Here is a 1,153,433-nt window from a genome sequence, read left to right as displayed (position 1 = left end):
GACGAGGTGGGCTCGATAAATGCGACCGATGAACTGCAATGTTCGTCAAGCAAGGATTTCTGGACGCGCCAAGTATCAGCCGAATACGGACATTTATTTACTTCGATTATGCAAGACTGTGTATCGGGAAGCAACAGCGGAGACTGACGGCTACAAATTCATCGTAGCGGCACTTCGTCGGTGGGGCGTGGAACAGGCGACATGGCGGGAGCGTTTACCGGTCTTCTTCTCGTTACGCAGGTCTTCACATCGCACGTATCGCTTGCAGGAGTCCCTTCAGTGCCCACTCCAGACGACGAGGTGTGCTTGATAAATGCGACCGATGAAGTGTTATGTTCGTCAAGCAAGGATTTCTGGACGTGCCAAGTATCAACCGAATACGGATTTTTTTTTTACTTCGAGAGTGCCACACTGTGTACCGGGTAGCGACGGCGGTGACTTACGCCAACAAATTCATCGTAGCGGCACTTCGTCGGCGGGTCGTGAAAGCGGCGACATGGCGGGAGCGCTTACCGGTTTTCTTCTGGTTACGCAGGTCGTCACATCGAGCGTATTGCTTGCCGGAGCCCCTTCAGTGCCCACTCCGGACGGCGAGGTGTGCTTGATAAATGCGACCGAGGCACTGCTATGTTCGTAGAGCGAGAATTTCTGGACGTGCCAAGGATTAACCGAATATGGACTTTTTTTTACTTCGAGTGTGCCACACTGTGTACCGGGTGGCGATGGCGGTGACTTACGGCTACAAATTCACCGTAGCGGCACTTCGTCAGCGGGGCGTGGAAACGGAGAAATGGCGGGAGCGCTTACCGGTCTTCTTCTGGTTACGCAGATCGTCACATCGAGCGTATCGATTGCAGGAGTCCCTTCAGTGCCCACTCCCGACGACGAGGTGTGCTTGATAAATGCGACCCATGAACTGCTATGTTCTTCAAGCAAGGATTTCCTGACGTGCCAAGTATCAAGCGAATACGGACTTTTTTTACTTCGAGTGTGCCACACTGTGTAGTGGGTGGCAACAGCGGTGACTGACGGCTTCAAATTCATCGTAGCGGCACTTCGTCGGCGGGGCATGCAACCGCCGACATGGCGGCAGCACTTACCGGTTTTCTTCTGGTGAGGCAGGTCGTCAGATCGAGCGTATCGCTTCCAGGAGTCCCTTCAGTGCCCACACCCAACGACGAGGTGTGCTTGATAAATGCGACCGATGAACTGCTATATTCGTCAAGCAAGGATTTCTGGACCTGCCAAATATCAACCGAATACGGACTTTTTTTTACCTCGAGTGTGCCACACTGTGTACCGGGTGGCAACAGCGGTGACTGACGGCTACAAATTCATCGTAGCGGCACTTCGTCGGCGGGGCGTGGTACCGGCGAAATGGCGGGAGCGCTTACCGGTCTTCTTCTGGTTACGCAGATCGTCACATCGAGCGTATCGCTTGCAGGAGCCCCATCAGTGCCTACTCCCGACGACGAGGTGTGCTCGATAAATGCGACCGATGAACTGCTATGTTCGTCAAGCAAGGATTTCTGGACGTGCCAAGTATCAACCGAATACGGACATTTTTTACTTCGAGTGTTCCACACTGTGTAGTGGGTGGCAACGGCGGTGACTTAAGGCTACAAATTCAACGTAGCGGCACTTCGTCGGCGGGGCGCGGTGCTGGCGACATGCGGGAGCGCTTACCGGTTTTCTTCTGCTTACGCAGATCGTCACATCCAGCGTATCGCTTGCAGGAGCCCCTTCAGTGCCTACCGGACGATAAGGTGTGCTTGATAAATGCGACCGATGAAGTGTCATGTTCGTCAAGCAAGGATTTCTGGACGTGCCAAGTATCAACCGAATACGGACATTTTTTTTACTTCGATTATGCAACACTGTGTACCGGGAAGCAACGGCGGTGACTGACGGCTACAAATTCATCGTAGCGGCACTTCGTCGGCGGGGCGTGGAACAGGCGACATGGCGGGAGCGTTTACCGGTTTTCTTCTGGTTACGCAGGTCGTCACATGGAGCGTATCGCTTGCAGGAGCCGCTTCAGTACCCACTCCGGACGACGAGGTGTGCTCGATAAATGAGACCGAGGCACTGCTATGTTCGTCAAGCGAGGATTTCTGAACGAGCCAAGTATCAACCGAATACAGACTTTTTTTATTTCGACTGTGCCACACTTGTACCGGGTGGCGACGGCGGTGACTTACGGCTACAAACTCATCGTAGCGGCACTTCGTCAGCGGGGCGCGGAACCGGCGACATGGCGGGAGCGCTTACCGGTTTTCTTCTGGTTACGCAGGTCGTCAGATCGAGCGAATCGCTTGCAGGAGCCCCTTTAGTGCCAACTCCGGACGACGAGGTGCGCTTGATAAATGCGACCGAGGGACAGCTATGTTCGTCAAGCGAGGATCTCTGGACGTGCCAAGTATTAAGCGAATACGGACTTTTTTTACTTCGAGTGTGCCACACTGTGTACCGGGTGGCGACGGCGGTGACTTACGGCTACAAATTCATCGTAGCGGCACTTGGTCGGCGGGGCGTGGAACCGGCGAAATGGCGGGAGTGCTTGCCGGTCTTCTCGTTACGCAGGTCTTCACATCGCGCGTATCGCTTGCAGGAGTCCCTTCAGTGCCCACTCCGGACGACGACGTGTGCTTGATAAATGCGACCGATGAAGTTTTATGTTCGTCAAGCAAGGATTTCTGGACGTGCCAAGTATCAACCGAATATGGACTTTTTTTACTTCGAGGATGCCACACTGTGTACCGGGTGGTGACGGCGGTGACTTACGGCTACAAATTCACCATGGCGGCACTTCGTCGGCGGTGCGTGGAACCGGCGAAATGGCGGGAGCGCTTACCGGTCTTCTCCTGGTTACGAAGATCGTCACATCGAGCGTATCGCTTCCAGGAGCCCTTTCAGTGCCCACTCCCGACGACGAGGTGTGCTTGATAAATGCGACCGAGGCACTGCAATGTTCGTCAAGCGAGGATTTCTGGACGTGCCAAGTATCAACTGAATACGAACTTTTTTTACTTCGAGTGTGCCACACTGTGCATACCGGGTTGCAACAGCGGTGACTTACGGCTACAAATTCATCGTAGCGGCACTTCGTCGGCAGGGCGTGGAACCGGCGAAATGGCGGGAGCGCTTACCGGTCTTCTTCTGGTTACGCAGGTCTTCAGATCGCGCGTATCGCTTGCAGGAGCTCCTTAAGTGCCCACTCCGGACGACGAGGTGTGCTTGATAAATGCGACCGAGGCACTGCTATGTTCGTCAAGCGAGGATTTCTGGACGTGCCAAGTATTAAGCGAATACGGACTTTTTTTTTACTTCGAGTGCGCCACGCTGTGTACCGGGTGGCGACGGCGGTGACTTACGACTACAAATTCATCGTAGCGGCATTTCGTCGGCGGGGCGTGGAACCGGCGACATGGCGGGAGCGCTTACCGGTTTTCTTCTGGTTACGCAGGTCGTCACATCGAGCGTATTGCTTGCCGGAGCCCCTTCAGTGCCCACTCCGGACGGCGAGGTGTGCTTGATAAATGCGACCGAGGCACTGCTATGTTCGTAGAGCGAGAATTTCTGGACGTGCCAAGGATTAACCGAATATGGACTTTTTTTTACTTCGAGTGTGCCACACTGTGTACCGGGTGGCGATGGCGGTGACTTACGGCTACAAATTCACCGTAGCGGCACTTCGTCAGCGGGGCGTGGAAACGGAGAAATGGCGGGAGCGCTTACCGGTCTTCTTCTGGTTACGCAGATCGTCACATCGAGCGTATCGATTGCAGGAGTCCCTTCAGTGCCCACTCCCGACGACGAGGTGTGCTTGATAAATGCGACCCATGAACTGCTATGTTCTTCAAGCAAGGATTTCCTGACGTGCCAAGTATCAAGCGAATACGGACTTTTTTTACTTCGAGTGTGCCACACTGTGTAGTGGGTGGCAACAGCGGTGACTGACGGCTTCAAATTCATCGTAGCGGCACTTCGTCGGCGGGGCATGCAACCGCCGACATGGCGGCAGCACTTACCGGTTTTCTTCTGGTGAGGCAGGTCGTCAGATCGAGCGTATCGCTTGCAGCAGCCCCTTCAGTGCCCACTCCGGACGACGAGGTGTGCTTGATAAATGCGACCGAGGCACTGCTATGTTCGTCAAGCGAGGATTTCTGGACGTGCCAAGTATTAACCGAATACGGACTTTTTTTTTTACTTCGAGTGTGCCACACTGTGTACCGGGTGGCGACGGCGGTGACTTACGGCTACAAATTCATCGTAGCGGCACTTCGTCGGCGGAGCGTGGAACCACCGACATGGCGGCAGCACTTACCGGTCTTCTTCTGGTTACGCAGATCGTCACATCGAGCGTATCGCTTGCAGGAGCCCCATCAGTGCCTACTCCCGACGACGAGGTGTGCTTGATAAATGCGACCGATGAACTGCTATGTTCGTCAAGCAAGGATTTCTGGACGTGCCAAGTATCAACCGAATACGGACATTTTTTACTTCGAGTGTTCCACACTGTGTAGTGGGTGGCAACGGCGGTGACATAAGGCTACAAATTCAACGTAGCGGCACTTCGTCGGCGGGGCGCGGTGCTGGCGACATGCGGGAGCGCTTACCGGTTTTCTTCTGCTTACGCAGATCGTCACATCGAGCGTATCGCTTGCAGGAGCCCCTTCAGTGCCTACCGGACGATAAGGTGTGCTTGATAAATGCGACCGATGAAGTGTCATGTTCGTCAAGCAAGGATTTCTGGACGTGCCAAGTATCAACCGAATACGGACATTTTTTTTACTTCGATTATGCAACACTGTGTACCGGGAAGCAACGGCGGTGACTGACGGCTACAAATTCATCGTAGCGGCACTTCGTCGGCGGGGCGTGGAACCGGCGAAACGGCGGGAGCGCTTACCGGTTTTCTTCTGGTTACGCAGGTCGTCACATGGAGCGTATCGCTTGCAGGAGCCGCTTCAGTACCCACACCGGACGACGAGGTGTGCTCGATAAATAAGACCGAGGCACTGCTATGCTCGTCAAGCGAGGATTTCTGAACGAGCCAAGTATCAACCGAATACAGACTTTTTTATTTCGGCTGTGCCACACTTGTACCGGGTGGCGACGGCGGTGACTTACGGCTACAAATTCATCGTAGCGGCACTTCGTCGGCGGGGTGTGGAACCGGCGAAATGGCGGGAGTGCTTACCAGTCTTCTTCTCGTTACGCAGGTCTTCACATCACGCGTATCGCTTGCAGGAGTCCCTCCAATGCCCACTCCGGACAACGAGGTGTGCTTGATAAATGCGACCGATGAACTGCTATGTTCGTCAAGCAAGGATTTCTGGACGTGCCAAGTATCAACTGAATACGGACTTTTTTTACTTCGAGTGTGCCACACTGTGTACCGGGTGGCCACGGCGGCGACTTACGGCTACAAATTCATCGTAGCGGCACTTCGTCGGCGGGGCGTGGACCCGGCGAAATGGCGGGAGCGCTTTCCGGTCTTCTTCTCGTTACGCAGATCGTCACATCGAGCGTATCGCTTGCAGGAGCCCCTTCAATGCCCACTCCCGACGAAGAGGTGTGCTTGATAAATGCGTCCGATGAACTTCTATGTTAGTTAAGCAAGGATTTCTGGACGGGCCATGTACCAACCGAATACGGACTTTTTTTACTTCGAGTGTGCCACACTGTGTAGCGGGTGCAACAGCGGTGACTGACGGCTACAAATTCGTCGTAGCGGCAGTTCGTCGGCGGGGCGTGGAACCGCCGACATGGCGGGAGTGCTTACCGGTTTTCTTCTGCTTAGGCAGGTCGTCAGATCGAGCGTATCGCTTGCAGGAGCCCCTTCGGTGCCCACTCCGAACGACGAGGTGTGCTTGATAAATGCGACCGAGGCACTGCTATGTTCGTGAAGCGAGGATTTCTGGACGTGCCAAGTATTAACCGAATACGGACTTTTATTACTTCGAGTGTGCCACAATGTGTACCGGGTGGCGACAGCAATTCATGCAATTGGCAGCAGCGGCATTGCATGACCCAAAGCTAAGCCAGAATCTTCTGTTTGCGCAGCTCTCTTTGTCGGCCTCTGTTTCTTCGGCGATCATCTTCGTGGTGCTGTCCCACCGCTTTGCTTCCTGGAAGGCGCTGCATCATCCACACGGGGTGAATCTGCGATTGCGTAGCCTCATCGGGGCCTGCGCCCAGCATCGGCAAGATCACCACTGGAGTTCGCTGCGATCGCAGAGTGCCCTATAAACAAGCCGACTTCGACGCCTGCTCTTCATTGGCAGCAGCGGCATCGCATGACCCAAAGCTAAGCCAGAATCTTCTGTTTGCGCAGCTCTCTTTGTCGGCCTCTGTTTCTTCGGCGATCATCTTCGTGGTGCTGTCCCACCGCTTTGCTTCCTGGAAGGCGCTGCATCATCCACACGGGGTGAATCTGCGATTGCGTAGCCTCATCGGGGCCTGCGCCCAGCATCGGCAAGATCACCACTGGAGTTCGCTGCGATCGCAGGGTGCCCTATAAACAAGCCGACATCGACGCCTGCTCTTCATTGGCAGCAGCGGCATTGCATGACCCAAAGCTAAGCCAGAATCTTCTGTTTGCGCAGGTATTCAGACTTTGAACTTTTTTATTTATTTTTATTTTTTTTATTTTTTCTCTCCGCTGCTGCTGCTGCCATCAATCGCGTTTTTTTCTTTTTTCTCTTTGTTTCTATCTGAGCCTGTTTTTAATACGCATACCATGCCGACGAATGCAGAACTATCGAAAAAAATTGAGGAGCTGGAACTAAGGCTTAACAACATGGCTAAAAACACGCATGAACTCGTCTTTGGCAAGATCTTGTTGAGGATGAAGGAATCTGGGATTGATGTTGTGGAACTAAAAAAGGAAGTTGATTCCTTGAGTACAAGCACTGAACACTTCAATGGCCTTATAGAAGAACTACGTAGCCAAAATGCTACACTAATCGTTGAGAACACCAAGCTGAAATCTCAGAACCAGTCATTGACTCGCAAGGTTGAGGAACTAGAACAGTACTCTCGCCTTAGCAATGTCGAAGTCAAAGGCGTTCCCTGTTCCCAAGGAGAGGACTGCGTTACAATTATGCAAACGGTAGGGGACAGAATTGGCTGTCCAGTATCGCCTAGCGATCTGGACATTGTTCATCGCGTTCCCACCAGATCTAATGACCAGAAAAACATCATCGCTCGTTTTCATTCTAGAACGAAGAAAGCTGACTTTGTCAGTAAAGCACGTAAAGCTAAACTTTGTCTTAGTGACATTGGATTTTCCGGCTCTTCCAACGCTCCCGTTTTTGTAAATGAGCATTTCACCCCATCTAACAAGGCTCTCTTCTCCAAGGCTCTAACTTTGAAGAAAGAAAGAAAATGGATGTTCCTTTGGACAGACAACTGCCAAATTAAGGCTAGGAAGACCACTAACAGCAAAGTTCTGCGTATTCGTGACGAATCCGACTTAACCAAGTTAGACTAGGCATAAATTGTTTAACCAGTTGACACAACAAACATGGCTTCTACACTGGAAACCAATCAATTGAATTCTTTCTTAAATGGATTTCATTCCATCATTCATTTTAATGCTAGGAGTCTTCGTAAACACTTCGACGCTATCGATAATTTGCTCGCATCACTAACTAATCCGTTTTCACTAATTGCCATTACTGAAACCTGGTTATCTGACGATGACAAAAATTTGTACTGCTTCCCTAACTATAAAGTGGAATACTGCAATAGATTGACGACTAATCACGGTGGTGCTGCTATATATGTTTCTTCTAATATTGCTTATCAAAGAAGACATGATCTATCTTTAACCGTTACTAAGTGCGAATCTGTTTGGATTGAAATCAGTAACTGCCTTTTTGCTCAAGATAACAAGAACTTCATATTTGGCTGCATTTACCGTTCTCCCTCATCGTCAGTCAATGAATTCTGTACCAATCTCGATCATATTTTACATACCATATCTCTAGAAAATAAAAATGTTGTTATAATAGGTGATATAAACATTAATTTACTCGATGAAACATCTCCCATCTGTATTAACTACACTAGTATATTCCACAGCTACGGATATGATTGCTTAATCAATGTGCCCACACGCGAAGTCTCTTGTGGTACAGGCTCACTTATTGATCATGCTTTTTCTAACCTGCTTCATTCACCAGAGGCAAAAGTTTTGCACATCGACATCAGTGATCATTACCCCCTGCTTTTACGTTTCAATTCTAATGTACGACCTTACCCAATTTCACACACTAAAGACGTTCTTGATAAAGATGGCTTCATAACTGCTGTTGCTAATACAAACTGGTCTGAAATTAAATCACTACATGACCCACAGAAAGCTTTTTCCAAATTTTTTTCTCTAATTACATCATACTTCCGTAAGTTCACCTCCAAAAAGAAATGCAAAAAAAATGTGTCATTTGTTCACAATCCATGGCTCTCACAGCAGTTATTAGCACAAATGCGCAAACGGGATAACTTATATAGAAAAACTAAAAGACAACCATTTAACATGAACTTACGTGCGAGATATAAAAACTTCTGTAACACTGTTAACTGTAAAATAAAAACAGCTAAACGTTTTTATTTCGAGCAAAGAATTTTACAGGCAGGTAATAACACTAAAAAGAAATGGGAGGTTGTCAACTCCTTTTTAAATAACACACGACTAAACCAGGTAGCCAGAATTTTAAAGGATGGAGTAGAGCTCGATTCCCCTGCTGAAATAGCTGAGGCATTTAGTAATTTTTTCTTTCCTAACAATCCACCTAAACTTGCAGAAAACATTAACATGAACCGTCTACCTCATTCATTCTTTTTATTTCCCACAACGCCAGAAGAAATAACTGCCGTTATAAATAACCTAAAAGTGAAAAGCGCTGGAATTGATGAGGTCCACCCTGCTAACATTAAACTTATCTCGCACCTAATTTCAGACATACTTTCATTTATTGTTAATTTATTATTCAGAACTGGTTTATTTCCCTCTGAACTTAAGCGTGGCAAAGTTATCCCAGTTTTTAAAAAAGGCGACAACTCACTACTGCACAATTACAGACCTATTTCCATTCTGCCGTTCTTTGGGAAAGTTATTGAGAAACTAATTGAAGTACGACTAACAAAATATCTCTCTAAATTTAATATCATCTCTCCATGTCAGTTCGGTTTTCGCCCCGGGTATTCCACAGAGCTGGCACTTATTCATCTTACGGACCAACTAAAAAAATTTATTGACGAGGGATTTCTCACCGCCTCAGTTTTCATCGATCTAACGCAAGCATTTGATAGCATTAATCATAATATCCTATTTTCTAAGCTCGAAGCAATAGGCATTTGCGGTCCCGCCCTTTCGATACTAAAAAGCTACTTATATAACCGGGTTCAAATTGTTTCAATTTCCAGTGCTTATTCTCGACAGCGAACTACTAACATCGGTGTGCCTCAGGGCTCCATCCTGGGGCCACTCCTGTTTTTAGTTTACATTAATGATTTGCCTAACTGTCTTTCTTCGACAAAATGCATTCTGTACGCTGATGATACCACTATATTTACTTTTCATAAAGATATCTCATCTCTCGTTAACAAACTAAATGCTGACTTAGAAAATATTCGGAGGTGGTGCAACGTTAACATCTTATCTATTAATGCATCTAAGACTAAATTTGTTGTATTCTCTTCACATCAGCGAAACATAGCGTCCATTCCATCTATCAGTCTTGGTCCCCACTGCCTTCATCCAAGTTCATGTTCATCTTTCCTTGGCGTCCTACTTGACTGTAATCTGAAATATCACAATCATATTGCTCACATAAAAAAGAAAATAGCTTATGGTATACGCATATTAATTAAAGCACGCCCTTACTTCACACGTACCACATTGCTCTCACTTTACCACTCTTTCGTCCACTCTCACATTACTTATGGGATCATATGTTGGGGAAACACCTATAATACTCATATTAAGTCTTTACAAACAATTCAGAACCGAGCCATCAGAATAATTACATATAGTTCATGGTTTTCTAATGCCACTTCCCTACTACACGAGAATAACATCCTTACTATTTCCGGGCTCACTACATACAACCTCGGTATATTTTTCTACGGATTTCTACATAATGAGCTACCGTCGATCACATTTTCACCATCTAACTTGACAACTAATAGTACCACCAGATTCGCGTTAAATAACAATTTTCTTTTACCACAAATCCGCACTAACTACGGTAAACAAACCGTGGAATTCACTTCCATATCAGTATGGAACACTCTTCCTCTCATCATGAAAACTACAAGATCTTTACACCAATTCAAAAGGGAACTGAAAATGCATTTATTATTGACAAACTAATGAGAAAATTTACTGTATCCGTTTTTTTTCGTTCTTTCTTGCTTTTTTGCCTTTTTGTTTGTTTTTGTTCTTGTAAATAAACTACTGGTATATGTTTCACATGCAATTTTTTATGTTACTCTCAGATAAGCTAAACCTTGTTATTATTTGTAATGAATTCTGTATTTTGCTCTGTTAACGTTCATTTCCTGATGCTTGTATAATACCTTATAATATGCTACTGTTGCTTTGCGATGTCAATTATCATAACTATTTCTGTACAGGAGGTCCCGATACAGTCTTTGACTATGGGACCTCCTCCTGCATACTAAATACATGTAATTTGACCCAAATTCTAACAATAAATTCTGATTCTGATTCTGATTCTGACGGCGGTGACTTACGGCTACAAATTCATCGTAGCGGCACTTCGTCGGCGGGGTGTGGAACCGGCGAAATGGCGGGAGTGCTTACCAGTCTTCTTCTCGTTACGCAGGTCTTCACATCACACATATCGCTTGCAGGAGTCCCTTCAGTGCCCACTCCGGACGACGAGGTGTGCTTGATAAATGCGACTGATGAAGTGTTATGTTCGTCAAGCAAGGATTTCTGGACGTGCCAAGTATCAACCGAATACGGACTTTTTTTACTTCGAGGATGCCCGACTGTGTACCGGGTGGTGACGGCGGTGACTTACGGCTACAAATTCATCGTAGCGGCACTTCGTCGGCGGGGCGTGAAACCGGCGACATGGCGGGAGCGCTTAGCGGTTTTCTTCTGGTTACGCAGGTCGTCAGATCGAGCGTATCGCTTGCAGGAGCCCCTTCAGTGCCCACTCCCGACGACGAGGTGTGCTTGATAAATGCGACCGATGAACTGCTATGTTCGTCAAGCAAGGATTTCTGGACGTGCCAAGTATCAACCGAATACGGACATTTTTTACTTCGAGTGTTCCACACTGTGTAGTGGATGGCAACAGCGGTGACTGACGGCTACAAATTCATCGTAGCGGCACTTCGTCGGCGGGCCGTGGAACCGGCGAAATGGCGGGAGCGCTTACCGGTCTTCTTCTGGTTACGCAGATCGTCACATCGAGTGTATCGCTTGCAGGAGCCCCTTCAGTGCCCACTCCGGAAGACGAGGTGTGCTTGATAAATGCGACCGAGGCACTGCTATGTTCGTCAAGCAAGGATTTCTGGACGTGCCAAGTATCAACCGAATACGGACTATTTTTAATTCGAGTGTGCCGCACTGTGTACCGGGTGGCAACAGCGGTGACTGACGGCTACAAATTCATCGTAGCGGCACTTGGTCGGTGGAGCGTGGAACCGGCGAAATGGCGGGAGCGCTTACCGGTCTTCTTCTGGTTACGCAGGTCTTCACGTCGCGCGTATATCGCTTGCAGGAGTCCCTCCAGTGCCCACTCCGGACAACGAGGTGTGCTTGATAAATGCGACCGATGAACTGCTATGTTCGTCAAGCAAGGATTTCTGGACGTGCCAAGTATCAACTGAATACGGACTTTTTTTACTTCGAGTGTGCCACACTGTGTACCGGGTGGCAACAGCGGTGACTGACGGCTACAAATTCATCGTAGCGGCACTTCGTCGGCGGGGCGTGGAACCGGCGAAATGGCGGGAGCGCTTAGCGGTTTTCTTCTGGTTACGAAGATCGTCACATCGAGCGTATCGCTTGCAGGAGCCCCATCAGTGCCTACTCCCGACGACGAGGTGTGCTTGATAAATGCGACCGAGGCACTGCTATGTTCGTCAAGCGAGCATTTCTGGACGTGCCAAGAATCAACCGAATACAGACTCTTTTTACTTCGAGTGTGCCACACTGTGTACCGGGTGGCGACGGCGGTGACTTACGGCTACAAACTCATCGTAGCGGCACTTCGTCGGCGGGGCGCGGAACCGGCGACATGGCGGGAGCGTTTACCGGTTTTCTTCTGGTTACGCAGGCCGTCACATCGAGCGTATCGCTTGCAGGAGCCCCTTCAGTGCCCACTCCGGACGCCGAGGTGTGCTTGATAAATGCGACCGAGGCACAGCAATGCTCGTCAAGCGAGGATTTCTGGACGCGCCAAGTATCAACCGAATACGGACATTTTTTTACTTCGAATATGCAAGACTGTGTACCGGGAAGCAACGGCGGTGACTGACGGCTACATATTCTTCGTAGCGGCACTTGGTCGGCGGGGCGTGAAACCGGCGAAATGGCGGGAGCGCTTACCGGTCTTCTTCTGGTCACGCAGGTCTTCACGTCGCGCGTATATCGCTTGCAGGAGTCCCTCCTGTGCCCACTCCGGACAACGAGGTGTGCTTGATAAATGCGACCGATGAACTGCTATGTTCGTCAAGCAAGGATTTCTGGACGTGCCAAGAATCAACCGAATACAGACTTTTTTTACTTCGAGTGTGCCAGACTGTGTACCGGGTGGCCACGGCGGCGACTTACGGCTACAAATTCATCGTAGCGGCACTTCGTCGGCGGGGCGTGGACCCGGCGAAATGGCGGGAGCGCTTACCGGTTTTTTTCTGGTTACGCAGGCCGTCACATCGAGCGTATCGCTTGCAGGAGCCCCTTCAGTGCCCACTCCCATCGACGAGGTGTGCTTGATAAATGCGACCGAGGCACAGCAATGCTCGTCAAGCGAGGATTTCTGGACGCGCCAAGTATCAACCGAATACGGACATTTTTTTACTTCGAATATGCAAGACTGTGTACCGGGAAGCAACGGCGGTGACTGACGGCTACAAATTCATCGTAGCGGCACTTCGTCGGCGGGGCGCGGAACCGGCGACATGGCGGGAGCGCTTACCGGTTTTTTTCTGGTTACGCAGGTCGTCACATCGAGCGTATCGCTTGCAGGAGCCCCTTCAGTGCCCACTCCCAACGACGAGGTGTGCTTGATAAATGCGACCGAGGCACAGCAATGCTCGTCAAGCGAGGATTTCTGGACGCGCCAAGTATCAACCGAATACGGACATTTTTTTACTTCGAATATTGTCACGTGGTAGTGACGGTGAAGAAAGAAGCAATAACACAGCAGCAATACTGTGAACGAGAAAACTAACTTTTATTGGGCGAACCTGTGCCCACAAAAACAGGCTACACTTATAGCACAACGATAGCGGCGAACACGGTCGGCGATCGTCGGAAAAACTGATCAGCGGGTCAAGCGCGTCGGCTTTTATAGATCAGTCGTCGAATGTTCCAGATTACCTGATGGGACCCGCGTGTCTTCCACAAAGTTCTACACCATTCGTGTCACGCGGATAGAAGCATCGATAACTTTCCAGAAACTTCGGATACATGCAAGCGCGTCCCGCGCTGCGCGATAAGATTTGTTAGGCGGTGAAACCTGGTCGCCCGATAAATATAAATACACGTGTCAATACCCCCCTCTTAAAAAGCATCGTCCCGATGCTACAAAGAGAGCGAAACACAAAGGGACACTTATTAAACATAAGTAACAAAACAACGAAAAGAAATAAAGTCCAAAGGTCAGTTACGCGAAGTCCCAAAGTTCGTCAACGCTGGTGGTACGGCTTGAGCCGCACAACGTGGACAATTTCAGGTCGTGAGCGGCGCCGCTTTGACAGCGAAATGCCGTCTGGCACGACCTCGTAGTCCAGTGCACTAATACGTCGGATGATCTTGTACGGTCCAAAATAGCGACGCAAAAGCTTCTCGCTCAGTCCTCGTCGGCGTATAGGGGTCCATACCCAAACACGGTCGCCGGGCTGGTACTCGACGAAGCGTCGTCGGAGATTGTAGTGTCGGCTGTCGGTCCTCTGCTGGTTCTTGATTCGCAGGCGGGCGAGCTGTCGGGCTTCTTCGGCGCGCTGGAGATAGGTAGCGACGTCAAGATTCTCTTCGTCCGTTACGTGCGGCAGCATGGCGTCGAGCGTCGTCGTCGGGTTCCTGCCGTAAACCAACTTGAACGGCGTGATCTGTGTTGTTTCTTGCACCGCCGTGTTATAAGCGAATGTTACGTACGGCAGGACGGCATCCCAGGTCTTGTGTTCGACGTCGACGTACATCGCTAGCATGTCGGCGAGGGTCTTATTCAGCCGCTCCGTAAGACCATTCGTCTGCGGGTGGTAAGCCGTTGTCCTCCTGTGTCTTGTCTGACTGTATTTCAGAATGGCTTGGGTGAGCTCCGCTGTAAAGGCCGTTCCTCGGTCGGTGATGAGGACTTCTGGGGCGCCATGTCGCAGCAGGATGTTTTCGATAAAGAATTTCGCCACTTCGGCTGCGCTACCTTTCGGCAGTGCTTTTGTTTCAGCGAAGCGGGTGAGGTAGTCCGTCGCCACGACGATCCACTTATTTCCGGTTATTGACGTCGGAAAGGGTCCCAGCAAGTCCATCCCGATCTGCTGGAATGGTCGGCAAGGAGGCTCTATTGGCTGTAGTAATCCGGCTGGCCTTGTCGGCGGTGTCTTGCGTCGCTGACAGTCTCGCCATGTTCTGACATAACGGGCGACGTCGGCGGTCAGGCGCGGCCAATAATACTTTTCTTGTATCCTTGATAGTGTCCGGGAAAATCCGAGGTGTCCAGCGGTCGGATCGTCATGTAGGGCATGCAATACTTCTGGACGAAGTCCTGACGGGACAACAAGAAGGTAATTGGCGCGGACTGGCGAGAAGTTCTTCTTCACGAGTGGACTGTCTTGAAGCGTGAAGGAAGATAATCCGCGCCTAAATGCCCTGGGGACAACGTCGGTGTGCCCTTCCAAATAATCGACGAGGACTTTAAGTTCCGGGTCCGCTCGTTGTTGTTCGGCGAAGTCTTCCGCGCTTATTATTCCAAGGAAGGCGTCGTCATCCTCGTCATCTTGCGGCGGCGGGTCTATGGGGGCGCGGGATAGGCAATCGGCGTCTGAGTGTTTTCGTCCGGACTTGTATGTTACGGTGATGTCGTATTCTTGTAGTCTGATGCTCCACCGTGCCAGCCGTCCTGAGGGATCCTTTAAATTCGCTAGCCAACACAAGGCGTGATGGTCGCTGACGACTTTGAATGGCCTGCCATATAGGTAAGGGCGAAATTTCGCTGTAGCCCAAACGATGGCGAGGCATTCCTTTTCGGTTGTAGAATAATTGCCTTCCGCTTTTGACAACGACCGGCTAGCGTAAGCTATCACGTGTTCATGTCCCTCTTTTCTCTGGACCAGGACGGCGCCGAGGCCTAGGCTACTGGCGTCAGTGTGGATTTCGGTATCGGCGTGATCGTCGAAGTGCGCAAGTACGGGCGGCGACTGCATGCGTCGTTTGAGTTCTTGAAATGCCTCGGCCTGCGGCGTTTCCCACTTGAACTCGACGTCGCATTTAGTTAGCTGCGTCAGCGGCTCAGCGATGCGTGAAAAGTTCTTGACAAAGCGCCTATAGTAGGCACACATGCCAAGGAATCTGCGCACTGCCTTCTTGTCGATCGGCTGCGGGAACTTTGCGATGGCAGCTGTCTTCTGCGGGTCGGGGCGTACTCCAGATTTGCTGATGACATGGCCTAGGAATAGAAGCTCATCGTAAGCGAAGTGACACTTTTCCGGCTTCAGGGTGAGCCCTGATGACTTGATGGCCTCTAATACTGTCGCAAGCCGCTTAAGGTGATCGTCGAAATTTCCGGCGAAGACGACGACGTCATCCAAGTAAACAAGACAGGTCTGCCACTTCAATCCTGCTAAAACCGTGTCCATCACGCGCTGGAACGTTGCAGGCGCCGACCACAGTCCAAACGGCATAACCTTGAATTCATAGAGGCCGTCTGGCGTGATGAAGGCGGTCTTTTCGCGATCCCTTTCGTCGACTTCTATTTGCCAGTAGCCAGACTTGAGGTCCATCGATGAGAAGTATTTAGCATTGCAGAGCCGATCTAATGCGTCGTCTATCCGTGGGAGGGGGTATACGTCTTTCTTCGTGATTTTGTTCAGTCGACGATAATCGACGCAGAAACGTAGGGTTCCGTCCTTTTTCTGCACTAAAACAACTGGAGACGCCCACGGGCTTTTCGACGGCTGGATGATGTCGTCGCACAGCATTTCGTCGACTTGTTGTCTTATAGCTTCGCGTTCTCGCGTCGAAACTCGGTAAGGGCTCTCGCGTAGTGGTCGAGCTCTCTCTTCGGTGATTATGCGATGCTTTGCGACTGGTGTTTGTCGGATCCTTGATGACGTCGAAAAGCAGTCTTTGTATCGTCGAAGCAGACTTCTGAGCTGTTGCTGCTTAATCACGGGGAGACTTGGATTTATGTTGAAGTCTGGCTCGGGAACTACGGTCGTCGGGGTAGATGCAACGGGATCCGAGAGGACGAAGGCATCGCTGGTTTCCTGTATTTCCTCGATGAATGCGATCGTCGTGCCCTTGTTGATGTGCTTGAACTTCTGGCTGAAGTTTGTCAGCAACACTCTCGTGTTTCCTCCGTGCAGTCGAGCGATCCCTCTTGCGACGCAAATTTCACGGTCGAGTAGTAGACGTTGGTCGCCTTCGATGACTCCTTCTACGTCAGCGGGTGTTTCGGTGCCGACCGAAATAACGATGCTAGAGCGAGGCGGGATGCTCACTTGATCTTCGAGCACACTCAAGGCGTGGTGGCTACAAGGGCGCTCCGATGGTATCGCTTGATCTTCCGACAGCGTTATTGACTGCGACTTCAGGTCGATGATGGCGCCGTGTTGGTTCAGGAAGTCCATGCCGAGAATGACGTCTCGTGAACACTGTTGCAGGATAACGAAGGTGGCAGGGTAACTCCGGTCATGAATGGTAATTCTTGCCGTGCAGATTCCAGTCGGCGTAATGAGGTGCCCTCCAGCGGTCCGAATTTGGGGGCCCTCCCATGCAGTCTTAACCTTCTTCAACTGGGCGGCGATGCGTCCACTCATTACGGAGTAATCGGCCCCTGTGTCGACCAAGGCAGTGACTGCGTGGCCGTCGAGAAGCACGTCAAGATCGGTGGTTCTTTGTCTGTCGTTGCAGTTAGATCGTGGCGTCGGATCACGGCTGCGTCGTGTTGAACCGAAGCTGGAACGTCGCTTCGTCAAGTCGTCTTTCGTCGGTGTAGTCTTGGCTTCCTCACTTCGTCGGGACGGCGGCGTGTCGTCATTAGGTCGTCGAGACGGTTTCTTCGTCGTCTTCGTCGGCGGCGGAGGATCTTCGTCAATTCGACGAACAGCAACCGCACCTCCATCGGTTGCTGCTTTTAGTTTTCCGGATATGGGCTCGCAGAGCGGCCCCGGGCTGGGCCGGTGTATGGTCGGTGCTGCGGCGACAGGTAGCGGCCTGGTGACGGCGAACGGGACGGTCGTCGAGGGCTCCACTGAGTAGCGGCGAGGTAATCGGCGATGTCGCGAGGGCGTTCACCTTCCCTCGGGCGCTGTGCGTTCACGGCGAAGCCTCGCAATCCCAGGTCGCGGTATGGGCATCGGCGGTACACGTGCCCGGCTTCGCCGCAGTGGTAGCAGAGCGGGCGGTGGTCGGGGGCGCGCCAAATGTCCGTCTTCCTCGCGTAGGTGCGCTGGGCGACGGGTGGGCGTGCCGGCGGCGGCGGCGGTGGACGACGGAATTGCGGCGTTACAGGGACCTGGCGTTGTCGCGGAGGGGGAGCTTGACGGCGTGCGATGGCGGCGTAAGTCATCGCTTCTGGCTGGGGCTGCGGTAATTGTGGTTGCACCTCAGGAACTCCTAGCGATCGGTGCACCTCTTCTTTCACGACGTCGGCGATCGAGGCCACTTGAGGCTGCGACGATGGCAAGACCTTGCGCAGTTCTTCGCGCACGATGGCCCTGATGGTCTCGCATAAATCGTCCGTGGCCAGTGATTGAATTCCGGAGTAGCTTATTGGCTTGGTGCGTCGGTCAAATTGCCGGTTCCGCAATTCCAGCGTCTTCTCGATGCTCGTCGCCTCACGAAGAAACTCGTCGACGGTCTTCGGTGGACTTCTTACCATACCGGCGAAAAGTTCCTCCTTTACGCCACGCATCAGTAGACGTACTTTCTTCTCCTCGGACATTTCTGGGTCGGCGTGGCGGAACAGACGGCTCATTTCCTCAGTGAAAATCGTGATCGTCTCATTCGGCAGCTGCGCTCTTGTCTCCAGTAGAGCTTGGGCTCGCTCTTTTCGCACGACGCTTTGAAATGTTTTCAGGAAGCCGCTTCGGAAGAGGTCCCACGTCGTCAAGGTGGCTTCTCGATTCTCGAACCACGTCTTGGCGGCGTCCTCCAATGCGAAGTAGACATGTCGTAGCTTGTCGTCGCTTGCCCAGTTGTTAAACGTAGCGACCCTCTCATACGTTTCGAGCCAGGTTTCCGGGTCCTCGAATGTGGATCCGCGGAACGTCGGAGGCTCCCTGGGCTGCTGCAGGACGATGGGGGACGCTGGGGCTGCCATTGCGGTTGCATTGGCCACAATCTTCTTGGTCTTCTCAGGTAGAAGTCCGTGCTCCGGGGGCAGCTGTTGAAGACGGCGGCTTGCTCGGTGGTCCGGGATTACGTTGGTGTTCTGTTCGCGGTCTGGGCTGGGATCACGGCTTGTCGGGGGCGTCCTGTACATGGACGAAAAGCACCTCCACCAGATGTCACGTGGTAGTGACGGTGAAGAAAGAAGCAATAACACAGCAGCAATACTGTGAACGAGAAAACTAACTTTTATTGGGCGAACCTGTGCCCACAAAAACAGGCTACACTTATAGCACAACGATAGCGGCGAACACGGTCGGCGATCGTCGGAAAAACTGATCAGCGGGTCAAGCGCGTCGGCTTTTATAGATCAGTCGTCGAATGTTCCAGATTACCTGATGGGACCCGCGTGTCTTCCACAAAGTTCTACGCCATTCGTGTCACGCGGATAGAAGCATCGATAACTTTCCAGAAACTTCGGATACATGCAAGCGCGTCCCGCGCTGCGCGATAAGATTTGTTAGGCGGTGAAACCTGGTCGCCCGATAAATATAAATACCCGTGTCAATATGCAAGACTGTGTACCGGGAAGCAACGGCGGTGACTGACGGCTACAAATTCATCGTAGCGGCACTTCGTCGGCGGGGCGTGGAACCGGCGACACGGCGGGAGCGCTTACCGGTTTTCTTCTGGTGACGCAGGTCGTCACATCGAGCGTATCGCTTGCAGGAGCCCCTTCAGTGCCCACTCCCAACGACGAGGTGTGCTTGATAAATGCCACCGAGGCACTGCTATGTTCGTCAAGCGAGGATTTCCGGACGTGCGAAGTGTCAACCGAATACGGACTTTTTTTTACTTCGAGTGTGCCACACTGTGTACCGGGTGGCGACGGCGGTGACTTGCGGCTACAAACGCATCGTAGCGGCACTTCGTCGGCGGGGTATGGAACCGGCGACATGGCGGGAGCGTTTACTGATTTTCTTCTGGTTACGCAGGTCGTCACATCGAGCGTATCGCTTGCAGGAGCCCCTTCAGTGCCCACTCCGGACGCCGAGGTGTGCTTGATAAATGCGACCGATGAAGTGCTATGTTCGTCGAGCAAGGATTTCTGGACGTGCCAAGTATCAACCGAATACGGACTTTTTTTACTTCGAGAATGCCACACTGTGTACCGGGTAGCGACGGCGGTGACTTACGCCTACAAATTCATCGTAGCGGCACTTCGTTGGCGGAGCGTGAAACCGGCGACATGGCGGGAGCGCTTACCGGTTTTCTTCTGGTTCCGCAGGTTGGTCCTGTCACTAGTTCTCTAAAGCGGCAGTATCTTGTTTTGCCGGTTCCACCCCAAACTTTGTTTACCGAACTAAGCTCTCGTCCATCCGGAACTGCCCAGACAAAGGCACAACAGAAAACGAATTTTTTTTCTTTTTCGGAGACCCGCTTCTGCCTGCTGCTTTTATTATTGTGTGGAGGGGATATAGAAATAAATGGAGGGCCTACTGAACAACTGCTTGCACATTTGCTTGAAGGGCAAAATGCTATCATGGCAAAACTAACGTCCATGGAAGAAAAACACAATAAGCTCACGCTTGATGTTACAGATTTGAAAGCTCGTTTTCTTTCGTTGGAACTTAAAGCTGCGAAAATTGATGGCATCAGTACTGCATTACCAGCTATTGACGTTCGGCAGCGCTAGGATCACGAGGCACTGGCGACAATTAACAAAAAGATATATGACGTTGAAATTAGGGAACGACGCAACAATTTTGTATTTTATGATTTTACGGACGCTGTTGCAGCTGAGGCAGCTTTAAAATTTGAGGAACTTGTCGCGAATTTGTGTACCTCAAGGCTTGAACTTAGTGTTGTCAGCATTGAACGTGCGCATCGAATAGGACCGTATCGTGAAGGCAAACCATGTCCAATAATATTTAGATTTTCTTCTTTGAAGGCTCGCCAATCTGTGCTGTCAAGAGCACATAAGTTAAAGGGAACAGATTACAGCATATAGGAAGATTTTTCGCGTTTTGTTCGTGACGAGAGAAAGAAATTGTGGGTGTTTGCAAGGGAGCATAAGCAGGAAGGAAAGAAGATCATTTTAAAGTTCGATACGCTGCGCTTAGACAGCAAACGGTATCACGTAGATAGCGCTACAGGGTGCGTGGTCCAACAATGACCAGTTTGTAAGCCTTGAGTTGCGCAGCCGCTAACCGTTATGGTTATCAACTGTCAGAGCATGAAAAACAAAGTCGACGATTTTTTTTATTTTATTATTAAAATTATTTATCATTATTAAATTATTTTATTATTATTATTTTTTTATGGTGGTTCTATCGATGACCTCAATCATTTTGGGCACACAGTCGTGGTTTGATTCTGCAATTGCGGATTCTGAGGTTTTTCCTGCTGGGTATCAATGCTTTCGTCGCGACCGAAGTGCAAGGGGAGGAGGGGTGTTTATACTTGTAAGTTCCGATATACCTAGTATTTTGTTGGATTGTTCTGTTACTGATATTGAATGTTTTTTTTCGTAAAATTTGACTGCAGAATGGGAATGGTGTCGTAGTTGGTTCATATTACAGGCCTCCTAGCACATCGTCCGAACAGGTATTCAAATTGTCGGAGTGTCTTGAAACGATTAAAGCTGATCATATTTTGATATGGGGTGACTTTAACCTTTCGCATATTCATTGGTCAAGCAGTGAACCAAGGTATACTTCATTTACTGCCGGAGGCCGACTATCTGCGACTTTTTTGATATTCTGGACGAGTACACAATTAAACAGTATGTCCGTGAGGCATCTCGAAATGACCGTACAGGTCATGTTCTTGACTTACTTCTTTGTAATATGCCGAATATTGTATAGAATGTTCATGTTTTATCCGGTGTTAGCGACCACAATATGGATGTGGCTGATGTAAATGTTGAGACTATATCTGTTCCCCAAAAAGCTGCCAGAAAGGTGTACGCATATAGTAGAGCAAATTAGGACGCAATTATTTCGGCATTTGAAACCTATTTTCCTACTTTTGATACGCTAGCAGCCGAATTGAATACTGAACAGCTATGGAACGTGTTTAAAGAAAAACTATTGGATCTGCATGAAAGTTTCGTTCCCATTCGAATCTTGTCAACTAAACGCATAAACGCACTAAAGATAAACCATGGTTTAACACTCGGCTGAGTACTCTACTGCGACGTATAAGGCGAATGTACAGGAAATGTTAAAAAAATACTTTGGAAAACAAGTGTGAGCTAAAAAGAATGAAACCTAATTTTCAAAGTCTAACTAAAGTAGCTAAGAATTCTTACTTCTCGAGTATTGGTAAGAAACTCATGGAGGACTCGAAACAGTTTTGGAAATACGTTCGTCTCAATGGTAAAGAACATACATGTATTCCTCCTCTAAAATATTCTCACACAATCGTCGACGATGATGCGTCTAAGGCAGCCAGATTAGCAATAATTTTTCGTCCCTGTTTATTCAAAGTTGTTCACGCGTTGTTAACATGGTTTCTTCAACTAAAGCAGAAGTAATGCCTGAGGCAGGCACGTACCAAGGGGGGGGGGAGCCCGGGGGGGCCCGGGCCCCCCCCTAAATCAAGTGGCATAAACCCCCCTCCCCCCTCCCCACGCACGCCACCACTCCTCACACATTCCTAAAGCGCCACCAGATCAATATTGAGACTTGACAGCTGTTCATTGGTCAGCATTATGCTGCCTTTTTCACTCCTTTTAGACGCCGGTAGTTATCGGCACCTCTTGTAATGTGAAGGACAGGTTTCTCATAGGCTCCGCACCCGCGCGATTAACTCGCGATGCGTTCAGTTGTCACCATCTACTCAACCGTCACGCGCATAGCTGTTGCTTTTGTTAGTTCAACCTTCTTTGTTTAGGCTGATCCTGGGACCAGGAGAGGGATGCGGCTGTTACTCAGCTGGTCTGTACTGTCATGGAACGAGTTGCGGCCGGAGAAAACGCCAATTGCGTTTAGCTTTTCCCTTTGCTTCATTATTTTCTAGAGTTACGGCTCGCCGCGACGCTGGCAGATGGCCGGAAGCATATACACGTGATATGGTTTAGACAAGGTGGGAAATAAAATAATGTGAAAGAGCGTCCATCCTGAAACCCTGCAATAATACTTAAACCCATAAGCACGATGACTGTCGCCCGTTACCTCGTCTGTTTTTCCCTAGCTGTATAGCACTTTTCGTGCAAAATTGGCAACTGGAAACAAAAATCGCAAGGAGTTGAGAAATTAAGTGATATACTAAGGGAGAGAGCCAAGGCAACAACCAAACTGCAAGCAAAAGCGAATAATAAAAAAGGTAAGCGTTGTTTATAAGACTATTTATGGATCAACATATTTTTATTGAAAAAGGAAGTAGAGAAAACGCCGCCGGAAGTGGAGAACAATTACTTGTTTTGAATGACGCTTCTACAGTTATCGGTCGAACCGCCTCACGTAGCCACTTCTCTGCTATGCTTATGTGGGTGTTTTTCTAACCTTTCGCCGTGAGCGCAGTACGTCTAGAATCGCAATTCGTCTAGGCGGCCGCACAGCGTTACGCAATTCGCGGAACTTTCAAAACTGATCAACAAGGCGAAAATAACTGATATTCGAAACTATAACATGAGAAACACTGAAGAAGCCGTAAAAATGAACGCAGCCTGAAGTCAGTAAAAAAGAAACCTGGCATAGGACAAACCATGATGTATGCACTAAAAGATAAAAAGGGGAATGTCATCAGAAATCTCGAAGATATAGTAAAAGCAGCGGAAAAATTCTAAACTGACCTGTATACAATACCAACAGGAGTCACGATACCTCACTTCGAAACAGTAATGAACAGGTTACAGAAACTCCTATTTGACAGAAACCACATTTGAAACCCACAGAAACCCAGAAACCCACATTTGACAGCTTCTCCAGAGTATAAACACCTGGCATTTCCCTGGCATAGCGAATCTTGTTACACAAAGATTCTTGAGGTCTGCCTCACCAAATTACGCTGCCGCATTCCCTCCCTAAATTTCAATTGATACAGGTCGGGTTTGGTTCCCTCTCCCCTTTGTTCTTTTTGTGAGAAAGAGGAGACGATACAGCACTTTCTTCTATCTTGCCGCCGCTTTGCTGCGTTAAGAAAAAGATTGTTGGAGGTACCTTTTCGAAGAATTGGCCTCGACTTGACAGAACCTGCAATTTGTTTGTTCGGGGCGTCCAATCTGGGATTCAGCCACAGGGATGTATGCTTCGCTGTCCAAACATTCCTTACAGAATCTAAACGAATGCCCTGCTAAATTCTATTTTTTTATTACTTTTAAATGAATTATTCCTCATTCAACAGCATCTTCCTGATTTTATTTTAGCCGGTAATTCAACCCTATTCAATGCTATTCGCATAGATATTAGGAAATTTATGCTCTAAATTATTTTGGAATAATCCACCTATTTCTTGGCCAATCCCCCATCGTGGGTAGGAGGCACACGTGCCACAGGCTACAACAACAACGACAACAAAGGAACAAGAGATCAGGATCGCCAGTCGGCCACTAGAGACTGTGAAGGAGCACGTTTACCTAGGCCAATTATTCACAGGCAACCCTGATCATGAGAAGGAAATTCACAGTAGAATAAAAATAGGTTGGATCGCATACGGAGATTTTGCCAGCTCCTGACTGGAAGCTTACCATTATTATTAATAAGTAAGGTGTGCAATCAGTGCATTTTGCCACTGCTGACGTATGGGGCAGAGACTTGAGAGCAAGTTAAGGACCGCGCAAAGAGCGATCGAGCGAAGATTGCTAGGCATAACGTTAAGAGAGAGAAAGAGCGGATTGGATCAGAGAGCGAAAGGGTATAGACGATATTCTAATTGACATCAAGAGGAAAAAATGTAGCTGGGCAGGTCATGTAATGCGCCGGTTAGATAACCGTTGGACCATTAGGGTTACAGAATGGTTACCAAGAGAAGGAAAAGGTAATCGAGGACGACAAAAGACTAGACGGAGCGATGAAATTAGGAAATTCGCGGGCGCTAGTTGGAATCGGTTGGCGTAGGACAGGGGTAATTGGAGATCGCATTGCAGGGAGAGGCCTTCGTCCTGCAGGGGATATAAAACAGGCTGATGATGATGATGGTCATGATGATGATCATGATGATGATAATGGAAGCAGTGGACCCCCCCCCCCCGAAAAAATATCCTGGGTACGTGCCTGGCCTGAGGTCACTTTTAGTGTGCCTGGTATTGTTAGAAAATTGTTAGAAAATGGCAAACCAGCTAAAGCGTGTGGCCCAGATGATATTTCAGCAGCGATAATAAGGAACTGTTCGGCAACTTTATCGTTGTACTTTCACTGTTTATTTCAGGAGTGCTTAGTTGAGACAGCACTACCTCGTGATTGAAAGTTAGCACGTGTTACACCTGTTCATAAGTATTGACCAAGAAATGACGTTGAGAACTACAGGCCGGTGTCGTTAACTACCACAACATGTAAAATATTTCAACATGTTCTTTATAGATGTATAATGACACATTTGGTTAACATAATATTCTGCATCCTAGTCAACACGGATTTCGGCAAGGTTTTTCTTGCTCAACGAAGCTTGTTGAGTTCACGCATGATTTGGCTCTAGAAATAGATAAGCGTAAAGTAGTTTTTTGGACTTCAAAAATGCATTCGATGTTTTCCTCATGACCTTCTTATTAGTACATTACGGGCCTATAAACTGAATCAAGCTGTAATTGCATGGATAGCCGAATATCTCTCTCAAAGACAGCAGTCGGTAGTTCTCAACGGTTGTTCCTCCGGATATGTTCCCGTGACCTCAGGAGTTCCCCAGGGCTGAGTTCTGGGCCCTCTTTTGTTTCTGTTGTATATAAATGATATTACTATTGGCCTCAAATCTTCATTCAGAATGTTCGCGGATGACTGCGTAGTTTACAGCACTATAGAGAATGAACGTGATTCAGAATATCTGCAGCATGATTTGAATGTAATACCATCCTGGTGTGCCCATTCAGAAATGTCCTTGAATGTTAAAAAGTGTGTTCACGTCACCTTTGCAATGAAACGTTCATACCAGTTGAATACGTATACCGTAAATAGCACTACTTTTAGCATCGCCCGGGAATACAAATATCTGGGAGTCGATTTAAAGAGTGACTTGAGGTGAACTAGGCACGTTCACCACATCAAAGTTCAGGCTGCACGTGATTTCGGTTTTTGAAACGAAATTTCAGCGAACTTTCATTTAACTTAAAAGAACAACTGTATTTCACTCATGTGCGCTCATTGTTAGAGTACACATGCGTTTGCTGATATCCGTATACCAAAGAGCTGGGCGATACGCTTGAAAAAATACAAAATAGGGCAGTGCAATTCGTTCTAGGTAATTGGGATCGGCAACTTAGTATGAGCGAAAGCAAAAGTAAACTTGAATGGGAAGACTTGAAAGATCGTAGAGTAAAGCTCAGGTTGAAATTTTTCCCTAATATCTACCATTCTAAAACTGGAATCGATAAGGAGAAGTACATCCAAGAGCCGTCCTATATATCCCAAATGGACCACAGTCTCAAAGTAAATGAATTTTCCTTTAAAGGTGGCGTCTTGCACTATTCATTTTTGTTAGATGTATAAGAGAGTGGAATGATCTTTCGCCTATGATTGTGTCCATTCTGTTGAATGATGATTTTTACCACGCTTTGTGTAATTAGTTTCTTTATTGGTCTCAAATACGATGCTTACTTTATGTATCTCCCTGCTGTAATGCCTGCAAAGGCGAAGCAGGTATCTAATATACAAAATAAATATTAAATAAATAAATAACAACTTCTAAGCTCTTCCTTAGCCTCCCATCTTCACAAAGTGAAAAATGTGCAGAGACAGCTCTAGAAACAAACGTGTACAAAGCAAGGGATAAGCTTTGATACAATGCCCGTATTGAGATGTATAAGTGTATAAGCGACCAGCGATGCTTCTGCAATGTTTATTACTTCAGAGCACATGCATTGACAGGAAAAAATTACAGACGATCACGACACTCCCTAATATGAAATTTTAGTGCAGCTCTGCACGTGTAGTCACTTCGCTGGTGTCGACAATCGGTCTCGTATGGCATGTTGCAAACGGAGCGAAGTGTGGCACAACTGCCTTGCTAATCTGCAGATCGCGTGAGCCAGCGCATGGGTGATCCGTGGGCGTGATTCGCAGAAGCCACCACCAGCAAACCTCCCAGACATTGCATGCTTCTCTGGCACCATCTCGTAGCTACCGTCACAGCACTTCGCTTTTATTCGCACACTTCTCTGCCTTCGGTCTCATGGTTCTGCTGCACCTTCCTCTCAGCTTTTCTCGTCAAACCTCTTCTCACTTGCCAATTTATTCATCTCACACTGCATGCTGCGATCGCTCTCATCTTTTGCCGAACTCGTTTGCTCGATTAAACTGAGCGAACGAGTGGTCCTCACAGCACGACAAAAGCTAAAGGGAATTTGCTCAAAAGTAAATGGAATGACCAGCGAAAGGAATACCCTGAATACATGCACTACAAACTACGGTAAATGATTAATTGAATGCACGATAGACGTGATCTACAAGATACCTTTGACACATGGGGCTGATTACGTGGGCCAAACAGACAGGTGCGTAAATGATTGACTGTGCGAACATTGATAAAACTGCAGTCTGACACGAGCACCTAGAGACCTTGCCATATATTGCGTTTCGTGGCGTATCTTCCACAGGATGGAGATCTTGCTGAAGTGTAGTAACCAAAAAAAAGAAGTCGAAGAAGCCTACAACATCAAGATGACCCCATGTGTCATCTATATCACTCAGCAAAGAGATTAGCTTAATGACTGACAATAGATGGCATGGATTGACTGGGAAGAGCATCCCTGCTCATGCGAGTAGGCTATATGAAGTTCTTATTTCCCCAAAAAATAAAACAGTTGTTAATTTGCACACGCGTGTCGTGCATTGTTTTTCTGCCAAAAGCCCTCTCTCTTCGTCACTTTATGCAACAGTGTTATGCCGAAGCAACTAGCCCACTGGGAAATTTTATTTAATGATATATGATATGCTCCAAGTGCACATTTATATGAGTCTTGTTTGCAATGCACATGCGAAAAGCAGCACAAAAAAGATGCAATATTACAGGTGAGTAAATAAGAAAGGGGCTGGCAGATGGAATGGCACACTGTGGTATAAAATTTTTTAAACAGGGATGAAGTACCTCAGACAGGCTGGCCAACGTTTCGATAGGTGGACCTATCTTCGTCAAAGGCGGCCTCGTCATCCTGGGCATGTTAGTTTTAAAGGGTTAGTGCAGTGACGTCACGTGCGGGTGTTGTCGCTGGCGGCTGGTTTTAAAGAGAGAGATTACAAGAGGGAACAGGCGCTGTCGTCCGACGTCTGTGAGCCTCATTCTCAAGACGAGGGGACAAGAGCGTGAGAGTGGGCACGCGGGGAGGAAAGAAAAGAAATAGAAGCAGAAAAAAGGGGAAAAAAGGAAAAAAAGGAGGAGGGAGCCAGGGCCGTACCAAGACGCAACAAAGGGGGGGGGTGAAAGAAAAAGAAAGAGAAAAATGAAATCTTTAAGAAATACGGGGGCTTGGGAGCGTGTTGGGGATGCGAAAGGTTAGGAGGTATTCAGGGGGAGTCGTTGGCGGCATGTTTTTGAGGCATTAGAACGGCCGGTCAAGCAATAGGTCGAGTAATTTTGAAATAGTTAAGGTGGCGACGAGGAGTCTGCGGTGCAATGTGTGGGGTGACTGAAAGGCAGCGGCATGGTCTTTCAAGGGGCACTGCCCCACGCGCTTAACGTAGGTGTCGTTACGGCGGCATCCAGAAGGCGATACTCTGGGTTGAGGCGCCGAAAAAGGCATATTGACTTCGGAATGTGTTGTCGAGGGGGTTTAAAAAAAAAAGACTAAAAAAGGGGGCAGGGGGAAGGGGGGGGGCGAAATCGGTATAGCAAACAGGAGGGTGACGCGTGCAGAAGCGGGCGCGGGCAAGTGTACATGGAAGAAGGGGATCGTACAGTTGGTATAGACGTAAAATCCTGAAAGAGTACATTAAATTGAGTAGTAAGCAGGAATTTTTTTTCCTTTTTTCCTCCGAAATGAAAGAGAAGGTGAGGTTAAGAATTAAAGTTGGCTGGTGGCCTAATGTGTTTTGTGTATTGGTTGATGATATGAGAGTTTCAGATTTAAGTTACAGCTTTTAAAGTTTCTAAGTTGCCGCGTGCCAAATTAATTCCTGTCGGGTGTAGGCAATTAAACTTGTGTATGAGGTATGATTCCGTGTACTTCCTTTCGCGAGGGGAACGGAAATTTGTTTGTAGTATATAGAGCCTTGCTTTGTCAAACATATGTCCATGTTCATTAAAGTGGCTGGCTACTGCTTTGGGTAAATTGTGTTTTGTGTCCGCGCGGTGACCATTGAGTCTTGTATTGATTTGTTGTCCGGTCTCACCTATGTATTGTTTGCTACAAGCGGCGCTTTCTAGACAGTAGACTACATTGCTTGATGTGCAGGTGAAAGCCGAAGTTACCTTGTGTGTGTAATTCGACGCTGTACTTTTTACTGTAGTAGTGGATTGAATGTGTTTGCATGTAGAGCACCTGGGGCGACCACAGGGATTGGTTCCCAACTTCTTCTTTTTCTGTAGTTTGGCGTGCACAAGAACATCTTTAAAATTAGTGTTGCGTCTGTAGGCCACTCTGGGAGGGTCGGGAAAAATCTTCTTAAGTTTCTGGTTGCTGGTGAGAATCGGGTAGTATTTACTTAGGATGTTATTCACGTTTGGGAGTGCGTTTGAGAATTTAGTAGTAAGAAGAGGCGTTGTTGTTCTTGTGATCTTCGGGCGGGGCTTGAGGACCTCGGCTCGATCAAGTTTGGTTGCAGCGATGTAAGCTGTTTGAAGGTCACTGTTTGGGTGGTTCCTGTTTGATAGCGTTTCTTTAAGGTGATCAAGTCTATCTATGCAGTCTTGGTTTTCAACGCAAATGCGACGTAGTCGTGTGGCTTGGCCTTTAAAGATGCCTTGTTTGCAATGTCTGGGATGGTGGCTGGTATATTCTAGGTACTGTTGTTTGTCGAAAGGTTTCCTATACAGCGTTGTCTTTAGTTCACCATTGTCAATGTATATTGCTGTGTCCAGAAAGTTTATGCGCTCAGTTGAGGATTCTGATGTGAATTTTATTGTTGGGTGAACAGAATTTAGAAAGGATACATATTTATCTAGACTGTCTTGGCCATGTCCCCAGATTATGAGTATGTCGTCTATGTATCGTAGGTATGTGTGGGGCTTGGTAGTGCAGCGCGATAGGAAATCTGTTTCTAGAATCCCCATAAATATATTCGCGTAGGTTGGTGAAAAAGGCGTACCCATGCTTGTACCATGTATCTGTAGGTAGTAACTCTCTTCAAATTCGAAGTAGTTATGTGTGAGAACTAATTCAAGGAGAGACAGGTAAACTTCAGTAGAGTGTTGTGCACTGTGTTTAGACAGCGTTTGTTTTATCGAAGATAAACCATCAGGGATTGGAATGTTGGTGTACAGCGCCGTGACGTCTAGTGTTGCGAGAATTGTGTTGTGGGGTAGTGTGCCTTTAGTATTAATGTCTTCTATAATTCTCAGCAGGTGGGGCGTATCTTGTACAAATGACGGAAGTGTTTTCGGCAAGTTACCAAGGTAGTGGTTAAGGAATGTGGAGATGCTCTCTGTCGGGGTGTTGTTGTTTGATACTATCGGACGGCCTGGGATAATAGCAGTGTATAGTTCAGCGGATGGAATTTTATGAATTTTCGGAAGGAGGTAAAAACGTCCGGCAGTTTTGTTGCTTGGTTTAAGAAATTTGTATTCTGATGGTGTTATCAATTCATCAGCCAAAAGTGATTTCAGCCTGTTGGTAATTGTCACTGTATAGGACAATGTCGGATCGTTATCTAGTTTGCGGCAATGTTCTGGGTTGTTTAGTTGTCTGTAAGCCTCGTGCTTGTATTTTTCTATTGGCCAAATAACTATACTTCCACCCTTATCTGCTTCCTTAATAACAATGTCATTCCGGCAGCTCAGATTTGAAATGATATGACTCTCCGACGCAGTTATGTTTTTAGGTCGCTTAGATGTCTTGGATTGGCCTATAATTTCATTAGTGATAGTTTTAAGGTATATGTCAAGTTCTATGGCTTGTTCTGGTTCGGGAGTCCAAGTGGATTGGGCTCTAAGTGGTGTCGTCCTGGTGTCTGGTGTGTCTGCAAAAAAGTGTCGGATACGCATTCGTCGGGAGAATTCTGAGAGGTCCTTGTGAAGCTCGAATTCATTTATTGTGTTGTTCGTGGGGCAAAAGTTTAAGCCCTTGCTGAGTACGGCTATTTCTTTTTGACTTAATGTTTTAGAAATGTCTATAACATTGGAGCGGTTTAGTTCTGTGGAAATTTCCTTACCGTCTGGTCCTTCTAAGCTCGAGGTCCCTCTTGTCTGGGTGTGGTGGCTGTTTGGCTGGAAGGTTGTTTTTTGATTAAAATTTGCTTTTTTCCTTTGTTTTTGAACCCATTTTCTAGATTGTTTTTCGCCGTAATGTTCTAAATCTCTCTTCTCATCTGGTGTCAAGGTTATGTTGCTAAGTCTGTGGTTAAAAGTTTCTATTTGCTCTTCGCAGTGTTCTTTGAGGATATTCAAAAGTGAAAGTGAGGCATTATGTAATGTTGTTTGCCAGTTTGCGCGATGGTGTGGTGGGAGTGTTCCTAGAGCTGGTACAGCCTTGAGTGTTAGGCCTTTAGGAATTATATTTTTCTCGGTGCAGCTTGTGTAGGTTTTCAGATGGGAGGTGTAGCTCACATGTTTTTTGGTAAGTTTTCTAGCCTGTAGGAATTCGGTGCTTCGTGGCATTGAGGAATTATTGATTTGCGATGTCTGTCATTTACTTGTCTTCTTGCGGGCAGATTTGCGTGGGGTGTTTTTCCGTTCGGCCGGTTTATTATCGTATGCCTGGCTTAATTCGATCTCGGTCTCTGTTTGAGTTTGTGTGTGTGCAGGCAGGCGTGTGGGGGTCTGTGTGTAGACTTCGGTGGTGGGTTTTCTGTTGTCTGTTGCCATTGTGTCTGTTTGCATGGTGGTTGATGTCATTTTTGGTGGTGTGTGTGCCTTCTGGTTCTTTTCACATTGCACTGTCTGTGTTCCAACTGTTCTTGTGTTGACTGTTTCACTTGTGCAGTGGCTTGCTTCACATTCCACTGTCTGTATTCCCTGTGTCCTCGAAGTGAGTGTCACAGTTGTGTTGTTCGCGGTTGCACGTTCCGCAGAGTTGGTGGTGGTGGTATTTGAGGTGGAATTTAAAAGAGTTTTTCTGTACTTGTCCTTAATAAAGGACTTGATGTGTTGGGAAACTAGCTCTATTCCACTGCGGTTCAAGTGGAAGCCATCCCAAGCTAGGTGTTCGTGTGGTGCTTCGTGTATTTCCGCGTGGTGCATGGTGTCAACGTTCTTATGGACGTTCTCTAAGTTGAAAATTAGTGAGTTTAGCTTGTTAATCTCCTCATTGTGTTTCATGAGTGCATTAGTTTGGTAGAATAGTGGGCGGTGTTTGTTTTGTAGGCGGGGAGCGACAGTCGTTATGGTTATGTGTGCGTTTGGGCGAGCGGCTTGAATGGTTCTTATTACGTCGCTCATGGACTCTATCGTGTCCGCGGCGCTTTGTGTTCTTAGGTTGTTTGTGCCTACATTGATAATAAAGTGTGTGGTGTCAATTGGCGCATCACATACTAGCGGTAGAATATCTGATTTTATACCACAGTGTGCCATTCCATCTGCCAGCCCCTTTCTTGTTTTTGGACTTCCATGACAGCTGACGATGACGGAACAGGGTAAGTGCCCCTTGTTATCCTTTGCCCATGTAGCAGTCCTTGGAGACAGCCAGTACAGATACCTGAAGGAACATTTTCCACCAGGTCCACACGCGCCATACATAAAACACCTTAGTGGGGCACAAACATCAGATATTCTACCGCTAGTATGTGATGCGCCAATTGACACCACACACTTTATTATCAATGTAGGGACAAACAACCTAAGAACACAAAGCGCCGCGGACACGATAGAGTCCATGAGCGACGTAATAAGAACCATTCAAGCCGCTCGCCCAAACGCACACATAACCATAACGACTGTCGCTCCCCGCCTACAAAACAAACACCGCCCACTATTCTACCAAACTAATGCACTCATGAAACACAATGAGGAGATTAACAAGCTAAACTCACTAATTTTCAACATAGAAAACGTCCATAAGAATGTTGACACCATGCACCACGCGGAAATACACGAAGCACCACACGAACACCTAGCTTGGGATGGCTTCCACTTGAACCGCAGTGGAATAGAGCTAGTTTCCCAACACATCAAGTCCTTTATTAAGGACAAGTACAGAAAAACTCTTTTAAATTCCACCTCAAATACCACCACCACCAACTCTGCGGAACGTGCAACCGCGAACAACACAACTGTGACACTCACTTCGAGGACACAGGGAATACAGACAGTGGAATGTGAAGCAAGCCACTGCACAAGTGAAACAGTCAACACAAGAACAGTTGGAACACAGACAGTGGAATGTGAAAAGAACCAGAAGGCACACACACCACCAAAAATGACATCAACCACCATGCAAACAGACACAATGGCAACAGACAACAGAAAACCCACCACCGAAGTCTACACACAGACCCCCACACGCCTGCCTGCACACACACAAACTCAAACAGAGACCGAGATCGAATTAAGCCAGGCATACGATAATAAACCGGCCGAACGGAAAAACACCCCACGCAAATCTGCCCGCAAGAAGACAAGTAAATGACAGACATCGCAAATCAATAATTCCTCAATGCCACGAAGCACCGAATTCCTACAGGCTAGAAAACTTACCAAAAAACATGTGAGCTACACCTCCCATCTGAAAACCTACACAGGCTGCACCGAGAAAAATATAATTCCTAAAGGCCTAACACTCAAGGCTGTACCAGCTCTAGGAACACTCCCACCACACCATCGCGCAAACTGGCAAACAACATTACATAATGCCTCACTTTCACTTTTGAATATCCTCAAAGAACACTGCGAAGAGCAAATAGAAACTTTTAACCACAGACTTAGCAACATAACCCTGACACCAGATGAGAAGAGAGATTTAGAACATTACGGCGAAAAACAATCTAGAAAATTGGTTCAAAAACAAAGGAAAAAAGCAAATTTTAATCAAAAAACAACCTTCCAGCCAAACAGCCACCACACCCAGACAAGAGGGACCTCGAGCTTAGAAGGACCAGACAGTAAGGAAATTTCCACAGAACTAAACCGCTCCAATGTTATAGACATTTCTAAAACATTAAGTCAAAAAGAAATAGCCGTACTCAGCAAGGGCTTAAACTTTTGCCCCACGAACAACACAATAAATGAATTCGAGCTTCACAAGGACCTCTCAGAATTCTCCCGACGAATGCGTATCCGACACTTTTTTGCAGACACACCAGACACCGGGACGACACCACTTAGAGCCCAATCCACTTGGACTCCCGAACCAGAACAAGCCATAGAACTTGACATATACCTTAAAACTATCACTAAAGAAATTATAAGCCAATCCAAGACATCTAAGCGACCTAAAAACATAACTGCGTCGGAGAGTCATATCATTTCAAATCTGAGCTGCCGGAATGACATTGTTATTAAGGAAGCAGATAAGGGTGAAAGTATAGTTATTTGGCCAATAGAAAAATACAAGCACGAGGCTTACAGACAACTAAACAACCCAGAACATTACCGCAAACTAGATAACGATCCGACATTGTCCTATACAGTGACAATTACCAACAGGCTGAAATCACTTTTGGCTGATGAATTGATAACACCATCAGAATACAAATTTCTTAAGCCAAGCAACAAAACTGCCGGACGTTTTTACCTCCTTCCGAAAATTCATAAAATTCCATCCGCTGAACTATACACTGCTATTATCCCAGGCCGTCCGATAGTATCAAACAACAACACCCCGACAGAGAGCATCTCCACATTCCTTAACCACTACCTTGGTAACTTGCCGAAAACACTTCCGTCATTTGTACAAGATACGCCCCACCTGCTGAGAATTATAGAAGACATTAATACTAAAGGCACACTACCCCACAACACAATTCTCGCAACACTACACGTCACGGCGCTGTACACCAACATTCCAATCCCTGATGGTTTATCTTCGATAAAACAAACGCTGTCTAAACACAGTGTACAACACTCTACTGAAGTTTACCTGTCTCTCCTTGAATTAGTTCTCACACATAACTACTTCGAATTTGAAGAGAGTTACTACCTACAGATACATGGTACAAGCATGGGTACGCCTTTTGCACCAACCTACGCGAACATATTTATGGGGATTCTAGAAACAGATTTCCTATCGCGCTGCACTACCAAGCCCCACACATACCTACGATACATAGACGACATACTCATAATCTGGGGACATGGCCAAGACAGTCTAGATAAATATGTATCCTTTCTAAATTCTGTTCACCCAACAATAAAATTCACATCAGAATCCTCAGCTGAGCGCATAAACTTTCTGGACACAACAATATACACTGACAATGGTGAACTAAAGACAACGCTGTATAGGAAACCTTTCGACAAACAACAGTACCTAGAATATACCAGCCACCATCCCAGACATTGCAAACAAGGCATCTTTAAAGGCCAAGCCACACGACTACGTCGCATTTGCGTTGAAAACCAAGACTACATAGATAGACTTGATCACCTTAAAGAAACGCTGTCAAACAGGAACCACCCAAACAGTGACCTTCAAACAGCTTACATCGCTGCAACCAAACTTGATCGAGCCGAGGTCCTCAAGCCCCGCCCGAAGATTACAAGAACAACAACGCCTCTTCTTACTACTAAATTCTCAAACGCACTCCCAAACGTGAATAACATCCTAAGTAAATACTACCCGATTCTCACCAGCAACCAGAAACTTAAGAAGATTTTTCCCGACCCTCCCAGAGTGGCCTACAGACGCAACACTAATTTTAAAGATGTTCTTGTGCACGCCAAACTACAGAAAAAGAAGAAGTTGGGAACCAATCCCTGTGGTCGCCCCAGGTGCTCTACATGCAAACACATTCAATCCACTACTACAGTAAAAAGTACAGCGTCGAATTACACACACAAGGTAACTTCGGCTTTCACCTGCACATCAAGCAATGTAGCCTACTGTCTAGAATGCGCCGCTTGTAGCAAACAATACATAGGTGAGACCGGACAACAAATCAATACAAGACTCAATGGTCACCGCGCGGACACAAAACACAATTTACCCAAAGCAGTAGCCAGCCACTTTAATGAACATGGACATATGTTTGACAAAGCAAGGCTCTATATACTACAAACAAATTTCCATTCCCCTCGCGAAAGGAAGTACACGGAATCATACCTCATACACAAGTTTAATTGCCTACACCCGACAGGAATTAATTTGGCACGCGGCAACTTAGAATCTTTAAAAGCTGTAACTTAAATCTGAAACTCTCATATCGTCAACCAATACACAAAACACATTAGGCCACCAGCCAACTTTAATTCTTAACCTCACCTACTCTTTCATTTCGGAGGAAAAAAGGAAAAAAAAAATTTCCTGCCTACTACTCAATTTAATGTACTCTTTCAGGATTTTACGTCTATACCAACTGTACGATCCCCTTCTTCCATGTACACTTGCCAGCGCCCGCTTCTGCACGCGTCACCCTCCTGTTTGCTATACCGATTTCGCCCCCCCCCTTCCCCCTGCCCCCTTTTTTAGTCTTTTTTTTTGAAACCCCCTCGACAACACATTCCGAAGTCAATATGCCTTTTTCGGCGCCTCAACCCAGAGTATCGCCTTCTGGATGCCGCCGTAACGACACCTACGTTAAGCGCGTGGGGCAGTGCCCCTTGAAAGACCATGCCGCTGCCTTTCAGTCACCCCACACATTGCACCGCAAACTCCTCGTCGCCACCTTAACTATTTCAAAATTACTCGACCTATTGCTTGACCGGCCGTTCTAATGCCTCAAAAACATGCCGCCAACGACTCCCCCTGAATACCTCCTAACCTTTCGCATCCCCAACACGCTCCCAAGCCCCCGTATTTCTTAAAGATTTCATTTTTCTCTTTCTTTTTCTTTCACCCCCCCCTTTGTTGCGTCTTGGTACGGCCCTGGCTCCCTCCTCCTTTTTTTCCTTTTTTCCCCTTTTTTCTGCTTCTATTTCTTTTCTTTCCTCCCCGCGTGCCCACTCTCACGCTCTTGTCCCCTCGTCTTGAGAATGAGGCTCACAGACGTCGGACGACAGCGCCTGTTCCCTCTTGTAATCTCTCTCTTTAAAACCAGCCGCCAGCGACAACACCCGCACGTGACGTCACTGCACTAACCCTTTAAAACTAACATGCCCAGGATGACGAGGCCGCCTTTGACGAAGATAGGTCCACCTATCGAAACGTTGGCCAGCCTGTCTGAGGTATTTCATCCCTGTTTAAAAAATTTTTAAAAAAATAAAAAAAATTTATACCACAGGTGAGTAAATAGGTATTTTTGGAACCGAATAGAATAGTGCCGGAAGCAAATTGAATCAAATACTTTTCTAAGAATGAATAGCCATTATCATTTCTAATATAAACTAATGTTTACATCCCAGTATTTTTGCAGTTAGCAAGTTTCTGTCGTCATATAGTAACTTATTAAGTATTGTATCTGAAAAGCAGAAACTCAGCATTACGAGCAAACAAGTACTTTATTCGCATGCACAGGGCTCTTCAGAGGATGCAAATGGTCAGTGTAGAGCCTGTGAAGTGTGGCTACCTGAGTGACCTAACCGGCTCCACTACGTAAGTACTCATGTTTTATAGCTATAACATGCCTGTCATGGTGAAAATTTACCATACTTTTCTGCAATTTATTGTTTTGTGGGTGCGGTCGGCATGTTGAAATAACCGAAACATATGAAAACATGTTCACATTTATAAAAAGTGACCACCGAATCGAATAGGGCACTATTCGATGCATAAATACAAAGCTGCAAATATTCGCACATCCCTATGCAATATCAACAGCTTAAAATAATGGTTTTGACAGTTACAGACACACTACCTACTCCAGCAGCCAACAGATTATCATATATTGACAGAAGGGTGTTTAACTGGGCTAACTGGTTCATTCTTTAAGGATTGTAGCAGAACTTAAGGAACATGGACACAGAAGGAACGACTAGACGAGTACGCAGCTGCACTGTCAACTGATTTCTTTATTGAAATTCCCACTATTATTTATTTTGTAGCCATATCTCTTCTATTATCTATCTGAGGCTGTCTCAAAAAGATGACTTCTTTTCTTGTCAAGGCGACTGACGGTGTGCTTACACATTGCTCTCCTGTTTTACTTATCTCAAATGTCTCAAGAATCTCCCGAAACAAGGGAAAAAGTATGTGCACAAGAGTGAACCAGGAAAAAAAGAAACTACAATGCCAGATCACACACCAGAGCAGATATTGCAATTGCATCAAAGGAGCAGTGTATGTCATCCCCCTGCCCTGTGGAAAACAATACATAGAGCAAACAGGAAGATGCCTTAATATTCGAGCAAGAGAGAACGCATCATCACTTTCAGGGACCCCTGGCAGGAATCTGGCCTTGCACTGTAAATGTTGCCAAATTAACAAAAGGGACAATATAGATAAGCAAGCGCATGCACCCCCGAATTTCATCAAGTGCAAGTCCTGAAAAGGAGCAACAATAGGCTAACTCGGGAGATTCTTGAGCCGTTTGAGATAATTAAAACAGGAGCGCAATGTGTAAGCACACCGTCAGTTGCCTTGACAAGAGAGGAAGTCACCTTTTTGAGAGAGCCTCAGATATATATGAGAAGAGACATGGCAAGTAAAATTCTAAGAGAGCAAATTTTAATAAAGAAATCAGTTGACATTGCAGCTGCGTCCTCGCCTACTAGTTCCTTATGTGTCCATGTTCCTTAAGTTCTGCTGCTACAATCCTCGAAGAATGAAACAACTAGCCCAGTTAAACATCCTTTTGAAATTCATTTTCAGCATTCTGAGCGTTTCTACTTGTTTCCTGCATCTGCTTGACTCACGACAAATATGTCTTCACATTGCCTTCTTCATTTGCCGAGCCTGCTTATTCTCATGTTGCATCAAGAAAAATGCTTTGGTGGAAGACGTTACGTTGCTTCTTGGGATGTGGTCACTTTCCCAAGGACAGGCAAGAGGAATCATGAAGATACGGCGGGCTGAAATGTGGAAATAGATTCGCCTACTCACCGACTTCCTCAAGGTGAGATCCTCTACCAAAATTCCTATCGTCTTCACTTGTCCAGCGGCAGTTTTAGCACTGAACACGTGTGGAATAAGTGGCACCTGCCAATTTTGAAGTCAACAACAAAAGGTAAAAAAGAGTATGAGAAGATAAGCAACAACCCAGTGGTCACAGTAGGACAGGTGCAGCTCTCACAACCTTCTAAGGAAGTATTGGAACTCAGTCCAAAATTTGCGCTTCCCCGAGACTAGACGCAGCAAGGAAGCTTGCCATTATCAGACGAGTCACAGAAAAAGTGAATGAAGAGGACGCCAGCAGAGTTGTGGTTGAAGGAGTATATAAACTGGCTCGTTCAAAAAAATGCAAACGCCGTGTGAAGAGTTTCTTTAAAACTGTAAAGGAATAGAAAAAAGAAAACTTCATATTTTGCCTTTCAGACAAAGAAGGGGGACTTGTAGTATTCGATGCCAGCAGCTACAATACAAGAGCGTTAAAAGCCATCAACAAGAACTTACGCAAGGTAGAAATAAAGACCTGAAGGAAGCGAAAAGAAAGGTCAAGAAGCTTCTTGGAGAAACAAGTAATGGTAGCCGGCTGTACAACAAGGTTAAAGCAGCAAAAACTACCACGCTCTCGGTGTTCTTCAGTGGAAAAAGCCATAAAATTGGTACCCCTTCCACACCTTTTTATCGGAAGCAGACACGTTGCAATCGCTGCTTATGGCACACCTTTTCAGGCAACTTTCCCAAGTTAGGGTAGAAGATGTGTTCATGATTAGGAACTCTGAACAACTAACCTCCGTGATAAGAATGTACGAAATAATTTATTGGTGCGGGTTCTCGATTGACATCGAAGACATGTATTATTCAATACTGCAAGCGGAATTGATGAATGTAGTGTGAGAGACCATCGAGGAGCAAGGAGCCATTCCATTTCAAAAATCGGTAGGAATGTCTGTATAAACCTTTTCATTTTCCCTTTATTCATTACTTCTCTCCACCTTACGGGTTTCCGCAGAACTACTACGTCAAACTCTTGCCTTTCTTCGTGTTGTCGACAAATTCAACTTCGCCCTGCCATCTGCTAGCCACCTGGTTAGCTCAGATGGTAGAGCGGCTGCCCCGGAAAGGCGGTGGTCCCGGGTTCGAGTCCCGGACCAGGACGAATTTTTCTTCAACTTTGAGGCCTTTCTTTCGAGGAACCCGTATGGGTTTCCTTTGTAGCAATAGCTACAAACGGGTGGATGTCTCATTTTCCCTTTATTCAAACCTTTTTGTAGCTGTTGAGTGCCTATCTAGCTTCCACCATAGCTGTACATGACCGTACTTTGTTTGTCAAAAAAGGGGTCTACATTGGACCAAAAGTAGCACCAATCCTGAGTGACTTGTACTTGGCAGCATGCCACAAGAAAATTCAAGAATCCATCAAGTAAAGGCGCGTCACACGGATCTACCGATACGTGGGCGACTTCTTGATACTGTGCCAAACAGAGAATGCAGCCAATTACCAACAACTTAAGGACAGCGTACTCGAGTTCTTTCGATCAACGTGCCCAGAGCTGAACTTCATTTATGAGTGTCGGAACCACAGTTCCCTGCAGTTCCTCGACATTTTACTAGAATTCCAACCGGGACATCTACGCGGGGGGGGGGGGGAGGGTACAATCTTAGAGGACAGAAATAATGTCTTCCCTTCATGTCAGGCCATACAAAGACTGTAAAAGGGGCAATAGTGAGTGCAGCGTTTAGTTCAGGACTAAAGAAATCCTGCCAGCATCAAACTAAACAAAGTTTTCGGCGACAGTTAAGAAGGCTGAAAAATGCAGTGTACCCCGTGTCAATGCTATGCAGCATAGCTGAAGGCCTCGTAGAGAAGATTAATAGAAAAGAATAAAGCAAAAGCGACCTGAAGTTGCGGGTGCCAAAAAGTATTCTGCGAAAATTCCATATGTGTATGGACTGACCCACAATCTCATCAAGATTGGTTAAAGACACGGTGTCCGAGTAGTGTGCTCAGCACCAAACAAGGGAAAAACTATGAGCACTTGAGTGAATTAGGAAAGAAAGGAACCACAATGCCAGATGACACACCAGAGCAGATACTGCAATTGCATTAAAGGAGTAGTGTATGTCATCCCCCTGTCCTGTGGAAAACAATACATAGGGCAAACAGGAAGATGCCTTAATATTCGAAGAGAGAACACATCATCACTTTCAGGGACCCCTGGCAGCAATCTTCCCTTGCACTGCAAACGTTGCGAAATGAACAAGAAGGGACAACATAGCTAAGCAAGTGCGTGCACCCGCAAATTTCATCAAGTGCAAGACCTGAAAAGGAGAACAAACAGGCTAACTCGGGAGATTCTTGAGGCATTTGAGATAATTAAAACAGGAGCGCAATGTGTAAGCACACCGTCAGTTGCCTTTATAAGAAAGGAAGTAACATTTTTGAGACATTCAGACTGGGATACATAGCGCAAAAAATTACACAGGGACAAGCAGAACACAGGACGAGCACTAACTTTCAACAATTGATTTATTGCAGCTGGTGAGTATATATATACTCACTGGGACGCCACTACAATAGAACACACTGAAGGGAAGGGGGAAAAAGACAGTCATGTGACTATTATGCCCAAAAATTCAAGCTCTTTCCTTGATAAAAATATAGACGGCGTGCTAACGCACTCGTCACCTGCTCTGGCTATCTCAGCTGCTTCCACAATTTCCCTCGTAATCTTATTCTTGTGGCGATAGACAACAACAGTTCGTTCTAATAGCGGGAAGCATGGAGCCTTCGCGTCACATTTTCTACAATGGGCAGCCAGATGCCCATCTATTGCGATGCTCTCCACTTTGTTACTATGCTCCGCCAGACGTACGTTTAAACATCTGCCCGTCTGGCCCACGTAGTACTTCCCACACGAGAGTGAGATCTTATACACAACATTGCGAGTGCATGCAACAAAAGGAACATTGTGCGCGGTAGTGCAACCAGGCTTTGGTTTTCTCATAGGACAGCTCATCACACTCAACCTCAAGAGTTTGTTAGGTGCTGTAAACACACACAGATTGTTAGGTGCTGTAAGCCTCACACAGATAAGAGAAGAGATATGGCGACGAAATAAATAAGAGTGGGAATTTCATTTAAGAAATCAGTTGACAGTGCAGCTGCGTCCTCATCTAGTACATTCTGTGTCCGTGTTCCTTCAGTTCTTCTGCTACAATCCTCGAATCATATATTGACCATACCAGTTGTTTTGTCGTCACTGTACTTTGTTACGTGCATATATATTTTTATTAAAATGCTAATTTTTGAAGAATCAAAAGGAAGTATTTAGTCTTCATACATTATATGCTCATCATGCCATGCCGCCGGTGTTTCCACAAACAGTGCGTACTCGGACACCAACAACAAGCAGCTGAATTTTTTTGCATATGCAAGGCGCTCACATCCCTCAGTATAAGACTGTATACTTTGTTTAGTCTAGAAATACGCCTCAGGATTTCTGCTGTTCACACCAATGTCCACATGACAAAAATGAAATGCGCCCGAAATTTTTGTTCATGAGAACCGTGCATAAGCGCGTCCACATTTCACGACAGCGCGCATGTACTCATGTACTTTTTAAGCTGTTCCCTCACTGATTATAAACACCTTCATAGCACAGAAATAACTTCTGAAAAACACGAAAGATACGTGTGCGAGGCAGAAAGGGCTGGAACCGAATCTCGCCCGCAACGCTTATGCACGGTTGACTTCAGAACATATGCATATTGAATAAAACGAACACTTCTACGCCTAGCACTATGGTAACACATTGCACGTACGCATCACAGTACACTTACGCTTCGTAAAAGTAAGATCCCTAGCGCTCGAACGTTCTGTACATGTTCGCGATCACCAATGCGCATCGCAGCCCGCAAAACAGCTCACATGAAGCAAGACACAAACAGCACATTACGAATGACTGCGATGACACGACAATGAAGCTCATCGCGACACATCGTGTCATCACTTCTGAAACACAAACCAGCACTGTACAAACTTACAATCTTCGCATCAATGAAGCGCGCACAGAACACTTACGAACATCATATGCTGAGGTGGGCGATCACAAATCTTCTCATTCTGGCGCGTACCGAACTAGTGTCATGCTTAGAACGGAGGTGTATGCGATGGCCTTCGTGTTTGTAATGCGCACGCAAAAAACGGCCTAAAAAGACACGAAATTGGCGGCTTCATTCCTTCCCACCGTCGCGTAAACACAACACACATCTCTGTGTATCCTTTGGCGATCGCACTTACTGAAGAGATCGGGAAGAGCACAGCGGCTTGCTGCGTTCCACAAATGGCTTTGCAGCTGCTCAATAGCTATTGCAATGATCCCAATAAACTACACAAAAAACAAACTGCTGCTGCAGCCTATAGGGGCGTAGGCCCCCACTCCGCTTCGCTACGAACCAGCGCCAACTTTATGCGGTTGCCGCACGGAGGCAAAATTTCACGACAGCCTCGTGACGTCACGTCGGCCATTACTGGAGGACCGCTCGCTTGCAGTGCGGCGTGCAGCCATGGGTGGTTTCAGCGTAAATCGGCCCTAAACCAAAAGATCGTCCACCAAAAGAAAAAGGTTAAAGGCGTCGTCTCCAAAAACAGCTGGATGGATGGATGTTATGAGCGTCCCCTTTGGAACGGGGCGGTGGCTTGCGCCACCAAGCTCTCGCTACTATGCTGCCTAATATCCTACCTAGGTTAACCCATGAGAAAAAAAAACACACTATGAACTACCACGTCCAAATTTTCTGATACCCTATTGCGAACTGTGCTTTTGTACGTCTACGTCCTTTGTCGTTTCCCTACTTTTCTTCCACCAATCCTCCAATCGCCTCTTACTGATGTCTATTGCGGACCTGTTTGCTTTACCACTGCTCCCGCTGAACCCAAGGGCTTCAAGGAGGCCAGTGGTGCCTAAATCGACCGCTGGATAGATGTCTTCACATTCTAATAAAATATGCTCCGTCGTGCCGACTGTCCGGCGTCGCCGACTGTCCGGCGTCGTACATCGGGGAAACAAAAAATCTAAAAGAAAGGATCAGACAACACGAGAACGACGTCAAGACAGTCAACCGTATACGCAGCGCCGTCACCGAACACTCTGAAGACACCGACCGCAATATGGCTGTCCAGGAAACTGAAATCCTTCAAACAGAGGTGAACTCGCGGAAGAGACTACTACTGGAGTCATGGCACATTCAGAATGCGGTGGGGGGGGGGGGGGGGAGTAACATAAACCGCGTGTAGACCAACCTACCCTCGGTGTATGTCCATTGCCTTGGTAACATGACGGTAGACTCCAAGTAGACTCCCACACGGCTCACCAACACAAGAACGTCGACGCGGCCCTGCAATCTCCCCCACCCCCTCGCCTCCCATAAGCGGCACTCTTGAGGGCCAAGCTTCCCCAGCTCCAGTCATCCCCCCCCAGAGCCACGGCAGCCTTCAAGACCTCCCCCGCCCCCTTTTCTTTCTCCCCACCTTCCCATCTGTGAAGTGTCTCCCCACCTTCCGTGCTCCCCCTTCCTTTCTTTACAAAAGAACCTTTAAAAGCTGCACACCACCGCCCTCCGAAGATTAACCCCCTGAGGAAGGAGCCGAATGGGCTCCGAAACGACGGGCCAATAAGATGCAGTTATTTGGTTGGAGCCAGTCTGAAAGTCCTAGACATTAAGCTGCATGTCCCACAACACACAAATAATGATCTACTATAGTTCGCTCCTCGCAAAGAGCGCTCGAGTTTCCAAGCCCTTGATTTTCAGTCAGCACTAATGTCTTGCTGGCAGTAATTTCTTCCCAGCTAGCCGACTTATCCTGAGGCCCCAGGCTGACAGTACCGATGTGTTCAAATGCAGATTTTTGAATTAAAATTCCTTGCTTTGCAAGTTTGTTTCAAGGAAAGATGGCACTTACAGGTTTCTATTCTGGATGTGAGTGAGACGAACCAGTAGGTCTCGGTTACAAGGCTATGTCAATAAGTTCGATAGATGGTATTGTGAAGGGTTCAACCGAAATTCATTTAGTCCGGTAACATGATTGGGAATTTGCGGTCACTGACCAAGTAGGTGAATATCACCGCATTAGAGACGAGTCCAATTTTCGTCAAAGCTTTAGCTCTTACACACCTAAACATAGCCAGTTTGTTTCACTCATATGTATAATAGCCACCTGTGAGTGCCACCTTTCCTTCAACCACACTTGCAAAGCCAGAAGCTTTATTCTGAAAAGTCTGCATTTGAAGGCGTCTGTAGCGTCAGCTCGGTTCCTCAAGATAATTCAGCAAGCTGAGAAGAAATTTCTGACAGCACATGTGTACCAACAGAAAATGAAGGCCATCACAGCCAATCCCTTCTTCACGATGTGCCAACTAAAGAGTCATTGTTCACGAGTTTCCGCATTCACAACTTCATGGCAACTTCATGCCAATGCTAAAGAAGCACTAGTGCAGACAGTTGCAACAGAAAAAAACTTCATGCCATAAGAAAAATGCGCCCACTCAAACCGTAGAAGTTATGTTAAACACCTCTTCGTACAACTATACTGAACCTAAACCTACTGTTTTGGTCAATGCAAGAAACATCAACCCTGGTGCCTTGCCTGACTAAATGAGGGTCATCTACGCCGTGAATGGTGCTGTCGGTGTACCTCCTTGCGAAGATGAAGCCCACATCTGAACTTTTAGTGCGCTGTGCAAACCGCAGATGCACGTCCCACAAGCTTGTCTCCATTAGCGTGAGCAAAGAACCCGTATGGGGCTCTAAAACACATCGAACCAATGTACGCAAACCGAAACCTACAAACCTGGCTTGTAAAGTGCTGAGAAAAGCCTCACGTCGGGTTTTTCTACAATTCATTCTCAGCATGGCAGAAGCTTGCTTTTCTTTGTAGGTGCGTAAATAATGAAGAGGCATGCATCACTACCTGTGACAAAAAGGCCTGCAAATAGAAAGTACGTAGAGCATAGATGTGTTGATGGATATTAAATACCACTAGCGTGCAGTAGACACTACGTCGGCAAAACAGGCGACTGTATAAATGATTGGATTTGCGACCACGTTAACTTGATGATTAGGTCATAGCTTGATGCTCAGGCAGTTCTCAGGCAGTGCTCACCTGTGTTACTCTGTAGGAAAATTGTGTGATTGCGGCAATCGTATAATGATATATATAGAGCTGGCGAGATTTGTGAGACTTTCCTTATATGTGTCAAAGGGAACCTCTGAGTTTATTCTCCTGCATAGGATTATTAGATCTCAATACTGCTTATTTATTATTGTAAAACAAGTGTCATAGGAGCCATGCCATGAGTCCTTTTCGCAGTTGTGCGAGTAATATTCATTGCCGATTTATGTGTTCTCTCCGTTTCACCTATCGCTTTATATTGTTATGCAAGCGTTAAAATGGGGTGGTTGTGAAACTTATGTCCTGTCACCTCCTTACCTTTCTTACGAATTGTGCGTTAAATAAGGCTTTTTTTGTGAAAGAGTGCTACCTTAAGGCAGTTTAAGCAGTTGGGAGCTGGTGCACGTTTCGAGCACTGACATGGACAAAAGAAAGGTGGCCATCATCCCCTACTTACACGGGTTCTCCCATAGAGTAAGAAAGACTGCTGGAAGGAGCGGCATCAACGTTGTCTTTTCGGCACCTAATAAATTGGTCAGCCGCTGTAAAAACACAAGGCCAGAAAGAATCGCACGTAGCGCATGCGAAAAAGAACATAAAAAAAAACAAATTCATTGGTTGCATCGGTGGTGTGGTATATCGTATTCCTCTCGGGTGTGGACGATCTTTCATTGATCAAACAGCCAGATGCATAAATGACAGGCTGCAAGAACACAGTGACAAAGTGAACAACTTGGCCGCTGAAGGCTTTCTTGCCATTCATTGCCAGAGATGCAAATGCAAACCAAGATTTAAAGAAACAGTCATCATGAGTAGAAGTAGGTGTGATATGACGCGTTTGATTATAGGTCCAGACACATATCAACATTCGGCAACGCATACGTTAGTTAACCTTCCATTTCATTATCCTCAAAAGAGCACAATTATCTTTGTTTGTGTTGAACGTGTACATGTCTGTGAATATGGGAGTCAAGAAACTGCCTAGGTGTGGTCCCTATTTTATATTTTTTGTACATTTTTCCAAAGACTTTACACGTGCTGTATGACGGTTCGAGGGTGTATATATAGCGACGAGAATGAGAAATAAATCTGTTGTTGAAGGTTAGCGTTGTGTGTCAGATGTGCCTGCTGTTGTCCTTGTCAAGCTTGCGCTATAACAAAACAAGATAGGCCCAGCCACACCTGCATTAAAACAAAAGAGCTTAGTCTGATGAGAGTATAATATAAAAAGTGGCACGTGAACAAAGCAATTCTTAGGTATAAATAGAAATGAAATTCTGATATTCGCCCACAGAAAGCTTTGAGTAACAAAGCCTGCAAGATAAAAAAATGCAATGTGTGAGCCCCATCTGTGCAGAAAGATTAATTGAAGGTCCCGTTTTTTTTGCCTCCCTGCTCCTCCTCGTGCATAGGTGGCAGTAAGGTTCAGTAAATTGGACCAGACTGCTACATAGTGTAAGCAAATGTGGTCAATTCGTGGGCCAATTATGGTACTGCAGCACGACATGCATCCTTGCAGTCGTTTTATTGTTGTGTTATGCTAACCATCCTGTAGGCCCTACAGTGTCAAAGAACCCATAAGCTTAACACCATTACTCAATAAAGCTAACCAATAAGTGTTCGCAGCAGCATACCTCAGCATATTTATCAGGAGGCTTTGATTACACTTTTGCAACTGCCCTACTAAGGCTTCAGCCCAATTTTTAACAGTATACAAGCTTGAAGTATCTGCACAAGCTGAATGCACCAGGGCACTATAAAACATACCGCGATAGCTTTCTACCCTATTCTTTGTTTAATACAACTCTGGCTAGTTCAATAACATGTGTAGAACAAATCAAATTGTTCTGGAATCAAGTAATCCTCTTTTTTTCATGCATGCAAATAGCACCAACACTACTACTGACATTTGGGCTTTTTGTGGACAAAAATACAAATTGCAAGAGCTGAAACTTGGGCAAGTTGGTAACAGGACATTTTCATAGTGTTCATAGTGCACACACCCAAAAATGAGGGACAAAATGAGACTGATAAAGCGCTCTCCCCTTTAGCAAACGGCGTGTCCCTTATTTCCTTGGAACGTGCACGCTGCACGTTCCAGCATCTGCCTGCCTATTATCTCTTTAGTATGTGTGCACTGTGAATAACATGGAAAGGAACACTGAGATTATATAATGCTACAATGCATACATAGAGCCTGAATCACGGCGTCTGATGGGGTATATCTTTAAGGAATGTAATTTTTAAATAACATCCCAAGCCTGCTACTGTGCAGAAAAAAAGCTTGCTCAAATTGCTGTGCAACAAAATAGTTTGCTTTTAGAGAAAATATGGTTACGTTTATTCTATTATTTCGGCAAACCAGGGGTTCTGCACTATTGTGAAAAGTGGCCTAATCAAAAACCGGCTTAGTTCTTCAGTAATAAATAAGCACACAGTCAGCTACAGAGGTCCGGCTTGATCTAACTGTGCCACAGTCAACACGGTAAATCAATCTTTCCATGATAGTTGAGGCAAAAACAATCACCGACATATTCCTGACAAATTGTAAATGCTTTGAAGAAGACAGTGCTTTCCTGCTTCCATCGTCTACCAGAGCTCGAGTAAAGACATTGTAATTTAGTGCAAGAAATGAGGAGCAAGTGCAGTGACATCTCTGAGCACCTCAAACATAGCACTGGTGATTACATGGCAACACAAACTGCTAACATGCAAAATAATTTTCTGGCAGCGTCGTCGCATGCTAAATCATTCTGACAAAGCTTTAAGAGAACACTGACGACAAAAATAATTGCCTGAGCTACATTATTCAATGCAGCTCAAGCAATTATTGTTGTCAACACCAGAAGCAGACTGCATTTATCAAAAGAGGAAGCTTGGTATGCCAGAAAAGGCGCAAAAACCAAATTGAGGTGCTGAAACCAGGACAAGGTTACCGCACTTGCTCACCAACTGCTAAGATTTAATTACTTTGTTTTTGGCAAATATTGACTATATAGCCTTCTAACAGAGACAAATACTCAGCAATTTTTGAGTAAATATACTGAGCCGCAATAGCCAAAATACAGTAAAATACTCTGGAATGCATATTGTCCCCCTGACGTACCTCCAGTGAGGTGTTGGGGTAAAATTTGGCAGGAAATGGAGCTCTGACCTTCACACACTATTCTAAAAATAATCTCCTACCAGAAAATTAGCACAGAAAGGCAGAATACTTGATGCATCTGAACTGATTTAGTGCTTCTCTACAGTGTTCTTTAAGGCCAAACCCATAAGTTTATTCAGTGAAATAGGTACTCCAACTCATATTGTACACATTCAAACCACTTATCTTCGGCCTTGCTTAAGGTGTCTTTGTATGCCAATAAACATGAAACTGACTAACAGGAGTCACTGTGAAGGGAGAAATAAATGGGATTCCCCTAGTGCGATACAAATGCACAGGCTAAAGATAAACGTGCCTCCATTGCCTAAATGAAGCAATAAAAATGAAATTAAGCTTTGCGTGGGGCCCCATATTACGCTACCGTGGTACATATTACCTCAATATCTTTGCACGTGCTTATTCAGTCTGTTCTTATCCCAAAAACTTGTTATTGGCATACGCCTCCCTTTGTACTACGGATGTCTATGCCAGAAGGGACTAAGGCTAAACTTTAGGTAGCCACAACGTTTTACCGTGAAATTTAAGTCCGCTGTCGACCTTGTTTGCCACTTTCGATGGTGTACACCTGCTTACATAGCAGCTTTGATATAATTATTCTTGGACAGTACGGCTTGAGCATGGCGTGCATAAAATGCTTTTGTTAGGTGAGAAAATGCGAATAATGCGTATATACATTATTTACAACAAAAACATTGTTTATCTGAGAATGCCACAGCCAACTACATACTTCAAATTTACCATGTTGAAAAGCATGCGAAGTACAGCATGGCTTTGAGGGCACCACAAACTACTGAAATTCACATCAGCAGTCAAAACCATAACGAAGCCTCAAGAAGTTTTACATATTAGCAAGTTGACAGAATAATAAGGAAGAGAAGGTGAGAGACATGGTGCCAGTGTAAGAAGAGCAATAGCATAGTTCAAGCTCTATCCCACGTCATGTGCAGAAGGGCAAACCATACCCAGCTTTTGGTTATACTCACCGGCGACCACCGTACCAGGTTGACTGTTATGCGTACGCAGCAGTTCGTGATACCAGGTTATTACAACTTGCAATTGATTTGACATCAGAGAGTGGCTTCAAGCTTGATGCTTAGTTGTACTAGGGATGCATTATAAACTGGCTGCATAAAATTCTAAAGCAAACGTGTTGTACATTTTTATGCTAAACCCACCAGCCTGTGCACTTTAAAGTTTGCAAAAAGCCTAGACAGAAATCGTGTGTTGGAGTAACAGCAAGCACTTTCTTAAAGCTTTCCCTCAGCACCGATATTTTTCTATGCCCCCCTCATATATTATTAACCGTTATTTACTTTGACACGCTGCGCACAAGTAGCAAACTAGGAACAGCCGAAACCGATAGTATTGTTTTTAGATCAATGAGTTTTGCTAAGTGTTTTCGCTGCTGCCAATTTAGCCTGCTTCAGGAACGTATTTTAATAAGCTTGGCTAAAGCAAGTGCCCCTCTTGTATTTTCGTTAGGGATTTTTCCTTGCTAATCATTAAGAAAGCAGCGCAAGTGCCATGATCATTTATTTTTAACATGCATTTTCGCAATCTCATCCCACCCCATCTCTCATCAGCTTTAAAACATCTTCACCAATAGAGCGTTATTCTCGTGACTTATGCAAGATTCGTAAAATTGTAGAACGAGCAAGAATTTGTCAATTGCACGGAAGATTCAGGAAAGTTCGCAGGTACCAAATACACGAACAGAACCCAGAACTCATAACTGGCAGTGACCGTTTTGTACACACCTTTGTATCTTCGGGAACGGCCCGCGCATGGGGAGTGCTTAACGCCTGCTTCACCTCCGCCGCGGGTCGGGCCGTTTTTGCACTATCTTCGGGAACGGCAGGCGCATGGGGAGTGCTGAACGCCTGGTTCACCTCCGCGGCGGGTCGGGCCGGTATTGCACTCTCTTCGGTATCGACCCATGAATGGCGGTTGCTCAACGCCTGCTTCGCACCCACCGCGGGTTGGGCCTGCATTGCACTATCGTCGGGAACGCCCCGCGTATGGGGAGCGATGAACGCCTGCTTCGCCCCCGCCGCGGATTGGGCCGGCATTGCGCTATCTTCGGGAATGGTCCGCGCATGGGGGTGCTTAACGCCTCCACCATCTCCGCCACGGATCGGGCCGGCATTCCACTATCTTCAGGAACGACCCGCGCATGGGGAGCGCTGAACGCCTGCTTCGCCCCCTCCGCGGGTCGGGCCGGTTTTGCGCTATCTTCGGGAACGACCCGCGTACGGGGAGCACTGAACGCCTCCTTCACCTCCACCGCGGGTCGAGTGGGTATATTGACACGTGTACTTATCTTTATCGCGCAACCACGTTTCGCCGCTTAACAACTGTAATCGCAGAGCGAGGAACGCGCCTGCATGTATCCGACGTTTCTGGAAAGTTATCGACGCTTCTATCCGCGTGTCTGTTGTCACCGAACCTTGTGTTATCAGATTTCATCGCGTGACACGAATGGTGTAGAACTTTGTGGAAGACACGCGGGTCCCATCAGTTAATCTGGAACATTCGACGACTGATCTATAAAAGCCGACGCGCTTGACCAGCTGATCAGATTTTCGACGATCGCCGAGCGTGTTCGCCGCTTTCGTTGTGCTATAAGTGTAGCCTGTTTTGTGGGCACAGGTTCGCCCAATAAAAGCTAGTTTTGTATTCCACCGTACTGCTTCTTTCTTCACCGTCACTACCACGTGACATCTGGTGGAGGTGCTTGTGCGTTCATGTACCGAACGCCCCCGCAAAGCCGCGATCCAAGCCCAAAGCCCGAGGACAAAACTAACATCGCCGAAGATCAGCGTGCTAGCCGCAGACTGCAAGGACTGCCCCCAGAGCACGGACTTCTACCTGAGTCGACAAAGAAGATCGTGGTCAAAACAACCCCAATGGCTGCCCCAGCGTCCCCCGTTATCCTACAACAACCTCGGGACCCACCGACCTTCCATGGAGCAGCGACTGAAGACCCAGAATCCTGGTTGGAGACCTACGAACGAATCGCGACTTTTAACAACTGGGACTCCGACGACAAGCTGCGGCATGTATACTTTGCCTTAGAAGATGCCGCCAGAACGTGGTTTGAGAACCGGGAGTCGACCTTGACGACATGGGACCTCTTCCGTACCGGCTTCCTGCGCACCTTTACGAGCATCGTGCGCAAGGAAAGGGCCGAAGCCATGCTGGACGCCCGAGTGCAGCTACCTAATGAGAACGTCGCCATCTTCACGGAAGAAATGAAACGTCTGTTCCGCCATGCCGACCCGGATATGCCTGAGGAGAAGAAAGTCCGCCTTCTCATGCGTGGTGTGAAGGAAGAACTTTTCGGCGCAATGATACGAAGCCCACCGAAGACCGTAGAAGAGTTCCTTCGCGAGGCCACCAGCATCGAGAAGACACTCGAAATGCGGAACCGGCAATTCAACCGCCGTACAAGCTCTACCCACTACGCCGGAGTTCAGTCACTCGCCGCCGACGACCTACGCGAGACTATCCGAGCTGTCATGCGGGAGGAACTACAAAAGCTGTTCCCATCATCACAGCCTCAAGTGGCTTCGATTGCCGACGCCGTGCGTGAGGAGCTCCATCAACAACTTGGAGTAGCCCCTGAATCGCCGCAGCGTGAGCCGCAAGCGATGACCTACGCCGCCGCCGCACGCCGTCAAGGACCCCCTCCGCGACCGCGCCAGGGCCCTGTCACGCCACAGTTTCGTCGTCCGCCGCCGCCGCCGCCAGCACGACCACCCGTCGCCCAGCGCACCTACGCGAGGAAGACGGACATCTGGCGTGCTCCTGACCACCGCCCGCTCTGCTACCACTGCGGAGAAGCGGGTCACGTCTACCGACGATGTCCGTACCGGGAGATGGGACTGCGAGGTTTCGCCGTCAACGCGCCGCGTCCACAGCTTGGCGAGCGCCCACGTGACATCGCCGATTACCTCGCCGCTACTCAGTGGAGCCCTCGACGGCCGTCCCGTTCGCCATCACCAGGCCGCTACCTGTCGCCGCAGCGCCGACCATACACTGGCCCAGCCCGGGGCAGGTCAGCGAGCCCATACCCGGAAAACTAAAAGCAGCAACCGATGGAGGTGCGGTTGCTGTTCGTCGAACTGACGAAGATCCTCCGCCGCCGACGAAGACGACGAAGAAACCATCTCGACGACCTAATGACGACACGCCGCCGTCCCGACGAAGTCTGGAAGAAAAGTATACGATGACGAAAGACGACCTGACGACGTCACATACCAGCCACAGGTCAACGCGACGCAGCCGTGATCCAACGCCAAGACCTAACTGCAATGCCAGACAAAGAACAACCGACCTCGACGTGCTTCTCGACGGCCACGCGGTCACTGCCTTAGTCGACACAGGGGCCGATTACTCCGTAATGAGTGGACACATCGCCGCCCAGTTGAAGAAAGTGAAGACCGCATGGGAAGGCCCTCAGATTCGCACCGCTGGAGGACACCTCATCACGCCGACTGGGATCTGCACGGCAAGAATAACCATTCATGACCGGACTTACCCTGCCACCTTCGTTATCCTCCAACAGTGTTCACGAGACGTCATTTTCGGTATGGACTTCCTGGACCAACACGGCGCTATCATCAACCTCAAGTCGAAGTCAGTAACGCTGTCGGAAGATAAAGCAATGCCGCAGGAGAGCCCTCGTAGTCACCACGCCTTGAGTGTGCTTGAAGATCAAGTGAGCATCCCGCCTCGCTGCAGCATTGTTATTTCGGTCAGCACCGAAACACCCGCTGACGTAGAAGGCGTCATCGAAGGCGACCAACGTCTACTGCTAGACCGTGAAATTTGCGTCGCAAGAGTATACGAGACAAGAGTATACGAGACAGGTCTGCAACTTCAATCCTGCTAAAACCGTGTCCATCACGCGCTGGAACGTTGCAGGCGCCGAGCACAGTCCGAATGGCATAACCTTGAACTCGTAGAGGCCGTCTGGGGTGATGAAGGCGGTCTTTTCGCGATCTCTTTCGTCGACTTCTATTTGCCAATAGCCAGACTTGAGATCCATGGACGAGAAGTATTTAGCGTTGCAGAGCCGATCCAATGCGTCGTCTATCCGTGGGAGGGGGTATACGTCCTTCTTCGTGATCTTGTTCAGACGCCGATAATCGACGCAGAAACGTAGGGTTCCGTCCTTTTTCTTTACCAGAACAACAGGGGATGCCCACGGGCTTTTCGATGGCTGGATGATGTCGTCGCGCAGCATTTCGTCGACTTGTTCTCTTATAGCTTCACGCTCTCGCGCCGAAACTCGGTAAGGGCTCTGACGGAGGCTCGACTGCATGGCTCGACTGCATGGAGGCTCGACTGCATGGAGGCTCGACTGCATGGAGGGAAAACTGAAGTGTTGCTGACAAACTTCAGCCAGGACTTCAAGCACATCAACAAGGGCACGACGATCGCGTACATCGAGGAAATTCTGGAAACAAGTAATGCGTTTGTCCTATCGGATTCCGCCGCATCTACCCCGACGACCATGGTTCCCGAACCAGACTACGACATTAATCCAAATCTCCCTATGATTAAGCAACAGCAGCTGAGAAGTCTGCTCCGACGATACAAAGGCTGCTTTTCGACGTCATCGAGGATTCGACAAACACCAGTCGCCAGGCATCGCATAATCACCGAGGAATGCGCTCGACCACTCCGTCAGAGCCCTTACCGAGTTTCGGCGCGAGAGCGTGAAGCTATAAGAGAACAAGTCGACGAAATGCTGCGCGACGACATCATCCAGCCATCGAAAAGCCCGTGGGCATCCCCTGTTGTTCTGGTAAAGAAAAAGGACGGAACCCTACGTTTCTGCGTCGATTATCGGCGTCTGAACAAGATCACGAAGAAGGACGTATACCCCCTCCCACGGATAGACGACGCATTGGATCGGCTCTGCAACGCTAAATACTTCTCGTCCATGGATCTCAAGTCTGGCTATTGGCAAATAGAAGTCGACGAAAGAGATCGCGAAAAGACCGCCTTCATCACCCCAGACGGCCTCTACGAGTTCAAGGTTATGCCATTCGGACTGTGCTCGGCGCCTGCAACGTTCCAGCGCGTGATGGACACGGTTTTAGCAGGATTGAAGTTGCAGACCTGTCTCGTATACTTGGATGACGTCGTCGTCTTCGCCGAAAATTTCGACGTTCACCTTAGGCGGCTGGCAACAGTACTAGAGGCCATCAGGACATCAGGACTTACTCTGAAGCCGGAAAAGTGCCGCTTCGCTTACGAGGAGCTTCTATTTTTAGGCCACGTCATCAGCAAATCTGGAGTCCGCCCCGACCCGCAGAAGACAGCTGCCATAGCAAAGTTCCCACAGCCCATCGACAAGAAGGCAGTGCGTAGATTTCTTGGCATGTGCGCCTACTACAGGCGATTTGTCAAGAACTTTTCACGCATCGCTGAGCCGCTGACGCAGCTAACTAAATGTGACATCGAGTTCAAGTAGGAAACGCCGCAGGCCGAGGCATTTCAAGAACTCAAACGACGCATGCAGTCGCCGCCCGTACTTGCGCACTTGGACGAGAACGCCGATACCGAAATCCACACTGACGCCAGTAGCCTAGGCCTCGGCGCCGTCCTGGTCCAGAGAAAAGATGGACATGAACACGTGATAGCTTACGCTAGCCGGTCGTTGTCAAAAGCGGAAGGCAATTATTCTACAACCGAAAAGGAATGCCTCGCCATCGTTTCGGCTACAGCGAAATTTCGCCCTTACCTATATGGCAGGCCATTCAAAGTCGTCAGCGACCATCACGCCTTGTGCTGGCTAGCGAATTTAAAGGATCTCTCAGGACGGCTAGCACGGTGGAGCCTCAGACTACAAGAATACGACATCACTGTAACATACAAGTCCGGACGAAAACACTCAGACGCCGATTGCCTATCACGCGCTCCCATTGACCCGCCGCCGCAAGATGACGAGGATGACGACGCCTTCCTTGGTATAATAAGCGCGGAAGACTTCGCCGAACAACAACGAGTGGACCCGGAACTTAAAGGCCTCGTCGATTATTTGGAAGGGCACACCAACGTTGTCCCCAGGGCATTTAAGCGCGGATTATCTTCCTTCACGCTTCAAGACAGTCTACTCGTGAAGAAGAACTTCTCACCAGTCCGCGCCAATTACCTTCTTGTTGTCCCGTCAGGACTTCGTCCAGAAGTATTGCACGCCCTACATGACGATCCGACCGCTGGACACCTCGGTTTTTCCCGGACACTATCGAGGATTCAAGAAAAATATTATTGGCCGCGCCTGACCGCCGACGTCGCCCGTTATGTCAGAACATGCCGAGACTGTCAGCGACGCAAGACACCGCCGACAAGGCCAGCCGGATTACTACAGCCAATCGAGCCTCCTTGCCGACCATTCCAGCAGATCGGGATGGACTTGCTGGGACCCTTTCCGACGTCAACAACCGGAAATAAGTGGATCGTCGTGGCGACAGACTACCTCACCCGCTTCGCTGAAACTAAAGCACTGCCGAAAGGTAGCGCAGCCGAAGTGGCGAAATTCTTTGTCGAAAACATCCTGCTTCGACATGGCGCCCCAGAAGTCCTCATCACCGACAGAGGAACGGCCTTTACAGCGGAGCTTACCCAAGCCATTCTGAAATACAGTCATACAAGGCACAGGAGGACCACGGCCTACCACGCGCAGACGAATGGCCTTACGGAGCGGCTGAATAAGACCCTCGCCGACATGCTAGCGATGTACGTCGACGTCGAACACAAGACCTGGGATGCCGTCCTGCCGTACGTAACATTCGCTTACAACACGGCGGTTCAAGAAACAACACAGATCACGCTGTTTAAGCTGGTTTACGGCAGGAACCCGACGACGACGCTCGACGCCATGCTGCCCCACATCACTGACGAAGAGAATGTTGACGTCGCTAGCTATCTCCAGCGCGCCGAAGAAGCCCGACAGCTCGCCCGCCTACGGATCAAGACCCAGCAGCGTACCGACAGCCGACACTACAACCTCTGAAGAGGCTTCGTCGAGTACCAGCCCGGCGACCGTGTTTGGGTATGGACTCCGATACGCCGGCGAGGACTCAGTGAGAAGCTGCTGCGACGCTATTTCGGACCCTACAAGGTCATCCGACGTATTGGCGCACTAGACTATGAGGCCGTGCCAGACGGCATTTCGCACTCACAGCGGCGCCGCGCACGATCTGAAGTGGTCCACGTGGTGCGCCTTAAACCATTTTACGGACGCTGATGAACTTCCTTAGTTTGTTGTTTTCTTTGCTACGAGTGCTTTTCTTTGTTACTTTCGTTTGTTTGCAGCATCGGGTCGATGCTTTTTAAGAGGGGGGTAATGACACGTGTACTTATCTTTATCGCGCAACCACGTTTCGCCGCTTAACAACTGTAATCGCAGAGCGAGGAACGCGCCTGCATGTATCCGACGTTTCTGGAAAGTTATCGACGCTTCTATCCGCGTGTCTGTTGTCACCGAACCTTGTGTTATCAGATTTCATCGCGTGACACGAATGGTGTAGAACTTTGTGGAAGACACGCGGGTCCCATCAGTTAATCTGGAACATTCGACGACTGATCTATAAAAGCCGACGCGCTTGACCAGCTGATCAGATTTTCGACGATCGCCGAGCGTGTTCGCCGCTTTCGTTGTGCTATAAGTGTAGCCTGTTTTGTGGGCACAGGTTCGCCCAATAAAAGCTAGTTTTGTATTCCACCGTACTGCTTCTTTCTTCACCGTCACTACCACGTGACAATATGTACTCTCTTCGGGAACCGCCCGCGTATGGGGAGTGCTTAGGGCCGATTTACGCTCGAGCCGCCCATCGCCGCCAACCGCACCGCACGCGCGCGGTCGCGCGAGAAATTGCACGTATCCAGCACTTGTGCGCAAATTACCATTTACACTGTGTGCACAGTGTATGCCTTACACATTGTAAACCGAAATTTGTGCACAAGTGTTTGATACGTCCAATTTCTTGCGCGACCGCACGCGTGCGGTGCGGCTTGCGGTGATGGGCGGCTCGAGCGTAAATCGGCCCTTAAGGGCCGATTTACACTCAAACCGCCCATGGCCGCACGCCGCACCGCAAGCGAGCGGTTCGCCAGTAATGGCCGACGTGACGTCACGAGAGGCGGTCGTGAACTTTCGCCTCCGTGCGGCGACCACATAAGCATGGCGCTGGTTCGAAGCGAAGCGGAGCGCGAGGCCTAGACCGCTAGGTTGCAGCGGCAGTTTGTTTTTAGAGCGCAGCTCTTTGGCGTCCGTTCCTGGGTTTCGCGTCGTCGTCGGCGTCGTCGTCGGCGTTGTCGTCGGCCTCGTAACCAGCTCGCCGACGAATCTGCTCCGCCGCCGCGCATGCGCGCTGTCGGCTCTCCGGGCGAGGGAGGATGATGGAAGGGAGGAGGAGAGACTGTGGAGGAGGGCTGGCTACACAAATGGCTCTTTGGCGTCCGTTCCTGGGTTTCGCGTCGTCGTCGGCGTTGTCGTCGGCCTCGTAACCAGCTCCGCCCCCCTTTCATCCCCCCAGCGCTAGCAGCGACCGACTGATACCGCTTTCGTGAGTCCGCTACCGCACTCACGAAAGACGTCGTGCACTTCCTGCAACTCTCATTAACCGTCCATCGATCCACACCGATGTTAGTAGTGGGGGACTTTAATGTTGACATAAAGACAAACAGCAATTTGCTAACACATATGCGGGAGAACATCCCGTTCCTCTCGCTCGTAACGCGTCCCACGGCTGTGACAACCTCGCGAGGCACTTGTATAGATCACGTCTTTGAGAATCAAGCATTGGTGTACCAAGTCGAACATATATCAGTCTATTTCTCCGACCACAAAGCTTCCTTCATGACTGTCAAGAACTGTTAGTGGAGTCTTTGTTAAAGGAATACGTGTGAAAAATAAAAAAAAATTCTGTGACAGCGCACACATGTGTTGCTCGATTTCTTTGCCTCAATCTATCGAAAAGGTGAAACAGCTTATTTGCTGCGCTCAAATTTCGCATTAGGAAGTAACGTAATCGTCGGTAATTTTTTTTGTACGGTTAATTGTGATCATTGCAAGAACTATTCAGCACCTGCAAAGCTATTTGTGTAACGCAACAAGCAACTGTACTCTTCCTGACCTCTTCAGTTCGTGCGATCGCCAAAGGAAACAGACGGATGTGTGTTGTGCTTACGCGAGGGTCGGAAGGAATGAAGCCGGCGATTTCATGTGTTTTGCCGTTTTTTGCATGTGCATTACAAACGGGAAGGCCATTGCATACACCTGAATTCTAAGCATGACACTAGTTCGGTACGCGGCAAAATGAAAAGATTGCGATCGCCATCCTCAGCATACGGTGTTCGTAGGTGTTGTGTGTGCGCGCTTCATCGATACCAAGATTGCAAGTTTGTGCAGTACACTGGTTTGTGTTTAAAAAGTGATGGCACGATGTGTAGCGATGAGCTTCATTATCGCCTCATCGCAGTTATTCGTAAACGTGCTGTTTGTGTCTTGCTTCGTGTGAGCTGTTTTGCGGGCTCCGATGCGCATTGGTGACCGCGAACACGTACAGAACGTTCGAGTGCTAGGGTTCTTACTTTTACGAAGCGTAAGTGTACTGTGATGTGTACGTGCAATGTGTCGCAGTGGTGCTAGACGTATAAGTGTTCGTTTCATGCAATATGCATATGTTCTGAAGTGAACCGTGCATAAGCGTTGCGGGCGTACCTTGTGCGTTTTTCAGAAGTTATTTCTGTGCTATGAAGGTGTTTGTAATCAAAAAGGGCAATATAAGGAACAGCTTAAAATTTACATGAGTACATGCGCGCTGTCGTGAAATGTGGGCGCGCTTATATGCACTGTTCTTATGAACGCAAATTTGGGGCACTCTTCATTTTTGTCATGTGGACATTGGTGTAAACAGCAGAAATTCTGAGGCGTATTTCTAGATTAAGCAAAGTATACATTCTTATACTGAGAGATGTAAGCGCTTTGCATGGGCAAGAAATTCAGCTGCTTGTTTCTTGTTAGTGTCTGAGTACACACTGTTAGTGCCAACACCAGTCGCACGGCATGATAAGCATATAATGTGTGAAAACTAGATGCTTCATTTTGATTCTTGACAATTTGCATTTTTTGATAAAAAGTCATATGCATGTAACAAAGCATGAAGATGACAACACAACTGGTATGGTTAATATATGATTCGAGGATTGCAGCAGAAGAACCTAAAGAATGCGGACACAGAAGGAACGATTATAGTCGGATACAAATTTAGAATAAAGAAGAGGCCGCGCCCAGATGACCAAAGCGCGATGTCCGATTGCCTCCGTGACTAAAATAATTCCACTCAAAAAATTGTGCTTCTGAAACGCGCAATTGTTGGTATAAATAAAGACTTTTGTATTTTGATAACTGGTTTAGTAGAGCTCTCATGTGCTACAGCACATGCCAGATCACGACCGAAAAATAACCCCTTACCTTCCACAACGCTGCCCGTCGTCTGCTCTTAAGCTTCATTGCAAGTGACAAAAGTAGAGAGCAGCTCTGACTTTTGCGCTTGTTTACATGTACACCGCACATTTACTACTCCTGTTCCGAGCTTCAAATGAATCAGTTGCTATTGAACAAGTACTTATATAAAGCAATGCATTTATCGCAACCTTTACAAACTCAAGATGCTCGGTGTCAGCAAAAGCAGTGTTCAATGTGAGGAGGGAGGTCGAAGTTTTGCATATTTTGGGTGGCAAATTGTCGATGCCCTCGCGAAAGCGCCCCCGAAATGCGGAGAAAAGAAGACGCAGCACGAAGTATGACACGTTGTGCTCGCCGAGGTCGTGTGCACCACTTCTTGCGCCTCAGTGAGATACCGACGGTCGACAAGATCGCTAACGAGTTCTCGAAGCGTATGTGGTGTTATGTTTGTGCTCTGTGATTTGTCTGACGGAAGGCCAGTGCTATGGTGTGTCGACCGTGGAGGCAGCATTCATCCCCGCATGGTCCCTGCTTTGGGCACGCGACTACGTGCACGGCTCGAGTTTCCTCGCGGCTGCACGGCGTCCACGACGGAAGCGGCCACCGGATCATGGACTGCTATTCGGTCCCTCCCCGTGCCGCAGCAATGCAACCTCCCCTTCTTTGTCCGGCAGCACCCGCACCACGAACGACTCCTGCTATGCTTGGGATGGTTTCCAAAGGAGGGCTGTGTTTCGACCCTGTGCCTTGCGGTTGGTTCCCTTTGTCCAATGCAGGCCATAAAACATCCCCGGCGCACCATTCTGACCGACGGCCAGATCGGCCTGATGCCGCAGCGCGGTTCGAGTATGCGCCGGCCACCGAGAGTGGCGTTAGGACCATGGAGGCTGCCCGGACCCTCTCTCTCTCAACCTTGTTTCATCCTTAGGGACTGTATGGGGAATCTGTGGACTGAGGGGTGTTGTTTAAGCAGCTTGCAGCTGCTCTGTTCGTCTCTCTCCTGATAACGACGACAACATGTAAACATTGTATAAAGAATTCTTCACCGAGAAAGCTCTCCTCATCTCCGACTCTGCGTGAAGTGGGGTCCAGACCTCCTGCCGGCTACACATACCTCGGCACACGCAACAATGGATCTCTCATCCCTGAAGCAGTGTACTTTGCGTCGCCTGCTTGTTGAGATCTGATTCAAGCACGCGAAGAGGAGCCGCAATTCGCTGCTGATCGACCGGGATGACATCGCTGAATGGCGTAATCGCTACCTTCGTGACGTGGAGCGCTACGTGCAGAAGGCCGAAAGGTCTTTTTCCTGGATGAGACATGGGTGACAGCGGTACACACTGGGTTGATCGTGTGGACAGACATTGTGGTGCAGAAGCGCGGACACCTACATACTCGAGCAAATGGCCTGTCGAACGGTCTGAAACAACCTTCTGGAAAAGGCCAGCGCCTGATTGTGACGTACATTGGCAGCGAGGATGGCTTCGTCGACGGCTGCTTAGATATATTCCGAGGCCAAAAAACAGGCGACTACAACGAAGAAACAGACGGCAATCTCTTCAAGGATAGTTTAACAACGTTCTGCAGAAGTTGCCTACTGGTAGCGTCATTGTTTTGGGCAATGCACCTTATCGTTCCCGGCGAGAACAAAAATTGCTGACAACAGCTTGGAAGAAGGAAAAATTACAGGAGTGGCTCAAAAGCAAAAACATCACCTACAGCGAAAGGGTGGTTAAAAAGCAGCTGCTTGAGTTGGTAACATCTGTAAAGCCACGCTTTCTGAGCTACATCGTAGACAATGCAGCTGAAAAGGCCGGTTGCATTGTACTCGGGCTCCTACCGTACCACTGCGAATTTCATCCTATCGAGCTCGCGTGGGCAAAGGCGAAAAATGGCATAGCTGCGGACAACATAGACGACAAGTTGTCCACGGTCGAAGACGTCTTGAGGGAAAAAAATCAAGCACGTAACGGCGGAAGACTGGAGGAAGAAACTTCACCTTGTGATGGACCTGGAGGCAAAGTTCAGGCTTGATACGTCTGGAAGTGACCGCATCCAACCCATCATCATCCAAATGGGTGACGATGACAGTAAAGAAAGCGACTCAGACTGCGAGCTGTCCGGCATTGAGCCACTCGATGAAGCTTAACAGCTTATTATGAACGAAAGAACAGCCCTTATTAGGGCTACCAAAATATTGCCGGTGGGTTCGCAGCAGCTAAGCATTCTCAAATAAATAAGCAGTTCATTTGGTGACATATTCCTTTTAACGGAAGCCCAATTCTGAAAAGGCAACATCCTGCACAGATCGTGCTCACTATAAGTATTGGCATGGAAACGTGCTGAAATGCTGGAAAATCAGAATGCAAATGCAGTTGCTAACCCTGAATAACTATGTGGGGCCCAAAATGCTCCTTCAGGCCGCCACTGTCCAGCTTCACATGAAAAAGCAGTAGTTAATGTGAAACTGACAGCCACATCAATGTGCACGCCAAAGTACATTGTGCTTTGCGTGCAGTTGTGCTGCGTCTACTGTTATTTCGAGCCCGTTGAGATGAATAATGCCTATGCCAGAAGGCCCAAAATACTCTAATGGGCAGCCATCTACGAGCATGACGGGCCCTGTGATGAGATAACAGTCGTCAGGGCATGCTTGAAAGGCACCTTTGGCATTTGCACTTCAAAGCGCAGCCATGTCGTAGCCATTGTAGGTGAAACCGCAGCAGTCAACGCGAAATTGACCGCCACTTTTAGCAGTTTGCATGCAAAAGCACACTCATGTGGTCGCATTTTTATTTTGGTTCTATGGCTCAGGCAAGTAATATGGACAAGAGAACAATTATCAAACATCATTAGCTTAGTTAGGCCCAAAATACTCATTCGGGTAACTATTAATAGCAGTAGTCGAGGGCACGCTTGAAAGGCACCATTAGCCATCTGCACGTCAAAGCACAGTCAAGATGTCGCCACTGTTGGTGAAACAGCAGCAATCAATGCGAAAATGACAGCCACTGTTTGGCAGCTTGCTTGCAAATACACATTAATGTGGTGGCATTGTTTATTTTGGCTACCTGGTCCAGGTAAGTAATGCGAATAAGAGAACAATTATCAAACATCATTAGCTTAGTTAGGCTCAAAATACTCATTCGGGTAACTATTAATAGCAGTAGTCGAGGGCACGCTTGAAAGGCACCATTGGCCTTCTGCACGTCAAAGAAGAGTCAAGCTGTCGCCACTATTGGTGAAACGGCAGCAATCAACGCAAAAATGACAGCCACTGTTGGCAGCTTGCATGCAAACACACATTAATGTGATCGCATTGTTTATTTTGGCTACCTGGCCCAGGCAAGTAATGCGAATAAGAGAACAATTATCAAACATGATTAGCTTGGTTGGACCCAACATACTCATTCGGGTAACTATTAATAGCAGTAGTCGAGGGCACGCTTGAAAGGCACCGTTAGCAGTCTGCACATCAAAGCGCAGTCAAGCTGTCGCGACTGTTGGTGAAACGGCAGCAATCCACGCGAAAATGACAGCCACTGTTGGCAGCTTGCATGTAAACACACATTAATGTGGTGGCATTGTTTATTTTGGCTACCTGGCCCAGGCAAGTAATGCGAATAAGAGAACAATTATCAAACATCATTAGCTTAGTTAGGCCCAACATACTCATTCGGGTAACTATTAATAGCAGTAGTCGAGGGCACGCTTGAAAGGCACCACTTGCATCTGCGCATCAAATCACAGTCATGCCGCAGCCATTGTTGTATTTGTTTATCTGACCGGGCAGGTCACACCAAAGTAAGCACAATTATTCACGCTGAATAGCTCTGCTAGCATTGTTTGTACTAAAATATGCTGAGTGAAGTTGAGTGTGTTTTATTAAGGCAATTATTTATTTCACAAGCCATCGGCATAGCGATCGACGGCCAGGTTTAGACAATGACATTTGTTTTTGGAAACATTGGTTGCGCTTTTTTAGACAAGCACAAGGAAGGAAGACAGGACAGGCGCAAACTAACAACTGAGGTTTATTCGAGAAAAACACTTAAATATCAGACCAAGCCAGCGGAGGCGCTTCAGGGTGTCAGCGCCTGTCCTTTCTTCCTTCCTTGTGTTTGTCTAAAAAAGTGAAACCAATGTTTCCAATTACAATGAACCAACTTGCCCAACAACGCATTCTGCTAAATGACATTTGTGAAGTAATAAATGGTGAAAGTTGCAAAAGCTCTCAGTGCACTGCTTTGCTGGGCTCCATTCCCAGAAGAATGTCTTTGCGACGACGAAAGCGTCAGACAGGCAATGATACCCCACTGCACAATGTTATTCGTGTTGATTATTTTTACCATCATATGTGATGGGCAGCGAAACCGTCTGTTTACTAAGACTGATTGCATGAAAAATGCAACAGCATAGCAAGGTGTTGTTTCGCAATATGCAGCCTTTCATGTGCACTTCTGGCGAGCTGCCACATGCACTGATGCATAAACATGAACAGAGGTAAGAGGCAAAGTTACTGTGCAACCCACATGACGCTTTTAAGAAAATATATCTCTAAAGCTTTCTGTTTTCATAGGTGATCAAAATTTGTTTTGAGCAAGTTGGTTAATCACATTGCAGCAACAACACAAGAAGCAAGGACAGAAAACACAGCGAGTAGGCAGATTGAGAATACAAGGTAGACCAGTGAGACAGGTTTTAATGAGATGGAAGAGGCCAGCCCAGCAGTGTACAGGAGTTAGTGCTTTGAATGAGATTGGTTAATGAAAATGTGTGAAGACTTTCCTAAAAAAAAGCTAGCAAAAACAAATGCTAATATAAAATAAAAGGACAGAAATAAGAGTAAGCGCAAACACGCATGGAAGCAGCCACGTATTCACACACAAACGCGAAAACTAAGAAAAACTCAAATATAAGGAAATGTGGGAAATAAAAAAAATTGACAAACGCAAGAAAACATGCACACATTTACGAACAGACCAGGGTAGAGGCATTATAGGCGCGGGTTCACAAGCTGCGGTGCCTACCTTCTCGTATGTTTTTTTTTTTTGACCGCTCTCTTAACACTGTCTTGGGAATTTTTAATTGAAACATATCACGAGAACCGAAAAGCAGCGCAAAGCTATGTTGTGGGAAAACATATCGAGCAATGGCAACACAACTTATGCGTGACTGTGCCACAGCACGTATTCTACAGCTTGCACGCGCGGTAAGCACTGGTGGAAAGCAATCAATCGACGGTGCTACACAATGCTTGAACACCGCTGTTAGACGCTCGGCTATCTCACTGCTGACAACGATCATTCACACTAAGTTGACGGCGACAAATATTTGCGTTGGAGGCTTCTTTTGCAAATATTTTCTGTTGAGACGCTTGTAAGTTTGTTTCATGCACGCACGCTTTCTCATTTCTCCTGAGAATGGTTTTACTCCACTGCTTCACCCCGTCCGACGAGAAACGCGGCCACACTACACAAACACACTCGCCGCTGACAGTAGGCACCAGACTTTGGCAAACTTTTCTCATCGTAACTCATAATTTCATGAAGTACAAGTCCTGAAAAGGAACGACTATAGGCTAACTAGGGAGATCCTTGAGGCATTCGAGATAAGTAAAACAGGAGCATAATGTGTAAGCACACCGTCAGTGGCCTTGACAAGAAGGAAGCCGCTTTTTTTAGACAGCTTCAGATATATAAGAAAAGAGATATGGCAATGAAATAAATAATAGTGGGAATTTCAATCAAGAAATCAGTTGACAGTGCAGCTGCGTACTCGTCTAGTCGTTCCTTCTGTGTCCATGTTCCTTAAGTTCTTCTGCTACAATCCTCGAAGAATGAACCAACTAGCCCAGTTAAGCACCCTTTTGTCAATATATGATATTCTGTTGGCTGCTGGAGCATGTAGTGTGTAAGTGTGGAAACCATTATTTTAAGCTGTTTATATTGCATAAGGATGTGTGAATATTTGAAACTTTGTAATTATGCATCGAATGGTGCCCTATTCGATCCGGTAGTCACTTTTTGTAAATGTAAATATTTTTTTTTCATATGTTTCGGGTATTTCAAAATGCCAGCTGCACCCACATAAACACTAAATTGCAGAGAAGTATGGTAAATTTTCACCATGACAGGCGTGCTATAGCCATAAAACATGAAAACTTGCGTAGTGGAGCAGGCTAGGTCACTCAGGTAGCCACACTTTACAGGCTCTACAGTGGTCATTTGGATCCTCTGATGAGCCCTGTGCATGCGAATAAAGTAGTTGTTTGCTCGTATGCTCAGTTTGTGTTTTTCAAATACAACACTTAGCAAGGTACTATAATATTACCGAAACTTGCTAACTTCGAAAATACAGTATGTAAACATCAGTTTATGTTAATTATAATATTGGCTATTCATTTTTAGAAAAGTATTCTATTCAATTTGTTTCTGGTACTATACTATTCGGTCCCGAAAATTCTTATTTGCTCACCTCAAATATTGCGTCTTTTGGTGCTATCTTTCACATGTGCATCGCAAACAAGACTCACATAAATGTGCACTCGGAGCACATTACATATATATAAACAAATATTTCCCAGTGGGCTAGTTCGTTTGACATAACACTGTTGCGCTAAGTGACGAAGGGACAGGACTTAGGAGAGAAAAACAATGCACGACACCCGAGTGCAAACTAAGAACTGTTTTATTTTTCGGAAAATGAGACCTTCATATAGCCTACTCGCATGTTCAGGGATGTTCTTCCTAGTGTAACCACGCCATCTATGTTCAGTTATTAAGCTAATCTCTTTGCTGAGTGATATAGATGGCACACGGGGTCATCTTGATGTTGTAGGCTTCCATGACTTCTTTTTCTTTGGTTACTATATTTCAGCAACATCCCCATCCTGTGGAAGATACGGCATGAAGCGCAATGTATGGCGAGGTCTCTGGATGCTTGTATCAGACTGCAGTTGTATAGATGGTCGCACAATCAATCATTTACGCACCTGCTTGTTTGGCCCATGTAATCAGCCCCACGTGTCAAAGGTATCTTGTAGTCCACATCTATCGTGCACTCAGTCAATCCTTTAACGTGGTTTATAGTGCATGCATTCAGGGTATTCCTTTCGCTGGTCATTCCATTTACTTTTGAGCACATTTCCTTTAGCTTTTGTTGAGCTGTGAGGACCACTCGTTCGGCCGGGTAAACGGAGCGAACGAGTTCAGCAAAAGATGAGAGCAAAGGCAGCATGCAGTGGGAGATTAAAAAAGCGGCAAGTGAGAAGAGGCATGAGGAGGAAAGTGGATAGGAAGGTGCAGCATAACCATGAGGCAGCAAGGAGAGGAGTGTGTGGCAAAAGTGGTAGAATAAAAGCGAAGTGTGGTGAGGGTAGGTACGAGATGGTGCCAGAGTAGCACGCAATGTCTAGGAGGTTTGCTGGCGGTGGCTTCTGTGAACCACGCCCACACGTCATATTTGTGCTGGCTCACGCAATCTCCAGATTGGCAAGGCAGTGGCGCCACACTTCGCTCCATTTGCAACATGCCACACGAGACCGATTGTCGACACCAGCGAAGTGACTACACGTGCAGAGCTGCACTAAAATTTCATATAAGGGAGTGTCGTGATCGTCTGTAATTTTTTTCTGTCAATTGCATGCGCTCTGAAGTAATAAACATTGCAGAAGCATCGCTGGTCGCTTATACACTTATACATCTCAATACAGGCATTGTATCAAAGCAGATCCCTTGCTTTGTACATGTTTGTTTCCAGAGCTGTCTCTGAACATTTTACACTTTATGAAGAGGGGAGGCTAGGGAACAGCTTAGAAGTTATATCACTGCTCCACGTATTGCAATTATTCATTTTGTGCTAGGTGTCATGTGCTGTAATGTAAGCTTTGCAAATAATGCTCCTTATGCAATTTTTTGCACATGTGACGACACAGCAAAACACCTTCTCTGCCACTGCCCAACTGTCGCATATCTGTACACGTGCACATGTGTGATAGTGTTTCGCTTTCTGTTACGCGGGCCATATTGCGATCACATCACCCTCGCTCACTATGTGTATATAATCGCTGGCCGCCACGCTGTGGTGTACTTTTCGTTCTTATATTCCTTGGCTGTCATTATGCCACGTTAAGTTGCTGTCATGCAATAAAACATGTTTCAAGTTCAGTCTGCCTTTTCGTACACGGATACCCTGGAACACGAGACCAACCTTTCACGCTAACGATGCGTTCTGTGAGCTGTACTCCATCTCAGTAGTTCCTTGCCGCACCGGGGAAGCTGCAGGGCTCCTTAGGTAATAGGAAGGCTGAATGCCCCTCAATATGTCTTCATTGCACCGCACCGTCTGCTCGGTGTCTGCTTTCCATCCTGTCAGTACATGCTGCATGGTTGGAGGATTGACGAAAAAAATGTTTTGACGCGATAACCAGAAGCTTTGTTTACGTGCGTGCGACAGCGGAGCTTCGCTTCACTTGTACACTTTACCTCCATTTACCTTGCAGCCACCTTAATAAACAGCAAGTATGAACGCCCTCATAAATGTTCACTTGCGGCGCAGCGTCTGCTCGGCGTCTACTTGCTGGAATGAAAGCAGTTTAGAAAATAATCTAAAGCTCTATTTTACTCACTGCAGCATTTATCATGGGGGCCAAGAGGGTGTTGCGACAAATAGCCTGTCTGCAAATACAAGGAAATGTAGTAGGATGCTGATCGAAAATTTTATAGGTGTATTGTGTAAAACCACAATTACATACAGGAGTGACATGACACTGGTCATAACTTAAAGCAACGGTTCATGGGGTACACATATATGGGCACATAAGCGTGATGCTCAATGCAAGTTTGACTTGAAATGATAGTCACTTTTCAGATAGAAGTGACATGATGACATACCGGTAATCAATGCCTGTTATTGCTTTATTCCCAGAATGATCAGTTGTACGATACTTGTATTCAGATACAATAACGTATCTCCGAATCACAAGATGTCCCATCCCATCTGCCCTACGCAACTTTGCCACATAAAATGGCCAACTCATTGACATAATCAGTAAACCCGCCGTGGTTGCTCAGTGGCATGGTGTTGGGCTGCTGAGCACGAGGTCACGGGATCGAATCCCGGCCACGGCGGCCGCATTTCGATGGGGCGAAATGCGAAAACACCCGTGTGCTTAGATTTAGGTGCACGTTAAAGAACCCCAGGTGGTCAAAATTTCCGGAGTCCTCCACTACGGCGTGCCTCATAATCAGAAAGTGGTTTTGGCACGTAATACCCCAAATATTATTACATAATCAGTTACGGATTATGTTAAAGTGTTATACTGTTTCTTGAAGTTTTGTCTTTCGCGAGTATTTACTTAATGTGAAAAATAGTACCCTGATGTTCTAAATGTTATGTATACTATAAGACAATTCTATTCTTTTTCCGTGATCAGAGGAGGCTTGTGTGTCAATATATAAATTGGAAGTTTTTTAACAACGAATATGTGACAAGTACTTGCATGTGAACAAGCGTACGTGCCCTCCCAAAGGCAACCACGGTGACGAAAGTCTTTTAGCCATATTGACACAAAACTTTCCCATAGGCTTTTTTTGCGTAAAAGCCAACCACACATCTTTATTCTTTATTCTTTATTCAGACATATCCCCGCTTTGCCCGAAAGCGTTACAGCAGGGGGGTTACAAGCATGAAAAGAATACATCTTGATTCTCACTGCACACCTGTTCACATGACAGTCTATTTCAATGAGCGATAGTTTTTACAAAAAAAGAGTTGGCATACAGGCCCGTCCTAGCCCGGTATTCTCTAATTTTGCACTGGTGGTCAGTGCGAGCCGATATATAGTGTGGCGGTTTTAAGTACATTTCCCTATCAATTCCCGTTTTGTTATGATAGATTTCATATAGAAGCTTTAGCCGCAGCCTCTTTCGACGAGACGACAGGGACTCCCAGTTGAGCTCTGTTTTCATTGCTGTGCAACTGTGCCTCCTCCCGTACCTATTCAAGACGAACCTGGCTGCTCTGTTTTGTAGTTTTTCTAGTTTATTTATCAGACATATCTGTGACGGGTCCCATAAGGTACTAGCATATTCCAAAATAGGTCGTATACAAGTTAGGTACGCCGTGCTTCTAAGGTTGGAATTTGCACATTTTAAATTTCTTTGAATGTAATTCAGAGCAACTGCCGCTTTGCCAACTACATAGTCCACGTGTGCCCGCCAAGAGCAGTCGCCCGACAGCATTACGCCCAAATATTTAGCCTTGGATTTAGTACTTAATATATTATTCATTAGACTGTAGCTGGCATCGATTACTTTTTTCTTCTTTGTAAACCGCACATGGACGCACTTCCCGGTATTCAAATTCATTTTCCACTTTGAGCACCATTCGCAAATACGATCTAGGTCGGCCTGCAGTTTGAGAACATCGTCTTCATTATCGATTTTTCTATACACAATACAGTCATCTGCGAAGAGCCGCATGTTAGAGTCAATACCTAAGTTAATATCATTATTATATATAAGAAAAAGAAGAGGCCCCAGAACTGATCCTTGCGGGACGCCTGATGTGACCTCAAGATAATCTGAAGTAGTACCATTTAGGACCACACGTTGACGGCGACTTGACAAATAGTTCTTTATCCAGCTAAAAACACTAGAATCTATACTTAGCATTCGAAGTTTATGAAGTAGTAAAGAATGGCAGACAGTATCAAATGCTTTGCGGAAGTCCAGAAATATGCAGTCTATTTGTCCACCCATATCAACCACTGACGCCAGGTCATCGTAAAATTCAATCAGTTGTGTCGAACATGAAAACCCCTTGCGAAATCCGTGTTGTCTATTTGTAAGCAATGTGTTGTCCGTTAGATGTTCCATGATAGCCTTATATATTATGTGCTCCATGATCTTGCACGAAATCGAGGTAAGTGAGATAGGCCTATAATTAATAACTTCTTTTTTAGAGCCCGCTTTGTGAATAGGGACTACATTTGCAATTTTCCAGTCCTGTGGCATCTGACCAGTAGTTAATGACTTGTGAAATATTAAGTAAAGGTAAAGCGAGATGGCGTGAGAACACTGTTTTAAAATTCTCGGAGAGATACCGTCAGGGCCAATAGCCTTACTTTCATCAAGGTTTTTTAGCAGAGATTCAATGCCGCTAACGCTGAGTTCGATTGGTTTCATAAGAGGAACGTTGCTTTTGGATGATTTTGGGCTGCATGCCGATTGAGAAAGAAAGACTGATTGGAAATATCTGTTTAGGCATGTCGCTTTTTCTGCATCGTCAGTAAGAATGCGTTCATTGTAAATAATTTCATTTATTCCAACAGGATCAGACCCACATCCCTTCAAATATTGCCAGAACGGTTTAGGATTTATTTTCATTTTGTCATTTAATCGTTTAAGATACTGTTCTTTTGCTTTTTTCGACAGGTCTTTGTATTCGCGTGTTAATTCTTGCAGCCTTTTAAAACACGCGTGTGTTTTTGTTCTTTTATATCTTTGAAACACATGTCTTCGTTTTTTAATTAACCTCAATACACGAAAGGTGATCCACGGTTTCTTACGCTTTTGGAGTCTAGCCGATTCAATACTTGGTACGAACTTCTCTGTAAGGTCAAACAGCTTTTGTTTAAATGTGCTCCATAAAAATTCTACTTCATGTTCCTCCGCAAAGCATTCAAAAACAGGAAGAAAATCAAGAAGTTTATCAGAAATTGGTGAATAATCGCCCTTTCGAAAGAAGAAAATTTTTCTGCTGATGCACTTTTTTATGCGCCGTACTTTCGTTTTGATCTCTGCAGCCACAACCCGATAATCACTGATACCTGGAATGACATCAACATTACCAACTAAATTTGGCGAATTACAAAGGAGAAGATCTAGGGTACTATTAATTCGTGTGGGTTCGAGGACATACTGAAAAAAAGCCAAAGCTATCAACCAGGTTCCTCATTTCTAGATTAATACGGTTTGCACTCATTAACTCGCATGTACCGTTTTCCCACTTTAGGTCGGGTAAGTTAAAATCACCCGCAAGCAGTATTATTTGCCCAGATACCTCCGAAACGATATCGCACAGTAATTCTAAAACACTGAAATCCGTACTTGGTGATCGATAAAACGCTCCAGTGACAAAAGAAAGATTATTAGCCAGTGTAACTGTGCACCAAACCGACTCGACTGAGTCATGACCGATGTTCAACATCGAAGACGAAAGGGACGAATGAACTAATATAAAAACACCACCGCCATGACCCGGCCTGTCGTTGCGATAAGCAGTATAGTTGCATGGGAAGACCTCGCTATCAGTAATGGATGGGTTTAGCCAGGATTCAGTACCAAACACTATATCTGCCTTTAATGACTCAACCAATCCGGCAAACTCATCTATCTTGTTGACTATGCTACGGCAATTTACCACCGCAATAACTAAATCACGATAAATAGAGCAAATATCATTTGTACGTCACCGTTTTGACAGGGCAATAACTTCTTCCTTCTCATCGTCCCATGTAAACGCTCTGCCATTTATGATCAGTTTATCGTCCTTCAACTTAACCTGGTTTTTCTTATCCGCCTTCTTTACTTTGCCGTATTCCCAAAGTTGCTTTCGCACTGCTCGAGTTTCAAATGAAAAGTCCTGTTCTACACTGTAAGAGGAGCCCTTGAACTTGCTTGCATTCTTCAAAACGGCCATTTTTTTCTTTATCGGATGAAAAATTTACAATTATAGGTCTTTTCTTCCGTTCATAAAAACGACCAACCCGATGTGCCCTTTGAACCGACTGCAGTTCGATTCCCAAATTTGTAGCGCAGATACCCTTTACCAAGGCTTCAGATTGTTCCCATGTTTCGGACCGATCATTGTCATCTATTGTTTAAATGATATTGCGCGACATAAAAAACGACACGGACGTGAAGGAAGACGACACACCAAGCGCTTGGTGTGTCGTCTTCCTTCACGTCCGTGTCGTTTTTTATGTCGCGCAATATCATTTAAACAATGGATTACCAACTTGCCCGGAATGCTGCTCTCATTGTCATCTATCCCGTAAAACACGAGGTTCGATCTACGGCTTCTGTTATCGAGGTCTACATTTTTCTTCTGCAGAATTCTTACTTGATGGCTTAGGTCCCTAATTACAGTTGCTTGTTCCTGTACTACCTTCATAACGTTTCCTATCTGGTCTTGGGTTTTGTCAAGCTTGCTGTCCATTTCAGCCATTTTGGCATCGTGACTAGTTATCCTGGCATCAATGTTTTCTAACTTATTCATAATAGTATCCTGTAGCATCTTTAAGAAATCCATTTCACCTTTATCAAAAGGCCCAGGGTTGAGCTCAATGTCGCCGGAAAGAAGCAAGAGCAAAACGAGCCATAAAACTCGGTTCACAACCAAACGAAAACGTCTATCACGTCCAGTGCACTGTACTCGCGCTGTAGATGCAACACATGCCCGCGTGGGAAGAGCCGGCAACGCCATGACTGCTTTAGAAATTTCAATTAGGTGAACAGTACTAACCTGCAGAAACAACAGTGGCGTAAGCTGCATGTCGGCATGCGTGCCGGCTCTAAATCCCACGCAGTCAAGGTGATGTGCAGCTATATAGGCCAGTCCTGGGTCACGTGCTTCGCAATGCTCGACGAGCCTGCCGTCGACGTCATGGTCGAAGAAACCATCCCAGTGAGCCTTGCAGCGTTCTTCGTACAGCGATGAGCTTGCGTCGATTGTCGATATGTGCGATGATGGGGCAGAAGATTGCTCGGGGTAGCACGGATTAACCGCACGCCCACCAAGCGGTCGATGTGCGATCACCGTCCAGGAAGCACCGAAAACCTGCAGAAACAACAGTGGCGTAAGCTGCATGTCGGCAAGCGTGCCGGCTCTAAATCCCACGCAGTCAAGGTGATGTGCAGCTATATAGGCCAGTCCTGGGTCACGTGCTTCGCAATGCTCGACGAGCCTGCCGTCGACGTCATGGTCGAAGAAACCATCCCAGTGAGCCTTGCAGCGTTCTTCGTACAGCGATGAGCTTGCGTCGATTGTCGATATGTGCGATGATGGGGCAGAAGATTGCTCGGGGTAGCACGGATTAACCGCACGCCCACCAAGCGGTCGATGTGCGATCACCGTCCAGGAAGCACCGAAAACCTGCAGAAAGAACAGTGGCGTAAGCTGCATGTCGGCAAGCGTGCCGGCTCTAAATCCCACGCAGTCAAGGTTATGTGCAGCTATATAGGCCAGTCCTGGGTCACGTGCTTCGCAATGCTCGACGAGCCTGCCGTCGACGTCATGGTCGAAGAAACCATCCCAGTGACCGCACGCCCACCAAGCGGTCGATGTGCGATCACCGTCCAGGAAGCACCGAAAACCTGCAGAAACAACAGTGGCGTAAGCTGCATGTCGGCAAGCGTGCCGGCTCTAAATCCCACGCAGTCAAGGTGATGTGCAGCTATATAGGCCAGTCCTGGGTCACGTGCTTCGCAATGCTCGACGAGCCTGCCGTCGACGTCATGGTCGAAGAAACCATCCCAGTGAGCCTTGCAGCGTTCTTCGTACAGCGATGAGCTTGCGTCGATTGTCGATATGTGCGATGATGGGGCAGAAGATTGCTCGGGGTAGCACGGATTAACCGCACGCCCACCAAGCGGTCGATGTGCGATCACCGTCCAGGAAGCACCGAAAACCTGCAGAAACAACAGTGGCGTAAGCTGCATGTCGGCAAGCGTGCCGGCTCTAAATCCCTTGATCCCTTGATCTAGCAGATTTATCTCTTATGCGACAAGTCTGTGCTGTTTTTCTTGCGACAAGTCCTTTCACATGTGTCTGCAAAACATTGGCCCTTCATTAGGTTTATTTTTTCTACAACTTTCATGTTTTTTGGTAACAATTTATTATGCATTTTTGGAAGCTCTTCATACAGCAGCCATTATTTCTTGCAAAGCTTCTTTGCAACGAGGCTCTAAAGTTGTTGATAGACTATTCAAGTAGTTTTTTAATATAACACTTAGTAGCCTTGCATTTAAAGCTTATCCTTTGTCCCCAATAGTTACCTCTCTTTTGCACTATTTGGTGAAGAGGTAGTACCTAAATATATGGAAATAAATATTGCTACTACAAGTACTTACGTCGTCGCGTCACTATTCAATATTTGATACTTACTATTTCTGTTCAATATGCGTTTGAATAAAATTAACGTTCGCCCACCTCTACATCTTATACAATGCACACAGATGCACCAAAGCCATATTTGGGCTTTATGAAAGCTTACTTTGCTGCATATAATAGTGGCAAAAAGCAGCTTTTCAGAGAGAACTTTATTTTGTTGTTTTGTGTATTCTGTTCTTCTGCCATAAGTATAGTGAATTGATAATTATATCGCACACAAATACACAGCCTCGCAATGGAACAGACATTTATTTGATACACATTAATTCGCACCCTGTTCAGCTAGATTTCAAAATTATGCTGATTGTGGCCAGCCTCTAGTATGTACAGAAGCATGCCTACGATGTGGTGTGAGGGTACCATGTGCAGTGCTACTGTGAAGCTAGTTATAGTTCTCACAGCAATGCACCAAGTAAGGTTGTTGCTTAATTGTTATAAAAAAGACAGCATCAGCTAGGCTGTAAGGGCAACAAAAGTGGCTTATTTGTCGTGTCAAAACATAGTCTGTGTAGTTAACATCAACATGTATAAGTTGTCAACACGTCTAAGTATTTAAGAAATTGGGGAGGTGGCAGTGAGACCCCCTGGGGAAGCAATACCTCAGTTGTACTAATGGTATGGCTTGACTATATAATTTCATCACTGCTTGTTTAGAAATATGAAGGTGGGTTAGAACCTATGAAATGCTACAACAGCAAGGCTGAACATCCATCCTTACTTCTCAGAGGCTTAAAGAATGATAAACAGTTATGCTTCAGAGAATATTTTGGTATGAAATATATGCCATGTTCATTTCAGTGGAATGGAAAGAGGTGATTGAGCACAGCCATGCTATTGTAGCATGCGTGAAGGAATACAGGAGAGCCTGGGGGCTAATATATGTTAATAGTGTGAACAAGTAGCTGTGGCTTGCAAGGTTATCTTACTCTACAGAGGATGCTGCAGTAAGGTTCATGCAGCTGTAAGCAATACGAGAATGAGTGAAACATTGCTTGTAATATATGGATTTGTATGACAGATGACCATGTTCACCCAATTTGGCACTACGAATTTTTTTCTATTTTAAGTTCAGCACACAGTGCAAGTCACTATGGCTTCTTAACTGCAAATTTCTGCATACCGTTTCACAGTGCTTATGGGGCTATCTGCATTCATTTGACTACTTAAGTGATTGGATAATAAAACATGTCCGCATTGCAGATTTACACAGAACATATTATGAATTTGTCACAAAGCTCCACCCAAGAAACTGTCTGTTGGTTATGAAAATAAAAAAATGGCAATAATCATTCCCTTACCTTCTTGTGCTGCCCGCACACGGTGCTAATGAACTAATGTCTACAATGCAGACATTCTGTGCTTTCATTAGAGGTAGGTGCAAGTTGCACTGACACAATGAACATGCATTCATTGGTGTTACAGCAGGCATGGCAAATGTTCTCCCCTACTTCTGTCTTGTGCAGCATATGAGCCAGCATTTCATTTCATTTTCATGTACCTGTTTAAGCTGTTGCTGATTCAGAAAGGCAAATATAAAACGACTTACTACGTTAACCATTTCATATGCAAGATCACTGCACTCATTGCAAAGCTTATTAGAGTTTTAGATCAGGGGAAGGCAATCATTGAGGCCTCAAGTACTACGGGGCCTCAACGCTTGCGTTCCCTTAATCTAGATCTATACAGTCGCTTGATAATCTTGGTTTGCTTTGAGATGAAGTACAGGTACTGCGCACCTGTTTGTTAGCCGATGCACTTCTCTTTCTTTTTAATGTAGCTGTGCATTAGCTAGCTAGGTTGTCACTACATGAATGGGAGATTTGGGCCATGCCCAACGCGATCAAGTAACTTTACTTTGCTATAGCTCACTGAGTGTACAAGCTTTTTTTTATCTAGGGAAAAGAATAAAAAGCGAATGCATGCATAAATGATGTTGGCAGCTGCAAACGGCCTCAAGGCAATCTTTCCTTGATTGTCACCATTGCTGAGAGAGCAAGCATGCCTGTATTTACTTTGACCACAGGATGTACATTGTTTAAATGCTGATAGAGGTATGGATAAATAGTGAAGGGGCAGCAGACTGGCCACCCAGGCCTTTATGCATGGGCAGTGCTGCCTTGTGTGCCCCGCAAACCTCTGTCATCTCTTAAGGCATGGATGACATAACACTACTTCTAATTGCAGGATTGCAGGGACATTTTTAGCACCAACAAGAAATGGAAACATTACGTGAATTCACGCCTTTATGGGGTGTCTTTTCAGCAATGTGCAGTAATATTTGTTTTCATGCAAACATTCTTCTCTTGCAAACATATCTGACAAGCGTCTCTACCTGAAGAAGTAACTTTGATATGTACATATCACTTTTATGTCTGTCATAATTGTAATCAATTACTTAAGACTTACTTGTGGGCTAGTTGGTTAGTCATGACTTAATATGGTAGTGCATTTTGAAAACAGTGACTTCACAAAGAATGAACAAATACTAGCTCTGTGTGTGTCAAACAGCGCTCCTGTATATTCATTCGGTGCTACATCATTGTTCCAAAGTGCGATGCCATATTACATCATTTAATCAATTGTAGGCCCACTATATACAGCTACTAAAGAGACCTCAGCAGCAAAGTGCAAATAAATCAACAAGCCATTGTTGATTCACACGCGTGCTCGGTGATGAAGTGACTTATCAACCAACACAACTGTATTCCGTGATAATAGAACCATCTCTATAGGAGTATCTTAATAGATAACGCTGCAGTGCTTCAGCGTGCTACGCTGTTGCTGCGACAGATGCCTTGCTCGTTGACTTAGATACACCTGTGTGTTCGTCTATGCGCGTTCTTGCAAGCTGTTACGTACAGGATCTGGCCTCATTCGTGAAAGGAATGCGCATTGGTTTGTGGTAGAAAACAGACGGAGTTTATTTTCTACAAGAGACGCAGAAGAGAGCCGCATGTGTTTGAGGGGGCAAACTCTCGGTCCCTGTCCAGTGGCCGACACACTGGGGGTGATGGAGAATTCTCGGAACTCGACTCGGGGTGGAGTCGCTTCCTGTTTCGTCCGCACTGGTGCTTTGTCCAGCCAAGGAGCGGTGGTGCGTTGCTTGTAGACAGCACTTTCCTCCCTTAGATGGAGTCGCCGTAGTGATCCGGAGGGCGTCGTTCCCGCTGCAGACATGACTCTGCAGTCGTTTTTGGCACGGTCTCAGGGGCAGTGCCAATCTCTGGTTTTGTCACCGATGATTGCGAAGGCTCCAGCATTCCTGAGAGAGTGGCCTCTGACGACGTGGAGTTATCTGCTTTTATCCCAAACATAAATGGGAGTGGGGCACTGCTCGCGGTTATTGTACAGCCCTTATCCTGTCGCCGAATCTTCTTTGTGGTGTCTCAAAGCACCGGGCTTGATGTGGTCACGTTGTCACTGCACTAACCTGTTAGGGCTTTTAATGAGCCACGATCTGTAGCCTAGCTTTTCCACAACCATTCCCTCCGTCCAGATCAGTTTCCCTCTGAAGTTTCGAAAGAAAACTGCTTGTCCGACAGCGAGTACTCTTGACTTTGTGTTCCTGTTGCAGTTGGTATGGATTTTGTTCACTTTTGCTTGGGGTTCAATGCACGTGAGAGCTGTATTCAGCTCAAGCCCGAACACAAGTGCAGCTGGCATTTTGCCCACTGATGTGCAGACAGATGGTGGTGTGTTGCTTTAGCAAAAACTGGGCCAGCCTACACGCGAATGTTCCGTCCTTGTTTTCGTCTAATGCTCGTTTTGTTTCAAAAGCCATCCTTTCTGCTTGGCCATTCGTTGTAGGATGATATGGTGCACTTGTTACGTGGGTCACCCCATTCTTCTTGGGGAAGCTCTCAACTTCTACTGAAATGAAGGATGGTTCGTTATCAGTCACAAGCTTTCTGGGAAGCCCAAAAGCTGCGAAAAGGTTCCAGAGTTCCTCAATCAATGTGGCAGACTGTGCATTGTGCATGGAGCACACTTCTAAACATTTTCTGTATGCGTCCACAACAATTAGCCAGCATTCTGCCTTCTACGGGACCAACGAAGTCTGCGTGAACTGTGTCCCAAGGCGTTCTTGTGCGTTCCAATGTGGGCACTAGTGCACTGGCTGGTGCCCTTTGGTGTTGACAACAAGTTGCACAGTTTCTAGCGAGCCGTTCGATATCTACGTCAATGCCTGGCCACCAAAAGTACCTTCGTGCACATGCGTTCATGGCCACAATTATTTGGTGGTTTGCAGGTCCGTGTTTGGGAAGGTGATTTCTCGCCTTTGTTAGAGTTACGATCAGGGAGCCTTTAACAAGGTACCCTTCCTGCGCTGAAAGCTCAGTCTCCAGTTTCCTGCACGATGAAAACTGTTCTTTTGGCAGTTTATGAACTTCACCGTTTGAGACATCCTCCAGCACTTGGGACAAAACTGAGTCCTCTCGAGTCATTCGTGCTAGTTGACGCGGTGAAATCTTGAAGCTGGGCATGGTAGCCAACAGGAGCATGTCTCCTGGGGGATAAGGCTCATCAACTTAAAACCCCTAAAACCCCTAAAATTTTCTTATTCTATTGGCCAAGATCCCTTGGCCGAAGTGAGCGAGTACAAGTATCTTGGAATTACAATTACTAACAACCTAAATGGGAATAGCCATATTGCTACTACCGCCTCCGCTGCTTTCAGAAAGCTATGTCTACTTCGCCATAAGCTTAAACATGCATCCCATGAAGTAAAATCCTTAGCCTATACCACATTTAGTCGACCCAAATTGGAATACTCGTGCGTTATTTGGGACCCGTTTACCAAAACCAACATTTACGCCCTTGAAAGAATACAGAGAAGAGCCATACGTTTTATTTTTTCCAAATACGGCCGAGAAGAGTCTGTTTCTGAATTACTGCGTACAAATGGCTTTCACACCCTTCAAACGAGGAGAAAAATAATACGCCTGCAGTTCCTCTACTCCTTGATAAACCGTAAATTTTCTTTAGATCCTAGTCCATACATAACACTTTCCGCATCCAGGAAAACCCGTCATTCTGACCCCCTCGCTCTCTCCCCTTACGTTGCCAGGACAAACCTCTTTAAATTTTCATTCTTTCCTCGAACCATAGAAGAATGGAACCTCATCCCTTTCCACCATCTCAACTCACCTGAATCAATCTAAACTCATATTATTAATATTTCCTAACTAACATTGCTGTTTCGTGTTATATTGTTTCATTTCTTGAATTTCATATTTTTGCAATTCTGCCTTTTATACATGTACTTTTATTTGTTACCATGCCCCTCCTGCTTGGGCCACACGGCCTGCAGTATGTTGTAAATAAATAAATAAATAAAATAAAACTTGTGCTAGTAGTGGAAGTCAGCTTGGAGTGTCCGCATTTTGGTGGAGTAGGCCAGGCCTGTACAGCAACTTGTAATCGGATGTTGCTAGCTTAGGGCACCATCGCATCATCCTTGACGAAAAGACCCGGGGTACTTGCTTTGCTTCACTCACGATTCCAATCAATGCCTGGCAATCTGTTATTATGGTCACATGCCGGCCAGCTATGTACATATGAAAATGACTGATGTCGTAGATTACTGTTACATTTTCTTTGTTGAGCTAGAAGTAGCTATTTGCGGCACTTCCCAGGGTTCATGAACCGAATGCAATGGACGCCCCTCGGCAAATAGCATCATCCCGAGCGAGGACGGCATCAACGCCGTACGGCGATGCGTCCACGGACAAAAGAAGGGGCTTCGTCTCGTCGTAGTGAGCGAGCACTGTAAATGCACGGATCATCTCCTTAAGTGCCTCGAAATTGGCTTGATGCTTGCTCTTCCACTTCCAGGGCGTGTTTTCCTCTAGGAGCCTATACAATTCCACCACGACCATTGCTCTGTTCTCCAAAATGCAGTCATCAAATGAAATAAGGCCCAGAAAAACCCTTAGGGGTTTCGTGTCAGATGGTTTGGGTGCTTGAAGTATAGCCTCAACCTTTTTCTCGGTGTTGCAAACACCATTGCCATCAATTCGATGTCCCAGAAACTAAACGGACGAAATTCCGAACCTGCACTTTTCTTTCTTGAGGCGTTAGCCTTTCTCAGTTAGTCTCGACAGAACCTGATCCAGACGCTGTGCGTGCTCATTTGCACTATTCCTGTTGACAATGATGTCGTCAAGGTGAACAGTCGCCACTGGAATTCCAGGTATCTTTGTCTCCCTCAGGCACTGGAAGATAGCTGGTGCAGCGGAAATTAAGAACACGAGGCAGGAATAGTCGTTTTGTGGTGTTTACTGTGAGCAGTGCTGTTGTTTCTTCATCAACTTTCAGTTATTGATATGCTTGAGAAAGATCCGAAATTGAGAAGAGGGCTCCACCATGTAGGTTCGCAAACATTTCACCTGTAGTTGGTAGCGGTTAAGATGCCTTCTTCGCTGCTGCATTAACAGTAACAGTATTAACAGTACTCCTGTAGTCACCACAGACATTGAGTGTGCCGTCGGTCTTCTGAACAAGTACCAATGGGGTTGCGCATTTGGTATGCTGCGTTAGTTTTAGGATGCCTTGGCGCTGTAGATGGTCAAGCTTATGTTTTATAAGCGCCTGCAGCGCCACTGAAATCGGACGAGCCTTGCAAAACATTGCTGTTGCATTGTCTTCGAGTTCCAGGTGAACTAAAGGACCTGTATAGCTTCCAATGTCTTCCTTGAAGACATCTGGGTGTCATCCCACAACCTCTGTAATTTCTAGTGCTGGCTCTCCATTGTGGTTGATCCCCTTCACCTAAATGTCAAGTGAAAAAAACCAATCTCTTCCTAGGAGGTTGCACCCGGTGCCCTTCATGACCAACAATGGCAGCAGATAGTCCTTTGATCTCAAGATCACATGAACTTGTGCAGAGCCCAGGACGTGTAATTTTTTACCTGACCATGTGCGCAAATCGAGCGGCTCACATGAAAGCCACGGAGTGTTTTTCTGCCACCTTCTGTAGTCCGTGTCCTCGCTTATCAGTGAGCATGCCATACCTGTGTCCCCCTCAAGCTGGACTGGCTTTCCCTCCGCTATCAAGTCCACGAGGAACTTGGGGCAGTCTGTACGTAAACTATCTGTGTGCAGCTTGCAGCAGGATTTGCTGACAGGTGGTGGTCTGACACTGTTTGCCCGTAGCTGCTAGTTGTCGAAGCATGGTTCCATGTTTTTCTTTTTCTTCGAGATGCAGGTATGCCGGACGTGACCTTCCTTTGAGCAGAAACGGCACTCGGCTGTCTTGAATTTGCATGTTTCAGGGTTGTGCAAGCCGTCGCATCGATAGCACTTTCGCGCTGACGTATGCTTGCCTCCTGGCTTGAATTGCGACGTCCTGTTAATTTCCCCCGAGTTTGCCACTCCCTTGATATCTCGCTGATGCCTTGACGCACTTTCCGCTGACATGGCTAAGTCCACAGCGCATTGAAATGTCAGGCTTTTTCTGCGAACAGTCTCTGCGGAAGATGTTCGTCCCAGACGCCGCGGACGAACCTGTCCCACAGCGTCATATCTTGGGGCGGCATAGTTGGGTTCGCCGCTGAAGCGGTCGTTTGGGTGTCAGGTGACGTCGTCGTTATAGTAGCCGAAGGCAGCGCTCCGAAGTTGCAGTCGGCTGTCAAGGTTCCGAGGGCCGCAGCGTAGCTGCCGATCGACTCGACTGGCCGTTGGTAGGGTCTTTGAAACACGTACGGGCTCTACAGCTCGGATGTCCTGTTGTCGAAGTTCCGCCTAAGAAGAGTCACTAAATCATTTAAGTTGACTTCTGCCGGAATCTTCGGCGCTATCAGCGCGCACACAGTGTTCGAAAGTGTCGGCTCCACAAAGCGTGAGGAGAAGTGCCCGCTGCTTCGCTGACGTCCCTCGCCACGAAGTAAAAGTCGAGGCGCTGGATCCACGATTCCCATGATTTGCCCGAGAAAGGCTCGACAGCACCGTGCGTTCCTCCTGTAGCCATGGCCTCAACTTCGAAAACGTATACATTCGCTTAGCAACTCCTGCCTCATCGCCAGTGTTACGTGCGGGGTCTGGCTCCATCCGTGAAAGGAGTGCGCATCGGTTGGTGGAAGAAAAAAGACTGCGTTTATTTTCTACAAAAGACGCAGGCGAGATCTGCATGTGTTCGTGGGGGCAAACTCTCGGTTCTTGTCCGGTAGCCGAGACGCTGAGGTCGACGGAGGATTCTCAGAACTCGACTCGGGATGGGGTCGCTTCCCGTTTCTCCGCGCTGGTGCTTCGTCCAGCCGAGGAGCGGTGGTGTGTCGCTTGTCCACAAGCTTTCGCTAGCACAGCTACAAGAAGTGCGCCATCGCGCCGTACACAACCGAGCACATAGTGACGTATGTTGTCGCAACATTATGCGGTAGCAATAAACAAATAATAAAAAAGCGGCGCAGGTAAGACGACCGCACAGTGTTCCAAAAGTGGGTCACCACGTCAACGCCGCACATGCAGCACAGAATCTGACAGTGCAGGAGTCGCGTTTTCAGCATGACGCGGAAGCTTCAACTACATCGACAAAAATATGCCAGTGTCGTCTGCTGTTGGCAATAGTTGCCGACTTCGAACAGTGTTGCTCTGCGCACTGCCGAATGTTTGGCAGCTTTCAACAGATGTCGCATCCCCAAACCGAAGGGCGTATGTAGGCGCATGCGTACCGCTCGAGCTAACTAATAAAAAAAATAACTAATAATAGAGCAAACGTAATAATAAAATCCTAGCACGATGCGAAATATTACTGGTCGCCAGCACACGAGGCTACCAACTCGCTCATGCATGTTGCCAGTTGCTGGTTACCTATTCGGACAACCAGAGGGCGCATGCGAACCGCACCGCATCATGCGGTTTCAGCGTAAATGCAATTTTGTGACCGATCGCGACAACCACCCGTTTTTCACGATCCGCATGCATGCGGTGCTGCGTGTGGCGATGGGCGGTTTGAGCGTAAATCGGCCCAACGCCTCCTTCACCTCCGTCGCGGGTATGGCCGGCATTGCACTATCTTCGGGAACGGCCCGCGCATTGGGAGCACTGAACTCTTGCTTCACCTCCGCCGCGGGTCGAGCCGGTATATGGACTATCTTTCGGAACGGCCCGCTTATGCGGAGTGCTGAACGCCTGGTTCACCTCCGCCGCGGGTCGGGCCGGTATCGCACTCTCTTCGGTATCGACCCCTGAATGGGGAGTGCTTAACGCCTGCTTCACCTCCGCTGCGGATCGGGCCAGTATTGCACTAACTTCGGGAACGGCCCGCGTATGGGGAGCGCTGAACACCTGCTTCGTCCCCCACCGCTGGTTGGGCCGGTATTGCACTATCGTCGGGAAGGGCCCGCGTATGGGGAGCGCTGAACGCCTGCTTCACTTCCGCCGCGGTTCGAGCCGGTATTGCACTCTCTTCGGGAACGGACCGCGTATGTGGAGTCCTCAACGCCAGCTTCGCCCCCGCCGCGGGTCGGGCCGGTATTGCACCATCTTCGAGAACGGCCCACGCATGCGGGTGCTTAACGCCTGCTGTACTTCCGCCGCGGGTCAGGCCGGCATTGCACTACCTTCGGGAATGGCCCAGGTATGGGTAGCGTTGAACGCCTTTTTCACCCCAGCCACGGTCGGGCCGGCATCGCACTATCTTCGGGAACGGCCTGCGTATGAGAAGCACTGAACGCCTGCTTTACCTCCACCGCGGGTCGAGCCCGTATATGCACTATCTTGGGGAATGGCTCGCGTATGGGGAGTGCTTAACGCCAGCTTCGCCACAGCCGCGGGTCGGGCCGGTATTGCACTAGCTTGGGACGGCCCGTGCATGGGGAGTGCTTAACGCCTCCTTTACCTCCACCAAGGGTCGGGCCGGCATTGCACTATCGTCGGGAACGGCCTGCGTATGTGGTGCGCTGAATGCCTGCTTCGCTCCCACCGCTGGTTGGGCAGGTATTACACTAACTTCGGTGACGGCCTGCGTATGTGGAGTGCTTAACACCTGCTTCACCTCCGCCGCGCGTTGAGCCGGTATTGTACTCTGTTCGGGAATAAACCGCGTATGGGGAGTCCTCAACGCCAGCTTCGCCCCCGCCGCGGGTCGGGCCGGTATTGCACTACCTGCGGGAACGGCCCGCGCATGTGGAGTGCTTAACGCCTGCTTCACCTCCACCGCGGATTGAGCCGGTATGGCACTCTCTTCGGGAATAGACCGCGTATGGGGGGTCCTCAACGCCAGCTTCGCCCCCGCCGCGGGTCGGGCCGGTATTGCACTATCTTTAGGAACGGCCCACGGATAGGGGTGCTTAACGCCCGCTGTACCTCCGCCGCGGGTTGGGCCGGCATTGCAGTATCTTCGGGAATGGCCCGTGTATGGGTAGCGTTGAACGCCTGCTTCGCTCCCGCCACGGGTCGGGCTGGCATTGCACTATCTTCGGGAAAGGCCCGCGTAAGGGAAGCACTGAACGCCTGCTTCACCTCCACCGCGGGTCGAGCCGGTATACGCAATATCTTCGAGAACGGCCCGCGCATGGGAGTGCTGAACGCCTGCTTCGCCTCCGCCGCGGTTCGGGCCGGTATCGCACTCTCTTCGGTATCGACCCATGAATGGGGAATGCTTAGGGCCCGTACATGGTCGCTCCGCCCGTCCGTTCCGCCCTCGTCCGGCCGCGTGCGGAAGCCCGAAAGACGGAAGGTGTCGCAAAATTCGATGCACGCTCAATCCGCACGAGCGGAACGCACGTGCACTCCTATTGGGCGACGCGGCCTGTTGACAGCTGGCAACCGTTCGGCGGAGCAAAGGTGCTCAAGGTTGGCAACGACCTTTGACAGCAGACGACACTTGCATATTTTTGCAGATCTGATTTCAAGTTTCCGCGTTCCGGTGAAAATGCGACTCTAGGCTGCCACATTCTGTCCTGCAGCCGTATGTGTTGCATTGGCACCGTCATCCTTCTTCGAAACATTGCACAGTCGTCTTAACTGCGCCACCTTTTACAGATGTATTGCAATCGCATCACGTCGCAGCACGCGACGTATTCTCGGATGATTACTTTCAGTGCGCGCTGCCTTGGCTGGTTGAACAAAACCTCTCTAATTATCCAACGTGCTGCGTTCTGCGTCACGCGAAACTGATAGTGTCGCCGGGAGCGCGGTGGCGCGGTGTCTGTAGTGTAGTGACAGCTTGCAAGAATACGGAACACACGCACATCTGTCGCGGAATGCATTTGCGTAGGTCGCCAAGACGCACCTTTTTACCACTGAGCACGCGTGTGAGGCTCCGAGTACAGCTTGCTGATACGCTTGCTCGTGCTTTATTTTTCACTCTGCCAATTTTAAGACAGTGCTTAAAGCAGTTGGATTAATGGAATGCCTTTTCCTTGAATTATTTGCTCAGCGATAACTGAAGTTCTCACCGTGTGCAAAAAAAAAGTTATGCATAAGTGGTTAACTTCATGCAGCAAGGAATTGAAGGTTAAGCAGTGAATGTACAATTCATTATGACTGGCTTAAAGCAATATGTATGTATAGCAGTGACCTTATGCAGATATATGCATACTCATGAGATATGTTTCCAAGGGGAGTACTTATTTGAAAGCATATAATTTACATTGCTCACAAGAAAACTTATTTTGAATGAAATAAAACAATTGCATTCTTTCTTGCCAGCCTGGCTACCCAATATGTTGCCACCTTTCTACTTAACATACCTAATTTAACATTTCAACAATGTACAAACATTACCAAAGCGCACAAAATTAAGCAGTACCTTGACAGGCATGCTCCCTCTCTCACCCATGGCACCAAACAAGGAGTTTCGACTTGAGATTGTTTGATACTGTCGGCATCATACATGCGTGTTCTATTTTGATTGCTCTACATATAAAAAATAAGCTCTACTCAGGATATATGGGTTAGTTGGGCATGGGCTGCATGTTATTTAAGTATTTATGTAGTAAAACCTTGCTAGCTCATGCACAGCCATATTTTAGGAAAATGAAAAATGCATAGCATAACATGAACAGCTAGCCAGTGCCTGCATTTGTTTGAAAGCAAACCGATATTATCAAGTGTAGCTTAGCAGTGAGTTCAGTGACCTCTTGTGGTGTGAAAGGTTGATGTAGTTAGTAGCTTTGTGTTTGTCTTGCTTACTTAGTTGCTGTTTTAACATGCACATGACAATGAAATGAAGGTGCGTAGGGCAGAAGACAGGGCCACACAAAAAGCGAGGAAACATTCATTGCCATTTTTTTATTTCCATAACAAACCAGCGAATAGTTCCTTAGGTTCAGTTTTGTGAATAATGCACAAGGTGTTCTGCGTAAAACTTAAAGATTGTAGTGCTCTATTACCTATTCACTATTCGGGTAGCCAAATGAACGATACTCCTATTAGCACTGTGAGAGCACCGAAATTTGCAGCCAAGAGGCCGTAGTGGCTCAGCCTCTGTGGCAATTATCAAACATCATTAGCTTAGTGAGGCCCAAAATACTAATTCGGGTAACTATTAATAGCAGTAGTCGAGGGCATGCTTGAAAGGCACCATTAGCAGTCTGCATGTCAAAGCACAGTCAAGTCGTCGCCACTGTTAATGAAACAGCAGCAGTCAACGCGAAAATGACAGCCACTGTTGGCAGCTTGCATGCAAACACACATTCATGTGGTGGCATTGTTTATTTTGGTTACCTGGCCCAGGCAAGTAATGCGAATAGGAGAACAATTATCAAACATCATTAGCTTAGTTAGGCCCAAAATACTCAGACGGGTAACTATTAATAGCAGTAGTCGAGGGCACGCTTGATAGGCACCATTAGCAGTCTGCACGTCAAAGCGCAGTCAAGTCGTCGACACTGTTGGTGAAACGGCAGGAGTCAACGCGAAAATGACAGCCACTGTTGGCAGCTTGCATGCAAACACACATTCATGTGGTGGCATTGTTTATTTTGGTTACCTGGCCCAGGCAAGTAATGCGAATAGGAGAACAATTATCAAACATCATTAGCTTAGTTAGGTCCAAAATACTCAGTCGGGTAACTATTAATAGTAGTAGTCGAGGGCACGCTTGAAAGGCACCATTAGCAGTCTGCACGTCAAAGCGCAGTCAAGTCGTCGCCACTGTTGGTGAAACGGCAGCAGTCAACGCGAAAATGACAGCCACTGTTGGCAGCTTGCATGCAAACACACATTCATGTGGTGGCATTGTTTATTTTGGTTACTTGGCCCAGGCAATTTATGCGAATAGAACAATTATCAAACACCATTAGCTTAGTTAGGCCCAAAATACTCAGTCGGGTAACTATTAATAGCAGTAGTCGAGGGCACGCTTGAAAGGCACCATTAGCAGTCTGCATGTCAAATCACTGTCATGTCGCAGCCATTGTTGTATTTGTTTATCTGACGGCAAGTAATACTAATGTAAGCACAATCATTCACCCTGAATAGCTTTGCTAGGATTGTTTGTACTAAAAAATGCTGAGTGAAGTTGAATGTGTTTTATTGAGGCAATTATTTAATTCACAAGCCATCGGCATTGCGATCGACGGCCAGGTTCAGACAATGACATTTATGAAGTAATAAATGGTGAAAGTTGCAAAAGCTATCAGTGCACTGCTTTGCTGGGCTCCATTTACTGAAGAATGTATTTGCAACAACCAAAGCATCAGACAGGAAATGACACCCCACTGCACAATGTTATTCGTGCTGAAATTTTTTGCCATCATAAGTGATGGGCAGCGAAACCATCCGTTTACTAAGACTGATTGCATGAAAAATGCAACAGCATAGCAAGGTGTAGTTTCACAATATGGCACCCTTTCATGTGCACTTCTGGTGAGCTGCCACATGCACTGATGCATAAACATGACCTGAGGTAAGAGGCAACTCCCACGACGCTTTTAAGAAAATCTATCTCTAAACCTTTCTGCTTTCATAGGCGATCAAAATCTGTTTTGAGCAAGTTCGTTAACCGCATTGCAGCAACAACACAAGAAGCACGGACAGAAAACACAGCGAATAGGCAGATTGAGAAGATGAGGTAGACCAGTGAGAAAGGTTTTAATGAGATGGAAGAGGCCAGCCCTGCCATGTACATGAGTTAGTGCTTTGAATGAGATTGATTAATGAAAATGTGTAATGACTTTTCTGAAAGAAAACTAGCAAATGCAAATGCTGATTTAATACAAAAGGACAGAAATAAGGGTGAGCGCAAACACGCATGGAAGCAGGCACGTATTCACACACAAACGCGAGAACTAAAAAAACTCCAATATAAAGAAATGTGGAAAATAGAAAAAAATTGACAAACGCAAGAAAACATACATTTAGAAACAGACGCGGGTAGAGGTATTATAGGAGCGGGTTCACAAGCTGCTGTGCCTACCTTCTCATATGTTTTCTTTTTTAACCGTTCTCTTAACACTGTCTTGGGAATTTTCAAATACATTCATGACATTAGTGCTCTCAGGCGCGTCCACATTTCACGACAGCGCTGAACGTCTTGACGTTATGCAATTATTATGATGTTCCCTAATTTCCCCCCACCGATAGAAGCATCTTCAACCACGCAGTAACAACTTTTGAAAGAAACGATAGATGTACGAAGCAGAAAAGGCCGGTGTGATAGGGCTTGTCTGTAAGGGTACCAAATATGAAAACGCCATCGGCAACACTTATGCTCAGTTCACTTCTGAGCACACGAACATCGCGTAGTACGACCACTTCTACACCCAGTAACGCTGCAACACATCGCACATACATATCACGATTTGTAGCTTGCAAACGCACTTCATAACAGCAAGAGCACAGCTCGAACGTCGCGGTCACCACGGCGCATCGCAGCCGGCAAAACGGCTCACACGCAGTATAGCACACGCAGAATGACAGCGATAACGAGGCGTACTGATCGTATCATTACTTCTGAAAGTTGCGAAGGGTTGGCGTTCACCACTCCGCGGCAACCATCCGCATACACAGAGCAGAAACCAAACGTATACGCCGGGTGCGCCAATCGGACGCTACTTATTTCGCCATGCCTTGAACGTGTGTGCTGCTCAGAATGCACGTGTATGTGATGGAGTTCTCGTCTGCGACGCACACGCGAAGCATGGCACAAGAAATCACGAAGTCGACGGCTTCAAATGTTTCTTCCGACGCTCTCGTAAACACAACACACACTTCCTGCGCTCCGTCTGTTTCTGTTGGCGATCGCACGCACTGATGAGGTCTGGAAGGGTACACCGGCTTGCTGCTTTCGATGACTATCTCCGTGGGTGCCAGATAACTCTAGTAAAAATCACAAAAAGCATAAAAAATAGACTGTTTCTGACGCGGCTGTAGCTCAGGCCTTACGTCCCCGCTTCGCTTCGAGCACGCGCCATGTTTGCTGTGACGACAGCCGAACCATCCGCCTCGGACCAGCCAATGAGAGACAAGCAGGCGTGCGGACGCGAAAGTTGCGCCCGCTCCTCGCTCACCAGTGGAGAACCATCAGCAGGCGGGCGGACGCGGGCGGAACGGACGGGCGGACTGACCACGTACGGGCCCTTAAGGCCGATTTACGCTCAAACCGCCCATCGCCGCACGCCGCACCGCATGCATGCGGTTCGTGAAAAACGGGCGATCGTCGCGATCGGTCACAAAATTGCATTTACGCTGAAACCGAAAGATGCGGTGCGGTTCACATGCGCCCTCTGGTTGACCAAATACGTAACCTGCAACTGGCAACATGCATCAGCGAGTTGGCAGCCTCGTGTGCTGGCGACCAGCAATATTTCGCATCGTACCAGGATATTGTTATTACGTTGGCTGTATTATTAGTTATTTTTTTATTAGTTAGCTCGAGCGGTTCGAATGCGCCTGCATCCGCACTTCGGTTTGGGGACGCGACTCTGCTGAAAGCTCGCAAACATTCGGCAGTGCGCAGAGCAACACTGTTCGAAGTCGGCAACTATCGCCAGCAGCAGACGACGCTGTCATATTTTTGTCGATGTAGGTTGAAGCTTCCGCGTCATGGTGAAAACGCAACTCTTGCACTGTCATATTCTGTGCTGCATGTGTGGCATTGGCGTGGGGAGCCACCTTTGGAACACTGTGCAGTCGTCTTACCTGTGCCGCTTTTTTTATTATTTATTTATTGCTACCGCATAATCTTGCGACGACATACGTCACTATGTGCTCGGTTGTGTACGGTGCGATGGCGCACGTTTTGTAGCTGTGCTAGCGAAAGGTTGTGTTGTGGAGAAGCGACGTACCATTGCTCCTCGGCTGGACGAAGCACCAGCGCGGAGAAACGGGAAGCGACCCCATGCCGAGTCGAGTTCTGAGAATCCTCCGTAGCCCTCAGCGTCTCGGCTACCGAACAGGGACCGAGAGTTTGCCCCCTCGAACACCTGCAGCTCTCGCCTGCATCTTTCGTAGAAAATAAGCGCAGTCCGTTTTCTGCCACCAACCGATGCGCACTCCTTTCACGGACGGGGCCAGACCCCGTACGTAACACTGGCGATGAGGCAGGAGTTGCGAAGCGGATCTATAAGTTTTCGAAGTCCATGGCTGCAGGACGAATGCATGGCGCTGTCGAGCCTTTCTCGGCCAAATCATGGGAATCGTGGATCCAGCGCCTCGACTTTTACTTCGTGGCGAGCGACGTCAGCGAGGAAGCGAGCACTTCTCCTCACGCTTTGTGGAGCCGACACTTTCGAACACGGTGTGCGCGCTGATAGCGCCGAAGTCAACTTAAATGATTTAGTGACACTTCTTAGGCGGCACTTCGACACCAGGACATCCGAGCTTTAGAGCCGGTACGTGTTTCAAAGACTCGACCAACGGCCAGACGAGTCGATCGATCAGCAGCTACGTTGCGGCCCTCGGAACCTTGACAGCCGACTGCAACTTCGGAGCGCTGCCTTCGGCTACAATATCGACTACGTCACCTGACACCCAAACGACCGCTTCAGCGGCGAACCCAACTATGCCGCCCCAAGATGTGATGCTGCGGGACAGGTTCATCCGCGGCGTGTGGGATGAACATCTTTCGCAGACACTGTTCACAGAAAAAGCCTGACATTTCAATGCGCTGTGGACTTAGCCTTGTCAGCGGAAAGTGCGTCAAGGCATCAGCGAGATATCAAGGGAGTGGCAAACTCGGAGGAAATTAACAGGACGTCGCAAATCAAGCCAGGAGGCAAGCATACGTCAGCGTGACATTGCTATCGATGCGACGGCTTGCACGACCCTGAAACATGCAAATTCAAGACAGCCGAGTGCCGTTTCTGCTCCAAGGAAGGTCACGTCGAGCATGCCTGCATCTCAAAGAAAAAGAAAAATACGGAACCACGTTCCGACAACTAGCGGCTACGGGCACACACTGTCAAACCACCACCTGTCAGCACTTCCTGCTGCCTCCTAGGAAGAGATTGGTTTTTGGCACTTCAAATTCAGGTGAAGGGGATCAACCACGTTGGAGAGCCAGCACTAGAAATTACAGAGGTCGTGGGATGACACCCAGATGTCTTCAAGGAAGACATTGGAAGCTATACAGGTCCTTTAGTTCACGTGGAACTCGAAGACGGTGTGACAGCAATGTTTTGCAAGGCTCGTCCGATTTCAGTGGTGCTGCAGGCGCTTATGGAACATAAGCTTGACCATCTAGAGCACCAAGGCATCCTAAAACCAACGCAGCATACCAAATGGGCAACCCCATCGGTACGTCTTCAGAAGACCGACGGTACACTCAATGTCTGTGGTGACTACGGGAGTACTGTTAAAACTGTTACTGTTAATGCAGCAGCCAAGAAGGCTCTTACCCGCTACCAACTACAGATGAAGTGTTTGCAAACCTACATGGTGGAACCCTCTTCTCAATGTTGGATCTTTATCAAGCATATCAACAACTGAAAGTTGATGAAAAAACAGCAGCACTGCTCACAGTGAACACCACAAAACGACTATTCAGGGTGGAATGCCTCCCGTTCTGAATTTCTGCTGCACCAGCTATCTTCCAGTGCCTGAGGGAGACAAAGATACCTGGAATTCCAGGGGTGAGTGTTCACCTTGACGACATCATTGTCAACGGGAATAGTGCAAATGAGCACGCACAGCGTCTGAATCAGGTTCTGTCGAGCCTGAGAAAGGCTCACGCCTCAAGAAAGAAAAGTGCAGGTTCGGAATTACGTCAGTTTAGTTTCTGAGACATCAAATTGATGGCAATGGTGTTTGCAACACCGAGAAAAAGGTTGAGGCTATACTTCATGCACCCAAACCATCTGACAAGACATCCCTAAGGGCTTTTCTGGGCCTTATTTCATTTGACGACTGCGTTTTGGAGAACAGAACAATGGTCGTGGTGGAATTGTATAGGCTCCTAGAGAAAAACACGCCCTGGAAGTGAAAGAGCAAGCATCAAGCCAATTTCGAGGCACTTAAGGAGATGATTCGTGCATCTACAGTGCTCGCTCTCTACGATGGGACGAAGCCCCTTCTTTTGTCTGTGGACGCATCGCCGTACGGCATTGATGCCATCCTCGCTCGGGAAGATGCTGTTTGCCGAGAGGCGCCCATTGCATTCAATTCATGAACACTGGGAAGTGCCGAAAAGATCGAGCTACTTCCAGCTCGACAAAGAAAGTGCAGCAGTAATCTACGGCATCAGTCATTTTCATAAGTACATAGCTGACCGGCATGTGACCATAACAGATCGCCAGACATTGATTGGAGTCGTGAGTGAAACAAAGCAAGTACCCTGGGTCTTTTCATCAAGGATTACGCGATGGTGCCTTAAACTAGCAACGTATGATTACAAGTTGTTGCACAGGCCTGGCCTACTGCACCAAAATGCGGGCACTCTAAGCTGAATTCCACTGCCGGCACAAGATGAACCTTATCCCCCAAGAGACGTGCTCATGTTGGCTACCATGCCCAGCTTCGGACTTTCACCGCGTCAGCTAGCACGAATGACTCGAGAGGACTCAGTTCTGTCCCAAGTGCTGGAGGCTGTTTCAAATGGTTAAGTTCATAAACTGCTGAAATAACAGTTTTCATCGTGCCGGAAACTGGAGACTGAGCTTTCAGCGCAGAAAGGGTGCCTTGTTAGAGGCTTCCGGATGGAAACTCCAACAAAGGCGAGAAACTACCTTCTTAAACTCGCACCTGCAAACCACCATATAATTGTGGTCATGAAGGCACGTGCACAAGGTACTTTTGTTGGGCAGGCATTGACTTTTGTTGGGCAGGCAGGCATAACGGGCCATCCTTCGTTTCAGTAGAAGTTGAGAGCTTCCTAAAAAAGAATGGGGTGATCCATGTAACAAGCACACCGTACCATCCTACAACAAATGGCCAAGCAGAAAGGATGGCTTTTGAAACAAAACGAGCATTAGCCAAAAACAAGGACAAAACATCCGCGTGTAGGCTGGCCCACTTTTTTTAAAGCAACACACCACCATCTGCACATCAACGGGTGAAATGCCAGCTGCACTTGTGTTCGGGCGTGAGCTGGATACAGCTCTCACGTGCATTCAGCCCCAAGCAAAAGCGAACAAAATCCATACCAACTGCAACAGGGACACAAAGTAGAGAGTACTCGCTGTCGGACAAGCAGTTTTCTTTTGAAACTTCGGAGGGAATCCAATCGGACAGAGGGAACGGTTCTGGAAGAGCTAGGCCACAGATTATGGCTCATTAAAGGCCCCAACAGGTTAGTGCGATGACAATGTGACCACATCAAGCCTGGTATCAAGCCTGGTATACACAGGATAAGGGCTGTACGCTAACCGCGAGCAGTGTCCCGCTCCCATTTATGCTTGGGATAAAAGCAGATAACTCCACGTCATCAGAGGCCACTCTCTCAGGAATGCTGGAGCCTTCGCAATCATCGGTGACCAAACCAGAGATTGGCACTGCCCCTGAGACTGTGCCAAACACAACTGCAGAGTCATGCCCGCAGCGGGAACGACACCCTCCGGATCACTACGGCAACTCCATCTGAGGAGGGAGGCAAGTGTTGTGTACAAGCGAAGCACCACCACTGCTCGGCTGGATAAGGCACCAGTGCAGACGAAACAGGAAGCGACCCCACTCCGAGTGGAGTTCCAAGAATGCTCCATCACCCCCAACGTCTCGGCCACTAGACAGGGACCGAGAGTTTCCCCCTCGAACACATGTGGCTCTCATCTGCATCCGTTGTAGAAAATAAACTCGGTCTGTTTTCTGCCACCAACCAATGCGCATTCCTTTCACGGATGGGGCCAGACCCTGTACGTAACAGCTTGGAAGAACGCGCATACACGAACACACAGGTGTATCTAAGCCAATGAGCAAGGGATCTGTCACAGCAACAGCGTAGCACACTGAAGCGCCGCAGCATTATCTATTAACATACTCCTATACAGATGGTTCTATTATCACGGAATACAGCTGTGTTGATTGACAAGTCACTTCGTCACCGAGCACGCATGTGAATCATCAACAGTGGCTTGTTGATTTAGTTGCACTTTGCTGCTGAGGTCTCTTTAGTAGCTGTCAAATTAATAGTGAGCCTACAATTGCTTACATGATGTAATATGGCATCGCACTCCTGAACAATGATGTTACACCGAATGAACGTACTGGAGCACACAGAGCTAGCATTTGTTCATTCTATGTTACGTCATTATTTCAAAGTGCACTGCCATGTTAAGTCATGACTAAACAACTAGCCATCAGTACGTCTGGAGCAATTGATTACAATTATGACATACATAAAAGTCATATGTACATATCACAGTTACTTCTTCAGGCAGAGATGCTTGTCAGATATGTTTTCAAGAGAAGAATGTTTGCATGAAAACAAATATTAATTTATATTGCTGAAAAGGCGTGAATTATAGGCGTGAATTCACCTAATGTTTACATTTCTTGTTGGTGCTAAAAATGTCCCTGCCAATAGAAGTAGTATTATGTCATTCATGCCTTAAGAGATGACAGAGCTTTACAGGGCACACAAGGCAGCAATGCCCATGCATAAAGGTATGGGTGGCCAATCTGCTGCCCCTTCACTATTTATCCGTACTTCTATCAGCATTTAAACAATGTACAGCCTGTGGTCAAAGTGAATATAGGCATGCTTGCTCTCTCAGCAATGGCGACAATCAAGGGTGATTGCCTTGAGACCGTTTGCTGCTGTCAACATCATTTATGCATGCATTCTCTATTTATTCTTTTCCCTAGATAAAAAGAAGCTTGCACAGTCAGTGAGCTATAGCAAAGTAATGTTATTTGATTGCGTAGGGCTTGGCCCAAATGTCATTCACGTAGTGACAACCTAGCTAGCTAATGCATAGCCACATTAAAAAGAAAGAGAAATGCGTAGGCTAACAAACAAGTGCACAGTACGTGTACTTCATCTCAAAGCAAAGCAAGATTATCAAGCGACTATAGAGACCTAGATTAAGGGGACGCAAGCATTGAGGCCCCCTAGTACTTCGAGCCTCAACGATTGCATCCCCCTGATCTAAACCTCTCTAATAAGCTTTGCAATGAGTGCAGTGATCTTGCATGCGAAATGGTTGACGTAGTAAGTCGTTTTATATTTGCCTTTCTGAATCAGTAACAGCTTACACAGGTACACGACAATGAAAAAAAATGCTGGCTCATATGGTGCACAAGACACAAGTAGGGGAGAACATTTGCCATGCCTGCTGTAACACCGATTCCAACATGCAGTAGCTTGTAGGCAATGAATGCATGTTCATTGTGTCAGGGCAACTTGCACCTACCCCTAATGAAAGAACAGAATGTCTGCATTGTAGACATTAGTTAATTAGCAGCATGTGCGGGGCAGCACAAGAATGGAAGGGAATGTTTGTTGCCATTTTTTTTTATTTTCATAACCAACAGACAGTTTCTTGGGTGGAGCTTTATGATGAATTCATATTATGTTCTGTGTAAATCTGTAATGTGGGAATGTTCTATTATGCAATCACTTCATAAGGAGTCAAATGAATGCAGAAAGCCCCATAAACACTGTGAAATGCAACGCAGAAATTTCCAGTTAAGAAGCCATAGTGACTCGCACTCTGTGCTTAACTTAAAATAGAGAAAAATACGTAGTGGCAAATTGGGTGCACATTCTCATCTGTCATACAAATCCATATACTACAAGCAATCTTTCACTCATTCTCGTATTGCTTACAGTTGCACGAACCTTACTGCAGCATCCTCTGTGGAGTAAAATACCCTCGCAAGTCACAGCTACTTGTTCACTCTATTAACATATATTAGCCCCCAGGATCTCCTGTATTCCTTCACGCATGCTACAATAGCATGGCTGTGCTCAATCACCTCTTTCCATTGCACTGAAATGAACATGGCATATATTTCATACCAAAATATTCTCTGAAGCATAACTGTTTATAATTCTTTAAGCCTCTGAGAAGTAAGGATGGATGTTCAGCCTTGCTGTTGTGGCATTTCATAGGTTCTAACCCACCATCATATTTCTAAACAAGCAATGATGAAATTATATAATCAAGCCATACCATCAGTACAACTGAGGTATTGCTTCCCCAGGGAGTCTCACTGCCACCTCCCCAATTTCGTAATTACTTGGACATGTTAACAACCTAGACATGCTGAATTTAACTTCACAGCCTGTGTTTTAACATGACGAATAAACCAGATTAACCCAACAGCCCTTGTATCATTCTCTTAATCACTTGAAATACTAACTAGCACAAGGAGAAGAAAGGGGGTTAACCGAGGGGCCCGATTTTTATTAGTCATATCATAAGAAGCCAACAAACACTGACACCAAGGACAACATAGGGGAAATTACTTGTGCTTAATTTCATTTATTAAGCGCAAGTAATTTCCCCTATGTTGTCCTTGGTGTCAGTGTTTGTTGGCTTCTTATGATATAACTAGCACAAGGTATTAGAGTCATATTATATTCTGTTTGTATGTTTGGTGAATTGCACGAATAATTTTTGTCGCCCTTACAGCCTAGCTGATGCTGCCTTTCTTTATAACAATTAAGCAACAACCTTGCTTGGTGCATTGCTGTGAGAACTATAGCTAGCTTCCCAGTAGCACTGCACATATACCCTCAGACTACATCATAGACATGCTTCTGTACATACTAGAGGCTGGCCACAATCAGCATAATTTTGAAATCCAGATGAACTGGGTGCGAATTCATGTGTATCAAATAAATGTCTGTTCCATTGAGAGGCTGCGTATTTGTGCGCAACATAGGTATTAATTCACTATACTTATGGCAGAAGAACAGAAGTTCTCTGAAAAGCTGCTTTTTGCCACTATTATATGCAGCAAAGTAAGGCTTCAGAAAGCACAAATATGGCTTAGAACGACAGAAAGCTGAGCTAGTTGATAAGGATTCATTATGCAAAAAAGAGGTGAGGTGTGCAGACAGGAAACAAGAGTAGAGTAGACCACTTTTCTACTCTTCTGTCCTGTCTGCATGCCTCACCTCTTTTTTGCATCACAAATATATTGGCTTGGGCACCGCTTGATGCATTGTGAGGTGGGCGAATGTTCATTTGTTTCAAACAGAAATTGAACAAAAATACTAAGTGTCAAATATTGAATAGAGACACGACGACATGAGTACTTGTAGTAGCAATATTTATTTCCGTATATTTATGTACTACGTCTTAACCAACCAGTGTGAAATAGAGCTATCTATTGGGGACAAAGGATAAGTTTTAAATGCAAGGCTAATTGTTATATTAAAAAAACTATTTGAATAATGTATGAACTACATTAGAGCCTCGTTGCAAAGAAGTTTTCCAAGAAATAATGGCTGCTGAATGAAGAGCTTCCAAAATGCAAAATAAATTGTTAAAAAAAACATGAAAGTTGTAGAAAAAACAAACATAATGAAGGGCCAATGTTTTGCGGACACATGTAAAAGGACTTGTTGCAAGGAAAACAACACAGAATTGTCGCATAAAAGACAAATCTGCTAGATCAAGAGATGTGTGGTTGGTTGGCTTTTATGAAGAAAAAAAAGCCTATGGGAATGTTTTGTGCCAATATGGCGAAAAGATACTTTCGCCACTGTGCTAGCCTGCTAGCCTTTGGGAGGCTTGTCACATATTCGTTGTTAAAAAACTTCCAATTTATATACTGACACAAAAGCCTCCTCTGATCACGGAAAAAGAATAGGATTGTCATATAGTATACATAACATTTAGAACTTCAGGGTGCTATTTTGCACATTACACAAATACTCGTGAAGGAGAAAACTGCAAGAAACAGCATAACACTGGCATAATCCGTAGCTGATTATATCAACGAGTTTCCCATTTCATGTGGCAAAGTTGCATAGGGCAGATGGGATGTGACAGCTATGATTCGGAGATGTGTTATTGTATCTGGGTGCAAGTATTTTACAATTGATCATTCTGGGAATAAAGAATTAACAGGCATTAATTACCAGTATGTCATCATGTCACTTCTATCTGAAAAGTGACTATCATTTCAAGTCAAAGTTGCATTGAGCATCATGTTTATGTGCCCGTATATGTGTATCCCATGAACCGTTGCTTTAAGTTATGACCAGTGTCATGTCATTCCTGTATGTAATTGTGGTTTTACACAATACACCTACAAAACTTTTGATCAGCATCCTAGTACATTTCTTTGTATTTGCACACAGGCTTTCTTTCGCAACTCCCTCTTCGCACCCACAATAAATACTGCAGTCAGTAAAATGGAGCTTAAGATTATTTCCTAAACTGCTTTCATTCCAGCAAGTAGACGCCAAGCAGAAGCTGTGCCACAAGTGAACATTTATTAGGGCATTCATCCTTGCTGTTTATTAAGGTGGCTGCAAGGTAAATGGAGGGAAAGTGTACAGGTGAAGCAAAGCTCTGCTCTCGCATGCACGTAAACAATGCTTATGGTTATGGCATCGAAGCATTTTTTGCGTCAATCCTCCAACCATGGAGCATGTACTTACAGGAAGGAAGGCAGACACCGAGCAGACGGCGCAGCGCGATGAACACATCTTGAGGGGCATTCAGCCTTCCTATTAGCTAAGGAGCCCAGCAGCTTCTCCAGTGCTGCAAGGAACTACTGAGATTGAGTAAAGCTCACAGAACACATTGTTAGCGTGAAAGGTTGGTGTCGTGTTCCAGGGCTTCCGTGAACAAAGAGGAAGACTGAACTTGAAACATGTTTTATTGCATGGCAGCAACTTAATGTGACAGAATGACAACCAAGAAATATAAGGACAAAAAGCACACCACAGCTTGGCGGCCAGCGATTATATACACATAGTGGGTGAGGGTGATGCAATTGCAGTATGACCCACGTGACAGAAAGGGAAACGCTATCACACATGTACACATGTACAGATATGTGACAGTTGGGAAGTGGCAGAGAAGGTGCTTTGCTGTGTCGTCACACGTGCAAAAAGTTGCATAAGGAGCATTTGCATAGCTTACATTACAGCAGATGACACCTAGTGCAAAATAAATAATTGCAATACAATGTGTTCTGTGAGCTGTACTCCATCTCAGTAATTCCTTGCAGCACTGGAGAAGTTGCTGGGCTCCTTAGCTAGTGGGAAGGCTGCATGCCCTACAAGATGTGTTCATCGCGCTGTGCCGTCTGCTCGGTGTCTGCAGTGATACAACTTCTAAGCTGTTCCCTAGCCTCCCCTCTTTATAAAGTGTAAAATGTGCAGAGACAGCTCTGGAAACAGACGTGTACAAAGCAAAGAATCTGCTTTGATACAATACCTATATTGAGATGCATAAGAGCATAAGCGACCAGCGATGCTTCTGCAATGTTTATTACTTCAGAGCACATTCAACTGACAGAAAAAATTCAGACGATTACGATACTCCTTAATACGAAATTTGAGTGCAGCTTTACACGTGTTGTCATTTCGCTGGTGTGGACAATCAGTCTCCTGTGGCATGTTGCAAACGGAGCGAAGCATGGTGCCACTGCCTTGCTAATCTGGAGATCGCGTGAGCCAGTGCATGGGTGACGCGTGGGCGTGATTCACAGAAGCCACCGCCAACAAACCTCCTAGACATTGCGTGCTACTCTGGCATCATCTCGTAGCTACCGTCACTGCATTTCGCTTTCATTCGCACGCTTTCGACATACACTCCTCTGCTTACTGCCTCATGGTTCTGCTGCACCTTCCTCTCCGCTTTCTTCCTCGTGCCTCTTCTCACTTGCTACTTTTTTCATCTCCCCATGCTGCGTTCGCTTGGTTAAATGAGCGAAGGAGTGGTCCTCACAGCACGACAAAAGCTAAAGGGAAACCAGCGATAGGAATACCCTGAATGCATGCACTATAAACCACATTAAAGGATTGATTGAATGCACGATAGACGTGGTCTACAAGATACCTTTGACACATGGGGCTGATTATGTGGGTCAAACAGACAGGTGCGTAAATGATTGACTGCGCGAACATCGACACAACTGCATTCTGATACAAGCACCCAGAGACATTGCCATATATTGCGCTTCATGCCATACCTTCCAGAGGATGGGGATCTGATCTTGCTGAAATGTAGTAACTAAAGAAAAAAAAGTCATGGAAGCCTACAACAACAAGATTACCCCATGTGCCATCTATATCACTCAGCAGCAAAGAGATTAGCTTAATGACTGACAATAGATGGCATGGCTCGACTGGGAAGAGCATCCCTGCACATGCAAGTACGCTATATGAAGGTCTCATATTCCAAAAAATAAAACTGTTGTTATTTGCACTCGGGTGCAGTGCATTGTTTTTCGTAACTCCTGTCCCTTCGTAACTTTGTGCAACAGTGTTATGCCGAACCAACTAGCCCACTGGGAAATTTTCTTTAATTATATGTAATATGCTCCGAGTGCACATTTGAGATCCTCACAATCCTTTGAGACCGTGTCTTGTTTGCAATGCACATGTGAAAGACAGCACAAAAAAAGATGCAATATTAGAGGTGAGCAAATAGAAATTTGTGAGACCGAATAGAATAGTGCCAGAAGCAAATTGAATCGAATACTTTTTTAAAAGTGAATAGCCATTACCATAATTAATACAAAGTGATGTTTACATACCAGTATTTTTGAAGTTAGAAAGTTTCTATCAGATAGTACCTTATTAAGTATTGTATGTGAAAAAAAAACAAATTGAGGATTACGAACAAACAAGTACTTTATTCGCATGCATAGGGTTCTTCAGAAGATGCAAATGACCACTGTAGAGCCTGTAGTGTGTGGCTACCTGAGTGACCTAGCCTGCTCCTCTACGCAAGTTGTCATGTTTTATGGCTATAGTATGCCTGTCGTGGTGAAAATTTACCATACTTATCTCCAATTTAATGTTTATGTGTGTGCGGTTGGCATTTTGAAATGCCCGAAAGGTGTGAAAAAAATATTCACAATTACAAAAAGAGACCACCAAATAGAATAGGGCACTGTTCGGTGCATAACTACAAAGTTGCAAATATTCACATATCCCTATGCAATACCAAAAGCTTCAAATAATGGTTTCGACACTTACATAACCAATACATGCTCCAGCAGCCAACAGAGCACCATATATTGGCAAAATGGTGTTTGTGCTGCGACATTCTTCGGAGAATGAAATAACTGACCCCGTTAAACACCCTTTTGACATTCATTTTCAGCACTCCGAGCGTTCTTACTTGTTTCCTGCATCTGCTTGACTCACGACAAATATGTCTTCACATTGCCTTCTTCACTTGCTGGGCCTGCTTATCCTCATGTTGCATCAAAAAGAATGTTTCGGTGGAAGACGTTAGGTTGCTACTCGGGATGTTGTCGCCTTCCCAAGGACACAGCAAGAAGAATTATGAAGATACTGCTGGCTGAAATGTGGAAACAGATTCGCCTACTCACCGACTTCCTCAAGGCGAGATCCTCTGTGAAAAAATCCTATCGTCTTCACTTCGCCAGTAGCAGTTTTAACACTGAACACATGTGGAATAAGTGGTTCCTGCCAATTTTGAAGTCAACAATACAAGGTCAAAAAGAGTACGAGAAGATAAGCAAGAACCCAAAGGTCACAGTAGGACAGGTGCAGCTCCCACAACCTGCTAAAGAAGTATTGGAACTTGGTCCAATATCTGCGCTTCCCCCGAGATTAGACGCAGCAGTGAATCTTGCTATTATCAGACGAGTAGCAGAAAAAGTGAATTAAGAGGACGCTAGCAGAGTTGTTGCTGACGAAGTAGATACACTGGCTCGTTCAAAAGAATGCAAACGCCATGTGCACAGTTTTGTTAAAACTGTAAAGGAACTGAAAAAAGAAAACTTCATATGGTGCCTTTCAGACAAAGGTGGATTTGTAGTATTTGATGCCAGCAGCTACAATACAAAAGCATTAGAAGCCATCAACAAGAACTTCTGCAAGGTAGAAAATAAAGACCTAAAGAAAGCAAAAAGAAAGGTCAAGATGCTTCTAGGAGAAACAACTAATGGTAGCCAACGAGGTTAAAGCAGCAAAACCTACCATGCTGTCGGTATTGGTACCCCCTTCCACGCCATTTTATCGGAAGCAGACACATGGCAATTGCTGCTTTCAGCACACCTTTTCACGCAACTTTCTCAAGTTAGGGTAGAAGATCAGTTCATGATTAGGAACTCTGAAGAACTAACCTTCGAGATAAGAATGTATGAAATGAACTATTCGTACGGGTTTTCGATTGACATCGAAGATATGTATTATTCAATACCGCATGCGGATTTGATGAATGTACTGAGAGAGACCATCATGGAGCAAGGAGCCATTCCATTTCAAAACTCCGTACGAATGTCTGTGGAGACCTTCTTCGAGCTGTTGAGCGCCTATTTTGCTGCCACAATCACTGTACATGATGGTACCTTGTTTGTCCAAAACAGAGGGGCCTGCATTGGATCAAAAATAGCACCAACCCTGAGTGACTTGTACTTGGCAGCATGCGACAAGAAAATTCAAGGATCCATCAAAGAAAGGCGTGTCACACGGATCTATCGATATGTGGACGACTTCTTGATACTGTGCCAAATAGAGAATGCAATAAAACACGTTGTGGGGCTAGTTGGTGCATAGCTTTGAATAGATGAAGCGCCAGTAGTGATGGCACACTAGGAAGGAACAAAGACAGGACAAGGCGCTACTTGCAACTGTTTATTGAAGTCAAAGGTGGCTGATTATATAGCCATGGGAAGAGGGGGGCGAAAAAAGAGGAACACTGATTATGTGAATGCGCATGTGCGAGAACACTGAAGATATATATGAAGGAAATCGTGTTTTATCTAAATCTAAAACTTATCGATGTACATGCTTTCATTTATGTAAATATTCAGAGACGGGGTGCTGACACAGGCGTCCCCTCTTTTCTTAATCTGGTTGGTCTCCAAGAATTCATGCACCACGGAATCTATTGAAAGAGAATGCAACCGATTACCAACAACTTGAGGACACCGTACTGGAGCCCTTTCGATCAACGTGCCCAGAGCTGAACTTCCCTTATGAGCATCCGAACCACAGATCCCTGCGCGCTGTGCCTGTGTATCTGTTTCTTTCTTCGTCCTCGTCCAGTCGCGCTTATACACACTACCATGGATTCTAACCAACTAGCCCGCGAACGTGTTTTAACCAGTCCCCTGCAGTTGCTCGACATTTCGCTAGAATTCCAACCGGGACATATACACTGGGGGTACGAGCCCAGAGCATAGAGACAATTTATTCCCTTCACGTCAAGCCATTTCAAGACTGTAAAAAGGGCAATAGCGAGTGCAGCGTTTAGTTCAGCACTAAAGAAATCATGCCAGCATCAAAATGAACAAAGTTTTCAGCGGCAGTTAAGTAGGCTGAAAAATGCAGGGAAAAACATGCCGTGTCAATGGTATACAGCATAGCTGAAGGCCTCGTAGAGAAGATTAAGAGAAAACAAGAAAGCAAAAGTGGACCTGAAGTTGTGGATGCCAAAAACAATTGTGCAAAAAATTACATACGTGCATGGACTGACCCACAACCTCATCAAGATTGGTAAAAGAGTATCCGAGCAGTGTGCTCAGCACCAAACAGGGAAAAAGTATGTGCGCACGAGTGAACCAGGAAAAAAAGGAACCACAATGCCAGATCACGCACCGGAGTAGATACTGCGATTGTGTCAAAGGAGTAGAGTATTCCATCCTCCTGTCCTGTGGAAAACAATACATAGAGCAAACAGGAAGATGCCTTAATGTTCGAACAAGAGAGCACGCATCATCACTTTTAGGGACCCCTTGCAGCAATCTGGCCTTGCACTGCAAACGTTGCGAAATGAACAAGAAGAGACAAGATAGCTAAGTAAGCCCATGCACCCCCAAATTTCATGAAGTGCAAGTCCTGAAAAGGAACCACAATAGGCTAACTTGGGAGATTCTTGAGGCATTTGAGATAAGTAAAACAGGAGCGCAATGTGTAAGCACACCGTCAGTCGCTTTGACAAGTAAGGAGGTCACCATTTTGAGACAGCCTCAGACAGATAAAAGATATGGCAACGAAATAAATAAGAGTGGTAATTTCAATTAAGAAATCAGTTGACAGTGCAGCTGCATCCTCATCTAGCCATCCATTCTGTATCCGTGTTCCTTAAGTTCTGCTGCTACAATCCTCGAATCATATATTCACCATACCAGTTGTGTTGTCATCTTCAGGCTTTTTTACATGCATATGGCTTTTTATCAAAAATGCAAATTGTCAAGAATCAAAAGGAAGTATCTAATTTTCACACATTTTATGCTTATCATGCCGTGGCACTGGTGTTGGCACTAACAGTGTGTACTCAGATGCTAACAAGAAACAAGCAGCTGAATTTCTTGCAGATGCAGGGTGCTCACATCCCTCAGTATAAGACTGAATACTTTGCTTAATCTAGAAATATACCTCAGGATTTCTGCTGTTCAAACCAATCCATTTTTGTCCACATGACAAAAATGAAGAGTGCCCGAAATTTGCGTTCATGAGAACAGTACATTTAAGCGCGCCCACATTGATTACAAACACCTTAATAGCACACAAATAACTTTTGAAAAATACCCAACATACGTGAACGAGGCAGAAAGGGCCGGAACCAAAACTCGCCAGCAACGCTTATGCACGGTTCACTTCAGAACATATGCATATTGAATGAAACGAACACTTATACGCCTAGCACCACTGCGACACATTGCACGTACAGATTACGCTTCGTAAAATAAGAACCCTAGCGCTCGAACGTTCTGTACGTGTTCGCGATCACCAATGCACATCGCAGCCCGCAAAACAGCTCACACGAAGCAAGACACAAACAGCACTTTACGAATGACTGCGATGACACGACAATGAAGCTCATCGCTACACGTCGTGTCATCACTTCTGAACACTGCACAAACTTCAATCTTCGTATCGATGAAGCGCGCACGCACAACCCCTACGAACACCATATGCTGAGGAGGGCGATCGCAATCTTTTTATTTTGACGCGTACCGAACTAGTGTCATGCTTAGAATGCAGGTGTATGCGATGGCCTTCGCGTTTGTAATGCACATGCAAAAAACGGAAAAACACGAAATCGGCGGCTTCATTCCTTTCGACCATCACGTAAACACAACACACATCCGTCTGTTTCCTTTGGCGATCGCACGGACTGAAGAGGTCAGGAAGAGTACAGCTGCTTGTTGCGTTGGACAAATAGCTTTGCAACTGCTGAATAGCTCTTGCAATGATCACAATAAACCACACAAAAAACAAACTGCCGCTGCAGCCTAGCGGTCTAGGCCTCGCGCTCCGCTTCGCTTCGAACCAGCGCAATGTTTATGCGGTCGCCGCACACGGAGGCGAAAGTTCACGACCGCCCGTCATGACGTCACGGCGGCCATTACTGGCGAACCGCTCGCTTGCGGTGCGGCGTGCGGCCATGGGCGGTTTGAGCGTAAATCGGCCCTTAACGCCTGCTTCACCTCCGCCGCGGGTCGGGCCGGTATTGCACTTACTTCGGGAACGGCCCGCGTATGGGGAGCGCTGAATGCCTGCCTCGCCCCTGCCGCGGGTCGGGCCGGTATTGCACTATCTTCGGGAACGGCCCGCGCATGTGGAGTGCTTAACGCCTGCTTCACCTCCACCGCGGATTGAGCCGGTATGGCACTCTCTTCGGGAATAGACCGCGTATGGGGGGTCCTCAACGCCAGCTTCGCCCCTGCCGCGGGTCGGGCCGGTATTGCACTATCTTTGGGAACGGCCCGCGCATGTGGAGTGCTTAACGCCTGCTTCACCTCCACCGCGGATTGAGCCGGTATGGCACTCTCTTCGGGAATAGACCGCGTATGGGGGGTCCTCAACGCCAGCTTCGCCCCCGCCGCGGGTCGGGCCGGTATTGCACTATCTTTGGGAACGGCCCACGGATAGGGGTGCTTAACGCCCGCTGTACCTCCGCCGCGGGTTGGGCCGGCATTGCAGTATCTTCGGGAATGGCCCGTGTATGGATAGCGTTGAACGCCTGCTTCGCCCCCGCCACGGGTCGGGCTGGCATTGCACTATCTTCGGGAAAGGCCCGCGTAAGGGAAGCACTGAACGCCTGCTTCACCTCCACCCCGGGTCGAGCCGGTATATGCACTATCTTCGAGAACGGCCCGCGCATGGGAGTGCTGAACGCCTGCTTCCCCTCCACCGCCGGTCGGGCCGGTATTGCACTAACTTCGTGAACGGCCCGCGTATTGGAAGCACTGAACGCCTGCTTCACCTCCACCGCAGGTCGAGCCCGTATATGGCCTATCTTCGGGAACGGCCCGCGTATGGGGATTGCTTCAGTAACGGGATTGCTTAACGCCTGCTTCACCTCCGCCGCGGTTCGGGCCGGTATCGCACTCTCTTCGGTATCGACCCATGAATGGGGAATGCTTAACGCCTGCTTCACCTCCGCCGCGGGTCGGGCCGGTATTGCAATAACTTTGGGAACGGCCCGCGTATGGGGAGCGCTGAACGCTTGCTTCGCGCCAACCGCGGGTCGGGCCGGTATTGCAATCTCTTCGGGAACGGCCCGCGCATGTGGTGTGCTTAACGCCTGCGTCACCTCCGCCACGGGCTGAGCCGGTATTGCACTCTCTTCTGGAATAGACAGCGTACGGGGATTCCTCAACGCCAGCTTCGTCCCCGCCGCGGGATTGCACTATGTTCGGGAACCGCCCGCGTATGGGAAGCACTGAAGGCCTGCTTCACTTCCGCCGTGGGTCGAGCCGGTATATGCACTATCTTCGGGAACGGCCTGCGTATGGGGAGTGCTTAACGCCTGCTTCACCTCCGCCGCGGGTCGGGCCGGTATTTGTACTATCGTCGGGAACGGCCCGCGAATGCGCAGTGCTTAACGCCTCGTTCACCTCCGCCGCGAGTCGGGCCGGTATTGCACTGTCGTCGGTATCGACTCATGGATGGCAAGGCCTACTAGCCAAAGTGCACGCGCAATATAAACGCTCGGTGACCCGCACGTCGCTGGTACTCGCTTCTCAATGAGCGCAGAACTTGGACCGGACGCAAAAGGCTTCGACCAGCGGCCACGTGCACGAGAACAATGACTAGGTACACAAAGTGGGAAAATAAAATCGTCTACAGCACAAAAAGAAGCGCATACACTTGAAAGGAGCGCATACATGTCATCAGAACAGCGCCGCTCACTTGGTGCAAAGCTAGACCACAGCGACCTCACAGTCCTTAGGATCAGGCCACTCCCGGCATGAAGGGAAGATTTTTGGGACTGAGAAAGTATTATAAACCTCGGTCTGCAAAGCAGCGCTATGGACTGCCAACCAAAGCGGGAAATGACGTGATTTCCACGACAGAGGTATGGTATGTTGTTTACATCGGCGTCTCTGGCTTCGGTAACCGTGATCGCATGGGTTGTAGCCACGTAGTATTTCCGGTATGCGAGTCACGTGGCATGTGTCAACAACGTTGCCGACATTGCTTTCAACAACGAGGACAGCAACCTGCGAAGCAGCCATATGCAACGGTGAGGGCCATAAAATTTTTTCGAAATTCGCAGCACCATGTCGTTTGGTTTGCGAATGTTCTAAGGAGCTTGTGTTCCTCAGCAGTGTAATAGACGGCGGATTTGGAGTGGAGTGGCGTCATCGACACACATTGCTCCAGCAGGTTGTGCGCCGTTCTACGGATGTGTACTGTTCATGAGTGGTGCCGTTTGTGCATCGGGTTCTGCTGCCACGCCGGCTGGATTTCCCTTCTTGTAAGAACACCCATACCGTCTTTCGCGAGTGCTTACGGAAACTGCTCGCGTTCTGTGTGCGTGTGTGTGCGTGCGTATGTGCCCACGCGTAAGAACGTCCGTCCGTACGGAGGTTCTTATGCGTACAGTCCGTATGCGTACAGTCCGTCCGTACAGTCTGTACTCCGTACAGTCTTTCGCCAGTGCTTTCGGGAGCTGCTAGCCTTCTGTGTATTTGTGCGTGCGCGTCTGACATACGCCGTTATTGTGGCAGCGCTGTGAGAACGCGTTTTTCATTTGTTGACTGCCTTCGCGATTTCCAAGACGTGCTACATGTTGGTTGTTTAGAAACCCTGCTTCAAAGTAGGGCCATTCATATTTTGGTTGTTTTGAGGTCAGATTTCAACGCTTCGCAAGGCATTGCCTTGCGCTTACCTATCGTTGGCACACGAATTATGTAATTTTTCCGTCAATTTCACATTCAGTTGTGTGTAGACAGATAATGATTTCAAAGTTCCGACGCTTGTGGTATCCTGTGTTGGCTTCCTGTTTCGGTTTCGAATCGTTTACGTCAGTGCGCCACTCAGCGCTAAACACAGTAAGTTGCCTGCTGCGTTTCCCCTCGCTGAAAGAAAAGCATTCTTTGTCTGGTCCCCGACTTGAGCCGTCCGGCTCTTCTTTGCGGCGCTGCGCACCCCGGTCGTTTAGACCTCATGCCGTAGGTCCTCCATCCGGCCGGCCCGGCTAAGCTACTACAAACTGGCGACGAGGATGAGACAACGAATCTCGTTTTTTGCCACTGCAGCGCGTACATGAGCATTTCTTACTAGGTCAAGCTCTCTCCGCAAGTTGTGAAAGGCTTGGTGCAAATAATTTTGCATAGCAGTAATTGTGCAAATTGGCATTTTTAGTGATTCTTGGTTACCTAATTTCTTTATATTTATTTATTGGTGACAAGGTGCGATGTATTTGACGGCTATTTTGGCTATTTGAAGTAGTAAAGGCAAGGCGCAGAAGACCAAGACACAAGAAGAACACAAACGACAGGACCCGCCCCACCCACAACTAAGTTTATTTCCGCAACAAGCCTGCCTTATGCAGGTTATTCACGCCGAGTCACGCACGAAACTTCAGAAGTAAAACACAGCAATCTATCGACCACTCAGGACTCATATCTGGCACATAATATCAAATGAGCAAACAAGAACCACACGTGGATCAGCGCGGGAGGCAATGGGTCTAGTATAGCCTTTTCTAAGCCAACGGGGACAAAAACCATATATAAAAAGTACCGTCTACGCTTCACTATCAAACTATCCACAACATAACACACGTCAAACGCCTAAAGCCCAGTCAGTGATAAAACGCGCACGACTATGGGAATAATGACCAACGAATAACACAGAAAAAACATGAAAAAGGCGTCAAAGTACAGCGTCTGCGTCAAAACTTTACCCACATATTTTATGTGGGCGAATATTTTAAGTGGGTAATGTGGGAATTTTACCCCCATATTCACAAACGCACCTCGACTTGACCCTACACTCGAAATGGTCCTTGAGGGCGGTTTTTCTTTTCAGAAATCATCGTCCACTCGTGACGCGTCTTGAGTGTTGGAAAGCTCAAGAATCACAAGGTAATCCCCCAGCTACATTGAACTGCTCCTCTCGTTAAGTTAGTGCGCAAACATGGCTGCCTTATAATGTGCCGCTCGCCTCGTCAGCTTTTTCCGATGGATGCCAGTTGCCTCCGTATCTTTTCTTTAGTTAACGATGCTGAGCATTTTCAAGGGCTTTGTTTTAGGGACTGGTGCAATCATCTTGAGCGCTCTGGCAAGAAAATTATTTCACTGCGGCTCCGATACAGATCGGGCATCCATTCAAGAAGACTGCGAGCTAGTGCAGTGAATGTAGACTCTTGGAACACCTCACAGCTGATCTTTTGTTTCTACAACGTGCTCACCAGCACCAGTCGACGGATCTTAACGGGTGAAATCTTTTCAGACCAAGATCTCCCAGATCCGGTGAGACCTCGGCCCTTGGACATTTCGAGGCGAGCAGGCCGCAGCACTAGGCCTAACGTAGGCGCCGCGATTACGGCGTGACAGCGTCACGTACCGCCCATGCTCACGGCAGTACTACCGTGACGATGACTGCCCGAGACCCCCTGTCTGCTGCAGTATTGGACGAAACACACCAGCCGCCGCTATGGATCAAGAACCGAGCCAAGACAACGAAAAAGGGACTCGGTGTGATGTTATTGGGGCCGGATCACTGCAGAAAAAGGGAGAAGCAGCACGCGAAAGCAAAAACACACACCAGACTTGTATTGACGTACACGACACAGATAACGGCACACACACGTGACAATGTCCCAAAATGCCTCATAGGCGACATGCACTATATCTATGGATCGGTGAGTTATGATTGGCCTACAGTTCCGGCGGACGCGTGTGTCGGCGTGTCTGAGACCTCGTTGAACCGATGCCAGCCAGCGGATTCGGACAACAGTGTCGGCCGGCGGGTCGGACAGCCGTGTAGGACGGCCGGGACGGTCGGCTGGGTCGGACAGCCGTGTTGGACGGCCGGGTCGGACCGCCTCGCGGGGCTCAGGTAGCCGGCCGCAGTCACCGGGTCGCGTCCACAGCTCGCGGGGTAGCCTTGTGGCCGCTCACCCGAACGCTCGAGCGCCCCGGTTCCGGACCGCCAGCCCTCCTGGACCAGTGCCCAGCGGAAGAGCGGGGCGAGGTAACCTTCCAGCGGGCAGCAGTGTTGCTTCAGGTGTGGCGTATTGGCGCGGTCGGCGATAGCTCCTATGGGCCAGACGCCCAGCGAGGAAGCTGTTTTCCGTCGACCGCCGAACCTCGCGCACTGCTCACGCCACGGGCCACGGGCCACACTCTCGCGCCACGCTTTTTGAGGCGCCACTGCCGGCGCTCCCAAATCGGTGTCGATGATGATGATGGTCCTCTTCGCCACCGCACGGCGCACTGTCTTCATATGTTTAGGCTTCGCACTCCCGCGTACCATATATTATGACGCTCGGTTTCTCCAATAAAACTTGGTGCTGGGCTCGTTGGTGATGCATTCTTTAAAACTGAAGGCAGCGCTAAAAAGGACGAACACGCTGTTAGTGGCTCGAACACACGAGAACACACGGTTCTCGTGGCCCGAAAGCGCAAGAAACAGGTCCAAGCTACGTCGAGCTTGCCACCCAACACCGAACCCGCACAGCAGGACCACCTACATCTGACATTACGCAATAAGAGTTTGCAGCTGCCCCCGCTACCGATCGACGACTTGAAAGTAGTATTCCGACGGAGAGATGGTCTGAATCTCCGTGAGTGGCCACGGCACTCTATAGCCACAGCTATAGCAGCAGCTCAATTAAACGAGAGCACGCTTCACCAGCTAACCATTCGCATACGCCGAGAGCAGCACGTCGCAGTGGTCAGCACACCGGACGAAGAACTAGCGGCAAGACTGCAGCTGATCAAGTCTATATGCCTGGAAAACAAGCAGTACGAGGTTCAGGCCTATGTGGCTCCTCCGGATGCTTCTTGAAAAGGAGTGATCTCCAGCATAGAAAAGAACCCAACGCCGACAACACTGATGACAAATATCCGATCGCCGATAGCTCAGGTCCTGCATGCAAGAATGATGGCAAATTCAGCCACGGCCATCATCACGTTCTCTGGCATTCGAGTTCACCGGTACATCTACTATTACGGAGCAGAATACCGGTGCTACATACATAAACCCCGATAGCCACTGTGCAGCGTGTGCCTCTTCACGGGTCATCGAGTGGATGTTTGCCCAACCCCGTATAAACCCTGGTGTGCTGCGTGTGGAACTTCTAACCCCCTCCAAAGGACATGATTGCACGCAGAAATGTTTTCATTGTGGTGGTGAGCACCCTGCCACATACTCTCGATGTCCAGTAAGGTAACGCAAACCCCTTAACAAGAGCCACTTGTTCCGAGAGCAACAGAAAATGGCGGGGCAACAACTTCAACACGACAGCAAGGTAACGACATTCAACGGTACGACACCTGCGACTACTGACGCAACACGTGGTCGTCCCCACTACCGATTCCGGTGACATAGCCAGTCCCAAAGTCAGAGTAGGTCCAGGTTCAGCAGGCCGTCCAAGGACCAGAAGCAACCACGTGGTCGAAGCCGATCTGGGAGCCCCAGCCTGACGCAGCAGAAACTTGTTCCTGTGGGTGGGCAGTGCAACCCGAGTGAAGGACGAAAGGAAGTACACAACACGAGCGCAATGTTGTGTACTTCCTTTCGTCCTTCGTCCGGGTTGCGCTGCCCACCCACAGGAACATGTTCAATCACCAACTCGCCCAGCTTGCCGTTTTAATGCAGCAGAAACAGCTACCGAAGGAACCTCAGGCCGCGTGGACGAAAACGCCCGACCGTCACACCAGGAAGGTCACAGCGGTGAGTTGGTCAGCGCAGTTTCCCACACTTTCTTCCTCCCTTCCTTCTCCGTCCGCACAGCAAACAAACAAACAAAACAGTCTCCCACAGCAGCGCTTTCACTCACCCAGACACACACACTCGCACCTGAGTAACTCCCTCATAATTCCTGCACCAAACAAGATGTGTGCAAAATGATAGACGAAATGGCGGCTGTTTTGAAAGCGGAGATGCAAAAAAATGAAGGAAGAGATCATGGCTGATGTCAAGCGCATGCTACAACAGGTCATACAACAAGCCATGACTGACATGAAACAATTCATCAGTGCAACTGTCAGCTCAACCTTCAGCCATCCAAACGACTCACTTCCACATGACACTAACGCCACTCGGGAACCAAGAAGGTCACACCCTTATACCCGTCCGGTTCGTACAACACCTGCCCTCACCACCGAGGCGGTAACAACCAATCATGGCCAGCAAACCTAAGAGGCGCACTACCGCCACCTTCCTGGTGTGGCAATGGAATTGTAGAGGGTACCAAAGGAATAGGGGTTCCCTCATACAGTTCCTAGCTACACAGCATCACCCACCAGACGTTACAGAATTTCAAGAAGTACATTGCACTTCCACGCTAACTGAATACAATGCATACACCGACAAGCATGACACCACCAAACAACCACTAGCTGCCTCCCTTGTGTCGAAACAAATCACTGTGATCGAGCACAAGCTCGACAGCTCCCATATGCCGCATGTGCTCTTAGAAATTGTACCTAGGAATCGATATGAAACCAGCTTGTTTTCACGTAATACCTACAGTGCACCCAAATCGCGACGAGACGACTTCAGACAACTTTTCCGGCCGCCAGTAAACAAGCCAAACCATTGATTGTTCTGGGAGATTTCAATGCGTTCCACCCAGCCTGGGGGTACCAAACAGAAACTCCAAAAGGCCGCCGTCTAGACCACGCCATGAACCTTCATCAATTCACTCTGCTGACAGAGCCTGACACCAACCAGAACGGGCAACAGCGCAAGCAGGGATACGTGCACTGACCTAGCAATGGTCAAGGGGTTGACTCAATGCTCCGGGAACAACCTAATGGAGAATCTGGGCAGCGACCACAGCATTCTAGACACAGACGTGCAACTGGGGGCTATACGCACCCCAGAACGTCCAATTAAAATAACGAACTGCGACACTTTCCGGGACAACAGAACCGAATCTCAACAACACGACCCGCCATCTCGACATGAGTGGACACAACAGCTACGAGCAGATTTTAAAGCAGCCACTAAGCAACTTACTGCAACAACGGAGACACCGGATGTGGACAGACATCTGCTCCATCTCTGGGATGCTCGAAGAGGCCTGAACAAACGATGGAAGAGGCAGCGGCACAACCGTAGGCTGAAACAAAGTATCGCCCGGATCACAGCAGAAGCTGAAGAATACGCCACCGGCCTCAATAATAGCAAGTGGCACAACTTCTGCGACCGTTTTAATGGCACACTAAGTGGTTCCAAAACGTGGTCCCTCCTCAGAGCACTACTCAACCCAGCGCACACAAAAATTCACACAACGAACACAGTCCGCACTATCATCCACAAAGAACAAATGGATGATGACGCGCCCCTCTAATCACTGCAACAGAGATACATTGCTAGAGGCCACCGACTGGAGTACAATGACTACCCACACAAGGACGAAACCCAATTGGACGGTGATATTAGAGACAGAAGTGAGGGCAGCCCTACATGGCATAAGATGAAACACGGCGTCCGGAGCAGACGGCATTCACTATGCAATGCTACGGAACCTCGACGACCAAGCCATACGGCAACTCACTGCATATTACAACGACAATTGGGAAAACGGAATGCTTCCACAGGAATGGTGGCACGCCGATATAACCTAAATTCCGAAACCCGGGAAACCGCTGTCCCTCCAAAATCTCAGACCCATTTCCCTGACTTCACGTATTGGCAAACTCTTCGAGCACGTAATTCAAAATCACCTCCAGCCTCACCTCGAAGCGAACCAATTCTTCCCTAATACCTTATTCGGCTATCGACCAGGTCTGTCTGCGCAGGACATACTCCTACAACTTAAGGAAGATGTTGTGGATATTCTAAGTAACGCTCAAACAAGAGCCATTCTGGCGTTGGACCTCACAGGTGCATTCAATAATGTCTCAGATGACATCATTCGAAGCAATCTTGCATTCTCCCGATGCGGAAAACACATCTATGACTATGTCCGAGCCTTTTTATCTGACCGTACAGCCACCATCGGTTTAGGGGATATTCGGTCGGATATCATAAATCTTTCCGGCAGAGGGACTCCCCAGGGTTCCGTTCTCTCACCCACCCTGTTCAACGTGGCGAACGCAAAGCTACCACCGCTCCTCGACAAACTTCCGAACGTGCAGCACGCCCTGTACGCCGATGATGTTACAATCTGGGCGACCACAGGGTCAGACGGCGCCATTCAAGACGCACTACAGGAAGCCGTAAATATAGTTGAAGAGTATGCAAGAACCGTAGGACTCACATGCGCAGCTGAGAAGTCAGAGCTTCTGCTTGTATTAAAAAAACGGAACAAGGCCTATATTCCACCAGCCATCACATTGCATCTCAATGACAACGTTATTCCACGGCTGGACAGACTACGTGTACTAGGCCTTCACGTACAACACAACGGGAAGGCCACACATACCCTACACGTGCTCCGCCAACAACTTACCCAAGTAACGCCCATGATAAAGCGCATTGCAAACCGCCGACAAAGACTCCAACAAAAAGACGTACTCCAAATTGTGCAAGCCCTCATAATTAGCCAATTAACCTACCACCTCCCCTATCATAATCTGACTCAGACTGCAATGCACCAGATGGACACCCTCCTCCATACGGCACTAAGGGCAGCGCTGGGACTACCCCAACATGCGTCTACGCAGCTCCTACTACGACTGGGGGTGCACAACATAATCCACGAACTAGTTGAAGGTCATCTTCAAAGCCAATTGCAACGTCTGCAACGAACAATGCAAGTGTTCCACATTCTATCCCGGCCAGGATACGAAACACCAAGACAACTACAACAGAAAAACCGCACACTTCTTCCGCTTAGCATTTGCAGCAACATTCACGTGTCCCCGATTCCCCGGAGTATGCACCCTGACCGTCATAAAGGCAGAAGAAAGGCAAGAGCACAAGCCCTGGCTCGGCTCTTTGGCGATGACACATAAACACACCAGTCCTATACACCGACGTGGCCCGCTACCCACTAAACGTGTCCTATGTTTAGTCGTACTGGATAGTGTAGACATCCTGAGGGCTTCGGCCTCGCTCAACACTGCGGACAGTGGCACGGCGGAAGAGGCTGCTATAGCCCTAGCCATCGTACACGCTTCAACCATGCCGGCGCCGGATGGACCTATCACAGTGGTCACTGATTCTCAGACCGCCTGCAGGACTTTGGCACAAGGCAGGGAGACACCCTACACACACCGCATCCTTACATCATTACACCCCACAGCGTTACACAGGGTGCGTATCGCCTAGGCACCTGTACACGCCTCTCTCCATGGTAATGAACGCGCTAATGCGGTAGCCCGAGAGCTCGCTAACCGGGCGCCATTGGAAGAGCTGTCCAACCCAGACGACGCACCAACAGAACCACTGAACTACGCTGAAAGTCTACAATATTACAAAGATACCAGGAGACACTTCCCTCCACCCCATATATCCCTTAATGGCGAAGATGCCGTCGCGTGGCGACAGCTTCAAACTAATTCACTTCCCAGCCTCTTTTATCTTCACCTCTTCCACTCCCCACAATATCCCTCATACTGTTCCTATTGTGGAGCAAAGCCCAGAATATATCATTGCACCTTGGAGTGCCCACACCCTGCGGGTTACCCCTCTATTCCTTTACCTTCACCTTCCTCCTGGGAGACTGCGCTGACCAGCTCAGACCCGCAAGAGCAGCGACATTATGCAAACTAGAAGTGAGGCGTGCAGACAGGACACAAGAGTAGAGAAGTGGACAACACGAACGCCGACTTTCAACTGAAGGGAGCACTGAGGCGAAAAATGAAAAATGAAAAATGAAAAATGAAATGACACAAAACTCATCTGCGCATGCTCAGGAATGGTAACACCATGTGTCAATCGGGTACACGTGCTGGTCTACGTGAGAGATAACTGTTAAGACACTTAATCTCTTCCTTATGTAAAGTAATCGAAGGCTGACTCACGCACGCACTTCCACCATTATAGATATGCCATGCCTCTACCATAAGACGCGTATCTTCATTCTTATGCCTGTACAGTATCGCGCATTCATCTAACTTTGGCTTGCAGTTACAATCTCGGCAATGTAGCGAAAGATTAGAAGGCGATCCACCGGTTAACGACCTTTTATGCTCCATTAGCCTCTGATTGATACACCGTCCCGTTTGCCCTACGTAGAACTGGCCACAGCTAAGGGGAATTTGATATACCACACCCATACGACATTCTGTAAAACTGTTGTTCTTATTGTGCTTCACTGGACAAATATCTGTTCGTTTTTTACCTTTAACCCGCTCCTTTTTATTCTGTACGGCAGCGCATATCTTACCTAGCTCATTGGGAGCAGTGAAAGCAACATTAACATCATATCTACTAGCAACTTTTTTAAGCCTGTGCGACACTGAATGAATATACGGAATAGCCACTACTCTTTTTTTGCGATTACTGCTTTCTGTGATTAAGTCCGTCCCCCTGGAAACCGACTTCTTTAGGCGCTCAGCTACAGTGGCCACCGCTACATTAGGATAACCTGCTTCTAATAGGCGCCGGACCTGCGCATTAAAACTGGCGCTCATTTTGTGCGTGCAGGATCTTGTGAGGGAAGACTTAAGGCACGACATGGCGATTCCGTTTTTTACTAATTTAGAATGCTTGGATTGAAAGTTTAGCAGCGGCTTCGAAGATCTTGGGGAATACTGCCAACAAACATGATTTTGTTCGAAGATCAAGGAAATGTCAAGAAACTGAATTACGCGTCGCTGAGGTAATTCCTTGGTAAACTTTAATCCTCCCCCATAAAGTTTAAATTGCTCACTTACTGAGGTAGCAGCCGAGTCTAATTCTTCCCTATTGCAGAAAATCAGGTAATCATCAACGTAACGAAATATCTTGATAACGCTATCACCTAAGGCTTTCTCTAAGCAGTTGTCAACCTTACTCAGGTAAATGTTGCTAAGAATAGGGGCAACCTTTGAGCCGATGCAAATGCCTGATTTCTGCAGAAAAACGCCATCTCTCCACCCAATCAGCGTCGACTTCAAGTACATTGAAAGAATTTCTAGAAAAGCTCCCGTGGAAACACCGCATCTGTCAATAAAAGCCGACTCTTGCACTTGTTCTTTAATGCACTCATTTACAGAATTTAGCAACCCGTCATGCGGCAAGGAATAATACAAGTCTTCGATATCCATACTAAAAGCTGTACAATCACCCGGATTCTCCTCTCTTAAATAGTGAACTAGCGCCTGAGAATTACGTAGGCAAAAGGGATCTGAAAAAATTAGTGAAGCTAGGCAGTTCTGTAGGTAACTAGCGACACAGACCTGCCACGTCCCTTTCTCTGACACTATAGCACGAAAAGGAATTTCTTGTTTATGGGTCTTGGCCGAGAAAAACAGTTCTAATGTGAGGGATTTAGCTTTCTTGACATTACAAACAAGCCTATCAAGATTATGTCTTGACAAGAGGTCAACCGCACGTTGCTTAACTACCGAAGGCTTGAGTTTGACTGGTTGCAAATTCTTTTTTATGGCTGAAATCGCTTTTTCTGAAAACACGCCATCTGGCATAATTACGAAATAAACTTCCTTGTCAGATATTACAGGTCTAAGTTTATGCTCCACAAGGTAATCAACTAACGGTCGGACAGGGTCAGGCGTCTTAAAATGGGAATTAGATTGTTTAAGGCTAGCAATGCAATCCGAAATACAGCGTGAGCGTTCTTCTTCCGGAACGAACCTAGTTATGCAGCGCGGTAAGCTTAAAACTTCAACGGGTTTTATGTTTGGCTTAAAACACTAGCTTCACTAATTTTTAACGCGATAGCGTTAAGGAGCTCGTGTCGCAGAAAAGCCGGTGCCGTCGGCGTCGGGTGTCGGCGTCGGTGTCGGCGTCGGCGTTTTGCCGCGTTGACCGTGAGCGATAAATCACGGCAGGCACTCCATAAATAAAAAGCAACTTCCAAGATGTTGGCTGGGTGGGAATCGAACCAGGGTCTCCGGAGTGTGAGACGGAGACGCTACCACTCAGCCACGATTTCGATGCTTCCATAAGGTACAAACGCGCCTCTAGTGAATGCGGTGTTGCCTTCGAAACGAGCCGTGGAAAGTTATACTGTGGTGTATATCGGTAATTATGAACATGTAACTTACAGAAGTCGCAATTACACGAGTAGCGAAGTGCGTTTCGCTGCATTTCTTCTGCGCTTTCCGCACACGGAGAGCCATCTTGCGGCAAACACAGAAGACCCCCTCCTCTCCATGTACGGCGCTGCCCCGACAGATGGCGCGCCACGCGCGCATTGGAGCTGTCGCGGCTCGGACTCTCTCCCTCTGTAGAATCAAGCGTCCTTCCTTTCTTTAGATCACTATCTCTCTATCTCTCTGCCCGTGCCGATCACGGCGTTTGGCTGGCGTGCATCATTTCCCCCTCCGGGATACCGAGTTCTTTGGTTCGCTCCGCTTGCTCAGGCGCACGTTTCGTTGCTGCGCCGAACGCCGCGTTGCTCGACCATATGGCTCGACGCTCACCGCGTCTGATGCGGGGCGCCTCGTAAGTGATGGCTGCCCTGTAGCCCATTGTCTTACACCCATTGGCGGGTCGACGGGAACGCTATCGCGTTCCACTCTTGAAGGCGAAGCTTAAGCGTCCTCCAATTTTTTCAGATCCCTTTTGCCTACGTAATTCTCAGGCGCTAGTTCACTATTTAAGAGAGGAGAATCCGGGTGATTGTACAGCTTTTAGTATGGATATCGAAGACTTGTATTATTCCTTGCCGCATGACGGGTTGCTAAATTCTGTAAATGAGTGCATTAAAGAACAAGTGCAAGAGTCGGCTTTTATTGACAGATGCGGTGTTTCCACGGGAGCTTTTCTAGAAATTCTTTCAATGTACTTGAAGTCGACGCTGATTGGGTGGAGAGATGGCGTTTTTCTGTAGAAATCAGGCATTTGCATCGGCTCAAAGGTTGCCCCTATTCTTAGCAACATTTACCTGAGTAAGGTTGACAACTGCTTAGAGAAAGCCTTAGGTGATAGCGTTATCAAGATATTTTGTTACGTTGATGATTACCTGATTTTCTGCAATAGGGAAGAATTAGACTCGGCTGCTACCTCAGTAAGTGAGCAATTTAAACTTTATGGGGGAGGATTAAAGTTTACCAAGGAATTACCTCAGCGACGCGTAATTCAGTTTCTTGACATTTCCTTGATCTTCGAACAAAATCATGTTTGTTGGCAGTATTCCCCAAGATCTTCGAAGCCGCTGCTAAACTTTCAATCCAAGCATTCTAAATTAGTAAAAAACGGAATCGCCATGTCGTGCCTTAAGTCTTCCCTCACAAGATCCTGCACGCACAAAATGAGCGCCAGTTTTAATGCGCAGGTCCGGCGCCTATTAGAAGCAGGTTATCCTAATGTAGCGGTGGCCACTGTAGCTGAGCGCCTAAAGAAGTCGGTTTCCAGGGGGACGGACGTAATCACAGAAAGCAGTAATCGCAAAAAAAGAGTAGTGGCTATTCCGTATATTCATTCAGTGTCGCACAGGCTTAAAAAAGTTGCTAGTAGATATGATGTTAATGTTGCTTTCACTGCTCCCAATAAGCTAGGTAAGATATGCGCTGCCGTACAGAATAAAAAGGAGCGGGTTAAAGGTAAAAAACGAACAGATATTTGTCCAGTGAAGCACAATAAGAACAACAGTTTTACAGAATGTCGTATGGGTGTGGTATATCAAATTCCCCTTAGCTGTGGCCAGTTCTACGTAGGGCAAACGGGACGGTGTATCAATCAGAGGCTAATGGAGCATAAAAGGTCGTTAACCGGTGGATCGCCTTCTAATCTTTCGCTACATTGCCGAGATTGTAACTGCAAGCCAAAGTTAGATGAATGCGCGATACTGTACAGGCATAAGAATGAAGATACGCGTCTTATGGTAGAGGCATGGCATATCTATAATGGTGGAAGTGCGTGCGTGAGTCAGCCTTCGATTACTTTACATAAGGAAGAGATTAAGTGTCTTAACAGTTATCTCTCACGTAGACCAGCACGTGTACCCGATTGACACGTGGTGTTACCATTCCTGAGCATGCGCAGATGAGTTTTGTGTCTTCTTTCATTTTTCGCCTCAGTGCTCCCTTCAGTTGAAAGTCGGCGTTCGTGTTGTCCACTTCTCTACTCTTGTGTCCTGTCTGCACGCCTCACTTCTAGTTTGCATAATGAATCCTTACCAACTAGCTCAGCTCTCTGTCGTTCAGAGCAGCGACAGCTGATCCGGCGGGCACGCTGAGTGGCGCGAGCCAAGGGGGCGCTGAACTAAGGGCTCCACCCTGCAAGGAAGTCGCCCAATCTCATGACAAATAAATGTTTTCTCTCTCTCTCTCTCTTGACCTGCATACGGGTTTTCTTCGTGCGAGTGCTTCAAACCTACTATCAGCGCCAGTGCATTCACGTGCTTCTCACGGCTGATCGTACAAAATGCGTCAGTTCGTGCACGGTACGATACATAACTGCGGTGGACTTCAAAGCTATAAAAAGAAAACAACTGCGAAGATTCCTGGCATTGGTGCGTGTATTGACTTTGTGTGTGTATTGCTTGCACGAGCGCCGGCAGTCTGCGCTCTTTGTGCTCGGGTAGATCGTCACTGACTACGCTAATCAAAGGAGAGCGAAGAATACCGCTGCAAGGCGAGCATCTTTATAAACTAGCAGGTGTCGTCACTTTAATTTTTGCGATTTTCTTTCATTTTAGGAGAGTTGACTGTTGGACTAGTTGATCATCCGTATTTGAAGTAGTAGCTTGGCGCGAATAAAACTACGGACACAAGGAAGACAGACTAGGACAAGCGCTACTCACAACAGTTTAATGGAAGGAATGATAGTGCATATATATGTATATATACATACACTCACGCATATATATATAAAAGTAAATAAATTGTAAAGGGGGTTTATTCGGCTCGTAGAGCAGCAGCGACAAACTCAGCTCCAGCAGGTAGGGCGCAGCCAGCGAACAAACTGGGTACGTGCCACGCGATGGCAACGGGGCTTTTCAGCCTGCCGATCATCTTCGTCACAATCACCCCCGGAATTGAAGAGGAGCCATCCTGGCGACCTAGGAAGAGGTGGGCGGATCGTAATACTGCTTCAGCCGGTCAATGTGCACAGTCTCTCGCCCCCGACGACGCAGATCGGAAGATGGCGATACGGGTTCGACCACGTAGTTCACTGGTGATGTTTGTGCAACCACGCGGTAGGGCCCGTGGTACTTCGGGAGGAGCTTGGACGAATGGCCAGGAGCAGCAACAGGCCACACGAGTGAGTCGACGGGGAAAGGGTGAGGGGGAGGATTGAGGTCATGGCGTTCTTTTTGGCGGCACTGTTGAGCAGACGTCAACGAACGGGCCAGTTGGCGGCATTTCTCGGCGTGCTGAGCAACCGTAGCAACAGGTGAGCATTCAGCAGGGTCTGGCCGGTACGGGAGAACCGTATCGATGGTGCTGGAGGGATGGCGTCCGTAAAGCAGAAAAAATGGGGAGAATCCGGTAGTGGCTTGAGAGGCAGTGTTATATGCGTAAGTGACGAACGGAAGTACAAGGTCCCAGTTGGAGTGGTCAGATGCAACATACATTGATAGCATGTCACCAAGAGTTCTGTTGAATCGTTCTGTTAAGCCAGTGGTCTGTGGATGATAAGCGGTAGTAGTGCGGTGAATAATTTGGCATTCAGACAAGAGTGACTGCAGGACATCTGAGAGGAATACGCGGCCCCGATCGCTCAACAGTTCACGTGGTGCGCCATGGCGGAGAACGAAGTTGTGGAGTATGAACGAGGCGATGTCTTTTGCTGATGCGGCAGGCAAGGCGGCGGTTTCAGCATACCGTGTCAAATGATCTACGGCGACAACAATCCATCGGTTGCCAGCGCCAGTAGATGGAAGAGGCCCATATATAGCAATGCCGACACGGTCAAATGGCTGAGCTGGGCAGGGAAGTGGTTGGAGAGGAGCGGTGGAGAGATGCGGGACACATTTGCGTCGCTGGCAGGCAATGCAGGAGCGTACATATTTGTGGACGAAGGTGTACATCCCTCGCCAATAATATCGTAGGCGAAGCCGTGTGTAAGTTTTTGACACTCCGCCGTGACCACACTGCGGGTCAGAATGAAAAGCGGAGCATACCCTTATGAAAATATGAGATGAGTTTCACAAGAAAGTCTGACGAGTTTTGACATCAAAGCCATTAGACTTTCCGATGAGTTTCTTTGGAATTTTCTGATGTATTCCTAATGTCATTCTATAACATATTGGCCACCGTCTTTCTGTAGAATTCTTGACGAGTGTTTTTCTTGTGAGCATGAAATGTGTTTCTAATGTGCGCTCCAAAGCAGTTTTCTTCTGACTTTCTCACGTCTTCCTAATGAATCTCTAATGAGCTTATACATTAGACTGCTGGTGCTCATATTACTCCTATAACAAAATTGGCCACCACGTGTGGTAACATTTTCTCATGTGTCCCAATGGCAGTCAGACCTTATTTAAATATGTTACCTGTGCGTGACTGCCTTTGGTGCTTGATATATGCAGCCTGTATGCATGTATGCATGTCCAGCGAAGATGCAGTACTTTTGTCAACATTTACATGGGCCCTACATATGCTGCATGTTAGACATTACTCAAAGAAAGATATTTAACAAAAACATTTATTGGGCATATCAATGCTTCCTTAAATGCAGAAGGAGGTTAAATGGAAGGAAAACAGTATCAGTCTGGTTACGGATGTGATATTTTCCTTTCATTTAATCTCGCTACTTATCACTGAGGAGAGGCTGTTCTTGAGGTGGAGTGTCGTCATCTTGAAGTAAGTGCACGTGTACCCTGCATGGTAGAAAGCACAGAAAATTAACAAAGCTTGGCAATCAACCACAGAAATACACGCTGTATCACTTGCTGCAGAACGATCTGGAGATCTTATAGATAGTTCTGCGAAAAATTTATGTGGGGTCGGTTCACACAAAGTTGTTGAGGAACCACTGTGTGGCCTTTGGGTGGAGCAGTAACTACAGTAAGCAGAAATTGCTCTTGGCTGTAAAAACGTGCAACGTCGATCAGCTGTGGCGTGTGTACATTTCGTGAACTACTTCAGCTATATCGGTTTCCACTTGACAAAGGACAGCAGTGTCTGTGGATTGCTAGCGTGAATGAGAAAATCTCACTAATTACTTGGCTTGGAAATGAGCGTAGGAGTGTTTGTGCACGGGCAACCCAATGCATCCCAGAGACATCCAAGTGCCAGTCGTTACAGAATATTTGCATCAGCTACGGGCACAGTTCTCATACATTCCAAGCCTACTATGTCATGCATGTGTTGGCCTCCTGAATGACGGCATACATCCAATTCAAGAAATACACCCCACCATGTCTGGTGTTTTTATCATTTAAACCCGAGCGCTGCTTTCAGAGGAAGGGCACAAGTTGAAAAACAAATGCGTAGAAGCATGATGGACAAGCTTGCATAAAAATAATTTAATAAATAAGCATGGTGGTTGCTATCCCACGTCATTATTGAGTATTCCTCTTTGTCATGCAATCATAACGAGCGTTGACTGACACATGTTCCATTTTTGGATGTGGTATTCCTCACTGATTTTGTTGTATCAATCGGTTGCCATAGGCGAACGAAACAGATAAACAATCTAAATCTAGTGCACAGCTTGTCGTGTCAATGCATGGTCAAATGGGACGAGCACACTGGTCCTTTGAGTGAATTATGGTGCTCTCCTAGGCGCATGCTGAGGCACCGGCTAGTCAGCGTGCCCAATGTACATTGGACCAAATATGCACGTGATCAAAAGAATAGCCTACATTGCCCCTTAGAGATACAAAACAAATTTTGGGTATCTTTAACTAAGCAAGCCTCCAATGCCTGGGTGCCTTTGTCGATTCACTTGTGGATTGCAATGCACATATATTTCCAGCAAAAATTAATTAGGCAGCATATGCACAACAGTCATGTTGTGTGGTCTCCCATCCCTCGCTGCGCAAATTTTGTCCTGAAAAGTTACATGAACTGATTGAATTGAATAACGTGGAAAGTTGGGCTAGTTGGTGAGTGATCATAGTACCTTGCTGGTGAAGCAGCGCACAAACACGGACACAGTGAAGACAGTGAGTGTCGTCTATTCCTGCTTGTCTTCACTGTGTCCGTGTTTGTGCGCTGCTTCACCAGCAAGGTACTATGATTGAATTGAAAATTGAATCGAGAAAGGCAAGGAGGCAAGCGAGGGTTGCTTGGTTAAAGGTGGCACCAAATTTGTCCAGTACGTGTCAGAGGCACTGTACTGTATTCCTTTCACATGTGGTCAAATGTACATAGTGCAGACTGGCTGGTGCCTAAATATGTACCTATGAGATCACCATATTTCACTCAAAAGACCAGTATGCTCGTCCGACTTGGCCACACATATCCGCAACGGGGCTTCAGGCCGGATTAGGATTGTTTATGTTTTCACCCATGGATGAAAATTGGCAAGAGAAATCAGTCAGGCACACCACAGAAATAACAATAAGTGTCAGGCAGCCCCCATTATCAATGCATGAAGAAAGGCATCCTTTGTAGATTACAAGGGATAGAAACTAGTGTGTGCCGTTTCACTTACTTCTTTTTATGCAAACACCATTTATCATGATTTTATGCCTTTGTATTACAACTTCTGCCATCCCTCAAATTAACTGGTGCACAACGAGTGCTATTTTTGTTAGTCCTTCCTACAACTTAAACAGTTGTTAGCCAAGGTCATGTTGCGTGGTCTCCCTTCCCTCGCTGCGTAAATGTTGTCCTGAAAAGTTACATGAACTGATTGGCAAATTCAAATAGACACTACAAGTTTTGCCGAGTGGACACAGCTGGTTCTCAGAAATGCACAAAAACAGTGATGGGTATCTGTTGGTATCCTGTAGTGTGTGCAACCTAGCTGTGACATTGCTGCACTAGACACACTCACAACTGCTACAATGCCTACCAGCATAAATAGGGGCAGCTTGCAAAGAAAAGAATAGGAAGAAAGTGAGAGAAAAAATAGAAAGCTTACAAGAAAAGACCTCACTACTTAAGTAACTGCAGCACAATGAATACTGGCCTTCCTATTTCATTTCAAGAAATTCGAGTTCATCAAATGTGTATTTGCCAGTGACAGTTATTCTGAGAACAAAACAGACATAATTGTAAATATCAATGTTAAACAATGGTATGCACACTGCGTGCTTAGACCTGTGATATATATGGCACACTACACTTCGAATTCTTACATGGACAAAAACAGCACATGTGTGTATCATAAGCAGAAAGGAAAACAGGGAAATATATGCTACAGCATACGAAACAGTTCCAAACAAATAAAACCAAAACAAAAATGAAACATACTGCGTAATAGGCAAAAATAAAATGGACTTGCAGCCAAGCAATTGATGCGAGAAAAATACTAAACGTGAGGACATGCGAGGTGTAGTTTTAACAGAACAAGATTACGTGTGCATAATGTCTACAAACACAAATAAGCAGCAAGTGGAATAAAGTTGCATAAATATTTAGCCTATTTAGCAAGATTCATTAGGTAATATGTCGATACACTTATCCACTAATGATACCGAAACCCACTTTTGTGAACACGTACACTTAAAGCATACCTGATATGTCCATCCAGATTACATGCCGTGCTGCTGCAGACATGGCCACGGATTATGTGGACACTGTTGTGGGTCACGGCTTCACCACTACAAAGCGAATTCTGAGTTAACTTATAGCTGTGGCAGAATAAGACCATCACATCGTGAACACATGCAAGGAGCATGTAAAAACAGTCACGAAAACAATGCCTTCACTGGTGCAGGGTGGCAACAGAGCACAAAGTCGAAGTCACTGATGAATGTCACGATAACGGGGACCCCTTCAACAAGGCAAAATTTTACACGCAGCAGCGCATTACATGAATGTTTGTTTACATAACGATTCTAGAGTTTTTTTAATGACTTTATGTGACTATCCCTTGTAATGTTTAGTTACGTCAAAGTTATGGCAACACCCCTTCAAAACAAACCTGTACCAGTAGCACGCTGTGATTGCTTACATTTCTTTTCTCCTAATACTACTCCTAAATCGAAAACTTTGTAAGCAGAGATTATCTATAACGTAGAATCATTTATAAGCGAGGAAACGTCACTGCAGTGAGAATCGGTCAAGAGGTAGATGAGTCGTTATTATGCGACATCAGCAGAAATGCGGGAGCTCACGCACAAGCGCGCATTATGAACACGATTATTTCCGAACTTAATCTTTCTCATCAGAAGAAAACGCTTATCAAGATTTTCAATTCCGCATCATGGCAATAAATTCGCGCAACTAAACTCTGACACCCAGCAAGCATCGGCATAGGTTTCACTGTTGTCGTGGGAGTTCTCTTTCCTACGTTCGCAAGGCAACCTATGCCCACACCGAGAAGCACGCACAACACGTGTGTAGTTAGCAAGCACGGTTACTCACCTTTTGAATGGCACGACGCGGTCGAAAAGCGCCCTCCAAGTTGCCGATGCTTCGATGTTACTCCCAGCAGACATACCGGTGCATAGTGGAGGAGCAGTGGCGCGCTAACAATACGCATTATTTCTTGGCGACGTCCACCCAACTTTCCACGACAACCAGAGACAAAGGGAACGCACTCCACGGCATGAACATCGTTGGTCCACATTTGGCTGGCGCGCCACGCACACGGCGAGTTTGCAGCGAGACACAAGCTGTCTGTGGCACTTATGCGCACGCGAACTAAGTCATATTTAGTTACAGCAAACACAAAAACACACGATCAAACAAGCACATCGCTGCAGCTGGCACGCCCGACCGACTCGTAAACAGAGCGACAGGCTTATTGGATTGGGTTGGATAGGAAACGGGATGGTGGGTGGCGCCACCAACAGGTCGGCTGGGGCCGGCCAATGCCTCGGCTAGCGTCATCTGAGGATTTGTGCGGCTGCCTAATTGCGCATAGCTGTTGCAAGACAAGCAGAACCGCAGATAAGTCTATATTGTAAGCTATAGTTTGGCATAGAAAGAAATTCTATAACGCATTTTCAATTTGAATCGTTTCTGCTATCTGCAGACAGCAAAAGCATGGCCTTCGAGATCTGAAAATGTTAACCCTATAGAAAGCCATTGCGGTGACGTTATTCGAACGATTTTCGCTTCGGTTACCTCTCATAAAACCCGTGAATTACGCACTTCGCTGCTCCCCGTGCTACCTGCGCCGTCACTTCAATTTAAATAACTTCCTGCTGTCGTTAACATCAACTATATGGCCTCAGACATCGTTGAGGTGATCTCCGAGGGACACATGTGTGCAGTGTGCGATGTTTTAGTGCCAGTTGCAACAGTGTCAGTTGGAAAGCGTCAAATCTGCTCGTGTGGCGCAGTTCACGCCCCTGTCGTCCGTATCTTGCTTTCGTGTTAGTGCGTTTAATCTGCGCGGGTTGCACTACTGTCGCTCGTGCCTTCTGTGTTGATCGTGCTATCCACGAAGATTCCTCGAAAAACCCACATGTCTCGGTAGCGTGCATTTGTCCTATGTGGTATATGCCAGAAATGTGCGCTGGCGTACGATGTGCTTTCAACCAAGTACTACAGTGCGTTCCAGCAAATAGACGCTTACGCGCAGTTTTTTTTTCTTTTTACCCGTCGTGGTTGGTCAGTGGCTATGGTGTTTCGCTGCTGAGCACGAGGTCGCGGCATCGAATCCCGGCCTCGGCGGCCGCATTTCAATGGGGGCGACATGCGGAAACACCCGTGTACTTAGATTTAGGTGCACGTTAAAGAACTCCAGGTGGTCGAAATTTCCAGAGTCCTCCACTACGGCGTGCCTCATAATCAGAAAGTGGCTTTCGCACGTAAAACCCCATAATTTTTTACGCGCAGTTTTCCATGTCATGATCATGTCAATCTGCACAATTGTCGGTTTGCCACTTAAAGACTAGTAACACATCCGAGAAATCAAACTGCTCAGAACAAGGCATACGCTATAGAATTGCACTGTTTACCAAATGTGATAACGGGGTAACACCGTCTTACAGTGCTCTTTAAAAAAGGAAAGAAAATAACGTCGTTGTTTTGTGCCTAGCCCTGATATATCGGAAGCGTTTCCTGAGTACTCGGCGCTCACGCTGTGTTATATCGTTTTCATCATTTTTGTCTCTTAGACTGTCCCTAACGATGAATCGGAACCACTTCCACCAAAGGCCAAGGGTCCGAGTGACTTAATTAACTGTATCCTAATTAACGGTTCCTTACTTAACATCGTCATCATTAACACCAATGGTCACGGGTTGGACTCCCACCAATAGTCATGTGTCCGAGTGCTTTCATAAACTATATCTTAATTAGCTGTACATTAATTAGCATCGCCTTCATTAACGACAAAATTCGTGGGCACAACTCCTACACAAGATCACGGGTTCGAGTGCTTTCAGTAACTATATATTAATTGAATATGCCTAATTAACATAACCTTTAACAACAAACGCCGTGCGATCCAGTGCCTTAACTGACTATATTAATTAACACTACCTTAATTAACATCGCCTTCATTAACAACAATGGTCGTGGGTGCGATTCCCACACAAGGTAATGTGTTCGAGTGACTTAATTCCGAGATCGTAATTAACTGTACCTTACTTAGCATCGTCATCATTAACAAAGGTCGTGGGTTCGAGTGCCTCAAATAACTGCATCTTAACTGCGCGTTAATTAACAGCGCCTTCATAAGCACCAAGGGTCGTGGATACGAGTGTCTTAATTAACAACATAATAATCAGCTGTGCCTTATTTAACATATTAATTAAAAGGCTTCGACTTCCACTAAGGGTCGTACGTGCGTTCGAGTGCATTAATTAACCATATCGTCAATAACATTCTTAATTAACGGTGCCTTAATCAACACCAAAGGTCGTGGGTTCGTAGCCTTAATTGCCGCCAAAAGTAGGTTAGTTCGACTCCCATGAAAGGTTGAGAGTTTGTAACCTCTTTGTACATCGAGTGCTCACGCCGACAATGCCGGATTTTGCGGCTCATGAGCAATTTAATGGTATCGCATTACAAAGAATTTTTCGCGACTTGGCATCGTACACATTCATATATGATGTACTTTGACATTAGCAATAACACAAAAAAGCTGTACACTCCTCTCATCAGAAATCCTAAGGTGCATTGTCATTTGAGTCTCTGATGTACTTGTGATGCCAAAAAACATTAGACGATGCATTCCTTATGAATGTCTGATGTCACCTTAGGAACACATCACGTCCTCCACAGAAACTCATTGTTCATTTTCATGAGGGTATAACTCTTGTCGTAGGTGGCGAGGCACTACTAAAAGCCATTTGCGGCCGTCATTGTGGTAGTTGCGGCGGTATAAAAGTCCGTCTTGGATTCTGAAATGCTGCGCCTGTAGGCGTAGCGCTCGAGGTGCCGAAGTTGCCGGAGGATTTGACAAAAAGTCGAACATCATGACGATCCATGGGTCTTGTTGTTGCTCCGATGCCATGTCGAGGATGTCAAGTGGTGAGATGTCATGTCTGTCGGTAGAAGTGCTGCTGTCTGAAGTAACAGGGGAGCGCGAGAGGGCATCGGCGTCGGCGTGTTTGCGTTCAGAGCGATAGACGACTCAGATATCGTATTCCTAAATTCGGAGGGCCCACCGAGCGAGGCGGCCCGACGGGTCTTTTAGGTTGGACAACCAGCAAAGAGCGTGATGATCCGTCACAACGTCAAAGCGTCCACCGTAGAGATACGGACGAAATTTTTGAAGAGCCCATACGATAGCCAGGCACTCTTTTTCTGTTACTGAGTAATTGGCCTCAGGTTTCGTGAGGGCACGTCTGACATAGGCGACGACGTATTCCGCATTAGTGTTCTTGCGTTGTGCGAGCACGGCACCAAGGCCGACACCACTGGCGTCAATGTGAAGTTCTGTAGGTGCGCTGGGATCAAAATGGCGCAAGATTGGCGGAGACGTGAGTAGGTGACGAAGAGTCGTAAAGGCATCATCAGAGTCTTCCGACCAAGCAGAAAGTTCATTGTCGCCTTGGAGAAGTTGGTTTAGTGGTGCGATCACAGTAGCGAAATTGCGAACGAAACGTCGAAAATAAGAGCATAGGCCAATGAAGCTGCGTAGTGCTTTCAAGTTAGTGGGCTTTGAAAATTCGGATACGGCGCGAAGTTTAGCAGGATCAGGAAGAATGCCTTCTTTGGAGACCACGTGGCCTAATATGGTCAGTTTTCGAGCTGCAAATCGGCACTTTTTTAAGTTAAGCTGGAGACCAGCATTCCGGAGACAGGTCAAAACTTGATGTAAACGCCGAAGATGGGTAGGAAAATCAGGAGAAAAGACGACAACGTCGTCGAGGTAGCAGAGGCAAGTATGCCACTTCAGGCCGCGTAGGATGCCGTCCATCATGCGTTCGAAGGTGGCGGGCGCATTGCATAGACCGAACGGCATCACAGTGAATTCATATAAGCCGTCAGGTGTTACAAACGCGGTTTTCGAACAGTCAGCGTCAGCCATGGGCACCTGCCAGTAGCCAGAGCGGAGATCTAAGGAGAAAAAAAACTCCGCTCCTTGCAAACAGTCAAGGGCGTCGTCAATACGTGGCAACGGGCATACATCCTTTCGGGTAATCTTATTAAGCCTTCGATAATCGACGCAAAATCGTATGGAGCCGACTTTCTTTTTAACTAGGACGACTGGTGATGCCCAAGGACTACTAGAAGGCTGGATGACACCGCGATTGAGCATATCGTTCACCTGGTCATTGATAACGCGCCTTTCTGTCGCCGATACTCGGTAGGGACGCTGTCGAATTGGTGCATGGCTCCCAGTGTCGATAGCGTGCGAAACAGTCGTGGTGCGGCCGAGTGATGTTGCTTGGCAGTCAAAAGACGAAGAGAAGCCGAGGATCAAGCGAAGAAGTTCGTCGCGCTGCTGCGTCGTAAGGTCACTGGCAATAGCTGGCGTAAAAGAACGCGGCAGTGACTGAGGAGGCGATGCCTCGAGAGCAGCAAGATCAGTGCAGTCGTCCAACGTGTCAAAAATTGAAGATGAGGTCAGTGGCTCCGCTCTGCCAAGGCTTTCACGGCGGCGTAGAATAATTGGTTCAGCCGATGGGTTGGAGACGCACATGAGAGAGGCACCAGCTTTGAACTCGAGGAAGGCGAACGGCAGTGGTAGTGAACGGCGGCGAACTAAGAGTTCAGACGGAGCGAAGAGTATTGTGTCGTCATCTACAGATTCGCAAGAGATACTGACAAGAGTGGAAGACCAGGCAGGTATAACGGTGTCATCTGAAACAGCGATTTTGCGACAATGGTCCTTATGGTCAGTGATAATATCGGGCGAAAACTGAAACAGCTCGATTTCAGCGCGGGCGCAGTCAATGATCGCATGATGTGTGGAGAGAAAGTCCCAACCTAATATGACGTCGTGTGAACATGATGGCAACACGATGAATTCTATGATATAGAGGACCTCCTGAATTACGACACGAGCAGTGCAGGCGCCGGATGGCTCGATGTGCTGCTCATTGGCAGTTTGAAGAGACAGTCCAGAAAGCGGCGTCGTCACTTTTCCGATCTTGCGGCAAATACGGGCATCTATCGCTGAAAGTGCAGCGCCGGTGTCGACAAGTGCTAGCGTCAATGTTCCTTCGATTGCGACTTCAATAACATTCTTCGGAGAAGTGTGAGGCCTTATACATTTCGCTGGCACCGCAGTTCTCGCCTCCTGAACTGCGATATTTAGTTTTCCTGGCGCAAAGGGCTCCGCCGCCGGTGCATGGGGGAAAGCGAGCGGCGGCGAGGAGAAGGTGAACGGCGAGCGGCGGAGAATGCGGTGTCGACGGCAGAAAGAGATTCAAAGGCGTCCGAATAGTTACGGCGTTGTTGGAAACGTGGGGCATACGGACGCACATTGTTCGGGACGTTCGGTGTAAGCAGGCGACAGTGACGTGCAACGTGTCCAGCACGGCCACAATAAAAACAAATCGGACGGTTGTCTTCCGTGCGCCAATGGTCTTGTGGTCGTGCATAGTTCACCAGTGGACGGACTGGAGGGGATACGGGTGGGCGCAAAGGTAGGCGAAGGGGGCCATAGGTCTGTGGCGCAGGCTTCATCGCGACTTCGGCGTACGTCAGGGGAGCGGCCGTCGGAGACTGTTGAAGAGAAGGCGAAATGTGGTCGGCTACCTGCTCCTTGATGATAGATTGGAGAGCGGGCGCCAACGGAGTACTCGGCTGGCCGTGTGCAAATGGAATCAAGGAAAGCTGACGAGCCACCTCAGTTCGTCAAAGCTTTGACACAGACTGACGAGTTCAGAGAGTGTCGAGGGATTTTTCGCCAACAGCATCTGGAAGGCGTCGTCTTCAATGCCTTTTAAGATATGGCGGATCTTCTCGGCATCAGGCATTGCGACGTCAACGCGATTGCAGAGGTCGACAACATCTTCTATATAGCTCGTAAATGTCTCCCCGCACTGTTGCGCACGGCCACGCAAACGTTGCTCGGCGCGAAGCTTGCGAACCGCGGGGCGCCCGAATACCTCTGTCAAGTTAGTCTTGAAGGCCGTCCACGTCACCAAGGAAGGAAGGAAGGAAAAAGTGGAGAAGGAAAGGTAGGGAGGTTAACCAGTATGGCTTAACCGGTTTGCTACCCTACACATGGGAGAGGGATGGGGGAGATTAAAGATGCGGAAGGGGGACAGGGAGAGAGAGCACATATCACAGCACACACACATCGTCCGTTGGAGTCCATCATTCTGGCATGGTACGCGACGTCACTATCACAGCCGCTTGTCCAATCCCGTCTCTTTCAAAAACCGAAGTAGTCCCTTTGTCGCCTTCACCTGCGATATCTTCTGTCGGCGGCATGTGAAAATCGTGTCGAGCGACAATGGTCTACTGTCAAGGCGCGCTAGAACAGATGCCAGGGACTGTCGCTGAACGTTATAGTCAGGACAGTCGCACAGAACATGTTCCAGCGTCTCCTCGCAAAGACAGGCATTACAGAGATCGTTGTCGGCCATTCCAATGCGGAAGGAGTAAGATTTGGTGAAAGCCACCCCCAGCCATAAGCGATAAAGCAGAGTCGCCTCTCTTCGACGCAGTCCAGTTGGCATATAGAGATGCATCAAAGAGGGCAGGTGGTATTGACGGTTGCTCTGGGTGGTCTGGCTGTTTGGTGTGCACCATAGAGATAGCGTTATCTCATGTGCAAGCACTCGAAGTCTGCTAGCTGCGTCGGATCGTGAAAGCGGTATGGCCTCTTCTTGTGCGTCTTCAAGAGCTGCCCGAGCGGCATTATCGGCGTCTTCATTTCCAGTGACGCCGCAGTGACTTGGCAGCCACTGAAACGTCACATGGTGTCCTTTCTCCTGTGATGTATGGAGTAGGCATCTAATATCGAATACGAGCTGTTCGAATGGCCCGCGATGCAGAGCTGATAGTACAGATTGTAGGGCTGCCTTTGAATCGCTGAAGATTGACCATTGCCGAGGTGGCTCCCGATTGACGACACGAAGTGCAGCGCGAAGAGCAGCTAGTTCAGCAGATGTCGATGTTGTTGGGTGGTCAGTCCTAAAGCTGATGGTAATAGCTTTTGCTGGGACAACCACAGCACCGGACGAACACTGGATGTTTGTGGAACCATCGGTATAAATGTGTTCCCTGTCCGCGTACCTCTCGTGCAGAAGAAGCAGAGACAGTTGTTTGAGCACAGGCGACGACAGTTCAGACTTTTTTCCGATTCCTGGTACACTGAGATGGACTGTAGGGCTGATAAGACACCAAGGGGGTATCCATGGTTTAGATGCAGCGGTGAAGCCCGATGGCAGTTTGTCGTTGTATTTGATGATAGTTTTAGCGAATGATGATTGGTGCCTGTCCGAAGGTAGTGCTGCAAGGTGGTGATAGGTGGCACGTGCAAAATGTCTGATGTGCGTTCTCAGGGCTTCTACCAGATCACGTTCGTGGTTGCGGTGCCACACGCTGGCGACACCGCTCAAGTAAAACGACACGTAATTAAGTTTTTGGGTGTCGTCCCAGTGGTTGTGGATGCTCACCCGGTCGTAGTCATCGAGCCAGTCTTCGACATCATGGTCTTCTGTACCACTGAAGATGGGTGGGTCACGTTGCCCCAACGGGCCGGGGCAGACCACGGTAGTCACAGGGGCAGCGGGTTGTGGTTGTGGTGGTCCTTCTTCCTGCATTATGAAGACGGGCTGCAGTGTCCGATTACGAAGTTCCAGAATTCTGGTTGTACCCAGCAGCGCCACCAATTGTAAAGGGGGTTTATTCGGCTCGTAGAGCAGCAGCGACAAACTCAGCTCCAGCAGGCAGGGCGCAGCCAGCGAACAAACTGGGTACGTGCCACGCGATGGCAACGGGGCTTTTCAGCCTGCCGATCTTCTTCGTCACAAAATATATATATATATATATATATATATATATATATATATATATATATATATATATATATATATATATATATATATATATATATATATATATATATATATATATATATATATATATATATATATATATATATATATATATATCTTCGTGTTATCCTTTTTCCCGCCCAACATTGTACTTGCCGCCATACCACATTATCATCGCTTCCCCACCTTTATGTTAAACTGCAAATTTGAACCGTACGTTGTACACCGACAAGAAACTTTCTACTTTCTTTATTACCCCCCTTACTCAATGCCCTGTAAAGGGGCCTGTAAGGTATGTTCAATAAAAAAATATATATATCCTCTTGTCACGCATGCGTATACCAAGCAGAAGAGAACAGGTACATGCACATAAAAGGCGGTTGCGCAAGAAATTAAATTCGGCATCCAGTAATGTGATTGCAGGCTCATTCACACATCTATCTCTATTCTTCTTGATAAAGAAGGCCTCGAGAACGAGCCTGGAAGAGGCGTTGCCGCTCCTGCCAAGAATAGTTGTCGCAGAAAATCGAGCGTCGTAACCACACGCGGTAACATGGGCTTCCAAATGTGTGCCCTTATCCTCTTTTTTCTTTAGTTTTTGCGCATGTTCCCTTAAACAGTCATTCAAACAACGCTCGGTTTGACCAATGTAGAGCTGCCCACAAGGGTGCAATGGAATTGCATAAACAACCCCTCGGGAGCACTCAACAAAGGGCTTCTCATGCCTAGTGCGGCAGCCCCACCTGCTCTTACAGCAAACTCGAGAACACAGCTTCGAAAGCTTGTTGGGCGCAGAGAAAACCAGAGGAATCCCACGACGGTTAGCAACCTTTTTAAGGTTGTGTGACACCTTGTGTACGCAGGGAATACCCTCTGGTCTTACCTTCGGTCGTTTGACCTCTGCTCTCGCCCTTCGTGCTCCAAGCTTGACTTTTTGCAGAAGAGACTCTACTATAGCGTTGACGACCATCAAATGGAAGCCAGCTGCCAAAAGGCGTCGAACTTGGTTCTAAAACTAGACTGCATTTGATGTACTCACGATTTCCGCAAAGCCGATTCCTAGCAAAGACTACCAACTGCTCGCTTCACCACTTTAGAGTGTGCAGAATCGTACGGCAGCAATTGCTTCATGGCTCGCGGTTGATAAGACCAGCAGACATGGCGAACATCAAAAGGCAGTTTTAAATCTAGGAACTGCAGGCCTGAGTCCTCCGGAAGTTCATGGGTAAAAACGAGCCCTTGGCCTTGGTTGTTAAAAGCTTCTAAAATGAAAGCAGGGGATGTAAAGTCACCCTTATTGTTTAAAAGCACTACAAAATCAACATACCTAAAAACTTTTAAAACCTGCCCCCCATTAAAAACCTGCTCTAAAGACCTATCGAAAAATGACAAAAAAATGTCGCACAAGATATGAGCAGCACACGACCCAATACACACTCCCCGGCATTGCAGATATGGCTGCTCGTTGAAAAGAATAAAAGTCACACCTAAATAAAACTCGAGCAATAGTTAAAAACTCGAGTTAAACTCGAGCAATAGTTAAAAACTCAATAGTTAAACTCGAGCAGTTAAAAAGCTGTTTGTGGTGTTGACAAAAGGTCGGTTTGACGAAAAAGCGCAGGCAGTGGTGAATAAGAATCTCGTTCCTATAAGTAAGAGTGCAGTTAGAGTCAAATCAAAATTCATCGCGTTCTGCAAAAGTTTCAACTTGACCACCCTTGCTAAAGGTATCAAGAATAGCAAAGAAAGCTGTTTGTGCTCTTTACTGAGAAAACGCACAAGCCTGATGTTCCTTTCAGAACTGTCGTTAGCGAACGCAGGGCGTGGCAGCATCGCCTGAGCCTTTTTCTTTTGAGTAAGCTTAAGACGCTACAAGTGCATGACCCTTTCCGTGTTAGAAGTTCTTCGGAGGTCGCGCAATTTGTTAAATGTAATGACGGCATTAAGTATGGTTTTTCCATTGACGTAAAAGATCTATTCAACTCAATTCCTCAGGACAAGCTTCCGGTTTTCTTAAGAGAATGTATTGAATACAACGACGTGGTCGACTTCCAGAACTCAGCGGGCCTTTCAGTGGACAGCTTTTTACATTGCTCGAGCTTTATTTAAGTGTGACTTTTATTCGTTTCAACGAGCAGCCATATCTGCAACGCCGGGGAGTGTGCATTGGGTCTTGTGTTGCTCATATCTTGTGCGACATTTTTTGTATTTTGTTAATAGGTCTTTAGAGCAGGTATTTAATGGGGGGCAGGTTTTAAAAGTTTTAAGGTATGTTGATGATTTTTAGTGCTTTTAAACAATAAGGGTGACTTTACATCCCCTGCTTTTATTTTAGAATTTTTTAACAACCAAGGCCAAGGGCTCGCTTTTACCCATGAACTTCCTGACGACTCATGCCTGCAGTTCCTAGATTTAAAACTGTCTTTTGAAGTTGGCCTCGTCTGCTGGTCCTATCAACCGCGAGCCATGAAGCGATTGCTGCCGTACGATTCCGCACTCTCTAAAGTGGTGAAGCGAGCAGTTGGTAGTCTCTGCTTGGAATCGGCTTTGCTGAAATCGTGAGTACATCAAATGCGGTCTAGTTTTAGAATCAAGTTGGACGCCTTTTGGCAGCTGGTTTCCATTTGAGGGTCGTCAACGCTATAGTAGAGTCTCTTCTGCAAAATTCAAGCTTGGAGCACGAAGGGCTAGAGCAGAGGTCAAACGACCGAAGGCAAGACCAGAGGTTATTCCCGACGTACACAAGGTGTCACACAACCTCAAAAAGGTTGCTAACCGTCGTGGGATTCCTCTGGTTTTCTCTGCGCCAAACAAGCTTTCGAAGCTGTGTTCTCGAGTTTGCTGTAAGAGCAGGCGGGGCTGTCTCACAAGGTATGATATGCCCTTTGTTGAGTGCTCCCGAGGGGTTGTTTATGCAATTCCCTTGCACCCTTGTGGGCAGCTCTACATTGGTCAAACTGAGCGTTGTGTGAATGACCGTTTAAGGGAACATGCGCAAAAACTAAAGAAAGAAGAGGATAAGGGCGCACATGTGGTGGCTCATGTTACCACCTGTGGCTGCGACGCTCGATTTTCTGCGACAACTATTCTTGGCAGGAGCGGCAACGCGTCTTCCAGGCTCGCTCTTGAGGCCCTCTTTATCAAGAAGAATAGAGATAGATGTGTGAGTGAGCCTCCTACACATTACTGGATGCCGAATTGAACTTCTTGCGCAACGGCCTTTTATTTGCAAGTACCTGTTCTCTTCTACTTGGTATGCGCATGCGTGACAAGAGGATATATATATATATATATATATATATATATATATATATATATATATATATATATATATATATATATATATATATATATATATATATATATATATACACTATCCTTCCTTCCATTAAACAGTTGTGAGTAGCAAAAGAGTACGCATTTGGGCTGGTTGGTTCATGATTACGAGCACTAAAAACAGCGCTAAACGACGGGACGAGTGAAGGGACACAGACAACTGCGCTGACTAACAACCAAAGTGTGTTTATTCCGCCAGTCAGCATATATATGCTCCGCCGCTATCTGAAACCACAGAATCTACAGGATGGGGCATGCGCAGGGGGAATGCAATTAATGTGATAAGAAGGCAATCTCCTTTGGAAGGAGAGAAATGGACGGGAGGCTTACACATGCATCACCGTCCCCCTGCGCACGCCCTATCCTGTAGATTCTGTGGTTTCAGATAGCGGCGGAGCATATATATACTGACTGACGGAATAAACACACTTTGGTTGTTAGTCAGCGCCGTCGTCTGTGTCCCTTCACTCGTCCCGTCGTTTAGCGCTGTTTTTATTGCTTGTGAGTAGCGCTTGTCCTTGCCTGTCCTCCTTATGTCCGCGGTTTTATTCGCGCTAAGCTACAACTTCATATATGGACGACCAACTAGCCCAACAGTCAACTCTTCTAAAATTCATTTCTCGTACAATGGGCAACTCCTTTTCCGTGTATTCTCTGCAGTCCTCTGTCACCGAAGTTCTTATTTCCCACATCGTCGAAGCCACATGCCGGGCCAGGTTTTACGCCTTCTGTGTCCGGAAAGGGCTATACCCTCGAGATGTTTGGGTTCTGTTTGGTTTGGTGAAGCCATCCCGGGGACACCTCAAGAGGCTTTGCAAACTCTTGAAGTCTGAGCTCTGGCGCCAAGTCCGACTTCTGCAAGACTGGCTGCGCGTGGTGTGCCACCAGGGTAATCCGGAATGGCTAGCAAGCAGTAAGTTGCGTGAGTGTAGAAAACTTGCGGCTCAGACCACAGAGACAAGGTGGAAGACCATGCTGAGCTTCCTTCTGAGGTCATCGACCACCATTCATGCACAGGGAAAACCGGTGGTTGGTTTAGGCAAAGTATCGCTCCCCGAGGACGTTTCTAGGCTACTGGATAAAGGTCCGAAGTACGCCGTTCCACCCTCCGTCCTGCCCCACGACCTGGTAAGTCTCAACCGAGACGTTTCTCCAAGGTGTAGCCAAGAGGAGCATGACCAGTGGCTGAAGGAGGGACTTTACTGCTTCTCAAGGTGTTCAAGCAGGGCTTCAGGCGTTCATGCTAAAAAGAGCTTAGAAGGTCTCGTAAAGTATTTCAAACAAAATGAGCTTATGCTGTAGCAGTCAGATAAGGAAGGGGGGTTTGTTGTGTTACCAAAAGGTCGGTTTGACGAAAAAGCGCAGGCAGCGGTGAATAAGAATTTTGTTCCTATTAGTAAGAGTGCAGTTAGAGTCAAGTCCAAATTCATCGAGTTCTGCAAGAGTTTGAACATGACCACCCTTGCTAAAGGTATCAAGAATACCAAGGAAAGCTGTTCGACTGTTTTCTTTACCGCGAAAACGCACAAGCCCGATATTCCTTTCAGAACTATCGTTACCGAGCGCGGGGCGTGGATCACCCTTTCCGTGACAAAAGTTCTTCGGAGGTCGCGCAATTTGTTAAAGTGTAATTACGGCATTAAGTATGGTTTTTCCGTTGACGTAGAAGATCTAATCTACACCATTCCTCAGGACGAGCTTCTGGTTTTCCTAAGGGAATGTATTGAATACAACGACGTGGTCGACTTCCAGAACTCAGCGGGCCTTTCAGCCAACAGCTTTTTAACATTGCTCGAGTTTTATTTTTATTCTTTACAACGAGCAGCCATATCTGCAACGCCAGGGATTGTGTATTGGGTCTTGTGTGTCTCCTATATTGTGAGACATATTTTTGGTCTTTTGTTGATAGGTCTTTAGAGCAGGTTTTTAATGGGGGGCAGGTTTTAAAAGTTTTTAGGTATGTTGATGATTTTTAGTGCTTTTAAACAATAAGGGCGATTTACATCCCCTGCTTTTATTTTAGAAGCTTTTAACAACCAAGGCCAAGGGCTCGTTTTTACCCATGATCTTCCTGACGACTCAGGCCTGCAGTTTCTAGATTTAAAACTGCCTTTTGAAGTTGGCCATGTCTGCTGGTCCTATCAACCGCGAGCCATGAAGCAATTGCTGCCGTACGATTCCGCACACTCTAAAGTGGTGAAGCGAGCAGTTGCTAGCCTTTGCTTGGAATCGGCTTTGCGAAAATAGTGCGTGCACCAAATGCTGTCTAGTTTCAGAACCAAGTTGGACGCCTTTTGGCTGCTGGTTTCCCTTTGACGGTGGTCAGCGCTATAGTAGAGTCTCTTCTGCAAAAAGTAAAGCTTGGAGCGCGAAGGGCTAGAGCATAAGTCAAACGACCGAAGGTAAGACGAAAGGTTATTCCCTACGTACACAAGGTGTCACACAACCTTAAAAAGGTTGCTAACCGTCGTGGGATTCCTTTGGTTTTCTCTGCGCCCAACAAGCTTTCGAAGCTGTGTTCTCGAGTTTGCTGTAAGAGCAGGCGGGGCTGCCGCGCGAGGCATGAGAAGTTCTGTGTTGAGTGCTGAGTGTTGATAAGGGCGCACATGTGGTGGCTCATGTTACAGCGTGTGGTTGCGACGCTCGATTTTCTGCGACAACTATTCTTGGAAGGAGCGGCAACGCCACTTTCAGGCTCGCTCTTGAGGCCTTCTTTGCCAAGAAGAATACAGATAGATGTGTGAGTGAGCCTTCCATCAATTTACTGGATGCCGAATTTAACTTCTTGCGCGACCGGATTTGGTGTGCATGTGCCTGTTCACTTGGTATTCGCTTGGTATGCGCATGCTTGACAAGAGGATATATATATATATATATATATATATATATATATATATATATATATATATGCACTATCCTTCCTTCTATTAAACGGTTGTGAGTAGCGCTTGTCCTTGTCTGTCTTCCTTGTGACCGTGGTTTTATTCGCGCTAAGGTACCACTTCAAATTCTTTAATTTTATGCAGCTAGTTGCGCTAGAGAAAAAAAATTTACTGTAATTCTGCGTGGACCGTATGCAGTGCACGGAATTGAAAGTCATAGACAGTAATTACGTGAGTCTTGCTTCAAAATATTCAGTTACCTTAACATGCCTATGAACATTGGTGCCCAAGACGGAAGTGATTAACCATGAAATAGCCTTCAGAATTATACCTGCATGTATACAAAGGTGAGTGGGAGATGTTATTCGAGTAAAAAACACAGAATAACAATACGACAGAGTATCGTTCATGTACGCCACATTATTTTTATTTATTTATATATTTATTTATTTATTTATTTATTTATTTCATGAATACTGCCAGCTTCTGATCAGAGGCGTTAAGCAGGAGTGGTTACGTAGATGACAAACAATGCATTGAGTGCAAGGTGCGAGGCGTGAGCACAAATGAAATAGCACTTAATTAGAAAATATGAAAAGCGTGTCATTTGCGAAAACATAGCATTTAGCGCTAACAATGTGAAACTATTCCAGAAGAAGAAAATGGGGACTTCTCTTTTAACATTTAAGAGACAGAAAAACAAAACTTCAAGAATATACGTATACAACGCGTGGCAAACGATTTGAGAACATACATCCCATCAGACATAATGAAGTACTTTGTGCAAAAATATGCAGCAGTGGTAGACACATCAGAAAACACGTGCGTTCAATTACGTGGCAGGCAAGGCAAAAAACAAGTAGAAAAAATAAAAGGAGGACAGTCGATGTACCTCGTTCATTTATACAATCTCTTTAAGCAGTTTTAAGGATGATTCAATGGTCTCGCAAGCAACCACCGCAGCAGGAAGTACACTCCATTCCCTAATGGATCGGGGGAAAATATGAATTTCCTAACGCTTCTGTTTTTGAGTACTACTCCTTAATCTGCTTAACGCAGCTAGACCGAGTTGATCGACGAGCGAGAGGCTCGGTATACGTGTCTTTGTATATGCCTAATTTTCTATGATAGAGCACATACACGTACTTTAATCTTTCCTTACATCGCCGTTTCCCTAGGACAACTACTTCTGCTGTTTCGAGCATCGCACTTGGTGATGCATACCGGCTATAGGAATTGAATACAAATCTTATCACCTTTCTCTGACTGTTTTCCACCTTTGTTATGTTAATATCGCTGTGTGGATCCCAGACGACTGCCCCATACTGAAGAATTGGGCGGACGACAGTTTTGTAAGCTTGTAGCTTTATCCCACGGCGTGAATTTCTTAAGCAACGTCTCAAGTAACCAAGCTTCTGCATGGCTTTCTTTTCTATGCATGACACGTGCTCATACCACTTTAAGTCCGAGCTGATAGCAATGCCCAAATATTGATGGCGTGTCGCGCTGCCTAAAATTTGCCCATCGATCGAATGTTTAAAGGATGTCGTTTTCGCGTCACCGTCATCGCGACAGTTTTTTTCGCGTTGATTTTAATTTGCCATGCGGTTCACCGTGATTGCAGTGTAGACAGCGCGGCATTTAACAGAGATTGGTCAGTGGGACTACGAATTTTTTTATATAAAACGCAATCGTCAGCAAACAATTTTATTTTAATTGGCAATTCCTGTGCAATATCATTAATGAAAATTAAGAAAAAGAAATGCCCAAGCACTGATCCCTGTGGGATTCCGGATAGTACAGGTCTTGAACGTGAATGTGCTCCGTCTATATTTACAGTTGCCATCTCGAAGTAAGTTATGCTCGAATACAAGAAAGAAGTGACTCATTTTAAGTATAAGTTTCAATTTTATCACAAGTTAGGCGTGTCATACCCGGTCAAATGCCTTCTCGAAATCTAAAAAAAATATTACCAATTTGCCCTTGCTCATCCAGTAAAGCTGTGAAATCATGAGTGTTTCTAAAAGCGGAGTAGTGGTGATAAAAAAAGCTGTCACACTGCAGTGACAGCTCCTAACACAAGCATTGCTAGCAAGTAGTAGCCCGTACATCTCGCATATCTTTGTTGTGAAAATTCCAGCTCTCTAGATGGTTCATTATGTAAGCGTTGCATTAGATCGCTGTATGTCGGTCTGGCTGCGTAGGCGCCGGACCAGCTAAAAAAATGTTTCAGCAAATATATATGAAAGCAGTATAAGCTCATTAATGTAAATAAATCGCTAAACTAACGTAACTATTATGAAAAGCCAACGAAGGAAAACGAATACAGTACCTAAGCTTGTTTTCATGCGCCTTAACATAAATGTAAGTTGATCATCAACCCCTTGTCTTATGGAGGAACGAGGCTGTCAACACAAACACGCAGAGCAACTGCCTTTCCAAGTGTGCTGTCTGTGATGCGCTTGCATTGGTGTAAAAGTGGAGAAGAGCTGCAGATAATGTGTTTCGTTGCACTACAATAGTTGTCACACTATTCTGGCTAAGACGACTCTCCTACCGCACCGGACATCCTATCAGCTCAAACATCACCACTAAAGGCAGCTTGACTGCATGCATTTGCCTTCATATACACATTGTAGCTGAAGTCATTGTATTTTAGAGCGCAGATCTTTGGCACCCGTTCCCGCGTTTCGCTTCGCCGTCGGCCTCGCTGTTGTGCCTTGCTGTCACCAGCTCCGTAGCGCGTGCGCTCCTCGCGCCAACTCACGCGCACGGCGGGAGCCTTGCTCTCCCATAGGGACCCCAAGCTAAAGTTTGTCGCAGCGCCACTGCTCGCCCCGCGGACAGATTCGGTACTACTGAGCGGGCGCGTCGCCGGCGCAGCACAGTCACCAAGCAACGTTTCGGCGGCCGCGCGTACTGCTCGTGCTCAATCTTTTTGCGAGTGCTCGCGGCGGTGCCTCGCAGGCGTACAAGGAGGAGTTGTGGCTCATTCTGAAGTATGGCTGGAACGGTTTCGCGGCGGTCGAAAAGTGGGGAAGTGTACTGTTGTGTTGTCGGCTGCCACAACAGCTCCATCAACACCCAAGGCAGAGAACCACCCGTGAAGTTCCACCGGTTCCCGGGAAAATGGTACGAACAAAAGAGGCGGCAAGCCTGGATTACTGCCGTCCGCAGAGTCAAGTGAGTTTTATTTCATTTTCTAAACTTGTCAGGTGTTCATATGTACTGCTTTTTAACGTGTGACGATTCTGCCGAGGGTACCGACGAGTGTAAGCCGGCAGACATGAGCTTACATTGTAATTCAGTAGGCAATACTTAGTAACCAACCTCTCGTCATGAAGTTGTTATTTGACAGGTTTTTGGCAGTAACAAGCGCATTGTGCTGACGTGTATGAGACACGCAGGTTACCGCTTCAGCTGTTCAGTGCTTGTGATTGTGTGGTAAACCGCGGTTACATAAAATGGACTTGGGTCCACGCTAAGCATGAGGCGATTGAAGCAGTGTTGAGTGTTTATTTTAGATATGTTTATTTAGGCCATCTGGCTCGATGTGGCGTGCGGGATTGCTGATGTTGGGCTCGACATTGCTCTGGCTGTATCAGCGTGGTGTGGCACGCGCGCGATGATAAGCTGGTGGTACCGCGGTAACGCTGGGGGCTACCTTGAGCCTGCTCTGCCCACGCCTTCGGCTGGTCGTTTTCGCTGTGCTGCCATGCGATGCATTGGTGGAGACCCTCTCGAGCGATGGCTAGGCACCGTGCTCTCAGATGGTGGCGTAGATTTCGTTTTCTGCTTTGTTCTGTCCGACCGTCTCGCCCGCTCGCTGCGGCACTTCACCTTCGTGGTCTCCCTCATTGAAAGCCTCGGTTTCTTGCCGTTCGGTGTGCCCGCCGCCCCTCCTTCACCATAGCCGCTGGCCACTGTTTTCGTCTCCGCGGCTGTCGGTGGCTGCCTTTGTCCCCCTCTTGGTTTCCATCAGTGTCGTAGGCAGTTAGGCGCCGCACGAAAAGAGTCGTCAGCAAATTCAAGCGTTCCGCAGGGACACATCGACAGGATGGTGCGATTAGTAGCGTAAAAATGCCTTTGTCCTAGGGCCTGTCCCGGAGTACGCGCACGAAGCGTACCACTTGCGTGCTCATTTCCTTCCAGTAGCATTTCGTCATTGTATCGAGTAAAAATATTAATCGATAATAACAGCAATAATATTTAAAATTATTATTTCTTATCAATATTTCGCCTTTCAAGCGTTTAGCTGTGCTACTACTAGGGAACCTAAGGAGCTAAAATAGAGTTCACCCCTTTACATTTTTTCTGCAGCAGTGTTTCAGATATATGTATGTATTACTCATAAAATAAAGGAAATTATTCGCCAATAGCACCCAGAGGTGTAATTTTAATCCATTTGTGGGAGAAATGCATGCTTCGAACGGATATGCTACTTGACATTGAATGTTGTATGCTTGACTTTAACAGTGTTTGTTTATTCCTGGTGCAGCCCTGATGGAACTCCATGGATGCCTACTGACGCGGCACGAGTTTGCAGCAATCATTTTGTGGGCAACTGCATAAGTAATATGAGTGAGCATCCCTCGTACATTCCAACTATTTTTCCACCTGTGTACAAGAAGAAAGCGCCCGACCGGGAAAGGACGCAAAGGTAATATTGCCAATCAAACCGAGAATAGAATTTGCAGTTACTTTTGGTAAACGTGTGTGTAAATGTGTAAGTCTATGGTGTATGCACATTGACAGAAGTGGTTATGCATTGCACTAGACACCAGTGCATGGCAGATATGTGCCTGCTACTTCCCCAACAGAGCTGTTATATTTCATTTTTGTCTTTATTTTTCAATGCAGGTGCCAGCGGCGCTTGATTCAGCCAGCTACATCAAGGCTAGATAGTATAAAAAAGAGACGGTTGCCACAAACCACCACAGACGCAGTGCCAACAGCACCTACACTTGAAGTTTCAGTCAGTGCAGACAGGACCGAAGAGGAACATGAGCACCAAATGGACTGCAGTGACAAATTTGAAGATGATGGGATGCTAAAAAGTGACACGGATGATCTGAAGTCTCCGACTGCAGGAGGCCTTTCAATAGTAACAAAGGCTGATGTAGTAAGCACCCAGTATAATTCTAGATGTTGCGATGTAAATGTTTTTATACTCCAGCAAGTCGTCATTATGATTACACTCTATCTGGTCTTTTCCTCACAACACTTTGGAGCATACCAAAAACATACTTTGCAAACAGTTTTTCTTTTTGCTATTTCAGGCATGCCAAACAGAGTCTTCAGCCACTGGGAAGCTTACTATCTTTCTCTCAATGACGAATTGTGATGAAGCATCTACTCAAGTTACTCACACCGAGCAGACTGACAAGGTTGAACCTTCACTGAACTTTTCATTATCTGTTCTGTTTCTACGTCTTTGGTTGTTATTTATATAGGAACAACCATTTTTCTCTGCTTAATGGTTGAACTTCCAGGAAAAAAATTATCTTCTTAAAGTTGCTGCAGTTTTATCAGTATGTAATGTTGATGTTCACTCTACTTCTCTACAGGTCACTGGGACGGATGGAAGTTGGCGAAGAAGCTGTAATTTTCATGGCTTTAATTCACTGCAAGGAAATGAAGAAGCACTACAAGATATGTGTGGTGTGACACTCCCAGTATTCAGCCTGTTGTTGAGCCTGCTACCTACCTCTAGATACAAGAGCACAGATGTCACACGGGAGGATAAGTTATGTTTGTTCCTAGCTAAACTTCGCCTTGGGATAACATACAGCGCCTTGGCAGTTATATTCGGAGTGAGTGCGACAACTGCATCAAACATCTTCAAGAAAATACTCGAGATCTTGAGTGTGGTGCTGCAGGAATGGGTCTACGTGCCACCAAGAGAAGTCATCAAGCTGTCCATGCCACCTGCATTTAAAGTAAACTACCCTAACTGCAGTTTCATCATAGACTGCAGTGAAATCCGTACAGAAATGCCGTCAAAACCAGATTGCCAGCATGTTTTATATTCCAACTACAAGGCAGGCTACACCGTAAAGTTTCTTGTAGGCATCATCCCCAATGGAATGATAACCTTTGTGTCTAAGGTGTATGGCGGGCGGCATACTGACTCCTTCATCACGCAAGACTCTGGATTCCTAGAGCTCATCAAACCTGGTGATCTCGTCCTAAGTGACAAAGGGTTTCCTAGCATTAGGACAAACGTAGAAGGAAAAGGTGGAGTTCTACTCATGCCCCCATTTAATTCTGGGGGTCAGATGTCTGAAGAGGCCATGGACAGTACATACAAAATTGCAGCTGTACGCATTCACGTTGAGCGCGTCATTCAGAGGTTAAAAATTTACAAAATATTATCGAACAGACTACCTCTAAGCTTGGTCCCCCACATGAGCAAAGTGCTTTCTGTTTGCGCTGCCCTTGTCAACATGCAGCCGCCTATTATAAAGAAATGAAACAGTTAGCCTCAGCTCACTCGATGGCTACCTTCTAGAGATTGTGCTGTGATTCAGCAAATTAAACTGTGCATGAAGCTTGTTGCATGGAATAACCTACCATCACACATTGCCACTCAAACCGATTTCGCATCCTTTCAGGAACTACAGTGAAAGCTCGTTAATTCGAACTTCAATAATTCGAATTTATGGATAATTCGAACTGTACCATTTGGTCCGGCCAAGCTCCACAGAAGTCTATGTATAAAAAAGTCCGTTAATTCGAACGCGAGAAGGTTCCCTCACGGATAATTCGAACTACGCTCGCCTGGCACACGGCCAGAGAAACGCGCCTACTGCCTACACACAAGGCTGTATTGCCTCCGAAACGGAGAGAACGGCGAGAGAAGGCAAAATCGGAAAAAAATCTAACCGACGCGGGGTCAGCCAGAAGGCAGCGGCGGCTGCCGCTTCTCCGTTCTACGTAACCTCCGAGACTTCTTGCCCGTTGCGAATCTCGGAGTCTTTGTAAATCTTGTACAGCTGCTAATGTGCGGAGATGGCACGGCAAGCTCCAAAACACAGCGAATCAAGTATGTCGCAGCTGCGGTTGCAATCAAGAGCCAACGAATCAGGGCCTTCGCCACCTTCACATGTTCAGCGTCTTTGTCTCGGCAGTCTTCATCGGTTGTGCACCTCTGTTTTCAGCTTAGGAGGTATCGGCCGTCGCGATTCATTGTGATGGTGTTAAGCCTCGGCGAACGTTCGTTTCGATGGACATCGGTGGTGTGGCACAGTCGGACCCAGAGCTTCAACTTGAAGATGGCGTGTGCCACTTTCTGACACGCCAAATTTCTGACATGCCCTACTGCTTCCGAATCGCAGTGTACTGTTGCCCTCCTTCACTTTCGTTAGTTCGAACTTTCGTTAATTCGAACTGAAGCGGCTTCCCCTTGAGGTTCGAATTAACGAGCTTTTACTGTATTACGCAATAGTTACGTGTAAATATCCATTATGTACCGTTTCTTCATACGTTGTTCAGTGTATATATTGTTTTGATCATTTGTCTTACCATTCTGCGTGCACATTGTACAAGTCGATTCATGTCTTATTAATTTTTTAACGTGACAACTGACGCATTTTCGAGCAACACCCCGTTTTACTTCTTTTACATTGTACCTATTTTATTCCCTTAATTTATTTTCTCAGACAGTTTTGTATTTTCTGAGTTTCACTTGCCTAATGTATTTCGTATATTGTTTTACTTGTGTATTTTGCTAAATATCGTACTTTTGTATAACTTTTGTGTTTTCTTTTGTAAAAATTTTGTATAACTTTTGTGTACTTCAGTTGTTTTTTTTTCCGTAACGCGCAAAGCTCACATCTTTTTCATGTATCTGTACCCCCTATGTAATACCCCTCCGGGGGCCTTTAGGGGTATTATGAAATTTAAAAAAATAAAAAAAATGAATGCTCTGTTTGACTTGCATATACGAGTAGCCCATTTGGGACCTGCACGGACTTTCAGCTAAGTCACAAAGTGGGCTGCGCTAAAACTGCATGGTGCTCCCATCACAAACATGGCTATACTGGGTGTTTTAGGGAACACTAATTTTCAAAAATAGGCTTTTTGAACTATGAAGACTGTTTTGGGGCATAATAATTGTACTAACTTCATCAACTATTAGAGAATAGGTGAATAAAGGCAACTTGTTAGCCAGTTAACTAATTTGTGATAAGTATCGCCTTAATGATCACAGAAACCTGGCTGCAATTAGAGATTTGTGGCCAGTCTTCAGTGATAGCCATATCAGTTTTTAGCAGACAAGAATGGAAAGAGGCGCTCGTTATGGTATGACGGAAGCCTACAGCTACCGAAACCAAGGAGCAAAGGCGGATGAAGGCCTGTTGCACAAGGTAGGAATATATTTTATTGCGATAAACAACACAGCCATGGCCGATTACTTTGCAAACATCTAACACACCAATTTATACCCATTCCCGCGCACACAGGTAATATACTGACTTAAACATTATTTAACATTGATTCAAGTGATCACAGAAGCAGGATATCAACATACTTTATCGAAAAATTATAAACATGGAAACAAAAATCAGAATAGGAAGCTAAAACAATGCTGGAATAAAGAACTTGAAATAAAAATGTTCCAGCTTTGGGATAACCTCCCAAAGGAAAAGCTCACCTCGAGTCACGCTTACTATCACTGACTGATTCGGTGAATAAACATACAGGAGTGCTCTCTGTAAATTGAGTACATACAACGACACTTGCACCTGTGTGTAGTACTGATGTGTTTTCTTGAGTGTGATTGTGTCATCGGTGAATGTGAGATAGGGGAGATGGCATATCCTTTCTTCATAGTTAATAAATGGACTGTCCTTGAACTTGAAAGTGCACTTTATCTCGATGAGAACTGTTTTGCCCCCAAGTTTGACAAGGCCATCAGGGCTACAGCAAAGCCAAGGCTGCTGCGGCAGAACCACCAATCCTGTCTGGAAAGCGGAAGATGGCTATAAGCACCTCTCCAAAAATCAGAATGAACACATTGCTTAATAAGAGTGAAATGCATGTATAGCAAAACGAAGCAGCTACATACCTGGACAATGCGTGCTTTAAGTTTCTGTTCTAAGCTCTGTCGAGCTGCACCTTCTGTCTTGATGCCTGTTAAACAGTAACGCATGAGAGTCACTTCAAGTACTAATTATTTGGTCTGTAAATCGGCTTCTCTAATGGAAAAAATCAAGACTCGCAATAGACTGCAATACTCTAACATCATGTTCATTTTACCAGGTTCTCATGCATTCAGGAAACCAACCGTAACACATTGCAGCACTTGCGTAGGTGGTGGCCTTTGATAGTTGCTGGGCAGCCTTCTGAAGTCCGGCGTCGCATTTTTTTGTGACAACTGTGTGGGCTTTAGACCCACTAATCCTCAGCCTGCGCTCCACATGCCATCTAGATAAAGGAAAAAATTGCAATGTTGACTGTCTGATATTCATGCTGTGTGCAAGTTCTCTGTTAGAATCCACAATACCGTGCACAGTTCGCCTGGCCCTGAGTAAGAATAGGCAGGTCAGCAACACTCCCGTGGAAAAGTATCTTCTGCTTGTATTTTTCTTTCTGGTCGGAACTCAGTTCAGACAAGAAGTCCTTTGGGTGCGTGCTCTTATCTATAATTTCCAGGTGATGGTATACAGGCCTGGTCAACATTGGAGCCAACAGGTCTTCCAGGAGCTCTCTTTCAACAGCTTTGGAAGCCCTCTCAACAAAATCATCTAGGACGTCTTTGCAGATCAATTTGTCTGCGTGTTGCGTCGTGAGCGCTAGCACTTCTTGCAGTGAGCATGTGATCTCTGGATGCTCGAGCAGTATAGTGCGTGAGGCAGGCTTCACGTCTAGGTAACTGGATTTCTGACCTGTTTAAGAATGCGAAGATGAAATGACGTCACACTGTGTGTTTACAAATTAAGTGTTCAGAACATAACGTGGGCTGAATGCGCTAATCTATTGAGAGGAGTAACCATATAAAAGTTGTCTATTCGGCAAAAACCTGTGACCAACACTACACAAATGTGGTTATGGGAAAATGAGAAACTTTTTGAAAAGGGCTGCCACAGCAAACTCACTAGGGAATAAGTCCACCACGTCCTCTGATAGCCTCATTTTCTTGCTGCTTGGTTTGCCCCATTGTTGAGGCTGGCTTGTGCAGGACTTCTCTTCGTGAGAGTTGATGAAAAAGCACACAGCAGCAGCGTGCTTGCAGTGCCCCTGGATACCAGCCCTGCAAGTACACTTGCCATGGCGAATCTTAAGCTGGCGCTTTAAGGGGCATGACCATGCAAGCTGTAAACAAATTACAGAGTACAGTTAAGACTACTTGCGTGCTGTGAATGCGAAAGCATTTGTGTCTCATTGTGGCCTACAAGCCACATATACTTGTTTACTAACTGGTGCTAGCCTCAAAGGCCTCTAGAGTGAATGCATTTATGCTAAAGGCCTTGATGTTGGAGATCTTTAGAGTAAAAGCCCTCAGGTTGGGACCTTTAGGTCAATGTCATTTACCCTGACCGTCTTTACACATACATTTACCCTGACCGTCTATCTTGACACATACACTAAGCGCACAGAGTGGTTCCGGTCACCCTACAAAGCTGAACGTTTGCTCAATTGACCATGCAAAAAGGTGAAATAGTTACCTCAAATTCCACGTCGTAAACGATGTTGTCGTTCACCTGCGACACACACTTCGCCTTGACGAAGACGGTGTTCTCTTGAACAATCTGCTCAACACAGTGCACATGAGCCACCAACAGGTGTCCCTTTTTTATGTTCGCACTGCGAAAAAAAGCATCACTGTCGGCTATCTTCTTGAAACCACATCTAAGTGTGTACATCGCTGGACACCACTTCACGCACTACGGCGTTCAAGCGTGGGCGAACGAGCACGCGCAAGACAAGCTACTTTTTCAACTCTGATGTCCAAGCGCCGCAGAAGAAAGCAGGAACGCGCGCACGCGAAAGAGATTTCGAGCCTAACCTGCAAACGTCAGAGCGCGCGCGCGCGCGAATCAAATTTTTCTCGCCAAGTCACCAAGCGCGAGCGGAGCGAATGAGAAAGGACGAGCGCGCGCGATACGGCTTTCTTTTTTCACGTACTGTGATGCAGACACACTCAACTCAGTAGAGGAGCTCGTCGGCCTGCCCGATCAACTAGGAGGAACCGCTCGGTGAGGGCGCTGTTCACTTCCGTCCGCAGCGCCCCCTGGCCCAGGTTGTGTCCCCTATTGTCCTCAAAACCGGATCACGCAGTACCTATATAAACTTATAGAAGGGAAGCTGTACCTTCCGCCTTGTAACGGAAATAAGAGAAGTGATGGCGTTGTGAATTAATATATGCGACCGAGAGAAGGCGCTAGCAAAATGAAAGCTAAAGTCCTTATTATTGTGTAGTCAGCAATATGGCTGCTACGGTAGCGGCTGGTGGGGCTCGTCGCGCACCTCGCTCGCTGGTTTCGGGCTCTTTGTTACAGTTTTCGGGGCGGTATTCATGTGCACGATACACTAACATGACTACAGATATATTTATTACATCGCCAGGTGACCGAGAGGCCTCAAGTGGCAAAAAAAGTACACTTCAAACATGTAAGCTTACTTCGTTTATTGTCATGGTGAATAAAGGAGTAGATGCCGCTATTTCCGTACAGGTCAGGTAGAGTTAATTGTTACATCCTTTATTGCCGGAGGCAGGGTACAGACTGGCGGGAAGCCGCCGTCCCGTCACACATGGTAACACAGGGTTACTTAGCCCTAAGATTGTCCCGCTATAACACTCCTCCCCCCTACGTCACGAAATCCTTCAGATACGCAGGACGGCTGCGTTGGCGCTGTGGTCGCTGGACTTGAAGGGATGCGCTCACTTCACTGTCCTCACCACAGGAACCAGGTTCGGTACTGGGTGTTGCAGCCTCATCTCGTATTTCTCTTTGGTCCCGTCTTCCAGGGTCCTCTGGGCTTGAAGGAATGCCAATTTGGGAACACTCGGCCGGGGAAGCACCCAACGGTTCCTCCTCTTCGCACATTCCAGAAGTGGAACTGTCCAATGCGTATCTGGCAGAACGACTTCTGAGTTGGTCAACATCCCGTCTCCACCGACGTCCATCCTTGGTAACGACCAAGTAGGACACTCGTCCAGTGACAGAATCCGCAATGCATGGCAACCACTTGGGCCCATAGAGATAGTTGCGCACAAACACTCGATCCCCCACTTCAAACAGTCGCACTGCCTGGTTACGGCACTGCATCACCTGCTCTTGTTTCTGCTGCACACTGGACTGCAGGTCAGGATGCAGACGCACTAACACAGTTGAAAGTTTTCTGCCCATTAGCAATTCGGCTGGGCTTTCGCCTGTTGTAGCATGAGGCAGGATACGCTGGGTCATTGAAAACCTAGCCAGACGTGTGTCGATATTCCCTCCAACCATGCGCTTGAGTATTTCCTTCGTTTCGCGCACCATCCGCTCTGCTTGACCATTTGAAGAAGGGTGATATGGAGCAACGGTCACATGTCGGATTTGATTTCGGCACATGAAGTCTCTGAACTCCTCCGAACAGAATGCAGTTCCATTATCCGACACAACAGTTTCTGGGATTCCATGTGTAGCAAAAAAAGAAACGAAGCTTCGCACAAACTGCAGCTGCCGACATGGAAGTCATTCGGCACACTTCCAACCACTTTGAGGGAGAGTCCACCACATTGAGGAAGACGTTGCCTTGGAATGGCCCAGCAAAATCGATATGTAGTTCTTTCCAAGGACGCTTGGTGAATTCCCAAGGGTGAATTTTTGCAGCTGCTGGCGCAGACTTGGATTCTTGACAATGTGCACAGTCCCTCACTTTCTGCTCAACGTCTCTGTCAATTCCTGGCCACCACACGGCTTGTCTCGCGAGCCGCTTCATCTTGAAAATTCCTGGATGAGCTGTGTGAAGAATGTCCATGACATATGGTCGAGCTGGCTCCGGAATGACCACACGACTGCCCCACAGCAAACAACCTTGGTACACCGACAGTTCATGCTTGCGGTTCACAAATGCTGCAAACTCTTCCGGTAGCTTGCCCTCTGGCCACCCATGCTGCACCCAATTGCAGACTCGACCCAACAGCTTGTCCCTTGACGTAAAACTTGCCACCTTCCTAGAGTTCCATGTTACTTCTGGCGCCATTTCTAGCATCCCTACTTCCCAAAGACGTTGCTCCTCTTCCTCCGCCTTACTGGCCCTCAGTGGTAAACGACTGAATGCGTCAGCATTGGAAAGCTTCTCTGCTGTTCGATACTCAATTTCATAGTCATATGCTGATAACATGAGGGTCCAACGCAGCATCCGTGGTGATAGCACCTGAGGAATGGGCTTGGCATGGTGCAACAGTCCTAAGAGGGGTTTGTGGCCCGTCACAATTTTGAAATGGCTCCCATACAGAAACCGATGGTACTTCTTAACGCCAAAGCCAATGGCGAGCGCTTCTCGGTCTGTTTGGGCATATTTCCGTTCTGCCGCGCTCATAGTCCTTGATGCATATGCAAGTGGTCTCTCGCTACCATCTTCCCCCATATGCCTCAACACAGCACCCAGTCCATACGGCGAAGCGTCACAGGCCAACACTAGGGGCCTGTTGAAATCACAGTGCACAAGAACATGCGATGATTACAGCAGCTCTTTCGCCTGGCGAAATGCGTCTGCCTCGGCTCCCGTGCAACGCCACTCGCGACCCTTGTCCAACAGCCGGTACAGTGGCTCCAAGGCATGTGCTGCTCCGTTAAGAAACTTGTTGTAAAAGTTCAGAGCTCTCAAAAAGGCTTGAAGCTCTTTTTTGCATGTTGGCTCCGGGGCCTCGTGAATAGCACGCACCTTCTCTTCTGTAGGCTGCACACCTGCAGAGTTCACGCTGAATCCCAAGTAGCACACTTCCTCAACACAAAATTGACATTTGTCAAATTTCAGTCGCAGACCGTCTTCGTGGATTCTTTTGAGCACCTCTTGCAAACGAGCATGGTGCTGTGCCTCATCCCTTCCACCGCGTGCCTCATCCCTTCCACTAGCACACCATCAATTCCATGCAACAGTTCTTCCATGTACCTCTCAAAAATAGACACTGCCGCTGCCACGCCAAATTGAAGACGGGTTACGCGGAACAGTCCCCGATGTTCCGTAACCGTGAACAAGTCAGCTGTTTCTTCATCAACAGACTTTGTTGATACGCTTGTCCGAGGTCTAGCCTTGAAAACTTCGAGCAACCTGCCAGCCTGGCAAACAGCTGCTCTGGTGTTAGCTGACGATACGTTTCCCACTGCACCACACGATTGACTGTGCTCTTGTAGTCCCCGCAGATCCTTATCGATCCATCTTTTTTGACAACTGGAACGACAGTCGTTGCCCACTTCGAGTGCCGTACAGGCTGGAAAATGCCTTGGCTCACCAACATGTCCAGTTCTTCGTCGACCTTCGGTCTCAATGCAAACGGTACTTGCCGTAGCTTCAGAAATCGCGGCGGAGCTGCTGGGTTCACCTCTATGCGTACAGGAGGCCTTTTACTTGTCCCAAGTCCAGGCTCAAAGACTGAAGAATATTTCTTGAGCAAGGCCATTGTTCTTTTACTGCCAGTTCTACTCGGCTCGCACACACTGTGAACGCCGCTCAGACTTATTCCCAAGGACTTGAACCAGTCCCGACCGATAAGTCCGATACTAGCACCCTTAACCACCACCAATCGCAGGTGATGTTCCTGCCCCCTAAATTCCACCGTCATGGTCAGTTCACCCAACACTCGTAGTTCCTTGTTATTGTAAGCTCGGAGGTGAAAGCTACTTGGGCGCAACGCTCTTTTCGGTATTCGCAGCTTCCGCATAGTCCGGTCGTTGATGACTGAACACACTGCACCCGAGTCCACCTCCATCTCTAGGGGACTTCCGTTGACGCGCACTTCCACTATCACGGCTGGCTCCTCACCAGACAGTACGAACACGTCGTATACGTCCCACGCAGCATTCTTGTGACGGCCTCCATTGGCCCGTTTTCCGTTCGGAGAGTTCGGTTCAGCCGAAGCGCGAGCTGTAGCCATCCTCCTGCATGCTCTTACTATGTGCCCTCGTTGCTTGCAGAAGTGGCACTGCACATTAATGAATGGGCAACTGCTTGGCGAATGCGCACCCTTGCAGCGGAAACATCCACTTGTGCTCCCAGGCGAACCCGCCTGCTTCTGGGTACCCTCCTTGGCTGTCACTGGCGCAGAGACCTTCGTAACACATGGGTCGAAACGCTTCCCGCTCACGCTGCAAACTTCAGACGATGTGGCACTGCCGCGAATTCGCTCAGTCTGTCACTGCGCAGATTCCATGGCAATGGCTTTCTCCCGAGCTGTCGCAAACGTAAGCTCCGGCTCCGCCAGCAACCGACGCTGGAGTCCCGCTTCGCACCCCACACTCCTGTCGGGCGCGCAACATGTCGAGCGACGCACCGAAATCACAATGTTCCGAGAGACGTCGCAGTTCTGCGATGTAGTCGGCAATTGACTCACCGGGCTGCTGCTGACGCGTGCCAAACTTGAAACACTGCACTGCCACCAACAGTCGCGGCGAGAAGTGGTTTGAGAGACGCCTGACGATCTCGGGTGCAGCGGTGGCGTAGAGGTAGAACACCCGCCTCGCGTGCAAGAGGGCCGTGGTTCGAATCCCGGTGCCGGCAATTTTCCACCGGATTTAAAAAAAAAGAAAAGATGCACGTGGTGATAAAATTGCATAAAACAGGCCTGGAGTGTGGCCTGATCCCGGTGACCAGAACCGGTAACGCACTCCCTCACCAGAGCAGGATTGGCCACCCTGGTGCAGTACTTGTCCAAAACCTCCTATATGAAAAACACAATCAAACCCCGGCCCTAAGTCCCCAGCAGCTGTGAAGCAACTGACCACGGCGGTGGTCAGACCTGCGACGCAGCAGAGGGTGCTAAGAATCACTGGCCCCGGACAGGCCGCCATTGGAATATGAACCTGGCAACGTTTAACGCTAGAACGTTATCTAGTGAGGCGAGTCTAGCAGTGCTATTGGAGGAATTAGAGGGCAGTAAATGGGATATAATAGGGCTCAGTGAAGTTAGGAGGCCAAAAGAAGGATATACAGTGCTAAAAAGCGGGCACCTACTGTGCTACCGGGGTTTAGCGGAGAGAAGAGAACTTGGCGTCGGATTCCTGATTAATAAGAATATCGCTGGTAACATACAGGAATTCTACAGCATTAACGAGAAAGTGGCAGGTATTGTTGTGAAACTTAATAAGAGGTACAAAATGAAGATTGTACAGGTCTACACCCCTACATCCAGTCATGATGACCAGGAAGTCGAAAGCTTCTATGAAGACGTGGAATCGGCGATGGGTAGAGTGAAAACTAAATACACTATACTAATGGGCGACTTTAATGCCAAGGGAGGCAAGAAGCAGGCTGGAGACAAGGCAGTGGGGGAATATGGCATAGGCACTAGGAATAGCAGGGGAGAGTTATTAGTAGAGTTTCCGGAACAGAATATTATGAGGATAATGAATACCTTCTTCCGCAAGCGGGATAGCCGAAAGTGGACGTGGAGGAGCCCGAACGGCGAGACTAGAAATGAAATAGACCTCATTCTCTGCGCTAACCCTGGCATCATACAAGATGTGGACGTGCTCGGCAAGGTGGGCTGCAGTGACCACAGGATGGTAAGAACTCCAATTAGCCTATACCTGAGGAGGGAACGGAACAAACTAGTACATAAGAAGCCGATTAATGAGTTAGCGGTAAGAGGAAAAATAGAGGAATTCCAGATCAAGCTACAAAACGGGTAATCGGCTTTAACTCAGGAAGAGGACCTTAGTGTTCAAGCAATGAACGACAATCTTGTGGGCACCATTACGGAGTGTGCAATGGAAATCGGTGGTAACTCCGTTAGGCAGGACACCAGTAAACTATCGCAGGAGACGAAAGATCTGATCAAGAAACGCCAATGTATGAAAGCCTCTAACGCTACAGCTAGAATAGAACTGGCAGAACTTTCGAAGTTAATCAACAAGCGTAAGACAGCTGACATAAGGAAGTATAATATGGATAGAATTGAACATGCCCTCAGGAACAGAGGAAGCCTAAAAACAGTGAAGAAGAAACTAGGAATTGGCAAGAATCAGATGTATGCGTTAAGAGACAAAGCCGGCAATATCATTACTAATATGGATGAAATAGTTCAAGTGGCTGAGGAGTTCTATAGAGATTTATACAATACCAGTGGCACCCACGACGATAATGGAAGAGAAAATAGTCTAGAGGAATTCGAAATCCCACAGGTAACGCCCGAAGAAGTAAAGAAAGCCTTGGGAGATATGCAAAGGGGGAAGGCAGCGGGGGAGGATCAGGTAACAGCAGATTTGTTGAAGGATGGTGGGCAGATTGTTCTAGAGAAACTGGGCACCCTGTATACACAATGCCTCATGACCTCGAGCGTACCGGAATCTTGGAAGAACGCTAACATAATCCTGATCCATAAGAAAGGGGACGCCAAAGACTTGAAAAATTATTGACCGATCAGCTCACTGTCAGTTGCCTACAAACTACTTACTAAGGTAATCGCAAATAGAATCAGGAACACCTTAGACTTCTGTCAGGCAAAGGACCAGGCAGGATTCCGTAAAGGCTACTCAACCATAGACCATATTCACACTATCAATCAGGTGATAGAGAAATGTGCCGAATATAACCAACCCTTATATATAGCTTTCATTGATTACGAGAAAGCGTTTGATTCTGTCGAAACCTCAGCAGTCATGGAGGCATTGCGGAATCAGGGTGTAGACGAGCCGTATGTAAAAATACTGAAAGATATCTATAGCGGCTCCACAGCCACCGTAGTCCTCCATGAAGAAAGCAACAAAATCCCAATAAAGAAAGGCGTCAGGCAGGGAGATACGATCTCTCCAGTGCTTTTCACGGCCTGTTTACAGGAGGTATTCAGAGACCTGGATTGGGAAGAATTGGGGATAAACGTTAATGGAGAATACCTTAGTAATGTGAGATTCGCTGATAATATTGCCTTGCTTAGTAACTCAGGGGACCAACTGCAATGCATGCTCACTGACCTGTAAAGGCAAAGCAGAAGAGTGGGTCTAAAAATTAATCTGCAGAAAACTAAAGTAATGCTTAACAGTCTCGGATGAGAACAGCAATTTACAATAGGCAGCGAGGCACTGGAAGTCGTAAGGGAATACATCTACTTAGGGCAGGTAGTGACTGCGGATCCGAATCATGAGACGGAAATAATCAGAAGAAGAAGAATGGGCTGGGGTGCGTTTGGCAGGCATTCTCAGATCTCGAACCGCAGGTTGCCACTATCCCTCAAGAGAAAAGTGTATAATAGGTTTGTCTTACCAGTGCTCACCTACGGGGCAGAAACCTGGAGGCTTACGAAAAGGGTTCTACTCAAATTGAGGACGACGCAACGAGCTATGGAAAGAAGAATGATAGGTTTAACGTTAAGGGATAAGAAAAGAGCAGATTGGGTGAGGGAACAAGCGCGAGTTAATGACATCTTAGTTGAAATCAAGAAAAAGAAATGGGCATGGCAGGACATGTATTGAGGAAGGAAGATAACCGATGGTCATTAAGGGTTACGGACTGGATTCCAAGTGAAGGGAAGCGCAGCAGGCGGCGGCAGAAAGTTAGGTGGGCGCATGAGATTAAGAAGTTTGCAGGGACGGCATGGCCACAATTAGTACATGACCGGGGTTGTTGGAGAAATATGGGAGAGGCCTTTGCCCTGCTGTGGGCATAACCAGGCTGAGGATGATGATGATGATGACGATCTCATCTTAGGCCACCGCCGACGGCGCATCCGGAGAACAAAGCGAGCGAACGATGGCATACGTTGCTGGGCCGCAAACGCTGCAGAGCGTTGCTCGCTTCTTCTCGTTACTGTCGATGTCGTTTGCTTGAAAGAAAAATTCGAGGCGCTCCAAATACAAGGGCCAAGATGACGCCTCCGTCAGAACGAACTCCCCGATTGTGGCCAGTGCAGCTGCCATTTTTCCTACCGCCAACCGCTTCGGCTAGCCCCACGCCTAATCAGGCCTAAATTTCGGTCCTCGTCGCCAATTACGTTACATCCTCTATTGCCGGCGGCAGGGTACAGACTGGCTGGGAGCCGCCGTCACGTGACAGATGGTAACACAGGGTTGCTTAGCCCTAAGATTGTCCCGCTATAACAGTTAATGCTGTCAGTCACTGACTTTACGATATATACAAACACAGATAGCCATCTATTTAATGAAATTGAAAGCTGGAATTGAGTTTTCTCATCGTGCACGGAGAACAGGGAGAACAAAGCTTCAGACAACGATATTTATGCTGCACTACCCTCGTACAGTGCTGCTTGACGTGTCTCATAGTATTTTGTCTGCGTTCAACGATTTCAGCGATATCAAAAAAAAGAAAATGTGCTCGGCAAAGATATACTTCCCTGCAGGATAAACTCGAGCTGCAATGTCCAATTCTTTTCCTAACACATTGGCCAGAGGCACGAAGTGTAGGGGTAAAAAAACGTTATGCTAAATTTTACATCACACATTGTCTGCTATTGATATTTCTGCTGCACATTTAATGTTCAGGTGCCGCAGGAAAGGCTTCGACACAAGTGGAGTACTCGTGGGAAAGCGCCGAACATTGAGGAGACAACAGTGCATACAAGGACCTTTGTAAATATTGTGTGAAAAAACAAGGACACTAAATAAACATAAAAGGCAAATTAATGCTCAGCGATCCTTGTAAAATAAATTTATTGTTTCATATTGAAAAAAAAAACATCTCGGTTTGTGTATTCAGACCAGTCAGAGAGGTTGCAAGCAAATGAACATTTCAAACCAATAATAGAGGTTAGCCACGAAATCCAAAATCAAGAAATGGGCTGACAGTTGGAATATAATTTTATTTATTTATTTACTTATTTATTTCCACAAGCAAGGACGTGCATTGTTGTGGCGGAAAAACAAGGGAGAAAAGCAGCAGAGAAAGCAACTTGACTGGCCCCAGGTTCCGTTTACAATGGCAGCCGCATCACAGGTGGGAAACGTGATACGGAAAAAAAAAGAGGGGAAAACAAACAAGAAAACAGCAAGAACATGAAGGGCAAAAATCACAAAGTACAACCATATACTGTCAAGATCGCAGAAACGTTTCACGCAGATTTTTCGCCGAACAAGTGAGCACATCGATATTGCCTCTGGTGAGATCATTGAGTAAACTGGGCAGCCAGTGGCATAACATTTGCTGGCCATAATTAGTACGCAGTTGAGGAACCCATCAAGTCTGAGGAGCTCGAGTTGTGTAAGGGGTTTCTCGTTTTGTGAGATTAGCGAGAGCGCTGAGGGCGCCAATATTTTTCGCATATCTTCTGTAAGTAGACAACAAGCGCCTGTTTATTAGGGCAGGCAACTTTGGGGCTCTAAGCGCGCTGAATTTTTTTTATTTAGTTTAAATAGGTCATTCGTGACCCGCGGTTTGCGAATTCGGGAAGCGCGAGGCTTTCGTGAACGGAACAGAAAATGTTTCTGAAAACTCGTGCTAAAGGTGTCAATGAACAGCTCATACGCGTTGTCAGCACATTGAGAATCGTAAGCACAACTCCAGTCAACTTTACACAGTTCTTCGCGAAAACGGTCATAGAATATATATATATATATATATATTGTCACGTGGTCGTGACGTCAAGGAACATGGTAGCAATACTGTGAACGACAAAACTAACTTTCATTGGGCGAACCTGTGCCCACACAACAGGCTACACTTATAGCACAACGATAGCGGCGAACCCGCTCGGCGATCGTTGAAAATCTGATCAGCGGGTCAAGAGCGTCGGCTTTTATAGAGCAGTCGTCGAATGTTCCAGACTAATCGTTCGGACCCGCGTGCCTTCCACAAAGCTCTACACCATTCGCGTAAGGCAACGAAATCAGATAAATAAGGTTCGGCGACAACAGACATCGGATAGAAGCATCGATAACTTTCCAGAATCTTCGGATACATGCAGGCGCGCCCCACGCTGTGCGATTACATTTGTTAGGCGGCGAAACGTAGTTGCCCGATAAAGATAAGTACACGTGTCAATACCCCCCTCTTAAAAAGCATCGACCCGATGCTGCAAACTAACGAAAGTAATAAATGAGCACTCGTAGTAAAGAAAACAACAAAATAAGTAAAGTTCGTTAGCGTCCGTAAAACGGTTTAAGACGCACTACGTGGACCACTTCAGGTCGTGCGCGACGTCGCTGTGAATGCGAAATGCCGTCGGGCACGACCTCATAGTCCAGTGCGCCAATACGTCGGATGACCTTGTAGGGTCCGAAATAGTGTCGCAATAGTTTCTCACTCAGTCCTCGTCGGCGTATCGGGGTCCATACCCAAACACGGTCGCCGGGCTGGTACTCGACGAAGCGTCGTCGGAGGTTGTAGTGTCGGCTGTCGGTCCTCTGCTGGTTCTTGATTCGCAGGCGGGCGAGCTGTCGGCTTCTTCGGCGCGCTGGAGATAGGCAGCGACGTCAAGATTCTCTTCGTCAGTTACATGCGGCAGCATGGCGTCGAGCGTCGTCGTCGGGTTCCTGCCGTAAACCAACTTAAACGGCGTGATCTGTGTTGTTTCTTGCACCGCCGTGTTGTAAGCGAATGTTACGTACGGCAGGACGGCATCCCAGGTCTTGTGTTCGACGTCGACGTACATTGCTAGCATCTCGGCGAGGGTCTTATTCAGCCGCTCCGTAAGACCATTCGTCTGTGGGTGGTAGGCAGTTGTCCTCCTGTGCCTTGTGTGACTGTATTGCAGAATGGCCTGGGTGAGCTCCGCTGTAAATGCCGTTCCTCTGTCGGTGATGAGGACTTCTGGGGCGCCATGTCGCAGCAGGATGTTTTAGATGACGAATTTCGCTACTTCGGTGGCGCTACCTTTCGGCAGTGCTTTAGTTTCAGCGAAGCGGGTGAGGTAGTCCGTTCCCACGACGATCCACTTATTTCCGGTTGTTGACGTCGGAAAGGGTCCCAACAAGTCCATCCCGATCTGCTGGAATGGTCGGCAAGGAGGCTCGATTGGCTGTAGTAATCCGGCTGGCCTTGTCGGCGGTGTCTTGCGTCGCTGACAGTATCGGCATGTTCTGACATAACGGGCGACGTCGGCGGTCAGGCGCGGCCAATAATACCTCTCCTGTATTCTCGACAGCGTCCGGGAGAATCCAAGGTGCCCAGCGATTGGATCGACGTGTAGGGCGTGCAATACTTCTGGACGCAGTCCTGACGGGACAACAAGAAGGTAGTTGGCGCGCACTGGTCAGAAGTTCTTCTTTACGAGTAGGTTGTTTTGAAGCGAGAACGAAGATAATCCTCGCCTAAATGTCCTTGGGAACACGTCGGTGTGCCCTTCCAAATACTCGATGAGGTTTTTCAACTCCGGGTCTGCTCGCTGCTGTTCAGCGAAGTCTTCTGCGCTTAAAGTGCCCAGGAAGGCGTCGTCATCTTCGTCATCTTGCGGCGGCGAGTGATTGGGGGCGCGTGATAGGCAATCGGCATCAGAGTGTTTTCGTCCGGACTTATTGCTTACAGTGATATCATATTCCTGCAGTCTTAGCCTCCACCGCGCAAGCCGTCCTGAAGGGTCCTTTAAGTTAGCTAGCCAACACAATGCGTGATGGTCACTGACGACTTTGAATGGCCTGCCATAGAGGTAAGGGCGGAATTTAGCTGTAGCCCAAATGATGGCGAGGCATTAATTTTCAGTCGTAGAATAATTGTTTTCCGCTTTTGACAGCAACCGGCTAGCATACGATATCACCCTTTCAAGTCCTTCTTTCCTCTGGACTAGGACGGCACCGAGGCCTAGGCTACTGGCGTCAGTGTGGATTTCGGTATCGGCGTCCTCGTCGAAGTGTGCAAGTACCGGCGGCGACTGCATGCGTCGTTTGAGTTCTTGAAATGCCTTGGCCTGCGGCGTTTCCCACTTCAACGCGACATCACATTTAGTTAGCTGTGTCAGCGGCTCAGCGATACGTGAAAAGTCCTTGACAAATCGCCTGTAGTAGGCACACATGCCAAGAAATCTACTCACTGCCTTCTTGTCGATGGGCTGCGGGAACTTTGCAATGGCAGCTGTCTTCTGTGGGTCGGGGCGAACTCCAGACTTGCTGATGACGTGGCCTAGGAACAGAAGCTCATCGTAAGCGAAGCGGCACTTTTCTGGCTTCAGAGTGAGCCCCGATGACTTGATGGCCTCTAGTACTGTCGCAACCCGCCTAAGGTGATCGTCGAAATTTTCGGCGAAGACGACGACGTCATCCAAGTAAACAAGACAGGTCTGCCACTTCAATCCTGCTAACACCGTGTCCATGACGCGCTGGAATGTTGCAGGCGCCGAGTAGAGTCCGAATGGCATGACCTTGAACTCGTAGAGGTCATCTGGCGTGATGAAGGCGGTCTTTTCGCGATCTCTCTCGTCGACTTCTATTTGACAGTAGCCAGACTTGAGATCCATCGACAGGAAGTATTTTGCGTTGCAGAGCCAATCTAATGCATCGTCTATCCGTGGTAGGGGGTATACATCCTTCTTTGTGATTTTGTTCAGTCGACGATAATCGACGCAGAAACGTAAGGTGCCATCCTTTTTCTTCACCAAGACAACAGGGGATGCCCACGGGCTTTTCAACGGCTGGATGATGTCGTCGCGCAGCATTTCGTCGAGTTGTCTTATACTTCACGTTCTCGCGGCGAAATTCGGTAAGGGCTCTGGCGGAGTGGGCGAGCGCTCTCCTCGGTTATTATGCGATGCTTGGCGACTGGTGTTTGTCGAATCCTCGATGACGTCGAAAAACAGCCTTTGTATAGTTGGAGCAGACTTTGGAGCTTGGAGATCACGGAGAGACTTGGATTAATGTCGTAGTCTGGTTCGGGAACCATGGTCGCAGGGGTAGATGCGGCGGAATCTGAGAGTACAAACGCATTACTGGTTTCCAGAATTTCCTCGATGTACGCGATCGTCGTGCCCATGTTGATGTGCTTGAACTGCTGGCTGAAGTTTGTCAGTAACACTTCAGTTTTCCCTCCATGCAGTCGAGCGATTTCTCTTGCGACGCAAATTTCACGGTCTAGCAGTAGACGTTGGTCACCCTCGACGACGCCTTCTACGTCCGCAGGCGTTTTGGTGCCTACGGATATGACAATGCTGGAGCGAGGCGGGATCCTGACTTGACTTTCGAGCACACTTAAGGCATGGTGACTACTAGAGCTCTCCGGCGATATCGCTCGATCTTCCGACAGCGTTATGGACTTCGACTTCAGGTCAATGATTGCGCCGTGTTGGTTCAGGAAGTCCATGCCGAGAATGACGTCTCGCGAACACAGTTGGAGGATAACGAAGGTGGCAGGGTAAGTCCGGTCATGAACGGTAATTCTTGCCGTGCAGATTCTAGTTGGCATAATGAGGTGTCCTCCAGCGGTGCGAATTTGGGGATCCTCCCATTCAGTCTTAACCTTCTTCAACTGGGCGGCAATGTGTCCACTCATTATGGAGTAATCAGCCCCTGTGTCGACTAAGGCAGTGACTGCATGGGCGTCGAGAAGCACGTCGAGGTCGGTGGTTCTTTGTCTGGCGTTGCAGTTCGGGCTTGGCGTCGGATCACGGCTGCGCCGTGCTGAACTGAAGCTGGAACGTCGCCTCGTCAAGTCGTCTTTCGTCGGTGTAGTCTTGGCTTCCCGACTTCTTCGGGACGGCGGCGTGTCGTCGTTAGGTCGTCGAGATGGTTTCTTCGTCGTCTTCGTCCTCGGCTGAGGATCTTCGTCAGTTCGACGAACAGCAACCGCACCTCCATTGTTTGCTGCTTTTAGTTTTCCGAATATGGGCTCGCAGAGCGGCCCCGGGCTGGGCCGGTGTATGGTCGGCGCTGCGGCGACAGGTAGCGGCCTGGTGACGGCGAACGGGACGGTCGTCCAGGGCTCCATTGAGTAGCGGCGAGGTAGTCGGCAATGTCACGTGGGCGCTCTCCAAGCTGTGGACGCGGCGCATTAACGGCGAACCCTCTCAGTCCCAAGTCGCGGTATGGGCATCGGCGATACACATGGCCGGCTTCTCCGCAGTGATAGCAGAGCGGGCGGTGGTCGGGGGCTCGCCAAATGTCTGTCTTTCTCGGGTAGCTGCGCTGGGCGACGGGTGGGCGTGCTGTCGGCGGTGGCGGTGGTCGACGAAATTGCGGCGTTGCAGGGCCCTGGCGTGGTCGCGGAGGGGGACCTCGACGGCGTACGACGGCGGCGTAGGTCATCGTTTCGGGCTGGGGTTCCGGTAATTGAGGTTGCACCTCCGGAACTCCAAGCGACCGCTGAACCTTATCTTTGACGATGTCAGCCATAGAGGTCACTTGAGGCTGCGACGACGGGAAGATCTTCTGAAGCTCCTCTCGTACGACTGCCCTGATAGCCTCGCGCAGGTCGTCGGAGGCCAGTGATTGAACTCTGGCATAGTTTGTAGAGTTGGTGCGGCGGTCGAATTGCCGGTTTCGCATCTGGAGTGTCTTCTCGATGCTAGTGGCCTCGCGAAGAAGCTCGTCGACAGTCTTCGGTGGGTTTCGTACCATAACGGCGAAAAGTTCCTCCTTTACACCACGCATTAGTAGCCGGACTTTCTTTTCCTCCGAAATTTCCGGGTCGGCGTGGCGGAATACGCGGCTCATTTCTTCTGTAAAAATCGCGGTGGTCTCGTTAGGCAGCTGCACTCGGGTTTCTAGTAGTGCTTGGGCTCGTTCTCGGCGTACGACGCTTGTGTATGTCAGCAGGAAGCCGCTTCGAAAAAGGTACCATGTCGTTAAAGGGACACTAAAGGTTACCTGATAGTCAAGTTAAAGTGGTAGAGCAATGTTCTAGAACGTCTAAGGCGTCAATATAATCGCGAACAGAGCTTTAGTAACCGAGAAATCGAGGTAAATGCATGACACGATTTGAGACCCCCCAGCGACATTCCGGTACTAAACCGATGACGAAAGGTCTCCCCGTAATTTATGTTACCAATACTCAACTACTCGTATTAAAAATATTATTTCATTCGATTATAAGACGGAAGAAAATGCTACTTGTCTACGTCTACGCGATTCTAACAAAAACTAAGATTTTGACGTTACCCTTCAGTAGTATGGGTGGTCGAAAGGTTTCGTTTTCGCTCGACTCTGCGCGCACGACTCTGCGCCGCGCACGCTTTGGAGTTTCAGTACTTTCGTTATCGCGTCGTGCTGTGAGGGTTCTGCTGGCTCGCGAAACTTTCATTTGGAACAAGCAGCGAGAATGCCACGTCCATGTGATGTCGTGGGAAGCCCTCGGCGCTTTCCCGCTCCGGAGAGCCGGTGTCGAGGCCGCCGTCGTAGTACGCAACGACGCCGGCAGTGCGAGCCGTCAGCAGCAGGTCGCGCTCGTCGGTGCTCAAATCGCTGAAGTTGAGCCCACCATCGCGAGCCAATCTGTCGGTGTAAGGGTCCATTGCGACGAGCGTCGAAGTTGGCGTCATAGAATGAAGTACCAGCTTATGGGCGTCTTGCGCTGGAGCTTGAGGTATAGTAGCGGCGCCTGGTGGCGGTGCGGGAAACGACATCTGGGTTGGCTGTGGTGAAGCACGTTTCTAGGCCGAGTTTTGCGTCGATTCGCACTTTTTTATGCCCTGTTGCGAGTGCGGAAAGGCTCGTCACTTCTCACAGACCACGCCGACCACGCTGCGAGCTCGCCGCAGCCTATAGTTTAACGAAAACGGACTTTCCGTGTGCCGTGGGACGTAATGTGGGACGTAATTAGTTTCTCCTTCCGCTAGCCACAATACTCCCGCTTTCGCTCTGCTGTCGGCTCTGTCTTGCATAGAGTTAGTAGAACAACTCTAGAGGAAAAGCTGGGCCGGAAAAGTGGGAACCTCTAGGGCGCCGCCCTGTTGCTACTGGTCAATGTGGCCAGCGCAATTACTATTGAAAAGGCTGAAAACAAGTACAGGTCACCTTATGCTTTGTCATCTAAAAACGCATACCTGATGGCTTTATGAAGGTGGTGCGTTAATATTAAGTTTACAGAAAGCGATCGCTAAGTCTGTGACTTATGTAAATCACGATGTACGCATTCATGCAATAAAGGATGATGCGAATTTCGGTTTCGAATCTGTTTTTTGGAGGCGTAGTAGTTTCGTTTAGGTATGACATGCGATCGCGCGTCGACATCGGACGCTATGGAACAATCGTGCCTTATGTGCCACCGAAGCCCCGAAGTGGTCTGGCATATACCTTCACATGTAAGTAAACGAATGTATCTCCTTGTTGAGAATATCACGCGAACAGGCAGCTCTTGTGGTACATCACATTCGTTTGAGAAGCATCACAGTAGATCATTTTTCTGCATGCGGAGCGGTGTTTTTATTTGCAGGTTTCCCTTCAGTAGGAAATTGCTGGACAGGCGGACCAGCGCACCGGAATTGTACTGGCGAAGCCACAAGCAACTCAAAGAATCTGTTTAATTGTTGCACTTTGAACAATCATGCTTCTACAAAGGCCACAGCAGAAAAACAGCCTGATGCCGAGTATTTCTGTGCCACGAAGTAATCAAGAGGCGAGTGCCTAATGCGGACGAAATCGAGTGCATCGAGACTTAGAACGATAGAAAGCTGAGCTAGTTCGTAAGGATTCATTATGCAAAAAAGAGGTGATGCGTGCACACAGGACACAAGAGTAGAGAAGTGGCTGGCGCTCGTGTTGTTTGCTTGTAAATACTCCACTCTTGTGTCCTGTCTGCACGCCTCACCTCCGTTTTGCATAACGAGTGCATCAACCCACATATTATTAGCTTAGGCGTTTTATTAACTGTACAATATTTTCAACACTTCCTTGCATGCCATTTCATGTGGAATACCTTTTCTGGTCACAAATTTGTGCAGCGAATCTATTTGCATGATCGACTCCGGGTCTGTGGGACCGTTAACTTGCACTTGATGCTGAGTCTTTACATGTATCCATAAACTGCAGATATGCACATCAGATCTCTGCGAGCATTTTCAAAATTCAATTATTTTCGACAACAGGCACATATGCAATACTGACATAATCCCGAATACCACTAAGCAGCTGGGACACATTTTTGTTGACCATACTCGCAGGTAAAATAAGTACATCATGTGGACAGCTCCAGCTCATTTTCCTTAAGTCAATGTGTACAAGGGTTATGCAAAAATAATTTTTTTCTCGCGCACCGATTATTTTGCTGTATAAGCAAGAGAACCCACCACGTTAGTGTAACGTATCTTGTGCATCACACTAATATGTGCTTTCATTTACCAAGTGAGATGAGTTACTTTTATGGCTCAGTCAGTCATATCACACTGCAAGCTGCATTCATCAATCTTCAATTGGATTTTGCAAATGTTTAATGAAACATGTTTCCCTTTTATGCAGATATGCAATGGCAAGCCCTTCCATGTGTTCCAAAAGTAAAATTTAAGCTCTAAATTAAAGAAGATATTTCTAGTCAGAAACAAGCAAAAATGGTGACTGCAGAGTATCAGAAGCCCAAGGTACAGAAATTATGAGAAGTGTTGAATGATCTTAAGGAAAGAGTCGTATTTGAAAATGCAAGACTCTTTAGGGGAGGTCAAGCAAGTCAATATAGGTAGAATACTCTGCAAAATTATGCGAGTGAGGGGATGTCAAACAATGGGTCAGGAAATGCATAGTTTTTCTGCAAAACAAAAGCTGATTGCCATTACATAAGTCACTTTAGCATCATGATAAATTCAGAAATAAACCAAAAACAAGACACGCATAAATAAAAAAACCATTTAATGATATTCCACCAAAACTTTTTGTTGGGCTAGTTGGTGCATATTACTGAAGTACTATAGCGCCAAACAGACGACACAAGAAGAAGAGGCACGGACATAAGCGCTCGTCCGTGTCTCTTCTTCTTGTGTCGTCTGTTTGGCGCTGTAGTACTTCAGCCATTTAATGATGCTCTCTCCACACTGGGATAAATAAAAACAAACACATCACATCTAATGTGGACATATCAGATGCCTTGTGAAACACTAAAGGAACAATTCAGTTTCGAGCTATGGCACTTGCCGCATAGATGTGGGGGGGCCTTGCACCAATAGTGATAGTTACCACTGCATTTAGAAATTGAAAGCATTCGTGCAAACAAGGATGATTCTTTATATTTTTGGCTACCACTTCAAATGCCTCCACCAAGTGTTACAATGCTGCACGCAGCCATACTAAGGATCTCGCAGCAACACCTGCAGGTAAAAAGCAGAAGCAGTCAAAGTGCTGGTGTGTTCTGGACACTATGTTTGAAAACATTTAGGCAAGAAGAGTGCAAGAAGCAGACATAACAACTGCATTTATTTCCATAATTCCCCATTTAAATGGCCTTTTCTTTTTACTTAGACAATGCCTACGCCTAGCCACAGCAGCTCCCTCATACAGACTCCGCAAGCCAAGAGGCCGTGCAGGCAAATGCAGGTAAGAGACAATAAGCAATAGCACTGGTATCGACATTCATCTAATTTCTTTTTATTTCGTTTAGGCAGCCAGCACACCTCGAACAGCCACCTTGACTGCGGGTGTGTCACCCTAGTCGCCAAGGAAACATTTGAGGGAAAGTGACAGGCAATGTGAACAGCCACTTCTCCATGTAAACAATACTCTTTCTCTCGGATGACTCCTACGCCTCGCCACGCCAGCACACTTGTGCACAAAGATGCCGCAGAGGCACGTGCAGGTCAGAGGCAAGAAGCAGTGGCACTGGTGTTGACATTTACCCAATTTCTTTTTCTTACACTGAGGCAGCCAGCACACCTCGAACAGCCTCCTTGACTGCGGGTGTGTTAGTAGATTCCTGTTGTACATATGCTCATAATAAACTTCAGTAAACTTGAACTTCATAATAAACTTGAAGGCAAATGGGACATTGATGCATTGTATTTTTGAACATTTATTGTACACATACAATATATGTTATACCTTGCAGCGCTACAGAGCATATTTTGAAGCTCCCCCCTATATTTTGCACCTTTAATTACGTATGTGTTGTGAGGCCCTCAATGCAGTTCATGTTGTAGCAGCTGCTTTGTCTGTGTATCGCACATTGGCTTAAGCTCGTGATATCCACATACTTCTCTCACATATACAAAATAAAGTTCTATGTAGTCCTCAGTGTTACAACAAAAAATGAAAGTAAACAATCCGCTCGTGGAATTGTGTTTATTACAGTGATTCCTACGACAGTTACTGACAAGTTGACAACTTGAACTGGTCAATCGGTCCATAGCCTCCTCTATTTTTCAAAAATAAAGGAGGCTATGATCCGTCATGGCAAGGAATTGTATGTATACATAAAAAAAAAGGGGGGGGGGGGTATGTGTGTGTTTGTAGTGGGGGTATAGGATTAGGGCGGTACGAAAAAATGTTCCAACACCGTCCTCTAGACCCATTCCGTTAAGGTACCGTAACAAAGCGTATTATGCATAAGGTTCATACAACCAACTCTAATATTACTACAGACGCCAGGCGACGCGAGCTACATTTGTCATGATGCATCCGCGACTGCACCGGATGCCCTCCACATTATTCTCGTTATCGTGCTCACTGCGCCGAGGCAAAAGAAAGATCATGGGCGCAGGTGCCTTTAAAGTATCTCGACCTTGCGAGGCACGGCTGCGCGTGCCAGGGGAGCTGTCCGTGCGAACACTCCCTGGCACACACCTGCCTCGGCGGCCCCAACCTACGTACCATTCTGCTTCGAGCTTTGATCCCCCCACTGTCCCTCGGGTGCCCTGGAGTTCCTGCGCCGCCTGCTCTACTATCATCTCAGGTGCTCTCCTGAGACTTCCGTTTGTCGGTTACATGTGCCCTACAGCTGGATCATTACTTATAATAATAAAAAACCCGATCTATCGTCACGACGATAGATCGCGAAAGCGGCTTTTGCAACATACCGCGCCCGTGCGAAGAGATTTACGGAACGCCAACGAGGAATCTGACCACAGCTTCGAGCTCGTAACGTCGTCGAGTGACACTCCTGCAACAGGCGTGACCGCTGAAAACCGCGTACCGCCGGAAACTTGAACAGGATCATCCCTCGGTTGCACAACTGCCAGTTGTACGGCCAACATGGACCACACCCACACCATCCCGCAACATAGAATAAAGAACCGACTTATAAAGCCCAAACATACGGCTGCACGCACACATCACAACACTACAAGCGAGACGCCATGCTGCTACGCTGTTACTGTTGCCGGATTAAAACTGACTACTGTCACTAAGTCTAGCAAGCGTCTCAGGAGCTGGCAACCTCGGCGCGTAGCAACATGGCGGCGCCCTTGCGGTTCCCGATTTTAATGCATGGGCCCTATGGGTAGCTTGTCCTCTAGAGTCAGTATAGTAACTCTATGCTGTCTTGGCTCTGTTTCTGGCCGCGCGTTTGCGTTTTGCGCAAAAAAGCCGTAGCGCCGTCTGCGGACGCCGTTCTACTCACCGATGGCGCAACGTCACTATGAGACCATGATGTCAGTTCTCCTCGATCGGAGGGCGGGCGATTTGAACTGCGCTAGAGGTACGCGGACGCTTCAGAACGCATTTTCTCTTAAAATAAGTCTTTCCTTGCCACGAAACAAGCGTTTCGAGGTTTCTGTGATGGTATTTCAACAGTCCACGTTGACTTAATAGTAACCTTTAGTGTCCCTTTAAGATGGCTTCTCTGTTCCAGAACCACGTCCTGGCAGCGTCTTCCAATGCGAAGTAGACATGTCGCAGTTTGTCGTCGCTGTTCCAGCTCTTAAATGCAGCGACCCTCTCGTACATCTCGAGCCAGGTTTCGAGGTCCTCGAATGTTGAACCGTGGAACGTGGGGGGCTCTCTGGGCTGCTGCAGCACGACGGGGGATGCTGGGGCTGCCATTGGGGTGGACTTGGTGGCAATCTTCCTGCTCGTCTCAGGTAGATGTCCGTGCTCTGGGGGCAGTCCTTGCAGTCGGCGGCTAGCACGCTGGTCTTGGGCGACGTTGGTTTTCTCCTAGGGCTTCGGGCTTAGATCGCGGCTTTGCGGGGGCGTTCGGTACATGAACGCACAAGCACCTCCATCAGATGTCACGTGGTCGTGACGTCAAGGAACACAGTAGCAATACTGTGAACGACAAAACTAACTTTTATTGGGCGAACCTGTGCCCACAAAACAGGCTACACTTATAGCACAACGATAGCGGCGAACACGCTCGGCGATCGTCGAAAATCTGATCAGTGGGTCAAGCGCGTCGGCTTTTATAGAGCAGTCGTCGAATTTTCCACACTAATCGTTCGGACCCGCGTGCCTTCCACAAAGCTCTACACGATTCGCGTCAGGTAACGAAATCAGATAAATAAGGTTCGCCGACAACAGACATCGGTAAGAAGCATCGATAACTTTCCAGAAACTTCGGATACATGCAGGCGCGTCCCACGCTGTGCGATTACATTTGATAGGCGGTGAAACGTGGTTGCCCGATAAAGATAAGTACATGTGTCAATGCATATATGTATATATATATATATATATATATATATATATATATATATATATATATATATATATATATATACAAAGAGAGAGAGCAAGAGAAGGTTATAAACAGGGATAACGTGCCTCAGAAGGCAGGGTGTGAGACAGGGCTAGATGGTGTTCTACGCTGAAGCGAATAGCGCAGTAATCCAACTGGCGTTTATTACAAAAACGTAAGTATATATACTCTGGCGCATTTGATCATAATCAGTTGAAATCGTACAAGACAACATGGTCATCATAAATAAACAAGACAGCACCAAGGCCGCGCCAAGGCTTAAGGCGGCCTCCCACATGCAGACCCGACGAATGCAAATTGTTTAGCAATCAATGCTACGGATGGTTTGCTAAGATAGTTGCCTTTTGCAATAGCCCCTGCCTCAATGATGAGTCCAGTGTTTTCCTGTTCGTCACTTGCTATCATTTCTGTTTTTTTCCCAAAGACTGGATGACATTTGCATTGGGAGCAATAGATCCCTAGGAAAACCTCACTCTCTTTTTGAACTTCCTGATTGTGTTCCTGTAGTCTCACGTTTAGGCACCTTCCCGTTTGTCCCACACAACACTGCCCGCAGGAAAGAGGTATGCCATATACACTACTCCTCTTGAGCATTCGACGAAACCCTTTCTGTGCGCAATGTTGCATGAATTTGATTGTCTGCTGACAGGGCTGGTTTTTACGCTTAACTGGGATAACTTGAGGGGCGCGGAAAAAACGACCGAAACCCGCGCCCTTTGGCCGATTTTCTTTAGTTTTTACGAGATAGCGCGGATATATGGGACGACTCCTAGATTCCTGCGAACTGTACCACGTGGGCTGGGAGGGGCATCAGAAGATTGCAACTTCCTACGCAGCGTATCTGAAACGGTAACAATAAGGCAGCTGGGATAGCCAACAGCTATCAAAGGAGGTACCTGCGAGTTAAAGCTCTCTTGTGCTGAGTGGTTTCAGCTAGGCGTTTTTCAAGCATGCCTGAACAATACCGTGTTTGACCAATTTACTATTGGCTGATGTAAGAGGCACCAGGTGTGTCTTAGCGCGTGGCTCATATTTCCAACAGGCATGCTAGCCTGAAAAGGACAACCTCATATCGAGAAACTTTAAGGCGCCATTCTCAGGACGTACGTGCGTGATAGTGAGAGTTTCCAGGCATTGGCTGAACAGCGTCAACGTCTGGTGGATGAATGAATCAAAGCCGACATCATTACTGTCTAACAGAATGAGGTAATTATCGACAAACCGAAAACACTTAACTATATCCGTGCCAGATGGAAGAGCTTAAATCTTCCTATCTAAATGCCCCAAGAACACATCACTCCGAATAGGGGCAATGCCTGACCCAATACACACGCCGATTTCTTACAGATCAGCTTTTCGATTCCATTCAGCGAAAGTAGTGTTAGGATAAATTGTTAGAACATCCAAAATATCCTTAACAGTGACGCCACACTTATTCTGGAACGCATTTTCTCCAAATTCAAAAACGGTCTCTTCAACGATGCCTGTGAGCATGTAATGTGGAATGGAATAATATAAATATTCAGCATCAATAGAGAAACACCTATACGAACATTGATGGACGGGGGTCCAACTATGTTCAATGGCCTAGGGCGGAGATCCGCGAGACGGATCCTGCCCTAGGCCTCATGTTTGTCTTCGAAAGACGCAAATCGCCAGCGGAACGGCACACGTGGGTTCACGACGTGTCGAAGCAAGCCCCGGAGTGGGAAGAGGAGCGCTGTGTGTCTGAAGGCGCGCACGTGCTGTGTCGGCATTCCCATCGTGTAGGAAACATTCCTGTTGGAAGGGTTACGTCTTACCTAAAGAGTACCCGCCGTGGTTGCTCAATGGCTATGGTGTTCGGCTGCTGAGCACGAGGTCGCGGGATCAAATCCCGGCCACGGCGGCCGCATTTCGATGGAGGCGAAAACACCCGTGTACTTAGACTTAGGTGCACGTTAAAAAACCCCAGGTGGTCCAAATTTCCGGAGTCCTCCACTACGGCATGCCTCACAATCCGAAAGTGCTTTTGTCACGTAAAACCTTATAATTTATTTTTTTCCGTAAAGAGTATTAGCCTGTGTTTTTGGCCTCAGACAAAGAAGGTGGAGGTGAGCAGGTGCAGCGCAGGCGTAGAGGTAGATTATCCGCCTCGCGTGCAAGGGGTTCCGTGGTTGAAATCCCGGTGCCACAAAATTTTCCACCGAATTAAAGAAATGCGCGTGTTGATAAAATTGCATAAACATGCCTGGAGTGTGGCCTGATCCCGGTGACCAGAACCGGTGACGCACTCTCTCACCAGAGCAGGATTGGCCACCCTGGTGCTGTACTTGGCCACAATCTCCTATATGAATACTACAATGAAAGCCCGGCACTCAGTCCCCAGCAGCTGCGAAGCAACCGACCACGGCGGTTGAAATCAAGAAAAAGAAATGCGCATGGGCCGGACATGTAATGAGGAGGAAGGATAACCGATGGTCATTAAGCGTTACGGACTGGATTCCAAGGGAAAGGGAGCGTAGCAGGGTGCGGCAGGAAGTTAGGTGGAGGGATGAGGTAATAAGTTTGCAGGGACAACGTGGTCCCAATTAGTACATAACCGGGGTAGTTGGAGAAGTATGGGAAAGGCCTTCGCCCTGCAGTAGGCGTAACCAGGCTGATGATGATGATGATGACGATAATAATGATGATGATGATGATTAAATAAGGTGGGTTCTATGTCACCAGTCACGCGTCCTTCTTTAGAAAAGCTGAAGTTGCCATGGGTGCGCTTTTTAACTTTCTTCCAGATGGTAATCCAAAGACGGCAAACTCTAGAGCGAAATGTCTGTTAACGAAGCTGAATCTTAGCTCACTCGCTCAATCCGTTGAAAAGAAAGCAAGCACACCCTGCAAATGTTTTGCTCAGCATAAGCTCAATGAGCGCTATGCCATTGCACATGATTGTCTCCGAAAGGGGAAAGTGGCAAAAGTCGATTGGCTGTGGGATCCACTGTTACCTTAGAATGCTACAAATTAATGACCCGTTCTTAGATATTAATTCCTATCCGTTAATCAACATCATAAGGAGAACATCAATGTTTCGTGTGAGAGTTTCTCTATTAATATTAAACATTTATATAATTACATTCCACATTAGGCGCTCACAGGCATCGTTCAAGAAGCCGTTTTTGAATTTAGAGCTGTGGCGTTCCATAATGAGTGTGGCGTCACTGTTAGCGGTTTTTTGATGTCCTAACAATTTATCTGAGCTCTACTTTTCCGGAATAGAATGAAAAAGTTTATCTGCAAGAAAGCGGTGTGTTCATCGCGTCAGGCATTGTCCCTATTCTCGGTTATCTGTTTTTGGGACACTTAGATAGGAAGATTGAAGCTCTCTTGTCTGGCACACATACAATGAAATATTTTTGGTTTATCGATGATTACCTCATTCTGTTAGACTGTAATGATGCCGGCTTTGATTAATCCCTCCAGCAGACACTGACGCTGTTTAGTGAATGCCTGCAACCTCTCACTCTCACGCACAAACGTCCTGAGAATGGCACCCTAAAATTTCTCAATGTGAGGTTGTTTTTTTTAAGGCGAGCATCTCTGTTGCAAATATGGGCCCCGCATTGAAAAACCTCTGCGGCCTTTTGCATCAGACCATAGTAAATTCGTCAAACGCGGCATTATTCAGGCAGGCTTGAAAAACGCCTTGCTGAAATCGTGTTACCACTCAGTACAAGAGTGCTTCAACTCGCAGCAAGCTGTTGGCTATCCCAGCTGCCTGATTTCCTGTCAGATACGCTACGTGGGAAGTTGGAATCTTGTGATGCCCGTCCCAGCCCACGCGATACTGTTCGCAGGAATCTAGCAATCGTCCCATACATCCATGCTATCTCGCATAAACTACAGAAAATAGGTCAAAGGGTGGATTATCTTATTTTGTAATAGCAGAAGCTTGGCACGGACAACAGAAGGCACATTTGACACACAATGTCCGTTGTCCGTGTCAAGCTTGCGCTATAACAAAATGAGATCTGCCGTACCAACAAGCCCCTATTGCTATCCTCACCAGAGGGCGGGAGTTTCGGTCGTTTTTTCCGCGCCCCACAAGTTATCCCAGTTAAGCGCAAAAACCAGCCCTGTCAGCAGACAATCAAATTCATGCAACATTGAGCACAAAAAGGGTTTTGTCGTATGCTCAAGAGGAGTAGTGTATATGACATACCTCTTTCCTGCGGGGAGCGTTGCGTGGGACAAACGGGAAGGAGCCTAAATGTGAGACTACAGGATCATAATCAGAAAGTTCAAAAAGGGAGTGAGGGTTTCCTTGGGGTCGATTTCTCCCAATGCAAATGTCATCCAGTCTTTGGGAAAAAAACAGAAATATTAGCAACCAACCGGCAGGAAAACACTAGACTCATCATTGAGGCAGCGGCTATCGCAGAAAGCAACTGCGTTAGCAAACCAGCCCTAGCATAGACTGCTAAAGAATTTGCATTCTTGGGGTCTGCATCTGCAACAAATGTAAAATAATGGGAGTATCCACATCTCTTTCTAATCCTTACGATCTCGACGACGTTCTGTAATAGTTCATCATGTCATATGAACATCTAGGTTTACACATTACAACATAATTGGACTATTAATATAAAATGCATCATTAATCAGAGGCTCGGGTACTTACGATGCAAAATTTTCGACCCGACGTCTCTTTTAAGATTACAGCTTTACAAGACTAACACACTGGAAACATAAATGTGCAACCGCAATATGGGATCCTAGTAGCGTTAATCATAGTACTCGTTTCATTCTTTCTCATTTTAGCACTACCACGAGTACCTCAATGATACTTAACCTAGCGCTTAATCCACTAGCTAACCGCTGCAAAGTCGCCCGTTTTTGCTTTTTCATAAAGGTTTTCATCACAACACACTTCCCGACGACTTAATACTGCAACCTCAGTACATTTCAAACCGCCTTGATCATCGCAGTAAGATAGGAATTCATGTTTTACGATGTTTTCTTTCAATATTTCATCTTCCGTACATCTCTGGAATGAAACCACCTTCCCTCAAATATGGTAGCCATCACCAATAGCAAACGTTTTTGCAAAACATTGGCTAACATCGTATACTCCGGAGAATCATTACGTAGCAGAATAGCGGCAACCATTGAACACTGGTTCAAAAGTTGCCCAGATTCTTATTGATATTTACCTGAGCGAGATTGACAGCTGCTCAGAGAAGGCCTTAGGCGATTCATTAAGGATTTTCGTTACGCTGATGATTACCTGAGTTTCTGCAATAGGGACGAATTTCATTACGCTACTATCTCAGTAAGTGAGCAATTTCAACTTAATCGAGGAGGATTAAAGTTTAGCAAGGAATTTCCTCAGAGAAGCCTAATACAGTTTCTAGACATTTCCTCCGTCTTCGAACAACATCGCATGTGTTGGAATTGCCATGTTGTGCCTTAAATCTCCTCTCACCATGAATACTTTGTTTAGCGGTCGCCCCCTTCAGGCGCACGCGGAGGAATGTCTTTCTCCGCATGCGCCTCAGGGGGGCGAGCGAAGAACGAATACATCGTATATGATAAATCATAATAAAATACCAGGCCCACTAGAACAAACCATACTAGACACTTGAAAGAGTATAGATACCACAATGATGCATTTAAGTTCTCATCTTTCCCACGGACAATTACAGAATGGAATACACTACCTGAACACGTCATTGGTAGTAGTTCAACTGATATGTTTCTCTCAAGTGTAACCAATTAAATTTCTTTACTGCCTTAGCCTGAAACATTAAATGTATATATCGGTGTTTTCCATGCCAGTAATAGTTCGTGGCAAGTTGTCTTTCTTTTAAATATGTTTATAGTGCTATTACTACATTTGTGTATACGAATTGCATACATTCATATTACTTGCAGGCAGGCACGTACCCAGGATATTTTTTCGGGAGGGGGGGCCCACTGCTTCCATTATCATCATCATGATCATCATCATGATCATCATCATCAGCAGCAGCCTGTTTTATATCCCCTGCAGGACGAAGGCCTCTCCCTGCAATGCGATCTCCAATTACCCCTGTCCTGCGCCAACCGATTCCAACTAGCGCCCGCGAATTTCCTAATTTCATCGCTCCGTCTAGTCTTTTGTCGTCCTCGATTGCCTTTTCCTTCTCTTGGTAACCATTCTGTAACCCTAATGGTCCAACGGTTATCTAACCGGCGCATTACATGACCTGCCCAGCTACATTTTTTCCTCTTGATGTCAATTAGAATATCGTCTATACCCTTTCGCTCTCTGATCCAATCCGCTCTTTCTCTCTCTTAACGTTATGCCTAGCAATCTTCGCTCGATCGCTCTTTGCGCGGTCCTTAACTTGCTCTCAAGTCTCTGCCCCATACGTCAGCAGTGACAAAATGCACTGATTGCACACCTTACTTATTAATAATAATGGTAAGCTTCCAGTCAGGAGCTGGCAAAATCTCCGTATGCGATCCAACCTATTTTTATTCTACTGTGAATTTCCTTCTCATGATCAGGGTTGCCTGTGAATAATTGGCCTAGGTAAACGTGCTCCTTCACAGTCTCTAGTGGCCGACCGGCGATTCTGATCTCTTGTTCCTTTGTTGTCGTTGTTGTTGTAGCCTGTGGCACGTGTGCCTCCTACCCACGATGGGGGATTGGCCAAGAAATAGGTGGATTATTCCAAAATAATTTAGAGAATAAATTTCCTAATATCTATGCGAATAGCATTGAATAGGGTTGAATTACCGGCTAAAATAAAATCAGGAAGATGCTGTTGAATGAGGAATAATTCATTTAAAAGTAATAAAAAAATAGAATTTAGCAGGGCATTCGTTTAGATTCTGTAAGGAATGTTTGGACAGCGAAGCATACATCCCTGTGGCTGAATCCCAAATTGGACGTCCCGAACAAACAAATTGCAGGTTCTGTCAAGTCGAGGCCAATTCTTCGAAAAGGTACCTCCAACAATCTTTTTCTTAACGCAGCAAAGCGGCGGCAAGATAGAAGAAAGTGCTGTATCGTCTCCTCTTTCTCACAAAAAGAACAAAGGGGAGAGGGAACCAAACCCGACCTGTATCAATTGAAATTTAGGGAGGGTATGCGGCAGCGTAATTTGGTGAGGCAGTCCTCAAGAATCTTTGTGTAACAAGATTCGCTATGCCAGGGAAATGCCAGGTGTTTATACTCTGGAGAAGCTGTCAAATGTGGGTTTCTGGGTTTCTGTGGGTTTCAAATGTGGTTTCTGTCAAATAGGAGTTTCTGTAACCTGTTCATTACTGTTTCGAAGTGAGGTATCGTGACTCCTGTTGGTATTGTATACAGGTCAGTTTAGAATTTTTCCGCTGCTTTTACTATATCTTCGAGATTTCTGATGACATTCCCCTTTTTATCTTTTAGTGCATACATCATGGTTTGTCCTATGCCAGGTTTCTTTTTTACTGACTTCAGGCTGCGTTCATTTTTACGGCTTCTTCAGTGTTTCTCATGTTATAGTTTCGAATATCAGTTATTTTCGCCTTGTTGATCAGTTTTGAAAGTTCCGCGAATTGCGTAACGCTGTGCGGCCGCCTAGACGAATTGCGATTCTAGACGTACGTCTAGAATTGCGATTCTAGACGTACGTCTAGAATTGCGATTCTAGACGTACTGCGCTCACGGCGAAAGGTTAGAAAAACACCCACATAAGCATAGCAGAGAAGTGGCTACGTGAGGCGGTTCGACCGATAACTGTAGAAGCGTCATTCAAAACAAGTAATTGTTCTCCACTTCCGGCGGCGTTTTCTCTACTTCCTTTTTCAATAAAAATATGTTGATCCATAAATAGTCTTATAAACAACGCTTAACTTTTTTATTATTCGCTTTTGCTTGCAGTTTGGTTGTTGCCTTGGCTCTCTCCCTTAGTATATCACTTAATTTCTCAACTCCTTGCGATTTTTGTTTCCAGTTGCCAATTTTGCACGAAAAGTGCTATACAGCTAGGGAAAAACAGACGAGGTAACGGGCGACAGTCATCTTGCTTATGGGTTTAAGTATTATTGCAGGGTTTCAGGATGGACGCTCTTTCACATTATTTTATTTCCCACCTTGTCTAAACCATATCACGTGTATATGCTTCCGGCCATCTGCCAGCGTCGCGGCGAGCCGTAACTCTAGAAAATAATGAAGCAAAGGGAAAAGCTAAACGCAATTGGCGTTTTCTCCGGCCGCAACTCGTTCCATGACAGTACAGACCAGCTGAGTAACAGCCGCATCCCTCTCCTGGTCCCAGGATCAGCCTAAACAAAGAAGGTTGAACTAACAAAAGCAACAGCTATGCGCGTGACGGTTGAGTAGATGGTGACAACTGAACGCATCGCGAGTTAATCGCGCGGGTGCGGAGTCTATGAGAAACCTGTCCTTCACATTACAAGAGGTGCCGATAACTACCGGCGTCTAAAAGGAGTGAAAAAGGGAGCATAATGCTGACCAATGAACAGCTGTCAAGTCTCAATATTGATCTGGTGGCGCTTTAGGAATGTGTGAGGAGTGGTGGCGTGCGTGGGGAGGGGGGGGGGTTATGCCACTTGATTTCGGGGGGGGGGGGGGGCCCGGGCCCCCCCGGGCCCCCCCGGGCCCCCCCCCTGGGTACGTGCCTGCTTGCAGAAAAGTGTCTGTACTACCCTTCATTCTTTGTCCACAATATTTGGAATTGCTGTCAACAGAAACTGTTGACCATGTTTGATACCACTTTCACAGTTGTATTTGTGTCCAAACCCTGCTACAGCCCTATATATAAGGCTAGCAGTATGTAATAAATAAATAAATAAATAAATAAATAAATAAATAAATAAATAAATAAATAAATGAATAAATAAATAAAGTATATGAACCGTTCTTTAGCCCAAACTTCCATGCGCCTTTTCTATGAGAATATAGTCTCATTTCTTTTGCATTCTGCGATGCGTGCGTTATTTTTATTCGCATCTATTGGTTTCATTTACAACGCCACAGTAATGTCTGTACCGATTGTACATTTTCATATGTCATACATTTTGATCATGAATTCACTCCAGCATAGCGCCAGGCGTGCCTGCAAGGTTGTAAAATAAATATATAAATAACTATGCCTTGGACTAGTGCTTTGTTTTTCTAAGTGTGTCCAATGGGGTTGCTGCATCAGGGCAGCATGCTATCGTAGTACAAATGGAGATCCAGCACTTCAAGCGCTGGAGGTCACGGTATAGTTGCATCCTTCTAGTTAAGGCATCTTCAGAAATCGGGCGTGTAAGGGTAGCCCAATACGCACGGAAATGCTTCTCCTGCAGTCAGCGTTTGCTCCCCGATGTCCTCTAGCGAAGCAACAAAACGGCCTGTTCTCTTTTTCTTTTGTGTGTGTGGACGACACCTGATAACAACCTACCTTAGCACAAAGTGGTTTCAAGCGCCGCCTTTAGGCTGACGGACTCAGTTTTGCCTCAAACATGGTCACCAAAGGTGGCTCGAGAAGCGCTCGGCTAACGAGGACCGTTTTCCGTTCCTCTCGGCCCACACCGCTGCTTCGTTTCCGGCACCGGGAGACGAGCGGCGCCGGAAGCTCTTCGGGGGGCGGGGGGGCAATTGCGCCGCCCCCAGCTGATCCTTCCGGCGCACATCTGGCGCCGCTGCTCGTACGGATTGACGCTCGATAGAATTCGAGCGGGAAACCACTCTTGAACGGGTTTTGTGACACAGAGGAGGATATCTCCAAAGCAGAGAATGCTTCCAGAGGCTGCACACGAGGCACTTTACAAGAAGGACGCTAACGCTTTACGATATTTCTCAATTAGGTAGGTCTGCGGGTTGACTTGCAATCATATTATCGAAATCTCACATCAAAGTCATCGCATTTTAGCAGTAAGCTTTCTGCACTTCCTTCGAACGGTGCTATAGGTCATTATATACAATTCCTCACACAACGAGTTCTCTACGTAATACAATTTTCCCCGATGTATTTATGGCTATGCAATGCATATGCGGAAAGTGAATTTTCCTGGGTCTAATAACTGCATGCCACGGTAGCTCTCATTAGGCAATCTCAAGAGAAATATTTCATCTTTCCTTCGGTAAAAATGGTTCAGATTCATAACAGTTTTCTCGTTATTGTGTTTCGAACATGAACATTCTTGGCTGCTTATTTCAAATAAATTTTCGCCTTCCTAATGCCGCATATACAGCATCCACGCTCTATTTTTCCCCGTCCCCTTGTCATATACCATATAGCACTGATTGAATAAGCGAGCACATTGTTTCAGTGTTCATTTATTTTATGACAAGGACAGGTAACGCTAACCTATTATGGAGCCAATTCATATAAACTGCTAGCGGACGCGTGAGAAATATGCGGATTGCACGTACTATGGTAATCGATGTTTGACGAAGCATTTGCCATGCTCGCTGCACAGCATCGTTCAGGACTCTTCAAAGAGTTACCTGATGGGTAATGGGGTTTGCATAAAGTAAGCAAATGTTTGTTTTACCCGAGCCTCCTTGTGATAAGATAAGCGCAACACGACAGCATGTCATGTCGCGATTGTCAGATCATTCATAACATTGATGTTGTTATACACATGTCATGCATATCATGAGACACTGTTATGTCTGTGGGTGTGGTTAAACATAGACGTACGTTTGAGTCGCGGTAATCCAAAAGGCGTAGATACAGAATCTTAAAATTTGGAAGAGATACTAACACAAAACATGAACCAATGGTATCAGAATTTCTATAAATAAACGAAAAGCAAATAACAGAGATTTCACTAAACATAAATAAGAAACTGTAGGCGTTTCCTACAACAGTTTCGAAATATATGGAACTGGCTCACGTTGTACAGCAGGAGATAAACAGACACGAATGAAGTTCTTGGATTGGAAATTGTAAACCATCGAAGTGGTGGAACAAGGAATTAAAGCAAGCTATACAAAGGCGTTACTAGGCGTCCAATGATCAGCGAGAAGCCAAAAAGGTTGGATCACTCGAAGGAGAGGAGCTCCTTGAATGGAACACGTACCGAGAAAAGTGTGACGAGTGAGCTCGTGCAAGAGAAAATTATTTCACACTTGAACGTTGGGTGTATAACATTCGCAAAAGAGACGAAAATGCATCAAACAAAATTTGGAACCCTGTAAAAACTTTCGGAGCTTGATCTAAAAATTCTCAAACGGCTATGAGGGATGAAGACGGTAATACTTTCGATGGAGACGATGCGCTGCGGCTTACCAGGGACGTTATTAGGGATAACTTCGGCACGAAGGAAAGTGAAGTTCACACTTATACAGAAGTAGCAGCAACAGAGAAGCCTGAGTTCATCAAAATTTAGTAAAGAGCTGTTTTGCAGAAAAAAAACAGAAGAAAATGGCTCTAATAACACGACCAAAGGACCAATTTCTTTAATCAAAAACCTCAGCCAGAAGAGCAAGGCAGTTCCGACTAATGCAATAGAGCAAATGATTAGAACGAAGAAAATTCCGATTGGATGACGAGAAAGCAAGATGAACCTCATCTACAAAGGTTGTGGGCTTCTCACACCCGTACTCTTGGGACAAAGGAACGACAGTACAGTAGTGCAAACAATCACAAGGGCATTTATTGCACCTTTCATAGATCAATGCCTGCTAGCCGAGTTGCTATCCACAAAACATGCCGATGGGCGCGCGACAAATCTAGAAAGTCCGACTCACCGCGACCAGGTAGCGAGCCAATATGTTCGCCCCATGCTACATCCCAACGCCTGGTCGTTTGCGTGTACAGTCACGCCAACGTTGGCGCGTTCGAAGGCGGCCACGCGAGGCGGTCTCGCAGAAACATGGGTCGCCGCGCGCGCGCGGGACGTCCACGCGGTTCGCCGACCCACCGGGAAAGAGACAGCCTGTTCTCTCCCTTGCACCCCTAAGTAACCCTGACGGGAGGCGGCGTTAGCAGCGCCATCTCTCGCACTGCACCCCAACCACATCCACCGCCGCAGGCATCACGCAGGCCACGCGGCGAAGCCGGATTACAGGAGACGCGCTATGCGGGATAAACATCAGGGCACGCGCGAGAGTCGCGCATCCCCACATCTCCCCAACCTTAAGTCACTACATACTCCGGCGAAACATGTCACTCGGTCTCACATCAACGCGTGCTTCGCGAACAAGGTAGTACATGCAACATTGGCCGCGCTGAGGAAATGTCCACACGCTGTCCATAACATGCGAGCCGACATTGTCCTTGGGTACACCGCTGGCGTCCGCCGGTCACAGCAGCAGCTTTGTAGACTCGACGGCACGATTCCAGGCCAGGACTCCGGAGACGACGACGCAGTAGTCGGTAGGAGCAAGCGTCGCTCGCGCCGACGCGCCCTGCTGGGAAGAGCCGCCGTAGCTGTCGGTGACCGCCGGCTCTTTAGTCCGCCGCCGAGGGTTGTGAGCTGGATGCAGGAGGCCGCCGAAGTCGCTGCGCCGAACTGGCCAAAGCATCACCATCGCCCGGTGTGACTCGATCGTAGTCCGTTACAGCAGCGCAGACGATGTGCAGGTGACAGCAAGCCAGGGGTGACTCCAATCACGCTGCGTAAACCTAACACACTCGGCAAACACTAAAGTAGTGCAAGGGAGAGGAATTCTGCATGCGTATCGCCCACGTGGTACGATGTTGAAGTCAGCTAGCAAAAGATCAGGCAGCTACTCAGATGCTAAATTCTCGTGAACGAAGCTCGCTTCCTTGGGTCGAACGAGTAATTTCAATTCGTGCGCGGCTAAATAGAATGAGGGAAGCAACTTGCAACACCTCAGCGCCACGGTCCACCAGGTTGTGTCCCTCCACGTGCCACAGGCAGCCTCGTAAAGCCTTAGGCCTAAAGCGTCGCTACCCTGACAACAACCGGCATCCAAAAACAACACCCAAAATGAGCGCAAAAGAGGCAGCCGCGAGGAGACGTCAGCTCTGTGAGGTGGTCCTACTCCGCTCGGTGCACGCAGCATCCGAGTTGACGGTGTCGGAGCGCCCGGTGCCAGGCCGCAATACCAGTCAGCCCGTAGGGGCACCCGTGGCCCGCGGCCACCCGGCTCCCAGAGCCGCGACTTCATCAGAGTCAAAGAGATAGAAGAAGCTATTTAAATAAGAAATTCGGACCACCCACGAGGCTTCTGTACTCACTCGCTTCAGGCCTGCCAATATGCTCCGCGGGCGCTATGCCTCGCTCTCCCAGGATGCAGACCACGTGGCTCTCGTACCGACAAATGCCATTGAAAAAAACACTTACGAAAAGGCTTAGCATGTTGACATGTTCAAACACACTACAGCCACCATCACCTCGCTCAAGAAAGCACGCCGCCGACGCTAGCGATCAAAATTCACGCTAGGCCTACGCTTCGGTTCAAACAAAGGTCTCGAACGAAGCAAAACTGTTAAATCTATTGTCCGATGCCCCAAGAGGTCCACGTTGGGCAGCCAGATGTGGGCTTCTCACACCCGTACTCTTGGGACAAAGGAACGACAGTACAGTAGTGCAAACAATCACAAGGGCATTTATTGCACCTTTCATAGATCAATGCCTGCTAGCCGAGTTGCTATCCACAAAACATGCCGATGGGCGCGCGACAAATCTAGAAAGTCCGACTCACCGCGACCAGGTATCGAGCGAATATGTTCGCGCCATGCTGGATCCCAACGCCTGGTCGTTCGCGTCTACCATCACGCCAACGGTGGCGCGTTCGAAGGCGGCCACGCGAGGCGGTCTCGCAGAAACATGGGTCGCCACGCGCGCGCGGGACGTCCACGCGGTTCACCGACCCGCCGGGAAAGAGACAGCCTGCTCTCCCCTGCACCCCCAAGTAACCCTGACGGGATGGATGGAATGGATGGATGGTTGTTATGAGCGTCCCCTTTGGAACGGTGCGGTTGGTTGCACCACCAAGCTCTTGCTACTATACTGCCTAATATTCTACCTAGGTTAAACAATGAAAAAAGACAAAAAAACACTATGAACTACCACGCCCAAATATTCTGATCCCCTATTGCGAACTGTGCTTTTGTACAGTCGCCCAAATCTTTAACTGGTGTGCGGGAGCGGCGACTTTTCCGGGCGTCAGCGCCGTATGACGCGGCGAGGCTGGAAACAGCCTAGTAGACGATGGGCCCAGCTGAGCGCGCTTTGTCCGCATGCGCTTAGCCTCAGACTGTTTCCAGCCTCGCCCCGTCAAACGGCGCTGACGCACGGAAAAGTCGCCGCTCCCGCACACCAGTTAAAGATTTGGGCGACTGTACGTCTCCGTCTTTTGTCGTTTCCCTACTTTTCTTCCACCAATCCTCCAGTCGCCTCTTACTAATGTCCATTGCGGACATGTTTGCTTTGCCACTGCTCCCTCTGAACCCAAGGGCTTCAAGGAGGCCAGTGGTGCCTAAATCGACCACTGGGTAGACATCTTCACATTCCAATAAAACATGCTCCGTAGTTTCCCTAGTTTTACCACAGCAAGCACATGCTTCTTCTTCCTTCTTATATCTCGCTTTATAGGTGCGTGTTCTAAGGCATCCTGATCTCGCTTCGAAAAGTAATGAGCTTCCCTTTGAGTTATCATAAATGGTTTTTTTCCTGATTTCGTTTTTTCCTCTTAAGTAGTTACTCATGGCAGGTTTCTTTTCCATTGCCGCCACCCATGAGATTAATTCAGCTTCTCTGACTTTCCGCTTGACCTTTCTTGTTGTGTTGTCCACCCTACAGGCCGCATAATTGCTGATTTATAGCAAACAACCGCATTTCCAAAAGTAAGTCCTGGAACCATTACACCTTTCCACATACCTCGGAGGACCTCGTACCTATTGTATCCCCATAGCGCTCTGTGCTTCATTATGGCTGCATTTCTCTTCCCCTTTACTGTTATAGTTTTTTCCTGTGTTTCCATATATCCATTGCCTTCGTTTATCCATATACCAAGGTATTTATATTCTGTTACCCGAGGTATTTGTTGACCCTGTATCTCCACTCTCTGTTCACTATTTTCATTGAATACCATAACACCTGATTTTCTAACACTAAACTTCAAACTTAAATCGTTGCCTTCCTGTCCACAGATATTAGCCTGACGTTGCAAATCACTTTGCTTGTTAGCTAGCAACACAATGTCGTCCGCATAAAATAAACCTGGGAGTTGCTGCTCTATTAGTGTACCCGCCTGTTTGTATGAGAGATTAAACCCGATATTACTTCCTTCTAGCGCCCTCTCCATCCTCACCATCTACATCATAAACAACAGCCTGGATAAAGGGCACCCCTGCCTCAGTCCCTTGTTGATATGAACTTTCTCCTCGCTCCTCATTCCTTCCCATTCAACGCAAACGGTATTTTCTAGGTAAATCTCTCTCAAAAGCTGTATACAATCGTTACCTAAGCCTTCCCCTACCAGGATATCCCACAAAATGTTGCGGTCCACGTTGTCGTAGGCTCCTGTAATGTCTTAAAGGGCCACATACAACGGTCTGCTTTCTGCTTTTGATATTTCAATACACTGAGTAAGAACAAACAAGTTGTCATCCAAACGCCTACCTATTCTGAAGCCATTCTGAAGCTCTCCCAAAATGCCATTATTCTCTGTCCATGCTTGAAAGCTTTAATTTGATTGCCTGCATTGCTAGCCTGCATATTACCGATGTAATGGCCAACGGTCTATACGAGTGAATTTTGTCTTTCTCCCCCTTGCCTTTATAAATCAAATTCATTCTACTTTGTCGCGAGCTGTCTGGTATTCGTCTATCTTTTAAAGTTCTTTCCACTGCTTTCACCAGAGCTTCCTTACTTTTTGGTCCTAGTTCATTTATCAGCCTAATGGCAAACTCGTCTAGACCTGTGGCTGTACGCTTAGGAATTTCCTCTTCCGCTTTCTTGCAGTTTAAATTTGTTAGCACCAGCTGCTTTTCCCTTTACGTCTCTTTCATGCTCTCTTTTTCAACAAGTATAACCTCGTCTTTGCCTTGGAAAGATTCGGCTGTTGCTTTTCGGATGTAATTTATTGCCGCTTCTCCTTCGAGTCTGTTTTCATCTTCGTCTAGGATATGTTGTTGTATTTTTGTTGACTTCCTGCCTAATAATTTTATGTGGTTCCAAAATATTCTAGGTGCGGCCTTCTGTTTCTCACGCATTTCTGACAACCAACGTTAACTTTCACCTTTTTAATTTTGCTTGCACCAGTATTTGAAGCATAGATTTTTCTCCTGATATATTTCCCATTTACTAGTTACTTCATCCTGTGTTAATTGCGCCTTCTTTGCCTGCCTGTGCTCTCGAGATGCTTTCTGTCGTTCGGCGATCGCTTCTCGTATCTCCTTCTTCCACCAGCTTTTCGGTTTCTTTTTTCCTTTCCAACGAACATGTTGGTTCTCTTTCCGTATTTCTGTCTTTATTACACTTATAACCTCACCATATTCCCACTCTTTACTTGGCCATTTGCCAAGTTCTTCCTCAGCTCTAGTGATTGTATTTGCTATTTGTTCAGCGTTCAAATTTGGACTGGCCATTTCGCCCTCTTTGCTCTCTTTCCGAACTACATATCCCATTTTCAATATGATGCGTTTATGGTCACTCCCTATGCTGTTAAACCCTTCCTCATCGATGACTATTTCTCTCAAGTTATCATGAATTCCTTCTGTCATAAGACAGTAATCAATGGTCGATTGCCGGTTTCCCACTTCCCACGTGATCTGTCCTTCACACTTAGGCCCTGTATTCACGATCACGAGGTTATTTTGCTCACAAAGGTCCAGCATTGACTTCCCGTTATTGTCGGTATAGCCATCTAAATCCTGTATGTGGGCATTCATGTCACCTTATAGGACAATTTCAGCACCACTCCCGAAACCCTTAATATCAGCGCTTATGCATTCCAGTAACTCTTTATTCTTCTCAGTGCAATTTTTTCCGGTCCACAAATACATGACGCCCAGCCAAGTTTCTTTCCCACTCATTGTACCTGATAACCAAAGATGCTCTTGACATTGTGAATTTACTCTTTTCCATTTGGCTCCCTGATGGATGAGCACTCCGACTCCCCCCCCTTCCTTTCCTACTTAATTCTGTTGCACCCTCCCCAAACATAATTGTCAATAACTGGTGGCTCTTCTGAGTGTCTAAGGTGCGTTTCTGTAACCGCATACACCCCTATTTGTTCTCTCTGTAACTGCTCCTCAATCTCTGCCCACTTTTCCTTTCTTCTGCCGGCCTGCATGTTTATGCAACCTATTGCATGGCGGGCTCTTTTTCTTGTTTTCCTACTTTTTCTATTATCGACGGCGATGCTCTTCTGATGTTCCCCTAGGGGACCTTCTTCATTACTATCTACTCCGACCTCCTGAGCGCCCGCGGGCCCCCTAAAAAAGCAACAGCGCGACCACCAAGTCGCCAGCCCACTTCTCGTGCTAACCTGTAATTGAAGTGGATCCCGTCTCGTTTAAAACCACCGCAACTTCTCACTTCCCTGTTTACTTCGACAACCTCGAAGCCTTTCTCTCGGCTCATTTTCCATATTGCCTCATTAGCAGCCACTACGGCTCTTTGTACGTGACTGTCACGCACAGGCACCTCCGGCACCGTGCATACCACGATCTGCACCTGAGGGGATAGCTCAGGCAAGTCGTCCACCCCCTTCGCCAAGCGCTGGGCTAGTCCTGGCCCTTTCCTGTTTAGGACGTCATTTAGCCCACCTGCTACTATGACGAGGTTGCGCACGTGGGCATTTTCCGCGAGCTTTTCTTTTGCTCGCTCCATGACAGAACCCAGTGTGCGCCCTGGAAATGTCCCTACCGCCACTCTTTTGTCGCCTTTCACCCTCTCCACAATTGCTTTTGAGCACCCAGCCAGGTTTGAATCGCCTGCAGTAATCACCCTTTCACTCTCCCCTACCTCGCCCTGCTTCCCTTTGTCATTTTCCGCGTGATTCGGACTCGACAAGGGGAAATTGTCCCCTCGGCTCCTGCTCTTTCCGCGTAGCGGCCTCAAGGTAGGTGCTGCTCTTTCCAGCTAACCCATCATCACCCTGCCTGCGTTCCACGTATTTCTCTGACCCTCCCGCGCCTGTCGCGTCGGGGGTCTGCGTTCAATTGTCACGCACATTCTCGGTCACAATGGCGGCCGTGTTCAGCTTTTCCTCGGCTGCTTCCAGTCTCTTTTCAACTACCTTCCGTGCCTCACGCTCCGTGTTTAGCTCATTTTTGAGCTCTTGCACATGTTTGATAAGCTCTTCCTGGAAACTCTCCATTTTCTGCGGCCTAATATCGACATCACATAGTGTGCCGGTTGATTCGACGCACTCTCCATTCTCACTCGTCTCCTCATCTGCCTTGAGGGTCGCCCCCCGTACTGCCTGCTTTACCGGCTTTCTCGCCATGTATTGCACGGCTTTTTGCAAATACTATAATACTATATCAATGCAGAGCACATGCCTTCTAGAAAAAACCGATACGCACAGGATCCAAATCCTCAAAATGCCGCAAAGCAACTCTCACCACTGTTTCGAAGACAACCAATGCCGTGGAGACCAAAGGTATGACGCGCTCAACCACGCGGTCACGCTCTCACTTTTCCACCAAACACGCACAGTAAAACCACTAATAGCTATTTCTCTTGCCACTTCCAAGCTACTACTCAAAGACTACAAACACTCAACGTTCCACTAGGCTTCACATGCTGGAACACATGGAAAACAAACGCAAAACAAACGTGTTCCACATGTTGGAACACGTGGAACATCCTGCAAACAAACGTACACGAAGCACACCCGCGCACCCGAAATACGAGAGAAAGGAACAGAGAAACCCCCAATCACTATTTAAATGCAAAAAACCAGCAAATAAAAACAGAAGCAAGCTCAAAGCATGCACAAAAACTTATGATTTCGTCGTCGCCACGGAGCCCCGAAAAGCGCACCCATTCGCCACAAAATCCAAACCAACGCCCGCCCACGGGAGGCGGCATTAGCAGCGGGAGGCGGCATTAGCAGCGCCATCTCTCGCACTGCGCCCCAACCACATCCACCGCCGCAGGCATCACGCCGGCCACGCGGCGAAGCCGGATTACAGGAGACGCGCTATGCGGGAAAAACATCAGGGGACGCGCGAGAGTCGCGCATCCCCACAAGGTAAAGATGATAAGGATAAGACGAGCTGGTACAGGCCAGTTAGGGTAACGCTGGTTATAGATAGAATGGTAGCGCAAGCCATAAAATTAGAACTGCCGCGTGGGTTAAAAAAAAAAAGTCGTGTACTGGGGATTTGCACAATGCGCTCAGACCAGGCGGACGCTTAGAGATTAATACGTTTGAACTAACTCAGTGCAGAAATATTTCAGTAGCTCTCAACAGACCTCTATGAATAGCATTTCTGCATATTAAAGGAGCCTACAATAATGTAGATATGGAGTTCTTATTAGATATTCTCAAGCGCGAAGACCTAGAGGAGGACTTTGTGGAGCTGCTGAGGGATGTATATCGAGATAACCGAGTAGAAATTGTCTGGGTAGGATGAAAATGTAATAAACTGGTCTTCTGTATCCATTTTTTGTTCACGCTTTATGTTAAGGGCGTAGAAAGACGACTTGAAAACAGTGAATTATGGTTTTATTTATTTTACTTGCGTAATGTACAAATGGTGCAACAAAAGGTTCCCAGACTGATGTACGCTGTCGCGGACGATGCAAGAGGTTTGCAGACACCTAGATCTGCATCAAGGCAGCAGCAGATCTAGGCCTTAGGTTTAGCACACAGATATCGGGATTTATGATCTTTAATGAAGAGACAAGTAACTACGTGGTGTCATTTCAACACCAAGCCATACCTACACTCAAGCAGTATGAATACCTCCGCCTATACATCATTCTTTATTCGAGCAAAACTCGCCGCGTCATTGAGAATATTGTGAGCGGCGTAATACAGGTTAAAACAAATCAACAGAGCTTTGGCTCACAAGCTCAGCCGGTGACGAACTCCACATCGATATGATTCGCGGAAAGAAAAAAAAAAGGTCAGTCCTGGGGGCATGCTCACGAACTTTAGACATATGGTCTTTTCGGGTAGATAACTAATACGTGGGACGCAGATATGACGAGGCGTTGACTCCAGTTTGAATATTGCATGGAGTGTATATTTGGCTAAAAACCTTCATATTATGGTTTTTGAGGCGCTCGCCTACAAACGCCCATCCTAGATTTCTTTTGATACACATTGCACAATAGAACCGATTGTACCGTCCCAGGACATGCCTTGCAGCACTGGACTGTATGCGTTCCAATGCTTTAATTCGTACAGAATGGGGCGGATGCGGCTCAGGACCGGCGTACTCAAGTAATGGCCTTGTGTAGGCATTGTATGCGACCTCTTTGACCTGACATTGCAGGTGCTTGAGATTCCTCCGAAGGAAACTGAGCGAAGCTCTGGCCTTGCACACAATGCTGTCAATCCTCAAATAAATCACTCCGAGGTAGCTTTACGGATATTCCTGGCGAACAACCAGATTATCTAGATAGTAGCGATACCGCAATTTATGAACTTTTCTGGGGAAGCTGACATGAGCGCATTTATTAATGTTCCAATCTATTCTGTTTAAACTGCGCCACACTTCCATACGATGGATATCTTCCTGCAGCTGTACTCAATCCGCCGCACTGGCCACATTACAGTGCAATGCACAATCATCAACGAACAGACGTACAGTTGACTGAATTTCATTAGAGATATCATTAATAAAGATGGGGACAGAAAGTGTCCGAATACGCATCCCTGTAGAACCCCAGATGGCACATCAACGCACTGAGAACATTCGTCGTTTAGAACAACGTGCTCTTTCCTCAATGGTAAATTGTCCGTTATCCCTTTTTAACAGAGTTATCAATATTATTGTACACAAGGTTTTGAATTAGTAACTGATGGGAGACAGTGTCGAAAGTCTTTTGAATACGTAAAAATTAATAATCAATCTGTACTCTACAATCGAGGCTGGAGGCTATACCGTGGTAAAATTTGCGTAGCTGACTTGTAGAAGAAAAACCTTTTCGAAATCTACGCTGTTGATTATTCAGAAATCTCATCGACGTAATGTGTTTAATTAAGGCCGTATAAATAATCTGCTCGAAAGTCTGTGGGGTGTTACGTTTCGCCTACCACGCGCGGTGTAGCCGGCGCGGATGCAACGGACCCCGGGGCTTCGTTCAAAGCGGCGGACATTTTGGCCCGTTCGGAGCGGCCGCGACGCATCCCCGCCGAGCGCGTCCCGGCATGTTCAGTGCCACGTGTTTCTGTGTGTGCGTGTGTGTGTGTGTGCCCACGCTTGTCAAAGCGCGGCAGCCGGGGAGAGGAGCTCCCCAAGTGTGAAGCGAGGAGGTCTGACCGGCGCCGGCCCGTCTGATGCGTCACTACACTCGTCTCTACATGTCTCTCAGTCCGTCCGTGCCTCGCTGTCACGTAGTGTCGTCCCATGACTTCCTTCTTGCCCGGGACGCCGAGAGTATAAGAGCAGCTGCCCCCGGACGCCAGGAGAGAGGCTCCGATTTCTTCTGTTGAGTAACGTGCTCTCCCGTCTCTCCACTTCGGTCGACCTGACCGGCCGCTCTTTTGCGATGCCAGAATAAACAAGTTGTTCTGTTAGCAGTCGACTCATGTTTTGCCAGGACCTTCGGATGCTTCCAGTGGTGCCCCAGGCCGCCAGGCCAACGCTGCCCTTGGGGCTTGCCACCCATTTGCAACAACGGGCGCCAGCGGTCCGATTGCAATAACGGGTGTCAGCACTGAGGTTCCAACAGCTGGTGGCAGCGCTGAGATTCCAACAGCCGGTGCCATCGGTGAGGTTCCAACAGCTGGTTGCCAGCGGTGAGATCGCGACAACGGAGGCCAGCAACGAAGATATGTGGTTGACTGTATGCTGAGCAGCACAACGACCATCCGGGAGCAGTGCAACGAGCCCTGTGTGATGACTGGTTGCCTGCAACGGAACGACTGCGCTGAATTCTTGGCTGCGAGGTTTGGTGAGTGCGGGACTTTCTTCTTCTGAGTTTTGCCAGGCTTTTGTTAGTGTCAGAAACAGAGCTGGTAATTGTGGTTGTCGTTGCTGCCGGGTTAGTTTGCGGCAAGACAATAGTAGGCAGTAGAGAAAGCAGCATTGAGAGCAGCCATGGATTTGAAGTCGTTGCGCAAACCGAAATTGTTGGAGCTTGCAAGGGAGTTGGGTTTGGATGTCTCAGACAAACTCAGAAAACCAGAACTGCTAAGGGCTATTCTTGAGTTGGAAGCTGAGGATGACGAGCTGTCTGAATGCCTTGAGACCATTGAGGAGAGGGGGACGGCAAAAAGACAGGAGCGCGAACTTAGAGAGCAACAAGAGAAAGATGAGCGTGAACGAAAAGAGCAAAAAGATGAGCGCGAACGAAAAGAGCAGAAAGAAAAAGAACAACGCGACCACGCTTTGGAAATGAAGCGTCTCGAGGAAGAGATGGAACGCGCTCGTAATGGAAATCAGGCACACGGTGCAGGAGAACGAGTATTGTTCAAAATGACTGACCTGATGCGGCCGTTTAAGCTTGGAGAGGACATTGGTTTGTTCCTGGTTAACTTTGAGCGAACATGCGAGAAGCAGGGGTTCTCTCGGGAAACGTGGCCACAGCGCTTGCTCACTTTGTTACCCGGCGAGGCGGCCGACGTAGTCGCTCGCTTGAATAGAGAGGAGGCAGAGGATTTCGACCAAGTGAAATCGAGTCTGCTAAAAAAGTACAGGCTGTCCGCGGAGGCGTTCCGTCGGAAGTTTCGAGAAAATGAGAAAGGCAAAAGTGAGTCATATACAGAGTTTGCCTACAGGCTAATGTCAAACATGCAGGAGTGGCTCAAAGAAGAGAAAGCGTTTGGTGACCACGAGAAAGTTCTGCAGTGTTTCGGGCTAGAACAGTTTTATAGTCGGTTACCTGAGAACGTGCGCTACTGGATCTTGGATAGGCCAGACGTTAGTACGGTGGCTAGAGCCGCTGAGCTAGCCGAAGAGTTTGTGACGCGTCGGGCTCGCGGAGCTAAGGACGGTCAAAAGGGTGAATTTGGCTCCAAGTTTGAGAGGCCGAAGTTCACGCCCATGAGAGCAAAGGGGGACACACGTAGTGCGGACGCGAGTGAAAGCAGTCCGACCGAACGTAAGGAGACGGCGGCAGCCGAAGCCGAACGCAGAAAGCGGTTCGAGGCGAGGCAAGTGCGCGTGTGTTATACGTGTCAAAAGCCGGGTCACTTTTCAGCGCAGTGTCCAGAAACAAAAACAAAAGCCGTGTTTTTGTCATTATGCAGCACTGACGAGAACATGAAGCTTCTCGAGCCTTACATGCGAGACCTCCTCGTGAACGGGAAAGAGTGCCGAGTGCTTCGCGATTCCGCAGCTACGATGGATGTAGTTCACCCCTCTTACGTAGAACCCGATATGTTCACGGGCGAGTGCGCATGGATCAAGCAAGCCGTGGAAGCTCATAGCGTGTGTCTGCCCGTAGCAAAAGTGCTTATTGAAGGACCTTTCGGAACACTTGAGACGGAGGCGGCAGTGTCATCTATGCTGTCCCCCCCCCCCCCCAGTACCCATACCTATTTTCGAACAGGTCCGATCACCTCCTGCGCGAGAAGGGGCTTTTGTTTGGTGAGGCTAGCGTTCAGGCCTTAACCAGATCGAAGGTTCGGGAGCTCGCTGCAAAGGCGGTAGTTGCGGGGCCGACGTTGTCGAACGATGCGAAAGGGTCAGAGGCGCAGCAAGCTGATATTCAGAGCACGCCCGAACTGAATAAAATTGAGCCTGTAGCGTTAAAGGCACCAGATACTGGAGAGAAAATTCCCGATGCGGGAAAGTTAGAAGAGCTATCTGCAGATTTGCTCATCGTGCCTTCGTCAGACGGACTTGATAGGTTGCTAAAAGTCAGCCGGTCGGCTTTGATAGCCGAGCAAAAGAAGGATGGCAGCCTAGAAAACATACGCTGCATTGTCAAGGAAGGTATCGCCAAGAAAAATGCTCGCTTTGTGGAAAGAGGTGGGGTCCTGTACCGGAAGTATCTAGACCGCAGGGGAGTGGAGTTCGATCAGCTGATCGTGCCTCAATGCTATCGTCAGGATCTGTTGCGCTTGTCGCATGGGGGTTCGTGGTCCGGACACCTAGGAGTTAAGAAAACTAAAGACCGTCTCTTGCAAGAGTACTATTGGCCAGGGTGTTTTCGGGACGCAGACCACTTTGTGAAGACATGTGACACCTGTCAGCGGGTGGGCAAACCAGGGGACAAATCGAGGGCGCCGTTGAAGTTGGTACCTATCATTACGGAGCCTTTTAGACGGCTCGTTATTGATACAGTGGGACCTCTGCCGGTAACAGCCACGGGGTACAGACACATTTTGACTGCAATCTGCCCAGCGACAAAGTTCCCTGAAGCAGTGCCGCTTAAAGAACTCAGCTCAGTTGAGATAGTCAATGCACTACTGTCCATATTTGCGCGAGTTGGTTTTCCTGCGGAAATCCAATCAGATCAGGGCACAGTGTTTACTAGCGCTTTGACGACAGCCTTTCTCGAAAGGTGCGGGGTAAGGCTGTTACACAGCTCAGTGCACCAGCCCCAGCCGAATTCCGTTGAGAAGCTCCACTCCGTCATGAAGCGCGTGTTGAGAGCATTGTGTTTTGAACACCAAACTGACTGGGAGCTGTGTCTGCCTGGGGTGATGTTTGCATTACGGACCGCGCCGCATGCGGCTACGGGGTTTTCACCAGCTGAGCTGGTGTACGGTCGCTCGCTTCGGTCTCCGCTTCGCATGCTTCAAGACGGATCACTGCCCTCTCCAATGGCTGCAGACTATCTCTTTCACAAATGGCCGCCTCCTGCACTGGAGCCTCGCTTTGCAACAATATTCCTTTGAGGTGCGTTACAAAAAGGGGAGTCTCAACGGTAACACCGATGGCTTAAGTCGAAGCCCCTAACGTGGGAATCAGCCTCAAAATTGTTTGTTATTGATGTTTTTCTTCCTGAGGCAGGATTTTTAACATATTGCTTTTGTGTAGTGTTTCAAAGTGATGATGTGCTTTGTAGTGCAATTTTCCGATTTGTGGACGCATTCTGAGTGCTGCTAGACTACTGTAAGGAACTAGGCAGTAGTATAAAAGGGGAAAGAGCCTGGCATGGCTTAGTGAGGGTTGTGCCGTGCTTGCTGACTGAGCGGCTGAGTTTCGGCGTAGTTCTAACGCTTACTGGGAACGAGAGAAAAATGGCAACTATCCCGAAGTCACTTTGCAGTGTCCTGTGCGAACCTGAACGTGAGAACGAGGCCTTCTCGGTGCGCTGCGCTCAAGAAACGCCGAGGGACGACCGACTTCGGTTATGAGCATCATCGAGCGACATCCCTCCGGACAGCGGATGCAGTCCCCTGACCATCGGGATCTCCTTCCCCCGGCGGGGCGGTCTGTTACGTTTCGCCTACGACGCGCGGTGTAGCCGGCGCGGATGCAACGGACCCCGGGGCTTCGTTCAAAGCGGCGGACATTTTGGCCCGTTCGGAGCGGCCGCGACGCATCCCCGCCGAGCGCGTCCCGGCATGTTCAGTGCCACGTGTCTTTGTGTGTGCGTGTGTGTGTGTGTGCCCACGCTTGTCAAAGCGCGGCAGCCGGGGAGAGGAGCTCCCCAAGTGTGAAGCGAGGAGGTCTGACCGGCGCCGGCCCGTCTGATGCGTCACTACACTCGTCTCTACATGTCTCTCAGTCCGTCCGTGCCTCGCTGTCACGTGGTGTCGTCCCATGACCTTCCTTCTTGCCCGCGACGCCGAGAGTATAAGAGCAGCTGCCCCCGGACGCCAGGAGAGAGGCTCCGATTTCTTCTGTTGAGTAACGTGCTCTCCCGCCTCTCCACTTCGGTCGACCTGACCGGCCGCTCTTTTGCGATGCTAGAATAAACAGGTTGTTCTGTTAGCAGTCGACTCATGCTTTGCCAGGACCTTCGGATGCTTCCAGTGGTGCCCCAGGCCGCCAGGCCAACGCTACCCTTGGGGCTTGCGACCCATTTGCAACAACGGGCGCCAGCGGTCCGATTGCAATAACGGGTGTCAGCACTGAGGTTCCAACAGCTGGTGGCAGCGCTGAGATTCCAACAGCCGGTGCCATCGGTGAGGTTCCAACAGGGGTGAGAGATATACGTCTATAATTTCACACGTGTCATTGGTACATGAGGGTGGCTATAGGGACTTGTTGTTACGGCATATCTTATTTTGTTGTAGCGCAAGCTGAACAAGGACAACAGAAAGGGACACCTGACACACACAGCACTGTGTGTGTCAGATGTGCCTTTCTGTTGCCCTTGTTCAGCTTGGGCTACAACAAAATAAGATATCCTTTGGTACCTTGTTTAAAAACTCGTACTACGTACGCTAGCTTCCAGTCGTCCGGCAGAAGGGCATCACTGAGAGACTTGTTGTAAATTACAAAAGGTATTAGCTACCTCTCGAGAGTAGTTTTTCAGCATCTTGCCGAACAGTGGGCTGGAGGGAGTGGCAGCCATGCAACCGCTTCAAAACCCGTTCTTGTTTGTTGTACAGATTCTCGCGTTACTCGGCACGTGGCAGCCGTTGGATTCCTTTTGCGAATCTATCGTCGTGCCTTTATCACCATGTTACGTTAGAGGTCAACACTATGGCGGAAACGCTGCATCATCAACCCTTGACGCGGCGTACATTGTGGCCCGATTTGGCTGGGCACTCCCATCGCCTACGACACCAGTCAGCCGGGCGTACTTAAGAGCGACGCTTTCATCGGGGCCAGGGGGGGGACACTCCCCGGTTTCGGTGGCACAGGAAATTGGCGCCATCTCTGTAATGGGCGAACGCAAAAATCCGTTTCCATTACATGGCCTCGTAGATCGTCGCGCGCACGCGCGCCGATCCAGGTGGCCAAGCCCTTCCCCCCGCTCAACTCCTCTCCCCATGCCCTCTCTCGTAACGACCTCGCAACTCCCTCACCTTCGACTGTCTACGCGCCCGCGCCGCCGTGCCGTCCCCACCGGCCCGGCTGCTGCTTAGTCCGCTACGCTTTATTTTTGTTATCTACTGTCATCAAGATGTGCGCGCTGCTGTGCGTTGACCGACGTGGCTAGTTTCGTCAGTTCTGTGGTCCTCGGTAGCTGTGTGCTTGTGCTCCGCGATGTTTCACCCGTTTCACGACTCGTACCGCTCGTGCATCGTGCAGTGGTGCACAAATACCTCAAAAACAAGTCCTGCAAGGTTGTTCCGGGCGCCTAAAGACAACAGGTGAGCGCTCAGACCCAAGGACATCAGAAGGCGCATGTACACGAACACAGCCCTGTCCATTTGTGCGCTTCATGAGGCTCCGGACGTCGTTGCGCCTTGATTGTGCTACACTTGCCTCTTCCCGGTAGAGAAAGCTGACCAATAGATGTTCCTCCTCATTGTCACCTGGTCTGTGACTTGTGTTTTTCTGTGCCAAGTCTCATTCTGCAACTTCAGTAACTTGCCCAGCTTTCCATACCACCCTCAGTGCTTTTTCTGTGTATCACGTTCTACAAACCTACTAACAGCTGAAAAATTACTGTTAGTGTTTGTGTACTATCTCAGTAACCCCCGATGGGAAAACTGCGCGAACAACCTTCATGTGTAGGCATGATACGCTTTTTTTTCTTCTGGAAAGCATGAGCATTGCAACTGTCCTACATGCAGATTTTTGCAGTTCCTGTTTATTATACAAAGAAGAGCCCAGTAAGTAGGACTTACTGGCTTAAGTTACGTAATTTTATTGCTAAGCATTGCATTCGGGTAGAAAGAAAAGTCGTGTTGGCTTGTTTTACATGGTCTTTGATTGAGGAATAAGCCTTTCTGCGAATGTTTTCTATGTGCTGCTGCAAAAGCCGACTTCCTTCTGTTCCCCTTGCCACCGTTACTCAAGTTGTGGCCAAGTGCAAAATAATGTGATAATGTGTGTTTCAGTTTAGTACAATGTTATTTTTTTCTGCCATGTTCTTTTTTTCAATTTGTTTAGCAGTAATGAACATGTCACGCACTTCATATACTTTCGTGCAGATTTATAAATAAGCTTTCTTTTGGTATGGCTCTCAATCAATGTTAGCATTTTATTCTATCTTTCAGGTATTTAGCGTGTCATTGTTTTTGCCATTACCAGTGAGTTTTCCCTTTTTATAGTTGTCATGACTATGTCATACATGTCGTCCAATTTTGTGCAATATCTTAGTGCACATATCAGGAGCTCGTCTACATTTAGGTCTTGAGGACGTTATATAAAAATCTTGTTTTTTTATGTGTACATGAAACAGCCTTCGCGTTTTCTAGCGATTTCTTTTGTTATTTCACCATCTGTGAACTTTTGTCTTTAGTACTCTTGTATATTTTATGCACCTTTCACTTTTGCTCATTTTTTGAGCGTGTATCACACCACGTTGTAAGAAAAATCTGTTTTCGGAAACGAAGTCAATAAAGCGAGACTAAACATCTGTTGTGTTGGAAGTGGAATTTTTTTTATGTCCCGGCACATTCAATTCAATTCTTTATTCAACATCGTCATGAGGATGTTGGGTGCATCGACAAAACGCCAGAAGAAAGGCTTGACAGAGGTCGACGCACCCTACAATGACTTGGCAACAGTATCGCAGTGTATGATACAGCATGTGAAAAGCATTCGCAATAACAACATTGACACAAATGAAACGGTATTTTTGAACATCACAGGCAAAAAACAAAAGCAAGCACAAAGCACTATGACATATGTGTCAGTAGTACATAAATTAACATCAATTCACAGCGCGTTATTTAACGTCTGTGGAAGAATGTAGCTAAGCATTTGGCGACCGTAATTCGTTCGCGTTTTAGGCACAAACCACGTGAAGCCAGTGCGGGTAGCATACTTAAGTTCCTTGCATTTAAAGGTTGCCAGGTCTAACATGAATGTATTATTCTGTCTTATACTTGTTTTCTACCACTTTAACAGTAAATTTTCATGCAGTGGGGGAAGGGGGGTGATGCCAAGTGCCGCAAAGATCGGTGCGGTATGTTCAAATCTCGAAGCATTAACAATATTTCCAACAATTCTCTTCTGAAGCATGTGCAGCCGTCTGATATTGGTAAATGACGTGGTGCCCCAGACCAAGATACAGTAATGAACGACTGAAGAAAACAGTGCATTGTACAGCATTTGCTTAACACGCTTCGGCAGGAAATATTGCAGTCGAGACACGATACCAACAACCTTTGACAACTTGCCCCTGACCATTTCAACGTGATTGTCCCACGATAAATTTTCGTTAAAGAAAACACCCAGACTTTTGACCACGGGGACTATTTGAATGGACGATGAACCCATTTCTAAGCAGATCTGTGGAGCAGAAGCAATCTTGTTACGAGGCCTAAATAATACAGCTTTACTTTTTTTGTGTTTATGATTAGCGAGTTCGATTCAGACCATTCATGAAGTCGGCGCAGACAATCTGTTGCTTGCTGTTCAAGATCTCGTACATATGCTGCTCGGAAGAACAGAGTGGTATCATCTGCGTAGATCACAAATGTTGGGATCATACTTAAGCAGACTATGTCGTTGACATAAAGGAGGAAAAGCAGAGGTCCCAGAACACTTCCTTGGGGAACACCAGAAGATATATGTTTAACATCTGATAGTGCGTTGTTTACTGTTACTTGTTGGACGCGAGAACTGAGGTAGGATCTAATTATGTCAAGACATTTTCCGCGAAAACCATAGTGTTCGAGTTTGGGTGGTAAAATATAATATAATGCTGGTATAATATAAGTATGGGCAAGACTGCGTGCGTGTCAACGCATAGCCCACGGCACACCACGCGCCAGCTCGCAAGCAATGCCAATGCGCGGCGTAGCGCGCGCATTGCTTGCGAGCTGGTGCGTGGCGCGCCGTAACGATCACGCGATAAAAAAAAATGGCTGTGGCTTAGCTAAGGTTAAGCCCAGGATGCGAAGCATACTAGCCTTTATTTTAACGCGACCGCGTTAAGGAGCTCGTGTCGCAGAAAAGCCGGTGTCATTGGCGTCGGCTCAGGCGTGCGGCGCTAGCTCAGGCGCACATTTCGTTGTCGCGCCGAACGCTGCGTTGCTCGATGCTCACCGCGTCCGATGCGGGGGGCGACGCCGCGAGTTGGAGCCCTGTTTCTCCTCTGTCGTGACGTCACGGTGTCACGTGGTATTGAAGGCGACACCGCCGCGCCTGAGGAGCTGGGTTGAGCTCTCGTAATATGCTTCGCATAAAAGAAGAAACGCGCTGCTCACGGGTAAAAACAAAAAAAAGTGAGCGGCACGCACGGCATGGGGGAAAGGGGGTGGAGCGGGTCGGCATAATAAAAACAAAAAGGAAAGAAAAACGTTTGGGAGAGGAGGTGCCGCACGGCTGCTGTTGCTGTTGCCATGACAACGTAAACACTCATGTGCGCCGCCATTTTGCTTCTGCGTCGCCCATTGGTTAGGGCCGTAACTGAAGGGGACCTTGGCGCTAGCGTCGAAAGAGCGTCTGCTCGAAAACGGCCAATGGGAGCCGTACGGAGTGTCCCCCCCCCCTGATCGGGTCACTTCAGTGGGCTGGACGGAGCGGCAGCCATGCAACCGCTTCGAAACCCGTTCTTGTTTGTTGTACAGGTTGGTAAACACCCGTGGTTGCACGCTGAGCGATCCAGTAATATCTGTCTGCTGCTCTTCCCAGGCCCACTGGTAATTCTTTGTGATTTTTTTGAGTGTATATATGTTAAATTGCTTATCTTAGCTGGGGATGTGGAACAGAGCCCTGGTCCTCAAAAGGAGACTCTAGACGCCATTGCCGCCTTGTCGGCTCAAAGTGACGCACGCCATACCGAGGTAATAGGGATGCTATCAGTGGTCCGAGCTAACCAGCAAAAACTTGAGGAAAAAGTTTCCAGCTTAGCCAGTAGGCTCGCAACAGTTGAATCATATGAAGCTTGCTTCATATGATTCCTGGTGGAGTCATATGAAGCAAATCAGAATGGTGTTGATCTACCGAGAGTAGTCGATGAAGCTGTGCGAGACCAAACTGCAGCAATAACTTCTCGGTTGGACGAGTTGGAAGACCGCTCTCGCCGCGACAAGCTTATATTCTACGGGATTCCTGACGTCCCAGCTGAGAACTGGTACGAATCTGAAACTAAAATTCTAAACTGTCTTACCAGTTTACTACAGATAACTTTAATAGATGAAGCCATTTCCCGCGCCCACAGGCTGGGTTCCTATGCAGTAAATACATACCGGCCCATAATCGTACAATTCTCGTCCTCAAAACTTAAGCAAAAGGTTTTCACTGAGCGACAAAAATTCAGAGGTTTGGGCATTTCTGTTAGCGAAGACTTCTGCCGCTCCACACACTTGTCACAGAAAAAATTGATTGAATTCGGAAAGGCTAGCGGACAGAAATAATATGTGCTATGGCTTAACCGCCTACAAATCGACAAAAAAACTTACGTTTACTGTCCGGTAACTGATCGAGTCTGCGAAATCCACACAAACGAGCTTCGTTCAACAAATTCTGTCCCAAATGCACCTTTTTGAGGTCGCGGGATGGAATCCCGGCCGCGGCGGCCGCATTTCGATGGGGGCGAAATGCGAAAACACCCGTGTGCTTAGATTTAGGTGCACGTTAAAGAACCCCAGGTGGTCGAAATTTCCGGAGTCCTCCACTACGGCGTGCCTCATAATCAGAAAGTGGTTTTGGCACGTAAAACCCCATAATTTAATTTTTTTTAAATGCACCTTCTGATGGCCCTCGCGATTCACATACATAGTGGAGTCATGGCCCGGTGGCAAAACATATTTCTTTTGTATTCAAATATTCGCAGCGTATGCAACAAGCGCGATGCTTTATCTTCTGTCGTCGACACGTGCAGTTCCGATATTGTTATCCTGACAGAGACATGGCTTTCTAGCAAAATTTAAGACCGCGAAATTTTGCAATGCGAGGGTGTTTACCGTTTCCATCGACATGACCGTGATGTGCGGTGTGGTGGCGGTGCACTTATCGGTGTTCGTGATTCGATTATAGCTGCTGCAATTGAGTTTGCGTCGCCATTAGAGCTATTGTGTACGCGCGTAGGCTTCGAACGCAAAAATTGTATCATTTGCGTCGTTTACAGGCCGCCTTCCTCGACTAACACATTTTGTTCAGACCTTCACGATGCCTTAAATAGTCTGATTTTACGGTTCCCTTTCACGCCACTAATACTCCTTGGGGACTTTAACTTTCGTGGCATTCACTGACGTACTGATCCCCCTTCAACCCAAGAGTGCTGTTCTGAATATTCCGAATTCATCAGCCTTTGCCTCGATTTTAACCTGCACCAGCTTGTTCTGAAGCCTACTCGATATTCTGCACACGCGGCTAATATCCTAGATTTAATCCTTACTACATCCCCGGAATTTGTTTCGCCCCTAATTTACCTTCCGGGTATTAGCGACCATTGTATAATCCAGTGTAATTTGCAGTTAACCATCCCATCTGTTACCTCGTCGAAAGTTATACGTGATTACAGAAATGCTGATTTTGCCGCAATTAATAAAGAACTAGAAACTTTCATCACTGACTACATTCCAAGTTTCTACACTCGATCGGTTGAAGAAAACTGTTCAATATTCAAAGAAAAAGCCAACTCCTTAGTTGACCGGTACATCCCGCAAAAACGTACTTATTCTAGTTCTCGCGCACCCTGCTTCAACTCGCATCTTAAACGCTTACTGAACAAAAAGAAAAGGCTTTTTCGACGAGCAAGAATAACTGGCAATCATGAGCGTTGAAATGCTTACACAATAGCACTGAGCGACTACAAGAATGCTGTAGCAGAGTCCAACACAACATTTTATGAGCACAGGTTGCCTTCTTTCTTGAAAGACAACCCACGGAAATTTTGGAGTGTGGTCAACGGTAAAAAATCTAGTGCCATTGAACTGTGTGATCTTAACAACGAACCTGTCGATCGCAGTGTCTGTTGTGAAGTATTGAATGACGCGTTCATCTCTGTATTTTCGGATTCTGTGCTGTGCGCAAGCGCTGTTTTTTCTGATGTGCATTATTTTCCAATGCTTCCTATTACCATTGACCTTGATGGCGTTGCAAAGTTGATACAGACCTCAAAAGTTTCTGCATGCAGTGGAGTAGATGGTATCAACACGAAATTTCTTAAGGGAACTATTTCTTATTCATCTATAATTCTGAGCGAAATCTATGCTCCAATCACTTCAAACTACCATCCTTCCGAATGATGGGAAGGCAGTGATGGTGGTTCCCGTACATAAGTCTGGCAGTGGGTACTCCCCACCTAATTACAGACCTATATCCCTAACCAGCATTCCCTGCAAATTAACGGAGCACATAATTTACTCACACCTGGTTTCATTTCTCGAGTCAAACTTATTTTTCACCTCCTACCAACACGGATTTAGAAAACACTATTCCTGCGAAACACAGCTTTTGTCATTCACTAATGATTTATTCCAGGCGATGGATGCTAACGTTATTATAGACGGCATTTTTTTAGACGTCGCCAAAGCATTCGATACTGTTTCACACGAATTACTTTTAACTAAATTAAGTAACCTCGACGTTGATCCTAACGTGCTTGCTTGGATCAAGTGTTTTTTGTCTAACCATTTCCAATTTGTTTAGCTAACGAATACTTGTCTTCCACTGGTCGAGTAACCTCCGCTTTACCGCAAGGCTCATTATACCATCACACATACCGTCACGCACGGATCATTGTTTTATGGTTGAAGTTCCAACTTGTCGCACCAACGTTTATTTTGATTACTTTTTACCAAGAACGAAGAATGACTGGAACCGCCTCCCTGCCTCCATCACTGCCATTTCTGACGCCACAAACTTCAAGAATATTGCTAACGAATTTGTTTGCAATAATCACCACTCCTCTCTGTAATGCCTCCGGGCCTTGAGAGTATGACAATAAATAAATAATTAAATAAATAAATATATCCCATCCGGTCCGGTAATTTTTTCATCGATACTGTAAAGAAGCTTTATTATACCTTGTATGAAAAAACCACAGGCTGCATTGCTGCATATTTCTCTGTCCATGGGTGAAGCACAGTTAATTCTCGCAGTGAATACTGATTTGAAGAAATAATTAAATAGAGCAGCTTTTTCTACGTCATCGGTAATTATCCTACCTCTATGTGGTAAAGTTTGAGCGCCGGAACATTCCGTACTCTACCTCTTAAATAACTGCTAAAATTTATGTATTTTGAAATAAGTATCTGAGCTTTGAAATTAACCGTCGTCGCACTCCCCTAGTTTAGCTTCATAGAGAGCTAATTTGTTCAGAGAGAATAACGTTTTCATTTTGCTATGTTACGAATACGCTCTCCTGCATCGGTAGACCAGTCGAATTATATATTTCGTTTTCTGAATTTAGTTTTGCTGTGTTACTTCGAACACTAGTGACGCAACTTTGGAGAGTAGCTGATATTTAAAGATCAGCTACAGATCATTCAAACTTGTTAAATCAGCTAAACACTGGAACGATGAATAGTGGTCGTCCAACTCTTTTGAAATGTTTGTGCAGTTTGCTTCCTGGTAAAGTAAGTTGTACGGGACTCACTAATTATGGGGGGCAGTAAAGCACAAGCCAATCTATCAAAAAGAACGTCACGGTCGCTTATCCAGGAAAGCACTTACGTTTAACAAAAAATATAGAACATTGCAAAACAAGTGAAGAAGATTGGAGCCCCAGTTGGCTCAGAAATGTGCTGATAAAAACCAAGAGAATGTGACAATGGTTTCAATTTAACATGGGTTCCAATATTGGAAATAAATAAAGACCTTTCTTACATGTGACATCCGGAAGGTTGAAATCACCACTTAGTATAATGAACTCATTACAATATATTCGTGTAATTTGGAGCCACTGGTTTAGAATGTTAGGGTGAGAAGCAGGCGGGCAATGGAAGGCTCTTCCAACAAAATTTATGCCATTGTTTTGTGTAATTTGACACCAAATAGGCTCTGTAGGGCTCTGGTCAACGCGACGAGGGCAAGTTTGAAGCGATAATGCAGTGATTTAGGCTTGTTGGAGTTGAAGCGATGCCTATACAAGCACAAAAACACCACTGCCATGCGGAGATTTGTCCTTAGGATATGCGGTGAAATCGCTGTGGAAAAACCTCGTCGCATTGTAGGCTGAAACCAAGATTCAGCGCCAATAACGATATCATCACCCAGACTGCTTATCAAGCCTTCCAGTTCACCAACCTTATTTTTCATATTCCAGCAGTTGGTTAGTAACAGGACAAGATTATGTGGCTGCCTAACAATGCGATTTCATCACTATCGCCTCTATCACAATATCTCATGTGCTTCAGAGTTCCATGTAAACGTTGCACCATCAAAAACCTGCTGATCGTGGGTAAGCTTTACAGAGTGCCCACCCTCTTCCCTCTTCGCTTTCGCGTGTTCCCATAGAGGCTTTCTTTTTAAAGTAACTTCATGAGAGTATTCATTATTGATTGACTGGCCAGAATCTTTTAGTTTATGCGCATGTTTGAAAAGTTCATTTTTTATATTTTAATCATAGCACCGTAACATCACTGGTCCTGTACCGGTTTGCTTTTAGTGCCGACTCCATGAATTCTTTCTACGCAGCTTATCTTCACGCCCATCTTACTAAAGAACACATCATTGATCACCTATTTTCTTAGCGATGCTGTCGTTTCTTCATGTTTCCTTCAGCTCATATATATCTAGATTGTTTCACCAGCTGCGATTGTCCAGGTTGTCAATTTTAAAGGGCAATGTTGCAAAATCTTGGGACATTTGTGCCAAAATTTAGTGTGCCTTTTCCCAGGGGTCAAACTGCACACTGTAGAAGAAATGCGCTATGGTTATCTTTCAAAGAAATTGAGACGCTAGTCTGTTGGGGCAATGATGTCATTAAGCTTTACAGAGAGTGCACCTATCTTTCCGAGAATTTCTTTTTGGCAACTAATGAGACTAGATAAGTTTATCGTCAGGACCTGGGGCGCGATAACGTAACTCTATTCCAAACAAAAATTGTTCCAAACTCCGGACGTCAAAATGACGCGACAGTTTCTGCGTATGGGGGCGGGAACCAGCGACGTTTTTCAATCTGCGTTTTTCAATTTTTTATTCATGAAGTGCCTGCTGGGATTTATCGCTCACGGCCAACGCCGTCGACGCCGACGACACCGGCTTTTCTGCGACACGAGCTCCTTAACGCTCTCGCGTTAAAATATCATTATGGCCGTGTCATATATAAGCAATTTAACATCTGCCAACGGCCCATTGGTAGTGTACTGGGTCCCATGTAGTGAACATCACATGGCTATTTTGGCTCCATGAAGCCATGCTCTGAGTACTTGTCTGTCATTTGCTTTGATGAAAGATGGCATTGAAGATGGATCACATGGTTTTATTTACAATGCAGATATAAATAAACGATTTTAAACAATACAAGTGGCACTTGAAATGAATATTTACAATTTGTGTTCCTTCGATTTCAGAACTCTATTTACATATGTACACTCTCCCAAGGCAGAAGAACGCGCGTGACATGCCAGGCGATAGTTTTCGGCATAGCTTGGCCTTCTGTCAAGGAACTGTGCGGTGGCTTGTTTGGCAAAACAGTGCAGGGCCTACAAGGTGCTTGAGAACAGTACACATGGTGGAGCGAGAAGTGTTGTGCTTGGCAGGAGCCCAAATAGGAAGTGAGGAGACGAAGACCAGCCTCCCATGCACAGTGCAGATGGCAGTGACAGTGTCGGTGATGACAGAAGCAACAGCAGCAGCAGCAAATCATCATTTGGCGAACCCCAGCTACCCAGAGAAGTGGCTACAGCATTCTGCTGATGAACACAAAGTGTTCTATACACAGGTACTAAATAAAAGGCTCTCATGTAGTGTCACAGTGGAATGATGCAATCATCTCCGGTAGTGACAGCTAACTGGCAGAGGACACGTGAAAACGCTGGTTATGATTGAGCAGATTCTATAAAAAAAAACAGCACGCTACCCACTAATTGCACACATTTCTTCACATTGGTTCCTGGATAAAGATAAATGGTTCCTTCCTGCTCTCTATTAGGTGTGTAGACAGCAGTAATAAACATCTGCCTGCAGTGTCAGGCACGTGTTTATTGCTGCCGTCGGTGCTGCTGTCGACGCAGCCGCCTTCGCACCCTCTTCAGGTAGTGCTGGTGCTGCTGCCGTGTCGTGCCAAATGAGCTAATAACATTATCCCGGGCAGCACAGCCTCTCAGGTACATCATGCGTGCTGCCCTCACTCGGGGAACTCTCTGTGGGGAGGGGTTGCCACTTTCATTGTCACTGCTGCTGTTGCTGCTGTCATCACTAACATCATCTAACAACACGTCACCTTCGTCAATACACAAGTTGTGCGACACTGCACATGCTGCAACGATGTTGGCAGCGCGGTCTGGCTCGTAGTGGAGGCCATGGTACCGCTAAAGGCAGCGAAAGCGGCTCTTCAGAAGCCCAATGCACCGCTCCACTACGGACCGCATGGCAGCATGTGCAGTGTTGTACCTGCCTTCTGCAGTGTGTATGGGAGGGTTGCCTGTGACTGCGGTAAGGAGCCATGGTTCCACGGGGTAGCCGCTGTCACCTGCAGGATCATAAAACATTTTATGAACTCTGCACAAAGTTTAGTAGGCGAAGCATGGGTCACGTAAAATGCACCTACTACAGAAAGGCTGCAATAAAGAAATATACAGGCTGAGCACCTGACGCAGCTGTGATCACAGATAACAATAGCTGGGACATAGCATCCCTATTTGCAGCAAGGCAGCTCTTTGTGTAGTCTCCATTCACAAATGACTGTCAGAGTAAAAAAGAATGTGACAACGCGTGCACTGTACACTCACATAAAAATTAGTTTAAAGTAAAACGCAGGTGTGTTGTCACTTTGTTTCGTGCAGATACCATTGGAAAATTCCTAGATCTCACCTATAGTTAATAACGTGACTATAACATAAGGGGTTCGGGCTTCAATATTCTCTTACGGCGCGAGCACGCTTTGCTGCCAGAATTGCAACTGTACAAAATTTCCCTGCTGCTCACCGAGGAAGTGTTCGCCGGCCTTGGCAATATGTCCCTCCAGGAACCGACGACGCAAACACGTAGTTCTCCAGACGTGGGCGTCGTGGTCTGACCCCGGTCGCAGAGCGTCGACGGCGAGGATCCGCATGCCTGCAGTCGCACATCTGACGAGAGCGCGCACAGCATGAGCCACGCGTTGCCATGACGGGCAAATTAGACAAAAATTAAGATACTTACGAACATTGTGTTGAGGGCGTAGTAGCCTCTGCGGCACATGAATGCCGCCTTCTGCTCGATGATGGCTATAAGGCTGCCGTCCACGCATCCGATGACGCCGGGAATGGAGCCGCGTCGAAGGAACCCTTCCTTCCCGGCCGCCTTCTCCTCCGATGTCCTCGGGAAATGGACCCACTTGTTGCGGGCCCCGGCGTGGACGATTGCCTCCGCCACGCGTCGCACACACTTGCTGACCGCAGGCTGGGTCACGCCGATCGTCTCCTCGCTCCCTACCGAGGCTTGAAAGCTGCCCGCTGCGAAGAATCGCAACGCGCAGAACACCTGTCGCTCCACCGACAGCGCCGTGTTTCCCACGCCTCCGAGTTCCTCTGCCACTTCGTCGCACAGCCACCGCACAGTTTCTTTCTTCAAGCGAAAGTGCCGCCGAAACTGATCGTCTGGCATGTCAAACGCATCCTCGGGCTCCCTCCTCCCGCGCCCGGGCTGACGAGCCGCCGCCGCCGCCGCCGCCAAAGCAATCAAGAAGGCCGCCATTTTTTTCTATTCCAAACGGAACACGGCACTCACCGGTTATTCCACGAATTTGCCGGGTTTGTTCGGCATAATTTAGCATAATGAGTGCCTAAACGTCACTTTGACGTTGCAGTTTTTGTGCATACCTGAAGTCGCTTGACAGGCAGGAAAAATGGGCGCAGGCTCAAAAAATTCGACCAATGAGCGAGCGGTGTCGGCCATGTTGGAATAGAAACAGAACGGAATAGTTTTAGGTTATACCGACCCAGGATTCGATTCAACATTACCGCTGAGTAATAGCACAAGCATACGTAAGCTATCGAAGCCGGCGGCAATGCACACACAAAGAGCACTTGTGCAAGGCAGCAGCACCAGACACCTATAAATCGTTTTGTACTTAGACTAACAAGGATATGAGCCAACTTACAGTAAAAACAGGAGAGGATTTAGCTTTGGCCACATGCTGATGGTGCCACCTTCGCAATTCACAACACGGTCATTCAATTCGCAACACCTTCGCAACACGGCGGTGTTGCCGAGTGGACACGGCAACGCCGCCGTAGGTATGTCGCCTGACACTCCGCTTTTTATGCAGGGGCTTCTTGGGATCGTTTCTCTTGCTGCGGCCTGTGGGAGCTATGCTTAAGTAAAACTCTTGCTTGGGCTAGTTGGTTCATGCTTGAAGTAGTAAAGGCAAGGCGCAGAAGACCAGCACTTAGGGAGAAGAACACAAACGACAGGACAGGTGCGTTTGTGTTCTTTTCCCTAAGTCCTGGTCTTCTGCGCCTTGCCTTTACTACTTGGAGCTATGCTTACCAACGTCACGGGCCTGCGTACAACGTGCCTATGGTGGTGGTTTCTGCAGACGTTTACGATCATTCAGCAGGAATCAAGACTGCGTATTCACTGCACGTGGATACATCGTACGGCGAAGCTAGTTCGAGCAGGTTGACGTCAATTGGAGACTACGTGACATTCTTGCTGGCAGCTATAAAGGACGGACTGGGCTCGTCGCTCCTCAATGGACACGGCAACAGCACCGTGGCTATGTCGCCTGACACTCCGTTTTTCCTGCAGTTTGGTCACAAAAAATGCGGCTTTCATAGTAATTATCAATCTATTAAAATTAAATTATGGGGGTTTACGTGCCAAAACCACTTTCTCATTATGAGGCACGCCGTAGTGAGGGACTCCGGAAATTTCGACCACCTGGGTTTCTTTAACGTGCGCCTAAGTATAAGTACACCGGTGTTTTCGCATTTCGCCCCCACCGAAATGCGGCCGCCGTGGCCGGGATTCGATCCCGCGACCTCGTGCTCAGCAGCCTAACACCATAGCCACTAATTATCATTGTATAGTAATGTTGCCGTGTCCACGCACGCTTGAAAATTGCGCGAGTGAATGTTTCTCAGTAGCATGCCTACTTCTAAAGCTATCAGGAGATGTCGAAGATAATCCTGGGCCCCTTGAAGATATGGTGAAAGAGATGCTAAACACGGGGGCAGAAATCCTTGCTAAAATTTCTGAAATTCAGGTAATGCAGTTAACCTCAGAGACAGCCATTGTGGTTGTCCAGAACATACTCGAAACAATCGTATATAAACTACAGTGCGCAGACCACGCCAACATCCGACATGTTAGTGTTGAAGGATATCACAGTGCCCGAAACTTATGGGCATCGACTTTTGCAGAAGTTTCATTCCGTGAACAGGAAAAGCAACCTATTCCTTGTTAAATTATCGTGTTTAGAAGAACGTGTCCCCTCACGTTTCACAAGAAACACAGAACCCTGGACAGTGCACCGTTTTACAACTAATTACAGCTCACAAGTGCTAAAAAACAACTTACCAAGACTTTTAAATGCTTACAACGAATCTGGAATTGATATATGTGCCCTTACCCCATCAGAATTTCTTCTACTTAATCAGCAGGACTAATATTCATGTTTACAGGTCAGCTATTTCAGGAGTGCAGATTAATTGATTGTACATTTTCTTGTTTATATTTGTTCTATCTAAACAGCACACAGACGCTTCGGTGGCAGCAACGCAAAACGACCTTTATTCAAGGCAGCAGCGTACTTTTATAGATAACGCTGCATGCCGGTCAGGCACACGTCATTCACGGTACAATCTTATCATACCGCCTGGCCGATACAGAACATTCCTTCCTCCTTAATTAAAGCTAAACGCGTTTCTTTCCGCGCTCATAATTGGAGGCTTGATAGCGACTAGGAGGACGCCTTGTGCGATTACTTCTTCGCAGATGGACCTCTTCAGGTGATGCCATGGTTGATGGGGTGATACTTGCAGGCTGCGCTGCTGAGTGTGTTGCCTTAGGCTGCGATGCCGGTTCCTTAGATGAAGTGGAGTCATCTAAGCGAACATCCTCAAACTGGTCCGCAGTAGGACCACCAATCATGTAGTCAGCAGGGGGATTTTCCTCGGAGGGTGTTGATAGAAAGTCTCGCTGAATACGGGCACTTGGAGTGGACTCAGGATGCGCTTCTTTTGCGACGTCCGCATGGAATGAAATCTTTGGTCCCGAAATCCAGCTGGGTCTCATGTGGTCGATATGCACAAAACGAAAATGATCACTGAATTTGACCACAAATGTAGAGTGGCTTACGCGTTGCACTACGACAGCTTCCTCCCATGACAGGGTTTGCCCTCTCGTAGTCTTGACGAAAACTGTGTCACGGCTTCCATCTGCGGGTCCCTTCCTCAGCCCTCGTTGCGATGGTTGGTGTCTCTGTCTTGACGGCTGCGCATATGCTGCACAAAACTTGGTTTCAGGAGTGAAAGCTTCACTCGAGGTTGTCGTTTCAGGAACAACTCAGCCGGCGTTCTTCCTGTTACGGAATTCGGGCTGTTCCTGTAAGCAAGAAAGAAGTCGTTAAGTCGCTGATGCAGAGTTCTGTTGATGCAGTTGATGCAGTTCTGTGCTAGAAGGAACAAGTTGGAACCATCCTTCATAGCGAAATCGACATGAACTCTCTGCCAAACACGGGTTGGATGAGGCCATGGATGCAATGGTCCTGGTGCCTTTGCAGGCATGGTCATTCGGCACACGGCGGACAGGGTCTTCAATGTTCTTGTCAATCGATGGCCACCAAACAAACGACCTAGCAAGCATTCTAATTCTTTGCATTCCAGGGTGCTCTTCATGCAGCAATGTTAATACTGCTTCTTTAAGTTCGTCCGGAATGATCACTCGCTGGCCCCACGTGACACAGCCTTGCTCGTACGACAGTTCGTTTCGACGAACGTAAAAGGACTGAAATTTATCATCGCGGTTCGCGGGCCAGGCAGATAAGGTGAACTGCATGACTTTCGAAAGAAAGCGGTCCCTTTTAGTCGCAGCAGCAACCTGGCTCGCAGTTAGAGGCGTTGCCTCAAATAGTGCAAGACATTCTTCAGTGTCGTCTTTATGCTTGATCTGAAGTGGAAGCCTTGAAAGTGCGTCGGCAACTTCCGTGCTTTTGCCGTTTCTGTAGCGCAGTGTGTACTGATAAGCTGCTAAGGAGATAGCCCAACCATAGAGAAAGAAACTCAACAAGAGGGGACACTCTTCAAAAACTGGCAACAGGAAACACGTCACGCCTAGTTTCAACACCATCCGTTAGTTGACGCGACCATCAGAAAAAAACAATGTGAAATAAACTTCCAGACAACGTGTTATTTTTTATTCCTTTCCCCTAAAAGTGAAAAAGTTTTGCGTGTACATGAACTCATACTTTGCAACTTTTTGTTGTGTTGCCTAGCAACAAGCTAGCGGCACGCCAGACGCACGTGCATACGTCATGCGCCAGACAAGCCGCAGGAGTGAGCGAGGACGGTCGTACGTGCGAAGCTCGCGTGCTCGGCGACCCGTCTGTTTCGGATATAGCCCATTTTTTTTTGGGCTCCCGGCCTTCTCTATGCTTCTCTTGCGTATCGTCTGCGTTTCGACACGGCGCCACTGCACTACTGGACTACGGCAAGGTGAGAAATTGTGTTTGACAGTGTGCGGTGCATTTTAAGCACATTTAGGCGTAGTTGGAGTGGAGCAGTTAGCGAAAAACAGCTCCGCCGTCCTGGCGCAGTTAATTTGAGTTAATGCCTCGTCCTGGGAGATGTTTGCGACGCTTTCTATGAGCCCCAACATTACTGTAACTTATTTCGGTAGTTTTTGGGCACGCTTGCCGCGCCCGGCTTATTGACGCAGTAAGCGAAAACCGCCTCGGCCGTGTGACGCATTTGCGCGCGTCAGCACATGCGTGTACTACGTCGTAGCGCCTAAGACAGACAAGTTTTCGCGCATTCTGTGGCCCCCAGCATTATTGTAACTAACGTCGTTTTATATGGGGTAGTTCAGAAGCACGGTTGCCGCGCCCGGCTTATTGACGCAGTTAGCGAAAAGCAGCTGGGCTGTGTGCCGCAGTTAGTTTCGCGTGTACTGAATCTTACTGGTAGAAGTTCGTGACGCATTCTCTGACCCAAAAAACTATTGTAATTTATTTGGTAACCTTTTGGGATACCTTGAGGCTTGCTCGCCGCGCCTGGGGTTGTGAAGCTGTTAGCAAAAAAGCAAGCCGGCCATAGCGAGTTTTGCGTGTACTGAATTTTAGTGGGACAAGTTTGTGACGCATTTTATAGCCCTGCAACAACATATATCTTATTTCGGTACTCACGCTTCTCGAAAACGCGACGAGCGATTGCCGAGAGTGATAACACGGGAGTGTTGCATGCGCCGGCAGGACGCGTAAAAGATAACACGGAGGAGCTCAAGAACATGATATTTATGTATTCCGAGCGAATGAAAACACGCTTTGGAGCCACGAGTCTGACTTGAGTGCGATTAGAAGGCATTCTGCGAGCGGGTAACATGGTCTGGCTGAGCGAGTGTTGTAGCCACCTTTGTGTACTTGGCGTACCATCGTGTCGACTGAGGCCAAGTTGTTTTGGAAACACGCAGTCACCCGTGTATTTGTGCACTTAAGGTGCAGGAAATAATGCCCGGGAAAGGAGGGGTGCTTGAATATCGGATGTTCAGATTTTATGGCATTGTTTGGGAGGAGTCTTTGCTGCGAAATGTATGTACGTAAAAGTGAATTTATCTGTAATGTCGCTCATTCACCACTTAAGCACGGTTTGCCTCTACACGTATTACTGTTAGGTCAATATACCCAAATGATACATGCTTGTAATTTACTTTCAGCTGATGGCATCCGGTGGAGCATCGTACGGCAACGACTGCTGCTTACCTGGTGCCACAACTTTGGATGGATGCAGAAGAAGCCCAGAACGAGCATTTATATAGAGCAAAATAAACATTTCAGAAGACGTCTTTCGTTTTCTTTATGAAATTGCACCTGATAGATTCGGCGCAGTCTTGTAAAGGTCAATCGCAATCATTTCTACTTAATAATGAAACGATTCCACGCCAAGGCCACGCGAGGTTCAGCAGAAGTGAAAAAAAAAAATGAATGCCGCGCCGAGCAGCGGAGCCGGCGCGGCGTTTACCAACTGGTGTTCAAAATGCGCGCGCCCAAAACTGAAACCGGAAGGAGTCAACAACATCCGCTTAGTGTGCTACAGTCAGTTCGGCCGCTGGGCTCTATGGGAGTGTCCGCTCTTGTTGAAATTTCTTTCTCTATGGCCCAACGCTGAATCCTCGCTGCGGCCAAAGAAGGAATTGGTTTATCCGATGCCAAGATCCCCAACAGCGGTTGGTGGTCTGTATACAGCGTAAATTTGCGCCCGTATAAGTATCTATGAAACCTGCTTAGACAAAAATTTAGGGCCAGGAATTCCTTCTCGCATTGCGCATAGTTGCGCTCCGCTGCATTTAATGTTCTGGAGGCAAATGCGATGGGTCTTTCCGAGTCATCGGGCATGACGTGAAAAATTACAGTCCCAAGACCGTAGGCCGACGCGTCGCAGCTTAAACCGATTGGCTTTTTCACGTCGTAAAAAGTCAGAACTTCACTGCCGATGAGGCGCTGCTTGGCTTCCAGGAATGATCTTGAGCATGCGTCCGTCCACCCCCAACTCATGTCCTTTTTGAGCAGGTCCTACATTAGTGCAGCTGCTGTAGCTAAATCTGATGAATTTTGCGTAGAAATTCAGCAGGCCCAAGAAGGGTCGCAGTTCAGTTACGTTGCTTGGCTGAGGTGCTTCGGTGATTGTCGTTATCTTTGTTGCGGTTGGCAAAATGCCATCTGATGTCACTTTGTGTCCCAGATAAACAACGGAGGGTTTGAAAAATACACACTTCTGTTGTTTTAGTGTAATATGGTGCTTTGACAGCCGTTGAAGCACCTTTACCGCGGTTTCTTGACAGTCATCTATGTTCTCGCCTACGACGATGACGTCGTTGATATAGCAACCAACTTTGGGATTCCTTCTAAGACTTCGTCCATTAACGACTGAAAGATAGCGGGTGCGCTAGAGATACCGAATGGAAGGCGCTGATATTAAAATAATCCAAGATGAGTGTTCACCGTTAGCAACACTTTGCTTTGCTCAGCAAGCGGCAGTTGTTGATAGGCTTGCGATACATACAAGACGCAAAAGATTTTGCCTCCCGCGAGCATGGAATACAAATCTTCCGACAATGGCAAAGGGTAATGGTCCGTTTTTAGAACAGGAATAACTGCGACCTTGTAGTCGTCGCATACCCTAATCCTGCGCCGCCTTTCTTCGCCACCACCACCAGAGGCATTGCCCAGTCACTTTTCGTGACCCTCTTTAGTATTCCGGCTTGTTCGAGCTTTTCCGACTCCTTTGCTACGTCCTCTTTGATAGCAAAGGGTATTGGCCATGCTTTTGAGAACACTGGTTGAGCCCCTTTCTTAACAAAGATGCGAGCTTCGAAGTTTTTGAAGACACCCGGGGTGCTCTTGAAAACCTCGGGATACTTCTTCCGTAAAGATTCTACCCTCAGCTCCAGTGGCCTATCCGTGGACAGTCTGTATATTGCTTTCCAGTTTATGTGCAGTTTTTCCAGCCAGTCTCTCCCCATGAGAGCGGACATCGGCATTCCTTTTCCCTGCACTACCAGTAAGGGCAAAGAGATCTCGCTTCCTTCCTGTTTGACTAATACGTTTGCTGTTCCAAGTACCATCAGCTTTTCTCCTGTGTAAGTGCGCAACGATACCTTTGATTCCACACATCTGACATGCGGGAAATACTGCTCATACAACTGCTCTTGTACGATTGTGGCCGCTGCACCGGTGTCAATTATCAGCGAAACAGTCTTCTTTTCAATGTTAAGGTCGACGCTCTAGCCCCTTGAACTTTTGCCCGAGTAGAACTCAGTTTGACAACTTAAGTCTTCAGATTCGTCGTCCGTGGTGTCGACATCTGACAGCTTTTAACGCGATAGCGTTAAGGAGCTCGTGTCGCAGAAAAGCCGGTGTCGTCAGCGTCGGTGTTTGCGGCGTTGACCGTGAGCGATAAATCACGGCAGGCGCTTCATAAATAAAAAGCAACTTCCAAGATTGGCCCGGTGGGAATCGAACCAGGGTCTCCGGAGTGTGAGACGGAGACGGTACCACTCAGCCACGAGTTCGATGCTTCCAAGCGGTGCAAACGCGCCTCTAGTGAATGCGGTGTTTCCTTCGAAACGAGCCGTGGAAAGTTATACTGCGGTGTATATCGGTAATTATGAACATGTAACGAGTCACAATTACACGAGTTGCGAAGTGCGTTTCCGCTGCAATTCTTCTGCGCTTTCCGCACACGCAGAGCCATCTTGCGGCAAACACAGAAGACCCCCTCCTCTCAATGCACGGCGCTGCCCCGACAGGAGGCGCGCAGCGCGCGCATTGGGACCGCTGCCATGTGCGTCGCGGGACTCCTTCTCCCCTTACGACGCTTCGCCGTGCTCCCGGTTGCAGAATCAAGCGCCGTTCCTTTCTTTAGATTACTATCTATCTCTCTGCCCGTGCCGATCACGACGTTTGGCTGGCGTAGATCGTTTCCCCTCCGAGACACCGAGTTCTTTGGTTCGTTCCGTTCGCTCAGGCGCACGTTTCGTTGCCGCGCCGAACGCTGCGTTGCTCGACGCTCACCGCGTGATAGGTGGGCGCTAAGTCCGATGCGGGGCGCATCGTAAGTGATCGCTGTGCCGTAGCGCATTGTCTTATACCCCTTCGAGGGTCGACGGGAACGCTGTCGCGTCCCACTCTTGAAGGCGAAGCTTAAGCGTCCTCCAATTTTTTGCTCCTCTTTTGCAAACGGCTTGCAAATGACCTTTTTTGTTACAATTTCTGCAGGTGTGATTCCGATACCAACATTTTTCTCCCGCATGACGCTTTCCGCAATGACTGCACGCACTTCCTTGCTCTCCCTCTCGCTTATCTTTTGACCATGCAAACATCGTCAATTTCTTTTGCTTATCACGGTGACGTTCGTCCTGAATGACGCTGACGCTGCACGGTTTTGTGTCAAACTCATGCATTTGCTTCGCCTGTTGCGCAGCTAGCTCTTTTTCTAGCGCGGTTTTGCACGCCAGTTCGAACGTTAAGTCAGCCTGTGCAAAAAGAGCCCGTTGCGTTTCCTCGTCACGCAAACCAGCCACTAGTCTGTCCCTTAAGGCATCATTTAAAAACGTGCCGAAATTGCAATCTCTTGCAAGATGCTTCAGTTCAGTGATGAGATCTTTGACACTTTCATTTTCTTGCTTCATTCGGCGATTAAATTTACAGCGCTCTATGATAATTGAGTGAGCTGGGCTGAAATGAGCTTCCAGAAGCTGCTTAATTTCTTCGAAAGTCTTCTGAGAAGGCAAATGAGGAGCAGTAATCTTCTTAGGCTCTTCATACGCTTGCGCACCATGTACGTTCAGAAACAACTTCAGTTTCTTCTCTGCAGGAACATCATTTATGTCTACGTAGTTCTCGAAGCGTTCAAAATACGAGCGTATGTTTTCGATTTTTTGGTCGTATTCTGTCATTCTACCGAGCTTCGGACCACGCCCAGGTTCTGCCATCATGAGCAAATGTCACTTATCTGCCCAGCCGTTTTCCTTGATGTGCCTTGTCCGCACTGTCGGTTCTTGTTCGTTTGCTGCACCGAGCCGCTGAAGCCCATGCAAGGGCTCCGTGACGCCTTGCTTCTTGACGTTCTTGCGCTGCTCCAGTCGATGAAGTCGTGGCTGGAAGGGCTCCGTGTCGCCTTGCACCATAGGCGGTTCAGCCTCGTAACTGCTGCTGGCCGGCGGTGGTTTGCTGCGCGCCGGATCCCATCCTCGTCGCCATATGTTCTATTCTAAGCAGCAGACAGACGCTTAGGTGGCAGCAACGCAAAAAGCCCTTTATTCGAGGCAGCAGCGTACTTTTATAGATAACGCTGCATGCCGGTCAGACACACACCATTCACGATACAATCTTATCATACCGCCTGGCCGACACAGAACAATATTGATCTTTGATGTGTGAAGCGTTGTGTACTTTCTCTACGCGCAACTACTCACGTTTCACCTAGTGCTTTTCAGGCATTCTTGCAAAACTGTGTGTCTTTGTATTTTCATAAAAACACAGCAGCTCCGCGCTGCACATGTCTTGGTATCATAGGGGGCAGGGTGTTTTTACAAGCTGCTCTTGCAGCTTTTCTTCCCTGTCTCCCCCAACCTGTTCGAAATAGATATATTCAGTTCAAATTCAAGGTTGTGTGAGAAATCTTGATTATCAATTCCTTCAAATATCAGAACAAATCAACGATTTCGAAAATCGTTCAAAGTGCAATAACTTTATTGTTAGAGGAATAGAAGAGGCCAGACTTGAAACTGAGGAAATACTCTTACGAAAGGTTAATGACGATATGTTTGGAAACATTTTAAAACAAGAACTTAACTCTATCGAAAGAATTCATCTGTTGGGCAAGAAGGTCCAGGGAAGACGTCGACCAGTTATACTGAGTGGGGGAATGCAGGGAAAAATCTAAAATATTTGAAAACTGATCGAACACAAAGGGTACCCCATTCAGCGTGCAAGAAGATTTTTATATTTTCTAAAAGTGTTGCTACTGCTCGTAAAAACTTGTGGAAGTCGACAGCTGAGGAGAGGAAAACCGGAGCCAAAGTGACATGTGCTTTTGACAAGATAAAGGTTGACAATGTACTCTACGCCTGGGATGATGTTAACAGTCGCCGATACGCGTACTCGGCTCCTGCGGCCGCACTTCGTTCGGCTTCGGGTACCGACTTACTCGACCAAAATAAATCTGCATGCTTTAGGATCATTAACCTGAATGCAAGGAGCGTACCTAAAAACAAGAAAGCCTAGAAAGCGTTGTAATAAAGCGCGATCCAGATGCAATGGTAATAAGAGAAACACGGCTGCATCCGGATGCGATTGATGTCAAAGTAACGCCCCTCGGTTATTCTATAACAAGAAAGGATCGGCGCACGAGAGGGGGTGGGGTAGCTACAGTTGTGAAAAGCGACATTCATTTTACGGTACTTAACGATCCAAGCAATCTCGAAACAGTCTGCATTAAAGGTACCTTGAATGACCGTAATTTGCTAATTGGTGGTGTGCACCGGCCTCCCAACTCCCCTGTAGAAGTACTAGATAATTTGGGATAAGGTGAGGCGTGCAGACAGGACACAAGAGAAGTGGACAACACGAACGCCTCTTGTCTTGTGTCCTGTCTGCACGCCTCACCTTTTTGCACCATGAATCCTTACCAACTAGCTCAGCTTTCTGTCGTTCTAAAACTTGTAAACCTTTATTAACTTTCACGTGCATCCAGATGACAACATATGCCTTGTGGGCGATTTTAATTCGGTTGTAATTAATTGGGCGTCGAATTCTTCAGAAGAAACCGAAGTACAGAGTTCTATCAGTTATTAAATATTGCATTTATATAATTAGATATATATAACCCGACTCTAATTGTGCCTGGCTTCACAAGAGTGCAAATCATATTGACCGAAAAAAAAGACGGGGACAGAGGAAGGGAACACGTAAACAGCACGGGCGGTAACGATGTAACTGATGAGGGATTCTTCATTTGGGGACACGACGGACGAGGGAACACAGAAAGAGGGGCCAACTGTACGAGATATATGCTTCAGAAGAACTTCAGTTTGGCCTAGAGTGGGCGCGTTCACAAGAGTGGGCGCGGAAACTTAGACGCTTTTATATCTTGTTTTCATTTAAAATCATCTATGTTCTTTTATTATAAGCTGTGACATCGTTCATGGTATTTCGAACCATAAAATGGCACTGATGTCTTTAAATTTGTCTGTGCGCAAACTCCTCCATACATCAAAAATACAGGTCTTGGATTTTAAATTAGCCAATGATGTATCTATTTTAGATTATCTCGAAGTCTCGTTAGATAAGTTCGTAGGTCTTGTTCACTCTGGCGCAAGCGTGGACGACCTACGGAATTTTTTTCAAACATGGTCGAGCAATGTGTGGAAAACTTTGTCGCAAAACGTTTAAAAACAACTTAACGAAAAAATCCCTGGATAACCAGAGAGATAATTCATGCAAAAGCGAGAGGCGTCTTCAAATAATTGCGGCCAACCGATAAAAGCTGCATTTCTACTATGAGTCGAGAGCTAAAAGAGCTAGTCAAAGAATCTAAAAATAGGTCCTCTAATGCCACATTACAATCTATTCTAAAAATGACCCCGGAAGTTCTTGGCGATATATTAACTCCCCAGCTGCGTGTCGTTCGCATGAAACTGGAAGTAGTGCTCTAAAGAAGGAACAGGATTTTAACTCGTTCTTCTCGTCAGTCTTCACACGCGATAACGGCTTTTTGCCCGATTTTACAGGTGAATCTGGAAGGCCGCCTTTTCAAGATGTAAAAATCGACGAACCTCTTACTTAACCTCTTACTAAACATAAATACTAAAAAAGTACGGGGCCTGACGGAATTTCTAATGAATCTTTACAAAGGTACGCAGAGTGGGTTTCTAACTTTCTAATTTTTCAGGCATCTAATAACCAATGTTCCTTTCCCATCGCACGGAAGCGTGCTAAAGTTACCCGTTTTATAAAAGTGGCCGCAAATCCGACGTTAAATTTATAGGCCGATCTCCTTCAATAGCACTTGTTCGAAACTCCTTGAACATATAATATCGAAGCAACTATTGGTCTACCTTGAAAACTACCATATCCTAAACAAATACCAACTCCGGTTCCGTCTGAGACTCTCTACAGTGACTCAAATAATAGAGACTGTTCATGATCTCTCACATACAATAAATAACCGAGGCCACACAGACATAATATTCTTAGATCTGGCCAAGGCTTTCGATAAGGTGCCGCACTCTACGTTGCTATTAAAAATTAAAACTGTATTCAAAATCCTGCGCTTACCTCAATGGTTTTCGTCCTACCTAAGCCAAAAAGACCAATTTGTCACATGTGAGGGATACCGGTCTTTCTTTTCGCCTGTAGATTCTGGAGTACCCCAGGGAAGTGTATTGGGCCGCCTGTTATTTATCATGCTATTATCTGCTATTTATCTGATTATTTATCAGTGACGTGCCACACGACATTACAGTTCCCATGAGAATCTTCGCAGATGATTGCGTATTATATAAACGTATTGAATCACCTGCTGATGAGACCTATTTAAATTCAAATTTGCAAAAGGTAAAAAATTAGTGCAGCAGCTGGCAAATGGTTTTGAATTCGGAAAAGCGGTTTACATGTCTCTCATTAAAAAACGAAGCATTATTGATTACGCTTATTCCATTTAAGGTGTCGCGTTAAAAAAGAGTATAAACATTTAAACACTTGGGTTAAAACTTTCCTCGGATTTGCATTGGAATGAACACGTTGATTACGTATCTACTAAGGCCCAGAAAGCATTATGGTCGCTTAGAAGAAGTGTATACAATTGCACCACTGAAGTAGAATGCATGACATATAAAACTTTGATTCGACCAGTTATGGAGTATACAAAAATTGCGTGGAACCCATACACTTCGTCTAATCAGTCTAAGCTGGAACAAATTCAGCGGCTCGCTGCACGATTTATTTTTGACAAATATCGCCATTCCCACTCTCCTATCCAGTTACGTGAACTTGCTGAACTTCCTTCTCTAGAGTCTAGAACTGAGTATGACCATTTGAAGTTTCTTTTTCCTAACAATCATGGCCATGTTAAAATTGATAAAGATGACTATTTTCACTTCTCTCCTAGTAACTCTTTTCGTCATCGCCACAGCATGTATATCCCCCCTCGTACCACTCGCAATGATTGTTTTAAATACAGCTTCGTTCCGAGAGCAATAAAACAATTCCATCTATTATCAGACTCAATAGTAAGGACGTCATCTATACGCGACTTTCGTGAAAATGTCAAAAGCACATGTGTACGCATACCATAGCTCGGCCAAATATGAATATTGTAGTCACCTGCGTATTGTGATACATGCTGTATTCCCCATTGTATTACTATCAGTGCATTCCCCCAAATGTACTTTTATTTTCTTTATCGTGTAAATGTATTGTTCCTTGTATTGTCACCTATCACTCCTCTAATAGCCCAAAGTTGGTCTGACAGTATGAATAAATAATAACTAATTACAAAAGGAAAGATGGACGCGGCACGCTAAGCGTTCGCTGAAGCTGACGATGTGGCTGCCATCGGACCCACGACAATATACGAAAAAATGTCCCAGCAGGGACAGTCTGGTGATCCTTCGGGGAAGTTTTCAGCCTCCAACCAAGCCTGTGGATGGTCAAGGGAGGCTCAGCAACCATTTCATGTGGATGTTCAAACGCAGAAAGTGCTCAAACACCCACCAAGATAATCTGAAAGTAACGGCGAAGCGGAATGAAGCAACAATAAACATGGTCGCGTGGTAGTGATGGTAAAGAAGGCAGCAAAACTGTGATTTTCGAAACGAGCGTTTCATTGGGCGAACTTGTGCCCTCAAAACAGGCTACACTCAAAGAACAACGGTAGCGGCAAACACGATCGGCGGTCACCAAAATCTAATTAACGGGTAAAGCGCGTCGGCTTTTATACATCAATCGTCGCATGTTCCAGACTAATCGCTGGGACCCGTGCGCCTTCCACATAATTCTACATTATTCGCGTCGCGCACACATGCAATCAGATTACACAAGGTTCGGTCACAGACAGTGAATGGAACCATCCATAACATTCCAGAAACTTCTGACACATGCAAGCGCGTCCTGCGCTGTGAAATAACAGTTAGGCGGTGAAACGTGCCGTCGATGAAGACAAGTACACGTGTCAATATCCCCTCTTAAAAAAGCATCGACCGGATGCTGCAAACAGACGAAAGTAACAAAGAAAAGCACTCGTAGCAACGAAAACAACAAAATAAGGAAGTTCGTCAGCGTCCGCAAAAGAGGTTAAGATGCACCGCGCGGTCCACTTGAGATCGTGCGCGGCGCCGCTGCGAATGCTAAATGCCGTCTGGCACGACCTCATAGTCCAGTGTGCCAATACGTCGGATGAACCTACATGGTCCGAAATAGCGTCGCAATAGCTTCTCACTCAGTCCTCGTCACCGGATCGGGGTCCTTACCCAAACACGGTCGCCGGGCTGGTACTCGACGAAGCGTCGTCGGACGTTGTAGTGTCGGCTGACGGTACGCTGCTGGTTCTTGATTCGTAGGTGGGCGAGCTGTCCGGCTTCTTCGGCGCGCTGGAGATAGGTAGCGACGTCAAGATTCTCCTCGTCAGTGAAATGCGGCAGCATGGCGTCAAGCGTCGTCGTCGGGTTTCTTCCGTAAACCAGCTTAAACGGTGGGATCTGTTACGTACGGCAGGACGGCATCCCAGGTCTTTTGTTCGACGTCGACGTACATCGCTAGCACGTCGGCGAGGGTATTATTCAGGCGCTCCATAAGACCATTCGTTTGTGGGTGGTAGGCCGTTGTCCTCCTGCGCCTTGTCTGACTGTATTGCAGAATGGCCTGCGTGAGCTCCGCTGTAAAGGCCGTTCCTCTGTCGGTGATGAGGACTTCTGGGGCACCATGTCCCAGCAGGAAGTTCTCGATGAAAAATTTCGCCACTTCGTCTGCGCTGCCTTTTGGTAGAGCTTTAGTTTCAGCGAAGCGGGTGAGATAGTCCGTCGCCACGACGATCCACTTATTCCCGGATGTTGACGGTGGAAACGGCCCCAACAAATCCATCCCAATCTGCTGGAATGGGCGACGAGGAGGTTCGATCGGCTGTAGTAACCCTGCTGGCCTTGTCGGTGGTTCTTTGTCTTGCGTTACAGTTAGGCGTTGGCGTCGGATCACGGCTGCGTCACGTTGACCTGTGGCTGATACGTGGCGTCGTCAGGTGTTCTTTTGTCGGCGTATTCTTTGCTTCCACTCTTCGTCGGGACGGTGGCGTGTCGTTGTTACGTCGTCGAGGCAGTCTCTTCGTAGTCTTCATGGGCGGCGGAGGATCTTCGTCAGTTCGACGAACAGCAACCGCACCTCCATGGGTTGCTGCTTTTAGTTTTCCGGATATGGTCTCACGGATCGGCCCCGGGTTGGGCCAGTGTATGCTCGGCGCTGCGGCGACAGGTAGCGGCCTGGTGATGGCGAACTCGACGATACTAACGACGCGACGATAACTCAGCTACGGTCTTCGGTGGTTTCGGATTACTCCGGCGAAAAGTTCTTGCTTTACGCCTCGCATCAAGAAACGCTCTTTTTTCTCTTCGGACATTTCCGGGTCGGCGTGCCGGACAAAACGGGTCATCTCTTCTGTGAAGATGGCGATGGTCTCATTGAGTAGTTGGCCTCGGGTTCCCAGCAGAACTTCAGCCCTTTCTTTTCGGACAACGCTCGTGAACGTCCTCAGGAAGTTACTGCGGAACAGGTCCCATGTTGCTAGGGTGGACTCCTGGTTCTCGACACAAGTCCTCGCGGCATCTTGCAAGGAGAAGTACACGTGTCGTAGCTTATCCTCAGAGGTCCAGTTATTGAAGGCAGAGATCCTTTCGATAGTTTCGAGCCAGGTTTCAGGATCCTCCGACGTAGCTCCACGGAAGGTAGGAGGCTCTCTGGGTTGTTGAAGTACGATGGGCGACACTGGGGCAGCCATTGTGGCTGTCTTGGCCACAATCTTCTTTGTTTTCTCAGGTTTTCCCGTGCTCCGGGGGCAGCTATTGTAGACGACGGCTCGCTCGATGGTCCGTGACTACGTTGGTGCTCTATTTACGGTCCGGGCTTGGATCACGGCTTGTCGGGGGCGTCCTGTACATGGACGAAAAGCACCTCCACCAGATGTCACGTGGTCGTGACGTCAAAGAACACAGTAGCAGTACTGTGAAAGGCAAAAGTGGCTTTTATTGGGCGAACCTGTGCCCACAAAACAGGCTACCTTTAAAGCACAACGAGAGCGGCGAACACAGTCGGCCATCGTCGAAAATCTGATCAGTGGGTCAAGCGCGTCGGCTTTTATACAGCAGTCGTCGAATGCTCCAGACTAATGGTTGGGACTCGCATGCCTTCCACAAAGTTCAACACCATTCGAGTCACGCGATGAAATCAGATAACACAAGGTTCGGCGACAACAGACAGCGGATAGAAGCATCGATAACTTTCCAGAAACTTCGGATACATGCAGGCGCGTCCCGCGCTGTTCGATAACATTTGTTAGGCGGCAAAACGTGGTCGCCAGATAAATATAAGTACACGTGTCAATATATACATATTGACAGGCGCATTTATATAAACACACTTGTACATATGAATACACACAAGCATATGCGCATACATATATGCAAGAAAACCCGAAATGACAACTTTCAAATAGCAAAGAGATACTTTTCAAGCGAAAAACGAAAAAGTTAACATTCAAAGAAATTTTTGCAGTATTGTGCTCTTGGATATATGGCTCATGCTTACATCACTTAGAATATATTTGTTAAGTATTGAGGGAAGACACTAGGAGAGTGCTTGAAGGCGATTGTTAGTCCGAGGGCGCGGGACTTCACAGTATTCAGTGTATCGATTTAGGCGAAAAGAAGGATTCCGCTGCAAGTTCGCGACGTTCATGATATGATTAGTACCCTTAATTATGTCACGTTTAAAAGAACACATAAGTTGATACTCGTAAAGGTGGCCTACTCGAAAAATTTTATACTTCCGGGATATGTCACGCGTATGTGCATTGTAAGGCAAGTCTGAAATAGCACGTAATGCATTCTTTTGAACTGAAACTGAGTTACCTAATTATTTCTTAGTACTATTTGACCTTAGTCTTTTGAAGCGAGAACGAAGAGAATCCTTGCTTAAATGCCCTAGGGACAACGTCGGTGGGCACTTCCAAACACTCGACGAGGTTTTTCAAGTTCGGGTCTGCTCGCAGCTGTTCAGCGATGTCTGCTACGCTTAAAATGAAAAGAAAGGCGTCGTCATCTTCGCCATCTTACAGCGGCGAGTCAATGGCAGGGCGTGATAGGCAATCGGCATCAGATTGTTTTCGTCCAGACTTAGAGGCTACAGCGATATCATATTCTTGCAGTCTTGGGCTCCACCGTGCCAGCCGTCCTAAAGTATCCTATATATTCGCTAACCAACACAAGGCGTTATGGTCGCTGACGACTTTGAATGGCCTGCTATTTAGGTAAGGGCGAAATTTCGCTGTAGCCCAAACGATGGCGAGGCATTCCTTTTCTGTTGTAGAATAATTGCCTTCCGCTTTTGACAGCGACCGGCTAGCGTAAGCTATCACGTGTTCATGTCCATCTTTTCGCTGGTCTAGGACGGCTCCGAGGCCTAGGCAATTGGTGTCAGTGTGGATTTCGGTGTCGGCTTCCTCGTCGACGTGCGCAAGTACGGGCGGCGACTGCATGCGTCGTTTGAGTTCTTGAAATGCGTCGGCCTGCGGCGTTTCCCACTTGAACTCGACGTCACATTTAGTTAGCTGTGTCAGCGGCTTAGCGATGGGCGAAAAGTCCTTGACAAAGCGCCTGTAGTAGGCACACATGCCAAGGAATCTACGCACTGCATTCTTGTCAATGGGCTGCGGGAACTTTACGATGGCAGCTGTCTTCTGCGGGTCGGGGCGGACTCCAGACTTGCTGATGACGTGGCCTAGAAACAGAAGCTCATCGTAAGCGAAGCGGCACTTTTCAGGCTTCAGATTGAGCCCTGATGACTTGATGGCCTCTAGTACTGTCGCAAGCCGCCTAAGGCGATCGTCCAAATTTCCGGCGAAGACGACGACGTCATCCAAGTAAACAAGACAGGTCCGCCACTTCAATCCTGCTAACACCGTGTCCATGACGCGCTGGCATGTTGCAGGCGCCGAGCACAGTCCGAGTGGCATGACCTCGACCTCGTAGAGGCCATCTGGCGTGAAGGCGGACTTTCACGCTCTCTCTTGTCGACTTTTATTTGCCAGTAGCCAGGCTTGAGATCCATCGACGACAAGTATTTTGTATTGCAGAGCCGATCTAATGCGTCGTCTATCCGTGGTAGGAGGTATACATCCTTCTTTGTGATCTTGTTCAGTCGACGATAATCGACGCCGAAAGCTAAGGTTCCATCCTCTTTCTTCACCAATACAACAGGGGACGCCCACGAGCTTTCCGACGGCTGGATGATGTCGTCGCACAGGATTTCGTCGACTTAATTTCTTATAGCTTCATGTTCTCGCGGCAAAACTCGGTAAGTGCACTGGCGGAGTGGTCGAGCGCACTTCTCGGTGACTATGCAATGCTTGGCGACTGGTGTTTGTCGAATCCTCGATGACGTCGAAAAGCAGCCTTTGTATCGTCGGAGCAGACTTCTGAGCTGTTGTTGCTTAATTATGGGGAGGCTTGCAATCCGAGAGGATAAACGCACTACTGGTTTCCAGAATTTCCTCGATATACTCGATCGTCGTGCCCTTGTTGATGTGCTTGAACTCCTGGCTGAAGTTTGTCAGCAACACTTCAGTTTTCCCTCCATGCAGTGGAGCGATCCCTCTTGCGACGCAAATTTCACGGTCTAGCAATAGACGTTGGTCACCCTCGATGACGCCTTCTAAGTGGCCAGGTGCTTTGGTGCCAACGGAAATGACACTGCTGGAGCGAGGCGGGATGGTGACTTGAATTCGAGCACGCTTAAGGCATGGTGACTACGAGAGCTCTCCGGCGATATCGCTCGATCTTCCGACAGCGTTATTGACTTCGACTTCAGGTCGATAATTGCGCCGTGTCGGTTCCGGAAGTCCATGCCGAGAATGACGTCTCGTTAACACTGTTGGAGGATAACGAAGGTGACAGGTTAAGTCACGTCATGAACGGTAATTCTTGCTGTGCAGATTGCAGTCGGCGTGATGAGGTGTCCTCCAGTGGTCCGAATTTGAGGGCCTTGCCACGCAGTCTTAACTCTCTTCAACTGGGCGGCGATGGGTCCACTCATTACGGAGTAAACGGCTCCTGTGTCTAGAATGGAGTGACTGCGTGGCCGCCGAGAAACATGTCAAGGTCGGTGGTTCTTTGTCTTGCGTTACAGTTAGGTCTTGGTGTCGGGTCACAGCTGCGTCGCGTTGGCCTGTGGCTGATACATGGCGTCGTCAGGTCGTCTTTCGTCGTCGTATTCTTTGCTTCCAGACTCCGTCGCGACGGCGGCGTGTCGTTATGTCGTGGAGGTATTTTCTCTGGCGCCTTCGTCGGCGGCGGAGGATCTTCGTCAGTTCGACGAACAGCAACCGCACCTCCATCGGTTGCTGCTTTCAGTTTTCCGGATATGGGCTCGCAGACCAGCCCTGGGCTGGGCCAGTGTATGGTCGGCGCTGCGGCGACAGGTAGCGGCCTGGTGACGGCGAACGGGACGTGGCCGAGGGCTCCACTGAGTGGTGGCGAGGTAGTCGGCGGTGTCACGAAGTCGTTCTGCTGGTTACGCTGGTGGCCTCACGAAGGAACTCTTTTACGGTCTGCGGTGGGCTTCGTATCACTGCGCCGAAAAGTTCTTCCTTCACAGTTGCGGTCGCGGCGCGTTCACGGCGAACCCTCGCAGTCCCATCTCCCGGTATGGGCATCAGCAGTAGACGTGACCCACTTCTCCGCAGTGGTAACAGAGCGGGAGGTGGTCAGGAGTGCGCCAAATGTCCGTCTTTCTCGAGTAGCGGTGCCGGGCGACGGGCGAGTGGGCTGGCGGTGGCGGCGGCGGACGAGAGAATTGCGGCGTTATAGGGCCCTGGCATGGTCGTGTATAAAGGCCTTGTCGGCGGGCGACGGCGGCGTAGGTCATCGCTTCCGGCTGGGGCTGCGGTGATTCTGGTTGCAGCTCAGGAACTCCAAGCGACCACTTAAGCTCATCTTTGATGATTTGGGCGATTGAGGCTGCGACCTGTGGTACAACCTCTGCAGTTCTTCCCCTACGACCACTCTGATAGTCTCGCGCAGATCGTCGGTGGCCAATGATTCAATTCTTGCGTAATTGGTAGAAGTCGTGCAGCGGTTGAATTGCCTGTTCCGCATTTCGAGTGTCTTATCGATGCTGGTGGCCTCGCGAAGGAACTGTTTTACGGTGTTCGGTGGGCTTCGCATCATTGCGCCGAAAACGTCTTCCTTCACACCCCACATGAGAAGGCGGACTTTCTTCTCCTTTGGCATATCCGGGTTGGCGTGGCACAACAGACGGTTCATTTCTTCCGTGAATATGGCAACTTTCTCGTTAGGTAGCTGCACTAGGGCGTCCAGCATGGCTTCGGCCCTTTCCTTGCGGACGATGCTCGTAAAGGTGTGCAGGAAGCCGCTTCGGAACAGGTCCCATGTTGTCAAGGACGACTCCCGGTTCTGAAACCACGTTCTGGCGGTGTCTTCTAAGGCAAAGTGTACATGCCGCAGCTTGTCGTCGGAGTCCCAGTTGTTGAAAGTCGCGATTCGTTCGTAGGCCTCCAGCCAGGATTCCGGGTCTTCAGTCACGGCTTCAGGGAAGGTCGGTGGGTCCCGAGGCTGTTGTAGGATAACGGGGGACGCTGGGGCAGCCATTGGGGTTCCTTTGACCACGATCTTCTTTGTCGTCTCAGGTAGAAGAGCGTGCTCTGGGGGCAGTCCTTGCAGTCTGCGGCTAGCACGTTGGTCTTGGGCGATATTGGTGTTGTCCTCGGGCTTCGGGCTTGGATCGCGGCTTTGCGGGGGCGTTCGGTACATGAACGCACTAGCACCTCCACCAGATGTCACGTGGTAGTGACGGTTAAGAAGGCAGCAAAACTCTAGCTGATTAAAGAAACGGGCGTTTTATTGGGCGAACTTGTGCCCTCAAAAACAGACTGCACTCAAACAACAGCGGTAGCGGCGAACACGATCGGCGGTCGTCGAAATCTGGTCAACGGGTCAAGCGCGTCTGCTTTTAAACGTCAATCGTCGAATGTTCCAGACTAATCGCTGGCACCCGCGCGCATTCCACAAAGTTCTACATTATTCGCGTCACGTACACATGCAATCAGATTTCACAAGGTTCGGTCAGAGACAGTGGATGGAACCATCGATAACATTCCAGAAACTTCCGACACATGCAAGCGCGTCCTGCGCTGTGCGATAACATTTGTTAGGCGGTGAAACATGTCGCCCGATGAAGACAAGTACACGTGTCAATATATATGAGGTGGTGCGTGGAATCTGTAAAGGAGTAATGGTGCTAGCGCTAACGTTCGCAAATGTCATTATTTGCTTCAAATCGGATTTATTGTCGGAGTTCGGAGTGAATCAAATGTTGGTAGACCAGTGGGCTTACAGGGCCCACGGTAAAACAGCAAGGGAGGCAGCGCAGGGTGAAGTGGGTTGGGCCTCTGCTGAAGTCATAGAAGCGAACAGCAAAATTAGTTTTAAAGAAAGACTCAGGAACATTAATCAAAATTAATGGAGGTATAAAGAGCAGAAGTATCTTTGTCTGAGAAGCGCAGACACCTAATGGAGGAACAAGTCAAGAAAGTTGTCAACCAAGTACAGGGTAGTTGGAAGGGTAAACAGATGACCAGGAATTACCAGAAAGGACGTGAGATAAACAGGGACAACGCAAGGGATGCAAACAATGAAAACAACATAGACCATGGAGATTTGCAAGAATGGGTAATAAGAAATTAGAAGACGAAATCTTTGCGGTAAGACAAAGCGCAGTGACCTGCTATTCGAGGCGCTAGCTCCTTGCCTAAGGACAAAGACACACCGGAGCAAATATTCTCAACAAGGTCAAGCGTGTGATACCCGCCATGGTTGCTTAGTGGCTATGGTGTTGGGCTGCTAAGCACGAGGTCGCGGGATCGAATCCCGGCCACGGCGGCCGCATTTCGATGGGGGCGAAATGCGAAAACACCCGTGTACTTAGATTTAGGTGCACGTTAAAGAACCCCAGGTGGTCCAAATTTCCGGAGTCCCCCACTACGGCGTGCCTCATAATCAGAAAGTGGTTTTGGCACGTAAAACCCCATAATTTTTTTTAAGGTCAAGCGTGTGTACGCTTTCGCAAAAATCCCGAGACAACACAGCACATCGTGATCGAATGCGAAGGGATTCAAGCAGTGAAACCGGGAGGTAACTTGCACCTTCGAGAAGCGCTTCCATTTAAAATGAACAGAAGCCTGAACCACTGAGCAGTAGAAATAAACTAGACATAATTAGAGTACTATTGAAAAAAGAAACAGGACAGACATTGATTCGATAGATCGATTACTGTCATTGGTAGCGATACAAGGTAGATACAGAAGTTTTGAGGAAAAACAGACTATGTAGATGTATAGAAAAATGCAAGAATGCAGATCAAGTGCTGTATACCTGATTAAGTCAAGCAGGCGAGGTAACTATTGTCACCGACGCGTTTCGAACATGATGTTCCTGATCGTCAAATAGATTTACTCTATAGGCCACCAAAAGTAAAAGAATTGCGCATCTAACCTCAAGACACAGCTCGCGCCTCCATTGGCAAAACGCCTTCGCGTGGTTTCCAAGCAACCATGTACTGCGGAGAACCTGGCGCTCAGGCCAGTTTTGCATTTCCCGACGCCACCGCTGGAGGGAACTGGATTGACACTAGTTAACGCCAGTGAAGGTCAAAGCGAGCCTGGCATATCATACCTTCATGGTTGAGATGCGCAGCACCTCGTTCTACGGTTGTTCAACTCTTTGTTCTCTGGTAGTTGCATAACAGTTCTATCGGAATGAGATAATGCGGGCGATCGCCGAGGAAACCAGACGGAGTGCAGGAAGTGTGTTGTGCTACACCAGCGTCAGAAGCAGCGTTTCATGTCGTTGTCTTCGTGCTTTGTTGTGCCGTGCAGCGCGTGTCATTGCAAACGAGAAGTGTATCACAAATACGTGCATTCCAGGCACGATACATGTTAAATGCGCACCGAAATGAAAATTTGGGGTCGCTCATGATTGTGTAGCGACCGTCCGTCACTACGTTGCCCCCGCTTCAGGGATATTCAGCTTACTTCGACTTGCCTTACCATGGGGGTCATTGCCCTGGCCAGTGTACCTCGCCTCGTCTCGCCCTGGGGGTCACTACTCCCATGTCTTTCTTGGAACCGAAGCGGCTGCCCGACTGGGGCACCACCACTGCCACTCGGCAAACATGCATTTACTTTTGAATAAAGACATTTGACTCTCAGTTCTGAAGCTCTCAAAACTTGTATTCCTTACGTCCGTTAAAGCCAGCTCCCAAGAAGTGGTGACCCAGTGTGCTTACATTTTTTTGCGAACACTAGCCCTGGACGACGCTGCTCCTACTCTGGCTGACAGAAATAACGCCGCGCTTACGTCTCCTGTAATCGCCGCAGAGCTCCAGCTTCTCAGCTTTTCGCCCACGTATCTCCGAGTTTGGTTTATGCGAATAGAGGCCCGTTTTCTACTCCGGCGTATCATTTCACAGACACCAAAGCACCTGAACGTCATGGCCAGGCCACCCTCCGACATCGCCGATGCCATTGAAGACTTGCTAGCTGTTACGCCTACGGCCTGTTGTGTTTGTGCCCTGGGGTTTGCCTGACGGGAGGCCAGTGCTATGATGTGTAGACCATGGAGGCAGCTTTCATCCCCGCATGGTGCCCACTTCGGGCAGACGGTGACTGCTTGCACGGCTCGGGTTTCCTCGCGGCCACACGGCGTCCACGCCGGAGGCGGCCAGAGACTGCCATTCGGCCCCTACCCATGCGGCAGCAATGCATGGACCCTGCGTCTGGTGGCTCCCACACAGCGGAAGACTTCAGCTGTGCTTGGGATGGTTTCCAAAGGAGGGCTGCGTTTCGACTCCACGCCTTGCAGTTCGTTCCCTTTGGCCTATGGCGGGCCATAAAACTTGCCTGGCGCACCATTCTGACCGGCTGCCAGACAGGCTGCCAGATTCCAGTAAGTGCCGGCCACCGAGGTTGGCGTTAGGACTACGATGGCAGCCCAGCCCCCCTCTCTCTCTCTCTCTCGACCTTGTTTCGTCCTTAGGAACAGTGTGAGTGGTGTTATTTATTTAGGTAGCTTGTAGCTGCTCTGTTTCTCTCTCCTGACAACGACGACAACATGTAAACAATTGTATAAAGATCTCTTCACCGAAAAAGCTGTCTTCGTCTCTGATTCTGCGTTAAGTGGGGTAAAGACGTCCTGCTGGCCACGCATACGTTGCCACACGCAACAACTGGTTGGTGAGCGGTGGCATCAAGCTTGAAGTATGACGGATGACAGCACACCGAGATCACAGTGACGTACAGCTTAGGGCTGGCGAGTGTTAGTTTTGCCCTTTTGAGTGCCCAGGCTGACTGGGCAGAGGTGTAATTCTGGTCGCAGGTAGGGGCCCACTGCAGAAGCGTGTATTTTCGTACTTATGGGTAGAGACCGAGGCATTGTCAAACCTGTGTTCCGCGATGGATGTGAAACGGTTGCTTAGAAATCAGCTCATACACTTTGGCGACTAGGCGTTGAAGTTCCGCTTCAAATGACGAAAGCACGTACCATTGAAGCGATTGAGGGCACGGATCTTGCGAAAGAGGAAGTCGTAGAAAAGTGGAACGAGATCCTAAGGCGCAAGGCGGACAAGCAGAAGCTAACAGGGCTTCAGACAGAGAAACTTTGACTTGAAGTCAAGTTGAGAAAGACAGGTGGTGCCCAGGTAGCACACAATGTCTTCAAAACGTCGTTTTAACAGATTCAATGTCTCACAGAAATTTTTGACCAAACTCGACGCATTAGGAACGTCGCAAGCAGGATAGCGTAAAAACTAGGGGTAAATATGTCTGGAAAACGTTCTCATAAGTCTGGCCGTATCTGTTCAGTTAGCGTGCTGGGATTTCGATGGTGCCATTCTTCGCGGGAGAATGATCCATTTATCAAGCGGCACTCATATCACTTGCTGCTGTATTCACCCTGAATTAGCATGAGTTCAGCTAGGAAAAGTAAGCCTTTTGTGGTGTTGACCTCACGTCAGAAGAGACGAACCACTGCAAACGAACTTGACATTGCAATAGGCCTCGAAGGAGTGGTGCGCGAATGCAGTAACATCGAAGCCGCTCTTTGTGACGCGGACAATGGCTCCAGTTCTACTTCGGAGGAGCACTGCCAGTCAGTAGACAATGCGGGGGTTAGTGCTGATTTCGACAACGCATCCTCTACTCTACAATAAATTTTATCATCATTAAATTTTTTCTGACTATTTTTTGAGCGCCCTGCAGTAATTTTTTGCCATTTCCACTAGTGCAAATGCGAAACGATCGATATGTCTCATCATTTTGCAAATTCATTCATACCGCACAATATCGTAGAATGGAACAACTTGCCATCACACGTTGGCTCTGAAGGATGCGCAGCAAAATTCTAAGAGCTGCTACACACTGAGCGCAGTGCCCGACTTAATTGATTTGTTTACTTTTTACGCGTTTTTCTCACAGTTTCTTACGCACTGAGATGTATTTTACCGATGGCATGTTGATCTTTCTCTTGTTCCATATTGTGAGCATTCTCATGCGGTATATAGGTACGGTCATGCGGTCATGCTATCATGCGGTCATGCGATTTATAAGGCTTTTTCTATAGTACGACTGAATAAAGAGACCGAGTTAAAGCGCGAAAATCACTTTCGATGGCACCGAAGGAATGCATCAGTACATCCTTTACTATAGGAACGGTGCTCTGAAGATAGTGTTGCGGTGAATTCTACTGTGAGCACAATGCGTACAAAAACAATGTCCAGGAACCACCGTCGATGAATGTCAGTACAAACGAATAGCCCGAACGAGGGAGCGAACGAAATAACGTGAGAGAGCTGGCGACATATAGTGGGCGAGAGCGAAAGAACGAACGAACGTGTTCCTTGCTCATCAACAGTGCTTACGGCGGACCACTGGCCTCAGTTTGGTGTGATCACGCATAGTCTGACGGGCCGATCGTCTAACCCCAATGAACGACGGCGTCCAAAATGACAGGCCTGCGAAATGCACAACGGGAACGGCCAGCTCACTGCTCTAGTTTGAGACTGAGCGGCATATCGAGCAAGCGAGCCAGCGCACGAAAGAACGACGGAAGAGAGGGAGGCGTCTGGCTCTGCGCGACATGATTCAAAGTCGATGCTCAGAAACGCACAACGCGCACGACACGCCGACGCGTACACCAAGCGCTCACACCACGGCGCTTCAACAGCCCGTCAACACAATGCAGTCTTACGCAAGGTGGCGATACGATACCGTCGTCACATCGGTTACATGACCAAGCGTGTGGCGAAGGCTGCCGTGGCTGCCGCTGTGGCTGCCGTGTGAAGGCGGTCTTTGCATAGTTCCGAAATTGTGCTCGTTTGGGCAGTGATGTGATTCTCACTGTTTTCGGTTGCTCTGCTCATTGTGAAGCAAGTATTGTGCTTTGCTGTCTTACTTCGCACTGCGTGTGCAGCGATTTGTTTGATATTGCCTTCCTTAGTAACTCAAGGACCAACTGCAATGCATGCTCACTGACCTGGAGAGGCTAAGCAGAAGGGTGGGTCTAAAAATTAATCTCCAGAAAACGAAAATAATGTTTAACAGTCTCGGAAGAGAACAGCAGTTTACGATAGGTAGTGAGGCACTGGAAGTGCTAAGGGAATACATCTACTTAGGACAGGTAGTGACTGCGGATCCAGATCATGACACTGAAATAATCAGAAGAATAAAAATGGGCTGGGGTGCGTTTGGCAGGCATTCTCACATCATGAACAGCAGGTTGCCTTTATCCCTCAAGAGAAAAGTATATAACAGCTGTGTCTAACCAGTACTCACGTACGGGGCAGAAACCTGGAGGCTTACGAAAAGGGTTCTACGTAAATTGAGGACGACGCAACGAGCTATGGAAAGAAGAATGGTAGGTGGAACGTTAAGGGATAAGAAAAGAGCAGATTGGGTGAGGGAACAAACGCGAGTTGCTGATATGTTAGTTGAAATCAAGAAAAAGAAATGGGCATGGGCAGGACATGTGATGAGGAGGGAAGATAACCGATGGTCATTAAGGGTTACGGACTTGATTCCAAGGGAAGGGAAGCGTAGCAGAGGGCGGCAGAAAGTTAGGTGGGCGAATGAGATTAAGAAGTTTGCAGGGACAACATGGCCACAATTAGTACATGACCGGGGTAGTTGGAAAAGTATGGGAGAGGCCTTTGCCTTGCAGTGGGCGTAATCAGGCTGATGATGATGACGATGATGATGATGATGATTGGTGCAATGGCCGGTCTGCACCTGCAGAAAAGTAGTGCAGTGGCTAAAGTTAAAGGTCAAAACCTAATGAAGGTACACAGCAAAACTATAAGTTTGCAACTGTCCCCCATAACCAGAGTTTCGCTTAGAATTTGAAAAAAAATTGACATCCTGCAAAGGGGTGAGAGTAGCTTTGGGCACCAAGTGAACTGCGTAGCACCTGTGCTAGAGAACACAACAAAGCAGAAAATCACGCCAGATAGAAATGGCAGTGGTAAGTGAAGCGCAGATGTTTTATTTCACGGACCATTAATGTGACTTATCATCTGCTCCTGTTTTGTTTTGTGGGAACGCATACATTGGGAAGACAATTTTTTGCGCCAATCTTACCTTAGCGGGACACAAGAAAAAGTTTGAAATCAAGAACAGATATTCACGCTTGGTTGCCCACAGTGTATTATCTGGATGTGTTTCACTCTACAAAAGGCTACTGTGGTAGATAATTGTAAAAACAGACAAAAGAATTAAAAGAGATATGTATCAGTCATGCTTTAATGACCTCCAGTGTTTCTTTAAACACTTCTTTCTGTATATGTGCCAAGCCGTAGGGAGGTTTTACGTAACTCAGTCATGCTTTTCAAGTTAAATATCGGAATAAGGACAATCACAAGAACATTGCAGGAGTGATTTGTAAATGTGGCACCTAATGTAACTTATGTATGTGCTGAGGGTAGATTACAGCCAGTGCATAATCTGCTCTTACAGGATGACTTGTGATGAGTAAAAGAAGCCTTGCTCACATCTTCATCTTTGTTTCTTTTGGATCTTGGTGCACCATGTGTATTGTTACAGCTGCGTGCATGCAGCTGGCTTTAGTTTGTTTTTGTGTTCTGCTTCCTCCCTTGTCCTCATCATTCATGTGCTATCTTAGCCGCAACAAAATACAGCTACCTGTGCTACATATTTTGTCAGCGTGTTTGCATTATGGCAAGTTTTGTATTAGTGGTTATTGCAATCTGTGAAATTATCTGTGTCAGCTATTATACTTCGTATTGGAAAAGTATGTTTGTCAACATAAGTAACCGATTAGTATAAATGTTGCTGTATTTATTTTTGTAATATTGTCAGTTATGAAGTTTTTATACACTGTGGCATGTTGTATGACAGAATAAAATTGATGCACAACTTTTTAATGTGGAATTTTTCCGATCAATTTTCAACTGACGCTAACACGCACAAGTTGTGTGGGAAAAGTGCCAACAAGAGTACCCTAAGGTAAGACAGCTGTTTTTACTGTTAGATTGGATTATCAATTGCAAACCAGTTGTTTTCAGCAAGCATAGTATAACGCAGAGATTATGTAATCTAAGTTGGAATATTGTTTTTATTGCACTTGATTATCTGGGTCTCCTTTGTACATAAGTGCAGCCTTTTTTATTTGTTATGCGTAGCTTACTTGCTTAGGATCTTAAATCGTTAGTTCTAAATAAAAACACGTCTCGGAGAACTGTGAAATAGGTTTAACTTATAGATATTTTGACATATTATAAGAGAATTGTGCAGTGGTGAATTGAACTTCTACATGAGTTACATAATATTTTGTGGTGTCATTATGGTTCTCAGTGGCATTGCAGTGTCATGCATATGCACCTGCAGGCTACATCATCATCATCATCAGCCTAGTTACGCCCACTGCAGGGCAAAGGCCTCTCCCATACTTCTCCAACTACCCCGGTCATGTACTAATTGTGGCCATGTTGTCCCTGCAAACGTCTTATTGTCATCCGCCCACCTAACTTTCTGCCGCCCCCTGCTACGCTTCCCTTCCCTTGGAATCCAGTTCGTAACCCTTAGTGACCATCGGTTACCTTCCCTCCTCATTACATGTCCAGCCCATGCCCATTTCTTTTTCTTGATTTCAGCTAAGATGTCGTTTACCCGCGTTTGTTGCCTCACCCAATCTGCTCTTTTCTTATCCCTTAACGTTACACCCATCATTCTTCTTTCCATAGCTCGTTGCGTCGTCCTCAATTTCAGCAGAACCCTTTTCGTAAGCCTCCAGGTTTCTGCCGCATATATGAGTACTGGTAACACACAGCTGTTATACACTTCCCTTTTGAGGGATAGTGGCAACCTGCTGTTCATGATTTGAGAATGCCTGCCAAACGCACCCCAACCAATTCTTATTCTTCTGGCTATTTCAGTCTCATGATCCGGATCCGTGGTCACTACCTGCCCTAAGTAGATGCATTCCCTTACCACTTCCAGTGCTTCGCTACCCATCGTAAACTGCTGTTCTCTTCCGAGACTGTTAAACAATACTTTAGTTTTCTGCAGATTCATTTTCAGACCCACCCTTCTGCTTTGCCTCTCCAGGTCAGTGAGCATGCACTGCAATTGGTCTCCTGAGTTACTAAGCAAGGCAATATCATCAGCGAATCGCAAGTTGCTAAGGTATTCTCCATCAACTTTTATGCCCAATTCTTCCCACTCCAGGCCTCTGAATACCTCCAGTAAACATGCTGTGAATAGCATTGGAGATATCGTATCTCCCTGTCTGACGCCTTTCTTTATAGGGATTTTGTTGCTTTCTTTGTGGAGGACTACGGTGGCTGTGGAGCCGCTATAGATATCTTCCAGTATTTTTACATATTTTATTTTTATTTATTTATTTATACAATACTGCAGGCCTCATTGAGGCCCAGGCAGGAGGGGCATACAAAATACCGAATAATTGCATTTGCAGACGTAAGAACAAAAGGACCAAATTAGTGTGCACAATAGCAATGGAGTCCACCAGCTGCGAGAACCAAATGGGTAAAAAGAACACTCGGTCTTGTAACCAAACGATTCCCAAAACAAAAGTGAAGAGTAAATGTACAAATGAACCGTCAGTACAATTTTAAGCAATGAGAAGGAATGTAACACAAAGATAAATTTCAGTTATTACTATGAAATCAGTAGTTCAAACGGTCAATGGAATCAGTACTGTTTAGTAGCGACTGAGGTAAATTATTCCAATCAGTTATAGTGCGTGGGAAAAAAGAATATTTAAAAATGTTAGTTCTGGCATTAAAGGGAGTTAGAGAGTCAGCATGACGATGACGTGTTCGGCGTGCTGTCATTAGCGTTACATAAGGCTCAGGAGTGAGGGCGAGGAGATTATTTTTAAGAAGAAAAAGAAATTTCAGCCGTTGTATTTTTCTTCGTATTTCCAATGTCTGAATGCCATGTTGTCTCATTATTGCTGTCGGGGAATCAGTCATACGGTATTTCGAAAAAATAAATCTGATTGCTTTACGCTGTACTCTTTCTAGTGCACCAATGTTCGTTTTTGTGTAAGGGTCCCACACTATGCAGGCATACTCCAGTTTTGGCCTTATTATTGATGTGTAGGCTAAAAGTTTAGTTTCAGCGGGAGCTTGTTTTAGTTTATGACGTAGAAGACAGAGTTTACGAAAGGCTGAGTCACATACGTTAGAAATGTGAATGTTCCAGTGCAGGTTATGAGTTATTGTGACGCCAAGATATTTGTATTCCCTAACCTCGGTTAATGGTTCAGATCCGAGAGCGTAAGGAAAAGATAGGCTATTTATTTTTTTAGTTATCTTCATGTAAACTGTTTTGTTAGCATTTACCTCCATGTTCCAACGATTGCACCAAGAAAGAAGGTTTTGAAGATTATTGTTCAGGGTTATCTGATCATCGCAACCGGTTACCTCACTGAACAGAACACAATCGTCAGCGAACAGTTTTATTTGAACTGGTGCTGAGACAACACTGGCAATGTCATTAATATAAATTAAGAATAATAAAGGCCCTAAAACACTACCCTGAGGGACGCCTGAGGTAACTGGAAGTTCATGGGAATGGTAAGTATCGATACTAACAAACTGTTTTCGGTTAGTGAGGTATGCTGAAACCCAATTAACAATGAAACAAGGAATGTTAATTAATCGTAGTTTTTCAATTAACTTGGAGTGTGAAACAAGGTCAAATGCTTTCCTGAAATCTAAAAATATTACATCTACCTGGCTGGATTTGTCTAGAATATTCGCAAAATAATGAATAACCGATGTTAATTGGGTGACAGTAGAAAAACCTTTTCGAAAACCATGTTGCTCAGGTGAGAGTACACTGTTATCACTTAAGAATTTAGTAATGTAGTTAGCTATGATGTGTTCTAGCATCTTACAGCATGATGACGTTAGCGATATTGGGCGATAATTACTTATCAGCGTTAGGTCCCCTTTTTTCGGTACGGGTACTACGCGTGCAGTTAGCCAGTCAATAGGAAGAGTTGCTGTGGATAATGAAGCACGAAAAATGATCACAAGAAACTTGGACACCATTTCTGCGTATCGGCGCAGAAAAACATTCGATATATTGTCAGGACCAGGGGTTGATTTGGTTTTTAAGTTAAGAAGCATAGAAACTACGCCAGGTACAGATACAAGGTCCGAGTTTGCAACGGACAAAGAAAAAATGGGAATCGATATATCACTTGTATTTGCAAAGACGCTATGGAAGTATGTGTTGAAATGCTCTGCAATACATTGCTTTTCGACGATAAGAATGCCGCCATCCACTATTTGTTCAATTGGTTTGTTTTTTTTACTCGAATATGTCCAAAATTTTTGGGCGCGGTACGAATAAAATTGGGCAGAGTGTGGTTAAAATATCGCCGTTTAGCATGCCCAATAGACGAGCTTAATTTAGCTCTTGCGGTTTGAATTTGCGTTATAGGGGCGTTCTTTCGTCTCCAGCGTTTAACCTTTCTTTTCAAGTGAATGACTTCCGCGTAACCCAAGGGTTAACTTTCGCTGTTTTCTTTGTCTTGTTTGGTACAAAATTTTGAACACAACATGTGCAAAGTTCTTTAAACCTGTCCCAATGTTCTATAACATTGTTTCCTTTAAAGTTGCTGAGGTGAAAATCTAGATAATCTAAAATAGTTTCATCCCTGGCACGTGAAAAGTCCTTTACTACAACACTTTTTGCATTACTGCGATTGCATTTTTCCAAGCAGCATGAAAAACATACAATTTCATGATCAGATATGCCGCGTTCAACAGACACTGATAACTTTTCGACATTTCTATTCACAAACACGAGGTCAAGTATTGACGACGAAGATCCGTATACTCGCGTGGGTAAAGTTACAACTTGATGTAAATTGTGGCATAGAATTATATCACGCATATAATTGACATGGGGAGTAAGTTCAGTGCAAGAAGTATTATCCTCCCAATTAACTCCTGGAAGATTGAAGTCTCCTATCAGAAATATTTTTTTTTGTGTGTGTGAACGAAGTGATATGCGTACGCAAATCACTCATGAATTGAAGCGGTGAACCGGGTGCTCGATAAACGGCAAACAACAGGAAAGATTTTCCCCAACAAGAAATTTTTAGGCTAATAGTTTCTATATCGTCAGCCTGACGCAAAAGAGTGGACGGCATATTTTTCTTTACCAGTACAGCTACCCCACCTCCTTTCGTTGGTCTGTCGCGTCGAAAAACACGATAAGAAGGCGGGAACACGACTTCATCTTCTATTCCGCTGTGTAGCCATGTTTCAGTTAGAACAACTATATGCGGACTATAACCTATAATAGTAGCCTCAAGTTGATCACATTATTAACGATACTACGGGCATTGATGTTTAATAAAATTGGGCAGAGTGTGGTTAAAATATCGCCGTTTAGCATGCCCAATAGACGAGCTTAATTTAGCTCTTGCGGTTTGAATTTGCGTTATAGGGGCGTTCTTTCGTCTCCAGCGTTTAATCTTACTTTTGTATGGCATTCTGGTCTGGGGGACAACGACAAAAGGGAACTACGATAGGCTACAGCTGCTGCAAAAACGTGTCCTCCGGATTTTTGTGAACCACACCGGCCCTATTGGTTTGTTGCCGACACAACCACTTTTTCCTAGATTTGATGTTTTACCTGCAAATAAAGTCTATTTATGGATACTGGCACAGCGAATTTATAAACAGAAACTCCACAGTATTTACACACCTGTCTTGGCGCAATATGATATCCGTAACCCCCAACGGAGAAATAAAAAAGTCAGAACAAATTATGGAAAACAAGATCTGGAATATCAGGTAATAGACATGTTAAATAACTGTGCTTCTATTCTGGATTTCTGCCTACCCAGAAAAACGTTCAAACGTGAACTGCGGTTCATTTTGTTTTCCGTCGATTCTGTTTTTGGTTGAAAGTGTTAAGTTACAATGACAAATGTAAATTTCCCTTTCAATTGTTGACTTCCTTTTAAGTATTTTTGTGATATGAGCGAATCTTCAATGTGATAAAAAAAATAAACTGTCCATAGTGTTTAAGTACACCCATATTGTATAGAATGTATGATGTAGGCTGTATGCATGTACTCTTTGTAACACCGCTTCTATTTTGTTACCAGCTCTCTGCTGTACTGCTGCAGACTGCTCCTTTTGTTACGGGGGCAGAGACCTCGTCAGGCAATCCTGCCTTTAGTCTCTGCCACCCGCAGGATGATGTGATTTTCCTGCAAATAAAAACTGACTGACTGACTGACTAATACGGAGTTCTTTATTATCTGCATAGTGAAGTCAGTCATTCTTAGAAATGTTGTACTTTCCAATTTTTACTCGAGCGTTTTCCGTATCATCCCAAACAAAGACGTTATTATCAATGCGTAGTTTTTCGTGAATTAAGTTTACTTTCCTTTTTTGTTGTCTTTCCTCTGAAGCACTGTGCCACAGAAGTTTACGCTTCCTGAGCGTATCTCGCGAGTAGTCATTTTGTACAGCTGTATTGGAACCTTTTAGTTTGTAAGCATTTTTCATAATCTGGTTTTTTTCTTCGCAATCCTGAAAGTACAAGATGACTGGTCTGGAACTGCCAGACCGACCAAGACGGTGAATTCTGCCAACTGATTTACATGTGACTTCAAGTTTAGTAGAAAAAATTTCAGTTAGAATTTTGTTCCGCAAATCAGCCTCTGTTTCATTTTCGTCCTCAGGCATGCCAAAGACCACTAGATTTGAGCGTCTACTCCTGTCCTCTAAGTCAGTAATCTTGGCCTCCAAGGATTTTACCGTTCGTTCAAGGCTGTCCACGCGCTCAGTTTGCTTTTCTATTTCTAGGAAGCGGGAATCCCACTCCGCAAGACGTTTTTCCATATTTGTCAGAATCAGAATCCACTTTAGTTCCAACACACTAGTTGGGAAACAATAGTGTGTTCCAACACACTATTTGTTTGCTGTGTTCGGAGGGCTGCCACATCCTCAGCTAGCTTATTCTGACCTAAAAGCAACTTTTCCAGCAACTCGCGAGTGCTAGACTCCTCTGGATTAGGGCCTGGATTTACTTCAACGTCTCCGCACAAGAGAAGCAAGCACATACAGTACACATCATAAGCCATTGAGACACAGTGCTGTGAGCACGGTAGGACCAAAAGATAACGGCAGTCACTTTTTATGGAGCTGTAGTAGGGACTAACCTGCACAAGGCAGAAGAATGGCTTGTTAGGCCACATGCTCGTTCCAAGTCCACCGTGCCCACTGAAGTTGAATGCTTGTAGCTGCTGGGTTATAGCTCGATGCGGTGAAGTCACGTGAGGGCTAGATGGCGCTGTTGGAACGCCACGAGACAGTGAAGATATGATGCCAGGGAATCGAGGCGCTGAGCACTGCGACGATTGTGACGCAGCTGTAGACTGGGATTGCGTGGTGGTGATAAGCTCGATGAACTGTTCGTCTTCTTTCGCTGATCCGGCAAGCCCAAGAACAAGCACCTGCACAAGGCAGAAGAATGGCTTGTTAGGCAACATGCTCGTTCCAAGTCCACCGTGCCCACTGAAGTTGAATGCTTGTAGCTGCTGGTTTATAGCTCGATGCGGTGAAGTCACGTGAGGGCTAGATGGCGCTGTTGGAATGCCACGAGGCAGGCTCATCTACACCCTGATTCCGTAATGCCTCCATGACTGCTGAGGTTTCGACTGAATCAAACGCTTTCTCGTAATCAATAAAAGCTATATATAGGGGTTGGTTATATTCTGCACATTTCTCTATCACTTGATTGATAGTGTGAATATGGTCTATTGTTGAGTAGCCTTTACGGAATCCTGCCTGGTCCTTTGGTTGACAGAAGTCTAAGGTGTTCCTGATTCTATTTGCGATTACCTTAGTAAATACTTTGTAGGCAACGGACAGTAAGCTGATCGGTCTATAATTTTTCAAGTCTTTGGCGTCCCCTTTCTTGTGGATTAGGATTATGTTAGCGTTCTTCCAAGATTCCGGTACGCTCGACGTTATGAGGCATTGCGTATACAGGGTGGCCAGTTTCTCTAGAACAATCTGACCACCATCCTTCAACAAATCTGCTGTTACCTGATCCTCCCCAGCTGCCTTCCCCCTTTGCATAGCTCCTAAGGTTTTCTTTACTTCTGGCGTTACCTGTGGGATTTCGAATTCCTCTAGGCTATTCTCCCTTCCACTATCGTCGTGGGTGCCACTGGTACTGTATAAATCTCTATAGAACTCCTCAGCCACTTGAACTATCTCATCCATATTAGTAACGATATTGCCGGCTTTGTCTCTTAACGCACACATCCGATTCTTGCCTATTCCTAGTTTCTTCTTCACTGTTTTTAGGCTTCCTCCATTCCTGGAGGAAGCCTATTGGATGCCATTGGAGGAGCCTATTGGAAGCCATATTGGATGTTTATTTATGACTGCTTTGCTTGGTTCGCAATTCATTCCAGTTTAAAAGTAATGAGAACTGCCTTGCTTTCATGGTGATTCTGTACTGACTGATACATTTGAATTTTCCAGAAGACAATAAGAAAGGGTGATGAAATATTAACTTTTTGTTGCTAACCTGCCATGTCCTTTTTGGCAAGCTTGCTATGGATTCTTTCTTGTATGTTGTCTTTTCACAATAGTCATCTTGAGAACTAGTCGTACTCGTGTGTACTTACAGCAAAAGTTGCTGACACATTTTGAAAAGCGGCTCGACACTGCCATCCGAGAGTCAAACGACTTACATGGATTAGCTAGTTTACTCAATTTGGAAGAGTCCTGCGCCACGCACTAAGGGTAACTTGACACACACTGCTGGAGTCATCAGACTCATCAAGAATAGTTACCCGAATCCCTCAGCAGTGGTCATGTGACCCTTTATCTTGAGTCGTCTGACTCATGTAAAATACGGACTCCTTCAGCACTAGTCGTGTAACCCTTTTAAGAGGGTAAGGAGACTACTAAAAGAGAGTGCGCATGACTTGTGTGTGGAGTCACGTAACCACCTTGTATGGAGCACAGATAGTGTCGGGACTCCCTGCCGAAAGAGAGTTCGGGTGTCTCCCACAAAGTGTGTCGTATACGTGGCGAGTCCAGACTCTCCGAAAAGAGTAAGAGATACTCTTTTTTCTCTTAGTGTGTAGCCTACAGCGCACTGCTAGAATATTGTGTAAACCACACTGCGCTGTCATCGTTTGCGATTGAGCTTTGATTGTACTTCGGCCACAGCATCGGGCTGGTCATTGTTGCACCGTCGTTGGTAACTGTTGCCTGCACTGCTGCAGCAACAGGCAGTCTGAACACGGGAGGGTCTCCTCAGAGGCAGCGGCTTGTGCGCTGGTGCACTGGAGTCAGCTCTCTGGATTCCAATCGCTGAAGGTCGGTGCTCCACTCTCGTACGAACTGAGTAATGAAAATCATACGCCGCACCTCCACCAGAAATGTAGCACTCTTCAACTAAAGAAACTGGTTTATTTGGGCGAACTTCTGCACAAAAACTCAAGCCTAGAGCACTTTCGCGCAATCTGCAAGCCGAGTTAACAGGAGCCTATCATCAGTGAACCTCCTCTCAACACTTAACACTCTCACGCGCCCCGAAGACCAGGAGCGACGCCGTGACTTCTCATTGGACGGGGGGCCCCGGGGGCTGCCGTGCGCGCGTCCACAAGTGACACGCGCTGTCTCGCCATCCGTGAGCCGCTGCTGGAGCTTGGAAGGTTACCTCCGAAGAGTGCTCGTAACTGACGTGTGGAGAGCTGTCAGCGGCAATATGGGCTTTTTGCCCAGCAATTTTAGCCATGTATTGCGGAATGGATTTGTGCATGATTATTTACATATAACTGTCCCTACCTGGCGGTCTTAGTTGAAAATGTGATTGCAAGACGACAGTGTGCCACTAAATGCAGCCATATGAAACTATGGCTGCATTTATTTATTTATTTACTAGACAGCATGCTTGGTAACTTAGCATGCTGTCTTGAATGGTAGTAAACAGATGACAGGTGACATAAAACGCGATAATATCCTAAGTACGTAGTGGATTTAATTCATGCTTCATTGCAATGTGCGAACTGATATTATTCATACCGCTGGCGTCAATGCAGTGGACCCTGGTAAAAGGGCGGGAGAATACGTGGATATACATCAGGGCTTCTTCCCTCATCTGCTTTTAAGGACGTTCTCCAAACAGTTTAAGAAATTCAAGCAATCACATAGCTGGCACAATAAAGGCAAGTGAACGCAATGTTCATTGTCATTACAGAGTTGAAATGCTTAGTATACTTATAGTGGAATCTACATATATACCCATGTCTTTGAACAGCCTGTTCAAAACAATTTCCACAATAGATTTTTATAGTTGGCATTGGTTATGTTCATTTTTATGATCTAGACACAGTGTTGTAGTTCCATATTTTGTGCTCATATCACTTTCATAAGTCATAAAATTTTGCATATCTTTCACACTGTAGTTTAAGTGTGCTGCTATCTGTTTCATTAAAAGCTGCAAAAATTTGAGTGTGAGGCCTGCCCATTCATCTGGAAAGCACACGGAGTGGGAACACTAAGTTCAGTGCTACCAAATGAAGAGTGAGCGCATATTTGTCAGAGATGGTATGTGGGCAAATCGTCCTGGTGAAGCTCACTGCACCTACATTCAAAACGTTTCAACTACCAGCGTAATGTAAAATGTGTCCACTTCGACGAAATGAAGCACCAGTGCAGATATCTGGGCATACCTGTCCTGGGCAGCAAGTGTGTCTAGAATGAAAACATTTCAAGTACCAGCCTGTACGGCAGTGCCATTTCCAACGGAACTGTAGAGTACAAAATTGTGTGCTCCCAAGTTGTTTATCAATGGAACTCTGCCTGGATTCTGTGCTAAATATTTTTAGATGTGAAAGTGAGGGCGAACTGTTAAAGCATTGGCTCGGGGCTACATGTGTCAGCGGTTTTGTCATTCCGAGTGCTTTTTGCAGCCAAGCTGTTAGCTGCTACTTGGCCGGCATTTTTTGTGTCCTTGTCCGTTACAGAAAATGTGGGCCGATCGCGGCGGCAGTGCAGGGCCAGAAGCGATGGCTCGTCCGCCCATAACGCAGGGGCTTCAGCAAAGTGAAGCGCACAGTGCATACATTCTTTGGGAGGACAGATGAAGCATATAAAACAACATACCTTTGAATAAAGAACAAGCGCAAAACAAGTATCCAAGCGACATAATCGATAAGGTGCGCCTGGTAACAACGCGAAGCACGCACCGCTACCCGCATACATTTCCCGATAGCGAGTACTACTGCGCAAGCTGCCGCGGTGACGGCAGCTTGCGACCTGGGAAGTGACGTTCCTAGCCTTGCGTTTATGCAATAACCAGCCTAGCACCTGATTTTAGTGTTCTTGCAGCCCTGCTACGGGCGGCGGCATGCTCTCAATATTACCATCACTCTAAAGCAGTAAAGCATTGCACGCCCTCGCTGCAGTTCTACCGGTGGTATTAAGCACCTTTGCTGGACATACACTTCCACAGGGCCGGGATGGCGAGCGAATTTCTTTTATTTACTTTAGGAGACTGGAGATGTGTGCAAGGTGTACTAATGTAATCATGGGTTTGCAAATGATTAATTGCGACTTTATTCCTGATTTTGCGAGAGTGTTACATGAGTTCCTTTTGTACAATGCTGTTTATATAAACGGATTCGTATTTATTATGACGATTGCTCTCTTGGTTACTAAAGCGCAGCTTCCTGTGCATTCCAGTTAATTTCCAGATTCAAAACATTCAATTATGGGGTTCTTTGTGCCAAAACACTACCTGATAACGAGGCGCGCCTTAGTGGGGTACTTCGGAAATTTGGGCCATCTGGTGTCGTTTAACGTGCAACTAAATCTAAGTACGTGGGTGTTTTCGCATTGAGCCCCTATCGAAATGTCGCCGCCGCGGCAGGGAAATTTCCAGGTTTATACAATTTTCTAAGAATGAGGCTTGCACATTCATTTATCGTGTACAAGAGTACTATGCTATATTTAGTTATGCATAGCGTTACTCCGTCTCATCGTACTCTCCATTACAGTGGTGCTCACTTGTTAGATTTTCTTGTTCGAGTATTCTTTAGATCATTCACTAGATTGTTTTTAGTTTAATGGTTATTTTAACTCTCTCACCATTATTATATTTGGTGTACCGTACAGGCAATACTTTCAAGTTTAACATGTTCCCGTTGTTTCGTTTCTATGACAGGATTGATTTTCATGGTATGTGTCATTATTCCTTTTTGTGTACTTTTCAAGCTTCTAGATCGCTTGCAGGCAGATACCATACAAATAAATTTCGCATTTTCATTCTGCTTCTTGCAGTTGCTGTAATGTTACTTTCTAAATAACTCTAGTCTGTTCATCTGATAGAATGTACTCTTTACTGTGCAAAATGAAAAACTTTACCGCACTTCACGTGGTTGGTGTTCGTCATTCTCTGCGTACTTAGGAATTTCGTTTATGCATGTTCTAGCCAGTGTTAATCAATTTCTAGTTCATTAAGTATTGTTTCTGGTAGTTTTATTCATTCATGATGTGCTTTTAATGCGATGTACTTTGAATTTCTCATATATTTTGCTCAAACCTTCCATAAGTATTATTTTTGCAATAAAGTGTTGTTTTGCGATATGCTCATTTCATGCGCTCTTGGAACAAAAGCCCTGGCCTGGCCGATAGTCAAGAGGCGCCCATTTGTTAGCGGGATGTCATTCCCATTTTGCTTATAAACGTCGTTACTGCATACCGAAGGTAGCATTGCGGATTCATATTCGTGGGCATGTGCTTTTTCAGATGATTTGGTCGAGAATGCGTCAGCCTATAGCTATAGGCAACAGTGCCAGGAGCTCAGTAGCACTGGACACCGACACTTTGACTCATTTGGAAAGCACGAAAAAGAGTTTCAGATAATCGTAAACCTTTCAAGACTACTTCTAGACCAGCTTTTAGATAACGTCTTAAAAGCGTTTAGAAATCATATACGAAGAGACCTGGCGAAGGGATAATTTGTAGATTTCCCAATCCTATTTCACGACCAACTTTTCGAATACGTTATAAAGAGCTTCTCTAGATCGTCTGAAAAAAGTAAGTAAGCCCGACATTAGCAGGCATATACGTCGTTTTACCAACGAAGTTGTCTTACTGCTGTCTTCTTTAAACCATTTCTTTCGTCTCGGATATACGATATAAACGCGTCATGTATCTCTTCTGTGCAACCTGGGTGGTTCCGGACTCAGAGGGAGCAGGTAGACATGTCATTTATATTTCTATCTAAATTATGCAGCCCTTCAAATGTGGCCAAGACATAGGCCTCTATCTCGTAAATTTCGAGAGAACTTGCGAAAAGTCAAAATTTGTTCGCCGCACTTGGGCGCGGCGCTTGCTTAGTTTGTTGCCCTGCGAAGCAGCAGATGGGCTTGCGAGGTTGTCGGCGGATGATTCTTACAACTATGATCAAGTGAAATAGAGCGAAAGCGGTTTCATTTGTCAGCAGAGACATTCAGGCAGAGATATCGAAGTCTGAACAAAACGCAGGGCGCCACTTTTGCCGAGTTTGCTTATGAGTTAAACGTAAATTAGGCCGAGTAAGTAAACGGCGCCAAAGCTTTTGGCAGCTTTGAAAAGGCGGTAGAGGTGTTTGCCTTGGAGCTGTTTTGCTCAAAGGTGCTGGAGGCATGGAAACTTTGGATCCAAGACAGGGATCGTGTGGAGTCGGTGTAGTCAGCCGCGGACCTGGCGAATAAGTATCCCTCACGCAGAGGAATTAATGAGGAGGCTACGATTGCCGTTGCGGTGGAAACCAGAGGCTGGGAGGGTATAGTTGCGCCCAGTAATATGAAAGGTGCTGCGAAAGAAGTGAAGCCGAAGCTTCGCGAGAAGCCGGCAGGAGAACAGCGGAGAAAAATTCGTGAGAAAGACTCAAAGAAGAGCTTGCTCGAAGAACGGACGTGGGTGACGTGCTTTAACTGCAACGAAACCGGTCATATATTCTGCATCGTCAGTATAAAATTGATATCACACAGTACATTTCATATTCGCAATCTACAGGTTTTCCCGCTCAGTTTAATCCAAACGCCATCGGAAATAATCCAGGTGCCAGCCAATTTAATCTGAGCGCCAGCATTTTTTATCCCAGTGCCAATAATTTAATCCAGGCGCCACCACATTTAATCCCAGCGCCATCTGGATTAATCCACGTGCCAACTAATTTAATCCTTGCACCAGTCATTTTAATCCTAGTGCCAGACATTTTAATCCCAGTGCCAGTCAATTTAATCCAGTTGGCAATTGATTGAAAAACAAATAATTTTTGCAGAAGAGCTTGTAACAGGCGCCATGAATGCTGTCTATTCATTGATGTGATCACTATATTGGCGTCACCACTATAGAAGCACAGTTTCCACGCTACCGGTGTTGTCATGGTTGCTTCAGAAACACTTCCATGTGTTATACCGCTCGATCATTTCCTCCGTTTCGAGGCGCATTTCCGAGTGACAAGAGACTCACATAAATTAGGCAGAATCCTGACAGATATTACGCGACTTTGGTTGTGATCATGACATGCGATTGCCTTCCCTATCGTCTTGCATATCGATCGACATCGTTCGCAAGGATAAAAACTTGCTCACCATTACTCAGGCACTTGGCATGATCACTAAGCGATTCAATATAGCTCAGTTTTCTTGTATTTTGCATGCACTCTTATGCTTCTGACATGCATACCAAACGAAATGGTTCTGAGAATGTAACAGCTTATTTTTGAGTTTTAGGGTCGCTGCAGCCTCTCCTAACCTGCCTACTAACATATCAAAGGAAATCGCTTTCAAAGCTGAAAAACCTGCTTCATATCACTGACTCAAGTGGCGTGATCACTTGTGACTCGCGTGACGTCAGCACGCTTCTCACGCATGCACTATCCTAAACTGCCGGCATGCATATCAAACGAAATGACTTATAGAGGGTAATAACCGGCTCACTATCATCAAGCCAATGAGGTGATCACTATTGATTCACGTTACGTCACCGCGGCTCTTACCCAACCGTGCCGACATGCATATCATACGAAATCGCTTTTGAAGAGCAAGAACCTCCTCATTATCACAAAGTAGAATGAAGTGATCACTAGTGACTCACGTGACGTCACCACGGCTCTCACCCAACCATGCACTCTCCTAATCTGCCGATGGAAAGGAAAGAGGTTCTCACTAAAAACCAAACAGAAGATTGCAGTCAAAAAGAGATAACGAAGACACTCGCGCGCAAGAATGTCTGTTTTCCCTTAAGAAATGGCGTTTTGAATCACCGCTAGCGCAGTGCTAAGGGTGGCATGTTTGATCAGGTTGTTGTGCCTACTAAATATCGATCTAATATCCTGCACCTTAATCACGGAGAAGGCTGGTCAGAACATTTGGGAATTAGAAAGACTAAGGACTGGTTGCTAACAGGGTTTTATTGGCCAAGGTGTTTTCGGGATGTTAACAATCATGTAAGGCCATGTCACACCTGCCAACGAGTTGGCAATCCCAACGAGAAGAGCAAGGCATTTTTAAAAATTGTGCCTCTCATCTCTGAGCCTTTTCGCCGTCTTGTAATAAATGTGGTATGGCCGCTTCCGGTGCCAAAAACTGGAAATTGTTATTTGCTGATTGCGCTTTGCCCCGCCAAAAGTTCCCGGAGGCAATACTCCTAAAAGAGCAGAATTCTGTTGAAGTAGTAAATGCGCTGCTCTGTTTTCGGAAGGGTAGGGTTTCCTAAGGAAGTTCAGTGCGATCAGGGTTCACTCTTTACCAGTGCACTGACTTCAGGATTCCGAGAGCAGTGTGGCATCCGTGTCGTTCATAGCTCGGTTTACCATGCCCAATGAAACACGTAGAGCGCTGTCATTCGGTAATGAAGCGAATGGTGAAAGCACTCATTAGGGCGAATAAATGCCAGTGGGATGCATGCATTGCTGCCTTTCTGTTTGCTTTGCGGACAGTTTCTCATGACGCAACAGGTTTTAGTCCAGCAGAACTGGTTTGCGGACGAACTCTGAGTTCACCTCTGCATCTTTTGAGAGAATCATGCGAATCACCGGGTTCCGATTCCTGTGTAGTAGAGTACATTTTGGAGTTGCTAGGACGGCTTCATCGCAGCCGCGAAATAGCGGAGATAAACATGCAAGAGGCTCAAACAAAGGGCTAAAGCCTACTACGATCGAAACGAAAAACTACGATCGTATCAACAGGAAGATGAGGTACTCCTGCTTCGGTCCTCGCGAGCTAACAAGCTCGAGGTGCAATGGAAAGGCCCGTTTCGCGTGCTCCACAACCTTGCCGACACGAATTGTGCGATTGAACGGAAGGGAACGAGGAAACATGTGTCATCACAACCTCATGAAACGTTACGTTGTACATGTGCAAACAGTTAATTTAGCTCTCAACGTGACGGAGTAAGATGCGACTGAAATTCCGTGCCAAAGTGGTATGAACGAAATAACGGATGCGGCAGATGTGATGAGGGTCGCTGCAACTCCGAAAGGTTTGACAGACATGCAGTTGGCTGATTTAAGAAACTCGGTAGAACAGAACACGAATTTGTTTTCTCAATATCCAGGAAAAACGGAGTTCATGACCCACGACACAGAACTCACATCCGAGACTCAAGTGAAGTCACGTGCTTACAGGATGGCACTGAGACAGCAGGAAATATTAAAAAGAGAAGTTGAGCTGAAAGCTAGAGTTTAAAATAATCGAAACTTGCGAGAGCTCCTATGCTTCTCCGCTCATCCTTATAGATTCGTGTAGGTCTTAGATTGATTATAGGAAGCTGAATGCAATAACCAAAGATCAGGTGCATCCTATTCCACATAGTGAAGAGTTGATTGAGAACGTGAGTGCTGCGCGGTATGCATTCACTCTGGACTCAGAGGCTACCGGCACGCGCCAATGACGAATCGAGCCAGCCAGTGTGCTGCCTTCGTGACTCCTTTGGGCATATTTAGACCCCTTGTGTTGTGTTTCAGGCTCAAAATGCAGCTTTTTTTTCAAGGTTAGTGGACAAGATGATAAAGGGCGCGGAGGAGTGCACCCGTCCTTATTTAGACGATGTAGCTATGTTTTCTTTCACCTGGAAGGCGCATATCTATCACCTCCGTGGCGTTTTTCGGCGCTTGAGAGATGCAGGTCGCTCAAGCGCCTACGAAATGCCAGTTATCTCACGCCGAGGCCGTACTTAGGCCGTATTGTAGCCCAAGGCAATGGAGACCCGACAAAGTAAAGGTAGAAGCAGCGATGGTGTTTCCGCAACCCGATAAAAAGTCGGGCATCAGAGCGTTTCTAGGGTTGACGGGATATTACCAGCGTTACATTCCCCAATATTCAGAACTAGAGGCTCCACTGACCGATACCCTAAGAAAATTAGCTCCTGAAAGAGTAATTTGGTATGACACCAAGCAGGATGCGTTTCAGGCGCTTAAAGCGGCTCTCTCGGCTTCTCCTGTGCTGCGTGCACTGAACTACGACCGATCCTTAGTTGTACAGTGCGATGCAATGTATCGTGGGTGGGGGGCTGTGCTGTGTCAGGATGATGACAATGGGGAAGAGCACCCAGTGTTATACGCTAGCCGATAGCTCACGGTACGAGAGGAGGCCTATTGCGCATCGGAAAAAGAATACCCATGTGTTGACTGTTTTAGGCTTGTAGCGCAGCTTGGAAGAGCAAAAAAGGAAGGAGGTAGGGGTAATCAAAGGGAACTTCCGAGCTGCGCTACAAGCCTAAAACAGTCATGACATACCAACTCGCCCAAACTGCCACGCTTTTGGCCCATGTGTTGTTTGGCCATCTCAAAAAGTAGCCTGCTACCATTACGGAACGACATTTGTCTTTGTGGCTGATCATTGCCCGCTAACGTATATATAGGCGGCTGAAATGTTAGGAAAGGATCCGCGATGGTTAAGGTAGAGTCTAGCACTTCAAGAGCGGAACTTCAGCGCACGCTATCGAAAGGGAGCAGCCAATGCCAATTCCGATAGTTTAAGCCACACGTTTTAGTTTATCTTGCCAGGCTGTGCTAAATTTATGTTGGCTGAAACTGTACAATTTTGCTTACTTTGCCTTGTGAAGGAGCAAGAGCACTTGTGGGACTGCCAGGAGTTAACGAAGTATTGGCATTTTCAATGCCAATGTCAGCTTGTTCGCTTGGAGAATATGGCTGGCGCTTGCCGAGCCAGTGGTTTCATTGTACGTGATACAGGAGAAAGTCAAGAGACAGGAGGCGAAGCAGATCTCTTCCGTCCAGCAGCTGAGACTTCTCACCATACGAGGTCTTCCCCGTCGGCGGAGGATCTGTTATCTTTGTGTCCAGGGTTTGCTTGAGGGGAGGCCAGTAATATGGTGTGTCGACCGTGGGTCAGGATTCATCCCCGCACGGTGCCTACTCCGGGCACACGATGTCTACGTGCACGGCTCGCGTTTCCTCGCGGCTGCACGGCGTCCACCACGGAAGCAGCTGCAGGCTCACGGGCTGATATTCGGCCCCTCCCGGTGCGGGTAGCAATCCCCCCCCCCCTCCCTGCATCCGGCGGCGCCCGCACCACGGACGACTTCCGACGTGTTCGGGACGCTTTCTGAAGGAGGGTTGTGTTTCGACACCGTGCCTTGCAAGTGGTTCGCTTTGGCCTATGCAGGGCCATAAAATTCACCCGGCGCACCATTCTGACCAACCGCTAGATCGGCCTGACGCTGCGGCGCGGTTCCAGGAAGTGTGGGCCCAGGAGGGTGCTGTTAGGACCATGGAGGCTGCGCGGACCCCTCTGTCTAGACCTTCAAGAGGGGAAAATTTGGGCGAGTTGACCCGACATGTTTAAAGAGGAAAAAAACCGCGACTCCAAACTGGACGTGACGAAGGAGTGGACAGGACACGCGGTGACTATCAACTGAGGTTTATTACCATGGAACACATAGCAGCAAAATGTCGCATCTGCGCGCAGCGTGCCTTGACATACTGATGAACAATATGAAACACGTGGCAGAAAGCACCGTAGATGCCTATGGAAAGTGCCTAGGGGCAAAAAGTCAGCTATCAGGGCGCAGAAGACGCGAGTCGAACTCATGTTCTTAGCCCCCTGCAAGTTATCCCAACTATATAGGTGTGTAGCGGATGGTCCGCAAAAGGTCGCCTGTACTACTAAGCCCGCGTACCATTGCGTGCCCTGTGCCACCAATGTGATGCACCTGTTTCCGCGTCAATGCGACAGTGTTTACGTTGGCCAAAGTGGCCAACGTATTAATGCTAAACTGCGGCAGAATTTCCCCTCTTTGAAAGGTGATAGCGCTGCCAATCTCCCCCGACACACTAGGGAATGCAAAGGCTGCTACACCAAATTCTACCAAGCCATCATTGTAGGACGGGGAGACTCTAGACTTGAGCAAGAAATCATGGAAGCGGCAGACATGCGCAGACTTCGGCTAGGCACGTGTGTAAGTGAGCCTTCGGTGGCTCTCCTAGATAAAGAAACTCGGTTTTTGATTAACTTGTGATAGTTGAATTTTTTGCCCCTTGGCACTTTCTATAGACATCTAGGGTGCTTTCTACCACGTGTTTCATTTTGTTCATGAGCATGTTAAGACACGCTGCGCGCAGATGCTACATTTTGCTGCTATGTGTTTCATGGTAATAAACCTCAGTTGCTCGTTACCGCTCGTCCTGTATACTCCTTCGCGACGTCCCATTTGAAGTCGCGGTTCTCTTCCTCTTTAAACACCTCTTCAGCTTGTTTCATCCTTAGGGTTTGTCTGGGGAATCTGGGGACTGAGGGGTGTTAATTAACCATCTTGAATCTGCTCTATTTCTCTCTCCTGATAACCACGAAAACAGGTAAACATTGTATAAAGACTCCTCCCCCGACCAAGCTCTCCTGGTCTCTGACTGCGTCAAGTAGGGTCTCGGCGTCCTGCCGACCACGCATACATCGACCCACGCAACAGTCCACAGCATATGACGACCTGAGGCGAATGGTCCTGCAGCGTCACAACTCATCGTAATAGAGTAGGCTCCAGCATCTCCTCTCCGAGGAACTCGGCCACCGACGATCGTCACAACCAGTTGCGCCAGAGACCGCTTGTACCGGTAACAGACGTCAGAGCTCCGGTTGTGTAAGGTACTTGTTGAGCACTCCGCAAACGAGAGCCAGCTTTCAATCACGCGCGAGCTGTTCTTTCAACGCCTGCTGGAGTCAGCACGCATAGTATCGGCTGGTTCCGGCTAGACGAGTCTCGATGGGCAAGCTGCACTCGCTCAGCGCATATGCGACTGCTTGTCTGCGATACGGATACCTATCGCCACTGCGAGAGTCTCCGAGCAATGAGATCCACTCTCACACCTGGAGGAAACAGTCGACCGCGTTACCAGTGCATTGGAGAAGCTGACAACCGGTGGCAACATTGGGGACCAGCCATTCACCTTCACAATGTTGCAGGGCACCTAGAGACTCGCCATGGCAGTTCTGGTGGTACGAGCGTCGGTTTACCAAACAAGCAAGTCTCTGCATCCAGCCCTGTGCGTGGACAGGAAATGCACCGACCGGTGGCATGCGACATGGGCCCTGGCGCAAGTCTCTTATTCTTCGCAGTCAACCGCATAACCGGCACCCGCCTCCTCTTCAACACCGAAGCCGAGCTGACTCGTTCCCACCACGGCCGCAGATCGCTAACACGCCAAGTCCACACCCACGCTGAACACAGCGAACAACATTGCCATCGCGCAGTAAGTGCTGCGGTCAATAAGTGTAGACATTCGACTCGGCCGCTTGCACAGATGGATGTTTGTGATCACCGACGTCTGCTTTGCCATACTTTGAGCGGACTTTCTCAGCCATTTCAACCTACATGGGACTGTTCACGATCGGCGTCTAAAAGATAACGTCACATCCCTCGATGTACTTTGCCTCCAGTCCAACCTCACCTCAAATGTTATCCGTACGTTTCGGCCGGTCTCAGTGTGCGACAAGATACTTGCTGAGTACGCGCAGGACACGAAGCCCGGAAACGATGCGCTGCCTGCGAAACACTAGATGACGCACCATATCGTTAAGGGCAGAAAATATATTTATTTACAAGTTCCCAATAGGGCCAAATCGTACGACCAAGATAAATACGTGATGGAGCAGATCACTGATGTTCCCATGAGAGAAAGACAGTTTTCGGCCTTTTATTGCTTACACACAGTGGATGATCAGACACCGAGAAGCTCAGGCTGACGCATACGTCACAATCTGTAAGTAGCGGATGCAGTTTTAGTGCAGCTGGGTGCGTACTTCAAGAGAGGGGCACCTGCCTTCGTTGGAGTAGAACCCACGGCATTTGGTGTTTATTAAGGTAAAGTTAGGTAAGACACCTTAAATTAAGATGGCGTTAATTAAGGCACTCTAACCTAGGACCTTTGTGGGAGTTGAACCCTAGACTTTCGGTGTTAATTAGGGCCAAGTTTATTAAGGCACAGTTAACCAAGATAGAGTAAATAAGGCACTCTATGCCACGACCTTTGTTGGGAGTCGAACTGGCGACCTTTGATGTTAATTAAGGCTGGGTTAATTAAGGACAGGCAATTAAGATACAGTTAGTTATGACATTCGAATTCTGGACCTCTGGTGACAGTCGAACCTAGCACCTTCGGTGGGAGTCGAACCCTCGACGTTTGGTGGGCGCGAAATTCAATGGCATCATAATGAATGGTGCCACCATTGATGGTCGAACGTACGACCATTTTTGTGATTGCAACGAAGGCGCCAAATGCAACAACGGACGAAGGAAGGAGACAGGAGACAACCTAAGACCTGTGGTCTCAAGGCAAAGTTACCCGAAATTCAATACGACCGAAATTGATGGTGCCTTCATTGATGGGCGAACCCACGACCTTTGGTGTTAAGGCGAAGTTAATTATGGCACACATCATTAAGTACATTTAATTAGGGCACTTGAACCTATGACGTTCGGTGGGAGAAATGTGCTAGGAAGTAAGAACACATTCTGCAACAGAACTGCTTGTTCGCCTAGTTGGTGCTTGCTAAAGGAAGTTTCTTGCCCGAAGTTAAAACACCGCCGTATTGTCTTCTATGTGTCTTCCTTTTGTGTGCGTTTTACTCGCGGCAAAAAGTATGTCTTTTAACAACAGATTGGAATGAGAATGCCAGGTAATCTAATGAATGTCTCGTGAGCGTGCATGCTTTCGTATTAATCCTCTTTAGCGTATGCTAATGTGATGGTCAACTTAGTTGCCTAATGCCCTGCCTATATTTAAACAAAAACTCGGTGCCCTCCCACTCTCTAAAGAAGGATGACCAGCGAACCTGTGTATGTGGGCCCCTTAAGAGGAAGCTTTAGCTGGGGCCTAACTCCGACGCGGCCTATTCAAATAGCGAATGTATAATTTATTGATCGTTTAGTCGAACGAGAGAGCGGCGAGTTGATATTGAACGTTACCTTCCGTGCACCAATGCTGTTTGTCTGCGCAGTACAGAGAACACACAAGGGGAGGATTTTTGGCTTGAGGCCTTGTAGCGCAGCATTTTTTCATAACGTCTAACAGGGTTGAGCATTGTCATTCCTTGGCATGGCAAATCGCATCACGGTAGAAATGTTAAATTTTAATTGGATTGCCAAAACCACAATCAGATAAGGAGGCATGCCGTAGTGGCAGACTACAGATTAATTTTGACACCCTGGCGTTTTATAACGTTGCACAAGCTTTTTTGTGTTTGGCTCCCGTCGAGATACGACTGCCGTGGTCGGGATTGCATGCGCGATCTAGAGTAATGTCATAGCCGCAAAGCTACCGTGACGTGCACATAAGTGTTGATTTGACCTTCGACCGCTTCCATTGTGTGGCCCGGACCTACGGTAATTACTTGCGGCTCTGCGTCTACACGCCCTGCGTCAGTCGTCGGCTTATCTGTTTCATTTTCAGACAGAGCAGAAATTTACAGCATTCTACCTTCAGTTTGCCCGCAACCGCTGTCGTGCCAACAGTAGTACCCGTCCCTTGCCTTCTCACGTTATATTTTTCTTCTCCTGCCCTCCCCCTGTATAGGAGCTGCGAACGAATACTCGTTTCATGACTGCGTCGTTTCTATCTATTATCCGCATCCGCCATATCTACCTACCCTGTGGAATCTAACGTGAATAAAAGGATAAGCGTTGCACTTTCTGCAATCCTTTTGGGGGGCTCTCGATCAACTAGAGCTTTCAAGAGGCTAATGTTGCGACCCTTCACGGAGCACCAGAGGGCATTGTGCACATGCGACCCGGCGGAAAGGTGGAAACGAATTTCCCGCGTTGCCTTTCCTCTCTGCTTCACTCCTTCCATGCATATACACGCTTTGAAATACTCTTCGACGCGGCTTGCAAGACAGCCACAGCCGCAGCCATGGAAAAGTCGAAAAGGCAAAGAAAGCTTCTGTGAAATATATGACCGGAACGTGTGCAACCTTCCTTTCAGTTCTTCATGGAAGCAGTACCGGAAGATTGAAATCAGTGGCAAGAAAGGCAACACAGAGCACATGGGCTGCCCGAGCTTCTGCCTTCCTTCGTGGGCAAGCGAATCGAATTTGGATATGAGAAAAAACTGATAGGGACAAACCATGCGGTACGGTTTCCATTCAAAACGCTGGGATGTGTGTTAAACTCGTGAGAGTAAAGCAGTTAGTCTTGGCGAATTTAGCGTCTGCTTAAGACGTCAGTCAGGCGTAATAATTAAACATAATTTAAATTACTAACTAAATTACCTATGCCTAAGCACTGTTCTACTTGCGTCGCATTCTAGTTTTACAAATTGCGTAATAGTAAATGTTTTATGTAATAATTCTGTGGAAATCCGCAAGCTGTAGAGAACGTCCACCCGTTCAGACGTCACCGTTGAGACGGTGACGTCGGGTGTTCATTAAAGGGTAAATCAGAAACCCATCCGTTCGTAGCAAATACTAGAAAAGAAACCCATACGGGTTCCTCGAATGAAAAGTCTCCAAAGAACAGCCCCAGAAAGGCGATGGTCAAGGATTCCTGTCTCGGACCGGGACAAATTTTTTTTCAACTACGAGGCTTTTCATTCGAGGAACCCGCATAACTTTCCTTTGTAGCAGTTGGTACGAACGGTTGGACGTCTAATTTTTCCTTTAATAATTACTTCCCTCCACCATGCGAGTTTCCGCAGAACTATTACATCAAACTTTTGTCTTTGCTTCGAGTTGATAACAAATTCAACTTCGCTCTGCCATCCGCTAGCCGACTGGTTAGCTCAGATGGTAGAGCGGCTGCCCCGGGTAGGCGTGGCCCCGAGTTCGAGCCTCGGACCAGGACGCATTTTTCCTCAACTGCGAGTCCTCAAGGGGTGTATGGTAGCGGGATTAAAAGACGGAACGAAAGAAGACACACAGGGACAGACAACGCGCTAACTTCCAACAATGGCTATTATAAAAAAAAAAACAGGTCATACACTCAGCCAACATGAGTCACAGCCACTTGAACAGATAAATAATCACAGCAAACATTTTTGTAAGTGATATGTTAAACCATGCACAAACATTTCAGTTATTTTTCAGAAAGGCAATGAGGGTTTTCTGATGCATGAAACCCCTAGGACATCAATATGCTCGGGTTCTACTATATGTCTAGTGAGTTCGCACTTATTTCTACCACTAATGTTTGTTGATTAGAAGATAGGGGAGCACTTATGTTGCTTACAATGAAGGGAGAGAAACCCATCTGATACTACTTTGTCGACCTTATTTTTGTGTTTGCGCAGTCTATTATTGATACATCTGCCCGACTGCCCCACGTTATACTTCCCACACGATAAAGGCATACGATATATAATTGACGTCTTAAAATCTCTAAACTTCTTCCTGTGTTTAACTTGGTAGCTAGGAGCACTTTCTTTCTTTTCTGGTCTAGTTTTCCTGCACAAGCTGATTAGTTTGTTACATGCAGAAAAAAACACATCAGTGTTACCTCGGCGGGCAATTTTCTCTAGGTTGTGCGACAAAGGGTGGTTATAAGGTATCACTGTTAGTCTTTTTTCTCGTGGTCACTATTTCCTCCTGCACATTGAGAAGTCCCAGATTGCTGCACCTGCCTAAGTATTCTCTCTGCAACTGGTGCCAGTACATGATTGGGATAACCTGCTTCATGTGGCCGCATGCCCTGTTGTGTGAACGCTGCGTCAGTACAATGGTGACATGATTGAGAAGTTCGTTAGTGAAACACATTTTCGCAATTCCTCTTTTTACCCGTTCAGAATTGGCTGAATGATATAACAACAGCGGCGTATTGGCCCTGGGACTGTAGCACCAGCAAGTTAGATCATGACCGAAGCTAAATTTAACATTAAGAAAGATATTTGTTCTATGGGCACTTCGAACGTACAGTACCTTCCAGTGGACAAAGGCACTCGCGTATAATATTACTAACAGCTGACCACTCTGTTTCAAAGTTGTCTAGCTTAACATTCATAAACACTAAAAAATCCCCAACAAATCTAAATATTATAACAACTTTTGCATCATTGATGCGTGAACACAGGTCTCTAGGTTAGCTAAGTACAGCTTGCTTAAAACAGGCGCTAAGCAGGATCTTATACAGACCCCTTGTTTTTGAAGTTACGCAATGTCATTTCGTTGCACAAATGTTGATTTCATGTACAAGTCCAAAAGTTCTAAAAATATTCAACGGTTGCACCCGCTTTCATACTACAGTTGCATGTTACAGGCCCAAATTCATATATACATGATTGAACACAACTAAAAATTCATTTTTCGGCAAAGAATAATACAGGTCCTTCACATCTTCTGAGAAGACCTTTAGTCCCGCGTTACAATCGGCCTCTACAAACGCTAAAGCTTCCTCGGAATTTTTCGTGATGAAGGGATCTTTAATGTCGATCAGGTTAAGTTTGTCTAATAAATAGACTGCAATGAAGTTCTGCCATGTGCCTTTCTCTGATACTACACCCTGAACGGGACGCCTTCGTTACATCGAGGCTGTCATTCTTGCTTTTTCCTATTGCTTTCAATACCTTATCTAGGATCATGTCCCGTCACATTGCCACAGCTCTGCTCTTAACTTTCGCCAGTGAAATTTCCTGGTGTTCATTTAACACGGCTGTTATTGCTTCATTAGCTTTTTTGGTTCCCTTTTCCACTTTTCATCTGATAGCCAGAGTATAGCTAATGATTTTAACGATTTCGTTTCCAGAATATCGGGTTTTTCTAGACCACACCCGGATACATGTAAACTAAAAACAAGTAACCTACAATCGGCTTATCTACCGTTGCTGGCTGATTGCGACCTGAAAACAATTCTTTTTAGTTTTAAACTCAACAAGTCCGTAGGTGCCAATGGCATCTCTTTCATTGAGCTTCGAAGAAACTACAGCTACATCAAGGACGTATTGATAGCAATAATTAATCATATCTTGTGATGCGGCGTTATTCCAATCAGGCTGAAAACGGCAATCATTATACCACTCTATAAGAAAGGATCTCGAGGCAAAGTTGAAAACTACCGCCCCATATCAGCATTACCTTCCATAGCACAAATTTTAGAGAAGCACTAAAGCTACTGTAGTTCACTATCAATAGCTTCCTTGATACAAACAACATGTTATCACCACAGCAATATGGCTTTATAAAAGGCAAATTTAGGCACTTAGGCACTTTTGGATGATTTTTCCGATTTCCTAAACTTCTGTTTTGAAACTAACCAGGTAGCGTGCGCATTGCTTCTTGACGTAAGCAAGGCATTTGACAGTGTCTGCCATGACTTGTTCTTAACAAAGCTTTCTATGATGGGATTCCGTGGTTTGTTTCTGTCACTTCTCGATAACTTTGTCCGGTACCAGTTTCAGTACGTGTCAGTTCAAAACTTTCACAGCAGCCTTTCTCCAATCAAAGCTGGTGTTCCACAAGGTTAAGTATTAAGCCCTCTCCTATTTAACATTTACGTTAATGACCTGTGTAAGGCAGTCCCCATTAAGATATTTCAGTATGCAGACGATACAGTGTTAGTTTCTCATGCAAATCAATATTGTGATGCAGCTTCTCATTTACAAGAAGCAGCAACTAAGGCAATGGACTGGTTCGCCACAAATTTAATCGACATTAACGTATTAAAAACACAACTTGCCTGCTTTCAAAGTCCATTAAAGAGAGTACACTTGACTAGGGAAGTAATATTACATAATTCACATTGCAATCCATTTTCTTGCGCCCCTATCGACTACACATCATCCGTAAAATATGTCGGCTTGCGTTTTGACAGCGATCTGTTTTGGAATTCGCATGTTTCTTATGTCTGTCAGAGGATTCGCTCAGTGCTTTGCTTACTTTATAAAATCCGTCACCTCATGCCCATATCAGTCAGGAAAACCACCGCGCATGCGTGTGCTACAGTGTCGTCTGATACGGAATTACTGCCTACGGACATTGTGCTCTTCGTTATCAAAAAAGAATTAACTCACTATAATGCGCTCCCTTTTAAAAGCTATAGGTTATGACATGTGTCTTGAAGGCAACACCAACATTTTTAAGGCATTATCCATGCCAGATTTTTCTTCGGTTCTACTGCACACAGTAGCCCTGAGACATTTCTGGGACAATCGTTATAAAGTACCATACGTAACTCCCCGTAGACTTAGACCAAAATGGCGTTATCAAATACCTCGTTGCGCAACAAAATACCGCAAGAGAATGCACGAATACTATGTTCCTGCGTTGTTTAATTATTTACCCCGTAACGTGCTGCAGTCAACATCAAAATAGAAGCTCAAGACAGCACTAAAACGTGCGGATTTAAGCGGCTATAATATGTAAAGAAATAGACTTCGCTTACCTCCTTCTGTATTACGCCTACAGAGTGGCTTTGATTAAAAATGTGATCAGAAAGTTTGTTCCTGCACAGCTTTTATTGAAGCATTTGTGGTTTTGACTCATTTTGTTATTTATAATCATCTACTCATTTTGTGCCGCGCAAAGTAATCATGAGCCATGGTGATACTTGTACGCGCCAGATGTCTTCTCAAACCTGTATATGTGCATATACGTACACCTATTACAAATGCGTACAATGTGAGTATCAGTGTATGTATATACATTTATCGCTTCCCTGTATTTTTTTTTCTCTTTCTTGATATTGTAACAGTTTGTACGCTGCCTGTCACGCTCTGCCAGTCAAGCCCAATGTGGCTTTGGCAGGCCTGATGAATGTATTTGGTTTTATAGATATAACAAAAGAGTTTATTATTATTATAATTATTGTAGCAACAAAAAAACTAATGAAGCAATAACAGCCGTGGTCAATGAACACAAGGAAATTTAGCTGGCGAAGGTTAAGAGCAGAGCTGTCGCCAACGAAAAAGGTAATTGTAGTGACCGGATCTGCGGCCATTGCACACGGCAATGAAGACACAGTAGCCACTGTGAGGGCCGTAGGCACACTGACCGCACAGGTCATGCGCTCTACTTTTTATTGTACATCGCACACCCCCTGGTGGTGTCAGTTACCACACTTCCTCCCCCCTTCACAGAACAGATTAACCGCCTATAAGCAGTTATGGTTCAAGAAGAAAACCGAAGCAGCCGACGGCGTTCCCTAGTGCTCCGACGAAGCCGAGGTGGGGAATAATAATAATAATAATATTTGGGTTTTACATGCCAAAACCACTTTCTGATTATGAGGCACGCCGTAGTGGAGGACTCCGGAAATTTTGACCACCTGGGGTGCTTTAACGTGCACCTAAATCTAAGCACACGGGTGTTTTCGCATTTCTCCCCCATCAAGATGCGGCCGCCGTGGCCGGGATTCGATCCCGCGACCTCGTGCTCAGCAGCCCAACACCATAGCCACTGAGCAACCACGGCGGGTGAGGTGGGGAAGGAGGCGGGGAGCAATGGGTGCGTGTTGATGTTATGGTATCACTGGCCTCCAGTTGATGGGGCTCGCCGCATAGTAGAAGTTGACCCTCCAAGCTTGTCGCTGCTTCAGGTAAACCTCCGGGCGTGTGGTAGAAGGGCCGGAGCACCGGCTGTTGTGCTGGTCGGGCATCGACGGTGACCTGACATGGTCGAGATGTCGGGTCCATTGCCGCCCATCATGCAATTGTAGCTCCACCTGTGACTTGTGTTGCCTGGTGACTACAGCGGAAATCCACCTGGGAACCGGCCGAAAATACCTCGTGAATATTCCGTCTCCTGGTTGTTCTGGCACCCTCGGTTTCCTTCTTTGATAGCAGTCCATCTTCTGAGCTAGTTATTTCTGGAGGACTGTTTTTCTTATGTCTGGCCGCAGCAGATTCAATGCTGTCCTTAGCCTCCGTCCAATCAACAGCTCGGACGGGCAGCGCCCGGTGACCTCGTGGGGTGTCGACCTATACGATCACAGTATTCGCGCAGTTTGTGCACGAAGGTCCCCTGGGCCAACTTTCGGTAGTTTTTTCTTTCATAATGCTACGGGGTATGTTCCCATTGACGAAGAGCTGAGCAGGAAGAAGACGACGACAACGATTGGAGGCTAGCGCGGGCTGTGGCCTCTTGGCCAAGTGCGGCGTATTACGTTGTAAATATACTTGTATATAGCTTTTCATTTGCGTCTTCTTACGTAACATATCTGGTGGAGGTGGACGTTCCCTGTACCTCGTCACGGAGCTTCGCACTGGATGGTACGTCGAGCCTAGCTTCATGGCTCCCGGCGATGACAATTCGACTCAGCCGCCTCCGACCCCTCCTGCCACTTCGACGACCTACATCTCTCTCCCTGCTCCTCGTGATCCTGGCGTGTTCTCGGGCAAAGATGGGGACGACGTCGACGACTGGATCAGCCTGTACGAACACGTCAGCCGCAATAACCGGTGGGACCCTACTATCATGCTCGCCAACGTAGTCTTTTACCTCGGTGGCACACCTCGAGTTTGGTTTCGGACGCACGAAGAGGAGCTCACCAGTTGGGATTCGTTCAAGCAAAAGCTCCGAGACTTGTTCGGCAACCCCTACGGTCCCAAACTTGCCGCGCAGAAGGCGCTTTCCGGCCGTGTGCAGACGTCAACAGAGCCCTATGTCACGTACATTCAGGACGTCCTGGCTCTGTGCCGCAAAGTTGATGCACACATGCCTGAGTCAGACAAGGTATCCCACATCCTCAAAGGCATTGCCGATGACGCCTTCAACTTGCTCGTATTCAACAACGTCGCGACGGTGGATGCTGTTATCAAAGAGTGCCGCCGCCTGGAATTCGCTAAAAGCAGACGTATCGATCAGTAGTTTGCCCGTCTGCCCAACACCCCAGCGACTTCTTCCTGTGCCGACGCTCCTCGTCCCAACAACACCGGCGATATTACCAAGATCGTTCGGCGTGAGCTTGAGGCCGCCTATCCGGCTGCCTTCGACTCCAGCCCCACCAACGCACCGGCAGTCCCGGTTTCCCTGATCCAGGCAGTTGTCCGCCAGGAGTTCGAAAACATGGGCCTTCACACCATCTGCTCGGCCCATCACCCTGATACCCATCCGGCTTCTTCGATTCCGCCCCGTCCCGCATCGTCTTACCCACCACGTTTCCGCAACCCAGCTGAATGGCGCACTGCTGACGACGAGCCCATTTGTTTTCACTGCCGTCGCATCGGGCACATTTCTCGGCACTGTCGAAGTCGCTGGACTTCCCCGACCCGGTATGCTTATACTGCCTATTCTCGCCCCTCGGGTGGCCCTTCTCGTCCTTATGCCGCACGCTCCGATAATGCCGCCACTGACTCTCCTGCGCCGAACCGCCCCTATTCTCGTTCACCTTCGCCCCAAGGACGACAATCTCGCTCTCCCCAGCCCCGTCGCTCCTTTTCGCCGACTCCCTTCGGACGCCGCTCCCAGCCGGAAAACTGAATGATGCAGCGCCTCGAGGTGACACTGCATTGCTCCCTACGCCGCCAAATCCTCCACTGACGTTGCCCACTCATCTGAACCTTCTTGACGTGCAAGTCGACGGTGTTCCTGTATCTGCTCTTATAGACACTGGGGCTCATTTGTCGGTAATGAGCGCGGACTTTCGTACCCGCCTGAAAAAAATAATCACGCCCGCCACGACGCTTGTTGTCCGTGTCGCCGATGGCGGAACAGCCCCCGTAATTGGTATGTGTGCCGCCCGCGTCTCCTTCGCCGATCGCTCAACAGTCGTGCTATTCACAGTCATCGCCCACTGTCCCCACGACATCATCCTCGGCTTAGACTTCCTCTCCGCACATTCTGCTCTCATTGATTGTTCCGCCAGTACTCTCCGCCTTGACCTGCCTGTTCTGGATCCCGCTGAACCACACCCCAGTCGCCTCAGTTCCGTCGACTTTGTTCGCTTGCCACCTACGGCACTGACTTACGTTGACCTAATGTCATCCCCACCAGTGCCCGACGGTCACTATATCGCGGCTCCTATACAAGACGTCCTCCTTACACACGGGATCACGGTACCTCATACCGTTTTATCTATTACGGCTAATTGCGTCTGCCTGCCAGTGGTCAATTTTGGCTTGACGACACAAGTGCTGCCACGCGGGATGTCTCTGGCCCAGCTTTGCTCATTCGAAGATAACTCAATAGCATCTATTGAGGTAGACAGCAATTCAGCCGATCCTCCTCATACCATCCTCAAACCAATGGCCTGACAGAGCGGTTAAACCGTACTCTTACCGATATGCTGTCAAAGTACGTTTCCAAGGACCACCCCGACTGGGACATTGCCCTTCCTTACGTCACATTCGCTTATAATTCTTCCCGGCACGACACCGCCGGATTTTCTCCCTTTTATCTGCTCTACGGTCGCGAACCGACCTTGCCCCTTGACACGGCACTTCCTCCTACTTCGATCTCAACAAGCGAGTATGCGCGCGACGCCATCGCTCTCGCCAACCATGCACGCCAGCTTGCCCGTGCTCGACTGACGGACTCGCAAACCACTCAGCAGCGTCAGTACAACGCCCGCCACCGTGACGTCCAGTTTTCGCCTGGTGCGCTCGTGCTCTTGTGGTCGCCCTCTCGTCACGTCGGACTTTCACAAAAGCTCCTTTCGCGATACACAGGACCCTACCGCGTGCTGCGCCAGGTGACGCCTGTGACTTATGAAATTGCTCCTGTGAGCTCAACCTCGTCATCTACTCTGGCGTCTAGTGATGTCGTGCACGTCAGTAGGCTCAAGAGCTACTACACTGCTTCAGAGTCCAGCCTTTAGTCGCTCCGGGACGGCGCTTTTGCCGCCGGGGGTAGTGCTACGGGGTATGTTCCCACTGACGAAGAGCTGAGCAGGAAGAAGACGACGACAACGATTGGAGGCTAGCGCGTGCTGTTCTAGTTGTAGGGTTAGAGGCTTTCATATATTGGCGTTGCTTGATCAGACCTTTCGTCTCCTGCGATAGCTTAGTGGTATCGAGTCTAACGGAGTTGCCACCGACTTCTATTGGAGACTCCTTAATGATGCCCATAAGATTGTCGTTCATAGCTTCAACACTAAGATCCTCTTCCTGTGTTAAAGCCGAATGCCTGTTCTGTAGCTTGATCCGGAATTCATCTATTTTCCCTCTTACCGCTAACTCATTGATCGGCTTCTTATGTACCAGTTTATTCCTTTCCCTCCTCAAGTCTAAGCTAATTCGAGTTCTTATCATCCTATGGTCACTGCAGCGCACCTTGCCGAGCACGTCCACATCTTGTATGATGCCAAGGTTAGGTGAGACTATAAAGTCTATTTCATTTCTAGTCTCGTCATTCGGGCTCCTCCGCGTGCACTTTCGGCTATCATGCTTGCGGAAGAAGGTATTCATTATCCGCATCTTATTCTACTCTGCAAAGTCTACGAATAACTCTCCCCTGCTATTCCTAGTGCCTATGCCATATTCCCCCATTGCCTTGTCTTCAGCCTCCTTCTTGTCTACCTTGGCATTGAAGTCGCCTCTTTATGCAGTTGACTGGAATTCTGCTCAGTGGCCGTGAGGCTTCTTGATGCAAAGGATATCCGTCGGTCTTCTCCAGTTTGCTCTCTCTGTGCCAGGACTGCCCCCAGGCCATGAGGGGAAGAGTCAGTAATCAACGACATGGCTTTGGAGGGGTCATAATGGGCCAATACACGGGCAGATACGAGTAGCTCCTTGCTTTTCGTGAATGCACATTGCTCAATTGCCGTCCAGCGCCATTTTGGTCCAGTGGCAAGCAAGCCGTTCAATGGCTGCAGTACATCTGACAAGTTGGGGAGAAACTTTCTCGAGAAGTTCACCAAACCGAAATACCTTTGCGATTCTTTAACACCTCGAGGTTTGGGAGTAATCGCTACTGCTTCAGTCTTGGCGGGATCTGGATGTAGCCCGGCAGCACCTATTATGTGGCCCTAGTGCTGGACCTCAGGCAACAAAAACTTGCAATTTGCAAGTTCCAGCTTCAAGCCCACCCTTTGCAAGCGCTCTAGTACCTTGCAGACGTTTGCCCAATGTTTGTCGTCATTTGCGCCGGTTACCAAGATGTCATCGAAGTAAACTGTGACATCATCAAGCCCTCGCACGGGGTTTTCCATTTCCCGTTAAAATATGGCTAGGGCGGAACCAACCCAGGATAACAGTCTCGTGTATGAAAGAAGCCCTTTGGGGTATTTACAGTGACGAACTCCTGTGACGTTTCTTCCAGCTCGATCTGCTGGTAGGCGTCCTTTATGTCTAACTTTATGAACTTACTCCTCCCTGGAGCTTTGTGAGCAATTGCTCTATGAGTGGCACGGGATACGTGTTTACAAAAGTGCTATGCCATCGACAGTCAGCTTGAAATCGCCGCATATGCCGAACTGCTCATCTTGTTTCAGCACTGGAAGGATAGGTGCTGCCCATCTGGCCGTCTTCACTGGTTCGACCACGTCTTGGTGAAGCAGTCTCTGCAATGATTCCTTAAACTTGTCTTTCAGAGCAAAAGGCATCCGGCGGGGCATAAAGAATCTGGAGTTGGCATCTGGCGGCACCAAGATGCCAGCCTTAAACCCAGGAAACGCGCCCAAACCATCTCAAAACACCTCTTGAAAACGGTCCACAGCTTCTTCTGCAGGCTACACAGGCAAAATATATTCCGGCTAGCTGATTACCAACTGGAATTCCTTCATCCAGCTTCTACCAAACAATGCTGGGCACTGCCCCTTTACCACAAACAGAGGTAGCCGTCTCTCCTCCTCCCCAAGCTTTACAACGGCCGCAACATTCCCGGCGACGGGTCACGTGTCTCCGCAAAAACTCCTCAGCACGTTGTTCACCGCCTCTATGTCGGATCGTTCCAAGGCGGCCGACGGGAACAGTTGCGTGAACATTGTTTTACTTATGGTTGAGGCACTGGCGCCCGTTCCATCTCCAGTGGAACGCATTAATGATAACCGCAATGGGCATAGGCGCTGGCCCAGCCGCCTGATGTGCCCAAAGGTCGTACGCTTACAGCGTTTCATTCACTCCGGGTGCCCCAAGCACTTCATCCACGGTGTTCAGGCGCCCCGAATCTACGCGCAGCGCCTGTCTTTACTGACTCGGTATCACATTCGCACTCTCTTGGCAGATGGCCTTGCCGCCCCTGTTGGTAGCAAACTGAGTTGACGTGTTGGCACTGGCGCGCTTGATGGATACCACGGCAGCGGATACACCTGCGTTCGCGACGCCTGGGTTGCACTACATTTGTTGCCACCATGGCAGTTTCGACTGTCAATTGGACTGACTTCGACTGTGGCGTATGGTGAGCACTTAGCGTACGGGAATCCTTGCAAGCAGTCTCGATGGCCTGTAACGCACTCATTGCGGTTTCCAGGCTTAAATCAGCTGTTTCCAGTAACCGCGTTTGCATTGGCACGTTGTCAATGCCCCTGACGATTCGGTCTCGTAGCATGCGGGCTCGGAATGACCCAAATTTGCAATCATCGGCCAGTCGCTTTAACGACGCGAAGTACTCGCTCACCGCCTCACCGTCCCGACTATGTCGTGAGAAGAACTTAAAACTTGCTACCACTTCCAACACCCTTGGCGCGAAGTGGCTATTGAGGGCCTCAAAAATTGCCGCTAAGTTCGCCGCGGCAGCTTTTTCAGGGGCTAGTAGGCTTCGCAGGAAGGAATACGTCACGGCCCGATGGCACCTTGGAAATACAGCCGTCTTCTTACCGTGTGGCACGTCGTTCACCGTCAGGAACAGTTCCACCACTCTCGTTACTCGGTCCAGTCTTCAGTGTCCGTGTTGAACTCGTCTATCTTTCCGATGACCGGCATGCTTGTTCTTGCATCACCGTCACCGGTGTCGTTTACTTGAAGCATTTTCCCTCGTCACAAGTTCTGGTGACCGGACCCGCAGCCATAGCGCAAGGCAATGAAGACACAGTAGCCGCTGTCAGGGGCGTAGGCACACTGACCGCACAGGATATGCGCACTGCTTTTTATTGTACATCGCGCACCACACAAAGAAATTTCACTGTCGACAGTTAAGAGCGGAGCTGTCGCGATGTGCCGGGGCATGAACCTAGATAAATATTGAAAGCAATAGGAAAAAGCAAGAACGACAGTCTCGATGCATTTTTAGCGCAAAAATGCACAAAGAAGGTGCCCCGTTCAGGTTAATAGATCGGAGAAAGGCACATGACAGAAATCCATTGCAATCTATTTATTTGACAAACTTAAGGCACTCCAGATTAAAGGTCCGTTCATCACGAAAAATTTCGGGGAAGTTTTAGCATTTCTAGAGGCCAGCTGTAACGCGGGATTTGCCTTCTCAGCAAATCTGAAGGACCTGTATTATTCTTTGCCGCAGAATAAATTGCTAACTTGTGTTGAATCATGCATATATAATTTGGGGCTGTAACATTTAGTACAAAAGCGTCTACAACCGTTCAATACTTTTTGAACCTTTAAACTTGTGCATGAAGTCAACACTTGTGCAAAGAAATGACATTCCGTACCTTCAAAAATAAGGGGTCTGTTAATGACCCTGCTTAGCGCTTGTTTTAAGCAACCTGTACTTAGCTAAGCTAGACAGAGACCTGTGTTCACGCATCATTGATACAAAAGTTGCTAAAATATTTACACTTGTTCATGATTTTTTAGTGTTTGTCAATGTTACGCTACACAACATTGACACAGAGTGTTCAGCTATTAGTAATATCATACGCGAGTGCCTTTGTCCATTGCAAGTTACGTTCAAAGTGCCTGTAAAAGAAACGATCAAGTTTCTTCATGTTAAATTTACCTTCGGTGATGATCCAACTTGCTGGTGCTACAGTCCCAGGAAAAATAAACCGTTGTTGTCATATCATTCAGCTCATTCTAAACTATTAAAAAGAGGAATTGCGAAAATGTGTTTTACTAACGCACTTACTAAATCATGCCATCACTGTACTGACGAAGCGTTCATACAACTGGCCATGCGGCTACATGAAGAAGGTTATCCCAATCATGTTCTTGCATCAGTTGCAGAGGAAATACTTAGGCAAGTGCAGCAATCTGGGACTTCTGAACGTGTGGAAGGAAATAGTAACCGCGAGAAAAAAAGACCTACAGTGATACATTAGATCCACCGGTTGTCGCACAACCTAAAGAAAATTGCCCGCCGAGGTAGCACTAATGTGGTTTTTTTCTGCACCAAACAAACTAATCGGCTTGTGCAGCAAAATAAGACTAGAAGAGAAACAGTGCTCCTAGCTGCCAAGTTAAACAAAGGAAGAAGTTTATAGATTGCAAGACATCAATTATATATCGCATACCCTTATCGTGTGGGAAGTATTACGTCGGACAATCGGGCAGATGTATTAATGATAGACTGCGCGAACAGAAAAAAAAAAGGTCGACAAAGTTGTATCAGATGGGTTTCTCTCCATTTACTGTAAGCAACGTAAGTGATCGCCTCTCTTCGAATCCACAATCATTAGTAGTAGAAATAAGTTCGAACTCACTAAACCTATAATAGAAGCCGAGCAAACTGATGCCCTAGGGGGTTCATGTATCAGCAAACCGTCATTGGCTCTCTCTGAAAAACTGAAATGTTTGCGCATGGCTTAACATGTGACTTACAAACATGTTTCTCTCTCATTGTTTACCTGTCCACGTGGTGGTGACTCATGTTGACTGAGTGTATAAGCACGACCTGTTTTTCAATAATAAACAATGTTGGAAGTTAGCGCGCTGTGTGTCCCTGTGTGTCTTCTTTCGTTCCGTCTTTTAATCGCGCTACCGCACACCCCTTGAACATGCATGGCCATGAAGCCTACATTGCAACCCTCGTCAACTGCGAGGTCTTTATTTCGAGGAACCTGTATGGGTTTCCTTTGTAGCAATTGCTACGAAAAAGTGGATGTCTGATTTTCCCTTTAATAATTACTTCTGTCCACCTTGCGGGTTTTCAGAGAACTATTACATAAACTCTTGCCTTCGCTTCGAGTTATTGACAAATTCGACTTCGCCCTGCCATCTGCTAGCTGCCTTGTTAGCTCAGAAGGTACAACGTATGCTGCAACGTATGCTGCAACCTCGAGGATTTTCTTTCAAGGAACCCGTATAGGTTTCTTTTGTAGAAATTGCTACGGAAGGGTGGATGTCTGATTTTCCCTTTATTAATAGTACATGTTGTTCATTAGAAGAGAGAAATCTTGCATTCAACGTGGGCGAACGACGAATTATCGACCGTAGCCGATGAAATGTCTTAAAGGACTCATAAAATGCATTGCTCACCTGCGTTCGGAGGAGCAGCGTCATGCTTGAGCGGTGCCGACGTGACCCACACGTGGAGCACCGTGCGCATGGGGATCACTTCGCTGTAGCCCGGCACGCGCTTCACGTACTACCACGTACAGCGTCGGCTCGCATGCACTGCCAGCAGCAGCACGGCTAGCGCCGACGTGCTGGCGACAGCTAAGAGCAACAGCAGCCAGTCGACCGTAGACTCCCAACGCCCTTGCGTTGGGAGTCTCCCATAGACCATAGCAGAGTCGACCATAGACTCCCAACGCCGTTGCGACTTTGTCGCGCGACCTCGAGGAGGAAAAGCGCGCAGCTTGGGGCGAAATGCCTCTCCGCGAATATGTGTGCACCCGCTCATGCGCCACGCCCGATACGAGGCGCCACGTGTGGGCTCTTGTTTTCCTCGATTGCTGAAGGTTTTGCACGGACAGCATCTGCGCCAAATCAAGAAAACTGCACGTTTGTGCCCATCGTTTACCTCCATGTCTCTGATAATTCGTCAGTGGCAAGGCGGAAGCCTCGCTTTCTCCTTTAAAAAATTTAAGCGCTGCTGGTGTGCTTAGTAAAGGGATATAATCAGCCTGGTTGAGATTGGGTATTGGCTTGTTCGGCCTCCTCTGTCGCCGTCCATTAACTGCTCAGTTAATCGCGGGCTTTTTTTTAATGCACCGTGAGAATGTGATTGGTACTCGATCTCCTGTAGAAGCAGCCCGTCTTTGTTGTATGAATACAAAGAAATCTTATACCGTCTTGAAGCCTAAGCCAAACTCAAAGCATTACAAACTTCTTGCTCGCAGCACACGTATTCTTTAAGCAACCAAGCCCCACGTTTCTATACATAATTGACTATTTTCTGCGTTGAGAAAGCTAGAGAACTACTATGTAAAACACTTGCCTTTGCTTCGTGTTGTCGACAAATTCGACTTCGCCCAGCCATCTGCTAGCCGCCTGGTTAGCTCAGATGGTAGAGCGGCTGCCCCGGAAAGGCGGTGGTCCCGGGTTCGAGTCCCGGACCAGGACGAATTTTTCTTCAACTTTGAGGATTTCCTTCCGAGGAACCCGTATGGGTTTCCTTTGTAGCCATTGCTACGAAAGGGTGGATGTCTGATTTTCCCTTTATTCAAGAGCTATCAACGCGTGAAGCATCTGGAGGCATGCTGTATCCCGAATAACTATCAATCTAAGATTGGTGTAGAGTTCCCTAACAACCCTCTGCAAGAAAACGAAGTACCTGAGGGAGCAATACTACGATAGTAGGCAACGTCGATTCCCTCCGCATCATACTTCATGAGTGCATTTCCCATTATGCCTGTCAATAATGCTCATTATTGTCACGTCCTGTAAATGCATATAAGTGAGCAGGGAATTCCTCGGTAGTGAGTTAGTTGTATATGCTTGCCCGAGCAAATTACTTTCTGTTTAATTAGCAAAAAAGAACGCGTTTAACTACTGAAAAGAAAGAGATGTGCATAGTTATTCTCTCACTGAGATGAACGCGAAAAGTTGTGACATAGAACGTAGAACAAAGTACGCTTTTTGGGCGTCACCTTTGACAGCTAGCTCAGAATGGTCCGACATGTCAAAGACATATAGATGAAATCTTAAGATAACTAATATATTGATTTATTCATAGAAATAACCAGGTACAAAGAGCTCTCTGCTGTATCTTAACAGTGCTTGTCCCATTTCGCACGGGTTAGAAAAGTATTGTTCGACCGCTAGAAATAAATAAAGCATTTGAACTACTCAATCCAGGGAGTAACTTATTCGTTCGATTATGAAGTTATCTCTAGCCTACAAACCCTATCTGGAACAAGCCCGCGCAATCAATTGCCCCTCGAAACGCAGCGATCGTGTGCGATAGTATAGGCCGATGGCGGCTACTTGCAACAAGGAAAATACCGAGAAATATTTGTGCAATGAGGCACAGAGCCTACAGTTAAGCGTAATCCGCACCTAAGTGACACCCTGCTTCTGTGGAAGTGGTTTACTGCAGAACCGCGCATTACATCAGGGCTGCAATCATCGCGCATGCGTGACGATTTGTGTTGAAGACGTTGCGAGATAAGCAAAGGGAGACAGTCCTGTGCCAAATATACTGACCATGGGCATCGGCCTGAAACATTCCAGAACGCTGCACTCTGTCAAATGTGATGGCGAGCACACCAAAAACGTGTAGTCCTGCACATTCTCGAAGAAATTAAAATAATTGTAACAATTAAAGACCAGTAAAACTTATGTCGACCATGACTACAAGGACTGGGACTGGAAAGTCAAGAAGACCACTGAGTCTATGCCCTTCAGGGCCCCTATTTGTATAATGCAGCCTGGGAACGGGAAAGTGCGCCCTAGGAGACAGCAATCGAAGCGGAAAAACGTTTAAAATATGCTTGCCTCAGTACCCCATATGTCGCTCTCACAAACAAGGGGCATGAAGTTATCTCAATGTTAACAAAATAATGCTGTGTAATGTCCCTTGATTGTCTGCTACGTATGACTGCCGTCCTTCTGTGTGGCATGTATATATGATAGTGCTTCCTGAAAAGAAAATAAATTGCTGGAAATTCAGCGCGTTGTTCACGTCTTAGTCACCTATTGTGTTTTTTCCGCTGCCTAAACTATAGGCAATAATCCATCAACAGGCTAATCATATTAGGTTATGCAAATGCACTTTTCTCCCCCAAACTATTCAAAATCAAAGCAAGCTTCCCCGGGATATTGTAAGTACTTTCCGCCAACAGTTTCCTCCTGGCTTCAGCTTTCTAGAAGGGTTGAAATCTGGGCCAGTTGGTACATACTTGAACGAAAAAACCAGTCAAAAACACAAAGGACAAGAGGAGAAGTTCACATCACAACGACTGGGTGATGTGAACTTCTGGGTGATGTGAACTGGGTGATGTGAATAGTACCAGTCGTTGTGATGTGAACTTCTCCACTTGTCCTTTGTGTTTTTGACTGGTTTTTTCGTTCAGCTTTCTTCTTCAGCCAACCCGGTTAGCGTTTACCGGGCGGCTTATGTTTTTCTGTCTTTGTCATTTTCAATTTTTTCTCCGAAATTTTGTTGCGTATTGGTATTGCTAGCAGAATTGCTTGAAAGAACTGCTGTCCTGCTTTTTGTTATGTATATTTTTTGCTGTATTTCGACAACTTTATTCCTATAATGCCCGTACAGACGCTATAGGTACTCTAAATAAATGCATTAGATGCCAAAATTCGGCCGCAGTTCATATAACAGCGAAGGGAGACATTCCTGTGCTTAATATACTGACCATGAACATCGACGTAAAACATTCTAGAACACTGCACTCGGTCAAATGTGAAGGGGAGCAGACCAAGCACTCGTTGTCCTGCACATTCTTAAACAAATTGAAGTAATTGTAAAAATGAAAGACAAGTAAAACAATGTTTGACCGTGACTGAAAGGACTGGGACTGGAAAGGCAAGAAGACCACTGAGTGTATGGCCTTCAGGGCCCTGTGTTCATTGCAGCCTGGGAACGGGAAAGTGCGCCCTAGGAGACAGCATCCAGGGCCTCTCAGGAAGCAACGTACATAGCATCGGCGCCTAGGGCACCGAACGCTCTCGCACAAAAAACTAAAAACGAAAGTTGTTGATTCCAGGCGAGGATCCCTGAACACGATTTGAATTTTTTACGGACACCAAAACAATTTATTATAAGTGTTGTCATTATTATTATATTATTATTTTTTTCTCATCCACATTATCATTATACCTATGGCTATGCAGATAATGTATAACCTTACCAAGCGGCTTATTTGTAACCTTGATGACTTAACATAACTACTATCTGAATATGAGACCAAGTTGTTCCTTGGCCAGGAGACGCATCTAAATTCTAAATTTTCTAATTTCCTGAAGAAGTATGCGGCCTCCTGAAAAGACCACGACGATGCTACGGTCTCATCCGGTTGAGTGTAAATTACTGTGCTCAAGTCTGTTGCCTGGCATCATTGAGCACTTCAGACGCGGCTCACGGCAGTACCTACACTAGCAATCCAGTTGAACAAGTTACCAATTGCGCCATATACGTTGCACCTACATATCCACCAACAAAAGCATAATTTTATAGCCCGATCTACCACTATTCGGGACCTTACACAACATATTTTACAAGTAGCAATACTACAAACATGAGTACGGAGAACAGCTGGAGACTTCTATGCTCGCAATACTCTCTGAAGAGAATCCCGCAACTGCACGAGAAGTCGACTCATGAAAAGCTTTCTGGCATGATCCGGTGCATGCTTATTTATTACGAAGGAGCCCATTGCACTGCTTGGCTGTGCCACGCTTCTTCTCCATTTACAATGCAGTACCACAAGAAAACCCTTTGTAATTGCTCATTTTCTAGTAATGTTAAACTTAATGAAGGAGCACGACTGCCCTCCGCATCTCCCTCGACGGAACTTTGCGCCGGAGGATACCAAGAGGTTTAAACACACTACCTGCTTAGCACGACATATTATTAGCAAATTTAGCAAAGATGATGAAGCAGCGTAGTATTTCTTACAACATTTATTTCTGACGCCGCCTAGAAGTTCATTGTATAAAGAAACGGCAGTTCATGCACAAAACTACTCTTCTGATGAAATGGTGATTGCAATCAGGGCCAACGAAGCAAAATAAAATATGGGGAACACTGCTTCGATCATAAAAGGCAAAAAGTCTTATTTAAACGCGTTCTATTAAAGGAAAGGTGGAAGCGACGGCAGGCTAGGAAAGCAAGCTGAAAGTGCTTTCTATAGTGAATCAGTTCATAGACACACAAAACGAAAGTATATGGACTGAGAAAGTTAAAAGGTCAACAAATTCATCCGTCGCGGGTGATTCAATAACCAAGAAAGTACCTTAGAACGCCAGGCTGACGCTCTTGGGAAACACTTTGAGCGCGTTTCTACTTCTATGCGTTCTTTATATTTCTGCTTCAAATCAAGAGAAATAGCAGATGTAAGGCACTCGACATCCCGACAAAATGAGCCGTGCAATGGTCTTTTTTAATAGCCGAGCCAAGAGCTACCTTGAATAGTGCAATGGTACAAATAAGATTTAATAAAAACACAAAGTATACCAAGGAAATTGTAGAGAATGCATCTGCATCCATTTCCCGAGGTTAGCTGGGATCGATACTTCTTAATAGATTCAGAACAAAAAAAGACAATAAATAACGTATACAAAAATACATTAAAATAAAACTTATAGCGCTAAAAACCCATAGGACGTAGAAAAAGGAAAACACACCACACGCGCTCACACACAGCTGATGTTTAATGTACTACTAGAAGAATACATATAAAGAAAATGGACGCATCGCGCATGTCAAGATGACGTACAAAAACGGCATGCATCTAAGGCATGTGCGAATATCGAATAATAAAGTTGAATTCTTTATCATGTAATAATAAGGATGGTTGGCTTACACAGAGCACAGCGTGTTTGGCGATATGATAAGCTTCTGAGATTTCTCGTATGGTTTGGTTAGGGTGACGGAGCAAAATGACTGTATTTTCGAAGATGGGTTTACAAGGACATGATTTTTCAATGTAAGACGAGATGAGAGGATGGCGGGCCATTTAACAAATTTCAGTGCTCTCTGAGCCGTATGCTGACACATCGACCTGTTTGGCCAATGTAGATATGACCACAGCGTGGGGAATTCTGTATACCACGCCTGAGACACAATCGACAAAGCGATTAACATATTTCTGGTTGCACCTGCTATCACCCACGGAGGTGGCCTGTGCCCTTCTTTTCTTAATGGAGCAAATGCGACTAAGCCTGTGTAGTGCAGAAAATGCAACCGGAACACAATTACGCTTTGCCACATTCTATGTGGCAAAGAACGCCATGATGTTCTTTTCTTTTATTATAATGCATCACCAACTAGCCCACCTATCCATCTTTTTACAAAAGTACATATTCATAGAACATAAGGCAGGCTGTTTCACATAAGTACGACAAACATATAATACCGCTATGTATTTGAAAGTTAAGCATGCCCAAGAAGTAACAAAAGCAGGCAAATGCCACAAACGGAGTAGTACCCAAAGCAGATATTACCCATTGGACCACGAATATTATAACGGGGATGCCACTGAGCACGTGCTGGTGGACGAGTTGGTTATGCATGATTAAAACGAAGGCTCCAAATAGAACAACGCACGACCGCTGTTTATTTGGCGCCTTCGTTGTAAGTTACGGGGATGTTGAGAGTATAGACAGACTGTATTTACAATATATATACAAGCAGACTCAATGTGGTTAAGATCGCGGGCCAGCAACAACACGCAGCAGCCAGCGTCTTGAAATCTTCTTGCTTTCTGTTCTTTTATCCTTCCGTAATAGGACCCCAGGTGCTGGAGCGCCATCTCGGCACATGTTAGGCGAATAACTTCGAGTGAAGTGTGCCTTCAGCCGCGAAATGTGCATAACATCAACAGGCGTCGGACTTGAGGATGGATCAAACTGTAATAGCGAGATGTCGCAATTGACGGCGTTAACTTGACGTAGGACTTCATAAGGACCTATTTAGCGAGAGAGAATCTTCTCAGTGAGGCCGACCCGAAGACAGGGTGACAAAGGCACCAAATCACTTGGGTGGAACTAAACATCGCGATGGCACTGGTCGTAACGCTCTTTTTGCGTATGCTGCGACGATCATAAACGAGATCCGCCGACTTGACGCGCCATGTGAGCACGATCGATGACTTCACGAGCGTACTTTGTTGAAACACGTGGCCCAGAAGGTAGGATGCTGCTAAACGGCAATGTGGGGTCGCGACCATACAAAATATAAAAGGGGGGATATTCTATAGTGTCATATCGGAACGAGTTATACACGAATGTCACGTAGGCCAGCATGGCGTCCCAGTCGCGATGATCGTCGGAAACGTACATCGACAGCATCTCCGCGAGTGTTCAGTTGAGACGTTTCGTAAGACCGTTCGTTTGAGGGTGGTAGGCGGGGGATAGCTTGTGCTCAGTGGTACAAGAGCAGATGAGGTCATTCACAACTCGAGACAAGAACAAGCGGCCGCGGTCTGTAAGTAACTGTTGAGGTGCGCCGTGGTGGAAAATGACGACGTGTAGGAGAAAATCTACGACGTCTGTAGCGCAACTAGTCGGCAACGCCTTTGATACCGCGTAGGTAGCGATGACGATCCACTTATTCCCTCTATTTGAGGTCGGAAAAGGGCCCAGCAGGTCAAGGCGTGCACGAAAGAAAGGTTCAGAGGGAACTTTGATTGAGTGGAGTCATCATACAAGTGGCAGGGGAGGTTTCTTCCAGCGCTGACACATTTCGCAAGCAGCGACATAACGACTCACGGAGCGGTAGAGACCCGGCTAGAAGAACCGGCGTTGTAAGCGGTCGTATGTACACAAAACTCCAAGGTGTTTGGTCGTTGGTACACCATGAAGGTGTTCGAGAACCACGGATAGCAGATGGCGAGGAAGGACAACAGCCAAATCAGGGCCGTCAGGGTTGATACTACGGCGGTAGACGATGCCGTCGTGAAGCTCGAACATGCGGCGCGTGCCATCAGTGCTGCCAGATTGCACTCCGGCGCTAATGGACTGTAAGGATGCGTCACGTTGTTTCTCAGCGCGCATGTCGGTCATGTCAGTCAAAGCCATCAAGCAGGTCACCGGATCATGTGCAACAGGATCGGGAGAATCCAAGGGGTGACGCGAGAGGCAGTCAGCGTCCTTGTGCAGACATAATAGTTGACAAGAAATGAAAATTCCAAGAGCCGCAAAGCCCAGCGACCAAGGCGTCCTTTGTGGTCCCGGAGTGAAGACAGCCAGCAGAGGGTGTGATGGTCTGTAACTACCGAAACCATGCGGCCGCACAAATATGGCCGGAACTTGGCGACAGCCCGCACTAAAGCCAAACACTCCCGCTCGGTGATGGAGTAATTTCTCTCAGCAGCGGACACAGGTGGCTGGCGTAAGCTATTACGCATTTGGTCGTCATCATCATAATCATCATCATCATCAGCAGCAGCAGCAGCCTGGTTACGTCGACTGCAGGGCCAAGGCCTTTCCCATAGCGCCCGTGGTGTTGTCGTCTTTCTTGTGTGTGTTGTGTTTTTTGGCGCAAAATCTTTTCAGTATGCAAGATCACCAAGTAGCCCAGCAGTTAACTCTTCTAAAGTACCTTTCCCATACTTCTCCAATTACCCCAGTCATGTACTAATTGTGACCATGTCGTCCCTGCAAACTTCTCAATCTTATCCGTCCTCCTAACTTTCTGCCGCCCCCTGCTACACTTCCCTTCCCTTCGAATCTATTCCGTAACCCTTAATGACCATCGGTTATCTTCCCTCCTCATTACGTGTCCTGCCCATGCCCCATTTCTTTTTCTTGATTTCAACTAAGATGTCATTAACTCGCGTTTCTTCCCTCACCCAATCGGCTCTTTTCTTATCCCTTAATGTCACACCCATCATTCTTCCTTTCATAGCTCCTTGCGTCGTCCTCAATTTATGTAGAACCCTTTTCGTAAGCCTCCAGGTTTGTGCCCCGTGCGTGAGTACTGGTTAGACACAGCTGTTATACACTTTTCTCTTGAGGGATAATGGCAACCAGCTGTTCACGATCTGAGAATGCCTGCCAAGCGCACCCCAGCCCATTCTTATTCTTCTGATTATTTCAGTCTCATGATCCGGATCGGCGGTCACTACCTGCACTAAGTAGATGTATTCCCTTACCACTTCCAGTGCCTCGCTACCTATTGTAAACTGCTGTTCTCTTCCGAGACTGTTAAACATTAGTTTTCTGCAGATTAATTTTAGACCCGCCCTTCTTTGCCTCTCCAGGTCAGTGAATATGCATTGCAGTTGATCCCCTGAGTTACTAAGCAAGGCAATATCATCCAGACTGGGATACATAGCGCAAAAAATGACACAGGGACAAGCAGAACACAGGACGAGCGCTAACTTTCAACAATTGATTTATTGCAGCAGGTGAGTATATATATACTCACTGGGACGCCACTACAATAGAACACACTGAAGGGAAGGGGGAAAAAGACAGTCATGTGACTATTATGCCCAAAAATTCAAGCTCTTTCCTTGATAAAAATATAGACGGCGTGCTAACGCACTCGTCACCTGCTCTGGCTATCTCAGCTGCTTCCACAATTTCCCTCGTAATCTTATTCTTGTGGCGATAGACAACAACAGTTCGTTCTAATAGCGGGAAGCATGGAGCCTTCGCGTCACATTTTCTACAATGGGCAGCCAGATGCCCACCTATTGCGATGCTCTCCAATTTGTTACTATGCTCCGCCAGACGCACGTTTAAACATCTGCCCGTCTGGCCCACGTAGTACTTCCCACACGAGAGTGGGATCTTATACACAACATTGCGAGTGCATGCAACAAAAGGATCTTTGTGCGCGGTAGTGCAACCAGGCTTTGGTTTCGTCATGGGACAGCTCATCACACTCAACCTCAAGAGTTTGTTAGGTGCTGTAAACACAACGTTTACACCAGAACGTTGCCCGACCTTTTTTAGGTTGTGGGAAACCTTATGAAAGTAGGGAATTGCCGCCACTTTTCGTTTTTCCCTTTCTTCTTTCCTTTCTCTTACGTGGTCCGCTCTCTGCTCATCGCTCATGCGTGAAGTTAGTTTCTTTTGACGAATTTTGTCCAGCCGAGTGTTTTGTCATCGTTAATAATTTTACGTAGCCTAAGAATACTTTTCTGCGGCACATCATATCGAACGCTTTGCTATAATCTATGAAGATGGCATCAACTTGACTTCGATTATTTAGAGCCGAAGTGATATCATGAGTGAATTCAATGAGTTGAGTAGTTGTAGAAAAACCACAGGGGAAACCATGTTGATTCTGCCACAATGTTATTAGCAGTGAAATATTGAAGGACATATTTGTGAATCATGTATTCTAAGAGTTTCCAACAAGCACACGTTAATGAGATAGGCCTGTAGTAGGAAATGAGTTGCTTATTACCCGATTTAAACACAGGAATTATATCAGCGATCTTCCACATGGCCGCTATAGTACATGTCTCTAATGATTTACAAAAATTATGGTTAGGTAATGAGCATTCCATTCTGCATAGCGCTTCAAAAACGTTTTTGCTATACCATCCGGTCCGGCACCCTTAGTAATGTCGATGTTCCAGAGAAGGTTATAAATGCCGGTATAGCTCATTTCAGTTCTTGGAAATGGAGCCATTTCCTGGATAATACCAATGTCGGGGGTGGTACAATTGTCATCTCCAAACACAGATTTGAAATAGCCATTAAACGCCTCCGAAATTGTCGAAGAGTTCGAACAGGACACATCATTTATTACGATGGATGACGGGCAGGAGGTGGCAGGGTTGATGGTTTTGCAAAACTTAAGTGGATTATTTTCCATTATTTTCCATAAAAGAGGATAAGGTGGTATTAAAATAGACCTTTCTAGCTTCACTCATTTTGGCTTTTAGTTCAGATTTAAGTAATTTATTTCGGGACTCTCGGCCATTATTGTGCGCATTCCGTTGTTTTCGCAGTGGCTTAATGCGACGTTTGAGCTGTATAATTGGTCTGGTACACCACCAGTTTAGAACAGTTAAGCTTTTGTCCGACAAATATAATCACCGATAGCCGAAAAAATATCAGGGGCGAAATTTGGGGGAAGGTAGATAGCACCGATAACAATAGCAAAACCATCAAGTTTTAGTTTACACTATATTGACTCAACATTTGGAGGTTTGGAAGATCTAGCTGTTTGGAACATGTACCTATTTTCGCTGCTGTTTATGCTTATGCTGTGTCGTGGCCAATTCGTCGATGCAAGCCAAGCAGCAACGTGCTTGCGAAGGCCACGGCGCTTTCTTCGTTCCGTGATGTGATTGTTTCTGCAACTTATCTACCAACTGCGATGCAGTGTCGTGTGAAGTGATAGTGATTTATTATTGGCGCTGTCCGTGCTTTAAATTGCGCAATGCACAAGTGGCGAACAGCTGTTCCTCAAGACAGCACTGTGCCGAAGTATTGGCGGTCTTCAAATTGAATGAACGGTATGCTCTTTTCTATAATATTTCATAAACATATCATTTTATGTTATTTTGATTTAAGTTTCCTAAGCCGCATTTGGCAGGTTATTAAAGCGCGAATTGTAGTGACGCGAATTGTTTTACGAACGATTTTCTAACTTTTTTGTACTACGCCGCGTCCTGCGGTTTGCTTGAATTTGGTATAAAGACGAAGGGAACAAGCACTACGTTTTCACAGTTGACGCGATCACTTAATGTGTGGTAAATATTGTCTGATCATGAACTCACCCTATGCTCTTTTCTACTTTGGCTGTACAGGATGAGAAGTAGTGAAATATTGAGCGTATAGTTTCACGGTTCCCAATGACATAGGTTCCAGTGACTCGGTTCACAATGACATAGGTTGCACTGGTTAGACAAGTGCGAATGTGAATGAAAACCATTCGCGCTGGTCTAACCACTGCGACCTATGTCACTGTGAACCGGTATTGTTTGACACTGATATTGTGTTTTCGAAAAAAATGAACGAATACGTGAAACTTCAGAAGCGTTCCATATAATAAGGCGCGCTTAAAGTACTTAAATCAGCCATTGGTTGCTAGCCCTGAAAAATAATTGGTATCCTCGAATACTGCTACAAGCTTTGTTTTTGTTTATATAAGCATTGATGACTAGTTTTGCAGATACGCGGCGCAGCTAGCTGGCGCTTTTATGCTCTGTGTCTTTCCAAAAGTAAATACCTGTAAGTAAGTACTCGTGTGTCCACCTTTCCTACGTCCTTGTCCTTGCGCTACAGATTTCACGATGAATAAAACTTGTAGTTGACTTTTTGAGTGAGTAAATCATTTGTGCGAAAAATTGGTTAAGAAAACATTTTGGGAAACTGAAATTATTCAGGCTACCAATTTGGGGCTATGATAATATCTTTAGGCTGTGCCTCCTATTGTGGAAATGACCTTGGAGACTTTCGTAATTTTAATGACACGTAGTAAACAGAACACAGCAAAAGATATGCAGTGCAAAATGTACCCCATCCTTGTCATTTTCTCGGCAAGTATAGAGGGATGACGGCTACAATTTTAGCATTCATGTGAACTTGCACGCGAACCTTGTTAAAAACTGTTCCAAGTGATGTGCTAAACTGAACATGATGTTAACACTGACCTGTGCAGTGTTTCTGTGCAGGGTTCACTCTGCAAGCTTGCTCAGAGACATCAGCTCTGAATGTGAAAATGTACACTATCATCGATGCTTGCTAGACAGTGACACCTGTCATGCCGTTATCAAATGTCATTTTTATTTATTATTTTTATTATTTCGCTATTACATTTCTCATATTATTGTGTAAATATTCTTGTGTGAATATACATTTAGTGCCAACTCGCATCTGTTTTCAATGTACACGCACCTTCTAGGTATCATATTTGCCTCTTATCAAAGTGTTCACACACTTTCATCCCCCTAGCTAAGGCACCATACATTTTTGAAAATGAGGAAGGTCCGCGCCTTGTGTGTACGTTCTGCTGGCACAGGCGCAGTACAAACACTTTCTCTCCTAGAACGCCTGAGCAATGGTCCCTCTTTACATTTTTGCTCCTCAGATCTGTAATATCTCCTTCCGGCTCACACTTCATTGCGCTACCCCCCTCCCTATGCCACGATAATTCTTCGGAATGAAGGAGCTGCGCGCTTTGCGTGTATTATCTGCTTCTACAGGTACAGCGAAAACTCTTGCGATCCTGGAACGCTTTGGCGATGGCTCCTCTTTACATTTTTGCTCCCCAACTCTGCACTTTCTCCTCTTCCGCTCGCTCTTTATTGTGCCAGCCCCTAGCCTCCACGCCACCATACTTTTTCTCAAATGAGAGGTTGTGCTTGCCTTGGGTGTATGTTCTGCTGCTATATGCGACACGCAACTTCTTGCTCTAATGAAACAATTGGGCGATGCTTCTTGTTTACATTTTTGCTCCCCATCTCTGTACATTCTTCTGCTCCGCTCCCTCTTCACCACATTACCACTCTAGCTATGCCACAATACCTTTTCGGAAATGAGGGAGGTGCGCCCCGCGCGTGTATGTTCTGCTGCTACAAGCGCCGCGCAACTTCTCACTCTCGTGGTACACCTGGGCGATGGTCAATGTTTACATTTTTGCTCCCCATCTCTGTAATTTCTCCTCTTACTCTTGATTGTGTGACCTCCTAGCTATGCGACCATACCTTTTCTGGAATGAGGTAGGTGCGCTCCTTATTCGTATGTTCCGCTGATACAGGCGCCGTGCAACTTCTAGCTCTACTGGAATGCCTGTCTCATGGTCCCTCTTTACATTTTTCCTCCCCATCTATGTGCTTTCTCCATCCTGCTACCTCTTCATTCCGCTACCCACATAGTTATGAACCATATCTTTTCGGTAATTAGCAAGGTGCGCGCCTTGGGCATATGTTCTGCTGCTAAAGGCACCGTGCAACTTCTTGCTCTCCTTTAGCGCCTGGGCGACGGTCCCTCTTTATATTTTTGCCACCCGTCTCTGCACTTTTTTATCTTCCACTCACTCTAGCGATGTAGCAATACCGTTTGGGAAATGAGGGAGGTGCGACACTTGCGCGTATGTTCTGTTGCTACAGGTGCCGCGCAACTTCTTGCTCTCTTAGAACGCCTGGGCGCTTGCCCCTCTTTATATTTTACATCTCGCTGCTCATCTCTCTATTTACTCCTTCCCACTCACACTTCATTCCGCTACCCCACTACCCAATGCAACTATACCTTTGCCGGAATGATGTAGGTGCACGCCTTAGGTGTACGTTCAGCTGCTACATCCGCCTCGCACCTTCTTCCTCTCCTGGAACGCCGAGAAGCTTGCGATGAGAACGATGAGAAGTTTGCTTCTCATCTCAGTACTTTCTCCTGTGCCGCTCCCTCTTCATTGCACAACCCCCGTAGCGATGCCACAATAACTCTTCTGAAATGAGGCAGGCGCGCCTATTGCCTGTATGTTCTGCTGCTCCAGACACCGTGCAACTTCTTTCTTTATTTTGCTCCCCATCTCTGAACCGTCTTCTGTACCGTCTTTTGTCTTCATCACGCTAGCCCCCTAGCTATACCAAAATAATTTTCCGAAATAAGGGAGGCGCCCTCCTATTCTATATGTTCTGCGGCTATATATACCGTGCGAATTCTTCCTCTCCTGGAACGCCTGGGAGATGGTCGGTCTTTAAATATTTGCTCCCCATCTCTGTACTTTCACATGTTCCTCCCGATCTTCATTGCGCTACCCCACGAGCCATGCCACAATAGCTTTTCGCAAATGAGGGAGCCACGCGTCTTCATTGTATGTTTGCAGCTACAGGCGCCGCACAATTTGCTCTCCTCCAATGCTTGGGCGATGGCCCCTCTTTACAATTTCGCTCCCCGTCTCTGAACTTTCTCCTTCCCACGCCCTCTTAATTGCACTACCCGCCTAGCTATTGCACCCTACCTTTTCTCAAATGAGCGATGTGCGCGGATTGGGTGTATGCTCCGCTGCTAAGGCACAGTGCACCATCTTGCTCTCCTGGAACGTCTCGGCAATGGTCCATCTTTATGTTTTTCTCGCCATCTCTGTTCTTTCTGATGCCCGCACCCTCTTCATTCCGCTACCCACCTAGCTATGCTACCATACCATTTCTGAAATAAGAGAGATTCGCACCTTGGCACTATGTTCGGCTTCTACAGGCGTCGCGCAACTTCTTGTTCTCCTTTAACGCCTGTGCGATGGTCCCTCTTTAAATTTTTGCCACCCGTCTCTGTACTTTCTCCGGTTCCTCTCCCTCTTCATAGCACTAGCACGGAGCTATGTTATCATTGCTTTTCTGGAATGACGGAGGTGCGCGCCTTGGGTGTATGTTCCGTTGCTATAGGCGCCACGCAACTTTTTGCTCTCCTTGAGCGTCTGGGCCAGTCTGTACTCTTCACTTATTGCCCACCATTTCTGGGCTTTCTCCTTCTCGCTCCCTCTTCATTGCGCTACCCGCCTAGCTATGCCACCCTACCTTTTCTGAAATAAGGTAGGTGCGCGTTTTTGGGTGTATGTTCTACTGCTTCAGGCACAATGCAAGTTCTTGCACCAATGGAACGCTTGGGCTTTGGTCCTTCTTCACACTTTTGCTCCCCATCTCTGTACTTTCTCCTATACCACTCCATCTTGATCATGACATGACAAATGACACAGTCGCAGAACTTTCAGTTTTCGCGAAACTTTACGCAGATGACTGTATTTTGTATGAAAAGATATCTTCTGTTGACGATCAGGTGCGTCTAAATAATGACCTGGCAAAGGTCACTACTTGGTGCGAACAATGGCAAATGTCTATTAATTTTGAAAAATCTGTTTTTATGAGAATCAGACATAAGAAAGACCCTCTTCAATTTGCATATAATGTTGACAACGTGTCTCTATCAGAGGTAAGAGAGTACAAATATTTGGGCCTATGGATAACCAATGAGCTTTCCTGGACGAAGCACATAGATACTGTTGTTGCGAATTCTTTGTGTAAACTGTTTTTCTTGAGGCGCTCACTGAAATCATATACGTCTGATGTTCGTTTACTGGCGTACAATTCCTACATTCATCCGTTGTTGGAATATGCCGTAATTATTTGGGACCCATTCACTTTAACCAATATTAAAAAACTGGAACGTGTACAGCACAAGGTAGTTAGGTTTGTTTTTAGTTCATACGGCCGCGCGTCTGTTGGTGAACTCGTAAGGCGCAGTGGATTACCCCCTGTGACTGTGCGCAACCGTATCTGTCGATTAAAGTTCCTCTTTCAACTTGTAAACGGCCATTATAAGGTAAACACTTCCAAGTTCTTTACTTACTCATCAGGTTATAACACGAGACGAAGGCATGCTTTATTGATAACCCCCATCAACGCACCGAATAACTGTTTCAAATATTCTTTTTTTCCTAGGACAATAACAGACTGGCATAATCTCAATTCTCATATTGTTACCCAGAATTCCTTATCAATGTTTGAAAAATGCTTGCAAATGTTATGAATTCGTGTGCGTTATCTGCTTGTATGTTTTTCTTGTATATTATGTATTCTTCACCAATGTCTGAAAATGCCTGCATATGTGATGGATTTGTATGTGTTTACATGCTTGTATATTTCTATGTATACCCACCCTGCTATGATCTCATTTCAGATCGCAGCATCTATAAATAAATAAATAAATGCTACCCTCCTAGCTGTGCCAGCATAACGTTTCTCGAATTAGGGAGGTGCGCACCTTCGGTCTATATTCTGCTGCTCCAGGCGCTGTGCAACTTCTTCAACTCCGGGAATGCCTGGGTAATGGTCCCGCTTTACGTTGTTGCTCCCATCTCTGTACATTCATCTGCACCGCTCCGTCTTCATCACGCCACAAGCCTAGCTATGCCACCATACCTTTTCTGAAATGAGGGAGGTGCACACCTTGGGTCCACATTCTGCAGATAAATGCGCCTTGCAACTTCATCTCCTGCATCGCTTGGGTGATGGTCCCTCTACATTTTGCTGCCAATCTCTGTACTTACTCCGGTACCGCTCCGTCTTCGTCCGGCTACCCCCTAGCTATGCCACCATAATTTTGTTAAATAAGAGAGGTGCGCCGCTTGGCTGTATGTTCCGCTGCTACACACGCCTCACAACTTGTTCCTGCTGGAACGCCTGGGCAAATGTCCTTATTTACATTCTTGCTTTCCATCTCTGTACATTCTCCTGTTCCGCTCCCTCTTGATCACGTTACCCCCCTAGCTATTCCAACATACCTTTTCTGGAATGAGTGAGTAGCGGACCTTGTGTGTGTGTTCAGCTGCTGCAGACGCCGCGGAACTTCTGCTCTCCTGCAACGCCTGGGCGACGGTCCCTCTTTTCATTTTTGCTCCCCATCTCTGTACATTCTCCTGTTCCTCTCCCTCTTCATAGTGCTAGGCCCTAGCTATGTCGCCATTGCTTTTATTGAATGAGGGAGATGCGCGCCTTGGGTGTATTTTCCGCTGCTATAGGCTTCATGCAACTTTTTGCTCTCGTTGAACGCCTGCGCGACGTTCCCTCTTTGCATTTTCGCTCCCCATCTCTGTGCTTTCTCCTTGCTGCTCCCTCTTAATTGCGGTTCCCGCTTAGCTATATCATCATACCTTTTCTGAAATAAGGGATGTGCGCGCTCTGGGTGTATGCTCTGCTGATACAGGCCCCACTTGAACGCCGGGGCGACGGTCCCTCCTTACATTGTTGTTCGCCATCTGTGTACTTTCTGCAGTTCCTCTTCATAGCGCTGTCCCCCTAGCTATGCCACCATACCTTTTCTGAAATGAGGGAGGGGCGCGCATTGGGTGTACGTTCTGGTGCTGCAGGCACCGTGCAACTTCTTACTCATATAGAACGAGTGGGCGATGGTGCCTCTTCACATTTTTGCTCCCCATGACAGTACTTTCTCCTGCTCCGCTCGCTCTTTACTGTGCTACGCCACTAGCTATGCCACCATATTTTGTAAAATAAAGGACGTGCGTGCCATGGCTGCATGTTATTCTGCAACAGGGTCCGCGCAACTTCTTGCTCTCCTGGAAAGCCTGGCGACGGTCCCTCCTTACATTCTTGCTCCACATCTCTGTACTTTCTCTTGTTTCTCTCCCTCGTTTTCTGCTACCCCCTAGGTATGCCACCATTCGTTTTCAGAAATGAGGGAGCTGCACGCTGTGGGTGTATGTTCCGTTGCTACAGGTAGCTTGCAACTTCTCCCTATCCTGGAACGCCTGGAGATGGTCCCTCTTTAGATTCTTGCTCCACATCTCTGTACTTTCTATTCTTCTTTTCCGTCTTATTGTACTACATCCTAGATATGCCAGGATACTTTCTCTGAAATCAGGGATGTTCGCGCCTTGTGTGTATGTGCTGCTGCTACAGGTGCCGCGCAACTTCTTGCTCTCCTTGAACGCCTGGGCGAAAATCCCTCCTTACATTTTTGCTCCCCATCTCTGTACTTTCTCCTGTTCCTCTCCTTCTTCATTGCGCTACACGCTAGCCATGCCACCATACCTTTTCTCGAATGAGGGAATGTGCTCGCCTTAAGTGTATGTTCTGCTGCTACACGCGCCATGCAACTTGCTGTCCGTGAACACCTTCTCTATGGTCCCTCTTTACATTTTTGCACCCCATCTCTGTACTTTTTCCTGGTCCGCAACCTCTTCATTGTGCTATCCCCCTAGATATGTCACCTTACCTTTTCTGGAATGAGTGAGGTGCGCGCCTTGTGTGTATGGTCTGTTGCTACAGGCGTCGCGCAACTTGGTCTACTGAAACGCTTAAGCAATGGTCCTCGTTAACATTTTTGCTCCCCATCTCTGCTCTTTCTACTTATCGCTCTCTTTATTGTGCTACCCGCCACCATACCTTTTCTAAAACATGGAGGTGCGCGCTCTGGATGAACATTCGGCTGCTACAGGCGCCGCGCAACTTCTTGCTCTCTTTGAACGCCTGGGTGACTGTATCTCTACATTTTTGCTCCCCATCTCTGCACTTTCTCCTGTTCCTCTTCGTAGCGCTATCCCCCGAGCTATGTCACCATACCTTTTCTGAAATGCGGGAAGTGCCCGCCTTGGGTGTATGTTCTGGTGCTACAGGTGCCACGCGACTTCTTGTTCAGCAAAAACGGTCGTGCGATGGTTCCTTTTTACATTTTCTTGGCTCGCCATCTCTCTGCTTTCTCCTGTTCCATCCTATTTTGATTGCCCTATCCCACTGGCTATGCCACCATACCTTTTCTGAAATGAGGCAGGCGCGTGCCTTGGGTTTACGTTCTGGTGCTACAGGCACCGTGCAACTTCGTACTCATATGGAACGAGTGGGCGATGGTGCCTCTTCACATTTTTGTTCCACATCACAGTACGTTCTCCTGTTCCGCTCCCTCTTTATTGTGCTACGTCACTAGCTATGCCACCATAATTTTCTGAAATAAGGGACGTGCGTGCCTTGGCTGTACGTTATTTTGAAATAGGCTCCGCGCAGCTTCTTGCTCTCCAGGAACGCCTGGAGATCTTCCCTCTTTACATTCTTGCTCCACATCTCTGTACGTTTCTTGTTTCTCTCCCTCTTGTTCTGCTACCCCCTAGGTATGCCACCATACGTTTTCGGAAATGAGGGAGGTGCGCACCTTGGGCGTAGGTTCTGCTGCTACAGGTACTATCCAACTTTTTGCTCTCCTGGAACGCCTGGGCGATGGTCCTTTAAATTGATGCTCCCCATCCCTGTACTTTCTCCTCTCCCCGTCCCTTCTTATTGCGCTACCCCCTAATTATGCCACCATAACTTTTCTGGAATGAGGGAGCTGTATGCCATGGGTGTATGTTCCGCTGCTACAGGCACCTTGCAACTTCTTGCTCTCCTGGAATGCGTGGCGATGGTCCCTTTTTACATTTTTGCTCCCCATCGCTGTACAATCTCCTGTTCCTCTCCTTCTTGATTGTGCTACCCCCCTAGCCTTGCCACAATACCTTTTCTGAAATGAGGGAGGTGCGCACCTTGATATTATGTTCTGCTGCTAAAGGCATCACGCAACTTCTTACTCTCCTGGAACGCCTGTTTGATGGTCCTTCTTCACATTTTTGCTCGCCATGTCTGTACTATCTTCTGTACCGCCCTGTCTTCGTCATGGTAACCCCCTAGCTCGATACCTTTTCTGGAATGAGGGAGGTGCCCGCCTTCGATGTATGTTCTGGTGCTACAGGTGCCGCGCAACATCTTGCTCTACTGAAACGCTTGGGCGATTGTCCCTGTTTACATTCTTGCTCGCCATCTCTGCAGTTACTCCTTTTCATTTCATTTTGTTTCCCTAAAGACCCCGTAGTAGAGGTATTACATGAGGGTTGGGAATACAACATATACAAATAAATGTTATAATGAATTCACTTCTTCAAATAAAAGTTGTTACATATTGAACAAATTGTGAAGAGCAGGTGATGGCAGCGAGTTGATGAGGAAAGCCATTCAAGTCTTTAGATGCTGGGTAAAAAAATGAGGCTCAAAATGCATTTGTCCGTGAATCTGGTTGTGCTACCTGCTGGGGATGGCCAATGCGCCGTGACCGGCGCGTCGGGAGAACAATGTATGATGGTCGATTGAGCACCGAATAGTAGAACCTGGTAAAGAGGGAAAGGGTGGCAATGCGGCGACGAAGGGACAGAAGCCATAAGGAAGATTCTTTTTTTAAAGATGATATGCTGACGTTGTAAGAGCATGTGGAATGAATATTCCTGGTGGCGCGATTTTGAACTGCCTCGAGGGCATTGGGGAGATATGCTTGATGCGGATCCCAGATGGCAGATGCCTATTCGAGTTGCGTTATTATCAATGATCTATAGGCTAAGAGTTTTACATGCAATGGAGCGAGGCGGAGGTGACGTCTTAGAAATCGCATTGTCTTGTTAGCCGATGAAATAACATTAGCAACATGCGCATTTCAGGTTAGATCATTAGTCAAGGTGATACCTAGGTATTTGAAGGATTCCACTGATTCCACGCTGAGATCACCAATCCGTTAAAAAAAAGCGAAGAGGGTGATGACGACGGGTAAACGAGACAAGTTTGCATTTATTAGAGTCGAGTGTCATCAGCCAAACATCACACCATCCATGTACCCGGTTAAGGTCAGATTGAATAGTTATTTGGTCAGTGATGGTATTGACTGCGTGGTAAATAACGCAGTCATCAGCAAACATACGGATATAGCCGGACACATGCAAGGATACGTCGTTAATGTAAATTATGAAAAGAACAGGACAAAGGACGGACCCCTGTGGTACGCTTAATGTGACGAGTGCAATGTTTGGAGCGTTGTTATTAAATGAGATATTGTGAGCGGTTAGTTAAAAATTGCTCAAGCCTTTTTCAGGCTATCAGGATGCAAATATTTAGTAATAGGTGTTGATGAGCGATTTTATCAAACGCTTTCGCGTAATCCAAAAATATGGCGTCTGCTTGTATGTTACGGTCAAGATTAGCATGAACATCATGAACAAATAGTGCAAGCTAGGTCTCGCAAGAACGGCCCCTACGGAACCCGTGCTGTGAAGGATGAAAGAAGTTATCTTCTAGAAAGTTCATAATATGAGAGTAAATTACATGCTTCATGATCTTGAAGGGAACAATTGTCAGTGAGATGGGGCGGTAATTTAGGGGATAATTTTTGTGGCCCGATTTGTAGACTGGAGTAACCTTTCCGCATCTTCCACTCGTCACGGTGCCTGTGGAAAGCGACTGTGAAAATAATAAATACAGAAACTCTACAGAAACGCGTTTCATGTTTTTTAGTAGTTTAGAGTTAATGTCATCGATGCCGGATGATGAAGACAACTTAATATTTTCTATCACAGATAAAAGCCCACGTACTGTGACTGTGATGGCCGACATGTTGCATTGTAAATTTGTGTTTGGCGGGGTTGGAAGTGTGTTAATTTCATTAGTGAAGACGGAAGAAAACGCGTTGTTGAACATATTAGGGCAGGTTAAATCTGTAACTGATTCACCCAGCTTGTTAGTAAGGTTATTGACACGCGCTTCTTTAGGGTTTATCATCTGCCAGAATTTTCTTGGATTAGTAAGCAAAATGTTTAGCAGGTCATAGTGAAAAAAGGTTCGCTTGGCATCGCGAATTTCCATTAAGTACGCAGCTTCGGCAGCGTAATATTTCTCCCACGTAACTGAGCTTGCCTGAACTTTAGCGTGGCGATAAAGACGTTTTTTTATTTTCTAGTTCTTTTAAGAATCTCGTAAACTATGGTTTTTGTCGATTGGATCGAATGGTTATCCTGGGAATAAATCAGTTCTTTAGTTCACATAGTTTTTTTTAAATTAACAGCCAGTTATCATGAATCGAATGGTTATTAAATTCATCTGCAAAGATACAAGAGAATGCGTTTAATTCAGTATTTATAGCCTCATAGTTGCCTTTGTCATATAAACAAATTGTCTTCTCGTGCATGTCGCGTGGAAGGGGAGCGAAAGTGAAGGCAGCATCAATAACTTCGTGATCACTAATCACACGAAGATATATAAGGGATGTTAAGCTTTGAGGATGACTGGTCAATATAAGGTGTAAAATATTGGAGATTTCCCCGGCACACGGGTTGGCTCCAGTACTAGCTATGTTACATTGTCATTTAAACACATTTCTATAAAGTCACTCGCTTCAGTTTGATTTGTTAGTAAAGCAGTGCCATTGTGCCAGTTAATGTCGGGAAAATTAGTGCCAGTTAAGTCGGGAAATGCTTTGAAGTAATTTCATTTAATATGTTGTTTAAGAGATTAGAAAAGTCCGGTTGTTGGTAAGGGGGTTGATAACAAACAACTAGCAGTACTGTTTCTGGGGAACATTGACATTTTAACCACAGTGTTTCCAAGTGGCTGTCAATGTTAACTCGTGTGCACGGCAACTGTTGGTTCACGGCAATCATAAGGATCGACATTTGGGCGAGTTGGTACTGGTTGAACATCTTGCCTCCCGAGATGAGCGCTGTCCTGTGTGTTCCTGCCTTCTGTCATCGTCTTTTTGCGCTGCCCCTTCAAGATGGCAATCAGAACACCTCCGCCATCTGCGTCCTCCGAACGCATCGATAAACGTCGAAGTTGGGAAGATCGGCCAGGACTTCTGCGTTAATGATTTCTTTTGTAAGCCACGTTTCTGTTAGTATCAGTAAGCTACTGGTGGATGATGACATAATATTTGATACGTGTTCACGCTTTGGCAGAAAGCTCCGTATGTTCGTGAAAATTACTGAAAAAGACAGATTATTACGTGAGATCGGAGGGCGAGTTCTTATATTAGTGGGATAACGCGATTGCTATGCTGTTTATTTGACGGTCTGTGATGTCTCGTCAAATATTTAGCGATAGCTACCTATGTGCAATGTTTTGTAACTTAATGAAAAGCGAGCAGATTTTGTTTTCGCAAAAGCAACAAGGTGTCTGCGGGCGTTCTGTACAGCCTTAGAAAAATCTTTGCCGACATTGTGTTCAGTGCCATTGAACTTACGGCCATTTGATAGGATAGTCTGTTTTGTTTTAAAGTACGTAAATTTAACAATTATAGGGCGACGGCGCCCAGCGGTATGCCTCCCGAGATGATGCGATCGTTCAAATTATTTTGTATCTATGTTATGTTATGGTGCTGAGAGCACAGCTGGGTTACGGCTTCTTCAGACTGGCCGAATGTTTCCGAGAGATTAGTATCAGGAACACGATAAATAAATAAATAACACGATAAATAAAGGTTATTTCTACGTAATCGGTTTTCAGCGTCATCCATACGCCGTTCGAAGCAAGTGGTCAGGTCAGTAATTTTAGTAGAGTCTGCTTTACGGCTTCGATTTCATTTCGTAACGGGATGATGCTTCGGCAAAGTTTTTAGAATACTGTCACTCGAGAAGTCAAATCGGACACCATCGTATTCGTTGCCAGTAGTAGGTTCTTAATGCGTTTTAATTCTGAGATCATTTATTTTTGTAGTACAAGGTCAGCAATATAGGGACATGGGTTAGACTCGATGTCTCCTGACAAGAGAAGCAAGGGCCGAATGGCACAAACACTCTCAACAGCAATAGCGACACAGCACCAGGGGCTCGGCAGCTGCACAAGAACATAATTGCTAGACTTCTTTGCGAAAAGAGAATACTTGTGACTAACCTGCGTGGCGAAGAGTTACGGGTTAGTTGTCTGCATTGCGGTACAGCAACCGAGCCCACAGAACGGAGTCGACCATCGCGGCAGCTTTATACTTGGCGGGAGCCTTAGTGTCAGTGCTGATGGGACCTTACACAGCGAATCCAATATCCAGGTCTCGCATGGTGGCGCTGACACACATGAGGTTGCACAGTTGATTCCTATGGCGCAGGCGCCAGATGGCGTACAAGGTGACCACGTGCCGGTTTCATTGATGAGGGTCAGCAGCGCACATTCCACTGCCGTGTTGATAACCGGAGTTATCAGTGATGACAGCTGCTCGTGGATGACGATAGCTACGAGCACCTGCATGGCAAAGAGCAACGAGTTAGTTGGCTGCATTGTGGTACAGCAACGGAGCCCACCTGTTCTGCTCCCTTTAAATTGCGCTACCCCACAAGCTATGCCACAATAACTTTCGGAAATAAGGGACGTACGTGCCTTCGTTGTATGTTCTTGTGCAACAGGCTCCGCGCAGCTTCTTGCTCTGCTGGAACGCCTGGAGAGGGTCCCTCCTTACATTTTTGCCCCCCCCCCATCTCTGTGCTTTGTCCTGTTCCACTCCTTCTTGGCTGCCCTACCCTGCTATCTATGCCAACATACCTATTCGGAAATGAGGGAGCTGCGCGCCTTGGATGTATGTTCTGCAACTACAGGCGCCGAGCCATTTCTAGCTCTCCTGGAACACCTGGGCGATGGTCCTTCTCTACATTTTGGCTCACCATCTCTGTACTTTCTGCTGTACCACTCTGTCTTCATCATGCTAACCCCTGAGCTATGCAGCCATACTTTTTCTGGAATGAGGGATGTCGCCGCCATAGGTGTATGTTCTGCTGTTACAGGTGCCGCGCAAACTCTTGCTCTACTGAAACGCTTGGGCGATGGTCCCTGTTTACATTTTGTTCACCATCGCTCTACTTTCTTCTGTTTCGCTCCCACTTGATTGCACTGCCTGCCTACCTACGCCACCGTACGTTTCCTGAAATGAGGGAGGTGCGCTCCTTGGGTATATGTTCTGCAGGTACAGGAACCATGCAACTTCTCGCTCTCCTGGAAAGCGGGGCCAAAGGTCCCTCTAAAATTTTATGTTCACCATCTAAGTACTTTCTCCTGTTCCGCTCCAACTTGATGTCGCCACTCCCGTATCCCATGCTAACACACCTTTCTCAAATGAGCGAGGAGCATTCCTTGGGTGTATGTTCTGCAGCTACGGGCGCTGTGCAACTCCTTGCTTTCCTAGAACGCCTGGGCGAATGTCCTTCTTTACATTTTTGCTCGCCATCTCTGTATATTACCATATTGCGCTCCCTCTTCACCATATGATACGCCCCTAGCTCTGCCATAATATCCTTTCGGAAAAGCTACAGGCGCCCTGCAAATTCTTCCTATCCTGGAACGCCTGGGCGATGGTCCTTCCTAGCGTTTTTGCTCCCCATCCCGGTTCTCTCCTGTACCACTCTGTGTTCATCACGCTAACCCCCTAGCTACACTATCATACCTCTACTGGACTGAGGGAGCTGCCCGCGTTCGGGCTATGTTCTGTCGCTGCAGGTGCCGCGTAACTCCTTGCACCACTGAAACGATTGGGTGATGGTGCCTGTTTACATTTTCGCGCGCCATCTCCGTTCTTTCGCCTGCTCCGCTCCCTCTGGATTGCGCTACCCCCTATCTATACCCCCATACCTTTCCTGAAATGGGGGATTTGCACGCCATTGGCGTATGTTTTGCAGATACAGGCGCCATGCACCTTCTTGTTGTCCTGGAATGCCTGGGCAATGGCACTTTATACATTTCTGCTCGCCATCTCAGTACTTTCTCCTTTACCACTCTGTCTTCATCATGTTAGCTATGCCACCATACCTTTTCTGGAATGAGGTAGGTCTCCGCCATGGGTGTATCTTCTGCTGCTACCGGTGCCGCGCAACTTCTTGCACTACTGAAACGCTTGGGCGATGGTCCCTGTTTACATTTTTTGTGCCATCTCCGTACTTTTTCCTGTTCCGCTCCTTCTTGATTGCGCTCCCCCCAAAAATATGCTAAAATTCTTTTTTCAGAAGTGAGGGAGGTGCGCGCCTGGGTGTAGGTTCCGCTGCTACTGGCGCCGTGCAATTCTTGCTCTCCTGGAACGCCTGGGCGATGGTCCTTCTTTACATTTTTGTTCGCCACTTTTGTACCACTCTGTCGTCATCATGTTAGCCCCTTAGATATGCCACCATACCTTTTCTGGAATCAGGGAGGCATCCGCCTTGGGTGTATTTTCTGCTGCAACCGGTGCCGCGCATTTTCTTACATTACAGACACGCTTGGGCGATGGTCCCTGTTACCTTTTTTTTGCCAGCACTAGTTTCTCCTGTTCCCCCCCCCCTCTTGATTGCGCTACACCCCCCCCTCCAATCGGTGCCACCATACCTATTCTGAAATGAAGGAGGTGCGCGCCTGGGCGTATGTTCTGCAGCTACCGGCGCAGTGCATCTTCTTGCTCTCCTGGAACGGCTGGACGATTGTTCTTGTTTACAATTTTGCGTGCCATCTCTGTATTTTCTCCTGTACCGCTCCCTCTTCATCACGCTATCGCCTAGATATGCCAATATACTTTTTAGGAAATGAGGGACGTGCGTGCCTTGCCTGTACGTTTTGCTACTACAGGCGCCGTGCAACTTCTTGCTCTCCTGAAACGCCTGGGCGATGTTCCTTCATTACATTTTCGCTGGCCATCTTTGTACTTACCCCTGTACCACTCTGTTTTCATGACACTAATCCCCTATCTATGTCACCATACCTTTCCTGGAATGAGGGAGGTGCGGGCCTTAGGTGCATGTTCTTCAGCTACAGGCACCATGCAACTTATTGCTCTCCAGACACGCCTAGGCGATGATCCTTCTTTACAATTTTTGTTCGCCATCTTTGTACTTTCTCCTGTACCACTCTGTGTTCATCATGCTAAACCCTTAACTATGCCACCATACCTTTCTGGAATGAGGGAGGTCCCCGCCACGGGTGTATGTTTTACTGCTGCAGGTGCCGCACAACTTGTTGCATTACTGAAAGGCTTGGGCGATGGTCCCAGTTACATTTTTGCTCGCCACCTCTGTATTTTTTCCTTTTCCACTCCGTCTTCATCAGGCTACCCCCTAGCTATGCTACAATACATTTTCGGAAATGAGGGAGGTGCACGCCTTGGGTGTATGTTCTGATGCTACAAGCGCCGTGAATCTTCTTCCTCTCCTGGAACGCCTGGGCGATGGTCCCTCTTTAAATTTATGGTCCCCTCCTCCATACTTTTCCTGTTCCACTCCCTCTTGATTGTGCAACCACCCTGTCTATGTCACCATACCTTCTCTGAAATGAGGGAGGTGCACAGCCTGGGTGTAAGTTCTGCAGCTAAAAAGGCCGTGCAAATTCCTTGCTTTCCTGTAACGCTTGGGCGATGGTCCTTCTTTACAGTCCATCTCGACATGGCTGTACTTTCTCCTCTACCGCTCGGTCTTTACCACGCTAACCCCTTAGCTATGCTACCATACCTTTTCTGGAATGAGGAAGGCGCATGTCTTGGGTGTATGATCTGTGGCTAGAGATGCCGCACAACCTCTTGCTCTGATGAAACGCTTGGGCAAAGTTCCCTGTTTACATTTTTGATCGCCATCTCTAATTTCTTCTTTTCCGCTCCCTGTTCATTACGCTCATGCTCGTGCGATGGTCCATATTTACATTTATGCTCCACATCTCAGTACTTCCTCCTGTAACGCCACCATACTTTTCCTGAAATGACGGAGGCGTGCGCCTCTGCTGTATGTTCGGCAGCTACAGGTGCCGTGTAACTTCTTGCTATGCTGAAAAGCCTGGGCGACGCTCCTTATTTACATTTATGCTCCACATGGCAGTACTTTATCCTGTTGCGCTCCCTCTAGATTGTGCTACCCTCCTATCTATGCTAACACACTTTTTCTCAAATCAGAGAGGTGGGCGCCTTGGGAGCATTCTGTAGCTATAGGCGCTGTTGAACCCCTTCCTTTCTTGGAACGCCTGGGCGACGGTCCTTTTTTCATTTTTGCACCCCATCTCGGCACTTTCTCCTGTACCACTCGGTTTCCATCAAACTAACCCCCTAGCTATTCCACAATACCTTTAGTGGAATGCGGGAGCTGCCTGACTTGGGTGTATGTTCTGCTGCTACAGTGCCTATTGTGGCTACAGACCGTATTTTTGCTCTACTGAAAGGTCTGCGCTATGGTCCCTGTTTACATTTTTGGTCGCCATCTCTGTACTTTCTCCTTTTCCACCCCGTCTTGATTGCGCTACCCCCCTATCTATGCCACCATGCCTTTCTTGAAATGAGGCAGGTGCGGGCATTGGGTGTATGTTCTGCAGCTACGGGTGCCGCGTATCTCCTTGCTCTCCTGGAACAGCTAGATGATCTTTAAATTTTTGGGCGCCATCTCTATATTTTCTGCTGTTTCACTCTGTCTTCATCATGCTAACCCCTTAGATTCGCTGCAATTCCTTTTCGGAAATGATGGAGGTGCGCGCCTTGCCTGTACGTTCGGCTGCTACAGGTGGCGTGACACATTTTGCTCTTCTGGAACGCCTGGGCGAGGGTCCGCCTTTAAATTTAGGCTCCCTATCTCAGCACTTTCTATCGTTTCACTCCCTTTTCATTGCGCTACCCCAACCCTAGTTATGCCACAAAAAATTTTTGCAGTAGGGAGCTGCCCACCTGCGGTGTATGTTCTGCTGCTACAGGTGCCACGCAACTTCTTGCCTCACAGAAACGTCTGCGCGATGGTCCCTGTTTACATTTTTGCTCGCCATCTCTGCACTTGCTCCGCTTCGGCTCCCTCTTGATTGTGCTACCCCAAATCTATGCCACTTTTCTGAAATGAGGGAGGTGCGAGCCTGGGTGTATGTTCTGCAGCTACTGGGGCCGTGCATCTCTTTGCTCTCCTGGAACGGCTGGATGATTGTTCTTTACATTTTTGCGTGCCATCTCTGTATTTTCTCTTGTTCCGCTCCCTCTTCATCACGCTACCTCCTAACTATGCTACCATACCTATTCTGGAATGAGGGAGGTCCCCGCTATGAGTATATGTTCTGGTGCTACAGGTGCGACTGAACTTCTTGCTCTACAGAAACGCTTGGGCGATGGGTCCTGCTTACGTTTTTGCTCGCCTTTTCTGCACTTCCTCCGGTTCGTCTGCAGCTTAAGGCGCCGTGCATCTTATTGCTCTCCTGGAATGGCTGGATGATTGTTCTTGGCATTTATCGTGCCATCTCTGTATTTTCTCTTGTTCCGCTCCCTCTCCATTACGCTACCCCCTAGCAATGATACAATATCTTTTCGGAAACGAGGGAGGTGCGCGCCTTGCCTGTGCGTTCTGCTGTTACAAGCGGCGTGCAACGTCTTGCTCTCTGGAACGCCTAGGTGATGGTCCGTCTTAAATTTATGCACTCTATCTCACTACTTTCTCCTGTACTGCTCCTTCTTCGTCACACTAATGCCGTAGCTATGCCACCATACCTTTTCTGGAATGAGGGAGGTACCTGCCTTGCGTGTATGTTCTGTTGCTACAGGTGCCACGCAAGTTCTTGCTCTTCTGAAACGCTCGGGCGATGGTGACTGTTTACATTTTCGGTCGCCGTCTCTGTACTTTCTCCTATTCCACTCCCTCTTGATTTCGCTATCCCCTATCTATGCAACCATACGCTTTTTGAAATGACGGAAGTGCGCGTCTTGGGTGTATGTTCTGCAGCTACAGGCACCGTGCAACTTCTTGCGCTCGTGGAACGCCTGGGTGATGTTTCTTCATTACATTTTGCTGGTCATCGCTGTACTTTCCCCTGTAGCAATCTGTTTTCATCTCGCTAACCCCTTAGCTATGCCACCATATTTTTTTTCTGGGTGAAGGGAGGTGCCCCCCTTGGGTATATACTCTGCTGCTACAGGTGCCACGCAACTTGTCGCTCTACAGAAACCCTTGGGCGATGGTCCTCCTTTACATTTTTGATCCCCATCACCGTAAATTCTCCTGTTCCGCTCCACCTTCATCATGCTACCCCATAACTATGCCACAATGCCTTTTCAGAAATGAGGGGGGCTGCGCGCCTTGGGTGTAGTTTCTGCTGCTACAGGTGCCACGCAACTTCTTGCTCTACTGAAACACTTCGGCAATGGGTCCTGTTTTCGTTTTTTCTTGCCATCTCTGTACTTTCTCCTGTGCTCTCACTCTTCATTGCGCTTTCCCCCTATCTATGCCACCGTACCTTTCCGAAATGAGGGAGGTGCGCGACTTGCGTGTATATTCTGCAGCTACAGGCACCGTGCAACTTCTTCCTCTCCTGGAACGCCTGGTTGATGGTCCTTCTCAACATTTTTGCTCCCCATCTCAGTACATTGTCCTGTACCACTCTGTGTTCATCACGCTAACCCCTTAGCTATGCCACCATACCCTTTCTAGAATGAGGCAGATGCCCGCCTTGGGTGTACGTTCTGCTTCTACAAGTGCTGCACAGCTTCTTGCATTACTGACACGATTGGGCGATGTCCCCTGTATAAATTTATGGTCCCCACCTCCATACTTTTCCTGTTCCACTCCCTCTAGATTGTTTAACTGCCCTATCTATGCCACCATCCCTTCTCTGAAATCAGGGAGGTGCTCACCTTGGGGGTATGTTCTGCAGATAAAGGTGCCGTGCAACTTCCTTGCTTTCCTGTAATGCCTGGGCGATGGTCCTTCTTTACATTCCTTCTCGACATCTGTGTACTTTCTCCTCTACCGCTCTCTCTTTATCACGCAAACTCCTTAGCTATGCTACCATACCTTTTCTGGAATTAGTGAGGTGCCAGCCTTGGGTGTATGTTCTGCGGCTACAGGGGCCGCACAACCTCTTGCTCGACTGAAACGCTTGAGCAATGGCCGCTGTTTAGATTTTTTATGGCCATCTCTGTACTTTCATCTTTTCTGCTCCCTCTTCATTACGCTCATGCTCATGCTGAGGTCCTTATTTACACTTATGCTCCACATCCTATTACTTTCTCCTGTTACGCTCCATCTTGATTGCGCTACCCTCCTTTCTATGCTAACACTCCTTTTCTGAAATCAGACAGGTGGGCGCCTTGGGAGCATGTTCTGCGGCTAAAGACGCTGTACAACCCCTTCCTTTTTTGGAACGCCTGGGTGATGGTCCTTTTTTACAGTTTTGCTCCCAATCTCGGTACTTTCTCCTGTACCACTCTGTGTTCACCAGACTAACACCCTAGCTATTGCACAATGCCTTTACTGGAATGCTGGAGCTGCCCAACTTGGGTTATGTTCTGCTGCTACAGTGCCGCGAAGCTTGTTGCTCAATTGAAAGGCCTGGGCGATGGTCCCTGTTCACATTTTTGGTCGCCATCTCTGTACTTTCTCCTTTTCTACCCCGTCTTGATTGCGCTACCCCACTATCTATGCCACCATGCCTTTTCTGAAATGAGGGAGGTGAGGGCCTTGGGTGTATGTTCTGCAGCAACGGGCGCCGTGTATCTCCTTGCTCTCCTGGAACGGGAGGATGATCTTTACTATTTGCGTGCCATCTCTGTATTTTCTCCTTTACCACTCTGTTTTCATCATGCTAACCCCTTAGCTATGCTACAATACCTTTTTGGAAATGAGGGAGGTGCAGCCTTGCCTATACGTTCTGCTGCTACAGGTAGCATGCAACTGTTTGCTCTCCTGGAACGCCGAGACGATGGTCCCTTTTTAAATTTATGCTCCTTATCTCAGTACTTTCTCCTGCTTTGCCATTGAACATGGATTTAACGAAGAACACAGAAAACAGCCCGATGTTCTAGACATTAATTTCACCATTGCCATTTGTTGGGCGTGTTGGTAAACTGAAAGCATATTTAGCGCCAGCAAACAACGACGGAAGGGAGACAACACCATAATGCACTAACTTCAACAACTTGATTTTCAGGAAGTCCACCTATATAACCCATGCACAATGGCGCCACCTAATTGAAATTTTAACCATCCAAAATGCCGTTTCCTTATCCAACAAGTCGACCGAAGGGACACTAACACAAGTATCACTATTACGCCAGATAGCCTGAGCCTCAATATTCTCTCGAACATTTTTATCTTTGTGCTTCGCAAGAACCCGTCAAGATCCATACACCGGCGCACAGCCGCATTCCTGACACTGATTTGTCAGATGACCGTGTTGCTTATTTTTCACGTTAAGGCTATGTTCTTGTAATCGGTCATTAAGACATTTCCCTGTCTGCCCGATGTATTTTCCCAACGGACAGAGGAAGCTCATATACAACAGCTTCTACGCAACCCAATGGTGCTTTTTGGTGATTCGCAGAGCATCCGGCAGCTGGCTTATGGTACGGGTCCATTAATCGACATATTTTTGGCAGCTTTTCTGGTGCTGAAAAGATCGCTTCTGTGTCCACCCGGCTAGCCATTCTCTTAAGATTATGTGCCATTCTATGCAGGTAGGGCACTACCGCTACCTTCCTTTTGCGTTCCGTCCGTTGATTTGCGGCGTCCCGAATAGTGCTATCGGACGTGAAGCTTTTTAGCAGCCCATCGACGACCGACACTTGCACTGATTCCGGAAGCACTGCTTCTGATAACCTTGCCGACTGATCCATAAGACTCGTATAGATCTTATGGTGGCAAGACTTCTTTAGGGCATTTCCAAAGCATAAGTTGACAATGCTCCTCTTGACGAGCTTCGAGTGGACTGACCGATACGATAACAGGGGCTTATTAGCTGTAGTTTAAACTCCCAACACGTGCCGTTCCATGAACTCGGGCTTAATATCTAGGAAACACCGCACGTTATCGGTGGGCTTTTCAATCGTGAGAGTAAGTGGGCTAAGGCCTGCAGAAAAAACTTCGTAAAGCTTGCCTACTGTAAAACGTGCGTCGGGTTCAAAAAGGACGAGATAGTCGTCAACTTATCTGACAACTTTAACCACCCTGTGCTCCAACAAGGTTCGGGACAGGTTTTTGTTATGGTGAGCTAGAGAAAGATCACTTAGTATGTGCGCGAAACATGAACCGATGCAAATCCCTTGCTTTTGTATGAATATGTGGTCATTCCATGTTGCATATGTAGAGTGAAGGTAGCAACTAAGCATATCTAAAAAGCCCTGAGCGAACAAACCGGCTGAATTTTGGAACGAAACCGTGTCATACTCGTCTATGCACTCTTCTACGCAAGTTATTAGTTTCTTTTGAGGATAGGAGTAGCACAAGTCCCTTATGTCAAAGGAGCAAGCTGATAAGCTTTTGTCAGAATTTTCTTTCAGGAAATATACAATTTCTGCAGAGCTCCTAAAAAAATGGATCGTCAATATGAAGAATTCTGAGCTTTTCTTGCAAAAAAAGAGCTAACTTTTTCTGCCATGACCCAGTTTCTGAAAATATTACCCTTAATGGGTAATCGTGTTTGTGCGTCTTCGCACTAAACATAATTTGGAGGCAACCAGACTTCGCGTTGTCAATTTCACGAACCAACTGAATAAGGTCTGCCTTCTTACAAAGACGCTTTGCTTCTAGCTTGATTTTTCTGAGAGATACATTATTACACTGGTAGGACACAGAGGCAATCGCAGAGCAGGCTTTCCTATTAAAATCACCTTCCTAGAGGACAACAAAGCCACCTTTCTTGTACGCTGGCGAAACACACACACTGTTCTGCCTCAAAAACGAAGTTGCGCGCTTCACTGGTACACGTGAGACAATCGCTTTGTTGCGCAAGAAAACATCGACCCCTTCAGAGATACATCGGCTCGCTTCACCTTGTGGGGCGCACTTTGAAATCCTTCGCACAATGCTTAGAAGTTCCGCCGCGCTCAACCTTGGTTCTACGGCGAACTTCGGGCCAAGTTCAAGAACACCTTCATCGTAGTCTGGACGACAAACCTCGCCGAAGGTTCTGACGCCACAAGGTCCGATAGGTTTCTTATTAGAGACGTTGGCGCGCCGGCCGGGTAAGGTCCTCTGTCACAGAAATTCCGTGCCGCTACTGATGATCGCCAGGAAGTCGCTCCACTTCATGCAGGCACCTTGTTATCCCCCTGGAGCGTCCAGTGTCGCTCTCAGCAAACCTTTCACCACCCGCGCTTGCCTTTGCCACTCACTTCTCATTATCTTTAGGACTCTGATGCCACGGCCAACGGAAGCAGCAAGGCCACGAAACAACCGCAGGACTTCGTTGGGCAAATGCACGCAGATAATGTAGAAGGAAAGTGACTGAGCTTGGCAATTGGCGTAGATGAGGAGGGGGGCCACTGAACATGGATTTAACGATGCTTTCACTTTCTGCTGTTCCGCTCCCTTTTCATTGCGCTACCCCAACCTATGCCACCAAACCTTTTCTGGAATGAGGGAGCGGCCTGCCTGGGGTATATCTAGTGCTTCTACAGGTGCCATGCAACTTGTTGCCCTACAGAAAAGCTTGCGCGATGGTCACTGCTTACATTTTTGCTCGCCATCTCTAAACTTGATCCTGTTCCGCTCCATCTTCATCCCGCTACCCACTAACTATGCAAAAATACCTTTTCGGAAATAAGGGAGGTGCGCGCCTTGGCTTTACGTTCTGCTGCTACAGGCGCCGTGCAACTTCTTGAACTCCTGGAACGCCTGAGTGATGGTCCCTCTTTAAATTTATGCTCCCTATCTCACTTGTTTCTTGTGTTCCACTCCGTCGTGATAGCGCTAGCCCCCTATCTAAGCCACCATGCCTTTCCTCAAATGAGGGAGGTGCGCGTCTTGGGTGTATATTCTGCAGCTACAGGCCCCGTGCAACTTCTTGCTCTCCTGGAACGCCTGGGCGATGGTCTTTCTTTAGATTTTCACTTCCCATCTGGGTACTTTGTATTTGAACACTGTATTCATCATGGCTATGCGCCTTAGCATTGCTAAAGCCTATGCATATGCTAAAGCAAAGCATATCCACCTTAGCGTTGCTAAACTTTCAATCCAAGCATTCTAAATTAGTAAAAAACAGAATTGCCATGTCGTGCCTTAAGTCTTTCCTCACCAGATCCTGGATGCAGAAAATGAGCGCCAGTTTTAATGCGCAGGTCCGGCGCCTATTAGAAGCAGGTTATCCTAGTGTAGTGGTGGCCACTGTGGCTGAGCGCCTAAAGAAGTCGGTTTCAAGAGGGACGGACGTGATTACAGAAAGCAGTAATAGCAAAAAAAGAGTAGTGGCTATTCCGTATACTCATTCAGTGTCGCACAGGCTTAAAAAAAGTTGCTAGTAGATATGAAGTTAGTGGTGCCTTCACTGCTCCCAATGAGCTTCGTAAGATATGCGCTGCCGTACAGAATAAAAAGGAGCGGGTAAAAGGCAAAAAAAAACGAAAAGCTATTTCTCCAGTGAAGGACAATAAGAACAACAGTTTTACTGACTGTCGTATGGGTGTGGTTTATAAAATTCCCCTTAGCTGTGGCCAGTTCAACGTGGGGCAAACGGGACGGTGTATCAATCAGAGGCTAATGGAACATAAAAGGTCGTTAACCAGTGGATCGCCTTCTAATCTGTCGCTACATTGCCGAGATTGTAACTGCACGCCAGAGTTAGATGAATGCGCGATATTGTAAAGGCATAAGAATGAAGATAAGCGTCTTATGGTAGAGGCATGACATATCTATAATGGTGGAAGTGCGTGCGTGAGTCAGCCTTCGATTACTTTACATAAGGAAGAGATTAAGTGCCTTAACAGTTATCTCTCACGTAGACCGGCACGTGTACCCGATTGACACGTGGTGTTGCTATTCCTGAGCATGGGCAGATGAGTTTTGTGTCTTCTTTCTTTTTTCGCCTCAGTGCTCCCTTCAGTTGATAGTCGGCGTTCGTGTTGTCCACATCTCTACTCTTGTGTCCTATCTGCACGCCTCACTTCTATTTTGCATAGTGAATCCTTGCCAACTAGCTCAGCTGTCTGTCGTTCTAAGCACCTTAGCTATGCACCTTAGTTCACCTTAGCTATGCAACCATAACTTTTCTGAATTGAGGCAGGCGCCCCCTTTGGGTGTATATTCTGCTGCTAAAGGTGCCGCTCAACTTCTTGCTCTATCGAAACGCTTGGGCGATGGGTCCAGTTTCCATTTTTGCACGCCGTTTCTGTGCTTCCTCCTGCTCCCCTCCCTCTTGATTGCGCTACCCCCCTATCTATGCCACCATACCTTTCTGAAATGTGGGAAGTGCGGGCTTTGGGTGTATGTTCTGCAGCTTAAGGCGCCGTGCATCTTGTTGCTCTCCTGGAAGGGCTGGATGATTGTTCTTCTTTACATTTTTGCGCGCCATTTCTCTATTTTCTCGTGTTCCGCTCCCTCTTCATCGCACTAACCCCAAGCTATGGTACAATACCCTTTCGGAAATCAAGGAGGTGCGTGCCTTGCCTGTACGTTCTGCTACTACAGGCGCCATGCCACTTCTTGCTCTCCTTGAACGCCTGGACGAAGGTCCCTCTTTAAGTTTACGCTCCTTATCTCAGTACTTTCCCCTGTTCCAAACCCTTTTCATTGCCCTACCCCCACTAGTTATGCTACCATACCTTTTCTGGAATGTGGGAGTTGCGCGCAAGCGTTTATGTTCCGCTGCTAGTGGTGCCGTGCAACTTCTTGCTCTACTGAAACGCCTGCGCGATGGTCCCTGTGTACATTTTTGGTCGCATCTCTGTACTTTCTGCTGTTCCACTCTTTCTTGACTGCGCTACCTCCCTATCTATGGCACCATACCTTTCCTGAAATGAGGGAGGTGCGCACCTTGGGCGTACATTCTGCAGCTACAGGCGCCGTGCATCTCCTTGCTCTCCTGGAACGCCTGGCCGATGGTCCCTCTTTAAGATTTTGCTCCCCATCTCCGTAGATTCTCCTGTTCCTCTCCCTCTGGTTTGCGCTACCCCCTTTCTATGCCACCGCACCTTTCCTGGAATGAGAGAACTGTGCGCCTTGCGTGTATGATCTGTAGCTACAGGCTCCATGCAACTTCTTGCTCTCATGGAATGCCTGGGCGATTGTCCCTCTTTAAATTTATGCTCCTTATCTCAGTACATTCTCATGTACCACTCTGTCGTCATCATGCTAACCACTTAGCTATTCCGCCTCACCTTTTCTGGAATGAGGGAGGCCCTCGCCACGGGTGTATTTTCTGCTGCTACAGGTGCCGCGCAAATTGTTGCTCTACTGAAAGGCTTCGACGATGATCCTTCTTGACATTTTTTGCTGGCCATCTCTGTACTTTCCCATGTATCACTCAGTTTTCATCACGCTAACCCCTTAGCTATAAAACCATATTTTTTCTGGATTGAGGGTGGTGCCCCCCTTGGCTGTGTGTTCGGCTACTGCGGGTGCCTCGAAAGTTCTTCCACTACTGGAACGGCTCCATGATTGTTAGATAGATAGATAGATAGATAGATAGATAGATAGATAGATAGATAGATAGATAGATAGATAGATAGATAGATAGATAGATAGTACTTTTATTCATGTCAATTCTCGTGCACCAAAATCAGGCCTACCAAAGCCTCACCAAGGGCTTGAGTGGCAGCGCCTGGCAGACAGCGAACATTAGCAAAAACAAAGGAAAATAGAGATGTTGCAACGAACTCGACAAACAAACAAAACAAAAAAAAAGAAAAATTTAACAACTCATAGAGACAGATATAGAAACATAATTGAAACAGCAAAAGGATGACAGTAATGCGAAATCAAAAGAGTAACACTCGATTAAATCATTATGGGGCAGGAAGTAATGCGGAGACATACCGCAAAATTTTTTTCAGGGTGTATTTTGTTCTCATGCGGAATGCAGTAGGTGGCATACTATTGAAACAGGCAGGTACGTAGTATTGACGTGTGAGCTTTCCGTATCGGGTTGAGGAGCGAGGAATGCAGTAACGGTATTTTGGTCTTAAATCACGTGCAGGAACATATGGAATGGTGAACTGACTGTACCAGAAATGTTTAAGCACAATAGTTTCTGTTAATAAAGCGTTAAAATTTGGAAGCTTTAATCTTCTAAAAATATCAATGTTATTACCAATGAGCAGGTCGTAGGCAATATTCTTTAAAAGTAAACGTAGAAGCGAATTCACCCTGCGCTGCCAGCGAACCTTGCAGTGAACATAAATAGTGATTCCGTATTTAAGCACACTATAAGCTAGAGCGTGTGTAACACATTTACGGACATAAAAAGGCATAAAATATCTAATATTATACAGGACACAAGATACAGCGCGAAGTCTTTGACAAACAAAAGAAAGGTGCGAGTTCCAAGACAGATCACTGTCGAAGATCAGGCCAAGATATTTGACCGAATACGCATATTTTACTGGTACACAGTTACAATGAGAACAGGAGGAAGTGTGCAAATAAACAGGATGACTCAACTCAATTTTTTAAAGGGTTATGAAAACATATAAGTTGCGTTTTAGAAGTATTAACACTGATAAGGTTAGACTTAAACCAGTCCATGGCTTTAATAGCTGCCATCTGTAATGCGGTAACAGCATCAGTGTATTCCTTTGCGCGCGCAACAATGACAGTGGCGTCGGCATACTGGAACTATGAAACAGGTACATTGTTAGCAAGATCATTAACGTATAGATTGAATAACAAAGGACTCATTATAGAACCTTGCGGGACTCCGGAAGTAATTGCCGTGAAATCGCTATGGAATCTTGAAATCGACACATACTGGCGCCTATCTTGTAAAAAGTTAGTAAGTAAGTGTAGAAACGAACCTCGAAATCCCAATGTATAAAGTTTATCAAGCAGAAGAACGTGGCAGATGCTATCGAAGGCCTTGCTTACGTCAAGAAAAAGAGAGCATACGACTTCATTCTTATCAAAAGCTGAATTTTAGTGTGTCAGAGAATTCTTCAAGAAGATCTGTTGTTCCTTTTCCTGGTATGAAGCCATACTGACAAGGTGATAGAACATTGTGCGTATTCAAAAAATTCGTCATGGTAAGTAATACATGCTTTTCAAAAATTTGGCCAATGCATGGCAGAATAGAGAAAGGTCGATAATTAGTCATCATGTTTCTGGAGCCACCCTTATACAAAGGCATAACTTTAGCAGTTTTCATTGAAGTCGGTATTATACCTCTGGAAATGATACTATTGACACGTGTACTTATCTTTATCGGGCGACCACGTTTCGCCGCTTGACAACTGTAATCGCACAGCGAGGGACGCGCCTGAATGTATCCGATGTTTCTGGAAAGTTATCGACGCTTCTACCCGGCTGTCTGTTGTCGCCGAACCTTGTGTTATCTGATTTCATCACGTAACGCGAATGGTGTAGAACTTTGTGGAAGGCACACGGGTCCGAACGATTAATCTGGAACATTCGACGACTGCTCTATAAAAGCCGACGCGCTTGAACCGCTGATCAGATTTTCGACGATCGCCGACTGTGTTCGCCGCTATCGTTGTGCTTTAAGTGTAGCCTGTTTTGTGGGCACAGGTTCGCCCAATAAAAGCTAGTTTTGCCTTTCACAGTACTGCTACTGTGTTCTCTCTTCACCGTCACTACCACGTGACATCTGGTGGAGGTGCTGGTGCGTTCATGTACCGAACGCCCCCGCAAAGCCGCGATCCAAGCCCGAAGCCCGAGGACCAAACTAACATCGCCGAAGACCAGCGTGCTAGCCGCAGACTGCAAGGACTGCCCCCAGAGCACGGACTTCTACCTGAGTCGACAAAGAAGATCGTGGTCAAAACAACTCCAATGGCTGCCCCAGCGTCCCCCGTTATCCTACAGCAACCTCGGGACCCACCAACTTTCCATGGAGCAGCAACTGAGGACCCGGAATACTGGCTGGAGACGTACGAGCGAATCGCGACTTTCAACAACTGGGACTCCGACGACAAGTTGCGGCACGTATACTTCGCCCTAGAAGACGCCGCCAGAACGTGGTTCGAGAACAGGGAGTCGACATTGACAACATGGGACCTGTTCCGTACCGGCTTCATGCGCACCTTTACAAGCGTCGTGCGCAAGGAAAGGGCCGAAGCCATGCTGGACGCCCGAGTGCAACTACCGAACGAGAACGTTGCCATCTTCACGGAGGAAATGAAGCGTCTCTTCCGCCACGCCGACCCGGATATGCCCGAGGAGAAGAAAGTCCGCCTTCTCATGCGTGGTGTGAAGGAAGAACTTTTCGGCGCAATGGTACGAATCCCACCGAAGACCGTAGAAGAGTTCCTTCGCGAGGCAACCAGCATCGAGAAGACACTCGAGATGCGAAACCGGCAATTCGACCGCCGCACGAACGCGACAAACTACGCCGGACTTCAGTCACTGGCCACCGACGACCTGCGCGAGACTATCCGAGCTGTCGTGCGGGAGGAGCTACAAAAGCTGTTCCCATCATCACAGCCTCAGGTGGCTTCGATTGCCGATGTCGTGCGTGAGGAACTCCAACAACAACTTGGAGTAGCCCCTGAATCGCCGCAGCCCGAGCCGCAAGCAATGACCTACGCCGCCGTCGCACGCCGTCAAGGCCCCCCTCCGCGACCGCGCCAGGGCCCTGTCACGCCACAGTTTCGTCGTCCGCCGCCGCCGCCGCCAGCACGACCACCCGTCGCCCAGCGCGCCTACGCGAGGAAGACGGACATCTGGCGTGCTCCTGACCACCGCCCGCTCTGCTACCACTGCGGAGAAGCGGGTCACGTCTACCGACGATGTCCGTACCGGGAGATGGGACTGCGAGGTTTCGCCGTCAACGCGCCGCGTCCACAGCTTGGCGAGCGCCCACGTGACATCGCCGATTACCTCGCCGCTACTCAGTGGAGCCCTCGACGGCCGTCCCGTTCGCCATCACCAGGCCGCTACCTGTCGCCGCAGTGCCGACCATACACTGGCCAAGCCCGGGGCCGGTCAGCGAGCCCATATCCGGAAAACTAAAAGCAGCAACCGATGGAGGTGCGGTTGCTGTTCGTCGAACTGACGAAGATCCTCCGCCGCCGACGAAGACGACGACGAAACGATCTCGACGACATAACAACGACACGCCGCCGTCCCGACGAAGTCAGGAAGGCAAGACTACACCAACGAACGACGACTCGACGACGCGACGTTCCAACTTCAGTTCAACCCGACGCAGCCGTGATCCGACGCCACGACCTAACTGCAACGCCAGACAAAGAACCACCGACCTCGACGTGCTTCTCGACGGCCACGCAGTCACTGCCTTAGTCGACACGGGGGCTGATTACTCCGTCATGAGTGGACACATCGCCGCCCAGTTGAAGAAAGTTAAGACTACGTGGGAAGGCCCTCAAATTCGAACCGCTGGAGGACACCTCATCACGCCGTCTGGAGTCTGCACGGCAAGAATTACCGTTCATGACCGGACTTACCCTGCCACATTCGTTATCCTCCAACAGTGTTCTCGAGACGTCATTCTCGGTATGGACTTCCTGAACCAGCACGGCGCAGTCATCGACCTGAAGTCGAAGTCAATAACGCTGTCGGAAGATAAAGCGATACCGCCAGAGAGCCCTCGTAGTCACCACGCCTTGAGTGTACTCGAAGACCCGCTCCAGCATTGTTATTTCGGTCGGCACCGAAATACCCGCTGACGTAGAAGGTGTCATCGAAGGCGACCAACGTCTCCTGCTAGACCGTGAAATTTGCATCGCAAGAGGGATCGCTCGACTGCATGGAGGGAAAACTGATGTGTTGCTGACAAACTTCAGCCCGGAGTTCAAGCACATCAACAAGGGCACGACGATCGCGTACATCGAGGAAATTCTTGAAACCGGTAATGCGTTTGTCCTCTCGGATTCCGCCGCATCTACCCCGACGACCATGGTTCCCGAACCAGACTACGACATTAATCCAAGTCTCCCAGTGATTAAGCAACAGCAGCTCAGAAGTCTGCTTCGACGATACAAAGACTGCTTTTCGACGTCATCGAGGATTCGACAAACCCCAGTCGCAAAGCATCGCATAATAACCGAAGAGTGCGCTCGATCACTCCGCCAGAGCCCTTACCGAGTTTCGACGCGAGAACGCGAAGCTATAAGACACCAAGTCGACGAAATGCTGCGCGACGACATCATCCAGCCGTCGAAAAGCCCGTGGGCGTCTCCAGTTGTTTTAGTGAAGAAAAAGGACGGAACCCTACGTTTCTGCGTCGATTATCGTCGATTGAACAAAATCACGAAGAAAGACGTATCCCCCTCCCACGGATAGACGACGCATTGGATCGGCTCTGCAATGCTAAATACTTCTCATCGATGGACCTCAAGTCTGGCTACTGGCAAATAGAAGTCGACGAAAGGGATCGCGAAAAGACCGCCTTCATCACGCCAGACGGCCTCTACGAGTTCAAGGTTATGCCATTCGGGCTGTGTTCGGCGCCTGCAACGTTCCAGCGCGTCATGGACACAGTATTAGCAGGATTGAAGTGGCAGACCTGTCTCGTTTACTTGGTTGACGTCGTCGTCTTCGCCGGAAATTTCAACGATCACCTTAGGCGGCTTGCCACAGTACTAGAGGCCATCGAGTCATCAGGGCTCACTCTGAAGCCAGAAAAATGCCGCTTCGCTTACGACGAGCTTCTGTTCCTAGGCCACGTCATCAGTAAATCCGGAGTACGCCCCGACCCGCAGAAAACAGCTGCCATCGCAAAGTTCCCGCAGCCCACCGACAAGAAGGCAGTGCGTAGATTCCTTGGCATGTGTGCCTACTACAGGCGCTTTGTCAAGGACTTTTCACGCATCGCCGAGCCGTTGACACGTCTAACTAAATGTGATGTTGAGTTCAAGTGGGAAACGCCGCAGGCCGACGCATTTGAAGAACTCAAACGACGCATGCAGTCGCCGCCGGTACTTGCGCACTTCGACGAGTACGCCGATACAGAAATCCATACTGACGCCAGCAGCCTAGGCCTCGGTGCCGTTCTAGTCCAGAGGAAAAACGGAGTCGAACAGGTGATATCTTACGCTAGCCGGTCGCTGTCAAAAGCGGAAGGCAACTATTCTACGACCGAAAAGGAATGCCTCGCCATCGTTTGGGCTACAGCTAAATTTCGCCCTTATCTTTATGGCAGGCCATTCAAAGTCGTCAGTGACCATCACGCTTTGTGTTGGCTAGCGAGTATAAAGGATCCTTCAGGACGACTGGCGCGGTGGAGCCTCAGACTACAAGAATACGATATCACTGTAACCTACAAGTCCGGACGAAAACACTCCGATGCCGATTGCCTATCGCGCGCCCCCATTGACCCGCCGCCGCAAGATGACGAAGATGACGATGCCTTCCTTGGCATGATAAGCGCGGAAGACTTCGCTGAACAGCAACGGGCAGACCCGGAGCTAAAAGGCCTGGTGGAATATTTGGAAGGGCACACCGACGTTGTCCCCAGGGCATTTAAGCGCGGACTGTCTTCCTTCACGCTTCAAAACAGTCTCCTCGTGAAGAAGAACTTTTCACCAGTCCGCGCCAACTACCTTCTTGTTGTCCCGTCAGGACTTCGTCCAGAAGTATTGCACGCCCTACATGACGATCCGACCGCTGGACACCTCGGTTTTTCCCGGACACTCTCCAGGATACAACAAAAGTATTATTGGCCGCGCCTGACCGCCGACGTCGCCCATTATGTCAGAACATGCCGAGACTGTCAGCGACGTAAGACACCGCCGACAAGGCCAGCCGGATTACTACAGCCAATCGAGCCTCCTTGCCGACCATTCCAGCAGATCGGGATGGACTTGCTGGGACCCTTTCCGACGTCAACAACCGGAAATAAGTGGATCGTCGTGGCGACAGACTACCTCACCCGCTTTGCTGAAACTAAAGCACTGCCGAAAGGTAGCGCAGCCGAAGTGGCGAAATTTTTTGTCGAAAACATCCTGCTTCGACATGGCGCCCCAGAAGTCCTCATCACCGACAGAGGAACGGCCTTTACAGCGGAGCTCACCCAAGCCATTCTGAAATACAGTCAGACAAGGCACAGGAGGACCACGGCCTACCACCCGCAGACGAATGGTCTTACGGAGCGGCTGAATAAGACCCTCGCCGACATGCTAGCGATGTACGTCGACGTCGAACACAAGACCTGGGATGCCGTCCTGCCGTACGTGACATTTGCTTACAACACGGCGGTGCAAGAAACAACACAGATCACGCCGTTTAAGCTGGTTTACGGCAGGAACCCGACGACGACGCTCGACGCCATGCTGCCCCACGTCACTGACGAAGAGAATGTTGACGTCGCTAGCTACCTCCAGCGCGCCGAAGAAGCCCGACAGCTCGCCCGCCTACGGATCAAGAACCAACAGAGGACCGACAGCCGACACTACAACCTCCGACGACGCTTTGTTGAGTACCAGCCCGGCGACCGTGTTTGGGTTTGGACACCGATACGCCGACGAGGACTCAGTGAGAAACTACTCCGACGCTATTTCGAACCCTACAAGGTCATCCGACGTATTGGCGCTCTGGACTATGAGGTCGTGCCAGACGGCATTTCGCATTCACAGCGGCGCCGCGCACGATCTGAAGTGGTCCACGTGGTGCGCCTTAAACCCTTTTACAGACGCTGACGAAATTCTTTATTTTTTGTTGTTGTTTTCTTTGCTACGGGTGTTTTTATTTCGCTTGTATGTAGCATCGGGTCGATGCTTTTTAAGAGGGGGGTATTGACACGTGTGGTTATCTTTATCGGGCGACCACGTTTCGCCGCTTGACAACTGTAATCGCACAGCGAGGGACGCGCCTGAATGTATCCGATGTTTCTGGAAAGTTATCGACGCTTCTACCCGGCTGTCTGTTGTCGCCGAACCTTGTGTTATCTGATTTCATCACGTAACGCGAATGGTGTAGAACTTTGTGGAAGGCACACGGGTCCGAACGATTAATCTGGAACATTCGACGACTGCTCTATAAAAGCCGACGCGCTTGAACCGCTGATCAGATTTTCGACGATCGCCGACTGTGTTCGCCGCTATCGTTGTGCTTTAAGTGTAGCCTGTTTTGTGGGCACAGGTTCGCCCAATAAAAGCTAGTTTTGCCTTTCACAGTACTGCTACTGTGTTCTCTCTTCACCGTCACTACCACGTGACACTATTAAGCATAACTAGTAGGACACCCTTAATCGCTTCAAAATTTCTACACAATTCAGAAACAGTGAGGCCGTCATGACCAGGAGGCTTGCTACGTTTAAGACTGAAAAGTATACACCTTAAATCACTTTCGGTAACGTCAGGAAGGAAAGCAGATTCCATCACACTGGGAGGCATAGGACAGTCGTTAGGCGGGGTACGAGATCCACCAGAGACCAGAGAAAATAGTTTGTTAAAGTCATTCGCAATGCTCTGTCCATCTTTATGGAAATGAGATATGAAATATGTATCATTATAGATAGCAGCGCTCACTCCTTTCAGGTTATTCACCAATGACCATGTTTTCTTGCTGTTAAAACGTGCGTCGTTAAACTGACACCTAAAGTGATTGCGCTTCGCCACACGGATCATGGCATTAACTCGGTTTCGTTCATGTTTAAACTGCAGTCGTAGTTCAGAACAGTTTGGAGCGCGTCTTGATCGAGCCCAGAGCAGATCTTTCTCTTTGATGGCTTCCAGTATTACGGGTGACATCCACTTATTGTCTGAATTTCGTTGCTTAACGATCACCACGCGTGAAGATTCGGCTTTGTGTGAACGAAAAACCGACGAAACTGTCATATACAACTGCAGGGGACACATTGTCAATAAAAGAATCCCAATTGTGCTTTGCTATTCTTTCATCGAAACGCTTATAATCAAGTACTGATACGCTTTGCTGGCTGCGCAAAGGTGCAGGGCGGCTGGAACCATCCGTTAACGAGCAGCAGACGAAATAGTGGTCTGCAAGCTTGAGTTCAACAACAGCAGACCGCACCAACAGGTTTTGAGAACGCACGTTTATGTGGTCGATGCAAGACCAGACTAGCTGCCCAGATAAGTATTCCTCACGTGTAGGGCTGTGGATTCTAGTCTCTAGTCCCCACTTTGATAAAGTGTCAAGATAATCTGCAACCGTTGGTACAGTTGGGCGTAGAATATCGATATTCATATCCCCAACAATGCACACGTGTTCTTCCCTGGAAAACGAAGATATTGCAGAATCAAGCTCAGCTAAAAAGATTCGACCGTTACAACACGGAGGGCGGTAAATTGCGAGTAGAATCAACGACAACCAAGGTGTACTTAGGCGGAGCGCAACTACTTCTGCTTGAGTAAATGGAATACGAATTTCGGAAACGGACCAAGAATCTTTAACAAAAACTGCGATTCCTCCTCCTGTTTGTTGTAGGCGAGTATAAGAATGCAATTGGTAACCTGGCAGCGAGAAATTTGGTAACACATCTGACGAAACGTTCACTTCCGTGGGAGCAACAACGTCAAAATTTGAATGAAAAAGGAGAATCAGCGCACAAAAATGGTCTCAGTACTTCCGTATACTGCGAATATTAACGTGAGTAAACTGAAATGAATTGCCTGTGTGATGCTGAAAGAACTTCTGGACTTCAGAAAAATTAGAACACTTCACGAAACCAATGTGAGACATGGTTATGTTAGTTTTTCAGGATCAGAAAGCTTGTTGACACGAATGAGAGGCGCGCCTTCGGACTGTTTTGCAAGGATCTTCCCATTTTTGGTCCAGATGAACTCAAAACCCTTTTATTTGCCACGAGACCTTGCTAGACGGAACAACTCGCGATTAGCCCGAGACAGGTTATCGTTGAAAAAAAGCCGAGGAGACTGATCGTCATGCACCAAATCACGAAGGCCCTTCCGGGCCCCGAGCCATTTCTGCTTAACAGTAATTGGGCGAGTTTGCACTAGAAATGTTGGAATATAGTCGCCTCTGGATGGCAGCCGATGCACTGCCGAGTTATCTGCTTGTTGAAAATCGGTTATCTTTAGCTTGCCTGCCAAAGTACTTAAGAAAGAGTGTAAGTTTTCATCAGATTTGACAGGAAGGCCGTGAATCTCGAAGTTACATCTTCTACCATATTGTTCGAGGTCATTTATTTCCCCACTCATCCTGTCAATCACCTGTGTCTGGGAAGCTACTGTTGAAGAGAGCGATTGAACTTGTGATCGAAGGTATGCAAGCTCATTCTGATTAGTGGCCACTGTAGCAAGCACCGAGTCATACTTCGACGAAAGGAAATCAATAGCGGACCGTATGTCCTCGACTGCCGAAGCAACCTTTTCACTAGCTTCCCTGACCAACAATAGTTCCTCGATTTTCACCATCAGTGTTGAAACAGTTGTAGTCAAAGAATCTAGTTTCATATTCAGAGCAGACAGTTGCTGTGAGAATGAACTATCACCTGGGTTGGATGCCTCGTCTGGTTGCTTAACTGAATCAACCTTGCATGAAGGACACTTCCACGTTTCACGTGTCACTGTACTCATCTTCCTGTAGGCGCTATCAGAAACTGACGAGCAGTTTTTCCCCGGGTGGAATTCGCACTCACAGGTAGAACAACTCATAAATCTTCCATCTCTCGGTGTAGCTTTTGAGCAAGAAGTACATAAAGAAGACATGGTGCAGTCAGCGGCAAAAACTGAAAACTGATGAATTACAACAGGTGTAATCAACACTCACCTGCCAAAAACGAAGCGAACGTTTAGTCTAGGACAAAGGTTTGCCGCTGACTGCAACGATCCACGAAGTTGACGGCCTTTAAATAGTCGGTGATCGACGCCAGGGGGACATTATTAGCAGGTCCAGAGCCAATGAAGTCAAGGATGGCTTGCTACGTCGAAACTGCAGCTTCCCCGAGATCCGCATGCGTAGATCAGTCACCAGGAACAGTTGCGAAGATGATAGCCATTGAAGATACGGGCGGTTTTCCAGCTGATACTGTCCCACAGCTTGCAGAGCCTGCCAAAAACGAAGCAAACGTTTAGTCTAGGACAAAGGTTTGCCGCTGACTGCGGGAAACCTTTGTTTGGGAGATGGTCGCCTGGGAGATGGTCCACCATTAAATTTTTGCTCCCCATCGCAGTACGTTTTCCTGTACAACTCTGTGTTCATCCCTCTAACCCCCTAGGTATTCCACTATAATTTTACTGGAATGAGGGAGCTGCCCGCCCTTGGGTGTATGTTCTTCTGCTACAGGTGCGGCGCAACTTCTTGCCCTGCTGAAACGCTTGGATGCTGTTCCCTGTTCACAATTTTTTGCGCCATCTCCGTTATTTCTCCTGTTCCGCTCCCTATTGGTTGTGCTACCCCCTATCTATGCCACCATACCTTTCCTGAAATAAGTGCTTGGCGCACCTTGGGTGTATGTTCTGCAGCTACGGGTGCTGTGCAACTTCTTGCTCTCCTGGGACGCCTGGGCGATGGTCCTTCTTTACATTCTTGCTCACCAACTCACAACTTCTTCCTATAACACTCTTTGTGTATCATGCTAACCCCTTAGCTACGCCGCCATACCTTTTCTGGAATGAGGCAGGTGCCCTCCACAGTTGTATGTTCTGCTGCTGCAGGTGCCGCGCAACTTCTTGCTCTACTGAAGCGCTCGGGCGATGGTCCCTGTTTACATTTTTGGTCGCCATATGTGTACTTTCTTTGTTCCACTCCATCTTGGTTGCGCTACACCCTATCTATGCCACCATATCTTTCCCTAAATGAGGGAGCTGCGCGCCTTGGTGTATGTTCAGCTGCTACGTGCGCCGTGCAACATCTTCCTCTCCTAGAACGCCTCAGCGACGGTTCCTCTTTAAATTTATGCTCCCTCTCCAAGTATTTTCTCTTGTACCACTCTGTATTCATCATGCTAACCACTTAGCTATGTCGCCATACCTTTCCTGAAATGAGGCAGGTGCGCGCCTTGGACGTATGGTGTGCAGCTACAGCTGCCGCGCAACTTGTTGCTCTACTGAAAGGCTTGGGCCATGGTTCCAGTTTACATTTTTGCTTGCCGTCTCTGTATTTCCTCCGGTTCTGCTACATCTTAATAGTGCTAGCCGCCTAACTATGTCACCATACGTTTTCTGAAATGAGGGAGGTGCCGGCCTTGGGTGTATGTTCTGCAGCTTAAGGCACCGTGCATCTTCTTGCTCTCCTGGAACGGCTGGATGATTGTTCTTCCTTACATTTTTGCGTGCCATCTCTGTATTTTCTCGTGTTCCGCTCCCCTTTTATCAAGCTACCCCCTAGCTATGCTACCCTACCTTTTCGGAAATGAGGGAGGTGCGCGCCTTGCCTTTACGTTCTGCTACTACAGGCGACGTGCAACTTCTTGCTCTCCTGGAACGCCTGGGCGAAGGTCTATCTTTAAATTTACGGTCCTTATCTCAGTACTTTCTCTTCCTCCGCTCACGTTTAACTGTCCTACCCCCTCTAGTTCTGTCACAATACCTTTTGTGGAATGTGGGACTTGCGCGCTAGGGTGTATGTTCCACTGCTAGAGGTACCGTGCAAGTTCTTGTTCTATTGAAACGCCTGGGCGATGCTCCCTGTTTACATTTTTTGGTCCCCATCTCTGTACTTTCTCCTGTTCCGCTCCATCTTGATTGCGCTACCCTCCTATCTATGCCACCATACCTTTCCTGAAATGAGGGAGCTGCGCGCCTTGGGCGTATGTTCTGCAGCTACAGGCGCCGTGCAACTTCTTGCTCTCCTGGATTGCCTGGGTGATGATTCTTCTTTACATTTTTGCTGGCCATCTCTGTACTTTCTGCGGTACCACTCTGTCTTCATCATGCTAGCCCCTTAGGTATGCCGCCATACCTTTTATAGAATGAGGGAGGCCCCATCCAAGGATCTATGTTCTGCTGCTACAGGTGCCGCGCAGCTGTTTGCTCTACTGAAAGGCTTGGGCGAAGCTCCCAGTTTACACTTTTGCTCGCCGTCTGTGTATCTCCTCCGGTTCCGCTCCCTCTTCATTGTACAACCACCCTATCTATGCCACAATACCTTTCCTGAAATGAGGGAGGTGCGCGCTTGTAAGTATGTTCTGCACAAATAGGCGCCGTGCAACTTCTTGCTATCCTTGAATGCCTGGGCGATGGTCCTTCTACACATTTTTGCACGCCGTCTGTGTACTTTCTCCTGTACCACTCTGTCTTCATCCTGCTAAACCCTTAGCTATCCCGCCCTACCATTTCTGGAATGAGGAGGTCCCCGCCATGGGTGTATGTTCTGCTGCTACAGGTGCCGCGCAACTTGTTGTTCTCCTGGAACGCCTGGGCGATGGTCCTTCTTTAAATTCATGCGCCCTATCTCACTACTTTCTCAGGCTCCGCTCCCTCATCATTGTGCTATCCCCCTATCTATGTCACCATACCCTTCCTGAAATAGGGAGGTGATAGCCTTATGTGTATGTTCTGCAGCTACAGGCGACGTGCAACTTGCTCTCCTGAAACCCCTAGGCGATGGTCGTTTAGAACTTTGCTTACCACCTCGATACTTTTTCCTGTACGACTCTGTGTTCATCAGGCTAGCCCCTTAGCTATGCCACCCTACCTTTTCTGGAATGAGGCACGTGCCCGCCTTGGGTGTATGCTATGCTACTGCAGGTGACGCACCACTTCTTGCTCTACTTAAACGCTTGGGCGATGGTCCAAGTTTACATTTTTGCTCACCATCTCCGTTCTTTCTTCTGTTTCGCTCCCTCTGGACGGCGCTACCCACTATCTATGCCACCATACCTTTCCTGAAATGAGGGAGCTGCGTGCCTTGGGTGTATGTTCTGCAGCTGCAGGCACCATGCAATCTCTTGCTCTCCTGGAATGCCTGGGCGATGGTCCTACTTAACATTTTTGCTCACCACATCTGTACTTCCTCCTGTCCCACTCTGTCTTCATCACGCTAACCCCCTAGCTATTCCACCATACCTTTATGCCATGTGGGAGGCCCTGCCATGGGTGTATGTTCTGCAGCTACAGGCGCCGTGCAAATTCTTGCTCTCCTGAAACGCCTAGGTGATGATCCTAATTTACAATTTTGCTCGCCATCTCTGTACTTTCTCCTGTACCATTTTGTCTTCACCATACTAGGCCCTTAGCTATTTTATTTAATTTATTTCACAATACTGCAGGCCAGATCGGCCCAAGCAGGAGGGGCATGAAAACACAAATCATAACAGCACGCATATGCAAAAAAAAAGATTACATTGCATGTAACATACAAGAGAATCAAAAATTAACAATGACAGAGCAGAAAATAAAACAATGAACATTGAAACTGCTTACTTTCTATTGAAGAAATAAAGGTTGAAGGGCCTGTTTTACGTCAGGAGAGCGAAAAATCGATTCAGGAAGCGCGTTCCAATCAGCTATTGTTTGAGGAAAAAAACTGCGCTTAAATGAGTTTGTTTTAGCAAATATAGGCTGTAATGCGTGTTCGCTATAATGTCGAGTCCTTCGAGTTGTGGAGTGCCTGAGGAATGAGGGGGGAGCAATGCTAAGCTTTCCTGCCAAAATTTTATGAAGGAAAGAAACGCGGCTAAGTTTTCTACGTGTACTAAGCAACGGGATATTATTGTCCTTCATAAGTTGTGTTGGGGAGTCTGACCTTCTGTATTTATGAAAAACAAAACGTACTGCCTTTCTCTGAATGAGCTCTAATTGATAGATGTCTTTCTTAGTGTGGGGGTCCCAAATTACGGACGAGTATTCAAGTTTGGACCTGATGAAAGTTTTATAAGCCAAGAGCTTAATATGGCTAGGAGTATGTTTTAATTTTCGTCTCAAGAAACAGAGCTTCGAGAATGCAGTAGAACAGATCTCAGAAATATGAGTGCCCCAGGTTAATCGGTTGTTAAGAGTTATTCCTAGGTATTTATACTGTGAGACCTCTATAATGTGACTGTTGTGGAGGCAGTATTGGTAACAGCTAATATTTCTTTTTCGCGTAACTCGGAGAAGTACACTTTTATCAATGTTTAAATCCATGTTCCATTCTTCGCACCAGTGACATATTTTAAGCAAAGATTCTTGGAGCAATTTATGGTCTTCTATTGATGTTATTTCTTTATATACAACGCAGTCATCTGCGAACAATTTCACTGACACTGACCGCGGAATTACATTTACTAAATCATTTATATATATTAAAAACAGCAGAGGTCCCAACACACTAGCTTGCGGAACACGGGAAGTAACTGCAAGCGATTCAGAAAGGGTGCCATTCACATCAACAGACTGCGTTCTACCACTTAAGTATGCTCTGACCCATTCTACAAGATACAGCGGAAGACCAATCAACTGCAATTTATAAAGAAGCTTTGAATGCGGTACCTTAGCAAAAGCTTTCGCCATATCAAGAAAAAGAACATCGATCTGTCCCGAGTTATCCAGTACGCTGGGAAAGTCATGAACCGTCGTAATTAGTTGAGTAGTGGTTGACATGCCTTCCTGAAACCATGCTGAAAAGGTGATAGGATGTCTTTTTCCTTTAAAACGTCATTTATAAAGCGGGCCACGATGTGCTCTAGGAGTTTGCAGGATGCAGAAATAATTGATACCGGTCGGTAATTAGTCACGAGTAGCTTTTCCCCTTTTTTATAGATTGGTACAACACGAGCCTTCCTCCAATCCTTAGGTAACTCACTGGTTTGCAGAGATAAAGTGAAAATTTTAGCAAGATGCTCCGAGATATGGTCGGCATAACGCTTTAAAAAAGCATTTGGAATGCCGTCAAGACCATGACCTTTCCGGATATTTATTTTACGAAGCAACAACAAAACCCCGTCTGTGGTAATGACAGGAACCTCGCCAGGATCGATGGATTGTTTCGGTGCATCAAAAACCATATCTGAAAGGCCCCCAAAAACAGTTTGAAAGTATCCATTGAAGAGCTGAGCTATTTCCTTCCCGTTGGTAACGAGGCTCCCATCATCACTTTTAATTTCTTTTATGACCTCTTTTTGATGGCCAAGGTAATTCCAAAACTTGCAGGGATCTGTTATTATGAATGCAGGAAGAGTAACCCTAAAATAATGCGATTTCGAAGTGGACAGTTTCTGTGCTAATTCATGTTTTAAATTCAGCAAATACTGAGGAGATGTAGAATGATGTCGCCTAAGACGTTGAAGTCTCCGCTTCAAATGAATAATATCACGACTCACCCAAGGGTTACGACGCTTATTTCTCACTCTCCGTTGAGGTACAAAATTTGTGATAGAAAATAATATGCCTTCCTTGAGGCGTTCCCATAAGATGTGTACATCGCCCTCATTAGTACGCAGCAGTGCATCATCCAAATAATCAATAATAGAAGCGTCGTCAGCGCGGTCAAAATCATGGACGTAGGCAACACAAATTTCGAGTACTATCAACGCAATTAGTACAACAAGAAAAAAAAAGCAAATGGTGATCAGAAATACCAGGCTCAACTCTGAGTTCACCATTAGAGAACACTTCGCTGGCAAAGAACAAATCTAACACAGCATTTTTACGGGTACAGTCACGCACAATTTGGTTAAGGTTTAAAGCTAACATGGTGTCCATAATTACATCACCAGAGGCACAGCTCCCGTACGCTAAACTCCTCCAGTCAAAGCCTGGTAGGTTGAAATCCCCCGTCATAATCACATTGCTTTCACGCTTGGTTAACAAGTGGTCATATAAGCTTTTAAGGAATGTTAATGGAGAATCAGGAGCACGATATACCGCGCATAATAAGAAGGTCAAGCCCCAATATGACACATTTAAGAACAGGCTTTCGTGCTCTGGAATTTGGTGAAGAACAGTGACCTGAACAAACGACTTCAAAATAACTGCGACACCGCCACCCCTTGAACCACGATCCCTTCTAAAAATATGATAGCCAGGGGGAATAATTTCATCATTACTTATTTGATCATGTAGCCATGTTTCTGAAAGAACAAGAATGTGCGGGTCATAGGAAAGGAGTAGTAGTTTAAGGGCGTTAGTTTTATTCTTAATACTTCTGGCATTTAGAGACAATATCCGTAGTTCTTGTGCTTGGTCCTGCAACCGCTATCTTTTAGAACTATCACCTCTGCTGATAGGTGCTGGCACCCGTGTACTCGATACATCATCCCACACGTAGCAAGTGTTATCAATTCGCAGTTTGTCGTGAATAAGGGAAACCTTCTTGCCACTATTGCTTTCATTTTTTGCACTATGTCAAAGTAATTTACGCTTTTTGACTGTTTCAGCAGAATAGTCGTTTTGGATAGACACGCCGGTTCCCTTTAGCTTGCCAACGTTTCGCCAAACGTCCTGTTTTGCAAAGTAATCCTGAAAATACAAGATAACTGGTGAATTCGCAGCTTGGCGACCTAACCTGTGAATACGCGCTACTGAAGAACAGGTAAGTCCAAGTTTATGGTGAAAAATTTCGTCAATAACCTTATGACGCAATGTTTCTTCAGTTTCATGTCCTTCTTTTTTGATGCCAAACACAATCAAATTGTTCCTTCGACTTTTATCCTCTTGGTCAACCAACCTTGCTTTCTGCGATTGCAGTGTTTCCTGGACTAATGCCATGCTTTCATGTAGGTGCTCAATTTCTTGCGTCTTTGCCGATATTTCGTTCACCTTTTTGTCTAGTTCGCTTACGCGTATGCCAAAGTTTGCGAGAGTTTTTTCTGTCTGTTCTAGCCTAGTAATAACATTGGCCAGGTCACTACGTATAGCTTGCTGACCTTCAACAAGTTGCTTAAGCAGTTCTGGCACAGAGGGACCAGGCCCAGGGTTTTGCTCAACATCTCCGCAAAGCAGTAGCATCAATGCACAGAAGCATTCAGAAGCAATGGTCAAAACCTTATGTGGGCTCGGCACAACTACAAGGCACCTCTCGTCACTTCTGTACAGAGACACTACCAACCTGGACAGAAAGCAGGAAACGTTGCATTGGAGACATGATCCCCGTCGCCTCGCCGAGGCCACTGCCGAAGTATCGCTGAGGACAGTCTTTTATAGGCCATGCTGGTGACGTCACTGTCGCAGGAACTTCTTGAAGTGGTACACTGCGCATGTCGGGCAGCAAGTCCGTTTCCGATAAAGGGCAGCTTTCACTGATGAAGCCATCTTTGCTGTCGTCCGATCCAGAGTGGCGACACGTGCTTGAGAATGTCGACGTACCGGCGATGGCGAACAGGGCAACCTGGACAGAAAGCAGGAAACGTTGCACTGGAGACATGATCCCCGTCGCCTCGCCGAGCCCACTGCCGAAGTATCGCTGAGGACAGTCTTTTATAGGCCATCCTGGTGACGTCACTGTCGCAGGAAATTCTTGAAGTGGTACACTGCGCATGTCGGGCAGCAAGTCCGTTTCCGATAAAGGGCAGCTTTCACTGATGAAGCCATCTTTGCTGTCGTCCGATCCAGAGTGGCGACACGTGCTTGAGAATGTCGACGTACCGGCGATGGCGAACAGGGCAACCTGGACAGAAAGCAGGAAACGTTGCATTGGAGACATGATCCCCGTCGCCTCGCCGAGCCCTCGCCGAGAAAAGGTATGGCAATGCTGCCATACCTTTTCTGGAATGAGGGAGGCGCCAACCTTGGGTGTATGTTCTGCTTCTACAAGTGCCACGCAACTTCTTGCATTACTGACACACTTGGGCGATGGCCCCTGTTTGCATTTTTGCGAGCCATCTCTGTACTTTCTCCTGTTTTGCTCCTTCTGCATTGCGCTACCCCCTGTCCATGATGCGCGCCTTGGGTGAATGTTCTGAAGCTAAAGGCGCCATCCAACTTCTTGCTCTTCTGGAATGCCTGGGCAATGGTCCTTCTTTACATTTTTGCTCCCCATCTCTGTACTTTCTCCTGTACCACTCTGTCATCATGCTAGCCCCTTAGCTGTGCCGCCATACCTTTTATGGAATGAGAGAGGTCCCCGCCATGGGTGCATGTTCTGCTGCTAAAGGTGCCGCGCAGCTGTTTGCTCTACTGAAAAGCTTGGGCGAAGTTCCCAGTTTACATTTTTGCTCACCAACTCCGTTCTTTCTCCTGTTTCGCACCCTATGGATGGCATTACACCGCATCTAGGTCACGATAAATTTCCTGAAGTGAGGGAGCTGCGTGCCTTGTGTGTATCTTCTGCACCTACAGGCCCCGCGTAACTTCTTGCTCTCCTGGAGTGCTTGGGCGATGGTCGTTCATTACATTTTTGCTCCCAATCTCGGTACTTTCTCCTGTACCCCACTGTCTTCATCACGCTAACCCCCTAGCTATTCCACCATGCCTTTACTTCAATGAGGGAGGCCCCGCCATGGGTGTATGTTCTGCAGCTACCGGCACCGTGCCAATTTTCGCTCTCTTGGAATGGCTAGGTGATGATCCTTCTTTACATTTTTGCTCGCCATCTCTGTACTTTCTCCTGTAATACTCTGTCTTCACCATGCTAGCACCTTAGCTATGCTGCCATACCTTTTCTGGAATGAGGGAGGTCTCCGTCTTGGGTGTATGTTCTGCTTCTACAGGTGCCGCGCAACTTCTTGCATTAAAGACACGTTTTGGCGATGGTCCCTGTTTCCTTTTTTGCGCCCCATCTCCGTTCTTTATCCTGTTTCGCTCCCTCTGAACGCGGCTCGCCCTGCTGTCGCCGCCGATTGTCCGAAGGAGGCGCATGGTGGGTTAGCACTGTCGTCCTTGCTGGTTTTCTGAAGGGCGCCAGCACCGCGGGTCGATCGAAGAACGTGCAGCGGGCTAAAATAGCTTTGCAGAGCAGTACCCCTGCACGCCGATGCTAACAGTGTATGTTCTGGAGCTACAGGCGCGGTGCATCTTCATCTGTCCTGGAACGGCTGGATGATTGTTCTCCTTTACACTTTTGCGTGCCATCTCTGTATTTCTCCCTGTTCCATTCCCTCTTCGTCACGCTATCCCCCTATCTATGCCACCATACATTTCCTGAAATGAGGTAGCTGCGCGCCTTGGGTGTATGTTCTCCAGCTAAAGGCGCCATTCAACTTCTTGCTCTATTGGAATGCCTAGGCGATGGTCCTTCGTTACATTTTTGCTCCCCATGTCGGTACTTCTCCAGTACCACTCTGTCTTCATCATGCTAGCCCCTTAGCTATGCCGCCGTACCTTTTATGGAATGAGGGAGGTCCCCGCCATGGGTGTATGTTCTGCTTGTACAGGTGCCATGCAGCTTCTTGCTCTACTGAAACGCTTGGTCGATGCTGCTTCTTCACATTTTTGCTCCGCCTCTCCGTACATTCTCCTGTTCCGTTCTCTCTTGATTGTGCAACCACCCTCTGTATGTGACCATACCTTCTCTAAAATGAGGGAGGTGCACGCCTTGGATGTATGTTCGGTAAACACAGGCGCCATGCAACATCTTGCTCTCCTGGAGCGCCAGGGCGATTGTCCTTTTTTATTTTTGCTCCCCATCTCGGTACTTTCTCCTTTACCACTCGGTGTTCATAACTATAATTCCCTAGCCATGCCGCCTTACCTTTTCTGGAATGAGGGAGGTCCCCAGCATGGTTCTATGTTCTGCTGCTATAGGTGCCGTGCAACTTGTTGCTCTACTGAAACGCTCAGGCGATGGTCCCTGTTTACAATTTTGCGTGTTATTTCCTACTTTCTCCTGTTGCGCTCCCTCTTGATTGTGCAACCACCCTACCTATGTGACCATACCTTCTCTGAAATGAGGGAGGTGCACGTCTTGGGTGTATGTTCTGCTGCTATAGGCCCCGTGGAACTTATTGCTCTCATGCAACGGCTGGGCGTTGGTCCTTCTTTAAATTTATGCTCCCTATCTCATGGCTATATCATGCTCCGCTCCCTCTTCTTTGCGCTGTCCCCATATTTATGCCACCATACCTTTTCTGGAATGAGGGACGTCCCTGCCATTAGTGTATGTTCTTCTGCTACAGGTGCCGTACAACTTCTTGCTCGACTGAAACGCTCGGGCGATGGTCCCTGCTCACATTTTTCGTCGCCATCTTTGTATTTTTTCCTCTTCCACTCCCTCTTGATTGTGCTACCCCCCTATCTATGCCACCATACCTTTTATGAAATGAGGGAGGTGCGGGCCTTGGGTGTATGTTCTGCAGCTGCAGGCACCGTGCAATTCCTTGCTCTTCTGGAATGCTTGGGCGATGGTCCTTCTTTACATTTTTGCTCGCCATCTCTGTAGTTTCTCCTGCCCCACTCTGTCTTCATCATACTAGACCCTTAGCTATGCCGCCATACTTTTTCTGGAATGAGAGAGGTGCCCGCCTTGGGTGTGCTCTGCTTCTAATAGTGCCGCGCAACCGCGCAACACATTGCATTACGAACACGCTTGGGCGATGGCCCATTTACATTTTAGCTCGCCGTCTCTGTACTTCCTCCGGTTCCGCTCCCTCGTGATTGTGCTACCGACCTATGTATCCTACCATACCTTTTCTGAAATGAGGGAGGCGCGCGCCTGGCTGTATATTCACCTGCTACTGGCACAGTGCAACATCTTGCTCTCCTGAAATGCTTGGGCGATGGTCCCTCTAAATTTATGCTCCCTATCTGAGTAATTTCTCCTGTACCTCTCTGTCTTCATCATGCTAGTCCCTTAGCTATGCCGCCATACCTTTTCTGAAATGAGGGAGGTGCGCACCTTGGGCTGTATGTTCTGCAGCTACAGGCGCCATGCAACTTCTTGCTCTCCTGGAACGCGTGGACGATCGTCCTTCTTTACATTTTTGCTCCGCATCTCGGTGCTTTCTCCTGTACCACTCTGTGTTCATCACAGTAATCTGCTAGCTATGCCGCCATACCTTTTCTGGAATGAGGGGGGTCCCCGCCACCGATGTATGTTCTGCTGCTACAGGTGCCGTGCAACTTGTTGCTCTACTGAAAGACTTGGTCGATGGTTCCAGTTTGCATTTTTGTTCGCCGTCTCTATACTTCCCCCGGTTGCGCTCCCTCTTGATTATGCTAGCCCTCTATCTATGCCACCATAACGTTTCTGAAATGAGGGAATTGCGGGCCCTGGGTGTTGTTGGAGTTGTCGTACGATCGCACTGCTGTTACAAGTTGTGGGAGTTGTCGGACGATCTCACCGCTGCCACCATTTGTAATGGTTGAAGGTCGTAGAGAGGAACTTGGGAGGAACTAGGCGTACAGGGTTTATTTAGAGTATTTACAGTTTCAACAACAGATACATTCGACAGTCTAAGCGTGACTCCCAAATGGAGCACGCAAGACGAGTGTACAGCACACAGCTTACGAGCACACAGCTCACGAGCATAGAGCACGACGACGAGCACTTTACGAGCACGATGACGAGTACATTGACGAGCATGAGCAAATTCTCGAGCACCTAGACGAACACACACTAGCATCCGATAACAGCCGCTTATAAACACCCCATTGGTCCCTATTTTCCTAGGTGAGATAACCGTTCGACCAGTCATCGAAGTTGACCCGCCGGTTGACCATTACCTTGGGTCTCGAAAGGCGCGTCGGTTCGCTGAGCTGACCCCTGCAGCGCGGCTGCCCAATATCTTGCGCGTCTGAATTCCAGAGCTGCCTTTCTCCTGTAGTCACCACGAGTGTCAGCAGACTGACGAATCCTGGGGCCCACGTACCACAAAACACCCTTTTGTTCGGGAAGTTCTTCTTGCTGCATAGAGAGACCATGAAGACCCGGCAAATCAACCAACAATACGTTGGGTGCCAAACGTGGCCTCCACTGCTGTTGTCACCGATTCTCCGAACGAGGGGCATGGTGGATCAGCGCGGTCATCCTTGCTGCTCTTCCGAAGGGCGCCAGCACCGTGGGTCGATCGAAGCCCATGCAGCGGGCTGAAATAGCGTTGCAGAGCAGTACCCCTGCAGGCCGGTCCTAAGAGCTCCTCCATGGCCCGGAAAATCTCGCCAGGCCAGTGCTGACAAACACTGGGCAGGAAGAGAATGGCTGGCGAGCAAGAAGATGGCTTTGCTCTCTGCAACCGATGCACACTTGGAATGTCTTCAATCATCTCACAACAACCGGCACAGAAGGGTCGATCCCGGCAACACAATACCACTCAGCGTGCAAACGCCCGCAATCAGCTGTTAACCCACCACGCTTCCTATCGAAATTTCAATGCAAGCCACTCAACTGGGAATTCCCAATTTCGCCCCAAAATTTCCTGCCGCAAAGCGAGCGTTCACGTTCCCCCTTAGTTCGACCAAACCTGGCCGTCGCGCTGCATAAGAGTAAACGTTTGCGCAGAACTAAACCGAAGGCTCTCAACCACCAATAACCGAACATAAGCAGCCTAAGTTCACGAACAGCCTGTTCTTCCCCAATCGTAGTGGCGTACTTATCTCACATACTGTTGCCACTGAACAGTCTGGGCAACTCCGCAGGCACGTAATCACAATCGCGCTAGCTTTGTGGTCCCTATTGCGAACACGTGCTAGCGTCGCACGCAAACGTTCTCTAGTCCATACAGGACACGTACCTTAAACGAGCAACTAAACTTGCGTAACTCACGCACTCCGCAGAACCCTTAAAAATGCGTCTTCTAACAATAACTCGTTCCACGCACGCCCATTAGAGAAGCCAGAACACGGCCACCCTTAACACATACGAGCAACCCAGTCATAAACCTTCTGCTTCCTTCCGTTCGCACAGGACACGTGCTAATGGAACTACGAACACTTCTCAGTGAAAATGATGCATTAACTGAAAATCTACGCGCTTAACCTTGTAAAATTTCAAAACACCTTAAAAAAAGAAGGTTAACTAATACACACGCGCGTTACCATAGGCCTCTCAACGATAACCTTGAGCTTCAGGTTACTCACACACAAAAATGAACGCCTATCTACTCATTATTTAACACCTCGCGAGACTAAATGTTTACATAAATACCTTTTTCAAAGCTCAGAGCTTCTCAAACGAAAACAATGAAAGCTCATATCTTACATAGTTAAAGAAATTTTTGTCTCAAATCGCGAAAATTTTCCAATGCTCAAAAATAAAACAAAACAAGACGTTTTACTTCTACTGAAGCTCTCTTGGCCTCCCGTTTCAAACGTTTTCAACTGACTCCTACTTTTGAGCCGTATTCGAGGTGGTCGCGGTTCGAAAGCTATTCTGGCTATCCAGGAACAACAAAAGGGCTGACACACTATCAGCTCCTTCAAGACATTACAGTCTCCTGCCAATTTGAGTCGTGGCGCCACGCTTTCATCATGAACTCGACTGACCGCGTCGCGACTCCCTACCACCTCATCTCGTCTTGCCACCTTGCGCTCATTCGCGCTACCTGCTGCCCTCCGAAAAGAAGGACGGAACGACGAGGACGTAACTGCCCGTGCCCTTTGTCCGCGTCCGTGCAGAACATGCTTCTCGGTCTCTTTTTTACCGGTAGCTCCAACGTGCTTGATGCGCACACATCGTCAAAGACAACCGCATCTTTCTTTTCCTCGCGCCCTGGTTTTTTGCCTCTGTCTGTGTTTGGCTGCGCTACCTTATTCGCCACATTCCGATTTTTACGGCGTTTTTTTCCTGCGGCGCTTTCTCTTCGAACCTGCTTTAATGCCGCCCTCTCTCGCCTCGTGCAGGCCGGTACACATCTCTTCGGCTCGAATCGGTCTCCTACCAACACAGTCTGAGTCATTATCATTTAAATCAACTCTCTCTCTGTCTCGACTGGCGGACAGCTCAACCGATTCTGGAACAATGCAGCAGGCTTTACTCGAGCTATGCAACGCGCACTCTTGCGAATTGCCCTCTACTGCCCCGCCCAGTTCACGCTGTGCCTCGGCACAGAGCCCGCCGGTCTCGATCGCTGTCTCACGCGCACTGTCTGAATGATTCCTAACTGAATCATCCCTCTCTTGGCTACCTCGACTGGCGGAGAGCTGCACCGATCCCTGAATAATGCAGTTGTCTTCTCTTGAGCTATGCAGCTCGCAATCCTGAGAACTACCCTCGACTGCATCGTCCAGCTCGCACTTCACTTCGGCACGCAGATCTGACTCGACATGGGTGCTCGCGTCTGTCGGGTCAACAGTACTATGTACCTGGCTAACGTTACAAGCGACGCACACGTGCGGTAACTGTGCCAATTCATTCACAGCTGGCCTAGCTGTCTCTACAGTGCTCTGTTGGCACAGCACCTCGTCGCTCTCACTACGGCCTTTAACGGCCTCTGTTGCCACTAAGTCATCGTTAGCTGCTAGCACTTGGAGTTCCCTTATGAACGTGCTGCTAATCTCGCAGGCGCTACTACTTCTGTCGGCCTTCGACCAAAATCTGCTATCTACTTCCTCCCACTTTCGCTGCGTCGAGCCTACAGATTTTTCAGGCCGCTGTTGACTTTGCTCAATTTCCTGCTCTAAACCTTGAATCTCTTCGTTCAATGCAGCAACGTACCGGCTCGTTACTTCTGTTAGGCCTTCTTCCTGCGAAATCCCTTTCAGTTTCTGCCTAGCTTCTTGCTGTTTCTGCTTAAATTCTTCCTGTTCATGCCTAATTGCTTCCTGTTCCCGTTTTTTGCTTACAATTCGTTTACCCATTTGTTCGATGGATTTCAAATCATTGCCACTTTACAGAATGGTCTTACGAATCTCTGATTCCGTCAAGTCCTCGTTTGCGTCTACCTCGATCACTTCACACAACCACAACAGCTCAGTTCTAGTCAAACTCATTAGGACCATGGTCGCTACTTTAAGCTTTGGCTCTGCTGTCACACAATACTTGATGCGATACCCACGCAAATCAGAATACAAGTAAAGGATCCCCAGTGATTCAAATCAACGAACACACTGAAATTGAAGCCTGGTAAATCTTACAGCCAAGACCAAACGCTTACCCACTGAAGCAGCACCATATCACCAGTCCTTCCCCGCCGCTTCCACTCAGTTGCAAGAGGTGGTCACTCCCGAGTCACCTCCAGCTTGATCACGATACCGGTCGGTCACCATGTGCCAAAGTTCGTGAGCTGCCGTTGCTGTCTCCCGAGTCGTAGACCGATCTACGAGCCGTAGGCCTATCTCACTGCTGCCATTCATTTATTAGAGTTGTCTGACGATCCCACCGCTGGCATAAATTTGTAGGAAATGTCGGACGATCTCACCGCTGCCCCCATTTGAGAGCGTTGAAAGTCGTAGAGAGGAACTTGGGAGGTAGTAGGCGTACAGAGCTTATTTACAGTATTTACAGTTTAAACAAGAGATACATTCGACAGTCTAAACGTGGCTCCCAATGGAGCACGCAAGACGACCATGCAGCACACAGCTTACGAGCCCACAGCTCACGAGTACATTGACGAGCACACTACGAGCACGCAGCTCACGAGCACAGAGCACGACGACAAGCACTTTACGAGCACGATTACATTCTCGAGCACCTAGACGAGCACACACTAGCAGCCGACAACAGCCGCTTATAAACACTCCATTGGTCCCTAGTTCCTTAGGTGAGAGAACCGCTCGACCAGTTATCGTAGTTGACCCGCCGGTTCCCCATTATCTTGAGTCTTGAAAGGCGCGTCGCTTCCCCGAGCTGACCCCCGCAGCGCGGCTGCCGGTTGCCCGTTGTCTTGCGCCTCTAAATTCTAGAGCTCCCTTTCTCCTGTAGTCACCACGAGTGTCAGCAGACAGTGACGAATCCTGGGGCCCACGTACCAAAAGGCACCCTTTTGTTAGGAAAGCTCTTCCTGCCGAGAGAGACCATGAAGAGCCGGCAAATCAACCAACAATACGATGCGTGCCAAACGTGGCTCGCCCTGCTGTCGCCGCCGATTGTCCGAAGGAGGCGCATGGTGGGTTAGCACTGTCGTCCTTGCTGGTTCTCTGAAGGGCGCCAGCACTGCGGGTCGATCGAAGAACGTGCAGCGGGCTAAAATAGCTTTGCAGAGCAGTACCCCTGCACGCCGATGCTAACAGTGTATGTTCTGGAGCTACAGGCGCGGTGCATCTTCATCTGTCCTGGAACGGCTGGATGATTGTTCTCCTTTACACTTTTGCGTGCCATCTCTGTATTTCTCCCTGTTCCATTCCCTCTTCATCACGCTATCCCCCTATCTATGACACCATACATTTCCTGAAATGAGGTAGCTGCGCGCCTTGGGTGTATGTTCTGCAGCTAAAGGCGCCATTCAACTTCTTGCTCTATTGGAATGCCTAGGCGATGGTCCTTCTTTACATTTTTGCTCCCCATGTCTGTACGTTCTCCAATACCACTCTGTCTTCATCATGCTAGCCCCTTAGCTATGCCGCCGTACTTTTTATGGAATGAGGGAGGTCCCCGCCATGGGTGTATATTCTTCTGCTACAGGTGCCGCGCCGCTGTTTGCTCACCTGAAAGGCTTGGGCGATGCTCCCAGTTTATATTTTTGGTCGCCGTCTCGGTACTTCGTCCAGTTCCGCTCCCTCTTCATCACGCTATCCCCCTATCTATTCCACCATACATTTCCTGAAATGAGGAAGGTGCGCGCCTTGGGTGCATATTCAGCGGCTACTGGCGCTGTGCAACATCGTGGTCTCCTGGAACGCCTAAGCGATGGTCCCTCTTTAAATTTATGCTCCCTATCCGAGTACGTTCTCCTTACGACTCTGTGTTCATCAGACTAATCCCCTAGATATGCTATCATAGCTTTTCTGGAATGAGGCAGGCGTCCACCTGGGCTTTATGTTCCGCGGCCGCAGGTGCCACGCAATTTCTTGCTCTCCTGGAACGCCTGAGCGATGATCCATCGTTAAATTATTACCCCCCATCTCAGAACTTCTTCCTGTACCACTCTGTGTTGATCCCGCTAACCCCCTAGATATTCCACTATACCGTTACTGGAATGAGGGAGCTGCCCGCCTTGGGTGTATGTTCTGCTGCTACAGGTGCGGAGCAACTTTTTGCCCTACTGAAACGCTTGGATGATGTTCCCTGTTCACATTTTTGTGCGCCAAGTCCGTTCTTTCTCCTTTTCCCCTTCATTTTGGCTGTGCTACTACCTATGCACCGCATGCTAGTAGTGCGCCGTAGTGGGCACGGCGGCACTACTAGCATGCGGTGCACTAATCCTCTCATCTTCGTTGTGCAGCTCGCCCTTGGTCTGTGTTTTCATGGCGCCAAGAGCAGCATCCAGCCTCCCGGGATAACCTTTGTCTCCCCACCGGTGAATGAAGCGCCCGTCCACGTGTGGGATACGCTGACGTCATCAGACTATCATCGGCCAAGTCACCTTGGGACGGCAACGTGCGCAGACTGTTCGGCGCATAAGCCGCTACGAGCGCCACCACAGGAGTGGACCATATATATCCCGCACGGGCACTACATCGGCAGTGGGCACGGCGGCACTACTAGCATGCGGTGCACTAATCCTCTCATCTTCGTTGTGCAGCTCGCCCTTGGTCTGTGTTTTCATGGCGCCAAGAGCAGCATCCAGCCTCCCGGGATAACCTTTGTCTCCCCACCGGTGAATGAAGCGCCCGTCCACGTGTGGGATACGCTGACGTCATCAGACTATCATCGGCCAAGTCACCTTGGGACGGCAACGTGCGCAGACTGTTCGGCGCATAAGCCGCTACGAGCGCCACCACAGGAGTGGACCATATATATCCCGCACGGGCACTACATCGGCAGTGGGCACGGCGGCACTACTAGCATGCGGTGCACTAATCCTCTCATCTTCGTTGTGCAGGTGAGAAGGTCTTTTGGAAAATGCTTCAGCTCTAGCGACCGTTTTTTGGTAGTGCTGCCGTGCCCGCAGCTATGTCACGGGGTGTTTGATGTGGCTGTATTTCTGTTTAAGTTGCTACTGTTATCAGGAGACGTCGAAACGAACCCCGGCCCTGAACTAAAGGACATCGTTAAGCAACTGAAGGAAATTGCTGCTGATATCAAAGAAATAAAGGAAGAACGTCTTGCAGATATAGAGACCAAATTAGATGCTATAGCACTTCTAGAAAGCAAACTACAATCTTGTCAGACCGAGATTTCCCGCATGAGTCGCGTAATAGAAACAATGGAACAAAAAATCGATGACCTTGAGAACAGAAGCAGGAGAGCTAACTTGATAGTTTATGGCATACCAGAATCGGAAGAAGAAACGAGCGACTGTCTTGAGCAGATAGTTAACAGAGATATCGTACAAGATATCCTAGAGTTGGACCCAGTTACGATAGAACGCATACACCGGTTAGGCAGACCGCAAGCGAAAAAGACTAGGCCGGTAATTTTTAAACTTCTAAATTCCCGCGACAAATCGGCAATATTGAAAAAAGGTTTTAAACTTAAAGGCTCAAAATTTGCCATTGGGGAAGATTTTTCTCCTAAAATACGGGACATTAGAAAGAAACTGTGGAACAGTGCCAAAGAAAATCGCGACAAACACGACAAAGTCTCCCTCGCCTTCGACAAACTATACATTAACAGTCGCGCCTTTGTTTGGGACGACGAAACTAATGACAAAGTACCCCTTAAAAAAACGAAGCGGATTCAAGCAAAACAAACGGCCCGCCAATGACGCGGAGAAGAGCTCGATAAGACAACTAACAATCGTAAATGTGAACGCAAGAAGCTTACTAAACAAAATAGAATCTTTCGAAAACCTGTTAACTGATCGCGAACCTGATATAGTCGCCGTCACGGAAACGTGGCTTTCACCGGATGTTTCCAACCATGAAATCATTCCACCGAATTATTCAGTCATTCGAAAAGATCGGGGTTCCCGTGGGGGTGGCGTGGCTCTTCTGATGAAGAAAAACCTTCCATTTGTTTTATTGCCAGATGTATCAGGTGCTGAAAGCGTGTTTTGCAAGATTCTTTGTAACAACACTACTATTTGTGTGGGTTGCTTCTATAGAAGCCCCTCTTCGGGTGATGAGAGCATTTCTGCCATTCATGAGTTTCTGCACCGATATGCTAACAACTGTAGAATTATCCTTATGGGAGACTTTAACCTTCCAGACGTAGACTGGGTAACTATGCATCACACATCATCTGCTTCAGAAATTCTGTTTGACCTAATGTTATCATTTAACCTTCACCAAATAATCCTAGAACCGACGCGTAAGCAAGGTTCAGCAAACAATATCCTTGACCTTATACTAATCAGTGATCATTTTTCTGGGCACCAACCACAGACAGAAATTATTGAAGGCATTTCAGATCACAACATACCGCTATGCTTGTTGCCTCTGGACTGCTCGATAAGAACGCGTTGTAGTACGTCTATAGTAACCAACTTCGAGAAGGCCGATGACGCCAGCATACTAACCCACCTTGCGCACGAATTTCAAGCCTTCACTGAAATAACCTCCGACCCGTCAGTCGATGTGAACACAGCCTGGCTTCATTTTAAGAATATGGTTTGCTACTGTGTAACTAACTATGTGCCATTAAAAAACAAGCGGCCGCAAAGAACAAGCCCATGGATAACTCGGGAAGTCATCCACGCAAAACGTCATGTAAAAAGGATACGTAACTCTATTAAAAATCATGGATCATGCCCATCCAAAACTAGCAAACTAGCATGCGCAGTAGCACATTTTCGACAGACCGCCAAAGAAGCTAAGGAACATTATTTTCATGTAACGCTGCCTAACTTTCTGACAAACAGCCCTCAGCGATTCTGGAACCACTTCCGCCCTACTAAAGACACGTTATCGGACTTGTCTCCTGAGGAAAAAACTAACAACGCTAATGCGTACAATAACTATTTTCACTCGAACTTCACAAAAGATGACGGTAACCTGTCAGACTTGAGTAGCAGTTCAACATCGCGCATCGATCCTTTAATCATATCTGACGCGGGTATCCTTAACATGTTGCTCACCCTTGACCCTAAAAAATCATGCGGGCCAGATGAAATTCCAAACCATTTTCTAAAGAGATACGCAGAGTGGTGCAGCCGATACTTGGGCCTCATATTTCGAAAATCCCTATCACAATCATCCTTACCCGACGACTGGAAAAATGCTAAAATCATCCCAATACACAAAACAGGCGACACCTCATTGCCCTCTAATTATCGACCAATATCTCTTACTAGCACCGCCTGCAAGATGCTCGAGCATATCATCCTTAAACACCTAACAAACTTTCTTGACACTCACAACTTATTAACGCCACACCAGCACGGATTCCGCCATGGATTACAGAAGTTGTGCATGACCTCGCATTTAACATCAATAACTGTAGCCAGACTGATATAATATTATTAGACCTTTCCAAAGCATTTGATCGCGTATGTCACAGTAAATTATTAACAAAATTGCGAGGTTTTATTGGGGATGGGGAAATTTTAGACTGGGTAACAGATTTCTTAACAAACCGGACACAATTCGTACTATTTGAGCATGTGGAATCTGCGACAGTGCCTGTCACATCAGGCGTCCCCCAAGGATCCGTGTTGGGGCCACTGTTATTTTTAATTTTCATTAACGACATAACCAGAAATATTGACTGTAACATCAAACTGTTTGCTGATGACTGCATCCTCTACCAAACAATTAACACCTACGAAGATCATGTTTCGCTTAGCAACTCACTAGACCAGCTAAATGAATGGTGCAAAAAATGGCAAATGACGATAAACACAACTAAATCAGTTTGCATGACGGTAACAAGAAAAAAACAACCTTACGACTTCCCATACTTTATTAACGGCACAATGCTAACGAAAGTTCACCAGCATAAATACTTAGGCATCACCCTAACTTCTGACCTGAGATGGGACGCGCACATTGCCAACGTGACCTCGAAGGCATTACGCAAGCTATTTTATCTCCGAAGATGTCTCCGCCTTGCACCAACGTCGACTAAGCTTCTCGCGTATACTACTTTCGTTAGACCGGTTTTGGAGTACGCTAACACAGTTTGGTTTCCCCACTCAGTAACTAACATAACGAAACTGGAAAAAGTACAGCGAAAAGCGCTGCGGTTTATTCACAACAAATATAAGCGTACCGATTCACCCACTAACCTTGCGGCTATATCGGGTTTAGGGACGCTCTCATCAAGGGCGAAGCAAGCACGGCTAAAATTTTTATTTAACTTGATTCACAATTATTATAAGATTGACCTAACAAAATACATATGTTTTTCGCAGTCACGATCATCGAGACATAAACATGCACACGCTTTAACAGAATATTCATGCCATAATGACACATTCATGTACTCTTATTTCCCCCTCGTGATAAGGGAATGGAATCGCCTCGATCCGTCAGTCATTTCTGCAGACTCATTATCTCAGTTCGCATCACGGTTAGAATCCACATCTAGTAATCAGTAACGCAGTCTCATTCACATAATATGCTTTGTAATTCTTGTAAGTCATGCTGATTATCGTGAAGGTGTTTACTGTTATTTTTGTTCCCGTTTGCTGTTTCTTTTTTTTTCATGATGTATTATCTGTATTGCTGCGCATGTCTCCTAGAAATGTGTTATCTATATTTGTTTCTTTTATGTATTTTTACCTTGTTCCTTTACGTTCCTTGTTTGGCTTATTGACACGCAATTTGTATGTGCACGTGTATTACCATGTCTTTCATTTCTGTATGTCCACCTGCTATGGTCCCTGATGGGACTGGCAGTATTGAAAATAAATAAATAAATAAATCTATGCCACCATACCTTTCCTGAAATGAGTGAGCTGCGTGCCTTGGGTGTATGTTCTGCAGCTACAGGCGCCGTGCAACTTCTTGCGCTCCTAGAACGCCTGTGCGATGGTGCTTCTTTACATTTTTGCTCACCATCTCGGTACCTTTCCTTGTAACGCTCTGTTTTCATAACACTAACCCCTTAGATATGAGACCATACCATTTCTGGAAAGAGGGAGGTCCCCGCCTTGGGTGTATGTTCTGCTGCTACAGGCGCCATGCAATTTCTTGCTCTCCTCGAACGCATGGGCGATGGTGCCTGTTTACATTTTTGCGCGCCATCTCCGTACATTCTCTTGTTCCGCTCTCTCTTAAATGCGCTACCCTCCAATTATGCCAGAATAGCTTTTCAGGAAGGAGGGAGGTGCGCGCCTTGCGTGCATGTTCTGCAGCTGCAGGCCCCGTGCAACTTCTTGCTCTCGTGGAACGCCTGGTCGATTGTCCTTCTTTACATTTTTGCTCGCCATCTCTGTAATTTCTCCTGTTCCGCTCCCTTTTCAAATAGCTACCCCACTAGCTATTTGGAAATAGTGAATGCGCTTTGCAGACGATCACAAGAAAAAAAGACGGGACAAGCGCAGACTAAAAACTGACGTTTATTCGAGGGAAACACTTAAATATCAGTTCATTCCAGCGCACGCACATCAGGGTATCAGCAGCGGATAAGAGGAAAAAAAAACGCAAAATCATGAAAACCCCAATTGCGTGACTCAGATAAACAAATCTTCTAGTAAACGTGCCGTTAAATTGCAAAGTGCGATCGACGTGCCACTGATGCATGCTTGTCCCTTCTTTTTCATATAATAGGCCTCTAGAAGTTCCCGTGCTTTTTTGTTACAGCACTGGCGCAGGATCTTAACCTGGTTGAGCAGAGGCCTGTATTTATGATCTAGGCAATGCACGGGTGAATGATGTTGCTGTCAGTCTTTAATAGACCTTTCGTAGTCACGGATTCGCACGTTCAAACAGCAGCCCGGCTGGCCTATGAAAGTTTCGCCACATGTCAGGGGAATCTGATAAATAACGTCAAGTTGGCAATCTACATGGGGGCTCTTGTGTTTCACGCCACAGCCACCTTGCTTCTTTCTGGCGTGAAGTCTCCCAATGCGGCGCAAAGGTGACTCAGGTAGCAGGGAGCCGAGAACACCAGTGGAACACCGTGCTTGGCTGCTATTTTCTTCAGATTGTGTGCAGTTCTATGAACATAAGGGATTACGACCTGCTTAGAATCTTTGTTGGCAACATCAGTGTTTACATTTTGAGGCGCTTTTAGCCTCTCTTCGAGCATAACAACTGCCAGAACCACATCAGGGAAGCCAGCCTCTTTAAGCCTAGAAATTTGCATGTTGAAGCTGGCCTGCATGGCATGTGTGCATGACTTTTTCAGAGATTGCTCTATAATCTGTTTAGGAATAGCCCTTTTGGTGATTTTAGCGTGAGCTGAATCATAGGGCAACAGTTGCTTTTGTGTGCGGGGGCAGAAACAGCAACAAACATGCTCTTTACCAAAGGTAAGTTTTGAGATCAAGGAGCTGCAGAATGTTATTGACAGGGAGCGCATGTGTAAAGGTTAGACCTAAGGCATTATGCTCAATGAGATTTTAAATGTCTGCAATGGCGTCGTCATACATAGAATGATTTCGTTCCTTCAGCAGCACAAGAAAATCGTCAACATACCTAAAAACATGTACTACTTTCTCTTTGTCGAGTACGCCAAACAAACTGCGGTCAATACTCGATAAAAAGATATTGCAGAAAACTGGTGCTACGCACGCCCCAACGCACACTCCCTGTCGCTGCAAAAAGTTTTGGTTGTCAAAGGTTATAAAAGTAGCACTGAGATAAAATTCCGAAAGAGCCAGGAAACTGTCTACCGAGATGCCTGCCGAGTTTTGGAAACCTATGACATCGTTAGCTTCAATGCAGCTGCGCACTGATTCAAAAAGTGGCTGATGTGGTATGGAGTAGAATAAACATTCTACATCAATGGAGAACCCAAATTCGACTGAATCAACTGTCTGCAGATGCGAAATAACATCTTCCGAATTCTTAGTGGCAAAGGGATCATCCATCTGCAACACGTTTAAGTGCTTCTGCAGAAAGGTACTAATTTCGTGTTGCCATGTGCCTTTCTCGCTAACAATGACCCAGAAAGGCACATCAACCTTGTGCGTTTTGCGGTAAGAAACACAAACAGGCTATCGTTCTTACTATTGTTAACAACATCAGACAGTTTGGCTAGTTCTAGGTCATCGCACAAAGAGATTGCGGATTGTTTTACGCGAGTATGCTTCACGGGTACCTTTTTAAAGTTCTTGAGCACAGCTGCAGTTGCTTTTTCATTGAATAGTCCGGAGGGCAGAACGACAAAGCCACCTTCTTTGTCCGATTCCACGAGCTGGAAGTTGTTCCGTACAAAGAAGCAGGAAAGAAAGCTTGTTGGGTCTTTCTCGTTACCAGTCTTGTTCACTGATTTTGCCAAGCTGTCGACGCCGTCCTTCGTCTTCCAAACCTGCTTTCCTTGATATCTGGCGGTTCGTGGCTAGCCATTCATAGGGTTCTGAGGTTAGTTCGAAGCAACAAAGCACGGTGTCCCACTCGTTTTCTCGGCTCCTTACTAGCTGATCAAGGCAGAAAGCTGGGCTAGTTGGTGTGTCATCATTATTCAAAAGACAAGCGCAAAACAGCAGGGACAAAGATAGAGAAGACGACGGGACGAGCGCTAAACATAGAGCTAGCTGAGCTAAACTGAGCTAAACAGAGCTAGCTGAGTCACCTTTGCGCCCGCATTGGGAGACTTCACGCCAGAAAGAAGCAAGGTGGCTGTGGCGTGAAACACAAGAGCCCCCATGTAGATTGCCAAGTTGGCGTTATTTATCAGATTCCCCTGACATGTGGCGAAACTTACATAGGCCAGCCGGGCTGCTGTTTGAACGTGCGAATCCATGACCACGAAAGGTCTATTAAAAACTGGGAGCAACATCATTCACCCATTCATTGCCTAGATCATAAATGCAGGCCTCTGCTCAACCAGGTTAAGATCCTGCGCAAGTGCTGTAACAAAAAAGCATGGGAACTTCTAGAGGCTTTTTATAGAAAAGGAGAGAAAAGCATGCATCAGTGACATATCGATCACACTTTACAATAGGGAGGCACGTTCCCTAGAAAATTTGATTAGCTGAACCACGCCATTGGTTTTTTTTTCTGATTTTGTGTTTTTTCTCCTCCTATCTGCTGCTGATACCCTGATGTGCCTGCGCTGGCACGAACTGATATTTAAGTCTTTCCCTCGAATAAACCTCAGTTGTTAGTCTGCGCCTGTCCCGTCTTCTTTCTTGTGATTGTCTACAAAACGCATCCAATCTTTCCAAATACAATGAACCAACTTGCCAAACAAGGCATCCTGCTAAACCCACTAGCTATGCCACCACAATTTTCTGAAATAATAAGAGATGCACCCCTTGGCTGTATGTTCTGGTGCTATAGGCGCCACACAACCTCTTTCTCTCTTAAATTGCCTGCCGATGGTCCCTCCTTACATTTTTGCCCCCCATCTCTCTACTTTGTCCTGTTCCTCTCCCACTTGATTGCCCTACCCTCATATCTATGCCACCATACCTTTTCTTAAATGAGGGAGGTGCGCGCCTTGGGTGTATGTTCTGGTGCTACAGGCGCCATGCAACTTCTTGCTCTCCTGGAACGCCTGGGCAATGCTGCTTCTTTACATTTTCGCTCGCCATCTCAGTACTTTCTCCAGTTCTGCTCCTTCTTCATTGCGCTACCCCACTAGCTCTGCCACCATAATTTTCTGAAATAAGTGCGCGCCTTGGGTGCATGTTCTGCAGCTACAGGCGCCGTACAACTTCTTGCGCTCCTGGAACGCCTGGGCGATATTTCTTACTTACATTTTTGCTCGCCATCTATGTACTTGTACCGCTCTGTCTTCATCACGCTAACCCCCTAGCTATGCTACCATACCTTTTCTGGAATGAGGGAGGTGCCCACCTAGGGTGTATGTTCTGCTGCTACCAGTGTCTCGAAAGTTCTTGCACTACTGAAACGCTTGGGCGATGGTTCCTGTTTTCATGTTTGCTCCACATTTCAGTACTTTCTCCTGTTCCGCTCCCTCTTCATTGTGCTACCCCACTAGGTATGACACCATAATTTTCTGAAATAAGGGAGGTACGCCCCTTGGCTGTATGTTCCGGTGCTACAGGCGCCGGGCAACTTCTTGCTCTTCTGGAACGACTGACGATGGTCCCGCTTCCTCTTCTTGTATATATACACACGATGTGGCAACGCAATAAAATATTGTTGAAGTCAGCGCTGTGTATGTCGTCTATCGCTGTCCTTGTCCTTCGCGTATTTTTGCTCCCCATCTCTGTACTTTTTCCTCTTTCTCTCCCTCTTGATTGTGCTACCCGCGTAGCTATACACCATACCTTTCCTGAAATGAGGGAAATGCGCGCCTTGGGCTTGTGTATTGGTGCTACAGGCGCCGTACAACTTCTTGCTTTCCTGGAACGCCTGGGCGATGGCCATTCTTTACATTTTCGCTCGCCATCTCTTTACTTCCTCCTGTACCACTCTGTCTTCACCACACTAACCCCTTAGTTATACTACCATACCTTTTCTGAAATAAGGGAGGTGCCCCCTTGGATGTATGTTCTTTTGCTTCAGGTGCCGCGCAACTTCTTTTTCTACTGAAAAGCTTGGGCGATGGTCCTTGTTTACATTTTTGCTCGCCATCTCTGTACTTTCTCATGTTCCACTCCCTCTTGATTGCGCTGCCCCCCTATCTATGCCACCATACCTTTTCTGAATTTAAGGAGGTGCGCACGTTGGGTGCATGTTCTGCAGCTACAGGCGCCGTGGAACCCCTTGCTCTCACCTAGCGCGATGGAGCATCTAGTGGCAATAATTCATCTCTGCAGTAGATACAAGTCGGCATTAAAACACTCTGATGCCGATTGGCTCTCCCGCGCTCCTATTGAAATGCCGCTGCAAGTCGACCAGGACGACTACATTCCTATGGACAATAATTGTCGAAGGCTTCGCCGAAGAGCAGCGAGCAGACCTGGAACTAAAAAGGCTTGTCGACTTCTTGGAATGGAAGACCGCCCTTGTACCAAGAGTATTTAGGCTCTGTTTGTCCTCGTTTTCATGGCAAAAGTGCGTATTCGTAAAAGAAGCACTTCTCACCAGTCCACGCCAACTATTTTCTGGTTGTGCCTTCAGTACTGCGGCCAGAGACTCGACATGCCCTTCATGATGATCCCATCACAGGGAATCTCGACTTTTCCCGTACGCCCATGAGGATTCAGAAGAAGCGTTACTGGCCCCACCTGAACACCGACATCACCCATTACGTAAAGACGTGCCGAGACTGCCAGTAACGGAAGACACCACCGAGAAGGCCAGCGGGATTGCTACAGACGATCGAGCCTCCTTGCCGACCGTTTCAGTAGATCGGGATGGATTTGTTGGGGACCTTTCCGACGTCAACATCGGGAAACCGGTGGATCGTCGTGGCCACCAACTATTTTTTCCACGACGTGGAAACGAAAGCCCTGCCAAAAGGTAGTGCGCCAGAAGTAGCGAAATTTGTCGAGGACATCTTGTTTCGAAACGGTGCGCGAGAAGTCCTCATTACCGACAGAGGAACGGCTTTTAGAGTGGAGCTTACTCACACCATCCAGCTGTATAGCCAGACAAGTCATCAGAGTACAACCGTCTACCACCCGCAAACGAATTGTCTAACAGATATCCTGAACAAGACGCTCCCCGACATGTTCGAGATGTACAGTCGCGATCAATTTGAAGGTGATCGCGCGAGCATAGACCGGCGGGCCTTCCAAGCAGCATAGCGGCCGATTTCGGAACTGCGAAGATAAAAATTGCGCTGCCTTCTTCCCCTATTATGCTCTTCCAGGCTGCAACCATCACCCCCAAGACCAACTTGCCATATTTTTGTGTTTGTTTCACTTTCATGGCAATGATCTGTGTGCGTCGCTTCCTCATGCATATCTTGGCTAACAATGACGCCTCTGTGCAAAAGCTCATAACGGAATCAAAAAGAATTCGCAGATTATGCCGTGAACGGTGACGGGAGTGACAGCTTTTCAGGGAACACCAAAAGAGAGAGAGGAGAGCTATCTGATGTTTCCGTCTCGACCGACGATGATGACGTAACGTGGCGTTGCTCCTAGTTTTGGTCGCCGCTCAAGCGATCACCTTCAAATTGATCGCGACTGTACGTCGATGGCGAACGCAAGACGTGGGATGCCGTCCTACTCTACGTAACCGTCGCTTACAACATGACTGTGTAATAAACAACGCAGATCACGCCGTCCAAAGTGGTTTACGGAAGGATCCCAAAGAATCGAATCTCGACGCCATGCTGTCACACGTCACGCACGAAGAGAATCTCGACGTTGCTGGATATATCTGCAGCGCGCCGAAACGCAACTCGCCCGTCTGCGCATTAACAACCAGGAATGGACGGACAGCCGAGAATACAATCTTTGACCACGCTACGTGGAATACCAGCCGAGCGACCGTTTGGATTTGGACCGTGATTCGCCAACGAGGACTTAAGAGGAAGCTTTAGCTCGGCCCCAACTCCGACGCGGCCTATTCAAATACATGTAAAACGCAAAAACCTTTCTGAGACAACCCCTAGACCGATTTTAATGAAATTTCTTGCATTTGAAACAAAAAGTTGAATTCTAGTGACTGTTGGAAGCGTAATTTCGGTTTAGGGCTTGAATTTTGTTAAAAAGATTTTCAAATATTCGACCGTGCGAAAAAAAAATAGAAGCACAAAGTTTACAAATTCATAGCTCTGAATCAAAAAGAGATATCGCGATTTTGTAAACGGCATCCATTAGATCATTGAAAGCGGACAGATTCGATATGTCATTTTACATCTTACATGCCTTTTTTTACGTTGTTTACAAGGGTTCTGCAAAAGCTGTATTTCCAAGTTAATAAATTTTTTGACATTTATGTGTAACATATAAATTTTGTCCGCTGTGTATGTAGCATTAGATGCATTTCACAGAATTGTATTATCGTTTTTCCTTGATGACTTACAGAGTTGTAGACTTGATAGCTTCGTTTTTTGAAAATTTTCGATTTTTGTCAATTTTTTATAAAATAATGATGACCTAAATCGAAAATTCGAAACCAACAGCCACTAGGTTTTTAGTTTTTCCTTTAAATGCAACCAACTTAGTCAAATTTGGTGCAGTGACTGCCGAAAAAAACAAATTCTCCTTTTACATGTATTTAGATAGGAGCACCAGAGCTAACGCTTCCTGTTAAGAAACTTGTGCGCCGCTATTTAAGACCCCACAAGTTCATCCGACGTATTGGCGCACTGAACAACGAGGTCGCGCCAGACGGCATTACGCAATCACAGCGACGCCGCAAACGAACTGAAATCTTCTACGACCGCTGACGAACTTCGGGACTTTAATCAATCAAATCAATCAAAGCAACTGTATTTCGCAACTTCACAAGGCGAAAAAGGTGGCCGAAGAAAAAGCTGCTACACTGCAGCTTGACTGGTTCACTAGGGTAAGGATTGGGCGAGTTGGTATTGCTTTCTAGAACTGGTACAGCGCAACATACAAAGAAACAAGCCGTGCCATCTCGGCTTGTTTTTTTCTTTGTATGTTGGGCTACAACAGTTCTACAAAGCTTGACTGGGCTCCAGCCACCCATCAGCAATGGAGACGAAACACATTTAGCATTACTAAACCTTCATAACAAGCACTGTACCAGACATACAATGAATCCAAGCTTACATTACAATTAAACACGCCTCTCTAAGGACATGTAGGAAGTAAGAATGAAATAGAAAGGCTAAATACTGATAATATACATACATAATACAATGGCTAGACACAATCAAAGAAAACACATTTTTTTTATTGCGTGAATAAACTTCTTATGTCTTTCTTCGCTAACGTTGTGGTGTGAATATTTAGTGTGTCATAGGGATTTAATGTCGTCGACAATGTATGCCGAATTCTCTGTCGGCCGAACTGTGTGCGCGAAAAACGAACGTGTCATGGTGGTTGATACCGAAAAGGATATGTTGTCGGGGTGTGCTCAAGTTGTGCAATATCGAGAAAAGCATCTAATCTACCCTGAATTGCTTTCTTATAGGAACACACTAGAGTCTAAGTGTACAACTCTCGAACTTGAAGTATATTATGTTTTTGAAAAATAGGCATGGTGTGTTCTAAATAAGAAGCACTTGATACCGCGCCGACTGCCCTTTTCTGTACTAAAACGAGTTTGTGCAGGTTCTCAGCTGTAGTGTTACCCCAAACAAGCACACAATAACACACATAAGAAATAAACAGGGCATCATAATGTAATCTTCTAAATGCCACCGGCAGATCTTGCCGGTACCTATTCATAATGCCCACTGCTTTGCTTAGCTTCAGCAATACTCACTGTGCTGGTTCCAGGACATATGTAAATTAAATATAGTGCCAAGTGTTTTTACACATTTTTCAATCGAAACAATGAACGGGCCATGCATAAGGGAATCAGGTATCTTAACCAATGTTCCGAACGCACGAAACAACACACACTTTGTTTTCGATTCGTTCAGTGTCAAACAATTTGTCTTGCACCATTCGTTCGGTCTAGAACACAACGCATCTGCCTCGACAGTAACGAGCACTAGATCTCTTCCTGCAAGAAATGCGGAGGAATCGTCTGCGTAGATAAAACATTTGCAAGTTTTATTTACTCGTACTGTATCATTGATATAAAAGAGGAAAAGGATAGGCCTCAAAATACTTCCCTGTGGTACCCCTGATATCATCTTTATCATGCGCTATTTGTATCTTCCCATTTCAGTATAGTGTGACCGACCCGCGAGGTATGAACGAATTAATTCCAGCGCTACACCTCTAAATCCATAGCGTTCCATTTTATCTAATAAAATGGTGTGATTTACACTGTCAAAAGCTTTGCTGAAATCCAAGTATAGTCCTAGTGTCATCAATTTATTTTCCATGTTCTCTAAAATAAGTTTTTTTTGCAGCAAAAGAGCACTCTGTGTGGAACGATGTTTCCTAAACCCAAATTAATTTGTTATAAGGTTATGTTTGCTACAGAAACTGTCAATTCATGCATCAATCACCTTTTCAAGCTCTTTCGAGAAAACAGGTAATATTGAGACTGGACGATAGATAGAAAAAGTGTTTTTAACTCCACCTTTATGGATGACGGTTACCTTAGCTACCTGCATGTTATTTGGAAAAATGACAGTAGAAATTGCGATAGTAAAGATATGTGAAATGACAGGTGCCATCTCATTTAACCCATACTTAATACTCTTAATTTATAAGTCAACGGCATCTCGACAATGGCTATTCTTAAGGCCACCAAAAACCCTCATAACTTCTGCGATCGAAGTAGGCTGAAAGAAGAGAGAATGCGGAGTTCTAGGGATACAAGCAGCAGATAAAGAAGTGTTCGCTGTGTTACCTATATGTGCAAAAAAATTCATTAAAGCGTATACTTTGTGGCGCAAAATACATTTCTTGAAAAGGGACAGAAGAAAGGAAGACAGTGAAGCGCTTCACTGTCTTCCTTTCTTCTGTCCCTTTTCAAGAAATGTATTTTGCGCCACAAAGTATACCTAGGAAATCTAAGCACCAACTTGCCCAAGAAGAAGTCCTTTTGGAATATTTTTCATTAAAGCGGTTCGCAAGTTCCTCTCTTTTAAATATGGTATTATCAGCGACAAGTGGATCAATACAGTTAGACATAGGCTTTCGGTTTAAGATTGTATTTAATTTCTTCCCAAGAACAACACTGTTATGCAGGCAATCATTATCAAAAATACGTCTGTAGTATTCTTCCTTCGACTTTTCCATTGCCTTGCTAAGCTGATTTCTAAATGACTTAAATTCTATAAACTTACTGGGATAACGAGACTGAAGAAACGCCTGAAACATTTTTTCTTTAATTTTAATCATTTTCGGCAGGTGTCGAGTAACCCAAGGTTTCCCTGATTTTTTACTCTAACGAAAAACTTTCAATAGAAAAGAGGCACAATAGCACTGTTTGAAAAGATGTAGGAATATCATAGGATGCATTTGCATCTGTAATCGCCAGTAGTTTGCTCCAGTCAACATGCCTGACGTTTTCTAGGAAATTTTCTAACGTGAATGTTGAAATATCGCGATACTCTATTTCTGCAGCTCCTCGTTTCTCGATTGGCTGCAGTCTCTCCATCATTAATACAATGGGTAATTCATCACTCAAATCGGAGCTTAGGACTTTGGAGATAGATTTTTCGACACGGAAGTTCGTGATAAATATGTCTGTAGAGATGTGCATGAAGTCGTAATTCGTGTTGGATATGCTATTTCATTCCGAAAACCATTGCATTGTAAAATCAGCAGTAAATCTTTGTAAGGTCCGGAGTCACTTAGGATATCAATATTGAAATCACCACCTAGTGTTAGCGTGTATCCATTTTCATTTGCATGTGAAAACAAATTGCTAAGGAAAATAAAAAAAATGCTGGAATACTGCCATTTGGTGGCCCATACACAATGCCAAACATGTTTTTACCGTTTCTAATGCACAAAATTTCAGTCTAAAGTAGTCGTAGTAAAATCATTCAATTGGAAACCTGGAAGATTTATCTGTAATGACACCACCGCCACGTCTGTCCCGCCGATTCAAATAGAAATGGCTATAACCCAGGAGCACAAAATGCTTAGAATCCTCACTGTACCATGTATCGGTAAACATCATCACATCAAAATGAGTACTACAGGAATCTAAGAGAAGCAGTAGGTCATCCCGTTCTGGCAAGACAGACCTTGCATTTAAATGGTAAAATTTCAACCATGTTCTTGCCTTCTTGATTCTTATGATATGCGCAAGTTCTGGGGAAATGCTGTTTTCAGCCATGACCCTCTAGAGTGCTGACGTCTGCATACCTGGACGTAACAGCCTCAGTGAAATGTCTGTGCTAATAATCTTCTCAATGTCGCTCTCACGCTGAATCGACAGTACAGGAGATGTGTCGGTGCAACGCGCGAAAATGGACCCATTTTTTGTCCACACATAGTTCCATGCGCATGCTCGCTATCGCGCGATGCTAGCTCCGAACAGCTTTTCCATAAATGAACAAAGATGCTCATTTATGAAGATGGGCGAGTTTTCTCGCGCACCCTGCGCTTCTTGGGAAGATGAAGTCAAGCCCAGAGATGCATTGGTTAGTCTTTTCTGTCGTGCATTTTCTAGCACCTGGTCACGCTTATTGCGTTTTTGAAACTGCACGATTAGGTTTGTTTGTATGTCGTATTTTGTGGGTACTCTGCGGCAGACATCAATGTCAGTATGAGATATGAGCACACCTTCACCATCGCCTATCTTTTGCCGCTTTGTCGCATTTATTCTTTAATACAGGTGCTTATGTTTTAAAGCGAAGCTTTCTTTGCCTATTCCTTCCACTTTCCCACAGCTGATGCTAATGTGGGCTGCTGCGGCTGCTGCTGTACGGCACGCCGCTAACGTCGGCAACGTCAGGACGTAGTTGAGACGCACGCTAATAACGCCGGCCGCGTCGGGACGCGGTCGAGATGTGACTATGTCACGAAAACTGAAACAGCATGCGCTGCCGGTGTTTTGTTCCATGACATTTGTTTATGAGCAGGCATTCCCAAATTTCCTAAGAACAACTTTGTAAAGAATGTAAGGCAAGGTATGCGCCACGTGGAGGGCCTGCGCGGTTGTGGTTCAGAACGATTATTCGTCATGCGACCCCTGTGACGTCGACACCGGATTTTCTACGACACGGGGCCCCTAACGCTGTCGCGTTAGTACATGACAGGCGTGTGCCACCAAGGAAAGACGACCAGAGAAGCTCGTGTCGAGATTTACGCCGCGTCCCGTCTGCAGAATACCCTCTGGGCGCCCAACTAGGCGTGACCCCTCACAAATGCTATGCAGGAGCAGCCGCTCTTGCCTACGTGCTCACTCGAAACAGAAACGACAGTAGAGGGAGGAGGTGGGGAGAATGTTAGCGATGAAATAGAGAGAGAGGGGGCAGTTTTGTGGGCTAGAATGCTACAACCCAGAATGGCACCGCAGCGTGCACTTATTGCCGACGAGACAAAAGCGCGTATAAAGCGTCGAGCGGAGAAAGAACAACAAACACAAGCGGAGCAGGCAAGGTAACATTTCACACCCCCTCACGACTGTCGTATGCCATCAAAATACCACCGCCAAATAACGTCAACGAACGCAAACGGCAAACAAAGCTCCGCTTACATCGATTCCCACAGTGCGTGGGATCTGCACATTTTTTTTCGCATTTGTGCTTGTTTGCAGCATCGGGACGATGCTTTTTAATATACAGGAGCCATTGGCACGTGTACGTATTCATCTTTCTCTAGTGACCGCTTTTCACCGGCTCCCAAATATTAAACGTTATCGCTCAGCGCAGGACGCGCCTGCATGTATCGGAATTTCTGTTATCGATGGTTCTCTCCGTTGACGCCGAAACTTCTGTAATCTGATTGTAGGCGCGACGACACTTGTGTAGCACTTTCTCGAAGGCGCGTATACATCAGTGATTAAGCTAGTGACTATCCTACAAGTCACATATAAGAGTCGATGAGCTTGACCCAAAGATCAGATTTTTGACGATCGTCGACTGTGCCCGCCGCTATCGTTTCGCATTGAGCTTCACTTGCTTTTGTGGGCAAATGTTACCCTAAAAGAGTTAGTTTCATGATTCACAGTTTTCACTGTGTTCTAGCTTCACCGTTACTACAACGCGACAGTACGCTATCCCTCATTAGCATGGTGGTAATGGTTACCACGATCCGCCCGGGTTCGTTAACGAGGGAGGGCTCGAGGCACCGTCCGTTAGACAGACTCTCTACAGTGTGGTCGTGATGAACGATGACTGACCGCCGAGCAGCTGTGCTCGTCGGTGTTGATTTGGTGCGGTGACCAATGTTTCCCACCAAGCCTGGCGGGCCAACGAGGATTATGCCCGAGGGGACGTCACATGCTTCTTACACCCCTTACCCCCCGTTTGTTTGTTAAATACAAAAAAAACGTCCAAGCTCAAAGCATAGGGCTCTGCCGCCGTCCCAGCCGAGTCAACGGTGTCTGCTATTCAGGCGAGTAACGGCCCGGTGGCCTCCGTGGTCGATTACTCCGCCTGGGCACCGGTGTTGACGGGCCGGGTGTTGCCTTAGCCAGCCTCGCTCCATCCGGAAGGTCCGCCGTGGCCGGTCTTGCAAGTGGTGCCGGACTTGACACCGGCCCAAAGAGTGCAGCACCACGGGCAACGCTTGTCGCCTACGAGGTGGGCGGTGCTTCCCTGTAAGCGACTGGTGCTGCCGCGGGTCCTCCTGCAGGCTGGACTTCTGAAGCGGCAATTGAGGGCGGTAGCCGGGTCCCGAGGCGAGGATTAACATGGTCTGCGTGTCGGCGCCAGGTGGCCCCACCCGGCGTACCGACGAGCAGCGATGAAACACTTTGCAGGAGATATAACTTGTCCGGCGGACCAGGATTGGCCAGGACGGAAGTTCCTGGCGAAGACTGGAGCTCCCAACTCCGACAAAGGCCCGGCACGGCACCCTCGGTCAGCAGCCAGCTTGTGCTTCAGCTGCTTCAGGAACAGTGCGCATCGGAGGTCCGGATGCAAGACGTCCAAGGGTGTCTTGACCATGCGACCCAGCAGGAGCTCACAAAGGGCACGGCCAGCGGGCTTGGTCCGGTACTGAAACAATGCCCGGGCAACCTGTGTACGGAAATCCCTAGACTGGCTCTTCTTGAGCTTGTGCTTGATGGTCTGCAGCACCCGCTCGGCTGCACCATTCGAAGCAAGGTGGTACGGCGGAACCATCATTCGGCGGATTCCGTTCTTCGTCAGCTAGGCCAGGTGTTCTGTGCTAGCGAAAGCAGGACCATTGTCGGACACGATGGCGTCGGCAACCCCTGGGCGGCGAAACCTGTGGCAGCGCCGTAATTGTCGCGCCTGCTGATGGAGTGGTGACCGGTATAACCTTCACCCACTTCGAAAAGGCGCCCACTACCACCAGGAAGTTATGGCCCGTTAAGGCACCCAAAATCCAGATGCAGGCGGGACCAGGGTCTCTGTGGGAACGGCCAGGGGGTGATTTCTACATGAGTGAGGCCCGCTCTGATGCTAGAGGCAGACTTGGCAGCTCTGCACCATGCGAGCGATGTTCTGGTCCAGGCCAGACCACCAAACGTGGGACCAAGCCACCATCTTGGTATTTTCCACGCCAGGATGACCCGCGTGCAGCAACTGCAGCACCCTGGACCAGAGATTTGGTGGGATCCCGACACCGGAACCCCATAGTAAGCAGCCCTGCTGGAGGCTCAGGTCAGTGGCCTCCTGGTAACCTGCTCCACCATGAACACTACAGCAGGTTCTGGAACAGCAGCAGGCACCTGTGGCAGGGGCAGGCGGCTCAGGGCATCAGCAGGTCCCAGGTCCTTTCCAGGACGGTAAACCAGCTGGTAACTGCAAGCTGCCAGTCTCAAGCCCCAGCGTACCACTCGAGATGATGCCTGCACGGGAACCGCCTTGTCAGACCCCAGCAGCCCCAACAGCGGCTTGTGGTCCGGGACCGCCTCGAACTTCCGGCCCCACAGATACTGCTGGAAGCGTTCGACACCGAACATGAGGGCCGGGCCTTCCTCTTCCAGCTGGCAGTAGCGTTGCTCTGCAGCATGAAGCCGACAATAAACAAACGATACAGGGCGTTCCTGGTCCTCGTTGTCCCAGTGCGCCGGGACGGCTCCCACGCCGTGCAGCGACGCATCTACAGTTAGGAAGACAAGCTTCGCCGGATCGAAGTGTACCAGCACTAGAGCCTTGGTGATTATCTCTCCTGCGCTAGAAAACCCGGTCCTGCTCCTTTTTCCAGGCCCATTGATGACCACCTCGACGCAGAAAATGGAGTGGCTGTAGATGCTCCAACATGTTTGGCAGGAAACTCCTGTAGAAGTTGAAGAGGCCGAGGTAGCTCTGAAGGGCGTTCTTGTTCTGGGGTTTAGGCGCCTTGAGCACAGCATAACTATGCGGGGAGCCGGGCCTAGGCCCACCTGGGAAATGACATTTCCCTCGTACTCAACACTGGGGGCCAGAAAATGCACTTTTCCAGCGTCGGCGTCCTGCAGTCGTGCCAGTACGTTGTGCAGGTTGTGCAGGTGGTCCCCGTCGTCGCTGCCAGTAACCAGGATGTCGTCCAAGTTTACCACCACGTGCCTCATGCCCCTGAAGAGGTTGTCCACCTCCCTCTGAAATACGGCTCGGGCCGAGGCCACGCCAAACGGTAAGCGCGTGTACTGAAAGAGCCCCAAAGTTGTCGATATTGTGACATACTTCCGGGAGGCATCCTGGAGCAGAAGCTGCTGGTAAGCATCTCTGAGATCGAACTTGGTAAGCTTCTGTCCACCAGACAACGCTGACCAGAGATCTTCTATCCGGGGCAGAGGGTACTTCTCGACGGTAGCGACGGGGTTGATGGTAACCTTGAAATCCCCACATATCCTGACACTGCCGTCTCGCTTGAGGATAGGTACAATGGGAGCAGCCCATTCAGACGTCTTGACGGGCACCAGGGTGCCCTCTCGCTGTAACCCTTGTAGATCCTGGGCGACCCCGTCCTTCAGGGCGAACGGCAGTGGGCGAGGCTTGAAAAAACGCAGTCGGGCTACCTCAGATACATAGATGCCAGCCGTCGTACCGGCGAATGTGCTCACCCCTGGTTGCACCAGGGACATGAACTCGGTGAGGAGGCTGGGGACATCTTCCACCACATGCAGGCTGGTTTCCTGGTACTCTGGCAGACGAACGCCCAGTGCATGAATCCAGTTCCGGTCCAGCAGCGTCCGCGACGACCCCTTGGTTATGTAAACTGAAAGGATTGCTTCCCTGTGGCCAAAGCGAACGCTGACCTAGACCTGGGAGCAACCACACACAGAGTAGCTGTGCAGCATCACGCGCGGGACCTGAACGAACACACCGGGGAAGGTACGCTTCAACAGTTTCCCGGCCGTGACCGACACCCTGGTCCCTGTGTCCAGCTCCATGGAAATGGGGTGCTCCCAGACTTCGACGGTCACCATTTTGGTCGGCACAGACGACGGAACAAGGCCTGTGTGCCGCATGTCGAAAATCAGCGGGTGCTCGGCCATGACGTGGAGCCTGGCCGCAAAAGAAACTTAAGTTTGCATGGACAACATGGCCACAATTAGTACATGACCGGGGTACTTGGAGAAGTATGGGAGAGGCCTTTGCCCTGCAGTGGGCGTAACCAGGCTGATGATGATGATATTTCATACGTAAATGTAACGCCTTTCTCAAATACACGTCCGCTCAACAGAAAAGCTTCTGCTACGGCTGCTTTCATTTAAGCGGTGCGCTTTCGTATGAAGACAATAATTAGGCAAGTAAAGGAACGGCATTCCTCACATACACGTAGAGATATTTGTAGTTCTGCCGTGTTCGTTGAAGAAAAGTGTGGTATCACACCGGGCACCAAGTTTTAATGGGTTTCAGATATGGTGAGGCTGTCAAAAAATGTTTTCCTTGCCATAATCAAGTCAGATTTAGACTGCCCGAGAACGGGGCGTTTATTGTGAATGACAGCTAGGAACTTGTTCAGGGGAACCGATTAGCATCCGCGTGTTAATTCTCTCCTGAAGTGGTACGCTTCGGCGAAACAGCCACGGCTCTCCAGCAGCACAATTATTCCGAATAGGAGACCTCACTTCCATCGGCCCCTCCCCGTCAACACTTCCAAAGTGCCGCTATGCGTTGCCTTCGAACGGAAACGGGTATTCGATAATTTATTAATAGGGAATTTGCAGTCAAATACGCTTTGAACAGCAAATACCATTCCATTCATCATCATCATCATCATCATCAGCCTGGTTACGCCCACTGCAGGGCAAAGGCCTCTCCCATACTTCTCCAACTACCCCGGTCATGTACTAATTGTGGTCATGTTGTCCCTGCAAACTTCTTAATCTCATCCTCCCACCTAACTTTCTGCCGCCCTCTGCTACGCTTCCCTTCCCTTGGAATTCGTTCCATAACTCTTTATGACCATCGGTTATCTTCCCTCCTTATTACGTGTCCTGCCCATGCTCATTTCTTTTTCTTGATTTCAACTAAGATATCATTAACTCGACTTCGTTCCCTCACCCAATCTGCCCTTTTCTTATCCCTTAACGTTACACCTATCATTCTTCTTTCCATAGCTCGTTGCGTCGTCCTCAATTTAAGTAGAACCCTTTTCGTAAGCCTCCAGGTTTCTGCCCCGTACGTGAGTACTCGTAAGACACAGCTGTTATACACTTCTCTCTTGAGGGATAATGGCAACCAGGTCTTCATGATCTGAGAATGCCTGCCAAACGCACCCCAGTCCATTGTTACTCTTCTGATTATTTCATTCTCATGATCCTGATCCGCGGTCACTACCTGTCCTAAGTAGATGTATAACTTTACCACTTCCAGTGCCTCGCTACCTATCGTAAACTGCTGTTCTCTTTCGAGACTGTTACACATTACTTTAGTTTTCTGCAGATTAATTTTTAGAGCCACCCTTCTGCTTTGCCTCTCCAGGTCAGTGAGCATGGAATTGCAATTGGTCCCCTGAGTTACTAAGCAAGGCAATATCATCAGCGAATGGCAAGTTACCAAGGTATTCTCCATTAACTCTTATCCCCAATTCTTCCCATTTCAGCTCTGAATACCTACTGTAAACGCGCTGTGAATAGCATTGGAGAGATCGTATCTCCCTGCCTGACTGCCTTTATTGGTATTTTGTTGCTTTCCTTATGGAGGACTACGGTGGCTGTGGAGCCACTATAGATATCTTTCACTATTTTTACATACGTGTCATCTACACCCCGATTCCGTAATGCCTGCATAACTGCTGAGGTTCCGACTGAATCAAATGCTTTCTCGTAATAAATGAAAGCTATATATAAGGGTTTGTTATATTCCGCACATATCTCTATCACCTGATTGATAGTGTGAATATGGTCTACTGTTGAGTAGCCTTTACGAAATCCTGCCTGGTTCTTTGCTTGACAGAAGTTTAAGGTGGTCCTGATTTTATTTGCGATTACCTTAGTAAATACTTTGTAAGCAACGGACGGTAAGCTTATCGGTCTATAACTTTTCAAGTCTGGCGTCCCCTTTCTTATGGATTAAGATTATGTTGGCGTTCTTCCAAGTCCGCTCGAGGTCATGAGGCATTGCGTATACAGGGTGGCAAGTTTTTCTAGAACTAGTTTTTCTTCGAAAATCCGCAAACCCTAGATCACGACAGAGTTGCTGCGTAAAATGAAGGTTAAAATAAAATTATATAATTTATTAATACCCGGAATCCATATGACCTGCAGGTTTTTAATCATTTCGGAACCAATTAACAAACGAGCTGCGCCGCACTAAAGACCGCTATCATCTCGAGTACTTTCATTCCTGCTGGAATGACAGCCTGAAATTGTGGAAGCGTGTCAAAGATTGGTGGTGATATATTCGAACTCTCCGAGCCAGACGGGATGGGCCGACAACAAACCCACCCCGCCTGATCGACCGTGAACTAGAGGCATGAGACGGGAGGCGACGTACAAACATACACTCAATTTAATAAAGTACAATCATGACCGAGACACAATGATAAAAAGAATATACAAACTACAAGCAGATGGTCCTAGCTTAACGGAAGGCGTGCGGGTCACACACAACACATGCCCTGACGCGACGCGCGACACAAAGCCCACCACGTGGGAACTAGTAACACTCGCGAAATAACAAAAAAGTACGTGACACAAATGAAAAATACACGTGACAATAAACGCGGCAAACACTACGCTAACTAGACATACAATAATTAAGACGCGATGAATAATTAGATGAAAGATGAAACGCGATTAAATAAAAAGAGTGCGGGGGAAAGTTGTGAGAGCGGGCTGGAACACGAGGCTTATCTGTGGCGTGCTCGCCAAGATCCCGATCTGAAGAGCGTCGGGCTGCTGGCCCCAGATCTGACGAACTTGCACCGTCTGTCGATCGACCGGCGAGAATTCCGCCTGGAGATTTCAGCCTGCCGACCGCATCTTCAGCTGTCTCTTGGTGCACGACCACGCTGCTCCGTTTTCCAAACCCCTCTGCCCGCTCGCCGAGCCGCCTCATTCCTCGTCACGCTCAGGCGACCCACGTGACCAAGCGGTCACGTGGGTCACGCCATCACCGTGCAAGTGGCATCGCAGCTGCAGCGGTAATGGCGGCCATCTCGAGAGGGGCGCGGCACGCACTTTGTGACAAAGCGGGCCCACATTTTGTTCAATCGTGTGCCTGATTATCGGACTCCAACAGGTATTTTGGAAAATGGAATGTAGTTCCAGACGTGTTTTTGCCTGACACGTTTAATAATTACTTTACCAGTGTTGCATCTGCACCTATCAACATGAATGCTAGTCGCTACTTATCCGTCGATTGCTCCGATTCAGTTTTTTTGCACGTACAGTAAAAGCTCGTTAATTCGAACCGCAAGGGGAAGCCGCTTCAGTTCGAATTAACGAAAGTTCGAACTAACGAAAGTGAAGGAGAGCAACAGTACACTGCGATTTAGAAGCAGTAGGGCATGTCAGAAATTTGGCGTGTCAGAAAATGATGGCGTGTGCCGCGGGCACACGCCATCTTGAAGTCGAAGCTCTGGGTCCGACTGTGCCACACTACCGATGTCCACCGAAACGAACGTTAGCCGAGGCTTAACACCATGACAATGAATCGCGATGGCCGATACCTCCTAAACTGAAAACAGACGTGCACAACCGATGAAGACTGCCGAGACAAAGACGCTGAACATGTGAAGGTGTCGAAGGCCCTGATTCGTTGGTTCTTGATTGCAAGCGCAGCTGCGACGTACTTGATTCGCTGTGTTACGATGGCGCTTGCCATGCCATCTCCGTACAACATTAGCAGCTGTAGAAGATTTGCAAAGCCTCCGAGATTCGCAACGGGCATGAAGTCTCGGAGGTTACGTAAAAAGGAGAGGCGGCAGCCGCCGCTGCCTTTTGGCTGACCCCGCGTCGGTTAGATTTTTTTTCAGATTTTGCCTTCTCTCGCCGTTCTCTCCGTTTCGGAGGCAATACAGCATTGTGTGTAGGCAGTAGGCACGTTTCTCTGGCCGTGTGCCAGGCGAGCGTAGTTCGAATTATCCGTGAGGGAACCTTCTCGCGTTCGAATTAACGGACTTTTTTATACATACACTTCTGTGGAGCTTGGCCGGACCAAATCGTACAGTTCGAATTATCAATAAATTCGAATTATTGAAGTTCGAATTAACGAGCTTTCACTGTATCTGAAATAATATGCAAGTTCCGTGAACTCAATAACAGCAGCGTTTTTGACGTCAATGATATTCAGATTAAACCTGTGAAATACGTGCTAGATTTAATTGCGCCTGTATTAATGCACGTCTACAATGTCTGCCTTTTTGCCGGTGTATTCTCAAGTCAGATGCAAACGGCAAAAGTCTTAGCTTTATTCAAGAAAGGAGTTAAGAAATTGTTGACAAATTATAGACCAATTTCTATTCTCCCCGTATTTTCAATAGGAGGAGGAATAAACTTTATTTGTGCACAGCAGATTCGAGACCTAGGCCTCTACCTAAATGACGGCCTCGAGCCCGTGGGCCCTGGCGGCCTCTTCGGCCTGCTGGATTGCCTTGAGTTGGTCTTCCGGTGCACAGCTGAGCAACGCGGTCTCCCACTGCTTTCTGGTCTTAATTTTATTCTGTATGGGTGCACGAGGACAAGCCGAAACCATATGTTGTAGGTCCGCCCTTTCTTCACAGAATCTACATCTATCCGTGTAAAGGTCCGGGTAGTAGCGGTGGTAGGCCACCGGGTTCGGATATGTATCTGTTTGTAAGAGGCGCCATGCCGTCGCTTGCTGTCTATTTAACGAGGAGTGTGCCGGGGGGAAATGGGCCCTTCCCAATTTATAGTGTTTGGTGATCTCGTTAAAGCTGGTCATCCGGTCTCTCTCCGTTCCCAGTATTTGTTACGTGTCACCTGCTCGGCCTGTCAGTTCTCGAGCCAGGCTGTGCGCTATTTCGTTCCCGGGAAGGGAGGAGCGTGCGGGTGCCCATATAATGTGAATGTCGCGATCTTCACGAAAGTTGTTTAAAATTCTCAGTGCTTCCGGCGAGATTCTTCCTTTTGTATAGTTCTTGACGGCTGTCTTGCAGTCGCTTACAACGATGTTAGTTTCCGTGGAGGCTATTGCCAGTGCTAAGGCAGCTTCCTCCGCCACCTCTGCCTTCCATGTTTTTACCGTCCCACTAACTCTGCAGTCACCCTCTAGACTCGTAGCAACTATCGACATACTCTGTCCATTTGCGTACTCCGCCGCGTCCACATAGACCACGTCCCTGGCACTACGGAATCTTTTGTGGAGAGCTCTCGCTCGTGCGTTTCTTCGATCTTGGTGAATCTCCGAGTGCATGTTTCTGGGAATTGGGGGTATTGATAGATTGTTTAGAAAAAATTTCTTTTCAAGCATTTGTGATTTCCTCGAAAGCAAAAATTTTTTAACCGATTATCACTTTGCCTTTCGTAAAAATAGGTCTACTCAACTTGCCCTGCTTCAGGAAAAAGAATTTATTTTAGATAATTTAATAAAGGCCTTCTTATTCTAGGTACTTTTATAGACTTTAGCAAGGCATTTGATTGTATTAACCACGAGCTTATGTTACATAAAAAGAATCGCTATGGTATTCGTGGCATCGCTTTAGACTTGATTAGGTCATATCTGTGCCATAGATGCCAATTTGTGCAAATTAATGATTTTATCCCAAGTTAAACCAATCTATAATGGCATTCTGCAGGGTAGCATTTTAGGCCCTCTTCTCTTTAATATCTTTATTAATGATATTGTTACTGTAGATTTCCACACCAAGTTTATTTTATATGCTGATGATGCAACAGCGTTTTCTTCAAGTAATGCTGTAACACTGCTTACAGTTGCGAATTGTGTGCTTAAAAAATTGTATACTTGGTCTGTCGAAAATGGATTCATAATCAACACAGGAAAAAGTAAAGCAATTTTCTTTCATGCCAAGAATAAGAATGCTCTCCTGAAGGATGACAGTAAGCTTGCTTCTTAAAAAATCATGCTCGTGAATTCCGTTAACGCCCCATGGATTTCTCTGATCTCCGTGCTTATGGATTCAGACGCTCTTGTGGCTTTGTATATTACGCTATATAATCTTGTCGTAAATTTCAGCGCAATCTATATTCTTCGAAGTGTAGAAGACGCCGGGAACACGTAAAATTGCTATTAATTGCAACGATTGAGCATGTCCAGGTGGCCAAATCGAAACGCGCCAAGCGTCTCAAGGCACTGGCGCACCCGTGATAAATTCATAAGGGCGTTTCATTCGATTGTCGATACATGCGTCCGTGGCTTAATGGTTTCAATATCAGGCTTCTGTGCTAGAGTTCCCGTGTCCCACGTAGAGTTTCTTACAATAATTTCTAGAGGGAACTCTGGCTCTAGTGTCTATGGGAGCTGCAATGAGAGCGGTTGTACCGGCATGGGAATGATGGGAATACATGGATTTGCCTCATCTTCGTCCTTTTGGCTTCAAACGTCCTTGTGACTTTGTAAACTCGTTATTTTCAACAATGTACTGCGTAATAAATAATTAAATGGACATCATTAGAATTCTCCGGCGGCAGGATTCGAACACTATGGAGTTTCCTACAATAATTACTAGAGCGAACTCTGGCGCTACAGTCGTTGTACCACCATGGGAATGATGGGAAGTACATGGATTTGTCTGATTGGCGTGCTTGCGGATTCAGACGTCCTCGTGGCTCTGTATATAACGCTATATAAATCTTATTGGCGTAAGTTTCAGCGCAATCAGCTCTGTCTCAAGGGACTGGCATGCCCCCGATAAATTAATTAGGGCATTTCATTTGCTTGTCGGTGCATTTTAAGAGTTGTAGGACGATTTCACCGCTGTCATTCACCTGTAGTTGTAGGTTGGAGGGAGGAAGTAGGCGTACAGGGTTTATTTACAGATAATTACATTAGAACAAGAGATACATTCGACAGTCTAGCATGATTCCCAAATGGAGCACGCAAGACGAAACATACAGCATACGAGCACGAAGCCCCAAACACACCGCTTGTCGAGCACACAGTTCACGAGCACGATCACAGAGCACACACTAGCAAACCACAAACAGCTGCTTATAAACATTCCGTCCTCCCTAGGTCCCTAGGTGAGGGAAAACGGCAGTTCACCGCCAATTCGTAGCGTACAACGTCATCGTAATTGACCCGCCTTTTTGGAGGAGGAGGGCTCGCACACACACACGTACGCACTCGTTTCACTGCCTCCACCAAGGTGAGACGGCCTTCGCAGAACTCGGGGCTTACGTCTTGAAAGGCGCGTGGGAAGGTGCCGCCAAATACCTTCCCTCGGGAACTCCCCCGCTCACGGCAGACCAGGTTGGCGGTGCCGAGTTCAGTAACAAAGCGTGGTTCGTCGAGCTCATCTCGGCCTCCCCGCGACGGAGTCACTGACGCGGCGTATTGTCCTCCCTACACAGCAGACATCGTGGCGCCAAGAGGATGGAGAAAAACGGTCGGTTCCTAGAAAACGCCAACCCTCTGGCTGCAGCTGGCTGAGAAACTTTGCATGTCAGCACCTCGGCAGGACACTCCTAACAGCATGCGTCCGTGGCTTAACGATTTCAATATCAGGCTTCTGTGCTAGAGTTCTTGTGTTCGAATCCTGCCGCCGGACAATTTTAATGTTTATTTAATTATTTATTACGCAGTACATTGTTGAAAATGACGAGTTTACAAAGTCACAAAGCCGTTTGAAACGAAAAGAACGAAGTTTAAGCAAATCTATACACTTTCCATATTTCCCATGCTGGTACAATCGCTATCATTGGAACACCCGTAGACACTAGCGTCAGACTTCCCTCTAGTAATTATTGTACGAAACTCTGTGGTTATGAAGACACGAGTTGAAGGACTGCCAGCCGTTTGTGCGCAGGCGCGAGTAAGAGCGGGCGCGAGAGAGAAAACCTGGGGGCTTTTGCTCCCTGAATATGACTCTGCCTAGGCAGGCACTCTGCCTAGGCACTCGGGAGGTTTCTTAGCGCGTGTTGTAGGCGTTTGTCCTTAGGCGTGCCCGCATTGCAAAGTGGGGTCGAGTTTGCATACGCTCGGACGCTGGCTGCCGGCGCAATAAAATAGGTGAAGCAGCAGGCACGGACGGCCCGATTAGGCGAACGCTGTGTCGGACAGACTGTCTCAAATGGAGGAAAAAAGGCAGTAGAGAGCATTACGTCACGCAGCCAGCCTTGGCAAGCGAACGCTCTGTGAAGCCGCAGTGGCGGCCTAACATGTCACCTCTCGCGTCGAGATCACGGAGGAAATTCGAGATTTGCCGAGACGTTTGGTTACCGGTAGTTTTTATTCGGTGCGCGCTCGGCCGGCAGCTGCTAGCTGATCAGATAGAGGCCATTGGAGGCCTCCGTGGCTGCTCAGCCTCTCTGCCTGTATCTCTGTCGCATTTTTCTCAGGATGCCTGTTTCGCTTAGGTCGTTTCCTGCAAGGCATGTGTTACGCAGTTTGGGCGAGTTGTGGGAAGTTCACAATCCAACGTCGTCAGCGCATTTAGGCTGCAGGTATAATTCGGCAGAAGTAAACAGACCGTTGAGAGCGATAATAAGCGATATGTATCAGGCCATCAGGTGTGATGAACGCGGTTTTTTCTCTGTCCATATCGCCAACAGCAATGTGCCAGCATCCAGAACGAAGATCAATTGAAGAGAAATAGCTGGAACCATGCAGGCAGTCAAGGGCGTCGTCTATACGTGGAAGTGGCTAGACGTCTTTCTTAGTAATGTTGTTCAGATGACGGTAGGCGACACAGAAGCGCCAGGTGCCGTCCTTCTTTTTAACCAACACCACCGGTGACGCCCAGGGGCTCGAAGAAGGTTCAATGATGTTTTTATCTAGCATTTTGTTCACTTCACTTTGAATTACTTGGCGTTCCGATGCAGAAACTCGATACGGTCGTCGGTGAATAGGTGTAGCATCGCCAGTAAGAATCCGATGCTTGACCGTGAGTGTCTGGCCTAAAGGGCGATCGTCGAAGTCGAAAATATCTCGGTAGGACGATAATACTTGGCAAAGATCTTCAGTCTGCGCACGCGTGCCGATGCTGGGGTGAGGAGGCTGGCGCGGGGGCCTTGCTGAGCTCGCAAGAACCATCGGTCGATACCGCTGCCACGTGATGGTCGCCGACACAATCAACCTTGGCAAGGCAAATACCTTGCGGTAGAATTCGCTTTGCCAATCCAAAGTTAAAGACAGGCATGCGAGTGCGGTTTGCAGTAATAGTAAGTATACTGTGAGGCACGGTAACGTCAAACTAGTGGAATGTTGGGCAGAGGAGTGACGAGGTATTCGCCACCAGGAACTGCTAGGGAAGACAACAGTTCAATATAGGCTAATGATTTTGGAGGCAGGCGAACAAAGCCGGTGGGTCATAAGCGGCACTGGGGTGCGTCAGAAGGTTCGGCGAGAATCGGTAACTCAAGGCGAAGGGTACTGGCAGAGCAGTCAATAAGAGCAGAGTGCGCGGAAAGAAAATGGAGGCCGAGAATTAGGTCGTGGGGGTAATAAGCAATCACGGTGAAGAGCACAGGAGTGAGGCGGCCGGCGATGCTGACACGTGCCGTGCACATTCCGACGATTCCGACATTCTGCCATCTGCAACGCGGACGACGCGTGCCGATGCTGGGGTGAGGAGCTTGTTCAATCGTCATCAGAAGGCAGCACCCATAATAGAAAGATGTGCGCCTGTATCGATGAGTGCCGTGACAGGATAGCCGTCAACGTGAACGTCAAGGTTTTGGTTCGTAGGTAACGTGAGCAGAGGATTTGAGGGCAGGGTCGACAATGGAGCTTCACCTCCAGAAGCTGCAGTGCCTAGTTTTCCGGCTGGACCCGGGAGGCGATAGGCGGCGAAGAGAAGCGACAGGGTTGGCGCGAAAGAGACTGATACCGTCGAGGTGAGGGCGAGCGGCTGTAGCGAAGGTTCGGAGCAGGAGCACCAGCGGCGGTTGGTTCGTGGCGGGTAGTATAGGGAACAGAAGGTCCAGAGGTGCGGGAAGCAGCGCCGGCGTATGTCCGAGGAGGTGGTGGCCATCGTTTGCGGCAGTGACGAGCGACGTGGCCGATGCGACAGCAGTGGAAGCAGATCGGCCTGTCGTAAGGGGTACGCCATTCATCATTATCATCATCATTTATTGGACCCTTAAGAACCCTTTACAGGGTATTACATAGGGGGGGGGGAAGTCATAGATATACATAAGTCAAAGATGTTACATCAAGAATGAATTGAAATAGCGCAGGTTAAGAAATGCAGCAAAACAAAATAGGAGTACAGGCAACTTCAAATGCAACAACACTTGGAATGAAAAGAGAGATTGTTCAATCGTAGTTTCCAAAATCTGAAAGCAACCGCTCTTTAAATTCTTCAGGATCATGCTCCCTGACAATTGCATCTGGGAGTGCATTCCATTCCTGGATTGCTGTGGGTAAAAATGATTTATTGAAGGCAGCAGTTGATCCATACAGGCGCTGTAAACTGAGTGAATTGAACAGGCGTCGTGACGAACGTGCTGGTGGTAGAAGAAGTGATTCGCGCAGATGTTGGAAATGGTAGTACAACTTGTGGAATAGGCATAGACGTGCTATCTTGCGTCGATAGACTAATGTGGGTAAATTGAGCGATGACTTTATACTACTGATACTAGTTTTGTAGTCATATTTTGAAGATATGAATCGGGCAGCATGGTTCTGGACCGATTCTATTGCATTGATTAGGTATGTTTGATGTGGACACCAAATCACGGAAGCGTATTCAAGTTTTCTTTGAACAAAAGTTTCGTATGCCAGTTTACGGACGGAAGGGGGTGACAACGATAATGTTCTTCTGATGAAGCCTAATGTTTTAGAGCTGTCGGCGATTATTTTCGTGATGTGTTCCGACCAGTTAAGATTGCTAGCGATTAGGATACCGAGGTAGCGATACGTTTGTACTTGGGAGATGTTGACTGTGCGTAATGAGTACTCATGGGTGATGTTAGTGTGCTTGCGGCAAATTTGAATAAATTTGCATTTAGAAATGTTAAGCTGCATCAACCATTTGGTACACCAGCTATCTATTAAATGCAGGTCGTTCTGAAGAAGGGCCTGGTCAGACTCAGTAGAAATTCGACGATAAGGGACACAGTCGTCCGCGAAGAGGCGTATGGATGATGAAATACCACAAGGGAGGTCATTAATGTAGATGAGAAAGAGAAGGGGACCAAGGACTGATCCTTGTGGAACTCCAGAAAATACCTTGCTTGAGGCTGAAGAACATCCACCTATAACGGTGTACTGGAGGCGGTCGGTGAGGAAGCATTTAATCCAGGCTAGAATTTGCGGGTGTAGGCTGAGAGAAGAGAGTTTGCAGATTAGTCGTAGATGGGGAACACGATCGAATGCCTTTGAGAAGTCTAAGAATATTACATCAGTTTGAAATAATGAATATAGGTTTAAATGAAACTCGGTGGTAAATTCAAAAAGTTGCGTTTCGCAAGAAAGACCAGACCTGAAACCGTGTTGATTGGCGAAAAAGAACCCGTTGTTATCAAGGTGTAGGGCGACTTGGGAATAAATTATATGTTCCATTAGTTTGCACGCAATGCATGTTAAAGAAATTGGGCGATAATTTGAAGGATCAGACCGGTTACCACTTTTGAATACTGAAACTACTTTGCTGACCTTCCAGTCATCTGGAAGCGCGCCTTCATTGAGGGATTGGGTAAAGATTATTTGTAGTAAACGACTTGATGGGACTACGGTTGCTTTGAGCACTTTAGCAGATATGTTGTCGGGGCCGGGACTGCTTGATAATTTCAACTTTTCGATCAGCTTTGCAATGCCTTCCGCCGTAACTGTAATGGGCAACATCTGAGAAAATTTGGGATCAGAAAAGTTCGGAATGTTATGATGCGGTTCATGAGTCAATATCGAAGAAAAGTAAGAGTTCATAACATCAGTACGTTCGTCAGGCGACACATGCGAACCATCCGGGTTAGAAAGAGATATGTTGTGCGATTGATAGCTAGAAGGGGAAATCAGATTCCAGAATTTTTGTGGATTTTTGCTCATTATGTTCAGTAGATCCTGATGAAAGAATTTCTTTTTGGAGGTCTTCAAGAGGCTTGTATACTCTTTCAGACATGTGAAGTATTTTTCCCCCCTGAGGGCTGAACTAGAACGCCTAGCTATACAAAAAAGACGTTTTTTTCTTCCGGGATAGCTTAGTTAGGGCACTACTGAACCAGGGTTTGCCAGCGTCGCCACGAATGCATATGACTCGAACACAGGCTTCAATTAGTGCCAAGAGTTTGTGCTTGAATATTAACCAGTTTTGGTTGACAGTCCTGGAAGGAGCGAGCTGTTTGAAGGTGTGATAAAGATTCATGAGTTCAGCGTTCATAGTAATGAAATAAATCTGCTTTGTTATAATCACGGATAACTTTAGTGGAAGGGTTACGGGGAGGGTTCGATACTGATAGGTTAAATAAAATTATATTGTGATCGCTGAGACCGGGAGCGCGGGACATTGAGTAGACCATTTCTGGGTGCGAAACAAAAACTAGATCAAGGGTGTTGTTGATCCTAGTTGGCATATTTACTGTCTGAGTAAGGTTATACATAAGTACAAGATCGAGGAATTCTTTGGATTGGCCAGAAATAGCGCATAAAGTGTCCCAGATTATATCAGGGTAATTGAAATCATCGCAGAGAATAACGTTGGCTCTAGGAAAGCGGTTGTGCAAACCGAGGTCAGTGTGTAGTTCTTTTACAAAGAAAATGTCAAAGTCAAGCGCACGATAGCAAGCGATGAGTATGTTAGTGCTTCCAGGGAGAGATATGTTCACGCAGAGAATTTCGTGATGGCATTCAATATCGAGTGCAGAGGAAGGTACGTTGGGATTCACGAGAACTAGAACACCACCGCCTTTCCGTCCGACCCTGTCACGTCTGTGCACAGAAAATGGCATATTTGTCAGTAGCTCGTCGGATGAGATATCAGGGGTTAGCCATGTTTCTTTGAAAACAGCGATGTCAGTAAGGTTATCTTGAAGAATGGCTTCGACACGTTCCCTTTTAGGAAAGTAGCTATGGATATTGGTAAGTAGAGCTGATATTGTTTGGTCTGCTGGTGCGCTGACAGGGCGATGTACTGGCCGATACGACGTTAACTGTGGAAGCCTTGGAATACGCGGTAAACGCTATATTTTCAATTCGAGTACAGAATCCGATCCGGCATCGTAAGTGTATTGCTTGTTACGAATGACTAGTTTATCAAAACCGATCTTAAAAGGCAGCTTACTATTGAGGCCATATGCGTATAACTTTGCTCGAGCTTTGCGTACACGTGTAGAACAATCTTCTCGAATTGAAAATGACGTGTTCTTCAGTTTAGATCCAGCTGACAAAATATTCGATTTCGTTTTAAAGCTGCTTAGTTTGACTATAACGGGACGTTGTTTATTATCGCAAAAACGGCCAAGCCTGTGAGCTCGCTCGATATCAGAACTAGAGATTGTTAATTCAAGGTGCTCCGCACAGAATGATATGATATGCGACTCAGACTTTGCCCACGTTTCGCCACTGGCGTCTGTAATTCCGAAAAACAACAGGTTGTTTCGGCGAAGGCGGTTCTCTGAATCGTCCCATTTCCCGGCAAGCTCCTTGATTTCTGAGGACAGCTTTTCGAGGACAGTATTAGAGATGGGTTGGTCAGTGGATTGGAAGACTTCAACTTTTCTAGTACATCAACACGGCTGCTGAGACCACTGACAATGTTTTCTGTATTTGCCTGAGCAGAGCGGATCAAAGCAAGTTCGGACAGTATGGTGTTTTGCGAGAGCTCCATTCGGGCAATGGCCTCTGATATAGACTGAAGGGTTGGGGGTCCAGGGTTCAATTCAATGTCGCCAGACAAAACAGGTAAAAGAAAAACTTGATGGCCATTGATACAGAAAGAACAAAGCGTCAGGCCTAACAGCCACCGCCAATCGTGAGGGCGTCCAGGGGGCACGACACCGCAAATAAGAAAGGATCATTACATCGGATGCATTTCGCGTTCGGGAGATAACCTGCAGCAGAATAGGCATCTTTGAGACCCTGCTCGTTGCGGTAGCGTGCCCCAACTGGCCTCCGGGCTGCGGCCGTTTATGTAGACCAGGCGGATCACGCGCGCTGATAGTAGCGCTCGGTTGCCAGGCGAAGTAGTTGTCGATGCCAAGAGCGCTCGGTTGCCAGGCGAAGAAGTTGTCGATGCCAAGACCAGGTGCGTGCGGAGTGCCGTTGCTGTTCGTCGGGCGGTGTTCGGGAAACCGGCAGTCCGTGTCGCAGGAAAGGTAGTGCCTGGGTGGGCTCGGCCGGCCGAAGATTGCTGAATTCCAAGGGGAACATCCACAGCAGAAAAACCTGCACCAGAATAGGCATCTTTGAGACCCATCTTTGATTCGGACGGGTTGCGGTGAGATGTGGCACACAAGGACTGCCGGGGACGAAGAGGGCCGCTGGAGAAGTGGGGAACACTGGGTTGAGAAGTTGAGCAGACAGAGTTCAGACCCATGTTCGCAAATTCCTGTCTGACGACGGCCTGAATCATCGCAATCGTGGTTGCTGGTGGATCGGGAGGCGTCGCTGAGAAAGCTGGCGAACAGGCGGCCTCGAGTTCGCGGCGAATAATACGGGTTACGTCGTCACAGGTGGTAGCCTGACGCGGTCGACCCTCACATGTCGGCGTAGCAGCAGGGTTGGGTAGCCGCGTAATGTGGTGTGAGATACGGCGGCTCTTCACATGTTCAAGGCGACGACATTCTTTGATGATGGCGTCGATAGTCTAAACGTTGCCGAAGACAAGCAAATTGAAAACGTCGTCGGCGATGCCTTTTAGCACATGCGCCACTTCATCTGATTCAGACATAGCGTCGTCAGCTTTGCGGCATAGAGCCAAGACGTCGAGTATATATGAAACGTATGGCTCTGTAGGTGTCTGAACACGAGACGCAAGAGCCTTTCTAGCGCAACCTTGCGCCTAATGGGGTCGCCGAACAGTTCCCGTAGCTTTTCTTAGAAACTGTTCCAACTGGTTATCTCGTCGTCATGCGTTTGGTGCCACACGCGTGGGGTGCCGCCGAGATAAAAGATGACATTGGCGAGCATAATGGTTGGGTCCCACCTGTTATTAGCGCTGGCATGTTCATAAAACTTGATCCATTCGTCAACATCCTGTCCCTCCAGGCCAGAGAACACACCAGGGTCGCGATGTTGGGCAACCGTGATGACTGGAACAGTCGGACAAGCTGAAGCCGTTGCAGAGGCGGTCTCGTCACCGGGAGGTATGGTGACAAGCTCAATGTACCGACCACTTCGGAGTTCCGTGGCGAGGACGGGGACCGCTAACCTCCAGCAGAATGTTACGTGTGGAAAGACACAAACGAAACAAGCTATTTACAGGCTATTGACAGCGGAGCCAGAAAGCCAGGCCGACACTCGCTCGCGCCAAGGACAAAGACCCACTTCGTCGTTCTCGCAGCGACTCGTCTCTTGGGCGTCTCGCGGGTAATATAATATTATGTCAGTGGTATACAATACCACTCCATCTGCGCATGCACGAAAGGGTTCAGATGTTTTTTCTGGCACCCTTTCGGCTTTTTACTGAAAGGCTCAGTGAGCTTACACAGGTAGCTTAGCCATTCAGGTGCTGAAAAAGGCACCTTCAGGCCGACCTGACTGGCCACTTCAGCTATGCGAGACCTTATTATGGATATATGGAATGACTGTCAGCTTCTGCTTTTTCCTGGACGTGTTTCGCAGGGACACCATCTGGGTTCCGCTCTTTCTCAAGCAAGCTGCTTGCAAGTTGCAAGCACTCCCGTTTATTCATCTGTGTGCCTTTCTTCGAAAGCACAACCCATACCAAGATGCAATTCCAACTAGCCCAAGAAACAGCACTCCTGAACTTTCTCGAACTACTGTGCTATTATTAGTGCCGTACTCTACGCTATGCAATCAACAAATGCATAAACTTGAACTTGTTATCGGTGGGCCAGATTTATACTGTGCAATAACCGTACCTTTGAACGAAAAAATCTGAGAAAAATGTGTTACGTTTCACCCACGTATAAACTAAAGAATTTCAAGACTGCAAATGCTCGTTCCCTGCGGATGACCTTTGCAGCCTGTGTAAGTCTATGAAGTAAATTTAGTTTCTGAAAGCATATTCTTGCAAAATAAACCTGTGTGCTTGAATCCCCAACTTTCTGACTGAAACTATATGAAAACACCAAGGTGACCTGGTGTAGAAACACTGGAGGAAGCTCATTTCCAAGGAGTTGCTGGAAAGGAAACAAAGCATTGCGGCTTATGCAGGAAGGACACTGCAGTTTATTACGCCCAGGCGGAAGCTGCTCAAAAGTTGCGCAGCTTCCCCTGGCCAAAGATAAAAAGACAGGTGCGATCGACAACAAATGCGCAGACAAGGTCGAAGGCCAGCACTTGCAGAATGATCCGCTGCATCTGAAAAAGAGCAACAATGGAGTGGGCGGCCATTCAATAAAAACACCCCCGGCTCTTGGCTCAGTTTATTGCCAAAGCAGATTGCCTGCAAGCAATGGAAGGGTCATACCCGCATTCTTCTATAGAGTACTAACCGAGAACTGCCCATGTTAAAGGGCCCCTCACAAGGTCTGGCCATTTTGAGCTGACAAGTGCAGAGCATACAATGCGCGCCAACGATCGTGTTTGCAAAGAATTACATCGCTTCGCGCCGCGGTGAGGCCTGAAATTTCAATCCCAACGCCATTTCCCTCTTCACTCGCGGCGAATCGGCTCGGAGAAGGACGGTGACATAGTCTGGCTCCTGTGCCAACGTAATCGTGTCCGCAGTGTGACGTAGGTCGTGGTGACACGTGACTTCGAGAATTATTCAAGGCAACATCTGTTATCTGTGCAATCTGTTGCTTGAATTGAAGAATTGAAGTTTAGAGAAATAATAAAACACACAAGCAGAATGTCTGTGTGTTGTTAGTTTTACCTCGCACCGAAACAAGCGAGATGTACTTCCGCTTCGTCTGCTTGTTCCCACGGTCCTGAGGTCGCGTGCGTAGGTACCGAAACTATGAAATTTTCTACCGTTTTCAGCGCGTGATCACGCTCTGCGATCCGCTTGTTCTGCCTCTGTAATCGTGTAGCACTGAATTATACCGCAAGTCATGTTTCTTTATGCACAGCGCACCGAATCGTGCGCTGCGCGAACGAGACAACAGCTCGCACGCGGCGCGGAAATGCGTAGCGCAAAATTTAAAAAAGCGAGGAGAAAAAAAATTAAGCCGGGGCCTGTGACGTATACGTCACGCGATCCTTGAGGTCTTGTTGGGAGAACGCAGGGAAGGAATTTAGCTTGTGAAGGCTACACGGGGCGAGTGGAGAGAGCGCCTTGCCTCGCAATGGAGCCCGCCGGCTGAAATCACGGGTTCGCGGCACTGAAACATTTTTATCTTCGCTATTAATAAGCAGATTTGAAAAATTTTTGCGGCAGAACGCTCCCTAGAGGACACATAACTACCGGCGTATAGCCTAAATTTGCCATGGGGCCTGGTGAGGGGCCATTCAAGGAATAACACCTGCACAAAGTAAATTGTGCAATTTAACATATTGCAAACAAGCACACAGATTATGACAGATGCTGTCACCCAAGGCTCTTTAATGTGCATGCAATGCTCGGCACATATAGTGAACAGTGCAAAATGACAAGGCGACACACATACATGCGCGGCAGGTCGAGGACCTCCTTTCGCACTGATTTTCATTGACTATGAATCAGAACCGTCCAAGCTCAAAGCATAGGGCTCTGCCGCCGTCCCAGCCGAGTCAACGGTGTCTGCTATTCAGGCGAGTAACGGCCCGGTGGCCTCCGTGGTCGATTACTCCGCCTGGGCACCGGTGTTGACGGGCCGGGTGTTGCCTTAGCCAGCCTCGCTCCATCCGGAAGGTCCGCCGTGGCCGGTCTTGCAAGTGGTGCCGGACTTGACACCGGCCCAAAGAGTGCAGCACCACGGGCAACGCTTGTCGCCTACGAGGTGGGCGGTGCTTCCCTGTAAGCGACTGGTGCTGCCGCGGGTCCTCCTGCAGGCTGGACTTCTGAAGCGGCAATTGAGGGCGGTAGCCGGGTCCCGAGGCGAGGATTAACATGGTCTGCGTGTCGGCGCCAGGTGGCCCCACCCGGCGTACCGACGAGCAGCGATGAAGCACTTTGCAGGAGATATAACTTGTCCGGCGGACCAGGATTGGCCAGGACGGAAGTTCCTGGCGAAGACTGGAGCTCCCAACTCCGACAAAGGCCCGGCACGGCACCCTCGGTCAGCAGCCAGCTTGTGCTTCAGCTGCTTCAGGAACACTGCGCATCGGAGGTCCGGATGCAAGACGTCCAAGGGTGTCTTGACCATGCGACCCAGCAGGAGCTCACAAAGGGCACGGCCAGCGGGCTTGGTCCGGTACTGAAACAATGCCCGGGCAACCTGTGTACGGAAATCCCTAGACTGGCTCTTCTTGAGCTTGTGCTTGATGGTCTGCAGCACCCGCTCGGCTGCACCATTCGAAGCAAGGTGGTACGGCGGAACCATCATTCGGCGGATTCCGTTCGTCGTCAGCTAGGCCAGGTGTTCTGTGCTAGCGAAAGCAGGACCATTGTCGGACACGATGGCGTCGGCAACCCCTGGGCGGCGAAACCTGTGGCAGCGCCGTAATTGTCGCGCCTGCTGATGGAGTGGTGACCGGTATAACCTTCACCCACTTCGAAAAGGCGCCCACTACCACCAGGAAGTTATGGCCCGTTAAGGCACCCAAAATCCAGATGCAGGCGGGACCAGGGTCTCTGTGGGAACGGCCAGGGGGTGATTTCTACATGAGTGAGGCCCGCTCTGATGCTAGAGGCAGACTTGGCAGCTCTGCACCATGCGAGCGATGTTCTGGTCCAGGCCAGACCACCAAACGTGGGACCAAGCCACCATCTTGGTATTTTCCACGCCAGGATGACCCGCGTGCAGCAACTGCAGCACCCTGGACCAGAGATTTGGTGGGATCCCGACACCGGAACCCCATAGTAAGCAGCCCTGCTGGAGGCTCAGGTCAGTGGCCTCCTGGTAACCTGCTCCACCATGAACACTACAGCAGGTTCTGGAACAGCAGCAGGCACCTGTGGCAGGGGCAGGCGGCTCAGGGCATCAGCAGGTCCCAGGTCCTTTCCAGGACGGTAAACCAGCTGGTAACTGCAAGCTGCCAGTCTCAAGCCCCAGCGTACCACTCGAGATGATGCCTGCACGGGAACCGCCTTGTCAGACCCCAGCAGCCCCAACAGCGGCTTGTGGTCCGGGACCGCCTCGAACTTCCGGCCCCACAGATACTGCTGGAAGCGTTCGACACCGAACATGAGGGCCGGGCCTTCCTCTTCCAGCTGGCAGTAGCGTTGCTCTGCAGCATGAAGCCGACAATAAACAAACGATACAGGGCGTTCCTGGTCCTCGTTGTCCCAGTGCGCCGGGACGGCTCCCACGCCGTGCAGCGACGCATCTACAGTTAGGAAGACAAGCTTCGCCGGATCGAAGTGTACCAGCACTAGAGCCTTGGTGATTATCTCTCCTGCGCTAGAAAACCCGGTCCTGCTCCTTTTTCCAGGCCCATTGATGACCACCTCGACGCAGAAAATGGAGTGGCTGTAGATGCTCCAACATGTTTGGCAGGAAACTCCTGTAGAAGTTGAAGAGGCCGAGGTAGCTCTGAAGGGCGTTCTTGTTCTGGGGTTTAGGCGCCTTGAGCACAGCATAACTATGCGGGGAGCCGGGCCTAGGCCCACCTGGGAAATGACATTTCCCTCGTACTCAACACTGGGGGCCAGAAAATGCACTTTTCCAGCGTCGGCGTCCTGCAGTCGTGCCAGTACGTTGTGCAGGTTGTGCAGGTGGTCCCCGTCGTCGCTGCCAGTAACCAGGATGTCGTCCAAGTTTACCACCACGTGCCTCATGCCCCTGAAGAGGTTGTCCACCTCCCTCTGAAATACGGCTCGGGCCGAGGCCACGCCAAACGGTAAGCGCGTGTACTGAAAGAGCCCCAAAGTTGTCGATATTGTGACATACTTCCGGGAGGCATCCTGGAGCAGAAGCTGCTGGTAAGCATCTCTGAGATCGAACTTGGTAAGCTTCTGTCCACCAGACAACGCTGACCAGAGATCTTCTATCCGGGGCAGAGGGTACTTCTCGACGGTAGCGACGGGGTTGATGGTAACCTTGAAATCCCCACATATCCTGACACTGCCGTCTCGCTTGAGGATAGGTACAATGGGAGCAGCCCATTCAGACGTCTTGACGGGCACCAGGGTGCCCTCTCGCTGTAACCCTTGTAGATCCTGGGCGACCCCGTCCTTCAGGGCGAACGGCAGTGGGCGAGGCTTGAAAAAACGCAGCCGGGCTACCTCAGATACATAGATGCCAGCCGTCGTACCGGCGAATTTGCTCACCCCTGGTTGCACCAGGGACATGAACTCGGTGAGGAGGCTGGGGACATCTTCCACCACATGCAGGCTGGTTTCCTGGTACTCTGGCAGACGAACGCCCAGTGCATGAATCCAGTTCCGGTCCAGCAGCGTCCGCGACGACCCCTTGGTTATGTAAACTGAAAGGATTGCTTCCCTGTGGCCAAAGCGAACGCTGACCTAGACCTGGGAGCAACCACACACAGAGTAGCTGTGCAGCATCACGCGCGGGACCTGAACGAACACACCGGGGAAGGTACGCTTCAACAGTTTCCCGGCCGTGACCGACACCCTGGTCCCTGTGTCCAGCTCCATGGAAATGGGGTGCTCCCAGACTTCGACGGTCACCATTTTGGTCTGCACAGACGACGGAACAAGGCCTGTGTGCCGCATGTCGAAAATCAGCGGGTGCTCGGCCATGACGTGGAGCCTGGCCGCAAAAGAAACTTAAGTTTGCATGGACAACATGGCCACAATTAGTACATGACCGGGGTACTTGGAGAAGTATGGGAGAGGCCTTTGCCCTGCAGTGGGCGTAACCAGGCTGATGATGATGATATTTCATACGTAAATGTAACGCCTTTCTCAAATACACGTCCGCTCAACAGAAAAGCTTCTGCTACGGCTGCTTTCATTTAAGCGGTGCGCTTTCGTATGAAGACAATAATTAGGCAAGTAAAGGAACGGCATTCCTCACATACACGTAGAGATATTTGTAGTTCTGCCGTGTTCGTTGAAGAAAAGTGTGGTATCACACCGGGCACCAAGTTTTAATGGGTTTCAGATATGGTGAGGCTGTCAAAAAATGTTTTCCTTGCCATAATCAAGTCAGATTTAGACTGCCCGAGAACGGGGCGTTTATTGTGAATGACAGCTAGGAACTTGTTCAGGGGAACCGATTAGCATCCGCGTGTTAATTCTCTCCTGAAGTGGTACGCTTCGGCGAAACAGCCACGGCTCTCCAGCAGCACAATTATTCCGAATAGGAGACCTCACTTCCATCGGCCCCTCCCCGTCAACACTTCCAAAGTGCCGCTATGCGTTGCCTTCGAACGGAAACGGGTATTCGATAATTTATTAATAGGGAATTTGCAGTCAAATACGCTTTGAACAGCAAATACCATTCCATTCATCATCATCATCATCAGCCTGGTTACGCCCACTGCAGGGCAAAGGCCTCTCCCATACTTCTCCAACTACCCCGGTCATGTACTAATTGTGGTCATGTTGTCCCTGCAAACTTCTTAATCTCATCCTCCCACCTAACTTTCTGCCACCCTCTGCTACGCTTCCCTTCCCTTGGAATTCGTTCCATAACTCGTCATGACCATCGGTTATCTTCCCTCCTTATTACGTGTCCTGCCCATGCTCATTTCTTTTTCTTGATTTCAACTAAGATATCATTAACTCGACTTCGTTCCCTCACCCAATCTGCCCTTTTCTTATCCCTTAACGTTACACCTATCATTCTTCTTTCCATAGCTCGTTGCGTCGTCCTCAATTTAAGTAGAACCCTTTTCGTAAGCCTCCAGGTTTCTGCCCCGTACGTGAGTACTCGTAAGACACAGCTGTTATACACTTCTCTCTTGAGGGATAATGGCAACCAGGTCTTCATGATCTGAGAATGCCTGCCAAACGCACCCCAGTCCATTGTTACTCTTCTGATTATTTCATTCTCATGATCCTGATCCGCGGTCACTACCTGTCCTAAGTAGATGTATAACTTTACCACTTCCAGTGCCTCGCTACCTATCGTAAACTGCTGTTCTCTTTCGAGACTGTTACACATTACTTTAGTTTTCTGCAGATTAATTTTTAGAGCCACCCTTCTGCTTTGCCTCTCCAGGTCAGTGAGCATGGAATTGCAATTGGTCCCCTGAGTTACTAAGCAAGGCAATATCATCAGCGAATGGCAAGTTACCAAGGTATTCTCCATTAACTCTTATCCCCAATTCTTCCCATTTCAGCTCTGAATACCTACTGTAAACGCGCTGTGAATAGCATTGGAGAGATCGTATCTCCCTGCCTGACTGCCTTTATTGGTATTTTGTTGCTTTCCTTATGGAGGACTACGGTGGCTGTGGAGCCACTATAGATATCTTTCACTATTTTTACATACGTGTCATCTACACCCCGATTCCGTAATGCCTGCATAACTGCTGAGGTTCCGACTGAATCAAATGCTTTCTCGTAATAAATGAAAGCTATATATAAGGGTTTGTTATATTCCGCACATATCTCTATCACCTGATTGATAGTGTGAATATGGTCTACTGTTGAGTAGCCTTTACGAAATCCTGCCTGGTTCTTTGCTTGACAGAAGTTTAAGGTGGTCCTGATTTTATTTGCGATTACCTTAGTAAATACTTTGTAAGCAACGGACGGTAAGCTTATCGGTCTATAACTTTTCAAGTCTGGCGTCCCCTTTCTTATGGATTAAGATTATGTTGGCGTTCTTCCAAGTCCGCTCGAGGTCATGAGGCATTGCGTATACAGGGTGGCAAGTTTTTCTAGAACTAGTTTTTCTTCGAAAATCCGCAAACCCTAGATCACGACAGAGTTGCTGCGTAAAATGAAGGTTAAAATAAAATTATATAATTTATTAATACCCGGAATCCATATGACCTGCAGGTTTTTAATCATTTCGGAACCAATTAACAAACGAGCTGCGCCGCACTAAAGACCGCTATCATCTCGAGTACTTTCATTCCTGCTGGAATGACAGCCTGAAATTGTGGAAGCGTGTCAAAGATTGGTGGTGATATATTCGAACTCTCCGAGCCAGACGGGATGGGCCGACAACAAACCCACCCCGCCTGATCGACCGTGAACTAGAGGCATGAGACGGGAGGCGACGTACAAACATACACTCAATTTAATAAAGTACAATCATGACCGAGACACAATGATAAAAAGAATATACAAACTACAAGCAGATGGTCCTAGCTTAACGGAAGGCGTGCGGGTCACACACAACACATGCCCTGACGCGACGCGCGACACAAAGCCCACCACGTGGGAACTAGTAACACTCGCGAAATAACAAAAAAGTACGTGACACAAATGAAAAATACACGTGACAATAAACGCGGCAAACACTACGCTAACTAGACATACAATAATTAAGACGCGATGAATAATTAGATGAAAGATGAAACGCGATTAAATAAAAAGAGTGCGGCGGAAAGTTGTGAGAGCGGGCTGGAACACGAGGCTTATCTGTGGCGTGCTCGCCAAGATCCCGATCTGAAGAGCGTCGGGCTGCTGGCCCCAGATCTGACGAACTTGCACCGTCTGTCGATCGACCGGCGAGAATTCCGCCTGGAGATTTCAGCCTGCCGACCGCATCTTCAGCTGTCTCTTGGTGCACGACCACGCTGCTCCGTTTTCCAAACCCCTCTGCCCGCTCGCCGAGCCGCCTCATTCCTCGTCACGCTCAGGCGACCCACGTGACCAAGCGGTCACGTGGGTCACGCCATCACCGTGCAAGTGGCATCGCAGCTGCAGCGGTAATGGCGGCCATCTCGAGAGGGGCGCGGCACGCACTTTGTGACAAAGCGGGCCCACGTTTTGTTCAATCGTGTGCCTGATTATCAGACTCCAACAGGTATTTTGGAAAATGGAATGTAGTTCCAGACGTGTTTTTGCCTGACACGTTTAATAATTACTTTACCAGTGTTGCATCTGCACCTATCAACATGAATGCTAGTCGCTACTTATCCGTCGATTGCTCCGATTCAGTTTTTTTGCACGTACAGTAAAAGCTCGTTAATTCGAACCGCAAGGGGAAGCCGCTTCAGTTCGAATTAACGAAAGTTCGAACTAACGAAAGTGAAGGAGAGCAACAGTACACTGCGATTTAGAAGCAGTAGGGCATGTCAGAAATTTGGCGTGTCAGAAAATGATGGCGTGTGCCGCGGGCACACGCCATCTTGAAGTCGAAGCTCTGGGTCCGACTGTGCCACACTACCGATGTCCACCGAAACGAACGTTAGCCGAGGCTTAACACCATGACAATGAATCGCGATGGCCGATACCTCCTAAACTGAAAACAGACGTGCACAACCGATGAAGACTGCCGAGACAAAGACGCTGAACATGTGAAGGTGTCGAAGGCCCTGATTCGTTGGTTCTTGATTGCAAGCGCAGCTGCGACGTACTTGATTCGCTGTGTTACGATGGCGCTTGCCATGCCATCTCCGCACAACATTAGCAGCTGTAGAAGATTTGCAAAGCCTCCGAGATTCGCAACGGGCATGAAGTCTCGGAGGTTACGTAAAAAGGAGAGGCGGCAGCCGCCGCTGCGTTTTGGCTGACCCCGCGTCGGTTAGATTTTTTTCAGATTTTGCCTTCTCTCGCCGTTCTCTCCGTTTCGGAGGCAATACAGCATTGTGTGTAGGCAGTAGGCACGTTTCTCTGGCCGTGTGCCAGGCGAGCGTAGTTCGAATTATCCGTGAGGGAACCTTCTCGCGTTCGAATTAACGGACTTTTTTATACATACACTTCTGTGGAGCTTGGCCGGACCAAATCGTACAGTTCGAATTATCAATAAATTCGAATTATTGAAGTTCGAATTAACGAGCTTTCACTGTATCTGAAATAATATGCAAGTTCCGTGAACTCAATAACAGCAGCGTTTTTGACGTCAATGATATTCAGATTAAACCTGTGAAATACGTGCTAGATTTAATTGCGCCTGTATTAATGCACGTCTACAATGTCTGCCTTTTTGCCGGTGTATTCTCACGTCAGATGCAAACGGCAAAAGTCTTAGCTTTATTCAAGAAAGGAGTTAAGAAATTGTTGACAAATTATAGACCAATTTCTATTCTCCCCGTATTTTCAATAGGAGGAGGAATAAACTTTATTTGTGCACAGCAGATTCGAGACCTAGGCCTCTACCTAAATGACGGCCTCGAGCCCGTGGGCCCTGGCGGCCTCTTCGGCCTGCTGGATTGCCTTGAGTTGGTCTTCCGGTGCACAGCTGAGCAACGCGGTCTCCCACTGCTTTCTGGTCTTAATTTTATTCTGTATGGGTGCACGAGGACAAGCCGAAACCATATGTTGTAGGTCCGCCCTTTCTTCACAGAATCTACATCTATCCGTGTAAAGGTCCGGGTAGTAGCGGTGGTAGGCCACCGGGTTCGGATATGTATCTGTTTGTAAGAGGCGCCATGCCGTCGCTTGCTGTCTATTTAACGAGGAGTGTGCCGGGGGGAAATGGGCCCTTCCCAATTTATAGTGTTTGGTGATCTCGTTAAAGCTGGTCATCCGGTCTCTCTCCGTTCCCAGTATTTGTTACGTGTCACCTGCTCGGCCTGTCAGTTCTCGAGCCAGGCTGTGCGCTATTTCGTTCCCGGGAAGGGAGGAGCGTGCGGGTGCCCATATAATGTGAATGTCGCGATCTTCACGAAAGTTGTTTAAAATTCTCAGTGCTTCCGGCGAGATTCTTCCTTTTGTATAGTTCTTGACGGCTGTCTTGCAGTCGCTTACAACGATGTTAGTTTCCGTGGAGGCTATTGCCAGTGCTAAGGCAGCTTCCTCCGCCACCTCTGCCTTCCATGTTTTTACCGTCCCACTAACTCTGCAGTCACCCTCTAGACTCGTAGCAACTATCGACATACTCTGTCCATTTGCGTACTCCGCCGCGTCCACATAGACCACGTCCCTGGCACTACGGAATCTTTTGTGGAGAGCTCTCGCTCGTGCGTTTCTTCGATCTTGGTGAATCTCCGAGTGCATGTTTCTGGGAATTGGGGGTATTGATAGATTGTTTAGAAAAAATTTCTTTTCAAGCATTTGTGATTTCCTCGAAAGCAAAAATTTTTTAACCGATTATCACTTTGCCTTTCGTAAAAATAGGTCTACTCAACTTGCCCTGCTTCAGGAAAAAGAATTTATTTTAGATAATTTAATAAAGGCCTTCTTACTCTAGGTACTTTTATAGACTTTAGCAAGGCCTTTGATTGTATTAACCACGAGCTTATGTTACATAAAAAGAATCGCTATGGTATTCGTGGCATCGCTTTAGACTTGATTAGGTCATATCTGTGCCATAGATGCCAATTTGTGCAAATTAATGATTTTATCCCAAGTTAAACCAATCTATAATGGCATTCTGCAGGGTAGCATTTTAGGCCCTCTTCTCTTTAATATCTTTATTAATGATATTGTTACTGTAGATTTCCACACCAAGTTTATTTTATATGCTGATGATGCAACAGCGTTTTCTTCAAGTAATGCTGTAACACTGCTTACAGTTGCGAATTGTGTGCTTAAAAAATTGTATACTTGGTCTGTCGAAAATGGATTCATAATCAACACAGGAAAAAGTAAAGCAATTTTCTTTCATGCCAAGAATAAGAATGCTCTCCTGAAGGATGACAGTAAGCTCGCTTCTTAAAAAATCATGCTCGTGAATTCCGTTAACGCCCCATGGATTTCTCTGATCTCCGTGCTTATGGATTCAGACGCTCTTGTGGCTTTGTATATTACGCTATATAATCTTGTCGTAAATTTCAGCGCAATCTATATTCTTCGAAGTGTAGAAGACGCCGGGAACACGTAAAATTGCTATTAATTGCAACGATTGAGCATGTCCAGGTGGCCAAATCGAAACGCGCCAAGCGTCTCAAGGCACTGGCGCACCCGTGATAAATTCATAAGGGCGTTTCATTCGATTGTCGATACATGCGTCCGTGGCTTAATGGTTTCAATATCAGGCTTCTGTGCTAGAGTTCCCGTGTCCCACGTAGAGTTTCTTACAATAATTTCTAGAGGGAACTCTGGCTCTAGTGTCTATGGGAGCTGCAATGAGAGCGGTTGTACCGGCATGGGAATGATGGGAATACATGGATTTGCCTCATCTTCGTCCTTTTGGCTTCAAACGTCCTTGTGACTTTGTAAACTCGTTATTTTCAACAATGTACTGCGTAATAAATAATTAAATGGACATCATTAGAATTCTCCGGCGGCAGGATTCGAACACTATGGAGTTTCCTACAATAATTACTAGAGCGAACTCTGGCGCTACAGTCGTTGTACCACCATGGGAATGATGGGAAGTACATGGATTTGTCTGATTGGCGTGCTTGCGGATTCAGACGTCCTCGTGGCTCTGTATATAACGCTATATAAATCTTATTGGCGTAAGTTTCAGCGCAATCAGCTCTGTCTCAAGGGACTGGCATGCCCCCGATAAATTAATTAGGGCATTTCATTTGCTTGTCGGTGCATTTTAAGAGTTGTAGGACGATTTCACCGCTGTCATTCACCTGTAGTTGTAGGTTGGAGGGAGGAAGTAGGCGTACAGGGTTTATTTACAGATAATTACATTAGAACAAGAGATACATTCGACAGTCTAGCATGATTCCCAAATGGAGCACGCAAGACGAAACATACAGCATACGAGCACGAAGCCCCAAACACACCGCTTGTCGAGCACACAGTTCACGAGCACGATCACAGAGCACACACTAGCAAACCACAAACAGCTGCTTATAAACATTCCGTCCTCCCTAGGTCCCTAGGTGAGGGAAAACGGCAGTTCACCGCCAATTCGTAGCGTACAACGTCATCGTAATTGACCCGCCTTTTTGGAGGAGGAGGGCTCGCACACACACACGTACGCACTCGTTTCACTGCCTCCACCAAGGTGAGACGGCCTTCGCAGAACTCGGGGCTTACGTCTTGAAAGGCGCGTGGGAAGGTGCCGCCAAATACCTTCCCTCGGGAACTCCCCCGCTCACGGCAGACCAGGTTGGCGGTGCCGAGTTCAGTAACAAAGCGTGGTTCGTCGAGCTCATCTCGGCCTCCCCGCGACGGAGTCACTGACGCGGCGTATTGTCCTCCCTACACAGCAGACATCGTGGCGCCAAGAGGATGGAGAAAAACGGTCGGTTCCTAGAAAACGCCAACCCTCTGGCTGCAGCTGGCTGAGAAACTTTGCATGTCAGCACCTCGGCAGGACACTCCTAACAGCATGCGTCCGTGGCTTAACGATTTCAATATCAGGCTTCTGTGCTAGAGTTCTTGTGTTCGAATCCTGCCGCCGGACAATTTTAATGTTTATTTAATTATTTATTACGCAGTACATTGTTGAAAATGACGAGTTTACAAAGTCACAAAGCCGTTTGAAACGAAAAGAACGAAGTTTAAGCAAATCTATACACTTTCCATATTTCCCATGCTGGTACAATCGCTATCATTGGAACACCCGTAGACACTAGCGTCAGACTTCCCTCTAGTAATTATTGTACGAAACTCTGTGGTTATGAAGACACGAGTTGAAGGACTGCCAGCCGTTTGTGCGCAGGCGCGAGTAAGAGCGGGCGCGAGAGAGAAAACCTGGGGGCTTTTGCTCCCTGAATATGACTCTGCCTAGGCAGGCACTCTGCCTAGGCACTCGGGAGGTTTCTTAGCGCGTGTTGTAGGCGTTTGTCCTTAGGCGTGCCCGCATTGCAAAGTGGGGTCGAGTTTGCATACGCTCGGACGCTGGCTGCCGGCGCAATAAAATAGGTGAAGCAGCAGGCACGGACGGCCCGATTAGGCGAACGCTGTGTCGGACAGACTGTCTCAAATGGAGGAAAAAAGGCAGTAGAGAGCATTACGTCACGCAGCCAGCCTTGGCAAGCGAACGCTCTGTGAAGCCGCAGTGGCGGCCTAACATGTCACCTCTCGCGTCGAGATCACGGAGGAAATTCGAGATTTGCCGAGACGTTTGGTTACCGGTAGTTTTTATTCGGTGCGCGCTCGGCCGGCAGCTGCTAGCTGATCAGATAGAGGCCATTGGAGGCCTCCGTGGCTGCTCAGCCTCTCTGCCTGTATCTCTGTCGCATTTTTCTCAGGATGCCTGTTTCGCTTAGGTCGTTTCCTGCAAGGCATGTGTTACGCAGTTTGGGCGAGTTGTGGGAAGTTCACAATCCAACGTCGTCAGCGCATTTAGGCTGCAGGTATAATTCGGCAGAAGTAAACAGACCGTTGAGAGCGATAATAAGCGATATGTATCAGGCCATCAGGTGTGATGAACGCGGTTTTTTCTCTGTCCATATCGCCAACAGCAATGTGCCAGCATCCAGAACGAAGATCAATTGAAGAGAAATAGCTGGAACCATGCAGGCAGTCAAGGGCGTCGTCTATACGTGGAAGTGGCTAGACGTCTTTCTTAGTAATGTTGTTCAGATGACGGTAGGCGACACAGAAGCGCCAGGTGCCGTCCTTCTTTTTAACCAACACCACCGGTGACGCCCAGGGGCTCGAAGAAGGTTCAATGATGTTTTTATCTAGCATTTTGTTCACTTCACTTTGAATTACTTGGCGTTCCGATGCAGAAACTCGATACGGTCGTCGGTGAATAGGTGTAGCATCGCCAGTAAGAATCCGATGCTTGACCGTGAGTGTCTGGCCTAAAGGGCGATCGTCGAAGTCGAAAATATCTCGGTAGGACGATAATACTTGGCAAAGATCTTCAGTCTGCGCACGCGTGCCGATGCTGGGGTGAGGAGGCTGGCGCGGGGGCCTTGCTGAGCTCGCAAGAACCATCGGTCGATACCGCTGCCACGTGATGGTCGCCGACACAATCAACCTTGGCAAGGCAAATACCTTGCGGTAGAATTCGCTTTGCCAATCCAAAGTTAAAGACAGGCATGCGAGTGCGGTTTGCAGTAATAGTAAGTATACTGTGAGGCACGGTAACGTCAAACTAGTGGAATGTTGGGCAGAGGAGTGACGAGGTATTCGCCACCAGGAACTGCTAGGGAAGACAACAGTTCAATATAGGCTAATGATTTTGGAGGCAGGCGAACAAAGCCGGTGGGTCATAAGCGGCACTGGGGTGCGTCAGAAGGTTCGGCGAGAATCGGTAACTCAAGGCGAAGGGTACTGGCAGAGCAGTCAATAAGAGCAGAGTGCGCGGAAAGAAAATGGAGGCCGAGAATTAGGTCGTGGGGGTAATAAGCAATCACGGTGAAGAGCACAGGAGTGAGGCGGCCGGCGATGCTGACACGTGCCGTGCACATTCCGACGATTCCGACATTCTGCCATCTGCAACGCGGACGACGCGTGCCGATGCTGGGGTGAGGAGCTTGTTCAATCGTCATCAGAAGGCAGCACCCATAATAGAAAGATGTGCGCCTGTATCGATGAGTGCCGTGACAGGATAGCCGTCAACGTGAACGTCAAGGTTTTGGTTCGTAGGTAACGTGAGCAGAGGATTTGAGGGCAGGGTCGACAATGGAGCTTCACCTCCAGAAGCTGCAGTGCCTAGTTTTCCGGCTGGACCCGGGAGGCGATAGGCGGCGAAGAGAAGCGACAGGGTTGGCGCGAAAGAGACTGATACCGTCGAGGTGAGGGCGAGCGGCTGTAGCGAAGGTTCGGAGCAGGAGCACCAGCGGCGGTTGGTTCGTGGCGGGTAGTATAGGGAACAGAAGGTCCAGAGGTGCGGGAAGCAGCGCCGGCGTATGTCCGAGGAGGTGGTGGCCATCGTTTGCGGCAGTGACGAGCGACGTGGCCGATGCGACAGCAGTGGAAGCAGATCGGCCTGTCGTAAGGGGTACGCCATTCATCATTATCATCATCATTTATTGGACCCTTAAGAACCCTTTACAGGGTATTACATAGGGGGGGGGGGAAGTCATAGATATACATAAGTCAAAGATGTTACATCAAGAATGAATTGAAATAGCGCAGGTTAAGAAATGCAGCAAAACAAAATAGGAGTACAGGCAACTTCAAATGCAACAACACTTGGAATGAAAAGAGAGATTGTTCAATCGTAGTTTCCAAAATCTGAAAGCAACCGCTCTTTAAATTCTTCAGGATCATGCTCCCTGACAATTGCATCTGGGAGTGCATTCCATTCCTGGATTGCTGTGGGTAAAAATGATTTATTGAAGGCAGCAGTTGATCCATACAGGCGCTGTAAACTGAGTGAATTGAACAGGCGTCGTGACGAACGTGCTGGTGGTAGAAGAAGTGATTCGCGCAGATGTTGGAAATGGTAGTACAACTTGTGGAATAGGCATAGACGTGCTATCTTGCGTCGATAGACTAATGTGGGTAAATTGAGCGATGACTTTATACTACTGATACTAGTTTTGCAGTCATATTTTGAAGATATGAATCGGGCAGCATGGTTCTGGACCGATTCTATTGCATTGATTAGGTATGTTTGATGTGGACACCAAATCACGGAAGCGTATTCAAGTTTTCTTTGAACAAAAGTTTCGTATGCCAGTTTACGGACGGAAGGGGGTGACAACGATAATGTTCTTCTGATGAAGCCTAATGTTTTAGAGCTGTCGGCGATTATTTTCGTGATGTGTTCCGACCAGTTAAGATTGCTAGCGATTAGGATACCGAGGTAGCGATACGTTTGTACTTGGGAGATGTTGACTGTGCGTAATGAGTACTCATGGGTGATGTTAGTGTGCTTGCGGCAAATTTGAATAAATTTGCATTTAGAAATGTTAAGCTGCATCAACCATTTGGTACACCAGCTATCTATTAAATGCAGGTCGTTCTGAAGAAGGGCCTGGTCAGACTCAGTAGAAATTCGACGATAAGGGACACAGTCGTCCGCGAAGAGGCGTATGGATGATGAAATACCACAAGGGAGGTCATTAATGTAGATGAGAAAGAGAAGGGGACCAAGGACTGATCCTTGTGGAACTCCAGAAAATACCTTGCTTGAGGCTGAAGAACATCCACCTATAACGGTGTACTGGAGGCGGTCGGTGAGGAAGCATTTAATCCAGGCTAGAATTTGCGGGTGTAGGCTGAGAGAAGAGAGTTTGCAGATTAGTCGTAGATGGGGAACACGATCGAATGCCTTTGAGAAGTCTAAGAATATTACATCAGTTTGAAATAATGAATATAGGTTTAAATGAAACTCGGTGGTAAATTCAAAAAGTTGCGTTTCGCAAGAAAGACCAGACCTGAAACCGTGTTGATTGGCGAAAAAGAACCCGTTGTTATCAAGGTGTAGGGCGACTTGGGAATAAACTATATGTTCCATTAGTTTGCACGCAATGCATGTTAAAGAAATTGGGCGATAATTTGAAGGATCAGACCGGTTACCACTTTTGAATACTGAAACTACTTTGCTGACCTTCCAGTCATCTGGAAGCGCGCCTTCATTGAGGGATTGGGTAAAGATTATTTGTAGTAAACGACTTGATGGGACTACGGTTGCTTTGAGCACTTTAGCAGATATGTTGTCGGGGCCGGGACTGCTTGATAATTTCAACTTTTCGATCAGCTTTGCAATGCCTTCCGCCGTAACTGTAATGGGCAACATCTGAGAAAATTTGGGATCAGAAAAGTTCGGAATGTTATGATGCGGTTCATGAGTCAATATCGAAGAAAAGTAAGAGTTCATAACATCAGTACGTTCGTCAGGCGACACATGCGAACCATCCGGGTTAGAAAGAGATATGTTGTGCGATTGATAGCTAGAAGGGGAAATCAGATTCCAGAATTTTTGTGGATTTTTGCTCATTATGTTCAGTAGATCCTGATGAAAGAATTTCTTTTTGGAGGTCTTCAAGAGGCTTGTATACTCTTTCAGACATGTGAAGTATTTTTCCCCCCTGAGGGCTGAACTAGAACGCCTAGCTATACAAAAAAGACGTTTTTTTCTTCCGGGATAGCTTAGTTAGGGCACTACTGAACCAGGGTTTGCCAGCGTCGCCACGAATGCATATGACTCGAACACAGGCTTCAATTAGTGCCAAGAGTTTGTGCTTGAATATTAACCAGTTTTGGTTGACAGTCCTGGAAGGAGCGAGCTGTTTGAAGGTGTGATAAAGATTCATGAGTTCAGCGTTCATAGTAATGAAATAAATCTGCTTTGTTATAATCACGGATAACTTTAGTGGAAGGGTTACGGGGAGGGTTCGATACTGATAGGTTAAATAAAATTATATTGTGATCGCTGAGACCGGGAGCGCGGGACATTGAGTAGACCATTTCTGGGTGCGAAACAAAAACTAGATCAAGGGTGTTGTTGATCCTAGTTGGCATATTTACTGTCTGAGTAAGGTTATACATAAGTACAAGATCGAGGAATTCTTTGGATTGGCCAGAAATAGCGCATAAAGTGTCCCAGATTATATCAGGGTAATTGAAATCATCGCAGAGAATAACGTTGGCTCTAGGAAAGCGGTTGTGCAAACCGAGGTCAGTGTGTAGTTCTTTTACAAAGAAAATGTCAAAGTCAAGCGCACGATAGCAAGCGATGAGTATGTTAGTGCTTCCAGGGAGAGATATGTTCACGCAGAGAATTTCGTGATGGCATTCAATATCGAGTGCAGAGGAAGGTACGTTGGGATTCACGAGAACTAGAACACCACCGCCTTTCCGTCCGACCCTGTCACGTCTGTGCACAGAAAATGGCATATTTGTCAGTAGCTCGTCGGATGAGATATCAGGGGTTAGCCATGTTTCTTTGAAAACAGCGATGTCAGTAAGGTTATCTTGAAGAATGGCTTCGACACGTTCCCTTTTAGGAAAGTAGCTATGGATATTGGTAAGTAGAGCTGATATTGTTTGGTCTGCTGGTGCGCTGACAGGGCGATGTACTGGCCGATACGACGTTAACTGTGGAAGCCTTGGAATACGCGGTAAACGCTATATTTTCAATTCGAGTACAGAATCCGATCCGGCATCGTAAGTGTATTGCTTGTTACGAATGACTAGTTTATCAAAACCGATCTTAAAAGGCAGCTTACTATTGAGGCCATATGCGTATAACTTTGCTCGAGCTTTGCGTACACGTGTAGAACAATCTTCTCGAATTGAAAATGACGTGTTCTTCAGTTTAGATCCAGCTGACAAAATATTCGATTTCGTTTTAAAGCTGCTTAGTTTGACTATAACGGGACGTTGTTTATTATCGCAAAAACGGCCAAGCCTGTGAGCTCGCTCGATATCAGAACTAGAGATTGTTAATTCAAGGTGCTCCGCACAGAATGATATGATATGCGACTCAGACTTTGCCCACGTTTCGCCACTGGCGTCTGTAATTCCGAAAAACAACAGGTTGTTTCGGCGAAGGCGGTTCTCTGAATCGTCCCATTTCCCGGCAAGCTCCTTGATTTCTGAGGACAGCTTTTCGAGGACAGTATTAGAGATGGGTTGGTCAGTGGATTGGAAGACTTCAACTTTTCTAGTACATCAACACGGCTGCTGAGACCACTGACAATGTTTTCTGTATTTGCCTGAGCAGAGCGGATCAAAGCAAGTTCGGACAGTATGGTGTTTTGCGAGAGCTCCATTCGGGCAATGGCCTCTGATATAGACTGAAGGGTTGGGGGTCCAGGGTTCAATTCAATGTCGCCAGACAAAACAGGTAAAAGAAAAACTTGATGGCCATTGATACAGAAAGAACAAAGCGTCAGGCCTAACAGCCACCGCCAATCGTGAGGGCGTCCAGGGGGCACGACACCGCAAATAAGAAAGGATCATTACATCGGATGCATTTCGCGTTCGGGAGATAACCTGCAGCAGAATAGGCATCTTTGAGACCCTGCTCGTTGCGGTAGCGTGCCCCAACTGGCCTCCGGGCTGCGGCCGTTTATGTAGACCAGGCGGATCACGCGCGCTGATAGTAGCGCTCGGTTGCCAGGCGAAGTAGTTGTCGATGCCAAGAGCGCTCGGTTGCCAGGCGAAGAAGTTGTCGATGCCAAGACCAGGTGCGTGCGGAGTGCCGTTGCTGTTCGTCGGGCGGTGTTCGGGAAACCGGCAGTCCGTGTCGCAGGAAAGGTAGTGCCTGGGTGGGCTCGGCCGGCCGAAGATTGCTGAATTCCAAGGGGAACATCCACAGCAGAAAAACCTGCACCAGAATAGGCATCTTTGAGACCCATCTTTGATTCGGACGGGTTGCGGTGAGATGTGGCACACAAGGACTGCCGGGGACGAAGAGGGCCGCTGGAGAAGTGGGGAACACTGGGTTGAGAAGTTGAGCAGACAGAGTTCAGACCCATGTTCGCAAATTCCTGTCTGACGACGGCCTGAATCATCGCAATCGTGGTTGCTGGTGGATCGGGAGGCGTCGCTGAGAAAGCTGGCGAACAGGCGGCCTCGAGTTCGCGGCGAATAATACGGGTTACGTCGTCACAGGTGGTAGCCTGACGCGGTCGACCCTCACATGTCGGCGTAGCAGCAGGGTTGGGTAGCCGCGTAATGTGGTGTGAGATACGGCGGCTCTTCACATGTTCAAGGCGACGACATTCTTTGATGATGGCGTCGATAGTCTAAACGTTGCCGAAGACAAGCAAATTGAAAACGTCGTCGGCGATGCCTTTTAGCACATGCGCCACTTCATCTGATTCAGACATAGCGTCGTCAGCTTTGCGGCATAGAGCCAAGACGTCGAGTATATATGAAACGTATGGCTCTGTAGGTGTCTGAACACGAGACGCAAGAGCCTTTCTAGCGCAACCTTGCGCCTAATGGGGTCGCCGAACAGTTCCCGTAGCTTTTCTTAGAAACTGTTCCAACTGGTTATCTCGTCGTCATGCGTTTGGTGCCACACGCGTGGGGTGCCGCCGAGATAAAAGATGACATTGGCGAGCATAATGGTTGGGTCCCACCTGTTATTAGCGCTGGCATGTTCATAAAACTTGATCCATTCGTCAACATCCTGTCCCTCCAGGCCAGAGAACACACCAGGGTCGCGATGTTGGGCAACCGTGATGACTGGAACAGTCGGACAAGCTGAAGCCGTTGCAGAGGCGGTCTCGTCACCGGGAGGTATGGTGACAAGCTCAATGTACCGACCACTTCGGAGTTCCGTGGCGAGGACGGGGACCGCTAACCTCCAGCAGAATGTTACGTGTGGAAAGACACAAACGAAACAAGCTATTTACAGGCTATTGACAGCGGAGCCAGAAAGCCAGGCCGACACTCGCTCGCGCCAAGGACAAAGACCCACTTCGTCGTTCTCGCAGCGACTCGTCTCTTGGGCGTCTCGCGGGTAATATAATATTATGTCAGTGGTATACAATACCACTCCATCTGCGCATGCACGAAAGGGTTCAGATGTTTTTTCTGGCACCCTTTCGGCTTTTTACTGAAAGGCTCAGTGAGCTTACACAGGTAGCTTAGCCATTCAGGTGCTGAAAAAGGCACCTTCAGGCCGACCTGACTGGCCACTTCAGCTATGCGAGACCTTATTATGGATATATGGAATGACTGTCAGCTTCTGCTTTTTCCTGGACGTGTTTCGCAGGGACACCATCTGGGTTCCGCTCTTTCTCAAGCAAGCTGCTTGCAAGTTGCAAGCACTCCCGTTTATTCATCTGTGTGCCTTTCTTCGAAAGCACAACCCATACCAAGATGCAATTCCAACTAGCCCAAGAAACAGCACTCCTGAACTTTCTCGAACTACTGTGCTATTATTGGTGCCGTACTCTACGCTATGCAATCAACAAATGCATAAACTTGAACTTGTTATCGGTGGGCCAGATTTATACTGTGCAATAACCGTACCTTTGAACGAAAAAATCTGAGAAAAATGTGTTACGTTTCACCCACGTATAAACTAAAGAATTTCAAGACTGCAAATGCTCGTTCCCTGCGGATGACCTTTGCAGCCTGTGTAAGTCTATGAAGTAAATTTAGTTTCTGAAAGCATATTCTTGCAAAATAAACCTGTGTGCTTGAATCCCCAACTTTCTGACTGAAACTATATGAAAACACCAAGGTGACCTGGTGTAGAAACACTGGAGGAAGCTCATTTCCAAGGAGTTGCTGGAAAGGAAACAAAGCATTGCGGCTTATGCAGGAAGGACACTGCAGTTTATTACGCCCAGGCGGAAGCTGCTCAAAAGTTGCGCAGCTTCCCCTGGCCAAAGATAAAAAGACAGGTGCGATCGACAACAAATGCGCAGACAAGGTCGAAGGCCAGCACTTGCAGAATGATCCGCTGCATCTGAAAAAGAGCAACAATGGAGTGGGCGGCCATTCAATAAAAACACCCCCGGCTCTTGGCTCAGTTTATTGCCAAAGCAGATTGCCTGCAAGCAATGGAAGGGTCATACCCGCATTCTTCTATAGAGTACTAACCGAGAACTGCCCATGTTAAAGGGCCCCTCACAAGGTCTGGCCATTTTGAGCTGACAAGTGCAGAGCATACAATGCGCGCCAACGATCGTGTTTGCAAAGAATTACATCGCTTCGCGCCGCGGTGAGGCCTGAAATTTCAATCCCAACGCCATTTCCCTCTTCACTCGCGGCGAATCGGCTCGGAGAAGGACGGTGACATAGTCTGGCTCCTGTGCCAACGTAATCGTGTCCGCAGTGTGACGTAGGCCGTGGTGACACGTGACTTCGAGAATTATTCAAGGCAACATCTGTTATCTGTGCAATCTGTTGCTTGAATTGAAGAATTGAAGTTTAGAGAAATAATAAAACACACAAGCAGAATGTCTGTGTGTTGTTAGTTTTACCTCGCACCGAAACAAGCGAGATGTACTTCCGCTTCGTCTGCTTGTTCCCACGGTCCTGAGGTCGTGTGCGTAGGTACCGAAACTATGAAATTTTCTACCGTTTTCAGCGCGTGATCACGCTCTGCGATCCGCTTGTTCTGCCTCTGTAATCGTGTAGCACTGAATTATACCGCAAGTCATGTTTCTTTATGCACAGCGCACCGAATCGTGCGCTGCGCGAACGAGACAACAGCTCGCACGCGGCGCGGAAATGCGTAGCGCAAAATTTAAAAAAGCGAGGAGAAAAAAAATTAAGCCGGGGCCTGTGACGTATACGTCACGCGATCCTTGAGGTCTGGTTGGGAGAACGCAGGGAAGGAATTTAGCTTGTGAAGGCTACACGGGGCGAGTGGAGAGAGCGCCTTGCCTCGCAATGGAGCCCGCCGGCTGAAATCACGGGTTCGCGGCACTGAAACATTTTTATCTTCGCTATTAATAAGCAGATTTGAAAAATTTTTGCGGCAGAACGCTCCCTAGAGGACACATAACTACCGGCGTATAGCCTAAATTTGCCATGGGGCCTGGTGAGGGGCCATTCAAGGAATAACACCTGCACAAAGTAAATTGTGCAATTTAACATATTGCAAACAAGCACACAGATTATGACAGATGCTGTCACCCAAGGCTCTTTAATGTGCATGCAATGCTCGGCACATATAGTGAACAGTGCAAAATGACAAGGCGACACACATACATGCGCGGCAGGTCGAGGACCTCCTTTCGCACTGATTTTCATTGACTATGAATCAGAACCAACAAGCCTTAACTCAGTACACACCTTTTTCAGCATTCTGCCTTTATTGGTCACTGCGGTTGAAAATCAAACCAGTGGCCTGAGCCACAGCTGCACTCATTATTCTTGTTACTTAGTATTAATATAAGCAAACAAAAAAATTTCATGACTGTAATCATAGAGCATAACCAATGCAACCATAATAGAAGGCCACTGTGAACATCTTCAACCACCAAATTACTGTGCGCCAGCTATCATCAATTGCATTATACTCCTGGGCATGATCACATAAGCACAGTAACTACTTTCATTTTCAAAAATCTTAAATGGAGAACAAAACCACACATTGTGCCTTACCCAAGCTTGTTTTTCAAGGAAGTTGTGTGCTCACACACCTTTCTCTGCATAAAAAAATCTTCACTCAGACAATATTTTAAACGATGGCTAATAAAAGTAATGCTTTCACATTCGAAATCTGCGCATGAAGAAAGAAAGAACCATTTTTCAACACCAAAGCTTGTACTATTCTACAAAGACAACATTGTGGCTGCAAGTTCACCAAATTCGTTTCACAAGTACTTATACGAACAAAAATGATATTTGGCATTGCTAAAAAAATTTGACACTTTCAACGATTTCTTTTTATGCACTACAACAATATTATTTTCCAATTCTGCGTATGCTTTCCTGGCATCCGCCTTAATTTGGCTATCCAGATTCAGAACTTAACACTCGCAGCCAGCAGGTGAAGTAGAATAACAAAACACCTTTATTTACAAAAGAAAAGTGGTATACTATAAAGAAAATTAAATATGCATCTGGCTCCCTAACTGAAGACTAGTTGCGATAATAATTAGAGAAAGAAAGAACAGCGCTTCAAGACGCTACACCGACGGTGTGTGGTTCCGCCTTTGTGTCCCGTGTTGAAGCGCGGTTCTTTCTTTGATACATTAGAAGTTCTACTGTAATTCACATACAGTAGAACTTTGTTGATATCTTCCTGCTTAGTAAGATTTCCAAGCATGAATGTTTACAATTGAGAACAATAGATATTGTGACGCAATATACGGACACTCCAGGCACATTTACGCCGTCGGTATTGGTATCAAGTCCCGTATAACGTCCAGGCACATTTCCGCCGTCGGTATTGGTATCAAGTTCCGTATAAGGTCCAAGTGCGATAACATTGCGGCCGTGCACTGTATGCTGTAGGTGCGAGTGAAATCGTGCAAGGGTGAGCCTAGGATGGCGACTTGATCTCTCGCACGTGAGATCGAGCCACAACATACCTGACCCCTATGGTGGCCCCAAAGCGCGACCCCTTTAGTCGCAGCATCTCTCTCAGCACAGCTTAGGGACAGTGAATGTGTTTAACACGCATCATCACCCGTCCAAGACGCCTATTTTCGGCCAGCCCAGCCTAGCAAGGTTTTCAAGCAATAACAGTAGTTCACAATGTCTGATTATAGCATTTACCCGATTATAATGTGTACCTCTTTTTCTTCAGGGAAATTGGGCTGTAAATTACCCGCACGGTGCAATCGGACATGAAACAAAAACTGCCCTTGTGACGTTTATATGCTTTATTGCATAAAAAGTACGCATTGCGGCAAAGCTGACCTTAAAACTATCGTGCGGCGAAGATGACCTTAGGACCCCAGCCGCCATTGTGCATTAGACACTTGCCTATTTCTCTTGCTAAAAAATCGGATGTGCCTTAGATTTCTATTTTGTTTATTTATTTATTTATTTATTTAGGGATACTGCAGGCCTTAGAAGGCCCAGGCAAGAGGGCAAAGGTGCATACAAAAAAGTAGTAGTTAGGAGCTTAAGTTAGGAGCTTTAAAGTTAAAGTTAGGTGCTTTAATGACATTTCTACATTAGTTTTCCGCTTTGGACACGTAAAAAAGTGCGCGTGCAGTTGATTTGGGGGCGTGTTGGAGTAAGGCGAATACTGTGAAATGATTCAGCGGTACGTACAGACTTCTGGATATTCCTCTGGATCATTCAACCCGCCGGTTCTTGCTGTTAGAACATCCCATGTGACTGTCGTACATTTTCTGCGCATGCCTCTTTTTGTATATATACACACGATGTGGCAACACAATAAAATATTGGTGGAAGTCAGCGCTGTGTATGTCGTCTATCACTGTCCTTGTCTATCGCGCTGTACGTTATTTTGATCATTAAATCAATTAGTTCTGTTGGTCACGTCAGGGTCGAATTAACGGAAGTCGACTGTAGAATGTTTATGCCCAACCTTTCCACAGTTCTACATTCTTTAACAGGTTGCTGGTAGCTGGGTCCCCCTGACGCTGGACATATTGTTGCAGTACAACGCGGACAGTAGACAGGGAGACGTTCTTCAAGAACAGCAGGACAACATGCTCAAAAACAAAAAGACAAGACACACGTCTGCTTCGTCCTCGCCGAATCGCACTGACCCACTAGACGAAGTCCGTTAATGTCCCGATCATCGTTGTCTTCTGCATAGAACGTTACACGCGTCATTTGTCCCTCCCTAAGAGAGCATCGCCCTGATGCTAGACCGGGGGGGGGGGGGGGGTGTATTCTGTAAGAGACCACCTAGCGTACTGTCCATTTCGGCCGCTGCTGATTGGCTAGGGCCGCTCGTCTTCTCGTCGCTCGTACAGCTGCATCCAATCAGCAGCGGCCAAAATGGACAGTACACTAGGTGGACTCTTACAGAATACCCGCCCAGAAGTGTCACTTGTGGAAGTAAGGGTCTCTCGCATAGTTATTCGCTCACATACGGCTTCATACGGACAACGTGCACAAGTTCAAGACGGTGCGTGCGGCGCCGCGTACAATTAGGACTATCGGGAACGACCTCGTCTGTGACATCACTGACATCACTCGATATCGTCCGAAGTATCACCTTAACAGCTTTTCGGAGGCTTCGCTTCTGTATGTGTGTCCAAACCCACACTGTGCCCGACGTCATAAATAACTATTCGACGGTGAAGATCATAGCGCCAAGCGTCGTAGTCTTGCTGCTGGCAGATCCGCAAGCGTGCGAGCTGCCGAGCCTCCTCTGCGCGTTGCGTAAACACATCGGCGTCCGTGTCAGCGTCGTCAAAGTCGTATGGAAGCATCGCATCCAACATCGTACATCCGGTCCGTGAACAAGAGTGAATGGAGTCATGCGCGTAGTCTCTTGTTTCGCCGTGTTATATGCAAAGGTGATATAAGGTAGGATGTCGTCCCAATTTTTCTGTTCAACAACACGTACATGGAGACCCCGTCTTCAATTGTTTTGTTTAGGCGTTCTGTTAATCCGTTGGTTTGTGGGTGGTAGGCGGTTGACTTCCGATCAGCCGTTCCATTTAGCAGCAAGACGTGATCTAAAAGCGCAGCCGTGAATGCCGCTCCTCGGTCTTTTATTACGACGGTTGGTGCGCCGTGTCGCAACACAACATGCTCAATGAAAAAGCGCACCACCACGGCTGCTGTACTTCTCTGGATTGCCTTTGTTTCAACGTAACGTGCGAGATATTCGGCTGCGACGATAACAAAGCGATTCCCTGCAGTAGAAGTAGGAAGTGGGCCCAACACATTCATTCCGATTTGATCAAATAGTCTTCGAGGAACTTGGACGGGTTTAGGAGGCCGGCTGGTTTCGATGGAGGCGACTTGCACCTCTGGCAGTCGAGTCAAGTGCGAACGTGATGTTTTCGGTGGTGGTAAGTCTCGGCCAGTAGTACTTCTGCTGCACTCTGGCCAACGTTCTCGTGTAGCCTAAGTGACCAGAAGTTACCTCATTGTGACAGGCTTGAAGTACTTCCGCACGAAGAGGTGCAGGAATGACGAGCTGACAGGGGGATCCGGTCGAAGCAAAGTTTCTTTTGTAAAGGACTTTGGCCCACAACCAAAACGACAACAGTCCTCTTGCAAAAACTCTAGGCGGTTTCGCAGATCTGCCCTCTAAGTAACTGATGAGTTCAAGCAACTCAGGGTCGTCCCGTTGTTGTTGCGCGATGGTGGATGTGTCCAGAACACAACGAAATGCTGAATCTTCTTCGGGTGAAGCAGACGACTCTATCGGCGATCGAGACAGGCAGTCAGCATCCGTATGTCGTTTCCCCGACTTGTACTTGACAGTCATGTCCAACACTTGCAGCCGTAGGCTCCAACGCGCCAATCGTCCCGATGTATCCTTAAGGTTTGTCAACCAACACAGTGAATGGTGGTGTACGAGTTGGAGGACAATCCACCGCTGGCAACCAGTTGTAAGGTTTAGATGTAGTTTAAGGGAGGGACTTCCCATCGCTGGTTACCAGTTGTACGGGTTGTGGTCGGGGATGAAATATGTGGTAGCTGTGGTAACTCACCCAAGCTTGCGACGTGGTTGTAGGGAGGAACTTGCTCTCATCGAGAACTAGGAGTACGGGATCTATTTACAGAATTTACATTACGACAGGAGGTACATTTCAACCGTCTAGCATGACTTCCAAATGGAGCACGCAAGACGAAGCACAGAGCACACGAGTACGATGCACACTAGAACGAGAGCACGAAGCCCCAAGCACAAAGCACACAAGCACACCTAGCAGCCGACAAACTGCTGCTTGAAAACCCTCTGTCCTACCTAGATCTCTAGGTGAGAGAAAACTGCTGTCCAACCTTCGTCCAATCAGACCGTCCACAGTCGTTGGAGGCGTAGTCGACCCGCCTTTGAGGGGGAGGGCTCACACACACACATACGCACTTTGGATTCCCAGAACCCACCTAGTTGAACGGGTCCTCGTAGACAGGTTGTCACGCTTGATCCCAGTGGGCGCCTCTTGATTCCAGAGCTGACATCTCAGGCAGCCGCCACAACTGTCAGCAGACTCTGACGAATTCTGGGGCCCCTAAAAACGCACTGCAAAGCACCCTTTTCCAGCAACTCTCTTGCTGCAAGTAGACCGTGAAGGCGTCAGCGAATCAAGTAACAATACTCGGTCCGCCGAACGTGGCTAGCCTTGCTGACGTCGCCGAATCTCCGAAGGAGACGCATGGTTGATGAACTTTGCAGTGGTCTCCAGTTCTCCGAAGGAGTTGCATGTTCGGTTAACTTTATTGGCATCGCCAGTTCTCCGAACAGCGAATCAAGTAACAATACTCGGTCCGCCGAACGTGGCTAGCCTTGCTGACGTCGCCGACTCTCCGAAGGAGACGCATGGTTGATGAACTTTGCAGTGGTCTCCAGTTCTCCGAAGGAGTTGCATGTTCGGTTAACTTTGCTGGCATCGCCAGTTCTCCGAAGATCGCCACTCCCGCAGGACGATCGAGGACACTGTAGCGGGCCGGAAAAGGTTCGCTAGGTCAGTACCCCTGCAGGCCGATCGTAACAGTGGTCGCTGATAACTGTGAAGTGGCGGCCATACAAATGTGGGCGAAATTTCATAACCGCCCATACTACAGCGAGGCATTCTTTCTCGGTTGTGGAGTAATTATCCTCTGTGCGTGAGTGTTCTACTTGCATATAGGCAAGTACTCTTTCTGCGCCCTCCTGCCACTGCACAAGAACATGCTCCTAAGCCAACAATGCCGGCATCAGTGTAGAGCAATGTGTGCAGCAATGCGAGCAAAGTCCGCAATAGACCGCCAGTAATAGGCACAGAGGCAAAGGAATGCGCCTGACAGCCTTTTTATCGGATGGTACGGGACACTGCTACGGCGGCAATTTTCTCAGGATAGGGCGAACACCTGCGTGGCTGACTACATGACCGAGAAACTAGTTCTGCGAAGCCAAAGTGGCACTTCGGCTTTAGGGTGAGGCCGGCGGACCGTAAGGACTGCAGAACCACTTCAAGTCGTTCGAGGTGTTCTTCAAACGTTACAGAAAACACGATGACGTCGTCCAGGCACACTAATCAGGTTTTCCACTTCAGACCCGAAACCACAGTATCCATGAGGCGTTAGAATGTAGCAGGGGAAGAGCACAAGCCGATAGGCAAGACTTCAAATTCATATAGGCCGTCTGGCGTCATAAAAGTAGTTTTTTCACGGTCTCTCGGGTCTACCTCGATTTGCCAATATCCGCTTTTTAAGTCCATTGAAGAGAAGTAACGCGCGTGACGAAGCATGTCGAGTGAATCATCTGTACGGGGAAGCGGGTACACGCCTTTCTTTGTCACCTGATTTATTTTTCGGTAGTCGACGCAGAAACGTAAGCTGCCGTCTTTTTTCTTGACTAGAGCTACAGGAGATGCCCAGGGACTCATTGAAGGTTGGATCATGTCTTCCAGCATTTTTGTCATTTGTTGTTGTATGGCTTCACATTCTGCTAGAAAAAAGTAGTTGCGTTGCGGCGATAAGCAATAGACTAAACCACGGCTCTCATAAAACGTCACCATGCGGTCCGGGATGTTAATTACGGCGCCATATTTTTTAAGGAAATCCATTTTAATAATCAAATCGTTACAGCACACAGGAAGAACGATGAAAGCGACCACGGAAGAAGAATCCCGGATGCTAATTCTAGCAGTACACCTTCCAGTAGGCATCAGTAATGAGCCGCCTGCCGTCCTTATGTGAGGTACCGCCCATGGCGTCTTTACTTTCTTCAGGCGCAGGACGAGTTCCTGACTCCTTATAGAGAAGTCGGCACCACTGTCGACTAACGCTGTCACCGGCTGTTCGTCCACCAAAACATCAATATCGGCACTCAAAACTTCTTTGGTGTGAGGGTTAAAATTATGGGGTTTTACGTGCCAAAAACACTTTCTTATTATGAGGCACGCCGTAGTGGAGGACTCCGGAAATTTTGACCACCAGGGGTTCTTTAACGTACACCTAAATCTAAGTACACGGGTGTTTTCGCATTTCACCCCCACCGAAATGCGGCCGCTGTGGCCGGGACTCGATCCCGCGACCTCGTGCTCAGCAGCCCAACACCATAGCCACTGAGCAACCACGGCGGGTTCGGTGTGAGGATTTACCGGCTCCACGTCGTTCTGCAGCGAGTGTTGAAAGCTTTTTATTGTCTTGTAGTGGGCCTGCAACCTTACCCCCAGAGGTCGCCGCCTTCAGTTTCCCCGGCGTGGGCTGGGCGACCTTCGTCCTCGGAAGTCAGCAAAAGTACGTGCAGTAGGGGAAGGCATCTGACATAGAGGGGTTGGAGAACGCGACCGACGGCCGAAATCGGATTGACCATGCAGCACAGACTCGTCATTCGGGTGCGCAATAGGAGGTCCCTGAAAAGCAGTTTCGTCGCGGTGTAGCATGGAGTCATTTGCACGTAGACCGTAGGACCACGGACGAAAAGGTCGAAATGATGTGTCGCGATGCCAGCAATGACGCGGAATGTGGACGGCGCCTCCGCAGTGAAAACAGAGTGGGCGCCGATCAACGGTGCGCCGTACGTCGGTTCTCCGAATTTGCGGCCGTCCCGTAGTGTCGTTTTGCGGCGTTGACCAAGGCGCGGTGAACGGCGGCTGGTGGCATGACTGTAGCTGCATAACGGGTGTGCGCCTCGAAGCCTCCTCTTGCGGCGGCGACCAAGGAGCGACTGTCGAAAGCTGGTGGTACGGCGGTGTATTTGTAACGGGTGGTGGACATCGGACAGCGGCCGCGTAAGGACGCTAGTGATCTTGAAGATCGGCTGCCGGTATGGTATGGTATGATGAACTTTATTTAATGTCCTGAAGATCAACCCTTAGGTTGACGCAGGCGGCTCCCACGTCGGGACAGTAAGGTTTAACCTTACCGCCGTATCATGGGCCTTCTGGACGGCCTGTACTTGATCGAAAAGAATTCCACTGTGTAGCACTCGCCGCCACCAGTCTCTCTCCTTGTCACAGTCCGTGAAAGTCACAGGACACTGCCAAAGCATGCGATCTAGAGTAATGATGCCATTATACTTCTCGCAATTAATTGGTACCTCTCAAGATATATCTTGTTTATAAAGTTTGGACTTGGATGAGTTCTTGTAACGCCTGCCTGATTCCGTCACGCACCACTCCGGCGATTGACGCTACGGGTCTATAAACTGTCGGTGTCAGAATCTTTTTAATTTCATCTCTGACGAGTTCTCTCATAAATTCACGCAAGGAGTTCTGATACTCGCCAGTCACTGCGGCGGCATTGATTGTGGTGCTGGTGGACAGTCCATAGTACTTACTGCCTGCATCTTTGATGAAGGGCCCGCTCAATAGTCGTAGCCTCTTTAAAGTCAGCGACGGTGACTGGTGGATTCCGCACAAGCCCCGCGAACAACTGCTCTTTTACACCTCGCATGAGGTAGGGTAACTTTCTTTTTTCAGTCACATTCAGGTCGGTTTTACGAAAGAGGCGCGCCATATGTCCTCGGCGAACACTGTGACCGACTCATTAGGCTGTTGTTTCCGTAGCTCCATCATCTGCTGGGCGCGGTCGCGTCGGTCGGCACTCGCAAAAGTATCCGTGATTTTCTGACGAAAGTCACTCCATCTCGTTAGGCTGGCTTCGCGGTTCACGTAACAAGCACGGCCTCTGTCATCAAGGGCGAAATAGACGTGGGAGAGCTTTTGCTGCTCAGTCCACTGATAATTCTGTGCGACGCGTTCATACTTGTCAAGGCAGTCTTCAATGTCTTCGAAGACTGCACCGCGATAGCGATCGGGAACCAGAGGATGCAGAACGGTTACTTGTGGACTGGAAAACCGGCTCCTTTGGGGTGCTTGCAGTGGGCGGGTTTCAGCCATTGCGAGATGTGTGGAGCTCGTGAAGAGAGGTGGTTTAAGAGGGGAGGATTCCTGGGCAAGGCCTAGCAGTCGACACGACTAAAGCGACGCTTGGGTGTCGCAACTGGTGATAACACGTCCGGGCTAGATGAACGACTCTCAGAAGGACTCCGCAGCATCAGGCGCGGTCAGTACCCTTCGCAGTAGAACGCCGACAGTAGACAGGGAGACGTTCTTCAAGAACCGCAGGACTTGTTCAAAAACAAACAGGCCAGAGACACGTCTCCTCCGTCCTCGCCGAATCGCAATGACCCACTAGACGAAGTCCATTAATGTCCCTATCGTCGTTGTTTTCTGCATAAAATACGCGCGTCAATATGAAGAACAGTCGGCATTTGAAAGATACAAGGTACTGCTAGCTTCTGACACTGTCTTGGCACACTTTGATTCATCAAACCCATTGGTCCTAATTTGTGATGCATGGCCATGGTCCGCTCCTGGTGCAGGCGAGAACCCCGTGGAGAAAAATGTCCTGTTGTCTTTGCATGGCGAAGTTTAGTCGCTGCTGAAAGAAATTACAGCCAGCTGGACAAGAAGGGAATAGGTGGCATCACCAGGACTAGGCTTATTTGCGGGGGCGACAGCTTGAAGCCATCACAGACCACAAACTGTTGGTAGGCTTACTGGGAGCAAATGCACCCGTTCCTGAACGTTGCTCTCCAAGAGCGCTACGGAAGGCTCTGAAACTTCTCAGGGTATTGTTATACTCTCAGTTAGAGGGCGGGCCCAACACTGCACATGCTAATGGATTGAGCCCTCTGCAACTGTAGAATGAAGAATTCACTGTCCAGCCAATGTGTTCATGCCTGAAGGGGTTTGCCCCAATGTTCTGTTGTGTCCAATGCCGCTGCAGATGCAAGAAATCCAGCACTGCCAAGAGTCAAAGAAGTATTGTGGAGTGGTCACAGGCTAGATTTGGGTGAAGAAGGAAACTGCATGCCAAGGGGTGATTGTCCCAACATCATTTTACAGTAAAACCTGCTTCATCAAGGAGTGTCAAAGAGGACAGCAGTGAAAAAAAGTGTGGTGGCCTTCACTGGGTATAACATTGCATGCCGCATCTGCCAGGTGCAGCGGCGTGCAGCACAAGCAGTGCCTGTCATGCCATGGTCAAGACTCCATGTAGGCTATACCAGACCTTACCTGATTATAGACTTTATCATTGCAGTCGATGCTTTCTCAAAGTGGATTCCACTTTCACTACCTTTCACAAAAGGCACTATAGCTTGACTGAGAAGCGATGTTTGCTAGCCAGGAGCTGCCAGACATTGTGGCGCAAGATAATGGAGCCTCATTCATATGTGAGCAGGATGAAGCATTCATGAAAAGGAATAGGTGGTGTATTGGTGCCACCTTAGCACATGGAATCCAATGGAGCTCCAGAATGGGTGATCCAGACCAAGAAAAGAAAAAAAGAAGCCGAATGGCTGTGGATATATTTGCAAACGCAAATTGCTCGCACACTACTGCCATGTTACAAGTAGGATACTGCCGATCTGAGTTCGCGACTGCCAAAGGCCTGCAACCTGGTCAACAGTTCTACAAAAGCTTGTCTTTGGATCCAATATAACCTACCAGGCGTGCCACGTGAAGCTGGTCTTGTAACGGGCGCAGGACCGCTCCAACTGCACATCTTTTGTTGCGTTTTGCTCCTAGCAGATGATGTGCACGGCTTCAAAATAACTAACTGCATGGCGTCATTCTGACGTTACCAAAAATGTGACCGCACCCAGCGGCTGGCGACATTGCCGTAGCCTAGGCCAACCGTGCGCGGCGAAACTGAAAGCGTGCTCCGAACAACGATCTCCCACTGCACCTCCGAAAGCCCTATTTTGATCCTTATATTCGATATGTGGTGAATAAAGTATTGTTATATGTGCATGTTTTCTTCATAGCCCTATTGCATAAATTGGTACTCTTATTGTCGACTCTGGATAAAGGTATAAGGAGTGTTGGTGAGCCAGCCTGGGCACGTCGGGCAGCGTCATCGGCGAGGTGATTACCAACGATGCCACAGTGTCCCGGCAGCCACTGAAATATGATATCATGTCCTCTTTCAGATGCGCAATGGCAGGTTTCATTGATTTGTGACACCAGCTGTTCATAATTGCCACGTCGTAAACTTCGCAAGCTCTGGAGGGCTGCTTTCGAGTCACAAAATATTGCCCATCTGTTGGGCGGTTCTTTTTCAATATATTCGACAGCAGCGCGAAGAGCGGCCAGTTCAGAACCTTTAGATGTCGTTACGTGTGAAGTCTTGAACTTGATGAGGACCGATTGAGATGGTAGAACAACGGCGCCCGTAGAATTTTCCGAGACGGAACCATCCGTGTAAACATGAATTCGGTTAGCGTATGAACAATGAAGAAGTTCCAATGTGATCTGCTTGAGAGCCGCGGTGGTCACTGCAAGAGAGCTTCGCAGTCTCGCTCGTGCAATCACGTTAGGTTACTGGCATACACCACAGAACTCTAAGTGTCGTTTACACGGCCTCGACCCTTCACTGAAACTTACATTACCAGCGAACCTTCCACGACGTGACGCAACACTGCTGTGTCGGCTGCGGGTAGGAGTAGCATTCACCAACTCCTACAGCTACCGTATTGGAATGGCAGATTCACCAATATGCGCTAAGTGCAAGTGTGAAGAGACCATCAGTCACCTTCTGTGCCACTGTTCTCGCTTCGATAATCAACGTGAGACTCTCCAGTGTGCCTTAAATAGACTGGATGACAGGCCATTTACGGAAGCGAAGATCTTGGGAGCCTGGTCTCACAGTTCCTTGGCCCAGAAAGCCGTTCGAGCGCTTTTTCGCTACCTGAGGGCAACAGACTTGAGTGCCCGGCTATAGACATCCTACACTTAAGTTCTCTCTCTTCCTCTTTCACTCCCCATTCCCCTCCCCACGTGTAGGGTAGCAAACTGGACTCAGTCTGGTTAACCTCCCTGCCTTTCCGTCTTCCCTTCTCTCTCTCTCTCTCTTGGTACTCTTATATCGTTACAACCTATACATCATTGAATGAGGTTAGAAGAGGTCAAGTGGCGGCTCCTAATGCAAAAGCGCAGCGACCGGGAACGGCGAGACAGCCCGAAGCACTGTCCAAAAAGACGACAGCAATCAATAGCGCGAGCAGAGCCAAGCCGCGTGTTGGCGATGCGGCTGTGCCGCGAGGCGCGTCTTCTTTACAATTTCCCCCGGACAAAAAGAGCCATCCTGGCGCCTTAAGAATCAGGAGACAGATGGTCGTGATAGGGCTTGAGACGCGAGACGTGGAGAATGTCACGTCCACGCCGGAGCAAGTCTTCAGGTGGTGACAGTGGTTCAATTAGAAAATTCACAGGAGATGTTTGCTCCAAGACTCGGTAAGGCCGTTCGAATTTTGGGACGAGTTTCGAGGAAAGCCCCGGCGTCTGGAAAGGGACAGACAACCACGCAAGAACGCCTGGAGCGTAGGTAGTGTTTGGAAGCGTGTCAGTGCGGTTTTCTTTCTGGCACTGCTGTTGCTCTGCCGTAAAGGAGCGCGCTAGCTGGCGGCATTTTTCGGCTTGTCGGGCGACGTCGGGCACAGGTAGACACTCGGAGGCGTCAGAACGGTATGGAAGGAGCGTGTCGATGGTATGCGTAGGCTCGCGGCCATACAGGAGGAAGAAAGGTGAGAATCCCGTAGTGGCCTGGATCGCGGTGTTGTATGCGAGCGTGATGAATGGAAGGATGCGGTCCAGTTACCATGATAAGATGCAACGTACATCGACAGCATGTCACCAAGTGTGCGGTTAAACCGCTCTGTGAGCCCGTTAGTCTGGGGATGGTATGCCGTGCTTGTCCGATGAATAATATGGCATTCCGAGAGCAAACTTTCGACGACTTCGGAGAGGAAGGCGCGACCTCGATCGCTGAGGAGTTCTCGAAGTGCGCCGTGTCGAAGCACGAAGCGATATAGGACGAAAAAGGCTACACCCCGCACTGTAGCACTTGGTAAAGCAGCAGTTTCGGCGTAGCGTGTCAAATGGTCAACAGCAACTACGATCCACCGATTGCCGTCTGGTGTCATAGGAAGCGGGCCGCATAGGTCGATGCCGACGCGATCGAAGGGTGTGGCAAGGCACGGCAGCGACTGCAAGGCACCAGACGGGCGAAAAGGCGGCGATTTGCGGCGTTGACAGTCAAGACAACACCGAACAAACTTTTGTACAATATTGTACATGCGGCGCCAGTAGTAGCGGTAACGAATTCGTTCGTACGTCTTGAAGACTCCGGCGTGGCCACACTGCGGATCATTGTGGAAAGGGCACATATTTGTGACCGTAAGCTGCGGGGAATCACCAGGAGCCACCGACGACCTTCAGGAGAACAATTGCGTCGGTGGAGCAGCTGGCCACGAATGACGAAATGAACTGCCTGGCGTCGGAGGGTTCGGCATACAATGATGGTTGATGATCCAGATAGATAGTCGAAAAGAGAAGCGATCTATGGGTCACGACGTTGTGCGGTGGAAAAGGAGTCCATGTCGAGAGATGATATGGAGTGCGCGGAAGTGGTTCCGCAGGCCGAATCTGGAGGTAAAGGTGAACGAGATAGGGCGTCTGCGTCGGAGTGTGTTCGGCCGCTGCAATATACGACGCGAATATCGTACTCTTGGATGCGTCATGCCCAACGGTCTAGGCGGCCAGTGAGATCTTTAAAGTTGGCAAGCCAACAAAGCGCGTGGTGATCTGTGACCAAGTCGAATGGACGCCCGTACAGGTATAGCCGGAACTTGCCAAGTGCCCATACTAAGGCCAAGCACTCTTTTTCGGTCACGCTGTAATTTGTCTCAGGCTTCGTCAGCGTGCGACTCGCATAGGCGACTACGTAATCGGGGTAGCCGGGCTTTCGTTTGGCGAGGACGGCGCCGAGACCGACCCCACTGGCATTTGTGTATACCTCAGTTGCAGCGGACGGGTCGACATGGCGAAGAATAGGTGGGGAAGTGAGAAGACGACGCAGCGTAGCAAAAACGGAGTCACATGCAGGGGACCAGGAGAAGAGGGCGGTGTCACCACATAGAAGCTGAGTCAATGGCGCCATGATCGATGCGAAATTCCGAACAAAGCGCCGGAAATATGAGCATAGGCCCACAAAGCTTCGAAGTTCTTTCATGGTCTGAGGCTTCGGAAACTCAGCGACTGCTCGAAGTATATGTTACGATTCGCCCGGGTTCGTGAACAAGTGAGGGCTCGAGGCATCCTGCGTTAGACAGACGCCCCGCAGCGTGGTGGTGATGGACGATGACTGACCGCCGAGGAGCTGTGCTCGCCGGTGTTTATTGGTAGGGTGACCAATGTTGACTACCGAGCATGACAGACCACCGAGCATGGCGGGCCAACGAAGATTATGCCCGAGGGGGCGTCACATGCTTGTTACACCCCCTTACCCGCAGTTTGTTTGCTAACTAAAAGAAACAAACATCCACGTTCAGAGCATAAGGCTCTGCCGCCGTCCCAGCCAAGTCGACGGTGCCTGCTACCCAGTCGAGTACCTCACATCGATACCTGGCTAGCACTCTCGAGTGCCACTTCAGAGTTCCAGCCCGCAGGAGGACTAGTGGCAACACCAGTGGCTTCCATCGGAGCACTCCGATGGAAGCGATAGAAGATGTTTCGGTGACCTCCGCCGTCGAGTACTCCGCAGTGGTCGGCCTTGTGAGTAGTGCCGGCCTCGACACCGGCCCAATGGGCGCCGCACGACTGGCAACGCTTGCCGCATCCGAGGTAGGCGGTACTCCGATGGAAGCTACTGGTGTTGCCGCTAGTCCTCCGGCGGGCTGGAACTCTGAAGTGGCAGTCGAGAGTGCTAGCCAGGTATCGATGCGAGGCCTAACATGGTCGGCGTGTCTGTGCCATGTGACCCCATTTGGCATGCGGACGAGCTGCGATGAGGCGCTGAAAACACCTGTCCCGCCGACCAGTGTGGGTCAGGACGGAAGTTCCTGGCGAAAACTGGAGCCCCAACTCCAGCAAAGGCCCGGGACGGCACCCCCGGTCAGCAGCCAGCTTCTGCTTCAGTTGCTTCAGGTGCACTGTGGATCGGAGGTACGGATGCAAGACGTCCAAGGGTGCCTTGACCATCAGACACAGCAGGAGCTCATAGATGGATGGATGGAAGGTAGGAGTGTTCCCTTTGAAACGGGGTGATGGCAGTTGCCACCATGCTCAGCTTTTTTTTGTTTAACTGTGTTGCAAGTTATTAAAGTTCGCAATCCCTTTAAACACGTCTTCTTACACTTTTAACCTTATGTCACCTCTCTGCTATTGAGCCACCAATCCACCAATCGCTTTTTGCTAATTTCCAACGCATATTTAATTACATTACTATTGCTTTCTCTGAACCCTAGAGCCTCAGGAAGCGTGACTGTGCCCGCATCGGGATGGATACCATCGCATTTTAGTATGAGGTGTTCTATTGTTTCTACAGATTTAGCACACCCAGTAAATGTGTCTTCGTTAAATTTAATTTTTAGCTGCGCGTTTTAAGACATCTTCACCTACCTTCAAAGTGTAGGGCACTGCCTCTTGAGTTATAAAATGCGTCCTTCTTGATCTGCTGTTTCCAGTACCGATATAGTTCAACACTATGCTTCTTTTCCACTGAATTTATACAATTTTTACCTTCCGCGTTTTTAACATTTAGTTTTATGCTCTGTCTTTCCCCGTATTCGTGTCTGGCATACTTACTGGTTAGCTACCTAGTTCTTTTCCGTCATTGGGAGTCAACGCTCTTAGTGTATAGGTATTTAAATACCTTATCTGCCCACCTGCTAGCGTCAGATTTTTTCAGGCGTTTTTCGTATATGATTTTATTCTGAGCTTCCCAGGCTTCGAACGATGCCCAGCCCATAGCCACTGTACTGCTTCATTCGTGGTTTTCCCGTGGGCACCTAGGGCTAATCTTCCAACAGCTCACTGATTTACTTCTAGTCTCAACTGAACTTCTGCCCTAAAGCACAGGACCGCATTCCCGAAAGTAAGCCCCGGCACCATTACTCCCTTCAAAATACCTCTCAGTAACTCATGCCTGTTGCACCCTCACAATGCCCTCTGTTTCATTATCCCGGCATCTCTTCGCCCTTTAGATATAAGAGACTGTTCGTGCTTTTCCGTGTATCGCTGCCCTTTGTTTATCCATACCCTGAGATATCCATACCCATCTTAATCTACTTAATCTTATTCTCATCCTTATCTTCTTAATCCTAATCATCCTAATCTCATCCATACTCCTGTATGAGATTAAGAAGTTTGCAGGGGCGACATGGCCACAACTAGTACATGACGGGGGTAGTTGGAGAACTATGGGAGACGCCTTTGCCCTGCAGTGGGCGTAACCAGGCTGATGATGATGATGACCTAAACATATTTGCATTCGGCCACTCGGGGCATTTCACAGCCTTGTAGGCGGTACGGGTACCGGGGGCACGGCCAGTGACATCGTGGGGCGTGGTCCGGTACTGAAACAGTATCCGGGCAATCTGTATCCGGAAATCCCCAGTCTGCCTCCTCTTGAGCTTGTCCTTGATGGTTTGCACCACCCGATCGGCTGCACTGTTTGAAGCAGGGTAGCACGGCGGAGCCATCATCCGGCGGATTCCGTTCGTCGCAGCCAGGCCAGGTACTCTGTGCTGGCGAAAGCAGGACAATTGTCGGACACAATGACGTCCTGCAATCCCTGGGAGGCGAAGACCTGTCATAGCGCTGCAATGGTCGCGCCCGCTGATGGAGTGGTCACAAGTTGAACCTCCACCCACTTCGAGAAGCCCACCGTTACCACCACTACCAGGAAGTAATGGCCCTTGAAGGGCCCCCCAATATCCACATGTAAGCGGGACCCCGGTCTCAGTGGAAACAGCCAGAGGGTGATTTCCACGTGACGTGAGGCCCCGCTGCTGCTCCTGGCAGTTTGGCAGCTCTGCAGCATGTGAGCGATGTCCTGGTCAAGGTCGGGCCACCATCTTGGTCTTTTCCACGCTAGCATGACCCGCATGCAGCAATTGCAGGACCCTGGAGCGGATACTTTGTGGGATCACCACGCTGGAACCCAACAGTAGGCAGCCGTACTGCAAGACCAGCTCAGCGGCCTTGTGGCTATAGGCAGGCTGAACCAACTCCTCCCCACGGGACATCGCCTTAACTACCTGAAACAGGGCTGGGTCCCGGTTGGTCGCTTGCGATACTACGGATCTGGAGAGTACCTCCGGGTACGCGTGCTCCAGCAGGAACACTTCAGCAGGTTCTGGAACAGCATCAGGCACCTCAGGCAGGGGCAGGTGGCACAGGGCATCAGCAGGTCCCAGGTCCTTTGCCGGACGGTAAACCAGCTGGTAACTGTAAGCTGCCAGCCTCAACGCCCACCGTACCACACTCGAAGGTGGTGCCTGCACAGGAACTGCCGTGTCACGCCCCAGCAGCCCTAACAGTGGCTTGTGCTTTGTGGCCGCCTCGAACTTCTGGCCCCACAGATACTGGTGGAAGCCTTCGACACCAAACAAGAGGGCTAAGCCTTCCTTGTCCAGCTGGCTGTAGCATTGCTTTGCAGCATGAAGCCGACGACAAGCAAATGACACAGGGTGTTCCTGGCCATCCATGTCCCTGTATGCCAGGATGGCTCCCACGTCGTACGGCGAAGCATCTACAGTCAGGGCGACAGGCTTGGCAGGATCGAAGTATACCAGCACTGGAGCCTCGGTGATTAGCTCCTTGCTGCGCTGGAAGGCCCGGTCCTGCTCCTTCTTTTAGACCCATTGCTGACCATCTCGAAGGAGAAGATGGAGCGACTGTAGACGTTCCGACATGTTTGGCAGGAAACTCCTGTAGAAGTTGATGAGGCCGAGGTAGCTCGGAAGCTCCTTGTACTGAGGCTTAGGCGCCTTGAGCACAGCAACAACTTTGCTGGGAGCCGGGGCTAGGCCAGCCTGGGAAATGAGATGTCACAAGTACTCAAAACTGGGGGCCAGGAAAATCCACTTTCCGAGCTTGAGCTTGAGACAGGCGTCCTGCACTCATGCCAGGACATTGTGCAGGTATTGCAGGTGGTCGCCATCGTCGCTGCCAGTAACCAGGATGTCGTCCAAGTACACCACCATGTGCCTCATGCCCCTGAAGAGATTTTCCATCTCGCTCTGAAATATGGCTGGGGCAGAGGCCACGCCAAAAGGTAAGCGCGTGTACTGGAAGAGCCTCAAAGTTGTCGATATTGTGACATACTTCCGGAAGGCATCCTGGAGCGCCAGCTGCTGGTAAGCATCTCTAAGGTCTAGCTTGGTAAACTTCTGTCTACCGGACAATGCTGACCAGAGATTTTCAATCTGGGGCAATGGGTACTTCTCGACAGTAGCGACGGGGTTGATGGTAAGCCTGAAATCCCTACAGATCCTGACACTGCCATCTCGCTTGAGGATAGGTACAATGGGAGCGGCCCATTCAGATGTCTTGACGGGCACCAGAATGCCTTCTTGCTGTAACAGTTGCAGCTCCTGAGTGACCCCATCCTTCAGGGCGAACGGCAGTGGGCGAGGCTTGAAAAAACGTGACCGGGCTCCCTCAGGTACATAGATGCCAGCCGTCATGCAAGCAAATGTGCCCACCCCTGGCTAGAACAGGGACTTGAACTCGGTCAGGAGTCTGGGGACATCTTTCACCACATGCAGGCTGCCTTCCGGGTACTCTGGCAGACGAACGCCCAGTGCATGAATCCAGTTTTGGCCCAGGTGTGTCGGCGATGACCCTTTGGTTAAGTAAAGTGGAAGGGTTGCCTGCTTGTCACCAAAGCGAACGCTGACCTGTGCCTGACCCTGAACCTGGGAGAGCTGCCTGGAGTAGCTGCGCAGCATCATGACCGAAGCCTCGATGGACATGCCGGGAGAAGGACCCTTGAAGAGTTTCCCGGACATTACTGACACGCTGGCTCCTGTGTCCAGCTCCATGGAAATGGGGAGCCCGCAGATTTCGACGGTCGGCATGCACGGCGGCACAGACGACGGTATAACACCCGTGTGCCACATGTAGAAAATCGGCGGGTCCTCGGCCAGGACGTGGAGCCTGGCCGCGGAAGAACTTGAGCCTGCTGCAGCACGCCCCCGCCACGTACTCTGGCGACAGCTACCCTGGCCGCGGGCTTGAACGAGGCTGCTGCTGCTGTCCGCTGTTCGTCCTCCCCCATCGGCATACACATGCCAGGTGCCCAGTTTTCCCGCACGTGAACCATTGCGCTTGAGAGAACTGGCCCTGTGAGGGGGAGTGCGCACCACCACAGCGAACACAGGTACTGTCCTTTGTCGCCAACTTGTTGACCGCCACTACCACCGATGGTGAGCCAGTTGCATGGGCAATTTCGCCGGCGTCCTTTGCGGCCGCTTCCATTGCATTCATTCCATTGCTTCCATTACACCTCGCTGGACGACGCCTTCACGGCGTCGTCCAGCGAGGTGTCGGGAAACTCCAGGAGTCGCATCTGCATGGCAGTGTTGTTGATGCCACAGACGAAACGGTGCTGGAGCAGCGAGTCCAGTTGGTCCCCGAAGGTGCAGGCACTCGCTAACCCTCGTAGCAGCAACGAACTGCCCGAGGGTCTCTCCTCCTCAGCGGCTCCAGTTGAAGCGGAAACGCTTCAATAGTGTGGATCGTGCTGGGTTGAAATACGAGCTCAGTACGGCGAGCAGCTCACCCTCTTAACATGCGGCGTGGCTGGCTTGAGATGGTCGAGCAGGAAACTGAAGACGCGGGTCGCGCAGCTGGCCAGGAAAATGTCCCACTGTTTGGCCTATGGTGTCTCGTTTGCCTGGAAGAGCACGTGGACTTGTTCTACGTAAATTGGCCAGGTGGACCGATCTCCCTCGAACGGCTCGTGCCTTCCGTACAGCGGCATGGCAGCAGCAACGGGGGGCGGTGTTTCACTGCTTGCGGCAGAATGGGACGATCCGTGGGTACTCATCGCCAGTGTCCCGATCCGCCCGGGTTCGTGAACGAGGGAGGGCTGGAGGCACCCTCCGTTAGATGGACGCCCCGCAGCGTGGTGGTGATGAACGATGACTGACAGCCAACCAGCTGTGCTTATCAGTGTTTATTGCGGTACGGTGACCAATGTTGTCTTCTGAGGCTGGCAGGCCACCAAGCCCGGCGGGCCAACGAAGATTATGCCCAAGGGGGCGTCACATGCTTGTTATAGGCGATGTACACACAACGATCTGGTGCAGACCATAATATTTCGGAGCAAGCTTTGGGCTAAGGCCTGGAGCTTGGAAGGGCAGCCGCAGCCAGACGTGAGAGTCCACGGCGAAGGAGTGTTTGGGCTGATTGTTGTCGTGGCGATCTTTGTGGATTCCTTGGGTATCCGACGTGAATGAGCGAGCCAGTGGCGGCACTCTTCAGCATGGCGAGCAACTTAGGAAAGAGGGGTGGATTCAGAATGCGCGCTGCGAGTAGCTCATTAATAACTCCGGACAAGAAGACAGCCCCAGTCGCTGAGCAGTTCTCGCAGTGCACCATGCCGTAAGATGAAATGCCGTAACATGAATGCGGCGATGTCGCGAGCAGCAGCCGAAGCAAGTCCAGCTGTTTCGGCATATCTTGTGAGGTGATCTGCGACAATTATCCACCGATTTACATTAGCAGTGCATGGAAGAGGCACATAAAGGTCAATGCCAACCCGATCAAAAGGATGTGCAGGACACGGTAAAGGTTAATCAATGCAGAGGGCCTGTCGTATGAGGAGATGTCTTGCGTCGCTGACAGGCTGCACATGACCGAATGTATTTGCGGACACAAGAATACATGCCGCGCCAGTAGTACCGACGGTGAAGCCGCTCGTAGGTTTTCAGGACGCCAGCATGAGCTTGTTGTGGGTCGGCGTGGAAATATGTGCATATGTCGAAATGCAAATGGCATGGGATGACTAGCAGCCATTCTCGACCGTCTGGCTGATAGTTTCGGCGGTACAAGATGGCGTCTCGTAGCACAAAATGGGTGGCTTGGCAACAAAGGCCTTCAGGGCAAGCCGCTGAAGAACTGTTAAGAATTTCAATGAGAGACACAATCCACGGATCTTTTGTTTGTTCAGACGGCATGTCAGTACAGCAAGCGTAGCAACCGGACACTATAGGGATGATGGTGGCATTTCGTTGGATCGCATGGGCAATCGGGAGAGCACATCTGCATCAGAATGTTGATGCCTGTATTGATAGATGACGCGAATCTGAAACTCTTGGAGCCGAAGAGCCCGATGTCCAAGACGACACGACGGGTCTTTCAGTGACGCAAGCCAGCAGAGCGCATGGTGGTCTGTCACAACGTTGAACGAACGGCCATACAAGTAAGGGCGAAATTTGTGTAAGGCCCAAACTACAGCCAAACATTTTTTTTTCGTGACAGAATAATTGGATTCTGCCTTTGTGAGGGCACGACTCGCATATGCAACCACATATTCCGGATAGCCAGGCTTGCATTGAGCAAGGAGGGCTCGAAGACCAAGGCCGCTGGCGTCCGTATGAACTTCGGTCGGTGCACTTTGGTTGTAGTGGCGTAGAACAGGCGGTGAGGTAAGCAGACGACACAAACTGGTGAGGGCTCGGTCACATGCCGCAGTCCAATCGCGAGGGTCACCAGGGCCAGCCAGGAGCTTCGTCAGGGGAGCGATGATGCAGGCAAAATTGAACACAAAGCGTCGAAAATAAAAGCAAGGACCGACAAAGCTTTGGAGCTCTTTCACTGTAGTCCACCGCGGAAATTCTGCAACAGCACGAAGTTTGTCAGGGTGGGGAAGGACACCGTCTTTGGAAACGACATGGCCAAGTATGGTCAGCTGGCAGGCTCCGAAGCAGCACTTTTATGCGAAGCATATTACGAGAGCTCAACCCAGCTCCTCAGGCGCGGCGGTGTCGCCATGAAACCACGTGACACCGTGACGTCACGACAGAGGAGAAGTGGCTTTGGCTCAACTCTTGCAAGACGGGCTGGGTGGGAATCGAACCAGGGTCTCCGGAGTGTGGGACGGAGACGCTACCACTGAGCCACGAGTACGATGCTTCAAGGCGGTACAAAAGCGCCTCTAGTGAATGCGGTGTTGCCTTAGAAACGAGCTGTTTCTAAGGCGTGCGTCTCTTGCTCAGGCGCACATTTCGTTGCCGCGCCGAACGCTGCTTTGCTCGTCGCTCACCGCGTCCAATGCGGGGCGCGTAGTCGCTGCCCTGTAGCCCATTGTCTTACACCCCTTGGCGGGTCGACGGGAACGCTGTCGCGTTCCACTCTTGAAGGCGAAGCAGTAATGCATGAGTTGTTTCTTCGTCTAGCCGAACCAAATATAGCCAAGCAACAGCAGTTCACCAGGCTAAACAGTGGTTCAACAACTAAAATAAAGGCTAGTATGCTTCGCATCCTGGGCTTAACCTTACTTAAGCCACAGCCATTTTTTTCAAGTTAAGTTGAAGGCCGGCGGTGGCAAGGCAAGTAAGGACTTTGCGTAGACGAGAGAGGTGAGTGGTGAAATAAGGGGAGAAAACTACCACGTCGTCTAAATAACACAAGCACGTCTTCCATTCGAGGCCTCGCAGAATATTGTCCACCATCCTTTCGGATGTCACGGGCACATTGCAGAGGCCGAATAGCATTACTGTAAACTCATACAGGCCATCAGGTGTAATGAAAGCTGTCTTCGAGCGGTCGGATTCATCCACTGGCACTTGCCAATAGCCTGATCGCACGTCCAAAGACGAAAAGAATTCGGCACCATGTAGACAATCCAGGGCGTCATCTATGCGTGGTAGAGGATAGACATCTTTCCGCTTAATCTTGTTGAGGCGACGATAGTCCACACAGAAACGAATCGAGGCATCGTTTTTCTAAATGAGTACCACAGGAGACGACCAAGGGCTGCAGGATGACTTGATAACACCACGTTCAAGCATGTCTTCAACTTGCTCGGTAATGACACGACGCTCGGTAGATGACACGCGGTACGGACGCTGGCGTAATGGTGCGTGATGTCCCGTATCAATGTGATGAGAGACTGTACTTGTGCGGCCTAATGATACTTGGTTCCAGTCAAATGAGGCGTGAAAATGATTTAAAAGAATAACTAGCCGCTCACGTTGTGTCGGCTCGAGGTCATCGGCAATAGAGCGACAAAAAATATCCGGTGATATTCGGTTAGATGACACGTGGGGTGTCAGTGCTGTTACGTTGGCAGTATCCACGTCGTTGGCAACAGGGAAATCCACAGTCTGGATGGTACCAATAGTCTCGACACAGTGCAAAGCCAAAGTGTACGAATTTAGGTTAGAAATCAGTATTTCTGCAGCACCATGATGAACCGTGAGGAGGGCGAAAGACAGCAATATAGGCTGGTGGCGAATGAAGATGGCCGCGGGTGTAAACATGACCGTCGCTTGGGGCAAGCGAAGCGCATGAAAGAGGGACAAATACAGCACTGTGAGGAAGAAGGTCAGTATCTTAAGCTACACGGATCCTGCTAACATCATGAGCTTGAAAGTCATGAGTTGGCAAATCGCACAGAACGGAGAACTGAACCTCAGCACATGCACAGTGAATGAGAGCATTGGCACGACAAAAAATCCCAACCAAGAATCAGATCGTGGGAGCATCAAGTTAACACAAAGAAATCAATCGATTACAACATGTCTCGAATCAGCACCCTGGCAGTGCACATGAGGACTGGCTGAACTTATTGTGCACTGGCTGTTCTAAGCAACGGTACCGAAGGCATCATGGTCACTTTCCGTAATGCACGACAAAGCTTCTCACTAATCACAGATACAGCAGCACCTGTATCGACGAGCGCAAGAGATTTGATGCCATCAATGGACACTTCAAAATGTTAGCGGGGGAAAACGAGGACTTTGATGTTCCGACGATGACGCAGTTCGTGGCTCAGGAACTGCGGAAATCAGTCTTCCGCCTCAGTAGTACTGGCACGGGGCCTATGACGCGTAGGTGAGAGTGAGCGCCGACGAGGGGAAGGCGAGCGACGAGCACCGTAGAGCTGTGACTGCGGTGCTGGTATGTCATCAGCAGCGTAGACTTTTGGTGGTGGTCGTTGAGGCATACGGAATGGTCGGAAGCCGGAGCTGGGTAGTCGCGGGCTGCCCACGAAGGCCGGCAAGCACCGGCGGCAGAAGCACGCTATTGTCCCGGGGTACCGCAGGCATAGCATATTGGGCGGTTGTCAGCAGCGCGCCAAGGATTTGTACCCTGCTGCTTTGCACTGAAGAAGGGCGCCGCCGGCTGGCGAGGCGAAGGCGAGAACACCGGCGGGCGAGGCGCTGAAGGCCGAGGAGAGAACCCCGGCAGAAGAGGCGCCCGTACAACAGCTTCAGCATACACCAGAGGCGCGGTCACGGAAGCCGGCTGACAAGGAGGTGAAAGAGCTTCAGTCACTTGCTCTTGAATTATCTGTCGGATCGCTGGAGCCAAATATTGAGAAGGCTTCTCCGTGGTCGGCAAAATCGAGAGCTGTCGCGCGACCTCCTTGCGCAAATTCTTTTATTTGTATCAGCAAAGTTGTGTGGTTGTCGTGAATAACCAACGCTGCTAACAAATCTTCCGTGGGCGGTGGGCGCCGAGCTAAGATGCGTTGTTCCCGTAGCTTGTCAAAACTTTGGCACAAATTGATAACTTCAGCCACGGTATGCGGATCCTTCGCTAACATTTTAAAGGCGTCCTCATCATTGCGTTTCATAACTTGCTTCATCTTGTCCTGTTCTGCCATTCACAGATTCGCGCGCTTACACAGGTCAATGACATCTTCGACGTAACTTGTGAAAGTTTCACCGCGATGTTGCGCACGCCCCTGCAAGCATTGTTCTGCGTGAAGCTTGCGCATAGCGGGGCGCCAGAATACTTATGCAAAACTTGTCTTGAATGTGCTCCATGTTGTGAAATCATGTTCGTGGTTTCGGAACCGGAGGTTCGCGACGCCGGTTAAGTAAAACAGCACGTTGTGCAACTTGGTGACGTCGTCCCACTTGTTATGATGGCTCACCCATTCGTAAGATGACAACCAATCCTCCACATCATGATCATCGGTGCTGCTAAAGATGGCAGGATCATGCTGGCGCAACACACCAGAAACGATGAGCATAGAAAGCTGTCGTGCATCTTCCTGGGTAGTTTTGTCAGGCATGGTCGCAGCAGTCGGTAGCGTCCAGCTTCTTAGTTCCAGTTTCCGAGGTTACTCTGTACCTCCACCAAATGGAATGCAGCTCGTTCAAGGGATTGCAAGTAGCTCTTGATATCCCGACTCCTAGCCCTTCGCATTAGCAGCCCGAGCTCGGGTCTCGCACTGCAGAGGTGGCAGTCCGCACAGCGCCACATGCATATTACCCACTACAAAATAAATAAATAAATATTAACCAGTAAAAAATAGGTGTAGCTTAATTGGGTCAGTTTTTGTGTTCTTGATTGCGAACATTGGTACTTGGAAATCATACATAACGTATCAACAAATCGTAGCAACAAGATTCTACTGTAGATGTTCCTCATCTAAAAAATTATGAGTTAATATACAGCATTCATGCCCTTCTCTATCCTTGAATGGTGCATGCACGTAGCAATGGCGCTGACATTTTGTGATGCATTAAAATTAAATTATGGGGTTTTATGGGCCAAAACCACTTTCTGATTATGAGGCATGCCGTAGTGGAGGACGGCGGAAATTTCGACCACCTGGGGTTCTTTAACGTGCACCTAAATATAAGTACACGGGTGTTTTCAGATTTCACCCCCATCAAAATGTGGCCGCCATGGCCGGGATTCGATCCCACGACCTCGTGCTCAGCAGCCCAACACCACAGCCACTGAGCAACCACAGCGGGTATTTTTTCTTTTTTTTTGTGATGCGTGGCAGTAGATCACAATATTACACAATGCTGATCACACGAAACTATTTTGCTAGCTTTGGGCACGGTGAAAGAAAACAACTGCGAAAAAAAAAAAACACATAGGATGCTTTTTTTTTTTTTGCAGTTGCTTTTTGTCCTCAAGCCTTCTGGCGATACTTCAGCAGCGTATGAAAATGCTCAAAGCATTCTCCTGCATGCAGTCCTCAATTATTGCTGCTAATTTTGCAGAAGAACACCAGAGCCATCATCTCCAGCATCATGACCTTCTTCGTCGCTGGCTTCTGTACAATCCCTAACTTCATAATCTGAAGAAGGCACAAAGTTCTGTTCCTCACTAAAATCATCTTTGCTTTTGCAAAAAGCCTCAGAATTGTCGCCATAGAAGGCACTTGGCGAGAAGGCAGCCATGCTTTGCTGCAAGCGGCACAGAAACTGAGCTACTCTACGTAGCACTCGAATAATTAATTGCGTAAGCACCGCCATCTTTACTTACTTATTAAAAGATGGCACATCATGCATAATGAGAAAATGTGTGCGCAATTCAACCTCGAAAAAGCTCATTGGGCAGTGGCCGACAGCGGACCGCTGCGGCCGTGTTGCGTTGTCCAGAGGGGCCCGACAATGGACCGCAAAGGGTTAAGGGCTCTTAGCACAAGGACTCATCATTAAGGAAATGTTTAGTGGCTTTGGAAAAAAAATGACTGTCTCCTGGTCACCAGAAAATGACACTCACATCTCCAGGGAACTGGACTATTTCAAACTGCTTGGCCACGTCTGGTGCCAGGCCAGCCACGAGCACAACGACTGAAACACCCGATATGAGCAGGCTGTACAGCAGCGGCTTGTTCTCGCTCAGCCTCTCCATGAATGGGTAGCCCTGCACGATGAACAGAACCAAAGTCAAAGTTTCAAAGTCAAGGTTTATCGGACAACAGTGCAAAAAATACAGATTGTGAGATAGTGAACAAAGAACCGGTAAAGGTTCCAAAGCTTCTTGTTCAGTGATTCAGGGAAAAGACGGGAAATGCGGCAGATCGGGAAAACGTGAACAAGGTCAATTTTCCTTGTTCACGTTTTGCTCATCGTCTTGTTCAGTGATTGTGATTTGTGCCTTTCACCATAGCTTTGTTTAAACTATAGGCTGTTTCACATGGTGCGATTTTCACTGAGCGACACAGCGAATTTCGTCGCTCCAACAACAAGTTCCAACAAGTTGGTCGCGCTGTCGCAGCGATCGGTGCGATATGGGAGGGGCAATGTATGTGATGAAACAAAGCACTGTCAAAATAGGTGCTTTCCTGTTTTACCGCACGTTGGTAGCTCTGTGGAGCAATCTCGCGCGCCAGTTTTAGCTATGTTTAGGGCGTACTCACCTGTGTTTGCAGCTTAGGAGCTTCATAAACATTTTCCTTGTCTTCCGCTGGCACAATTCGTTTGAAAGTGGAAGCTGCACGCTATTCAGGTCGAGAGAAGGACGCCGCTTCAACATAAGGCACGTACCCACTTGATCGCCACCGTCGTCAACCTCTTCATCACTACAAATTGCACCGGCTGCTTACAAATGCACACTCGATCGTAGCTTGTTCTTCTGCAAATGCAAATACTCATCCAGGAAAGAAAGTTGTGGCTTCCATAGTAACAACAAAACTAGAGTGTACTAGACGGAACCACCCCACCGACACCGCACAAGCCGCACGCTCATACTTGCGGTGTTGTGCAGCGCCTCACTCACCGTATCTGCAAGCTGTTGTAAAGTCAACGCTTTTAAACATTAAAAAATTGTGTACCTATTCTATTATCGTATAATAAAAGGAAAATTAAAATATTTGACTAGTTTCCATGTTGTTTTTATTTAACAATGCAGGCATGGGTACTTCCTGAGCAGGGGGAAACCTTGTGCATCGCTGCGACAGAAATCGCGCTGCCGCAAACGCATGTGAAAGCCGTCAGCGAAAATCGTTCTGCGACTTGCGCGGTAGAAAGATTTTTTTTTGTCGCAATCGCACCATGTGAAAGAGCCTTATGAAACCGTGCCACCCTGAGCATTGCACCTGCTCATTCAATTTCACATTTGAGAAATACAACCTAGCGTGGTGACCGGACCCGCGGCCATAGCGCACAGCAATGAAGATACAGTAGCGGCTGTGAGGGGCGTAGGCACACTGACCGCACAGATCATGTGCTCTGCTTTTATTTGTACATCGTGTGCACCCTGGTGGTGTCAGTTACCACACTTTCTCCCCCCTTTATATAACAGATTAACAGCATTTAAGCAGTTGCAGTTCAAGGAGAAAACTGAAGCACTGGACGACGTTCCCTAGTGCTCCGACAAACTGAGGTGCCATCGACTGGAGCCCCATCACTGGCCTCCAGTCGATGGGGCTCGCCGTATAGTAGAAGTTGACCCTCCAAGCTTGTCGCTGCTTCGGGTAAACCACTGTCAGTTGTACCTCCGGTCCCCGAGGATAAAGTCAAATGTGGTTCCGAGCGTGCGGTAGAAGGGCTGACTGATGGTTGCGCTGGTCGGGCATCGACTGTGGCCTTACATGGTCAAGATGCAATCCATTTGGAGAATGCGTCAATTGCAATAAAAAAATAGGAATCACGGTAAGGTCCTGCATAGTCCACGTGGATCCTTGACCAGGCCCTGTCTGGGAAAGGCCACGGCATTATAGGCACTGGTCTCAATGGTCTCTGTTGTTGTTAGCAGGGGAAGCACTCTTGAACTGTGGCTACGATGTCGCTGTCTAACAACCACCACCACACATGACTTCGGGCAATGGCTTTCATTTTTGTGGCCCCAGGGTGGCTCTTGTGTGGCTTGAGGACTTCCCCTTGAAGGCTGGAGGGTACGACAACACCGCTTCCCCAGAGCACACAGTTCTGATGCACACTCAACTCATTGAACCAGGACACGGACTTGAGGAGTGGCTGGAGGACTTCCCCTTGGAGGGTGGAGGGTATGACAACACAGTTTCCCCAGACCACACAGTTCTGATGCACACTCAACTCATTGAACCGGGACACGTATGGCCCTTCCTCTGATGTAAATTCTTGAACATGACCAAACCATAAATCCTGTAGCACTCTTGACAACACCGGATCTTTTGCAGTGGCTTCGGCAACCACCTTTGATGAAAGGACACAGGAATAGACGCCTTCAAGCATGAATACCTCCACAAGTGCCCCTGGAGAGCAATCAGTGGTTGGCAAGGGGAGTCTACTCAACCCATCTGCATGGGCTACCAGGCCTCCAGGCCTATAGCTCAAAATGTAGCTGTACCCTGCCAGCAGCAAAGCCCAGCGAAAAAGCCTCGGCGAGCATGTTTCCGGAATACGCCTTCCAGCACCTAACAGGCCCAACAAGGGTTTGTGGTTGGTAGCCGCTTCAAATTTTCGTCCCCAGAGATACTGCCTGAACTTTGTGACCCTAAACATGAGACCAGGTTTATCCATTAGAAGAGTTAACTGCTGGGCGAGTTGGTGATCTTGCATACTGAAAAGATTTTGCGCCAAAAAACAACACACACAAGAAAGACGACGACACCACGGGCGCTACTTCAACTGTTTAATGAGGGTGAAAGCACTCGACATATATAGCCCTCCAAAACACCGCGCATGCGTACAAGGCAACATGGAGTACAAAGTTTTATTAGAGTAAGCGCAATAGAAACTTCAGCTCAGCCTTGTAAAAGCCTCGTAGATTTTATCTTCAAAGTACTTTTATCTCGTTTGACAAGCTACCTTACCTACAGGAGAAAGGCATATGCATAGGCCCTTGCATAGCCCCTATACTTTGCAATATCTTTTTATCATTTATCGATCGCTCTCTACACGATCGTTTTAACCATTTTATTAATGACAAAGTCCTTATATGTTTTGTTACATGGATGACTTGTTAGTGGTTTTAAACAAGCAGTGCTCTGTTTCGAATGAGGCTACAGTGAGCAGTGTTTTAGATGATTTTAGAAACTGGGGGAAAGGGCTATGTTTTACTTATGAGCTACCGGATAATGGTTTGCTTTAGTTTTGAGATTTACAGTCAAAGTTTTCAGATGGGCACATTTGTTGGGCTTACTCTCCTCGTGCGCAAAAAGGGCTCCAGCCGTACAATTCGGCCCACTCAAAGATAGTGAAAAGAGGCATCGCCAACCTCTGCCTGGAGTCATCGCTCCGGAAGTCGTGTGTGCATGAGATGCAAGCAAGTTTTTACAACCAATTGGGCAGGCTCGTTGCAGCTGAGTCGGTCTTGGTCTCTATGGCAGAAACGCTTTTGAAGAAGTTGAAGGCGATCTTTTATGGCATTACGGATACTAACAAATCTGAATCATTTGCTCAGTCACAAGAACTGCTCATTTGGCTGTGTTCTGACCAGTTAAATGTTTCCCTAGAACCAAGGGAAATCGAGCGAGCACATCGCCTAGGTCGATACATCCCTGGTCGTAACCAGCCCATCATTGTCAAACTTTCCTTCTTTAAAACAAAAGAATCCATCTTGTCGAAGGGCTGCAAGCTTAAAAACACTTCATACAGCATGGGTGAGGATTTTTCTAAGCCGGTACAAAACGTGCGAAAACATCTAGTCGCTTTTGCACGAAGCCAATCAGTTACTTTTTCTCTTCGCTCTTAAACTTTATTCATAGGTTCAAAACGCTACATTTTTGATCCAGCTTCCCAATCCGTGAAAGAACTATAGCTACCGCATTGGCACCAGCATTCGTCCCGACGTCCTCTGCCTGTCCCCTGAGAATCTTTTTCAAACTCTGTTATTTTTACTAACATAAGAAGCTTTCTTCCAACAAGAGAATAAGTATCAGATCTAGTATCCTCGTCTGGCCGTGACCTACTTATACTAAATGAAACATGGCCTACCAATGATGTCACTGACGGTGAAGTCCTGAGTGAACTACCAAATTTCGATGTTTTTCGTAAAGATAGGCAGGGTACTCGGGACGGTGGCGTTGTTATCGCAGTAAAAAAATGTCTAACGTGCTCCACAGTTCATGTGACCACTGACCTAGAAGTTGTATGGCTTATCATTCGCGCTAATCCGCAGCTACTATTTCTTGGCGTCTGTTATCGTCCCCCCAACACTAATCCTGACTTCCCCGCCATTTCAATAACACCTTGAACTATTTAACAAAAAAAGTCCCGAACGCGGGCATCTTGCTGTTTGGAGATTTCAACTACCCACATATCAACTGGTCAAATTCTTCTAGCACAGTTACTAGCACGACAGGAGCTACAGAATTCTTAGATATCTCCCTTAATTTTAACCTCTCCAAGATGATAACAGAGCCAACACGCGCAACTCATGGCTCGGCTAACGTACTAGACCTAACACTAACCACTCATCCTGAAAGCATGTCCTCCATTAGCTACCTACGCGAAATAAGTGATCACAAAGTAATCCACGCTGTTTTCTCATTTTGATCTATAGTAAGTCGTTCGGATCAGAAAACAATCCGCCTGTACAAGAAAGGGAATTACACCGCCATAAACAACGCACCAGTCGCATTCTATCAATCATTTGAATTAGGTTTTGAAAATCGCTTAATACAAGAAAACTGGTTACTCTCCCAAAATAGGATGACTAACCTTGTTGCACAGTTTAAACCAACTATTTTGCTTCGCTCTAATCGCAATAAACCATGGTTCACTAAAGCACCAAAAAAACTGGAAAACAAAAAGAAACGTCTATTTCACTCCGCTAAACTGAGGCCAAGCCCTAGCTCCTAGGAAAAATACTATGTAGTACCTGAACGCGCCTACCTGATAGCTATCCGGCAACAGAAGCACTCATTTTTTCATTCAGACCTACCCCGCATGCTCAGTAGTAACCCCAAAAAATTTTGGCAGGTTATCAATCCCCAGTCATCCCCTGGTGTCAGAATTTCGAAAGATGGTGAAATTTTACCTGATATTGACTGTGCCAAACTGTTTAACAATGCATTTTCATCTGTTTTCACTACCGAATCACACGTGCCTCTTCCTGTTTTCCCGGTTGCTGTTATGGCTCCAATGCCGGATATGATGTTTTCACCAGATGGAATATCCGCACTAATTGATAACCATAAATTATCTTCATCAGCTGGTGTTGACGATATCACGTCAAAGCTTTTACAAAACACAAAGCGCATCTCTGCCATGTATTTAACCCTGCTGTATTTCCAATCCCTATCATCAGGCACACTCCCTAACGAGTGGAAAAAGAGCAAGGTCGTTCCAGTCTACAAATCAGGTAACTGTATTTCACCCTTAAATTATCGTCCAATATCCATAACTAGTATCCCTTGCAAAATATTGGAACACATGATATACTCACACATAATGAATTTCCTAGACAGTAATAACTTTTTTCATCCATCGTAACATGGCTTCCGTAAAGGGCTGTCATGTGACACTCAATTAGCTACATTTCTTCATGACGTACACTCAAATCTCGATACTAACACTGTGACTGATATCATTTTTCTTGACTTTGCAAAGGCGTTTGATAAAGTAGCTCATCAACGCTTATTATTAAAACTTTCTCGATTGAACTTCCACCCCAATGTCGTAACATGGATAAAAGAATTTCTTAGTAACCAATCACAGTCCGTCAGTGTTAACAATACTACTTCAGAATTTCTTAGCGTAACGCAGGCACGTACCCAGGGGGGGGGGCGCCCCCCCCAAAATCAAGTGGCATAACCCCCTCCCCACCCACGCCACCACACCTCACACATTCCTAAAGCGCCGCCAGATCAATGTTGAGACTTCGCAGCTGTTTATCGGTCAGCATTACACTGCCTTTTTCACTCCTTTTAGATGGCGGTAGTTATCAGCATCTCTTGTAATGCGAAGGACAGTTTTCTCGTAGATTCCGCACCCGCTCGATTAACTCGAGATGCGTTCAGTTGTCACCATCTATTCAACCGTCACGTGCATAGCTGTTGCTTTTGTTAGTTCAACCTTCTTTGTTTAGGCTGATCCTGGGACCATGAGAGGAATGCGGCTGCTACTCAGCTGGTCTGTACTCTCATGGAACGAGTTGCGGCCGGAGAAAACGTCAATTGTGCTTAACTTATCCCTTTGCTTCATTGTTTCCTTGAGTTATGGCTCGCCCCGACGCTGGCAGATGCCCGGAACCATATACACGTGATATGGGTTAGATAAGGTGGGAAATAAAATAATATGAAAGAGCGTCCATCATGAAACCCTGCAATAACCCTTTAACCCACAAGCAAGATGACTGTCGCCCGTTACCTCGTCTGTTTTTCCCTAACTGTATAGCACTTTTCGTGCAAAATGGGCAACTGGAAACAAAAATCGCAAGGAGTTGAGAAATTAAGCGATCTACTAAGGGAGAGCCAAGGCAACAACCAAACTTCAAGCAAAAGCAAATAATAAAAAAGTTAACTGTTGTTTATGAGAATATTTATGGATCAACATCTTTTTTATTTAAGAAGGAAGTAGAGAAAAGGCCGCCAGAAGTGGAGAACGATTACTTGTTTTGAATGACGCTTCTACAGTTATCGGTCAGACTGCCTCACGTAGCCACTTCTCTGCTGCGCTTATGTGGGTGTTTTTCGAACCTTTCGCAGTGAGCGCAGTACATCTAGAATCGCAGAGTCCTGCGCTCTACGCGGTTGTATGGGGCTGGCGGCCGCACAGCGTTACGCAATTCGTGGAACTGTCAAAACTGATCAACAAGGCGAAAATAACTGATATTCGAAACTATAACATGAGAAAGACTGAAGAAGCCGTAAAAAATGAACGCAGCCTGAAATCAGTAAAAAATTAACCTGGAATAGGACAAGCCATGATGTATGCACTAAAAGATAAGAAAGATAATATCATCAGCAATCTCGAAGATATAGTAAAAGCCGCGGAAAAATTCTAAGCTGACCTGTATACAGTACCCAGAGGAGTCACGATAGTTCACTTAGAAACAGTAATGAACAGGATACAGAAACTCTGCTATATCTAGCGATGAGGTCAGAAGGGCCCTGCAAGACATGATACAATGAACAGCGGCAGGATAAGGTGGAATAACAGTCGATTTAATCAAAGATGGAGGAGACATAATGCTTGGAAAACTGGAGGCTCTTTATCCGAAGTGTCTATCGACTGCAAGGGTCCCAGAAAACTGGAAGAATGCAGACATTATATTAATCCACAAAAAAGGAGACGTTAAAGAATCGAACAATTATGGGACCATTACCTTCCTCCCAGTATTATATAAAATATTCACCAAAATAATCTCCAATAGAATAAGGTTAACACTGGATTTTGTCAACCAAGGGAACAGGCTGGCTTCAGGAAGAGATACTTTACAATGGATCACATTCATGTCATCAACCAGGTTATCGCGAAATCTGCAGAGTACAATAAGCCTCTCTATGTGGCTTATCTAGATTACGAAAAGGCATCTGATTCAGTAGAGATACCAGCAATCGTAGAGGCACTATGTAATCAAGGAGTACAGAACGCTTACGTAAAAAGCTTGGAAAATATTGCTACATGCGTGAGGTATCTGTTTGTTTGAATGAGGCGCGTAGGCGCCATCACTTCAGAAAAGAGAAGGAAGAATGAACTGGGCTCGCGCTGTGAATCTAACCGGTCAGCGATGCAACCGCTGTTGTAAATATAATCTGGAAATAGTTTCTCGTCTTACTGACTCGTCTTTCGCGTTAGAATATCTACGAGGTTCTACAGCTACCTTAATTCTGCACAAGAAAAGCAGGGAGATACCTATAGAGAAAGGGGTCAGACAGGAAGACACAATTTCTCCAAAGATATTTTCTGCGTGCTTAGAAGAATTCAAGCTATTAAACTGGGAAGGCTTAGGAATAAAGATCGATGGCAAATATCTGAGCAACCTTCGGTTTGCCGATGACATTGTTCTATTCAACAATAATGCAGATGAGTTACAACAAATGATTGGAGACCTTAACAGAGAGAGTGTAAGAGTGGGGTTGAATATTATTATGCAGAAGATGGAGATAATGATAAATAGCTGGGCAAAGGAACAAGAGATCAGGATGGCCAGTCGGCCATTAGAGACTGTGAAGGAGTAAGTTTACCTAGGTCAATTAATCAGAGGGAACCCTGATCATGAGAAGGAAATTCACAGAAGAATAAAAATAGGTTGGATCGCATACGGCAGACATTTCCAGCTCCTGACTGGAAGCTTACCATTATTATTGAAAAGTAAGGTGTGCAATCAGTGCATTTTGCCAGTGCAATATGTCCAGTGCCAATGCATTTGCCAGTGCATTTCCCAGTGCATTTCCCAGTGCATTTTGCCAGTGCATATGGGGTAGAGACTTGAGAGCAAGTTAAGGACCACACAAAGAGCGATCTAACGAAGATTGCTAGGCATAACGTTAAGAGAGAAAGAGAGTGGTTTGGATCAGAGATCGAACGGCTATAGACGATATTCTAATTGACATCAAGAGGAAAAATGTAGCTGGGCAGGTCATGTAATGCGCTGGTTAGATAACCGTTGGACCATTAGGGTTACAGAATGGGTACCAAGAGAAGGGAAACGCAATCGAGGACGACAGAACACTAGGTGGAGCGATGAAATTATGAAATTCGCGGGTGCTAGTTGGAATCGGTTGGCGCAGGATAGGCGTAATTGGAGATCGCAGGGAGAGGCCTTCGTCCTGCAGTGGACATAAAACAGGATGATGATGATGATGATGATGGAGGTGGCAGCCCCCCCCTCCCCGAAAAAAAATCCTGGGTACGTGCCTGCCGTAACATCAGGCGCACCCCAAGGTTCAGTATTAGGTCCCCTCCTGTTCCTAATATACATTAACGATCTTCCATTGCATGTTTCCTCTCAGATTCCGAAGAACTTCACTTTGGCCTAGTTGGTATTTACTGCATATCATATTGACCGCAAATAAGACGGGGACAGAGGGAGAGAACACATAAACAGCACGGGCGGTAACCGCCCGTGCTGTTTCTTTGCTGATGATTGCGTTGTCTATCGAACCGTCACTAATAGTAATGACTACATTTACCTTCAAAATGACCTGAACATTAGAACCTGGTGTGATCAATGGTTAATGGTACTAAACAATAATAAATGTAAATCTATGTCAATTACCCACAGCCCCCCCCCCCCCCCCATAATCGGCATGACTTTCGCTACACAATGACGTCCCAATCGACACTGTTACCTCTATTAAGTACCTAGGTATTACTATCACGCACGATTTAAACTGGTGCTCGCATATGACTAATATCATACCATCTGGTAACAAAACCTTGGGATTTCTGAAACGCAACTTCCACAATGCTCCTCAACAGGTAAAACTGCTAGCATATAAAACACTGATTGGGCCAAAACTCGACTACGCATCACCCATATGGCATCCTCACCAGATTTACCTCAGCAACGCACTAGAAGCCATGCAGAACCACGCCGTGAGATACATTCACTCGACATACTCATATGATATCAGCGTATCACCATTAAAAGTAGTCTTGTTTGGACACACTAGCGCACCGTTGCTGTATCGCGAGCTTATCATTATTCTATAAATTCTACACCAGCTCACTTCGCCATGCACCTTACAGGGTACCACCTTCACGCATATCACTGCGCACAGGCCACCCACTAAATGTTGCTCGCCCTAGCGCGCACTGTCACCTGGTAGTCACCATTTTTTCATCGTATAGCTAAAGACTGGAACAGCCTTCCCCACCACGTCGCTGCCATCACCACTTCATCTGCCTTCGTGGAAGAAGTAACGAGTATACTGTCTTTAAAATAACATAGCGGGCAACCTCCAGTATTTTTGTACCACCCAGCCCTTATGTAACACCCCGCAAGGGGTCTTTAAGGTAATAAAATGAAAAATGAAACGTCGTGAAGCATTGCACGTGCGACGCATGCGTAGTGTACAATATTCCTTTGAAATGTGGCAGAGATTACATAGGACAAACCGGTCGCTGTGTGAATGATCGCATGCATGAGCATGCAAATCTAATATCCACAGGCACAGGAGGTAATCTTCCGCTGCACTGTAAGGAGTGTGGTTGTAACCCTATCTTCAGTGACGTTTCAATCTTGGCGAAGGCTAAGACTCAGCAGGAAAGAGAGCTGATTAAAGCCTATCGCATCTATAAACTTGGGCCCGAGAAGTGTGTAAGCACGCCATCTGTGTTATTAACCAAGAAAGAGCTTTTATTTCTTGATAACTGTAGACGTGTATAGATAAGGTGCGGACCGTGGTTTTGTTTTGTTGTGCCTGCGCATGTTCAGTACGGACTTGCGGGACGTCGTTTTCATGAATGAAGTTCAGTTGTTAGTCCAGCCACCTTCCTGTCTCTTTGTCCATGTCTGCCTCTTGATTTTTTCTACTCTCAAGTTTGCTGGCATTCTCCTAGTATAACCATGTACCAACTAGCCAAACAAGCCACTCTCAGGATATTCCGGTTTTTATGGTATGTGCGGACAATCTGGCTCCATAAAATGGAACTTCAAAAAGACACATGGAAACAAGCGGCACTTCTGAGACACCAACAGACATGGCCGATTCGAGCGACGTGAACTTTTACTTTATGGAAGTATGCATCACTTACAACGAGTGCCTTCCGCTTCAGTCCGTAAGTTCTTCCCAAAGAATCCTCCTCTTATCTTTGTTGCGAAAATCCTTGAGTTTAGCGTCCCAAACAAGTGGACACTGCACAACTTGAGTTATCAACAGCTCATTGAAGATAGCGCAAGCCAGTGCAAACTGGCAGCACACGTCGTCTGCTATAACTGTCTGCATGAGCAGGCGAGTTCCCCTCGCCGCCCACGCTTTGGCTATGCCCCTGTCACATGATCTTAATGTCACTGCTCACAGTGCTCCACCACTGGTTGCCGCTCTCGATATTCGCGAATTTTTTCAAATGTTTCCATCGTAGTAGCAGCAGCGCACGCCGCTCAGAAAACAAGTTTTGGGAAAAGAGGCTTGCTCATGCGATGGCCACTGCGCCGTTTCTAGCCCAAAATCACTTGCATGTGAAACAGCCTTATGAGGTGAAACTGACTATTGGGAAGCGGCATTATGCAACGTGTCGTGCTTTCTGAGCTTCAAATCCATTTGCGAGGATTACAAAAGTGGAGTCAGTGCCATTGCTAAAAGCGGTCAATTGTTTCAATGAAAAACAGAACTGAACAGCAAGAAGCTTGGTAGCAAATGCCGAAGTAGCTAAGCCTAGCATTGCCGTGGTGCTGGCTATGGCTACTAGTGGAACTGCACACGAGAGCTCCAGGCAGCAAGACAATAAAAATGGCGGCGGTGGCGACTTCGATTTTGCCGTTTTGGGCCTGTAGTCATGGCAAAATGTCCTGAAAATCGGACGTCAAAGGCTTTTTGCGTATGAAATTTTAGGAGTTTTGTAAATTGACTCAATGACATGGCAGTGCCACGAAGGCATCCAAATTATCGTGAATGTTCTAAAAATCAGGCATCCGGAAAATCGGTCGTTGACTGTATATTTAATCTAAAGGGGATCACAAAAGAAGTTTGATATATAGGTAATTCCATATACAAAATAATAGTCCCTGAGGCAAACGGCAGCTTACTGATTGGTGCATCTGAGGGCTGCTACGTTATCGCACGAAACTCGGGAAAAAAAGAAAAAGCAAGCACACTTTATTTACGTGCAAAAATATTGCTGATCCTGGTTTGCTTCTTCTGCAAAATGAAGCTGAAGGCACTCATCTCGATTTTTCATTTCCTTTATGCCTTTTTTTTTAGTTTCCTTATACAAGAAACCAAAGGCTCCCGGACAAAAGGTGCTTCCTTGCACCCAAGTGGGTCCGGGGCCTCATACAATACTGCCAATACTGTCGAGGTGCGAAAGCTCTGTGCCTTCCATATTGCTGCAGACATGATGAATGATGTCAAATGACGATGCCAGTTCAGCGGCTGTGCACGGGTGTGTTGCAGTCTTTTGGATGATCTTTCTCCAGAAATGGCGTTACACACAATCTTGTGGCTTGCGGTTCTTTAACCTCAGCAGCCAACCAGTGCTGTCGCTAAGTTTTTCCCACTGAGTGCTGCAGCGAACCAGTGGGCCTTAGTCATTAGCATGGGGCCATCCAACGGACTGTTTTTTGTGAGAATCTCCAAGAACCACGCATAAAGACATTCATTTACTGCTGATGACAGCCACTGAAAGCACAGAGTCATCATGCTGCCATTGCACACAGAAGCATTGGAGGCACGCAACGGGCGTATGTGATCAAATATGGCTTTACCCACGCAAGTGTGTTGAGACGAGTCACATATATGGAGGGAGGTCATAGCAGTGCGATGCAAACCTAAATGGCCCTCACTCAACTACTCTATACTGAGGTGGCACACCAGGTGAAAACCAGTGCTTGAGACAAAATTAAAATGTTAACTGCAAAAATCAAATTTATGTGAGCTGTAAAAAATAAAATGATCAAGCATACTCGCCAAAGTGGGCATGCTGAAAATGCATTGAAATGTACTGCATTATTTGCACAATGTGTTTATGAGTAAGGTCTGATGAATTCGAAACAACCTTCACAACAATCACGTCTTAAGCAATTGCTAAGACATGGCAATGCTCACCCTATAGTTGATGGCAAATGTGGACACCTGCAGAGCCATGGATATGATGTATACAGTGCTGTTGAGGAGGGACGGCTTGAACTCGTCGTCCCTATCAGCAAATTTCTCAGGCCTGTATGAGGAGAGAAAGGACACAGATTTTGCCATGTTGCCACACAGCTCATTTCCAATGATGACACTGCAGAGGCTAAGTTGTGCAAATACTCTCACACAGCTGCTTTCTTTTTAATTACAGTTGAACCTCATTATAATGAAGTTCAATTGGCCCTGAAAATACCTTCTTATTATCCGATATTGGTTATCATCATAGACGCAGATATCAGCAAAAATAGTCGAAATCAGGTCCATGCGAAAGAAACATAACTGGGTGCCTCCGACAGGCCAGCATAAAGTCTACAGTGAATTTCGATCGCCCGTTGGCATCTTGCTGTGAAGATATGACGCGTTTGAGTAACACTAAATGTGCTACATACAAGCGCTTCATATTGCCGCGAATATACAGCCATGAGATTGGTGTTATCACGCGGGATTGGTACTTTGGCTTGCCAACTGCGGTCGAACTAGTTAAGCTGCTAGCCATATACCACACACGGGCGTCCAGTATGTCGTTTCAAGTTAACATTTTTGTTTAACAGTTGGAACACTTTTCGGACACAGAGCTGACCACACGTGATTCCGCATTCTACTACTAAGGCGCTACTACTAAGGTCTAGCCTGTGCATCAGATCTTACACTCCATCGCAGATAAGGTCTACGAGTACGAACATATTGATGGCGAGCTCCCTGCAATTGCAAGTCACCAGCCACTCTTTCGGGCGCTATAGGCCATACCAGTGCTGTTTAGTCGGGAGTCAGCAACCAAAGTTGCGGTTTCGTGCTAGTCAATAGGAAGGCAACTTCATCATCGCAGATAAGGTCTACGAGTATGAACATATTGATGGCGAGCTTCCTGCAATTGCAAGTCACCACCCACTCTTTAGGATACTATAGGCCATACCAGAGCTGTTTAGTCGGGAGTCAGCAACCAAAGTTGCGGTTTTGTGCTAGTCAATAGGAAGGCAACTTCATTGATGGCCATCGTACTTACAGCATTGCACACGTGATTCCTGCCTGAAATGTCATGCAGTGGCCTAAATTTTGGTTATAATTATTTTAGTGCTGCAAGTAGGTGGCGACGCCGCAGGAAAGCCCAAATAATCGAGCATCTGAATTCCTTGTTTTTTAGTTAAGGTGCGCCGATAGTGGCTGCACAAGTTTGTCAGCTATGCTAGCCCTAAATTCTGCTGAATGAGATGAACGGCTAAAACTCGATGTGAACAGCTGGGAAAAGCCGAAGTTTATGCTTATCAACTTGGAAAGCTTTTTCCATCTTGCCTTAAAGACGAAGAAATACATATGAAAGTTCAGTTGCCCCGGCAATCACATTGTTGGTTTGACATTTTTTCTCAATAACGGAGTGCATCACAGGCTGAACGACAGTTGGCAGACTAGCTTTGTTGGTGTTGTTGGCACGAAAGCTTGTCACACTGCGTCAACTCAATGCCGTCGACCGCATCATTGTCGTCACCCTAGTATGACAAAATATCTCTCAGTGACACTTTCTGTCGACTAGTCGATCGATTTTTGCTGTCATGTTTGCATCGGCGTCATGGCGGTCTATAGTGTGACTAACCTTTACTGAATGAACTAGCTTGTAGCACAAAATTAAAAAAAAGATGTTGTACTATAACTAGGCCTGCACGATGGAATTATCACAGTAAAGCATGGCCAAACCACACGACACGTGATGTCACGCTCGGCTGGCCAGTGCGTTCTGTCATCAATGCAGGATTTTCAAAAAGTGCGGTTTGATAATTATTTCATTGCAGACGCTGCCACTGTTTACTTAGCATGCAACCAGTCCACGGCTCCCCTTGGGTGCTGGATTCCTTGTATGTACCTTCTATACCTTTCACTAAAGCAGCGGCACCTGTTTGTTTGGTACAGAAAGTGCTGGGTGTCAGTCCTTGTGTTTGTCTTTGCGACAGACCCACAACAGGGTGTCAGAAATGAGATCGCGGCTCCAACTCTCCTAAGCCAATGGTGTCAGTGCCACATCGGAGACCAATGCAGTTGACGGCAGCGCGATTCCCAGTGAGCAGCCTAGTGGCAAATGGTTCGGCTTCCGCTGCCTGCACTATTCGACTTGACACATCCAGCAAGCTGGAAGACATAATGAAGCCATTATGATGACAATGTTGCAGTTTCTGGACTGAGTCAGGCATCAGAGGACATAGGGGTATTGCTTCTGTATTGCATGTTCCCCGAAGCTCGCCTGTTCCTCGATACATTCTCATTTGATGAACAGCCATTCACCTATTATGATGCAGTGATTGTTTGCTTCACTACCCACTTTGTCCACCCAGCAAATGAGCTGTATGAATCCTCACGCTTCCATAATGGGCTCAGCTGCCTAAGTGTCGAATATTACCACAGCAAGCTCTGCTGGCTCATCAAGCATTGTTAACTACTCCTTCACGGAGGCGGAAGAGAGGCTCGTCTGCGATCAGTTCATCGTTGGCCTGTGCGATGCTCCACTCTTGGAGCAGCTGTGTCAGAATGCAGACCATGGCAGCGAGCATTCCCATAAGCTTCACCTCAACGCTGGAAAAGACAGCAAGTTGGCATGCTGGAAAAGCCCTGCATGCCACACTCTTCTGTGGACTCGGCACACTCAAAGACCAGTTCACCATGAGGCTAAAAGCAGATGCTGTACCCTTTTCACTAAGTGTTCCCCGTATAATTGCTATCCCACTGTGTGAGACTGTACAAATTGAACTGGATAAACTGGAGAAGGTAGGTGTGATATGGTGAGTAGACAGTCCAACACCCTGCTGCTGAGGTCTCGTCGAAGTCCGTAGAAAGGATGGGTTCTATTGGCTTTGCGTCGACTTGAAACAGCTAGAAAGGCAGTCCTGAGAGAGCGCCACATCCTTCAACCATGGAGCAAGTCCTTGGCCTCCTTGGCGATGCCACCACCTTTTTGAAGCTTGACGCAACTGCAAGCTTCCAACAGGTAAAGCTCTCCTCCGAGTCCAAGGAGCTGGCTACCTTTATAATGCCTTTCGACCGGCACTGCTTTTGCCGGCTGCCCTTTGGCATCACCTCTGCCCTCAAGTACTTCCAAAAACAAATGGCCAGAATCCTTGAAAGCCATCTGGGGGTGGTAAACAAGACTGATGTCCTAGTCTTTGGGAACATCCACCAGGACCACACCAGACTACACCAAGTTTTGTCTTGCTTAAGAAGGCCGGTATCACACTTAACCAGGAAAAATGCCTTTTCACGGCCACTGAGGTTTCCTTTCCTGGATTTATTCCCTCTGCTGAAGGCATCAGGCCCGATCCAGGCAAGGAAGAGGCAGTCAAAGCCACGCAAACTCCTAAGGAAACAATCGCTAGGTATGGTGAATCACCTGGCCAGATTCTCGCCACACATTTCTGATGTCACAGTGCCCATCTGCACCCTCCTGCACAAGTCTGCTTGTTGGGCCCGGCAGCAAGATCAAGAAGCAGCATTTCCTAATGTCAAGGAACTCTTGACATCAGATTCCTGCATGGTGTAATACCATGCTGCATGTGCTACTACAGTTTCTACAGATGCAAGTTCCTGCAAGCTGCTTTTTCTTCGAGGCCGATGACTGAGACTTAGCAGCACTACAGCCAGACAGAAAAGGAGACTTTGGCAATGACATGGGCTGTCCAACGGTTTGACTAGTTCATTGCGGGAATCAATTTCCTCGTAGAAACCAACCATTTGGCAATGATTTTCCTCTTTGGAAAGATGAAGCTGGACATGTTGCTTTCTCGAATACAGAGGCTGAGGCTAAAAACAATGCTACACATGCCTGGCAAGCTCTTATCAACAGCAGATACGCTGTCATGCATCTCCCTGAAGCCATCTTACCCCCTGAACACGGTAGAACTATTTACAACACAAGCAGAGTTCTGCTCATCCTACCCCTGAACCTAAGGGTCAGGCACAAGACTCGGCTGGCAAGTGTAAAGCACTGACCACTTTCTGCCAAGATGCCAGTACATCTAACAGAATATGCCTCAGTGGAATATGAGCTTTCTGTCTGCGATAATCGTCTACTACCAAGGATGCCTGCATTGTTATCTCGTCTGCACTCCAGCCAGCAGTACTCACACTGCTACAGTCGAATCTGGCTATATCGAACTCGCAAAAAACGCCTATCAGTTCAATATAGAGCATAATTTGATATAAACCTGTTAAAGATTTGGATGTCATAAAAGCACATACCATTTATAAACTCACTTTATTGATGAAACCAGCTTAGTTTCCCATGAAATAGTTCTGCATTTTCTTCTGCATTGGCAATTTCGCTGCCTGCGACGCACACACTTCTCCACATTAAACAAGAAGTCAGAGCAGCTGAGGCCGCAACCTTCCACATTTGCGCAGAAGCACCGGACTAGTGCAAGTGCACCAATCACCTCAGAGGATGTGGGCAAAGGACCGTCGTTGCTTTCCTCATTGTGGCCACTTTCACTTGTGCTCGGAACGATGTCGGCAGTCTTCGCTTTCGGGCTCTCCCGTGGTTGCGACACCATCATCTGCACTCACAAACTCGATGACCGTTGATTCATCAACAGCTTCTGCAAATTCTCACAGCTCGCTCCAAATTTTGGCAATACCGGCAGTGGCTTTGTCGCATTCATCAGAACTTACAGTAATCACCGAGCACGCGGAGGCTGGCACGTCTGAAACAATTTCGGAAAAACCACTTGAACACGGCCGTGCTGTATGTATCAGGTGCCGCAAGCACCGGGTCGTGAGTTAGGCCGCTTTAGCCCTAATCTCCAACTTATTCTTCAAGATAGTGCTGAGAGTTCTCCTCGGAATCTTGCACGCGCTGCAAGGACATGCGAATTCCAGCGTTCAATCCAATTTATGATTTCGAGCTTAATGACGATCGCTTCATCACGACAAGACTGCGGGGGAAGGCCCACAATACGCAAACACAATGAACCAGAAAAGCAACGAGAAAACTCGCACTTGCGCCATTTTGCACGACGAGGGCACAAGAGGCTCTGATTGGTTGGCTGAGCAAGCGCTGCGGGCGGGCCAGGATCATTTTTTGCAGGAGGGTGTCGACGGCTCGCCCGAGGCAGCACGGTCTTGGTGGCGAGAGCGGTTGGATGGAGCCACGCCACCGGGTTTTCTTGCGAGGGAAAGCCGACTTCTAGGGGCACTTTTCCGCCGCATGACATTAAATACATCAGGAGTCGCTATTTTTGTTCGATGTAAGCGTAATTTGCTATGTGTACTCATTGTAACTATATCGCATTCAGAAAGTGTTCAATATATACAATAATTCTATGTAAACGGCTTCAATATAGCTGGGTTCGACTGTGGCCTCTTGTATCTGCAGACATCCCTTCTCTCACCGACTGTGAACTACCTCCACCATGGTGCCTCCATTTCAGTCAAGTGGGCAGAACCTCTGGTTCATTACCTGGACACTGCTGGGAACTCCTTGGCTTCGACTCGTTCCACTTAAGGGTCAAACATTCACCTTCATGGCCAACTACTACTCTAGGTTCCTAGAGGTAATTAGCTTGAGGTGTGTGACAGCACAAGCCATCATCAATGTCCTCAAGAGCATCTTTGCATGATGCGGGATCCCTGAAGAGGTCAGGCTCCCCATTTTCATGGTCGGATTTTGCAACATTTAAAATGGTATATGGCTTTGACCATGTAACTAGAAGCACACACTACGTGCAGTCAATCGGTGAGGCCGAGAGAATGATTCAGACTGCAAAGGATCTATTCCGCCAAGCAAGAACACCTCACTTGGCCCTGTTGAACTACTGAGATACTCCAAGAGTCAGTGGTTTCGGTATGGCCCAACTCTTGATGGGATGAGAACTATGGACCAGACTCCCCGAGACGGATGAGCAGTTACGTCCAAACTGGCCAGCAAGAGGGAAGGTAGCATGTAAAGACGCGAACTTCAAGCAGAAGCAGACCAGCAACTTTAATAGGTGTCACCGAGCAGCAAATCTGCCGCCGTTACAGACAGGCCAAGGTGTGTGGGTGCGACTGGACCAAGTACAGTCGCCCAAGTATGGCTCGACTCAAAGGCCGCAATGCTACGTGGCTGAAGCACAGCAAGATGGTGTCCTGCAGTGTCACTTGGTACCTGCTGTTCCCTAACAGGAAGACAACAGGTCAACAAGAGTTGCCACAGCATCCCGTTGCTATCTGGGAATCACAGTCTACCAACACAGCAGAGTCACAAGGCACCTGGGATAAGCTCTTGACTGGCAGTGGTCAAGTTGTGCAGACACGTAGTGGACAACGTGTTGTTCCGCAGGACTGCCTAAATTTATTACTCTTTTCTGGCCTCTCCACGCTTCCATTTCCTTTAAAGGCAGAGATGTGCAGGTTGCCACTGTTTAGTCAGCATGCCATCAGTCTCCCCCTGGGTGCTACATTTTATGTATGTATTTGACTTTGAATAAAGGAGCACCACTTCATTGTTTGGGATCAAAAGTGCCAGGCCTCAGTCTGTTCTGTGTTTGTCGTGCAACACATCCACAACCTTAAGAAATAATTAAGCGCCTATGTCGTGTCAGCAGTGAGCGACAAAACATGAAATTGAGGCATCACTGCCTACCACTCACTAAAATTCTCCCCAAATAGCAAATCTAGCTGAAAAAATTGTCGAATTTAAAAACTTGTTTTTAGCTTTCCAGAAGCACCTCTGGCACGTTCTTTCACCTGTCTTTATTCTCGTGCATCAATGGTCTATTTAAATTAGAATTTTAGGCATTAGAATCTCTTCTCCTCTCGCTCAAGTGAAGTCTGCCATTTCCCAGGAGACTGGGCCTGTATTCTGAAACGTTTGCCTTCTGCAAAACTATCGCACTGGCCACGCCTCTGCGAACTGTGAGCGCAGATTGGCTGTTTTATCGTAAGCAGAAAATAAACAGCGCCATCTAGTAGTTCCAGCCTACGTCATTTTAACATCATGGTGTCAATGGTTGTTCTCGACATGTAATCAATAGACGAACCCGTCTTTTGGCATTCGGTAGGTGGTGGAGTGTAGTAGAAATGAGAGGTGGTAGTTTATAGTAGTCGTTTTGGTGGCGCCTTACATGCGTTGTTTCCCGGCGATATTTGTTGATTCATTTAAAATAAAACATTTCACATTTCTTTTTTCAATTTATTTTACCTAAAGCAGCCGTAACCAACCGCAGTCAGCGCGCAGAAACCGTACTGCAGCCGCTAAACTAGAAAACAACACACCCGAGCCACTCTGCAATTGCATGGCACGATCTCTCACTCATGCGATGTGAAGCATTCGAGAGCACGTGTTGGTAGTGCACACTGTCACGGGTAAGCAGTCCCTTGATTTATTGAACATGATTATCGCGGCAGCGAAACTATCGCAGAAGGCGAACGTTTCAGATTACGGCCCTTGTTCTTGATCTCTTGCTATATTTATAAGCCATCTTCTGAAATCATGTCTTGTATCCAGATTTTTGGCAATGATTGCAAAATCTATTGCATAATCTATTGCAAAATCTTTTCACCATCAGATCATATTGCTGGCCAGCAAGCACTCTCTTTGGTGAAGTTCTCGAATACAGAAAAATCTAACAAACCAGATGAGTTTTACTAAAAACCAATTACTTGATACATTCACTAGGTGGCAGGCATGCCACCTGATAAATGCCCAAACAAACATTCTAACAGAAGCTTGTACAGTCAAACCTCGTTAATACGTACCCACTTAATGCGTAATTGCGGTTTAAACGTAGTCATGAAGATTTCCAACACTCAGGCCCCATTGGACCCCATGTATTAGCTGACCGCTTAAGCCGTAGTCGCTCATCATCATCTTCATCATCATCAGCGTGATTACGCCCACTGAAGGGCAAGGGCCTCTCCCATACTTCTCCAACTACCCCGGTCATGTACTAATTGTGGCCATGTTGTCCCTGCAAACTTCTTAATCTCATCCGCCCCCTGCTAAGCTTCTCTTTCCTCGGAATCCAGTCCGCAGCGCTTAATGACCATCGGTTATCTTCCCTCCTCATTACATGTCCTGCGCATGCTCAATTCTTTTTCTTGATTTCAACTAAGATGTCATGTTACGTTTGTTCCCTCACCCAATCTGCTTTTTTCTTATCCCTTAACGTTACACCCATAATTCTTCTTTACATAGCTCGTTGCATCGTCCTCAATTTAAGCAGAACCCTTTTCGTAAGCCTCCAGCTTTCGGCCCCGTACGTGAGTACTGGTAAGACACGGCTGTTATAAACTTTTGTCTTGAGGGATAATGGCAACCTGCTGTTCGCGATCTGAGAATGTCTGCCAAATACACCCCAGCCCATTCTTATTCTTCTGATTATTTCAGTCTCATGATCCGGATCCGCAGTCACTACCTGTCCTAAGTATATATTCCCTTACCACTTCCAGTGTCTCACCACCTATCGTAAACTACTGTTCTCTTCCGAGACTGTTAAACGTTACTTTAGTTTTCTGCAGATTAATTTTTAGACCCACCCTTCGGCTTTGCCTCTCCAGGGCAGTGAGCATGCATCACAGTTGGTCCCCTGAGTAACTAAGCAAGGCAATATCATCAGCCAATCGCAAGTTACTAAGGTATTCTCCATTAACTCTTATTCCCAATTCTTCCCCATCCAGGTCTCTGAATACCTCCTGTAAACACGCTGTGAATAGCATTGGAGAGATCGTATCTCCCTGCCTGACGCCTTTCTTTATTGGAATTTTGTTGGTTTCTTTATGGAGGACTACAGTGGCTGTGGAGCTGCTATAGATATCTTTCAGTATTTGCACATATGGCTCATCTACACCCTGATTCCGTAATGCCTCCATAACTGCTGAGGCTTCGACTGAATCAAACACTTTCTCGTAATCAATGAAACCTATATAAGCCGTAGTTGCTTATATAGCTTTCATTGATTACGAGAAAGCGTTTGATTCAGTCGGAACCTCAGCAGTTATGGAGGCATTACGGAATCGGGGTGTAGACGAGCTGCGATTAGCTGTAGTCACTCAGCACCCCCCAAATGGTTAGTGCGTCCTATTTTATTTTTGTTCTACACACACAGGCACAAAATCGGCAAAATCTCATGCACGGAGGTGTTCGATTCTCGAGTTGCGACACCCGGATGACAGCCGCTAGTGATAGTGATGTTAAAACATAGCCACCATGATGTATGTACTTCCTGCTCATACAGATATTGCCGATTGCAGTGCACAAAAGCATGGCCTTCTAGACTGGCTTCCGGTAATGTGAAGAAGCTGTCGGTACGGGTGCGAATTCACTGTCGCCGCCAAACCCAATCTAATCCAAGCAGTAACCGTGTAAAAGCGACTTTCTTTAAATGCGTAGGCATTTCTATGCTTACCCAATGAGCAAAATGTCCCTCCGTTCGTCCGTCCCGTAAGACGACTGCTTTCAAGATAAAGCCCGCAGCAGTGAGCGACTGTACCTTCACGCTGCCTGTCGCTTCAATGCGAACAAGGTGGCGAGAACACAGTGCTCACGAAGCTCTCGGCACAAGCTGCACCGTGCCCCTTTCACAGATCGCTTTGAAGGTGCGGGCCCACGTGTCTCTTTTCATTGCGCAATCGCGGAAACGCAGCGCACAGATTAGCAGTTGGCACTCTCTGTCCGCATCGCAGATAGTTTTCAAGATACGGTCCACGCAGCTATGCCATATACGCAGGCACTGCTGGTGCACATTTGATAACAGTTCCTAATGGTTTCGATGCACATGGATGGATGTTATCACTAATGAGCGATAACAGCTTATCATGACTGGAATGTCATCAGGGCACCGGGCACTGGCACATGCAGTATTTTGCTTGCGTTACCAACGCACCTTGCACTGTTCGTGTCGCCGCAGCATTGTTATTTGTACTGGCCAGATCAATAACATTGACACCGCGCTGCGTGCAGATGAGAAAGTGGCACAATACTTACGCATTTACGCATACTTGTACTACTCCCAGAGCAGTTCCTGCGCAAACTTTTTTTCTTCATTCTACTAGTGAGTTTGCGGTGATGGTGTTCAATGGAACCTGCTGCGGCGCATCGTGTTTATGTTATCGAGACATTGACGTCAATGTTTTTACATCCGCAGAGTTCTTGGATAGCGATGTTGTTGCTGCCGTCACACCTCGCCCCGCTTCAGCCGCAAGTGATGACAATAACGACGATGTGGAAGTGGACGATGGCCCTTCATTATCTGACGCAGCGTGTGCTTTGAGCATCATGCGAGCTTTCGCAGCGAAGGGGGCCTCGTGGACAAACTCATTCACGGCCTTACTGAAATCAAGATGTTGCTGCAAGGCCCCCACGGTGGCGAATGAAGATCGCCGATTTTTCACTGCTTACCCACAAATAAAGCCTGTCTGAGTGTGTGTGTTTGAAAGCATCACGACATAGTTCTTCTCCGGCCGGTAAGAAGCTTGTAAACTGGCATTAGCAGTTAATTCGTATATCATTTATTGCGTACCTAAACGTCATTTCTGGTCAAGTATGTATTAACGAGGTTGGACTGTATTGGTCTAATACAGTGTTGTATTAGGTGTATAAGTTTTGTATTAAACCAACAGAAATTTCTATTAGTTGTAATGATTGGTTGGAACATAAAAAAGAAACTCTACATGAGTTTAAATAATCTCTGCTGTATCTCACATGTCACTGTTCTGCCCCAACAGAGTCTGTGCCAAGTACATCTTGGTCATCATGCGAGCCCCCACCTACACCAACAGGAAGCGGCTGGAGCCAAATTCACAAGGCTTTACACCCCGAACAAAGCCATTCCAGAAGTATTTGGATGAGCTATCAAGTCTATGGACGAATGTGTCAAGAGTGAAAAGAGCCTCCGCCATCATTCCACCAGCACGGATATTGGCCAAGTCATCCAGGTACATTGACAACAAAAGTTCTGTGTCTTCAGATGTACCTGCAACCTCTGAACAAGCCCAGACACACTGGCCAAAAGAGCTCCGTCGGCTTGCCTTTCCTTAATGAGCTTCCTGGCCTTGCCAAATTCCATTTGTGCCAAGTATATATATATATTTTTTTCGATGAATACAAGCGTTTTCCTTCCACATTCTTGTTAGAGATCATTCCTCTTCCTCATCCAAAGATTAAAGGTCAACCGATTAATTGCTCGTACTTAAAACAAGTCACTGTCTAGAAGCATAACATATCTCTAGCAGTATTTTCTAGAGTATGCTGCCATGCACAATTCCTCTCCTGAAATAGCTGATGCTGCATTAGTGTGTGTCTTGCATTAACCTTTGCACAGTGTGCTATGTAGCATTAAACTGATTGTTTTTGCCTTTCAGTGCTTGCAAGGTAGAGCGGCTTCTTTCTTGGATGCAAGCTTTCTCCTTCCCATATTAGATTCCTAGTCTCGTTCAGTAATGAGTCTCGCTCGACAGCCTGTGTTTTTGCGCAAGCTACATTGAAGTTATTGATTGTAGAAACTGGTTTCGCTGCTGTTCGACTTGGTACTCATCAACATGTTACGTTTCTCATATGTGGGAGCCTGATCAGTTGCATTGGGAAACAGTCTCTCAAGGCAAGCACCTGCTCCTACAGTCCGTACAGTGACACAGACTGCGAATTTACACGCACCGTGGTTGGTGCTTCCTGTTCCGCCCTTCCCTACTGCTGCCTGTGCAAATTTTGCTTGTGGCCTTCCTCAGCCATGATTTGGCATCAACGGAGACTCTCATAAAGGATTGCATTTGAAGGTGTATGAAGTTGATATAAGGGCTGCAAAAGTGGCTGCAAAATGGTGATGCCCACAAAATCGACTAAGCCCATATTTATAGAATGTGGGGCACCAAGTCTGAGTTACACATTAGTGGCATGCGAAAGAACAAAAACATATGTGCAGGTTGTAAAGGAGGTAACGCTAAAATGCCGGGTACTCCATGTCCCTGCATTGGCTGCGGCAGCAGATGCTTGCGTCATCCGATTGCTTCACAATGCAAGTTGCTGATCTTCAACGACGACTGTCAGTACAAACAGGTGGAACACACTGTCCAATCTGCTTGCGCTGCTGGTTGTTGCTTGTTATCAGACCACCATGTGCGACAAAGGCAAGCGCTATGCCTACAGTTGGACGGTTAAATGTGCCGCAAGCGACCCGTGTATGTGTATGCTCACTGTTGTCATGTGGATCGTAGTCAATGTATAGTGTATGGTGCCAATGTATAGATTGAGCATTATGTTAGAGTATGCTGAAGTGATTTGATTGCAGAGTTTTGTTTCAATGCTGTCCCACTTGGTCATGGTTGCCGTGTTACATTTCTTGGATGTCGCGGCCTGGTCAGTTGCATTGTGCAACAGCCTCTCGAGGTAAACTTGCCCCTAGAATCCGCACAGCGACATACTCCCTGTTTACATGTACTGTGATTGGTGCTCCCTGTTCAACCTTTCCTGCTGCAGCCATGGGTAAAGTGTGCTTGTGGCCTTCTCCGGCCGCGATTTGGCGTGAACGGAGACTATAATACATGATTACATGGTTTGAAGTGTATGATATCCACATAGGTGGAAAGGCCTGCAAAATGGTTATTCCCACAAAATGGACCATGTCAATATTGAGAGCAGGTGGGGCCCCAAGTGTGAGCGACACATTAGCGGTCACCGAAAGAGCAAAAAGAAACGTACATGTAGGAAAGGAGGTAACGCTAGAATGCCGGGAATTCATGTCGCTGTGTTGGCTATGGCAGCAGGTGCTTGCGTCACCCGATTATTTCGCAGTGCAAGTTATGACGACTGTCAATGCAAACAGGTGGGACACTGTTCAATCGGCTTGCACTGCTGGTTGTCACTCGTTACTAGACTGCCATGTGCGACGTAGGCAAGCAGTGTGCCTGAAGTCGGATAGCTAAATGTGCTGTAAGCGACCTGTAATGTGTGAATGCTCACTGTTGTCATGTGGATCTTAGCCAATGTACAGTGTATTGTCTGAACCTTATGCGGTGATTGAATGCCGAGTCTCATTTGATAATGGTTGCCGTGTTATCTTTCTTGGATGTGGCGACCTGGTCAGCTGCATTGTGCTGTTACCAGACCACCATGGTCTCTTGAGGTAACCATCTGCTCCTGCAGTCTACACAGCGACAGAGACTCCCAATTTGCAGGCACCGTAATTGGTGCTCTCCCCGTTCGACCTTTCCTTCTGCAGCCATTGGCAAATTATGCTTTTGGGCCTTCATCGGCCGTGATGTGGCATGAACGAAGACCAGCACACATGATTACATGGTCCAAAGTGTATGAAACTGATAGCCACATGGGTGGAAAGGCCTGAAAAAGTGGCTACAAAATGGTGATGTCCACATTGAGAATGTGGAGCACCAAGTATGAGTTGCACATTAGGGGCCCCTGAAAGAACAAAAAGAAACATGCAGGTTGGAAAAGAGGTAATGCTAAAATGCCGGGTAGTCCACATCGCTGTGTTGGCTGTGGCAGCAGATGCCTGCATCACCCGATTGCTTCGCAATGTAAGTTACGGCGACTGTCGATGCAAACAGGTGGGGTTTGTCGCTTGTTACCAGATCGCCATGTGTGATGACGAAAGTGAGCAGTTTACGAGCTCGCGTTAATGGTTTCAGCGCATCTCGACATGCAAATTTTATTTCTGCTCTTGTACAAGAAGGTGCACTGCTTTTCTTCTGCCAATAAAGTTGCATGTCCCGTACACTCACTTGTAGCTTGTTTGTACGGGAGTCAGTAGAGGCTCTTTGGCCTCCTGGCAATTAAAAATGCGGCAGCTAAGGCAAGCACGGCACGTACCCAGTGTACGTCACCAGCAAAAAGCGGCCATATTGGATATTGCACTAAAAAAAATTTGAATTTCCACTTCCTGTTTAGGTAGCGCCATCTGTCGGGCCCCCCGGTAAGTTCCACATGCTGCCGGTTCTTATTTTCGTACCATTTTGGAAGGTACAGTTTCACTTCTCTAAAGGTGGTTCTTTTTTCTATGGTTGTGGCCCGTGTTGCGGTGTCGTGCTAGGTAGGACAAAAACCGCGTGCTCAGCATAGAAGAAAACTTGGACATTGTTCATGCTGTCGATCGTGGAACAAAGAAGTCCGTGCTGGCATGCGAAAGGGATGTACTGTTGACTATGATATGCGGCCTTTGGAATGTGAAGGAGAAGTTTGTCAGCAATGCTGCTGCGACCGCAAAAATATGTTGGTTACAAGGTTCGACTTTTTGATGCTCAACATTTTGCCATCGTTGCCTCTTTTATTACTGCCATCGTTACCTTTGCCTAACAACAGCGATGAGAACGACACAGAAAGTGACAGCACAGGCGATGAAGGCCCAACAGTGGTAGATACTGCGCATTACGTCAACCTCATACTGGTGTTTGCCGAGAAGAGGGGCTGGCGGAATAGCTGGCTCGTAGCTTGAGTGAGTCTGAGGCCGCCGTCGTCGTTTCTAGCCAGCTGCTGCATCAAACGAAAATAATATACTTCTGTCGCGCAAAGTGTATAAATGCTGCATGTTTTCTTCTCTTTCGTCACACTCGCTCATAGTTCCATTTTTGGCAGGTAAGTGGGTGATCTCATGCTATTTCGAATAAAGAGAAAATCAGACATCCACCCGCTCGTAGCAATTTCTACAGAGGAACCCAAGGAAACCCATACGGGTTCCTCGAAAGAAAAGCCTCATAGTTGAAGAAAAATTTGTCCTGCTCTGGGACTCGAGGAACCCGTATGGGTTGTAGCGATTGCTACGAACGGGTGGATGTCTGATTTTTCCTTTATTCATTACTTCTCTCCACCTTGCGGGTTGCCGCAGATCTACTACGTCAAACTCATGCTATTTCGGTTAAGCAGTACTACCATTTAGTACGTGCTTTTTCCGAGTTCCGGCCAACTACGGTTTAACGAGAGTTCTCTGTACAAACAGTGATGCATGTCTGCTAGTTTCTCTATTAGACTAATAGGTCATATTGGCCTTATACAGATTGTTGCTGGTCTGGTATACAACATGTATTGCTGGATTCCGCTGCTCCTGTTTCCTGCTTGTTTAATGCAAGGGTGAAAGTTTATGAAAAGTTAGTCTAGGGGACCACTTTCTTGCACGGAGAGGTGTTCATAATTGATCGCTGAATCATTAGGATTTATGCTGTACAAATGTGCAGCACAATGTGTTTGCATTAGTTTCAATGCACTAAGCTAGTGAAAGTGGCCCCTATCTCTCAGCGACATACACGAAAGGGACATGCGCCTACATGGTCTTGCCCACTTTGCTTCACTGATGACGTTGCCTAACTAGGACTCTGTTCAACCTCGACGCAATGAGTCATTGAGGAAACCCCTAGTGTTTACAGCACAGTTAATACTCCCTCCCCCCCCCCCCCCAAAAAAAATCTACATATACCCAGCCGTAATCTGCAAGGCAGTCATGGTGCCCTGTGAGCTTACGAACCATGGTGCAATAGCAGCAACCAGATTTGTTTGCCACTCAAGTTTCATTCCGTTCTGTATATTCTGTTGAACTGCACATAAAGGAATGTTAAACATGCAACCTAGATTGCTAACTTGATACTGCATATAAAAGGTCATAATATTTATTCACATCAAAGATCAATATTGCAGAGAAGGGAACACAGCAGGCGGGAAGAACATAAAACTGTGACCATAATCAGCCGTAGTTGTGCACAGCACGTGTGCAGTGGTGGCTGCCATGTCAAGGCGAGGCGCATGTGTTTGTCAGTGAATTAACCGCGTGTTTTTAAGGGACATGTGCCTTATAAATTGTGCCTACGCCATCTTATTTTTGCCGTAGTATATTTGGATAGTTCCATCTGTAGATGCTGTGGCGACTTCAAAACAATACAAGGCAGTTGTTTTTAGCCCTGTGCTTCCCAGCTTTGTGGATCTATCAGCATGCATCGATGTGCAGTGATTTCCTCGGCACCAATTCTACCACTTGGAGGTAATTATTATACTTATTTAGGCATCTGCAGATATATAGCATCGTATAAAGTTGTTTTCTTTCTGTTTTCATCTCAACGATTGACGTACTTCGATACACTGTCATCAGGCCAATTATTGTATCCGTTGCAGCAGTGACATGCCCGTTTCTGACAATGCTGTACAAGATTTTTGCCTAGAGTTGCTCCTTATCTGCCTACAGTTTCAATTTAACAGACAAAACATCTCATGTTGATTTTGTGTGCTAATTGTTCTGTCATGTCAAGAGGCTTGATTTTTCATTATGATAAACATTTCCAGCTAGCATATTGCACTTTCTCCTAACATGATTTAGGTAGTAATTGCGGAGCCACATTATTCCAATTTAGAAGCAAATATTGCTAGCTTAAACTAATAGTGGTAGAGCTAGCACCCCTGCTTTTAAATGTTTCTATTTGTGCATACTTCTGCCGAGGTCTTTTTAACCACTTCCTCAAAAGGAAGTCCTGTGGTTGAAGTGGACTAAAAGCTCTGGCAATCAAGATTGCTGACGTGACGAAGATCTGGAAAGAAGAATCTGGAAAAATACATGCTGTGCTAATAAATACTTCTAGCAGTTTTAGCAATTATACCTGTTTTGTCTTCTGCATCTGGTGCATTGCAAGATTTTCTTTCACACCAATATACCTATTAGACTAGCACATAAATAGACCTATTGGACTAACGCACTACAGGCAACCTAACCTAGATAAAAGTGTCAACTTGCGAATTTCGCGTAAAAAACAGGTTTCTCGTTTCTCTTACGGCCTACTAAATCATTCTATTATGAAGGTCACACATCATAAATACTTAGGGATTACATTAAGAAACGATTTAAAATGAACTGCACATATTTCCGACATTTGTTCTTCATAATTTTCCAAGCTGTGCTTTCCGAGACCGATGTTTAGAGGTGCTCCAAGTAATCTCAAACTTCTTGCATACATAACATTGATTAGATGAACATTAGGGTATGCGTCGGCCTTATGGGACCTATCCATAAAGAAGGACATTTAACAGCTCGAGATGGTACAAAGGAAAGTGATTAGGTTCATTTATAACAAATAGAAAAGGTTACATTCACCTACAACACTAATCGCAACCAATCGCATTCCATTACTTCGAAGTATGCAGGAAAATGTCCTGTTTGTTGTTCATTCATAACCTTTTGACACATAAACTAAACCCACCCCAATCCTACAATACTTAAATAGATATTGTCACGTGGTAGTGATGGTTAAGAAGGCAGCAATACTGTGATTAACGAAACGAGCGGTTTATTGGGTGAACTTGTGCCCTCAAAAACAGGCTACACTCAAAGAACTACAGTAGCGGCGAACACACTCAGCGATCGTCCAAAATCTGTTCAACGGGTCAAGCGTGTCGGCTTTTATACAGCAGTCGTCGAATGTTCTAGACTAATCCATAGAGAAAGAAATTACTAATTGTTGGGACCCGCGTTCCTTCCACAAAGTTCTACACAATTCGCGTCAGGCGATGAAATCAGATTAACACAAGGTTTGGCGACAACAGACAGCGGATAGAAGGATCGCTAACTTTCCAGAAACTTCAGATACATGCAGGCACGTCCCGCGCTGTGCGATAACATTTGTTAGGCGGCGAAACATGGTCACCCGATAAAGGTAAGTACACGTGTCAATATACTATACATGAACACACCATACGGGAAGTCATTTGCTCTAACCAATTTTTGCAAAACTGCAGCATTCAAGCACAGTTGTTTCCCACGGACCATTTACGACTGGAACTGTCTTCTGGGGGCATTTTCCAGTCCACTGGTTTTGCTAAAGCTCTAGAACAGTATTTGCTATTCCCTGACTCCGCACATTTTCGTCAACGGACAGCGGCCTATCAATACCGTTTTTGGCCACTTCACCTTTCCCGGATATTCTGCCACTTCTGGACGCCGTAGTTCTTTCCGTCTGGCAACATGGGACCGAGTCAGCTGAGCGGGAAGTACAAAAGTGCGTGCATTCCGACGCCGCCCTGGGACACGGCTCCACCACTGCGATCCTAAGCTCACCACTGATGTTTATATAGGTTAGCTACTATGACGCTTATTCTAATCGTGATGATGATATCCGTCTTTCAGCAGTGTTGTGGCCACCTCATGTTTTGAAAGTGTTCACGTTTGTGTATCGTATCTGATGTGCCTGCTTGTTCTGGGAGGTGATGTCGAGCTTAACCCGGTACTCATGACCAAGGCTCAAGAAGAAAAGCTAGACCTTGCGACTGGCTCTATCTTGCGTGTTGAAGCTAGCAATTCAGTACTTCAAGAATCTGTTAACAAGGTGCTTCAAATTCACATAGAGTTAAAGAATGATATAGAAAAACTGACAAAGCGTGTCCTTGATTTAGAGCAGAAATTTGTAGGAGCCCCATGTGCTCAGTTCATCGCGAGCAGTGACAAAGGTCCAGAAGGTGTACAAGAAAAAATTTACGACCTGGAAAATTGCTCTAGGCAATTTAACTTTCTCTTTCATGGCGTAACAGATTGGCGAAGTCTGAAACTTGGAAAAAGTAAGGATGACTCATAAATAATTTTTATACGGAAAAACTTGGGCTTACCGTGACATCAATCTCGAGAGCACATCGTTTGGGCCGCTTTTCGTCTTAGAAGTGGCCTATCACAGCCAAATTTTTTAATGAGAAGGAAGTTGAACTGGTTCTGAGCCACAGCTATAAGTTGAAAAACACTAACTTGAGCATCTCGTGAGATTACTCAGAAGCAGTTTGCAAAAAGCGAAGGAAGCTTCTCCAGTTCTCACGTACTATGAAGGAACACAGGGATCGAGTACATCTTGTTTGAAACAAACTGCATTTGAACAATGACGTTTACGAGTGGAACACCAATGAGGGCCAGGCTGTTCTTGCTTCCCGGCGCAGGGATGAATGATGTTCCTCCTTTGTTTCCTAAAGCTCAGGTTCATATACCAGCTCACCCGTACAATTGCATTGTAGCACTGGCAATAAATTTCCCTTTTTATACAGCAACGCTAGAAGTGTTGCCGCTAATTGTATTGCACTCTCATCGCTCATCGATTCATTCCGGGCTTCTTGAAAGTTTGAAAGTTTATTTAACATAATTAACGTATACAATGGCAAAGTACACATTTTTGGGACAGAACAAATTGTTAAAGGATCCCTACCGATTGTTATTAGGAAAAAACACTTCTACGGCAGCTGTTTTTTTATCCTGTAAAATCACATAAAACTGAAATAGCTCCATAAGCAAAACAACAAAATACAGAAGTACAGCAAATTTTACAAATGAGATAATTTTTCTAACAATTTTTTTTGTTATGTCATCGAAAACATTGGCACAGGAAAAGAAAAATGAGGACATGTTCAGGCATGCACAGTGTTATGCATTGTTAATAAGTGAGTTTTTTAATTGTTTAAGAAATGTATGCAATGTTCTTAGAGTGGTTAGGTCACTATCAAGCTTATTCCAAACTGAGGCGCCTGTAAACTGTAGTGTAGAGTGACCGTAATTAGTATTTACCTTAGGCAATAAAAAACTACAGCGAGATGCGTCTCCAACATTGTGAAGTGAGGGATGGAGCAAGACTGTTGTCAAGGCTAGTTTTTTAACTATTTGATGCATGACGGAGGCGATGTTGTATGTTGTCACATCGTAAATATTGAGGATGTTCAGAGTTTTAAATAAATCTTCACTCTGAATATGCATATTGTTGGGTGCTATAATGAGAAGAGCTCTTTTTCGAAGTGTAAACACCGGTGACAGATGAGTTTTGTATGTGCAACCCCAGATCGCTAATCAGTTATTAATGTGAGAGTGAACAAATGCGTAGTAAAGATTGTTAAGTATGCGGGGAGGGAAATAGTTTCAACATTTCGGCAGCACATGCAAGCCATATGAAGCCTTGTGAACTACGGAACGCACATGAAGGCGGAATTTTAAATGGTTATCGATAATAACACCAAGAAATTTTGTCTCGGTGAGTGTTGCTTACCGAGACATGACACCATTCACGATAACAGCATCTTTACGAGTGAATCCACTTTCAAGTTTTTTCGATGTGATAGACAACAGCGTAGACGGAGCTGTGTTCATCACGATAAAGGAAGAATTCATTGCCGCATCCATCATTATCGATTCTTTTCTTTAATGTACTTAGATTTCCTTGAGGGGTGGCTGCACTTGGTGTGATCATTGGCGTTTTTTATCGTCCACCCGACATCTATTGCGCATTTTTTGATGAGTACCATCGGGTGCTGAGTGAGGTGTGCACGCTTTTTCCAAGGTCGGTAATCATCATATTTGGCGATTTCAATTTTCCAAATATCAATTGGTCGACGCTCTTCATATCGGCCACGGATGCGGCCACACATACCTTTTTCAGCACTTGTCTTAACTTTTCATTAAGCCAACTTATTAGTCAACCAACACAATCCACTGAAACTTATGCCAATATACTAGACTTCATTTTAGCGAACAATCCTTATATATTTTCTGACATAACTCATGAAGAAGGCATAGCTGACCATGATGTTATAACTGGATGCATTAACTTTTGCGTGAGCAAATTCACAATTACAAAAAAAAAAGATGTTACGGTAAAGCCAATTTCGACGCGATTAACAATGAATGAACAACATTTTCGGATCAATTTCTGCATGATTTTCATTCACGCTTCATTTTTGAAACTGAAATTTGATTTTTCAAGAACATAAGAAAAGATATGTACAAAGAATATTTGGACTGATAGCCTAAAATGGCTAGTGGGCGGTCCAGTGCAATATACAACAAATATGCACAGGTCAGCTAGAGGATAAAAAAGCATGCAAAAAATACTAAGAATCACATATATATATATATATATATATATATATATATATATATATATATATATATATATATATATATATATATATATATATTGTAGTGGGTAACATGCATGTGGCGCTGTGCGGACTGCCACCGCTGCGGCGCGAGACCCGAGCTCGGGCTGCTGATGCGAACGGCTAGGACTCGCGATCAAGAGCTACTTGCAATCCCTCGTACGAGCTGCAATAAACCCCCTTTCATTTGGTGGAGGTGCGGGGTATCGATCCCCGTACCTTTACCGTGTCTTGCACGTCCTTTTGATCGGATTGGCATTGACCTTTATGGGCCTCTTCCATCCACTGCTGAAAGAAATCATTGGATAATTGTCGCAGTAGACCACCTCACAAAATATGCCGAAACTGCTGCACTTGCTTCGGCTGCTGCTCGCGACGTCGCCGCATTCATGCTACGGCATTTCATCTTACGGCATAGTGCACCGCGAGAACTGCTCAGCGACCGAGGCCGTGTCTTCTTGTCCGAAGTTATTAATGAGCTACTCGCCGCTTGCCACACTATTCACCGCACCACTACGGCGTATCACCCACAGACTAACGGTCTAACGGAACGGTTCAACAGCACTCTTGGTGACATGCTCACCATGTATGTTGCGTCTGATCATTCCAATTGGGACGATGTCCTCCCTTTTGTGACGTGCGCATATATTACCGCCGTTCAAGCTATCACAGGCTTCTCCCCATATTTCCTTCTTTATGGTCGTGAACCATCCACTACCCTAGACACCGTGCTACCATATCATCTGGATGCCTCTGAATTCAGCTCTCTTTCCGAAGGTGCTCACCATGCTGAAGAGTGCCGCCAACTGGCTCGCTCGTTCACGTCAGATACCCAAGGAATCCACAAAGATCGCCACGACAACGGGCAGTCCACACAGTCCTTCGCCGTGGACTCTCACGTCTGGCTTCAGCTGCCCTTCCAATCTCCAGGCCTTAGCCCAAAGCTTGCTCCGAAATATCAGGGTCCGTACCAGATCGTCGCGTGTACATCGCCGGTGAATTATGTGGTCGAACCGGTGACGCCATCTTCGGACAAACGCTGCCGTGGCCGCGAGACGGTTCACGTCAACCGCCTGAAGCCGTACTACCACCCCCTTATCGTGTCATCACCTTAGGTCGCCAGGATGGCTCCTCTTCGCCGCGGGGGCAATTGTAGTGGGTAACATGTATGTGGCGCTGTGCGGACTGCCACCGCTGCGGCGCGAGATCCAAGCTCGGGCTGCTGATGCGAACGGCTAGGACTCGCGATCAAGAGCTACTTGTGATCCCTCGTACGAGCTGCAATAAACCCCCTTTCATTAAATATATATATATATATATATATATATATATATATATATATATATATATATATATATATATATGTGTGTGTGTGTGTGTGTGTGTGTGTGTGTGTGTGTGTGTGTGTGTGTGTGTGTGTGTGTGTGTGTGTGTATATATATATATATATATATACCAGAAAAAAAGCAGTTCTGCATCCGGGTAAATATTCACAGTGAAGTAGACGCGCGTATGAAGCGGTTTATTGACGTTTCGGCCGGGGTCCGGCCTTCATCAGACATTCTGATGATTCGGATGAAAGCCGGACCTCGGCCAAAACGTCAATAAACCGCTTCATACGCGCGTCTACTTCACTGTGCGTGTGTGTGTGTGTGTTTATATATATATATATATATATATATATATATATATATATATATATATATATTGGGAGACAAGGTTTAGGCAGCCAGTCTCTTCTTTATTCTCTCGAGTGAGAGCCCCACCACCAGGCCCCAAAACGGTGATGATGAGTATGTACAAGTGAGAATATGAAGCGTATGAATAATGCTCACACTAATTTCCCCGCACGCGCAAGCGGCCAGCCAGGCCGCGACTTAGCCAGGAGGGGAACGCCGAACGAATCGTTTTAGGCACGAAACGTGCACGATCTCCGAACCACGACAACGATGGTCGGAAGAAACGTCTACGGGAGTAACGCGATAGTTCACGGGGGATGTTTGTTCGTTAATAATATAGGGTCAAAGAAAGCGGGATTCAAACTTCTCGCACAAACCGGGTGTACGAATGGGCGTTCAAAGGAGCACTTCCTCTCCAGGACGAAAGGAGACGTCGCGACGAGAGATGTCATAACGTTGCTTGTGATCTAGCTGACTGACTTCTGTGTTGAAGCGAGCACGTTGACGGCATTCCTCAAGTCTCGAGACGAACTGTTCAGGTATACTGGCCGAGGTGTTAGTTGAGGCATGGAAGAAAGCGGCGTCGATGGTGAATGTCGGTGAACGGCCGTAAACTAGGTAGAAAGGTGAGTATCCCGTAGTTCGTTGGATAGCGGTGTTGTGAGCAAAAGTCACGAAAGGTAAAAGTTTGTCCCAATTGTCGTGGCTTGGCCCGATATACATTGATATCATATCTGTTAGTGTGCGATGAAATCGCTCGGTTAAGCCATTTGTTTGTGGGTGACATGCGGATGTTGTCTTATGAACTGTGCCACAAGATCTAAGTACTTCTGCTAGCATTGTTGACATGAAAGTCTCGCCGCGGTCGCTTAACAGCACACGAGGTGCACCATGGCGCAACACAATCGCATCTAGAAAGAAGGTGGCAACGTCGGAGGCCGAACTAGAGTGTAGAGGAGCAGTCTCTGCATAACGTGTGAGCTGGTCAACAGCTGTCACGACCCATCGATGACCCGCTGGCGTTATGGGCAGAGGGCCGACTAGGTCTATTCCAACGATGGCAAATGGCGTCTCGGGACATGGAATGGGCTGTAAAAGCCCAGCAGGAGGTGAAGTCGGTAGTTTCCGCCGTTGACACTGAACGCAACAAGCGACGTACTTGGCCACAAAGGTAGACATGCCTGGCCAAAAGAAACGGCTCCTATCGCGGTGGTATGTTTTGTGGAATCCCAAATGGCCAGCAGATGGGTCGTCGTGCAAGGCTTCAAGGACTTGTGTGCGCATCGAATGTGGAAGAATAGGTACCCAGCGGTGTCTGTCGGAGTTGTATATGTAGCGGTACAGCACATTGTTGTCAAGCTTAAATAGTCACAGTTGTCGACGTAATCTGGCATTTGGTGCAGATGTAGTTCCGAACAGGCGTTGGATGATGCTGTCGCAGTAGGGGTCAGAACGTTGACACGAGGTGAGGTAAGTGACGCCATTGGAAGATACCGTGTCAGTAACCGATAGAGGTAATAACGGTAATAACGGGAGTGACGACTTAGTCTCATCATCAAGTGGCGAGCAATGGGGAGGTGTACTCGAAGCTAATACCGTATTTACTCGCGTAATGAACCCACCTTTTTTCCAGATAAGTTGACATAAATTTGGGGGGAGGGTTCATTACGCGGGGAAAAAAATTTAGATATTTTTTAGGTCGAAATTTCATGTCACAATGAAGATAGGAAAATCGCAATCCCAACCTTACCTTTATAGTAAAAACACGTACGCGATGAATGTGAATTAAAAATGCATTTTTATTTTCATGCTGCTGGCTGCTTATGGTCTGTCTCACTCGGGCTCGCTATCTGAATCCACGCTTCCACTCATATCGCTTGCGACTTCGTCGGCGTTGTCGTCTTCCCACAGCGCGTCGTCTTCGCTGCCGTCGAGGCTGTTGGAGATGCCAGTCTTTTTGAAGCTGCGGACGACCATCTCGCTGGGAATCACACTCCATGCTTCTAGAATCCATCGACAGAGCATGTCGATGGTGGGCCTTCTAATCTTACCTGCGGGAGTCAGGTCGTGGTTTCCCGCGGCCATCCACTCTGTATAGAGCCGGCGCACGTTGTCCTTAAAGGGCTTATTAATGGAAACATCAAGGGGCTGCAGCACTGATGTCAAGCCACCTGGGATGATAGCGAGGTCCGTGCGTAACTCGCTCATTCGGCAGCGGACATTTTTTTCCAGATGGCCGCGGAAGCTGTCCATAACAAGCAGCGATGGCAGGAGAAGAGCCCCGGGCCGCCGTCCCCAGACTGTTTTCAGCCAGTCGGACACCAGCTCGGCCGACATCCACCCTTTCCCCTGGGCGCGAATGTGGATACCGGCAGGAAGAGTTCCCTTTGGCAGAGTCTTTCTTTTGAAGACGACGAACGGCGGCAGCTTCCTGCCGTCCGCTGTTACAGCTAACATCACGGTGCACCGCTGCTTCTCGGCGCCCGTCGTCTTAACCTGCACACTTTTCGCACCTTTCATATCGACAGTGCTGTTTCTTGGCATGTCAAAGTTTATAGGCGTCTGGTCCGCGTTCCCGATTTGCGACAGCAGGAACTTTTTGTCCTCACGGATCCGAATGACAAAGCGGTGGAAATCACGCACTTTGTCCCCACAGTCTGCCGGCAGCCGCTGGCATAACGTAGTACGCCTTCTGAGGCACAACACGTTCCGGCGCATGAAACGAGTCGTCCAACCACTGCTCGCCTTAAATTCACTCGCGGCAATGCCGTGACTTCTTGCAGTGGCCCGCGCGTGATTCTGTATCAGCTCGTGGGATACGGCACATCCTTCGTTGCGGAGCCTCTTCACATAGCTCAGAACTTCTTCCTCGACGCGAGGAAACTTGCCCTGCTTCGGCCCGCGAAAGGCCCGGCGATCTTTCTTCGTCGCTCTGAGTTCCTCTTGTTGATTCCTCCAGTAGCGCACACGCACGGGGTCTACACTAAAATGCCGTCCAGCCGCGCGATTGCCATGCTCCAAAGCATGCTCCACGACTTTGAGCTTAAAACCGGCCGTGTAGCTAGCGTTACGCCCCATCGCACAACGCGCAGAAAATGCACAGCACGCACGAAATAATGCAAAGGTCGTAGCGAAGCACTTAAACAGCAACAAAATAGGACTGGCGAAATGGCGACCGATGCTGTCCAAGTGCGTTGTCTTTACTTCGTTCTGCCGCCGCCGCGCATGCATGGCGCTATAAGCAGAGGTTTGCTTTGCATTTAATAGATGGCACTCGGCAACCTGCATCATCATCATCATCATTGTAAAAAAAAAGAATCTAGAGAAGTTTGACAAATTGGTTCGAGAAATACAAAGAAAATAGTCGAGCGTGGTGGAAACTGCCGTCACCCCATTTCAAAGAGGACGCCCCACCTTTGCGCATCCACCAACGAATCATGCAAGGTCAATGAATGATCAACGAAAGCGTGCAGTCGACGCCCGCGTCACCCGCGTTCGCGTCGCCGGTGTTCAGCATCGTTGGCTTCAAATGATGTTTATTTTATCACTGCGCGATCAGACAATTTTATGACCGTCGACAGTCGACAGCGCCGGCCAATTGAGCCGAGATAACGCGAACATGCTGAACACCGACCCTGCGGGCGGGTGCGCGTTATTTACGCGACGTAAAAAAAAAAAAATTCAATTTTCGACGACAAAAGTGGGGGGTGGGTTCATTACGCGAGTGGGTTCATTACGCGAGTAAATACGGTAGTGGCAGCGGGCAGCAAGAGAGAGCGTCGGCATCTTGATGCTTTTTCCCAGACTTGTAGACAACGTCAAAATCGCACTCTTGTAAGCGTACCACCCAGCGACCAAGTCGTCCGGACAAATTTTTAATTGACGACAACCAGCATAAGGCGTGGTGGTCGGTTATGATTGTGAAATGGCGTCCGTAAAGATATGGTCGAAATTTTTGGATCGCCCAAACTACTGCAAGACATTCCTTTTCTGTGATCGAGTAATTCTTTTCGGCAGGTGTTAGTGCGCGACTGGCATAGGCAACTCTCTCTCGTGAGGTGGTATCACGCTGTAGAAGTACAGCACCGATCCCATGGCCACTAGCGTCGGTGTGCAAGCAAGTTGGTGCGTTCTCATCGAAGTGACAGAGGACAGGGTCGGTGGTTAATGCCTGCTTGAGGGCTTGAAAAGAAAGTTCGCATTCATCTGTCCAAGGGAAAGCAGTGCCCGACGTGAGCAACTTGTGTAGCGGCGACGCCACGGCCGCAAAATGACTGATGAAGCGGCGGAAGTAGGATGCCAGGCCCAAGAAACTTCTTAATTGCTTTTGATTTTCAGGGTGAGGGAAGCGAAGCACGGCAGCAACCTTTTCGGGATCTGGTCGAACGCCATCTTTGCTGATAAGATGGCCCAACACTTTGATGTTCTTTCTCGCAAAATGGCATTTCTTTGTGTTGAGTTGGAGTCCAGCGTTGGAAATGCATGTGAAAACTTCGTCCAAGCGCTCGAGGTGCTGACGAAAAGTTGCAGAAAAAATAACGATGTCATCTAAATAGCACAGACAGGTCTTCCACTTAAGGCCACGTAAAACTGTGTCGATCATGCGTTCAAATGTTGCAGGGGCATTACATAAACCAAATGGCATGACGTTGAACTCGTAAAGTCCGTCTGGTGTTGCAAAGGCTGTCTTGTCCTTGTCCGCTTCGTGCATGGGGATTTGCCAGTATCCGGATCGGAGGTCTAGACTAGAGAAATATTCTGCACCCTGGAGGGAGTCGATGGCATCGTTAATTCTTGGCATCGGATATACGTCTTTGCACGTGATCGTATTAAGGGCTCGATAATTGACGCAGAATCGTACAGAGCCGTCTTTCTTGCGAACCAGCACGACAGGAGACGACCAAGAACTGGAGGATGGCCGAATGATGTCTCTTTTGAGCATGTCATCAGCGTTATCCGCAATGATTTTCCGTTCTGCGGAAGACACGCGATACGGGCGGCGGCGTACAACCGAACTGCCTTCGGTTTCGACGCGATGTACTGCGACGGAAGTGCGCCCCAGAAGCTTGGAGTGGACGTCAAATAAGGCTCTGTGTTTGTGCAGGAGTGCCAGAAGGTCTTCTTTCTGCGCAGCGGTCAAATCGGGATATATCGCGGCCGTTAAAGCAGCGGCAGCAGTGTGATAATCAGTTGTGGTAGACAAAGGTGGTGATTCGGTGTGAAGCGGTACCAGCGAAAGAGGTTCGGTGTCAGTAAAGCATGTCACAGTAGAGCCCTGGGAGAGCACAACTGGCGAAGAAGTAGGGTTATGAACAGCGACTAACGCTCTACCGTCCTGAAACCATACTAGGCTAGGAGTGAGGCTAAGTCCACCAGAAATGCAGTAACCGCTCGGTGCAAGGAACACATCGCCATTAATAATAGTGCCGGAAGTCAGCGTCAAAATATGCTCATTGCCCGCGGGAATGAAACAGTCGCTAGACGTGACAAAACGCAGGCTATGAGCATTGACAGAGGACGAAGAGTCAGTGTCCATCATATGAATAGTTCGCTGACGGCAAGAGATGAAAGCTGAGGTGGAGGACAGGAAGTCCCATCCCAAAATCATCGCGTAAGTGCACGAAGATAGCACGACGAACTGAATGTGGTGGAGGATGCCATCAATGAAAACGTGCGCAGTGCAAACACTGGAGGGCTGAACAAGAACTGCATCAGCACAACGAAGGGGAGGGCCATTATACGGTGTCTTCACTTTTCGCAATCGAGAACACAAGTCAGCACTAATAACGGAAAGCGATGCACCTGTGTCAACCAAGGCTTCGATTTGGACACCTTCAACACACACCAAAAGTACATTTGACGGGCGCTCCGGAAGAGTTTCAGTTGTCCAAAAGATGCAGCTTTCCCTTCTGAAGCTGCACCATTTAGTTTTCCGGGCGGTGATCGGAGGACGAAGTAGCCGGTCGTAGAGGGGAAGAAGAGCGCCGCATCGGTGATGGAGAGCGACGACGCGGGAAACGCAATGAACCGGCAGTGTTGAAGTCCTGTGGAGATGGGGAACGTCGTGGATAATAATTGTAGTCAGAACGCTGACGTCGTGGTACAGGGCCAGAAAACTGATCCCTTTCAAAGCCGTCATAGCCATGTCTTTCATCTTGCTGACGGCGTTGGCAAAACCTGGAAATGTGGCCACAGATGCCGCAGTATTAACAAACCGGTCGAGGTGGGCTCCATGCGCTATAAGACGGAACAGGCGATGGTCTTGCAGTGATAAGATTCAGGGACATGTGCGGTGCAGGTGCCTGTTGTGGTGGCTGCTGGGAGGGTGGCGCTATAGAGGCAACCTGAGCGTACGTTGGCGTATGGACAGGGTGCGGGCTCGTGATTTGCAGGCAGGTCACGGCAGCAATCTCTTCCCTCACGATATGGCGTAGGCCGCCACCAGGGGGCGTCAGATGGACCTCAGGAGAGTTTGACGAAGCTTGAGCGTGCAGTTCCTCACGGATGATGGAGCGAATCAAAGCACGTAGCTCGCTGGCGTTGGACGCCTTGAAATCAGATGTGTCAGGGTGTAAGCGGAGCATATGAAGGTCATCGAGACGCTGACACGTACAGATGATGTCGGCGACGGTAGTGGGATTCAGCACTACAAGAGCATTGAATGCCGCAGTCCCAATACCCTTGAGCAGGTGGCGTACACGGTCACTCTCTGCCATCGAGGTGTTCACGCGGCGGCAGAAGGCGAGGACGTCCTCTATGTACGAAGTGTAGGACTCGCCTGAGTGCTGTAACGCTCAGCAAGCTTCCTCTTAGCGATATCGGAGCGGACAGACGAGTTCGCGAAAATCTGGCGTAGATGGTGTTTAAAGATGCTCCAGTTGACCAAATCGAGCTCATGATTGGAAAACCAAGTTTTCGCAACTCCGGTTAGGTAGAAGGCGACGTGAGCAAGTTTTACTGATTCGTTCCAGTGGTTAAAGTCACTCACGTGCTCGTATAGCTCCAACCAGTCTTCAACGTCGTCGCCTGGAAGCCCAGCAAATACCGGTGGATCCTTCTGAGGGGTGGTGACCGTCCAAGAAGGGGTTCCCGCAGGAGTAGGCAAGGTGGATGTCATGGTACTGGTCTGCTGGTCTTGCGACATGGTTGAGTGCAGTTGGTAGAGGCGGCGACCCGAGCGGAGCTCCAGGGAGGTAGCGTAGGTGAGGCTGGAGAGAGACCGGGAGCGAGAGGGCGAAGGAACCGGACAGCACACTCCACCACTTGTGAGACGAAGTTTAGGCAGCCAGTCTCTTCTTTATTCTCTCGAGTGAGAGCCCCACCACCAAGCCCCAAAACGGTGATGATGAGTATGTACAGGTGAGAATATGAAGCGTATGAATAATGCTCGCAACACATACACACACACACACACACACACACACACACATACAGATGTGCCTATAAGTACACCTATAATATGTAAAGAACATATAGTGAGCATAAATGTCAGCCATGTCTGTCAACAGACTCGCAAGTTCACAAGTCTTGCATAGACAGAAAAAATGACTTACATGCTAGGCCAACATTACATACAGTTTTTATTTCAAGGGGGATGATGTTCCAAATTTTTGTTCCATTAAATTATATTAATCCTTCGCCATAAACGTTACGACATTTGGGCAGGTTAAAGTTACCGTTTGAAGCATGATGCATATTGCGTATAGGAACTGAAAAAAGATCAACAGGAAGAGGCGAGTTTCTATTAGTTGTATATTATTGATTGAAACAGTATTCTTGTAGTCGCGCAACACCAGAAGTGAAAGAACGCGTTGCGATTGAGAAATGTTACGTATAGGTTGATCGTGGCTCATGACTCTCAACATTAACTTTTGGAGTATTTCTAGAGGTTTTAGATAACTAGTGTACATACGTGAAACCCCATGAATACAGGAAGTATCTGATGTGACAGTGACATAGTGTATAGCCTGTGGAAAATTTTGGCAAGCTTTTATTAGAGTATAGCATCCATACGCTACCTATGCGCATACATTCTGTACTTCATCATGCCAGTGTAAGTTCTCATAAAAATGAAAGTACAGTATTTGAAGAAGGGACTTGTTAAATAAGAATATTGTTTAATGATAGGTTAAGAATTGCAGTGTCAATATGTTTCCTGCGAGAGTGAAATACAATGTATTTTGTTTTTGCACAGTTGATACTCAAGTGATTCTTGGCAAACCATATTGAGATGTTTGACAAATCGCTTATCATGTCGTTCTGGATAGCTAGAAGGAAGTGCCCTGTCAAAATCAAAGCTGTGTCGTCTGCGTACATCAATGCCTTTGACCTCTGCAGGGCTTGCGGGACATCATTTACATAAAGGGAGAACAACATAGGGCTTAAAACTGATCCCTGTGGTACCGCGCAGTTAATATTGCTGTACGATGAATTATTGAACAGAGCTCCATTGAACAAAACTGGGTCCTCTTTAAAGCCACCCTCAGTTCTCTCATTGACACGTTCATTCCTATGTTATCCGTTTCTTACAAAAGCAGCTCTCCTTGCTTTACCAACAAGCTTCGGCGACTTAATAACAAAAAGAAGAGACTCTACAGGCAGGCAAAACTGACTGGTCTCGCGCGTGCCCATGATAAACACAAAGCACAATGCTAAAATTTACTCACCATTACTTTTTTTTCCGTTATTTACCATCCATGCTAAAAAATAATACTCGTCACTGTTGGCATGTTGTGAACCCTGGAATTCGCACTTACATCAGCCTTACTGATTCTTATGGTGTTCCTCTTCCAAATGCAGATTGCGCTGAACTTCTTAATGATAAGTTTGTAAGAATTTTCACTCATGAAAACGGTAACTCATTGCCAACTTTAAAGGCATTAGTGGGAATGTTTTATCTCTACTAATCAATCTTAAAATGCTATCTAGTGCCGACCATCTGGGTTTCAATAATAAATTTTTAAAGAACAGATCACATAGTATTTGTTCTATGTTAACCACTCTATTTTTCCAGTCACTATCAACTGGCTGTATTCCTAATGACTGGAGCAGTGCTAAAATGATACCCATTTTCAAATCAAGTGATCGTGCTTCTCTGCTTAATTATTGTCCCATCTCCTTAACCATCACTATTTGTAAAGCACTCGAACATATACACAGCTAGGTCATCAACTTCCTTGAAGACCATAACATTATTTTCAAGCATCAACACGGTTTTCGCAAGGCCTGCTCATGTGACATCCAACTTGCCGGATTTATTAACGACATACACGCACTGAAGACGCTGGGTTTCAAGTTGACGCAATATTTTTAGATTTTTCTAAGGCATTTGATCATGTTCCACACAATAGATTGTTACTTAATTAAACTTTCATAGCTTAACCTTCACCCTACTATAATTGAATGGATCACCGATTTTCTCTCATCTAGAATTCAGTTTACATCAGTTAACAATTCCAACTCATGTTATGCTGATGTTACGTCTGGAGTTCCACAAGGCAGCATACTTGGACCTTTACTATTTCTAATCTATATTAATGATTTACCCAGTTGCATGTCATTCAAAAAAAAGACTATTTGCAGATGTTTGTGTACTTTATCGATGTGTAACAAGTAACACTGATAGCCACTTACTACAAACTGACCTGGAGGCAATAAGTGCATGGTGTTCTAATTGCATGGGATGCAGCGATGGCCTAGAGGTAGAGCATCCGCCTCACGTGCAAAAGGACCTTGGCTCAAACCCCGATGCCGCGCAATTCTCCACCGGATTAAAAAAAAACATCCGCGTGTTGTTAAAATAGTATAAACAGGCATGGATTGCGCCCCGACCCCAGTGACCATAACCAGTAACGCACTCCCTCACAAGAGCAGGCTTAGCCACCCTGGTGCAGTACTTGGCCACAACCTCCTATATGAACACAACAATCAAACACTGGCCCTCAGTCCCCAGCAGCTGCGAAGCAACTGACCACGGTGGCAGTCAAACCTGTGACGCAGCAGAGGGTGCTAAAAATCTCTGGATCCGGACAGGCCGCCATTGGAATTTGAACCTGGCAAGGCTTAACGCTAGAACGTCATTTAGTTTGCGAGACTAGCAGTGCTATTGGAGGAACTAGTGGGCATTAAATGGGATATAATAGGGCTCAGTCAGGGCAGGAAGTCAAATTAAGCATATACAGTGCTAAAAAGCGGGCATGTTCTGTGCTACCGGGGCTTAGCGGAGAAACGAGAACTAGGAGTCGGATTCCTGATTAATAAGGATATAGCTGGTAACATATAGGAACTCTATAGCATTAACGAGAGGGTGGCCAGTCTTGGTGTGGAACTTAATAAGAGGTACAAATTGAAGGTCGTACAGGTCTACGCGCCTGCATCCAGTTATGATGACCAGCAAGTCGAAAGCTTCTATGAAGACGTGGAATCGGCGATGAGTAAAGTCAAAACAAAACACACTATTCTGATGGGCGACTTCAATGCCAAGGTAGGCAAGAAGCAGGCTGGAGACAAGGCAGTGGGGGACCTATATGGCATAGGTTCTAAAAATAGCAGGGGAGAGGTATTAGTAGAGTTTGCAGAACGGAATAATTTGCAGATAATTAAAATTTTCTTCCGCAAGCAGGATAACCGAAAGTGGACATGGAGGAGCTCGAATGGGGAGAGTAGAAATAGAATAGACTTCATACTCTGCGCTAACCGTGGCATCACAAAAGATGTGGACGTGCTCGGCAATGTGCGCTGAAGTGACCATAGGATGGTAAGAGCTCGAATTAGCCTAGACTTGAGGAGGGAACGAAAGAAACTGCTACATAAGAAGCCGATGAATGAGTTGGCGGTAAGAAGGAACATAGAGGAATTCTGGATCAAGCTACAGAACAGGTATTCGGCTTTAACTCAGGAAGAGGACCCTAGTGTTGAAGCAATGAACGACAATCTTATGGGCATCATAAGGAGTGTCCAATAGAAGTCGGTGGTAACTTCGTTAGACAGGATGGCAGTAAGCTATCGCAGGAGATGAAAGATCTGATCAAGAAACGCCAATGTATGAAAGCCTCTAACCCTACAGCTAGAATAGAACTGGCAGAAATTTCGAAGTTAATCAACAAGCGTAAGACAGCTGACATAAGGAAGTATAATATGGATAGAATTGAACATGCTCTCAGGAACGGAGGAAGCCTAAAAACAGTGAAGAAGAAACTAGGAATTGGCAAGAATCAGATGTATGCGTTAAGAGACAAAGCCGGCAATATCATTACTAATATGGATGAGATAGTTCAAGTAGCTGAGGCGTTCTATAGAGATTTATACAGTACCAGTGGCAAACACGACGATAATGGAAGAGAAAATAGTCTAGAGGAATTTGATTTGACATCCCACAAGTAACGCCGGCAGAAATAAAGACAGCCTTGGGAGCTGTGCTAAGGGGGAACGCAGTTGGGGAGGATCAGGTAACAGCAGATTTGTTGAAGGATGGTGGGCAGATTGTTCTAGAAAAACTGGCCACCCTGTATACGCAATGTCTCATGACCTCAAGCGCACCGGAATCCTGGAAGAACGCCAACATAATCTTAATCCATAATAAAGGGGATGCCAAAGACTTGAAAAATTATAGACCGATCAGCTTAATGTCCATTGCCTACAAAGTATTTACTAAGGCGATCCCAAATAGAATCAGGAACACCTTAGACTTCTGTCAACCAAAGGACCAGGCAGGATTTCGTAAAGGGTACTCAACAATAGACTATATTCACACTATCAATAAGGTGATAGAGAAAAGTGCAGAATATAACCAACCCTCATGTATAGCTTTCATTATTATGACAAAGCGTTTGATTCAGTCAAAACCTCAGCAGTCATGCAGGCCTTACGGAATCAGGGTGTAAACGAGCCGTATGTAAAATACTGAAAGATATCTATAGCAGCTCCACAGCCTCCGTGGTCCTCCATAAAGAAAGCAACAAAACCCCAATAAAAAAGGGTGTCCGGCAGGGAGATACGATCTCTCCAATGCTATTCACAGCATGTTTACGGAGGTATTCAGGGACCTGGATTGGGAAGAATTGGGGATAAGAGTTAATGGAGAATACCTTAATTTGTGATTCGCTGATGATATTACCTTACTTAGTAACTCAGGGGACCAACTGAAATGCATGATCACTGACCTATGATAAAAAATATGACGTACAGCACAAAGCACTGACTTCCTACAATATTTTATTGCATTGCAACATCGTGTGTATATATACAAGAGGGAGCATGCGCAGAAAATGAAAAGCGGTCACAAGGGGGGTTCTAACAGCAAGTCACTGTACTAAGAAACCCGCCGTGGTTGCTCAGTGGCTATGGTGTTAGACTGCTGAGCACGACGTCGCGGGATCGAATCCCGGCCATGGCGGCCACATTTCAATGGAGGCGAAATGTGAAAACACCCGTGTACTTACATTTAGGTGCACGTTAAAGATCCCCAGGTGGTCGAAACTTCCGGAGTCCTCCACTATGGCATGCCTCATAATCAGAAAGTGGTTTTGGCACGTAAAACCCCATAATTTAATTTAATTAACTGTACTAAGAACATGGTCACCTGAAAAAAAAAAGAACATTACGATTTCGAACTGTTGAGGTACGTGCCTTCACTAGGGGTCAGCGCGATAGAGGGGCCACTAACGCACACACTACCCAGTTTTATGATGAAATCATCTATAATTTCCAGGGTCAGCTGTGAGCTGTGCCTCGCTAAAACTTCCGTATCTTCAAAGAGGGGCGCGCAGCGGCTGCCCCAGCAATGGATGCCCAAGTGGCCTTGAACAGTGTTGAGGACGTTGTTACAGTGCTCTCTTAAAAGATAGTTTAAGCACCTGCCTGTTTGTCCAACATAATTACTGCCGCAAGACAGGGAAATTTGGTAAACCACATTCGTTGCGCATGTCACAAGATGTTTTCTGTGCCCGACAGAGCAACAACTCTTACGTGACTTAGGTGCATTTACATGCTTACAGAGCCTTGCCAGCTTTATCGGGGCTGAGAAAACGACTGTGATTCCTGCACACTGCTCAATCTTCTTTAGCCTATGGGAGATGTCATGCACATACAGCAGCACTGCAAACCTGTGTCTTTCAACCGGTTGGTTCTTTGACTGAGCAGGTTCATCACCTTTTGTGTGCCTCAGAAGCTGTTCCGCTATGGCTGAAATTAAGGGCAAAGGGTAGCCAGCCCAAGAAAGGCGATCAACCTGTGCAGCAAGACTATGTTGCATCTCGAGTGAGCAAGATTTATTGAAGCTGTTAACGAGGCATAACTTTATGATACCTCGTTTAACGAGCTTTGAGTGAGGCGAGTTAAAGGGCAAGAGTGGCTTCTTACTTCCCAGTTCGAAGCACCAGCACACATGTTTGTTAGCAAGGCACAGCCTGAGTTCTAGAAAGCGCAAGGAATCATCAATGGGGGCCTCATGCGCAAGTTCTAGAGGCTGCAGCTCTTTCTTAAAGATCTCCAAGGCTTCCGAAGCAGCAGGCTCAAAAGTGTGATCAGTGCAGTCAATAAATACCAGGTAGTCGTCTACAAACCTGCACACTTTGACAACAGGGGACGCGTCTAGGTTATCATGAATATTGCAATCATGATGAGCTAGATAAATATCACTTAGTGCCGGTGCCAGGCATGAGCCTGTACATACAACGTTTATTTGTAGGTAATTTCATTCATTCCATGAGGTGAAAGTTGACTTCAAATAAAAGGTGAGCAATTCAAGAAAGCCACTAACAGAAATACTTGCAGCATTCTGAAAGCCAACTTATCTAAAGTCATCAATGCATTCTTCAACAAACAGCAGCAACTTGTCATGTGGAATAGAATATTCATGGTCACCTAGATGCGTCCCCTGTGGTCAAAGTGTGCAGGTTTGTAGACGACTACCTGGTATTTATTGATTGCACTGATCATGCTTTTGAGCCTGCTGTTTCGGAAGTCTTGGAGATTTTTAAGAAAGAGCTGCAGCCTCTGGAACTTACGCCTAAGGTCTCCATTGATGATTCCTTGGCTTTCTAGATCTCAGGCTGTGCCTTGCTAACAAACATGTGTGCTGGTGCTTCAAACTGAGAAGTAGGAAGTCACTCTTTCCCTTTAACTCGACACACTCAAAGCTCGTTAAACGAGGTATTATAAAGTCATGCCTCGTTAACAGCCTCAATCAATCTTGCTCCCACGAGATGCAACATAGTCTTGCTGCACAGGTTGATCGCCTTTCTTGGGCTGGTTACCCTCTGTCCTTAATTTCAGACATAGCGGAACAGCTTCTGAGGCGCACAAAAGGTGATGAACCAGCTCGGTCAAAGAACCAACCAGTTGAAAGACACAGGTTTGCAGTGCTGCTGTATGTGCATGACATCTCCCATAGGCTAAAGAAGATTGAGCAGTGTGCAGGAATCACAGTCGTTTTCTCAGCCCCGAAAAAGCTGGCAAGACTCTGTAAGCATGTAAATGCACCTAAGTCACGTAAGAGTTGTTGCTCTGTCGGGCACAGAAAACATCTTGTGACATGCGCAACGAATGTGGTTTACCAAATTTCCCTGTCTTGCGGCAGTAAATATGTTGGACAAACAGGCAGGTGCTTAAACTATCTTTTAAGAGAACACTGTAACAACGTCCACAACACTGTTCAAGGCCACTTGGGCATCCATTGCTGGGGCAGCGGCTGCACGCCCCTCTTTGAAGATACGGAAGTTTTAGCGAGGCACAGCTCACCGCTGACCCTGGAAATTATAGATGATTTCATCATAAAACTGGGTAGTGTGTGCGTTAGTGGCCCCTCTATCGCGCTGACCCCTAGTGAAGTCGTGTATCTCAACAGATAAAAATCGTAATGTTCGTTCTTTTTTTTTTTTTTTGAGTGACCATGTTCTTAGTACAGTGACTTGCTTTAGAACCCCCCTTGAGACTGCCTTTCGTTTTCTGCACATGCCCCCTCTTGTATATATACACACGATGTGGCAACGCAATAAAATATTGTTGAAAGTCAGCGCTATATATATCGTCTCTCACAGTCCTTGTTCTTCATGCTGTACGTCATCTTTTATCATGAATTACCAACTAGCCCAAGCAACCACCTTAGCTCACTGACCTGGACAGGCAAAGCAGAAGGGTGGGTCTAAAAATTAATCTGCACAAAACTCAAGTAATGTTTAATACTCTCTGAAGAGAACAGCATTTACGATAGGTAGCGAGGCACTGGAAGTGGTAAGGGAATACATCTACTCAGGGCAGATAGTGACCACGGATCCAGATCATGAGATTGAAATATTCACAAGAATAAGAATGGGCTGGGGTGCATTTGGCAGGCATTCTCAGATCATGAACAGCAGGTTGCCATTATCCCTCAAGAGAAAAGTGTATAACTGCTGTGTCTTACCAGTACTCACGTACGGGGCAGAAACCTGGAGGCTTACGAAAAGGGTTCTACTTGAATTGAGGACGACGCAACGAGCTATGGAAAGAAGAATGATGGGTGTAGTGTTAAGAGATAAGAAGAGAGCAGATTGGGTGAGGGAACAAACGCGAGTTAATGACATCTTAGCTGAAATCAAGAAAAAGAAATGGCCATGGGCAGGACATGTAATGAGGAGGGAAGATAATCGATGGTCATTAAGGGTTACGGACTGGATTCTAAGGGAAGGGAAGTGTAACAGGGGGCGGCAGAAAGTTAGGTGGGCGGATGAGATTAAGAAGTTTGCAGGGACAACATGGCCACAATTAGTACATGACCGGGGCAGTTGGAGAAGTATGGGAGAGGCCTTTGCCCTGCAGTGGGCGCAGCCAGGCTGATGATGATGATGCTCTAATTGGTTAATGCGATTAAATATTTCCAAAACTAAACTAAACTCTTGTCTTTCACCAATGGGCCATGAATTCCAACCACCTACTCCCTTGGTGACAACGCTGTGAAACTCGCCATAACTTACAAGTACCTTGGCATCAATCTTCAGTCAAACTTATCATGGAATAATCATATAACTCTTACCCTTCCTTCTTCAAACCGTACTCTCAGACTTATTAAACATAAAAGAATCCCCAATGCATGTTAAGAAACTAGCATGCACAACATTAATCCGTCCTAAATTACAATACGCATCTGCCATTGGGGATCCCGAACAAACTTATATCATCAGTAACATCAAATCCTTGCAAAACCATGCTGCACGATTTATTTTTTCAGATTATTCACGTTACACCAGCGTCATCTCGTTAAAGAATAAAGCTGAGCTGGATAACTTAGCACTTCGCTGTAAAATTTCTCGCCTATCACTTTTCAATAAGCTTTATCACCATCCATCACTTCATGATTTCTTTCAGTCACCACCAGTTATCTTTACACGTCGTGACCATCCATACAAAGTCCAACGCATTAACTGCCAGTCATCCCAGTATGCATAATCGTTCTTACCGCGCACAATACCTGAATGGAACACCATTCCATCACACATTGCCATGGAACCACACTTGACTAAGTTTCAAGATTTAATTTGCTCACGACTTGTCAACTAATCTTATTGTTTTGGGACGTTTAAAATGTTTTCAATGTATGTTGCTGTTTGCTTTTCATTGCAGTTGCCTTATGTTCTCCTAATATGTACTAATGTTTTCTCTGTAATAATTGTGACTTATCTTTTATATTAGCTATGTTTCACTCTACTGTTACTTTTGTTATATTTTCTTGTTTTTAGTACGATGTATAATCTACGACCAGTGCCTGTCATCGCTCCCCCCATGTAGTACCCTCGTAATGAGTGCCCTTGGGGTATTTTTGAATAAACAAATGAGTGTGTGTGTGTGTGTGTGTGTGTGTGTGTGTGTGTGTGTGTGTGTGTGTGTGTATATATATGTATATGTATATATATATATATATATATATATATATATATATATATATATATATATATATATATATATATATATATGTAGTGTTCACTGTAATCTCTTGAAAGTCATTCCTTGCGCCACATTGTATTTTTTATGCTTTATATAGCGCCTCCTGCATAGGCCAAACTGTTGGCCTGTAGTACTATTATGAAATAAATAAATGAAATAAATAATAGACCTGCTAGAGTAATAAACTAATGGACCTATTAGACTAATACACCAACCAATCTATTAGACTAATACACTAATAGACTGTATTAGTGTCAATAACCTCATAAGCCGTTACTTTCTGTGTTAGAACTTTTGCTAGGGTACTTAGGAGTCCACCTCGTACACAACCTTTCTTTATCCACTTACTATATTGACAACAGCCTCTTATGCTAAATGAGCTAAAGTGAAATCTTTATAGCTTACTTTCACCAAACATATCCAAAACTTGGGTATGCACTGTACCATGATAAACCAACTCACTTGGGTGAGCTGGTTTAGCACCACACTTGGTGTTAAGACCCCACTTGATGCTACCCACCTGATCACTTGAAGAAGCAATTTCTGTGTAATTAATTGGGAGATGACTACTAGAGGGTGCCAAGTGCTGTAACTAAATGTATAACAGATGGCTCAGAAGTTACCACAGTTCTAGTATCAGCAAAATAAATTGCATCCACACAGCAAATGTGATACAACTTATGCCCCTCACCGAGGTGGTGACCGTGCAGTAGCCTCCTGGACGAGGTAGACAAGGCTGGCAAAGTGCACCGCAAACTGGAGCAGCACCGTCAGCAGGGTGTACGCGTTGAAGATGTTGGGCAATGGACGTTCGTGGGAAAGGACCTTCAGAGGCTGCACACACACAAGATAATGCCTGCTCTAGAATTGTTTACAAGCAACCTGAAAGGGCACTGCAAATGTTAGGATATGGTGTGGCTTGCTTTCAAGGTGGCAATCGTCACTTACAGCGCACACATAGACGAGGGACAAAAAAAGACGACGAAGACGAGCGCTGACTTCCAACTGATTTTTATTTTGAGAAACAAACATATATATACTGAGACACCAAGACAAAAGCGTCCCCTACCAAGCATCAACCCGACATGAGTATGCATTCAAAATTCATGACCTAAAAACAATGAGAGCGCATGTGCGACCTCAGAAAAACCAGTTCTTTGTCTGTTAATGCAATTGATGGCTTTCTAACTGAGTCACCATCGGCAATCGCTGCTGCTTCAATGATAAGTCTGGTGCATTCATTAGAATGCCTAGCTGAGAGAGTGGCTTTTTCAAAGAGCGGGATGCAGCTGCACTGTGCACAATGAACACCTAGAACTCCTTCCCGCCCTTTAAGCACTTTATTGCTGTGTTCTTGTAACCTAACATAGGGCGGGAAGGATTTCTAGGTGTTCATTGCGCACAATGCAGCTGTATCCCGCTCTTTGAAGAGGCCACTATCTCAGCTAGGCATTCTAATGAATGCACCAGACTTATCATTGAAGCAGCAGCGATTGCCGATGGTGACTCAGTTAGAAAGCCATCAATTGCATTAAGAGACAAAGAATGGTTTTTTCACATGCGCTCTCATTGTTCTTAGGTCATGAATTTTGAATGCATACTCATGTCGGGTTGATGCTTGGTAGGGGGCGCTTTTGTCTTGGTGTCTCAATGGGAAGGGATGAGGAGCGAGGAGAAAGTTCATATCAACAAGGGACTGAGGCAGGGGTGCCCTTTATCCCCGCTGCTGTTTATGATGTGCATGGTAAGGATGGAGAGGGTGCTAGAAGGAAGTAATATCGGGTTTAATCTCTCATACAAACAGGCAGGTACAATAGTAGAGCAGCAACTCCCAGGTTTATTTTATGCGGACGACATCGTGTTGCCAGCTAACAAGCAAAGTGATTTGCAACGTCTGGCTAATATCTGTGGACAGGAAGGCAACGATTTAGGCTTGAAGTTTAGTGTTAGAAAATCAGGTGTTATGGTATTCAATGAAAACAGTGAACAGACAGTGGAGATACAGGGCCAAGAAATACCTCGGGTAACAGAATATAAATACCTTGGTATATGGATAAACGAAGGCAATGGATACATGGAAACACAGGAAAAAACCATAACAGTAAAGGGGAAGAGAAATGCAGCCATAATGAAGCACAGAGCGCTATGGGGATACAATAGGTACGAGGTCCTCCGAGGTATGTGGAAAGGTGTAATGGTTCCAGGACTTACTTTTGGAAGTGCGGTTGTTTGCTATAAATCAAGGGTACAATCAGGACTTGACGGGAACCAAAGGTCAGTGGGTCGCCTCGCATTGGGCGCTCACGGGAAGACTACAAATGAAGCTGTGCAGGGTGATATGGGCTGGACTAGTTTTGAAGTGGGGGAAGCTTGCAGTAAAATTGAGTATGAAGAACGGCTGAGGAATATGGAAGAAAGTAAATGGGCTGGGAGAGTGTTCAGGTATCTGTACAGGAAAAACATTGATTCACAGTGGAGGAAAAGAACTAGGAAGCTTACCAGCAAGTATGCGGCCTGTAGGGTGGACAACACAACAACAAAGGTCAAGCGGAAAGTCAGAGAAGCTGAATTAATCTCATGGGTGGCAGCAATGGAAAAGAAACCTGCCATGAGTAACTACTTAAGAGGAAAAAAACGAAATCAGGAAAGAAACCATTTATGATAACTCAAAGGGAAGCTAATTAATTTTCAAAGCAAAATCGGGATGCCTTAGAACACGCACCTATAAAGCGAGATATAAGAAGGAAAAAGAAGCATGTGCTTGCTGCGGTAAAGCTAGGGAAACGACGGAGCATAATATATTAGAATCTGAAAACGTCTACCCAGCGGTCGATTTAGGCACCACTGGCCTCCTTGAAGCCCTTGCGTTCTGTGGGAGCAGTGGTAAAGCAAACATGTCCGCAATAGACATTAACAAGAGGCAATTGCAGGATTGGTGGAAGAAAAGTAGGGAAACGACTAAAAACGGTGACTTACAAAAGCACAGTTTGCAATAGGGGATCAGAAAATTTGGGCGTGGTAGTTCTTAGTGTTGTTTTTTTCTTTTTTCATTGTTTAACCTAGGTAGGACATTAGGCAGTATAATAGCTAGAGCTTGGTGGCACAACCCACAGCCCCATTCCAAAGGGGACGCTCATAACATCCATCCATCCATCCATCCATTCATCCCTCAGTATATATATATTGTAAGCACTATTAACATACTTCGTCGTTTTCATTTGTACATAGCCATCATCATCTTCCCTGTTCTTCTACTTCTTCGCGCGTGAGCTGGGAGTGTTGCCTTTTTTGGAATAAACAGCGCTGGAGGTACGTCAAGACCCCGACGTCTTCTCGCGTTCCCGTCCTCCCTGGAGCTCCGTTTCGGTCGCCGCCTGCACCCAGCTACCCCTACAACAATGGACACTTCCAACCCCGGCCCTTCCGGCGCCTCTAACCCTACCACACAGACGACCACGCCTGCGGCGCCCTCTAGGACTGTGACGAGCCCTCAGCGCGATACACCCTGTCTTTGCGGAACTCCGCGGTGATGACTTCGACGATTGGATCGACCACTACGACCGCGTGAGTTCTTGCAACAAGTGGAATGACACCCAAAAATTGAGGCACGTCGCCTTCTACTTGACCGGTATTGCAAAGACGTGGTATTTCAACCACGAATCCGACATCGCAGATTGGTCCACGTTTACCTCCAAGCTACGGCAAATCTTCGCTTCCTCGTCTGGCCGTGCAGAAGTCGCCAAACAGAAGCTGGGAACGCGCCGCCAACTTCCCCAAGAGTCTTACACCTCATACACAGAGGATGTCTTGGCTCTGTGCCGCCGTGCGAATCCTAGCATGACGGAAGCCGAACGCGTTTGCCACATCTTAAAAGGCATTGGGCCTGTCGCGTTCAACGCCTTAATCGTGCAAAATCCGGCTTCTGTCCAAGACATCACTTCAACGTTCGAACGCCTCGACGAGCTGCAGTCAATTCGTCTTCCACATGACAGCAGCGATCCTCAGGTTCCCCATTCTCCAGATCTACGTGCTCTTATCTGCACCATCATCCGCGAAGAACTTCAACTACAAGACCTAAGGGGTCCACCTGCTGCCTGCGCTCCAACCCCCCCCTTCGACATGCGCGAGGTCGTAAAGCAGGAGTTGACAGCGATGACTACACCCACGATGCACCTTGCTCCGGTAGCGCGCTCCACACCTACCTACGCGGATGTTGTTTCGCTACCCACCCCTACCGTGACTTCCGTGCCTACTGGCGTTTCCTATGACCATTTGGCTTCGATGGGAACCAGAGCATTTGCTGCACTTGCTGCGCCATCGTACCCTCAGTGGCGTCCCCCTCGTCCGGTTTGTTTTTACTGTGGTATACGTGGCCATATATCTCGGTTCTGCTGCCGTCGCCAGCAGGATGAAAGACGAGGCTATACTGAGCATGAAAGAGACCGCACTCGCCGATCAGATGACTACTATCCCGGATCGTACTTGTTCCCTCAACAGTGTTCTCCGTCTCCTCCAGCTGCTCCCAATCTGCCTCATAGTTCCCGTTTGGCCAGACGTCGTTCTCTATCACCTTACCGGCGCTCTACACCACCGCTTCTCCCCACTTTCCATTTTGTCGACCAGCACTCGGAAAACTAACTGTTGCAGTTTTTGGAGGGGAAACTGCTTCTTATCGGTCTTCAAAAATTCCTCCTGTTCACCCAGCCAACATGCTTTCTGTGACTGTCGAAACTGTTCTCGCGTCAGCTCTCAGCGATACCGGTGCCGCCGTTTCTGTTCTTCGGAGTGATCTGTGTTCCCGGCTCCGTAAAGTAAGAACACCTTATCTTGGACCTATTTTGCGTGGTGCTAATAATGCATTCATTCGCCTCGATGGACAGTGTACTGCTCGTGTTCTCATCGACGGCATACGCCACCACATTGAGTTTATCATCCTTCCAACGTATATCCATGAACTTATACTGGGTTGGGACTTCCTACACTCTGCTTCAGCCGTCATTTCATGTAGAGAGGAAGTTGTCCACATTACGGATACAGAGCTTGAACCTGTTGCGGACTCTTCACTTTCATGCGTGAACTTGGCCATCACTGCAGACTACGTCCTGCGTCCTGGTCACGAAGACGTTGTAGCCGTAACATCCAGTCAGATCGACGACGGAGATGCCTTAGTCGCCCCTTCTTCCTGCTGTACTTCTCGTGGAATTCTCATTGCCACCTGTCTCGTCTGGTTTTCACGCGGCCGCGCCCTTCTGTCTGCTTGCAACACGACCCCAGATCCTGCGATGCTGCCCAAAGGGATGACTGTGGCAACCCTCGCCGACACTCAACCTATCTCTATAGTCACGCTTTGCCCTTCTTCATCGCCAGCACCAACCTCAGGTTTGGATGATTCTTTCCCTCCTCCAGCCGTTCTTGGTTTTGGCCTAAAAGCCGCACAGTCCGAAGCCTTAATGGTGGTCTTGGCAAAACACAAAGCCTGTTTCGATAGCTGTTCCCCTGTGTTGAGCCAAACTCCTGCGGCTACACACCGCATCGAAACCGATGGTTCCGCTATCATACGACGACGCCCCTATCGTGTATTGCCGTCCGAATGAAAGGTCATTGAACAACAGGTTGCTGACATGCTTGTGCGGAAGATAATACGACCTTCATCTAGCCCATGGGCATCTCCCGTGGTCCTGGTAAAGAAAAAAGATGGCTCAGTTCGCTTTTGCGTGGATTATCGAGCGCTCAATAAGATCACACGCAAGGACGTATATCCAATACCTCGAATTGACGACGCTTTGGACACACTACAAGGGGCGGAGTATTTCTCCAGCCTTGATCTTCGATCAGGATATTGGCAAATTCCGATGAACGAGACTGACAAAGAAAAGACCGCATTCGCTACATCGGATGGCCTTTATGAATTTGACATGATGCCTTTTGGCCTTTGTAATGCAACTGCCACATTTGAGCGCATGATAGACAACGTACTTCGTGGTCTAAAATGGAAGACATGCCTCTGTTTTCTGGACGATATTGTCATCTTTTCGTCTGATTTCAGCCAACATCTTCATCGATTAGACGAAGTTCTCAAGTGCCTTGCGAATGCTGGTCTCCAGATCAATACAAAAAAATGCAAATTTGCAAGCAAAACGATAAAAGTATTGGGTCACGTCGTCTAAAAAGATGGCATCCAGCCTGACACCGAAAAGATTAGTGCCGTTCTTCAGTTTCCTCGCCCCCAGCAACAGAAAGATCTACGTAGTTTCCTCGGCTTGGCATCGTATTTTCGTAGATTTATACGCAACTTCGCAGCAATAGCAGCTCCTCTACACAAGCTACTGGTTACCGGTGCCTCTTTCACGTGGACTAGCGACTGCGAGTCGGCTTTTCAAGCTCTTAGGCGGCATCTTACTTCCGAACCAGTGCTTCGACACTTCGATAATCGAGCCCCCACCATACTCCATACTGATGCAAGCGCACAAGGTATTGGCGCAGTACTTCTGAAACGTAATACAGAATCTAAAGAGCAAGTCATAGCATAAGCCAGCCGAACACTTTTTCCAGCTGAGCGGAACTACACCATTACAGAGGAAGAGTGCCTGGCTATCGTTTGGTCGATTCAGAAATTTCGCCCATACCTTTACGGCCGCCACTTCACCATCGTCACCGACCATCATGCTCTGTGTTGGCTGTCATCAATGAAAAACATGTCAGGACGCTTAGGACGCTGGTTACTGCGCTTGCAGGAATATGACTTCACTATAACATACAAGTCTGGAAAACGCCATCATGATGCAGACGCATTGTCTCGCTGCCCACTCTCATTCTCTCCTGGTAACGCGCCGTTGTCTTCCCCACCATGTCGTTCTGATGCTACGCCTGCCTCACACCAACTCTCGATAACGCCCCTGGATCAAGTTACACTTTCATCACGCTCTGATTTCGTCTCACTTCAGCGGGCCAACTCCTACTGTCGAGCTCTCATGGATTGCCTTAGTGGATTCGCCGAACCACCCAACAGCCGCTTGCGACGCCAGCTTCGGTAATTCCGCCTTCAAGGTGGCGTGCTACACCGCTACGTTTACCACCCAACAGGTCACCGGTGGGTCCCAGTTCTACCTCGCTGCCTTCGCTTGCGGGTATTAGAGGCACTTCACGACGACGTGTCGGTTGGCCACTTAGGCTTCCACAAGACTTATGACTGCATAAAGACCCGCTGCTTCTGGCCTGGCCTATCCACAACGGTGGCCAAATACATTGCCTCTTGTGCGTCATGTCAGCACTGCAAACGCTCGACATCTCCTCCTGCCGGTTTACTACAACCTCTCCCTTGCCCGGACGCACCTTTTGAATTTATTGGCATTGATTTATATGGTCCCTTGCCGTTGACACCCTCCGGTCACCGTTGGATTGTCACTTCGGTCGACCATTTAACAAGGTATGCCGAGACTGCCCCTCTGCGATCCGGCACCGCTTCTGAGGTCGCAGACTTTTTCTTGTGCGCCATCGTCTTGCGCCACGGGGCTCCTCGCGTTCTTCTCAGTGACCTTGGCAAGGCGTTCATTTCACAAGTTCTCGAGGAAGTTCTTCGGGCCACTAATGCTGTCCACAAATCTACTTCTACTTATCATCCGCAAACCAATGGCCTTACTGAGTGCTTCCACCGTACGCTGTCTGACATGATTCCCATGTACATCCGTCCTGACCACACTGACTGGGATAAAATTCTTCCTTTTGTGACATTTGCATATAATACTGCTATTCAATGGACTACCGGCTACAGCCCTTTCGTCCTTGTGTATGGACGATCTCCTTCCACCATATTCGACAGAGAACTCTTTTTCGCACCTTCTTCGCCTACAAGTCGCTTTCAGAAGATTTTGCTGCCCGAGTTGCACATTGCCGTCAAATCGCCCGGCAAAGCACAGAAGCTACCCAAGCTGAGCGCAAGCGTTACTGCGACAACAAACGCCGTGACCTACATTTTCACCCTGCAGACCAAGTCCTGCTTTGGACTCCAGTCCGCACCCCAGGCCTCTCTGAGAAGTTCCTTCCACGCTACATTGGCCCATGCACCGTTGTGCAGCAAACATCTGCAGTGAACTATCTCGGTCACCAAGTACACTCCGTCACTGACCGGCGGCGCCGGAATGCCGAAATTGTTCACGTCTCGCGGATGAAGCCCTTCACTCCCCATTTAGATAATCTCTAATCTGCGGCCAGGCTGGCCGCTTCCATGACGGGGGGAAGTTAGTGTAAGCATTATTAACGTAGTTCGTCGTTTTCATTTGTACATAGCCATCATCATCTTCCCTGTTCTTCTACTTCTTCGCGCGTGAGCTGGGGGCGTTGCCTTTTTTGGAATAAACAGCGCTGGACAACTTGATCGGTCTCGGTATTATAATATGTTCTTTTTTTCTCAAAATAAAAATCATTTGGAAGTCAGCGCTTGTTGTCGTCATCGTTTCTTGTCCCTTGTCTATGTATGCACTGTAAGTGACGATTGATACCATGGAATATCAACTAGTTTGTACCCAAACCTTGTTTCAAGGTGGCTCATTCTATAACATGCGGTCTCTTCGATCTGGCTGCACCCGCTGAACTGGTCCTGTTGCGGTGCCGTGAGAGTGCAGCGACTGTTCAGAAAGTCCGAGTGTAGTGCCAGCACTAGTGCTGTCCAAAATGAATAGAAATGTGCAAGCAATGTCATCTGCTTGGCACATCGTTATGGCTGCAGTGTCTTCTCTCGTCAGCACAGTGTTTCTTGGGCTGCTTTGAAAACTGCTCCATGTGATCAAGAACTGTTTTGCTTTTAACTGTGCTGCACACATACACACAATGTCGGGCTCTGCGGCAGCCAGCATTTGCTGGGTCATCATCACGCCTGCTCACTGGTATGCAGCTACTGGAACAGAAGCATGACCAACTACAGTGGTCCAAAAAAAGGAAAAACAGCTTTTTGACACAAGCCCTGACAGCATGGGATACAGCAAAAGGCAGGATAAAAAGTCTAACAGAAGCTTGTTATATCCATAGTGTGACACCTCAATAATCTTGTTTGCCTGCTACTTTATAAATGGAGCCGTTTCCTTGACTTAAAAATGAGCCACCGGCATTGTGGACAGCAAAAACATTTTGCTGAATGCTCTTGACACAAGGCCACAAGCTAGCTGCAGTTGTCTGCTCGGCTGCTGCACTTTGGCTGCACCTCCCGTCAAGCGAGTGTGTGCGCAATAAACGGTAAGAGTGCAAAGGTTGCCTCAGGCACATCACAACAGTGCTGCACTCTGTGAACTAACAGTGCACAAAGGGTATTCAAATCAAAGAAGTGATGGCCACACAAAGAAAACTATCCTGCAATTCATAACAAGTCTTACATTTGTAACATTTGTGCTCGTTCAATTAAAACAAAGTAAACGGAAATGCATGCCTGAAACTGCCACAATGGAACTGCATGGACAAACCACCTTCTGCATCATGAATATCTGTAAGTTGATACAATCAGAGGCATGCATATAAGGAGAAACAGTGAAACTAGCCATTATTTTTTTACAGAACATTAACATTGTGCTACAATATACCATTTCATTATTCAGAGCATGTAAACATTTTCGGCTAAATTTCAACTCCACTACTAAAAGATAATAATCACATCGATTGGCTGACAGAAAAGCTGACTAGGCTGCAACCTCCATACCATGGCACATGGTGGCCTTAATTGGAAACTAAATAAACCAGCTAAGGACAGTAGCCATGCTTGCCAGTGTGACCTATTAAAGGGACAGGCATAGACTAAATGTGTACATTACTTTGCAATGCTTGCAATGCCAAAAAAAGACAGCCAAGTTATTCACATGGTATGCAACAGAAGTGCACTGCTCATAACTATCAGATGCTTTGGCATGTTTAGCTTTTCTAGTGTACTCAAGAATTCTATAATTCAACTCAACAATCTGATCCTGACCAAAGGTCCCAGCCGGTGCTCCTGCACTTCTATGGGCCACAACAATCCTTATATTGATCCTAAAATTGGCCTTTGCCAGATAATTCCAACTTTACCAGTCAGTTTAAATGTGCCTGGCCCCTATGATGACCCCAAAAATTACCCTCCCCTAAGCTCCATCTGTCTCGATGGAGCTTAGGGGAGAGTGAATGCGTTGAGCACACGTGAAAATCTCCCGCCGAAAACGCCTATTTCAGGCCTACCCTAGGAAACTTTTCAAGCCAAAACCACAGCTCACAATGTCTCATTACAGTATCTGCCCAATTCTAATGAGTGCCTGTTTCTTTTAGAAAATTGGGCCAATGATTCTCTGCAAGGTGCAATGGGACACTACACCAAAACTGCCTTCCCGACACTTATGTGCTTTACAGTATAACACAGATGTATTGTGGCGAAGCTGACTATTAAAAACCATGCAGCAAAGCTGATTTTAGGAAACCGGCCACCACGGTGCAACATTTAAAAAACCCTTGCCCATTTTTCTTGCTAAGAAATCGGGTGCACATTATATGTCTACTTTGTTTGAGAGCTTTCACATCATTTCTACATTAGTTCTTACTTTGGACACATAAGACGTGGGCATCCATTTGATTCGGGGGAGTGTTAGAATCGGAAAAATACTGCCATATGAAACAGTGGTATGTTCTGACATTTTTTCTGCATCTTTTTTAATTCAACCTGCCAGATAATTCGATAAATTTTGTTGGTCCCACCAGGGTCGAAATAACGGAAGTCAAAGGGATTGGATTTATGCAAAAATGCACGCAAATGCAACCAATTTACAATAATGTTCCTTAGGCTCCAGAAATATACCTTGACATTGTTTTGGGGCGCTAGATGGGACATAGGAAAGGAAGGACACACACAAAGTGCCAACTACCAATTTATTTAATCCAGCAAGAAACGGAGCATAGCACAATTTTTTTGCACGCACAACACAGACAAATGACGTGACAGTGATGACTATATACATTGCTACATCTTTGCCTCAAACAGATGCATCTCTGACGAATACAGTAGACATCTATATTATGGAGCTGTAGCTGCCGTTAAAAAAATTAGTTAATTTGAGGTCTTAAAGTTTCGGAAGTAAAAATGATTTCACATATTTCCAGAACATTCCTGATGAACAGTATCTAGTCAGTAAGCACTTGTAAACACGCCGCAAGAAGGTCGAGCCATAATAGCGTAGTTATGAGTGGCAGCGCATGCAGTGCAGGTTGCACCGAGAGCAATGCATCGTCATTTGCGTGTGTTGCGTCGCACGGCACCATACATTTTGGATGCCATGGCTGACTGCACTTAGTGACCACAGCCATCATCAGATGACACCCACAAGTTCAAAAGTGTAAAAAAATACAGGTATTCAACCTGAGAAAAAAAATATGCCACAGCTTCACCACAAAGGCAGAACATTGACCATGATAGCCAAAAGACAACTGCACGAAGTAAGGTTTTATCGGTGCCACATGAGCTCAGGTAAACGTGAACAGGTCTCACTTTATGACCATGAACACCCGCTGTCACAACACGAGCAAAAACTTTGCACTGTGTCTTGGAAACGTGAGATTACGTGACAGCTAAAACTATACTCGCAGGAACCGATGCACATCAAAGTGCCAACCATCTCGCCCTTCGCCCTTGCCACAGGTTACCTCCAAGATATGGCCTAAGTATGGACAGCAAGAGCAGAGGAGGGGATGTGTGCGCTAGGGCGAGAGGGCAGACGAGAGGGAATGTCTCCACTCCTTAGCTGTGCTTGATCACATTCTCGCGCATTAACCCGTGGAATGAAGGAATTGTCAGCACTCGTGTTTCTCCGAGCACTGACGTGCACCATGCGGCCTCAGCAAGTCATTTACTAATGTGACAAATGCCGCAGCGGTGTTTCCTGTATATGGGGCATCTACCAAGTTGACATTTTCAAATTCCCCGAGTTTTCCAGGTTTTCCCTGAATCCCTTTGCGAAATTCACTGAGTAGCACAGAACTTTGTTTTATGTCAAGGTGGGCTGACATTATGTTGCCCGATGCTGTCATTCTCTAGTAAGCATGTTAAAAAATAAAAAAAAAACGACTTAATCCAGTTTGAATAGTGGAGTATTTTTTATATTACTCAAAACAAAAAGCTGAAGGGAGGGGGTTTGTAAAATGCACAGCGAATAAAATATATTTGAAAAAAAATATGGGTAAAGCCCATTGCAAATCGAGTCAAACATCTTTAAATATGAACAAAAAGAGATGCATAAAGAAGCAAATATTTTCGAAAATGAGCTATTTCCATAAACTCATAGCAAGCTCATCGGTATTAGGCCTGAACTTTGTCACAAGTGAGATTCTCTCATGGTAGCTGGAAAGTCAACCTCAACTGTCGTGAGATACTCTCAGCCCGCGCACAACGCTTCAGTGTTGCATTTCACTGCTTTAGAGTTTATTTTGGTTTCTATGAGGCTCACCTGCATCTCGGCATCAGCCAACACTTCGCTTTCTGAGCTCAAGCTCCTTCGAAGAAGAAGCAGCACAGTTCATTACCCAATCATTCCTCAATGCATGATGGACCTTTCTATTCTCGTCCTCGTTCTGCCGTGCGTTTCCCCATGGACCATTTGAAGGATGTTCTTGGTCGGTTGTACTGTCAACGTCTGATCTTTCGGACTTCCTAGGGGCCGCCCGAATTTCCGAAAAATTGGGCAGTCAGAAACATGAATGCAGGCCTTTTACTGCCCTTAAGGGCTCAAATCGCCACAGGCAGGTCTGAAAAAGTTCTGAAGGCCTGCCAGTACACTTATTAGGCATATCAGTACTCGTACTGTGAGAGGAGTAGGCGGGTGCACGCGTGTATAATTATGGAATATGTACTGCAACCCATGACAATTGCCCCTTCCCACCCTTGTTAAGCTTCACCGCAATACTTCATGTGTGCTTCGCTGCGTGCGCATTGTGTGCACACTTGTGTTGTAAGCACATTGCGCGCATGTGTGCATTGCTGTGCTGAGGCGAAGCTGCATCTCGGGAACCGGCATTGTGCAACGAGCCTACTTCGAAGTCAATCGCGAGGATTACAGAGGCGGAGTCGGTGCGATTGCTGACAGCAGCGAATTATTTCAATAAAAAACACGGCACCTAACAGCAAGAACCTTAACAGGCAACGTCAAAGAAGCTAGGCTTCGTGTTGCCGCGGTGTGTGCTACGGCTGCCAGCAGATCTGCGTGCGAGAGCACCGGTTCAAGGCGGCGAGATAATAAAAATGGCGATGTTGGCTTTGATTATTGCCGTTTCAGACCTGCGGTCGCGGCAAAAAGTCGGCAAAATCTGATGGTGATGGGTTCTTGTGTCCGAAATTTCAGACGTTCTTATACTTTGACTATATGGGGTAGTAGTGGTGCCGCGAAGCCGTATTGGACTCTTCAAAACTAATGGCAGCGCTAAAATGGACGAACACACGATGAAAAGACGACACGATGACGAGGAAACACTACTGACAACTGGTTTATTTTTCGAAAAAGTTCTATATTTAAGAGAATCACAACACATGCGCACAACCGAACTGCGCCAGCCTTCTTTATTGCAATATCGCGAACAGTCCCGGGAAGTGAAATGATAAAACACCCAAGCAGCAAGAAGTAAATGCATGACCAATTGATGAAAAGCCATATGTTAGTTTTTAAAATCTCACCAGGAGTGTGCGCTCAGCCGAGTACAAATCTATTGAAACATCGCTGATGCACAGACCCACCCTTTTTTTGTGTGTGGAATGCTTCCAGCAAAACTCTAGCTTTAGCGCTTGCACTTCTGTCCAGAAACTTTGCTTCTTTGAACCGTTGGCGCGCACTCGCAAACCATCACATGCGAAACTAAATTTGCAAGTTTGTCTTGTTTTGTTGAGCTTTGAGAGTGTTCCCTTAAGCGGTCATTCAGGCAACGCCCCGCCCCGTCTGCCCGACATAGCACTTGCTGCAGGACCGGGGAATAAAGTATACCACTCCTAGAGCACACCTGACGAAGACATCTTCATGCTGCTTTTTGCAACCGCGCTGAGTTTCACTGCAGATGCGGGGGCACAGCTTCACCAACCTGTTTGGTGCAGAAAAAACAAGCCGCACGTTGTGCCTGCTGGCCACTTTTTGAGGTTGTATGAAACCTTATGAATGTAAGGCATCACCTCAGGTTTGGTCTTCACGCGTTCAGGTGCAGCCTTCATTCGTCGGGGACTAAATTTCTTGTGGAGGGTTTCAACAACTGCTACAAGGACCGAGCAAGCGAAGCCTGCGGCCAAAAGCCTGCGAACCTGATTGTCTAAGCTAAATAAGCCCATGAAGTTACAAACTTTCTCCAGAGAGAGAGAGAGAGAAAGGCAAAGGAAAGACAGGGAGGTTAACCAGAGATTATCTCCGGTTGGCTACCTTGTACTGGGGGAGGGGCAGGGGGATGCAATAGGTGAGAAAGAAATAAGGATAAAAAAAGGAAAAAAGAAACCTAAGCACACACGCACATACACACGAACTATTTCTGTGGGCTCTGTCACACAGCCTGCAAAGGCGTTCCTAGTCTTACGCAGTGTCACCGTACAGTCACACAGTGTACAGTCATAATTTGTCAGAAAGTCCCGTATCTTTCAAGTATCGCAGGAGCGCCTTCATAGCGGATCGCACTGATGTTCGCGTACGCCAGGTTCCAAGGATCTCGTTTTCTGTCATTGGGCACTTGTCCAGTTTGTCTAAGGTGGCTGAGAGGACTGCTCTTTGTGGGTTAAAACGAGAGCACTGACAAAGAAGATGCTCGATCGTTTTGTTGCACCAGCAGAAGTCACACAGTGGGCTGTTGGCCATTCCGATAAGGGAAGAGTAGGCATTTGAAAATGCTACTCCATGCCATAGACGGACAAATTCTCCAGAATAGCCGCCGTGTCGGCTATGCTTTCGCTGTGGATGTTGAGGATTTATTTTATTCCGTCCCTCAACCTGAACCTTTAGTTGCTGTGAAAGAGACTGTCAAAAATTCAGGCGAACTCTCTTTTCAGGGGGGACGCAGCCGTCGAAAACCGAAAAATCGAAAAAAGTATATTTTTAAAAAACCATATTTTTGGGTTGTATGTCTCTTAAACTACCTGTTCTGTAATTATCAGCACCTAACTCAACCGCAAAGTACAAAAAAAAAACATTACTTTTGAGGCCACTGCAGCCCACAAAACACACGCAAATGCCAAAATGAAATCAAACATCGCACACTCGCCATTCCCGGCCCATGCTGGAGTTACTGTATATGCTACCAAAGGTAGTAGAGTTGCGCGTCTGTTTTATCATGCCGCTAGCGCCTCTATTGGCAGAGCGTCATCACGTGGTAGTCAAGCAACTGTGCATTGCGGAGAAGCAGATGCTCGGGCCAATTTTTGTATTTCCTGCCACCGCCGCTGCAGCGAACTGGATTGACACAAGTCAATCCAGTTCAAGATGAGCGCTTCAAATTCACAGCGAATCCAGCCGACCTTGGCGTTCGCTGTTCGCGTGCGGGCTAGCTGCGGAGACCTAGCTATATAGCTATGTCAATGTAGCTATGTCAATCCTGTGAGAGAAAAACTTTCACTACACTCCCACAGAAGGTTACTTTTGGAATCCTTGCAGTGAAAAGGCACATAATGAAGTGGTACTTGCAGGTGTGGCTGATATCCAGTGTGGCTGATATCCGGTGCCTGCTAGTAGGTGGGTATGTTTCTACAGCAAGTTTAATGGGGTACCAATGTCGAAATACTAATGGTTGGTCATTGATTCACCAGTAATGTTTTAGACTGCCTACACGTTGAGAGCTTTGGCACATAAGCAGGTATCCCTAATGCAAAACCGAGTACCCATTATCCAGTGTTCAGTGCAGCGCCAGATTATGGGCCCAGTGCTGCAAGCTGGATGCTGGGCAGGCGCGGCATACTCGGAGGCACTGGGTACTGGTGCGAAAAATAAGTCTAGCGCGTTAAATACGCGGTGCCTGGACACCGTATATATTTTGGTGGAATACAAAAAGCAACAGAGAGCGATTTGGTGCAATAATAAAAAAAAAAAGCTCTGACCAGGATTCGATCGTCGGACCTACAGATCCCAAGCCCGGTACTTTACCACTGCGCCACGCCAGGAGGAGAACATGAGTGGATAATATGCCGTGTGAAGGATCAAGAAGCAGTTTTAGCTTCCCAGAGATGTCTCGCTCAGTCATGGTAGATGCGCTATCGCCCTGCATATAAAACTCACCGCTGTACCACAAAGAAAATTTTGCTGTCTGTATTCAGTAGCATGCTCGGAAGTGCCACAACATCGATTTTCACTTGGGACTGGCATTTTAACCCTGAAAAAAGTCCTAAATGAACCGACGACCCGGGACGCTGTATGGGCTGTTACTACCGATTTGTATAGCTGTTTCTTGTTCTTCACGCGAAGGATATGCAACGTTTTTTTAGTTCAGTGATGCCTTTCAGTCGACACGTCTGTCTAGTCATATATCTTTGTCAGAGAAGCACAGGCTAGTGCCGGGAGCCTCTCGCGACAGCACATATATACCTGTGTTTATGATGCGTCACATCGGCGCTCATCGCTACTTGTGCTGGCACTGTAAACATGAAAAAATGGTTTAGTTAAGAACACCAATGCAAAAGCTGAAATATAGAGTGATTTATTCGTGTTAGACTTCTTAATTCCTGAGCCTGGGCATGCCGAGAGCGTGCAGATGGACTCGGCGGATACGCTAGGCCTAAGCTTCGGTGGGGACCGATCTCGGCTCCTTTTTCTTGACGATCTTATGCAGTCAGCTGTTTCGATGCGCTTTGTTTGTGATTAGGCGGACAAGCAGTCCAAAAGCGATGCAAAACCACCAACGGTCGATCGAAGATACGGTAGGCATGCCGCCAGCAAAAACGGAGTGTGGCTTCGCCACAGAGATTTGGTTGCTTCCCAGGCAAGATGGTGGACCTATTCGCAAGTCTGCTGCTTGTGGTAGCATATACAGCAACTCAAGCCCATGCAGCCTGCCCGCGCCATCTTGGTGTCAATTTGACAGTGAATTCTTTGTCTCTGTTTTGCCGCCTTGCAAAATGGCATCGTCAACGTGGTTGAGGTGCTATTGGCGTTTTCCCGCGATGCGATGCAGAGTGCTCATTGGCCAGAGCAGCGCGTTCAAATCCCGCGGGCTAGAGCGCGCCTGCCATTGGCTGCTGTGCGGGCGGCGGCGGCTGCTCCAATGGAGTTTCATGGCTGCTCCCTTAGATGCTGCTCCCTACGCGCTCGCATCGTTGTTGCCCCTTGCTCCGTCCGCCTCAACATGAGCTTGCGAGCTGCTCATCACCTTGCGCCATCTTTTAGATTATTTTCTCAGCATTTTTTTTTTAACCTAGTTTTTTGCTGCACGCGATGCCGGCAAAGCCCAAGACAGTGCAGATGTTCGGTGCGTGATGTGTGGCTTGTACGAGCATCAAATCTTCCGCAGTGAGTGCCGACTGCGTAGACGTTTTTCAGCGGCGGAACTGTGCTGTCGGCTGTCGCCAGTCGAAAATACGACACGTTGAGTGTGCCTGGAGCAGCAAGAGTTAATTAAAAGCTCCGCAGAAGCTTTCTAATAAAACGCACATGTGTTCAACTTTAAGGCCTGTTTTCCCGAAATTGATTTTTCGCTAGTAGTGGTGCTGGGGAAGGCTATATCTCAAGAACCGCTTTTCAGATCTGTATGCCGTTTCTTTTCTTCTGTTCCTGAGTGACTTTGCCAGGGCGTAACAGGCTTCTTTTTTTGAAAGTTGGTGCAGTTATTTATAATAAGCAATTAAGTTTTGATGAATGTGGTCATTACTGGCTACATGAAATTCAAAGTTGTCTTAAAATTTTTCGGAGGGGAAATTAAAGAAAAGGGCTCTTTGGCCCCCTGGGATATCTATCAGGGGATCATCACAGTGAATTTCAGCTTCCTACGATGTCCTGGCATTTCTCCAGGCTCTTCCTCAGGCATATACATGAACCAAGTTAAAACTCAATAACTCTGGAACTAATAAACACATCTTCATGAAACTTTGCAGTTCCTCATAATTCGGTGGTGTGAACATATCCTGAAAGTTTCATACAGATATCCTAGAAAAATAAAAAAGTTCGGTCTCCAGGGTAGCCTCCCCCTTCAGTTTTACAGCAGGAGTGTCTCTTGAAGATCTTTTAAAGCTTTTAGAATTTTATCTGAGTGTCACTTTTATCCTTTTTGACAGGCAGCTTTTTCTGCGGCGCAATGGCATTTGTATAGGGTCCCATGTTGCACCTATCTTGTGTGACATCTCTTTAGCTATGTTGATCGCCTTTTGGATTGATCGCCTTTTGGCATTGGAGGCCCGGTTTTAAAGGTTTTTAGATATGTCGATAATTTTTTTATCATTTTAAAAGCTCGTAATCACACATCTTTTGGAGATTCTGTATGACAGGTCTTAAGTATATTTAACGACCATGGTAAAGGTCGTTACCCATGAACTTCCGCAAAATGGCGAGATACGTTTTTTAGACCTCAGGCTGAGGATTTAAACTAAGGGCCACACCAGTTGGGCGTATTTCCTACGTGCAAAGAAAGTGCTTTTGCCCTATGAATCGTCTCATTCAAAGATCGTGAAAAGAGCAATTGCATCGCTCTGCATTGAATCGGCGCTTAAAAAGTCGTGCCCGCACGAAATGTTTTTTAGCTTTGACAATCACGTTCGCAGGCTTCCCTTGCTCAGTCCTTGTAGCAGTCGCTGAAACCCTCCTGAAGAAATTTGGTCCCCGCCGAATGAAGGCTGCACCTGAACGCCTGAAGACCAAACTTGAGGTGATGCCTTCCATTCATAAGGTTTCACACAGCCTCAAAAAAGTGGCCAGCAAGCATAACGTGCCGCCTGTTTTTTCTGCGCCAAACAAGTTGGCAAAGCTGTGCCCCTGCGTCTGTAGTGAAAGTCAGCGCGGTTGCAAAAAGCAGCATGAAGATGTCTTCCGCCAGGTGTGGCCTAGGAGTGGTATACTTTATTTTCCACTCCTGCAGCAAGTGCTATATCGGGCAGACGGGGCGTTGCCTGAATGACCGCTTAAGGGAACACTCTCAAAGCTCAACAAAACAAGACAAACTTGCAAATTTAGCTTCGCATGTGATGGTTTGCGAGTGCACGCCACGGTTCAAAGAAGCAATGTGTCTGGACAGAAGTTCAAGCGCTAAAGCTAGAGTTTTGCTGGAAGCATTCCACACACAAAAAAGGCGGGTCTGTGCATCAGCGATGTTTCAATAAATTTGTACTCGGCTGAGCGCACACTCCTGGAGAGATTTTAAAAACCGTAACATATGGCATTTCATCAATTGGTTATGCGTTTACTTCTTGCTGCTTGGGTGTTTTGTCATTTCACTTCCCGTGACTGTTTGCAATATTGCGATAAAGAAGGCTGGCGCAGTTCGGTTGTGCGCATGTGTTGTGATTCTCTTAAATATTGAACCCTTTTCAAAAAATAAACCAGTTGTGAGTAGCGTTCCCTCGTCATCGTGTTGTCTTTTCACCGTGTGTTCCTCCCTTACCAACCCAGCACCAAGATTTATTGAACCGTATTGGACATTTCCCCAAAATCGGGCGCCCAGAAAATCGGTCGTTGACTGTATAATGTACACTCCTCCAACCGGCGACACGGCGTCAAAGACAATTTGTTACGATTTCTCTCTTTTACTCGAGCCAGCATTAGGGCACCTTTCATCCCCTATCAATAATATGACAGCCAATTAGCTATTTTTCATTGATAGAAGCACAAATTCCCCGAGTTTCCACCGAGTTTTTCCAGACTATTCAAAATCCCTGAGAATATTATGTTTTCCCGGTTGGTAGACACCCTGTGTATACTGCGCCCCGGCGGCGTGTTTCTATTTACGCCCAAGTATAGCCCATAGCCCAAGCCCAGTGCTCGACCGATGCGCCACCATGCGCCGCTCCTGTGTACCACGTTTCTAAGTACTTTTTCGCCGAAGCACCACGGCGAGAGTCCTAAATCCTTGTACGTACTTGGTGGGACTAAGGAGATGTTAAGCCTGGGCGCACAATCTGCTCACCCAGCTGTCGCTAAGAAAAAATAGGTTTTTCAAAACAAGCCGCCTAGGCTGTTTCGAAATAAGAGTTGCGTGCGGAAGCTGACGCAACACTGGATGAAATTTTTCAATTTGGATAAGGGGATAAAGGGATGTGTTAAGAAGTTGGTCGTGGTGTGCGAGGCGCTATGATCTACAAAAGCTTGGATAATCGTGGGGCATGAAGGGTCTCTTGCACCACAAGCCACATCATCGCTGCGCTCAAGCTTCCTTTCCTTCTTGACATCACTATCTCTCTTCCAGTAGAAAAAATATCAAGGCGCTGGCGCCATACACGACGCATATCAAATGTCCAGGAACAAGAAAAAAAAAATCGCGCAGAAACTCCTCTGGCAGTTAGACTATGCGTAAGCATTGTGCCACTAGTTCATCTCAGCGCAGCTCGGTGTCATTACCAATGTTATGTAACTTGATTAGGTCATTACTAACGACAGCTCAGTGGCAACACGAACTGGTGCCGACGGCAGCGCAAGGAAATTGATGACACAAGCAAAGTACTGCAGGTGGAGGCCCGAGGTGCGCTGATGACAGTTCCGATCATTATATAAGCCGTTATTGCTCCTCAGCGCCTTATTCATTCCATTGGAGACTTTTACTGTGTCCGCTATTCTGGCAAACGGGGGTGGTTTGGGCAGATTGCCGGATATGGGCGGGGCCAACGTGAGCGGCCGGAGCGGTGCAGCCGCCTTGGTCGCGTAGAGCTCAACCAGACAAACACAGAGCTAAAATTGCAGTAAGCTACTATATTCTGCTTCGCTGCTGGTGCTAATTTTCGGCAGTGGTGTAATTGTCCACACGATTACGCCGCTGTCCAAAATTTTCCCCAGCAGCTACGCAGATAGGAATTGGCTCCGTGTTTCTGTGGTTGAGCTTTGCGCCAACAGCTGGCGCCACCAATCTGGCCGCTCACGTTTACACACCCGTTCACCTGGCAAACTGCCCACGCTTGCCGGAATACTGGAGGCACTAAAATTCTCTATTATTGAGCCATGAACGTATTAAGGCGGCGGCTTCTTATGGCAATGTCGCGTGGGCCGCAGCTTGAAAGCGATCTGCGATGCCCACAAAACAGTGCCAACACTCAAAGCTTCGCGCGCTGTGTTCTTGCCGCCTACACAGTCTTGAAGAGACGCGCGCTCGCTTAACTTCAAAGCGATCTGCGAAAGTTGCAGAATGAGGCGTTAACTGAGAGCACCGCTGGCACTGTGTTTCCGCCGCTTCGTTGCCGTTGAAGCAAAAGCAGCGCAAAGGCAAACTCGGATGGATGGATGGATGGATGAATGATTGAGGCTCAACCCTTTGAATCGGGCGGCGGAGGCGCGCGCCACCTAGCCTTGAATGGTACTATATGCATGCACCCCTATGTATTTACTCCTGTACTTTTGCACTGATATTATCCGCCAACCAGATAGCCTCCGTTCAGTTATTTCTACCTGTTAAAAGTCTATTTTACTTTCACTGTCTTTAAAACCCAAAGCTTTGAATAGTTCCCCGTTACAATCAACTGCAGGATGACGTTGTTTACAATCAAGTATCAGGTGTTCAGCCATTTCCTCCTCCTCTCCACATGCCCCGCACAACAAATCTATCTCCTGGTATCTGGCTCGGTACGTTTTAGTCCACAGTACACCTGTCCTGGCTTCAAACAACGAGATTCCCTTAGAGTTATCGTAAATATTTTCTTAGGTTATTTCTTGCTTAAACGTCCTGTATGTCCATAATGCCGATTCGGTTTGCATCTCTGTTTTCCACATACCCCTCTCTGTCTTCTTAACCTTTTTCTTAACGGATGATTCCTTACCTGTCCCCCCACTGCTGCCCAAGTATTTGCTTGTCAATTTTCTAGTTCGCTTCCTCCACCTTGTATCAACATTCTTCGTGTATAAGTAACTGAAAACCTTCCTAGCCCCCCGCATTTCCCCCATTTTTTTCAATCGCTCCTCAAATGCTACCTTGCTACTAGCCTCTCTGCCCACGAAAGAAGACCATACCAGATCCACCTGCACCCCAAGATTTGGTGTCTTGCCATGTGCTCCCAGAGCGAGCCTACCCACACCACGTTGCCTAGTTTTCAACTGCTGCCGGGTCTCTGCTCTCATACATAGAACTGCATTGGCAAAAGTCAGGCCTGGAACCATTGCGCCCTTCCATATCCCTCTAACTACCTCGTACCTATTGTAGTTTCACAGTGCCCTACTCTTCATAATCGCTGCACTTCTGTTACCTTTAGTCGTTAGATATTTTTCGTACTCCACCAGAAATCAATGCCATTATTTATCTACACATCAAGGTACTTGTATTTATCCACTCTCTCCAGCGTGGCCTCCTGTATCTTATGCTCGCCACAAATGTCATCATTAAAAATCATGACTGCTGATTTTTCTTTGCTAAACTTCAAGTGTAATCTGTCTCCTTCTGTACCCCATATGTCCATCAATCCCTGCAGATCTTCTGCATTGTCAGCCATTAGTACAATATCATTCGCGTACATCAGTCCTGGTAATGACTGTTCAGTCAATTTTCCTTGTTTAAAAAATGATAGGTTGAAGCCGAGTCCGCTTTGCTGTATTTTGGCCTCTAAACCTTGTAGGTACAGCATAAACATCAGAGGTGACAATGGGCACCCCTGCCTATAAGCCCCCGCAGAATCATTACAGGCTCCGAAACCTGCTCTTCCCATTGTATAATCATCCGGTTACAATTATAGATATCTTTTAATAAATTGGTTATTCCAGCTTGCACTCCTAAAGTTTCCAGAATGCCTCACAAGCCTTCTTGAAGTACACTGTCATAGGCTCCCTTGATATCCAAAAAAGCCAGCCATAGGGGTCTGTGTTCCTTTTCAGCTAGTTCAATGCACTGTGTTAGTGAGAACAGATTGTCTTCTAGCCTCCTATGCTTCCGGAACCCATTTTGCAGCTCTCTAAGTACCCCCTCGTTCTCTACCCATACCTGCAGTCTGTCCTTTATAATCTGCATAACCACCCTGTAAACCACTGACGTCACTGTTATAGGCCGGTAGTTATTTATGTCAGCTTTGTCCCCCTTTCCCTTATGTATCATTCTCATCCTACTTAGCCTCCATTCGTCAGGTACTTTACCATACATTAGCATTTTGCTCCCTACCTCCTTTAATGCTTTCTTAGATTTCGGGCCCAATTTCTTTATTAACATAATTGGAATACCATCGGGGCCTGCCGATGCTACTTGATACCCTCTTCTCGTCCCTTTCCCACTCTCTTTGTCCAAACGAAAGCAGTGGGTTGACCGGGCTATCCCTCTCCGACATACTGCATGTACCATTTCTCTGTTCTGTAAATTTTTACCTCATCATGGTTCCTATATGCTCCACTGCCTCCTCTCCTTCTAACTGAGTACCTTGAGCTGTTACTATATACCTCTGCTCTAGGCTTGTCCTATTACCCAAGGTAATAGTACAAATGTTGCCAGAATTTCCTAGCTGCCTGTTTATCTTTTTTATTGCTTATTTCTGACAGTCATTGGGACCCTTTTGTCTTGATTTTCTCATTTATCAAATGGGATGCTTCTCTACTGCATTTTATGTAGTTTACCCATTTCCTCTCTACTTCTGCTTCAGGTTCTCCCTTACTTTCGGAATACCTGTGTTCCCTGGAGGCTTCCTGACATTTCTTTATGGCCTTCTTAACCTCTTCATCCTACAGCTCTTGAGTTTTCGTATCCCTTGCCTTGTTTTCCTGACTCACGCCTTACCTAGCTCACGCTCAAATAGTCTCATTAACTTTAGGTAAGTTCAATCAGTTTCAGTACCCTCTGATATTTCCTCTTCAATTTGTTTGTCCGCTATTTCCACTTGGTCTTCTGAGTAAAAAATCACATCTGGCATTTCCTCACGCGTCGTTCGTGCTTTAATTTCGCTCTTAAAACTCAACTTGATACGTTTGTGGTCACTACCTATACTTCTGGGGCCCTGTTCATCTATAATCATGGCTCCTAATCAATCGTACATCCTATGTGACATTAACGCATAATCTGTTGTCGAGTGTCGACTCCCTACCTCCCATGTTATGATCCCGTCACACTTTTCAGTTGAGTTACAGACAACTAAGTTAAGCCTCTCACACATATCCAGCAGCATGTTGCCTGTGGAGTCTGTGTACCCATCCATATCTTCAACATGCGCATTCATGTCTCTTAATACAATTATCTCACATCCTTTTCCTAGCTCATTGATGTCCGCTGCTATACAGTCCAACATTTTTTGTTTTCTTCTTTAGCATTTGATCCTGTCCAAAGGTATACAAAGCCTAGAAGTGTTTTCGTCCCTGCTACTTTTCCTTTTAGCCACAAGTGCTCCTTGCATTCCTCTTTGACCCTTTGCCAATTTGTATTTTTATGAATGAGTGCTCCGATTCCCCCGCCCTTTCTGCTACCCTGCACTCTGTTGCAGTATTTCCATGCATAATCAAGGTTACAGGGTGGTTGTTCCATGTCCCTAAGATGCGTCTCTACAAACCCATAAACCATTAAGTTCTCCTGCCTTAGTTGTTTTTTGATTTCCTCCCCTTTTAGCCTATTTCTACCACCTTGCATGTTAATGAACCCTATGTCTGACTTAATTTGGCTCTGGTGCTTATTCCTGTCGCCTCTCCTACAGTACCGATGTTTGCTTGTTTGTGGCTCCTGCCTCGAATCGTCCATGCCTACACTGTTTCTTTCAGGGCTCTGGGTCCCCCTAAAAAAGCTGTTCCCTGGCGACCCATCCCGCCCCTATCCTTTTGCCAGTGGCACCACTGTAGTGAATGCCATCCTGAACAAAAGGCCGGAAGCTAGTTCCATACACGTCCCTGTTGACCTCCATCACGCTGTACCCGAGTCGTCCGCTCAGACTCCTAATGACCGGATTGGCCTCAACCATTCTCCTTTCTACCTGGTGCCTGGCCCTGGACCTCTGGGATAGTGCATATGGTCACATGCACCCTCCCGGAGGCCCCTCTAAGCTTACTCAGCCCAGTCTCAATGCGCCTCTCAAGGTCCTGGCTTCGTTCGCTACAGCAGGCGCTATCTCGAAAGCGGTCGTCGTATTACGGGACGGATGACGGGACGGTTTCCTCTTTAAGTAAGCATACACATGCTCATGCATTTCAAATTAAAACCTACTTACACCGCTTAAACTCTGCGAATGCAGGCTGGCCCGAGCAGACTGCGCGCCCAGGCACAACCAGGTCATAGAGAAAGAAATTTCTTTCTCTATGACCAGGTCGCAAAACCAAGTACCTAGAAGCATGGAGCCTCGAAGGATCTAGGGCGCGTGCCGTGGCGCTTCAGCAAAAAAATACCTAGAAATGTGGCACGTGCGGGCGGCGCATGGCGGCGCAGCGGTCGAGCACTGGGCTTGGGCGTAAATAGAAATACGCGTCCCAGTGAGTCTGCTTCGACGGCATTTTAGCCATTCAAATTTTTTTCTGTAAGGATGCTTGCAAATAGCATTTTGCTTTTTTATACAACATTTTTATAGTACTATACTTTGCTACCTTTACCAGCCAGCCATACAGGCTCCAAGTACATGATTGAAATGGCCAGAGTGGGCACGGCGAAAGCGCTTGGCGCAGGTCGTTCACCATGCGCCTCATCTTCTTTGTACAGGCTCTGTTGCTGTCAGCGCAAGGTTCATCGCCTGCAACCACGCTAACGCCGGTATCGACAACACCAAGCATCAGCAATCAAGCTCGGATACTCAACGTCATCATCGAACCGCCTCCTTTCCCGAGCCATGGATTCGTGACGTCACCGGCCATTACCCCTATAAAGACTGTCCCGCACCCGAGGATCTTCAGTGGGCACGGCAAAAGCGCTTGGCGCAGGTCATTCACCATGCGCCTCATCTTCTTTGTACAGGCTCTGTTGCTGTCAGCGCAAGGTTCATCGCCTGCAACCACGCTAACGCTGGTATCGACAACACCAAGCATCAGCAATCAAGCTCGGATACTCAACGTCATCATCGAACCGCCTCCTTTCCCGAGCCATGGATTCGTGACGTCACCGGCCATTACCCCTATAAAGACTGTCCCGCACCCGAGGATCTTCAGTGGGCACGGCGAAAGCGCTTGGCGCAGGTCGTTCACCATGCGCCTCATCTTCTTTGTACAGGTTGGTCACAACTGTTCGTTTCGTAGTGACAATAGGTTTTTAGTTGTTCTGCCGTGCCCTCAACTTTGTATAAGTATAGCCTATGATTGTTTTTGCTCCTGCAAACTGATGTTGTGTGGCGATGTTGAGGAAAATCCTGGACCAACAGTTGAAGAAATGTTTCAATCCTTGATAGAAGGACAACAGGCAATAAGAAATGATATCGCGGACTTCAAAATGCGCCTTGAAAATACAGAAAAAGCGGTTGATTGTTTTGACAAACGTTTAACTCAGTTGGAAGAAGACGTACAAGAAAATACGAGCACAGCTGCTACCTTGGTCACAACTGTATGTAAAATGGAAGAGATACTAAAATCACAGAAAGCCAAGATGATCGACCTAGAAGATCGAAGTAGGCGATCAAATGTGATAGTTTTTGGCGTTCTGGAAATTCCCAATGAAACTTTGTCGCTCTTACATGAGAAGGTTTTAAACGACGTATTTCTGAATAAATTGGGCTTGAGCTGTTCGTCGGTGGCAAGAATACATAGGCTTTGGAGGAGTTCAGATGGCAAGCCGATTATCGTGTACAGTGAAAGCTCGTTAATTCGACTTCTGTTAATTCTGAAAATTCGATAATTCGGCCTTTGCGCCTGGTCCCTACAATTATATATAGGAGTCTATGGGACGAAACTCTCGTTAATTCGGACGGATTCCAGCCCACCTCGGATAATTCGGACCATTTCGGGCAGCCACCGGGGCTCAAAAACGAAAATACGGCAAACGCGGCACAAAAGTGATACCCAAACCAACGCCTCGCTGCCCAAACGCAGCATCGTCATTGACATCAAGTGGCTAAAACTTGGCTAATCTAATCCAATTGACTCGACTTGTGGCTGGATGGGTGCTTTTTTTTTGTTTTTGCATGTGTCGCACAGCCATTTTGTCGCTTTGTTGCTGTTGGTGCGCTACATCCTTGCACGCTGTTTTGCCGAGGACCGCTGGATTTAGCACAGCTCAGTTATTGAACTTTATTGCTGCTTTTTTGTTGTGCGCCCATGTGACTGCATTCTCCGCCGATGGCAACGCCGGCGAAGCGGCCGAAATACGAGGCGAAGGACTTGGCTACCAAGGTGGAAATTTTGCGGGCCCTGAAGGACGGACTCTCTCGACAAGAAGCCATGAAGAAGTACGACGTGAAAAGAAGTACTTTGAGCACGTATGTGAAAAATGAAGAACAGATTCTTCAGGCGTTCAAAAGTGAGAAGTTTCGAGTGTCACGAAAGCGTCTGCGAACAGCAGCTCATCCATAGTTGGAAGAGGCTTTGCTTCGGTGGGTGGTCGACTCGCGTAATGCGAATCTGCCATTGAGTGGACCCCTCATCATGGCGCAAGCCGAGAGGTTTGCACTGATCATGCATATCGATGCATTCAAGGCATCAGGAGGGTGGTGCGCGTGCTTCAGAGAGCGACATGGCCTCGTTTTTAAGACGGTGTGCGGCGAAAGAGGCGCTGCCAACAACTGGAAGAACGCTCAGCTGCTCGAGCACATCGCCGCCTACGATCCAAATGACATATTTAATGCTGATGAAACAGCACTTTTCTTTAAGGCTTTGCCAGACAAAACTGTGACCATGAAAGGAGATCCGTGCATCGGTGGCAAAAGATCCAAGGAACGCGTCACCATTCTTTTAGCCGCCAACATGACAGGAACAGAGCGCTTGCCGCTTGTCGTCATTGGAAAGGCACAAAAGCCACGGTGCTTTAAGAACATGCCTGCTCTTCCGGTGGAATACCAAGCGAATAAAAAGGCCTGGATGACGTCAGAAATTTTTCGTGGCTGGATGCAGAAGTTAGACCGACAGTTTTCCACAAAGAACCGCAAAGTGTTAATGGTGCTGGACAATTGTAGTGCACATAACAGTGTCACCAGACTGGACAACATAGAAGTTGTTTTTTTGCCGCCGAACACAACATCGGCCCTCCAACCGATGGACCAAGGCATAATTCAGTATGTCAAGACGAAATACCGCAGGCGCGTGCTGGAACGGATGCTCCTGTGCCATGAAGTCGGCAAGCAGTACAACGTGAATCTTTTGAGCGCGGTCAACATCCTTGCCTACGTTTGGCACAACACGCCCGCGCACGTCGTCGCCAACTGTTTTAGACACAGTGGCTTCGTTGTGCGTGAGCCTGGCGATGATGCAGTGGCCGAAGTGTCGCTAGATGACAATGGAGATGACTGCGAGGATTTTGGAGGACTTCTGCCGGATGCAGTGACACTCGCTAATTACGTCGGCATTGATGACGGAGTTGTTACAGCCGGCTCGCTTACCGAAGAAGAAATTGTCAGGGACGTGCTGCAGATTCTGAGAAGGAAGAGGAGCCGCGAGAGGAGCAGCCTCGGCCCCCTCGCACTGTGAAGGAAGCCGCGGAGGCCCTCGCTGTGTTGGAAGAATTTTGTTGGGACTCTCCAGACAGCATGCGAGCTTCTAAGCACCTGGAAGGACTTCGTAAAATAGTATCCGCGCGGGTTTCTGCTCGAAAGCAAACGAGCATTCTCGATTACTTTGCGCAATAAAGGTTTGTTGATGAAAGTCGTGCATTTTTTTTTTTTTGTCCGCTCGATAATTCGGACATAATTTACGGTCCCTAGAAGTCCGAATTAACGAGCTTTTACTATTTCCAGAACTACACGGAAAAACATTCAGTCATGCAGAATGCATTTAAGCTAAAAGGTTCAAACATTTCTATTCAGAATGATTACTGCGCTGACACGCGGCGCAAACGCAAACTGCTTTACACTAGTGTGAAGGCAGACAAAGATAGCGGAAAAAAGGTTCAGCTGATTCACGTTAAGCTGCGAATTGATGACCAGTATTTTTCTTGGGATGATGCCTCCAACTCCCGTAAACAAATTTCTGGAACTGATAGTACACCAAGCCGCAAACAAAATTATAGAACGAACAGCTCAACGTCCGAAAGCTAGCTTTTGCAGGCGCACCAGCTCCGGCTTCTCTCATTCAATGCCAGAAGTATTGTAAATAAAACAGATAAGCTGGAAGATTTGCTTTTGTTATATGATCCCCATGTCTGCATCATTTCCGAAACTTGGTTGCACGAAGCCATTCGCGACGACGAAATAGTTCCGCCCAACTATCATCTGTACTAAAAAGACAGGGTTTCTCGCGGTGGCGGTATTGATGTCACAACAAAATCCAGTGTTCATGTAACAGTTGCAGAACAAATCAAGGAACACGAAAGTTTACTCTTGAAGGTATCTATCTTGGGAATGTCATTTTTTTTGTGCTCTGTATATCGGGCCCCAGGGGCTGATGACTCTTTTATGCATCAGTTGTATGATCATCTTCTGAAACTAAAGGGAAAAAACTTAATAATAGCAGGTGACATTAATCTACCGTGTTTAAACTGGAATCGTTTAAACTATGGTTCATCGGTTTCTGGTGACTTGGCGATAGATATTATGTTCAGCCTGGGCCTCCAGCAGGCTGTTTATAGTGACACCCGTGGAAATAATATTCTCGATCTTCTATGGAAGAAGACGACGTTTTCGAACGCACATGTGCGAGCGCGTCGGCTCCCGTTTCTACAAACCTTTTGGACCAGATTTCTTGCCTCAACCCACAGGAACTGTGCATCAATCGACGCAGTTTACTCCACGGAACAGGCGGCTACCGAAATCTTACCGGTGGGTGGATTTTTCTGACTTTTCCGAGACTTTTCCACCACCCGCCACGTTGGCGCGCAGCTACGCCTAACGAGCCAAACCATACGGGGCGGTCGGGCAGGCGTCGAGCCTAGGCCCAACGCGTCGTCGAGCTAGAAAATGGCCTCCAACCCCAATACCTCGGTTGTAGAAGGCATGGAAATCAATCCGGAGGAAGCGGAGTGCTCAGGCTGGATCGAAGTCGTGAGCAAGAAGAAGAAACTTGCCGAGCGGTGTGATCCTAACGCGCCCACGTCAGCGAAAGGAAGCGGTAATGGCGACACCCGCAATGCCGCACCACAGAAGGTATTAAGACGAGTTGTGGAAGCTTCCAGAATCGCGAACCTTCCTAGGAATCACTTTAAGACCATTATAAGGCCTCGTGGAGGGCTGGATGTTAAGAAGACGGACCTTGTTATTTTCAAGCGTGCACTCGCCAAGGCGGCTTCTCTAACAGCGGAGCAGGTGTTCGACGACACGTTGTGCACGAACCCCTTCCAGAACATTCTCGTGGTTGCCACACCGTTCGAGGCGAACGCGCGCGCCTACGCCAAGGTTCAGCAGATTTGTATGGCAAGTGTCGTCATAGAAGTGGCGGCCTACGTGGCTGCGTCGGACGACACATGTAAAGGAGTGATCCGAGGAATCAACGTGGACATCAGTGACGCAGAACTGACGGAGATGATCGTCAACCGGAGAAACCCCGGCGCTCTGGGGGTTCGAAGAATGAAGAAGACAACAACAGTGATCGTGTTGTTCGACGGACACAAGGTCCCCCTAAACGTCGTATGTGATGGTGTTCGCTACCCTTGTTCCTTGTATCGAAGACAAGTAGACGTTTGTTATGCGTGTGGAGAACTGGGCCACAGGTCCGACGTTTGCCCGAAGGGCGAAGACCAGAAAAAATGCCGCGGATGTGGCATGCTCACACCATCAGAGGATCATCAATGCGATCCCAAGTGCGCCATCTGTGGTGGGGCACACCAAACGGCAGACCGCAAGTGCAAACAGCGCTTCCAGGTGCCATACATCATGCGCCAAAGACGGCGGCGCTGCAGGCGCGCACAGCACGCGCAGCGGGCGGCAGGACCACGTGGCTTCGACACAGCTAGCGGCGGAGAAGCAATGGCGGGAGAGAAACCCTTCTACTCCCCCCACCGCAACATATCGGCATCGAGAGGACGCTCCCGCTCCCGATCCAGCGGGCGATCCAGCAGATCGCGCTCTCGCTCCAGAGGGCTCGACAATAGCAGCAGACGCTCCCTTTCGAGAGGACGATCGGGTTCCAGGGTCTGAATCCAGGAACCAATGTCCTGGGCAGACAAGGCCAGGATGAGCATCTCAAGCGGCAAAAAGGTAACACAGGGCATCTCGCCGGAGCATAAAAGAGAGCAATCTGAGATTTTAATGCTTAAGAAGGAAAATGCAGAGCTAAAAGAGGCACTACGAACGCTGAGGGCTGAGTTCGAGCTCTTCCTTAACTCGCGTGAACCCCGCGAAGTAGCCTTACCCATCCCAGTTCAAGCAGAAGGGTCGAATAAGCGCAAAGCTATTTCCCCCCCCCCCGCGACCACGAAAAGAGAGCCAATGCAAACTGACGAGTCCCCCGCTCAGGACCCTAAGCCAGAACCAAACATACTCGCGTCTTTGAAGGTAATTGAGGAATCGCTCACGCAGATGAGAGAGGCCTTAGCTATTCAATCTAGCACTGTCGAGCATATGGACAGTAACATCTCCCACCTAACACGTAGAGTTGGCATCCTCGAGTCTAAAATGAAAATGATAGACGCTAGCAAAATCAAAAGCATCTCCACTGGCACCACTGCAAAAGCTAAGAAAGTACAGCAGGATCCCGATAACACGAGTTCCCTGCAGGCTCTGCTAGCTCAATAGAAATCAAAATGGCGGGACAAACCGGAAACCTAATTATCTGGCAGTGGAATCGCGCCAGCTTCTTAAGGCGCACGGCTGCTCTATTGCAGCTCATCAAAGCACAAGCGATAATGCCGCACGTCCTGCTCTTGCAAGAAACACTTAGTGAGAAGGTAAATTTATCGGGCTACCGTTCGGTTAGTCAAAAAGGAGAAAATGGCAGAGGTATCGCCACATTCGTCAGGAAAGACACCTCTTTTCAGGAGCACGAAGTCAAAATTTGTAACTCGGATAAGAAATCCGGTCTCGAGGCACAGTTAATTGAAATCATCCCCCACGGAAAAATTCGACGAAACATTTTCATTCTCAACCTGTACAGCTCTCCTTCCGCTCATAAGCATAATCTCCGCTCACTACCAAATAGGGTCGGTACCACTACGAAATCGCAGCCCTTAATAGTCGCAGGAGATTTCAACGCACCCCACCCGGCTTGGGGTTATGTAACACGAACAAAGAAAGGGGCCAACCTAGTTGCAGCGAGTACAGACCTAAACCTGACACTGGTCTCGGACCCACGTTTCCCCACGAGGCTGGGAAACTCGGTCGCCAGAGACACGACCCCTGATCTCAGCTTCACTAGAAATGCTGTGGCCACGTGGTCCAACTTAAAGGAGAACTTGGGGAGCGACCACTACATAATAGAACTCAGGATGGAAATAATAGCAGCTCCTCCCAAAACCTATAAATATACAGACTGGGACCTCTTTAGGAAAATAAGAGGTGAAGATGAGGCAGTATACAACACGTTCAGTGAACTGCTTGTACAGATACAAATTGATGTCGAGAAGGCCACCAAGGAAATAGTTATGGATTTTGATGCCCCAGGGATGGACGCAAGGTTAGCGCATCTCCTGGAAGCCAAGCGCTCTCTCCTCGAGAGATGGAAGACACAAAGACTCAATCGCAGGCTACGGAAAAAGATCGCGGAGCTCAATAAACTCACTGAGGAGCATTGCTCAGAACTTAATAAACAGCAATGGAGAGACGCCTGCTCGGCAGCGGATGAAAAAATGCGCAAAGGAGGCAAATGGACCCTCTTCAAACATGTCTTAGACGATGGACAATCCAAATGTAATCAGAGACTAGTCATAGACCGATTAATTAATAAGAAAAAAATAGAAGGCATCTCAGAGGCTTCCATATTTCGGAAACTAGCGAACAAATACCTTCCCATTGGCCAAAGCCCAGGTTCTCCCCTCCCTCAGTATGAGGGCGCGCCTGCCCCAGAGCTGGACGTCCCCTTCTCGGAAGCTGAGATCAGGGAAGTGCTGCACAATTTAAACGGAAGGTCTGCCCCAGGCCCCGACGGAGTTACAAACCGGCTCTAAAGAAATTTGGACGACAAAGCAATTCAGGCTTTAGTGAAAGAGATAAATGAGGTATGGGAGGAAGGCGCTGTACCGGAGAGTTGGAAGAAGGCCACAGTGGTCTTAATCCCCAAGCCAGGTAAATCACCCAGCTTGGAGAACCTCCGTCCTATCTCCCTTACTTCTTGCATTAGCAAAGTAGCAGAACATGCAGTGCATAACAGGATATCGAGACATATTGAGCGCAACGAACTATTCCCGTACAATATGGTTGGTTTCAGGCCCTTGCTTTCAACGCAGGATGTCACGCTCCTGCTCAAAACGCAGATAATCGACTCTCAAAGCAAAGATGTAAAAGGCGTCCTCGCACTGGATCTATCCAAGGCATTCGATACAATTGCACCTGACTATATCCTTCAGGAGATATCGGCCTTGAACTTACGAGTTAAATTCTTCTGCTTCGTTGCATCCTTCCTCGAGAGCAGGATGGCGGCCATAAAGTTGAGGCAATCAGTCTCGGAATACTTCACACTCGGAAACAGGGGTACTCCCCAAGGGGCAGTTATCTCACTCCTTCTGTTTAATATAGCAATGCGCAAGTTGTCGGAAAGCCTTGCAGCAATTCCTTACGTAGGTCATGCATTATATGCTGACGATATTACAATCTGGTGTCCTGGAGGATCGGAGCCTACGGTTGAACAAGCTCTACAGGAGGCTCTGGATGTTACAGAGTCTTTCTTGAAAGGTATGGGACTGGCACTCTCGCCTGGAAAGTCAGAACTCCTGCTGTACAGACAGGCTAGACGAGGTGCTAGGGGACTCACCCCACTCGATCAGGTGCCAATTAGCGTTCGTACCAGAGATGGGCACACCATCCCGAGAGTAGACTCTAACAAAATACTAGGGCTTTCAATAAACTCAAAGGGATGCAAAGCTAAGACTATAGCCCAACTCACCACGAAAACTGAAAACATTATTAGATTAATCATGAGAGTGTCCAACAAGAAAGGTGGCATAGGCGAGGATATACTCCTTAGGGCTCACCATGCTTTCCTCATCAGCCATGTCATTTACATAGTCGCAGCCCTCAATTGGACGAAAACAGAAATGGATAAATTAGACACGCTTATGCGCAAAAGTATCAAAAAGGTGATCGGCGTGCCAATCACGGCTAGCACAGAGAAACTCATGACATTTGGAGTACACAACACAACTTCGGAATTAATAGAAGCACGAAGGTCAGCACAAATTATTAGATTATCAAACTCCAAAGCAGGCAGAAGACTTCTGGATGCGGCAGGCCTCCGTCCTAGCTTCAATCAGGAAAATATCACGCAACTTGATGTTCAGACAAGGAACTCCTTTATTGTAGACCCTTTTCCAAGAAATGTCCACCCCCAACACAATAAAGGTCGAAGGTTAGCGAGGGCTAGAACTTTCTTAAAGAACATATCCGGAACGGAGACCTTTGTTGACGCGGCGCGACACGCCAGTGCCAACAAGTTCTCCGTAGCCATAGTCAATGACAGGGGAGAACTCCTCTCGGCAGCCTCGCTGAAAACCTCCTCGGTCGATGTGGCGGAACAGGCTGCTATAGCTCTCGGATTACTGGACTCAAAACGCACTACGGTGTACACGGACTCCCGAGCAGCCGTTAGAGCGTTCGCATCAGGATTGATAGCCAAAGAAGCAGCCAGGATTCTTAACGGCAAACACCCCTCTGACATTGTTCACCACATAGTCTGGTTCCCAGCTCACATGGGACCAGACGTATTACCGGGTCACCTGAACCCCAATGAGATAGCGCATGACCGTGCGCGAGGTTTCGTATGATGCGACGGGATGGTGTCTCGCGTGAGTTCGGGAGAGCTCGTCCACAGTGATCCACTGGTTACCTTTCATAAAATCACCTCTCATTACAGAGGGAATAGGCAGAGTTTTCCTTTCCCCCATCATAAGCTTAACAGGCCACAAGCTAGCACGCTTCGCATGCTCCAGACGGGGTCCTACCCCTCTAGGGGCTTTTTGAACAAGCTCCACCCGGACATCGATCCACTCTGCCCAGATTGCGGCACTGAATTTAGCTCATTAAATCACATGCTCTGGCAGTGCCCTGTGTTACAGGATTTTAATACAGAAGAAGACTGGACGAAGGCCATCACAGACCCGAGACAGGACGTCCAGCTCCTGGCTGTCCAGAGGGCCCGTGAACGAGCGAAGAGGCATGGCCTCTCTGTTCCGACATGGGACTAGCCAGTGGCTGGGTAGGGACCTGCAGGCCCCCGCTTAGCTCTTCACGACCCCAATAAAGTCGTTTGCAGCTGCTGCTGATCTTCTATTCCAGAGCGAAGTATTTTCTGATGGAACTACAACGGTCGAGCCTGGTATATCAGATCACAAGCTGACATCTTTTTGCTGGAAAGTTCCTTCGCAGAAGCACCAAGATCATTGAACAGTTAAAACAATTAGAGATTTCACTAAGGCAGATGATGTTGCGATTACAGATTATTTAGATACACAACTTGGTATAATCGAAAATAATGTTGAACTTTCATGGCAACGTTTTGAGGAGACTGTAAAGTACTGTACGGAGCACTTTGTCCCGTTAAAAGTAGTTCGAAAACAGCGCCTAAATCCTTGGATAAATCGAGATATTATTCAGACCAAGCGTAAAATAAAAAGGCTGAGAAAGAGGAACAAAGCTACAACCCCTCAGATTACGCAGCTGAAACAAGACTTACTACGAAAGGTAAATTCGGCTAGAGATGAGTTCTACAGCTTGAATCTTCAAGAATTTATTTCTAGCGATCCTAAAAAGTTCTGGCTGCATCTAAGCCAGAGAAAACAACAGATACAAAGCATTAACGTCAACGGAATTGAAATAGAGGATGCGCACTGCATTGCTGAATACTTCAATGTATATTTTCAAAGTGTGTTTACAGAACGTGATCAGTGTGAACTTTCCAGTACAAGTAGCCCATTGGTTGATATTTTAATCAGTCGCGAAGGTGTCCTGGCATTGCTTCTAAATATAAATATTAAGAAGTCAGCTGGGCCCGATAACATTCCTAATGCTTTCTTGAGGCGATATTCTGAGCAATTATCTGAATTCATTTCTAATCTTTTCCAGTTATCCTTAAAATTAGGTGCAATACCATCAGTCTGGAGTAAAGCACGTGTTGTGCCGGTACACAAGAAAGGAGACCGCCAATCTGTTTCAAATTATTGTCCTATATCTATTACTAGCTCGTGTTGTAAGCTATTGGAACATATTGTCGCTGGTTTTATACAAGAGTTTTTGAAAGATCATAGCATACTATCACCTTTTCAGCATGGTTTCAGGAAAGGACTCTCCACTGTAACTCAACTCATAACAACCGTACATGAGCTATCCCGCATACTTGATTTATCTGGACAAATAGATGTGCTCTTTCTGGACTTCAGCAAAGCTTTTGATAAAGTTCCCCATGCAAAGCTATTACATAAATTAGATAAAATTGGACTCCCATTTGGTATCATACAGTGGATATGTGCTTATCTCAAAAACAGAGAACAGTTTGTTGACATTAGGAATTGTACTTCCAGTGCACGTCAGGTCACCTCAGGAGTCCCTCAGGGCAGTGTACTAGGACCATTGTTATTTTTAATCTATGTTAATGACTTGATTGATGTTATTCCTGGTAATGTGTCCATACGGTTATACGCGGATGATTGTGTTATTTCCAAGAAAATTGTGTCCTACGATGATCATTTTGTGCTGCAAAGATGCCTTGCAGAAATCACTGACTGGTGTTCCAACTGGGGAATGGAGCTCAATGCGGAAAAAACTGTACTTTTACGCGTAACAAGAAAAAAATCTGCTAGCATTTTTCCGTACCAACTTGGAAATAGAACTGTCCTCGAAGTCGACAAATACAAATACCTTGGCGTTACCCTCAACAATAAGCTTACATGGTCAACTCATATCTCGGATGTTTGCTCAGCTGCGCTAAAAAATTGTGGTTCATAAAAAGAAAGCTAAAAACGCGCCTGTAAGGACTAAAATGTTAGCCTACAATGCAATAGTGAGATCAAAGTTAGAATATGCTTCCGAACTCTGGGACCCGCATACCATGAAAGACACATAAGAACTTGAGCGAGTACAGAGAAAAGCAGTGAGATTTATTTACAGGAAATATGCCAGGAAGGATTCGCCGTCCTCAATAATGTTACAAAATAGAATACAGAGACTCGAAATACGCAGAGAAATTAATCGTCTTGTAGTACTACATAACACTCTTTCTGGAAAAAATAGTATGACGCTACCAGCTTCCATATGTCGGCCTTCTACGAGGAGAACACGACACAGTCATGAGTATTTGCTTGCACCGATCTTCGCGAAAACAAACGCTTACTAGTACAGTTTTTTCCCTCGAACGGTGAACGATTGGAATTCACTTCCCATTAGTGTATTTCAGTCTAAAGATTTTATGGCTTCATTGCAAAATCATTTTTGTGCAATTTAGCGATGTTGACGTTATCATTTGTGATTCTTTTAGTGCATTATGTTCATTTCATGTTGCATTGTATACGCTTTTCTGTGTTTTCTTGTTTGTGACATGCCCCTCCTGCTTGGGCCAAAGTATTGGCCTGCAGAATTATTAAATAAAATAAAAAAGTTAAATCGAAACTGTCATCAAGTTACTTGTTCAAATCATGAAAAAAGTACCCGGTTTTCAGTGGAACTAAGATCGAGAAATGAACATAGTTACATCGAGGGAATATTGTTAAATCGAGGTTCGTTATATAGACGTTTAACAGTATGACGTGGACACATGAGGGACCTTTCTTTCTTATAAGTGTGTCTCTACGAGTTTACATGCTGTTTGATAGCCACTCCTGCCCAGAACATCGAAGTGCGAAAAGTATACTCAGAGGATGACATGCCATAGCCAATAGGAATAAAGAGCTGTTGGAAAGTGCCATTGATGGACAGTAAGTGGAAACAAATTACCAGTCTGTATGGTACAACTCAGCAGTGACAGTGACAAGAACTTTGTTGGATTGTCCTGAGGAACTTCGGCTTCCCAATCAAGTTGGTGGCTCCGCCCATGACGTGACAGGGAGGTGGTGACACTTTGCGACGTAGCGGGCCCTCTGGATGGCCTGTAGTTGGTGCGCGAATTCCTAGCTCTTCAGCAAGACGTCCCACTTGGACTTATATTGAAGGTCGGAGCAAGTTTCTGCTTTTTTTGATTACCAAAATCGGAGATATGCTACATTTTTCATTTCATAAAATTGGATGCCCGCCAGAGTAATGGCATAGCCCTACCTTTGAGCGTGAGATGAAGAAGAAGCATCCAGCCAGGAGGAGCCCTTGCAGGGTGGCCTGTGTGTCACTGAACTTGATGCCGTCCAGGTAGAGCACACTTTGGCTGTATGCCAGCACCAGGGCGTTCAGTGCTAGGATCTTGAACATCTGCAGGGTCGTCACTAGTGTGCACCGGCCCTGCTTGATTACGTGGCAGACTGCATAATTTATTGCAGCACAATAGATTAGAATTTTTTTCAGGGGCTCTTGTCCGCAGGTATGTACTCCATGGCTTAGCCCTCAGAAATGCATAGGGCAAAGAAATGCAACAAAGTATTTTACATGCAGCATACTCAGAATAGAGTGAGCCATTCGAGTCCTGATGTACATAACTATAACGCAAAATCACGAATGTAGAAAACCCATTTCATGACCACATACTGCAAAAAAATACCCAGACCTACATGTTGGAACACACACAGTGCCTATTATCAATTTCCAGCAATGTTCCAATCATAGTGTCTCAAGATGTATGTAATGCAACACATTTTAAGCATCATAATTTTTTAGTGATTCTGATTTCTAGGGGGTTATTGCGGCATGTAGTGCTCAAGGAATGAAAGATGCCAATTTAGAGCTAACTAATGCACATACTTTCGTTTCCACCGGCTGCAGTTCGTGTCACATCCGACTAATTTTGGCGCATACACTTAGAATGGAGTCCCCGTCACCTTTGGTGACCAGATTCCTAGTGATCATTGACATGGTACTCCCGAGTACTTTGCATATTCGCAAGGTTCTACTAAATGCTCCCTTTCACATTTCATTCCACGATTGCTGTACACACAGTGCCCTGAAGGTGATATACAAAACAAATGGTAATATTTGAACTGTTTGATTTATGAGCAATAAAGAAACTAGGTTGTCTCAGCCTTACCTTGGCAAACGACACTGAAATGTGGTTACAAGCATCTACAACTGGGCTGTCCTTACACAAGAGCCCCTTTTCTAGACCAGCATTGCTCCCAGCTGCGCCATGATGAGCACTCTTTGGCTCTCTCTTTTAAAGCCATGACTTTCTTTTTGCATTTGAGATGGCACTAACTTCGCTCTGTGTTTTCTTTTTTCATTCCATAAACACAGTTGCATACAAGAGCCCTGCCATAATTCATCCTCATCATTTATTTTCCCTTACATACCCCTGTCAGGTTATTATATAACAGGGGAGGTGACAGTACGCAACGAAGAGGCAGACAGATTGTTACAAGTTTCATACAAATCTATTATTAAGTTGAACCATTTTCAGCCAGTTACTTCACAGCATTATGAAGAATAAGATGACTGCATGGACCGGTAAGACTTAACAAAAACTAAAATAACAATACTACGTGGATTATCTGGAATGGACGAAGGGAGTGGCAGTGCATACAGACTCGTCATAAGTTGCACACACTTTGGCACCACCACGCAGTTTCTTCCATGCTACGATCAGCCTGTGTGGTACAGTCAAATGCTACGTTTTCTGACGGGAAAGATGTGGCAGGATGTCATAGAGCATTTCCATTCAGAGATACAGCAAATATATTTATACAGTTTCCTACAGCGGCCTTCTGGGCATTAGTGTAGGGAGAACGCATGAAAAATGGGCTGTACACATGCAGTGCAATATACAAAATATATCAAGAGTGCAAATGAGAAACAATGTAACAATGCAATGATAACACAATGATGAACAGAATACAACACACAAATACAACATCCACGATAAAATGGGTAAATGATCCACAACTCAGTTATGTCAAGATATAGAAATGCGGTCATCTAACCATGTCAAAAAGGATGGAGGAGGCGCAGTACCAATTTGATCTGTCAAGCAGTTCCAATTTAGTATGCTGGCAAAAGGAAAAATTTTAAAATGTTTAGTAGACAGTTCCACTCTCGTATTTTTTTACTGTTGCGCACACGGGCAAGCACGTAAGCAGGTTCGTTTAGGTAAGATTGACTATTGACACCTGAGCTCGTTTACCTATTACGGGTGAGCGCTTTTAACGTCTAAGAAATGTTATCGCTTAGCGCAGGAAGCGTCTATATGCATCGGAAGTTTCTAGAATGTTATCGATGCTTCTATCCGTTGTCTGTTGTCGCCGAACCTTGTGAAGTCTGATTGCATGTATGCGCGACGCGAATGGTGTAGAACTTTGTGGAAGGCACGCGGGTCCCCGCGGTAACTCTGGAACATTCGACGACTGATCTATAACAGCCGACGCGCTTGACCCGCTGATAAGATTTGTGGGGAGCACACGCGCCCATCTTCCCCCGTGCCATCGCGTCGAGAGCCGGCATAGACACGGGAGAGGTGCCCTCTCCCAATTCTCCCCCGCTCTCGCGACGCGAGCGCACCCTTCCTCCCTGACTCGCGGGCAGGTAGCTCACGGGCGAGGAGATTCCCCTTGCCCAGGTAAAAAGATACAAAACAGCGCGACCGGGAGAGACCCGCGCTCTCTGAGGACGGACCCTTAACCTGCCGAACTGGAGTACCTGCCACAACCCGTGAGTGACCATGTTTGCCTGACTATCCCGGGCAACGAGGCCAGCCTATTTATTACTATTACAGAGAGGACGTCCCTTATCCAGTGTTCTTTATTGTCGGTAGCAATAAACGTTCTTACAGTTGACGCCGCTGACTGCCTGATTCGTTCGAACCCAACGCAGCCGCGATTCCCGCGCTATGGGTTGGGGAGTAACACAAAGTGACTGCGTGGGGCTAGATCCGGAGCTCGCCTTCAGCCCTAGCCGCACGCAAAGTGGAACCCCCACAGATTTTGACGATTGCCGACTGTGTTCACCGTTGTTGCCATTCTTTAAGTGTAGCCTGTTTTTGTGGGCACAGGTTCGCCCAATAAAAGTTAGTTTCGTCTTTCAGAGCTGCTACTGTGTCCTTCATACGTCCCTCCACCTGACATCTGGTGGAGGTACGAGGTAAGTTTGGTCATGAATGGTAATTCTTGCCATGCAGATTCCAGTCGGCATATGAGGTGTCCTCTAGTGGTCCGAATTGATGGGCGTTCCCATGCAGTCTTAACTTTCTTCAACTGGGCGGCGATGGGTCCACTCATGATGGAGTAATCGGCTCCTGTGTCTACTAAGGCGGTGACTGCGTGGCCGTCGAGAAGCATGTCGAGGTCGGTGGTTCTTTGTCTTGCGTTGCAGTTAGGCCTTGGCGTCAGATCATGGCTGCATCGCGTTGACCTGTGGCTGATACGTGGCGTCGTCAGGTGGTCTTTCGTCTGCGTATTCTATGCTTCCTGACTTCGTCGCGACGGCGGCGTGTCCTTATGTCATCGAGGTAGTCTCTTCGTAGGCAGCGAAGGATCTTCGTCAGGGTAGTCTCTTCGTAGGTGGCGGAGGAACTTCATCAGTTCGACGAACAGCAACCGCCCCTCCATCGGTTGCTGCTTTTAGTTTTCCGGTTATGGGCTCACGGACCGGCCCCGGGCTGGGTCAGTGTACGGCCGGCGCTGTGGCGATAGGTAGCGGCCTGGTGACGGCAAATGGGACGGTCGTCGAGGGCTCCACTGAGTAGCGGCAAGGTAGTCGGTGATGTCACAAGGGTGTTCACCTTCCCTTGGGCGCGCTGCGTTGACGGCGAAGCCTCGCAATCCCAGGTCGCGGTATGCGCATCGGCTGTACGTGTGGCCGGCTTCGCCGCAGTGGTAGCAGAGCGGGCGGTGGTCGGGGGCGCGCCAAATGTCAGTCTTCTTCGCATAGGTGCACTGGGCGATGAGTGGGCGTGCTGGCGGCGGACGACTGAATTGGGGCGTTACAGGGCCCTGGCGCGGTCGCGCAGGAGGACCTTGACAACGTGCGACGGCGGCGTAGGTCATCGCTTCTAGCTGGGACTGCGGTAATTGAGGTTGCACCTCAGGAACTCCAAGCGATCGCTGAACCTCATCTTTCACGATGTCAGGAATCGAGGCCACTTGAGGCTGCGACGAAGGCAAGACCTTGCGCAGTTCTTCGCGCACAATAGCCCTGATGGTCTCTTGGAGATCACCGGAGCCCAGTCCTTGGATGGCGCACTGAGACGTGACCACTTGGCGGTTATATTGCCTAGTGCGCATTTCCAGAGTTTTCTCGATCGTTGATGCCTCTGTCAAGAACTCGGCTATGGTCTTCAGTGGGTTTCGGATCAAACCGGCGAAAAGTTCTTGCTTTACACCTCGCATCAAGAAACGCACCTTTTTCCTTTCAAACACTTTCGGGTCAGCGTGCAGGAAAAGATGGGTCATCCCTTCCGAGACCATGGCGATGGTCTCGTTGGGTAGTTGGCCTCGTGTTCCCAGCAGAACTTCGGCCCTTTCTTTACGGACAATGCTCGTGAATGTCCTCAGGAAATTACTGCGGAACAGGCCCCATGTTGTAAGGGTGGACTCCCGGTTCTCGGACCAAGTGCTGGCGGCATCTTCCAAGGAGAAGTACACATGTCATAGCTTATCCTCAGGGGTCCAGTTGTTGAAGGTCGAGATCCTTTCGAAGGATTCGAGCCAGGTTTCCGGATCCTCCGACGCAGCTCCACAGAAGGTAGGGGGCTCTCTGGGCTGTTGAAACACGATAGGTGACACTGGGGCTGCCATTGTGGTTGCTTTGGCCACAATCTTCCTTTATTTATTTATTTATTTACCCGCAGCGCCATTACAGCGGGGGGGTGAGGGGGTGTACAAAAAAGATATTACAAGGGCAGACACAATGACAATGCAAACATTTCATTGTTAGTAATATTAACAAGAGATGAAGATAAAGCATTCCATTCTCGAACAGTGCTAGAAAAAAACTACATCTTGAACATATCGGTTCTTGACCTGAATTCACACACTTTATGATTATGATCAACCCACTAGGATCTGTAGTGTGGATGAAAAATGTACTTCTCCCTAGGAATAGCAATTTTATCGTAATATATGTTATGAAAAAATCTTCTTACTTCAAGGGGTTCCCATTGTAATTCCTATTTTATGCCAGACACACTAATGTATTACTATAATTCCCAGAAACATAGCGGGCCGCTAAGTTCTGGATTCTTTCTAATTTTTGTCTGTCAGTCTTTGTCAGCGGGTCCCATACAGTACAAGCATATTCCAACGCGGATCTAATATACTGACACGTGTATTTATATTTATCGGGCGACCAGGTTTCACCGCCTAACAAATCTTATCGTACAGCGCGGGACGCGCTTGCATGTATCCGAAGTTTCTGGAAAGTTATCGATGCTTCTATCCGCAGTCTGTTGTTGCCGAACCTTGTGTTATCAGATTTATTCGCCTGACGCGAATGATGTAGAACTTTATGGAAGGCACGTGGGTCCCAACGATTAGTCTGGAACATTCGACGATTGCGTATAAAAGCCGACGCGCTTGAACCGCTGATCAGATTTTCGACGATCGCCGACCGTGTTCGCCGCTATCGTGCTATAAGTGTAGCCTGTTTTGTGGGCACAGGTTCGCCCAATAAAAGTTAGTTTTGTCTATCAGAGTATTGCTACTGTGTTCTTAACGTCACCACCACGTGACAATACGTTTTAAATAGTAAATCCCTAGAGTCTTGCAGAAACATTCGCGTGTTACGGCATGCCCGTGTTCTTCTGATGTAGAAGTCCGTGCTCCGGTGGCAGCTGTTGAATATGGCAGCTTGCTCGATGATCCGGGACTACATTGGTGTTCTCTTTGCGGTCCGGACATGGATCACGGCTTGTCACGGGCGTCCGGTACGTGAATGAAAAGCACCTCCACCACAGCGAAATTCCGCCATTACCTATATGGCAGGCCACTCAAAGCGGTCAGCAAACATCACGCGTTGTGTTGGCTAGCTAACTTAAAGCACCCTTCAGGACGGCTGGCGCGGTGGAGCCTCAGACTGCAAGAATATGACGTCACAGTAATCTACAAGTCCGGACGAAAACACTGTGGCGCCGAATGCCTATCCCCATCGATCCCCCGCCGCAAGACGACGAGGACGACGACGCCTTCTTTGGAATAATAAGCACGGAAGATTTCACTAAACAGGAGCGAGCAGGCCTGGAGCTAAAAAGCCTCGTCGAGTATCTGGAAGGGAACACCGACGTTGTCCATAGGGCATTTGCGCGGACTGTCTTTGTTCACACTACAAAACAACCTGCTCGTGAAAAACTTCTCACCAGTTCGCGCCAACTACCTTCTTGTTGTTCCGTTAACTCTGCGTCCAGAAGTACTGCATGCTCTACATGACAATCCAACCGCTGGGCACCTCGGATTCTCCCGGACGCTGTCGAGGATACAGGAAAGGTATTACTGGCCGCGTCTGATCGCCGATGTCGCCCGTAATGTCAAGACATGCCGATACTGTCAGCGACGCAAGACACCACCGACAAGCCCCGCAGGATTACTACAGTCGATCGAACCTTCTTGTCGACCATTTCAGCAGATCGGGATGCATTTGTTGGGACCGTTTCCTACGTCAACATCCGAAAATAAGTGGATCATCGTGGCGACGGAATATCTCACCCGCTTAGCTGAAACTAAAGCTCTACCGAAAGGAAGCACAGCCGAAGTGGCGAAATTTTTCGTCGAGAACATCCTGCTGCGACATGGTGACCAGAAGTCCTCATAACTGACAGAGAAACGGCCTTTACAGCAGAGCTCACCCAATCTATTCTGCAATACAGCCAGACAAGCCACAGGAGGACAACTGCCTACCACCCACAGACGATTCGTTGTTCTTTGAGTGTAGCCTGCCTAGGGCCCCAGGAAGGGTGACTGTGGCCGCGTCGACATCGGGATTGATCCCATCACATTTTAGTATGAGGTGTTCTATTGTTTCTACATATTTACCACACACGTGTCGTCTTCTTCGTTAAATTTCTTTTTATAGCTCCGCGTTCTAAGACATCCTGATCTAGCTTCAAAGAGTAGGGCACTGCCTCTTGAGTTATCATAAAATGCTTCCTTCCTGATCTGCTGTTTCCAGTATCGATATAGTTCTACACTATGCTTCTTTTCCATTGAATTTATCCAATTTTTACCTTCCGCATTTTTAACCTGTCGTTTAATGCTCTGTCCTTTTTCGTCCTCCTGTCTGGCATACTTACTAGTTAGCTTCCTAGTTCTTTTCCGCCACTGTGAGTCAACGCTCTTTCTGTATAGGTATTTAAATACCTTAGCTGCCCACCTGTTATCGTCCAATTTCCTCAGGCGTTTTTCGTATAGGAGTTTACTCTGAGCTTCCCGTGCTTCGAACGATGCCCAGCGCATATCCCGCTGTACTGCTTCGTTTGTGGTTTTCCCATGGGCACCTAGTGCTAATCTTCCAACAGCTCTCTGATTTACTTCTAGTCTCGACTGAACTTCTGCCCTTAAGCACAGGACCGCATTCCCAAAAGTAAGCCCCGGCACCATCACTCTCTTCCAAATACCTCTCGGTACCTAATACCTGTTGTACCCCCACAACGCCCTATGTTTCATACTCCCGGCATCTCTTCGCTCTTTTGCTATGAGAAACTGTGAGAGACCGTGTTTTAATTAGTCGGCGCCATCTGGTGATGGTTGTGGGCACTAAGTTCGGCCAGCCATTGTGTCCAAAATATACGGCGACGCAACATATGCAAATGTGGGACGCCGTGGGCAACGTCAATGCATTGGTCTCAGCGCGATTTGCACAGCATGCACTGGTGCTTATAACTGTGCTGTTATTGCCTGACCTTCTAGCGAATTGCTTACAAAAGGTTACTGACAAGATACTATCTACCAGGAATGTTTCGTGAACATGTGAAATCATTTTTACTACTAAAATATTAAAACTACGAATTCACTATATCGAGGTTTGACTGTCACGATTCGCAGGGTTCGTGAACGAGGGAGGGCTCGAGGCACACTCCGTTAGACAGACACTCCGCAGCGTGGCGGTGATGAACAATGACTGACCGCCGAGCAGCTGTGCTCGCCGGTATTTATTGGTGCAGTGACCAACGTTGCCTACCAAGCCTGGCGGGCCAACGAAGATTATGCCCGAGGGGGCGTCACATGCTTGTTACACCCCCTTACCCCCAGTTTGTTAACTAAAAGAAACAAACATCCAAGTGCAGAGCATAAGGCTCTGCCGCCGTCCCAGCCAAGTCGACGGTGCCTGCTACCCAGGCGAGTAACGGTCCGGTGGCCTCCGCCGCTGTTGATGGGCCAGGTGTGGCAACGCCGGGTGCTGCCTGAGCCAGCCTCGCTCTGACCGAAGGGTCCGCAGTAGTCGGCCTTGTGAGTGGTGCCGGACTTGACACCGGCCCAACGGGTGCCGCACCACTGGCAACGCTTGTTGCCTCCAAGGTGGGTGGTGCTCCTCTGGAAGCGATTGGTGTTGCCGCTAGTCCTACTGCGGGCTGGAACTCTGAAGTGGCAGTCGAGGGTGCTGGCCAGGCCCCAAGACGAGGCCTAACATGGTCGCCGTGTCGGTGCCACGTGGCCCCATCTGGCATGCGGACAAGCAGCAATGAGGCGCTGGCAGGCAACACCACCTGTTCAGCGGACCAAGGTGGGCCAGGACGGAAGTTCCTGGCAAAAACTGGAGCTCCCGACTCACGATGGCACCTTCGGTAAGCAGCCAGCTTCTGCTTCAGCTGCTTCAGGAGCACTGTGAATCGGAGGTCCGGTTGCAAAACGTCCAAGGATGTCTTGACCATCCGACACAGCAGGATCTCACAGGGGACACATGCGGGTGACATCGTGGGGTGTGGTCTGGTACTGGAACAGTATCCGGACAATCTGCGTCGGAAATCCCCAGTTTGGCTCTTCTTCAGCTTGTCCATGAGGGTTTGCCCCACCCGCTCGGCTGCACCGGTTGAATCAGAGTGGTACGGCGGAATCATCATGCAGTTGATTCCTTTCTTCGTCAGCCAGGCCAGGTACTCAGTGCTGGCGAAAGCAGGACCATTGTCGGACACGATAACGTCCGGCAACCCCTGGGCGGCGAAGACCTGTCGTAGCGCTGCAATGGTCGCACCTGCTGATGGAGTCGTGACAGGCAAATCCTCTACCCACTTCGAAAAAGCGTCCACCACTACCAGGAAGCTATGGCCCTTCAAGGGCCACCCAAAATCCACATGCAGGCGGGACCAGGGTCTCTGTGGGGACAGCCAGGGGGTGATTTCTACATGACGTGAGGGCCGCTGATGCTCCTGGCAGATTTGGCAGCTCTGCACCATGTGAGCGATGTCCTGGTCCAGGCGAAGCCACCAAACATGGGATTGGGCCAACATCTTGGTCTTTTCCATGCCAGGATGACCCGCATGCAGCAACTGCACGACCCTGGACCGGAGACTGTGGGATCACTACCCTGGAACCCCACAGTAGGCAGCCCTGCTGTAAGCTCAGCTTGAAGGCCTTGTGGCTATGGGCCTGGTTAACCAATTCCTCCCCACAGAACACCGTCTTGACCACCTGAGAGATGACTGGGTCCCGGCTGGTTGCTTGCCATACCGCAGATCTGCAGTGTACTTCCGGTTACACATGCTCCAGCATGAACACTTCAGCAGGTTCTCGAACAGCATCAGGCGCCTCTTGCTGGGGCAGGCGGCTCAGGGCATCAGCACGTCCCAGATCCTTTCCCGGACAGTAAAGTATCTGGTAACTATAAGCTGTCAGCCTCAAGGCTCAGCATACCACTCAAGGTGATGCCTTCACGGGAACTGCCTTGTCAGGCCCCAGTAGCCCTAACAGTAGCTAGTGGTCCGTGACCGCCTCAAACTTCCAGCTACACAGATAATGGTGGAAGCATTCAACACCGAACATCAGGGCCAAACCTTCCTTGTCCAGCTGGCTGGAGCGTTGCTCTGCAGCATGAAGCCGACGAGAAGCAAACGACAAAGGTGTTCCTGGCCATCCTTGACATGGTGGGCCAGCACGGTTGCCACGCCGTACGGCGACGCATCTAGGATCAGGATGACAGGCTTGGCAGGATCGAAGTGTACCAACACTGGACCCTTGGGGATTCGCTCCTTGATGCACAGGAAGGCCCGGACCTGCTACTTCTTCCAGACCTATTGCTGAACATCTCGAAGCAGAAGATGGAGCGGCTGTAGATGCTCCGACAGGTTTGCCAGGAAACTCCTGTAGAAGTTGATGAGGCCGAGGTAGCTCCGAAGCTTCTTGTTGTGGTGCTTAGGCACCTTGAGCACAGCATCAACTTTGTGGGGAGCCAGGGCTAGGCGAACCTGGGAAATGACATGTCCCAAGTACTCAACAATGGGGGCCAGGAAAATGCACTTTTCCAGCTTGAACTTGAGCCTCGGAAGAACTCGAGCCTGCTGCTGCACGCCCCAGCCGCATACCCTTGCGACGGCTACTCTGGCCGCAGGCTTGTGTGGCACCTGGGCTTGAACCTGGATGCTGCTGCTGTTTGCTGTTTGTCCCCTCCCCCTTCCCCCCCCTTCGCCATACCCGTTCCAGGTGCCCAGTTTTCCGACACGTGAAGCATTGCGCTTGAGGGAACTGGCACTGTGAGGGGTAGTGGGTACCACCACAGTGACGGCTGGTACTGCCCTTTGTCGCCAACTTGTTGACCACCACTTCCGCCGACGGTGAGCCAGTCACACGGGCAATCTCGCCGGCGTCCTTGTTGACAGCTTCCGTTGCCAGCGCTGCCTTTACGGCGTCGTGCAGCAAAGGGTCGGGAAGCTCCAGGAGTCGCGTCTGCATGGTGGGGTTGATGCCGCAGACGAAACAGTCCCGGAGAAGCGAATCCAGCTGGTTTGCGAAGGCTTCGGCACTCGCTAACCCTCGTAGAGCAGTGATGAACTGCCCGAGGGTCTCTCCTTCCCGGCGACTCTGGTTGTTGAAGCGGAAACGCTCAATTAGTCTGGACAGTGCTGGGTTGAAATGCGAGCGCAGTATGGCGAGCAGCTCAACCAGCGTTTTAACGTGCGGCGTGGCTGGCTTAAAAAGGTCGAGCAGGAGACAGAAGACGCGGGTCTCCCAGCTGGCCAGGAAAATGTCCCGCTGTTTGGTCTCGGGTGTGTCGTTTGCCCGGAAGAAGACGTGGACTTGTTCCTTGTAAACTGGCCAGGCGGACACATCTCCCTTGAACGGCTCGAGGCGGCATGGCAGCAGCAACGGGGGGCGGTGTTTCACCGCTCGCAGCTGAGTGGGACGATCCATGGGTACTCATCTTCAGTGTCAAGATCCGCCCGGGTTCGTGAACAAGGGAGTGCTCGAGGCACCTTCCGTGACAAGACGCTCTGCAGCGTGGTGGTGATAGCGATGACTGACAGCCAAGCAGCTCTACTCGTCGGTGTTTATTGCGGTGCGGTGACCAATGTTGCCTACCGAGCCTGGCGGGCTAACGAAGATTATGCCCGAGGGGGGCGTCACATGCTTGTTACATTGACTGTATTAGTTTTTTGCACGCACCTAATTTTAGCGCATGTGAATAATGAATGGCTATTTCCATGTGGCTTTCCTGTTCTCCAAAGTTGGCAGTCAAAAAGCAGCCCCATTTAGAACAGGGGTCTGGAACCACCTGCACAGATCAGTGCACAGCATCAAGCGGATGATATTTCAAAGGAGGCGGCACCTGCAGCATTATTATAGGAAGCAACTACATACTCTTGTCTTTGCCATCTAAGTGGAATGGCGCATGATGATGCAATACTTGTGATGCTGTCTTATGACAGTAGTATGGTCAATGGAGCTTGCTGCGTGAGTACACAACCACGGAAGAAGCGTGCAGCTGTAGACCAGATTTCTTTAAAGCCTCATACTAATAGTGTCAGCCGGGCCACTATTCTCGACACCAGGTGCTACCTTCTGGTGGGGACTGCAGGAGGTTGGAGAAAATGGCTATACTTGCGTTGCAAGTTGTCTGGTTGTAGTGTTATTAGACCTGTTCTTAACACTTGCTGAGCCGTTTGTTTTCTGTATATAATGAGAAACGCAATGTACGAAAGTCATTCATCTGGCAGCACTTTGCTATCATTTGCTGTACAAATGAGATGACAGAGCAACATAAAAATGCAGTACAAAATATGGCAGTATAGCACGCAGCATGAACATTTTACTCGCCTTTTAATAAACAAAGTACAGAATACTAGATGTTGTCTAGTCCCTTTCAGAGACTGAATCAGGCTCAAAAATTCTGTATAAACATGCAGAAAGAAGCTTGGCCAACTGCACGAAGTTGCAAATGCAGTGAAGCAGACAATGCTGCAGGGTACTCTCACTAAATTATTTCCGTGGTGTATTTCTGCGATCGGAAATGTGATTCCATTAAAAAACACACACCTACGGGCCTCCAGAGATGACAAGATGGCTGCAACGCTTTCTGGCTGGATGATGGCTGAACTGCAAACGCACCGTGGCCTATTGTCGCCGCCGCCGCCGTTCCTAGTCCCCTAGCAGCGCTCACACAATTACAACCATATAACTGATTATAACAAATATAGCGGCCACCTGGAGGCACTGAAAATTCTGGTCAATAAGTTAAACCTCGATATTGATACATGCATATTGCGTGTTTTTTGTGGACGATGTACGCGGGCGCCCTGACAAAGGCAATGAACGCTATGATTGTAAATGATCATTTAAAATCATAACTGCCATTATGATTGTAAATAATAATTCGCACTACAATTTAAGTGAAGCGTTACGTATTAATGGAGCTACAAGTGATTGCAAGTTACCCTCCTCCCTAGCCATGCTTTTCCTCCTCAACTCGTTCACCGAGCGATCGGGGCTAAGCTCCACCTTCACTGATTCTGCGTCACGATGCGACGTCACATCGTCCGCTTCCGGTTGTTTTGGAGCCCGCCCGCGCGAAACGTCTCCACTAGCGGCTTGGCCGTCAACCCCAAGCGAGAGCTATCGAAGCAGTGTGCGTTGCGAGCATTGTGTCGTAGCACCGAACGTGTCTGGTAGTCTGGTAATCACACACCAGCAGAACGTTTCGACGGAACGGTGAAGGCATAAACTCAAGCTGATGAAGGAACTTTAGCGTAGACGTACGTGAGCTGCCTGATCAGTCTCCACGATCCAGCCACCCGCTGGTGCAGAGCTTAACCAGCCAAAAAAGGAGCTAATATTGCTCCAACCAAGTGTAACACATTTTAAACATTTAGAAAAACAATGTGTTAACGATTACACTCCTGCGAAAAATTTACACCAGTAGTAAAGCAAAATACATTTTGTTACTGCTACTGTGTGGGGTTGAGCTCTATGCCACCAGGTGGCTGCACCATGCAGACCATTCACATTTGCGCTTCTGTTCATCCCATGAAACAACACGCAAGGGGACATGGCCAGGTCCTGTCCCCTTGCGCTTGCGTTTACCCTAATACCGGACTCGCGAAACGCTACTGCGTTAGTAATCTTCCGGTGTAAAGTGACGGCCGCAATCGCGCAAGTCCTGGCGCCCATCGGATAGCGGCTGTCCAATGCGCTGCAGCCAGTCCGCTTGTCTACTGGTTTGCAGTCCACAACGCAACAAAGTCGAATCATAGCGCTCGCGAAAAGACAGACCGACGCTGACTGCGGAGCTCTCATCAAAGACGGAGCACGTTGTTACACAAGCAGACGACACTTGCTGTGTGCCGGAAGCGCTTAATGTACTTGAAAATTGTTCTTGTGCATTCTCTTTATGTTACTTTCATTTTATAAAAACAAATTAACTAACATTCCAACTATTACAAACATCATTTGTTTACCATAGAGTTGGAAAAATTATCGATCACGCGCCCTGGTCAGCCAATCGCATAGCTCACCCCACTGACGTCATATGGGCGATTTCCGTCATATGGGTAGGGGCGGCTTAAAATTCCACCGAGCAGTGTGCTGCGATCGGCAGCAATGTGCATTTTTAAAACCTTATAATAAATTACACGCTTTCCGCGGAGCACTTAGATGTGTCAATTAATGATCAGAAGGACCTACTTTAACGACTCAGTACGTTTGCAGAAAATCGGCAAAATCGTTTCAGGGTCCCTTTAAGACAAGGATTCAGATGTCCTGTACATTATTTCCTGTGTACTTTTCCTATCTTGAATAAACTTCAACTTTAACTCTCTGGCTCTTCAGCTGTCGGCTCAACTGGCCAGCGCTGCATTATCCTTTGTAAACGTACTTTGTAGATAGACTCCAGTTCTGAATCCTTCGTTCGCGTAACATTTTGGTAGAGGGTGCCGTTCGCCATCCTCGCCACGGAGTTCCGCAGCGGCAGCACTGTCCTGCTTTCCGCCATGGCTCCCTGTGACGACACCTCGTCTACTTCTACTCCTGCGACTCCGCTAACAACGTACGTTACGGTTACCAACCCCCACGATCCTGGCATATTCTCCGGCCAAGATAATGTCGGCGTTGAGGACTGGCTCAACCTGTATGAGCGTGTGAGCCAAAACAACCGCTGGGACCCTACCATATGTTAGCGAATGTCCTGTTCTACTTGGGCAGAACTCCTCGTGTCTGGTTCTGGACACACGAGGACAAGATCTCTAGCTGGGTTGCTTTCAAGGGGAAGTTCAGCGACCTCTTTGGAAATCCCACCAGTCGGCAGCTGGCTGCTAGAAATGAGCTTGCTACTCGAGTTCAGTCTTCTACTGAATCGTTATGTCTCGTACATACAAGACGTGCTCGCTCTTTGCCAGAAAGTTGACGACAAAATCGCCGAGGTCGACAATGTCGGCCACGTAGTCAAAGGGATCGCGGACGACGCGTTGAACTTGGTATTCAACAAAGCGTCCACCCTCGATGTCATTGTCAAACAATGCCGCCGCTTTGACCACGCCAAAAGGCACCGCGTAATTATACAGTTCACCCGGCTCCTGAACACGGCTGCGACGACGTCTTGCGTGAACCTTACCGCTTCACCACCCTTAATGAGCCCGTCACACGTATTGTTCGCCGCGAGCTCGAGGCTACAAGTCCTGCGCCGTTCCATCCACGCCCACTTGACCCCACCATTGACCAATCAGCCCCAGCGATCTCTCTCATTCAGGCAGTTGGGCAGCAAGAATTTGCCAACCTCAGTTTTCCTGCTGCCTGCTCCGTCTCCCGACCTGACGCCCGACCGGTGCCGACAGCTACGCCTCACAGCTATCCGCATTCCCCTCCCAGATGCCGCCACCCTACCGAGTGTAGAACTCCGGACGACAAGCTCATTTGCTTCCGTTGCCTCCACATTGGCCAGGTCGCTCGCCACTGCCACACTTAATGGACGTTGCCGTAGTCGAGCTCCTTTTCCCCGTCTCCACAACCATGTGCCCACCCGCGCCGTCACTCACCTCACCCTATGCCTCCGACCTCCGGCATATCCGTCGACGACAGTCGTCCAGCTCACTCGCCATTACTACAGCGCCGCTGGTCCCCATCACCCCAGCCGACCCAAGCCGCTATTTGTCGCCGACCAATTATGGACCCTCCCGGATGGAAAACTAGACCTTGCGGCTCCAGGGGGCAGTGCTGCATTATCTTCGTCATGTCGAACTCCTCCATTGACGCTCCCAACGAACCAGAACTTACCTGATGTTCACGTCGACGGTGTCCCTTTGACGGTGTTAATAGATACTGGTGCCCAGGTGTCCATATAATGAGTTGTAACCTCCATCGTCCACTGAGGAAGGTTCTTGCGCCTCCAACTACTCGAGCCGTACGCATGGCCGATGGTAGCACTGTTGACATCGCTGGAATGTATACTTCCCGTATCAGTATCGCCGACTGCCACGTTCCGTTCTTTTTACAGTGCTGGCCCATTGTCCTCATGACCTCGACCCCAGACTAGAACTAGAACTAGAATGCAGCTCGCGTCTGCCGCTGCTTCGAGGAGGGAATTTTGGCAGGAAGATCTGGCATGCCCACCTGGCTCGAATCCTTGTCGCACGAGACACCGACACGCACTGAGTTGGTGGGGCACGTGAGGCCCAAGACACATGTCATTTTGGGGGCTTCAGCAAGGTTATGTTGGCGCAACTAGAATTCAGCCGGCGTCATCAGCTGCTTCGAGCAAGGCATTTTGGCAGGAAGTCCTGACATGTTCACTCAGGTCGAATCGTTGTGGCACGAGATGCCGACGCGCGTGGAGCTGGTGCGGCATGAGCAGCCCGATACCGTGTTGTTGTCGACAGGAAAACAAAACAAAATTTAGTTTGTGGGTGACGCTGGAATACTATGCCACAATAACGCACATGATGCTCACTTTGCACCGCCTACAGCAGGGAACAGGAGTGTGTTTGGGTTATTTTACTAAAAGCGTGCAGTACGCTTCCAATGGCACTAGACCACACATGCTGTGACACAGATAGGTGAAGATGCTTATCGCTGATATGATCCTGTTTTGTACGTTTCCGCCAGGAAAACGTACAAAACAGGATCATATTGTCACGTGGTAGTGACGTTAAAGAACACAGTAGCAGTACTGTGAAAGACAAAACTAGCTTTTATTGGGCGAACCTGTGCCCACAAAACAGGGTACACTTAAAGCACAACGATAGCGGCGAACACAGTCGGTGATCGTCGAAAATCTGATCAGCGGGTCAAGCGCGTCGGCTTTTATACTGCAGTCGTCGAATGTTCCAGACTAATCGTTCGGACCCGCGTGCCTTCCACAAAGTTCTACACCATTCGCGTCACGCGATGAAATCAGATAAGACAGGGTTCGGCGACAACAGACAGCCGGATAGAAGCATCGATAACTTTCCAGAAACTTCGAATACATGCAGGCGCATCCCGCGCTGTGCGATTACATTTGTTAGGTGGCGAAACGTGGTCGCCCGATAAAGATAAGTACACGCGTCAATACCCCCCCTCTAAAAAAGCATCGTCCCGATGCTACAAATATTGGAGAGCGAAACACAAAAGGACACTTATTAAACATAAGTAACAAAACAACGAAAAGAAACAAAGTCCAGAGGTCAGTTACGCGAAGTCCCAAAGTTCATTGTCGCTGGTAGTACGGCTTGAGTCGCACAACGTGGACTATTTCAGGTCGTGAGCGGCGCCGCTGTGATAGCGAAATGCCGTCTGGCACGACCTCATAGTCCAGTGCCCCAACACGTCGGATGATCTTGTACGGTCCGAAATAGCGACACAAAAGCTTCTCGCTCACTCCTCGTCGACGTATAGGAGTCCAAACCCAAACACGGTCACCGGGCTGGTATTCGACGAAGCGTCGTCGGAGGTTGTAGTGTCGGCTGTCAGTATGCTGCTGGTTCTTGATCCGTAGGCAGGCGAGTTGTTGCGCTTCTTTGGCGCGCTGGAGAAAGGTCGCAACGTCAAGATTCTCTTCGTCCGTGACGTGCGACAGCATGGCGTTGAGCATCGTCGTCGGGTTCCTGCCGTAAACCAGTTTAAACGCGTGATCTGTGTTGTTTCTTGCACCGCCGTGTTGTAAGCAAAGGTTACGTACGGCAGGACCGCGTCCCACGTCTTGTGCTCGGCGTCGACGTACATTGCTAGCATGTCGGCTAGGGTCTTGTTCAGGCGATCCGTGAGACCATTCGTCTGCGGGTGATAGGCAGTTGTCCTCCTGTGGCTTGTATGGCTGTACTGCAGAATAGCTTGGGTGAGCTCTGCTGTAAACGTTCCTCTGTCAGTGATGAAGACTTCTGGGGCACCATGTCGCAGAAGAATGTTCTCGACGAAAAATTTCGCCACTTCGGCTGCGCTGCCCTTCGGTAGAGCTTTAGTTTCAGCAAAGCGGGTGAGATAGTCCGTCGCCACGACGATCCACTTATTTCCGGATGATGACGCCGGAAACGGTCCCAACAAATCCATCCCGATCTGCTTAAATGGTCGGTAAGGAGGTTTGATCGGCTGTAGTAATCCTGCTGGCTTTGTCGGTGGTGTCTTGCGTCGCTGACAGTCTCGACATGTCTTGACGTAACGAGCGACGTCGGCGGTCAGACGCGGCCAGTAATACCTTCCCTGTATCCTCGACAGCATTCAGCAGAATACGAGGTGCCCAGCGGTTGGATCATCATGTAGAGCGTAAAGTACTTCTGGACGCAGCGCTGACGGAACAACAAGAAGGAAGCTGGCGCGGACTGGTGAGAAGTTCTTCTTTACGAGCAGGTTGTTGTGTAATGTGAATGAAGATAATCCGCGCTTAAATGCCCTAGGTACTACGTCGGTGTTCCCTTCCAAATACTCGACGAGGCCTTTTAGCTCCGGATCTGCGTGTTGCTGTTTAGATAAGTCTTCTGCGCTTATTATTCCGAGGAAGACGTCGTCATCCTCGTCGTCTACCGGCGGGGGATCGATGGGGGCGCGTGATAGGCAGTCGGCGTCTGAGTGTTTTTGTCCGGACATGTAGATCACCGCGACGCCATATTCTTGCAGTCTAAGGCTCCACCTCGCCAGCTGTCCTGAAGGGTCCTTTAAGTTAGCTAGCCAACACAACGTGTGATGGTCGCTGACGACTTTGAATGGCCTGCCATATAGGTATGGGCGGAATTTTGCTGTAGCCCAAATGATGGCGAGGCATTCCTTTTTAGTCGTAGAATAATTGCCTTTCGCTTTTGACAGCGACCGGCTAGCATAAGATATCACCCGTTCATGTCCGTCTTTCTTCTGGACTAGGACGGCACCGAGGCCTAGGCTACTGGCGTCAGTGTGGATTTCGGTATCGGCACCTTCGTCGAAATGTGCGAGTACCGGCGGTGACTGCATGCGTCATTTGAGTTCTTCAAATGCGTCGGCCTGCGGCGTTTCCCACTTGAACTCAACAACACATTTAGTTAGACGTGTCAGCAGCTCGGCGATGCGTGAAAAGTCCTTGACAAAGCGCCTGTAGTAGGCACACATGCCAAGGAATTACTCACTGCCTTCTTGTCGATGGGCTGCGGGAACTTTGCAATGGCAGCTATTTCTGTGGGTCGGGGCGTACTCCGGATTTGCTGATGACGTGGCCTAGGAACAGAAGCTCGTCGTAAGTGAAGCGGCACTTTTCTGGCTTCAGAGTGAGCCCTGATGACTTGATGGCCTCTAGTACTGTTGCAAGCCGTCTAAGGTGATCGTCAAAATTTTCGGCGAAGACGACGACGTCATCCAAGTAAACGAGACAGGTCTGCCACTTCAATCCTGCTAAAACTGTGTCCATGACGCGCTGGAACGTTGCAGGCGCCCAGCACAGTCCGAATGGCATAACCTTGAACTCGTAGAGGCCGTCTGGGGTGATGAAGGCGGTCTTTTCGCGATCTCTTTCGTCGACTTCTATTTGCCAGTAGCCAGACTTGAGATCCATCGACGAGAAGTATTTAGCGTTGCAGAGCCGATACAATGCGTCGTCTATTCGTGGGAGGGGGTATACGTCCTTCTTCGTGATCTTGTTCAGACGACGGTAATCGACGCAGAAACGCAGGGTTCCGTCCTTTTTCTTTACCAGGACCACAGGGGATGCCCACGGGCTTTTCGACAGCTGGATGATGTCGTCGCGGAACATTCGTCGACTTGTTGCCTAATAGCTTCACGTTCTCGCGTCGAAACTTGGTAAGGGCTCTGGCGGAGTGGTTGAGCGCACTCTTCGGTTATTATGCGATGCTTTGCAACTGGTGTTTGTCGAATCTTTGATGAACTCGAAAAGCAGTCTTTGTATCGTCGGAGAAGACTTCTGAGCTCTTGCTGCTTGCTTATGGGGAGACTTGGATTTACGTCGAAGCCTGGTACGGGGACTATGGTCGGCGGGGTAGATCAGGCAGAATCTGTGAGGACTAAGGCATTGCTCGTTTCCACATTTTCCTCGATGTATGCGATTGTCATGCCCTTGCTGATGTGCTTGAACTCTTGGCTGAAGTTGGTTAGCATCACTTCCGTTTTCCCTCCGTGGAGTCGAGCGATCCCTCGTGCGACGCAAATTTCACGGTCTAGCAGTAGACGTTGGTCACCCTCGATGACGCCTTCTACGTCGGCAGGTGTTTTTGTGCCGACGGAAATGACAATACCGGAGCGAGGCGGGATGCTGACTTGACTTTCGAGCACACTTAAGGCATGATGACTACGAGAGCTCTCCGGCGGTATCGCTTGATCTTAAGACAGGGTTATCGACTTCGACTTCAAGTCGATGACTGCGCCGTGTTGGTTTAGGAAGTCCATGCCGAGAATGACGTCGCGTAAACACTGTTGGAGGATAACGAAGGTGGCAGGGTAAGTCCGGTCATGAATGGTAATTCTTGCCGTGCAGATTCCAGTCGGCGTAATCAGGTGTCCTCCAGCGGTCCGAATTTGAGGGCCTTCCCATGCAGTCTTAACCTTCTTCAACTGGGCGGCGATGTGTCCACTCATGACAGAGTAATCAGCCCCTGTGTCCACTAAGGCGGTAACTGCGTGGCCGTCGAGAAGCACGTCGAGGTCGGTGGTTTTTTGTCTTGCGTTACAGTTAGGTCGTGGCGTCGGATCACGGCTGTGTCGCGTTGACCTGTGGCTGGTATGGGACGTCGTCAGGTCATCTTTCGTCGTTGTATTCTTTGCCTTCACACTTCGTCGGGACGGCGGCATGTCGGTATGTCGTCGAGGTAGTTTCTTCGGTGTCTTCGGCGTCTTCGTTGACGGCGGAGGATCTTCGTCAGTTCGACGAACAGCAACCGCACTTCCATCAGTTCCTGCTTTTAGTTTTCCGGATATGGACTCACGGATCGGCCCCGGGCTGGGCCAGTGTATGCTCGGCGCTGCGGCGACAGGCAGCGGCCTGGTGATGGTGAACGCGACGGTCGTCGAGAGCTCCACTGAGTAGCGGCAAGGTAGTCGGCGATATCACGAGGGCGTTCACCTTGCTGCGGGCGCGGAGCGTTGACGGCGAAACCTCGCAGTCCCATCTCCCGTCGGTAGACGTGGCCGGCTTCGCCGCAGTGGCAGCAGAGCGGGCGGTGGTCGGGGGTGCGCCAAATGTTCGTCTTCCTCGCGTAGGTGCGCTGGGCGACGGGTGGTCGTGCTGGCGGCGACGGCGGACGACGGAACTGCGGCGTGACAGGGCCCTGGCGTGGTCGCGGCGGGGGCCCTTGACGGCGTGCGACGGCGGCGTAGGGTCATCGCTTCTGGCTGGGGCTGCGGTAATTCAGATTGCACTTCAGGAGCTCCCAGTGATCGCTGAACCTCATCTTTCACGATGTCAGCAATCGAGGCTACTTGAGGTTGCGACGAATTCAAGACCTTGCGGAGTTCTTCGCGCACAATGGCCCTTATGGTCTCTTGGAGATCAACGGAGCCTAGCGCTTGGATGGCACACTGAGGCGTGAGCACTTGGCGGTTATATTGCCTAGTGCGCATTTCTAACGTTTTCTCAATCGTCGTAGCCTCTGTCAGGAACTTGGCTACGGTCTTCGGTGGGTTTCAGATTAGTCCGGCAAAAAGTTCTTGCTTTATGCCTCGCATCAAGAAACGCACTTTTTTCTCTTCGGACATTTCCGGGTCGGCGTGCCGGAAAAGACGGGTCATCTCTTCTGTGAAGATAGCGATGGTCTCATTAGGTAGTTGGCCTCGGGTTTCCAGCAGAACTTCGGCCCTTTCTTTTCGCACAACGCTCGTGAACGCCCTCAGGAAGTTACTGCGGAACAGGTCCCATGTTGATAGGATGGACTCCCGGTTCTCGAACCAAGTCCTCGCGGCATCTTCCAAAAAGAAGTACACGTGTCGTAGCTTATCTTCAGAGGTCCAGTTATTGAAGGTCGAGATCCTTTCGAAGGTTTCGAGCCACGTTTCAGGATCCTCCGACTGGGCTTGAATCACGGCTTGTCGGGGGCATCCGGTACATGGACCAAAAGCACCTCTACCAGATGTCACGTGGTAGTGACGTTAAAAAACACAGTAGCAGTACTGTGAAAGACAAAACTAGCTTTTATTGGGCGAACCTGTGCCCACAAAACAGGGTACACTTAAAGCACAACGATAGCGGCGAACACAGTAGGCGATCGTCGAAAATCTGATCAGCGGGTCAAGCGCGTCGGCTTTTATACTGCAGTCGTCGAATGTTCCAGACTAATCGTTCGGACCCGCGTGCCTTCCACAAAGTTCTACACCACTCGCGTCACGCGAAGAAATCAGATAAGACGGGGTTCGGCGGCAACAGACAGCCGGATAGAAGCATCGATAACTTTCCAGAAACTTCGGATACATGCAGGCGCATCCCGCGCTGTGCGATTACATTTGTTAGGCAGCGAAATGTGGTCGCCCGAATAAGATAAGTACACACGTCAATATCAACGAGGTGTTACTGTACTCAAGGGCAGTAATGCACAAAACGAAGCACTGAGGTTGAACAGCGTGAATAAGACAAGGACACGAAGAAACAAGTACCGCCAACAAGTACTGATTGCCAACTGGAAGTTTATTCGAAATTCTCCAGCCATTTTAGACCTATTCCAGCATAGGCATGCATGCAGCAGTTGCAAATACATCTGTAAAATCAGATGCATCATATTCTTTAACTCAAAAAGGCTATTTATTTTTCCTACAAGGCAAAAGAGTGAGCGCCTACACATTTACCTTCTTTCTTTCTAATGTAACAAGCCTCTATTATTTCCGTTTCGCTCTCACTCTTTCCTTTCCCAATGAATTAAGTTTTTTGTTTTTTTCAAATATGGGAGTGCAGGGACACTTGTTACAACGTCCTGCTAAATGACTCCCATAGCCATTCTTTAGGTTACTGCTGTAATGACGAGCTCTGTCATTGAAACACTGTCCCGTTTGCCCTATGTAAGTTTTCCCCAGCTCAGCGGCATCTGATAGATGAAAAGAAAATTACATAGGGCAAACGGGACAGTGTTCCAATTATAAGAGCTTGTAAGCACAGCAGTAACCTAAAGAATGGCTATGGCAGTAGTTTAGCAGGACACTGTAACAAGTGTCCCTGCACTCTCATATTTGAAAAAAAAAAAATTCATTGGGAAAGGAAAATGTGAGCGGGAAAGGGAAATAACAGAGGCTTGTTACATTAGAAAGGAAGGAAGTTAATGTGTTAGCGCTCCCTCTCTTGCCTTGTCGGAAAAATAAATACCTTTTTTGAATGAAAGATTATGATGCATCTATTCTTGCAGATGTCTTAGTGACTGCTGTATGCATGCCTATGCTGGAAAAGGTCTAAAATGACTGGAGAAATCAAAATAAGCTTCCAGTTGGCAGTCAGCGCTTGTCAATGGTATTTGTTTCCTCGTGTCCTTGTCTTATTCCTGCTGTTCAACCTCAGTTCTAAATATGAACCAACTAGCCCTCATCAAGATCTTAATAACGAAGCAATTTCGCCTCCCCCTTCAACTTCGTGTTGATACCGTATTTACTCACATAATGATCGCACTCGCGTAATGATCGCACCCCTGAATTCTGTCATCAAAATTAGATTTTTTTCTTCCCTGTGTGTATCGCACCCGTAACTTGTCGCAGCGATATGCCGTGTGCCAAGTCTACCTAATGATGATCGCGCTTACCATCTGTCGAAATACTATGCGAAGGACCCTTGAAGACATACCAAGCAGTCTGAACGCACCCAACATTCTTAAGCAGATGCTCCATTTAATTCCTTTCATCACTTTCCGCACTTCCATGAAAAAAAAAAAAGCTATAACCAAACTTGCCTCGGCTTTATTATTTGTAGGCGTCATAACGGTTTTGGTCAACAACAACAACATAAAGGGCGCCTTTCTATTCTTCTCGTCTGTACTCGTGGGCACGCAATCAATCGCAATCGGCCACGATAGTGGCCCCGTTTACACTAATACATTAGAAGTGTACCCCATTACGCCGACGCTTGTAACGCATCTCAAATATTCGCTCACCCTTAGCGGAAACGTGCTGTATTAGGATAGCAGTAAAGACAAATTTGAAGACACTATCAATCAGGTGATAGAGAAATGTGCGGAATATAACCAACCCTTATATATAGCTTTCATGGATTATGAGAAAGCGTTTGATTCAGTCGAAACTTCAGCAGTCATGAAGGCATTACGGAATCAGGGTGAAGACGAGCCGTATGTAAAAATACTGAAAGATATCTATAGCGGCTCCACAGCCACCGTAGTCCTCCATAAAGAAAGCAACAAAATCCCAACAAAGAAAGGCGTCAGGCAGGGAGATACGATCTCTCCAATGCTATTCACAGCCTATTTACAGGAGGTATTCAGAGACCTGGATTGGGAAGAATTGGGGATAAAAGTTAATGGAGAATACCTTAGTAACTTGCGATTCACTGATGATATTGCCTTGCTTGGTAACTCAGGGGACCGATTGCAATGCATGCTCACTGACCTGGAGAGGCAAAACAGAAGGGTGGGTCTAAATATTAATCTGCAGAAAACTAAAGTAATGTGTAACAGTCTCGGAAGAGAACAGCAATTTACGATAGGTAGCGAGGCACTGGAAGTGGTAAGGGAATACATCTACTTAGGACAGGTAGTGACCGCAGATCCGGATCATGAGACTGAAATAATCAGAAGAATAAGAATGGGCTGGGGTGCGTTTGGCAGGCATTCTCAGATCATGAACAGCAGGTTGCCATTATCCCTCAAGAGAAAAGTGTATAACAGCTGTATCTTACCAGTACTCAGGTATGGGGCAGAAACCTGGAGTCTTACGAAAAGCGTTCTACTTAAATTGAGGACGATGCAACGAGCTATGGAAAGAAGAATGATAGGTGTAACGTTCAGGGATAAGAAAAGAGCAGATTGGGTGAGGGAACAAACGCGAGTTAATGACATCTTAGTTGAAATCAAGGAAAAGAAATGGGCATTGGGAGGACATGTAATGAGAAGGGAAGATAACCGATGGTCATTAAGGGTTACGGACTGGATTCCAAGAAAAGGGAAGCGTAGCAGGGGGCGGCAAGAAGTTAGGTGGGCAGATGAGATAAAGAGGTTTGCAGGGACAACATGGACACAATTAGCAAGGCGGACACATCCAGCTGCTTACTGGCACATCTAGCTGCCACAGGCATTGAAGAAACCTTTTCAGACCCAGTTGCTAGCGAATCAGGAATGTTATGCCTCCTTTAAGCTACAGCAAATGCAGATGCGTTTGCTGTAGACATGGCTTGTACACATGTACACACGGTTTGTCAGACATGGTTTGTACACTTTGTGCAGGAGAACAACCGTGCAATTAATGATTGCCACAACTCATGTGCCACATTATGGGCCGAGCTAATGGGCGTGACAGGTGGATTCGAAGAGCAAAGCTGTTACTAATTTATGCTAGAAAGTAGTGCTGGTTTGGTTTCATTACCAGCCTGTTTTGTGATTGGAAGTAGGCATAGAGAAGAAAAGTCTAGCATTTGAGGAACACAGCAATGGTGCCATCTCGCACTATAAAGCATGCACTGTGTTTTATTCTAACAATGACTGAGTGTGCCACCTGACTGCATTCTGTTTGGTACAGGAAACACATGCTATGATTTATTCTGGCCAAAACACGTCAACATCACCATGATCATAATCAGCCTGGCTATGCTCACTGCAGGGCAAAGGCCTCTCCCATACTTCTCCAACTACCCCGGTCACGTGTTAATTGTGTCCATGTTGTCCCTGCAAACTTCTTTATCTCATCTGCCCGCCTCACTTCTTGCCGCCCCCTGCTACGCTTCCCTTTTCTTGGAATCCAGTCCGTAACCCTTAATGACCATCGGTTATCTTCCCTCCTCATTATATGTCCTGCCCATGCCCATTTCTTTTTCTTGATTTCAACTAAGATGTCATTAACTCGCGTTTGTTCCCTCACCCAATCTGCTCTTTTCTTATCCCTTAACGTTACACCTATCATTCTTCTTTCCAGAGCTCGTTGCGTCGTCCTCAATTTGAGTAGAACCCTTTTCGTAAGCCTCCAGGTTTCTGCCCCGTAGGTGAGCACCGGTAAGACAAAGCTATTATACACTTTTCTCTTGAGGGATAGTGGCAACCTGCTGTTCATGATCTGAGAATGCCTGCCAAACGCACCCCAGCCCATTCTTCTTCTTCTGATTATTTCCGTCTCATGATCCGGATCCGCAGTCACTACCTGCCCTAAGTAGATGTATTCCCTTACGACTTCCAGTGCCTCGCTGCCTATTGTAAACTGCTGTTCTCTTCCGAGACTGTTAAACATTACTTTAGTTTTCTGCAGGTTAATTTTTAGACCCACTCTTCTGCTTTGCCTCTCCAGGTCAGTGAGCATGCATTGCAGTTGGTCCCCTGAGTTACTAAGCAAGGCAATATCATCAGCGAATCACAAGTTACTAAGGTATTCTCCATTAACTTTTATCCCCATTTCTTCCCAATCCAGGTCTCGGAATACCTCCTGTAAACACGCTGTGAATAGCATTGGAGAGATCGTATCTCCCTGCCTGACGCCTTTCTTTATTGCGATTTTGTTGCTTTCTTTATGGAGGACTACAGTGGCTGTGGAGCCACTATAGATATTTTTCAGTATTTTTACATATGGCTCGTCTACCCCGATTCCGTAATGCCTCCATGACTGCTGAGGTTTCGACAGAATCAAATGCTTTCTCGTAATCAATGAAAGCTATATATAATGGTTGGTTATATTCCGCACATTTCTCTGTCACCCGATTGATAGTGTGAATAGGATCTATTGTTGAGTAGCCTTTACGGAATCCTGCCTGGTCCTTTGCTTGACAGAAGTCTAACTAGTTCCTGATTCTATTTGCGATTACCTTAGTAAATAGTTTGTAGGCAACGGACAGTAAGCTGATTGGTCTATAATTTTTCAAGTCTTTGGCGTCCCCTTTCTTATGGATTAGGATTATGTTAGCGTTTTTCCATGATTCCGGTACGCTCGACGTTATGAGGCATTGCGTATACAGGGTGGCCAGTTTCTCTAGAACAATCTGCCCACCATCCTTCAACAAATCTGCTGTTACCTGATCCTCCACAGCTGCCTTCCCCCTTTGCATATCTCCCAAGGCTTTCTTTACTTCTTCCGGCGTTACCTGTGGGATTTCGAATTCCTCTAGACTATTTTCTCTTCCATTATCGTCGTGGGTGGCACTGGTACTGTATAAATCTCTATAGAACTCCTCAGCCACTTGTACTATATCATCCATATTAGTAATGATATTGCCGGCTTTGTCTGTTAACGCATACATCTGATTCTTGCCAATTCCTAGTTTCTTCTTCACTGTTTTTAGGCTTCCTCCGTTCCTGAGAGCATGTTCAATTCTATCCATATTATACTTCCTTATGTCAGCTGTCTTGCGCTTGTTGATTAACTTCGAAAGTTCTGCCAGTTCTATTCTAGCTGTAGGGTTAGAGGCTTTCATACATTGGCGTTTCTTGATCAGATCTTTCGTCTCCTGCGATAGTTTACTGGTATCCTGCCTAACGGAGTTACCACCGACTTCCATTGCACACTCCTTAATGATATCCACAAGATTGTCGTTCATTGCTTCAACACTAAGGTCCTCTTCCTGAGTTAAAGCCGAATACCTGTTCTGTAGCTTGATCTGGAATTGCTCTATTTTCCCTCGTACCGCTAACTCATTGATAGGCTTCTTATGTACCAGTTTCTTCCGTTCCCTTCTCAGGTCAAGGCTGATTCGAGTTCTTACCATCCTGTGGTCACTGCAGCGCACCTTGCCGAGCACGTCCACATCTTTTATGATGCCAGGGTTAGCGCAGAGTATGAAGTCTATTTCATTTCTAGTCTCGCCGTTCGGGCCCCTCCACGTCCACTTTCGCCTATCCCGCTTGCGGAAGAAGGTATTCATTATCCTCATATTATTCTGTTCCGCAAACTCTACTAATAACTCCCCCCTGATATTCCTAGTGCCTAAGCCATATTCCCCCACTGCCTTGTCTCCAGCCTGCTTTTTGCCTACCTTGGCATTAAAGTCACCCATTAGTATAGTGTATTTAGTTTTCACTCTACCCATCGCCGATTCCACGTCTTCATAGAAGCTTTCGACTTCCTGGTCATCATGACTGGATATAGGGGCGTAGACCTGTACAATGTTCATTTTGTACCTCTTATTAAGTTTCACAACAAGACCTGCCACCCTCTCGTTAATGCTATGAAATTCCTGTATGTTGCCAGCTATATTCTTATTAATCAGGAATCCGATGCCTAGTTCTCTTTTCTCTGCTAAGCCCCGGTAGCACAGGACGTGCCCGCTTTTTAGCACTGTATAAGCTTCTTTTGGCCTCCTAACTTCGCTGAGCCCTATTATATCCCATTTACTGCCGTCTAATTCCTCCAATAGCACTGCTAGACTCGCCTCACTAGATAACGTTCTAGCGTTAAACGTTGCCAGGTTCATATTCCAATGGCGGCCTGTCCGGATGCGCATAATGTACATGAGAAAAAAAAATGATTGCGTTCGGTGCGTTCGACTTGCTCTTCCGGCCACCATTTTAGTTTTGGTGTCCTGCACTGACAGCGCCAGCCACCTGCTTGTCATCCCGCAGCAAATGCGGCAGGAAAAAAAGAAAATATTTCTTTTCATAGGAAATTTAACCTGCCTAATGATCGCACCCCTGAATTTGCATCAATTTTTTTTAAAAGAAAGCGCGATCATTATGCGAGTAAATACGGTACTTCTCAATGTGAAGCTATGTGAAATCCCTTTCTGAATCCGTTAAGAAGGTTAGCACTTAATCCTCCACAACGCAATGAACGTGTGACAACTCTCCTGGCCAACAAGCTTGGCGACTCACTGCACTGGATGGAGGACAGCTTGGAGGTGAAAGGTGCTGCGATACTAGCATCACCGAGCTTGACCACCTGTGCCTGGTCCTGTTCCTCCAGGTCCTTCAGCAGCTTCTGTAGTTGCCTCTGCAATGGGAAATGTGTGTGTTGCTATTATCAAGTAGAGCACAAGCTAAAATGGCACCATCCAAAATACACAATTATGTCTCTCGCGAGCAGCATAGTTTCAAAAAGCATAAAAAGAGAAATCTGGAGAGTCAGGAAACCCAAGCTTCTTTACTTCAAATGTGCGACTCCTAAATGATGCACCTCCTTGAAAACAAATGAAGGTTTTAGGGAGAAACTAAGTGTAACAAGCATGTGACGCCCCCTTGGGCATAATCTTCGTTGGCCCGCCAGGCTCGGTGGCCTGCCATGCTCGGTAGGCAACATTGGGCACCGCACCCAATAAACACCGACGAGCACAGCTGCTCGGGGACCAGTCATCGTTCATCACCACCATGCTGCGGGCCGTCCATCTAACGGAGGGTGCCCCGAGCCCTCCCTCGTTCACGAACCCGGGCGGATCGTGACACTGGCGACGAGTACCCACGGATCGTCCCACGCCGCCTCGAACAGCGAAACCTCCCCCCCCCGCCCCCCCTTTTGCTGCTGTCATGCCGCCCGCCTCAAGCCATTCGAGGGAGATGGGTCCACCTGGCCAGTTTACGAGGAACAAGTAAAGTTACAAGTTACGAGAACAAGGGAAAACTGAACACCTGGCACGGGTATGCCGAAGGGGAAGGACGAACAGTAGCAGCAGCCTGGTTCAAGCCCAGGTACCACACAAGCCCGCGGCCAGGGTAGCCGTGACAAGGGTACGCAGCGGAGGCGTGCGGCAGCAGGCTTAGGTTCTCCCAAGGCCAGGCTCCACGTCGTGGCCGAGGACCCGCCGATTTTCGAAATGTGGCACACAGGCTTAGGCTTCGTACTGTCGTGTGTGCCGCCGTATATGTTGACCGTTGAAATCTGCAGGCACCCCATTTCCATGGAGCTGTGTGACACAGGGGCCAGCGTGTCAGTAATGGCCGGGAAACTCTTCAAGCGTACTTTCCTCAGGCTTCGGTCATGATGCTGCGCAGCTACTCCGGGCAGCTCTCCCAGGTCCAGGGTCAGGCACAGGTCGGCGTTCACTTTGGCGACAGGGATGCAACACTTCCCCTCTACTTAACCAAGGGGTTGTCGCCGACGCTGCTGGGCCAAAACAAACTGGATTCAACCACTGGGCGCTCGTCTGCCAGAGTACCAGGAAGCCAGCCTGCATGAGGCAACAGCGTCCCCAGCCTCCTGACCAGGTTCCAAGTCCCTGTTCCAGCCACGGGTGGGCACATTCGCCGGCACGACGGCTGGCATCTATGTACCTGAGCGAACCCGGCCACGTTATTTCAAGCCTTGCCCACTGCCGTTCGCCCTGAAGGACGGGGTCACCCCGGAGCTGCAACGGTCACAGTGAGAGGGCATCCTGGTGCCCGTAGGACGACATCCTGGTGCCCGCTCCCATTGTACCAGTCCTCAAGCGAAACGGCAGTGTCAGGATCTGTAGGGATTTCAAGGTTACCATCAAACCCGTCGCTACCGTCGAGTACTACTCGTTGCCCTGGATTGAAAATCTCTGGTCAGCATTGTCCGGTGGACAGAAGTCTACCAAGCTCAACCTCAGAGATGCTTGCCAGCAGCTAGTGTTCCAGGGTGCCTCCCGGAAGTATGTCACAATATCGACAACTTTAGGGTTCTTCCAGTACACGCGCTTACCGTTTGGCATGGTGTCAGCCCCAGCCACATTTCAGAGGGAGATGGACAACCTCTTCAGAGGCATGAGGCACGTGGCGGTGTACTTGGATGGCATCCTGGTTACTGGTAGCGACGACGGGGACCACCTGCAGAACCTGCACAACGTCCTGGTATGACTGCAGGACGCCGGTCTCAAGCTCAAGCTTGGAAAGTGCATTTTCTTGGCCCCCGGTGTTGAGTACTTGGGACATGTCATTTCCCAGGCTGGCGTAGACCCGGCTTCCCGCAAAGTTGATGCTGTGTTCAAGGTGCCTAAACCCCAGAACAAGGAGCTTCAGAGCTACCTCGGCCTCATCAACTTCTACATCAGTTTCCTGCCAAACCTGTCGGAGCATCTACAGCCGCTCCATCTTTTGTTTCGAGATGGTCAGCAATGGGTCTGGAAGATGGAACAGGACCGGGCCTTCCAGCGCAGCAAGGAGCTAATCACCAAGGCTCCAGTGCTGGTACACTTCGATCCTGCCAAGCGTGTCGTCCTGACCGTAGATGTGTCGCACCGGTAGAAGGATGACCAGGAACGCCTTGTGTCATTTGCTTCCCGTCGGCTTCATGATGCAGAGCAACGCTACAGCCAGCTGGACAAGGAAGGCCTGGCCCTCACGTTCGGCGTCAAACGCTTCCATCAGTATCTTTGGGGCCGGAAGTTCGAGGCGGTCATGGACCACAAGCGGCTGTTCGGGCTGCTTGGGCCTGACAAGGCAGTTCCTGTGCAAGCATCACCTTGAGTGGTACGCTGGGCTTTGAGGCTGGCAGCTTACAGTTACCAGTTGTTTTACCGTCCGGGAAAGGACCTGGGACTTGCTGATTCCCTGAGCCACCTGCCCCAGCCAGAGTTGCCCGATGCTGTTCCGGAACCTGCTGATGTATTCATGCTGGAGCAGCGTACCCGGAGGTGCTCTCCAGATCTGTGGTATTGCAAGCGACCAGCCGGAATCCAGTCCTGTCTCAGGTGGTCAAGGCAGTGTCCTGTGGGGAGGCATTGGTTAAGCAGGCCTATAGCCACAAGGCCGCTGAGCTGAGCTTGCAGCATAGCTGCCTGCTGTGGGGTTCCAGGGGGGTGATCCCCCAAAGTCTCCAGTCCAGGGTCCTGCAGTTGCTGCACATGGGTCATCCTGGCGTGGAGAAGACCAATATGGCGGCCCGGTTTCATGTTTGATGGCCTGGCCTGGACCAGGACATCACTCACATGTGCAGGGCTTCCGAATCTGCCAGGACCATCAGCGGGCCTCACGTCATGTGGAAATCACCACCTGGCCGTTCCCAGAGACCCTGGTCCTGCCTACATGTGGATTTTAGGGGACCCTTCAAAGGTCATTACTTCCCGGTAGTGGTGGATGCCTTTTCGAAGTGGGTGGAAGTTGTACTTGTCACCACTCCATCAGCAGGCACGACAATTACGGCGCTGCCACAGGTCTTCGCCGCCCAAGGGTTGCCGACACCATGGTGTCCGACAATGGTCCTGCTTTCTCCAGCACAGAGCACCTGGCCAGACCTTGGTCAAGGCCTGTGAATGGTGGCACTGGCTAACACTCCCAGGGTTCTACAAAGAAACATGAAAGTGCATGCAGAAACGACGCCGCGGTAGCTCAATTAGTAGAGCATCACACGCGAAATGCGAAGGTTGTGGGATCGTTCCCCACCTGCGGCAAGCTGTTTTTTCATCTTTAGAAGAGCTAACTGCTGGGCTAGTTGGTGATTTTGCGTACTAAAAAGATATTGCGCCAAAAACAACACACACAAGAAAGACGGCGACGCTGTGTCGTCGTCTTTCTTGTGTGTGTTGTTTTTGCGCAACATCTTTTGAGTATGTTTTTTCATCCTCTTTTACTTCCATTATTTCATCGTTTATTTATTTCATTTATTGAGCACACATAATTTCCCCTATGTAGCCCTTGGTGTCAGTGTTTGTTGTCTTCTCATGATATGACTAATAAAAAAACAGGCCCCTTAGTTAACTCCCTTTCTTCTCGTTTATTACACAACGATGGTCTCGAATTCGGCAACATTGATGCCTTCAGGTAGCATGTGTGGGTTTATTGACCGACTGCCTTCACTCAGAAAGATAACTTTCTCGTGACGCCTGCAGCAGAAAGGATGTTCCACATCCGCAGCCAAGGTCTGTGAGTGGTGGCGCTGGCTAACACTCCCAGGGTTCTACTAGGAAACAAATACCCAAGGTAGTGGATGGGGAAACGGCGCCACGATAACTCAATTGGTCGAGCATCGCAGGCAAAATGCGAAGGTTGTAGATTCGTTCTCCCCCTGTGGCAAGTTGTTTTTTCATGCACTTTCATTTGCATTTTTTTGTCGTTTCTTTATTTCATTTATTGAGCACAAGTAATTTCTCCTATGTTGTCCTTGGTGTCAGTGTTTGTTAGCTCCTTATATGACATAACTAAGAAACATCAGGCCCCTCGGTTAACTACCTTTCTTCTCATTTATCCTTACAGGAATGTGTTACAGCCTTACAACTGAAATGCTCTGTTCTCCTTATGCAAGACTAGCTGTGATATTGCGACAACATATGCTACAAAATATTCAAACTCATAGAAAAGCTCTACAGCACACACGTATACAGGGTGTCCCAGCTAAATTTAGCCAGAGTTTAAAAATATGCCGATGCACTCTAAGGTGAGATGACCAAATGCATGTCGCTGACTATTGTATGCAGTAAGCCGCAGTATATTTTTTATTCTGCTCAATACAATATTTAGTCGATTAATTAATCAACCCACTGAATCAGCTTCCTTGCAATGCTTGCCTGCTGCGTCACGTGAAAATGCCAGTGCACACTCAGTTTCTTATTTCAGTAACAGCAAATCTCCTCTAGGGTGGCCGTATACCGCATTCGCAGCTATCGCCGCCAACCCTATTGTGATAAACATCTTCCCCTGTGTGTTTTATAGCACATGGGGCCCAGTGCTGATGGAAGTTTACTGCAGACTTTTGGTAGGCGATAACCCAAACACGGCGCCATTTTCCACTGCAGGCAGCATGATGTGACACCACATTTCACTCCAACAGCATCCAGCACTTAATCACTCGCCAGCTGGATTTCGTTTCGATCTCCCGTCACTGTCTCAGAACACTACGCAATAGGAAAACAACAAAATGCGCCTCGAGCCGCGAGAGCACCACCAGCTCGACACATGGCGTCTCATGCCTCATGCTGCACCAATCCCTGCAACGCTTTGCATTACGTAGATAACTACAGCTGAGCTTATCAATTTTTTTAGTTATTTTGGATGCCGGTTAGTACATTTCTTCTTGCATTTCTTCCTAAAATGTATGAATGAGGTTCTACTGCATTATTATTAGAGTACAGCAACACATTGTTGCAGGAAGTTAATCAAAAGGTGGTCCTCAACTAATTTACAGAAGTTGGAAATTTTGTTAGTTAAAGAAGACAAAATAGGCAGAAACCTTATTTTTCATGCCCTCTTTCTTTACTTTGCCTTCCAGTTTCAAACAACGGCAAAAAATTGGTGAACGCACTATTTTGTAAATTGTGTAGCACTTAACGAACAACCGAGCAAAAAAGAAAGTTCAACCCTAAATCCAAGGTGCCTAAAATTTTTAAAAAAATAACGCCTAAATAAGCCTCTAACTTTATGGTGTACTGTCCGGCAAAACTTAATTAAATTAAGCTTGCCTGACAATCAATTTTTATGGTACATATTTATTTTAATGCAATGAAACGCTTACCAGTCAGAGTGACTAATAATGAAGTGTTAATGCAGAAAACACCGTGGAACATTTTTTATCAGAACTTTTCTATCTGCAGTGAAGATGTAGTCATTCACTGGAAGCATACTGAAAACAGTGATTGATTGATTGATTGATTGATTGATTGATTGATTGATTGATAGATAGATAGATAGATAGATAGATAGATAGATAGATAGATAGATAGATAGATAGATAGATAGATAGATAGATAGATAGATAGATAGATAGATAAACTTTATTAAAATAATAATAAAAAAAAAACAACTATTGGTCGGGGCCCTTAGTCCAGGGCTCTGCTGACTCTTGCCATCTTCTCAGCTCTCTTTATCAGCTTGAACTGGTCGTCGAGGGCCGAGCTGGACAGCAGTGCCTCCCATTGCTCCCTCGTGGTGTTCGTATCTGGGTGTTCTATGTTGTGTAGTGCGCACTCCCACGTAATGTGGTATAGGGTTGGTGTGGCCCCACACCATGGGCATTCGTCCCTGCAGGCTGTGGGGTGTATCCTATGTAATATGTGTAAGTTCGTGTAAGTGCCTGTCTGGAGCCTACGCCAGGCAGCGGAATCTTCTGTGCTTAGATTTCGATGGGGTGGTGGATATCGCAAGCGACGCCCTCTGTGGTAGTTCACGATGGCTGAATACTCGAGGTCGACAGGGTCCAGGTCTTCTGCAGCTGGCGTGTTGAGTGCTCGGTTATGTACGAATCCTTGAGCTGTGACAGTGATAGGTGAGCACAATAGCAATTATACGCAATGGGATGCAGACAAGTGCGGCCGTAGGTGTGAAAAAGTATTATTTTGTTTATCAAGTCAATGTTACTGCGATTCACGTGTTTCAAAGAGTTAAAGTATTTCTGCGATAATAGCTCCGTGTTTTCATGGTTTCCTGTCCAACTTCCTTGGTATTTAAGCAATAAAAAAGATACCAATTCATTAGAAAACGAAACAACACTTTTACACACGATGCGCAGTTCAGTGTGTTGCAGTAGCCATGTGTGTGCTTTTCATTTCCGAAACATAGAATAAAGCGCAAGTGTCTAATAATAGAGCAACTGCAAATTTTAAGCAATGATTATGTTGTACTTAATAACAGCCGACTTACGTACAGTAATCCCATAGAATACATACAAAGTACCAAGACTAGCCTCACCGCTAGGTTTTGCCACTTACTAGCTTTTGACACTTTTGTTACCAATTTAAAATTATAATTTTTACTTAAATCACGAACAGCATGCTGGATTCCATTACTATATAAGTCATGGTCATTTCATTTCCATCAATGTCTCGCAACACACTCTAGGCAGTTGTCAATCGCTTTAACCCACGTGAGAGCTGGTATAGAAAGTTGGATAAAAGGGGCAACGTGCATAAAGCTATATTCTCTATATCATGCTCTTTATTTAAAGTGCAACATTTTGCAACTCGATAATGAGATTTTTGCAGCTTGTCTCAGTTTTCTTGTGTGTGAAAGAAAAGTGTGACTTAACCCCCTTAGGTACATAAGCGAATGAGCGGAGAAATTATCGATATAGTGTAATTCTTTCTTCATTTGGGCCTTCTGAACAATTATACAACACTTTTCAAAAATTTATTTCTTGTAGCTTATATGCGACTCTCTGGGACATATCTGTCCCTATGTACCTTAAAGGTACCGTACATTTGCACGGGCTTCTTGGCTGCTTCCACCGTGAATTTCCATCTTGAGGTAGCGAAGCACAATTGAACATTGCAAATGTTGTGGCAAGTAAATCTACAGATTGCAAGCTTTGACATGGCACAATTTGCACACCTCCTTCGAGCGGAAGCTTTTGTAATTTGGTGTGCGGTAGCTTCTTGCTTTGCATACATTCTTATGCGCCTCTATATATGCCGAAGACTTGTGCTCTGCTCTCGGCTTATTTCTTATTCGCACGATTTCTCATTTCCAATAAGAAACCATGCAACTCCTTGGCATAACTGCAGCGATATCAGAGAAAAAATAGTGGGCCACATATCCGAACCCGGTGGCCTACCACCGCTACTACCCGGACCTTTACACGGATAGATGTAGATTCTGTGAAGAAAGGGCGGACCTACAACACATGGTATGGGCTTGTCCTCGTACACCCATACAGAATAAAATAATTAAAACCAGAGAGCAGTGGGAGACCGCGTTGCTCAGCTGTGCACCGGAAGACCAACGCAAGGCAATCCAGCAGGCCGAAGATGCCGCAGGGCCCAAGGGCTTGAGGCCGTCATTTAGGTAGAGGCCTAGGTCTCAAATCTGCTGTGCACAAATAAAGTTTATTCCTCCTCCTCCTCCTCCACAGCTCAATGTTTGGCATACATAAAGGAGGCATTGTTTACTCCAATGTCCAGGAATTGAAAAAACCCTCGAAGGTAATATTTTATTTTTTAAGCATGAAATGCTTTTAGCTCCCGTTGTCAGCAACCTTCAAGTGACCTTGAGCCAAAAGCCGGAGCCATTACTCAGGCACTCAAACAAGAACACCCGGGCAAGTTGGGAGAACAAAACAAGATCCCCCCACCCTTTGTACATGACTGCATTACATACGCTAGTTACTCCCAAACAAGTTACAACAAACATTGCTTCGCAGCTCTTCCTAATGTTTGTTCACAATCTCACTCAAGCTGTAACTTCTAGTACACTGAAGTTTTAATTGTTATTTGCAATAGCAACGTTCAAAAGGCAAATGCCACTCACAACAGACTTCAATTCTGGGAAATTGAATTTGCAGTGAATCTACACTCGCCGAGCTGCAGTGCGGCGTGGTGCCGGACACGTCTGAAAGAACTACTGTCTTCGATGTGCGACGCTTGCTGAGATGCGGTGTGGCATGGTGCTGGATGCTCTGGAAGCACTGCTTTGCCTTCGATGTGCGACGCTCGCTGAGATGTGGCATGGCGCGGTGCTGGACGAATCTGGAAGCACTGCTTTGCCTTCAATGTGCGACCTTTGCCAAGATGCGGGGTGGCATGGTGCCAGACGCGTCTTGAAGCACTGCTTTGCCTTCGATGTGTGATGCTCACTGAGATACAGCATGGCGTGGTACCAGACGCATCTGGAAGCACTGGATGTGCGACACTCGGCGAGCTGCAGCGAAGGCATTGGAAGTGTCTGATGTGCTGGTTTGCCTTTATGGAGGAAGGAAAAAGTTAAAGAAGTCGTGGGTTCGACGGAAGCCCGCCTGGTCGGGGTGAAGCATGAAGCAATAAAATGTCTTTTAGATTTATTCCTTTTTTTACTACTTTTGGTTGGTGTCCGTCATTTTATTGCTTCAAGGAAAAAGTTAGGAGAGAGCATTAAGTCATGCAGCATGCCTTGCCAATCGAACGCTCCGTGAAGCCAGCCCTTTGCTCAATGGTGGCCCGACACGTGACCTCTTGCGCCGAGATTACGGAGCAATAATATAAATTTTTTAGATGTTTCGTTGCGCCTCCTTCACGCACTTTTCTTCTTCTAGCTGGCCAGGGCACTTGGTCCCCCTGGCGTCTTTCGCTCTGTCGTGCCTCCTTCAACCGGTTTTGTTCTTCTAGCTGGGCAGTATCAATATGGACCAGTGCACAGTAAGGCGTGGTGTGTTGGGATGTACCATTGCGAACATGCACTACACCCATTTTAAGATTGTGGCTAGTACACATCATCTCCAACCAATCTGCTTTGCCTCCTGCCATTTCATGCCTACATCTACTCTCAATTACAGGAGAGCCAGCTTTCGGTCCACTTTATCGGTTGCCCTTTACATGTTGGCAGGATGTGGCACAGAAAGTTCACACCCGGAAAGTCCTTTATTTCTTCTGCAACTGTTATGAAGACATTCCTGTGTTCCAGTGATTTCCATTGGAACCTGTCCGACATAATATCAACAAAACATATTTATAGTGTTATAAGAACATCCGGTTGTTTTCCCTGTGGAATGCACTCTATTTCTCTGTGCTGCACGATGGAATCAGCTGTGAATTGCTGTGTTGTACCTCTTCTTCCATTCAATTGCCCTTTGACTGCACACATAGCTTTGGGGAGAAGAAATTGCAATGCTTTCTGGCTGGCACACCTTCACTTTCTTGTTTTTTTTTGTTTTTTTTTTTGTTATTCTAGCTTCTGAGGGTGTCATATGTCCATTTCTGTACCATCGCTGTGATCAACTTCCTCTAAGAATTGCTAATCTTTGTCAAGCTCTAAAGCAGAGTCATCGTCGCTGACATCAAAAAAGTGTTGTACAATCTCTTCTAAAAAAATTATTTATAGGTTTTACATGTTAAAACCACTTTCTGACTACGAGGCATGCCATAATGGGGGAATCCAGAAATTAAGAACACCTGAGGTTCTTTAACTTGAACCAAAATATAAGCCCGTGGATGTTTTCGCATTTTTCCACATATTTCTTCTTATGATGTGGAAAATTTCAATTGTCTTTCAGACGTATTTTTGCAAAATGAAAACTGCAGTCTAAAAAAAAAAAACCCGCCACACCTAAAAACACAAGATATACAAACTTATTCTATTCGACCAGCTATCACAACATACAGGGTCCATTATAAATGTAATGTGCATAATTTTATTATGACGAGGCTATCCATGGCAGCACGGTAAAACCAGTCGGGAAATGAGGCGAAGGTTCTGCCCTGCCAACGCACCCGGTCGCCAGTTTACTCTGAGCAGTGTGGGCGGATAACACAGCGTAATGGAGCGTTCACTTGAACAGCGATACGCTACCAAGTTTTGCATGAAGCTTGGAAAGAATGCAACCGAAACATTCCAGATGCTTCAAAAGACTTCAAGGACAAGTGTATTTCAAGGTCAGTCCAGGAGGTGGCACAAGGCGTTCAAGGAGGGCCAGGAGGAGGTCGCCGATGAAACCTGTTCTGGACGCCCAACAACGACCAGAACCAACAAAAAAACGTGGATCGTGTGCGCGAAGTTTGCGTTCCGACCGATGATTGAGCATCCAGCAAATTGCTGACACCCTACACATGTCCACATTTGTGGTACGTGGGATAGTGACCGAGGATCTGCAAATGCGCAAAGTCTGCATGAAGCTTGTGCCGAAAGCGTTGCCGGAAGATCAGAATTCCAGTTTCACGCCATCAAGAATTTCTAGATTTGATTCAAAATGAGCCAGATTTTATTAACTCTGCCGCAGCCGAAGACGAATCCTGGATGTTTGAGTACGACCCAGAGTTGAGGCAGAGCAGCGAGTGGCACAAAGTACCATCCTCCCGCCCCAAGAAAGCGCGAATGAGCAAATCTTGCATCAAAACGATGCTCCTTGTCTTCTTTGACGCCCAAGGAATCATCTTACTTAGAGTTTGTACAGCAGGGAGAAACTGCCAACTCAGCCTTTTACCAGAAGATGCTCAAGAGATTGAAACGGCAGGTCGGGCGCATGAGGGCTGACATCAAAGACACGGTCAAGCTCTACCATGACAATGCCCCGAGCCACACGTCCCTCATCATTACCAACTTCCTGGCCCAAAGCAACACCCCGGTGATCCCCCATCCCCCTTACCCGACTTGGCTCCATGCGACGTTTTTTTGTTTCTCTGAGTGAAGAGAGCACTGAAAGAAAAGCACTGGGAGACCGTGGAAAACATCCAAAAGCATGTTACAGTAAAAGCTTGTTAATTCGGTGATACGGTCCTCCAATATCAAAAGCGCTTCCGTGACTTCTCGTGAGGCGCAATGAGGTTGCGGCTGCACCTCCTCGCATGACTCTTCATCAGAGTCATGGTGTTCCCAGGTGCCCGTGACATCATTAATAATTTTTTCATCGGTCAGGAGTCTCATGATCCGCCCGGGTTCGTGAACGAGGGAGGGCTCGAGGCACCGTCTATTAGACAGATGCTATTTGCAGTCCTGATATGAAGTCACGTGGGTTGGGATCCCAAGACAACCCGAAGCTGCCTGAAGTTTGCCAAATCGTACGCCGGGGTAGCTGGCCGCAGGATAAATGTTTGTTTAAAAATACATTTGTTTTTCATGCGTACCAGTCCCTTCTGTAATGCTCTCATGCCCTGAAGGTATTTAAATGAATAAATGAAAAGGTAAACATGCTTCCAACATGGCAGCACCCGGCGACGCCCATGCACGCTCAAGCGTAGTCGACTCATTTATGCGTTGCCAGTTTGAAAAGATGTAGAGTTGTATTCAGGAATACGACCACTTTCGCAAGATTTCGCGGGACCTGGCACAAACCGTGCATTGGGGCAACCTCACTTTGGACAGCGCAACAGACATACTCTGATGCGTCTGATGCCAAGACACGAAATCGTGCGTTAATGATTGTATCCCCGAAAATGATCGCTTGAGGATGCCTGTTTGCAGCAATCACGTCGCTTAGTGGCAAAATTGATGAGTTGGCATTGTGTCAGCAAATGACAAGAAATGAAAAAGCATGATATTGGCCTGGTACATCTTATACGCGTAAAATTTTGTGCCGACCTGCTTGCGCTTCGATTTCAGAAAGTTTTTTCTGGCTGATGATACTTCTCTTATGACCCTAAGGAGCTGGGGACGAGACTGGCTCATGAAAATGCGCACTGTCTATGACAAGCGAAAAGTTTCACATGAAAAGCAATACAGTTGTATATCGCTACATACCGAGCAGTGCGGTGATCGCGAAATAGTTCGAAATAGCCAGAATTCGATATCTAACATCACGTAAAACATGCATAAAAAACTTCTGCAAATCAATCAATGAACCAAGGGCGCTGTCAGGGATCGTTGTTTGGAGTGCGTTCGCGTTCGGTTGCGCTGTGCGCAATTGGCCTAGGTCGCACCGACTTCATAAGCGGCGCGAAGACTGCACAACCTAGGCCAATCGCGCATGGCTCAACCGAGTGCGTGCTCCGAGCCAATTGTGGTGCAGTAAAGTGTGGGGCAGTAAACTATTGCACCGCGGCAGCTGCGTAAAAGGGCCAAAGCAGCTACAGCCTCAGTTTAAGTCGGGAGCAGGGCAACATCAGCGCTTGAGGGCTCAATCTTGGGAGCCTCTTCGTTTGGCCACTACTTCCGCTGCGATCTCTACGTCCATGAGTCGAAGCATTTTGAAACAATGTCAATAACAAGTGGCGTCTGCCATGGCAACTATGAGTGAGCCCAGTGAGCACGCACTGTCACATGTCTTTGCAGATGCAAAGCGCCAGTCCTTGCGAGGCGCAGCACCGAAGAGGACAAGTGCAGCAAATAGAATGCGTTGTTGACGTTGTCGAACTAGCCAAGCCGCCGCGTGCGTGTGCCGCTACGTTCAAATGACGCCCGCGGCGTGATCGATGTGTACAGCTACAGTGCAAGCAGTCGGGAACGCCAATCGCGCCACCGCTACCTTTGAGAGTGTTGCGGGAAAGCTCCCCGCCTGTCAACAGAGTGCTTGTGGTCTGGGGTTGCAGAGTTGGATATATCCACATTATGTCCGACCCCGTTCGAAATAAAAAAAAATTAAGAATGCATGTGATTTTCCAGGCGATATAAAAAGTGCTCAATATACACAATAATTCGATATACCCGTGTATGCCGTGTTTGATATATTGAGGTTTGACTGCAGTGGTTGCGATCATGACAGCAATAGGCTAATGTATGTGTGCCAAATGTACTCAACCAGTGCATTCTTACCATCAACGGCCACCACTTCGAACACATATTAGTTTCGAGCTGCCACCCAAGGATACGACAGAGAGACAGAGCGAACAAGGGCCACTTGCGACGCCTTAGCTAACTGCACAAATTGGAGATATCAGCGTATATATACGCGAGGTATGTGAAAAGGAACACCACCAGAGAAGGCTGAACCAAAAATCCACTACAACGTGTGTGAATCAGTGTCTACAACTTGCGCGGAACAGGATGCAGATAACATGCACGCATGTGAGAGTGGCATGCTGTTCACTTCTGGGAAGAAGCCTTCACGGGACACACACACACACAAAAGTTTCAGATGGTTCACCGTCGCTCATACTGCACCGTCTCACAATGCGGAACGGTGCGTTGGAACCTAAAACGATAATGCTAGAAGTAATAAAATCCGAAGATGACCGTAGCCAGTTGGCTGAGCAAGGTAATGTCCTCAAGCACCCGCATTGCAATCCATCAAGTCCCCATGAAGATGGCGGTGAGAGCTCAATGACTCATTTTGTTGTCTGCTAGCCAGAGAACTTCCAGAGAGCAGCCTGACCAAAATTATCCTGGCTCATTCTGGCAGCTCGCGGGTAGCCAGAACCATCCAGCCCAAGTAAAACGAACACCCGGTAGAAGTGCATGGCGTGGTGTGTGGAGCAACCCGAGAAAAACGAAGGGGCTCTGGCTGGCTCTGGCAGCCCACGGGTAGCCAGGAGTGGAAAAAAGATGAAGCCCCGTTGTTTAAAAGAGAAGCATGGTCAAACAGCAAATATAGAACACAGAAGAGTTGCAAACAAGGTGTGAACAGCACAAAAAACCTTGTACTATGATCAGTGCGATTCCACCTGGAAACTTACAGAAAGGAGACAAGCTACATTCATTTTAGAAGAGTAGAATTTTGGGCCAGTTGGTGATACATATTCGACTACGGTGAAGCGCAACAGACGGGACCAAAGGAAGGCAACACAGGCAGGAAAAGTGCTCGTTCTTTCCCTCCTTTGTTCCTGTCTAATGCAGTCGTGGTAGTCCTGTCATGGTAGTCGAATAGGCGACATAAACACCACTCCCACGATGGAAGCAAGAATGCAGATTACCACCTACGTCCCTGATTTCAAAAGATGGACAGATGTCGACAAGCAACTTCTCTGAATCCTAGCACAAAAAAGCAGGAGGCACTTGTGGCAATTTTTGCCACAAGTGCAACCATTCTATCATGTGAACCAGACAGCAAGGCTAACACACCTGGGCATCTGCCATCTTGTCAGCTCGAGATCCCGGCCGGGGCCCTGCACTAGGCTTCCCATCAGGCCGTTTCCCTGGGCGGCCGCGGGCAGCCATGGCCTCCAAGCGGGAGCTCACCGCATCCGGTACGCCGTCTGCTGGGTCCGGGGTCATCTCTTCTTTCTTGCGCTTGCCCTGAGGCACTGGCGCATTGGCCAGGAGGGCCACTCCTGCACATCACGACAGCTCACTGAACCTCCAGTCAGTAATGTGTGAATGTTTCATAGCCTTCCAGCTAAATCACATCTGATTCATGGCAAGGGCCACATTTGAGTAGAATTACTTGTTTTGGGGATATGAGTTATTGGAGAATTCTTTAGTAACTTGCTATTTGCTGATGATATTTCCTTGCTTAGTAACTCAGGGAACCAACTGCAATGCATGCTCACTGACCTGGACAGGCAAGGCAGAAGGGTGGGTCTAAAAATTAATCTGCAGAAAACTAAAGTAATGTTTAGGTCTCAGAACAGCAATTTACAATAGGTAGCGAGGCACTGGAAGTGGTAAGGGAACACATCTACTTAGGGCAGGTAGTGACAGCGGATCCGGATCATGAGACGGAAATAATCAGAAGAATAAGCATGGGCTGGGGTGCGTTTGGCAGGCATTCTCAGATCATGAACAGCAGGTTGCCATTATCCCTCAAGAGAAAAGTGTATAACAGCTGTATCTTACCAGTACTCAGGTATGGGGCAGAAACCTGGAGTCTTACGAAAAGCGTTCTACTTAAATTGAGGACGACGCAACGAGCTATGGAAAGAAGAATGATAGGTGTAACGTTCAGGGATAAGAAAAGAGCAGATTGGGTGAGGGAACAAACGCGAGTTAATGACATCTTAGTTGAAATCAAGGAAAAGAAATGGGCATTGGGAGGACATGTAATGAGGAGGGAAGATAACCGATGGTCATGAAGGGTTACGGACTGGATTCCAAGAAAAGGGAAGCGTAGCAGGGGGCGGCAAGAAGTTAGGCGGGCAGATGAGATAAAGAAGTTTGCAGGGACAACATGGACACAATTAGCACATGACCGGGGTAGTTGGAGAAGTATGGGAGAGGCCTTTGCCCTGCAGTGAGCATAGCCAGGCTGATTATGATCATGATGATGTTGACGTGTTTTGGCCAGAATAAATCATAGCATGTGTTTCCTGTACCAAACAGAATGCAGTCAGGTGGCACACTCAGTCATTGTTAGAATAAAACACAGTGCATGCTTTATAGTGCGAGATGGCACCATTGCTGTGTTCCTCAAATGCTAGACTTTTCTTCTCTATGCCTACTTCCAATCACAAAACAGGCTGGTAATGAAACCAAACCAGCACTACTTTCTAGCATAAATTAGTAACAGCTTTGCTCTTCGAATCCACCTGTCACGCCCATTAGCTCGGCCCATAATGTGGCACATGAGTTGTGGCAATCATTCATTGCACGGTTGTTCTCCTGCACAAAGTGTACAAACCATGTCTGACAAACCGTGTGTACATTTGCTGTAGCTTAAAGGAGGCATAACATTCCTGATTCGCTAGCAACTGGGTCTGAAAAGGTTTCTTCAATGCCTGTGGCAGCTAGATGTGCCAGTAAGCAGCTGGATGTGTCCGCCTTGTAAGGGTCGGGGGTTGGGCATGTAAAAAGGGGCAGCAGGCGCATGCTGTCGTCCGACTCATCCACGCTAAGGACGTTGTTGAAGGGAGGAACATGTTCACATTGAGAAAGAGGAGTACTGGGTTTATTTACAATATCTACATGAATAATGGAGAACATTACATCTTATCAGTCTAGCACGACTGAAGTGAAGCACATCGAGAAGCTGAAAACATCTGCTTAAGTCTCCCTCTGTCCTTCCTAGATCCCTAGGTGAGGGAAATTGCCATCGAACCTTCGTCCAATGGAGCACCCAAAGTCGTTGAAGGACCCACCTTGGGGGCGAGGGTTCCCACACTCACTCCTGCAACTTTGATCACAGAATACACCGAAAGGAGGGGAGCCTCGTAGACAGGGGTTGTCACGCTTGACTCAAGCTGGCGCGTCATGGTTCCTGGGATGACCAAGCAGTTAGATGGGTCATCTATCAAACGACCGTGGCGGTTACCGGAGTCCGTGAGGGAACGCCTTAGAACACCTTCTTCCAGGAGTATCTTTATTGCTTCCATTGGTCTGTGAAGGTGACACTGAACCAACAAACAAACAATACTCAATCTGCCAATCGTGTGTCGCCTTACTGCCGCTGCATGCATGTCCAAAAAGGACGTATTGTTGGCTTAAAGAAATTATTCATTGCAGCGGGGTAGGGGAGGCTAGAAGGTCACTACCCCCACTGGCTGATCGTAACAGCTCCTCCATGGCCGGGAAAATCTCGACTGGCCAGTGTTGGCAACCACTGGGCAGGAAGAAAATGGCTAGTGGCAAGGGGGATGACTTATCTTGCAGCAACCAGCTGCAAAATGCTGACATTCACCCCAAAACATCTGACAATGACAGGCAGCAGCAAAGCGAACCCTACAACATGGCTATGTGCAGCGATGAAATATCTTGGATCTGACTTTAGGATCTGACCACCAGGCTTCAAAGAAAACTTAAGTGCAGAAACAACAAATACTGCATTTCGCTATGCTAATTTTTAAAGGAATTTCGTGCCGACAAAATTAGCAATCATCGATGCAGTCCTGCTAAATGAAAGGGGATCGTCTTGGCTTAATTTAATAAAAACAACAACAAAATTTAGTTGGGATCCCTAAACACAGACCGAGTTTGAAATTAGCCCACTCAAGCCATCCACATTGCTATGCAACTTTCCCTTCGTATATCTAACGTAGAAGTTGTACTGTTAGAAGGTGAGGCTCTATCGGAGCAAGCGGCCATTTTGTTGCGCCATTTGACTGAGCCACGTCAGAGGGCAGTGGTCGGTCTTGAAGATGAAGCTTGCTCTGTACAAGTAACATGACTTCTGGGCTGCCCAAACCAAACACGCACATTCCTTCTCTGAAATGCTATAAGCTTCCTTTCTTACAGTTAGTTTACGGCTGGGATAGAGAATAGGATGTTCGTCATTACCATCACTGACATGACTAAGTACCACGCTTATACCCCTGTTACTTGCGTCACACTGAACTATGAACTCCTTTGTATAGACTGGCGTGCGATGTACAGGACGAGAAACTAATAACATTTTCAAACATTGGAAAGTGTTCCCTTTGTTCTTATCTCAGTGCACGTTACTTGGTGCTCCCTTTCAGAGTGTGTCCGTTAAAGGACTTGCTATTTGCGAATAATTCGGAAGGCACAGTTCATAGTACCCAACAAGTCCCAAAAATGAATGTCTGTTTTCGTGCGCGGCTGTGAAAAATCTCGACTCGTAGCTTTTTTCAGCTCGGCCGGCCGTCTCGTGCTCTGGCCAATAAGATGGCCTAGACAAGCAACCTGCGAGCAGCCATACCTACATTTTCCTGCCTTCATCCTTAAGCCTGCTTGTTTCAACCATGAGAACACCTGCTTGAGTTGTGAAGCGTGCTGCTTCCAGCTGTCAGAAAAAATTATGACTTCATCAAGATATGGCAATGCGAACTCCTGCAAGTCCTTTAGGACAATATCCATCAACTTCAAGAAGGTAAATGGTGCGTTCAGCTCGGAGCTGAGAATGAGAGGGCGAAAAGTGCCTACAGGCGAGATAAATGTGGCACAGCGGCTAGCACATTCTGAAAGGGGAACTTGCCAGTATCCCCGCAAGACATCTAGAGTCAAAATGTATTTAGCAGCACTGACTCTTTCAATTAGCCTCAATGTTGGGTATCGGGTACAAGGGATCCCTGGTGATGGCCTTTAACTTCCTGAAGTCAACATACGGATGAGGGTCGTTATTAGGGACTTGCAAAAGTATTAGCAGTGATGTATAGTCACTCTCAGCGAGCTCAATAACTCGCCACTCTAGCACATGCTGTATCTCTGCCTCCATAATTTCTATGTCATGGCGACAACCTGTAAGCCTTTGATCTTACGGGTTCGGTTGATGTCAGCTCCATTTCTTGCATTATTAATTTGGTTCTACATGGCCGATCGCTGAATCTATCGAGATATTCCTCTAGCAGCCATTAGCTCATCTAGCTACTCGGGTTTAAGAGTGACCATGCTTACTGAGTGTTCTACAAATTCTTCCAGGCTGATTTCAGAGTTGGAGGTCGCCTTATACTCATTAAACTTGGTATTGATGTCATCTAGCTCCTTGATGGTAAAGTCAACGACTCCGCTCCGCTCCACGTACATCATCAAACTGCAGTGGAATATGCTCCCCTCCTTCCTGCGACTGGGCACTTTCAGAGCAGTTAGTATTTGAAAGTTTGTGCAACACTTTAACAGGTTGGTCTCGGGTGAACTTCAAGCTTGACCTTTTTTGAAGGTCTGAGGATCATTACTTGGTATCCAGCATTCAACGTTTGAAGCCTCGCATTCCTATCATAATAAAGCTTGGCATTCTTTTGTGCCATGCTCATGTACTTTTCGACTAGTTCTTGTGTTGCGCTTAAAAGTTCTAGTGGTTTTAGCATGTCCTCTACCACTGTTTGACTCTCTCTTCTTTCCTCCCCATACCTACTTCGACAAACTCAGTGGGGAATGGAGGAGTGTCCACCCATACACTAGTTCTGCTGGCGAGAACCCTGTAGCCTCATGATGAACCATGAACCAAAAGTCAATTCTCCCAAGCCTCCTTGTGCTCGTAACAGAGCGCCTGCAAAACTCGCTTAAGTACTGAATGCCACCTCTCTACACTATTTGACTGAAGGTGATAGACAGAACTGTGTGTTAACTTTACCCCGCACTTTTGTAACAATGTGGAAGTCGGTGAGCTGGTGAATACTGACCCTTGATCTGCCTGAATTTCGGCTGAAAACCCAACTCAGGTGAATACTGTCAAAAGGACGTCTGCTACTTCGGTGGAGCTAAGTTCTGTCAGAGGGATTGCCTCCGGGAACTTTGTGGCCGGATGCAACATGGTAAACAGGTACCTGTAACCCAACTTAGTCTTTGGTAAAGGCCCTGCCTTGTCAATCACAAGTGGTCTGAAAGGTTCTGAATTAAGGGCACTACCTTTAGTGGAGCTTTCCATGTTTCTCCTGGTTTAGCTGAGCGCTGCCAGGCGTCGCATGATCTCACAGTTTTCTATGTCTTTGAAACAGCCAGGACAATAGTATTCCATAAGCAATCTTTCTTTCGATTTGTTTATGTCTAGGTGGGCAGACCACCCATTTTCATGACAGAGCCCCAAAAGGTCCTCCCTGTACTTAGTAGGTACGGCTAACTGATTCAGAATCTTGCCCTTCTGATCTCTGTAGTGCCGATATAATAAGCCTCCTTTCTCGTGCATTGTCATAGTGCGCCTAGCAATGGCTTCTTTAACTGTTAGATGTAATTTTGGTAGGCTGACGTTATTCTTTTGCTCAGCTGCAGTGACTTTCTGTCCACACGTAAAGCAAACTAAGCCGATCAAAGTTATTTGAGGGCGGTGACAGTAACAACCTTGTCTCACATGCGTGTGCGTCAGCTGGCTCTTCCCGCAGGCACAAACTTTGACACATGCCTTGTGATACGCTCTTGTTAAGCTGGTCAGCTGGCAGGAGTTCCTCAACTGCTTTTATTTATTTATTTTTCATAATTTATTTATTAGTAAAAATACAGATAATTACATGTGCCTAGTATACATAAGGAGGTCCCATAGTCAAAGATTGTATCGGGACCTCCTCCATCCCTTGCTCCAAGCTCCGTTTCTGTTGCTGAGGCTACCTTCTTTCCTCCTTCTGCTGGGGAGGCTTTTCCATTTTCAGATGAAAGCGACGCGATTGGACGAAATTGGGATCGCATCAACGCCTGTATTACGCCATATATAGCCCCGTCTTACGCAGTAACTGATGTGACCGATTAAAAAAAATATGAGTACTGCAATGAACGAAAATTTGGACACTGCAGCCTCGGTCACGAGCTCCCCAAACAGCCCACTGATTTTGACTTTCACCCTCGGCAAACACACACTGTGTTCTTCCACACCCTGTTAATACCATGCTACTTCTCTAGTGAAGTCATCTACTGTCATGCAAGACAGATAGACAATGTCTAAGGTGGCGGCATTGTCTTGTAGCACTCGGCATGGTTTTCTATTAATATGCAGGTCGTGAAGATATGAGTGCAAAAGTTCCATGTTCTCATCTGTTTCATTCAAGTAAGAAAAAACCATTACTAGGCTTCCTGCAGTTCGCAGCAATATGTCCAAGTTTGTGGCACTTATAGCAGCAGATCAGTCTAAAGGATTCGAATTCCCTTTTCTGCCCTTTTTCGACAATTTCGCCACTTGACTTCTCTTCACTCTTTTATGATGGCCTTTCTCCATGTCTACATGCTCTGGTCGTTTCATCTGCAATCCCTTTTTGAACAGAAAGTGTTTCCGCAGCCCATTTCAACAGTCCCAATTACTGCCCTCGGCGTTCAGCTTTCAATGCGTTGCGTACTCTTCGCCTAATTCGGCTGCCCGTTCCAGTGTTCACATTTCTCCTTTCTTGCACGCACAGCTTCACAGATTGAGGAACGCTTTTGTAAAACTGCTCTAGACACATGCATTCAATGATGATGTTTCTGCTCTTGCACACCTCCGCGCTTTTCATCCACTAGACTAGGTTTGTCTTTGGGCTATTGCAAACTCCGGATATGCCTCGCTATCCTTCATGCCCGTGCTTCTAAACCTTTGCCAAAAAGCTTCGGCTGAAAGGCTGTACTTCTTCAAAAGGCTAACCTTAACCTTCGCATAATCATATGCATCTTATGCACTGATCTTACACACTGAGCCTGGGGATTACTTCAGCAGCCTCACATGGCAACATAGACAGCGATCGCTGTGGCCATGTACTTGGAGCAAAGTTCATCTTCTCGCAAGTCCTTTCAAAAGCTCCTAGGAAAAACCCTATGTTATTCCCAACTTCAAATGGCTCAACAGCCTGTTCATGAGGTATGATTCTGCCTCGCTTGATCGTTCCAAAGCCCCTTCACTCACTCGAGACAACTTCAAATGTTTACTTTGAAGGTCAGGTTGCATTTTTCTTAACTTGCGAGCTTTGTCGCATTCCTCTCTGTCCTGTTGTTCTCTCTCTGTCCTGTTTCTCTCTTTTCCTAAAAAGTTCAAACCCAATTCCAATGTTCGCCTCACTGGCTTGTTCGGAAATACGCATTATTATTTCCGATTTTATCATTTCCTTGTGTAGTTCAAGGCCCGGTTCCTCACCGATGATTAACAATTAATCTCTCAGCACTGTCCTTAAATCCATGACTGCTGCTTTACTGCCTTGGTCATGCTCCCGAAAAATAACTAGGTAAACACAACCTAACAATCAACAATGCAGCTTCCCTACCGTTCTAAACTCCAGGTGGGTGAACAGGCAATTGGCAACTACGGCGTCGATTCTAGGAAGGCTAGAGGAGAGATGCTGGTAGAATTCACAGAAAGGAATAAGCTTCGAATAATGAACACCTTTTTCAGGAAGCGTAGTAACAAAAAGTGGGCCTGGAAAAGCCCTAATGGTGAAACAAGAAACGAAATTGATTTCACACTGTCTGCTGATCCCAGCATAGCCAGGATGGAGAAGAGAGAGGTAGGGTAAAGTGCAGAGATCATAGGTTAGTGAGGGCTAGGATTCACCTCACAAGAATAAAATTGGTCAAGAAGAAGCAGGTCAACTTAGAGGCAGTAAGGGTAAAAGCAGACGAATTTAGGCTGGTACTTGCAAACAAATTTGCAGCCTTAGAACAGAGAGATGATGATGATGATATAGAGGTAATGAATGAAACCATAAGGAGGTTGGCTTCAGAGGCAGCAACTGAAGTGGGAGGCAAGGCACCAAGGAAACAAGTAGGCAAGCTCTCCCAAGTAACAAAGGACCTAATAAAGAAACAAAAAAAATGAAAGTGTACAACTCAAGAGACATGATAGAATTCACGGAACTGTCAAAACTGATCAACAAGGCGAAAATAACTTATATTCGAAACTATAACGTGAGAAAGACTGAAGAAGCCGTAAAAAAAATAGACACAGCCTGAAATCAGTGAGAAGGAAACTTGGTATAGGACAAACCAAGATGTATGCACTAAAAGATAAGCAGGGTAATATCATCAGCTATCTCGAAGATATAGTAAATGCAGTGGAAGAATTCTATACTGACCTGTAGAGTACCCGGAGTAATCAAGATGCCTCAACTAGAACCAGTAATGAACAGGATACAGAAACTCCAATAACTATACATGAGGTCAGGAGGGCCTTGCAAGACATGCAACGAGGAAGAGCGGCAGGAGAAGATGGAATAAGAGTCGATTTAATCAAAGATGGAGGAGACATAATGCTAGGAAAACGGGGGGCTCTCTATATGAAGTGTCTATTGACTGCAAGGGTCCTAGAAAACTGGAAGAATGCAAACATTATACTAATTTACAAAAAGGGTGACGATAAAGAACTAAAAAATTATAGGCCCATTAGCTTACTCCCACAGTATTATACAAAATATTTACCAAAATAATCTCCAATAGAATTAGGACAACACAGGAATTTAGTCAACCAAGGGAGCAGGCTGGCTTAAGGAAAGGTTGCTCTACGATGGATCAAATCCATGTCATTAACCAGGTTATCGAGAAATCCGCACAGTACAATAAACCTCTCTATATGGCTTTCATAGATTATGAAAAAGCACTTGATTCAGTAGAGATACCAGCAGTCATAGAGGCACTGCGTAATCAAGGAGTACAGACCACTTATGTAAATACCCTAGAAAATATCACACAGATTCCACAGCGACCTTAATTCTACACAAGAAAAGTAGAAAGATACCTTTAAAGAAAGGAGTCAGACAATGAGACACAATCTCTCCAATACTATTCACTATGTGCTTGGAAGAGATATTCAAGTTATTAAACTGGGAAGGTTTAGGAGTAAGGATCGACAGCGAATACCTCAGCAACCTTCGGTTTGCCGATGACATTGTTCTATTCAGAAACACTGCAAACGAATTAAACCAAATGATTGAGGACGTTAACAGGGAGAGTGTAAGAGTGGGACTGAAGATTAATATGCAGAAGACAAAGATAATGATAAATAACCTGGCAAGGAAACAAGAGTTCAAGATCGCAAGTCAGCCTCTAGAGTCTGTGGAGGAGTATGTTTACCGAGGTCAACTGATCACAGGGAACCCGGACCATGAGAAGGAAATTCCCAGAAGAATAAAAATGGGTTGGATTGCGTATGGCAGACATCGTGAGCTCCTGAATGGGAGCTTACCATTATCATTGAAAAGGAAAGTATACAATCGATGCATTTTACCGGTGCTGACATACGGAGCAAAGACTTGGCGGCTGAGAAATGAAGCTTGAGAACAAGTTAAGGACCGCACAAAGAGCGATGGAACGAAGAATGCTAGCCATAACTTTATGAGACAGAAAGAGAGCAGTTTGGACAAGTGAGCAAACGGGCATAGACAATATTCTAATAGACCTTAAGAGAAGAAAATGGAACTGGGCAGACCATGTAATGCGCAGTGCCATTACATGGTCTGCGCATTAATAATCGTTGGACCATTAGGGTAACAGAATGGGTACCAAGAGAAGGGAAGCGCAGTAGGGGACGGCAGAAGACTAGATGGAGTGACGAAATTAGGAATTTTGCGGGTGCTATTGGTTCGCAACTAATCGGTTGGCGCAGGACAGGGGTAATTGGAGATCGCAGGGAGAGGCCTCCGTCCTGCAGTGGACATGAATAGCTGATGATCATCATGTTTTTGGAAAGAGAATTTCATTATGCACAATATGCTACGCTGCCATGTGTGCTGGGATATTATTTGCAGTGATAAATATTTTTTTTTCCGAGACCTATGAAAAACGACTATTTTCTTGCGGTAATGAAAGAGTTAAGTGCTGTTCAAGCTTGTTGAAATGTCTAGAGCCTCTCACAGCTTTCAAGGTCACCTGCTTACATGAGTCTCAGAACTACGTACGACATTGGAACTAGTATTTGCAAAACTTTTCTCCTTTTTTAAAATTTTTTTATCATCTCTTAAATCTCTCGATGCGGCCAGAGACAATGGAATTTTTAAATAATATTGACCTACCTATCATGTTACGCCGTGCTCCGTTAGCCTAGCACTGCTTTCTGGCATAAATTAGTTACAGCTTTGTCCTTCGAATACACCACGCCTGTTGGCTCAGACTTAGGTGTGGTGCATGCCTTGTTCTGGTAATCATTCATTGCATGGTTGTTCTCCTGCACGAAGTGTGCAGACGATGCCTGACTGATCGCAGGCGCATTTGCTTTAGCTTAAAGGAAGCATAAAATTCGCCATTTCCTTGCAACTGGGTCTGAAAAGGCTTCTTGGATGCCTGTGGCAGCTAGATGCACTGCTAAGCAGTTGAATGTGTCACCGTGCGTACGGTGGCTCGTGGCTTTTCAGGTGAGCGAGGCAACTCGCTCCGCCATTTTTTCCTTCTCTTCTTGTTTAGGCACTGTTAAAGCTTGTTGAAATGTCTAGGGACCCTAGCTGCTCTCAAGGTCGCCTGCTTACATGCGGCTAGGAACTACTATGCTGGAACTATTTGTAAATATTTTCTCCCCTTTTCTCCCTTTTATTAAGATTGTTTTTCTTCTCTCACACCTCTTGACACAACCAGAGACAATGGAAGGCACACCACTTGATTTATATTTTTGTTTTAGGGCACGGCGAAACCGAAGGGATCATGCCTCACACCAAACGATTTATGTTCCTTCCCCAGGTTTTGCTGTTTGTCAGCGCCGTTTTGTCGACTACAGCAAATTCATCGACAGTGCTCCCAGTGGTGACGTGGACGAAAGCCGCTCCCCTTCTCCTCACTTCCTATCATCTGACGATCTACATGTGCGCATGTTCCATACTGCGCATGCCCAATCACTGCCTGTGACATCGGATTGGGATATAAAAGACAGTCCGCACCTTTTCTTCGTCAGTGGGCACGGCGAAACCGAAGGGATCATGCCGCTCACCAAACGATTTATGTTCCTTCCATAGGTTAGTTTGTCTGTTTCTACATTCTGCAGTATTGGTATTACATTGGTGGTTTTGCCGCGCCCATGGACATGCTTGTCAATTGCTTACGACTGTTTCCGTGTGTGTAAATTGCTTGTCTGTGGAGACATTGAAGAAAACCCAGGACCCACAGTTGAAGAAATATTTGAAAGCCTTCAGTCAGGGCAAGCAAGCATATTAACTAAGCTAACTGGTATTCGGGAGCGTCTTACATCAAATGAACAAGCCGTCGCCACTCTTAATACACGATTGAATGCAATCGATGAGCTTCCGCTAGAAATTAGCAAAAGAACCTCCCAAATTCAAACACTAGAAGACAAAATTCGGTCTTTAGATGAAGTAGTTATGAAACAGAACGAAAAAATTGCTGACCTTGAAGACTGCAGTCGCCGATCAAACTTAGTTGTTTTTGGCGTCAAAGAGCAAGACGATGAAGATGATAAAACGTTACGAAAATCAGTTATCGATGACATCGTTTAAAAAAAACTGCAGCAATCATGCAAATCTATCGCACGTATTCATCGTCTTGGAAGACAGCCAGGAAAAAGACCTGTTATCATATATTTCCAAGACTTTTGGGGAAAAGAGGCCGTTTTTCGAAACGTGCGTAAGCTTAAGGGTAGTGGTATATCTCTCCAGAATGATTACAGCAGTGAAACTCTGAGAAAATTAAAACTTCTTTGGGAAACTGTCAAAACGGCCTGTCGACAATGGAAAATGTGCTTTTCTTATCAATGACAAACTGAAATTTGATGGCTGCGTTTATGTCTGGGATGACCGCACATCTCAACGAGTTGTCGTGAGCCGCGAAAACAAAACTTCTAGTAATGCGTGACAGAACACATGCGCCATTTCTAAGATCCTGCGAGGGCGAAATTTCAATGCCAGAAGTATAATAAATAAGGTAGAACAACTTGAATGCCTCCTTTTCAGATACGACCCCCATATTGCAATTGTCACAGAAACCTGGCTGCATGATGGTGTTAGCAACGAAATACTGGTATCACCATCACATAAGATTTTCCGTTGGGACCGTGGATCGAGGGGAGGAGGTATTGCGATTATTCTAAAAAGCACGTTTTCCGCAGAAATACTTCCTCAGACCGAAAACCATGAGAGTCTGTTTTTGAAAGTTAATTGTTGGGGACACGTAGTTCTGGTACGCACGGTTTATAGGTCACCATCATCCCCTCCCGAGTTCTTGTCCTCACTGCGTGACTATATGACTGTGCTGAAACCCCGAAAATTATCATGGCGGGCGATTTCAACCTACCCGCAGTTAAGTGGCTGCACAGGCCCGAGATGCAGCTGGCCTATAGCCCTCTTCTTGACATAATGTTTCCATGTGACATGAAACAAGTTGTGCTTGAAAACACGCGTGACAATGCTGATACTGGTTCAATTTTGGATCTTGTATTTCTTAGCAAAAATATGAAAGAGCTCGATGTCCGAGTGGAGGAGGGCATATCGGACCACAAGCTTGTGCTGGTCAGTAGTAGGCTTGATAGTTGTGAAAGGAAGCACGTTAAGCCCTGAAAAACTGTTAAAGACTTTATTAATGCCAATGATCAATCTATCCTTGATAACCATCGGAAACTGGTCGACAACTTACCAAAAACTGATGTTACTTCACTATGGCGTGCGTTTGTGACCTGCGTTAACTACTGTATTGATGCCTTTGTGCCGACAAAACTTATTAAACCACAACGAAGAAGCCCATGGATTGACAGAAAAATTATACATATAAAACGCAGGTTAAAACGCACCAAAAACGCCGGAACAAAAATCCTGAAGTTATTAGCCACCTGCAAGTCCAGCTTTAAGACGCATTGTCTTTTGCCCGTCAAAAATATTTTTCCAATACTTTGCCGAATTACATAAAAACCAGTCCCGATAAATTTTGGCGATATCTTAGCAGTGCAAACACACATTTGCAAGAAATAAGGCAACGCGACATTGTGATCACCGATCCTCAGGAAATATCTAACATAATGAATGAATATTTCCATTCTGTGTTCACCCGCGCTGATAGAGCCATGGAGGCTCCTTCTTCTCTGTGCCAAGTGTCAGACTTCATATCTTTTGAAGGCGTGTTTTCCTTATTGCTTAATGTTAAAGAAAAATCTTCTGGGAGACCGGATGGCACACCAAATTCTTTTCTTCGCCGTTATGCCGAGCCTGTTGCACACATCTTAACAGCTGTCTTTTCTTTATCTATGACCACAGCGACTTTACCTGATGACTGGCGTGTGGCTCGTGTCATTGCAGTCCACAAGAAGGGTGATCGCCTAAGCATTGAAAACTATCGTCCCATTTCGTTGACGTCCACGTGCTGTAAAAAACTAGAACACATTATCGCTCATTATATAAGTAATTTTCTTGAAAGTAACAACTTGCTCTCTCCATTTCAGCATGGCTTTCGAAAGAAACTATCGACATCTACGCAACTTTTAACAACTGTTCACGAAATCCCTCTAACGCTTGATTCTTCCGGACAAGTTGATCGTCTTTGATCTCAGTAAAGCGTTTGATCGCGTTCCTAATGTTAAACTTCTTGAGAAACTTACTAAGCTCGGCCTTCCTACATTTATCATCAATTGGATAAGAGCCTACCTTTCAAACCGTAGCCATTTCGTAGACGTTAACGGCCATGCTTCTACTGCATTACCAGTTCCGTCCGGAGTACCTCAAGGAAGCGTACTCGACCCAATCCTTTTCCTAATCTATGTTAATGATATAACTAGCAGAATTCATCCACACGTTAACATCAGATTGTTCGCAGATGATTGTCTTGTCTTTAAAGAGATTACTTGCCGTGATGATCAAGTTCACTTAAGCACTAGCTTAGCCAAACTTAATGAATGGTGCACCACCTGGTCTACGACCCTAAATGCTGACAAAACTGTCTTACTTCGTGTCACAAACAAAAAGCAACCTATGGCATTTCCATATTGCACCAATAGTACACAAATAAAGGAAGTCTCGGAATATAAATATCTAGGCATAACGATTACCAACATTCTATCGTGGTCGAAACACATTGAGAACGTTTGTGCATCTGCCTCTCGAAAGCTTGGCTTTCTGCGTCATAAACTGAAAACAGCACCTTCAAATTTAAAACTTCTAGCATACAGAACTTATATATTGCCAAAACTAGAATACGCCTCAATAGTATAGGACCCGTATTACATGAAGGATAAGCATAAGCTTGAAATGGTTCAGAGGCGAGCAGTACGGTTCATTTTCAACAAGTTTAGGTCCACTGATTCGCCGTCACAACTAATGACCGAAAACGATATCCGTACCTTAGAAGCACGAATAACTGTGGCACGAATGAAATTTCTTTTCACGATGTATGACAAGTCGGTTGAATTTAATAGACGAACATACATTCAACCTTACCTGTCACGCACGTTTCAACACCGTCATGCTCACAACTTGCTCCCTTTCCGTGCACGCACTAACCTCTTTAAAAATTCATTTTTTCCGCGTACTGTTGTTCAGTGGAATGATCTACCCTCAGAAATTTTCTCTGCTGATAATTTTGAGCAGGCACTACTCATATATTTTGCACAATGATATGGAATGTTATTTTTTTCCCCTCTTTTATTATGTTATCGCCAATGCAAGTGCATTTTGTTCTGATAAGAACTTGTTATTTTTATGTGATAATGACTATCTCAGTGCATTTTTCTGATAGTGTGAATATCGTCCTTTGCAATACAAAAATGACAACTTGTTACTTTTTTTTTTCTTTTCGCTCTCTTCCTTTTCCTGTTCCATATGTCTAGCACAAGAGCATATATTATTCTTGTCCTACATGAGTGTTTGTGGAAATACGCCCACCTGCTTGGTCTGTATAGACTGCAGTATGTACAAATAAATAAATAAATAAATAAAATGCAGAACAATCACATATGAATGCTACGCCTGATCAAGTATGTGCTCCAAGAAGCCAAAAGCACTGCCGAACCACTTGGACAAGTAAGACACATGCAGACCCTCTGCCTCCACAGCTTTCCCTCCATTGGCACGGAAATTTGTCTGCGCAAGTTTTGGTATAGTTTGATGCCATTGAATAAATACACAGAATAAATGACAAATATGTTGTGAAAAATATATATATATATACATATACACATATATATATAGGGCACGGCAAACCCGATACGACCATGGCACTCGCAAATTTGTTCTGCCTTGTGCAGGGCATTCTCGGATCCGCCACACTCTCAACTGCCGGCCATGCGCGAACCAACAAACCTTGTCTCAATAGTGCAGACCAGCACTGCAAATGCATCATCATCAGAAGTCGCTATCGCTCTACGACATGGCCACCAGGGCTGTGCAAGAAGCTACGCGCAGCGCAGGAGGCCGCCTATGGGCAGCTACCTATGCTCAGCATGGCGCCACTTCATCGATGGACACCGCTATAAAGAGAGCATCGTGCACTTTCGACTTTCGTGGGCACGGCGGACCCGGCACGGCCATGGCACTCACAAATTTGTTCTGCCTTGTGCAGGTTAGTCCCAACACAAGTTCATTTCATAGCGACTATCATAGTATTGTGGCCCTGCTGCGCTCTCGGCGTTGTCGGAATATAGCATATGAATGTTTTCTTGCCTGTCGTTTGGTTTTATGTGGTGATGTAGAAACTAACCCTGGCTCCACACAAAAAGAACTCTATGAAGAAATGCTAAAGGGCCAAGCCAAGCTTCATGATGAAGTTCTTGAACTCAAGAAGCAGTTTAATGAATTGAAAAATATGGTACATGACTTCGTTGCGGCACAATAGCATTCCCAAGAATAATGTGCTCCTGTACACAATGACAAAGTGGAAAATATGTTGCATTCAGCAGAACGCATTGTGAACTTTCAAACAAAAAAACTTGTCGACCTCGAAGACCGCAGCAGACAGTCAAATTTGATTATTCATGGGATTCCCGAATGCCCTGATGAAACTGATGCAACCCTGAAGGAAAAAGTAGTGAAAAGATTATTTACAGAAACGCTTGGCGTGAATTGTGATTCCATCGGTCGAATTCACCGACTAGGGAAATAGTCCGGTAAAAGCCCATCATCATACACTTTCAAAATTTCAATGAAAAGAAAGTAATATTACAAAATGCCAAAAAACTCAAACCATCAAAAGTGTCTATTCACAATGACTATTCACAGTTGACGCTAAAGAAACGGAAGTTGCTGTGGGATAGCACTAAGAACAAAAAGCAGCAATGAAGAAAGGTAATAGTTAATGACAGACTTATAGTTGATAAAGAAACATTTTATTGGGATGAATCGCAAAACAGGCGAGCAAAGGCAGGAGAGCGTCATTCGACCAAGCCACACACATGACCTACCGTGGCGCCTTGTAACAAGCAATTAAGACTACTAAATATTAACACCCGAAGCATTGTGAATGAAACTGAAGCTTTCGAAATACTTCTGCTACAACATGATCCACACATCACTGTTGTTATAGAGACTTGGTTCCACGATCAACTGCCCGATGATGATGTCTTCCCCCCATCCTACACTGTCTGCCATAAAGACAGGCGCACTAGGGGAGGAGGTGTAGCAGTCTTAGTTAAAAGCTGTATCGAAACTGTTTTAATGGAAGATGTTGACGAAATAGAATGCGTATGTATTAAGGTGACTTGCTGGGGTTAGAGTCTAATTGTAATTGGGCTGTACAGGCCACCAGATGTCACCCCAGAATACCTTAGCACACTAAAAAATTACATGGCTAAATTTGAAAATAAGAGGGTCTTACTAATTGACTTGAACTTACCTGGAGTAGACTGGAAGCGCCTTAATGCTGGCATTAAGACCTCAAAACATGTTAACACTGTTTTTAACATTATGCATATGCATGACCTGTAACAAGTAGTTCACGTACCAACGCGAGTACAGGGCGATTCCACCTCAGTATTGGATCTTGTGTTTATTAACTGCAATTTCTCTCAACACACTGTGGAAGTAGGACAAGGTCTCTCTGATCCCAACTTCGTATGCGTTACCTTTGCTTTTGTTCCAGTAACCAGCCATAAAAATCCATTACTTCGTCACTTTAAAGACTACTCCAGGGCTAACCATGTATGCATAATTGAACATATGGAAACATGTCTTACCGATTTGGATAATGCACATGTAAGCGTATTCTGGACACGGTTCAAAGAAATGTGTCGTTTCTGCTTAGATAATTTTGTCCCAACCAAGTCCAAAAAGATTAACAAACAAACACCTTGGATAACTCGCACCATTATTCAGATGAAACGCAAAGTTAAGCGATTAAAAAAACTACAGGCACCAACGGATTCCATAAATGATGCGCAGAACAATCTCGCTCAAGCTGTGCGCAGCTCGAGAGAGTATTACATCAGCACTTCCTTGCCTAACTTTTATCAAAAGTGACCCCGGTAAATTCTGGAATTATATCAGCGAAAAAAAAAAGCCTGTATCACATATGTCAGTTGACGGAATCAACGTAATGGATCAGAGAGCCATTGCCAAGCATTTCAATTAATACTTCCAGAGCATGTTTAACACTTCCGTTTCAATCTGTGCATGTAACATGACAGTCTTTTCACGTACAGATGCACCCTTGATTTCTTATCCTGGTGTGGTATCTATGTTACTAAATTTGAAAACCAAAACATTGTGTGGTCCTGATAATATCCCAAACATATTCCTACGATGATATGCTTTACCTTTTGCTAAATTTTTGTTTATTATTTTTCGCACTTCTTTGCTGACTTTACAATTACCCAGTGAGTGGAGGACAGCCCGAATTGTCATCATCATCATCATCAGCCTGGTTACGCCCACTGCAGGGCAAAGGCCTCTCCCATATTTCTCCAACAACCCCGGTCATGTACTAATTGTGGCCACGCCGTCCCTGCAAACTTCTTAATCTCATCCGCCCACCTAACTTTCTGCCGCCCCCTGCTACGCTTCCCTTCCCTTGGGATCCAGTCCGTAACCCTTAATGACCATCGGTTATCTTCCCTCCTCATTACATGCCCTGCCCATGCCCATTTCTTTGCCCGAATTGTACCCATCTTTAAAAAGGGAGACCGCCTGACACTAGAAAATTACTGTCCTATTTCACTAATTTCGCAATGCTGTAAAATTATTGAACATATCATAGCTACTAGTATAACAAACTTCCTCGAGGAGCACTGCATATTGACCAAATATCAGCACGGATTTCGAAAGGGACTATCAACCGAAACTCAACTCGTCACATTATTTCATTCTCTGGCATTGGCCCTCAATAGACACGGCAGTATAGACATGCTTTTCTTAGATTTTTGCAAAGCCTTCAATAAAGTTCCCCATAGTAAACTCATTTTCAAACTTGAAGCAATAAGCATTCCACAAATACTTGTTGCCTGGATTTCAGCCTACCTGAGTAATCGCAAACAATACATTGATGAAGTGGGTGAACACTCGGGCTGTCTTCCGGTCACATCCGGTGTACCTCAGGGCAGCGTGTTAGGCCCTTTGCTCTTTATATTGTATATTAATGATATTGTTGATGTTGTTCACCCTGGTGTAGAAATAAGATTGTTTGCTGATGATTGTGTTTTGTTTAAAGAAATTAGTTCCACTAACGATTACAATGATCTCAACACTAGTCTGGACAATATAGAACATGAATGGTGTATAAAATAAGGAATGACCCTTCACACGAGCAAATGTGTCTCCCTACCAGTAACTCGCCAAAAAAATCCGCTGTCATATACCTACACATTAGGGTCTTCACCATTACAAGAAGTAAATTGCTATAAATATCTCGGTGTAACACTCACTTCAAACCTATCTTGGAATATTCATATTGATAATGTTTGTTCATCCACCTTCCGCAAGCTTTGTGTTCTTAAACATAAACTTAGAACTGCTCCCACTAATGTTAAGCTGCTCTGCTATACTGCTCTTGTACGGCCAAGACTAGAACATGCGTGCATTATATGGGACCCTCATACTAAGCGCAACATTGATTGTCTTGACTGTATTCAGAGAAAGGTCGTAAGGTTTATTTTTAACAATGTTTCAGCATTAGATTCACCTTCTGATTTAATACAAGCAAATGGCATTCCCGTATTACAGGCACGAAGGCAAAAATTTAGATAAGAATTTCTTTCCCAACTTTTGGAAAACAAACTAGCGCTAGATGCTGTATCAGAATGGGCTATCGTGCATGTGCGCCGATATCGTTTGCCACTTCTTTCCCTGACTCCTTTCCCTCGCTGCCTACATAAGCATATGAATAAATGACCAGTTTGTCATTCATTGCTCAGCAACAAGTCGCCTCGGTCCGTTATTTCAAACACGATACATGGTGTCAGAAGTGTTTGTCTCGGCAGCGGAATGGACGCCGTCAAGCCCCCGGAGCCATTGCAGCTTTCCGGAAACTTGAGAAGAAACTGGCTGCTGTTTAAACAGAAGTTGGAACTCTTCATCACAATGACTTCGTCAGACAAGCCAAGGAAGGAATCTGTGACAGCGGCAATACCTCTCAGCACCGCAGGTGACGAAGCCTTCAACGTGTACAACAACTTCGTGTTTGCCGAAGATGATTATCAAACTGTGGCCAGGAAGTTTGAAGAGTACTGTCTCCCGAAGGGAATGAAGTTTACGAAAGGCATGTTTTCCGCCTTCGAGTGCAGGACGAGGCAGAACCATTTGAAAGCTTTTTGCGGGATCTCAGGAAGCAAGCGAAACTTTGCAACTGTGGAGAGCTTGAACCATCCATGATAAGGGACCAAGTGATCTTTGGCATCAACGACAAAAAGCTCAGGCAGAAGTTACTTGGCGAGAAGGACCTTAGCTTGCAGAAAGCTGACCAAATGTCAGCCTTGCTGCGCACAAGTTTCCGCGCAGCAAAATGCATCATGGTCGAAGGAAAGGCTACAAGTAGAGAACACGAAATAAACTGAACGAGACAGCAAAAAACAATATAGATGCCGTCAATGCGGAAGAATTCATGCACCAGAAGAATGTCCAGCTCGCAGTAAGTTTTGCTACGCATGCAAGGAAAAGAACCACTTCGTGGCATGTTGCAGAAGACGCCAGATAAACCAAGTCGACGAAGCACAAAAGGCCGATGATAACTTCGATATCCTGAATATCAACGTGTGCAGCATAACTGACAGTGCGGGAGCAGATTGGACAGTTCGCGGCAAGATAGCCAGCCCAGAAATGTGATTTAAAGTAGACACTGGCTCGCAAGCCAACCTACTACCTCTGTCTGTGTTCAGGCGTGCCAATGGAGCAATGGAGCCAAGAAAAATCACAGCAGTTTTAACAGCATATAACACAAGCATTATCAAGCATGTGGGAATCTTAACAGAAGTCCTGAGCATAAACGGCCAAGAACGTCACATTACATTTTTATTGTGAAGAAAGGTCGCCATGCCATCATTGGTCTGAAGGCATGTCGGGAATTCAGACTGATTTAAATGGTGAATGCCGTAGACTCAAGCGAACAAGGCGCTCCCCAGCTGGCTTTTCCCGACCTATTTCGTGGAACCAGCTGCGTAAAGCGACTGTACAAGATGGTACTGCGACGGGATGTTGTTCCAGTGGTGCAGCCCGCCCGCAGGGTACCGTTGGCGATTAGGGAACCGCTTCGCGAAGAACTGAACCACATGGAACGGGCCTCTATCATTGCAAAAGTGGACAAGCATACCGACTGGGTAAGCCCTTTAGTAGTAGTAATAAAAAAGGATGGCCAGCTTGGCATTTGTTTGGATCCAAGGGCCATAAACAAAAGTAAAATGTGTGAACATTATTCGATGCCATCGCGGGAAGATATTGAAAGCGAAATATTGGGCGCAAAGTACTTTTCTTGGCTTGACGCAAATGCTGGTTTCCATCAGATACCATTGGACGAAGCTACGTCGCATGTGTGCACTTTCGCAACGCCCTTTGGGCGCTACAGGTTTTTAAGGCTGCCGTTTGGAATCTCTTCAGCAAGCGAGGTCTTCCAGAAGATATTAACAGAAATATTTGAAGGCCTGACAGGAATACGCGTATACATTGACGACATTCTGGTCCGGGGTGACTCGACAGAGCAGCATAATGAACTGCTTCGAGCCATACTAAGGCGAGCGGATCAAGCTGGGCTGACGTTCAATGAGCAAAAATGTGTACTTTGTGCAACACAGATAACATTTCTTGGTGACGTGATCAGCAAAGACAGTGTCCCTCCCAGCTGAGACTTAATCGAGAGCATACACGCCATACCACCTCCGAAGGATAAGCAGGTGGTTCAAAGAATGTTGGGCATCGTGAATTACTTTCGCAAATATGTACCCTCACTGAGTGAAAAGACGTCATTACTTCGTGGCCTCATGAAGGAAAGTGTGGTGTTTGAATGGACATCAGCGCATGCGCAGAAGTGGGCTCAGATCTGCGAAACACTGATACACCCACCGCTACTAGCCCTCTTCAATTCAAAGAAAGAAATGAAGGTAGCGGCTGATGCCTCGGGAACGGGCATTAGTGCCGCCTTATTGCAAAAGCATGGAAACGACTGGCGCCCAGTCACGTACGCATCACAGGTTCTGAGCGAGAGTGAAACGCGGTATGCTCAAATCGAAAAGGGGGCGCTCGCTATAGTTTTTGCGTGCGAAAAGTTTCATCAGTTTGTGTATGGTCACAGGATCCTGGTCAAAACTGATCACAGGCCTCTGATTCCTATCGCACAAAGAAGTGTTGTGGACATGCCACCAAGGGTGCAGCGATTTTTCATCTGTCTCTTCAAATATGATTATGTCTTGCAAGTCATCCCTGGGAAAGACTTGCTGCTCACTCATGGATATGCTGTCCCGTGCTGCCACGCTGCCTGGGTGCGCTGAAGAAACGGAAGACGTGCATATCCACGCAGTCCAAGTGGTCTCGAGCCTTGTAAGCACAAGAACAAAGCAACAACTGGAAGAAGAAACTCGCACGGATCCGTATTTAAGCAGCGTTATAGAACAACTAAACACAGGTATGACCATTCAAGGGGAACTTAAACCGTTCACATCTGAGTTGGCGGCAGTGGACGGCATACTGCTAAAAGGAAGCAAGATTGTCGTACCAAAAGCCATGAGGGCCGAAATTCTGCAGCGGATACACGAGGGTCACTTGGGACAGAACAAATGCAAGGCCAGGGCACGTAGGCTAGTTTTTTGGCCAGGACTCGGCAGTGATATTGAGAACCTAGTACGAACCTGCCACGTGTGTCAGAAATACACCTACAGCCAACCGAGCAAGCCCTTGCTACTACGGCCTACACAGGAATGACCATGGCACTGTGTCAGAATTGACCTGTTCTAATGCACAAGGCACTTGTACGTGGTTGTGTATGACGACCACTCGAACTTCCCAGAGGTTGAAGGGTTGGTGGGCACAACAGCAACGGAAACTATTTCTAAGATATCTGCCATATTCCCTCGCTAGGGCATTCCTGCGCAAGTCTGCACTGATAACGGGCCCCAGTTCACTTCAAGTGACTTTGCTCTTTTCGCAAGACGGTACGACTACGAACATATAACATCCAGCCCTAATTTCCCTCGCTCAAACGACCTAGCCGAAAAGGGGGTACAGGTTGTTAAAAGAATTCTCAAGAAAGCTACGGAGTGCCAGGAGGATTTCTGGTTGGGCCTTTTTGCTTATCGATCGTCTCCCTTAGAAGATGGGCGGTCTCCCGGAGAGTTGCTGCAAGGCCGTTGTCTTTGGACAACTGTTCCCGAGTTCAACACTGATGGGGGATGCCCTGTATCAAAATATCGGCAATCATTGCGGGGCAAGCCAATATCGCCTCTTGAAGCAGGAAACATTGTTCGGATAAAAAGTGGGAACTAGTAACGCAAAGCAACGGTGCTTAAAGAAGCAGCGCCACGTTCGTATCTGGTCCAAACTGAGAGCCACCAACAGCTGAGGTACAATCGACAACATTTGCGGTGAACAGACAAGCGCTGCACAAACGTGAACGACTACGAGAGCAGCCGGGAAGACACTGAGCTGGAACCGAATAACGTATTACAACCGATCGAAGACTTTGAGCCGGTAAACGACACAGGTGACACTGCGGCAGCTGACCGCTGCTCAAGCTGGCAAATGACCGGGGTTCCTGACTCAGCCAGGCAACAAGACACACCGGTAAGCCAACAATTCGTCGGTCTACCAGACGCTGGACGGAGTCGAAGCGTCTTTGCTACGAAGGAAACTTTCGTCAAGTCTGCTAGCTTAATTTTGTTTTAGTTTTGTGTTTGTGTGAAGACAAGCAAGTCTCAAAGACAAGCAAGTCTCCCAATTGTATGAAGAAAAGAAGTATCAGAATGGGCTATCGCACATGTGCACCGATATCATTTGCCACTTCTTTCCGACTCTCCTTTCCCTCGCTGCCTACATAAGCATATGAATAAACGACCAGTTGGTCATTCTTTGCTCAGCAACAAGTTGCCTCGGTCCATTACTTCAAACACGATAGAGATGCATTAACATATTTGTCACCCTGAACTAGCAGGCCCACCCGACACCACAATGAAAACGCCCTGACCCCATATTTTGCTCCCACAGACGTATTTAAATTTTCTTATTTCCCAAGAACCATTAGTGAATGGAACTGCCTTATCAAAACAAGTGGTCAAACTGTGAAATAAGCTTTCTGAGCCTGCGTTATTGTTGCTGTTTCTTTTGTATTTCTTGTATTTGTATCTACCACCCTGCTTGGACCATGAGACGGCAATATTGTATAAATAAATAAATAAATAAAGTGCTGCACCTGCACATATTGCAGAAAACAATAGATGTAATGCATTTCGTACAGGAAACCCTAAGGTGCTCTTGGTAAAAAAAAAAATATGGTTATATAATTAACTAAATTCGATAATTCGCAATATCTGTGTTCACGTACTATATCGAGGTTTGACAGTAACATTAATAATCTAGTGAAAACAAAAACTGCCAAAAAAGTAAACGTATTGGGCATTGCCATATGAAACAGCTTCTTATAGTGGAATATTCCCCAAAGTAAGCTAGATGCCTAATTATTTCCTTGTGCACAGCTGACTGTGGGCTTCTGGACTAGGCTTGCATCGACCATTTAGAACAACCAAAGTCCAGCCTGGCTCCCGGAACTCATGGTATGCAACATCAGGCTTGGCAACTTACACAATAGCAATGTTTCTAGATGAATAAACTTATGATAGCTCTTCACACAAGCTAGCAGGGACTCACCTACGTGGGCGTGTTTCAAGGCACCCACATCGTTGGTCCCATCGCCACACATGAGGGTAAGGAAACCGAGGCTCTTGAGTGCTGTTACCACTTGCTCCTGAAATGCAGAATGAATAACAGAGCGGTAGCATGCAAAGCCTATCACCACTGCACTTGCCACGTTCGTTCCTGAAGCCCATGTGTTAAAGGGAACCAGGACACCACACTTTTCTGCCTCTAGTTAAAGTAAAATCAGCAACTCAGATTGTGAGCTCCTCTAACCACCAGAGACTGCTCTGCCAATATGCAGCATGTGAAATGACAAACTGCTATGCCAACTAGTCAGCCTACAGCTGCCAAGAGAGAAATTTGGTAACGCTGATCAGTTCTTATGAACACGTTACTTAAAAAGTGACCATGAGACGCTGAAGCTGCAGACAGCACAGAGGCATCTTTTGTGTTTGCTAGGTACCTAGTAAAGTTGCAGACCGATTTTGCAGACCCACAAAGGACTGCAAAAATGCCAGAAAAATCAGGCAGTTCAATAAAATGAATTTCAATGGCAATATCATTTTATTCTTTAATGCCAGAACATTGCAAAATTTGTTCAGAGACTTTTGCTCAGTGTTGTACTTCATTGCAAAAAATATCTACATAAAATTTTGCAACATTCAATGCCCCAGCTGCGTTCCGCATTCTCATATTGTGCAGCTCAATGTGCATCGTCAAGTGGAGCTTCTCCACAGGCAACATAGGCTCCACAATGCTGCCAATTTGGGCTGTGCAATGTAAGTGTGGAGCTTTATTAGGCAAAACCATACAATGAAACCAGAGAAAACATAGGGGAAATGTTTAACTGAAATAAAGAAATAGTAAGGGAAATGAAAGCGTATGAAAAGGCTTCATTGCCTGTTTCTTCATATGGTTGCAACTAATAAAAACAGAGCTCCCCGTGTTCTTCTCGTTCATTGAAATTTTATGCCAGCTTAAAAGCTGATGCTGTTCCATGCAGTAATGCCTCCTTCACATTGAGCAATTCTGTACTGCATGTGTTCAAGCTGTGATATCCACACATGCGGGCGTCGCTGTAAAAAAAATTATGGGGTTTTACATGCCAAAACCACTTTCTGATTATGAAGCAAGCCGTAGTGGGGGACTCCAGAAATTTCGACCACCTGGGGTTCTTTAATGTGCACCAAAATTTAAGTACACGGGAGACGGGCATCGCATTGGCAACTCCCTAAATTCAATTATTGCTGGCGTAGGGTAATTCAGTCCACTAAGTAAGCACAAAGTGAAATGACTAGAAACTTTTGTGAAGTTTTAAATTACAGGTGTCCGAATATTCAAATATCACCAAATAGAATAGAATAGTAAAAATTTATATAATTCAATTTGCAAATGAAACATTACTATTTGCTTGTTAGAATATTTGGGATATTTGGTGTAGAGGTCTGCGCAGTGCCGCATGTCCCGTGCGACGTGGAGCCCCTCGTGCTTGATGCCGTGCAAGCGAGTGCATCTCTTGCTTGGTTTCTAAAAAAAAGAGGATAGGCTGCCCAAGCTGTCATACTTTGTCTCTGCGAGTACATCTCCCTTAATGCATGCGCCTCCCGACCTATGCAGGTATCGCATACACAGCGCACTAACACCGCAATTGGTAGAACGGCACCGTGTTGGTTGAGGCCCCCTGTGTTGGTACAAGGTTCGTCCAGGTCGACAGGACCGAGAGAAACAATAACATGAGGTGGTTAGAGGGAATGGCAACAAAAGCAGCCCATAATTTAGGAAGTGTGAAAGCACGAGTGAACATCGGACCATCAAAAGGAATGCATATCGTGTTGGATACGTGGGAGTCAACTTAACACCCATTCAACAGCCATCACCTAACCCAATGTTCTTAGACATACTCAGTTTCACAGCCCCCTATGCGTGCCCACTAGTTGGTGCTGCCGCAATGGCTGCAGTTGCAACTACCGGCACTGCAAGGCAACTACCGCTGCAACTATCACCCCACTGTTTGCTGCAACGTCCAGTCAAGACCCACGCTGTACAACTGATATCATTGTCTCTGTCCAGTCTTCCTCCGTCTAGACAATCAACAGTCGTCAGCGTGGCCCCCAAGTATTCGCTGGCTTACGAGGTGAAGATATCGAAGGCTGGCTCGAGAACTACGATCAAGTCAGCAACTACAATAGGTGGGACAATTCTTATAAATTCCACAACGTCCTTCCTTACCTCTCTGATGTCGCTAAAACTTGGTTCTTGAACCATGACTTCCCTAACTTTCCTGACTGGACCACTTTCACGAAGAAGCTTAGTGTTATTTTTGGCGTTCCAGCGAAAAAGGATCGTGAATTTTGCAGGAAGTCGTACACATATTGCAGAGATGTCCTCACCCAGTGCAGGTGTGTAAACTCCACAGTGTTCAAAACCGACCGCTGCGTAGAACCCTATCAGCGCACAAGATGTCATCACCATGTGCCAGTGCCTTGAGGAACTGCAATCCCTTCATGTTCACACACACACATATGACGGTAGTCTCCCTTAGGATGCGGACCTGTGTACCATCATCATCATCATCTGTACCATCATACATGAGGAACTCCTCGCATAATGCTCTTCCTGTGCTTCTGGCATTGTCACCTCTGCCTCTGCAACCAACTTGCACACAATTATTAAAGAAGAGCTCGTGTCTACTCCCCATGCCGTGTGTTCAGATGCTACTGGTGCTTCTACAGTAACAACATACATCGCCGCAATGTCTCCACTTACAATCATGCCCAGGACCACACCATCGGCACATACACTCGTGGCTTCAGTATCAGCACAGGTTCGTGCTCAACCTTCCTACCCTGCTTGGCGTCCTACCTGTCCTCTTTGTTATTACTGCGGGTACCGAGGGCTGTTAAGAATGGCGAGCTGCAAAACAAGATTGCCACACAGTTACGACAGGGCGACACGACGCGCATCTCCCCCTCACCGTCGCTGCAGCTGGGAGGCGTTCGAAGAAGCGGCCTTTGTGCTGAAAACTGCCTCCTTCCTCCAGCCCCATCGACATTGTGACGGAACTAGTTCGGTGTGTGAACAATGATTCCGGAGTTCCCCAACGCGGAGCTGATTTGACACGCATGGACAAGCTGCCGCGGAAACGACGTATTTTGGTGCTTCTCACGCTTCGGCGTGGCGCAAAACAACGAGCGACCCTCGATCGGCACCGATAATTCCCGGAACGGCACCCCTCCAACGCCGTCGTTTGGGCATCGGAATGTGTGTGCCTTTGTGTCTGTAAACTGATCTGCAGAGCAGCGGCGAGTTGGTGATGAGTAAACGAACAGTCGCCGCCTCGTATGGCCGGCGGATCGAGTGTATAAAAACTGTGGTTGTGTGAATGCTGAGGACACTTCTCTTGAGCAGTCATGTTAGACTGAGTCACTTCTCTCATGCAGTCATGTTGGACTGTTACTCTCTTTCTCAAGCAGTCATGTTAGACTGATTTAATTTCTGTAAATAAACCCTTTTTCCTCGTTCTCGATGAGAAGCAGTTCTTCACTTCATCAACGATCTCAGCGTAAATAAGTTGGACGACGGCATGGGCCAGCTACCTTCGAATTCATGCCGTACTCCAATCTTGGCAAAGGACCACGGACGATGGGATTGAGCCCCCAATCCTGACAGGGCCCACTTCCCGGTTCTGCCGATGGCGCTAACAAAACGAGAGGCATGGCTATGCTCCTCAAGAACGCTCCGATACACGTCTACCTAGGAGTTACCAGCGGATGACATTCCCACCTTTTCCACGCCGTTCACAATCTCCCCCATATACAGCCAATATACCACCCACCGACCATTTATCTCAGCACCGCTCACGCACAGCACACCGTCGCTCGGTGTCTCCACTTCGTCCTGCCTCACAGGCCTCTGACCTACACTCAGGAAACTACGCTGCAGTTTTAGGAAGGGAAGCTGCATTAATCAAACTGCCTATAATTCCTCCAGAGCACCCGTCGTATCTATTATAGTTTGTAGAAGGTGTTCGTGTCAAAGCTCTTGACACTGGTGCCACCATTTCTATCATTATTGCTGATTTATGCTCTCGTCTAGGAAAAGTGACCACGCCATACTGCGGCACTCCTTTGAGTGGAGCAGACAATGCCACAATTCACCCAATCGTGCAATGTATTGTACATGTCTCTATCGATGGCATCCGTCATCACATAGTATTTGCGCTGCTATGCGAGTGCACTCACAAACTTATTTTAGGTTGGGATTTCTTGTCTGCCTCCGCGTTTATCAGCTGTCACCAGTGAGACAATCGCCATAGACAATCGTCACCTAAGCCTTCCCTTTCCAGAATATCCCACAAAATGTTGTGGTCAATGTTGTGATACCCTTCTACAATGTCTAAAAAGGCCACATATAATGGTCTCCTTTCTACTCTTGATATTTCAATACACTGAGTAAGGAGAAATAAGCTATCCAAACGCCTACCTATTCTGAAGCCATACTGAAGTTCTCCCAAAATACCATTATTCACTGCCCATGCTTGCAGCGTTAACTTAATTGCCTGCATTGCTAACCTGTATATTATCGATGCAATGATCAACGGTCTATACGAGTGAATTCTATCTTTCTCCTGCTTACCTTTATAAGTTAAATTAATTCTACTTTGTCGCCAACACTCTGGTATTTGTCTATCTTTTAAAGTTTTTTCTACTGCTTTCACCACAGCTTCCTTACTTTTTGGTCTTAGTTCATTAATCAGCCGAACAGGAACCTTGTGTAGCCCTGTGGCTGTGCGCTTAGTAATTTTCTCTTCTGTTTTCTTCCAGTTGAAATTTGTCAGCACCAGCTCTTTTTCCATTTGGTTCTCTTTCGTGCTCTTTTTTTTCTCAAATACAACCTCATCATTGCCTCGGAAAAATTCAGCAGTTATTTTTCTAATGTAATGCCACATCCCCTTCCAGTTTGTTTCCATCTTCGTCTAGGATATGTTGTTGTACTGTTCCATACTTCTTGTCTAATAATTTTATGTGGTTCTAAAATATTCTAGGTGTAGCCTTCTTTTTCTCAGGTATTTCTGACAACCAACTTTCACCTTTTATCTTTACTTTAAGCAGTATTTGAACCACAGATCTTTTTCTCCCGGGATATTTCCCATTTACTGGCTACTTCATCCTGCAGCAACTGGACTTTTTTTGCCTTGCCATTTGTTGGGCGTGTTGGTAAACTGAAAGCATATTTAGCGCCAGCAAACAAGGACGGAAGGGAGACGACAACACAATGCGCTAACTTCAACGGCATGGAACGGCACACGTGTTGGGAGTATAAACATAGAGCTAATAAGCCCGGGAACATTGCCAAACTGTGAATAATAAGGAACACGGTCATCTGTCAACCCACTGTCAAGAATGCGGCTGTGCGCCGGTGTATGGATCCTGCCGGGTTCTTGCGAAGCACAAAGATAAAGACCTGCGAGAGATTATTGAGGCTCAGGCCATCTGGCAGAATAGAGGCACGTGTGTTAGTGCCCCTTCAATCGACCTGTTAGATAAGGAGACGGCTTTTTTGGATGGGTAAGATTTGGATAAGGTGGCGCCACTGTGCATGGGTTATATAGGTGTATTTTCTGAAAATCAAGTTGTTGAAGTTAGCGCATTGTGTTGTCGCCTCCCTTCCGTCCTTGTTTGTTGGCGCTAAATATGCTTTCAGTTTACCAACACACCCAACAAATGGCAATGCTGCAATTTATTTCTAGTACATCGGGCTCTTTTCTGTGTTCATCGTTAAATCCATGTTCAGTGGCCCCCCTCCTCATCTACACCAATTGCCAAGCTCGGTCACTTTCCTTCTACATTCGCTGCAAGCATTTGCCCAACGAAGTCCTGCGGTTATTTGGTGGCCTTGCTCCTTCCGTTGGCCATGGCATCAAAGTCCTAAAGATAATGAGAAGTGAGGGGCAAAGGCAAGTGAGGGTGGTGAAAAGTTTGCTGAGAGTGACGCTGGATGCTCCAGGGAGACAACAGGGTGCCTGCAGGAAGTGGACCGACTTCCTGGCGATCATCAGTAGCGGCACGGAATTTCTGTGGCAGAGGACCTTACCCGGCCTGCGTGACAGCATCCCTAAGAAGAAACCTACTGGACCTTGTGGCGTCAGAACCTTCGGCGAGGTTAGTCTTCCAGACTACGTTGAAGGTGTTCTTGAACTTGGCCCCAAGTTCGCCGTAGAACCAAGGTTGAGCGCGCCGGAACTTCTAAGCATTGTGCGAAGGATTTCAAAGTGCGCCCCACAAGGTGAAGTGAACCTATGTATCTCTGAAGGGGTCGATGTGGTTTCGCACAACAAACCGATGGTCTCATGTGTACCGGTTAAGCGCACAACTTCGTTTTTGAGGCAGAACGGTCTGTGTGTTTTGCCAGCAGACAAGGAAGGTGGCTTTGTTGTCCTCAAGGAAGGTGATTTTAAAACGAAAGTGTGCTCTGCGATTCCTTGTGTTCGACCAGTGTAGTAATCTATCTCTCAGAAAAATCAAGCTAGAAGCAAAGCATCTTTGTAAGAAGGCAGACTTTAATCAGTTGGTTCGTGAAATTGACAACGCTAAGTCTGGTTGCCTTCAAATTATGTTTAGTGCGAAGACGCAAAAACCCGATTACTCATTAAGGGTCATAGTTTCAGAAACAGGTTCATGGCAGAAAAAGTTCGCTCTTCTTGCAAGATAAGCTCCGAATTCTTAATATTGACGACCCATTTTTCTTAGGAGCTCTGCAGAAGTCGTAGATTTCCTGAAAGAAAATTCTGACAAAAGCTTATCAGCTTGCTCCTTTGACATGAAGGACTTGTACTACTCCTTGCCTCAAAAGAAACTAATACCTTGTGTAGAAGAGTGCATAGACGAGTATGGCGTGGTGTTGTTCCAAAATTCAGCCGGTTTGTCCGTTCAGGGCTTTTTAGATATACTTAGTTGCTACCTTCACTCTACATATGCAGCATGGAATGACGACATATTCATTCAAAAGCAAGGGGTTTGCATTGGTTCATGTTTGGCCCCCATACTAAGTGACATTTTTCTAGCTCACCATAACAGAAACCTGTCCCGTACCTTGTCTGAGCACAGGGTGGTTGAAGTTGTCAGATACGTTGACGATTATCTCATTCTTTTTGAACCAGACGCACGTTTTACAGAAGGCAAGCTTTACAAAGTTTTTTCTGCAGGCCTTAGCCCACTTACTCTCACGTTTGAAGAGCCCACCAATAACGTGCTGCGTTTCCTAGATATTCAGCTCGAGTTCATGGAACGGCACACGTGTTGGGAGTATAAACCTAGAGCTAATAAGCCCCTGTTATCGTATAGGTCAGCCCACTCGAAGTTCGTCAAGAGGAGCATTGCTAACTTATGCTTTGGAAATGCTCTAAAGAAATCTTGCCACCAGAAGATCTATACGAGTCTTTTGGATCAATCGCGAAGGTTATCAACAGCAGGGTTTCCGGAATCAGTGCTAGTTTCGGTCGTCGAGCGGCTGCTAAAAAGGTGCAGGTCAGATAGCACAATTAGGGACACGGAAAACCAAGGGAGGGAACGTAGAAGGAAGGTAGCGGTAGTGCCCTACCTGCATAGAATGGCACATAAACTTAAGAAAATGGCTAGCTGGGTGGACACAAAATTGATCTTTTCTGCACCAGAAAAGCTGGCAAAAATATGTCGATTAAAGGACCTGTACCGTAAGCCAGCTGCCGGATGCTCTACACATCATCGAAAAGTGCCAGTGGGATGCGTAGAAGCTGTTGTATATGAGCTTCCGCTGTCCTGTGGGAAAAAATACATCGGACAGACGGGGATATGTCTTAACGACCGATTACGGGAACATTGCCAAACTGTGAAAAATAAGCAACACGGTCATCTGTCAACCCACTGTCAAGAATGTGGCTGTGCGCTGGTGTATGGATCCTGCCGGGTTCTTGCGAAGCACAAAGATAAAGACCTGCGAGAGATTATTGAGGCTCAGGCCATCTGGCGGAATAGAGACACGTGTGTTAGTGCCCCTTCAATCGACTTGTTAGATAAGGAGACTGCTTTTTTGGATGGGTAAGATTTGGATAAGGTAGCGCCACTGTGCATGGGTTATATAGGTGTATTTCCTGAAAATCAAGTTGTTGAAGTTAGCACATTGTGTTGTCGTCTCCCTTCCGTCCTTGTTTGCTAGCGCTAAATATGCTTTTTTTGCCTGCCTGTGTTCTCGGGAAGCTTTCTGTCGTTCGGCAATCACTTCTTGTATCTCCCTTTTCCACCAGCTTTTCGGTTTCTTTTTTCCTTTCCAACGAAAATGTTGCTTCTCTCTCCGCATTTCTGTCGTTATTACACTTTGAAGCTCACTATATTGCCACTCTTTGCTTGGCCATTTGTCAAGTTCTTCCTTGACTCTTGTGACTATATTTGTTATTTGTTAAGCGTTCAAATATGGACTGGCCATTTTGCACTCATTGTTTTCTTTCCCAACTATACATCCCATTTTCAAAATGATGCAGTCATGGTCACTCGCTATGCTGCTATACCCTTCCTCGTCAATGACCATTTCTCTCAGCTTATCATGAATTGCTTCAGTCATCAGACAGCAATCAATGGCCAATTGCCGGTTTCCCACTTCCCATATGGTCTGCCCATCACACTTAGGCCCTGTATTCACGATAACGAGATTATGTTGCCCACAAAGATCTAGCATTGATTTCCCATTATTGTCAGTATAGTCATCTAGATCTTGTATGTGGGCATTTATGTCACCTAATAAGATAATTTCGGCATCATTCTCGAAACCCTCAATATCAGCACTTATGCATTCCACTAACTCTTGATTCTTCTCTCTGAAGTTATTTCCAGTCCAGGAATACATCCCGCACCAGCCACATTTTCTTACCACTCATTGTACATAATAACCAAAGATGATGTTGACATTTTGAATTTGCTCTTTTCCATTTGGCTCCCTGATGGATGAGCACTCCGACTCCCCCTCCCTTCCTTTCCTACTTAATTCTGTTGCACCCTTCCCAAACGTAATTCTCAATCACTGGCGGCTCTTCCGAGTCTCTAAGGTACGTTTCTGTAACCGCATATGCCCGTTTGTTCTCTATTTAACTGCTCCTCAATTTCTGCCCACTTTTTCTTTATTCTGCTGCCCTGCATGTTGATGTAGCCTATTGCATGGCGAGCGGGCACAAAGCAGCTGATGCCATCTTGCGGCACGCTGTGCCAACTTGTGATGCTGTCTGTGGCTTTCGCAATCGGCTCGCTGGCAGGATGAACTATGCGGTACTGGTGGTAGATACAAACTTGCATAGGGAAACTTTTCGCCCTGTCTGAGTTAAGGGGAACTTAGCAATGCAAATTTGACGATTATTCTGCATGGAAAACACTACCCAAATGGCACATTTTGATTGTTATTTCCTGTATGCAGTGAATAACATATTGCTATATACGTTTTTTTTTTTTTTCATAGCCCTAATGCCTAAGTTGATATTCTTAAGTTGGTTCATCGTTATAACCGATATATCATTATATGTGGTGTCGTTATAAGTGGACTGCACTATTTGCAACAGCTGTGCAACACCCGAAAAGCCTACAAACGGCCTTGCAAACTAAATCGAGTGTACGGGGTGGCAACAAAGTTGTTCACAGCCACCATCTCCGTGCCAGACGATACAACGGCCTCTCATTGCTGATGCCATTCCCACAAATCAGTCTCTTTTTGCAGCTTGGAGCAACCAGTCACAAGACTAGCTTTCGATTTACAGAATGGGCATGGAAGTGTCACGTGACTAGAGCAGTGACCGCTCGGTTGCATATATATGCACAGACAGCAGATGGACGAGGTGGGGGAGGGTGCCTCGCATGAATTAGATGTGCCCTTTCCGATTACAGAACCTGACAGGTGGCAAATAATGCTGAACCCCACAACCAAAGGCACCTGCACTTCACTGTCGGCACCAACTGTGGTCAACCCGCACAGGACCAATGATGGCTACACACGGAGTGCCGATTGAGTCATGTAGTGTGCAGTCCATGCTTTCGTCTGTCGTGCAAACTGGCTCTACGATAGTCCACCTGCCACAAAGATGGAACAGCCTTTCTGTATTGTGGAGAAAACTTGGAAAGCAAAATTGTCTATGCAATAAAACATTGCCATAAAACACAGGTCCACTATTAACTGAGCACCTCATTTTGTATTCAGTACAACATAACGTCACTAATTCTTTAGCATCAGAGGGAAAATAACACTTGATTCTATTCGAAATTCTATTGACAAAAACACTTTCCAGACCTTGATCTACTAGAACTGAGATGAATCAGTGCTGGAATACTAATATGGTGTTCCATTTCATAACTGTAAACTTTACTATATGTATATCTTGATTTCAATCTACCTAAGTTACTGATAGCTTGCTACATCGTTGTTATGTAATGCTAGGGGCTCACGAGCATGTGCAGTGCCATGTTTTCTTGCCCAAGATTTGCAAGCATTAAACTTTGTATAAATTTTCTTATATTCGGCATTTTTTTGTTTTGATTTGATTCAATATCTGCTATTTGGTATCTGCACATCCCTATTTTAATGCTTCAAATAATTAGTCCATCAAAACTAAAAATTAAGCTGGCAGGCCAGCATGACGTTTGTGACCATCAGCATAAATACTGGTTGATGCCACACAATATGACAGTAAAGTTGAGCACTCTGAATGTATGTACAAAAGTGTTGGGGGTACGCCCGCCGCAAATGTGACATCACAAGAAAAATCACACCACATGAAGCAGATGCACACACAAACCATTTGCAGCAGATGCTGGCTGCCAACACCGCTTTACACACACGGAGCCATTGGTCCAGCTTGTGAGCTGGTAGCCAACATGTGTGCAAACATACTGAGGGTCCTGTGACAGCTTGCAGCCCAGCAGCCTTGCTGGCTAGGCTCAACCAACACTATTTGGTTGGCCGCCAAAGCTGTAGTTTGATACCGAGTGTCAATGCAGATGATTCCGAAAAATTTAGCTACACACCGAGCTATGTCCAAAATTTGAGTTACCATTATATATCAGTTCTAGGGGCAGCGCAACAAGTAAGTTGGTATAATCAAGCAGGTATGAAAAATGAGTCAGCAACTGTACAGAAAGCCAGGTAATGAAAGCAGAAGAAAATTTAACATGGATGAATAAATACTATTGGTAAGTTACTTTTTTCAGTATTTAATACTATACTAAAATTTGGTTAAAAAGCAATTAATAAGTAGTCAACTTTATTACTATTTTGACGATTACTCAATTATTTAATTACCTTTCATGGATACATTGTACATGCCACTGCATTATTGCAACCATTCCATAAAAAGCTACAGCCACCGCAGATAACAAAAAGCCTGAAAGTGCACTTTGTACCAAAATGTAAAACAGCACAACTGTGGGAAAAAAAAAGAAAGTCAACATTACATTAATTCAATGCCTCTAAACTGTTCTGAGGGCCGCTGCAGTGGAAGGATTAATGTTGATGACCAGCCACTGTACCATCCTCCGAAAGTGTGGCACACAAGTGCTCGTGCAGTTCCTCCCCATTGAAAAAAAAGCAAAGCACGTGACAGGCAAAAAAACAAAAAAAGCACACAAGTCCCAACAGTTCATTACAATCCAGACATTAAATGCAATCATGACATAAAGCATACCTTTTGTTTTGGGGCAACACGTGCAAACACTCGGACGTGGGGCAGCATCCTCTTCAGGAAGCTATTGGCTGTTGCTGTCAGGTAGGCCAAGCCCTGGAAGAATTGGGTTCCTCCTTTTAAAAGGGGCTCAATACCCTGCCACACAAGGACTATGCTGCTGTACCTAGAGCTAACATGGAAAAATATTGCATCATATTTTGCACAGGAGACATCACCTGTGCACTTTCTGCAGGAACTCCTTGTTTAGCTAGTTGGTTCATATTGTAGAACAAAGATAAACAAGTTTCAAGATTAAGCAGGAACGAGCAAGCAGTAACAAGTGATTCCTCCTGTTTCTTTGTTCATACCTTGGTCTTCATCAATTACTCTTCCAGATGAAGGGCAGTGGCATGATAAAACAAAGCAGGGCTCGCTTTTGATCTGCTCAATAATTTACTGCTTAATGACTGGAACTGAGATGTCCACACACATTTCCATCAACCTGTACAGTACCCAAAGGAGTCAAGATACCTCAATTAGAACCAGTAATGAACAGGATACAGAAACTCCAATAACTAGCGATGAGGTCAGGAGAGCCTTGCAAGACATGCAACGAGGAAGAGCGGCAGGAGAAGATGGAATAAGAGTCGATTTAATCAAAGATGGAGGAGACATAATGCTAGGAAAACTGGCGGCTCCCTATACGAAGTGTCTATCGTCTGCAAGGGTCCCAGAAAACTGGAAGAATGCAAACATTATACTAATCCACAAAAAAGCAACGTTAAAGAACTAAAAAATTATAGGCCCATTAGCTTACTCCCAAGTATTATACGAAATATTTACCAAAATAATCTCCAATAGAGTAAGGACAACACTTGAATTTAGTCAACCAAGGGAGCAGGCTGGCTTAAGGAAAGGTTACTCTACAATGGATCACATCCCTGTCATTAACCAGGTTACTGAGAAATCCACAGAGTACAATAAACCTCTTTATATGGCTTCATAGATAACGGAAAAGCATTTGATTCAGTAGAGATACCAGCAGTCATAGAGGCATTGCGTAATCAAGGAGTACAGACCGCTTACGTAAATGGAATACCGTGGAAAACATCAACAGAGATTCCACAGCCACCTTAATTCTACAAAGGAAAAGTAGAAAGATACCTATGAAGAAAGGGGTCAGACAAGGAGACACAATCTCTCCAATGCTATTCACCCTGTGCTTGGAAGAAATATTCAAGCTATTGAACTGGGAAGGCTTAGGAGTAAGGATCAATGGCTAATACCTTAGCAACCTTCGGTTTGCCGACGACATTGTTCTATTCAGAAACAATGCTGACGAGTTGCAACAAATGGTTGTGGAGAGAATGTAAGAGTGGGGTTGAAGATTAATATGCAGAAGACAAAGATAATGATAAATAGCCGGGCAAAAGAACAAGAGTTCAGGATCGCCAGTCGGCCTCTAGAGTCTGTGAAGGAGTATGTTTACCTAGGTCAATTAATCACAGGGAACCATTATCATGAGAAGGAAATTCACAGAAGAATAAAAATGGGTTGGATCGCATACGGCTGACATTGCCAGCTACCGATTGGAAGCTTATCATTATCATTGAAGAGGAAAGTATACAATGAGTGCATTTTACCGGTGCTGACATATGGGGAAGAGACTTGGAGACTGACAAAAGCTTGAGAACACGTTAAGGACTGCTCAGAGAGCAATGGAACGAAGAATGCTAGGCATAACTTTAAGAGACAGAAAGAGAGCAGTTTGGATTGTCGGGCCCTTGGCCCTGTCTGCAGCGCGCACGGGATAAGCCTTTGAATCGCACGCCACAACGGCACTCGTTGCATGGAGCATGCGCATCGATCGCGGTAGCGTGAGAACTCGCGCGGGGACTGCCGGGAAGGCGGCTGCCCGATAAGAAGGCAGCGGAGACGGCACTCGTGGCTTTTTGCGGGGCGCGGGCTTGGGGAGGCGCTGGTGGGGCGTGGCCCGTCTAGGTTTCTTTTACCGAGCGTGCTGCAGAGCAGGGGGAAAAGCGTCTTTGCATTGTGTCTGCATGAAAGAGTGTTGTTGTTCTTGTTGTTCGCTTTTGGGACTGTCTGCGCGCCTGGTTCGGTGCTTGCTTGCTTTCTGCGCTTTATGCATTCGGTTATCACCCGAAAGATTGTGTTGGTTGATGGTTAGTAGCGGCCGTTCTTTCGTCGCTCCCTTTCGCTTGTATATTTTGTTGCCTCGCTGTTTTGCTGCTTGCCTCTTTGCTTCTTTGCTGCCTGCTTCCTTGCCTTGTTGTTTTCTGCTATTGGCCGCGAGGCTGCGGTAATTTTGAGTGTTACATTCTATCGTAAATTAAAACGGTTTTTGTTCCTTGCGCCTTTGGTCCTTTGTCGTGTTGGTCGCGGCTCGCGGAGCCCCTGAGCGAAGGCTGAGGGGCCTTCATCTGGCGCCCAACGTGGTTTTCTTCTTTCTCGTTGTTTTTCTGTTTGTTCTGGAGTACGCTTCCGCACCGCAGGGACCACGAGCACGGGAACGAGGGAACCGCCCCCATCTCGAGGCAGCTGGAACTCGCCCCCTAGGCCTACTTGTTTCGCTCCGACATCGGGTCCCACAGCTCCTGCATCTGTACCCAACCCCTCTGACCGGCGTAAGCTCACTGAACGTTTATTCGACCTCCCGCTTTCCTTGCGCCCCGCTATTCCGCGCCATCCTGCTTCCGCAGAACCGCTTGACCATTCCGTCGGACCGCTTTGCCCGCCCAATTTGAACACCAAAGATGCACCGCCGGCATTTTAATGCACCTACGTTCGGGTAAAGTCAAGAAGAGCGCGGTTGAAAATCATCCTCGCAAACCCATTACTACAATGCCTGATAAGAAGGACCAGGGGGCGCCCGCACAAGATATGTGCAACATTATTGCCCAGCTGACCGCGCTGCTCGAGCATCAGACAAACATAACTCCAGAAGCCAGTTTCCATTTGCAGCTCGCTGTGCCTACATATGAAGGGCACACAGATACGAAATCGGTGGCGGACTTCCTTCAGGAAATGGAAGATTACCGCAATGCGCAAGCCATTACGGATGACGTTCTTCTTCAGCGCGTTTTGCCCGTCGCCCTGACTGGGTCCGCCGCCCGCTGGCGTCGTCGCCAGTCATTCCAAAGTTGGGTGCACTTTGAGCAGCTACTGCGAGCAGAATTCCTCCCCCCCGACTACATTGTCCGCATGAAAGACGAGCTTCGCGCCCGTAGTCAGGCGGAGGAGGAAAGCCTCCTAGAATACATACGGTCCTTTCAGGAGCTTTACGAGCGCGCAGATCCTTCAGCACCCGAAATGGAAAGAGTCACCCGTGCAATCCGGCAAGCTCACCCACGCTTCCAGGCTTATCTAAGGGGCCGCACCTTCTCTTCGCTTGACGATCTCGCTAAAGCGGCGTCCGATATTCAGGCGGCGATGTTGGCAGAGCTAACTTACCAGCCTCCACCCCCGCCTCAAGCCTCCCTCGAGCCGTCTTGCGCGTGGCACGGTTCTCAGATTGCAAGCCCGGGGAATATGGTACCGCCTCCAAGGGCGCTGGACCCATTCACTCACCGCACCTTTGCCACCCAGGTACCTTTCCGGCCTCCGGTCGCGGAACCTGCCACAACGTTGCGAGGCACTCGGGGCCGCAGCAGGCCTGTAGTGGCTGCCGCCCAATCAGGCGCAGCAGATACACGCAGGAGCATTCCAGTCTGCTTCCAGTGTGGAGGACGAGGCCACTACAGGAGCCAGTGCCCGAGCCCCCCTGGCTCCCGCCAGCAGGGAAACGACGAGGGCCGGCGGTGGTGAGCAGCTCCCAGTTGCCGGCCAACGACCTACCGCACCCCGACGTCCCCTCGGCACATGCAGACTACGCGGCCGTCAAGCACCAAGCGGGGGCAGGCGTTTCCAAGACTACGAAAAGCCGGGTGTTTTGGTCGTCTCACCATCCTGCTGCCACGGCGTTGAGCCGCGGACAACCTCGGCAGCGGGGAGGGGGAAAGAAACGGCTCCTCACACTCGAATCACCACCAGCATCAACGGTAGTAGGTGTACCGGAAAGGTGTCGCCCCCTCAGATCGAAGGCCCAGGATCTTGGACAAATCGAAGGCCCAGGATCTTGGCTTTGCCGTCCACGTTCAGTCTTCTTGACGCCCAGATTGAGAAAACACCATTGGTGGTGGTCAGAATGGCCGGAATAGAAGTACCTGCTATTTTAGACACCGGCTCTGCTGTTTCCGTTTTCGGCGATCGTGTCAAAAGCGCCTGCGAGACGAAACGTCTACAGTTACGAAGTGTAAACACGACCCTTCGCATGGCATCCGCTCACGTTGCGTCCGCTACGTCAGCAGCCCGGTTAACGGTTACCATGAATGATAAAAAATTCCGGCAACGCTTCCTACACCTTCCAGGACTTTCTTGTCCGGTGATTTTGGGCCGTAACTTCATAGCCAAAGCAGGAATCGTTCTCGATCTCTCTAAAGGCACCTACCAGTACGGCATGCATGCACATCCACTCGAGTTCATGACTAAGCCAAGAGACCCACAGTCAAATCAGTTTACCGCCAATATCTCTGCGGTCTCCGAGACTGGTAGTGGTATCCTCACTGTTCTGAAGTCTTTCACAGGATCTCCGGCGGAGAAGACCAAAATCGAGACAGCACTTAAACCATTTGCCGAAATGTTCACGGAAGCTCCTGGCAGCGTTAAAGTGCTGACTCATAGGATAGACACCGGATGCGCCCGCCCAATTCGTTTCAACCCGCGGCCCCTGAGCATCCACAAGCGAGCACTTCTTGATAGTGCGCTAGAGCAAATGATCGCTACCGGTGCAGTAAGACCGTCTAAGAGCCCTTGGGCGTTCCCGGTTGTACTAGCACCTAAGAAAGATGGCACGGCGCGGTTGTGTGTCGACTACCGTCGGTTGAACGCTGTCACAGTTCGAGACTCGTACCCCTTCCCATCAATCGATTCAGTGATGTATTCACTTGGGTCCACTAAGTTCTTTACTACTTTAGACTGCAGCAGGGGCTTCCTGCAAATTCCGATCGCCCCCTGTGATATTGCAAAGACTGCATTCACTTGCCATCGGGGACTGTTCGAATTCGTCCGATTGCCTTTTGGTTTGTGCAATTCACCGGCAACCTTTCAGCGTGTAATAGATATTGTGCTTCAAGACGCCAAATTCAATTACGCGATGGCTTACATGGATGACGTGGTAGTGTTCTCGAATACCCTGGAGGAGCATCTCCTGCACCTAACCACCGTTTTACAACGAATGCAGGCCGCAGGCATCACCATTAACCCCCGGAAGGCTCAACTGGTTTCGACCAGAATAAACCTCCTAGGTTTCATTGTCGAGCAAGGCACATTCCGGCCTGACGAGGAGAAACTCCGGGCCATACTGCAGCTTCCACCACCAACAGACGTCAAGAGCCTGCAGCGGTATTTGGGCATGGTGGGCTTCTACCGCCACTTTATCCCCAACTGCGCTGACCTGGCAAGACCTCTCCACCAGCTCCTACGGAAAGGTGCCAGTTGGCAGTGGACTGACGTGGAGCAGGGATCATTTCGGGCTCTGTCGTCGGCTATCGCCGATACCGCACGTCTGCTGCTTCCCGACCTCAACCTGCCATTCACCGTGCAGACCGATGCAAGTGAGTATGGCATCGGCGCAGTCTTGCTTCAGAAGCACCAAGGAAAGCTTCACCCTCTCGCTTTTGCAAGTCGCACTCTCACAGGAGCAGAGCGGAACTATACCGTAACAGAGAAAGAGTGCCTAGCAATTGTATTTGCACTAAAGAAATTTGACATGTATCTGGATGGGGCTGACTTTACTATTCAGACTGACCACCAGGCCCTGACGTGGCTGTCAAAGCTACAAAACCCAGCCGGCCGTTTAGCCCGTTGGGCCCTCTCTCTTCAGAAGTATAATTACAGAGTAGAATACAGGAAAGGCACCTTCAACAAGGTAGCTGACGCCCTGTCCCGAGCACCACTCTCCGGGGATGGCGAGCCGGCACCCGAAGTCCTGGCTGTGGCAGTGCCTGTGGACGCCTGGGGGACACTGATCTCCCGCCAGCAGCTACTCGACGCCCAGCTATGCGACGACCAGTGCAACTTGATACGCAAGGGACTGGACGGCGCCAACCCTGCCGGTAGCGGCAACTACGACTGCTACATGCAAGCAGACGATGGCCTGCTCTTGCGGTATATACCTGCTGCCGATACGGATTGCGGTGAGTCCCCATTCCGCGTCGTTGTGCCTAGGAAGCTGCGCACGCCTTTTCTAGAGTACTTTCATGACACCCGGCTCGCCGGTCATAGCGACGGCAAATAAACATTCGAAAAGTTGTGTCGCGTCGCGACATGGCCGCACATGAGAAAGGATGTCTTCAGATACGTTCGCACATGTCCTACCTGCCAGACCGTGAAACCGAGGGGAGGGAAGCCACCGGGCTTCATGCAACCAGTTGAGAGTCGATACCCATGGGAAATTGTGGCATGTGATGTTATGGGCCCATACCCCAGGTCAGCTAAAGGGAATCGATACTTGTTAGTGGTTACTGACCATTTCTCCAAATGGGTAGAGCTGTACCCGCTACGCAAGCTGGATTCTAAGATAATCGGGGATAGGTTGTTGGAAGCATTCACCCGTTTCGGTTTCCCAGCGCAGCTTATCACGGACAATGCCACGTATTTCACAGGCAGGATATTCGTGGACACCTGCAAAGCTCTTGGCGTGCAGCACAAAAGGACGACACCATACCACCCTCAAGCCAACATCACGGAGCGTGTCAACAGAAACCTTAAGACAATGCTGGTGGCTTTCACCAAGCGGCACAAGGACTGGGACGTTCGTATCCAGGAGATGGCTTTCGCCACAAGGACCACAGTAAACCGGTCGACAGGGTTTACGCCAGCGGCTATTCTTCTCGGTCGCGAGCCCCATTTTCCTATTGAGCATGCATTCACCAACGGCTCTGAATTGCCAACTTGCAATTACTCCACGTTCACACAAAATCTTTCCAGCCGCCTGGCCCACACTCTGAAGGAGGCCAGGGAAAACTTGGACCTTGCCCGCCTGGAACATGGCAACCAATACAACAAAGGCAGGCGGCCCCTGGAGTTCGCGGTCGGCGACGAAGTGCTCCGCCGAACGCACCCACTCAGCGATGCTGCAAAAGGGTTTGCTGCTTCCCTCGCGCCTAGATGGGATGGCCCTTACGTGATCACGAAACGTATTTCTAGCTTGGTGTACCTACTGCGGGAAAAACATGGCAGCACAGTAGTAGGGCCCGTCAGCTTGCACGACCTCAAAGCGTACTACGAGCGCCCATCAGACAGCTAACCGTGCTTCCGTCATTATACGAGTCCAGCAGTTAACGCGGCTGTGTCCTACATCCGGTATCTGTTAATCGCGACATTTTACATATGCTGTCCTTGTAGATATCCTCGCCTTACACAGAATGCCACGCTACCACTCCAACGGGTGTCACCAGCCTGGCTGCCACGGCGGCCCATCGCAACATCACCTACGTCGTCGGTCTCTCACCCAGGCGACCGATGTGCGCTAGCGTCAGTTGGGCGAAAAGTGCATTGTCTCAGAAAGAGCGCACGCCTTGAGCGCATGCCAATTGGAGCCGTCACGTGCAGCTCCGAACGACGCCAGACAGCATTCCAGCCCATCGCGTGCCAACTGCCCCGAACATTTTGCTTCGCAACAGCCATGATATACTCGACTAGGACGATGCATGGTGCTGTTGGACATAGCGTTGGACATAGCGTTGTTGCAAAGTGTTGTTGCAAAGTGTTGTTGCAAAGTGTTGTTGCAAAGTGTTGTTGCAAAGTGTAGTTGTATAGTGTAGTTGCATAGTGCTGTTGGACACCCAGGTGGGTGTCCGGTCTTGTACGGGGGGGGAGTGTCGGGCCCTTGGCCCTCTCTGCAGCGCGCACGGGATAAGCCTTTGAATCGCGCGCCACAACGGCACTCGTTGCATGGAGCATGCGCATCGATCGCGGTAGCGTGAGAACTCGCGCGGGGACTGCCGGGAAGGCGGCTGCCCGATAAGAAGGCAGCGGAGACGGCACTCGTGGCTTTTTGCGGGGCGCGGGCTTGGGGAGGCGCTGGTGGGGCGTGGCCCGTCTAGGTTTCTTTTACCGAGCGTGCTGCAGAGCAGGGGGAAAAGCGTCTTTGCATTGTGTCTGCATGAAAGAGTGTTGTTGTTCTTGTTGTTCGCTTTTGGGACTGTCTGCGCGCCTGGTTCGGTGCTTGCTTGCTTTCTGCGCTTTATGCATTCGGTTATCGCCCGAAAGATTGTGTTGGTTGATGGTTGGTAGCGGCCGTTCTTTCGTCGCTCCCTTTCGCTTGTATATTTTGTTGCCTCGCTGTTTTGCTGCTTGCCTCTTTGCTTCTTTGCTGCCTGCTTCCTTGCCTTGTTGTTTTCTGCTATTGGCCGCGAGGCTGCGGTAATTTTGAGTGTTACATTCCATCGTAAATTAAAGCGGTTTTTGTTCCTTGCGCCTTTGGTCCTTTGTCGTGCTGGTCGCGGCTCGCGGACCCCCTGAGCGAAGGCTGAGGGGCCTTCAGGATCAAAGAGAAAACGGGTATAGACGATATTCTAGTAGACATTAAGAGAAAGAAATGGCATTGGCCAGGTCATGTAATGCGCAGATTAGATAACCGTTGGCCCATTAGGGTGACAGAAAGGGTACCAAGAGAAGGCAAGCACAGTAGAGGACAGCAGAAGACTAGGTGGTGCGACGAAATTAGGAAATTTGTGGGTGCTAGTTGGAATCGGTTGGTGCAGGACATGGGTGATTGGAGATCACAGGGAGAGGCCTTCGTCCTGCAGTGGACATACATAGGCTGCTGTTGCTGCTGCTGATGATGATAAGTGAAACAAACATGTTTTTGCAGACGAGTTCCTAGGTAAGACAGACATACTATGCAGCTAATAATGCGAGCTTCAGAAGACTAATTAACACAAATTAATTAACTTTATTTTATTGCCCGAGTGGCAGTTGTTTAAATGGTGAATTTTAAGGGAGTCACAGTTTCATGCACCCTCGTTTTTTTGTTAGTTTTTTTTTTATCTTGAAAGGCGTGCCTAATTCGAGATATTTAACAGTGAATTTCAGCAGTAAACTCAGACAATATGGTAACCGAGTGCTGCAAGAATGCAGAAAAGGCAGTCCTTCTATAATATGAGACACCTCGTGACGACAAGCCTGATGGAGACAGAACGTCTCGGCCATTTGCGGCAGCTACTGATATTGCCCACTTTGCCTGGGAGGCACATGCCGCTGTGTGTTGGGCCAGTATTTGATGCGGCGTGCTATCACTCAAACTCCACACTTCTTGACGGACCGTTGCTGCCTGAGGTGCAGTACTCGCTCAGTCTCGATCATGCCTCAAGTGAGCTTTGGAATTTGATTGTGAATATCTCAAATTACGTGCAATTTTTCAGATATTTAAAAGATGGGTGCGTACATAAATGTCATTGCCTCTAAATCTGTCATTTACCCAACTGCCGCCAAGGCACTAATAAAAAGGTTGATTAATGAATTCTTTAAAATTAGTCTTCTGAAGCTCACATCATTCACTGCAAAGTATGTCCGCCTCGCTTAGGAACTCGTTCGCAAAAATGCCACATTCACTGCGCTCATTAAACTTCCATGAAAAATCTTTATTGCCTATAAAAAAAATGGCTGTGGCTTAGCTAAGGTTAAGCCCAGGATGCGAAGCATACTAGCCTTTATTTTAGTTGTTGAACCACTGTTTAGCCTGGTGAACTGCTGTTGCTTGGCTATATTTGGTTCGGCTAGACGAAGAAACAACTCATGCGTTACTCTGCTTCGCCTTCAAGAGTGGAACGCGACAGCGTTCCCGTCGACCCGCCAAGGGGTGTAAGACAATGGGCTACGGCGCAGCGACTACGCGCCCCGCATTGGACGCGGTGAGCGTCGAGCAACGCAGCATTCGGCGCGGCATTGAAATGTGCGCCTGAGCAAGCGACGCACGCCTGAGCCTTAGAAACAGCTCGTTTCTAAGGCAACACCGCATTCACTAGAGGCGCTTTTGTACCGCTTTAAAGCATCGTACTCGTGGATCAGTGGTAGCGTCTCCGTCTCACACTCCGGAGACCCTGGTTCGATTCCCACCCAGCCCATCTTGCAAGAGTTGAGCCAAAGCCACCTAGAAACAAGCGCAGCTGCTTATATACCGCCGCGAGCGACGGTGCGAGTTGGAGCCCCATTTCTCCTCTGTCGTGACGTCACGGCGTCACGTGGTATGGCATGGGGTCAAAGGTCATTGAAGGCGACACCGCCGCGCCTGAGGAGCTGGGTTGAGCTCTCGTAATATGCTTCGCATAAAAACACCCTGTATACTAAGGACATCAAAGCTGATATTCACTGCATTATTAAGTTGTTTGCCAACAACTGCGTTACATATAGGTAAATCACTAACCACACTAACACCTCGTTAATACATACCCACTTAATAAGTGATTCTGGTTTAAATACAGTCGCGATGAATCCCCCATCACAGAAATGATGTGCACACAGAACACAGATAGTGAAATTGCGGTGCACGGACTTTTCATGGACAACAGACCCCACCGATAGCTCATTCCCAATGATAACGTGGAAGTAGATGATGGCCCTTTCTTCTACGACATGGCCAGTGTGTTGACCGTCATGAGGGCGTTCCCAGAGAAGTGGAGCCTGATGGAGAAACTGGCTCAGCAGCCTCACTGAGTGTGAAGAATCTGTCGTCGACGGCTGCAAGACTGCCATGGCGGCAAGTGAATGCAACAGATTTTTGGCTGCCTGCTCGCAAGTAAAACTTGTGCACCTGTGTGTTCGCGTGAGAACTTGTTTTTTTTTTTTTTCCTTTTTTTTGCCGGTAAGATATCGCCACTCATCTGCCCTTGTCGGTTAATTAGTACATCGCTTAGTGTGACCTGATCCACGTTCCCCGCCAACTATGTGTTAACGAGGTTTTACTGTACACTGATCAAGTCTTGCTTAATACATCCCTCAACATCTTATCCGATTGGCAGATGTCAACGAATACGAAAAATCTGTAACCATAAAAGTAACAAGAAAGACTTAACAGTCTAACTTCACATAGAAGATTAACGACATACCTCTAGCTAAAGTTGAGCATAAATATTTAGGTGTTACATTAACCAACTATCTCAGATGGGGCAACCATATTTCTAATGTCACTGCACTGCAGTTCAAAAATTGATTTTGCTCAAAAGAAACCTTGCTCTTTCAACCATAGTGGTTCGTTACAGCGCAATACAAGACAAGGACACAAGAAGTTATAAAAACGCGTCGTATCGTCGTTTTTATACCTTCTTGTGTCCTTGTCTTGTTTTGCGCTGTAACGAACCACTATGGTTCACCCACTAACTTTCTGGTTCAATATGGGCTAGAAACGCTGTCCACGAGAGCAAAACATGCACCTTTGGAATTCTTGTTTCAATTACTAAAAAGTAACTATTAATGTGGCTGGACAGGGTGGGAGAGGGCGCCCTCTCCCGCTTCTCCCTCGCTCTGGTGATGCGCGTGCACCCTTCCTCGCCGACTCGCGGCAGTTCTCTAGAGGGTGTTGCTCGCGGGCAGGTAGCTGATCGGCGAGGAGGACATTCCCCTCGCCCAGGTAAAAAGGTACAAAGCAGCGCCACTGGGGGAGACCCTCTCTCTCTGACACGGGACCCCTAACCTGGCGGACTGGAGTACCTGCCGCAATCCGTGAGCGACCTCATTTGCCTGACCATCCCGGGCAATGAGGCCAGCCTATTATTACTTATTACAGAGAGGACACCCCTCTTTACAGGGGCTACGGGTTGGGAAGTACCACAGAGTGACTGCGTGGGGCTAGATCCGGAGCTCGCCTTCAGCCCTAGCTAACCGCACGCAGGGTGGAACCCCCACATTTGGCGCTACCAACGTGGATCCAATTTGGCAACATGGCGAGTCTTCTCGTATGTGTTGGCACTAGGACTACCCACGTTTCAGCGAACAATGGCGGCTGGCTTGCTTGAACTCAGATATGTTCATGTTGTAAGATGCAGCGATGCAAAGTCAGCTACCTATTGCTAACGTGACGGCAGCTGCTGAGCAAACCGGCAGCTTTGATTTAGAGTGTTTAACGCGGAACAATGAGGATTGCACGAATGCCACGTTGGCGGAGGTTAACCTTGATATGTGACCGGGGTAGTTGGAGAAGTATGGGAGAGGCCTTCGCCCTGCAGTGGGCGCAACCAGGCTGATGATGATGATGATGAACCTTGATACGAGGCGTACTATGTTGGCCCCCTCGCCGCTTTGGGACACGGACACAGAGGCACACATGCCACTAAATAGCTTGACCGGGGCGGCAGAGGCATCTGGCCCTTAGGGCGAGAGTTTCCCGTCAAGCGAGGCAATGTTGCAGAAGGCATTTCAAATCATGCATCTATTCCTCCTTCATAATCACCATATATAAATCATGCAGAGCTTAGCCGGCGCCCTGCAAGACCCAATGCGGGCCTCGTCGCAGAGTGAGCGACCACGGATTGTTGTGGGCACGGCGAAAGCGCTTGGCGCAGGTCGTTCACCATACGCCTCATCTTCTTTGTACAGGCTCTGTGGCTGTCAGCGCAAGGTTCATCGCCTGCAACCACGCTAACGCTAACGCCGGTATCGACAACACCAAGCATCAGCAATCAAGCTCGGATACTCAACGTCATCATCGAACTGCCTCCTTTCCCGAGCCATGGATTCGTGACGTCACCGGCCATTACCCCTATAAAGACTGTCCCGCACCCGAGGATCTTCAGTGGGCACGGCAAAAGCGCTCGGCGCAGGTCATTCACCATGCGCCTCAGCTTCTTTGTACAGGCTCTGTTGCTGTCAGCGCAAGGTTCATCGCCTGCAACCACGCTAACGCCGGTATCGACAACACCAAGCATCAGCAATCAAGCTCGGATACTCAACGTCATCATCGAACCGCCTCCTTTCCCGAGCCATGGATTCGTGACGTCACCGGCCATTACCCCTATAAAGACTGTCCCGCACCCGAGGATCTTCAGTGGGCACGGCAAAAGCGCTTGGCGCAGGTCATTCACCATGCGCCTCATCTTCTTTGTACAGGCTCTGTTGCTGTCAGCGCAAGGTTCATCGCCTGCAACCACGCTAACGCCGGTATCGACAACACCAAGCATCAGCAATCAAGCTCGGATACTCAACGTCATCATCGAACCGCCTCCTTTCCCGAGCCATGGATTCGTGACGTCACCGGCCATTACCCCTATAAAGACTGTCCCGCACCCGAGGATCTTCAGTGGGCACGGCAAAAGCGCTTGGCGCAGGTCATTCACCATGCGCCTCATCTTCTTTGTACAGGCTCTGTTGCTGTCAGCGCAAGGTTCATCGCCTGCAACCACGCTAACGCCGGTATCGACAACACCAAGCATCAGCAATCAAGCTCGGATACTCAACGTCATCATCGAACCGCCTCCTTTCCCGAGCCATGGATTCGTGACGTCACCGGCCATTACCCCTATAAAGACTGTACCGCACCCGAGGATCTTCAGTGGGCACGGCAAAAGCGCTTGGCGCAGGTCTTTCACCATGCGCCTCATCTTCTTTGTACACGCTCTGTTGCTGTCAGCGCAAGGTTCATCGCCTGCAACCACGCTAACGCCGGTATCGACAACACCAAGCATCAGCAATCAAGCTCGGATACTCAACGTCATCATCGAACCGCCTCCTTTCCCGAGCCATGGATTCGTGACGTCACCGGCCATTACCCCTATAAAGACTGTCCCGCACCCGAGGATCTTCAGTGGGCACGGCAAAAGCGCTTGGCGCAGGTCTTTCACCATGCGCCTCATCTTCTTTGTACAGGCTCTGTTGCTGTCAGCGCAAGGTTCATCGCCTGCAACCACGCTAACGCCGGTATCGACAACACCAAGCATCAGCAATCAAGCTCGGATACTCAACGTCATCATCGAACCGCCTCCTTTCCCGAGCCATGGATTCGTGACGTCACCGGCCATTACCCCTATAAAGACTGTCCCGCACCCGAGGATCTTCAGTGGGCACGGCAAAAGCGCTTGGCGCAGGTCTTTCACCATGCGCCTCATCTTCTTTGTACAGGCTCTGTTGCTGTCAGCGCAAGGTTCATCGCCTGCAACCACGCTAACGCCGGTATCGACAACACCAAGCATCAGCAATCAAGCTCGGATACTCAACGTCATCATCGAACCGCCTCCTTTCCCGAGCCATGGATTCGTGACGTCACCGGCCATTACCCCTATAAAGACTGTCCCGCACCCGAGGATCTTCAGTGGGCACGGCAAAAGCGCTTGGCGCAGGTCATTCACCATGCGCCTCATCTTCTTTGTACAGGCTCTGTTGCTGTCAGCGCAAGGTTCATCGCCTGCAACCACGCTAACGCCGGTATCGACAACACCAAGCATCAGCAATCAAGCTCGGATACTCAACGTCATCATCGAACCGCCTCCTTTCCCGAGCCATGGATTCGTGACGTCACCGGCCATTACCCCTATAAAGACTCTCCCGCACCCGAGGATCTTCAGTGGGCAGGGCGAAAGCGCTTGGCGCAGGTCGTTCACCATGCGCCTCATCTTCTTTGTACAGGTTGGTCACAACTGTTCGTTTCGTAGTGACAATAGGTTTTTAGTTGTTCTGCCGTGCCCTCAACTTTGTATAAGTATAGCCTATGATTGTTTTTGCTCCTGCAAACTGATGTTGTGTGGCGATGTTGAGAGGAAAATCCTGGACCAACAGTTGAAGAAATGTTTCAATCCTTGATAGAAGGACAACAGGCAATAAGAAATGATATTACGGACTTGAAAATGCGCCTTGAAAATACAGAAAAAGCGGTTGATTGTTTTGACAAACGTTTGACTCAGTTGGAAGAAGTTGTACAAGAAAATACGAGCACAGCTGCTACCTTGGTCGCAACTGTATGTAAAATGGAAGAGGTACTAAAATCACAGAAAGCCAAGATGATCGACCTAGAAGATCGAAGCAGGCGATCAAATCTGATAGTTTTTGGCGTTCCGGAAATTCCCAATGAAACTTTGTCGCTTTTACGTGACAAGGTTTTAAACGACGTGTTTCTGAATAAATTGGGCTTGAGCTGTTCGTCGGTGGCAAGAATACATAGCCTTGGGAGGCGTTCAGATGGCAAGCCGATTATCGTGTATTTCCAGGACTACACGGAAAAACATTCAGTCATGCAGAACGCATTTAAGCTAAAAAGTTCAAACATTTCTATTCAGAATGATTACTGCACTGACACGCGGCGCAAACGCAAACTGCTTTGGACTAGTGCGAAGGCAGACAAAGATAGCAGAAAAAAGGTTCAGCTGATTCACGATAAGCTGCGAATTGATGACCAGTATTTTTCTTGGGATGATGCCTCCAACTCCCGTAAACAGATTTCTGGAACTGATAGTACACCAAGCCGCAAACAAAATTATAGAACGAACAGCTCAACGTCCGAAAGCTAGCTTTTGCAGGCACACCAGCTCCGGCTTCTCTCATTCAATGCCAGAAGTATTGTAAATAAAACAGATAAGCTGGAAGATTTGCTTTTGTTATATGACCCCCATGTCTGCATCATTTCCGAAACTTGGTTGCACGGAGCCATTCGCGACGACAAAATAGTTCCGCCGAACTATCATCTGTACAGAAAAGACAGGGTTTCTCGCGGTGGCGGTATTGATGTCATAACAAAATCCAGTGTTCATGTAACAGTTGCAGAACAAATCAAGGAACACGAAAGTTTACTCTTGAAGGTATCTATCTCGGGAATGTCATTTTTTTTGTGCTCTGTATATCAGGCCCCAGGGGCTGATGACTCTTTTATGCATCAGTTGTATGATCATCTTCTGAAACTAAAGGGAAAAAACTTAATAATAGCAGGTGACTTTAATCTACCGTGTTTAAACTGGAATCGTTTAAACTATGGTTCATCGGTTTCTGGTGACTTGGCGATAGATATTATGTTCAGCCTGGGCCTCCAGCAGGCTGTTTATAGTGACACCCGTGGAAATATTATTCTCGATCTTCTATTCCTGAGCGAAGTATTTTCTGATGGAAGAACAACGGTCGAGCCTGGTATATCAGATCACAAGCTGATATCTTTTTGCTGGAAAGTTCCTGCGCAGAAGCACCAAGACCACAGAACAGCTAAAACAATTAGAGATTTCACTAAGGCAGATGATGTTGCGATTATAGATTATTTAGATACGCAACTTGGTATAATCGAAAATAATGTTGAACTTTCATGGCAACGTTTTGAGGAGACTGTAAAGTACTGTACGGAGCACTTTGTCCCGTTAAAAGTACTTCGAAAACAGCGCCTAAATCCTTGGATAAATCGAGATATTATTCAGACCAAGCGTAAAATAAAAAGGCTGAGAAAGAGGAACAAAGCTACAACCCCGCAGATTAGGCAGCTGAAACAAGACTTCCTACGAAAGGTAAATTCGGCTAGAGATGAGTTCTACAGCTTGAATCTTGAAGAATTTATTTCTAGCGATCCTAAAAAGTTCTGGCTGCATCTAAGCCAGAGAAAACAACAGATACAAAGCATTAACGTCAACGGAATTGAAATAGAGGATGCGCACTGCATTGCTGAATACTTCAATGTATATTTTCAAAGTTTATATATATATATATATATATATATATATATATATATATATATATATATATATATATATATATATATATATATGTATATATATATATATATATATATTATATATGTGCCCTTTTTATATTTTCAAAGCCGCTAGATTTATTTCACAAAATTACAACTGGAGCGAAAGTATAACGCAAATTAAAAACAATCTATCAATTCCTTCTTTGACCACTCGTCGTGATGTAGCACTTATATTGCTTTTTCACAAGTACGTTCACGGACCGAGGCCATCACCAATAGCTCTTCAAGTTTCTCCTTTCACCTCACGCAGATTGCATAATCATCTTTCTTTCACACGCATCTACGGCAAAACAGACGCTTTTAACTCATCTGCGCTTCCACGTGTCATCCGCTTGTGGAACGACCTTCCCGATATCCTGGTAGCTGAAGCTAACAAAGGAAAATTCCGTCACGACATAAACATTCATTTCTTACTTTAAAAAAAAAAAAAAACTTGTCTGTGTTGCTTCTTGTATGTTTTTTTTTTTCTTGTTATTTAGAATTATGTACGTGGTGTAAACTTGACTCTTCGTTGTGTTTTTAATAACAAAGCATTGTATAACTGTATAATTTTGTATAATTGTTTGCTGCTCTTTATACTGTGTCAATTTTCCCCCCCTTACCCAATGCCCATTCTTCGGGCCTGTAAGGTATTTTGAATAAATAAATAAATAAATAAAAAAGTGTGTTTACAGAACGTGATCAGTGTGAACTTTCCAGTACAAGTAGCCCATTGGTTGATAATATTTTAATCAGTCGCGAAGGTGTCCTGGCATTGCTTCTAAATATAAATATTAAGAAGTCAGCTGGGCCCGATAACACTCCTAATGCTTTCTTGAGGCGATATTCTGAGCAATTATCTGAATTCATTTCTAATCTTTTCCAGTTAACCTTAAAAGTAGGTGCAATACAATCAGTCTGGAGTAAAGCACGTGTTGTGCCGGTACACAAGAAAGGAGACCGCCAATCTGTTTCAAATTACCGTCCTATATCTATTACTAGCTCGTGTTGTAAGCTATTGGAACATATTGTCGCTGGTTTTATACAAGAGTTTTTGAAAGATCATAGCATACTATCACCTTTTCAGCATGGTTTCAGGAAAGGACTCTCCACTGTAACTCAACTCGTAACAACCGTACATGAGCTATCCCGCATACTTGATTTATCTGGACATATAGATGTGCTCTTTCTGGACTTCAGCAAAGCTTTTGATAAAGTTCCCCATGCAAAGCTAATACATAAATTAGATAAAATTGGACTCCCATTTGGTATCATACAGTGGATATGTGCTTATCTCAAAAACAGAGAACAGTTTGTTGATATTAGGAATTGTACTTCCAGTGCACGTCAGGTCACCTCAGGAGTCCCTCAGGGCAGTGTACTAGGACCATTGTTATTTTTAATCTATGTTAATGACTTGATTGATGTTATTCCTGGTAATGTGTCCATACGGTTATACGTGGATGATTGTGTTATCTTCAAGGAAATTGTGTCCTATGATGATCATTTTTTGCTGCAAAGATGCCTTGCAGAAATCACTGACTGGTGTTCTAATTGGGGAATGGAGCTCAATGCGGAAAAAACTGTACTTTTACGCGTAACAAGAAAAAAATCTGCTAGCATTTTTTCGTAGCAACTTGGAAATAGAACTGTCCTCGAAGTCGACAAATACAAATACCTTGGAGTTACCCTCAACAATAAGCTTACATGGTCAACTCATATCTCGGATGTTTGCTCAGCTGCGCTAAAAAAATTGTGGTTCATAAAAAGAAAGCTTAAAAACGTGCCTGTAAGGACTAAAATGTTAGCCTACAATGCAATAGTGAGATCAAAGTTAGAATATGCTTCCGAACTCTGGGACCCGCATACCATGAAAGACACAAAAGAACTTGAGCGAGTACAGAGAAAAGCAGTGAGATTTATTTACGGGAAATATGCCAGGAAGGATTCGCCGTCCTCAATAATGTTACAAAATAGAATACAGAGACTCGAAATACGCAGAAAAATTAATCGTCTTGTAGTACTACATAACACTCTTTCTGGAAAAAATAACATGACGCTACCAGCTTCCATATCTCGGCCTTCTACAAGGAGAACACGACACAGTCATGAGTATTTGCTTGCACCGATCTTCGCGAAAACAAACGCTTACAAGTACAGTTTTTTTCCCTTGAACGGTGAACGATTGGAATTCACTTCCCATTAGTGTATTTCAGTCTAAAGATTTCATGGCTGCATTGCAAAATCATTTTTGTGCAAGTTAACGATGTTGACGTTATCATTTGTGCTTCTTTTAGTGCATTATGTTCATTTCATGTTACATTGTATACGCTTTTCTGTGTTTTCTTGTTTGTGACATGCCCCTCCTGCTTGGGCCAAAGTATTGGCTTGCAGTATTATTAAATAAATAAAGGTAGACATGCCTACCTACAGTGGGTACCAAGATCACACGAGTGAAAGCGAGTACCTCGACCGTCTGCTGTATTACCAGCAAGCAACCGGGCTTTCAGACGCCGAACTCGTCGCACGCGTGATCCCGGTTTCACTGGTGACTGACCAGGCGGCTCGATGGTTCCAAGTGACCGGATACCGATGCCCCACAATAGAAGAGTTCCGCGAGGAATTTCTTTTGGCCAACTACGAGTGGCGTTTGACGAGAGAGTTGCAGCTTCGTACCCTGCATCCGGACGAGTCCCTGCTGAAGTATGTTCGAGCAATGGACGAACCTTATCATCTCACAAACCCTCTCGCCACCGATGCAGAGAAAGTTGAGCGCGTCACATGGCAGACGCACCCCACTTTCGCGGCCTACTTCAGAGGATGTAGGTTTAGAGACCTAGACGAACTCACCGCCGAGGCGAAGCGCATCCAGGGGGACATCCTCGCGGCGCGATATTACCGTCCGCCACCACCCGCGGCGCTCTCAATCGAGCCTCGCTGGGCATCGTTTGAAGCACGGGAAGCTTAGAGCAAAATCCTATACGAAAAACGTCTGAGGAAATTGGACGATAACAGGTGGGCAGCTAAGGTGTTTAAATACCTATACAGAAAGAGCGTTCACTCACAATGGCGGAAAAGAACTAGGAAGCTAACCAGTAAGTATGCTAGACATGAGGACGAAGAAAGACAGAGCATTAAACGACAGGTTAAAAACACGGAAGGTAAAAATTGGATAAATTCAATGGAAAAGAAGCATAGTGTGGAACTATATCGATACTGGAAACAGCAGATCAGGAAGGAAGCATTTTATGATAACTCAAGAGGCAGTGCCCTACTCTTTGAAGCTAGATCAGGATGTCTTAGAACGCAGAGCTATAAAAAGAAATTTAACGAAGGAGAAGACATGTACTGTGCGTGGTAAATATGTAGAAACAATGGAACACCTCATATAAAAATGTGATGGTATCAATCCCGATGTCAATGCGGCCACAGTCACGCTTCCCAAGGCCCTAGGGTTCAGAGATAATAATAGTCATGTAAATAAATATACGGTGGAAATTAGCAAAAGGCAATTGGAGGATTGGTGGCTCAAAAGCAGAGAGGTGACATAAGGTAGGAAGACGTATTTAAAGAAAATCAAGAATTTCAATAACACACAACACAGATAAAAGTACAATGCAAAATAAAAATCTGAGCATGGTGGCAACTGCCATCACCCCGTTTCAAAGGGAACGCTCCTACCTTCCATCCATCTATCCGCTGCGCGTGGAACGCCGGCGCGGTCACTTCACACTCGTCTAGAGTCGACGTGTCGGCATCGTTCGCTGAGGAGCGCATCCATCGTAGTTGGGAATTGGGCATGGTAGCGCTGCTGGCACGATGAGCTCAAACCCGTTTGTTTTTGCCATACAGATCGCCGCCCTACTGCTCACACCAGCCGGGTACGAAGGAAAAGGCCGGGATGTGAAAACAAACTCGACCTATCTTCCAGGGTATCTTGGATCCCAAGTGCCTACCGCGCCATTCTATTGGGATAAGCCCGATCTACAGCACCATTACAGTGCAACAACAACGCTGGATGACGTCACGGACTTCAGCGCCACCACAGCGAGGCTATGGGCACCACCAACCATAAAAGGAGGCGACAGACTGCAACGGACCACTGGGCATGGTAGCGCTGCTGGCACGATGAGCTCAAACCCGTTTGTTTTTGCCATACAGGTGAGCAAACGTTTTGGGAAATGCCTAAAATCCAATGAATTGTGCCTAATTGTGCTGCCATGCCCAAGGCTGCTTTCAAATTTGTTATGTGAGTTTTGCGTGCATGTTTCTAAATTACTGCTTATAGCAGGGGATGTGGAAAGTAACCCTGGGCCTGATTATGATCAATTTTCCAAGCAGCTAAAACAAATTTCAGACGACATTCGTGTTATTAAGGAAGAACGTCTAACATCCATCGACTTAAAACTTGACAGTCTAAGCAATCTCGATACCAAGGTTTCTACATGCATGGAACAAATTAATAGCCTCCAGAAAGCACTAATATCACTTGAACTAAAAGTGGACGATCTTGAAAATCGCTCAAGAAGATCGAATCTAATTGTTTACGGTCTTCCCGAGGAAGCTAAGGAAAACGAAGGCTCACTTGAACACAAAGTGCACGAAAAAATTCTTAAAAGTGTCCTCGAAGTCGAGGATGTAACGATTGAAAGGATTCACAGATTGGGCAGGCCAGCAGCTAAAAAAACCAGACCGGTTATCTTGAAGCTCCTGGACTACCGCGACAAAACACAAATCCTAAGCAACTGTTATAAGCTCAAGGGGAGCAGTTTTTCAATCGGCGAAGATTTTTCATGGCGTGTAAGAAACATCCGGAAGAAACTGTGGAACTACGCGAAAGCTAGAAAAGAATCTGGGGACAAGGTATCGCTGTCCTACGACAAATTGCGTATCAATGATGACCTCTACCGATGGGATGACGAAACAAATGATGTGGCCCTAATCCAAACGCATTCAGCTATCTCGAGCAAAAAAAACCAGGAAGCAGAAAGGCAAACAACGCGCACTCGGCGCAACGCGCCACGTCAGAAATAACTTTCTGCAATATTAATGCGCGTAGCATACTAAAGAAAACTGACTTCCTTGAGGCATTACTTCTTGGTATCGAACCAGATTTTGTTGCTCTAACTGAGACTTGGCTAACAATCGATATCAGGGATGCTGAAATCACACCACCAAACTACGTAATCGTACGGAAAGACCAATTAACACGTGGTGGCGGCGTCGCCTTATTGATTAAAAAGGACATCCCTTATATCGTATTACCTGATGTCACAGGAGTGGAAGGAATTTTTTGTAAACTAACATTTTCTACATGCAATATTGTCGTCGGCTGTATTTATCGTAGTCCCTCATGTGAGGTTGAAGTGATGGAAAGACTGTGTTTGTATGCGCAAAATAACGTTTTGGGGGCCAGACTAATACTTCTAGGGGATTTTAACTTGCCTGATGTGAACTGGCAAACATTTGAACACCACTCACCAAGTGCTGATATGCTTTTCGAACTTGTGCTTTCACTGAATCTTAGCCAAATCGTAACAGAGCCCACACGTGTTCAAGGAACCACTTCCAACACACTTGATTTAGTTTTTTTGAGCCATCATTTTCCGTTAGAGCAAACGCACCTTGAACTCATTAATGGCATGTCTGATCATAAGATTACTTTATGTTCTGTACCAGCTCATAATACATTTTCTTCCCAACCACGCATCACTTACCCGGACTTCAGTAGAGCAGACGATACGAGTAATATTGACTACTTATCTAGTGAATTTACCGCCTTTGAAGAACTTTCAATACGTTCCACTACAAACATCGAAACATTGTGGCATGGTTTCAAAAAAATTATGTTTCATTGTATTTCTAAGTATGTACCTTCTAAAGTTAAAAAAACGAGAAAGCACAATCCCTGGATCTCACGTGACATCATTCATGCCAAACGTAAAGTCAAACGTCTGAAAAAATCAATGAAACTAGCACCTAAACCTTCATCTCGAAGTAATCTTACTCTGGCTATCCAAGACATGAAATCTAAAATAAAGACAGCGAAGTCAAACTTTTACACAAACACACTTCAAGGATTTCTAAGAAATTCACCAAGCAAATTCTGGAACTACCTTAATCCTAAGGCATCAAGTGATCCCCAAGTGTCGCCCGAAACTAGCAAACAAAGCGCTAATTCACTAAATAACTACTTTTCTTCTATCTTCACATCTGACGATGGGAAACTACCCCAAATTGACATCACCATTAACAGCACACTAAGCCCCCTCACCGTCACGGAGGCCGGAGTACTGAACCTTCTCCTAAACCTGGACACAAAAAAAGGGCCAGGCCCGGATAAAATACCCAACGCTTTCTTGAAAAGGTACGCAGAATGGATGACGAAGTACCTTTGTATAATATTTAACAAATCATTATCATCATCTGTTCTTCCACAGGATTGGAAATCCGCAAAAGTTGTCCCAATACATAAGTCAGGCTGCAAAGACGACCCGTCCAACTTTCGGCCGATTTCGCTTACGAGTACCGTGTGCAAACTTCTAGAACACATCCTATTAAAACGTATAACCGTTTTCTTAGAAAAGGAGAGTATAATATCACCATATCAACATGGCTTTCGCCGAGGCCTTTCTACAATCACTCAACTACTGGAACTAACCCACGACATATCATTTAATAACGACCAACACAGACAAACAGACCTCATCCTACTCGATTTCTCGAAGGCGTTTGATCGGGTATCACACAAAAAGCTCATAAGGAAACTTGAGGCTACATTAGGTACAGGCCCCATAACTGACTGGATTTGCGACTATCTTACTAACCGTACCCAGTTTGTGGAAGTGAATGGACAGATTTCCCAGACAGCCCGGGTAACATCGGGAGTCCCCCAAGGAAGCGTTCTGGCTCCCGTTTTATTTCTAATTTTTATTAATGACCTACCCGCAAAAATCACAGGAAACATTAGGCTGTTTGCAGATGACTGCATCCTTTATCGAAATATTAACTCGTATCATGACCATATAACATTAAACAACGACTTGAAAGCTGTGTCTAACTGGTGTGCCCACTGGCAGATGACCATCAATACTAAGAAATCTGCTGTTCTTTCAATCACCAGAAAAAAAAATAAATCGAACTTTACGTATACCGTTAACGATGTGCCACTAATACGAGTTCATGAACACAAGTACCTCGGATTAACGTTAACACATGACTTCAGATGGAACTCCCATATAAATAATGTCACAGCAACTGCAATGAAACGCCTTTTCTTTCTTGGAAGGCACCTCAGACTAGCACCACCCGATACAAAACTTCTGGCTTACAAAACTTTCGTCAGGTCAGTCCTTGAGTACACAAATGTTATCTGGTTTCCACACACTAAACAACTAATTAAAAAACTAGAAGGTGTACAAAGGAAAGCTCTACGGTATATATACAATAAACATAAATGAACAGACTCGCCCACCGAACTACTTAACAAAGCCGGTATCCTAACAGTACAAAACCGAGCTGTACTAGCCCGTTCTAAACTTATGTACCAGCTTTTACATAAGAAGCTTAATATCGATACCTCTAGATATATCTCCAGAAATGAAACACGGCCGACACGGCATAAAAACACACAAACACTCAATGAGCATTCTTTTCATACCGATTGCTTTAAGAACTCCTTCTTTCCTTTAGCATAAGAGAGTGGAATAAACTTAGTGAATCCATTAGTAACAGCTCCTCACTAGATACATTTGCTAATTCAGTGGAAGAACACCTCCTTGCCTTACAGCTCTGACACATAGCCAGGTTTGTTACCAATCTTCATAGCCTAACACTTTAATCTATGAGTGTGCGTTTCGTATGATGCATCATACGCATGACTGCATCCTGTTTGTCATGTTCATTAGGTATTGTATATCACATGTGCTTTCAGGTGTTTTTTTTTTCTTTTTCTTGTTTGGTTTCTGGTTTTCTCAGATTCTTCCTTGTTATAGTATATTATGCCCAAATATTGCATTTGTGATGAACTACTTATTTCTTTTGTTTAGTGAAACCAAAACCTTTGCAATAACACACTTATGATTATATAATCTATTTATATTCTTTGTTCGCAAACACTACCCTATGTACTTGCCCTTCCTGTTATAATCCCATGAGGGATTGACAGTATGTGAAAATAAAATAAATAAATAAATAAATAAATTATCAGACTGCGCTTTGGACCCGTACGCCTATGCGAATGCCGCACTCAGCGCGCCGTGACATGAACGTGGGGCCGATGCGAGACCGGAGGAGGGGTACACGCCGAATGCAGTTCAAGGAAGCTACGGCGGGCGGGAGTGGAGCGACAGGCGCTCAGGCCACTGAGGCTTCGGCGGCCGCGCGCCAGGCCGAGCACGGGACTTTGGGTCCCGTACTCGGGACCCAAAGCTTTTCACAAAAGCGCCCGTGGCAGCGGAGACACGCCAGTCTCCAGGCGCGGCGCGAGCGAGCCACACCTGGCCACAGCCCCACCTAATACAGTAGGTCATGGTTGCCACAGCCAAGCGAGCAAACCGTAATCGGCGAAGGCGAGGAGAGAGACACGGGGGCAGAACAGTGCGCCACGGTTCTGCGAGGGGTAGCGCACCCACTTTTGTCAGGTCAACAATATGCCGGAGAGAGAAAGGGCGCGACTGTCGTCGCTGTTGTACGAATACGACGCGATTTTCACGGACCGTCCGGGCCGCACTACGCTAGTCAGGCACAGGATAGACACAGGTGACGCTGCACCATGGAAATTTAATCCTCGGCCGATTAGCTTGACTAAGCGGAAAGCACTTGATACCGCCTTAGACGAACTCATCGACACAGGCGTTGTGGAAAGGTCAAGCAGTCCATAGGGCTTCCTGGTAGTTTTAGTTTCCCGAAGGGCGATACCTATCGCCTTTGTGTAGACTACCGCAGGCTGAATAAGGTTACGAAGAAGGATGCGTACCCTCTACCCTTCATTTCCGCAAAGTACTTTGTGACGCTCGATGCTAGTCGCGGATACTTTGAGGTCAAAATGGACGAGCGTGACAAAGAGAAAACGGCTTTCACTTGTCACCGGGGACTCTTTCAATTTAAGAGAATGTCTTTTGGTTTGGTCGGAGCTCCCGCTACTTATCAGAGGTTGACGGACCGAGTGCTAGGAGACGCAATGTTGCAACATGCTCTCGCATATCTGGACGACATAGTGTTTTATTCGAAAACATTCGAAGAGCACTTGCGCCACTTGAGAGACGTCCTAGACAGGCTGAGGTCCACGGGTATCACGCTGAACCCAAACATAGCTCAGATAGCTGCGAGCAGAATAGCACTGTTGGGATTCACGCTGGGCAACGACCGCATCTTGCTGAGCAAGGATAAGCTCGAGGCTATACTGAGGTACCTGTCGCCGAAAGATATCGGCGCACTTTTATCGCCAATTCATTCCAGACTGCGCGGCAGTGCAAGCGCCTTTGACGAAGCTCTTGAGGAAAAAACGAACGGTGGACTTGGGGTCAAGAGCAGGAGGCGGCACTGCGTGGCCTCACGAAGGTGCTCGCTGACACGACCGAATTGCAGCTGCCCGATTTGAATACGGAGTTTGTGATTCAAACAGACACAAGCGACCTAGGCTTAGGTGCAATTTCGCTTCAGGAGCACGTAGGCACTCTCCGACCGGTTGCGTTCGCGAGTCGTTTGTTGACGCCGGCAGAAAGGAACTACTCGGTAACAGAGAAGGAGTGCCTCGTGATAGTTTTCACTCTGCGAAAGTTTGACTATTACGTCGATGGAGTGGCATTCATGATTGAGACTGACCACGTGGCTCTCACTTGGTTGAGGTGCTTGAGCGAGCCGAGTGACCGCCTGGCCCGTTGGGCACTGCTGCTGCAGCGTTACGACTTCACCGTACGCTACCGCAAAGGAAAAAGCAATGCCGCAACTGACGCACTTTCGCGAGCGCCAGTCCGAGACGAGGGAGAAACCCAAGTCGTAGCCCGAGTAAGGGATGCGAAACAACCGTCGATCCTGGGCGAGAGCGTGAACCACGTAGATGCCAGTTCCGCAGGACTTGTCTTCAGCAGAGAGGAGCTGTTCAAGGCTCAGCAGAAGGACCCGTTTTGTCGAAAAGTGCTCGACGAGCTCCGGGAGCAGGGTGGCGCGGCCGCCACGCACATGGAGGCAGCTGGTATTGCTGTCGGTGCTAAGCGCTTGGGAACAGTTGGTAATGCTGTGAGCGCGCTGAATTCTTATCTGCTGAATTCCGACAGCGTCCTGGTGATGTATATTCCCACTGAGGACGACACCAGTGAGGCGTTTAAGGGGGTATGGTAGGTGCAATTCGATTACCCTCATAAAATTTGATTTTTTTCAGAGTAAACCCCTCAAAAAATGAAATTTGCAATTCTGGCACAGAAAAATCGACTGCACTATGAGGAACAAATCTGCGGAAGCGCGACCTCGAGCACCCGCTCAAAGCGGTTCAAATGTCGCGCCGAATTGTACCGCGTGCCCTGACGTTTAAAAATGGCGGGCGGAGGCCGGTTTCTTTATCGTTATCGTTCGCTGTTTTCTTCGTTACGGCGTGCTTTTCATTTTTTTTTTTTTGCTTGTGTGTGTGCTAAGTAAATGATTTGTACTAAAATAATCATATATTAATTAAAAGAAAATGAGACGTCCACCCAATCGTAGCAATAAGGAATCCCATACGGGTTCCTCGTAAGGAAAGCGTCGCAGTTGATCAAAATTCGTTCTGGTTGGGGGCTCGAACTTGTCACCACCGCCTTTCCGGGGCAGCCGCTCTACCATCTGAGCTAACCAGGCGGCTAGTAGATGGCAGAGCGATGTCGAATTTGTTAACTCGAAACAAGATTTTGACGTAATAGTTCTTTGTAGAAAAGAACTATATTACATCCAACTCTTGCTTTTGCTTACGTGGTCGTGATCGCCTCTGTTTCGAGTTTCAAACGTATTACTTGCCCAAAAGATGGCACGATCGTCCAGCAAATAGAGCAGAAAGAGAACTTTCAAAGGTAATCAGTATTCTGAGCAAATGCATTCATTGACGAACACAGAACACCAATGAGTCGCTCAAGCAACTCATCTGGTGAGAAAACTTTGTCAGTGCTTACACATTGAAGACAGCTACTAACAATGCTGTAGCCTACTACAGTGACGGTTTTTCTGCAAGAAAAGCTGTTCTGGAGGCCCTTGGAATCGTTCCAGGTTTGTTTTGTAGTATTGCCCTCGACACGATGGACAAAGAGCGTGTTGACATGGCAGAATTCTATGACTCTGTCAAGAGCAAGGAAGGACAACGGATTAAAAAGGAACACGAAGAACGGTTTTGGAGACACCTGCAAGAAAGTCCGCAGTGAACTATATTCTCCAGTGGCATTTTGAGCATCCACACGCAGTATTCGAACATAAAACTTAATTTTTCTCAAATTGAAGTTTTTATGAATTTGTCGAATTCAATGTACCTTTTCTCGGAAAGTATTCATCCCATTCCCGTGAAACTTTGTACACATGTACTACAGCCAGTCATAATTATTCTGAACTAAAAAAAATCCCAGCTGATATGAATGGTAACACTGGAAAAATTTACATGGGAAGAAATTCCCCTTGTGGCTTTGTGCAAGGAGACATTTTTTTGGGGGGGGGGGTGGGGGGGCGTGCGAACTGCAAAGTGGATATGATTTCTCTCTAGTTCAGATGTAACCTATGGGTATTTAGAATAACACTGTAATATCATCACATTCCTGTGCGTGATTGCAGAGAAAAGGTACATCAAATAAGTAAACACACATGAAATTTTGGGAGTGGGCTACAAGAAAGGCAAGCCATCTAGACCCAAAAAAGTATCTCGCGTTGTAACACCCAAGAGCATCTTTTGTAAGCACTTGAAATTTGATGCTAATATCTTTAGCCGTTTCTAAAATATTACGTTTAAACTAACATGTACCATTTACCCTACCAGATCTCCTTAAGGTGGTGATACAGCGCGCGTGTTGCGAGGAGCACTGCTACGCTACTTTCACGACTCGTGCATCGCTGGGCACGTGAGCGGCCCCAAGACTTACGTTAAGTTGTGTCACCTCGCTACCTGGCCAAACATGAAACGGGACGTGAGGCGCTACGCCCGCTCATGTCATGTGTGCCAAAGCGTGAAGCCCCGAGGCGAACGACCACCCGGCTTCATGCAGCCTATCGAAAGCCAGAGTTCCTGGCAAATCGCGGCGTGTGATGTCATGGGACTGTATCCCACCACACCGAGCAGGAACAAATTCTTGCTGGTAGTCACAGATCACAGAATGTGACGAAAACTGACGGCATGAGTGATCATGGATAAGTTGATCAAGGTTTTCACCAGGTTTGGCTTCCCGGAGCAGTTGATAACGGACAATGCATACTACTTCACTGCGAAGGTTTTCGTCGACTCGTGCACTGCACTTGGCATTAAGCACAAGAAAATGACAACTTACCATGCTCAGTCGAACCCCACTGAATGGGTCAACCGCAACATTAAGCACATGCTCGTGGCGTTCTCGGAAAGACATAAGGACTGGGATACCTACCTTCCAGAGATCGGGTTTGCATTGCGATCGACAGTGAACCGCTCGACTGGGTATGCGCCTTCTTCTCTCAACCTGGGGAAAGAGCTGCCGAATCCGATGGATAGAGTTCTCGCGGATCGCAGCGGAATGTCGGTCGCGCCAGCAGCACGAGCTGAACACGTGACACACCTACGTGCCAAGATGACAGAAGCTTTACACAAAGCACGCCGTAATCACCGCACTGCCAGGGCACCACAGAAGGCGCAGTATGACCAATCGCATCGGAACGTCCGCTACAAAGTGGGCGATCTGGTGCTTTGGCGCCAGCACGTTCTCAGCAATTCTAGCAAACAGTTCGCTGCCTCATTGGCACCGAAGTGGACCTGGCCATATATCAAGTGCCAGAGATTTCCTTGCTTGTTTACCGGCTCGACAACATGAAAGGAAAGTCGATCGGCGGGCCGGTACACGTATGCGACCTGAAACGCTACGTGCCGCGTGATGGGCAGTGGGATGAAGATCAGACCCTCCCTCAAACGCGGCCGGTGAGTGAGAGCAGCCAGAATCAAACAGCGAACCCACAGCCGCACTACAACTTGCGCAGCAGGCGGAAGTGATCCGACTGCTATATTTGCGAAGCCCGATGACTCAGAACCATTTGTAAGTCCGGGCCATGCTGGCACCATGTTAGTTCCTGCCGCGAAGCGAACATCTAGCGAGAGCAGAGCGCCGAGTATTGACGACCAGTCGTCGTTCCAGTCTTCAAGCAACCACACAGTGTTAGGATCGGCCTGCAGCTATTTCAGCCCACTGCAGGTGCGTTGATCAATCCGGGGTGGCGGCGCCCTTCGGAGAACGAGCGAGGACTACGACACTAACCGGCCATGCGCTGCCTTGGCAATAGGGTGCTTTGCGGTACGGGGGCCCCACGATTCCTCACAGTCTGCCGAAACACGAGGCGACCAAGGAGAAAGGCAGCTCTGGAATGTAGAGGCGCCGAATGAGTTCGGCGGGCCAATATTGTTACCCAACTCCCCAACGCGGACCTGATCTGCTACGGGTGGGGGAGTTGCCGCGGGAATGTTGTCCTAGGCTCCTTCCCATGCGCCGACCAAGACGCATGACAATGTGCTACCCGGGATACTACCCGGGACGGATCAGAATTCTACGAAGCCCCTCTGACGTTGGCTCCAGACCACGGCACCTGTGTGTGTGTACATGTATGTGAGCCCTCCTCCTCCAAAAGGGCGGGTCATCTTCAATGACGTCGAACTATGACGTCGAGCGGAGTGCTTATAAGCAGCGATTGTCGGCTGCTAGTGAGTGCTCGTCGTCGTGCTCTGTGCTCGTCAATGTACTAGTAAGCTGTGTGCTGCATGTTTGTCTTGCGGGCTCTATTTGGAAGTCATGCTAGACTGTCAATGTATGTCTTTTTCAATATGTTAATATGTAAATAAATCCTGCCCGCCTAAGTCCCGACGAACAGTCAAAGTCAAGTTCATCCCTACGACTACGACTGCCAACTCTTACAAATGGTGGCAGCGGCGAGATCATCTCGCAAAATCCTAAAACAGTCCACAACAGGAATGTGGCGCGAACAGTTCAACGTGTCTGCATGCGGTGTATGCATTGACCAAAGACTTGCGAGGGCCAGTGCGATGATTATCCTGTGCTGCGAATCCTAGATGGTGCGGACAACTATTCCCTTCGTAACAACCGTTGACGGTGTTCCCGGATCCAGCCAGTCATGCTGCTTATCACAATGTCTTTCCGTGCAGTGGACTAATCCAATTTCCTGAAGCAGGAAACAAGACATGGCCGTGCGAACTGCCTGCAGCACTCGCGGGTACAACTGACGCACCTGCGGCGCTGAAGGCGCTATGCTAACCGGCGCCCAGCAAGCGAGCTCCCGGCTTGCGCAGCCAACACCTGGGGCACGGCACGGGGAGCCGCCTTCGAGCCGGGTCTACGATCCACCTCGCAAGCCTAGGCAGTGCCGCTAACTGGGCACCTTCGAGTCAGCATCAAGTGTCTGCCAGCTGAGGGCTACAGCAACGCAAGCCCGACGCTCAAAGCCGGCGTGTGCAACGCTGCCTTGATCGCGAACCTTGGCGGCAACTTTAGCAAACGGGCGCCCGAACCCCTCGGGCGTACCTAGGTGCCAGCTTCAACGTATGGGGGGCTTCTTAAGGGGAGGAGGATGTGCAGAGCACACGCGCCATTTTTCCCCTGCGTCGTCGCGGTCGTGTCGAGAGCAGGCATAGACACAGGAGAGGATCTCTACGTAAAGCCCCTACACTCCGTAAAGTAGTGCCACGCTTTGAAGAATGTCGCCTCGTCCTCGCGCGCTCTAACTGAGGCCGACGCCGCGTCGCTATTGGCCTGATAGCATCACGTGGGCCCTGGCGCCCTGCATCAGCGCCATTTTTGCTCGAGAAGCGTCTACGGAGTGGCGAGGAGAGCATGTTGCCGAATACAAATATCTCGGGGTATGCATAAACAAAGGGTAGAGGTACACGGAAAAGCAAGAACAGTCTCTCATAGGAAAAGGACGAAGAGATGACAGAATAATGAAACATAGAGCATTGTGGGGTACAACAGCTATGAGGCACTGAGAGGTATTTGGAAGGGAGTAATGGCGCCGGGGCTGTTGCGTACTCCAGAGTAGCATATCGTACTGCTGCCGAGTTGAAGCAACGCCTGCTTATCAAAGCTCGACCGACGTTACTATTGGGTAGCGTGGCATTGTGGGCGGGCTCCAGGCATCCGGTAGACCATGCTGACCAAGCAAAGACGAGACGATTTCTAGTGCGAAACTTGCACACTTTATTCAAAGGTTGGTGAAAGATGATGAGAAGAGAATGAAGTGTTAATACATTTCAGAACCCATTAAATAGACTCTCTACATTCGTGGGAGGGATCTTGCTTCCGTCGATGTCACGTGACAGGCACAGATTCATGGAAAGAGGGCCCCGCCTCTGTTTATACCAAGCCTCCAAAGAATTGTAGATGCTTGTCCTTCTTTTTTTCACGCTGCTGGTTCATGGAAGTTCTCCTGTTGAGTTTGACAGTTTGAGGAAAGGGTCCCTCTAAAGTCGCACACACGCACAAAGGAGGCCTATAAGCACTGCGGGGTTTCCGCCAGACCAGAAGACACTCAAGATGACCATGGCGAATTAGGAAGTCACGCTTCGTTTCGATGAGGCACGGTGGGCGCAAAACCTTTTTGCACGGCGTGCTAGATGCCAACTGTAAAAGGGCTTACTTTCGAGAATGCGGTCCCGTGCTTAAGGGCAGAAGTTCAGTCGAGACTAGAAGTAAATCAGAGAGCTGTTGGAAGATTAGCACTAGGTGCCCACGGGAAAACCACAAACGAAGCAGTACAGGGGGATATGGGCTTGGCATCGTTCGAAACAAGGAAAGCTCAGAGTAAAATCCTATATGAAAAACGCCTGAGGAACTTGGACGACAACAGGTGGGCAGCTAAGGTATTTAAATACCTATACAGAAAGAGCGTTCACTCACAATGGCGGAAAAGAACTAGGAGGCTAACCAGCAAGTATGGCAGACATGACGGAGAAAGACAGAGCATTAAATGACAGGTTAAAAATGCGGATGGTAAAAATTGGATAAATTCAATGGAAAAGAAGCATAGTATGGAACTATATCGATACTGGAGACAGCAGATCAGGAAAGAAGCGTTTTATGATAACTCAAGAGGCAGTGCCCAACTCTTTGAAGCTAGGACAGGATGTCTTAGAACGCAGAGCTATAAAAAGAAATTTAACGAAGAAGCAGACACATGTACTGTGTGTGGTAAATCTGTAGAAGCAATAGAACACCTCGAACTAAAATGTGATGGTATCCATCCCGATGTCAATGGGGGCAGAGTCACGCTTCCCGAGGCCCTCCGGTTCAGAGATAACAATAGTCATGTAAATAAATATGCGGTGGAAATTAGCAAAAAGCGATTGGAGGATTGGTGGCTCAAAAGCAGAGAGGTGACATAAGGTTAAAAGTGTAGGAAGATGTATTTAAAGAAAATGGTGAATTTTAATTACTTCCAACACATTTAAACAAAAATAAAAAGCTGAGCATGGTGGCAACTGCCATCACCCAGTTTTAAGGGGACTCTCCTACCTTCCATCTATCCATCGAGCCAGACCCCTAACCTGCCGGACTGCAGTACCTGACCTCGTTTGCCTGACTATCCTGGGCAACGAGGCCAGCCTAGTATTACTTATTGCAGAGGACGCCCCTCTTTACAGTTGAAGCCGCTGGTTGCCTTACTTGTTCGAACCCGATGTAGCCTCGATTCCCGCACTACGGGCTGGGGAGTACCACGGAGCGAATGTGTGGGGCTAGATCTGGAGCTCGCCTTAAGCCCTAGCCGCACGCAGATCGATCGAGTGCAACCGCCACACGCTTTAGCACTTATTTTGTGGGTATGTCATATGCTGCTATGTGAAACTATGCCACTTTCTTACCTGAATGTTTGTATTGCTTCCAGTTCTGCGTTTTTCTTCTTTTATGTGATGATTTACTTGTGCTAACTAATGCATTTACTAATTTTTGTAAAGCTTTGTTAAATGATCAAGTTTTGCTTCATTGTTTACTTTTGCTAATCCTGCCTAGTTTCATTCATTGACTGTTTTTTGTTCCTTTCACATTGTGTAACTAATTGTTTTCCTTTCTATCTTTACTGTTTGAATTATTTGCCTCGTACTGTCAACCTACCACGTTCTCCAACAAGAGCAGCAGCATTGAAAAATATACATCTAGTATAGCAATCTAACAATTGATTAATGCGTGTTTCCCCTTTACTTTGTGTGCACCACTGGGCTTGCTTGTGCTTCCCCCACTGTGGCTCTTACCATCTACTACTTCATTTACCATTGTTCTTCACCATTGGTGAGGAGGCTGCCACACTGCTGCCTTAGCTAGTTTCACAGCTTCAGCATAACGCGTGATCAAAATGGAAAGTGAAATGAAATGTTACAAAATACTACCTGTCTAAAACCTACCGTATTTTCCGGTGTATAATTAGCACCTTTGTATAAGTTGCACCTCCCTCAAAACGACAGTTTTTACGAGAAATAAAGCGTATATAAGTCACACCGGTGTACAAGACGGACCTGTTCATTTGGTAAGCAACTTAAAAAAAGAAAATACAGTGACATTTCCCTTCGTGAACCCGGGTCAACTGCAAGCAATGATATGGACACCCCAGGTGCATTTCTGCCATCGTGGTTGCTGCAACATACCATATGAAGTCTAAGGGCGATAACATCATCCCGTGCATTGTATATGCTGCATGTGCGCGTGAAAGCATGCGACGGTGAGCCGAATCACGCACAAGGGTAGAATGCGGGAAGGCGGCAGCAGGGGAAGTACTCTGGTAGTAATTAACTGCATAGTTTGCGCAGTGGCACGAGCTGTATCTTGAAAGCAATTTGCAGTTGTGATGACTTTGACTTTGGAAGCGGTGCAGCGGTGGCGTAGAGGTAGAACACCCGCCTCGCGTGCAAGAGGTCCGTGGTTCGAATCCCGGTGCCGGCAATTTTCCACCGGATTAAAAAAAAAAAAATCCGCGTGTTGATAAAATTGCATAAACAGGCCTGGAGTGTGGCCTGATCCCGGTGACCAGAACCGGTAACGCACTCCCTCACCAGAGCAGGATTGGCCACCCTGGTGCAGTACTTGGCCACAACCTCCTATATGAACAACACAATCAAACCCCGGCCCTCAGTCCCCAGCAGCTGCGAAGCAACTGACCATGGCGGCGGTCAGACCTGCGATGCTGCAGAGGGTGCTAAGAATCACTGGCTCCGGACAGGCCGCCATTGGAATATGAACCTGGCAACGTTTAACGCTAGAACGTTATCTAGTGAGGCGAGTCTATCAGTGCTATTGGAGGAATTAGAGGGCAGTAAATGGGATATAATAGGGCTCAGTGAAGTTAGGAGGCCAAAAGAAGCATATACAGTGCTAAAAAGCGGGCACGTCCTGTGCTACCGGGGCTTAGCAGAGAGAAGGGAACTAGGCGTCGGATTCCTGATTAATAAGAATATAGCTGGTAACATACAGGAATTCTATAGCATTAACGAGAGGGTGGCAGGTCTTGTTGTGAAACTTAATAAGAGGTACAAAATGAAGATTGTACAGGTCTACGCCCCTACATCCAGTCATGATGACCAGGAAGTCGAAAGCTTCTATGAAGACGTAGAATCGGCGATGGGTAGAGTGAAAACTAAATACACTATACTGATGGGTGACTTTAATGCCAAGGTAGGCAAAAAGCAGGCTGGAGACAAGGCAGTGGGGGAATATGGCATAGGTACTAGGAACATCAGGGGGGAGTTATTAGTAGAGTTTGCGGAACAGAATAATATGAGGATAATGAATACCTTCTTCCGCAAGCGTGATAGCCGAAAGTGGACGTGGAGGGGCCCGAACGGCGAGACCAGAAATGAAATAGACTTCATACTCTGCGCTAACCCTGGCATCATAAAAGATGTGGACGTGCTCGGCAAGGTGCGCTGCAGTGACCACAGGATGGTAAGAACTCGAATTAGCCTAGACCTGAGAAGGGAACGGAAGAAACTGGTACATAAGAAGCCGATCAATGAGTTAGCGGTAAGAGGGAAAATAGAGGAATTCCAGATCAAGCTTCAGAACAGGTATTCGGCTTTAACTCAGGAAGAGGACCTTAGTGTTGAAGCAATGAACGACAATCTTGTGGACATCATTAAGGAGTGTGCAATGGAAGTCGGTGGTAACTCCGTTAGGCAGGATACCAGTAAACTATCGCAGGAGACGAAAGATCTCATCAAGAAACGCCAATGTATGAAAGCCTCTAACCCTACAGCTAGAATAGAACTGGCAGAACTTTCGAAGTTAATCAACAAGCGTAAGACAGCTGATATAAGGAAGTATAATATGGATAGAATTGAACATGCTCTCAGGAATGGAGGAAGCCTAAAAACAGTGAAGAAGAAACTAGGAATTGGCAAGAATAAGATGTATGCGTTAAGAGACAAAGCCGGCAATATCATTACTAATATGGATGAGATAGTACAAGTGGCTGAGGAGTTCTATAGAGATCTATACAGTACCAGTGCCACCCACGACAATAATGAAAGAGAAAATAGTCTAGAGGAATTCGAAATCCCACAGGTAACGCCGGAAGAAGTAAAGAAAGCCTTGGGAGATATGCAAAGGGGGAAGGCAGCTGGGGAGGATCAGATAACAGCAGATTTACTGAAGGATGGTGGGCAGATTGTTCTAGAGAATCTGGCCACCCTGTATACGCAATGCCTCATAACGTCGAGCGTACCGGAATCTTGGAAAAACGCTAACATAATCCTAATCCATAAGAAAGGGGACGCCAAAGACTTGAAAAATTATAGACCGATCAGCTTACTGTCCGTTGCCTACAAACTATTTACTAAGGTAATCGCAAATAGAATCAGGAACACCTTAGACTTCTGTCAAGCAAAGGACCAGGCAGGATTCCGTAAAGGCTACTCAACAATAGATCATATTCACACTATCAATCAGGTGATAGAGAAATGTGCGGAATACAACCAACCCTTATATATAGCCTTCATTGATTACGAGAAAGCATTTGATTCTGTCGAAACCTCAGCAGTCATGGAGGCATTACGAAATCAGGGTGTAGACGAGCCATATGTAAAAATACTGAAAAATATCTATAGCGGCTCCACAGCCACCGTAGTCCTCCATAAAGAAAGCAACAAAATCCCAATAAAGAAAGGCGTCAGGCAGGGAGATACGATCTCTCCAATGCTATTCACAGCGTGTTTACAGGAGGTATTCAGAGACCTGGATTGGGAAGAAATGGGGATAAAGGTTAATGGAGAATACCTTAGTAACTTGCGATTCGCTGATGATATTGCCTTGCTTAGTAACTCAGGGAACCAACTGCAATGCATGCTCACTGACCTGGAGAGGCAAAGCAGAAGAGTGGGTCTAAAAATTAATCTGCAGAAAACTAAAGTAATGTTTAACAGTCTCGGAAGAGAACAGCAGTTTACACTAGGCAGCGAGGCACTGGAAGTTGTAAGGGAATACATCTACTTAGGGCAGGTAGTGACTGCGGATCCGGATCATGAGACAGAAATAATCAGAAGAATAAGAATGGGCTGGGGTGCGTTTGGCCGGCATTCTCAGATCATGAACAGCAGGTTGCCATTATCCCTCAAAAGAAAAGTGTATAATAGCTGTGTCTTACCGGTACTCACCTACGGGGCAGAAACCTGGAGGCTTACGAAAAGGGTTCTACTCAAATTGAGGACGACGCAACGAGCTATGGAAAGAAGAATGATAGGTGTAACGTTAAGGGATAAGAAAAGAGCAGATTGGGTGAGGGAACAAACGCGAGTTAATGACATCTTAGTTGAAATCAAGAAAAAGAAATGGGCATGGGCAGGACATGTAATGAGGAGGGAAGATAACCGATGGTCATTAAGGGTTACGGAGTGGATTCCAAGGGAAGGGAAGCGTAGCAGGGGACGGCAGAAAGTTAGGTGGGCGGATGAGATTAAGAAATTTGCAGGGACGGCATGGCCACAATTAGTACATGACCGGGGTTGTTGGAGAAATATGGGAGAGGCCTTTGCCCTGCAGTGGGCGTAACCAGGCTGATGATGATGATGATGATGATGATGACTTTGGAATGCTGCTCCATCATTCTCGCACTACGCTCGGCAACTCGATCATGAGAAGAACCCGATACCTCCATAGCACACACACAATCTGTAGCGGGAGGCCAAAGCATCCAATCCGATTTCGACAGCAATTACTTTTCTTTCTTCAAAAAAAAAAGAAAAAGCCATACATAAGTTGCACCAGTGTACAAGACGCACTGACAAAAAGAACCACGAGTTATACACCGGAAAATACGGTATATAAAACATAAAAATGGTTGCGTGAATTTTTTTACACATGTAAAAAAGTCATTATGCTAGTTTATCCATGTACTCAGGAATAAACCATGTATTACACTTAACAGATTTAAAATTTTTTTTGCTACTTTAAGGTTTCCCAAATAACTTAATTTGTAGGTCTTTTTGTCAAAATAAGTCACCGAGATATTTAAACCTGCAAAAGGAAAATATGAGCCTCGAGCTCACTGAGCCAGCTTTAGATAACAACACTACTGCAGCATGCTTGTAACCTCAAGCATTTTTAGCGCACGAAAACTGGAGATATGCATCACTCGCTGCTGTCCTCATTTCTAGGCTTCTACCAAATCAACTTTCAAGTAACCTGAAGCAATTATAAATGTCCTACTAAGGTTAAATTAGTGAAAGTCAACTGTAGTATGTTTGAATACATAGGAACCCAAAATGCATGTAAAATATAATCAGAGTATAAGGCCCAAACAATGAAACGTTCCTGTCCTTCGAGCGCTTCCTAACCTTACGTGAGGCCTCCTTACAGCGAAGGACCGATGAAGGAAGCATGTGTACTCTGAGAGCTCCCTTCACCAGTCCTCACGTAAGGAGCGGTTGCCGCATGCCTGGGTTCGAGATTATCTCTTAAAATCTGTATGCGAACACCATGATTCTATGAAAAAATGGTGTATCGTCGCACAATCTTTAAATTGCAGAGCTAATATAGAGAAGTGTGGACGCTTTCTTCTAGTTTTGTTTACTAAACTTTAAAAAAAGTAGCGCATTACAGTGCAAAACTTGATGTGCTCCATCAACGCTGGAACGCCGGCGTCGTGCAACGCCTAGCAACGCTTTCATGCCGCACGCGTTACTGAAACGAACATGCCTGGCAAGACGTACCGTGTTCGCGCTTCTTCGCAGGTGGGCGACAGCACGCATGCGCAAGCAAAGGTGACGTGGTTATGCAGTGAGGTGAAGCACTCGTTCAGGGCCAGGAGCGGCGTAAGGACGCATGAAGGTAGCTTTGGGGCTACCTTATGCTAAGGAAGCACTAAGGAAGCCTTCACGAGGGCCCCTCAGTAAGAAAGCTTTCAGAGTGACATAAGGTGGCCTCATCACAATGAAGGCTTCCTTACTGAGATAAGGAAGATTTCATTGTTTGGCCCTAAACCATCAAAGCCTTGTGAGCACATCCATTTCAGTGGTAACTCATGTAACTGCAAATGAGGGCTACTTATAAATCACAAATAATTTGGCTAAACAGGAAATGTTTTTGCTTGCCACAGAAGCTCTCATACTTCACTACTTTTGAATTTCAACACAGCGTCTGTTTAACTATTGTAAGGAAACAGCTTCCAGAAGACAACCTGCATTATGATGACATTCTCAACACACACAAGGCTTTCATTCGCTTGTGGCAGTTATCAATGCAAAGGCGCTGAAAACAAAGTTTGGTCATGTCATCCGGAGCCATAAGGCACGAAAGTAAGCGTTCAATAAAGATGCTAATCTTTAACTTTTTTCTGCACATAAGATTCACAGCAACCTCCGAAAAAAAAAAAAAATTGAGTTTTTAGGAACTTGCACGCTTGGAGAGAGCATTTTATGAATTAAAACAACACTCTGTTAGGTTGAAAACAGAATGCTGTTGTCAACAAGAAGCAAAATTTTAAGAAATCATGCACCATCGAAAAGGCTAAAGGCTTGGCGAGCAAATGACTAAAAACGAACTTAAACCTGCATAACAGGTTGGACTGGCTCAACTTTCAGATAGTACCGAGCTTGCAGCCATTGCTTGAACAAAATTTCTTAACCTTAGCCAAAAGTCAAGTTGAATTTCAAAGCATTTTACAAAACACTGGTGTTTTCAAAGGCCTTTAAATGGAATTCATGGTTTTTAAAGGACCACTACAAACTCAGTCAGCAAAAAAAAACTCGCCAACGATTACGATATTCTCTAATGTGAAATTTCAGAGCAGCTCTATATGTGTTTTCATTTTGTGATATATTGGTTGGTGTGGACAATCTGTCTTGTGTAGCACGTTGCAAACGGAACGAAGTGTGGTGCGAGTGCATCACTAATTGAGAGATTGTGATAGGCAGCCCGTGGGTGCGCTCCACAGCAGCTGCCAGCGACAGACCTCCACTCATGCAGCGCTTTGTTTCCATATAGGGTATCGAAGGACGCACTTCGCATACCTTATCATTGGCGTCATCGGTGAACAGACGATGCGTGCTACTCTGGCACCATCTCGTAGCCATAGTCACCGCAGAGCCCATGTAAAGTGGCACTATGCTTTTCTTCTCATGCTTTCACCACACCCCCTTTTCCAATTTTCTTCTCGCTATTGCTGTCTTACATCCACGCTCCACGTTCACTCTTTCATCTTTCACTGTGCTCATTTGCTCAGTTACGAGGGACACCGACGCTGGCCATAGGAATGGGCACCTAAGACCTGTGCTCTAGAAGAAGCTTTTCATAGCAACACTTACCTCACCAGTGATGCAGAGGTTGTACCTGACACAAAGACTGTGGTCACTCAGCGACTCATCCAGGGGAATGTGCTCAGCCTCGTCAATGCTCACCCACTCCCATCCTGCAACATAAAGAGCATTCCTTATGGTGGGAAAGCAAAAGAGAAATCGATGAGCTATCATCATTGATTGAAAATGTAATGTGCGACTTACATTCACACAATATTGTGAGCACTGGACAAAAAACTAAGGCATTGCGTTTTAGTACAACCATTGCCTGATTATCACACACTCACGGGCGAAACTGTAACTACCGTATTTACTCGAATCCAACGTGCACTTTTTTTCTGATAAAATGGGTCCAAAAATTGCATGCGCATTAGAATCGAGTACAACCCTAAATCCACGTTACCCTAGCACCATCGGCATTCAAAAAATGGCCGCCTCATACGCGCTTCTAGCCTAGCTGCCGTAGCTTCCTCCATGTGCATACCTCTATGTTGTACGTGTAACCAGGCGCTGGTGTAACCTGGTCTACCGTCTGCCTCCCTGTTTTCTGCGTTTATTCAGTCAGCATGGAAACGCCGACTGCGAAGGCCCGCTGAGTCCACCATGATGCCGCATTTAAAAGGAAAGTTATCATGTGCGCAGAGAGGGACGGAAATCGGGCCACATCACGGGCTTTCGGAGTTCCCGTAACTTGCGTGTGGGACTGCTGCAAACAAAAGGAGGACATTTTTTCCAGCAAAGCAACAAGGAAGGGTTTCAGTGGATCGGAGCAGGGCCGCTTCCCAGATATAGAAGAGCTGCTCGCGAAATTCATGCAAGAGCAGCAAGTAGCACAGCAGCCTGTGACGACCGATCTGCTCAAAGTACTGGCAATGCAGTTAGCCCTACAGAAAGGGCTAATGCGGAGTGACTTTAAAGTGAGCAGGTGCTGGCTGCCAAATTTTATGAAAAGAAAAGGCTTTTCTCTTCGAAGGTGGATAGGGATATGCCGAAAATTGACCGAAGAATATGAAGAGAAAGTGCAAGTTTTCAACTGTATGTTTTGAAGTTGCGCCATAGAAACGGCTACCACTTCGGACAGATTGGAAATGCCGATCAGACGCCGCTCTACTCTGACATGCCTGCCATCCCAACAGTTCAAAAGAAGGGGGCGAAGCAAGTGCGCGTTTTGTCTTCCGGCCACGATAAATCTAGTCACCGCAATGCTGTGTTGCACTGCGGATGGGCACAAGCTGCTGTCGTATGTTATTTTCAGATAGAAGATGCTCGCAAAAGGAATCGTATTTCCGAGTGGCGCGATTGTTTGCGCAAATGAAAAAGGTTGGATGACCACAGACTTGGTCGCTGACTGGATTAACGTTTGGCGGGAGAGACCCGGCGGCAGTTTGGGTCTGCGTGGGATGCTTGTGCTCGACGTGTTCAGGTGCCACCTTGACCAGGGCATCAAGGACAAGCTGGCTGCATGCAACACTGACCTTGTCGTGATACCCGAGCGGCATGACATCGCAGCTCCAGTCACTCGATGTTTGTTTGAACAAGCCAGTGAAAGATAGAATTCGGGCGCTCTACACCGAATGGTGTGTCAGTGACTGCCACGAATTCACCGTCAATAAAATAGAGCGTGCCTCGCTGCAGGACTTTGCTGGATGGGTGAAAGATGCATGGTGCACGATCCCGTCTGCCATGGTTAACAAGGCCTTTAATATGTGCGGGATCTCGAATACCATGGGCGGTACCGAAGATGAAATGTTTTGGTCTGTTGATAGCAATAAGGAGTTGTCTCACAGCGGCGACGAGTGATATCTATTGCCCACACGACTCGTACTGGCGCAGTGAAAATCTTGCCGGCAAGGTACACTCCTTTCATTTGTGTTTCTATTCATCGCAACTTTAGTGTATTGGGAATAAATAAGTCTTTTCCAAATGAGAGAAAATAGTATTTCAATATGAAAGCACGAGGTGCATCGTATTGTACTCTTTTTTTTTAGTCATGGAAAATGTGTGCGCGTTACAATCGAGGGCTCGTTAGAATTGACTAAATACGGTATGTGAATGACGCATCAACATGCCGAGCACATGGCACGCTAATGGCCGCCTTGAAGATGCTGTTGTGACCACAAAAGCGACGCCATGGCCTCCAGATCAAAATGTGAGTCATCCTATTGCAGAGGCCATGGGAACACCAGGCTGAGCAGGCTTAGCAACCATGGTGTACTGACTTCCACTAATACCCTGCTGCTATTGGCACCACCTTATAATGTCATGCGAGAGTGAACTGTGGCATCTACAGCCGCAAAAATTTGAGTTGAGGGCAACCCTCGAATTGCTTGTGTTTTGAAATTTGTCTGACCGATAACACACGTTTATGTGAGCTAATTATCAAATTTCCTTTTGATCTTTGTTTCTTCACATGCTGAGAATAGACCTAGAGCAAATATGGTGGCTTGAAAAACATTGTTTCCGGGCCACATTGACTAAAAACACAAGCCAAGTTACCCTGTTCTAGTTTCCATGCACTGGTGACAATAGTGTCAAATGAGAGGGGGCTCACACTTTTGTACTAGCTTAATTAGAGAAGAAAGTACCGCTACGTGCTGTGAATTTCAGAATTGAGACATATTGACAAATGGCACTAAAATCTAGGGATGGGACAATATTTGGTGTTGTCAAACATTCGATCGAATTCAGGTATTCAATATTGTTGAATTATTCGGTGCTCCCAAATAGGCAGCCGGAAGCACCACACGTCTGGTACAAATACAAATCAGAGAGGCTATGCTTTATACGTTATGGCTGCCATACAACAACTGTAAATCTTGAAGGCTATACGTTTTTGCATTAAAGAGTATGGTTGCCATGTTCATGGCAACCACACCACACTGTATGAGAAGAAAGAAACTGAGAGGCCCAATCTTTATTCGTCATATCACATGAAGCCAACAAACAAAGACAGCATAGGGGAAATTACTTGTACTTGTTAATTCAATAAAATAAATGATAAATTAATGGAAATTAAAGTGGATTTTAAAAATTGACCGACGATTACATACTCCCTAATGCAAAATTTGAGCACAGCTCTATACATGTTTTGATTTTGCAATATAGCATAACAGCAGTACCAAAGATAAGATAGAGAGCGTGCTAGGCATTAAACAATGCTTTACCCAAGCCATCAAATAAAAAGTGCTGTTAAAGACTCCCTAAATTTAGCTGGATAACACTAAAAAATGGCGGCTTCCGGAAGACCGTTCCATTATTCGATGGCTATAGGAAGGAATGATTTATTGAATGCAAGCGTTGTACCGTGATGACGCTGAATGCTTTGGAATTAAATAGGCGATGAGAAGTTTGAGAGGGTGGAAGTAGCAGTGAAAAAGAAAACGCTCACGACAAACAGTATAACAAATTTTAAAAAAGCCTTTTAGTGGCAATAATTCCTTCATAGATGGATGTTTTTATTGTCAAACTGTGTATCGCGCTTGCCTAAAGTAGGGCACACAAAAGAACTTTGGCTTTCCAAGCGGCACATATACGGTGCTAATACTATTACAATTGACAAAGATAAAGACGTGATATTTTATGATGGATGCCAGATTAGAAGACATTCAGCATTTGGTTTAGAGGTGGTTGAAACATTCAACATAACTCGTACCCTGACAGCAACTTCATGCACTGGAATCCTGTTGAATGTTTTGTTTGGTGACATGCAGGAAAACACAAATTTCCATTGGAATTTCCTGACAATGCTGTGTGCCTCTGATCGAGGGCTACCCAACCTTTCCTAAGTATACTTTGTGGCGCAAAATACATTTCTGGAAAAGGGACAGAAGAAAGGGAGACAGTGAAGCACCAAACTACCAACTGTTTAATGACAGCCTGAACAAACGTATAAAAGAAAATACAACTTCCGCTCATGCACAGGGAGCCAAGGTGTGACAGAACAACGTGGTCATGATATCATGCTTTGGATGAAGCACATTTCTGCGGAATATAATACGATAGATGTATCGCTGACACAATCAGACCCTTTCTTTTTAATATAAAACGCTTCCAACAACTCCCTTGCAGTTTGGTCCCTACTTCTACCAAGAATCAATACTCGTTCAAAGCATGGCCTACAACGACAGGCTTTACAGTGCGCAGGAAGATGCGCGTTCTCACTCTTGCCGATGCTATTAGCGTGCTCCCTCAGTCTGTCATTAATACAACGTCCCGTTTGTCCTACGTATGACTTGCCGCAATCTAGGGGTATTTCGTAGACCACCCCTTGAACGCAGTCCCTGAAATGTTTGGCGTGCTGCTTCTGGCAGCCCCGCGGCCCCTCACGTGTGATCCGGGGGCACAATTGAGCTAACTTGTTGGGAGCCGAAAAGACAACCGCAATGCCATATCTGGTAGCAACCTTCTTGAGGTTATGGCTCACACGGTGCACATAAGGTACTACTTCTGGTTTTACTCGCTCCCTTTCCTTCGAGTGCGTTTTCCCACTCGCAGCGGTAGTTTTCAGCTTCTGTAGTAGGGACTCGACCACGGCATTTAAGACAGACTGAGGGTAGCCTGCTTCTTGAAGTCTCTCAAGTTGATGGAAAAAACTTGCCTACATTACATGCACACATGACTTGCGCAGAGCCGATTTGCGGCAAAGTAAGGCGATTCCACGCTTCACAGTCTTAGAGTGCGTCGAGTCATATTGTAGTAATTCTTTTTTACCTCGAGGGAGGTACGCACAGCAAATGTGATCACTCTTAAGTGTTAGGTTAAGGTCTAAAAACTGCAACGAACTGTCCTTCGGAAGCTCGTTAGTAAAAGTAAGTCCTTTTGCGTTTGCTCTAAAAACATCTAAAAGCCGCTCAACCATTTTATGGCATGGCAAGGGGCATCTATTGTCAATAACAACTAAAAAATCGTCAACGTATCTAAAAACTTTAAGAGCATTAGGATGAGATGAAGTAAAAACACATTGTAGTGCGTGGTCAAAGTAGGATAAAAAGATGTCACATAATATGGGTGCTATACGTGAACCAATGCAGATGCCCTCTTTCTGGAAAAATATGCCATGTTCAAAAGTTACAAAGGTGCGGTTGAGATAAGCTTCCAAGAGGGAAACAAAATTCGAAGCCGACATCTCCATTTTAGACACAAAATTAGCTTCACCACTTTCGTCATTGCACTGTTTAACGGCTTTTAGAAGTTCAGTATGCGGAACCGAGTAAAAAAGGTCATTTACATCAACGGAGAACACATAGCCTATTTCTTGGCTGTCACGGAAATATTCAAAAACTTCATCCGAGTTTCTAGTCAAGAAAGGGTCATTGAGTTGAAGAAGCCGCAGGGATTTAACAAAAAACTGCTGACTTGATATTGCCACGTGTCCCGTTCACTAATAATCGTTCGAAACGGGACATCAACCTTATGGGTCTTGGCACTGAAGAAAGCTCGAAGAGAATCTTTTTTACTCTTTCTGATCTGTTTAACTAATCTTTCACAGCCAATTTCTTCACAGAACGAAGTCATGGTTTTCTTCACTTTTGATAAGCTGACTTTTACAGGCTTAAAATTCTTTTTGATTGCCTCTAATGCTTTTTCGTTAAAGGTTTGCCTAGGAAGAGCTACAAAAGCACCTTCCTTATCGGAGTGCATTACACAGAGTTCATTGTCTTTGAAAAAAGACACCACACGTTGCAGCATTCGCACCTGTCGACCAGTTCCGGCCTTGGGGGCAGCTCTCTGTAGGCTGTCTACACCATCTAGTAGGCAATGCTCACGCTGTTACTGGGGCGCTTTTCTTGCGACTTGCCGATTCCATGCCAGAAGCTCTTGTGCTGGAAGCTGGGGCTCAAGTCTGTATTTCGGTCCCTTGTTAAGAAGGTTGACTATATCGTTTGGTATATTGGTTTCACCAATAACTACCAGTCTCTCTGTCCGCCTCTTCTTTGTGGTTGCTGCGTTCACACTCCTCAGTAGGCAAGATAGCATACTGTTCCATGTGGTTTCTATGGCAGTACTCACCACGTTCCGGTAGTCTCTCAGTTTTCTCGCAGCAACCCACGCAGGGAAGTTGGTGTAGCACATGCATTTGAGAAGACCGTTGAAAAGCCGGATCTGACGGCCCAGCTCCGAACGTAGAATCCTGCATATTCTTTTGATGTGGCCCCAGGACGGAAACACAGAACCGAAGATAGCGGTGACTTCACGTGGTAGCAGTCCTTTTCTTATGCAGAAGCCTAGATAGCGCGCTTGGCATGTTGCTGCCACGATGTTCCGTGTCACCTTGTTCACATCGGGAAGCCTTGATGAAGAATTGCCGGGGAAAAGAGACCCGGAGCCCACTGTACGAGAAAGATGTTCCAAAAGGACTTCTTCTTGGGCAAGTTCGTGCTTAGATTTCCTAGGTATACTTTGTGGTGCAAAATACATTTCTGGAAAAGGGACAGAAGAAAGGGAGACAGTGAAGCGCCAAACTACCAACTGTTTAATGACAGCCTGAACAAACGTATAGAAGAAAATACAACTTCCGCTTATGCGCAGGGAGCCAAGGTGTGACAGAACAACGTGGTCGGGGCTGCCAGAAGCAGCACGCCAAACATTTCAGGGACTGCGTTCAAGGGGTGGTCTACGAAATACCCCTAGATTGCGGCAAGTCATACGTAGGACAAATGGGACGTTGTATTAATGACAGACTGAGGGAGCACGCTAATAGCATCGGCAAGAGTGAGAACGCGCATCTTCCTGCGCACTGTAAAGCCTGTCGTTGTAGGCCATGCTTTGAACGAGTATTGATTCTTGGTAGAAGTAGGGACCAAACTGCAAGGGAGTTGTTGGAAGCGTTTTATATTAAAAAGAAAGGGTCTGATTGTGTCAGCGATACATCTATCGTATTATATTCCGCAGAAATGTGCTTCATCCAAAGCATGATATCATGACCACGTTGTTCTGTCACACCTTGGCTCCCTGCGCATGAGCGGAAGTTGTATTTTCTTTATTCAAAGGTTGGTGAAAGATGAAGAGAAGAGAATGAAGTGTTAATACATTTCAGAACCCATTAAATAGACTCTCTACATTCGTGGGAGGGACCTTGCTTCCGTCGACGTCACGTGACAGGCACAGATTCGTGGAACGAGGGCCCCGCCTCTGTTTATACCAAGCCTCCAAGAATTGTAGATGCTTGTCCTTCTTTTTTGCACGCTGCTGGTTCATGGAAGTTCTCCTGTTGAGTTTGACAGTTTGAGGAAAGGGTCCCTCTAAAGTCGCACACACACACAAAGGAGGTATATAAGCACTGCGGGGTTTCCGCCAGACCAGAAGACACTCAAGATGACCATGGCGAATTAGGAAGTCACGCTTCGTTTCGATGAGGCACGGTGGGCGCAAAACCTTTTTGCAATTTTTGCAATTCAATGGAAAAGAAGCATAGTATGGAACTATATCGATACTGGAGACAGCAGATCAGGAAAGAAGCGTTTTATGATAACTCAAGAGGCAGTGCCCTACTCTTTGAAGCTAGATCAGGATGTCTTAGAATGCAGAGCTATAAAAAGAAATTTAACGAAGAAGAAGACACATGTACTGTGTGTGGTAAATCTGTAGAAGCAATAGAACACCTCGTACTAAAATGTGATGGTATCCATCCCGATGTCAATGGGGGCGGAGTCACGCCTCCCAAGGGCCTAGGGTTCAGAGATAACAATAGTCATGCAAACAAATATGCGGTGGAAATTAGCAAGAGGCGATTGGAGGATTGGTGGCTCAAAAGCAGAGAGGTGACATAAGGTTAAATGTGTAGGAAGACGTACTTAGAGAAAATGGCGATTTTGAATAACGTACAACACAGTTAAACAAAAATAAAAAGCTGAGCATGGTAGCAATTGCCATCACCCCGTTTCAAAGGGGACATTCCTACCTTCCATATATCCATCCGTACTCCAGTACTCCCAGCTGTCATCGCAAGAAGTGGCATGTTTTCACCCCCTGACGACACACTACACTATTCCAATGCACCATAGCTTTGATTAATGCCATTTCAAACCTGCAGTCAGTGCAATATACATTCACTATATGGAGTATGTGGTGGTGCCATAAAGCCATGCGCATTATCGGGCATGTCCAATAAATCGGGCGTCTGGAAAATCGGTCGTTAACTGTGTAGCAAGCATGTGATGCCCCCTCCGGCATAATCTTCTTGGCCCGATAGGCTCGGTGGCCTGCCAGGCTCAGTTAGGCAACATTGGTCACCGCACCGATAAACACCTTTCATATTAGTGTAACTAGAGGGAAATCTGGCGCTGCGATCGTTCAACCATCATGAGAATGGTGGGAAGTACAGGCTATGGATTGGCATTCTGTTGACTGGCAAAATAGTCTACAAGTATCTTTTGGCTGTTTTGGTTTCGCTCCAAGAGCAGTTGCTATAACCTGCAGTGGGACAGTGCAACGCAGAGGTCTCTGCTTTTCTTCTGTTGCTCGAAGTGGTGATAGCGCGCTGGGCCAGCAGCTGGGACGATGTTTGTGTCAGGGTGTGGTGTCGAAGCCCTGATGAGAAAGCGACGGCATCGCAAACGTTGAAAGGACATGTTTTGACCGTTTGAACCTTGGTTTATTAAGTGTGTTAGGTTGGCGCTATAGCGTTACGTGCTTTATGAAACTTCAGAATACGAAAATGAAGGTACTACTGATACAAGACATAGACAGTTATATTTCCAGTCGCTTTACAATCAAATTTTACTGAGGGCTTCATTATGCATTGCTCATTGATGTGCTCATTGAAATGCATGTTTTAGGACTTTGAGAGCACAAACTTACTTGTGATAGGACAGGTTGCTGCGTCCTGGCTGCAGTCTAGTGTCACAAAATGGGTTAAGTGCAAAGCCACGCCATAACGCTTCAAATTCAGTACATCAATATAAAAGAGAGATAGAGAGAGAGCTAATATTTAATGGCAGAAAGGTGCAGAGGTCAGCCTGAGCGAAATGCCTCTAGCCTGCTACTCCACGCTGGGGAAGGGGTTTGGGGAATAACAGAGATAGGATGTGAAGAGGAAGGATGGTGGTGGTATGGTGAATATGATGAGCGCTGCACCGCACAATGTTTCTGTATAATGCGTACATGTACACTTCACAGCACAGCACAGTCATCTTCGCGGGCAGAGGTATAAGTTACTGCAGCGTAGCGAAGAGACTGTCTATAGTGTTCGTAATTTTTGCCGCTGTTAGCGCCACTGGCGTATTTAAACCGGACAGTAGTAGCGGCAGGGCGGCGATTATTTGTCGCAGCATGGCTTTGATGACAGAGTCCGATGGCGATATCTGAGTGCACTGTCCTTGCTCCCGCTGACAGTCTGAGGCCCGTGAGCGCAGCGGTAAGCGTGGCCATACATTTGGTTCCGGGTTTGCCAGTTCCGGTTCTGGCTCGCTAGAAGCAATGGTTTGTCTGTCGATGCCGATTCAATTACCTTCTGCTGGACCTGCAGAATTGGAGCCAGGAAGCTTTTGTCTGGACCTACAGCTTTGATGATGCACAATGTCGTCTTTTCCCGATTGTATCACTCCCTTCCCCCTTCACTTTTGCCTTTCCCCTTATACAAGATATCCATCTTCCGTGAATAAAATTTAGTTGACAGACAGCGCTTGTGTCTTGTCCTTGTTACTTTGTGGCTGCATGTGTTTGCGCTGTTACAATTTTTAAGTCAAGGACCACTTGTCAGTAGTTGACGATTGTTTTGCAGCACGGAAAAGTCTGCTTTTTTTGTAAGATAGTCGGTTAAGGTGTCTAGTGTACCACGGCACGTTAGATGATTGATAAACCTTTCATAAGGGAATGTATTTGTTTATTAGACGTATTGAATGTAACGAAACACAACGCTACAGTCACCATCGCTCATAGACGCATCATCACCATAGCCCACGGTCGCATCACCAGCACTGCACACAGGCGTGCTTTAATAGTCACCCACATGCACCGATCGTGCCTCGTCAGCAAGTTCAGCGGCATCTACTTCTAGGAGTATTCTCCCTCTTTTCCACTCTTTTCGCGGTCTTCCATGCATGTAGGCCGTTCAGAACTTGATTTCTTTAGGGCTCATCACAGAAAATGTGCGTGAGCTGCCACAATCGTCAATCACATTGATCGGACTGCGCAGCTAGGTGCTGCACAAACACACGTGACAGAGGTTCATCAGCAATTCAAATCTACAACAGCCAATAGAAGCATGCCCTGTGCTTCACACGACTACTGCGACCAATCGCAATGCTGCATCCCTTTTTTTTTTGCTTGCATTTGCTGGTTTATTTTTCGGTGGAGAAATATCTCGTACCAGCTATCTTGAGCTCCGATCTCTCCAGTTTACAATGATACCAAGATGGCAGCGCTGTGTCAACGGATAGCCGGGTGATCCGCAGTGTGACGGGGCTTTCCAAAGCCCGATTTTTTCGCAATTTTTGATGACAGCACTCTAGCATAGTGCTGTTTTCTCTATTTCTACAACGTATGTTGTTATAATATTTCATTACGTGGTAAATAAACGTCCACAGGTTGCGAAAAAATTAATAAATCAGAAAATCAAGTTTTGACAATTTGACCACTTCAATTGCCGCGTCCCTGCTTAACTTGACATCTCTAACATTCTCAGCGATGCTCATCAACATCCTTCAACACGCTCTACCTGACAAGGTCATTCTCAGTTTTACACGAGAAAAACGAGGCCGCACTTTGAGGTCACAGTAGCTGGCAGTCCCTCCGCACAAAGTCTCTGAGTCAGTTTCGCCAGCAGTAACATCAGACGCTGAACTCAACGATCTGCTACAGTTTATGCTAGTGGAGGTGGAAAGCAGAGAATAATGCACGTGACCATCTCAGCGACCAACTGTAGATGAGTGTAAGGACAGGCAACTAGGCAGTACCCCAAGGCATCCGTTTTGCATGCTACATCTGCTGAAAGATTGAAATGTTGCTTCTCCCCACTCATCAACATGGGATGTGCTGCTGCAACGCAGATATAACTCTAGCTGTCAAAAAAGTGCAGCTAACAAAACGCAACCTATGCCTCCATTGCACGTCAAGAGGTCATCAAGAGAAAGATTGTAGAGTCAAGCTCATCTGCTGTTCTCGCCACGGAAGACATGCATAAAGCACCGTATTTAATCGCATAATGATCGCACTCGCGTAATAATCACACCCCAGAATTTTGTCATCAAAATTCTATTTTTTTTTTATTTCCTCTGTAATGATCGCACCCCGAACTTACCACAGCGATATGTCGTGTGCCAAGTCTAGCTAATAACGATCCCGCTTACCATCTGTTAAATGCTACGCAAACGACTCTTCAAGACAAGCTAAGCGGTCTGCATGCACTAAACATTCTTAAGTAGATGCCTCATTTCATTACTTTCATCACTTTCCGCACTTCCATGACAAAAAGAGGTACAACCAAACTTGCCTTTATTATGGGCAGGCTTTATAATGGTTGTGGTCAACAAAAACAAAAAAGGCGCCGTTCCGATTCTTTTCATCTGCACTCGTGGGCAGGCAACAAAATCGTGTGCGGCAATGATAGTAGCCACGTTTACACTGATACGTTAGAAGTGTACACTGACGCTTGTAACACAGCTGAGATATTCGCCCACCCTTAGCGGAAACGTGCCGTATTAGGATAGTAGTGAAGACAGATGCCGCAGTTGCCGCAGCACACCGGCCCTGCGTTTCTGTCACTGGCAGCTAAACGCTCCCATCTGTTTCTGTCCCCTCAAAGTGGACATGGCAACGTTATTGCCGCAAACTTGCAATATTAACTATATTATTCATCCCTGATACGGAAGAAACTGTTTCAATGCACGTAATGTACTCACGAGAAGAAAAAAAAAAATCGCATTCAGCGTGTTCGGCTTGCTCCGCCGGCTGCCATTTTTGTTTTGGTGTCCCGCACCCGCATCCTGCAGCAAACGGGGGACGGGGAAAAAAAAATTTTTCTTTTCAAGGGAAATTTAGCCCGCGTAATGATTGCACCCCTGAATTTACATTAATTTTCCTGACAAAAGAAGTGTGATCATTATGCGAGTAAATACGGTATGTGTGACCCCCAACTACAAGAGGATGATAACAACTATGACGACAACAAGACCATCAGGAAGCATCACAGTGTGTTTCTTCCATGACTCTTTCCTCCTGCGAAGATGCATCACCCACCAACCAAAATACTATGGACAATGTGGTGTATATCCAGACATTCTCCACACAGATCATAAACAACAAAAGCAGATACGTCCATGGTATTCTGGATGGAGGCAGCCAAAGATCTTTTATACAAGAAGACGCTGCCCTGGAGCTCAAACTAAAGATGGTTAGAGAGACACCATTAGTGCTAAACACCTTCAGAAATATTTGCTCATCAGAAGAGAAAAAGCGCAAGTGGTAGTAGTGCCCCTTCGAAATCAGTATAGCAAAGTTATTTTCAGCATAGAAGCTGTCGTCATCCCTGCCATCTGCCTTGATGTAGCTGTGCCGGCGGTGGACAACACATTTGTGCAAACTTTGAGATCTCAAGGCAAGCTACTGGTGCACAATAACTTCGTTTTTGAAGATACCTCGCACTCTGTGATTGGCTTACTAATAGGTTCCGACTACCTATGGCAAGTAGTCAAAGGTGAAGTCCTTCGCTGCCCAGACGTTCCATGCCTCATCGTGATTTACACTATATTTGGCTGGACAATCCAAGGACCAATCTGTCAAAAGGTTCTTTTGGACTGTGGCACTCGTCTAATGATCAGCACCTTGAGAGTGGATCCTACAGAAGAAGAATCCACAGTAGAAATTTTATCTTCCTGAAAATAGTCCATGGGCACCAGTAACTCAAGTGAATGTGCCTCTGATAAAAACCTCTTACAGTTCAAGAAGACAATCAAAGGGTGTACCAGCAAATACACGGTGGCGCTGTGGTGATGTTTAGTGGCAGATGGATGTGTTTTTCCAGGGCTCCATGGCAGTAATGAAACCATACGTCTTTTTTTTTTTTGCATGCCTTGAGCTTGTCTTTGTTTTTTAGATTTGTTGGTCTTTCTTAGCCTTTAAATACTACATAGAAGTGTTAAGACTATGCGCTGTTAGTTGCTCTTTTTTTCTGTTTCATGCTCACATGCGTGCTTCAGGTATATTTGGTTTTGCAGGATAGAGCGTCCTTTTATGCCACGTGTTTCAACACACGCAACCCAGTCAGACGTCAACTCTTTCTAGCCTTTAAATAGTAGGTTGGAAGTGGCAAGGCTTTAGTGTGAGGTTTTAGTCTGTGGTTAGTTGTATCAGGAATATTGCTTTTGTAGGACAGTCTGAGCATGACCACTTGTTTGAACATGTGCAAACGTGTGTCGTACCTCAAACCTACGCAGAATTTTTTCTTTTTTTAATTATTGCTAGCAAATGATTTGTGACATTTTAAGCATTTAGGTTCAAGGCGTATTGGATTTCGCTTGTATAAATGCTCCGAAAGGTTCGGTGCTTGCATTAGAAAAAGTGCAAGGTATGGCAAGAAAGACAGCAAAGCATGCAGCATGTGGAGGGCCCCTCAAGGTAGATGAGGGGAAGAAAGAGAAAGGAAAGGAAATGGAGTTGATCGACAGACACTGTGATGCTGATGTTAGACTAAAGAAAATGGAAGATATACAGGATAAGCTTCTGAAGCAGATACAAGAGCTAGAAACGAACTCAGCATGGAGCGAGATGTATGGAAAGCAGTAGACAAAAGACTTCGAGCAGCCGAGGAAAAACTGAACAGGGCCGATAGAACGCCCTCTCCCAGTGTGTCAACATGGCACGTGGAATGTGTGGAATGTGGCGTGGTGGCAGCTGGAAAAAGCCTCACTTACCTTGAAGTGCCCACAAAAGAAAAGGAGGAATGAAGAGGTCAACGCCCTGCATCAAACCCAAGTTACGAGGAAAAGAATGGCAAAGGGATGCAAGAAGAGGCCTCCACAGTGACTGGCAACTTTCTGGTTGGGAATTCGATCATCACCAATCCTGACCCAACTTCCTGCAGTACCTTGAAGTGTTCACGGGCTACTCAAAGAGATCATATCTCACAGCTTCAGTACCATCAAAAGCTTAGTGATCACCTGTGGAAACGATGGGAAAGATGGAAAAAGGAACATCTCCTGGAATTACGATCTCTACCTCAGTACCCACAATGGTCTAACAAAAGTGTGAAAGTGGACATGGTCGTTTTAATAGAAGACAGAAAGAACCGATGTGTTTGGTCCCTGACTCGAGTACTCCTATTATATACCGGCCATGATGAATTCGTGCGGTCTTGTTCCATCAAAACGCAAGATGGCAAAGTACTTAAAAGGCCCGTTCAAGTCCTGAACCACCTGGAGATGCCCCTGCTTCTTGGGTGGGGCAGAATGTAGAAAAAGATGACGTTAAATAAACACAGCTAGCCAGTGTAGGCACAGAAACAAGAATGAAGACGCTGGCATAGTTTTTATAACCCAGTGCCGTCTAAGCATCTATAGATGCATTTTCTCCAGGATGGCTCTGCCCTGTGTTGTATCTGTGTCGTCTGTTGCTCTCTGTTTCAATTGCTGTTCTCTTTGTCTGGCCGAGTATGAATAAACGAAAGGGGTGCTTCCTTGAGCGTGGCCACATGATCGCTTTGAGATGGCTGGTCATGCAGGTCCTTCAACTGTTGATAGGAGCAACAGCTCTTCCGACTCCTCGTACCCGTCGACAAGCTCATACTCAAAAGAGGACAGCTTGTCGTCCAAGGAAGAGGCAACTTTGACCACATTGAATTGTGACCCTGACACCATGAAGAAATACCGTTATTTACTCAAATCTAACGTGCACATTTTTTCTGATAATACGGGTGCAAAAATTTTGTGCGCGTTGGAATGGAGTACGACCTTAAATCTGCATTACCATATCGCCATCGGCATTACAAGATGGCCACCTCGTACACACTTCGAGCCTAGCTGCTGTAGCTTCCTCCATGTGCTGTAGTACATGTTGCATCGTCCATCTTCCTGTTTTTTGCACTTGCCTTATCAGCATGGAAGTGCCGACTGCAAAGACATGCCGACTTCATCACGATGCCGTAATTAAAAGAAAAGCGATCACGTGTGGGGGGACGGATGGAAATCAGACCGCATCATGGGTTTTCGGAGTTCCCGAAACTTGCGTGCGGGACTGGTGCAAACAGGAGAGGCATTCTACTACGGCGGCTGCTACATACGGTGCAGCCGTGCGGCTCTTATCTTGAATGCGATCTGCGATGGAGACAGTGTCTACACATCTAGGCGCATCACGCCGTGCTCTCGTCACTTAGTTCACGTTGAAGCAAGAGGCCACACAAAGGTCAACTCGCTAAATGATTCCCTCGCTCCTGCTACTTCTGATAAAGACTTTCTGTGGTCATTGCGCAAGACGTGTTCATGTTTGCTTGTGCGTGCATGATGCCATGCTTGTTGATTTACTTAGTAAGTGAATGTTTGAATGTTTCTATAGAGATAAAACAACAATTGTTACTTTTCATACAGCTGCCTACTAATTTGCTATCGCAATCGATGCTTCGCCTTTCGGGTGAAGCTGCAATTTTTTTATTTATTGCAACTTTAGTGTATTGGGAGTAAATATTTTCCCAAATGAGAGAAAGTTGTATTTCTGTATGAAGAGTGAGGTGCACGGTACTGTAAAGGACTTTTCTTTTATTAGATCACAGCAAACGAGTGCACGTTATAATGGAGGGCACATTAGAATCAAGTAAATATGGTACTGAGAAGAATGGTGTTTTTGAGTCTGCCGCACGTTTTATTCCTTTTGTCAGATGTGAGGAGCATACCAATGGAGAATTTGTCACTATTCATGTTATTTTTTTTCCCCTCCTGCCGAACCAAAAATAAGCCGTTGTGTTTGTTAAGTAACATTTGAGAAAGAAACCCAGCACTGGAGGTGCGTCATCACCAAAAGAATCTACACTGAAAGGGTGAAAAGTTTAAGGGGAGGCTAGTTGGCTGACCATCTAATCTGCCATGTTTTCCAGCTGTAACAAAGAAAGCTCAGCCTCTTTCCTATCTTTTTTACCCCAGAAAAACATTGGCGAGGTGCTTGACAAGTTTTTTAGCAGCTAGCAACAATTTGTGGCTAAGCCACAAATTGTCACCACCAAGTGTTCAAGACATTTCAAGGATTTAAACATGCATGCCACAAAAGAGACAGTCCATGGTCAGGTACACCACCACTCTCGCAACTAGGCCCAAATAAGTCACTGGATTTAATCTGCCATGCAACCACCTCCAGCTCCAGAGAAGCTTGCACCCCTACATTCTTCGGAGCAGGGCCTCATGTCAGCATACAGAAATGCAGTTAATTCGTAGACAACCACAATAAAACCAGCAGCAATACATACTTTCGTCTCCGGACTCTGTGAGGATGAGCGTTGCTCGTTGAGAGGAGATGAAATTGAGCTCTTGGGCAACGTGGCAGGCGGTGAGCGGTGCATCACCCGTGATCATGCACACCTGCAGCCAGAGGTCAGACAAGCTGCTACAATATGCTACAACCATTACTTCAGAAAAGACATGACGAGTGCAAACATATTGCAACAGATGCCACTAACAGGCTGGGGCATTACTGTGGCCTGTGCAACCACTGAGTGACAGCAGTTGCAGTTTGAAAAACTTATTTAAATTATTTTTTAAAAAAAATTTTAATCATTTAAAAAAAGTTAAAAATTATTTTAATGCTCATTTTTCTTCAACATCTTCAATTATTAGGTATTCTTAGTAGCAGTTATGCATTCATAGCCAACAGAAAATGCTATCAAAATTTTGGGCTACGTATGACATTCTGTTCAATGTTTCAGACATAGTCTGAGCATAATAATGCTTTCTGTTTGTCAGCTAACCCTAAACATTGCAATTTTCATCACGCACTAAATGTGGACAAAACAGTCTCTATCTCTAGCTAAATACAGGGATAGCCAGTTAAATGAAACACGTTATAACAAACTAATGGAGATATCAAAATAATTGAAGTTCCCCTTGAAATTCCCATAGAAACCATATCATAAGCCAACAAACACTGACACCAAGGACAACATAGAGGAAATTACTTGTGCTTAAAAAATTAAATAAAGAAACGATAAATAAAAGTATGAACGAGCTGAATATGTCTGTTTGCGAGAAATATGCTGCAGTGCCACATGCAGAGCATGCCGAGGTAGTTTTACTTTAAAGCATCAGTGTCAAGGGAAAAATACACCCAAATTGACGAACACTTTTGTTAAAGTTTTGTTGTAAGGTGTCCTGACACATGTGCCATATTTTGTATTCTGTAACAGAAACTAAAGAAAATATGCAATGGAAAATGCTCTTAAAACGGGCTGTCATCCCCCCTATAAGCATTTCTGATGTAGACAATGGCAGAGATGATGAAATGACACAGAAAACAAACGTGTTGAGACAGGTAGTTATGCCTTTTATGGACAACTCTTCTAGTGTCGTCAAATAGTGCTATATGAACGTACATGCATGTCACTTCTTGCAGGAGTCAAATAAGAAGTGTGTCAACAGGGCTGCATAAAAAAGCTTCAAGACGTGCTGAGGCACTATACAGCACATGCCCTACAGACCAATGCTGCTGTTACAAACAAGACATCAGTTGTAAAGGTACGCAATCATATTTGTCCTGAGCTTAAGTTGACAGCGTAACAAAATCTTCTAGGCTAGTTTATCAGCTGATGAGGGCAGCCGTGAGCCACAGAGAAACCAGCTTTCTTCACCCGTGACATCCCAGCTTGCTAAGAAGGTAATAATTTCATATTATTTTGTTGCCCTCCTCATGCTATCACATTTATGCATCTGGTGTGCTTATCCTTTTTTTTCCCCACTTGAGAGAAAGAGGTGTAACACGCCATGCACATCAGAATCAGATGATGGTTTAGTTCCGGAAAACGAGGTTCAAGCTGCGAGGAAAGAGGCCAGATTTTGGAAGGGACAGTCTCGGCTCCAGTGTGAACATAACGCATCACTTCCAACTGTCAATTTACAAGAGACAGTAAAAACACAGTTAGGTTCATGTAAAATACATTTGTTCTTGCTACTTTTCCTTTCTGCATGCTGTTCATTTCTAGTTCATAGGGATTTGTGCACTAATATTTGCATTTATCTTTACCTAGTTCAGCATTTGCTGGAGGAAGTGTCGGAGACCAGAGGTGAGCACTTCATGTTTGAAACAAAGAAAATGATGGAACCCTTTAGCATATCAAGGGGTTGCTTTGCTGGTCTTATAGTTAGCATAACAGCTAGCTTCTAGAAATGGCTGCGAGTAATATATAGTAGCATCTGCACAGTGTCTTGCAGCTTTTTTTTACTTTTAGAAAGGACTATGAGTAATATACAGGGTGTCCCAGGTCTCTTGAGCCAAGCTGTTCAACGGGGAAAGAAAGAAAGGAAAGGATAAGGAAACAAGGTGCAAATTACAATTCTAAGTCCTACGGCGTTCGGTCATCAGACCTCTGGCGACCGGACGCTGTAGGTAAGAGTATCTTGCACCAAGTTTTTATATCTTTTTTTTTCTTTTTTTTGTTGAACAGCTTGGTTAAAGTTAGCTGGCACACCCTGTATATTAGCATCTACACAATGTTTCGCAGTTTATTTATTTTTTCAAAGCTTTGTTACTGTCTAAAGTTTTTGCTTGAAGGCTGTATATTTGACTGTGTTATCATATGTGATTCTTATGGCACGTTTTTCAGGCAATTGTCGGGAACTATACGTGTCAAGTTTTCATTGCAGTACATTGCAATTGTGAACTTGCGCGACTGTTCTGCCATTGAGTCACCACAAGGCGGACTGGTTATTTCAGCATGCACTGATTGCATAGAACTTGGAGTCAGAGGGCAGCCACCATTTGTCAGCACCAGCACTCGAGCTATATCCAATCAGCAAGTGCTGGAACAGGCAGTCCACTTTGTAAAGACTTGCAGAATAGCCCCCCAATGCACAATGGCTTATGATCTAATAGCATATTTTGGCTAGAGACGATTTGATTGTCACCACTTGTGTGTTAAACTGTTAACTGGAAATCTTAACCAGCTGTTTGAGGTACAGTGATGCCTTGCATTTTGCTTTAAGTGGATAAAGGCATAGCTGGGCTTTTGGTGGAGCAGCCGGTGGACATGGACAGAAGTACAAGCAGTGGGCCCCTGCATGTTCAAGGTGGGAATGTTGCATCTCATATTACACAATGCAGTTGTTGGGAACCAACAGTGCTGTTTCCACTACCCATGAATCTGTGAACTTAAGTTCATAGTGACTATATATTGCATAGTGTACAGTGATTTAGAAATTTTTGCTTGTGACATCTTTTGCATTAAATTGCTAGCTGTATAAATGTTAAAAGTCTGTTTAATGTTCAGTAATATCCTAAATGTTACTTTATACTCTAACGCAGGCATGGCTCCAAATCACGAAGCTGAATTTGGAATGTCCTCCAGCTTGGCTTCAGCTGAAATAAGAAGCGATTGCATTTGTTCACAAGGTATGAAGTTCAGTGTGGTTCAGTGATCACCAAATAGTAATTCATAACACCCTATGCTCCACATTTAGGAAGCATATCTGCAGTACTGGCGCAGATTCATTCTGAACAATGTGAGTCTGCTGGACCAGAGGCTGTGGTAATGCCACGTTTTCACTCCATGTAATGCCTACTTGCACTCAATTTATTAGGTATTTGGTCTAATTGTCTTTTTCTGTATAGATGATGGAGCACATGACCTGGTGGAATTTTCCAACATTTGCAATAAGGACAGTGCATATGCAATAAGGACATTTGCAATAGCATTTGCAATAAGGACAGTGCATAGCCAATCAGTGGCCAGTGAGACAACGAAGCAGCGCACACCTGCCAAAGTTCAAGTTGTGCAACGTGGGCTAATTGCATAACTGTTCCACTTCTTAATGCGCATGGCATATTATTTTGTAAAGAGGACTTCTAAAGAATGCCTCGCCTACTGGGGTAGAACGAACAACCAGGACATAACTGTGGTTGCCCATGGGGTGCTGAGGGTGTTAAGCGAGAAGATTCAAGACATCAAAAAGAAACTCAAGCTCAGCAAGGAGCAGTGTGTAGCCTTTGCTGACAATAACGTCCTTTTTTTTTATTGGGAACAGCATGTTTCTCGTTTGAAATGCTCCCGGCATCTAGCCAGAATGGCTGGAACGGGTTTCATTTCCTGGTGGATTGACATCCATTTCCGGCTGGAACGGTTCCCATTTCCAGCCAGAACAGCTTCCATTTCCATCAGAAACGGCTTCCGCTTCCACCTGGATTGCCTTCCATAGCTAGCCAGAATGGCTTCCATTTCCTGCTGGAACGGTTTCCATTTCCAGCCAGAACAGCTTCCATTTCCACCAGAAACAGCTTCCGCTTCCACCTGGATTGGCTTCCATAGCTAGCCAGAACGGCTTCCATTTCCTGCTGGAACGGTTCCCATTTCCAGCCAGAACGGCTTCCATTTCCAGCAAGAACGGCTTCCATTTCCAGCTGGATATATTCCAGCTGGAATCGTTCCTGTCTCATAATACGGCCAAGATTGGAAATGCTTTCCACTTGGGAAACGTAATCATGGGAAAGCTGATCAAGGTGTTTACACGATTTGGCTATCCTGAGCAGTTGATAACGGACAATGTGTCTTATTTCACTGCCAAACTCTTTGTGGATGGAATCTTGTGCAGCTCTCGGCATTACGCACAGGAGAACAGCCACATACCATGCCCAGGAGAATCCCACTGAGCGTGTGAACCGCAACATCAAGCACATGCTCGTTGCATTTGCGGAGACGCACAATGAGTGGGATGCTTATCTTCCTGAAATTGGATTTGCGATCAGGTCGACAGTGAATCGATCGACTGGGTATACACCCGCCACCCTCAACCTTGGGAGGGAGCTGTTCAATCCGGTAGAACGTATAAGGGTAGAATGCGAGTACAGTAGAACGTAGGCGCAATGGAACCTGAGCACTGCACGTGTGGAGCAGAAAGCGCAGTACGACCGTTCTCATTGGGAAGTTCACTACAAAGTGGGCGACCCGGTGGTGATACAAAATCACGTCCTAAGCAATGTGGGGAGGTGTAACTCTCACGCGTCCCCGGATGTGTTGTTTTCCCGCATAGCTCCCATCTCATGTAATCCGGCTCCACCGCGTGGTATCGTGCCCACGGCAGTCGGTGTGGTTGAAGCACTTTGCGAGAGATGGCGCAAGTGTGGCTCTGCTAACGCCACCTAACAGCGCGGTTACTTGGGCGTGGAAAGGAGAAGGCGCTTCTTCTTTGGTTCGGGATCAGCAAGCGGTGCAGACATTCCGCACATGCGCCGATCCATGCTTCTGCGAGACCGTCTCGTGAGGCCTCATTTGAACGCGCCACCGTACACACGAACGTACACACGAACGATCAGGCGTTGGTGTCCAGCATGGGGCGAATATATTTGCTTGTTATCCGGTCGCGATGAGTCGGACTTCCGCAATTTGACGCGCATCCATCGGCATGTTTTTTGGATAGCAACTCGGCTAGCAGGCATTGATCAATGAAAGGTGCCCTTGTGATTGTTTGCACTACTGTGTGTCGTTTTTTTGGCCCAAAAGCACAGGTGAGAACCCCACATCTGGCTGCCCAACGTGGACCTCTTGGGGCATCGGACGATAGCTTTAACAGTTTTGCTTCGTTCGAGACCTTTGTTTGAACCGAAGCGTAGGGCTAGCGTGGATTTTGATCGCTAGCATCGGCGGTGTGCTTTCTTGAGCGTGGCGACGGTGACTGTAGTCTGTGTTTGAACTTTTCAACATGCTAAGCCTTTTCGCAAATGACTTTTTTTAAACGACATTTGTCCGTACGAGAGCCACATGGTCTACATCCTGGAAGATCAAGGCTTAGTGCCCAAGGAGCATTGGCAAGTCTGAAGCAAGTGAGTACGGAAGCCTCGTGGGTGGTCCGAATTTCTTATTCAATAGCTTCTTCTATTGAAGTCGCGGCTCCGGGAGCCGGGTGGCTCTGGGTGCTGCTATGGGCTGACTGGTATTGCGGCCTGGCACCTGGCGCTCGAACACCGTCTGGGACGGGGGGCGCCGTCAACTCGGACGTGTGCACCGAGAGGGGTAGGACAACCTAACAGAGCTGACGTCTCCTCGTGGCTGCCAGTTTTACGCCCATTTTGGGTGTTGTTTTTGGGTGCCGGTTGTTGTCAGGGTAGCGACGCTTTAGGCCTAAGGCTTTACAAAGCTGCCTGTCGCACGTGGAGAGACACAACCTGGTGGACTGTGGCGTTGAGATGTTGCACTTTGCTTCCCTCATTCTAGTTAGCCTCGCACGAATTGAAATTACTCGTTCGACTTAAGAAAGCGAGCTTCATTCACGTGAACTTAGCATCTCAGTAGCCGCCCGATCTTTTGCTAGCCGAGTTGAACATCGTACCACATGGGCGATGTGTATGCAGAATTCCTCTCCCTTGCACTACTTTGGTGTTTGCCGAGTGCATTGAGTGTACGCAGCGCGAGTGCAGTCACCCCTGGTTTGCTGTCAACTGCACATCGTCTGCGCTGCTGCCCCGGACTACGATCGAGCCACCCCGGGCAATGGTGATGCTGTGGCGGGTTTGGCGCAGCGACTTCAGCGGCCCCCTGTATCCAGCTCGCAACACTCAGCGGCGGAGAAAAAAGCCGGCGGCCACCAACAGCACTCAGCAACGCATTCCATGCAACAGGTGGCAAGAAAAGCGGATCCTCCAGCAGCCAACAACAAGGGGAGAAGCGCAGCGAGCGGCTTCCGGTCCGAGAAGGTGGCAGCGGTGCAGAATTCGCCAAACCGCGCCGCACAACCCCGCGACCGAGTTATGAGCCCCGCAGCCAAGCACCCAGCCTAAAGGCAGTGCGGGAGACATAGCACGCAAGGACAGAATGGACCCCTGCTGCACAGTGAGGTGCAAGCCATCGCCAGGGGTGGGTCGGCACACCTTTGCTGATCTTGCGTGCCAAAATCCACGAAACCAGTGGAGGCATGATAGACCATCACAAACAGTTCTGGGGCTGTATTTCGTAGCGGTTCGCTTTGGAACCGGTTCGGTCTGGCTAACAGTGAGAGCTGAGTCGAGACGAACAGGAAGAAACACGTTCGACCATACCAGAGGACAACGACCTCCAGGAACATCAGAAGACAGCTGTCCAGCACCATCTCGAAACTGGCTTGGGGATCGCGTCAGCATAATCGAAGCAGCCAAGAGAAATCCCGGGGGCCCTTTCGCCACCACGAACCCGGCACGTGCGACTAGGCAGGTGACGCCGCCGAGAAGCAAGGTGACACGAACCCAGCAGCCTTGTTGCCTCCTACTACATCCCGTTGCTGTCAAGCTGCTCCGTACCATAATTCAATGTTCTGGCCTGGCTCGCGACTACCTGCATGGCAACAACGGCAGTCTGTAGCTATAGTTGGATACAACTTTAGAAGAAAGGGGGCGTTTACTCCTCTGAGGCGGAGGCACACGAGCATCCACCAACGAGCGCGTGCTCTGGATAAACGTCGTGAGCCAGATGGCCGGTGACCCCGCCGATGGAGAAGATGGCCGCCCGCGCTTCGAACTGGGCGAGGTCGCGTCAGCTGTGTGCTTCAGCCCATCGTGAGAGTGAATTCCAGGGGCTGTATTCTGTAGCGGTTCGCTTTGAAACCGGTTCGGTCTGGCTGCTGCCATTGATCGGCGCTTCACTGTCGTCATCCATGGTGGGCAGGACGACAAATTTTGTTGACGTCACACAAGTTGTCAATCATCTGGAAAGGAACCGGTTCCCTGCTACGAGAGGAACCACGGAGAAGTGGTTCGCTCGAGGGTTGCACGCGGTGGCGAGCATGATGTCGAGTGTTGCTAGGGCAACTGTGGCTGCCGGCTAGACTCACGCCAGCTGAGGAGCCGGCACCTAGACGAGACGAGACAGAGATGGCACTGGCGGCTCCTTTGGTTGTGCTGCTGGCGAGCGCCGAAAGACAACGATGCGACGAGAGGCAATGACGCGACGCGTTCGGCATGGCCGAAGAAGAGTTTCGAAGGCATTTTAGGCTCTCCAAATACATAGTGCGACGTCTTTGCGATGAGGTGGAAGAACATCTCGGACCTCAAAGATTTTGTGGTGTCGACACTACGATGGAAGTGCTGTGCGTGCTGCGGTTTTTTGCCACCGGGAGCTTTCAACAGTGCGTCGGGAATGAAGAAGCGATTGCACTGTCGCAGCCTTCAGTCAGCCGGATCATTACAGCCGTCGCCAAGGCCATTACGGTTGTGGGCAAAGAAGAAGGATGGGTTAGATTCCCATCCACGGCGCAACAGAAAGCCGCCGTCAGCTGCTGGCCCAACACACACGACGCCTTTGCTAGGTAGGGGTGCTCCTCGACAAATGAAACGAGTATTTCGCGCTGCCTCGCTGAAACGTGAGGACCCAGCCGCCTGTCCTTGTGCGACAACATCGTTTCAGGGCGCGAACAAGTCCAAAACGTAAACAAAGCAAGGCAAGTTGTTTGCATAACGTATGGCGCACCACCTAGCGACTAAATAGGAAAACACAAAATTACAACTCCCAGTAGCCGTCTGCGCTGCAAGTTCACATTTATTACTGAAAATTATATTTGCAAGTGTTCTATACAAACCAATGTTTTTTTATCAAACCAGCAACATCCTTCAAGTGCTATACCATCCCCCAAGTACAAACAAAAATGATGACGTGATCTTCCGGCAGACCGCCGCTAGTTGATTGGTTCCCCTCACGCCGCCCCGCTCCACTCTTTCTCCGAGTGACATAATCCAGACGTTACAGCCAGACCGAACCGGTTCCAAAGCGAACCGCTACGAAATACAGCCCCAGAACTGTTTGTGATGGTCTATCATGCTGGAAATATTACTGTGAGCTTACGATGCGCCATTTGTGCCGCGTGCATTTATTCTGAGCCATGATCCGGCGAAGGAACACTGCAGTGAGCAACGCTGGTGCTGCGCTACGCTTTGCCTGTAAACAGGATCCCACGGCGACCGCTACCAACACACATCCTGCGTGCTTGTTCCATGTTGTTTTATTTCGCTCCCGAGTGAAGTTACAGCAAGAAAGTTTTCCAAAGACTGGTGCCTACGGTAGCGGCCGGTGTGTTTGTATACTGTGTTGCTGCGTTTTTCATCGGACGGGGCGAAGTGATGGAGCAAAACCATTCTCAGGAGAAATCAGAAAAGTGTGCGCGCAACAGAAACTATTTGCAGAAGAAGCCTTCAACGCAAAGATTTGTCGCCGTCAACTTAGCATTAACTAATGAGAGGTTTAGCTTTTCCGGTATTCCGGTAAAACGCAGGCGGATGAGGCGTTGGAGCGGAGGCGCAAACGTGGGCGGTCTGCATGGTGCAGCCATCTGGTGCCGCATTGCTAAAACAGACAGAAACAGTTAATATTGCATTAACTGAGCGTATTCTTCTTTGCTGCTGGTGTAAATTTTAGGCACTGGCGTAATTGTGTTGCTGCCCCGACACCTCGTCCGCCTGGGTTTACTGGAATACCGGACAAGCTAAACCTCTTTATTGTCAGCAGTGAGATAGCCGAGTGTCTAGCGACGATGTTCAAGCATTGTGTAGCACCGTCGATTGATTGCTGTCCACCAGTCCTCACTGCACGCGCAAGCTGTAGAACGCGTGCTGTGAAATTGTGAAAACACAAAACCAAAAAATATAAATTTTATGCTATTTAAAACCAAGAGTATTTATTTAAAACGATGAATGAAGCATTTTTACATCTTCCTGCCTCGACCGTATTCTCGCCCCAGGTTTGTAATGGTTGCAATAAATGCACTGTTTTATATAAGTACGTTTTCAATAGCAATTGATTCATTTTAAGCTTGAGAAACGAGTAGTAGATACGCTGTGTACACGTAAACAAGCGCAAAAGCATTGCAGAGCTGCTCTTTCTACTTTTGTCACTTGCAATGAAACTAAAGAGCAGACGACGGGCAGCGTTGGGGAAGGCACAGGGTTCATGGTTATATTGCGCTCAGTTTTACACAGACCATATTAAGGAAGGACCGGACGTGAACGGACGTATTTTTCTGCCGCTATCCAATGTGCTGTAGCACATGAGTGCTCTAATAAACCAGTCATCAAAATACAAAAGTCTTTATTTATACCAAGAATTACGCATTTCAAGAGCACGATGTTTTGAGCGGGACTATTTTAGTTGCGGAAGCAATCGGTTGTCGCGCTTCAGTCATCTGGGCGGGGCCTCCCCGTTCTACTAAAGTTGTATCCGACTCTAGAGCTGCTCCCTCACCAACATGGACTCAAACCATGTTGATGTCGGAGTAGCATGTCCCTTTCAGGAAAGCCTCAGGTGACGCCGGCTTCTTTGCGGCTAAAGGGGGATATTAAGGAGGGGGCAATGTGGGATCGCACGGGCATCCCGATATCTCCGGAGCGGCCACGTGGTTATCACGCGATTATCACGTGCTCGCTCGCGGAGGGTAGCGGGGAGAGGGCATGTTCGCCGCTCCTGCTGCTCATCGAGCCTGGCCGTGACGCCGCAGCCCAAGGCACCCCGTTCCCTCCTTTCCATTTCTTGGAAGCTGTGAGACTCCCTCTCCTCTGCTTGGGGAGAAGCGCTATTCTCCCAATGCATCTTTGCCTTTCGGCTGCGGAGCTTGCGACTGGCCGCATCTCAATTAAGCCGCTGAGACCGCCACACACCGTCCCTTTACATTGCTCAGCCTGCGGGAGCGACCCAGGGCCCGAGCGCGGATTCACTCTGGGTGAGCTGAACCCTTATCAGCCTCTTTTGTGGTTTTCAACATTGTGCGGTTTCTTTGGTGCGGAATGCTCCGCCACTGTGGTTTTGTTTTGTATTTGTTTGCTGTTCTTGCTCTGTTGGTACTAGTATCTTAAGGTGAATAAACACCTTAAGTCAAGACTCACCCTGGCCCCTGGCCTGAACCTATCGTGGTCGCAACTCACTGCGAACCGCAGGTTAGGGGTCACAGCTCTGACTGTTAGGGCTGCTACGAAAGTGCTATTGAGCGACTGCCGCTTCGCCGGCTCTGTGTGATCCAGAGAAGGGTCAGGTGCGCACACGCAAACTTGAGTAATACCCCTATATGTGATATAGACAACTGATGTTATTTTGTTGCTTCTGGTTACCTGTTCTTATTTATTTGTTTAATACTGTTTTTTATGTATGCGCTGTGCCAAGTACTATATAAATTTTCATTTTCTTACCAGAAGCACTGCTGTATACATACGCTAAATTTTAATTTATATCTTACTGCGTTGCTGGAATAGCTTATTCACATTGATGTGAATAAATGTGGACTTGGAAGCACCAGTGGACTTGGAAGCACCGAACGAGCACAGACGCTGATCAAATTTTTTCTGATTGCACAGATCGTGCTGTCGAGAACCGGATTTGTCAACACAGGGTCTGAGCATGCGCTGCATCAGGCCTATCTGCTGCGACCTCCAGCTGTCTGCCCTGCTGGCCTCATCGGACGAAACACGTCGCAAGAATCTATACCACGTGCACTGCACTGGGACCACCTTACCAGCACGGTGATGTTGACGGAGATCTCATGGCACTCGAATAAAAGCAGCAGCCTTTTCGACATACCCTTCAGCGGACTTGGAAGCACCGAACGAGCACGGATGCTGATCAAATTTTTTCTGATCAGACAGGTTAGTGACAAGCATTTAGTCACTTCAGTTAGAGACAACGACGTAACATTGACGGTGCTCCTAAGTCCACAATGCTGTGTTGCTATTTTGCGGGATTGTTTTAATGTTGTCCGCTTAATGTTACTAACAACCGGAGAAGTGGACCAAATCCAGGCCCCAACTCTGATTCGGATGAATGTTCGCAGCGGGAACTAATGAAACAGATTCTAAGAGAACAAAAGGAAATGAACAAAACACTAAAACAACTGTCTTCAAATATCAAGCACGTGGAGACAATAGTTGCAGATTTGCAAGAATGACAGTTATTGAGAATGAAAGAGGATTATGGAAAGAATGTGAAGACAAGATAGTACACTGCGAGGAATTGTGTAAATCTACCATGACACAAGTAGAATTTCTGGCATCGAAGGTCTAGAAAATAGAAATGATTTAGAAAATATAGGTAGGTGGAATAACCTAGTAATTTATGGATTCAGTGAGAACTCTGATGAAGATGTTAAAACACTTGAAGCAAAAGTGTGAGATGAAATATTTAAGAAGATTCAAGGAATAGAAATTAACTCAATAGAACGAGTTCACAGAATCAGTACAAAGCAAAGCCAAAAGGATATGCCCTGTTATTATCAGTTTATTTACCTTAACTGAAAAAAACAAAATTTTTGTCAAGCTGCTTCAAGCTGAAAAACACCCAGATTTCACTGTCCGAAGATTTTTCGAAGAAAGTATGTGACACACATGCTAAATTATGGCGTTCTGCAGTAAGTGAGAAGGGGAAAGGGGCAAATGTATCGCTGGCAGTCGGTAAACTAAAAATAAATGGCAAAACCTTTATATGGAACGAGTATGAGGACCGAAGAATTGAACTGTCTAAACCGATAACTTCTGCACACGCTGACCCAGCAGCTCGTGATGGCACGTGACAACAACGTACGAAATGTATCAGAGTGTTATCGCTGAATGCGCACAGTGTAGTCAAAAAGTTCAGCCTACTTGAAAGCATAGTTGCTGCCCATCAACTGCACATCATAGTCATCACGGAAACCTGGCTTCACGAAGGCGTCCAGGTTTGCGAAGTGTTTCCACCTTCTTATAGGCTCATACGGAAAGACAGAGAATCACAGGGAGGAGGTGTAGGTGTCGCAATTAAATCTAACATAAAATTCACAGTTTTAAACAGCATACCTGACCATGCAAGCGTATGGTGTAAACTTATATTTAATGAAAAAAGCATATTTCTGGGTGGTGCGTACCGACCTCCGGATGTGCCTCCTGAATATCTAGACGTTGTGCGCGATTACACTGCACGACACACTAACTCACATTCCAATATTAACATCACAGGTGATTTCAATTTACCAGGAATCAACTGGACTAATCTTTCACACGACCACGCAAAAAGTGCTGAATCGCTATTGTTTATGTCATTTACTTGCTTTCTAGACCAGCTAGTTTCTGAATCCTACTACAATAGCTGGTCCGTCATGTCCTGTGCTTGATCTGATGTTCGTAAGCAGCCTATTCCAAAACAACACATTAAACGTTGAAAATGGCATTTCGGAGCATAAAATGATTGTATTCTCCTGCCCAATTTTAGGAAACCGTGAAAACGTTAAGCCATCTATTGCTGTTATCAGGGATTACTCAAGAGTGGATGACAATGCTATCTCAGAATATTTGAGTGCCTGTTTTCTGCAGTTTTCATTACTTCTTGACGTAAATGAATTATGGTTACATTTTAAGAATATTGTACATTTTTGTGAAGAAAACTGCATTCCCTCCAGAAAGAAATGAGTGAACAGAGAACATCCTTGGGTATTGCACAAAATAATACACCTAAAACGAAAAATTAAAAGGAAGCACAGAAAGAAAACCACAGGTGACCTTCAAGATCTCGTACGCTTGCTACAAAATATGATCCAAACGGCCAAGGAGCGTTTTTTCACTGTTACTCTGCCTTTTTACATGACAAATAAACCACAATAATTCTCGCACTACCTATCAAGGGAGCGGCACACCGTATCGCAGATTACCGTTTCTAACAAGACTGTTCTTCAGCCTGACTTCATAGCAAGCAAATTTAATGAATTTTTTCAATCTCTATTTAACAGAACTACCTTTAATGGCCCGGCCCCTCTCCACGGTATCAGTTCGACAATCCAATGCCTGAAATAGATATCGACCAAGGAATTTTTCGACTCTTGCAAAAACTGGATATAAAGAAACCCTGTGGCCCTGATCATATATCAAACACATTTTTCCAAAAACATGCAGTTTGGACGTCAAAATACTTATACGTAATTTACAGGCGATCTTTGGAAACTTCAATAATACCTGACGACTGGCGAATGGCCAAAGTAATACTTGTGCACAAATCTGACTCAAAACTGGATGTAACTATAGACCTGTTTCATTAACATGTGCATCCAGTAAATTGTTACAACATATTATTTATAAGGCCATATTATTGCACTTAGAGAATAATAACCTACTATACAGCTGGCAACATGGATTCCGTTCAGGTCTAAGTACTATTACTCAGTCAGCTGAGATAAACCATGATATAGCTACTGCAATAAATACCAAAAGCCAAATAAATATCATTTTCTTACATTTTTTCTACCCGCCGTGGTTGCTCAGTGGCTATGGTGTTGGGCTGCTGAGCACGAGGTCACGGGATCGAATCCCGGCCACGGCGGCCGCATTTCGATGGGGGCGAAATGCGAAAACACCCGTGTGCTTAGATTTAGGTGCACGTTAAAGAACCCCAGGTGGTCAAAATTTCCGGAGTCCTCCACTACGGCGTGCCTCATAATCAGAAAGTGGTTTTGGCACGTAAAACCCCAAATATTATTATATTATTATTATTATTATTATTACATTTTTTCAAAGGCCTTTGATGTTGTTCCTCATCCAGATCTTATTACTAAACTAACTGCCAATGGTATACACAACAAAACAGTATCATGGATCAAGAACTATCTCCAAAACTGAAAGCAATGCGTAGCTATGAATGATATTATGTCTGATTACATCAACATTTTTTCTGGTGTACCACAAGGCTCGGTTCTTGTGCTACTCCTATTTCTGATCTACATCAATGATATTCATTCATGCATTTAGCCGCCTATTCAAATAAGCCCATTCGCCGATGATCGCGTAGCGTACACAACAGTGAATACCAGAGAGGATCAGGTAAAACTAGATTCGTTAGCTGCAATACAAAATTGGTGCAACAAATGGGGGATGAAACTGAATGCAACAAAAACTACCTGTACCTCCTTCACACACAAGAAAAATGTGCTTCAGTTTACATACATAATAAACGATATACCACTAAGAAAATTTGATTAGGTCACTATCTCAAAGTCACTCTTACAACGAAATTAAATTGGGAAGCTCATATAAATAACATATATGAAAAGGCGCTAGGTAAACTGCATTTCTTGAGACGAAAACTTAGATACACACCTCCTAGTCATAAATTAAATGCATACAGAACCCTCATTAGACCCACTTTAGAGTATGCTGACATTATTTCGGCCCCGCACCAGAAGTATTTAACCGAAAACTAGAACGCATGCAGAACTTAGCATTGAGATTTATATATTCACAATATTCGCGTCAAATGAGCATTACGAACCTGCGCATCAAGGCTAATGTTCAACCACTGGCTCAACGTAGAATGGTTTCGAGATTTAAATTTCTATACTTGCTTTATCACGGCTCCTATCGAATACAGCAAGCACAAGTGCCATGCCACAAGTGCCATTCAGACTTTCTGCCCGAACGAATCATAATAAATCAATACGGCACCATCCCAGCCATAATAACACTCACAAGTACTCTTCATTCCCACACGCCATTTCCCATTGGAACATGCCATCTTCTAGAGCCGTAAACTGACCATCTGCACAACGCATTTATTGACAGTATTGAGAATCTGGGATTTGAATGGTGATAAGTAAATGCAGTTACCTGTATTTCATATGCAGCCCCTTGTCGATGCATACTTATGGTAAATGTTTTTCCTGCTTCATGAACTGCTTATTTAAGCAGAGTGTAGGTATTTATTGTTCATTTTTGTGCAGCTAATGCTTTTTGATTTGGATACAGTAGTTTCACTTCTGTCTTTTTTTTTCTTTTTTTTTGTACTGTATTCCATGTTGTAACCACTTCTGCATGGGCCTGACGAGGGCCTGCAGTATTGTGAAATAAATAAATAAATAAATAAGTAAATAAATAAATAAATAAATAAATAAATAAATAAATAAATAAATAAATGTGTTTGGAAGGCCTTCAGTCTAGTCAAGTGGTAAAAAAGATTTTAGCCATTGAGCGATGGCTATCCGCATCGCAACCCTGTTGTGCTTTCGAAGGAGTGTGTTGAACATACATAAATGAATGTTCACTTCTTTTTCACATCCTGCCATTCTTAAATGATGCAAAGAAAATACGCCAAATAACTACAAAGACCAGTTATTTCAATTAAAAAAAATAAAAATAAACATGTTCAGAAATAGTGGGAGAAATTGTGATGAACAGAAGCATAGGGCTGAGCAACGATGGACATCTATCGAACATGCGCAGCCACAATATCTATTATGCTGCGCTTACCTAAGCTTTTATTTATTTATTTATTTATTTATTTATATATATATATATATATATATACACAGTGAAGTAGACGCGCGTATGAAGCGGTTTATTGACGTTTCGGCCGGGGTCCGGCCTTCATCAGAATGCATTGCATGGTGTCAGTACAGTTAATATACATGCGCTTATCAACCAAATGAAGATACGTTAACATGAAAAACGAATAAAATGGGCGAACAAAATACATCCGAATCGTTCAAAGGATAGCTGACACGTGTATAGACCGATGGCGATTGCAAACATATAATCTAAGATACACAGTATAAAAACGTACCGAAATGAATTGTAAGAACCAATCGCCACGTGACAACAAAACGTCGATATGCGCTCAATATGTGCTATGTTATCAAGCAAGCACAGACACAGAAAAAGGGGAATAGCGACGTACTAGTAGAAGAAGGGACAAGTGACGGGCTACAAAGACAGGAGTGCAGTGTTCTACGTCGTGGTCTTAATTTTTGTCCAGCAACAGGTGGACATAATGAATTTCAACTACTGAAAGATTTGGATAATTTCGCCCGTAACTTACGCTTGCGCGAATACTTCCATGACCGCTCCAATTCAAGCGATTCGAAACAGGCGTTACCCTCTGGCAAGCACTGGGTCCCTCCCACACAGCGCGATAGATTTTTGGACATGTATATCAAAGCAGTACAACGAGACGTTCTGCAATTGTATCAAAAACAAGCACCCTTCCGCCGTAATTTGTCCGCCAGCGAAATGAAAGCACTAGATACCCTTTCCTCTCGCAAAGACATCGTCATTAAGCCTGCTGACAAAGGTGGTGCCGTTGTCATAATGAACAAGTCCGATTACGCCGCAGAGGCCCACAGACAGCTAGCAGACGCGACGTTCTATAAACGCCTTGATCATGACCCCACTGAGCAATATAAATCTCTGATCAAAAGCACAGTGCTAGATCTCGTCAAGAAGAAAAAGGTGCCTGACAATGCGGTTCATTCTCTAATTCCACTAAGTCCTGTTGCTGGTCGTTTCTACCTTTTACCTAAGATACATAAGATAAACAACCCAGGTCGTCCCATCATTTCTGGTATAGGTACAGTCACAGAAAATTTGTCCAGCTACGTAGATTCCCTGATTAGTAATATCCCAGCTACGTTTTCCTCTTATGTAAGAGACACTACCCACTTCCTGTCGGATATAATCGATCTCATTATTCCTCAAGGTTCTCTTTTGGTCACACTTGATGTAGCATCTTTGTATACTAACATTCCACATTCTGATGGCATCATGGCAGTCGTCAATTGCTACGAATGTGTATCACCCGAGAAACTCATCGACAGCGACACATTGGCAAGTTTGCTAGCCCTTATTTTGGAACTAAATAACTTCGAATTTGAAGGACAACACTATGTGCAAATTAGTGGGACGTCTATGGGTACGCGAATTGGCCCGAACTACGCCAATATATTTATGGGTCAGCTAGAAGATAAATTTTTGCTAACCAGGACCTTAAAACCTTTTTACTACAAACGTTACATTGACGATGTTTTTCTGATTTGGCCTCATGGGGAACAAGAACTGCTTTCTTTCATATCTGACTTTAACAATGCCCATCCATCTATATCATTTTCTCACACGTATTCTGCATCTACTATTAACTTCCTTGACGTCAGCGTTTCAGTGCTAAATGATAAACTATCTACTGCCTTATACAAAAAGCCGACAGATAGATGTCAATATTTACACTTCGATAGCAGTCACGTTAAACATTGCAAGACCAGCATTCCTTATAGCCAAGCCTTACGTTTTAAAAGAATTTGTTCTGAGCAATCAGAGTTTCAAAAGAATTGTGGTACCCTAAAAAACGCTTTAGCCAAACAAAATTACCCACCACAATTAATTGACGATGCAATAAAACGCGCAGACGTGCATGACCGAAGGACGCTTCTTTGCATTAAGAACAAACCGACTCCCTCACCCCAGGCAAACCTTTTCCTAACCCACACTGCGTCAGTCTCAAATGTTTCGCATGTATTAAAGAAACACCACAATATTCTAATGCAAAGTGAACGCCTCAAAAACATATTCTCTGATCCGCCTAAAGCAGTATACCGTAAAGCTAGAAATATTCGAGATATACTAGCATCATCATCTAAGACTGACTGCCCTGATGCCATCGGATGCCATCCTTGTCGAAAACCGCGATGTAAAGTATGTCCCTACATGGCCACATCGCAACAGGTTACTAGTACGTCTTCAAACTTTTGTTTAAAAATCAAAGGCGATTTTGATTGTGACACAAAAAACGTAATATATATGCTTGAATGTACGCTCTGCAAAAAACGGTACATCGGACAAACAGAAGGGCCTTTCAGATTCCGCTTTAACAATCATAAATCCCACGCTAACACGTTGCCCAACCTGCCCATCTCAAAGCACGTACATCTTCCTGACCACTCATTTGATAAACTGAAAGTCACGTTGCTTGAATCTGGATTTCGCTCAAATTATGATAGAGAAGCCCGCGAATCCTTCCTTATCTATAAATTTGATACTGTCGCGTGTGGTATGAATGAATGTGTAGGAAAATTGAGTTGCCTGTCTTTGTAGCCCGTCACTTGTCCCTTCTTCTACTAGTACGTTGCTATTCCCCTTTTTGTGTCTGTGCTTGCTTGATAACATAGCACATATTGAGGGCATATCGACGTTTTGTTGTCACGTGGCGATTGGTTCTTACAATTCATTTCGGTACGTTTTTATACTTTGTATCTTAGATTATATGTTTGCAATCGCCATCGGTCTATACACGTGTCAGCTATCCTTTGAACGATTCGGATGTATTTTGTTCGCCCATTTTATTCGTTTTTGATACTGTCGCGTGTGGTATGAATGAATGTGTAGGAAAATTGAGTTGCCTGTCTTTGTAGCCCGTCACTTGTCCCTTCTTCTACTAGTACGTCGCTATTCCCCTTTTTCTGTGTCTGTGCTTGCTTGATAACATAGCACATATTGAGCGCATATCGACGTTTTGTTGTCACGTGGCGATTGGTTCTTACAATTCATTTCGGTACGTTTTTATACTGTGTATCTTAGATTATATGTTTGCAATCGCCATCGGTCTATACACGTGTCAGCTATCCTTTGAACGATTCGGATGTATTTTGTTCGCCCATTTTATTCGTTTTTCATGTTAACGTATCTTCATTTGGTTGATAAGCGCATGTATATTAACTGTACTGACACCATGCAATGCATTCTGATGAAGGCCGGACCCCGGCCGAAACGTCAATAAACCGCTTCATACGCGCGTCTACTTCACTGTGAATATTTACCCGGACCCAGAACTGCTTTTTTTCTGGTATATATATATATATATATATATATAAATTAGTCCTATGCACACTGCCTCTACCCGGTCTTGTACGACACCACGGCCCTATAAAGCACATTCTTGCATTCAACAGAGCAGACAACGATGCAATAATCACATATCTCACTCACGAATTTCTTGACTTTTCAGATCTTGGCTCGGATAAAAACTTGTCGATAGATCATGTATGGTTACAGTTCAAAGCACACGTCATGCATTGTATTGAAAATTTCGTCCCACTAGAGAGCAAACTTACAAGAAAATATAATCCATGGATCACTCGCGAAATAATTCATACTAAACGTAAAATTAGTAGGCTGAGGAAAAGTAGGAGGTCTGGTTTAGCCGCTAATATCACCGCTCAGATTTCCGCGCTATCTAAAACATTAAAAAGCAAGATACGCGTTTCCAAAATGCACTACTATGGTGCCACTCTATCCAAGTTCATGAAAACGTCACCAGCAAAATTTTGGCGTTACGTCAATGGTAAACACAGCGATAGCAAGGCTTCTCCTTCAATAGAAACAAAAGATAAGGCGGATCAATTCAATCGCTACTTCCAGTCGATTTTTACAATCGATAATGGACTAGTGCAACACTCCCAGAATATCACATCTACCAAAAATAAATTACTAGAAACCCCAGAAATAACCGACAGTGGTATACTGTGTCTGCTATTAAACCTTGATGACAAAAAGAGCTGTGGCCCAGACGGGATACCGAACGCTTTTCTCAAACAGTATGCAGAACCAGTTAGTAAGTATCTACGCTTAATATTCACAAAATCTATCCAGGATTCACAGATTCCTTCTGAATGGAAAGTCGCAAAAATAATCCCAGTGCATAAATCTGGTGACAAGACGGTCCCATCAAACTACAGGCCCATTTCCTTGACGTGTACCAGCTGTAAAATACTCGAGCATATTATCCTCAAATTCATTACAAAGTTTATCGAAGACAATGATCTGCTACACCCCAACCAGCACAGATTCCGGAGAGGCCTATCGACCGTTACTCAACTCGTCGAGATAACGCACGACTTGGCCCAAGGCATTAACGAACACTCCCAAATCGACATAATTTTTATGGATTTCTCAAAAGCGTTTGATCGGGTTTCCTATGAAAAGCTAGTTATCCAGCTGGTCCGCAAACTTGGGGATGGGCCAATGACTCTATGGTTGTCAAACTATTTGTCCGTCCGGCCGTCAACAATTTGTGCAATGCAATGAGCACGTTTCTGACACATTAAATGTCACATCCGGTGTGCCCCAGGGATATGTCTTGGCACCAATATTATTTGTGTTGTTTATAAATGACCTGGCAATCAACATTAACACAAATATTAGGCTATTCGCATACGACTGCGTACTTTATAAAGAGGTCAAAAGCTACAGTGACCAAAATGAGCTGAACATTGCCCTGAATGAAGTAGTAAGTTGGTGCTCTAACTGGCAAATGGTGATTAATACAGACAAAACAGTTGCAATGACAATAACAAAAAAGAAAACAAGCCTAGCATTCTCCTATGGTTTTAATAATGTCGCACTCCGAAATGTAACCCAGTACAAATATCTTGGTGTAATAATAACTTCTGATCTCAGCTGGGCAGCTCACACGGAAGCTACAACCGCGAAAGCAATGAAAAAATTGTTTTTCCTTAAGCAGACGCTGCGGCACGCTGACCGTGACACTAAGCTTTTAGCGTACACCACACTTGTCCAACCGATTCTAGAATACGCGAATATAATCTGGTTCCCTTTCACAAGTAGCGGTATCGGCATGCTTGAAAATGTGCAGCGCAAAGTGATTACATTTATTTTTAACCGCTATCGACGCCTTGATTTCCCGACAGAATTGCTACGCAGCGCAGGTTTGCCCTCACTCCAAAGTCGTGCTAAAATCCACCGCCTGAAGTTCTTATATATGCTACTGCACAACTATTTTAAGATAGACCACACAACATACGTTGAAACTAAACAAACAAGGCAACTACGTCACACACATGATCTCACACTACAAGAATATGCGTGCAACAAATATACATTCTATTATTCCTTTCTCCCTAGATCCATTCGGGAATGGAATACCATTGACCAACTTATAGTCGAACAGCAAAGAATTGATGATTTCCTTGAGATGTTACATAACTCGCTTAATACGTACTCATCAACCTGATGTCATTTATTTGTACTCTCTTTATGATTAGCTGTTTTATTTTTTCTATTAGCATGCTTGTCAATACTCGTATTCATACTTACTGTTGTATGTATATTTTTCATTCTTATTTGTGCTTGTTTAGCATACCTACCCTGACAATTACTATTATTACTGTTTCTTTCTGTACCCCACTCCTGTAATAACCCTGTCAAAGGGTTGACAGTATGTTGAAATAAATAAATAAATAAATATATAACACATAAAACGTCATGCTCGCCTCTTTGATTGATCTTGAAAGTGATTTTCTTCTATGAGCAACAAGGGCAAAAGTTACCTGCAGGGTGTTCGTGCAAAACGTTTTCCAAAGTGAGGCAGCCTCGGCAGCAGTCAGTATATTTAAAATACACACCAGTACATTTGTATAGTTTTACGCTTGACACATGCGCAGGAGAAGTTGACTGACAATGACTCGCCTTCCCTTTCTTCCTTTTTCTATTTCAGCCCATTGCAAATGGTATATATTTGTGCGGGCTTCAACAGAGAGCAGCATTACGGGCAAGTTGGTAATCCATTACTTAAATGATATTGCACGACAAAAAACGACACGGACATGAGAGAAGACGACACACCTAGCGCAAACTTTCAACTAAGCTTATTGTGCCACTGCTTTGATTTTATACATGGGAGGCAGTGTATACCGCAAATGCACTTACAAAAAAATGAAGTGTGAATTCATGTGACATAGTTATGAGTCAAGTGATGCCACGTCCAAGAAACTTAATTCTTTTTCTGTGAGAGCCAGAGATGGGAAGCTAACACACTTATCTCCCAATTTTGTGATCATCTGCGCTTCAGATATTTCACGGATGAGCTGCGTGCTGCCACGGGAAACAATTGTGCATTGATCCTCAAGAGGTTTGCATCCATGATTGCGACAGTGGATCGGCAAGAAACCACCATAGCTGTTTTTTACATTGTTGCTGTGTTCGCGGAGCCGATCATTGAGGCAACGCCCAGTTTGTCCGATATATTTCTTCCCACGTGAAAGCGGGAGGTTGTACACCACCCGGTGGACACACTCGACAAACTTTTTGCGGTGATGCTTTCTGCACTTATCGGAAGGGACGACATTTGGATCTGTAAGCCTGCAAAGCCTGCCGAGCTTGTTGAGAGCAGAAAAAACTACTCTTACATTCGCCCTTTGGGCCATCTTTTTCAAGTTATGGGATATCCCATGCATGTAAGGTATGAGACTGACTTTAAGGCGTATGCCAGGAGGGGCATCGGCAACTGACTTTTGCGTGCTGGATCGCAACAAAGGCATCGGATATCCCGTGCTTGCACGGGATATTCCATAACTTGAAAAAGATGGCCCAAAGGGCGAATGTAAGAGTAGTTTTTTCTGCTCCCAACAAGCTCGGCAGGCTTTGCAGGCTGACAGATCCAAATGCCGTCTCTTCCGATAAGTGCAGAAAGCATCACCGCAAAAAGTTTGCCGAGTGTGTCCACCGGGTGGTGTACAACCTCCCGCTTTCACGTGGGAAGAAATATATTGGACAAACTGGGCGTTGCCCCAATGATCGGCTCCGCGACCACAGCAACAATGTAAAAAATGGCTCTGGTGGTTTCCTGGCGATCCACTGTCGCGATCATGGATGCAAACCTCTTGAGGATCAATGCACAATTGTTTCCCGTGGCAGCACGCAGCTCATCCGTGAAATATCTGAAGCGCAGATGATCACAAAATTGGGAGATAAGTGTGTTAGCTTCCCATCTCTGGCTCTCACAGAAAAAGAATTAAGTTTCTTGGACGCAGCATCACTTGACTCGTAACTATGTTACATGAATTCGCACTTCGTTTTCTTGTAAGCGCATGCGCGGTATACACTGCCTCCCATGTATAAAATCGAAACAGTGGCACAATAAACTTAGTTGAAAGTATGCGCTAGGTGTGTCGTCTTCTCTCACGTCCGTGTCGTCTTTTTGTCGCGCAATATCATTTAAGTGATGGATTACCAACTTGCCCGGAATGCTGCTCTCATTAAGTTCATTTCTAGTTCAACGGGCCCTTTTCTAAATGTTCTTCGTGATCCCTGTGCAACTGTTTCCCTCATTGCCGCTATCATTTGCAAAGCACGGACGCTCTCCTATTGTTTACGAATGAAGACCACCCCTCCGGACTTGGTTTCCCTGTTCGCAGGCTTTCTTCCTTCAGCGGGAAACTCCACCAGAATCTGCAAGATCCTGCATTCCAAGTGGAACCACAAGCACGACTCTACAGGCAGTACCTTTCGGTACAACTTCAGAGCAGTGCAGAGCGCCTCATAGCTAATGGTCTGCAACGCGAGTACTTTCGATTGGCAGACCAGACAACTGAATTCCTATGGCACCAACAACTACGTAGACTCCGAGAACAGCGGCCACAAAAAAAGCGGTCGGCCCCGCAGAACCACGTCCATATTCCAGTCTGTTGCTTTGCCTGAAAAGATTCGAGAGGTCCTATCTCTCGGGCCAAAGTTTGCCGTCCGAACCAAAAGGCCCCCCAGAGAACTTTTGTCCTACATTCGAGATGTCTCAAGGCTTGTCCCAGACCACGAGGTAGGCCGTATCGTATCGGAAGGTGTCGATGTACCACAAAGGTGCAAGCAAATGAAGGCGAGGATTTCGGTGAATCGGGTGGCCTCTTCACTCGTTGACAATTCGCTGTGTGTAATTCCAGCCGATAAAAAAGGCGGTTTAGCTGTGTTACCTGCTGAAGACTTTAACGCCAAGGCTCTAGAAGCCATCAGTGCCACGTTTAACTGTCATATGGAGGTGTCGCTGGCCAAGGTAAAGGCTGTGGCAAAGCACATGTGCAACAGACTTAATCTGCAAAAATTAACCAAGGCCTTTGAAAACAGCAAGCAAGATCTATAAGTTTTCTTCAGTGCCAAAACACATAAACCCAGTGTTCCGTTACGGGTTATTGTGTCAGAAATTGATACTTGGCAAAAGCCATTGGGGGGGTTTTTACAATAAAAGTTGGGCCTTCTGCCTGTCAGCGACCCTTTCCTGGTTAAGAGCTCGGATACTGTGATTGATTTTTTAAAATCACATTCTGACCATGGTCTTCAGGCGTTTTCTATTCATGTAAAAGATCTTTATTATTCCTAGCCGCATAGAAGCGTACTGTCCTGTGTTGAGCAATGTATTGATAAGTATCGTGCTGTTTCCTTCCAGAATGAGGCCGGCATGTCTTGCAGTCAATTATTAGAACTTTTTACAGATTTATCTTAATTCCACCTTTATCACTTGGGATAACCAATGTTTTTTGCAGAAGAGCGGAGTTTGTATTGGCTCTTGCATTACTCCCATTCTTAGTGACTTCTTTTTATCCTGTTTAGACCGTGACATTTCATCACAAGTGCAAGGCACTGCAGTTTTTAAAATATTTAGATACGTTGACGACTTTTTAATTTTCATTGACTGCTCTTCTGATGCCTTCATGCTGAAGCTAACAAAGGGTTAGAAACGTTTCAGAAGTGCTTAGTCCCCCTTCAAACTACTCATGAGATGCCGATAGATAGGTCTCTTCGTTTCCTTGATCTTCGCCTGAGCTATCAGGACAGCCACACGTGTTGGTCGTATGAGCCGCGAGCCAACAAGCCACTTTTGCCGTATACGTCCGCATATTCTAAGCTTGTTAAGCGGGCCATTATCAGTTTGTGCTGCAAGAATGCCCTTAGCAAGTTTTGCTGTCATGTAGTGGACGTAAGCTTTGAAAAGCAAACTCTACATTTGTCCTTGGCTGGCTATCCTAGGGTGGTGCTAATGTCTGTCGCGGAAGGCATTTTAAGAGAAGCGCGATCCAGCACACAGAAGTCAGTTGCCGATGCCCCTCCCGGCATACGCCCTAAACTCAGTGTCATACCTTACTTGCACGGGATATCCCCTATCTTGAAAAAGATGGCCCAAAGGGTGAATGTAAGAGTCGTTTTTTCTGCTCCCAACAAGCTCGGCAGGCTTTGCAATCTGATGGATCCAAATGCCATCCCTTCCGATAAGTGCAGAAAGCATCACCGCAAAAAGCTTGTCGAGTGTGTCCACCGGGTGGTGTGCAACCTCCCGCTTTCATGTGGGAAGAAATATATCGGACAAACTGGGCGTTGCCTCAATGATCGGCTCCGCGAACACAGCAACAATGTAACAAACACCTCTGGTGGTTTCTTGCCGATCCACTGTCGCGATCATGGATGCAAACCTCTTGAGGATCAATGCACGGTTGTTTCCCGTGGCAGCACACAGCTCATCCGTGAAATATCTGAAGCGCAGATGATCACAAAATTGGGAGATAAGTGTGTTAGCTTCCCGTCTCTGGCTCTCACAGAAAAAGAATTAAGTCCGTCCGTCCGTCCGTCCGTCCATCTATCTATCTATCTATCTTCTTCTTCTATCTAACTTCTTCATACGATATCTTCACATCGGTGGTACTAATTAATCGAAGCCCCCGCGGCTGATAGCGTCACTCGCACTGGGACGACACTATATGAAAACTGCCGGCAGTGGGGACTGAATGCTTTGTCTACCTCTCGCTCCAACATGTCAACGTAATTCGAGGTTACGCAACCTCCAATACTAAACGCGTGGGAAGACAACTTACATAATGCCACGCCATCATCTCGGTATGCCCACTGTTTGCACAGGCGGCAGATTACCTCTAAAGCAGGGTGCACGACTGCGTACGCGCTTACTCGTACTTAAAGCCATGCGCAGCCACGGCCGAGACGCGTGCCAGAAATCAAGACGAGTGCCAACTTACCGCCCACCCTTCGTGCACGCTTGATTGTGTTCATCATCATCATCAGCCTGGTTACGCCCACTGCAGGGCAAAGGCCTCTCCCATACTTCTCCAACTACCCCGGTCATGTACTAATTGTGGCCATGCCGTCCCTGCAAACTTCTTAATCTCATCCGCCCACCTAACTTTCTGCCGCCCCCTGCTACGCTTCCCTTCCCTTGGAATCCAGTCTGTAACCCTTAATGACCATCGGTTATCTTCCCTCCTGATTACATGTCCTGCCCATGCCCATTTCTTTTTCTTGATTTCCACTAAGATGTCATTAACCAGTGTTTGTTCCCTCACCCAATCTGCTCTTTTCTTATCCCTTAACGTTACACCCATCATTCTTCGTTCCATAGGTCGTTGCGTCGTCCTCAATTTAAGCAGAACCCTTTTCGTAAGCCTCCAGGTTTCTGCCCCATACGTGAGTACTGATAAGACACAGCTGTTATACACTTTTCTCTTGAGGGATAGTGGCAACCTGCTGCTCACGATATGAGAATGCCTGCCCAACGCACCCCAGCCCATTCTTATTCTTCTGGTTATTTCAGTCTCATGATCCGGATCCGTGGCTACTACCTGCCCTAAGTAGATGTATTCCCTTACCACATCCGGTGCCTCGCTACCTATCGTAAACTGCTGTTCTCTTCCGAAACTGTTAAACATTACTTTAGTTTTCTGCAGATTAATTTGTAGACCCACCCTTCTGCTTTGCCTCTTCAGGTCAGTGAGCCTACATTGCAATTGGTCCCCTGAGTTACCAAGCAAGGCAATATCAACAGCGAATCGCAAGCTGCTAAGGTATTGTCCATCAACTTTTATCCTGAATTCTTCCCACTCCAGGTCTCTGAATACCTCCCGTAAACACGCTCTGAATAGCATTGGAGAGATCGTATCTCCCTGTCTGATGCCGTAAGGCCTCCATGACTGCTGAGGTTTTGACTGAATCAAACACTTTTTGGTAATCAATAAAAGCTATATATAAGGGTTGGTTATATTCCGCACATTTCTCTATCACCTGATTGATAGTGTGAATATGGTGTATTGTTGAGTAGCCTTTACGGAATCCTGCCTGGTCCTTTGGTTGACAGAAGTCTAAGGTGTTCCTGATTCTATTTGCGATTACCTTAGTAAATACTTTGTAGGCAACGTACAGTAAGCTGATCAGTCTATAAATTTTCAAGTGTTTGGCGTCCCCTTTCTTACGAATTAGAATTATGTTAGCGTTCTTCCAAGATTCCGGTACACTCGAGGTCATGAGGCATTGTGTATATAGGGTGGCCAGTCTTTCTAGAACAATGTTCCCAACATCCTTCAACAAATCTGCTGTTACCTGATCCTCCCCAGCTGTCTTCCCTCCTTGCATAGCTCCCAAGGCGTTCTTTACTTTTTCTGGCGTTACTTGTGGGATTTCAAATTCCTCTATACTATTCTCTCTCACATTATCATCGTGGATGCTACTGGTACTGTACAAATCTCTATAGAACTCCTCAGCCACCTGAACTATCTCATCCATATTAGTCATGATATTGCCGGCTTTGTCTCTTAATGCATACATCTGATTCTTGCCAATTCCTAGTTTCTTCTGCACTGCTTTTAGGCTTCCTCCGTTCCTGAGAGCATGTTCAATTTTATCCATATTATACTTCCTTATGTCAGCTGAGTCAGCACTCAGTGCTCGCCCCGAGCGGACGTGCGCAATGAGAGCTCCGCCGAACTCTGAGAGCTCCCTGTCATCACCGGGCGAACTTTGGCCCGCCGCACTGTGCCTCGCCTAAACACCGGCGGCCTCGGTCGGCCCCAAAACCGGGCCCCCCGACCCCGCGCCGCACTGCAGGCGCTTCGCCGCCGCTGTTGCCGTGCTTGGCATGGATCCGCCGCCCTCAACAGCTACGACTGCATCGCAGCCTGCGCAATCCACCACGCTGAACCCACAGGGCATGGACTTTGGTGACGCTTCGCAGGGAGCATTTACCTGCGTGACCCCTTCAGCACCACGGCAGGACGAGGCCACCACCATAGTTGTGAAGCTGACAGATGGCTTCAACCTCTCCACAGTAACACCAATCGAGTTGAGCCTACAAATTCGTCGGGCGGCCCACCTTGCCAAATTCGAGAGGCAGGACACAGTTGTGAAAATCCGAACTACCAAAAACCTCATCGCCATCGACACGTACCGTGCATCGGCCACCACCAAACTGCTCACCGTGGATGTCTGCGGAAAATCGCACCCTGTGAGTGCGTACTGCACCCACGACCCACCAGCGCCTCCTCTAGGAAGATGCCAGGCAGGTGCCGCGCTCGCCCATTGTCGCCGGCCGGCCGTGCTGTTGCGAGCCGTGGCCACGCGGTGGCGCCACCCTCTGACACTATCTCGCCCTGCGCTTGGTACGGCTGCTCGCTTGCCGCAGAGCGTTATGCGCACTTTTTGCAACAATTAAGGCTGAATGCGGCTTTGTTAACACGCATGATGTTTAAAATGGTGTGCCTTGCATAAACCATGACCGGAAAGCATTTGCAGCGCATTTTCCGACTATTAAAAATTCACCTGATTTTGCGTGTGAGCAATAACGGCAAGAATAAATTATTCAAAACACGTAAATTAGTTTCATATAATGTTGGAAATTTATTGCCACATGCTTGCAAATGCATCACAGCTTGAGCACCTTGCGGGACAGGGGTTTTTGTTCAAGATTCTTCGCAACAGAGTTTCTGTCTGTAACCGCCAAAGCATAATTAGCAAATAAAGGTTTCATGAATTTTTTTGTGACCAGTTCGAGCAGCTGCTGCCGGTGGCTTCTGTCCTTGCTGCCACAGGTGAGAATAGGCACATCCATGAGTGTGCTGACACTCCTTTCCACAGCGACTTCCAAAGGCTTTGGGATGGACTTCCTATGGAAAAGTACCGTATCAGCGAACCTTTTGAGTGCTATCAGAAGCTTCACGAGCTCTTGACTAGGGTAGCACAGCCCACCCCGGTCTTGGTGTGCAATCAGTCCTTGAAGTGGCGTGTATGCTTTTGGTCCTTGCATAAGTTCAATGCATTGTGCACAGGAGAGACTCTCTGTTGCTGCCCGAACAAGGTACCCTCCAACCAGAGCGACACTGGCCACATCAGGTGTTGGAAAGCATGGCCTTGTCGAAAGACAATCTTCTTTCAGTCGATCCCTTGCAAGTTGTAAGAACTTCTCGGCAGTGCCCAAGTCTTTGCGGGTGTTCTGCTGGGTTGTGATGAGTTGCCTCGAAGAGAAAGAACAAGAACTTTGGACATTACTTCCTTTAGATGCAGCAACAATCCCAGTCTTCAACATCTTTTCGAGTCCATACAATGCACTCTTTACATCCAGTGCATCATTGCATCCAGCACCTCGGCGCAGAAACCCAAACATCGATTCAATTGGGTCGCTCGACATTTTTCGCGTCAACACAAACTTAAACTGTCTTGCTGTTAATAAATAACGGATGCATTCAACATTTGACTTTGTGGTGAACACCAGGGCGTGATATGTTTCTTTGCTGAAGAAGTTCTCAGGCCGACTTGCATTCTTGAGGTTTTCCATGTAGCTGAGGAAGTCTGTCTCCAGCCATTCCAGCCTTTCATCATCGACATCTGTGTAATGTCCAGCATCTTCATTGTTGAGGTGGATGTGTTGCTGACAGTTGCTCACATCCATGAGGGTGAACCATTTCTGTATGGTCTTCATAAATGTTACTGTAGGTCCCACTGAGGCAAATTGCAAGTCGCAGGTGTGGCCTGCTTGATCCTTCAAATAGCTGAGTGCTGCTGTAACCGGAGGAGAAAACAACTGCACGGCCGACTTGACATTCATCTTTTCAATGTTTGAAGGATATAGATGCTTCCGTGTTAAGAATCGAATGGGCCTTACCGTTGAATGCTGCTGCATCTTGTAAAGAGTCTTCAGGTACTTGGAGGACACTTCATGCTTTCCGCCAATGTCTTTAGCTAGAAACTGAGATCTAATATTTTTAATTATGTGGCTCTGATCAAATGCAAGAAAAATGGCCTTGGAGGGATCTGAAGGGTGTTTGGCCCTTGTCTGTGCAGCGCCGTTGCATAAAATGTCCATAGCTGCAACATTGATTTTATGATTGTCTGTGACAATCCGAACAACATTGAAGCCAATTTCCTGAGTCTTTTTAATGACATAACTTGTCATAGCAGCAAGCTGTTCGCCAGTGCACCCCTTGACGAAGAAGTAGCCTGCAGGTATTTTGTACCTCCCATGTAGGCCACACAGCAGAAAACACAGAAGCGAATTTGCCAAGGTACATTTTTCAGACTCTGGAACAAGGTGTTGTAAGTCTGTGCTCATGTCTACGTCACCCACAAATGCATCCCTTTGCTTGTGGTATTCCAACCTTTGCTTGATTCGTACCTCATCAACCACAAGTCCACATACCTTGGCCTGCGGTGCTTCCAGCATTTGTAGTTCTGTTTCTAAACGGCAGCGGACCAATTCAGTGAAGCCAACTTCTCCTGAAACAGTCCCTATGTATTTCCGGAGGGTGTTTCTACATGGCAGACGTAGGAGTCCTTCACCCCTCATGTACTCATAGGACTTAGCTGATAAATTCCTGACCACTATGCAGTGCCTGATTGTCGTCTCCGACCATTGTGGCTTCTTAGCACGGTAGTTTTTCACTTGATCGACCAGCAATACTGCTCTGGCATTGCCTTGTTGAGCATCATCAACAACTTCCATGAATGCGCTAACGTGGCACTGCTCTTTGAGCTTTCGAAGCTCTTCTTTGTAGGCATCAACAGTCTTTCTTAAGCTGTCAGTTTTCGCCTTTAACGCACGCTGTTTTTCTCGCCATCTCTTCCTTTCGATGTAATAGCTGGATGAATACTCTTTCTTCGTCTGCGTGCCGCAAGTGCGCCTCGCATACGGTCTGGGCATGACCACTCTGTCGGAGCCGGTAGAAGCATGCTGCTTGAAAGAGTCAGTACTGAGCGTAGTGCTGCCTGTTTCGTTCTCACAGTTCTGTGAAACTACATCAGAGTTTCCTTCAGTCTCTAAGGCTGCAGCAGCCTCATCACTCACGAAAAAGTTGATAGGAGCACTTGCCTCGCAGTTCGGTGACACAAGTGTTTCGCTCTGAACATTTGAAGCACTGTTGCTTGTGGGGCTCATATTCTCTGAATGGTCCCGCTTGCGCTTTCGAATGCTGACGTCGCTTCTTGCGGCCGCCGCAGGCTTCGCCATATAGGACGGGTAACCAGGAAACATGCTCGGCACAACACCGGGCTTTAGCTGCCGCTTCTTGCAGTTTTCCTTGAAATCGGATGCTTTAAAGTGCAAACTGCACACGACAGAGTAGTTCGACGTCGTATTTGGCAACCAGTCCTTCCTCGAAATCGCCTTTAGCCATTGTACTCGTGCAGCACTGTCGGCTGGTATTTTGTGAAAAGAAACACCAAGAGGTTTTTTCCGCTGACTAGACGTACACAGCGGCACACAACAGTAACGCATGGCTACAGGAGTTCATCCACAACAATGGTCAAACGTCGTCGATCATACATGGGCACAAAACAAACATGCAAAACATTCGCGCGAACAACGTGCACAGCAGCTCGGGCCGGTCCGTCGCGTCTGGGGTAGTGTCGGTCGACAGCGCCTCTCGCGGCCGTTTCAAGTGTGTGTGTGAGGGAAACAGGAGAGGGTTCAGCAGGGAGCGTGTCGCTCACGCGACTGGCATCTTCCTAGAGGAGGCGCTGGACCCACAGAACGCCCGCGCCGTCCTGCACGCTGTACCACTCTCCTTTTCGGAAGATGCCGTACAGGAAGAACTCCTTATTCCGGGCCGAAAAATCCTGTCTTTTCGACAACTTGGCAAGACGGCGTCTCTCATCATCACGGTAGAGGGGCTGCAAATACCAAAGAGCGCCATCCTGTTTTCAGCGGTCTACCAGCTTTACCCACCCAAGCCGAAATACCTTCAGTGCTGGCATTGTTACAGCCTGAAACACAGATCTGATGTCTGCCCCAACGCCTCGACATATTCGTGCTGTAGATCTTGTGGGCAACATTTCCCCCCTGGAACTGACACGTCAACTACTCCTCACGAGTGCGATATGCGCTGCTGCAACTGCGGGGGTGACCACCCAGCTACAGACGCAAACTGCCCACACCACCGCGCTGCAGAGGAGGCGCTTCGCCGACGCAAACCACCGACGCGGATCGAGCCAAATCACCAAGCAGCCCACCACCTCTCACAACCGCCTACTCGAGAAGACTCCAGCATGCCAACCAGCAACCGGTTTTCGGCACTTGACACCGACTGCATCCGTAGCCGTAACCACAGTCGCAACCAGAGTCAAAGTCACAACCGCAAGCCCAGTCAAAATGGGCCCAAACAAAAACCGAAGCCCGCCCACAAGCAGAAGATGGACTTCAGACAGAGCCAGACAGCTAAATCACAAAGTGATCAACACGATCCGCGCCGTCCCTCGTGGCAGCAACTACCTAAACCCAAGCCTGCTGCTGACGACCCTAACTGGCCTGCGCTACCCAACCAGCGACAGACGCAGCCTACCCTTTTAAAGGTGAGTGGTACAGCTCTCCCAGAAACTGCCCCCGCTCCGCAGCCCTCCCTATTGAGCTCAGACCTGCTGTCAGAGGAGTAAGATGCACGTATTCGTCGCATCGTGCAACAAGCGATCGAATCTACTATCGCAGCTATAATTACTGAACAGATACAACGCGCCATTCTGACCGCTCTAACCCCCTTGTCAAACCAATTTGCGCAAATTTCCACCCGCCTCCAACATATAGAGGACACTATGCACCCACACAAACGCCCCATCCCCCATAACCCTTCTGAATCACAACATGGCCACTAACTCCGATCCAACACCTCCGATCCACCTCCGATCCCAACCCCACCATCCCCATCTCTCACGATATGGCAATGGAACTGTCGTGGTTTCAGACGCAAGAAACAACATCTCCTGCAACATATGCTATTCATGAAAACAGAACCGGACATTCTTGTGTTGCAGGAGACCCACGGTGCCTTTCCCCTCACTGGCTATGAACATTTTGTTGCTCCTAGTATTACATACAAACAACGGGGCACGTCAGACCCACTTACTCCTACAGTGATGGTGACTTACGTCAAGAGCTCCTTGCCCACAGTCCAACTCAACACTACGCATATGAATACATCGACTACTGAGCACGTGAGCACAAGGACAGACGCTCACGGTCACAGTCTAGATATTTTAAACTGTTATTGGATGCCAAACCAAAATATCTGGCCGTTATCAAGCTACAACCCCTCCCAGCAACGCTTAACACCTCACCATACTGTCCTAATCCTCGGAGACTTCAACTGTCGACACCCCTGTTGGGGATATGACCAAACATCAGCGCTCAGCCGCAAGTTAGACACCTTCATGTCAAACTACAAAGTCTCTCTCCTAAACGACATTACCACTGGGGAACTCACGTGAGAAGGACACAAACCCTGATCTGACTTGGTCAATCAGCCGCTACAACATTCAATGGGAGAATACCCAAGACACTCTGGGGAGCGATCACACTATTATTGAGATCCGGCTTCCCTTGCGTACACAAAGGCCAAGTCGGACACCCCGCCACAAAACCATCTGTCTCGTTGACTGGAACAAGGCGCGTAAACGACTCGAACTGGATGAGATTGATGAGAACACTGACCCCACAGAATGGACAAACAATGTACTGCAGGTTGTGTCCCAACATGCTTCCCGCATTGCCGCCACAGAGGATCAACCCCAGGTCGACACTCACCTCTTAGCCCTCTGGGAACGACGCCGCAGACTGGTGAGCTGGTGGCGCCGTGCAAAGAATAATAGGACGCTCCACCAACGTATACACACCCTAACTCAGGAGAGCCAGGAATACGCTGAACAACTGGCATCTCAAGGGTGGTGGCAAACACGTGAAGACTTCAATGGCCAGCTTCACACACCTAGAGTATGGCAAATCTTTCGCACTCTCATGGGCCAAGCCAAACCTCGCTACGCCCTCCAACGATATCAAATGCAGACCGGGCGCTCCACAGGAGAAATTATCCAAGAACTGCGAGAGACATTTTACCCGGAGTTCAACCCACCACCACTTGCACCCTTTCCGCAATCACCAACTAAGCCAGAACGGATTGACTCCGCATTCACACTCCAGGAGCTGCGGTCAGCACTCATGCAGCTCCGATGAAATACGACTCCGGGTCCGGATCAGATAACATATACCATGCTCCGCAACTTGCCCGAAAACCACCAGAAGCACCTTCTACACCTCATTAACCACGCATGGGAGACGGGGAACATTCCACAGTCATGGAAGGAAGCTTTAGTTATTTTCCTCCCCAAACCTGGCAAACCTCCCAACACGCTTAAAAACCTTCGACCGATATCCCTCACATCGTGCGCGGGAAAATTGATGGAAAAGATGGCCCTGACGAGACTAGAATGGCACCTTGAGAGCCAGGGCCATCTCCCAGACACACTCATCAGCTTCCGCAGGCACGTATGCGCCCAAGACGTGGCCCTGCAAATTACCACAGATGTCTACGATCACCCTAGCTCAGCACAACTCTGGACAATTGTAGGCGTGGATATCAAACGTGCCTTCGATAACGTCCTGCACCAAGCCATCATTGACAACCTAGCAGCCACCAAACCCGGAGAACGCATGGTTCGCTACGTCTGCGGCTTCCTCAGTGCTAGGCAAGTGCGCTTCTTGGGTCCGGACACCCAGCCATCCATGTGCTTCCCTATAAACCGAGGGACGCCACAAGGTTCCATTCTGTCACCGACTCTCTTCAACTTGGCGATGAAGGACCTCCCCGGAAAGCTCAACCTCGTTACAGGCTTACGCCATGCAATATACGCTGATGACATCACACTTTGGTGTGCCACCGGAAACCCAGGCGAACAGGAAGCCACACTTCAAACCGGCTTAGACATCGTCGACACCTACATACACCAGCTAGGCCTCACATGCTCCCCGGAAAAATCGGAGTACATCGTCGTACTGAATTCCTCTACGCACAAAGCAGCTGCCGAACGCGCCCACATCCCCTTGACTATGACCGGAGAACCTATCCCGCGCAGAAAATCCGTCCGCATCCTCGGATTTCTGTGGCAAGAGAATGGACATAGTGCGGAGTGGCTACGGCGTATTCTCCATCAGGCAAGTCAGGTCATACACATGATGACACGCGTAAGCAAGCGCCACACAGGCCTGCGTGAACACGAACTCCGTAAAATTGCTGAGGCAGCAATCTACTCCCGAATCCTCTATGGCCTGCCATACGTTGCACTTACACGCACCCAGACTAAACGACTCGAGGCTTCTTTGCGAAGATGTCACCGCATTGAAATGGGTGTTCCCAGGTACGCCCGTAGCATCGATGTTGAACGTGCAACCCTGCACAACACCTTGGATGTGAAGGTCCAAGCACACCAGGAGTCTCAGCATCTCCGTCTGAGCACCTTGTCCCAAGGACGCGCCATCTTGCGAATGTTGGGACACGACACTTCACCCCTTCCACCTCTTTCCATCGACCCTCCACCATGGATAACTATCCCTCGAATCGAAGTCCGACCGATACCCCGGAATATGCACTCCGAACGCAACGCAGGCAGGCGACAGGCGCGGGCGACCCATCTAACTGACACAGCGCATGACACCTACTATGTTGACGCCGCCTTCTCGCCGACCGCATCCAAGACGGTCATCGGCCCTCAGGGTGACATCACTCGTTGGCATAGCGGAGTACCGTCTCCAACCGACGCCGAGATCCTTGCCATATCGGAAGCCATTACTATTCCCCCTCACTCCACGCCAACCATAACCGTTCGCTCAGACAGCCAGGAAGCCCTTCGTTCTTTCGCAAACAACCTACTTCCCTGTCATATTGGGGCATCCCTCGCGCTACACATGCAACAACACCCCTCACTACACGTCCTCTTGGAGTGGGTGCCGGGCCATCAGGGGATACAGGGAAATGAGCGTGCTCATTCCCTCGCTCGCGAGTCTAAAATACCGAGCGCTCCTATTCCATGGCCTGACACCTATTGCGCCAGAATGCACCGCGCTGAACACCACAAGCAAAGCCGCGCTAGGCTCCGCGAACTGCGCTCGTCTGCATGTACCCTTCCGGCCCCCGATCCCTCCTTCACCCGCCGCGACAGTTCCCTAATTCGTCAGGCTCAAACTCTAACATTGGCGAATGATGCCATGCAACACATTATTGAACAACGCCGTGGCCACCCGGCATGCCCGGTGTGCGGCAGCTATCCCGACGTTCGCCACACGTACTGGACCTGCCCCCGTGCACAGTCCTCACCTTACTATCTCCCCACCTCTTCCATGAGCCCATCTATTCCTTACTGTTGGGAGAGCTGGACCACTCCGCCTGAACCCCACGGAGCCGCTTTTTCGTCGCTCCTTGTGCAACACATAAGGCACGTCCAGGGCGCCACCACACCCCCCGCTCCGGGTGCAACTACATGATCACACGGCACCGAAGCGGCGGACGGCACGGACGAAGAGCCGTTTCAAATAAAGTTTTATTCATTAATTCATTTTATGTCAGCTGTCTTACACTTGTTGATTAACTTCGAAAGTTCTAACAGTTCTATTCTAGCTGTAGGGTTATAGGCTTTCATACATTGGCGTTTCTTGATCAGATCTTTCGTCTCCTGCGATAGCTTACTGGTATCCTGTCTAACGGAGTCACCACCGACTTCTATTCGATGGTCGGAAGTGGTTGGAAGGCATACTTGCTTGGAAAAAATGGCCGCCCATCGATGAGAGGGAACTCGAGCGGCTCTAGAGTCTAGGAACAGCTTAAGCAGGTGCGAGAGCGGCATGCTTAGCGTGGGAAGCTAGCCTGAGTAACTATCTCAAGGACTGCTGCTCACGAGAGCGAAATACCTTTGTGTAATTATAATAACCCTAATAAGACTACTTTCGAAAAGCGAACCCAGAAGGCTGTACTACGAGCGCTATGACTGAAAATTTTACATATTATATATATATATATATATATATATATATATATATATATATATATATATATATATATATATAGATTTAGAAACGAAGGTGCACACTTACGAAAATTGCATCTTTAATGTTTGTAACGTTTCGGCCGTGGCACGGCCTTCGTCAGAATATTATTCAGAACTTATTCTGACGAAGGCCGTGCCACGGCCGAAACGTTACAAACATTAAAGATGCAATTTTCGTAAGTGTGCACCTTCGTTTCTAAATCTACTTATGCACCGGACCTACAGAACTTCTCATTGAATTATATATATATATATATATATATATATATATATATATATATATATATATATATATTCCATCTCATTGATAGGATAGAATGCGAGCGCTGTTGCTTTGTTTCTGCGTGTAGTAGTTAAGAGACCGAGTTTAGGGGAGGAGAAAAAAAAAAAAGGAAAGGAAAATTTCGGAAGCATAATTGCAGTGCCGTGGTTCTAAAGCGCACCCGCGGTAGAGAAACAGAAGGAGATATAAACGCACGTGGCCATGGTATGCACACAAAAAACTGCCTTAATAAATTTAGACTTGAGAAAAAATTTCGTTAACAACCGATAACATGGCAATCAGCACTCGAATACAATGAGAAAAATTATTCAGACGTGGAAAATTTCCTTGAACTAAGTATGGTTTGTGAGAGGAATGCTAGTAAGTATAGAACTTTTTAAAAGATAAGGGAATATAAGATAGTCTCCGCGCTTATCGAGAGGATGGTGTCCGCACGAGACTACACCAGGCACCTTACTGAGACATGGAGCGCTCTGTGGCGGGAACAAAGCACCCCTCTCCGCCGGCCAAGTGCAGATAACGTGCGTTCCGATCGCCCGAGGTTGCGCGGACATAGTTTAGTTTGAATCGAGCGAACTCGAGCGGCTCTAGAGTCTAGGAAAAGCTTAAGCAGGTGCGAGTGCGGCACGCTTAGCGTGGGAAGCTAGCTCAAGTAACTATCTCAAGGACTGCTGCTCACGAGAGCGAAATACCTTTGTGTAATTATAATAACCCTAATAAGACTACTTTCGAAAAGTGAACGGCCCAGAGGGCTGTACTACGAGTGCTATGACTAATCATTTTCTATATATACAGTCGAACCTCGATATAATGAACAGTGCGGTGATCGCAACATAGTTCGATATAGCCAGAATTCGATATATAAAATCACGTAGAAAACGCGTCAAAAACTAGCACAAGTCAATCAATGAACCAATCGTGGCGCAATAAATACTCACATGAAGCTTCAAACAAAGTATTTATTTCGTTCACTGAAAGTACTGAAGCAGCGTAGCCTGCTTCATATTTGCAACCGTGTGCTTGACCACGGCGTCCTCAACATAGTCCAAACGGTCCACTAGACAGTCCAGTGCCTTCTATTGCGCCGCAGTAGCGGCGTACAATGGCCAAAGCAGCTACAGCCTCAGTTGCAGTCGGGAGCGGGGCAACATCAGCGCTTGCTGGATCAGCCTCGGCAGCGTCTTCATTTGGCCGCTCAGCAGTCACTTCTGCCGCGATCTCCACGTCTGTTAACTCTGCCACTGTTCCGGTGCTGTCGTCACCGCCAACGAAGTCTTCACTGCACATGCTGTGTGGTTCAGCACCGACAAAGCGCTCCAACTGGCTCCAGGTTTCTTCGAGCTGGCATTCTTCCGGGCCCTTACGTCGATAAACCATTTGTACAGCGCCTTCTCGACGTCTTCAAAGGCAGCTTTGCGCACCCGCCGCGCGCCTGAGTGCTGGTTCTGTTCCGCCTTGGCCTTTACGTCATTCTTGTTTTTCAGCAGAGTGCTCAAAGTACTCCTCGGGATGTTGAAAGCCTCGACGACGCTCGACTTCTTTTCTCCATTTTCAACGCGCTGTATCACTTCCAATTTCACAGCAAATGTCAGGGATGTCCGCTTCTTCGCGTTTGCAGCCATCACACCAACCACAACAGGCCTAAGCCACACACACACACTAACAACGACTGGCGTAGCACAAGCGGCAGCACCGAGACGCACGTATCGTTGACGTTGTCAAGCTAGCCAACCTGGCCAAGCCACGGCCACGCCAAGCCACCGCGTGTGTACGCCACTACGTTCAAATGGCGCCATCGGCGTAACCAATGTGGGCAGCTGTCGTACGCAGCAGTCTGGAATGCCCATCGCGCCACCACTATCTTCGAAAGTGTTGCGGGAAAGCTCGCATCCTGTCAACAGAGCGGACTTGGTCTGGGGCGGCGGAGTTCGATATATCCATTTTACATCCGGCGCCGTTCGAAATAAAAAATTTAAAATGCATGCGATTTTCCACGTGATATAGAAAGTGTTCGATATACGCAATAATTCGATATATCCGTGTTCGATATATCGAGGTTTGACTATATATATATTCCATCTCATTTATGGGATTGAATGCGAGCGCTGTTGCTTTGCTTCTGCGTTTCCGATTGCATTACCACGAGCTACTCCGCATGTTGGAAAACGCTGGCGACCACCGCTTCCACGTCAACCCACCAGTGGGCGACGCATCACAAACCGGTGCCATTGGCTCTATCCAGACTTGTCGAAAACGCCTGATGAAGCACCGCTTCTGCTGTGACCTCCTTCCAGGTGGCCTCCGGGCTCAGGATTTCTGAAAGCTTTGTTCAGCCCAGAAATGATGTTCGAGATCTCAGCTGCCGGCCAGCTTTTTTTGTGGATAGTGCGAGCCTGTCAACATTTTCTGGGTTCGTTGCTTCTGACCGCACATCACCTGGTATCCCGCCCTCAACCTTCAACAGCTCAACTGCAGGCAAATGGTCGTCAAACTCCAATGATGAAGCGCTAACACTCCCAGACCACACCAATATGTCCATGGATAACAAGAGCAAGATACTTCGGGTCCCGTCGAACCCGCACCTCCGGAATTTACAGCCGTCATTGGCCGAATAGTGATATGTTCATGCCTCGCCTAGCGCCACCTCACTAATGGAAGCCAGGGACACATACCTGCCAACCTGGCAAGATCAAAAATCGAAATACTTTTTATTCACGCCAACGGAGGGGGGGGAGGGTGTTTCGTTAAAACTTTCAGGCAGTAATCGATGAGTTCTTTTGCAGGGACCTTGCAGTAGCAGACTTGCACACAGGTAGAAGGCTCACTTAAAAAATTTGTCGGAGTAGCTTTGCTCAAAACATGGTCCAGACTGACGGCCCTTCACTAGCAGCAGGTGTTGGAGGGTTGTGTTGCACGTCGATGAGTGGAATTCAGTCCTAGTTTTTGGCACCGGGCTAAACATACTCTCACACTCAGCATAGCTATGTGGTATCACGAGTAAATCCAGCGTCACCTTAGCACCTCAGTGAAACATGTTTTCCATCAGTGTTTTTCATTTTTCCAACTATAGACCACTGAAGTAAAACTCTTGCTTGGGCTAGTTGGTTCATGCGTCAATTAGTAAAGGCAAAGCACACAGAAGAACACAAACAACAGGGCTGGCGCCACTCAACTAAGCTTATTTCTGCAACAAGCCTGCCTTATGTAGGTTAATCAAGCCAAATCACACACGAAACTTTAGAAGTAAAATACAGCAATCTATCGAGCACTCAGGAATCATATCCGGCACAAAATATCAGTGTTTTTTCAAATTTCGATGGTATTAAAAACCTTAACCGCATGTCATGTAACTCGACCTCTGATATTGTTTCGCAACCTGGTGTTGCGTCGATGCTGCTGAACCTCAAAGCTAAATCATCTCCAGGACTAGACAACATACCGAGCGCTTTTCTGCACAGATATGCTGAAGCATTAGCCTCTTTTCTTGTTCTTATCTTCCGTTCCTCGTTATCTTCAGCTAATCTTCCTACAGACTGGCTAACTGCACGTGTCGTTCCCATACCGAAAAAAGGTGACAAAACCCTAGTAACTAGTTAACGTCCGATATCATTAACTTCATCATGTTGCAAGTTAATCGAACATATTATAGCTCATGAAATAACCAAATTCCTAAAAAGACAACAACGTACTGTCCCCTCATCAGCATGGTTTCCGGAAGGGTTTCTCTACTGTGACACAATTAACCCCAATTATTCACAACTTTGCAAGTGCTCTTGACAAGTCAAGCCAAACTGACGTAACATTTTTAGACGTTAAGAAAGCGTTTGACCTTGCTCCTCACAATAAACTTATAGAAGAACTACAGTCGATAGACCTTCGAGCCTATATTATTAACTGGGTGGCAGCTCATCTTTCTAATTGCAAGCAGTTTGTTTCAATTGATAATTACTCTTCTAATGAACTTTCAGTAACCTCTGGAGTACCTAAAGGTAGCGTGCTAGGACCGTTACTATTGCTAATATACATAAACGACATCACTACAAAGTTTCTCATCCTGTTCAAGTTAGACTATTTGCTGACGATTGTGTGTTGTTTAACGAGGTTACTTGCCACGAAGATCAATTAATGTTTAACTCTGACCTTCAAAACATTCTTTCCTGGTGCAGTCGGTGGGGCATGGAATTGAACAGAGAAAAGACTGTTTACATGTCCATAACAAAAAAAAAATTGAATGTCGTTTGTCTATAACCTTGACTCTGAACCACTGACCAAAGTCAGCCAGTATAAATATCTTGGAATCACAATAACCAGTGACCTCAGCTGGAACAGCCACATTTCTAACGTATGTAACTCGTCTTTCAGGAAGCTTTGTCTCCTCAGGCACAAACTAGAGCACGCTCCCTCTGGTACATTACTGGCTTGCACTTCACTCAACCGATCGAAACTAGAATATGCATGCATTGTGTGGGATACCTATAAGAAAATTAACATTAACGCTTTAGAGATGGTCCAACGTAAAGCTGTCAGGTTTATTTTTTCTAAATATAGACTGAGTGACTCTCCTACTAGCCTAATGAATCAACATAATATTCAAACGCTACAACTACGCAGGAAAATACAATGACTGAAGTTTCTTTTCTTGCTTAAAAACAACTGTTTGTCTCTCGACCCACAGGCTTATATTAAACCACTTACAGAGCGCCGAACACGGCATCGTCACGCTGATTCTTTAACACCTTATATCACCCGAACTAACCTCTAAGTTTTCCTTCTTCCCGCAGACTGTAACAGATTGGAACAGCCTGCCATTATCACAATTGATAAACACCGATTCTAGTGAACGCAAGTGTCTTGCGTTCACTAGAGGGGGTATTGGGGGTATTGCCATGTCATCAAGCCTTGTTACTGTTTTCTTTTTCTTTCTTTTTCCACGTGAATTTCGTTTGGTACTTTCCTGATCTTCCTTGTTCTATTATTTTCAGTACTTTGCAATGGTCGCTCGTTCAACTTCTCGTTTTTTTTTTTTTCCCCTCTCTTGATAGTGGTTGTAAGTGCTCATATGTGCGTGTCATACTGTTCTGATGTTTGTCGAGTTGTCCTCCTTCAGTGTACCTTCTCTTAATCTTATTAGTCATCGCTTTCATTTTAGTTTTTTTCTGATATTTTCATGTTGCATTGCTTCTGTATTTCCTTTTCATGTGTGCGTGTGTATGTATATATCTACGTACATATGGAAATATTTATGTATTCTGCCCCTCCTGCTTGGGCCCTCATCTGGGCCTGCAGTATTGTATAAATAAATAAATAATTAAATAAATAAAAAAATAAACAAATAAATAAATAAATAAGCACTGGTTTCAAAGCGGATGACCCTTGTTCCACCTCTGGATAAGGACGAATCAGCAGCAGCCGGTATTACGTGAAGTTCAACATATTTAAACACACTGGCGAGACTTCGGTCAGTCAGCGGCAACACTGAAAAGACGCACGCAACAGCTGAATAGAGCAGCTCTTCACTGTACAGCATCTCCTACCATACGTGAATATCTTGGGACAATCGTCAGTAAGACATGTGACCAGCGTGCAACAGTCAGTGCTGCCCGCCAGAGAAGCTGATTGCGCACTGGACGGCTCACCAACGACGACCGCACTCCCTAGACAAGTTGCATCAATATTAAGTGGCATGATGGCAAGCGCACCAGAAACTTGCAGCATGAAGAAAGAGAAGAGAAGGCATAAATAGAACAGCTTGCCCAAGGAGCAAGTGTTGTGCCTATCTCATCCCTTACAATTTACAGTCGAAGCCGCTTATAACGATACCGGTTTAAACAATATATCAGTTATAACAATGAGAAGCTGCTGTACCATCGACTTTTGTATGTTTTTTATGGTGAAATAACCCATTTACTACAATGCCCAGGCGCCGCATTATCGGTTATAACCATGAAGTCTGGCTGCTGGGTGTCAGAGTCGAAAGGTAGTGAAATGCCATATCCTTGAAAAGAAAAAAAGAAAACAAGAAATTTGAGCCGCTGCTCAATGGGCCGCTGCTCCAACAACTGCCCGGCGCTCATTTTCCAGCCATCTCCGCGCAGCTTTCTACCGTCGCCCTTCCAACCCTCCGAACACGAATGGGCTGCGCCGATAGCTCTACACTGCCCCACCCTCCGAAACACAAATGGACCGCGCGAACTGCGCTGCATGCAGATTGCTTGCATGTTGCTCGCTGGATCCTCATTCAGTGCAGTTCTGCGAACAGCTTAATCACTCGCGTTCATTTTTGTTGGTTGTGTCGAAGTCGTTCCTGGCCACACGGTTTCTCAACTTCACTTGCATCGCCGCCAAAACGGACGATGGCTGATCCACCCACTGATCATCGGCAATGCATGCCGTTGCCAGTGAAAAGAAAGTGCACGGCTATAGATTTGGAAACTGTGCTTCTAACCGATGAGACAATTAGCGCAAACATGCTTGCATCAGATAGCAACGGCGACGACGGCGGAGATGATACGGTGGCGATCTTTCCTCGGCGTTTCTTCTTAATTTTTCAAGCCGACAGCTGCCGCGGCAGCCTTCTCACAATTTTTAAAAAGCCCCTTTCGGCGCCACCAAACTGATGCCTCGGTGGTGCTCGCATATCACTTGCCACCCATGACACCCTTTGCGACAGTGGCAGCGCCATTCTTTAACGCCGACAGCCACGGCTTGTTACGTGCGCTCGGAGTGCCCAGGAAGCAGTAAAACAAGTGGACACAATCAGCAGCCAGGCGGAGGAAGGTGGTGGGGAGGGGCACTGGCCTCCCTGCCTACATAGTTTTCTCATATCAGCTCTGCCATCCCCCTATTTTGATTCTTTCACGTAGCCCGGTTATAACAATTATCGGTTATAACAATGGAATTTTCATGGCACTTGAATATTGTTATAAGTGGGTTCGACTGTGTGTGTGTGTGTGTGTGTGTGTGTGTGTGTGTCTGTGTGTGCGCGCGTGCGTGTGTGTTTATTTTATTTATTTATTTATTAAGGAACCCACTGCACCAAGCCAATACAGGGGGGGGGGGTACAAGAAGAAATACATACGACACCTCTGCTCCTGTACAGTGTTAAAAGTGATAACAAAACAGGAAAAACGAAAAAAAAACGGAAAAAAAAGGCAGAGCCCTTAGCAATGCACATCTACAATATATCTCATCATCACCATCATCAGCCTGGTTACGCCCACTGCAGGGCAAAGGCCTCTCCCATACTTCTCCAACTACCCCGGTCATGTACTAATTGTGGCCATGCCGTCCCTGCAAACTTCTTAATCTCATCCGCCCACCTAACTTTCTGCCGCCCCCTGCTACGCTTCCCTTCCCTTGGAATCCAGTCTGTAACCCTTAATGACCATCGGTTATCTTCCCTCCTGATTACATGTCCTGCCCATGCCCATTTCTTTTTCTTGATTTCCACTAAGATGTCATTAACTCGCGTTTGTTCCCTCACCCAATCTGCTCTTTTCTTATCCGTTAACGTTACACCTATCATTCTTCTTTCCATAGCTCATTGCGTCGTCCTTAATTTGAGTAGAACCCTTTTCGTAAGCCTCCAGGTTTCTGCCCCATAGGTGAGTACTGGTAAGACACAGCTTTTATACACTTTTCTCTTGAGGGATAATGGCAACCTGCTGTTCATGATCTGAGAATGCCTGCCAAACGCACCCCAGCCCATTCTTATCCTTCTGATTATTTCTGTCTCATGATCCGGATCCACCGTCACTACCTGCCCTAAGTAGATGTATTCCCTTACCACTTCCAGTGCCTCGCTACCTATTGTAAATTGCTGTTCTCTTCCGAGACTGTTAAACATTACTTTAGTTTTCTGCAGGTTAATTTTTAGACCCACTCTTCTGCTTTGCCTCTCCAGGTCAGTGAGCATGCATTGCAATTGGTCTCCTGAGTTACTAAGCAAGGCAATATCATCAGCGAATCGCAAGTTACTAAGGTATTCTCCATTAACTTTTATCCCCAATTCTTCCCAATCGAGGTTTCTGAATACCTCCTGTAAACAGGCTGTGAATAGCATTGGAGTGATCGTATCTCCCTGCCTGACGCCTTTCTTTATTGGGATTTTGCTGCTTTCCTTATGGAGGTCTACGGTGGCTGTGGAGCCGCTATAGATATCCTTCAGTATTTTTACATACGGCTCGTCTACACCCTGATTCCGCAATGCCTCCATAACTGCTGAGGTTTCGACAGAATCAAACGCTTTCTCGTAATCAATGAAAGCTATATATAAGGGTTGGTTATATTCCGCACATTTCTCTATCACCTGACTGATAGTGTGAATATGGTCTATGGTTGAGTAGCCTTTACGGAATCCTGCCTGGTCCTTTGGTTGACAGAAGTCTAAGGTGTTTCTGATTCTATTTGCGATTACCTTAGTAAATACTTTGTAGGCAACGGACAGTAAGCTGATCGGTCTATAATTTTTCAAGTCTTTGGCATCCCCTTTCTTATGGATTAGGATTATGTTAGCGTTCTTCCAAGATTCCGGTACGCTCGAGGTCATGGGGCATTGCGTATACAGGGTGGCCAGTTTCTCTAGAACAATCTGTCCACCATCCTTCAACAAATCTGCTGTTACCTGATCCTCCCCAGCTGCCTTCCCCCTTTGCATATCTCCCAAGGCTTTCTTTACTTCTTCCGGCGTTACCTGTGGGATTTCGAATTCTTCTAGACTATTTTCTCTTTCATTATCGTTGTGGGTGCCACTGGTACTGTATAAATCTCTATAGAATTCCTCAGCCACTTGAACTATGTCATCCATATTAGTAATGATATTGCCGGCTTTGTCTCTTAACGCATACATCCGATTCTTGCCAATTCCTAGTTTCTTCTTCACTGTTTTTAGGCTTCCTCCGTTCCTGAGAGCATGTTCAATTCTATCCATATTATACTTCCTCATGTCAGCTGTCTTACGCTTGTTGATTAACTTCGAAAGTTCTGCCAATTCTATTCTAGCTGTAGGGTTAGAGGCTTATTATATATATATATAAATAAACGAGAAGAAAGGGGGTTAACCGAGGGTCCCGATTTTATTAGTAATGTCATAAGAAGCCAACAAACATTGACACCAAGGACAACATAGGGGAAATTACTTGTGTTTAATAAATGAAATAAAGAAACGAAGAATTAATGGAAATTAAAGTGGATGAAAAAACAACTTGCCACAGGTGGGAACCGAACCCACAGCCTTCGCATTTCGCGTGCGATGCTCTACCAATTGAGCTACCGCGGCGCTGTTTTCCCATCCACTTTCTTGGGTATTTATGTGTCCTAGTAGAACCCTGGGAGTGTTAGCCAGCGCCACCACTCACAGACCTTGGCAGCGGACGTGGAACGTCCTTTTTGCTGCAGGCGTCACGATAACGTGATTTTTTTAGGTGAAGGCAACTGGTCAATAAACCCACATATGCTACCTGAAGGCATCAATGTTGCCGGATTCGAGACCCTCGTTGCGTAATAAACGAGAAGAAAGGGGGTTAACCGAGGGGCCCGAAATGCAAAGGTTGTGGGTTCGGTTCCCACTTGCAACAAGTTGTTTTTTCATCAACTTTAATTACCATTAATTTATGATTTCTTTATTTCATTTCTTAAGCACAAGTAATTTCCCCTATGTTGTTCTTGGTGTCAGTGTTTGTTGGCTTCCTATGATATGACTAATAAAAAATCGGGCCCCTCGGTTAACCCCCTGTCTTCTCGTGTGTGTGTGTGTGTGTGTGTGTGTGTGTGTGTGTGTGTGTATATATGTGTATATATATATATATATATATATATATATATAGAGAGAGAGAGGGGGGGTGAAGGAGGGGGAAGAGTAGTAGATGTTGGCAGATAACGCCCCCCCCCCCCCCCCCAGAACAAATTCCCGGCTGCACCACTGCTGCGGCAGGTCATGATTTCGCACTATGGCATCACTTGGGCTGCACCTCACTGCCAAATCTATTCTGCCAGTGCTGCCTGGTACATCTCTCTCAGTCTGTGGAACCCGACACCACAAACAACACTACCAATGCCACTGCAACCGTTGCACACCATTCAACGAAACCATCTTCAGTGCTGTTCACCGCAACATCCTGAACACTCAGCACGTACCAAGAACTGGCCAATACACATCAACTCTGGCATAGTGTGAATTGCACTTCTGCTGAATGCATTGAAGTACTTTTTGTGGCAAAGTATTCCTCAAATAGTCTGTTTTAACATCGAATGTATTTCTCGACTTCGACAAAAAGTGGTTAATCATCATCATCATCATCATCAGCCTGGTTACACCCACTGCAGGGCAAAGGCCTCTCCCATACTTCTCCAAGGACTCCTTTAAAAAAGGAGTCCTTAAAGGAGTCCTTTTATGACTCCTTTAAAGAAAAGCATACTTTTACTCGATCACAAAATGTCCACTTACAAATTTCTGAGGAAAACCCTGCGAAGGTAAAAAAAAAAAAAAGTTTTATGCACATTCATTTAGTACTGCAGTCAATTGGCTTGTGGTGTATTGTGCATTGAATCACTACACATGCAAATGCACAAATGTCAATTACTGGAGACCTTTAACGCAACACTGTGTGCAACCAGCAACAAAAGTTTACGGCCCACAAGATATCCAAAAACGTTCAATTTCCGAGAAGTCTGTAGCAGTAGCCAATAAAACTGCATACAACAATCTTTTTAGCATATTCTAGTCAAGGCCCGAAATGCAAATAGTACCAGGCTGTGTTTAAGGTTGCGCAGATATTCAGCCTTTTCTCAGATCTCGTGCGCCGCAATATTTTGTTGCCGGGTATACACTACAATGATTCACGTGTCTCATCATTCACTCATAGAGGCATCTTCAGGCAATGGGCCGACAGCCAGCACACCCATGGCTTGTGCGCACAGTAAGGAACCCTGACATTGGCAATGGTTCGAATGACATGCCACATACATCACCAAGATGGATTGGCACTTTGCCAGATAACAGAATACACAGGACCTTTAAATGCTGCAGATGGATGCATCCAACACCGCATTCAAGTGAAGGCATGCTGTGAAAAGGCTTATTTGCTTAAGGAAAAATGGCTTGTTACATCTACTGGTTGGAAAGCTTTTCTTTGTTAAAATGACGCAACATGTATTTCTATGGTGATGTTAAAGGGTATTTCATTTTGTGCAGCATAACCAGGGTTCGTACACAATATTTGACTGAAAATTCAAGGACATTTCAAGGATTTCAAGGATGCAAAAAGGCAGAATTCAAGGAGTGTTAGCATTTTATTTCCTCACATGACTTAGGAAAGGAGCCCTATTTTCGCATTAATTTCTCTTTCAAGAGCTGTTATCTCCGCTTCTTTTTTTTTGGCTGTTCGACGGAAACTGTTGGCCTTGACAAGACAAGTCAGGTCATTTTTTGCTTCGGCGTCTTCTGAAAAGCGATCCGCTGACTCCTGCAAGCACTTAAGAGTTTTTTGGAGCTTTGTCTTCTTCTCTTGCATGCTCTGTAGCTCTAGCTCGAGTTCTTTTCTCTTCAAGGTTACCTGCTGTACTACAGCTTGCTTCTGTTCGTCCATGTATAACGCATACCTATGCCTGGCTTGGCGCACTGATGACTTCAGTTCTTTCGACAGCGGAACATTAAGCAGCCCACCGTGGGTTTTCACGGCCTCGCAGATGACTCGTTGTGAGATATACGAGAGCTCTGCCATATTTTCGACCGCGATCTGCTTGTTTACACTGAAACCTCTTTCTACTGACGCCTGCCCATGGCTAAGCAAGAGAAGGACCTTCAGTACTTCCCACAACATCGAGAACGCCGGGTCATGCTTCAAAAGGCGCACGAAGAGAACGTCAAGGCGTTCCTGGTCTCTTTCATAGTTTTGCAGTTCATACCGTTTTTCTTGGCAGAACTGAATGTACTGTGCACACACAATATCGCTCTTGTGCTCAGAAAGAAGCTTGCTGTCAATTAAACAGTTAAGAACAACTTTCAGCTTCCCAAGGCACATTTCTGTCTTTGACATCTCCCTGGGGTCGAAACATGACAACCCTCGAACCAGAGGGTACCTAATAGGACTTCTCTCCATGATTTTCAGGATCATGTTCACAATGAACTTCCGACACTCACCCCTAAATTCAAAAACACACTTGGTACTCGCTTTTCCGCTCTTTAAGATCTTCTCAGCCACTCGTCCAACGTCCACCTTCTCAAGTGACGTGTAATTGGCAGTGTCATGAACATCAATTCGCAGCAGTTTCGTGATGCTCGTGGCTTCTGTCAACACCGAGCGCTTCATGAACTTTGCAAGGAGCCTCCTCAAGACAGTTTCGAGCTCTTTCGCTAAAAAAAATGTCTTTGGAGAATCACTCTGAAAAACAGTCAAGAAAGGCTGCACAACCATTGCAATGTTTAGGGAAAAGTTCAGTTTCGCAAGTGCAAGCTGGTCCTTTAGGAAATCACTGACGTTCTCATACGCTCTACATTTCGGCAAGGGTAGCCTATGCTCGCTCACTGCTTCGGTGTAGTGCCTCAAATGCTCCCACATAGCCAGGGCTCTCTCCAGTACTGGCACGTTCTCGACCCAACGGTGGGGTACGAAAGGAAGTGGAAACAGCTTGCTCCTTGTTTCTTCAACAAAATCTTCACGGCGGGCCGGTGCATCATGGAAGAGTGAGAATAAGCTCGAAAGAAAGGTGTCAACTGGCCAGCTCGTCGCATGCATTCCTGCTTTGTAAGCATTATGCACTGTGTGCAAGCCACATGAACCAATATCCAAGCACTGAACTTGAAAGTCATTCTTCATGTGCTGCTGCAACTTGTTGAAAAAGACTCCAGTTGACATTCGGGCCGTCCATCGAGAGCTGCACAATCTTGCTCAGGGGAAAAGACGCGAGTGTTTCCGTCAACTTCTGCATAAGGTCGTCCGCTGTGCTGTGACCCATGAATGTCGAAGTCAGGTATCTGGTTGCCACCTCACAGTTGTTCCACAATCTGACGTGAACATCAAGTTGTTTTCTTTGCAGGTATTCATTCAAGGTTTCGTCAAAAAGCACAACAAAATTGTCAGACTTCTCCATCATTTGTTGTACCTGCAAAGTGAAAAATGGGCGTAGACCGTGGCACGCGACATACGCGCATTTTTTCTCAGAGCAAGTGAAGCTTCTCGCGACCTCGCTATCCGGAAACATCTTTTGGAATAGCTGGGAAATGGATCCACTGGAGCTGTAGGAGTAGTGTGACGACACAACTTTCATCGTCCACAAAATCTCGGCTTCGATCACGGAATCATGCTTTTTGCAGTCTTCGTCAAGTGTCGCAGCCCAAGAGGAAGTTGCCGTGGTTTCACGCTTACAAGGAGCCGCGGACGTCAGATTTCCCGCTTGCACCAAACTTGCGACGACGGATGAGCAGCCCTCACCTGCTGCAGTTTTGGATCGGTGCTTCGCGCCTTTCTGGTGGCTCTTCAAGGCAGATTCCCCCATCGTTGCAATGTCGACCGTCTTCTGACATATTGCGCACTTTGCTCGATAAGGATCGCTTGGTTCCAGTCTCACCCAGTGACGATAGTCCGTATGTTGCAGCCACGCAGACTGAAACTTGCACTTCCCGCCCGGCATCTTGTCAAAGCAAACACACAACGCAAACGCGAACTTTGCTGAAATGGCGCGCACGAGGCCGACAGACGATCCAACTATAGTGCCTAAAAGAGCACTCACTAGTGCGCCGAGCGCGGGTGTCGCGGTAGCACCGAGAGTGACGCCTGCCGCCGCCGGCCGCTTGGTGCGCTGTACTACGAGAGTGTGCCGGACCATGCTGAGGCATGGGCGGACTTCAGCGAGACACGACGCGAGCCTCCCCATTTGCCCGGCGATCTGCCTCTGTTATGTTCTTGTCTCAATCCGCGATACATTCGGGGTCTGCGGACGCGCTGGGTAATGAGAGGCGCCGTTTCTTTCCACGTCTGTCTGGGAAATCGCAGTTTCGCGACCTGTTTAAAGTTTCTTTTGACAGACGAGCGCACACATAGACGCAAAACACCCACTCACAACAAGAAAAGACTGCAACGAAAGCGGCAGCAAGGCGCGAACTGAACTAAGCATTGCAATCAACGCATCGCAAACGAACGCCATTCGAACTCCCCACGGTTTAGTATGGTGCCAACAGGCATCGCCGTCTGGTGGCCCGCGGCGGCAGGCATCGCTGCCCGTGCCAACGTCGCACGTTGCAGACGCTCGGTGGACGGCGCACTAGAGTATATATTAGGCACTGTAACCGACCGAGCGATATGGCTCGCATTGGATTGGATTCGATTTCCGATGCATATTAGTTGCTAGACGATGTAGGGGCTGCGGGATTTAAAACCGAAACTTCTTGATGTTGCCCTTTAGTCAACACAGCTTGTTTTCATGGGCATTCGTAAGCGAAAGGGCCTTTTAATTCAGCGTGACTTGCAGAGGTACGTCGTTAATTTTCTCTATCGGAACAAATCCCTCGGGATTTTCAAGGATTACAAGGAGCTCACGGGTATTCAAGTAGTTTCAAGGGCCCTTGAACTTATACTGTCAATATCAAGGATATTCAAGGGTTTCAAGGGGCTGTGCGAACCCTGAGCATAACATATACTTGTAGCTGGTAATGACGCTAGCAGACATCTGCGTGATTGGGGTAAAAAAACACAGCTGACAGCTTTCGCATGTGTTTGCGGCAACACGATTTCCATTGCAGCGATACGTAAGGTTGCCTCCTGCTCACGAAGTATCCATGCCTGCATCATTAAATAAAAACAACATAAAAACTAGTCAAATATTCGAATTTTTCTATTATTCTTCTATAACAAAATAGGTACACAATTTTTTTAACATTTAAAAGTGTTGAGGCTACACGACAGCTTGCAAATACGGTGAGTGAGACGCTGCACAACACCGCAAGTATGAGCGTGCAGCTTGTGCAGCGTCGGTTGGGTGGTTCTGTTTAGTGCACTCTAGTTTCGTTGTTACTACGGGAGCCAAAACTTTTTTTCCTGGACGAGTATTTGCTTTTGCAGAAGAACAAGCTACTATTGAGTGTGCATGTATAAGCAGCTGGCGCAATTTGTAGCGATGAAGCAGTTGATGCCGATGGTGATCAAGTGGGTATGTGCCTTATGTTGAAGCAACATACCTCTCCTGGATGTTGCTTCTAACCTGGATAGCATGCAGCTTCTCCTTTTAAACGAACTGTGTAAGCGGAAGAAAAGAAAAATGTTTATGAAGCTCCTAAGCCACAAATGCTGGTTGGTACGCCCTATTAAAACACAGCTAAAACTGGCGTACCAACCAGCGTGCCGATCGCTGCGACTCAGCAACGGCACGACCAACTTGTTGGAATCAAGTCGCGGAGAGCCCATGATGTCGCGGCGGTCGCTGAGCGATGGAATTCGCTGTGTCGCTGACTGAAAATTGCAACATGTGAAACAGCCTTAAGAAAACATTTCTAGTCTCACTAAGAACAGGTGAGCAGCTCACATGATGGCTGGAAGCCTGGATCTCCTTGATGACAGCGAGGGAGTCGCTTTTGAGAGGGCATGAAACCACTAGAAATCCAACAAATTCCAGGTTCCGCTCGACTGTATCCCGTGTAAGGTCTCGCACCTGAAATAATTCCATATAGTGAGTGCGAGCACGTCGCAACAGCTACAGCTAGTTGGTCAGACAATCACCATTTTATGGCGAGGTTTATACTCCAAGGCTACACTTGGGGCAGTAATGTCAGCCAGTTCAGTGGTACAGTAGAGTTACATTAAAGGTAAACATGTGTGCAATATGGACACTACACAGGGAAAAAGATGAACACAACAGAGCACAACTACTAATTCAATTTTATTGTTGCTTGGTGAGCACCAATATATACACGACATCATAACAATGAAAAACAACAAAGCATAAAAGCCAGGTAGGGCACCTACCTCCACATCACATTACACATGAACACCATTTTCTTGTCGTACAGCCACACAGAGTTATCATTGATGCACCTGTTTCCAGTTTACTTGATAATGCAGGCATCTAACAAGTCTCTAGAAATGACATTTCTGCTACTTCTATATATTTTCATTTGCCAGCACACTGCACATCTTGCAAATGTGAACCAAAGCTAAGAGACATAAAAATACTTGGAAATATCAGAAATGCCCAGGCCAGAATATTGTTACACATGACGATAAGCCAATGTGCTTCAACTGTAATGGAATATGCCATATTTCCCACTATTGTCGCTATCACCGGCTGTTGTCACCTTGTCCTGAGTACACCTCTTCGTTTTGTGCTTGCAATGACCACCGCACCCTTATGTTCCTGCCCCGACTCCACGCTACGACCACTCACCATCCCTGCAGAACTGGCGTTCTCACTTTCCGCTGCCCCGTCGCTCACTGTCAATATACCCTTGTCGTGCACCTTCGGAAAAACTGACCAGCGCAGCTCCCAGAGGTGATGCTGCATTGGCCAACCAACCCGGAAATCCTCTGTTGACCCTGACTGCCCAACAAAACCTTTTGGATGTAGAAGTCGACGGCGTGCCTATGTCGGCGTTAATAGACACTGGAACACAACTATCTGTCATGAGTGCTAGCCTTTCTCGTCGTCTCTACAAGGTTCTTATGCCTGCCACATTGCCTGTCGTTCGCGTTGCCGGTGGCGGTATTCCTTGCATCATTGGCATGCGTCCTGCATGTGTAAGCTGGCCACCGGACCTCAGTTCTACTCGTCGTTTACACCAATGTCCCCATAATAATAATAATAATATTTGGGGTTTTACGTGCCAAAACCACTTTCTGATTATGAGGCACGCCGTAGTGGAGGACTCCGGAGATTTTGACCACCTGGGGTTCTTTAACGTGCACCTAAATCTAAGCACACGGGTGTTTTCGCATTTCGCCCCCATCGAAATGCGGCCGCCGTGGCCGGGATTCGATCCCGCGACCTCGTGCTCAGCAGCCCAACACCATAGCCACTGAGCAACCACGGCGGGTACCCATGTCCCCATGACCCATGTCCCCATGACGTCATCCTTGGCCATGACTTCCTGAGCATCCATTCTGCCCTCATTGACTGGTCATCTGGCCTTCCAGAGCTGGAACTCCCTCCAGTATCCGTCCTCAAGTTGCCACCGCATTTGTGTGTTGTCGAGTTTGTTCATCTGCGACCAGCTACCACGACGTACGTCGTGGTAGCTGGTCGTGCGTCGTGATTTCAGTGAACAGCTCCTCTCCATTATTGCGCACTTATCTTCCTCATCACTGTCATCCCCTCGTTGCGGCACACGCAAAAGCAAAAGTCGCTTTGCCCCTTCCAGCAACGGACGTTTTTCTCATCGATGCTGAAGTCCCGCCTGGCTTACTATGCCTCAGCGGCTAGCACAACTTTTAGTTTGAAAGCGCCACTATAGTGTGCCATTAAAATAATGCCACACTGCATGCTAATCCCATAGAACCAGCTCTGATACGACACAGGTCAAAGCGACGACATCGCTCATGTACTTCAGTTGGCTACTGGGCCGGCTAGTAGCAGCTTCGATACCGACTTTTCTAGATGGCACTAGCTATGGACCATATTTATAATTTGAAGCTACCTACATGCGAGTTTTTTAAAATTCTCAAATTTAAGCCGACCCTACAGTTTTGTACATGATTATCTGAAAAAAAACTATCAGCCTGTATTCAAATAAATACAACAGAACTGCTTGTTCGCCTAGTTGGTGCTTGCTAAAAGACATGTTTTTTGCCGCAATTGAACGCTCACAAAAGGAAGACGCATAAAGACAACACGGGCAGCCGCCCGTGTTGTCTTTATGTGTTTTTCTTTTGTGAGTGTTCAATTGCGGCAAAAAACAAATACAGTATGTCACGTTGACCTCAGAGCCTCCTGTCTGTGATGGTGAATATGTGATTTTGCCTTCTCTAGATGCTCTTTTGACGCGGTGTGTTACGCACCCTCACTGTGTTGTGACTGTTACGAAGAACCGGGCATGTATACCTATTCTTAATTTTGAATGTGCACCACAATTTCTTCCCGAAGGCATCACGCTGGGCCGCATCTCACTTTTAAGCGTACATGACCCTCTGGCCCTGACAATGGATGCTCCACAGTCGTCACCTGGAAGCCCGGACACAAGTACTACGCTTGACAACCCTTTTGACAGTGTGGTTGCCCCTGAACTCTCCTCTTCTCAGTCCAAAGATCTCCGCCGCTTAGTAGCATCTTACGGCGGTGTTTTTTATTTTCCTTCCCCGCATCTTGGCCAGATGTCGCTCGTAACCCATCACATCGATACTGGGGATGCCAGGCCCATCCGTAGGCGCCTTATTGAATGTCTACTTCCGAACGCTGTGTCATTCAAACAAACATTGAGAAAATGCAGACTAAGAATATCACTGAACCATCTGCCGAGTCCTTGGGTGTCCCCTGTGGTACTTGTCAGAAAAAAAGACATCTGGCAGTTCTGTATCGACTATTGGCACCTGAACAAGATTACAAAAAAGGACATCTACCCTTTACCGCGAATAGACGACGCACTCGATTCTCTCCATGGCGCGAGGTACTTTTCTTCCCTAGATCTTCGGTCCAGCTATTGGCAAATTGCCGTTGACGAGCAGGATTTCGAAAAGACCACCTTCATTACACCGGATGAGCTCTACCAGTTTAATGTCATGCCTTTTGGGATGTGTAATGCCCCAGCAACACTTGAAAGAATGATGGACTCCCTCTGCAGGTTCAAGTTGTCTACTTGCTTATGTTACCTTGACGACGACGTCATTTTTTCGCCTATGTTCCCCAGTCATCTCCAACAACTATCGGCTATTTTGCAACTATTTCACAATGCCCAGCTTCAACTGAACTCCTCCAAATGCCGTTTCGGCCGCGTTGAGATAACTGCACATGGCCATCTTGTGCAGTACAGTACAGTAGTAAAGGCTCATCCGTACAGTACAGGCTCGTCGTCTGTACAGGCTTAAAAAAATAATATAAATTATGGGGTTTTACGTGCCAAAACCACTTTCTGATTATGAGGCACGCCGTAGTGGGGGACTCCGGAAATTTCGACCACCTGGGGTTCTTTAACGTGCACCTAAATCTAAGTACACGGGTATTTTCACATTTCGCCCCCATCGAAATGCGGCCGCCGTGGCCGGGATCCGATCCCGCGACCTCGTGCTCAGCAGCCTAACACCATAGCCACTGAGCAACCACGACGGGTGTCTGTACAGGCTTGTACAGTACTGTAAGTACAGGCTCGTCCACTCTTAGGGTGAACACGGCTCACCGCGGCCGCACTCCACGGGGCGCCAGTGCGTCCGACGCGGCGGCGCATAGAAGCGAAGCGGCGCAGGCGCACACGGGCCTCGGGGAGGCGCTTCGCGTCGTCTGCTACAGCGCTGGAGCGCGCCGCTCCGGCTTTGCTGCAAAGTAGACTTCGATAGACCCAGGTGACTGAGCGACCGAGGTGGCGTTGCGGGAAGGCGCACTTCACTAACTGGAGCATTTTCTATCTGCTTCGGTCTACAGCTTGTGAACAGCCTGCTTAATCAATATACATTAACAGAAACAAGCTTATCACCACATAAATCACTTAGCATGTTTTTAATAAGTGATGAGGGTAAAAATACAGTCATTTCTTCGCGCTCTTTATTGGGCTGGGGCCACTTTATTTTACTCTCACAGCACTTTACTCACATTTACTCACATTTTACTCTCACAGCTGCAATTTCCTTCTTTCCTTCCCTCCTCTTTCTCCCTGTGATCTTTGTTTCCCCTTTCCCATTCCATCGGTGTAGGGTAGCCAACCGGACGTTATTCTGGTTAACCTCCCTGCCTTCTACTTTTCTCTTCCCTCCTCCTCCTCACAGCACTTGGTGTAGTGCATACCGAGAAACCTATTAAGTGCGCTCTTCTTCGTTGGAGCCATGTGATGAGCCTAGGGCGCCATTTCGCGCATGTCTTGACGCTAGAATGAATTTGCTTAATTGACCTAAGAAAGCGACCGAAACCCACAATAAATTCCACAGAAAGTTAGAGAGCGATTGGTCAAGCATGCATCATCATGTTTGCCATCGATTTTACCATCAAGGAGGGCAATAATATTACTTTGACAGCAACTAAGAAGTGACATCCTCTACTTCGTGACTTTCTTATTGACGCGTTATTGTCGCTGGTAGGGGTGCATGGAGCATTTTACGCGATGCAGGAAAGGGCTCTCCCCGGCATAGCAACTGATTTGGCGGCAATTTTACTCCCCCTTTTCATCTTTCTACATCATATAAGAAAAACTTAATTTTTGTTGTCACAGATTGGTTAAAATCGCCGAAGCGGTGCCGGTCCTTTGACGGCTACCTGACGTGAGAAGTCGCATTCTTATTTAGAGGAATTGTCGGGCAGTTATTTGATTACGTTAATTAGGTGGAGTGAAACATGTGGCGCCGTCGTTTTTTTTGTTGTTGTTTGTTTTTTTTCTCCTTGGAGTCGATGCATGCCGCATGCGAATGCCCTTTTTGTCCGTTTTGAATCGGTAATTGAAGTGGAAAATCTATAATCTAGTCTGTTTTCTAGCTTAAGTTACGTCTTGCCGGGTAATTAAGTCGTTACTCGCTTGTATTTCATTTAAGTACTTCCTCAGAATAGGTCATATGCATATTCTCACTAGCATATAATTGTGTGGTATGCGTCCCGAAGCGGCACATGGCCTCTGCGTTACGCCATATAGGTGGGCATCGGATAAATTTGGAGAAAAGGAGGAATTGATTTCTCTATTTTTTGGGGGGTTATGGGGATGGCGAGGCTGAGTGGGTAAAACCCAAATATGAATATGGCACAGGAACCCTTGCCTTGAACAAGCGATGCTGTTGTCGTCGTGGGGAAGTGGCCGGTCCGTGTGTAGGACGAACGCGGCCACTATAATTAAACCGGCGGTCATGAGGCTGGCCCGGTGTCGTCTGCCGACAGCATGCCGGTGGTCAGCCAACAGGCTTGACATTTGTAAAAGCCAAGCCCAGCCCAAGCCAGATTGCTATGTTCGGGCCAATCTACTATTTAACTGACCATGGGCGTCAGCCGGATCTACCGCCGAGCCCCCCCTCCCCCCCACTTTTTTTTTTGCTTTTAGTCTTTTAGTTTAGGTCTTTTTGCTTTTAGTCCTTAGCTGTTTTTTTTTACTCCATTTTAGCTTAATATGGTGATGCGGTGCAGCCAACGGCTGCTCAAGTGAGTGACTGGCCGCTCACGAGTTAAAGATTCTGGGATGACTCGTCAAATCGAAAGACACCAGAGGTGTTTCCATTACACGCATTTCTGTCGACTTGCATGATGAATTGCATTTTGTTCGGTTGCCGTTTGCCGTGCCACTTCGGCGATAAAAACGCTGAAACAGTGCAGGATTTTATTTCCCCGGTCCACTTTCGGAAACTAGCCATGTCGCGGGTACCGGAAAAAGAAAGACGACGCATTGTAGATCTGTGCCTACAAAACTATTCTCAACGCGTTATATCGTAGATAACAAAAAAGCAACTGAAAACTGTGAATCAAATCGTCCAGACTTACAAGAAGGATGGAAGAATTGCGGATGCTTCCCATAAAGCCCGGCAAAAACAGTGACCACTGAAGCTGAATACATGACCATTGTTGCGGCGGCTGCAGCAAATCCGACCTCCATCGCTCGGGAAATTAAGAACAGCCTCTGGCTGGGTGACGTCTCTAGCACGACTATCAGGCATCGCCACTATGCCCCAGCCTAATAAAGAGCGCGAAAAAATGACTGTATTTTTACCCTCATCACTTATAAAAACATGCTAAGTGATTTATGTGGTGAGAAGCTTGTTTCTGTTAATGTATATTCATTAAGCAGGCTGTTCACAAGCTGTAGACCGAACCAGCTGGAAAATGCTCCAGTTAGTGAAGTGCGCTTTCCCGCAAAGCCGCCTCGGTCGCTCAGTCACCTGGGTCTAGCGAAGTCTACAGCAGAGCCAGAGCGGCGCGCTCCAGCGCTGTAGCAGACGACGCGAAGCGCCTCCCCGAGGTCCCTGTGCGCCTGCGCCGCCGCGCCGGACGCACTGGCGCCCCGTGGAGCGCGGCCACGGTGAGCCGTATTCACCCTAAGAGTGGACGAGCCTGTACATGCTGTCACCAACTTTCCAACACCCCATTCTTCGCAAGATGTCCACTCATTTTTTGGCCTCTGCACTTACTTTGGCTGCTTTGTGAAGGACTTTCCAGAAAAAGCATGGCCTCTCACATGCCTGCTCGAGAAAAGCGTTCCTTTTACATGAGGTTCTGCCCAAGCGTCCGCCTTTTCGCAGCTCATGGCACTACTAACTACGCCACCTGTGTTGACTCACTCTGACGATTCTGCTCCCACGGAACAATGTACAGTCGCCAGTGGCCATGGCATCGGCGTTGTTCTGACTCAATGTCAACGAGGTCAGGACTGTGTTATTGTGTATGCCAGCTGCCTCCTTTCCACCGTTGGGCGAAATTATTCCATTACAGAGAGAGAGTGCCTCTCTCTTGTATGGGCCATAGCAAAATTTTGCCCTTATCTGTATGGCAGACCTTCTACAGTCATCACTGACCACCACGCTCTCTGCTGGCTATCTTTGCTAAAAGATACTGTGGGTCACCTTGTACACTGGGCATTACAGCTTCAAAGATATTCATACACAGTCATCAACAAGTCTGGCCGTTTGAATCGGGACACCAACTGCCTTTCCCAGTACCCTATCGACCCACCAGAACCTGCACCGAGCGACTACAGTCCTTGTGTGCTTGCCATCTCTGAACTCTTTAACATTGCTGCTGAACAATGCCGTGCCCTGGTCCTACGCAAGATTATTGAGCGTCTCAACTCCCAGGCTTCTGATGCCTCTCTCTACCTCTTTGTGCTGCGCCATGATATTTTACACCGTCGCAATATGCTTTCTGATGGCCCTGATCTCTTGATCAAGACACACCTCTGCTCAACCGTTCTGGCCCAGCTTCATGATGCGCCAACAGCGGGGTACCTCGGCGTTTCACGCACATACGATCACGCATGCGACCGGTTCAACCGGCCAGGCATGTCCTGTTCGGTGCGTCCTTACGCGGCCTCTTGTGACCTTCATCAGTGCCAGAAAAACTCACTACTCCCACCTGGTGCCCATCTTCAGCCTCTCGACGTTTCATACGAGCCGTTTCATGGCGCCGGCCTCGACTTACTTGGCTTGTTTCCTCCGTCTGTCTCAGGAAACAAATGGGTCGCCGTAGCTACAGACCATGTAACGCGATTTGTGATCACCCGTGCTCTTCCCACCAGCTGTGCCACCAACGTTGCGGACTCCTTACTCCATAACATCATTTTCCAGCATGGGGCACCTCGGCAACTCTGAACTGACTGGAGCAGTTTCTTTTGAAGGTGATTGAAGATATTCTACAGTCTTGCTTGATGCAACACAACCTGACCACAGCATACCATCCACAGACTGATAGCTTGACGGAACGACTGAAGCGAACAATTACCGACGTGCTTGCAATGTATGTGTCTGCAGACCTCCAGGATTGGGACGCTGCATTGCCTTTCGTGAAATTCGCGTATAACATGTCAAGACATGAGGCTCGCTGGTTATTTGCCTTTCTTTCTCTTATTCGGCCGAAATCCTATGTTGCACATGGACACGTTGGTGCCTTCTTCCGTGTGTCCCCCTACCAAGTTCGTGCTGACCATGCACGTCAAGTTGCCCTTGCTCGCTTCAGCAAGTCACAGGTCCACCAGCAATCTCGGTACAATATCCATCACAGGAGTACCCACTTTGCATTAAGGTCCCTTGTCCTCCTCTGGTCCCCAGTGCACCATGTGGGCTTTCTGAAACTCTGCTGTTCCCATACACCAGCCCATATCGAGTGTGGGCGCCAAGTGACCAATGTAACATACAAAATCAGTCCACTGTCTCCGTTCCCATTGGCTCAACCCCACACCGACATTGTGCACCTCATCCACCTGAAACCCTATAATGTCCCAGACATTGCTTAACCCTGTGTGCAGTGAACCTTTTCAGTGCCGTCATATTTCAACTGCACCGAGCTGGTGCTTTCACCGCCGGAGGGTAATGTTACGAGCCACTTATCCTGCAAAGAAAGACGTTTTGTTTCATTTTTCAAAGGCTGGCACATACCCACTAAGGCGTTGCATAGCAGATGAGAAAGACAATGAGCTGTGCCCAGGCCCGCCATCGCTGTTGTTGTGGTGCAACTCACTGCCGCTGTGTAAATATTGTAGATAAACCCTTTTTCACATCTCCCCATAGCAATATTGTTAGATCCCTACTTTATCAAGGAGACTGGTGCATCAGTAATATCTCAACGGTGCTATGTAACAAGGAAATTATGTTCATATGCAATGCGAAGTGGAGGAAGCTCCCGATCTCTGTTTTCGTGCTTTGTTGTTTTTCCTTGTTATGATTATGTGTATATAGTAGAACCTCGTTCATATATTGTGGAAAAAAAATGAAAAAACACACTAAACGGGAAAATGTACAACCCGAAGCCACTAAAAAGTTTGGCAGACTAAGCTGTAGTTGACATCTATGTAATGCGAAGCACTCATGAATCATTGCAGCAAGAGATGCCCAGCTATTGGTGCTTGAGTGGCCCGAGACATGCGTTGTCATTCTTGTGGCTTCAGCAAGCTTAACATTCGTCGTCCTCGGACTCGGCCTACGTCAGCAGCTTCTTGGGGCAGGGGATTTCGGCAGGAAGCTTTAATGTGCCCACTCAGTGAGAATAGTTGCAGCACAAAATGCCAAGGCGCGTTGAGCTGTTGGGACCTAGGTAGTCCGAGATGCACCTTGACGCGACAACGGATGGAAAAACTAGGCAGCTTTAAAGGCACAGAACCAACGCGCACACCGAGTTAAGACGAAAACACTGTTTGCTGCAACCACTGCAGATGAAACTGCAGCCGTTATCGACGCGACTGTGGATGGAAACTAAGCAGCTTTCAAGGCATGTAACCAATGCGCGCACCGAGTGAAGACAACACTGTTTGCTGCAACCACTGCAGATGAAACAGCAGCCGTTATCGACGCGACTGTGGATGGAAACTAAGCAGCTTTCAAGGCATGTAACCAATGCGCGCACCGAGTGAAGACAAAACTGTTTGCTGCAACCACTGCGGATGATATCACAGCCGTTATCGACGTGACCATGGATGGAAACTAGGCAGCTTTCAAGGCACGCAACCAACGTGCGCACCGAGTTAAGACGAAACTGTTTGCTGCAACCACTGCAGATGAAAGTGCAGCAGCTATCGATGCGACCATGGATGGAAACTAGAAGGGTTGAAATCCGGGCCAGTTGGTACATAGTTGAAGGAAAAACCAGTCATAAAACACAAAGGACAAGATGAGAGGTTCACACTGAAGTGACCACGTACTCCCAAGAAGATCAACCGAGCAAAGAACGTTTATTACGGGTATTGCGTAGCACACAGCAAGAAAGAGGGGAAGGGACAAATAGAGAGTACGGGAAGAAAGTGATTACAGCAGGTGCGCCCAGCTTCATAGGCACGTGCGGTGCCATGACGATACAACAGTCTCCTCTTCTCTTAGGGAGAGAACCTGTCAGGGGGACGTCTCGAACGGGTTGACCTTCGTAGTTCCAGGGTTGTGGTCTCATCCGTCTAATCGCACCAGCGGTCTTGTCGACGGCTCTGCCGTCTCTGGCTGAGAGACGTGGCTGCATTTGCTCCGAGTCCTGCACCACCACATGCGATTGCACTTGGTTCAAGTGTCGTCGCATTAGTTCACCCTCCGGTCCCTCGGCAGTCACCATACGAGACCCCTCTGTTGTTTGGACACGTGCTTGAGTCCATAGGTCTCCTAGGCAACCATAGTTTCGCACCCAAATTGGTTTATCCTTCTGCAAGAAATCATTGGCAAAAGGGTAACTGTAACCCTCCGTTTCTGACAGCAATAAGTTATCTAATCGGGAGCGTAGCTCACACCCCCAGCAGCATAGCCAGCGTTTTTCCGCCCGACAGCGGCGTTCGTCGGTAGTTGTGCAAGATCCTGGTCAGCCGCATTTGCATTGATCCTTGCCTGTTCTTCTGCAGGCTTTGTTTTATGGTACGCACCGCTCGTTCCGCCAATCCATTCGATTGAGGGTGATATGGTGCAGTGCGCATGTGCTTTATTCCATTCACCGTAGTGAAAGTCTGGAATTCCCGGCTTGCAAACTGCGGCCCATTAGATAGTTTTAGTTTAGGGGACGCAAGTGGCTTGCGTACGCAAGAACTAGGGGCGGCGGTACTGCGCATGCGCAGACCACTACCTCTACTTGCGTCCTTGGGGCAGCCGAAAACATCGCTGCCCCTAAGCGGTCACGTTACCTACGTGACTCTCGAGGTGTACGATAATTTACGAGTAGCTAGCGGGTAGATAATCTGATAAATCTTTCACCAAGTGTCGACAGACGTCATTCTTATACATATTAAAGAGTTTTAGCATGTCCGATATTCAGGTAAACGCAGGCGGACGTTGGGGCAGGGAAAAATGGGAGCGACATGCATGGTGCATTCGCCTGGTGGCGCAAAGCTCAAACGGATAAAAACAGTTAATATTGCTGTAACCAAGTCTATTCTACTTCGCTGCTGGTCAAAATTTTCGGCACTGGCATAATTGTGTTGCTGCCAAAAATTTACACCCGCAGCAAAGTAAAATACACTTGGCTACTGCAATACTAGCTATTTTTGCCTGTTTGAGCTTTGCGCCACCAGGTGGCTGCGCCATGCAGGATGCTCCCGTTTACGGCTCCGCCCCAACGCCCCGTCCGCCTGCGTTTACCCGAATACCGGACACGCTAAACCTCTCTATTAACTTCTTTTAATAAGAATAGCTTTATGTGTTTTACTTCATATGCTTGATTTCATGTTTTAAAAATATGATAACGCAGCAAAGATCATACCTGCATGGCACTGCGAGCGCATGCGACCTCACTGCGGCTTGCGTTTGGGGCCGCTAACCTATAACGTGTTTCTACTTGCATACGCAAACGCACCCAAGCGCTAGGGGCCCCAACGCTTTGCGTCCCCTGAACTAAAACTCTCTATTATCTGTGACGATTGTGCGCAGCAACCCAAAAGTGCTAAAGAGGGTGCGCAGGGCATCTATGGTCGTCCCAGTTGTGGAAGTTCGCAAAGGCACAGCTTCCATCTACTTACTGTGGGAATCGACCACAATTAATAGCATGTAGCCATCTACCGGACCTGCAAAATCAATGTGCAGACGAGACCACAGCTGCCTGGTTTCCAGCCACGGGACTGGTACCTGGCGTGGAGGCATTGGTGTAGCTTGAACACATAAGTGGCACGTCTTACCGAGCTGCTCAATCTGTTTATCAATGCCGGGATACCAAAGTAGCGAGCGAGCTAGTCTCTTCATCGCGGTGATTCCTTGATCTGTCTCATGAATCAGCTGCAACACTGCGTTCCTGGCTGCTTTAGGCACGACGACTCGGTGGCCCCAGAACACCAGGCCTTCTCTCAGTTAGCTCGTCCCTCCGGACTAGGTACGGCTTCAGAGTGACTTGCTTCGCGTCTAAATGCCGAGGCCAGCCTTCCTGCACCCACTTCCGCACCACAAGTAACTCCTCATCTTCGGCCATATAGCGGGCCAGTTGTTTGGCTGACAGCACTCTACTGTCCAAACAGGCGGTGAGAAGTACGTACTCACAGTCATCAGCGCCGTCCCCGTCTCCGGACACTTCCAAGGAAGGTGCTACCCGTGGCAGGTGGCTGAGTGGATCAGCCGGAACATTCGCCTTGCCGTCCTTGAACTTGACGATGTAGGATTAGGTGCTCAATTGGACCCACCGTTGTATGCGGGCGGCCGCCACGGCTGGAACCGGCTTATCTGGATTGAAAATACTGACTAATGGCTTGTGAACACTCAGAAGTGTGAATTTCCTACCCAACAAGTATGCCCGCAATTTCGCCACTCCAAACACTAATGCCAGGGCTCCCTTTTCAAGCTGCGAATACTTCCGCTCTGCGACTGTGAGTATGCGGGAGCAGAAGCCAATGGGTTGCCTCATCCCCTCAGCTATGCCGTGAGAAAGGACAGCTCCAATGCTGACTGACGAAGCGTCACATTCTAGTACCAACGGTTTATCCGGGTCGTAATGGGCAAGAAATTCTGCTTTATTTCTCTGTGCTTTGACCTCTTGGAACGCCTGGAGCTGAACAATGCCCCACTTCCACTCCGTCCTGGCGCGCAATAGTTCGTACAGAGGTGCAAGGATTGTGGGTGCCTGCGGTAGAAACTTTTGGTAACAGGTGACCAGACACAAAAATGACCTTAACTCAGGCACTCCCGTGGGCGTGCCGACGTCCAGAATAGCCTCAAGATTTTCCCTTTTGGCATGCACGCCCTTATCGTTGATTTTGTAACCCAAAAAATCAACCTCATTCTCACGAAATCTTGACTTCTCCCGATTCAGCCACACCCCGAACTCGCGGAACCTTCCCGAAATTCGGCGTAAGGTGGTGGCGTCATTCCGCTTTTCTGCAATGATTACGTCGTCCAAATAGACCTGTACTCCGGGCAGTCCTGGCAAAATTGTTTCCATGCGTTGCTGAAATAGCACTGGTGCAGAGGCTACTCCGAACGGAAGGCGTGTGAAGCAAAAAAGGCCCTTCTGTGTATTCACCGTCGTGAGCAGTTGCCATTTTTCGTCTAACGCAACTTGACTGTAGGCGTCCCAGAGATCGATAGTTGTAAAAACTTCACCGCCGTTTAACGTCGCCATGATGTCCTCTATGCGCAGGAGAGGATACTGGATCGTATGGCAGGCTTAGTTGACAGTAGTTTTGAAATCGCCGCATAAGCGAATGTTTCCGTTAGGCTTTACCACCGCCACCACGGGTGCCGCCCACTCCGAGTGTGCAACCGGGGAAGAATTCCATTTTCAACTAACTGATCAATTTCGGCCTCCACTTTTAAGCGCAACGCGTACGGCACCGGCCGCGCCTTACAGAACCGAGCAACAGCATCATCCCGCAATGGCAAACGGGCGGGCGGTCCCTTTACGAGCCCTAACTCGGGTCGAAACACGTTGGAAAATTCTTCTATCAAGACTTCAACGCCACTGCCAACTTCACGAATGGCTGCACTCTCACCTTCCTACGGTGCGCTGAACACCGGCTCCCCAAGAACGTCCAGCGCTGTCATAACGTCCCGGCCACACAGGTTCGGCCCGGAATAACTCAGCACTGCTAATGTGGCTTTCATAGTCTTCGAACCCAAGGAAACGTCGAGCTGTAACTGGCCATGCACCAAGGAAGCATGACAACTTGAGCGGCGATTCTTGCAGTTTCGGCCAGGCATCTTGATGCTGTATGTAGGTGGGCCAAGTGATGGTTGAAACCGGGGACCCTTTGTCCAGATGCATCTTGGTCGCTATTCCATTCGAAAGTGGAGTGCACATTATTGCCTTTACGGTGTGAATGTTTCCTACGAAATTATCTGCGAAATTCAACGAGGAACAGAGCTTCTGATCCCAGATCATTGCAGTTTCCTGCTGACGGATGCACGGCATTAATTTGCTGGTGTGGCCACGTGAACGGTTGCCTTGTTCTGCTGTCTGCTTGTCCGGGACACATCTTGCGAACATGACCGCGCTGCTGGCAGTGGTAGCACTTCGCCGAGCAGAACCGGCAGGTTCTGGGATCGTGCCCTGTTTTTCCACACCTGAAGCATGGTGGCCGACTTTCACGTCGTGCATACATGTTTCTTAACATGTGTACGCCTTCGTCTTCAACGTCTTCACGTTTTCTTCCGCCATTTCCACTGCTAAGGCGATTTCCTCTGTTTCGCTTCTTGTTAAGGATGCCTTCGAAAGCAGTTGACGATGTACCGAGTTGTCTTGCAAGCCACAAACTATACGGTCCCAGAGCACCCTGTCAAGTGAAGTGCCGAAGTTGCAGGTATCCGCCAATTGCTGAATGGCTACAAGAAAATCTCTGACTGGCTCTCCTGGCCTCTGGTTGCGTGAGAAAAATTTGTAGGATTGAGCTATTTCATTCGGGCTGGGCGATAAATGCTTCTGCAGTATGTCGAGTGCTTCATTGTACGACAGCTCATTCACCTTTGCTGGCGCGCAGTGTCCACTAACGACGGCCACCGTGGGAGTGCTCAGCCCTGCTACGAGCAATGCTCGCTTCTTCTTTTCTTCTGTGATGCCGTTGCCTTCGAAGAAAGCTTCTAGCCGCACTAGATATGCCGGCCAGTGGTCCATAGCTTCCTCGAACTGTGGTGGGCTTGCATATCTGGCCATGGCTACCAGGGTGTTGCTGGCGGGGCGGCAGGCTCATCCCAACCTCGTCACCACTGAAGTGACCACACACTCCCAAGAAGATCAACCGAGCAAAGAACGCTTATTACAGGTACCGCGTGCAATATATAGCACAGAGCAAGAAAGAGGGGAAGGGACAAATAGAGAGTAAGGGAAAAAAGTGATTACAGCAGGTGCGCCCAGCTTCATAGGCACGTGCGGTGCCGTGACGATACAACACACACCACAATGACTGGACTATCAACTGAGCTTTATTAGAAACGGTGTAGTCCCAGAAAGGCCAGCAGAGCATGCGCAACAACAGCATCACTAGTCACAGAGCATGAATAGTCAAATTATTGCATCTATCGTAACCGATCTAAAAAGTCAAATTCTTTTTCAAGTGAGCACACCGAGGTTCTGCTAATGCAGCCATCACCTAATAAACTGATGTAGTACGCTTCCAGGATTTCTCGCTCTTCTTTGCCCTTGCCCCTACCAAGAATCGTTACACTGCTGAACAAAGGGTAACAGCCACATTCATTGCAATGGCGAGGCAAGTTTGCACCGTTATCGGACCCCAGGGAAGAGTAGTGCTCACGCCGGTGGTCATTGATACAACGACCAGTTTGGCCGATGTAAACTCTTTCACATGTGAAAGGGAACTTACACACAACCCCTGCAACACATGCAGTAAAACGGGATTCATGTTGCGTTGTGCAAATGTGGTTCCTTGCCCTGCATCGAGAAATGGGCGATCACAAACCCGAAAGCTTGCAAGGGGCAGAAAACGCTACACTTACTCGCGGCAACCTTTTTGATGTTGCATCTCACTTTATGCATATACGGCATGACTTCAAGTTTTTCAGTTGCCCCAACGTCTGAGGCTTTTGCACGATAGGTTAAGAGTTGTGCCTCGCGGGATGTGATGAACTGTCATGAGTTCGCTGTTTCCGGGATCATCGCCGATTGGCAGGCCAGGCGATGGAAGTGTTCTGGAATCGGCTGAGGGCTTATTTGCCAAAAAAGGAAAGGTTAACAGAGGCTCAGTTACATAATTGGAAGGCGCGACAGACCCCAAGGTTGTTGATGATCTGCTTCAAAATGTCCCCAAGTGCAGCCTCACACCAAGCTTAAAGAGTTATGAACTGTTCGCCACCGTACATCGGCTAGCTGATAAAGCACACAAGCATGAAAAATAGCGATGTCTGTCTGAAGGGGCTGACATTCTCCTGAAGGTTGATGGCAAGCAGTTAGGACACAGCAACCGAGCACTCAACCGGGTTGTCGAACACTTCATCGAAAATGATCGGACCCTCCTCCAAGCAGACAAGGATGGTGGCTTCATGGTCTTTCCGACAAGGTCTTTTGGAGAGAAGGCAATGGCTGCTGTAGCGAAGAACTTCGTGTCTACAAATCGGAAGCCCTCAAGGTTGAAGACGGCTGCGGTGAAGCTCAGGAATGAAAACAACTTGGAAAAACTTTCGCGAAGTGTCATGAATTGCAAGGGCAAAAACACACAAGGTGGGTTGCCCGCTTAGAGCCATCATCACGGAGACAGGTTCATGGCAGAAGTTAGTGAGTCAATTTCCTTTAGCGACAGTTCACGGCCCTCCCAGTGCAGGATCCATTCTGCATGGCTAGCTCGGCAGCGGTCATAGAGGCCCTTAATAGTAGAATCCCTGGCGCCAACATGGCCTTTTCAGTTCACATTGAAAACCTCTTCTACAGCATTCCTCACGAACGTTTTGTAACTGTGCGTGAACTTATTATCACTGCAGTCCTGTAAACTTCCAGAACGCACGTGATATGTCGGTGGATGCCTTTCCAGAGCTCTTATCCTTTATCTGTCATCCACTATTGTTGAATTCAAAGGCTCCTAGTTGCTTTAGAAAAAAGGAATATATATTGGCTCTAGTGTTGCTCCAGTGCTTTCCCAGATATTTTTAGCAATATTTGACTGGACACTTTAAGACATCCTTCAAAACAAGTGTGTGTGCAGTTTTTAGGTATGTGGACGATTTTTTTGTACTTTTAGAGCTTTTACCTAATGACACTCTGCCCACAGCAGCAGACGATGTATTGACTGCTGTTAAAACTTCTTCATGCGCTCTTAACTTCACTCATGAACTTCCTAACAATCATTATATCAGGTTCCTAGAACTGCAACTAACATTCTGTGATGACGGCCATTTATGCTGGATGTTTTCACCTAGAGGCAAGAAAGCTCTTTTACCATTTGGTTCTGCACATTCGAAGATTGTAAAAAGAGGGATTGCAATGAATTGTTTCCGCAATGCACTCAAAAGAAGCTGTCACCACGCTATTAAAGTAGTGTGGGATGTCGTGTCTGCCGAAGGACGAATCCCAACATAAAAACGTAATGCTTCTTTATTCAACTAACGATGGCAGCGGACGGGTATACCAACACTACGTTCGTCCCAGTACCAGAAGGCAGAAGGCGGTCTTTCTCAGCCAGGCAGCCTGTTTTTATAGCCACCGTCGGTGACGCATACCTTGGGTGACGTGGCGGTGGCGCTATGTTTTATCGACCATGCAGTCCAGCGTGCAGCTGTGTTATGCTGGGCCAGATGATAAGAAGACAGAAGGTGCGCAGAAATATGCGCGGAGTGTGTCGCCACATCACTCCCCCGCGGAGTGGAGAGCCCTCAGGGCTTGAAAAAATCTGGGCAGGTACGCGCGACGTCCGCTGCGTGTAGTGACCAAAGCAGGCTGCAATGTCGGCGGTCGTGGATGGACGTCTGTGGGAGTACTGGTATTCCCTGGTTCGGCGGAATCGGTGTAGGCCGGCTTCAGCCAGTCGATAGAGACGCGGACGGCGTTCCCTTTAATGCGCAGGGTGAAGGTTTTGTCGTCGCGACGGAGAACTGGGTAGGGTCCACTGTAAGGTGGCTGTAAAGGCCGGCGGACGGTGTCGTCGTGGAGAAAAGTGTGCGAGCACGTTGCCAGATCCTTGAAGACGAAGGGGGCGGTCTTACAGTGGTGAGCTGCAGGTGACAGGCGGAGGGCAGCGATGGTGCGTCGGAGCCGGGCGATGAAATCGGTGGGATCTGACGTCGTGGTGGTACATGGCGGTGCAGCGAGAAATTCGCCTGGGAGACAGAGGGGTTCCCCGTAGACGAGCTCTGCAGGTGCGATGCACAATTCCAACGTTTGGAAGCGGCAGGGTTCCCTCAGCCCCCTTTGAAAGCGGTGGCTGAATCGCTGCTTCAGAGGCTTAAGAAAGAACATACGAAGCTGGCAGATGTTGGGGCAACGGAACATAGGAAACTTGAAGTCGTGCCTTATGCGCATAAAGTGAGCCACAACATCGAAAAGCTTGCCGCCAAGCAGGGAGTAAGTGTAGCATTTTGTGCCCCTTGCAAGCTTTTGGGTCTGTGCTTGCGCATTTCTCGATGCAGGGCAAGGAACCACGTTTGCACAACGCAGTATGAAAACCGTTTTACGGCATGTGTCGCAGGGGTTGTGTATAAGTTCGCTCTCACATGCGAAAGAGTTTACGTAGGCCAAACTGGTCAATGTATTAATGGGCGCCTGCGTGAGCACCACTCCTCCCTGGGGTCCGATAACGGTGCAAACCTGCCTCGCCATTGCAATGAATGTGGCTGTAACCCTTTGTTCAGCAATGTAATGATTCTTGGCAGGGGCAAGGGTGAAAAAGAGCGAGAAATCCTGGAAGCGTACTGCATCAGTTTACTAGGTGACGGCTGCATTAGTACAACTTCGATGCACTTACTTGAAAAATAATTTGCCTTTTTAGATTGGTTACGATAGATGCAATAACTTGACTTTTCATGCTCTGTGATTAATGATGCTGTTGAGCATGCTCTGCTGGCCTTGCTGGGACTGCGCCGTTTCTAATAAAGCTCAGTTGACAGTCCAGTCGCTGTGGTGTGAACCTCTCTTCTTGTCCTTTGTGTTTTGTGACTGGTTTTTCCTTCAAAGATGGAAACTAGGCAGCTTTTCATTTCATTTATTCAACCTTAAGGGCCCGAAGGCATCACACAAGGGGGGCGCACATCAAAGCTGTACAGCTTCATAAGAAAGTAACATAAGAAAGTGCACATTGATTGTAAAAGGTACAAAAAAGAGAGAAAATTACAAAAAGGAACAAGAAGGAACATATAAACAGTACCAACGAGGTGATAAATAAACATTAATAAGTGTGGTATTTACGTTGTTACACTGACATTATGAAAATCGTTTAGTTTTTCGCGAAAACATTATCTGGGAGCGCATTCCAAAGTGTTACGGCATGGGGGAAGAATAAGCTACTCATCACTGCTGTCTGGAACTTTATTGCCGCCAAGGGGCCAGTATGAGATAAACGGGATGATGTTCTGAACAGGCGTTTTAAGAGGGCATGTCCTGACTGGGTGAAGTAAAAGAAAGTGTGAAGAAGGCAAAGACAAGTTATGCACCGTGAGGCATGCAATGGAAGAGACAAAGCTTGTTTCAAGGTGGTTACACTGATATGTCGTGAATATTGTGACGTAATGAAGCGAGCAGCGTGGTTTTGTACGGCTTCTAAGTCATCGGTGAGATAAGCTTGCAAGGGATGCCATATGGACAATGCGTACTCTAGTTTGGGTTGCACATACGTTAAATATGCTAGTTTTTTTATTTATGACGATGCGGATTTTAAGTTACGTCGCAAATACCCTAGTGTGCGTGAAGCTTCACAGCGAATTGTTTGAATGTGTTTCACCCATGAAAGTGATGGCGTCATATGAACCCGGATATTTGTATGTACACATATGGTCAATAGGAACAGAGTTAATGCGATAAGTGTGGTGTATGGCGGTGCGTTTGTGCGTGAAGGATATTAGTTTGCATTTAGTGAGGTTTCGAGACATATGCCATTTTTCGCACCAAGAAGCGATAGTGTCAAGGTCGTGTTGTAGGGCGATTGTGTCATTTAATGTATGAAAGGGGTTATAAAGAATGCAATCGTCTGCAAAAAGCCGCAGCTTCGTTGATATTTTAGTGGGAAGGTCATTTATGTAAATCAGAAACTATAGAGGAGATAAACCTCTGCCTTGGCGAACACCGGAAGTTACACTGGTAAGGGTTGACTGAAAATTGTTAGCATAGGTAAACTGAATGCGTCCTGTTAAAAAAATTTCAATCTATTTGATAATCTCGGGGAAGATACCAAGGGAGGATAATTTTTGCAAGGAGATGGTCATGAGACACGCGATCAAAGGCCTTTGAAAAAGCTAGGAATATTGCATCTATTTGAAGGTGATCGTCCATGTGTAGTAGTACTAGGTCATGCGTAACTTCAGCTAGTTGAGTTTTGCAAGACGGAGATTTACGAACATCGTGTTTTAAAGGGTAAAAAAACTGATTCTAGGTATTCCATAATGTTAGATGCTATAATGTGCTCAAGGAGCTCAGATGGGACACTGGTTAGAGAGATCGGACGGTAATTAGTAGGGTTATTGCACCTTCCCGCTTTAAAAATGGGAACTACCTTCGCTTTTTCCAATCGTCGGGTACGTTTCCTGTGTTTAAAGATTGATTAAATATGAGGTACAAAAATTTAGTAGAAAGAGTTATAGTGTTTTTAAGTAATTTGGCATTTATGTTATAGCAGCCACCTGAGGATGATATTTTAAGAGAGCGAATTAGATTAGATGTGCCATCCGGGTTTATTTGCATTTTAGGCATTGTTTTTGCTGAGAAGCTAGGTAAAGGTTCCATAGTGCAGGGATTAGGGACGTGAAATACCGACAAGAAGAATTCATTTAGGGCTGCTGCGGAAATATTAGGGCTTATTAATTGATCATTTGAGTCAACGAGATTTATTTGGTTACTTTGCTGTTCGTGGAGATGACACACCATAATTTGTTTGGGTTTGAGCGAAGTATTGTAATCAGGTCAACACAGAATAATTTGTCCTTAGCCTCATTTAATGCGTTAATATATTCAGTCTCACAAAGGCGGTGTCGTTCCCATGCTTCTGAACTATTTTTACTTTTCGCAGTTCTGTAGAGCTGTTTTTTCTGGTTAAGCAGTGATTTTAAGTGTTTGTTAAACCACAGCTTACTTGAGTCAGATTTTATAATGATTGTAAGGGCTATGGGGTTCTCCTCCGTGCCCTTGGGACAAAGGAACGACAACACAGTAGTGCAAACAACCACAAGGGCAGTTATTGCACCTTTCATAGATCAATGCCTGCTAGCCGAGTTGCTATCCACAAAACATGCCGATGGGCGTGAGACAAATCTAGGAAGTCCGACTCACCACGACCGGATAGCGAGCGAATATGTTCGCCCCATGCTGGATCCCAACGCCTGGTCGTTCGCGTGTACGGTCACGCGAATGGTGGCACGTTCAAAGGCGGCCATGCGAGGCGGTCTCGCAGAAGCATGGGTCGGCGCACACGTGGGACGTCCATGCTGTTCCCCGACCCGCCGGGAAAGAGACAGCCTGTTCTCCCCTGCGCCCCCAAGTAACCCTGCCGTGAGGCGACGTTAGCAGCGCAACACTCGCGCCATCTCTCGCACTGCGCCCCAACCACATCGACCGCCACGGGGATCACGCAGGCTGTGCGGCGAAGCCGGATTACAGGAGAAGCGTCATGCGGGAAAAACATATCAGGGGACGCGCGAGAGTCGCGCATCCCCACAGGACATATTTGTTTTTTATGCTCAGCAACGTGTTCTTAGAAAGTTCCCGATTGGAATTCACAGAACGGGTTGCGTAGGACTTTTTAAAGTGTTCATAAAAGCAAGTGAGTTCATCATTGATTAGTTCAAAGTTTCCTCTGTAATAGTCCATGATTAATTTCTTCGTAGGTGATCTTTTTTAGTGGAATAGAGAGGGATACATGAAGGTTGTGGTCGCTAATTTCAGGCAGTATTGTCACACTTGATGTCATAAGGGCAGCTGGTGAGTAAAAGATCAATTGTGTTATGGCCTCTAGGGGGCTGTTTATTGTTTGATGGAGGTTGAAGTCTAGCGCCAAGTCTAGGAATTGTTTGGATTCATTCAATGGCGATTGATTAGTTACTGAAAGGAGGGCCCAATTGATGTCAAGGTAGTTGAAATCACCCAAAAGAAAAATAGGCGCATCGGGGAATTTATCTTTTCTGTTAGTAAGGGAACTGCAAAGGTGATCACAAAAAAGTGGATGACTGTCTGGTGGTCTATAGCAAATGCCATATACTGATTTAACCGAAGAATTATGTACACAAACCGATGCTACTTCTAAATTTGAATCATGGCAAAAGAGAGGACGATAGGTTGTTATTGACTGCTATAAGGATGCCGCCTTCTCTCTTATCGTTTCTGTCATGACGGTATAGCGTGAAATTCTGGTTCAAGGGGAAAACTTCACAATCTTTGATATTGTCAGTCAGCCATGTCTAGGTGAGAAGAATTAGGTCTGCGTCGATGTCTGTGATAAAACCATGTAGCTGCTCACGTTTCGGAATTACACTTCTGATGTTCGTGAAACCAATGTTGACATCTACTGACAAAGATGAACAGTTGCTTGAACAACCCTTGTTGTTTAGTCTGCGTCATTCGGTGCATGCCTCGGCACTGTCATGCGACTAATGAGTGGTAGGTACTAATGCAGAAGGGTTTGCGCATTCTAGAACAGCATCGGTTGCAGTGTCATAAAAATATTACTTATTGCCTACACGAAGTTTGTCAATGGAAAGTTTAAAGGCACATTTTTGACGACGTATTAACTGGATTAATTTGGAGCGTGTGTGGCGAGTAGAGGTATGGTATGAGGCCCGAACTTTGTCACAATTGAGATTCTCACTCTACAGCTCGTAAGTCAACCTCAACTGTCCTGATATACTCTCAGCCTGCGCACGACGCCTCAGTGTTGTGTTTCACTGCTTTAAAGAGTTTATTTTGGTTTGGATGAAGGGAGACATCTGCATCTTGGCATCAGCCAACACTGTTTCTTGAGCTCAAGCTACTTCAAAACGGCGGCAGCACGCTTCCTTTCCTGTTCATTCCTCAATGTGTAGGTGCTTTCTGTTCTTGTCCTCCTTCCGCCACTCGTTTGCCCCACAGACTAATTGAAACATTTTCTTGGTCAGTTGCCCAGTCCACGTCAGATTTTTCGAACTCCCTAGGGGCCGCGGGAACGTCAGAAAAATCGGCCAGTTGGAAAAAATAGGTGCATGTGATTTACTGCCGCCCTTAAGGCCTCAAACGGCCACAGGCGCATTCGAAAATGCTCTAAAGGCATTTCAGTACACTTATTAGGCACATCGGTTCTCGTACTGTGACAGGACATTCCGGGTGCACGCGTGTATAATTAAGGAATACATACGGTGTCCCGTGGCAATAGCCCCTTGCCACGCTTGCTATGCTCCACTGCAATACATTTGCGTATGCTTCACCAATCAACATTTCTGTACAGAGGCGAAGCAGACTTTCGGGAACCGGCATTATGCAATGCACCGTGCTTTCCAAGCTTCGAAGCCAATCGTGAGCACCACAAACGTGCAGTTCGTGTCATTGCTGACAGCAGCGAATTCTTTCAATAAAAATATGGCACCGAACAGCAAGAAGCTCAATAGCGAACGTTGAAGCAGCTAGGTCTAACGTTGCCGCAGTTGCAGTGGTGGCTATGGCTGCCAACGGATCTGCGTGCAAGAGCGCCGATTCGAGGCGGCGAGGTAATCAAAATGGCTGCGGTGGTGGCTTTGATTAATGTCGTTTCGGACCTGCGGTCATGGTAAAAAGTACTAACAATCGGACGACGAAGGCTTCTTGCGTCCGAGGTTTCAGACATTCTGATAGATTAGCCCTATTGGGTATGTGGTGGTGCCGCGAATCCGCCCAAATTATCGAGCATCCGGAAAGTCGGTCATTGACTGTACACTGGCAACTCCTCCAGCCGAAGACAGGGCGTCAAAGACAACGTTATGGTTCCTGTCTGTTACTCGAGCCAGCATTACGGCGACTTTCGACCCTTTCAATAAAATGAAAGCTATTTTTTTCTGATAGAGGCACAAATTCCCTCAGTTTTTCCAGACTACTCGAAATCCCTGAGAATTCTCGCTTTTCCCGATTGGTAGACACCCTGCCTGTGCATTCAGTTGTTAGTGTTGTTGCTAGCCGCTTTCAGGACCACAATGTCACGCCTGATTTGAATTGCCGCGTGGGCAGCTGGGTCGGGACTGGTTTTCGGGTGTGTGATTTGCAGTGCGGCTAGCTGGTTGCTAATTTCTGTGAGCATTTTGTCCTGTGCTAATTGAGTGGTTTTCAGGTCACTTAGTTTGGTCCGCATAGCATCTTGGCATTCTTTGAATTTACTTATGGCAGCCAGAATTTCTGTGGTAGGACCGGGGTTCAGCTCAATGTCACCAGAAAGAATCAATAACAGGTGGCATAGCTAATTAAAGGCAACAGCATCTGTACACATGCGAATAGCATGGCCCCAATGGGGGTCGTAGGGGCACAACACCGCAACAAGACAACTGTTGTCACTCCGGTACTCAGTTGAGTAGTGGAGGTAACTAACCTGTAGAAATAGAAGTGGGATGAGCAAGGTGTTGCATGTGGTGTCGTGCCCCAAGTGGTGGATTGATTGCCGTGCTTAAGTTGCCTGCGCTCGGAATGCTTAGTCAGTGACGCAACCGATGATAGGGGTCGCCAGACCAGGAGAAGAATCCGGGCTGGGTATGGGTTTTCTGGGGGTGTCGGCGGGTCCGTAGACCATCCAGCGATGCAGTCACCTGCCTCGTGAAGGCACAGGGTGGTGGGCTGAGGTAGAAGGTCAAGGGAAGGGCACGAGCCGGGCGAAAAGCAGCACATCAGGATCTGTAGAAATAGACGTGGGGTGAGCATGGTCTTGCATGTGGTGTCGTTCCCCAAGTGGTCGACTGCTGCGCCTTAAGTAGCCTGTGCTCGGAATGCATAGTCGGTGACGTAATCCATGATAGGGGTGCCAGGCCAGGAGAAGAATTCGGGCTGGGTATGGGTTTTCTGGGGGTGTCGGCGGGTCCGTAGACCATCCAGCGATGCAGTCACCTGCCTCGTGAAGGCACAGGGTGGTGGGCTGAGGTAGAAGGTCAAGGGAAGGGCACGAGCCGGGCGAAAAGCAGCACATCAGGATCTGTAGAAATAGACGTGGGGTGAGCATGGTCTTGCATGTGGTGTCGTTCCCCAAGTGGTCGACTGCTGCGCCTTAAGTAGCCTGTGCTCGGAATGCATAGTCGGTGACGTAATCCATGATAGGGGTGCCAGGCCAGGAGAAGAATTCGGGCTGGGTATGGGTTTTCTGGGGGTGTCGGCGGGTCCGTAGACCATCCAGCGATGCAGTCACCTGCCTCGTGAAGGCACAGGGTGGTGGGCTGAGGTAGAAGGTCAAGGGAAGGGCACGAGCCGGGCGAAAAGCAGCACATCAGGATCTGTAGAAATAGACGTGGAGTGAGCATGGTGTTGCATGTGGTGTCGTTCCCTAAGTGGTCGACTGCTGCGCCTTAAGTAGCCTGTGCTCAGAATGCATAGTCGGTGACGTAATCCATGATAGGGGTGCCAGGCCAGGAGAAGAATTCGGGCTGGGTATGGGTTTTCTGGGGGTGTCGGCGGGTCCGTAGACCATCCAGCGATGCCTTCACCTGCCTCGTGAAGGCACAGGGTGGTGGGCTGAGGTAGAAGGTCAAGGGAAGGGCACGAGCTGGGCGAAAAGCAGCACATCAGGATCTGTAGAAATAGACGTGGGATGAGCATGGTCTTGCATGTGGTGTCGTGCCCCAAGTGGTCGATTGCTGCGCCTTAAGTAGCCTGTGCTCGGAATGCATAGTCGGTGACGTAATCCATGATAGGGGTGCCAGGCCAGGAGAAGAATTCGGGCTGGGTATGGGTTTTCTGGGGGTGTCGGCGGGTCCGTAGACCATCCAGCGATGCCTTCACCTGCCTCGTGAAGGCACAGGGTGGTGGGCTGAGGTAGAAGGTCAAGGGAAGGGCACGAGCCGGGCGAAAAGCAGCACATCAGGATCTGTAGAAATAGACGTGGGATGAGCATGGTCTTGCATGTGGTGTCGTGCCCCAAGTGGTCGATTGCTGCGCCTTAAGTAGCCTGTGCTCGGAATGCATAGTCGGTGACGTAATCCATGATAGGGGTGCCAGGCCAGGAGAAGAATTCGGGCTGGGTATGGGTTTTCTGGGGGTGTCGGCGGGTCCGTAGACCATCCAGCGATGCATTCACCTGCCTCGTGAAGGCACAGGGTGGTGGGCTGAGGTATAAGGTCAAGGGAAGGGCACGAGCCGGGCAAAAAGCAGCACATCAGGATCTGTAGAAATAGACGTGGGGTGAGCATGGTGTTGCATGTGGTGTCTTTCCCCAAGTGGTCGATTGCTGCGCCGTAAATAGCCTGTGCTCGGAATGCATAGTTGGTGACGTAATCCATGATAGGGGTTGCCAGGCCAGGAGAAGAATCCAGGCTGGGTGTGGGTTTTCCGGGGTGGCGGCGGGTCCGTAGGCCATTCAACGATGCAGTCACCTGCCTCGTGAAGGCACAGGGTAGTGGGCTGATGTAGAAGGTCAAGGGAAGGGCACGAGCCGGGCGATAAGCAACACATAAGGATCTGTAGAAATAGACGTGGGATGAGCATGGTCTTGCATGTGGTGTCGTGCCCCAGGCATGCAACCAACGCCTGCACCAAGTTAAGATGAAACCACTGTTTGCTGCAACCACTGCAGATAAAACCACAGCAGTTATTGACGCAACCATGGATGAAAACTAAGCAGCTTTCAAGGCACGCAATCAACGCGCACACCGAGTTAAGACGAAACCACTGTTTGCTGCAACCACTGATGATGAAACTGCAGCCATTATCAATGCGACTGTGGATGGAAACTAGGCAGCTTTCAAGGCACGCACCGATTTAATACGAAACTACTGTTTGTTGCAACCACTGTGGACGAAACCGCAACCGTTATCAAAGTGACTATGGATGGAAACTAGTCAGCTTTGAAGGCATGCAACCAACAATACCGAGTCAATACAAAATTGTTTGCTGCAACCACCGCAGACAAAACTGCAGCCATAGGCTCGCCTCTCGAAATAGTATAGGACTCATGCCACATTGGTCACATTGCTTGTGTCATTGGCACAGCCATTCAGAGTTCACAGTTCTTAGAGACGCCATTGACCAAGTCATGCAGAAATTTCCTAATTCTATTTTGTTCTAAGGCGGTAATATTAATTATCTAGAAATCAGCTGATCCATTGTGTCTGCCCATAATCACAATGATTCGCCTCAATGTACTCACTTTCTTCAGTTGCTCCTTTATCACAGCTTAACACAACTTGTTTGTACGTGAACCCACATGGAAGGATTGCGTTTTAGATCGAGTCCTAACTAAAAGCCCTGAAATTTCTAACACACATGTACATGAAGAAATCAGCGATCATAGGGCTGTCCATTGCTTGGTCTCACTTCCACCTACAAACAAATAAAAAATTAGAAGTGAACTGCGGGACAACGCACATGCTGACATAACAAAGGTGAACAGTATGCTACAGGCTTTTGCAGTCGATTTTTATAAATACAGTAAAACCTCGTCAATTCGGCCCCCGTTAATTTGGAAATTCCGTTAATTCGGACGCACTCTCTGGTCCCGTCAAACATGTACATAACCCTATGGCATGAAACTCCCGTTAATTGGGACAGTTCACAGAGCTCAGAGACACAAGAGGCATGTAGGATCGGGTAGCACTAGGGGGCGCTCAAATCGCAGCACCAGCGATGGCGTCTCCGATTAGCTTGCGCCAATCTCAAAGGCCATGCGTGCATGGGCTGGGAGGGCCGAAAGGCCAGAAATACATCAAGGCCGCTATGTTTATTTTATTGCTACATAATAGACAAACCTACGTCTAAAATAACATGGCGGCAATGACGTACTTCTGGCTTTGCAGTTGCTTTGCAGTCACTTTTGGCGCTTGGCACTACCTCCGCATCGCTATGGTTGTTGGCACGGTAGTTATCAGTCTATGCTAGCAAGCCTAATCTATACTTACGTGTTTTTTTCTTTGTACTATTGCTGTCCGCCATTTCCGACGTCTTTCGCTTGTGCAGTTGTGTGGTTACGGAGTTGTGCAGTTCTGTTTCGTTGTCCTTTTTATCGTTTATCGGTTTGCATCAGGTGCGTGTGCAAGGACGGCGGAACTTTTTTGTGTGTGTGTGTTAAATTTTGTTTGCACTTTTCTTTTTTTCGTTTATACTTTGTTTTTTCTCAACATCGTGTGTGTACCCGTCGCTTCGTTGCCGCGCCTAGCTGCGCCGCGCAAGCCACGCTGCCATGTGCTCTCTTGCCCCACCGAAGCGGGCGAAGTATGAGGCGAAGGATTTGGCAGCAAAAGTAGAAATATTGAAAATCGTGAAGGCAGGGGTGCCTTGGCAGGTCATCATGAATACATTCAACATGAAGAGAAGCACGCTCAGCACCTACGTGAAAAATGAGGCGGAGATTCTTCAGGCGTACGACAGCGACAAGTTTGCCGACAACAAGAAGGGACTGCGAACAGCAGCGCACCTAAAACTTAAAGAAGCGTCGTTAAGATGGATTGCCAATTCGCGCAACGCACAGCTGCCTTTGAGTGGTCCCCTTATCTGTGCGCAGGCCGAAAAGTACACGCTGAAGCTCAGCACCGAAGACTTCAAGGCATCGGAAGGCTGGATCGACCCATTCAAAAAAAGACACGGCCTGGTCTTCCAAAGCGTGTGCGGCGAGAAAGGGGCTGTGAATGAAGGCGCTGTCATAGACTGGAGGGCCGAATTACCCGCACGCCTAGCCGATTATGATGCCTGTGACATTTTTAACGCAGATGAGACAGCCCTCTTCTACAAAGCCCTGCCAGTTAAAACCATCACATTTAAGGGGGACCCTTGCATTGGTGGTAAATGAAGCAAGGACAGAATAACAGTTTTGCTGGCTGCCAACATGACTGGCATGGAGCTGCTATCGCTATTGGTAATCGGCAAACCAGATAAGTCGAGATGCTTCAAAAGCATAACTTCCCCTAGACTATCGCTCGAATCGAAAGGTGTGGATGACCTCAGTGATATTTCAGGCCTGGCTGCACGAACTGGACCGCCGCTTTTTTGCAAAATCGCGCAAAGCGCTACTTGTTCTAGATAACTCCAGTGCGCAGAATAATGTGTCGGAGCTGACAAATATAAAGCTGCTTTTTTTTCCTGCCTAACCCAACGGCTTCCCTGCAGCCTCTGGATCAGGGAATTATTCAGTATGTGAAAGGCCGACACAGAAGACAAGTGCTTCAGCGCATGTTGCTCTGTATGAAGGCAAAGAAAAAATGATGTAACTCTGCTCAGTGCAGTGCACATGTGTGGAGCAACACGCCGCCCACAGTAATTGCGAACTGCTTCCGACACAGCGGCCGGGGATGTGGATGTTAACCAAACGCCGAGGAAGATGACAGTCACTTCGACAGACTTCTGCCTCCGGAAGTCCCGCTGGACGAATACATCCGCGTCAAAAATGATGTTGCCGTTGCCGGTCGCCTCAACGACGAGAATACTGGATGTACTAGGCAATGAAGAGCCCGACTCTGATAGCGAAAATGCGCCCGTCATGGACGCGTGTGAAGTGCTGTGCCGCACTGCTAAAGAGGCCGATGACGCCCTTAATGTTTTGGAGGACATCTGTGTCGTTTCTCCCGACAGTCTGCGCAGACTGCACCACCTACAAGAACTCAAAAAAATTGTGTTTTCCATGCAAATTTCTCGCGCGCAACAAGCAACAATAACCAGTGATATCATGAAAAAAAGGTATGTCGACGTTTTAGGCATTTTTCGAGTCATTATTGTCGAAATCTCATTAATTCGACATTCGGTTAATTCGGACATTTTCTCCGGTCCCGTGAAATCCGAATTAACAGGGTTTTACTGTACTCTGACGGCCGTACAAATGATCAAAAGTGGTGCTTGTTTCAGGACAAACTAAAAGAAACTGCTTGTATCCCTAAAGTAACATTAACTTCTAGAATGAAAAGAAATTATCGTGTTTTACGTGCCAAAACCACTTTCAGATTATGAGGCACGCCATAGTGGAGGGCTCCGGAAATTTTGAGCACCTGGGTTTCTTTAACATGCACCTAAATCTAAGCACACAGGTGTTTTCGCATTTCGCCCCCATTGAAATGCAGCTGTGGCCGGGATTTGATCCCGCGACCTCGTGCTGAGCAGCCCAACACCATAGCCACTGAGCAACCACGGCGGGTAACTTCTAGAATGAGTGACCCATGGTTCATCCTAGAGTGAAGTTCCCTGAACAAGAAGAAAATAATTTACAGAAAAGCAAGCAGCTCAAACTGTCCTCACTATTGGGCAGCCTACGCAAACATTACTGTTTTAACGAAGAGTGTCAGTCTCCAAGCTAAAGAGAAATACTTTAATGATATGCTCCCTAACCTTTTGAAAATGGGGTATAAAAATTTTGGAATATCGTGAATCTTAAAAGTATCCACTTGATACCGGTACGGATGAGGGGAGACGGCAGCACTTTAAGGCAGAATACTGTGCCGAGAAATTTAATAGACACTTCACTGAAATATCCACTAACGAACTTCCACTAAATGATTTTCTGTCGCTGTCAAAGCAGTCCATTTCACACCCTCTCCCATCAATCCTAATTATGGAACACGCCTTAGCTAGCCCTATCAATCGACTTCCACACAAAACCAGTTCCGGTCCCGATGGCATCAGCACCAAACTAGTTAAATGAACCGGCCACCACTCAGCTAACCTGCTCGCATCAATCTTCCAGCAATCCCTCAATTCTGGCTGCCTACCAGACGACTGGAAATATGTATATGTATAGCACCTATATTTAAATCTGGCAACAGCAATCCACCTAAAAACTACAGGCCAATTTTACCCACATTCATTTCGTGTAAGGTACTAGAGCACATCATATACTCACATGCGATAGGTCATCTTAGCCATAACAATTTACTTCTTAGCACCCAGCACGGTTTCCATAAAAAATTATCATGTCGGACACAACTCTTCGAACTTGCAACAGACCTGTACACTGCACTACATATGTCCGTCCACATCGATGTCATTTTCATAGACTTTTCAAAGGCTTTCGACCTTGTTCTTCATAATCAACTAATATAAAAATATGTAATCTGCGTCTCGATGAGATAACGACTGCATGGATCAAAGAAATTCTAAACGGTCTGTGTCAGTCAGTTGAACTTAGCCATTACATATCTACTAATCTACTACTATCTACTAATTATTGACTTAGCATCTAGCATTAATTCATCAATCCGTCTTTTTTTGCAGACAGTTGTGTAATTTATGCAAAAATAACTTGCACAGCCTACATCGCAGAACTACAGTCTGATCTCTCAAGGTTAAAAGAATGGTGCAGTAATTGGCAAATGGGAATCAATGTAAAAAATAAAACAAGCACTTATAATTTACTAACATTTCTTCTGCATGCTCTAACTCTTATAAAATAAATAACACAGTAATAGAAAAAGTCACATCATTTAAGTACCTGGGCATCATACTTCCGATTTAAGCTGGGCTGCTCATATCGAGCAATTACTAATAAGGCTTTCAAGAAGCTCGGCCTCCTTAAACAATGCTTGTATTTCGCTAATGAAGACACAAGAATGCATGCTTTCAATTCATTTATTCGGCTCTCTCAAGAATATGCTTCTATCATATGGCATGCTCACCAGATAGGTCTTACTTGTTCGAAATGGTACAGAATAGAGCTGTGCGGTTTGTCATGCCATCCTATTCATGTTTCATAAAGGTTTCATCACTAAAAGCAGAACTTAGCCTTGCTACACTTGTTAAGCACAGGCAGCATACTTGACTATCGTTCTTCATTCACTTTACCACAGCAACACCATCGTTCGCACGATCACAAATTTTTCCAGCCCCTCATACTTCCACCCGTCTTGATCATGTGCACAAAGTAACGTCCATTTTCGCTCGGACGAAGTACCGAAATTCGCCTTTAGCATTGTGTATAAATGAGTAGAACTCCCTTCCGTCTCACATCACTAAGATATGAGATCCTTCAACATTTCACTCGGCACTGCTGGGCTATTTACAAAGTGATAACATTGCTAACTTGTATCTGCCAGTCTTCCTTTTATTTATGGTCTTTGTACACGATATCTATGCAGTGTTCTTTCCTATGTACTAGTTATCTTCTGCGTTTTAAGGGCTAGTTAACAAAATGTTCTGTACTTGTTGTCAATGTGTCTGGTTGAATTTTTTTTTTTTCGTTTTTTTAACCATGATATTCTGGACACCTGGTTTACATTACTGGCTGTTTTCTCATTCTTGTTTTGTTGTTAGTATTCTTGTCTTGCATTTACATGGTTTATAAGTGAGACTTATGTACTCACCTGAAATCCCTCCCTATGTAATGCCCACTAGGCCCTCAGGGTATCGAAATGAATAAATAAATGTGCGCAATGAAAAACTGTCTTTCGAATACTAGAAGCATCACAACTTGCTTTTTGTTTGCAAAAAGTAAACAGAGGGCCAGTTACTGCGAAAGGTGTGAGCACTTCACCTGCTGGTGACTCAACTGTCCCAACACACAGCGTCCCATGGCCAGCACACGGGCACCACGACGCGACATGCGCAGGTACACCTCGTCATAGTCCTCGGGAATGCGGGCAAACTGCACAGAGAAGGAGGAAGCACAAGGCTCATGCCACAGTTGGGAAGTTAACTTCTGGGTGTGAGTGGTGTACGCCATCACTGGTACTAAATGCCTGGCCTAGTTGGTGCAACACTGTGGCCACAGGAGAGTTCATCCCCTCATTTTCTAACCTTTATGTGGGCACATGCATAACAATGTATACAGTGATAGATCGGACCTTTGTGCCACTGCTTCATGTTGAAGCAAAAGCTTAAACGCGAACTAAGTGGCGAAAGCACATCGTACATGAAGCTGTCGGCATTTGACACCCTCTGTCCCCATCGCAGATCCCTTTCAAGATAGGACTCGTGCAGCCACCCCACACGCAGCAGCCACTCGAGTAGAACCCTCCTCCTCCTCTTCCCCCGGTGCCTTGCGCGCAACGGAAGACGACGTGCTTTCTCTCCCCTTTCCTCCCTAACACGCGTGAGATTGAGCAGCCATCGTTGGCTCACCTTCGCACCATTTCGCTTACACATACAATATATGGCACGCAGTGATGATGTTATCATCTTTGGAAAATTTATTTAAAGCATCATGGCGACTGTGATGCCGACAGCAGAAATATGCCTGGAGTGTCCATATAATTGCTATCACAATAAAAATGTTTGTTATATCTACAAGCAGTTTGAATAGGCAGAATCTGGAATTCATAAATGCACTGAAATGTGGTCATTATAATCGATAGATCGTTATTAGTGGGTTTGACTGTAGCATCATGATAAACATGATGATGCCATCTTGTGTTACTTGCTTGGTATTATTCATTATGCTGCAGTAAATACCTGATAACACCACACAAGTTCTTGAATTGACTAGAATCTTGCTTTTTTGCTTCCTTATGCTTCTCCTCAATTCTCAGGTCAGGAACTTCGCAGGTATCTAGTAGCAAGACTGTGTTTCATGGTTCACATTGTTCAATATACTGGGCGTCTTCTTTTTTTTTTTCTTTTTAGAAGGTGCAGCAGCGCCAAGTGCTGCTGCCAGTTTCGAGATATTAATTTTCAAAGTGTTCAATGAAATGCATTGCCGTTCCTGTTACTTTCAGAAAAGGCTGTTTTATGTATTGAAGCACAAAAGTAACTGGAGCACCAGTGCATTTCGTCGGACACTCTGAAAATTGATATCTTGAAACTGGTGCTGTCCAGAGAATTCGTTCCAAGTTGATACGCTTTGCAAACTCACCGGCTATAATTCGTAAATTTATGTATGTGCCGTAAAATAATGAAATAAAAAGTTAGTTAGGGTAAATATGTTTATTTATTTGGCATTTTGATTCCTCATAGAAGTAATGGCCCACTCATCGAGCTAAAAATTTTGGACCTTCTAAAAGAAGAAAAAAAAGGACAGACCCAGTATAACACCTGGGACTGTTGCAAGAAACAAAAACTTGTTCTTGTCATCCACACACTCACCATGCCCTTCAGGGTCTCGGGGGCACCCTTAACGGCCACAATGTAGGTGGTCTCCATTGCCCCAGGGGCCGCAAAGCCTGCCACCACCGACATGCGCTTGAGGGCACTGCTGAAGTGGAAGCGACTGAAGATCTTCAGGCCAGGGGCACGACCCCGCCTGGGAACCACACAGTCCCCTGCAAGTAGAGCATCAAAATCTGCTGGTTGGTGCACACCAAGCTTGTAGATAGGTTTCAGTTATAATTTACACCTGTACACACCAATGCTTTACTGGACTGTGCCAGCCCAAGCGACAGCTTTCTCAGGCCTTTGCATAATAACCCTAGTTATGATGTTTGTGAATAACATTTGCACAATAAAATTATGGACAACCACTGCACTGGCAGCACTGAGACACCACCTTCCGAGATCACCTTCATGCTGGCTAGCCTATCCTGGCACTCTAGCCATTTTAAGGACATTTTTGCAGATAACGAGCTTCCAAATGAAAAAAAAAAGAAAAAAGCCAATGTGGGGCAATGTAAAATAACATACGGAAGGAGACGATGCCCAGCACCCTTTCTGTAATCTCCTTGTTTCTTCCGTATGTGCCACTTTACTTTTAATAGCTATGCCCAAACTATCCCAACATAGCACCCCACTAACGAAAAAGTGTAAAAAATGTCCTAATCGTGTAGAAAAAAGTACAGTCCAACCTCGATAAACAAATATGAATATAACAAAGCAAATGTACGTCGCCAATATCAGTGCATAACAAATACAGTTAAGTGCCTCTACAATGAATGCTTCTATAAGGAAGTGACCTGTATAACGAAGAAATAATTCTGTCCCGGTTCCATTATGAGCTGTGTGGTGCACTAACAAACCGAACTGACCTGTATAAATAACCAATCCTGGAGGCCCCGAGCCCTTTGTTATAAAGGTGTTCGACTGTACATGCTGTAGGATTACTGTAAATCTCGATGCATGGTGTTGGTAAATCACTCAAAGGCGGGTTTCACAACGTGACAGCAAGTGGAGAGAGACCAACCGAGCACCAAGGCATATGGCCAAGCGGTTCTTGCTGCACATATGCGCTCCCTCCCTGTCATGGTCTCCAGGTGGTAAACACGACGCAAGGAACGTTTGAGTCAGGATAAGCCTTTATGTGGCATGAGCATAAAAAAAATACATATATCCAGAAAGCACGCATTGTCATCCCAATGGCGAAACCCTAGCACACAGCAAAGTATATACAAAGCTAGTTAATTGAAAATATTGTCTTAAGTCCTCACACACGACGTATTATGAAGTTGAAAGTATTTACATAAAGTCTATCGACATGGCCACGTCACCTCGTCGTCGCTGCTTCCGAAGACACGTTGTTGGGCCCACCGATGCGTCGTAGACTCGATGTCGCTGTGTCCGACGTTCGGTCTACGTTTGGCCTGGTCAGGGAGTCAGGAGGGTGGAGTGACCTAGGTGCCTGGATCTCACGGTCAACTCTGCAAGCTGCGGATCGTAGCCGCAGGAAATTCGGGAAGCGACGCCTACAGCCTGTAGCTGCAGCTTCTGGTGGGAGGTCCACTCAGCTCACGGGTCGTGGCCGCGGCAGCTGAAGAACTTCTTCCACTGGGTTGCCGCCGTCTCTGCGATCCACCCGTCCTGTTCAGCCTCCAGCCCTTTCTCCTCGCTTTCGTCCAAGAGCATAGATGGGCCGCTCTCTACGGCTACGTGTCCCTTCTCCCATTGGCCACGTGGCTGCGCATGCACTTTTGCAGTTCTGCTTTCATATTGTATTCTTTTTATTCGTACGCTCTTATTTTCGACCTTCTTTCTTTATTTCTGCCACCGACCCATCGTGTCTTCTTCTTGAGGATGATGTGTGGTGTTTTATGGCGCAAGGGCCAGGTTTGGCCAAAGAGCACCATGACAAGTGGTAATGTTGACGATGTATTATGGAAGATGTGACTTGGCTGTGAAGTGGCCTAAAAATACTTGCTGTAAAGTGCATAAAATCTACGTTCTATAAAATTATGGCGATGACTAATGACGAATACTAAGAACATTAAAATCCATCGTAGAAGAATGATGCAAAATAGAAAATATATAAGATGGTAAAATTACTTGGAGCACTAATGCCTCGCCAGAGCACTTGAAACACAAGGGCCTAGAGGCATGTGCTGTACGAAAGAGCTATCACAGCGGCATCCTCTGAAGAGAGGAGACGCTACGAACATGTGGGGCTAACAACATGCAACACAACATCTTTAGGAAAACTTAGGACTGCGTTGGTGTCAAATAGCGGTTCTGGGCCGAGTAACATTGCAGGATGAAGGGAGATCTGCTGCCGGTATGCTAGGGGAAAATGTTTCTCTCAGATTCGGCTGCCGACACTCCAGGAGGACGTGGAGGACGGTCAGCCTCTCCCCGCATCTACCGCGGGTTGGAGGATCATTTTCAGTGAGTAAAAAGTTATATGTGCCAAATGTGTGTCCTATTCTGAGGCGACAGAATAGGACATCTGTTCGCCGTGATTTTGTTATGGAGGGCCAAGAACCTAACTGTGGCTTTATCACGTGCAGTTTGTTATTTACTTCTGCATCCCACTTACGTTGCCAGTGGTTTCGCAGTTTCCTTCTTAAAAAAGGCTTCAGGTCTGCGACAGGGACCGAAGCAGTAGGATTAACTGTATGCAATGAAATTGATGTGGCCATCTGGTCTGCTAGAACATTACCCTCGATGCCCTTATGTCCAGGCACCCAGCATATAATGAAATGCTGGTTAGACTTATACGCTCTACAGAGAATCGAACAGAGGTCGGTAATTACGGGGTTACTGTGTTTACAGTGTGACTTCAAGGCTTTTACGACGCTTAAGGAGTCTGTAAATAAAATAGTTTTTTGAATATTTGATTTTCTGATATGTTTCAAAGCCGACAATAGTGCATGGGCCTCAGCCGTAAATATACTTGTTTCAGGGTGCAGTACACCGGATTCCGAGAAGGATGGACCAATGGCTGCGTAGGACACCCCGGCATGCGACTTAGAAGCGTCTGTGCAAAACTCTGTGCACGAGTACTTGTACTGGAGCTCCAAAAAAATTCATTCTGATATGTGTCTCTGGCGCATGCTTAGTGACCTCTAGAAAGGATGTGTCACACTCTATCAGTTGCCACTCCCAGGGCGGTAATAGCTTAGCTGGAGACATTAGGCGTTGTTCGAGAACTGGGACATCCATTTCCGTGCTAAGTTCTCTTGCACGCAGTGAGAAAGGAAGTCTCATAGAGGGTCTGTTATGAAAAAGTGTTTCACACGTCAAGTGGTTAGCAGTTGCGAAACACGGATGTTCCTTATTAGAGCAAACCTTGAGAAAATACGTTAAGCTGATGTTTGTTCTCTGAAGATGGAGTGGCCACTCATCTGACTCTACATATAGGCTTTCAACAGGGCTTGTTCTAAATGCGCCAGTGGCCAGACGGATACCCAGATGGTGAACGGGGTCTAACATCTTAAGCGAGCTCGGTGCAGCAGAGTGATATACTACGGCACCATAATCTAGCTGTGATCGAACTAGGCACCTGTATATATTCAATAAACACTGTCTGTCGCTACCCCACGTTGTGTGGGATAGAACTTAAAGTAAGTTCATTGTTCTAAGACATTTTTCCTTAAGATGTTTTATGTGAGGAATGAAAGTGAGCCTGGAGTCAAGAATAAAACCTAGGAATTTGTGTTCTTTGTTGACAGGAATTTGTTGTCCGCCCAGTTCTACACAAGGATCTGGGACCAGGCCTCTCTTTCTTGTGAAGAGAACACAAGAACTTTTGTGGGGGTTGACCTTAAATCCGTTTTGGTCTGCCCATTTGGACACATTAAGCCCTGCTGTACCTGTCTTTCGCATACTGCGAGGTTGCAGGATTTGAAGCCTATTTGTATATCGTCTACGTATACGGAATAAAAAATGGCAGGTGGTAGTGAAGCACGTAGTGTGTTCATCTTAACGATAAAGAGAGTGCAGCTGAGCACGCCTCCCAGGGGTACACCAGTTTCTGGGTAAAGGGACGTGACAGTGCACTGCCGACTTTTACACAGAAGGTACGATTGGACAAATAGCTTTCAATTATTTTCAACACATTTCCACACATGCCCATTCCCGACAAGTCTCGCAAGATTCCGTAAGGCCATGTTGTATCATGTGCCTTCTCCATATCGAGGAATATCGAGAGGAAATACTGTTTGTGTACGAAGGCATCGCGAATGTATCCTTCAATGTGCACAAGATGACCTGTTGTTGACCTCCCTTGTCTGAAGCCACACTGATAGGGATCGAGTATAATGTTGAATTCAAGGAAGTGTATGAGTCTGTGATTAATCATTTTTTCAAAGAGCTTACACAGACAATTCGTAAGAGCTATCGGACGATAACTTGCTGCCAAGGAGGGGTCTTTTCCCTGCTTCAGGACAGGAACCACAATCGCCTCTTTCCATGTAGATGGGAGATATCCCGCAGCTAAAATAGTGTTGTAAAGTGCGAGTAGTGTAACTTGTGTGTCGGTATGTAAGTTTCTGATCATATCATACATGACTCTGTCAGGTCCCGGTGCAGTGCTTTTGCATGTGTTCAAGGCAGCTCTCAACTCAGCAATACTGAAAGGCCGGTTATAGGGTTCATTCTGTCTGGATTTTCTAATTATTGGCTTACATTCTTCTATTTGTTTATATTTGAGAAAGGACTGAGAATAATGGGTTGAGCTCGACATGCTCTAAAAGTGCTCCCCTAGTGAGTCTGCCTGACCTTGCCTTGCCTTGCCTGGCCTTGTGTGTTTACCAGAGGGAGTGTATATGTTTGCCGCCCTCTAATCCTATTAACGCTATTCCAGGCTTTAGCCTCGTCTCTAAACGAGTTAATACTCGAAAAAAACTTCAGCCAACTCTCTCTTCTGGCCTGTCGGCGCGTTCTCCTGCCTTCGGATTTTGCTTTTTTAAAGTTAATAAGATTCTCCGCAGTGGGAGAGGAGCGTAGCAACCCCCACGCTTTGTTTTGTTTCTTACGGGCGGTCCTACCTTCGTCGTTCCACCACGGGACGCTCCGTTTGCATGCTAAACCACTCACTTCGGATGTGCATTTTGATGCGGCGTCTATTATGAATGTTGTAAGATACTCCACCGCAGCATCAATTTCTAAAGAAAACATGTGAACCCATGAGATGCTAGTGAGAGTTCGAAATTTCTCCCAGTCGGCTGTGTCTATCTTCCACCTAGGAGCTTGTGGAGGATATTTGTTTTCTTTAGGTGACCTCAGCAGTATAGGGAAGTGGTCACTGCCGTAAGGGTTGTCGGTAACTTCCCATTCAAGTTCAGGCAGTACAGACGGGGAGACTATGCTAAGATCTATTGAAGAATAGGTTCTGTTTGCAAGAGAGTAATATGTGTGTTCCTTCTTATTCAACAGGCACGCACCAGAAGAAAAAAGGAACTGTTCAACAAGACGTCCTCGCGCATCTATACGAGGGTCACCCCAGAGGTAGTTAGGTGCATTGAAATCGCCAAGAACAACATATGGTTCCGGCAATTCATCTATAAAGGAATGAAATTCATGTTTGCTTAGTTTGTAGTGTCATCATCATCATCAGCCTGGTTACGCCCACTGCAGGGCAAAGGCCTCTCCCATACTTCTCCAACAACCCCGGTCATGTACTAATTGTGGCCATGCCGTCCCTGCAAACTTCTTAATCTCATCCGTCCACCTAACTTTCTGCCGCCCCCTGCTACGCTTCCCTTCCCTTGGAATCCAGTCCGCAACCCTTAATGACGATCGGTTATCTTCCCTCCTCATTACATGTCCTGCCCATGCCCATTTCTTTTTCTTGATTTCAACTAAGATGTCATTAACTCGCGTTTGTTCCCTCACCCAATCTGCTCTTTTCTTATCCCTTAACGTTACACCTATCATTCTTCTCTCCATAGCTCGTTGCGTCGTCCTCAATTTGAGTAGAACCCTTTTCGTAAGCCTCCAGGTTTCTGCCCCGTAGGTGAGTACTGGTAAGACACAGCTATTATACACTTTTCTCTTGAGGGATAATGGCAACCTGCTGTTCATGATCTGTGAATGCCTGCCAAACGCACCCCAGCCCATTCTTATCCTTCTGATTATTTCCGTCTCATGATCCGGATCCACCGTCACTACCTGCCCTAAGTTTGTAGTGTGGGGGTATATAAAGCGAGCAAATAGTGATAAGTTTGTTTAGCAGAACAACTCGAACCGCCACTGCCTCAAGAGCTGTCCGTAGTTGTAAACGTTGACAGGCTATGCTTTTTTGAATTACAATTGCAAGACCGCCCGTAGATGCGACAGCACCATCGCGATCTTTGCGAAAAGTATCATACTGTCGAAGAAAGTTTGAGTGTTTTGATTTTAAGTGTGTTTCCTGTAAACACAGCACTTTTGGATTGTGTTTATGCATAAGTTCTTGCACATCATCGAGATTCCTAAGAAGACCTCTGACATTCCATTGAATGATTTGTGTATCCATATTTAAAGAAAAATTGGTGCTGTGTTTACGGAAACGGAGGTGATGCCTTAGGTTACAGAGCTCTTTCGAGGCCCTGTAACTGGGATTCTGCCCTTTCTGGAGCGTTCGAGGGAGCCTCGCCGCTCCTTAGGCGTTTGGTGCGCCTTGAGGACAGGTGTAGTGTCCATTGCCTCTTGTGAGGCGCCGGACAAGTGCTCTTGCGAGCGAGAAGTTACAAGAGAGAGTTCTGCCTTGGAGGGCAAGACCTCTGCGCCTACCAGCCCGGAGGTCGATGGGGTTCCCTGAGGGATTTGGCTGCGCCGGCCGCTGCCAGCGCTGGATGGGGCCGGGGAGGTTGGAGCAGCCTCGGCTGCGCCCACCTTCGGGGTCGATGGCCCCATTTGCTGGTTTGGCGTAGCAGCGCTAGCTGCAACCGCCGGGGGGGGGGGGGGGGGTGATGGCGTCACTGCCGCCTCACTGGGTGTGGGTCGGACAGCCGCCGGAGACCGTTGTGGCACTGCCCCCTGACGCGCCACTTCGGCAAAGCTGGTGTTTGGAAGGTATGCTACCCGCCTGCGTGCCTCTTTGAACGATATGTTTTCCTTTACTTTGATAGTAACTATTTCTTTTCTTTCTTCCAAGACGGGCATGACCGCGAGTATGCGGCATGCTCGCCATCACAGTTCACGCAGTGTGGAGCGTTTTCGCATGTTTCAGCGGCATGGTCACGGGAACTGCATTTTGCACATGTCGGCCGGCCTCGGCAGTTCTGGGAACTGTGGCCGAAACGCTGGCATTTGAAGCAGCGGAGGGGATTTGGAACATATGGCCTGACTCGTAGCTTCACATAGCCGGCCTCGAGTGTCTCAGGCAGAATGCTTGAGGAGAAAGTCAGTACAAGATGCTTGGTTTTTATTTCCTTCCCGTCCCGCCTTAGCATGATTCTTTTGACATTGATCACGTTTTGCTGACTCCAGCATTCAAGCAGTTCTACTTCTGTTAACTCCATCAAATCTTCGTCAGAAACAACACCACGGCTGGTGTTCATAGTTCAGTGTGGGGTTATTGTTACTGGGATTTCCCCAAATGACTGAGCTTTAGGAAGATTTTCGAGCTGTTTCGGATCGCAGAGTTCCAGAAGGAGATCGCCACCAGCCATTTTCGTTGCTTTATAGCCTGCACCAAGAGTTTCAGAGAGATTCCTAGACACTAAGAAAGGAGAAATCATTCTCATGGTCTTTTCAGGTTTGTTTGAATGAACTACAGTTTGTTTCCAAGAAATTGGAAAATATCTTCGGTGCGCCCTCGTTTCTAGGGCGATCAGGTATTCGGGGAAAAGAAGTGGGCATTAGTAGAATGGTGTTTTCGGCAGGGATGGCCGCCACACACCATGAAGCCCAACCAGGGGAGGACACAGGACAGAAAATATTCAGTTCTGCGCACGCCACCGGTACAACCCCGCTATAACCGAATACATATACCCAAGACTGGATATAATGCACAAGGTTAACCCTTGCTGCCTACGAAGCCGGAAGTAACACGAAAATAAAGAGAGGACAGGAAAGATTGAAAGTGAGAGAAAGACGAAGATTGGAGGGAGAAAGAGACAGGAAAAGGCAACTACCGATTTCCCCCGGGTGGGTCAGTCTGGGGGTGCCGTCTACGTGAAGCAGAGGCCAAAGAGGTGTGTTGCCTCCGCCGGGGGGCCTTAAAGGTCCGAACATCCGGCATCGGCTCAACCTCCAGGATCCCCCTTTCCCCGGACACGGCTAAGCCGCGCACGGCTACATGCGGGAGGGTCCAACCCTCGTGTGCTCGGGTACGTGGTGTCGCAACACATCAAACGCCTGCTGACGCAGACGCCCCTGCGGGAGTGTCTTCTTATCTTCTGCTTTTTCTTCTTCTTTCTTTCCTCTTTTATTGGCTCATGACACTCCCAGGGAAGTGACATCTAATACAGCAGATGCATTTATTGGGTAACACACCATGCAACAAAATACAGTCAAATGCCTTTATAACGAACTAGTTAGGGCTTCGAAAATCATACGTTATACAGGTCACTTTGTAGTAAAGATGGCGTAAGAGCAAGCAGTGCGTGCTTTGCGTACCTTGGCTTGCCTTACCAAAAACTTGTGGTGCAGTCCTTCTTTTGAACCATGTGTTTACTACGCACACTATTCAGAAGGGAAATGCCAAATTACATCAATCCTCATGATAACAGAGGAGTGCTGCCTTGTGCTGCATCAGAAAAAACTATGATGATATGTGTGAGGCATTAAAGGGCCCCTCACCAGGCCCCATAGCAAATTTTGGTTATACAGTGATAGTTGTTACGTGTCTTCTAGGAAACAATCTGCCGCAAAAAATTTTTCAAGTCGGCTCATTAACAGCCGAGATAAAAATATTTCAGTGCCACGAACCTATGATTTCAGGAGGCGAGCTCGACTGCATAGCGAGGCACTTTCTCCACTTGCTCCATCTAGCTTCCTCAAGCGAAATTCCTTCCCTGCATTCTCCCATACCGGACCTCGAAGATCGCATAATGCATACGTCACAGGCCCTGCCTTCATTTTTTTTTTTTTCTCCTCAGTTTCCCCCATGCAGTGCTGCACACGAGCTGTTACAATTGTCTGGCTTCGTGGAGCACACGATTTTGCGCACTGTGCACAAGGACACATGACTTGTAGCATAATTCAGTGCTACACGAATACTGAGGCAGAACAAGCGGATCACCGAGCAAGATCATGCACTGGAACACGGTAGAAAATGGCATAGTTTCAGTACTTGCGCACGACTGCACGACCGTGCGAACAAGCAGACGAAGTGGAAGTACGTCTCTCTTGCTTTGGTGCGAAGTAAAACAAAAAACTCGCAGACATTCTGTTTGTGTGTTTTATTATTTCTCGTAACTTCAATTCGTCAATTCAAGCAACAGATCACACAAATAACAGATGGTGCCTTGAGTAATTCTCGAAGTCACTCGTCACTACAAGCGACGTCACACTGCGGACCCGAGTACATAGGCACAGGGATGCGAGTACGTCACCGTCCGGCTTGGAGCGCAGCAGCCACGAGGAAAATGGAAAACAGCATTCAGATTGAAATTTCAGACCTTTCCACGATGCGTAGCAATGTAATTCTTTGCAAACACACTCATTGGTACGCAATGCATGCTCTGCACTTGTCAGCTCATAATGGCCAGACCTGGTGAAGGGGCCTTTAAAGGGCCCTTCTCACTAGGCCACATAGCAAATTTCGATTATACACTGGAAGTTATTACATGCCCTTTAGGAAGCGTTCTACCGCAAGAATTTTCAAATTGGTCCATGAATAGCCAAGACAGAAATATTTCACATGCCGCAAACATACACTTTTTCCACTTGCCCCCGTCATGCCTCTGCAAGCAAAATTCCTTCCCTACATTCTCCCATACTGAAGCTGTAGGATCACATGACGCATACTTTTTGTAATGTATGACTGCGCTATACATTGATTTTCTGTCGCAAAATGTTGCATGTAAATCTTGCGTATGCTCACCCATTGCTGTTTATGTACACTGGGTGATCACCTCAAGCTGCCTTTAGCAGCTTTTCGCCCAGTGTCCCCTCTTCCCTGTACTGCTTGGTACTGCGTGAAAGAGGAATAAAATTTCTACTCTATTTCATACATCACAGGCCCCACCTTCTTTCTTTTTTTTTTTCTGTGCAGCACGCTTATAGTAATGGTATTGCGCGTGAGCTGTTATGTTTGTCTGACATTCAGTTTGTAGGTTTTATTTTTTCTCGGAACTTTAATTTGTCCATTGAAGCAACAGACCGCACAAATAACTGCTGTTGCCTCGAACAATTCTTGAAGTCACTCGTATTAAAAAGCGCCCCCCCCCCCCAAAAAAAAAAAACACGGACAAGGAAGAGCACAGGACCAGCGCGGACAGCCAGCAACATCTTTATTGAAGCCCGCACAAATATACACTATATTCACAACGGGCTGAAAGAGAGAAAGGAAGAAAAGGAAGGCGAGTCATCATCAATCAATTCCTACGCGCATGCATTAATGGTAAAGCTATACAAATGTAATATACACAGTATGCACGCAATCTGAACTGATGAACTTCTATAGAATGTAAGTTTCTTATCGCAAAGAGCTATACTAGAAGGAGCCACTTAGCCAGAAATGAGCGACTTGCCAACGCAAGTGGCTCATAACTCACAAATTGAAAAGGCCTCAGATTTCCCTGGCCATCTGATCGCTGTATCTTCTCAGCACATGTGTCTTTCAGGCGGAGTGAACAGTCACACTTTGCACAATGAACAGCAAGATTACTACCAGTTTTAAACTTTGCAAAGCACACATGCTGACGTAAACGTTCATTACGGCAGCGTCCCGTTTGCCCTATGTAAGTGCAGCCGCAAGTGGTGGGAATGGCATAAACTACATTAGTACTGAAATCTACGGGCTTGGCGGTATGTCTCTTACTACTCAGTCCAAGTGTCTGCCGGCTATCACCGACTTTTTTGCACAACCTTCCCAACTTCTTAGGAGCAGTAAACACCACCTCAATACCTGCCCGGCCAACGGCTTTCTTGATGTGGTGGGTGTTAGATATGGCGCCGTTTCCTGAGGCTACTTCGAGTTCCCCAAACCACTTCGAATTGCAGCACAGCTAATTGAGGAATGCAGAAGCAGGAAAGCACATTCCAGAGGAGCACCAGACAAGTGCAAACAAGTTTGCGGCCCCCAGGTCGTGCGCCGCCGGGATTAGAAGGGGCCGTTGGACAATAGAGCTTAATCGTCCCCCTTCACCTTTGAAGAAGGCATTTGCCACTACTGCGGAGCCGAGCCACCGGGAGCAGGTGGGCCCTTGTACAATGGAGCATGAGCGCCCCCCCTCCTTCTCCACCTTAGAAGAAGTGGATTGCAATTCTGCGAGGCAAGAGCGCAGGGGGATCAAGTGATCAAGAGAGGAGGACCAAGCGCCGACTCTCTTCGCCGGGTATGACACCATCGCACGGGCGCCTACCATTGGCTGAAAATGGAGTCATCTGAGCAGACTCTCCCAATGGTCGAACATGACGCGACTTCCAGTGCTCGAAGGGTTTAAAAGAAGGATTCCAGAGAGACTGGAGCAGTCCCTGATTCCCTGATTCACCTCTCTCGAACTTCTTGCCGCGGGCCGCAGCGTCCGAGTTGCTGCCGGCCTGTAATGACTGTACGAATGTTACTTGAGTCTCACCTCTCTGTATATAATGTAAAATAAACCCTCCCAGTTTTGTTTTCATCCCGGAGTCCGTCTCTCAACCCCTACATCTGGTTGGCAGCGGTGAGATCGCCTCCGAATGCATCAGCTGGTGGCAGCGCTACGGAGGAACCTTCGTCGAGAGATGGATGGATGGATGTGTGTTGTTTAGTGGCGCAAGGGCCAGGTATGGCCAAAGAGCGCCATGACTGATAATGTTGTGTTAAGCACTGATTTGTGAGTGGCGATGGTGGGATGTAACATGGCTGTAAAGTGGCCTAAAATCGATCAGTGTCATGAAAGCGTAAAATAGTATAAAGCATAAAATTATGGTAGTGATACATGTAGTGGTCTGTGGATATAGTACGCGTGATAACTGGACATGGAGCTAAAATGCAAGAATATTTAACTAGCACTTATGCCTCCGGTGGGCCTTTGAGCCTAAAGGCTGGGAGGCAGGTGCTTTCTTTATTGCACCTACCGCAGCAGAAACCTCTGTTAGAGGCTGTGCTACGGATTTCCTGGGGCTATAATATGAAAACTATGTACATCTTTTAAAAATCGAAACAGGCATTCATGTTTAAAGAGAGGTTCTATACCTATAATCATTTGAGGATGGAATGGAATTAGCTGCCGATGTGGTAATGGAAAATGCTTTCTCCTATTAGCATCTAATTGAGTGCATTGCAGCAGGATGTGAAGCACGGTTAGTGGCTCACCACATTTATCACACGTGGGTGGATCGCCACCGGACAAGAGGTATGCGTGTGTGCTGTATGTGTGTCCTATCCTGAGTCTGCAAAGTGTTACTTCTGTGTGGCGATTCTTTGATACCGGCGGCCAGTTGCCTAGATACGGCTTGATAACATGTAATTTATTTTCTGTCTCTTTATCCCACAAGCGCTGCCAGAAAGCCCTTAGCATTTTTCTTATTGACGGCTTGAGGTCCATTACAGGGACAGTCGTGCAAGTGTTGGAAGCGTTTGCGTGGATGGATGTGGCTAGCTGGTCAGCCAACACGTTTCCCTCTATCTCTCGGTGCCCCGGCACCCAACATACGACGATATGCTGCTTGGACTCATAGGTTGTGCATAATGCTGTGTAAAGAGATATAATTACAGGGTTTTGATATTTCCTGACAGTTTTCAAAGTATTTACGACACTCAAAGAGTCAGTGTATATAACTGCCTTTGGGATATTAAATTCATTAATGTGTTTAACGGCAGCAAATATCGCGTAGGCCTCTGCTGTGAAAATACTTGTGTTAGGGTGCAGAACACCGGCATCTGAAAAGGATGGACCGACCGCTGCGTAGGATACGCCAGAATCACACTTCGATGCGTCTGTAAAGAACTCAGGAGAGGAGTATTTGTGCTGTAACTCGAGGAAGTGCATTCGTATATGCGCGACAGGCGCATGCTTTGTAACAGCTACGAAAGATGTATCACAGTCTATTGGTTGCCACTGCCACGGCGGGGGCCGTATAGCAGGGGACATAAGGTGGTATTCAAGCAGTGGAACCCTTGTTTCTTCAGCCATATCTCTAACACGCATGGAGAAAGGCTGTGCCACTGTGGGTCGGTTGCGGAAAAGTTGACAACTGGACAAATCGTTTATGGTGTAATACGCGGGATGCTGACTGTTTCCGTTCACTCTAAGAAAATACATGAAGGACGAATATGTTCTCTGCAGATGCAGTGACCACTCATCCGATTCAACGTACAGGCTTTCCACTGGGCTTGTTCTAAAGGCGCCTGTGGACAGGCGAATTCCTAAGTGGTGGACAGGGTCTAGCATCTTTAGAGCAGTTGGAGTAGCCGACTGGTAAACTATGGCTCCGTAGTCTAGTCGTGTGCGTATGAGGCTTTTGTATAAGTTCATGAGACATTTTCTATCACTGCCCCAGGTTGTGCGTGAGAGAACCTTTAGGATATTTATTGTTTTCATACATTTGTTTTTAAGATACTTTATGTGCTGTATAAAAGTTAATTTGGCGTCTAAAATTATCCCTAGAAATTTATGTTCCCTGTTTACAGGCAGACGCTCATCATGCAACACAATTTCAGGATCAGGATGTAGGCCTCTTTTTCTAGAGAAAACAACACAGGTGCTTTTTTGTGGGTTCAGTCTGAACCCGTTCTCATCAGCCCATTTGGAGACCTTGTTAAGACCAAGCTGGACCTGTCGCTCACAGATTGCGAGAGAACTTGATTGAAATCCTATCTGGACATCGTCAACATATGTTGAATAAAAGATGTTATGTGGTATGTGTAGACGGAGAGAATTCATTTTTACTATAAAGAGCGTGCAGCTGAGCACCCCGCCCTGCGGCACTCCAGTCTCCTGTACAAATTTCCGTGACAAAACATTGCCAACTCGAACACGGAATGTCCGATTTGACAGATAACTTTCGATAACATTGAACATATTTCCGTGTATACCTAAGTGTGAGAGGTCTCTCAATATCCCGAACCGCCACGTAGTATCATAAGCTTTCTCCATATCAAGGAATACAGATAAGAAAAACTGCTTATGGACAAAAGCTTCACGGATACGTGCCTCTATGCGTATAAGATGGTCACTGGTAGATCGACCCTCCCGAAACCCGCACTGGTATGGATCGAGCGAATTGTTTGATTCGAGGAAGTGTATTAGGCGACAGTTAATCATTTTTTCGAAAACTTTGCAGAGGCAACTTGTTAGTGCTATGGGTCTGTAGCTTGATACAGAGGAAGGATCCTTTCCTTGCTTTAGAATTGGGATTACAATAGCCTCCTTCCAAGCAGAGGGGATCTCGCCGGAAAACCATATAATGTTGTAAAGGCAAAGGAGGGTTTTTTGTGTTTCGGGCGGTAGTTGTTTCAACATCTCATATATTATGCGGTCTGAACCTGGGGCGGATGTATTACAACAGTTCAGTGCTGCCTGCAGTTCTGCTATGGAGAATGGTTCGTTGTACGCCACACCTTTAGCACATTTCCTTTGTAACTTTTTCTGTTCTATTCGCGTTTTGTTCTTTAGGAAGGTTTCGGAGTAGTGCGAGGAGCTCGATATGTATTCAAAATGTGCACCAAGAGAGTTGGCTTGATCTTCCAGGCTTTCTCCGTGGCTGTTTACTAACGGTAAGGAATACGTTTGTTGCCCGTTAACTTTCTTCACTCTATTCCAAACTTTTCTCTCATCTGTGTAAGAGTTAATACTTGAGATAAATTTTGCCCAACTCTCTCGTCTTGCTTGTCGGCGCGTTCTCCTCGCCTGTGATTTAACATGCTTAAAGTTTTCCAAGTTTTCTGCTGTTGGTGAATCGCGAAGCAGCGCCCATGCTTTGTTCTGGTTCCTCCGCGCTCGCCTACATGCATCGTTCCACCAGGGAACACGCCGCTTAGAACCAGTGCCGCTCACTTGGGTAATACACTTAGAGGCGGCATCTAGTATAAAAGCTGTAAAATATGTGACAGCATCATCTATGGCTATACCGGACATCTCAGTCCACGTCATATGAGTAAGATCTCGGTACCGTTCCCAATCGGCTGATTCAACCTTCCACCGGGGGACCTGCGGGAGAAGTTGATCTTGCTCCGTCGTACTTAAGATTATTGGAAAGTGGTCACTGCCATACGGGTTATTAAGCACATTCCATTTAAAATAAGGTAAAAGTGTCGGCGATAAAATGCTAAGATCTATGGCAGAATATGACTTGTTAGCTAGGTTAAAATACGTAGGCTCCTTTGTATTCAAGAGACATGCTCCAGAAGAAAAAAGCAGCTCTTCAATGACGCGGCCTCGCGCATCACAGCGTGAATCGCCCCACAAACTGCTATGTGCATTAAAATCCCCAAGAATCAGATAGGGCTCCGGGAGCTCATCTATTAATGATTCTATGTCTCGTCTGTGAAGGTGATATTGTGGTGATATATACAAGGAGCAAATGGTTATGAGTTTATTTGAAAGTACAGCTCGAACGGCCACTGCCTCAAGGGCCGTTTGGAGCTTTAAATGCTGACACGCTACAGTTCTGTCAGCAATAATCTCTACACCGCCAGATGATGCCACAGCATCCTCGCGGTCTTTGCGCAACGTAACATACTTTCGGAGAAAGTTTGTGTGTATAGATTTTAAGTGTGTTTCCTGTAAACACAGCACTTTTGGATTGTGTTTGTGGATCAGTTCTTGCACATCATCAAGGTTTCTGAGAAGACCTCTGACGTTCCATTGGATTATTTGTGTATCCATATTGGAAGTTATTAAGTGCTGTGTGTAAAGAAACAAGTAGTGATTATGGAGATTTCAGAGATTACATTACAGAGCCCTTTCGAGGCCCTGTAACGGGAGTTCTGCCCTTTCTGGAGCGTTCGAGGGAGCCTCGCCGCTCCTTAGGCGGTTGGTGCGCCTTGAGGGCAGGTGTAGTGTCCATTGCCTCTTGTGAGGCGCCGGACACGTGCTCTTGCGAGCGAGAGGTTACAAGAGAGGGTCCTGCCTTGGAGGGCAAGACCCCTGCGCCCACCAGCCCAGAGGTCGGTGGGGCACCCTGCGGGATTTGGCTGCGCCGGCTGTTGCCAGCGCTGGAAGGGGCCGGGGAGGTTGGGGCAGCCTCGGCTGCGCCCACCTTCGGGGTCGATGGTCCCCTCTCCTCGGTTGACGGAGCAGCACTAGCTGCAACCGCCGCGGGGGCAGATGGCGTAACTGCCGACTCACTGACTGTGGGTCGGACAGCCACTGGAAGCCTTTGTGTCGCTGCCCCCTGACGCGTCACATCGGCAAAGCTTTTCTTGGGCAGGTATGAAACCCGCCTGCGTGCCTCTTTGAAAGTGATATTTTCTTTTACTTTTATGGTCACAATTTCTTTTTCTTTTTTCCAGGACGGGCAGGACCGCGAGTATGCGGCATGCTCGCCATCACAGTTGACACAATGCGGAGTGTTCTGGCATGTTTCGGAGGAGTGTTCTTTGTCACTGCACTTGGCACAAGTCAGCCGGCCTCGACAGTTCTGTGAACTGTGGCCGAACCTTTGGCACTTAAAGCATCTAAGAGGGTTGGGCACGTATGGCCTAACATGAAGTTTGATATAACCAGCCTCGATGGAGTCGGGAAGGACACTTGAGCCGAATGTGAGAATCAGGTGTTTCGTTTTGATCTCTTTTCCATCTCGCCTCATCTTAATTCGTTTAACATTAATAACATTCTGGTTACTGAAGCCCTCCAAGAGTTCAGCCTCAGTGAGCTCCATCAAGTCATCGTCAGAGACAACACCACGGGTGGTGTTCATCGTGCGGTGCGGGGTTATAATTATTTGGGTTTCCCCAAATGAAACTAGTGTTGACAATTTTTCATATTGTTTTTGATCGCGGAGCTCCAAGAGGAGATCCCCGCTTGCCATCCTCGACGCCTTATATCCAGGACCAAAAACTTCAGTCAATGACTTGGAAACAAGGAAGGGTGAGATAGTTCTTACTGGTTTATCTGGTATTTCAGAGTGGATCACGTGAAAACGAGGGAAAGATTCTTTTTGCCGTCCAAAAAACTGGAATACTTCATCGGTGCGCCCTCTTTTCTGGGGGCGATCAGGAAGCGAAGGGAAGGATGTTGCCATAGAGGAATGAAATTTTCGGCAATAACGGCAGCCACCCACCATGGAGTCCTACAAGGGGACGCTACAGGGACTGTAAGAACAGGTCCTGTAAACGCCAGCTGTACGTCATCACTATAACCAAATATGAAATAACCTAGATTGGCTAATCACACAAGGTTAACCCTTGCTGCCTGGAAAATTTGGAAGTAAGCGGAAGGAAGGAGAAGACAGGAAAGATGAAAAGTGAGAGAAAGACGAAGGCTGGAGGGAGAGAGAGACAGGAAAAGGCAACTACCGATTTCCCCCGGGTGGGTCAGTCCGGGGGTGCCGTCTATGTGAAGCAGAGGCCAAAGGGGTGTGTTGCCTCCGCCGGGGGGCCTTAAAGGTCCAAACACCCAGCATTGGCTCAACCCCCAGGATCCCCTTTTCCCCAGACACGGCTAAGCCGCGCACGGCTACACGCGGGAGGGTCCAACCCTCATGTGCTCGGGTCCGTGGTGTCGCAACACACTTCGTCGAGAGAGATCCTAAGGAACCGGGAAGAGCGAAGAAGAGAGAGCCTTCGTCGAAAGAGGTCCGAAGAAACTGGGAGTAGCGAAGAAGGAGCGAGCCTTCGACCCAGGGAGTCCGGAGGAACCGGGAACAGCGGACAAATGAACCGGATGGCAGAGTGCTGCAACCGTAAGTGAGCGCGTGGTTTTTTTCCTTATGATTCGCCAGACTCAAATGTTGTGTGTTCATTTTGATAGTTCTGGGAATCGGGAGTTTGATGCATTGTGTGTTTGCACAAATTAATTAAGGAAAACAGTTTTAACCACCTGTCGGGGCAGCTGCCATGGATCTTAGAAGGTTGGCGAGGTTGGACTTGTTGTTGGTGTGCGACGATTTGGGAGTCGAGGCGGACGAACGGATGAAAACGCCAGCTATCATAAAGGCGATTAACGATAGTGGCAATGATGACAAAAGCATTGAGCTTGCTTGGGAGGTGATACAGGAGCCACGGGAGCGTGAGCGTCGTGAACGTTTGCGGGAGCGTCGTGAACTTAGGAGTGAGCGTAAGCGTGAAGAACGCGAGAATGAACGGAAGCACGAGCTTCAAGAACTTACTCTTAGGTGTGAGCGTCACGAACGTGAGAATGAACGCGAACGCGAGTATCAGGAACGTAAGCTTGAGCGTGAGCAAAAGTATGAGAGAGAGAAGGCAGCACTGATCAAAGAGATACAGTATTGTGATCAGTTATTGGCACAGAGACAACGGCTGTCTGAGAATTCTGTAGGTAGTACAGAGAGAAAGAATGAGGCAGCATCGAGCGGATTTTCGCCAGAAGCCGACGAAAAGAGTAGTGCCTGTGAGACTGGCTGCAGATTCATAAGTGAAGGGAAAAGGCTAGCTGCTAACGATGCCTTAGTGGCAACAGAGGCCGTTAAAGGCCGCAAGGAGAGCGACAAGGTGCTGTGCCAACAGATGACTGTAGAGACAGCTAGGCCAGCTGCGAACAAATTGGCACAGTTACCGCGTGTGCGTCGCTGGTAATGTTAGCGAAGTTGCTAGCGAAGAAAAGGGTACTGCTGACCCGACAGACGCGAGCACCCAGGTAGAGCCAGATCTGCGTGCAGAAGTGAAGTGCGAACTGGACGATGCAGTTGAGGGTAATTCTCAGGATTGCGAGCTGTGTAGCTCAAGAGAATACAACTGCATTGTTCAGGGATCGGTGCGGCTCTCCGCCAGTCTAGATAGCCTAGATAGGGATGATTCCGTTATTAATCATTCGGACTGTGCGCGTGAGACAGCGATCGATACCGACGGGCTGTGTGCCGATGCACAGCGCGAGCTGGGCAATGTAGTAGAGGGCAGTTCGCAAGAGTGCGAGTTGTCTTACTCGAGTAAAGCCTGCTGCATTGTGCCAGAGTCGGTTGGGCTGTCCGCCAGTCGAGGCAGAGAGAGTGTTGATTTAAGTGAGAATCACTCAGACTGTGCGGGTAAGAGACCGATCCAGGCCGACGAAATGTGTACCGGCCAGCACGAGGCACGAGAAGGCGACATGAAAGCGAGTCCAAAGAGAAAGCGCCGTAAAAAGAAGCGCGGTAAAGACCGAAAGACGGTAACTTAGGTAGCGCCGCCAAAGATGGCGAGAAAACCAAAAGGGCAGGGCGCGAGGAAAAAGATGCGGCCGTCTCGGACGATGTTGACGCATCGAAAACGTTCGAGCCACAGGTCAAAGGGGGAGCGCGAAGCATGTTCTGCACGGACACGGACAAAGGGCACGAGGCAGTTAAACTCCTCGTCGTTCCGTAGTTCTTTTCACAGCTCAGCGTGCAGTTCGAAGAAACGCAAGGTGACAGGACGAGACCAGGTGGGGAGTAGCGACGCGGTCAATCGAGTTCGTGTTGAAAGCGGGGCGCGAGGACGCAAATTGGCAGGAGACCGTAACGTCTTGGGGGAGCTGATAGTTAGTCAGCCCTTTTGTTGTTTCTCGGCAGCCAGAGTAGCTTTCAAACCACACCCACCTCGAGTCAGACTCAAAGTATGAGTCAGACATAAGCGTTTGGAAAGGGAGGCCAAGAGCCCTTCCGTAGAAATGAAGTGTTTTGTTTTTTATTTTGAGCATCGGAAAGTTTCTCGCGATTTGAGACTAGGATTTCTTTCAACATGTAAAGGTATGAGCTTTGTTTGTGTTTTCGTTCGAGAAGCTCGAGATTTGAAAGATGCGTTTTAAGTAAACATGTAGTCTTGCGAGATGCTCATTAATAAGTAAATAGGCTTTCTTTTTGTATGAGTAACCTGAAGGTCAAGGTTATCGTCGAAAGGCCTATCGTAACGCGCGCATGTGTTATTTAACCTTCTTTAAGTGTTTTTGAATTTTTTAAGGTTAAGCGCGTAGATTTTCAGTGAGTGCATGATTTGCACTAAGAAGCGTTCTTAGTTCCATTAGCGCATGTCCTGTGTGGACGGAAGGAAGCAGATTTATGACTGGGTTGCTCGTGTGTGCTGAGGGCAGCCGTATTCTGACTTCTCTAATAAGTATGCGTGGAACGAGTTATTAAAAGACGCATTATTTTAAGGGTTTTGCGGAGTGCGTAAGTCCCGCAAGTGTAAATGTTCATTTACGTCACGTGTCCTGTAGGACTTTCAGGGAAGAAACGTGAGTAAGCGTTAATGAAAAAGTTTGCCTACAACGCAAGTACGCGTTTTGTTTAGTGACCACAAGGCTAGTGCGCTTGTGATTACGTACTTGTGAGGTTGACCAGATTGTTCAGTGGCACCAATACGTGCGATAAGTACGCCACTGCGATAGATTGGAAACATGCTGTTCGTGTAGTTAGGCCACTTAAGTTATGTTTGGCTGTTTTCATTTGTTGTTTGCATCGTCAGCGACACTTTGTTTTGCAACAACAATAGTACTCTGGTCTTGTCGGCAATCGAGGAGAAATGGATAGCTGTTTGGAAGGGCGGTTGGAACTGTTTTGTCAAAATTGGGGAAATAAAAAAAAGATCAGGGTTCATTTTGACTCAGTAATAGCCTGGCGAGTCAGGGGTGAAGAGCCTGCGCTTACACGTGGGGCAGCGCTGTGTTGTTTTGTTTGTTTGACGTATGTTCTCCAGGGCCCAGGATCCCGAAGTTCGTCAAACGAGGCTCGACACCAATACCCTGCAGGTTCTTTCAGCGTTCCTCATGGCCGGCGAATTGAGCCACCGGCCATTCAGAACAACCGGAGCGAGGACGAGCTGTTAGATATGGCGCCGTTTCCTGAGGCTACTTCGAGTTCCCCAAACCACTTCGAATCGCAGCACAGCTAATTAAGGAATGCAGAAGCAGGAAAGCACATTCCAGAGGAGCACCAGACAAGTGCAAACAAGTTTGCGGCCCCCAGGTCGTGCGCCGCCGGGATTAGAAGGGGCGGTCGAAAAATAGAGCCCAATCGTCCCCCTTCGCCTTTGAAGAAGGCATTTGCCACCACTGCGGAGCCGAGCCACCGGGAGCAGGTGGGCCCTTGTACAATGGAGCATGAGCGCCCCCCCTCCTTCTCCACCTTAGAAGAAGTGGATTGCAATTCTGCGAGGCAAGAGCGCAGGGGGATCAAGTGATCAAGAGAGGAGGACCAGGCGCCGACTCTCTTCGCCGGGTATGACACCATCGCACGGGCGCCTACCATTGGCTGAAAATGGAGTCATCTGAGCAGACTCTCCCATTGGTCGAACATGACGCGACTTCCAGTGCTCGAAGGGTTTAAAAGAAGGATTCCAGAGAGACTAGAGCAGTCCCTGATTCCCTGATTCACCTCTCTCGAACTTCTTGCCGCGGGCCGCAGCGTCCGAGTTGCTGCCGGCCCGTAATGACTGTACGAATGTTACTTGAGTCTCACCTCTCTGTATATAATGTAAAATAAACCCTCCCAGTTTTATTTTCATCCCGGAGTCCGTCCCTCAACCCCTACATGAGACATATTTACATACGGGATTGCAAAAGTCTGGGTTATCTCCTTTACCACTTCGCACAGTTTTATGCAGAAATGACCCTCTTACCACAGGGCATGCACTTTTACAGGGCATGCATTGCCGAGCTGATCCACGAGGAGACTATTGTAGTGCACCTACAATAAATCACTCATTATGGATGCAATGCGAGAACCAATATGTATCCTTTTTTTTATATTGATCTCTTCATTATGCAAGACCATAATGTATTTTAGGTAGACCTGTAACAGATCCAGGAAATTGGCGACGTTGGTGCAAACAGCGTTCTGGAATCGGACCTCGCTATGTACATAATGTGTCCCACCCCATCAAGAAAGCCGTGGGGCAGGCTGGTGTTAAGGTGGTGTTTACTGCTGCTAAGAAGTTGGAAAGGTTGAACAAAAAAGTCAACGATAGCCGGCAAACACCTGGACTGGGTAGTAAAAAACATACCGCCAAGCTTGTACATTTCAGTACTAATGTAGCCTATGCCATTTCCACCTCTTGCGGCTGCACTTACATAGTGCTAACGAGACGCTGCCTTAATGAACGTTTACGTGAGCATGTGTACTGTGTCAAGATTAAGATTGGTAGTAATCTAGCTGTTCATTGTGCAAAGTGTGGGTGTTCACCCCACGTAAAAGACATGTGTGCCGAGAAAATACAGCGATCAGATGGCCAGGGAAATCTTTGAGGCCTTTTCAATTTGTGAGTTAGGAGCCACTTGCGTAAGCGCCCCTTCTATAGCTCCTTACGATAAAGAAGTTAATCAGTTTCGATTGTGTACATATTGCGCATTTTACATTTGTATAGTTTTACGTTTGACGAATATGCAGCAGGAGTTGATTGATGATGACTCGCCTTCCCTTTCTTCCTTTTTCTCTTTGAGCCCGTTGCGAACAATATATATATTTGTGCGGACTTCAACAAAAATGTCGGCAGTCACTGCTGGTCCTGTACTCTTCCTTGTCCGCTTTTTTTTTTTTTGGCACTGTGTAAAATGAGTGACTCGTACCAACTAGCTCGTACCCAAACTCTTTGAAATTCTCGAAGTCACATGCCACTGTGAGCGACGTCTCAGCACGGCAAACTACGCAGGCGCACTTGTGCGAATTGATGTCGACTCGCCAGCTGGGAGTGTGGCACCCATGAGGAGAAGGGCCAGAGTGTTTGGTTTGAAATTTCAGGTCTTTCGTGAAGCATAGCAGTGCAACACTTTGCAGGCATCATCGTTAGCACGCATTGTATGCACTGTGCTTGTCAGTTCAAGATGGCCAGACATGGTGATGGGCCCTATAAGCCACCATTTTATGACCGTGGTTTGCTTCTTTTGCAGCCAGTTTACGAAATTCTGTAAATTTGTTTTCGGTTTAATCAAATGCACTGCTTAGGCTGTGCCTATCTGACAAGTGAAAGGCAGTGTCTATTTAATTTTACATGGATAGGAGTACCATGGATCTATGCTTATTCCAAAGAGACTGCTAGTCAGTTCACGCTCTAATTTTCAACAGTCAAACGACATTTTGCAGTGTATGCACATTTGGGTGCATTACTTGCCCTGTTTCATCCAGAATAAACCACAAAGTATACAACAGCTGCAGTCGTGCTGGACAAAGAATGTAATACTGTGCAGTAACTGTGGTGCCATCTGTCACGTTTAGGGTGGAACACAGTGAAAATGCCACTATCGTTTCCTTCCTGCAGATTTTAAGTTCCTCAGACAACACACATTCTTTATTAAACTGGCTAATAATGCACACAAACAGGGTATGCACCATGAAACGCCAATTCTGTGCAAAATTTGAGCACAAACAAACTAATTGATTAGCTGCAAGTCACCTTGAAAAAAAAGGAGGGGGGGGGGGCGAAACACACAGCCTCAAAGCACGTGCCCGCCATTGCAGAGTTGCACAAGTGTGGAGTGCCAGTGACCGAGCAATGGCGCTGTTCAACATGAACTGTACGGCATTTATAGAGCATCCCAACAATTGCAAGCAGTGCAGCGAAATTCCTGGGCAGAATAAGAGCTTCTTGTGTCCATACTCCCTCCATTTAATCAATGGGAAAAACAGAGAACTGCAGTAGCTTAACCTATTACCTACTTCAATATTTAAAAAGAAACATTCCCATAATACCTAGGGCTGCGCAAATACTCGACTTTGTTGCAACCCTCCAGATGTCAGAATCTTTGACTGGTGGCAAATCATGCCGAAACTTACAATGAAATAGCGCGGAGAGTGCCTGCTTTTTACCGTCAGCATCAACTACACATGTAGCAGTGATTGAGTTGGGTGATAAGCAGTCATTTGGATGTTGCGCAGGTTGACCATACAACAACCAGCCTGCCATAAAGTTGGGACAGTCTTTCTGTATTTTGCAGAATGGAAAGGAAAACTTTCTATGTGATTAGTAAAAGAGTGCCACAAAACACAGGTCTACAATTAAATTGAGAACCTCAGTGGTATTTAGTACAACAGATCGTCACTAGATCATTAATTTCAGAGGAAAAAAGCACTTGATTCAATCTAACAGAAATTACCTTAATAAAAAAAAATGATTTTCCGGACCATCACATAACAGAACAGAGCTGTAATCAGGCCTGGCATATTAATTTGGTGTTCCCTTTAAGAAGAGTAGACTGTAGTGCATATCCTCATTTCGATGTGCCTATTTCGATGGCCCTTCCTTATCCAACACAGCTAGTGCATTGACCGCCATGAGGGCATTCGCAGAGAAGTGGGGCCTGACGGTGAAACTAACTTACAGCCTCGCCAAGTTTGAGGATACCGTTGTTGCTGTGAGGCCACCATGGCGGCAAGTGAAAATCACACATTTTTTGCTGCCTGCTTGCAAATGAAACTTGTCTGCGTGTTGTGTTAAAGTGAGAACACGTTTTCTTGACCGGTAACTCTATAGCTGCTCAACTGGATTGTCGGTGAGTTAGTACATCACTTAGTGATGTACTAACTGCATCACTAAGTGGTGTAGCTGATCTACATTCCTCAGCAGCTATGTATTAACAACGTTTACTGTACTAAGGGTGCTTTTAAAGGCCAGACACTACTTTCAAAAGCCCACTCTCCTGGCATTGTATGACAAAAAGTATAATAATAATAATAATAATAATAATAATAATAATAATAATAATAATAATAATTTATTATCAAATCTGCGAGTACAAATACAGAAATCAGGTTCGCCTAAGCCATAACAGTGGCTTGTCACACGAAACCCTGCAGTCAGTAACAATGCTCAGCCACAAAAACAGAGTTTTTTTCTTTTTTTTTAAGATATAAGAAATAAAAACGACATTGAAACCTAAGGCAAAGAGCGATAATGTACAAGGCAAAAAAAAGAACACAAAAAACAAACAAACAAAAAACTGCCAGAAAGCAAAGACACATTTCACAATTGACAGGGAAAAAAAATATGACGCCTATAATCATTCCATGAACAATTCCTTTAGATTTTTGCGAATATTGTGTATAGACTCAAGGAAGAAACTTCAGATGGAAGAGCATTGAATATGTCTGGAACACAAAAGGCTCGAGTATATCTGCCAAATCTGGTAGGTGTGTGAGGAACTGAAAAAGCAGGTGCGTGACGTAAAGGACGGCAAAGCACTGTGGGGACTTTAAAGGTATCCGTACGGAAATGTTTCAGTACCACTGTTTGAACAAACAGTGATCGCATGTTTGGCATTTCTAGCATCTGAAAAAGGTTCATCTCTTGTGGTCTGTATACGACATAAGTAATGCTTTTTAACATACACTTTAGCAACCTATTTACACGTTGATGCCAGGTAGCAGAACAATGTACGAATGTTGTAATCCCATATCTGAGCGCACTGTAGGCTAACGAGCGAACCAAAAGTTTCCTGAGAGACAAGGACAAAAATAATTTGATGCGGTACAGTAAACAGACAATTTTACGAGGTTTGGCACATATGTAAGATAAGTGAGTAGAAAAAAAAAGACCAGAATCAAGCCATATGCCCAAATACTTTGCAGAGTCCGAAAAATTTATTGGAGGGCAGGAACAATTATTACATCAAGAGCTGTGCAGATAAAGTGAAGAGAGTGAAATACTCTTGAGTGGGCTATGGAAGCAAACCAACTTTGATTTAGAATGATTGACGTCAATAATATTTGTTTGTACCAAACCAATCCATCAATTTTCCAATGTCATTTTGAAGCATTGAGAATGCATTTGGAAAATTCACATGTGTGGCTAAAAGTGCAGTATAGTCTGCATATTGAAGTAACTTGCAGATGGATAGCACATTGCACATGTCCTTACTGTATACATTAAAAAGTAAGGGAGACAGTACGGAACCTTGTGGCATACCGGCCTTCAGAAAAACACGGGAACTGCAAATGTTTGAAATGGAAACAATCTGGGAGCAATCTGTGAGGAAATTGCGTAACAATTGGAAAAAAGATCCTCGAAAACCTAAATTGTAGAGTTTCTTTAGCATAATTGAATGAAATATCGTGTCGAAGGCTTTTGCCACATCTAAAGAAAATGCACAACATTCGTGTGGTCCACTTCTCTACTCTTGTGTTCTGTCTGCACGCCTCACCTCTTTTTTGCATAATGAACACAACATACAAGATTTTTTTCAAGTGAAGAAAATAAATGGCAACTCAATTGTTCTAATAAAGCCTGACTGCCCCTTTTTTCAATAAAGCCGTATTGACCGTCTGAGAACCCCCCCGCTTTGTTTACAAAACTGTTCATTACTAAGAATATATGTTTTTTCTAGAATTTTTGCTAAACTAGGCAGGATAGAAATGTGGCGATAATTATGCGCACACTTAGCATCACCACCTTTTAGAAGTGGTCGAACTATGGCCAGTTTTTAACCGCGTAGGAATACTTCTGCTTGTAATTATCCCGTTTAGGATTTCTAGTAAGACATTCTTCAGAATGTCGAAATTCTCATAAAGATCAAACATGCGAATTTTATCGATACCTAGTGATTGATGCCGGCCGAAGCTGCCTAATAACGAGTAAAGCTCTTCTTCCGTGATAGTGGGTAGGAAAGCAGATTCAATTACTGGAGTAGTAGTGTTACCAGTGTAACATGAATGCTTAGACACCCCAGAAAACTGAGCGAAAAACTGGTTAAAATTGTCAACGACTGTTGATAAATCTGAATCAAAATGACTCTGAATATCTTTAGCCTAATTTGAAAATGATCCTCTCACCTTGTTTATCAGAGACCACGTTTTCCTAGGATTTCTATGGGACTGATAAAAGCGGTTTCTGTTGTACGAACGTTTGGCTGCATGAATAGGGGCATTTACTTTATTTCTAGAAGTTTTGAACTGTGTACGCAGAATGCAATCACTAGGCGAACTTCTGCACCGTTGCCAAAACAGGTCTTTTTCTTTAATAGTAGCAGATAATAGAGAGTTTTAGAATTGGGGGCCCAAGCGGCTTGGGGACCCAAGACAATTGCGCGCCACAAGTGCGCATGCGCAGAACCCAAGCCAGTCTTGGGTTCTTGCGTTCGCGTTAACCCAAGACCCAAAAATCGAAAACTAGCGTGGGCCCCCAAGCCGTCTTAGGCCGCCCTCGTGGGTGACAGTGGTGACGTACAGCAGATGGTCGCAGAGCAAACTTTATTTACTTCAACTGATTTTCGCCATTTCACGCGGGTGAACTCATAGTTTTTTCGCAGCGCGACAGAAGAAAACACCAACTAAGAGCACTTCGCTTCGATTGGCTTTGCTTGGCTTAGAATCGCACACTTAATTCGTAATACTAACCAGTACTAACATAGTGATTACGTTGCTTACATTGTTTGCTCTTTTTGCTCAAAAATGCATTCTGTTCGTTTTCACTTATAAGAAAAGAGGTTCCTTCATTATGAGAAACAAAGAAAAACTGCGCAAAAAAAAAGGACAAGACAGAGAAAGAACCACACGGCACAGGCGCAGACTAACAACTGGTTTAATGCTCCAACGCCTCTTTCCTACCAACAACAGAACGCATGCACACCAACCACAAAGACCAATGCCGCTATCATGTAGTCGAGCCTAGAAACGCCAACTCCTTGCTGTACAAATGTATGGAAGCCTCACTAACACATTTATCTGGCCCTAATCTCGCGATTTCTAAAGCTTCGATCCTTTTTTTTTTTTGTTTTCAAGCACCTTTCTATTTTTCCCAATGCGGCGTCCCGAGCGCTCAACCCAACGCTGTCTGCATTCGACCCAATCCTCAAACTCTGCTGCTCATCTAAACCCAAGAGCAACCGTCGCAACGCGGCTTGGGGACCCAGTGCCTTGCGCCCCCAATTCTAAAGCTCTCTAATATCACGCTGTTCGTCCAAGGCTGGTTCGAGTGGCATTGGCGAACGTAAACTGTCCTTTCACTGGATTTATAAATAATGTCCATCGAACATGAAAATTCATTGTATAGCTCGAACCCATCAGTATTTTCAAGCAGACCTGACCAGTCGAACAAGGTGACCAGTTTATCAAAAGTAGCTGTATCAGTAAGAGCTTGGCCAGTGTTGGGGCTAGAACATGATGAGGACAGAGACGAAAAGCGTAACTGACAAGCTATGAAGTAATGGTCGGCAACTTTCTGTTGTAACACTGCACCATGAACTGAAGCAGACTCTGCGCGGATGTTGAAGCGATCAATACAAGACTTTACTAAATTATTAAGAAGTAATTCTTCCCTAGTTGGAATGTCAATAATACCTTCAAGGCCATGTTTTGCAATGATATCTAAGTAATCACATGCCGAGGTTACAGTGGGATTAAGAATATCTATATTGAAATCGCCTACTAGGCATATGTTAGGAACTAACATCGTCCTTTGTAAATGTGCCTCCTGCGCATTAAGAAACAAGGACAGGTTACTTGAGGGTGGTCTATATATTGCCAAGAGTGAAATATCACTAAGTTGGTTTGAAATGTTCAGTGCCAGATTCCCCACTAGAAATATTAGCAACTACCTGTTCCACATTCCAAGTATCCTGTACAAATTTGCTATGCCCGCGCCTTTTTGATAAAAAAAAATTAAATTATGGGGTTTTACATGCCAAAACCACTTTCTGATTATGAGGCACGCCGTAGTGGAGGACTCTGGAAATTTGAACCACCTGGGGCTCTTTAACGTGCACCTAAATCTAAGCACACGGGTGTTTTCGCATTTCGCCCCCATCGAAATGCGGCCGCCGTGGCCGGGATTCGATCCTGCGACCACGTGCTCAGCAGCCCAACACCATAGCCATTGAGCAACCACGGCGGGTCGCGCCTCTTTGAGTGTCTTGAGTGAACCAAAGGGAAATGAATCCTGGAAGAGTGAAAAGGTCAGTCTCGGCCGACCATATATATATTTCGGTAAAAACAAAAACGTCCACATTGTGCAAAATCCTATCAACGTAGGTGCAAAATGTGTTCCAATGCTTTCGCAAACTGCGGATATTAATATGAACTGTGGTAACTGCTAATGGAAAGGAAAAATGATGACCAAGTGCTTGAAAGTCAACCAAACTCTCGCACAGAGCCATGAGGTTACCTTGAAAAAGATCTTCGTAGTGAATGACCACTTTGAAACAATTACGTTAAGCGCAACAGATCATTCACGTCGTTCACACAGATTAAAGAGGCACCCTCCTCCTTTTTAGCAAACACGTTTTCGTCCTTGGTCCAAGCATACTTACATTTCTTTTCCTTTCCCTTTTTCCTGGCAAGCCAGAACAGTTCCCTGTTTGCTGCTGTTAGGTTCTCATTGAAATAAAGCTTGTGGTCATTATCAGTTTTGCATAAGTTCTGCAGTTTATGGCGGCAAGCCATCTAAGTTTCCTTCACAGATACAGAGGCAAATTTAAACAGAATGACTGGAATCTTTTTTTTTTTTGCTCGGTAAGCAATGGATGGCAAGAATGCCTGAGCTGTAGAAGTCTTTGATGTTGAATATTTTGGCAAGATTTGCTGCAAAAGCGCGCAACTCCTCATTAGGTGCAGCAGGAAGGCCGTGGATTTCCAGATTTAAATGGTGAATGTACTGCTCCTCTTTATTCATTTCAGTTTTCAAAGCCTGGCTCTCGATCTCTTGCTCCTGCACTTTGAGCATGAGTGACGAAACCTCCGAGTTGGCTTGTTCGATTTCTTTTTCACTCGCTTTTATTCTAACCAGTACATTAACCAGTGCCGCTCGTACGACTTCCCATTTACGGCCTTTTGCACGAAAAGATGAGGTGACATATAGCGTTTCTCAGTTTTATATTGCCTTTTAGAAGACGGAAAATTTTGTGCCCGATTTTCAAAATACAATGGCCCTTTCTCAAGGCGTACACTACGAAAGCTGTCGGTAATAATGTCCGGCCGCTTAGCAGGGTCACTTCAGAGAATCTTGCAACGTACCTCTTGCTGCGGGGGTGTTGTACTTCTCTGTTGCCGCAACGAGAAGCCGCCTCATTCGTCCTCTCGAGGCACACTTTGTGGATGGGAACATTATTACTTGAAGCCAAACTAACAGGAAACAAGTGAGTCGGTTTTTGGAGTGTTGTTTCCTGGCGCTCGTCAGTAGAAGGAGGCTCATCGGGGAGGGTTGGCACCTGTTGATCAGCAGTAGTAGAAATTGGGCGTGGTCGACCGGACACCTGGAGCTCTGTGGCAGGGGCCCGGCCGAGGAGTAGCATAGACGTTGCTGACTAAGGAACAGAACAGGGCTCGATTAGCGTCGGTTGGTCAGAAATATGGACAACCAAGGTTGGCACCGTTTTGACAGGATCCAGACAACCAAGATGAGTCAAACCTTGCTTCTTGCCAGGAAACCGTGGCGATGGAGTTGGCAAGTCCTCTATAGAAGCAAAGTCGGTACTATTGGGAGTTTGACACGGACTCTGGGTAGAGCGATCATGCTCCTCCACGGAAGCTGCATTCAGTAGGTACTTTGTCATTTTTGGTAGCTTCTTTTCACGCTCTTCTCTTCCTAACTTCGCCTTTCATTTAGACGCACCACTTTGATGCTTCTGAATGAGCATTTTCGCATGAATGGATGCTAATTGTTCACTGGGCACTTCGTCAGTCCGACACGACCGCAGGTGTGTCGGACTGACGACCGCTGCCTGGATGGTCCGTGGCTGGCCTAGAATGGTGCGTCCCCCGGGAGCTCCTCAGCGGGCGGGCTTATGCAAGCTTAACCGGCGGCTCGGGGCTGAATCACAGTCCGTGATCAACTTCCGTTTATAGACGCGCACTGCGCTTGTCTGTTTCTATCGCCAAAGCAGACGTTCACATATGCATAGTGTTCCTTGTACGAATTCCCTCCTTCTTCGTACAAAGTCACTCCTTCTGTTCCGGTCTTGTCTTCCTATTGGCTAGGAGCAATTGTCTGTTCTGGGAAGTTCTCAATTTTTCTTTCGCCCCGTCGATGCCGAGCACGAGAACGAAGGGCAGAGGGCGACTGCTAGCGCGAGCGAAGTTACACGCCCTCCGTCGCCTCTGAGTGATCTTTTTCTACTTCTTTCTGGAAAGTTCGGCAGCCAGTCTGACCTACTTTTTCCGTCGAGCGCACACAAGGGTGCGCAGCGATTAGGCAGGAATGGGCCCTAGAGACAGGCCTTTGTGTCCAGCTCTCCAACTTCCCCCTTCACTCTTCCACAACCCTAGCCCGAACAGTGAACATTCCACGCCCCACAACACGCGGACAAAAGCATGTGCTACGTCTCCTTTCCTGCCTAGACTCTGCCATCAGACTCGTCATCTGCTATCGGATTCATCCTTCCCAGCCGCCCAAATTACCATCACGGTAAAGAAAAGCCGAATGGGAGGCACTGTTGGGTACTGCAGCACATCTTTTCTATGACAGCGGCGGAACTATTTGAAAGCTGGATGGTGGCGTGGTGGTGACGAGGGGCAAGGGAGATTTAGGTACTCATCCCACATGACATGTTTCAGGTGTTTCCCTCTACCCCTCCTCTCCAGACAGCACTGGACAGACGGACTGACAGGAAAGCACGAAAACTCTTCAAAGCAAACGCACCTCGCTTCGTAAGAAAGAAAGCCCCACCGGGGTGGCGGGGGATTCCTGTTTTTGCAGCTCGACAAGCTCTCCCCAAATGATCAGGCTAAACGCATGCTGTTACATTAGGCGGGGAGGCCCCGTCTGCTAGTTCTGGTTTTCTCGCTTCATACATGCCGCTCGAAGTTCCGTTGCCCATGGTTCCATATACTAAGCACGTTAGAATAAATGGGCCCCCTTCTCCTACTGTCCGAGGTGAGGCCCTGAGCTGCAGCCCCCTTAGCCCCCCCCCCCCCCCTAATCCAGCGCTGCGTCAAGTGAACCGATTCTCCGCAGTTCTGCTCGTAGCAGACAACAGGTTTGTTTTGCAGATGATTGACAGCCAGTGTGACGATAACAACAAGATTTGTAGTCTAGCTCACCAGGGACAACAACAGCCAAGCACCGTCCAACGTCGTTAGGGCAAGCAAAACAGTTTCAAAGCAAATCATTACATAATACTGTCAAATCTCGATATAACAAATCTCGATAAATTGAACCCCACGTGCCACATCCACACTTCGCAGAATTACCACTGCCGCAGAGGTCTGCATAACTCATCGCTGTGCATCGAACGCATTTCCTCCATGCTCGCACGGTTACACGTGTTCAGGAATGGCGACGTGCTGAAAGCTGAAAGCAACTTTTGAAACTAACAGCGTCTGTGTAATGTTGGCAATCACCGACAATGGGGCCGGAGAGGAAGGGCCTAGAACGAAGGGACATACCGGCCGCGATCCGTCGGATATGTCCAGGATTGATTGTAGTATATATGTGATTCACAAATCGAATCATTTGAATGTCTGCCATTCAATTCTAGTGCACTCTAACCTGATTTTAACGAAGTTGAAGAGAGAGTCGAAATCACTTGGTTATGTCCATTACTTCATTATATCCATTATTGCCACTAACTGGAATATATGCCCAATGGGGTGCACAATTGTAAACATGGAAATAATAAGACAGCATTGCGGCCTGTGGAACCACTACACGGCCACGCATGCGATGAAATTTGAATAAAAGAGCAAAATAACCTTCGGTGCGTGCCACATGCGACTTAGCACCAGACACAGCAGTTTTTAGATAGCTGCCTTCTGTTCCATTGTGATGGTCTTTCACGTCCACTCTCCACTTGGCTAGTCGCGGTCGTGCAGCACGTGGCACACAACACAGTGTGCCACCATGGGATCGAGGAGGCAAGCAAACTACAGCTTGTAGCCTCCGTGACCGGAGCTCGGAAAAAGTATGCACTAAACAGTAAGTACTGATTAACCAAAATAGCACGAGATCACCCACTTAGCTGTCAAAAACGGAACACAGAGTGCGATGAAAGGGCAAAATCATGCAGTATTTATTCACTTCGTGCGACAAAAGTCTGCTATTTTCATTTGATGCCGCGGCGGCCCAGCAGTGATGACAGCAGCCTCTTACTGAAGCTGCGAGCCAGCTTTTCAGCCAGCCCCCTCTTCTCGGCAAATACTGACATGGCAGATTCCTCGTTGGCGCTGCGTATTCTCCATGCACGCGCGCGGTGACGCTGCAGAAGTTGCAGCGCCTTTTTCATTGCAGGGTGCTGTTCTCATCAAGACGATTGCATTCATGAGGCTGACGTAAGGCGCAGCTTCTGCCACTGTTGGGCCTGAATCGTCCGTGCTGTCACTTTCCGTGTCATACTCATCACTGTCGCTAGTTGACACTTTGGTAACAGAGGCAACGACGGCGAAAAGTCGAACCTCATAGCCGACATCTTTTCACGGTTGCAGCGGCGCTGCCGAGCAACTTCTTCGCATTACAAATGCCACACACCGTAGTCAACAGTAGATCCCTGTCGCATGCCAGCGCTGACTTCTTCGTGTCATGTTCGATAGCATGAACAATCTCTAATTTTTCTTCTATGCTGAGCACCCGGCGCCTTTTTTATTCGAGCTTTGGCATGACGCAAGTCCTTGTTTGCACGACACCACAACGCTCTCTGGCATGGCGCCAAAATGACGCTGACGTGGCTTTACGCACAAACGCACAGGGTGCTTGGAGGCCGTTGTGATCTCTGAGGCTTGTTGGTCTGCTGGGCCGCCTGATGGAGACGACGCACAGCAGTGTTTGCGCAACGAAAAATGGAAACACTACGTGTTAAGTGATATGTGCACAATAAGCTCGTACGGTTCATGCAGATACAAAACACATTATGTTCAATGGCCGCTGAATCAGGAATTTGGCGTCACTACTTTTAAAACGAAGCTACTGTTTAAGTGGATTCATAATGCAAAAAAGAGGTGAGGCGTGCAGACAGGATGCATGAGTTCCTGTTGTCCACTTCTCTACTCTTGTGTCCTGTCTGCACGTCTCACCTCTTTTTCGCATTATGAATCCTTACCAACTAGCTCAGCTTTCTGATATTTAAGTGGGTACGGTTTAATGAGGTTTTACTGTAATCATATACCAAACTCTAGGGTCGGCTTAGGTTCGAACATTTTTAAGAATGCGCCAGTGTTTAATTGAAATTGACAAATATAGTTATGTTATTGTGTTACAGCTATTATGCATAGTCAGTGCGATCTAGAAAAGACAGTATCACAGCCGCTACTCGCTGCGCCGGTAGCCAATTGAAGTAGCCAATTGTAGACGCGAGCAACGTTGCCATTTTGAGCTGCGTCGTACCGGCGTGCAGCGTGGCATTATTGTAATAGCACCAAACAGGCGATGCCATTATGCTGCCGCTTTCGAACAAAAAGTTGGTGCTAGCCATAGAGGCATCGTCAAATGTCCAAGTCAGGCGGGACTTTGGCATCGATGAGGAATATGTCTGTCGTTGGAGAGGGCAACAGGAAACTCTTTTTGCGTGTGCCAGCCACAATGAGAAGATGACAGTCATAAGGAAGAATGAGACGTAGAATGAGCTTGGCACATTCATATTCAATACATGCCGTTTTCATTTTGTGAACACCATCCTCGCTTTTTTGGTTTGGCCTACATTTGAGGCAACTGTTAATTTTTTTCCCCCCTTCCTGGTTTTAAACGAATTGAGGCCGGCCTAGATTCGAGTAAATACGGTTGCTCATAATATCCATACACAGAGGAATTTCGTTTCGTTAAAACAAGGTTTTAAATACATGGATCTCTACGAGAATTACAATGGGAATTTCGTTTACTTTGTTACATTCGTTGTTTCATTATATCCCATTTCGTTATAACGAGGTTCACGTGTATTGGCACAGCCCTACTGTGACCCACCCTTCGTGAGGTTCCACTCAATGGCAGTGAGCGTGGCCTTCTCCAGGGGGTCGCCCACCAGGCCATCATCCAGCTGGGCCAGGGACTGACACGAGGCCAACACCTGGATGCTCTCAGCAGGTGCCTCCGGGACAGCACAGATCTCGGGAAACCCCCTGCACCATGACATGAAAGCCTTGATGTTTGAACGCATGCTACATCTGATATTTTTAAAAAAGACATGCTGCAGTAACACTGCTTTAATTCGGAAAATATGATAATTCGGACTTGTCCTCTGGTCCTGGCGCCTGCCTATGCACTATTTATTACAATAACATTCCCCGTTAATCCGGACATACTTGGCCACACATCGATTAATTTGGACAACTCTCAAAGCTCAGCGAGTGCAGAGCACTAGAAATGTGTGATGCTTATGACCAAAAAAGGAGCTAGCGTCCAACTGAAATGAAGCTGCAGAGTCCGCATCGCCATAGTCAACAGCGAAAATCGCACATGAATGATGGCAACGCCAGAATGTATTGTCCGTGTATGTGCCTTTCAAGCCTTTATTCTAGTGTGTACCGCTGCTGATAACACCACGTCGGCCGTGCGCCTTCATAACTGGGTAGTCACCATCCATGATCACGCTGACAGCGGCCGCAGTTTTGCACGCAGTTGTTGTGACAAAGAGTAACAGACAAAGAGTAGACTCGGTGCACACGTCAGCTGTGCACCTTCAGAACTCCAAGGTAGCCATCCATGATTGCGTCAATAACAGCTGAGGCTTCGTACATGGTTTCGTCCGCAGCATTTGCGGCAAACAGTAGTTTCATTTTGACTCTGTGCAAACCTGTCGAGGATGAAGAGCACCGGCTACATCGTCATGGACAGATGATCTCTTGGCGACCAGCTCACTAGCGAAAAAGTAATCTCAATGTGCGCACAATAATAAAAAAGCCTGTCTCATGAAGAAGTGCAGCGCAGCCATGCTGGGAAGGAAGTTGTGAAGCCTAAGCCGCTGCAAGCACTAATCAGTCACTAGATAACGAGAATTGCAGCTTCCTCACTGATATTGTACAAAAGAGAAACAGGAATTGGTGGTTCAGTCAGTAAACAAAAGCATGTTGATGCAGTGCGCATTCGCTTGTTTTCTTGATACCCTTGATAATTCCACATTCAGTTAATTTTAACATTTTTTTTCAGACCTGTGAAATCCAAATTAACGTGGTTTTACTGTACTTCATTTGGCAGAAAAACAATACTGAAGCACAGAAAGGTTTTTTTTTTTTTTCATTTTGTTCAAGAACTGTGTGTGAGTGTAACATCACAGATATCAAAGCAGTTTCTCACATTTAGGCCATTCGGTGCAAGACCTTTAGGTAATCTAGATGTAGCAAAAATTTGAAGGACGCTTAAGCTTCGCTTTTAAGATTGGAACGCGATAGCATTCAAAGATCCCCGACTGCTTCTCACGCTTCAAGGCAACTGCAGTGTATGTAACCGTAACTTGACATAAATAGTTCTGCGGAAAGCCGCAAGGTGGAGAGAAGTAATTAATATAAAGGGAAAATGAGACATCCACCCAAATGTAGCTAAGTGCTACAAAGGAAGCCCATACAGGTTCCTCGAAAGGAAAGCTTCGCAGTCGAGGAAAAATTCGTCCTGGTCCGGGACTCGAACCCGGGACCACTGCCTTTCTCGGGCAGCCGCTCTACCATCTGAGCTAACCAGGCGGCTAGCATATGGTAGGCAAAGTCGAATTTATCAACAACTCGGAAGCAAAGACAAGAGTTTGACACATGTCACACTTAGTGCGACATGCGTCAACTCCACCCAAATGTAGCTAAGCACTAAAATGTAGTAATGTAATGTAATGTTGATGTAATCCACCCAAACGTAGCACTTAGTTACATTTGGGTGAATATTTCATTTTCCCTTTATTAATGTAACCGTAATAGGCTTGTGCGAATATTCGAGTGCTTCGAATATTCGAACGAATATTACAGTATTCGAATTCGCATAGACCAGAATTTAAAATTTCCGATATATTGAAGTATTTGGGGTAAACAAACATCAAAACTGCGTTCAAGTACCATCAAGAGTTTCGGTTTCGTTAGGCAAGCCGGCCTACATCTTGACTACATGTGGAGCCAAGACAAGCTAAGCCACATTCAGAGCGTTGTCGTAGCAACCACACGCGCACGCTCGTCGAGGTAGTCAAGGCCACAACCTACTGAACTCCAGACCTGCACAGATCTCCCTGCTTCAGCACGCCTGGTCTAGTTCGCCCCTTTTGCCGCTAGGGACAGAACGTACGAGCAAAGTGGCACTATTTAGCCTATTTGCTGTCGTCTGCTTCTGCGATCTGTTCAGTGCTCGTGCTTCCATTTCGGCAGGCACAAAGCACCTGCATTGATGATAAATTAATAAATTAACAAATATAAAGAGAAAACAAAAATTTGCAAATGTTTTGTGTTTGAACAAGGAAATTAGAGGAGTAGGAGCGTTGCAAGGAAGGTAAACAATGAGCATCGGTGGCAGCTGCAATGCTAGACAGCATCAATTTCCCTTTTCTCGTAAGAGATTGGTAAAATCGCTTCAAAAGATGCATAGGATAATCTAGCTTTCTTGAGTTGATTACAGATAGCCTAATGTCGTAGATGACATTAGAAATTACTACTGTATGCCGTAGTGAAATGCAAAGGATCTGCATGGTAAAAGTATTCACAAGTAACTTCTGCGCTCAACATGTGCAATACATTGGTCGAGTCTGTTTCAAGGAAAGGTGAGCATAGCTTGTTTTTAATATTGTTTGATGTCTAGATCAGTATAATGCTTGCAAAAGCGATCTCAGTGCTTTAAACGGGCTGCACTGCAGGCCTTGTGTCACGGAACTCTTTTCAAACTGCAAAGCTAGCTTTCCTGCGAGATACGGTGGCAGCATAATGGTGGTGCGAAAGATATGTACGCAGTAAAGCTGTATGCGCAATTCCTTTTTTGAACTCGCGACGCATTCACTGAAAACTTTTAAGAGTTAAAATGAGTGGTAATTGTTCCATCATCAAACGTTACGATGGTTTCAAGTGTCTAAAGAGCGCAAAACCGAACCTTACAACGTGTACAATGAAACTGTTGTGTACTTTACGAACTCTATAAACAATGAGACTTAGTGTACAAGATCTGTGCAGTTTGCTACTGCCTGAAGAAGGCAATGGGAGCGGCTATTTAACGCTATTTTAGAGAGGAGCGGACTGCACGCACCAACATTTTTCAGGTTTGGGCAGTCAACTTTTGGAGCCAAGTGACTGATCACACCATAACTGTGACATAACAGACCTTGTGACATCACTGTCACTGTGCTCACAAAAATGATAAACTAGAAAAGCAGTTTATCACAACACAACAGCTGCCGTACTAATTGCAACACTGCACCAGTCAACTGTAGAGTAGCAGACGAACAGGTTATAAAAACGACACCAACGGCCAATGGTTGAACGAGAGTGGGCGCAAGCAGCTCCCATAGAAGCCGGATAATATCTGCGCAGGTCTGGAGTTCCAGTAGATCATGGTCAAGGCTCCCGTTTCATTGTTTGTTTGGTTACCGTGTGGCACGCGTTGTTAGATATGGAGCTGTTTCCTGCGATTACTTCGAGTTCCCCAGACCACATCGGATTGCAGCACAGCTAATTGAGGAATGCAGAAGCAGGAAAGCGCATTCCAGAGGCGCGGCCGAGCAAACAAGTTTAAGGCAACAAGTTCACGTGCCAACAAGGTCGTGCGCCGCCGGGATAAGCAGGTGGGCCTCCGACAATGGAGCATGAGCAGCCCTCCCCTTCTCCTCGTTAGAAGTGCATTGCCAGTCTGCGAGGCAAGACCGCAGAAAGCCGCCAGGTGTGACACCGCGACACGGGCGGCTACCATTGGCTGAAAGTGGCGTCATCGGAGCGGACTCTCCCATTGGTGAAACATGACGTGACTTACAGTGCTCGAAGGGTTTATAAGAAGCCTTCCAGAGAGACCTGAGCATTCTGGGACATGCCCTGATTCCCTGTTTCACCTCTCTCGAACTTCTTGCCGCGGGCCGCAGCGTCCGAGTTGCTGCCGGTCCGTAATGACTGTACGTCTGATACTTGACTCTCACCTCCCTGTATATAATATGAGAATAAATCCCTCCCAAGTTTGGGTTTTCATCCTGACGTCCGTCCTCCAAACCCCTACATCTGGTTGGCAGCGGTAGGATCGCCTCCGAATACATCAGCTGGTGGCAGCGCTACGAATCAACCTTCGTCGAGAGAGATCGTAAGGAACCGGAAAAAGCGAAGAAGAGAGAGCCTTCGTCGAAAGAGGTCCGAAGAAACTGGGAGTAGCGAAGAAGGAGCGAGCCTTCGACCCAGGGAGTCCGGAGGAACCGGCAACAGCGGACGAATGAACCGGATGGCAGGGTGCTGTAACCGTAAGTGAGCGCGTGGTTTTTTTCCTTATGATTCGCCAGACTCGAAGGTTGTGTGTTCAATTTTGATAGTTCTGGGAATCGGGAATTTGTTGCATTGTGTGTTTGCACAAATTAATTAAGGAAAACAGTTTTAACCACCTGTCGGGGCAGCTGCCATGGATCTTAGAAGGTTGACGAGGTTAGACTTGTTGTTGGTGTGCGACGATTTGGGAGTTGAGGCGGACGAACGGATGGAGACGCCAGCTATCATAAAGGCGATTAATGATAGTGGCAATGATGACAAAAGCATTGCGCTTGCTTGGGAGGTGATACAGGAGCCACGGGAGCGTGTGCGTCGTGTACGTTTGCGAGAGCGTCGTGAGCTTAGGAGTGAGCGTCAGCGTGAAGAACGCGAGAATGAATGGAAGCAGGAGCTTCAAGAACTTACTCTTAGGTGTGAGCGACACGGACGTGAGAATGAACGCGAACGTGAGCGAGAGGAAAAGTATGAGAGAGAGAAGGCAGCACTGATCAAAGAGATACAGTATTGTGATCAGTTATTGGCACAGAGACAACGGCTGTCTGAGAATTCTGTAGGTAGTACAGAGCGAAAGAATGAGGAAGCATCTAGCAGATTTTCGCCAGAAGCCGACGAAAAGAGTAGTGCCTGTGAGATTGGCTGCCGATTCATAAGTGAAGGGAAAACGCTAGCTGCTAACGATGCCTTAGTGGCAACAGAGGCCGTTAAAGGCCGCAAGGAGAGCGACGAGGTGCTGTGCCAACAGATGACTGTGGAGACAGCTAGGCCAGCTGCGAACAAATTGGCACAGTTACCGAGCGTGTGCGTCGCTGGTAATGTTAGCGAGGTTGCTAGCGAAGAAAAGGGTACTGCTGACCAGACAGAAGCGAGCACCAATGTAGAGCCAGATCTGCGTGCAGAAGTGAAGTGCGAGCTGAGCGATGCAGTTGAGGGTAATTCTCAGGATTGCGAGCTGTGTAGCTCAAGAGAATACAACTGCATTGTTCAGGGATCGGTGCGGCTCTCCGCCAGTCTAGGTAGCCTAGAGAGGGATGATTCACTTATTAATCATTCGCACTGTGCGCGTGAGACAGCGATCGATACCGACGGGCTGTGTGCCGATTCACAGCGTGAGCTGGGCAATGTAGTAGAGGGCAGTTCGCAAGAGTGCGAGTTGTCTTACTCGAGTAAAGCCTGCTGCATTGTGCCAGAGTCGGTTGAGCTGTCCGCCAGTCGAGGCAAAGAGAGTGTAGATTTAAATGTAAATCACTCAGACTGTGCGGGTAAGAGACCGATCCGGGCCGACGAAATGTGTACCGGCCAGCACGAGGCACGAGGCGACATGAAAACGAGTGCAAAGAGAAAGCGCCGTAAAAAGAAGCGCGGTAAAGACCGAAAGACGGTAATTAATGTAGCGCCGCCAAAGATGGCGAGAACCCCAAATGGGCAGGGCGCGAGGAGAAGAAAGGTGCGGTCGTCACTGACGATGTTGACGCATCCTAAACGTTCGAGCCACCGGTCAAAGGGGGACCGCGAAGAATGTTCTGCACGGACGCGGACAAAGGGCACGAGGCAGTTAAGCTCCTCGTCGTTCCGTAGTTCTTTTCACAGCTCAGCGTGCAGTTCGAAGAAACGCAAGGTGGCAGGACGAGACCAGGTGGGGAGCAGCGACGCGGTCAATCGAGCTTGTGTTGAAAGCGGGGCGCGGGGACGCAAATTGGCAGGAGACCGTAACGTCTTGGGGGAGCTGATAGTGAATCAGCCCTTTTGTTGTCTCTCGGCAGCCAGAGTAGCTTTCGGACCACGCCCACCTCGAGTTAGACTCAAAGTATGAGTCAGTTGAAAATGCTTGGAACGGGATGCCAGGAGAGCTCCCGTAGAAGTAAAGCATGTTGTTTTGTTTTTTATTTTGAGCATCGGAAAGTTTTCGCGAATTGAGACTGGGATTTCTTTCAATGTGTAAGGTTTGAGCTTTGTTTATGTTTTCGTTCGAGAAGCTCGAGATTTGAAAGGTGTGTTTTAAGTAAACCTGTAGTCTCGCGAAATGCTCATTAATAAGTAGATAGGTTTTTTTTGTGTGTGTGCGAGTAACCTGAAGGTCAAGGTTATCGTCGAAAGGCCTATGGTAACGCGCGTGTGTGTTATTTAACCTTCTTTCTTTTTAAGTGTTTTTGAATTTTGTAAGGTTAAGCGCGTAAGTTTTTAGTAAGTGCATGATTTGCACGGAGAAGCGTTCTTAGTTCCATTAGCGCGTGTCCTGTGTGGACGGAAGGAAGCAGACTTTATGACTGGGTTGCTCGTGTGTTGAGGGCAGCCGTATTCTGGCTTGTCTTATAAGTACGCGTGGAACGAGTTAGTAAAAGACGCATTATTTTAAGGGTTCTGCGGAGTGTGTAAGTCCCGCAAGTTTAATTGTTCGTTTATGTCACGTGTCCTGTAGGACTTTCAGGGAAGAAACGTGAGTAAGCGTAAATGAAAAGTTTGCCTACAACGCAAGTACGCGTTTTGTTTAGTGACCACAAGGCTAGTGCGCTTGTGATTACGTACTTGTGAGGTTGACCAGATTGTTCAGTGGCACCATTACTTGCGATAAGTACGCCACTGCGATAGATTGGAAACATGCTGTTCGTGTAGTTAGGCCACTTATGTTATGTTCGGCTGTTTTCATTTGTTGTTTGCATCGTCAACGACCCTTTTGTTTTGCAACAACAATAGTACTCTGGTCTTGTCGGCAATCGAGGAGAAATGAATAGCTGTTTGGAAGGGTGGTTACAACTGTTTTGTCGAAATTGGGGAACTAAAAGATCAGGGTTCATTTTGACTCAGTAATAGCCTGGCGAGCCAGGGGTGAAGAGCCTGCGCTTACACGTGGGGCAGCGCTGTGTTGTTTGGTTTGTTTGACGTATGTTCTCCAGGGCCCAGGATCCCGAGGGTTGTCAAACGTGGCTCGACCCCAGTACCCTGCAGCTTCTATCAGCGTTCCTCATGGCCAGCGAATTGAGTTCACCGGCCATTCAGAACAAGCGGGGCGAGGACGAGCTGTTAGATATGGAGCTGTTTCCTGCGATTACTTCGAGTTCCCCAGACCACATCGGATTGCAGCACAGCTAATTGAGGAATGCAGAAGCAGGAAAGCGCATTCCAGAGGCGCGGCCGAGCAAACAAGTTTAAGGCAACAAGTTCACGTGCCAACAAGGTCGTGCGCCGCCGGGATAAGCAGGTGGGCCTCCGACAATGGAGCATGAGCAGCCCTCCCCTTCTCCTCGTTAGAAGTGCATTGCCAGTCTGCGAGGCAAGACCGCAGAAAGCCGCCAGGTGTGACACCGCGACACGGGCGGCTACCATTGGCTGAAAGTGGCGTCATCGGAGCGGACTCTCCCATTGGTGAAACATGACGTGACTTACAGTGCTCGAAGGGTTTATAAGAAGCCTTCCAGAGAGACCTGAGCATTCTGGGACATGCCCTGATTCCCTGTTTCACCTCTCTCGAACTTCTTGCCGCGGGCCGCAGCGTCCGAGTTGCTGCCGGCCCGTAATGTCTGTACGACTGTTAATTGACGCTCAACTTCCTGTACAAAATGTAGAATAAATCCCTCCCAAGTTTGTGGGTTTTCATCCCGAAGTCCGTCCTTTCAACCCCTACAGCGTGCAATGAGCAGGTGTTGATCACATTGAGCGCTTGAACATGTGCATCAGTTGTTTCAATCAGACAAGTGACATGGCCAACGTGTCCACAGGTGCCAACCCGATACGGAACTGTTTCGTGAAGGTCCCGCCAGGCCAGGAAGCTCAGTGACTCAAATGTCACGCTATTCTAAAGACGCCAACGGGGAACGACGACTCTGGCGACGCATTTAAAGAGGCACCTGGATGTATTCGTGGCATTCGAAAAAGAATGTTTTGCGCGGAAAAGCGTGACGTCTACTGCTGTCGCTAAGCCTGACGCACAACAGCCTTCAGTAGCTGACCGTTTCAAGCCGAAGCTGAAACATACAGCGCCAAAACACATGAAATGACAAAGGCTATTGCCAGATTCATAGTGCGCGGGATGCATTCTTCCAGTGTTGTTGAGGAGCAGGGCTTTGTGGCCGTTATGAACGCTGCTATTCCCGAGTATGTTGTGCCGTTGCGAACAAAATTTTCCAGAGCAATTATTCCGGAGCTCTATGCTTCGAAGAAGCAAAACTTGATAAGCAGCCTTCAAGCAGTGATTGACAGTGGAGTAGAGGCAATTTCAGTAACGACAGACAGTTGGACATCGCATTCTAATGAAAACTACTTGTCGGTAACATGCCACGTCATAGACAGCTCATTTCAACTGCACGTGCACGCACTGGCATGTACAGAAATGGCAGACGCTCACACAGCCAGAAACTTGGCGCTCTTTCTGAAAAGCGTGATGAAGGAGAGGGAACTTCCTGATGCAGGTACTGTGCTAGTGCACATTATTACAGATACTGGGAGAAATTTCACTGCTGCAATTACTCAGTCGCCTTGGATAGGCATAAAATGCTTTGGGCACACGCTGCAGTTGTGCGTGAGTGATGTCAAGCGGGATGTACCTAGATTTTCCCAACTATGTGCGAAGGCCAGGGCTATCATTGGCTGCTATAAGAGAAGCTCAAAGGCTTGGGCGCGCCTTATGGAAGTACAAAGGGAAATGCAGCTGAATGCCCTGGAAGTAGTAAAAGATGTTCCGACGCGTTTGAATAGCGAGCATCAGATGATGACTAGGCTGCTCAAGCGTCGCAAACTGATCACCGTGGAGCTTTCCGAGTGTGATGGGGTTGATAACCTCATTGCAGCTGAATGGAAGCTGATGACGGCCGCTGTGAAGGTACTCGATCCACTTGCTACAGCCACAACAGAGCTGTCTGGGGACAAATATCCCAAGTTGTCCAAAGTTATTCCATTGCTGGAGTGCACTGGCATTGTACTTGCTCGACACGCAGCTCAATCAGATGAGTCATCGGCAATTGCTTCGAGTCTGGCGCGCAGCATCAGGGCAAGGTTTCCTGATGTCAAGATATCTGAGCAGACAGCCCCAGCGATGTTGCTGGATCCAAGATTTAAGGATGCCTGCTATTCAGAAAAGGCAGAGAAGTGGGCCTGCACTGTTCTCACCATAGCAGCAGAGGGAACACTGCAAGTTGTGTGCTGTGAAACATCAAGTGAGAGTGGTACAGGTACAAGATGCTTCTGTGTGGGGGGCCTTTGCAAGCTTTGTATCAGATGGTACTATGAGGCCTGGTTTTTCCATCAATGAGGATATTGAGAGCTACCTGAGAGGTCCCCTCCTTCCTCGCTGTGAGGACCCGCTCGAATGGTGGAAGAGCAAAGGCAGCCACATTCACCCGTCCCTTGTAAGGGTAGCCTGCAGGTACCTTTCAGTGCCAGGAACCCAAACAAGTGGAAGGTTATTTTCGACAGCAGGTGCAATTGTAACCAGCAGAAGGGAGCACCTACTTCCCCAGCATGTGGAGCAATTAGTTTTTCTGCATGATAATTTTTGACTGTCATTTTATTTACTGTAGAAAGGACTGGAAGTGGTAAGGGAATATATCTACTTAGGGCAGGTAGTGACTGCGGACCGGATCATGAGACTGAAATAATCAGAAGAATAAGAATGGGCTGGGGTGCGTTTGGCAAGCATTCTCAGATCATGAACAATAGGTTGCTGTTATCCCTCAAGAGAAAAGTGTATAATAGTGGTGTCTTACCAGTACTCACCTACAGGGCAGAAACCTGAAGCCTTACGAAAAGGGTTCTACTTAAATTGAGGCCGATGCAACAAGCTATGGAAAGATTAATGGTGGGTGTAACGTTAAGGGATAAGAAGAGAGCAGATTGGGTGAGGGAACAAACGCGAGTTAATGACATCTTAGTTAAAATCAAGAAAAAGAAATGGGCATGGGCAGAGCATGTAATGAGGAGGGAAGATAGCAGAGAATGGAAGCGTAGCAGGGGGCAGCAGAAAGTTAGGTGGACGGATGAGATTAAGAAGTTTGCAGGGACGACATGGCCACAATTAGCACATGACTGGGGTAGTTGGAGAAGTATGGGAGAGGCCTTTGCTCTGCAGTGAGCGTAGCCAGGCTGATGATGACAAGAAAGGAACATCTTTTAGTTGCATGTAGAGCTTTGATGTTTTTCAGATCTTTTTTCAGTGTTGTAGCCTTGTAACCAGTAGAAGGGAGTGCCTTCTTCACTGCATGTGGAGCTGCTAGTCTTTATGCCATTATTTTTTTACTTGAAATGTGCTACCAAATGAATTTCTGTGGTGTTTTATGCATGTGTTGTAGGTTATCTGTGTGGAAGGGAGTACCTTCTTCTGCAACTAGTCTATATACAGAAAATTTTTTTTACTGGTAAAGATATGTTATCACATGATTCTCTGTGATGCCTTCGTATGTTGTAGCCTCAGAAATAAAGAATTTTTGCATAGAACAACTTTAAACTGTTCAGTTTTCTTCTTCAGACACCTGACAACTATTCGAATTCACTTTGAAAGTATTCGACCCCAAGGAATTCACTTCGAACTAAAATATTACTATTCACACAAGCCTAAACTGTAATGTTTACCGGGAAACGTTCGTGGCGAACGCTATGCACGAAGGCGGGCTTTCTGGTCGAAATGCGGCCTCTTTCAGGGGACGCGGTGCGGAGGAGGCGAGTGCCATCTGGAAGTCTTTCAAGGAAGCAGGCGCGCTGCTCCATGGACTGGGATATTTACACGCCAGCATGCACAAATGGCGCGCGCCGTCTCTGGCCTGCGCATTGCAGAAATGCTGGAAACGGGGTTTGTTGCAGTTTTCGCGTAACAGAATTATGTTTTCTCATATATTCAAATTACAATACGAGAGCCATCATGTCTGTAGGTTGACTGTAAGTCGCAGTTTACAATTTTTCCACATATTTTAGCTTGAGAAATTCAATTACTTCAGTGAATTCCTTGCGTCACATGAACGGCCTGGGTATGTGTGCTTCGAAAATATTTCTGCTGAAACAACGTCCGACGCTGGACGCCGGATGTTCTGCGACACGGGCTTCTGAACCAGGTTGTCTACCAAGTTGACATTCCTAAATTCCCCGAGTTTTCCAGGTTTTCCCTGAGTGCCTCTGTAAAATTCCCTGAGTGACACAGAGCTTTGTTTTACGTCAAGACAGGCTGACACTGTGTCACGCGATGCTGTCAATCTCTAGTAAGCACGCTAGAGAACGGCTTAATCCAGTTTGAATAGTAAGGAGTATCATTTATTTTAATAAAAAGAAATCTGAAGCAAGGGGTTAGTAAAATGCCCAGCGAATAAAATATCTTTCAAAAAAATGGTAAAACTCATTGCAAATCAAGGGGAACATTCTGAAATAGAAATAGAAACGAGATGCATACATAAACAAATGTTTTCTAATACCCACTTCAGTCACGAATTATGATCAACTGTCGATACATATGTGTGTAACATAAGTGGTGCTCGACACTCCACTGAAAGCAAATCAAGGTGATAGATCGACTCTTTGAGCATTTTATGATGAGTCATTATAATTCAGAGTTACTAAATATTTGAATATTGTAGTCAGTCATGCTATGTTTCTTCAAAAAGTATTAAATCCCCTGCTCGAATTACATGCACAAGTTTTCATTAGCCTCAAGCATTTCAAGAAAGAAAAAATATATATATTTCAAGGTTGCTACCGACATGTCCCACATAAAGCGTCACGTAAAACATGGTAGTGCCTTCACCAAAGTGATACTCTATAACAATACATATCACTCAGAAGCAAAATGCAAGTAATCTATGTTAACAGAACATTCCATTTGCTGTGGGCTTAATGTTGATGCTCTATTCCTTGCTACCACTGCATCGAAATGGCAAAAATAGGTTGTGTCTACAAATGTAGACACCGTAACTGAAGGTGATATGAGCTACTTTTATCAATTTACAGCAAGCTCATTGGTGTGAGGTCTCAACATTATTTATTTATAGATACTGCCATCTGAAATCATCTGAAGCTGATCTGAAACTTTGTCACAAATGAGATTCTCAACAGCTGATGTGTCAACCTCAACTGTCCTGACATACTCTCAGCCCGCGCACAAAGCCTCAGTATTGCGTTTCACTGCTTTAAAGAGTTTATTTTGGTTTGGATGAGGGACACCTGTAATCTGGCGTCAGCCAACACTGTTTTTTGAGCTCAAGCTCCTTGAAAAAAGCGGTGCCGGGCTTCCTTTCCCATTCATTCCTCAACGCGTAGGTCCCTTCTGTTCGCGTCCGCCTTCCACTGCATGTTCGCCCCACGGACCATTTGAAGCATTCTCTTCATCAGCTGTACAGTCAACGTCCGATTTTTTTGGACCCCCTAAGGGCTGCGAAAACGTCCGTAAAATCGGGCAGCCTGAAAAAAATGAATGCATGTCTTTTACTGCGATTAAAGGCTCAAATCGCCACAGACCCATCCGAAAAGGCCTACCAGCACACTTATTGGGCATATCGGTGCTCCTACTGTGACAGGAGATGGCAGATGGAGCGTGTATAATTAAGAAATAGATACTGTGTCCCGTGACCATTGCCCCTTCCCAAGCTTATGCTTCACCACGTAACACTACTGTATTGAAGCGAAGCTGACTTTTGGGAGCTGGCATTATGCAACGCACCATGCTTTCCGATCTTCGAAGCCAATCGCAAGGACCACAAAGACGGAGTCGGTGCCATGCTATTGCTTACAGCAGTGAATTCTTTCAATGAAAAACACTAAGCCAAACGGCAAGAAGCAGCTAGGCCTAGCGTTTACCACGGCGGCGAGGTAATCAAAATGGCGGCAGTGATGGCTTTCATTAATGTTGTTTCGGACCTGCGGTCACGGAAAAGAGTCCGGAAAACCGGATGGCGAAGGGCTCTTGCGTCCGAAATTTCAGACGTTCTTGGGCACTGACTCAATGGGATACGTGGTGGTGCCGAGGAGCCGTTGGGCGTCCGGAAAGTCGGCCATTGGCTGTACACTGGCAACTCCTCCAGTCAACAACACGGCGTCAAAAGACGATTCGTTACAATCCCTCCCTGTTACGCGAGCCAGCATTACTGTGACTTTTGTTCCCTTTCAATAAAATTACAGCTAATTTTCCCTGATACAGTGCAAATTCTCTGAGTATTCCTTGAGTATTTCCAGACTATTCAAAATCCCTGGGAAATCCCGGTTTTCCCGGTTGGTAGACACCCTGTGAACGCTATCACGTTAAGAAACTCAATATCCATGACACCAGAATGTGGTAACTTGAAGATGGCAGCAATGCCTGCACTGTTCTTGGCTTATCAAGGCTCCTAAGAGAGGTTATTTTGCAATGTCAGAAATGTATTATCAGAAATGTATTACAGTAGAACCTCCTTCACAGGTTTTGGGAAAAAATGCGACAAAAAACAAAACGGGAAAACGTACGATTTGAAGTAGCTAAAATATTTTGACAGACTGAACTACTTTTGACGTATACATAATGCAAAGCACCCCACGGATCGTTGGGGGTACGAGACGCCGCCGATGCGCCTCGAGCTGGTGGTGCTCCGGCGGCCCGATACACGTTTTGCTGCTTTTTAAGTTTTATATTGTGTGTTGTTTTAAGAGGGCGGCGGGAAACCGAAACGAAATCGAGCTGGTTGGCGAAGCCAGATGCCGCCGAAGAGAAACGTGATGCCTACATCACGCCACCTGCAGCAGGGAACGGTGGCGTGTTTGGATTATCACCTACTAAAAGCGTGTAGTACACTACCAATGGGACTACACACCATGCGCTTTAAAACAGATAGGTGAAGATGGTTATCACAATATATTGGTTTGGCAACGATAGCTGTGAATGCAGCGTGCGATCACCCAGGAGGAGATTTGCGGGTGCCGAAATGAGAAACTGAGTGCGCACCGCCATTTTCGTGTGAAGCCCAGGGCGTTCTTTGGAGCGTTCTTTCATGGCGAAAATCTCGCAGCACAAATAGAGGCGGCGGGACGGGACGACGCAAGTGGTACGCTGGCTTCGCTTACATGCAGCGACAAACGGGCGGATGCTGCCGCGCGCTCGCTGCAAATCTCTCAGTGTTGCCAGACTTTACGAATGTGTTTCTGGATAAAAAAAAAAAGTATGGTTTTCATTGTATTATTTGTTGTTAATGACTAAAAAACTTCAAAAAAAGTTTCGTAGAGGCGCTTACGAACCATTTCTACACATTTCATTGAGCTGCAAGCATTTTAGCGGGCTGGCATTGCGCCGTCTGGCTACGTTAAAGGGAAGCTGAAAGGTTTTCCAGAAAAAATGAGTGAACATCTGTACATAATGGCTTTCAACCCTCTGAATTCGAATATCATATCGAAGTTGAGCGAAAGAAAGCGCAAATATATTTTATTTCGATGAAAAGTGCAGCAGCGGACACGCCCAGCTCGCGCGTCTCGTTTCCGCCTGTGATTGGTCGGGTGCCTCGTGACGTCAACACTAGTGTTCGTCCGAACCGACCGCTGCCGCTACACATGAAGCGCGGTGCCAGGTAGTTTGGTGCTGTTTTTCTGAGACGGTAATGGAAAATTTAGAGAGACTGTGTTTTTCTGAGGAGTTCGGCGTTACTCCCTACATGTACGAGCTGATTGCGAAGAGCCGGCCTCTCGAAGAAGCAAACGATGCTGGTGCGAGCAGTGCTTTCGACGCGAACGAAAGCGAAGTCTTGGGATCTCCTCGTCTTGGAAATGCTCTTTGGTGAGTATGTTTTTTGCAAAGCGATCTAGTGATCTCGCCGATCTTTCGCCGATCTAGTGAGCTCGTTTCCGGTCAAACAACTGTAGTGTTGTGTTCCTGCATGCCTCCTCGTGGAACGTAAGCGGGGATGCGATCGTTGGCATTTGTGCGCTGTCCAAAGCTGTCGGCAATCTACAAAGACGGTTTAAACGCCTGAAAAGCTTCCCGGTTCATGCAGTACGTGTTGTGACCTTCATCTGTGCGCCATCCGCACACTACTCGTAACCGAAGTCGTAAAGGCGGCGAATTCCGTCGGCTACGTGAGACGGTCGGTTTCTCGCTGTGCGCGAGAGAAGGGGGGAGTGTAGCGTCCTGGCGTGTGCCGGCTTTCCAGCACATGCAAACTCTACATTTGCACTGCGTTATGGTAGCTGCATGCAGGCTGTTTTACAACACACGTGCAAATAGAAAATTCGCGGCGCTTTGCGACGAAACCTGCGTCAAGGGCGCGAGATAAACATGCACCTTCCGTTCAGCGTGCTAACACGAAGGAGCTCACAGTAAATCAAAATCCAGGTTTGGGCGAGTTCGTGTATTCATAAGGCCTTCCAACACCAGTTATCATCAGTCAGTCCGCACTCGTGCCGTCTTTGTTTTCGTTGCTCCGATCTTGTGTACGCGAACATTGACGGCACTGCGCCGGGCCTTAGACGAGCCGACTTGACTGGCAAACCCAACGCACGCATTAATGATAAATTCTGGTGATAATCGTCGTCATGGAAGTGGTTGGAGCACAGCACTGTTGTTCTTGAGGGCTTGAAATTCTTTCGCTTCACAGCAGCCTCCCACTTCGTTAAAAGCTTCTAGTCTTGTGGGAAGTAATGGAAGACAACATCGTCACGGCCACTGGTGTTCGTGCAACCGTAGGCTGCACAGAAAGCCGGCATGATCGGCCCACCACTTCACTTGATGCTGCGCACGTTGACTAACACTCTACATAACGCAGAGGCACCAACAAAGGAATGCAGGGTCGATCGAAGCAGATTACGATGGCACGCATGCAGAAACAAGCACGGTCAGGCACAGTCGCGGAGGCTGCGAAGGAACGGAATACTAGTGTTGACGTCACAACACCGCGGTTTCCGGTCTCCGCTCGCATCGTCAGCGTCAGCAGCAGCGCGCGGCATTCGACGGGGGGTGGAGCTACAGCGCAATTTTAGCCGACGTTGACGTCGCTCCTAATTGAAAAAAAATACCCCAAGTTTTACCTACATGGTTTATAAGGTTCCCGCATCCGTATATGAGCGTCTTATTGAATTCGACAGACTCTTCAGCTTCCCTTTAAGTGAGCAATCTTGCAATCCGCGACAACCGTATACCAAGCGGGCGCTTTCTCTTCGTACTAACGCTTGGCAGTGTCATGTAGTTGTCTAGAACACCCGCGTTTTCTGTAAACTATTCCGATGCCTTTCGGCATTTCACGTGGAAGCACAATTCTTCGATATCGTCACACGTGCGCTTTTAGGACACTCATCAGTGCCGTGCATGACCATATGTGTCTCATTAGTTTCATCTGCCGCTCACCTCAGGGCATACAGCTTGCCGTGTACCCTTCTGGATTTCATTAGGCTTTTTGCGTAGTAGTTTTAGTGGTCCCTTTGCATGCTATCTTTGCAAGCGTCGCCTTTTCTATACGGACGCCAACAATAGTACATGCAAGCTGCAACGCGGAAGTCAGTAATTTATAAATGTTACTTTATTTAGTGTACGCATTTTTCTTTTTATTTGCTTTTGTACATTTAATTTCTTTTCTTGTTACCAGCCATTTTGGGAAATAACTCTTGGCAGCGTTTGTATTAATAATAGTGGGTTGTTTCTATGCATCCTAGTACGCGTTGAGAACTCAAAATTCTCAGACACGGTCAGTGCAAGACATTTTCTGTGTGCGGGAAGCGACTGGAGCGAGTGGTAGCTGAGCATGAATTTTGCATGACAGTCTTTTTCACAGCCTTAAAAATGAGATACTGCAACAGTGGGGCCGAAACATCAAAGGTGGTGACAAATATTTGGATGATGCCACTGTAGTCTGCGAGCGGCACTTCAAAGCAACGCGATGTGCCTCAGTCGACAAATGATGCAGTGCCATTAAAAATCTTCCTCAATGTTCCAGAGCATGAATGGAAGCCTGTTACTTCAAAAATAAAAGAGCGCAACCTGTGTGATCAAGCACCACTGAGAGCGGCGAATTTCAGGTTAGCCAATGCCAGCTCATAGCACCCACGCGATGGTTCTAGTGACGCTCGCGTCACCAGTACATTCAAAGAGTTGAATACCCCATGAGCCCCGACGAAAGTTAACTTCTTAAAATGAGGAAATGTTATTGAGGACATCGGCACCAATTTTTTTTAGACTTCCATGATGTACTTATTGGAGTCCGCCGGGTTTACTGCAATTTGACATTGTAAATATGGGCGAAGTTTACCTTTGCTGTCACTTATTTTCCTGCATTTCGAGTAATGATCAACACTTACGCAGAATAAAGGTTTCCAGCAGGATATTTCACGGTAATCGCAATTTTTGAAAGGGTTGGTAAGAAAACTGTACTGCATTTATAATTATCTGTTTCGTGAGCATGTCACTTAAGTTTGTAGATGAAAAATAAGTATACACAAATTTGTACTCTTAATTTATTGCTCTCAAACATTCAGTTTGACGTAGAAGTTCTGCGGAAACCTGCAAGGTGGAGAGAAGTAATTAATAAAGGGAAAATCAGACATCCACCCATTTGTAGCAATTGCTACAAAGGAAACCCAAACGGGTTCCTCGAAAGAAAAGCCTCACATACTTCTACTTCGCCCTGCCACCTGCTAGCCGCCTGGTTAACTCAGATGGTAGAGTGGCTGCCCAGGAAAGGCGGTGGTCCCGGGTTTGAGTCCCAGACCACGACGAATTTCAACAGTGAGGCTTTTCTTTCGAGGAACCCGTTTGGGTTTCCTTTGTAGCAACTGCTACGAATGGGTGGATGTCTGATTTTCCCTTTATTATTTACTCCTCTCCACCTTGCAGGTTTCTGCAGAACTTCTACGTGAAACACTTGCCTTTGCTTCATGTTGTCGACAAATTCGACTTCGCCCTGCCATCTGCTAGCCACCTGGTTAGCTCAGATAGTAGAGCGGCTGCCCCGGAAAGGCGGTGGACCCGGGTTCGAGTCCCGGACCAAGATGAATTTTTCTTCAACTGTGAGGCTTTTTTTTTCGAGGAACCCGTTTGGGTTTCCTTTGTAGCAATTGCTACGAATGGGTGGATGTCTGATCTTGCCTTTATTAATTATCAAACATTCAGTATTTGGCAATAACGATCGATAGTGTCCCCTCACGCACAGTGAGACCAAAAGAGCGCGGCCAAACAAGCGCAAACGCCCACATTCTGTTGCTCCAGTGCGGCCGCGTGACAGACACTCCGACTGAGGCACCAGCTAAAAAGGAAAAACGCAAAACGTTCAGCGGTTGCCGGAAGTCGGTGGAAGATCGATCTACGCGACGCCTGGCGAGCGCACGAGGCACTTCCGCCACTGCCGCCGGCAATTATCGCCGGGCGTCGGTTTTCCGATTGGTCCGGGTAGCCAGCGGGAGTCAAATTTTTGGACGCTGAGGAGCGAGCGTTCAACGCCGGCCATATTTCGTTGCTTGGACGCCGGTTTTCCGCTCCATGTATCCCAGGCTTGAGACGGGTGGACGAGTATTGCAGTGAAGCTGCAGCGACAGGCAGCCATACCATGTTCTCGATCACGCATGCCTCGCGCATTTTCTTGTTTACATGGGATCTAGCAGCCGGAAAACATATCACATGATCGCAGTTTGGTGACATACTGAACGTTGGTGCCGAAAAATTGTGTTTTCCGGGAACATGTGAACCGGTAAAAAATGAACGTAACTCTATTGGGTCATTTTTTGTGTTCTAGACTGCGAACGTTGAGCCGGGAAAATGTACTTAATGGGAAATTATAAATGAGGTTCTACTGTATACATCACAGCTTGTGTTAATATTCATCTTTATTGAAGTTTGAATGCCCCATTTACACTATCAAGGCCCAATTTGGTCTTTCTGTGTGAACATTTACATATATTATGGCTTGTACAATGTTGCACAACTTTAGCTTAGAAATTGAAGGAGAGCTAGCTATAGTCGTGCTTTGTCTCAGCAGATTCAATAGTCCCATGACACAAAAGAAACAAGAGATTGAGCAACTCACTTGAGCCCTGCAATGCCTTCAACAACGAGACTGTCCGAGGTGAGTGTCCCAGTCTTGTCAAAGCAGCAGATCTCAACCTTGCCAGCAAATGGGATCCGGAAGGGCTCCGTGCAGTAAACCCCTGCAAACATTATTCTGGTACAATCATAGGGAAGGGTGGCTAGAAGTGCCAAGAGTCACTATATGCAGCTTGCTCAGAATTTTTATTTAAAAAAAAAATTATGGGGTTTTACGTGCCAAAACCACTTTCCGATTATGAGGCACGCCGTAGTGGAGGATTCCGGGAATTTCAACCACCTGGGGTTCTTTAACGTGCACTTAAATCTAAGTACACGGGTGTTCTCACATTTCGCCCCCATCGAAATGCGGCCGTCGTGGCCGGGATTCAAACCCGCGACCACGTGCTGCTCAGCAGCCTAACACCATAGCCACTGAGCAACCACGGCGGGTTCGAGAGAATTTTTATTAGTCTACCATGCTGCGATTTACAAGAAGGAAGATGATGCGTGGTGTTTAATGGCGCAAGGGCCAGCTATGGCTAAAGAGCACGATGACATATGGTATGAATTTTCTATGTATTAAATTAAGTTGGAAATGTAGATGTAACGCGGCTGTAAAGAGCCCTAATAACAGGTATCTGTAAACTGTGTAAAATATATAAGCATCAAAATAACAATCACGCTCATGATTAAGACAGCATAAAGATTTTGCTATAAAGGAGTGATATGATATCAATATAAGCACTACTGCCTCTGCAGGGCTCTTGAAGTAAAGGGCTGAGAGGCTGGTGCTGTAGAAACTGATTTACTGCAGCTACAGCCTCAAAGGCAAGGCTGTGCTACACATGACCTAGCCAAATTATTTCTAAGATTCTAACTTCATCTAAAAACTAAAAACCGTTTTCAGGTTAAAAAGCAGTTTGTGACTAAGAAGAAACACTCAGTTTTTATTTCCCTGCACTGGACGAGGACATGGAGAACTGTAAGACTGTCGTCACACCTTCGACATGCAGGAGGATCACTTCCAGTCAGTAGGTAAGAGTGGGTGCCGAAGGTATGACCCATCCTTAATCGGCAAAGGAGTACTTCCTTGTAAATGATGTTTTCTCCAATATCCAGTGCCCTAACTTGGGTTTGATCAAGTGCAGTTTATTGGGTACCCAAGTGTCCCACTGTTTTTGCCAGTGGTCCTTAAGCTTATGAGGAAAATATGGTTCAAGGTCTGTGACTGGAATAGGTACGTTTGTGTTGGTGTCACTAAGAACTACTGCTGTAGTGCTCTCATCAGCAGCTTCATTGTCTTTGATGTCATTGTGGTCAGGCACCCAGCAAAGGATGACGAGTTGTTTACCAGTATAAACTGAGCATAGTACAGTAAAAGCTCGTTAATTCGAACCGCAAGGGGAAGCCGCGTCAGTTCGAATTAACGAAAGTTCGAACTAACGAAAGTGAAGGAGGGCAACAGTACACTGCGATTTGGAAGCAGTAGGGCATGTCAGAAAGTGATGGCGTGTGCCCATCTTCAAGTCGAAGCTCTGGGTCCGACTGTGCCACACCACCGATGTCCACCAAAACGAACGTTAGCCAAGGGTTAACACCATCCCAATGAATCGCGACGGCCGATACCTCCTAAGCTGAAAACAGAGGTGCACAACCGATGAAGACTGCCGAGACAAAGACGCTGAACATGTGAAGGTGGCGAAGGCCCTGATTCGTTGGTTCTTGATTGCAAGCGCAGCTGCGACGTACTTGATTCGCTGTGTTTTGGAGCTTGCCGTGCCATCTCCGCACAACATTAGCAGCTGTACAAGATTTGCAAAGCCTCCGAGATTCGCAACGGGCAAGAAGTCTCCGAGGTTACGTAGAACGGAGAGGCGGCAGCCGCCGCTGCCTTCTGGCTGACCCTGCGTTGGTTAGATTTTTGTCCGATTTTGCCTTCTCTCGCCGTTCTCTCCGTTTCGGAGGCAATACAGCCTTGTATGTAGGCAGTAGGCGCGTTTCTCTGGCCGTGTGCCAGGCGAGCGTAGTTCGAATTATCCGTGAGGGAACCTTCTCGCGTTCGAATTAACAGACTTTTTTATACATAGACCTCTATGGAGCTTGGCCAGACCAAATCGTACAGTTCGAATTATCCATAAATTCGAATTATTGAAGTTCGAATTAACGAGCTTTCACTGTAATGTATATAGTTCATTAAAGAGGGAGTTTTTAAGTTTTCATTGACTCACTAGGTCTCGGACTACACTCAATGAGTCCGTGAACACAATAGCCCTAGTGCAATTCGTTTGTGTAACGCATATGCTTCTGCTGTAAAAATACATGTATGTGAATTCAATGTAACAGATATTAAAAACGATGGTCCTAGAGCTGTGTAAGCAACACAAAGAGGAGACTTAGAAGCACCTATGTACAATTCAGCACAGAAAAACTTCTCCAGAAGTTCAAGAAAACACGAATGTATATGTGCCTCAGGTGCTCGTTTTGATATTTCTAGGAAAAAGGCGTTACAGTGGATGGTCTGCCACTGCCAAGGCAGTGGAAGCCGAGTAGGAGCCATCTCTAGAAGAGGGACGCCTGTTTCTTTGGACAGTGCTTCCAACCAAAGAACAGCCTGGCCGTGGGCAGGTCGTAAATACAGTAGACTCCCTTTAAGACGAACTCCAAGGGATCATAAAAAGTGTTCGTCTTATCAGAAGTTCGTCTAATCAGGAGTGCTCCTAAAAATGATGTTTGAGCATGCAGTGTGTGTCTAAATACCTCGTATATGAGAACAAATGAATGAAATGGCCTTTCAGGGAAAAAATAACTGCAATATAAGCATTTATTGCACTACTAGTGGTATACTACACATTGCCCTAGTAAGGCATCAGGCACTGTTGACTGTTACCCAGTCTTTTTTTTTTTGGTGCCTGTTGAGAAGTTGCCTGTCGAGATGTATCATTGTGGGAGGTGCTGCGGTGGGGGGGGGGGAGTAGCACACCGCTGAAAATGCCTCATATGAACGGCTCATCGCATCGGCGCTGTGCAGAGCAGAGGGGGAGGGTCCGACGATGGGGAGGCAAAGGAGAGAATGAACTTGAGGGCGCGGCTAATTCTTGTAGCTGGGCCGGGAGGAGACAGAAGAGTGAGTGAGGAAGGGTGAAAGAGGAGGAGTGGAGGAGCAGCGGAACCTTCGCAGAAACACCGAGGCGGTTAGGTCACCTCGTCTCCCTGCGTCGCACAGATGGTCGACGGCGCAGAAAAGCTTTCATTTTTGTCTTTTTTTTTTTCTTTCTTTTTCCTAAAGTGCTGCTCGGATGGTCAAGTAAAGCTGCGTGGGTAACGAGCAGCCAGCCGCGAAAGTTCATCTTAACCGATTAGTGCGTGTGCAGTGTTCATATTAAGCGGATTTTTTTTTTGCATTGACTCTATGGGAAACCAAACAAACAACTTCCACTGTTCCTCTTAACTGGGGGTTCATCTTAAGCGAGTTTGTCGTAACAGAAGTCTACTGTAATTGAATGACATGGATGGTCTACAGCTGATTTTACCTTCAAGGCATAGGAAAAGCTTAAATATGTCTTTTGGAAATTTAAAGACCATTCGTTAGATTCAACATACAGGGTTTGCATAGGACAAGTCCTGAAGTTGCCTGTAGCAAGTGCCAAGTGGTGGATAGCCTAAGTGGTGGTTAGGATCTAACATTTTTAAAGCACTAGGCTTAGTAGAATTACAGAATATGGCTCCGTAGTCAAGGCGTGATAATATTAGACTTTTGTACAAGCTTATTAGGCATTTCCTGTTGGTTCCCCAGGATGTGCATGACATGACTTTCAGCAGGCTCGTAGTCCTGAGGCATTCTTCCTTACAATTCTTCAGGTACAGGACAAAACTTAGCTTGCTGTCTAAAAGGATCTCTAAAAATTTGTGGACGGCTCACAGACAGCCATCCTCCATTGAGATCTATTACGGGATCCGGCCGTATACCTCTCTTGTTAGAGAACAGGACACATACTTTTTTGAGGGTTTACTTTAAAACCATTCTTGTCTGCCCACTTCCACAATTTATTTAAGCCAAGCTGTACTAGTCAGTTGCAGATAAGTAGATTAAATTATTTGTAACCTACCTGGATGTCATAGTGTAATAAAACACAGTGCAAGGTATGGCAGTCCGGATAGAGTTCATTTTGACAATAAAAAAAGTGCAGCTCAGCATACCACCTGGTGGGACACCAGCCTCTTGCGTAAAAGGACGAGACAGAACATCAACTGTAACACGGAAATGCGATGGGAGCAGTAACTCTGAATCGCAGTCAGTAAGTTGCCTAGGACTCCCATTTCAGACAGATCATGTAGGATTCCAAAGAGCCAAGCTGTGTCGTACACCTTCTACATGGTCTAAAAATACTGACAAGAAAAACTGTTTGTGCACAGAGGCATCACGGATATTTGTCTTGATGCGGACAAGGTGATCTGTTGTGGATCTACCTACCCTAAAGCTGCACTGTAAGGGATTCAGTATTCTGTTGCTTTCAAGAAAACGGATGAGGTAGCGGTTAATCTTTTTCTCAAAGAGATTGCATAAGCAACTTGTCAGATCTATAGGCCTATAACTACTGGGTTTGGAAGGATCCTTGCCCTCTTTGAGAATAGGAATTACGATTGCTGCTTTCCAGGCAGGCGGAATGTAGCCGGCAGAGAACATGGAGTTAAATAGTAACAGTAGTGTTCTGTGGGTTTCAGGATGTAAGTGGTTGATCATGTCATACATCATTCTGTGCGTTCCTGGAGCAAAGTTGTTACAACAATTCAGTGAGGCCTGGAACTCTGCCATGCTGAATGGATGACTGTATACTTCATTGGATGTGCCTTCCCGACCCAGACGCAGTTGCACTGCTTGATGCTGGTATCTCAGAAATGTATCTGTGTAATGGGATGCATAAATACTTCGTTTAGCGCAAAACAACGGACACAAGAAAGGCGCCTTTCTTGTGTCCGTTGTTTTGCACTAAACGAAGTATTTATGGATCCACACCAACTAGCCCGCCAACACATTGTAATGGGATGCACTGGAAATGTGCTTGAAAGGTTCTCCTAGAAGTGTGTCTCCTTGTGTATATACTAAAGGTAGAGGATGAGTTTCACGGCCTTTTATTTTGTTCACTCTGTTCTAGGCTTTTCATTTGTCTGTATAAGAATTGAAGCTACTTACGTATTTTCCCCAACCTTCCCGTTTAGCCCGGCAGCGTGTTCTTCTACTCTGACTTAATCGCCTTGAAGTTAATTAGGTTGTCTGTGGTTAAGGAGCTGCAAAGGAGATTCTAAGCCTTGTTTTGCTTTTTCCGGGCTTCTTTACACTCCTCATTCCACCATGGAATATGTTCTTTCGAAGGCGGCCCATTTGTTTAGGGAATACATACTGATGCAGCATCAATAATAAATGCTGTCATGTATGCTACTGCATTGTCTAGACTAAGTACATGGATATCATTCCAGGACAGATGTATTGGTTCGCGAAACGTCGTCCGATCAGCTGAATCAACTTTCAATCGAGGAATGTGCATAGTACATTCATCTTGCATTATAAGGTTTAGAACGATGGGGAAGTGATTACTTCCCCCTCAATGGTGGCCTTGGAGGCCACCAAACCAGAGGTCGAAGGGCCCTCTTTCAGAGACAGCACAGCAGCACTGGCTGCTGTTGCTGGACACTGCTGTGGCCACGCTCTTTGTGAGCCGGGCCAATGCTGAAGTCTGCTGCCGCGTTGCCCCCCCCCCTTTCCCCTACGCGCTGCACCAACACACCCTGCAGTATGGAGGAAGAAATTACGCTTTTGTGCCTCCTGAAAGGAAATGTTCTCTTTGATCTTTAGCATAATTATTCCGTTTTGCCTCTTCCAAGAAGGACATGACCGAGAGTATGCACAATGGTCACAGTCGCAGTTTGCGCAGTGGGGTGTCTCAGTAAATTGTCGGACAGTCTAATGCGACGCTAACTTTGCACCTGTGGTGCGGCCCCAGCAGCTGTGAAAGCTATAACCAGATAGCTGGCACTTAAGAGGGACAAGGCAATTGAAGTGGTCAAACCGTCAAAATTTAAGATTTTCTTATTTATTTATTTTTCGCGATCCACGGATGTTTATTTACCCCGTGGTGAAATATTATAACAAAATATGTGGTAAAAATCGAGAAAACACTGCTTTGCTAGAGTGCTGTCATCAAAAATTGTTAAAAAATTCGGCTTCGGAAGGCCCCGTCGCACTGCGGATAGCCCGGCTATCCGTTGACGCAGTGTTGCCATCTTGTTGTCATTGCAAAGAGGATAAATCGGAGCTCAAGACAGCCGGAGCGATGTATTCTCCACTGAAAAACAAACCAGCAAATGCAAGCAAAAAAGGCAAATGTGGCATTGTGATTGGGCGCAGTAGTCACTTGGAGCAAAAGGTGGGCTCCTATTGGCTGTTGTAGACTTGAATTGCTGACAAACCTCTGTCATGCGCATTTGCGCAGCAGCGAGCCGTGCGTTCCGATCAACGTGACTGACGATTGTGGCAGCTCACACACCTTTTCTGTGATGAGCCCCAAAGGAATCAAGTTTCGAACGGCCCATGTGTGCGGAAGGCCACGAAAGGAATGGAGAAGAGGGAGAATACTTGTAGAAGCAGATAACGCCGAGCTTGTTGACGAGGCACGACCAGTGCATGTGGGTGACCGGGAAAGGGGGGGGGGGGGGGGCGTGTGCGGTGCTGACGACGCAACTGTGGGCTGTGGCGACAACGCATCTGCGAGCGATGGTGAAAGCCCGTCCACGAACGATGGTGACGGTCAGCACTTGGTCATGATGGCAATGCGGCATCAGCGGAGCCAGAAGTTTTCTGCGTCAAATATTCAACTGCGGATTTCCGCTCCAACTCTCATTAATAAAGAGGTTGCACAACGAGAGACAAAAGCAGACATTTAGAATGCGCTGTCATCTACCTTTGCCCGACGAATAGATGCACGATGATCAAAAAGGCAACTAAGGTGCAAGAAACTGCTGCAAGAAAGTGAAAAACTACATCAAAATGTAAAGAAAGTGTGTCCTCGCCGTCAAAGGACTATGGCCCAGGCGGGTTTTAGGTGCTCAAAGTAAAGATTTAAATTTTTACAACAAATGAAACTTTCAGCTCCGTTTTCTCGGCTATCATATTTTGTGCAGTTGCTTTCAGTCATACCAGTGCCATTTCACAACGAATGAAGAAAGAATCATTCTGTCTTTTGCACTTAGATCGTGAAACATTGATCAGTGCAATAAAGCTGTCTATTTTTAACTGCACCTCATAAAAAAATTTGTAATGGTTTTTTTGCAAAAGTTGTTAGTAAGACAATATGCATAGGAAAGTTGAAAAAATATTTTTATGCTCATTTCGGCATTTAAAAAATAAACGAACAGCTTTATTGCCCAGAATGGGCCTTTGTAAACATGCAGATGCCAACATCTTGGCGAACTTATGTGTAATCAATTAATTAATTTGGAGATGACCATTAGAGAGAGGCTGTCAACTGCTGTAAATCGAAAGCTATAATAGATAGCACAAAACTAATTTCAGTTACGATATCAGCAGAAGAAATCACACCTACATGCCAAATTTCACCAATTTGTTTCTATAAATAAAGAAAAAAAGGTTTCATTGCCACATCCCCCTTAAAGCAGTGGCGCGAGTTCAGAATGTAGGGTTTAAGTTGGATTTTCAGATAGCCTGTTTCAATACATTCCGGTAAAGTGCTTGTGCAGAACGTCAAAAATAGGTGTTTGTGGGGATCACTTTGTCATCACACCTGATCGTTATTTGTACAATCATCAAGTGCTGTTCCTTCCAGCCCTCAGGCAACTCTGTTTGACTCAAGTCTAGGAGATCTTGCTCAGATATGACTCCACGTGTACTGTTCAGAGAATGGTGCGGTTCATCGAGACAGGGGTTTTGCCGATTTCAATAAATCTGGACAGTTTCTCGAACTGATTCTTGTCATTAACTTTGAGCAACAGATCACCACTGGCCATATTTGTGACCTTGTAACCTGGACCAAGTTTTTCAGTAAGAGACTTTGCGACAACAAATGGTGATCGAGTTCTAGCAATTTTATCAGGGTTTTGCCAACTTAGAACATGGTACTTCAGGTACATTTCTCTGGTCTGGACGAAAAGTTTCAGGGAGCGATTGGTGCATCCTCTCTTAGAAAGAGGGCAATCAGGGAGTCAAGGGAACGACGATGATGATGATGATGATGATGATGATGATGTATGGGTTTTCTTGGCGCAAGGGCCAGGTATGGCCAAAGAGCGCCATGTCTCTGCTAATGGGTTAGCAGTGTACTTATGATTACTATGAAGTTGGTGTGACGTGGCTGTAAAGGGGCCTTAAAATATACGCACTAAAGTGCGTAAAATCTGTATAATAAAATTATGGCGATGATGTATGACTTGTACTATGAACATTTAGATGCATTTAAAACGAATGATACGATAGGTAAAATATAGCAGATTATAAGAAATGCTAGAGCACTACTGCCTCCTTAGGGCCCTTGAAACACAAGGGCCTGGAGGCATGTGCTATGCCAAACAATTATGGCAGTGGCATCCTCTGGAGAGAGGAGGCGCTACGAATGCATGGGAATAATAACATGTAAGACCACATCTCTGATAAAACCTAGGACTGTGTCTGTACAGTCGAACACGGATATATCGAACCCACATATATCGAATTATTGTCTGTATCGAACTCGTAAATTATCCCCTTGAAAATTCTGTGTAAAAGTATAGAAATTCGTACGTTTATATCGAACGATATTTTTACCCGCCATTGGATATATAGAACGCCACGTGATCTCGGCACTCGCTGCACCTGCGTGCTCCGCGCCTCCCCCGAAAGGCTCGGAAAATATGAGAGCGAGGGAGGGAGGCTCAGACGGTACTCCCGCTGCGCACGCTCTCCGACTTGCGGCAACACCCTGCTTGCGGAACTGCTTTTATTTTTCTCTCTCCCAATGTCTCTCATCCTTCCCCCGCGTAACCATAGTGATCTGCTCGGAAAAGGTAGCCAGGAACGAAGGCGGCGGTGGCCTCCTCCTTTTGCCTTTTTTTTTTCTTGTTGCTTTTTCACGAGTTTTGCTCAGCCAACCACAGCTCGTGCCTTTCGTACGTCACTGTCGCCCTCGGAGGTGGCCATCGCGAGCGCTTTGTTGGCGGTGGCTGCGCACGTGAATTCTTGTGTTTTGTGCGCGTTCTTGTGTTTCGTGTTCATTATTGTTTTGCGTGCGTCTCACGACACGTGTGACTGGATCGTGGTGAGCTGACGCGGAAGCAATGGCCGCAGCAAGCACAAGCAGCGTCAAGAAGCGCAAGAACCTGGACTTTGCGACAAAGCTGAAAGCCATTCAGCGTGTTGAGGCGGGCGAGAAAAGTGCGACGGTGGCAGACGACTTCGGGATTCCTCGGAGCACTCTAAGCACCTTGTTAAAAAACAAGGCGGACATAAAGTCGAAAGCGGCGGAGCAACGAACGTCGGGAGCTTGTCGTGTGCGCGCTCCTGCCCACGAGAAAGTTGAAAAGGCCCTCTATGCGTGGTTTTTAGAGGTGCGGGCTAAGAACATTCCGGTGGATGGCCCAATGCTAATGGCTAAAGCCAAATGGTTTGCCGCTGCACTCGGTGATGACAACTTCGCCGACAACACAGGGTGGCTGCAGAGGTTTAAGAACCGCCATAAGATAGTTGGCAAAACCATTTCTGGGGAAAGCGGAGTCGTCATGAGCCAGGATATCCAGCAGTGGATTTCGAAGGAATGGCCGGAAATTTGCGCGACGTTTTCATCCGTCGAAATCGTCAACGCCGACGAGACCGGGTTGTTTTGGCAGATGCTGCCCAGCAAGACGCTCGACGTCCGGGGCAGCACGTGTCACGGGGGCAAGATGAGCAAAGTCTGCGTGAGCGTTCTGCTCGCTGCTAACATGGATGGCTCTCAAAAGCTCCAGCCCTTTGTGATTGGCAAAGCAAGGGCACCGCGCTGCTTCAAAAACTGTAAGCAGCTCCCTGTTCGCTAGGCCTTCAATAAGAAGGCGTGGATGACGCGTCAGCTGTTCACAGAATGGCTGGAAGCGTGGGACGCCGAACTGGGCAAGTCGGGGCGTCATGCTTGCCTCCTCGTCGATAACTGCTCGGCTCATCACACCACCTGCAAGCTCGAAAACATCGCGCTCAAGTTTCTGCCGGCGAACACGACAGCAAAGTTGCAGCCGCTCGACCAGGGCATCATTAAGTCGTTCAAAGTCGGCTACAGGGGGCAACTCATTGATAGGCTTTTGGTGAACCTCCGCATGGGCACCGAGCTTAAGGTTGACCTGCTGGGGGCCATTCAAATGATGACGGGCGCCTGGAGAGACGTGAAGCAGGATACTGTGGCCAACTGCTTCCGGAAGGCAGGCCTCGTGACAGCCAAACTTCCTGAAACCTGCGAAGACGGCGACGGCGACGAGTGCATGGACGACGCGTTTCGCGAGTTGTCGTCCCTTTTCCCGGCTGCCGTTCCAGCCGAAGTGTCTGCTGACGATTATGTGAACGTTGACAGCAATGTTCAGGCTGTTGCGAGCCTCGCCGACGAGGACATCGTAGCTGCAGTCGGAGGGACCCAGGCTGACGGCTCGAGTGGCGACGAAGATCGTCCGGACGAGGGCGCGGCTACACGCCCGTACTCCGCCGCTGAAGTGGCGGCAGCGTTCAGCTTGATTGGCCGTTGTTGCGGCGACATGGAAGGAACCAGGCTTTCGCACCTGAACAGCCTCGATAAGATCGAGGTTGGCATCTTTAATTTCATTTGCAAGGCGAAGAAGCAGACCAACATAAGCGATTTTTTTTTTCACGCAAATAAAGCATTACGTTGCGTCGTGTGTGCGGAAATAGTTGTCATTCTTGAATGCGCCAATCGGTAGGTCATCGTCCGCCACAGGTAAAGTCTCTTGGCCTGTATTTTTTATATCGAATTTTTGATATATCGAATTAATTCGCGATTCCCTTCGAGTTCGATACATCCGTGTTCGACTGTATTAAAAAGTGGTTCTGGACCAAGAAGCATTGCAGGATGAAGAGGAATGTGCTGTCGGTACGCTAATGAAAAATGTCTCTTTCTTTCAGATTCGGCTTCCCGACACTCCAGGAGGACGTGGAGTACGGTCAGCCTCTCCCCGCATCTACCACAGGTTGGAGGCTCACTTCCAGTGAGTAGAAAATTATGGGTGCCAAACGTGTGTCTTATTCTGAGACGACAGAATAGGTCATCTGTTCGGCGCGATTTTGTAGTAGAGGGCCAGAATCCTAACTGTGGTTTTATCAGATGCAGCTTATTATCCGTTTCCGCGTCCCACATGCGTTGCCAGTGGTCTCGCAATCTCCTTCGCAAGAAAGGTCTCAGATCTGTGACAGGCACCGCAGCGGTAGGGTTAACAGCTTGCGATGCGATTGACGTGGCCATCTCGTCCGCCAGAACGTTACCCTCAATGCCTCTGTGGCCAGGCACCCAGCATATAATGATACGCTGGTTAGATCTGTACGCTTTACACAAGACGGTGTAGAGTTCATTAAGTACAGGATTTTTGTGTGTATAGATTGACATCAAGGCCTTCACGACGCTTAGGGAGTCTGTATAGGATCGCTGGTTTTGGAAGTTTTGATTTTCTTATATGCTTCACAGCAGAGAGTAATGCGTAGGCCTCGGCCGTAAAAATGCTTGTTTCAGGATGCAGTAAGTCGGATTCCGAGAAGGATGGGCCGACGGCTGCATAGGATACCCCAGCATTTGACTTCGAAGCGTCTGTGTAGAACTCTGCACAGGAATGCTTGTGCTGGAGTTCTAGGAAATGCATTCTGATTTCGATCTCGGGTGCATGTTTTGTTACTTCTAAAAAGGATATGTCACATTCTACGATCTGCCACTCCCAAGGTGGTAACAACTTGGTTGGATGCATTAGGCGAAGCTCGAGGAGTGGGACACGCATTTCATTACTAAGCTCGCTCACACAAAGCGAGAAAGGCTGTCTTATAGAGGGACGGTCATGGAAAAGTCTAGCACGTCATATCGTTAACAGTGTTAAAACATGGATGTTGATGATTGCAGTGTACTTTTAGGAAATAAGTAAGGCTGATGTAAGTTCTCTGTAGATGGAGGGACCATTCATTTGATTCCGCGTATAAGCTTTCAATCGGGCTTGTTCTGAAAGCGCCAGTGGCTAAACGGATACCTAGATGGTGGACAGGATCTAGGATCTTTAGTGCGCTCGGAGCGGCAGAGTTATATACGACGGCGCCACAGTCCAATCGTGATCGAATTAGGCTCTTATAAACATTCATCAGACACCTCCTGTCGCTACCCCATGTTGAGTGGGATAGAATTTAAGCAAGTTCATTGTCCTTAGACATTTTTCTTTAAGATATTTAATGTGCTGTATAAAAGTCAGCTTGGAGTCAAGTATAATACCTAAAAATTTGCGTTCTTTGTTGATAGGTATTTGATGTCCACTCAGTTGAACACAAGGATCTGGAACCATGCCTCTCTTTCTAGTAAAAAGAACACAAGAGCATTTGTGGGGATTGATTTTAAATCCATTTTCGTCTGCCCACTTGGAAACCTTGTTCAAGCCCTGCTGTACCTGTCTCTCACATACTGTGAGGTTGCAGGATTTGAAGCCTATTTGTATATCGTCTACGTACACGGAATAAAAAATGGCCGGTGGCAGTGAAGCACGTAGTGCGTTCATCTTAACGATAAAGAGAGTGCAGCTGAGTACGCATCCCTGGGGTACACCAGTTTCCTGCGTAAAGGGACATGACAGTGCGTTACCGACTTTTACTCGGAATGTACGTGACAAATGGCTCTCAATTGTGTTCAGCATATTTCCACGGATGCCAATTTTCTAGAGGTCTCGCAAGATCCCGTAACGCCATGCCGTGTCATATGCCTTCTCCATATCGAAAAATATCGATAGGAAAAACTGTTTATGTATAAATGCATCGCGGATATTTCCTTCAATGCGCACAAGGTGATCGGTAGTCGACCGCCCTTCACGGAAGCCACACTGATAAGGATCGAGCATATTGTTGAGCTCAAGGAAATGTATAAGTCGGCGATTTATCATTTTTTCAAAAAGCTTACACAGACAATTTGTTAGAGCTATCAGACGGTAACTTGCCACCAAGGAGGGGTCTTTTCCCTGCTTCAGGACAGGAACCACAATCGCCTCTTTCCATGTAGATGGGAGGTATCCCGCAGCCCACAGAGTGTTGAAAAGTGTAAGTAGTGTAACTTGTGTGTCAGTATGTAAGTTTCTGATCATGTCATACATCACTCTGTCAGGTCCCGGTGCAGTGCTTTTGCATGTGTTCAAGGCAGCTCTCAACTCGGCAATACTGAAAGGCCGGTTATAGGTTTCATTCTGTCTGGATTTTCTAATTAGTGGCTTACATTGTTCTGTTTGTTTATATTTGAGGAAGGACTGAGAATAATGGGTTGAGCTCGACACGCTCTCAAAGTGCTCCCCAAGTGAGTCTGCCTGATCTTGCAGGGTATCGCCTTGTGTGTTTACCAGAGGAAGTGATTGTGCTTGTTGCCCTATTATCCTAATAACCCTGTTCCAGACTTTGGCCTCATCTGTATACGTGTTGATACCCGGTAAAAACTTCTGCCAACTCTCTTTCTGGCCTGTCGGCGCGTTCTCCTGCCTTCGGATTTTGCTTTTTTAAAGTTAATAAGATTCTCCGCAGTGGAAGAGGCGCGTAGCAACCCCCACTCTTTGTTTTGTTTCTTACGGGCGGTCCTACATTCGTCGTTCTACCACGGGACGCGCCGTTTGCCTGCCAGGCCTCTTACTTCTGATATGCATTTTGATGCGGCATCTATAATGAAGGCTGTAAAATACTGCACGGCAGCATCAATTCCTAAAGAAGACATGTCATTCCATGAGATCCTAGTGAGAGTTTGGAATTTCTCCCAGTCGGCTGTATCGATTTTCCACCTAGGAGCCTGTGGTAGACATTAGTTTTCTTTATATGTTCTTAGTAGTATAGGGAAGTGGTCACTCCCGTAAGGATTGTCGTTAACTTCCCATTCAAGTTCAGACAGCAGTGACGGGGAGACTAGGCTAAGATCTATTGAAGAAAATGTTCTGTTTGCAAGAGAATAGTATGTCGCTTCCTTCTTATTCAGAAGACAAGCACCAGAAGAGAAAAGGAACTGTTCAACAAGACGTCCTCGGGCATCTATACGAGGGTCGCCCCACAGGTAGTTGTGTGCATTGAAGTCGCCAAGAACAACATAAGGTTCTGGCAATTCATCTATAAAGGACAGAAATTCATGTTTGGTTAATTTGTAATGTTGGGGTATATAAAGCAAGCAAAGAGTGATGAGTTTGTTTAACAGAACAACTCGCACCGCCACTGCTTCAAGGAGCGTTCGCAGCTCTAAAGGTTGACAGGCTAAACTTTTATGAGTGAGAATCGGAACACCACCGGATGATGCGACGGCATCATCGCGATCTTTGCGAACCTTAACATACGTTCGGAGGAAGTTTGTGTGTTTGGATTTTAGGTGTGTTTCCTGTAAACACAGCACCTTTGGATTATGTTTGTGGATGAGTTCTTGCAAGTCATCAAGGTTTCTAAGCATTGAATAATTTGTGTATCCATATTTAATGTAAGTAAGTGCTGTGTGTACGGAAAGGGAGGTGATACCTTAGGTTACAGAGCTCTTTCGAGGCCCTGTAACGAGGGTTCTGCCCTTTCTGGAGCGTTCGAGGGAGCCTCGCCGCTCCTTAGGCGCTTGGCGCGCCGTGGAGATAGGTGTAGTGTCCATTGCTTCTTGTGAGGCGCCGGACACATGCTCTTGCAAGCGAGAAGTATTCAGAGAGAGTCCCGCCTTGGAGGGCAAGACCCCTGCGCCCACCAGCCCGGAGGTCGATGGGGCCCCCTGAGGGATCTGGCTGCGCCGGCCATTGCCAGCGCTGGATGGGGCCGGGGAGGTTGAGGTAGCCTTGGCTGCGCCCACCTTCGGGGTCGATGGCCCCGTCTGCTGTGTTGGCATAGCAGCGTTAGCTGCAGCCGCCGTGGGGGCGGATGGCATCACTGCCGCCTCACTGGGTGTGGGTCGGACAGCCGCCGGAGGCTGTTGTGGCGCTGCCCCCTGACGCGCCACTTCGGCATATGTGTTCTTAGGCAGGTATGCCACCCGCCTACGTGCCTCCTTGAATGATATATTTTCTTTCACTTTGATCGTGACAATTTCTTTTTCTTTTTTCCAAGATGGGCACGACCGCGAGTACGCGGCGTGCTCTCCATCACAGTTTACACAATGCAAAGAGTTCGCGCAAGCTTCAGACGTGTGTTCATGGGCACTGCATTTTGCACACGTTTGGCGGCCTCGGCAGCTCTGCGAGCTGTGGCCGAAACGTTGGCATTTGAAACATCTCAGGGGGTTTGGCACGTATGGCCTAACACGGAGCTTAATGTACCCTGCCTCGATTGACTCGGGCAGGACACTCGAACCGAAGGTGATTATCAAGTGTTTCGTTTGGATTTCTTTTCCATCTCGCCTTATTTTAATTCTTTTGACATTTATAACGTTCTGTTCACTGAAGCCCTCCAAGAGCTCAGCCTCAGTGAGCTCCAGCAAATCATCGTCCGAGACAACGCCCCAAGTGGTGTTCATAGTACGGTGCGGGGTTACTGTTAGTTGGTTATCCCCAAATGACACAAGCTTAGACAGTTTCTCGTATTGTTTCTTATCGCGGAGCTCAAGGAGGAGATCACCACTTGCGATCCTGGTCGCCTTATAACCAGCTCCAAAAACATCAGTCAAAGTCTTTGATACAAGGAACGGTGAAATAGTGCGCACGGGTTTGCCGGGTTTTTCCGAGTGAACTACATGGAAACGTGGGAAGCTGTGGACTTGGCGTCCGAAAAACTGAAAAACTTCATCGGTGCGCCCTCTTTTCTGAGGGCGATCAGGGAGTGGAGGAAAGGAGCTATCCATAAATATGTGTGAAATTCCGGCAGCAACGCTAGCCACCCACCATGGAGTCCAACAAGGGGACGCTGCAGGGCCTGAAAAACAGGGCCTGCAAACGCCAGCTGTACGTTGCCGCTATAACCCAATATGATATAACCAAGGTTGGCTACTCACACAAGGTTAACCCTTGCTGCCAGGAAGGTCGGAAGTAATAAAGAAATGAGAAGGAGACAGGAAAGGTGGAAAGTAAGGAAAAGACGAAGGTTGTAGGGAGAGAGAGACAGGAAAAGGCAACTACCGATTTCACCCGGGTGGGTCAGTCCGGGGGTGCCGTCTATGTGAAGCAGAGGCCAAAGGGGTGTGTTGCCTCCGCCGGGGGGCCTTAAAGGTCCAAACACCCAGCATTGGCTCAACCCCCAGGATCCCCTTTTCCCCGGACACGGCTAAGCCACGCACGGTTAAACGCGGGAGGGTCCAACCCTCGTGTGCTCGGGTACGTGGTGTGGCAACGCACCAAACGCCTGCTGACGCAGACGCCCCTGCGGGAAAGGGAACGGTGAGAAAGCCATAAAAAAAATAACTATAATTTCAGTAGCTATGCTAGCCACCCACCACCGAGCCCAACAAAAGGACACTACGAAGCCTGACAGCAACTAAGACACCTGCTGCACATAGCTACTATAACCTAATATAAAATACCCAAGGTTGGATAACTACACCAGGTTAGCCCTTGCCACCTGGAAATGTAGAAGTGAGAAGAAGTGAATAGAAGAAAGGAAAGATTGAAAGTGAGAGAGAAAGGCAGATGTTAGAGAGGAGGACAGGAAAAGGCGACTGCCATTTTCTTCCAGGTGGGTCAGTCTGAAGGTGCCATCTGTGTGAAGCAGAGGCCAAAGAGACGTATTGCCTCCGCCAGGGGGGCCTTAGAAGTCCAAACACCCAGCATCGGCTCAACCCCCGGGATCCCCGTTTCCATGAACATGGCTAAGCTGCGTATGGCTACACGTGGGAGGGTCCAACCCTCGTGTGCTCGGGTACATGGTGTCACAACACACCAAACGCCTGCTGACACAGATGCCCCTGCAGGGTTACAAGGAAGGTGCCTGGCTAATACAACTATCAATACAAATAGAGAGCTTTCAAAAAATGAAGCGCCAACGGTAACGGCACACAAAGAAGGAACAAAAGACAAGACAAGAAGCCTTGTCTTGTCTTTTGTTCCTTCTTTGTGTGCCGTTACCGTTGGCGCTTCGTTTTTTGAAAGCTATGCACCAACTAGCCCCACAATGTGTTTTACTGCAAATAGAGGGCCATTGTCAACGCTTAGGGCCTACAGCAGAACTAAAACCAGGTCAAAAAACAACACTGCCTTTATATTTATGAGAATGCAACACAAGGCAAAAGAGAAGAATGTGCAAACGAGCTGTCAAGCATTATAAGAAAGAACGCTGGTTTATATATTGTTATTCACTATAGAAAAAAAAAAGCAAAAGTAGGGACATTTGGCCATCCCGGACTGGGTCACATCGGAAATCAAGACATTTACTCAGAAGTCAAGACTGTCAGCTGAATTCAGGACAGTACTAACCCACTTGCTTGCTTTCAATTGGTGAAGCGCCAATAGTGATGGCACACAAGAAGAAATAAAGACAGGACAAGGCGCTCCTTGCAACTGTTTACTGAAGTCACAAGTGGCTGATTATATAGGCATGAGCAGAGAGGAATGAAAAAAGAGGGACACTGACTATGTGAATGCGTACGTGCGAGAACACTGAAGATATATATGAAGGGAATCATGCTTAATCTAAATCTAAAACTTGTCTAAAAACATGCTTTCATTCGTTTATATATTCAGAGACGAGGTGCTGACACAGTTTTTTTTTATTATTATTATTTTACTGACGGAACGATCTCCCATGACTTACTCGCATACTGTGCAGGGCATTTTATCTGATTTTAAACAGCAAGGAAAAGGCTTAGATTTTACTTTTGAACTTGCCAAGGATAACAGCTTGCAGTTTTTAGATCTTGACATAACCCTCGCTGACGAAGGTTCCTGCTGGATGTACCGACCCCATGCTCGCAAAGAATTGTTGCTGTATGAGTCTACACACTCCAAGACTGTTAACGAGCAATTGCCACTATGTGCCTCGAATTCGCTCTGAAAAAATCGTGCTGTCATAAGGCACAAGCAAGCTTTGACGATCAGGTTTTGAAGTTACGGCTCGCTTTCCTTGCTTGCTTTTAAGCGCAGTTTCGGAGGCGTTATTGAAAAAGTGAAAAAAGAAGTGAAGAAGGTCAAACAGCCGAAAAGAAAGCTAAAGCAGTGGTGATACCATATTCTCATAAAGTGGCGCATAACCTTAAACACGACACCGTGAAATACAAAATTCCTGTGGTTTTTTCCGTGCCGCGAAAACTTGCTACTTTGTGCCGCCTGATTGGTCCGGATGACTATAAGAAAGTACGGTGTTCTATTAAACATACGAAACATTTTGTTAAGTGTGAAGAAGGGGCCGTATGCCACATACCACTGAAGTGTGGAAAAGAGTATATCGGCCAAACTGGACAATGTACTAATGAACGCCTGCGGGAACATATGCTTTCATTGAAAAATGGATATGGTTCAAACTTGCTGCTTCATTGCAAGGCCTGCAGGAATGAGAATAAACAAGTGCATCAAGCAAGGCTTCATGATACAACAATCATGTTTAAAAGTAAAGATTCTGTGGCGCGTGAATTGTTGGAGGCCAACGAGATTAAGAAAAGAGGGGACAACTGTGTGAGCACCCCGCCTCTGAATATATACATGAATGAAAGCATGTTTTTAGACAAGTTTTAGATTTAGATTAGGCGTGATTCCCTTCATATATATCTTCAGTGTTCTCGCAGGTGCACATTCACATAGTTAGTGTCCCTCTTTTCTTGTTCCCCTCTCCTCATGGCTATATAATCAGCCACCTGTGACTTCAATAAACAGTTGCAAGTAGCGCCTTGTCCCGTCTGTATTCCTTCTTGTGTGCCGTCACTATTGGCGCTTCACCTATTGAAAGCTATGCACCAACTAGCCCCACGTGAATTACTGCAACCACTTGCTTGGCTTGCAAACTGCGTACGCAAGCAGCAGTGGTGTTCGGCCAGTTTATTAAATTTGACTATTTTATTAGGTTTGTAAATAATTAGTTATGCTAGTTTATCCATGCATTCAGCAATAAACCTTGTATAACACTGCACACACTAAAATTTTTTTATGCTTATCTGAAGAATATTTATAATAAAAAAATGTAGCCATGAGGGAACACATTTCACAAAAAAATGCGACACTCAAAGAGTTAATCATAAGTATGCAAATCATTTTACGTGTTTGCTGGTGATGTCTCAATGGGATTATCACTGTTATCTTGTTATAGTGCTTGTGCAAGAGGCTCTTGTTGTACCATAAACTTGACGAATGCTGTGCCAATTACATGGTGAGACAGGCCTGTCTAATCAGATTGTAAGAGCAATGCAAACAACGCAGTACTTCTCGTACCTATTTGAGAACAGCTGAAAGCTGCCGCATGCACAACACACACATAAATAGACACTTGAGCAGTGTAATTTGATCTGACAAGTGTTACTTGGCTTCCTGGGCTCACCCAATGAATTAGTTTTTCAACTCTTTCTGGTCGTGTTTCTAGTTCTGAACCGTCACTAGCCTGTGACCATTGCGCCTTCCCACTGGATTGATGAAGGACACTGACCGAGTCGTGTCAATGCAAGCAATGAGGTGTGAACGGCCAGGGAGAGCTCAATGGGCAGCTCAGGGGGCACCACCGAAGTGAGGATCAGTGCACACTCCAGAAACAGCTTGTAGCGGTTGCGTGTGGGGTCCTCAGTGCCTGCACAGCGGGAAAGAAGGCATGCCAGCAATCAGTTCACATGGCTGGCATGGTAGAGATCTTGTAGCTTTTGCACTGCTCGCAAACATATAAAGCATAGACAATTCGTAGCACAAATTGTGCATATCCACACTATAATCAACACATTTTTCGAAGCTTTTACGTTTTTAGTGCACGAGAAGATCCGCGTCATACTTCAGTCTCTCGTCCCTTTTCGTGCACTAAAAACGTAAAAGTTATGGAATACCAACATGCCCAAACCTACACTCTTTCAATTTTTCAAAAACTGCACACGTGCAAAACATAAAGAACAAGCATCCATGCATATATGAGAACCGAAGCATGTGACTGGAATTTTTGCATCTATAAATTAACCAATTCTGAAAGGTCAGTGACCCAGGATCCGTGGTCTGTGCATGAAGCAGACAAATTAAACCAAAAAAAGAAAATGCAGGGGAAAGTAATATATTTACTCCAATCTAAGTCAACATTTTTCATTTCAAATAATCATGTACCAAACTCTAGTGTCAGGTTAGATTCGAGGGTTTTAAAGAACACGCCAGTTTTTAATTGAAATTGATAAACATGATACATAGCTAGCACCATCTAGACAAGCCACACAGTGTTAACGTTTCGGGGAATGCCACAGCTTGAGAGATGGGCAACGTTTAACTGCTCTTACTTGTTCTATTACAGTGTGCCGACACAAAACTCTTGTGAGAAACCATTCTATGAGGGATACCTTTTCCGTCTAGACATTCAAAAATTTTTAAAGGGACTATTTCAAGAGACCCTGAAACAATTTTGACGATTTGCTACAAACTTACTGAGTCGTTGGAGTAGTTCCTTCCAATCATCGACTCATCTAAGTGCTATGCATAAAGCGTGTAACTTATTATAAGGTTTTAAAAATGTACATCGCTGCCGATCATAGCACAGTGCTCGGCTGAATTTTCATCTGCCATTACCCATTTGACGTCGTTCACCCAATTGATGTCAGTAGGGCGAGCTATTCGATTGGCTGCCCAGGGCGCATCATCTGATCATTTTTCCAACTTTACGGTTAACAAATGTTGTTCATATTAGTTGGAATGTTAGTTAATTTGTTTCTATAAAAAGAAAGAGAATGCACAAGAACAATTTCTCACTACACTTAAGCACTTCCGGCACACAGCAAGTGTCGTCTCCTTGTGTTACAATGAAATTACAATCTCTGTTGGCGAGAGCTTCGCGGTCAGTCTCCGTTTCAATCTTTTTGCGAGCACCATGATTCGCTTTTGTTGCGTTGTGGGCTGCAAACGTAGCGAGTGGCAATGTGTCAAGCTGCGACACCGTGTCCTTCTGCAAGGTAGCAGACGAGCGGAGTGGCTTCAGCGCATCGGACTGTTGCTATCCAATCAGCACCAGGATTTGCGCATTTGCAGCAGTCACTTTAAACCAGAGGATTACTACCACAATAGCGTTTCGTGAGTCTGCTATTCAGGTAAACACAAGTGCACGGGGACAAGGCCTGGCCGTTTGACCATGCCGTTTCACGGGATAAGCAGAAACACGAATGTGAATGGTCTGTACAGTGCAGCCACCTGGTGGCACAGTGTTCAACTAAACACAGTAGCAGTAACGAAGTGTATTCTTCTTTGCTGCTGGTGTAAATATTTTGCAGGATCGCAATCAATAACATGTTTTTGTAAATGTTTAAAATGTTTCACACTTAGAGCAATATTTTCTATTTATTTGGCTAGTTAAGCTCTTCGCCACCAGGTGGCTGGACCATGTAGACCGATCAGGCCGTTCACGTACATCTAGGGTAATGTTCCTTCCTCAGTTTGAGTCCATGCCTCCAGCGTTCCGTCAAAATGCCCAGCTCGCCTGTGGTTACCAGAATACCAGACACGTTTGGCACTGTGACAGAATGCTCGCAACGCACGCTGCTTCGATAGATCTTGCTTGGGGTCGTCTGGGAAGCAGCTGGCGGAGAGGTTGGAGAGGCTTCGCGCGAGCGCCCCAAGAGAACCGGAAGTAGACGACACGACGTGCCATCATGGCACAGAGCCAGTGAAGGCGGAGCTTAGTGCCGATCACTCGGCAAGCGAGTTGAGGAGAAAATGCATGGCTATGGAGGAGGGTAAGTTGTAATCGTCCGTAACTCTCTTGATATGAGATGCTTTACACAAATTGTGGAGCGAACGATTAACTTTCACTGTACCCTTCGCACCTACAAAATTTGACCGAACCATTTCAGGGGCCCTTTAATAAATAAACAAACATAGGCCATGTCTTACCTGCATATCCTTTACATTTGGAAATGGAATGCCAATCATAACCACAGCACTAACTTCAGCTGGTGCTCGCCTCCGCCGCATCGCGACCCGTGCAAGAGCCCGTATTTCTACAACAAAGATCGCCTTCATGCATAGCATTCGCGGCCAGCGTTTCCCGGTAAACATAACGGTTACATACGCTCCAGTTCCCAAGAAGTGTGCAAAGCAGTCGGAGATCTTCAAATGCTATCGCGTTCCACTCTTAAACGCGAAGCTTAAACTGAGATGCCCCCTTTAGTGCACTCCTGTAGATCATGAGCATATATCCACAAGTGCTAAATTGAACGTACTGCAAGTTCAGTGGCAAATGGGACGTCAACAGGTTCCCCGCGCAAAGTGTACAAACATCGTCTAACTGATCGCAGGCAGAAGCTTATGCAGAAGCTTAACGGAGGCGTCGTATAAGCGCTTTCCAACCACAGAGCAAGGCCGCTTCCAAGGTCGCCTATTTTATGCATGGCTCAGAACTATTGTTTGGCGGCCCGCCTCGCCACTGAGCCTTTGAGCGAAAGTCTCAGTCAATGCACCCTCCTCGCATCCAACATCTCAGCCTTGCACGGCGCATCGGTACCAATGCCGTCTCATTCGGAAAGACTTCTCCTATGCATGAGACAGACAGCCGAGACCGTGAACTGTTTGATATCAGTACCTCCCTCCAGGTGCAACTAGTGAATTCGCGGTAAGCACAGCAAGTTTTTTAATTGTCTAATTTTCTTTCTTTTTTCCACACTACTTTTAAGTGCTGTTCAATTCCGCCGAAACTATATCGTGTATCTAGCCGTGTTCATGGCCGCTTGCATACGGGAGACCCCGAAACCACGATGTCACAAACATTGAAAAATACTATGCAGTGCCACCTACCTCGATCACCAAAACCTGTATACCGCGGATAATCCAAGCATGTTTTCAGGGATTTCACATATACTATATGGACTCAAACTGACTCTACTGACATGCCTTGTGCCGACTTTCTAACGAGAGCCCCCCTCCCCCCCCACCCCCAACAAGAATTGCAGCGCTAAAGGAAGAGAAAAAGTGATGAGAAGGTTTGCAGTAGCACACAAACAATAAGAAATAAATAATGTAACGTCAACAGTTGCAAGGTTCACATATAGGTTCTCAACAAAAAAAAAAGTTATAGTTTGCATCTAGTTATTTCTAGTTATTTCTTATATTCGTTTTCGCAGGTTTCTGTTTCTACTCCTGTAGATAACGAGCATGTATTCGCAACTGTGAATGGTCGTCGGTACGCCTGCAGGGTTTGCCTAGCCACGTTCACGGCCGTCTGCGCACATGCGATTCCAGAACTACGAGGCCAGAACCGTTTAGAAATCCTTCTATATGGAGTTACCCATCACGATCGAGAAAACACTTCTATCACGGATAAATCAATAAAGTTTTTAGACATGTAGGGCCGTCTGGGCTGTACTTCTCGGCGATAAGGTAGCCTATCCACCTATGGGATTATCTCACTGATCTATGTCGAATGCTCAGTTGCCACAGTCGGAAGTTCAAATACCTCTATAAGATTTTTTTTTAACGATGGTGGGTTTGAAATTCGCCTCCTACAGTGCACAACATCTGCAGGCTTGGAGTGATGCCTGCCACCGGCAAAAGATGCCGTGAGCAAGTGGGGCTATACTAATCCAGGTACAACCAAATTAGGAAGGCCCACTAAGCTTCAACAAGACACTCCCTCACCAGAACAGGAATTGGCCTCCCTGGTGCTGTATTTGGCCACTCCCTCCCAAATGAATCACTGTTACCCAATGGCCCTCAGTCCCCAGCAGCTGTGGAGCACCTGACCAAGGTGGCGGTCAGACTTGTAAAGCAGAGGGTGCTAAGAATCTCTGGGTCTGGAAAGGCCGCCAATGGAAACTGACCCTTGCAATGTTTAACACCCAAACCCCCTCGAGTAAGGCTTGCTTAGCAGGACTCTCTGAGGAACTATCAAACATTGTTTGGGATATCATCGGCCTTAGTCAGATAAGAAGAACTGGTGAGGCTTATACACTGCTGAATAACGAACATGTCCTCTGCTACTGATGTCTCCCAGATAAGAACCAATACGGGGTAGGATTGCTAATCCATAAGGACATAGCGGGCAACATTGACAAATTCTACAGCATTAATGAGAGCGTAGCTGTAGTCGTAATCAAACTTAATAAGAGGCATAGATTAGACGTAGTACAAGCCTACGCTCCAACATCCAGTCACGATGATGAGGAAGTACACCAGGTTTTATGAAGATGTTGAATTAGCGATGAGAAAAATGCAAACTCAGTATACTGTAGTAATGGGCAACTTCAATGCAAAAGTGGGGAAAAAGCAGGCTGGTGAACAAGCAATTGGCAATCACGGCGTCGATTCTAGGAATGCTAGAGGAGATATGTTGGTAGAATTTCTTGAAAGGAATAAGCTTCAAATAATGAACACATTTTTCAGGAAGCGTAGCAACGGAAAGTGGACCTGGAAAAGTCTCAATGGTGAAACAAGAAATGAAATTGACTTCACACTTTCTGCTCATCCCAGCATAGTGCAGGATGTAGAGAAGTGATAGGTAGGGTAAAGTGCAGTGACCATAGGTTAGTGAGGGCTAGGTTCCACCTCAATTTAAACAAAGAAAGAGTAAAATTGGTCAAGAAGAAACAGGTCAACTTAGAGGCAGTAAGGGTAAAAGCAGACAAATGTAGGCTGGTACTTTGCAGCATTAGAACAGAGAGACGATGATGACCTAGAGCTAATGAATGAAACCGTAACTAGGCTGGCTTCAGAGGCAGCAAATGAAGTGGGAGACAAGGCACTAAGGCAACCAGTAGGCAAGCTCTTCCAAGTAACAAAGGAGTTAATAAAGAAACGACAAAGAATGAAAGTGTTAAACTCAAGAGATAAGACAGAATTCACAGAACTGTCAAAACTGATCAACAAAGTGAAAATAAGTGATATTAGAATCTATAATGTGAGAAAGACTGAAGTCGTAAAAAATGGATGCAGCCTGAGATCAGTGAGAAGGAAATTTGGCATAGGACAGACCAAGATGTATGCACTGAAAGATAAGCAACGTAATATCATCAGCAATCTCAAAGGTATAATAAAAGCAGCGGAAGAATTCTATACTGACCTGTACAATACCCAGACGAATCAGGATACCTCCATTAGCAACAGTAATGAACAGGATACAGAAACTCTTTCTATAACTAGTGATGAGGTCAGAAGGGCCTTGCAAGACATGAAACGGGGAAGAGCATCAGGAGAAGGTGGAATAACAGTCGATTTAATCAAAAATGGAGGAGACATACTGCTTGGAAAACTGGCGGCTCTTTATACGAAATGTCTAAAGGGTCCCAGAAAACTGGAAGAATGCAAACATTATACTAATCCACAAAAAGAGACGTTAAAGAATTGAAAAATTATAGGCCCATTAGCATACTCCCAGTATTATATAAAATATTTACCAAAATAATCTCCAATAGAATAAGGGCAACACTGGACTTTATCCAACCAAGGGAACAGGCTGGCTTCAGGGAGGGATACTCTACAATGGATCACATCCAGGTTATCGAGAAATCTGCAGAGCACAATAAGCCTCTCTCTATATGGTTTTCATAAATTACAAAAAGACATTTGATTCAATAGAGATACCAGCAGTCATTGAGGCATTACGTAATCAAGGAGTACAGCACACTTACGTAAGTAGCTTGGAAAATATCTACAGAAGTTCTACGGCTACCTTGGTTCTACACAAGCGGGAAGATACCTATAGAGAAGGGGTCAGACAAGAAGACACAATCTCTCCAATCCTATTCACTGTGTGGTTGGAAGAAGTATTCAAGCTATTAAACAGGGAAGGCTTAGGAGTAAGGTTTAACGGCGAATATCTCAGCAACCTTTGGTTTGCCGATAACAATGTTCTATTCAGCAACCCTGCAGACGAGTTACAACAAATGATTGAGGACCTTAACAGAGAGACTGTAAGAATGGGGTTGAATATTAATATGCACAAGACAAAGATAATGATGAATAGCCGGGCAAGAGAACAAGAGTTCAAGATCGCCAGTCAGCCTCTAGAGTCTGTGAAGGAATACGTTTACCTAAGTCAACTAATCACAGGGAACCCTGGTCATGAGAAGGGAATTCTTAGAAGAATAAAAATGGGTTGGATCGCATGCGGCAGACATTGTCAGCTCCTGACTGGAAGCTTACCATTATCATTGAAAAGGAAGGTGTACAAACAGTGCATTTTACCAGTGCTGACATATGGGGCAGAGACTTGGTGACTGACAAAGAAGCTTGAGAACAAGTTAAGGACCACACAAAGAACGATGGAACAAAGAATGCTAGGCATAACGTTAAAAGACAGAAAGAGAGCGGTATGAATCAGACAGCAAACAGGTATAGTTGATATTCTAATTGACATTTTTAAAAAAATGGAGCCATTAGGGTTACAGAATAGGTACCAAGGAGGAAACGCAGAGCGACGAAATTAGGAAATTCGTTGATGCTAATTGGAATCGGTTGGCGCAGAACAGGGGTAATTAGAGATCGCAGAGAGAGGCCTTCGCCCTGCAGTGGGCATAAAATAGAATGATGATGATGGTGATGAGTAAGTGAAAGGAAGAGTTTTTCAGTGTCGCGATAAGCTTCCCAAGCACGTGTTGTGTCCATCAGTTTTGCGAGCCAGAATTGATGTTTCTTTTTGTTCTTAAGTCGTTTAGATGTTGTGTTAAACCATGGGGAATGAGATCGTTCTGTGATGGTTATGGTAGGAATATGGACTTTGATTAGGTCATGTAGCTTGTCTTTCAATAGATACCAGTTAATTTCAACAGTGTGCTGAGAAAAATCAAGCAACAACCAGTCAGAAAAAGTAGAAAGCTCGTCATTGATAGCTGCATAATTTCCTTTGTTGTAAAGCGTGTTTTCGTTTCCTTTGTAGTTTTGGGTAGCATAATATTATATGAAGCATACATTACAACATGGTCACTTAAACCTGTAAGGAATGAAAGAAACAAACTATCAGGGTGGGATGTAAGTAGAAGGTCAAGGATGTTTGACGAATGTTCGGTCACTCTTGCAGGCACTGAAACAAGTTGTGTTAGTCCAAATGTCAGGCACGTGTCAACGAAATATGCTTCCTCACCAGACTTGTACAACGTTAACACCACATCAGCCCAAGAAATATTAGGAAAATTGAAATCCCCAAGAAGATTGACTTGAGCATTAAGGTGAGTGCAAGAAATGGTACTCAGAACATTGTGGAATTCTGCGACAATATGTGCAGCTGCGTCGGGAGGCCACTAGCACACACCAACAAGCATGGGAGGCTGAAGGGTGCCGAACAATAGAAACAATACCTCAAGTGGTGACTGAATATTGAGAGGAGTGTAAATACCTGTGGGCAGCTATGAGCACACCACCACCACGGCTGCCTTTGCGGTCCTGGCAGTATGTCAAACTCAGGAAAATAGGACTAGAGTACAATATCAGAAACTGTCGAGTTTATCCACATTTCAGTAAGAAGAGCAAGTTTACATTCAGTAGGTTCAATAATACTTCTAACTTGGTTGCGCCTGGGTATAATGCTCCGATGTTCGTATAGATGATGGAAATCGTGGAGAAGAAACGACTTTTTGTGAGCAGTGATCGTACACATATGTGGCTTACGCTGAGTGCCACTACTTACTGGTGTTTACTGTTGTTGATAAGTAGGTAAGCGCTTGCGAATTCGGATAGCTTTTTCCGTGCAAGGCATGTGTTCAGAGAAAAGTCTTAGCTAATGCGGAAGTTCATTCCTCTTAGCTTTTCTGCATTTGACAAAACACGCTCTTTGTCTTTGAAATGTGAAAAACTAACGATTATAGGTCTGCTTATGTTAGGTTTGCACCGGCCTGGGCAACGTGCTCTTCCAATTTCTTTAGGTTCGATTGATACGTTGATGTATTCCTGACAAACGTCAATCACTAATTTCCCAGATTCTGCACACGACTGCAAACCTTTGAGCAGAAGAATAAAAGATTTGATTGGCGGGCTCAATCTTCCACATAGTCCAATCTGGCTGTAAGCGAAGAGATTGTGAATTTTGCGACACTAATGCACGCACGTTTCCTACTTCACTTTGGAGCAGAATGAGAGTTGAGCAATTGGATTCTATTTTAGTTAGCCTTTTTGTGATGTCACCTAAGCCTTTGTCGTTTTGGCTTAGCTTACCGTATTTACTCACATAATGATCGCACTTTCTTGTAAAAAAAAATTGACACAAATTCAGGGGTGCGATCATTACGCAGGTTAAATTTTCCGCTAAAAGAACTTTTTTTTTTTTTTTGAACCCACAAATGCTGCAGGATGACAACAGGTCAACAAACAGGCGGCTGCCGCTGTAACAGTGTTGGACAGCAAAACGAAAATGGCAGCTGGCAGAGCAAACCGAATGCACCGAACACGATTTTTTTTTTTCTTCTCGTGAGTACATTACGCACATTGAAACATTTTCTTCCATATCGGTAATGAATATTATTGCTAATATTAGCAAGTCTGCGACAATAACATAGCCATGTCCACTTTGAGGGGACAGAAACAGAGATGGGCGCACTTAGCTGCCAGCGACATAGAAACACATGGCAGGCATGCTGCGGAAACTGCGGCATTTGTGTTCACTACTATTCTGATACAGCACATTTCCGCTAAGGGTGGGCGAATATCTTAGCTGTGTTACAAGTGTCGGCATATGAATAGGGTACACGTATCAGTGTAAACGTGGCCGCTATCGTTGCCGCTTGCGATTTGATGCATGCCCATGAGTGCAGACAAGAAGAATCGAAAGGCGCGTTTTTTTGTTGTTTCTATATTTATTTATTTATTTATTTATACACATACCTCACAGGCTCTAACTGAAGTACTGCGTGAGGGGGGGGGGTAAGAAAAACAACATGTAGTGAAAACAGAACATAGCTAACAACAAATCAAACAATTTGAAAAAAAGACGCCGTTTTACATCAAGCAAACGAAGAACAACAACAACACTCTGGACAATCAGAAACGCGCATGGCTCATCGAACACCTGGTAAAGAACTCCAAACACATGTATACCTATAAACTGCTTGCAAGAAGCGAGAATGACGACAGTTCAGTCACATGGTACAAATGAAACAATGTGTGTGTATGACTACAGAATCATGTTTTAGGATGTGTCTTGAAATGATTCCAGATTATTCATTTCAACAATGCGGCTTGGAAGATTGTTCCAAGCTGCTATTGCCAGAGGTAGTGCAGATTTGTTGAATGCATTTGTGTAGCCAAACACACGTGTAATGAATGAATGAATGTGTGGTTTTTACTGGCGCAAGGGCCAGGTATGGCCAAAGAGCGCCAAGACAGTGATAGTTTTTTCGTGATGGAATGATGAGTTCTGTGAAGAAGATGTGACTTGGCTGTAGAGGGGCCTAAAAATAGTCGCTGCAAAGTGCGTAAAATCTACGTGCTATAAGATTATGGCGATGTCTAATGACGAGTACTGTGATCCTTACACTGCAATGCGAGAGAATGATATGATATAGAGAACATGTAAGATACAAAAATAAACTACAGCACAACTGCCTCACCAGAGCCCTTGAAACACAAGGGTCTGGAGGCATGTGCTATACAGTACAACTATCCCAGCGGCATCCTCTAAAGAGAGGAAGCGCTACGAACGTATGGGACTAATAGCATGTAAGACCACATCTCTGAGGAAACCTAGGACTGTGTCTGTATTAAAAAGCGGTTCTGGACCGAGAAACATTGCAGGATGAAGAGGAATGTGCTGCTGGTATGCTAAGGGAAAATGTCTCCCTCAGATTCGGCTACACGACACTCCAGGAGGACGTGGAGTACGGTCAGCCTCTCCCCGCATCTACCACAGGTTGGTGGCTCTCTTCCAGTAAGTAGAAAATTATGTGTGCCAAATGTGTGTCTTATTCTGAGACGACAAAATAGGACATCTGTTCGGCGTGACTTTGTAGCAGAGGACCAGAGTCCTAACTGTAGCTTTATTAGATGGAGCTTCTGCATCCCACATGCGTTGCCAGTGGTCCTGCAGCCTCCTTCGAAAGAAAGGTCCGAGATCTGTGACAGGCACCTCAGCGGTAGGGTTAACGGGTTGCGATGCGATAGACGTGGCCATCTCGTCCGCCAGAACGTTGCCCTCGATGCTCCTATGACCAGGCACCCAACATATAATGATATGCTGGTTAGATATGTACGCTTTACACAAGACGGTGTAGAGTTCATTAAGTACTGGATTTTTGTGTCTATAGAGTGACATCAAGGCCTTCACGACGCTTAGGGAGTCTGTATATATAGCTGATTTTTGAAGTTTTGATTTTCTTATATGATTTACAGAAGACAGTACTGCGTAGGCCTCGGCCGTGAAGATACTTGTTTCCGGATGCAGTACACCAGATTCTGAGAAGGATGGGCCGAAGGCAGCATACGACACCCTGGCATTTGACTTCGAAGCGTCTGTATAGAACTCTGCGCAGGAGTGCTTGTGCTGGAGTTCTAAAAACTGCATTCGAATTTCTATCTCTGGTGTGTGTTTTGTTACTTCTAAAAAGGATATGTCACATTCTATCACCTGCCACTCCCAAGGTGGTAACAGCTTAGTTGGATGCATTAGGCGAAGCTCAAGGAGTAGGACACGCATTTCATCACTAAGCTCCCTTACACGAAGAGAGAAAGGCTGTCTTATAGAGGGACGGTCATGGAAAAGTCTAGCACGTCATATCGTTAACGGTGTTAAAACATGGTTGTTGATGATTGGAATGTATTTTCAGGAAATATGCAAGGCTGATGTAAAATCTCTGTAGATGGAGTGACCATTCATTTGATTCTGCATATAAGCTTTCAATAGGGCTTGTCCAGAAAGCGCCAGTGGCTATGGGGATACCTAGATGGTGAACAGGATCTAGAATCTTTACTGCGCTCGGAGCGGCAGAGTTACATACAACGACACCATAATCCAATCGTGATCGAATTAGGTTCTTATAAATATTTATCAGACACTTCCTGTCGCTACCCCATGTTGTTTGGGATAGAATTTTAAGTAACTTCATTGTCCTTAGACATCTTTCTTTAAGATATTTAATGTGCTGAATAAAAGTAAGCTTGGAGTCAAGTATAATACCTAGAAATCTGTGTTCTTTGTTGATAGGTATTTGATGTCCACACAATTGGACACAAGGATCTGGAACAAGGCCTCTCTTTCTAGTAAAAGGAAGACAGGAACTTTTGTGGGGGTTGATTTTAAATCCGTTTGTGTCTGCCCACTTGGAAACCTTGTTCAAGCCCTGCTGCACCTGCCTCTCACATACTGCGAGGTTACAGGATTCGAAGCCGATTTGAATATCGTCTACGTAGATGGAATAAAAAATGGCAGGTAGGTAATGAAGCGCGAAGCGTGTTCATCTTCACGATAAAGAGCGTACAACTAAGCACGCCTCCTTGGGGTACACCTGCTTCTTGTGTGAAATGTCGCGACAATACGTTGCCGATTTTCACGCGGAATGTATGGTTGGACAAATAGCTTTCTATTAGGGTGAGCATATTGCCGCGGATGCCCATTCCCGGTAAGTCTCTCAAGATTTCGTAGCGCCATGTTGTGTCGTACACCTTCTCCATATCGAGGAATACGGATAGGAAATATTGTTTATGTAGAAAGGCATCGCGAATATATCCTTCAATGCGTACAAGATGATCTGTTGTTGACCTGCCTTCTCTGAAGCCACACTGATAAGGATCAAGTATATTGTTGAATTCAAGGAAATGTATGAGTCTGCGATTAATCATTTTTTCAAAAAGCTTGCACAGGCAGCTTGTTAGAGCTATCGGACGATAGCTTGCCGCCAGGGATGGGTCTTTCCCCTGCTTCAAAACAGGGACCACAATTGCTTCTTTCCATGTGTGTGGAAGGTATCTGGCAGCCCAAATAGTGTTGAAGAGTGCGAGTAGTGTAACCTGTGTGTCAGTGTGCAAGTTTTTGATCATGTCATACATGACTCGGTCAGGTCCCGGTGCAGTGCTGTTGCACGAGACCAAGGCAGCTCTCAACTCTGCAAACTGAATGGTCGGTTATACGCTTCGTCGTGTCTGCATTTACGTACAACTGGCTTAAGCTCTTCTATTTCTTTATATTTAAGGAAAGATTCAGAATAGTGTATTGAGCTCGACACACGCTCAAAGTGCTCCCCAAGAGTCTGCCTGGTCTTGCAAGGTATCCCCTTGGTCGCTCACCAGAGGCAACGGATGGATTTGTTGCCCTTGTAGCTTTCTCAAGCCATTCCACACTTTTGCCTCCTGCGTGTATGAATTTATGCCGGAGAGGAACCTCACCCAGCTTTCTCTCTTTGCCTGACATCGTGTCCGCCTTCCCTGCGATTTAATCTGTTTAAAGTGAATTAGATTTTCGGCATTTGGCGATCTGCGCAATACGCCCCATGCCTTGTTCTGTCGCTTTCGCGCCTCTCTACAGTCTTCGTTCCACCAGGGAACACGTCTTCTTAGTGAACCACCATTCGTCTGTGGAATAAACTTCTCGGCTAAATCAATAATAAAAGCGGTAAAATGTGCAATGGCATCATCTATAGTAGAATAATTAATAAAATCTGGTGATAAATAAGATGATTCTTTAAAATTCTCCCAATCTGCCGATGCCAATTTCCATCGAGGAATATGCGGAGGGTTTTCATGCAAGGTTATCAGGTTTAAAATTAGAGCGAAGTGGTCACTTCCATACAATTTATTGATCCCGGACCATTCCAGGTGAGGCAGAAGAGAAGAACCGATTGCTAAATCTATTGCTGAATATGTGTTGTGTTGGACACTGTAATATGTTGGCTCCTTCTTGTTAAACAGGCCAGCACTAGAGGTCAAAAGAAAATTTTCAATTAATCGACCTCTCGCGTCCCATCGCGAATCTCCCTACATCGTGTTGTGGGCATTAAAATCACCCACGAGTATGTAGGGGTCAGGAAGCTAATTATAATTAGGTTATGGAAATCAGGGTTTTTTTTTTTTTTCAGGTGAAAGTTAGGCGGTATGTATCAAGAGCACACAGTCACCAGTTTGTTAAAAAGGATTGCCCGAATTGATACGGCCTCAAGGGGCATCTGGAGGGCAATCTGTTGACAAGCTACAGATTTATCCGCGAATATTGCAACACCACCGGAGGCATTAGCCTCGTTGCGGTCTCTGCAATAGATTATGTACTGACCTGAAAAGTTTGTCTGCGTGGGTTTCAAATGTGTCTCTTGAACACACAGCAACCTTGGATTATGTTTGTGCAACAGTTCTTTAATGTCGTCGAGGTTACCTAAAAGTCCTCGTACATTCCACTGTAGTATTCGTGCTTCCATTATAATAATGTATTGGGTGCTGTGTGGTTAAGAGATAAGGATTAGCTCACGGGCCTTTTTCAGGCACCATGACGGGAGTTTTGTCTTTTTTGGAGCGATCGAGAGTGCCTTGCCGCTCCTTAGGCGCTGAAGGCGCCGTCTTACTGGTGGTTGTGTCCATCGCCTCTTGCACGGCGCTGGACAGGCGCTCTTCCGAGCGCTTTGTTTGGCGTGAAGGCCTCGGCACATTGGACGAGGCCTTCGAGGTCACCTGCCCGGAGGTAGATGGCCCCTTCTGCTGGGTTGGCGTAGCAGCACTAGCTGCAGGCGCCAAGGGGGCGGATGGCGTCACTGCCGCCTCACTGGGCGTGAATCGGGCAGTCGCGGGGGCAGCGCCACTTCGGCAAATGTGTTCTTGGGCAGGTAGGATACCTGCCTGCGTGCCTCTTTGAAACTTATGTTTTCTTTTACTTTAATTGTAACTATTTCCTTTTCTTTCTTCCACGATGGGCACGACCGCGAGTATGCAGCGTGCTCCCCTTCACAGTTTACACAATGGAGAGAGTTTTCACAAGATTCAGAGGTGTGCTCATGAGCACTGCATTTCGCGCAGGTTTGGTGGCCTCGACAGCTCTGTGAACTGTGACCAAAACGCTGGCATTTGAAGCAACGCAGGGGATTCGGAACATATGGGCGAACACGGAGCTTGATATACCCGGCCTCGATGGACTCGGGCAGAACACTTGTGCCGAAAGTAAGTATCAGGTGTTTGGTCTGTATTTCCTTATTATCACGGCTCATCTTAATTCGCTCAACATTGATGACGTTCTGCTCACTGAAGCCCTCCAAGAGCTCAGCCTCAGTCAGCTCCAAGAGATCATCGTCGGAGACTACGCCACGAGTGGTATTCATAGTACGGTGCGGAGTTACTGTTACTTTGGCCTCACCAAATGATACTAGATTGGATAGCTTTTCATATTGCTTCAGGTTGCGGAGCTCCAAGAGGAGATCACCGCTTGCCATTCTGGATGCTTTGTAACCTGTACCAAAAACTTGGGTGAGAGACTTAGACACGACGAATGGTGAGATTGTTCGTACCGGTTTGTTTGGTTGTTCGGAGTGGACTACATGGAAGCGAGGGAAAATTTCTTTTTTACGGACAAAAAATTCTAAGACATCATCGGTGCGCCCCCTCTTCAGGGAGCGATCAGGTAGTGAGGGAAAGGAAGCAGCCATAGGAGATTGTAATTTTGGCAGATGATGATGATGTTTGAGGTTTAATGGCGCAAGGGCCAGGTATGGCCAAAGAGCGCCATGCTAGTGGTAATGAATATTAGTTAGTTAGTTAAATGGGGTTTAATGGCGCAAAAGCGGCTAAGGCTATGCTGCGCCAAACACGAGGTGTTTTTAAAATCAAGTTTTTGCAGGAAAAGGCTTTGTTAAACAATATTTTATGCAAAAATCCAGTGTCATGTAGAAATTTACGGAGGTCACATAATGGGACTAGCGGATCATCACCTAAAATTAGAGCAGGGTGTAAAGGTATGTGTAGTGGATATAATTTGTGCAAAAGTGTTCGTCTGTGTGTTTCAGTCTGCGTACATGTGAGTAATATGTGCATAACTGTTAGTGGCTGTTGACATTTCTCGCATGTTGGTGTGTCTTCTTTCGTAAGTAAGTAATTGTGCGTGAGGTGTGTGTGCCCAATGCGTAGTCGGCATAAAACTACTTCGATGAAGCGCTCCTGATGATAGCATGACTTCCACTCGCCAAATATGGGTTTCGTGAGATGTAGTTTGTTGTCGACACAACGGTCCCATTCGCGTTGCCATTTTACCGTGAAGGCTTTTCTAATTGCACGGATGCTATCATTATATGGGAGTTTCGTGTTTGTAATATCTTTGTGCGCTGCCATCAATGCACATCTATCAGCTGCTTCGTTACCTGGTATCCCAACATGGCTTGGGACCCAACAGAAACGAATTGACCTCCCGTATTCGTTAAGCACCAACATGTTTAAAATGTCTCCTATCAGGGGTTCACAATCAGATTTCAACTGTAGAGCCTTCAGTGAGCTTAACAAGTCAGTATATATGACTGCATGTTTGTGTTCATCAGTTATAATCTTTTTAACAGCAACCCAGATAGCGTAAACTTCAGCCGTGAAAACAGAAGCGTGTTCTGGTAATCGAATACTTGTTTCCCAATTTTCCGCTACGGCCCCCACACCCACGTGATCTTTTGTTTTAGAGCCATCAGTGTAATATTGCATGTTATTTTGATATTTGTCCTGAAGTGCACGGAATTCTTGTATAATGTGTTCGTGTGGGATGTCTCTTTTCTTTAGGTGTGTTAACGTCCAATCACATAAGTGTGTGAAATCGTACCACGGGGCCAACCGTTGTGGTTTCTTGGCAACCTGGAGGACTTCGTGGGGAATGTCATAATCCCGACAGTATTGCTCATACCGCAGGACAAGTGGCCTAATCGTGTTCGGTTTATTTGTGTAGTGTAAGCGTGTGTTGCATTGTGTGAGGATGTTGTAGCATATATGTTGGGGTGATGACTGAATTTTGAGTACGTAGGAAAATGTGAGGAATGCTCTGCGCTGCTGTAAGGAGGGTTCATTGCACTCGACGTATAAACTTGGAATGCCAGTCGTACACCATCACTATAACCGAATATGGTGTACCCAAGGTTGGATAGCCACACGGCTTAACCCTTGCCACCAAGGAGAAAGGAAGTAAGTAGAAGAGAGAAGGAGACAGGAAAGGTCAAAAAGTTAGAGATAAAGACGAAGATTCGAGGAGGGAGAGACAGGAAAAGGTGACTGCCGATGTCCTCCAGGTGGGTCAGTCTGGAGGTGCCGTCAATGTGAAGCCGAGGCAAAAGAGGTGTGTTGCCTCCGCCGGGGGGCCTTAAGGGTCATAACACCCAGCATCGGCTCAACCCCCAGGATCCCCTTTTCCCCAGACACGGCTAAGCCGCGCACAGCTACACGCGGGAGGGTTCAACCCTCGTGTGCTCGGGTAGTAATTTCGGCAGTAACGCCAGCCACCCACCATGGAGTCCTACAAGGGGACGCTGCAGGGCCTGTAAAACACGGCCTGCAAACGCCAGCTGTACATTACCACTATAACCATCATCATCAGCAGCAGCCTGGTTACGCCCACTGCAGGGCAAAGGCCTCTCCCATACTTCTCCAACTACCCCGGTCATGTACTAATTGTGGCCATGCCGTCCCTGCAAACTTCTTAATCTCATCCGCCCACCTAACTTTCTGCCGCCCCCTGCTACGCTTCCCTTCCCTTGGAATCCAGTCCGTAACCCTTAATGACCATCGGTTATCTTCCCTCCTCATTACATGTCCTGCCCATGCCCATTTCTTTTTCTTGATTTCAACTAAGATGTCATTAACTCGCGTTTGTTCCCTCACCCAATCTGCTCTTTTCTTATCCCTTAACGTTACACCTATCATTCTTCTTTCCATAACTCGTTGCGTCGTCCTCAATTTGAGTAGAACCCTTTTCGTAAGCCTGAAGGTTTCTGCCCCGTACGTGAGTACTGGTAAGACACAACTGTTATACACTTTTCTCTTGAGGGATAATGGCAACCTGTTCATGATCTGAGAATGTCTGCCAAACGCACCCCAGCCAATTCTTATTCTTCTGACGATTTCAGTCTCATGATCAGGATCCGCGGCCACTACCTGCCCTAAGTAGATGTGTTCCCTTACCACTTCCAGTGCCTCGCTACCTATCGTAAGCTGCTGTTCTGACGGTTAAACATTACTTTAGTTCTCTGCAGATTAATTTTTAGACCCACCCTTCTGCTTTGCCTCTCGATCAGAGAGCATGCATTGCAATTGGTCCCCTGAGTTATTAAGCAAGGCAATATCATCAGCGAATCGCAAGTTACTAAGGTATTCTCCATTAACTTTTATCCCCAATTCTTCCCAATCCAGGTCTCTGAATACCTCCTGTAAACATGCTGTGAATAGCATTGGAGAGATCGTATCTCCCTGTCTGACGCCTTTCTTTATTGGGATTTTGTTGCTTTCTTTGTGGAGGACTACGGTGGCTGTGGAGCCGCTATAGATATCTTCCAGTATTTTTACATACGGCTCATCTACACCCTGGTTCCGTAATGCCTCCATGACTGCTGAGGTTTCGACAGAATCAAACGCTTTCTCGTAATCAATGAAAGCTATATATAAGGGTTGGTTATATTCCGCACATTTCTCTATCACCTGATTGATAGTGTGAATATGATCTATTGTTGAGTAGCCTTTACAGAATCCTGCCTGGTCCTTTGCTTGACAGAAGTCTAAGGTGTTCCTTATTCTATTTCCGATTACCTTAGTAAATAGTTTGTAGGCAACGGACAGTAAGCTGATTGGTCTATAATTTTTCAAGTCTTTGGCATCCCCTTTCTTAAGGATTAGGATTATGTTAGCATTTTTCCAAGATTCCGGTACGCTCGAGGTCATGAGGCATTGCGTATACAGGGTGGCCAGTTTCTCTAGAACAATCTGCCCACCATCCTTCAACAAATCTGCAGTTACCTGATCCTCCCCAGCTGCCTTCGCCTTTGCATATCTCCCAAGGCTTTCTTTACTTCTTCCGGCGTTACCTGTGGGACCACTATAACCAAATATAACCACTATAACCAAATATGAAATAACCTAGGTTGGTTATTCACACAAGGTTAACCCTTGCTGCCTGGAAAAATTGGAAGTAAAGAGAAGCCAGGAGAAGACAGGAAAGATGGAAAGTGAGAGAAAGACGAAGGTTGGAGGGAAAGCGAGACACAGGAAAAGGCAACTACCGATTTCCCCCGGGTGGGTGAGTCCGGGGGTACCGTCTACGTGAAGCAGAGGCCAAAGAGGTGTGTTGCCTCCGCCGGGGGGCATTAAAGGTCCGTACACCCGGCATTGGCTTAACCCCCAGGATACCCTTTTCCCCGGACACGGCTAAGCCACGCACGGTTAAACGCGGGAGGGTCCACCCCTCGTGTGCTCGGATACGTGGTGTCGCAATGCACCAAACGCCTGCTGACGCAGACGCCCCTGCGGGGAAACACACGCGTAAAAGTGTGTGTGTTATACAAGCGGCAAGATGTGCGAAATGAGTGGGAAAGGGGTAATGTAGTTGCGTGTTGAATGTGAGCAATTTTGTGCAGTAAGCAAAGCAGAGCTATCATCCTTATAGATTCAAGAGGTGGGAGTGATAGTGATACCTTTATAGCAGTAACACTAGAATTCCTACTGCAATCTTTTGCGATGAAATTTGCGGCATGGTTTTGAACAGATTCGAGAGAACTTGTTAAATATACCTGATGTGGCGACCAGATGGTGGAAGCGAATTCGAGCTGAGGACAAACGAAGGTTCTGTACCTATTTCACGAGTGGCTGAAGGGGTTTCACGTAGGTTTTGTTTCAAGTAATTAAGTGTGCCAGATGCTTTTGCTGTAACATGTTTTATATGCGCCTTCCATGATAAGTTTGTTGTAATATGGATACCGAGATATTTGTAAAAGGGGGTGATAGTGACAACACTGTTATTAAGCGAGTAAGTATAAAATGAGTGTTTTCTTTTAGCTGATGGTCATTAATTTGCAGTTTTCTGTATCTAGTGACATTGGCCATAGCGTGCACCAGTTTGTGATTTTATCTAGATCTTTCTTGAAGAGCGATGTGGTTGTCGGGTGTCTTAATTTGGCGATAAACTACGCAATTGTCAGCAAATATTCTGACTGCTGATGTTATGTTGGATGGCAAGTCATTTGTGTAGATGAGAAACAATAGCGGACCCAGCATGCTGCCTTGAGGTACACCAGATGACACATCGGCCAAGGAAGATGAATATCAGTAAACGTAAACTGTTTGCGGAATGTGAGGAAGTTCCTTATCCATGGTATTGTAAGGCTGTCTAAATGTAATGATGATAGTTTGGCTATCAATCTAGAGTGGGGAACGCGATCAAAGGCTTTGGCAAAGTCACTAAAGATACTATCAATCTGGAAACCATTGTCTATGTATGTGAATAGTAGCTCGTTAGAGAATTCAATTAGTTGAGTCTCGCAGGAAAGTCCTTTCCTAAAACTGTGTTGCTTTGGATAGAAGAAATTATTAGCTTCTAAGTGCTGCACAATATTAGATGCTATGACATGCTCTAGTAATTTACATGGAATGCTCGTTAATGTATGGGTCGGTAATTACTTATCTTGCTTTTATCGCCAGACTTAAAGATGGGAATGATTTTCCCGATTTTCCAGTCACATGGTAGCTCCCCGGTGGATAAGGACTGCTCAAAAATGAGTGATAGGATGGCGGCTGTATATGTGGACATATGCTTTAAAATTTTATCATTTAGACCATCAACGCTGGCTGAGGTAGAGACCTTTAGCTTCTTAATTAGAGATGAGATGCCAAAGGCATCAACCTTCATTGGTGCCATATATCTGTAGTTTACATCTGTGATTGCGGGAATGGTAGAGTAATTTTCGCGTGTAAACATCGAGATAAAAAAATTATTCAAAGCAAATGAGGATTCTTATAAAATAGGTTGGAGTGTCTTGGAGTGAAATTCGGCCCAGATCTTTTCAAGGGGAAATCCCTGCCCAGAACTTCTTAGGGTTAATTTGTATAATGGATTGGAGGTCGTGTGAAAAGAATTTGTTCCTAGCATTACGAGTGTTACAGCAATATTCTTTTTTGGACTTTTTATGTTTTAACCACACCACTGGGCTTCCTTGCCGCTTAGCAATTCTGAACAGGCGTTTCCTTTTATTTTTTTAATGAGCGTAGCGTCCTGCGATACCATGGTTTTGAACTATTTACCTGGAAGTAAATTACTGGAACAGGAGCGTCTGTAAGCTACATTAGTGCTGCCTTAAAGAGTTTCCAGTTTTCCTCAACAGGTCAGAAAACAAAGTTACGTATGAACGAGCTGTAGAAATTCTCTAAACCTGTGTTGATGGCAGTGAAATCAGCCTTCTTATAATGAAGTATGCGCTTAGGTGTTGTAGTGCGTCTGTATAAGGGTAGTTCTAGTGTAAGGTTAATGAGTAGATGATCACTAAAACCAGGCATCAAAGAAACTGACACAACTGTTTCAGGGATGGATGCGAAAACGAGGTCAAGAACATTATTGCCACGGGTGGGTTTCTGAATCATTTGCACTAGAGAAAGGTCTAGTGCAAGCGCTACGAAATCGTTGGAGTGTTGGCAGGGTGACGTTCGGTTAGCCCAGTCAATTTCGGGGTAATTAAAATCACCATATGTTAGCTTTTGGAAATTTCATAGTAATTTCGCAAAGATTTTCATACTAGTAATACATGAACGTTTCTGTGCTCTCTAGTGGTCGAAACCTCCCCCCCCCCCCCCCATTCCAAATAGGTTCTCAGAATGTGAAGATGTAACGCCGACCCAGGTTATTTCAAGTGGGCCTGAAATTTCAAGTGGAAAGGCAGTAATGGTTTCTTTTTTTTTTATGCCTATCAATACCCCACCGCCCTCCCTTCTTTCGTCCGTCTTTACGATAGATGCTGTAGTCAACTGATGGTTGTAGGACTTCGTCATCAGTGATATCGCAATGAAGCCATGTTTCTGTGAATAGTAGAATATCACAATTGCTGGTTTATACATGCGAGCAAACTGCACATATTCGTAAAAGATATCAAAATCTGCACTACAGCATTATGCACACTTGGATTGTGAGGTGGATGACAATCTGATGAGACTGCCAGCCTTTGAAAGTGCTATCTAGATGACTGAATAACGCTGTCAGTGTCAGCGCAGTAAGTGAAAACGGTATTCTCTATCCACAGTTTTTCGATGGCTAGCTTAAACTGCCCATTTTTAGACTTTGCAAGTTCTATTAACTTTCTTCTGACTACTCGTGTTTGCAATGAAAAGTCTTTGTGAACAACAAAATTTGTATTTTTTAACTTATAACCTCTTTTAATTACTCTTTGCTTAGCCTTGAAGAACGTAAATTTTGTAATAATCAGTCTACATTTACCCACTTGATATTTGCCAAGACAATGCGCACAGTCGACTTGCAAAGGTTCAATTGTAACGCCAAGCTCTTTTGAACATACATCAATGACTTTGCCTTCCGACGCTGACCACATTTCATTGGAGTCGTCAGGGATGCCAAAAAAGAGATTACATCGCCTTAGTTGATTTTCCATATCATCGCATCTTGATTCAATAGACTTAATTTGCTCAGCTATTGAATTATTAGCTTCCGACAAGCAGAGTGGCAATGTGCCTTGGTTGTTTTTTTTTTTTTTCCAGCAGTGACGTTCTAACCTCAAGAACATGTATTCTTGAAGATAACTGTTGCAGTTCCATGTTGACAGATGCTTGCCAGTGCTTATTAATTGCGCATAAATCACTACGCATATCTGCCTGCTCGCTTTCAATCCTTGTTACAGTTTCTAAAACAGTGGTTAACATTTGTTCAGTAAAAGGTCCTGTATTTGTGTCAACATTGCCAGATAGAAGCAGAGCCCTTATTTTAACACACATTGCTATACAGCCGCTACAATGCAGCTGCTCCAACAAGCTCAGTGGGGCACAACACCACGAATAGGCAACGGTTGCTACTCCGAACGGAAAAACAATCAAGGTATCTAACCGGGGACATTAGTAAGGGTGACTGTGCCATTCCTGCAGCGGTGCTGTGCCCCAGTGAAGTGCTTGCTGAGGAATCCCCTAGTAGACTGAAACCGAGATTGATAGCGCAAGCGGTAGACATAGATCCAAGTTGCCAGCAAACATGGAAATTCCAGCCCAAAACACTGGTGGCGTCCAATAGTTGAATAGATCCGGGGGAGGCCGGCTTGTTGACGCATTCGCAGTGCATGCAGCAGCAGTCACTGAAGCTGCCGGGCACGCAGCCACGGGCACATTCATCAGCACGACCATCTGGAACACTAATAAGGGTGTGTGCGCCATTCCTGCAGCGGTGCTGTGCCCCAGTGAAGTGCTTGCCGAGGAATCCCCTTGTAGAGTGAGGCCGAGATTGATAGCGCAAGCGGTAGACATAGATCCAAGTTGCCAGCAAACATGGAAATTCCAGCCCAAAACACTGGTGGCGTCCAATAGTTGAATAGATCCGGGGGAGGCCGGCTTGTTGACGCATTCGCAGTGCATGCAGCAGCAGTCACTGAAGCTGCCGGGCACACAGCCACGGGCACATTCATCAGCACGACCATCTGGAACACTAATAAGGGTGTGTGCGCCATTCCTGCAGCGGTGCTGTGCCCCAGTGAAGTGCTTGCCGAGGAATCCCCTTGTAGACTGAGGCCGAGATTGATAGCGCAAGCGTTAGACATAGATCCAAGTTGCCAGCAAACATGGAAATTCCAGCCCAAAACACTGGTGGCGTCCAATAGTTGAATAGATCCGGGGGAGGCCGGCTTGTTGACGCATTCGCAGTGCATGCAGCAGCAGTCACTGAAGCTGCCGGGCACGCAGCCATGGGCACATTCATCAGCACGACCATCTGGAACACTAATAAGGGTGTGTGCGCCATTCCTGCAGCGGTGCTGTGCCCCAGTGAAGTGCTTGCCGAGGAATCCCCTTGTAGACTGAGGCCGAGATTGATAGCGCAAGCGGTAGACATAGATCCAAGTTGCCAGCAAACATGGAAATTCCAGCCCAAAACACTGGTGGCGTCCAATAGTTGAATAGATCCGGGGGAGGCCGGCTTGTTGACGCATTCGCAGTGCATGCAGCAGCAGTCACTGAAGCTGCCGGGCACGCAGCCACGGGCACATTCATCAGCACGACCATCTGGAACACTAATAAGGGTGTGTGCGCCATTCCTGCAGCGGTGCTGTGCCCCAGTGAAGTGCTTGCCGAGGAATCCCCTTGTAGACTGAGGCCGAGATTGATAGCGCAAGCGGTAGACATAGATCCAAGTTGCCAGCAAACATGGAAATTCCAGCCCAAAATACCGGTGGCGTCCAATAGTTGAATAGATCCGAGGGAGGCCAGCTTGTTGACGCATCTGCAGTGCATTCAGCAGCAGTCACTGAAGCTGCCGGGCACGCAGCCACGGGCACATTCATCAGCACGACCATCTGGAACACTAATAAGGGTGTGTGCGCCATTCCTGCAGCGGTGCTGTGCCCCAGTGAAGTGCTTGCCGAGGAATCCCCTTGTAGACTGAGGCCGAGATTGATAGCGCAAGCGGTAGACATAGATCCAAGTTGCCAGCAAACATGGAAATTCAAGCCCAAAACACTGGTGGCGTCCAATAGTTGAATAGATCCGGGGGAGGCCGGCTTGTTGACGCATTCGCAGTGCATGCAGCAGCAGTCACTGAAGCTGCCGGGCACACAGCCACGGGCACATTCATCAGCACGACCATCTGGAACACTAATAAGGGTGTGTGCGCCATTCCTGCAGCGGTGCTGTGCCCCAGTGAAGTGCTTGCCGAGGAATCCCCTTGTAGACTGAGGCCGAGATTGATAGCGCAAGCGGTAGACATAGATCCAAGTTGCCAGCAAACATGGAAATTCCAGCCCAAAACACTGGTGGCGTCCAATAGTTGAATAGATCCGGGGGAGGCCGGCTTGTTGACGCATTCGCAGTGCATGCAGCAGCAGTCACTGAAGCTGCCGGGCACACAGCCACGGGCACATTCATCAGCACGACCATCTGGAACACTAATAAGGGTGTGTGCGCCATTCCTGCAGCGGTGCTGTGCCCCAGTGAAGTGCTTGCCGAGGAATCCCCTTGTAGACTGAGGCCGAGATTGATAGCGCAAGCGGTAGACATAGATCCAAGTTGCCAGCAAACATGGAAATTCCAGCCCAAAACACTGGTGGCGTCCAATAGTTGAATAGATCCGGGGGAGGCCGGCTTGTTGACGCATTCGCAGTGCATGCAGCAGCAGTCACTGAAGCTGCCGGGCACGCAGCCACGGGCACATTCATCAGCACGACCATCTGGAACACTAATAAGGGTGTGTGCGCCATTCCTGCAGCGGTGCTGTGCCCCAGTGAAGTGCTTGCCGAGGAATCCCCTTGTAGACTGAGGCCGAGTTGATAGCGCAAGCGGTAGACATAGATCCAAGTTGCCAGCAAACATGGAAATTCCAGCCCAAAATACCGGTGGCGTCCAATAGTTGAATAGATCCGAGAGGGGCCAGCTTGTTGACGCATCTGCAGTGCATGCAGCAGCAGTCACTGAAGCTGCCGGGCACGCAGCCACGGGCACATTCATCAGCACGACCATCTGGAACACTAATAAGGGTGTGTGCGCCATTCCTGCAGCGGTGCTGTGCCCCAGTGAAGTGCTTGCCGAGGAATCCCCTTGTAGACTGAGGCCGAGATTGATAGCGCAAGCGGTAGACATAGATCCAAGTTGCCAGCAAACATGGAAATTCCAGCCCAAAACACTGGTGGCGTCCAATAGTTGAATAGATCCGGGGGAGGCCGGCTTGTTGACGCATCTGCAGTGCATGCAGCAGCAGTCACTGAAGCTGCCAGGCACGCAGCCATGGGCACATTCATCAGCACAACCATCTGGAACATTAATAAGGGCGAGTGCGCCATTCCTGCAGTGGTGTTGTGCACCCTTGTTGTTAACCACAACCATTATAAAGCCTACAAATAATAAAGTCACGTTTGGTTGTAGCTTTTTTTTTTTCGTGGAAGTGCGGAACATGATGAAAGGAATGAACTGGGGCATCTGTTTAAGAATGCTTTGTGCGTGCGGACCACTTGGTATGTCTTGAAGAGTCGGTTCACGTAAAAAAATTATGGAGCTTTACGTGCCAAATTCCTTTTCTGATTATGAGGCACGCCGTAGTGGAGGACTCCGGAAATTTCGACCACCTGAGGTTCTTTAACATGCACCTAAATCTAAGTACGCGGGTGTTTTTGCACTTCGCCCCCATAGAAAAGCGGCCACCGTGGCTGGGATTCGATCTCGTGACCTCGTGCTCAGCAGCCCAACACTATAGCCACTGAGCAACCACAGCGAGTAGGTCCGGTTCGCGTAGCATTCGACAGCATTCAACAGATGGTAAGCGTGATCCCCATTAGCTAGACTTGGCACATGACATATCACTGCGGCAAGTTCGGAGTGCGATCATTACACAGGAAAGAAAAAAAAGAAAGAATGTTGACGACAAAATTCAGGGGTCCGATCATTACGCGAGTACTATCATTACGCAAGTAAATAAGGTATTATGTATGAATTTTAATTCATTCAAAAGGGTCACCTGACCGGCTTGCAGATAGTGTAGGGTGGTAAAGATTTCTGGTGATGATTCCACTGGTTCTGGGCTAGATCGAGTAGAAGGGCCAGGGTTCTGCTCAACATCGCCCATGAGAAGCAAGCACTCAAGCAGTACAGATGCACAGTCGCATAATATAGTAGCACAACAGCTGGGGCAGGCAGCACTAACAATGCCATGTAACGAGTAGGTGGCATGCAGAGTGAGTAGGATTTGTTTACCTGCAAAAGTAACCGGTGATGCGGGTAAGTGCCAGCCATTGCTGCTGTGCTGCCAAGCCCATATGAGTGCATGCGGTTGATATTTGGCCTTTTATCCAACCATAATGACATCATGATCGCATCAGCGACATACGCCGAGGTGATCGTTCAGCAGATCATATACGGCAGGTAGGGTGCGTGTTGAGCAGCATTGGCAGTGTGACAGGCAATGGTCACCAGGGGCTTCCGAGGTTTCACGAACAGTGGCAGGCGGGTCTGTTAGCTCTGGTGCTTTTCAGCAAAGGAGCACCACATCCTTCACGGCAGCAAACGGCAGACAGGGAAGACTGGCCAGAATACAGGCCAAGGGGATCGTCTGTAAGAGCAATAGGTGATGCGGTAAGTGCCAGCCATCGCTGGTGTGCTGCCTTACTCTTGTTTAGCCTCCTCGCAAGACCATTTGTCTACGGGTGGTAGGCAGTTGTCCTCCTGTGGCTTGTCCGGCTGTGTTGCAGAATGGCTTTCATGAGCTCCGCCGTAAAAGCCGTTCCTCGGTCGGTGATGAGCACTTCCAGGTCACCATGTCGGAGCAAGATTTTCTCGACGACAAATTTAGCAACTTCCCCTGCACTACCTTTAGGCAGAGTTTTTGTTTCAGCGTAGCAGGTAAGGTAACCGGTAGCCACAATGATCCACTTATTTGCAGATGTTTACGTCAGAAAGGGTCCCAGCATATCCATCCCTATCTGCTGAAATGGTCAGCAAGGAGACTCAATCGGCTGTAAAAATCCTGCTGGCCTTGTCGGCGGTGTCTTTCATTGCTGACAGTATCGGCATTTCTTGACGTAATGGGCAACTTCGACGGTTAGGTACAGCCAGTAATACCTTTTTTGTATCACCAGTAGCGTCTGGGAGAATCCGAGATGGCCAGTGGTCGGATTGTCATGCAGAGCATGCAGTACTTCTTGACGCAGTGCTGAGGGAACAACAAGAAGGCAGTTGGCACGGACTGGTGATCAGTTCTTCTTTACAGGGACGTAATATTGCAGTAAAAACGAAGACAATCCTCGCCTAAATGCCCTAGAGACAACGTTGGTATTTCCTTCCAAATACTCGACGAGGTTATTTAGCTCTGCGTCTGCTCATTGCTGTTATGTGAAGCGCTTATTATTCCAAGGAAAGCGCTGTCATTCTCGTCTTTGACAGCGGGTCAATGAGGGCACGTGATAGGCAGTTGGCATCAGAGTGCTTTCGTCCGAAGTTGTAGATGACAGTTACCGTACCCATTCAAATCTGGGCCCATAGTAATTTTTTCACATAATCATATACCGAACTCTAGGGTCGGCCGAGATTCGAGGATTTTAAAGAACGCACCAGTTTGTAATTGAAAATGATAAATATGATGCATAGCCAGCACCATCTAAAAAAGTCAGTATCGCAGCCACTACTAGCAGTGCCAGCAGCCAACTGAAGTACACGAGCGACGTCGCCATTTTGACCTGTGTCGTATCGGCATGCGGTGTGGAGTTATCGTAATGGCACGAAACAGGCGATCATCAAACATTCTAACCAGGCAGGACTTCATCGATGAGAAAAACGTCTGTCGTAATAATAATAATATAATATTTGGGGTTTTACGTGCCAAAACCACTTTCTGATTATAAGGCACACCGTAGTGGAGGACTCCGGAAATTTTGGCCACCTGGGGTTCTTTAACGTGCACCTAAATCTAAGCACACGGGTATTTTTGCATTTCGCCTCCATTGAAATGCGGCCGCCGTGGCCGGGATTCGATCCCGCGACCTCGTGCTCAGCAGCCCAAAACCATAGCCACTTAGCAACCACGGCGGGTCACGTCTGTCGTAGGAGGGGGCAATGGGAGATGCTTCTTGCGTGTGCTGCAATGAGGAAATCACAGTGATAAGAAAGATGAGTGCACGATAACAGATGGGAGCTATTCACCGTGATTGCGCCACATTTTGATGCATACAAGCCTTGCCGCACTGTCTGCGTATGCATGGGCGCGTGGACGCGAGCTTGCGCACATCCACAAGTGTACGAGGCTAGCAGCGATGATGACAGAGTGAGCTCGGCATGTTCATATTAAATAAATGCCGTTTTCATTTTGTGAACGCTGTCCTCATGTTTTTGTTTGGACTACATTCAAAATAAATTTTTTTTTTTTTTTAGAGCTTTTGGAGATTAGAATCGGGGCCGGCCTAGATTTGCGTAGATACAGTACATCAAATTCCTGGATGATTATGCCAATTCCTTTGCTACTGTGTTCTTGACCGTCACTACCCAGCACCCACACCAGATGTCTCATGGTAGTGGTGACAGTCAAGAACGCAGTAACCAAACTGTGTATGGCAAAACTAACTCTCTACTGGGCAAACCTTTGTTTCACGGAGAGGGGGTCTGTATATAAAAAAAATCGGGGGTATGCATCAGCTCGTGCGTAGCGTCATCATTAATAACATTTTTCTAGGTTATATTGATAGGCAACTAGAGCACCACCTTGCTGAGCTTTCCAATAGGGTTTTTCGCTACTTCGATGATTTTATATTTTTTCCAGTGACATTCATGCTGACGGTGTTGATGAAATTTTAACATTATTCAGGCAGCATGGCATGGGCCTTGATTTTACTTTCGAAGTCCCTAAGGATTATCAACTGCAGTTCCTAGACCCGAGATTAATCTTTGGTAAAAATTGTGTGTGCTGGAAATATGATCCCAGGTCAGTTAAGCCCATTTTGAACTATAAATCCGGTCATTTTAAAGTAGTGAAGCGGCCTATGGCAAAGACAATCCTCAATACTGCACTAAAGAAGTCGTGTTTTCATATGTCGAAGCCTGCTTTTTTTGATCAGGCAAATTGCTTAATGGACGCTGGTTACCCCGAAGCAATTATTTCATCTGTGAGTGAGAGTATGGTTTGCAGCGTCAAGAGCATAAATGACCAAGGTATTAAAACTAAATTACAATAAAAAAGAAAAACGCAGTAGTACCGTATGTACACAAGCTAGCGCATGGGCTTAAGAAGGTTGGTTCAAGGTACAAACCTAAGATAGGTCGCATATCCCCGTTAGTTGATAATTTGCTGAAGGATAAGCAAGTGAAGGGAAAATGCACGGTCAAACATGTAAACAGGTACATCACTTGTACTAATCAGGTTGTGTATACCATTCCATTATCTTGTGGTAGAGAGTACCTGAGACAAACGAAGCGATATGTGAATGTTGGACTTTGTGAGCATGAGCTATCCCTTCAAGAGGTTGCACCACTTCATCTCCCGGAGTATTGCAAGTCATGCGGTTGTCGCCCCGAATATAAAAAAACTAGTGTCATTTTTAAACGCGCTAGCCAACTAACAAGGGAAATCGCCGAAGCTCACAATATATAGATTGGGGACAAAGCATGTATCAGTGAACCATCTATCACTCTTCATGACAAGGAACTGTGTTACTTATGTCAATTTTGATTATGCGTCAGATTGTCACAGTTGCCTTGATGCATCTCTGTCTCGTGCATGTCATGGTTATGAACTGCCACCTCTATATATGTTATACATATATTCAATTCATATATTCACGAGTACGGCTTGGCTCTTGCAGCTCGGCGTCCATAACACCCTAGAAGAAATAGCCGAGGCCCAGCTCACCGCGCAATTCGAGTGCCTCTCTACCACTAAGACGGGCCGCAATATACTGACGTCCCTGGGTTACAACCCCCAAGCTCCCAGCCGGCAACCATGCAAGATCACAGATGAGGCGCGGGGCCCACATTTACGTGGACCCCATCCCAAAGAACATGCACCCAGAATACAACCAAAAACGGCGGCAGGCGTGGGCCAAGACCCTCATCGAACAACAAGCCCAAGACCCGCACACCCGGTACGTGGACGCTGCGGAATACAAGCGGGAAGGCTTCGCGGCAGTGGTCGTTGCGGCGGCTACCGGCACTAAGACAACGGCAGCGAGCATGTGGTGCACGAACGCCACAGACGCTGAGGAGGTTGCCATCGCTCTGGCGATCACCGAGGCCGAGTGTCGCACCGTGCTCAGCGACTCGAGGAATGCCGTGCGCAACTTTGCCAAGGGGCGAATATGCGCGCCGGCAGTCGCCATCATCGGCAAGCTCCAGCTTCAAGACCGCGGCAGCACCGTCCGTATCAAGTGGTTCCCGGTGCACGCCGGCGAGTGTGCATCCTCACCGAACCACAACGAGACGGCTCATTCGGCGGCGCGAGCGCTTACTTTCTGTGCCCCTGAGAGTGACCGTTCCGTGTGGTGGTTCGAAACCAAGGACAGATTGACTAATTATGCCGAAGTAACCAAGTGTTACCGCTTAGCTCAACGGACAATGCCGCCTCCCCACCCGGCACTCAGTCGGGAGGAGGCCGTAATCCTAAGGCAAATACAGACCGCGTCACTCCTCGCCCCGGCAATGCTGCACGTGCTTCACCGAGAGCTCTATCCGAGTGGGCTGTGCAGTGTTTGTGCAGCGGGTCTGGCGGACCATTGGCACATCATGTGGGACTGTGCTAGGTTCCCGACGGCAGCTACCTCCAAGACTTACCCGCCCGAACTTCAAGGTGCACTGCAGTCTGCAGACAAGGACTCGCAACTATGGGCCGTCCAGCAGGCCCGGGGTGCGCTCAAAAAGCACAAGTCTCATGAGCCACTACAAACAGGCCAACTGGGCTAGAGCAGGGTAGGGTATAACCCCGGGTCGATGCTTGGCCAGCGTCACGACTCGTTAAACCGTCGTTTGCCGGCACTTTATTAAGGTTATCCCTATCCTATCCTATATTCAATAAAATATCAGTGGAGAGTCAGTGCCGTGTCATTGTTTTATACCTTCCTGTGTATTACACCTTCTTGTATTGCGCTGCAACGAACCTTACTATGAAACCTGCACATGTGTGATAGGAGTTTAGACTATTTGAACTGCACGGCCGAATGCGCGTGACTGCTGTGGGGCGGGCAATGGACGAAGAGGAAGAAAAGGCCAGTGTCTGGGCAGAGGGGGCAGCTATGCGAACTGCCTGAGCTGCGTGGGCTGGCCTTTCGTGCCAAACGAGCCGAGCAGTCCGTCTAACCAAGGCCGGTGTTCCTGGGTGTGCTGGCAGAACAGGCCGGGCTGTCCTTGGGCTTGAACTGGCCTGCTCCACTGCTGTGCGAGCATCCAACGCCAGCATGTTCTGGTGCAGCCAAGCCTTCCGAACAGACTACCCTGTGGTGGGCAGACGTCCCGTCCCAGCTGTCAAGCGAGTGGCTCGTCATGTGCCAGGCCTCTGGCCCGGCCTCCAGCGCCTGCGCTACCCACCGCTCCAGACTCATTGTTGCGGCTCTTTGTGCCGTGAGTGCGTGATACCAACACGCAATCAGACGTCTTCCAACATTGACGCTGTGCATGACTACCTAAGCGACAGACAATCATGAAGTGAATCGTCTGTGTTATCGTGTACGTTACCCCAGTCCTGTCCCAGTGTCATTAAAGCCTCTCTGTGTTCATTGTGCCATCCCTGTGTTTGAAGCCTGAGCCCACATCATCCTATCACAATTTTGGCGAGCCTGCTAGGATTTTCAAAAGCACAGGAGGGGTGATGGAGACTGAGAACTTGTACATCATAGGGAAAGAGTTAAGAATGGCAGGAGGGGAGTTAAAGCGCTGGGCTGACGCAGCAATCGTGACGGAATGGGACCAGCGCACCCAGCATCGGGAAGACACGAAAGCATAGGTTGGAACAATTGGAAGTGGAAGAACGATTACTAAAGTTCAAGGTTGAGCTACAAGGAAAGACTGCTGGCGCACAAAGTGCGCTGAGTGACAGACCTATGGAATAGTCGATTACCAGGGTGGCTCCTGAGCTATTCAGTCCTCTTAAGTTGATCCCCCCCGTTTAACGAAGCCCGGGATAATTTAGATGTATGCTTGCAACGTTTTGAGCGAGTGGCAATAAGTCAAGAATGGCCCCGTGCAAAATGGGCACTCTCCTTCAGCCTCTGCCTGACAGGAGAAGCGTTGACAGTATAGGGCGGCTTGACTCGAATGCAGCCCTAGACTACAACGAGCTGAAGGCTACTCTCCTTCAGCAGTTTCGGTGCACCGCTGAGGGATACCGAGAAAAGTTTCGAAACGCAAGGCGCAAAGACAATGAGACTGGCCTGCAATATGCAGGTAGATAATTGGACTACAGTGAAAGCTTGTTAAACCGTAGTTGGCCGGAGCTCGGAAAAAGTACGCACTAAATGGCAAGTACTGCTTAACCAAAATAGCATGAGATTGCCCACTTAGCTGTCAAAAACGGAACTCAGAGACAGTGTGTTGAAAGGGCAAAACCATGCAGTATTTATTCACTTCGCATAACAAGTCTTATTTTCATTTCATGCTATGGCAGCCTAGCAGTGACGACAGCAGCCTCTTACTGAAGCTGCGACATTTTTTTATCCGAGCTTCAGCATGACACAAGTCCTAGCTTGCACAACGCCACAACGCTCTCTGGCAAGGCAGCACAGCGCCGAAATTATGTTGATGTTGATATGGCTTCATGCGCAAATGCACAGGGCGCTTGGAGGCCGTTGTTGTGATCTCCGAGACTTGTTGTTCTGCTGGGCCGCCCGATAGGGACGATGCACTGCCGTGATTGCGTGACGAAGAGTGGAAACACTACATATTAACCAGTACATACACAATAAGCTGGTATGGCTTATGCAGATACAAAACGCATTATGTTCAATGGCCGCTGAGTCGGGGATTTGACTTTACTACTTTTAAAACGAAACTACTGTTTCAGAGGGTACGGTTTAATGAGGTTTTACTGTACTTTGACCACCGGCTTGAAATGTCCGATGTTGAGAGGACCTTCGACTCCCTCAGGGACGCCGTGATTGCTGAACAGTTTTTGAGAAGATGTTCTGTGTTGCTGCGAATGTTCCTGAAAGAAAGGAATTGCAAGACCCTCGCTACGTTGTCGAAGATTGTTAATTATTTTATAGAGGAACAAAACCTGACCAATCTAAGTAGAGAGAAGTTCTCCAAGGAGTTCGTGTTGGACTCTGCTCGCAAAACTGAACCTCCAACGGCAATGCCACTGTTACGTTTCGCCTACGACGCGCGGTATAGCCGGCGCAGATGCAACGGACGCCGGGGCTTCATTCAAAGCGGCGGACATTTTGGCCTGTTCAGCGCCGCCGCAACGCCCCCCCGCCAAGCGCGTCTAGGCATGTTTCAATGCCACGTGTATTCGTGTGTGCGTGTGTGTGTGTGCATGTTGGTGCCCACGCTTGTCAAAGCGCGGCAGCCGGGGAGAGGAGCTCCCCAAGTGTGAAGCGAGGAGGTCTGACCGCGCCAGCCCGGCGGATGCGTCACTACACTCGTCTCAACGTGTCTCTCAGCATGTCCGTGCCCCGCCGTCACGTGGTACCCGTCACGAGGTGCCCCGCCGTCACGAGCCTGTAGCGTTGAACGCACCAGATACTGGAGAGGAAATGCCCGACACAGGAAAGTTAGAAGAGCTATCTGCAGATTTGCTCATCGCGCCTACGTCAGACGGACTTAATAGGTTGCTAAAAGTCAGCCGGTCGGCTTTGATAGCCAAGCAAAAAAATGATGGCAGCCTAGAAAACATACGCTGCAATGTCAAGGAAGGTATCGCCAAGAAAAATGCTCGTTTTGTGGAAAGAAGTGGGGTCCTGTACCGGAAGTATCTAGACTGCAGGGGAGTGGAGTTCGATCAGCTGATCGCGCCTCAGTGCTACCGTCAGGATCTGTTGCGCTTGTCGCATGGGGGTTCGTGGTCCGGACACCTAGGAGTTAAGAAAACTAAGGACAGTCTCTTGCAAGAGTACTATTGGCCAGGGTGTTTTCGGGACGCAGACCACTTTGTGAGGACATGTGACACCTGTCAGCGGGTGGGCAAACCAAGGGACAAATCGAGGGCGCCGTTGAAGTTGGTACCTATCATTACGGAGCCTTTTAGACGGCTCGTTATTGATACAGTGGGACCTCTGCGAGTAACAACCACGGGGTACAGACACATTTTGACTGTGATCTGCCCAGCGACAAAGTTCCCTGAAGCAGTGCCGCTTAAAGAACTCAGCTCAGTTGAGATAGTCAATGCACTACTGTCCATATTTGCGCGAGTTGGTTTTCCTGCGGAAATCCAATCAGATCAGGGCACAGTGTTTACTAGCGCTTTGACGACAACTTTTCTCGAAAGGTGTGGGGTAAAGCTGTTACACAGCTCAGTGTACCACCCACACTCGAATTCCGTTGAGAAGCTCCACTCCGTCATGAAGCGCGTGCTGAGAGCATTGTGGTTTGAACAACAAACTGACTGGGAGCTGTGTCTGCCTGGGGTGATGTTTGCATTGAGGACCGCGCCGCATACGTCTACGGGGTTTTCGCCAGCTGAGCTAGTGTACGGTCGCTCGCTGCGATCTCCGCTTCGCATGCTTCGAGACGGATCACTGCCCTCTCCAATGGCTGCAGACCATCTCTTCCACAAATGGCCGCCTCCTGCGCTGGAGCCTCGCTTTGCAACAATATTCCTTTGAGGTGCGTTACAAAAAGGGGAGTCTCAACGGTAACGCCGATGGCTTAAGTCGAAGCCCCTAACGTAGGAATCAGCCTCAGAGTTGTTTGTCACTGATGTTTTTCTTCCTGAGGCAGGATTTTTAACATATTACTTTTGTTTAGTGTTTCAAAGTCATGATGTGCTTTCTAGTGCACTTTTCCAATTTTTGGAGGTGTTCTGGGTGCTGCTAGACTACTGTAAGGAACTAGGCAGTAGTATAAAAGGGGAAAGAGCCTGGCATGGCTTAGTGAGAGTTGTGTCGTGCTTGCTGACTGAGCGGTTGAGTTTCGGTGTAGTTCTAACGCTTGCTGGGAACGAGAGAAAAATGGCAACTCTCCCGAAGTCACTTTGCAGTGTCCTGTGTGAACATGAACGTGAGAACGAGGCCTTCTCTGTGCGCTGCGCTCAAGAAACGCCGAGGGACGACCGACTTCGGTTATGAGCATCATCGAGCGACATCCCTCCGGACAGCAGATGCAGTCCCCTGACCATCGGGATCTCCTTCCCCCAGCGGGGCGGTCTGTTACGTTTCGCCTACGACGCGCGGTATAGCCGGCGCGGATGCAACGGACGCCGGGGTTTCATTCAAAGCGGCGGACATTTTGGCCCGTTCAGTGCCGCCGCAACGCCTCCCTGCCAAGCGCATCTAGGCATGTTTCAATGCCACGTGTCTTCATGTGTGCGTGTGTGTGTGTGCATGTTGGTGCCCACGCTTGTCAAAGCGCGGCAGCCGGGGAGAGGAGCTCCCCAAGTGTGAAGCGAGGAGGTCTGACCGGCGCCGGCCCGGCAGATGCGTCACTACACTCGTCTCAACGTGTCTCTCAGCATGTCCGTGCCCCGCCGTCACGTGGCCTCATCCCGAGACGTTCCTTCTTGCCCTCAACTCCGAGTATAAAAGCAGCTGCCCCTGGACGCCAAGAGAGAGGCTCCGAATTCTTCCGTCGAGTAGCGTGTTCTCCCGTCTCTCCACTTCGGTCGACCTGACCGGCTGCTCTTTTGCAATGCTAGAATAAACAAGTTGTTCTGTTAGCAGTCGACTCATGCTTTGCCAGGACCTTCGGATGCTTCCAGTTGTGCCCCAGGCCGCCAGGCCAATGCTACCTTTGGGGCTTGCGACCCATCTGCAACAACAGGTGCCAGCGGTGAGATTGCAACACCACGCACAACTAATCGGTGTTTCCTTTGTGATAAAGCAGGACATCGAGCAGCGCTTCAGAGTGCTGGTCCCGGACTAAAAAGAACCCTGCAGGTCGCAGATGGCCTGGCAGAAAGGAACAAGGAGGTATAGCCTCAAGAAGGAAAAATCAAGGACAAGCTTTGTGTATGCTGGCTCTGTCGCAAGCCGATAAATCGACAGAAGAGGGTGGTGGATACATCGTGCTTCAAGGTGGCGAAACAGTCCCAATAGTCAACATGACGTTAATGCGACAAGGGCTCAAATGTGACAATGGAAATCTGCCAGTAGGAAGAGGCTTCCTCGAATCACAACCTGTGTCTGTCTTACAAGACACTGGCTGGAATACCATGGTCGTGCGACTCTCTTTAGTACCTGAGGACAAAATGACAGGAACAAAAAGCGCAGTGTTCTTGTTGAACTGCACAATTCATTACTTACTGGAAGCGATAGTATTCTTAGACAGTCTATTCTTTACAGGCATTGCGCTAATTAAATGTATGCAGGAGCCCCTGTGGTATTGCGAAAGATTAAAGGTGCCCGTGCACCTAATGAGCCAGCCAGTTCATGGTCTCCGCAGAAACAACAGCAACAAGACGATTTACCCTGCCAACAGGATGCCATTTACCACTTAAGCAGAGCTACTAGACATAGAGCGCCACACGCTGTCTACAGCTAAAAACACAATCGCCTCCTCGAGACATACAGAAGATGCTGAATCTGGTGCCGAGCTCGTCACTGTGACAAAGGAAACGAAGATGCAAAGCTAGTTCGATAACGTCAATGACGCATTGCATGTGTCGCACTGACTCCTCCTCGGTGCCAAGCTTTGCGCCTACCGCGCCTCAGAAGGACTGGTGGTTTGCATCCGCAAAGACACGCAACAGCACGCGCTCGCTGGGCTCACTCATAGACGCCTTGACAGACGACACTGAATAATTTGTTATTGAGAGTGTTTCAAAATACTAAGATTGATGGACGTGGAGATTGCAGCACAAGTAGAGATGCTGCTGCGGTTGACCTCGCAAGCCCTGATGTTGCCCCGCTCCCCACTTCAACTGAGGCTGTAGCTGCTTTGGCCCTTCTACACCGCTACTGCGCCACTATAGAGGGCACTGGCCTATTGCTTGTGGATTGTTTAGACTACGGTGAGGACTCCGTGTTTAAGTAAGCGGCTGCCAATAAGAAGCAGGTGACACTGCTGCCGTACTTTCAGCCAAATAAATAAATACTTTGTGTGAACCTTCAAGTGAGTATTTACTGCGCCACGGTTGGGGCATGATCTGGGATCGTTGTTTGGAACACGCGATTGGGCTAGGCCGCGCCGACTTCGCACGGCTGACGAAGTTGCGGGTTCACAGCGGACAAAGTTGGCATGGCCTGGACCAATTGTTTGCAGCGCAACCGAACGCGCGCTCCAAACAATAATCCCCGATCGCGCCCTTGGTTCATTGATTGATTTTCAGAAGCTTCCGACATATTCTTTACGTGATTTTACATATCAAATTCTGGCTATATCGAACTATTTGGCGATCACCACGTTGTTCGATATATCGAGGTTCGACTGTACATACATAGATACAAACACAGACAGCAGACAGAGAGACAGACAGACAGACAGACAGGCCCTCAGAAAGTGTGTGAAGTATCCTAAGAAAGCTAAGGCATTAAATTTGGTCGATTTCGTAGACTTTCTTTCACCAATGCAGCAAGAGCTGCCTTCCAAGTGCTGAAACGTGCACAAAGAGGTCACCCACTGCGACATCACCTGCCCAGATGAATCTGTGAATGTTGGTGCTATGCAGCACATCTGCAAATGCAGGCATATGCACGGCAGCATTTGTGGCATCGTCTTCGTAAGAGATGACAACTCGCTGTGCCGGCACAATATGATCTACGCGAAACTGGGAACGCAACGACCGACGCGTGAGAGGTCCCATGCATACACAATACTCATAATCTCATATGTGTGTGGACACCTGCATCGAATAAAATCAAAGTGCTTTCAGGTGGCTATTGGATTCAATCTCCGCATATGCTTTCGTGCTTTCCATACAGACAACGGTAGCATTCCTGGGTGATTGCTTTTGGACATGTGTCACGAGACTCTGCAATGGACATGTCAAAGTATGCAAGTGACCGTGCTCTTAGCACTGCACGAAGACAGCAACCTTGATGCAGCAGCAAAAACGCTGTCAGCCGTATATGCCAATGCGTCTGGTGATGGGAGCAGGCGCTACGGATAGAAAACAGAGAGAGAAGGTGCAACAAGATGCCAGTGAAGGGACAAAGATACGCGGAGGGTGAGCAATGTGAAAAGGAGGAAGGGAAACGAAGGGCAGTGAAGGAAAGAAAAAGAAGCTTAGGAGGGAGCCCGGAAACTAGTCGGAGCTTTCCGCATACAAAGAGGCGCTCTCCCCCTTCCTGACAAAGGGGACGGTGGCACAAGGGAGCAGCCGGAAGCTGGCGGCACTTCTCACCCGTCCGCCATTGGGTTTGCAGTTTCGCATGAGTCGCTGTATGAGGCAGGACGTGCAAGAATCTAGAGTCGTATAATCAAGGTTCTTAGTGCATTGCCTCTGTGTGGAGTTTGTTGGGACTGCACTAATCTATCGTAAAAGCCAGGATGTCACAACATTGAGGGACATATTACCAGGGCTCCACTGCAGCTATAAGCCTCCCCATGTAAGGCCAGCCTCCAGTTAAAATATTGGAAAAAAGGAGTGTGGGCATTACACAAGTAAATAAAATACTTCGTGTATGATAGAATAAGATGCTTTCTTGACATTTCAGATACCAACAGTACAACTGGCTTTCTTTATTAGACAGTTTTTCTCTTATATACCAGCAGGCTTCTCCCCCAGGTGGGCGGCAGTGGACCAGTCATAATTCTGCTGTTTTTTTAATGGTCCTCAGGTGTCGTTATCACGTGGGGAAATCTTAGAAAGAAAGGTTACATAGAAGTTAAGAAAAATCACACTTTTCTAGTGTGTTGTTCGCACAAATCGGATAGGAAATCGAGCATAGGGAGGTTCATTCACACCGTGGAGCGCACGACTTTCCATTGACGCAATGCCATCATTTTCATACCATTGTAAAGAGGAGCGATCTCAACTTCAAATAGCTATACGGCTGTATTTTGCCGTGCAGATGTGAAGAAAAAGAGGTGAATGAAAAATGAAAAATTTAGAATCGTGATTAATTATTGCTGCTACAAAAGACGAAAGCACTCCTATTGGCTGACGCATATTTGAATGAACAATGCCAGATTTTTGTGCATTTTCACAGGGACGAGATGTGCAGCTTTCGCTGCACAGCTATTTCCATCTAATTGAAGTGCAGGTATGCTGTTCGCAAAGATTCACTGATGCACACACAGCATCAGGAGCACCGAACACAATTCCTTTTGGGTTATAAATTTTTTTTTTCTCCAAGTTTTGGGCTGCCAAGTCGGGGGTGCAGCCAATACATGGGTGCAGCCCTTACTCGAGATTATATGGTAGCCTAAGCTGACAGCAATGTGGAGTCAAGGTGGCATGCACGATATCTGAACTTTGTGAACGTGAATTACGCTGCATGACGAGCGAATGCAAAACACAGCCACAGAATAACCTACCCTGAAATTTCAAGCAGGTATTAAAGTCAAACATCAATTTAGTCTATGCTTGTTACAATGGACCCATGTACAACAGACTTTCGGATATAACGGACCATATTTCAACCTTCTTCTGTAATGCCCATATTATTAATGCAACAAAGTTCGCTTTTAATGGACTGCGCTACATCGGCTACAGCGGACAAAATTAGCGGCAATTTTCGTCAAAATCGTGCGCACAAAACGGGCCTTTGCCGCGTTGACATGGGTTGGCAACTGACTTGCGAGGGTTCAATATCTTGCGCGTGAGGGACGGAGGAAAGCGGAGCGGAAGCACACAGTCTCGCGTGTGAGGCACGGGAAGGGGGGGGGGGGGTGAAGAGGGAGTTCTCTACTCCAGTGGCGGCTGTTAATGGCACAGACGCGCTGCCGCCGTATCTTGAAAGCAATCTGCAATGTGGACAAAGTGCACGCCCGCGCAGGCCTAATCTTCAAAGCCATCTACAATGTGGACAAAGTGCGCCCAGTGCAGGTAGCTTCATATGTGCTGTGCTTTCGACGTTTAGTTCGCATTGAAACAAGACAGCACGAAGGTCAATTCGCTCGCTGCTGCTGCCATGCTTATTTTGCTTAATTTTCTGGTGAAACTACGACTGTTTTTGTTTACAGTTTACTTTGGACGTTCGTCACTCACTATTCGCAATAATGTTGTTAGAGATCGGAACAGAAGTTTCGGAAGTGAGGCATCTCATATTACAGACTTCAGATAAAATGGACATTTTTTGTCAAGTTACCAGGGTCCGTTGTAACAAGAGTCAACTGTATAATGAAAACTAATCTCTGCAATTTGCTACGTTATATCGAAATTTCGTGACAATTGCATTCTATATTTTATGCACATAAGTACAGATGCCGATAGATTTTTCTTGCACGGAAGGGGCGGCAAGACTTTCCTCATTATCAGACAATCAGAAAAAGCAAATTTGAATGAGAAATCATATTGTTGAATTGATATCTTCACATGGGCAGTACCTCACTTATCGACATTCGCTTGCTGTCAGCAGTGAGCGAATGGCCACTGGTGCTGCCTCTCATTGCAACGCTACTAAGCGGCGAGAACACAGCACACACAAAGCTATCAACCCTCAGTGCTCCTACTAGACTTTCTACCCATGAAAGATTGCTTTATGAAGTTTCAAAACAGAACCCATGTAGCCATGCTAAGAAACGCCACATGGAGCTGCCACCAGGGTAGAATGCCCCTTAGGTGCCTTGCACATGATGCAAGACGTGCACTTCCTCCCTGCCTTCCGCCCTTGCACACGCGAGCTCAGGCCACCATCCTCGACTCACCCTCTCACTCGCACCCACAGCATAATGCATGCGGCCACAATGTTATCACACTAGTACTTTATACAGTACATCACGGCAACGGCAGCGGCTGAAATGCACCTGGAGGGTCCATATAGTTGCTATTACAATAAAAGTAAAATAAAATAAAAAGCACCTTTGATCCAGACATAGGAGGCGGCAGCAACAGCAAACAGAAGCAAGAACAGGATGAAAGCAAATGTCTCGAGGTTGTTGGCTGTCACCCGCTTGACTCCAAACAAGATGGTGCGTAGCAGCTTGCCCTGGGCTGTGCCAAAGCTCGTCTTCAGCACGTATGCCACACAACCACTGTCCGAGGCTGGAAATGTATAAACACCATCGTGAAATCAAGCCCCTGGGGAGTTTGACATATCATGGAAACACACCACAACAGTCCCACATGATAAAGACATTTTCAGTGTCAGCTGCACAAGAAAAAGCATTCACAGATAACACATTGCACATAAAGAAACAAAAAGTTTCCAGGTGTGAACGCACAAGGTAATCCAGAGAAAACACGGGGAAGGTGGGAGATGGAAATCCAAGACAATGAGCAAAACAAGAACACGGTGAAAGCAGGAGCCAACATTTCACCAAGTGAACTTGTCTTCTTCAAGGCAACATATGCTTTCCTCGCCACAGTATATATAGGTGGGGGTCTTCTAAAGGGGAGAGGGCATAAGGCAGGAGGGTACGGCAACGAGCAAAGGTGTGTTAGCGGCGAGGGTGTCGAATTGAGAATAAAGGAGTGCTGTGCACATGGCCAGGGACACGGCCGTCTGTCAATCACGTGTCAATGCCTGTGTGTCAGCCAGCGCCTCAACAGCATGTACAGCAGCCCTCTATTATGTGTTTCACTGGTGGTCATAGGCTATCGTGTCCCTGAAAGAGATAATAGAAGGAGCAGCAGAAACCAATGCTCGTAAAAAAAAAAATGCTGAAATGGTATAAATACAGAAAAGAATAAAAATGGAAAGGAAAAAAAGAAAGAAAAGGGGGAAAATGACAACAAAAGAAATGCTAAGGAGCCAAACTAAGTGTTGTTCCCTAGAATAGCAGCTTGGGCTTGTTGGTTTTCCATCCTGCTAGTGACAGCGCAAAATGTAGACAAGAGACGAGACAAGAAGACACCACAAGCGCTGTCTTTCAACAACATTTATTCGGAAAGAAACACGGCTTCTTATAACCATTGCCCACACGTGTCGCAGTCACGTGATCGCACATCATGTGAAACATGCACTTTTTCTTTTTTGCACTCAAGATAGTGGTTGCACATGCAAAAGCTCAAGTTCTTTTGTTGTCAGTAACAAGGACGGCGTGCTAACGCATTGGTCACGAAGTCTGGTAATCTCGGCTGCCTCAATTATCTCCCGGACCAGCTGGTCATTGCGTTTCTTCAGCAGTTTACAGCGTCTGAATTCTGTGGCGCAATCTTTTGAGGGGCAATCCCTGATATGGATGCCTAGATTCCTGTAAGCCTGCTCGACGCTAAGTTTGTGTTCCTTTAGTCTTTCATTTGTGCATCTCGAAGTTTACCCTGTACACCTTTTTCCACATTTCAGAGGTATTGAATGCACCACGGCTTCTGTGCACTCCACAAAATGATTCTGGTGATTTATCGCGAACCCATCCTGGTTTATCGGCTCTTCAGCGTTGACGCGTCAGCAGAGGCTATTTAGTTTTTTCGGGGCAGTAAGCACTACATTAACTTCAGCTTTGCGCCCAATCTTTTTCAAGCCGTGAGATAAGTTGTGCGCGTATGGCAGGGCCACGGTCCGTCGCTTTTCTTTCATTTTTGGCTTCTCGCCACCTGGCTCGCCATGGGCACGCTCGAGTTTTAGGTTCTTGCTCATTTTTTCTGCAACGGACACAAGAAGGTGCGACGGGTAACCAGCCCTAGTAAGCTGGTCAACCTGCCGACGAAACCTCTGTTCCATTGTGTGGATGCACGATTTTTTGAGCGCATTTGTTATACGAAGGTTTGCAACTGCTCTTTTCACCAGTTTTGAATGCGCTGGTACGAATGGCAGTGGCGCCTTGTCGCCTCTGGGTTCATAGGCCCAGCAGACCTTCCCTTTGGAGAGCTCGAGTCTGAGATCAAGAAATCTCAAAGACCCTTGCGTGGGGACCTCGTGGGTAACAGCAAGCGGCTGAAGCGCATGACTAAAGCATGTTACTGCCTCCAAAACTGTCATCTGAATTCATGCCAGAGCTATCACATAGAACCAAGTAATCGTCAACATACCGAAAGACTCCCCGGAAGCTTGTTCTGGTTAGGGCATTCTGAAGTAATCTATCTTTCTGGGCAAGAAACAAATCGCTAAGTGCTGGCACAATACCTGACCCTATACAGACGCCGCGTTTCTGGAGGTACACATTCCCTTCCCACGTAACAGAAGTGGACTTCAAATATACAGAAAGGAGTTCCAGGAACCCACCAGTTGAAACCCCGGAGGCATTCTGAAAAGCGACAGCACCGTGTGCATCTATACATTCTTCCACGCACTCCAAAATTTCATGTTGGGGGATCGAATAATATAAATCTTTAACGTCTACAGAGCATGCTGCAAAGTCAGTGCTAGAATTGTCTTTTAAAAACCTTATTACATCGTCTCAGGATTTCACCTGGAAAGGATCGTCAACAGTTAGTCGATTTAGGTTTTCTTGCAAAAAGAGGGCAATCGTTTTCTGCCAAGTGCCCTTCTCCGATACTATAACCTGCAGGGGCCACTCAGGTTTATGCGTTTTTACAGTGAAAAACATGTCAAGGGATGATTTTTTGCTAGTTTCGATGCTACGCACAAGGCGGTGGAGCTTGAGATTTCCGCATAGCTTCTTTGCAGCTGACTTTGCTTTTCGCAGAACAGACTTTTCATGACTGTTAAAAACAGAACTTACGGCCTCTAACGCCTTATATTGGTAGACATCTTTCGGAATCACAGCGAAGCCCCCCTCCTTGTCAGAAGTAAGCAACGAGAGGGAATGTTCTTTCAAATACGTCACCACTTGTCGCACAGGTAGGCTCTTCGTGCCCATTGTGCAACGGGCGACCACATCGACTCCGTCGGACAGGCACCTGGCACTTTCAGTCTCTGGCCCTGCGCGCGCAACTCGTCGTATTATTGCTAGTAGTTCCGGTGTAGAAGTCCTCGGCTCGACGGCAAATTTTGGTCCATGACGTAGAACCTCCAGGATCGAGTGAGGCAGAGCCTCGACTCCGCTGGTATGGACACTGCTTCCAGGCGTCCGTGTTTCTGCTGCTCTTCTTTTCAGGGTAGTGTCGGCGCACAGCTTCGCCAGGGTGACATTCCACAGAGCCTCGGTAGACCTGTCGATGACGCGCAACGTATCCCGCCACTGCCGAGTGCAGCTGGAGAGACGGAGGCGTAAGCAGTCCCTGTACAGACGGGCCTGGCGGTACCATTCAGATTTTAAAATCTTCAAACATCTTCATCCGTGGCTATCAGAGGGTGCATGCCCTCCAAAGAGGGCAATCACTTCCGGCAGAAGAAGCTTCATACGTGCGCAGAACGACATGGTTCTCGCTCGGCAGACAGCGTTGACAATGAGGGCAATGAGTGCTGGGAAGTTGAGAGTGAAACACTGAAAAGGGCCCGAGGTACTAGAAATGTATTTTGCTAGAATAGCAGCTTGGGCTTGTTGGTTTTCCATCCTGCTAATAACAGCGCAAAATGTAGACAAGAGACGAGACAAGAAGACACATCTCTTGTCTACATTTTGCGCTTTTACTGTGCTCTATCTGCGCGATCCCAGATAGAGCACAGTGCGACAGTCGCGGCGCTTACGGGCAAGGGCTCACAGCAAAACAGAGTACGTGTGCCCGCTGCTTTAGGGCTAACCAGGAAACGGTTTACCAAGCATGAGAATGAGGAGTCGCGGAAGTAAATGTCCCATGTAGCGAACTCGTTGCAGGCCTGTGAACATCTGCCGCGGCAATGAAGCGCTCAGTGGAAGAGAGCTCGGGTGGAGAGGGCGCCCAAGGGCCACCAATCGAGAAGCCAATCAGGGCACGTCCTGGTGACACTTGCTCATGCTGTGATTCGAGCCAGGTAGAGAGAAGCACGGTTTGCATAGGAAATTGGCTCCGGCGTGCTAACCGTGTCCGCCATGTTGACATTACGGCAGCGGTCTCCCAAGATCGAGCACAGCACAACGCGCGAGCTGGGGGACAAGGCACGAGAAGGCACCTCGATCCCCACACGCCAAAGTGAACACAGTCGCAGAAGCCACCGCAACATTGTGTTGTGTACTTGGGAACATGTCGTGCGCTTTTACTAATCCCGCGGCATTATAATCGTTTAATTCCGAAGTTTTACATGTTAAAGTCACAATATGATGAGGCATGGTGCAGTTCAGAATTCAAGCAGTAAAACAACCCCTTCCTCATAAAGACGCCAGGTACTGTCTCCACCTTTCTCCGTGAGGAATGTCCAAAGGCTGTCCGAGCTTTTTCCGTGGACATCAAGGACTTATATTACTCTCTGCCTCAAGAAGATGTATGCATTGAAGTCGGCCATTGCATTAACAAATACGGTCTTCTGAAGTTTCAGAATGCATGTGGTATCAATGTAGACAAGTTCTTAGAGCTCTTAAGGTTTTACATGCTTTCCACTTTCGTTTCCACGGAGGATAAGCTTTTTATAGAGAAGAAAGGTGTGTGCATCGGCTCATGTATAGCCCCTGTTCTTGGCGAAATTTTATTAGCCAGCTATGACCGCAATCTTGGAACTAAGCTCAGCCAGACAAGCACTGTAAAAGTGATGCGATATGTTGATGACTTTTTAATTTTTTACAACATTAACACTACTGACATGCAACCTGCTGCTGCTATAATATTTGGCCTGTTCCACATAGTTTTAGACTCCTTTGAATTGACCACAGAGCACCCGTCAGACAACAACCTGCGTTTCTTAGACTTGGAGCTATCGTTCTCAAGCAATCGTGTACGTCGGGGTTACGCTCCTCGTTCTTATAAGAGCCTTCTTCCCTTTTCCTCCGCGCACTCAAAGATAGTCAAGCGCGGTATTGCAAGATCTTGCATGAAGATTCCTCTTTCCTGCAAGCGTTTTTATATTGGTCAAACGGGGCGGTGCATCAATGACCGCATGCGAGAACACTCAAAGATCAAAAACAAGCTAGAGATAGTCAGTTATCACTGCCCTCATCAGGTCTTGAGACCACCAAGTGGATGCAAGCTTCGAAAAGCAAGTAGCCAGCCTGAAGCTCGCAGGTTTCCCGGTGCCGCTTTTAACCAGCATCACTGAAGATCGTACACCAGGTAAAACAAACAATCGCCATAAGTACCCATGTCCGTTGCTGGTTCAACAACGGAGGGAGCGTCAGCGCAGGAGAATGATGCATGCGCAGAGAGCCAAAGAGGAGAGAATGGCAACATACCGGCGTGCCCGAAGTTATTCGAGTACAAATCACAATGGCACACAGACGTGTGCTGACAACGTGGTCCCCAACGGAAGTGCGCGCTGTTATTCAGTATGAATGGGCACGTGGGGCAAGTGTGCTTGTCATTATTCATGAATGCCTACAAATCATGTATGGTGAAGAGTTAGTGTCTCAGTAACGCAGCGTTTTGCTTGTGTTGGTACGACATGATGAGGCTTACAGCGCACAATAGGAAGATGACACAGAAAGACGTGGCACACAGCACCTTTTTGTGTCCACGTCCTTTCATGCGCTATAAACCTCATCATGTCTCAGGCCTTGCATTGCAGGGCACCGCGTTTCGAAGAAAAACTCGAAGCAACAACTCGAAGCAAAAGCAACAGGTTGCCTTTGCTTCAAGTTGTTGACAAATTCAACTTCGCCCTTGCATCTGCTAGCCACCTGGTTAGCTCAGGTGGTAGAGCGGCTGCCCCGGAAAGGCGGTGGTCCCGGGTTCGAGTCCCGGGCCAGGACGAATTTTTCTTCAACTGCGAGGTTTTTTTTTGGGGGGGGGGGGGGGGGTACCGTATGGGTTTCCTTTGTGGCATTTCCTACAAACGGGTGGATGTCCGATTTTCCCTTCATTACTTTTCTCCACCTTGCAGGTTTCTGCAGAACTATTCAGTCTTCAAATTTTTGCGTCCAAAAATGGGGGGTGCAGGCTACACATGGGGGCGGCTTATACATGAGTGTATAAGTTTTTTTTGTTTTTTTTTTTCATTTTCCGCCCATGACAAAAATATCAGGGCCGGTGATTAGAATATTTTAACCTCTTCCAAACAGCTGTGCATTAAAAACCAAAATACCTAGTCTCATAGTTTCTAGGTTAAAACCACGAGCAACGTGAATAAGTGCTGGGCTTACTGACGCTTCTAAACGACTGCTTGCTAAAACAATTGCCCAATTACAACGAAGCTTCAAATGTACTGCAGGTGCTAACATTTCCCGTTAGCCTTAATGTTATACTAAAAGCTGCACTGAAGACATTTCGTTGTGAGCTTTGTCTTACATTTATCCTACCTAAATCTTGTTCAGTAATGGCATCGCTTTGCCGAGAGATCTTGTGGGGATGCGCGACTCTCACGCGTCCCCTGAGATCTAGTTTTCCCGCATAGCTCGTCTCCTGCAGGGCGGCTTCGCCGCGTGGCCTCGCGCCCGCGGCGGTCGGAGTGGTTGAAGCGCCATACGAGAGATGACGCCAGTGTTGCGCTGCTGACGCCGCCTACAGGCGGGGCTACTTGGGTGCGGGAAAGGTAGGCTCGCTCTCTTGGGCGACGGGCCAGCAACCGCGGCGGACGTCGCGTGCGTGCGCCGATTCATGCTTCTGCGAGACCGTCTCGCGTGGCCGCCTTCAAGCGCGCCACCGTTCGCGTGATCGTACGCGCGAACGACCAGGCGTTGGGATCCAGCATGGGGTGAACATATTCGCTCGTTATCCGGTCGCGGTGAGTCGGACTTCTAGATTTGTTGCGCGCCCATCGGCATGTTTTGTGGATAGCAACTCGGCTAGCAGGCATTGATCTATGAAAGGTGCAATAAATGCCCTTGTGATTGTTCGCACTACTGTGTTGTCGTTCCTTTGTCCCAAGAGCACGGGTGTGAGAACCCCACAATCTTAAGCACACGGAGCAGCTCAGTTTCCTTTTCTGTGTCATTAAACGAAGTCATTACGGAAGCAGCCCTTGCAATAACGATTTTATTGTTTTGATCTCCTGATAAGATACTGCTCATGGTTGAACAAAAAAGTGAGCCGCTGTGCTCGGCGGACAACCTGCCGCTATGCACAACCGAGAATTCACACTTACTTACAGGTGAGTGGGGGTGCAACAGCCCAGATGTTTGCCTCTGTTTACAAGTGGCACCACTGGCGCTTTGTTGTGATTATGTGGTGTTTAACTACAGGCAAATATTAAAAAGCCGAACCCATCGAAGTGTTCAGACGAACGGCGCTGTGAAAGAAACGTCGACCAAGACTGCCCGGCCAAGGCGGCTGCGTTACAATGGGGGCAAAATGCAAAAACACCCGTTTATTTAGATTTAGGTACACATTAAAGGACCCCAGGTGGTCAAAATTAATCCGGAGTCCTCTACTACGGCGAGCCTACGTCACGATCCGGCCAGGTTCGTGAACGAGGGAGGGCTCGAGGCACCCTCCGTTAGACGATCTGTAGCGTGGTGATGAACGATGACTGACCGCCGAGCAGCTTTACTTGCCAGTGTTTATTGGTGCAGTGACCCATGTTGCCTACCGAGCCTGACAGACCACCAAGCCTGGCGGGCCAACGAAGACTATGCCTGAGACGGCGTCACATGCTTGTTACAGCCTCATAATTATATTGTGGTTTTAGCAAGTAAAATCACAGAAAATATATATGTATATATTAGTGACAGGACGCGGCAGCTGCATGTTTTGAACGGCTATTTTTTTTTCCCAAAGCGCTCATTTCATGGCAGAAGACGCGCTCAGGCAGTTATTGATGCATGTGGAATGTTAAAAGTAGTTACGTAAAAGTAAAGCAGCGGCTGCGGAAATTTAGAAAGCTATAATACTGAGGCTGCCCCACAGACAACCATGACGGTTGCGACATTCACATGCCCTCTCATGCACAATTATGCCTCAAGCCGCGGGCGTTGGCTCTATTTGAAACTGAGGCGGAAGTTTCATGACCAGAAAAAACATGGAAGGACTCTGTCGCCTCTGTGCAAAGCCTTGCAGCCATTGTTTTGGCTGCCCATTCAATCCTGGCTATGGCCAGTTGACCTGGCAGTGTCCTACCTGCTACAGTCGGGACCACCAAACCACCACGAAAGCAGCACTTGTCGTGCTCGCCAACAACTCTCATGTACGAACTGTGAGCCCGTTTCTGTATTAAGTGGCCTGCAATCAAGCGTTCCCTGACAACTCGAACGTCTTCGACTAAAACCCTAGCCACAGAACTTTATGCATCGCCATCTCTTTGCCCCATGGACGATGCCTCTTGTAGTGCAGCAGAGATTCTTGTTTTTATTGTCCCCCCCATCTTGCGCTGACATTTTCGCAAATTATAGAGCATGTTATTTTTGAAGTTGCTATTATCCTTATGCTTTTTGTACATAACGCATGAGCGTTTCTTTAGCATTTGGGTCAGAAAGCGGTGCTAGCAGTGGTCAGTGCATGAAAGGCTCAATTGTCTTTGGCACATAAGCGACTACCAGCTGCTTTGGCAATGTGGTCACGGGATAATTAAGTAGAGGAGGATTGAGGTATGCCTCAGCACCTTTGCGCGGGCATTCACCTGTTCTGTTGTCCCGCTCCCTTTTCACTTGCGACGGTTGTCGAAGTGGCCTTTGCAACATACCGGTTTGCGGCAGTGGCGCTTACGCTGCCGGCCACTGCCACCACAGTCGGCAAAGCGAGCGTGGAGGAGATCTCTCCAGGACAGCATTGGGTTTGTACACATTTCCCTCTCATCCGGCGGCCCCCTTTGTTAGGCTCTCACACTTCAGCTTGTCTAGAGTGCCTTTGCACCTACAGCGAGCGCGTACCTTGTGTTGACTCTTTTCTGAACACTAAGCCGAAAAGCACAGTGCCTAGTGCTCACGCATGGTCAGAGTGCACCGAGCCACACTTGTTGGAGGCCCGAGCTGACGAAGATTGGCCTAGCGCTCGCCAAGTGGGCCTATTAGTTTTCACGAGAGCAAGCAGCATAGCCGTGGGGACTTTTCCTAGTGTCATGTGGCAGGGACAGGGTGTCTACCAAGTTAACATTTCCAAATTCCCTGAGCTTTCCGGGTTTTCCCTGAGTGCCTTTGCAATATTCCCTGAGTGATGCAGAACTATGTTTTATGTCAAGACGGGCTGAAACCATATCGCCCGATGCTGTCACTTTCTAGTAAGCGTATGAAAAACATCAAACAAACGACTTCATTCAATTTGAATACTAAGGAATAGTGTTTATGTTATTCAAAAAGCGAAAGTGGGCACGCCAGCTGGTCATCCGTCAGAGCCATGACGAACCCGTTCATGTTGTTTACGCAGATTCTTCTATCTGCTGCGACAGCGATGGCCGGCGCCCTTCAAGATACAGTCGAAACACGCAGTAACGAAATCCCGAGGGAACGAAATTTTCCCCACAACGAAATAGTTTCGGATCCCCGGCGAACAGCCATAGGAGTCAATGCATTTCCTATCTCGCGACAACGAAACTTTTTTTCTATAACAATCCCTATCAACGAAATTTTCTGAAACGACAGTCCGCAGATAATCTACTCATGTAACACTAGTTGTGTCCGGAAACTGCTCAAATGCATTCGTTGTGCGCTTAAATTGCATTAACTACCGCCACAGCACACTTGCATGGCCGCCGCCATCATTGTTTACAATAAAAAAAGCCTCGCACCACCTCTCGCGACAGACGACAGCGATGATGATGATGGTGGTCGTTCGCCCATCGCAACGGGTGACTGCGCAGTGTCTGGGCCAAAAATGCAATTAGCATTTAAATGATACAAATAAAAAAATGACAAGAACCGTAGGCGATCTCGCAGTGAGCACATTTTATTTAATCCTGTGTGCCATTACAGCTTGTGCTAAATGCGGAGCGAAACGCCTGCGTGCGTGGCAGCCAAATCCACATCTACTACACGTGAAGGCTCCGATAACCCGGATGACGCTTTAGTATCAGTGGGCTTTGTGCACCGCCGCACATGGTCGTGTGCTCAGTGTCGTTGGTGCTAGAGTGCGTCAATTGTGTGTCTGTGTGCCAATCGGACCATTTGCTTTGACAGCCTGCTAAGATGCCGCCTCCAGCCACAAAGATGAAATCTATTTCACTGCAGGATACGGCTGCAATTATTGCCCAAGCTGAAAAGGGCAGGAGGAAAATGGATATCGCTGAAGAATTTGGAATTGCGTGCAGTTCGATATCGACGATTCTGAAAAACAAGGCCTCCATTCTCGGCGCGCTCGGAAATGGTGCGAGTGCGAAAAACAAAACGGTGAGCACTGTGGCTTTTCCAGACGTTGACAAGGCGGTGTTTGCATGGTTTTGTGAACAGCGTGCCCACAAAGTGCCGCAGTCTGGCAGAGTTCTTCAGCAGAAAGCGCTGGACTTCACATGCATTCTCGAGCACGCTGATTTTAAGACTAGCCCTGGCTGGTTGAGCCATTTCAAAGCCCGCCACGACATAGTGGCCAAAGTCATTACCGGGGGAGGCAGCAGCCGTCAACCCTTTGACAACGTCGTCGTGGCTGCTAACCAACAAAGAAGTATTGGACCAGTACAAGCCGTTGGACATTTACAACGCGGATGAGACGGCCTTATTCTACGAGATGCTGCCATCGAAGACCCTGGACTTAAAAGGCCAGAAATGTCGCGGGGGGAAACACAGCAAGCGGCGTGTAACAATTTTGTCGTGCACCAACATGGACGGCACAGATAAACGGCCACTGCTTGTAATCGGCAGAAGTACAATACAGTACACCGCGAACCTGAAGGCATGGATGACACAGGCCATATTTGGCAGCTGGCTTGAGGCCTTCGATACGGACATGCGGAAGGCAGGCAGATCGGTCTGCCTTTTTTTGGACAATTGCAGTGCCCATCATGTTGATGACCTGGAACTGGGAAACGTGCGCTTGGTTTTTTTTCCACCGAACTGCACTTCTGTGCTGCAGCCGCTTGATCAAGGCGTCATTCGTAGCGTCAAGTGCGCCTACAAGGAGAGGCTGATTCAACGTCTGCTGCTGAACCTCCAATTGAAGCGTCCCACCGTAGTGGACATGTTCATGGCGCTTGAGATGATGGCCGCCGCATGGGTTGCGACATCGCCAGCCGTGATAGCCAATTGTTTTAATCATGCCGGCTTCATTGCCACTCGGCAAGCATCATGCGCTGATCCAGTGGCATCGCAAGAAGATTTGCCTGAAGGTGCACTAGTTGACAGTGCTGACGGTGCAGTGCCGCCATCGCTGGCCCACGCATGGGATGAACTTTCTGCCGTGACAGATGGTGTTCCGGATGGCCTCAGCATCGATGAGTTCGTTCGTGTGGATGAAGGTGTTGTCGTCCATGAAGAGATGACTGATGAGATCATCATAAGTAGCGTTTGCCAAGGTGCCGAGGACAACCAGACACTAAATCAAGAGAGGACTGTGAACCCGTGGGATGTGTTGAATACCTTCGATGTAATTAGATCATTTTTCGGTGAGCATGATGACGACGTGGCAATGGACCACTTCTTGCAGGGCGAGTCGAGAGCAGTAAAATTGCTGCAAGGCAAGGCTCGGCAAAGTAAGCTAACTGACTTTTGGCAATATTTTTTTTTTTTTGCAAGCCAATTCCCTTCCCTGTCTTTTCTGCCTCATTCTCGTGCTACCCAAATTCCTGCAAAAGCGAAATGCTTTCCTTTCCCCGGCAATTTCGTTATTGCGGGTTTCGACTGTACGACCGGCAGCGTCACCCCTGCACTACCTTTCATACTCTGTGGACACTGCGCAGACGGACCACTGCCTCAGCTGGATTCTTGGGCAAGCCTTCACCGGAAACCAGCGCACTCAACTTCCGTTCCACCCGACTACTTAAACACCCTCCTGCCCCGGGATACTTTCAGTGGGCTCGCCAGCTGGTCATCCGTCAGAGCCATGACGAACCCGTTCGTGTTGTTTACGCAGATTCTTCTATCCACTGCGACTGCGATGGCCGGTGCCCTTCAAGATACGACTGGTAGCGTCACCCCTGCACTACCTTTCTTACTCTGTGGAGACTGCGCAGATGGACCACTGCCTCAGCTGGATTCTTGGGCAAGCCTTCACCGGAAACCAGCGCACTCAACTTGCATTCCACCTGACTACTTAAACACCCTTCTGCCCCGGGATACTTTCAGTGGGCACGCCAGCTGGTCATCCGTCAGAGCCATAACGAACCCGTTCATGTTGTTTACGCAAGTTAGTAACACGTACTCCTCCGTCAAAACGTCTCACCACTCTCTAGTCCAGCTGGCATGCCCTTCCAGCGTTAGTACTGTATGCATGTTCGTTAAAAAATTTTTGCTCGCATTGCTGCTGCTCAGTGGGGATATTGAATCCAATCCTGGGCCCACTACTGAACAGTTGCTGAGGGAAATTCTTGATGGACAAAAGAGTGCAGAAGCGACTAAACACCATTGAGTCTAAACTTGAGAACGTGGAAACCATAGCAGCCAAATATGCGGAAGTCGGAGCACAATTTGAGAACATGCAAGGAACAATACAGAATCTAGAACAGAAACTAATTGATTTAGAAGATAGGAGCAGACGAAACAAGCTATTAGTCTTTGGCTTTAAAGAAGATGTGAACGAAACAGCGGATTCACTATTGACCACATTAAATGAATTATTTTTAAAGCACTTAGGTGTTCGAGTATCTTCCGTTGAAAGACTGCACAGGATGGGCCCGTAAGCAGGCAAAGAAGCGCTGCCCTATCATTCTAAAATTTATAGACCACCAAGAAAAAACAACCGTGCTGAGTAACTCCCACAAGCTCAAAGGGCAAAATATATCAATTTCGGAAGATTTTTCAGCAGTGACGCGGCAGATAAGGAAGCACATTTGGGATAGCACAGCTGATGTTAGGAAAGCAGGTGAGAAAGTAAGGCTTCAGTACGACAAGATAAAGGTTGACAATCAAACGTATCAGTGGGACAGCGCTCAGACGAAACGCATACCTGTGACCTTCCGTCGACAGGTATGCCCTAAACGACTGCAATGACCCTGTTCCTGTGGTAAAAAAGAAAAAAAAAATGTTTCGGTGTTTAAACATAAATGCTTGGAGCATAGCAAACAAAATCGCCGAATAAGAGAGTGTTCTAAATGCCCACACACTCCATGTTCTAATAATAACAGAAACCCGGTTGCATTGTGATATCACCGACTCTGGAATAACACCTCGCGGTTACGGAATCTACAGACATGACAGGGGGGATTTCCGCGGCGGCAGCGTTGCAATTCTCTTCCAAGAAACACTGAGTGTTGCTAGGATGCCTGATATTACAGGCATTGAATGTGTTGTTGCAAAAATTTTTCTTGACGAGTGTGATCTAATCGTAGGAGGGTTCTATCGGCCTCCAAATTGCGACACCACCTTCTTTGAAAATCTTGACAAGTTCTTGTGCGCCTATAAGAATAAGCCCTGCAGTATGCTACTTGCTGGCGATATTAATGTTCCTTCTGTAAACTGGAATAACGATTTCCCTGAGCCCCTCTCAAGTGCTTCTGAACCTTTCGTAGGTATAGTAGTGCTTCACAACCTTTCGCGGCTTGTCAAAGAACCTACCTGTATTCAAAACAATACACTATCAATTCTGGACCTTTTCCTTGCAAATACTGCCATAGTCCGCCGCAACCCACAAATTCAAGTTTTCGAAGGTATATCGGATCACAAAATGGTATACCTTACGTTCGAAGTGAATTTCGCTCCACAGATTGAAAAACAAGAAAGAATAGTTCCAGAATTCTCCCGTGCCAGTGATATTAATGTATTGGACACCCTAGATGGTGCTTTTCAGGAATTTCATAACGTGTGAATGAAACAAACATTCTATTCGTGAAATATGGGGCTCCTTCAAGTTCCTGGTTCTGAAGTGCATCCGTGATTTTGTACCTGTGAAGCGAAAACTGCTGTGGAAGCGCAATCCTTGGGTAACAAAAGAAATAGTACGAATAGAGCAGAAACTGAAGGCAAGAAAACAACTCAAGCAGTGCCCCACTGTTCCCGCAAGCGATTGGCTTCTTGGCTTGCGTACATTATTAGCTGATGAAATTTTAAAAAAGCAAAAGAATAGTTGAGTTGAGTTGGGGTTAATGGCACATAAGCAGCTTAGGCTATCATGCGCCAAACACTAGGTATGGATTCTTTCAATAAGTTGGGACACCTCAGTGAGTCCTTGTCTGGGCAAGAGCCCGGAAAGTCCCAACAAGTTAACTAAGGACCTCGGCCTTCTTCTCAGGGATGAGAAGGTGGATGAGGTGCTCTGTAATGTGTAGTTAATATGTAGTTAGGTTTTAAAGTTTTAAGAGAACTCCAGCTTCTTTTAAAAAGCTAAAAACACATGATACTTCAACAAGCCCATCTTCTCCTAAAATCAAAGCTGGGTGAAAAGGGATATGTTCTTTGTAGAATATGGTAAAAGACTTCTTCCTCAGTGGTTCAAGGTTTCTGCATGAAAATAGGATATGGTTAACTGTTAGTTCATCTCCACATAGTTCACAGTGGGGTTTGTCTTGCTTTGTTAGAATGAAGTTGTGTGTTAGGTGTGTGTGTCCTATGCGAAGACGGCACAGAACCACTTCTTTGAAACGTTCCTGGTGTGTACAAGATTTCCATTCGCCTAACACAGGTTTTAGCAGGTGTAATTTGTTGTTTGCTTCATTGTTCCAAGCAGACTGACATTGTTTCCTTAGTTTATGATGTATTAACTTCATGCAGTCGTTAAGAGGTATCTTTACTTTTGTTATTTCTTTGTGCCGGGCCTGTGCCGCACATGCGTCTGCTCTCTTATTGCCACTAATTCCGACGTGGCTCGGAACCCAGCATAATTTAATGTTCAGTCCTTGTGTGGTGGCTTTTATTAAATTGTGTATAATGTCTCCTACTAATGGTCTGACTGCATTTTTGGGATGAAGAGCTGTGAGTGCACTTAGGGAGTCTGTGTATATGATACTATTTGCAAGGTTCTCCTTTACTATTTTCTCTATTGCTATAGAAATGGCGTAACATTCGGCAGTGAAAATGGATGTGCTCTGCGGAAGTCTTACTGTTTCTTCCCAGTTCCCTTGGACGACTGCACTTCCAACATGGTCCTTTGTTTTCGAACCATCTGTGTAAAAATCTGTGAAACTGCTGTATTTTTCCTTTAGTGCTAGGAATTCCTGAATAATCTCTTGTGGCGGAGTTCGTGCTTTACGGAACTGTGTTAAAGTGAGGTCGGAAGCTGCCGGAAAGATGAACCATGGGGGTAGTGGATTTTGTCTGTAGGTAATGCCAGGTAAAGTGTCCAATATGCTAAGATTCTGGCACATCTCTTCAAATCGCAGGAGCAGTGGTCTTGTAGCTTGTGGTTTGTTCTTGAAAAGTACCCGGGAAAGGCATTTTGTCACAAGTGGGTAGCAAATGTGTTTTGGTAGAGATTGTATCTTGAGAATATATGCACAGGTTAGAGCGGCTCTTCTAGTTTCTAGTGGAGGTTCGTTTGTTTCTACGTAAAGGCTGGTTATAGGAGACGTTCGGTATGCACCACATGAAATACGCAAGCCTGAGTTATGTACTGGGTCTAATTTTTTAAGGTATGTCGGTCTTGCTGAGCCATACACTATGCAGCCATAATCTAAGGAGGAACGCACTAAGTAACGATAAATGTGTAGAAGACATGTTCTGTCAGAACCCCAATGTTTATAAGACACAGTACTTTGAGTATATTTAGGGACTTGGAAGCTTTCGTTTTCAGGGTGGTTATGTGTGGTAGGAATGTGAGCTTTTTGTCAAAAATTATGCCTAAAAATTTGTGTTCATTCTTTACTGGAAGTACGGTTTCATTTAGGTGTAGGGTGGGGTCAACCTGTAGGCCTCTTTTGAGTGAAAAGAGGACAGCAACTGTTTTTTGGGGTGAAAATTTAAACCCGTTTTTGTCTGCCCAGATCGCGAGTTTGTTCAATGTGAGTTGTATCTGTCTCTCGCATGTTGGTAAGCTGGAGGATGTGCATGCTATTTGAAGGTCATCAACATATGCAGAATACATAATGGACCTAGGAATTATTTTTGCTATGGAGTTCATTTTTACTATGAAAAGTGTCGTACTTAAAATACAGCCCTGCGGCACTCCATTCTCCTGGACGAATTTCTTCGATAGAGTTGCACCAAGGCGTACATGAAATGAACGGTCGGAGATGAAATCTTTCAAGCAGTTCAGCATCCTACCACGAATAGCAAGTTCTGCTAGGTCGCGAAGAATACCAAACCTCCAGGCGGTATCATAAGCCTTATCGATATCAAAAAAGACTGCTAAACAGTGTTGCTTGTGTACGAATGCTTCTCGCACTGTATTTTCTAGGCGGACGAGATGATCAGTCGTTGAACACATGTTTTTAAATCCGCACTGGTGGATGTCAAGGAGTTCACGTGACTGAAGAGTGAACGTCAGCCTAACGTTCAGGATACTTTCGAATGATTTTGCCAGGCAACTTGTGAGGGCTATAGGCCTATAACTACTAGGGGTGGTTGGTGGTTTTGCAGGTTTCAGGAACGGTACAATCACGGCTTTTTTCCAGGCCTCCGGAATTTTACCCGACACCCATATTTTATTGAAGAATTGCAGAAGTGCGTTTACAGCAGCGTCTGAGAGGTGAGCGAGCATTTCATAATGTATTTCATCAGGGCCGGGTGCCGTCTGTTTACCTGCCGACAGTACTTTTTGGATTTCGTGAAATGTGATTAATGCATTATAGGGCTCATTTGTAGAGCCACTTGTAGGAAGTTTTTGTTTTTCGGTTGTATGTTTGTGCTTCAGGAATGATGGAGTGTGGTGTGAGGAACTTGAAACATGAGAAAAATGTTCCCCTAGTACGTCTGCCTGTTCCCCTATACTTGTTTGTGTGCCAGGAGCTGTTAATAACGGAATTGTGAAAGGGGAGAAGCTGCCATTAAATTTACGGACTTGTTCCCACATTTTTTTGGATGTGGTTGAGCTGTTAATAGATGATATGTAGTTCTTCCAGGAAGTTTTCTCAGCGTCTCGACGGATGTGGCGTGCGTTGGCTTTCGCCTTTTTAAAATTTACAAGATTATCATGGGTTGGGTATCTGCAGAATATGCCCCACGCTTTGTTTTGTTTCTTTTTTGCTTCCCTACATTCTTGCGTGTACCAGATTTTATGATTATGTCGAACCACTCCTGAGGACTGAGGAATAGCTAGCTGCGCGGCATTAATAATACAGGTTGTGAACAATTTGTTTTGATCGTCGACATTGAAATCTTTCGAGAAAACTTTTTCCAGGCTGGCCTGTTCTTGAAACAGTGCCCAGTTTGCTAAGTGTAGCTTCCAACGACGTGGTTTGCTTGGGATGATTTGTGGTGGGAATGATAAGTTAATTTTTACAGGAAGGTGATCACTTCCATAGGGGTTGTCAACGACGTCCCATTTAAAATCTGTAAAAAGTGATGGAGAGCACAGTGACAGGTCTAGGCAACTCATAGCTCCTGTGCTTGGGCAACAGTAAGTTGCGGCACCAGAGTTTAATAGACATATGTCGTTGGTTAGAATAAAATCTTCAAGTGTTTGGCCCCTGGTGTCAGTAGTTTTACTACCCCATAACGTGTTATGTGAATTAAAATCACCACCTATTAAAAATGGTTCAGGTAGTTGCTCTAAAAGTATCTCTAGGTCTCTTACGGTAAAACGTGAATGTGGCGGAATGTACATTGAACAAATGGTGATGGTTTTGTGAGCTAAAACGGTGACAGCAACGGCTTCTATGTGAGTGTTAATGGGAATTTCTCTGGCTGCTATACCAACTGGCAGAACAATGGCTACACCACCTGACAGCCGGTTCGCCTGAGTACGGTCGCGCCGTACAACAGTGAAACCTTTTAAAAAGTTCTTGTGTTTTTCGCCTAGGTTGGTTTCCTGTAAGCACAGGGCTACAGGAGAGAAGTTTATTAACAGGTCTTTTATGTCACCTAAGTTATGAATGAGACCTCTACAATTCCAATGGATCATGAAAGCCATTATGAAATTGAAAGGTAAAAAATGATATTAACGAGTGAATGGGAGATAAGAAAGATGTTAGGTGACATGGATCTGAAGAAGGCAGATACAAACAGAGCGATAACCCTTAGGTTATCGCCTTCTTATTTTGAGTTGTTATTGGGATTTTTTCCCTCTTACCGCGCTCGAGGGAGCGCTTGTCCTTCGGTGTCGAGGACACCGGGGTTTTTGTTTCGACCTCCATTGCTCTCTCTGAGGCGCTGGAGGACCGAGAGTTTGGCGCCGAGACACGTGTCTCGGGCCTTGGAGTTCACTTGATCTTTGGACCCTGCGGGACTGGTGTCTGCAAGGCTGTTGAAGAGGGCGGAGCAGTACTGACTGCTTTCACCACGGGGGCGGGAGGAGTCACTGCGGCACCACTGCGCGTGGGCTCGGAGGACTCCGGAAGCCTCTGTGACGCTGCCCCCGCCTGGGTCACATCGGCATAACTGCGTCGCGGAAGGTACGACAGTCGTTTTCGGGCTTCAAAGAACGATATTTTTTCTTTGACAGTTAGTGCTATTACTTCTTTTTCTTTTTTCCAGCATGGGCAAGACCGCGAGTAGGCTGGATGGTCTCCTTTACAGTTAGTACAATGTGGGGAAAACGTGCAGTTTTCAGATTGATGATCAGTTGAGCTGCATTTAGCACAGGTTGTTTGGCCTCGGCATGCATCTGAAGCATGTCCGAACCTTTGACACTTGAAACACCGTCTGACGTTTACTTTTACGTACCCTGCATCCAGAGAGGTAGGCATTACGCTTGTACCAAATGTAAGTATGACATGTTTGGTGGGGATTTCTTGGTCGTTTCTACGGATTACTATTCTCTGTACCTTGGTAACATTTTGTTCCTGGAAACCTTCCAGCAGCTCCTCGTCGCTTAATCCAATAAAATCTTCAGATATTACTCCCCTACTTGTATTGAGTGTTCTGTGGGCTGAAACAGTCACTGTCGCCTCGCCAATACTGGTAAGTTCAGACAGCTTCTCTGCTTGGTCTTTACTATTTAATTCTAGGAGGAGGTCCCCGCTAGACATTTTGGAGGCTTTGTATGTCTGTCCGATTTTATCTTTCAGGCATTTGGCGACCAGGAATGGAGAAAGCTTTCTAATAGGTGTGTTACTTTCACTGTGGACTACATAATATTTGGGGAAAGATGGAGCGTTGCTTCGAAAGGAGAATTGAAATGGTACTTCGGTGCGGCATCTTTTGAAACGCCGATCATGGACAACAGAGATTTGAGCTGCCATAGGAAAGTGTGTGTGTTCGGCAACAGCGCCGACCGCCCACCACGGAGCCCAACGAGGGGACGCGGCAGGGCTTGTGTCCAAGCCTGCACGACGCCAGCCGTACGCCGTCACTATAACCAAATATGGTGTACCCAAGGTAGGATATCCACACAAGGTTAACCTTTGCCGCCGTGGAGAAAGGAAGTAAATGGAAGAGAGAAGAAGACAGGAAAGGTAAAAAAGTGAGAGATAAAGACGAAGGTTTGAGGAGAGAGAGATAGGAAGAGGCGACTACCGATTTCCCCCGGGTGGGTCAGTCCAGGGGTGCCGTCTACGTGAAGCAGAGGCCAAAGAGGTGTGTTGCCTCCGCCGGGGGGCCTTAAAGGTCCGATCACCCAGCATCAGCTCAACCTCCAGGATCCCCCTTTCCCCGGACACGGCTAAGCCGCGCACGACTACACGCGGGAGGGTCCAACCCTCGTGTGCTTGGGTCCGTGGTGTCGCAACACACCAAATGCCTGCTGACGCAGACGCCCCTGCGGGGAGCAAAAAAATACTATAAAAAAAATAACACTAAACAATTTTCTTGTCTCATCCCCAGGAAAGTTCTGGCAGCACTTATCGCCAAAAAATAAAGCTGCACCCAAACTCTGTATCGGTGATACCTTTTTAACCGACAGTGCCGAAACAGCAGATGCGCTCAACCGATATTTCTACTCTGTGTTTACGCGTGATGAGGTATCAGCCCAGTTTCCTAGCTATGAACACATTCTGCCGATTGGTAATGCCACAATTACTGAGGAAGGTGTGTTAGCACTTATGCTCAACCTCGACGCTAAAGTATCTCCCAGAGCTGATGGAATCCCAAATGCGTTTCTTTCACGGTACGCCAAATAGTGTTCACAGTATTTAACGCTAATATTCGAGAAATCACTGTCATGCGCGGAAATTCGAACCGGCTGGAAGTACGCGAAAGACATCCCCATACCAAAAACAGCGAATCCGTCTCTCCTCACATCATACAGGCAAATATCTTTACTACGCAAAAACCTCGAACACATAATTTTTAAGCACATTTCTGCCTTTCTTAACGACAACGCAAGACAACATGGTTTCCGGCGAGGTTTTTCTACTGTAACTCATCTCGTAGAAACAGTTCACGACTTAGAGACAGCTTTGGATAGACAAGGCCAAATAGACTTAATATTTCTCGATTTTGAGAAAGCATTTGACCACGTCTCTCACTCCATACTACTTCTTTAACTAAAACCCATCTTAAAGAATGACGCCTTAGTTATCTGGATTACAGCACACCTTTCATTACGCAAACAAAGTGTTCAGGTCAACAATGCAGATTCGACACCCGCAACTGTAGACTCGGGCATTCCACAGGGATCAGCGTTAGGGCCGCTCCTCTTTCTTATCTTTATCAACGACGTCATCAGTGACATAAGCATCAAGATAAAGCTTTTTGCAGATGACTGCATTTTGTACAACGAAATACGCAATTCAAATGATCAGGAAGCTTTAAACACCAAGCTGTCTACAATACAAACCTGGTGCTCGAAATGGCAGATGAGTATTAACCTCAAAAAGACTGTTGCAATGACCATTACTTGCAAAAAGAATCCCTTAACCCCTACTTATAGCATTAACAACCAGTCCTTATCAGTCATGTCCACGTACAAATACTTGGGAGTAGTAACAACAACAGATCTTAGGTGGAATGAACATGTAACATACATTTATAATAAAGCAATGAAGTAACTAGGCTTTTTAAGGCGATCAATAGGAAATGCTTCACCTGAAATAAAACTCTTAGCGTATAAAACATTTATCCGACCCATTCTAGAATACGCTGCGATTGTCTAGTATCCGCACAAACAAACCAACATTACTAAAATTGAGAAAGTCCAAAGAAAATCAGCCAGGTTTATTTTCAATTCGTACAGCTGGCGCACATCCCCATCATCTCTTCTACAAGCTGCAGAAGTGGAAAACCTTGCAATAAGGCGTTACCGGGACAGAATGAAATTTTTCTTCTTACGGTATAGCAATCAATTAGGAATAGATAAAACAGCATATATTCTACCGGCTAGTCCCCGCTACACACGTTCTTATCACAACAAAAAGGTTAGAGATTTTACCTGCAGGACCAACATATTTAGAAATACTTTTTTCCTGCGCATGATTTCCGAATGGAACGCACTACCTGCCACAACTGTCGAATGTCTAACGGTTTCATCCTTTATTTCTGCCCTTTGAGAATAAACCATAGCGTTCATCCCTCATTTTTACCAGTCAAATCACGACTGTGAAAGGTTTCTCTTATGTTGTTTGTTATGCAGATTCTTTTTCAGTGTCTGTTATCTTGATTGACCTTATTTCATATTTGTTTCTTGTTTTTTCAAATGCCTACTCCTGCCTAAGGCCTGGTAACAAGGCTGGCAGTACTTGTAAAATAAATAAGGGAGGGGTCGGCCAAATGCACAGCAAACAATGTGTCTTCGAAAAAAAATGCAAATCGAGTCTGAAATTCTCAAATACGAATTAAAAGGAGAGGCATACAGAAGCAAATATTTTCGAATGTGAGCTATTTCTATCATCTGAGAGCAAGCTCAGTGGTATGAGGCCCGAACTTTGTCACAATTGAGATTCTCTCTCAACAGCTTGTAAATCAACTTCAACTGTCCTGACATACTCTCAGCCCGCGCACGACGCCTCAGTGTTGCATTTCCCTGCTTTAAAGAGTTCATTTTGGTTTGGATGAGGAGGGACACCTGCATCTCGGCATCAGCCAACACGTGGTTTTTTGAGTTCAAGCTCTTTCAAAACGGCGGCAGCACGCTTTCTTTCCCGTTAATTCCTCAATGCGTAGGTCCTTTCTGTTCCTGTCTTCCTTCCGTCACTCGTTCGCCCCACGGACCATTTGAAGCATCTTCTTGGTCAGTTGCACAGTCCACGTCCAATTTTTCGAACTCTACAGGGGCCGCGAAAACGTCCGAAAAATCGGCCAGTTGGAAAAAATAAATGCATGTCATTTACTGCCCTTAAGGGCTCAAACCGCCACAAGCACATTCGAAAATGCTATGAAGGCTTGTCGGTACATGTATTAGGCATATCGGTGCTCGTACTGTGACAGGAAATACTGGGTGCACGCATGTATATTTAAGGAATTCATACTGTGTCCCGTGACAATAGTCCCTCCCCATGCTTGTTATGCTTCACTGCAATACTTTTGCGTAGGCTTCACCAAGTAACATTTCTGTATGGAGGCGAAGCTGACTTTCGAGAACCGGCAATATGCAACGCACCGTGCTTTCCAAGCTTCTAAGCCAATCGCGAGAACCACAAAGGCGGAGTCCCTGCCATTGCTGACAGCAGCGAATTCTTTCAACAATAAAACACGGCACCCAACGGCAAGAAGCTCCATAGCGAACGTGGAAGCAGCTAGGCCTAGCATTGCCGCAGTGCTACGTGGCTACGGCTGTCAGTGGATCTGCGCGTTCGAGGCGGGGAGGTAATCAAAATGGCAGCGGTGGTGGCTTTGATTAATGCCGTTTTGGACCTGCGGTCAGGGCAAAACGTCAGGAAAATCGGACAGTGAAGAGTTCTTGCGTTCAAAAGTTCAGACATTCTGATACAGTCGCCGACCGATTTTCCAGACTCAAAAAATACGGACATGCCCGATTATTCGATCAGCTTCGCGGCACCGCCATTCTCCCCATAGACCGTAATGTATAACAACTGGCGAAAGTTCGGACACTTGCAACCTCCCGTCTGATTTTTTGGACACTCCTTGAGCCAACTCGATCGAGGGCACCATGCACCGACTCTGACCGGTGCATAGTGCGACTTGCTGAACACCATTTTTGTTTTGAACGAAGCCTCCTTGCTGCCCCACGAAGTGGCGCTACTGGAAATCCCCGCTCATCATCATCGTTTCTGCCTGGTTCGATAGAGTAGCCGTACAGCAGTTCCGGTTTCAGCTTAGTAAGCCATGTGAAGACAATCCAGCAGCTGATTTGTTTGTTTCGCGCACGATGCTGCGAGCAGGCCACGTTTTTCGCTTGTGGGACTGGTGTCGGCACTGTGGTGTTTGCTTTGTGTGCTGTGTCGAGGCGTACGGAAACATCGCGTCAAGTGTCTAATGGTGCCGACAGTGCCCGCGCAGGCTGCGCTGGGGAATGCCGGCAAGCAGGTGCCGGGAGACCTAAGATTTGTCGCCTTCCGATGTGCTCCCTACTGACACGGAAAATGTTCTGCCGAGACCTGCGCAGTGGTTGCATTGCGATTCGGAACACTGTCTCATTTGACAGTTTCACAGGTGCTGACACTGCTGTACTGACATGCGCAGAACTCGACGACGGCGAGATCATTCGTCAGGTTTCTGCTGCACCGCCGGACGATGACGCACCATGTGCTACGCTGCCGTCGCATGCGGAGCGTGCACAAGCAGTGACTGTGCTTTCAGCCGCCTATAGTGACCGTACGACCCTCTCCGAGATTCAGGCTTACCTGATTGTGCATAAACGGAGCAGCGTGCAATGGCGCACTCACGATTTCTTCAAGCCTACTGCCGAGCCCGAATAAGTGCGTGGAAATAAAGGATTTCTTCTTTTTTTTCCTTAATCTGCTTTTTAGGACACCTGTTTTACAGACATTTCCGCAGTCCCCGTGAGGTCCGAATAAACGGTCGGCGACTGTACATTGACTCTATGGTGTACATATATACGTGGTGCCACGAAGCAGCCCAAATTATCGGGCATCCGGAAAGTCGGTTGTTGACTGTACACAGGCAACTCCTCCAGCCAACGACAGGGCGTCAAAGACGATTCGTTACGATTCCTGTCTGTTACTCAAACCAACATTACCACAACTTTCGATCCTTTTGATAAAATTATAGCTAATTTTCCCTGATAGAGGCACAAATTCCCCGAGTTTTTCCTGAGTTTTTCCAGACTACTCAAAACCCCTGAGAATTCCCAGTTGGTAGACACCCTGCAGGGAGCCATCCTCTTGCAGCAACATGCTAGCGGCGCCCTTTTCTGTATTTTCACCTTTGGCGTGGGAGCCCTTTGATCCCGTGCTGGCCCGGGACTGATTTGTGCAGTGCTTAGTATCGTCGGAGAAAAATAAACTGTCCCGGCTAACTTAGAGCAATAGTCAATTCCCTTGCGTGCATAGTGCTCAGTGCCCCACCTTTTGCAGCCTGAGCGCACGCACAGCAGCACGCTAGACCACGAGAGGTGACAGCTGACACGGCCCGGTTGTTCGGTAAGCTAGAAACCACGGTGGTTGGTACTAGTAGACTGCCAGAACTTTGAGAGGTGATTTACAAATCTGGAATCAATCACTTTCTCTAAAATCTTTTCAAAGGATGAAACCACCCTTATCCAAAACAGTAATTGTTGCAATCAAGTGAACTCACGCCTGAGTCCTGTGCTGGCCTTGGCAGGGGGGGTGTGCTGAAGCACCTTGGTGCCTCCGAAGAGCACGTGCAGCCGGCCGTCCACCTCCATGTCCAGCAGCTGTTCCGGATCCAGCTCCTCCACGGGCTCCTACAACACACACAAGGGCACACGGAACTCACTGCACACACAACACTACCACGTATAGGCACACAACCGGAACATAGCCAGCTGCTTGAAAATTTTTCCGAATTTAAGTTATTAAAAGAAAGAAACTAATGAAGAGAGTCCACGACAGTAAAAGCTCGTTAATTCACAACTCATTAATTTGAAATTTTGGATAATTCGAAGGAGCCGCCGCGGTTCGTCCAACAATATATAGAAAGCAGCATGTAACACGTCCCACAAATTCACACTAAAATCCGTACCGCCACCGATAATTCGAACTTCATGACATCGTGGATAGCGAGAGTGCTTGTGCGCAGGAGCACGTTGGCGATGCTGGCGTCACCGCACGAACCGCGCAGCTTTGCCCTCTCCTCCTGCAGCCCTTTGTTTAGGCATGACTGGAGAGAGAGACGCATTTGCGCCTGGCCAGGCACGGCCAACGCTTCCTGTTGCAGGTCTGTTCTCACCCTCTCTGAAGACGCTCAAAATAAATACTCGGACACGGCGCTTAGTGTTTCTTTTTTTTTTCCCCCTTTTTTTCATCTGACATATTGGAGGCTGCCATGTCTAAAACATGGCAGTCGTGACATTTATCAGCGCTCACAGCGTGCAGTACCAAAAAGCATAGCCTTTGAGATCTGTGGCTATTACTCAAAGGAAAGCTTCACTGGGATACGTGTGTGGATGCCACCTATATGTATAGTGGAACTCGGTAGCGTGCAGCCAGTGCAGCTACCAGAGTACAATGGAGACCAACGTCGCAGCGGGTTGTGCTGCGTTTTGCAAGCGCATTTTAGAGCGCAGCTCTTGTTCCAGCAGTAAGCGTCCGCGCCGCTTCTCCTCTCCTACCCCCTTCTCCTGCTTTCCCCTTTCGGTTAGCGCTGAGCCGTGCTCCCTCAAGAGCTGCAGAAAATAGTGCTAACCTCGCCTTTCTCAATGCAAACCACTTCTCTTTTCGCGGGGCAAAGGCGCGTTTATAGTCCTACGTTTTTGGCGCGTGTCACTTGCAAACAGTCATGCTACGCCGCTTGCACTGTGCCAGCCAAAATGTCTTCACTGCGCGCGCCGTCGGCTGCTCTCTTCGGAGCATGCGCAGAACAATCCCCAACCCGCGTCCCGCTTTGAACGGCTGTCTGCAACCATCGGTGAATCGGTGTAGGTACCTCTTTTCACCACGCCATGCATTGCGGCTAGGTGCAGTCGGCACGATGAATGCGCGGGTAGGGCAAGAGCCATCTCAACGTCGGGCACGTCGCACCGCGTTGGCCGTGTCTGGTTATGTTGGCTGCGCCAGTGCGTCAAACTATAGAGTTGTTCTTACCAACACGACATAGTTTGTGCATGCCCGGGCTCAAGCAACTTCGGACTACATACACACCTTAACCGAGCAATTTTTTCTGACTTTCATTAGTTCGTATTTTGTATAATTCGAATTTTCATAGCACCCCGAGGAATACAAATTAATAGTTCTACCATACCTTTGGTACCCGATTTCTATTTCCAGTACATGGCCCCCATCACTAACACATTAAAAGGCGTAGTCGATCTTATAGATAACCTTAAAATGTCTTCATCCTCCAACATGGTATAAATTCTAAAGTACTAAAAAACAATACTAGTATCACAATATTCTGCTACACCTATTTAAGCAATCCCTTACAACTGGTATGCTTCCTGCAGACTGGAAGACAGCAAATGTAGTGCCTGTCTTTAAGAAAGGTAACAAGAGTTCTAGTAAAAATTACCGTCCTATATCACTAACATGCATTTGCTGCAAAATGTTACAACACATTATCGCATCCCACATATATTGACATGTGTACTTGTTTGTCTTTATCGGGCGACACGCTTCACCTCCTAACAAATGTTATCGCACAGCGCAGGACGCACCTGCATGTATCAAAAGTTTCTCGAATGTTATCACTGCTTCTATCCGTTGTCTGTTGTCGCCAACCCTTGTGTTATCCGATTTCATCGCGTGACGCGAATGGTGTAGAACTTTGCGGAAGACACGCGGGTCCCAGCGATTACTCTGGAACATTCGACGACTGATGTATAAAAGCCGACGCGCTTGACCCACTCATCAAATTTTTGACGATCGCCGACTGTGTTCGCTGTGGTCACTGTTCTTTGAGTGTAGCCTGTTTTTGAGGGCACAAAAAGTTCGCCAAGTAAAACGCTAGTTTTGTCTTTCTCAGTTTGGCTGCTTTCTTCACAGTCACTACCACGTGACAATATTCTCATCTTGAATATATTGATAAAGGGAAAATCAGACATCCACTCGTTTCGTGGCCATTGCTACAAAGGAAACCCACACAGATTCCTCGAAAGAAAAGCCCCAGAGTTGAAGAAAAATTCGTCCTGCCTCGGGACTCGAACCTGGGACCACCGCCTTTAAGGGGTGGTGGTCTGAGCCAATGCACACAATGACAATGCAATGTAGGTCCGGTCATTAAAAGATACAAAAGATACATAACTGGCCCCTGTCCTAAGTGACATCTACCTTGCTCATCATGGCCGGTTGCTATCAAGCATGCTAGATAAACGAAGTGTCGTCAAAGTATGCCATTTTGTAGATTATTTTTTGGTCTTCGTAGATTGCGGCAACGCTGCTTTCTAGCCCACATCAGACGAAATTGTGAAAACCTTTAACAGTTGCTTTCATCTACTTGTGTTCACCCATGAGATGACCACTGACAACAGCTTACGATTTTTAGACCTCAATTTACTTCTTTCACATGACCATGTATGCTGGATGTATGAACCAAGAAGCGGGAAACCTCTTTTATCATTTAACTCAGCTCATTCTAAGCTGGTCAAGTGAAGCATCACTAATCTTTGTCTTACAAATGCCCTCAGGAAATCCTGTCATCATAACATGCAGCGCAGCTTTGCAGGTCAAGTTGATCGGCTTTTGTGTGCCGGGTATCCAGCCACACAACTATCGGCCATAGCTGAAAAGCTATTAAAGCAGCTAAAGAAGAACAGTGACACAGAAGCCCAACAAAGAAATAATGATCAGAAGAGGCCGGCAGTCATACCATATTTGCATAACGTCTCACAGATTAAAAAAGATTGGCCACAAGGGTAACATGGAAGTAGTGTTTTCTGCGCCGGTTAAGCTACGCAGGCTCTGTACTGTCGTAGATGCGTTCCAGCCACACACTATCGTCTGTTCAACTGTGCACAAGAAGCATTTTTAGTCTTGCGTTGTTGGAGTTGTTTATTGAATGCCACTATGATGCTGGAAGAGATACATATGTCAAACTGGTCGCTGCCTTAATGAAAGGCTAAAAGAACATGATTACAATGTGCACCGGGCTATACAGGGACACTTAGGAATTCACTGTCGTGACTGTGGACGTAAACCGAATTTTTATTGTGAAGTGCTAAAAAAAGCACCGATCACAACTAACACGGGAGATCATTGAAGCTGATCTCACAGCAAAAGCTGGCAGCACGTGCGTTAGCGCGCCATCTTTTTGCCTATCTCCACAGAAAGCAAGATTTCTTGATCAGTTTAACCTTGCACAACAGTATTGCGTGTTCTGTGGCTCGTGATGGAGTAGCCTTCCATCGGTGTGATGTTTTGTGAGGTACAGTGACGACTTGTCCCGATGCTTTTTTGTAAGTATATATTTCGTGCAACTTGCCAATAAACCAGTTGGAAGTCAGTGCTCTGTTCCTTTATCTGGCTGGCTCGGCTTGTGTCTGCATTTGTATGTTGCGTTGTACCAGTTCTAGAATGCAGTACCAACTCGCCCAATCCTCAACCCTAGTGATTTTTTGTTGTTGGCCAAAACCATTATGAAGCCTACAAGTAATAAGACCAAGGCAAGTTTGGTTGTAGCTTTTCTTTTTTCATGGAAGTGCGGAAAGGAATGAAATGGGGCATTTGCTTAAGAATGTTTGGGGCGTGCAGACTGCTTGGTATGTCTTCAAGAGTCATTCGCATAGCATTTGACAGCATTCGACAGATGCTAAGCACGATCATCGTTACCTAGACTTGGCACACGCAGGGTGTCTACCAAGTTGACATTTCTAAATTCCCCGAGTTTTCCAGGTTTTCCCTGAGCACCTTTGCGAAATTCCCTGAATGAGCCAGAACTTCGTTTTATGTCAAGACGGGCTGACGCCATGTTGCTCGATGCTGTCACTCTCTAGTAAGCATGTTGCAACAAGAAAATGACTTAATCCAGTTTGAATAGCAAGGACTAATATCTATTTTATTTAAGAAGAAAACACAGGCGACAGGGAAAAAAAATGGTAAAACCCATTCCAAATTGAGTCGAACATTTGCAAATACCAATGAAAAGGAGATGCATACATAAGTAAATATTTTTGAATATGAGCTATTTCTATCAACTGATAGCAAGCTCATCGGTATGAGGCCTGAACTTTGTCACAACTAAGATTCTCTCAGCAGCTGGAAAGTCAACCTCAACTGTCCAGACTCTCAGCCCGTAAACAACATCTCAGTGTTGGGTTTCACTGCTTTAAAGAGTTTATTTTGGTTTGAATGAGGGACACCTGCATCTCAGCGTCAGCCAACACTCTCTTTTTTTGAGCTTAAGCTCCTTCAAAGAGGCAGTGGCACGCTTCCTTTCCAGTTAATTCCTCAGTGCGTGGTCCTTTCTGCTCTCATCCTCCTTCTGCCACGCGTTCACCCCATGGATCATTTGAAGCATCGCCCTGGTCAGTTGTACAGTCAACGTCCGATTTTTCGGATTCCCTAGGGGCCACAAAATCATCCGAAAAATCGGGCAGTCCAAAAAAAATGAATGCATGTCTTTAATTGCCCTTAAAGGCTAAAATTGCCACACACATGTCAGAAAAAGCTCTTACGGCCTGCCAGTACACTTATTAGGCATATCGGTGCTCGTACTGTGACAGAAAACGGGGGTGCACGCGTGTATAATTAAGGAATACATACTGTTGTCCCGTGACAATTGCCCCTTCCCACGCTTGTTATCCTTCACTGCGTAACACTGCTGTACTAAGGCAAAGCTAACTTTCGGAAACAGGCATTACGCAACGCGCTGTGCTCTGCGACCTTCGAAGCCAATCGCGAGGATAACAAAGGCGGAGTCGGTGCCATTGCCGACAGCGGCGAATTCTTCAAATGAAAAACACACCACACGGCAAGAAGCTTAACAGCGAACGTAGAAGCAACTCGGCCTAACGTTGCTGCAGTGGTGGCTCCGGCTGTTGGCAGATCTGCGTGCAAGAGTGCCGGTTCGAGGCGGCGAAATAATCAAAATGGCGGCGGTGGTGGCTTTAATGCCATTTCAGCCCTGCAGTCAGGGCAATATACATTGACCATATGGAGTACGTGGTGGTGCTGCAAAGCCGTGCAAATTATTGGGCATGTCCGAAAAATCGAGCGTCTGGAAAATAGGGTCGTCAGCTACTCTGGCAATACCTTGTGCCGATGACACGGCGTCAATGACGATTCGTTGCAATTCCTCTGTTACTGGAGCCACCATTAACACGACTTTATTTCCCTTTCAATAAAGTCACAGCTTATTTTCCAATCAGTGCATTTTACTGGTTCTGACATACAGCGCAGAGACTTGGTGGCTGACAAAAAACTTGAGAACAAGTTAAGGACCACGCAAAAAGCGATGGAACAAAGAATGCTAGGCATCTAACTTTAAGAGACAGAAAGCGAGCGGTTTGGATCAGAGAGCAAACGGGTATAGATGTTATTTTAATAGACATTAAGAGAAAAAAATGGCGCTGGGCAGGTCATGTAATGCGCAGACTAAATGACAGAATGGGTACCAAGAGAAGGGAAGCGCAGCAGAGGCCGGCAGAAGACTAGATGCTGCAACGAAATTAGGAAATTTGCGGGTGCAAGTTGGAATCGGTTGGCGCAGGACATGGGTAATTGGAGATCGCAGAGAGAGGCCTTCGTCCTGCAGTGGACATGAATAGGCTGATGATGATGATGATAATTTTCCCTGATGAAAGCACACATTGCTCATGTTCTCCCCGAGTATTTCCAGACTATTCAAATTCCCTGAGAATTCCCGGTTGGTAGACACTCTGATCACGACATATCGCTGCGACGAGTTTGGGGTGCGATCATTACACGGGAAAGAAAAAAAATTGAATTTTGACTACAAAATTTAAGGGTGAGATCATTACGCAAGTGCAATCATTATGCAAGTAAATACGGCATATACAATGATGAAAATGATGTCATCATGCCGGTAGGCCATCCAAAATCGCTGCCGCCACAATCTAGCGTCCAGAAATTGCATCTCACAATCAGCAAGTACAATGGAAGGATCTACACGCGCTTTCTTCTTTATAACATAAGCCTCGAACAGCTCCTGTGTACGACGATCCTTATAACGGTATAAAATGTTAGTTTTTTCTAGAAGCAGAAGGCACACCTTCTTTCTGCCCTGATGAAATCATGCGGCCACACAGTAATGGAGAGTGTTGAACATCAAGTGGTTAGATGAAACACAGCTGGTTATCCGAGCTCTGTGGTAACAGCAGCTTGCGAAAAGTTGACTAAGAAAGTTAAGTGTAAATCACAACTTCTTCTTAAGACAACAACCAGGAGCACAAGAGACATGCTGTGATCCCTTACCAACAGAACATTTCGCACAGTTTGAAGAATGTAGCGCAACGTTATGGGGTGAATGTAGCATTTTCTGCTCCTTTAAGAATTGCCCATTTGTGTGCACAGGTCCTGAGAAAGATTGAAAAGATACCTAGCCATAACACTTTTGTTTGCCATGTAAGCCAGAGGTCATAGTTTGTTCCTTGCACCTTCGGTGTGGTTTATGAATTCCCTTTCTCCTGCGGCTGGTGTTTATGTTAGTCAGACCGGACAGTGCATTAATATCAGTTTAATAGAACATTTTAAGAATCGGTCATCTGACGAGCACTCCCATGTAGGACAACATTGCAGGGCTTGTGAAAAAGAGACAAAGAAGGTGTGCCTTCCACTTCTAGGAAAAACTAAAATTTTATACCGTCATAAGGATCACTGTACACGGGAGCTGTTCGAGGCGTATGTTATAAAGAAGAAAGTGTGTGTACATTTTATCGATCCTTCCACTGTACTTGCTGATTGTGAGGTGCAATTTCTGAATGCGAGATTGTGACGGCAGCTAATTTTGGATGGCCTATCAGCACGATGACGTCATTTTGATCATTGTATATATATGCCATCTCTCACCCAATAAAATTCAGTTGCGAGTCTATGCCTGTCCTCCCCACTTCTACTTGTGTTGTCCATGTGTTTATAGCACAGTAACCCCCATATTACAAGATACCGAATAATATTGTTACGATGGGGTGCGTTTATTCAGAGATGAATTGATGAAAAGGGGCAGCGCCAACACTCGGCTGCTGCAAAGACAAGCGCACTTCATTCTCCTCTTCTTTCATGCTTGCTGTAGCTTTAGTGTAATGATATATCCTCTTCTGTACGATTATTCGCCGATGAATGCCTTGAATATTGTTCGATTAACTGTTGTGCTGACCACGCGGCACTCCAAAATGATCTTGAACATATCAGTGATTGATGTGCTATGTGGCTCATGTCTCTAAGCGCGTCGAAATGCACTTTCCTTTTCTCGAAAAACTGTCAACTCTAACTTTTCTTATCATTTGGATTCTAGTTGACCACACCGCAGAATATAAGTAACTTAAAAGTGCTCCTTACGCACAATCTTTCATGAACTGATCACATCACCTTCATTTCAGCTAACACCTGCAGATCATTAGGATTTCTGCGCTGCAACTTAACTGCAACTTCACCACTAAGAAAACTAGCTTTCATAACAATTGTACGGCCAAAAATTGAGTACGCCTCTTGCATATGGTCTCCTCGACCTGGAGGGCATCAAGAATAGAGCGAGCAATTTATTTTAAAAAAATTATAGTAACCAGTCATGTGTAACCCAAATAAAAGTCAATCTTCCGTTGCAACCACTAACTACTCGCCATGATATTTCCCTTCTATTATTATTTCATAGATTCAATCACCCCAGTTGGCCTATCCTTATCAAAGCTGAAAAAAAGCATCCTCGAAGTCACAAAGGCTGAACTATCAGTTCAGCTACACCCAAATTTATGGCAATACACACGCTTTTAATTTTTCAGCTTTGCCCCGTGCGGTCTGTTTATAGAACGCTCTACCAGATAACATCACTTGCCAACCGAAACACAGTGCATTTCACAATCCTCTAATCAATCAATATGCCTTTTTAACCATCTATCACATCTTCCCTTCTTTTAATTTCGTTCCTCCATTCGTCTGCAAGCTAATAAAAAAATTTCAGTCATCCTAATTTTTTACTATACTTATTACTGCATACATGCAAAGACATTTATAATGTTATCATGCTATTATGTTATTGTGTTTACTGTTTTTGTTATTGCTGACGGTACCTTTGACCAAGCGGCCCCCGCTATTTCCGTTATTAAAGCAGTTGTGGGACAAGAAATTGCAAACCTTGGCATCCCTACCTCCTGCTCTGCTTCCCGACATGATTCGGCACTCATCCCCATGTCCACAACCTGTAATGACCAGTATTTCGCTCCCAGACCACACAATCCTGCTGAATGGCGAACCCCAGATAACAAGCCGATCTGCTTCCGCTGCCACCGCGTTGGTCATGTATCCCACCACTGCCACACCACCTGGATGCCGCCGTACTGAACCTACTTCCCTGCTCCTCGCCCATACGCCGACACTCGCTGTTATTCACGTCGCCGTCTGTACCCTACTTCTGATGCCCCTGACAGCCGCTCCTCCGTGCGATCGCTGTCGCCTCAACGCCGTCGCTCCCCATCACCTTAACCTCGCCGCTTTTCCTCACCAAACCGACGGACAGAAACCTAGGCCATGCAGGTCTTGGAGGTAGTGCTGCATCATGTTCGTCCTGTTCAAATCCTCCGTTGATGCTCCTCACCAACACGAACCTAACTGAAGTAGACATAGATGGCGTTCCGTTGACGGCATTAATTGATACTGGAGCCCAAGTATCCACAATCAGTGCTAACCTATGTCGTCACCTCAGAAAAGTTCTTACGCCTGCCATCACTCGAGCCGTACGCGTCGCCAATGGCGCCACTGTTGCCATCAGGGGTATGTGCACTGCTGGCATAGGAATCACTGGCCGCCAAGTTCCAGTCCGAAAGGGTGCAGCGGTGCCGTACAGGTAGATCATCCACCTCGCGTGCAAGAGGACTGTGGTTCGAATCCCGGTGCTGCACAAATTTCCACCGGATTTTTTTTTTTTAAATCCGCATGTTGACAAAATTGCATAAACAGGCCTGGAGTGTGGCCTGATCCCGGTGACCAGAACCGGTAACGCACTCCCACACCAGAGCAGGATTGGCCACCCTGGTGCATTACTTGGCCACAACCTCTTATATGAACACAACAATCAAACCCCGGCCCTCAGTCCCCAGCAGCTGCGAAGCAGTTGACCACGGTGGCAGTAACCTGCGACGCAGCAGAGGGTGCTAAGAATCCATGGTTTCGGTCAGGCCGCCATTGGAATCTGAACCTGGCAACGTTTAACGCTAGAACATTACTTAGTGAGGCGAGTCTAGCAGTGCTAATGGAGGAACTAGAGGGCAGTAAATGAGATATAATAGGGCTCAAGTGAAGTTAGGAGGACAAACGAAGCATATACAGTGCTAAAAAGCGGGCACATCCTGTGCTACCAGGGCTTAGCGGAGAGACGAGAAATATGAGTCGGATTCCCGATTAAAAAGGATATAGCTGGTAACATACATGAATTCTATAGCATTAACAAGAGGGTGGCAGGTCTTGTAGTGAAACTTAATCAGAGGTACAAATTGAAGGTCGTACAGGTATACGCCGCTACATCCAGTCATGATGACAAGGAAGTCAAAAGCTTCTATGAAGGCGTAGAATCGGCGATGGGTAAAGTCAAAACAATATACACTATACTGATGGGCGACTTCAATGCCAGGGTAGGCAAGAAGCAGGCTGGAGACAAGGCAGTGGGGGAATATGGCATAGGCACTAGGAATAGCAGGGGAGAGTTATTAGTAGAGTTTGCGGAACAGAATAATATGCGGATAATGAAAACCTTCTTCCGCAAGCGGGATAGCCGGAAGTCGACGTGGAGGAGCCCGAACGGTGAGACCAGAAATGAAATAGACTTCATACTCTGAGCTAACCCTGGCATCATACAAGATGTGGACATGCTCGGCAAGGTGCGCTGCAGTGACCACAGGATGGTAAGAACTCGAATTAGCCTAGACTTGAGGAGGGAATGGAAGAAACTGGTACATAAGAAGCTGATTAATGAGTTAGCGGTAAGAGGGAAAATAGAGGAATTCCAGATCAAGCGACAGAACAGGTATTCGGCTTTAACTCATGAAGAGGACCTTAGTGTTGAAGCAATGAACGACAATCTTGTGGGCATCATTAAGGAGTGTGCAATGGAAGTCGGTGGTAACTCCGTTAGGCAGGATACCAGTAAGCTATCACAGGATAATTTTTTTAATATATGGGGTTTTACGTGCCAAAACCACTTTCTGATTATGAGGCACGCCGTAGTGGAGGACTCCGGAAATTTTGACCACCTGGGGTTCTTTAACGTGCACCTAAATCTAAGCACACGGGTGTTTTCGCATTTCGCCCCCATCGAAATGCGGCCGCCGTGGCCGGGATTCGATCCCGCGACCTCGTGCTCAGCAGCCCAACACCATAGCCACTGAGCAACCATGGCGGGTAAGCTATCACAGGAGACGAAAGATCTTAAGAAATGCTAATGTATGACAGCCTCTAAACCTACTGCTAGAATAGAACTGGCAGAACTTTCCAAGTTAATGAACAAGTGTAAGATAGCTGACATAAGGAAGTATAATATGGATAGAATTGAGCATGCTCTCAGAAATGGAGGAAGCCTAAAAGCAGTGAAGAAACTAGGAATAGGCAAGAATCAGATGTATGCGTGATGAGACAAAGCCAGCAATATTATTACTAATATGGATAAGATTGTTGAAGTGGCTGAGGAGTTCTATAGAGATTTGTACAGTACCAGTGGCACTCATGACGATAATGGAAGAAGGAATAGCCTAGAGGAACTAGAAATCCCACAAGAAATGCCGGAAGAAGCCTTGGGATCTATGCAAAGGGGGAAGGCAGCTGGGAACGATCAGGTAACAGCAGATTTGTTGAAGGATGGTGTGCAGATTTTTCTAGAAGAACTGGCAAAGTGGTGAACGCCAGCCCTTCACAACTTTCAGAAGTAATGATACGATCAGTAGCGATAAGTTTTTATCGCCTTGTTATCGCTGCCATTCCGCGTGTGCTATACTGCGTGTGAGCCGTTTTGCCGGCTGCGACGCGCCGTGGTGACCGCAACTTTTGAGCTGTGTTCTTGCTGTTACGAAATGTGTTTGCAAGCTACAAACCGTGATTTGTATGTGCGATGTGTCACAGCTTTGCTGGGTGTAGAAGTGCTCTTTCTACGCGATGTGCGTGTGCTCAGAAGTGAACTGTGCAGAAGTGCTGCCGATCGCGTTTTCATATTTAGTACCATTACAGATAAGCCCTATCACACCAGCCTTTTCTGCTTCGTACATCTATCGTTGGTTTCAAAAGTTGTTACTGCACGGTTGAAGATGCTTCTGTTGGTGGGGGGAAATTAGGGAACATCATAATAATTGCATACGTCAAGATGTTCAACGCTGTCGTGAAATGTGGAAGCGCCTGAGAGCACTAATGTCATGAATGCAAATTTCTGGCAGCCTTGATTTTCATAATGTGGGCATTAGTGTGAAGAGCAAGAATTTTTAGATTTAGTGAAGCAAATTGCTTTACATATTGCGATGCAAGCGGCTTACATAGCCAAATATCTGAGCTGCTCGTTTTTTACTAGTGACTAAGCACAGAGTCTGTTTGTGAAGACACCAGTGGCATGGTAGATGAATACAGTCGAACACGGATATATCGAACTCGAAGGGGATCGCGAATTAATTCGATATATCAAAAATTCGATATAAAAAATACAGGCCCAGAGACTTTACCTGTGGCGGACGATGACCTACCGATCGGCGCATTCAAGAATGACAACTATTTCCGCACACACGACGCAACGTAATGCTTTATTTGCGTGAAAAAAAAATCGCTTATGTTGGTCTGCTTCTTTGCCTTGCAAATGAAATTAAAGACGCCAACCTCGATCTTATCGAGGCTGTTCAGGTGCGAAAGCCCGGTTCCTTCCATGTCGCCACAACAACGGCGAATCAAGCTGAACGCTGCCGCCACTTCAGCGGCGGAGTACGAGCGTGTAGCCGCGCCCTCGTCCGGACGATCTTCGTCGCCACTCGAGCTGTCAGCCTGGGTCCCTCCAACTGCAGCTACAATGTCCTCGTCGGCGAGGCTCGCAACAGCCTGAACATTGCTGTCAACGTTCACATAATCGTCAGCAGACACTTCGGCTGGAACGGCAGCCGGGAAAAGGGACGACAACTCGCGAAACGCGTCGTCCATGCACTTGTTGTCGCCGTCTTCGCAGGTTTCAGGAAGTTTGGCTGTCACGAGGCCTGCCTTCCGGAAGCAGTTGGCCACAGTATCCTGCTTCACGTCTCTCCAGGCGCCCGTCATCATTTGAATGGCCCCCAGCAGGTCAACCTTAAGCTCGGTGCCCATGCGGAGGTTCACCAAAAGCCTATCAATGAGTTGCCCCCTGTAGCCGACTTTGAACGACTTAATGATGTCCTGGTCGAGCGGCTGCAACTTTGCTGTCGTGTTCGCCGGCAGAAACTTGAGCGCGATGTTTTCGAGCTTGCAGGTGGTGTGATGAGCCGAGCAGTTATCGACGAGGAGGCAAGCGTGACGCCCCGACTTGCCCAGTTCGGCGTCCCACGCTTCCAGCCATTCTGTGAACAGCTGACGCGTCATCCACGCCTTCTTATTGAAGGCCTAGCGAACAGGGAGCTGCTTACAGTTTTTGAAGCAGCGCGGTGCCCTTGCTTTGCCAATCACAAAGGGCTGGAGCTTTTGAGAGCCATCCATGTTAGCAGCGAGCAGAACGCTCACGCAGACTTTGCTCATCTTGCCCCCGTGACACGTGCTGCCCCGGACGTCGAGCGTCTTGCTGGGCAGCATCTGCCAAAACAACCCGGTCTCGTCGGCGTTGACGATTTCGACGGATGAAAACGTCGCGCAAATTTCCGGCCATTCCTTCGAAATCCACTGCTGGATATCCTGGCTCATGACGACTCCGCTTTCCCCAGAAATGGTTTTGCCAACTATCTTATGGCGGTTCTTAAACCTCTGCAGCCACCCTGTGTTGTCGGCGAAGTTGTCATCACCGAGTGCAGCGGCAAACCATTTGGCTTTAGCCATTAGCATTGGGCCATCCACCGGAATGTTCTTAGCCCGCACCTCTAAAAACCACGCATAGAGGGCCTTTTCAACTTTCTCGTGGGCAGGAGCGCGCACACGACAAGCTCCCGACGTTCGTTGCTCCGCCGCTTTCGACTTTATGTCCGCCTTGTTTTTTAACAAGGTGCTTAGAGTGCTCCGAGGAATCCCGAAGTCGTCTGCCACCGTCGCACTTTTCTCGCCCGCCTCAACACGCTGAATGGCTTTCAGCTTTGTCGCAAAGTCCAGGTTCTTGCGCTTCTTGACGCTGCTTGTGCTTGCTGCGGCCATTGCTTCCGCGTCAGCTCACCACGATCCAGTCACACGTGTCGTGAGACGCACGCAAAACAATAATGAACACGAAACACAAGAACGCGCACAAAACACAAGAATTCACGTGCGCAGCCACCGCCAACAAAGCGCTCGCGATGGCCACCTCCGAGGGCGACAGCGACGTACGAAAGGCACGAGCTGTAGTTGGCTGAGCAAAACTCGTGAAAAAGCAACAAGAAAAAAAAAAGGCAAAAGGAGGAGGCCACCGCCGCCTTCGTTCCTGGCTACCTTTTCCGAGCCGATCACTATGGTTACGCGGGGGAAGGATGAGAGACATTGGGAGAGAGAAAAATAAAAGCAGTTCCGCAAGCAGGGTGTTGCCGCAAGTCGGAGAGCGTGCGCAGCGGGAGTACCGTCCGAGCCTCCCTCCCTCGCTCTCATATTTTCCGAGCCTTTCGGGGGAGGCGCGGAGCACGCAGGTGCAGCGAGTGCCGAGATCACGTGGCGTTCTATATATCCAATGGCGGGTAAAAATATCGTTCGATATAAACGTACGAATTTCTATACTTTTACACAGAATTTTCCAGGGGATAATTTACGAGTTCGATACAGACAATAATTCGATATATGTGGGTTCGATATATCCGTGTTCGACTGTATGTCATAGGTAAGAACTGAATCCTTCCTTCTTATAAGGTAAAAATGTTACGTTTGCTGACAAAAAGCAATATGAATGTAAAAATGAACACGTAGGACGAGTAGTAACAAGTAAGTAAGTGTCACAGGTATGGTGTTATATAATAGTCTGCTAGCAGCCAGCAGAACTGCGTGAAAGAAATTTTGCCCAGAGTTCTTCCTCACTGGCTAGCCATGGTCACGTTACTAATTCAGGCAGAATTGAGTAAGCAAAAGTTTGCCGTTACTTTGTATATCCACCCGATTTGATTATCTGGTTCGTGTCGCCTGTTTTGGCACGAGCCTTCAGTTTAAAGTGAACAATAGCACAAGTACCAGCATCATATGCCTGATAAGTGCTTTATTTTCTTTCCTCGTGTTCCTTTTGCCAACCGTCATCAACTAATGTGCATTAAACTGACTTGGGCCTGCAAAGTATGTCCATTAAATGTTTTTCCGGTGCACTGTCATCTGCCAGAACTACCTACGTATCATTCGTGGGTGTAGGATGTTGGACGCTATAAGTGGCTATCTGACTGATCTTTATTTTGCATAGGCCACGGTTCCACTCATAAACTGAACCGTTTTCAGCTGCACTGCCAGACTATGGAAAGGGGGACCTCGCCTCTTGTCATTCTTTAGCATGTTCATGGCCACAGTGCATTGTCCCTGAGAAGTCAGCTGCTATCACAATATAAAACGTGCCTGTTGGCTGCCATGAGTATATCCTGAACAACAATTTTCACAGTTATGTCAGCATTAGTTATGTGATATAAGCCAGCCAATGAGGACGAACTGCTGGCAAACTTTTCAAGTGACTCTGCCGGCATAGTGTCTGCTCCCTATATTATGTTGGCCACAATGCTTTGTCAGTGTGCTGAATTTTCTTTTTTGACAGAAATTTACTACCCAGCCAGATAAGATATTGCCAAACCATTAATTTTAGGCCCATACGCATGGTCACTTTCTTATTTTATATTCTGGACATGACACCCATGTCTAGCTTAGATTAGCAACATCAGCTTAACTAATGTTGAGTTGCTATGAGTTGCTAAGTTGAGTTGAGTTGCTGCATGTGAGAAAAAAAAATCCCTGCGTATCTAATAGGAATTAGACTGGTACGAAAAGAAATTTGTCTTTATGGCTTGTTGTACAAGTGGTGCTGTTCATTTGATGCACACAGTAACATGTAAACACAAATGTATGTGTACCTTGCATTTACGTGCATGTGTGTGTGTGAATAAAACAGCACAACTTCTAATATCAAGGCACGTTGCACTAACTATACCAATTAAAGATGTTTTATGTGGTATTCAGCTGACCTTATTGGAATTTTATCACATGGTGCAGTTACATTCATACCTGTATGTAAACCAATTTAGGAACTGTATTCACTGCATGTGACAATGCATATTTTAGGCCAATGCAGTACCTGGGGTAGAAGCTTTTTATTTAGCTTTTGCCATAGCTTATTAGTGGGATCTAATTGATTATGCCATCCAAACAATTTAGCGCTCGTCCTGTAGTCTTCTCTGCCTGTGTCCCTGTTATTCGCGCTAGCCTTTTTGATTAACGATGACACACCAACTAGCCCAACTTTCTGCCTTGATCGCCTTAATTCATATAAAGGTTTGTGTTTAGTACACCAGCAGTGAAATACTGAATGCAGCTGCAATTCTTTGTATACTAGTGAGATTAATTCCACTGCTCATTGTTCTGTCACTTGTTCTTCAGTCACACATGGTGACAGTATTTGGCGTCATGAGTTCTAGGCTAATTTTCACATGGGCCTTTCGATGAAGTGAAATCTGCCCCTTCAACAGTCAGTTTAGTGGAAATCCACCACTGAACCAATAGCTCAAAGACCAATTCCTGCATGCTTTTTGCCAATCGGGCAGTGTGCAGAAACCATGTGTGATACACCACTTCAGCTACACCAATAATCACACAGCTAAACCTGCCACATATAGTTAAGTCATTGATATAGGCACAGGAAGATGTTGCACGTATGTAACACTTACTCATCCCTTGAAATGCAAATGACCCAAACCTTCGCGACCATATCGGTCAAAACCATCCAGCAGCACAAGTGGGAACACTTGCGCTATCACAAGCGAAAACAAGTAGAGTAGTACCACTATCTCAGCTGGTTTGTCGTGATTACCTTGCCTGCAAGTTTCTTGTTTATATTGGATAGGCTTCCTACTTTATGGATTAACAGCTTTCACAACATTTACTGTGGTAATGAAGGCACATCACAGATACCAGTACTGAAGGAGGTATACATAAGTAGGGCAGAGAACTTATGGGTAAGTTAAAAAGTAAACAGGTAAAACTATGTCGAACAAACTATTTTCACATTAGAAGATATACCATCGGCAATTATAGCACATTCAGAACATGCAATAGGTGCCCTGTGCGGAAGATTGGGACCTGTGATGCCAAAAAGCTGTTTGCCTTTTAAATAATGACATAAAGAAAAATTCCAGTCTATACTTCTGTGCCGGAGGGTAGGATATCAAAGGAGAGGTGCAAAATGGATTTTGCATGTTGTAGTCCCTTATGAATGTGCTACTCAAGTTGTGCCAAGCATAGCTATCTGTGTGCAAAGCATTGGACAAGGTACCATATGTAAGTCTGACACATTAAAAATCTTTTCCATTGAACATTCCGAACTCTAAATGTGAAATGCATGCTGTTTTCAGCTACAGATAGCGTGTATACATATTTGACCTGCACCACAAAGAGCTGATGCGACAAAAAAATGTATACACCTTAGTGTTTTGTTGCTTTTCATAGTTTAACACAGTTTTGAATTTACAGATTGCTTCGCATGTTTATACCTAAAAACCACAGAAAACTATTTGCATTGTGGCTGCGAGGTCATAACACGAGGGTTTGTGCGGTATCCTTCCTGTCCATCGATGTGTCCTTGCACTATAAGTGTAAAACGTCACACCTGCAAACCTGAGCTTGCACCCTTACATTTCAAACACTTTTCTGAATGCTCGGCAATTATGCTCATAAGCACATTGTGACAGCAAATTTACACCACCTTAATTTAGGTGCGATGTAAAGGGTTGTTTGTGCATAGCCAAGCTGTTCTACCATGCCTGCAGGAATACAGCATTGTCCAGTGGCACCTATAGTTCAGGCGTAACAGTGAACTAGTAAACAAAGCGGCTGATAATACTAAGCTGACCCATATGTAGGAGCATTATGTTATCTAACCCACATGCAAAGTTGCTTTCAGCGTACTGAATAACCACAGCTTTGATTTGCCAAGTTATATTACTGCACACACATAATGCTGAGACAAGGTCTGTACAATGCGAGCAATGCATCAAGGAATGAAAGATTACTTGTGATGTGTGGATTTGAATAGTAGATGTGAATGCATACCCAATTCACCAGTATGCATGTTTTCTTCTGGAACAATTTTACATTTGGCACAGAGGCTGAGCCACTACGGCCTCTTGACTGCAAATTTCTGTGCTCTCACAGTACTAATGGGAGTATCATTCATTTGGCTACTCAAATAGTGAATAGGTAATGGGGCACACCAATCTTTCAGTTTTACGCAGAACATCTTGTGCATTATTCACAAAACTGAACCTAAGGAACTACTCGCTGGTTTGTTAGGCAAATAAAAAAATGGCAATGAATGTTTCCTCACTTTTTGTGTGGCCCTGTTTGCCGCCCTATGTGCCTTCATTTCATTGTCATGTGCATGTTAAAACAGCAGCTAATTAAGAAAGACAAACACAAAACTACTAACTACATCAACCTTTTCACACCACAAGAGGTCACTGAACTCACTGCTAAGCTACACTTGATAATCTCGGTTTGCTTTCAAATAAATACAGGCACTGGCCAGCTGTACATGTTGAGTTATGCATTTTTCATTTTCCTAAAATATGGCTGTGCATGAGCTAGCTAGGCTGTTACTGCATAAATACATAAACAACATGCAGCCCATGCCCAACTAACTCATATAACCTGAGTACAGCTTATTTTTTATATGTAGAGCAATCAAAACAGAACACGCATGTATGATGCTGACAGTATCAAACAGTTTCAAGTCGAACATCCTTGTTTGGTGCCATGGGTGAGAGAAGGAGCATGCCTGTCAAGGTACTGCTTAATTTTGTGCGCTTTGGTAATGTTTGTACATTGTTGAAATGGTAAATTAGGTATGCTAAGTACTAAGGTGGCAACATATTGGCCACCCAGGCTGGCAAGAAAGAATGCAATTGTTCGATTTCACTCAAAATGTTTTCTTATCAGCAATGTAAATTATATGCTTTCAAACATATACCCCCTTGGAAACATCTCATGAGTATAACATATATCTGCATAAGGTCGCTGCTATACATACATATTGCTTTAAGACAGTCATAGTGAATTGCACACTCACTGCTTAACCTTCAATTCCTTGCTGCATGAAGTTAACCACTTATGAACAACCTTCTTGCACACGGTGAGAACTTTATTAATGGCTGAGAACATCATTTAAGGTTATATTTTGTTTGGAAAGTTTACAAGCAGCATGTATTAAATTTCTAAGGTGCATGTGTCATGCCTCATCTTTGGTGCCTTTATATCTAAAAAAATAAAAAGGCATTCTATGCATCTAACTGCTTTAAGCACTCTTAGAATTGGCAGAGTGAAAAAAAGAAAGCACGAGCAAGCGTATCAGCAAGCTGTACTCGGAGCCTCACACGCGTGCTCAGTGGTAAAAAGGTGCGCCTTGGCGACCTACGCAAATGCATTCTGCGACAGATGTGCGTGTGTGCCATATTCTTGCAAACTGTCACTAGCACTACAGAAACCGCGCCACCGTGCTTCCAGTGACACTATCAGTTTCGCATGACGCAGAATGCAGCACGTTGGCTAATTAGAAAGCTTTTGTTCAACCAGCCAACGCAGTGCGCACTAAAAGTGATCATCATCATCATCATCAGCTTGGTTACGCCCACTGCAGGGCAAAGGCCTCTCCCATACTTCTCCAACAACCCCGGTCATGTACTAATTGTGGCCATGTCGTCCCTGCAAACTTCTTCATCTCATCCGCCCATCTAACTTTCTGCCGCCCCCTTCTACGCTTCCCTTCCCTTGGAATCCAGTCCGTAACCTTTAATGACCATCGGTTATCTTCCCTCCTCATTACATGTCCTGCCCATGCCCATTTCTTTTTTTTGATTTCAACTAAGATGTCATTAACTCGCGTTTGTTCCCTCACCCAATCTGCTCTTTTCTTATCCCTTAACGTTACACCTATCATTCTTCTTTCAATAGCTCGTTGCGTCATCCTCCATTTGAGTAGAACCCTTTTCGTAAGCCTCCAGGTTTCTGCCCCGTAGGTGAGTACAGGTAAGACACCGCTATTATACACTTTTCTCTTGAGGGATAACGGCAACCTACTGTTCATGATCTGAGAATGCCTGCCAAACTCACCCCAGCCCATTCTTATTCTTCTGATTATTTCCGTCTCATGATCCGGATCCGCCGTCACTACCTGCACTAAGTAGATGTATTCCCTTACGACTTCCAGTACCTCGCTGTTTATTGTAAATTGTTGTTCTCTTCCAACACTGTTAAACATTACTTTAGTTTTCTGCAGATTAACTTTTAGACCCACTCTTCTGCTTTGCCTCTCCAGGTCATTCAGCATGCATTGCAATTGGTCCCCTGAGTTTACTAAGCAAGGCAATATCATCAGCGAATCGCAAGTTACTAAGGTATTCTCCATTAACTTTTATCCCCAATTCTTCCCTATCCAGCTCTCTGAATACCTCTTGTAAACATGCTGTGAATAGCATTGGAGAGATCGTATCTCCCTGTCTGACGCCTTTCTTTATTGGGATTTTGTTGCTTTCTTTGTGGAGGACTACGGTGGCTGTGGAGCCGCTATAGATATCTTCCAGTATTTTTACATACGGCTCATCTACACCCTGGTTCCGTAATGCCTCCATGACTGCTGAGGTTTCGACAGAATCAAACGCTTTCTCGTAATCAATGAAAGCTATATATAAGGGTTGGTTATATTCCGCACATTTCTCTATCACCTGATTGATAGTGTGGATATGATCTATTGTTGAGTAGCCTTTACGGAATCCTGCCTGGTCCTTTGCTTGACAGAAGTCTAAGGTGTTCCTTATTCTATTTGCGATTACCTTAGTAAATAGTTTGTAGGCAACTGACAGTAAGCTGATCGGTCTATAAATTTTCAAGTCCTTGGCATCCCCTTTCTTATGGATTAGGATTATGTTAGCGTTCTTCCAAGATTCCAGTACGCTCGAGGTCATGAGGCATTGCGTATACAGGGTGGCCAGTTTCTCTAGAACAATCTGTCCACCATCCTTCAACAAATCTGCTGTTACCTGATCCTCCCCAGCTGCCTTCCCCCTTTGCATATCTCCTAAGGCTTTCTTCCAAGGCACTAAAGTAATCATCTGAGAATACTTCGCTTGCTGCGATGTGATGCGATTGCAATACATCTGTAAAAGGTGGCGCAGATAAGACTGTGCAATATTTCGAAGAAGGATGACGGTGCCAATGCAACACATACGGCTGCAGAACAGAATGTGGCAGCCTAGAGTCGCATTTTCACCGGGACGCGGAAACTTGAAATCACATCTGCAAAAATATGCCAGTGTCGTCTGCTTTCAAAGGTCGTTGTGAACCTTGAACACCTTTGCTCCGCCGAACGGCTGCCAGCTGTCAACAGGCCGCGTCGCCCAATAGGAGTGTGCGTGCGATTCGCTCGTGCGGATTGAGTGTGCATCAAATTTCGCGACGCCATCCGCCTTTTGGGCATCCGCACGCACGCGTGCGGGCTAGGGCGGAACGGACGGGCGGATCGACCATGTACGGGCCCTTACTGTCCGTTGCCTACAAAGTATTTACTAAGGTAATCGCAAATAGAATCAGGAACACCTTTGACTTCTGTCAACCAAAGGACCAGAGAGGCTTCTGTAAAGGCTACTCAACAATAGACCATATTCACACTATCAATCAGGTGATAGAGAAATGTGCGGAATATAACCAACCCTTATATATAGCTTTCATTGATTACGAGAAAGCGTTTGATTCAGTCGAAACCTCAGCAGTCATGAAGGCATTACGGAATCAGGGTGTAGACGAGCCGTATGTAAAAATACTGAAAGATATCTACAGCGGCTCTACAGCCACCGTAGTCCTCCATAAAGAAAGCAACTAAATCCCAATAAAGAAAGGAGTCAGGCAGTGAGATACGATCTCTCCAATGCTATTCACAGAGTGTTTACAGGAGGTATTCAGAGACCTGGATTGGGAAGAATTGGGGATAAGAGTTAATGGAGAATACCTTAGTAACTTGCGATTCACTAATGATATTGCCTTGCCTTGCTCATAGATTACGAAAAAGCATTTGATTCAGTAGGGATACCAGCAGTCATAGAGGCATTACGTAGTCAAGGAGTACAGAACGCTTATGTAAATACCTTGGAAAATATCTACAGAGGTTCCACGGCTACCTAAATTCTACACAAGAAAAGCAGGAGGATACCTACAAAGAAAGGGGTCAGACAGGGAGACACAATCTCCCCAATGTTATTCACTGCGTGCTTGGAAGTAGTATTCAAGCTATTAAACTGGGAAGGCTTAGGAGTAAGGATCGATGGCGACTATCTCGGCAACCTTCGGTTTGCCGATGACATTGTTCTATTCAGCAACAATGCAGACAATTTACAACAAATGATTGAGGACCTAAACAGAAGAAGTGTAAGGGTGGGGTTGAAGATTAATATTGCTACGGAACAGTATTTGCGATGACGAAGAGGCAAGCAGTGTGAAGACGACAACGACGATTAGAGGATAGCGCGGGCTGTTGCCTCTTGGCCAAGTGCGGCCTATTTCCTTGTAAATGTACTTGTACAGTAAAAGCTCGTTAATTCGAACCGCAAGGGGAAGCCGCTTCAGTTCGAATTAACGAAAGTTCGAACTAACGAAAGTGAAGGAGAGCAACAGTACACTGCGATTTGGAAGCAGTAGGGCATGTCAGAAATTTGGCGTGTCAGAAAGTGATGGCGTGTGCCGCGGGCACACGCCATTTTCAAGTCGAAGCTCTGGGTCCGACTGTGCCACACCACCGATGTCCACCGAAACGAACGTTAGCCGAGGCTTAACACTATCACAATGATTCGCGACGGCCGATACCTCCTAAGCTGAAAACAGAGGTTCACAACCGATGAAGACTGCCGAGACAAAGACGCTGAACATGTGAAGGTGGCAAAGGCCCTGATTCGTTGGTTCTTGATTGCAAGCGCAGCTGCGACCTACTTGATTCGCTGTGTTTTGGCGCTTGCCGTGCCATCTCCGCACAACATTAGCAGCTGTACAAGATTTGCAAAGCCTCCGAGATTCACAACGGGCAAGAAGTCTTGGAGGTTACGTAGAACGGAGAGGCGGCAGCCGCCACTGCCTTCTGGCTGACCCCGCGTCGGTTAGATTTTTTTCCGATTTTGCCTTCTCTCGCCGTTCTCTCCGTTTCGGAGGCAATACAGCCTTGTGTGTAGGCAGTAGGCGCTTTTCCCTGGCCGTGTGCCAGGTGAGCGTAGTTCGAATTATCCGTGAGGGAACCTTCTCGCATTCAAATTAACGGACTGTTTTATACATAGACTTCTGTGGAGCTTGGCCGGACCAAATCGTACAGTTCGAATTATCCATAAATTCGAATTATTGAAGTTCGAATTAACGAGCTTTCACTGTATATCGCTTTTCGTCTGCGTCTCCCTACGTAACATATCTGGTGGAGGTGGACGTTCCCTGTACCTCATCACGGAGCTTTGCGGTGGACGGTACGTCGAGCCTTCCTTCATGGTTCCTGGCGACGACAACTCGACTCCGCCGGCTCCGACACCTGCTGCCACTTCGACGACCTACATCGCTCTCCCCGCTCCCCGTCATCCTGGCGTATTCTCGGGCAAAGATGGGAAAGACGTCGAGGACTGGATCAGCCTGCAAGAACACGTCAGCTGCAATAACAGGTGGGACCCTACTATCATGCTCGCCAACGTAGTCTTTTACCTCGGTGGCACACCTCGAGTTTGGTTTCGGACGCACAAAGATGAGCTCACCAGTTGGGATTCGCTTAAGCAAAAGCTCAGAGACTTGTTCAGCAACCCCTACAGTCACCAACTTGCCGCGCAGAAGGCACTTTCCAGCCGTGTGCAGACATCAACAGAGCCCTATATCACGTACACTCAGGACATCTTGGCTCTGTGCTGCAGAGTTGACGCACACATGACTGAGTCAGACAAGGTCTCCCACATCCTCAAAGGCATTGCCGATGACGCCTTCAACTTGCTCGTTTTCAACAACATGGCGACGGTGGATGCAGTTATAAAAAAGTGCCACCGCCTGGAACTCGCTAAAAGCCGATGTACCGACCAGCAGTTTGCCCATCTGGCCAACACCCCAGCGACATCTTCCTGTGCCTACGCTCCTCATCCCAACAACACTGGCGATGTTACCAGGATTGTCCGGCGTGAGATCAAGGCCGCCTATCCCGCCGCCTTTGACTCCAGCCCCTCCAACGCACCTGCAATCACGGTTTTCCTGATCAAGGCAGTTGTCCGCCAGGAGTTCGCAAACATGGGTCTTCCCACCATCTGCTTGGCCCACCGCCCTAATACCTACTCGGCTTCTTCGCTTCCGCCCCGTCCCGCATCTTATTCCCCACCACGTTTCCGCAACCCATCTGAATGGCGCACTGCTGACGACAAGCCCATTTGTTTTCACTGCCGTCGAATCAGGCACATTTCTCAGCACTGTCGCAGTCGCTGGAGTTCCCCGACCCGGTCTACTTATACAGCCTACTCTTGCCGCCCCAGGTGGCCCTTCTCGTCCCTATGCCGCACGCTCCAATAATGCTGCCACTGATTCTCCTGCGCCAAACCGCCCTTATTCTCGTTCGCCTTCGCCCCAAGGACGACAGTCTTGCTCTCCCGAGCCCCACCACTCCTATTCGCCTATTTGTCCTTTCAGACGCCGCTCCGAGCCGGAAAACTAGACGATGCAGCGCCTTGAGGTGAGGCTGCATTGCTCCCTACGCCACCAAATCCTCTACTGACGTTGCCCACTCATCTGAACCTTCTTGACGTGCAAGTCGACGGTGTTTCTGTGTCTCCTCTTATAGACACTGGGGCGCATTTGTCGGTAATGAGCGCTGGCTTTCGTAACCGGCTGAAGGAAATAATCACGCCCGCCACAACGCCTGTTGTCCGTGTCGCCGATGGCGGAACAGCCCCTGTAATTGGTATGCGTGCCGCCTGCGTCTCCTTCGCCGATCGCTCCACTATTGTGCTATTCACAGTCATCGCCCACTGTCCCCAGGACATCATCCTCGGCTTAGACTTCCTCTCTGCACATTTTGCTCTCATCAATTGTTCCGCCAGTACTCTCCGCTTTGACCCGCCTGTTCTGGATCCCGCTGAACCACACCCCAGTCACGTCAGTTCCATCGACTTCGTTCGCTTGCCACCTTCGGCACTGACTTACGTTGACTTAGTGTCATCCCACCAGTGCCCCACGGTCACTACATCGCGGCTCCTATGCAAGACGTCCTCCTTACACACGGGATCACAGTACCTCATACAGTTTTATCTATTACGGCAAATTGCGTCTGCCTGCCAGTGGCCAATTTTGCCTTGACGATACAAGCGCTGCCACGCGGGATGTCTCTGGCCCAGCTTTGCTCATTCGAAGATCTCTCAGTAGCATCTATTGCAGTAGACGACAATTCAGCCGATCCTTCTCTACCATCACAGTCGGCAACTTGTACCATCGCCGACTTACAGAAAATGATTGAGCCCAACATGCCATCCGAGCACGCTCGCGAGTTCTACCGCGTTCTGTTTTCCTACCACGATATTTTTTACTTTAACGATCAACCTTTAGCCCAAGCTACAGCTGTTAAACATCGCATTGATACCGGCGATGCCCCTCCTATTCATTGCCGCCCGTATCGAGTGTCACCAGCTGAGCGTCAACTTATTCACGCCGAAGTTCGCAAAATGCTTCCCAAGAACATTACTGAACCGTCAGGTAGTCTATGGGCGTCACCTGTTGTACTGGTAAAAAAGGAGGATGGCTCATGGCGCTTTTGCGTGGATTATCAGCACCTTAACAAGGTGACCAAAAAGGACGTGTATCCCCTGCCTCGGATTGATGACGCCCTTGACTGCCTCCACGGTGCTCGCTATTTCTCCTCTATTGACCTCCGCTCCGGCTACTGGCAGATTGCCGTGGACGATCTCGACCGCGAGAAGACTGCTTTTGTAACACCTGATGGTCTTTATCAATTCACAGTGATGCCGTTCAGTCTATGTAACACCCCTGCAACTTTTGAACGCATGATGGACTTCCTTCTTCCCGGTTTTAAATGGTCCATGTGCCTGTGCTACTTGGACGACGTTATAGTATTCTCCCCAACGTTCGCTACGCACCTCGAGCGTCTCTCAGCAGTCTTGGATGTTTTTCGTAGAGCCGATCTGCAACTCAACGCATCGAAGTGCCAATTCAGCCGTCGCCAGATTACCATTCTTGGACATCTCGTTGACGCGAACGGAGTGCAACCGGACCCAGGCAAGATCCATTCTGTTGCGCACTTCCCTGTTCCGAAGTGTGTCAAGGATGTGCGCAGCTTCATCGGCCTTTGTTCGTACTTTCACCGTTTCATGAAACATTTCGCTGCCATAGCACGACCACTAACCGAGCTTTTGAAAAAAGACGTCCCTTTCCAGTGGGGCGAAAACGAGGCCTCTGCATTCTCGCATCTAACCGACCTTCTCACAAAGCCTCCCGTTCTGGCCCATCTCGATCCTTCTGCGCCTACTGAAGCCCGTATTAATGCCAGCGGTCACGGAATTGGCACAGTACTGGCACAACGCCAGCGCGGCAACGACCGTGTTATCGCTTACGCCAGCAGGCTCCTCTCACCCTCGGAGCGCAACTATTCCATCACTGAGCGTGAGTGTCTGGCCCTAATTTGGGCAGTTGTGAAGTTCCGCCCATACTTATATGGCCGACCCTTTTCCGTTATCACAGGCCATCACGCGCTTTGCTGGTCATGCTCACTGAAAGATCCTACAGGAAGACTTGGTCACTGGGCCTTACGCCTCCAAGAATATTCGTATTCTGTCACCTACAAATCTGGCAGGCTACACAAGGACACTGACTGCCTGTCTCGCTACCCGGTAGACGAGCCTGACGACGCCGACAGTAGTAACGCCAACGGCATTTTCTCTGTGTCTGCCTTTGCTAACATCACCGATGAGCAGTGCCGAGACCTACTGCTGCGAGCACTCATCGAGCGCCTGTGCTCTACACCTACCGACGCATCCGTTCGCCGATATGTCCTCCAGGGAGGAAGTTCCTTCGGTAAAGAATGCCGGGCTGTCACCTCTTGGCCAAGTGTGGCGTATTTCCTTGTAAATAAACTTGTATATAGCTTTTCGTCTGCGTCTTCCTACGTAACAATATGCAGAAGACAAAGATAATGATGAATAGCCGGGCAAGGGAACAAGAGTTCAGGATAGTCGGTGAGCCTCTAGAGTCTGCGAAGGAGTACGTTTACCTTGGTCAACTAATCACAGGAAACCCTGATCATGAGAAGGAAATTCATAGAAGAATAAAAATGCGCTGGATCGCATACGGCAGACATTGTCAGCTCCTCACTGGAAGCTTACCATTATCACTGAAAAGGAAGGTGTACAATCAGTGCATTTTACCAGTGCTGACATATGGGGCAGAGACTTGGAGACTAATAAATAAGCTTGAGAACAAGTTAAGGACTGCGCAAGGAGCGATGGAACGAAGATTGCTAGGCATAACATTATGATACAGACAGAGAGCTGCTTGGATCAGAGAGTAAACTGGTATAGACGATATTCTGATTGACATGAAGTGAAAAATACGGAACTGGGCAGGTCATGTAGTGCACCGGTTAGATAACCATTGGACCATTAGGGTTACAGAATGGGTTCCAAGAGAAGGGAAACGCAGTCGAGGATGGCAGAAGACTAGGTGGAGCAATGAAATTAGGAAATTCGTGCGTGCTAGTTCGAATCGGTTGGTGCAGAACAGGAGTAATTGGAGATCACAGGGAGAGGCCTTCGTCCTGCAGCGGACATGAAACAGGCTGATGATGATGAAGTTATATCTACCAAAATAAACTTTTTTTACTGCGAGTTTTCATCATATTTCATGTTGTAATATGGGGCAACATACTCACCTTCATCTGTGGCACTGACTCTCCAGTAAGCATGGACTCATCCACAATGCATGGCCCACGCAGAAGCAGCATGTCGCATGGGACAAGGTTCTCATTTTGGGACCGGCCTGCACCATTGAAAAAAAACGATAATTGCTCCAACTGTTCAAAAAGGACAAAGAATTCACTCCTTAAAGGGCCCCTCAGCAGGCCATACAGCAAACTTCGGTTGTATGCTGGAAGTTACGTGTCCTCCTTACGTGTTCTGCCGCATAAATTTTTAAAATCGGCTCATTAATAGCCTAGATATAAATATTTCAGTGTCGCAAACCCATGATTTCAGGAGGTGAGCTTCACCGCAAACATAGACGCTCTCTTCACTTGCCCCGTCTAGCCTCCGCAAGCAAAATTCCTTCCCTGGGTTCTTCCATACCATACCTCGAGGATCACATGATGCATACGACACGGGCCCCGCCTTCATCTTTCTTTTCTTCTCACTTTTTTTGAGGTGCAGTGCACTTCCCCCGATGGGGTCAAGTGCGAGCTGTTACGATTGCCTTGTTTCGCACAGCACACAATTTTGCGCACTGTGCATGAGGACACCTGACTAGCAGTATAAGTCTGTGCTGCACGAATACTGAGGCATACACAAGCGGATCACAGAGCATGATTGTGCACTGGGATACGGTAGAAAATGACATAGTTTCGGTATCTGCGAGCGTGACTGCACGACGTGGGAACATGATGATGATGTGTGGTGTTTTGTGGCGCAAGGGCCAGGCTTGGCCAAAGAGCGCCATGACAAGTGGTGATGTTGACGACGTGTTGTGGAAGATGTGACTTGGCTGTAAAGTGGCCTAAAAATAGTCGCTGTAGAGTGCGTAAAATCTAGTTGCTATAAAATTATGGCGATGACATATGACGAATACTATGAACATTAAAATCCATCGTAAAAGAATGATGCAGAATAGAAAATGTATGAGATAGTAAAAATGCCTGGAGCACTGTTGCCTCGCCAGAGCCCTTGAAACACAAGGGCCTAGAGGCACGTGCTATACGAAAGAACTATCACAGCGCCATCCTCTGAAGAGAGGAGATGCTACGAACATGTGGGGGCTAACAACATGCAACACAACATCTTTCAGATAACTTAGGACTGCGTAAGTGTCGAAGAGCGGTTCTGGGCCGAGTAACATTACAGGATGAAGGGGGATATGCTGCCGGTATGCTAACGGAAAATGTTTCTTTCTGTCATATTCGGCTTTCCAACACTCCAGGAGGACATGGAGGACGGTCAGCCTATCTCCGCATCTCCCACAGGTTGGGGGCTCATTTCCAGTGAGTAAAAAATTGAGGGTGCCAAATGTGTGTCCTATTCTTAGACGACAGAATAGGACATCTGTTCGGCGGGATTTTGTAGTAGAGGGCCAGAGTCCTAACTGTGGCTTAATTAGGTGGAGCTTATTATCTGTTTCCGTGTCCCACATGCGTTGCCAGTGGCCGCGCATCCTCCTTCGCAAGAAAGGCCTGAGATCTGTGACAGGCACCTCAGCGGTAGGGTTAACGGCTTGCAATGCGATAGTCGTGGCTATCTCGTCCGCCAGAACGTTGCCCTCGATGCTCTTATGGCCAGGCACCCAGCATATAATGATATGCTAGTTAGATACGTACGCTTTACACAAGACGGTGTAGAGTTCATTAAGTACTGGATTTTTGTGTCTATATGGTGACATCAAGGCCTTCACAACGCTTAGGGAGTCTGTATATATCGCTAATTTTTGAAGTTTCGATTTTCTTATGTGATTTACAGAAGACAGTACTGCGTAGGCCTCGGCCGTGAAGATACTTGTTTCTGGATGCAGTATACCAGATTCTGAGAAGGATGGGCCGAAGGCAGCATAAGACCACCCGGCATTTGACTTCGAAGCGTCTGTGTAGAACTCTGCGCAGGAATGCTTGTGCTGGAGTTCAAGAAAATGCATTCGGATTTCTATCTCTGGGGCGTGTTTTGTTACTTATAAAAAGGATATGTCACATTCAATCAGCTGCCACTCCCAAGGTGGTAACACCTTGGTTGGATGCATTAGGCGAAGCTCGAGAAGTGGGACACGGATTTGATCACTAAGCTCACTCACACGAAGCGAGAAAGGCTGTCTTACAGAGGGATGGTTATGGAAAAGTGTAGTACATGTCATATCGTTAACAGTGTTAAAACATGGATGTTGATGATTGGAATGTATTTTCAGGAAATATGCAAGGCTGATGAAAACCGCCACTGCCTCAAGAGCTGTTCGTAGTTGTAAACGTTGACAGGCTATGCTTTTTTGAATTACAATTGCAACACCGCCCGAAGATGCGACAGCACCATCGCGATCTTTGCGAAAAGTATCATACTGTCGAAGAAAGTTTGTGTGTTTTGATTTTAAGTGTGTTTCCTGTAAACACAGCACTTTTGGATTGTGTTTTTGGATAAGTTCTTGTACATCATCAAGGTTCCTAAGAAGACCTCTGACGTTCCATTGTATGATTTGTGTAGCCATATTGGAAGTAAAAAAGTGCTGTGTGTATGGAAACGGAGGCGATGCCTTAGGTTACAGAGCTCTTTCGAGGCCCTGTAACGGGGGTTCTGCCCTTTCTGGAGCGTTCGAGGGAGCCTCGCCGCTCCTTAGGCGTTTGGTGCGCCTTGAGGATAGGTGTAGTGTCCATTGCCTCTTGTGAGGTGCCGGACACGTGCTCTTGCGAGCGAGAAGTTACAAGGGAGAGTCCTGCCTTGGAGGGCAAGACCCCTGCGCCCACCAGCCCGGAAGTCGAAGAGGCACCCTGCGGGATTTGGCTGCGCCGGCTGTTGCCAGCGCTGGAAAGGGCCGGAGTGGTTGGGGCAGCCTCGGCTGCGCCCACCTTCGGGGTCGATGGTCCCCCTTGCTGTGTTGACGGAGCAGCATCAGCTGCAGCCGCCGGGGGGGGGCGGATGGCGTCACTGCCGACTCACTGCCTGTGGATTGGACAGCCGTCGGAGGCCGTTCTGACGCTGCCCCCTTACGCGCCACATCGGCAAAGGTGCTCTTAGACAGGTATGACACCCGCCTACGTGCCTCTTTGAAAGATATGTTTTCTTTGACTTTGATTGTCACAATCTCCTTTTCTTTTTTCCATGACAGGCAGGACCGCGAGTATGCGGCATGCTCGCCATCACAGTTGACACAATGTGGAGTGTTCTGGCATGTTTCGGAGGAATGTTCAGTGTCACTACACTTGGCACATGTCAGCCGGCCTCGGCAGTTCTGTGAACTGTGGCCGAGCCTTTGGCACTTAAAGCATCTGAGAGGATTGGGCACGTATGGCCTAACACGAAGTTTGATATAACCGGCCTCGATGGACTCGGGGAGGACACTTGAGCCGAAAGTGAGTATCAGGTGTTTTGTTTGGATTTCTTTTCCATCTCGCCTCATCTTAATTCTTTTGACATTTATAACATTCTCTTCGCTGAAGCCCTCCAAGAGCTCAGCCTCAGTGAGCTCCAGCAAATCATCATCCGAGACAACGCCGCGGGAGGTATTCATCGTGTGGTGCGGGGTTACTACTACTTGGGTCTCCCCAAATGATACTAGCTGTGGCAGCTTCTCAAATTGCTTCTGGTCGCGGAGCTCCAAAAGGAGGTCACCGCTAGCCATCCTCGACACCTTATATCCTGGGCCAAAAACTTCGGTAAGGGACTTAGATACTAGGAATGGGGAGATTGTTCGTACTTGTTTAGCTGGTTTTTCTTCGTGGATTACATGAAAACGAGGAAAATTGTGGACTTGGCATCCGAAAAACTGAAAGACCTCTTCGGTGCGCCCTCGTTTCTGAGGGCGATCAGGGAGTTTAGGAAAAGCGTTTTCCATAAGTACAGTTGGGTTTTCGGCCGCGATGCCGACCACCCACCATGGAGCCGAACAGGGGGACGTGACAGGAGCTCCTGCTATAGAAACCCTGCCAACGTCAGCCGTACATTGCTGCTATAACCAAATACAGCATAACCAAGGCTGGCTAGCTACACAAGGTTAATTCTTGCCGCCGAGAAACTAGGGTTAACCTTGTGTGAATAACCAACCTAGGTTATTTCATATTTGGTTATAGTGGTTATATTTGGTTATAGTGGTCCCACAGGTAATGCCGGAAGAAGTAAAGAAAGCCTTGGGAGATATGCAAAGGGGAAGGCAGCTGGGGAGGATCAGGTAACTGCAGATTTGTTGAAGGATGGTGGGCAGATTGTTCTAGAGAAACTGGCCACCCTGTATACGCAATGCCTCATGACCTCGAGCGTACCGGAATCTTGGAAAAATGCTAACATAATCTCAATCCATAAGAAAGGGGACGCCAAAGACTTGAAAAATTATAGACCAATCAGCTTACTGTCCGTTGCCTACAAACTATTTACTAAGGTAATCGCAAATAGAATAAGGAACACCTTAGACTTCTGTCAAGCAAAGGACCAGGCAGGATTCCGTAAAGGCTACTCAACAATAGATCATATCCACACTATCAATCAGGTGATAGAGAAATGTGCGGAATATAACCAACCCTTATATATAGCTTTCATTGATTACGAGAAAGCGTTTGATTCTGTCGAAACCTCAGCAGTCATGGAGGCATTACGGAACCAGGGTGTAGATGAGCCGTATGTAAAAATACTGGAAGATATCTATAGCGGCTCCACAGCCACCGTAGTCCTCCACAAAGAAAGCAACAAAATCCCAATAAAGAAAGGCGTCAGACAGGGAGATACGATCTCTCCAATGCTATTCACAGCATGTTTACAAGAGGTATTCAGAGAGCTGGATAGGGAAGAATTGGGGATAAAAGTTAATGGAGAATACCTTAGTAACTTGCGATTCGCTGATGATATTGCCTTGCTTAGTAAACTCAGGGGACCAATTGCAATGCATGCTGAATGACCTGGAGAGGCAAAGCAGAAGAGTGGGTCTAAAAATTAATCTGCAGAAAACTAAAGTAATGTTTAACAGTCTCGGAAGAGAACAGCAATTTACAATAGGTAGCGAGGCACTGGAAGTCATTACATCTACCTAGGGCAGGTAGTGGCGGCGGATCCGAATCATGAGACGGAAATAATCAGAAGTATAAGAATGGGCTGGGGTGCGTTTGGCAGGCATTCTCAGATCATGAACAGCAGGTTGCCATTATCCCTCAAGAGAAAAGTATAATAGCTGTGTCTTACCAGTACTCACCTACGGGGCAGAAACCTGGAGGCTTACGAAAAGGGTTCTACTCAAATTGAGGACGACGCAACGAGCTATGGAAAGAAGAACGATAGGTGTAACGTTAAGGGATAAGAAAAGAGCAGATTGGGTGAGGGAACAAACGCGAGTTAATGACATCTTCGTTGAAATCAAGAAAAAGAAATGGGCATGGGCGGGACATGTAATGAGGAGGGAAGATAACCGTTGGTGGTTAAGGGTTATGAACTGGATTTCAAGGGAAGCGTAGCAGGGGGCGGCAGAAAGTTAGATGGGCGGATGAGATTAAGAAGTTTGCAGGGACATGTCCACAATTAGTACACGACCGGGATTGTTGGAGAAGTATGGGAGAGGCCTTTGCCCTGCAGTGGGCGTAACCAGGCTGATGATGATGATGATGAGTGAGGTAATACTTTGCACACCTGACCGTTATCGCGCATTGTATTCTTTGCGCCAGTCAGGTCAATATGGCCGGACCTGGTGAGGGGCCCTTTGAAGGCAAAGTGCATCGAAATTTCACTTTAAAATTTGTTACAAATCAGTAGTACCTACCATTGAAGCAATCGTGGCAAGCTACAGGGCTAGTGATTGCATAGTTTTCTTGTTAGCAGCCTTTAATCAGCACTTAAGCAGACAATGCATGTACCTGGTGGTTAGGAGCTACAATGCAAGTCCCAGCACGGTACCGTCAGGATTTTTCAATGCGTCGCGGGCACCGCCTATCTCGGAGGTCACACCAGGTGGCCGCACACTCTAGGTTATGAGTAATTTCTAGCAAGCGCTAATAGTGGTTTCTTATTTTTTTCAGTTTCTGTATCAAAAATGGTTAATTTGTACCAAATGCTGTGCTATCTCTAAGTAGGCTCAGACATTTTGTTGCAGTTGGCCCCAACATGCATTCTTACTAACCTTATCTTCATTTGTCATTTCACTGTACTAGTTACGATCGAAAACCTGACAATTATTTATTTGTCTTTATTTTTATTTACAGAATACTGCAGGCCCGAAAAAGGGCCCAGTCAGGAGGGGCAAAAGTACATAAATATACATCCAAGCAACGCGTACAAATATTAGCATATAACAAGATCATACACCTACCAACAAAGAGAAGTAATAAATGTAAACGCAGAAAAACGAGAAAGGCACGAACCGTACAAATATTAGCAAATAGCAACATCAGCTGCAGGGCAATGAAGTGTAGCAACACAATGATATATAAAGTTGTTTACGCACTTGAAACACAGCCAAATTGTCAAAAGCATGTCAGACACGCAGATACACACACCAAAAACAAAAAAAAAACATTTTATGAGGGCGTAACTGCAGCGAACGAGACACGGGATAACCGAACACAAGGAAAGAGGTATAATTCACAGTACATTAATGTCAGTGTTGTTAAAGACTTATTGTTCTAAAAAATCAGCATTAGATAACTGTGAAAAAGGTAGGTTGTTCCAATCTGTTATGGTGCGCGGAAAGAAAGAATATTTGAGAAGGTTAGTTCGGGTGTTATAAGGTGTTAAAGAGTCAGCATGACGATGCCGTGTTCGACATGCTTGTAAGCCCCGCTACGGGCGGCTGCAAAACAAACCCAAACGGACAGCGCGGGCCATCTGGGCAGGGGGCATGCGTCTCGACGAGATCGTTTGCACACTTGAGTAATGGCTGTCAACGGTTGACCCAGAGCGGGGCCTTGCAAGCAAGCAGAGTAACCACGCTGTCGGCACCCAGGGCGGCCGCACAGTTCGGGGAGCGGAGAAGACCATCAGCGCCACATTAGCGGTCGCGCATCACAGTAAAAAAGGGAGCTTCGGACCCCCGTCGCATAGTGCTTCCTGGGAATCCCCACAGGCGTTTCCCTTGCGCGCGGCCGGCTGGCGGGGGTAAACTCCTTCCCAGCTGGGGTCTCCCCGACTGGGCGTCAAACGCCGTAACGGGCGGGCGCGTCTGACTTCCGCGGTGCTCTCATTGGCGCCCTTGAAGTATGCTTGGTTCGGGTCTGGCTGCGGGCAACGGAGATGGCGCTGCCTCAAGCAGCCGCGCAAGCCTCATTGCCTTTTATGGCTTTGCACCGCACGCTGACCGGCGTAGGGATTCTTTGAGCCGCAATAGAGCCTGCGGTTTTGTCTCGGTTCCGAGGCGCCGTGGGAACGTCTTCTTCGGCTTACAGCCCGGACACGAGGCCGACCTCGGCGGGTGGACAATTATCCCGGGCTCCTCTGTGACAGTTTGGCTTGCAAACAATTGCTTGTTTATGGCGCCCCATGGCCTGCGGGTTCTTGGAATCCGGTCGCGTCGCGCACGTGTTCGAGCACTGGAAAACATGGTCCCGACGTTCCCAGGCTTTTGGGTTTTGTGAATGTATTTTGTTGGTCAGTGCTTGTTGCGCCGGCTGTGCTCGAGAGCCGTTGCTCGGAACTTGCGATGTGTACAGCTGGCATGACCCTCACCCCTTTGTTGTTGTATATTGTGTATTTCGGGTGAGGATTCTACACCGTGAACTGCACTAAAAAAAGATGTTCTTTGACTTTTGGTTGTTCGACTGGCCAATCCCGCACGCAAGTTCTGCTGAACGCAGTGATTGGTGAATGGATTGTCCAGTTTAGACGCAACCCGGCGGCAATTCGCCAGCAAAGATTGTGGGCGGAGCGTTGCATCTACAAAATGCGGCCGCGGCGCTCCGAAGGGCAGTTCTGGACCTGGCTTCGGTGCTAAGCACCATCGGCTCTGCCGAAATAGGGTCGCCCTATGTGGTCCAAACCAGTGTAGCTATTTGTAACCGATGTACTGTTGAAACTATGCAATCTTGTAACCGACCTTTGTAATCTTATCTGTAAATACAAGTTGTTCGTTCGTTACTGCAGCGGCTTTGTCCTTCGAACCTAAGTCACCCATTGAGCCACCTGTGCAGACCGTCTCTGACGGTGCGTCTCAGGCGCCGACGGTGGGGGTGAATTTCAACGAACCAATCAATCGATCGTTTGGCATCGAATTCTTACTGGCGCTGTTAGTGGTTATAAATAAGGATCTGGGTTTATAGACAACAGATCATTCTTGAGCAAAAACAGAAAGTTTAGCCTGTATTTATCTTCGTAATTGTAGAGTCAATGTTATGCTGCGTCATTAGACTAGAGGGAGAGTCACGTGCACGATATTTAGAATAAATGAACCTGATAGCTTTACACTGTATCATTTCAAGAGCATTGATGTTAGTTTTTTTATAGGGGTCCCAGACAATGCTGGCGTATTCGAGTTGAGGTGGAATTATATATGTATACGCCATTAACCTAGTTGTTTTACCTAGTATGTTTTAGCTTACGTCTAAGAAAGCGATGTTTCCTGAACGAAGAGTTACATATGTTAGAGATGTGAGTACCCTAGCTGAGGTTGCTGGTTATTGCGATTCCCAAGTACAGTGGAACCCCTATTATACGTTTTTCTTGGGACCGCGACAAGGCGTTGTAAAATGCGGGTGTCGTAAAATCAGAACATAAATTATGCCTATAAGAATACTACTTATATCGCGCGACACATTTACGAGAAACTTCAATGTAAACTACTAACATACAGGGCTTGAAAATACAAATTACCAAAAAAGTAAATGCGATAAGCGTTAATGCTGCACGCAGTACAGGTACCAATCATGCTTTATTCAAACAAACCTTTACGGCACTCCACTGCCCACTGACGCGATTCCCGCCAGCCGGCGCGAACTTTAAGAAGAGTCAGTAAGTTTTTTTTGGACCTTGTTTGATCCGTGAACCAAAAGCTTTCGCTCGAGTTAGGCAACGTCCAAAAGGAGGTCCTCTGCGGCGTCGCGTGAACAGATAAAGTTCTGGATGCCATATATGTGCCGTAGCACCTCGGCGAACATGGTAGGCACAGGCACGGCATCTGTGGCGTCGCCGTTGTCCTCGTCCAATGTCGCAGCGGTGTCGGCACTAGGCAAAGCGTCCTCGATGGCGTCATCCAGCGACACCTCGCCGCAAATCGCAACATTGTCGTCGGTCTCCACGTGCTCGGCGAAGGTCATGGTGAGGTTTAAACTCTCGAAATTGTCGTCGGCGAAGCCTGCATCGGCCTCAAGTGGCATCGAGGCTGTTGCGTCAACAGCAAAGGAGGCAGACTCTCGCTTAAGGGGGGAGGCTACCCTGGAGACCGAACTTTCTTATTTTCTAAGATATTCAGATGAACTTTCAGGGTAGGTTCACACCACCGAACTATGAGGAACTGCAAAGTTTCATGAATATATGTTTATTAGTTCCAGAGTTATTGAGGTCTAACTAGATGATTCATGTATATGCCTAAGGAAAAGCCTGGAGAAATGCAGGACATCGTAGGAAGCTGAAATTCACTGTGATGATCCCTTGATAGTTATCCCAGGGGGCTAAAGAGCCCTTTTCTTTAATTTCCCCTCCAAAAAATTTTAAGACAACTATGAATTTGATGTAGCCATTAATGACCACATTCATCAATAATTAATTGCTTATTATCAATTAACTGCACCAGCTTTCAAAAAAAGAAGCCTGTTACCCCCTGGCAAAGTCATCCAGGAACAGAATAAAAAAAACTGCATACAAATCTGAAGAGCGGTTCTTGAGATATCGCCTTCCCCAGCACCACTACTAGCGAAAAAATCCATTCCGAGAAAACGGGCCTTAAAGTTGAACACGTGTTTTTTTTTTTTTATTAGAAAGCACTTGCGGAGCTTCTAATTAGCGCTTGCGGCTCCAGGCACACTCAGTGTGTCAGATTTTCGACTGGCGACAGCCGAAAGCACAGTTTCGCCGCTGAAAAGCGTCTACGCAGTCGGCACTCGCTGCGGAAGATCTAAGTTCGATGCACGTACAAGACGCATATCACGCTCCCGTGCACCGAACATCTGCGCTGTCTTGTGCTTTGCCGACATCGCGTGCAGCGAACTAGCGAAAAAGAAAAAGGAAAGCTGAGCAAATAATCTAAAAGATAGCGCAAGGCGATGAGCAGCTCGCAAGCTCATGTTGAGGCGGACGGAGCAAGGCGCAACGGCGACGCGAACGCGGCGGGCGCGGCATCAAAGGGAGCAGCCGCCGCCGCTCGCGCAGCAGCCAATGGCAGGCGCGCTTCAGCCCGCGGGATTTGAGCAGCCGCCGCCGCCCGCGCAGCAGCCAATGGCTGGCGCGCGTTAGCCCGCGGGATTTGAACGCGCTGCTCCGGCCAATCAGCGCTCAGCATCACATCGCGGGAAAACGCCAATAGCGCCTCAACCGCGCCGACGATGCCATTTTGCAGGGCGGCAAAGTAGAGACAAAGAATGCACGGTCAAAACGACACCAAGATGGCGCAGGCAGGCAGCATGGGCTGGGAATGGCGCGCGCGCGAAGTTTGACTTTATTTCGGCATTTGCGCGTTTTGTGGGCCGCGGTGGCCTCTAAAGTAGCGTCTTTTTTGGTACTTTACGGTTGAATTAGGTGCTGATAATTACAGAACAGGTAGTTTATGAGACATACAAACCAAAAATATGGTTTTTCAAAAATCGCCTTTTCGCGATTTTTCGGTTTTCAAGGGCCGCGTCCCCCCTTAAAGCCACAGTGCTTGAACAAGTTAGCGATTGTCCTTTGCAACACTGCGTTCCATGAACTGGCAATTAAACGCATGGCGTCGAGCATAGTGATATCTTTTTTCCAACTCGCTGCGCTCCATAGCCGCCAGCCGATGCTGCACTAACCGCTTCCGGTACACTTGCTTGACGCAGTTAATGATGCCGGCATCCAGTGGCTGCAGCCGGCTTGTGCAGTTGGCCGAAAAAAAAAAACAACCTTTATGTTCTTCAGGCTGGATGTATCGGGTGGGTGGCACGGTGCGTTGTCCACGAGAAGCAATATTTTCCTCGCCTTAACACCCATTTTGTTATCCAGCTGCTGCAAAAAATTGCTGAAGACCGGAGACGTCATCCACACCTTTTTGTTAAAGTTGTAGCTGCACGTCAGCGTCTTCAAATTCTTAAAGCACCATAGCTTTGCAAACTTTCCAACAACGAGCTTGGGCAGCCTCTCGGAACCGTCCTCGTTAGCACAGAATAGTGCTGTCACACGCTCTTTACTACCCTTGTCACCATGACGGCTGTCACCCTTAAACAGAAGGGTTTGCTCGGGTTGCATACGGTAAAAAATACCACTTTCATCGGCGTTGAAAATGTCACAAGGCTTGTATGCAGCAATCATCTCTGGCAGCGACTCCATACACTCGTTCACCATCAAAACGTCCCCAGAGGTGCTTTCTCCGCAGGAGCGGCTGTACACAATCCTGTTTCGTTTTTTAACCCATTGAGGGTCGACGCCGTAAATGTACGGCGCTGCGAACAGGTCCGAAAATGGTCGAAGCCGTATATTTACGGCGCCGTCTGTACGTTTAAAACGCGCGTTAATTTCCTAACTTTTTCTTGCCTGACATGTGCTGCCACTATGTGGGAATACATGGAATTTTTTTCTCGCGTCTCTCTTTTTCAGTTTTCATTGTATAGTTTTTTTTTTTTTTGCTCCGGCGCGTCTGCTACCGCTCGCACATTGGCGGGCGCGCGGCGGTTAGTTTCGGTTTTGTTCCGCACGCGGTTTCGGCTTCTTTCGCTCGCAAAACCGATGGCTATCTCGTTCTTGTCACTCAAAGGGTGACCACCTGTTACCCGCTCGTTTGTTGCTCACAGGGGTCTGCATACGAAGGATGCCGCCGTGCATGCGTTTCCTTTTTTGGCGCTTTATTCAGAAGTTGCCTCCCACGGCTGCTCAGGGAAGCAGTACCCAGAGGAGGTGCCACGTCTGCGCCAACACCACTCGGCAGCAAAAACGTCGCAAGAACACTAGGTACATGTGCGCTGAGTGCAAGAAACCGCTCTGCGTGGAGCCATGCTTCAAGAACTACCACACTCTAAGAAGTATTAGTGCAAGAGGAACATTTGAGACTTGCAAAAAAATTTCGCGTGCGCATTCTTCTTGTGTATTCTTCTCATGTGGACATTGTGTATAACAATGCGCCAATTTTTTTTTAATTCTTATAACTTTATTTGCTATTTTTTATTGTTTTTCATGAATAAACAGTCCATATACGCAGACGCCAAACATTTTTTTCTCACTTTACAGTCACCCTAGAAAAATTGCAGTAATTTTTTTCGAAATAGCTACCTCTGAAGAATTTAAATGTGCAATAAAAAAAATCGACCCTGGGTTGTCGCATGTGGCGAAAAAAAGTGACCCTCAAAGGGTTAAATAGATTTTTTTCAATGCCTGAAAGTCGTTGATGCCCAGATGCAATACCACAAGGTCCGCCTTTTCTTTTACAATGGCACCGTCAACGTGGATCGCAGAGCTCTGTGCTTGATGCAGCCACTTGATGAGAACTTTTTCGAACTTCTCATGCTGTCCTTCTTTTGCCGCTTTCCGCTTGAGCCCAAACTTGTTGGCATTCTGCAATATCACCGCTTTGTTTGCTAGGATCATCTTAAGGGAAGATTCGGGTACACTAACGTCCCGGGCAATGCTGGCTTTCATAGCTCCATGCCGCTTTTCCGCTTCCTCGATAATATTCAGCTTATCGCCGAGCGACAGAACTGTCCGCGTCGCGTTGCTTCACACAACTAAAAACCTCCGCTGAACGCTGGTCGCTAGGATTATGACGAAGTACACGTGCGAACCTAGGCCTCTCCGCGCTACCTTGTCAGAGATCTGCTGCTGGGAAACGGGAAGGAGAGAAACGCTTCCCCAACGCATCGAGAGCCGACGCCACCGAGAAGAGAGCGAGAAAGTGATTGCGAAGAAGAAAAGGCACTATTTCAGCACAGCGAGAGTCGTGGGCGGCTGCTGGTGCAGTGTGCTGCAATCGGCAGCGATGTGCATTTTTAAAACCTTCTAATAAATTACACACTTTACGCAGAGCACTTAGATGTGTCCATTAATGATCAGAAGGGCCTACTATAATGACTCCGTACGTTTGTAGAAAATCGTCAAAATCGTTTCAGGGTCCCTTTAAGGCTGAGTAGCATTGAAAACACCTGGTAGTGACATGATATTGTCAAGTGGTGGTGACGTTAAGAACACCGTAGCAATACTGTGAAAGGCAAACCTAGATTTTATTGGGCGGACCTATGCCCACAAAACAGGCTACACTTATAGCACAACGAGAGCGGCAAACACAGTCGGCGATCGGCGAAAAATCTGATCAGCGGGTCAAGCGCGTCGGCTTTTATACAGCGGTCGTCGAATGTTCCAGTCTAATCGTTCGGACCCGCGTGCCTTCCAAAAAGTTCTACACCATTCGCGTCACGTGATGAAATCAGATAACATAAGGTTTGGCGACAATAGACAGCGGATAGACGCATCGATAACTTTCCAGAAACTTCGGATACACGCAGGCGCATCCCACCCTGTGCGATTACATTTGTTAGGCGGCGAAACGTGGTTGCCCGATAAAGATGAGTACATGTGTCAATACCCCCCTCTAAAAAGCATCGTCCCGATGCTACAAATATAAGAGAGCGAAACACAAAAGGACACTTATTAAACATAAGTAACAAAACAACGAAAAGAAACAAAGTCCAAAGGTCAGTTACACGAAGCCCCAAAGTTCATTAACGCTGGTAGTACGCCTTGAGTCGCACAACGTGGACTATTTCAGGTCGTGAGCGGTGCCGCTGTGATAGCGAAGTGCCGTCTGGCACGACCTCATAGTCCAGTGCGACAATACGTCGGATGATTGTGTACGGTCCGAAATAGTGACGCAAAAGCTTCTCGCTCAGTCCTCGTCAGCGTATAGGGGTCCAAACCCAAACAGGTCACCGGGCTGGTACTCGATGAAACGTCATCGGAGGTTGTAGTGTCGGCTGTCGGTCATCTGCTGGTTCTTGATTCGCAGGCGGGCGAGCTGTCAGGCTTCTTCGGCGTGCTAGAGATAGGTAGCAACGTCAAGATTTTCCTCGTCAGTGACGTGTGGCAGCATGGCGTCGAGCGTCGTCGTTGGGTTCCTGCCGTAAACTAACTTGAATGGCGTGATCTGTGTTGTTTCTTGCACCACCGTGTTGTAAGCGAATGTTACGTATGGCAGGACCACATCCCACGTCTTGTGTTCGACATCGACGTACACTGCTAGGATGTCGGCGAGGGTCTTGTTCAGGCGCTCCGTGAGACCATTCGTCTGCAGATGGTAGGCAGTTGTCCTCCTGTGACTTGTCTGGCTGCATTGCAGAATGGCTTGCATGAGCTCTGCTGTAAAAGCCGTTCCTCTGTCGGTGATGAGGACTTCTGGAGCACCAGGTCGCAGCAGGATGTTCTCGACAAAAAATTTCGCCACTTCGGCTGCGCTGCCTTTCGGTAGAGTTTCAGTTTCAGCGAAGCGGGTGAGACAGGCCGTCACCACGACAATCCACTTATTTCTGGATGTTGATGTCAGAAACGGTCCTAACAAGTCCATCCCGATCTGCTGAAAAGGTCGGTAAGGAGGCTTGATCGGCTGTAGTAATGCCGCTGGCCTTGTCGGTGGTGTCTTGCGTCGCTGACAGTCTCGGCATGTCTTGACGTAAGGGGCGACATCGGCAGTTAGGTGCGGCCAGTAATACCTTTCTTGTATCCTCGATAGCGTCCAGGAGAAACCGAGGTGCCCAGCGGTCGGATCGTCATGTAGGGCGTGCAGTACTTCTGGGCGCAGCGCCGACAGAACAAGAAGGTAGTTGGCGCGGACTGGTGAGAACTTCTTCACGAGTAGGTTGTTTTGAAGCATGAACGAAGATAATCCACGCTTAAATGCCCTAGGGACAACGTCGGTGTGCCCCTCCAAATACTCGACTAGGACTTTTAGCTCTGGTTCCCCTCGTTATTGTTCGGCGAAGTCTTCCACGCTTATTATTCCAAGGAAGGCGTCGTCATCCTCGTCGTCTTCCGGCGGCGGGTCAATGGGGGCGCGTGATAGGCAATCGGCATCTGAGTGTTTTCGTCTGGACTTGTATGTTACAGTGATGTCGTATTCTTGTAGTTTGAGGCTCCACCGTACCAGCCGTAGTGAAGGGTCCTTTAAGTTAGCTAGCCAACACAACGCGTGATGTCCGCTGACCACTTTGAATGGCCTGCCATAAAGGTAAGGGCGAAATTTCGTTGTAGCCCAAACGATGGCGAGGCATTCCTTTTCAGTTGTAGAATAATTGCCTTCTGCTTTTGACAACGACCGGCTAGCGTAAGCTATCACGTGCTCATGTCCATCTTTTCTCTGAACTAGGACGGCACCGAGGCCTAAGCTACTGGCGTCAGTGAGTATTTCGGTATCAGCGTGCTCGTCGAAGTGCGCAAGTACGGGCAGCAACTGCATGCATCGTTTGAGTTCTTGAAATGCGTCGGCCTGCGGCATTTCCCACTTGAACTCGACGTCACATTTCGTTAGCTTTGTCAGCGGCTCAGCGATGCGTGAAAAGTTTTTGACAAATCACCTGTAGTAGGCACACATGCCAAGAAATCTATGCACTGCCTTCTTGTCGATGGGCTGCGGGAACTTTGCAATGGCAGCTGTCTTCTGCGGGTAGGGGTGCACTCCAGACTTGCTGATGACGTGGCCTAGGAACAGAAGCTCATCGTAAGCAAAGCGGCACTTTTCTGGCTTCAGAGTAAGCCCTGATGACTTGATGGCCTCTAATACTGTCGCAAGCCGCCTCAGGTGATCGTCGAAATTTCCGGCGAAGACGACGACGTCATCCAAGTAAACGAGACAGGTCTGCCACTTCAATCCTGCTAAAACCATGTCCATCACGCGTTGGAACGTTGCAGGCGCCGAGCACAGTCCAAATTGCATAACCTTGAACTCGTACAGGCCGTCTGGGGTGATGAAGGCGGTCTTTTCGCAATCTCTTTCGTCTACTTCTATTTGCCAATAGCCAGACTTCAGGTCCATCGACGAGAAGTATTCAGCGTAGCAGAGCCGATCCGTTGCGTCGCCTATCCGTGGGAGGGGGTGTACGTCCTTCTTCGCGATCTTGTTCAGACGACGATAATCGACGCAGAAACGTAGGGTTCCGTCCTTTTTCTTCACCAGGACAACAGGGGATGCCCACGGGCTTTTCGACGGCTGGATGATGCCGCTGCGCAGCATTTCGTCGACTTGTTCTCTTATAGCTTTACGTTCTCGGTAAGGGCTCTGGCGGAGTGGTCGAGCGCACTCCTCGGTGATTATGCAATGCTTGGCGACTGGTGTTTGTCGAATCCTCGATGACGTCGAAAAGCAGTCTTTGTATCGTCGGAGCAGACTCAGCTGCTGTTGCTTAGTCACGGGGAGACTTGGATTAATGTCGTAGTCTGGTTCGGGAACCATGGTCGTCGGGGTAGATGTGGCGGAAACCGAGAGGACAAACGCGTTAGTGCTTTCCAGAATTTCCTCGATGTACGCGATCGTCGTGCCCTTGTTGATGTGCTTGAACTCCCGGCTGAAGTTTGTCAGCAACACTTCGGTTTTCCCTCCATGCAGTCGAGCGATCCCTCTTGCGACGCAAATTTCACGGTCTAGCAGTAGACGTTGGTCGCCTTCGATGACGCCTTCTACGTCAGCGGGTGTTTTGGTGCCAACCAAAATAACAATGCTGGAGCGAGGCGGGATGCTCACTTGATGTTCGAGCACACTCAAGGCGTGGTGACTACAAGGGCTCTCTGGCAGCATCGCTTTATCTTCCGACAGCGTTATTGACTTCGACTTCAGGTCGATGATTGCGCCGTGTTGGTCCAGGAAGTCCATACCGAGAATGACGTCTCGTGAACACTGTTGGAGGATAACGAAGGCGGCAGGGTAAGTCCGGTCATGAATGGTTATTCTTGCCGTGCAGATTCCAGTCGGCGTGATGAGGTGGCCTCCAGTGGTCCGAATTTGAGGGCCTTCCCATGCAGTTTTAACTTTAACTGCGTGGCGATGTGTCCACTCATGACAGAGTAATCGGCTCCTGTGTCCGCTAAAGCGGTGACTGTGTGGCCGTCGAGAAGCACGTCGAGGTCGGTGGTTCTTTGTCTGGCATTGCAATTAGGTCTTGGCGTCGGACTGAAGCTGGAACGTCGCATCGTCAAGTCGTCTATCGTCGGTGCAGTCTTGGCTTCCTGATTTCGTCGGGACGGTGGCGTGTCGTTATTATGTTGTGTAGATGGCATCTTCGTCGTCTTCGTCGGCGGCGGAGGATCTTCGCCAGTTCGACGGACAGCAGCCGCACCTTCATCGGTTGCTGCTTTTAGTTTTCCGGATATGGGCTCGCTGACCGGCCCCTGGCTGGGCCAGTGTATGGTCGGCGCTGCGGCGACAGGTAGCGAACGGTAGCGAAGGTAGCCTGGTGACGGCGAACGGGACGGTCGTCGAGGGCTCCATTGAGTAGCGGCGAGGTAGTCGGCGATGTCACGAGGGCGTTCACCTTCCCGACGGCGCGGTGCATCGACGGCGAACCCTCGCAATCCCAGGTCGCCGTATGGGCATCGGCAGTACACATGGCCGGTTTCGCCGCAGTGGTAGCAGAGCGGGCGCTGGTCAGGGGCTCGCCAAATGTCCATCTTCCTCGCGTAGCTGCGCTGGGCGACGGGTGGGCGTGCTGGCGGCGGTGGCGGTGGACGACGGAATTGCGGCGTTACAGGGCCCTGGCGTTGTCGCGGAGGGGGACCTTGACGGCGGGCGACGGCAGCGTAGGTCATCGCTTTCGGCTGAGGTTGTGGTGATCGTGGTTGCACCTCAGCGACTACAAGCGATCGCTGAACCTCTTTCGTGACGATTTCAGCGATTGGATCCACTTGGGACTGCGTCCTTGGGTAACACTTCTGCAGCTCCTCCCGTACGACCGCTCTGATAGTCTCGCATAGATCGTCAGTAGCCAGTGATTGAACCTCGGCGTACTTTGTAGAGTTCGTGCGGCGATCGAACTGCCAGTTTCGGATCTCGAGTGTCTTCTCAATGTTCGTCGCCTCACGAAGAAACTCTTCGACGGTCTTCGGTGGGCTCGTTACCATTCCGGCGAAAAGTTCCTCCTTTACACCACGCATCAGTAGGCGGACTTTCTTTCTTCTCGGCCATATCCGGGTGGGTGTGGCGGAACAAACGGCTCATTTCTTCCGTAAAGATGGCAACGTTCTCATTTGGTAGCTGCACTCGGGCGTCCAGCATAGCTTCGGCCCTTTCCTTGCGCACGACGCTTGTAAAGGTGCGCAGGAAGCCGCGACGGAACAGGTCCCACGTTGTCAAGGTCGACTCCCTGTTCTCAAACCACGTTCTGGCGGCATCTTCTAAGGCGAAGTAGACATGCTGCAGCTTGTCGTCGTTGTCCCAACTGTTAAACGTAGCGACCCTCTCATACGTCTCCAGCCAGCTTTCCGGGTCCTCAAATGTGGAACCGCGGAACATCGGTGGCTCCCTGGGCTGCTGCAGAACTATTGGGGCTGCTCCGGCTGCCATTGGGGCTGTCTTCTTGGTCGTCTCTGGACGAACCACTCTGACGATCTTCTTAGTCGTCTCTGGTAGAATTCCGTGTTCCAGGGGCAGCTGTTGTAGCCGGCAGCTTGCTCGGTGTTCCGGGACGGCGCTGGTGTTGTCTTCGCGTTCTGGGCTTGGATTACGGCTTGTCGGGGGCGTCCAGTACATGAACGTAAAGCACCTCCTCCAGATGTCACGTGGTGGCAACGTTAAGAACACAATAGCAATACTGCAAAAGGCAAAACTAGATTTTATTGGGCGAACCTGTGCCCACAAAACAGGCTACACTTATAGCACAACGAGAGCGGCGAACACAGTCGGCGATCGTCGAAAAATCTGATCAGCAGGTCAAGTGCGCCGGCTTTTAAAGAACAGTCGTCGAATGTTCCAGACTAATCGTTCGGACCCACATGTCTTCCACAAAGTTCTACACCATTCTCATCAGGTGTACGAAATCAGATAACATAAGGTTCGGCGACAACGGACAGCGGATAGAAGCATCGATAACTTTCCAGGAACTTCGGATACATGCAGGCGCGTCCCACGCTGTGCAATTACATTTGTTAGGCGGCAAAACGTGGTTGCCCGATAACGATAAGTACACGTGTCAATATCAGGTGCAGAGTTGCATGGTGTAGAGTTATGAAGTGTAGTAATATCAGAGTTACAAAAAACACTGTGGAGGTATTGATTAAAATGTTGCACAATATTGTGCTCCCGTCCATAAATCTGGTGATCGAACAAAAGCATGCAACTATCATCCAACTTCTATAACCAGTATCCCATCTAAACTGCTGGAACATATCATAGCAACCAATATAATGAATTACCTTGAATGAATTAACTTCTACTCATACCAGCATGGTTTTAGAAACCTATTATCCTGCGAAACTCAGCTCTCTGAATTCACCCGATGAAATCTTGCAACACATGGATGATCACCTACAAATTGACACCATCTTCTTAGACTTTTCGAAGTCCTTTGACCGCGTCTCCCACGATCACCTACTTGCCAAATTATGTGCTCTTGGAATCCCCCCATCTTTGATTACTTGGATCAAACATTTCTTAAAAGGACACATACAATACACATCCGCTAACTCTCATGAATCACACATTTCTGATGTTACATCCTGTGTCACCCAGGGAGCAGGCTTATCCCCCCTGTAATTTTTAATCTATATCAATGACCTGCCACGTAATACAAAAACCAGACTTCGACTTTTTGCTGATGACTGTGTCATCTACAATGTCATCCATAACCCTGGTGATTCCATTGACATACAAAAAGACAGACACTATAATTTCGTGGTGTGAAAAATGGTTCATGCCTCTTGCAGAGGTCGCCACAGTTCAGCCCTGTTTGATAGGCTACCACCAGAGGGTGGCACCCTCTGTGACGTGTGCGTGTGTCTATATATGCTTGGGCCCAATAAAGGAGGGGCATTCCCTTTTCGTCTAAGCAAGTGGCGGTACGTGTCGGTCCGTCCCTGCGTGCCCGTGCCCCGTGGCACTAACTGCGTGACATGGTGTTAGAAGTGGCCGGATAACGCCCCCCTGCCTTAGCCCTTACCTCATAGGAAGGCACCAAGATGTCCCTCGAGACCGGCGAGCCACCGAAACTGTACGGCATCAACTTCCAGCCGCCGGCACCGTTCGACTTCACAAACCCGCCAACGTGGGCGACATGGCTCAGCCGCTACGAAGACTACGCAGCGGTTTCAGGACTGATGCAAGTGTCAGAAGACATGCAGGTACGCTCGCTACTGTACTGCATGGGCCCGGAGGCCCGCCCGCTTCTCGAGACCTTCTCGCTCGATGCCCAGTCGCTCGCTTCATACCAAGCCGTTGCCACCCACTTCACTGAGCACTTCGTGCACCCAGCAAACGAGCTTTACGAGTCGTCACGGTTCCACAGACGCACTCAGCTACCCGACGAAAGCGTCGACACGTGCTATGCAGAACTGCGATGGATGGTTAAGCGCTGTAACTATCCGTTCACTCAGCGACTCCCGTCTCTCGGACCAGCTGTGCCGGAATGCGAAGTTGACACTCCAGGACGCTTGGACACAAGCCCGTCAATCCGAAGACGCCGACAGGGAAAAGGCGTTGCCCAAGAACCGCAGCGAGCACTCCCGCGAACTCAACCTCGATGCCACAAAAGCTAATAAGTTCCCCTCTAGTCGTCGCTCCGGCGCTAAGCCTCGTTCACCGCAGCCCCAAGCAGAGCGCTCACGCGAGCCGTCCACACGTGAATTCTGCGGCCGCGCACCTCATTGACGTTCACGCTGCCCGGCCCGACGCTCCGCCTGCAACTTCTGCAAAAAGAAAGGCCACTTTGCCGAAGTATGCCGCTCGCAGAAGTTCAAGCAGAACAAGCTCAGCTCCGTTCGCCTGCATGCCGTCGGGATGCCCGCCGCAGCAAAGTTCGTCGACATCACCGTTGACAACTACGCAGCGCAGTTCAAGGTTGACTCTGGAGCCGAAGTATCTGCCGTTCCCAGCAACTTTCCTACGTTGCCTGACAAACTCAACCAAGTCGACACTCTGCTCACTGGCCCGGGAGAACAGCCACTGCGCGTGCTGGGCTCTTATCTGGCACGACTTCAGTGGCAAGGGAAAGCATGCTGTCAGCGCCTCTACGTGATACAGTCTCTCACTGTGCCTCTTCTGGGACTGCCAGCGCTCCAAGCCCTCCAAGTAGTTCGATTTCTTGATCAAATCAAGACTTCAAAAGCGAAGCTGCACACCGAGCTCTTCAATGGATTGCGCACTCTCAAGGACGAATACAACATCCGGTTGAAACCTGATGCCGTACCTTTCTCGCTAAGCACACCTCGCAGGATCCCCATCCCGCTGCTCGAGATTGTCTGCCGCAAGCTGGACATATTGGAAAGTGCAGGCGTGATCCGCAGAGTCAACAAGCCAACACCGTGGTGCTCGAGTCTCGTCGCCGTCCAGAAAGGCGATGGTTCCTACCGCCTCTGCGTCGACTTGACAACTGAACAAAGTCGTCCTCCGGGAACAACATATTCTACCAACTGTCGAGCAAGTCCTTCGCCTCCTCAGTTTTTTCGAAGCTGGACGCGACCACAAGCTTCCACCAGGTGAAGCTCTCTAACGACTTTCAAGAGCTTATGACATTCATCACCCCGTATGGCCGATACTGCTTCTGCCGGATCCCCTTTGGCATCACCTCTGCACCAGAGTACTTCCAAAAGCAGATGGCACGAATCCTGGAGGGCCAAGAAGGAGTCGCCAATAAGATAAGATGATATTTTGGTTTTTGGACGCACCCGCCAGGAACATGACGCCAGACTGAGCCAGGTGCTATCTCGCCTTGCAAAAGCACGTATCACATTAAACCCGGACAAGTGTCATTTCGGGGTACCCGAGGTCTCCTTCCTCGGAGTCGTCGTCTCAGCACAGGCCATCAGGCCAGATCCGCGCAAGGTCGAAGCAGTCAAAGCTATGGAAGCTCGAACGGACATCGCTGGCGTTAGAAGACTGCTCGGAAGGGTGAATCATCTTGCCAGATTCTTGCCACACATCTCGGACGTCACAGCGTCCATCAGAGCCTTACTGTACAAGTCTGTGAGTTGGGTGTAGCAGCACGAGCAAAAGGCAGCATTCGTGAAAATCAAGGAACTCTTGACATCAGACAGGTGCATGGCCAAGTAACACCTGTTGTACGCCACTACAGTGTCTGCAGGCGCAAGTTCATTCAGACTCGGCGCAGTTTTGCTACAGAAGCAACCCTCAGGAGAGTGTCGCCCAGACCCGTTCGCTTCGAGGTCAATGACCGAGACCGAGCAGCGTTACAGCCAGACTGAAAAAAAATCTTTGGTAACGACGTGGGCTATCCAAAGGTTCGATGTGTTCATCCGTGGCGTCCCCTTCGACGTCGAGAGTGACTACCTGCCACTCGTCTCACTTTTGGGCAAGATGGAACTGGACATGTTGCCGCCTCGTATTCAGAGACTACGGCTGAAGACCATACGATACCAGTTTTGTATGCTGCACGTGCCAGCAAAGCTGCTAGCCACAGCCAATACGTTGTCGCGCATCACCTACAAGCCACCCACTCCTCTAGACACTATCGAACTTTTTGCAGCACAGGTAGTTTGCTGCACGTCGGAAATCTTGCCACTCAGCCCTAAAGACGTGTGACAGGCACAAGCGTCTGATGGCGAGTGCAAGGCCCTCGCCTCCTACTGCCAGCATGGTTGGCCACAAAAGACCAAGATACCACTGCACCTCTCACAGTACGCCTCTGTGGCAGACGAGCTCTCTGTCTGCGATGGTGTTCTGCTGAAAGGTGCCCGGATAGTCATCCCATCGCCCCTTCGGCCAGCGGTCTTGACGCTGTTGCACGAAGGTCATCAGGGCATCAACAGGACCAAAGCCCTAGCTCGGGAGTCGGTTTGGTGGCCCGGTATCTTAACAGACATCGCCTCACTCGTCGCCAAATGTGAACAGTGTGCTTCCACCCGCGTGAACATTGCCGAGCCTTTGCTCTGCACGGCCCTACCTGGACATCCCTGGGAATTTCTTGGAATGGACTTGTTCCACCTCAACGGCCAGACGTTCATCCTGGTGGTAGACTGTTACTCAAGGTTCCCTGAGGTGGTGACCTTGAGGAGCACGACAGCTCAGGCAGTCATCGACGCTCTCAAATCCATTTATTTATTTATTTATTTATTTATTTATTATGGAACCCACAGCGCCAAAGCATTACAGTGGGGAGGGGGGGGGGGTACAAGAAGAAATACATACGACACCTCTGCTCCTGTACAGTGTTAAAAGTGATAACAAAAGAGAAAAAACGAAAAAAAAACGGAAAAAAGGCAAAGCCCTTAGCAATGCACATCTACAATCTACAAGATCGAAAAGAAAGCATCATTTGATTGTACCTTTCTTATCAAAGAATTGTACCTTTCTTTTATTTTGATCAAGTGCTATTTGAATGATTCTCTACATCATTGTTTCCGTGAATTAGAATGATGAATTCAATGTATAATATTAAATCATAGGATAATTTGTCATATGTGACACAGTTTTGTATTTCTGAACTTCCACTGATTTCTTTGACTTTGCAATGTAGTGAGATCTGCAGAATGCAGTATTTTGTCGTGCCGACCTGCTGTCATAATGTGATCCCGAGGTGAAGACCCTGTCAGGAGGCATTGTTGCCTCCTTTTGTCGCGCCTCGTGGACATTCTGTACTATCTCTATGTCCGAATAAACTGAATTGAATTGAATTGAATTGATTCAACCATCACAACATCACTCGGCAGTCTATTCCATTCCCTAATGGTTTTAGGAAAGAAAGACATTCTAAACAATTCCGTTTTTGTCGCAAATTCACGGACCTTAAAATCATGGTCAACACGATTGGATCTATAAAAAGGCTCTTGCACAAACTTTTCTCGATCAATCCGAACAGCTGAATAATAAATAGCATGGAAAAACTTCAGCCTCAACTTCTTACGGCGCATGTCTAGTAATTCCCAGTTGAGTGCTTCCTTCGTACGCGATGCACTGTATTGAGCCCCGCGTATGCCAGATACGAAACGAGCGGCAATGTTTTGCACCCGCTCCAGCTTATCTTTATCTCTACGAGTATGCGGGTCCCAAACCATACACGCGTATTCCAGAATTGACCTCACATAAGTCTTGTACAAGATGTCCCGACATGACTGTGGAAAAGTGTTTGCATTTCGGCGAAGAAATCCCAGGATTTTGCATGCTCTAGCAGTGACATAACTTGACGGCGCCAATTCAAAGCGGGAGTAAAATAAACACCTAAATATTTAAATTCGAACACCTGTTCCAACATTGCATTCCTAATAACATACGGTTGCATATCAAGGTTTTTCTTCCTTGTAAATTTCATATGAACAGTTTTAGACAAATTCAAATTCATATTCCATTTGACGCACCACTCCGAGATTCTGTTCAAGTCTTCCTGAAAGATCTCAGCATCACGGTCACAAGTGACTACTCTATAGAGGACACAGTCGTCCGCAAATAACCGCGTTTGAGACACTATTCCGTCACTAATGTCGTTCACGTACAGCAAGAACAATAGCGGCCCCAACACGGAGCCTTGCGGAACACCGGACACAACTTGCACCTTCTGTGACTGAGTACCATTCACCACCACAAACTGCTGACGTAAGCGTAGGTAATCTTCTACCCATGATATTACTTGAGGACTGATATTGTAAAAGGCCATTTTTTTTATTAGTAAACAGTGCGTCACGGTATCAAATGCCTTTTTGAAATCCAAGAACACACAGTCCACGCTAAGACGCCTGTCCAGTGCTTCTGCCAGCTCGTGCACAAATTCACTCAACTGAGTAGTACAAGATAGGCCCCTTCGAAAACCATGCTGCCGAGGATTAAACAATGAATGTGTGTCCATATGTGCTACTATACTAGTATACAAAATATGTTCAAGAGTCCTGCACGCAACTGAAGTTAGTGATACTGGCCTATAATTTGAGACGGTGTCACGAGGACCAGATTTGTGAATTGACACTATGCTTGCAATTTTCCAGTCATCTGGAAGGCATGATTCCTCAAGCGATTTTTCGAAAATAATCTTCAAGTACGGTGCAACCGACTGAGCACAAAATTTATAAAACTTGTTTGGCAAGTCATCAGGACACCCAGCCTTACCAATCTTCAGATTCTGCAGCAGAGACTCTATGCCATTAATGCTAATAACAACATCATCCATATCACTCACCACCGGCTGGAAATTCAAGGTACTCATATCATGTCTCTGTTGCAATGCACAGCTGAAAACTGAGCTAAAATACGTATTAAAGAACTCAGCTTTTCCTACGTCATCATCAATAAAGCTGTTACCAGACACAAGCGGTGGTATAGTCACAGTGTCTTTTCCATTTCTCTTTGCATGTTTCCAGAATTCCTTCGGATTATCCTTTAATTTCGACTCCATTGAAATTCCAAATGAATGCTTTGCAGCTACGACTGCAACTTTCATATTTTCGGTAGTTTCATGCAGCTTCAACCAATGATCACGTGTCGGCTTTCCTTTGTATTTACTGTAAGCTAGTTGCCTTTTGCGTGTTAGACTGCGTAACTCACGATTAAACCAAGGTTTACTTTTACTTGTTTTCGTTAATGTCCATGCCGGAACAAAGCGCAGCCGCAGCTCAAACATCTTCTCCTTAAATATAGGCCATAATTCAGTTACTCCAGTGTAGTCGGCATATGTTTCAAATACCGTCCGGTACTCATTCAACGCTTTATTTATCTCGCATACATTTGCTTTTTCGTAGTTATATACTCGTCTGTTTGCTGTTCCAATGCTTCTTAAATGTTCAACATTCATTTCACAAAGCACAGCATTATGATCGCTTATTCCAGGCAGCACGTGAGTAGACCGGACGAATTCAGGTTTATTTGTTAATAACAAATCTAAGATATGGTTCCCACGTGTCGGTTCCGATACAGTTTGACGTAACTCAAAAAGTTCAACCAAGTTAATCAGTTCCTGACTGGACCGACCCGAAAAAGAGTGAAAGTGAGGTTGATGACTCCAATCAATATTAGGCAGGTTGAAATCACCTCCAACTACCATGAAGTCTGTTTGAACTGCGTCAACTGTCGCTGCCAACTGCCTAAGCACATCAACGGATGAATCAGGCGGGCGGTAGAATGAACACACAGTTAAAACTTTGCTATTATTAAGTGTCAGTCTGCACCATACAGCCTCACATTCATCAGTGCCAGCATTTATCTGAGAAGAAGAAATGTTATAATCCACAAGAATAAATACACCTCCACCATGCAAGTCTCTGTCCTTTCTATAACATTTAAATCGATCTGAGAATACTTCACCATCAGCAACTTCATCTGCTAACCACGATTCAGTACCGAGAATAATAGACGGCTTTACCATGTCAACTAGAGATGCAAATTCATCAACCTTGTTCTTAATGCTTCGGCAGTTAATTACAAGAAAGGAAATATGCGTTGCATTATGCCGACGCCGTCATCCGACCTGTTCTACTCCCTTTGTAGCATCTGCTTTGTCTTTTATTACTGGTACCACCTCCTTTGTATTATCATCAAACAAGTACTTCTGACCATTTATAATAAGAGTGTCGTACTTAAGACTGATCTTGTCGCCACTTTGTTGTCGCGATTTCGCGAACTGCCATAGATGCTTTCTCTTTCTACGCGCATCCTCAGAAAAGTCCTCTGAAATACTGACATTGCTTCCTTTTAATTTATAAGCACTTTTTAAAACATTTTGTTTTTCAACGTAGGAAGCGAAAGTCGCTATTAAAGGACGATTGCTACCAGTCTTGAATTTGCCTAGCCTGTGAGCATTTGCCATTTTCACTGATTGGATACCCAATTTTGATTTGCACACATCAATTACACATACTCCAGAGTCCTCACTTGACTCGTTTGGTTTAGTATCTTCTACACCGAAAAAAAGCAAATTACAATGCCTCCTCTGGTTTTCGAGATAGTCTACCTTCGCCATAACTGAACCCAGCATACGCTGGTGTTCTTCACATTGTTTCTTACATCTTTAACTGCGCAATTAATTTGGTCAATACTAGATATTTTAGATTCTATTGACGCTACACGGGCGCTGAGATCATTCATAACGCGTTTACTTTCAACTTGGGTTAGTTCTATTGCATTTAACTTGGCCTTAAGAGGAAGCTTTAGCTCGGGTGCTCCTATCTAAATACATGTAAAAGGAGAATTCGTTTTTCTCGGCAACCACTGCACCAAATTTGACTGGGTTTGCTGCATTTAAAAGAAAAACTTATAATCTAGTGACTGTTGGTTTCGAATTTTCGAGTTAGGTCGTTAATTTTTTATAAAAAATTGACAAAAATTGCAAATTTTGAGAAAACGAAACTATGAAGTTTACAACTCTAACTCAACAAGAAAAAATTATATCGCAATTCTGTGAATTGTATCTGACAGCACATCTAAAGCGGACAAAATTGATATGCTACACATGAACCTCAAAAAATGTATTATTATGTAATTACAACTTTTGCAGAACCCTCGTAAACAATGTAACAAATTCACGTAAGATGTAAAATGACATATAATATTTGTCCGCTTTGAATGATCTAACGGTTTCCGTTTACAGAACCGCGATATCTGTTCTTGATGCAGAGCTATCAGTTTGTAAACTTCATGCTTCTATTTTTTTCAAACTCCTGAATTTTTGAAAATCTTTCTAACAAAATTCAAGCTCGAAATCAAAATTCTGCTTCCAACAGTCACTAGAATTCATCTTACTCTCTCAAATGCAACAAATTTCATCAAAATCGGTCCAGGAGTTATCTCAGAAAAACGTTTTTGCGTTTTTACATGTATTTGAATACGCCGCGTCGGAGTTGGGCCCGAGCTAAAGCTTCCTCTTAATGCTATCTTGACCATCGAGGAGCCTTTGCAGAGTTTCGGCAGTGCTCGGGCCAGGGTTAAGCTCAACATCGCCACTTAAAAGTAGCAGCAACAGATAAAAGGAAATACAACGCAATAATCGAAAGCGATGATGCGAATAATCTTTCACTTGCGAGTGAGTTTTCAGGCAAGCAAATAACATTTGGGGTGGAACCGGCAAAACAAAATGCGTGCGAAAGCAATGCAAGTTCGGATTACTAACCTGCAAAAGCAGCAAGAAAAACGTGAGCGGCACCGCTTCTGCCATGCCGGTTCCACGCCCCTCTGGATGACTGCCAGATCCCAGTATTTGTAGGCTGACGATAAGGCGATCACTGCACCAGTGTTCCTTGATCGGCACGGTACATCGGCCGAAGTCAGCGGCTATGCTTGTCGATTCGTCGTCATGAGTAGCAGACGAAGTTCCATTCGCTGATCCATCAACGCACATCCCAGACCAAAAGGGTGAACTCGTAGTGGACGTACATGAAACGGCGTCGCCAAAAGACTGCTTCAAAGCTGAGATGTCATGTGCCTGCAAAAGCAGCAAGAAAAACGTGAGCGGCACCGCTTCTGCCATGCCGGTTCCACGGCCCTCTGGGTGACTGCCAGATCCCGGTATTTGTAGGCTGACGATAAGGCGATCACTGCACCAGTGTTCCTTGATCGGCACGGTACATCGGCCGAAGTCAGCGGCTATGCTTGTCGATTCGTCGTCATGAGTAGCAGACGAAGTTCCATTCGCTGATCCATCAACGCACATCCCAGACCAAAAGGGTGAACTCGTAGTGGACGTACATGAAACGGCGTCGCCAAAAGACTGCTTCAAAGCTGAGATGTCATGTGCCTGCAAAAGCAGCAAGAAAAACGTGAGCGGCACCGCTTCTGCCATGCCGGTTCCACGCCCGCCATGGAATCCCACAAGAAGTCAGGTCAGACAACGGCCCACTGTTCTCGTCGTAAGAGTTCGCGGCTTTTGCAGCGTCATACGGCTTTAACCACGGGACCAGCAGTCCACACTACGCTCAATCGAACGGAGAGGTGTGGAGGATGGTGCCTGTTTCGCAAGTCAAAGGATCCTATCTGGCTCTGCTCAGCTATCGGGATACTCCAGAAGTCAACGGCTTTAGTCCAGCCCAGCTGTTGATGGGACGCCAACTCCGAACCAGAGTCCCAAAGCAAGACTCCCAGCTACGTCCCAACTGGCCGCCAATGAAAGATGTCGTTGCCGAGGTTGTGGCTTACAAGCAGAAGCAGGCCAACTACAACAGGCATCATGGAGCTCGAGACTTACCACCACTCCAAACAGGTCAGCGTGTCTGGGTGCGACCTAATCAAGTGCAAGCTACGGTCCTCAGTCCGGGGCAAAAACCAAGAAGCTACGTGGCCGAAACGGAGCGAGGTGGCACCCAGTGCCCTTTGGGCCTACTGCCTCCGGAGAGGAACCACCACCACTGCAGCAAGTTCACTGTCAGGAACCTCAGCCTGCCAACATCGTGGAATTAACGGTCCCCCTCAGGCAGTCTGTGCAACAGTCCCCTGCAGCCAGCGACCGCAGTGACGGTGTGACATGAACACGTTACGGCCAGTCTGTTGTTCCGCCGCGCCGCTTGAACTTGTGAAACCTTTGACACGTTTGGCTTCCTGAGTCCCTGCCGTCTAACCTTCAATGCTTCAAGGGGGGAGATGTAAAGGTCGCCACGGCTCAGCCCTGTTTGTTAGGCTGCCAGCAGAGTGTGGCGCACCCTGTGACGTGTGTGTGTGTCTATATATGTTCAGGCCCAATAAAGGAGGGGCATTCCCTTTACGTCTAAGCAAGTGGCGGTACGTGTCGGACTGCCCCTGCGTGTCCGTGCCCCACAGCACTAACCACGCAACACCTTTTCACCTTAAAAAGTACCGATTTATGTCCTTCTCCCGTAACCGTAGCATCACAAATTACGCGTACCATGAAAGCTCAACTAAAATACCATGAACAGACTCACATAAGTATCCAGGTGTTCACTTGACATTTTCATTATCATGGGTTACTCACATTGAAACAATACGTGCAAACACCTCATGCACACTTGGTTTTTTGCGTCGCAATCTGAAATCTGCATCATCATCAGCAGCAGCAGCAGCAGCCTGGTTACGCCCACTGCAGGGCAAAGGCCTCTCCCATACTTCTCCAACAATCCCGGTCGTGTACTAATTGTGGACATGTCCCTGCAAACTTCTTAATCTCATCCGCCCATCTAACTTTCTGCCGCCCCCTGCTACGCTTCCCTTGAAATCCAGTTCATAACCCTTAACCACCAACGGTTATCTTCCCTCCTCATTACAAGTCCTGCCCATGCTTATTTCTTTTTCTTGATTTCAACTAGGATGTCATTAACTCGCGTTTGTTCCCTCACCCAGTCTGCTCATTTCTTATCCCTTAACGTTACACCTATCATTCTTCGTTCCTTCCATAGCTTGTTGTGTTGAAAGACGCAGGTTTGCAGTGCTGCCATATGTGCATGATGTATCCCATAGGCTAAAGAATATTGGGCAGCGTGCAGGAATCACAGTCGTTTTCTCAGCCCCGGAAAAATTGGCAAGGCTCTGTAAGCGTGTAAACGTGCCTAAATCGCATCAGAGTTGTTGTTCTGTCGGGCACAGAAAACGGTTTGCGACGTGCACAACGAATGTAGTCTACCAAATTCCCCTGTCTTGCGGCAGTAAATATGTAAAAAAAAACATTAAATTATGGGGTTTTACGTGCCAAAATCACTTCCCGATTATGAGGCATGCCGTAGTGGAGGACTCCGGAAATTTCGACCACCTGGGGTTCTTTAACGTGCACCTAAATCTAAGTACACGGGTGTTTTCGCATTTCGCCCCCATCGAAATGCGACCGCCGTGGCCAGGATTCGATCCCGCGACTTCGTGCTCAGCAGCCCAACAACATAGCCACTGAGAAACCACGGCGGGTAGTAAATATGTAGGACAGACAGGCAGGTGCTTAAACGATCGACTAAGAGAGCATTGTAACAACGTCCGCAGCACTGTACAAGGCCACTTGGGCATCATTTGCCGGGACTGCGGCTGCGTGCCATTCTTTGATGATACTGAAGTTTTAGCGAGACACAGCTCACCCGGGAAATTGTGGAAGCTGATTTCATCAGAAAACTTGGTAGTATTTGCGTTAGTACGCCCTCAATCGCGCTGACCTCTGGTGAAGTCGCGTATCTAAACAGATAGAAATCATAATGCTTAATTTTTTTCAGGCGACCACGTTCTTAGTTCAATGACTTGCTGTTAGAACACCCCATGTGACTGTCGTACATTTTCTGCGCATGCCTCTTCTTGTATATATACACACGATGTGGCAACGCAATAAAATATTGTTGGAAGTCAGCGCTGTGTATGTTGTCTATCGCTGTCCTTGTCCTTCGCGCTCTACGTTATTTTTGTTGTGTCGTCCTCAATTTAAGTAGAACCCTCTTAGTCAGCCTCCAGGTTTCTAGCCCGTAGGTGAGTAATGGTAAGACACAGCTATTATACACTTTTCTCTTGAGAGATAATGGCAACCTGCTGTTCATGATTTGAGAATGCCTGCCAAACGCACCCCAGCCCATTCTTATTCTTCTGGTTATTTCAGTCTCATGATCCGGATCCGTGGTCACTACCTGCTCTAAGTAGATGTATTCCCTTACCACTTCCAGTGCCTCGCTACCTATCGTAAACTGCTGTTCTCTTCCGAGAGTGTTAAACATTACTTTAGTTTTCTGCAGATTAATTTTTAGGCCCACCCTTCTGCTTTGCCTCTCCAGATCAGTGAGCATGCATTGCAGTTGGTCCCCCAAGTTACTTAGCAATGCAATATCATCAGCGAATCGCAAGTTACTAAGGTATTCTCCATTAAATCTTATTCCCAATTCTTCCCAATCCAGGTCTCTGAATACCTCCTGTAAACACGCTGTGAATAGCATTGGTGAGATCGTATCTCCCTGCCTGACTCTTCTTTATTGGGATTTTGTTGCTTTCGTTATGGAGGACTACGGTGGCTGTTGAGCCGCTATAGATATCTTTCAGCATTTTTACATACGGCTCGTCTACACCCTGATTCCGTAATGCCTCCATGACTGCTGAGGTTTCGATAGAATCAAACGCTTTCTCGTAATCAATGAAAGCTATATACCGTATTTACTCGCATAATGATCGCACTTTTTTTGTCAGAAAAATTGAAGCAAATTCAGGGGTGCGATCATTACGCGGGTTAAATTTCCCGGGAAAAAAAAAATTTTTTTTTCGTCCGCGTTTGCTGCGGGATGCGAGATTGCGGGTGCGGGACACCTAAACAAAAATGCCGGCTAGCGGAGCGAGCCGAACGCGCCGAACGCGATTTTTTTTTTTCTTCTCGTGAGTACATTACGTGCATTGAAACAGTTTCTTCCGTATTAGTGATGAATAATATCGTTAATATCAGCAAGTTTGCGGCAATAACGTAGCCATGTCCACTTTGAGGGGACAGTAATAGGTGGGCGCGCTTAGCTGCCAGTGACAGAAACACATGACGGGCATGCTGCGGAAACTGCGGCATCTGTCTTCACTACTTTCCGCTAAGGGTGGGCGAATATCTTAGCTGTGTTACAAGCGTCGGCGTATGAATAGGGCACACTTTTAACGTATCAGAGTAAACGTGGCTACTATCATTGCCGCGCGCGATTTGTTGCGTGCTCACGAGTGCAAAAGCAGATGAAAAGAATCGAAATGCGCCTTTATTGTTTTTGTTGACATTAGCCATTATAAAGCCAACCCATAATAAAGGCAAGTTTGGTTGTACCTCATTTTGTCATGGAAGTGCGGAAAGTGATGAAAGTAATGAAATGAGGCATCTACTTAAGAATGTTTAGTGCGTGCAAGCCGCTTGGCTTGTCTTGAAGAGTCGTTCGCGTAGCATTCGACAGGTGGTAAGCGCGATCATTATTCGCTAGACTTAGCATACGACATATCGCTGCGGCAAGTTCGGGGTGCGATCATTACGCGGGAAATAAAAAAAATCGAATTTTGACGACAAATTTTAGGGGTGCGATCATTACGCGAGTGCGATCATTATGCGAGTAAATACGGTATAAGGGTTGGTTATCTTCTGAACATTTCTCTATCACCTGATTGATAGTGTGAATATGGTCTATTGTTGAGTAGCCTTTACGGAATCCTGCCTGGTCCTTTGGTTGACAAAAGTCTAAGGTGTTACTGATTCTGTTTGCGATTACCTTCGTAAATACTTTGTAGGCAACGGACAGTAAGCTGATTGGTCTATAATTCTTCAAGTCTTTGGCGTCCCCTTTCTTATAGATTAGGATTATGTTAGCGTTCTTCCATGATTCCGGTACGCTCGAGGTCATGAGGCATTGCGTATACAGGGTGGCCAGTTTCTCTAGAACAATCTGCCCACCATCCTTCAACAAATCTGCCCTTACCTGATCCTCCCCAGCTGCCTTCCTCCTTTGCATAGCTCCCAAGGCTTTCTGTACTTCTTCTGGCGTTACTGGTGGGATTTCAAATTCTTCTAGACTATTCTCTCTTCCATTATCATCGTGGGTGCCACTGGTACTGTATAAACCTCTATAGAACTCCTCAGCCACTTGAACGATCTCATCCATATTAGTCATGATTATATTGCCGGCTTTGTCTCTTAACGCATACATCTCATTCTTGCCAATTCCTAGTTTCTTCTTCACTGCTTTTAGGCTTCCTCCGTTCCTGAGAGCATGTTCAATTCTATCCATATTATACTTCCTTATGTCAGCTGTCTTACGCTTGTTGATTAACTTGGAGTGTTCTGCCAGTTCTATTCTAGCTGTAGGGTTAGAGGCTTTCATACATTGGCGTTTCTTGATCAGATCTTTCGTCTCCTGCGATAGCTTACTGGTACCCTGTCTAACGGAGTTACCACCGACTTCTATTGCACACTCCTTAATGATGACCACAAGATTGTCGTTCATTGCTTCAACACTAAGGTCCTCTTCCTGAGTTAAAGCCGAATACCTGTTCTGTAGCTTGATCTGGAATTCCTCTATTTTCCCTCTTACCGCTAACTCAGTGATCGGCTTCTTATGTACCAATTTCTTCCGTTCCCTCCTCAGGTCTCTCCTCAGGTCTAGGCTAATTCGAGTTCTTACCATCCTATGGTCACTGTAGCGCACCTTGCTGAGCACATCCACACCTTCTACGATGCCAGGGTTAGCGCAGAGTATAAAGTCTATTTCATTTCTAGTCTCGCCATTCGGGCTTCTCCACGTCCACTTTTGTCTATCCTGCTTGCGGAAGAAGGTATTCATTATCCGCATATTATTCTGTTCTGCAAACTCTACTAATAACTCTCCCCTGCTATTCCTAGTGCCTATGCCATATTCCCCCACTGCCTTGTCTCCAGCCTGCTTCTTACCTACCTTGACATTAAAGTCGCCCATTAGTATAGTGTATTTAGTTTCCACTCTACCCATCGCCGATTCCGCGTCTTCATAGAAGCTTTCGAATTCCTGGTCATCATGACTGGATGTAGGGGCGTAGACCTGTACCAGGGGCGTAGCCAGGGGGGGGGCTTATGGGGCTTCAGCCCCCCCCGAAATTTTTTCGTGCTGTCATGTGCCTCCGACCAAAACAACTCCCGGCGCCAGAAATCATGCTCGATTTTGTCTAGAATGTCCTTAATTCACGCTCTAAAAGGCATTTGAGCGCGAACATTGCTAAATCGGGCTGGATTTCTGGGCAACGTCCATGCATCAGAAGTCACATATCGTAACGCAAGGAGCCCCACCGGGCACAAAATTTCAAGGACGTTTTGAAGGCGAGCGGGCTCGTCTCGGCATCTCGCGGAGGCCGCGGAATCTACGGAGCGCTTGGATTTCGATTCTGAAACGTTCTGGGTATAAAGTTCTCATAACATTTTGATGCGAAAGGTCCACTGACATTTTCAAAGTCGTGCTTTAGATTTTCAATTCCGGAACTTTTTGGGTTTAATGCTGTTGTAAACATTTGACGCCAAAGGTGCATCGACTTTTCTAATGTCGTGCATCGGGCTATACAACGAGACAAGCCAAATCAACATACTATCAGACAAGTTGACAAAGCACGCAGCGAGGTCCGATGAGACAAAGCGTTGTGGTAGTTCATTTGTGCCGTCAGGTCACAGAAAAGAATATACACATGTTTTTCACCTGCGCCAAAGCATCCATGTCAAGACACTAAAGCCACCATTGTAACTAAGTTCTTATTTATTTTTCTACCTAGACTTTTATTCGCGAGGATATATTGAGCCTCTTTCTCATTTCTTTTTAATTTTTTTTTTGTTTGTTCTCGCAACCCGCGGGCTGCCGATCCAGCCAGAGCGCATGCGTTTTTCTCGTGCTGCATCGATAACCGCGCGGCGCACTTGGCTGCGCGTTTGTTTTTCTCTGGCCGACTGCATTTTCGCCTGGCAGAGTTTTGGACGCTTTCTGGCTAGCAGACGAGAAAAAGAAACAATGCATAGTCACTCGCCGCCAGCATTGCGGGGACTCGATGGATTGCAACGCGTGCGCTTGAGCGCAACCTCTCCGGAAAATTTTGTCTCGCCGGTGTAGGATACCGAGCAGTATGCGTATGGTTCTCTGTGGACCAAGCGTCACACGTTTTCTTCGATATTCCTTCGGTAGCCACACTAGGTGCCCAAAGTAGGCATTCGATTGTAGCCAACATGCTTTCCTTTGCGTTATTCTATTTCGCCACCCCCCGCCCACACACACAAAAAAAGAAGACATTGTTGCGGCGCAGCGAATTTTCGCATGGGGAAAGTTCGATTTTGTTACTTCTTTTGCGGAAAGTAATGGGCGACGGGACGCTTCAGTTGCCGGATACTATTTTATTATTGCGATGGCAGCTCTATGAGGACTCCAGGCGCATTCCTGTCGTTGCCCTCATGTTCCGTATAAATAAAGGCCAAGGGCGATAACATCGTGACCGCGCGCCGCATGCTCTATGTGCGAGTGAAAGCGTGCGGGGGGGAAGAGGAGGGGTTGAGCCGACGATGGTGGCTGAGTCTGGTGTGCGCAAGGGAGAAAAGCGGGGAGGAAGCGCGCCGCCTTCCGTCGCACGCGATACATTTTGGGAGTGGAGGGAAGGGGGGGGGGTGCTGTGATCTGTGAATCTGTGGTTGCGCAACCTATTTATTTGCCTTGTTTGACGCATTATATATAGTGACTTTTTCTTAGGTACGTAGATTTATTGGTGACGTATGCGTATATTTGAATATCTTGTTGCGAGGTTTTGTGCATATGCGCAGTGAACATTGTTTCCAGTGACAATTTTTTACCCTGTATCAAGCTGTATCTTCACATTTGTATATTCCATTGTATGAATTCGCATTTCTAATGTACGAAGGCGAGTCAAATGAAAGTGAGACAACCCGCCCCGCGCAATAATGGTTCGGTTCATTATTTTCGAGGCATGCGCGTAGCACATACGCATCTCATTTACAAGCGACATGCAGAGGTGAGGTTAAATATTCTTTAATGAACATGGTTGCGTGACATAATGGACACTTCAAAAGTTGAACAGCTTGGTGTCGTGAGGTTTTTGACAAATGAAGATGTTTCCCAAAAAGAAATTATTCGCCGTATGGCTGCCGTATGCGTTGAACATTGCGTTTCATTGGCGCCTAAGAAGCGTTGTAGCAAACTGTTCAAAGAAGCACATGAAAGTTACAAAGACGATCCATGGCCGGGCCAAAGCCACCGTGCAATCACCCCCAACACAATTGAAAAGGCCGTAGTTGCTCAGTGGCTATGGTGTTCGGCTGCTGAGCACGACGTCGCGGGATCGAATCCCGGTCACGGCGGCTGCATTTCGATGGAGGCGAAAACACCCGTGTACTTAGATTTAAGTGCACGTCAAAGAACCCCAGATGAGGGTGACGACTTTTTGTCTGCAATTGTGACCGGGGATGACTCATGGTGCCGCTACTACTAGCCTGAAACACTATGGCAAATCTTACAGTGGAAATATTTGAATTCACCACTCCCAAGGAAAACAAAGGCCGTCATTTATGCCGGAAAAGCGTTGACTTCTTTTTAGATCGTTAGGGGCCACTATTGATCGAATTTCCTAAACCTGGAGAGACTCTAAATCGTTTCAGATATTGTGGAAGATCGGATCGGCTGCGTGTCGCAATTAAGAACAAACGACGTGGAAAATTGAGCATTGGGGACATCTTGCTTCACGACATTGCCCCTTCCCACGTCGCTGTTGTGGTTAATACAAAACTGGCAAAGTTCAAGTGGGAAACGCTGCAACATCCCTCATGCAGCCCAGACCTGTTGCCTTGCGTCTTCCACATTTGGTGAAATTTGAAGAAACTGCTCAAGGGAACCAGATTCGTGTCGGAAGATGACGTGTAGTCATTTACAGATTTTTGAGGCAGCAACCCAAGGAGTTTTATGAGACGGGAATTACGCGACTCGTTAGTAGGACAAGTGTCTAAATACTCATGGTGACTACTTTTAAATAAAGTACCCCGTTTGTCATATATTCGCATTGGCTCACTTTCATTTAACTCGCCCTCGTATATGTTCCAGAACTCCTGCTTTTTATATGTGCTCTCTGTTGCGACTGTAATTTCGGAGCAAGTACTCGCAATGCACAACCGGTGACAGCTGCTCCTGCGCAATACATTCTAACAAAGGAAAGCGTCATTGATATTTTCCCCTGGTCGTTGCATATGTACGTACAACAATGTAAACAAGGTTGTTGAATGACAGATATATATATATATACAGTGAAAGCTCGTTAATTCGAACTTCAATAATTCGAATTTATGGATAATTCGAACTGTACGATTTGGTCCGACCAAGCTCCACAGAAGTCTATGTATAAAAAAGTCCGTTAATTCGAACGCGAGAAGGTTCCCTCACGGATAATTCGAACTACGCTCACCTGGCACACGGCCAGAGAAACGCGCCTACTGCCTACACACAAGGCTGTATTGCCTCCTAAACGGAGAGAACGGCGAGAGAAGGCAAAATCGGAAAAAAATGTAACTGACGCAGGGTCAGCCAGAAGGCAGCGGCGGCTGCCGCCTCTCCGTTCTACGTAACCTCCGAGACTCCTTGCCCGTTGCGAATCTCGGAGGCTTTGCAAATATTGTACAGCTGCTAATGCTGTGCGGCGATGGCACGGCAAGCGCCAAAACACAGCGAATCAAGTACGTCGCAGCTGCGCTTGCAATCAAGAACCAACGAATCGGGGCCTTCGCCACCTTCTCATGTTCGGCGTCTTTGTCTCGGCAGTCTTCATCGGTTGTGTACCTCTGTTTTCAGCTTAGGAGGTATCGGCCGTCGCGATTCATTGTGATGGTGTTAAGCCTCGGCTAACGTTCGTTTCGGTGGACATCGGTGGTGTGGCACAGTCGGACCGAGAGCTTCGACTTGAAGATGGCGTGTGCCCGCGGCACACGCCATCACTTTCTGACACGCCAAATTTCTGACATTCCCTACTGCTTCCAAATCGCAGTGTACTGTTGCTCTCCTTCACTTTCGTTAGTTCGAACTTTCGTTAATTCGAACTGAAGCGGCTGCCCCTTGCGGTTCGAATTAACGAGCTTTTACTATATATATATATATATATATATATATATATATATATATCAGGCCGGGCTGCACAGTGAGCCCCCCCCGAACGAAATTTCTGGCTACGCCACTGACCTGTACAATCTTCATTTTGTACCTCTTATTAAGTTTCACAACAAGACCTGCCACCCTCTCGTTAATGCTATAGAATTCCTGTATATTACCAGCTATATTCTTATTAATCAGGAATCTGACTCCTAGTTCTCTTCTCTCCGCTAAGCCCCGGTAGCACAGGATGTGTCCGCTTTTTAGCACTGTATATGCTTCTTTGGCCTCCTAACTTCACTGAGCCCTATTATATCCCATTTACTGCCCTCTAATTCCTCCAATAGCACTGCTAGACTCGCCTCACTAGATAACGTTCTAGCATTAAACGTTGCCAGGTTCATATTCCAATGGCGGCCTGTCCGGAGCCAGTGATTCTTAGCACCCTCTGCTGCGCCGCAGGTCTGACCGCCGCTGTGGTCAGTTGCTTCGCGGCTGCTGGGGACTGAGGGCCGGGGTTTGATTGTTGTGTTCATATAGGAGGTTGTGGCCAAGTACTGCACCAGGGTGGCCAATCCTGCTCTAGTGAGGGAGTGCGTTACCGGTTCTGGTCACCGGGATCAGGCTACACTGCAGGCCTGTTTGTGCAATTTTATCAACACGTGGATTTTTTTTTGTTTTTCTTCTAATCCGGTGGAAAATTGCCGGCACCGGGATTCGAACCACGGACCTCTTGCCCGCGAGGCGGGTGTCCTACCTCTACACCACCGCTGCACCTAGTATATGATAATATACTAATATGGTGCTAATAATACGAATATAATACTAATATAATACTAATACTAATATAATATGATAAATATGGTGCATAGATAGCAGCATTTAGAAAAGTCAGTATTGCAGCTGCTATTAGCAGCGCCAGTAGCCAACTGTCGTATCGGCGTGTGGCGTAGCCCATAGCGTGGCGTTATCGCAATGGCACCAAACAGGCGATGCCACATAGTGCCGCTTTCAAACAAGAAGTTGTGCTAGCTGCAGAGGCATCATCACACATTCAAGCCGGGCGGGACTTCGGCATCAATGAGAAAAATGTCCAGCATGGCTCCTACCTTGAAAGCAATCTGCGGCAGCCTTTCCCATTCCCTTTGCCTATTCTTAACCTTTATGTGACATGCTCCAAGACATGAATAAACCAGTTGTGAGCTTGCGCAACAACTGTTGTCATCGTCACTAAGTGTACAGCGCCAGCAGAAACTATTACTAACCACCAACCAGTCCAATTCACTGCTCTTTTGAACAATCAATACCTTCAAAATGAGTCAACAGCTGTATTTGTATCGCATGCAACTAGAGCGAGATCAGTAACACGTCATCTCTTGCACATTTAAATTGAGCAAATAATAATCAATACAATGTGCAACTCAATCCATGAGAAAGTTAAAAATGGAATAAATGTACAACAATGCTGAGGTTGTTCTCATGTACAAATAAACATACCGTATTTACACGATTGTAAGTCAACCTATTTTTCTTTATTATTTGAAAATCTGAAGTGGGAGGGGGGGGGGGTCGACTTACAATTGAAACCAAAACATGGCACCGCCAAAAGAGCAAGAGCAAGAGCAACGAGATAGCAAGAGAGCTACAACGTAGTTACAATTTTATGTTTGCTGTATGGCCCTACCTGTAGTTTTCCCTATCCCGCACGTTTGTTCGTTTTTTGGAAGGGTTTTTCAACATTTTTCAGAGTTTTACAGCGCACACAACCAATGACACAACACTTATGGGGGGGTGTCAGTAGTTGATGGAAATGCCACTGTTCCATTTGCGGCGGCACTCCCAGAACGGCGGCGCTTGCAGGGAGTATCAATAGTTCATGGAAAAGCAGACACCGCTCACGTGTTTCTTTTTCCTGTAGCTCTTAGTTTGACGCGTTCGACTTGACTGTCTGCTACTTACTACTTCCATGCTTCCTTAGTCGTCATGAGTGCTCCAGGGCCATTAAACATACGCCACTCGTTCACAGCAGCGTTCAAGAGGGCTGCCGTCCTTTACGCCAAAGAAACAAGTCACTGCGCAGTGGGCCGAAAGTTCCGTGTTTCTGAACAGGTGGTGCGAGAGTGGCGACTGCAGCAAAGCAAAATTTTCCCTTGTGACAGCAAACAAAGAATTTTTCACTGACCAAAGTCGGGACGCTTTCCGGAGCTATAGGCAAAGCTTGCGGCGTACGTCGCTGAAATGTGTGATCGGTCCCTGCCAGTGCAGTGCGACATGGTCATGAAACGAGCCTGGATCTCCGCCTTTTAAGGACCTGCTCCACCATAAGTACGAGTGGCTGGTGGCAGAAGATCACGAACTTACGTCAACTGGACCTGTGAAAAGAGCCTCCCTGACGGCTGTGTGGAGTTGGGTGCATTCGGCGTGGGGGTCTGTTCCACAAAATGTCATGGTGCAGTCGTTTGCCAAGTGTGGAATTTCGCTGGACGACGACGCACTATGGGACCGTAGCAGCGATAACGATGGCAGAACTAGTGAGGACAACGGCACAAGTGAAGACGAGTAGTCCAGTGACCATGCCAGCTACCAATAAATTTTCATTATCATATGCACCCTCGGGTATGCTTTTCTTTTTTCCTGTCACACGATACGGGGGGGTCGACTTACATTCGAGTCGACTTACAGTCGTGTAAATACGGTACTCAAGTTTTGACAACAAAGAACATTTACATTTGATCAGAAGTATGGATCATTTGCAATAACCCAAGATGGGAAATGTAGACGTTTTTCTCAGGAATGTAAAACAGCGACACCATCTCTCATTGTTGACTGTCAGATGGCACCACCATTCCATTCCTGGAAAATTTACCCCTGGCGATTTAGACGAAAACAGCCCAGTAAGGCTGTGGTATCTAACTGTGTACACTGCAAAATGCCAGCTTTGTGCAATAGCAAATAAGCCAGTGCCTGGCCAGAAAACGTGTCGTGCCTATTAATGCCCCTTTTGTTACATGTGGCTCTGTAACATGGCACTAGGCCACACTCAATGCAACACCACACGAGTGAAGCAGCCACGAGAGTATGCCACAGTCGGCCATTGTAATGCACCACTCAAAACAAAGTTCCAGTGAAAACATTGAGCATACAACAACGCCGAATTTGGTTTAGAGACTCACCTATAGATACAATGTCACCAGGAATGAGATCACAGGTTAGAATAGGCCTCCACTTCCTGTTTCTGTAGACCTGGCAAAAGTAAATTGAGAGTCACCTACATGGCATTGATCACAATGTTCCTTGCCCCTAACACACATGCAGAAACTTAAGCCACTTGACCACACTGCTTGGTTCAGACAAGTCTAATTTTGTGCATCCTTGTAAAAAAAGTTCCCACAATAGATGGTGCTGTGCAATGCCCTCCCACAAGAACTGCACAGAAGTTGCCTTGCACAAATCTGCTGAGGTTCTTCCATGAAAAAGGACAGTGTCGACCAAGTGTCGACACTAAAGAAGACAAGGTCGATGTACATGGTTGCTCAAATGATTAGATAATTAAGCGCTTATTATTGTAGCGAGCGCAAAAAAAAGGAAGTGTCGAAACTACAGTGTGCGGACACGGAACCAAGAAAAGAACAGAGTCGCACGAAGGATGACAATGAAGCGTCCATGTGTAATATCGCGACTGGGCCACACGTGTGCATACATGGCCCGATGAGGGAAGCAAAGATGAGTGCAGTGCAAAGTGACTGGGCCATGTGCGCGCACACATCGAATGGTCCAGTCAAGGAGGGCTTCGTGGTGCTTCGACGGCACATTGTGTTAGGATTGGGACACGTGTGCGAAGCATGGGCCCAAAAAGAGATGATGGCGAGAGAAGAGGCAGAAGACATAGGCTGGAGACGGGTGGCCAGCAGCCACGGAGATCACTGGGGACTTCTAGGCAGCCAACCTGGCAGTGCTGAGCACAAGCAAGGTCCGAGGCAGCCTGGGGTTCCAATTCTACCCGCTGCCAAGATCTAGCAATGCTGACGCCATCTTGGAAACTATGAGCAATCATCGCACCGACTATGCCCCTTCTCCAGAGCAGCTTTAAAGATCTTTTCGCGAGAGAAAAATAAAACGAAAACTAAATAAACAGTTTCTAAATAACTCAATAAATGGTGGTAGCTAACGCTCGGAAAGCAGCAAATAATGAACTTGCAACCATCGATAGTGGGCTATCGATGGGAATACAGTGCAGTCCACTTATAATGACACCATATATAATGATATATCGGTTATAACGATGAGTTGACTTCAGAGTATCAATTTATGCATTCGGGCTATGAGAAAAAGCTCCTATATAACAATATGTTATTCACCGCATATTGGATATAACGATTGAAATTCTGCCTTTTGGGCGGCGTTTTCCATGCATAATAATCATGAAATTTGCTTTGCTAAGTTCCCCTTAATCAAGAAGGCACGAAAAGGTCGCCTATGCGAGTTCGTATCTGCTGCCATTGCCGCACAGCATGTCCCACCAGTGTGCTGATTCAGAGCATCGCAAGTTGGCGTGGCATGTCCCAAGATGGCGCCAGCTGCTTCGCATCCGCATCGCCAGCGAGCGTCCAGAGAGAGAAAAAAGAAAGCGAGAAGCAAATCATGCCTGTGCTCTCTTTCTACAATCTCCCTCTATTCCTCAGAGAGCGCTGAAATGCACCACAGAAGCAGCAGTCGGTGCGCCGAAAAAGCGCAAAGCTGTGTCGTGTAAGACGAAGCTGAAAATTTTGCAAGACTCGCGCAGTCGATGATGTCGACGATTCTGAAAACCGTGAGCGCCACGATCATGAAGGCTAGATAGAAGCAGTGACTGTGCCGATGAATGGAAACAGCAAGCTTTGTGCACTAGGGCGAAACCCCCATGTGTGCAAACATGGTGGCAACCACTGACATTGCTGAACTCTGCGAGCACGTCGCTATTGCCAATAAAATAGGCGGTCCTTCGATGGAGGAGTTTCTGAGTGCAGATAGTGCTGCCTCATTCTGCGAAGAATTTCCGACGGGGCAATCGTTGTCACGACAGTGTACGCAAATTGTATTCACGCAAAGTGTACTGTCATCAATATAGTCGCTTATTAATTTCATGCAGGCTAAATTATAGCCGCCATTGTTCGTGCAGCTGCTGGACGCGATGCACACTGCGGTTGTAAACCTGAAACTTCCGCGAAAGCAAGTGCAGATTTCGGACTATTTGAGCGCACCTAACGCTTGACACACTGTTTAGAGGTATAAATTAACGTCTTACTTTTCACAGCCTTTTTTCTACAATGTCAATTCTTTATCGTAAATGGCAAATTTAGTTTCAGAGCTACAAAGGTATGTTCGGCAGTTTTTTTTTTCTTTTTCTTTTTTTACAGGAGTCCAGATATAGCTACGATCAGATCTTTCGTTCTACTTGATATCGCTATAAGTGGACTGCACTGTAGATGCGGACATGAAAGCATTAAATGCTTTTTGTTTGAGTCAGTCTTAGCTTTCTAACAATTCGGTCTTCAGAAGGGACTGCAATTGCACGGAGAAGAATAAAAATGGCGGAGGGGCGTCGCAGCTTGTGATGCCATATTCCATGTACTTAGAAGAAATTATCTATAGACTTATGACAAATGTGTGATGGTTTACCTGTCTTCTTGGATGCCATTACCATATAAACGCATGTAAGGGCCACACTTTTTTTTTAAATATGAGAGGCAATTTCGAGGGTGCAGCTCATACATGCGATGTGTAAAAAGAATGTTTTTTTTTTTTTTTCGAATAAAAGCAACATACCCATTGGCGAACGAAGAGAGTTTATTGCAGTATACGACGTGACAGAGTTGCCATAACACTCAATTGTCATCAAGTCCTCAGACTCCTAACTCGTTCTGTGTTGTGGTGTGCACTCATCTCACAGGACGTGACCTTTGGTATCACCCAAGCTGTTCGAGATCTCAGTGAACTTAAAACTTCAGGATACAATGTCCGTCGACACCGAGCTCCACGCAGACAGGATCCAGCCAACAGTCCCTTTCAGCCGTCAAGTCGGCGTCTGCTTGTGGCCGCCACTTGCCATCCGTTTAGTGCAATGCCTGCAGAATTCAGCCCTAAAAGGCTGATTCAGTGGTCCAGTGGTTGCAGCATGCCTGCGAGGCCGCCCAGAATAACAGCTATCCTTGCGATGACACAGCGCAGCTGTTCCTTGACCTTATCCGTCAAGTGACCACAGAAGTTGTCCAAGACCAAAAGTGACCGTTTGGCCAACAACACTGCTGGGCGGTTCTGCCAAACGGCTTTTACCCAGTCTAGCATGAGGTCATCGTTCATCCAGCCCTTTTCTTGGACTCGAACTACAATTCCCTTGGGGACACTTCATTGGGAATTCTTTTCTACTTCAATACAACTTAGGGGTGTAGCTTCCACCCATCCGCAGTAACGCAAAGCATCACTGTGGAGCGTTGGCACTTGGTGCAATTTGTACGCAGAGTGACAGTTTTCTAACCTTTAACGTTGACTGTATAGTTTTCGGGACAGTCAAACTACACAGGGGACTGGTCAGCATTCACTATTTAGGACAATATACAATTGTGTTCACGGCACAGGCCGATAACATGCTTCTGAAAGCTAAGCACCTTGTCAGTGTAGTCGTCCCGTAGCCACTGGCACAGCGTGGCCCTTCGCCAATAGCAGAGGCCCTTCCTCTTCAAAAATCTTCACACCAAGCTGGCACTAGCTTTGAAATCCTCTCGCAGTATGGGTTTTTGCATGCGCCATGGTTTGAGCCTTTATGCGCAGCATGTCCACTGTCAATGCATAGCCATTGTTTTGCAGTTTCATCACATAGCACAGCAGCTCTTCTTCCAATTAAAGAAACTTGCATGGCTTGTTTCGGAAAGCGCACTTTTGCTGCTTGTGTTATTCAAAGCTTCTTTCCAACTACACCACTGTCGAATGCACTTCTCACATCAAATTTTCTGCTGACTGCATGCTTCCCATGTTCAAGAGCAAACTCAACCACCTTCCATTTAAACCGAGCTGTGTAGCTGTTTAGGCGCTTGCCCATCGTACTCAAATGTAAACGCCCGGATGGAAAAAAGCAAACAGCACAGAAGAGCTAAACGGCGTGCAGAGCAAGTGCAAATGGCCAAACAACGCACAATACCAGAGTTGGTGATGCTAATGCCAATATGGGTAGCGCGAGAAGCTCGCAAACGCACGCACATTTTGAAAACGTGTGGATAGAGGAATGGAGGGGTGCGACCATTATGTGCTTTTTTTTTTCGGATACGTATTTCGGAAAAATGGGGCGCGGCCTGTGCACGTGCACGGCCCGCACATGCGTTTATATGGTATACTCCTCCCAATTTCTATACAACTACTTTCGTTAAACATTTTGCTAGTTGACAGGGAAAACTCAATCTTATGAAATTTGAAATACATATTTATGGTGAGTTCAATCTGCCTAGCGCAGATTAGACAACCAGCCTAATTAGTACATTAGTGCTGTAGCAGCACTAATGTAAGGGAAGAAGCACAATGTTTTACCAATTTAATCAGTTTCAATGGACTTCAACTGTTTAATGAAATAAACTGCACTGGTAATACCTTAGATTTAAAAATAGCAAATACTACAATTCTTGACGTCACTGAAACACTGGTTCAGATAGACAAATATCCCTCAGCATTTACTCATTTCTTTTGTCACTGTCATTGTCTCATGCTGAAACTTCCAGTAAACCCATACGTGCACGGGGTGACTATCTGGGATTATATACAGCTATCAGAATGGCTATGATTGGGGTTCTCTTGTCAATGAAATGGATGTTGAGGCTTGCACACACTTGCTTACTTTAACTGTTCAAAATGCTATGACAAAATTTATTTATTTATTTATTTATTTATTTATTTATTTATTTACAAATACTGCAATCCCGTTACAAGATTTTTGCAGGATGGGGATCCATTATGACATGATTAGCAGGGCAAACAAAAGAAAAATTACATGTACTAGTAAAAAGACAATACAGATATGAAATAGAAGATATGCTTCAAGTACAACTAAATAAATGCATCTACTGCAAGTCCAAATGTAACAGAGCGAAAAATGTTAGCTAAATGAGGTTTAATGGCGCAAAAGCGGCTAAGGCTATGCTACGCCAAACACGAGGTGTTTTAAAATCCAGTTTAAGAAGGAAAAGGCTCGGTTAATAATCTATATTTTATGTAAAAATCCAGTGTCGTCTAGAAATTTACGGATGTCACATAACTGGACTAGCGGATCATCACCTAAAATCAGAGCAGGGTGTAAAGGTATGTGTAGTTGATATAGTTTGTGCAAAAGTGTTCGTCTGTGTGTTTCAATCTCTGTACATGTGAGTAATATGTGCATAACTGTTAGTGGCTGTTGACATTTCTCGCATGTCGGTGTGTCTTCTTTCATAAGTAAGGAGTGTTGTGTTTGTAATGTCTTTGTACGCTGCCATCGATGCATACCTATCAGCTGCTTCGTTACCCGGTATCCCAACATGGCTTGGGACCCAGCAGAAATGAATTGACCACCCGTATTCGTTAAGCGCCACCATGTTTAAATTGTCTCCTATCAGGGGTTCACACTCAGATTTCAGGTGTAGAGCCTTCAGTGTGCTTAAAGAATCTGTGTATGACTGCATTTTTATGTTTACCAGCGATCTTTTTAACAACAACCCATATAGCGAAAACTTCGGCTGTGAAAACAGAGGCGTGTTGTGGCAACCAAATACTTTTTTCCCAATTTTCCGTTACGACCCCCACATCCACGTGTTCTTTCGTTTTAGAGCCATCCACGTAGAATTCAATGTGGTTTTGACATTTGTCCTGAAGAGCACAGGATTCTTGTATAATGTGTTCGCCTGGGGTGTCTTTCTTCTTTAAATGTGTTAATGTCCAGTCACATAACGGTTGAAAGTCATGCCACGGGGGCAAACGCTTTGGCTTTCTGGCAACCGGCAGCACTTCGTGAGGAACGTCGTAATCCCGAACATATTCCTCATATCGCAGGACAAGTGGCTTAATCATGTTTGGTTTATTTGTATAGTGTAGGCATGAGTTACATTGTGTGAGGATGCTGTAGCAAATGTGTTGCAGTGATGACTGAACTCTGAGTAGGTAAGACAAAGTGAGTAATGCTCTGCGCTGCTGTAATGAGGGTTCATTACACTCAACGTATAAACTTAGATAGGTGACGTTCTGTAGGCACCACTGGCCAGTCGCAGTCCAAGGTTATGTACTGGATCAAGTCGTCGGATGTAGGACTGTCTGGCTGAGCCGTAAACAATGGAGCCGTAGTCCAAAAGGCTACGAACCGGTAAATACACGTTTGGTCGGAACCCCAATGCTTATGAGATAAAACTTTGAGGATATTCAATGCTTTATTTGCCTTAATCTTTAGTGCTTTAATGTGGGCTAGGAAGTTTAGTTTTTTGTCAGAGATTACTCCCAAGAATTTATATGCTTGTTTTACCGGCAGCGCAACATCATTCAATTTTAAATCCGGGTCTAAGTACAACCCTCGTTTTTGCGAAAATAGCACTGTAACAGTTTTCTGAGTAGAGAAGCGGAAGCCATTTTTCTCAGCCCACTCCATTTATTGTAATCTGGAGCTGCCTTTCACATGTTGGTAAGTTTGAGGTGCGGCACGCTATTTGCAGATCATCGACGTATATGGAGTGCATAACAGAGGTGGGAATGACTTTGCTGATTGAGTTCATTTTTTACTATAAAGAGTGTTGTGCTAAGTACGCAACCCTGTGGCATGCCATTTTCATGGATAAATGTGCGCGAGAGCACAGTGCCTAGACGGATTTGGAATGTTCTGTTGGACATAAAATCTGCGAGACAGTTTAGCATTTTGCCACAGATTCCTAACGCGGCGAGGTCACATAAGATTCCAAACCTCCACGTGGTGTCATACGCTTTTTCTAAATCGAAGAACACTGCCAGGCAGTGCTGTCTGTGTAAGAATGCTTCACGTATTTCGTGTTCAAGTCGGACAAGATGGTCCGTCGTTGAACACCCTTTTTTATAGCCGCACTGATGAAAATCAATGGAATTCCGTATATGAAGCGTGAAAGTTAATCTGGCATTTACGACACTTTCATACGATTTCGCCAAACAGCTTGTCAGGGCAATGGGTCAAAAGCTGCTTGGGGATGTGGGGGATTTACCTGTTTTTAAAAAAGGCACAACTATTGCGTTTTTCCTACCTTTTGGCACGATTCCCGATTCAAAGAATTTGTTGAAAAATTTAAGGACAGCATCTACGGATGCTGGGGACAGGTGTGCAAGCATGGAATAATGGATCCGGTCAGGACCTACTGGAGTTTTCTTGCCAGCCCTGAGAACCCTGTTAAGCTCTTTTAACGTAGATGGAGCGTTGTATTCATCCCTTGACATACAAGCAGTTGGTAGTTTTTCTTTTTCTGCCGACATTTTGTATTTTAAGAACCTGTTTGAATAATTAGCCGAGCTAGAGACGTTATAGAAATGTTCCCCAAGTATATTCGCTTGCTCTTGTAGTGTTGTCCGAGTGCCTGAAGGTGTAAGTATGGGTATCATGTATGGTGAGTAGTCCCCCTTAAACTTGCTGACCTGGTCCCACATCTTTTTGGATGTGACGCTGCTATTAATTGTAGATATATATTTCTGCCAAGACAATTTTTCAGCATGTCAGCTTTCGCTTTGGCTTGTTTGAAATTGACAAAATTGTTATGTGTTGGGTATCTGCGTAAAATCCCCCAGGCCTTGTTTTGCTGCTTTTTTTGCTACGGTGCATTCACGTGTCCACCAAGGATTCAGGTTTTTCCAAACCACGCCAGAAGATTGCGGAATGGCCTTTTCAGCTGCAGAAATAATGCAATTGGTAAACTTTTCATTAATTTCCTCAATGCTTAGGTCTGTTAAAATAAGTTCCTCTAGCCTGGCACTTTCCGTAAAAACAGCCCAGTCTGCCATTTGTAACTTCCAGTGGCGTGGTTTGTGGGATATAATGGGTAGTGTTGATGTAAGGTGGATTAAATCAGGTAGATGATCACTGCCATATGGATTCTCCAGTACGCCCCATTTAAAATCGGTAAAGATATCCGGAGAGCAAAATGCTAAATCAATGCAGCTAAAAGTACGTGAACTCGGTGAAAAATGAGTTGGCGCACCTTAATTTAAAAGACAGATGTTTGTCAAAATAAAATCTTTGATAAGTTGTCCTTTTTGGTCATTCTTATTGCTGCCCCAAAGAGTGCAACAGCATTAAAATCTCCAACTAAAACAAAAGGCTCAGGCAGCTGGCTAATTAAATTTTCCATGTCTCGAGTTGTGAAATGGTATGGGGAGGGATGTACAACGAACAGATGGTGACAGTTTTAAATGTTAAAACGGTGACAGCTACTGCCTCTAACGCAGTATTTAGTGAAACGTTCTGTGTAGGGATGCCACCTTGAACGACAATAGCAACACCTCTTGATAGACGACTGGAGTGCTCACAGTCCTTTCTTATGACTGTAAAGCCTTTAAGAAAATGTGTATGCTTGGGTCCTAAGTTCGTTTCTTGAAGGCAGAATGCCACTGGTGATAACTTATTTATAATGTCTTTGATGTCACCTAGATTGTGAATTAGGCCTCTGCAATTCCAATGAATGATGAAAGCCATCTTATTGGGATTGGAAAAAAAATTACTTATGTGTGTGAGCTTACAAGTTTAGGTGACATGTATTTAAAAGCTGATTACTCTTATGAAGGGCGGTAACCGTTCAGGTTACCTTTCCTTTTCTCAGCGAAGGTATAATATGCTTCTCCTTCTGTAAGTGCTCCAAGGAGCGCGGGTCTTTTGGCGTCAATGACGCCAGGGTTTTAGGATCGACCTCCATCGCCTTTTCCGAGGCACTGGACAATCGAGAGCCAGGCGCCGAGACGCACGTCTCGGGCCGTGGGGTACAGTTCAACTTCGGGCCCTGCAGCAGTGTGGTCTGCTGGCCCGTCTTCATTTCTGATGGAGCAGCACTGGCTGCAGCCACCAAGGGGGCGGTTGGAGTTTCTACAGGGGTACCGGAAGTGGACCCTGCAGACTCCTGAAACGGGGTGGCGCTGCCCCCTGCCGCGTCACACTGGCATAGCTTGAGGTAAGTGCCCTAGACTTTTCCTCGCTTCATAGAATGAAATCTTTTCCTTTACAGCTATTGCGATTATTTCTTTTTCTCTTTTCCAGCAAGGGCAGCTCCGAGAATAAGCTGGATGATCGCCCTTGCAATTGACACATCGTGCGGGAGCACTGCAGTTGTCAGATAGATGGTCGGTGGCACTACACTTTGCGCATGTTTCTTTGCCTCTGCATGATTGAGATGCATGCTTGAACCTCTGGCACTTGAAACACCGCCTCGGGTTGGGTATGTACGGTCTGACGTTGATTTTCAGATATCCTGCATCGAGTGAACTAGGGACAGTGCTACTACCAAATGTCAAAATCACATGTTTCGTCGGGATCTGTTGGTCAGTTCACTGTAGTGTGATTCTCTGAACCTTAATTATATTTTGCTCCTGAAATCCTTCGAGGAGCTCTTCGTCGCTGAGGTTCAGGAAGTCTTCTTCAGATATAACCCCCCTATTAGTGTTGAGTGAGTGGTGTGGAGAGATTGTTACTTTGATGTCACCGATATTGGCGAGTTCGGCAAGCTTTTCTAGTTGACCTTTTTTGGTCAGTTCAAGGAGGAGGTCTCCGCTAGCCATCTTTGAGGCCTTGTAACCCGATCCAATTGTGTTTGCTAGGCATTTCAAAACTATGAATGGTGACAGTTTTCTAAAGGTGGTGTTGCCTTCACTGTGAAGAACATGGTATTTCGGAAATGTGGCTTCGCTTAGTTTTAAAAAGAACTGGAAAGTTGCTTTGGTGCGACCTCTTTTCAAAGGCCGATCTGAAAGTCGCAGGAATGCTTCTGCCACAGGATGGTTTCAAATTTCGGCGGCGGCGGTGGTAGCCACCCACCACCGAGCCCAACAAGGGGACGTACAGGTTCATTGAAACCTGCAGACGCCAGCTATACACCGCCACTATTACCTAATGTATATACCCAAGGTTGAACATATTACACACGGTTAACCCTAGCCGCCAGGAAATACGGAAGTAATAAGAAGTGAAGAGAAGACAGGAAAGATGAAAAGGTGGGAGAGAAAGACGAAGATTGGTGAGGAGGACAGGAAAAGGCGACTGCCAATTTCCTCCAGGTGGGTCAGTCCGGAGGTGCCGTCTATGTGAAGCCGAGGCCGAAGAGGTGAGTTGCCTCCACCAGGGGGCCGTAAAGGTCCAAATTCCCGGCATCGGCTCAACCCCCAGGATTCCCTTTTCCCCGGACACAACTAGGCCACGCACGGTTACATGTGGGAGGGTCCAACCCTTGTGTGCTTGGGTATGTGGTGTCGCAACGCACCCAACGCCTGCTGCCGCAGACGCCCCTGTGGGGACAGAGCAAAAAGCTGTGGGGACAGAGCGAAAAGCTGTGGGGACAGAGCGACAGAGCTGTGGGGACAGGAAATTACACAATATGGCACGTAAACCTTTGACCTTGATTTTGCTCCCCCCTTATGTAATGCCTTCGGGCCTTTAAGGGAAAAATAAATGAAATGAAATGAAACAAATTCATGGATGACTGCAACACCACATCGTTGGACAGCTGATTCCATTCAGTTACGAGCCTGGAAAAAAATGAGTATTTAAAGCAATTTTTGCGGCTAGTGAAGGGGGTAATGGTTAGTGCATGCCGTTGTCTTGTAGCATAACCTGTTGAAAAGGAAATAATCTCAGAAACATCTATGCTGTAGTATCCCTTGATGAGCTGAAACAAAAATTTTAATCTGAGAACACGGTTCCTTGGGGTTAGAGTTGGCAGATTGGCTCTGTTTAGCAAGGCTGCATAACGAACTGCCCGCTTTTGAATACCTTCTACTTTATTAATGTCGTTTTTAGTGAAAGGATACCAAATTATAGATGCATAATCTAAAAGAGGCAGCACAACTGCGTTAAATACAATAAAGCGAACTTCAGGTGATGTCAGTCTCAAGGCCCTCCTGAGAAAGAAAAGCTTTTGATTGGCGGAATTGCACACAGTGTTGATGTGTTTGTTCCATCTAAGATCTTTAGAAATCCGAATACCAAGATATTTTATGTGCTCAACCTCAGAAAGCAAGACATTACACGCCGAGTACTGGAAGTGCAGATTACTACGCTTGTGCGAAATTTTCATAAATACAGTTTTGTCAAAATTGATAGCCATTTGCCAGTCACTACACCATTTCACAACTTTTTCAAAGGCTTCATTTAGTCGTAGTTGGTCACTGACGCCATATATTTCTGAATACATTACACAATCATCCGCATATAGTTTAATTTTCAAGGGAATGTCATTAACGATATCATTAATAAAAACTAGAAACAAAAGTGGTCCGAGCACCGAACCCTGTGGAGCGCCAGAGTCAACAGGAAGCCTCCAAGAGGCATGGTTTTTAAATGAAACATATTGACATCGGTTTAAAAGATCTGCAGAAAGCCAAGTAGCAATTTTGGCATTACCTAGAGTACATCAAGTTTGTGGAGTAGCTTTTTGTGGGAAACCTTTTCAAAGGCTTTCGCAAAGTCCATGACGATTGCATCAACCTGCTTACCTGAATTTATTGCCTTAGTGAAATCTTGTACAGTAATTACTAATTGTCTGCATGTAGAGAAACCCTTTTTGAAGCCATGCTGATGGCATGATATTTTATTCTTTGAAAGGAACTCAGTAATATGGTAATGTATTATATGCTCCAGAAGTTTGCATGATGTTGAAATCAAAGAAATAGGACGATGGTTCAAGACGTGCTGTTTATTACCATTTTTAAAGATAGGTTTCACTGCTGCTGTTCTCCAGTCAATTGGAATCTCGCCTTCATTTAGTGATCAGGGTGTCTACCAAGTTGACATTTCCAAATTCCCTGAGATTTCTAGGTTTTCCCCGAGTGTTTTCCCTGAGTGTCAGGCAAAATTGCCTGAGTGATGCAGAACTATGTTCAATGTCAAGACGAGCCGAAACCATATCGCCCGATGCTGTCACTGTCTAGTAAGCATATGAAAAAGATTTTTAAAAAAACAACTTAATCCAATTTGAATACTAAGGAGTAGTGTTTATGTTATTCAAATAGAAGGGGTTAGTAAAATGCACAGCAAATAAAATGTCTTCGAAAAAAATTGCAAATCGAGTCGACATTCTCAAATACAAATAAAAATGGGGATGCACACAAAAGGAAATATTTTCAAATACGAGCTATTTCTATCAACTGATAGCAAGCTCAGTGGTATGAGGCCCGAACTTAGTCACAATTGAGATCCTCAACAGCTCGTAAGTCCACCTCAACTGTCCTGACATACTCTCAGCCCGTGCACGACGTCTCAGTGTCGTGTTTCACTGCTTTAAAGAGTTTATTTTGGTTTGGAAGAGGGACACTTGCATCTCGACATCAGCCAACACTTTGTTTTTTGAGCTCAAGCTCTTTCAAAATGGCGGCAGCATGCTTCCTTTCCCGTTCATCCCTCAATGTGTAGGTCCTTTCTGTTCTTGTACTCCTTCTGCCACTCGCTCACCTCACGGACCATTTGAAGCATCTTCTTGGTCAGTTGCACGGTCCATGTCCGAGTTTTCGAACTATTTAGGGGCTGCGAAAACATTTGAAAAATCGGCCAGTTGGAAAAAAATTAATTCATGTCATTTACTGCCCTTAAGGGCTCAAACCGTCACAGGCACATTCGAAAATGCTGTGAAGGCCTGTTGGTCCATGTATTTGGCATATCAGTGCTCGTACTGTGACAGGAAATACTGGGTGCACGTGTGTATAATTAAGGAATACATACTGTGTCCCGTGGCATTAGCCCCTTCCTATGCTTGTTATGCTTCACTGCAATACTTTTGTGTATGCTTCACCAAGTAACATTTCTGTACAGAGGCGAAGCTGACTTTTGGGAACCGGCATTATGCAACGCATCATGCTTTCCAAACTTTTAAGCCAATCGCGAGGAGCGCAAAAGCAGAGTCCATGCCATTGCTGACAGCAGCGAATTCTTTCAATAAAAAACACGGCACCCAACAGCAAGAAGCTTCATAGCGAATGTCGAAGCAGCTAGGCCTAGCGTTGCCGCAGTGGTGGCTACAGCTGCCGGCGGAGCGGATCTGCTTGCAAGAGAGCGCCGGTTTGAGGCGGCGATGTAATCAAAATGGCAGAGTGGTGGCTTTGATGAATGCCGTTTGGGACCTGCGGTCACGGCAAAACGTCCGGAAAATCAGACGGCAGAGTTCTTGCATACGAAATTTCAGACGTTCTGATACATTGACTCTATGGGGTACGTGGTGGTGTCGCGAAGCCGTCCAAATTATCAGAAATGCAGAAAGTCGGTTGTTGACTGTGCGCTGGCAACTCCTCCAGCCCACAACAGGACGTCAAAGACAATTCATTACGATTCCTGTCTGTTACTCGAGCCTGCAATACCGCGACTTTTGGCCATTTCAATAAAATGACAGCTAATTTTCCCTAATAGAGGCACAAATTCCCCAAGTTTTCCCCGAGTTTTTTTCAGACTACTCAATATCCCTGAGAATTCCCGATTTTCCTGGTCGGTAGACACCATGGTGATTTAGAAAACGGCACACGCAGATATTTAGAGACACATGGCGCATAACGCTTTGAGAATTCATTTGGCGAACCATCCAGACTGGCGATTTCTTAATATCAAGGTTAAGGAGCATGCTAAGTGTTCCATTCTCATTAATAGTATCGTCAGACATAGGGGGGTATGAAGCATGAAAGTATGGCAATCAACCATTGTCTTGTGTAAACACCGATCTAAAATGTAAGTTAAATGCATCTGCTATTACTGCACTATCACTCAAAACACCATTTACGACGAAAGCAACATTAATTTGCTTACTGGGAGAAATTGGCTTCCAGAATTTTTCAGATGTTGAAATAAATTTAGGAAGTTTCTCCCCAAAGTAGCGTTGCTTGTCTGAAGAAACTTTCATTTTTAGCTCGGAGGAGAGTAAGCAAAGCGTCCAAGTCTCTTGCGGTACCTCTTTTTGTCTTCAGGCGCTTTAATCGTCTTCTTAATTGCAATTGAGCAGCGGCTGCAACACAGGATGCAGCCTAACCATCCAATATTTTTACTGCAGATGGCTTCATCCTGCCAGCTGCCTAGTAGAGCATACTGCACACACTTAGCAGGCTGACTCTGCGGCTTCCCTGGACTTGTAACTATGGCGCCTGCGCTTGATCGGCTGGAGAACCATAAATAGGAGCCATCTCGCCACCAGCTTCACTATTGAGCAGCAGCTGCAACAAAACAGGACGCAGCCTAACCGTCCAATATTTTTACTGCAGGTTAGTTTTTTCTACTTTTCACTGTGTCCTATGCTGTTGTTGCAGCTGCTGCTCACAAGTATCTCTAGTTCTCAGTCTGTTTTCTACAATGCCCACCAACGCTGAACTCGCTAAAAAAATTGAGCATCTAGAATCACTGCTTAACAATAAGCTTGATGCACTTGTCGACAGTCTGGCTGCCAAGATTGGGAAGAGGCTTGAAGACCAGGGAATTGGCAACCTTGCTTCTCTAGCTGAAAGCGTGCGCTTCATGAGCGAACAGTATGACACATTCAAAGCGACATTCAGTGAACTGGTAACTACTAACAAAGCGTTAACTTCTCAGAATCAAGCATTAACCAAGAGAATCGCAGGCATGGAACAGTACAGCAGAAGGAATAACATCAAAATTAAAGGCATTCCATCATCTCAAGGAGAGGAACTCTCTGCAATCTTGAAGAAGGTTGCCGATGCTATTGAGTGCCCAATTTCTTCTGGAGACATTGATATAGTTCATCGTGTGGTCAGCAAGATGTCGGACAGGAACATCACTGTTCGTTTTTGATCACATAACAAAAAGAATGAATTTCTTCACGAGGATCGCAAAACTCGTCTGCGATGCTCCCAGATTGGCTTTTCTGGTACCACTGATAATCCCATTTGCATTAACGAACACCTCACAATCGACAACAAATGTTTATTCAGCAAGGCCCTTGCACTGAAAAAAAGAGAACAGTTGGCAGTTTTTATGGACTGAAAATTGCCAGATTAAAGCCCGTAAATCAACCGGCAGCAGGGTCTTCCGAATAAACTCGGAGGCTGATTTTCGCATCTTTGCGCAGGCGTAGCTTATTGCTACATTTCCTGTGCTGCGAACTGATTGCACACACGTCCCTGAATACTTTTCATCATGTCTTTGCTATCACCAGCCGAAGTCAAACCATTGCTTACATCTTCTAATATCTCTATTCTTCATATCAATGCGCGAAGTTTGCGCAAGAACCATGATACCATTTTTGCATTTACTGACTCACTTAATCATTCGTTTTCATTTATTTGCATTTCAGAAACATGGCTTGACAATCCTGATAGCAATTTATATGGTTTTCATCCATATCAAGCAGAATACTGCCATCGTATTTCAAATCGATACGGCGGTTCCACCATATTTGTTTTACCTCATATTAAATATAAGTGTAGGCTTGATCTTTTTCTTAATGTAAATCACTGTGAATCGGTATGGATTGAAACTGACTTACAGCTGAATTCTCATAATCGCAACAGTTTTATTCTTGGTTGTGTATACCACTCCCCTTCTTCATCTATTCTTGATTTTCTGGGTGAACTCTGCATAGTTTTGAAAAAAAATTTCTCTTGAGCATAAGCAAGTCCTAATTGTCGGTGATATTAACATCAACTTACTTGACGTCGACAACGGAAGTGTAACAGCTTATACAGACGGCCTTGCTGGTTTCGGACTGGAATCATTATATATAACGAACTTCAGGGGACCGCGGGAAAATGTTCGTTATTCTGAAAGATCATTATAGTGAAAGCCCAAAAATGAGCCATAACAATAGCATTTCAGTAACGTAAAGGTCCTACCTTTGAAACGGCACCTCCTTAAACTCGTTTCTCACACAATGCACACATGATCGTCAGACAAGGCACATTTATTTGAAATAGTCCGTGATCGTCTTCTGACGGGCGCAGCACAGACTCTGCAGCACGAAGGATTCCAGACTGTCCGCATTCTTATGCACGCCTTCAGTCGCTGTGCCGCTTTTGGCTATAAATATGCGGAGTTTGCGCAAGTAGTCCAATGCATCTGTGGCCGACATGGACTCGTCGCGGCCTTCGGGCGCTGCCGTAACGTCATCGTCCATGTCGTCACTGCATTCCTCATCTTGAGTCGCCGTGCCCTGGACGCTCTGCAGTATGTCATCAGTGGTAAGCTCTGCTGAGGCCCACGCCGCGTCGTCACACTGGACATAGTCGTCAAATGTGACTAAAGGATCGACGGCTAGCTGCTCGGCCACCTCGCTCCAAAGCTCGCTCGAACTGTCCTCCGCTGCTGCTTCATCGGTTTGTGGTTGGCCATCTGTGATAGTCAGGCTGGCCTTCTTCCAGCAGTTTTGGATGGTGGTGGACGTGATGCTCCACCATGCGCCTGTCAGCATTTCCGCAGCCTGTCGGACGTTGATGGCTGTCAAGTGCTGCAGGTGCAAGTTGATGAGCAGCCGCTGAACAAGGCGCTTCCGGAAGTGCGACTCCACGCTCCTTATAATTCTTGTTCCAGTGGCTGAAGTACTGATGTGCAGTTCGGCGACAGATACTCGAGCCGCACATTCGTGAGCCGTATGCTGACAATGTGCGCCGAGCAATTGTCCACAATCATCAAAATGTGCCGCCCCTCCTTCCTCACCTTCTCGTTTACCGTCAGCAGCCACTCGGAAAAGAGCTCGCAGGTCATCCAGGCACGCTGATTCGCCCTATACTGGCACGGCAGCGACACTGCATTTTTCATGCAGCGCGGCTTCGAAAACCTCCCGATCACCAGAGGCTTCAACTTTTCAGTGCTATCTGCATTACAGCAATACAGCACGGTGACGCGAAGCTTCGACTTTTTGCCGCCTCTACACTGTTCTCCCTTGAAATGCATTGTCTTGTCCAGGAGCAGCTGATAAAAGCAGGCCGTCTCGTCTGCATTAAAAACATCAGCTGCTGCGTAAGACTTGACCATTTCGTGGAAGCTTTCCTCCCTCCACGTGGCTGCTGATGCTTGATCTGCTGCCTTCTCCTCGCCAGACACAGACTGCCAGGTTACGCCGTTTCGTTGGCGACAACCATGGAGCCAGCCAGAAGACGCTTCGAAGCCGGTGACCTCAAGAATTCCAGCGAACTGCCGCGCCTTCTCCTGCAGCATCGGGCCTGACACGGGTACATTCTGTGCTCTCACGTCTTTAAACCAAGTCAGCACTGCTGCGTCAATATTCTGGAAATCGCCGAGCCGCAGTCGCTTCCTTGATGGGGCAAGCTGAGATTCTTGCTGGTGTTTAAAGATTTTGTCTTTATCTTTGAGAATCGTGGCGATCGTCGATGTTCTTTAGCCACGACGGATTGTTTCTTCCCGTCTTCTATCTCGCGAAGAATATCTACTTTCTCGCTCAAAGAAAACTGCTTTCGCTTCTTCGACGTGGTTAGAGTTTTTGAGCTCATGGCAACGCGAACGCCGGCACGCACTTCTAACACAATAATGTAACCAGAAGAAAAACAAGATGGACAGGCCTCATGCGGGTGATAGCGCGCGAACAACTATAGTGCCTAGAATTTACTGGCTAGTGTGCCGTCCACCCACTGTTTTCAATGGAGGAGTGTGGCGCCGCCTGCAATGAATGCCCACGGTGGCCGACAGAGGTCGCTGCCACACGGGTGGGTGCAAACTGCGCGTGTCGTCTGCTTCGCATATCAGTTTCGCAGCTGTTGCGTGGGTTTCTATGTTGGCGTTTTCAGTATTATTACAGCGTTGCGTGTTTGTTCTTGGTGTTGTCAAAGAGTGAGTGCGTCGCTGCTGTGTTCGTGTGCCTGTCATTACAAGAACTATGTGGCGGCGGTGAAAGAATTCCAAAGAGACAGTGCAAGGAGAGGACCTGCTTTGTGCCGTTGTGTCGAAGCGGTTACCGCTCGAACAAAGGGCGTGTATCCTTGTTCACTCCACCAGTGATACGAAGACGCAGCAGAATGGGCAAGAATGACCAGGAGAGCGGACAGAAGGCCGGTACCAACTGCTGTAGTTTGTGAAAAACATTTCGAAAACAGCTTAGTCGAACGCGCGTTCTCTATCACCGCGATAAACCACGCCTGAAACCCTACGCTATACCCACGATATTTCCTGAGTATCCTAAGCATGCACCTTACTTTTCGTGAGTACCAGGGGAAAAAAAACAAGAAAAAAGGAGCAGTAGTGCTTTGATCTACTACTGTTATGTTGCACGAAAGATCACTGCCCAAAATTCTTGACCACAGTGTGCAGGCTTCCTTTGCGTAAGTAAAGCTGAAGCTAGTGCCAACGCTGCTTCACTATTGCAATACGCATTTTTGACAATGGAGGCCTTGTCTATCTTAGTCAGACCTTGTTAACCGCTGTGAAGGCTGTGGAAGATGCTTTTACTGTGTTCTTTAGCAAAAACAAGTTACATGTAGCGAGTCTAGCTGATTTTTCAGGTCAGCTGCAGACACTGGCCTTTCCCCAACTAGGGTGCCCAGAGCATGAAAAACCAGCTTTGACAACACTTGTGAAGTTCTATGTTTTCTTGAGGTTTCGGTTTTTTTGTAAAAGGCATCAACAAAGAGAGGGAAGCGCAAATTTCAACGACAGAAGCTCTTTAAACTGCGTCACTGCCACTAGATCTATCTTCTTCATGTATGTGTGCATTATCTCATCTAGTCCTGTCTTATATGCCCACGTTTGACCTGTCGCGCGAGAATAAAATATTTGTTACGCTTAAATGAAAGATCTGTTTCCCATTTTCATTCACTTATATCAGACATAAATAGAAATCTGCATGTGTGTACCAGGTATTAAAAAATGTATAGTACACAGAACACCGCGTGCAGTCCATTTTACAGGCAAATCTTTTTACTTATTCTCCTATTCTCGTGGCCCAATGGGCTTTATGAGGAGACGGGTACATAGTTTACAAACAATCAAAAACACTCAAACCTATGAGGACAACAATAAGATAATAGGCAGAAATAGCAGCAAATAAAATAAAAAGAAAGTACAGCGAAATTCAAGTCATTTCAAAAGATGATCGGTTACAGTGGTTTTCAATGGTTATGCATTAATATAACATCAATGGAACAGTAACGTAACCTTAGAATTCCTTTACTTTATTAGAATGAAAAATGTAATCTAGAACTTGCCCTTAAAAAAATTCACTGCCATCATATGGCTAGAATAAAAAACTAGTGTCCTTAGCTATCGCCGAAGAGACACGAAGGCGAACGCCTTGTGAAGCCTACTCTAATTCACTCTAATCCTCCTTAATTAATACACCTTAATCCCTCTAATTCAGCCTTATCCCCCTTAATCCAATCACTATATGAATAATTAAATTTGCTATTCATTTAGCATCTCCTATACACGGCTGGACATGCTTTGGTTCATTTCTGGCCTTCCATGGATCGTGTGACATGTTCTGTACCTCGCAACACGGCCTTGGAACATGCAGATCAAGGCATTTGCCTGAGAAATTACGTTTTCTCTTCGCCAGCCTAGATACACATCAGGTTCCCCGCTCGAAGCCGAGCTGAGATAGCACACGCTTTTCTCGCAAGCGACAAGCGCTAGAGAAGCCTCTTGTAATCGAAACAAACCCCGATTTATAAATCAGGTGCCCACATTTGAACTGTGCTGCTGCTACGGCTTAATAAAAACAAAAAACGCAGCAGCTCGCTTGCCGATGCTGTGGAAACGCGGCGGGCTACGCAGACCCGATGGTGCCGCGGCACCCACCTGCACTGCAGTGCTCCTAGCGGCAGCCGCCGGCATTCATTGCATCCGGTGCCACCCGGGAGGCCGCGGACGGCACACTAGCCAGTATATTCTAGGCACTATACGAACAACAGAGAAAACAAGCAAGAAAAACATGATGCGGCGTTGCCTCCGCAACAGGAAAAAAAGAAAAGGCCCACTTCAGCGTTAATTAAAATTTTTTTTTTTTCCTTCTGCCGCACCGTCTCAGGTTTTACGAGCCCATGCTCCCGCCTCTCCACTCACAAAACCTGGTGCGTCGTTGCCTCCGCAACGGAGAAGGAAAAAAAAAGTCCCTGCCCGCATCTTTCTCCTCTCGTGCCATCTCAGGTTTTTGCTGGGAAGCAAGTTGCAAGGCGCCCGCTCTTCGCGCTGCATCGTCTGCTAGCTTAGAGCTCCGACTGCCGTGACGGATACACTGAAATCTAAGAATCCTCGCATTTCGGGATATGAGTTCGTAGTACTGAGGTGTTGTTAAGATGACACGGAAATCAAATAACGATCGTTATTCTGAAATGTTCGTTATTCTGAAGTTCGTAGTAGTGAAATATTTTTACATTGAAAGTATAAGCAGTCGGCATGGGATTTCTTAAAAGTTCGTTAATCTGAAATGTTCGTTAATGTGGTGTTCATTGTAACGGCGTTTGACTGTATCTCTCCTACTATAGGTGTTCTACTCATGGTACCAACACGCTTCTTGACCATGCTTTAACTAAAATCGTGCCAAATCCAAACTCTGGTGTCATAGATACTCAGATCACAGATCATTTCCCAATATTCGTCTCCTATATTCTGAGGCCGAAATACCTCAGTCCGAGCCTTGCTACTTTTCCTCCAAGTTTGACCGAGACAGTTTTGTTAACACTATAACAAATACTGATTGGTCTACAATTAACTCCCTGCACGATCCCAATCAAACTCTTGAAAATTTGTGTTCCATCTTTCTACAGGCCGTTCACGCTAACACCACTACAGTCCAATGCAACAAACATTTTAAGTTTACCGATAACCCTTGGGTAATGAGAGGTTTACCAACTAGTATGAGAAAAAAAGAAAACCTATACAAAAAGACTAAAAAGAAACCTTTTATTGTACACTTAGCGGCACGCTATAAAAATTATTGTAACATTCTGAATAACTTGCTAAAGAAGCCTAAACGACAATATTACGAAAATGAATTTGCTAAACACAAGAACAATCCCAAAAAACAATGGCAACTTCTTAATGCGTTCATGAACTTACCTAAGTCCGGTAATACTGCTGATAAAATAAACTACAACAATAAAACTCATGCTGATTCTTCTAGCATAGCAAATAGTTTCAGTGACTACTTCTACAATATATACAGCAGTCGTCCTATGACTACAACTTATCCCATTTATCGCTGCAATCATTTTTTTCTCTTTAACTGCGAATGAGGTATGTTCCATGGTATTAGCTCTAAAGAATTCTAGCCCTGCCTTAAATAATATTTCTGTATTTCATCTAAAACTTGTTGCACCGCTTATTTCTGATACACTTTGTATTATAATTAATAATATTTTTAAATGTGGTATTTTTCCCACTTCGCTTAAAAGGGCTCAGATTATTCCTGTACACAAGAAAGGTGATAAAACGGAGGTGTTTAACTATCGTCCTATTTCTATTCTGTCGTCGATTAGTAAAGTGGTAGAGCAGTTATTTTGTAAGTGCCTAAATAATTGCTTTAAAAAATTTAATTTGATGCAATCCTCTCAATTTGGTTTTCGTGCTGGCAGTTCTACTAACTTAGCTTTAATATCTCTAACCGACTACATTCGTCACTCAATTGATACGGGTAACTTCGTTGGTTCGGTATTCTTGAACTTCACTAAACCGTTTGATACAATTAATCATAACATACTTTTTACTAAGCTAGAAGCCCTGGTAATTACCGGTCCAGTACTAAAACTCCTAAAAAGTTACCTACATGATAGAGAACAAATAGTTTTTTTTCTGGAGGTGCTTATTCTGATACTAAAGTTATTAACCAAGGTATACCACAAGGCTTCATACTAGGTTCCTTATTATCTTCTATTTATATTAATGATTTACCCACTTGTCTTAAGTCGGCACATTGTGTACTATACGCAGACGATACTACTACCTCGTTGCCTAACAATTCTTTAACAACCTTAATTCTTAAACTAAACAATGAGCTTGACCATAATGCTGCTTGGTGTTCGTCCAATCAATTAATTATCAATCCTTCAAAAACTCAATTCATGATTTTTCGATCTAGCCAAAGAATACTACCTGGCTTACCTGAGATAACTCTATATTGGTCATCACGTTCCAGTCTCCAATTGTGTATCATTTTTGGGCATCAAATTAGATTCCAATCTTAAGTTTTCTCAACACATTGCCTTCATTAAGCAAAAGTGTACCTTCGGTATTAGATCATTAATCAAATCAAGACCATACTTCTCTAAAGATGCATTATTAGCATTATACTTTGCCTTCATTCACAGTCACATTAATTATGGCATTGTTTCCTTGGAAAACACATATGCCTGTCATATCTCATCTATTCAGCACTTACAAAACCAAGCAATATGTATTATCACTAACAGTGGGTTTTTCACGAGTGCTACTCCTCTACTTTGTGAAAATAACATCCTTGTTGTAACAAACTTGTTCAAATATAATCTAATAATTATGTTTTATAAATTACTTACTAAACAGCTCTCATACCAATTCATTGATCCCAGGCACCTCGTCAATAACAATAATACCAAGTCTGCACGTAACTCTAATTTTCTACTACCTATGGTTCATTCTAACTATGGAAAAATGACATCATCATTTGCTGCTATAAAACTGTGGAATGGTTTACTCGTTAGCATTAAATCTTCATCCTTTCATACATTTAGTCATGCTCTTAAGTTGTTTTATATGTGTAACTAAGTTTGCGTCATTCATTACCCTATATTTGTCATTTGTACACATTGACATACAAATGACAATTGACAGTTTTTTTATGCACTATAGGCTTATATAAATACAATTTGTTTTCATTTATATTATTTTTCTATATTGTATTTTCACGATTGTGTTCGTTTGTTTTAGTTAGCTTGCTCTTCTTTAATACATCTCTACATTGTTATTATTAACCAAGGGTCCCGTTGCAGTCTTTGACTTTGGGACCCTCGTCTGTATATTGTATCTTACCAATGCATTGTATTTAAAGAATAATAAACTGAAACTGAATGTGTCCCGAGAAATCCAAGGAGATCTGCCTTTCCTTTTCTTTAACATGCAAGGAACAAAGCGCTTGATGCAATCATTTACAAGATCTTTATATTGATTCCACAGTGTATGAATGTCTGCACTGATGCCCTGGAATGAGTCAAAACTAAACGAAAGCGTATCCAATATGGCGACATCAACTGCGCGCAAGAAGTTGAGCACGGAAGTGACATCAACGGACTGAAGCTGTAAAGCATACGCTCCCACAGAGAGTTGCCATGATGTTTCTTCTTGTCATTTAAGTTGTTTGCGTTGTATTTCCAGTTTGGAAATACAACAGTCCTGTACAAGCACAAAGAACAAGAGGAATTGTAGAGGCCCACGAGATAGAGAAAAAGTGGACAGGGTGTGTCAGTCATGCTTCTATAGTGCTTCATGACACTGAAATATCTTTTCTTCATGTGACTTAACACATGGCAGTTTTGGTGTGCTAACACAGATTAATAGTCGTGGTTTTTTTACCTGCTCTTTTTATGTCGTTTGATTACCTTTGACGATGTAGGACATGTCGGGTTTATAAAGTCTATAACCTTTCCAATAAACTTTCAGCTGCAAGTAGTGCCGTGTCTTTTCTTGTGCCTTACCTTGTGTCCCAGTAGTTTGCACTCTGAATTTAGCCATGCTTCCATACCAGCTCGCCCATTTTTCACTTTTGATTTATTTCCAGTGTTGCTTCAACCCTTCCACCGGACAATGCACTGCCCTGTTGGACATTATTTGCCTGCTATAGATGGGATAAAGTGTACAAAGTGCCGTATCGTCACACGAGTAAGGCCTGCTTATGAAGAATGTGAACACCTGAGGTCGCGGCAAGGCACAACTGGCAAAAGCCATCTTTAAAATGTCTGCTGAACGAACAGTCCATAGCATGCTTTAGCGGCCAAAAAGGGAAGACCACCAAACGGATGAGCCCAGCCTGCTACCGGAACTTAGAAAGAAAAAGACTCGTCCTCGGCACTTTTTGCCAAAAAAATTTTCACCCTGGCACTTAAAGGGTTAAATATGCCTTGCACCAAGCTTTGAACAGCGAAAGTGTAAAGCATACCTGGATCATGTATGGCTTGTTGCCCATCTTGCGGATTAGGGAAAGGTTGCGCAGTTGCTGCTGCACCAGGGTGCATTCAAATGCAACCAGCATGAACAGGGTGAAAACACTGTAGTACCAGAACTCATCCAGGCACCACAGTGCCACGCAGAACACTTGGAACACAAAGAAGGGCGCCGTGGCACGCTCCTTGAACAGGGCACCAAACTCTGGCACCTCCAGCTCCAAGCTGTGTGACATGCAAAGAACAACATTGTTTCTCAATAGACATCATAACTGGTTCAATGATTGATGGCAGTCCCAATGCAACACAGGTGCTAAAACATCTTTATTGTGGGGCAATTAAGTTAAACTAGACTGAGAAAATGTGCTTTCAGAAGAATAGACAGGCCTTACCATAAAAAAACAGAAAAATATGGTTCTAAAATTTTTCTCAAATCTTAAAATGTTTTTAAAATCATGAATAACTAACTGGCCTACAGCCACGCTCTGCTATGTAAAATTTTTAGCATATCTTTTTAGACAAGCGTATCTTTCCTAATTTCGTTCAATATTAATTGTTTCGACCTCATCGTCCGAGGTCCTCTGGTCTACGTGCAAATGACGATTCCATGCTACGCCGCGATGACTGCTTTTCGGGGACCTCCAATAGCGCACCAGAATGACGAATCCATGCCCAATGATAGGTCCGATTACGGCCGTCGGTCGCACTCTCCAACCCCTCCATGTCAGATGGCTTCACCTACAGGACATACTTTTGCTGACCTCCGAGGATGAAGGTCGCCCAGCCCACGCCGGGGAAACTGAAGGTGGCGACCTCTGGGGGTAAGGTTGCGGGCCCGCCGCAAGACAATAAAAAGCCCCCAACACTAAACACCGAAGAAACTGTGAGCACCGACATTGATGTTTTCGTGTACGGGCAGCCGGTGACAGCGTTAGTTGACACTGGTGCCGACTTCTCTATATTGAGTCAGGAACTCGTCCGTCGCCTGAAGAAAGTAAAGACGCCATGGACGGGACCTCACATAAAAACGGCAGGCGGCCAATTACTGATGCCTACTGGAAGATGTACTTCTAGAATTAATATCAGGGTTCTTCTTTCGTGGCCGCTTTCATCGTTCTTCCTGTGTGCTGTAAAGATTTTATTGTTGGAATGGATTTTCGGAAAGAATATGGCGCCGTAATTAACAACCCAGATTGCATGGTGATGTTTTATAAGAGTCCTGGTTTAGTCCATTGCTTATCACCGCAACACCACTCCTTTCATCTAACAGAAGACGTTGTCATCCCACCTCAATTATATACCCCGTTTTGTTTCTTTTATTTATTTATCCCAGTACCCACAGTGCCTGTTTGGCATTATAGTGGAGGGGGGGGGGGGAGAAGTACATATATCATTGACAAATAAAAACAGTTAATATAGAATACATCGAGAGTAAAAGAATTACAGCTCAGGGCAAATCGCCGATGCAACAAAACAAGAAGCAGCGCTAACCGTACATGCACAAAGCGAAACAAAGCAGGTCTGGTGACGCAAGCACAAAGTAAAAAAAAAAAATTGCAAGTCGCACAGCTGAAGCAAAGCTTGAAGATAGCGATACAACATCACTAGGCAACCTGTCCCACTCACTGACCGTCTCAGGAAAAAAAAACATCTTAAAAAGTCTGTTTCTGTTTCGGTAGCATGTGACATACCGTTTCATTGCGAAGGCATTGCCAACCAAACAACCACGTTGTTGTTCACTCATGGTATCTCAGTTGCAGGAGGAATCGTTAATGTCACCGACGGGCACACAAATCTGTTGCTAACCAATTTTAGCACAGAGCGACGGCATCTTCCAAAGGGCACGGCTGTGGCTTATTTTGACGGTGTCGCGGATGTCCGCGGCTGCTGTTCACTACTCGAAGTGCCTACGCAAGACCCAGCTCCTGTACTTGACATCAGCACTACTTTGTCGCCGCACGAACGAGAACAACTTCTTATGCTACTGACCAAATTCAGCGACTGCTTTGCGTCGACGTCCAGCGTAAGTCGGACACCTCTAACAAAGCACCGAATAATTACAGAGGGTTCGGCAAGGCCAATTCACCAGAATCCTTATCGTGTAGTTCCCAGAGAACATGAAGCCATACAAGTGACAAAAATGCTTGAAGAAAACGTGATCCAACCATCAATGAGTCCCTGGGAATCTCCTGTAGTTCTAGTCAAGGAAAAAGACGGCAGCTTGCATTTCTGTGTGGACTACCGAAAACTAAATCAGGTGAGAAAGAAAGACGTGTACCCACTTCCCCGTATAAACAATTCACTCGACAGGCTTCGACACGCACGTTACTTCTCTTCAATGGACTTAAAGAGTGGATACTGGCAAATCTAGGTAGACCCGAGAGACTGTGAAAAAACTGCTTTTCTGACACCAGACGGCCTATACAAATTTAAGGTCTTGCCTTTTTGTTGTGTCGGCAGCGGCAGGCAAGTGGGGGGCCCCAGCCAGCGAACGCGCGTTGAGCGCCGGCGCAGTGAAGGAGACTCGGAGCTAACTGCTCCTGACGAAAACCGGAACGAAGACTCAGCCGGCTTGCGGCCGTTTATTACTAATAAAGGCTTCACACACCAGATGACACCTCCTGATTGGTCCAAGCTCGTCACATGACAGAAGGGGGGTGCGCCATCTAGCTAAACAACTACAAAACATAAATGTACGATGACACAGAGATCTGACAGGGGGCGACACTATACTACATCATCCCCCCTTGGAAACAAAGTAAACATACAGTGAAACGCGCACACAAGACGCGCACTTAAGTCCAAAGGCGATTTCAGTTCGCTCCCCCCCACGTTCACACACGCGCACCAGTCGCACACAAAGCCCGCACTTAAGTCCACAACAAATTCAATCCGTCCCCGCCCAAGTTCACATACACGCGCACCAGTCTTGGGCACCAAAACACAGGCAGTCACTCAAACAAAGTCCAACAAGGAACACGGCACAAAACTCACTGCACCGCAACAAGGAACACATTTTACCTGTGTGAACGAAAAATGTGAACTGCCTCCTAGATGTCACAGCGAGGCCCCTAGCCGTGGCATTTCGAAGACGGCAAAACGCTCTACATTCAAGAAACATAATCATCAAGCCACAGAGGCCGTTTTTTGACACGATGAGGATGCGTGCTTACCTCAGAAGAACTTTGGGGGTTGCGACGCGTATCAGTCGACTTTAAAGACCTAGTCGTCCCCCGACTATTTCCCTCCCTCTGGTTGGACAATTGAATATGGTTGTCGCTCAAAGCTGGAGAAGGTTGCCCAGGAAGCTCCTCTCGATGTCCCAACAAGTCCTGGGAGGCTACCGATTCCCCCACGAAATCAGAGACGACTGCTGACTGCGTAAACTCGGAAGTGATACAGTCAGACGGACTACTTAACTGAAGCTTATGAAAGGACGATGCCATGACAGATGAGTCATCGGAATGACTATCCAGGTTTGAGTACGAGTACAAAAAATCTTTATCACTTGTACACAATGTACTACCTGCTAGATCCTTCATCACTAGGGTTAACTTAGACACATGCCACGTCCTCCCATCACTGAGTAGAAAAGTAGATGGTCCTACCTGGGTCTTGACTTTACGAGGTTTACTGTACTTAAAAAATCCTTTCCTCTTAAATTTTATTCTGACGGTGTCCCCCACCTTGATACGAGTTGCCTGAGCACCTCTACGTTTGTCTATGTACTGTTTAGTCTGCCACTGTTTCTGCAAGACCCTTTCTTGAATGTGAGGCACAAGACTGTCCTGTTCCCGTAGATCTACACAGAGCCGCATGGTTCCATCCTTCTTGCGCACCACCACGAGTGGAGACACCCACTCAGAAGCCTCGACGCACTCTATGACGTCGCAGTCCTCGAGACGTCGCAATTCATTTGTGACCTGGTCACGGAGAGCGAGGGGTAGTCGGCGCAACTTTGAAGATACTGGTTTCGCATCTTGCTGCCGATGAATTCGGTGCACAAGGTTGTTTACGAAACTCAACTCGTCACTGAAGAGGTGATCAAAACCCGGAGGCATACCTGTGGGGCTCTGTACTGAAGGAAGCGATGATAGACGACATGTCAGCGACGTACCGTTGATCTGTATGCCCAAGCATTGGATGGCGTCTAAACCCAGCAGTGATGTTCCTGTAGTCGTTACGTGGAACGTGACGGAGCATGACCTTTGAAAAAACTGGACAGTGGCTTGAAACAGGCCTTGAATGTCGATGCGTTGCTTGAAGAAATTTTTCAAGTCCACTGTTGTTTGTGACAGTCTGTGCTGTCGACCAAAGTGCTTTCCAAAATCTTGAGCCGTCATCAATGAGACAGGCGCTCCCGTATCCACCGGCAGTCGCATGGAGACGCCGTTAACTACGACCGGAACTTCCAAATCTTTTTTAGTTTCAAAAGTGCTTACCGTCAAGACAGACGCGGATGGCTGCCCTGTGGAAGTTGAAGACAGCGTCTCTGCGGAAGAGACGTGTTTAACAGTACGGGTTTTTCAGCATACTGATGCAAAATGGCCCAACGTGTGGCAGGCGTTGCACCACCGGTTCCTTGCTGGACAATTCCTGTACGTTGCAATATGTTTCGTGCTGCCACACCGATCGCATGCACCACGGTTCCCAGAGGAGCCATGTGCGAAATGTCGGCCCTCTTGGTCGCTTCTCGGAAGAAGTCGGTCGTCTTGGCGGCCTCCCGGAAGAAGTCCATCATCTTGGCGGCCTCCCGGACTACGTCGGCCATCTTGGCGCCTCCCCGGAAGAAATCGGCCATCTTGGCCCGTCAACGGAACGCCAAGTTGAGATGCCTTGATTCTTCGTACATTTTCGGAGCCGAACGCGCGGTTCGCTCAATGCAAGGCTTCTAACGAGCGTCCAATTTCTTCTGCCTTGTCCAGGGACAGGGTTTCGCCATGAGCCAATAACTTTTCGCGAACACTGGCGTTCGCTACCCCATGTATTATTTGGTCTCGGATGCGCTCGTTGTAGGTTGTGCCGAAGTTGCACTGTACCGCCTTCTCCTTCAATGCGGTCACGAATTCCAGGAAACCTTCTCCCTCGAACTGCCTTCGACTGGTGAATTCGTGCCTCTCCGCCAGAACATTTGTTGACGCGGCGAACAGCCGGTCAAGCCGCTGCAAGAGTTTCTGGAACTCTGCCGCTGGTGGGACAGCATCACTTGACATTGACGCTGCGCCGGTCGACTGCCTTGCTGCTCCGCTTGACGCTGGCGCTGCGCTGGTTAACTGCCTTGCTGCTTCCTGCTCCTCGTCTGCAAAGTACTTTCGTTGTCCTTCACGCCCGAGAGCGCTGACGAGCGCGGACGCTCGTCGCGCGTCCGTCCAGTCGCCGCCGCCGGCCGCTTCGAGATGGGCCTGAAAAATTTTTTTCCATCGATACCATGGAATTAACGGTGGCCCAGGCAATTCCAGAAAAACGGGAAGGTTCGCCGTAAAAGACGCCATGCCCGGTAGCGCACAGGAGACAGTGCAGAAAACAAGCCGGAGCTCGCAGCAGGAATGGGGCACGGAAGAACAAGGGGGCGAGTAGGCCTAGGCTCGGAAGCCTCGCGACGCCAGTGCGTCGGCGGCGTTTGCAGGCCGTGCCGACACGTAAAGGATGCGTCACTTACAAAGCTCGTTGGTTTCCCGGGGCTTCGGTCGGAACCGCAGCGGGAATCCCATCCTCGTCGCCAAAAGATGTTGTGCCGGCAGCGGCAGGCAAGTGGGGGGCCCCAGCCAGCGAACGCGCGTCGAGCGCCAGCGCAGTGAAGGTGACTCGGAGCTAACTGCTCCTGATGAAAACCGGAACGAAGACTCAGCTGGCTTGCGGCCGTTTATTACTAATAAAGGCTTCATACGCCAGATGACACCTCCTGATTGGTCCAAGCTTGTCACATGACAGAAGGGGGGTGCGCCATCGAGCTAAACAACTACAAAACATACATGTACGATGACACAGAGATCTGACAGCGGGCGACACTATACTACACTTTTGGCTTGTGCTCTGCCCCTGCTACGTTCCAATGCCTCGTGGACACCGTGCTTTCAGGCCTGTAGTGGGAAACCTGCTTAGTGTACCTCGACTACATCATCGTGTTCTCCGAAACATTTGAAGAACACCTCGAACAGCTTGAAGCAGTTCTGCAGTCCATCCAATCCGCCGGCCTTACCCTGAAACCGGAGAAGTGCCACTTTGGCTTTGCGGAACTACAGTTTCTTGGTCACGCCGTCAGCCACACAGGTGTCCGCCCAGATCCTGAAAAAATTGCCGCCATCACACAGTTTCCAGTACCATCCTATAAAAAGACTGTCAGGCGCTTCCTCGGCCTCTGTGCCTCTTATCGGCGGTCTATTCCAGACTTTGCTCGCATTGCGTCGCCGTTAACTCGCCTCACGAGAGACAACGTTGCTTTTGTATGGGGCAACGAAGAGCAAGGTGCATTCAACGACTTGCGGCAACGTCTCCAGGCACTTCCAGTGCTTGCTCACTTTGATGAGACCGCTCCTACATTGCTCCACACTGATGCCAGCAATGTTGGCTTGGGAGATGTTCTTGTGCAGCGGCAGGACGACACAGAAATAGTGCTTGCCTATGCAAGTAGAACACTCTCACGCACAGAGGCTAATTACTCCACGACTGAGAAAGAATGCCTCGCCGTGGTATGGGCGGTTATGAAATTTCGCCCATATTTGTATGGCCGCCACTTCACAGTTATCAGCGACCACCATTCACTCTCTTAGTTGACAAACCTTAATAATCCTTCTGGATGACTGGCGTGTTGGAGCCTAAGGCTGCAAGAATTTGACATGAATTGCATGCACAAGTCGGGGAAATGGCATACGGATGCTGACTGCCTGTCTCAATCGCCGATAGAGTCACCTGCTCCACCCGAAGAAAAAGACTGAGCATTTCTTTGTGTTCTGGACACATCCGCCATCGCGCAACAACGGGATGACCCCGAGTTGCTTGAACTCATCAATTACTTAGAGGGCAGATCTGCGAAGCCCCCTAGTTTCGCAGATATGCGTGCTGACTGGTCAAGCTTGAATTACCCAGCGAAGGCCAATTTTGGAATTGAGATAACAAAAGTTTGTGCCTATATAAATGATGCATGAGCGCTGGTTGGGACCTTCGGTCAGGTTCGAATTATTCGCAACATTGAATTGGAGCTGAAATGGAGCTGAATTTACGAAAACCTAGTGTATACAGTTAAACCTCGTTGTGAGAAACCACGCTATAAAGAAATAATAAATTTAATGATCCATGTTAAGTTTTCCACCCTATCTAACGAGAAGTACCAAATGCAATTGTGTCTCAAGAAAGCAAACCTTCCCTACTAGGGATATACAGAACAATTTCAAATATATTAAACTAAACTATGGGGTTTTACATGCCAAAACCAATCTAATTATGAGGCAGGCCGTAGTGGGGGGACACTGGATTAATTAATGTGCCCTTAATAAGTACACAGATGTTTCTGCATTTGGTCCCTATTTAGATGCGGCCTGGATTTGATCCCGTGACCTCATGCTAAGCAGCGCAACACCAAAGCCACTAAAAGCAACCACAGCAGGTAACCTTTTTTTTCTTTTTTTTTAAAACGAAACAAAAGTAACCAGACATTTTATGACATGCGAACCCTTTTAATGGTGCTGCCATACAGCTACCAATTTCAAAGGTGCCGTATCTTGTGCTACCTCGCAAATCATCAAACATTCTCAATGCTGCATGTCACAGCATTCCTTCCTTGTGGTACAAAACTCGAACACAATGAGCTGCTTTCTGTGGTGCACATTTGGATCGTTACCAGTATGTGGACCACTGAAAGGCTTCCTGCCAAGATATCATCAAGTTCAAGGTGAGGCCAATTGGCCGTTTCCATATAGTGTGGTTGGCAGGAGACAAACTCTCCAGACATGGCCGAAGGTGGCCTTTGGCTGTTCCCAAAAGGCACTTGCAAAGAATGTACTTTCAGACCCTAGAGCACATCAAGCACAGCGCCATTGTTGCCCTAAAAAGTACTTCGCAAGAAAGCATTCCAGGGGAAAGAATCGGCAAGAAGGAATTGCTATTAGAAGAATTAGGACGATTGGGCAAATCTTTTTTTTCTGGGAGCATGGTCGGGTGCTTTTTAGGCAGACCTCAGCATATTGTTACATGTAGAGAAACAAAAGGGCCCACTTATTTATAAAGGCAGTGAAAACTGGCTAAGGAATAAACCTTGCAGCATCTCCCCGGAGGAGCATCCGCTGTGTCATACCACTGCCGCCTCTAAATGGCATGCAGAGAGTAGTCGGGCAATCTGAACAATGTCACTTGTGGGCCTGTCTGGGATCATCGGTGACATCAGTCACTTGAGCAAGCACACAATATGGGTCCTTGATAACAGGAATCTCTCCAAAAGACAACTTGATGGGGTGGTGACCAAAGCAAGACAAACGAGCCTGACAAAAAGGTGAGTAGTTCGAATGTGCGTTGGAACATTCCCCCCCCCCTTTTTCTTTTAGTTAAATCTGCATTATTATATCACTTCCCCCTTTCACTTCTGCAGTAGTTTTTTACCTATGCTTCATCACCAGGCCACACACAGAGGGTTCCTGCCAAGGGGAGCGAAACGACCCAGCATAAAGCACAAGGCGGAGGCTTAGGTAGGTGCCGCGGCCGCAGACCAATGAATAATGATACATTGTTAGAGTTGTTCTTTGCCTACGCTTCACCAGCAGGCTTGGCACGTAGGTTTCCTGCCAAGGGGAGCAAAGTGACCAGAGAATGATGACACGTTACTGTGCATTGTTGCTTTGCATGCTTCACATTACGGACTCTGTTGCAGTTACGTTACACAGTACTGGAGGGAGCCACGAGTGACCCTTATTTGTATATATATTCTGCCACTGACAAAATAGTTCTGCGGAAACCCGCAAGGTGGAGAGAGGTAATTAATAAAGAGAAAATTACACATCCATCCGTTCGTAGCAGTTGCTACGAAGGCAACCCATACGGGTTCCTCGAAAGAAAAGCCTCGCAGATGAAGAAAAATTCGTCCTGGTCGAGGACTCGAACCCGGGACCACTGCCTTTCTGGGGCAGCCGCTCTACCATCTGAGCTAACCAGGCGGCTAGCAGATGGCAGGGCAAAGTCAAATTTGTCAACAACTCGAAGCAAAGGCAATTTTCCCTTTATTAATATTCTGCCACTAATCAAATAAAGCACCTTTTTGTATGGCTACCAACCTTGTGCTTACTTGGGCTGAAGGTCGCTCCGCACGTGCCAGCCGGAGCTACAACAGATGGCGACCAGGGTGAATAGGATTGAACTTGAATAAGTTGGAAAATGAGCCTGTTTTAGCCAGCAGAGTTCCTACCAGTACCGGGAAACAGACATCCAGTGGAAGCGGGCTGTTTGAAAATTATCTGCTGGCTCATGGAACAACGCCCACCCAGATGCCCACCGCAAGCCATCCTTATTGCACTGTTTGGGTGTGGAAGGGCAGTGCATTTTCTATTCATTGCCAGAAGCACAGGTGTCAGTTTCGAAGAGAGCAAGACACCGTCCCGAGCAAGCCAGATGAACTTGATGTCGTATTGGCAAAGCTCGAAGCTTACTTTGTCACTATAAATAATGTCGTCGTCAAGCGACAACGGTTCCACCAGCTAGCCCAGCTGCCAGGGAAGTCCATGGATAAATTCATCACAAGCCTTCGCCAGTTGTCCATTACATGCGACTTCAGTATGCAGGTAGATGAATTCATCCTGGATCAAATCAACTCATCGAAAAGTCTACTCCCTGCCAACGATGGGAGCAAGCGCTGCTAAAAGGTTCTGCTTTGACTTTGCAATGTGCACTCGACATTAACAGAACGATGGAGGCAGCGGCAGAACACTCACTGCAACTTAAACCATGTACGGATGTTCACACGACCACCATGCACCATCAGCTACGAGACTGAAATGTTCCGCAGCCTTTAGAGTGGTGCCACCCAGCAACCACCCTCCTCTTGAGTTTGTTTCCGCTGCGGCTCTTCAAGGCACACAGCAAATTCTTCAATGTGCAGCGCCAGAACAAGGACATGCAACAAGTCTGAAAAACTGGGTCGTTTCGAGCGTGTGTGCAGAAGCCGATTAGAGGCCAGGCAACCTTTGGCCATTTGAGAGGTCACGGATGAAGGGGGAATTCAATTCATGACAGTTTTTCACCTTGGCCAATAGCATACAGCAGGAGTACACGTCAACATGCAAGTAGACGCTACAACTATTTCACTGCTGGTGGACACTCATTCTGCCGTCTCAATTCTGTCTACAACTATATGCGAGAAGCTCAAGCTCTCCATGGCGTTGCAGTGCCCCCCCCCCTCCCCTCCTCTTCCCCCCATTTTCAGCCGCTCTCTTCGATTTTTCACGCAACCGCATTGCTGTACAGGGATGTTTCGGCACTCCGGTGGTTTTCCGCGACCGCCAGGCAGACGTGTACTTTCATGTCGTACCTGAAGGAACGGACATCCTGTGGCTGGATGCCATCGTCTCCCTGCGTCTGGAAATCGACGGCAGGTTCATTAATTGCATGACCTCCTTTTATATGCCGCAAGGCATCTCAAATGATTTATGCACTGAATTTGCACACTTGTTCAATGGAAAGCTGGGTCTAGATAAGAACTTCATTCATAAGGTCAGAGTTTGTGAAGGCATACCCCCTGTTGCAAAATTACAACGATTGCCGTTGTCTGTGAGGGATCAGGTATCTAAAGAACTGAAGCATCTTGAACACGAGGGCATCATTGAAAAGATCGATAGCTCTGAGTGGGTCTCGCCGCTTGTGCTAGCCGTAGAGGCACATCAAATGTTCAAGCCGAGCGGGACTACAGCATCTATGAGAAAAACGTTTGTCATTGGAGGGAGCAACGGGAGACGCTTTCTTGTGTGTGCTGCAATGAGGAGATGACAGCGATAAAGATAAGGCGCATTTATAGATATAGTTATACGTTATCGACACTGAGCGCGTCAGAGCGCGTTGGCAGCGTCCAGTTTCAGTGTGTCGAACCATCGATCGAACTATTGACGCCGTTGTTCCTGCCAACATGATGTAACGTGTGCATGCGCTCATACTACGTTGGACTATATTTAGCCCCTATCCCTATATAGCGACAAGGCTAATAGCAATGATGCTGTTTTCATTTTGTGAAGGCTGTCCTCAGTTATTCGTTTGACCTTCATTGGAGGCGTTTTCATTTATCTTTTTTTTCTGCCTTCAGACATTCGGGGGTCGGTTTCATAAATACGGTATTAAGCAGGTATGTATTAATGAGGTTTTACCGTATAACTGTTTCATATGTTGGCAGCAAAGTGAAGCTGCAGCTTGCATCATTAAATTAAGAGCGCAATCGTGCAAAGGCAATGAGTCCCACTATCAAAAAGTGTCTGCTCTTGAAAACACTGTGCGGTGTCATTACTCCCTCATCTCGAGCGACTCAATGCAAATAAGTTTGCCTCCAGTCACCACTTTCTCGCCAATTTCGAGAGCTATGCAAAGCAATCACGGATCAGCAGAAGACGTAGGTGTTCTGAAACAACAAATTCTGAAACAGCCATACAAGGGTTTCTCACTTTGTCTTGCAGCATTGGCTAAGTGAAGCCTTGTGCAGTGAACAGTGGTGTTCATGCATCAAACACTAAACAGTGCAGATAGCTTTTCTCACTTTCCTTTTGTGCGTCTGTCACAGGTTGCCGCTGCATGCACTGCCCATTCAGTGATGTAAAATACATAAGAAACTAGGCCATCAGACTAACTCGCACGTATACAGCGAGAACCACTCAGTACCACGGAGCGGCCATAGCAACAATGTTATAGTGGAGCTTCGAACACCATGCCTTGGCTGCGCTGCCAAGAAATTGTGGGACACAGCATAGACAGGGAGGAAGCAGTTTTTGCTTGTCCCGTGTTTGGAGTTAACATTCTTATTTGAGGCATCACATGCACTGCAAATGGCACGAGTAACACTCGCAATGGCCGCACTCATTCTTGCCGTATTGGCGTTCGGCCGCTGCCAGGTCGGCATCATCCACGTAGCCCTTGCACTCCTGGTAGTGGCGCAGGGGCATCTCTGTGGGGAACTCAATCCCACGGAAGGCCTTGCGCTCAAAGCTGTACAGGTACTTGGTCTTCTGGAAGAGAAACCACACAGACAGCTCTTCTTCCCCTGGCACCTGCAACAGAAAGACACGCTTAGCTTCAAAAGGCCAGTTTCACACAGCACTACCTAGAAGGAAAGCCCGGGAAACACTGGGATGTGAATCATTTAGATTGTCTTGACCTAGGCGGTGATCAAAGTGCATATTCCCGGCCTTCAAGGGAATGACATTACATCAGGAGGGCCCATTTTCAAGGAACTCTTATGAGGGACCAAGCGCAGTTTAGGTGGCGAAGATTAAGGCACCGAGGCAATTAATATATCAAACATCACATTAAAAAACAATTATTGATTCAAAAAGTTGATCCCGATACCATGGGTCAACACCTATCTAAAGGAGCAAATAAAAATATCACAAATATGTTGCATCAGTGCTCCTCAAAAATGGTCACATGTTGTGCCAAAATTCTAGAGAACATTACTTGCAAGTTATATTGACATGTGTAGTTTGTCTTTTCCAGGCGACTGCTTTTCCCCATCTAACAAATGTTATTGCACCGCGCAGGACGTGCCTGAATGCATCAGAAGTTTCTTGAACGTTATCAACCGTTCTTTTTGCTGTCTGGTGTCACCGAACCCTATGTAATCTGATTTCATGTATCCGCGACGTGAATGGCATACAACTTTCTGGAAGACATGCGGGCACCAGTGATTACTCTGGAACCTTCGACGACTGATGCCGATGCGTTTGACACGTAGATCAGATTTTCGCCGATCGCTGACTGTGTTGAGCGCTGTCGCCGTTCTTGAATTGTAGCCTGTTTTTGAAGGCACACGTTCGCCCAATAAAACCCTAGTTTCGTAACTCCCAGTTTTGCTGCTTTCTTCACTGTCACTACCACGCGACATCTAGTGGAGGTGCTTTTCGTTCATGTACCGGACGCCCCCGACAAGCTGTTGTCTAAGACCGGACCGCAATGAAAACACCAATGTAGTCCTGGACCATCAAGCAAGCCGCCATCTACAACAGCTGATCCCGGAGCACCAACTTCTACCTGAGAAGACCAAGAAGATTGTGGCCAAGACAAACAAAATGGCGGCCGCAGCATCTCCCATCGTTCTGCAAAAGCCCAGGGAGCCACAGATACATGGATCATCGTCTGAAGACCCAGAAACCTGGCTGGAGACCTATGAATAAATCACAACTTTCACCAACTGGGACTCCGACGACAAGCTGCAGCATGTATGCTTCGCCTTAGAAGACGTGGCCAGAACATGGTTTAAGAGCCGCGAGTCAACCCTGACAACATGGGATCTATTCTGTAGCGACTTCCCGCGGACATTTGCAAGCATTGTGGCAAGAAAAGGGCCGAAGCTGTGCTAGAAGCCAGAGTACAACTACTCAACAAGACCATAGCGATCTTCACAGAGGAGATGACGCCCCTGTTCCGGCACGCCGACCCGGAAATATCCAGAGAAAAAAAAGTGCGCTTCTTGACGCGAGGCATAAAGCAAGAACTTTTCACCATTCAAAGTCGTCAGCGACTATCATGCGTTGTGTTGGCTAGCCAATTTGAACGACCCATCAGGACGGCAGGCACGGTGGAGCATCCGACTGCAAGAATATGACAACACTGCAATCTACAAGTGCGGACAAAAACACTCTGATGCCAATTGCCTACCACGCGCCCCCATTGACCGGCCGCCACAAGACAACAAGGATGACGACGCCTTCCTTGGAATAATAGGCGAGGATGACTTCATTGAACAGAAACGAGCAGACCCAGAGCTAAAAGACCTCGTCGAGTATTTAAAAGGGCACACCAATGTTGTCCCTAGGGCATTTAATAACAGATTGTTTTCATTCACACTACAAAAAACCTGCTCGTGAAGAACTTCTCACCAGTGCGCACCGACTACCTTCCTGTTGTTCCGTCAGTGCTGCGTCCAGAAATACTGCACGCTCTGCATGACGATTCAACCGCTGGGCCGCTCGGATTCTCCCGGACGCTATTGAGGATATAGGAAAGGTATTACTGGCCACGCCTGACCGCTGACGTCTCCCGTTACGTCAAGACGTGCTGAGACTGTCAGCGGCACAAGACACCACCGACAAGGCCAGCGGGATTACTACAGCCGATCAAGCCTCCTTGCCGACCTTTTCAGCAGATTGGGATGGATTTGTTGCGACCGTTTACGCATCAACATCCAGAAATAAGTGGATTGTCGTGGCCACGGACTGCCTCACCCGTTTCACTGAAACTAAAGCCCTGCCGAAAGGTGGCGCAGTCGAAGTGGCTCGAAATTTGTCGTCGAGAACATCCTGCTGCGACATGGTGCCTTAGAAGTTGTCATCACCGACAGAGGAATAGCCTTTACAGCAGAGCTAATCCGAGCCATTCTGCAATACAGCCAGACAAGCCACAGGAGGACAACTGCCTACCACACGCAGAGGAATGGTCTCACGGAGCGCCTGAACAGGACCCTCGCCGACATGCTAGTAATGTGTGTCGACGTCGAGCACCAGACGTGGAACGCGGTCCTGCCGTACGTAACCTTTGCTTACAACACGGTGGTGCAAGAAACAACACAGATCACGCCGTTCAAGCTGGTTTACGGCAGGAACCCGACAAAGACACTCGAAGCCATGCTGCCGCACATCACCAACGAAGAGCATCTTGATGGCGCCACATATCTCCAGTGCGCCAAAGAAGCCCGACAGCTCGCCCGCCTGCGCATCAAGAACCAGCAGAGGACCGACAGCCAACACTATAACCTTCGACGATGCTACGTCGAGTATTAACCTGGCGACCGTGTTAGGGTTTGGACCCCGATACACCGACGAGGACTCAGTGAAAAACTATTACACCACTATTTCGGACCCTACAAGATGATCCGGCACATTGCCGCACTTGACTATGAGGTTATGCCAGACGGCATTTCGCTATCACAGCGGCGCGCGCCGCTCACGACCTGAAATAGTCCGTGTTGTGCGGCTTAAGCCGTTCTACCAGTGCTAATGAACTTTGGACTTTTTTTGGACTTTGCTTCTTTGTTGTTTTGTTTAATAAATGTCCTTTTTGTTTTTAGCTGCTGTTTGGGTTGCAGCATCGGGATGATGCTTTTTAAGAGGGGGGGGCACTGACACATGTACTTGTTTGTCTTTTTCGGGTGACTGCTTTTCATCGTCTAATAAATGTTATCGGACCACGCAGGACGCGCCTGCATGTATCGGAAGTTTCTTGAATGTTATCGATGGTTCTTTTTGCTGTCTGGTGTCACCGAACATTATGTGATCTGATTTCATGTCTGCGCTACGTGAATGGTGTAGAACTTTCTGGAAGACGCGCGGGCACCAGCGATTACTTTGGAACCTTCGATGACTGATGTATAAAAGCCGACGCGCTTGACCCAGATCACATTTTCGACGATTGCTGACTGTGTTCGCCGCTGTAGCCGGTCTTGAATTGGGGCCTGTTTTTGAGGGCACAAGTTCGCCCAATAAGACGCTAGTTTCGTAACTCCCAGTTTTGCTGCTTTCTTCACCATCACTACCACGTGACAACATGAACTAGCAGGCAGTCACTCTACCCCTTGTGGAGATCTCTGTTAAGAAGAACTAGAAAGAATCAGAACTCAAGAGACATGTTCAACATTAAATCCAGTTTATTTTTATTGCAATAGCAATTATACTTCGACAGCGGTTGCACATGGCATGGCAAAGCACAGCCACACGGTAAGTACAGAGTCCAGGCACGCTAAGGACTGTTAGGTTCGTGTGCGCCGTGTTCTCGCCAGTCTGTTTGTGTTGAAGCAAGAGGCAGCACGAAGGTCAATTCACTCGCTGCTGCTGCCACACTTCCTCATGCCAGAATTTTGACAGCAAGTGTCCGCAGTCATCGAGTGAAATGTGTTCATGTTTGCCTGTCTGTGTGCAACACAGGTTTACCTCTGCATGTGGGTTTAATGTTAAGAGCCTTTTAAGTAAGCCTTTTTTTTTTAAGCCTTGTAAGAGCCTTTTTATGTACATACACCCAAAAAGAGAGATATATGGTCAGCCAATCTAAGGAAACATTATTAACTCATTGCATCTCTTGTGCATGTAGTGGTAGATCAGGCATGTCCGAGTAAAACGTGCTTAGTCCCATTTCAAGGTGAGGTTTCATATGCCAAAGCAAAGCATAGGCTATGAGAAAACTCTGCACGAACTGTGACCTTCCGTAAGGATGCTCCAGGGGGAATGCAATGAAGGCTTGCATGGCACAACAAAGCATGTATTTTCATACTTTAGACAGCAGCAAAACACTGCTCAAGTGGCCACCACTCCACATATCATTAAAAAGAAAGCCTGCATCATTATGTGTGAAATCTTTTTACCCCGACCTCCCCCCCCCCCTCCCACCCAGAAGTGGTAACACAACATTCTTGGTGCCATCGAGGCCACTCTGATGATACCTCCTCCCATGCACCATCATACATATAAGGTGAAACAAAGCAGAGGGTGGCACTATTTCAGGCATGTACCAAACTCAGCTGTAGCAAAAATAATAAGGCTGAAGTGTACTGGCCCACTTAGGGATAACAGCACCTACATTCCCTGTGACTACAATTTGCTTATCAGGTGCAGGCTGCAGCAGAAACAGATGGAGCACGTGATTATTATGACAACAGAGGAAAATGAAATATTTACATGGGTCCCAGGTGTTAAACAGGGTGTCTTTCTTTCTTTTGTTTTAAACTAAGAAAATTTTTTTATAAACCAGGTGTGAGCGTAGCAAGTGTTGCATTTTTACAGTGGGGTTGTAAGGGAAAGCAGATGTAACAAAAACTTCACTGCACCCCCATCTTTCTTTAACCTCGTTTGAACTCGCTTTGTTCCTTCACCCAATCTGCTCTTTTCTTATCCCTTAACGTTATACCTATCATTCTTCTTTCCATAGCTCGTTGCGTCGTCCTCAATTTGAGTAGAACCCTTTTCATAAGCCTGCAGGTTTCTGCCCAGTACGTGAGTACTGGTAAGACACAGCTGTATTGCACTTTTCTCTTGAGGGATGATGGCAACCTGCTATTCATGATCTGAGAATGCTTGCCAAACGCACCCCAGCCCATTCTTATTCTTCTAATTATTTCAGTCTCATGATCCGGCTCCGCAGTCACTACCTGCCCTATGTACATGTATTCCCTTACCACTTCCAGTGCCTCGCTACCTATCGTAAACTGATGTTCTCTTCCAGGACTGTTAAACATTACTTTAGTTTACTGAAAAGATTTTGCACCAAAAAACAACAAACACAAGACCACCAACTAGCCCAGCAGTTAACTCTTCTAAATTACTTTCGTTTTCTGCAGATTAATTTTTAGACCCACCCTTTTACTTTGCCTGTCCAGGTCAGTGAGCATGCACTGCAATTCGTCCTGGGTTACTAAACAAGGCAATATCATCAGCGAATCGCAAGTTACTAAGGTATTCTCCATTAACTCTTATCCCCAATTCTTCCCAATCCAGGTCTCTGAATACCTCCTGTAAACATGCTGTGAATAGCATTGGAGAGATCGTATCTCTCTGTCTGACGCCTTTCTTTATTGGGATTTTGTTGCTTTCTTTGTGGAGGACTATGGTGGCTGTGCAGCCGCTATAGATATCTTCCAGTATTTTTACATACAGCTCGTCTACACCCTGATTACGTAATGCCTCTATGACTGCTGAGGTTTCAACTGAATCAAACGCTTTCTCGTAATTAATGAGGCTATATATAAGGGTTGGTTACATTCCGCACATTTCTCTATCACCTGATTGATAGTGTGAATATGGTCTATTGTTGAGTAGCCTTTACGGAATCCTGCCTGGTCCTTTGGTTGACAGAAGTCTAATACCCCTGACACACGGGCAAAACTAAAGTCCTTTCCAGTAAACCCCTTTTGCTACTCTGAAGGACCCTTTGCAGAAAGGAATTGCGCCGATGACACACGGCACCGCACTGAACTTCATTAGGCAGTTCCTCAGATGAACGCCGCAAGAGAAATAGCGCTGGCTGTTAAAGCCACAAGAGAGAAAACATTCTTAAAAAGCTGCGTATTTAATTACACTTAGCTACTGTAGAACCTAAAAATATATTTTTTTCATTGTTAATGGCTAATAATGCTTATAGTCGTTTATTTTATTCGCATTTTTGCGTTGTTAGCAGTCATTTAACTTGGTCCAGCAACTATGTGCAGCCGGTGTTTTGCTGTGCGTGCTGTTTCTTCTGGTATGCCCACGTTTCTGTCGTCCTTTTTCACGTCTTTGTCGTCCCTTCCTTTGTGCGCGCAGACGTAACGCGTTTTATTCAATATGTTATTCCAACAACTGTGGTTTCTTCTGGGTATTTCCTGTGGGCGCCGATTGTGCAGTCTCCATCTCGCGACGTGAACACACCACATGCGCGCAGCAATCGACGACGACACTGCCGGAATTCAATAAGCCGGCACTAGCGACGTTATGCGAGCATTTGAGAGAATAGCTAGAGGTAATCTTCACCATTCGACAAATTGTATTACCGCTAACAATTAAAACATTTTCGCACGGTAAAAAAAAATACCTATGGGCACCGTAGTTGTGTGGCAGGCTTCCTTCTATTGACGAGTTGTGCAAGCTGTGTGCGAGAGTAACTCCTTTTCTGCTCGGAAAGTAGTTGCGCGATCTCCTTTCCCTAAAAGGAACTTTGCCGTAAAGGAGATACTCCTTTGTCGTGTGTCACTGCACTTGAACGCCTTTCCGGTAGATGTCCCCTTACCTAAAAAACTTTAGAGTGCCCGTGTGTCAGGGGTATAAGGTGTTACTGATTCTGTTTGCTTTCGTAAATACTTTGTGGGCAGCGGACAGTAAGCTGATGGGTCTATAATTTTTCACATCTTTGGCATCCCCCTTCTTATGGATTAGGATTATGTTAGCATTCTTCCGAGATTCCGGTACGCTCAAAGTCATGAGGCATTGCCTTGTTTGTTACTATTGATGTAACCACTCCTGCTTGGGCCCGAATAGAGCCTGCAGTATTTGTAAATAAATAAATAAATAAATACAGGGCGGCCAGTTTTTCTAGAACAATCTGCCCACCATTCTTCTACAAATGTGCTGTTACCTGATTCTCCCCAGCTGCCTTCCCCCTTTGCATAGCTCTCAAATTTCTTTACTTCTTCCGGCGTTACTTGTCGGATTTCGAATTCCACTAAACTATTCTCTCTTCCATTGTCGTTGTGGGTGCCACTGGTATTGTATAAATCTCTATAGGACTCCTCAGCCACTTGAACTATCTTATCCATATTAGTAATGATATTGCCGGCTTTGTCTCTTAATGCATACATCTGATTCTTGCCTATTCCTAGTTTCTTCACTGTTTTTAGGCTTCCTCCGTTCCTGAGAGCATGTTCAATTCTATCCATATTATACTTCCTTATGTCAGCTGTCTTACGCTTGTTGATTAACTTCGAAAGTTCTGCCAGTTCTATTCTAGCTGTAGGGTCAGAGGCTTTCCTACATTGGCGTTTCTTGATCACACCTTTCGTCTCCTGCGATAGCTTACTGGTATCCTGTCTAACGGTATTACCACCGACTTCCATTGCACACTCCTTAATGATGTCCACAACATTGTCGTTCATTGCTTCAACACTAAGGTCCTCTTCCTGAGTTAAAGCCGAATACCTGTTCTGTAGCTTGATCCGGAATTCCTCTAGTTTCCCTCTTACCGCTAAGTCATTAATCGGCTTCTTATGTACCAGTTTCTTCCGTTCCCTCCTCAAGTCAAGGCTAATTCGAGTTCTTACCATCCTATGGTCACTGCAGCGCACCTTGCTGAGCACATCCACATCATGTGTGATGCCAAGGTTAGCGCAGAGTATAAAGTCTATTTCATTTCTAGTCTCGCCATTCAGGCTCCTCCACGTCCACTTTTGGCTATCCCGCTTGCGGAAGAAGGTATTAATTATCCGTATATTATTTTCTTCTGCAAACTCTACTAATACCTCTCCCTGCTATTGCTAGAGCTTATGTCATATTCTCCCACTGACTTGTCTCCAGCCTGCTTCTTGCCTACCATAGCACTGAAGTCGCCCATCAGTACACTGTATTTGGTTTTGAATTTACCCATCGCCAATTCCACATCTTCATAGAAGCTTTCAACTTCCTGGTCATCATGACTGGATGTAGGGGCGTAGACCTGTACGACCTTCAATTTGTACACATCTATTTTCAAAAATTATCGCATGGCGTGCCACAACGCAGCATCCTTGATCCGCTTTTCAATTTGCGCCTTAATCATTTGGTGAACACTGATAAAAATACAACTTTTCTTATTTACACTGATGATACAAGCGGAACACGCAGTGCGATGTGCGTGCGCATATTCGAGTCTACAATCAGCCTCGGAGATGAACTGTATTTCTGAATGTTCCAGTCACTAATGTGACCTTATTGCAGTATTACCCTCTATTTCTAAGCTGCGGTTTAGGAGCCACGAAACATACGCGACGATCGTAACAGCGTGAGCGTGGGTACCGTTCTGCTACGATAGGAGCTGTGATGTTATACTTTGACAAGCGTTCAAACTGTTCGCTGCAGGTTACATTGCGTGACTACTTGGTTCGATGGATGAGGTTTCCACCCCTGAATAAAATAGTTTGGCAAGTGATAGCAGCATACCTTAGTCTGAATTACGCTTGTCAAGCAAAGGGACTGTTTACGAACTGCGCGAGCGTCCTAAGCAGTGGTAGGTGCTGGATTACATATATCTTTGTTCTATATACCGCATGGACCAAGCATACCGCATCAGCGGTTATACATTTATAAACGTTGTGCGGCGTGACTATGCGAGGCCCTGCTGGGGCGTTAGCCCGTTTTCTCTTGCTTTTTCTAGAAAGAGGATGATAACCGAATTTCTTTTTCGGTTGCGTTCGTTCCGTTCTCTACGACGCACTCACACGCATTACGGAAATTTTGTCCTCAAAAATAGGCATCGCATTCTTTTTATGCGATCCCTCATATATTATGGTTGTATGCAGGCCAAAAAGGCAATGCCGAAGCGCACAGCTTACATATGTACCGTGCTGGATCACCAACCGCAGCGATCGCTGTGTTGAGCAGCGCCATCGGCCTCATGCAGGAAGGCTAGCGTAGACATTTGGTAATTTCAAGCCTACTAGACTTGAAATTCGCGAGAACGATGCCAGTGCATCACAAATATTTGATTGCGCCTGCCGCTTAGATGTTTCGTGGTTGCCTTAGGTTGCCCGTGCACGAGCATGCGCTCTTATGCTTTATGTTTTACTCCCTACGCCAAGCGATCTGATATTGAGCAGATTTACTATTTGATGCTGCTAATACAGAGACACCGGTTTTCTTTGTTGAATTAAAACCGATATAAGCAAGATAGTTCACAACACATACACACACCGCGACTGATAATGTGCGTACACCGCGGCTGATAAAACGCGTCACATTTTTGCGCCCCCAAGAGATATTTCCGCCTACTTTAGTTACCGATGCACCGAAAGGCTTCCCCGACGACCTTATATGAACGGACACGGTGTAAATTTCACAGAGTACGATCTAAAACATTAAGAAATCGTTCCGCAGCACGCGTCAGCAATACTTTCAAGCAGCGCCGCGCCGGATCGCCCAAGCCAGAGAGGAGGAAAGGCTCTCCGCGCACCCTATCCTCCTCGCCCGATGAAACGGTCTATACTTATCTAGTATGAGCAACCACAATCGAAAATAATTTAACTAGAATATAAAAAAAAAGCTGTGCATATCATTACAGGCGTTCCATGCAATGTACACAAGAACCCCTTTTTGATGCCCTTAATTTACGACCAATGCCTGAAATTTATAATTCTATTTTACTGAAGCGATATCGTACTTGCCAAAAAAATCACGATACTACTTTGACTGAGCTAACACTTTTAACACCATGCACCTGCCCATACAACACGCAAGCCACTGATGCTAGAAAAATCCCTTACTCCTGTACCAACTATTAACACCAAATGACAAGATATTTACTGCAGCCAATGCTAAACACTTTTCCACAACAAATCCATAATATTGTTCCTTTCTACAAAGTTCCTTCGTTTCTTCTTTTTTTCCGTGTACGGTGTATGTGTCTAAAATGCACTCGATATGAGAATCACTGACATGTTTGAAATCGTATGACTCAAGATTTTATGAATGTCCCTGTTGCTGCTTGTTAAACGGGATGAAAGTCTTCTTAAAGCCTTAATGGTTTTTTGCTTTCACCCCACAGCATCACTGTTGTGTCTCCTCTGATGTCGAAACAAAGTGAATATGAAAACAAAAAAAAATGCACAGGCATGACTGCAGAATGTGTGTGTTGAGCCACACTGTCATTGGTTCCCCATTTATATTACACAAAAGGTTTTACAGGCAACATCTACCACATTTAAACATAAAAAAAACTCAGTGCCCTTCCATTCCGTGAAGAAGGATGACCAGAAAAGCTGCGCATGTGGGCCCCTTAATGGCAAGCTGCACCTCCACCGCAGGTCGGCCCGGCATTGCACTATCTTCGAGATCGGCACACATACGGAGAGTGCTTAACGCCTGATTCACCTCCGCTGCGGGTCGGCCGGGAATTGCACAATCATCGGGATCGGGCCATGTATGGGGAGTACTTAACGCCTGCTTCACCTCCGCCACGGGTCGAGCCAGTATTGCACCGTCCTCGGGATCGGCCTACGTATGGGGAGTGCTTAACGGCTGCTTCACCTCCACCGCGGGTGGGCCTGGCATTGCACTATCTCTGGGGTCGGCCCACGTATGGGGAGTTTTTTGCTTACCACGCCAAAGACACAAAAATTTCCTTGGACGGTAGAGGTATACAGCTTCGCTGCAAAAGTTGCATAGGTACATTCGCCACACCTGTTAGCAAAATGACATCCCCAACATCAAGAGAGATGCACCACTTTACACCCCGTTCTCTGAAAATATGCACCTGTTTTAAGCCAATCAACACCAAGCAAACAATTCGTACCATGTCCACATGGAGGCAGACCAGCTCAGCTGAGCCATTGTTGGGTGTGGGCACGACTTTTGCAAGCACTGCCTTCGTTGGGTTTGTTTCCTACAGTGCCAGGAAGACATGCGAGAGAACAAAAGAAAGCAAAGATTCAAAGTTTTTCAGAAATAATAGTAAGCACAATGTTTTGCATCCAGAACTTATCAATGGAGCCTTGTGATGACGTTTATTGGTCAAGTATTGTACACGAACAGGTTCTTTTGTACAGAGGGTACAAAATAAACTATGAAAATTAACGTGGCAAACCAAAGTTCTGCAGCTTGAAATCTAAAGCACACAAAAAATTTAGGCCTCTTGCATTTCACTGACTCAGCCAGGACTTAAGCTGCTTCCAATCAATGTTACTTGCAAGTTCACTTAGCAGAAGCTATTGCCCCGTTATGACCTTCCCACAACTCAAAGGCCAATATCATTACCATGAATACAATCACTTCCAGTCACACGTTAGCAGAGTGCTGGTAATGACTTTTCTAATGCTTTCTTAAACCACCATGCCTGAACAATATTTGTGTCATTGCTCACGTGGAAGAGTAATTAGTATACGCTAATGATTGTTGGTGCCGACGCCTTTACACAAGGACAAAGTAGAACATGTTCTTTGTAATTAGAGCGTTTAGTGTCAGTGTCATAACAGTGCCACCAGTGCTACTGTCTGTTTGGTGTACAGTTATTCAGTGAAGTGTAATATGTTTATGGGCAAGTTAAAGTGCTCTAATGAGTTCCTCTTACTAAATGGAATTGGAATTCAATATCCTGCAAATATGTGAGGCGCTCTGCATTATCCCATACGTACATTTGTAAGAGTGATTTGCCATAAAGCCCTATGCAATGAGAGGTGAAATTAACTTTACATAAACCATTTCAGAGTACACCATTGTAAACAGTTGTAAACATTTTACATTTATTTCGCATACAGCCAAGACCTCCCTAAAAAGCCTAAAACACATTTCTGTTTAATAGTTGCGACTACATGCACTGCATTATACCCGTGTCACACGGGCGTTTGGAAGGCCTTCCAACCGATAGTCAGTTGACTCAAAGGTCAAGTTCGAGCTGCCACACGGGCCGTTTCGAAGGCCGTCGAGTCAATAGTCTATCGAGTCAACGGAGCACCTTACAACTCTATCGAAATCTCGACGGCCTTTGAGCAACGGAAGCGGAAACAGCGCGTACATGCCCTCTCGTTCACAGTGTGCTCGTACTCACGGTTAGAAAAAAACATCAAACCAAAATGCTCTAAAAATACTATATATGAGTGTTATTAATTAATCAATAAAGTATTTGTGCCACTTGACATGTGCGAACACACACCAAAACGGCGGCCGCATCGAGCGGCGCAAGCGTTGCCGCAGTTTCGCTACTCAACAACTTGAAAACTAAACATATATGTATGGCGATGTATAAACAAATGTTTGTGTATAAACAAACAAAATAAATTATAGGGCTTTTAAGAGGTTTTAATGTTGTTTAACTTTTCGTGACATGAAAACGAAAATAAAGATCCGCAGCGCCACACAATTTTGCGAGTAACGCCTGAACCGCTCAACGGTCTTTCAAAAGTGCCGTGTAGCAGCGCGACAACTCCTTTGAGTCGATAGAGTTGTGGCGTTTCGAAGGCCGTCGACTGGAAGGCCTTCCAAATGTGCCCGTGTGACACAGGTATTAAAACACATGCAGTATCTTCATGTCCAACTGATCAAAGCGAACAGCACAAGACGTGTGTCATGCACCTTCTACCTCGCATCCTCCTAAAAATTGTTTGTTTAGGATTCTGCAGGCAGTGCACGCATTTCTGAAGCACATCAAAAAATTTAGTGCTCTGTTCTTGCCATTTTCACTGCCACTGATGCATGGTCAAGTCCTATAGTAAGCAAAAGTGCAATAAAAACAGCATGCATAATGTGCCTCGTGGGGTCCCTTCAAAGCACACTAACTTGACAGTATGAATTTGTTATACCCGTGTCACACGGGCACATTTGGAAGGCCTTCCAGTCGACGGCCTTCGAAACGCCAGAACTCTATCGACTCAAAGGAGTTGTCGCGCTGCTACACGGTACTTTTGAAAGGCCGTTGAGTGGTTCCGGCGTTTCTCGCCAAATTGTGTGGCGTTGCGTATCTTTATTTTCGTTTTCATGTCACAAAACGTTAAACAACATTAAAACCACTTAAAAGCACTATAATGTCTTTTATGTTTGTTTATACATTAAAACAATTGTTTATACATTGCCTTACATGTATGTTTAGTTTTTAAGTTGTTGAGTAGCGAAACTGCGGCAACGTTTGCGTCGCTGCACGTCGCTGTTGTCGAGAGTGTGTGTAGTTCGCGCATATCAAGTGGCAAAAATAATTTATTGAATAATTGATAACACTCATATATAGTATTTTGGTTTGATTTGTTCTTTCTAACCGTGAGTTGGAGCAGACTGTGACAGAGAGGGCATGTTCGCGCTGTTTCCGTTTCCGTTGCTCAAAGGCCATCGAGATTTCGATAGAGTTGTGAGGTGCTCCGTTGACTCGATAGACTATTGACTCGGCGGCCGTCGAAACCGCCCGTGTAGCAGCTAGAACTTGACCTTTGAGTCAACTGACTATCGGTTGGAAGGCCTTCCAAACGCCCGTGTGACACGGGTATTAGTTTTATAATTGCACAGTAATCCATTAGACATATCATGTATTGTCAGAGTACAACATTTCAGATGCATACTTGCCAACGTGGTGATCTCGAAATTCTGAAAGTTCGCGGGGGGGGGGGGGGGGGGGGGGCGGACAAATATGGAAAAACAATTTTTTTTTCTCCCTGGAGTTCTGTAACATGAATATAAATGCTGCATTTGCCAAGCAGCATTCATGCAGGTGACCGTTGTAATCACGATCCCACCAATCCCACAGCGTCCGTACAACTGCTTCTGCAAGTGTTACAGGAATGCCCCGGGTAAGCCTCTTCCATACTATCTAGAAAAGAACAGTCACGCTAAATTTATATCCCACGCCCATATTCTGCAGGGAGTGCTGCCAAACAAGTAACGGCCATCCCACGGTTTCCATTCGTGTACTGTAGTCACACGTCTGCTAAACCACAACGGCCATTTCATCATAACCACAGGTTATGCAACATGTGTGGCGGTATTATTCATAAGACGGCAACGTTGCTCGTCTTAACGCTGTCCAATGATGGCCAGTCTTTAAGTTGTTTTCGCTAATCACAAGACATTTGCAGAATGCGAGCCATCAACTAGGCGAACAATGGTCGCCCGACTCACGTGGCTCCCTAGGGCTGCCCTAGCGCCTTACTCGACGGCAATGGGTCGCGGTATGCGTTGCATTTCGAGACCCACCGGCACTTCGAGTACAGTGCAGCTCTCTGAGAATACTACGGCTTCAGGCGACAGTCGCCTTCAACAGGTGCGGGCGAAGTCATGCCGTGTCGACGTCATCTTAAAAATTATAAATCTCCGCAAACGACCTCCCGAGCTTACAAAAAACCCCGTTACACACACTGACCAAATGGCGAGAATGGGAAAAGGTTAACCACTGCCATCAACAACGGCCAACTGTTCCTCTAAGGGATTGTAATCAGTTAAAAGGGGCCGGTCAATGCGGCCCGTTTTAACTCGCTCGGTTACCATGATAACGAGACGCGGGTCAGATGTGCGAGGCCGCAACAGATTGCTCGCATGCCGGCCGCCGAAAACGCCTGAGGAAGCACCAGTAATAGCGAGCGCGCATTACCGAGCACGTAAGCAGCTTACCCTGCTGCAGGACAGAAGGCAGCGAACGTGCACCGACCAGTGACAAAACAAGCATGTCAGTATGTGCACGACGCCTAGGCAGGCGAGAGCGATTAGTCCAGCTTCATGGTACTCAGACACACCATACACGCACGTCCACAGGTACAGCCACGCTGCGTATAAAGTCAAGAACGGGCTCACGCAGCCATCCAAGAGGAAAGGTTTTCGCGTGTGCAACGAAATATATTGCACCAGCTCATCGACACTCGTTGCCAGCGGCGCCATTTTGGCAACGGCGACCACAGCGAAACCACAGAACTGGCGAGACCACTGTACCGCCCAGTACCGCCACTTCCTTCCTCGGAAGCGTAGTCATAGAATCAGTATAGTAACTCTATGCATAGAATAAACATAAAATAAAGCAGGGTTGCCAGGTACAAAATGTGAAAAGTAGCCAAAAAATGTCGGAAAGTAGCCAGAAAAGTAGCCAACTTCGGCCACAAGCAGAAATGTAGCCAAAAAAGTAGCCACGCTATGGAAAAACATTGCATTTTCATTTATTATGCAACGCTGAAGACATTATCACAGCCAACACTTGAAGTTGCTTTTAGTAAATGCAGGAACATACAAAAATATTATTAAACGTGTATAAATGACTACAGCTAAGAGCGCTTTGATCAGCATGTAATATGACTAGAATATTATCACAAATCAGAATCACAGTGTAAATGTTTGAGTTAATCTTGGCGCATATTTTCGAAGAAGGTCAAAGCTCGAGGCATCCTCGAGCGATCGCTTTCGCGATTATTTACGTGCGATATTGCGTCTTGGCATCGGACGCGTCGCAGGCCGTTTGCTACGCTCTGCAAAGCGAGATGCCCACGAACACAAGGGAGACAGACAAGGACAAGCGCTACTCACAACTGTTTATTGGAAAGGAAGGATGGTGCATATATATATATGTATATCCTCTTGTCACGCATGCGCCTACCAAGCAGAAGTGAAGCTGGAACATGCACATCAAAGGCGATCGCGCAAGAAGGTAAATTCGGCATCCAGTAATGTGATAGAAGGCTCACTCACACATCTATCTCTATTCTTCTTGATAAAGAAGGCTTCAAGAGCGAGCCTGGAAGACGCGTTGCCGCTCCTGCCAAGAATAGTTGTCTCTGAAAATCGAGCGTCGCAACCACACGCGGTAACATGAGCCACCAAATGTGCGCCCTTATCCTCTTTTTTCTTTAGTTTTTGCGCATGTTCCCTTAAACGGTCATTCACACAACGCTCAGTTTGACCAATGTAGAGCTGCCCACAAGGGTGCAAGGGAATTGCATAAACAACCACTCTGGACCCTTCCCTATGTACACAAGGTGTCACACAACCTTAAAAAGGTTGCTAACCGTCATGGTATACCTCTGGTTTTCTCTGCGCCCAACAAGCTTTCGAAGCTGCAGTTCTCGAGTTTGCTGCAAGAGCAGGCGGGGCTGCCGCACGAGGCATGAGAAGCCCTTTGTTGAGTGCTCCAGAGGGGTTGTTTATGCAATTCCCTTGCACCCTTGTGGGCAGCTCTACATTGGTCAAACTGAGCGTTGTGTGAATGACCGTTTAAGGGAACATGCGCAAAAACTAAAGAAAAAAGAGGATAAGGGCGCACATTTGGTGGCTCATGTTACCGCGTGTGGTTGCGACGCTCGATTTTCAGAGACAACTATTCTTGGCAGGAGCGGCAACGCGTCTTCCAGGCTCGCTCTTGAGGCCTTCTTTATCAAGAAGAATAGAGATAGATGTGTGAGTGAGCCTTCTATCACATTACTGGATGCCGAATTTAACTTCTTGCGCGATCGCCTTTGATGTGCATGTTCCGGCTTCACTTCTGCTTGGTAGGCGCATGCGTGACAAGAGGATATATATATATGCACCATCCTTCCTTTCCAATAAACAGTTGTGAGTAGCGCTTGTCCTTGTCTGTCTCCCTTGTGTTCGTGGTTTTATTTGCGCTAAGCTACTACTTCAAATATGGACGACCAACTAGCCCAACAGTCTACTCTACTAGAGATGCCCAGTCGCGCGAAATCTCGCAAAAGTGATCGTATTCCAGGGGTTCTATTCTGGACACGCATGGCGGCTGCACAGCCGCCACAATCCGCCATGTTTAATCTCTTATTGGCTGTGGCGAGCTCACGTGCCTTGAAATTTTTGCCGGGAAACGGAAGTTTTGCGAAATGTCATTTTGCGTTTTCATCAAGATGACGAAACGTGACGTGGAGCTGCAAATTTTATGAACTAATACATTTGTTTGGTCCTTGGCAGATATATTGTGATGTTAGCGCTTCAAAAAGAATGTGAGCGGTAGCGTGCAGAAGCCAGTGCAATGCATCTGCGATTGCGCGAATATGTGGTGGCGATTCAAGATATGCGCCATGCCAGCTTGCTGATTGGCTGAAGGAATATCTCGTGAGGAGCGTCACAGGAAGGGCTGTTTCGTAATCGTCATTTTGACGATGCGTGACGTTGCACTGGGCCGCCATTGCTGAGATTTTCCGCCATAATTTTTGCTGCGACGAGCCGCGCGAATTATGCTAATGAGCAGCCATATGCAACGGCAGCCGAGAGGAATGCGTATCGCCACATTTTCCCCGTCGTTCGGCGCCACGAAAATCTTTTGTTCATAACGCGTGCTCATAGTATTTGCATGGCTCTCGGGTAGTGTTGGCATTTGTGTTTGGGGCCATCATTCCTTAAAAGAACGCGTTTATAGAAAATAATATTGGTTGAACATAGCAAACTTTCGGCAATGTTGTCCACTTTTCACTGCTGCATTCGTATTGTAATCAAGATTAATGCCTTTTCGCACAATGAAACGTTATGACAACGGCGTCTTTCTAATTTATAAAAAGAAATGTACGCAAGGCGGCGCCTTGAAGTTTCCTCTCTCGGTGCGAGTAACCAGCGAAATGAACAAGAGATGGCAGCGCCGGCGCTTGCGTCGCTCTAGTGGATATCTCTGGCGCGCGCAACGCTATCGGTGATATTCGGCCGTTTCTCAGCCAGTCGAGTCGGGCTGAGTCCCTTGCGTTTCACAAGATAGCGATAACGTGGCCTAGAACGTGCGCGCATCACCACTGGTAGGTCGCGTATGTTGTCTCAAGCAAGAAAACAAGGGCATTGGCGCCAACATGCGATGACTCATTGCATTTTCCGGGGACACGCATCCTAGCTATTGAAGCAGACGACGGAAGCGAGAAGCGTTTTCGACGGAACAATCATACGCTTTGAGATAGCTGCTTTATTTTTACTGCGGAGGAAAACTGTTTTGCTTTACCGATAACGCTACATTCAGTGCCTTCATTTCAGTTTCTTAGGCGAAACGTCAAGTTGGCGTCACGTTACGTAGGCAAAACTGGGCCACCAGTGCCATTTTGTTTGCGTCGCGCCTACGTCATGCACCGAAGAAAATGGCGGAATGTCCAGAATAGCGCCCCAGAAAACAGCTGTATGTTTTCAAGCTGGGAACACATAAATGGACCGACTACGCCGAGAGCGCGCCGGCCAGACCGGCCGCTGACATGCTGGTAGCATGTTTACATTTATCCCGTGACCAGCTGTCCAAGTGTTCGATTTTGCAAACTTCGGGCAGCTTCGGGTTGTCTTAGGCATAGAGTTTCCTACAAAAATTACTAGAGGGAACTCTGGCGCTGCAGTCGTTGTCCTACCATGGGAATGATGGGAAGTACATGGATTTGTCTGATCTTCGTGCTTATGGATTCAGACGTTTTTGTGGCTTTGTATATTACGCTATATAAATCTTATTGTCGTATATTTCAGCGCAATCTTTATTCTTCGAAGTGCAGAAGACGCCGGGAACGCGTACAATTGCTATTAATTGCAATGATTGAGCTTGTCTATGTGCCCAAATCGAAACGCACCAAGCGTCTCAAAGCACTGGCATGCCCTCGATAAATTCACAAGGGCGTTTCATTCGCTTGTCGATACATGCATCTGTGGCTTAATGGTTTCAATATCAGGCTCCTGTACTACAGTCCCTGTGTTCGAATCCTGCCGTCGGGCAATTTTAATGATGTTTATTTAATTAATTATTACGCAATAAACTGTTGAAAATGACGAGTTTACAAAGTCACAAGTCCGTTTGAAGCCAAAAAGGAGGAAGTTTAGGCAAATCCATGTACTTCCCATAATTCCCATGCTGGGACAACCGCTCCCATTGTAGCTCACGTAGACACTAGCGCCAGAGTTCCCTCTAGTAATTTGTAGGAAACTCTATGGTCTTAGGATCCCACCTCACGTTGCCTTCCCATCAGGACCGGCACTAGCTGGCTGCCGTCTGGCTGCCAGCGGGCTGCCGGAACTCCGAAAATCGAAGAAGCCCTATGTGTGGAAGGTGGAAGGCCTGACGCGGAACGTCAATGCGAAGATGGAGCATGCTGGGACGTCACCAGTGCGAAATCCTTTGCATGAAATGAAAGCGCCAGAGTCTGATTGACAATGATGATGGACCAGCTTGAAAAGATTTGAAGTGTCGTTGTTGCGGGTTGGCCTAAATATTTGCTAATGTTGCTGCATAATATGAGCTACACAAGTTTCTATCCAATTATTACCATAGTCAAACTATTTTAGAAGTAGCCAAAAAAGTAGCCAAGGCATTTTTTTTCCCGCCAACAGCCTCAAAAAGTCGCCAATTTGGCGCAAAGTAGCCAAATCTGGCAACCCTGGAATAAAGACGTAACAACAGGGCATAGTTTATATAGGCGGCTATGAACAGGGGCTCTATTCTGGGGCCGAATCTCATAACGGTTCGGTTGGGGAACCGTTCCTTTGGCCTCACCTGATTGGCCAAAATTTTTATTACGTCACAGGTCGTCAGAGGCAGCGGGGCGGTATCGCAATTTTCGAATACGGCACGCATCTGTCAATCATCTTCAAAGCGAACCGGTCGTAGGAACCGGCGAAGGGGTAGTCCGCTTTGGGTTCCGTTGCTGTGGCTTGGCTTTGGCTTGTGACCCTGGCCGCGCGCGCCGGTCGCGCGACCCCGGAGACACGCGGGCGTCGCGCACGCGTGCGTTGGTTGCTTCGGAGGCTATTGCCTTCGTCGTCTGCTTGGCGTTCCTCTTTCGGTGTCGACCACGGCTGGAAGCGCGATACGCGTTCGAAGAAGTGACGGATAATGAGTTGCACCGCCCTTGCTGGCTTTCTAAGTAAACCTTTTGCAGGCTACGCTATCAAATGTAGGGGACTCAGGTGCAAGCGTAAGAGTGGCCATTCCACGCAGAGGAAGGAATATTGCGCGCTGCGGTTCATCGCCACTGGCCTGCAGCTCCCAGAGGTCGGTCGGACGTGAAGCATTCATGATCTAGATCTCTGCTGCCGACAACGTCCACAAAGTTGCTCTCGCAATTACTGTGTTGGCCGGTTGAAGGGCTGGGTCAGCTTTCCCGTGACCTCAGCTTCAAAGCCAATGCCAAGGAGATATTTGCATGGTGAGATCGAATTCTCAGTGCTATCGCCAGCGTGAATAGCTTGCAGATCGCCGTTCAGCAGTCAGAAGGGTTCAACCTAGGCTGGTTCAGCACTTCCATCGTTCGGCTGATAAAACTATACAGTCAGGACGGGAAGATATGGAGATCTCTTATTTGCATGGCTGCCTTTTTTTCTCTGGTTCGGGAGTGCCGCACTTTATTACTCAATTTTACGGCACAGCGCGCACCGTCAGCACCACACTATTCGATTTGACTTCGCGCAGGCAATGCAGGGCCCGTGTATCGTAATGTTCGATTTGAAGTTCCATTGCTTTTATCACGCGACGCGCCGTGGGGCTTATCGCAGGGATAGCGGCAGCGCGGCGGCGAGCGAGTCATGTCCGAGCCGATGACGAAGGGCGAAAAAAGATGGAAAATTGATATAGTCGGCTAGTAAAGGTGTCCCTAAGAACCAGTTCGCGGTTTTGTCGCGCTCGCTACTTGAGAAGTGCCGGCAGTGCGTTCCTGTTGCGTGCGCGAGCTCCTGGTAGCAGACGACATAGCGCTGCGCTCTGCCAACTCATTTACGCTTTCGATACCGCCTGTCGGCTGAGAATAAAAAAGAATGACATTAAGAGGAACCTTTAGCTCGGGTGCTCCTATCTAAATACATGTAAAAGGAGAATTCGTTTTTCTCGGCAACCACTGCACCAAATTTGACTGGGTTTGCTGCATTTAAAAGAAAAACTTATAATCTAGTGACTGTTGGTTTCGAATTTTCGAGTTAGGTCGTTAATTTTTTACAAAAATTGACAAAAATTGCAAATTTTGAGAAAACGAAACTATGAAGTTTACAACTCTGTAACTCAACAAGAAAAAATGATATCGCAATTCTGTGAATTGTATCTGACAGCAGATCTAAAGCGGACAAAATTGATATGCTACACATGAACCTCAAAAAATGTATTATTATGTAATTACAACTTTTGCAGAACCCTCGTAAACAATGTAACAAATTCACGTAAGATGTAAAATGACATATAATATTTGCCCGCTTTGAATGATCTAACGGTTTCCGTTTACAGAACCGCGATATCTGTTCTTGATGCAGAGCTATCAGTTTGTAAACTTCATGCTTCTATTTTTTTCAAACTCCTGAATTTTTGAAAATCTTTCTAACAAAATTCAAGCCCGAAATCAAAATTCTGCTTCCAACAGTCACTAGAATTCATCTTACTCTCTCAAATGCAACAAATTTCATAAAAATCGGTCCAGGAGTTATCTCAGAAAAACGTTTTTGCGTTTTTACGTGTATTTGAATAGGCCGCGTCGGAGTTGGGCCCGAGCTAAAGCTTCCTCTTAATAAATTACTTCTGCATTGCGTAAACGCCCGGCACCACACGTTTATACTTCAGAACTTGGCGTATAATATTTCTTTATATTTTACATTTGTTTAGCAAGCAGAAACATTCTGCAATTCCTCGATTAGCTCGTCATATAGTGACATACACTTCAGAGGTGGCACCCTCTCATCTATTGGTCGCGTCCTCCCCTTCTTGCACCGCCGGCTTGGGAGTGGCACAACAAGTGACGTAAGTGGCGAAGCGAACGGTTCGTATTCCGAACCGTTATAAGATTCGGCCCCTGGACACGCATGGCGGCTGCACGGCCGCCATTATCCGCCATGTTTACTCTCTGATTGGCTGTCGAGAGGTCACGTGTTTTGAAATTTGTGCCGGGAAGCGGAAGTATTGCAAAATGCAATTTTGCGTTTTCATCAAGATGACGAAACGTGACGTGGAGCTGCAAATTTTATGGACTAATACATTTTTGTTGTCCTTGGCAGATATAGTGTGATGTTAGCACTTCAAAAAGAATGTGAGCGGTAGCGTGCAGAAGCCAGTGCAATGCATCTGCAATTGCGCGAATATGTGGTGGCGATCCAAGATATGCGCCATGCCAGCTTGCTGATTGGCTGAAGGAATATCTCATGAGGAGCGTCACAGGAAGGGCTGTTTCGTAATCGTCATTTTGACGATGCGTGACGTTGCGCTGGGCCGCCATTGCTGAGATTCTCCGCCATAATTTTGGGCGCTATTCTGGACATTCCGCCATTTTCTTCGATGCGTGACGTAGGCGCGACGCAAACAAAATGGCGCTGGTGGCCCGGTTTTGCTACGTAACGTGACGCCAACTTGACGTTTCGCCTAAGAAACTGAAATGAAGGCACTCAATGTAGCGTTATCGGTAAAGCAAAACAGTTTTGCTCCGCAGTAAAAATAAAGCAGCTATCTCAAAGCGTATGATTATTCTGTCGAAAACGCTTCTCGCTTCCGTCGTCTGCTGCGTACAAGCCGTCGTCTGCTTCAGTAGCTCGGATGCGTGTCCCTGGAAAATGGAATGAGTCATCGCATGTTGGAGCCAACGCGCTTGTTTTCTTTCTTGAGACAACATACGCGACCTACCAGTGGTGATGCGCGCACGTTCTAGGCCACGTTATCGCTATTTCGTGAAACGCAAGTGACTCAGCCCGACTCGGCTGGCTGAGAAACGGCCGAATATCACCGATAGCGTTGCGCGCGCCAGAGATATCCACTAGAGCGACGCAAGCGCCGGCGCTGCCATCTCTTGTTCATTTCACTGGTTACTCGCACCGCGGGAGGAAACTCCAAGGCGCCGCCTTGCGTACATTTCTTTTTATAAGTTAGAAAGAGGCCGTTGTCATAACGTCTGATTGAGCCAAAAGGCATTAATCTCGATTACAATACGAATGCGGCAGTGAAAAGTGGACAACATTGCCGAAAGTTTGCTATGTTCAACAAATATTATTTTGTATAAACGCGTTCTTTTAAAGAATGATGGCCCCAAACACAAATGCAAATACTATGAGCACGCGTTATGAACAAAAGATTTTCGTGGCGCCAAACGACGGGGAAAATGTGGCGATGCGCATTCCTCTCGGCTGCCATTGCATATGGCTGCTCATTAGCATAATTCACGCGGCTCGTCGCAGCAAAAATTATGGCGGAAAATCTCAGCAATGGCGGCCCAGCGCAGCGTCACGCATCGTCAAAATGACGTTTACGAAACAGCCCTTCCTGTGACGCTCCTCGCGAGATATTCCTTCAGCCAATCAGCAAGCTGGCATGGCGCTTATCTTGGATCGCCACCACATATTCGCGCAATTGCAGATGCAATGCACTGGCTTCTGCATGCTACCGCTCACATTATTTTTGAAGCACTAACATCACAATATATCTGCCAAGGACCAAAAAAATGTATTAGTCCATAAAATTTGCAGCTCCACGTCACGTTTCGTCATCTTGATGAAAACGCAAAATGACATTTCGCAAAGCTTCCGTTTCCCGGCACAAATTTCAAGGCACGTGAGCTCGCCACAGCCAATCAGAGAGTAAACATGGCGGATAATGGCGGTCGTGCAGCCGCCATGCGTGTCGAGAATAACACCCCACAACACTACAAGCGAGACGCCATGCTGCTACGCTGCTGCTGTTGCCGGATTAAAACTGACTACTGTCACCAAGTCTAGCAAGAGTCTCAGGAGCTGGCAACCTCGGCGCGTAGCAACATGGCGGCGCTCTTGCGGTTCCCGATTTTAATGCATGGGCCCTATGGGTACAGTGCTCTAGAATATGGGTAGTGGGTTCAGGGAGCGGCCGCCGGTGAGGCGGCTTGTGTCGACGATACCAGATGGCGCCACCAGAGCATAGGCTGTATGAGATGCGGCGCGCTGCGCCGTGGCTGCGCACTGTGTATAGAATTGTCGCAGAAATAAACAAGGCTCTGTCTTTTAAAAGAGGTCCTACAAATAGGTGAGGCTGTACACAGATATTGTCGGCGAATCAAGAGAATTAGATATAGTAGTAGCCAACAGCCGATAGCGCGGTCGTGCGGACGAGCGGCCCCGTTGATCCTTCGCAATGCTGATCGCGCTCTTTTGCAGGTACGGCTCCCATATTTCAACGTTAGTGCATAGTAGTATTATCGCCGCCCATAGGAAAGGCTGAGTAAAGGGAGAGGAGTAAACATTCTATAGATCATCGGGGTTATCCAGCCGCCCACTCGAAACTGTCGGCAAACGTGGCCGAGCGTACTCCAGCTTGAGCCATCGGAAGTGTTTTAGTAGAGGGGCGGGGCAACGAGAAATCGCAATAAAAAAAAAACGCTTCACTTAGAGACCGTTCCCACGAAACACGCAAGCAGCTATTTGATGTCTAAAAGATGTCTTCAACGGCTAATTCAAAAGCCTAGTAGCTGTCTTGATCAAGACATTTTGTAGCCATGGACGTCTAGAAGTACTTCAGTTAGCCCTGCTAACGTTACGCTAAAAGTTGGCTAATGGACAGCTTGACAAGAACAACTGAAGACTTTTATTAGACATTCCCTCAAATTTTTGCGGCAGCTCTTACAGTAACATGACGTTTGCCCACAGTTACAATTTATTTTAAACGAGGCATGGACATCAGAAAAAAAAGTTTATATTGTCGGATAGAGTGATGCAGAGGTATTTTTTCCAGATGTGAAACATGGGAATAGTGTAGTACAGCCTCATTGGTCAATTTGTGCTTTTTAATTAGACCAATCAATTGAATGCCACCTGTCAGAATTATTTTGCAAATCAAACAAGATCTGTATTGTATGCTGATATACTTCCAATGTTCACTCATTGACCTAAACAAGAACATCTCTGCGTGAAACACACCATTATTGACAAAACTTCGCCCTGCTGGGTCTCCACCAAATTGAAATAGTTTCTAGCAAAGAAATATTTTGTCAGTGATGCTGCAGTTCCGGCAAAAATTATATCCTGGTTTCAGCTACAGGGGGCACAATAGCCTTACACCAGTATACGAAACAGAACACTGTGCTGCAATGAGTTAAGAAATAAAGGATAGTACACACCTGGAAAAACACTCTGCGAACCACTCTAACTAGCAATATAAATATATTTTTTCTGATGTCCATGCTTCATTTAAAAGTAAATTGTAACTTACTTTCCGGGTGCCTCTTGTAAGGTAACGCCAAATGCTTGCACAGCATCACGCAGAAATAATGGCCAGTTCTTCGGCATACCATCCATTAGTGAATTCCTTGTATGTTGCATGTTACAAGATACTGAAAGATAAATCATAATATGCTGTTATTTTTTTTTTCATAAATTGTATGATGAGCTTTTCATGCATAAAAGGTGATTGCAAGCTAAAATTCAGCAAGGCATCAACTTCACACCATGTCACCTACTCATACTTTATTACCTAATAGATGAGAAAAAATGCAGAAAGTGTGATTAAGAAGAGTGACAAAAAGCAGCAAAGGTGATCATCGATAAATCTTGAAGATGATTGCCGCCGCTGCCAGAGTAGGCCAGCCTTCGTAGGAGAGCACTGGCTGCCCACAAAAGCTTGCTGTCATAGGCCACCCGTGACGGTTCTTGTAGACATAGGAAAGCAATACCTGCACAGAACAGGAAAAAAAGGGCAAGGGAGGAAATGGGAATGTTGAAATTGGAACTTCAATTAGCAATATGTGCTACGTAAGAAGTTTGGCTCACATTAAAAATAAATTTAAGCATTCCTTTCTCTTAAATTACGGGTATCTTAAGGTATGTATGCGATGATGTTTAAAATGACTAGTATATTTCCTGTCATGAGAAGCCAACAAACACTGACACCAAGGACAACATAGGGGAAATTACTTGTGCTTAATAAATTAAATAAACGATAAATTAATGGAAATTAAAGTGGATGAAAAAACACCTTGCCGCAGGTGGGAACTGAACCCACAACCTTCGCATTTCGCGTGCTATGCTCTACCAATTGAGCTACAGCGGCGTCGTTTTCCCATCCACTTTCTTGGGTATTTATGTGTCCTAGTAGAACACTGGGAGTGTTAGCCAGCGCCCCAACTCAGAGGCCTTGTTCCTGGCATATAGTCATTAAGTTGCATAGCGGAGTCAAAGTCAGCCTTTAAATTATTGTATGGTGTTTTGTGGCTAAAAAGCCACTTATCAACCTGTCAAACAAGTCTGAGAAGCTTCCTGCAAAATATAATCAGTTTAAAACAGTAATTCACTCTGCAGGTAAATGATGTACTAACTTAATTAAGTTAAATAGCGTCTTATATTGTTGAACTAAAAGCAAGTTTGGAATTTTGCACTGCCTAGCTGTCGCCTTTCTTTCAAACTTAAACATGACACAGTGCAGAGTAAGCAGGTGAAGCTAAACATTTCGACAGAATTGCCTGTCTGGTTGGGAAATTGATTAGAACTTTGATTAGACAACACGAGAACGACGTCAGGACATTCAACCGTATTCGCAGCGCCGTCGCTGAACACTCTGAAGTCGCCGACCACAAAATTGCTTTCAAGGAAACTGAAATCCTTCAAACAGAAACGAACTGGCGAAAGAGACTACTACTGGAGTCATGGCACATTCAGAATACGGAGAATAACATAAACCGTGTGAAGGGCAACCTACCCTCGGTCTATGTCCATGGCCTTGGCGACATGACGAAAAGAAGAAAAGGACGCACAGCCAGATAGACTCCCGCTCGTTTCACCAACACAGAACGTCGGCGCGACCCTGTAACCCTCCCCCCCCCCCCGCGGCCCATCAAGGGCACCCTCGTGAGCACTCCACCCAGCACCGGTCATCGCAGCACCTTGGAAGCGGTCAACAACACAACCCCCCCTTTCCTTTTGTTCCCCCCCACCTTTCCGTCTGTGGAGTGTCTCCCCACCTCCCGTGTTCCCCCCCCCTCCTTTCTTCAAAAAAGACGCTTTAAAAGCGGCACACCGCCACCCCCCGAAGAACAACCCCCTGAAGAAGGAGCCGAATGGGCTCCGAAACGTCGGGCTAATAAAATTCAGTTATTTGGTTGGAGTCAGTCTCAAGTTCTAAGAGTAAGCAGGTAGCATGCAAAGGAGGACTGGTGATAAAGTAGTGTTCCAAAGTAACACTCCTAGCTGGATCAATCACTTTTGTTGATATATTTTCAAGTGACCCTAATCGGCTTCGGGCAATACCTCACACAAATGATGCAACACCTTGGATGATGCTTCATACAAAGTTGAAAGTATCTCATGATGTGATCAAACGATAACATTGCCCGCTGACTTGGAAGTGTTAACATGCTGTTTGCGTGAGAAAGTGCGAAGTGATTCGTATAGGTGGCAAATTATCAGTGTATCTATACTCTCAGGTAATTCTGAGCATCTATGCTGACTTGCAACTGAGAAGCAACTGCACACAAAAAGGTGTATTCAAGTAATGGTCCATGCAGAATAATTGCCCACCTAGTGAAGAGGCAAATGTGGCAGGCTAATGGGCCAGGGCAAATCGATTGATAAATTCTGATAACACATCCAATGATATTATTGAAATAGGTGATAAAAAACAGCACAGGTAAAATTGCAGTCATGACAAAATTTCAAAAGCACCTCTGCAAACTGCTGGAACCCTCAGCATCATGCCTGTTCTACACGCACATATGTTGCAGCGCAATCTATATCTCAGACGCAGGCGCATCCACAGATCACTTTGTGATCTCCTCACAATAAGGTTAAAAAACGGTCTGGCACAAGCTACTTAATGTGATTCATTTTGCAAGCGCCAGCCAAGTGCTGATGGTGGTAGAGCGAAATTGAAGTTTGTCCTTGTATGGAAGCCTTGGCCCATGTTTTATCAATTCTAGCGGCAAAGCACACCTTTTACAGCACACATAAATCTTAAATAAGACTGCTTGCTGATGCTGTACAGTAAGTTCCTGTAAAGAAACTAAATCACACAGAAAACATTTAGAATACCAAACTAATCAAATACTGGCTTGAATACATTTGTGCATTAGGGAAGCAAGGTGTAATGTACACTGTTGTAGAAAATTTTTACTCATGTATGGAATACTTCTATGACACAGCAGAGTTAATTTGTGAGTTCTTACATAGCAATGACTACCTACAGGTAAATTTTGTAAGGCTTAGGGAAACTAATTATTAGTAGAACTGTGTATGTACACTGGCACTGAGAAATTGGTTATAATAGTGGCAGCTTATAATGGACCAGAGCTAAAAAATGGCCGTTGGTGAGACACCAACTAGCTATTTTACCACGAAGCGCTCCCTGGCCTTAACCCACATAAAAAGCACTGGGAGGACCAGAGAGGGTACAATACATTGGCTTACACTGATCATGATGAGGTCCCGTCATCCAGCTAGCGCCAAGGTACAAGAAGGATGTCCAGCCGTCTATAGAGTGAAAGGGACAAAATAAGATAGCATCAAGTCAGTTGAAAGGCAGATTTGCAATTACACATAAGGTGACCCAGTCACAGTCAGTCATTAATAAATGCCAAGCTGTCGTGATTTCACTCCCAGACGAAGCACCTACTAGGTTAAAGGTTTTGCTGCTTATTTAGAACAAAACAAGTGAAATTTGTACATCAGCAGACGATTTAATTTGGCATTGTATAGATGAAGTAAACATTGCAGTTATATTTTTTGTTTTGCTATAAAGTGGGATAGCTACAAACTGCATAGTCACTGACACACGCGCGCACACGTAAGTACAAAAGGACACAAAATAAGGCGAGTTCAGTCTGGTTCAGCATTACAGCCAGCGCGTCATCTTCGAATGCACTCCTTTCGGTTGGCTCGTGCTACGTTAACCACAGGCTAACAAGCAGGGCAAAGTTCTGACTGTTGTTGCGGAAGTCGTGGAGCGCGGTAGTGCTGAACGGCTGAACACAAGCAGAACCCTCGTATAAAAGTAATGACGAAAACTCGCAGGGCAGAAGAGCCCATATATCAAGAATTGCCGCGGGTAACACCTAAATATATTCACATTGTTGACGAAAAACGAAGCGCAATGTATTTCACTTACCGGAAAAAGTGTTATCCGAACGTGCGACGTACAAAGACGCACCGAGACACGAAGGCGGCGAACGCAGATCCCGCCATTGTGGTAGTAAGCCGTCGGCGAAAACACGCAATACAGCCGATGTCACGAAGCACTGATGCAAAACACACGGCAAACAGCATCAGCACAGCTAAATGACTCCAGTTAATATCCAGTATAAATGTATACAGAACGGCTTGAACAACTGGCATAACGAACCCACGACCGAGACATTGCGGGCGGGAGTGGCCGTTTTTTTCATGGATGGATGGATGGATGGATGGATGGCGGCTATACCCTTTGTAACGGGCGGCGGCTGGCGCCACCTAGCCTGTTGTCCCCCCCCTCCTATTTTATTATTATTCTTTTTTTGCCCAACCTAGTTTTTACTCCCCTCCCCCCCCCCCAAGATAACTATCTAAAACAGTAGAGAAAACATTTTGTCCCCGATTTATGTTATTATCTATCTCTTGACTTCCTCCACCAATCCTCTAGCCTCCCCTTCGTTACTGCCACTCTTTTCTCATCTATTTGCCCTCGTTCCCCGGGAAAACCTAATGCCCCTTCCATATCTGCCTCTGTTCCCTCTGCCTGGGTCGGGCGAAGGGCTGTGCATCTCAGCACTATATGTTCAGTGGTCTCCATTTCTGCTCCGCAAGCTGCGCACCGAAGGTCCACGTCTTCAAATTTATCCCTGTATGTTTTCGTCCTCAAAACCCCCGTCCTAGCCTCGAATAATAGTGAGCTGCCCCGCGAGTTATCAAATAAGAGCTCTCTCTTAATCTCCTGTTTTTGTGACCTATACATTGATAGCGATGGCTTTCCGAGCATTCTTTCTTCCCACATTTTTCTTTCCGTCTCCTTCACCTCCTTTCCCACACTAGAACCACTTTGGATCCCCTCCCTCGGCTGTAGGTATCTATCCCTCAGCTTCCTCGTTCGGAGTGTCCACTTTGTGTTCAAACTTTTCATGTACAGATATTTGTACACTTTTCCTGCCCACCTTTTTTCCTCCAGTGCTGAGAGTCTCTGTTCAAATTTTATTTTACTTATTGCCTCTCTACCTTCAAATGACGTCCATCCCATGTCCCCCTGCACTCCCTCATTAGGGGTGTTCCCGTGTGCTCCTAAGGCCAACCTGCCTACACTTCTCTGTCTCGTTTCCATGCATGCCTGAACTTCCGATTTCATGCACAGTACTGAATTTCCGAATGTGAGGCCAGGTACCATAACCCCTTTCCATACGCCCCTAACCACCTCGTACCTATTATAGTTCCAAAGTGCCTTGTGTTTCATTACAGCCGAGTTCCTTTTCACTTTTTCAATCATGATTTTTTCCTGTTCTTCCAAGTACTTTTTGCCCTCGTTTAGCCATATGCCCAAATACTTGTATTTTTGAACATGATCAATCTTAGTGCTTTGTATTTCCAATGGCTCCCCCCTTTCTGCATTGTATACTATTACCCCAGACTTCTCTCTACTGAATTGGAGTCCCAATTTTTCTCCCTCCTCTCCACATATGCTCATTAGTTCCTGTAGTCCTTCTCGGGTGTCAGCAAGCAGTACTATATCATCTGCATACATCAGTCCGGCTAGTACTTGAACTACCTTCTGCCCTTCCAGCATATAGCTTATGTCGGTTCCTATTGTGCTCTGTTCTAGTCTCTTTTCCATTTGGCTCATGTAGATCATAAAAAGCAGAGGTGACAATGGACAGCCCTGTCTGAGACCACTTCTTATTTTAGCTGGCTTTGTAGTTTCCTCCTCCCATGTTATCTCTACCTCATTATCTGTATAAACTTGTTGTAGGAACTCTATCATCTTTCTCTCTAGACCATATTCCCTCAACTGGCTCCATAACTTTTCTCGGTTTACATTATCATAAGCTCCTCTAATGTCTAAAAAGGCTATCCATAGTGGTTTCTGCCTGGCTGTCGCTATCTCTATGCACTGTGTTATAACAAATAAATTATCATCTAGCCTTCTGTTCCTTCTAAATCCATTCTGCAGTTCTCCCAAGATCTCTTCTCGTTCTGCCCATTCCTCCATTCTCTCCTTCGCCATCTGCATTGCTACTCTGTATATGACTGATGTGATAGTTATTGGCCTGTAGGATTTAATGTTGTCCTTGCTTCCCTTACCTTTGTAAACTAATAACATTCTGCTTGTTTTCCAGTCCTGTGGAACATCTCCCCCTACTACTATTTGTTCAATAAGTTGTCGTAATTTTAGTTTACTTTTCTGGCCTAATATGCTTATCAATTTCATAGGTATGCCGTCAGGTCCTGTCGCTGTTCCCACTGGGACCTTGTGTTCAATTCTGTCCCATTCCTTACTTGTCATCCTTCTGTACTCCTCCTCTAATTCTGTCCTGCTGTTGTCATTATTCTCCATTTCGTTACCCACTGGCTCTGCAAATGCTGCCTCTATTGTTAACCTAATATATTCCTGAGCTTCCTCTCCCTCTACCTTTGTTCCATCTGGCGTGGTCAGTGAGTGCTGAACCACCTCTGTCTTCTTATTCTGTTGCCTAATGTGTTCCCAAAATTTCTTAGAGGCATTCCTGTCTTTTTTTCGTATCTCTAACATCCACTGTACCCCAACTTTTGCTATCTTGGCTTGAATTAATGCCATTGCTTCTCTTTTCATTGTAAGGTATTCCTCCCATTTAGTCTCCACCTCTTCTGGTGTGGCTCCCCTTTTCTTCGCTGCTCTGTGTTTTCTGCACGCTTCTTTGCGTTGCTCTACGGCTTCCTTAACTTCTCGGTCCCACCAGCTTTTCGGTTTATATTTACCCTGCTTACTTCCTAGTTTCCTAATCTGTCCCTTCTCTAGCTCTCGTTTAAAAATACCTATTAACTCGTCGTATGTCCATGCCCTTTGTGGTTGCTTGGATACCATGCTTTCAATGTTTTTCGCCACTTCTTGTAGCTGCCTGTCATTCAATTTGCTCATACCTTTCCTTTCTTTAGTTTCTACCAGTGGTACTGTCCTTCCAAAACTGATTTTGATTCGTTTGTGATCACTCCCCAGGCTTTTTGTACCTTCCTCATCAATTTCCATACATCCCAACCGTTCATACAGCTTGTGGGACATTAGGCAGTAGTCGATTGTCGAGTGGGTGTTATTTCTTTCCCATGTTATTTTCCCATCACATTTAATTTCAGTATTAACTATCACAAAATCATGAGCCTCACAAAAATCTACTAACATCTGCCCTGTTGCATCTGTCGCCCCATCAAAGTATTCCAAATGTGCATTCATGTCCCCTAGGATGATTATCTCCCGTTTCATAGCTACCTCCCTGATGTCCTTGGCCATACATTTGAAATGTTCTGCATTCTCCTCTTTCGACCCATTCCCCGTTTTCAGATACACAACTCCCAGGATTGTCTCAACATTCCCTACGGTGCCCTTGAGCCACATGTGCTCACTGCAGCTCTCTCTTACCCTTTCCCAGTCCTGTCCCTTCACTAGCGCCCCAAGGCCTCCTCCTCTGCGTTCTTCCCTTTTTCTGTTGCAACCAACCCAGGTGTATCCCGCAATGAATGGTGGCTCTTCCTCATCTCTTAAATGGGTTTCGGCAACTCCATATACCTGAAAATTTTCCGTTTGTAACTGTTCTTCTATTTCGTCCCACTTAATGCGATTTCTTCCCCCTTGCATGTTGATGAACCCCACATTTACTGCCTTCTTCCTCTTCCTCCTCCTCCTCCGTGCTCCTGTCCTGCCCCCCCTCCCCTGTCCTTCATCTTTTAGGTTTTGGCTTGCAGGGTCGCCCTGCGCACCTGCAAAAAAGCCTGAGCCCTACGACCCACCCTCGTTCCTACCTGCCATCCCGCTGGTGTAGTGTAGTGGATGCCATCCGGGCCGAAAGGGGGGAAGTTTTTCCCTCCAATCATTCGGTTCACCTCCACCACATCACACTTCAGGGCTCGCCCCAACTCCCTAATCACTACATTTGCCGCCACTACCTGCTCTTCAATGAAAGGGCCCTGTCCCCTGATCTCTGGGACAGTACACAGGGCAATGTGCACCGCCTCAGAGGCCGCCCTTAATTTTGCGACTCCCTCTTGAATCTGCCTGCCCAGCATTCGCCCCCTATTCTGTAGGACGTCATTCACCCCAGCGTGCAAAATTACTAGGTTTCTTCCCTCACTGTTTTCCTTCAGTCTGCTTTTGGCTCTCTCCGCCACAGCTTCGAATCGAGCCCCCGGCATACACTCAACCTTCACTCGTCTGTCATACTGTACTGTTCTGAGGAGTGCTGTTTGTATTCGCGATACGTTGGAGCTTCCAACGACCCAGACCTTTCGGTCTTCAAGCAAATCTTGCCTCCCTCCTGTCTCTGTCGGCTGGGTCTTCCCTGCCTCCTCGCCTTCTCTGCCTCCTGTCGTCTCATCCCTCTGCACCTGTGTCGCCCGTGGTCCCCACGTCAACGTGACCGCCCCCGATTCTGCTCCACTGGGCGATCCTCCTGCTACCTTTTCCTTCCGTTCCTGCTGTGTCTCCCTCTCCGCTTCTCTCGCTCTCATCTCTTTCAATTGTTTCTCCAATTGCTGCCTTTTCTCTCGCTCCTCACTCCATTTCCGTTCTGCAGCCTCCATTCTTGAGGCCCACTCCCTCTCGACCCTTTCCTCAAACTCTGCGCGTTTCGTTTTTTCTTTCTCCAGTTCCTCCTTTGTCCTCGCCATTTCACTCTTTAGCTGCTTCTCCAAATTCTCAATCATCTTACACAGCCTGCACACGAAGCCATTCCCTTCCGCCTCCGCCACGGTTTTGAATGTCGTTTCATCCAAATAACACCATCGTTCACACCTCTCACACTGGACGAGGTCCCCACCTTCCTCTTTGGCTTTTCTAGCCGGCCGTCCCATGGAATCTCTTGTCCTACTGTTATTTAACCGTGTAAAAACGAGGGAAAAATTAACTATAATAAAGACCACTGGGAATCTCTAGAAGAATAAAGGGAGCTAGTAAAATAACCAAAGGGAAAAAAAAAGGACAACACACACACACACACAAAAAGCACACTTTTAGCCCTAACTATTAACCCTTTAGTCCTAACTGTTATGTGTTGGCCACGACCTACTTTATCGCCCTGTTCTCCTGGCTTCGCAGTGCTCCAATTCTCTGCAACCTACGTTACTATGCTGGCCCTATCTTCATTTAGATTTGCCGCCGCTGCGATTAGAAATAAAAATAGAAATAGAACTTAGCTGTCGGCATCCGTCCGTCTGGCTCCGGCTCGTTCTGGCGCAACTTCCTGGCGCAACTTCTGGCGCAACTTCCGCAAACTTCCTGCCTCCCAGTGTTTCCAGCACAGAATGAGATGTCCGACAAATTTGGATTGTGCCGCCGAAGTGGTCGCAGCGCGGTGGCTCTGTGACACCGCTGTGCAACACCGGCATTTCGCTCCTGCTGCTGCGCGAGCATAGAATGGTTTCCAGGCGTCGTGTGCGCGCCCTGTATGGAAAACAATAACACGCCCTTGATTGTTGAAGTTCTGGTGTGAAATTATTTAATATTAAAGCCAATTAACTTATGTTGCTTCGAACGAGTTCGATTTGTCTGAGGCGTCTTTTATTCGCTAACGTCGACGGCCGACGGTAACCGCACATTTAACACGTCGTTTGGCATTTTATGAACTTTTAGACAAAAAGATCTAGAAAAGTTCTTGAGTTAGACATTCTGAATGCGTTTACCAAAACAGACTCTAGTGACACCCGTAGTGGGTTTTGCCGCAGATAGAATATATGCTAGCATATTCCAAGTGCTGAGGTTATGTTTAGAAGAAATTCTATTTTCAGTCTTATCATAGACCAAGACGTCTATAGCCGTTTGTAGCCATTTCAAGAAGTTTTTAAGAGGTTTTGTGTTTCGTGGGTTGTGTGTACCGCGAACTATATCCGAATGCGATAATATTAAGTGTGGTATGCATGCCCCTGCTTTAATTGTTCTGATGCATGCATTTCTTTTTCTTCAAAACGAAGGGTCAATTGCCGCCGATGTATAAACGCTGATGAATGCAAGACAAGACAAAATAACTTTTATAAAATAAAGCACTCCTTTATTGCAGCGCTCCAACTATGCCCAATGTGAAACATATTCTTGAATTTAGCCGCGCGACTATGAGCACTTGCCCATCTTAGCATGAAGCTTCTTTTTCCTTCGAGCTTCTCGCGACTCATTGATTGATTGAACATAAAAATGTAACCTTGTCAAAACATAAAACTTGACAATGCTGGCTGTGAGCGCTTCTGAATGCTGGCTGCACCCTACACCACATGAAATCTGAGATTTGCCCAGCACCATAACATCTACTATTCTGAACCTGCACAGGCTTTCCTGACTAAAAAAAGTTGTGAAAAGGTTTTCCAGCCTTCTCACCGTCAAAAAAAGCACGCGGGACGGGTAGAGCAACCCTCCTTTGTCACAAATTGCAGTGAACTCATTGTCCTGGCTTTTCTCATTTGGCGCCTGTAGCAGCAAGTTTTTGCATTCAACACAGTCAGTGCGTGCAATGAACTTGCGCGCTACATAACCTGCCATGTAGTGTATTAGCCGGTCATCGCTGTTTTCAATGACATAACCGCTGTGATCTGGAGATATTTGGCGTAGTTTGCCTTCAGCCAATGAGAGATTGCCCGACTCTATGAGTTTGTCAATGTCTTCCTCTGCAGTGTTGGCATCATATGCATCCAGCAAGGAACTAAGTGGCTCATTGCTGTCGGCGTTTCCTGATCTCACTACGCTCGCTAGATTATAAAACGAAAGACAATTCACTACAATCAAAAAATTGGGTTGGTGTAGGGTGATCGTTAGATCCACAGGACTGCCTTACGATACCGAAAAAGTTCTCCAATAGATCCTGGCTCAAGCGCGATGTCATTAAATACTTAAAGCCCTGTGTACTCAGGCGGCTGGGTAGGACTGCTAGCCGCGCGGGCGGGCGCGCCGAGCCTACAGCCCACGCTACAACAGCGCCACCGCTTAGATCCGGGACCTGTCGACACTCGCCGCCTCACCGCATCGCATGGAGCGCGGCGGCTCCTGAACCCACTACCCCATATTCTAGAGCACTGTACTATGGGTAGCTTGTCCTCTATAGAGTCAGTATAGTAACTCTATGTTGCTACGTGCCGAGGTTGCCAGCTCCTGAGACGCTTGCTAGACTTGGTGACAGTAGTCAATTTTAATCCGGCAACCGTAGCAGCGTAGCAGCATGGCTATGGTGGCTAGAGGGCGTCTCGCTTGTAGTTTCTTTTGATGGGTGCGTGCAGCCGTGTGTTTGGGCTTTATAAGTTGGTTCTTTATTCTATGTTGCGGGACGGTGTGGGTGCGGTCCATGTTGGCCGTACAGGTGGCAGTTATGCGACCGAGGGATGATCCTGTTGAAGTTTCCGGCGGTATGCGGTTTTCAGCGGTCACGCCTGTTGCAGGAGTGTCACTCCACGATGTTACCTTGAAGCTGCGGTCAGGTTCCTCATTGGCGTTCCGTAATTCTGTTCGCACGGACGCGGTATGCTACAAAATCCGCTTTCGCGATCTGTCGTCGCGACGATAGATCGCGTTTTTTCATTATTATAAGTACAGATCCAGCTGTAAGGCGCATGTAACCGACAAACGGAAGTCTCAGGAGAGCAGCTGAGATTGTAATAAAGCAGGCGGCGCAGGAACTCCAGGGCATCCAAGGGAGAAGTGGGGGGATCAAAGCTCGAAGCAGAACGGTACGTAGGTTGGGGCCGCCGAGTCAGGTGTGTGCCAGGGAGTGTTCGCACGGACAGCTCCCCTGGCACGCGCAGCAGTGCCTCGCAAGGCCGAGATACTTTAAAGGATCTCGACCTTGCACGACCTTGCATGATCTCGACCCATGATCTTTCTTTTGCCTCGGTGCAGTGAACACGATTAACGAGAATAATGTGGAGGGCATCCGGTGCAGTCGCGAATGCGTCATGGCATGTAGCTCGCGTCGCCTGGCGTGTGTAGTAGTATCAGAGTTGGTTGTATGAACTTTATGCATAATACGCTTTGTTAGGGTACCTTAACGGAATGGGTCTAGAGGACGGTGTTGGTACATTTTTTCGTGCTGCCCTAATCCTATACCCTCCACTACAAACACACACACACACATATCCCCCTTTTTTTATGTATACATACAATTCCTTGCCGGGACGGATCATAGCCTCCTTTATTTTTGAAAAATAGAGGAGGCTATGGACGGATTGACCAGTTCAAGTTGTCAATTTGTCAGTAACTGTCATAGGAATCACTGTAATAAACACAATTCCACAATCGGATCGCTCACTTTAATTTTTTGTTGTGACACTGAGGACTACATAGAACTTTATTTTGCATATGTGAGAGAAGTATGTGGATATCATGAGCTTTAGCCAACGTGCGACACACAGACAAAGCAGCTGCTACAACATGAACTGCATTGAGGGCCACACAACACATACGTAAGTAAAGGTGCAAAATATAGGGGGAAGCTTCAAAATATGCTCTGTAGCACTGCAAAGTATAACATATTGGCCTCGAGCTCCACCACTGGAAAAGCTGGCGCCACCGTCGGCGTGACGTGCTAGGAGGGATCACGTGGACATAGCGGCCGCGTCGGCTGCTTCGGGCGCGCCGAAGCGAGCTGAAAACGAGTTTAAATTCCCTCGTACGCTGCGGTTTTCATTTAGTGGCGAAATTTTCCCGCTTCGAGTGTCTCCTTTACAACGCTTGAAAGCACTACAATAGGTAGTGGCTGCCTTTGAAGGCGCGCGACATGGTAGGCTACTGCTCGGTGCCGCAGGGCCGGACGCACGTAACGGAGGCCGGTGTCAGCCTTATTCACACGTAGCCGCAGGACAAGAAGCTGTGTGAAGCTTGGCTCGCGAAACATAAAACCGGCAAACAGTCATCGGCTACAACTCGGGTATGCAGGAAGCACAGACGCGAGGAAGATTTCTGCTACGGCGCCCGGTCTGCGATGTTCTGAAAACGCGCACTGAGACGCACGCCCGAGTCCGCTGCCCGACTAATGTCACAACGGTTTGGTCTATGAACTTGTCGATGCTATAGATACTGGCAAGTTCAGTGGAGTGGAAAGGCAGCGGTAAGCAGCACATTTAAAGAAAGCATGGCATATGGTCATGTTTGTGTTATGAATTAATGCACTGGATTACAAAAAAGGAGCAGCGGGAAATTGCACGCCGAGAACGCCGATAAACATACAGTGCGACGCAACTCGAGAAATAGTATCGAAAGGTCAAAGAATTTTGAAGAAAAAAAAGATTGAATCGTCGCGACGGCACATCACAGTCCCCCCCGTAGGCGTCGAAGTCTCTACAATGAAATGATTTTTGAACAGCTCTGATAGCGCCCACGCAACAATGGTTGCTTGTATACTGTCAAATGCTCATATTCTGCGGCCTAAAGTTCATGGCACGGTGCGAAAACGCGCGCGCGGAGAAAGCGAAACAGTGCGTGGACAAGCATGCAGACGCGCAGTCGGTCGCTGCGAATCTGCGCGATCGCTGCATTGAGGCTTCATTCTATTACGCTCCATTTAGTTATACAAACACTGTAAGAACATATTTCACATAGTTTGCCTTCAGCGTTTACCTACCTTTCACGCAAGAAGCCGGTACGGGAGACTCCATCGCGGCGACCGCGCGCAGTGGCGTTCACTGTACGTATTCGGTAAAGAGATAGCGACTGTAAACGATTGTGTGCTTTCAGTTTGCCCAAGATTATTATTTAGACAATAAGAAACTTCTCTCGTTTCGAAAGTACTTACAGAAATGTCCGGGAAAGCTCGCGCGTGGTGTGTTCAGTGAGCGCTGACAGCAAAACCTATGAGGAGCGCGCCACGTGATCCCTCATACTACGCCAGCGAGGCGCTTCCGATAGAGGGCGACTCCGTAACTCCTCGCCGCCAATATTGTATGTGTACAATAAATGTTCAAAAAAACAATGCATCATTGCGTCATTTGCCTTCAAGTTTATTATGAGCATATGTACAACAAGAATCTACTGACACACCCGCAGTCAAGGTGGCTGTTCGAGGTGTGCTGGCTGCCTCGGTGTAAGTAAAAAAAATTGGGTGAATGTCGACACCAGTGCCACTGCTTCTTGCCTCTGACCTGCACGTGCCTCCGCGGCATCTTTGTGCACAAGTGTGCTGGCGTGGCGAGGCGTAGGAGTCATCCGAGAGAAAGAGTATTGTTTAGATGGAGAAGTGGCTGTTCACATTGCCTGTCGCTTTCCCTCAAATGTTTCCTTGGTGACTAGGGTGACACACATGCACTCAAGGTGGCTGTTCGGGGTGTGCTGGCTGCCTAAACGAAAGAAAAAGAAAGAAATTAGATGAATGTCGAAACTAGTGCTATTGCTTCTTGCCTCTTGCCTGCATTTGCCTCCACAGCCTCTTGGCTTGCGGAGTCTGTATAAGGGAGCTGCTGTGGATAGGCGTAGGCATTGTCTAAGCAAAAAGAAAAGGCCATTCAAATGGGCAATTATGGAAATAAATGCAGTAATGTGTGCTTCTTGCACTCCTCTTGCCTAAAAGTTTTCAAACATAGTGTCCAGTACACACCAGCACTTTGACTGCTTTTTGCTTTTCATCTGCAGGTGTTGCTGCGAGATCCTTAGTATGGCTGCGTGCAGCATTGTAACACTTAGTGGAGGCATTTGAAGTGGTAGCCAAAAATGTAAGGAATCATCCTTGTCTGCATGAATGCTTTCAATTTCTAAATGCAGTGGTAACTATCACTATTAGTGCAAGGCCCCCCACATCTATGCGGCAAGTGCCATAGCTCGAAACTGAATTTTTCCTTAAGTGTTTCGCAAGGCGTCTGATATGTACACATTAGATGTGATGTGTTTGTTTTTATTTATCCCAGTGCGGAGAGAGCATCATTAAATTGTTTTTTATTTTTGCGTGTCTTGTTTTTTGGTCTATTTCTGAATTTATCAAGCAGCAGCCTCAAGATGCTAAAGTGACTTATGTAATGGCAATCAGCTTTTGTGTCGCAGAAAAACAACGCATTTCCTGACCCATAGTTTGACATCCCCTCTCTCGCATAATTTTGCAGAGTATTCTACCTATATTGACTTGCTTGACCTGCACTGAACAGTCTTGCGTTTTCAAATACGACTCTTTCCTTAAAATCATTCGACACTTCTCATAATTTCTGTACCTTGGGCTTCTGATACTCTGCATTCACTATTTTTGCTTGTTTCTGACTAGAAATGTCTTCTTTACTTTAGAGCTTAAATTTTACCTTTGGAACACACGGAAGGGCTTGCCATTGCATATCTGCATAAAATTTGGGAAACATGTTTCATTAAACATTTGCAAAATCCAATTGAAGATTGATGAATGCAGCTTGCAGTGTGATATGACTGAATGAGCCATAAAAGTAACTCATCTCACTTCGTAAATTAAAGCACATATTAGTGTGATGTACAAGATACGTTACACTAACGTGGTGGGTTCTCTTGCTTATACAGCAAAATAATCGGTGCGCGATAAAAAATTATTTTTGCATACCCCTTGTACACACTGATTTAAGGAAAATAAGCTGGAGCTGTCCACATGATCTACTTATTTTACCTGCGAGTATGATCAACAAAAAGGTGTCCCAGCTGCTTAGTGGTATTTGAGATTATGTCAGTACAGCATATGTGCCTGTTGTCTATAATAACTGAATTTTGAAAATGCTCGCAGGGATCTGATGTGCACATCTGCAGTTTACGGATACATGTAAAAGACTCAGCATCAAATGCAAGTGAACGGTCCCACAGGCCCGGAGTCGATCATGCAAATAGATTAGTTGCACAAATTTGTGACCAGCTAGAAAAGATATTCCACATGAAATGGCATGCAAGGAAGTGTTGAAAATATTGCACAGTTAATAAAACGTTAACTCTCTATTAATATGTGGGTTGATGCACTCGTTATGCAAAACGGAGGTGAGGCGTGCAGACAGGACACAAGAGTAGAGTATTTACAAGCGAACAACACGAGCGCCGCCCACTTCTCTACTCTTGTGTCCTGTCTGCACGCCTCACCTCTGTTTTGCATAATGAATCCTTACGAACTAGCTCAGCTTTCTGTTGTTCTAAGTCTCGATGCAGTCGATTTCATCCACATTAGGCACTCGCCTCTTGATTACTTCGTGGCACAGAAATACTCGGCATCAGGCTGTTTTTCTGCTGTGGCCTTTGTAGAAGCATGACTGTTCAAAGTGCAACAATTAAACAGATTCTTTGAGTTGCTTGTGGCTTCGGCAGTACAATTCCGGTGCGCTGGTCCGCCTGCAGCTATTTCCTACTGAAGGGAAACCTGCAAATAAAAACACCGCACCGCATGTAGAAAAGTGACGCTTTTCAAACGATTGTGATGCACCACAAGAGCTGCCTACTCGCGTGATATTCTCAACAAGGAGATACATTCGTTTACTTACATGTGAAGGTATATGCCAGAGCACTTCGGGGCTTCGGTGGCACATAAGGCACGAGTGTGCCATCCGATGTCGACGCGCGATCGCATGTGAAACCTAAACTGTACGAAACTACTACGCATCCAAAAAACAGATTTGAAACCGAAATTCGCGTCATCCTTTATTGCATGAATGCGTACATCGTGATTTACATAAGTCACGGACTTAGCGATCGCTTATTGTAAACTTAATATTAACGCACCACCTTCATAAAGCCATCAAATATGCGTTTTAGATGACAAAGCATAAGGTGACCTGTACTTGTTTTCAGCCCTTTCAATAGTAATTGCGCTGGCCACATTGACCAGTAGCAACAGGGCGGCGCCCTAGAGGTTCCCACTTTTCCGGCCCAGCTTTTCCTCTAGAGTGGTTCTACTAACTGTATTACTGCTGCACACCGAGAGGAAAACGAAACCTTACTTTGGTGATTGTTAAATTTGGACGCACTTGTCATCTTTAGCACCGCGAGTGACTGCTGATCTGCGAAGCGATTACTGCAACTTCTACTTATGCCCTGAAAGACAAGCTAGGTTAGCACTCACCTTGTACCTTCATAATACAAAAATGTTGCAAGCCCAGAACGGAAACTTCAGGAACAGGACACAGTGAGCAAGATGACGCAAGCAGAAAGAAAGCGATAGTATATGACAAAAAATATCGCGTCAAATAGGAGGCTAATTCCAAGCTCTAAGGATGGCTACCATACTGCAAAATATGTTCCTGTTGTTTCTACTAAATGCAAAAAAAGAGCTAGGGTTGCGGCTAATAATCTTTCTGTCTCTAACAGACGCAGAGCAAACGAGCTAGAGAGCTAACTGCGCTGAGACTTTGTTGAAGGAGAAGGGGTCACAATAACTACACAATAATTAAATCCTGGGGATCTTACCTCAAGCTAGATATTTTTGGAGCGCGCCAATTTAGGGATAAAACTCTCACTTCAGCTGGCATTCCTGCGGTACAGTATGCGGCGGCTCTGATACGCGGGAAGGCGCTGCCGGCCTCGAGGGGAGCGGGTGCCTTTCGCGCGCACTGTCGAGATCAGCTGTAGGGCATGGAAGAAACTGCCACGCGCATCCATCAGGTGGTGCGAAATTCTCTCTGGTTAATGTCATAGCAAAGTTTAGCGGTGGTAATCAATGCCAAAGCAGTTACTTCCCATTTGACTGACTGCGCAAATCGCTGTATATTTTTTAGCAAGGCATGATACAGATTTGAAGCCACGCACTCTACAATGCATCCCACTATCACTAAAAAAAGGTTGGGAAGGCAAGTTCAGTAAAGCCCTTCGTTACATTCCATTGTTTTAGCATAACGCGCTCTTTCTTGATGGCACTGATAGCCTCGAACCCCCCCCCCCCCCCCCAGCGCCTCCACCCATTCGCCCAGAGGGCTGGCAAATTGATTGCATGACTTGCACACACGAGCGTATGGCCGCAGACCATAAAGGACGTACGGTGCTGCCTACAAGCGACGCGCGTGAGATTGATGTGGAATGAATTCGGCTCTCCCAGCAGCCAGCTGCATGCCCGTGTCGTCTGCTCAACGCTATATGCTATCGTCACTGCACGCAGATGACGGTGCGTTTAGTGTGCCATAGACATAGGCATGCTGATGACATAACTACGAATTACCAAAGTGCGTCACGGGAGCGAGCACTGTTAAGGAAAAATTCTAGTTCATTTAGCAACAAAACGCCGCTGCATTGGCACTTTTATTTGCCGAGAAAAACATAAGCAAAAGAGGTGTAACGAAGGCCCTCGTATTGAAGAAGTAAACCTAAATGGGGGAAACGGGAGACGTTCTGTAGCGTGTCATCCCTCCACGCGCCCTGATCACCTCACTCATCCTCGAAGGAAGGGACTCGAACAATGCTTCAATGAAGCAAGTGTCCGCTCGAATGGCATTCCATGCTTCTTGGACAGCGGCCCACAAGTCGTCATGGGATGCACTGTGGACTGTGGAGGCCTTGCTTGGACAGGGTGCTCTTCATTCAACCCCAGACATGTTCAATAATGTTCACCTCCACACCCTTTGGGACCCATTGAAGCTGGGGCACACCGCGATCGTCTAACAGTGTCTTGACCCGGTTTGCTATGTGGATGGGGGATAGGTCCTGCTGAAAATAAAAGTTTCCATCGGGAAACGGCCCATCCAGGACATATGGAATCATAGTATATTCCAAGATGTCGCAGTATTTCTCCCACGTCAGGGCACCCTCGATTCGGACCAGTGGACCCAGTCCTTCGGCTGACACGGCTCCCCACACATTTACAGCAGTCCTGCCACTTGTAGCCACTTCCTGAATATATTTAGGGTCGTAGCGAGCGTTGTCCGGACTCCAAACACGACGGTTCTGGTCCCAGACAGGGGTGAATGTTGACTCATCTGAAAATAGCACTCTTTTCCATTGGTCAACGCTCCATCCACTGTGATCAATTGCGAACTGGAGACGCGCCTTGTTTCCCTCAGTCAACATTGGCTTCTGCACAGCAACCCGGCTCTTTAGACCCGCTTCCGCTAGTCTTCTTCTCACCGTTGCAAGTGATACAGAACAACCTGCAGTATCGGCAAATCTTTTAGCATCACCGAATGGGTTAGCACACGCTGCAGCGATCAAGACCTCGTCTTCTTCTACTGTAGTTGCCCGTGGGAGTCGTTCATATGGAGCATCTGAAATGCGGCCTTGTTCGCGGTATGCTTGCACAATTCGGTTGACTGTGTATGTAGACCGCCCCGTCATCTCTGCGATCTTCCGCTGAGAATAACACCGCAAAGAAAGCTCTACAATCTTCACCCGTTCGCTTTCTGGAACCCTGGCCATATTACCAGGAGCACTGCACTTGGACTCGGACCCAGGAGCACTGCACTCAGATCGCTAGTTAACAGTGATCGAAGTGCGATTTTATCACCACTGCCGCCAGTGCGCCGCTTCACCGCGTAGTTCAGTTCAGTATCGTCTGCCTACGACGCGGTAGCAGACGACACTGAGAGCAGTACGCCTAGCAGAGAGTTCGTCTGCGTCGTTATTACATATTGCGCGTTTGAAACACTGGTTATTTTTAAAGCGACAGCGCTACTGGCCTAGTGGAGCGAGTTGTGCCATGTGTGAGAGTATAAGACTTTGAAGTTAAGAATTGATACCACGTGACTCGCTGCCGCTGCACCGACCACCGCCTCGCCAGATATGTCTAAGTGACTAACTACGGGACTCGCCGATCTCTTGAAAGGCAGACGGTGCCTTGCTCTCTTCCGCCTCGCAGTTTTTCGCTATATACAGGCCAGTGCTTCAGTTGAGCCATCGTGCGATGGTAGAAAGGAGCGTGGACTCTGGTCTACCTGTGGCGAAGTTGTCTGCACGGTCCCAGTGGCGAAAGCGGCAAGCTGAGTCGGACCATCCTCCAGATGTCACTCGGCTTGCTAATGAGATAAAGCGGACACGTGAGTACGGGCGTGCTAAGTGGCAGGTTGAAACCAGTGAAGAACGGGAACTTCGACGAGCTTAGCGCGGGGTGAAGGCGGCAGAAGGACGACAGGACGAGCTTTAGAGGCGGCAATGGACGCCGCCTCGCCTTCGACTTCGACGACGGCCTCGAAAACTGACGAAACGACGGTAGTGAGTGCTCCCAGTATGGAACGTCCGACTAGTTCGGTTGGGAAACTGGGCATGGCCAACGAGGATCCAACTACTATTGGTGAGTTAACTCACCTTTAGGGGGCGCAGCGAGGATCTGGCCACATTGTGTCACATGGAGGTTCACTCACAGCCCATCGCCGGGGAATATATTGTGTTGCTTGTGGGGGTATTGGTGGTGTTTTGTGGAGAACACCGGTACTTTGGGGAACACATGCAGTACTTGACGTCGAAGAGTTTTGACGTGTTTAAGTCACCGTAAGCAATCACACCGAGGTTTCGGAATTTTCGGCGTGTCATATACGCTCGAGATCGCGGTCTGGCTGACGAACGTTTTCGCGGAGTCTACATAGAGGAATCGAATGGCTTCTGGGCCACAGGTGTCACTGAAGGAAGGGAGTACGTTAGCACCATGTTCATTCATTACTCTAAGTAAGGGAGTGGGCAATTTTTCCATCAATTAGCTTGCAACCAATGCAGCCACGCTCGCCGAGGGTGCCTTCGCTTGTCAATCTCTCTAATAATGCGCCGCGTTTGCTCCACTAACTTCTTCGTAGCAGTAGCAATAGATTACGATTTCGAGTTGACGGCTTCTTTTGTTCTCAGTAGGGAATGTAAAACTGTCTGTAGCGAGAAGTGGAAGCCAAGTAAGTCGGCATGTGAATATAGACGAGGTAACCTAAAGTTTGCCCGCACGGCACCAGCGCCGAATGCTCCCCTAGCGGACCGATGGAAGTTTCGAGGGTCGTCGCTGCGCTGGCGCGCGCCCGTGTTCTGTACGGCGGGAGCGCTCGCGTGGTTTTTGCGATGCCGAGTGCGACCTCATCAGCCAGGAAAGGTGGCACGCAATACAGTTGTGTTGTCGATTGCCACAGCAGCCTCGAAAACACGAAAGGTGCAACGCCGCACGTGAAGTTCTACAAATTTCCTGGGAAGTGGTACGAGAAGGACAGACGACAAGCATGGATAACTGCAGTGCGCGGCCTAGTCAAGTAAGTCTCATACTTTTGCATTCACGTGTAATATCTTGAAAGCGGAATAGTCATATGCCTGTTTTTAGTGCACGGCCGTTTGTTTAGTCGTGTCGCGTTGTTGAATTGTGGTGGCATCCGCCGTTTGTTAGCGGTAAATGCATGCGTGTTGCACCGCTAATCTCTACGACGCGTGCTCGATTCCCTGCCACGGCGGCCGCATTCCGAAAGGGGCAAAACGCAAGAACCCCCTTGTTACAGTGTGCTTTGATTTTTGTGCACGTTAAAGAACCCCCAGAGGTTAAAATTATTCCTGAGACTCCCCATTACAGCGGGCCTCATAATGATTTCGTGGTTTTGGCATGGTTTTGGCACTTAGAACCTCCGAATTTATTAGATTGCACTGTGCCTTCCCTCGCGATCGGCATGGACGAGCTCAAGAGAATTATTTCCCTTTTCCAAACGCTGCAACTTAAATTACTAGTTGTGCAGGTAACGAAAGGGGCCGCGCGCTACTTTTGTGTGGTAGCAGACCGTATTTAATGCAAGCCGCGGTCGTCGCGTGCGTCTGGAAGCGGCAGATCGGAAAGCAGCCGCTCGAGACGTGCGCGTTATGTTTGTTGTTTGCCCATGCTTTCTAAGTATCTAAGTGTGCAAGTATCATAACTTGTAGTGGTACCACTCTTGTAGAATAATATATGCACACAATCACAGGAACGTTACCTTTGCAAACGTATTATTGGGAGTAATTTAATCCCCACAACAAATAGGCACACATACTGTTTCATTTATATGCGATGCAGATGGAAGCGGCGCCAAACAGACCAATGGCAATCACAACAGTCTTCTCAGCAGTCAGCACCACCGGGACATGTGCTTTCGTACTGCAGCGACGCAGCTCTTGAGCAGCAGCAAGACACGTGTGAAACAGACTCCAGAACATGCCTTTGTGAAGTGACGGAACCGTCAAGAAGCAGCCCAATGGATCTGCTGTGATCGAGTATAGTATGACAACAGAAGTTCCTGATGCCAGTGTGACTTATGTTGTAATTGAAATAAAAGTGGCTAAATTTCTGAACATGGTGCGTTACCTCTAACTCCACGTCGTCTACGATCTTGTCGGACACCTGTGACACGCACTTGGCTTTCACTCTCACATCGCCGTCCACAATTTGTTCAACGCCGTACACGTTCGGAAGCAGACGCTCCCCTATCTTGAAGTTGCCGCCACGAAAAAATGCTGTCGGCGTCGGCAACCTTCTTGAAACCGCACGGCAATCTTTGCATCGCTGTTGCGCAAGCAGGCGATCTGCCGCCGTCGAAAACGGAGCCCCGTGAGAACGAGCAGCGAAGAAAAGCGCGGACGGCACAACGTAAACGAAGCGGAGACTACGCCACGACGCGACCGCGCTGCTTGGCGTTTCCACATTGGGGCGCTGTCAGGAGAGGCGCAGTAGCGCCGCCTGGCCATGGTTTTCTCGTCTATATGTAACGTGCTCACTTAAAAATGCATGTGCTTTTGCTGAGATTCATCCGTGTGAGTGCACAGAGCGTTTTAATTCACAGTGAAATTTCGCCAAACAAGCATGACAAGATATTTTGCGTGATCGATCGTGCGGGTAGCCTCTCTTGGCGTCGACAGCTTGCACGTGCTAACGCTAATGCCAAAGGGCTAACCTCCAGAGGGAAACCGAGAAAACAAGCAGTTGTCTTCGCCCGTCAAGACGATCTTACCATCCGACGATGTGCGTTCCTATACATGCTTAAAAAAGTTGCATAAGGAAAAGCCGATCGTCGTCATCGGTGGCTTGCGCGGGTACCGTCTGTTGCTTACACATACTTTCCAGCTTTCGTCTGCTTACCCGCCGGTATGTGTGTGCGGACTTCATTCCCAGGCGCACTCCTTTCGCGGACCTTATCCGGAATAAAGGCACTTCTCTTACGGTTGCGATGTCGGCCGGTCACCACTTCCTCGCATTCTATTCGAGACAGATGCGGGATTCATGCCTCGAGTACATGAAGTGAATGCCGGACGATCTTTTACATAGGCAAGCCATCGCGCAACGGTTCCTTGTTGCAGGAATGCGCGCGGTCCAAGATTGAGACCGGTGCTGCTGGCCCGTTAAGACAAGATGTGGCGAAAAAGAAAACCGACCGTAATAGACTGCATCTTTAGTCATCAGCAACTGCGTGCAACTTTGTAGCACGTTTGAAATGCGTTATGATCACAGTTGTGGCAGTTGTTTGCGCGAGTGAACGTTCTGATGACAAAGGTGAATACGAGCACAATTACCCCACAGGAGCTCCGTGCATCGGACGCCTTAAAAGATAATAGATGCCAGAAATGACGAAATCGTTTGCTCAGAACGGACGAAAATATATATTTAAGCGTCACTTTCATACCCATGCGCGGAGATTCACAATGCATAAAATCCTGCGGCGCCAATTGTTGTAGCAGGAAGGAAATTTGTGAAGCGATTGTCACCATGTTGACACGTACAGCAGAACGCTGCAGAAGTAGTTTCCCACTCATTTTTTTTTCTTTTTTCTTGGCTCCACCTGCCATATACTAAGGGTTTTTTATTAGGCTGGCGAGGGGCGTCCGATACTTTCACTTCCAATTATCGTTGCTTGCTTCGGTTGGATTGGTTGAGTCGCGAATAGACATCGTGTTCTAGAGAGAGGGGTTGGGCTCGATTTACTTTGCGTGGCCAAGATTAAAATGGCGTCAAACTACTTTACAAAAAGCGAATAGAATTAGCTGCCATAAAACTAAACCGTGAACAAACGATGCAAACAATGCAAAATATGGGGTTGTCCATGTGGGCCTAACTCGGCTTAGCAACACAGCATAACCAAGCATAACAAGCTTTCGTTTGCATAACTGGGCCTATCCGAGCTGAGCCGCAGTCAGTTTTTACCGTGAAGAAACAGCGAATATATATTACTTAAAAAGCTTTTAAAAATTTATAGGATGTGAGCCGCATGTCAGTATATACATAACGCGGCAGTCTGTAACGGCCGCCTGTTCCGCGGTTTTGCTTATTGCAGACGAGGAATACATAATACACTTCGGTAAACGTCTACAGTTGCTTCTTGGTTGTGTCGATGTGGCCGTCATGTCACGGGTGCTGAACAAAGAATGGGTACGAATTAAAGATCCCTGAACAAGGCAATATTTTGAGAGACAAATTGGGATAATGGTGGGAAAGTAAACGCAGAGCGTAAATAGAATCACGCAAGCGAAGAGAGAAGATGGCTGAATCACGGGTGCTCCTCATCACCGTAGCCCTAAGGTAACCGAAGAATTCGAAGACGAAGCCGTTGTTGCTGCCACCCACATGAAACGCTTTGGCACTGCCAAATCACTAGTTTGGCACTGCCAAACTGGTGCTATTGCCAGCGTGTTTGCCAGCCAATCAACACTGGAATGGCAGCTAGCGGAAGGCGACCTCCATAGCCATGTAACGGCGCAGATAGCACCGATATCGGCACAAACCAAAACTGAGTGACTATTTTTCGCCAACGAACACGCCTCGTGGGGAGCAGGTAGGTAGAATATAGTCATCTTCACCGATTAATCTGCCTTTACGACCGCGAGTGATTTCCAAAGGCGCATCTGACGTCCCGCTTACTAAAGGTCTCACCTTCACTGTGTACAGAAGATGCGCAGTCAATGTGTGGGACGCCGTATCCAGAGGGAAACCTTCTGTGCTGCATTGGACAGATGGGAGCAGTACACCAGAGAAATGCTACGAAATACGCAATCTCGTCATGCTTTTATATGTTCAAGACGGCGCTATCCCGATAGTGTTATTATTTTTTCAACAGGACGTCTCCTCTGTGCACGCATCACGAAAGTGGATGGACTTCAAATCTATCTTAACGTTAGAAGGCTTCGATGGCTACCAAAAGAGCCTATATGAACATAATTGAGCATATATGGAGCAAAAGAAAGCTGAACATTTTGAGGAACGAATGTCATGGCATTTTGGCAAGTGCGCTCTCGGAGGCGGTAGAAAGGAAGTGAGACTGTGCGAATGCCGACTCCAGCTTCTTTGACGCACTGAACAGACCGCTGCCTTCTCGAATAGAGGATGGCACTGACCTCCAAGGAGGCATAACCCGACACTGGGCCTGAGGTGACGTGCAAGGACATACGAATTAATTCACTGATATTTGGCGTCACCTACAGCTGAATCCTAAACCTTTCAGTTGCTTTCGTTTACGCCTTCTTTTTAATTGGTAAGAGTATGACTACATAGGATAATATCTGTATTAAATTGCTTGAATTCGGTGACTCGCAGTATCAAAATGGGCATAGCATCTTTTCATATATTCGCATAAAAGTGCTTTCAATGTAAAAATAGCGCTGAGCCTCAAGGGTGTAGGGGGGGGGGGGGGGGTGTTCTGGTGCTAGGAATACCTAACGCAGTAAAAAAGCACATGTTACTAGAACATGATGACGCAGTAAGAATCCCTACTGAACTAGTCTTGCCAGTTAATTGGAGTGATAGCTCAAGAGGGGTTCATATGTTCGTTCCTGTAATATGTGCCATTCCCAGTTACTAAAAGGGCGCACTGTGATCGAACATGGTCATGTTACACGAATCGTTAGCTCATTCGCAAAGTGAGCTTTATGTAAAGATAGCCCAAGAGAGACGGACGCCGCCTTGTTTGCTATCTATAATGTGTGGAAAGAAGAGTGCACTATGCTAAGATGCCCTGTCATGTAACACCAGTCATTAAGTTTCAGCGTGTTAGCTCATTCAGTGATAGCTGAACAGGGCTTTAACACCATTCAGATAAGTGTGTACTAAGACTGAGCAGATAAGGAGTCCACCATGTCCGGACGGGGTAATGTAGCACTAATCATTTGTAATTGCCTCATGTGAGCTATACTATAGTGATAGTTGACCAGGGCTTTAAAGGCCACTTCGTTTGATATACATAATGCATGTAGAAAACCATTGCATCACACCCGAAAGTGGTCATGTAACAAAATATATTAGTGACTCGGTCGTTACCGTTCATCAATTTGATAGTTGAAGAGGATTTCAAAAACGTTATTGGTTGACATGCATCATGCTCTGGGATAGAAGCACGGTGCACTCGGTCGCTAAGTGGCACATTTATCACAGTCACTAGTGTTTACCTAGTGTGAGCACATAAGAGTTATAGCCGAACCAGGCTCCCAACACAATTTCGTTTGATATGCATCAAGCCAGGATACAAACGAGTGCAATGCTTTCGAATACGGCCACGTGATAAGAGTCACTATGAAAACATGAAGCTACATTGTAGCGATAACCAGACTGGGCTACAAAAACCATTTCGTTTGATATGCATCAAGCCATGGTACACAATATGGCAGCATGCCCGAAACTAGTCACGTGACCTGAATCACTACTGAATTGTCCGTGTCAACTCTCTCACTCTCGTATTCGTAGAGAGCTTCTCCCTCCGCATCGTTTGATATGCGTCATGGGTATGTAGAGATAGTTTCCAGCGCTCTATATGGTGATCGTGCGTCCCTAATCACAAGTGACTTGGTCATGTGACCTCATCATGGTGGTAGCTGAGCCGGGCTTCGAAAACCATTTCGTTTGATATGCATCGTCCCTGGGTAGAAGAGCACTGCACTCGACTGAACATTGGTCACGTGACCACGTCACTAGTGATCATCCAATGTGGACTCATTTAGTCATAGCCAGACTAGGCTTGAAAAACCATCTCATTTCATATGCATCAAGCCGGGGTACACAACATGGCAGCATGCCCAAAAATAGTCACGTGACCTGAATCACTACTGAATTGTCCGTGTCAACTCTCTCACTCTCGTATTCGTAGAGAGCTTCTCCATCCGCGTCGTTTGATATGCGTCATGGGTATGTAGAGATAGTTTCCAGCGCTCTATATGGTGATCGTGCGTCCCTAATCACAAGTGATGTGGTCATGTGACCTCATCATGCTGGTAGCTGAGCCGGGCTTCGAAAACCATTTCGTTTGATATGCATCATCCCTGGGTAGAAGAGCACTGCACTCGACTGAACATTGGTCAGGTGACCACGTCACTAGTGATCATCCAATGATGACTCATTTAGTCATAGCCAGACTGGGCTTGAAAAACCATTTCTTTTGATATGCATCAAGCCAGGGTACACAATATTTTTTATTTATTTATTTCACAATACTGTCAATCCCGATTGGGATTATTACAGGAGTGGGCATATGGTCGTCAAAAAAGTACAATGTGAGCAAACACTGAGCAAACAAGGAGTTAGCATAAAAAAACATGGACGCTTTCATTTATTGAGTAACACACTGGTCTTCACACAATTGCTCTTGCAGAAGGGAAAAAAAATAACTAAAAGACTAAGTTGTGATTGCGATTGCTTCTTCTAGATGATTGGTAAATGTTTCTAGTGTGGGCTGGGCAGTAATAGCAGGGTTTAAACAGTTCCAATCTCGCACAGCTCGCGGAAAGAATGACAAGAAATAAGTATTGTTGTTACAAAGAAATTCCTCTAGCGTGAAAGCGTGTTTATGCCGAGTCGGTCTAGTGCGCTTGTACTTTAGAAAAGTGGCGGGATCCAATTTCTGCGCACTGTGTAATACCAAGTATAGGAACTTCAATCGTTGAACTTTGGCTCGAATTTCTTGGGTACCGAGGCCTGCGCGAGAAAGAAGTTCGGTTGCTGAATCTGTGCGTTTAAAACGGTTATAGATGAATCGGGCAGCTTTTCTTTGTATGCGTTCCAGCGTATGGCAGCATGCCCGAAAGAAGTCACGTGACCTGAATCACTACTGACTTGTCCATGTCAACTCTCGCACTCTCGTATTCGAAGAGAGCTTCTCCCTCCGCATCGTTTGATATGCGTCATGGGTATGTAGAGGTAGTTTCCACCGCGCGTTACGATGGTCATGCGTCCCTAACCACTAGGGACATGGTCATGTAACCTCCTCATGGTGATGGCAGAGCCGAGCTTCGAAAACCATTTCGTTTGATATGCATCATCCCTGGTTACAAGAGCAGTGCACTCGACTGAACCTTTATCGGTTGACATACACGAAGCCAGGGTACAAAATAGGGCAAGGTCATTCCATGCCAAACATCCCGACCCCAAAAGTGACCATCACCGAAGTTCCTGAGAAAATTTGGGCTAGATGACTTTTGTGTGAATAAGGTTTCGCCAAACTATTTTCGTTGAAAAAAATTTGTGATCACGTGATCGCACTTTGAAATTTCCGGGAAGAAGCAAAAGTTGGTTGGAGGTAATTTTTCTTATTCAAGCCTGAAAGTAGGTACAATAATAAACTTTAGTTTAGAACATTGTACTGGCATCCTTCTTTCATATTACGTTGTAATTGAATGAATTTTAGAATTTTCCGAATTTATTTGGCTCAGTAAACAAGCAAAAAAGTTGTGTTTTCAGACATTTCTAGCATAAACAGCTGCAATATTTTTCTGACTTTTTGCCTTTTGCTATATTGTAGGTTAAAAATAATTCCCAATTATTAAGAAATATATTTTTTGAGAAAAATACCTCCGAAGTTGGAAAAAAATGACTTTTTGGGGAGATTCAGGCCACATTTAAGCATTAAGGCCCTCCAGATAAAGATATATCAGATAGGTCAATATACACACCGGCCTCTTAGCTTGTGCTATAGGAAGTTTTGTTCGAGTAAATTTCGTTTGAAGCAAGAAATCTTTTTTTTTTAAAGTCAGCAACCCATGCCATTAGTAGGCACTGCATACGTGCGCCACTCTCCTTGTCGTCTCCGTATCGGCGTCTGCTTTCTCTTCCTTGTCTGCCGCCCAGCGGACGGCGGCTAGTATATATAACTACTGCAGATTAAAATTTTTGACGTTCTTTTAGTTTTTGCTCTTTCGGTGCTTAAGAAAACGCAAGGAAAATGGCTTTACTGAATCCTTCTGGGGATGTTTGTTTACCCTTACCTCTGTATTCATGTGTTTCTCCGATGAAAATAGTGTGATCAGCTAAAAGACACACAAGGCGGCAGACGAGACTTCCTGTGAGCGAATTTTAAAAGATTGCGTACGAACGTTGTCGCAACGAAGGAACATCGGAAAGAGTATGGCACATAACTCGGTCCAACACGCTCAGAATGGATGCAAAATCCAAGCTTCAGTATCATGCCTTCCAGCATCAATTTCTTGCAATTCTAAAGGTAAGAAAATGTCTCGAGCATTGACTTGCGATTTGAAATCTTTACGGAGTTCACCTAGAGCGCCTGACGTGAATCACGTTTTTCCACGAGACTAATATTTCAAGGCATCATCTAAAACGATGCTTGCTATATCAATTGCGCGATATTTTCATGGACAGACTGAGGTTATCTAATCAGCCCATTTACAGTACGGCATGTTTTGAGGTATGTCAGAAAAGCCAAAATCTTAGACAATGACACCAACAGAATGCAGTGCAGCTAAAACAAGCTTATTTCTGGAGGCTTACTGGTACGCTTGTCACTATTCTTCAAGAAGCGAACTTCCGCCATGCTCTTTCGGCCCAAAGAACTGCTGCAAAACAACTTACTGTAGCAAGCAGCGGCTGACAACTGTAGTTAGTTTGACTGACATAGATCGGCGTCTTCTTGAGCGCAGCTCAAGAAGAAGCCTGGGTGACGATGCGACCATCGTATGCACCACAAACAACTTTACCTTCATTGATACACTTCTAAAGTCGCTTTGAAGTTGTGCTCAGACCCATTCTTTAGACATGCGAAGCATTGCCGGGGACCGACAGTCATCACACTGGCTGTTGTTGATGCCCACCCTTCTCTGGGACTGGTTCCAGGAAATCGAATCTGTGAAGTTTGCAAGCGGCACATGTGTAGTACTCAAAGAATGGCAAATTTGGTGTTGCCAGAAGAACAACTCAACGTTCTGTTCGGAGGTAGTGAAAGTGAGCCTGAATCAAGTGGTACAGGAACAGAAAAGGAGGCCTTAAAAAGAGGTGTTGGCAGCAGCGTAAAAAGGAAACTGCAGCGCGGAAGACAAACGCATGCTAAAAAAAAAGTGGACACAATGCGAGAAAACGCGAAGGGAGTAACGGCTACGTCCCCGGAAATGTGCCAGCCATCGACTCTTGACAAACGCGAGGGCACTGAACTCCTCCTGATTGATTATGTCTGCTTGATGCAAGACTTGAAAAACAAGTTTTCCCAAGAACATAGCCGAGAAAAAAAAAATTACAGTACCTCATTTTAGCCCCCCCCACTCTTGGTCTCGTGAAAAAATGATCGAGTTCTTTGGTGCATCGGAACAACAAGTTCGCGAAGCAATGAAAGTCAAGTCTAACAGTGTGATTCTAGGCAGGCCGCAAACAAGACGTGGTCGTCCAGTTAGTGAGGAAGTGAAGTCATCGGCCAGAACTTTCTACGAGGATGACTCTGTGTGTTATTGCCTACCAGGAAAAAAGGACACTCTGAAAGGCCATCAAAAGCAACTATTGTTGATGAAGCTGAAGGAAATGCATGAAGAATGGAAGAAGACTTACAATTTAAAGTGTGGCTTTTCAACGTTCGCCGCTTTGCGTCCTCCCCACTGTGTTTTGGCTGGTGGAAGCGGCACACACAGAGTGTGTGTCTGCATGAGCCATCAGAACTTCAAACTAATGCTTCATTCCAGTGGGCTCAAGGACACAACTGAAGAGCTCCTGGCTACACTTGTATGTCGACTTGATAACCAAGATTGCATTTTCGGCAAATGCGCATCCTGCCCTGGCATAAAGCACGCTGAGAATCTGCTTCGACAAAGTATTGCCCATGTCGCAGAGAGCAGAGACAACATCCTTGTCCGGCAATGGATAAGTGGAGTCCGCTGTAGACTCGAAACCATGGTTTTGACACCAGAAGGGTTTTCCGAAAAGTTCACAGACATGTTGAATCAACTTAAGATTCACCATTTTATCAGTAAGCAGCAAGCTCGCTACTTTCGAGAACTGAAGTTTAACCTAAGCCAACACGAGGTCGTCATTGTGTTGGATTTCGCCGAAAATTACAGTTTTATACTTCAGGACGCACCACAGTCGTATCACTGGGTTAACACCCAAGCTACATTATATGCCGTAGTTGTCTATTTTCGGAAGGCGCAAAGCGACCCTAGAGAGGTTTCTGCGCGGTGTTTCGCTGCTGTTTCTGACTGCCTGGAGCATGATACAGTCACAGTACACACATTTCAGAGTGCAGTGCTCGAGGTAGTAAAACAATATCTGCCTGAAGTAACAAAAATTCTTTATTTCTTTGATGGAGCTTCATCACAATATAAGAACAAAAAGAACTTTTTGAATCTTTGCTACCATGAACAGGACTTTAGTCTATCGGCAGAATGGAATTTCTTCGCCGCTTCACACGGCAAAAGTGCATGCAATGGTGTCGGCGGCACACTCAAACTTCTGGCAGCAAGAGCAAGCTTGCAGCGGCCATATCACAGCCAGATTCAATCTCCAGAGGATCTGTTTGACTGGGCCAAAAGTAATATCAAGGGAATCACAGTTGTGTGGGTACCTAATTGCGAAATACAACGAAAAAGAACAGAGCTTGGTTTGAGATTCAGCACAGCAACTGGTGTTAAAGGAACGCGATTATTCCACCATTTCAAACCAGTGACGGTTTCAACTCTTCGGATTGCTATCACCTCATACTCAAATACCGAAGAAGTTGAAGTAAAGAAGCGGGCATGAATACTATGTCTTTCATTCGCCTGTTGTTGCAATCCCAGCGCTGGCACCCGTTGTTGCAATCGCACCGCTGGCACGAGTTGTTGCAACTGGGTCGTAAGCCCCAAGGGTAGCGTTGGCCTGGTGGCCTGGGGCACAACTGGAAGCATCCGAAGGTCCTGGCAAAGCATGAGTCGACTGCTAACAGAACAACTTGTTTATTCTAGCATCGCAAAAGAGCCGCCGGTCAGGTCGACCGAAGTGTAGAGACGGGAGAGCACGTTACTCGACGGAAGAAATCGGAGCCTCTCTCTTGGCGTACGGGGGCAGTTGCTTTTATACTCTCGGAGTCGAGGGCAAGAAGGAACGCCTCGTCAGAGGCGCACGTGACGGCGCCACGGACATGCTGAGAGACATGTTGAGACGAGTGTAGTGACGCATCCGCCGGGCCGGCGCCGGTCAGGCCTCCTCGCTTCACACTTGGGGAGCTCCTCTCCCCGGCTGCCGCGCTTTGACAAGCGTGGGCACACACACACACGCACACACGAAGACACGTGGCATTGAAACATGTCTGGGCGGGCTTGGCGGGGAGGCGTTGCGCAAGCGCTGAACCGGCCAAAATGTCCGCCGCTTTGAACGAAGCCCCGGCGTCCGTTGCATCCGCGCCGGCTATACCGCGCGTCGTAGGCGAAACGTAACACTGTGAAGGTTCATCTGTTGAAGAGTTGAACATGAGTGAACAAAAAAACGAAAGGCAACTGACAAGTTGAATCAGGCTCTAATCTCCAGCTGTGAGCGTCTGTGGCCCGGTCAACAGCCGTCTTCATTCTGGTGCGGAACAGCTGAAAAGAAGCGGCCGTGTTGCCTCCCGCTCTGCAGGAGGCAAAGGTGGCCATTAACTGTGATTGCAAGACACCCACATCGATGCCGTGCTCGCCAACCTGACAGCCCCGAGCAACAATAATGACAAGAGGTGAACTCACAAAAACAGGCCATTTACGATGTGTTTAGACTGACGTCAAGCGACATAGCCGACACAGTCAACGTTTTTTCGGCGAAGAGCCTGAGTGCATATGTGAGCCCAAAAACTCTTCGGTGGTTCATATGCATCGTGCAGTGAAGACCGAGCTCAGCAGTGGCTATGATGACATGGATTGCCGACTTAAAAAAAATTTTTTTTGCACTACAAACAAAATTTACTCGAATGAAACTTTCTATATCACAAGCTAAGAGGCCGGTGCGTATATTGACCTATCTGACATATCTTTATCTGGAGGACCTTAATGCTTAAATGTGGCCTGAATCTCGCCAAAATTCATTTTTTCCAACTGGGGAGGTATTTTTCTCAAAAAATGCATTTCTTAATAATGGGGAATTATTTTTAACATACAATATAGCAAAAGGCAAAAAGTCAGAAAAATTATTGCAGCTGCACAGTCAACGCAGTTTATGCAAGAAATGTCTGAAAACGCAACTTGTTTTGCTTTTTTACTGAGCCAAATAAATTCGTAAAATTCTAAAATTCATTCAATTATAACGCAATATGAAAGAAGAATGCCAGTAGAATGTTCTAAACTAAAGTTTATTATTGTACCTACTTTCAGACTTGAATAAAAAGAATTTCCTCCAACCAACTTTTGCTTCTTCCTGGAAATTTCAAAGAGCGATCACGTGGTCACAAATGTTTTTTCGACGAAAATACTTTGGCGAAACCTTATTCACACAAAAGTCATCTCGCCCAAATTTTTTCAGGAACTTCAGCGATGGTCACTTTTGGGGTAGGGACGTTTGGCATGGAATTAAATTATGGGGTTTTACGTGCCAAAACCACTTTCTGATTATGAGGCATGGAATGACCCGGCAGCATGTCCGAACGTGGTCGCGTGACCAGAATCTATAGCGACTCGGTCATATAAACTTGTCATGCTCAGAGCCATGCAGGGCGTCGAGATCCCAGTCGTTTCACATGTGTCTTGTCTTCGGAGCAAAAAAAAAAAACACCTCCTGAATGTGGTCTCGTGAGAGGAATGAGTAGTGACTCCATGTGAGATCATAGTCATAGCGAAACTGGGCTTCAAAAACCGTTTCCTGCATGTGCATGATGCTTGAATTGCGAATCGCTGCATATTTAATCCGTTTGCGTCAAATTGAGTTCAATTTTGTAATGAAGGGAGGCAGGTAAATTCGGGCTCTGAGCAGAAAATTTTCCATCTGCTGAAAGAGGCCACCTGTAAAACCCTGGAGCCACAGACTGCGAGCTGTTTTCCTGATGGGGCGTACGGTCAATTCCCAGAACAGCACTTTCTCCCAGAATTCCTAGCGAGGGGTGTCTCATGCAAGCCGAGGAGCGAGCTCCGGTTGGTGCTCGGACGTTGCAACTCATATTGAGCGCGGTAGTACATGTCAGTTTTATGTCTGTCATAATTGTAATCAATTGCTTAGGACTTACAGGTGGGCTAGTAGGTTAGTCATGACTTAATATGGCAGTGCACTCTGGAACAATAATGTAACATAGAATGAAGAAATAATAGCTCTGTGTGTGTCGCACAGCACTCCTGTACCTTCATTCGGTGTTATATCATTGTTCCGAATTACGATGCCATATTACATCATGTAATCAATTGTAGGCTCACTATTGACACCTACTAAAAAGATCTCGGCAGCAAAGCGCAACAGAATAAACAAGCCATTGTTGATGATTCACACGCGTGCTCGGTGATAAAGAGACTTGTCAATCAACAGACCTGTATTCCGTGATAATAGAACCATCTGTATATCAGTATGCTAATAGATAACGCTGCAGCACTTCAGTGTGCTACGCTTTTACTGCGACAGATCCCTTGGTCATTGGCTTAGATACACCTGTGTGTTCGTGTATGCGCGTTCTTGCAAGCTGTTACGTACAGGGTCTGGCCCCATTAGTGAAAAGAATGCGCATTGGTTGGTGGTAGAAAACAGACCGAGTTTATTTGCTACAACAGACGCAGACGAGAACCGCATGTGTTCGAGGGGGCAAACTCTCGGTCCCTGTCCAGTGGCCGAGACGCTGGGGGTGATAGAGAATTCTTGGAACTCGACTCGGGGTGGGGTCGCTTTCTTTTTCTTCCACTCTGGTGCTTCGTCCAGCCAACGAGCAGTGGTGCGTCGCTTGTACTTTCCTCTTTCCTCCTTTCTCAGTTGGAGTCGCCGTAGCGATCCGGAGGGCGTCGTTCACACTGCGGGCATGACTCTGCAGTCGTGTTTGGCTCGATCTGAGGGGCAATGCCAATTTCTGATTCGGTCACTGATGATTGCGAAGGCTTTAGCATTCCTGAGAGGATTGTCTTTGATCACGTGGAGTTTTGTTTGTACCCCAAGCATAAATGGGAGCGGGGCACTGCTCGCGGTTACTGTACAGCCCCTATCCTGCGTCGTCGAATCTTCTGTGGGGTGTCTCAGAGCACCGGGCTTGATGTGGTCACATTGTCATCGCACTAACCTGTTAGGGCTTTCAATGAGCCACGATATGTGGCCTAGTTTTTGCAAAACCATTCCCTCCGTCTAGGTCAGATTCCCTCCGAAGTTTCGTAAGAAAAGTGCTTGTCCGACAGCGAGTACTCTCGACTTTGTGTCCTTGTTGCAGTTGCTATGGATTTTGTTCGCTTTTGCTTGGAGCTGAATGCACGTGAGAGCTGTATCCAGCTCACGCCCGAACACAAGTGCAGCAAATTGCAGTACAAGTGCAGTACAAAAAGACAAGCCTGTTTGTGACAGATGCGGAGACGAACTTACAGTAACCCACATTTTACTCTGATGCAAACAACTTGGCACGGTCAGAAAAACTATTTTGCGCCATTTTACAGCGACCACATTCCTTTTCATCCTTCATTATATTTAAGTGAAGATGCACTGGTTGAGACAATACATGTCATCAGCTTTTTAAAAGAAGCCGGTTTTCTTGAAAAATTGTAAAGCCTGACCATGTTTTCCTTTACATCCAGTGACACACCTCATCTAATTTCTCATGTCTGAGAAGGAGGCTTAGGTGTTTATTTAACTCGCTGGGATGCTCGGGGCCTTCTATCAGAAAAGTACCTTTGAGGTTACCGAGCTTTTTTGCTACATTCTACCTAGTGGTTGGCGCATGATGCCCCAACCACTGGCACGCGCTGGAAAGCTTCGGCGCGCGCCGAAGGGTCAAATGCGTCAACGCGTCGGTCGGAAACGCGCTGAAGCGGAACGTCGCGCAGCGATTATGTCTTCTGCCGATGCTTGAAGTTTGCCGACGCACGGCGAAGCTGCGCCGGCGTGCACCAATGAGAGGCTGCGACGAGTCGCAGGCGTCCACCAATCGGAGGCTGCGGAGACTCCGCTACTAGGCCTAACATGGCCGCCCGTACCGTACGAAGTCGACGGCACCAACGATCGTCCGAGTTCCTTGGGCGTACGACGCCCGCGACAGTGTTCCTGAAAAGCAGTGTTGTAATAGTATGCCGACGACGACACGACCGACGACCGTTGGTTGTGGCAGTGCGACGTGGATCCGAAGCGACTTCGAACGACGCCGACTAAAAACCAACCTGCCCACTGGGTTCCGCCGGGCTCAGTGCGATCGTCTGCTAAAACAGCCAACCGAATCACGATTACCGCAACGTCTGTGCTTGTTGTGTGTGTATATTGTTGTGCTCAAAACGAATGGAAACATGTTTACGAGTTCCGAAGTCAGGATAATCAGCACTCGCCTATCGCCGATGTTGTTTACGTTACGCGTAGGCCTAGCGGTTCCATCGAGTTCGTAACTGGCGAGTGAACGAGGCCAGCTAAGAAAATCTGTCGAAGGAAGTGAATTTTCAGGTCCGTTTGGTGCTGCAGTGATTTAAAATATGGCACTCCTGACTTCGTGTGATGTGTGATGTGGTGAATGAACCGTGTGGAAGTTGGGTTGGTCAACCGCGGCGTGTTTCGTGTGGTGTCGGTTGACTCAAGTTTCACGGGCAAGCTCTGCGCTGTTTCCAGTGGTTAAAAAAACTTTCGAATGCGAAATACACTAGTAGCCGAACTATTGGAAGTACTTACATAATCAGCCGTGCCGCCTGTTTCAGCTGACACTGCGCTCTTCTATTCGGCATGTGAATCCAGTTCAGTACAAGTTCACTGTACTCATTCACTCACTTCTTTCAAGTGCGTCCGTCTTTTGGGCTAGTTGGGGATAATTCGCTCGTGCAGCAATCAAGAACACTGACGCACTGAAGCCTACATGACAACGCAGTCATGTTTGAGTTAGCGTGTCCTTATCGTTGAGCACTGCAAAAAGAAATTATCTGTTTGCAACGTGTGCCCTGTGTGCAGTGCATAGCAGGACCTGCATCATGCAAGACCTATGCATGTAGCAGCGTATACCACGATTGCTTCGATGCCCGCTTCAGAAGCAGCAAGTACTGAGCCAGTGAAACTGTAATTGATTTTTTATCTCACTTTTTGCTTATGGAAAGATGGTGTGAGTGCATTGTGAGGAAGGTGAAAAGGTGTCATCAGTGTTTTGTGCAGTCGGTATGCTTAGACTGCTGGAATCCCTTCAGCTTCTACAAAAATGTATCTTGCTGCGATACTATAAATTGTAGTCAGGACAAAGATCTACTCAAAACCAAGTTACTAATGCATCTGCGCAGAATGTGTTTGATTAACAAGTTAACACTTCCACAACAACAATATGCCGATGCACAGCATATGTGCTTACAATAAATACGTTCTGTAAAGGTGAACGACTGGGCCTACAATATCAAACTTTGTAATAGCACCGTAAAAGGTGCTGCCATGCGTATCAGCCACAACGAAACTGCTGCACGTCCAACCTTCTTCCTTGGAGGCACCTCTATAAAGACTGTTCGGGCCCTTCCCATTCTGGGTGTAACATTTAGCTCTTCTCTCAACTGTCACCAGCACTGTATCTAAGCATCGGCCAATTCTTGGGTTTGTGTCCCGTGTCTCCCTTCCCTGATGACGTATGGTTTTCTGAGCACTCTACGCTTCTATCATTCTGTCACGACTTGAGTACTGCTCATCAGTATAGTTCCTGTACCAAACTTGCGATGCTAACAAACTTAAGCTTGTTCCGCGGCAAACAACACGCACCCTCTACTCCCGTCTTTTCGGTTGTTGCAAGCTCATGCCAGTCTACGAGGATCGCCTCAAACCCCTTAAGTAGCACACCCTGCAATACCAGCGCAACATTGCACTAGTCTATACTGCAGGGTGCTTGACGACTCTCTGGACAGCACTAATCTTTCTTCAGTTCATCTGAACAAGTGGTCAGCACAGCTTGAGCCCTCATCGCGCCTCTATGGCCCGACAACACAACTCCATGATTATATCTGGCATGCAGAGCTTTCTCTCCACCCCCGTGGCGATTTGGATTCTCCTTCCTTGGAACCAGACTGAATTGCCACTCCTGTGTGTTGTGAACTTGTCGAATGTGTGCGTGTGTGCTGTGCTGTGTTATTGAGCAAGTGTGTGTGCACGTGGAGGGGAAGGAAGTGTCTTCTGCATCCTGCAAATTCCTGCTCTAGATGTCTGGTTATCAGATGCTCTAACAAACAGGCATCAGCCTTCTTTTTAGTCCAGTGTGCCAAGTTACCACTATGACTATTATTATTATTACTATTATTATTATTATTATTATTATTATTATTATTATTATTATTAATATCATTATTATTATTAGAATCATCACTTTGACCACATTGATTGTGTTGAAGCCAGCGTGACACATAATTCAAAATATTTCTGGAGCTTTGTGGGCTCTCTCTTCTAAAAGAAGTGCCAAAGGTGTACGTCTTCTTCATGAAAATAGTGGTGTTGTCTCGAACACTGCTGATGCCTTTGCAGAACATTTCTGTTTGCTATATAGTGTGAAATATGCTTCAAGTAACCTTCCTTCTCAGTCTGGCGCAGTGTATGCTAACAGTCAATGAAAACCTCGTTTCCAAGTATATGAAGTGCCTTAAACTTTGCCTTAAACTTTCCCTTTCTTGTGTTGTTGATGGTATTTCCTCCACAGAGCTTAACCCTTTGAGACGCTGTCTACACAATTGGGCACAGCAGGATCGTGCATCAATAGCAAAAGCACTGATGAAAGTAATGGTATTTAAAATGTGTTTCATACATCTTGAAACACTTATTATTGGAACTGTGCTGCAATTTTGAATGACGTGCGGAATGTTTTAACAAAATGAGTGGAAACGTAGATAGACGGCTGGGTGTTGTTACTCTGTGTCAGTATGTTGTATGTAGCGGGTTCACTTCTTTCATTGTTTTTTACAATGTCGTGCACCAGGCATAATTATCAAGTGGCTGGATAAGCGCCTTTCAAGCTTTTCAAAACATGAAATAGTACATGTTCTCATGTTTTGTGTTCCTGTAGTGAGTTTTCGCATGGAGTTGAAATTTTGTAATCTTGACAAAACTCGCTAAACAATTGAAAATTCTTAATATTTGCTGCAGCTGTACACTTTCTATGATTCTGAGGATGCAAGAGATGTGGTGAAAGCAACTTTTCAATCAACAGGATAAAGTGGTGTCTGAAAGGGTTAAGACGTATGGAAGCATACTTGTTCCTCGTTCTCACAAGCATCTTCAATAGTTCCCTAAAGTCTAGTACCTTTTCTAGCACTCGGAAGGTAGCATGAAAATTGCCCATGCACAAATCAGGTGCTAGATGTGCAGTTACTAACTGCCGACCTATATCTATCCTCTTCAGTGCGTCAGGTGTTTGAATCGATATGGGATTCCTCGCTTTCTGTTAGTGCTAGAGCATTTTAATAAATGAACAGCATGACTTTGTGTGCGGACAACTTAAAACTATTTCAGACTGTCAACAGTTTTCACCACTACATCGACTTCCAAAAAGACATTTTTTTCACTCTCAAACTGGTGCAGAAACAATAAGTACTCTTAAATGCTTCCAACACTATGGCATTAAGTTATATGCACAAAACGCACCATGTGAAATTTTGATACACCCTATGTGATGCTCCACTCCTTAGGGTCGATGAAATGAAAGATCTTGGTGTGTACCTCGACAAAATGCTAAGCTTCTCTTCACATAGATAATTACACAAGATGCCCTTCACGCCCTTGGAATTGCATGCCGTATATTGCATGATTTCCACTCACCTGTTGTGTTTCTGAAATTCTGCTGTGTGCCTCCAACTACTAGAGTATGCCTCTGTAGGACGGGGATGCAATGAGCAAATCTAATTCTGACCTCATTGAACGCATCCAGAATAAATTGATGTCTATCTTCAAGCACCACTTTTGCCATTCTGGTGACCGCAGTTGAGCCTTCTCAAATATACTTCAACTCGCACCTCTAGATTCAAGTCTTAATTAATCGCACCTTTTGTTCCTGTATAAGGTGGTGCATGACATTATACATTCCTTAAAGCTTCTTGATCATATGCATTTGTTGGTGCCGCAACAGTATACCAGGTAGCATTCTACATTCGTTGCCTGGGCTTGTTACAAGATTGTGCTAATAAGACTCGACTCCAAAACATACTTCAGAGTGGATTTCCTGTGTGTTGTGTATCTGTAGATAATCACGTAGGATTAACTCCCTTTTACTTTTCCGCGTTTCCTTTTTTCCCTATTTGTTTCTCTATCTTCTTTTTTTTTCTACTACATTCATGTTTTCTGTACATTTTGTCTCGCATAGTGCTCGTTAAGTGCACCAGTACAAAGGCTCTCTAGCTGTTCCTGGGCACTACAATAAAAATTTGAATGATTGATTATTATCGTAGTATAAAATTGTGCTTTTTAAGTATGTACTAGTATACTATTTTAGTGCAGTAGCTTTTGTGCAATTAAAAAAAGGCATGAATTAAGAAGAGAGAGAGAAAATGATAAATGAAAGGTAGGGAGGTTAACCAGGACTGAGCCCAGTTGGCTACCCTACACTGGGGAAAGGGAAAGGGGGACGGAAACATTAAAAGAAGAGAAAGTCCACTGGGGATATCAGTCGGTCACTCAGTCCGGATCACAGACGCTGACTCAATCCAGTATCTTCAAATATCGCAGCAGCGCTTTTGTGGCCTTTTGTAGCTGCGATATGCGAGGCCATGGTCCCAAGATCTTGTTCAAGGTCAACGGCTTTCCATCTAGCTGATTGAGGGCTCTGCAGAGAGGTCTTGCTTTCATCTTCAAAAGATGGGCAGTAGCACATTAGGTGTTCTATGGTTTCCTGGACACCGCAGGCATTGCACTCGGCGCTATCAGCCATTCCAATCAAAAATGCATATGCACTGGTGAATGCGACGCCCAAACGTAAGCGGCACAGCACTGTTTCCTCATTTCACGGAAGACCTGGTAACAGCCGCAGTTGCATAGAGGGATCGAGGGAATGCAATCGATGTTGAGTGAATTCAGGTGTGTGCCACTTTTCCAATGTCAAAAGAGTGCGCTAGCTTGCCTAAGTGTTGGGCTGCATTGGTCCGCGATAAAGGGATAGAAGCAAGGGTTGCTCCTTCGTGGGCTTTCCTAGCAGCTTCGTCAGCGAGGTCGTTGCCGGAGATACCGCAACGACCAGGCAGCCACTGAAACACGACGTCGTGTCCTTTCATGATCATGTGATGGTGCATTTCTTGTATCTCCGGCACGAGTTGTTCACATGACCCGCGACGAAGAGATGACAGAAGACATTGTAAGGCCACCTTTGAATCGCAGAATATTGCTTACCGATTAGCCGGTTGGTTATTAATATAATCAACGGCACCTCGGAGGGCAACAAGCTCCGAACCGGTCGATGTTGTCAAGTGAGAAATCTTGTATTGGATGCTTAGTGATCATGATGGTATAACCACTGCGCTGGTGGAGCTGGTCTGAGTGGAAGAACCATCCGTATATATGTGGACTTGATCAAAGTAGAAAGTGTGCAAACAATCCAGAGCTGCTTGCTTCAAGGCCAAGGTAGGCAGAACGGTCTTCTTTCTTATCCCTGGAACCGCCAGACGCACTTGAGGTTGTTTTAAACACCACAACGCTGAGGTTGAACGTGCAGAGGGTGTGAAGCCCGATGGTAAGGAGGCACGATGGATGCTGACCTTGTTGGAGAAGGACGCCTGTGGTCGTCGTTCTGGCATGAATGAAGAAAGTGCAATAATATGCTATGTGCCTGATCATATGCATTGTGCTATTAATTTATTCGGAGTTTTAATAATGGCTGGCTACTGTATGCAGTGTTGTGGAATAAAATAATATGCCACAGCAATCATTGCGTGCCTCGCAGAACAAATTGAATATATCTTTCTCAGTCAAAACATCATAGCAGGCTGAAAACAATAAACTGCAATTTTTCTTTTTGTGGTGACGAAGTGTATAAATCGTGAAAATAACCTGTTTATATATTTCTTATACTACGCAAATGAGCTGCTTCCATACATTCGAATAAGTGCTTCAATAGTACGACTTGGCAAAGGGCAAACATGGCCCTCACACTGTGAAAATGTTTTGTAGCAATACACTCGATGGGAAGGCCTCCGGATGCGGTGTTGATGCATCAAAACAACCTAGAATAATAGAGGTGCTCCATGGGCTAGATTTGGCAGAATCAAGAATAGGGGGGAGACAAGATACGAATTACATACATTTTAGCTATTCTAGTTTTCTTTTTTTTGTGAGTGCTACAGGGGTTTTAATTCTGTTTTGCTGATTTTCTCAGAACCCACTTTTTCACGTTTTTCTCATGCACCAACAAGCATAATAATATTGACACGGATGCTTTACCTGTATCCGGTTACCGTATTTCACCGGCTAAAAAATGTTAAACGTTATCGCTCGGTGCAGAATGCGCCTGAACGTATCGGGAGTTTCGCGAATGTTATCGATGGTTCTGTCGGTTGTCGATCGACGAACCTTGCTAATTGATTGCATACGCGACACGAATTGCGTTGTAGTTTCTGGAAGGCGCGCGGGCACCAGCGAATAGGCTGTAACTTTCGACGACTGACGTATGCAAACCGACGCGCTTGACCCGCAGATGAGATTTTCTACGAATGCCGACATTGCTCGCCGCTATCGGTGCGATTGAGCCGGCACTATTTATTTGAGCCGGCACTACTACGTGGCAATATTTCAAACACAGATTTTTTTCAGTTATACATTGCACGCCTAATTCTTACATAGTTGGCTGTGCAATAAGCTACCAAAAAATGAAATGGTGCAACACTTTTTGATATATGGCATCGTCGTGCAGCTGTTTGCAAAGCGATCTTGCAGACAGACGACGCGCGAGCGCTGATGTCGATATTTTTCACACTATTTTTACTTCAAAAATAAAAACAAGCTGTTGCGGCAGGTGTATATTAATTATTCAAACGTGTTTTTTATATCTAAAAGCACATACAGATCACTAACTTCTTGTTTCAAGCTTAGTTTACGGCAGGCTGTTTTAGGCCGAACTTTGACGGATGAAGACGGAATAGTCCAGCAACAGTGCGCCGCAGCCGGGGAGCGAGCTTCGGCGCGCGTCTCCAGTGGTTGCGCGCCCTTTCCCTCCAGCCGAAGCGAAGCGACGCGTTCGCTTGCCAGCGCGCGCCGAAGCTTTCGGGGCGTGCCAGTGGTTGGGGCATTAGTCGCTTATGCGCCTATAAACTCAACAACAAGTGCAGCTGGCATTTCGCCCGTTGATGTGCAGATGGTGGTTTGTTGCTTTAACAAAAACAGCGCCAGCCTACACGCGAATGCTCTATGTCCTTGGCCGAATGGAAGGATGTTCATCAAAAGGGCGACTGTTCCATTTACGTAAATTGGATTGGCGCAATTAACAGATTTACGTAAATCGCGGCCCTTGAGGGCCGATTTACGCTCAAACCGTTAATCGCCGCACGCCGCACCACACGCAGGTGGTTCGTGAAAAACGGGCGGTCGTCGCGATAGGTCACAAAATTGCATTTACGCTGAAACCGCAGGATGCGGTGCGGTTCGCATGCACCCTCTGGTTGTCCAAATAGGCAACCAGCAACTGGCAACATACATCAGCGAGTTGACAGCCTCGTGTGCTGGCGACCAGCAATATTTCGCGCCATACCAGGATTTCGTTATTACGTTTGCTCTCTTATTAGTTATTTTTGTATTAGTTAGCTCGAGCGGTTCGCATGCGCCGGTATCCGCACTTCGGTTTGCGAACACGACGTCTGTTTAAAGCCACCAAAGATTCGGCAATACGCAGAACAACACTGTTTGAAGTCGGCAACTATCGCCAACAGCAGACGACACTGGCATATTTTTGTCGATGTAGGTTGAAGCTTCCGCGTCATTGTGAAAATGCGACTCTTGCACTGTCACATTCTGTGCTTCATGTGTGGCATTGACGTGGTGACCCACCTTTGAAACTCTGTGCAGTCGTCTTACCTGTGCCACTTTTTTTATTCGTTTATTGCTACCGCATAATGTTGCGGCAACATGCGTCACAATGTGCTCGGTTGTGTATGGCGCGATGGCGCAATTTTTGTAGCTGGGCTAGCGAAAGCTTGTGTTGCGGACAAGTCACGCACCACCGCTCCTCGGCTGGACGAAGCACCAGCGTGGAAGAAACGGAAAGCGACACCATCCCGAGTCGAGTTCTGAGAATCCTTCTTCGTCGCCCTCAGCGTCTCGGCTACCGGACAGGGACCGAGAGTTTGCCCGATCGAACACCATGCGCCTCTCGCCTGCGTCTTTTGTAGAAAATAAACGCAGTCTGTTTTCTGCCACCTACAGATGCGCATTCCTTTCACCGATGGGGCCAGACCCCGTACGTAACACTGGCGATCAGGCAGGAGTTGCGAAACGGATAAGTTTTCGAAGTTAAGGCCGTGGCTACAGGGCGAATGCATGGCACTGTCGAGCCTTTCTCGCCAAATCATGGGAATCGTGGATGCAGCGCCTCAACTTTTACTTCATGGCGAGCGAGGTCAGTGACGTAGCGGGCACTTCTCCTCGTGCTTTGTGGAGCCGACACTTTCGAACATTGTGTGCGCGCGCTGATAGCGCCGAAGCCCCCGAGAGAAGTCAACTTCAATGATTCAGTGACACTTCTCGGGCGGCACTTCGACTCCAGGACATCCGAGCTTTATAGCCGGTATGTGTTTGAAAGACCCGACCAACGGACAGACGAGTCGATCAGCAGCTCTACTGCTGCCCTCGGAACGTTCACAGCCGACTGCAACTTCGGAGCGCTGCCTTCGGCCACAATATCAACGACTTCACCTGACACCCGAACGACCACTTCAGCAGCGAACCCAACTATGCTGCCCCAAGATGTGATGATCCGGGACAGGTTCGTCCACGGCGTCTGGCACGAACATCTTCCACAGAGACCGTTGGCAGAAAAAGCCTGACATTTCAACGCACTGTGGACATAGCCCTGTCAGCGGAAAGCGCTTCAAGGCATCACGGAGATATCAAGGGAGTGGCAAACTCGGGGGAAATTAACAGGAAGTCACAAATCAAGCCAGGAGACAAGCGTACGTCAGCACGACATTGCTATCGATGGGACGGCTTACACGACCCTGAAACGTGCCAATTCAAGACAGCCGAGTGCCGTTTCTGCTCCAAGGGAGGTAGGTCACATTGAGCGTGCCTGCATCTCAAAGAAAAAGAAAAACACGGAATCACGCTCCGACAACTAGCAGCTACGGGCACACGGTGCCAAGCCACCACCTGTCAGAATATCCTGCTGCAAGCTGCCCAGTGAGTGTACGTACACACTGCCCAAAGTTCCTCGTGGACTTGAGAGTGGAGGGAAAGCCAGTCCAGTTTGAGGCGAACACAGGTATGGCATGCTCCCTGATAAGCGAGGACATGGACTACAAGATGAAGAAAACACTGCGGGGCTTTCATGCGAGCCGCTCGATTTGCGCCCATGGTCAGGTAAAGAATTGCACCCCCTGGGCTCCACACAAGTTCGTGTGAGGTTCAGTTCAAAAGAGTATCTGCTGCCGTGGTTGGTTATGAAGGGCACCGGGTGCAACCCTACCGGAAAGAGATTGGTTTTTTGGCCCTTCACGTTCAGGTGAAGGGGATCAACCACGTTGGATAGCCAGCACTAGAAATTACAGAGATCCTGGGATGACACCCAGATGTCTTCAGGGAAGACATTGGAAGTTATACAGATATACATGTATACAGGTCTCTGCAGCACAGCTCACAGTGAGCACCCCAAAACGACTATTCAGGGTGGAATGCCTCCCGTTCTGAATTTCCGCTGCATCAGCTATCTTCCAGTGCGTGAGGGAGACAAAGATACCTGGAATTCCAGGGGTGAGTATTCGCCTTGACGATATCATTGTCAACGGGAACAGTGCAAATGAGCACGCACAGTGTCTGACTCGGGTTCTGTCGAGGCTAACTGAAAAAGGCTTACGCCTCAAGAAAGAAAAATGCAGCTGCGGAATTGCGTCACTTGAGTTTCTGGGACATCGAATTGACAGCAATGGTGTTCGCAACAACGAGAAAAATGTTGAGGCTATACTTCAAGCACCCAAACCATCTGATAAGACATCCATAAGGGCTTTTTTTTTTAACAATACTGTAGGCCTTTGCACAGGCCCAAACAGGAAGTGGATTGTACAATATACACACACGAGCATGGGAAAAACAGGAAAAAAGAAAAACAAAAAAACATATAAAGCAAAAAAAATGCCATACAACAGCACTGGTATACAACGCAAGACACCCTTTTTTGTTTCACATGAATCAGGGAAAAGGTACTCAAAACAATTGCAATAGTTGTCGTATAATATTCTTGTAGTTATTGTGGATCTATATAACACCACTACTCAGCACATTGCAATATTTACATCTGAAATGCAATCACACGTGCACTAGTGTCCAGTCAATCAACCAACGCATTACCTTTAAACTATGCGCTCAACTACTTTCATGAACAGCCAAAATATGACTCCAATTTTGCGACAAAGCCATCCACAGAATCTGAGTCTACAATTTTCTTTGGTAACGAATTCCAGATTTCGATTGCCCATGGGAAATATGAATAGCTGAACGTGTCGCACTGTGTCGGATATTGCCTGATGTGTTTATTATGACAGGTTCTATTGGAGTGTCGGTGTGGTGGCTGCACGTAATCTCGCTTATCTATATTAATTTTGTCATTACATAGCATAAAAAGAAATTTCATGGCAGCCACACGACGCCGACAAACAAGGGTAGGCAGTGCTGCCTGGTTTCTAAGAACACTTACGCTTTCGTGTCGAGAATACTTATGGTAAATAAATCGCAACGCTTTATTTTGAATGCTCTCTAATTTCTGTGAGAGTCCTTTCTGGTGCGGGTTCCACACTATGCTACCATACTCAAGAATTGGCCTTACTAAAGTTCTATATGCTGTTAGTTTCACGTAGGATGGTGCTGCAGTTAATTTTCTTCGCAAGAAACCGAGTGTTCGGAAGGCCTTCGTGCATGTATTATCGATATGAGTATTCCATTTTAACGCGCTTGTAATGGTTATGCCTAAATATTTTACTGTGTCAGTTTGTATTAAATCGTTACCGTTTAATGTATAATTGAACCTAAAGATCGACTTTCTATGAGTTATGGTCATATACTGTGTTTTCTTAAGATTAATTTCCATTCCCCACATGTCACACCAGCGGGCTATATTGCTTATTGTAGTATTTAGTCTAAGCTGGTCCTCGATTCCTTGCACGCTTGTATAAATTACCAAGTCATCGGCGAAGAGCCGCAATTTTACTCCATTTTCTGTACAATCAGCGATGTCGTTAACATATATGAGAAATAATAATGGCCCCAATACGGACCCCTGTGGTACCCCTGAATAAACTTCGAGTTGGTCCGAGTCATAATTATTTATAGTAACATACTGAGTTCGGTTTGACAGATAGGCTGCTATCCATTCTACTACATTGTGCTCAATTCCGATAGACTTTATTTTCTCGATTAGTTTACAGTGCACGACGCGATCATAAGCCTTCGAAAAATCAATAAAAATAGCATCAGCTTGGAATTTGGAGTTAATTATTGATGCGAAGTCATGTGTTATTTCTAATAACTGTGTTATAGTTGACAAGCCTCTTCTAAAACCGTGTTGCTTAGGATATAATATGTTATTTTCTTCTAAGTATGTCATAACGGCTTTACTTACTATGTGTTCCATTAATTTACAGCTGCAACAGGTTAGTGATATTGGTCTATATGTTTCCACGTGTAATTTATTGCCTTCTTTATGAATGGGTATTACTTTGGCACATAGCCAATCCTTGGGAAGAGAGGCTGTACTCAGCGATTCAGAAAAGATAATTTGCAAAAAAGGAGACAGCTGCTGCGCGTATCTTTTCAAAAATTCATTTGATATATTATCGGGCCCCGGCGCCTTCTTGGTGTCTATTTCCAAAAGCAAATTTAAAATGCCCGACTCTGTTATCACAACTCCGCCCATCCGGGTGTCAGTGGCTGTCACGGGCGCACTCGATATTGGCCAGCGCGTGAAAACGGATTGGAAATAGGTGTTAAATGTATTTGCTACATCGCGCTTTTCTTCTATGACCAAACCTGCCACTTCTATTTTACTGCTCACGCCTTCTGGCTTCGACAAGTAGCGCCAAAACTTTTGCGGTTGGTTCTTTATGAGATTTGTTAACTTATTTGAAAAGAAGTCGTCTTTTGCAGCTTTTATTTCTAATTTCAATTTGCATGCCAGCTCTATTATCTCCGCAGAATTTATCCTTTTTCTTCGACGTCTTTTTAGTTTTCGTTTTAGGTGAATTATGCTCCGCGTGATCCACGGTGTTTTCCGCTCAGTTCTTTTGAATTTTGTTGGTATGAAATTATTTTCGCAATGCATTATAGCCTCTTTTAGTTTTATCCAAAGGCCATTAACGCCTCCGCAGGATTCAGCTGAGAAACCATCCAAGGTTTCCTCTAAGTAGTCAATAACACTCTCATCATTAGCTCGGCTATAGTCCTTGAAAGCTATTCGAGATGGTTTGGTCTTACACCCAGCGCTCTTACGCAGAGTAAAAAATGTTAGAACCAGCATCTTATGATCTGAAATCCCTTCTTCAACGCGTATATGTGGTTTTATCGACTGCGATACCAAAGCAAGATCAAGTACTGAACAGGCATTTCCTTGGACACGCGTAGGTTCATTAACAATCTGTGATAAAGAAAAACTAAACATTATGTCAAACAGGCGCTCACAGTTTCTTGCATCTCTGTTGCCGATAGTTAACTTATTCCAATCTATCCCAGCTAGATTAAAATCCCCAGTTAATAACAGCTTTGTACGGTTATTAATTTTGCTGTGTAGGTAATCATGCACTTTCAAAAGGTATTCCTCAGGCGCTCCAGGATGTCTGTAAATAGCACCTATTAACAATGACGTATTATCAAACTGAATTGTGCACCAAGCACTTTCATGGTTAGCTATTCCAGGCTCTTCTTGAAATGTTAAATTGCTTTTTATCATAATAGCTACGCCGCCGCCTCGGCCATCACGATCTGTACGTATCAATGAGTATGAGGCAGGCGCAATTTCAGTATCATGTATTTGGGCATGTAGCCATGTTTCGGTAATTATTACGATGTCTGGACTATACAGTATGATTATCTCTTCTAATTTGTCAATTTTATTAATTACACTTCGGGCATTCAGGCATAATATCGAAAGCGGCGCAGAAATCCGTTGTGTCTTGTTACCTTGTCATTTCTTTCTGCGTTCTTTCGTGCTAACCTGTGCCGATGACGAGGTGTGGGAATCACTTAAGGTAGGTGCAATGTTTCTTGTTATTTCTACTCTGGTGCGTTTATCGGGATCCCACGTGTAAATACGTCCGTTCAGTCTTAGTTTATCAAATGATAGTGATGCTTTTGTACCGTCTTTTGGGCCGTTATTCTGGCCCTTATTTCATTTGACGACTGCGTTTTGAAGAACAGAGCGATGGTTGTGGTGGAATTTCATAGGCTCCTAGAGAAAAACAACCCTGGAAGTGGAAGAGCAAGCATCAAGCCAATTTCGAGGTGCTTAAGGAGATGATCCGTGTGTCTACAGTGCTCGCTCACTACGACGGGATGAAGCCCCTTTTTTGTCCCTGGATGCATCGCCGTACGGCGTTGCTGGCGTCCTCGCTCCTGAACATGCTATTTGCTGAGAGGCGTCCATTGCATTCGGTTCAAGAACACTGAGAAGTGCCAAAAAGAGCTACTTCCATCTCAACAAAGAAAGTGCAGCAGTAATTTATGGCATCAGTCATTTTATAAGTACATAGCTGGCTGGCATATGACCAGAATAACAGATCGCCAGGCATTGATTCGAATCGCGAGTGAAACAAAGCAAGTACCACGGGTCTTTTCATCAAGGATGACGCAATGGTGTCTTAAACTAGCAACGTATGATTACAAGTTGCTGTACTTGCTTCGCCTACTGCACCAAAATGCGGACACTCTAAGCCGACTTCCACTACCAGCACAAGTTATGAGCCTTATCCCCCGGTAGACATGCTCATGTTGGCTACCATGCCTAGCTTCGAGCTTTCACCGCGTCAACTAGCACGAATGACTTGAGAGGACTCAGTTTCGTCCCATGTGCTGTAGGCTGTCTGAAACGGTGAAGTTTATAAACTGCCAAAAGAACAGTTTTCATCGTGCAGGAAACTGGAGACTGAGCTTTCAGCGCAGGAAGGGTGCCTTGTTAGAGGCTGCCGGATGGTAACTCCGATAAAAGCGAGAAATTACCTTCTTAATCTCGCACCTGCAAACCGCAACATAATTGTGTCCATGGAGGCATGCCCACGAAGGTACTTTTGGTGGCCAAGCATTGACGCAGATATCGAACGGCTCGCTGGAAACTGTGCAACTTGTTCACACCAAAGGGCACCAGTGCCCAATTGGGAACACACAAGAACGCCTTGGGACACAGTTCACGTAGACTTCGTTGGTCCCGTAGAAGGCAGAATGCTGGCTAATTGCTGTGGACGCATACACCAAATGGTTGGAACAGTGCTACATACGCAATACACAGTTTGCCACATTGATTGAGGAAGTCCGGAACCTTTTCGCAGCTTTTGGGCTCCCCAAAAGCTTGTGACTGATAACGGACCGTCCTTTGTTTCAGTAGAAGTTGAGAGCTTCCTAAAGAAGAATGGCGTGACTCATGTAACAAGTGCACCTTATCATCCTACAACGAATGGCCAAGCAGAAAGGACGGGTTTTGAAACAAAACGAGCATTAGCCGAAACTAAAGACGGGACATTCGCGTGTAGGCTGGCCCAGTTTTTGCTAAAGCAACACACCACCATCTGCATACCAAAGGGCGAAATGGCAGCTGCACTTGTGTTCGGGCGTGAGCTGGATAGAGCTCTCGCGTGCATTTAGCTCCAAGCAAAAGCGAACAAAATCCATACCAACTGCAACAGGGACACAAAGTAGAGAGTACTCGCTGTCGGACAAGCAGTTTTCTTTTGAAACTTCGGAGGGAAACCAATCTGTACAGAGGGAACGGTTCTGGAAGAGCTAGGCCACAGATCGTGGCTCATTAAAAGCCCTAACAAATTAGTGCGATGACAATGTGACCACATCAAGCCCGGTGCTTTGAGACACCCCACAGAAGATTCGACGACAGAGGATAAGGGCTGTACAGTAACGGCGAGCAGTGCCCCGCTCCCAATTATGCTTGGGATAAAAGCAGATAACTCCACGTCGCCAGAGGCCACTCTCTCGGGAGCGCTAGAGCTTTCGCAATCATCGGCGACCAAACAAGAGATTGGCACTGCCCCTGAGACCATGCCAAACACGACTGCAGAGTGATGCCCGCAGTGGGAACGATGCCCTCCGGATCGCTACGGCGACTCCAACTGAGAAAGGAGGAAAGTGTTGTATACAAGCGACGCACCACTGCTCGTTGGCTGGACGAAGCACCAGAGTGGAAGAAAAAGGAAGCGACCTCACCCCGAGTCGAGTTCCAAGAATTCTCTATCACCCCCAGCGTCTCGGCCACTGGACAGGGACCGAGAGTTTGCCCCCTCGAACACATGCGGTTCTCGTCTGCGTCTGTTGTAGTAAATAAACTCGGTCTGTTTTCTACCACCAACCAATGCGCATTCTTTTCACTAATGGGGCCAGACCCTGTACGTAACAGCTTGCAAGAACGCGCATACACGAACACACAGGTGTATCTAAGCCAGTGACCAAGGGATCTGTCGCAGTAAAAGCGTAGCACACTGAAGTGCTGCAGCGTTATCTATTAACATACTGATATACAGCTGGTTCTCTTATCACGGAATACAGGTCTGTTGATTGACAAGTCTCTTTATCACCGAGCACTCGTGTGAATCATCAACAATGGCTTGTTTATTCAGTTGCACTTTGCTGCCGAGGTCTTTTTAGTAGGTGTCAATAGTGAGCCTACAATTGATTACATGATGTAATATGGCATCGTACTTCCGAACAATGATATAACACCGAATGAAGGTACAGGAGCGCTGTGCGACACACACAGAGCTATTATTTTGATTACATGATGTAATATGGCATCGTACTTCGGAACAATGATATCACACCGAATGAAGGTACAGGAGCGCTGTGCGACACATAGAGAGCTATTATTTGTTCATTCTATGTTACATTATTGTTCCAAAGTGCACTGCCATATTAAGTCATGACTAACCTACTAGCCCACCTGTAAGTCCTAAGCAATTGATTAAAATTATGACAGACATAAAACTGACATGTATTACCGCGCTTAATATGAGTTGCAACGTCCGAGCACCGACCGGAGCTCGCTCCTCGGCATGCATTGAGACACCCCTCGCTAGGAATTCTGGGACAAAGTGAGAAAGAAACAGCGGGTTAACTACGGTGATTGCATCGGAGGGAGGAAACTGTTGTGTACAAACGACGCACCACAGCTTCTTGGCTGGACGAAGCTCCAGTGTGGACGAAACAGGAAGCGACCCCACACGAAGTCGAGTTCCGAGAATTCCCTATCACCCCCAGCGTCTGGGCCACTGGACAGGAACCGAGACTTTGCCTCCTCGAACACATGTGGCTGTCGTCTGCGTCTCATGTAGAAAATAAACTCGGTGTGTTTTCTCCCACCAACCGATGCGCATTCCTTTCACGAATGGGGCCAGACCCTGTACGTAACAGCTTGCAAGAACGCGCATACACGAACACGCAGGTGTATCTAAGTCAATGACGAAGGGATCTGTGGCAGCAACAGCGTAGCACACTGAAGCGCTGCAGCGTTATCTATTAACATACTGATATATAGATGGTTCTATTATCACGGAATACAGGTCTGTTGATTGACAAGTGACTATCACCGAGCACGCATGTGAATCCTCAATAATGGCTTGTTGATTCAGTTGCACTTTGCTGCTGAGGTATTTTTAGTAGCTATCAATTGTGAGCCTACAATTGATTACTTGATGTAATATGGCATCGCACTTCAAAACAATGATGTAATACCGATGAACGTAGAGGAGCGCTGTGCGACACACACAGAGCTAGTATTTGTTCATTCTATGTTACATTATTGTTTCAAAGTGCACTGCCATATTAAGTCATGACTAACCAACTAGCCCACCAGTAGGTCTTAAGCAATTGAATAAAATTATGACAGACATAAAACTGACGTGTACATATAGTTACTTCTGCAGGCAGAGATACTTGTCAGATATGTTTTCAACAGAAGAATGTTTGCATGAAAACAAATAATAATTCGTATTGCTGGAAAGACACCCCATATAGGCATGAATTCACTTAATGGTACCATTTCTTGTTGGTGCTAAAAATGTCCCTGCAAATAGAAGTAGTGTTATTCATTCATGCCTTAAGAGATGACACAGGTCTACGGGTGCACACAAGGCAGCAGTGCCCATGCATAAAGGCCTGGGTGGCCAATCTGCTGCCCCTTCACTATTTATCCATACCTCTACCAGCATTTAAACAATGACCAGCCTGTGGTCCAAGTGAATACAGGCATGCTTGCTCTCTCAGCAATGGTCACAATCACGGATAATTTCCTTGACACCATTTGCTGCTGTAAAAGTCATTTATGCATGCTTTCTCTTTTTATTTTTTCCCTAGATAACAAAGAAGCTTGCACAGTCAATAAGCTATAGCAAAGTAATGTTATTTAATTGCGTTGGGCATGGCCCAAATGTGCCATTTATGTAGTGACAACCTAGCTAACTAATGCACTGCCACATTAAAAAGTGAAGTGCATAGGCTAACAAGCAGGTGTACTGTAACTGTACTTCATCTCAAAGCAAAGCAAGATTATCAAGCGACGATAGAGATCTAGATTAAGGGGGCGCGAGCGTTGAGGCCCCCTAGTACTTCGGGCCTCAACGATTGCATCCCCCTGATCTAAAACTCTCTAATAAGCTTTGCAATGAGTGCAGTGATCTTGCATGTGAAATGGTTGACGTAGTAAGTCAATTTATGTTTGCCTTTCCTAATCAGTAACAGCCTAAACAGGTACACGTCAATGAAATGAAATGCTTGCTCATATGGTGCACAAGGCACAAGTAGTTGAGATCATTTGCCAAGCCTTCTGTAACACCAGTTCCAACATGCAGTAGCTTGTAGGCAATGAATGCATGTTCATTGTGTCAGTGCAACTTGCACCTACCTTTAATGAAAAAAACAGAATGTCTGCATTTTTGACATTAGTGCATTAGCACCGTGTGCATGGAAGCACAAGAAAGTTAGGGAATGTTTATTGCCATTTTTTATTTTCACAACCAACAGACTGTTTCTTGGGTGGAGCTTTGTGACGAGTTCAAAATATGTTCTGTGTAAATCTGCAATGCGAACATGTCCTATTTTCCAATCACTTAAGTAGTCAAATGAATGCAGATAGCCCCATAAGCACTGTGAAACGGAATGCAGAAATTTGCAGTTCAGAAGCAATAGTAACTCGCACTCTGTGCCGAACATAAGATAGAAAAATGTGTAGTGGCTAATTGGGTGCACATTCTCATGTGTCACACAAATCCATATATTACAAGTATTCTTTCTCTCGTTCTCGTGTTGCTCACAATTGCACGAACCTTACTGCAGCATCCTCTTTGGAGTAAAATAATCTTGCATGTCACAGTTACTTGTTCACACTATTAACATATATTATCCCCCCGGCTCTCCTGTATTCGTTCACGCATACTACCATAGCATGGCAGCATGCGTGACAAGAAAGGAGTCACCTTTTTGAGACAGCCTGAGATATATAAGAGATATGGCAATGAAAAAAATAAGAGAAGGAATTTCAAGAAAGAAATCAGTTTCAATAAAGAAATCAGAAACCCGCTGTAGGTTGGAGGTTGTCCTTTTGGGGGTACGAGATCGCTTATGTACCGCGCCCGCAACTCCTCCACGATTTCGTCATCAGAACCCGTATGGTTGTGGAGGATACGTTGGATTGTTTGCTGCCTAATTGCCTTGCTTTGTGTGGGGTCAAGAAGATGGCGTAGCAGCGACCATGTTTTGGTCGCACTAAGATTACCCTGCAACTTGTTGCACAGTTGTCGCCATTTGTGACGGTTGAGCTCCCCAGCATAAAATTCCGCGGTTGCCGTGAGTTTCGCTATATGTAGTTTCAATTTACGATTATGTTTTTGGCGCTTCCATCTCCTAACAAGGCCTCGACAGGCTTCCCAGAGGTGAAGAAGGTGCGCGTCTACGGCCGGTATGTCTGTGGTGAGTGTGATCTGTTTTGAATGTCTGGCTAGGTCTTGTTGGAGCTCTCGTATCTACTGCTCGAAATCCGTAATACCCGTTGAGGAGTCATCCGCTCGCTCTTTGCGAAAAGCTGTCCAATCTGTGAGTGCTGTCTTTTTTATCGGGTGGCGTGCATGCGTAACGTTCAATGTGGTGCAAAGTATGCAGTGGTCACTGCCCAGAGTTTCCTCCGTGTTGTGCCAGGCAGCTTGTTGTATCCCTTTAGTGAGGATGAGGTCAGGGGTATGCGGGGTATACATGTGGGGTATGCGGGGTCTGTGAGGATGATGAGACGGTGCTGCTGTATCGTGTACTGGACTGCAATGCCTTTTCATGTGGCTGTCGTGTAGCTCCATGCCTGGTGAGCCGCGTTGAAGTCGCCTGCAATCAGCAGACTATCATTTTTGACTATGCCAATCGCTTTAGTGGAAAACTTCTTGATACTGTGCCAGACAGAGAATGCAACAGATTACCAACAAGTTAAGGACACTGTGCTGGAGTCCTTTCAAACAACTTGCCCAGAGCTGAGCTTCACTTATGAGCGTCCGAACCCCAGTTCCCTGCAGTTCCTAAACATTTTACTAGAATTCCAACGGGGACATTTATGCTGGGGCTACGAGCTGAGATGGATGGGTGGGAAACTTTATTTGGTCCTGCAAGTAGTGATAATTAACTACTCAGCATGCCACTCTCACGTCGGGACCGGAAGGCCAAGCCTCACAGCCACGTCGTGAGCCTACTGGACAGCCCAAAATTGTTCATCCATGGCCGGGCTGCAAAGTGCAGCCTCCCACCTGGAAGCGTCCTTGATCGCCGAGTCTTCCATTCTTTCGCAAGACCAGAGCATGTGTTCGAGCGTGGATAAAGCACAACAATCCTGGAACAAGGCTTTGTATACGTCTCAAAACATGTTCAGCCTCCGTGGGCAAGGATAAGTACCAGTCTGCAGTAAGCGTAATGTAAGTGCCTGAGCTCTGTTTAGTTTAGGATGCGGCAAACCGTAAACTCTGCGATCAAGAAGGTGATACTTCTTGATCTCATTGTATGTGGAAGGGGAGTCTCTGTTCTCAGGGAGTACCGCCACGCCGTGGCCCGGGGCAGAGCGGAGGGCAAGATCTCGCGCTGCCTAATGAGCGGACTCGTTGAGATTCAGAGAGGCTCCCTCAATCATCCCAAGGTGAGCATCAAACCAACGTAAGTAGTGGTGAGAGATCTTGCAGGTCTGCATAATTTTAAAGCAACCTTAGCCACTGAGCCCTTCTCAAAGGCCCTAATGGCAGACTTTGAATCACTATATACAAAAGGCTTGCGCTTGTCAACAAGGGTGAGCGCAATAGCCGCTTGCTCCGCGACCTCTGGCCTATCAGACCGAACGGTAGCAGCGTTAACGACACTGCCCTCATTGTCCACGGCAACTACGGTAAACACCTACCTCTCCTCGTTAAAAGACGCATCGATGAAGCCAACCTTCTGATTCTCATCACGAATGACTCTCAGCAGGCAAGCCTCCCTGACCTTTCTTGTACCCACATTTCCTTCCGGATGCGTGTTCCTGGGAACGAGCTTGACGTGATACCGCTTACGGACCTTCAAGGGAATACCGACGAGAAGCTGCGAAATCTTTTCGTGAAGAACACTTAACTGTCTCAGAATCCGCCAACCCGCGCTAGTCGTAGAGAGACGCACCATCTGTGTCCTCTCCTGAGCCTCAATTATCTATTCTAAGGTATTATGAATTCCCAGCTGGAGCAGACGGTTGCTGCTGGTGTACATTGGCATTCCCAACACTTTCTTGGTGATCTTCCTAATCTCTGTGTCAAGCTTCTCTTTATCTGGTGGTTTCCACTTGTGCATGGCAGCCACATAAGTAAAGTGACACAATGTAAATGCGTGCCTAAGTTTAATCTGACTATCCTTCAAACCAGTCAACCTGTTGGCCACCCTCTTCACTAGGTATACCGCATTTTCTCTCTTGGCAATGATCTTGTCGATCATCAGCGTGTTGGCGCCATTGGACTCAATCAGCATCCCGAAAACCCTGATCTTATCTCCCCTAGGTATGAGATCACCATTTCTTGTCTGAAGCTGAACACTCAGCTTGTCCACGGGGATCCATCCCCTTGCCTTGGGTCCCTTTCTAGTGGGACTGTAAAGCAATAACTCCGACTTGGAGGGGGGGGGGCACCTTAATCCCGTCGGGTCCAAATGAGTCTCGATTACATCTGCTGCCTCCTGCAGAACACTTTCCATATAGCCCTCACTACCTCCAGGACACCATTAGGGCACGTCATCTGCATACTTGGTGTGCTTAATCCCCTCAATCTCCATGATCTTTCAGTGCTACCAGCCCAGAGCACAGAAACAATTTCTTTCCTTCACGTCAAGCCATTCCAAGACTGTAAAAAAGGCAATAGCGAGTGCAGCATTTAGTTCAGCCCTCAATCAATCAATCTTTATTTAGCACTCATTCGTTTACAAGAAAATGAACACTAGGACAAGAACTAAAAGCTGCTTTTTTGCAGCTTGACAAGGTTCTTGCCTATATTCATGGCAACGGGGACAGAATAATGTTTCTACACTTTAGTGTGTGCAATGTACAAATGTATAAGTGAAAACGTGTGAGGCGAAATGTACAAGCAGTGTGGTAGTCAGTACAAATGACATATATGAATATACAGTATATAACAGAAATACATAATTATTTTGAACTGCTGAAAAATTTATCATATAACGTTTTCTTGACATACGGAAACATAGATAGCAACTGCAGATGTGCATAAATTTCTTGCACGTAAAAACCTATATGCGAAAATGGCATCAAAACGAAAACCTACTTAATTTAAAGGAGGTAAGTAGTGACTTCCCCTTGCCAAAGTAACGTTAAAAAATAATTACTCAGTTTGAATTAGGAAGGCTCGTATTGTTTTTCTAGCAATGTCAGTTATCTCTATACCGTTTTCATGAAGTTTATTTAGTAAGGATGGGACGCGACTGGATAAACGATCCATAATTTGTACGGGAAAGTGGTAGATGCCATCTCTTTCTTTCCCTAATGTTATAGGATATATCTGTTGGTTCTGTTCGGTTGCACAACCCCAAGAACGCTTCATTATTATACTTAAAGTAGCTCTGGTATTTTAGGGCAAGGTTAACGTCATTTTAACTTGCTAGACAAATGACATCACACTTTTGAAAATAATTCAGATGTATGGGCGTCGAATGGCGCGTTTGCGATATGATGAAAAGCCTTTTTTGTTGCATTAATAATTTACTGATATCTTGCTTTGACGTGGTACCCCACACAAGGTGGCAATACTATAAATGAGATGAGAATAGTGCGTTATAAAGGATCAGCTTAAGAAGAGTTAATTGCTTGGCTTGTTGGTGATCTTGCATACTGAAAAGATTTTGCGCCGAAAAACAACACACACAAGAAAGACGAGTCGGTCTTGGTCCCTGTGGCAGAAACGCTTTTGTAGAAGCTGAAGGCTGGGGTAAGCAGGGTAGAGTCGAAAAGAGTGGCCTATAGTGGTCCCATACATGTATAAAGTCACGCACAGCCTGAAAAAAGTGGCTAACCGGTATAATTAATGTACCGGTGGTGTTCTCCGCTCTCCAAAGGCTTGCCCAGCTAAGCCGTCGCATAACTTGCGAAAGTTAAATGCCTGGCTGTCAGAAGAAGCATGGCCAGCGTTTCGTTAAGTGTGCCACAAACGTGGTATATGAAATTCCTCTGTCCTGCGGGAAATCCTACATTGGACAGACGGGGCATTGTGTCAACGACCGACTTAGGGAACATGCAAAAGGTATAAAGAATAATGAAAGTTAGCGACTTGTGGATCACTGCAGGGCTTGCACCGTTTGTTTTCTACGGTTCCGCGCTGCGAGGATTTTGGGTAGAGGCAGGGATCAGAAATCGCGTGAAACATTGGAAGCCTTCTACATCAAGAAAGCGGGTCCGAACTGTGTTAGTGATACGTCGGTTTTTCTTTACGATGCTGAGCTGAAGTTTCTATCGCGCCTACTCTGATAAAACTTTGTACTCCATGTTGTCTTGTACGCATGCGCGGTGTTGTGGAGAGCTGTATATGTCGAGTGCTTTCACCCTCATTAAACAGTTGCAGTAGCGCCCGTGGTGTCGTCGTCTTTCTTGTGTGTGTTGTTTTTCGGCGCAAGATCTTTTCAGTATGCAAGATCAGCTTAACTTTAGATGGTATCGTCTCACGGAGTCTACAAAGCACGCCACAAGCTTTGGCTAAACGGGATGCAATAAGTTCCACATGTTCATTGCACATTAGTTTTGATTAAATATAACACCGAAAGTGTTAACGTTAGCTCCGCATGTCCACAGGGATCCATCCCCTTGGCTTGGGTCCCCTTCTAGTGGGACTGTACAGGAACATCTCTGACACGTAGGGGGGGGGGGGGCACCTTAACCCCGTCGGGTCCAAATAAGTCTCGATTACATCTGCTGCCTCCTGCAGAACACTTTCGATGTAGCCCTGACTAACCCCGGGACACATATGGTCCCGTCATCTCCATACATGGTGTGTTTAATCCCCTCAATTTCCAAGAGCATTCTGTGCTACGAGCCCAGAGCAAAGAAACAATTTCTTCCCTTCACATCAAGCCATTCCAAGACTGTTAAATAGCAATAGCGAGTGCAGCGTTTAGTTCAGCACTAAAGAAATCATGGCGGCATCAAACTGAACAAAGTTTTCAGCGGCAGTTGTGTCGGCAAAAAAATGCAAGGTACCCCGTGTCTATGCTATGCAGCATTCATTTCATTTCATTTCATTTATTTTACCCTCAAGGTACATAGTACATTATAGAGGGGAGGGGCTAAGGGAATACAAAGTAAACATCGGTAAAAGTAACTCAAACAAAAAAATAATTATAACAGCAGTAATAATTGCTAATTTTGAGTTGACATCCGATGATAATAAAGAGAGGTACAAAAGATACAAATACAAATGTGATGTACACAATGGTAAAGAGATTAAAAAAAACATGATATGCACAGTAGATTTACAAAATGCATTGTTAACTTTTTGATCATGATGCTGATGAAAACTGATGAAAACGCTGCAATAGAGAAAGGTACATACACATAGGCAAGACAAATGGTAAGTATATTACAAAAGTTCGTTTCAGTTCTTCAGCATAGCTGAAGGCATCATAGAGAAGATTAAGAGAAAATAAGAAAGCAAAAGCGGACCTGAAGTTCCGGATGCCAAAAATATTTCTGCAAAATTCCATATGTGCATGTACTGACCCACAATCTCATCAAGATTGGTAAAACACATGGCGTCCGAGTAGTGTGCTATGCGCCAAACAAGGGAAAAAGTATGTGCACACCAGTGAACCAGGAAAAAAAAGCAAGCACAATGTCAGATTCCGCACCAGAGCAGATACTGCGATGGCGTCAAAGAAGTAGTGTACACCATCCCCCTGTCCTGTGGAAAACAATACATAGGGCAAACAAGTAGATGCCCTAATGATTGAACAGGACAGCACGCATCATCACTTTCAGGTACCCCTGGCAGCAATCCGGCCTTGCATTGCAAACGTTGCGAAATGAACAAGAAGCGACAAGATAGCTAAGTAAGCAAATGCACCCCCCAATTTCATGCAGTGCAAGTCTTGAAAAGGAACAATAGGCTAACTCGGGAGATTCTTGAGGCATTTGAGATAAGTGAAAAAGGAGTGCAATGTGTAAGCACACCGTCAATAGCCTTGACTAGGAAGTCACCCATTTGAGACAGCATCATACATATAAGAGAAGAGATATGGCGATGAAATAAATAAGAGTGGAAATTTCAATTACGAAATCAGTTGACAGCGCTGCTACGTCCTCGTCTTATCGTTAATTCTGTGTCCGTGTTCCTTAAGTTTTGCTGCTACAATCCTCGAATAATATACTGACCATACCAGTTGTTTTGTCGTCTTCATACTTTGTTACATGCATATGGCTTTTTATTTTAAAAAGCAGATTTGTCAGGAATCAAAAGAACGTACTTAGTTTTCACACATTATATGCTCATCATGCCGCGCCACTAGTGTTTGCACAAACAGTGTGTACTCGGACACTAATAACAAGACGGCTGAATTTCTTGCACATGCAAGGCCTCACATTCCTCAGTATAAGACTGTATACGTTGCTTAATCTAGAAATACGTCTCAGGATTTCTGCTGTTCACACCAATATCGACATGACAAAAAATGAAGAGTGCCCGAAATTTGCGTTCATGAGAACAGTGCATAAGCGCGCCCACATTTCACGACAGCGCGCATGTACTCGTGTAACTTTTAAGCTGTTCCTTATATTGCCCTCATCGATTTTAAACACCTTCATAGCACAGAAATAACTTCTGAAAAACACACAAGATACGTGAACGAGGCAGAAAGGGCCGGAACCAAAACACGCCCGCAACGCTTATGCACGGTTCACTTCAGAACATATACATATTGCATAAAACGAACACTTGTATGCCTAGCACCACTGTTACACATTGCACGTAGTACACATCACGGTACACTTACGCTTCGTAAAAGTAAGAACCCTAGCGCTCGGACGTTCTGTACGTGTTCGTGGTCACCAATGCGCATCGCAGCCCGCAAAACAGCTCACACGAAGCACGACACGAACAGCACATTATGAATGACTGCGATGACACGACAATGAAGCTCATCGCTACACATTGTGTCATCACTTCTGAACACTGCACAAACTTACAATCTTCCTATCATGAAGCGCGCACGCACAACACCTACGAACACCATATGCTCAGGTGGGCGATCGCAATCTTCATTTTGGCGCGTACAGAACTAGTGTCATGCTTAGAATGTATGCGATGGCCTTCGTGTTTGCGATGCACATGCAAAAAACGGCCTCACACGAAATCGGCGGCTTCATTCCTTCCGACCCTCGCGTAAACACAACACACATCCGTGTGTTTCATTTGGCGATCGCACGTACGGAAGACTGTCAGGAAGAATACAGCTGCTTGTTGCGTTAGCCAAATAGATTTACAGGTGCTGAATAGCTCTTGCAATGATCACAATAAACCACACAAAAAACAAACTGCCGCTACAGCACAGGGGTTTAGGCCTCGCGCTCCGCTCCGCTTCGCCACGTTTATGCGGTCGCCGCATGGAGGCAAAAGTTCACGACCGCCTCCCGTGACGTCACTTCGGTCATAACTGGCGGACTGCTCGCTTGCGGTGCGGCGTGCGACTATGGGCGGTTTGAGCGTAAGGGCCGATCACGGCAAGCCGCACCGCACGCTTGCGGTTGAGGGCCGATTTACGCTCAAACCGCCCATCGCCGCACGCCGCACCGCATGCATGCGGTTCGTGAAAAACGGGCGATCGTCGCGATCGGTCACAAAATTGCCTTTACGCTGAAACCGCAAGATGCGGTGCGGTTCACATGCGCCCTCTGGTTGACCAAATAAGTAACCTGCAACTGGCAACATGCATCAGCGAGTTGGCAGCCTCGTGTGCTGGCGACCAGCAATATTTCGCATCGTGCCAGGATATTGTTATTACGTTTGCTGTATTATTAGTTATTTTTTTATTAGTTAGCTCGAGCGGTTCGAATGCGCCTGCATCCGCACTTCGGTTTGGGGACGCGACTCTGTTGAAAGCTCGCAAACATTCGGCAGTGCGCAGAGCAACACTGTTCGAAGTCGGCAACTATCGCCAGCAGCAGACGACACTGTCATATTTTTGTCGATGTAGGTTGAAGCTTCCGCGTCATGGTGAAAACGCAACTCTTGCACTGTCATATTCTGTGCTGCACGTGTGGCATTGGCGTGGTGAGCCACCTTTGGAACACTGTGCAGTCGTCTTACCAGTGCCGCTTTTTTTATTATGTATTTATTGCTACCGCATAATCTTGCGACGACATACGTCACTATGTGCTCGGTCGTGTACGGTGCGTTGGCGCACTTTTTGTAGCTGTGCTAGCGAAAGGTTGTGTGGTGGAGAAGCGACGTACCATCGCTCCTCGGCTGGACCAAGCACCAGCGCGGAGAAACGGCAAGCGACCCCATGCCGAGTCGAGTTCTGAGAATCCTCCGTAGCCCTCAGCGTCTCGGCTACCGGACAGGGACCGAGAGTTTGCCCCCTCGAACACCTGCAGCTCTCGCCTGCGTCTTTTGTAGAAAATAAGCGCAGTCTGTTTTCTGCCACCAACCGATGCGCACTCCTTTCACGGACGGGGCCAGACCCCGTACGTAACACTGGCGATGAGGCAGGAGTTGCGAAGCGGATCTATAAGTTTTCGAAGTCCATGGCTGCAGGACGAATGCACGGCGCTGTCGAGCCTTTCTCGGCCAAATCATGGGAATCGTGGATCCAGCGCCTCGACTTTTACTTCGTGGCGAGCGACGTCAGCGACGAAGCGAGCACTTCTCGATCCTCACGCTTTGTGGAGCCGACACTTTCGAACACCGTGTGCGCGCTGATAGCGCCGAAGTCAACTTAAATGATTTAGTGACACTTCTTAGGCGGCACTTCGACACCAGGACATCCGAGCTTTAGAGCCGGTACGTGTTTCAAAGACTCGACCAACGGCCAGACGAGTCGATCAGCAGCTACGCTGCGGCCCTCGGAACCTTGACAGCCGACTGCAACTTCGGAGCGCTGCCTTCGGCTACAATATCGACGACGTCACCTGACACCCAAACGACCGCTTCAGCGGCGAACCCAACTATGCCGCCCCAAGATGTGATGCTGCGGGACAGGTTCGTCCGCGGCGTGTGGGACGAACATCTTTCGCAGACACTGTTCGCAGAAAAAGCCTGACATTTCAATGCGCTGTGGACTTAGCCTTGTCAGCGGAAAGTGCGTCAAGGCATCAGCGAGATATCAAGGGAGTGGCAAACTCGGGGGAAATTAACAGGACGTCGCAATTCGAGCCAGGAGGCAAGCATACGTCAGCGTGACATTGCTATTGATGCGACGGCTTGCACGACCCTGAAACATGCAAATTCAAGACAACCGAGTGCCGTTTCTGCTCAAAGGAAGGTCACGTCCGGCATACCTGCATCTCGAAGAAAAAGAAAAACATGGAACCATGCTTCGACAACTAGCAGCTACGGGCAAACAGTGTCAGACCACCACCTGTCAGCAAATCCTGCTGCAAGCTGCACACAGATAGTTTACGTACAGACTGCCCCAAGTTCCTCGTGGACTTGATAGCGGAGGGAAAGCCAGTCCAGCTTGAGGGGGACACAGGTATGGCATGCTCACTGATAAGCGAGGACACGGACTACAGAAGGTGGCAGAAAAACACTCCGTGGCTTTCATGTGAGCCGCTCGATTTGTGCACATGGTCAGGTAAACAATTACACGTCCTGGGCTCCGCACAAGTTCATGTGATGTTGAGATCAAAGGACTATCTGCTGCCGTTGTTGGTTATGATGGGCACCGGGTGCAACCTCCTAGGAAGAGATTGGTTTTTGGCACTTCAAATTCAGGTGAAGGGGATCAACCACGTTGGAGAGCCAGCACTAGAAATTACAGAGGTCGTGGGATGACACCCAGATGTCTTCAAGGAAGACATTGGAAGCTATACAGGTCCTTTAGTTCACGTGGAACTCGAAGACGGTGCGACAGCAATGTTTTGCAAGGCTCGTCCGATTTCAGTGGTGCTGCAGGCGCTTATGGAACATAAGCTTGACCATCTACAGCACCAAGGCATCCTAAAACCAATGCAGCATACCAAATGGGCAACCCCATCGGTACGTCTTCAGAAGACCGACGGTACACTCAATGTCTGTGGCGACTACGGGAGTACTGTTAAAACTGTTACTGTTAATGCAGCAGCGAAGAAGGCTCTTGCCCGCTACCAACTACAGATGAAGTGTTTGCAAACCTACATGGTGGAACCCTCTTCTCAATGTTGGATCTTTATCAAGCATATCAACAACTGAAAGTTGATGAAAAAACAGCAGCACTGCTCACAGTGAACACCACAAAACGACTATTCAGGGTGGAATGCCTCCCGTTCTGAATTTCTGCTGCACCAGCTATCTTCCAGTGCCTGAGGGAGACAAAGATACCTGGAATTCCAGGGGTGAGTGTTCACCTTGACGACATCATTGTCAACGGGAATAGTGCAAATGAGCACGCACAGCGTCTGAATCAGGTTCTGTCGAGCCTAACTGTCGAGCCTGAGAAAGGCTCACGCCTCAAGAAAGAAAAGTGCAGGTTCGGAATTGCGTCAGTTTAGTTTCTGAGACATCAAATTGATGGCAATGGTGTTTGCAACACCGAGAAAAAGGTTGAGGCTATACTTCATGCACCCAAACCATCTGACAAGACATCCCTAAGGGCTTTTCTGGGCCTTATTTCATTTGACGACTGCGTTTTGGAGAACAGAACAATGGTCGTGGTGGAATTGTATAGGCTCCTAGAGAAAAACGCGCCCTGGAAGTGAAAGAGCAAGCATCAAGCCAATTTCGAGGCACTTAAGGAGATGATTCGTGCATCTACAGTGCTCGCTCTCTACGATGGGACGAAGCCCCTTCTTTTGTCTGTGGACGCATCACCGTACGGCATTGATGCCATCCTCGCTCGGGAAGATGCTATTTGCCGAGAGGCGCCCATTGCATTCAGTTCATGAACACTGGAAAGTGCCGAAAAGATCGAGCTACTTCCAGCTCAACAAAGAAAGTGCAGCAGTAATCTACAGCATCAGTCATTTTCATAAGTACATAGCTGACCGGCATGTGACCATAACAGATCGCCAGGCATTGATTGGATTCGTGAGTGAAACAAAGCAAGTACCCCGGGTCTTTTCATCAAGGATTACGCGATGGTGCCTTAATCTAGCAACGTATGATCACAAGTTGCTGTACAGGCCTGGCCTACTGCACCAAAATGCGGGCACTCTAAGCTGACTTCCACTGCCAGCACAAGAGGAACCTTATCCCCCAAGAGACGTGCTCATGTTGGCTACCATGCCCAGCTTCGAGCTTTCACCGCGTCAACTAGCACGAATGACTTGAGAGGACTCAGTTCTGTCCCAAGTGCTGGAGGCTGTTTCAAATGGTTAAGTTCTTAAACTGCTGAAATAACAGTTTTCATCGTGCCGGAAACTGGAGACTGAGCTTTCAGCGCAGGAAGGGTGCCTTGTTAGAGGCTTCCGGATGGAAACACCAACAAAGGCGAGAAACTACCTTCTTAAACTCGCACCTGCAAACCACCATATAATTGTGGTCATGAAGGCACGTGCACGAAGGTACTTTTGTTGGGCAGGCATTGACTTTTGTTGGGCAGGCAGGCATAACGGGCCATCCTTCGTTTCAGTAGAAGTTGAGAGCTTCCTAAAAAAGAATGGGGTGATCCATGTAACAAGCACACCGTACCATCCTACAACAAATGGCCAAGCAGAAAGGATGGCTTTTGAAACAAAACGAGCATTAGCCAAAAACAAGGACAAAACATCCGCGTGTAGGCTGGCGCACTTTTTTTAAAGCAACACACCACCATCTGCACATCAACGGGTGAAATGCCAGCTGCACTTGTGTTCGGGCGTGAGCTGGATACAGCTCTCACGTGCATTCAGCAACAAGCAAAAGCGAACAAAATCCATACCAACTGCAACAGGGACACAAAGTAGAGAGTACTCGCTGTCGGACAAGCAGTTTTCTTTTGAAACTTCGGAGGGAAACCAATCTGTACAGAGGGAACGGTTCTGGAAGAGCTAGGCCACAGATCATGGCTCATTAAAGGCCCCAACAGGTTAGTGCGATGACAATGTGACCACATCAAGCCTGGTATCAAGCCTGGTATACACAGGATAAGGGCTGTACGCTATCCGCGAGCAGTGTCCCGCTCCCATTTATGCTTGGGATAAAAGCAGATAACTCCACGTCATCAAAGGCCACTCTCTCAGGAATGCTGGAGCCTTCGCAATCATCGGTGACCAAACCAGAGATTGGCACTGCCCCTGAGACTGTGCTAAACACAATTGCAGAGTCATGCCCGCAGCGGGAACGACACCCTCCGGATCACTACGGCAACTCCATCTGAGAAGGGAGGCAAGTGTTGTATACAAGCGAAGCACCACCACTGCTCGGCTGGATAAGGCACCAGTGCAGACGAAACAGGAAGCGACCCCGCTCCGAGTGGAATTCCAAGAATGCTCCATCACCCCCAACGTCTCGGCCACTAGACAGGGACCGAGAGTTTGCCCCCTCGAACACATGTGGCTCTCATCTGCATCCGTTGTAGAAAATAAACTCGGTCTGTTTTCTGCCACCAACCAATGCGCATTCCTTTCACGGATGGGGCCAGACCCTGTACGTAACAGCTTGGAAGAACGCGCATACACGAACACACAGGTGTATCTAAGCCAATGAGCAAGGGATCTGTCACAGCAACAGCGTAGCACGCTGAAGCGCCGCAGCATTATCTATTAGCATACTCCTATACAGATGGTTCTATTATCACGGAATACAGCTGTGTTGATTGACAAGTCACTTCGTCACCGAGCACGCATGTGAATCATCAACAGTGGCTTGTTGATTTAGTTGCACTTTGCTGCTGAGGTCTCTTTAGTAGCTGTCAAATTAATAGTGAGCCTACAATTGCTTACATGATGTAATATGGCATCGCACTTCTGAACAATGATGTTACACCGAATGAACGTACAGGAGCACACAGAGCTAGCATTTGTTCATTCTATGTTACGTCATTATTTCAAAGTGCACTGCCATGTTAAGTCATGACTAAACAACTAGCCATCAGTACGTCTTGAGCAATTGATTACAATTATGACATACATAAAAGTGATATGATATCACAGTTACTTCTTCAGGCAGAGATGCTTGTCAGATATGTTTTCAAGAGAAGAATGTTTGCATGAAAACAAATATTAATTCATATTGCTGAAAAGACACCACATATAGGCGTGAATTCACCTAATGTTTACATTTCTTGTTGGTGCTAAAAATGTCCCTGCCAATAGAAGTAGTGTTATGCTTTACAGGGCACACAAGGCAGCAATGCCCATGCATAAAGGCCTGGGTGGCCAATCTGCTGCCCCTTCACTATTTATCCATACTTCTATCAGCATTTAAACAATGTACAGCCTGTGGTCAAAGTGAATATAGGCATGCTTGCTCTCTCGGCAATGGCGACAATCAAGGGTGATTGCCTTGAGACCGTTTGCTGCTGTCAACATCATTTATGCATGCATTCTCTATTTATTCTTTTCCCTAGATAAAAAGAAGCTTGCACAGTCAGTGAGCTATAGCAAAGTAATGTTATTTGATTGCGTAGGGCTTGGCCCTAATGTCATTCACGTAGTGACAACCTAGCTAGCTAATGCACAGCCACATTAAAAAGAAAGAGAAATGCATAGGCTAACAAACAAGTGCACAGTACGTGTACTTCATCTCAAAGCAAAGCAAGATTATCAAGCGACTATAGAGATCTAGATTAAGGGGACGCAAGCATTGAGGCCCCCTAGTACTTCGAGCCTCAACGATTGCATCCCCCTGATCTAAACCTCTTTAATAAGCTTTGCAATGAGTGCAGTGATCTTGCATGCGAAATGGTTGACGTAGTAAGTCGTTTTATATTTGCCTTTCTGAATCAGTAACAGCTTAAACAGGTACACGACAATGAAATGAAATGCTGGCTCATATGGTGCACAAGACACAAGTAGGGGAGAACATTTGCCATGCCTGCTGTAATACCGATTCCAACATGCATTAGCTTGTAGGCAATGAATGCATGTTCATTGTGTCAGGGCAACTCGCACCTACCCCTAATGAAAGAGCAGAATGTCTGCATTGTAGACATTAGTTAATTAGCAGCATGTGCGGGGCAGCACAAGAAAGGAAGGGAATGTTTGTTGCCATTTTTTTATTTTCATAACCAACAGACAGTTTCTTGGGTGGAGCTTTATGATGAATTCATATTATGTTCTGTGTAAATCTGTAATGTGGGAATGTTCTATTATGCAATCACTTCATAAGTAGTCAAATGAATGCAGAAAGCCCCATAAACACTGTGAAATGGAACGCAGAAATTTCCAGTTAAGAAGCCATACTGACTCGCACTCTGTGCTTAACTTAAAATAGGGAAAAATGCGTAGTGGCAAATTGGGTGCACATTCTCATCTGTCATACAAATCCATATACTACAAGCAATCTTTCACTCATTCTCGTATTGCTTACAGTTGCACGAACCTTACTGCAGCATCCTCTGTGGAGTAAAATAACCTCGCAAGTCACAGCTACTTGTTCACTCTATTAACATATATTAGCCCCCAGGCTCTCCTGTATTCCTTCATGCATGCTACAATAGCATGGCTGTGCTCAATCACCTCTTTCCATTGCACTGAAATGAACATGGCATATATTTCATACCAAAATATTCTCTGAAGCATTTCATAGGTTCTAACCCACCATCATATTTCTAAACAAGCAATGATGAAATTATATAATCAAGCCATACCATCAGTACAACTGAGGTATTGCTTCGCCAGGGAGTCTCACTGCCACCTCCCCAATTTCGTAATTACTTAGACATGTTAACAACCTAGACATGCTGAATTTAACTTCACAGCCTGTGTTTTAACATGACGAATAAACCAGATTAACCCAGCAGCCCTTGTATCATTCTCTTAATCACTTGAAATACAAACTAGCACAAGGAGAAGAAAGGGGGTTAACCGAGGGGCCCGATTTTTATTAGTTATATCATAAGAAGCCAACAAACACTGACACCAAGGACAACATAGGGGAAATTGCTTGTGCTTAATTTCATTTATTAAGCACAAGTAATTTCCCCTATGTTGTCCTTGGTGTCAGTGTTTGTTGGCTTCTTATGATATAACTAGCACAAGGTATTATAGTCATATTATATTCTGTTTGTATGTTTGGTGAATTGCACGAATAATTTTTGTCGCCCTTACAGCCTAGCTGATGCTGCCTTTCTTTATAACAATTAAGCAACAACCTTGCTTGGTGCATTGCTGTGAGAACTATAGCTAGCTTCCCAGTAGCACTGCACATATACCCTCAGACTACATCATAGACATGCTTCTGTACATACTAGAGGCTGGCCACAATCAGCATAATTTTGAAATCCAGATGAACAGGGTGCGAATTCATGTGTATCAAATAAATGTCTGTTCCATTGAGAGGCTGTGTATTTGTGTGCAACATAGTTATTAATTCACTATACTTATGGCAGAAGAACAGAATACACAGAACAACAAAATCAAGTTCTCTCTGAAAAGCTGCTTTTTGCCACTATTATATGCAGCAAAGTAAGGCTTTAGAAAGCACAAATATGGCTTAGAAGGACAGAAAGCTGAGCTAGTTGATAAGGATTCATTATGCAAAAAAGAGGTGAGGTGTGCAGACAGGAAACAAGAGTAGAGTAGACCACTTTTCTACTCTTGTGTCCTGTCTGCATGCCTCACCTCTTTTTTGCATCACAAATATATTGGCTTGGGCGCCTCTTGATGCATTGTGAGGTGGGCGAATGTTAATTTTTTTCAAACAGAAATTGAACAAAAATAGTAAGTGTCAAATATTGAATAGTGACACGATGACATGAGTACTTGTAGTAGCAATATTTATTTCCTTATATTTAGGTACTACGTCTTAACCAACCAGTGTGAAATAGAGCTAACTATTGGGGACAAAGGATAAGTTTTAAATGCAAGGCTAATTGTTATATTAAAAAAACTATTTGAATAATGTATGAACTACATTAGAGCCTCGTTGCAAAGAAGCTTTCCAAGAAATAATGGCTGCTGAATGAAGAGCTTCCAAAAATGCAAAATAAATTGTTCAAAAAAACATGAAAGTTGTAGAAAAAACAAACATAATGAAGGGCCAATGTTTTGCGGACACATGTAAAAGGACTTGTTGCAAGGAAAACAACACAGACTTGTCGCATAAAAGACAAATCTGCTTGATCAAGAGATGTATGGTTGGTTGGCTTTTATGAAGAAAAAAAAGCCTATGGGAAAGTTTTGTGCCAATATGGCGAAAAGATACTTTCGTCACTGTGCTCGCCTGCTAGCCTTTGGGAGGCTTGTCACATATTCGTTGTTAAAAAACTTCCAATTTATATACTGACACAAAAGCCTCCTCTGATCACGGAAAAAGAATAGGATTGTCATATAGTATACATAACATTTAGAACTTCAAGGTGCTATTTTGCACATTACACAAATACTCGTGAAGGACGAAACTGCAAGAAACAGCATAACACTGGCATAATCCGTAGCTGATTATATCAACGAGTTTCCCATTTCATGTGGCAAAGTTGCATAGGGCAGATGGGATGTGACAGCTATGATTCAGAGATGTGTTATTGTATCTGGGTGCAAGTATTTTACAATTGATCATTCTGGGAATAAAGAATTAACAGACATTGATTACCAGTATGTCATCATGTCACTTCTATCTGAAAAGTGACTATCATTTCAAGTCAAAGTTGCATTGAGCATCATGTTTATGTGCCCGTATATGTGTATCCCATGAACCGTTGCTTTAAGTTATGACCAGTGTCATGTCATTCCTGTATGTAATTGTGGTTCTACACAATACACCTACAAAACTTTTGATCAGCATCCTAGTACATTTCCTTGTATTTGCACACAGGCTTTCTTTCGCAACTCCCTCTTTGCACCCACGATAAATACTGCAGTCAGTAAAATGGAGCTTAAGATTATTTCCTAAACTGCTTTCATTTCAGCAAGTAGACGCCAAGCAGAAGCTGTGCCACAAGTGAACATTTATTAGGGCATTCATCCTTGCTGTTTATTAAGGTGGCTGCAAGGTAAATGGAGGGAAAGTGTACAGGTGAAGCAAAGCTCTGCTCTCGCATGCACGTAAACAATGCTTATGATTATGGCATCGAAGCATTTTTTGCGTCAATCCTCCAACCATGGAGCATGTACTTACAGGAAGGAAGGCAGACACCGAGCAGACGGCGCAGCGCGATGAACACATCTTGAGGGGCATTCAGCCTTCCTATTAGCTAAGGAGCCCAGCAGCTTCTCCAGTGCTGCAAGGAACTACTGAGATTGAGTAAAGCTCACAGAACACATTGTTAGCGTGAAAGGTTGGTGTCGTGTTCCAGGGCTTCCGTGAACAAAGAGGAAGACTGAACTTGAAACATGTTTTATTGCATGGCAGCAACTTAATGTGACAGAATGACAACCAAGAAATATAAGGACAAAAAGCACACCACAGCTTGGCGGCCAGCGATTATATACACATAGTGGGTGAGGGTGATGCGATTGCAATATGACCCACGTGACAGAAAGGAAAACGCTATCACACATGTACACATGTACAGATATGTGACAGTTGGGCAGTGGCAGAGAAGGTGCTTTGCTGTGTCGTCACACATGCAAAAAATTGCATAAGGAGCATTTGCATAGCTTACATTACAGCAGATGACACCTAGTGCAAAATAAATAAATGCAATACAATGTGTTCTGTGAGCTGTATTCCATCTCAGTAATTCCTTGCAGCACTGGAGAAGCTGCTGGGCTCCTTAGCTAGTGGGAAGGCTGCATGCCCTTCAAGATGTGTTCATCGCGCTGTGCCGTCTGCTCGGTGTCTGCAGTGATGCAACTTCTAAGCTGTTCCCTAGCCTCCCCTCTTTATAAAGTGTAAAATGTGCAGAGACAGCTCTGGAAACAGACGTGTACAAAGCAAGGAATCTGCTTTGATACAATACCTATATTGAGATGCATAAGAGCATAAGCGACCAGCGATGCTTCTGCAATGTTTATTACTTCAGAGAACATTCAACTGACAGAAAAAATTCAGACGATTACGATACTCCCTAATACGAAATTTCAGTGCAGCTTTACACATGTTGTCATTTCGCTGGTGTGGACAATCAGTCTCGTGTGGCATGTTGCAAACGGAGCGAAGCATTGCGCCACTGCCTTGCTAATCTGGAGATCGCATGAGCCAGTGCATGGGTGACGCGTGGGCGTGATTCACAGAAGCCACCGCCAACAAACCTCCTAGACATTGCGTGCTACTCTGGCATCATCTCGTAGCTACCGTCACTGCATTTCGCTTTCATTCGCACGCTTTCGACATACACTCCTCTGCTTACTGCCTCATGGTTCTGCTGCACCTTCCTCTCCGCTTTCTTCCTCGTGCCTCTTCTCACTTGCTACTTTTTTCATCTCCCACTGCATGCTGCGTTCGCTCGGTTAAATGAGCGAAAGAGTGGTCCTCACAGCACGACAAAAGCTAAAGGGAAACCAGCGATAGGAATACCCTGAATGCATGCACTATAAACCACGTTAAAGGATTGATTGAATGCACGATAGACGTGGTCTACAACATACCTTTGACACATGGGGCTGATTATGTGGGTCAAACAGACAGGTGCGTAAATTATTGACTGTGCGAACATCGACATAACTGCATTCTGATACAAGCACCCAGAGACATTGCCATATATTGCGCTTCATGCCATACCTTCCAGAGTATGGGGATCTGATCTTGCTGAAATGCAGTAACTAAAGAAAAAAAGTCATGGAAGCCTACAACAACAAGATTACCCCATGTGCCATCTATATCACTCAGCAGCAAAGAGATTAGCTTAATGACTGACAATAGATGGCATGGCTCGACTGGGAAGAGCATCCCTGCACATGCAAGTACGCTATATGAAGGTCTCATATTCCAAAAAATAAAACAGTTGTTAATTTGCACTCAGGTGCAGTGCATTGTTTTTCGTAAGTCCTGTCCCTTCGTAACTTTGTGCAACAGTGTTATGTCGAACCAACTAGCCCACTGGGAAATTTTCTTTAATTATATGTAATATGCTCCGAGTGCACATTTATGTGTCTTGTTTGCAATGCACATGTGAAAGACAGCACAAAAAAAGATGCAATATTAGAGGTGAGCAAATAGAAATTTTTGAGACCGAATAGAATAGTGCCAGAAGCAAATTGAATCGTATACTTTTTTAAAAGTGAATAGCCATTACCATAATTAATACAAACTGATGTTTACATACCAGTATTCTTGAAGTTAGAAAGTTTCTATCAGATAGTACCTTATTAAGTAATGTATATGAAAAAAAAACAAATTGAGGATTACGAACAAACAAGTACTTTATTCACATGCACAGGGTTCTTCAGAAGATGCAAATGACCACTGTAGAGCCTGTAAAGTGTGGCTACCTGAGTGACCTAGCCTGCTCCTCTACGCAAGTTGTCATGTTTTATGGCTATAGTATGCCTGTCGTGGTGAAAATTTACCATACTTTTCTCCAATTTAATGTTTATGTGGGTGCGGTTGGCATTTTGAAATGCCCGAAACGTGTGAAAAAAATATTCACAATTACAAAAAGAGACCACCAAATCGAATAGGGCACTGTTCGGTGCATAACTACGAAGTTGCAAATATTCACATATCCCTATGCAATACCAAAAGCTTCAAATAATGGTTTCGACACTTACATAAACACTACATGCTCCAGCAGCCAACAGAGCACCATGTATTGACAAAATGGTGTTTCTACTGGTACAATCTTCGAAGAATGAGATAACTGACCCCGTTAAACACCCTTTTGACATTCATTTTCAGCACTCTGAGCGTTCTTACTTGTTTCCTGCATCTGCTTGACTCACGACAAATATGTCTTCACATTGCCTTCTTCACTTGCTGGGCCTGCTTATCCTCATGTTGCATCAAGAAGAATGTTTCGGTGGAAGACGTTAGGTTGCTACTTGGGATGTTGTCGCCTTCCCAAGGACACAGCAAGAAGAATTATGAAGATACTGCTGGCTGAAATATGGAAACAGATTCGCCTACTCACCGACTTCCTCAAGGCGAGATCCTCTGTCAAAAAATCCTATCGTCTTCACTTCGCCAGTGGCAGTTTTAACACTGAACACATGTGGAATAAGTGGTTCCTGCCAATTTTGAAGTCAACAATACAAGGTCAAAAAGAATACGAGAAGATAAGCAAGAACCCAATGGTCACAGTAGGACAGGTGCAGCTCTCACAACCCGCTAAAGAAGTATTGGAACTTGGTCCAATATTTGCGCTTCCCCCGAGATTAGATGCAGCAGTGAAGCTTGCCATTATCAGACGAGTAGCAGAAAAAGCGAATTAAGAGGACGCTAGCAGAGTTGTTGCTGACGAAGTAGATACACTGGCTCGTTCAAAAGAATGCAAACGCCATGTGCACAGTTTTGTTAAAACTGTAAAGGAACTGAAAAAAGAAAACTTTATATGGTGCCTTTCAGACAAAGGGGGATTTGTAGTATTTGATGCCAGCAGCTACAATACAAAAGCATTAGAAGCCATCAACAAGAACTTCTGCAAGGTAGAAAATAAAGACCTAAAGAAAGCAAAAAGAAAGGTCAAGATGCTTCTAGGAGAAACAACTAATGGTAGCCAACAAGGTTAAAGCAGCAAAAACTACCATGCTGTCGGTGTTGTTCAGTGGAAAAAGCCATAAAATTGGTACCCCCTTCCACGCCATTTTATCGGAAGCAGACACATGGCAATTGCTGCTTTCAGCACACCTTTTCACGCAACTTTCTCAAGTTAGGGTAGAAGATCAGTTCATGATTAGGAACTCTGAAGAACTAACCTTCGAGGTAAGAATGTATGAAATGAACTATTCGTATGGGTTCTCGATTGACATCGAAGATATGTATTATTCAATACTGCATGCGGATTTGATGAATGTACTGAGAGAGACCATCATGGAGCAAGGAGCCATTCCATTTCAAAACTCCGTACGAATGTCTGTGGAGACCTTCTTCGAGCTGTTGAGCGCCTATTTTGCTGCCACAATCACTGTACATGATGGTACCTTATTTGTCGAAAACAGAGGGGTCTGCATTGGATCAAAAATAGCATCAATCCTGAGTGACTTGTACTTGGCAGCATGCGACAAGAAAATTCAAGGATCCATCAAAGAAAGGCGTGTCACACGGATCTATCGATATGTGGACGACTTCTTGATACTGTGCCAAACAGAGAATGCAATAAAACACATTGTGGGGCTAGTTGGTGCATAGCTTCGAATAGATGAAGCGCCAATAGTGATGGCACACTAGGAAGGAACAAAGACAGGACAAGGCGCTACTTGCAACTGTTTATTGAAGTCAAAGGTGGCTGATTATATAGCCTTGGGAAGAGGGGGGCGAAAAAAGAGGAACACTGATTATGTGAATGTGCATGTGCGAGAACACTGAAGATATATATGAAGAAAATCGTGTTTAATCTAAATCTAAAACTTATCGATGTACATGCTTTCATTTATGTAAATATTCAGAGACGGGGTGCTGACACAGGCGTCCCCTCTTTTCTTAACCTGGTTGGCCTCCAACAATTCATGCACCAGGGAATCTTTACTTTAAAACATGATTGTTTTATCATGAAGCCTTGCTTCACATACTTGTTTCTTCTCATTCCCGCAGGCCTTGCAATGAAGCGGCAAGTTTGAACCTTATCCATTTTTCAATGAAAGCTTATGTTCCGGCAGGCACTCATTAATACATCGGCCAGTTTGGCCGATATACTCTTTCCCACACTTCAGCGGTATATGACCCCTTCTTCACACTTAACAAAAGGGTTCATATGTTTAATTGAGTTTTATTTGTGCTCAACAGCTGTTTGTTTTCAAGGCCAGTTTTATGTGCAAAAGAAAGGAGTTTGTATTGGCTCGTGCGTGGCTCCCGTACTTTGCAACATTTTCCTTGCCGGCATCGACAGAGCGCTATCCAAGGTGTTTGACGGAGGCAAAGTACTCAAGGTCTTTAGGTATGTTGACGATTTTTAATTGTACTGACGGAATGATCTCTTGTGACTTACTCGCATACTGTGCAGGGCATTTTATCTGATTTTAAACAGGAAGGCAAAGGCTTAGATTTTACTTCTGAACTAGCCAAGGATAACAGCTTGCAGTTTTTAGAGCTTGACTGACGAAGGTTCCTACTGGATGTACCGACCCCATGCGCACAAGGAATTGTTGCCGTATGAGTCTACACACTCCAAGACTGTTAAACGTGCGACTACCAGTATGTGCCTCGAATCCGCCCTAAAAAAATCGTGCTGTCATAAGGCACAAGCAAGCTTTGATGAACAGATCTTGAAGTTGAGGAAGGCTGGATTTCCTTGCTTGGTTTTAAGCGCAGTTTTGGAGGCATTATTGAAAAATGTGAAAAAAGAAAGAAAAAGAAATGAAGGTCAAACATTCGAAAAGAAAGCTAAACCAGTGGTGATATCATAATCTCATAAAGTGGCGCATAATCTTAAACACATCGCCGTGACATACAAAATTTCTGTGGTTTTTTTGCGCCCCGAAAACTTGCTACTTTGTGCCGCCCGATTGGTTCAGATGACTCTAAGAAAGTCGGGTGTTCTATTAAACATACGAACCCTTTTGTTCAGTGTGAAGAAGGGGTCGCATACTGCTGAAGTGTGGGAAAGAGTATATCGGCCAAACTGGCCAATGTATTAATGAATGCCTGCCGGAACATAAGCTTTCATTGAAAAATGGATAAGGTTCAAACTTGCTGCTTCATTGCAAGGCCTGCGGGAATGAGAAGAAACAAGTATGTGAAGCAAGGCTTCATGATACAACAATCATGTTTAAAAGTAAAGATTCCGTGGTGCATGAATTGTTGGAGGCCAACCAGATTAAGAAAAGAGGGGACGCCTGTGTCAGCACCCCATCTCTGAATATTTACACAAATGAAAGCATGTACATCGTTAAGTTTTAGATTTAGATTAAACGCGATTTCCTTCATATATATCTTCAGTGTTCTCGCACATGCACATTCACATAATCAGTGTTCCTCTTTTTTCGCCCCCCTCTTCCCATGGCTATATAATCAGCCACCTTCGACTTCAATAAACAGTTGCAAGTAGCGCCTTGTCCCGTCTTTGTTCCTTCCTAGTGTGCCATCACTATTGGCACTTCATCTATTGAAAGATAATGCAACCGATTACCAACCTCTTGAGGACACCGTACTGGAGCCCTTTTGATCAACGTGCCCAGAGCTGAACTGCCCTTATGAGCATCCAAACCACAGACCTCTGCGCGCTGTGTCTGTGTATCTGTTTCTTTCTTAGTCCTCGTCCAGTCGCGCTTATACACACTACCATGGATTCTAACCAACTAGCCCGCCAATGTGTTCTAACCAAGTCCCCTGCAGTTGCTCGACATTTTGCTAGAATTCCAACCAGGACATATACACTGGGGGTACGAGCCCAGAGCATAGAGACAATTTATTCCCTTCACGTCAAGCCATTTCAAGACTGTAAAAAGGGCAATAGCGAGTGCAGCGTTTAGTTCAGCACTAAATAAATCATGCCAGCATCAAAATGAACAAAGTTTTCAGCGGCAGTTAAGTAGGCTGAAAAATGCAGGGAAAAACATGCCGTGTCAATGGTATACAGCATAGCTGAAAGCCTCGTAGAGAAGATTAAGAGAAAACAAGAAAGCAAAAGTGGACCTGAAGTTGTGGATGCCAAAAACAATTGTGCAAAAAATTACATACGTGCATGGACTGACCCACAATCTCATCAAGATTGGTAAAAGAGTATCCGAGCAGTGTGCTCAGCACCAAACAGGGAAAAAGTATGTGCGCACGAGTGAACCAGGAAAAAAAGGAACCACAATGCCAGATCACGCACCGGAGTAGATACTGCGATTGTGCAAAGGAGTAGTGTATGCCATCCTCCTGTCCTGTGGAAAACAATACATAGAGCAAACAGGAAGATGCCTTAATGTTCGAACAAGAGAGCACGCATCATCACTTTTAGGGACCCCTTGCAGCAATCTGGCCTTGCACTGCAAACGTTGCGAAATTAACAAGAAGAGACAAGATAGCTAAGTAAGCCCATGCACCCCCAAATTTCATGAAGTGCAAGTCCTGAAAAGGAACCACAATAGGCTAACTTGGGAGATTCTTGAGGCATTTGAGATAAGTAAAACAGGAGCGCAATGTGTAAGCACACCGTCAGTCGCTTTGACAAGTAAGGAGGTCACCATTTTGAGACAGCCTCAGACAGATAAAAGATATGGCAACGAAATAAATAAGAGTGGTAATTTCAATTAAGAAATCAGTTGACAGTGCAGCTGCATCCTCATCTAGTCATCCATTCTGTGTCCGTGTTCCTTAAGGGCACATTCACACCAGCGACTGACATCGCGCGACCAAGTTGGTCGCAAAGCGACCAGTCGCAAATGGTCGCAAACGGTCGCCTTTCTTGAAAAGCGACCATTTTGGGCTAGTCGCTCTCTGCGCGATTTTTCAGTCGCGCGACCGTGGTCGCAAAACTGATAAACCAATCAGCGGCGCACCGGAAGTGATCTTTCGTGTGTCTACATCCGGCCTCCTCCGGCGTCGCGTTCAAATTCTGCGTAGATTCCGAGAGTTCTCGCTGAGAACGATAATCACCGGGATTGCGACTTGCGGGTCGCGCTCAGCCGGGCTTGCCGGTGCGAACATCCGTCGCCTTCGGTCGCATTTTGATTGCGAGTCGCAAATGGTCGCGCGACCTCCTCAAGTCGCCGGTGTGAATGAGCCCTAAGTTCTGCTGCTACAATCCTCGAATCATATATTCACCATACCTGTGGTGTTGTCATCTTCAGGCTTTTTTAAAAACATGCATATGGCTTTTTATCAAAAATGCAAATTGTCAAGAATCAAAAGGAAGTATCTAATTTTCACACATTATATGCCTATCATGCCGTGGCACTGGTGTTGGCACTAACAGTGTGTACTCAGATGCTAACAAGAAACAAGCAGCTGAATTTCTTGCACATGCAGGGTGCTCACATCCCTCAGTATAAGACTGAATACTTTGCTTAATCTAGAAATATACCTCAGGATTTCTGCTGTTCAAACCAATCCATTTTTGTCCACATGACAAAAATGAAGAGTGCCCGAAATTTGCGTTCATGAGAACAGTACATTTAAGCGCGCCCACATTGATTACAAACACCTTCATAGCACACAAATAACTTTTGAAAAATACTCAACATACGTGAACGAGACAGAAAGGGCCGGAACCAAAACTCGCCAGCAACGCTTATGCACGGTTAACTTCAGAACATATGCATATTGAATGAAACGAACACTTATACGCCTAGCACCACTGCGACACATTGCACGTACAGATTACGCTTCGTAAAAGTAAGAACCCTAGCGCTCGAACGTTCTGTACGTGTTCGCGATCACCAATGCACATCGCAGCCCGCAAAACAGCTCACACGAAGCAAGACGCAAACAGCACTTTACGAATGACTGCGATGACACGACAATGAAGCTCATCGCTACACATCGTGTCATCACTTCTGAACACTGCACAAACTTCAATCTTCGTATCGATGAAGCGCGCACGCACAACGCCTACGAACACCATATGCTGAGGAGGGCGATCGCAATCTTTTTATTTTGACGCGTACCGAACTAGTGTCATGCTCAGAATGCAGGTGTATGCGATGGCCTTCGCGTTTGTAATGCACATGCAAAAAACGGAAAAACACACGAAATCGGCGGCTTCATTCCTTCCGACCATCACGTAAACACAACACACATCCGTCTGTTTCCTTTGGCGATCGCACGGACTGAAGAGGTCAGGAAGAGTACAGCTGCTTGTTGCGTTGGACAAATAGCTTTGCAACTGCTGAATAGCTCTTGCAATGATCACAATAAACCACACAAAAAACAAACTGCCGCTGCAGCCTAGCGGTCTAGGACTCGCGCTCCGCTTCGCTTCGAACCAGCGCAATGTTTATGCGGTCGCCGCACGGAGGCGAAAGTTCACGACCGCCCGTCATGACGTCACGTCGGCCATTACTGGCGAACCGCTCGCTTGCGGTGCGGCGTGCGGCCATGGGCGGTTTGAGCGTAAATCGGCCCTGAGCGAAAAAGTGCACGTATCCAGCACTTGTGCACAAATTACCGTTTACATTGTGTACACAGTGTATACCTTACACATTGCAAACAGAAATTTGAGCACAAGTGTTTGATACGTGCAATCTTTCACGCGACCGCACGCGTGCGGTGCGGCTTGCGGCGATGGGCGGCTCGAGCGTAAATTGGCCCTAAATCGCCCCTAACGCCTTCTTCACCTCCGCCGAGCGTCGGCCTGGCGTCGCGCTATCTTCGGGATTGGCCCACGTATGAGGAGTGCTTAACGCCCTCTTCACCTCCACCGCGGGTCGGGCCGGTATTGCCCTACTTCGGGATCAGCCCACGTATGGGGAGTGCTTAACGCCTTCTTCACCTCCGCCGCGGGTCGGCCTAGCATCGCGCTATCTTCGGGATTGGCCCACGTATGAGGAGTGCTTAACGCCTGCTCCCCCTCCACTGGAGGTCTAGCCGGTATTGCCCTATCTTCGGGAACGGCCCACGTATGGGGAGTGCTTAACGCATGCTTCCCCTCCGCCGCTCGTCGGCCTGGCATTCCACTATCTCCGGGATCAGCCCACGTATGGGGAGTTCCTTTTTTTTGCTTACAACGACACAAAATTTTCCTTGGACGGTAGAGGTATATACCTTCGCTGTGAAATCAAAATGAATGAACTTTTCATGCATAAAATTTTTGTTAACGCAATGTATGTCATAAAAGAAGATATATTGCCGGCATTAAGATTGTGGAATAAATCAAACAATGTTTATAAAGGCACGTTTACATATAGTCCGAAAAATATGTAACATAAATTATGGGATACACAAAATGCACGGCTGTCTAATAGGCACGATCTCACAAAAAATCTAATGTTTTCATTTAGCAGCTATTTCAGTACAAACATTTAAGTGTCTGGACTACAGTTGGACGTGAGGGGCTGCGGCCACCGATGTTCCGGGCTGGTTTGTGTCATCGTCACCTTCATTGTCGAAGTCCGACGAAAAGGCATAATCCTCAGACTCGCTGCTGCTCAACCTAACGATAATATAAGCAGCAGACGCAGCGGAATCAAGAGATTTGCGAGTTTTCGATGTGCGCGCGCCCCTCCTAGAGGCGGCCATTTCGCTTTCTACTTTGATTATCGCAAAAATTCGGAGCACGTTCTAAAATTACTGCCTTGTGGGAAGAAATCGAACTGCTTAGAAAACAAAAATATAGTTTGTTCCTTCACGTCCAATAGCGCATACAGAGTGGGATACATAACGCAAAAAATGACACAGGGACAAGCAGCAACACAGGATGAGCGCTAACTTTCAACGAATTGATTTATTGCAGCTGGTGAGTATACATATACTCACTGGGACGCCACTGCAATAGACAGACTGAAGGGAAGGAGGAAAAAACAGCCATGTGACTACTATGCCCAAAAATTCAACCTCTTTCCTTGAAAAAAGTACAGACGGCATGCTAACGCACTCGTCACATGCTCTGGCTATCTCAGCTGCTTCCACAATTTCCCTCGTAATCTTATTCCTTTGGCGATAGACAACAACAGCTTGTTTTAATAGCGGGAAGCGTGGTGCCTTCGCGTCACATTTTCTACAGTAGGCAGCCAGATGCCCATCTATTGCGATGTTCTCCACTTTGTTACTATGCTCCGCCAGACGCACGTTTAAACATCTGCCCGTCTGGCCCACGTAGTACTTTCCACACGAAAGTGGGATCTTATACACAACATTGCGAGTGCATGTAACAAAAGGATCTTTGTGCGTGGTAGCGCAACCAGGCTTACGTTCCCTCATGGGACAGCTCAACACACTCAACCTCAAGAGTTTGTTAGGTGCTGTAAACACAACGTTTATACCAGAACGTTGCCCAACCTTTTTTTAGGTTGTGGGAAACCTTATGAAAGTAGGGAATGACCGCCACTTTTCGTTTGTCCCTTTCTTCTTTCCTTTCTCTTTCGTCATCCGCTCTCAGCTCATCACTCATGCGTGAAGTTAGTTTCCTTTGACGATGCAGGCCTTCAGCAACCGAGATAATGATATGTCTCGGATAGTTCGCGGCTTCCAGACGAGCCACCTGCTTGCTAAGGCCTTCATCTAGCAAGTGAGCACATGACTTAGATAGAGCACATGGCAGGAAAGAACGTACGATACTTCTTTTTATGAGTTTAGAGTGTGCAGAACTGTACCTCAAGGGCGGTTTCTTAGCTCTGGGCTCATATACCCACACACGTGTTCAGCTTTGAAATGCAAACGCAAGTCTAAAAACTTGATATTGCCTTGCGCTGGAAATTCAGTGGTGAACGCAAGTGGCCTATAATACTCATTGAATGAGGCAAGAATACAGCTAACAGTAGGGTTTGAACAGTCAAAACGGCAATCTACATGAGAACTGGCAGCTGGATCACGTAGTGATCTATCTAAACATACCAAAAAATCATCTACATATCTAAAGACCTTCACAACGCCCAAATCACCCAACCGCACAGCAAAAGCTTTGTCACATTGAGCTAAGAACAGGTCACTTAATATGGGTGCTATGCAAGAGCCTATGCAAACACTCTGCTTTTGCAGGTAAATGTTATTGTCAAATTGAACAAAAATGGACCTCAAATAAAATGATAAAAGCTCTAAAAACCTTGCCACACTAACACCACAAGCGTTAGAAAAAAAGGACAGCGCCGTGCTCATCTATTGCCGCCTCAACACTGGACAGCAAACCCTCATGTGACAATGAATAAAGCAAATCTTTTATGTCGACAGAAAATGCAGTTAAACACTCGCCGTCGGCTCCATTTAAAAAGCTGATCACAGCTGAAGAATGTTTGGTAAGGAACGGATCCGCCACGTTGAGGAGTCTAAGACTATTTTGCAGGAATTCTGCGAGGCACTTCTGCCACGTCTCGGATTCAGAAACAATGGCACGAAAAGGGCAATCATCCTTATGGGTCTTGGCGGTAAAAAACATTTCTAAGCAGTGACCTTCAGTGCCATTTATTTTCTTTACAACGTTTGCTAAATAAAGATCTTTACACATCTGCTTAGCTCGCAACTTTACTTTCTTCAGCGACACACGTCGAATAGGATTAAAGACAGCACATACCGCAGCACAGGCTTTATCACGGTAAACTCCCTGGGAAAGCACCACGAAACCCCCTTCCTTTTCCGCAGGCAGGACACAAAGCCTGCGTTCCCGAAGTGTAGCCGCCACTCGACCGATTCGGTCACCCGTGCGCTCATGTCCGCCACAAGAGAGCACCTTGACTCCCTGAGAAACACAGGCCTCACGTTCCTCCACAGGCGCCATCTTAGCCACATCACGGACGCAAGTCAGAAGCTCAGTGGGATCCTTCCGAGGCTGAACGGCGAATTTTGGACTGAGGCACAGAATCCGGCGAACTTCCTCAGGAACATCGGCGTCACCTATAGTGTGGAGGCTGTCCTCACTAGGCGCGACCTTGCGGGAAGCCAAGGGACGAAGGGCGTCCAGAACGCCGTGCCAGAAGGTTTCAGTGGAATATGTCAACAGCCTTGAGTGTTCCCACCATCTTTGGCGTGCTCGCCTCACGTCGTCGTCGCAAAAGATGCTTGCATACAACCAGTCCCGGTAGAAACCAGTCTGTCGACGCCACTCAGCACGGAAAATCTTGCACAACCTTCTGCCATGGTTAAATGACGGAGGGAACCCCCCAAGCATAGTCAGAATTGCAGGAGGTAAAATCCTGGACCGAACGCAGAACGAGAGGGCCCGAGCTTGAACCACGGCATAGGCCGCACGAGTAACCAAAGAACAAAGATCAGGAGAAACAGCACAGGGAAGCCCAAGGTACTAGAAATGCACTTTAGCAGGGAAGAAGTTTGGGCGTGTTGGCGGGATACATACAGACTGAGATACATAGCGCAAACAATTACACAGGGACTAGCAGGAACACAGGACGAGCGCTAACTTTCAGCAAAGTGATTTATTGCAGCTGGTGAGTATATATATAGTCACTGGAACGCCACTTCAATAGACACACTGAAGGGAAGGAGGAAAAAACAGTCATGTGACTACTATGCCCAACACATTGCCACATGAGGGTTTGCTGTCCAGTGTTGCGGCGGCGATAATGGAAGAGAAAATAGTCTAGACGAATTCGAAATCCCAAAGGTAACCCCGGAAGAAGTAAAGAAAGCCTTGGGAGATATGCAAAGGGGGAAGGCAGCAGGGGAGGATCAGGTAACAGCAGATTTGTTGAAGGATGGGGGAGAGATTGTTCTGGAGAAACTGGCCACCCTGTATACGCAATGCCTCATGACCTCGAGCGTACCGGAATCTTGGAAGAACGCTAACATAATCCTAATCCATAAGAAAGGGGACGCCAAAGACTTGAAAAATTATAGACCGATCAGCTTACTGTCCGTTGCCTACAAACTATTTACTAAGGTAATCGCAAATAGAATCAGGAGCACCTTAGACTTCTGTCAAGCAAAGGACCAGGCAGGATTCCGTAAAGGCTACTCTACAATAGATCATATTCACACTATCAATCAGGTGATAGAGAAATGTGCGGAATATAACCAACCCTTATATATAGCTTTCATTGATTACGAGAAACCGTTCGATTCTGTCGAAACCTCAGCAGTCATGGAGGCATTACGGAATCAGGGTGTAGACGAGCCGTATGTAAAAATACTGAAAGATATCTATAGCGGCTCCACAGCCACCGTAGTCCTCCATAAAGCAAGCAACAAAATCCCAATAAAGAAAGGCGTCAGGCAGGGAGATACGATATCTCCAATGCTATTCACATCGTGCTTACAGGAGGTATTCAGAGACCTGGATTGGGAAGAATTGGGGATAAAAGTTAATGGAGAATACCTTCATAACTTGCGATTCGCTGATGATATTGCCTTGCTTAGTAACTCAGGGGACCAACTGCAATGCATGCTCACTGACCTGAAGAGGCAAAGCAGAAGGGTGGGTCTAAAAATTAATCTGCAGAAAACTAATGTAATGTTTAACAGTTTCGGAAGAGAACAGCAGTTTACGATAGGCAGCGAGACACTGGAAGTGGTAAGGGAACACATCTACTTAGGGCAGGTAGTGACCACGGATCCGGATCATGAGATTGAAATAATCAGAAGAATAAGAATGGGCTGGGGTGCGTATGGCAGGCATTCTCAAATCATGAACAGCAGGTTGCCATCATCCCTCAAGAGAAACGTCTGTAACAGCTGTGTCTTACCAGTACTCACCTACGGGGCAGAAACCTGGAGGCTTACGAAAAGGGTTCTACTTAAATCGAGGATGACATAACGAGCTTTGGAAAGAAGAATGATGGGTGTAACTTTAAGGGGGGCAAGTAAGAAGAGAGAAGATTGGGTGAGGGAACAAACACGAGTTAATGACATCTCAGTTGAAATCATGAAAAAGAAATGGGCATGGGCAGGGCATGTAATGAGGAGGGAAGATAACCGATGGTGATTAAGGGTTACGGACTGGATCCCAAGGGAAGGGAAGCGTAGCAGGGGGCGGCAGAAGGTTAGGTGGGCGGATGAGATTAAGAAGTTTGCAGGCACGGCATGGCCACAATTAGTACATGACCGGGGTTGTTGGAGAAGTATGGGAGAGGCCTTTGCCCTGCAGTGGGCGTAACCAGGCTGATGATGATGATGATGATGATGATGATGTTGCGGCGGCAATAGATAAGCACGGCGCTGTTCTTTTTTCTAACGCTTGTGGTGTTAGTGTGGCAAGGTTTTTAGAGCTTTTATCATTTTATATGAGGTCCACTTTTGTTCAATTTGACAATAACATTTACCTGCAAAAGCAGGGTGTTTGCATAGGCTCTTGCATAGCGGCCATAATAAGTAACCTGTTTTTAGCTCGATGTGACAAAGCTTTTGCGGTGCGGTTGGGTGATTTGGGCGTTGTTAAGGTTTTTAGATATATAGATGATTTTTTGGTATTTTTGGATTGATCACTACTTGATCCGGCTGCCAGTTCTCATGTAGATTGCCGTTTTGACTGTTCAAACTCTGCTGTTAGCTGTATTCTTGCCTCATTCAATGAGTATTATAGGCCACTTACGTTCACCACTGAATTTCCAGCGCAGGGCAATATCAGGTTTTGACTTGCGTTTGTATTTCAAAGCTGAACACGTGTGTTGGGTATATGAGCCCAGAGCTAAGAAACCGCCCTTGAGGTACCGTTCTGCACACTCTAAACTCATAAAAAGAAGTATCGTACGTTCTTTCCTGTCATGCGCTCTATCTAAGTCATGTGCTCACTTGCTAGATGAAGGCCTTAGCAAGCAGGTCGCTCGTCTGGAAGCCGCGAACTATCCGAGACATATCGTTATCTGGGTTGCTGAAGGCCTGCATCGTCAAAGGAAACTAACTTAACGCATGAGTGATGAGCTGAGAGCGGATGACGAAAGAGAAAGGAAAGAAGAAAGGGACAGACGAAAAGTGGCGGTCATTGCCTACTTTCATAGGGTTTCCCACAACCTAAAAAAAAGGTTGGGCAACGTTCTGGTGTAAACACTGTGTTTACAGCACCTAACAAACTCTTGAGGTTGCGTGTGTTGAGCTGTCCCATGAGGGAACGAAAGCCTGGTTGCGCTACCACGCACAAAGATCCTTTTGTTACATGCACTCGCAATGTTGTGTATAAGATCCCACTTTCGTGTGGAAAGTACTACGTCGGCCAGACGGGCAGATGTTTAAACGTGCGTCTGGCGGAGCATAGTAACAAAGTGGAGAGCATCGCAATAGATGGGCATCTGGCTGCCCATTGTAGAAAATGTGACGCGAAGGCACCATGCTTCCCGCTAATAAAACAAACTGTTGTTGTCTATCGCCACAGGAATAAGATTACGAGGGAAATTGTGGGAGCAGCTGAGATAGCCACAAGAGGTTACGAGTGCGTTAGCACGCCGTCTATACTTCTATCTAGGAAAGAGCTTGAATTTGCGGGCATAGTAATCACATGACTGTTTTTTCCGCCTTCCCTTCAGTGTGTCTATTACAGCGGCGTCCCAGTAAGTATATACATACTCACCAGCTGCAATAAATCAATCTGTTGAAAGTTAGCGCTCGTCCTGTGTTCCTGCTTGTCCCTGTGTCATTTTTTGCGCTATGTATCCTAGTCTGTATGTATCTCACCAACACGCCCAAGCTTCTTCCCTGCCAATAGCGCAGTGTGTCCGTGAGCGTCATGAAAGGTCTTCATCGATAGCGGGCGGCTATTTTTGCTTTCTGCTTTAAGGTCACACAACTTCAAAGCCCGTTAGAAAATCACCGCCTCGCGGGAAAAAAAACGAGCTGTTTAGAAAACAAAAATTTAGTTATCCTCCTTCACGTCCGACAGCGGAGTGTGCCCGTGAGTGCCACAATAGGTCTTGAAAGAGACGTTTGAAAACATCGTTAGCGGGCTAACGATGCCTATAGGTGCGGCAGGAAAAAAGTTAACTGACTTTCCTCCACCTTAAGTCCCCTTACTATAACTTAAGTAACCGTACCCTGAGTATCCACCTCACTGCGACGTAACGTGTGCAATGCCCCACGCACTCGGCACGCTTCAATCGGCCACGAACGTGGAACCACGGTGGCGTCGGGGAACCGAGGCCTCGCTGTGATTCCTACCCAGACGTAAACGTGACTAATTTTTTTTTCAAAGCCATTTACTTTGTGCACAGAAATGACGTCAATCCGAGCATTTTTTGACATGTGTTTACCCTTTGCGTAGTCGGCCATTTTTCATTTTCGGTGGCACAGCTGGATCACGCCGGATGTTCTGCCTCATGGGACAAATAATGCTTTCGCATTATTAATCCAGGAGCTGTTGCACATCTTCAGGGCAAGACATCGCGCGTAGCGGTTTATTCTACAGCAATCTTAAAACTGTGGCGTTGCACCTACTCCACTCGGCGCGCATGTCTGGCAGCAGAAGATACAGCCGTCTTACAGCCTCCCTGTTTTGGTTTAGCGCTCCGCGAAACGAAATTCGCCATGCCACAGTTCAGCGGGTAAGCGCATTTTTTTAGATCTAAAAGTCGATATATGGCTCTTAGGGAATGTTTGCTTCATTTTTCAGTTATGGTGAGCCTGCCGAAGCTCAAATATTAAAAGTTATTTAACAAAGTTCTCTCAACTAGCACCTACTTACCACGTATCACCCGTCACCCAGTGCTCGCCACCACTGGCGCAATATTTCTGAAGGCACCAGCCTCTTATTTCAAAACGGGTAACTTGAAATATTGTTTAAGATCTTAGTAGAAAGCACCCGGAATATGTGATGTTGATGGATGATTCTGTTGATGGACGATTAGACAGGTTATCATAAATGATAACACATTTTACAGACGTTAACACATTTTAGTTTAAGCATAAATGAATGCCGGCACTTCAGCTAACTTTTGAAGACACTGTGTTTCTTGGCGCATTACCAGCACTTTTCAGTATAGGGTATGCAGTTCTACGCCTCTTTTTTGAGGCGGTGTGAAAGGTAGCGCCGTATAAAATATGTGTCGATCATCCCGAAGATAGATCTGGTACCGGACGTACCGGCGTTCCCAGTGGTATCGATACCGATTGTACCAGTGGTGTGCTGATTCAGAAGAGAGATTCGGGACCAGCGGTAAGGTTCTGCTTGTGGAATCGCAGTGCGATAACGGTGATAACGCTGGTATCGGTTGCAGTGTATGGTGCTCTCGGTAATACTGGTACCGGTAGTACCAGTGATATCAATGGGGCTTCGATGCAAAAGATACATCGGGAACTTGTGGTACCGGTTTGCCGGTGGTATCGGTACCTGTCGCACCACCATGAGGTCGGTAGCATCAACGACTGCGTGGTACTCTGTGTGGTACGGGCTGTATATGTACTGTTGGTGCGGCACCGGTGTTACTATTAGTACCGGTGGTACCACTTTGCAGTACCACCACATGGTGGGGGTACGGGCAATAAGGCAAGCGTTCTCGCATTGTTCCCTCGTGACAGCTTCAGATACAGCTGTCGAGCCGCTACGCGTCTGGTCGAAGAACCAGAAGCTTTCATTTGAGGCACCTGCAAGCCTCTCAGACAAAGTTTGATAGTTCACAAAAATGATTCTCACCCCCAAGTACTCAGGAAGACATTGTCTTTCAGCGATTTCATCTGGACGTTGAATAACCGCCAGATGTTTTGTAGCTGGTAGCCCTGGCTACTGTTATTATCACCCTCACACTCACTTGGACCAATTTTAGGCACTTTCATGCAAATCTCTCCGAGTTTAGGCCAATACTCATTAATTGCCTTGACTGAAACTTGGTTGTCAGACGATGACAAAAATCTTTATTGCTTCCTTAACTACAATTCAGAATATTGTAACAGATTAACTAGCTGTCATGGTGGTGCGGCAATATATATCTCTCCTGATCTTACTTATCGCAGACGACATGATCTACATTTACCCATCACTAATTGCGGATCTGTCTCGATTGAAATAGCTAATTGTTACCCCTCTAATGATAACAGAGATTTCATATTTGGATGCATTTATCGTTCGCCTTCATCATCAGTCGACGACTTTTTTTCTATTCTTGATCATACTTTACATACCCTTTCACTAGAAAATAAAAATGTCATTATAATGGGTGATATCAACATTAACCTACTCAATGCCACATCACCAACAGTTATTTCTTACACCAGTCTACTACAAAGCCACGGATATGAATGCTTAATTGATGTTCCTACACGACAGGTTCCTAGTGGCACAGGAACGCTAATTGATCATGTCCTATCTAACTTAATAACTTCACCAGAGGCAAAAGTTCTTGATATGGACATAACAGATCATTACCCATTGCTTCTACGTTTTAAACATAACTCGAATCCTTGCCCTCTTCCACACTTCAAATACATTCTGGACAAAGAGATCGTCATAACTGCCATTGCTAATATAGACTGGTCTGAAATAAAAATTTTTAATGATCCTCAGAAAGCATTTTCTAAATTTCTTACTGTAATAATATCACTTATTCATAAATTCACTTGTAAAAGGAAATGCAAAAAAACCATTGCGTTCTCTCAGAATCCATGGATGTCTAAAAAGTTATTACCAGCTTTGCGTAAACGCGATAACCTGTACAAAAAAACTACAAACCAGCCTTTTAATACCAAATTAATTGCCCGATATAAAAGGTTACGTAACTCTATAAACAACCAGTTAAAAGTGGCAAAACGATTACATCTTGAACAAAAAATCTTACAAGCCGGCAATAACAGCAAATGGAAATGGAACATCGTCAACTCCTTTCTAAACAGAAATTCTAAACCAGAACAGCTATCAAAAATTGTATACAATAACTCAGAGTGTAACTCCCCTAACCAAATAGCCAACGCCTTCAGCTCCTACTTTTTTGATAATGACACACCCTCTCTTTCACAAGTAACTCAACTTAATCGTCTCCCTCACACATTTTTTTTTTCCGCACAACGCCAGAAGAAATATATAACGTTATATGTCACCTAAAACCCACCAGTGCTGGAATAGATGAAGTTCTACCTGCTACCATTAAAATGATTGCCCACCTAATTTCTGATATCATGTCTCATATTACTAATTCGATATTCAAGACTGGTGTGTTTCCTAACGAGCTCAAGCGCGGTAAAGTCATTCCAGTTCTAAAAAAAAGGTGACAGTACATTAATACGTAACTACCGCCGTATTTGTATTTTACCCTTTCTCGGCAAAGTTCTGGAGAAATTAATCGCAATGCGTCTAACTAAATATCTCACTAAATTTAATATTCTCTCTTCATGACAATTTGGCTTTCGTAATGGATACTCCACAGATTTGGCACTCATACATCTAACTGACCAATAAAAAAAATAATTGACGATGGTCTATTTGCAGGTTCAGTTTTCATTGATCTGACAAAGGCATTCGACTGCTTAAACCATATTATCCTTTTTGCTAAGCTTGAGGCTATCGGTGTTCGTGGTCCTGCACTCTCATTATTAAAAAGTTACTTATCAAACAGGGTTCAAGTATTGTCTGTATCTAACGTCTACTCCAGAGAACAAACCACTAACATTGGCGTCCCTCAAGGATCCATCTTAGGACCACTACTGTTCTTGATTTCTATCAATTACCTACCTAACTGTTTGTCCTCTACTAAGTGCATCCTGTACGCTGATGATACTACCATATTTTACTCTGATAAACACATGTCACTTCTTATTAACAAGCTAAATACTGATCTACAAAATGTTTTAAGTTGCTGTAATGCCAACCTATTATCTATTAATGCCACCAAGACCAAATTTGTTGTATTTTCCTCACATCAACAACATTCGGCATTCTCCCTTTCTTTAAATTTCGGATCACACTCCATCTCTCCCAGTCCATGCTCATCTTTTCTTGGGATTTCTCTTGACTGCAGCTTGAAATATAAAGATCACATTTCTCACATCAAAAAGAAAATAGCATACGGTATTCGCGTTCTAATTAAAACTCGTCCCTACTTTACACATAATACATTATTCTCGCTATACCACTCATTCATTCACTCTCATATTAACTACGGCATACTATGCTGGGGTCACACTTATAACACTTACTTGGCATCCCTCCAGGTAATCCAGAACCAATCCATAAGAATAATTAGAAGCAGTTCACGCTTTGCTAATGGAAAATCCGTACTACCATTTCAGAACTCACCAAATATAATCTAGGAATTTTATTCTACAAATATATGACTAAGGAACTACCATCAATCTGCTTCTCACCTTGTGACCCAATAGCTCATAGTCACACTAGATTTGCACTCAATAATAATTTTCTTCCACCTAAAGTGCGAACTAACTATGGTAAACAGACTGCGGAATTTTCCGCAATATCGCTTTGGAATACTCTACTCCCTATCATCAAAAATGCAAAAAATTTATACCAATTTAAAAAGAACCAAAATCATTCATAATAAACACTTACTGAAACTCTTCTTGCTTTTTTGTATTACGTTTTCTTATATTGTCCTGCGGTTAACAAGTGTTCTTATTACTCATATGCTATAAACATGTTTTGATATTACTCTTAGTTCTCATCTGTACTACTGTTGCTTTAAACATTGTATAACATCATAAGTGTCTTTAGTAGGAGGTCCCGATAGTCTTTGACTTTGGGACCTCCTTATGTATACTACGCAAATGCAATTATCTGTATTTTTACTAATAAATAAATAAATTGTGAAACATTGTGAAAAAAAGTGACTTCTCAAGGGCATTGTTTGTTAACCACAGTGCGACACAATTTTCACACTCCTATGCGCAACGAAAAAAAACTTTCTGCCCCAGACATCTTTTCGACAGTTTCATCTTTGACCACAGTGCCGCTAAAAGTCTACTGAGCCCCCATCGACAAACTTGAATGAGCGCTGATGTATTGCGTGGTAATCTACCGCATTAGAACTTTGAGTATTGCGCATCTTGTAGAGAATAAAAAAATCTAAACAATTTTGATAGAGAGGCTTGTACATATACGTGAGTTTCCGATTGTGTGTGTCCTTTACTGTGACCAAAACTCTGCCCGGTGTACGGCTGTACTTCAATGAAGCCCTTGGTGTGGCATCATTTGTGCTTCCTGATACTTTAACTTCCGAGTATTGAAAGCCTAGTGAGTGGCCCAGAAAAATTGCTGCTGTTACTGGAAGATACATCTTTTAAATATTCAGTAAGGTGCAAATGTCGCTTTCTAAGAAATCGAAATGAATTGCAATTATTTTTGTCTGGCTACGCCCACATCAGAGCAAAGGCCCCTCCCATACTTTTCCAACTACCCCGGTCATGTGCTAATTGTGGCCATGTTTTCCCTGAAACTTAATGTCATCCGCCCACCTAACTTTCTGCCGCCCCCGCAGAGGCGTCTGCGTCAGCAGGCGTTTGGTGTTCGTACGTACCAGAACACACGAGGGTTGGACCCTCCCGCGTGTAACCGTGCGCGGCTGAGCCGTGTCTGGGGAAAGGGGGATACTGGGGGTTGAGCCGATGCCGGGTGTTTGGAGCTTTAAAGCCCCCCGGTGGAGGCAACACACCTCTTCGGCCTTTGCTTCACATAGACGGCAACCCCGGACTGACCCACCTGGGGGAAATCGGTAGTTGCCTTTTCCTTTCTCTTTCTCCCTCAAATCTTCGTCTTTCTCTCACTTTTATTCTTTCCTGTCCTCTCTTTATTTTCGTATTACTTCCGGCTTCATAGGCAGCGAGGGTTAACCTTGCACTATATCCAGTCTTGGGTGTATGTATTCTGTTATAGCGGGGTTGTACCGCTGGCGTGCGCAGAACTGAATATTTCCGTCCTGTGTCGACCCCTGGTGGGGCTCCATGGTGGGCGGCGGCCATCCCTGCCGAAAACACCATACTTCTAATGGCCACTTCTTTTCCCCAACTACCTGATCGCCCTCAGAAACGAGGGCGCACCGAAGATATTTTCCAATTTCTTGGAAACAAACTGCCAATCTTCATTCATTCAAACAAACCTGAAAAGTCCATGAGAATGATTTCTCCTTTCCTCGTGTCTAAGTATCTCACTGAAACCCTTGGTACAGGCTAGAAAGCATCGAAACTGGCTAGCGGCGATCTCCTTTTGGAACTCCGCGATCCAAAACAGTTTGAAAACCTTCCTAAAGTTGAGTCGTTTGGGAAATCCCAGTAACAGTAACCCCACACCGAACTACGAACACCAGCCGTGGTGTTGTTTCTGAGGACGATTTGATGGAGCTCACAGAAGCCGAACTGTTGGAAGGCTGGAGTGAGCAAAACGTGATCAATGTTAAAAGAATCATGCTAAGGCGCGATGGGAAGGAGATAAAAACCAAGCATCTTGTACTGACTTTCTCCTCAAGCGTTCTGCCTGAGACACTCGAGGCCGGCTATGTAATGCTACGGGTCAGGCCGTATGTTCCAAATCCTCTGCGCTGCTTGAAATGCCCGCGTTTCGACCCCAGTTTCCAGAACTGCCGAGGCCTGCAGACATGTGCAAAATGTAGTTCCCGTGACCATGCCTCTGAAACATGCGAAAATGCGCCACACTGCGTGAACTGTGATGGTGAGCATGCCGCATACTCGTGGTCATGCCCGTCTTGGGGGCAAGAAAAAGAAAAAGTCACAATCAAAGCAAAAGAAAATATATCATTCAAAGAGGCACGCAGGCGGGATGCATACCTTCCTAAGGCCACTTTGCCGAAGTGGCGCGTCAGGGGGCAGCGTCACAACGGCCTCCGGCGGCTGTCCGACCCACAACCCGTGAGTCGGCAGTTACGCCATCTGCCCCCGCGGTGGTTGCAGCTAGCGCTGCTCCGTCAACCGAGGAGAGGGGACCATCGACCCCGAAGGTGGGCACAGCCGAGGCTGCCTCAACCTCCAAGGTCCCTTCCAGCGCTGGCAACGGCCGGCGCAGCCAAATCCCCCCGGGGAGCCCCATCGACCTCCGGGCTGGTGGGCGCAGGGGTCTTGCCCTCGAAGACGGGACTCTCCCTGGTAACCTCTCGCTTGCAAGAGCACGTGTTTGGCGCCTCACAGCGCCTCACAAAAGGCAATGGATACTACACCTATCCTCAAGGGGCGCCAAGCGCCTAAGGAGCGGCGAGGCTCCCTCGAACGCTCCAAAAAGGGCAAGACCCCGATTACAGGGCCTCGAAAGAGCTCTGTAATCTAATCTTTGAAATCTCTGTAAATAATATTTCTGTTTCCGCACACACAGCACCTATTTACTTCAAATATGGATGCACAGATAATACAATGGAACGTCAGAGGTTTTCTTAGAAACATTGATGGTGTGCAGGAACTCGTCCACAAACACAATCCAAAAGTGCTGTGGCTACAGGAAACACACCTAAAATCGAAACACACAAATTTCCTCCTACAGTGTGTTACGTTTTGCAGAGATCGCGATGATGCTCTCGCATCATCGGGCGGTGTTGCCATTGTTATTCAGAAAGGCATAGCGTGTCAACGTTTCCAGCTACAAACGCCTCTTGAAGCAGTGGAGGTTCGTGCTGTTCTCCTAAACAAACTTATCCCTGTGTGCTCGCTCTACATACCCCACATTACAAATTAACTAAACATGAATTTCAGTCCTTCATAGATGAATTGCCAGAACCTTATATTGTTCTTGGCGATTTCAATGCGCACAGCTCCCTGTGGGGCGACTCTCGTATATATGCGCGAGGTCGTCTTGTTGAACAGTTCCATTTTTCTTCTGGTGCGTGCCTTCTGAATGAGAAGAAACCCACATATTACTGTCTTGCAAACAATACCTTCTCTTCAATTGATCTGAGCATAGCTTCCCCGTCCATACTGCCTGAACTCGAATTGGAAGTTACGAACAATCCTTACGGAAGCGACCATTTCCCCATACTATTAGGAACACTTAGAGAAAACGAATATCCACCACAGGCTCCTAGGTGGAAGTTTGACGCAGCAGACTGGGAGAAATTCCGAAACTTAACTAGTATATCATGGGATGACATGTCCTCGTTAGGAATTGATGCTGCTGTGGAATATTTTACAGCGTTCATAATAGATGCCGCAACTAAATGTATATCACAAGTAAATGGATTGGCATGCAAACGGCGTGCCCCGTGGTGGAACGACGATTGTAGGATCGCTCGTAAGAAACAAAACAAAGCATGGGGGTTGCTACGCGCCTTCCCCACTGCGGAGAATCTTGTCAATTTTAAAAAAGTAAAATCGCAAGGTAGGCGAACACGCCGACAGGCTAGAAGAGAGAGTTGGCTGAAGTTTTTATCCGGTATCAACTCGTATACAGATGAGGCCAAAGTCTGGAACAGGGTTAATAGGATAAAAGGGCGACAAACATATTCACTTCCTTTGATAAACACACAAGGTGAAACACTGAAAGATCAGGCAGACTCACTTGGGGAACACTTTGAGAGCGTGTCGAGTTCAAACCATCATTCGCAATCTTTTTTGAAATACAAACAAATAGAAGAATGTAAGCCAATAACACGAAAATGCAGACAGAATGAACCTCATAACCGGCCTTTCAGTATTGCTCAGTTGAGAGCTGCCTTGAACACATGCAAAAGCACTGCACCGAGACCTGATAGAGTCATGCATGACATGATCAGAAACTTACATACTGACACCAAACTTACACTACTCACACTTTTCAACGCTATTTGGGCTACGGGATACCTCCCATCTACATGTAAAGAAGCGATTGTGGTCCCTGTTCTTAAGCAGGGTACAGACCCTTCCTTGGCGCCAAGTTACCGTCCGATAGCTCTTACAAATTGTCTTTGTAAGCTCTTTCAAAAAATTGTTAACTGCAGACGTGTACATTTCCTTGAACTCAAACATATGCTCGGTCCCTTTCAGTGTGGCTTCAGAGAAGGGCGGTCCACAACCGATCACCTTGTGCGCATTGAGGGAAACATTCGCGACGCCTTTCTACATAAACAATATTTCCTATCCGTATTCCTCGATATGGAGAAGGCGTACGACACTACGTGGCGCTATGGAATCTCGAGAGACTTGTCGGGAATTGCCATCCGTGGCAATATGCTCGTCTTCATAGAAAGCTATTTGTCCAACCGTACGTTCCGCGTAAAAGTCGGCAATGTATTACCGCGACCTTTCATACAGGAAACTGGTGTACCTCAAGGAGGTGTAATTAGCTGCACGCTCTTCATTGTGAAAATTAACACCCTTCGTGCTTCATTACCGCCAGCCATTTTTTTATTCTGTTTACGTAGACGACATACGGATGGGTTTCAAATCCTGCAACCTTACAGTATGTGAGAGGCAAGTACAACAGGGCTTAACAAAGTGTCCAAATGGGCAGAACAAAACGGATTTAAAGTGAACCCCAACAAAAGTTCTTGTGTGCTTTTCACAAGAAAGAGAGGGTTCATTGCAGAACCCAGTATCGAAATGGATGGCCAGCGAATTCCTGTGAACAAAGAAGACAAGTTCTTAGGCATCATACTTGGTTCTAAAATAACTTTTATTCCACACATAAAGTACCTCAAGGTCAAATGCTTAAAAACAATGAACTTACTTAAAGTGTTATCCCACACAACATGGGGCAGCGACAGGAAATGTTTAATGAAACTTTACAAGAGCCTCATTCGATCACGGTTGGACTACGGTGCCGTGATCTATCATTCTGCAGCCCCGAGCGCGCTAAAGATGCTAGATCCGGTCCACCATCTAGGAATCCGAGTGGCCACTGGAGCTTTCAGAACGAGTTCCATTGAATGTTTATGTGCAGAATCAAATGAGTGGTCACTTCATCTGCAGCGAACATACATCAGCCAAACATATTTTCTTAAAGTCCACTCTATTCCTCAACATCCGTGTTTTAATACCATTAACAATATGACATATGCTACACTCTTTCATAATCGTCCCTCCGTAAAACAGCCTTGCTGCGTGTGAGGGAGCTTAGTGATGAAATGCATGTCCCACTCCTCGAACTCCGCCTAATGCATCCAGCCAAGCTTCTACCTCCTTGGGAGTGGCAGCTCATACATTGCTATATATCTTTTGTGCAAATCACAAAGCATGCTCCAGAGATTGAAATCCAAATGCATTTCCGGGAACTCCAGTACAAGTACTCCTGCACGGAGTTCTGCACAGATGCATCGAAGTCCCACAACGGGGTGTCCTATGCAGCCGCCAGTCCATCCTTCTCGGAATCCGATGTACTACATCCGGAAGCCAGTATCTTTACCGCTGAGGCCTACGCACTGTTGTCGGTTGTAAAGCATATAAAGAAATCAAAACTCCAGAAATCAGTTATATATACGTACTCCCTTAGTGTTGTGAAGGTCTTGATGTCATTCTGTAACCACAAAAATCCGGTAATTAATGAACTCTACTCGGTCCTGTGCAAAGCATATATATCTAATCAACATGTGATTATATGCTGGGTGCCTGGACATAGGGGCATCGAGGGTAACGTTCTAGCGGACCAGATGGCCACATCAATTTCAATCCATGCTGTTAATCCTACTGCTTCGGTCTCTGTCACATACCTGAAGCCTTTCTTAAGAAGAAAACTGCGAAACTACTGGCAACGCTTATGGGACCTGGAAACAAATATTAAACTGCATGTAATAAAGCCACAATTATATTTCTGGCCTCCTGTAACAGAATCCCGCCGGACAGATGTCCTATTCTGTCGTCTAAGAATAGGACACACATTTGGCACACATAACTTTTTGCTCACGGGAAACGAGCCTCCAACCTGTGAAAGATGCGGGGAGAGGCTGACCCTCCTCCACGTCCTACTGGAGTGTCGGGAAGCCGAATCTGAAAGAAAGAAACATTTTCTCTTAGCATACCGGCAGCACATCCCCCTTCATCCTGTTATGTTACTTGGTTCAGAACCACTCTTTGACACCAACGAAGTCCTAGGTTTTTTGAAAGACGTTGTGTTGCATGTTCACACACGTTCGTAGCGCCTCCTCTCTTGAGAGAATGCCGCTGTGATAAATATTTTGAATAGCACATGCCTCTAGGCCCTTGTGGTTCAAGGGCTCTGGCGAGGCAGTAGTGCTGCAAGCAATATGATATCTCGCATATTTTAAATATAGCATCATACTTCAACGATGGATTTCAATGTTCATAGTATTCGTCATTAGTCATCGCCAGAAATTTATAGCACGTAGATTTTATGCACTTTACAGCGACTATCTTTATGCGCCTTTACAGCCAAGTCACACCTTCACAGAACTCATCATCATCACCGCGAAATCACTAACACTGTCTTGGCGCTCTTTGGCCATATCTGGCCCTTGCGCCACTATACCACACAGATTCATTCATTCAACTTTCTGTCGCCCCCTGCTACGCTTCCCTTCTCTTGGAACCCAGTGCGTAATCCTTAATGACCATCGGTTATGTAGCCTCCTCATTACATGCATGTTGTGTCTCCGTCATGATAGTTTTGCGCATGCGTAGTATACTTCCATTCCTTCTTTCCACTCCCGCTTCCCTTCCCACTTCAGGGCATTAAATCTATCACACACCCCTAAATAAACGTGTTCTATGTTCGAGAGGACTGTGCCTCGTAACTGTTTGGGCCGTGTACCGTGGAAATGCTACAGTGGCGACAAGCCAGGATACCCCCAATTCGGTGAAAGAAGACCTGGAATCGGCAACCACCAAGGCAGCCTCGCCGACGACAAGCATGGCTCATCATATGCTCCCTGCATTCAATGAAAATACAGATAAGTGGAAGCCGTATCTCATTAAGGCAGACGCCTACTTCGAAGCTAACGGAATCACCGATTCAGCCAAAAAGAGAGCACTTCTCGTGGCAGCATTGGGCACGTAAACCATGCAGGTATTAGCGGGCAAGGTCGCACCGCGCGCTTCAAACGCGTTGACCTTCGAACAAGTTGTCGAGGTGCTGAACGAGTACTATTATCCGAAGCGACATGAAATAACGGAAAGTTTCAAGTTTTTTAATCGCTGCCAGATGGAAGCGGAATCTGTCGCGCAGTTTTTGGTGGAAATACACCGCATAGCCAGTAACTGCCATTTTGGCAACGCCCTGGAGCGGATGCTCAGCGATCGTATTGTGTGCGGTCAAGGGCCCTGCAGAAGCAATTATTGGCAAAGGCCGACCTCATGCTAGCGGAGGCTGAAGCGCTCGCAATTTCAGCTGAAACTGCCGAGAATGATGCTATGAAAATGTCATCCGAACCAAAGGCTCTATTGAAATTGCAGGCGGCTAGAAAAACGCGCTCCGGGGAAAACAGAAACGCTGAAGAGCATCCAGAATGCGGAAGGGGCGGCAGCTCAAAACACGGTGACGTCAGTTGCGGATGGGCAAAGGCACGTTGCTTAATCTGTGGGCGGCGGGGATACCTTGCTAAGAAATGTCAAAGCCACCCTAACTGCGGAAGGTTAGCTACCAGAGCGATGCATGCAAATGCACTGGCTATAACAGAAACAGCGCCAATGGACGATGGCAGTGACGAAGTACACCTTTGGAAATGGTTTCGGAGCGTAAAAAGTTTCTAGAGCCGCCTATCCGCACATATTTATATGGGGCGGCGTTCACGTATCCATGGACGTCGACACCGGGTCGCCAGTATGTGTTATTTCCCGGGAACTGTACATGAAACATCGAAACCATTGGCCTGCCTTGAAGCCATCACGTGTCAAGTTGTCTTGCTACGCAGGGCGGTTACCGGTGTTGGGTGACCTCACATTACGTGTAGTCTTCAAAGACGTGCTCGTGGACTGTCCCCTCACAATGCTCGACTGCGAAGGGCCAAGCCTATGCGAAAGAGACCTGCTGACGCTGCTGGACAACGCTAGTGCACCGGTGCTGCATGTGACACCGGCCTGCGGAGCCACAGAAATGAGCGAAATGGACACCTGCAAGCTCAAGGCCATTTTCAGACTACCAGGACATCTTCCCCACGGAACTCGGTCTCATGAAGGGTCTTCCAGCAGGCCTGCACCTCAAAGATGGAGCAATACCAAAGTTTTGTAAAGCGAGATATTTTCCTAATGCGCTACGCGACAAGGTTTGGAACTGGACCGACTCGTTTTCCTTGGCATCTTATCGCCAGTCAGCCACTCGGATTGGGCAATGCCCATAGTACCGGTGTTAAAGAAAGATAGCTCGGTGTGGATTTGTGGCGATTTTAAAGTTACATTGAACCCGGTTTGCGCAATCGAACAGTATCCTATTCCTGTAATCGAGGATATGTTCGCAGCTTTAAGCGGAGGTGAATGTGTCAGCACCCTCGACTCGCACGACGCTTACAGTCAGGCGCCTCAAGCCGAAGCCACGCGCAAAGTTTGCGTAATCAATACGCGCAATGGCTTATTTTGCGATTATCGGCTTCCGTTCGGAATATCGTCTGCACCGTCGATGTTCCAGAGAAAAATTGACACGATTATCAGTGGCTTACCCGGCCTTCAAGCCTATCTTGATGATGTAATCTGGTCTGAGAAGAAAGGCGGTAATCGAGAGCGATTGCCAGTCGTGTTAGAGCGTTTTAGAGTTCATGGGGTTAAGTTACGGTAGGACAAATTTAAATTTCGACAACCGGTGGTTCTATATCTCGGACATCGCATTGACGGCGAGGGCCTTCATCCGATAGAACACAGCGTGGAAGCTATCATGCGCACACCTTATCCGCGGAACGTGAGGGAACTAGGGTCATTTATGGGAATGTTGACTTTCTACGCGAAATTTTGGACAAACATGTCAACGTACCCAGCACCGCTGTATCAACTGTTGGAAAAGAAGGTGCGGTGGCAATGGAACGCACCGCAAAAGGCAGTCTTCGATGCAGCAAACGAAAGTCTGAAAAATGCTCCAATTCTTGTACGCTTCGACCGTGCAAAGGAATTCGAGCGAGAGTGCGATGCGTCGTCACTGGGGGTCGGAGCAGTTCTGTTTCACTCTATCAACAACGTAAATAGACCCATAGGTTTTCGCTAGAGAACACTGACCCAAGCAGAACGGAACTACTCCCAGTTAGAACGTGAAGCGTTGGCTTTGGTTTTGGTGTAACAAAATTCCGGGACTATCTTCTAGGTCGTGACTTTACGTTAGTTACGGATCATCAACCACTCGTCAGCCTGCTGAGACCCGACCGCCAGACACCGACTATGGCGGTTGCGCGAATTCAACGCTGGGCACTGTACCTCAGAGGCTACAAATACAAGCTTCAGTATGTTCCTGGGAAACAACTACTGAACTTGGATGCCATCAGCATACTACCACAGCAGACCACCGGAGACGGAGGTGAAGGTGAGCCTCCGGAGTACGTCCTTGCACTCGAAAGCTCAGATGAAGGTGTGATCTCACAGCGTGAACTGAAGGACCTAACGGCCATCGCCTCGACATTGCGTAAGGTTCAAGATTGCGTGTTACGTGGTTGGCCAAAAAGCAAGACAAACATACAGCCCAATTTAGCACCTTATTATGAGCGTAGGCTAGAATTGTTCTTGGCCCACGACCTCGTATACTGGGGAAATTGCGTCATCATACCAAGTGACGCCAGAGAGCATTTTCTGCAGCTTCTTCACGAAACCCACCAAGAATCATCGGCTATGAAAGCCGTGGCATGCTCCCTATTTTGGTGGCCAGGACTTGACCGTGACATAGAGCAGCGCGCGGCCAACTGTAGGAATTGCATAGCAAATTTACGTATGCCACCGGCCGTACCTCCCCTAAACTGGCCGAAGATGGAAGAGCGGTGGTCTCGGATTCATATCGACTTCGCAGGACCCGTAACCGGGAAGATGGTCCTAGTTGTAGTGGACGCGCACTCCTAATGAATCGAAGCGATTCCTATGAAGTATGCAAATGTGGAAAGCACAATAAGGGCTCTGAGGAGCATATTTGCCCGTTTTGGTGTGCCACGTACAATAGTATCGGACAACGGCGCACAGTTCACGAGTAAGGAATTTACCACATTTACAGCAAAAACATCACACATCTGTGAACGGCACCTTTTCACCCACAGTCAAACGGAGCTGCTGAAAGGGCGGTGCGAACGATAAAGGCGGGTATTCAGAAAATAAACGGAGGCGATATCGACGAGAAATTGGTACGGCTACTGTTCAATTATAGACGAACACCTCTGAAGACTGGGAAACCGCCTTCAGAGATGCTCCTCGGGTATCAAATAAGATCGCGTCTAGACACCTGCTTCCCTGTGACTGTTGCAGGTCCAACTGAGGGGAACCACGACTGGACACTGCCGCCAGACAGCAGCGTGTACATCCGCAATTACGGACAGGGAGAGAAGTAGATTCCTGGTCGTGTCAAATCGGCGACCGGAGCACGAATTGTAACCGTAGACTCCCACTGCCATTGTCAAGCGCCACGTCGATCAGGTACGCCGCCGCTCAGATTCATCACCAAGGTTTCCGGACACCGATACGACTGCTCGTGATCCAGAGTCCAACCAGACGCCAGGTCCCGGCACGGCCACCAATGCGACCACCTCCTTGGAAGTGGTCGCCCCAGATACAGCCCAAATTGTGGACGACAGCATTCGACCTCACACCCCTCCTCTCCCAACCACCTTGAGTCCGGCCGAAGTTTCGCAGCAGGTCCTGCGGCGGTCAACGAGGCAGCGCAAACCAGTGCAACGGTTTCATTTATGACGAGAGGGCAGTGTTTTGTCTTCGTCATGATAGATCTGCGCATGCGCAGTATACTTCCGTTCCTTCTTTGCATTCCCATTTCCCTTCCCACTTCAGGGGATAAAAGCTATCACACGCCCCTAAATAAACGTCTTCTATGCTCGAGCGGTCTTTGCCTCGTAACTGTTCGGGCCGCGTGCCGTGGAAATGCTAAAATTCACTACCCATGCCCATTTCTTGATTTCAACTAAGACGCCATTAACTCGTGCGTGTTCTCTCACCCAATCTGGGATTATTAGTATTTTATGACAATTTTGGATGACCTTTAGTTTTTTTCATTCTAGTCATCGTTCATATACCTTCCATGGGAATTCTCAATAAAACGTTCCTGGTGCTGCTGAAAAGCAATATTTAATTGTGGGGAATAATAAAAACTGTGGCCCATGCCTCTCTGTGAAAGCGTATGACCAGTGCAGATGTATATATGGTGATAAATGTGTTTATAATAAATATGTTGATTGAAAATAAAAGACATACCACAACGCAATTCGTTTCTTTTTGAAAATTTTGTTGTTTTAATAATGTGCATAGTTAAAGCATTGTCATATCCTTAACCTTCTTTTGTTTGCTTTTTTGTATTTATTGTTTAATCACCAAGGTGTCTATGCCTTTGGGATCCTTATGATATACGGCTAGTGGCTCTGTGGTGACACTGGAAAGGTTCTTGGCTAATGTGAGGTCTATCCACGACCGATGACGCGTCGTAGGCACGCTGGTGTTTCTGTAACATTGAATGCGGAAGAGAGAGAGAGAGCAAATGATAAATGAAAGGTGGGGAGGTTAACCAGGACTGAGCCAGGTTGGCTGCCCTACACAGGGGAAAGGGAAAAGGGGACGGAAAGACTAAAAGAAGAGAAAGTCTACTGGGTATATCGTGCGGTCACTCAGTCCGGATCACAGACGCTGACTCAATCCAGTGACTTTAAAATATCGCAGCAGAGCTTTTGTGGCCTTTTGTAGCTGCGATATACGAGGCCATGGTCCCAAGACCTTCTTCAAGGTGAACGGTGTTCTATCTAGCTGATTGAGAGCTGTGCAGAGGTCATGTCTTTCGTTTTGAAAAAATGGGCAGTAGCACAGTAGATGTTCTATAGTTTCCTCGACACCGCAGACACTACAGCCGGCGCTATCAGTCATTCCAATCAAAAACGTATATGCATTGGTGAATGCGACGCCCAAGCGTAAGCGGCACAGCATTGTTTCTTCATTTCGCAGAAGCCCTGGTAACATCCGCAGTTGCATAGAGGTGTGTGCCACTTCTCTAATGTCATACGGTGTGCTACCTTGCTTAGGTGTTGGGCTGCGTCGGTCCGCGATAAAGGTACAGAAGCAAGGGTTGCTCCTTCGTGTGCTTTCTTAGCAGCTTCGTCAGCGAGGTCGTTGCCGGAGATACCGCAATTCAAATTCAAATTCAAATTCAAATTTTATTTTGCCACCATGGTACAGATGATGGCGGGGACCCGTAGTAAAAGCTGCCGTTGGACAGCTTGACAAGGCCACGGGCCCCCACTTTGACAGCAATACAGTGGTTGTTTTTCTTTCCCTTTTTTTTTTTTCACACACATGAAAAAGAAAAGAAAATACAGGAAATACAGATAACAAAGGAAAAAAAAAAATACATATAGCAGAGTTGTTATCCGGTTACAGTAGTCAGCATAAAATCAACAGCATTGTCCTGGCTGGAAAGAAAACTTACAATGATGGTGAAAGAAAGAAGAATTGGGTAGACAAATCACAGAAAAAAAAAAAAAAAAGGTTAGGTGTAGTGTAAAAAATACTCGAACAGTTTGTGGCGTGTTGTGTTTTGGAGATCAATATCGTTTTGTGCGAGTTTGTTAAGAAGTCGTGGTAGTTTATTTTCTAATGTTTGATTACCATAGAAAGTTCTGTATGTTTTTACGTTCCATTGTGCTATGTTTCTTGTGCTGTACATTGCATCTCGTTTTTCTAAACCAGCTAATTTTGATAGAAAAGATATGTTCTTCAACACCTCGTTTTTCACACACTTGCTCAGACGATAGTCGTAAAGTTTAGTAATTGGTAGTAAGTTATACTTTAAGAAAAGTGCGGCCGTATGGTAGGTATGCGGAACATTTTCAACAATTCTTAGAAATTTTTTCTGTAACAAGTGTAGTTTCTGAAGATTGCCTGCTGTTGTTGCACCCCAGGTTAAATGGCAATAGCTGAAATGCGATTGTATCAATGAATTATATAGCATTAGCATTACATTTCGCGGTAGTATCTCACGGTTCTTGTAAAGAAGACCAATAATACGTGAACATTTATTTGTTACAAAGCTAACATGATCATCCCATGACATTCTTTCATTAAATAATATACCTAATGTTTTAAATGAAGGCACAACTTCTAAGGGTACGGACTGAAGGAATATATTCTTAGTGAGACGGACCTTCTTGTTTCTACCTCTGAAAACAACGACTTTAGTCTTTGCTGTGTTAATCCGCAACGCATTTCTGCTACTCCAGTTTTCTATTTGCTTCAGTGCATTGTTTGCAGTATCTGTGAGTTCGGCTGCATTATCTCCGGCAAGAAAAATACTGGTGTCGTCAGCATAGATGATAAATTTAACGAATGGAGTTGCATGTACAATGTCATTGATGTAAAGATTAAACAGAAATGGACCCAAAATGCTACCTTGTGGAACGCCACAGCCTACAGATTGCATATCTGAGAGGAGACCATTTATTGCTACTGCCTGTTTGCGATCCATGAGGTATGACTGCACAAGCGATAGTGCATGGCCGCGGAAGCCACAACGCTCAAGTTTACGAAGAAGTATTGTATGGTTTAATAAGTCGAATGCCTTCGAAAAATCAAGAAAAATACCAATGACTATCCTATTATGTTCGAGTTCGTTCAATATATATTCTCGTTGATCTAATAGTGCAAGTTCAGTAGAGCGGTGCTTACGGAAGCCATACTGAGCTGCTGTTATAATTTTGTGTTTTTCTTCAAACTGCAAAAAGTTTCTAAGTATTACTTTTTCTAGTAGCTTAGAAAACACGGGTAAGATAGATATTGGCCTGTAATTCCCGAGCTGGTTTTTATCACCCTTTTTAAAGATAACTGTTACACGTGCAATCTGCATTTTACGAGGAAATACAGCGGTACTGACACAAAGGTTTAAGATATGCGTGATGTATGGTAAAATAAGGTCAAAAATATACCGTATAGGCTTTATCTGGAGGCCATCAATATCAATGGATGTGCTATTGTTTAGTTCGTGGAAGGCTGCCGTTACATCTGCTTCTTCAACCGGTTTGAGAAATATAGTGTCGCTTATATGAACGACATCACTGAGATTGTTATGCGGGACTTGATTTCTAGAAGCGCAAATAAAGTGCGTATTAAACGTATCTGCTAATTCTTTTCCAGTTATACTTACACCATCGATATTTAGCATATTTAATTCACCTGATTTGCTATTTCTCCCCAAAATTGCGTTTAGCCGCTTCCACATAATGTCGACACGACCACAAGTTGACGTGAATTGATTTGTGTAATAGGCGTTTCTGGCTTTCTTGAGCTCAGTATTCAAGCGGTTTCGATATTTTTTAAACGCTGTCAGATCACATTCAGCTCTCGATTTAATAAACTTATGATATAGGATGTTCTTTGTGTTTATCTTTGCCACCAACTCCGGTGTGACCCATGGTTTGCGACTGTGACGCCTTTGTTTTTTTGTTAATATTGGGAAACAGGCCTCGTAAATCGGCTTCAGAATACCTAAGAATGCCTCGTAAGCATTATTGGCGTCATTTTCTAAAAGGACAGGCCTCCAGTTGTTCTTTTCTACCGAGTTTCTAAATGTCGACAGTGTTTTTTCAGATATAAGTTGGAAAGAATATGTTGAACTACGTTTCTTTTTAGACATGTTTTTAACACACATAAATATTGGCAAGTGATCGCTGATGTCAGAAATTATTTCTCCAGATGTGATCATACTAGGGTCATGGTTAGTGATAAACAAATCGATCAGCGATGAAGATGTGATCGTAACACGCGTTGGCATTTTGATTGCATTCAGAAGTCCATGTGTTCTAAGCAATAAATCTAAACTCATTTGGGATGCATCAACCGATAACATATTAATGTTTAGGTCACCACCAAGGACAATGTTTAAATGCTGACTAGTTGCAAATGAAATCAGGCTTTCAAGAAAATTCAAGAATATGGCTACGCAACCCTTTGGTGGACGATAGCACACTGCAAAAATAGTGTTGTTCAAACACATTGTTAAGATTTCATATTCTTTCACAGAAACTGTGAATCGCTCTAATATTTCAGGCCGCCACTTCTTCTTAAATGATATGGATACGCCACCACCAATACCAGCGTAACGATTCAGAAAAAATGTCTCATAACCAGGAATTCGAAAGACATCATAATCACTTGTAGACCAAGTTTCGCTGATCATGATAGCGTCAATGGGAACATTTAGTTGTTGAAAGAAAGTGTCGAAATATGCTTCTTTACGTCTGACAGATCGAGCATTGATATGAAGACATTTGAATGACGTCTGGAAAACCGGGCCAAGGTAATCTTTGAAGTTCTCTGGGAGTAGATAATTCTTTTCTGTTACAGTCTGCATTTTTGGCAGGAAACAAAATAAAAAATCAATTCTCCCTTCTTATTGCAGCTTGCCAAGGTCGCAAGAGTGCTGCACTGGCATTGCTGACGCGCCATCAGTCTTTCTTATCAGAATCTTGCCGTTGCTGTGCCAGACATACTTGTACTGATTTGTTTTTGCCCATTCTTTCACTTCCCTCAGCAGTTCTCGATTTCGCCTGGTCAGGTTTTCCAACATGTGAACATTGGCATCCGCAGTGGTCAACTCCCGCCTGCTAGCCCACCATTTGTCCCTCATGCTCTGTCTCGCGAAACGGCAGATGATGCCAGGCACTTTGTCACGCTTTGCCGGCAATCGATGAATTGCCGTGATGTCGTGTTCTGATAGCTGGGGCAATCCACTTTCACCAGCCAAAGCATTAAGTTTGGACAAAAGATTTTCGCCTTCCGTTTGTGGTACACCATGAATTTCTAAGTTCAGTTTCCGGTTGCGCCACTCGAGGTCATCGAGTTGGACACTGAGCGATTCAAGCTGCTCTTTGTTCATTTCTGTTTTTGCGAGCCTAGTCTGGATTGCTTTAATATCTCGCTCATTTTGTTCTGTGCGCGTCAACAGGTCTGTTATCTGTTCGGACATAAACTGCACCGATTGCTCAATTCCATCGACAGTTTCTTTCAGTGGCAACAAAACATCAAGTTTTCGGTTAATCTCCTGAAGTACGACCAACATATCTTCTACGGTCAACGGTGCTTTTTCTTTCTCATCCTGGTTAACATGTGAGGTTGGTAGCCTACATTTCGGGCATTTCCATTTCTGGTAGGTTGATTTCTTAGATTTTATTGTTGCCTCCGACACTCCTGCGCAGCTTCCTACATGGTACGAAAGCTTACAAGTCATGCAAGATATACTCTCTTTGGGATCCAAGATTTCTTGTTCACACTCAACACACTCCATACTGACATAAACAAGGTTCGCTCCTTTGGCAGCAGCAGTGGCAGCAACACAATAACACCCCCCTCAAAAAAGCCACTAACCTGTAACAGTATGCAGGAGCATTTAGGCAAACGCTCAGGCAAAAGGCAAAGGCAAAAGGCAATGGCCAGGTAGCCACTGAAATACGACGTCGTGTCCTTTCGCGATCGTACGATGATGCATTTCTCGTATCTCCGACACTAGTTGTTCACACGACCCGCGACGAAGGGATGACAGGAGACATTGTAAGGCCGCCTTCGAATCGCAGAATATTGCCCACTGATTAGCGGGTTGGTTGTTAATGTAATCAACGGCACCTCGGAGGGCGGAAAGTTTCCGAGAGACACGCCACGAACCACTTTCTGTTTCGACAAGACCCGTCGATGTTGAAATCACCCACAATTACGGTGGGAGGCTAGTCGGTAAGGGTGATCCAACCAAAAGTACACACGCGCGGGGCTTGCGGTATGATTTCCGTGCCGCCCACCGTTGCCGCGCACATTCCCGCTTCTGTTCCCGAAAGTGTTCTGGCACGCTGCTCTTCCGCAGTTGCCTACCTATTGCACGGGTGGAAGGAATATTAGATAATGTTACGTAGTTTGCCTATATGGCCCGTGACGTCAAACCACAATCCATACTAAACAGTCTACTCCGCGTTTTTACTGTCTTTATTACAAATCTTTTTACCACTATGCGTTTTGACACTTCTCGGGCTTATACACCGCTGCCGCATACAACGCGATACGCATTTTCTTTATGTTGAGCTCTTTTAGCTCTGGGGTAGCTGCCATCGTTTTTTGGATACGCACCCAAACCGCCGGAACCTAGCGTATTACAGCTCCATTGTAATATTAGGAATAAAAATGTTGGCAGGTGGTATGAAAGAAGTATATTTTTGTCCCCGGGAAGAAGAAGCGCTTGTCCCTAGTCAGAGGTCGGCTCCGTGATTGCTAGCCAATTACGCAGTGCTAATTACCTCGAACCAAAGTTCTGCTTACAGCAATGTGTCCGTGAAGGCGAGCGGCATCGCCCGATACCAGCTGACCCCAGAGGTGCGTTTTCCTTTGCCACATTTCGTGACTACTTCTACTGCCGCCGTGCGAAGGATTTCTAGACTTAGGCGTGTTGCGCGAACACTCTGCCCAACACCGTCGCACCGACAGCGGCCTGCCTACATCCCGGCGGCTGCCGCTCGTCAACTCCGAGATGGAGGCGCCCTCTCAAACAACAATGATACTGGACAACCACAGGTGCGTTCAAGTTCAAGGAAAAGAGATATCACCCGAGGAATACCACAGCGACGCCGGATGGACGCTCGCGGGGGAACGCTGTCGACGCTGCGCCAGCGCACCCGCGCCAGCGGCAAGCCCGATGGGCCCGGCGGGAGTCAAACAAGCACGAGGTCGAAAATCTACAAGAACGTCAGAGCATCGGCCATCAAGGCAGCACGCATGCCAGCCATGCCACTAGAAGAAAGCACGATAGTTGTCAGACCCAGAGGGGGACTGGACATCGTCAAGACCGGCACCACCACCGTCGCTGCGGCCATACTCGCTGCGGCCAAGATCACGAGCGAGGAAAGCGCCGCGGACACCATCTGCCCCAACACGCAACAGAACATCATGGTCATAATTACACCGAACGAAGACAACGCGGCAAGGTACGCTAAAATCCAGGAAATACCTATTCAAGGCAAACCCTATAAGGTCAGCGCATATCGCACGGCACCTCACGACACTGTAAATGGTGTCGTCAGAGGCATCCCCATCGACCCGAGCGCCGAAGAGCTAAATAGAAACATCGTCAATGAGAGGAACCCGCTAGCAGTGGCCGCGAAAAGGATTGAAAGCACGACCACTGCGATTGTGGTGTTCCAGGGACCCAAGGTACCGAACTTCGTCCGATACGGAGTCACCCTGATACCGTGCCGCCTCTACAAAAAACAGATCGACGTCTGCCAGCAGTGCGGCCGAGCTGGACACCACAAGGACGTGTGCCCGACCCCCACAATCAAGACGTGCCTGGCCTGCGGACTCGCGAACCCTACAGAAGATCATCGCTGTACCCCAAAATGTCCGTTGTGCGGAGACGAACACCCGACCGGAGACCGAACGTGCAAGGCCAAATACACGATCCCCTACGCAGTGCGCAAGCGACAATGGGAGCGCCAACAGGCCGAACGCCAGCTGCTGTCGGAGAGCGATTTCCCGCCACTCGACAAGCCGGCAGATGCGCGAAAGTCAAGGACCCCATCGGAAAACCGTGCGCCCAAATTCAGAGACAGAAGCTGCTGCAAGAGAAGCCTCAGCAGGAAAACATCACCATCACGTGAGCGAGTGAGCTAGGTCGACGCAGTGAAAGGAAAGAATATAAGGAACGCGCAGAAAATCACCGAAACCACGAAGAAAGAAGATATGAATAAGGTGCGGGAGGCAAATGAGATCCTAAGACAAGAAAACGCGGCGTTGCGAGCGACCATCAACAACCTCACGAAAGAGATGGCCGAGATCCGTCAGTTGCTGCTACAGAGACCTACGCCAAGAACAAGCAAGACCGAGGAAACGACAACGAACATCCAGGAGAAAGCCATAGAGGAACCGGCACCGAAGAAGCGAGCCGTCGATGCCATGCACACGCAAACAGAAAACGATCGCATCGACAGCCTCGAAGCGAAATTCGAAGCGACATTCAGCAAACTCGAACAGCTACTCACGACAAACATCGCAGCAGTGACAGCACTGAAACAAACCATGGTGACCTACTAAGCCGAGAACACGAACAGATTCGCCTGCATCGAAAGGACCCTACAGCCAATGGCAAGCCACCCGACGTTTGCGCCCACCTTCACGCAACATTCACCCAACCAGGGAGCCCCGTACACGCCAAGGCACTCATGGCCGCCAACGCAACACCAGCAGCAGCAGGTGTAACCGCGTGGCACTGGAACTGTCGCGGCTTCGGAAGGAAGAAGGTAGTCATCCAACAGCACATCGTACATGCCGTGCGCAAGCCAGACGTTATACTACTACAAGAAACACTAACCGACGCATCGTCCCTCCCCGGCTACAGAGTGCACAAGAGACCGCCCGACGGCAGAGGCCTGTGCACCCTGGTCAGGAAGGGACTCACGTTCGTCGAACATGAGCTGCAAAGCAATATCAAGATCGAGCACACACTCACCGAAATGATCCCGGGCAAGAGAAAAGGAAGCATATTTCTCCTCAACGTCTACAGCAACCCATCTCAGAGAAAACAGAGATTCAAGACATTACTGCACAGAGCTAGCACCGCAGTGGGCCGCAACACGCTGATCGCGTGCGGAGACTTCAACGCGATGAACCCTGCCTGGGGCTACAACAAGTACACAGCAAAAGGCCGCGACCTGTACCAAGACGCCACGGAACTCGACTTCACCCTCATCACGGACCCGATACATCCGACGAGAATTGGTAACTCCGTGTCCCGGGACACCACTCTGGACCTCACATTCGTCAAGAACGGCATCCGGGGCGCGATCACCGGGAGAAACACGGGGACCGACTTAGGCAGTGACCACACCATCGTGGAAATCGGCATACCGGAGCACAACGACACCAGCATCAAAACACACAGATGGATAGACTGGGATGCCTTTCGAGACGCCAGAAGCCAGAAGAGCGACGGTGATGACGAAATTGAAGACATCGACTCGTGGACGGCCGAAATCACCAAGAGCGTATACGCTACGCGACCAAAGAGATTGAAACGGGCGCGGAGATCGACAAAGTAGACAGCCGGCTTGCGCACCTCATCGAAGCCAAACAGTCGATACTCAATCGGTGGAAGAAACAACGGCTTAACCGCAGACTGAGAAAGAAGGCGGCGGAGCCCATCCGAGCGATCGAGCATCACTGCCGCGCTCTCTGCACGCAACAGTGGAACGAGATCTGCAACGCGGCAGACGGGCAGATGCATAGCGGGAAGACGTGGAACTTGCTGCGGCACCTGCTCGACGAAACCCAGACCAAGTCGCACCAAAGGGACAGACTCGCCAAGCTCATACATCGGGCGGTCTCAGCACACGGTATCGACGGAGTCACCAGGCGCATTAACGACAAATACCTGCCGACTATATCTACCGAACAACACGCGCCGTACAGCGGCCTGCCTAACGCGAAGCTCGATCGTGACGTCGACGTCGAGGAGGTACGCGCGGCCCTGCACGACCTCAACAGCCGGTCGGCAGCCGGCCCGGACCTCCTCACGAACAAGGCACTCAAGAACCTCGATGTCGACTCGATTGAAACGCTCGCAAAATACTACAAGTGCTGCAGAGTGGGCGCGCTACAAAAGCTGTGGAAGACAGCCAAGACCATCCTGATCCCCAAGCCGGGGAAGCCGCCGGACACCGATAACCTCCGCCCATCTCGCTCACGTCCTGAGTGGGCAAGGTGCTGGAGCACGTCCTGCTCAACAGGTGGCAAGACTACCTTGAACGAGAAGGGCTGTACCCGGCCACTTTGATCGGATTCAGACAGCACCTCAATACACAGGACGCGATGCTGCAGCTCAAACGCCAAAGCATTGATGATGGCGGCAGCGCCCGCGACAACAAAGCAATCACCCGCGTGGTTGCTCAGTGGCTATGGTGTTGGGCTGCTGAGCACGAGGTCGCGGGATTGAATCCCGGCCGCGGGGGCCGCATTTCGATGGGGGCGAAATGCGAAAACACCCGTGTACTTAGATTTAGGTGCACGTTAAAAAACCCCAGGTGGTCGAAATTTCTTGAGTCCCCCACTACGGCGTGCCTCATAATCAGAAAGTGGTTTTGGCCCGTAAAACCCCATACTTTAATTTTTTTAACAAAGCCATTCTAGGGCTCGGCCTGCAGAGCGCCTTCGATAAGGTGAAACACTCGGCGATTCTGTCCCAAGTCTCCAAGCTCAACATGGGCGAAAGATCCTACAACTACATCAAGGACTTCCTCACGGACAGGACCGTCGGGCTACGAGCAGGCGACCTACAGACGCAAGAGAAGAAGCTCGGGAGCACCGGCGCACCGCAGGGATCGGTCATTTCGCCGATGCTGTTCAACCTGGTAATGATCGGAGTGGCCGAAAAGCTCGGGCACATCGAAGACGTCAGGCACACCATCTACGCGGACGATATCACGATATGGGTTACCGGTGGCAGCGACGCCCACATCGAGGGCGCGCTGGAAGCCGCCGTCGACGCAATAAAAGACCAGCTGGAAGGCACCGGACTAAGATGTTCGCCGAGCAAATCGGAGCTTCTCATACTCCCACCTACCAAAAACAGCAGAGGCAAGACCAGACAACGCAAGAACGAAAAAAATCAGAATCATCACCGAATCTGGCAACGTGATCCCCGAGGTCGGCAAAATTTGGATCCTAGGCATGGTCATCGAAAAGCACGGAAGAAACGGCGAAACCATCACCCGTCTCAAGGCAAAAGCAGCCAACGCGATTCGGCTCCTCAAACGAGTCACTTCCCGAAAGGCTGGCATGAGAGAGGAGAGCCTAATTAGGCTCGTCCAATCCTTCATCATCAGCCACGTCGCGTACGTGGCAGCCTACCACAGATGGCTGCAACACGAGCGAAACAAAATCAACGGGCGCATCAGAAGAGCGTACAAGACGGCGCTGGGCCTGTTCGTGTCCACAAGCACGACCCACTTGTTACAACTCGGGCTACACAATACGCTCGAAGAAATAGCGGAAGCGCAACGGACCTCTCAACTGGAGCGGCTGTCCATGACCAAAGCCGGGAGGAAGATACTGGACTATCTGGCAATTACACGCTCGAACGAGGTGGAGATGAAGCTCCCCGTCACCGAAGAGGTCCGACGCCAGACCAGAATCGACCCCATACCGAAGAATATGAATCCCGATTTCAACAAGGTAAGAAGAGCGGCGAGGGCCACGGCTCTCATCGACCAGCATGCCAACGACGAACACGCGCGATACGTGGACGCGGCCGAATACCAACGCGGCCTTCGCAGTGGTCGTCATAGAGGCGTCAACCGGCGCCACGAGGACGGCAGCGAGCGTGAGAAGCGCCGGAGCGGAACAAGCGGAGGAGGTAGCCATCGCCCTGGCCATCGCTGACGCAGACTGCCACACGCTGCTCAGTGACTCAAGACAGGCGGTGCGAAACTTCGCCAAAGGCCAAATCTTCAGTGAGGCTGAGCGCGTACTGCGAGCGGTAAAACTAGAAGAACGAAACATACGACTCAAGTGGTTCCCGGCGCACGCGGGCGACGCGCCGGAACGCAATGAGAACCATAATGAGACGGCACACGCAGCGGCGCGAGGGCTAACCTACCGCGCCCCGGCGACAGACCGTCCGACGTAGTTCTGAACCAAAGACCGCATGACGGATTACAATGAAATCACGAAGGCCTACCACCTGGCTCGCAGGACTCTCCCACCCCCGCACCCGAGACTGAGTCGACCGGAGGCGGTAGTACTGAGACAGCTCCAGACCGGATCGCTACCGAGCCCGAGACTAATGAATCGCATGTACCCCGAGACATATCCGACAGATATGTGCAGTCTGCCCGAGGGAGACCGCAGACTACACGCACATCTTGTGGGACTGCGTTAAATATCCAGAAGACGCTAAATCAAGAACACTCCCACCGCGGCTCGAGGAAGCCGCGATGAGCTACCACCGAGACGATCAGCTCTGGGCCGTCCAGCAGGTCCTCGAGGCGCTCGAAAGGCACGGACCCAGCGAGCCGGCGACGGCGAGCGGAGACCCGCGCCGAGTAACGGCAACTTCGAGGATGACGTAGGCCCTCGTCGGGGCGCGCGAGCGCCCAACTGCAGGCATAAATAAAGTTGTCTCCAATGCAATCCAATTTGTCCCCGCTGTAATGTTCAATGCTGGACTACAGTTCTAAGAAGCTGTAGCAGTTAACGCTTCGACAAAGACGCTCACCAAATGCGCCATTTGTCGCGCCCATCACGAGCCACCTGTTTTTGAAACCACCAGCGTGCAGCATAAAGATGCGAAAAATTTGTGAAATTGAAAAGTGGAATGTTGTAAAGTTTATCCTTACCCATATTCTTCATACGTAGCTGCAGAAAAGCCGTGCATGTGGCTAATTTTGTGTACTTTCAGTCTATCTGACAGTAAATCTGCGAGGTTTCGCTTGTTACATTTACTGAACACACATTTACAATTGTCGTGAGGTTCCATAAATACAATTGACACGTGCATAAATTGTTTGTTTTTCGGTGTACGTTTATCAACGGCCAATCTATGTTATGATGTCACTAGAGGCAAAGCTTGCCTTCGTGTGTCGGAACTTTCTCGTTTCTGGTCGCCAATTCTGCATCGAAAGAATATTGTCTGTTCTCATACTGCGCGCGCCAAGCGAATAGTAACGCAGCCATTCACACCTCAGTTGCTGTTCAATTATATGGGGTAACACTACAGCGCAAAATATTCAAATGCTGGAAATACTTCAAAAGAAAGCGATTCGGGCGATAGTGAACGTTTCTTGTTTCGAGCATACGCAAGAGCTTTTCCAACAAGACAGAATAATTAGAGCCCATGACGTATATAAATTCAAAACATTACTACGCTATAGAAATGCTATGCTGGGAAAACTCGGTTCATTCCTAACCCTGGCCACTCTACAACAAAATAGAAGTGCATGTTCATATCGTCACCAGGCACCATGGCAGATCCCTTTCTCACGTACTAATTATGGCTGACAACGCCTTAAACATACACTACCTTCCCAACTTAACTATTTTAACCAACAAAATGTTAGTTTTGTTTAGAGATAACACATCAAAATATTGGATTTGTTCTTATATATGCGTATTGTTAACTGCTCTAACAGTTCCGCAGAACTTATCATATACTCTCGTTGTGTTTATACGTTCACACTTGTAACTATTATTCCTAGAATCCAGGTTTCCGCTGCAGTGATTGTGGCCGGACCACGTGGCAGGTGTTTGCGTTTTAAACTGGACGCTGCAAAAGGCGTCTTCGCGTTGGTTAAAATTCGAGGATGTGACGACGTCCTGGGCTACGTTGCCGAGATGTCTGTCGCGAAAGCAGCAGCCTATATGCAGATTTTCTTTTTTTATGTTTTTTAACATAGATGCACATATATATTTGCAAGTATGTAAAATAACTTCAAAAAAAGAACGTTTCCTGATGGTAACTTGTGTTTATTATACATTTCTGTGAAATTTGTTATATTTATATATGTATGTGTGTGTATGTACATATATGTATACATATATTGCTTTTGCTTTCTTATGATATATGCGACTTGCGTCTGTGTTATGCGTCTGTGTTAAATAGTAATATGCAAGATAACAGATTATAATTGTATACTGGGAGTCATATGACACAACTGTATTATAACTAGTTTCTATGTAATAACATGAAAATGTCTATACGTATTTGTGTCTAAAAGTACTCTTATATCCACACTTTATGCGTGATTGTATTGCTACACCTGCCGCTTCCGTGCCTGTCTGGGAGACCGGAGCTTTGTCAAACCGAAGAGATTTCGGCTTTTTTTTTCGGCTCTCCCTTTTTCACCTTGTATCCAGTGGTGAAAATAAATATCATGATGATGATGAGTCAGGTTTCAATAGCCGACGTACCGGACGTCATCGTTCTGCTCGTGTCCTGCTTGCCTTTCTGGGCACAGGTTCGTGCACTAAAATGTGAGCTTGCTGAGTCGCCGTCCTCTTACGGCCTGATGCTTTACCGTCGCGACAACGTGACAGTATCCTTTACACAATGTGTCCACGATTGTCTAGAATATCGTTAGTGACAGATTTACTCTGAAATTACCTGTGGGCCATTATTTTCCAATAAATTCAATGTAATTTAGGTTTAAATGCGATGGTTGATATTTGGGTCAGTAAATCTTGCAACTGTTCCAGGTGTTCAGTGAAGGCAATGCAATTTTGAAATCTGTGTAATGCTTATACCCACTTCCTTTAGCGAATATCTGTGCAGTTGTCGGGTCCTTAATCTAGAATAGGCAGAAAACTCTTTTTGGAGCTGGAATTATTGCATTTCATGTACCTAACTTAGCGTACATAACTAAAACATAGTATACAAGATAGCGAAAGATTATGACACTTGACAGTGGTGCTTAAGTTACAGGTCGTAATTCGCTCACTGCGGGCTGCAAAACTTTTGTTTCACTGAGTATTTATTCTAACAGTCAATTATAAAGCGTCATAAACTGTGGCCCACTATAATGTGGAGCTGAGTGTATTTCAAATCATCTTTCTAGGGTATCTGATTCAACTCGTGAGAATCTCTTGATAGTGGCTGATCAATGCATTTCAAATACTCAGCAGCTCGTATTCTATAAGCAAACCTCGTAAGCGGTTATATCTGTAGAGGTAACTGTGCACCTTATTTGTTACGTTTAATTTGCACGCTCAGTGAGCATATATGCGGACGCTAACATTGCTATATTTAAATTTTCTTGCAGATTTCTAGCACTTTTCTATTAATGCATACTTCTAACAAACAGTGCAGTCCATGGAATGTGACTTTAATTGCTGTTTATACGAAATTGTGAAAATACGAATTTGTACTATAAGTTACCTTGTTAGAGTAGACTTCGGAAATACTAACGCGTATATGAGGGAAATGCGTACTTTTATCAACGGCATATTCCTTAACGATGTAAGTTGTATTTGTATGTATGCAAAAGTATTAGAATGAGCACTTGTGCTGTAACTTACTGTGCCTAGAGGTAGCGTTGGATCGCGAGGTTACGGAACTCTAGTTAAATAATAGCTGGCGCTCTCCTTTTAAATAGAAGTATGTGGTGAAATACAAGTGGAAATTGTATTTTTGCGCAATATAGCCATTATACGAGCTCTTCTGGATGGCCTATCCTCGTGTAATGTCTGTGGCCATTGAGTCAAGAATGATTATATCAGGTGAGGTCCAGAAATTCTATTGGTACAAAGCGAATGAGCTACACTTGAGCTATCTCTGATTTTTTCGTGACCTCCACGTGAGCGTTCGTCACACAAGGCTAACAGCCATTGGCAGATCCATCTTCTAGAAAGCGCGAGGTCTAGATAGAAAAGAATGGCAGTAAAAATAAGCAAGCTAAATGTTGCTTCACTAGTCTATGTTGCAGTCATTGCACGCAGAACTGAACTAAGCTACAATAATTAAACTAAATTATGAGGTTTTACGTGCGAGAAACTGATTCATGATTTCTGATTAACACTTTCTGAATATAAGGCACATCGTAGTGAAGGACTTCGAAAATTTCGACCACCTGGGGACCCTTAACGTCCGCCTAAATCTAAGTAGACGGGTGTTTTCGCATTTCGCCCCCATCGAAATGCGGCCTTCGTGGCCTGGATTTGTTCCCGTGACCTCGTGCTCAGCAGCCCAACGCCATAGCCACTGAGCAACCATGGCGGGTAAGAAGCTACATATATGCTCACAGAATCAATTTATCGGTACGTTCCCAGCACGCGCTCGTATGGACCTTGCCAATCCATCAATCTTGAGTTTTTTATGACGGAAAGGTCCCAGCGGCTCGAGATAAATACGTTTTTCGCAACAGGCGTGGAGTTATCGATTGAGACAGAAGTCATACCTCCGCAAAAAGTTCTTTTCTCTTACGAGTTATTCTATGGCAACCTAACATCACCTTGACGTGTATTATCACACATAGGTAAATACAGCGAAGCTGTATATGACTAGCCTTCCGTAGTTTTTTAGGCGTCCGTCAACAGAAAAAGTCATCATGTGGGCCGATCCCGGTGATAGTGCCGAAAGGGTCCAAGCTCAATGGCACATATGCCTGTTTGCTCGGGAACCTGTAACGCGCCGATGAACTTCAAACGTGGGCCGTTGCCGAAGCTAGTGCAACATCGGGCGGACCCGCAGCAGACCTGAAGCAGGCGTTAAGCACGCGCCCTACGTGGGCCGATGCCGAAGGTCGTGCAATGGCGGTCCGATCCACGGCAAAGGTGAAACATGCGTTAAGCACTCCCCATAGGTGGGTTCATTCCGAAGGTAGTGCAATGCCGGGCCGACCTGTTTCGTTTGAGAGCTCCGACTGTCGTCAGCTTTCGCTGTCATTCCATCTTCACAGAATGGAATGGTTAATTCAAATAACTTTATTCAGTGCCCTGCGATTTGGGGAGGTGGGCTTGGACCGTTGCAAATTTTTTATTTTTCTGACAAATTCTAATGCAGGTGACCTGCGTAGTCCTTGCCGAGGACGAGATGCTCGCGAAGCGACCACGTTTTCCCTCTGCAATACGGCCAGAACCACACTTTCCTCGTCGCTCCTGACTATGACAAAGGTCGGCGCGCGTTCGTTGGGGATCTTGTGAAAGTCATCGCTCAATTCGCCGCGGCAGCGTCACCGATTTGTCGCCGAGGTCATGGCGGCCTGACATTGGTCATGAAACAAACGGCCACCGGTCGCACGCGCGTTTTCTCCTGCAGTACCCCTCCCTCCATGACCCGCATTTTCCCAGCATCAAGGCGTCACGCACCGCGTAACACGCTCGGCCGGTGGATGCAGCGAATCAGCGCTCAGCGAGCAGCCGTCTCGCATGGCTCGTCGTAAGCGCTCGGCTTTGCACGGAGCCCTCGTAGCGAGTACTTGTGATAACCTCCGCGAGCAGATGAGGAAGGTCCCCCTTATAGAAGGCTGGGCCCGTAGGGGGGAGGGGGGCATGCTATAACGAGAAGCAAAAAGAATCCTGGTAGTTGGGAACACGTGCTGCTCGGGCGCGCACCGTCGCCGTCGGAGCTACCCACCGGGTGGCACGCCTTTCCGTGCAAGCCAGGAGACAATGCTTCCTACTGTTGCATCCGCGTCTCTTCCTAGACAACCAGGAGACGGGGAGGGAGCGCGCCTTCCGCGTAGGAAGAGTGGTCATGCCAGGAAAGACAGGTTTGCGGGCGTCATCCGTGCTCACAATATTTGGAACATGACGACGGTTTTGAGCTGGACTCAAAACAAAAACCCCCGCTCTCTCACCGTATATATGTATATATGCATATATATATATATATATATATATATATATATATATATATATATATATATATATATATATATATATATATATATATATATATATATATATATATATATATATATATAAGGTCCCGGGGTGCGCCCCACTCGCAGTTCTCAGCTGGCGCAGTCTGCTCGGGTGAAAGTCCGCTGTCTTTGGCTCCAGACCTCGGAGAGCTGACTCCCGCTCCGGCGCAGGTGAGCTGCGATGCGGGCCTGTGCTGTGTAGGGCAATATGTGTTATGTCGCCATTTCTATCGCATCAGTTATCATCTAAAGCATGCGAGTTATCTGTGCACAATTTCCTTCACGTGTTCGAGAAGCCAATTTGAACTACTGCGGACATGAATAACATCCTGATAGGAATATGCTAGCGAGGCGGAATAACGTGCACGCGAGTGGCATTATTGCGAGTGTTTGTACGATTTCGTTGCCAATATTTTAAGCTGCATGTGACTCTTATGTCTGGTTGATGCTACGTCGCATTCGAATGATGTGCTGCCTGTTTTTCATCGGTATACCGCACTTCACTGTGTAATATGTTCTTGCCACCTCGCTTTCTTGGTTCAAACGTCCTCGTAAAGGCATCATCATTTTCAGCAGTATTATTTTTCTTCTTCATGATTTAGCTCTGGTCGATTCCCTCAACCTTTCAATTTATTTACATTGATAAAGAGCGTCCATTCAAGCCTTTTTTCGCTTTGTATTCGGTCTTCCATTGTTTATAGCAATACTTCTCTGTTGAGCTGATTTTCAGTTTGACACTTGCCTCTGGATTTGTGAGTGCTATGAAGCTTCCAGATCCACAAAAAACCTTTGTGCACTTGAAAAGCTTGATGCCGCTTTTCAATATTCTGCGAAAATGAACGATGCCTGTCTTTGTAAAAGAAGGCAAAGTAAAAGGAGAATGTTTATTCTTCTCAACGTCAGCGACATTGTTTCGCCGCACTGTAAAAATTGTTGGAACAAGAAAAACAAAATTCAGTGACCATTACGATACTCTCTAATGCAAAATTTTAGCGCATCGATATGCGTGTTTTCACTTCCCAATATACTGAGCGAATAATTTAAGAGAGACATATAGTAGAGGTCAAGCGCGTCCGCTTTTGTACATGACTAGTCGAAGGTTCCAGTGTAATTGTTGGTGCACCTTGACTTCCCGAATGTACTACACAATTCGCTTCGCGCATACAACCAGATTACAAAACAATCGCAAGCCAGGACATTCGAAACAAGCTCGAGAGAGACTGAACCAAGCAAACCGAACAAGCGCGAGCAAGAGCTGACGCGAGCAGACGATAGTACGAAACGAGCAGCCGGGCGGGTCCGCATGAAACCAATTTCCCGCGTGCATGTCACTGAAGGGGCCGCTCTCATTTGTCTCTGCCTCATCGCCGTTCGCGGTTCGCGTCTTTCATCTGCCGCTCCGAGTTCGCTCTTTCATATTCACTGTTGTACTCGTTCAGTCGGTCACGCCACCGAAGTCGCGGACGAGTTCCGCAGGAACAAGCCATTAAGAGCTGCACTCTAAACAATATAGTGCTGATGCCACTATCAGGTTAATGGCCTCGCAATTATGGTGTTATAGCGGTTAATGACGAGTTTGTCACTCAGGTATGTAGTTAAGCGGCTCGAATTTCACTAGTCAGGTGGAACAAACTATTTAATTGCAAAAGAAGTGAACTATGTGTAGAGGTAGGTGCAAGGTTGATTTTTTTTTTTTGAGCGTGTATAGTTTTGACTGGGAAGAAAGAGGGTTAAGCGAGGGGGCCAATTTCTGTTAGTCATATCATGAGAAGACAACAATCACTGACACCAAGGACAACATAGGAGAAATTACTTGTGCTTAATAAATGAAATGAAGAAACGATAAGTTAGTGGAAATTAAAGTGGATGAAAATACAACTTGCCGCAGGTGGGAACCGAACCCACAACCTTCGCATTTCGCGTGCAATGCTCTACCAATTGAGCTACCGCGGGGCTGTTACCCCATTCACTTTCTTGGGTATATATGTGTTAGGCACGTAAAGCCCCAGAATTCATTTTTTGTTACTCTGCACCTGGGGATTGACGCCGAAAATGACTGAAAGGCACACTGAGAGAACAAAATTTTCTCAATTATACTTCGTGTGAGAAACATGCAACTCCAAGTAAATTTCAGGCTGAACTAGAACAGCGTATTATAACTCCTCATTGCGAAAATAAAACACCAATACACTTATCCGGCGGAGAATCCCAAGCATCCTTTAGAGTTCTAAATAATAGTGGAAGTTATCCGCTCATAAGATTTTTGTGCGGGCTTTTTCTTATTAGCGAACTCTCTGGATACCTAGAAGAGTTGATTGTTGGACTAGTTGGTCTTGCATTATTGAACTAGGAACTGAGCACGTTGAAAACCACAGAGACAAGACATGTGAACAAAGACAAGCGCTTGTCTTAGTACACCTTCCTTGTCTTTGTGTTTTGTATTGCGCTAAGTTATTCCTTCAACTTCGAATCCCTTTTCATAGCGATTTAGTCCCACTACGATCAAAACGAAGATGCTATAGTTATGTGAAAATAGTTAGCGCTTATGCCACCATATATGCAAGGAAACGTTCACTGTGACTGCCACCAGTATAAAATTTACTGCGAACTCCTACCGTGCTACGCGGTTTCGGCCCGCCACGTGTAATGTCCGTGCCCTGGCGTTGTAGCGCGAAAATTTGGGCAAAAAATGTTTCGGTAAACAAAACGGGCATACTGCAGTGCTGGTTAATTCCCTCTAACCGCTATAATATGGCTCTAGTGCATGTCCGATAAATCGGCCAGCCACTGCATATGAGTTGATATAGTCGGCACCCAGTGATCGCACCTATTTGCATAGCAGTCTGAGCGCAGTTCCAGGCTTGAGTACGTGTAACGCCCTCACCCGGTAAAAACTTCAAAAAAAAGAGCACGGACCTACGCGAGTAGACACAGTATATTTACCGCACCGATTTTATAGCCACCACCACAGCGCTGTTCGGTGAGGCGGTAACACGCTCTGTTTGTCACCGTATGGTATTTTTAAGCAAATTCTGCGTGAAGCAAGCAACATTCGTTTTCCCTTCCCGTGGCTGAAGACAGCAAAGAAGTCTCGCGGAAATCCACGCAGTATAGAAGGGGCTTGATCAAAAAGTATCAGCAAAAAAAAAGTATAAAACTATTTACATGGTGTATTTACAAAGCGTATATACACAGCTGCCGAGAATCCGTAGAGGCTCTTGCCATTTCGTCCTCTTCCCCGTCGATGACCTTGTACTCTTTTCCAACCGTAACAATATGCATGTACACTACGAACTAGTGCTTTTTCCTTTTTACAGATTTATCGTAACATGTGTAGTACAAATTTCAGCAATGTTGTGTCTATGGAAATATGGACCTGAAGCTTGCTGGAGTGTAAAAATTCAAGACGTTTTTCAACTTCTGGCGAGAAATTCCAAGCATGTTAATTGTTCTGTGGCAGGGAAAGCACGAGGAGAAATGTGTGCCTGAAGGCTGTGTCGAGAGTGTATCTTGTACAGCAAGGAATTTTTATTAGATATTTAACACTGTTGTACAATGAAGACATAAAAAAAATTTCGAAGCGAAATTCCAAGGAGATCGCTGTTATTGGTTTGTCACTCTAAATGTCAAAATATTTTATTTTTCTGTAAACCAGTTCGACGGCGAGGGTAATTAACTAGCCAAGTATGCGGAAATGCTGCCAAAAATTATATAAAAATACGCAAAGCAATGAATTCATATGTTTTTATGAAACATTCAAGTCTGTAATTTGATTTAGTCCTTAGTGATAGTCCTTAGTGATTCCTTAGTGATAACAATGTACTATCAAAATTTCAGCATGGATTTAGAAAAGGGTTATCCACTGTTACACAACTAGTTACAACTGTGCATGAATTTTCACGAGTGCTTGATGCATCAGGTCAAATAGATGTTCTCTTTTTAGATTTCTGTAAAGCCTTTGACAAAGTGCCACATGGGAAACTGCTTTACAAATTACAGTGCTTGGGGTTACCAAGCCAAATAGTTCAATGGATTGCGGCTTACCTTCACAACAGACAACAGTATGTGGTAATAAATGATTCATCATCTGCTGTTCTTCATGTCACGTCTGGAGTTCCACAGGGAAGTGTATTGGGACCACTTTTGTTTTTAATTTATGTTAATGACTTGGTTGATGTTATTCCCGAAAATGTGTCTGTACGTTTGTTCGCGGATGATTGTGTCATTTTTAAACAAATTGTATCCCCCAGAGATCACATTGAATTGCAACATGCACTGAATGTTATTGACGAGTGGTGTCAAAAATGGGGCATGCAACTAAATACTCAGAAAACAGTACTACTTCGTATCACCAGGAAACTAAATCCGAGCCAGTTCTGTTATACCCTTAGAAACAATAGTATCTCGATTGTAGGCAAATATAAGTACTTAGGTGTCACCCTCACAAGCAACTTAACTTGGTCAACCCACATTTCTGATATCTGCACATCTGCACTACGTAAGTTATGGTTCCTTAAAAGAAAGCTGAAATTCGCACCCTCGCAAACAAAGCTTTTAGCTTATAATACGTGTGTTCGTTCTAAGCTTGAGTATGCTTCTATCATTTGGGATCCATATTTAAAGAAAGATATCATGCAACTTGAACGTATTAACAGAAAGGCTGTTAGGTTTATATTTGGTAAATATCGTAGACTTGATTCCCCATCCAACCTAATGCAATTAAACTGTATTTCTACGCTAGAAGCCCGCAGAAAATTTAGTCGCCTTTCATTTCTTTATAATTGTATGTTTGGTAACATAAAAATAGATCTACCTGACTGTATAAAACCCTTAACAACACGACGCACACGCCATGGCCATGAATTTGCACTAACCCCAATCTTTGCCCGATCAAAGGCTTTCAAATTCAGTTATTTTCCAAGAACTGTGGAAGAATGGAATTCTTTGCCTTCTGATATTTTTGGTTCCGATAATTTTCTCGCTGAGTTGGAGTGTTACCTTCTCTCTTAAGCTTTATTTATCTTTTTTTTTTCTTTTCTTCTTTCTTGCTTCTTTTTTTTTGTTGTCTGTTGCTTTGCACATTCATGTTGGATGTAACCCACACCTGCTTGGGCCACCACATTGGCCTGCAGTATTTTGAAATAAATAAATAAATAAAGGCTGTTGTAATGTGCACTGGGAATCATTGTTCATGTGCCTAGCAGGGGGTTTTAAAAATTTTTCGCCAAAAACTTCTGCGAAGGAAGTCTGTTGAATTTTAACCGTGGAGCCAAATGTTTGCCCACCGAACGCAGTATTTATTCACACATTTGGATCCTACACGGGAACATGGAACATGACACTTCATTTCCCATCTCTTCTCATCGTAATGCCCATTCGATTGTATTTCATGCATTCTTTCAACTACATACGAGCACCTTTTCAGGACGAAAATAGCTTGGTGGTCAAAGAGAGGCAAATAAACTCGCCGCCGTTTTCCTTTCCTTTCGACATTCGTTCTGGCCACCGTCGCCTTGAAGTTCTCATACCACTGTCATCATTGCTTAGTGCAAAACTATAGGTGAAGTACGCGCTTTTGACAGTTACGGCTTAGTTTCTCAGATTCAGCATTTAGGTCACTGTGGGAGTTGAAAATCGAAATGTAGTTGGGCGAGCTGTAGGACATCTCTCACGCCGTACTGACGTGACACCGAGCTAAACCGATTGTCTAATTATCATGACGGTATCTTCTTTCTTTGCAGCAGACGTGGCCCACAATTTTAGGGAGACAGGCTGCCGCCCTTGAGTGAGCATGAGGCCGAGGCTGAGGCCCTGCACCCTCCTGTGTACCACAGTGTGCGTGCTATTAGCCCTGATGATTCATTCGAGCGAAGCTATGGGTCACAAGAAACACAAGAAGATCATGAAAGTCTTGCTGGCACACGCATTGCTGAAGAAGCGCGTCATCCCGATTCCTATACCATTTCCTCAGGAGTCTCACCACACAAACATCGTGCCGGTGCCGAACCCCATACCATTCAAAGTGCCGTGAGTATCGTAATGTCTTCTAAAACGGGGTCTACAGCGTAGAAGCTAAGAGCTAGTTTAGATATTGAGAGCTTGTTAAGATTCAGCGAAGTGCGGATTAACTACTGCATTTGGTGGCATTACATTCAAGTAGAGAATGCGAACCACAGGGACATTGTTGTGTGGCATTCATTGCCACGTGGTGTGAGAATTAAGCATTGCAGATAAATCAATACAATCATTAGTGGTAAACGATAGCGTATGCACATATTCTTTACCCACTGTTGTTTGCACGCACTGTCTCGGAAACGCGATATTTGATCGCACGTGTCTCAGAGCATGCGACCTAGTCATTATTTCAATAATCAAGACTAGGCCTAGAACACAATTTTCATATGCAAATACCCATGTTACCGGAAAATCCAAGATAGCCGCAGTATACACATGTTCAGAACTCTTGATAGGATGGCATGCTAAATTTGTATATATATATATATATATATATATATATATATATATATATATATATATATATATATATATATATATATATATATACAAATTTAGCATGCCATCATATATATATATATATATAAATATAAATGCAGCGGTGGCGTAGAGGTTGAACACCCGCCTCGCGTGCAAGAGGTCCGTGGTTCGAATCCCGGTGCCGGCAATTCTCCACCGGATATTAAAAAAAATCCGCGTGTTGATAAAATTCCACAAACAGGCCTGGAGTGTGGCCTGATCTCGGTGACCAGAACCGGTAACGCACTCCCTCACGAGAGCAGGATTGGCCACCCTGGTGCAGTACTTGGCCACAACCTCCTATAAAAATAAGCGTTTGACTCTGTCGAAACCTCAGCAGTCATGGAGGCATTACGGAATCACGGTGTAGACGAGCCGTATGTAAAAATACTGAAAGATATCTATAGCGGCTCCACAACCACCGTAGTTCTCCATAAAGCAAGCAACAAAATCCCAATAAAGACAGGCGTCAGGCAGGGAGATACGATCTCTCCAATGCTATTGACAGCATGCTTACAGGAGGTATTCAGAGACCTGGATTGGGAAGAACTGGGCATAAAAGTTAATGGAGAGTACCTTAGTAACTTGCGATTCGCTGATGATATTGCCTTGCTTAGTAACTCAGGGGACCAATTGCAATGCATGCTCACTGACCTGGAGAGGCAAAGCAGAAGAGTGGGTCTAAAAATTAATCTGCAGAAAACTAAAGTAATGTTTAACAGTCTCGGAAGAGAACAGCAATTTACAATAGGCAGCGAGGCACTGGAAGTCGTAAGGGAATACACCTACTTGGGGCAGGTAGTGACGGCGGATCCGGATCATGACACGGAAATAATCAGGAGAATAAGAATGGGCTGGGGTGCGTTTGGCAGGCATTCTCAGATCATGAACAGCAGGTTGCCATTATCCCTCAAGAGAAAAGTATATAATAGCTGTGTCTTACCAGTACTCACCTACGGGGCAAAAACCTGGAGGCTAACGAAAAGAGTTCTACTCAAATTGAGGACGACGCAACGAGCTATGGAAAGAAGAATGATAGGTGTAACGTTAAGGGATAAGAAAAGAGCAGATTGGGTCAGGGAACAAACGCGAGTTAATGACATCTTAGTTGAAATCAAGAAAAAGAAATGGGCATGGGCAGGACATGTAATGAGGAGGGAAGATAACCGATGGTCATTAAGGGTTACGGACTGGATCCCAAGGGAAGGTAAGCGTAGCAGGGGGTGGCAGAAAGTTAGGTGGGCGGAGGAGATTAAGAAGTTTGCAGGGACGGCGTGGGCACAATTAGTACATGACCGGAGTTGTTGGAGAAATATGGGAGAGGCCTTTGCCCTGCAGTGGGCGTAACCAGGCTGATGATGATGATGATATATAAGTATAATAAATTACACAAATATACGGAAATGATAAGGATTACAAAATGTCTATTTTAATTTGAAAGCTTTATTCAATTTGATACTCAAAAGTACGCGGAATATTGCGATATAGAGCGTTGACTTCTGTGAATGGCAATGTGTTGCTCCTCCTGCTATTGAGGGACTTGGGTGTGAATTCGAAACTTGCTAGTTGTGTTTCCCCATTTTCCATGTTTACAATTAATGAAATATGACTTCTTTTTGGCTTTCTCATACATAAAGACATGCTTTTTCTGCAGTGGTTCGTTTTAAGTACAGCCCAAACCAAATGGATGGTTCGTGGCACTGTATGACAAAAAAAAAATAAAACACTGTCACCACAGTGACTCCTCAAAAAAGTTGGCAACCTTAAAGCTGTGCGTAATTTTGATGCTCGAAGCGTAGCCATGATAAAATATCACCGTAGATATTAAGACAAGGTCTGGCCAGCAAAGCCCAGACACTGATGAACATATGATTGGCCTTGATGAGACCATTGGGTCATTTCTACCAAGTCAACACAGCGCGTAAATGAGGACGATAATAGAACGAAATATCATTCGTCATTACAGAAAAAAATAAACATATAATAAAGTAAAAAGTTTGTTACATGCAGACAGGTTCGCCATCGCCAAATCAGAGCGGCGTGTATAACGAAGTAAGGCATATCAAATGACGTGACATAAAAAGAGTAGCACCCTCCCTGGAATACGCGCGATTCGGAATAGCCTTGATCATGTTGTAAATTATCAACCGAAATATATACAATGTGCATGCCGAGCTTCAACAAGAAAACAAGTATGAGTCATGCCACTCTGTGGAGGTGGATGACCAGGGAAGCTGTGCAGTATGCGACAAAGAGGTGAGACAGCATTTTCAACAAAGGTACGAACACATATTGTCTTTATCCGTGGTCATCGTGACGAAAGGTGCGCACACGCATTTTTTACAGATCCGCACTGATTCGCGTTACACATTCGTTATAACATTCGGTATATAGATTGGTGTGTTCATTTCGCGATATAATGAGGCATGTACTTTAAAACCGAAATCACCGCACCGACCTAATGGGGGCCAGTACAGTCAGTGCCTTCGCAGAGGGAGAGGCAGTGGGGGAACGCTAGAGTGATGAGCGGCAACGGAGACAGCTATGGTAGAAGACGACGATGAACGCGCGAGCAGTGGCATGAGCCAGTGCTGATGATGATAGTTGTTTGCTCATACACATTTGTTAACGGACGCGAAAAATGCGTGGAACCCTAAACATAACAGCTTCGCTATAAAAATTATGCGCATCCTACACGTCATGGGTATAGATGTAAGCGAAGCTTTGTATGCTGTTTGCTTCTGTTGAGGATAATTGGTGGTGACGTTGGCAGTGAATGTGTAAGTTTTTTGCGTTTAGTCCAATACGAGAGCGGCGAGTTGATGTTAAACGTTACCTTGTGTGCGCCCTTGCTGTTCGTCTGCTTAGTGCACCGAACACACAGGAAGACGTGTTTGCTTGAGGCGTTGTTGTGCGACATTGTTCATATTCTATGGGAGGGTTAGGCTGTGGAGGTCACGTCACGGAGGGCTGTGATAGAGTAAACAACAAAATCGTCCATAGCCTGAAGAGAGCGCGTGGAGTTGGCGTCTCGACAGCCTGCTGGCCACGTTCGCAGAACGAGCACTTAAATACGCGCCAGAAAAATGGCTCTAAAGCGTGCACTCAACGTTGAGGACACCCAGACGCGACAGTACACCGCATCGGGGCAGAAGTGTAAGGGTTTAATTGAGTAATCGGGACGTGTGCCATTCAAATACTTATATTATTCTTTGTATACATTGTATACCCTCATTAGCGGAGTGCACCATGTTTCGCTGCGCAGTGAAGACGCTCCTGTTCTGCGTGACACTTCTTTCGAGCCTGGGTGTCCTCAACTTTGAGTGCACGCTTTGGAGCCATTTTGCTGGCGCGTATTTACGTGTTCGTTCTGCAAACGTGGCCAGCAGACTGTTGACACGCCAACTGCATCCGCTCTCTTCAGGCTATGGACGATTTTAATGTTTACTCTATCACAGCCCTCTCTGCACACGACCTACACAGGCCAGCATCTTTATTTTTGTCGCATTGGAAAGCAAGCCCAGCATGTGCCATGCGTACAAACTCTGAAACGCTGCCGCGGTGGCGCCGGCGGGGATGCGCTGAGGCGAGCGCCATCTGGTGGCATTTCAAGGAACCCGGCGGCGCGCGCGAGCAAGACTACAGCAGCAACAGCACCTGAAAAGTCGGGTGAAGAGGCATATGAAGCTTCGGAATAAGGGCAATGCAGGTCCAATGCCTCGGGGAATTGATGAAGCGAAGTACTTGTCGCAAATGACGACGCTTTTCCACATCTTCCCGACAGATATTGCGCTATTCAACTTCCCCGCCAGTTCCCGACAGCCTCGGGCCATCTGCCCAGCTCGTGGAAACGCTCACGGACCGACAGCAAAGGGACTGTATAAGGTTCCTCAAACGTGCTACGCCATCAGGTTGCTCGAACCTGCAACCCGTGTAAAGGATGCGGGGTAATCTGCTACGCCGGCAGATATGCAGAAAAGCAAGTAACTGCCTGTAAATTAGAGAACTGAAGCAAACAATCCTTCACGTCCTAATCGCGTAAGAATTCAAGCAGGCATTTCTTGCCCGCTGTGTCGTCAGAGCGCTGCTTTTTTTTCTGTTAGGGCGAGCAACAGAGGCTGGACATTGGGGAATGCTTGTATGCATGTTCAAGCACGTTTTTAGGGTTCGTATATGTTCTGTATTAGAAGAACCCGTGTACAAGTGTATAACGTCAGATTAAAGAGCATGATACACATGTGCTGCCCGAGGAATGAGTGCTCCACAAAACACAATGCCATATTGTTGTCCACGCCTTTTATGTCACACTGGGCTCGCGTCAGTTATGCACTGCGTACCAGCAAAGCCACCTGTTTGACATAAATTACATGAATTCTCCTCTTCTCCTGTGTAGGGTTCACACTGTTCACAAGCATCATCACCACACCAAGCATGTTCATCACCACAAGCACACCAAAGGGCGCAACACGCTGCTCATCCTCGACCGACAGCATGAAAGGCACCACCATGGTGGCGGATACCATGGCGGTGGTTACCACGGTGGCTATCGCCACGGCTATTCTGGAAGCTACTGGTGAAAACAGCTAAGCAAACACCATAGCAGGATGACTACAAGTGCCTAGCTTTTTGCAAAGTAACCATACATAAGACATGAACAGAAGGGAGAGAGTTTTACTGGTATGTCAAAAAATGCCTGCCAACTGACATTCGGAAAATGTAAAGGTAGCATAACGGAATGTTTTCTACCAACTTGGCGTATCCGAAAAATGTCGGTGAACCCCTAAATAGCACTCCTTTTAAGCACATTTAAGGTCTGGCAGTACATATTTTATGTGGCTTCAAAACCAAGTGTAGACTTTCAGAGAAAACGTTTTACAGGTTCGTCTTGAGAAATATTTCTCAACGTCAATTTATCACTAAATGTCACATGCTGTCAAGCCTAATGCCTGCTACAAGAAAATATTTGGCACTTGCCTTGTGCGTATTCCATTGCTCATGTATGCCTGGTAGTCCGTGTGTGTGAATGTGTGCTTCCATGTGTTTTTGTACCCGTGCCAGAGTGTGTTCCCAATTCCAGAAAACTAGAATAAGTGCAATATTTTACCTGACTGTTAAACCGAATACACAAAATGAAACTCCGCAACTTTTGCATATTTTTAATCACACTGCAGTGTTCTCAGGCCCGACTCCACTGTATTCCTACTTCGCAAAGCACATGCAATAGCACATGTTATTTTTTACTACTCTGGGCGTAAAATAGGCGTCGTGTGCATTTTCAGCACTGCATAGAGAACTGGTGAGTGCTACGTCTTGCTGTATTATTATTACTTACAGCGCGCAGTAAAAACAAGGACGAAGAAGAGAGACGAAACACGAGCATCTTCCTGTGCTCTCTTTAAGCGTGGAGTAAAGTCGTCTATTGTACTTTACAGAGTATAATTTTCTAGTTCCATGTTTTTCTTGTAAATTGCGTATGAGTGAGCTCCTTCAAGTGCAATTTGAGCCTTTTGTGAAATTGAGGTGCACATTGCAATTGTATGGGTAAAATGAAAATGCGAATTTCTAGCTCTTTTTACACACTACTGTTCGGCGCATGTTATGTTTTTGTGATACATTTAGCCTTGTCATATTGTGTAACCCATGTGAAGCTCTTGTGTACTGTATTTATTGTGCTATTTTGCTTCGTGTACTCATCCGGGAACCTTTTGGTTTTAACGTGATCATTGCACTCCTTCGTTGTCTGCCGTTATTTGCCTTGCGTTACGTGTTGTAGAGCTCATACTCTATGTTGCTTGCATGTGCACTTATTATTTCAAAGAAAAGGCCGGCTAATATGCTTGATAACTCTGCCAAAACACGGATCAGATCTATATCGCTTACGTATGCGCTCATATAACCGAAGACATCATTTTAAAAACCCGTTGGGAAACCACGTGTATTTCAACTTCAGGCCTATATATTTATATGCAGTCTTGCTTCCGTAACAATCTATAGAATTACATTCTCCATCAAGCGGTGAAACATTTGCGCGACGAATAGTTTCTGCGTGCTTGTTTTTGTGGTTTTTCACATAATTTATTGTTTCTAACCCTAGCAATGAAGCTCGGAAGCGCAAGAACAATCGACAGTAGTTGTCAACAGTATTCGGCCAACTTACTGCGTAAACCGTGTCGTTGTAGCCTCATGTGTCAAACTTAAGAGACTACAGTGAATGCCTTTCCCTGGTGTTTACAGCCTTTTTAATGTACAGATGCAACAGGACGTAGAGCGGACAACCGGAATATAACTCAGATGCGATGACAAGCGAACCTTACGTTTTGGACCAAGGATGTCGAATGGATTAATTGCATTAGGCACCTGAAAGGTTTCTGCAAACAAAAAATGTATAAGGTGTCACGTTAACAATAAAATACATGCAAGAAGAATTTGCTGGTATTACAGGTGTCAATTACTTTGACCGACAACTCAGTAGGGCTTTCATTAAAAATCCATCCATCTATGCAAATATGATCAGAGGCATATTTTTGAACCTCGTATAAATTATAAAATACTGAAAATTGGATGAGTGGGTAGCTGCTCATTGTGAAACTGTAGCGCGAAGAACAAACGAGACACAAAGCAAAGGCACAAGCGCTGACTCGCAACTTAGTTTTTTTAAAGGAAATTGCGCAAACAATACGCGCAGGCTAACAAAAGTGATTATGTGCTGGAGCATTTAGAATTGAAAAAAAAAATGTATGTAGAACTATGTCTAACAAACACAGAGCTTGTACACATCGTAAAAAAATCCCGTGGCGTCAAGGAAGGCAAATTTCTTGTGAGTTCTTAATATAAATGGCTCGATTACGCACATATCGGCACCCTTTTTCACATGGAAGGCCTCGGTTATTTCGCATATTATAAACAATGGACAAGGAGTGACAGGGACGATACATACCCGGAGAAGTATTGGATGCAGATGTTCTATGTTAGAAGAACACGTGTAAGACTATAATGTCAGATTTCTGAAAGAGCCGCAGGTACAGTCGCGTTAAATATATACATATTTGTTTATAAACGCGCAATATGTTATTAGTCATACTGGTAGCATAATGCAAATTGATTCGTACGCAGAAGGATCGGAAGCCAGGAGCGCCGCGTAGCAGAATGATGCCTTTTCCCGTACACCGCAAATGCGCACATGTTAGGGAGCTGTTTCCGTTTATTTAGGTACACACAAAAAATTATTAATAACCTTGCACTGAGCAGACATACATGTTATATAAACATGGCACGTTTCTCCGTTAACTATAGTGGTCCTTTGTCCCTACATAACCTGCAGGCAAGATTTTATATCATGTATATATTGCTTGTTGTTGGCTTCTAAAACATCAGATTTATTGTAACCAGAATTGGTCGAGTAATGAGCGTAGCACTTGACATTGGCATCGTAATTTCTTGTAGGCGTGTGCCTTTCATCACGCCTTTCATTCCTTTGTATAGTATCGCAAAACAACACTCCGCTCTCTGAGTGTATTTTTCTTCTTCAAGATTTTTAAAGGACGCCGTTTCACGTATACCAAACGAATGTTAATGTTTCTTGTTTCCTATAAGTTTCAATTGCTTGCGGTGCGCTATCGCCTGTGGATTTTTTCATCATTTTAAGAAAACGAAATGTAACGTGACACGTCGGACATGCACGCAAATGTTTAACAAAGATACCACCATCGAATGTCCTTGTTTCTTGCCGGCAACGTTTGACGTATATCCATTAGTCATCTTTAGGATACGGTGGATCCATAACGAGCTTTACGCTATCGCTTTACGGATCTCACGAAGCTTTACGCTATCGTCAGTGTACAGTGATTAGAGTACGTTTTACTTCAGAGCACTACTTTAATATTACAATTTTCATAGTCTCTACAGTATACTGCACTACTGCATCATAAATGAGATTTTGGTGTCATTAAGGTTATCAAAAAGTAGAGCTAGAATAATGTTTTTCTCAGTAT

General features: G+C 46.9%; 6 protein-coding genes, 1 long non-coding RNA gene, 1 other non-coding gene and 2 pseudogenes across 13 annotated transcripts; 4 read left to right on the top strand and 6 right to left on the bottom strand.

The window, feature by feature from the left end:
• Window positions 1-152,248: 152,248 nt before the first annotated feature.
• On the bottom strand, window positions 152,249-154,655 carry LOC139052098 (uncharacterized). The gene is made up of 4 exons (XM_070529201.1): window positions 154,458-154,655; window positions 153,077-153,377; window positions 152,858-152,922; window positions 152,249-152,753 (listed from the first exon to the last, which is right to left on the bottom strand). The coding sequence occupies exons 1-4, from the start codon at window positions 154,653-154,655 to the stop codon at window positions 152,367-152,369; spliced, it is 951 nt and encodes a 316-aa protein (XP_070385302.1). The 3' UTR covers window positions 152,249-152,366.
• Window positions 154,656-213,598: 58,943 nt separating this feature from the next.
• Window positions 213,599-215,294, bottom strand: LOC135900739 (putative nuclease HARBI1). Its single transcript, XM_065430279.1, has 4 exons — window positions 214,761-215,294; window positions 214,545-214,673; window positions 214,015-214,089; window positions 213,599-213,928 (listed from the first exon to the last, which is right to left on the bottom strand). The coding sequence occupies exons 1-4, from the start codon at window positions 215,292-215,294 to the stop codon at window positions 213,599-213,601; spliced, it is 1,068 nt and encodes a 355-aa protein (XP_065286351.1).
• Window positions 215,295-403,690: 188,396 nt separating this feature from the next.
• Window positions 403,691-1,006,664, bottom strand: LOC135900796 (endoplasmic reticulum transmembrane helix translocase). 3 transcript variants are annotated; one of them, XM_065430377.1, is made up of 26 exons: window positions 1,006,318-1,006,663; window positions 1,002,524-1,002,613; window positions 991,388-991,578; window positions 979,348-979,576; window positions 955,258-955,327; window positions 913,357-913,463; window positions 908,895-909,080; window positions 885,604-885,733; window positions 860,861-861,043; window positions 819,719-819,856; window positions 799,973-800,093; window positions 780,583-780,737; window positions 745,569-745,744; window positions 744,022-744,132; window positions 711,624-711,749; window positions 658,455-658,566; window positions 642,077-642,180; window positions 601,371-601,463; window positions 589,691-589,787; window positions 565,350-565,558; window positions 550,944-551,061; window positions 522,344-522,540; window positions 484,556-484,698; window positions 444,346-444,457; window positions 431,487-431,630; window positions 403,691-403,852 (listed from the first exon to the last, which is right to left on the bottom strand). In XM_065430377.1, the coding sequence occupies exons 1-26, from the start codon at window positions 1,006,579-1,006,581 to the stop codon at window positions 403,745-403,747; spliced, it is 3,714 nt and encodes a 1,237-aa protein (XP_065286449.1). In that variant the 5' UTR covers window positions 1,006,582-1,006,663; the 3' UTR covers window positions 403,691-403,744. The 3 variants fall into 3 exon arrangements, with proteins under 3 accessions (XP_065286449.1, XP_065286450.1, XP_065286451.1); XM_065430378.1 differs by lacking the exon at window positions 860,861-861,043 and having other exon boundaries at window positions 1,006,318-1,006,664; XM_065430379.1 differs by lacking the exon at window positions 908,895-909,080 and having other exon boundaries at window positions 1,006,318-1,006,661.
• LOC135900722 (uncharacterized) lies at window positions 604,212-604,949 on the top strand (the record flags this gene model as incomplete). The annotated part of the gene is made up of 1 exon (XM_065430263.2): window positions 604,212-604,949. A coding segment is annotated over exon 1 (738 nt), but the record flags the coding sequence as incomplete, so codon positions are not given.
• LOC135900721 (uncharacterized) lies at window positions 621,922-623,136 on the top strand. Its single transcript, XM_065430262.1, has one exon. It carries the CDS (start codon window positions 621,922-621,924, stop codon window positions 623,134-623,136), a length of 1,215 nt encoding a protein of 404 aa, XP_065286334.1.
• On the bottom strand, window positions 707,360-709,931 carry LOC139052087 (uncharacterized; annotated as a pseudogene).
• On the bottom strand, window positions 782,220-782,294 carry TRNAS-AGA (transfer RNA serine (anticodon AGA)). The gene has a single exon. It is a non-coding gene; the product is annotated as a tRNA-Ser (tRNA).
• A 10,480-nt stretch (window positions 1,006,665-1,017,144) lies between the features above and the next one.
• Window positions 1,017,145-1,020,859, bottom strand: LOC139052088 (uncharacterized). Its single transcript, XR_011509693.1, has 3 exons — window positions 1,020,668-1,020,859; window positions 1,019,971-1,020,033; window positions 1,017,145-1,017,245 (listed from the first exon to the last, which is right to left on the bottom strand). It is a non-coding gene; the product is annotated as an uncharacterized lncRNA (long non-coding RNA).
• An 85,149-nt stretch (window positions 1,020,860-1,106,008) lies between these two features.
• On the top strand, window positions 1,106,009-1,150,312 carry LOC135900820 (uncharacterized). Of its 4 annotated transcripts, none has more exons than XM_070529166.1 (3): window positions 1,106,009-1,106,097; window positions 1,144,650-1,144,935; window positions 1,149,836-1,150,312. In XM_070529166.1, exons 2-3 carry the CDS (start codon window positions 1,144,700-1,144,702, stop codon window positions 1,150,017-1,150,019), a joined length of 420 nt encoding a protein of 139 aa, XP_070385267.1. In that variant the 5' UTR covers window positions 1,106,009-1,106,097; window positions 1,144,650-1,144,699; the 3' UTR covers window positions 1,150,020-1,150,312. The 4 variants fall into 4 exon arrangements, with proteins under 4 accessions (XP_070385267.1, XP_070385266.1, XP_070385268.1 ...); XM_070529165.1 differs by lacking the exon at window positions 1,106,009-1,106,097 and adding an exon at window positions 1,121,418-1,121,468 and having other exon boundaries at window positions 1,144,653-1,144,935; XM_070529167.1 differs by lacking the exon at window positions 1,106,009-1,106,097 and adding an exon at window positions 1,138,998-1,139,079 and having other exon boundaries at window positions 1,144,653-1,144,935.
• Window positions 1,128,033-1,129,591, top strand: LOC135900738 (uncharacterized; annotated as a pseudogene).
• Window positions 1,150,313-1,153,433: the final 3,121 nt, after the last annotated feature.

The sequence above is a fragment of the Dermacentor albipictus genome, unplaced genomic scaffold (genome assembly GCF_038994185.2).
Source record: "Dermacentor albipictus isolate Rhodes 1998 colony unplaced genomic scaffold, USDA_Dalb.pri_finalv2 scaffold_18, whole genome shotgun sequence".
Classification (NCBI taxonomy): Eukaryota; Metazoa; Arthropoda; class Arachnida; order Ixodida; family Ixodidae; genus Dermacentor; species Dermacentor albipictus.
Note: the sequence above shows the minus strand (reverse complement) of the source record. Positions and strands in the feature narration are given on the sequence as shown.

What these genes read in the sequence shown, in the direction of transcription:
- LOC135900739 (XM_065430279.1), bottom strand. Translation starts at nt 215,294, where the DNA reads ATGGCGGCCTTCTTGATTGCTTTGGCGGCGGCGGCGGCGGCGGCTCGT. An exon ending in GGCCGGCGAACACTTCCTCG is followed by an intron (nt 214,090 to 214,544) that starts GTGAGCAGCAGG and finishes ATGATCCTGCAG; the next exon opens with GTGACAGCGGCTACCCCGTG. An exon ending in TCCCATACACACTGCAGAAG is followed by an intron (nt 213,929 to 214,014) that starts GCAGGTACAACA and finishes CGCTGCCTTTAG; the next exon opens with CGGTACCATGGCCTCCACTA.
- LOC135900721 (XM_065430262.1), top strand. Translation starts at nt 621,922, where the DNA reads ATGAGCTCAAACCCGTTTGTTTTTGCCATACAGATCGCCGCCCTACTG.
- LOC139052098 (XM_070529201.1), bottom strand. Translation starts at nt 154,655, where the DNA reads ATGTACACACTTAGATGTGGTTTCAAGAAGATAGCCGACAGTGATGCT. An exon ending in AAGTGCTGCAATGTGTTACG is followed by an intron (nt 152,923 to 153,076) that starts GTTGGTTTCCTG and finishes ACTGTTTAACAG; the next exon opens with GCATCAAGACAGAAGGTGCA. An exon ending in TTAAAGCACGCATTGTCCAG is followed by an intron (nt 152,754 to 152,857) that starts GTATGTAGCTGC and finishes TCCGCTTTCCAG; the next exon opens with ACAGGATTGGTGGTTCTGCC.
- LOC135900796 (XM_065430377.1), bottom strand. Translation starts at nt 1,006,581, where the DNA reads ATGGCGCCGCTGGCAACGAGTGTCGATGAGCTGGTGCAATATATTTCG. An exon ending in CACAGAGTCCGGAGACGAAA is followed by an intron (nt 642,181 to 658,454) that starts GTATGTATTGCT and finishes TTTATGTTGCAG; the next exon opens with GATGGGAGTGGGTGAGCATT. An exon ending in GCTGTCCTCCATCCAGTGCA is followed by an intron (nt 522,541 to 550,943) that starts GTGAGTCGCCAA and finishes TAAATTATGCAG; the next exon opens with TCTGCCACGTAATCAAGCAG.
- LOC135900820 (XM_070529166.1), top strand. Translation starts at nt 1,144,700, where the DNA reads ATGAGGCCGAGGCTGAGGCCCTGCACCCTCCTGTGTACCACAGTGTGC. An exon ending in CCCATACCATTCAAAGTGCC is followed by an intron (nt 1,144,936 to 1,149,835) that starts GTGAGTATCGTA and finishes TCTCCTGTGTAG; the next exon opens with GGTTCACACTGTTCACAAGC.